Source organism: Ambystoma mexicanum, chromosome 2p, assembly GCF_040938575.1.
Source record: "Ambystoma mexicanum isolate Mex_15411 chromosome 2p, UKY_AmexF1_1, whole genome shotgun sequence".
Taxonomy (NCBI): Eukaryota; Metazoa; Chordata; class Amphibia; order Caudata; family Ambystomatidae; genus Ambystoma; species Ambystoma mexicanum.
The window spans coordinates 542,060,665-543,214,097 of record NC_090923.1 but is presented as its reverse complement, the minus strand read 5'-3'; the positions used below and the strand labels follow the sequence as shown (position 1 = coordinate 543,214,097).

Genomic DNA, 1,153,433 nt, shown 5'->3' with positions numbered 1-1,153,433 from the left:
TATGTGTCATCTAAGATGTCATGCTACGTGGCAAACTGTAAAACCTATTGAAGAGAGGGATTTGTTAGGGGAACATATCTACCTATAGAATACATATGGGTTAGCATTTAATTGGCTGCCCTTTATCTGTAGGGCACGCCTCAAACTACCTCCAAATACGTATACTACTGATTATAGTCAGACAAAATGGCAGCGGATCGGTCTATGCAACATTTTATAGCAGGTTACCCCATAGACCCACTTTTGGTTGGCATTCCAACCCAACCCAAGCAAAACGAAACCCAGGTGCTTGAGTCATGTCAGATTACTCCCCACTTTCCCAATTAGTCCATCGTCTCTCATCAGCATCATAAGCCAAAGTTTCCCGTCTATAGTTGACCTTGTAGCTTGTGCTCTTTTCTGGGACATTTGAGGGAGTGTAAACACATCACTATCTTTAACCGAGGCTTAACGAATAGCCCTTTTTTTTACTTCTGAATCACGTGCGAGTAGACCGCAAATGTGTCTATTTCGACCTCCTATTTACTGCTATTTGATTTAAGTATGCTGGGTGTCATTGCTCTCTAGAGACCTGCTCACCCCATCTTGTAGGAGTCTTATCCATTGTCCAATACTTGGCTCTTGCAAATGCTTTCTTCTTCTTTAATCTAAGAAAAATATGTCTCACGTCCATGGCTTATCCGTCTGCCTCCTTTTGTGTTTTGCAATTATTCCTTGAAATAACATCCTTGATACCAGGCCAACCTAAACTCCTCTTTATTCTGCATAAAGCCAATTCTCCAATGTCCCCAGACTCTGCACCCCTGGTCTGTTTCTGAGGTAGCTGGATTGAATCTTAACACGGGACGACGTCCATTTTCCATTCATGGCTGTCCTTGCTACCTGCTTATAGCAAGCTTCTATATGTCTCGTCTACCTTGCGTTGCTGCATATTTACACTTATTGGTCAGCAAGTTACTTTATTTTCTTTTGCATGCATGATTACTCTTTTAATTAATACATGTTTTGCTTGTCACTTCAGTTAAATCGTTACTCTTAATTATTTTCATATCATTTCAGTATTTCCTCATATATGTTTTTTATGACATCACCCTTGCTTCATCAGATTTCACTCAGCGTTACATGATGTCCAAAGGTGCGTGCTGACATCCTTCCACTCTTTCACTCCGAGGGTACATTCGGCAGGGTTGCCTGAGTGAATATCGTCTTTCCTACACTCGATGCGGTATAGGCATAACACATGCAGTCCCACATATAGCCCTTCTCCTGCTGTTCCAGGATGACAGCAGTGAGGGGGCAGTAGCTAGGGAAAATGTGTCCGCCTGCTCCTCTACACACCTCATATCTTACCTGGTAACGGTCATCTTTGGCAAGTTATTAAGGGTTAACACTGCGGACCAAGGCCAAAATACTGTTGGTGCGGGTTGCACACCCTTGATCTAGTGCAAAGACTAGATAAATGTTCAATTCAAGATAATAAACCACCTATTTATTTATTTCTTTTTTAATTAACTCTAACCTACAATTAATACTCCTAACACTCATATTTCTTTTTAAAACACCATTTGTATTGATGTCACACATTCTCAAGACTACAATAAGCAGCCTCTGCCAGAAAAAGCTACCAATGTCTATGCATTTCAGACACTTTGTCCATCATCAGGGCTAATAGCTCTACATACAATGCAAACAGTAATATGACCAGTCGCCCCGATCATCCAGTACAGGAAACCAAAAATGACTGAATCGTAATAAACATCATATTAACAAATGAACGAAATTTGGCGGTTGGAATACCACACCACGAGATATTGGTGCACATAATCTAAATATCAGCCCCATCACCAATGCATCATTATTGAGACTACAATAATCACATGATATCACATTAATGACAATAATATTGAGGTCCAATTCCGTTTTTTAAAACAAACGTGAACAATGCATTACACATGCAGCAATTCACAGAGACAATCATGAAGTTAATAAGTTGAATTAGGTCACCCATGAAACAAATCAGAGAAGAACATGGGTAATTAACACTACATCTAGTTCACAGTGTTTCGTATTAATGAAGCAACGAACCGCCATCAAGATCACTATCGTACTATCGTACCATGAAAAACCCAATACGTAGAATGGCACCCTCAATCTTGGTACCTGTGCTTACCTGGCATCAAATCTAAGATCAATGTGTGTCAAAATGACACAGTAGTAAGGCGTATACAACTCCGCGTGTCTGTGCTCTGTGTGTAGCAGTTACAACCACGAATCTAGAGGAAAAATACAGACAAGCCCTTTCAAATACCACTACGCCATCTAGCCCAATGATCTAATATTTTGCTAGTGGTGACGCCATCTTTCTTCTCGCTCTCTAATCTTCACATCATACCTATTCAATAGGTGCGTAGCCTCCAATCTCTCTCGGAGTAGCCTGATAGAATGGAAGCCACGTGACCTCCTATCACGTGACTCCGCGGACCGACTAGCATCGCTCAGGCATGTGATGTGAGCGTAGTGTCGCATACACCTACTAACACATAAAGGAATATAACATCTTCATACGGACCAGCCAGTGGAAGGATAACTCAAGGATTGCACGTGTTGCCAATGGTACAAAAGTACAATGCTGATCTGCTATAGATTATTGCACAAGGGGGAATATATAAATTACTAACTACGTGCACATCAGAACGGTGACCTAAGTTGAGAAAAAGATGGATCTGCCTCCACATCCACTTAGGGACAGTCCACGTAATTAATAAGAAAAAAGAATGAAAAAGTAGGAAAAGGAAAGAATACGACGGTCGGGCTATCATAAACAACATATGCTGCTCTACACACCTCATATCTTACCTGGTAATGGTCATCTTTGGCAAGTTAGTAAGGGTTCACTGCTCATTCGGCTACTTGCAATTTTCTCCCACTTCTCCCACTCCAGTCTCCTCTCCCTTCCTACAACCACTGCCTGCCCTACGCCTAGGTCAAGCACTTTCAACCTCATGCACTTGACAGTTTCTAGTACCTACCAATCAGGAGAAGGAAGTGCAGCTCCAGTGCAAACATTGATCGTCCATGGCAGCAGATCTGGGCTTAGAACCCATCAGCTCCTTGGTCTCTTTCATCAAACCACCAGAGAAGAAACCCGCTCTCGGTGCTAGGTACCCAATCAATAAAAACCTGCAGCCTCAGAGAAAGCTGTCTACAGCCAATGGAAAGCTCAGGTATCAGCAACATTCTGACAACAGTGCAAAATGGAACTGCTCTCACTGCCAGAATAATCTCATGAATCAGGCAGGCATTGATGGCCAGCTACTCTGTTCCCTTTCAACATCCCTGCTGCCTTTAACAGACTAGACCATATAAAACTAATCAGCAGGTTGGTGGGTGGCCAGGATCTGCATCCACGGTTGAGGTCAGGTCTGGTTCCACTGCACTTGTTCCCTTTCCTTTCTTCTCTATGTAATCCTGCTTCTCTTCCGGAGTCAATCCTTTGCCATCATCTGGTACAGCTTCGCAGATGACACCCAAGCCAACCTCAGAGTCCACAGCTTTATTGATTCAGAAATCAAGAATGTTTGCCAGACCCTACATGCACTTTACATATTGATGGCCGTTGACCACCAGAAAAGACTGAGGTTATGAACCGGGGCACCCCATTGCCACTCCCACAACGGCTGGTTGGTTGGGAGCTGCCCCGTCTCGCCTACAAGCCAGGAAATAATGAAAAAGATTATTAGGTTATGTCTTCAATTTGAGCATGAGTTTGATATTAATGTAATGTATATAAGTGAATGAGTTCATTAGAATCAGTACTGTTAGCATCAGGAGAAGAATGTGGTCTGTATGCAGCAGTACACATTGATTTGATCGGTTGTTTATGCATAAGAAACAAAACGTATATATTGAATTTATTGAATACAGTATTTTGTATTTGTTTTAATATTATCAATACAAGTTGTGTCAGCTCTAGTTGTTCTAGTATCGTGTAAGGTGGTGACATGTGCATGCTAAGAATGGTGATAGCAGCCCAGGTCCCTGGTGTGTTGTTGGGGAATCGTCCTCTTTCTGACGAAGATTAAGGAATGATGGTGTCAATGAAGGCCCAGATCTTTTGTTTGCCCCTCAGATCATCTCAGTGGTGAAGTCTTGCGTTACCCGTGGAGGGTTCTGAGGCACACTTTCCCCTTTGTGTTTTCACTCGCCAGGCAACCATGGCAAATATCCTCTCTCACCTCGACTACCCCAGAAGCCTTTGCAGAGGCACCCCAGAATCAGTATTCTGAAAGGTACAGCATGTCCAAACGTCAGCAGTCAGACACCTTTCTGCATATCACATCTCAGCGGCCCCAGTTCCCGTCACATCTCCCTGAGGATTTTATATTCCCCACAAACAGAATTAATTCAGCCACCAAACCCCTGAGGAGCCGTCAACACTAGGATGGGGAAACACGTGTCTGGAAAGGGATAGGCAACCCAATTTGGTTATATCTGAAGAAAACAAGCGTTGAATGTTATCAATTCAATGGCTAATGGAGTCACACTTATTTTGGAAGAATAATCTGTTTATCAAGAACTGTACTATTTGAACAGAGTGACACTTATTTTGGAAGATTAATTTGTTCACCAAGTGTATGACTTGTATGCAAAGAATTCAAGGAGAATCATTTTGGAAGAATAATTTGTTTAGCAAAAAATGTATTATTTGAAGAGTTACACCTATTTTGGAAGATTAATTTGTGCACCAAGAAATGTATTTTTTGAATGCAAAGAATTTAAGGAGAATCAAAGATGTATTAATTGAATGCCCATAATTCAATGATGCAACATCAGAACTGTTATTCCAGTAACTAATCCCTAAATAAAGAAGGGCTAAGGAGAAGCATACTTATCACACACATTGATAACTAGTAAGCGCGAGTACCCATATTTTTGTTTTCAATAACATAACATAGCAGTTCATGAGCCCAGGGTCCTATTGCACAAACTGCACACGTAGCCTCTCACCAAGATGTAGCCTCTGCTAAAAATACCAACTTGATATCAAAATGATCTGCTTCTCGAAATCCCATCCATTGACGCACTGATTCCTTTTCGGCCCAAAGCAAAATGTTCAGTACATTTCTTCTGTTTCATTTCCCGAAACTTACAGGACCACCTCACATTTTGAAAACATCTTAAAACGTGGCTATTCCTCGCACCTGGAACTAATGGAAAAATGTGACCTACAATAGTTCCCAGCTCTTAAGGCCAAACCATCTAGCAGGGCTTCCCGGAAGAGGCAAATACTCATCCGTTGTAATGAAAATATAGAATAAAAGGGAAGGATTTGCAATCTCTGCGTGTACAAAGCCTGCAGGCGGGTATTCCTGCTGCTGCTCTCGTGCAGAGAGAGACACGTGCTTGGGACACCACAATGTGGATGCATTCTGTCCATCACTACTACTGCTACTACAACTCTCGGTTTTACGGCACCTCCACCAAAAATCTCAGCAAACTCCAATCGATCCAAAACAATGCGCTGAGAGCAGCACTTGACATCGGAAATCGTGAACACATATCCGCAGCTAGGAAAGCCGCTCACTGGCTTCCGGTCAAGGACAGGATCAATTTCAAGATCGTATCCATCACTCACCAGTGCCTTTCGAACAATGCCCCCCTCCCCCGCACCTTACCTGACAACCAGAATCCCCAGATGCAAAACAACTAGGCCACAAGGCACGGCCTACAAACACTGCCTCGTCACCCCCATATTCAACCGCATAAGAGGGGGTCAGCTTCCCAGCCCATGCCCCCACACTCTGGAACAAGCTCCCTGGCTATCTTCGTCACAAATCCTTCTGCGGCAGTTTCAGAAAGAAGCTAAAAACTCACCTCTTCAACTAAGACTCCTTCCACACGCCCTTGTGTCCACTCCAACTCCCCCTTTCTGATTGTATATAGTGCCCAGATGCCCTCAGGCTTGGTATGCTCTTATAAAATGCCTAATAAATAAATAAAATCACTCACAACACAACTACTGGAAGCTGTTATACACGTCTGGTGTGCTTCCCACTCAGGCACCACTTTCGCATCTTGCCACCAAACCCCTTTACCACTACGCTGCCATGTTTTAAGTACAGGGACACGAACGCAGCACAAAAATTGGAGTCCAGCTATTGCACTCTTCGCCACCTAACATCCAGTCACATTTTCACCCATTCATCTGGGATTCTTCCGGACAAGCTGGCAGCACCACAGGGCCACACTAGTGCAGATATTTGCTATACAAATACCAACTAACATAAACGTCACATATCATGACAATACAGGGCCTATTGATTGGCCCCACAGAGGAGGCAGCGCCTAATCTATTGCCGAAAGAGCTGACGCAACTGGTTAGGCTGTCGCGAACTTCCTAGTCATGGTTGTATTCAAAAAAGGAGATTTACACTTTTTAAAACCTCTTCCATCCCATGTAGTTCGTTAATAAGCCACCAGATGTCAGCATTGGATTGCTACAAGCAGGGGTATATTTTTCAACAATAATTGTGAATGGTTGGAGGGCGAATTAAAACTAAGTAATATTTCTGCATCATCATTTTTTCACATGCTCCTTATATCAGATACAAGAAAATCTAGTTTTGTTTAAAATACTGTTTCCATCAACTTGACTTATCAATGACCTGGGTACACTGCATATGCCGAAACTGTTGACTAGGGATATGGCATACATGTAACTCATAGACGAGGTACAAAGCCTATATGGAACTCATTGACTAGGCACACAGCATGTATGGAACTCATTTCATGGAGGCATTTTCCGACATGACATGGTGCAGTATCCGCAGTGCTTAATTTGTGGGGGGTTTGCCAGGGCTCAGCCCTAGAACTTATTTTTGAGCCCCTAACACTTATTGTCTCAACCACAATGAGCAGGTGCGAGCTGCAGTGTAACCCCAAATATGTCGACACTGTGGGCAGCAGCTATGGGTGGGGGCAGCAGAGATAGGGAACTGCCTGCCTGCAGTGTCACAGGAGTGCTAGAAAATATTTGGGCTGACAAATTAAGCACTGACCGTATGTGATATTCTACATGGACTGGTTTATAAAATGTGTCAGCGATTGCAGGGGACCAGATGCTGGGCATATCGCATATGTAACATCCGAGGTGGATAGGTATCAGCTCTGGGGATATTTCCCACTCAGGGGGTCAGTGTGATATCGCACGACTCAAGCATATTGAAAGGCAACCGTTTTGGCATTCCTAGAGGCACCGGAAAGGCATTTCCAGGCATTGCCATCATACACCCCATTTGCCAGTTGTAATGGCCAAGTATACCTATCATTTTGTGAAGAGTGGCATGATTGATTGCACATGCTGAATTCAGATTTTCAACACATTTGTTTAAGAAAGTCACCATTCTATTAAAGACATGCAGGCGAAGGATTATGCTTCTCTTATCTTCACACGTTGACACAATTGCAAGGACAGCAATGCCAACTAAATAATGCACTAACAACTTCAGCCCTCCCCATACACCTCTCAAACTCTAACAAACACAACCACAAGCCTAAATACAGCAATCCGCACAAACTTCACTACATTGCAACAACAAAACAAACCACACATAGACTTGCACAGCAGCACACGACGACTACTGACCGTAAAACACCCCAAGCCCAGCCAACGGACCCACCAGGCTGAGGCTGCCAACAGCACATCACTGCTCTCTTGCACTTTTCCAGCTTATTCCCACTAACTAACACCCCAACCCCCCCTTTCTCCCTTTTCAGAACTGCCAGAGCGCCAGGGGACCACTCCGGTGGTGATAGTGCGCAGTACAAAATATCCTTTAACATTATAATAACAACCTTATTAGAACAATAAAGTGAAAAACTACATGTTCCGTGCAAAATCAGAGTCTTTAGTAGTTTCTTGTTATTGGTCTTCAAATAAACATGTGATCCTATTCCTCCAATAGTCTCTCAACACCTCTATAAATCAGTCCACCATCTTAATATCCCCCTCTTTCTTTCGCTGATCATCCAATATTTTTGCATCCCAACTGGTAAATGCTAAACTTTATCTAATCTCGTCCTTATTCTCATATTCCTGTCTGCTTGCTATCACCCATGGAACCTGCAATTAAAGGACATTTTAGGTTCCTGGTCGCTTGGGCAATTTAATCGTGTTGCGTGACAAAATGCATCACATAATTGCATCATAATTATGACATTATAGTATACATTTTCAAGATTAGAATGGGTGGGATAATCCTTCGCCTATGTGTCCTTAATAGAATTATGACTTTCTTAAACAAATGTGCTGAAAATCTGAATTCTATGTCAAGACCTGGAGGCTCAGATTATGCTTTTTTAAAACTTACTTACCACCAACAATGTTACCTTTTGGACTGGCTTGAAATAGAAAGTTTTAAATGTGGACTCATTTGTAAATTTGCTGCTTTCAATATATCCTCCAGTCATGCTCCTACACAAAAAGCCTTGGATGCCATAGCTCCTCTTGCTGATTGTGCGCCATAGTGTGAAATGTCAATGCCCACTTGGCTCATCACCCATCTCATCCATCTTGCTAAGGTGGCTGGCGCTACTGCCCCAAAAGTTCTCCACAGCACAATGAGCAACGGGGATACCCCTGCATGCCGGATCTCATTTGTTTTATTTATATACATCTGTATGCACCTTACTGGACATAATTTTGGTTGTTCAGTGAATGATGCATAATCTATATTGTTCAGGTATGTTTTAGTTTGTCTAGTTATATAGAATGTCACTCCTGTGGGTGTAAATGTCTTCTTATCAACCTCTACCTTTCAGTAATCTGCATACCAAGGGTTGCTCCCCTATTGTTCATCCTTCTAAATGCATGTGTCCCGCTGATATCGTGGATCTCGTGGTATTGATGGTCCTGTGTGCTAAATAGTTAGCTACATGTACTACAACTGTTCTAGCTGAATTAACACTCCTCTCCATACACCAGCTATGCCACTTTTACCATACAGACCTGTATGCCTTTCTGGTGCCTGGTGCTCAGGATTCCTCAACGATGTGCTCAGCCTCGTACGATAGTCCTGGCCTAGCCCAGGCTCACCTGATATTGCCCACGCAATGAGGTTGAAGCTGCCTGACTCCACTAGAGGATGGTTGTTCCCTCTTGGGTCCCGAATGTGCGATCAGGTTGTCTTATGGCATTTCGAACAGATCTGGGAACGATTCTTGTCCCCTCCATGCTGGAGACACTAATATTAATGATACTCTTTGTCTCTTCACCTGTGCCAGAGTTCTTTCTATTATTGAGAATGGCGGGAAGGCATATTCTATTTCTGGGCCACATACTTGCAGGAAAGCATCTGTCGCTTCTGCTTCGGGGTCTATTCTCCAGCAGAAAAATTGAGCAATCTCTCTGCTCAGCCCTGATACAAATAGGTCCCTCTGAAACTGTCCCCATCTTGCCCACAGTGTTTGGAATATAGTCTCGTCCAGCTTCCAGTGGCTGGCATCCCCTAGAAACCTGGAGTTCCAATCTGCTACTTCGTTCATACTGCCCGGCAGGTATTCTGCCGTCACTTAAATTCTTCTCTGTAGGCATAAGTGCTAGAACTCTTTAGCTAGATCTGCTAGCCTCTTGGATATCGTTCCTCCTGATATATTTATATATCTCACCACGGACACATTATCCATCTTGCAATATTGTGCTTTCTCCTGTGTCTAGCATCTTACTGTGAACGAGCCTTCTAGAAGCTCCAGGCAGTTCATATGCATATCCAGTTCTCTCTTCGACCATCTCGCTCCGGTTGTCATATTTCCACACCGGGCTCCCCAGCCCCATCTGCTGGCATATGACTCTATTATTAGGTCCGGCGATGAGCCAAATATTGCTCTCCCATTCCATGCCCCCATATGCTGTAGCCACCACTGCATTTTCTCCTTGACCTCTTGGGATAGAGGTACTCTCTGTTTGTAAGATGCCCCCCTCCTGAGATGTTGTATCTTCAATCACTGGAGGTCTCTGTAATGGAGTGGGCCTGGAAAGATTGCTTGTATTGATAACGCTAATAGTCTCACTAGTCTGGCTATTTCCCGAATCGACAACCTTTCCTTTGTTAGAGCACTCTTGATCTCTTTCTTTATGTCGTTTATCTTGTGAACAGGTAGACTTAGGGTACCTCGCTGGATGTTTACCAAGAATCCCAAAAACTCCATTGATTGATCTGGAGTCAGAACTGACTTCTCTCAGTTGACCAGAAACCCCAGACGCTCTAGCAGATCCAGTGTGATGTTCACCTGCTGCTTGATCGTCTCTCTGTCTTGACACATTAAATACACAATCATATGTATCTCTTGTTCTCTTAGATACGTCACTACCGGTTCCATCAATTTTGTGAAACACCATGGGGCTGATGCTAGTCCGAATGTATACATGTGAATTCCCACATCTGTCCCTTCCATCTGAATCTTATATATTTGATCTGTTCTTTAGCTATTGGAACTGCCAGGTAAGCATCCCTGAGATCTATTCTTACCAACCAATCATCCCATTATAATAAGTCCCTCAGGAGGTGAATACCCTCCATCTTGAAGTGTCTGTACATCATGAAGCTGTTCAGTTCCTTTAGATTGATAACTGGTCTCAGCTTGTGTTTTCCCTTGACCAAAACATATTGCTCCCTCAGCTGTCTGACTGCTCTGACACTTATGTTATGGCTTCTTTCTTTATTAAGACTTTTATTTGTGTGTCCAGCAGATCCTTGAACTGTATTCGTGACCCAGATGTCCGAAGATAAAGAGCGCCTGTGTTCTATGCACTGCCCTAGTCTCCCGGTACACTCTCTATTGTACAGGTTTTCTGTATTAATGGTCTCACCTGCGTTATGCTGTTGCTGGTGTTCTGGTTGCCTCCAACCTCTACCCCTCCCTCTTCCCCTGGATGGGAAGAATGGGTTGGGTCTTTGGTCATCCTGCCTCCAGTGATTCCTGTCATTGAAGGACCTTTGATGACTGTACCGACTGGCTGAGTGGCCCCTTCCTCTGCCAGCCCATGCAAAAATTTGCCTCCCAAACACCCTTTTTAGGGATGCTTGTGTCTTGTCGATAGCTGCGCAGGAATTTGCAAACTTCGTGAACTGCTTTATGAAAGAGTCACTCAAGAGCTTCCCTTTGGTTGCCGCAGCTGCCTGTGAAGTTGCTAGTTCACTTAGGTTGGGGTCCATTTTTAATAAAACTGGCTTGCGTATCTCTGTTAGGAGCACACTATTTGCATTCTCTAAACTTGCGTGGAAAGGACTGGAGTGCGTGGAAAGGACTGGAGTGCGTGGAAAGGACTGGGCTGTGTGCGTTTGGGGTGCTTAGAATGGTTTCTGAGTGCGTGGAATGTTTTGGAGTGCGTGGAATGTTTTGGAGTGCGTGACATACATGAATGGTTTGGAATACATGTAACGTTGAAAGAGCATGTAAACCATTTTACCACATCATCATGCTTACTCTTCTCTTTACACCACCATTCAACTAGAACACAGAGATACTATGACACCATTCGGTATAGCTGTTCTCATACCAACATCCGCCTCATTCTCCACATCACTCTAACTTATCACTGCTGGTTTCACTCCCTCCAGCCAGGTGTTCTCCTCAGGCCTAACGCAGCCAGAACCGGTCTGGATAAAACCTGCCAGAACAAACACATACCCCTGATCTCTCAACCACCACACCTACCGCTATGAAGCAGCTATTACACGAAAGCCACACCAGCTGCACACATATCTGGTGCTCACAAGCACCTTTGACTCTCCCTGCTCTCTCTACTGACTTGAACTTCGGTTCCCGAGGGCGTTCAACCTACCAGCGCCTTCAGACCATACCAATGGTACATAAGGCGCTATATAAATGCAAAGTAACATAACATAACATAAAAGACATACTGCTCTCTGTGCCCATACTGACAGAATTGCAGGTGTATGGGTTAGTTGTTCTCTTTGGCCTCTGCTGCCATTTGCAGAATCTTTACCACATCTAACATCTTATCCTGGCATGACTGCCAGGACCTTTCTAGACCTTTATTTATGTATTTAGCATATTTGCTCATAAAGGTCACCATTTTCTCATACATTTCTGACAGGTGTCGTCTTGGGCATTCTACTCTAAGTTTGTTCCTAGCCTCTTTCGACAAAGGTGTCCTCAGTCTTTTCTGCAAATAAGCGGCTATCTTTGCCGGTGGTTCCCACTCCGGTGAATGTGGGTGTAGAGTATCCGGGTCGAAGTCGTCCCCGATCTCATCTTCTATTTCGGCTGTTTTCCTTTTCTTAGAAGTTCCCTCTTCCCCAGATGAAGATATCACTTCTACTTCCTCTGAGGATTGTTCTTGCCAATCACCATCCTCTTCTAATCTCTCAGAGGATGTGTCATGCCATTTATGCACTCCCATCTTAGACTTCACTGCTTTTTTGGTTTTCTTCTGTGGCATGCCCAGGGGGAGTGGGGGGTGGTCTTGGTATGTTTAACCTCAAGGGCTCTTTTTCTTTCCCCTTTCTCTGTCTCATGCCCCTTTGCTCCCCTGAGCTCTTGCATGCACTGAGAGAATTTTGTCCAATCCTCCATAATGGCCATCTGGTGGGGATCCCCCATACTGGCACCCAGAGCCTTCTGTGTAATCTGTCCCATCTCTGTATATTTTCTTTTTTGGCTCACTTGCGCCCTACTTTCTTCGTTGGAGCTGGACATTTTAAATACAGCTATTATTTGCCACAGGTATGAAATAACTAATCAAAACATGTATTCACAGGTTTCTTTTGGCCTGTATTCTTCTCACAAACACACTTACCGTGTGAGCAGTGGTCTTAATTCAGGCTTTTTTGCCTGTCAGATTTTTCTTGGTTCTGCACCCGTCAATCTTGCTGCTTTTTTGCAATGTGAAATGTTTAGTCACCAGGTGGCACTGTCCTGCATCGTCGAGCAGTCTCCTGACAGAAGTTCTCTGTCACAGAATGTATGTGTGTGTATCTCGGAATGTTCGGCTTACTGCAGAATTAAAATATACTTATCTCTCTTTCTGAGAGAAACAGTTTGACATTCAGTGGGAACACCCGAAGTAGACATGGCTAACCGGAGCAAGAATGCAGCGGAAATACGTCTTTCCGACGTGCCTCCTCTCCGGTGCCATCTCTATGCTGCCCCCAAATGCCGGTGTGAACTCCTATCACGGAATATGATACCAGCAAAATGAATAAACATTTCCCTACACTGCTCATATGCTCCGCCTTAACCTTAAGATCGCGTTCGCGTTGAATTCCCCACACTCGCGCTACGTTATATAAACAAACATTTCATTAGTCATATTATTTTCAAAAAATAAAACAAATTGGTACTTAACTGGCTGCCCGAGCAGCAAAGAAAGAGGAGGATATTAAGAAGGTGGACAGATTTATTGAGGTGTTGAGAGACTATTGGAGGAATACGATCACATGTTTATTTGAAGACCAATAACAAGAGAACTACTAAAGACTCTGTTTTACATGGCGCATGTAGTTTTTCACTTTGTTGTTCTAATAAGCTTGTTACTGTAATGCTGCTAGAGTTGAGTGAAGAGAAGCATAATCCGAGCCTCCCGGTCTTGACATAGAATTTAGTTCATGGCGTCCTCTCAAACCTTTTTTAAAGAAATTCTCAGCGGTCCGAGAACCGTTAAAGCTTCTGTAAAATCGGTGAAAAGCCTTGAATAGATGGAACTCTTTTCATGAGAAGTTTGAAGTAGTTGTAGAGATTTGCTAAAAGGGAAAGTCGATGAACTTTGCAGGCTCACGTACACCTGTAAGATAGCTCAGTGTGTTAGCAGACCTGCTGCAGACATCACTGTGGAACCCATAGCTCACAGGCTCTCATACGTTCTCACAGCCTTTTATTCCTCGGAAGGGAATGGGATGAGTACTACTGAGTTTGAAAAGAACTCTTCGTGCTGCAGAAATTCCGGAGGTTGAATTGGCACAGGCTTCAGATTGGTGGATAGTAATGTCACAGCTAGGCTTCAGCCATTTCACAGCAAGAAATTGGGTTATGGCCTGAGGACAAATCATACAGAATGTTTAAAAAGGGTCTCATAGTTACAATTGCATACAGGCAGGGATTTCTATGCAGTGGCACTTACCTCTTTTCTGGCTCCTGTGAGAATAAGGGGCTGCAAAGTAAGCAGAACAGTAATGGGTCAAGGGTCGTGGGCCTTATCTCTGAAAAGGATAGGATGTGAGTTTAGAGGAAGACCTGGAGTCCATTAAGGGGTTGCAGTAAAACTTGCTACACATTTCACTCTCACAAGCGACAACTTATGTTACATGCACAGCATGTTACATCTCAAGAAGGTTCCGCTAAGGGGGTTTGGTCTTTTAAAATAATAGCTGGATGTACAAATACAGGTGTTGGACCTTTGGGGTGCCCAGTTTTACGTTTGTTCTAACACAGTGACTACTCATGCTCTTAGCATGTATTTAGAATTTACAGGCACAGATGAGGTAGATTGCATTTTGCGCCTACATGATCTGTAAACACATCTTTAATGCATGAGCTGGGTGTTTAGCATTTACCAGCACCACAATTGTGGAGAAACACCTCATAACTGGCCCTGCCATCCTGCAATTGATTTGCCTTTTTGATTTATCGCATGCCATACATAGAACTAAATGTATCAAGGTGAATGCACTGTTAATCCTCAGTCTAGGTGTAGAATCCAGTTGAATTACCCAAATAGGCAAGTCTTGGCGGCTTTGTGAAATAAAATAAAGTTATCTATAGATTGGAAATCTAAGGCAAGAGAATTCCACAGCTGTGGTGCAGTCACAGAGCATCTACGATCACCTCTATGTATGAACTGAGATTTGGCGACCAAGAGTAAGGTCTGCTTTTTTGATTGAAGTGATGTAGTAGGGTTGTAGAGTTGGATTTTATTGTGATGCTAGGGGGATCGAGTCCCTGGAGACACTTAAAGGTAAGACAAAACATTGTAAAAGTAATCTGGCATCTGTCTCGTACCCTATGAAGGGATTGGTGAAAGCTGGTGATAGGGCCCGAGAAATCAGATAAATCGCAGCGTTCTGCACTTTTTGCACTCGTTTGATTTGATAATCAGGGATGCCTGTATACAATGAATTACAATAATTGATCTTTGAATTGATTAAATACATTTCCCTACATATAAATTAGTGATGCTCATGAAAACTCAGGGTTCGAAATTATGATTTGATGAGCAGGAGCTAAAACCAGCTCCTGATTGTCAGTAATCACCCAATAGGCAGGCGCTGCCACTGTGAAGCCAGGAGTGAGTACACAGCAAACTGTAAATCCAACTTCTGTATGAGATGCAAACTTCACCCTTTTCCCATTATTAGTGATCCATCATGTTTAAATAAATGTATCCTAATTCATCTTTATTAACATTCTCAAATAATGAAAGTGACATATGCATTCTTATAAGGCAGCAGCTGTCCTGGGGAAGCCAAAAGTAGCTCCTGGTAACTCTTGGTTTTCAAGCTAACCAGGGTCTACCACAGCAAAACAGAAGAGGTGATCACTGTAAGGTTTACAATGAATCTTAAACTCTGGCATTGCTCTAGGCATCCCTCCAGATCATCGTTCTTCGCCTGCCAAGCCATTACACAAGGGGAAAGACCATATGTAAATTGGTCTTGGTCCTACCCCAAAAGGGGCAGTCCAGCCCGAACCAGGCTCTTCCTGGGAGCAAAATAGTTCCCAGGAATTTCGAACCCTGAACTGCAAACAGAATTACAAAATGTTTTTTACTGGACCAAAAATGTGTGAATTATAAAAGATGCAAACCTCTGTGGATAACATGTTATTCATTGTATCTGCTCCTGAAAGTTTGAAAAAGCAAACTGCATTTAATGCCAGTTCCTTCAAGCATACCTGCAGACCTTCACTTTCATTTTCACTGTCCGCAAAAGCAGGGTTATGGAAAAAACCTTATGCTATACCATTAAGAGATATATAGTAACCAACAAAGAATGGAAAGGGAACTCATCGAAAAGACTAATTGTTACCTATGGAGGTTAAATATGCACAAAGGTAATTTAATCAATGAAAAACATTACAAACAGATGGATGTTGATCTAGATATTTAATTCATCATTACCTTACCTTAATCACACATAAGAACCATGATAATCACAATATTATAATGACCAACACACGACACAAATGCAAATAATAAATCTACACATAATATAAATTCTACAAACAGTGGTCAGGGAAAGTGTGGATAAATCATCATATAGATCCTGGCTCCGGAACAGGCTAATACCTTTAGTACCATCTGTAGAATAGCTCCAGTCATCTCTGTGGCAAAGAGACATGTACACATATATGAATCAAATATGTAATACACTTTCCAGAAACAGTCTCAAGGTGATTACAATTGGAGTCAAAATGGACAATTCTCAATATTAGCAATCTACTTTAACATTTCATTTGTTTCACTTCCAAATACTACATAATTCATAAGTTCCTTTCTACAATAACTCATACATTCCTTGCTTCATTAATCCATTAGTTCTATGCCAGACCTGTCCTAACTACACGACAAATACTCTTTAATTGCCAGCATAAGACATTTCCAAATATCTTCACTTTCAATACAATTATGATTCTTAGCAAAACAGCCAAACTCTTCAAGTCTTATTTGTTTTGTGGCTGTGCTTCTAATCTAGAAAATCTGAAATGTTTCCGTGCACTTATTACTGAAATGGCATTCCTGTTCCTCTTCATTTTAATGCAGACAGTGACCTTGCACTAGTAACGTTAGAAAAGAGTTTTCTATGCATTTCATAAAAGTACATCTAAATCATTATGGGGCAAGTGCACAGGGTATCTTTGGTGTTGTCTTTTCTGGTCTTTACATACTCTCTAGACAGGGCCTTATTTAACAAATACTAGCAATTTACGATATATCCCTTTTAAATGCTTTTTGTTTAATGTCCTTTACCATTACTCCGTATTGCTATTTTCTGTCCAAAGATACTCAATATCTACAAGAAATGTCTTACAGTCCTTCATGTACGGTGTGTTAAACCCATCTCTAGACTTATCAGTCATTCATTTTAAGAAGTGTAGGGCGGAATCAAATTCTGAGTAGAGCAATATTTAACTTACCGACAGCAAATTTTCTGACCATTTCAAATCCAATTCAGCTCTCATCCATATGTAAAGGTACTGAAAGATCCACGCCTATCATATGAATGGCCAAGAGTTGCCCCCATTCCATTGAGGATATTGGGGATTGACTTCAATTTATAGGTTTCCAGCAAGGTTGTCAATGTACAATCCCATGCTTCTTATCAAACCCCCTTAGAGAAGCCATAACTTACAGGGTTTCATTTATCTTTTTTGTTTCCCGAGAATGGTCTGATCTACTGGAGCCCACCCAATCACCCAAATAGCAACTCAAAAATGTCTTCATATTTTACACTACCATAATGCCAAGTGAACCGTGACGACTTGCTGCTTTTATCCCATGTCATCATTTTATATTGCAGCATATTTAGTTCTGAACTGTTCATGTTGGCAGACTTCTCTGGAGCATTCCAACTCAGTTAAAGACCAACGCAGGTTACGTTGAAAAGAATGACATATGTATAATACGATTGGTAAGATTGGTTATTTATAACGCGCTTAATACCCAGAGGTTTCTAAGCGCGGATCCGGGGATCGAACCTGTGTTGCTCCGTGTTGTCCTGATTCCAAGGCGAGCCCGTTGCTCCTGAGTTATCCTCCCGAGATAGACATATGCCAACCAATGAACATGATGTGAGCCCAATTTTGGAGGAAAATTAAATGTATGGGGCTACCACGTACCTTTTTCTAAGCCACAAATGAAACCATTACTCATCATCTCTCTACATTTCATCAAGAATATATCACTGATATGTCACCATCCTGTCCTGTAATATCCTGGCTATTAACCAAAATAAGACACTCTCTTTACGATGAACTTCTTTAAAGTTTAAATTTAAATGATTTCTCAACACAGTGTGCTCTAAACCATACTTTTCAGATATTCTTGAAATGATACATATACTTTGGGGCCTTTATCCCTATACACCTGTTTTCATATATATGGAGACAGCAATGAATATATGTGCTTAACTTATATTAGACCACAGAGCGCACAGACCGACTCCACAAAAGGTCAAACTCTCATATGGGGGACATTCTATTGGGACGTCTCTCAAACAGTCCCAAAATAATGAGTTCTAGGAAACTGATTAGTGATCATTTAGAAAAGAGTCTCATTGAACATTATTACAGAGATTGTGCACTTTCTTTTCAAACCATATAGAAAAGTATGATTCCAAAATAGCTTTCTTTAGGATCTCAGAGGCTGTAGAACAACTCTCATTGGACAGCACTACAGAGCCTGTGCTCATTCTGGTCTGGCCACCATTCAACCATAAAGATCGAAAACAGCTTATTTTCAGGTCCTCGCAAGCCTAAAAGACCTTATTATTCAAGTCTCATTCGTCTCAATCAAATCTAGGCTCAAAATACAATGCTAGTTCTCTAGTTGGAAATAGTCTATCTGCATCTCCTCCTCGCCTATTTACTTGAATCTTGCCCAGAATATGTCATAATCTGTATTATTATAAATTAAAAAATGGGTCACTAATTTAGATTGTAAATTGCTAGCCCTACGTCTTGATCTGTGTTAATTAATTCTCACAGAAATCTTTCTTGTAGTTTTTCACACGCAGATTAAATAACACACGCATTTCAAATAACAGATGATATAATAGATTGCCAAATGTAATCTCCAATTAATATTTTCTCATTTGTAGTAAACCTGCAGACAGAGCAAGTACCACATCTATAGTATCCTTGAACTGGAGGCAAGGTTCAAGGTCTCTTTGTCGATAATATGGGATCTTGGTTGCTGTATATGTTTACTAATGATTGACATCCATTTTTGTCTCTCTTGAATACAAAAGGACCATGATCCATAGTCTCAATAAGGTGTCATTTGATATTCATACTTGTCTCATCCCTATTGCCAATTGATTGAAGGTCAATAAAAATATCATCTGCTAATGTTTTTCTTTAGGAGTGAAAAGGGTTTCACGTGGTGTATACCAAACACACTTCCTAGCATGTTTAATTTGTCTAGATGGACACCCTCTCTGTTTAAATGTGTTACTTAATGCATCAGGGTGATATTAAAAACCTTGTTTGAACCCACAGTTTGTCCTAATCCTTAACAATTGCCATTAGGGTACATTTTAATTTGATCACACGTGGATGGTAACTGACATATTGTAATAGATAGTTTTTTAAATCTTTAGGTCTGGTGTACAATGTCGTGTATAAGCTCTCATTATCAAAAACTAATTCTGAAATCCAAAAATGGGATTTATGTCCTGGAGAAGATCAATGTACATTTAAAATGAACATTCTTTATGTTCAGCTAGTTATGAAACATTTTCAAATCAGATTCAAAACCCCTATCCCAACCCCACCACATAATATCAGTATCATCCATATAACATAGCCATATCTGTATTTTCTTATTAAATAGATGATTTCAGTGGAAATGGTGAAATCTTCAAAAATGGCCAAGTCTATGGCCCTGATATGAGAAATAGGTAGTTAATTAAATCTAATATATGATCACCAATGATACAAATTGTCTTGGTGGTTAGGTACAGTGTTGTAGGTACGTAAATAAATACTTTACATTCTTGTGAATAATTTGTTTAGAAATTGTGTTTCTATTAATGTTGTCCTAGGATGTGAGAAGAAGGACCAACTGTAAAATACTCATTACAGCCAATTTGGATATCAATAGCAATCACCCTGATGAGAGTTTATGAAAAGGATTAATACTGAAATGTATGTACTCTTATATGTCAGTGTTTGACATAGAAATGAGTTAGGTTATTGTACAGATGCTTTATGTGTAATAATCTGATGCACAGACCTGACAGATATAATGACTTTTCAAGGCTTTCACTCAACACTGTTTCTAATATTTTCATTATATGTAATCCTTTGTACTTATCTCATATGCTGGTCATAGTATTTGTGTGCACTATTTGGTTGTAGATGATTAAATAAAATATAAAAGTTATTTTGAGTTAAATATCCAGAGCAACATTACTAACCTTCATTTATGCAATTTTATTTTTTAATTGATTTAATTACTTTTGTGTCCATTTAAATACCAGCTGTATAGTTAATGAATTTACATTATATAACAATTACTGTTTTAAATGAGTTCCCTTTTCATTCTTTGTTGTTAACAACAAAATTTAAAAAAGCATTGCATTATTTAACAATGCACATATCAAAATGACATCAAATTACTCATAAAATGCATATCCTTATAGGATACACTTACCATTGCACATTGCATAATTCTTTTCCTCCTGCTTAGGAGCTGTGATCTTGTTAAATTCAGAGCAATGTAAGTTAGAGATGAGAGCTTTTGGGGAGTATCTGTAATTCTGAACATTCACTCTTTTCTCTTTTATTTCTTCCAATGCTTCAGTCAACATACTGCTGGGGTGAACTCACTGGATAGTCATAATGGAACAAGTTGATATTTTTCAAAGGTTTCAAATTAAAACACACACATTACAAGAAATGTATACGTCATGTTTGTATTACAGTAATGGGAAACTACAGTTGTCAGTTCCCGTAGACTTCAAAATGCTTTTTTTCAAATACAGAAGAAACATTAACTTATTTTATTTAAGTATTGTGTTATGGTTAAACAACTAACCTTCCACAAATACAATAAATAAATACAATATATCGCATACTCAATCAGAAAATTGAGAAAAACGGTTTTCAATACATCAAATACAATAATTATGAGATAATTTCCTTCATTAATTATCTTTTCAATTGATACACATAATGACCCTCACCCATGAGTACCCCTCAATTAACTTAACTAGTTATTATTTACATTAGTTGGCGTATTTCCATATTCTAAATACAACATTATAGAATAGCACCAATTTACCTGAAACAACAATTCATCAGATCTGATTTTTCTGCTATCACATAAAAAACGAAAATGTTGCCATCAGAATATCACAAATTAATTAATTAATGTCTTCAGGACAAACTTAACTGCCGTCTTTCAATGTTTAAATCTGCCTCATACCACGACTAAAGGATACCAATAAAGCTAATACTATTAAGTGTCTCTTTTGGAAAATTGTGAACTGCACTGACCACTCTTTATGGAAAATCATATGCAGTGTCATTAATATCAATATTAGTGGATTAGGCGACTGTAGCCTTAGGCCACTGGCACCTAGGCCTGCTTTAGGTGTGAAAAATAATCAATCACACCCACCCTCATCTCTCTTTCACGATATAGAGGCGTATTCAGAAGTATTACCTATGCAGGGGAGAGGAGCAGGTGTTGTGTGGTAGGTGAGGTAGAGAGATGAGGTTGGAGACCCTCAGAGCATGGGAGCATCTTATTTGAGTGGTGATGAGGGGAAGGAGAAAGATGGGAAGGCCAGAGAGTGATGCAGATGTTACACCAAGTTGAGAAGAAGGAGGAATGGAGAGAAGTCAAGAACCCCAATGAAGTGTAGAAGAAATAGGCAAGTGTAGACAATTAAGAAAAGGTGCAGTGGAAGAGAGGCAGAGAGGGTGGGGGCATGATTGGAAAGGGGAGGGTGGATTGTCGGCTGAGAAGAAGCAGGTGTGAGTTCTGAGTTAGGCTAGAATGGGGCCATCTGTAACCAAATGACAGATAGCAAGCCCAATGCAGCAATGCTCCTTGGTCCTGTGAGGTAACAGAAGCTCTGCTGTGATTGGAGAGTCAGTGGATGTACGGATGCTGATGCAGGGAAGCAGACATCGGGAAAAGGGTGAGCTTGGTGAATTCCTGGCTTGAGCAGCAGTTCTGGCCATAGGTCTTTCTGACCCCATCAGGCCCAAACAGGGCTCTGTCCTTTGCTGCTTTTAGCCCTTAGCTGCAGACACCCGGGCTAGATGCCCAATAGAGAATGATAAGGGAGACAGGGTGTCAAATACCCCTGTAGAACCTAATCATGGTGCTTCATATGGCTTCCAATCTTGCAGTCATATCCCTGGGGGCAACGCAGACTGTGGCCAATATTGTTTTTTGCTTTAGGTTGAAATGACCTAAAGAAAATTGTCGTATTGGGGTGTCCCCTGCATCGCCCCGCTCACTATACTTCCTGGTATAGTGAGCGGGGGTTGCGGGGGACACCCCTGCAGCCTTCCGTTTGAAAAAAAAAAGAAAAAGACCCTGCAGCGCCGGATCATCATGATGGAAGTGAAAGGGAACTGGCGCTGCAGGGAACCAGCGTGAAGATGAAGGTAAGTGGGGTTTGTTTATTTTGGGGTGTGGGTTGGGGTGTGCTGAGGGTGTGGGTGGGGGTGTGTTATGGGTGTGTTGTGGGTGTGTTGTGTGTGTGTGGGTGTGACAATGTATGTGTGTTCCCATGAGAAAGGTGCAAACTTTTGGTAGTTTGTACCTTTCTCATGTGAACGATTTGGCCGCGGTACGTTCAGCCACGGGCAAATCACTTGGATTCTTGTTTTTTCTGCAAACAACCCGTCAGACAGTCACATGTCACTCTGGGAGCAAATCACAGTGCTCCAGATGGATTCCACACCTGCAGGCAGAGTCATGGGTGCTGTAGGTCCATGGAGCTTCGTTTTGCAGGCATACCCCTCACATGGTGCACAGGGACCTCTGGCAAAGCACCCCAGGAACAAATGCCAATCTCAAAACATATGTCAGTAGAAATGACACAATATTATGATCTGTTGCACACATTTTAAATCCTGTTCCTGCCCATGAATTGTATATCATTGTTCTTGTACTAGTTAATATATTGTCATAAATCTTGTATCCGATTATAAAATACTTTCAAAATTACTATTATATACCCAATTGCCCAATATGTCAGTATAATAAGACTGGGTAACCCACCAACAAGGGACTCGAGATTTAGTGTGTAAAAGATCCACACATATTCCTGTTCACATTAGAGTGACAGGAGGGTTGAAAGAGCTGCCTTAGTCCCACCCACCTAATGCATCCCTGTATCCCCTACCCCCTTCTTTCCCACTGCACGCATGGCATCCCTCCCCTCCAAAAGCAACCAAAGAATGGTATAACCTTGTTTTCTATTTCTAGTGTAAGGCCCCCATAGGGGAGTGGACAATGCTATAGGGCTCTGTGAGGAATGGCAACAGCCTCCCTCACAGGTCCCTAATTGTTGTGCTTGAGTAAACCTTTACACTTATTTTAAAATATTTTCTGATACGGTTTGAATGTTGATGAACCTTGACCCAAGCAACATTTATGCTGTTTGAGTTCTTCCGAAGCTAGTTCATCCAGGCTTATAGAGTACCACAACCTTGTCATAGTGTTGCCCTAGATATCCCAGAGTGCAGCCAATACTAGTGTGATCAATGTACCAGCCTGCTGGGGTTGTGTTCTGTACTAAATGGTCCTTTTGAATATGCCAACCTGTGCAAACTGGTCAGTTTGCACAGTGCCATATTCCATTCCCCGTAGGATATCAACAATGCTTCAGATCTTAATGTCACCTGCATAGAGGAATATCATCACCACGAGCTCTGTGCAATGTGATTAAAAAGGGCAGTCGAAATTATTGGGGCTTGAGCCATCCTATTGGTCATCCTATAGGATATTCAGAAAAGGAACTGTTTGGTTTGCTGTGAATCACTCCAATTCAGCGCCCTGAGAGGCTGGGACCTGCATCTGTTACATCGGGGATGTTTGAACGAAGTCAAACATTTCACAGCGGAATTGTTCGTAGGTGATTCCGCTACACATCTGTTTGACCTTCGCTGGAAGAACCCCAATCCCTCAGCTTGTAGCAGCGTCACACTAATCCCCCTCCCCTACTTACCGTCTCGCCTGCCGCCGATGCTCCTTCTACAGCCCTGCGGCATCAGTTCCGTCCCTCGAACGCGGGCCGGAGCTGACGCCGCAGGGTCCTTTTGCCCATACCCCTGCAACCGCCAAAGTCCATAATAACGAACATGGGGAGCGAGGGACAAGCCTCGCTCCTCATCTTGGGTTTATTGGGCTTCGAATAAAACGTGCACCCGATATTCGATCAAAACGTCCATACGGACAGTTTTTTTTCGAACAAATTGTGTGTTACCCATCTGTTTAGCTCATTTCTGAGTCTGTTGCAAGGAAGCGCACTAATAAATAGCGTTGAAATAAAAGCAAGAGCAACATCGATCAGATTGCCTTGATCTGATGTCTTGGTACATAGTGCAAAAGCTGAATCCCACGTGTTCGGCGTGGCTGCCTGTTCCTTGCACAATATCATAGCTAAGTGAATGGAACGAGAAATGCAGTAAAGGACTTCATCGCCTGTGGGTAAAAACATTGCCATCATTATGTGTCTGTACAGAAAGCCAGATGAAGTATTTCCTTGTTAACATCCAAAGCTGGGTTGAACATTTCCAAAAGAAATGTACAATGTACCAATGGTTCATGGAAACAGACTCTCTTTCACAATCTAAGTGTGCCTAGCGCAGCATTGCACTAATCAATGACACTTCCACTGCATGCCAATGAGGTGTGGCTCTCCTGGCAAACACAGCATTTCATTACAGCTGATAGTTACCGCCTGCTTAGAGCAGGTTATAACCATTTGCCGTTGGAAATTGGTACTGCAGTAACAATTACCCAGAGTGAGAATCAGCGCAAAGGGAAGCACCATGGTTTTTCGGCAGGTTCTTCAATAGTTTATAATCTCGCAGACGCACTGCTTGGTATGAGCCCAAACCACAGGCATTTGAACTTGGCAACTGCCAACTGGGCAGAGTGACACAACACACTTTTTGCATAATTCGGTCTGTGATCAGTATCTCGTGGAAAGCATAAAAAAGCCATACACTAGGAATCACATGGAGGGAGGTGATGGCAAAGGTGACTCTCGTATGTTTGTGGTGGGCGCTAGCCTGAACCTTCTGGAATCTTCTAATTTCTCTCTGAGGAGACCCCAGAAACACCTCATTGTCATAGTTTAATTTAGTGGATATGAATTCCTAGACTGCACTCCTTCCTGTGACAAGTCGTTGTAAACTTTCTTCTATTTTGATTTTACTTGTCCTCACTGCTGCTTTTGACACTGTGGACGACCCCACTTTACTTTCCTCCCTTTCTTCCTTTGGGTTTGCTGGTTATGTGCTAAAATGTCTTTCTTATCTTGAAAATCGCCCCTTTTCTGTTTGCCTCGACATGTATTTTATACATGTTGGCCCTTACGGGACAGAAAGGGTGCATTTGAAGATACCATGACATGATATCACCCCCTCTCATATATGTAACCTAGCTGAGGTCAAACCAGACAAGACCTGCTAGTGAACAACTGTACACTTCGTTAGCAGCGTCAAAAATGATATTTAGAATGGCAATTTTAGCACTTGAAGCACTCAAAGTGCTTTAGGGGCCTGAGGTCCTGGTATAGCTGCCTCTTAGTGAGTGTGTGCTTTAAATTACTTTTCTAATTATGAATATATGTATTTATTCAGAAGCTTGATGGCTTCTACACACATATGCAAGCATAGCTATTTGGTTGTGCAATAGAATCCTGTCGCGTTACGTTTTGAACTAGCATGAAACACAAGCAAATGGCATTTTATTATTTGCAGAAATAGCAGTTAAGGAAACAGCTGAACAAGCAAGGCTTTGCACTTTCACCTAGCACAGCATGAAGCTGGTCTTACTCAGCAACAGCTCCATGACGTAAATAATCTAGACGACTAGACTGCACAGCGCCAAGCTACGTTTTGCAGGTTCCGTTCTGAGCATCTTGTCCCTGAAGCAATGCACAGAGTGACCAAACTAATTAGGCACCTTGCTTGTGTACAATTACATTTTACATTAGAATCTGGAGCATTGTTATGAAAACATTTTGCTGAGTGGGAGGAGCTAAGTGAAAATGTTTTACTTACATCGTAGACGGCATTGAGCAGCACGGATAACAGCAAGAAAATGAAAGTGTAGGGAAAATTCTTAAGTCTGTGTGCTTCACGGCTTGATGAATCCTGCCGTTCCTCCTACCCATTGATGTGAGACTGCACTCTGTGGTGTTATTTTTTCTAGTTGGATCCTGATGGTACCACTTTGTGAATACATTTAAGCAATCACGACATATTTCAGTGTAGTGAACTGCTATAAAGTGAGACACAGTTATATAGAACGAGGCAAGTAAAACACTTTAAGGCACCGAGCCACCAGCAGCACAAAAATCTGATGAAACATGAAAACAATAAACACATCAAACTCATCGGTTTTTTGAGGTGGGCCGGAGTTAGAAACCAGTGAAAATTCCTTCACAGCGTGCTTCCATTTACTAAACAAAGTGGGGCTTCTGCTTGAATAATCAGGATATATTTTTTCTCCGTCGATTCATGATGAGAGAAACGTAAGTTCAGGAGTGAAAACACTGAACGACAAGCTACTACGTCGATATGGAATTCTATTTGAATGAGTCCCTCGAATATTAAGTATCCAAAATCTTTTTGGAAAACTGGGAATGGATTGAAAGAAATAATGATCTGCCCAGAAGTGGAGCCGAGCACAAAATAGTAATTCCTAAGCCACAATTTTGAAAGAACATGTGGCGACTGTTTGCAAAGTCCTGAAGAAGGCGAATATCAGCACCCAAGGAGGGGTGGCTAGATTATGTATTGTCGAAATAAGGGAAGTCTTTATGAATACGATTGAGAGGAATTCAAATATTATCCTCTATTGACACCTTTAGTTGACTATTATTTGAGTGTCTGGCCCTAGTGAACCTACCTCGTCTAGTAGGGAACTAAAGTTTGTACTCCTTACACTATTAGCAGGCGCTTAATAATACCTTTTCTGTGCCTTTTCAACTGTCTGCGTTATTTTGTACATGGTCATTTTCCACAAATGTATGGTTCTCTATGTTTTTTGAAGGCTAGTTGATTTGATGTCTAGCCCAGGTGTATTTTAAAATGTACACACAAAATTAAATCAACATATGATCTTGAAATGATGCACATTTTATGTCAGAAATTATGTAATACTAAAATGTATATTTGTATTTGATGTTTTTTTTAAAATAGCTACTGTTTAAATAAAGAACACATTTTCTTGCCATACACTGACCACCCACCCTGGTACTCCATAATGGAATGAACCATGTACCTATAAGGCATAAAGTGAAGTAAAATAGTTTAATTCCATGTGGCATCACCTTAGCTTTTGTATCTGACAGTTCTATCCCCAAATGCCCATGCAGAAGGGGATTCCCCACCTTAAAGGGATAGTTCACTCTAAAATGTTATTGGCTAAAAAGATGGCCCATAATCAAAAATATATATAGAAAATATGTTTAAACAAAGTTCTTATGTAAAGTTTGAGCAAATGAAGCTCAAACACAAACATTTCAAGCACTAGGAGGCATCCATTTTGTGAAATGGATGAGCCTCCTGTGCTTGTGTTAAGCTCTGCCCTTGCGGCACTAATGAAGCAAAAGCCAGCCAGCTGTAATAAACAAAAGTTACCAGTAGGTGACTTTTGCTTCATTATTGCCGGAGAGAAGAAAATACAGGCAGGAAGGCTGCTGCCGGTAAGTGCTTTTATTAAAATTTTCTGTAAAAACCACAGCAATTATAAATACGACGTGGTTGTATTTCTGATCGCCGTGGTTTTCTTTCTAAGTTTTGCTTTGAATCTCCCAGGCTCCCCCGGGCCGAGGGAGCGTGGGAGACTCAAAGCTGAAGCCACCGCAATCATAAATACAACATTGTTGTATTTATGATTACAATCATAAATCGTAAATACAACATTGTTGTATTTATGATTGCCGTGGTTTTCTTTTTAAGTTTCACAGGGTCCTCCGAGCCAGGGGAGCCCGTGAAACTTAGAAAGAAAACAACTGCAATTATAAATACAACCGCGTTGTATTTATGAATGCAGCAGCTTTCGGTTTGAGTCTCCCGGGCTCCCCCACCCCAGGGGAGCTCCGGCGACTCAAAGCTGAAGCCACTGCAATCATAAATACAACTTTGTTGTATTTATGATTTCTGTGGTTTTCTAACCACGGCAATCATAAATAAAACAACAAAGTATTTATAATTGCTCTGACTTTCATTTTATGTTTTCTGTGCTTCCCTGGGCTTGAGGAGCACCAACAACGTAAAATGAAAGTGGAGGCAGCCTCCTCTCCATGTTCAGCTCTGCTCTGGCTGCAGTAAGCGAACGCTCCCAGTAGGGGGCTTTTGCTGCTTGATTAGTGCCACAAGGGAAGAGCTTAACATGAACAGAGGAAGTTGCTTGAAATGACAAAATGCAGAGTCACTGCAGTTGTTTGCAGAGGAGGCTGTGTGGCGTGAGGTATCTTCCCTTGCTGTTACTGTTCTTGGAGCAGGAGTGGTCTACAAAGACTCCAGACCTGCACGAAGCGCAGCAGAATTACTGCAGAGTCACTGCAGTTGTTTGCAGTTATTGGTGGTTGTGGCGTGATCTGGAGAGCCACAAGCGGACCCCAGCAAGGCCATTCAACCCTTCATAGGGAAAGAGGCTGGTGAGACCTTTATTCTTTGCTGTCTGGGATGATTACAAGTAAGAACGACTCTCCACTTGCTTCCCTCATCCCCCCGCCACTGCTTTTTATCCCCTTTCCCATTGAAGGGACGTATTTGAGGGCTGTTGGAGTTGACGCCCGGCTGATCATCAGGAGTGCGGGGTGATTAATTATGGGAAAAGAAAATTACTACGTTTTTCCGAACAATGCTCCCTAAGGTTAGTGCAATAGCAGTGTGACATCCACCCAGTCAACCTTTTACAAAGCACCTTTCTGATTGACAGCAACCAATCGCTCCCGAAGCATTGTCTACATCTGAAACAAACTTCTTTAACTCCAAATGACTACAGCCAAATACATTCCGGGATCTCCAATCTCTCTGAAACCCCCAACCTGGAACAAATAGTTTCTCCGGAATTCTCATACTATTCAGACACGGAAGGGGGGAGTCTAAATGTGCCCAAGAGGTCAATCCCAAGTGTCCTTCTGGGGAGGCCCCGATAACCTCAGGCTCCTCTTCAAACTTGATTCCAGCCAAACTTGATGCTCTATTTTAACTTTTTTCCAAGCTTGCTGAGAACAACTCTTTTATCAAACAAATGATGGCCCAGATCTTTGCCTCAGTGCAAGAACAACCTCAAGTTGAGAGAACCATGCCCTCTCTCATTAGTGATACATCTTATGATAAATTACAGGAGAGAAATAACTGCCTAGATAAGGCAGTGACAGCTAGGTCTGGCAAACCAAGTGCTCCTTCAGCTTCAGTGCCAAATAAGAAAGTATCCTCTAATCCTGTGGTCCTGCAGGGCTCCTCCTTGAGAGTAACAGCACTATCTTGAAAAGAAGCACTGGAGGCCATTGATGTTGAGCAGTCAATCCTTGCTGACCCGGGTGCACCCCCGAGGAAAAAAAAGAGACGCAGGATGAAGTCTGGAGGAGGGTCCCCCTTAACCCATGGGCCTCGTTTTCTTCAGCAATACAAAAAGGTGATGGCTGGGTATGCCCAGACGTGGGTCCCGTGCCTGCTGGGCCTAGAGCCCCAAGCTATTCCTCACTGATGAGGCCCAACAAGGCTGAAATGTGTTTGGGGCTGCTTGTGGTCTTGTGCAGCAGGGAGGTGACCTAGCAGTTCAGGCTGGACTGCCCCTTTTAGGGTCGGACCAAGCCTGAATTGCATATGGTCTTTCCCCTTTTGTAATGGCTTGGCAGGTGAAGAACGATGGTCTGGAGGATTGCACAGAGCAATGCCAGAGGTTAAGATTCATTCTATCCCTTCCAGCCATCACCTCTTTGTTTTTACTCGTTTTCTTCAGGAAACTATTTGCAGTAGAAACTCTCCCTGATGGAACCACTCGCCAAGTGACACCTCATGGACAGGTGAATAAAGGCTCCCCACCCACTTCCGACTCTACAGCTGCCCATAGTTGTCCTCTTGATAAAACCAGTGCTCCTGATGCTCTTGTGGCTGTAGATTACCACACTAGAGAGGGGCATCACAGTGGCCACAATATCAGGGCCCCCAGGCAGGAACCCCCTCTGCCCAATTACAACTGGGAGGTGCATGCCGAGGGCAGAGCTAATCCACTCTGGACAGCATGGCAATCTTGTGTGGAGACAGGGAACAGGCCCTCTGTGTGAGGAGGAACACCCTTGGGCACACTCCAAATTGAAGAAGATTTTGGAAATTGAGCCTTCAGCAGCCAGTCCTTTCCTGAACCGAACTTGGTTACTTCAGCTGTTACAGCTCATTCCAGACCTTTATGACCTCACTTCTGAAGACATTGTGAGTCTAGAACTCCCATCTTATCACAGTGCTACCAACTGGGTACTCACAACATTTTCTTCAACATTGGTTGTTGACTGTGTGTGCAAAAAAATGTATTATGTGATGCATGCTTTGACATATTTTCTTCCTTCCAGCTGTGGTGCAGGCCTCTTCAGACTGCGGGTTATAGATCAAACCTTATGGACCTTGTTTTACTGCGCTGGAGGGTAAGGTGACTGCCAGGGGCCCACGTTCCATAAGGGCAGAATGAGTGGCGATTGGTCATGTGTGCTCACTTTGGCCTGATTGCTGGTGAATGACTTAGAACCATTCACCTTACTCTCCTGGAACTCACAGGGCCATCAGTCATTCCTTGCAAATCCCCTGGGAGTGAAAGAATTAATGTACACACACATTTTATGTCTTCAGGAAACATGGCTCACCTCCCCCTTCTCCTTAGATGGCTACACTTTGTTCTTTTGTCTCTGCCCTCCCCCATTATTGGGTCCCCCCACAGGGGGGCTTTGCATTGGGGTCAGATACTTCCCTACTCACTTCCGAGCCATTAGGGAGATAGAGCATTTTTTGGCTCTTACTATACCTGATTTGTTGTCCAGTAAGGGGTGCATCTTGGGGGCCACATGCAAGGGGCCACATAATATGACCCACCTGGGGGTTCGATAAATTACTGACCTCATGAATAATGTACTTGACACCTTGTATGCTTGGCTGGGGCAAGCAAAGGGGGGTATAATTATTACCGGAGACTTCAATCTTGATTGTCTAGCTGAGTCCACATCCTTAGTCATGGCGTGAGGGTGCCCAGTTATGATAAAACGTGCAAGGGAATGGTGTGAACTCATGTCTGTTATTGATTTGACCACCTACAAGTATCTTGGCATGCATCTTAGATAACGGGGGAGCATCCATCGAAGCCTTCACTATTGCATATAGGGTGTCTATCGTACCTAATATTATGTATGCTCTTGAGGTTATTCCACGCAGGCCCTCTTCTTGGTCCCGATACTGGAGACCAAAATTCTTCGGTCCATCCTGAATCTACCCAGTTGCATTCCAGTGGAGGCTGTACGACAGGAGTTTGGCCTCCATTCACTTCTGTCTTCCTGTGAATTCGCTGCTTGTAAGCTGTGGGCAGCGATTAAATGTAATTGGAGTTCTACGCCCTCTTTGTTATTCTCCACAATAGAACACAATGATCTCCGGCATAAAAGCTCATGGGTTAGGGATTTGGAGGCCACGGTGGACATCCATTGTCATGTTAGAAATCTTTCTTGTCATGACAAGAGTGACATCCCTTTATTTTTCGACAACCTTAGCCCTAAATCTGGTATATTTGACTGCATCTCATCCCTCAGCAGATTGGCGGAGACGCGCAAGTGCGCCATTTACACCCAACAGAGTGTAAATGGGTATAAACCCTACTCCCCTACTCCCCTTGCAAATATCTTGTTTCACTCCGATTCCCGGCACTGAAAAGATTCATACTTTACTTACAATTTGAATTACGGCTGGGAGAATGGCTCAGGGGCAACATGCTCGCCTTGGAAACAAGACAATGCGAAGCAGCATAGGTTCGATCCTCGGGTCTGCGCTTAGAAACCTCTGGGTATGAACCACTTTATAAATAAACACTTACAAATTACTCGCTGTTAGGCCTGTTGACCTAAGCAAAATAAGGACACAACACCAGAGGGGATTGGAACGTCTTATTTAATCACTATCCCCATATCACATCATCCCCCACATGGTCTCTCTGCCTCTTAAGGAGACAGAACCTAATAACACTAGCCAATGAAGGGGATTATTAGAGATGGTCGCCTCTCTCAGCTTTGTTTTTCGTATGTTGAAACGGCCCGTCATGTTTTGACTGACTGCAGGGTTTTGAAGGTTCTATATTCAAGGGGGTATACCAAATGTGTTCATTTTGATTCTGCTCAGTTTTGAAGCTTTACTCTGGTGAATCCTATTATTTCTGCCTGAGCCTTTCATGTTTGGCTTAAAATGAATGCAGAGTATAACTTTTTTAAGTAACTTTTTAATGCAATTTTCTAGGAGAACGATTAATTATGTGTAATAGTAGAAATGTTTAAGTATGAAATGTAGTATGAAATGAAAAGCCTTTTAGCTGTATTTCATTGGTTTTAGATCTACTTTCGAGGCATTTTAAATGTTTTGTCTATTGAAACTTTTTTGTTTTGTGTGCGAAAAGACCTAATGTGTCTTAAATGCATACAAAATAAAAAAAATTCAAATACAGGCTGGTATTCCGAGAAGTGAAATTGAACAGGTTTCTTTGACCTTAATTGATCTGTTGAGATTTTATAACTTTTCTTATTGAGAAATGTGGCATTCCCCTATGGGACTAAAACTGAGCAGTTTCTAAAGGTGACTTTTGATGAAGTGGTTTGTGCATATATACATGTGGCTTGATAAAGGTATTACTTGAATCCTGTGGGAGGGTTGATCTGATGTTATCTGATTTGGTGTATATACGTGATTATTTTGTTTACGAAAAGTTAGAATCTGAAAATTACGAATTTGAAATGTTCGTAAAGCAAACATTCACACACGTTGCCACCACCCGCCACCCCCCGCTCCCTCCACCTCCCTACCCCTTAATACTGCCATACTTACCTCCGGCACCCAACTTACCTGTTCTCCTTCACTGCTATGCTCACCCTGCGATGTGAGTTCCGCCTCCCCATTGAGAGGTGTAAATTCCACGCAGTGTCCTTTTCTTTTTTTAACACTTTTTGTCCCTTGCTTGCATTTTAATGGAAGCTGGGACACCCCTGCAACCCAAGTAGTAGCATGTTGTCGATTAAGGGGAGTAGGGGAGACCCCCGCAACCCCTGCTACCCTTGATCGACAATTGGATTTATGTTATTTTTCCAATGCTGAATTCAGCATTTTTGGCTATACGATTTCTTTTATTGACTTGTTTTACCAATACCAATTTGTTGGTGAATTATTGAAGAAAACAATGAGAGATATTTTTTATGATAAATGTATTCTTATGTATACATTGGTAATAATTTTTGATTCAAGGAGTGTAACGATGTTTGAATAATCAGGCCTACTGTTTTCTTCACTATTCCCGATCGAACTGGGTTCAGGCTCAGTGAGATCTTGGGTACAGTGAGCACATTAGATAACACTAAACTCAGAAATATATAAGGGTTGAACATGCAATAATATGTGATGCTTATGCATAAGTGTTGATGAGGGATCACATTCTTTGAGTTCCTAAGAGGTAAATAAATGAACCTACTTTTCCACTCATGTCTCTGCCAAGTGTAGCAGAGCACATCATGGTGTTGTGTTATCAGGCGAGACAAGATAACAGGTTTTGTAGGCAGACATGATAACACTGATCCTGTAGGTCGCTGTTTTGATTCGCTTATCGCTTGATGTGCTTTGCACTCTGAAGTAAACTGCACTGAGCATGGGCATGTGTGGCTGGCTGACATACCCCAGAGCAGACGTTCGGGGGAGGCAAAGGTTCTGTGCCCACTCCCCACCTATCAACTCACCCTGGCGTGGGCCAGTTCCTTGCAGTGCATTGTGGTGCAAATATCTTGGAAACTGTGCATCCTAGGGCCTGGACCTCGAGTTTTGTTCCTCGTGTTGTGACCGGTCCTCCATTTCAGGCAACCGTCTCATGTGTGAAGGTGCTGAAATCCAGGGAAAGGGGTGGGGTGTCCAAATGTCATGTAGCTAGTAATGATCGGAGGGTCCTAACAGGTAACTATGTAACATTCGGTGCAGATTGGTGATACAGTGTGGAGTTGTATAGGGAACAACACTTCACTAAGCCACAACCCACAAACCCACAAAAAATTATGACTTGTGCTGAAATCTGGGGAACGGGGTGGGGTGTCCAAATGTACAGTGGCTCCTAACAGGTAACTATGCAAATTTCAGTACAGATTGGTGACACCGTGTGGAATTGTATAAGGAACAACGCTTTGCTAAGCCACAAACCCACAAACAAATTTTGACTTGTGCTAAACTCTGGAGAATGGGGTTGGGGTGTCCAAATGTCATTTAGCCAGTAATGTCTGCAGGGTCATAACAGGTAACTATGCACAATCTGGTGCAGATTGGCAAAACAGTGTGGAATTGTGTAAGCAACAACTCTTCACCAAGCCACCAACTCACAATCACATTTTGACTTGTGCTGAAATCCAGGGATTGGGTTGAGGTGTCCAAATGTCATGTAGCTAGTAATGTCCAGAGGGTCCTACCAGGTAACTATGCAAACTGTGGTGCAGATTTGTGAAATGGTGTGGAATTGTTTAAGGAACAATGCTTTGCCATAAACCCATAAACACATTTTGGGGGTCATTACGACCCAGGCGCTAATTGCGCCAACTTTACCACCATGGTGTAAACTACGTTTACACCATGGTGGATGGCGGATTTCCCCATTTCCCATTTTCCCTTCCCCATTCCCATTTTTGCCCCATAGGGCATAATGGGAGTGGGGAAGGCGTTAATTACGCCACCGTAAATTACGGTGGCGTAATTAGCATCATGGCAGGTTAGCGCCATGGATTTTAACGGCTGCTAAGAGCAGCCCTTAAAATCAGAATAGGCGTTAAGGGTTAATGACGGCGTTAACCCTTAACGCCTGGGTCGTAATGAGGCCCTTTGACTTTTGCTGAAATCTGGTGAAATGGGTGGGGAGTCCAAACGTCATGAAGCCAGTAATGTCCAGAGGGTCCTAACAAGCAACTATGCAAAATGTGGTGCAGATTGTTGAAACGGTTTGAGATTGTATAAGGAACAACAGTTTGCCACAAACACACAAACAAATTTGGACTTTGCTGAAATTGGAGGAAACGAGTTAGGGGTATCCAAATGTCATGTAGCCAGTAATGTCTGGAGGGTCCTAAAAGGTAACTTTGCAAATGTTGGTGCGGATTGGTGAAACCTTGTGGGATTGTATAAAGAACGCTTTGCCACAAATCCCACCACATATATTTTGGGCATATATATATATATATATATATATATACTCTGCATTGCCCGGGCTTTCATTCCCTCATAGGTACAGGTGACTGTTCAAAATTGACTGCAGATTGGTGAAACAGTGTGGCATTGTATAAGGAACAATGCTTTGCCAAGCCACAAACCCACAAACTCACATCCAGGGAAAGGGATGGGGTGACCAAATGTTATATAGCCAGTAATGTGCAGAGGTTCCTAAAAGGTGACTGTGCACAAGTTGCTGCAGATTGGTGAAATGGTGTGGAATTATATAGGGGACATATGAGAAACCACAAACCCACACCCAGATTTTTACTTTTGCTGAAATTCGGGGGGAAGGAGTGGTGCTTCCAAATGCCATGCAGCCAGTAATGTCCGGAGGGTCCAAACAGGTGACTGTGCAAAATGTGGTGCAGATTGATGAAACTTTGTGGAATTGTATAGGGAACATATGCCGTTGGTAAGATAGCTCAGTGTGTTGAGCGCTCGCTGCTGCGATCTGAGCATGATCTGCAGGTCGCAGGTTTGAATCTCGGCATGGCCAACTCAATCTTTCATCCTTCCGCGGTCGATAAATGAGTACAAGTTTTGGTTGGGTGATATTGTATGTAAATATGTGCTCTGTAAAGCGCTTTGGATTAAGGCGCTATATAAATAACACATCATTATCATTATGCGAAACCACAAACCCACACCCAAATTTACATTTTTGCTGAAATCCAGGGGTAGGATTTCCAAATTCATGTAACCAGTAATGCCTGGAGGGTCCAAACAGGTGACTGTGTAAAATTTGGTGCAGATTGGTGAAACGGTGTGGAATTGTTTAGGGGACATACGCAAAGCCAAAAAACCCCACATTTTTACTTTTTATATATGTAGATAGATTAAGGACATTTGCTCCTTGCTTACTTTTGCTTCCACAAAAACGTTGGATCAAACTTTGGTTCTCATTTGTATTATTGTTGCGAACTTCATGTCGGCCTTCCTAAATTTGTTCTTCTTCCGTCACGCTTGCTTCTTCATTCCACAGTTCAGACTCTTGTCCTTCTTCTTTCCTCCTCTCATATTTCTCCATTTCGGGCTCGCTTGAAGTGCTGACCAGTCCCGCATTTTCTTTGTTTAGTTTGTAAATCTATTCCTGAGCTGGCTTCTTTTATGTGCTGTGGTCTCACTTTATAATCCATCATGTAATCTTCGTTCTGCTTCTTTCTGTTCCCCCTCCAACTTGCACTGCCTCTTGTTTCCGTTCCTTCCAATTACTTGTTCCCACACTCTGGAATTCTTTACCTTGGCATATCCGTTCGTGCTCCAATCTTTTACAGTTTAAGAAATATCGAAACATTCACCTCCTTCCTCTGAATAATGTTTGAACTCCCTCTGTGGTTCATTTGTGTGATTCTCTCTATTTTGTTGTACTGTTTTTGCTGACTTGTGAACTGTTTTGGATAAAAGGACTATGTAAATGCAGTAAATAAATAAAGAAGACGGCCAGAATTCGACAAAAGCTGTGCCGTAAAGAAAAGCATGTGCTGGTAACGCCACCAAAATGGCGTTGCCGATTAATCCGTTTCTTTTTCAGTATGCTAACATTCTGGAAAGATCCATCAGCTAAGGACATGGGCCCAGAAAAAGTGGCAAGGAATCACAAATCCAGCTATCACTGTTCAAATTAAAGAGTACCAACTCTGACCTGCTTGAATTTAATTTCAGGTGATTTAATACCATACGAATTGCCGCCTCTGACACGCACCTTGCAACTGTAAACATAGTGGCACTTACGTCACCACCCATATGGCTGATGATCTGTGTGCTGTCAGTATCCATTTTACATGTATGACTGGAGGATCAAAACATTTTGACCACAAGATACATATACACACATATATTAAAAGATGCCCCGCCCTAACTCTTATCTGTTAAGACCCAGTCTAGATTAAAAAACATTTGAATTCAATTTATTCTAAAGCAAAACCACATTAGAAAAATACAGCTCAGTGTATTATCAACATGGGCATAAACCCCATTTTGCATTTTAAATGTATACCTGTTTGAGTAATAACAATGCACATTGTTTACATTGCACTGTTATGTGGAACTGGGGTGCACCTCCAACTGGAGTTTCCCTGCAGTGTACTCTACCAACTCTTCCTTTTTTTCTGACACATGGCCTCAATCCTGGTTTAAACATGTGTTTCCATGTTACGTTCACAACTTGCTCCTGTTCCTGTTTGTGCACGGGCATGGAGGCGCCCTTGGTTTTGCAGACGTGTACACACCATGTGTGATTGGTCATGAATGCATCTTTGGCTTTGCAGATTAACGTACACACCTTAGTTCTCATTAAGAAAGCACATGGGATCACCCGGACATGCAGGGGCACATACACACGTTTCTCAGATTTGAAATGTGCAGTTGGCGTGACCCACCATGTTGGTTGCTGCCGCCAAACACGTTTTGCAGTGTAGGGCAACTCCCAACTATCAGACTAAGAAAATACAACCCGCTAGGTGCACCCTATTTCGAGAAAGACAAGGGCTTTATTTTGTACACAAAAGAAAAAGGCGACAGGGTATTACAAATCCACTGCCAATGAGCTCTCTGACGTATTTCGTACAAGATTCAGGTTATAAACACACACGTCACTCATGACACACTCGATATAGAGCAGTAATCCCCCACCCTTATTGGCGTCTACCTATATACAGGCTAATATTTACACCCCATACTCCAATTGGTTCTGCTGTTTTATCGCTCCTCTTCACCACACGTGAGTAACATCTTCGTCCATCATGGAATGCTGCAGAGCAACTGGTTAACATCAACTAACACCACCCTACCTTCGATCCTAACCACGTGACTGTTAAAATGTGTAAATAGATGTTTTACACCTTATGTCACCTGTGAACATGCTACACTGAATTTTCAACAAAACTATGTGTTTGTTCACCACAACGGTCATTATGTACTGTTATGTATATACAAAAACTTAAAATACTTTGCAAAAAAAGAAAAAGCATCAGCTAAAACTCATAAAAGCTGATACTTTTATACAAGTTTGAGGTATGTGTTTGTCAGCAGCAAGCATGTTTTTTTTCAATAACGGCTGCCCCAGTTGCATGGGCACCCAAAAGGGTTTAAACACTAGTGTGCACTTGATGAATTGTGTGCACTCCTTTGATTCATAGAGGGTAGGACAACCCCCTTGTTATATTGTCTACAGCCCTCCAGTCCTTCCCGTTTTTGGGCAGCCTCTTTTTGTGTTACTGTATCTCCTGTACTTAATAAGCCTACCTAAATATAAGAACAGTCCTTGAATGAAACTTAACTTATTTTGTATTCTGTTGGCTACTGTGCTTGATTTTGAAATCTGGTAATTGGTTTTAACAAATTGCTTCTTGACGGGTCAAATAATAACTCATTGACCAATACGCAAGAGCCTCTTTTTCTCTAGCAACAGTGAGCAACCCACTACAGAAAGCTTTGGAACCCTAATGAGAACATTGCATCCCCAGCCCCTGACAGCTAAATGAGAACTGTTAGTAGTTAGACTCATGTCCAGTGTAGATAAATTAACAATCAAGATGTCTTAGACATTATTGAGGCCCAAGATGTATATAAAGGTCCATGTCCTGATGGTGCCTCCATAATTCATGTGAAGACAATCTATGAATGAAAGAATGACATCATTACTTCAACCTGAAATCCACAACAAACTACCATGTGACATGACTGCTTAGAACAATACATAGAGGTAATATTTCTACTGAAATTGAATGATGTATTCAGTATCCAAAAAGCATTTAATTTCTGTTTCACATTTCAACACATATAAAATTCAATGGCAAGTCATAAAATCATGTGCCTCGGAAAGATCGAATTTTCAAGGTAGCAATCATCACCAAGGCAGATAAAACCTTAGTTATAGACTGCTTACGAGCGATCCAACTGCTCGATTGAAGTCCCTCATAATAAACAAAGTTGAAAAGGAAAAAGAAAGAAGATGGATTACTAACAAAGAAGCAGAATATCTGGTGAAACAAGACCCGAGTGTACCTCAATTTTACATATTACCAAAGGTACACAAAACCTTGGATAATCCTCCCGGACGACCTATTGTGTCCGGGATCAACTCTTTGCTAGGACCATTGGCAAAATTTGTGACTCGTTGATGGTGAGGCCAATTTGGAGAGATCGGGGGAAGCCGATAAATGAGTCTCAATTATATTTTCACGGCCGTCTGTATTGTTTATAGGATTGATGTAACTGCCAATAGAATTGTGTTTAAGGCCAATACATAGTTTCCGCAAGGAGAATATTGTTGTCAATGTTCTGTGAGGTATATGGAGCAGCAACCTGGTGTGCGGAACATGCACCCTCAGGGCCATTTGAACCTGATGAGAGGGGGAAGACATCAATGAAGGTCGTAATGGGCTGTTGGGTAAGAGTAGAGGGAGCTGCTTTCCCCTTTTTCCCCTCATTCACAGGGGCTTTAGGGCTGGACAATTTCTTAAGTGCCTGAGCTCAGTCACTCCGGAGATCATGTTTGCGAGTGACCAAGCTCTTCATGGCAGAGTCAGGCCGCGACCAGTGCCGTAGGAGGACTTGATTTTACTGACCGATCGTAGACCAGGTAATGAAAAATGAAGGGCTGCTATCATATTCCATATGTAGGACTAATCCACCATAGAGCCAGGCAAAAGGCCAACCAGCTCGCCGTGATCCAAGAGGCTGCCTGCGACGAGGAAGCAGGCTATTGCACTATGCTTTCAGGTTGTGTCTATTTTGCAAATAGCCACAATCAGCCCAAACACTTTATGTGTTTGTAGTGTGAAAGACAGACGAACAGTCAGAATGCCTCAAAGATTGGGCATTTGCTTACCAGCAATTCAGGCCACTCCTCTGCAATCTACCATGGTCGACCCAGGCCCCTGTCGCAATAATAGGCAAATTGGTAGGACTTGGATCCAGGGCAACCAAGCCTCCTCAGCCTCAACTGCCACAACTCCCCTTTGATGCCCTTTGCAGCGATTCGCGCCTGCCACATAGTTTTATGGGAACTTCCCAGGCATCTTCTTCCTTCAGGCTCTAGCCGGTGCAGAGATAGAGGTAGGACTCCCAGTAGTTCGTAGCTTTGGCAGGCTGCCAGGCACGATACTGATAGCAAAAAACGTCAGCGTTTTGAATCTATTCCGCAGCGTTTCCAAAGGGAGCCTTTCCCTGGCACAAATGCCCTTTGATATCCTTTGTCAAATTCTGCTTTTCAAAATCTAGATCTGGTCACTTTCACTCTCTCCTTTTGTGCAACTAGTTCCTTCTCTGAAATCAGAACTGTCTGAATGTTGGCATGAGTCTTCTGAATGCTCTGAATCTTATTTCCTGTTGGGTTAGCCTTTTTTGTAGCATGCTCACCCACCAAAAGCATAAGTACTAATCTACAGCTTACTACTGATATCCTGATGGGCCTGAGATTTTTAAATGTACATATATTAAATGTTCTATACCATGCTATGGGAGATGGTCACATAATGGGGTGGGCATACAATGGAACAAAAAGTACCCTTGATGGGTGACTTGAATACTGTAAGTCTTGGCATTCTGTCTCAAGTGGACGAAGCAAGCATAGGATAAATAGTTCTTAGCGTTTTTAAGGACGCTGCTGCTGTCACCCGACCATTTACTAAATGCATACGCATTCAACTTAATGGAGACCTATTTTTTTTATATTTTGTTCGCTTGCTGGGCTTGAAAGAACTTTGACATAAGTTTGTTTGAAAACAGTGATATAATAAAACTGCAGTGAAGTACTGTCTGGCAGAAAATGTCTTTAGGCAGACAGTACCTGTAAATTGACCCAATCAAAAAAACAGTTCGTTAACAAAAGAAAAATGGTGTATCAGATTGTGTCTGTCTACCATTGGACATGCAAACAGGTCATTGTGAGGGGCATAGGTATATATTTGAATACATGTTAAAGTCATTTGTACAGGCTTTTCACACCTGCAACATTGATTAAAGAAAACCTTTTGGGGCACATGACAGGGGAGAGATTCTTCTAAAACGTGCAGATGTTGAGTTCACCTTAGAATATCGGACTGAGAGATAGTCTCAGTTACACAGTATGCATTGTTTCTGAGGAGGCGACACATGCTGCTTCTGGCCACCCAGTACATTGAAAATTATCCTGGTACATGGGGTGTAGGGAAACCTCAAAGTATCCATAATGGATTGCCGGAATTCTGTAGTACACGGCAGTCAGTCTGGTGTGAAAGAGTGGAGGAGTGAAGTTTAATGAGCTTAAGGTGTGAAGGGTAGTCTAAAAGGGGTAAGGTCAATATTCATCCCAGATTCTCTTGAGCTATGCCAAAAATGTTGCTTCACAGTGGCACTAAAAATATAGGGCTTTACACTGTATCAGTACAGCCTTGGGAACAGGTGCCACAGTGACTTATAGTGTATCTCTTAGCAGACTCTCTGGAACAGGTACTGCAGCTCTTTAGGCCTCAGCCTTCTTACCTTGGTTAACAATGGTGCACCCAACTCTGTGGTTCAGAGTGTGTATATGCATTCACATGAATGGAGGTCTGTGTTTTATCTGTTTGAAAAACATTTAAGATAAAAAAAATATGTTTGCCATATCTCTATGTGACACGAGGGGTAGGGGGGGGCGGGGTATGGGAAATTTTAATTGTGATCAGCTAGGCTACCCCAGTCGATTGAGGGTTCTCCTTGCATGCATCCTATCCATGGGCCTATGTGCTTGGAAACATGTCTACATTACACAGTAAAGGAAGCAGGTGCTTTGACACCCTATTGCAGGCAAAGAAAGAACAGCTGTTCAGGTGTTAAATATACTGTACACTGAAGGCATTCACTGGAATGGAGCCTCATGCTTATATTCTGTTAAAGCGCAGTAAATAAGTGCACCATAAAGTAGTTCTCTGCGAAACACATTTTTTGTTATATAAAAACAGAGCATAAAATAACAAAATATGATCAGTAGTGTCTTTGATGTACTTGTAGAAACAACATTTCTGGAGTGGATCACACCCTGATGTCCAGTGGATTGAGGTGTTCACTCAGTTGATTGAGGTGTTCACTCGCTTGATCGAGCTGTTCACTCAGTTGATTGAGGGGTTCACTCAGTTGATTGAGGTGTGCACAGGAATGAAATCCTGGTTCCCAGTTGATTGAGGGCGCACCAGGAAATCACTTAATCTCTAATCCACTATGCTTATGAGTGAGACAGGCGCCTGAATGCCTATGGGCTTAGAAGATCGATTGGGTCATTCCATATTGACAGAGTGAATCTTCATGTGCTTTGGGCGTAGCATGCAGGTGCAGGCTCTTCAGACATCCCAATGAATGACAAGGCATCACTTATTGGCAGAGTTGATGGAGATCATCTCAGGAGGCTGTATTGGGCAAGCATCAGAGATGTATTGGAGGACAAAACAGAGTCGAGACTTAGAGGTGATATGGCCACATCAATAGATTAAAACAGTGATATGCATAAATGTACATCTCATATTCAGTATTTGTCACTTATGGATGGTGTTTAATACGGTTGATCAAAGACCACTTTTCTGTTACCGTGATACTCTCACTCTGCAAAAGGGATGCTGTAGCCAGTTAATGCTACTTCATACAGGTTTGACTGCATCTGTTCATTAAGAACCAGGTCTGTGGCTCAGTGGACTCATGCATGCACTGCAGGGGCCTGTGTATGACCTCATGGTCACAGGCTGGAATCCTGGCAGGTCCACTCAGCCCTTCATCCTTCTGAGATTGATAAAATGAGTACCGTTAAGTTGGGTAACAATACACATCTGTTATCTGTCAATAGCACAAAGATGCCCCACTGGGGGTGAACATGTGCTCTACAAGTACACCTGTTATGGTATTTTAAGAGTCACGTTAAGGAATGACTTCTCCCTTTGAAGTACAAACAGGCCTCAGAAAAAGTTGTGTCTTAGACATTTGTTTATATACATCAACGATCTGGAAAAAGTGCTGAGCGTGTCCAACCTTATCCCTAATTTTGGGCACGTAATGGGTCACTACTTATCCTTGTGCGAAGGGCACTGTTTTATTGTATGGACATCTACAGACTATTACACGATAATTGGCACCTGTGTTACCTCCTCTATGGATTGCAGGAACTTATGCTTTACTGTTAATTAAACCAAAATACTGACCTAGGATGTATCTGCTTCTTTCAGGGTATCATCTTCCCTTCCACTCCTTTCTCTGGTCCAGAGGTTGATTTGACATACGCGAATTTGGTAGAACAGAAATCATTTACGGGGTTCTACTGTATGGTATCCAAGACATCACCGGGCAAGTAAACTGTTTCCCTCTCCAGATGTCACACTGAGATGTCCTAAGATTCTACTGGAGCTTTCTGGGCATTATATAAACTCGCATTTATAGAAATAGGTTGCATCTACCTTTGGAATTGTTTTTGCTATTGTCTTAATAACTGATGTGATAATAACTGGCTGGATAGTTCCATCAGAGAGCCTGCTGTCTATCTCTGAAGCTGCACACTTGCCATTCTGGGCGGAACTAAGATTTATGGAAAACCTGCAAGAACAGCGTATATCTGCTTAGAGTTTGTAATGGGTTAAAAATGCCGAATCTAAAAGCAATGGAATCAAGTTGTACTTCACTGATGTGGCCCAACATGTCTGTGTTCACTTGTGTTCTCATGTAGAACACGGCCCATGCCTTCCATCTACCGCTTTTTAGTTTGTCTCTGTAAGTGTCAAAAGGACCTGCCCAGATGTGAGTCCCAAAATGTATCTCACTGAGGTGGGCTATCAAGGATAAGGCATGTCTGGGGTTTCGTGTTGTCCCCTGCAGAAGAGCTGTGGCCTCGCAGTGCATGCGTGGGTGGCCCCATTCCTACCAGGATCATGATTTAGCTTCATATGGCTTGTTTCCCACTGTAATGAAGTAGAGACAGTTGCAAAGGGATTGCACCAGAGACTGTCCAAAGGAATTGCACTAGTTATGCCTCATTTAAGGATTTTTTCTCATTACCTTTTTACTTTTACAATAACCAGCTTTATCCTCAGTTCAGACCAGGTCTGACATGAAGATATACACTAGAACACACAGGCCCTTGTTTTACTAGTATATTGGCCTTTTTCCCATTTCAAACCGCACAGAAAATATAACAGCACTGATTGGGGTCCATGACATCAGCTGACCTACACCTGCTGTTGACGTGCTCATATCTGTCCAGACATGCCTTGGCGCGTTCCTCTCTCGAAGAGAGGTAATCTCCAGTCCAGGTGTCTGGTCACTTCCATGCCATACTGACTCATACAAGTTGGCCCATGAAATATTGGTGCTGCTAATTGGCTCTCCTGTGCAGTGCAGCATATCACCTGTTATATCCCAACATGAGAATCTCTTAGCTTTGATTCAATGACAAGGCATGTCCAGTCCTTAAATAAGCAATTTAGGACTGGTCAGTGTGATTTCAGATGCACGCTATAAAAAGGCGCAGCAGACAAATTGAAAGAAACAACACCCATCCTTCAACAGGCTTTCCAACGCACTCCAAAAAGAAAAATGCAAGGTCATTTCTGATGAATGAATAAGTCAATGTACTGCTATTACCATCAAATGAGAAAGCACGACTAGAGAGATGACATCAATACACATAGCACTCTAAGAGTACATTACACATTCTGATTCCAACACAGAATACTCAGAATGTATACGTAACCCCCCCACGCACACACACATCTCCCCCAACACCAAGATTCTATGCAGACCTCAAAGGCCATCTAATTTATTTTTCTCTTACCATTGGATCAACTGTACCTAATGCACACAGCAAGTCCATGGTAGTGGTAGATATTTCCACAGAACGTGGTGGGGAACATTGCCTATGGTATGCTGCTTAAAACACTGTCGATGCTCTCAAACGCATCAACATTTAAAATTATTGAGGACTCCCAACCTTCTTGTTCCCTCTGGTGAAGCATGTAAGAACACTCAGGGCCTCATTACATGGACGGCGGTAAGGGTTTACCAGTACCGGTAAGGGTACCAGTGCCGGTAAACCCTTACCGCCTTACTACGAGGTCCCTTCGTGGGGACCCTACCTTAACGGCTGGTTTTACCAGCCGTTAAGGACAGGACCCGCAAAGGGACCTAGGAGGTAATTACGGTACCACAATTTGCGGTACCGTAATTACTGCCTTCCCCATTCCCATTGAGCCCTATGGGGGCAAAAATGGGAATGGGGAAGGGCCATGGTGAATGGGGAATTACCGCCCGCCCCCACACACTTTGCAATAGGGCGGTAATTCCGCCATTCACCATGGCGGACTCGGTAAAATACCGGCAGCAACCATGGCGCTAATAGCGCCATGGTTACCGCCGTCTGTGTAATGAGGCCCTCAGTCTGCTGTCTTTGCGCTTAACAGCAGTACAAATGCCATGTCACAGTAAGAGAACATGTTGTTTCAGACTGCAAAAATACCCCATCATGTAAGGTCACTCATCATCTTGGCTTTGCCCTAAACACCAGTTGCACATGCCACAGCAAGAATACATATCCTTGCTGGCTGTCCAAATACCCTCATGTAAGAACACTGTTATGTTATGTCAAAGACAGAGGAAGAGTGTTCCAGAGAGTAGGAGCAGCTACCGAGAATGCTCTGCCATCTATCGTCACCTTTCGAAACCGGGGACACAGAGAAGCACTTGATGTGTTAAACAGAGAGCTTTAAACTTAGTCCTGCTCTCAACTGGAGGCCAGGGCATCCTGCGCAAAACGGGAGAAGCATGGGCAAAGTTAGGGCACCTGGCCACCAGCCAGGCAGCTGAATTTTGCAAAATGTGTAGTCTGTTAAGATGTTACTTAGGTTGAGCCAGCAGAGTCACAATACAATAATCAATGATCCCCAAAATGGAGGTAGTGACTACTGGCCCACGAAGAGCATAGAGGATATAAGGTATAACGTTCTTTTGTGCTTTTAGTTTAAAGAAAACTACACTACACATAGCGCTGATTTGAAGATCAAGAGAAAGGGAAACAGTGATTTTATTTCCCAGGTTCTTTACAGAATCAACTGGGGCCGGGTGAGTACCCAGTAAAGGAGGCCAGAACTCAGGGGACCAGAGTAACTGGGCTGTCGGCGGTCCAATTACCAGAAATTCTGTCTTGTCCTCATTCAGTTTCAGTCATTTGTTATGCATCCATTTCCTGATTCCCACCAGACAAACCCTCAACTGAGTGGCAGCTCCCTTCAAGTTCTGATCAATACCCAAAATCAGCTTTGTGTTGTCTGCATAGGAGTAAAACTGGCATCCATTAGAGTGAATAAGAATGGCCAATAGATGGACATAAACATTAAAATGTAAGGGATACATTGCAGACCCTTGAGGGGCCCCACTAGTTAGAAGAGAAGGGGAAGCCCTAAAAGGTGGGAGAGAGAGCATCACCATGACAGCGGCACAGGATGGAGTGGTCAATGGTATCAAAGGCTGCAGACAAGTCCAGCAGGATCAAAAACCCTATGCCACCTTGGTCCAACATCGTGGTGAGGTCTCCTATCTAGCACAGATTCAGTACGCATAGATGGGCCAAAGCCAAATTGAAAAGGATCCATGATGGAAGCATCCTCCAAGAAATTCCTTAGCTGGGAAGCAACTATAGCTTCTGAAACTTTCATAAGAAACACAAGAAGGGAAATAGGATGAGCGTTTATTGGATCTAGCGTGGGGTTCTGCTGGAGGGGAGTTCTTAAAGCATGTTTAAGGGATTAACCCATGAGTGAGAGAATGGTTTAGTGCTATTGTTAAAATTGGGGCAAGAGTTGCGCAACTACTTTTTAGAACTTTCAATGGAATAAGATCAAGAGGTGAACTAGATCTCAGCTGGGCAACTACAGCCAGTACCTGGTGCTATGTGGTTAGACAGAAATTTGAAAAAGAAGCCCCTGTATAAGAAGGAATCAAAGTGGTCAGGCTGGGGAGAACTGCCACATCCAAAGCCAGAGCTGGAATATTATTTCGGAGTTTAGCAATCTTTTGAATAAAAACATCATTAACGGGAGCACAAAGATTCTGAGAGGATGGGACTGAAGCAGACACCAAACTGGGAAAGGAAAGTTCCTGAACCACTAAAAACAGCTCTTTCAACTGATTTAGGGCCCCTGAGAAACGGTTTGAAAAATAAGCTGTTTCAGCCTCCTTAATAGCCTTACGATAGTTAAGGCGACAGGCTTTCAGATGGATTTAATACAATAGGTAAGCTGACCACCACAAATGTTCCGCTTGCTTATACAAAAGCTTAAGAGAGCAGAGGTAAGCAGTACACTCATCATGTTGTCTGTCTTTGCTCTAAGATCTAGTAAAAATACAATGACACTGTAAGAAAACATGGCCTTGTTGTCTGTATAAATGCACCACCTCCACAAGTACAAAGACTCATCATGTTAATTTTTCCCTTAATGTCAGTACAAATGCCATACCACAATAAGAAAACAAATTGCTGCTGGCTGAATAAATGACCCTCCACCCTGTAAGAACACTCATCGTGTTGTCTTTGCCACAAGCTCTAGTAAAAATGACATGCCACAGCAAGAAAACATGGCCTTACTTGCTGCACAAATGCCTACCCTCCGCAAGTAAGAATTTATTGCCAGTAAAACAATGCCATGTCACAATGAGAAAATAGGGCCTTGCTGACTGCATAACTGCTCCTCCACATGTAAACAAACATACCATTTTGGCTTTGCCTTGAACGCCAGTAGCAAAGGCATGCAACAGTATGAAAATGACAAGGCTGCTCACCCCAATACAGTATCCTCCCCCTGCTCAAACCCCTTCTTAATGTAAAAAGAATGTAAAAATACTCATTAAGTTGACCAAAGATGACCAAAGATTCCAGAAAACACTTTGTTCCAATTGGCCAATTACGTTCAGGTAACTTGTTGCAACAATTGACTTTCTTATTGGCCAAAACAATTTAAATAACTCACGATGTGCTGACCCCCCGAGAGGGCCCAATCATAAATTGAGTGTGAACAGTGAAGTCAATGCCCTGTGACAACAAATAGAACCTACTACTACTTTCTCATGAGACCAGACAACATGGCAACCCCAAATTATTCTTTGACCTTGCCTCTGTACACTTTGGCAACACCTCTTGCGATTCCCACTTGAAACATGTTGCTTTCATAGCACGCACCCTTTCCTATCTCACTTGGGAACCAGGTGGTTTTATTACGAATGCAGCCAAGGAATTGTTCCTGGGGACTCATTTCTTGCATTTATCTGCTCTATTCAGTATGTCTGCTGCAGTTCCAATGGTCTTGCCTCTTCGCAATGGGGCAGTATAACCCCAACCTATTTCGATGCCTTGGCAATGCCTGAACAGCAGGCCTTGTTCTCATCAAAATGTGTCCTTCACAGCTGCAATACTAATCTTTCTTATGGAACAATATTGTTGTAATGCCTTTCACTCCAGGCCCCTGTGAACTGCTAGGCCTTGCAACAATAACCAATCTCTGCACAGTGCTTCACCCTTCCTTCCATGACTTTGGCATTCTGAACACTTACTGGTGGAGAAGCAGGAACATAATCTAATTAAATAAACCAAAACACTCCTCAAAAATGCGGCGTAATATACTAACTGACAAAATCTACAAACTCTAACAGGGCCTAACTCAATATGGCAGAACTCTTGCTAAATTGGCAGGTAGCACTTATGCTACTAAAAATCAACATCTACCCTACTTAATGCTTGCATTATGTGGTACTCCACCCACCCTTTTACCGACAAACAACAGCTTTCCTCAATACAAAAACAACATATTCTACGTTCTCCTAAATACAACCAAATCACAACTCAATTTGCTAATGTTGGCTGCAAACCCTGAAAATGCTACGGGCCCAAACTGTAAATATAATAAACAATCTCGTTGCTGATGCTTTTTTTAAATCTCTTTTTTAAACTTTATTTTTGAAGGTTTGCATCAGAGGTACAAGAAAGAACATGAATGAAACATAAATTGCTTAAGATAGAATTTTTTCAATCATAAACATCAGACTTCACCATCCTTTTTAAATTTAGGGCATGGGTATCAAGTACTGTAGGTCTTTCTTTAATGTTAATCAACTGTTGAAAGAGAACCATCTTCATGCATTTTGATAGACAGTAAGGTAACATTACACAGGCCACATGTTACGCTCACCTGGTATCCACAGGGACGCCACCCAGCTGGGTCACTCGCTGGTATGCTTCTCAGCTTTGCCCTGATGTGGTCTATGGGGAAGGTTCTGCCTTGTGGTAGAATTAGGCGTGCTCTTCTTCCTGCCTTCTTTGCAGGGGCGCGTTGTCTTGCATGGGCGAGTGTGGTCCAGTTACTTCACTGACGCCGGCCCGTTTGATATTGTTCAGGTAGGTCTTATTGCTGTTCTTTAGTTTTGTTGCTATCCTACATGCCTTTCTTTGTTTAAAATGTCTCTTTTTTCTCTCTTAGGTATGCAGAGCTTCAGCGCGGCGAACTGGCTTGGTTGAGCCCCGCTTGTAAATGATGGCGCATTAAGAGCGCAATGATGCAGTAAGTAAGCGCTATGCGCAGCGCTGCGAAGTCTTGCCTTTGCTAACTTGTGTTTTCCTTCCTTGCAGGTCGCGGTGTTCTTCAGCGCGAGTGGAATGTCCGGAGTGGTGCCAGCCGAGAGGCGACCAGCCAGGTAAGCCTTTTGAGCAGTTTGTAATTTGTAAATGTCTCTACAGCTTTCTTTAATGTTGCCTCTATCTTCCTCTTTCAGGTCATTCTGTCCGGGAGGCGTGCAGATTCGAGGAAGCTGTTCTCAGTAGCTGCAAGTGTTTAAAGATGAAGACTGCAGGTACGATGTTGCTGCTAATGATGTTCCTTTTGTCTCCTTGTAGGTTCTGCTTCTCCGAGGTTCGAGGGAATAGCTGGACACGGTGAGCGTCACGTTGCAAGCTGTAAAGTAACACGAATCATGTTCTGCAGTCAGGGTGTGGTTTATATAGCCCAGGTAAATTAGTGCCAAGGAAAGTAGCTCCAGGCCTGCCACACCCAAACCACTAGACCGCATAGCTTGGTTCTTAAGAACCAAGCTATGTGGATGCCTCCATGTTGGCTGACAATACAATAAAGTAGTTCCCAAGCACATTGTTGTTCATGGTGTATGAGCCTGGCGCCAGAGGCGCCAAGACTGGCCTCATGAGGGCTTTTTAAGAGGATGTCAGGCTCTCGAGGCCCGAGTCCTGACTCCACCTGGCCAATGGGTTTGCCAGAGGGGGTTTTTGGGCGAGGGTCGTGACACCACGCCACATTGATATGATGAGATGAATGAATATCACAAACAGAAACCTTTTCAGGCGTGGGTAGTATAACACAGTGGCAACATGCTCATTTTGGAATTGAGATAAAACATAGCAACACAGGTTCGAACCCCGCATCCACCTCTTCGGTATTAACTGTGTTATAAAAAAAACAACTATTATAATTATATATAACCATCCAAATTTCGACACGGATACCAACATACTTCCAAATGCAATAAACGTTACAACTGTGTGATGGTCCTGTTCCCTGTTCCTGAGGAAAGTCTTAAATGTTTCCCAGATATTACTGGGTCTAGATCTCAATGATAATAATGAGCAGTACCACATTTCTGAGTCACAGCACCACATCAGATCTAACAACCACTTACTAATAGTGGGCACGGTCGGGCTCGACCAAAGCTCCAATATACACCTCTTAGCCAGCAGCATGCAAATAGATAACCGTTTTCTAGCCTCATTAGTGAAACTTGGCATCCACCCGAGCAAACAGCCAATATTTCACCAGAGACATCTTGTTCAGTCATTCGGCCCATCATACCCATGTTCTCAAAATGCGGAAAACATTGGACACCCCAAATCATATGTAGGAACCCTGCATCGTTTTCTTTACATCTAGGGCATCTAGGGCATCTAGGGCATTTACCATCCACCAATTCATAACATTTCAGCCATCTAGAAGGATTTTGTATTGAATTAATTTGAACCTCGCAATGAGAGAGACCCTTTGTGTATTCCTACACATAAAATTCCAGATTTTATCATCTATATCAAACCCAACATCCGACCCCCACTTCACTCTGCAGGGTAGGAATAGACCTGCGTGCCATTTGGTAGACAATTGAGACCACTCTCTTTGAATTAACCGAATGAACATTGTATTTTGAATATGAAATGTGGGCGGTTCTAACGGATATCCCAGAGACCAGGCTTGAAGTCGGAAACATTGGAATGCTAACCTGAAATTGTGACCCAACTTTACCTCAACTTTTTCCCAGGAGACAAATACCCCATCCGGGTAGAAATCAAGCATATACTTAATACCCACTTGCAACCAAGATCCTCGTATCATGGTATCACAGGTTGGAGTCAGCTCCTGAATCCCCCAGGCACACAATTCCTGTGTTTACCGTGTCTGTGTCATCAGTCGCTTACTCAGTTTGCCCCATGCATTGAGTCTGCATGACACAGGATCAAACTTACACTGGCCATTCACCATCCCAGTCACCAGGGCACCCTGTAGAGAGTAGGGTTGAATCGATCTCCGCTCGAACCAAATATGTTGGAAAGGTTGTGAGCTAGGCATGCAGAAAATTACAAATGAGTTCTGGGCCACCATATAATATAATTCCATGTCAGGAGCATTTAGACCCCCATGGTTATATGGCCTAGTAAAGGTCTCAAATCTACTCCTAGTTGTTTTCGGATACCAGGCTAGTCTCACCAACAGTGATCTAAGATCTTTAAAAAGTTGACCCCATGGCCACATTGGGAGATTTAGAAAAAAACTATAATAATTTAGGAAGTATTACCATCTTCATGATAGAAATTCAACCGACTAAGAAAAGTGGAAGAGCTATACCGTGTTCTATCGTCTGCTTAAGTTACTTGGTATAAGACAAGCAATTTTCTCTCAACAGGGCAGTCCAATTTTTACATATCCTCATTCTTAAGTATAGAACCGATATCTGTTCCCATTGGAAGGATCCTGTACCCCGCAGCTTCCTAGTAGCATCTGTAAATGGGAACAAAATAGACTTGGTCCAGTGCACCCACAGACCCAACGCGTTATCGAAATGTTCTATCTCCTGAGTAGGGGGATGGGTAAATTGCAATCAGGATCATTGATGTACAATACTATATTGTCTGCATAAAGTGAGATTAACTACTGCTCTTCCCCAAGCGCAAGACCATGCTGCTGATGTAACGACCGTAAGCGGACTGCCAGTGGATCTATAACGGCTGCAAAAAGGAGCAGTGACAATGTGCACCCCTGTTGCACGGCTCATTCTAAAGGGAATGAGGCACAGCATTTGCCAAAGAAACCAATTTGTGCGGTTACTTTAGTATATAGCAACTTTGTACATTTCCAAATGTAATGTGGTACCTCGACCCTCTCCAAGATCATGAAGAGATCCTCCCACGACATTGCATTTCAGGTTTGATTCACGCCAGTATCGCAAACATCCACCATATATTGAGGGGCATAAAATGACCTTGAGCAAAGCCGGACTGATCTAAATGCACAATTGAAGACAAATAAGTCATTTTTTAGCCAATATTTAAGAGAACATTTTGGTATCAAGATTTATTAGAGAGATTGGCCTGTTGGAGGCACAGTTCGTGGGATCATTGCCCGGTTTAGGAAAAGTGAAATAATACCTTCCTGCGCTGTGAGAGGCAGACAGCCGGACAGCAGTGCCTCCTTCCACACGTCCAACAGGTGCCCTGCCACGTTGGATCCAAACCAAACTCCTTAGAAAATGCTGCTGTGATACAGTCCGCCTAGCAGTTCGGGCTGGGCTGCTACCTTTGGTGGTGGTGGTCGGTCAAAAGGCCGAAAAAAAAATCTCGAATAACAAAAATCTCGAAAAAAAAGGCCGAAAAAAAAAAATATTGATTTTTTTTTTTTTATATATATGTATTTGTTGGGCCAGGTAAGTAAACAAAAGGGTTAAAATAAAAAAAAAATAGAAAAAAGGGGGGTTGGGGGGGAACCCCCCCATTTCGAAAAAAAAAGTCATAAAAAAAATGCGATATTTTTTTTTTCGGCCTTTTTTTTCGAGATTTTTTTTTTGGAGATTTAGAACTTCGGTATTATGACTATAAACCTTTGGTGGTGGCAGCTGCTGACTGATTTGCACATGGCTGGTCCCCTTTTGAAATGGCGCAGACGGGCTAAAAAACAGTGGTGTGGAAGGTTGCCCAGAGCAATTGCCAGTGGTTTAGATTCATTTGAAACCTTCCACCCATCACATTTGTGGTCAGTTTGTTTCTCCTTGTGAGAGAGGGTATGCTCAGACATGGGTCCCTTGCTCACTGCGCCACAGGGAACCAGGCTGCACCTCACTGAGGAGGTCCAACAAGGCCGAAACATTTCTGGGGTTGCTTGGTTTTCTGTGCAGAGGGGACCTGGCCTAGCAGTTCGGGCTGGGCTGCTACCTTTGGTGGCAGCAGCTGCTGACTGATTTGCACATGGCTGGTCCCCTTTTGAAATGGCGCAGACGGGCTAAAAAACAGTGGTGTGGAAGGTTGCCCAGAGCAATTGCCAGTGGTTTAGATTCATTCGAAACCTTCCACCCATCACTTTTGTGGTCAGTTTGTTTCTCCTTGTGAGAGAGGGTATGCCCAGACATGGGTCCCTTGCTCACTGCGCCACAGGGAACCAGGCTGCACCTCACTGAGGAGGTCCAACAAGGCCCAAACATGTCTGGGGTTGCTTGGTTTTCTGTGCAGAGGGGACCTGGCCTAGCAGTTCGGGCTGGGTTGCTACCTTTGGTGGCGGCAGCTGCTGACTGATTTGCACATGGCTGGTCCCCTTTTGAAATGGCGCAGACAGGCTAAAAAACGGTGGTGTGGAAGGTTGCCCAGAGCAATTGCCAGTGGTTTAGATTCATTCAAAACCTTCCACCCATCACTTTTGTGGTCAGTTTGTTTCTCCTTGTGAGAGAGGGTATGCCCAGACGTGGGTCCCTTGCTCGCTGCGCCACAGGGAACCAGGCTGCACCTCACTGAGGAGGTCCAACAAGGCCGAAACATGTCTGGGGTTGCTTGGTTTTCTGTGCAGAGGGGACCTGGCCTAACAGTTCGGGCTGGGCTGCTACCTTTGGTGGCGGCAGCTGCTGACTGATTTGCACATGGCTGGTCCCCTTTTGAAATGGCGCAGACAGGCTAAAAAACGGTGGTGTGGAAGGTTGCCCAGAGCAATTGCCAGTGGTTCAGATTCATTCGAAACCTTCCACCCATCACTTTTGTGGTCAGTTTGTTTCTCCTTGTGAGAGAGGGTATGCCCAGACGTGGGTCCCTTGCTCGCTGCGCCACAGGGAACCAGGCTGCACCTCACTGAGGAGGTCCAACAAGGCCGAAACATGTCTGGGGTTGCTTGGTTTTCTGTGCAGAGGGGACCTGGCCTAGCAGTTCGGGCTAGGCTGCTACCTTTGGTGGCGGCAGCTGCTGACTGATTTGCACATGGCTGGTCCCCTTTTGAAATGGCGCAGACGGGCTAAAAAACGGTGGTGTGGAAGGTTGCCCAGAGCAATTGCCAGTGGTTTAGATTCATTCGAAACCTTCCACCCATCACTTTTGTGGTCAGTGATACAGTCCGAACCAGGGGCCTTAGAAGAGGGAAGGTCCTTGATGGCCGCCAGGATTTCATCAGTGGTAATAGGAACCTCAAGCGTGTCCTTAGCCGCCCTGTCAAGGGTCGCCAAAGAGACTTTGTGTAAAAATAAGTGTAGTGCATCCGGGTTAGGTGCCTCGTGTCCGACATACAACTTATCATAAAAATGTTTAAACGCGCCCAGAATCAAATACGGTTCTGACTGTAGAGACCTATCCTCCGTTCTAATCACAGCAATGTCCACCAGACGCTTTGACAATGCAGCAAATTAGCCAAATGTCTACCTGTCTTGCCCTCCTCCCCATATTTGAGTTCATCTGAGGGGCAGCGAGGTACTTTACTTCCCTGTCTGCCTCAACCCTAAATCGATCCAACGCCATTTTCATTGCGGCCAGCATCTCATTGTAAGTATTTCAATTCAGCTTCCTGCTCTGCCAGTTGTCTATAAATCCCTTTGAGGACACCATTTTCCAAGGTTATACAGCATCCACGCAGGTAGACCCATAGAAGAAACAGATCTCACATTGGTGGTAAAAAAACAAAAGACCACATCACGCAATGCCTGTGCTTTAAAATGCCAATGAGGTTGGTTAATCACCAGACACTCCAACACAGATTTCCAGAACACCAGGGAGTGATCAGACAGTGTTCTAGGGAAGAGGATTCCTTCCTTTGTAGCATGCACTAAGTCAGGGCCTACTAAATATAATCATTTTGGGACCTCATATCTTGAACCGAGGAATAGAATGAGAAATCCCTCGTCTCCGGCTATAACGTCCTCTGGAGGTCCACTAACCCCAAGTCCTCCATGCCCCCCTTATATTTCCCTAGCAGCCTGAGAGAGTAGTCTCAGGCTCATTGTGAATTGTATATCTAGTCTAAAGAAAGCATTCTGCCACTGTTCACAACTAACCTGCCTTTCTTCCCTATTCTATGCTGATACAGGCCCATTGTGTGCCTACCCAAGCCAATTTCTAATACACCAAGCGTGTATGGAAGTATGCTGCACACTTATATAGTCATATAGAATGCAGGGATATCCACATTCAGGCCATAAATATTAACCAATGTCACCTGTTTTCAAGCTTATACACCAGAGACTATAACAAAACGGCCCTCAGTGTCCTGTTCATGTTGCAGCACTCTCAACCCTAGTGACTTATATATGTGAGTGATAACCCCTCGTGAATACGTTGAAAAAGAAGTATGGAATCTAGCACTTCCCCAAGATCTTGCCACAGTCTCATTTGCCCCACCTAGTAAATGCGTCTCTTGAAGCATTATAATTTTGGCACCATTATACTCAGAATATGTAAAAACCTTGCGCATCCGAGCATGGGTGTTCAGCCCACTCACATTCCAACTGATAAATGTACAAGTATAAAGTAGCTGTCCCCTGATCCCATCAGTGTGAGAAGAATATACCCATTTCACAGCCCTCCTCCTGCTGCCACACAGTCTGATGTTTTAATTAATTTTACACCACCATGCAAACCAGTTTATAAATATAATAGTCGCCCTATCTCCACCTCCTCCACCCCTACCCCCGCTCCAAAACCCCAACTTGCAGTGACATCCCCCAAACTCATTTCAAAACAACCCAATACCAACAAAAGAGATGCCAAGAACACCGGCAAGGGGAGAGACCGCACCCGAACACAATGTAGAACGAAAGCAGGATGAACTCTATTGTTACATTCTAGAATCTACAAACCCACCCTCAGGAATCTCTGCACGGTATGAAGACCCCAGGACTCCACATGTATGTATTAGAACACCCTATCAAGAGCAACAAGAAGGTCATGCAGCCAAAAGCGATAAAATAAACACATATGCATATTATCCCATCTCACCTCTTGAGCAAAGACTCCAGAAAGGAAACAACTGCTGGATCCATAAAAAGGTGAGTCTTATTATTGTGAACCACTCAGAGTCTCGAAGGGTACAACATAGCATACTGGAGGCCTTGTTCCCTCAGTTGTCGTTTCAGAGTAACAAAAGATCTCAGGACAATGTGGACATCTTGGAACAGCGCCCCGAGTGTCTCCTTGTTGCTGCTCCTTAGTTTGTTATATGATGCTCTGCAAAGTGTGCCAAAGCTAACTACAATTAACACAGGTGCCGAAATGCTAAACAAAATGGCAACAATGCTGCCAGTAACCGACCATCTCTTTATGCTAATAGAATGTACGCAGTCTGAACCTCCTTTCACGTTTGGGCATTGGATCTGCATGCCAACAATAGGCACCGAGCGGGGAAGGTTCAAAACCAAATGCCAAATGTTTCCCTCTAGGGCATTAAGACTCTTCCTAATCCCTGGAGGTAAACATTCTAAATCATATAGCAATGCTGCTGTCTCTTTCAGCCAATAAAATGCTATCAATGGGAGTACAGAATAATGACAGTAATTGTATTGTGAGAGGGGGTTTGAGGGAAACTTGTTGGTCCTGGCACTGGATTGGTAGAGGTGATACTCATAAGGCTTGTGCGTGGAGCGCATTAGAATGATGAGTCGTACCACTGATATTGGTTGTGCAGTGGATTTTTATTTCATTAGCATGGACACGCTAGTTTTTCCATAAGCAAAGCCAACATGTGTTTCGACCCAAAAGGTCTTTGCCAAGGCGTGTTTGGTATATGGTTGATGGATCCTGTATAAGGGGGCTGGAGGGCAGCTTGTATGTCAAATTCTGACATAAAAAATAAAAAGCTTTAAGTCTGGAAAAGATTACATGATTTTTTTAAAAATCAACAAAAAAGAGAAAAACTGGCAAAAGCACAGTTATAGAGAGGAAAAGTCGGAAATACGGGAAACCCCTTTGAAAAAAACATACAGTTTCAAAAATACAAAAAGAGAAGACTTTTGGAAGCCTGTCTTAAGTCTAAAATAACAGAAAACATAAGAAGTCGACGTTAGGAAGCCTTGTTCAAAGTTGTCTTAATTATGTTTCGACCGTGTTGACATGATATGATATGATATTTTATTTATATCGCGCTATTACACAGGTGTTTCAGAGCTGAAACTGAAACTGTCTAATCCCCAGTTGGACTCTTCCCAGCTAAAGTTTGAAGGAAAAGCTCGCTGCACACACTTTTGTGTCTCCCACGGATACCTAGATAAGAATAGTGTCCCCAATCATGAAAATGATGCCATGACTCACTTGCAGCTTTCACCACCGTGCAAGTGAATACTGACCACTAGCACCTGTGACACCCTGGGTTCCCCTTCCTGTCAGGTTACCTTAGAAAGATTAAAATGGGTTATAATGCCTGGCAACTACTGGTATGCAGAGTTAGTTTCAAAAAATGCTTTTCCTTTTTCTACTTCTGTTTTTTATTTTCTTGTATGCAAAAAGCAGGTGGCTAAGTGCAAATAATTACAAAAACTTCAACAATCACTTGATTACCATTCCACGCCCCTTGTTCATCACTTGCTTCAAGATATTTTTTGAAAATCTGACCCATTGGGCCTATCACTCTTGATCATTTGTCATGTTCAGCTACACAATTTGTTTTTGTCTACCTGTTTATGTGAGTTGTCCACTTTTGGGTGAATTTCCTTTGTCTAAGCAGCCAATGCCATATTTAGGTAGGATACTTAAAGGTGACAATTTGTTTTACAGGTGACAATTTGGTGGGTGACCAAAACACATGAATCCCTTGGGAGTCGCCTCTTTGCAGAAACACTTCTTTCTTTTGTTTCAAACATCTTTAATCCCATTTTTAATGGTAACCTATGAAAGGATACATACAAAAAAGTTGGGATATGGAAACACATTTAAGGAGATTATTTAATGAATACATCTGACACAGCCATGATATAGTAAAGTGAATTAATAAAGTGACCGACGTTCATTTATCCTACTTCCAGGCTGTGGGGGGTCGGAAGAAGGAGTTGGACAAATTAAAGAACATCTTTAATGAACTTAAGTAAACATGCCTAACTTTCCCTAACTTTCCCTATTGCTAAAGGGGTCACCCTGCCTATCTGGCACAACTAAATAAGCTTGTCTCTCGTCAGGATGTCCCATAGTAATAATGTCCTCGGTCCAAACCTAACTTTACCTGACCCTACCACTAGTTTATCCAACTTAAATCACAGTAAATAAAACGTCTTCCTTCTCTTGACTTTCTCGTAGTTCTTGATAGTCACTGTATTGCAATGTCTCTCTCTTTTACTTGAGTTTAATAAAATCTTCTTTGATAAGTGCTGGATATCTCCTACATGTGCTTTCGTAACTCTTGTAAAACACTCCGGGTGTCGTGTCCTCTTTAAGGGTATGCTGTTTACAACTTGTTTTAAGATAGTCTCTGTGATGCTGGAAATGCCTTATGGAGGGACAGTGCCTCCTAGTCTTTGTCCGACCACTTGTCTGTGTGTGTTATTTCTATGTTTCATGCCACTGAGGTCCAGCCTGCACCTCTGGCAATGCAGCTGTTCATTTTATCTTTTGGTGAACAGCACCCATGGGATACCCTTATAGAACCCATTGGTGGGGGTACACCCTTGTACCCCTTATGTGTGCTTTGGGTACCTGTGTGTTGCCCACAGAGCAGGGTATGGGCTGGTGGTAGCTACATGCTAACTTGGCAGTGGCTCTGAGTGTCCTCCATTTTGGGGCACCCAGGCCCTGCCATAGGCATCAATGGATTCCTGATAGAAGGCAAGATGGACCCTGTGGCCTTTTGGTTTCTATTGCCTTTTACCTTGTTTCACAAAGTCGTAGGAACCACTGTCTCTGTTCCCTTCCTTCTGACTGGCTGTTAGGTGATAATACCATATATGGTTATTGGGCTTAATCTTGTCAGACTGACTGGAGCCTTCCCAGGGGCTGTGTGTTGCTGGTACACCCTAGGGGTAGAATTTGTATGAATGGAGTCTGAAATGAACTCACATTCTGTGTTATGGGTGTCTGGCTTCTGTGTGTGTGACAAAATGAATGTGACAGTCCTGACTGCAACTGACATGAATGCAGTGTAGTGTTCTGAAAGGCTGGGTACTTCCCCCAATCCACATTCTTGATTGGCTGACTGAGCCTGGCTCAGCTAGATTGAATGGGTAACAGGTGTGTATATCTGGGGACCTCTCACTTAAAACTTTGTTCAGAAGCTGAAGCTGAAGTTGAAGCAAGAAGAAGGTGTTCCTTGAAGCCCAGCTGGAGGAGAAGTCTACTGCTGCATTTTCTTTGTGTAATCCAAAAGCTGCTGTGTTCTTCCAAGGACTGATCCAAAGAGGACCTGTGAAGGAGACCTCTCCCCGAGGTATGAGGGACCATCCTGCAACCTCCAAAAAAAGTGCCCTGGAAGCCAGTCCTGTGTGCCTGCCATCAGGAGAAGGGATTTTCATGAGTCCTGAAGAGGAGTGCCCAGACATCTCGAGTTGAAGAAGTCCATTGGTGTCACCCAGAGTCCGAAGGTGCGTTTTGTGACCGCTGAAAGCCATTGCTGTCTACCGTCCAGAAGAGGGGGTACTCTGGCACAGTGCTGCTGGACACCAAGAGTTGCAAAAGTTCCAAACTGCCTAAGAACATTTCAAAGGACGTCCTTGCCATCATCACTGACCACTTTTTCCCACCAAAGAGAGTCCAGAGTCGATGAGTGCAGAGGAAGGTCCTTCGGTGGGTTTCCCGCCACCAGAAGCAAATTAAGACGTTCCGAGGGTAAAGACTTGGTTTAGATCCGAGGTCCACTCCAGTGGTCGAGTCCAAGATGCCAGAAGCCATCCAGAGGTCCGTGCTGTGGCTGCATCACCGAAGAACCAAAAGTCAGAAAACCATGATATTCTGAAACCTGACACCAAGATTCTGGAATGTTGGTGAACAAGGCAGCAGCTTAAACCAACTGCTCCTGCTCCCTCCCAGCCTATGGATAATAATAATACTGGAAATTGAGAAAAATGAATCCTGCGCTGATATCAAAGAAGAAGATTGAGATCCCTGACAACCCCAACTCCAAAAAAGCTAAACAAGGGGAGAAGATGGGTGAGAGTTCAGAGAATGGTGACATGTATGCACTGCTTCTCCAGATTGCCCAGGATGTGAAGGAAATTAAGTTTACCCTCAGTGAATTGTCCTCTCAAGTCGGTCACCTGGAGAATAGAGTCACCAAAGTGGAAGCAGAAAATACAACCTTGGCCACGGAGGTTGCAGGGAGTTATAGGGCCTACAAGGAGTTGAGATATGAAGTTTCTGATTTTAAGAGGAGGAATCTGATGTTGGAGGTTGATCAAAGGAACTTGAACTTCGCTTGCTGGGTGTGAGTGAAGACTCTGCTTTGGACAAAAACCTCGATCACAGAGTCAGAGGAGTACTGGAGGCAACTTTGGGTAACAACATCCTAAAAGAAATGGACATGGATTACTCCTTTAGAGCTGGTAAGCTGGTCCAGGCTGGAAAACCAAGACAGATCATCATGGTGATGTCCGGAGTGAGTGCAAAGGAAAGGATTTTAAAGGCTGCGAGAGAAACAGGAAAACTTCTGCTAAATGGAGATCAATTGGCGATCTATCCAGATTTCCCTAAGGAAATAGTGGAAATGAGGAAGGCGTTCAAAAGTGCAAAAGCTTTGGCACAAGAAAAGGGGATTAAAACTCTGCTGGTGAAACCAGCGACACTGAAGATATTTTTTGGATCAGGTGTCAAAACCACAGAGGATCCAGCTGAAGCTGAAAAGTGGCTGAGCGCTGGGGGCTTAAACTTGGATAATAGTATTGCAGATTGATGTGATGCATGATGTATGAAGCTGTGAAGATGTAAGGTTACTTTTCTTTATTGATTCATTTTTTCCTGAATTTGTTAGATGGGAATTGGTTTGTTTAGGTATCAGAGCGTTATTAATGTTTCAAATATGCTGTAATGGTTTTTCGCTCGAGCGTAGGCTTGATGTGGGCTCGGATAATGGGTGCTTTACTCTACGGCAGTACGCGCTCTATAGATTTTTTATAGGTGATGGTGCTTGTTTTTGTTTGGACGGAGTGCGGGAGGTGTTGTGCTGTCCGGAAATGTCGGCTGTGCGACACCCTTCGGAGTCTTGCCGGCAGTGGTGTGTTGGATTGGTGGATGCGGGTGACCGGCCACTGTTGACGCACATTTGAGGTAAGGCGTAGTGGCGCGTTCTCCTTTGGGGCCGCAGCACGCGTGTTCCGGGCAATGCGCCTTGCTGCATGCTCAGGTGTTTGGGGGGCACAGTGGGTGTAGAGGCTGGGGTGCATGTGTTGTGGCTGAGGGGAGGGGAATGCTCTTTGCACGGCTTTATCCCGGACTGCTGTGGTACGTTGATCGCATTGTAATGTGTTTCCATAGCCAGAATTAGATGAAGGAATGCCACGTTTGCGAGTATGCTGCCCAATGCTAATCCCCTGCATATGTAACAGTTGTTCTTGTCCTGGTTGCACACCCCTGACATGCTGAGTGGGGTATATTTGACATGTACTTGTACTGTAATAACGAAGCCAACTGTATGCCATTACCATCACTGCATAAAGAAGGTGAGAGTTGTCACTATTGGGTACCTGGGGTTCCACTGTAGTCTACACCTTTTACTTTGCATGGGTACGTTTCCTTTCGTGCAGTAACGAAATCAGCTGTGAGAATGTAATAGTGCTGTCATCTAATGTGAACACTGACGAGGCCTATGGTTAAGATATGATTGTGCATCTCTGTCTACCTACCAAATCACAGACAGAATTTTCGATTAGGTTTTTTTTTGCAGTAATGCTTACGTTGGAGAGGGTTTGATTGCATTCTCACAGCGCAATGAGTGATGTGCCAACACGTTATATCTGGAGTGACCAGTTATACAGTACATTTGGATTAACACGGTGGGGGTTGCATTTTTGTGCCATGGAAGTCACATGTGGGAATGTAGTGTCCAGGAAATACCGGAGATTCTGATTTTTATGCTTGGCAAGGTGAGTGGTAAGGCCACCGGGATAGTCGTGGATTGCTGTGTGAATGCCATGGAAAAGTTTAATGCTGTATCTGGCTTCTAATCTCATTTGGTAGGGTGCAGGGACACAGGTATTTTGCAACTCTCTGTACACTTGCTCACACTTTCTAGTGATGATTCACGCTCAATTGCTCAGCATGCCCGCAGTAGTTGGGATTTGTGATGTTTACACTGATGGTGTGACGGTAGGTGGATTAGTGTGATTCGTTGATGGTTATAATAAGAGAATTCAGGTTTTGTCTAGGCATGTGATTGACACATGGTGTGGTGTTTAGCGTTTTTGAGTAGGGGATGTTGCATCTATTCAGGAATGCTTTTATTTGTGCTTTCATTTGCTGGAGAGTTGTGGGAATTCCTTTAGACCAAATTGTATTTTCAACTTCATTTGAATTTGACCAAATGTGGTCTGTGACACCCTTTATGGGCTTTCTATAGGCTGACCTAAGGGAGGGAGGGGGGTAGTCCCTTTCAGCGTGTAGCTGGAAGGGATGTTCTGGATGGTTGGGTGGTTCAAGCCCAGGAGTGTGTTTTTTTTATTTTTTATTTTATTTCTTTACTTGACTATAGGTTTAGGTAGTATTGTGTCTTGTGAATTCATTGCAAGGATTGGGAAACGGGGTGTCTAGCAATGTCTTACACTTATCAGAGGAATTTCAGAGTGGTATCTTGGAATGTGAATGGTGCACATTGTGCTGTCAAGAGGAAGGTGATTTTGAGTAAACTAGGGGAGATGGGGGTGGATGTCGCGATGCTTCAGGAGACTCATTTGTTAGATGCGGATATAGATAAGTGGAAAAAGGAGTGGGTTGGTGATGTTTATGGTTCATCGTTCACTACTGGTTCTAGGGGTGTGTGTATTCTTTTTAGGAAGAATCTCCAGATCACTGGGGTGAAGTGTGTGAAGGATGGGGATGGAAGGATAGTATGTGTCACTGCACATATTCAGGATGCTCAGTATTGTTTCTGCAATATATATGCTCCGAATGGGGGTGATGGTAGTTTTTTTGTAGCTTTAACGCAAATGTTGCAGAATGTAAATGTGATTAATGTGGTTTTGGGAGGGGACTTCAATGTGGTTTTAGAACCTGGACTTGATAAAAGTGTGGGGGGTGTGGACAATGCCAACGCTCTAAAAAGAACAGCATTAAAGAGACTAATTGATGAAAGGAACCTCACAGATGTTTGGAGATTGCAAAACCCTTCTACGAGACAATATACTTTCTCTCTGCAAGGCATAATGCTTATTCGAGAATTGACCTCTTTATGACCTCTGGCCTCTGTACACAATCATTCCAAAGGGGTAACATCGGATCACTACTTGTTTCGGACCATGCTCCAATCTCCATAGACTTGCGATTGACCTTCCCGGTTCCTAGGTCTAACACCTGGCGGATGAATGTCTCCCTCTTGGACGACGATGAAATTGTGGACAAAATTGTTCAAGAAGCGAGATTCTTTATATCTGTGAATTGGACTGGTGAAGTCCGGGTGGAGTTTGTGTGGGAAGCCTTCAAATCATATATGCGAGGATTGTTGATTGGTTTGTCCAGCAAAAAGAAAAAAATGAGAGATGCAGAAGTGAAAAAGCTTATTGTGGACATTCAGGATCTTGAGAGAAATAATATGCAAAACTTTTCAGATGAGACTATTAAAATATTGAAGCAGAAAAGGAGACGATTGGAAGATTTGTATTCTTCGAAGGCTGAGTGGTTGCTTTTTAGAACCAAAAGCAACTACTATGAAAAAGGAGAAAAATATGATCGACTTCTGGCACATCGGTTGAGGGTTATGGACAGTGGCAGATCTGTCAATGCAGTGGAAAGACAGGATGGGTTGGTGACTTTTGATCCTGTGGAGATTAATGCAGCATTTCTGTCGTATTATAAAACCCTGTACTCTTCAGAGATCAACTTATCTGAGCGTAAAATTGGTCAATTCATTGATGACTGCCATCTGAAGAAAGTGAGTTTGGAATCCTTGGAGTGTATGGAAAGAGATTTGAACCTGGAGGATCTCAGGTTGGCTGCTTATGCGCTGAATTCTGGGAAGTGTCCAGGCACGGATGGGCTACCAGCTGAACTTTTCAAAATTTTCCCAGAAGAGGTGTTTGCTTTGATGCTAGAGATGCTGCGCGCCTCTTTGAGGAATGGGTGCCTTCCAAGTTCAACAAGACATGCTTCAATCTCCGTTTTTCTGAAGGAGGGACGATCACCAGTGAAAACTGGCAGCTATAGGCCGATCAGTTTATTGAACACGGACAACAAGATTTTCGCCAAGGCGTTAGCTTTGAGGATTGAGAATGCGCTGATGGATATCATAGATGTAGGCCAATCTGGATTTGTAAAAGGCAGACATGTTTCAGAAAATGTGAGAAGATTGTTGCTGACACTGTATGAAAGCAAAGAACACCATAATGATGTGGTGACGTTGTCCTTGGATGCTGTGAAAGCTTTCGACTGTATTGAATGGACATATCTTTTAAGTACATTGAAAGGCTTTGGTTTTGGAGATACCATGATCGGATGGATAAGACTGCTGTATTCCCGGCCGACTGCTTGTGTTTGGACTAATGGCATGGACTCGGGCATTTTTGAACTTGGGAGAGGGACGAGGCAAGGCTGTCCACTGTCGCCAATTCTGTTTGTGATCGCCATGGAATTGCTGGCTGTGAGGATAAGAGAAGAGGATAGAATTGAGGGCGTACGCTTTGGTGCAGCCTCCCAGAAAGTTTGGTTGTATGCGGATGACATGCTGGTGGTAGTTCAGAATGTGGAGAGCTCCATTCCTGTGCTGATGGAGTTGATCAATGTGTTCAACAAGGTTTCTGGATACAAGATCAATTGGACCAAGTCGGAAGCGCTGCCGGCATCAACCACTTGCACTGTTTTGAAGATGCAGGGTTTTCCCTTTAAGTGGTGTCCGAATAAGATGAGATACCTTGGGATTTGGCTAACGAATGATGTCTCGAAAATAACGGATGTCAATATTACACATGTGATTCAATCTTTGGAGGTGGACCTGAAAAGATGGAATGCACTTAAATTGAGTCTCTGGGGGAGAGTGAATGCCATCAAAATGACATCAACACCGCAAATCAACTATGTGCTCAGTGTGCTTCCCCTGGACGTAAAGAAGGGCCATTGGCGGAAAATTGAGAGTTTAATCCAGTCTTTTCTCTGGGAGAACAAACAGCCACGCCTCAGCTTGTGGAAATTGCAGCTGCCCCAAGACTGTGGAGGTTTGGGGGTTCCTGACTTTGAGAATTATCATTTGGCCTTTGGAGCCAGGCATCTGGTTCCATTTATTGAAGATTCGGAGGATGTTTGGACGCTGGCGGAATCAAGTAGTTCTTCTCCGTTGCCGCCTAGGGCCATACTGTCCACGGTGGATGGATCTGGTTATCGCTCATTTCCGCCGACAAGATTCCTGAGAACTTGTTGGAGGGAACTATGGAAGAAAAGTAAGCGTAAGGTATGTGATAATGATTACATCCCTATCTGGTTGAATCCAGGTATTTTGCTGAATGGGAGGCCGCTATTGTGGTTGAACTGGCTCCTGAGTGGTGTACTATGGTTGAGTGATCTGATGGAAGACGGCAAATGGATCAGCTATAGAAGACTTTCACAAATTAAAGATCTCAGAGACTGTACAGTGGGTGAATACAGAAAATTGAGAGGTTTGCTGCGGAACCAGAGAACTGTTGATGGCGGTGGTTGGCAGTTATGGCTACCTGAATATAAGACATTAGGTGGTATGGCGTCCAAAGTATATAGAAATCTGAGCCAACAGTACACGCCAGCAGAGGGGTTGTTAACTAAGTGGTCTGAGGTCCTTGGCTCTGATATGACTGTGGAGAGGTGGAGGTTTCTTTGTAAAAACGTAACTCTGACATCCATTAATCTTGGAGAACAATGCCGCCAAATCAAAATTCTTAATAGAGTGTTTTGGACTCCCCAGAGACTTTATGCGAGAGGGATGATTGACTCAGAGTCCTGTTGGAGGTGTAAGCATGATGTCGGCTCCTTTGAACATTTGATCTGGGACTGTTATGAACTGAGGACATTTTGGAGGAGTGTCACTGAAAAGATTAATGAGGTTCTATTACTGCAAGAGGATTTTGATTATTACACTATCATCTTGGGTGAGGATGATAAAGTGGAAGATCTCACTTATCCACAGAAATGCTGTTTTTTTAGGGCTACAAATTCTGCGAAAAAAATTGTTTTGAGAAAATGGAAATGTGATGAGAGACCGACCTGTTCAGAATGGGTGGAGGACTTGAGGCAAGTGGCCAGAATTGAGAAGGTTATCCTTCGCAGGAACAAAAAGTTGAAATTGTTTGATGATATGTGGGGTGGGTTTTTGGATGACATGTGATAATAAGTTGGCCTGTTTTGCTTTTTAGATTCTGTGAAGGTTGGGGATGGATATGGGGTGTGGATTCTATGCAATGAGTTCTACGATTACAATGCTGATAAGTTTGTTGCTTGTATGTTTTCTATAAAATTCAATAAACTTAATAATAAAAAAAAGAAACCTGACACCAAAAGTGACCTATGCAACCGTTGCCGCCAGAAGTCATTAAAGGGTCGCAGGGGTCTTACTCTCATCTGCCAAGCCTTTAAAGCCTTTAAGGAGCCCACAGCAAGTTTCATCTTCACAGAACTTCTACAGTTGTAGAAATCATCGACCAAAGGAGAGCACCATGAAGAGTAAAACTGCTGCCCTTCAGAAAGAATTTGGATACATCTTTCTTGTGGACTCAGCATCCCAGTGGCTCCTTCTTCCAAGGGGGGGGTCCATCCTCAAAGGGAATGGTCGAGTGGAACCGAGAAACTCTGCCACTTGGGCTGCCAAGGCACCAAAGTTACTGTGACGAGGAAGAGCATCTTCTAGCCTCAGGAGTCATCCAGGGGTCCCAGATTCATCTTGGATCCTGTTTTTCCTATGGTGTCTCAGGTACCTTGGAGTGGTAGAACCTTTTAAAGAAATCAGAAAGTTATTGAACATTATTGCATGGAGCTGTAAACGACAGGATAAGGTACTCCCTAACCTTTTCTTTACAGGTTGCCTAGGTGGGGGGATCTTCACACCGAATTGTATATCCAGCCTAAAGAAAGCATTCTGACACTGTTCACAACTAACCTGCCTTTCTTCCCTATTAAATGCTGATGTACCTCACCTAAGAATTCAAATGCCTATTTAAACCTGTCTGCAGTTAGTGCATCTATTACTGAATTTAAGTATTGTGTGGTACCTCATAGGGTGTATATATTTGACATTCTTTGAATAAGTATTTCCATGTACAAAATGTTATTATTTAAATGTATATATATTCCTGAATCTTATTTTATATAAAGAAGCTGTGTTATCAACCTACATAGCGTGTGGACATTCCTTTGGGGGCTTTGGGGATTCACTGTATTTAAGAACCGGTCTGCATCACCTCCTGAAAGCTTAAGCCGGGCTGCTTGTCCATTGCTACCAAATTGAAAGCCTTGGCTGGGGTTTTCTGCACCTTTATAGATGGCAGAAGTACAGATACCCCCTCCAGTCTTTACAGTCTCTAACACTCTTGTCTTCACTTATGACTCTTTTACAGTCTCTCAATTCATCCTTGCATACTTTGTATGGGACTTGATCCCCTGTTAGACCTCCCGCCCCCCTCTACTGGGTTCACTTTGTTATGCTTTTTCTGGAGTTATCTGGCTCTCTTGATAATCTTATAGCATATTCCTTAAAAACCCTGCTTAGGCCTTGTGTTATCCATGTCTCTTGGTTCATGAGAGGTTTCCCCTTCTCCGAGGGTACTAGGTTCGAGTCTCTCTTTTTTTCTTGCCACTGGTTATTTGCTACTTGCTTTATGAGCCTTTCACATTGGCAATCAAACAACTTTATTCCTCATATCTTTGTCTTTATGACTGGGATGAGTTGTACTCTTCATATGCTCTTGGCAATCAAACAACTGTATTCCAGTCTCGGCTCTATGACTGGCACGAGTTGTACTTTTTATATTCTGCTGAGAATCAATCAACTTTACTCCACATATCTCGTCTTCATTTTTGGGATGGGTTGTAAACTTCATATGTTCTGGCCCCGGTGGCCTCCTGCTTTTCCTGTATTCCCTGGTACATTCGTCTACATCAGGGAACGTTGCAGGGCTTGGCACATCTGCAATTATTCTTCTCCTTTGTCAGCTTTCCTGTTTTGTGCTTTCCGCAGTATCTCAGTCTCTGCTTCACCTCAGGCTGCAGCTGATGGGTGATAGGCAGCTACTCGCACTCCCAGCTCCATTGGCTTCATTGTTCTGCGGGCGGCTCACCCAACACAAGATGCTTGTGGTCACGCTATCAGCAGCTTCTAGATACTCCTGGTTTCTCGGGCAGCAGTTTCTCCATTGCCGTACTCGCCGGACCTGCCGGTGTCTGACTCTGGCATTCTTTGCCAAATCGAAAATTGCAGGTTCCGTGACTGGACTCTACTCCGTGTCTCCAAGGTGTGATCATGTCAGGGGGCTTCCTCTGCATACCATACGCTCTCCTTCCTCCACTTGTTTCAGTTAAATACACGTTTTGTCTTAAAGAGAAATTCTCTTTTCCTTTTCCTGATGGATTTATTTCAGCATTGCCTGCAGCCAAATATAAAGATGTTACATTCTTATTCCTAGCAGGCAGTCCCATATATACCAATATGTTGGGAAATCTAGGGAGTTCCTCAGGGGAACGGGAGTCCTTGTTCCCTAAGGGGAGTCACTCCCAGTGAGGTCCCACTTTCCAATACCCCTTAGGAGGGTATTGCTGAGCAGGCATACCTCCCGAACCTCAAAGGGGGTAGCTCCCTCTTGGGCAGAAAGGATGAATACCCTTGATTAGTCACAAGGCACATTTTAAATGAAATGTTAAGTAGTACGGATTGCAAAGAACAGGTTGAGAGTATCTCTGCGCCTTTTTTTTAGCATCAGTATCATTTTGGTAATGAATTTCCTAGATGGAGTGGAAAATGTGTTATTTTCGTTTTCCTGCTGTTTGTAAGAGAACCAGCATCTCCACCTGCATCTAATGCTAATATGATGGAGAGGTGGGATCCTTATGGATATATTCCTGATTTTTGCACCTCTAAAAAGGAGGCAGAATCTGTAGGAATGAATTGTCCTGTATGCTGCCTTGCATGCACACAGCAGCCAGTATTATTGCTTGCCTAATGGTTGGGGAAGATAAAAGCATGTGAACCATCTGGATCCCATGCCATGCTCAGCTCTGACCAGCAAACTATCAACATCCCCCAGAGAATTCTGACCTTTGCAGGGCATTACTGCCACCCTTAAAATAAGCTTGTTAGCCAACTATCCTTTTTGCATTTGGTTGGTGCTAATCATTATGGGTAATGTGTGATCAGATAGGCATTAGCCTTCTGCATGTTTAGAGGAATCAGGACGAGCCAGGAAGTCTATCAACAGTATAAGTGAACCTTATCCTTAAATTCCATTCCTGTTCTTTATAGAAGCAGTTGATGATACCTGTGACCGGCATTCTGCTTCCTATGAAGGAGATCCAAAAGCACAAGTATGGTCTGACAGAGGGGGCGGTTGGATTTCACTGAATTGAACCAATCACTAAGAGAAAGTCTGGTCACCTCGCCTGACAGAAATTGAGTGGAGAATTAATGCCTTGCAAGTTGAATGGAACCATTTCTATGGATCTGCAATCTACTCCAGATGTTTTAAATTATTAATCCAATGATCCCTCACCCTTGTCTATCCTGTTTAGGGCTGATTGGAGTTGTAGTTTAAAATATCGGGAGATGTAAAGGTTGCAGACCACTGAATTTAGGCAGTAATGCTTTATGGCTGGCAACAGCAAGCCCCTGAAATTAAGTTACCACCTCAATATGGTGTGCCATTAAAGTGTTATTGCCATTAACATCCATAAATAGCATCTGAAGTACAAATGGCTTTTTTTCACAACAGAAAGGCCTTCTGATAGGTATACAACTGGAGCTGGGCAGCACTGGCATAGCATGTTCCCACAGGACCAGTGGAGTCCCCAAAAGCGACCACAGTAACAATCCATGTACAAAACAAGAAGTTGTTTTCTGCTCAGTACTAGCCTCACACCGCAAATAAAGTATATATACAAATTGGTATATATGACTCATTTTTTGCAGGCGTTGTATTAGAGTAACAATTGTGACACATGGCAACCAAGCCCACTGTGCATTTTGTGCGACAAATAGTTGCATTCTTACATCATTATCACAGAGATATGTATTAAATATACAAATCTATGTGTATTTTTATTTTCCCAAAATGCTCGAGGATTTTGTGCAAACCAGGCAGGAGTGTTCGTGCCAGTTACCACCATACCCTTTACCAAAGGAGATATATTTACAGACTGAGGGAGATTTACCCTCATATTTAATTGTTTATAGTGTGAGAATATGTTATTTATAAACAGCAATACAGTTATTAAGTGAGCCATAGAAATGTATTTACAATATACTGACTGGATGCAAACAAGACCACCCGAGATCATGCTGGGTGGTCAAAAATACCTGTTTGCAGTGTCTTATAGTTTTTATTATTTTGATAAATATAATAATAATAATTGTGTATTTGTTGAGCGTGGACCTATCTCCAGGAAGCCATGGAGCACTTTACAAGTCATAGGAGGAAGTACATAGTGAAGGAAGCAGATCACAAGGGATCAATCAAAGGGAGCCGGGAGTCAGAAGGGTGTGGAGGGATTGCAGGCAATCTGGCAGCAAGGATTTACCAGTAAGAAGGGGAGGAAATAGGGGGGGGCTCGCTCAGACTCAGGTTAGGGGGCAAGTGGAGGGTGGATGGACCTAGGTGGTAGGGAGAATACATTCCTTGAAGTGGAGTGTCTTGTCCTCCGCTGTAACATGTAAAAGCCAGAGGGCATGTCTGGTGTCGATGGGGAGGAGGTTAGAGTGTCTGGGGGCATAGAGAGAGAAGGCCTGTCTTCTGGTTCTTTCCTTCTTGCACTGGCAGAGTTCAAGCCTGCACATGTTCTTGCTTCTTGCTTGTGATTTACTTTGTGAGTGATGTTTGTGTGAGGCGGGGCTTCTTGTGTGGGTGTGTGCAATGCATAAATGTATTTGGCGGTAGAAGACTGTATTATGCAAGTTATTGCTAGTGACCATGCTAGTTTACAGTGTTTGTGCAGCATCACCTAATTGGCTTTATTGAGAACGTTGTACTAGGTTATGGCTGCAGCTTCATCAACATCATTTACAATGATGATACTAGCATGGATTGTGGCTGCAGGTCCAGAAAGGATATTTGCAGTGACCCTAAAAGCCTAGATTGTTTATGCACCTTCATAAAAGTTATTTACAGTGACCATCATGGTATAGATGCAGCTATACAAACCAAAAGTGCTTTACACTAGGCATGCTGGCATTTAATATAGACTAATTTAATGATTTACGCTACCAATGCCAATGGGTGCAACTGCATAAAAATGACTTACAATGGCAATGCTGGCATATTTTGTGAACTCAAGCACCATGAACATGTTGTCAAATGCTCCTATGTACTGTTGGTGGCATGGAATCTACTAGATGTTTGCATGTGTTAACCAAGATACCCAATTGTAAATTGTATGACTTTTCAACAAATTTAATTCCTACAATATGCTGCAAAATTTACCATTTAAACAGATTATTTTAAAAATATTCTCGGTAGAAACACCTAATCTCCCCTACATTATTTAGAGCACCATTGATATCCTTGGTCATTTACGCTAATCTATAGAAGATGTTAATGCCTCTGCACTAAAGATGTTCACCTGCCGCCACAGAACCTGCCCCCGCTACTGCCATGCACATAAATATACTGGCCTCACATAATGGCGGCTGGAACATTTGGTTACCAGGGTCCAGTTGCCACCCCCCTTGTTTCGATGTTCTGTGTAAGATGTAAGCTTTGATTAGTAACCTTACATCTTTTCCCGACAGATTTCTGCAGAGCGCCTCTTTGGCAGCGCGATCATCATAATCATGAGGCATGAGGGGTGATCCAGGCCGGTCCGAGGGTCTGTGGTGCAGAATATGCTTTTTTGAGGCGCTTGGGGCCGGATGGGCCCCCAGTAGGGCTCGCAGAGGGGGCCCCCCTCATTTTGTACTACTCCATTATCGGCCAGGGGCTTTCATCTACTTGCTGTCCCACTGAGCACACACATGTCTAACACAGGCTGACCAGTAGAGCCACCTCACATACTGAGAGCGTTTGAAACTGCCCTTTGACAGTCATTGACTATGACTTCCTTGTTATGCGTTTTCCTGTATTTGTGTTTATGACCTGCCCTTACTATAAAAGCAAACAAGTCATTTTAAGTGGTATGAATGGATACTGCTCACTAGCTCAAAGTGAAGGATATGTGGGCTCCGCTTCATTTCAGCACTGAAGAAGAAAATGAAGGCATAACTCACGTTTATTGGGGTTCCATATAGGTTGTATACATATAAAGGCAGATACACTCCCTGACCTTTTAAAGTGTTGCCTGCTTTTTTTTTAAAATCACTTTCTCCCTATCTCTTTCATTTTTTTTTATCAGACTCCTTTTGCTTCTATTTCTTGGCATGCGCTAGTCTATTTTAAAAAAGGGGGCTTTTTGGAATGGGGTGCGTGCACCTTTCATTTTACCCGTCACCCAGTCCCAGCATTGTAAACTGTTCGCCTCTCACTTTTCTTCCATTGTTTATAATGCAGCCCTACTTCTGACATCAGTTTGTTTTCCCACAGGAAGTTATGCAGCGACTCACATTGTGCCAAGAGATTCTATAGTGATAAGGGCTAAATCGGTAGAGATCCGTTGGATGCATAACATGTTTTTCTACTCTGGAATGCACGATAATTCTGGGAAAATTAGGTTATTGGTTAAATCTAACTAATAAATAGAGTTTGAAACTAATTTAGTGAGCAATGCGGGTTTAATCCTCGAAAACAGACAGGCACTCGTGTGAACTGATTTACGCTGGCCATGTCTGTGGGAAAGTGCATTTTTTCAGCACAATTTGAGGTGTGCATCCTCCAGTGCCTGAGAAAATATGCAGAAAACATTGGTAACACTAATGCTAATATGCGCTTTAGGAAGTAATGAAGTAATGCCTATATTTGCTAAGGATTGGGCCCTTTTTCTGTGCAAATCCCTTCTGCCAAATCAGAGCAGAAAGTGACTGCACACATTTCAAGTGGTGCACTTCCCTCCCCTGTGCAAATTGTAAAGGTTTCTAGAATGTCAGAGCCATGAGAGAATAAGTCCAGCACAAGCAATAGTGTTTTTTTAAGGACTAATAATGTATGGTAGCCAGCTTTAGCCAAAACAAAAACTAGGATAGAATAGTTTGGCCCTCAGGTATATGCAACAGGCTAAAATGGCTGAAAGATGGGTAAATCACACGTAACATACTTTGTGCAAGATTTGTGAAAGTTATAGTCTATATTTGGACCACCTTTGAGTTCATATAACTACTTCAGTAGCATTTCTACTAGCGTAGACTTTTTGAGTGAGATTTGGGGGGTCTTTCAGATGTAGGCAATGGGTGTACATCTCTGATATGATATGTTACTTACAACGTGCCTGTACACAGGTGTTTCTAGGTGCGTCAAGACAAGGAGGGGGAAACGGAGGAAGAATAAAAACAACGATCTTACTAGGCCTTGTGCCATTCTGATTGTGCAAGTGCTAGGAAGTGGAATGGGAGAAGTGCTGAGGGGTTGGGGGAGTGAAGAAGTGCAGGTAACTCAATAAGTGCAGCCAGCGGGTGGCTCATAGGTGTAGAGAGAAGGGACTGTATGGTTGCAGATACAGACCATAAGTGCTGGGGGAGCCCGGAGGCAGTGCGAGGGAAACTGGACATGCAGGAGCTTGGGCCCGAGTTCAGAGGGTAGCCAGGTGACCAGTGCGTGGAGCAGTCGGGACAACCACAGGGGATAGGAAGAGAGAATGCAGAAGCGAAAAGGAAGGTCTTGAGTTGCTTCCGGAACCGGAGGTGGTTCTGTTCAAGTTTGAGAGAGGCAGGGAGGCTGTTCCAGAGGGAGGCCCCCAATTGGAAAAGCATCTGGCCCACAGAGAATTGGAAGTGGATGAGTGGAGAGCTCGAGAAGGGAGATGTTTAGGAAGAGCAAGTTGGTGGTTGTGCGGTCCCAGGCCCCAGAAATCCTTGTGGACGATGCAGAGGGCCTTGAACTTGATCATTGCCGCCACAGGGAGCCAGTGAAGAGATTTCAGAGCTGGAGAGATATGATCCCTGGGATTGAGGCCAAGGACAAGTCTTGCAGTCTTATTCCGGATAAGTTATTGCGGTCTTAGAGTAGAGGCATGCAGATTTAGAAAGAGGCTGTTGCAGTAGTCTAGCCTAGAGAGGACCAGAGCTCTGGCGACAGTGAGCTTCTGGGGGAAAGTGAGGAAAGAAAGAATACCTCTGAGGAGGTGCAGCTAGTAGTATGACTTCTTAGAGACACCAGAGATGTGAAGAGAGAAGGAGAGAATGGAGTCGAAGATGGTCCTCAGATTTTTAGCCTCACAGGTGGGAGATGGAAGAGGGCCAAGAGAGGCCGGCAAGATACTGATAGGAAAGGAGGGAGCAGGTGTGCTGATAAGGAGAATCTCAGTATTACAGGCATTAAGGCAGAGATCATTGGTGGCACACCACTCCTGGATAGCAGACAGACAGTCAGTGATGAGAGAAGGAGAAGAGGTGGCGGAAGGGAGCCTGAAGATGAGCTGAGTGTGGTCTGCATATCACTGAAAGTTGGAGCAGAGAGTGGCAATGCAGTGGGCAAGAAGTGCCAAGTATTGGTTGAACAGGGAGAGGGGTTAAACCCATGGGGAATACCACAGGTAGAGATAGAGATAGAGGAGAGGAAGGACCCAAGGTGGACCTGGGAGGGTTGATCAGAGAGATTAGAGGTCAGCCACACTAGGGCCTGATCAGTGATACCCAGGTTATCACAGAGACAGTTGAGCAGGATGGCATGGCTGACTGTGTCAAAGCAGAAGAGTGATCAAGTAAGATGAGGACACAGGGGGTATTGGAGTCAAGGTTTGAGCGCAGGTCTTCATAGATGTTCAGGAGAGCGGTTTCTGTGCTTCTGGCAGCTGTGAAGCCAGACTGATGGTCATGGAGACAACCAACAAATTCAGTGTGCAGATAAAGCTGGGCGATGGCACAGCACTTGTTAAGCACAGACATTCACTTCATTAGGAGGTATCATGGTGCTGAAACAGCAGGTGCATCGTGACTCACAACAAGAAAATTAAAACAGAAGACACCCTGCCCAGACCTTCAGAGAGTTTTCTACTTAAAGGAGGGAATACAAATGTCTTCAGTTTACGGTTGAAAACTAAGGGCCTGATTCACAGAGCAAGGGATTGCGCTTTATAAAACACTTCTGTGAATCAGGTCTTAAGTGATTTTCAGTCCGCCTACAAATGCACAAGCAATTAATTCCAAAGCTGGGCCCATCCCCTCATTTTACCAATCTAAATGTAGGCACCGCCAGTAGGTTGGCCGAGGCTGAAAGCAGACATCTCCAAGGGACATACCAGCAAAGTTTGCCACTGATGAACCCCAAGGTTTGACAGTTCAGGGCTCGATGCACAGTGCACTTTGCCTTAAACTTTATCCACTACTTCACCGGGAGCCAGTGCCGTGCTCGCAGGGCCCGAGGAGATATGCTTTCTCCGAACAGCCTTCATCAGCACCCTGGCTGCTGCATTACGTATTCTCTGCAATTTACCTACCGCAAACTTGGGCAGGCCTGAATAGAGTGTGTTACAACAATTTTGCCTGCTTGAGATGAAGACATTCATTATCTCGATTTTCTGCATAAAGGCAAAGAAATCCAGAAGACGTTTTAAGGTACGCAAAGGGAGGAAGCAGGAACTAGAGACTTGAGATATCTGGCTCTCTACAAGACGAGTGGAGCCAAACTCCCAGGTTCTTTACTTCGGGGATTGGTACAGGCCAGCTACTGAGAGCTGAGGGCCAAAAATGGTTCATTCATGCTGTAGCCTCCTGGGCTCGCACACCACTGGGCCTGAGGGAGGCCGATGGAGCAGAACATCTTAACATCTCTGTCATCTGGACGCTAAATCTGAGGCTGTTTTATTGCATTTATGTGCTAACCCGCTCCAGACACAATTTCACCCTACTGCCCAGGAGGTCATTTACCTCACCAACTTGAAAAATCAGCTGCGTGTCATCCACATATATGCAGAACGATATGCCTGCAGATCTAATAATTTTTACTGGGGGTCTCATATAAATGTTGAATAGCAGAGGACTGAGTGATGATCCCTGCGGCACACCACAGGACTGGTTCAAAAGGGGGACAAACAACAACCTGAGATCAATCAGATAGAAAGGAAGACAGCCAATGAAGGGCTCTGTCTCTCCCCCATAGCTAGTCAGTCTGGGCAAAAGAATGCTGTGGTTGACTGTGCCGAAGGCTGCCGAAACATCCAAAGGAATTAGGACCCCAGCCCCTCCACGGTCAACCACCCATCTCAGATCGTCCACTGCCTCCAGCACTGACTCCGTACTGCAACCTGGTCTAAATCCTGCCTGAGACGCGCATCAAGCCACCTGTGTGTTTCTACATGAGTCTGCAGTTGCTCATATTCTAAGGTTTCAATTAACTTGCTGATGTACGGGAGTAAGGCGATAGGTCTACAATGAACAGCAGGAAGGGTCAAGAGTGGGTTTCTTCAATAAAGGGATCACTGCTGCCTTCTTCAAAGATGGCGGTACTCAGCCAGAATCAAACAAGCTTTTTATGATCTGACATCGCTCATGAACGATGACCCCTTTCACGGCTTTCAAAATTCTCTATTGACCCTGAGGGGCGGTGTGTCGCTGTTGTGCCATTGTGTTCATCAGATGAGCTTAATTAACCTGGCCGAATGATGTAAAACATTCAACAACCACAGGCAGGTCAGGAATCAGGCCCATATGGTTAGCAAAGAGGGGCCCACTAGCCATCCCCCATAGTTCTTCCTGTATACTGCAAATTTCGTCCAAGAAAAAAATCACTTATTTCCTCACTGAACTATTGAGAAGGGTGGCCTTCTTAATAGCCACAGGGTCAGTTCTCCCAGAACTTTAAGATTTCTTGGGCCATGTTTGGATTTGAAAATATCTGCCCTGAGTAGTACCTCCGCTTAGCCCTCATAATACATTTTTTAAATGTGTGTAGTGAGTGTTTATACTCCCATTTGATTTCTCGTCCAAGTTTTTACTTCGGGCCCTCTCTATTGATCTTACTTTCTGTTTTTCACATCTTAGAGTACCAGTGAACCATTCCTTCTTTTTCCCCTTCTCCCTCGTTTACTTCAGGAATCCACAGGCCAAACTTCTTACTGCCGTAGTGAGCTTGTCATAAAACTTCTCCAACAGAACACCTTAGTCTGCAGCGGCGAATACTGCGTCAAAGCCCTCAAAGAAGGGACTTAAATTGCCTGCATTATGTTGTGCCATTTATTAAACTCATTCACACCCCCTCATCCTTATTCTCTACTGCTACATGTGACTCCAATCTCACCAAAAAAAAACATAGTGATTCTTCCAGACGATGGGCATAGTAGTGGCCACAGCTACTGAGTTAGAATTATCGAAAATACAGTCGTTGTGGCAAGCTTTCTGGGTTGGCCCAACCACCAATTGATTTAGCCCTAGCCTAGAAAGGGAATCCAAAGATGCCTGAGCCTCAGGATTATCAGTGTCCTCTGCCCAGAAATTCAAGTCACCCAGCATAATCAATCGGGAGTAAAAAGGAATCACTTGTGCCCCAGCATCTGCCAGCTCCATCTGGAACTGGTTAGCGGCCTCAGGCAGATGGTAAAGTAATAAGATATCAGTGAAAGCTGAGGCATTGAACAGGCACTTTACATGTAGTAAATCAGAGCCCTTAATATAAATAGCCTTTTTCCGTGATTTTAAAAGTATCTAAAAAAAGAATAGCCCCCACACAGTCCTATTGGGTGATTTTCTGAAATTGCTAAAATTAAATGGGGTGCTATATCATTCAGTGCTTCCATGGAGTGATCCCTAAACCATATTTCTGTGATACAAAGCAAATCTAAATTGAGATCTTCAAACATCTCATGTAAAAAGAAACTGTTTTTAACTGCCGACCGAGCATTGATCAAAATATCCCTGATCATACCTGCATAGACCCTATCTGGGGCCCACAAAGACACTAATGCTCAGAAACAATGTTGATCAGCTATTTTGTGATGATGTGATATTTTGAATCTTTTGATGAATTATTGGTTTACTTGTTGGTAATTGTATTGATTTGCACAAATGTTTAGGAATGAGGGTATCAATGTAAGCATGAAATGGTGGTGCATGTGATCCTTCCGTGCGGACATGCTTAGTCCTATTTCGTTTAGCCATTGTTAAATGTCTTTTTAATTGTGCAGATTGTTAATTTAATGCTGCGTAAATGTGTAGGAGACTTGATAATTAAGCATATGTAATATTTTTATGTTGTGGTTTGAATTACAAATAACTTTTATTTTAATGTCAGTCTGTTGTAGCTATTATTCTATTTATTTTGCTCTAGGACTTTGTAGGTTAATTAATTCCATGCAGGAAGAACATATTACATCATTCTCCATTCCTGACAGAATTAGGAGTATCTTCCCTATTATTATTATTATTTTATTTTGATGATTATTAGGGTTTTTTATTGAGCGTGGTCCTAGCTTCGGGAAGCAACAGAGCTCTTTAGAATCATAAGGGGAAGAACACAATGAGGGAAGCCGAGAAAAAGGGAGCAGGGGGCTAACAGGGGAAGGTGAGGGTGGACAATTGGCAACAATGGATCTACAAGCAACAAGGGAGGAGGCAGTTGTGAGCGGATCGCTAAATCTCAAGTGGGGTGGGGAGTGCAGGGTGTGTGGACCTAGTGTTAGGGAGGAGCCATTCCTTGAAGAGGAAGATGTTGGGCTCTTTACTGTACTGTAGACGCGATGGAGCAAGTCTGATGTTGGTGGGAAGGAGGTTCCAAATTCTTGGATCATAGACAGAGAAGGCCTGTTTTCTGGTTCTTTCCTTCCTGCACTGTCAGAGTTCAAGTCTGCACATTTCCTTACTTATCGAGGATCGCAGACCTCCAGAGATGCTGAGTTGATCAATGAGGTAGCTTGGGGACTTGTGGGTGACAGCCTTTCAGATGATGCAACAGGATTTGATGATGATACAGGCTTGCAGCGGGAGCCAGTGTAATTCGTTGAGGGTTGGGTAATGTGATTGAGTCCTTCAATTGGTCTTGCTGCAGCATGTAGAACACAGCTCAGGGGTGCCAGGGTAGTTGCCGGAAGGCCTTCCAAAACTGCATTGCCACCATATGGAGAGGACCTATGCTTGGACAGAGCATTTGAAGTTGTTTTCTGTTATGAAGGGCTTGATTTTCCACAGGAAAGAATGCTGGTACCAAGTCATTTGTGGCTTCTTGCTATGTGATGTTTGATTGTTAAACCCAATGGACTTGGCACAGGTGGCCAGCTGGGGTGTGAAGCCTTCGAGGTTCATAGCAGAAAGCCAAGTCTGGATGTCAGGGTGTTCAGTTTTGCTGGTCAGCAGTAGGAATTTAGTTCTGGAGGGATTGAGCTTCAGATAAGCACTTGACATCCAGGACTGGATCAATGTGACGCAGTCCTTGAGCCTGTGGATGTCTTTGATGGAGAATATCTTGAGGCAGATATGCTTGTCACCTGTGTATTGGTAGATGTGGATGTGTGGAGTGAGGAGGGTTCCAAGCGGTACCAGCTAAAGTTTGAAGATCACGGTGGATAGGATGGATCCTTTGCGGTACACCACAAGTTATGGGTAGAGTTGGAGAATCCATTTGTACGAACTGTTGGTGATGAGCAAGGTAGGATTTGAACCAGCTGAGGATGATCTTGCTTATCCCCATACAGCATTGTAGATTGTCAGTGATTGTCTGTTGGCCCACTGTGTCAGATGCTGCTGAGAGGTCAAATATAGCTAGGAGGCAAATATGGCCATCATCAAGGATTTTAAGGGCATCATTGATCACCTTGATGGTAGCCATTTCAGTGTTGCATCTTGGTCTGAAGCCAGATTGGTAGGACTGAAGGAGGTTATTGGCTTTGATGGGTTAGAGGCGGTGCGTTGCTACTGCCCTTTCAAGGATTTTACCAAGGAAGGGAAGATTGGGGATGGGTATTTAGTTGCTGAGATCATCAGGGTCCAGTGTTGGTTTATTAAGAAGCAGAATGGTGTGTCCAGCCTTGATGGTCAAAGGAAAGGTTCCTTGAGTTAGGGAGCTCTTGATGATTGCCAGGTAAGGGAGGATTGCTTCAGTCGGAAGTGTTGTTAGTACAGAGGAAGGGAGGACGTCGTCTGCATACGATGTGGCCTTGAGGGATGCTAAGGTGGCAGTGATGCCTTACATAGTTAAGTGTTTGTGTTTGGTGTTAGTATGTAGTGTCCCTATGTCTATAACCTGGTTGTACTGATGTAGCCCTGACTAATCCCCTTATGAATACTCCATCTTGGGTGCATTGCAATTTGATAGTATTGTTGTATACTGACATCACTTCACGTTGGCTTTGTTTGTTCTGGTATGTGTTTGATGTATGAGCTGGGTTGTACTGTGTGTTGCTGGAGAATATTATCAGGGGCTAGGTGTTGCAAGGAACTTGCTATATAAGCAGTAGATGGTTATGCGCACAATGTATCCTTGACTGTTTGAGGTACAACTATGTGGGGGCATTTGACATTGTAACCTGCATGTTAGCTAAAGCAGTTTAATAACTGAATGGGAATGTATCGGTGTGGTGACTTCAGATTTAAGGGAAATGTTTGTTTGGGCCTCAGGTACCATGCCTTTTGAGCCTTCCAGTGGCAGTTGTAGGTGATGGGTCATTGTTGGGTGAATGGGGCTCTCATACATCGACAGCCCCTCACTCTGTTGTGGCTGAAGCTGCAATTTGTAGGTTGGGGTGAATAGGAAGATGTGTGATGAGTGTTATCATTGTGCAGGTGACCTGAGGGCAAGGAATGGCTGTGATAGCATTATGGTTGATGGGAGTAGCGTGATTATGGTGATTTTAGGAATGAGTGTGGGATTGCAACTTCCTAGTGTGTCCCCACTTGCAATGCTAGTTATTCAATTGATGCAGTGGCTGTGCTGTGTAAATACTATGGAAAGGTCTCTTCTGAGAATAGAATGTACTATTTATCTCACATATACTGTAGGGATAGTATCTAAATAAATGTAAGCATCTCATGCACACCCTTGAGGGTCTTCAATAGAAGTTCTGAAAACTGGGTCTAGACACACCAACCATATCAACTTCTCTGATTGTAATCCAATGGCTTTTGGGAGGAGAGTTCGACTAATAACCCTTGATGAATGAAGTCAATGACAGTATTTCACTAGAATGATCATGCCGTATCAAAGTCCCTTTTAAAGCCTGATAACTCCTGTATCAGTCAAATCCGTTACATGCTATGCAGAGGAGAACTGGAGAATATAGACTGGGACAAGCTATTCCACATTCACATCCAAGCAACTGGAATTGTGGACCTAGTGTTAGGGAGGAGCCATTCCTTGAAGAGGAAGATCTTGGGCTCTTTACTGTACTGTAGACGCGATGGGGCAAGTCTGATGTTGGTGGGAAGGAGGTTCCAGATATACAAAATGAAAGGGAGAGAAAAAAGATGGAACAGAAGCAGGTCTGGGGAAGAAGGGCCTATTAATGCAGCCTCCTAAAATGGATTGGAACAGTTTCTCCAGTGATTAGAAGGTGAGCCAATCAATCTGAGGGAGGGGTGATATGATATGATATGATATGGCATTTGTAATGCGCCTATACACAAGTGTTTCAAGGGTGGATTTACTTCCTGATTTCCAGCTTATCCCAGGCCCTGCAGAATCCATTCAGAGGGGAAGTCAGCCCAATAACATACCTAGATATAAGGAGGAAGTTATCTGGGTAACCACCGACTCATGTACTGATGCTGTGTACAAGTTGTGCAATTTTCAACTAAACTTTTCAAAAGTAAGTAAACCTGTTAAATCCCAATGTAGTTAAATGGCATATCCCTTTAGAATCTAAATATATTGCACTTGTTATTTTATCTATGTAGATTCAACGTAGATTCCCTGCCGGAATACCGCCCACGGTAATGGTGCTACCACCACCCTGTCTGGCGCTATTCAACTGAAATGCTCATTTTGTTAAATATGTAGTTTCAATATTTGAGAGATACACTACTCATATCACACCCCTTCTTCAAATACCCCGGGTCATGGTGGACCAGGAACCAGGCTGATTGGTAAAGGTAATATGTATTTATTTATTTAACATTCATGAAAATCATACACTTTTTAATATATGTGGCAGCAATCACCGATGTGGTGACAATAACAAATAGGAATGTGAACAATGCATTTAAATGAACCCTTTAGCAACACAGATACAAAACACCATAGAATAGAGATACTTTTGAATTTTTGGAACTCAAGTTAAGATTTCCCCCTGCAATATTCCTCAACCCACACATAATCAATTCTAAATAGATATAAGGAAGCAGCAGGTAATCAGGAATGAGGAATAAGAAATAAAATTCAAATCCAACTTTCCCTCCCCAAACAAGAGAGAAAAACGGATTTGAAACCCTTGCAATGTTAAAATGACACTTGGAAATGGCTAAATAAAACAATGAATGTGTGCAAAAATCCTTAGATAAATACAATTCTCTACGGGAGCAACACTGGAAAGTTACAAGCAATCATAAACAATAGATTGATCAAAAGCATACAATTCGAAAATGAATGGAAGGTTTAAAACAATTGATAATAAAAATAACATGTGCAAAACTTTGCAAAAATGCTCATTGCTATTAACCAAATTCACTGATTTAGAGTGCAGTTTTTTGGTTGGGGTGTAGCTATAGATCTTAGGTACAATCAGGAAGTGAAAAGAAGTCTCTAGCTATTAAACTGAGGGAGATATGCAACGTAGAATAAGAGGTGTTTTTTGAAAAATCAGGTAGTGAAAACAGAAAAGAAAATCAATTTGGACAAGAATAGTTTTACTCTATAGTAGAGTATTCAGGCTAGAATACCAAAGAGGGACACAGTAAGCTCCAGGGTTGATTCATGAGTTCAACCCTAGTTCCCCAGCGCCTGCCCTGGCGGAACCAGTCCGATCACTCGAAATAGGATTGATAGCTTAGGTTTAAATGACAAGAATTACTAAATAGATAGTGCTTGCACTAGAAATCAATGACAGGGTTGCAATAAGGATTCTGACAAGGTTACACGTTATTAAGGTAAGGATAGGATGGTTTTAGAGATTGGGATAGGACAAGCAAGGCAAGGTTTACTATGTTTCTATGGTTCCTATTGATACTCACAGTCCCCTTTTAGTTTGTTTTTTGGACAGTGAGCGGTTCTGGTCTAACACAGGACAGCTGGACATAATCAGCGGGCATGGATTGGATACCGGGTAGCACTTCTGGTTACTGGATAAGGTAGGGCATCAGGATAGCAGGATAGCAGCGGCATGCAGTGAGTGGCAGCAAGCCAAGCTGGATTTGGATGCTTCCCAACTCCACAGCATTTCCCTTGGTTATGGGGATCATTTTAGGATTGAGGCATAGCTGAAGCAGAATCAGCAATGCTTGGCCTTGTGGTTGGGATCTGGAGTTTAGATGGATAAATCCAAGATGAAGACAGGAACAGACAGGAACAGGACGCCGGCGTAGGAATCAGGAATCAGTGTGTCCTGAGTGCTAGTCAGGGGCCCTTATTTATAATGCCAGATTACATCATTACAGTATCTGACAGGGGCAGGATTCACTACGCACGCCTCTAATAACAGGATTGGGCAAGGGTAGAAATCTCTGCCTTGCTCTCTGCTGGTTGGATTTCTAAGGGGATGATGTCAGGTTTTATGAGGTGAGGTTTACAATGTTTCTAACACTCCCACATTTGTTTTACTTAAAATCTGATTTTGCCAAAAACATGCATTTCTTTACTTGTGATCTCTTGGCAAATTATACCCACATCTTACATATGATGTGCAGCACAGATTAGTCCAAACCTCCAGTCTGTGCGACCTTGTTTCGTATTTCTGACACATTTTGGTAATTTTTCACATTAAAGATTTTGCCTAAAATTCTACAATTTTATAAACAAATGCAAATCGTCCCCGGGGATGTATTTACAAAATCGTATGTTTGCCACATTAATACTTTCTTGGGAATCTGTCACATTTTGTAACTTCTGTTCCCCATGTGACAATGAGTTCTACCAAGTTTTAAAAAATGGCCCACGAAATTAGATTTAACACTGCAAACATTTAAATTTCTTCTAATTCTTGCAACAGAAATAAGAGGCTTTAAAGTTTCTTTATAATATAGTCTCTGGCACCAAAAGGCAGTCCCTTTGTTACTTGATCCTGTTTTTTTTTTCCTTCTTTCAACTGCAAGGAGCTGTCATTTCCTTCCAGGCAAGGGGTTTCCAGTCTTAATTGAAGGTTTTATTGCCCTTTCACACTTGACAGGTGAGTGTCCCAGGACTGCTATTGTCCCAGCCTAGAGCAAAGAAGAATGTCTGATGAGCTTGAGAACTGTCATTGTCCTATCCCATTCAAAGTTTTCAAGCTGGTACTTCGCACCTAAGTGTCCTCGATTTAGGGTGTATCTCCCTTCCTAGGAGGAGTTTCATAGCTAGCAACTGGAATTACAGGTTTCTGAGAGCTTGCAACTCCAGCCTATGTGTTTTAAACTGTTTAATTTCTTACTTTGTCTTGAATTAAACCAACTTTTGACAAAAGATATCCAAGGTGTGCATTGTCATCACTAACATAACTCCTTTGTATTGCTAAGTAGGCAGGCTTTCATTAACAATTGAGTTTTAAACAGGTCATATTTTTCTCTTCAGTCAGCACAGCCCATTTTTCCACATGTGTCAAAAACTGATAACATTTCTTTCTTTAATTCGGTTTGCAGCTCCTCAGATTGTCACTGTCTTGGCAGCTGTAATAATTTTCCTTGCAGCAGGACTCTTATCTAAAGTATAGATACAATTCTCCTTGACCTAGCTGAGAGAGTAAAAAGGCTCTGAATTGCTGCGCCTGGATACATTTTGTGAAGAAATAAACGCGTGCTTCCCGTGCAAGTGAAAATTAAGTTGCTTTTGATTTCTCTGAGAGTTGGTTTTAACTGGGCCTTTTTACATACAATGGTTTCAGAATGACAGATGAAATTGGCATCAAAGCAGCATTTTGAAAGGATGAAAACGGTTTCATTTTGAAGGGGATTTTGGCTTGCAGCAATGGCAGGCTTTCCTTTTCACTTGATTCCATATTTGGTTCAGAACACACTGGCATATTTTTCAGTGTGTCCCCTTGTTCCATTTTGCCCGAAGTGTGTGATGCAAAATGGTGCAGCCATTTTTCTGTTGTTGCTTCCGAAAGCAGTTTTGAGGTCCTTGTGCGCACAGGAGCCAGCACAGCCAAGTTACTGTTTCTTGCGCAGAGGCAATTCAGTAATGTGAGGCAATGCCGTTGAGTGGATCAATATATCCCACACAATCTAAATCTGTTTTTTCCAGTTGAGAATAATTGATCTTTCCGTCTCAAGTCACCGGTTTCACTTTAGCCATAACCGCATTGGGGGAAGCAAGCTTTATTAATCTTCTATATTTATAAAAGGGAAAATGTGTGGGTTTATCGTTTGGCGAAGTGTTGTTTCTTATACAATTCCACACGGTTTCATAAATCTGCACCATATTTTTCATAGTTACTTGTTATGGCCCTCCGGACATTACTGACTACTGACTATTGGCCATCCCGCCCTTTTCCCTGGATTTCAGCACCTTCACACATGAGATGGTTTCCTAAAATGGGCGAAACATCAATGTGGTCGTAGAAGGACTGGTCCTCAACCCCAGAATGCATGGATTTTGGGACATTTGCACCGCAATGAACCGCAATGAACTGCACCACGCAAGGGTGAGGCAACAGGTGGGGAGATGGTACAGTAGGTTCCAGTATGCACACCAATTCTCACCACCCCAACGTCTACTCCGGGTATGTCAGCCAGCCATACACGTCCATTCTCAGTGCAGTTTACTTCAGAGTGCAAAGCACAACAAGCGAGAAGTGAATCAGAACAGCGACCTACAGGATCATTGATTTTAAACAATTGATGAGAGTCTTGTCATGTCTGTCCACAGAACCCGTTTGGAGGAGAGGTACCTTTTGCTAGTAATTAATACATAGAAATTTGCATTGTTTTCCTGCAATGATATAGCCACTGTTTTCACATTTTTCAGAGAGTCACACAAGGCTCTTTTTAAAAATATTTTCTTGAAAAGACTATATATTATTGAACATTTCCCATATTTTAATTGTGTGTGTTCTTGTAGGCCTCCCTTCCTCTCCAATCCTTCATAAGGCTAGGTACTGAACAGTGCTGGTTTCTCCACGGTGTATATTAGGTTTGGTCATGCTGGTGGAACTGAGGGCCTGCTGGCTGAGCAGCCTTCTCTCTATGTGATAAGGGCCTGTACTGTATTTGTTTAGAGAGATACAAACAGAGCCATGGCTAGCCTGGATCCAGCTCAAATCTGGTAGAGTAGAAACCTGGAAAGAAAACAGATTAGATCACTTCCACTGAGCAAAATGTACATGTGTGTTTATGTGTTAAAGTGTGTTTGTGTGTATATCTGTGGTGGTGAGGGGTGGTAAATGATTGTCAGATATCCTACACCACATACCTGTGTTTGTGTGTGTGTGTGTGTTTCTGCTGGAAAAAGGACTCACTACTTAGTATAGTTTGGATATGATGATGTGGCGGGGTATCTGCTATAACATGGGGCAATGCTCTGTTGGAAATATGAAACAGGCACTGCCATGGGTCACAGTTCTGGGGATCATGGAACAGTGTCAATGTGAAAGGTTTGCAGGGAGAAATGTGAAGATGCCATGCTAATTTTCTGAGGTCACTGTGAAACCTATGTCCCAAAAAACCTTCTGTCTAGATATGCAACACTTTGAGTTAATTATAAACAATGGCCCTCATTACGACCCTGGCGGAAAGTGACTGACCGGACCGCCACAGCGTAAATAGCGTTTCCGCCATTGCACGAAGGAGCAAAGTGCGGCCCATTCCGACCCATCGGGCACGAGCACCACGGCATGACGGAAGTGCAAAGTCCGCGATGGCGGAAATGACCCCAAAACGGCCCACACCGCCGCCGTACGGCGCCCTAGGTGCAATACCGCCACCCATCACAGCGGACACCGCAGTGTGCGCCTACCGGAAAGTACTGTGACCGTAAATATACGGAAACGGAAGTAAAAACATGGGCCCGGAACTGGAAACATCCCGCCGTACACCTATAAAACCACAAAAACCACACAACCACTAAAAACACTACCCTGAGACACACCCCAACCCGTCATCCACCCTAGCGAAACCAAGAAAAATGGGAAAAGTAGCGAAGAAAGCGTGCGACCGCAAGCGGCAGGTCCACTTCTCCCGTGAGGAACTCACTGTGCTAACAGAGACCCTCCAGGAGAATGCTGCCGTCGTCTTCTCCACGCAAATGACCAGGACGGCACTTGCGAACAAGAAGGCCATATGGGCTCTGGTGGCACAGCGGGTAAGTGCGGTGGGGACCGCACCCCGCAACCCACAGCAATGCAGAAAGCGATGGGACGACCTGCGGATACGCGTCCGCAGCATACTCTCTGCCAACCGCAACATTGCCACAGCCACCGGGGGAGGTCCTGAATCACCCATCAAGTTGACCCCCTGGGAAGAAATCTGTGCCTCCACCATCGGAATGGAGAGCATAGAGGGAGTCGGAGGGATGGAGAAAGGAGTGCAGACATCCGAAGATTCAGGTAGGTGGGCCAGATAAAACAATGCTAAATCCACAATGTCCAATCATGTGAAGTACCATGTGTCCACATAGTGCAACAGAAACACATGTCCAGGAGAACGTCCACACACATCGGCCTGATAGCGCACTTTAAAACTCACAATAAATACATAAATAATTAAAAACCCCTAAAACACGCACTACACGTGCAGCAGGCACACCCTAACTGCAGGCTGCCAAACAACTGCACCCTCACTCCACACACAAATGAAAGCACCTCCAAGGCCCCGACCCAAATCACCCTCAGGTACCACCCCAATGCATGTGATACAATGCCATTCCAATTCCCACAGACCCATTAATAACCCTCGCCCTCCTTTACTCCACCACAGGGTCCGATCCAAACGACGAGCATCAGGACACCGCTACCAGCACACCTGCAAAGAGGGCCAAGACCAACGGCCAAAGACCCTCCACCTCAGCTGCACGCATCAAGACACGGCAGCAGCACAAATCAGGTGGCAGCACAGAGGAGGGAACATCAACATGCACCCCAGCAGCCAGCATGCCCACAACACCACCACCACAGGTCCCCCCAACGGATGCCACAGAAGGCACTGCCTCTGGTGGCAGCAGCACCATAGGTGACACCCCATTGATGGCAGCATGCTCCGACACAGAAGACGGGGATGTCAAAGTCAGATCCATCCATGACCTGTCCCAATCCCCCTGTCTGTCCCATCCCGTACAACATGAGGATACCACGCAGGGGCACCCACAAGACGACGACTGGCCATCCCCCACAAGCCCTGTGGCAAGGCAACATGAGGTCACCAGCCCCTCTGTGACACCCCCGCAAATGGCCATGGCACAGCAGAGGCAACAGTCCCTCGACCAGTTAATCGTGCAACAGCAGCAACTGGCCACGCTCCTCAAGGACCATGCCGATGAATGTGGGGGCACTAAGGCAGACATAGAAACATCAACTGAGACACTTAGGGCAGAAATGGAGAGGAGTACAGAGACACTAAGGGCCCAAATGGAGAGTAGCACCGAGAGCCTGAGAGTCCAAATGGAGAGTAGCACCGAGAGCCTGAGAGTCCAAATGGAGAGTAGCACCGAGAGCCTGAGAGTCCAAATGGAGAGAAGCACCGAGAGCCTGAGGGGGGAACTGCATGCGACGTCCAAAGACGTATGTGCCGAACTTGCCGCAGTGCGCCGTGTGCTCACTGAGCTCTCGCAAACCCTTAGGGACATGCATGGACGTGAGCAGGCAGAGACATCATCCGTTGCAAGTTCCGTCCAGGGCAGCCCCCAACGTAGATCTGGGAGGAACCTGCGCTCCACAGGCAGGGGTGCCCCTGATACCCGCAGAGGGGGCTTGCAATAGCGACAGCCCACTGACAATGAGCATCTTTGGACACTGGTGTTCGGGGGGGAGGTAGGAGGGTGGAGGGGGTGTGTTGGGCTCACTTGGGTGGCGGGTCGATAGGGTGTTCATCATGATATCACATATGCCATAAACAGTGCACGATCAACCAATGAGATGTGTGGACAATGATCTTTGTGTACTAGGCCATCATAGGCGTACAGTCCATATTGTGCATGTACCAGACACACACAGTGCCACGAGTCCCGTGTCCATGTATCAGCCACCAGCCGTGAGTGCTAGAAGCATGCATCAATGAGATGCTGACGAATGTCACGGCCCTCCGGTGCCTCGCAGACTCCTTGAGGTGCTGCCACATCCCCACCCTCATCATGACCATCATCAGGTGCTTGCAGTTCTGCGTCAGGGGGCATGGGCACATTTCTACGTACGCACATGTTGTGGAGCATGACACATGCCATGACCATCTTTGCAACCTTCTCATGGCGGTACAGGAGTGCCCCGCCAGACCTGCTGAGGCAGCGGAAACGAGTCTTCTGTAGGCCGAATGCCTGTTCAATGACTACACGGGTACGTGAGTGGGCATGGTTGTAGTCCTCCTCATGCTGGTCCCGTGGGTTCCGGACTGGTGTGAGGAGCCATCTCTTCAGTGGATACCCAGCATCACCTGTATGTGGACGAGAAACGTATGATGTGGAATGCCATTGCTACGTACGCACACCCCCCCCCTTCCTGCCAGGTCATTGCCGCATCACATACCCCACATCATCATGCATGAAATGAGACTCACCGAGTAGCCAGGATCTGTTCCCTGCGTGTCGCTCCATGTAGCGTGGTATAGTAGAGTTCCTCAAGACCATAGAATCATGGGTTGATCCAGGGAATCTGGCACAACAATGTGTAATGATCCTGTTGGAGTCACACACCATTTGTACATTCAGGGAATGGAATTGTTTTCGGTTGCGGTACTGGGCCTCCATGGCATGTGGGACGACCAATTCCACATGGGTGCAGTCGATGGCACCAATGCAACCCGGTATGCCGGCAAGTGCATGGAATCCCACTTTTGTGTTCGTAATTTCCTGCTCCGAGCGTGGTAGAGAGATGTAGTCGTCTGCGTGCTGCAGGAGGGCATCGAGCACTTGCAATAGTGTCCGTGAGAACAGTGGCTGAGAAATGCCATGCAACTGTCCGACTGTGTGCTGGTAGGTGCCTGTGGCCAGGAAGTGGAGTACAGACACCACCTTCAGTAGGGGTGGGATGGCGGTTGGGCTATCTATCATGCTGACAAGGTCAGCCTGTGTCATGTCCACAATGGCGGCTATGGTGTCCCGGTCCAAACGGTAGAGGGTGTGGATCTGCTCATCAGTGAGGTTGAACGGATGTGCTCGGAGGCGTGGGATTGCGGGCTGCCTGCGTGGTGGTAGTGGCTGTGCTGGCGGCCCTTGCTGGCCCTGCCCTGCCCTCCTCCTCCTCCTGCGTCTCCTCCGTGCGGCCGGTTGTAGTTGGTGTTCGTCTTCTTCTTGGAGTTGGAGTACTTGCAGTGCTATCAGGTCCCCCAGGGCCAACATCGCGAGTCCTGCCGGTAGCATTTCGGAGTGGGTGTGGTTGTGGGAGGAGACTGGGTGTGCAATTTATGTGTTTTCAGGCTGTATGGCCTCCACCTGTGGTGATTCATTCCACCTGTGCAAACTGCTCTCCCCTTTGGCCGAGCACGTCCCGCACACAACGCTGCAATTCGAGGAATGGCATCTTGCTATTGCAATCATGTATTTGTACCCGATGGCCGTGTAACATTGGTTGATATGTTCATTCTGCTATGGTCCCATTGTTTCACATACTATCTGTGCAGTCGCGAACAGACTTGTGAAGGGTCAGTGGAACGTAGTACTCGAGTAACGGTGGGCCCTCATGCATCACTGTACCGAGTTGCAACGACGGGTGGGGCGTCCCATTTGTGGGTGAAGGCAGTTGCCATTTCCACACACAGCCGCACTAGATGGATTAATTAGTGATTTCAAACGGCCACAGTTGCCTTTTCGACGTGATGTTGCAAATGAGGAATTCGAAGGGCGGCGCTTTCGGTTTTCAGCTAGCGGCGAGGAGATGCCCACAGGTCTGACTGCAAATATAACGTTCTATTGTTCAATGTCCTTGAGACAGGGGCCATGGCGAGGATGCAATGATTGATATGAATGGTTTGGGATGCGCAATAGCGACGTGGGCGATGAGGCCGGACGTTCCCAAATACATGTTACTTCACAACACTGGAATTACGGGCTGGGGCACTGTGGATTTTGCAGGCTGCATAACGCACAGACTCAATGGATATTTCTAATGTTATGTGAGTAAATATTCAGGCGTTTTTATACCGGGATGAGGGAATGATGAATGGATGCATGGGCAGGTGATTTGATACAGAGTTTGCCATGTACAGGGCTTCTTGGAATCTATCCGCCTCCCCTGCGCTATGTGATGCAGGGCTGCCATAGTGGGACCATCGTCTATCTGGCCTTGTTGAGCCCTCCCTGTCTCGACGCGCCCTCAGACACTTGTGTCCATGCACGTTACCAATCCCATCTGATGGATTCTGTTTTGACAGACGCATGCACAGGTACACTCGTTTGTGATGGTGTTTACACCTCGATATAGATGGTTATGAGTCGCAAGTGGTTTTGGGGTGGTGATGATCCTTTGGAGTGGGCTAGCATGCATATGGCTGTGGATTTAGTGTAATCATTGAAGTGAGTTGTTCGAATGTAGTTCTGATGGCCATTCTGTTCTTTTTCTTTTCTTTTGGTTGACAGGTATCTCCTCCCCTTTTGCCACTGCCATCTGTATGCCACTCCTGCAGATGGCTTTTACTCCCGACACCTGCTGCTTCGTGTTAATCAGTGGAGCAGCATTACGATCTTATGGGACGATCGCCAATGGGCCAGATGCCCTTACGCAGTACTAGTGGCTCGGAGCAACATTTCGGCCTTTCAGCTGGACTAGTGCCTCCCCATTGGGACGGCCCTGCGGTTCTGTGCGCTTCCATGTTGCCTTTTCGTACGTGAATGTGGCTCTGTGTACCATGATGGAACAGGGCGTCACACAAGTAGTGGCTGGTCATTTCTTGCGGATGCAGCCCACAATGGTGAAATGTGTTTTGGAGTTCATGGCCTAATGGCTGTATGGGCTTGGTGATTTTGTTGTGCATTAAATTTCTATTCTGATTTGGCCCGTGTAGCGTTCTTCTTTGCAAGTGATGTGGCATATTCCTATTTGGGGAGCGATGTATTGGGAGGAGATCTGCATTGGGTTCCAGCTTCGGAGTTTAGTTGCGTGGTACTGTACTGGGCGCGTTTGCCTACGAAGCCCAGTGAGGTCAGGGATGGGGGCTGCCAATATGACTGTTTGAATGTTGTCATGCTCAGGGGCGGGGGATTGGGTTTTGTGTAACAGATGGCGGTCAGCCAGGTGGACTGGTGGAATGATGTGATTTTCGGAATATTGCTGGTCACAGGTGCCTGTGTTTGCGTGCATTTCGGGGGGGGGGACTGTGGTCATGTCCATTGGAATGGCTTCTGTATTCGTGCCATCTGTGCCCTGCAGCTCCCATTGGCCCCTCTTGTGATTCTTTTGTTCGTTGGCATGCATGGGTGACTTGTACATTTCACTGGTTGCATTGTGACTTCATTGCACCTACGGGGAGTTGTACTTTGTGGGCAGGGAGCGGTGTACAGGCACTCAGTGGGGCCGTTTACGGTTGATTCGCGATGCCGTACTTCTCACCATGGCGGAATGGTACATTCCGCCATGCTTGATGGCGTTAGGTACATGTCCGCTAGGGTCGGAATTCGCGTACCCTTGCGCCATGGTGGTATTTACGGTTTGGCGTTCACTACGGTGTCACTAATGGCTTCGTACTTTGTGGTGACGGGTCATAGTCGCACCGAGCGCTATTCGATGGCGGTATTGCATTTCCGCCATCGTTTTCCGATTTCCGCCAGGGTCGTAATGAGGCCCAATGTGTTTATTGCATATTGGTAGAGCTTTTAAGCACTTATCTCTGCTTTTCCAACTTCCAATTTCACTTCATTTCTTCAATACACTGGATCTTGTGGCCGTATTCAGTCAGAGATTTTAAATACATAACTATGTAAATACAAACCATCCATGTGCCAGCCACAGCAGCCCTTACTGACACTGTAATCTGCTTTGGATAGTTTCTTAATCATTTTTAGGTCTACCCATCCTTTTCTAATGTTTTCCATTCCCCTGGCACCTCAAGCTTGTTTTTCAAAGCATCATAGAGTTGCATCTCATCTCTTATTTCCACATAAATGATTATAAGATTTATTTGTTCTTTGATCAATTCTTAGTTTCTGACATCTTCGTGCAGCAATCACTTTGGGGTATGGATGCTTTGGGTTTTAACATATCATGATTGCCATGGAGTTCCTCTGTTTTCTCTGTTCTCTTTTTCTCTTTGTTTTCCTCATCTTCTGATCATCTTTGGTCTGATCCTGGCTAGGATAGACATTTGGAAAAGAATTTGGCGGGTCAGGGGTTTACAAAGACTGATGTTAATTGACTATCGGACAAAAATGTGTTTGTGATCCAATGGGCTATAGCACCCCTATCATAGCATCCAGCTGGGTCTTAGAGTACATCATCTGATCCAAGTGGGCCGTCTAGACACTACTAAACTGTAGAAGGTTTACTCTTGGTTAAACCCAATGCCTTTTCATCATCCCTAGGATTCTACTAACATCTGCTCATCGCTACTTATGATTACTTTGTCAGGATTCCAGGCAAGGGACCCGTTTCCACAGCACGTGACTCTTTATGTAAGAGGAATACGGTTCCAACGTTTATAACACAGCCACGCTTGCGGGCACTCCATAAGATTGCGCCAGAGCTCTTACCCCGTCAGACAGCCTTAGGCACAGGACACGAACGACGGTGGGTGGACGTACGCTCTTCAGTAAGTGGTGGCGGTTACCATGGAGATTGGGACGTACTTCCTAGTTCGCTTTCACGTCACACGCACAATTCAGGTAACGTGACCTTCATTCGTTCTTAAGCACCTCCCTGCAGTTTGTTCGGTGCTTCTGATTTTGTTTGAAGTGTGTTTTGTTCCTTCTTGCCATATCTTGACTTCCTGGTTTACTGATCCTGAGCCTGTTATTATTGGATTCCTTTTGGTCTGATCCTTGCCTGCTATAGAGTTGCCTGATATTTTGAACTACTCCTTTGGACACAAACTCTGCCTTCCTTTTCAGACTTTTCTGCTAAACCTCGCTCTCTCTCTCCTTCCATCTTCTACTATAAAACTGAACTGCCTCCCACGCTACTGATTTGGAAGGCTACTCGGATTTCTTACTTTCACCCTTGGACATGGCTTGCCCTCAACATTATCATTTCGGATTTCATCACGGACTGCCTTACGGATTACCCCTGCATCTACACGGCTTGCTTTCAACATTATCAACTCAGCCTTCATCACGGACTGCCTTACGGATTACCATTACATCTACACGGATGCACTGCATCAATCACCTGGAACACGGACTGGCAAGCCCGGAAGCCTCACTCTCCTTACTGTCAGTCTCGTATGGACTAGAGACTGCCTGCATACATTGGGAAGGCTGACAAAGGAGCATCCTCGTTCCGTCGGGGTTTCCATTAAGACTTCCACTCCATTAGGCGTCCGTGTGCCGTCGGGTACAGTCAATCCCCTAATCAAGTGCTTCCTGGGTTTACGCACCATGTTCCTCTTTGCCTACCTTGCCATAGAAATTCTCTACCTTCTGGGTTACGGTAAGAAGTGTTTCTGTCATCACCACTTCCATTGCTTATTATTCTCCTTCAATGCGTGTTAGATATATGGTTACTTATATTCCTACTCACATGTTCCTGTAGGTCGTATCTGCCTATAGACACCCACTAATCAGGTTTCTTCACGGCATCTCCTTGTGACATTCCTGTTGTACCATTTCTGGTTGCAGATGGGTGCAGTTGGTTACACCACGAATACATTTGTGATATTGGGAAAGGACTGTTTCTAATCTGCCTTTCCTTTCCGGTTTAGAAGGTCTGCTGATCGTCTGTGGGTCCATTCTCCCGAATAATACATCCCTTGGTATCGGTTTTTATCTCCATACACATGGTTATATTGTTAGGTAGAATTCGTCGGCTACACTACGTGGGCAATTTAAGGCGAATTCTGACATACTTTAGCTTTTTGTGTTGGTGATCTATCAAACATTTTGATGATTGTTCTTTGGGCATTTTGGGCCTTCAAGACTATAAGTCCTCAGGCTGATCCTTGGGTAGATGGTGGAGAGGCCAAGGGGAGTGTGTGGCATTTCCACTGCTATGCAGTGCTGGACCTGTGGGTGGTGCAGGGAGGATCGTCAACCCTACGCCACCATGCCCTGCTTATTGGGCACGGACATGTTACTGTGATATCCAATAAATCCCTGTCCTTTTCTAATAGAACCATAACCTCTAAAACATCAACCATCCTGTCCTGCAACAGGTCACAAGACATGTTTATTTTACAGGTACCAGGATCCACACCACCCAATGGAAGATCTTCCATGGTCAATCTAGCTGATGGCAAGCGATCATTAGATCCCATTGGGATAGTGAAGTCTCCTTCTCCGACTCTGCAAGATGAAATGACCATCTTTAGGAAAAGTAACATTCATAATGAAATAACATCCATGAATAACATTGAGAGGAGAAACCTGCTATCTTTCTAGGCACGTATGGGAAAGGGGTCACAGAGTGGAGCTTTCAGGAATAAAGATCTACTCTTCCAGTTTTTCTTAATGCAATGCAGATGGCAGTGGGCTTAGACAAAGGCTGACAGTGTACCATGGATGCAGTGTGGGTGGAGCAACTGGGACCTTCAGAGCACCACCCACCTGGGTACGTGAATCAATCCCTTGAAACAAGTAAATCACCAGTCACACTGGATACACCTCAACAGATAAGGTAGGGCTAGTCCCCTATGACAACCAACGTGAAGTCAGTGTGTGGAAATGTGAAGTCAGTGGAAGGGGTGTTGTTGGAGAAGGTTGGAGGTGATAGCCACAGGAAAGACATTTGGAGCAGGTAGACGGAAGCAGTGGTAAAGATCAGGGAAAGGGGGAGGTCAGTGAAGAGCAAAGAGAGTGAGAAGATAAAGTAGGTAGTGGAAAATAAAGAGGAGGTGAGGGGTAAACAGCAGAAGCAGAGCAAAATCTTAGGGAATGAAGTGGAAAAGAACAGGGTGGAGGGAATGCAGAAGAAGAATGAAGATTCTAGGTAACAATGAGGTGAGAGGGGAGGAGTATGTTTTAGTAAAATTGGAGAGGCACTTCAAGGCAGAATAAGCCAAAGGTCTGAAGGAAAACGAGGACAGACGAGATTTGAAGAAGGAGCAGGCCTGTTTCCAGCTTGGCAGGGAATAGTTACGGAAGGGTACAAGCATGTGACCTCAAGGAAGTGCAAGATGAGTATAAGAAGGGTACAACAGCGCAAGGGAGAGAAGTAAGAGGTCCCATTAGGCACAAGACCACTCTGGTTCAACGAGGAGGTAGATGAGTGTGGGGTGTTAGATACTAGAGCTCATACCCTAAGACTGAAAGGAGGAAGTGGATTGGGCTGTGACATTTTGCTAGCCACCTTTCTGCTGAAGCTTTTGGGGCCTGTCTCCAGACTGCTCTGCTGAAGACCAACCAAGAAATAGGGGCTTCCCAGGAATCCAGGATGAGAAGCAAAGGATCTGTATCAGCTGAACCAGGAGTCATGAAAACAGTGTTGTGGCACTCTATCCCACTGACTGGGAGTACCTCATAATTACTGCTAGCTTCCCTGAATAGGATCCCAGACTGAGGCTCATAGGATATATTTCCACTTAGGGACTTTGCATCTGCCCCTGAGAATTTTGTTGAATCCTGAGAGACTTTCCACCAAATCCAGGGGCCTTGTTGCTGAGGTCCTGAGGAGAAGCCATCCTGTTCCTGAGTTCCATTGTTAGGGTTCCCCCGCCCCTGTATTAGGTTGATGAACTATTCCGATTTGAGGGGAGGCCTTTGGCATGTGGGTTACACATTTCATCTAAACCCTGGGATAGTCCTTTCATTAGTTGTAAGTGTAGGAAGTAACTAGGACTCAGAAAAGTGGATGGCCGAATTGCCATTTGTTTTAAATGGTGGAAATTCTGAATAAACCTGTACTTGAACGCTTCATTTCATTCAACTCAGCTTCCTGGCACCACTATCCCTCTTGCCTCATGCAGGGATGAGGTGGGGATTTCGGAGTGTTGTGGTTCTCCTGCTCATTGCCTGCTTTCCCCTATCAACTTCACCTCTAAGCTCAGTTTTGAGGGACCTGGGACATACCTGGGAGCTCTAACCATAGTGGGGGATCTCAGGACAGGAGATCCCCCCACACCACCCACATTGGTGTATTCTGAAGTAGCAAAGGTGGAACAGAGCGGTTGAATGAACTCTGATGTGAACCACAGAAGCAATAAAAGACGGATTTCTTAAAAATGTAATAGTACACAACATGATCAGGACCTCTTGGCATTTGACCCCGAGTGAGAGATAATCTTCTGCAGACCAGGTCAAAGGGAAAACGTTTATCAAGAGTACTTAGTAGGAATGCGTACAGGGATTAGCAGTTAACATGTATGCACTCGAGTGCACTGAGGGGAAGAACAATACATAAAATGCAAGAAAAGAAGGCCTCGCCTGATCATGCAACCGCATGCCTTCTAACTCCCGCAGCTCCTCCCCGGGCAATGCAGTATGAGCTTTGTCGCTGAACACTGTCTCCCGTCGGTCTCAGGAAACAACGTATCCATGTCATATCCATTTAACACCATTCACTGCATCAGCTTTCAGTTCCCTTATGTGTTCTCCCATGTGTTCCACAATATGCACTCATGTGCAGCGATACAAGTGACTTCTGCCTCATTTGCTTGCTGCCGCAATGAGCCACAACATAGAGGCCATGACAAATTGACCACATTCTTGGGATGCATGGGCAGGACATATTGCACAGCTCACACCTCTGTGCTTTCACCCGACTGCCTCTCCCACACCTGTGCCTGGAACTCACGTCTGATACAGAAATATGTTTGACTCTTAACGGTATCCTTCTATTGGATAGGAAGAGGTGGAGATTGTGTATTTTGCATCCACTTTTGTTTGTATTTATTTGGAAAACAAGGAGCTCTGTACACATATGGATCCCATGACTGGATGCCTTGCACAATAATAGCGATTGTCCATTTCCAGTGCACAGTCTGTGTACAGGCTGTGTCCCATTATTGTGACCCCTCCCATTCTTGTTACTGGCACCACCGCCGTTTTGTCCATGGGTTGTGGTATGCCGTTCTGCAATTGAGTCAGTTGCTGTGCTGTTTGTATGTGTTGTGGTGATGATGCTGCCATTTGTTGTTGTGGTTGTAGCAGTGTTTGTTGTGTTTGAAGTTGTGTCACTGGCACTGTTTGGCGTTGTATCTGTGGCTGGGGTATGTTTTGCTGTGGCCTTATTTGCAGTTGCCCTGCCTGCTGGGGGTCCTGTGGGTAGTACCCGTCTGCCCCCCTTGGTATATCTGTTGTCCTTGCTCATCCCACCCTTGCTGCAGCCCTCGGTATCTGCATGTGCGCGACATGTGGCCTAACTGCCTACACGTCCAGCACTGGGGTTGTTACCATGCCTACCTGGAAATCCTTCTCCCCCTCCCCTTGGCCTTGTTGCCCCTGCTGTGGGTAGCCCCGGAACACGCCTCCCGGGTGGTTGGCTTGTGGCCCGAAGCCCCGCCATCTGATAAACCCTCCCCTTCTTCTATAATTATTTTGGTACCCACCCATACCCATATATCCCCTCATTGGTTGTGTGTATTGCTGGGCTGGGTTGTACATTGGCAGCTGCTGCTGGAGCTGGGGTTGGGGTTGTGACACTGCTGTTTGAGTTTGTGGGGCCGGGCTGATGATTAGTGCCCATTTTAGGGCATATTTTGATAATTTCTTCTGAACCAATTTAGCTTCATCTGCTTTTCTATCTTCTGCCTTTTGTTTCATTTTCTCTTGCCAGAGTCTACAATGATGCACTATTGCGAGTTGTATTTCTGACCATGCCTTAGCTTTCATCCCCACCAGTTTCTTCAGTTGTCTTTGGACCGGCTCTGGTAGCCCTTGTATTAAGATGTGATAAAAGATAGCTATTGTTTTGTCACGCGGCTTCCGAGTCTCAAGGCGCCAAAGTTCTTGGATCTCTTGAATGTAGCTAACAGGATCTTCATCGTCACACATCTTGGGTGACGGGATTGCTCCTATGTCTGATGTGTCAGGGTATTGTGTCCTTAGTGCCTGCCATACCACATGCCAGCAATTTGCAAATGGGGATCCGTCATGTGTAGTGTTTTGGGTGGTCACCCCAGGGAACCCTGCCCTCCTCCAAATGTCATCTGCTCCATCACCCAATATGGATACTAGCAACATCTTGATGTCACCCACTACCGGTCTATGCTCTGCCGTCAAATTTTCCATTTCGTATATCCATTTCCCTGCTCCCCTGCTTAAAGATGGCAACCTGTATTTGATGTTTTCCTTATCCGTGTGTTTCAAGGGTATGTACTGTGGACTTGTCCCCCTCTCTCTAATAGTGGCATCTGTGAGTATTCTGCCCTTTCTTCAGGTGTGCGTCTATACCGTTGTATCTGGACAGGTCCTCTCTCATCTTCCATGCCTGCCATTATATCTGTGATGTCGATATTGCGTGACCCGTGTGGGGCATCCCGTGTTCCCGGGTGTCCGCCCCGCTGACATGAGTGCCCTCTGTAATGTGTTACTGCTGCACCATCTCTCCTGCACCCTGGGAGGTCCCGGAGCCTGTTAGTGTAGGGTGTGTGCAGGGCTACTTCTACAGGTGTGTCCTTAGTCACATCGCTGATGTGTTCTCCCATGCCCCTTTCATCTCATGTCCTGTACTCCCATGACATTCCCGTGCATGTTTGTGTAATATGAAGTTTGTTGAGCCCTTCTTTTCCTACATCATCACTGTCTTCTTCCTCACTACAAAATCCACCTGAGAATGTCAGCTTGCATTGCAGTGGATAGCGCACCGTTACAGTTTCAAGATCGATGTTTGTGAAATCACCTGTGTTGTCTTCCTTCCTTCCCTCCTCACCGGGGACGTCGGACCCCTTCGTATGCACCTCTACTGATCTCATGCTATTCCCTGTGTACCCCTTTGATGCCTGCCTGTTCTGCTGCTCTTCTCGTTTGGTCTTGCCCCTTCTGTTCCTATCCAGTTCTTCCATTATTTCTTTGCTTACCCTTTGGAGTGCTCTCTCGTCTTCGACCCTCTGATTTCGTGCTCCCCCAGCCCTTGCCAACCTTAACTCCTTTAATCTGCTTTCTTTGTAAATTATGTGTCCTTTCAGAAAGTATTTACCTCCTCCAAAATGCCATTTCTCATTCCGCCTCATCTCTTCCCTCTTCTTCTATTGTATTTGCCCTCATCTCCGTACACACCTTGCTTCTCCCTCCCGCCATGCTCCTCTCTATTACTTCTCTCCATTCCCTTTCCATCATTTCCTCATGTTCCCTCCTTTCCCGCTCCACCTTCTCCCTCTTTTCCAGTTCCAACTGCTCCTGCCTTTCTTGCTCCTTTAGCTCTAGCTGTTTTACTAACACATTCCTTTTTTCTTTCAGTTCCGCTATTCTCGCTTCCAGTTTAGCTTCCTCTTCTTCCTGCAATTGGCCTTCCCTTATGTTATGTGTTGACCTCCCTCTACATCCCTGTCCCAGCTCCAACTCTCCTATTGCCTTAGTGGCCCCTTCGGCCTCCCTTGTAGTGGCCCCTTGTAACTTCAAGAGCACTTGTGCCGCTATCCATTAGTCTTTGACAATACCCGAAAATTCTTTCTTCGCCTGCCTCTGTCCTCGTTTCGTTTTGTGGGATGATGGGGGTGTGTGTCTTCGGGGAGTACGAGGGTGGCTTGTATGTGGGGTTTGAGTAGCCCTCTGCCCCAGTTTATTCTCAAGGCTCCGTAGCCTCCCTCAGTTGTCTAATTGGGCATAACCCCGGCTCCCCCTCCTCAGCCTCCTCCACATCGTCTGAGACAACACTGGGAGATGCAGGGGGTGGAACACAAGAATCCCCCCTCCTTATTTTACCTCCTGTACACTCATCATCCCTGGGTAGTACCCCTGAAACATGCGCCAAAGCTCAAATATTTCCATACGGTTTGCTAACTTCTTCCCTTTGTATGTGTTGTGTAGGTAGGTGAGTAGTGACTGCAGCATGTCCTCGGAGAAACTGCCATTAGGCAGCCGTGGTACCATTATCTTCCCATCCGTACCCTTTGTCCATTCCACACTGTATTTTACTATTCTGTCTTTGTAAATGGGCAGGAATTTACAAATGTGCTGAATTGGGGTCATTAGTGTTCAGTGGCCACCGTATGAGGTCCCTCCTCTGCCCCCATGGTACATCTTCTTTTACTTGTAATTTTACCTGACCTCGAGTTGAGGATTTCGACATTCCGCTGTCAATACAAGGGTAAAAAGAAAACAATTGTTTTATTACACAGTTCAAGTTCCAAGTGTCGATAACTACAGCCTTCTACAGCCTCACACCTTGCGCAGCATACTCTTGTACCGCCCCACCTTCACTAAGGCTGCCGTTGTCTGGCACGCCCCTTCGATGCCTACGGCCCCCTGCGGCCTCACACCTTGCGCGGCATACTCTTGTACCACCCTACCTTCACTAGGGCTGCTGCTGCCCGGCACGTCCCTTCGGTCATGCGCCAGCGCTCTTCGCACACGGCTGCCTGTTCACCTGTCCGGTATTTTCAGTGCTGAGCTGCTAACCTCGTACTCATTGATAACACAGTGTCCTATGCAAAGGCCTACAGGTGACGTCACCAAGCTAAAACTTCACAACAACCAATTTGTGCACATATTACGCAACAATCCCACCATTTCAATCCCACATCGATAACCCACAATTCCCACAGCTGTCTTCCCACCTCCCCCGGAGTGGGGTATATGTCATCAACCAACTCGTCTTGTGATTAAGCTGCACCTGTTGCATTGCCTGACGTGTGATACATTTCTCTCCATGGAAACTTAACCAGTCAATCACCCTCCGCAATCTAAGATAGCTCCAGCTAACTCTTATGGGAATCCGACATCTATTCATCGGACTAGAACATTCGATTCATAGGAAAACCACATCTATTCACTGAGCTACAACGTTCGATTCATGGGAAAACCACGCCCCTACACCTATGTTCACTGTCCAGACCTATCGGCGTAACAATCCTTACTTCACACAGGAACCTGCTGCCCCGCCCTCGAAACATTCATGAACACAAAAAGGACTATCTCTGCTCCGTTCCCTACAACCGTACACGTGCCCGACACTGCCTCGGTACCGAACGTTATGACAATGTACCATTACCCTCCGTCTTATTTACACACACCACCACCCACACAAAAGTTTGTTGCTGGTTGTGTGGACCACACTCACTTTAATTTCACGTCTGCCGGCGCCGTCGGCCGCTGACTCCCCTCTCTCTCGGTTCATCTCGCCCCCTCTGAACTACATCTGGACACTCGCCAACCACGGGCGGGGTGATTTTGAAATTGGCTCCCGATGACTAATCTCTGGTTGTGCTGTCCGGTTCTCTCGTAATTCCCGAGGGTCCTGCAGTCCTCTGAGGTCCGACGGCATAGCACCTGGTCGAGCTGACATCACAAACAATCTTGCTGTGGCCTCCAACTTGTTAGGGTAAATTCTGGGGTCGGCAGAGCCATACATTCGGTCCACGGACCTCCAGCTCTCGGAAGGCCCTAACTCCTTCCCGTGTCCCAAAGAACTTGAGGTCCACACAAGGACCAAAGGGTACTGCTGTTTATTATAGAAAACAAGCTGGGATCATACACTTGGGCAATCCATTCCAGGCACATCTCGCTGATTTTGGGCTTGCAGGCCACTTTTGTGCACCTGTGACGTCACAATCGGCGTCACGCATCAAGTTCCATCCCCGAACCTACCGCCACTCCGGGTTGGCTCCCTGAGTGGTAGGTTCAGTATAGGAACATATAGTGTGTGATATTATTGGTGGTCACTGTGTCAGGTGGTGTAATTGGATCAACCCAAAGAATTGCTACTTGAAAAGTGTTACATTAGAGAACCCAGTGATTGGGTGGGGAGTCCCGCTGCCAGCCCCTAACCCCCAGTGTCCTCATTGGTCAGGCCGCGAGCCCCCAACCCTGGGACTACCATTGTTCTGAGCCCGCAGGACAGCTGCTGAAGGACAATCAATAAGGTGTGACTATGTGACAGTGTGTTACAATGGGATGGTTCTGCTAATGCCATGACAGCGTTCCATTCCCAGCGCATACTATATTTGGATTGTTGCAGTTTGTTGTGAGCTTGGTCCTAGGAATGAGACGGCTGCGTCCTCCCAGCCTCTTGGCCTTGGCATCATGTCATTTAGGCTGGGTCACGTGTGAGGCGACCGTCGGTGAGGCTGAATTACTCTGATTTAATTTGAATTTTGCTTGGAATATTCCCTCCTGCAGCCGGTTTCTCCTTGGCTTGGTAGGTGAGGAATGTCACTTGCAACATCGTAACCTTGGCTGTTGCCATCCTAGCCAGGGCTATTCTGCATGGACAGCATCTTGTGGCTTGGAGTCTCTGTGAGACGATTCTGGCTTCCTGGATTTTCCTAAGGCCTACTTTGGCTGCAACTATGTATTCAACGTAATTGTCCATAGGTTAAGATATGTCATGGTCGGTCAGGTCCCTTAAGTGCTCCTGTCCTTCCATATGGTTAATAGTGTGTAGCATCTGCAAGCATATCCACAAGCTCTTTTGGCATATTGCATTTCTGCAGTGCTATAGCGAGCCTAAGTGACAAAATAATAAACATGCAAACAGTATGTATATGTCACTGTCCTCTAGCTCATAGGACTGTACGCGTGTGTTCTTTGTGTAAATTGGTGTGTGAGTGTCCCGAATGTGTGGATTGCACGAGTGCTTCCTGTCTGATGGAGCTATGTCGTCATGACATCTCTAACGACTTGCAGCATGGGTTGTGGACATGTCAGTTGATTCAGTCCATATAATCGTCTCCAGCTCGATCTTGGTTATCTTTGCTTGCTTTGGATAGAGTTGGCACCACCGCATGGTTGTATGGTCGGGTGGCCGGGTACTGTTCGTGCTGCGTGCCTATGGTGGGAGCGGTGGGGATCGGTGCAACTTCATACGGTCAGTAGTTATTTTGACGGGGGTGCTTCTTCGGGTTGGGGGGCCCATCGGGAGGGAAGGGACATTCACATTTTCCTTCTTCAAGAGTCATCAGTCCTATGGTTCTCAGCTCTTCCTTGATAGCATTGGATCCCTTTATGGTAGTGTTGATCATCTGCAGAAGCTCATATCTGGTGATATGTAACCATTCGGCATTTGCCATCGTCTGGATCCCTGGCATAAAGATTATTGTGAACACTGTTGAAGTCTTACTCAACAACCTGTGTTTTTACGGAATAGAATTGAAGGCTTCTATTGAGTTAGCTGACAAATAGCTCTTTTTTGTTTGATTGAGCTATCCACTGGATCTCTTTTTTCTCAGGTGAGCATCTGCTTTTGGAAACTCACCAATGTTCAGGTCACTCTTTGGAATCACTAATGCTGGAACATGAACAAGCACTATAGAACACAGTCCTCCCAGTCTCTGGGCAGCTTCATGTATGCTCTGGATCCAATCCACAGACCCAGTAGTGATACATTATCACTTCTCTCCCATCCTTCATTTCGGGTACATCGAAGATTCGACTGCACTGCTAATTTTCTCCAACGTTTCTTGTGCCATTATTTCTGAAGCACAGCTCTGCACTAGCCAGAGGCAAAATCTGCAACGGGTCTCCTTTGTCTTCGACCCATGTCAGCAACTCTACAAGCCTCGACCATAGAGGTTTGCATCCTTTTTCCACATGATCTATAACAGGTTTGTGATGTCCTTTTACTGCCACAGCTCTGCATACAACTATGCCTCCTTCCCTGCCATCTGGAGAAAGTACTGTTCCCCAGATCTGCATCTGGCCTCTTTCCTTGTATCTTCGTATTTCTTCATCAGTCTTTCATTGGCAATTGAGCTTCCTGTTTATCTCTCATCAGATTTCTGCTCCCTTCCTTCCAGGCTGTTCGTATCTTATCACTTGATCTCTGGTGTGTGCTCTTTATCTTGTCTTCAAATCTTGAACATAATCAATTTCTTCTGGGGCCACCATTCCATCATCCATTCCAAGGATGCTGTTTGACCCTGGAACTGACCTCTTGTATGGCAGAGTGCAAGGTGAGTCAGGCAATGAGCTGTTCGGACGTCCTTTTCTATATCTATGAATATCTTGGACTTCCCCATAGCATAAGGTAGGAGAGCACATACACATCAATCCTCCTCAGAGGTTCGCTTTCCTATCTCCTTCATGTGTTGATACCACATGTTGCCCAAATGTTCTGTACAGTGTAGATAATTATTTATCTCATAATCATCCTCCCTTGCACTTTTCTTGGGTCTCTTTCTTGCATAATGAGTGTGTACAAAATGATCATGGAGCATGTCAAAAACAGACCTTCCTACAGGGGGAATCATAGGAACACTTGTCAAAGAAATAGGTGACCTTACATGTGTTACTGGTGTAGGGACAATCACATATGGCCTCGGCCTCCTTACAACATCTACGTCTGCATAGGTCACTGAACTGGGGAGAATCAAAGGGACTTCTAAGTTTCTGGAACCAGCAAGGTAAGCAGCATGGAATAGCAGAAACTGAATAATAATAATGATAAATGCTGTGCACACATATATTATGCACCAGTACAGGAGACCCCGCCACTGGCGTCTGACTACACATCGTTGAGTCTGCTCACTTTATGGAACTGCATCATTCTCAATGGACCACATTGTGCCTGTGTATTACTTTTTAAGGAAGGAAAAACCTTTTTAATCAGACAGCCTTTTTAGATGCTCAGGTAGCTGCTGAATTTGCTCAATTATTGCTGTCAACAATTTTCTAATTGCAGGGCCATTCTCAGGATCCTGCACAAACGTACAAATGTAAGTGCTACGCCCAACAAGAGCAGGGTAAGTTCTGAGTATAAAAACGAAGACAGCGAGACAGAGTCTATGGATATCGACATCAGACAGAACCATGTGCCTGCCCAAAGAGAAACTCAGTGAGAAATGAGTTACGGAACTGCTCCCTTTTCCAATCATCAAAGTTAAAATTGAGAATAGTTACTTGTGGCACTCCTGCTAAAATATCTATAAAGAGTGTCCGGGATAAGCCACAGTCCAAATGCACACTTGCATTTATTTAATCAGCAATCCTAACATCCTTCTTCCTCATAATCGATCGAGTCTGCATGTGCTGAACTGCTTCTTCTTGTCTTGCTTCCGAATCGGGTGGGGGTGTACCAGTCTCACCAGCATACGGTTTTATGTCACCCAACGGTATCCAGGCATGCCTTTCTTGAACTTTTACTGCTGCAGGAGTAACATCCTCAACTTTGTATGGTCCACTAAAACGGGGCTCATACCACTTCCTTGTGAAGTTGCGAATTAAAATGGAATCTCCAGCAAATAACTTTGGTACATGTAATTCCTTATGTCCGGTGGCTGAGTGGTCTTCATCTGTGTCCTGAGAGTGACACCCCTTCCACTTGAGTTGATCTGAATGACAGAGATAATAGCAGTCATACATGTCAAAAACGCACGTAGCTCATTTCCTAACATTTCTGCAGTCGTCTGGGCATCACTTCTACTCCTTGAAGGACGAGACAGGGGCGTTCTCATTCGCCTTCCCATCACTAACTCATGGGGTGTGAGGTATTGGTCCAATCCAGGCTGATTCCTTAATGCATATAATGCAATGGGCAGGCAGTACAGTCATCCCTTTTTCAGTGACAATTTGAGTTCTGCAATTCTTTCCTTGAGAAGACCATTGAGTCTCACATAAGCCTGTTCACTTGCAGGTGATAAGCAGAAGAAAACATGTTTTATACTAAGCAATAGGCTGAGCTGTTCAAAAACTTCATGAACAAAATGGGGGCCATTGTCGGATCTCAGCACCTCACATACTCCCCATCTAGGAAAGACTTATCGGACTAAAAAGAGCAGAAGTGACATCAGGGTGTGTACATGGACTAGCTTAAATCCATCTTGAAAAGGGACACAGCACCACTATCATATACCTATATCCACTACATGCTTGTAGCATATCGACATAGTCGATATCTAAATCCTGAAAGGGACCATTCGGTCGAGGAATCACTCCTCTGATTGTTCACAGTGTGTGCTCAGAGGTAAACTTTCGTCATACAATGCAATTTACTACATAAAAGGCAACGTGTTTTAAAAAATTTGGTATGAACCAGTCTTCTACAATAGCTGCTGTGAAGCTTTCCCTAGTTATATGCACAGGGTAGTGTAGCTGTTCTAGCACTACCCTTAATATGACTACATGCATCACCGGTTTGCCAGTGCTGTCCTGTCACCACAATGCTTCAGAGGGGGATAATGAACATCCCCTCCGTGTCCATAGCGCCTTCTCTTCTTTCGGAGCACTGCCTTGAACTTCCATCAACTGTATTCTAGACAAATGATTCAATCTTTCGTTTACAATCATAATTGTGACAATTTCTTCCTTCATGTCTGGAGTATCAAAACTAGAAATATCTGGAGAATATGCAACCCTTTTGGCCTCTTCGTCTGTGGCAAAATTCCTGCATGATATAAAATCTGTTCTCTTAGCATGTGCCACGCATTTACCTATTGCGATGGCTACTGGAAGTTTTAGTGCTTTAATAAGCCTGCCCAATAATGCAGCATGTTGCACTGGAGTGCCATCCGCTCTGAGGTAGACCCTCCTTTTCCAATGTGCTAGCCCTGCGTGCACGGGTGACATCACATAACCGGAGTCACTGTACACTGTCCCTTCCTGCCCTGCGTGTTTCTCGAGCGTGACAATAAGCGCCACCAATTCTGAAAAGTGAGACAGTAGTCTTGCACTTGCTACCACTTCGAATTCCCCATTAGCTCTGAACCTGAATGCCTTTCCCCCATCAGTTTGATCAATTTTCGAAGACCTGTCAATAAAGAGAACGTCCTCCCCTGCTAGAGCATTCTCCTTCACCTTTTGGATCTCGTCATAGAACTCTTCGTAATTTGAGCAATCATGCACTTGCTCATCTGTTGTCGCAGGTTTGGCTACGAACGTGGCAGGGTTCACTATTTTACACCTGACTATTTTAATAGCTGGATTTGATATAACTACCTTATACACAGAAGCCCTCTGAGATGTCAGTGTACTCTTAGGTTTCTCAAAAACAGCAAACAAGGCACGCTCAACAAATAAAGTCATGGAACACCCCATCACAATGCTTGTAGACTTCTCAATGGTGAATGCGGCTCCTGCTAGTGATTGTTTACATGGAAAGTGTCCTCTCATAACTGGATCTAGAATCCCACTATAATATGCCAGAGGTTTGTACCCTAATGTAGTCCTCTTTGTAAGCACTGCTGTCATAACTGTTCCATTTGTGTGCGAAAACAGGAAGAACTCCTCCGAATAATTGGGAATTCCTAAAACTGGAGCTGTACAAATTGCTTTTTTCAACTCCTCGAACCCTTCCTCCATTTCCTCAGTCCATTCTATTTTCTCCTTGTTCACTTGGGCTTTCATTAAAGCCTGCAAAAGGGGTTTCGTGTATGAACTATAATCAAATACCCATGCTCTAACATAGTTACACAATCCCAAAAACTGCTGCATTTGTTTTATCATGTGCGGTTTTGGTGTAACTTTCTTTCCCTCATGCGAGATTAACTGGCCTATGTACAACACCTCTTCCTGGCAATATTGCAATTTCTCCTTGTCTACTTTATATCCCTTGTCTGCAAGGATAGTCAATAACTGAATCGAATCTTGTCTGCACTCATCTTCTGTCGTTCTACAAACTAAAATGTCATCTACGTACTGCAGCACAACACTATTTTCCAATTTAATATTGCCTAGGTCCATCTGCAGGACTCTGTTAAAGATCGATGGAGACTCACAGTACCCCTGGGGCAAACAAGTGCTCTTCAGTTAGGCTGATGAAACGTAAATGACGTGAGGTCTTGAGAGTCCTTATGCAATGGGATTGAGGAAAATGCATTTTTCAAGTCAATCACCGTAAAATATAGTGCCTCTGTAGGCTTACTACATAAAATCATCAAATGATTCGGAACTAGAGGAAACTCTGCCTCTACAATCTGGTTAATTGGTCTCATGTCCTGAATTTATCTCCACGACCCCCCTTTTGATTTCTTCACAGGGTACAAAGGGCGGCCGCGGTATGACTGGTGCTGGTAAGGTACTGGCACCGTTCATACCGGGCTACCACATTACGAGTTTGCTCGCGGGTGGCAGTATGCACGTTTGGTCTGGGCAGACCTGCATACCGGCACCCGCGAGCAGACCAGGATGCTAACAACGGACCCGTCATTAACGGGTCCAATGTTAGCATCCTCCCCATTCCCATTGAGTCCTATGGGGGCTCAAATGAGAATGTGGATGTACCGGGTCCGGCTCCCAAAAATGGGAATTACTGGGCCCGCAAAAGTCGGAATGGCCCGGTAATTCCCTTTTTTCAGGACCCAGACCGGGACACGAGTTTGGAGGTAGCCATGCCGTTAATGACGGCATGGCTACCTCCAAACTCGTAATGAGGCCCAGTGACTCTGACCTCACCAATATACCTTGATCCATCATAGCTCACATAGTCTTAAAAATACCCTCATTTGCCTTTCGAGACATCGGGTACTGCCTTGCTCGAAGTGAAATTGCTCCTGGTTTAAGATTAATCTTAACTTCTCCTACCTCCCTCAATAGGTCTACGTCATCAGGGCCTGTAGTCCTTAAGGAGGGGGGCACTTTCTCCATGTCCTCATCAAAAAATGTGGGGCGTTGTCGCACTATCGCCATTCGCTGTGGTATCTTCCTTCTCTCTATTCTGATCCAGTATGTAATACTCATCTCGAATACTACTTCCTCCTCTGACAAATCAACTTTAAAGATATCTTTGTCTGTGACGTCAGTCAATCTCTACCCTTCCCCAATGGCAATTACCATTCTCCATGGCCTGCCCTCATCATCAAATCCTTCGAGCATGGCCAATTCTCCTTGCACTAACGCTACCTTCAGCTGTAAGGGAATAATCTGTCCCCCCTCTTCTTTCATAGGTATCTGTGGCTTGAACAAAAACTAATCCGGCATCCTCATAATCTTTCCCACTAAGCCGGGTAGCCATGTCAGCAAAATGCGTACCCCATAAAAAAAGACTTCTGGCTCTAATAGCATTCCTTGCAGAGCTATTTTCCCTGTAAACACCCTGAATAATTCACCTGCGTTTAAATAAAGTATCCCTGCATTAGAACACACTATGACTTCATCAGTGAAAGAAATCGTCAAGTTAAGCTTCGCTATTATATCTCGGCCCAGAATATTAACCAGTGTCTGCCTTGAATACAATAGCTTTGAGGATTTGGTGTCACCGAAAGTACTGAACACATCAAGTCACCCTGTGAGCTATCCTATTCTGGATACATGCTTATTCTTGTGCCTGTAAAAGGACTTCCTACCACAACAGTGGCACCCCCTACTCTAGGTGTCAATAACTGTCCCGTGATTGCACTCTGCTGTATCTGCATGGGTGCATGCTGTGACTGCCCTTGCAGTGGGTTCAATGTTGATTGCTATGGTTACAAAGCTTGTTGCATTTGTGGCACTTGTGCTTGATACACTGTCTGATCTTTGGCAAACCCATCCCTATTTTGTGAGCTATATGCTGGAGGATAAGCTGTCCCCCCTCTTGAGAATTGCCCATTCTGTACATACCCTTGGCTTCCACATGTTTGCACAATGTGCCCTGTCATTCCACATGTCGAACATACAGGAGGGAGTCTTCTTATTTGCCCTCCTTGCATATTTTGATTGTCATTCTGTGTATTCTGAAACCCGCCTTGGTAATTTTGAAAGCCACCCTGATTATTCTGTAAACTGCCTCTTCCTCTGAAACCCATTCCTTTGCCTCGCGGCGAGAACCCATTCCCTCCTTGATCTGTTTGGCGTTGATTATTCACCTGTGACATACCCACTGCTTGCTGCGTTCCCAACCCTTCTCCACTTGTCAGTACCACTCCTTCTATTGCGTAGTTTGACAATTTCTTCTGTGCTAACTTAGCCTCCTCAATTTCCGAGCATCCTCCTTCTTCTTATTTTTCTTGCAATGATGCACATTAGTCAATGGTATCTCTGCCCATGGCTTCACTTCCATTCCTACTAGTTTCTTGAGCTGTCTCTGTACTTGTTCTGGCAATCCCTGACACAGAGTGTGGTAGAATATTGGCACTTATCTCCCCCACGGTTCCCTCATTTCCAAGGTCCACCGTTCCTGAATACTTTTAATGTAAGCAAGCAGATTTTCGTCATCTTTCATTTTACGTGCAATAATTGCACCCATATCTGACGTATGTGCAATTACTGTACCCTGAGCACTTTCCACACAGCCGCCCTACAATTATTAAATAGCACTCCGTCATGCGCTGTGTTCTGTGCGCAACACTTGAGTAACCTGCTCTCGTCCAAATGTCATCAGCCCTTTCCCCAAGAATAGCTGCTAGGAGACCCTTAATGTCCCCTTTGGCTAGAGTATTTCCTCCCATCATCTTTTCTGGCTCATAAATCAATGTTCCCACACCCACCATTAAACTGGGGTGCTTACACCTTAAATTATCCTTGTCCATCTGAGGCCAAGGGATATACTTCGGTTTGGCCCCTCCTTTCTCCAATACGGAAACTGCGTGCACCCAAATCCGCAATCGGCTCCCATCATTTGCCTATCCATAGTGAGGACAATGGTTCCTGATTGCCTTCTACCTGGCAATGATCTCAACGTGTTCACATATGGTGGCGATTCCCCCCTCTCACTATGTAATCTTCCTTGAGTCCACTCTCACTCTAACTCTTTCCTACTCCTGTCTTTTCTCTTGCCTTCTTTTGTTTGCTTCATCTTTGCATTCTTTTATCTCGCAATTTCTGTTCTTCTTCCCCTTCTCTCTTCTTTTCTAGCCTGTCTTGTTCTTCAATTAGTCCTCTGTGCTTTTTTCCTTTCTTAATTGCTCCCCCTGATACATATGTTCTCGCCTTTGTCAATCTTTTCCTTTATGTTCATCTTCTTTTAATCGTTTCTCTCTTTCCTTGTCTTTTCTATCTTGTTCATCTTGATCTTCCCCTTTCCTGACTTCCTCAATACTTTTCCCATCGAGTTTGAGCAATATCTGTCCACCCATCCATTTGTTCTGTACGAGCGTAACCTCATCAGCTTTCTCCTTTTCTCCTTTCATCTCTTAATCTCCCGTTCTATATCTAGAGATACATTTGGTTGTTTGCTTTTCTCCTCTTTGTCTTGTAAACCCTTAAAGATCACCTCCTTTGCTTTAGTCCTTTTTGGACTCTTGTCACTGCTATAAGCAGATGGTTCATGTATCAGATTACTATATCCTGTTGCCGCCGTTAGTTCTCTTAATGGGTACAATCCTTCATCTTTTGTACTATTGTTATTTAATTTGGGTGCAGTACGGGGAGCAGGAGGCTCAACACCTTTCTCCCTACACTGTTTAAACACCCAGTCCTCTGGTGGCAGATCTTCTCTTTCCTCCTGGTACATTTTCCAGAGCTCTAAACTAGCTAACCTCTGTTGCAATTTCTTTCCTGTGTACACAGCGTGCAAGTATGTGGTCATGTGTTGCAAAATTGCCTTTGACAGCGATCCCCCTTGCACACATGGCATGAACATTTTATCTGCGGTACCCTTAACCCATTCTGCACTATACTGTTTGAGCTTGGGTGCATGTTTTGGCAGTTGCTTGCAAAGAGACATCAGTGGAGTAACATCCCCCATTATGACAAGTCTCAATTGACTGTCAATACGTACTGTTAATTTACACAAAATAAGTTTCAGAAAAATAACAAATGTTAGCGCGCACCAACAGTCGCCGCTCAAAGGCTCTACTTGTCAGTTTACTCCAATCTACCCATTTCAGTCGGCGCCAACATTGACTAAAAAGAAAGATATTAGCTTTTGATCTCTACTCAACACAGCCTATCTTCATCGCTCTTCGACACTTCAATTTTTTAATACACAAAAATACACAAACTAGTCGACTTCAACATATATCTTGCCCCTAAAATACTCTGATAAGAGTTTGAATCATTCCCTTTCACGGACCTTGTCTGTGTGCTCCGTAAGTACCAACTTTGGGTTTTGAACTGACTGCTTTTGAAACTCCTTGAGCTTCGGATTCTGGGCTGTATATAGACGCTCCTCGTCTTCAGGCTCTTCATCATATATTAACCCACCAACCCCCCATTACCTTATACTTTTACAACAATCCCCATTCTTATATTTTTCCAGTCACCTCAATCTGCTCACCATTTGCTTTTCGGCTCCTGACACTCGGGATCGTCTCCTCCTCCAAGCGGCCACCGTTGCTTTTGGTCCGCTCAGCGGCTGTGGAAACCAGGAGGGATTTCGTGAAAGAGGGACCCATCCCACCTGTATCAGTCTTCTTGCAAGATTTCTATATCGGCTTCTCTCCACAGGAAGCCTTGCAATCCTCCAGCTAAATGGCGGAGGACACCCGATGTTCTGAAATTTTAAAAGCCTACTAATTGATTGGTCTTTGAAACCATCCTCTCTCTGCTACAGAGTGATCCCTTTAAGATGAGGTAACAGTATCTGAGATGGATGGGGATGCAGAACTTACTCATACATCAATAATCAGACCGACTCAGGAATTTGGCAAACATTATCTGTTTTAATAACAAGTCTTTAAAAACAGGAGTACAACAGACATCAATGGACACCGCACATCTCGCTCAACAAGTTCTCGAAAACATTTAATAAAAAACACCAGCTTACACTAAAACCCTACTAGGGGATATGATAAGCTTACCAGGAACATCTACATATACTTTCTATGGGGTATGGGGTGTGATTGGGTCTCTAAAGTCAGGTGGACAACTAAGCCCACCCCATGTGCAAGTCATCTTGCGTGTTAGACTAATTCACTATATACTATTGGCTTCTCAAACTATAGGGCTCCTTAATACGTTGCCCTCTACAATTGGTTGGCACGCTTGTACCATAGCAGCACGCAAGCTGGTACCCCAGGCGCTCGGTGGTGGCCTGGTCATGCCTCCCCACCTAATTATCCCAACATCCATCATCACTCCTGTGGTCTGCATTCAATTAAATGTCTTTGAACTCAGCCTTTCGAAGGCTCACTGTGCATGAGAATAAAAGAGAGTGAGGCATGGCCTTATATTCTGGTCTCGGTGTAGTTCGCCCCAAAGTCTACTTTCATCTGAGCATGTGACTAGAGACCACGTTTTGAGCTCCTTTGTTGCTTTTAATACTATTAAATGAAGAAAACCTGGCACTTCTAGTGTTTTTCCATTACACATAAAAACATGAGCTCATGCTATTGTATCTCTCGAGTAGATATACAGCCTCTCGGTGGCCCTGAGTCTTGACACTGGGCCAGGCAAGCCATCTATAATCTTCCTTCGCCGTCAGCTATTCTATTCAGCCGCGCCACACTTCCAGCACTTTCATTCACAGGGAACATCCAGATTCTATATATTCGTATACATATACATTGGCTCATCACTTGCAATCTATTCACTAAATAGCCAGCCTCATGATTACTTTGTCTACTTGCATTACCGCGTCTGTACAATTATTAAATTGTTTTGCATTTTCTTCAGTGCTTCTCCGCACATGCAATCTTCATTTTGCTCCGGAAATGTTGCTTAATTTGCCACTTCGTCATCAAATTCTATAAGGTCTGTATTCTTTCTTCATTGACATCTCTTCTGTGTGCATCATTTCTGCTTTATGTGACGTCACCAGTCTTCTCTTTCATTCACTTTCACACTTCTTCCGGAGCTTCCTCCAGAAGACCATCTTTTCTCCTCGAATACATATAGCGGTTTCTCAATGGATACCTTGTTTCAAGGACTCTTCGCGGTATAGATACCATTACTGGCCTTGGCATGTCACAATTTTTGGCTGCCACCATATAGGAAGGATGGGGGAAGGACTTACGGTAGGGGTACTTGGCTTCTCCTCTACACAATGGTTCTGACAGAGGGTAAGATTGGAAGGGTGAATAATGTGTTAGTACATTTTGGGAGCTCCCTAGATGACCTGCTGAATCAGTATCAATAGGACATTCGTAACATGATGAGCAATTTATGGCTCACCTCCAGACAAAATAGGATTGTGATCCATGACCGAAAGGCTCATGTCCTGTATATTGTTATAAGCAAGGAAAAAAGGTTATTGCATGTTGCTCTTCATCAGATCTCTAGATCTAGCACACTTTCTATGGAGGCCAAGCATGCTCATATAAGAAGGATTTAAACAATGCTAATTGGAGATACATATTCAGTATTCTTGAAACCCATGACAGTAAAAAATTTTGGAATATGTACCGTACCTATTTAGCGGTAGATGTCACCAAGGACATGAATCTGATCACTACAGCAGGTTGGGGAAAGCACATCAACGACCTATATTTAAAAACCTTGCCAGGTATGAGGTTGTTGAAGATTATAAGTACGCCCTGGGTAATGTTGTTATGGGCTTTGAGCTTGAGGATGTACTATATGCTATTGGGAGGCTAAAAGCATCTAGAGCCCCCGCGCCTGATGGAGTTGTGAACACAGTGATTAAAAGAAATCCAATCTTTTGGGCAAAGCTGCTGAATAAATTGTAAACCCTGGATACTTAATCAAGGTGTCATTCCCGACAGCTGGCGTGAATCCATCATGATCCCAGTTTATCGAAGGGCTTGATACTGGACCCCTGTAACTATCGGCTCCTTGCCATGATTGATGTGAGTTGTAAAATCTTCTCATCATTACTGCTTAGCCAGTTAAATATGTGGGTCAGTATGAATAATTTGTTAGAAATGCAGCAAACTGGTTTTAGGAATGGATATAGCACCATCCACAACATCTGGACGCTACACTATCTCATTGCAGATACTTGTAGCTATCCTGTAGCTATCCTGATACTATGCTATATATATGATACATCAAGAACAATGGCATATTTGACACAGTTTCACGCAATAGATTATGGGAGAAGCTGACACGCTGGTGGGGTAGACACTAATATATTACATTTTATTAAACAGATATAGACACACACTTCTGTGGTAGTTCATCTGGATGAAGAGGGTTTGGTCACTAGTTTCATCAAAACCAATCATGGCTTGAAGTAGGGGTGTGTTTTGGCACCCCTGCCCTTCAATTTTCTATGTGGCTGACATGGAGGTGATTCTGAAGGATTGCCATAATTTTCCCCGCCAAAATCAGCTCAGAGCATACATCTCATGAATCTCTTATGCTGATGATATTATCCTTTTGGATCGTACCACTACAGGAATGCAGCAATCCATGAATGCCATGTATGCTTTCGTGATAAATAACAATCTGAAAATGAACTTAAAGAAGACCAAAATCATGCCTATAGGTGAAGAAGCCCGTAGCAAGAAGAACTTTGCCTGGAAACTTGGTGGTGGAAAATTGGAGGTGGTTGACACTTATACCTATTTGGGCATTCCCATCAAGATTTGTCCATCTGTGACATTCTTTGGGAGTGGACAAAAAGTGAGCAACCTTTGGGGTGAGTATTCCTTTAGTTGGACCTCAGTGCCCTTGAGTATCTTTTTGTGTGAATTGCCTTAAATATGGTCGCATTGAATAGTAACAACAGAGTACTAGGTTCCTCTACTCCGTTAAGTTGAAAAAGCAAAAATTGGCAGTTACTGAAACATTGAGCCCATGCGCCCACGTCTTTCTGAGAGAGAAGAAATCACATGACTCATTTCTCCATTGTTCAGTGCAGTTTTGGGAGTTTTAATATTACAACAGTGCCCTCTGTGATAACACGTGTTTCGACGGGTTCTCCGTCTTTCTCAAAGCAGGGCTTATTGTTTTAACAAGTTCACAAAGTCAAAATATATTTATGTAATTTTCAAACAGTCATTACAAAACCCCAAAAAATCCATTCAAAAGAGATTGGCCATTGAGGGAGGGGAAAGGGGCAGGAGTGTTTAGGAATGTTAGAAAAGACAACATAAAAGAAAGAAAATAATGAAAGAAAATAGAAAAATGAAACCATTAGTTACTTTGGGTATGCATTTAAACATTATAGACATTCATCAGTGACTCTTTTCTTATTTTATTTTATTTACATTTACTTGACCATCTTGATAATGCATGGTTCGTATGGTATTGAGGTTTAGGAGCTTACCCAATGTTACTTGTTCTCGTTTCTACCTCTGTCTTTTGTTTCAAGTCACGGGTTAAATCCCAAGCTAGTTGAAAAAATATATACGTATATGTGATAAATACAAACGTGCCCTGTTCGTGAACAAATCTCATTCTAACTTAAAATTAATCTATCGTATTGTATGATGTGCGCTATAGGCTGCATGTTCCGTTAATTTACTCCTAAAATCATATATATAGGAACATCTAATCCATAAAGACTCCATTCCCTTATTTTCTGTACATAGAAAAAGGTCTGCTTAGTCCTTTAGCGTTTCCCCGTGTTGGTTTACATCTAAATTGGTGTTAAGAAAAAACTGCTACGTTTTTTGTAACGCTTCCACGGTGTCATCCAGTGTTAGTGTTTCCCCTTAAATAATGTCTCGGCAATGCGAGAACGCTGACATATTTCAGAATTTCTTTTTTTGTTAGTATTGTCATCAAAGTAACTAATGGTTTCATTTTTCTATTTTCTTTCAATATTTTCTTTCTTTTATGTTGTCTTATCTACCATTCCTAAACACTCCTACCCTTTTCCCCTCCCTCAATGGCCAATCTCTTTTGAATTGATTTTTTTTGGTTTTGTAATAACTGTTTGAAAATTACATAAATATATTTTGACTTTGTGAACTTGTTAAAACAATAAGCCCTGATTTGAGACAGACGGGGAACCCGTCGAAACACGTGTTATCACAGAGGGCACTGTTGTAATATTAAAACTCCCAAAACTACACTTAACAATGGAGAAATGAGTCATGTGATTTTTTCTCCCTCAGGAAGACGTGGGCGCATGGGCTCAATGTTTCAGTAACTGCCAATTCTTTGGGAGTGTCCTTTCCCTGAAAACATATATGAAATGGCTGTTGATCAAGAACTTTATCGCTAGAAAAGGTGGACACTCCATTGAAGGCCTGTTAGAAAACTGTAAGATTAGTGTTCTACCTGGCATCCTCTGCTAGAATGTAATATGCTCTGGCTTGATATGATTGAGGGGAAATTGCTTCCTTTTAGGCCTTCCTAGAATTATCCTTGTGGAAGCTTTGAGATGTGAACTTGGGCTCATTTCTCTACAATCATTGTGAACAATACAGCACAAGAGGGAATAGACATTCCTTAGAAGGTTTTATCGCTGTTAACTTTCTTAATAATTCTCACAGTTCTATGTTCTTTCATTGTTAGTCATTTTTACGACTGCCTTTTAAACGAGTTCAAAATTACATAAAAGGTAATAGAATTTCTTTTTTTGGGCGGTTCCCCCCAAGGCTCCTCTAATCCACATAATGTTAACTATTCCCAACCCCCCCACACCTAATCTACCCTTTCCCACTCCCCCGAAAAATGTTGATAACCTTTTTCGTGATTTTGTCTGTCGATGAAACAACGTTATACCAATTCTCACAAACAGGCGTATCGGGACCTCAATGTCACATCTCAATGCTAATGGTATTGACCGCCTACTAAGCAATGCTGCTATGAATTTCATTCCAAACTCAAAGCAAAATAGTGTATTGGTATTGCTCCCAAAATATATTTCTGCTTCTACCAAAAAGAGATATATTCAGTATTCTACACAGAGTTTCACACCAGGGCTCCCATGCAGTTATCTGTTAAAACAGTGTGATCATGACCTGATCTCGGGAGGATAGCTCAGGGGCAACGTGCTCGCCTTGGAAGCAAGATGACACAGAGCAATACAGCTTTGATCCCTGGGTCCGCGCTTAGAAACCTCTGGGTATTACGCACGTTATAAATAACCTATCATATCATACCTACGTCACTACTTCTTGTACTTACGGTTGAATATCCTGCCCAACTTCAAATTCACGGGGCTTGGCAGGGTACCAACAGTGAGGAAAGGTTATATCGACTTTGTAATGGTGGAATAGAAACCGCTCATCATATTTTAATTGACTGTTCTTGTCTGGTAGAGAATTAAAGGATATAGTGGATTTGTTAGTAGTCTCTCCAACATAGCTTCTGACTAATTTTGGTCCATGATTTATTCAGCGGACTCACTAGTCATCACAGCTGCATCCTATCATATTTGAAAAGTAGACTTGACCTGCATTCAGAGAGCCATGTTGGTCTGTTAAATACATCTACTATATCCGATCTCATGCAAATGCGTATGTCGCATGCACATTCTTTATGTGATATCAGACTATTGGATTTGAGCTTTTGAATTGGTCCCATTTGTGTTGTTTGTTTATTGTTAATAGTTGTGTAACTATTTAATTTCATTTTCATTGATTTTATAATGATATGTTATGTACATTTGTTATTTTATTTTATTTTCTTCCTAACAGTGTAAAAGGTTCTTTGGAGCCAATGCACTTAATTAAAAAATAGTGCATTGTTTAGGTTCAAAGGTGTTATGGGAGTTGATGACTCCCCTTGGTTTATGTTTGAACAGATTCCGAGTGCTTTGGCCTGACAGATCCACACCCTCTGATTCGAACATACCTCTTTCTTCCTTACAGTATGTCTGTTACGTCAACACATTAAGATCTCTTGCACTGAAATCCTAAAAACTCTCTACATTGGCAGTCCATGGGTTGTTTTCTTCTTGGGTGGCGAGCTTCAGAAAGCTGAGAGCCAGACAACAAAGCTGTTGTAATCTGTAACTTTGTGAAGGGGACTCACTCCCCAACTAGGCCAAAGAAATCACTGGAACCTTCAGAATAGGGGAGCCCTATTCCTAGGACATGTTTAAAATCTACCCGAAACCAGCCCGATCTATAAAACTTCTTTCCACAAGCATTAACTGTCCGATTCCAATTGTCCAAAAAGTAATTCAGGGTAATTCATGGAATTTCGCACAAAAGTGGCGCACACGGCTGGCGCACAGTGTTCCCGTGTGATAGACTGCGCCAGCCGCGTGCGATAAAATCCATTTCATCGCACAGCGTATTCATAGATTTTAGCCTCCAAAACCAGCCGTGGCGCAGAGTGGCGCAGCGACCCTGCAGCAGCGCCAGTTACGCCCGCAAGAATGCCCTCGCGCAATGAAAATCAAACAAAAGTCCCAATTCAGCGCAAAGGGCTGAGCTAACCCTGGACGAGTTTACAGGGCTGCCAAACAGCAAACGCCAAGCGGGGAACGTGTATTTCAGGGGTGCGTGGGAAGTGCCACACGCGATTTCAGCAGGCTACGTGCATTTCGTGGTGTGCGGGAAGTTCCACACGCGATTGGACTGGGTATGTGTATTTCAGGGGTGCGCGGGAAGTTTCACACGTGATTGTGCTGGGTATGTGTATTTCAGGGGTGCGCGGGAAGTTTCACACGCGATTGTGCCGGGTACGTGTATTTCAGGGGTGTGCGGGAAGTTTCACACGCGATTTTGCTGGGTATGTGTATTTCAGGGGTGCGCGGGAAGTGCCACACGCGATTTCAGCAGGGTATGTGCATTGCAGGGTGCGCGGGAAGTTCCACACGCGATTGGGCTGGGTACGTGTATTTCAGGGGTGTGCCGGAAGTTTCACATGCGATTGTGCTGGGTACGTGTATTTCAGGGGTGCGCGGGAAGTTTCACACGCGATTGTGCCGGGTATGTGTATTTCAGGGGTGGGCGGGAAGTTTCACACGCGATTGTGCTGGGTACGTGTATTCCAGGGGTGCGCGGGAAGTGCCACACGCGATTCCAGCAGGGTACGTGTATTTCAGGGGTGCGCAGGAAGTTTCACACGCGATTGTGCCAGGTACTTGTATTTCAGGAGTGCGCGGGAAGTTTCACATGCGATTGTGCTGGGTACGTGTATTTCAGGGGTGCGCGGCAAGTTTCACACGCGATTGTGCCGGGTACATGTATTTCAGGGGTGCGCGGGAAGTTTCACACGCGATTGGGCTGGGTACGTGTATTTCAGGGGTGCGCAGGAAGTGCCACACGCGATTTCAGCAGGGTACGTGCATTTCGGGGTGCGCGGGAAGTTCCATACGTGATTGGGCTGCGTACGTGTATTTCAGGGGTGTGCGGGAAGTTTCACACGCGATTGTGCCGGGTATGTGTATTTCAGGGGTGCGCAGGAAGTTTCACATGCGATTGTGCTGGGTACGTGTATTTCAGGGGTGCGCGGAATGTGCCACACGCGATTTCAGCAGGGTACGTGCATTTTGGGATGCGCGGGAAGTTCCACACGCGATTGGGCTGGGTATGTGTATTTCAGGGGTGCGCGGGAAGTTTCACACGCGATTGTGCCGGGTACGTGCATTTCAGGGGTGCGCGGGAAATTTCACACGCGATTGTGCTGGGTACGTGTATTTCATAGATGCGCGGGAAGTGCCACACGCGATTTCAGCAGGGTACGTGCATTTTGGGGTGCGCGGGATGTTCCACACGCGATTGGGCTGGATACGTGTATTTCAGGGGTGCGCGGGAAGTTTCACACGCGATTGTGCCGGGTACGTGTATTTCAGGGGTGCACGGGAAGTTTCACACGCGATTGTGCTGGGTACGTGTATTTCAGGGGTGCGCGGGAAGTTTCACACACGATTTCAGCAGGGTACGTGCATTTCGGGGTGCATGGGAAGTTCTACACGCGATTGGGCTGGGTACGTGTATTTCAGGGGTGCACGGGAAGTGCCACACGCAATTGGGCTGGGTACGTGTATTTGAGGGGTGCGCGGGAAGTGCCACATGCGATTGTGCCGGGTGCGTGTATTTCAGGGGTTTTCGGGAAGTTTCACACGCGGTTGGGCTGGGTACGTGTATTTCAGGGGTGCACGGGAAGTGCCACACACGATTCCAGCAGGGTACATGTATTTCAGGGGTGCGCGGGAAGTTTCACACACGATTGGGCTGGGTACATGTATGTCAGGGGTGCGCGGGAAGTGCCAAACGCGATTGTGTCGGGTACATGTATTTCAGGGGTGCGCGGGAATTTTCACACACGATTGTGCTGGGTACGTGTATTTCAGGGGTGCGCGGGAAGTGCCACAGGCGATTTCAGCAGGGTACTTGCATTTCGGGGTGCACGGGAAGTTCCACACGCGATTGGGCTGGGTACGTGTATTTCAGGGGTGCGCGGGAAGTTTCACATGCGATTGTGCCGGGTACGTGTATTTCAGGGGTGCGCGGGAAGTTTCACACACGATTGGGCTGGGTACGTGTATTTCAGGGGTGCGCAGGAAGTGCCACACGCGAATGTGCCAGGTATGTGTATTTCAGGGGTTTTTGGGAAGTTTCACACGCGATTGGGCTGGGTACGTGTATTTCAGGGGTGCGCGGGAAGTGCCACACACGATTCCAGCAGGGTACGTGTATTTCAGGGGTGCGCGGGAAGTTTCACACGCGATTGGGCTGGGTACGTGTATTTCAGGGGTGCACGGGAAGTGCCACACGCGATTGTGCCGGGTATGTGTATTTCGGGGTGCGCGGGAAGTTTCACATGCGATTGTGCTGGGTACGTGTATTTCAGGGGTGCGCGGGAAGTGCCACACGTGATTTCAGCAGGGTACGTGCATTTCGGGGTACGCAGGAAGTTCCACACGCGATTCGGCTGGGTACGTGTATTTCAGGGGTGCGCGGGAAGTTTCACACGCGATTGTGCCGGGTACGTGTATTTCAGGGGTGCGCGGGAAGTTTCACACACGATTGTGCTGGGTACGTGTATTTCAGGGGTGCGCGGGAAGTGCCACAAGCGATTCCAGCAGGGTACGTGAATTTCGGGGGGCGCGGGAAGTTTCACACGCGATTGGGCTGGGTACGTGTATTTCAGGGGTGCGCGGGAAGTTTCACACGCGACTGGGCCTGGGAGAGCAGGCTACGTGTATTCCTGTGGTGGGCGGGAAGATTTACACGGTCGCCTACAACGTGCCAAAAAAGACGGTCCAATCCAGAAACACGTACGCCAGCATGAAGTCGGAGTACGTCGACTCGCAGGAAGCAGGCGTACGTCGACACGCGCAGCATAAAAGTGCGCGCAAACAACAAACAAGCTCATACGCCAGGATGAATATACCGTTCCTAGCAGCAGTGGCCGTGTGATATCGCAGGAGGAGGAGGAGGATAGTCAGGGCCAGAATCTTCATACCCAGAACCAGCCTTTTTGGGATGCCTGATGACCAGGTGTATGGGAGGTACAGGTTTCCACCTCACATAATATTCGACCTGGTCAGTGAGTGGGAGGATGACCTCTCATCACCCACCCTCTGCTCCCAAGCACTCACCCCCCTGGAGAAGGTCCTCAATGTACTGCACTTCTTGGCTACCGGATCATTTCAGCGGACAAGTGCCATTGTGGGTGGTGTATCACAGGCCACCCAGTCACGGTGCCTACACCAGGTGTTGGCCATCATCACTGCATGCCCATCAGTCTGCAGGCACATATACCTGCCCAGAACACCTGCAGAAAGGCAGGCTGTCGCCCAGGATTTCTATGGGGTGGCACAATTCCCCAAAGTGCTAGGTGCCATTGATTGCACCTATGTGGCTCTACGTCCCCCCAGGGCATCTGAGCACATCTATAGAAACCGCAAGCACAGGCATTCCATCAATGTCCAGGTAGTATGTGATGCCAAGGGAATCATCACCTCAGTATATGCCAACTATCCAGGGTCCACCCACGACAGCTTCATTTACAGAATGTCAACCCTAAACCGGGAAATGGAAGCTGGGCGGCATGGTGATGCATGGCTGCCTGGTGAGTATAAATGCCACTGCACATGCATGCATGTCAGATACAGAGTAATGTCACTACCCCACTAATGATACCCATCACCACCTCCCCAGGGGACAGTGTCTACCCTCTGAGCACCCACATGATGACGCCAATTCGGAACCCCATCACGCCTCCCAAGGTAAGATACAACACAGCCCATATTGCAACCCGGGGAATAGTGGAGCGCACATTCGGAGTGCTCAAGGCACGCTTTCGCTCCCTTGACCGTTCTGGCGGGCAGCTCTTATACGCTCCCCCAGTAGTGTGCAGGATCATAGTGGCAGCATGTGTCCTGCACAATGTTGCAACACGCCGGGGCCTGGCTGTGGACATGGTGGTGCCCCCACATCCCCAACCACATGCACGCCCACTGCGCATGGGAGGGGAAAGGGCACGGGGTGAGGCAGCCCTTACGCAGCTGGTGGCTAATTACTTCACATAGAAATCACACCCCTGTGGAGTGCACACAGCCCTGGCACATACCATCTGACAATCAATGATGCCTCAATCAGACATTGATGATGAATGAAGGGACAGTCAACTGTCACAACCATAGCAGCCTGATATTGTTCACCGGGAAGTGTTACAATGTGTGCATCCCTACCTACACAAACACCACCAATGCAGTGTCATCAAAAGACACACTTCTATGCAGCAAAAATGAATACCCACTTGCAAAATACAACATGAGAACAGTGCCATGTCACCCAACCCCTCCCCGGCACTGCCACACAACACACCATGGCATGTCATGCAATGTGAGATCAAACAAAGTAATCCCCACAACATGACACAAGTGTCAGAAAGTTCAGTGTCCCTAATGGAAACTGGCCACACATGAAATGCTCACAGTAATGCAGGACCAACAACACACATGAGCAAATATTTAGCAATAATACAAATCAGCTACACAACCTCAAGCCTACCATAAACATGACAGTACGAATTTCAAAAAATGTGTAGTCTCACTACCTGATAATGCACACACTTCGACCACTTCCAACTGTAAAGTGTTGGCGCCACACAAAAGTGTAGGTGCACTGCTTACAACATGGACTCCATCTCCAAAGTAGACGACCTTGTGAAGAAATGAGGAATGGACCTGCAAATCAGGAGGATGAGATGGATGCAGATGCACATATCAAAACACCATGCAGTGTACAATACAACAACATTATGCACTAGGAATGTATACACAGTATTGACTACAGACTGACCACACAGCACATGGCAGTCCAACGTCACTGTGTAAGTCAATGTCACTTGGGCACACCCTTTCCAAGCCCATGGAGACGGGAAGCAGGAGGGGGGTGTGTCTCATAAACCCAAGCATCTAACCCAAATTCAGGACAAGCCTGCATGTGCCCAGCCACAATACAGCGGATGCCCACGGGAGCCACACAAGGCAACACACTGAAAAAAAAATCAAAATTCTAAAATCAAAAATCAAAATCAAAAATCAAAAATGGCCATGTATGGGGCAGGGGGTGGGGGAGGCCACCCAGGAGGTCCGAGGACACCTGCGTGGATTCTGCGAAAAAAAGAAGGTCTGGTTCTGGAGGATAATCGTGCAGAGGTTTTGGGCGACTTCAATTTATGGTTTCACCATAAAGATGATAAAATTGCTCTGGAAATGCAAAAAGCATTAGAGGAATTAGGATTTACACAACGGGTTCAAGAGGCCACACATAGTTTGGGACATATCCTAGACTGGGTTGCAAGCCATGAAACCAATGTTAATAACGTAATACTCTCACCCTGCCCATTGTCGGATCACTTTTTTGTGTATTTTGACATTTTAGTAGACTTTCCTATTAAACATAACTGTCAAAACCCAATCAAAGTACTGCACCGAAACATAAAAAACATCAAGGTGAATAAGGTAGAGTCAATTCTTAAAAGTACAACTGACCTTATATTTGACTCTCCGGAACATCTAGAAAAAAGGATTTCCTCTAACTTAGAAAATGTTGCTCAAATCCTCGCACCTATAAAGATGAAGACGACTAAAACCGGAAATAAACACAATCTATGGTTTACCGCTGAGCTTCAATCGTTGAAATCACTTGCGACCAAATCATATCACTTGTGGAAGAAGGACAGTACTCCCCAGCTTCTCAACAAATACAAAGCCACCATTTCGACATACAAAAAAGCTATTACTAAAGCTAAATCTTGCTTTTTTAATGACCGAATACAAAATGCCCAGCATAATAGTAAAGAGCTTTTTCGCATTCTGAAGGAACAAGAAAGGACTAATCACACTATCCCAGCTAGATCCATTTCAGATGATGTTACTTGGTGCAACGTTATGCAACAAGCTATGCATAAAAAACTAGATAACATCAAGTTAAATATACTAGAGAAAAGTAATAACCTAAAATGCACAGTGACTACTCCTTCTGAATGGTCCTTTCACAGAGCACCAATGATTCCTATTTTTAATTTCTCCCCCATAACAGAAAAGGAATTAGAAATCATTATCACCCAACTCAAGCCTACAAGATGTAAAACTGATATGCACACGACTATGATAATTAAGACGTGTGCTCCATCCCTAATCACTTCTATATGCCAATTTGTCTATACCTCTATATCTACCGGTACGGTACCTCAGGATCTTAAGAAATCCTGGGTCATGCCAATTTTGAAAAAACCTGGACTCTCAGTTGATATGCCAAGCAACTATCGCCCTATCACCAACACAGCATTCCTGCTTAAGATTCTGGACTGGGTGGCATATACACAAATCTACGAGCACCTAAAATCATACCCCATCCTTAATGACCATCAATCTGGATTTCGAGTCGGATATGGCACAGAAACCGCGCTTCTCGAACTCAAGTCCAAATTGATGGCACGTATGGATAATAAGGAGGCCTCCCTGCTTATGCTGCTGGATCTCTCCGCGGCCTTCGACCTGGTGGACCATGATATCATGGCCACCAGGTTGTCTGAAGTGGCTAACTTCTCCCCACTAGCCTGTAAATGGGTCTTGTCTTTTCTTAACAATCGAGTTATCAGAGTCTTCCAAGGCCATGCCGAATCCGAGCCCATTCTCACAACTTGTGGTGTTCCTCAGGGTGCCTGTACTTCTCCCTGCTTTTAAAATATATTCACGGCTCCGCTGCTTGCAATGCTAGACCATGAGAACATTATATTTACCAACTATGCGGATGACACGCAATGTGTCATCCCGCTTCTTGGGTCTTACAGACTGGATGATATTGCCATTAATAAAGTCTTTGCTATAAATGAAACATGGATGGTTCATAATAAGCTAGCACTGAACAAGTCCAAAACTGAACTATTGGTAGTTGGCTCACCGCACACCATTACTAAACTTGGCCCACAGTATGATCATTTCCAACTGGGTGAAGAATCCATCATATCTTTAAAAAAAGTAAAAACCTTAGGAGTGACTTTTGACCAACATCTGTCTATAAAACAGCATGTTAGCATTATTGTCTCCTCATGTGCATACTACATTAAACTTTTAACACATCTAAGGCCTCTTATCTCATAGGACAATGCAGAAACTATTGCGAGAGCAATAGTAGGCTCTAAAATAGACTACTGCTCGAGTCTTCTTATGGGAATTAACAAATCTGAAAGCAACAGGCTGCAAATCTGTCAAAATGGGGCTATTAGAGCCGTTATGAAACTCAAACACTGAGATCGTGTCACACCAGTGAGACGTGAGCTGCACTGGCTGCCTGTGTCCGCTAGAGCTCTATTCCGTACCTTGACTATTGTTCATAAGTGCAGAACTGGGAAGATGCCCGATTACCTACAACAGTTACTACCTTTAAGAACTAGCACAAGAGCTCTTAGGTCAAACAATCTGTTCCTTCTATCTGAACCTAAGTGCCACACCGTCAGAACAACAGAGGCAGCTTTCTTTTCTGCTGGACCCAGAGTGTGGAACGCTCTTCCGCTGGAGATAAGATCTATTGAATCTTTAGAACTCTTTAAAAAAAGACTAAAGACCTATCTGTTCCATTAAACAATTTATCTGCCTTTGATATAACCCCGCTCATCCATATCTCATGATTATGTCTCATGTTTTCTGTTATTTGTGTTTTGTAGTGCCCTCACGCCTTCGGGTTCATGGTTTGCGCTATACAAGTGTATTAAAGTAAAGTAAAGTAAAGTAAAGGAGGTCCCCATGCAACAACTCACAGGATGCCCGGACCTCCTCCCGAGTTGCCTGCATCTCAGCTGAGAGCGTACGTGTGAGACGCCCCAGCTGCTGTTCTGTCCTCGTGTCAGTTGAAGCCTCCAGCTCAACAAGAGTCACCCTGAGGTGACGGAGTTCCACCCTCAGGGCTTCCCTGTGGCCCTGGGACTCTATAGAAATGGCTTCCCACAGAGTCTCCAGTGCCGCCCGTCTGTCCCTGTTGGACGCCAACATGTCTTCCCTGTGTGACTGGCAAATGGAGTCTGTTGCCTGCTGTAGTTGCTCCATCAGCCTTTCTTGGGGACAATGGAAGTGGCCACCCTATCCATGGGCTGAGCCATCATCTCAGCTGATGCTGCCTGTTGGTTTGCCATACTGTATATGGATTGTTCCCATGCGGTATTGCCAGGTGACGTACGGCCACCGCGTCGGCGGGCACCACACTTGTCTGGGGCATGGCGAACTACGCCTTGCTGTGCCGGCACTGCCTGAGGCTGCAGGACTGCATTCCCCCTCTGATCTGCTGGCTCAGGAACAGGATTAGATGTTGCGGAGTGTGACCCTGCATCCGTAACCACCAAAGGCGGACCTACCAACACTGACATCCCCATTGAGGGTTCTACCCCTGGTGCAGGTGGGTCGGACAGAACAGAATCCCTCACAGAAACACTTACCTGCGACCGCACATAGGTCTCATCATCTGAATCGACACCTGAATAGAGCTCGGGGGAGGTGCACCCAGAGTCACCCCTTGAGAGAATGGTCTGCAGCAAGTGTGGGTTCTCACCCACCACCACACCATGTCCCTCACTGGTGCCCGGTCGGCCCTGAGACCCCTCCTGGGTCTGCACCATCTCCACAACCCCAGCAGTATCAAGTGTGTCATCCCCTGCAAAGACATGAAAGAAAAGAAATGGCAACAGGCATTAGCACCACGGCACACAATTAGGGCTGAGAAGCAACAGAACCAGTACTTCATTGACACATGTCCCACATGACTATAACCCTCCCATGCATGCACCGTCACTGCGTATGAAGGGGAGGCAAATGGCACACATTGATGACACCAAGATGGAAGATCAACACATTTGCTGCATGCTGGCTAGTAGTGCCATCACACATTGGCCTGTGATTGGCATGTCCAATACACATACATGACACATGCCATCACACAGATGGCATGTACCATAGCCATGTCACACATGTGACAATAGGCCTGAGAAATGCCTAGTGAAAGTGGTGGAATGCAAACAATCAGCCTGAATGAACACAGAAAAATATGCAACAATGTTGTGGCAAGATGACACTTCAAGGGCAACTGGCGTGATGTTGGGCTAAATGTGTACTGTTGCCAGAAGGGATACTGCAATACCCAAATCCTGGTGCGCAGAATGTATTGGATGAAGCACATGGGTGACCCAAACTGCTCAGGCACACACACCCACACCTGGCACTCAATCAGAAGTCCTCACACACACACCATGCACATGGATGACACACACATGCATGTGCACTCACCGGACAATGCCTCGTAATCTGGCAGGTCTCCCATGCCTTGGATCTGTTCCTCCGTGACGTAGGTCCCAGCAACATACTCATGTGGAGTGAGTTCAATGTCCTCTGCTGGAGACCCACCTCCAGTCACTAGAGTAGCGGCATGACTTGAGGCCAGCTTTTTCTTTGCCCTGCGCTTCAGGTCATTCCAGCGCTTGTAGCAATCATTAGCTGTGCGCCTCACAATTCCAAGGGCACTTATGATGTCCGCGATCGTCTGCCAGTGTGCCTGACATTGAGCAGGTGTCGTCTTGCACCCTTCAGTAATCAACATTTCCCGGTCATGTGCGGACACATACTCCACAAGTGCATCACGTTCAGCCTCACTGAAGCTAGGCTTCCTCGAGGTGCCGGACTGTGTAGCCGTGTCTGGGGCATCAGCCTGTACTGGACGAGCACTCTTCCTCTTCCGCTTGGAAGATGGTGGGGATTGTGAGTGTCCTACGCCGCTCTGGACACTAGGGGCAGGAGCCCCGGTGGACTGTGTACTAGGAGTGTGGGAATGAACACTGAGCATGGGACTTTGTGCAGGCATTAGCTGAAGTATGATGTAGTCAGGGGGAACGTCAGCAGGATGGACTGGGACCGACACTGTCCTGGCTGGGTGAGTGAGAGCTGGGGTGGATGGAGCCGCAGCTGCCCCTGCAGCCTCCACACCCTGCCTACTTGGGGCAGCAGATGACATAGCTGCCCATGATCCACGTGGCCTGGTGACACCAACGTGCACCGCCACACGTGGCCTAGACCTGGGAGTCACCCTGTGCCAGGTCTGGTGCCACAATGGGCTGGTCCAACAAGGGCTGAGCAGGGATGGTGTCAGCCACGTTACCCTCAACCAGGGGGGGCCATGGGTGTCCCTGACTGGTCCTCCACACATGGGGGGCTAGGGGCACCCTGCAAGTCCCGGCCACGTCCCCTACCATATCCACCACGCCTCCCTCTTGAGGCTCGGCCACCTTTGCCACCCTTACCGTGTACTCGCCTCCCAACCATGGCACTGATGTTGTTGTGCGTATGGGAGTTGCAGTCAACTATTGTCCTGGGCAATTGGGGGTCAAGGGGTAGGGTACTAGATGGAATTCCTACCCCAGTGCTCTAGCAAGGCTGTATGTGACCCCTGGGGAAAGATGACGGGTCACGCAATGCACAGGCACCCCAAAAAAGGGAGATAACGTGCACGCAACCCCTCCTAGACCACGTGCGTGGAAAAATAAACCTGAACTACGCTGTGGCACCCAGAAACACAAAAATGAACGTATGCGTGTCACACGCAGCCTAGAATGACCTCTGAAGGGGTACGCGACACACGGGGCAAGCACAGATGTTAAATACGTGCGCGACTCACCGTCTGCCTGGAAAAATAGCATGAAAAAGACACGCGTGTGCGCGCTGGCAACACCCCCGCCAAAAGAAGAATTGTACGCTGTCTGAGGAGACAGGACAACAGAAGAAGTGTACGCTGTTTGAGAAAACAGGCCCAGAAAAAAGACAAAAATAGAAAAAGCTGTCAGAGGTAACAGGGAGTACGAACTTGAAACGCCGTGAAGTAAATCGCATGTGAACCGACAAAAAGTACAGATTTCACCCACTCACTCTCCACGAAAAGCACGTACAAGGAAATGGCATCCTACACGTGCCTTTTAAACATGCCCACACGTCCAGCATCACTTCCGCGTGTACCCGCTAAGGCCCTATCCTCCAATTACAGGAGCTGACACTCTGACGTGCAGTCAATGGATGTGTAACATGCACCTGTGTACAGGGTAACGCCCGCGCACGCACATCACAGACGCACATACGCGATGAGGCCCTTTCCACCAATTACACGCTTTGACACTCGGACGTGCTTATTTTTTCCACACGCCATGGAAAACGCCCGTGCGTGTAACATCATAGATGTGCCTACACGCTGGGGGCCTTTGGGCCAATGAATTTGCGTACGTGTGCTGATGCGCTTACGCGCTAAGGGCCTTTCCTCGAATTACACGCAGACGTGCTGGATTTTCACGTGCCAGATCACTCCGTATCAAGCTGGCCACGCGTAAGCACACGGAAGACCACGCTCCTGCCCAGAAGGCTGAATCACTGCCCCCCAGAGCCCCGAGCACGCTCCCACCTGCCATCTGCTGCTGCCTGACTGCCTGCTGCCCACGTGCCCTGCCATTTGCTGCCTGCACATCAGCCAGGGGTGCTGTTGCTGTGACCACCCCTGCTGGAACCGAAGACTCCTGACTGGGATTTCATCACTCCACAGCCCAGCCCCAGGACCCAGTTGCCCACCCACTCCTGCCTCCGGGGTTGCCATGTCGGGCACTACACCATCTGGCACCACTGGCAACCCCCAGCCAGAGAGTCAGAGGGGCACCAGCTTCACTGCCACCGAAGTTGGTGTCCTGGTGGAGCTAGTCCTGGGGCAGTATGATGCCCTCTTCGGAAGTTTGCGTGCCGACAAGGAAGGACGGACTCAGATCTGGACGGACATCGTGACTGCCATCAACGCGGAGGGGGTGGCAGTCCGACAATTCCATCATGTCAAGAAGCGCTGGGAGGACTTCAGGTCCAGGTCCCTGAACAAGGCCCGGTGCCTCTTGAAGGCAGCAGATGCTAAGGGTCGCCGGGGCCACTTGTCGGAAGATCAGATGAGGGTCCTGGAACGCATATCCCCAGCGCTCCACATCCAGGTCCTTAAGAGGCAGACCTGTCTGGAGTCGAGCAGTAAGTGTACATGCATACTGATTGTAAGCTGTGCGTGTGGTGGTGTGCCAGTAGTTTGCAGGTTGCACATGTGGTTTTATGGGGCCAAGTATGGGGGTGTGTGTACAGGGCCGTGAGGCTAACACATGCGAGAGCTCTCATGTGTGAGACATGGATGGTGCTTGTGTGTGTAGGCTTGCATGCCAAATGCAGATGTGTGTGCACACATGTTTGAATGAATGTGTATGTAAGTAGGCATGGTCGTGATGTCACACATGGATGTTGGTTTCAGCACCGTGTACACGTGCATGTGTGTGTATTTGATAAGGGTGCAACAGTGATGCAACATGGATGCAGTTGACACCAGGATGTGGAAGACTGATTGGCAGATGTGACATGGATGCCGATTGCAACACTGCGACAGTTTGCGGAGGTGTACACATGCATGCAAGTGTGGTGGTGTGTGTGCATGTGTAGTCCACTCCCTGTGTTGCATGTGATGTCTGGCTCACCTTTGCCTGCTCATGCTGTTGTATGTGTATGGATGGTGCTGGCTGTTGCGATATGGCTGTGGTATAGCTCATGTGTGCCAGTTGAAATGACATGTGTGTTGGTGATTGTGATGCCATGTCTGAGGTTTGCCAATGCCACTCATGTACCACTGTCATGTGTGTATGAGTCCATTGTACAGTGCCCTGATGCCTGTGTTTTATTTCTCCCTGTCTGCTGCGTCAACTGATGAAGAGGGCGGAGAAGGTGCTGTGGAGCACAGCGGCAGGGATGGCACCGCCAGCCGGAGACGCAAGGCCCGGCTCCCCTCCCAGGTTGTCATCTCGTCGGGGAGTGAGGAGTCCGGTGCCACGTCCCAGGCCTCAGCTGCCGAGGGGAGGTCCAAGAGGCGGAGGTCGGAGATGGACTCCTCGGCAGCAGAAGGGGCAGCTGGGACCACACAGGGCCCGACGGGGGAAGATGGCACAGAGTCATCCAGGTTGGTGGGGGGTTTGGTGGAGGAGAAGGCCGTGCAAGCAACAGAGATGGGGTCTGGAGGTGGGGATTCCACTGGTGCTAGTGGTTCAGTGCAGGACCAGGGACAGGAGGCAGCACAGGCCGCGGTGGAGGTGCCTGTGTGCAATCCTGTCCCTGATCCTGTCACTGCATCATCTTGCACCAGCAGGAATGCCTACGTCCAGACCCGTTTTCAGGCAGGGGATGAGCTTACAACAACTGGCCTCCCTCTGCCTGCAGACGTGGCTATCCAGGTACGGGTTGAGCCTGTCCTGACTGGTGTGGCATTGCATCAACGGGCCATGCGAGGTGACCTGCAGTCTTTTCGTGAGGAGACTGCACGTCATCTCGAATGGCTCGTTGACCACATTTTGGCGCACATTTATTTCAGGCACAGGGACGCTACCGCCTGCATTCTTGTGGCATACGTGTTTGGGCCTGTGCGCTTCTTTGCCCGTTCGCTGGTTTGCCCTATTCGATTCCATGAATACGTGTTGTAGGCGAGCGTGTGGGCGTTCCGCGCACTTGCCTCCTGTACTTCCCCCGTGACGCCCATATTTTCACGCGTTGTTCCCCATTCCGAGTGTTACGCCCCGTGTTCCGCCTACTTTTGTTATGTGCGCCGCGCTATGTGCGATTTCACTGTGGCCGTGGCGCACGGCGTTAGATGACCTGTGCGCCGGCGGGCGCCGTGCACTTTTTCAGCGCACATCCAATATTTTTCTCGCACACGGACTTCCATGAATCGATGTGCGCTGGTTTCCCTGCGATTTTCGCACTTGCACTGCGATTTTCGATCTTTCACTGCAAATCGCACGTTTTTGCACGCTTGCGCCGAAATTTTCGGCGCACATTAATTCCATGAATCGGCCTGTAAGTGTCATGCTGTCATTAGTCCTCTCTGTTGTCAATCCTCTGTCTCCTAGCAACGGGTTCTCCCTGATTACAGAACCACTGGACAACACATTGCACAAGTGATGTCATTCAACCATGTCGCAGAAGCCTGGTACAAGTTAAACTCTTCCCATCTAGCCTACTCCTCACGCTGATTAGGAAGAGCGAGTACTCAAGGTACATGTAAGAAGGGTCATATAAAGGGAAGGTGTGAATCTAGGACCTCAACACAGGCCCACACGTGTATATCTAAGAGATTACTCTCAAATTGTCTTTAAACTTTGTATTCAAGGAACACTTTAGAACACCAACTTAACTCTCCTGGAGAAAGAATTCCTGGAAAAGACATTTAACTTTTATGCAGATTTTTATAAATCTTTGGACGCTGAGTGAAAGCCCAAGAGTCAACCCACAGCTCCTGCCGGCTACTCAAATTCCATCTGTCATACCATAATTGCAAATAAAAAGGAATTACCGAAGTGGTCAAATTCACTGGCAGGTATTTTTCTTTCCTGCTTTTATTTCAGTCTGTCAAAACCGTTTGCAGATCCTCGATGTTCAAAGGGGCTTTGCATCAATTCCAGTAAGAAGTTGTCAGCTTGAAATGGTATTTGAAAGAAAAAACAGTGGTTGGCAAATATGTCTTGACAACACAGACAGTTGTTTGAACGCAAAATGAGAGCTACAGAAGGGATCAGACACGGAGGAATAGAACAACTAAAACACTCTCAAAATACACCAGGATATGTCTACGAAAATAAATATAGTAAAAATTGAAAGCGTGAAACACATCTAAACAAAGGCAAATTGGCTTGGTACCAATGAACATACATATTTATATATTTCGAATTTTACAAGTTTGACGAGGCATTTTTATTAAAAAAAATGTGCACATTATGGAATCACCTATAGTGACGCTATAATTATAGTTAAGTTTAGTTTGATGTTAAAAGGTTGGTTTCTTGGGCACTTGCTTCCACAAACGGCGCCGTCTCCATTTCATCAAGCTCCAAAATATCAGCGAACCTAAGTGTGATTTTACAAAGTTTGTCCAGATAGGTAAAGGGGGGCAAAGGAAATTGTAGGCAGTGGGGGATGGTGAAATGTTACAGTGCAGGTGCATACATATTTCCCGAGAATTTGTTTGAGCAGCTGAACATAGTGAGATCGTCCAAACTAACTAAGGTTTTTTTTTTGTGGGTGAGGAGTTCTACCCCAGGGAAAATTATTTGAAATAAATGGTTGAAATGGTATAACTTTGCAGCACACTTCTACTTAAAAGTTAGGTTATGAATTGCTCCCGTCTGTGCAGGAGTACCAACCACTTCCCATGTGGCTGCTACCAACTCCACTGGGTGCCTGTTCACGACACCACTACGAGCGAGGGACACCCAAGTGGAGTCTACATATTGCAAAACAGGCTTTCTGCCCATGAAAAGATGGCCGCTGCTGTTCCCAGCTTCCTCCAGCAGCCCCACGGTGCATGATGCCTTGCCCACACCGGGCCATGATTGGCTAGGCTATGACCAATGCACACGAGGCATCCACGGCCGGCAGGCTGTGCCGGCACAGAACAAAGGACCAGAACAAAGGATTCCTCCCGTCTGTGCCTGTACATACGCAGCCGTGCCCGCAGGTCATTGATTCTCCACGGCATTAAAGCTCTGACGCTGGTTCCGCTATCTGAGCTCAACCGATTTGCAGAGTCTGCCCACCTGAACTGTGATGACCACGTTTTATTCCCTAAAGGTATGAGGATAACATCCTCTAAATCCTGACGCCCTATTGTTGTTTCCTTCCTACCACCATTCTGTCACAATGCCATCTGGACCTATTACGTACGCAGTCCTAGCTGCAAGTGGCCAGTCACCCACACCAGCTCCCCTGAGCAGAATACACCTTGCCTTCCCTACAAGTACTGCAAGTCCACAGCTGAATGTGTTAGCCCGCTATCGCCCGTCAAATAACGGTGTGCCTTGCCCCATTGAAATTTACTTGTCCCCTGCATCCTCCTGCAACACAGCATACCACACTTTGCTACTTTTCTACCTATCGCTTGCATTCACACCCCTGTCTAGGCATCCCAAGATGATCTAGGCTGTGCTTAAGATCATCGCCACCAGATCTCCTTCCAGGGCATCACGTTCTCTCCCTCCAGGGCAGGGAAAGATATGGATGTTTATCCTTCCGCACTCACCGGCCTCCCACACCGCTCAAACCCCCTACCCACTCTCCACCTCAACCTTATCCCAATACTAATAATGACCATAAACTCAAGGGAGCCCTTATCGATGCCCCTTCCCTCTGTGCTTATGCCACTAACATCCACAACCTCTTAGATGAACTCCACTTGAAATCTGGCGACATAGTGCAGCTGGTCCCTCCCTCACACTCGCCCTACCTCCTGAGAACTCCATTCTCCATTCTGACAGAATAGACAAAACATGAGTGGGCGTTGCCCTCATTGGAAATCATCCCTCACCCTTAATTTACACAGCATTAATTCATACTAGATAACAGCAAAAAGAAAACAAAAATATGAAAATATTGACTGAAATGCATTCTACGTGGAGTTTGCTCCTTGTGGTTGTTCTGAAAATATAACTAGATTTTACTCCTTATTAGGTCGACGAGTCCACCCCTTTGGCCGACATGTGACTGGCGCCTTTCCTGCCCTGTAGGCCGTTTAATAGTTCCTGCACATTGGGGTCTCCAGATTCCCCAATGGTGGTGTGCTTCTAGAGGCCAGAATGCATTTGCACATGTAGTATTCCTGACATATGGCTGACAGCAACCCATTAGGAAAGTGGCATTCCTGAAGGACAGCTGAATATTACCAGTGGCTGTGTCACCTGAGGGATAGCTCTGCTGTTTTCATCACTATTTCTTTGGTGGAATAGTACAACCAAGCTGAGTGGATTTCTTTATCATCCAGTTTGTTTTGGTAAACATACCTTGATTTACTAACAGAAATAGGTCAAACCCCTATCCATTAAATCAAATGCCAGTGCGCTGGTTCTCATGTAAAGTTGTTTTGATCTGTAGTCACTCCCACAACTCAGGATATTGCAAGGTGGCACTTTCTCTTGCAATGATGAATGTGTTTAAAAAAAACTGCAACCCCTCTGTGACACTACCTGCTCTACCTTCACCCTTCAATGGTGCATTGGCCCAGTGCGCACGCACGCACGTACCACGCTCGCGCGCCGACACACACACTGTGCATGCACACATACACATACTAACGTTATCTTTTAAATTATATGTTCCCGCTCTGGCCCAATTCAGTCAGGTCTGTACACATCACTAGTTGGCTCAAACACCAAGTTTGGGATAACATTGCCACCTTCAACTCTTGGCCTGAGTCTTCTTTCCTGTGTGCACCCCGGCGGCCCTCAGTTATGTGAATGCTCGCCTACTACATTGAAATGGCCAAACATGACCTCAGCCACAGTGCCCAATGGGCCATGCAGGCGTTGGAGTACTCCATGCACAGGGTAAAGGCAACAGAACACCCCAGCTCATGAGTGTTCGCATGGGTGCTCAGTGCAGCTGAGGCAGCAGTTATCTTTCACTGCTTCATCCTGGCTCTCCCTGGTCCCCACACCAGAGGCACAGAGTATTACTCAGAAACAAAAGAAGGACAACAAAATGGTTCCATGGTGCAATGCACATTTTGAATAGCCTTTTACACTGATGACGATAATGTTATCCTTCAGTAGGTTTGCAGAAAATACATTCTTGCCGAGTCATCCAGAATCGACATAGTAAAAACATTAATAGAGGAGAGGGGCCCATTAATGGGAGTATATTAGCTTTTGAACATATAGGAAAACCTCCCTAACCATATTCTAGGGTATTCACCATCTGCTAGGTATTAGCCATGTATTATGCAAAGACTATCGAATATCCAGTTACATCTACTATGAATCCCAAAGCAGCTCTTACTGATGAGGGTGCAGAAACTCTAGTGAAGCTGCGCTGCGTAACAGCAGAGACGGAGGGCAAATACGTCATCAACATGCCAAAAGATACCACACCAGGAACTAAGCAAATTCTGGAACAACAGATAGCACAAGGTACCTGGTTGCCAAGCATCTTTCGCATGAGGTTCAGCTGATATTAGAGACATTGGGCCTCATTACAAGTTTGCCGGTCCGGGGACTACGGTACCGTAAGCTTGCTGGTACCGTAGCTACCGGACCGGCAAACTATGAGTTGTGCTCGCGGGTGCCTTTCTGCCCGCCAGGTCTGACCTGACGGGCAGAGTGGCACCCGCGAATACACCATGTCGGATGCACCGGCAGCATTGTGAATGGTGCCGGTGCATCCGACCTCCCCCTTCCCATTGAGCCCTATGTGGCTCAAATGGGAATGGGGAGCATTTTTTTCCAGCACCCGCGAATGGCCTAATACCGGGTCCGGCAGGCCAGAATGCCCCAGTAATTGCCATTCGCGAGCGCCGGAAATTTACCAAAGTTTTGTGGCAGCCTGCCGGTTTTATAGTTTCACACCTGCGCTCAGTGAACAGTGTATCCGAAATGAATCTGTCAACAGTACATCACAGCTCTCTTGCTCTTTTTCCCACTCAATCCTACTAACCACCCCACTGCCCTCCTTGCATTACAGATCCGCCAGACTGCCAAGAGCCCATGCAGGTTGCAACAGCAAAAGGACCTTTAACATAACATAACATAACATAACATAACATAACATAACATAAATTATGTTAGCGATAATATGCCAGCGAACAAACACTTGCACTCTGTTTAGCAGCCCCAACATCAACCTTGCCACCACCCATTTCTTTTGCCACACAGGGAGACTATGCTGGTAGACACAAGTGAAGTGAACAGAGCCAGGTGTGACAGAATGAGCAGGTGGTTTCGAGGAGCAGCACCATTCACATCGACCACGTGCCCCAACACACACACACATACACACGCACGCGCGCACGCGCTCAGAGACATATGGAACTTGGCATGTGGCCTTTTGAAATTCATTGCAAAACTTGTCAAGTGGTGGACGTAACCTGGCATGTGTGGACAACATTTTCCAAAGGATGGCAATGCTTGGCAAATGAAGTGAGGAGCTACAACAGGGTTGCAACACGTGACAAATGGTGTAAGTACCTGAGCATTTTCTGCCAACATCTGCCAAAGTTAGTGAGTGCTTGGCCAAATATTGATAATATTAGTAATAGTGGTACCATTTAAACATATGATTATGACCCTGGGCATATGATGGCTATACCTGTCTGGGAAACTGTTGAATTAACTGTATGATGGCATATTGAAAGAATAGCATCATGCATCAAACCAACATGCAAGAATTCTTGAACGCTTCCCGTGTTTGGTACAGTCCCAGATGAAAGGAAAGAGGTGTTGGCTAAAGTGGCGTAACATCCAATGTGGGCCCCCCCCCCCCCCGCGAGCCATGATGAGGCGGGCCTCCTCAAGCTCAGCAACAAAAGCACGAGCCGTGCCACACTCTGTGCACATGATGATCACGCAGCTGCAGGGGCACACTGCTCAATGCACTAGGTAACACATGCAAGTATGTGTTTTGATCAAATGTTAAATCTTTCATCTAGTGTTGAAACATGGGGACTGTGCCTGGCTTTGGAGTCCTGCCACTCTATGTACTAGCCAACTCTATGCGAGGCCAATAATATTACTCACAGTTATAATACCATACGCAACTGTTCATGCTGATCCGGACGAACATTCTCTTGTTGGCTTTTCTGTAATGCCAGTAAAAACTCCTGCCACAGGAAGATGTTATTATTATTGCTGCTGCTGCACAAATGCTTGCCCAGCCCCCACACCACCATGTAAGAATACTCTTTATGTTGACTTTGCCCTCAATGCCAGTAAAACATTCAATAATGCAGTTAGGAACAATTTCCTTGTTTGGCTGCACAAATGCCTCCACCCATCATGTAAGAACACTCACCATGTTGACTTTGCCCTTAACACCAGTAAAACCTGCAATGGCACAGTAAGAAAATATTAATAAACATTACTGACTGTACAAGTGCCCCCACCCTCACCATGTGTGAACAGACACATCATAATGGCTCTGCCGATTACGTGAGTAAAAAATACCATTCCGCAAAATGAAAATGCACGGCCTGCCTGCCCTATTGTATTATAAACCTCCCACCCCAAACCCTCCTCTAATTAATAACATTCATCATGTTGGCTTTTCCCAAAAATAGCAGTAAACATGTAAGAAAACTTCCATGCTCAAATGTCCCTTGCCTGGGCCCCAGTTATGTCTGCACACATTCATATCCATTCAACCACCAGCCACTCATCCAGTGGTAGCTGGTGAATTTTTTAATTGGAGGGAAGTAAACATTTCCCACAAATATGCCAGAGCAACAGAGCAAAGGGAGGGAGCCCAAACAGACCAAAGGGAGTTTGGGGGGAATGAGTTCTCGGCCCCACCCACCCGTGCCTACCACACAAGACTTTTTTTGAATAATGGGTTAAAATGGTACATTATACAGCACACTTTCTGTGAAAAATTGGGCAAAAAGCCAGACAGTTTGCAATTGGTTTTGTAGGGTAATGCAAATCCAAAAATACAATAGATGCAACTCACCAACAGTGCACAGGAGCATTTCCCAATGCATTGTCATGATGCCTATATGCACAATACATGCCAATATAAAAAAAAATGTCACACTGGCTGTACCCATACATACCCTTAAAGGCTGCACCAATATATGCCAGTATACCCATATAAGAAAATGTTCATATCTGCTTCGCGCACAATACCAGGAATGATAATATAAGAAAATATGTCCAATCTGGCTCTGCCAACATATGGCATTATCCCAATGCAAGGACATACTCCTTTTGGCTTTGCCATTAAAAATGCCATGCCAAAATAAGAAAACATATTCAAACTGGCTGCAACAATATGCCATTCTAGCAACATAGTAACACTTATTGTGCTCATAGATGTCCAGAAAAAAATGCCAAGTCACAGTAAGTAATAGTTAGACGGGCTGCACCAAAATGCCAGTCTAACCAGGTACAAATAACACTTAACATGCTTGCTTTATTAAATATGCCCATTAAAAAATGTGATGTCACAGTACGAAAGGGTTAGACTGGCTCCACCAAAATGCCAGACTAGCCACATAACATGCTTGCTTTATCATGGATGGTTGCCTATTAAATTTTTTTGCAGTAATGCACCCCTCTCCTCACCGACCACACGCCAAAATCAGCTCCTTGCCACCGGCCCAGCACAAACTCATGCGTACACCCATTCACGCACTACTCACTCACTCAGTCACATGTACACCCAGCCAGCCATACATCACATTCATTCACACATTACATAATACATAACACACCCTTACATACATGCACGCATACCCAGACACATTTATATATCAAACATGCAGCACGAACACACATGCACACACACACAGACAAACACTTACATGTTTTATTTTACCTGCTCCGGACCTGAATCCATCTTTCTCAAGGTAGGCCTCTGTTCTGCTGCGGAAGCCTGCTCTCGCGCTCCGCTCCAGCCACCACCACTTTTACTTTACTCTACTTTAACAAATTTATATAGCGCGGCCATGGACCCTAAGGCGTCAGGGCGCTACAAGACAACATAAAGACACATCTGTAACGCTCACCTGGTTCCCCCGGAGGCGCAGGTCTTGATCTGGCGAGGATACTGTCTTCAGGGTTCGTTTTGCTCCCGGACTGGGCCCCCTTCCCACCGACAGTTTAAGCTGAAGAGTGAGGTGTCTGCAAGGGTAAACCAAGGTATTAGTGTTTGGAAGGTTCGGAAAGTTCCTAGCCCCTCTCGCCCTTTCTTTCCCCGTGTAACTGGGTTGATATTGCGCTTACCTTATATAGGTAAATGCCGGGCTCTCCATCCTGCGTCTTATGCAGGGGCGCTGGATCCAGTTGCTTCACTGGATGCGGGCTCTGCCTCTTGATAGCAGAGGATTTGCTGAGAGCGAAGACGCCGTTAATGCACGAGCGTGCCTTGTAAGTATTAAAGTTCCTTTTGCCTTGTTCTCTTCTCTTTCAAAAGTCTTAAGTCTGTAAAGTCTATGTCTTTCCCTTTTCAGATGCTGTGACGATGAAGATTATCCTTCTAATGGCACGTAAGTAGAAAGACTGCACTAGCGCTGGGGAATGCTCCGTAATGTCTCTTTTGTCTTTGCAGGTGCTGAGGTGCAGCGCGAACAGATTGAAAGCGAGCATAACACAGGTAAGCAGTCTTGTAACTAAGCGTTACTAACCGATGTATCTTGCCTTGCAGGTGCCGGAATGCAGCGCGAGCTGAGTTGGAACGGGCGTAACACAGGTAAGCAGAACTTGTAGTTGAATATTACTGACCGATGTTCTCTCTCTTTGCAGATGTTGGATGCCGGAAGAGAAAGGCAGAAAAAGGCGCCTTGGATGCTGCCGTTGGATTAGGTAAGTAGATTCACTGCCTTTACTTTAGCCTAACCTGTGCCTTTGTTTTGCAGGAGCTGCAGAAGACTGAAGAAGACTGAAGATTGGATTCCAGCAGGTTATTTCGTGTTCACAGGATCTGGAGCTGGAGGTTTCCTGGAGCTGACACGGTGAGCGTCCTGCTGCAGATGCAGAATAACGCGAAGCACGTGAAACCAATCGGGTGTGGTTTAAATAGCCTTCTGTAGTGCTTAGACGTCTCCTTCCATGGCCCCACCCAGGTAAGAAAAGAGTTCCAGATTTCTAAAAGAGTTCCTGTGTTCTGCTTCCAGGGAGTGGCTCCTGCTCCACCCAGACAGGAAAAGTAGTTCCAGGCAGAGAAGGATCAGGAGACCAGTTAGCTGGTAAGTAAGCAGCATGGTCTGCTACAGGTAGGTCCACCAAGCACTCTTATCCAATATGAGCCCGGCGCTTCCTGTGCCGGGACCAGTCACCATCATGAGCCTGGCGCCACTGGCGCCAGGACAAGGTCCAGAGGGTCCCTATAGGGACTGGCTGGTTCCTGGGATCAGAGTCATGGGCCTGCTTCCAAGGTCGTGGGGCAAGTCCTGACCCCTTGGAAGCAGGGATCATGACAGCACCCCCCCTCAAGGCCCCTCCCAAGGTTGACTTCTCCGGAGGTCTTGGTTTGTTAGGAAATGTCCGATGAAATTTCTTGATTAGTCGGGGAGCGTGTACATGTTCTGCAGGTTCCCAAGATCTTTCTTGGGGGCCGTAGCCTTTCCAGTCAATCAGGTAGTGTAGTTTTGATTTGGAGATCTTGGAATCCAGGATATTTTTGATTTCAAACTCACGTTCTCCGTCAACTAGGATAGGTTCAGGAGATTTAGTCAATCGGGTTTCTGGTTGAACAGGTTTTAGTAGTGAAACATGGAAGACTGGGTGCATTTTCATGCGAGGGGGTAAATCCAACTTGACCGCTACTGGATTTATTATGGCAGTAACAGAGTAGGGTCCCAGGTATCTTGGGTTAAAGGTGCGTGGTCCCTTTAGGGGTAAATATTTGGTGGATAACCAGACTTGATCTCCTATTTGGTATTGAGGGGCTTCCTTTCGATGTTGATCTGCTCCTTTCTTGTATTGTTCCTTGGCCCTTTGAAGGTGGATAGTAGCTTCCTTGAAGGCTTGGGTGATGGTTGAATGTAGGTGGTCAACTGCTGGTGTTCCAAGATCCTGAGGTGGATCCAGGTTAGAGGTTCGAGGATGATTACCATACAAAAGAAAAAACGGGGTCTTTCCGGTTCCAGAGTGGACTGAGTTATTGTAAGCGTACTCGGCTATCCAAAGGATGTCCTTCCAAGTTCCTCCTGTCTGTTGCAGCATGCAGCGTAGGTACTGTTCCAAAGTCTGATTGGTCCTTTCGGTCTGACCATCGGTTTGTGGGTGGTGACTGGTGGAAAGCCTCACATCAATTTGAGCTAACCGACAGCAACTCCGCCAGAAGTGGGAGATGAATTGACTTCCTCTGTCTGAGATTAAAACTGAAGGAAAGCCGTGCAACCGAACGATGTTTTCAAGAAATTCTCGAGCCAGGATTGCTGCTGACGGTAACCCCTTTAATGGGATGAAATGTGCCATTTTTGAAAATAAGTCTACGATTACCAGGATTGTATTGTATCCGGAACAGGGAGGTAAGTCGGTGATAAAGTCCATGGAAAGGGTATGCCAGGGATGAGGTGGAATTTCAAGTGGTTGTAAGAGGCCTGCTGGTTTTTCCTTAGGACTCTTGTTCTGGGCGCACACTCCACAGGACATGACAAAGTTTCTGATGTCTTTTCTCCAAGATGGCCACCAAAAGTGACGCTTGACCTTTTCCGAGGTCTTGGCCATACCCGGGTGTCCTTCCATTAAGGAGTCGTGATAACAAGAGATGACTTGAGTTTGTAAGCTGGTACAGGGTAGATAAAGTCGTTCCTTGAAGTATAATAAGTCCTTCTTTACTGTGAAGTCTTCCCCCTGAAGTTGCCATTTTTGTATGTCCGTTGGAGTTACAAGTTGTTTAACCTGGGTTTCAATTTCTTCAATGAATTGCATGCTGATCAAACCCAGGATTCTTTGTTCAGGAATAATAGGTACGAGCTCGGGGTTAACCATGTGTTCCTCTACTCCGATTCGAGAGAGGGCCTCCGCTTTACCATTCTTATTGCCTGGTCGGTAGGTGATTATAAAATCAAATTCGGCAAAAAATAATGCCCAGCGAAGTTGTCTGGAGGATTGAGCTTTGGCTGATTTAAGATACTGTAGATTACGATGGTCAGTAATGACTGTGACTGTGTGTCGGGCTCCTAAGAGATAATGCCGCCAGGCCTTAAAGGCGGACTTAATAGCCAACAGTTCCTTATCGGTAATGGTGTAATTGATTTCTGGGGCTGATAATTTGCGAGACCAAAACGCCACGGGGTGCAACTGGTTGGTTTCTGGATCTCTTTGTGAAAGCACTGCTCCCATAGCAAGGCTGGAGGCATCGGTCTCGACGATGTAAGGTAGTTCCGGGCAGGGATGTTTTAAAATCGGGGCGGAGGTAAATTTAGTCTTTAGCTCCTGAAAGGCTTGTTCTGCCTCGGTAGACCATTCAAAACGTTTGTTTTTTCTGAGGAGAGCTGTAATGGGTTGGACTACCCGAGAAAAGTCTGGAATAAACCTGCGATAGAAGTTGGCGAAGCCCAACATACTTTAAACCCCTTTTACAGATGATGGTGAGGGCCACTTGATTATTGCATCTACTTTCCTCGAGTCCATGTGAACTCCGTTAGGTGACAAAATAAATCCCAGAAATTCGACCTCAGTAACATGAAAGACGCACTTCTCTAATTTTGCAAAAAGTTTGTGTTTGCGGAGCCTCTCCAGTACTGCGGTTACATGTTTTCGGTGTTCTGCCTCAGAGGACGAATAAACCAGAATGTCGTCAATGTATACAACTACACACACATCAATGAGTTCACGGAGCACGTCATTCATAAAGAACTGGAATGCGGCCGGTGCGTTACACAACCCGAAGGGCATCACTTGATACTCGAACAGTCCATACTTGGTACGAAAGGCCGTCTTCCATTCATCGCCCTCCTTTATTCGTACCAAATGGTAGGCTCCTCTGAGGTCTAACTTAGTATATATGCAGGCGTTTTTGACTTGGTCAAGTAGTTCTCGGATCAATGGCAATGGATATCTGTTCTTAATTGTAATCTGGTTCAGGGCACGGTAGTCTATACACGTTCTTAAGTCTCCCTCCTTTTTTGGCACGAAGAACAGAGCTGAGGAGGCCGGGGACTTCGAAGGACGGATTAATCCGTTAGCCAGGTACTGGTCCAAATATTGCCTTAGGTGGAGATTTTCAGGTTCAGTAACGGCATAAATCCGACTGCACGGAGGAGTGGATCCGGGAATCAGGTCTATCTGACAGTCGTATGATCTGTGGGGAGGCAAAGAATTAGCTTGGTCTTTCCGAAAGACATCGTGGAATTCCTGGTATTCAGGAGGCAGTTGCGGACTCTCAGAAACAGTTGCAGCTAGTTTGGTGGAGAGCTGAGGGTAGCAGGTAGAAGCGCATTCTGGAAACCGGATTGTCTTTGCTCGCCAATCAATTTGAGGATTGTGTTTCTCCAACCAAGGAACTCCCAAGATGACTTGAAACTGAGGGGCCTTGATCACATCAAACACGATCTTCTCTTGATGCCCATCTTGGCTTACCAACGTTACTTCCATGGTGGTGTGAGTTACGGGTCCGGAAGCTATTTCCGTCCCATCCACGGTGGTAATGACGTCTTTCACCGTCTTTGGACAAAGAGATAGATTCATCCTGGCGGCCAGCTCACAGTCCAAGTAATTCCCGATTGCGCCACTATCAATGTATGCTTTAATGGCATGCATACGATTAGGTTGTTCAGGACTCACGAGGACCATGGGCATGATGAAATGCGAGGTCAAAGAACTGGTTTTAACGCTCGGCAAGCGGACCTCTACACTTGCCGGGCGAGGTCGTTTCCCGGCTCAGAATTCTCGGTACCTTTATCAGACGCCCCTACTATCTTCTTCTTGGACTTCACTGGACAATCTCGAAGAAAGTGCCCTGGGTTTCCGCAATAGAGGCATAATTGCAGTTGTCTCCTCCTTTCCCTCTCCTTTTGGGTTAACGGACCTTTTACACCCCCTATTTGCATGGGTTCCACGGAATCAGTTCCTTTCGTAGAACTTTGCGGCCTTGAAAAAAGTCGGGTTTCAAATCTGGATCGATCGGCTTTCCGATTCTGTAGTCGATGATCCAATTGCACTACCAGATCGATATATTCGGAACAGTCTTGTGGAGGATTTACCACTTGAGCCAGAACGTCTTTTAATTCCCCACGCAGACCTCTGTAAAACAGTGTGATCCTCTTATCCTCCGGCCATCCGGTTTCCACCACTAGTCTGTTAAATGATGCAATATAAGTCAGAAGATCTTGATTGCCCTGTCGTAGTGAAAGAAGTTCATTGTCCAAGGCCTGTCCCTGATAGTGCCTTGCGAACAGTTTCTCCATACTGGCTTGGAAGTTCTGGAAGTTATGGAGAATGGGGTCATCTTGAGACACTAAAGGAACAGACCAATCTGCGGCACTGCCACTGAGATAAGAGAGCACGAAGGCCACTTTAGCCTGGTCCGTTGGAAAAGCGGCGGGTCTGCACAAAAAGTGCAAGCGACATTGATTGAAGAACACAGCAAACTTTTTTGAATCACCTGAAAAGCGTTCGGGCGGAGCCAAAGGTATATTTCCTGGTAGATTGATTTGTACCGGATTCGAGGAAGCTGGAGGAGCGTGGCCCCCACTTGGGGTTGGTAGAGGAGTTTGTCCAGCTTGGGCTTGCAGCAATTGTCTAGCCAAATCGTCTGTTCACTCTTTGGAGACCACTAACTCCCTCCTTAGGGCATTTGTTTCCTGACATGCAGCGTGTACTTCCGCCCTCAACTCCCCAAGTAATTGGGCCAACTGGTCTGTGTCTGAGGTTTCCATTGCGCCTGGGCGGGAATTTTGTGGTATGGCTTCGCGTTCTGTAACGCTCACCTGGTTCCCCCGGAGGCGCAGGTCTTGATCTGGCGAGGATACTGTCTTCAGTGTTAGGCGCAGGGTTCGTTTTGCTCCCGGACTGGGCCCCCTTCCCACCGACAGTTTAAGCTGAAGAGTGAGGTGTCTGCAAGGGTAAACCAAGGTATTAGTGTTTGGAGGGTTCGGAAAGTTCCTAGCCCCTCTCGCCCTTTCTTTCCCCGTGTAACTGGGTTGATATTGCGCTTACCTTATATAGGTAAATGCCGGGCTCTCCATCCTGCGTCTTATGCAGGGGCGCTGGATCCAGTTGCTTCACTGGATGCGGGCTCTGCCTCTTGATAGCAGAGGATTTGCTGAGAGCGAAGACGCCGTTAATGCACGAGCGTGCCTTGTAAGTATTAAAGTTCCTTTTGCCTTGTTCTCTTCTCTTTCAAAAGTCTTAAGTCTGTAAAGTCTATGTCTTTCCCTTTTCAGATGCTGTGACGATGAAGATTATCCTTCTAATGGCACGTAAGTAGAAAGACTGCACTAGCGCTGGGGAATGCTCCGTAATGTCTCTTTTGTCTTTGCAGGTGCTGAGGTGCAGCGCGAACAGATTGAAAGCGAGCATAACACAAGTAAGCAGTCTTGTAACTAAGCGTTACTAACCAATGTATCTTGCCTTGCAGGTGCCGGAATGCAGCGCGAGCTGAGTTGGAACGGGCGTAACACAGGTAAGCAGAACTTGTAGTTGAATATTACTGACCGATGTTCTCTCTCTTTGCAGATGTTGGATGCCGGAAGAGAAAGGCAGAAAAAGGCGCCTTGGATGCTGCCGTTGGATTAGGTAAGTAGATTCACTGCCTTTACTTTAGCCTAACCTGTGCCTTTGTTTTGCAGGAGCTGCAGAAGACTGAAGAAGACTGAAGATTGGATTCCAGCAGGTTATTTCGTGTTCACAGGATCTGGAACTGGAGGTTTCCTGGAGCTGACACGGTGAGCGTCCTGCTGCAGATGCAGAATAACGCGAAGCACGTGAAACCAATCGGGTGTGGTTTAAATAGCCTTCTGTAGTGCTTAGGCGTCTCCTTCCACGGCCCCACCCAGGTAAGAAAAGAGTTCCAGATTTCTAAAAGAGTTCCTGTGTTCTCCTTCCAGGGAGTGGCTCCTGCTCCACCCAGACAGGAAAAGTAGTTCCAGGCAGAGAAGGATCAGGAGACCAGTTAGCTGGTAAGTAAGCAGCATGGTCTGCTACAGGTAGGTCCACCAAGCACTCTTATCCAATATGAGCCCGGCGCTTCCTGTGCCGGGACCAGTCACCATCATGAGCCTGGCGCCACTGGCGCCAGGACAAGGTCCAGAGGGTCCCTATAGGGACTGGCTGGTTCCTGGGATCAGAGTCATGGGCCTGCTTCCAAGGTCGTGGGGCAAGTCCTGACCCCTTGGAAGCAGGGATCATGACAACATCAAGCATAAAAAACATAAAAGCATAAAATCATGAGCGAGGATCAGTAGAGGCTAAAAATTATAGATCAAGGATTAAAAACAGATTAGTTAAAAAGATGAGTCTTTAGCCTTTTCTTAAAGAGCTCGAGTGACTCAATACTTCTCATCTACAGGGGAAGGGAATTCCAGACAATGGGCCCGATAGAAAAGAAGGCTGAGTTGGCGACCTTTACGGTACAGCATTTAGGGACCACCAACAGATGTTGATTATTTGATCTTAGGGCTCGATTATAAGATCTCATAGAAAGGATCTGTAGGTAGCTGGGCATCTTGCCTTGTTTACATTTTTGAATCATGGTTAGAGTCCTGAACACAATTCTAGACTCCACGGGGAGCCAGTGCAGGGTGCGTCTCGCAGAAGTGATTTGATCTCTACGTTTGAGTTTCATGACTACTCTGACCGCCCAGTTTTGACACACTTGCAGTTTATTACAGTCAGTCTTGTCTATGCCCATTAGTAGACTAGAGCAATAGTCGATGTTTGACCCAATTATCGCTCGCAATGGTCTCTGCATTTTCCTGAGATATAAGGGGTCTTAAGTGAGCTAGTAATTTTATGTAATAGGTACATGAGGAGACTAAGCTGCTAACATGTTGCTTCGTGAACAATCTGTGGTCAAAAGTGACCCCAAGTGTTTTCACTTTTTTTTAAAGGAGTGATAGTATCTTCACCCTGCTGAAAACTCTCATAACTTGATCCAATAACCACAGGGACAAGAAACAGGAAGCAGGGAGCTTACAGGTGCATGCACCATGAGGGCGGAGTGTCGGGCGTCGCAACTAGAACTTTCATTTTTATAGTTCGAGTCCATTGATCTTTGACTTCACAAAGAAATAATTTGACTTCAGAAAGAAATCCTTTTTTTTAAAGAAATAAAAGATTTCTTTCTGTAGCTTTCCTGGCTTTCTCAGGATATGTGTGGTGGGGCCCCCAGACCACAGGGTCTGCGGGGCCCCCGCTAGACCTGTGGGTTGCTAGCTACTTTTAAAAACACTTAATTGGATGCACAAGATGTTGCTAATGTTTGACGTTTTTCCCAGTTACCATGCTTAGCAGAACTGCTGCAGCACTCAATAAACCAACCATTTGCACAAGGCCACAATCTCCTGAATCGAACTAGAGATCTGGGCTTTTCTTGATGAGCTCAGTAAGTTTGTGGTTTTGAGGCCTTCTGTTCATTACATTTTTCAGCCACCTTTGACACTGTCAATTATTCTCATTTAATCTGTCCCCAGAACAGGTAGGCATCCAGGATCTAGACCTAAATATGATCTATGTTTTATTTTCTAATAGGGTTTTATAACGTGCCACATTGCAAACACCTAAGCTGGCAAGGGAGGGTCGAGAAGAAATAGCCAGCTCAGGAAAGCCGATCATGACTGAACCACAGTTTACCTTTATTGATACCCAACATCTAATTCAGTTTAGTGCTCACCTCAAAGGATTCTTGTATTTTTTGATATGGTTGAGTGAAGGTTGAGCAATGGCCTCCTAGTGGGTAGTGTGGAGCATACAATCAATACCTTGAAGCTTACAAGGCCCCGGCAAATGGCAGAGGTTTCAGGAAATTTCTGAATTTTAGGTGGCCTTTCAGTGATCCTCTGTGAAGTTGTTCAACATTTTTTTACCGTTTCGTGGCCAACCACCTTGCTCTTTCCTGTTGTTGCTTGAATTTGCATTTCTGCAGTACAGTCATTTCTACGTTAATCTTAGATGTCTAGCTGGCATGTGTGTGAATAGGGTAGAGAGGTATTTCAGACCTTAGTTAGCCAATAGCCTAAGGGTGATGCATAGGATCTTTAAAGAGAGCCAGTGGAAGGGCCTGAGGGCCTGGTTGATATAATCGCATCTCTTGATGTTGAAGATAGCTCTCGCAGTGCAGTTCCGCATCAAATGTAGCTGACTATTTTTGGAGCACCAATGAGCAGGCCATTACAGTAATCCAAGTGGGAGGGGAACCCATATTCCTAAATTCAGTTGCTTATTCTTTGGTGCATAAATCTAGTTTCAATTCGGAAACCTCCACCTCACATCTTGACTTTCTTTGCAGTAGCCATAAGGAAGCTTTTCCTTGACCAACATTGCCTCACATGCTTTCTCAACTTCAAAACAATTCAGTATATAGTAGATGATTAACGCTTATCTAAACTCTCACAGCATAGTTGTCTGGCAATTCAATGATGTGAACGTGACCATCATCCATTCAGAAAGAGGGGTAAAACCTTTATTTTCCCCAATAGCCTAATATTATCTGTGATCCAAATGCTTGCTGAGTTTAGAACCAAGATGCCCTGCTAAGGGAGAGTGTTTTGGGATCTGTAAATGTGTACACATACATACATTTGATGTGTGTATCTAGCAAATGGATGCAATGCTGTAAAGAAGGCAAGCATCACTTTGGGTACTTTGGGCAGTTGTTCTGTGCATGGGGCTGGCTGCAGACTGTGTGTCATGGTCAGTTATGTTGTTGATCGAGCCCTATGATTACTATGCTCCAAGAATGCAGAGTAACCACAGCGCATGACTGCCGGATATGCCATGTACAAACTCTGAGTTGGGGTTCTGTGTTTAGAGTATGATTGTAGGTCATCCACCTCATGTGGAGTTATGATAGGCCATGACATCAGTTCATTCTATTGATGGCACTGTGGGCAGGGTTACTGTGCTCTGGGAATGGTCCCAGGCCATGCCCTGCTCACTGAACAAGCCGGGAATAGATTTACTTTAATATGTGCTTTATATTGCGCAAAATCACACAATCTGTTTCAAAGTGTAGAATGGGTGTGTATACAAACTCGTGGGGGGGGAGGCTAACTGTTAACAATCACATATTAGTAAACAATACAGACCATGTCTGGTTAACATTAAGAAAAGCATACGAATCAATTAGAGTTGGCTTCTTGGTAGGGTCATTGTCTTGTAAGTTCTCAATTATGTATTTCTGTCCAAATTGAGGGTGAGGCGAGGACAGCAGAGGACTAAGTGCAGGCTGGGCTAAAGCTAGGCTCCCACAAGGTCGAGTTATCACACTTAATATTTGAGGTGACATGGGCCAGAATGAGAGTCACTACAAACCTCTGAACTACTGGATGGGGTCTTTTCTAGAAAAAAAGGAAGGCCTGTTGTATCTGGAGGGCCGCAAGTGCTGGCTTCAAATGTGGAAACCTGGGTTCCCTTCTCATTTCTTTGGGTAGATTGTTCAAGATTTGGGCGGCATTGACAGAAAAGGGCCTGCCACTATAGCAGATTCTTTTGAAGTTTTCTCCACCAGTCCCAATTTGCTCCCTTCGCTTGCATTCCCACCACATGGGTGCATGCTTGGGATCGCACTACTGAATCTTGTCACACGTGGCTGTGGTGATGTCGGAGCAGTGACTGCGCTGTTGTGGGAGAACTAGGACATTCCTGCTTCACTTATTGTCCTGATCAATTTCGGGTTTTTACCAGCCAATATTCTTCTTTACCCAAAAGATTATGCTGGTCATTGTTGATGTGTTCCTGTTCATGATTCTATTTTTGTAGTTCCTAGATCATATCGCCTTGCTCCCTGTTCCTGAATACTTGTAATTTTGAGTTTTGTTTGCTTATTAGTATTTTCTGTTACCTGGTTTCCCTTTCTATCATTCCTATTTTTTGGAACAAGCATTTTTCAGTCCTTTACTGTTTCTGAACAGCACTATTTGTCCATGTTCTACACTTGATTGACCTTACTGCACTCTGCACTGTAACCCTGATCCCATAAAACACCTCTCTTTGAGGGAATTCTTATTCTTGTTCATTTTACCTTTCTGTGGTGGGTTGGGGGTTGTTTTGGAATGTAATTGCATTTTCCCTGCTCCTGTCATTCAGCGTCCTGTTGGAGATTCTTTGCTGGTTTCCTCATGCATTTCTCCTTTGGCTCCCTGATTGTTAGATGCGCTGTGCTGTTTTGTTCTATATCTATGTCAATACCTATGATTTCATCTTGTAAGCACTTTTCCCATTTATCCATTGTCAAGGTCTTATGGATTAGGTTATCCTCCATTGTCTATTGCAGCCTTTTGGGGTCCTTGTTTGATTGGCCTGGTCCATGAGCATTGCTTGTAACCCAGGTGGTGTGTCTTGTAGTCTTGACTGTTGTCTTTAGGTTGCATTATATACCATCAAGGGTGTCACCTCACAGACTCATTGCTATAAGGCTTACAGAGAGTCTGCTATTATCTCCTGGACATTATACTAGCCTTCCATCAGCCGCTAGGAATTACAAATGCCTACTCCTAAGTACTTAGTCTTCGGTCCACTCAATCTCACCTTCAGAGCCTCACCATGTAGTTCATGCTTGTCTTGAGCACCAGAGCATCTTACTTGGTAGAGGTGTGCCTCTCAATTTACTGTACTATGGCATGATTATAAACACACCAGTCAATCTCTTTTTGACAGAGTCCTTCATATCCCTCAGTGCAAAAGATAAATAACTGCTGTCATGGAAATAAGAGACTTGGTTCCAATGCCAGGTGCCTGATGGCAGCCATGGTGGGACTATACTGTTACACTGAGATCCTACCTGAGGGTAATGATCGTCAGTCAGCTTTAAAAGCCTCAGTTTAGTTTAGTCCAGCGTTGGTTATTGTTGCAGTGTTATTTGTTGTGGCCAGTCCATATTTCCTGGTTCTATTTCTAGTTTTTAGATCCCAGTTCCCTGTTCCTTGTTCTTAAAACCTTGGATTTCGATTTTTGTTTGCTCTTTTTGGGAGGATTTCTATCCTAGTTCCCTTTTCCTTTACTTCCCTGAGTGGAGATGGGGGAGGTATTAAGCTTGTAATTTTGTTTTCCCTGCTCCTGAACAAAGACGCACTACTGGACTCTGTTTCTGATTTTCCTCTGCACCGCTCCCTTGGTTCACTATTGATTAGTAGGTCTGGTGTATGTTTTCTTCCTTGATCTATGTCAATGCCTGTAAGAACATTTCTTGTATACCCCTTATCAAGAGTCTTAAGCATTACGTTATCCTCCCTTTACTGTTGTAGTATTTGAGGGTTCCTGTCAGATTGGCAAAGTTTGTGGGCATCGCTGACATCCCAAGTAGTGTGTCTTGTCCTCTTGAGTATCATCTTTAAGTTGTCTTATATAATGCTTTTAAGGGTGTCCTATATGTGGACAGCAATTATGTGTGGGGAGCTTGCTGGTTTTCATTGTAACCATAAGGAGCTTCTGTGTACTTACACCCCTTCTATTTTCATATGTTTGTATTTGTATCACCTTCTCCGTGCACACATTGCGTGTCATATGCATGTATCTTGATTCCAGAGTGCATGTTGGTTGATTTGTATTTCCTCACTACATGATTTTGTGGCTATTTCCATTGCCAAATCATCTGCCTTTTTCTCACCAACAGATATAGGATTCCTGACAGTGTTGTAGGTGATCAGAGCGGATATAAGGTAATTGGATCCCAAGATATTGAGGCCATAGTGAGCCAAGTAGAACATTTAATGTGCTGCAACAAGGCCTGAGGTGATGGAGCCTCGTACTTTGAGGCCCAGCACCAGCCCTGCAGCCCTATTTTGGAGGAGCTCGAGTTGATGGATTTGACATTTATTCAAGCCTAAGTATAGGCTGTTACAATAATTTGGTGATGTAATGCGTGTGCGAAAATGAAAAATGAGCTAAAACATGGCACCAGTGCGTGGCCATTTTGGACATTCACTTCGAAACCGCAATGAAATTCTATGTTTCTGTGAGCTCAGTTAGAAGGCACACATGAATTCTGCAACAATTGCAATATTATATTAAGAAACAGAGGAGCTCACTATGAAGGAAAGTTGTTATATTGTTCGCTCAAGGACGAGCGGAGAAGGGTGTCAGAGATGTGCAGGTCCATTGATAAGGGGTGCTGGGAACGAGCGCGCAGGAGACAAACTGGGTTTTTCCACTACTGTCTGGATTTTTCCACTCTTTGCCTCCCATGTTTGCTGTTTGGCTGGAGACATTTTTGCAACCTATATAGGGTGGGGATTTGTCCCCCATAAGAAGAGAGGTACCCTGATGGTAGACAGAGAATTGGAACCCAGAGTGATGAAGTCTCACTGAGAGGGAGGACGCTCCACTCCAAACCCCGTTAGTATGTGTGATCTCTCTGCCTACCTGCCTTGGGACTGGGTAGTGTTGTAGTGGCTGAGATGAAGTTTTCTCCTGCAACAGCACTAACGGTGATGTACACACTTTTATAACCATCCTTGCTTGTGTGTGTTTATGTATAACCAACTGCATTTATTCCAATAATTATCTGTATGCTTATTGACTGTGAATAAAGGGACTGTAAAGAGCCAATTATATTCCAGTCGTTGGTCTAGGTGTGTATTATTGGATTCCTTAGTCCAAGAACATTTGATCCATGTAATAGGGTGAGTAGTTCTGAAGTCATTACACATGTCAGAAAACCAAAACAGGCGATCACAAGGCATTCAAAAATATGTCCTTCTAGGGCTTTTCCAGGTACAGACGGATGCATGCATTAATTTGATCAAAAATGGTCTCCATCAATTATAAAATTATGAAGTACTGCCCCACCATGACGATAACATCAGCCAACTCCCTTAATCCCCCTCAGGTTTATGAAAAAGAAAACTGATGGGCATCTATTGAATACTGCTGGTGTCTCCTTATGGGAAAACCTGCATATTGCGTTGAGGTTCCTGGATAATGCTTTCCTGTTTAGCAGGTGACTAAAGACGCTTCTGTTCAATCTTGCCTTTGAAAATCACTGAAGAATTTGCACTTAGGCACACATCCAATGTGAAGAAACTGATTCCCTGCACTTCCCATAGGCTCCTGCACCAATCAACCTGACTTATTTTTTCATAATTTCTTTATTTATAGGGCGCCACCCACGAACCAAACCATTTTGCAGCACACCCATTAGGAAAGTGAAAGGGGAGGGGAATGCAGTTGTTCACAGGCTGTCATGATTCCTGCCCCTGATGTCCCCAGCCCTCCAAGATGTCAGGCTGGAACCAGGCCACGATCACCTACATGGCCCTCAAGGGCCTCTCCATCCCTCCAAAGACCCACTTGGAGTCAGACTTGGCGCTTGTGGCACCAGACTCACTCACTCCCATAGGATAACATTGGGGATTGGACTTGTAGTGCTTTGATGGGGACAAGATGGATGCCACCACATATTTCGGGTCCCAGAACTGCATGTGTAGTCTAGTCTTTTGGGTGTGGTTCAGCCCAGAGACACCTGGGATATCCAGAGACTATTTAAGCCACACCCAGGCTGAGAATCATGCTTTGTGTTTTCTGCACCTGCAGCGTGACACTCACCGTGTTCGGATTGGTCTCCAGTAGGCCTGCATCTTTCTTCTGCGCTCAGCTCCTGCAAGAACAAGAACACTGTTAGGAACAGCCTTACCTTGCAGCGCTTCTGCCCATCATTCTTCGCTTCTTCTGTTCTGCAGGCATCTTCGGCGGTGTCATTCCCATCCCGGCACGCAGCTTCCTAAGGAAAAGGGAAAAGAACAGAAAAAAGGCATTAGTAAGCATTCAGCAAATCTTTGCTTATTTTTAAAGACTGTACAAGCTTCAAACGCTTACCTGAATCCTAGCCTCTCTGGGGGAACTCTGTCTCCGGAACTTCTCATCCATCTGCAAGAGGGAAAAGACACTCCAGGTTAGCGTGGAAACATCTAGAGGCGCCGCATACCGCGCTTACTCACCGCATTTCTTCTTCATAACCGGCATCCACGCTGAAAACGTTGCGGCACCTAAAAGACACAGAAAAAGAACTCAGTTCAATACAAATATGAAAGGGTTGCATCGCGTATCGCGCTTTCACTCACCTTCAGTGCTACTCATCTCAACAGCATGTCGCCATCCCCAGACACCGGCCATCATCTAAGGAAGGAAAGGAACGAAGTTCGAGAACTGTTCAAAAGACTCATTATACTTACCTGTCGGACTCTTGCCAGTGAAGTAACTAGGCAGCAACGAGCCTGCATCAATCAACGCGCCCCTGCGCTGAAAGCAGGACGGAGAGCACACTTTCCAAGAAAACAAGGTGAGCTGTGGATCAAAGGGAAGCGTTGGACCCCGGGGAAGAAGGGGTTCAAGCGCACAGAGACAATAGGGAGTTAAACTCTACCAATCCTGTGTTTCAGGTCCAGTCTCCATTCGAGTAGTCTCCAGGGAAGGGTTTGAGGTCGTAAGAGGTCAGAACAGGCTGAGTGACATCCCCGTGATACCAGGTGAGCGTTACAGAGGCTCAATGAACATTTGGATCGATCAAGTGCAGGGGATCAAGTGAATAGCCTCCTGAATCTACCTTCTTCCACTCTGTGACCTCTCCAGTGAATCCAGAATAGGGCAACAAAACATATCCATGGCCTCAAGCCCTGGGACCTCATCTCCCCTGCCCATAAAAGTCTTCACTGGCTGCTGGTTGCTTAACAGATTAAATTCAAATCCCTCTGTATCATCCACAAGGCTGTCTGGGACCAGGGACCACTCTACCTGCAACTCTCTTTTACTAAATATTCTCCCTCTAGACCTCTGCATTCCTCTGGCACCAACTCTTTGTGTGTTAAGTGTTTCGCTAAGCAGAGTGCAGGAGGTCGATGGATTTCCAAAGCTAGCTCCCTTCTATGGAACAGCCTCCCCCTTCCTCTGCACCTTGAGCAGGATTTTCTTAATTTCTGGACGCTCCTCAAGACCTTCCTCTTTACCTTCTCCTTCCCCCCTTCTCTTCTCTGCTAATTTCACAGTTGCTTTGATTGGTGTCCAGGGCCCTTATGCATCCCCAGAGCCCTGCCCTCCCACACCAAATCGCCCCTAGCTATTGTCCATCCTCAGCACTTGCCTCACACACCCTCTGTCCTGGAGGCTAGCACTTACCATACCTTGCAATTCATCTGTTGTTTACCCATGAGCATGGGCACCCTAGCTCCTACCTCCACTGCCCCCTTCCTTCTGCACTTGCACATTCTGAATACTCACAAGGCGTAGTAGGTTCGTCCTTTTTTCCCTCCACTGTATTTAATATTTGCAAGTATTTACTGTGTCTCGTTCCATGTCCCCTCCTTGTTGCCCTGTGGGCACTTTGAAACTGAATTTATTTGCTGTATATGTACCTTACAAGCGAACAGTAAATAAATAAATGAATAAATAAATGGCTAAGAAGTTAGAAAAATACAATTGACAGAAGTGTATGATAAGTGTTTAGTATATAAGAAGAATGTTGACCATTATTGGTGCAATCACAATATAACATGACAGAGGGTGGGAAGAGAAATGAAGTAGGATGTTTGACATAGTGGAGTAAGATCTGTAATAGTCAGGCATGGGCTCATGGTAATGTTTATGTTTATGTAAATGTTTCAGAATGTATATAGGTACCCAAAGGCTTAAGGGCGCTTAACATACAAACATCGAACTAAACAGAGCAGCCGCAGAAGTGGGTCAAATAGCAGGTCATATAGAATACTCCAGGGACAAGCGAGACAGTTTTAAGGATCAGAAAATGGGATTGGGTCCACCATTAAGTCCATAGGATTTCCTGAGGAGGAAAGGCTTCGATCTGTTATGGAAGAGGAGGGGATTCTCTGCTTCTACGGTGCACGCAGGCTGTTCTAGAAGTACAATCCTCCAGATCCTAGATATCAGCCCCAGGTTTTCCTTTTCCTGAAGGATACAGCAACATGTATTCTGAAGTCTGAGGATCTCAAGCATCTAGCAGGGCAGCATTGATACACTGTTTGCTTAAGGTAATATGTGCCTATGTTGCAGTATGCTCCATTGATGATTTTGTGTTATTGCGTGTCTGGCCTACATTGTGCAGCCAGTTTTGACATGCTTTCTTATGGTGGCATTGCATTTTTAATAGCAAAGCATTAAGATAGCTCAGCAGATTGAGCACTCACTGTTGCGGTCTGTGTGTGATATGCAGGTCGCTGGTTTAATTCCTGGCAAGGCCAGCACAGCCTTTCATTCTTCTGAGGTTGATGAATGAGTACCAACTTTGGTTGGTAGGATACTTGCATGTAAATATGTGTTATGTACAACACTTTGGCAAAGGTGCTATATAAATAACAAATCATTATCATGAATTAAAGCATTAATGATTGTGTGCATGAAAGTGACTTGCATCTATTGGATTTTTGGATACTGTATTATCGCAGCAAATGGCAATGAAGGTCATCTACTTTTCTATTAATGACAATACCCGACATGCAGCTATAGTTGGCATAATCTGGAAGTAACTGGCCATACAATGCTGAAGTAGCATATCTATGGCAGTGCCTCGGCCTATTTTCTTTTTGTGGTTTTAGTTTATTAAAAGCTTTATATTTCACAACTCTTAGTTCATTACAAATTACCTCAGACACAATATTCTAAAACAAATATAACAGTCATTAATTAATTCAATACAATACAATACCATATACTATATACCTATCAGGGCTTCCTTTATAACACCCAAGATTTACTCCCTTCCCTACTTTCTTATGGTGGACTAATCAAGAAAAACTATTCCTCCCAACTTTTTGTGTATCACTATTAAAATATCTATCATTGATATAGAGAATCCATGCCAGAGCCTATCACACATGACTTCCCTTTTTAAATCCTCTAATCTCCTTATGAATTTTCCCAACCACATTGTCCTCAGCTCTAGTGTTGCGCTACAGTCAGTCAGACAATGTTTTTAGCGTTTCTGCTTTTCTTACCAAGGGTTCCCTATTATGGGACACCACCTTTGTTGGGAGCCTAGTAAGTTAAGTTGAAAGTGCATATAAATGTAATGATATTTCGGCCCTGGGAATCTCACCACAGAGGACTATAGCTCCTTATATTTCTTCAGGTGTGTGGTTACCTCCCTTTGTAGTTTATACAATTACATTCTCTGTATAGCTTTCACCATTTTACAATTTTCATTTTGTTTTACATCTTCACCGGGCTTTCCATCAATGTAAGTTTGTCTGAATCCATTTCTGCAAGAATCGGGTCACAGCACTCCCCAAAATTGCTCAATGCTTTGTCATAATTATTGTTTAAAGATATAGTCAAATCTTCAAATAGCATATTTGATGGTATAACAATATTGTTTCGGCCTGTGTTGTACTATTGGGCCCAACCCTATCATATCATGACCCCTTTCAAGGCATATGAAGGCAGCACCCTTGTTAAAATGTGGTTGGTAGAGGGTTAAAGAGGTACTGATCCCATCTGGGCCAAAGGACAACTGACATCACTTTCTGTGATGTCACTTCCACTATCCCTGGCATGTTGGTGTAACAACATCCCTGGTAGAGAGGGTGAGGTAGAGTGGGTAAGCAGGGCAAGGTACAGTGGGAAAAGGGAGAGTGACTGTGAGTGAGTGGGGAATGTATGGTGATGGGGAGTGGACTAGTGAGAGAGTAGGTTAGCAAGGAGAGGGAGAATGGGGTGAGGTGGAGTGGTGTGAGGGAGAGTGGGTAAACAGTGAGAGAGACTGGGTGAGCTGGGTGAGGTGAGGTAGAGTAGGTGAGCAGGGTGTGGGTGAAGGAGTGATATAGAGTGGGAGGGAGGTGTGCGTAAGAGTAGGTGAGCAGGCTGAGGGAGAGAGTGGGGATCAGCGTTAGCTATAGTAGAGCACAGTACAGTTATTGAACTTGCAGTCCTCCCCTTTCAGCTCATAGACCATCATGCACAGTGGATTACAACTTTGCTGATACTGAATCTGTGTTGATGCAACAGAACTGCCTTTAGCTGTCAAACTGTTCTCTCATTATCTTGTTATAGCAGCTCAATGCAAGTATTCAGAATAATTGGCAAAATGGCAATGATTAGGCCAATAGACTAAAATGACAGTCTTTGTCCAGTAGTTAAATCTGCATGCTGTCTTACCCAGGCAGTCTCAAGTCTTGTGGGATTAGTATTCCTCCAGGTTTGGCCCCCTCTGGATCCTGTGACGTAGCTGTGTAATTTCAAAAGGGCATTCCAGTTAGAGAAAACAGCTGGTTGGTAAAGAATGTATATGTCCTTTCAGCTTACTATATTCCCCCCTATTAGCCAATTCAGTCCTACCATAGTGGTGTAATTTCATGTAATCAGTTAGCAATGACCATCTGTTTGTTTACATTGCAAATGAAGCCAGCTTTTCATTGTTAGTCGCGTACATATAGACCTGGAATGTTCTGAACAAGGAAGTAGTTTTCAGGATGACAGGATGACGGCGTTATTCATAACAAAATCATTTTTGACTATGGGCATGTCTTCATTAAGCATTCATGCTGGTCTTGTGTTTATTGCAGCAATACAATAGATGGGTACCCCCTACATCACTGGCAAGAGGGGAAACAACTGGTCTTGTATTTATTTACATTAGTATGAAAGTGCATCTTTTGTGTATATAAACATCTTCAAATGCTGCCATGTACAAAATACCTAGCATGATTGCTGTCAATTGTGCGTGTGTTTTTGAATTATGTTGCTTGTTTTGCAGTGTGCAATAAAATCCTTTCAAAATACACTTCTTTTGTTTAATGGTTAGACATTAGTTTATTTTGAATTGTTGTGCGCTCTGTGCTATATTTTTATAATAATGCAACTGAACAACTGAACAACTGAACAAATGGCTATACATTCATGGTGGCAGAGAAGGGGGAGAATTTGCATTGGAAAGAAATGTGTGAAAATGGACAAGTTTGGCCTTTTGCACAGTCCATCTCTATCTTGTACTTTAGGAATAGATAAACACATTTTTAAAGACACTAAGCTTTTGTGGGCTCCAGTAAACCAGTTTAACCCTATCATGCAATCTGAAAGAGTTCAGTAATGGTGTGCATATTATTCACCTGTGCTTGAAAATAAAACAAATGTCCAAGACAATAGATATGAATGCACATTTGTGAAATGCATTTTTTGTGAAAGTGCACACAAATGTTGAAGGCATTTTTGTCAGCCTTGAAGGTAGATGTGAAAAAAAAAGAAACATCTGAAGAAATGCGTTATGCAAAACTAGAGACGTGTGAATTCCATCGTTCCACACTCACATTTTTTTTATTCATTCTATCACTTGCAGCAATCCATATGTGTCAAAAGCAAAGGCATGCAATTGTGGAATGGCCAGCACGCTCAACTGTGAATGAGGTGCAAGTATTTTTAGAGTTTGCATACTTTTGTTCAGGCTTTATCGAAAATATCACAAATTTAGTGGTGTCCATAATAAAAATGTTGGAAAAAGGGAGAACATGTTGGTGGGATCAGGAAGTGAAACAAGAATTTCGAGCCTTAAAAAAGGCCTTCGCCATTGCTCTGGCATTCGCAATCTTCCCAACCATTTGTGGTCCAAACGGATTCCTCCAGTTATGTAACCAGAGCAATACTTTCTCAATGGGAAAAGGTTCCAACACCTTGTATGCAGTGCGTTTCTAGTCCAGAAAGTAAAATTAAGCCCAAAATAAATCATAATAGCTGTTCAGGCCCTATTGCCTTTTAAAGTGGCTTTCAAGGAATTATAACACTACTTACTAAGGGTGCAGTGCACAATTATGGTATTAACAATGCACAAGAATCTACATTTTCTCAAGTCATCTAAAAATTTGAGTCCAGGCAGCTGAATTTTGTGATGTATTTCACAGAATGTGATTTCGTGGTAATCTACCGACCAGTTGCTAAGATCCACAGACGTTTCAAGTGACCAATCCAAGAAAGAAGAACCAAAACCCCTGTACCCCTGGCACGAATCATGGAACACAACAAAGGAATAGGCACACAATTTGTTGACAAATTACCATGGCTATGTCAGCTCAGGAACTAAAGGAATGGAGCAATCTACAGTTACAACATACCCTTACGGATGACCTGTCCTTTCATGGAATGGCAGTACATCTTCTAAAGCAATCTCTCCAACATCAGCCAATGAAATGGTGCAATGATTCAGGCTTCCCTGGATATCCAGGCATACAAAAAATGCTAGAGCTTGTAAAATGTAATTTCTGGTGGGCAAAAGTAAGAGAATGGAATACAGATGTACATAGAGGAATACGAGATGGGACATGTGTCAGAAACAAACCTGATCACCAAAAGCTAGTAGGACTTCTTCAATTACTGTTGACACCATCCGCTCCTTGGAACACAGTGCCTTTAGACTTAATAGAATTCCAACCTACACAATACCTATACAGTTATACACTAGATTACTGTTTACAGTTGACACACAGCCTATTACCGTCCTAGTGAAGGCAACCTAACTGCAGGAAAAATGTCAAATCTCTTCCCACAACATGTAATTTGTTTTCATTAAACCTTGCAGTGTGTAGTGTCTGACTTTGGGACACAGTTTACATCTCGGTTCTAGTGGGCTTTCTGTACCCTTTTATGAGCATTTATCAGACTGTCTATAAGTTATCACCCACAGACCGATGGCCAGACAGAAAGTGTGTACCAAGTGCTGGGGCAGTGCAGAAACGTTCTAAGCAGAATAGGCGTAGGTGGCTGAACTAGCTTATAACAATTCAGTGAATGCATCTATCAAGACCACACCCTTCTTTTGCACCTATTGTTCCCACCTACGCATACTACCCGCCTCAATCCATGTGACACTTACGTTGCTACGACGCAGATAAAACAAACCCTACAACAAGTCCAAGATTATTTATAACAGGTCAAATTGACCTATAATAAAATGTAAGGATAAATGAATGCATCATGTGCTGACTTACAATGTTGGGTATAGGGTATGGTGGTCAACCATTAACATGCACTTAGAAGACCAATGGAATCAAGTGCATTGGCCCTTCTCCATTGTAATCCTATTCCACCTAGTGGCAGGTAGGTTAAGCTTACCTCCGCAGGTGAATGTTTCATCCGTTTCTTTCTCGGCTCCTCTGTATATTACACCCAAACCACCCCAGAAAACCCAGGCCCCATTCCCTATGCTAGTGGAGGTGCATTGTCAGAGGTCGATGAGGGCAGTGAGGCTGTATTAGTCCTTCACCCCTGTGGAGCTCAGATGGGGACTAGGAGCAACCAGATAGGGTCAAAAAGACAGTAAAATCAGCAAGACCCTCCTCTGGGAGTCGCCCATGATCATTGGGATCCAGATGCAGGACTGAGTGGCTGAAGCCGACCGGGAAGCCTCAAGAAAAACACTTCATTGTTAATTGTCCGGTAATGCAGTGCACTGGAATTACAAGGTGGTGTCTATTTTATTCGAAGCTCAATTTTCTTAGGCATGCTTATTGGTCTACGCCTACCGTGATCTCCGTTTCAGTATCAAGCACATGCAGAGTTCCCAGCTAGAAAATAGGGCCTGATTTACAAAACTTTGTCAATGGGAATGCACCATTGCAATACGCATTTGTAAATCAGCCCGTAGTGTTTTGGTTTATGTAACACATACAACTCATTTTAGCTGTCAGTTTTTTGAGGTTATGTACTGTACCAGTACACTATTCCTACACAATATACTCAGCATTCACAGAATACGCTCTCAATATACCGTGCAACAAACAGCAAGCACACATACGATACTGTGCAAAGCACTATTCATGCACAATATGCTACATTCAAATATCATGCATATGCATCATACTCCATACACCATACCGGACACACAACAACCAGAATACGTGGTGTGCACCGAGAATAAACTACACACACACAAAATATGCCCTAGCAGCATACACACATTCTATGAGTGCAATACACTTTACATGCATGGCAGTGTAGCACAGAAACAGGACTTCAAACTCTGTATGTGCACATTATAGAAACAGAGAGAAGGAACATACAATAAATACTGCTCACACGGCATGAACAGTCAACATAGATTGCACGCACAATACACAAGCAGAATGGCAGACACGCTTAATAGAACACGCACACACACTGGGACATGGCGTGGAGGGTGATAACCAGGGTGTCTCCTGAATATGCACACTGCGTGTGCCTGCCACGTACCGAATAAAGCACAAAACAGCATCTAACACCACAAAAACTAAAACAAGTTTAATCAGTGCAAAACCGAATGCGATCAGTGGAACGCTTGGACAAAGCAATGGAACGTTGAGAAACTTCCTACTGGAGGCTGCATTGCCCACATGTTTCCTTTCGAAACCCGGGAGGGGATAGGGGCCGCAGCAGTCAGACCAAATGAAACATGCACTGTTCAGATGAACCCACCTTCCTGCATGTCTCCTTCCAGTGAGGCGAGCTGGCCTTATAGAGAGATCAATGCTTTAAGGAGACTTCCAGGTTCCAGCACTTAAAACCCCTTGCTCAGCAACCGGGACAAATTCAACTCTTCTGACTATTTAAGAGACTCTATAACTGCGGGTGGGCGGGGCACTGCTCAGGTGAGGTTCTGGGATCAGGTGTCCAGCAGGAACCAGCCGTTTAGTGTTGTGCACTGTGTGGGTTCCAGGAATAGCTGTTCTTTACATGCACCTTTTGCAAAATAGGGAGACATTAAAAAAGGCGTGAGGTGCCAACATTCTCTTTCAATCCATGTAGATCAGACACACAAGTCAACTATATGGAAGTCGAATGTTCGCACGATAGAGGAACATTGACATTTTCTTAGAAATATTAATAATATGCTACTTTTGCAAGTTCGGACTCTATGGGCCTCATTAGACGTTATGAGGTAAACCATGGTGCTGTTAGCACCATGGTTGCAGCCGGTACCATACCCGTACTACCATGGTGAAAAAGGGAATTACGAACCCCATTCCAAGGTTGGCGGGGGCGGTAATTCCCCCTTTCTCCGTGGCCCTTCCCCATTCCCATTTTTGCCCCATAGGGCTCAATAGGATTGGGGAAGGAGCTAATTACGGTACCGCAAATTGCGGTACCGTAATTAGCACCAAGGTCCCTTTGCGGGTCCCAACTTTAACGGCTGGTCTACACCAGCCGTTAAGGTCAGCTCCCGCAAAGGGACATCGTAGTAAGGCGGTAAGGGTTTACCAGTACCGGTGCCCTTACCGGTACCGGTAAACCCTTACCGCCTACCGTGTAATGAGGCCCTATATCATTTATTTGCACTGCTACATGAATTATAAACACTATACAATAATAATGAACAAAAAGGGACATGGTGTTCTGGCAAACGACCCCTCTGGCAAAAGAATCGACTTTGCCTATGTTGGTGCCCCAATTCCATTACATTTAAACAGCTGGCAAATACATGGACTTCCCGCCCGCCGTCCCATAGTTTTCCTCGTTGCGAATTTCAGGAACCACCATTTTAACATGGCTGTTGGTTTCTTGAGCAGTCTGGACGATCGGGCTTGTCCTTCTTTTCTGCATTTGTCGCAGTTGCCTCAGTCTCTCCTGAAAAGAGATCCCTCCGCGTTGAAAGTCACACAGACACGTGACATGTGACAGTACTGCTGATGGGGATAAAATACGTTAAACAAGCTACTATTCGATTACTTCTGCGTAGTACAACATAAATGAACACTTAGGGCCTCATTACACGGATGGCGGTAAGGATTTACCGGTACCGGTTAAATACCGGTACCGGTAAATCCTTACTGCCTTACTACGAGGTCCCTTTGCGGGTTGGGGGATTTAACGCCTGCTTTTTGCAGGCGTTAAAATCCAACCCGCAAAGGGACCTCGGAGCTAATTACGGCACCGCAAAATTGCGGTGCCGTAATTAGCGCCTTCCCCATTCCCATAGAGCCCTATGGGGAAGAAATGGGAATGGGGAAGGGCAATGGTGGAAGGGGGATTTACCGCCCCTCCAACCTTGGAATGGGGCGGTAAATCCCCTTTCCACCAAGGCGGTGCCGGTATTTTACCGGCATGAGCCATGGCGCTAATAGCGCCATGGCTCACCACCTACCGTGTAATGAGGCCCTCTGTGTATTGCCGACTGTATGTCACAGCATTTACAGTTGTCATGCCAACCACAAGACTGCTTCTTGGAGAACCTTTCCTCTTGTAGCAATGTTTTGGGGGAGTGTTGTGGTGTATGTCACCAAACAGCGCCAAAACCAAAAAAGTACATGAAGAGTTAAAGGTTGTCCTTATTTCGGCCAACTGCCAAAAGACTTGCCAATGCTCCTTTTTACTTAGTTCCTCTGAACCCCCTGTTAATAACATTTTGAAATGTGGACTCAGTTCGAACTTTGTTTGCTCTAATTCCCTTTGAAGTTATAGACTTGTGTCGTGGCCGAATGTAGCTCAATCTGGGGTATTCAAGTTTTGTTTGAGAAGGCTTATGGTGCCCATGCTAACTACAGAGGACATAATTGCTTGCTTGTAACTGAGTTCTTTTTTAGTTCTCACTTGGTGGGCTTGAACGCTCTCCCAGAGATAATACAGAGGGATCTTAGAGGAATGCTGGTGTAAATTAGTAGATCAGCAAAGCATCAATAGGTTCAGAGTGGTCTATTGCTTTGTAGCTCTGCTTCATTGCAATCAAAAGTATTTATATCAACTGACTTTCAGAATGAAACACCAATTACCTGTACATGCGAGTGCACAGCGACATACGCTACCAGCTCGCCACTGTATTTCTGTTCAGTGATCTCTTCTAAAGAAAATTACTTGCCCATTAGATTTTTGGGAACAGGATTACTTCGAACTGTCCAGCCAAGCAGCTTCCTCCAGTGTTCTTGTACTTACATCTCTTTTTATCACAAATAGCGAGAAAGTGAGTGTGTCACTCATGAACTGTTCAGAAAAACGGATTCCTTCAGTGAACACGCTTTCTATCACTCTCACTGCACATTCTCGGTTACAGCAGCACAGAGCACAGAATCACTGGGGACACAGTATGCGTCCGCCACAACAATCTGAGGAAGACAAGTTAGCTCAAGAGTGGAGAAAGAAAGATAGATAAGCTTTCGTTCTAATTTTTAAACCACTCATCCTTCTTCGTCTATAAACCATGTTTCCCTTTTTTTTTAATAAGAGATAGGCTGCTCATGCAAACCCCTCAACTCACCATTACCCACAGTTCGCCCTCCTTGTCACAGTCCATAAATAATCAAGGTGCTCCGACTTCCAGACAGTCCCTAGATTCCTCTATTTTCAATACTTTTTCGCTTCATCCCTAAGAAGGGCTGTGAAGCCTGCCCCCTCCCCATAATCCACCTTTGTTTTCTGTCTTACAGACAGTTTTCTAGGTCAGTAACGGGGCAGTTGCCAGTTGAGGCCAGCTGGATGTGGTAAGTAGTCCCTCGGGTCGCCTTGTTGTGAGACTCATCCTCACACCTCTTCCTTCCCCAGGTATAGCATGCTTCTTGCCGTTCCAAACTCCCTTATTGCTGCGCTGTTGCAGGGGGTCTAGACCCTCCCCCTGGTTGCTACGCCATTGCAGGTGCACACTTCCTCGGTTGCCGCACCATTGCAGGTAGCCCCTCATTCACCTCTAGGACAAGCTGTTGCAGGGATTGGTGTTGTTCCAAGCTCTCCCCCCAGGAGGCATGTTATGGGAGGAGTCGCGAGGCAGAGGTTGCCGTGGAGATGCTTTTGGCGAAGAGCCACTGGACGGGGCAGCAACCAAGGTAAGCCACTGCTTGGTATTGGTGGTAAACAAGCTCACAGATAATGTTATACTGGGAACAAGGCAGGCTCATGCCCCGCCTCCCTATTATGAACTGGGATGTGTGGGGAGTGGGGAGGAGAACACATATAAGCAAACAGAGACAGAGTACAGGTATGCTGCAGCCTTCCACAGCACCAGCAACCATGCCTAAGCATCACAAACATTGGCACTCCAGATCTCCAACAGTACTTTCCGAGTCACTTCTTGTCCAGTTGGTTAAGAAGTCTGTGAAAGAAACATATCAGGAATATAATTGGGACAACTCCACAGGGTGGGCTGGCATTGGGTTCCATGGGCCCCCCTGTACTAAATGACTCCCCTGATTTCCTGGCAGATGATGGCGACCTTTTGGACCCAGTGGTGGCGGGAGAAGCTGCTTTTGCAGGGAAATATGCAAAAAAAGATTAACCCCAGGTTTATCCTGGAACATATGATAGCTAACCTGCAGTTTCCAATTGCAGCACTAGTGCTTGAAAAAAACGTTCTGTAAGCAAATTAAGAACCCCCCTTCTCGTCCTTTCCTTTTCATGAGGCGATAGAAAATGTTTGCCTAAAGAATGAAACGATACAGAGAGGCCATCTTTCCCTTGCTACCTATTCATACTATAGTTATCTCACATTTCTGCCCTATGTCGTTCTCTCCACTGGTTGTCGGGAGGAGACAGAATCAAGTTTACAATCCTTTGCTTGATCCACAAATGTGTGAATAATTTGGCCCCGTTGTATGTGGGTGAAAAACTGATGCGATATCAACCACCCACAACGTTGCGTTCCGCTGATAAACTCTTGTTGATGTTTCTGTCATCCTGCTGTGTCTCCAGGGGAGACAGACGGTTTGCAATATACGGCCCCAGGCTATGGAAAATCCTTCCCTGGAAGCTCAAAACCAAAGCTACCCTTATTCAGTTCCGCAAGGCAGTGAAAACATTCCTTTTTAAATAATTCATTAATGTTTGATGGCGCCGGAAGATCCATTCATGATTAGTATTTGGAGCATACTTTATCCGTACCATCTGAGCCTAGGAGCGGTTAATTCAGCTCAGTTTAGCACTTTGCAAGTGGCAAAAAAAAATAAAAAAAATAATATATATATATATATATATATATATATATATATATATATATATATATATATATATATATATATATATATACATACATATATTACACGGCCCACAGTAGTGGCCGTGTAGTTATGGTTAAGTTGCTAAACCCATAGGAAGAGCACTTTTTGGGCGGCTTATAACTTCGCTCCCCCTGGACGAATCCACACCCAACTTTGCAAAAAAAGTATATGGCCCACTCTGGATTTCATTGCATTGGTGAGGTTTGTTCCAGGGGGGGCAAAGTTATATGGGGGGGTCCCAAAATTAATTTTTTTCCTGTAGACTGAATGGGGAAAAAACTTTGCTCACGCCTACAGCCCAAACCGCTGGATGGATTTTCACCGAATTTGCGGCAGGAGCAGCGGCTTGGTCCCGTAAGCGTGCTTTTGTAAATTTGGTAAAAACCTGTCCAGTAGTTTTTTTTAAAACGACCAAAAAGTAGGTCATAAAAAATTAGTGATATCTATGTCCTCTCCGCGGACAGGACATCGATTGGCTAATTGGCTTGCGTCATGTCCGTGAACATGCAACGTGTTCGCTGATTGGCTGGAATGAAGCATGAGTTGCGTCGTATTGCTTTGATGCGCCCGCCATCTCGGATCTGCGGACAGCGCAGTCACGAACGGGGAGAAATACAACTTTGGGGAGTGTGTTGGTGTGTAAGAGTGCTTGGGGAGGGTGGGGGAGTAAGGGATGGGTCAAATGCTGTATTTGTTTAGGTGGCAGGCACCCCTGATGTGTTTGTCATGTCCACCGTCACCGCGGCTTTCCGCGGACATAAAAAATGCAGTAGCCCATATAGCACAGTTAAAATGTTTGATTCTATGGGTGATCTATGGGTGTGATATGCTGCAGTGGTTGTGGCCAGGGCCTAGAGTCTTGGGTGCATGGAAGTAAACATTTTGGATTGTGGTCTATGGTTAGATGTTTGCTTTAATGGTTGTGTTATGGAGCAGTATTTGTGATTTGAATTATAATATACTTACTGTTTGATTTTTTATGATTGGATATATTTTTTCATGGCTTGGGTAACAGGAGCAGATATTCTTTTTCAATTTCTGTGATAAAAGAAAAGATCATGTTAGTGTAGGTAGTTTATAAATAGTTATTGCATTGCATAATAGACATTTCTGAATTTTGTTGTCCCTTATATTTAGTAGTGTACAAACGAGTGTACTGTGCAATTTGCTCAGTTTCTGTGTTTGTTAAATCATTGGGTCTGTGGGAAAAAAAATCCATGTTGGATTAAAAAACACCTTTTTTGTTATGGTACAGTACATTTCTTTCTTTGATTTCAGTGTTTATTTGTTCTGTTGGCTTGTTGCAGATTGTTAGATACCTGTTGAGAATTCTAACTGCTTATAGTTTTTTATTTAAATTTTCAAGTTGCTCATCTATCTGTTGGGTTGTTGCAGATTTTTGGGGCAGTTAGATACCTGTTGGCGTATTCTAACTGGTTATAGTTTTTTATTTATATTTTCAAGTTACTCATCTATCTGTTGGGTTGTTGCAGATTTTTGGGGCAGTTAGATACCTGTTGGCATATTCTAACTGTTTATTTCTTGTTATATTTGAGTGGTATTGATTTATCTGTTTGGTTGTTGCAAAATCTTGGGCTAGTTAGATACCTGTTGGCGTATTCTAACTGTTTATTTGTTCTCATAATTTAGTGGTATTGATTTATCTGTTTGGTTGTTGCAGAATCTTGGGACAGTTAGATACCTGTTGGCATATTCTAACTGTTTATAGTTTTCTAATTGAAGTTTTATTAATGTTTATGCACAGATTAGTTATTAAATTTTGGTTTTAAGAATATTAAATACGCATTTATAAGATTTGCTGGTAATCTCTGCTTTAGAGTATGTTGGGTGTCCTGACCCACGTTTGAGCTATCATGCTGCAACATTTGGTGCTGTGGGCTTAGAAAATCCAAGATGGCCAAAAAGCCCACATGTACGCCAGAATAGGAAAACTGTGCAGTACTGGCATGGAAAACATCATGATGGCCAGAACTTCCCAGAAAATGCACAGGGAAATGCATGAAGAATAGGCTGCCACCCATTTTTGCCTATGTTGTGAGCACAGGAGGGCACTGCCTAAAACCACCATTGGGCTACCCACACAGTAGCCTGAAACCATTGGGAATGGCAATGCTGATTGCCAAAAGCAACCCAGAACTGTGGGGAATTAATTTTCTTAAATCCCAAAAATGGTTGCATTACCAGTACTCACCACTATCAGAAAGCCGGCGTTTTAAAACCACCAGACTTTTGTGTAAAACTGAACAAATGAAACAAAACCAGACCAAGGAAAGACTTGCTAAGAGGTGGATACAATGTAAAACTATATTCTGAAATGACTTGAAGGAAGTAATTATTTAATGTGTATGTAAAAATCGTAAGTGATTTAAACTGGGAAAAAAAAATTGACATGTAGCTAAAAACTGGCTTAAAGAGATTCCAATTCTGCCTGACATCTACCCCCACAGGAGTTAAAACCTGCTCAGCCACTCTTCCCCTTGACAAAAGGAGTTGTCACCTCTCTGATTAGATTAGGGGTGGAGCAGCTACAGGGAGTTGAACAAAGGCCTGTCCTGGACTCAGGCAAATGTTATATTGGGGGCGTCGTAAAAGTGGCTTCCTCTTGGCAGAAACGGGGAGGGGCAGCCCCTCTGAGGACAGGCTGAGCTTAAAGAAAGTGGATAGACTGGTTTCTCCACCATGTGACCTGGGAAGACAGACCCCTGTTGGCCAGAATATGATTTTAAGAAAGATGTATAACTCATGGTGCGGACTTGTCAAAATTATCTAAATGATACCATAATTCTTGTGATTTTTCTGTGAACATTTTGAGATGCGTTAGGACCCTGTGGTGTATTCTGGGGGGTTGCTAGCGGAAAATAGGGTCTCACTCCAAATGTCTGCATGTTAAAAATCTGACACTTCATCAATTAATGTCCATACTCCTTGCGCACATGTGTGTAAATTTGGGTAAATGTCCGATATTGCAAAACCAGTTAAAAAGCGCAAAATGTTGCCATTTCTGAATGCAAGCCCCCAGGAAGAGCAGAGTTTGAACAGAGTATACCTCATGTGATCTGTGATGGGTGCATGTAATTTTAAACAACTGTGTATCTGTGCAATATGTATTTGGGTCAAATATAGATTTATGTGCAATTTGACAGGGGAGTGTCCTTTCTGCAGGCCATAAAACAGCATCACTCTGACTCACATTTCCTTCCCCCAATCATGGGAGAGGGGAGAATTGGGCCAATGACCAGTAGAGAGGGGCAGGCTTAGCTAGGCCCAGGCACACACCCATTTTCAAAACACATAAAAAGAGACTGCTGGGACAGGTAGAGACATTCAAATTCAGTTGCTGCGGAGCGTTTTTGCCGGACCACACAATATCCAGAAGATACCAGTTCCAGACTGACTCCAGCTACATACTCCAGAACCTAGAACTTATACTTTAGAACCTAAATCAGAGGCCTAAAACCACAAGCTGAGTTCTCTGCAGCAGGCCTCAAATCATTGCAAGCTACTCACAGCCGGGCGAGCTGCTTGAATCCCTTGCCAAGAACTTTTGCTAGGACCAGTGCAGAGATCAAGGAGCCGTGCAGAGACTGCTGTATCCGGACAAATCAGACCAGAGATCCAGAGTGACCCAGACCGCTGTGAGCAGAACCAGAGAGCTGACCCAGATCACTGTGAAGTGCCGAGACCAGAACCGGAGCCCAGTCCAAAACCTGACCAGATCCGTGGCGAGGCCTATTTCAAAAATAGATTGTGAGTACCTAGCAGAACTGTGCAGACCCAATCTCTTAGTTCAAATAATCTAATCCAAACTATTTTAATCTAACCAGAACTGCCTCCTAGAAGTTGTCACTTGTCATTTTGTAAAGCTGCACCACTGTCATTTGTCAATTCTGCAGCTGCAAAGCTGTCACCTGTCATTTTGAGTTTACTTAAAATCCAAAATACTACCTTTATTTAATCGTCCGTATCTCTGGAACCGTTTGGGCTACGAACTTGGTTTTTCCTCTGAAAGCTTAGAATCTAACCTTTCCAACAAGCCTAGAACCGACTTCCTAATCCTTATACTTGTTCTGCCATCACGATTCCCGCACTCGCGAATTTTACCGCAATTTGCGATTTGGTTAAAAATCCAGCCACGTGTAACCATCAGCAGTCATTTCTTTCCTTGCTAAAAATTCGTTTGCCTCTTAATCACCATCTCTGAATCATTGCTAAAATGAGCCTGAACTTATCCCAAGTAGCTACCACTCCCCCTGAACCTCCTAAAGGGAATTAAAACCATTTTCAGCACATTTCTCACTTCATTGCCATCACCTTTTAAAAGCATTTTGGGCCTGTGTTTCAAACTTCTATCTGTGGTCTAAGCTTGCTGGGGGGAACTGAATTATATTTGATTGCATTCCTGAGAACTGTGTGCTCCTCTTTCCATCTACTTCCATGTCTTACATTGCATAGGGGAGGGGGGTGAATTGCCAGAAAAAAGTGATTATATTATCTTTTGCTAAAATCATCTCAAGTATTTCTGTACTGCATTTATTCCTTATTGCTTTTCCCTTGAAATCATAAAAATAGTTTTGCTACTTTATCCATCCCATACTAACTCCTCATTGATTGTAAAGAAGTGTGCTAGTGCCAGATTACCCATTGTTGATCAACATCATATGTCTAAGTGTACTATCAGATATTAATTTATTATAAAGTGTGATATATATATATATATATTGTTTAAACTCTCAAATAAACCTTTTAAACTTGCAAAACAGAACTACTTCTTGGCTCAGTGGGGTCAGGGGGATTCTAAGAGAGGGGTGTTATATAGGGGTAGTCATCCAGAACTCATGAACTGGACATAAAGATATATCAATAAGGGTTTCCATTCAGTATCCCAGACTAGGCATTGACTTAGCTGTAGTGTTGAATTGAATCTTCTTACAAATTGGGGGCTCGAGCCGGACGTCTGGGTTAGATCTATCACTTGTGCAGCTTAATACAGTGTGCTAACTGAGGGGATACATACATCCGGTCGGATCACCACGCTGTTTTACGCTGTAAAGCACTCTTCAAAGGGACACTCTAAGGAAAAGGTCTGTTTTGCAAAAATAAAATACTAATTTCTGTAAGTCAGGACAGAGATCAATCTCTAGAATGACGACCTTGGTAGACATGAAAATAGTGAGGGAGCACCTCTTACATAAGCTATTTGTGAGAGGTGAGTGGACTCACCAGGACCAAACGGTCTGGTTGCAGGCCATCGCGCAACGGGTCACTGAAACAGGGTCAGACATATGGAGAGATCAGGGTCCATTACATGTGGCCCTGAGTGAACTATATATGGCTCCTAAAGCCAAAGATGAACACAATAAGATTGCCAGGATAGCGGCATACCTGTACCTATATATGGGAGACATGCAGGATAAATGTACTGAAAGCCAAGATCTGGCAAATAGGCGACAGATGGCGTTAGAGAAGGTCCAATCTGACCTGGTCTCTTCTGAGCAGAGGCTGCAGAGGAGCCAGGAGTTAGAAAATGATAGTAGGCAGTATATCATTAAAATAAAAGAGGATATGGACATCCTGCAACAGGAAAAGGCTGATCTGGATACCAGAATTCTGGCTTTGCAGAAGGAGCACCAAGACAGTCTGGACTCCTTACTGCAGAGCCAGAAAAAGCTGGAGCAACAGATCAATTTCAACAGGGCATGCACAGAGCAGGTAGCCACCCTGCAAATCCAACTAGACAGAGAGAAAGAGGAAAGCAATAAATTGATTTTGAAAGACCTGGATACCCAGGCAGAGTTTGATGAAGAACACCAGAAAGCTGGTGCCTTCCAAAGGCAAAGGGACGACCTGGCGGCACAGATGCAGACTCTTAGTCAGGAAAGGGACACCTTAGGCCAGGAAGTCTGCCATTTAAATAGGAAAATGGAAGAAAATCACCTGGCCCTCCAGGGACTGGGTGACCTCCAAAAAGAACACCAGAACTTGTTAGAGCACACCAGGAGGGTGGAGGAGGCTCTGGCAAGAAAGGAGCAGGTCAGTAGGGAAGGGACCCAGGAGGTAACCCTCCTGCAGCAAAGACTGTCCCAGTACTCCAGGACCAATCAGGAGGCACAGAGAGAAAATGAGGCTCTCTGTCAGCACAATGATAGGCTCCAACAACAGGTAGCGATGCAGGAGAGACTGATAGAGTCTAGTAAGGCCTTAACTGAGGAACTGAAAGCGCAGGCTCTTGCATTGCAACAGGGAGCAGGGGCGGATAGAGACCAGGTTCGCTGGGAGAGGGAGACTCCTGAGCATAACCTCAGGAGCCCTAGTACCAGAGGCCTTCATATCTCTCAGTCCCTGGACTCTGCCACCCCCATGTCCACTCGCGCACATGAGCCCAGGGCCACGGCGTTGGCAGATTACTATCCAACTAGAAGTATGGGGCTCATAGGCCAGTACCTCCCAGGAATGGAGGGGCAGGCATCCGGGTATGGGCACCCAAGCACATTGCAATTTAGTCGGGAACCCCAGGAGAGTAGGCCCATTAAGGGCATCCTGAAATCTTCTGCCCAGTTAGGTCAGAGGGGGGGGTACCCATCAAATCCTGGCAGCAAGGAGGAATCTGAAGACTCCTCTGAACAGCGCAGGACACAGGAGACCAGGTCCCCACATTCTGCGAGCCATTCCCAGGCTTGCAGAATCCGGGAAAACCTGGAAGAGCAGACAGGAACCTCTGGGAGCAGTGCCTCTGAGTCAGAGGATGAATGGACCAGGGTTACCCAAACCAAAAAGGCCAATAAGGCAAAAAGGGCCTTGCTTAAGGACCCATTGAAGCAAATAAAGGCAATAAGGAGTGTCATCACGCCTTATCATAAGAACGCCAAGTATTCCGTTTGGGAACACTTGGAGCTCTATGAGCAAATGATGGAGACTTTCCATTTGAAGGACAGCAGTAGCTGCATCCAGTACGTCAAATGGACATTCTCCCCAGAATACTCCAGTTTCTTTGCGGGACTGGAGGACCAAAATCATTTAAGATGGTCCACCTATAAGGCAGCCATCTTGAAACATTTTTCTGTTCACAGAAATCCTCAAGAGGCTCGCAAGGCAGCCTACAATTTGCAATGTGGGGAGGATCAGGCCCCACAAGAGTTTGTGCAAGAATTAAAGCGTGCTTTTGCGCAGACCACCAGAAGGGTGCGCACAGACAGCAAAGAGTTTGTCAATACATTTTTCCATGCTCTCCCTAAATATATAATGACCCAGCTCGTGAGAGATTTTCATGAGAAAAGATCTTTAGACTGGGTCATTGAACAGGCTACCCGGATCTAAGCGGTGCAGAAGCCTATCGAAAATAAAAATAACGTGCCGAAAAACCCCAAAACCAACAGCACCCCTGCTGCTGCCAAGGTGGCTGAGGTAAAGGTTGCCCCCGTTTTAGATTTGGAGATGGGGTGGCCTAAAAACCTGCCTGCACCAAATAATTCACAGCCCAGAAGGCCCTCGGGCCAGTCACAGACAGGGAATCGGGGAGGTAGTCCCACAAATGGGGTCCCCCGCTCCCCTGACTATTTAAGTCCCCGCTATAAGGGAAACCGACCAATCCTGGGTTATGTGTGGACTCCTCCAGCCCAAGGGGGGGGATCCAGCCAAGCACCTGACCCGGGGAACTTCCCTCCTAACTTCCCCCAGGAGGGCAGAAATTCTCCAAATCCTGGGCAGAACTTTTTCCCAGGTATCCACCCAATTTCCAGCCCCAAAATCATCCATCCTTCTTTCCCCAATTCCCTGAGCCCAGACAACCTAATCCGGGAGAGGGGAGGCCAAGGGTGGAGGGGTACCAAAATCTTCCCAACCAGGGGTACTACCAGAGAAGGGATAGCTACCCTTCCCGGGATCAGCCCAGGGGAGAAAATAGAACCCCGTATCAGCCTGAGCGGGTTACACAACTTGAGCGCCAGTTCCAAAATATGGCACGAGATCTGGGTCACATACTGAGGGCTCAACAGAACCCTCAGCTGAGCATGCCACCGCAGAATTCCCCAAACTCGGGACCTGGTGCTCCAGAACAATGACGGGGGCAGCACCCCGATAACCCACCGGTTCCCAGGGAGGAGGCACAAGGGGAAGGGGGGTGTAAAGCCTTGGAGGAAGCTTCCTTCCCAACTTGTAAACAGCCCCTGGAAAACCAGGAAGCGGAAATAAAATCTCCTACCCCTGAAAGTCTGCCACCCAAGAAGCAGAGAGGAGGTAGGAGAAACAAAGTACCCAAACAGACCCACTTTGTGGAGGAGGTTCCAATTTGAGGGAGAGGGATCCTCAGAAGATCCTGGGAAAAGGATCTTCTCCTTCAGAGATGGGGGAACTCCTCCCAAAGAAAAATGGGTCCCAAGGGATTCCAATCCAGACTGGGGAGATATGGAGACTGAGCTACCGCCGCCCATCATCTCATCCCAGAACCCACAACACCAAAATCCCCTGGTTCAAACCCATCCTGGTGACTGCCTCCAAAAAGGGGGGGGCGGCCCAGAACCGGAACCAGGGGAACCCACAATGGCTCTGATCTCCAGTTGCCAACTTTTTCTTTCAGATTCCCCAGGCTCTCCACAGAATTCTGCCCAAATCTCTTCGCTAGCAATGTCCAAAACCAGAAAGTTAGCCCACCAGTTGTCCAAAAATGTACATTATCTGTACCCCCTTGAGGAGAAGGAGGGACGATACTATGCCCCGGTACAAGTACAGGGGCAGGGTACAATTTTGGCACTGGTGGACACTGGATCCCAAGCTACCCTTCTGTCCAAAAGGGCCTTTGAGGAACTAAATGCAGGAAGGGGGGAGAATTACCGAATTCCTCTCACCTCTCTTCCTGGACAACTGCAGAACTTTGACGGGAAGGAAATTCCTGTTGAGGGGACTGCAGACTTGGACATTAAAATTGGGCGACACAAGGTGAAACACCCGGTCATAGTAGTGACTCCAGAGGGCACCCCTTGTTTAATAGGGAATGACCTCCTGAGAAGGTTCTCACCCCTAATAGATTGTGTAAACAAGGTCCTCTGGACCCAGACTAGCCGACCCATAAAATTAAAACAGAGTGTCAACCATGTTAGTTTAAACGGCACCTGCCACATGGTTGAACAAAAATCTGACCAAGTAGAATTTCACTTCCAGAACAACCAAACTCCAGACGTGACAGTAATAGCAGTAGGACAATAGACTGGTGATGGGGGGTCCTCTCTATTTCTGAAAATCAATCTTCCTTCCAGTTTAAGGTGGTATTCCACACTGGAAGGAAACACTCTGAAATTCTTCACCAATCCACAATCAGAAACTCCCACTCCTATAGTCCAGAAAGATGTGAAATCAGCTCAGAGCCTGGCTGATATTCAACAAATTGGAGAGCAGTTGTTCATCCCTGTTCAGTTAAATGATGGGAAGGACTCTGTTCTCGCTTGAGTGTGTGTGAACAACGGTAAGAGCTTCATCAGCGAAGCCATGTTCCGCCAACTCCCAAAAGATCCAGCCATTCCCACATTCAAACTGATAGACAAATGGGAAATGGACCTGGAAGCACCTAATTCCAAACATCTCCTGCCGGTGTATGCTCAAAATCTCCATTGGCAACAAGAGCATAGTCCATAATTGTTGGGTCGTACGAGACATCACTGCCGCCTTTTACTTAGGCAGTGACATTCTCAATCGCTTTGCCATTAGTTTGGACCTAATAAACTTCAAAGCTTAGTCCCGATTAGCGGATGATCCCATGGGCTTTGATGATCCAGAAAAAGCAGTTAGGTCAGCTCAATTGCTACCTTATGCAGTTGAAACTCAGATCAAAGAGGAAGTCACCATCCCAGAAAGGACCCTACAATTCTCCCTGGAAGTGAAAATTAAAAGAGGACAAAAATTGCAAAACCCTGATGCTTATATACATCTAAATGCTTCTCTCGAACAGCAAGGGTTGTGGGTAAACCCAACTCCATTAGTCAACATAGAACATGACACCATTCCAATAGAGGTGGATAACAGCGACTTAAAGAGTATTACTCTAGCCGCAAGCACCATTATTGGAATGGCGGTTGATGACCGCATTTCTCCATTGATTTAGGAAATGAACTGTTAGGACCGATCCCCAAGGACTGTTTTGACAGTGACAGTGATGACAATACAACACCAGACAGGATCTTCACCCGGCATGGGGGGAACTTCCTGGTGTACACTTCCTGCCCTTATGGTAAGGAGGATGTGACTTGTGACTTCAGAAGGGATGAGGTGATTTTCCCGGTTCATGAAGGCTGCCTTTCCCACCTGGGGCCTCCAGTCCAAATCAGCGCTCTGACCAGGGACTTCTCCACCCAGCTGGAGGAGGCCGCTGAGATAGCCAAACCAGAAGTCTTTCCAGGCTTCAGGCAGATGGTGGAAGAGAGAGTCAACCTAGCTGATGCCTGTGTGACTCTGGAACAAAAGCAAAAGTTGAAACAAGTTTTCTTGGATTTCCAAGATATCTTTGCGGTAGACTCATATGACTGTGGTCGCACTGACATCCACACAACAACAATCCCCACGGACCCTGGCATGACACCTGTGTTTGTGAAGCAATATTGCTTGCCTCTCGCATCAATGGAGTCCCTTACTGAAATAATTAAGAACCTTGAGTCCCGGGAATAATCCGTCCAGTCCACAGCACCTTCAATAATCTGGTGCTGGGAATATTGAAGCCAAACGGCCAGTGGAGACTCTGCGCTGGCCTTAGGGAGCTCAACAAACGGGCCCATACTTCCCGATGGCCTCTGCCCTACATTGACCAACGGCTGGCCCAGATCCAGGGTTCACAGGTATTCACTGCAATAGACCTGACCAATGGGTACTGGACCGTGCCTGTCAGTAGGGAGGACCAATACAAACTGGCTTTTACCTTTGGGGGCCAGCAGTACACATGGACCCGGACTCCCTTCGGATACCTCAACTCCGGCAATGAATTCAACATTTTCCTACACAAGGCCATGCCCGATCTGGGTGCAAGGGGTAACCTGGCTTATGTAGATGATGTTCTCATCAAAAGTTCATCTGTGGAGGAACACATAGCGGAGATCCGTTATGTTCTGACACAGTTGAGGGCCGCCGGAGCAAAACTTTCCTTTCAAAAAGCACAGTGGTGTAGAACCCGTGTTAATTTCTTGGGGCATGAGATTACTCCTCAGGGTCTCTGTCCCTAGGAAAAGAAAGTGGAAGCACTTCAAAAACTGAAAGATCCCACAACTCTGCGGGAACTAAGGAGCCTCCTTGGACTGACTAATTACAGCAGAAAGTTCATTGAGGGCTACGCAGAGATCACTAGACCCCTGATTCATCTCCTGAAGGGGGGGGTCAAGTGGGAATGGGGTCCAGAACAATCCGAGGCAGTAAGACAACTCAAAAGAAGTCTCTCACAAGCGCCTTGCCTAGCTTACCCTGTCAGAAACAAGGAGTTCTTCCTGGAGACAGGGTTCTCTAATACGTGCTTGACGGCAGTATTTTACCAAAAGCATGACAAGGTCAATAAAGTAATCTCCTATGCGAGCAAAACTTTATCCTCTGTGGAGGAGAAATTCAACGATTGTGAGAAGGCACTCCTGGCAACGGTGTGGGCATTGAAGAATTACCGCCCGTTCATCCATGGGGAACACATCATAGTGGAGACTCCACACCAGCCTCTGCAATATCTCCAAAGTGACAGAATCCGGCCCGGAAATGTGAGTAATTCCCGAATTACTTCCTGGATTCTGTCAATGCAAGGCTTTCCTGTGGAGGTCAGATATGGCCAAAACAAGAAGAGTCCCCTCGCGCAAGGTCTGGCTGACTTGCATGATTGTGCCAGAGAAAACTGTCTCGAGGACGAAAGTCTAAAAATCAAGGACAACATGGAGGCATACCTTAATTCCCCACACAAAGTCTTTGAAGAGGACAAGTGTGAGGGAATGCCCACTGTCTATGTGGATGGATGCTCTTACCATGTTGACAACAACGGGGAGAAAGAACTGGTGGCCGGCGTAGGGAATGCATGGGTGAATGAGTCCCCAGAACCCTCCGCTGGATACAAAATTGGTCCCCGAAGTAGTCAGGTGGCAGAATTGATGGCTGTGCATCAAGCCATCCTCACTGCTGTCCAACATCAACTCCACGAACTGGTCATAATCACAGATTCTGATTATGTACGGAACGGGTTCGTGGAGCACCTGGTTAATTGGAAAACCAGAGGCATGTTATGTGCTAACAACAAACCCTTGAAACATGGGAAGTTGATCCAAAACATTGATGATCTGGTCACCTCGAATGAGATGACCATCTATTGGAAAAAGATCAAGGGTCATTCCAAAGTAGAGGGACCAGACAAAACTGGAAATGACTTAGCTGATCAGCTGGCCAAAACCGGGGCCATCCAAGGGGATCTAATTGAGATTGAGTCCCTGTTGGGGGAAATCCAGGTCACTGCTATCACTAGGTCCCAGACAAATGCTCACAATGATCTTTCAATTGCACAATGGAGTAAGGAGACCCCTGATGCTGCTTTGATTACCGCTCAGAAGGGGGATCCAATAATTGGTAAATTTTACCAACACATTGAGGACCCTGAGAACTTTCCCCTGACGGATACCGATTACAACGGGAAAGAGGACCTTAGAGTGTTGATGAAATGTCCAAAAATGTTCCGGATCCAAGACGGTTTGTTGGTAAGGAAATCCCAAGCTGGCCATGATCAGTGGGTGGTTCCTACCTCCTTCCGAAGCCTGATGTTAAGTCACGCCCATGATGCGGCTACCGCCGGTCATAGGGGGTTTCATACAATACTTGAGATCTTAAGAGAGGTTGCATACTGGCCACACATGGGCCGGGACCTCAACCAATATTTGAAGGGTTGTGTTGTGTGTGCACAATTTCAGCCAACATCCCTCACACACCGGGCACCTCTGCAAAAGAGGGGAATGACACTCCCATGGTCAGATTTGTAAATTGACTTTGTAGGCCCCGTGATTCTCTCTGCTAGGAGGAATAAGTACATGTTGACTGTGACATGCTTGTTTACCAAGTGGGTGGAATGTCTCCCAGCCCCAAATTGCAAGGCAGAAACTGCAGCTGCCCTGATGATTAACCACATCTTTTCCCATTTTGGTCTACCTCAAAGGATTGAGTCAGACAGAGGTAGCCACTTCACCAGTGAAGTGATGACAAAGATGTGGGAGATACTGGGGGTCAAAAGAAAGCTACATATTGCTTACAGACCAGCTTCTTCTGGAGCAGTAGAACGTTACAACCGGACAATTGTGAGCATTTTAAAAAAGTTCGTGGCAGATTCTGGGCCAAGTTGGGATATCCGATTACCTCTGGTCCTAATGGCCATCAGATCTACCCCTTCATCTGCAACCAAAATGTCACCATTTGAGTTGATGACTGGACGCAAGATGGTGCTTCCCCAGCATTTGCTCTACAGAACCCAAGAGCAAACGTTGAGAAATGCCTCCACAACTCATGAGTATGTGGAGAATTTAAGGAAACACCTTCAACATGCTTTTGCCTATGCTCAGCGGAATCTAGAAAGATCAGCCGAGAGTATGAAGACCCACTATGACCTAAAAACTACCCGAAAGGAATATAAGGTGGGTGATCGGGTCTATCTATACAATTTCCAAAGGAACCAGGCCAAACAGCGAAAATTCTTGCCTACATGAAGGGACCGTTTGAAATTATAGACAAGATCTCCCCTGTGGCCTACAAGATCCGCATCCCCAAAGGCGGTTTGGCAGAGGGGGAAGACAAGTGGGTCCACATAAACCAGTTGAAGTGTTGCCATCCCAGGCACACTTTGCAGCAACTGGAGGAGTCCTCTGTAATCCCAGAGGGTACCACTCCAGAGTAATTCAATTCCAACCCTAAAATATCCTACATAGAGCCTATCAAATTCTGTGTTTCTCAAGTTTATGTGTTCCTGTCGCTTAATTTAAAAAAAATGTGCATGTTCATATCTGTTGAGTTCTAAAATATATATGCCACCCCACTATATCAATGGTGGGGGAGAAATGTCCATGAATAGGTATTGCCGCTTTTCCTTTGTCGTCCTAGGAGAAAGAAAACCTGGAGACTGGCCAAGGAGGACGATCCGGAGACCGGGAGCAGAGACCCAAGGGGCCCGGTGTACCGCCCAATATTCCCATCAGGACCGGCGAGGAGAACCGATCGATCAGTACCGGATGGAGGAAAAGATGCTGAACTGTGCCATTTGCAGAATTGGAAGAAGATTATGCGGACATACCAGTGCGTGGGTCAAAACCTTCTGTGCACCCGACTCCCCATCGACTCAAATTCAAAGTGCAGTCGCGTGGGGGGGCTTTGTTGGGTGTCCTGACCCACGTTTGAGCTATCATGCTGCAACATTTGGTGCTGTGGGCTTAGAAAATCCAAGATGGCCAAAAAGCCCACATGTACGCCAGAATAGGAAAACTGTGCAGGAAAACATCATGATGGCCAGAACTTCCCAGAAAATGCACAGGGAAATGCATGAAGAATAGGCTGCCACCCATTTTTGCCTATGTTGTGAGCACAGGCGGGCACTGCCTAAAACCACCATTGGGCTACCCACACAGTAGCCTAAAACCATTGGGAATGGCAATGCTGATTTCCAAAAGCAACCCAGAACTGTGGGGAATTCATTTTCTTAAATCCCAAAAATGGTTGCATTACCAGTACTCACCACTATCAGAAAGCCGGCGTTTTAAAACCACCAGACTTTTGTGTAAAACTGAACAAATGAAACAAAACCAGACCAAGGAAAGACTTGCTAAGAGGTGGATACAATGTAAAACTATATTCTGAAATGACTTGAAGGAAGTAATTATTTAATGTGTATGTAAAAATCGTAAGTGATTTAAACTGGGAAAAAAACATTGACATGTAGCTAAAAACTGGCTTAAAGAGATTCCAATTCTGCCTGACATCTACCCCCACAGGAGTTAAAACCTGCTCAGCCACTCTTTCCCTTGCCAAAAGGAGTTGTCACCTCTCTGATTAGATTAGGGGTGGAGCAGCTACAGGGAGTTGAACAAAGGCCTGTCCTGGACTCAGGCAAATGTTATATTGGGGGCGTCGTAAAAGTGGCTTCCTCTTGGCAGAAACGGGGAGGGGCAGCCCCTCTGAGGACAGGCTGAGCTTAAAGAAAGTGGATAGACTGGTTTCTCCACCATGTGACCTGGGAAGTCACACCCCTGTTGGCCAGAATATGATTTTAAGAAAGATGTATAACTCATGGTGCGGACTTGTCAAAATTATCTAAATGATACCATAATTCTTGTGATTTTTCTGTGAACATTTCGAGATGCGTTAGGACCCTGTGGTGTATTCTGGGGGGTTGCTAGCGGAAAATAGGGTCTCACTCCAAATGTCTGCATGTTAAAAATCTGACACTTCATCAATTAATGTGCATACTCCTTGCGCACATGTGTGTAAATTTGGGTAAATGTCCGATATTGCAAAACCAGTTAAAAAGCGCAAAATGTTGCCATTTCTGAATGCAAGCCCCCAGGAAGAGCAGAGTTTGAACAGAGTATACCTCATGTGATCTGTGATGGGTGCATGTAATTTTAAACAACTGTGTATCTGTGCAATATGTATTTGGGTCAAATATAGATTTATGTGCAATTTGACAGGGGAGTGTCCTTTCTGCAGGCCATAAAACAGCATCACTCTGACTCACATTTCCTTCCCCCAATCATGGGAGAGGGGAGAATTGGGCCAATGACCAGTAGAGAGGGGCAGGCTTAGCTAGGCCCAGGCACACACCCATTTTCAAAACACATAAAAAGAGACTGCTGGGACAGGTAGAGACATTCAAATTCAGTTGCTGCGGAGCGTTTTGCCGGACCACACAACATCCAGAAGATACCAGTTCCAGACTGACTCCAGCTACATACTCCAGAACCTAGAACTTATACTTTAGAACCTAAATCAGAGGCCTAAAACCACAAGCTGAGTTCTCTGCAGCAGGCCTCAAATCATTGCAAGCTACTCACAGCCAGGTGAGCTGCTTGAATCCCTTGCCAAGAACTTTTTCTAGGACCAGTGCAGAGATCCAGGAGCCGTGCAGAGACTGCTGTATCCGGACAGACCAGAGATCCAGAGTGACCCAGACCGCTGTGAGCAGAACCAGAGAGCTGACCCAGATCACTGTGAAGTGCCGAGACCAGAACTGGAGTCCAGTCCAAAACCTGACCAGATCCGTGGCGAGGCCTATTTCAAAAATATATTGTGAGTACCTAGCAGAACTGTGCAGAACCAATCTCTTAGTTACAATAATCTAATCCAAACTATTTTAATCTAACCAGAACTGCCTCCTAGAAGTTGTCACTTGTCATTTTGTAAAGCTGCACCACTGTCACTTGTCAATTCTGCAGCTGCAAAGCTGTCACCTGTCATTTTGAGTTTACTTAAAATCCGAAAAACTACCTTTATTTAATCGTCCGTATCTCTCGAACTGTTTAACTTTCCTCTGAAAGCTTAGAATCTAAGCTTTCCAACAAGCCTAGAACTGACTTCCTACTCCTTATACTTGTTCCGCAATCACGATTCCCGCACTCGCGAATTTTACCGCGATTTGCGATTTGGTTAAAAATCCATCCACGTGTAACCATCAGCAGTCATTTCTTTCCTTGCTAAAAATTCGTTTGCCTCTTAATCACCATCTCTGAATCATTGCTAAAGTGAGCCTGAACTTATCCCAAGTAGCTACCACTCCCCCTGAACCTCCTAAAGGGAATTAAAACCATTTTCAGCACATTTCTCACTTCATTGCCATCACCTTTTAAAAGCATTTTGGGCCTGTGTTTCAAACTTCTATCTGTGGTCTAAGCTTGCTGGGGTGAAATGAATTATATTTGATTGCATTCCTGAGAACTGTGTGCTCCTCTTTCCATCTACTTCCATGTCTTACATTGCATAGGGGAAGGGGGTGAATTGCCAGAGAAAAGTGATTATATTATCTTTTGCTAAAATCATCTCAAGTATTTCTGTACTGCATTTATTCCTCATTGCTTTTCCCTTGAAATCATAAAAATAGTTTTGCTACTTTATCCATCCCATACTAACTCCTCATTGATTGTAAATAAGTGTGCTAGTGCCAGATTACCCATTGTTGATCAACATCATATGTCTAAGTGTACTATCAGATATTAATTTATTATAAAGTGTGATTTATATATATATATTGTTTAAACTCTCAAATAAACCTTTTAAACTTGCAAAACAGAACTACTTCTTGGCTCAGTGGGGTCAGGGGGATTCTAAGAGAGGGGTGTTATGTAGGGGTAGTCATCCAGAACTCATGAACTGGACATAAAGATATATCAATAAGGGTTTCCATTCAGTATCCCAGACTAGGCATTGACTTAGCTGTAGTGTTGAATTGAATCTTCTTACAAGTAATGATACTATCATTACATTCGAACCATCCACAATTCTTTTTTTATATGCAGTGTAGTGACCTGCATTCGTAGTGGCTCCTGCGTGGTAGATTATTGGGGTAATTCATAGAATTCTGCGCACAAGTGTCGCACGTGGCTGGCGCACAGTGTGCGCGTGTGACTTTCTGCGGCAGCCGTGTGCACTAAAATCCATTTCCGCACACAGCGTATTCATGGATTTTAACATCCAAAACCAGCCGTGGCGCAGAGTGGTGCAGCAACCCTGCAGTAGCGCCAGTTACGCCCACAACCCCTCCCCGTGCGCCATGTACAGCGCACAAATCCCGTACATGGTGCACAGTCTCACAACCACGAAAACGCCTGTAAAACTCCCCGCGCACCCCTCCGAATACACGAACCCGCTGCGCGGGTAGTCTCACTTGTGATTGGCCCTGTGCGAGCGGGGTACGTGAATAACTGGGGTGCGCGGGAAGTTTCACATGCGATTGGCCCTGTGCGTGTGGGCCACGTGGATTACTGGGGTGCGCGGGAATTTTAACACAGGTTTGGGTCTGTGCGAGAGGGGTACGTAGATTACTGGGGTGCGCGGGAAGTTTCACACGCAATTGGCCCTGTGCGTGAGGGCTACGTGGATTTGGGGGGTGCGCGGGAAATATCACACATGGCAGGCCCTGTGCGTGTGGGCTACGTCGATAACTGGGGTGCGCGGGAAGTTTCACACGCGTTTTGCCCTGTGCGTGCGGGCTACGTGGATTACTGGGGTGCCCGTGAAGTTTCACACGCGATTGGCCCTGTGTGAGCGGGGTATGTGGATTAATGGGGTGTGCGGGAAGTTTCATACGCGATTGGCCCTGTGCGTGAGGGGTACATGGATTATTGGGGACCGCGGGAAGTTTCACAATCGGCAGGCTCACAACCACGAAAACGTCTGTAAGACTCCCCTCGCACCCCTCCGAATACATGTACCCCACTGTGCGGGTAGTCTCACACGCGATTGGGCCTGTGCTTGCGGGCTACGTGGATTACTGGAGTGCGTGGGAAGTTTCACACGCGATTGGCCCTGTGCGAGCGGGGTATGTGGATTACTGGGGTGCGCAGGAAGTTTCACACGCGATTGGCGTGGCGTGGATTACTGGGGTGCACGGGAAGTTTCACACGTGATTGGCCCTGTGTGTGCGGGCTACGTGGATTTAGTGGGTGCGTGGAAAGTATCACACGCGGCAGGCCCTGTACATGTGGGCTACGTGGATGACTGGGGTGTGCGGGAAGTTTCACACGTGATTGGCCCTGTGTGAGCGGGGTATGTGGATTAATGGGGTGTGCGGGAAGTTTCATACGCGATTGGCCCTGTGCGTGCGGGGTAAGTGGATTACTGAGGTGCGACCGTGGTACGTGTATAACGCTGTACGGGGGAAGTTCCACACGTGCTTTCGCTGTCAGAGCGGGGTACGTGTATCCAAGGGGGTGCGCGGGGAGTCTCACACGTCAATTGGCAGTGTGGGTTCTCACAGGTGTGCCCTCTACCCCCTCCATGGACCCTGCAGGCAACCCACACCACAGGGGACTACCCAGCACCCCTGGTCATGTCCCGCAGGCAGTCCATCCACCATGGGCATGCCCCCAGCCAGGCCACATGTCACCTTGCACTAGTGATCACCAACTCATGTCCCCCAGCACCCCCACCCCCCAGCAGTGAGGGTCACCTGCAAGCAGGCCCCCACTCTTGTCCCACTCATGTCCCCCAGCACCCCCACCCCCCAGCAGTGAGGATCACCTGCCAGCAGGCCCCCACTCATGTCCCACTCATGTCCCCCTGCACTCCTACCCCCCAGCAATGAGGGTCACCTGCCAGCAGGCCCCCACTCATGTCCCACTTATGTCCCCAGCACCCCCACCCCCCAGCAGTGAGGGTCACCTGCCAGCAGGCCCCACTCATGTCCCCCTGCACGCCCACCCCCCAGCAGTGAGGGTCACCTGCCAGCAGGCCCCCACTCATGTCCCACTCATGTCACCCAGCACCCCCACCCCCCAGCAGTGAGGGGCACCTGCCAGCAGGCCCCCACTCATGTCCCCCTGCACCCCCACCCCCCAGCAGTGAGGGTCACCTGCCAGCAGGCCCCCACTCATGTCCCCCTGCACCCCCACGCTCCCAGCAGTGAGGGTCACCTGCCAGCAGGCCCCCACTCATGTCCCGCAGCACCCCCACCCCCCAGCAGTGAGGGGCACCTGCCAGCAGGCCCCCACTCATGTCCCACTCATGGCCCCCAGCACCCCCACCCCCCAGCAGTGAGGGTCACCTGCCAGTAGGCCCCCACTCATGTCCCACTCATGTCCCCCCACCCACTCACCCACCCAGCAGTGACATGCCCATCTCATGACACAAACCAAAAGTCAACTATGTACATCAACACATGTCTGTCACACACACACACACACACACACAGGTTGCCATTGATTGAGTAAACCCACATGTTGACATGCATGAACCCAATGAGCGAATCCCACACATTGAAGTAAAAGATCAAAATGTAATAACATGAAAACCAATGGAAAGTAATTAAAGCATAAAATAATGGCAAACATGAAATGAAATGCATGTCCAAATAAAAAATAAAAAATTCCTCAAAAAAACCCAAGTAATCCAAAGAAAAATGGCCAAAACTCTCTGTCCACCAAACCAAATCCAAATGAACCGCAAAAAGGTAAATCCATTGATCCATGTTGAAATGAAATCAAAATGTCCAAATAAATCCAACGTCCAACTATGTACAATCCAATTTTCAAGGGTCCATGAGCCCAACGAAACAAATGAAACCTATCTAATAACCTACCTAACAAAAAAACTATATACAAAAGTGTGGGGCATAGTCCAAAAGCCCCAAAATAAAAAAAGGAAACCTAACACTATAAACTATTTACAATGGCGACGAGCAAGTCTGCGGCTCACTCAGTGATGTTTTCGGCCAGGGCATCATCGAACTCCATGTCTATTTGCTGGAGGCGGGCCTCTGTCCTGGCCCCGAGGTCTCGCAGGGAGGCACTCATGGCCTGTTCCAACTCCCTGCGAGTCGCCTCGAGGCACTCTGCCCACCTCAACGCCCGACGCATGGAGAACTCCGCCCTGACCATGGTGAGTCGCGCCTCTTACGCCCGACGCCGCTCCGCACCTATACGCTGGCCCAACCGCAGCCACACGGAAGACACACCCATTCCAGGGTCCTCCTGCCCTCTGGCCGATGCCTGCCCCCTGATGTCGATGGCCCAGAGCCATCATTGCTCCCACCTAGAGCCTGCTCCTGCTGCTGCTGCTGCTGCCCATGTGCCCTGTCCGATGATGCCTGCACATCCTCCATCAGCTGGTCTACACTTGTGGTGTCCACCCCTGCTGTACCGCCGGCTCCTGACTGTGGCAGGGATGGGATCTCCACCAAGCTGGCTGTGTTGGTCAGGCCAGGTCCACAGGCAGCCCTGGTGGAATCTGGGCCGGAAGACGGCAGGGAGAACGACTGGCACATAGACTCCACAGAGGAGGAGAGGTCCGCCAGAGTGCATGTCACCTGCAGGAACCCACCGAACAGGGCCCCTCACAACAGTGCCACGTCGCGACGCTGCTGTTCGTGATGGCATGCGTTCTCCGCCCAGGAAGAACGCACGTCATCACGAATGTCACGTGTGCGCAACGCGACACCAATCAGGACGGAGCCCATACGTTCATGGGACCCCTCGTCTGCAGGTAGTGGAGAGGCAGATGACATGGCACTCTCCCCTACCTGTGGACGGGCCTGGGACGGGCATCCCTCCTGGTGCATGGTGGTGCAGTCACAGGGTCAAGGACAGCGACATGCACAGGCCCCTCCGCGGTGACCTGTGCTGCCTCCTGACCCTGGCCCTGGACTGCACCAGTGGTACTACCCCCACCAGGCCCCATGTGCGGCTCAGTAGAGGGATCCTCCTCCTCTGTGGAGACCACCAACCTGGATGTCTCCACACATGTCTTCCGCCATTGCAAGCCCCTGTGGGGGCTCACCCAGCCCTTCCGCCATAGCCGTATTGGCAGATGCGGCACCAGCCCCCTCGCTCCCGGATGCTGGCAAGTCCCGGGAGGGTGGCTGGGCCTTGTGTCGTCGCCCAGTGGAGGAACCCCCGCCGCTTGGCTCCACAGCACCGTCTCCGCCCTCTTCTTTACTTGACGCTGCGTAGAGGGAGACATAGAACACAAGCATCAGGGTACAGTACAATATTCCCCTAGACAGGAAGCAATAACAGATGAGTGGCAGTGTCAAACGTCACTTCCATCCTGTCCCTCCACAACACATGGGTGAATGCACGCAACACACATGCAGAAACAGGCACGGCGCCTGCAATCAACATCAGCATCCATGTACAAGGGCCTCTATTAACCAAAATGTTGCCTTCGAACTCACATGCATCATGGCTCACACTGATCCCATGCACAAACATCACCGGAGGGTCATGCATCATGGCTTGTAGACCACAGACACAGTGGATAGACACAGTGCATACAACAGTGACCGCACTGCATGAGTGAATGTACACATCATCACGGACATGTGTCATGCATCCATGGCATTTCAAAGTCACACACACACTTCTCAGACACACACACATGTGCACCATACATGTACATGACAGCAGCACCCATCCCTCACACCCCCTCCATGTCCAAGAACAGAGACTGGCATGCTTTCATGTGTGCATTTGGCATAAAGCTCCCCATGTTGCATTGTACCACATGCACCAACCATGTGGTTCACACATTACTGGTCTCACATGCATGACCATGATGTCCCTGCACACACACATCCATACATGGCCTATGTCACACATACAAGCAAATATCAGAATACCAGTAGACTGCAACATGCCCTGTCTCACACACCAATGCTTGGCCACTTACCGCTCAACTCCAGACGGGTCTTCCTCCGAAGGATCTGGGCGTGGAGCGCTGGGCATACGCATTCCGATACCCTCATCTGGATGTCATTCATGCTGACCCGGTCCCCCTTCGCGAGGTGCCGGGCCTTGTAGAGGGTCCTGGACCTGAAGTCCTCCCAGCGCTTCTTGACGTGCTTGATGTTGCGGGTTGCCACCCCCTCCGAGTTGATGGCAACCACAACGTTGTCCAAGATCCTCTCCCATCCTTCCTTGTTGGCGCGTGATGTTCCGAAGAGGGCATCAAAATGCCCCAGGACACCAACTTCCTTCACACTGAAGCTGGTGGCCCTCTGCCTCTCTGGCTGGGGGTCACCAGTGGTCTCAGATGGTGTTTGCCCCGACATGGCGACCCCCGAGGCAGGGGTGGGTGGGCAACTGGGTCCTGGGGCTGGGCTGTGGAGCGATGGTATCCCAGTCGGGAGTCTTCTGTTCCAGGAGGGGTGGACACAGCAACTGGATCCCTTGCTGACGTGCAGGCACCAAATAGCAGGGCACGTGGGCAGCAGGCGGGCAGGCAGGCAGGCAGCAGATGGCAGGTGGCAGCGTGCTCGGGGATCTGGGGGGCAGTAATTCGGCCTTCTGGCCAGGAGCGTGGTCTTCTGTGTGTTGTTGCGTGGCCAGCTTGATACGGAGTGATTTGGCACGTGAAAATCTTGCACGTCTGTGTGTAATTCGAGGAAAGGACCTTAGCACGTAAGCACGTCTGTGACGTTACGCGCGCGGGCGTTTCCCTTCTGACGTGGGCATAGTGGTTCAGGGTGCATGAGAAAACTGCACGTCCGCGTGTGAATGCGTGTAATCCAAGGAAAGGGCCTATGCGTCTTTGACGTGAAGCGCAAGGGCGTTTCCCTCAACAAGTGTGCATGTTCATCGTACACGTGCAAAAACTGCACGTCCGAGTGTCAGCTCATGTAATTGGAGGAAAGGGCCTTAGCGCGTACACGCGTAAGTGACGTTGTACGTGTGGGCTGGTTTAAAAGGTACGTGTAGGACGCCATTTCCTTGTACGTGCTTTTCGTGGAGAGCGAGTGGGTGAATTCTGTACTTCTTGTCGGTTCACACGCGATTACTTCACAGCGTTTCAAGTTCGTACTCCCTGTTACCTCTGACAGCGTTAAATTTTTTTGTTGGGCCTGTTTGCTCAAACAGCGTTCACTTCTTCTTTTGTCCTGTCTCCTCAGACAGCGTACAATTCTTCTTTTGGCGGGGTTGTTGCCAACGTGCACACATGTGCCTTTTTCACATTCTTTTTCCAGGCAGACGGTGAGTCGCGCACGTATTTACCAACTGTGCTTGCCCCGTATGTCGCGTACCCCTTCAGAGGTCATTGTAGGCTGCGTGTATTACATCTACGCTTAATTTTGTGTTTCTGGGTGCCACAGCGTAGTGCAGGTTCATTTTTCCACACACGTGGTCTACGAGGGGTTGCGTGCACATTATTGTTTGTTTTCGGGGTGCCTGTGCATTGCATGACCCGTCATCTTCCCCCAGGGGTCACAGACAGCCTTGCTAGAGCACTAGGGTACGAATTCCATCTAGTACCCTACCCCTTTCACCCCCAATTGCCCAGGACAATCGTTTACTGCTACTCCCATATGCACAAGAACATCAGTGCCATGGTTGGGAGGCGACCAAGCGGTAAGGGAAGCAAAGGTGGCCGACCTCCAAAAGGTGGGCATGGTGGGCACGGTAGGGGACGTGGCCAGGATTTGCAGGGTGCCCCTAGACCCCCATGTTTGGAGGAGCAATCAGGGACACCCATGCCCCCCCCATGGTTGTGGGAAACGTAGCGGACACCATCCCAGCTTAGCCCTTGTTGGACCAGCCCATTGTGGTACCTGAACCAGCACAGTATGACTCCCAGGCTGACTTCCAGGTCAGCAAGTCTAAGCCACATGTGGCGGTGCAAGTTGGTGTCACCAGGCCACGTGGATCTGGGGCAGCTATGTCATCTGCGGCCCTAAGTAGGCAGGGTGGGGAGGCTGCAGGGGCAGCTGCAGCTCGATCCACCCCAGCTCTGGGTCTCCCAGCCGGGACAGTGTCGGTCCTGGTCCATCATATCGACGTTGCCCCTGCCAACATCACCCTGCAGCCAATGCCTGCACCAAGACCTATGGTCATTGTGCATTCGCACACTCTTAGTACCCAGTCCACCGGCGCTTCAGCCCCTACTGACCAGAACGGCGTAAGCCACTCAGGATCCGCACCACCTTTGAAAAAGAGGAAGAAGGGTGCTCTGGCACTGCAGGCTGAGACCCCAGACACGGCTACACACTCCGGCACGTCAAGGAAGCCTAGCTTTAATGACACCGAACTTGATGCACTTGTGGCCTATGTGTCGGCACATAGCCGCAAAATGGTTGACCAGGTTGACCGAAATGGTTGATCAGGTGTGGTCTTGCAGAGTGCAAGACCACACCTGGTCAACGTAAGGCACACTGGCAGACCATCGCGGACATCATTAGTGCCCTTGGATTTGTGAGGCGCACAGCTGATGATTGCTACAAGCGGTGGAATGACCTGAAACGCAGAGTAACGAACAAGCTGGCCTCAAATCATGCTTCTACTCTGGTGACTGGCGGTGGGTCTCCACAAGAGGACAACCAACTCACTAAACATGAGTCTGTTGCTGGAAACTTCGTCACAGAGGAACAGATCCAAGGCGTGGGAGACCTACCAGATTATGACACATTGTCCACTGAGTGCCCATGCATGTGTGTTTAATCCATGTGTATGTTGTGTGGGTGACAGGTTCTGATTGAGTGCCAGGTGAGGGTGTGTGCACCTGAGTGGTATGGGTCACCCATGTGCTTCCTCCAAAACATTCACTGGCCTTGGATTTGGGTATGACAGTATCCCTTCTGCCCACAGTAGCCATTTAGCGCCACATTATTGCAGTTGCCCTTGAACTGTCATCTTGCAACAACATTGTTCAGAATTTTTCAGTGTTCATTCAGTCTGATTGTTTCAATTCTCCCACTTTTGCAACGCATTTTTCAGCCCTATTGTCACATATGTGACATGCTTCTGTCATTGATTACACCCCACATTGACCCACATTTGTGATCTTGTTATGTGAATGATTAGACCATTCAGGCTGATTGAGTATTGGTCTGCTCACATTGATTTTTGGTGCCTGTTTGTATGTGGTACATGATAGTTGTTTCCTGTCAAGTTTAAGTGACCAACCATTGATGTGTACATCTGCCTGCAATCACTGTATTCTTGTACACTGGATGTGTTGCAGTGAGTGGCACATGCATCTTTTGTCACACTATGTAGCATTTTGCATCTCATCATGTCCATCTCACATGGATGGCTGACAGTACTCATTCACTGACATATGGCTGTACTTGTGGAATGTACCATGGCTATGCTACATGCCATCTGTGTTATGGCATGTGTCATGTATGTGTATTGGACAATCCACTCCCAGGCTAATGTGTGATGCCAGTGGTACCCAGCATGCAGCAAATGTCTTGCTTTTCCATCTTGGTGTCATCAGTGTGTGCTTTTTGCCTCCCCTTCCAACTCATTGACAGTGATTATTATTATTATTATTATTATTAGTGCATGCATGCCAGGGTTATAGTCATGTGGGACATGTGTAATTCATGTACTGGATCTCTGCCTTGTCAGGCCTATGTGTGTGCTATGGTTCTCATGCCTGATTCCATTTGTTGTCTTTCATGTTTTTGCAGGTGATGATGCACTTGATGCTGTTGAGGTGGAGGAGATGGTGCAGACCCAGGAGGAATCTCAGGCACGACCGGGCACCAGTGGGGGACGTGGTGTGGTGGTGGGTGAAAAACCTTTGTTACTGCAGACCATACTGTCCAGGGGTGTCTCGGGGTGCACCTCCCCAGACCTCTATTCAGGTGCTGAATCGGATGATGAGATTTATATACCGTCGCAGGTGAGTGTTTCTGGCAGGGATTCTGTTCTGTCCAACCCACCTGCACCAGGGGTAGAACCCTCTATGGGGATGTCAGTGTTGGTTACTCCGGCTTTGACGGTTACAGATGCAGGGTCACACTCCACAACATCTGATCCTGTTCCTGGGCCAGCAGATCAGAGGGGGAATGCAGTCCTGCAGCCTCAGGCAGTGCCAGCACAGCAAGATGCAGATCGCCTTGCCCCAAACAGGTGTGGTGCCCGCCGACGCGGTGGCCGTACGCCACCAGGCAATACTGTATGGGAGAACTCCACGTACGGTATGGCAACCCAACAGGCAGCATCAGTTGAAATGATGGCTCAGGCAATGGAGAGGGTGGCCACTTCCATTATCCCCCCTGAAAGGCAGATGGAGCAACAACAGCAGGCAACAGACTCCATTTGCCAATCACACAGGGAAGACATGTTGGCGTCCAACAGGGACCGACGGGCGGCACTGGAGACTCTGCAGGAAGCCATTTCTATAGAGTCACAGGGCCACAGATTCAGAGTTAGGTATGGATACATGCACAAAGTGTTCATTAGGGATTTGTTCCTGTGCTACATTGTTGCAGAGAATGCATGTATGTTTCCACATTTATAATCTGGAAGATTTGATTTATAGGTATGTTTTTGTTTTCCAGTACTTGTAGTAAGTGCATTATACATTCTTGTGGATCTTCTTGTGAGTTTATAGTGAATTTCACCATTCCAGCTCAGAAGTCCAATTCTTGTCTTATTCCATGAACACTGTATGTGTTGTCAGGATTGTTGCTTGCATTTCTATGAAGGACTAACATTTGCAAACACAATTGGTCTGTATTGTGTAGGTAAATGTTGTCAACAATTGGTGGCAATTGGAATAGAATATTTATTGCTACATTTGCGTAGCAATTTACACCAGTTATATTTGAAAATTTGAATGGACCAGATAGTTCTGTGTCCAAGTCATTTCTTCGGAGTGTGTGTTGCTTCTTTGAAGAAGTACCTCAGTTACTTTGAGTAGTAGATTATTCTTTGGTTATAGTAATTGATGAAGTATTAGCTTCTTTTACTGTCTTTGGAGGATTTGCAGTGAGATCCTGTTGCATTTCTGTTTGAAGTAGTTTTCTTTTACAACGTTTTGCTTTTTTAGATGGGGGGTGAACAGTGAACGTAGTCTATTGTATTCTAAAATGCAAAGAATATCAGCGTTTACTTTATTTGCATCAAAGTTGATTAGAAATAGACCATCAAGTGTGCGTAAGCGTGATAGTGCTACATAGCTCATGCCTTCTTTAAAGACTGTGTTCCCAATATCTATCAATGCTTTATCTAGGGTAAGACCTTGTGATTTGTGAATGGTGACTGAATGGTGACTGTGTATGCTAGAGTTAGAGAATTCCTATCCTTTTTACTTCTGATAGTTTGTCAAAGAGAATATTGACAAACTGAATGTTATTGTCATGTGGGTTTGTTTGAAAGCCAACAACTGTACCAAGTGCTCCATTAACTAGACCTTGCTCCACGTCAAGGTTACGTTTAAGCATTACTCTACAGTTTAAAGATAATTTTAATATTTTCTCCAAACCAGCTGTGTTGGGGATAGAGTTTTCTAAGGTATTTAGTCTTGTTGTGGCTTGTTGACTAATGGGTAGTGTCATACAATGTACGTCAAGTTTGTCTGTGGAGCAAATTTCAATTATTGGTTGCATTTCTTTTTTCAACATTGTTTCATTGAATTTTCAATAGTGTGCAAGAGTTGGCATCAAGGACATACAATTGACATTTTTGTGTGCTCATTTTTCCATGACATCAGTAGCACATGAGTTATGGCCTTACAGTGCATGGATGTGCCGGTTTTTAACATTGATTGTGCTTCTTGAGGTAGTACACCAACTCTAATACTTTTTGGAAAGACCCAGTAAGTCCCCACTCAGAGACCCCGGACCCGGGTTTGGAGGCAGCAATGGTGCTAAAACATTGATTGTGCTTCTTGAGGTAGTACACCAACTCCATAACCTCAGGGAGACTCTTGTTGAACTTGAGGCTTCCACAAATTTGAGGACAGAACAGCAGCTGGAGCGGCTCACACATTTGCTCTCAGCTGAGCTGCAGGCAACTCGGGAGGAGATCTGGGTATCACGGGAGGACATGCGTGCAGAAATGCAGGCAACCCGTCAGGTGCTGCATGGGGAACTCCGTACTATCATCCTGGCAGAACGAGACCTTCCAAACCCGCATGCTTGCTGTCATGGAAGACCATAACAGGGCTTTGCGTGGGTTGCCTCCTATAGCACCACCATCTCCTGATGCAGCAGCAGATGGTGATGTGAGCGACCTCGGACCTCCTGGGTGGCCTCCCCCCACATGGCCATTTTTGATTTTTTTTTTATGGTGTGTTGCCTTGTGTGGCTCCCGTGGGCATCCACTGTGTATTCCGGCTGGGCACATGCAAGCTTGTCCTGTGTTTGGGTTAGATGCTTGGGTTCCTGACACACACACCCCTCCTGCTTCCCATTTCCATGGGCTCGCAAAGGGTGTGACCCAGTGACAGTGACTTACACAGTGACATTGGGGTCCCATGAGCTGTGTGGGCAGTCTGTAGTCATAACTGTGGGGACATCCCTAGTGGTGTTTGTTTTTGTATTGAACACTGCATGGTGTATTGATATGTGCTTGTGCCTCCATATCTTCCTCCTTATTCGCAGGTACCTTCTTCATGTCTTCACAAGACCATCTCCTTTGCAGATGCAGTTCATGTTGTATGCAGTACACTGACACATTTGCCTGACAGCAACACTCTGGAGTTGGAAGGGGTCGATGTGCTGGCTTATTGAGGTTGTATGACTTACATTACTTTGAGTTTGTACTGTCATATTTTGGCAATGTTTCATGCTGTGTTGCTGTATTGTGTTGCTGGTAAGTATTTGGTCATGTGTGCTGTTTGTTATTGATTACTGGGAGCATATTGTCTGTGGCCTGTTTCCATTTGGGACAGTGCACTTTGTGACACTTGTGTCATGTGTTGTGCATTCATTTGTTTGCTTTCACATAGCAGGACATGTCATGGTGTGTTGGGTGGCGGAGATGGGGAGGGGTTGGGTGACATGGCGCTATTTTCATGTTGTATTTTGCAAGGGGGTAGTCATTCATGCAGCATATATGTGTGTCTTTTTGTGACACAGCATTGGTTGTCTTTGGGTAGGTAGGGATGCACACTATCTAGCACTTCCAGGTGTCCAATCTCAGGCTGGTATGGTTGTGACAGTTGACTGTCCCTTATGTCATCATCATTGATTGTCAGCTGGTATGTGCCAGGGCTGTGTGCTCTCCACAGGGGTGTGATTTTAGGTGAAGTAATTAGCCACCAGCTGCGTACTTGCTTCCTCACACGTGCCCTTTCCCCTCCCATGAGCAGCGGCCGTGCTTGTGGTTGGGGATGTGGGGGCACCACCATGTCCACCGGCAGGCCCCGGCGTGTTGCAACATTGTGCAGGACACATGCTGCCACTATGATCCTGCACACTACTGGGGGCGCATATAGCAGCTGCCCACCAGAGCGGTCAAGGGAGCGAAAGCGTGACTTGAGCACTCTGAATGTGCGCTCCACTATGCCCCGGGTTGCAATATGGGCTGTGCTGTATCTTATCTCGGGTGGTGTGGTGGGGTTCCGAATTGGCGTCATCATGTGGGTGCTCAGAGGGTAGGCACTGTCCCCTGGGGAGGTGATGATGGGTAGCATTAGTGGGGTTGTGACATTACTCAGTATCTGACATGCATGCATGTGCAGGGGCATTTATACTCACCAAGCAGCCATGTATCGCCATGCCGCCCTGCTTCAAGGTCCCGGTTTAGGGTTGACATTCTGTAAAGGAAACTGTCATGGGTGGACCCTGGATAGACGGCATATACTGAGGTGATGATTCCCTTGGCATCACATATTACCTGCACGTTGATGGAATGCCAGTGCTTGCGGTTTCTGTAGATGTGCTCAGTGGCCCTGGGAGGACGTAGAGCCACATGGGTGCAGTCAATGGCACCTAGCACTTTGGGGAAGTGTGCCACCCTGTAAAAATCCTGGACGACAGCCTGTCTTTCTGCAGGTGTTCTGGGCAGGTATATGTGTCTGCGGACTGACGGGCGTACAGTCATGATGGACAACACCTGGTGCAGGCAGCGTGACTGCGTGGCCTTGGACACCCCCCCCATTTTGGCACTTGTCTGCTGAAATGAACCAGTGGCCAAGAAGTGCAGTACATTGAGCACCTTTTCCAAGGGGCTCAGTGCTTGGGAGCACAGGGTGGGTGATGTGAGGTCATCCTCCCACTCACTCACCAGGTCGAGTATTATGTGAGGTGGAAACCTGTACCTCCTATACACCTGGTCATCAGGCATCCCAAAAAGGCTGGTTCTGGGTTTACAAATACTGGCCCTGACTATCCTCCTCCTCCTCCTCCTGCGGTATCCCATGACCACTGCTGCAAGGAACGGTATAATCATTTTAGCGTCTGAGCTTGTTTGTTGTTTGCGCTCACTTTTATGCTGCACGGGTCCACGTACGCCTGCTTCCTGCTGGCGTGTTTCCGGATTAGCGCGTCTTTTTTGGCACACGCGTTAGCCCCGTTCCATTCCATGAATACATGTTGTAGGCGCGCGTGTGGGCATTACCCACATTTGCCTCCTGTACTTCCCCCGTGACGCCCATATTTTCATGCGTTGTTCCCCAATCCGCGGGTTACGCCCCGTGTTACGCCTACTTTTGTTGTGTGCGCTGCGCTATGTGCGCTTTCGCTGTGAGTGTAGCGCACGCTGTTTGAAGACGTGTGTGCCAGCATGCGCCACGCAGGATTTTAGCGCACATCCATGGATTTACAAGCGCACGGACTTCCATGAATCGCTGTGCGCGGGTTTCGCTGTGATTTTTGCACTTGCGCTGCAATTCGCACGCTTTTGCACGCATGCACGGAAATTTTCAGCGCACATTAATTCCATGAATAGGCCTGTTTACCTATTGTTGTGAAGGTTTTATTACCAAGTGATACTTGACCATGTGTGAATCCAGTCAGCTTGCAGTTGTTTTTGGTACCATCTACATTGTAACGTAAAAGCATTAGTATTATGTATTTACTATGTGTGAGTATTTGTAAGGTGGAGCGATTATCTGAATTGCAGGTATTACATAATCTGCCATGGTTTACATTTTGTACAAGTTGCTGAAATGGAACAGATTCAGAGTTAGGTATGGATACATGCACAAAGTGTTCATTAGGGATTTGTTCCTGTGCTACATTGTTGCAGAGAATGCATGTATGTTTCCACATTTATAATCTGGAAGATTTGATTTATAGGTATGTTTTTGTTTTCCAGTACTTGTAGTAAGTGCATTATACATTCTTGTGGATCTTCTTGTGAGTTTATAGTGAATTTCACCATTCCAGCTCAGAAGTCCAATTCTTGTCTTATTCCATGAACACTGTATGTGTTGTCAGGATTGTTGCTTGCATTTCTATGAAGGACTAACATTTGCAAACACAATTGGTCTGTATTGTGTAGGTAAATGTTGTCAACAATTGGTGGCAATTGGAATAGAATATTTATTGCTACATTTGCGTAGCAATTTACACCAGTTATATTTGAAAATTTGAATGGACCAGATAGTTCTGTGTCCAAGTCATTTCTTCGGAGTGTGTGTTGCTTCTTTGAAGAAGTACCTCAGTTACTTTGAGTAGTAGATTATTCTTTGGTTATAGTAATTGATGAAGTATTAGCTTCTTTTACTGTCTTTGGAGGATTTGCAGTGAGATCCTGTTGCATTTCTGTTTGAAGTAGTTTTCTTTTACAACGTTTTGCTTTTTTAGATGGGGGGTGTACAGTGAACGTAGTCTATTGTATTCTAAAATGCAAAGAATATCAGCGTTTACTTTATTTGCATCAAAGTTGATTAGAAATAGACCATCAAGTGTGCGTAAGCGTGATAGTGCTACATAGCTCATGCCTTCTTTAAAGACTGTGTTCCCAATATCTATCAATGCTTTATCTAGGGTAAGACCTTGTGATTTGTGAATGGTGACTGAATGGTGACTGTGTATGCTAGAGTTAGAGAATTCCTATCCTTTTTACTTCTGATAGTTTGTCAAAGAGAATATTGACAAACTGAATGTTATTGTCATGTGGGTTTGTTTGAAAGCCAACAACTGTACCAAGTGCTCCATTAACTAGACCTTGCTCCACGTCAAGGTTACGTTTAAGCATTACTCTACAGTTTAAAGATAATTTTAATATTTTCTCCAAACCAGCTGTGTTGGGGATAGAGTTTTCTAAGGTATTTAGTCTTGTTGTGGCTTGTTGACTAATGGGTAGTGTCATACAATGTACGTCAAGTTTGTCTGTGGAGCAAATTTCAATTATTGGTTGCATTTCTTTTTTCAACATTGTTTCATTGAATTTTCAATAGTGTGCAAGAGTTGGCATCAAGGACATACAATTGACATTTTTGTGTGCTTATTTTTCCATGACATCAGTAGCACATGAGTTATGGCCTTACAGTGCATGGATGTGCCGGTTTTTAACATTGATTGTGCTTCTTGAGGTAGTACACCAACTCTAATACTTTTTGGAAAGACCCAGTAAGTCCCCACTCAGAGACCCCGGACCCGGGTTTGGAGGCAGCAATGGTGCTAAAACATTGATTGTGCTTCTTGAGGTAGTACACCAACTCCATAACCTCAGGGAGACTCTTGTTGAACTTGAGGCTTCCACAAATTTGAGGACAGAACAGCAGCTGGAGCGGCTCACACATTTGCTCTCAGCTGAGCTGCAGGCAACTCGGGAGGAGATCTGGGTATCACGGGAGGACATGCGTGCAGAAATGCAGGCAACCCGTCAGGTGCTGCATGGGGAACTCCGTACTATCATCCTGGCAGAACGAGACCTTCCAAACCCGCATGCTTGCTGTCATGGAAGACCATAACAGGGCTTTGCGTGGGTTGCCTCCTATAGCACCACCATCTCCTGATGCAGCAGCAGATGGTGATGTGAGCGACCTCGGACCTCCTGGGTGGCCTCCCCCCACATGGCCATTTTTGATTTTTTTTTTTATGGTGTGTTGCCTTGTGTGGCTCCCGTGGGCATCCACTGTGTATTCCGGCTGGGCACATGCAAGCTTGTCCGTTGTTTGGGTTAGATGCTTGGGTTCCTGACACACACACCCCTCCTGCTTCCCATTTCCATGGGCTCGCAAAGGGTGTGACCCAGTGACAGTGACTTACACAGTGACATTGGGGTCCCATGAGCTGTGTGGGCAGTCTGTAGTCATAACTGTGGGGACATCCCTAGTGGTGTTTGTTTTTGTATTGAACACTGCATGGTGTATTGATATGTGCTTGTGCCTCCATATCTTCCTCCTTATTCGCAGGTACCTTCTTCATGTCTTCACAAGACCATCTCCTTTGCAGATGCAGTTCATGTTGTATGCAGTACACTGACACATTTGCCTGACAGCAACACTCTGGAGTTGGAAGGGGTCGATGTGCTGGCTTATTGAGGTTGTATGACTTACATTACTTTGAGTTTGTACTGTCATATTTTGGCAATGTTTCATGCTGTGTTGCTGTATTGTGTTGCTGGTAAGTATTTGGTCATGTGTGCTGTTTGTTATTGATTACTGGGAGCATATTGTCTGTGGCCTGTTTCCATTTGGGACAGTGCACTTTGTGACACTTGTGTCATGTGTTGTGCATTCATTTGTTTGCTTTCACATAGCAGGACATGTCATGGTGTGTTGGGTGGCGGAGATGGGGAGGGGTTGGGTGACATGGCGCTATTTTCATGTTGTATTTTGCAAGGGGGTAGTCATTCATGCAGCATATATGTGTGTCTTTTTGTGACACAGCATTGGTTGTCTTTGGGTAGGTAGGGATGCACACTATCTAGCACTTCCAGGTGTCCAATCTCAGGCTGGTATGGTTGTGACAGTTGACTGTCCCTTATGTCATCATCATTGATTGTCAGCTGGTATGTGCCAGGGCTGTGTGCTCTCCACAGGGGTGTGATTTTAGGTGAAGTAATTAGCCACCAGCTGCGTACTTGCTTCCTCACACGTGCCCTTTCCCCTCCCATGAGCAGCGGCCGTGCTTGTGGTTGGGGATGTGGGGGCACCACCATGTCCACCGGCAGGCCCCGGCGTGTTGCAACATTGTGCAGGACACATGCTGCCACTATGATCCTGCACACTACTGGGGGCGCATATAGCAGCTGCCCACCAGAGCGGTCAAGGGAGCGAAAGCGTGACTTGAGCACTCTGAATGTGCGCTCCACTATGCCCCGGGTTGCAATATGGGCTGTGCTGTATCTTATCTCGGGTGGTGTGGTGGGGTTCCGAATTGGCGTCATCATGTGGGTGCTCAGAGGGTAGGCACTGTCCCCTGGGGAGGTGATGATGGGTAGCATTAGTGGGGTTGTGACATTACTCAGTATCTGACATGCATGCATGTGCAGGGGCATTTATACTCACCAAGCAGCCATGTATCGCCATGCCGCCCTGCTTCAAGGTCCCGGTTTAGGGTTGACATTCTGTAAAGGAAACTGTCATGGGTGGACCCTGGATAGACGGCATATACTGAGGTGATGATTCCCTTGGCATCACATATTACCTGCACGTTGATGGAATGCCAGTGCTTGCGGTTTCTGTAGATGTGCTCAGTGGCCCTGGGAGGACGTAGAGCCACATGGGTGCAGTCAATGGCACCTAGCACTTTGGGGAAGTGTCCCACCCTGTAAAAATCCTGGACGACAGCCTGTCTTTCTGCAGGTGTTCTGGGCAGGTATATGTGTCTGCGGACTGACGGGCGTACAGTCATGATGGACAACACCTGGTGCAGGCAGCGTGACTGCGTGGCCTTGGACACCCCCCCCATTTTGGCACTTGTCTGCTGAAATGAACCAGTGGCCAAGAAGTGCAGTACATTGAGCACCTTTTCCAAGGGGCTCAGTGCTTGGGAGCACAGGGTGGGTGATGTGAGGTCATCCTCCCACTCACTCACCAGGTCGAGTATTATGTGAGGTGGAAACCTGTACCTCCTATACACCTGGTCATCAGGCATCCCAAAAAGGCTGGTTCTGGGTTTACAAATACTGGCCCTGACTATCCTCCTCCTCCTCCTCCTGCGGTATCCCATGACCACTGCTGCAAGGAACGGTATAATCATTTTAGCGTCTGAGCTTGTTTGTTGTTTGCGCTCACTTTTATGCTGCACGGGTCCACGTACGCCTGCTTCCTGCTGGCGTGTTTCCGGATTAGCGCGTCTTTTTTGGCACACGCGTTAGCCCCGTTCCATTCCATGAATACATGTTGTAGGCGCGCGTGTGGGCATTACGCACATTTGCCTCCTGTACTTCCCCCGTGACGCCCATATTTTCATGCGTTGTTCCCCAATCCGCGGGTTACGCCCCGTGTTACGCCTACTTTTGTTGTGTGCGCTGCGCTATGTGCGCTTTCGCTGTGAGTGTAGCGCACGCTGTTTGAAGACGTGTGTGCCAGCATGCGCCACGCAGGATTTTAGCGCACATCCATGGATTTACAAGCGCACGGACTTCCATGAATCGCTGTGCACGGGTTTCGCTGTGATTTTTGCACTTGCGCTGCAATTCGCACGCTTTTGCACGCATGCACGGAAATTTTCAGCGCACATTAATTCCATGAATAGGCCTGTTTACCTATTGTTGTGAAGGTTTTATTACCAAGTGATACTTGACCATGTGTGAATCCAGTCAGCTTGCAGTTGTTTTTGGTACCATCTACATTGTAACGTAAAAGCATTAGTATTATGTATTTACTATGTGTGAGTATTTGTAAGGTGGAGCGATTATCTGAATTGCAGGTATTACATAATCTGCCATGGTTTACATTTTGTACAAGTTGCTGAAATGGAACAGATTCAGAGTTAGGTATGGATACATGCACAAAGTGTTCATTAGGGATTTGTTCCTGTGCTACATTGTTGCAGAGAATGCATGTATGTTTCCACATTTATAATCTGGAAGATTTGATTTATAGGTATGTTTTTGTTTTCCAGTACTTGTAGTAAGTGCATTATACATTCTTGTGGATCTTCTTGTGAGTTTATAGTGAATTTCACCATTCCAGCTCAGAAGTCCAATTCTTGTCTTATTCCATGAACACTGTATGTGTTGTCAGGATTGTTGCTTGCATTTCTATGAAGGACTAACATTTGCAAACACAATTGGTCTGTATTGTGTAGGTAAATGTTGTCAACAATTGGTGGCAATTGGAATAGAATATTTATTGCTACATTTGCGTAGCAATTTACACCAGTTATATTTGAAAATTTGAATGGACCAGATAGTTCTGTGTCCAAGTCATTTCTTCGGAGTGTGTGTTGCTTCTTTGAAGAAGTACCTCAGTTACTTTGAGTAGTAGATTATTCTTTGGTTATAGTAATTGATGAAGTATTAGCTTCTTTTACTGTCTTTGGAGGATTTGCAGTGAGATCCTGTTGCATTTCTGTTTGAAGTAGTTTTCTTTTACAACGTTTTGCTTTTTTAGATGGGGGGTGTACAGTGAACGTAGTCTATTGTATTCTAAAATGCAAAGAATATCAGCGTTTACTTTATTTGCATCAAAGTTGATTAGAAATAGACCATCAAGTGTGCGTAAGCGTGATAGTGCTACATAGCTCATGCCTTCTTTAAAGACTGTGTTCCCAATATCTATCAATGCTTTATCTAGGGTAAGACCTTGTGATTTGTGAATGGTGACTGAATGGTGACTGTGTATGCTAGAGTTAGAGAATTCCTATCCTTTTTACTTCTGATAGTTTGTCAAAGAGAATATTGACAAACTGAATGTTATTGTCATGTGGGTTTGTTTGAAAGCCAACAACTGTACCAAGTGCTCCATTAACTAGACCTTGCTCCACGTCAAGGTTACGTTTAAGCATTACTCTACAGTTTAAAGATAATTTTAATATTTTCTCCAAACCAGCTGTGTTGGGGATAGAGTTTTCTAAGGTATTTAGTCTTGTTGTGGCTTGTTGACTAATGGGTAGTGTCATACAATGTACGTCAAGTTTGTCTGTGGAGCAAATTTCAATTATTGGTTGCATTTCTTTTTTCAACATTGTTTCATTGAATTTTCAATAGTGTGCAAGAGTTGGCATCAAGGACATACAATTGACATTTTTGTGTGCTCATTTTTCCATGACATCAGTAGCACATGAGTTATGGCCTTACAGTGCATGGATGTGCCGGTTTTTAACATTGATTGTGCTTCTTGAGGTAGTACACCAACTCTAATACTTTTTGGAAAGACCCAGTAAGTCCCCACTCAGAGACCCCGGACCCGGGTTTGGAGGCAGCAATGGTGCTAATACTGAGAATGACCCCCATGGTGTTTTCTACTTCTGTCATAGCTAATTCTGCCTCATTTGCTAATAGTGGCTGTCCCAGTGGTTCTTGGCTTCCTGTTATAGAAGGTTGACTACTGTCGGGAGTGTCCTTATCTAGTTGGGCCTGGAGTTCTTCTTCGTGTTGCTGTTCATTGTGAAACATTGTTTTGTACTGCGTAAAGTTTACATCGGTTATAGTGCTTTCATTTGCTTTGAAAGCATCTTCATAGGAGTCATAGATATCTAGTAACTCTTCTTCTTTTGTCCATGGTTTAAAAAGTTGTAGCAGGGACATGTAATATAGTTCTTTATGTTGAGGAGTTTTTAATGACAATTTGATATGATTAATTGAGCTTCGTTTGGTAAGATTCACTAAGCTGCCTTCACAATTTGTCACTCTGTATCTACCTTTATTTTCATCTGGTTTTATATTATTTTTGTATGTGAAGTTTTGGGCTATGTGGTATAGACACATGGTTTCCAAAGTGGTACTCCTGTTTGGGTAGTATGTGTCCAGTAAATTGTTTTTCAAAATGTCTTGGCTGTTGGGATCATTTTTGGCTATTATTTCTATGTCGTCGTATGATTTGAGAACTCTTTTTCTAGATTTAGCAGGACCAAGACTTAGCTATACTATATTTTCAGATTTTCCATACAAAGCAGTACTGGTTAAACGATCTGCAGCTTCATAGCAGCCACATTCTCTATGAGAGAGCATTTTTATGCCTAAGCTGTACAATTTCTGAGGCAATGGACCTCATTACGAGGTTGGAGGTAGTCATATTAGCGCCATGACTACCTCCAATACCGGTTCCGAGTCCGCCCTGGTTCAATGGGGACTTACCGGTCTATTCCGACCTTTGCGGGACCGGTAAATCCCCATTGAAAAAGGCAATCCCCATGGGAATGGGGAGGGAGCTAATAATGGTACCGCAATTTGCGGTACCGTTATTTGCTCCCTGGTACGTTTGCGGCTCCCGCTAAGGGTCCTCAGAATAGGGCACAAAGGTATTACCGGCACCAATGCCCTTAACGGTGCCCGGTATCCCTTTGTGCCCACCTCGTAATGAGGCCCAGTGTTTTGTCAGATGATAGGTCATCCCAGAGGTCTTGAAGCTCTGTTTTTTCTACTTTGGTTAAGTAGGCTGTAACATATCGTGCAACTGCAGTGGAATTGTCTGGAATGTACTGCACATCTACGTTTTCATTCAATAAGAGGGCAATGATTGCATTGTAAGCATTGATATATTTTGCTTCTTTTATGTAATATGTGTTCTTATGTGATTTAACTTTAACACTATGTCTAACTGAAGACATGAAGTTGTTTACTTGACCTTTTGCTGTAACTGGTCTAGGGAAACCAAAGCAGCATTTGGTATACTATTTCCTTTTGTTTTTGTATTTGCGACAACACTTTTTCCCACATTTGTGTCTTTGAAATTGTAAAAATTGTGCATGAAGATCACTATTTGTTACTTCTGATGGAATTTGACAAGTGACATATTTTTCGATAAACTGTAAAACAGTTGCATCACTGTCTTGACCAAATTTAGGAGTATCTTTAATCCATAAAAGCATGTGGATATGTGGTGCTCCTCTGGCTTGGTATTCTTTTCTCCAAAAGAAGTGTTGCACTTCTCCGAGTCGAGGAACAGTTTTATTACAAATAAAGTGTAGCATAGCAATGAAGTGATGATGGAAATATCTTGAAACAATAACAGAATCTAGAGAGCTAGAGAGCAAAGTTCTCCAGGTGTTAGTATATCTATGTTTGTTTTGTTTTTGTTTGATATGTGTAGGAAATCATGTAAATCTTCCCCTGCATATTCTGCACAACTTAATGTAACAAACCAAGTGGGTGGGCCAAGGTTTCTTATCATACAACGTATATCTCTTTGACATCAGGACCAGTACTGTTTAGTACCACGCATGTTTGCTAACAGATTTGTAATGCTTGATTTTAAAACCTCATCTTTTTCTTGCACTTTTTGTAGTAATTGCGTAGATGACATATTTTGAAAATGGGTACCTGATTTCAATGTGTGTGCAACTCCGTATCATAGAGTTGCTAGTTCACTTTCAAAGAGTAGGTGGAATATGTTTTCTACATTTTGTCTAAATCTGGGATCTTCAGAATACATTCGTAACGAGCGGTATTCTGATGCTGTTATCTGCGTGGGTCTATCATCGTACCTTCCTCCTTTCCCAGTAGGAAAGAGTAAAGAAAAATCACATGCTTCTATACTTTTTTCCCATATGCTGATTGGTGATCCTTTACTTTGTCGCATTTGATATGTTTCTAGTGCATCATCTATGGTGTCTTTACAGTGTCATGGTTGAATTGTATAATGGTCTAAAATATTGGCTACTGCAGCACAATCTAGAAGTTCAAATTGACCAGTTTCTGGTGACTCTTGAATTATTTCAGTTGTTTCCCTCAGGTTTTCTTCAAAATTCATTTCTTTGTAGTATTCTTTGTTGTCTTTTAGATATTGCAAGGCTTGTCTAACTTTATGTAAGTCTACGAGTTGTTGCCAAATTCTTTTGTCTTTTGTAGGTACACCATTTACTAAGACAATTAAAGATTGCTCTATTGGGCGTTGCACTCCTAGAGTGTGTACGTTTTCTTTCAGATATAATGGTAAATAAACTACTTTGCCACAAATGCCTTTCACTAATTCTGAGGGAGGTAATTTTGCCGTTTTTGGTTGAAGGCGTATTATTGCTTGAAATGGATGTACTGTTTGAATTATGATGCTCTCACATAGATTGAGTTGTTTCAAGGATTTTGGTAGTGGGAATAATTCTAAGTTATTTATGATAGCATGTGAAGGAGTTTGTTTGTTGTCAAGGTTTGCAGTGCAGTAACTGCAAAGTATTAAGGGGTCATTCATTTCGTATTTGTTTTCTGCTATAAGGTAGAGAGCTAATTCAAACCATTTGAAATCTTCATTGTCTTTTATTTTGTATGTTATGTCTACAGTTTGTGTGCTACTTTAATAAAAAGTTCTGTGGCAACACACACACACATGGTTTGGTACTTCAGCGGATGTACTTCTACATTTTAGTATTTCTTTTTTGTATGTGTGTAGTAGAAGGTTGCCATTTGTAGAATTCTTCCTAGTCCGTTGTAAAGCTATTGCATTTTGTAAGTGGATCTCACTTCCAAAATATTTTCTTTGGATATGCTCTATTTCTTTGAGTAGGTCTTTGGCTGTACCATGTAGAAGATTGTTATTTAAATTGTCTAATGCTAAAGCTGGACTTTTAGCATAGTACAGTTTATGCACTAGTTTTCTTATAGTTGAATGATGTTTTGATATTATTTTGATATGATGGAAGGTGCTTTTGCAATTAGGTCCTGAAATGCAGGCTAATGAATGTCCTTGTAGTCCTGTGTGTTTGCGCACTGGACAGGTATCCATATTTTGTAGAAGTTTCATTTTGAATTTGTCTTTGCCTTTTATATATTGATTGAAGAACTGGCGTAAAGATTTGAAAGATTTTTTGTCAATGTTACACATTGACATGCGCAGCCATTTGTACACTGGACGTTTTTGTTTAGTCTGATGGAGAGGTGATACTGAGTTTTCTGGAGATAATATGGTATTATTAAGTTTTTCATACCCTCGTCCACTGCTATGTATGGCAATTGTGTTGGTTTGCTTTTGTTTTTATGCTTCTTCATTGAAATATGGTTCTGTGCTCGTGGTGTGACTCCATTCCCCTCCACAGATATTTAAGAAGTTATTTTTGTTCACATTCCGTTTATTGAGAAGTCTTTTTTGTAATTTAGTAGTGAGTTTTGTTAGTGGTTTCATTCTGTTTAACATTAAAATAAATAACTTCCTTTTGAGAAGGATTGCACTGTCTATGAGAGCTTCTAAGATTAATTTTCTAAGGTAGGTTTTAAGGGTTGCGCATGATTTCTCTCCTGTTTTTATAAGATTCTAAAGGACTCTGTGGCAGAAAATTTTTTGTAAAATACTTTTATGGTATGGTTACTTGCCACTACATCAAGATTTATAGGAGCAGTGTTAGGAGTAGTGGTATCTGAATTCTTGTTAATCACTTTCTGTTTCGTTTTACATTTTGAAAGAGGAGGTTTTTGTACTGGAAGCTTGTTTTGTTTCGCTTAATGACTCTATTAGATCTTTTGTTTGAACTTTTTGTACACATTCTGCTAGAGATGGATGCTTATTTTGTACACTTTTATTTTCATTTGCTCTACTTCTGCGTTGCTTTCTACGGACTTGCTTTTTGGTAGGCATTCTTAGGTGTCCGTTGAAAAAAAAGAAGGTATGGGTTGGGCTGTTCTGCAATGTATGTGTGCTGTGTGCATGAGTGTTTGAGTATGATGGTAAGGATGTATGTGGTGGTGTGTGATTGTGCATTGGGCAGCTACAACTAGTTGGGAAGGCTATTCTTGTATTTGTGTGTTACTATACTGGGGTTCAGATGACAGTAGAAAGTAAGCTAGTGGTGAGGAGAAGCACTAATACTAAAATCTAAGGGTATAGAATTAAAACAGTTATTTGTTCTGCAATACTAACATTCTAGGGGCTGAGTTATGTAATTTGTGCGCCAGAAAACGGGGATTTGTGCATCATTCTGCCTACAAATCCTTATTTAACAAATGGGGATTTGTGGGCAAAATGGTGCACAAATCCCCGTTTTTCGGTGCACAAATTCCATGAATCAACCCCACAGTGTGTTTGAGTAACAGTAAGAATATTATGGTAGTATTGTACTTATTTTTATTGTTTGGGATGAGCAGGTTTTTCTGAGTTGTTGTTTGTACTTCAGATGCTGCTGCTTTTCAGGAGAGTGGTCTTCACTGCAATTGTAAAAGAAAGAAGTTAGTCATTTTGTTTGTTTATAGCACTGATGTTAATTTAGACGTTGATTTTTATGTTTTTGTAGTAGTATCGTTCTTTGATAACTGAACATAGCGTGTGCATGCAGTTTCCTTTGACTATGTGCAGCCTTTATATTTTACTTACAATAAGTTAGTTCAACATGCTTTGCAAATGAGTAGAATACTAATTGTGTGAAACTCACTTGGTTTCTTAAGGCTGTGTTATTACATGTTAGGAGATAGAAGACATAATTATATACTTATTTTGCAAAGCTAAATGGCAGAACCTGTATATAAAAGCATAGAATGTATGCATTTGTGAAGGTGTGGGTAATAAAGCAGAAGGATGTGATGTACAGGCAGTGGTGTTATTTCTGCTGGGAGCTTTTCAATGATAGTGTCTATCTGTGTGAGTGTATAGAGATGCATGAACTTATCCTGGCTGTATGTAATTTTATAATACACTACTAAGTGTTTTTCAACAATTATACTGTTATTTCTCCCAGCTTTTAATATTATAATTTTTAGATAGTTGTGTGTTTAAAAAAAGAATTTAGATAGCAGACAGGTTTGGAAGTGACAGTTGATTATAGCAGATGGGAAAAATAACAGTAAGTTCATTTTATAGGTTATACAGGTTAAGTGGCAGTTACTCTATTTATATGCATTTATAAGAGTTGTACATGTACTCTGCATAAATATGCACACCTGTAGTTTGTATTCATGCATGTGGATATGCATGCAGCTGCAAGTAAAAATCTTGGAGACTTGTACAGTAGTTTTTGTAGTAGGTGCTTTCCAATGATATGAGACTTGTACTCAGAGTGATCAACAGTATATTTGAAGTGCTGAACTCTGATGATGGAGTTAGATGTAGAGGTCTTGTGTATGTGTTCTTCTGTGATTTACCTTTAACACTATGTCTAACTGAAGACATGAAGTTGTTTACTTGACCTTTTGCTGTAACTGGTCTAGGGAAACCAAAGCAGCATTTGGTATACTATTTCCTTTTGTTTTTGTATTTGCGACAACACTTTTTCCCACATTTGTGTCTTTGAAATTGTAAAAATTGTGCATGAAGATCACTATTTGTTACTTCTGATGGAATTTCACAAGTGACATATTTTTAGATAAATAGTAAAACAGTTGCATCACTGTCTTGACCAAATTTAGGAGCATCTTTAATCCATAAAAGCATGTGGATATGTGGTGCTCCTCTGGCTTGGTATTCTTTTCTCCAAAAGAAGTCTTGCACTTCTCCCAGTCGAGGAACAGTTTTATTACAAATAAAGTGTAGCATAGCAATGAAGTGATGATGGAAATATCTTGAAACAATAACAGAATCTAGAGAGCTAGAGAGCAAAGTTCTCCAGGTGTTAGTATATCTATGTTTGTTTTGTTTTTGTTTGATATGTGTAGGAAATCATGTAAATCTTCCCCTGCATATTCTGCACAACTTAATGTAACAAACCAAGTGGGTGGGCCAAGGTTTCTTATCATACAACGTACATCTCCGTGACATCGGGACCAGTACTCTTTAGTACCACGCATGTTTGCTAACAGATTTGTAATGCTTGATTGTAAAACCTCATCTTTTTCTTGCACTTTTTGTAGTAATTGCGTAGATGACATATTTTGAAAATGGGTACCTGATTTCAATGTGTGTGCAACTCTGTATCATAGAGTTGCTAGTTCACTTTCAAAGAGTAGGTGGAATATGTTTTCTACATTTTGTCTAAATCTGGGATCTTCAGAATACATTCGTAACGAGCGGTATTCTGATGCTGTTATCTGTGTGGGTCTATCATCGTACCTTCCTCCTTTCCCAGTAGGAAAGAGTAAAGGAAAATCACATGCTTCTATACTTTTTTCCCATATGCTGATTGGTGATCCTTTACTTTGTCGCATTTGATATGTTTCTAGTGCATCATCTATGGTGTCTTTAGAGTGTAATGGTTGAATTGTATAATGGTCTAAAATATTGGCTACTGCAGCACAATCTAGAAGTTCAAATTGACCAGTTTCTGGTGACTCTTGAATTATTTCAGTCGTTTCCCTCAGGTTTTCTTCAAAATTAATTTCTTTGTAGTATTCTTTGTTGTCTTTTAGATATTGAAAGGCTTGTCTAACTTTATGTAAGTCTACGAGTTGTTGCCAAATTCTTTTGTCTTTTGTAGGTACACCATTTACTAAGACAATTAAAGATTGCTCTATTGGGCGTTGCACTCCTAGAGTGTGTACGTTTTCTTTCAGATATAATGGTAAATAAACTTCTTTGCCACAAATGCCTTTCACTAATTCTGAGGGAGGTAATTTTGCTGTTTTTGGTTGAAGGCGTATTATTGCTTGAAATGGATGTACTGTTTGAATTATGATGCTCTAACATAGATTGAGTTGTTTCAAGGATTTTGGTAGTGGGAATAATTCTAAGTTATTTATGATAGCATGTGAAGGAGTTTGTTGTTGCCAAGGTTTGCAGTGCAGTAACTGCAAAGTATTAAGGGGTCATTCATTTCGTATTTGTTTTCTGTTATAAGGTAGAGAGCTAATTTAAACCATTTGAAATCTTCATTGGCCCTCATTACGACCCTGGCGGAAATCGAAAAACGATGGCGGAAATGCAATACCGCCATTGAATACCGCCCGTTGCGATTATGACCCGTCACCGTAAAGTACGATGCCATTAGCGACACCGTAGTGAACGCCAACGCTAACTGCACCAAGTACGCGCACGCGCGCACTGCGAAACCGTAATTACCACCATGGCGCAACGGTACGGGAATTCTGACCCTAGCGGACATGTACCTAACGCCATCAAGCATGGCGGAAAGTACCATTCCGCCATGGTGAGAAGTACGGCATCGCAAACCAACCGTAAAAGGCCTTACTGAGTGCCTGTACACCACTCCCTGGCCACATTGCACAACTCCTCGTAGGTGCAATGAAGTCAAACAATGCAACCAGTGAAATGTACAAGTCACCCATGCATGCCAATGAACAAATGAATGTAGGGGCTCCAAGTGCCTTGTGAGTGGCCATCCATATTAGCCATGGCACCATTGCCGTACTGATGCAGCACAGGCATGTGAAGCTCCAAGTACAGCAACATGAACTGAAAACTGAGACAAACAAAAACAGGCCCCCCATCGCTTGACACCAGTGCAAGGCAACATACAAAGCAGTATCCTGAGTGAGACTGCACCAGCCCTGTACTCCTGCCAGTAAACAAACCAACCAGCAGCATAAGCATGTACCACACAAGTTGGCAGAGTGACTGAGCAGCCAGGCACATCTCAAGAGGGGCCAATGGGAGCAGCAGGGCACAGATGGCACGAATACAGAAGCCATTCCAATGGACATGACCTCAGTCTCCCTCCAAGAAACGCACGCAAACACAGGCACCTGTGACCAGCCATATTATGAAAATCACATCATTCCACCAATCCACCTGGCTGACCGGCATCTGTTACACAAAAGCCAATCCCCCTCCCATGAGCATGACATCATTAAAACAGTCATAATGGCAGCCCCTATCCCTGACCTTACTGGCCTTCGTAGGCAAACGCGCCCAGTACAGTACCACGCAACTATGCTCAGAAGGCCGAACCCAAAGCAGATCTCCTCACAATACATCGCTCCACAAATAGGAATATGCTACATTACTTGCAAAGAATAACGCTACAAGGTCAATATCATAATCAAAATTTAATGCACAACAAAATCACCCGGGCCATACAGCTATTAGGTCATGAACTCCAAATCATATCTCATAATTGTGGGCTGCATCCGCAATAAATGACCAGCTTCTTCTTGTGTGACGCCCTGTTCCTCCATGGTACACAGGGGCTACATCCACGTTCAAAAAGGCAACATGGAAGCGCCTAGAACCGCAGGGCCGTCCCATTAGGTAGGCACTAGTCCAGCTGAAAGCTCGAAATGTTGCTCCTAGCCACTAGTACTGCGTAAGGGCATGTGGGCCATTGGCGATCGTCCCATAAGATCGTAATGGTGCTCCACTGATTAACACGAAGCAGCAGGTGTCGGGAGTAAAAGCCATCTGCAGGAGTGGCATACAGATGGCAGCGGCAAAAGGGGAGGAGATACCTGTCACCCAAATGAAACGAAAAAGAATAGTATGGGCATCTGAACTCCATTTGAATTACTCACTTCAAAGATCACACTAAATCCACAGCCATATGCATGCTAGCCCACTCAAAAGGATTATTCGCACCCAATAATCACTTGCGAATCATAACTATATAAATCGAGGTGAAAACACTATTACAAACGAGTGTTTGTGTGCATGCGTCTGTTAAAACAGAATCCATTAGATGGGATTAGTAACGTGCATAGACACAAGTGTTTGAAGGCGCGTAGACACAGGGAGGGTTCAACAAGGGCAGATAGACGATGGTCCCACTATGGCAGCCCTGCATCACATAGCGCAGAGGAAGTTGATAGATTCCAAAAAGCCATGTACATGGCAGACTCTCTATTAAATCATCTGTCCATGCATCCATACATCATTCCCTCATCCCGGTATAAAAACGCCTGATTATTTACTCACATAACATTAGAAATTTCCCTTGAATCTGTGCTTAATGCATCTGCAAAATCCACTGTGCTCCAGGCCGGAATTCTAGTGTTGTGAAGTAACATGTATTTGGGAACGTCCTGCCTTATCCTCCACTACGCTATTGCGCATCCCATACTATTCATATCAATCATTGCATTCTCGGCATGGCCCCTGTCCCAAGGACATTAAACAATAGAACTTTCTATCTGCAGTCAGACCTGTGGGCGTCTCCTCGCCGCTAGCTGGAAACCGAAAGCGCTGTCCTTCGAATTCCTCATTTGCAACATCACGTCGAAAAGGCATCTGTGACCGCTTGAAATCACAAATCCATCCATTTAGTGCGGCAGTGTGTGAAAATGGCAACTGGCTACACTCACAAATGGGACGCCCCGCCCGTCGGTGAACCGCGGTACAGCGCTGCATGAGGGTCCACCGTTAATCGAGTACTACATTCCACTGACCCTTCACAAGTTTGTTCCCGACTGCAAAGATAGTATGTGAAACAATGGGAGCATAGCAGAATTAACATATGAAGCAATATCTCACTGCCATCGGGATGAAATACATGATTGTAATAGCAAGATGCCATGCGTCGATTTGCAGCGTTGTGTGCGGGACGTGCTCGCCCAAAGGGGATTGCAGCTTGCACAGGTGGAATGAATCACCACAGGTGGAGGCTATACAGCTTGGAAACACATAAATTGCACACCCAACCCCCTCCCACAACCACACCCACTCCAAAATGCTACCGGCAGGACTTGCGATGTTGGCCCTGGGGGACCTGATAGCACTGCAAGTACTCCAACTTCAAGAAGAAGACGAACACCAACTACTACAACAACCGGCCGCACAGAGGAGACGCAGGAGGAGGAGGAGGGCAAGGCAGGGCCAGCAAGGCCCACCAGCACAGCCACTACCACCACGCAGGCAGCCCGCAATCCCACGCCTCCGAGCACATCCGTTCAACCTCACTGATGAGCAGATCCACACCCTCTACCGTTTGGACCGGGACACCATAACCGCCATTGTGGACATGACACACGCTGACCTTGTCAGCATGATAGATAGCCCAACCGCCATCCCACCCCTACTGAAGGTGGTGTCTGTACTCCACTTCCTGGCCACAGGCACCTACCAGCACACAGTCGGACAGTTGCATGGCATTTCACAGCCACTGTTGTCACGGACACTATTGCAAGTGCTCGATGCCCTCCTGAAGCACGCAGACGACTACATCTCTCTACCACGCTCGGAGCAGGAAATTACGAACACAAAAGTGGGATTCCATGCACTTGCCGGCATACCGGGTTGCATTGGTGCCATCGACTGCACCCATGTGGAATTGGTTGTCCCACATGCCATGGAGGCCCAGTACCGCAACCGAAAACAATATCATTCTCTTAATGTACAAATGGTGTGTGACTCAAACAGGATCATTACACATTGTTGTGCCCGATTTCCTGGATCAACCCATGATTCCATGGTCTTACGGAACTCTACAATACCACGCTACATGGAGCGACATGCAGGGAACAGATCCTGGCTACTCGGTGAGTCTCATTTCATGCATGATAATGTGGGGTATGTGATGCGGCAATGACCTGCCAGGAAGGGGAGGGGGTGCTTACGTAGCAATGTCATTCCTCAAACATCCTTTATTGTCCACATACAGGTGATGCCGGGTATCCACTGAAGAGATGGCTCCTTACACCACTCCGGAACCCACAGGACCAGCATGAGGAGGACTACAACCATGCCCACTCACGTACCCGTGTAGTCATAGAACAGGCATTCGGCCTACTGAAGGGTCGTTTCCGCTGCCTCAGCAGGTCTGGCGGGGCACTCCTGTACCGCCATGAGAAGGTTGCTAAGATGGTCATGGCATGTGTCATGCTACACAACATGTGCATACGTAGAAATGTGCCCATGCCCCCTGACGCAGAACTGCAAGCACCAGAATATGGTCATGATGTGGGTGGGGATGTGGCAGAACCTCAAGGAGTCCGCGAGGCACAGGAGGGCCGTGAAATTCGTCAGATTATCATAGATTCATGCTTCTAGCACTCACGCCTGGTGGTTGATACATGGACACGGGAGTTGTGGCACTGTGTGTGTCTGGAACATGCACAATATGGACTGTACGCCTATGATGGCCTCGTACACAAAGATCAATGTCCACACATCTCATTGGATGATTGTGAAATGTTTATAGCATATGTGAAATTGTGTTACACACCCCATCGACCCGCCACCCAAGTAAGCCCAACACACACCCTCCACCCTCCTACCTCCCCCCCGAACACCAGTGTCCAAAGATGCTCATTGTCAGTGGGCAGACGCTATTGCAAGCCCCCTCTCCGGGTATCTGGGGCACCCCTGCCTGTGGAGCGCAGGTTCCTCCCAGATCTATGTTGGGGGCTGCCCTGGACGGAACTTGCAACGGATGATGTCTCTGCCTGCTCACGTCCATGCATGTCCCTAAGGGTTTGTGAGAGCTCAGTGAGCACACGGCGCACAGCGGCAAGTTCAGCACATACGTCTTTGGACGTCGCATACAGTTCCCCCCTCAGGCTCTCGGTGCTTCTCTCCATTTGTACTCTCAGGCTCTCGGTGCTTCTCTCCATTTGTACTCTCAGGCTCTCAGTGCTTCTCTCCATTTCTGCCCTTAGTGTCTCTGTACATGTTTCTATGGCTGCCTTGGTACCCCCACATTCATCAGCATGGTCCTTGAGGAGCGTGGCCAGTTGCTGCTGTTGCACGATCACCTGGTCGAGGGACTGTTGCCTCTGCTGGGCCATGGCCATTTGCGGTGGTGTCACAGAGGGGCTGATCACCTCATGTTGCCTTGACACAGGGCTTGTGGGGGATGGCCAGTCGTCATCTTGTGAGTGCCCCTGCGTGGTATCCTCATGTTGTACGGGATGAAACAAACAGGGGGATTGAGACAGGTCATGGATGGATCGTACATCGACATCACCGTTTTCTGTGTCGGAGCATGCTGCCATTAATGCAGTGTCACCTATGGTGCTGCTGCCACCAGAAGCAGTGCCTTCTGTGGCATCCATTGGGGGGGCCTGTGGTGGTGGTGGTGTTGTGGCCATGCTGGCTGCTGGGGTGCCTGTTGAAGTCCCCTCCTGTGTGCTGCCACTTGATTTGTGCTGCTGCCGTGTCTTGATGCGTGCAGCTGAGGTGGAGGGTCTTTGGCCGTTGGTCTTGGCCCTCTTTGCAGGTGTGCTGGTAGGGGTGTCCTGGAGCTCGTCGTTTGAATCGGACCCTGTGGTGGAGTAAAGGAGGGCGAGCGTTATTAATGGGTCTGTGGAAATTGGAATGGCAATGTATCACATGCATTGGGGTGGTACCTGAGGGTGATTTGGGTCAGGGCCTTGGAGGTGGTTTCATTTTTGTGTGGATTGAGGGTGCAGTTGTATTGCAGCCTGCAGTTAGGGGGTGCCTGCTGCACGTGTAGAGGGTGTTTCTAGGAATTTTAATTATTTATTTATTTAATTTGACTTTTAATGTCCGCTATCAGGCCAATGTAAGTGGACGTTCTCCTGGACATGTGTTTCTGTTGCACTATGTGGACACATGTTACTTCACATGATTGGACATTGTGGTTTTAGCATAGTTTTATTTGGGCCACCTACCTGATTCTTCGGATGTCTGCACTCCTTTCTCCATCCCTCCGACTCCCTCTATGGTCTCCATTCCAATGGTGGAGGCACAGATTTCTTCCCAGGGGGTCAGCTTGATGGGTGATTCCGATCCTCCCCCGGTAGCTGTGGCAATGTTACGGTTGGCGGATAGTATGCTCCGTACGCGTATCCGCAAGTCGTCCCATCGCTTTCTGCATTGCTGTGGGTTGCGGGGTGCGGTCCCCACCGCACTTACCCGCTGTGCCACCAGGGCCCATATGGCCTTCTTGTTCGCAAGTGCCGTCCTGGTCATTTGCGTCGAGAAGACGACGGCAGCATTCTCCTGGAGGGTCTCTGTGAGCACCGTGAGTTCCTCACGTGAGAAGTGGACCTGCCGCTTGCGGTCGCACGCTTTTTTCGCTACTTTTCCCATTGTTTTGGCTTCACTAGGGTGGATGACGGGTTGGGATGTCTCTCAGAGTAGTATTTTTAATGGTTGTGTGAATGTTCTGATTTTATAGGTGTACGGCTTGCTGTTTCCCGTTCCGGGACCATGTTTTTGCTTCCGTTTCCGTATATTTACGGTCACCGTATTTTCCGATTGCCGCTCTTTACGGTGACCGCTATGTCCGGTGGCGGAATTGCACCTAGGTCGCCGTACGACGGCGGTGAGGGGCGTTTTGGGGACATTTCCGCCATCGTGGACTTTGCACTTCCGTCAAGGCGTACTGCTCGTGCCCGATGGGTCAGAATTAGCCGCACTTTACTCTGTCGTGCCATGGCGGGAACGCTATTTACGCTATGACGGTCAGGTCAGTTGCTTTCCGCCAGGGTCGTAATGAGGGCCATTGTCTTTTATTTTGTATGTTATGTCTACAGTTTGTGTGCTAGTCTAATAAAATGTTCTGTGGCAACACACACACACATGGTTTGGTACTTCAGCGGATGTACTTCTACATTTTAGTATTTCTTTTTTGTATGTGTGTAGTAGAAGGTTGCCATTTGTAGAATTCTTCCTAGTCTGTTGTAAAGCTATTGCATTTTGTAAGTGGATCTCACTTCCAAAATATTTTCTTTGGATATGCTCTATTTCTTTGAGTAGGTCTTTGGCTGTACCATGTAGAAGATTGTTATTTAAATTGTCTAATGCTAAAGCTGGACTTTTAGCATAGTACAGTTTATGCACTAGTTTTCTTATAGTTGAATGATGTTTTGATATCGTTTTGATATGATGGAAAGTGCTTTTGCATTTAGTTCCTGAAATGCAGGCTAATGAATGTCGTTGTAGTCCTGTGCGTTTGCGCACTGGACAGGCATCCATATTTTGTAGAAGTTTCATTTTGAATTTGTCTTTGCCTTTTATATATTGATTGAAGAACTGGCGTAAAGATTTGAAAGATTTTTTGTCAATGTTACACATTGACATGCACAGCCATTTGTACACTGGACGTTTTGGTTTAGTCTGATGGAGAGGTGATACTGAGTTTTCTGGAGATAATATGGTATTATTAAGTTTTTCATACCCTCGTCCACTGCTGTGTATGGCAATTGTGTTGGTTTGCTTTTGTTTTTGTGCTTCTTTATTGAAATATGGTTCTGTGCTCGTGGTGTGACTCCATTCCCTTCCACAGATATTTAAGAAGTTATTTTTGTTCACATTCCGTTTATTTAGAAGTCTATTTGTGCATGATTTCTCTCTTGTTTTTATAAGATTCTAAAGGACTCTGTGGCAGAACATTTTTTGTAAAATACTTTTGTGGTATGGTTACTTGCCACTACATCAAGATTTATAGGAGCAGTGTTAGGAGTAGTGGTATCTGAATTCTTGTTAATCACTTTCTGTTTCATTTTACATTTTGAAAGAGGAGGTTTTTGTACTGGAAGCTTGTTTTGTTTCGCTTAATGACTCTATTAGATCTTTTGTTTGAACTTTTTGTACACATTCTGCTAGAGATGGATGCTTATTTTGGACACTTTTATTTTCATTTGCTCTACTTCTGCCTTGCTTTCTACGGACTTGCTTTTTGGTAGGCATTCTTTGGTGTCCGTTGAAAAAAAAGAAGGTATGGGTTGGGCTGTTCTGCAATGTATGTGTGCTGTGTGCATGAGTGTTTGAGTATGATGGTAAGGATGTATGTGGTGGTGTGTGATTGTGCATTGGGCAGCTACAACTAGTTGGGAAGGCTGTTCTTGTATTTGTGTGTTACTATACTGGGGTTCAGATGACAGTAGAAAGTAAGCTAGTGGTGAGGAGAAGCACTAATACTAAAATCTAAGGGTATAGAATTAAAACAGTTATTTGTTCTGCAATACTAACATTCTAGGGGCTGAGTTATGTAATTTGTGCGCCGAAAAACGGGGATTTGTGGATCATTCTGCCTACAAATCCTTGTTTAACAAATGGGGATTTGTGGGCAAAATGGTGCACAAATCCCCGTTTTTCGGTGCACAAATTTCATGAATCAACCCCACAGTGTGTTTGAGTAACAGTAAGAATATTATGGTAGTATTGTACTTACTTTTTTTGTTTGGGATGAGCAGGTTTTTCTGAGTTGTTGTTTGTACTTCAGATGCTGCTGCTTTTCAGGAGAGTGATCTTCACTGCAATTGTAAAAGAAAGAAGTTAGTCATTTTGTGTGTTTATAGCACTGATGTTAATTTAGACGTTGATTTATATGTTTTTGTAGTAGTATCGTTCTTTGATAACTGAACATAGTGTGTGTATGCAGTTTCCTTTGACTATGTGCAGCCTTTATATTTTACTTACAATATGTTAGTTCAACATGCTTTGCAAATGAATAGAATACTAATTGTGTGAAACTCACTTGGTTTCTTAAGGCTGTGTTATTACATGTTAGGAGATAGAAGACATAATGATATACTTATTTTGCAAAGTTAAATGGCAGAACCTGTATACATTTGTGAAGGTGTGGGTAATAAAGCAGAAGGATGTGATGTACAGGCAGTGGTGTTATTTCTGCTGGGAGCTTTTCAGTGATAGTGTCTATCTGTGTGAGTGTATAGAGATGCATGAACATATCCTGGCTGTGTGTAATTTTATAATACACTACTAAGTGTTTTTCAACAATTATACTGTTATTTCTCCCAACTTTTAATATTATAATTTTTAGATAGTTGTGTGTGTAAAAAAAGAATTTAGATAGCAGACAGGTTTGGAAGTGACAGTTGATTATAGCAGATGGGAAAAATAACAGTAAGTTCATTTTATACGTTATACAGGTTAAGTGGCAGTTACTCTATTTATGTGCATTTATAAGAGTTGTACATGTACTCTGCATAAATATGCACACCTGTATTTGTATTCATGCATGTGGATATGCATGCAGCTGCAAGTAAAAATCTTGGAGACGTGTACAGTAGTTTTTGTAGTAGGTGCTTTCCGATGATATGAGACTTGTACTCAGAGTGATCAACAGTATATTTGAAGTGCCGAACTCTGATGATGGAGTTAGATGTAGAGGTCTTGGATGTGATTGGTGGATGGTTGTGTGACTGCTTAGCTGTATCCAATGAGGGAATGACACAGAGAGTGAAGTGGAAAGGGTAGAAGGACTGTCTAAGTGTTACTCGCTCTGCGGACACCGTGGCTTTCTGCGGACAGGGCTTTCTGCGGACAGGGCGTGCCACATCTGGGGTTTACCAGCAAATCCAGCATGGAAACGGGACTGTAGGGATTAGCCAACCAGGTGTTGAGGTTGTAGATTTGTTTTGAAAGAGGTTGTGTGTAGTGAAGATGGCAGAGGTGGAGAATGTCAGGGTGTTGGTGGTGGGAGATATGTGTGTGCATGGTTTACAGCAGTACCGACAATGCAGGCATGTGGCAAACCATTTTGATGTTAAAGGAGTGGAGGTGGTGTGGAGCACTCTGCCTGATTGCAATGTACAGGGAATTGTACAAGTTTGTGAAGATATGGGCAGAATGCACAGTCCTCATGTGGTAGTTTTGCTCTATCGTGCTTTCCATTTGGGCTATGTTAGTGCCCCTACTTTGTTGGCAGATTTAGAACACTTGGTTCAAGCAGTAATGAACATACTTCCAAATCCCAAAGTCATTTTTTCTGGATTAGTACCTAGGGCAACATGGTACAATAGTTCTGTTTTTTTGTCCTCCGCAAAACATTGCTAGGTGTGCAATCAACCGAGGCATATGTGCTTTCATGCTTAGAGCTGTTATGTTCTTCTGTAATAATGAGAATATTGATTCCAGTAATGCTGTTTATTTTAAAGAAGATGGCATTTCTTTATCTTTTATGGGAAATGCCATGCTGTTTTGGAATGTAAGGGTTGCTTTGGAGAAGCTTATGTGAAGATTTTAGGAGTAAAGTAAGAAAAAAAATACAAAATAACAGGTGTCTGTCAAGCATCTGCAAAAAACCCCAAAAAAGGCTCTTTCCAGAGCCAACCTCAAAGGGGAAATGGGGCACACTATTTAAATTTAAATTCACCACGCTCAGATTTTCGATATGTCCGCGGACCTGACGGTAGTCCGCGGACACCGCGTATTACATACAGGGATTTTGGGGTAGAGAGGCATGCAAATGAGAAAGAATAGAGCAAGGGATTGGTCAATAAAGTTTACTGGGTGTGTTGTGTAAGGAGAGAGTTTGTCAGAAAGTCTTTTTCCTGAGAGAAGAACAGATAGCTATGGCTGTGTGTTTCAGAAAACAGATTATCTGGATTTTTGGAGACTCATGGATACATTGGTTGGAGGTGCATGCAGAACGCTGTGGAGTAGCTGCACATCTTGGATTCTCTCATGTGGAAGTGCACTGGCATGGAGTGCGTGGAATGAAGTGGCTGGACTTGTTACCTCTCTGTGCTACTTTGGAGACACAGCATCATCCAGACATAATTATAATTCATTATGGAGGGAACAGTTTAGGACATGTGTCTGGAATTTCTTTGCAATTTGCAATGAAAGAAGGGCTTGTGAAGGTCATGGACATGTTTTCAAATTCCCAAGTAATTTTTTCTTGCATTGCGCAGAGACAAAAGTGACTGCGTTCTTCTTCATTTGGTCCACAAATGCAGAAAGTGAGGTGCAATGTCAATAAGGCTGTTTGTGCCTTTTTAAGAGATGTTGGCATGTCCTCTTTTCACAATGAAAATATTATGTTTCGTAGCACATACATTTTTTGCAGACATGGAGTCCATCTTACTTATGCTGGCAATCAGATTTTTCTGAGAAATGTACAAAATGCATTGCAACCTTTTTTGGAATTACAGCCATCCATTGTGCAGTAGGTGTTGACTATTTGTAGTTGTTCAAACACAAAAACACCACCAAAAGGCTCTTTTCAGAGCCACCACTTCCTCCCACAGAAAAGTGCAATGGTTATGATAGGGCAGCACCCCCTAATTTTAGATGTCCGCGAACTGCCAGCGGACTTAAAAATGCACAGGGCCCTGCACTATTTATTTGTCACTTCTATTTTTAAACTGTGAAAGGCGGCTCTGAAAAGAGCCTTTTTTGGGGGGGTTTTGTCGTTTTATATTTTTTTGTTTTTTTACACACAACACACTAGGAAAGGAGGGGAAAGGAGGGTAAGGAAGGGACACCAACCACGGGAGATAAGAAAGGGCAGGTGGATAGAGGAAGATGTAGGGTGGGCCTTATTTAGGTAGGTAGCAGATATTCTCATGCTCCGTGACACAGTCTCAAAAGCACTCCGAAGACTCTCCCCCCTGCAGAGTACTGCATCGCAGTACATACACAATATTGTGATCCTCGAAAGGTAAGGGTCAACAGCATCATGGATGGCCTGTGAGGCAGCTGGAGGGATGCGCTGTCCCACAGGAGTGTCTCTTGTGGTGACAGGAGCAGAAACGGAGGATGTTGTAGAGGAACTCAACCTACTACGTTTATCACAAGGTACAACCTTGCAAATAGCCCACCGTGGAACGACCTTAGGTGTCGCTTCAAGGATGTCGTACCAGAGCTGTACGAACCACGCCTCCCACGACTCAGCACCATTTTGCACTGGTTGCAGGTGACCTTGTTTGCACATGCTTTTGGCACTCCACCATGAATGGTAAACAACCACCACACCCAAGACTCATGGCGAGTGCTGGTAGTAGGGAGTTCCACTACCTCATCCTCTTCATCCGACTCCTCTACATCCTCATGCCTGTTCCCCTCTGCAGGCCCTTGGGGAGGTGGTGGTGGTGGAGGGGTTTTGGGGTGGTGCTGAGTCAGAAGTAGCACCAGCTGGAGCAGCATCAACCATAGATGCCATCAGGTTTGATGATGGGAAAGCAGCAAAAGCAGCAAGAGCAGCAAAAGCCGAAAAAGACAATGCTCTGTCAGGTAGCCAGAAGCACAATGAGGATGAGCTCTGGGATGTGGCCTTTTATAGGGGTGCTGGTGTGCGCTCCACGAACAGCGGCACTGTCCACGGACAGATCAAAACACCCAAAAAAGTCTCAAAAAGTTCCAAAAAGTATGTAGAATGCCAGGGACATTATCTGGGACATGTGCAATGGTGAATTTTTACTGTAAAATACTTTGGATTGTCCAAAGAAGTACTTTTAAAATGTTTGGGGCCCCGGACAGTGTCCGCAAATCAGGACACACGCTCAGCGTGGGTGCGGTCAAATGATGACGTCACAAACACGTCTGTGAAAGGGACAGGTGTCCGCAGGACACCAAATGCGCAGGAACAGTCGTGTGCATGCGCGCGGGTGTTCTACGGACAGTGTTTGGGTCCTCAAACTAATTAAAAGTGCGACACACGTGAGATGGACAGTTACGGACAGGAGCGATGTTCGTATGAATTATGGGTGTCGTGCGCATGTGTGTAGATGTTCTACAGATAGTATGGAGAGGTATAGTGTCCTTAGGACACCTCCATTTTGCTTAATTGAAAACATTCCGGGCACCAAGTGTGTTCTAAGAACAGTTCCATTTTGCTTGCGGACAGAACCGACAGGTATAGTGTCCTTAGGACACCCCCATTTTGGCTAATTGCAGACATTCAGGACACTGAGTGTGTTCTAAGGACAGTTCCATTTTGCTTTCGGACAGTAAGGACAGGTATAGTGTCCTTAGGACACCTCCATTTTGGTTAATTGTGGACAACCCGGACACCCGCGCTGTCCGCAGACACCCTAACTGCCTTTTAAAAAAATTAAAGACACAAAGGACTGAATTAAAACACACATAATATTTTTTTTTTATTGTATACAGATATAAAATTTACAAAAGAGAGGGGAAAGCAGAAACTGACACAAATACAGGGGAATTAAGGGTTTGGAGAGGATGGATGAGAGGGGATAAAGGGATGGAAGTCTCATAATAATGTTTTTGTTGGTGGTGAGGGTTTGGGGCTAGTTGACTGGGACATGGAGAGGGGGAACAGGTGCATGTGGGACAATGATATTTAATTTTTTCTTTTATTTGGTCCTCCACAAAATGTTTTAAAAGATTGAAATTTCCATAAGCATATCAATTTGTTCCATGCGCTGCAGAGTATTCTGTAATATCTCTTTTGCTATATTATTTTCAATGTTTGTATGGTCTGTTAAAAAAATATATATGTTAAGTACACATAATGTAATGATTATTAAATTGTTTATATAGAGAAGTGTCTACCATTAGTATCACTGTCTTCAGTCATTTCCTCACATGGGAAATTTTCTTCAAGCCATTCCAAAGTACTGGACATTTCTGTGTAAAAAAAATATATTACTTTTAGTGTATCTAATACAGAAAGTTTAGAAATATATAAGAAAAATGAAATTTACTTACTAGGTTCTGGTAGGTTTTGTTGTTACTGTTGTGTAGATCTGCTGTTGCTTCTTGCTGTGCATTTTCTGTGAGGTAATTATGTTGGAGGCATATCTTTTTTGTTTTGGTATATTCCATTTTAGTCCATATGCTATTTAAATGGACGGTTGATCTGTTACATATGTAGGTTCCACTTCTTATTTATTATTACATATAATGTGTTTATGTGCTGCTTTTTCAACTTGTTCAGTGTTTATATGGCATGATAGAACAATGTAAGATACCCCCTGAGTTTTTGGGTAGTGTTGATGATGTCCGCAGACATACGCACAGTCCGCGGACATCAAAATCACTAACTGGGGGTTCAGTATGTTCTATGTGACATGTATATAAAGTAAGGGAATCTTAGTAAACATGTATCAAATTCACACTATGAATATGTATATTCAGTAAAAAAAACTTTGATAAAAAAAACTTTGTTAAAGGGACATTATGGTTAAGTTGCGCTACTAAAAACCTATGAAATTCAGTAAAAAAACTTTGTTAAAGGGACGTTATGGTTCAAAGTAAAACCGAAATCCCCCTGAAATTTGCTAGTTATGGTAGGATAAGCAACCATAACTCGCGCCAAAATGTGCACTGCTAAGACTAACATCTAGGACATCAAAGATGACATCACAAATGTAATTGATGACATCACTGATAACATCACATATGCATGTACTTTTCATGAAAAGTCTGTACAAGGGATTCTTATTATAATGTTGACAAAAAAGTGTCAAGGATCATTGGAATAAATATCATGAGCTGTAGTGCATTAAGCAATGCATTGATATAAATAGCATTCTATTATGAAGTTCTTTACAATATAGTAAGCTACTCATGTATGAACATAAGCATTGTGTGCAGCATACATGATGGAGATGCAATATTCATAATCTTCCCATGTTGAATAGTGAAATGATAAATGCTTTCTTATTAGAGTTTTGTGTATTGTGCAACATGTAATAAGTAGCTAATGAAACCCACTTCCTATATAATTTCATTATTACATACAAAACACAAAGACACAACAACACATACAAATATGAGTATATAAAGGGAAACTGAAGTATGCAAAAAAGCAGAAGTAGAACTAGAAATTGTTCATAATCTACCTGATTATCTTTATGCACAGAAATGATTGCTCTGCTTCAAACCTACTACCTCCCTATGTATACCTATCACATGATGTGACTGCACCCTAAAGAGAGTAATGTGAATACAAATATGAGCCTATCCAGACAAAGTACAGTAATAAAAAAACAGCAGAACAATAAGAAAGTTTTGATAACCTTACTGATTGTCTTCATACACAGAAAGCATTGGTATCTATCAAGTGTGTATTCTCCCTATGTATATGTTTCATATGCTGTGAGTGAACCCAAATTAATTATAAGAACATATTTGAAGTATAAGTCTACAAATATAGTACTTTTTGATTTCTTTGTTCCTAAGTATTACTGGCTAAGATATGTCACTAAAGGAAAAAAGAGGGAGCCAGACATGTGATGTCATCAGTGATGTCATCAATGACATTTGTGATGTCATCTTTAATGTCCTGGGTGTTAGTCTTTGCAATGCACATTGGTGGCACAAGTTATGGTTGCTTAGCTTACCATAACTAGCGAATTTCAGGGGTTTTTCGGTTTTACTTTGAACCATATCGTCTCTTTAACAAAGGTTTTTTTACTGAACACACATATATATATATATATATATATATATATATATATATATATATATATATATATATATATATATATATATATATATCCCTTGATGGAGATAACTGTTCAAACTTTTAAACTGGGTGCAAAGTTGGGTAACTTAATTGGGTTGGGTAGTGTCACCACTGATGAAGCCACTCCAGCAGGCCCAGTAGATAAGAAGTTAGATGGCACCCTTATGCAAACATACTCAGCTATCAATCGCATCATCCGAGCTGGCACATATGCAGGTTATGCAGCCCAGTCCTTACCACTGGGTTTCCAGGCCCTAGCCTCCGCCTATCACGAGGGGGCGGCACAGCCCCTCTGTTGCAGATGATGGAACATCAGGTGCAATATCATTCTGACATTAATGACATCCTGAGAGTGTCTGCTTCAGGAGGCAGCTATTCGATCACAGCACAGAAATATGGCATTGGAAGGCAGAGGCAGCAAGGAAGTCTGCTCTGACTTATTTTATTGGTTGGTTCCTGTTTGGACAACAGATGGGCACCTTTTTCAAGAAGTCATTCAGTGACCAGAAGCACTCTCTGTCCTGTAGAGGGAGGGACAGCTGGAGGGACAGCTCCTTGAGGACCAGATCTTCCATTCAGAGCTCCTCTGTGCCTGCTCCAGTTATTCAGAGGTTCCCTCAGGGGGAGGAACAGGATTTTCTCTGGCAGAGACCGTCCCACAAATCCCTGGGGCTTCGCATGCACCAGCTTCCCCTGAGGCATGACTATGCTGAATCCATCCCAGTAGGGAGTAGGGAAGCCTGGCAGGATGTAGGAAATGCCTGGGCTCGAGAGATTGTCTCAAAGTGATGTGCACTGGAATTCAGGACAAAGCCTCCCCTTTTGAGGGTTAGATGCACCCTGCTACCCAAAGCACAGGAAAGGTGGCTGGCCCTCCTCTGGCGAATCTCAACCTTTTGGGTGAAGAACACTAGTTGCAGCTATGCTGGAAAGATAACAATAGGGGATTTTTCATTGTTCAAGGTACAGATGTCTTCCAGAGAATATTGCCCCATTTTGGACCTCAATGGGTTGAATCAATATATTGAGTACAGTACCCTTCGTAAGATCACTCCTCAACAGGTCGTTGCAGCTGTAGACCTGGATGATGCATATCTCCACGTACCAATCAGAGCGGGTCAACAGCCCTTTCTGCATTTCTGATAGTTCAAAGGATCTTCCAATGTAGGGTGCTTCTCTTTCACCTCTCACCTGCTCCAGGGTGTTCACCAAGAATATTGCCCCATTGTGGCACTCCTCCATGAGGAGGGGATTGTGTTCCATCCTTACTTCGATGAATGGCTAGTTCAGGCCTCCTCGAGGAAACTGCGTATGCAGTACACAATCAGGGTCTGAAGAATGCTCCAGGCACACGGCTTACGGATCAATTTCAAGAATTCATCCCTTCTCTTCATGAGGACCTACAGTTTATTGAGTTTCACATACACACTGATCTTCAGAGGGCATTTCTTCCTATAAATAGAATTGTAAAGATTCAGTATCACTTTGCACATCTTGCCAACCTGCGTTGTATTGCTTCCAAGGCGGGCACATTGCCTCTGAGCTATACTCCCTCCCTCTTGCTGGGAGCGACAACCAGGCAGCACACCACTTAAGGAGATGCTTTCCATCTTTAGTGGACTTTTGTCTGAATCCTGAGGTCTTCCGACAGGTGGTGGATCAGTGGTGTCTTCGTTTGATAAACCTATTTGCCTTGGATGCCAACTCTCTCCTCCCATGTTGTGCGTTTCTACAACCAGGTCTTTCAGTGTGAATGATCCGTGCCCTCTCGACTCACTGGCCAGAGGGCCCATTAGACTCACTGGCCAGAGGGCCCATTAATTGCCTTTCCTCTTTTGTGGAGGGTTCTCTAGAAGATCAGACAGGTGGCGTGAAGCATCATATTGATTACCTTGTGTTAGCAACATATGGACTGGTTCTCCCGCCTCCAGGTCCTAGAATCACAACCTACTCTCCATTTATAGATCATTACTTCTCCTCCGTTGCCTACTGACCACAGGGGATGGGGGAAGCTTTCCCCCTGACAGGTCTCCACAGAGCCGACCACCAGCATATCAGAAAGCTCGCCGGGACCTTTCTCAAAGCTGCTGCCTTATCAGATGCTGGAGAAAGTGTCAGAGCGTCCTTGCCAGCAGTTGCAAGCAGTTTCACACTTCTTTGTTTCTCGAGTTGCCCTGCTAATGGGCAGGCAGCAGTTTAACTCAACGGATGCTGCACCCGCTTTCCATTTTGGGCCTTGTCGAAGACACCTGCTCACCTTTCCAGCCGTCAGGACAGAACGCAAATGACAAAAGACACCTAATAAACAAGCAAGTCCATTAAGGTTAGCAAAAAGCTCATTTTAAAGATTGATTTCTATCCCGGATGCCTGCTAGTTTCTTTTTTATTATCAGTAGGGTATTTATTGAGCGTGGACCTAGCTTCAGGAAGCAACAGAGTGCTTTATAATCACAGGGGGAAGAACGTAGCTTCATAGGCAAACAAGCATTGCAATGCCCACAGTTAAAGCTTTTGCGACATGTGCCAGGCACTGCCATAGTGGTGTTAACTGGCCAGTGATGGTAGGAAGAGCAAAATGGTGCGAATACCTGGGCATCTAATAGCAGTTGCTGGTAAATGCCTAATACTTATACACAAGCCTAAACTGTTGGCTTTGCTAATGCTTTTCTTTAACAGGACCTCAGTGAAGGACATGCATAATGCTTATAAATCGAGTGGCTGAAGGTAGACCTTCTGGTAGACCTGGTTAAAACATTTCTATTACACCAGTAGTGCTATTAAAGGTCCAATTATCTCTCAGAAGACTGCTTTAAAAAAACACTGGCTTCGAGTGCATATTTTGATGGTAAAGCTTGATGAAAGCGATTGCAGAGAGTTCCCATAAGGAGGTGTATTGGGCAGGCAGTGGCAGGAACAGGGTGGGAATGGCCGCAGTTATTAGTATGGCCATGGCCAGTCAATGGGTGGGCAAATAGCCAAACAACAACTACAATCTTTGTTTCCCTCCCCATATGCCATTTCTTCCTATCTGTACTCTAATGTAATGGGTTCCGCTTATAGGTGATGTAAGCGCCATCTAATAGTCCAAACTAAAAAGAGGTTACTTTTAATGTGGATGCATAAAGGTGAGTTGGATGGTTGTGTGAAACAATCTCTATAGACAGGTGGCCTTATTACACAATTTCTATTAGTTTGTGTCTTAAAGTGCTAAAAGTTCATTGCTGTAAAACAGGACATTTTTAGGCTTGTATTAATTTGCTTTCTGGGACTTGTTTTTTCTTATTCAAAATGTGCAAATAATGCAAGGATTATATTATTTTGGCTTAACATAAAGATTTACGTATTGCAAGGTTGCTTTATAATGTTTATAATGTCATTTGTGTATTTTACAAGTAATCACAATGACAGTATGTTATTCTAGTCCTAGCCAAAACTTAAATATTTGTATCAAGTAAAACTTAGAAAGTATGCAGTCAAGCACCCAATTTGCAGAGTGGGTTTAAATGCTTTACCAAAGTTTGTGGACTGGGGCAAATAATTTAACATAGCTCCAAACATTTGAGTCATTAGAAGATGAAGTTCACACTTTACTACTTGTTGAGGGTGAGATCTTGTAACCGAGATCTATGAGCATAGAGAACGGGATAGGGAAAGGCCAGAGAAGTGGAGGTCAGAAAGATGGAGTCCAGAATGAGGTAACAGAGGGAGATCTAACAGCCAAGACTTCAGTCTTGTCCCTATTTAGCATCAACCAATTATAGGGATGTTTAGTGTAGGCACATGTCTTCTGGTGGTGTAGGTTCCATTGTTTAACCTGTGTATTTTGGTGCTGGAGTTGTGTAATGTGATGTGTTGCCCATTAGGTTGGGAGGTAGAATGCTTTTGTGTTGCTTATTGTTACCATGTATTGCCCAACAAACTACCCTATAACTGGGGTCAACCTTTTTCACTTTGGAAACATCAAAGTTGGTTACATGTATTTGTCTATATCCATGCAAAATCATCTTTCTCCAGCAGTGCCTTATTATACCATATTATAAGATGGAAAGCTAAGTGATGCTACATCAGGTGACATTATGCCATGTGTTATGGGTTCTAATCGGGCATCACACACCGGACCAGGACCCTTGCCCTTAGCCTAGGATGCAGCGCTCAATTAGAATAGTTTTTCTTTATTTCCTAGAATTCAGATTGAGCTGGCACCCAACCCGTCTCACACCTCCTTTTACAAATACCCAGGTCACAATGGACCATGAACCAGGCCGGTTGGTGGGAAAACAATATTTATTTATTTTAAATTCAAAGAAAATCCCAAAATTTAATATTGGGAGCAATCACCAATGGGGTGATAATTAAACTGATGAAATACACTTGGTTAACCTTCTAATAGAACATATTCAAAGCACAGATGAATAGGAGCAATTTTACTGTTGGGGTAGATAGCACACAAGTGAAGATTTCCCACTTCAATGCTCCTTCAAACCCCTATTAATCGAATTATGAGTGCGTAGAAAGGAGCAGAAAGGAGTGTGGGATACTAGGCAGCAAACAGAATTTGAATCTGACCTTCCCTCATGAAATGGGAGGCAGAATCGGGTTTGAAAACCTTTGCAAGTGTGTAAATGACACTCGGAATTGGTAAATAATTAATTTAAATGTGCGGTTGAATAAATGAGGTAAATATGAGTTATTACAGTATCAGAGATGTAATAACACTAGCAACTACAAAGCAAGGTACCAACAAAGGGCATACAATTGCAGCCAGAATCACACGCACATAATTTGCATTTGCTAAATTACATGGGTTTAAATGTCAAAAACGGTTTGAAAAACGGGTGAAATAGACAAAATCGGAATGTGGTTTTTAGGCTGGGTGATAGATGCACATCACAGGGATAGTAGGAAAGTGAAAGAGTGACTCTAGCTGAAGAACTGGATGAGATTTTCAAGGTGAAAGAAAATTCAGTTTAAAAAATAAAAGCAGTTAAACGAGAAAATCGGTTTAAAAAGGAAAGGGCAGTTTCGCTTAAACTAGTTTTAGTGGCTAGATTGTTAAAGAAAGACACAGTACGCTCCAAGGTTAATTTGCAAGGTTAACCTTTTCACCCCGCGTTCAGCTCTATGTGGGAATTCATTGAATTATTCTAAATATGACCTAGGACTTATGCAAGACAGAAATGAATGGAAGAATTGCGCTAACACTAGAAAATCAAGGAACAGAATACACAGAGGATTCAGACTATCTTCAACAAGTTATCAGGGTATGGATGGGATTACTTAGAAGGTGGAACAAAGACAAGGTATCAAGTTGGAGTATATTATGTGTTGCTATGGGATGGGGTAATACTCACAATCAGCGCTTACGTTTGGGATTTTGGGACAGCCAACTGAGTCTCTGGACAGCGAGGCAAACTCTGGTCACTGGTCACAGCGGCGGGCGCTCCTAACACAAAACAGCTGGGCAAAGGTCTGGTCACGGCACAGTGGCATGCAGTTAGTGGGGCAAAAAGCTGGTCTAGTCACAGGATACTCTCAAAAAGGGTACCACAACTTTTACCCTTTTTCCCTGAGTTAGTGGGATTTTGTTATGGGGTTTCGTTCTGAAGGGTGGCTATGCCTGGATAGGAGGGCCTGGATCAGCTATCCCTTTCCTGGCAGTTGAGTCTGGAATCTTGCAGGATGAATATAAAATGTCTAACTACACAGGCGCTGGACATTTCAGAAGAGAGTGTCTTTTGTCTCTTTGAGCTCCCCCTTTTTATAAGGTGGATGACTTCACAGGATTATACGGTGGGGCAGGCTTAGGCTGGGCATGCCTCTAACAACTGGATTGGTCAGGGGTGATTGTTACCACCTTGCTGTCAGCCAGTTGGGCTTCAGGGGCATGACATCAGATTTATGATGTGTGCTTTACAATGTATAGGATCATCCCACAGTTACTTTTGCTAAAACCAGTTATGGCACAAACATGCAGCTTTTTACAGTTGTGGCACTTTTGAAATTTACATAGGCAGATTACATATTTCACACAGAGCATGTCCAACTCCCAAGTTTGCAAGACTTTGTTTCCTCCTTCTAATAATTTTTCGTGATTTTCAGTGGGAAATATTTTACCGAAAATTCAATAACTTTATACATGTTTACATATTATCATAAGAATGTTAGTATTGAATTTCAAAGTGGCACCATATACACTTTTTCAGAATATCCAATTTTCTGCCATTCCCATCCCCAATATGCTAGTGAAGGCAACCATGTCTTAATTTAAAGAGACAAAAATTGCTTTTAAACTGTAACACTTTCACATTACTGTGTTGTCCAATAGCAGAAATAACAGTCTTAATGTTTATTAATTAAAATAGTCTTTTGAGCCAGATGGCCAGCATTGTCTCCCAAATAAGGGCATAACTTCCAAGGCTGCTCTGGAGTTGGCTTTGAAGCCCCCCAGTTGAAGTTGAGGGGAGGTGTTATTTGCAATTTCACACCTAAGTGTCCTCGAATTTATTGTAACAGGCTCCAGCCCAGAGGCAAAGTCTGACGAGCCTGTGAGATTCTCCCTCTTGGTCCATTCATAGTTTTCAAGGGGCTGGCCCCTTCGGGGAAGGCACATCCTGTTGCCAGCACACACATGTCATTTGAAGCCAAACAGGAAAACCTGTTTGCTGGTTCCCAAGTACAGCAAATGCATTTATTCATTATTTTTATTTTTTTTCTGGGCCAAAAAGCAAGATTGTTGGAATAAAACATTATATCAGATTTCAAACAAAACCCCCCTTACATTTATAGGCAATGACAGGGCCTTATTCAACATTACACTTTTAAACAGACATTTTGCTTGTTTGCAAAAAGCAACCATTTTTGCACATGGTTAATTCTGCTGGCTTGTCACTTTCAAATGCAGCCTTCTTACATCCATTTTATGAATCTTCCCAAAGCCCCAGTCATGTTTCTAATGCACACGCATCTTTACAAATAAAGATCCCTTGAAACCTAGAGATAGGGTTTCTAGATATGCACCTAGAGATAGGGTTTCTTTTGAAGAGTTTATCTGGGATATTTTGTAGCAAAAAGTCAACTGTTTTTCCGTACGGATGGGAGTAAAGTTGTTTGTGATTTTACTGATTTTTCCTCACACAGCCTTTCATTCAGTGAGAATTGCTTTATTTTGCTGGGACACAACCTGAATATGGCTGGGAATAGCTCGGTCTCAATGGATCAGAACTGTACATTGTTGAACAGATGAAAAAGGGCATCAGGGCGGCATCATTTGAAATATAAAATATTTCCTTTTTCAATGGGAAATTCTGAGCTAGCAGCAAAGCAGCGCTACTTTTCAACTCTCTTCTTTGGTGCGCATCAGGAAACTCATTGGCAGCCTTTCTTTGTATTTTTTCTCTGCACCATTTTGCCACATATGTGCTTGGCAAAGACAGTGCAGCCATTATTTTGGTGACTGCAAAACACAGTTTTAAGGCAAGGTGATAGTGCTCAACAGTGCCAGCGCAGCCATTTTGCTGGTAACTGCTGAAGTGCAGATTGGTGATGGAGGGGAATACTGCTGGATGGGTAATTTGTAACCCACACATGGCACACATTCCAGGCCCACAGTTTCTATTCAGTTGCCCGGAACATCCCATACATTTGTGTGTGTGTGTAGGCCAAAGGCACAGTTTGTGAGCACTGAGTGCAATATGATGCAGAACTGGAGGCAAAATGGGTGTGTATTAAAATAATTGCAGAATTTGATCTGGGCAGTAGCGGCATAAAAGGTGAGCAGTGCATATTGTTCAGCCAGCTATTTATTTGGCAACAGCAGCATGCAAATATGTTTTACAGAGGTGATGCTGGCATGTATTTTAGAGACAGGCCTCATTACTTTCTTTGAACACAAAATGCAAGAAAGGGATGACAGACTTCATGATCTGGTTTGGGCAGAAAGTGGACTTTGTGAAAGTGCCTGAAAGTGGGGCAATGCTGGCATACATTGTACTTGATATTCTATTCCATTTGCCTCTAAACATCTAGTGTGCATATATGTCATCTTATGTCCTGTGCTTATGTTGTCCCCTGTGTTAATGTTTGCACCTGTCTGCGGGCTGTTGGCCGCATTATAAATAAATAAAAAAATAAGAGAGGCCCCCTGTTTTTTCTTTGTGGACAGCCAGCATCAACACCTGTTACAAAAGTGACCTGGCATCTATTGGAATGTTTCATGTGTGCCCTGCAGAGCACTGGGTAAACTCTACATTGGTACCCAATTTTCTGAAAACTTGCTATGAAATTCATGATTTCCACCCATTATTTTAAAATGTCCAAGGGAAAGCCCTGGCCAAACCTTAATGGATTATTTCAGATGCGCTCAGTCAGGTCCATTTATGAAAACTATTAACTCCCCTGTTTCATTTTACAAATTCACCAGCTGCAACTGCTCCAGACTGTAGTGGTATTGTCAGAGTGAAGCATAAAAAAAACATGAAGATAGCTACCTTCTGTGGTCACACATTAGAAGAATCCAATTTCACAAATAAAGAAACACAAACAGGATTTTATGATTAGTTTGCCTCCCCACTCCTGCTGTGCTGGATACTCCCCTGCTTCTCCTCTTTGCACCTGGTCCTGCCTCAGGACTTACCTCCACGCCTCAGAAAGAACATCCACGCCTCAGCACTGCACATCTTGGGAGGCATTGCTTCCACTCTTCAGAGATCCAGACATCTGTCTAACGAGGATTAGCATCCGTAATCCAGACATTCTTCGGCAGATGTCTCCCTCATTAAGCTAAGTTTCACCCACCCGACAAAACAAATACGTCACATGGAATTCAACGGGATGAGCGGCTCCCGAATTTACATCACCATCATCTCCGGTCAGGATTTTAAGATGAGAATCATCTAAAATGGCTTATTTAACCCTTCGTGGAAACTCAAATAATGTCTCATCAGCACAAACTATTGGGTGAGCAGCTGTGCATGGATATTTCTATTCTGTTCCGATCTCTGCTCTCTCATCTTTCACCCTTCCATTGCCCAGTGCATCAATGTTATGCTTGTCTAATTACCTTGGGAGTACTGAGTTCGACTGTGTGTGGAATAAGCAATATAGATAAAAGTCACATGCTTTAAATATGGTATTTTATACTGAGCAGGATCCACTGGGTAGCCTCCTTGCTCGGTCACACCAGAGTCTTGCTGATGTCATGAAACCGGACAGAGGGCAGCTGTGTGGTTTATTCTGGTGATGTGCTTAATGCTAGTAGATTGCACATTGCAGAACACATCACTTACACAATAACACCCAATGCTGCGGCTTCACTGGACGATAATGACCCAGGGCTCAATTTAAAGGCCCACGCGAAGAGATGGCCTTAAGATTGGGCCCCCACACTGTTACTGGCTGGGTAAGCCTGTGGCAGAAGGTGTTAGTGCTACCAGTGAATACAATTACATGAGCACGGAACAGCAGCAAGCATGTGACTCATTTTGTGTGTGGTTGCCGTGGAATGAAACCCAGGGCTCTGAATGGATCCCCTCTTCAATTTCAATGACACAGAAGGCAGTGCCAGTTAAAATGGCAGACGCAGACAGCTTGGCTGTGCTGTGAGTTAAGGAGTTTGGGGGAGGGGACAACGCAAATGGGTGGCCTGGGAAAGGGATTGGAGCCCTCGACAGGCAGATAGTAGTACACTCGGGGAGAAAGGTACCAGCCATCCAGAGGTTACACAGGCTTATACGGTAAGATTCAGCCTGCATGTCTGCACTGCACTCCTGATTGGCAGGTTCCTAATGACCGGGTGCTAATATTCTCTAAAGGAAGCTGTCAGGCCTCTTATCACTGAATCACCATGTAAAGTCTTTCCCAGAGAAACAGGATGGAGGCGGCCTAAAATTATATTTTATGGTTGTTTGCGGCCAAAAAATAGGTGTGATACTCATAAATGGATATTTAGGAAATCCCCAAAAGGAAAATATCAGAAAACAAATGACAGGTCAAAGAGAGGTCCACTCGAAGGACAAACTGCTCTCAAATGATCAGAAAATAGAAATGCAATGGTTTCATAAAAAGCAATTGACCCTTTGTGGAGAGGGAAATACATTGACTGCATCAACCAATGCTGTTGATGCATATCTAACTCTTATCCCGTGGCACTTATGACAACCATGGCATTAATAACTCTGGAAATATGCATGGAAATGTGTATATTTTAGACCTGGGACACTCAGGGGCACACTCCTTATTTCAATAGCATCCCAAAAATACCAATTTCGTCAACATAATTCAAATCTAAGATGGACATCCCAAACACTGACCTTTGTGTCTTGGGCCCGCTGTCCAGATAGTTTTGCCTCGGCTCCCATGATTCCTCACGGTTGACTACAGGCTGATTGGAGATGTGGTGCAAAAGATCTGGAGAGCCAAGGGTTACAGATTCCTGTCATAGGCGACGCCATTGTTGCCCAATTGGTCTTCCTCAAAAAAGGGACACATCAATATGAAGACAAGTTTTATTGTGAACAAAGGTTTCATTTGAAATTCTCTTAATTAAAATCTTGAACATGAAATCCTTTTAATTATACCCACAAAACCTGATTTACTCCATGTAAAACAGTGGTGCGAACCATGGGGCAGTTCCATATCCTACTAATTTCGGATATGAAAGTAGGATATTCCAAATAATGCTTGAACACATTAAACAGTAGTTGCAGCTTGAAAACAAAATTCCTAAAAATTAAGCTTATGTTTCTTACAGCTAAATTGCTATACTACACATGTATTGCATTTTCTCCAAGTTATTGTGCATAATGTTTATCCTAATGTTACTCTTTCTGTGCAAGTTTGCCCTACACCTATTGATCATTGGCACCTGGCCTATCAAGTCATACAGCATCTCTACCAACCAGGGGTCTTGAAAGGTAAGCCTTACCTCATGGCATTGCCTGTCTTTCCAGACCCCATCTACTGCACCTCGATGACACCACATTTTCCCTCATGTGCTCACTTCTACTTTGAACCTCAAATTATCAAGCCCCTTAGCCTCGCCACCCTTTGCTCCCTTCCTCGCCTGAGTCCTGCACCCCAATCCTCCACCACCCAACTCTGCTCCTGTAGTCACCCTTTTCCCCACATCTCCGCCACCAGTCGCGGCTCACGCGTTCCCTTCCCCAATGTCTGCCATGGAACTGGAGGAAGGACTGGAGGGACTTGGCGTAGTTACCTTTTACTTTTTCCCATCGTGACCATTTCCTTCTCTTTGTACTTGAAAGGCTATTAGTACCCTTAACAACATGTCAGGATTCTATTGGGCATGTCCCCCTAGCTGTTGCAGCATTGTGGCTCCGTAATGACACTGAGTCTGCGTTAATCCCCTTGCTTTGATTGGGCCTGTAAATGGGCCCCAGGCCATTATCAAGCTGCAAAGCCCACCCACTGTGCATTCCTAAAGCTTAAGTAAGTTAATTGTTTGAAATGTTATTTTTGGGTAAATCTACCCTGATGTCCATGAAATGATTGAAATAATTGAATTTGAAATGCCAGTGGAAGAAAAAAATGAAAGTTATTTGATCGAAAATTACTCGTTTTTTTCTCCCACAGACATTTCTGGCAACCCGTCCCCCCAGCCCCTTACTTACCTTTCAGCGCTCACCTCGTTGTTTGCCACGACTCCTCCATCCCTCTGTGACGCTGGTTCCCTCCACTTAGGTGCATGTTAAAGAGTGCTTTAGGGTCCTTTAAAAAAAAAAGTTATCCTATCGGTATCAGGGGCAACCCTGATGCATTATAGTGAACAAGGGTGCAGGAGACACCCACGCATCCCTCCTCCCCTTGTTCACTATAATGGCACAGAATGGCAAATTTGTTGAGAATTTTCGGCTGCCGAAATTCGATCAAATCTACCCTTCGATTTTTTTTATTTCGATCATTGATTGTTGCTCGTTTGATCTTCGGCGCGGGAGGATAGCGCAGCGGCAACGTGCTTGCCATGGGAGCAAGATGATTCGAAGCAACAAAGGTTCGATCCCCGGGACCGCGCTTAGAAATCTCTGTGTATTTAAGCACGTTATAAATATGCAACTAAGATAAAAAAAACAATGATGCAACTAAAAAACATACAATTTCTGTAACAGCACCTCGCGGGCTGTGTGAGTGCTTTAAAAATGAAAAAAACCATAATATATACCTATACTCTTCCATGCGTTGTTTGTCCTATATTTGCAGAAAATAAACTACTCCGCACCCGTTATTGAGATAAACCTGCAAATGGTGTCAGAAGATCCTTGCTCGTGATTCAATGGAATCATATCAATACCATTTTTCAGATGTTCCCTGTGATCTAATGCACAAATATGTATGCTGACGTTTTGATGTTCAGTAATGCACTTTGCCGTCCTGAATCAGGACATGTACATATACTGTTTAAACTTTATGTAGCGTTGATTTCCATTTAATGAAAGGAGGGTGTGCCTGTGGCCAGAAATGTAATGATCTGGCTCGGACACTTTTATACAGCACAATGTGTTAGATTTTTGTAAGAAAGGGCATTCAAAATAGTCCTCATTTCATTTTTTCTAATCAGGTTTTAATCAAAAGCGTCAAATTCCAATTTGTATATATCCTAGCAGCAGTCAAAAATTTCCAAAGCGAAGAGCAGGCCGCCCAATGAAGCCTTTTATATAAAACAAATTAGCGCACATTATTTCAATTACAGCAGAAGGGACCCAAGGAGGATCTTCCCCTTGAGTGTTGTAAACATGCCAAGCTCTGCTGGGCTGGCAGGGGGGGGCTGTTGTTGAGGCTAACCTCTTATACTGTAGCTTATGATGTGCATAATGTCGAGGCTTTACTGTAATTTTTTCCTTCATGAGCCAAATATTGAGAAAGCACATTTTCTACTATTTATAAGTTCTGAGGTCTGCCTGTATTAGGAGGCTTTGTGAATACGACGATGAACGACATATGTTTAACGTCCATCATCTTAAAACCAGAAATAGAACTTTACATATGAATACATGTCATGCCACTCACCTCAGTATTATATGGATCGCAAATTTGCATGGAATGTTATGCTACATTATGAGTTTTTGGATAGTGCTCCATTCACCACTGTAGTGACATAACAGCACCAAGGCTGCTCTAGAGTGTGGCACATTGTGGTCCTAGTAGGGATATACAGACTCTGGTAGCAAGGTAGGATCTCAACCAGCTGAAGTTGGTCTTCCTTTCCTGATCCTCATGCAGTGTTGTAGGTGTCAGTCAATGTCTGGTGGTCTACTATGTCGAGCACGGCTGAGAAGTAGAGGATGACCATGGGGCAAGGATGGTCATCGTCAAGGACATTGAAGGCATCTGCTCTCCTTATTAACTATCCTTATAACTATCCTTAAACATGTGTTATATGTGTTTAACCTGCTCCCTATTTACCCTTCCTTTCAGACCACTGAGAAACATGAGAACGCTCTCAACTCCACAGGAGGTAAACAAGTGGGTGCAGCTTAGAGGGATGCTGTGCCGGACGCACAAAAAAGTGTTAAAAATTAAGTAAAACGACATCAGGAGCAGAGGTTCCTAGTGGAAAGGGAGATGAGGCCCCAGCAGACAACCAGATCTGAAAGGCCCCCCTCTGCTGTTAGTGGGAGTGGTCACAGATATAACCTGTGGCATGTATCTACGGGCACCTTATTCAGACCCAGAATGATTGAAAGAGGTGGGTGACCATTTGAAGCAAGATCTATCCTTGGTGGCCAGCTTCAAGAGGGTGCTGGGCTCATCCATAGGGGCGAACATCAGGAAGGTAGTGGCTGATTTGTTGTTGCCTATTCAGCTCAGACTGGACAACATTGAGGCCCACTTGAGGTGCACATTAATCCCTCAGCTCAACAAGACCCTTAGGATGAAAGTTGACTCTTATGGGGAGTAGAAAAAAGACAAGAGGGGCCAATCCTCTGTGACAACTCCCCCCCAGGCTTGAAGCAGCCAGCAGAGGTACCAGAGTCTCGGATGCCTTTAATAGGCCTAGGAAAGCCTATTTGGAGAAAAGGGGATTCTCCCCAAGGCACTCTCCTACCCTGTTCTGGCACATCACAGCAGTGGTCAAGCAAACAGTAACAGCGAGTCTAAAGATAGGACTCCCTGTATGTGTTTCGGGTAAAACCCTTAAGGTACTCACTTACGTGTGGTTTATTGTTTGATAACATGTGAGTAATTAAACATGTAAGAATAGAGCAGCTAGTGCCTGGACTCAGGCACATAATCATGAAAATGAGGGAAAACACATAGAGGCAATGCGGCATGCGTCGTGCCTCTAATGACACCTGTGTAATGAGATGTGCATAGGGTGATACCATTGCTCAGCAGGTAATAGAATTAAAGGTTTGACTTTTAGGGAGAGAGTGCCTAGCTTACTTGGTGGCTGTGTTCTCTCGTTTTCAGGCTTCTCTGAATTCATACCCTAGGAGCATGAAGGATTAGATCCAGAGTTGACACTACCCCCATAAAGTGTAGTTGGAGGTGAGTGTCAACAAGTATAATCAATCAGGATTTATACACATAAGTGTTCTTTGTCGAAAAGATTAAGAGGTTGGAGAGTAATATATTATTTACTGTTTGTTTGGTTTTTAGATTTGTTCCAGAAGACATCTTTCACCTGATGATGTTATTGGGTTAGGCTATATTGAAGATCTATCCAGATCCTGAAGAAGGTCGAGAAATATTAAGGTCGAGAAATATTAGGCTAATTGTAACAAAAGCCACGATGTTACGACTGAAACATATGTAGATTGTGTTTATAAGCTGAGGTGCTATTAAACCTTAATACATACTGGCAGTTGATATAGGTGTAATGAAATGATATACTGATGTGTGTTTTACAAAGGGTCTTGAATACCCGTTTTCCTGTGTAAATTTATCATTTGATGTGTATGAATGAGAACGTGTAGGTATGGTGAAATGAATCTGATGATGTTTAGTGTATATGGATTTACGTGCTCTATGAGCAAACAGTGTTAATTATTAGAACATCTTTTTTCAATACATTTGTTTTTGAGAAAAGTATTGTTTATCTGTTGTTAATAATATTTCTCTAAACCTCACCTACTAAGTTCCATTTTGTATATTTTCATATTACTTACCTGGAGGAACTGTGGTATTACAGGTACCCTTATAATATAACCAACATCACAGCAGGTGACATCCCCCAGATTTGCAGAATAGTTCAGAAGATGGATTTGTAAAGTTTTGGATAAATAAGTGAAAGGACACCTCGGCAGCGACCCCTGAACTGGACGCCAGGATTACAACCTTCTTTGGTAAAACAATGAAGGATCCAAGGAAAGGTATTGACAGGTCATGACGTTCATGTGAAGATAAATTAATGGGCATTGCTGGGCCAATAGCAGAGATCCTAGACTTGGCTGAGAAGGTGGTGGACACAGGAACTCCGGTGGATCCACAGGTCCTTGATGATTGAACACAACAGATCATGAGCTTTCTGGGAAATGGTAACTGCACTACTTTGGCAGAGAGGTGCAAGGGAGTCCTGATCAGGATTGGCTTCAAACTTGTGAAACTATCATCTTAGGAAGCAGGCGCCACATCACAGGAGCTCTTGTTTGGTGATACCTATACAAAGGAGATGGTGAAATATGTTAATACCTAAATGGACCCAGAGAAAGTGCAGTCTTCCATCAAGACTGTGTTGTCCATAACATCTTTTGCAAGAGCTGAAGAGGCAAGGGTTACTCTCCCAGTCATTTCATTCTGGACAGGAGCCTCCAGACAAACTGTTCTGTGACACAGTACTGGCAAGAGCAGAAGGTCGACAACTTCTTTCTTTCCAGAGGCAGAACCAGAGGACGAGGATGTAGGCAACCAGCAAAGGAGTCCCCACAGCCTGCATGGTGTGCCTGTTGTGCAAAGCCAGAACCACTAACTGAGATAGGGGGCAGTAAAGCGAAATTTGTGCGCACTTGGAAAACCTTGTCAGTTGATGCCTTGGTAAGATGATAGACAGTGGTTTCTGTCTACAATTTTTCACCAAGCCAATGCAGTACAATACCCCCAAACTGATAATGAAATGGGGTTTTTGATTGCCCAGGACCCAGAACGCCTTATAGCTAATGCTCAAAATGGTGAACAATCCGAGACACATAAGGCACATGATCAAAGTCCTTCAGTATGTACTTGCGCCTACTGTGGTCCCAGTCTCAGTGTAACCCAGAAAAGTTTCAAATCAACACAAGCATAACCACTAAAAGATTGCACTAAAATAATTTATTCACTAGCCTGTTGGAATACTAGAGGGCATTCTCATCTTCAATGGCCCGCTGCTAAGGATATTAATGAATATGATATTGTGGCCCTCCAGGAGACGTGGCTTGTAAAGCCCGCCCTATGGGATGACCATGATGTCCTATTGATTCCTGCTTTGTTGGCAGCAAGGGGCAGACCGACCTCTGGTTTGCTGGTAGCAGTTAAGACGAGTAGAGGGTTTTCTATTAGTAAGTGGCACTCTCCTAATAACGTTATGCAACTGTTGAAAATTACATATGCCACTCAAACGCTAGCCCTTATTAATCTTTACAGTAATCCAGTGGGGATAGCAGATGACACATTCTATAAGGAATTAGCCTTGATCTTCGAACTTGTCGCTGCTGACTCAGCTATAACCTCAACAATGCTAGTAGGAGATTTAAATCTTGATTGCATAAATGAGAATAAAACCTCTCAAAAGACTGCGAGTGATAGATGGCTCACTTTCATTACAAATTACAACTTACATATAGCTAATGGTACGATCTTTGGTGATATTCCTGCCAAATCTACTTGGGAAAGAGGTGTATCTGAATCCATTATTGACTATGTTTTTATTTCAGAAAACCTCCTTCATAAAGCTATCAAATTTCAAATTATTGCCCAATGTACCAGTGTCCACCATATATTGTCCTTTACCTGGCAAGAAGAGCACGATCAGAGTGGGAAAAAACAACAGTGGATTAGTCAAACCTTACACACAAACTCTGCGTGTACTCGCTATAGATGGTCTAATGCGTCCCTTGATGCCCTAACAGTTGTAACATATAAGTCAAATCCGAACCAAGACTTTTATGTAGATATATTACCAATGTTTGGGGTTCAGTATGTGGGAAAACAGCCATTTTTCCCAGACCATAAGCATCAAAGTGATCAAACTATCCAATTAGCGAAAAGATCACATAGGAAAGCATTAAGAGCTGCACTTAAGTTGCCGATTAATGAAAGAGAGGTCACCTGTAAAAAACTTAAATGTCAATATAGAAATTGGTTAAGAGCAAGAAAGGCAACACTCTATCAGCATGATAGTGAAGCTTTTCTGTGCTCTGCCAATAATAAAAACTCGGCCCAAATATGGTCTTTACTTACTAATGTGTCCAGCTCATCCCAACCCAGCCTCCAACTATGTGGTGTCACAGAAGCGCAATGGTTAGCGCATTATTCACATCTATATGCAGATGCGAAATATGCAAATTACATTTATGATAAATCAACCATAGCGCACTGGAATTTAGAATGCTCATCAGACATATTGGAAGTTCTCATAAAAAAATCATCGTCCTCACAAGCTAGAGGCCCTGATGGTTTGAGCAATCATACGTTTAAACAAAATCCAACCAGATGGGCCAACATTTTGAACAATGTCTTTAAGCAAATCATTTTATCAAAAACCATACCAACGTCCTGGACGTCTTCCCTTATAGTTCCAATTTTTAAAAAAGAAGACAGGGCGGCTCTGGCAAGTTCTCGGCCGATAGCCTTGCTTGACACTCCAGGAAAGTTATTTGCACGTTTGGTTCTGAGAGATTTCACATCATGGACACAAGAGTGTAATCAACGAGATCCGTGCCAAACGGGCTTTGTGGCGGGCTTGGGAATGACAGTGAATTTGATGATTCCCAATGCGTTAAAAAGCCAGGCCCAAGCTACAAAGCAACCAATGTATTTTGGTTTTGTCGACCTCCACTCAGCCTTTGACTCGGTCTCGCGAATAAAACTCATGGAAAAACTAAAATCAGCCAAGTGTCCGGAGACTCTGTGTGACATTATACATGCTTTTCACTTGACCACTTCCATTAAAGTTCGTCTCTCGTTATTGGGTCTTTTGTCGTCGACCATTGCAACTTTTAGGGGGTTGAAGCAGGGATGTATCCTTGCTTCGGCCCTCTTCAACTTTTTTATTCATGATGTACTGCTTGCTTTTGGTTTGGTTGAGGCGGACGCACGCAAAATCAATGTTGCAAAGATAAAAGCACTATGGTATGCTGACCACTTGGTTCTGGTCTCAAAATCCCCAATAGGCCTACAAAAATTATTATCAGCATTGAGTTCATATTTGGATAAAAATGAATTGATAATTAACCTAAATAAGACCCAAATTGTCATCTACGCACCCAGGCCCTCTCGAAGTTCTGTATTTGAATGGAAAATTAATGGAAAGTCCGTGGAAGTGGTACCCACATATATCTACCTGGGCATTCCTTTTGATGGTAACCCTTCATTTAGATCACTCCCAAGGACGTTAGAACACAAAATCACGACGGCAATTTCACAAACCAAAATTATACTGTATACATTTGGGAAATCCACCATCAGACCTGCCGTCATTTACTGGCGACAAAAAGTTTTGCCAACCATACTATATGGTTTGGAAACAATAACTATAGTAGAACATTCTGTCCTAAATAAATTAGAGGCTACATTTTGGAGGGGCGTTCTACATCTGCCCGAGTGTGTACCCGGACCGTGGTTATGGCATGAGTTGGGTTTGACGTCCTTGTGTGCAGTGTATCACTGGAGGTTGTGCGCCTTATTTCGTAAGTGCCTGACTTATGTCAGATCTGATAATGTATTAGCTACGCTCTGAGCCTACATGTTATCATCAGAACATGCCTTTGGTAAAAAGTGGGTGGCATACGTCTATAGAATCTTGGCCAGAACAGACATTAGTTTAGACGCTATGCTTGGCAATCCTGAACGAGCAAAAATCAAACTATTCAGGTGTGATTGGATTGAGACGAAAAGGGAGTGTCTTGGGTATAAAGATTTCCAAGCGTTGATTTTTGAGCACAAAAAGCTCAATGTGCTTCCACCATATCTAAATCAAGCACCTTGTCCTCAATTAAGAATGACCATCATGCGCCTATGATTTAACTTAGTTCAAACATGTGATATTCTCACGAAAGAGAATGTGTGTAGATTCTGTGGAGTACGTGAAGCTAAAGAAACATTAGGACATATCATAACAGAATGTCCAGCACTAAATGAGTTGAGAAACAAATATTTTTGCAAACATATGACATATCTCGGCGCAATACATCCAGAAAGTCGATGGTCAATAATCTGGTCAACGAATTCCATAAGTATTCGAATAGCAACATTCAATTTCATTTCTGCTTTAGACTTGGAGAACGGTGTGTCTTAGCAAAAGGGTTAGGTTAACAAGAAATGTGATGGAGTAATGTATGATCTCATTTTGTAAGAAGTGCTTTGACTCACAAGAGTTATCCTATTGTCTGCTAGATATTTTGTTTTCATTTAGGTTATATATATGAATCGTTTTCATTTTTCTGTTCCATTTTGGTATCTGAAAGTGTTTTTATTCTCCTTTTTATGTTACTTAATCATTCTTCTTTGTTTTTGTTTTATCTGACTATATATCTTATGCAATGTTTAACATATGTACATTTATTTTTAATGTATGTTTAACATCTGTTTCATTCACTTTATTTATTTTGATCGTGTATTTTATATATTGTTTACCAAATGTACATTTTTATACTCTATGAAATAATGTATTGATTTATATTGAAAAAGTTGATTCTTCAGCTATATTCAATAAAAATAAAAATAAAAAAAAAGATAATATTGCGTGTTCTTGGTTGAGAAGCCTTGGATGAGGAGGTGAGCACAGAAAGGAGCAATACGTCCCTTTGTGTGACATCCTCATGGTATCAGGTAATAATGTCCCCATACATAATGTCGCCGGGAAAAGCCATTGGCAACATCATATATGGTGACATTATGTATGGGGACAGGTTGCGGGGATGTCCCCTGCTCCCATTTAAAAGAAAAAAAATACAACAAAACTGGGGTTGCGGGATTGTCACCCGCATGCTCAATCTAATAATGTCTCCACAAAAGACTGTGACTTTTTTGTCAGGGGACATTTTTGCGGGGACATTACTACATGAACCATGGATTCATCAGCAATCTCTTTTTAGTGACGAGCAATTCAAAGGTAAGGCCGGTTATCAATCTCAGAGAGCTCAATGGTTCATTCTTTACCATGATTTGAAGATGGAGGGCATTTGCATGCTCTGGGACATCTTGCTTCCATCTTGCCTGGTTTTTCCGTTTGATTCTGAACGTTGTCTACCTTGCTCTTCCGATCATTCATCCATATAAGTACGAACAGCAGGATGATTTTGGGAGTTTGGAGCCTGTCCTTTCGTCTTTTGTCACCAAGCTGATGAAGCCAGTAGTGGCATTGCTCAGGGAGCAAAGCATCAGGGTGGTCCTTTACCTCGATGTCATGGTTATCAAGTCACAGGACGTAGCTCAACTAGTACATCATGCACAGGTAGCATTCAATCTGCTTCACAGTCGGAGTTGTTTTGTGAACTGGGAGAAGTCAGACATCATGCCTTCGTGCATCTTGCAATTTCTGGCATTCCCAATAAATAAAGTGGAACTCACTTTCAAGCTCACAGTGGGAAAGATTCATACTACAACAAGAGAGATTTGACCTCTTCTCAGAAAGGCCAGGTTCATTCTCAGATAAATGTCCAGCATGCTTGGGATGCTCACATCATCCATTCAAGTTATATGACACTACACGAAGTTACAGAGACTCAGGAACATGCATTTACATCTCAATCTTTCATAAACACAATTAGTAGCTCTATCCAAGGAAGTGAGAGTAGAATTGGTATGGTAGCTGCACCTCATGGAGGCCTGGAATGGGAGAGTAATCTTTGGGTCCTCCCCAGATCCGGTGATAGAATAGGGTGTCAGCTGAGATGGCCTTGGAGCAAAGTGTGAGATGGCGCTGACAGGAGGGAAAGGGTCCCTCGTGCGCTGGAGTTACACATACCTTTCCTAGAGTTGATTGTGGGATCATTTGCAATTTGCTCTTTCACCAAGGGCAGAGTCAGTTGTGTCTTGCCGAAGCTGTACAACATGTCAGCAGTGAGGTACCTCAACCACCTCAAGGTGAGGATATCTAGGTTGATGGTGGAGTTAGCTAAGGACTTTTGGCATCACTGCCTGGACCATCAGATTTCAGTGACTGCAGAGAACTCCCCAGGTCTAGCCATTATGGTGGCAGACTGGAACTCCAGGTATCTAGTACATTAACATGACTGGAAGTTGCAAGAAGAGATATTCTCCTCCTCCAGGAGTCCTGTAGGCTGTTTCACACAGACCTGTTTGCTTCTAGGCTACATGTCCAGCTTCTGATTTTCTTCAGCTGGAAGATAGACCCAGCAGCGGTAGCATAGGATGCCTCCCTCTAGCCCTGGGCTCCATGGGTGAACTACACATTTCCTCCATTCATTCTGCTTGTGCCAGCCCTGGCAAAAGCCCTGAGAGTCTCCTATGGACAACACACAACTGGTTTCCAGTTCTTCTCGAACTTTCTTCTGATTCTCCAATTCTACTGCCCCACGATCCTCTTCTCTTGACGGATCCAAATGGGGGTACGCATCTATTGATCCTGAACGGAAAATTTCAGGTTGCAGGGAAGAGTCCGAGGCCTTTCGAGAAAGGCAGCCAACCTTATCAATACTAGTTGGGCTCCTTCCACACCATGGTGCTATGCAAATCTTTGAGCGGAATGAACATGATGTTGCTTGGAATGAGACATTCTTCCAGTTTCAGCCTCTCTAAAACCTGTGCTCAGTTTCCCGGCAGTGCTCCTGGAGCAGTGAAAGGTGTGTAGGTCAGTAAAAGCATATTGGTCAGTAATCTCTGCAGGGCACACGATGGTGGCAGGTCTCTCAGGGCGGGAGCACCCCCTAGTGTGTCACACTTTGAAAGGTGTTCTCCTAATGGCACTGTCCCGAACACTATGCGGGTCTGTGGGATCAATTTATTATTAAATGCATTTCTCTCTTGGCCCTAAAATTCCAATCTCTCTCATATGGCACTTTCTGGTAACTTGACAACTCTCCTTTGCCTAGATGCAGGGACGAGAGCTTCCAATATTTGAGCTGTAGATCTGGGATATAGGGTATAATCGCTGCAAGGGCAGTATAATATATGTTCAGACATGCCAAATCTAATCTCAGGCTGTTTGCATCCAGCCTTTCAAGAATATTCCAAACGTGGTGCTGTGCTTTGTCTAAATTCCCAGATGACAACTGCTGGTCGCAGTGAGGAAGCCTCATCAGGCCTTTTCTGCTATACCGCTCGTGAAATCATTGGGCTTCATTACAAGGCCGGTGGTAAGCCAGCCTTCTGCTGCCGGCGGATTGCCGCCGGACTTGCAATATTTTCTGGCTCCTGGCTTTGCCGGAAACACTGGAGGATTACGACCCCTGTGTTCCTGGAAATGAGGCACCAGAAAATCGTTAATCCCCATTCCCATTGAGTCCCATTGGACTCAATGGGAATGGGAGTGGGGACCACGGAAGCACCGGCACCATTAATAACAGTGCCGGTGCTTCTGTGAAAGCCTGCGGGGGGCTGCCATCCCGCCCGCCATGTCATACCTTTAAACAAGCTTGATGCTAATTTACAGCCTTGAAAGAAGATTTTCAAGAATAGCTGATAGGAAACTCATGTTTCTATTAAAGACATGAAGCATTATTCCCACCCTAGATCATAAATGCTAAATATTATGAGTAATATGATGATATTAGTTGCACAGTTGCAATTCATAGTAACTGTCGCAGAGTACATTTTGTGTTGTGAATGCGTTGATTACCACTGCCCGGTTAAGCTTTTATGAGAAACATGCATCTTTTGCGCTCTTCTTTTCCCTGCACAATGACCTGATTCTCTTTTCTGTAGTGATGGAGGTTGAAACAGGTTAATAGTGCAGGGGGATAGCATTTTTTCCATGGAAGAATTCATCGAGATTCTAGAGTTTGGTTATTTATTCTTCACCTTGGAGAGTATGAGAAGTCGTTGTGACAGACATCTGCAATAGAGGACTAAAGAAAGACATGGAATGGTCTTAAAGGGCAGGATCCGGCTGATTGGGGGAGCAAGGGCATGTGCTTTAGGGCTATAGGCTACAACTTCCCCATAGACTTTCTGAATGTGTTGTATTTTGTTGTGTCTATGTCGTCCTTTACTATTTTAGCAATTCATGTTTTCGTCATAAAGATCTGTTTGCTTAAATGTGGTGACTTGAGCTTCTGAATTAAAGAAATAGAAGCATAATGCTTGCCTTTGGTCTTCACATAAAATCTCAAGTATTGAAAGTACAAGCATCAAGTGCACACGAGAAAGACTTAGACAATGTAGGCATGCAACCAAGTCCTGGCCTATTCAATGTTTCAAAGGGGCACAACCCCAGAGCAGGACCAACATACAGCAGGGTGCAACCCAGGAGAAAAAAAAACACAGTGGGACACAGCACAGGGGCAACATCACAGTGCAGAGCTGAAATGTAGAGAGCCACAAACTAGGCATGCAGAGACTCAATATTGAAGGATTAGGGAGCAGAAACATAATGGCTACAACCTAGAGGTACAAATCACAAAAGGGCAGAAGGGATATGGTAAAGCGCAACTCTGGAGCAGAAAAACGCAGTCGAGCAAAGGATAGGAGTAAGTGTACACTGGGTAGCTGAAACACACTGGCGCAAAACAAAAGCATAAATTCACAATGGGGAACCAAATAGGACTAAGATCACCATGGGGAACAGAAACACAATGGGTACAGCTTAGGGAAGAGCAGAAAGAGGAAATGCTCTGCGTCCTCTGGCCTTACTCAATTTATATTATAGGTTTCAGCATGGCGATGGATATGGAATAGAAAGGAACACAACAGCTCCACTACCTTTAGGTACCTCCTTCTCTGCAACATCTCCCAAGGCTAGTCCACCCCATCCATCACACACCATTATCATGTCTCCCCCAGGTTCGCAGCCCACATGCAGCCCACTGCTAAATGCATTTTGGGACAGTACTATAAACGACGCGCACAGAATAAGGTTAGAACTGTGGGAAGACGCAGACTGTTTCTACTGAATGATGGAATCATACCTACGATGGATTTAAGAAGAAGCACGCACATGCCTACCTATAATATGGTTATCAGCTGCTATGGGAACTGTTCATGACTGGTATGAGTGAAGGGGATAGGGGGAACAGTCACTCTCCATGTGAAGCCCAAGGACATCTGGGCACACTTTCAGACCTGTTACATTCATCTTGGTAGCAAAAGACAATACATTAGGGGAGTGGAGCATAACAGGTTAAATGGATAAGGCCCTTGCAGCTTAGCAAAATAGGGTTGGGCGGAGGCCTTGGGTGAGGCTTGACAGATTATGGTTCCAAGTGGTGTGGGTGGGCGGCAGTCCTTACACAAAGAGCCAAGTTTTGAGTGTCCTGTGGAAGGGACGGTAGTCAGTTTCTGCTCTTAGTTCAGGCGGGAGGATGTTCCACTGGGTAGCAGCTATTGTGGGGGATCTGGCCCCTCCTGCTCTTATCCTTTTCACCTTTGGAAGGATTAGCCAGTGTGGCCGGGTGGTTCTCACTGGTCTGGACGAGTTGGATCGTTCAATTATCCGGGCTAGGTAGTAGAGGGCTGTGTTTGAGACGGTACAATGTCCTTTCATCGCCTGCCTTTTCATCCCCAGGCTTTTCAAAGTTCACATTCCATCAAATGTGCTCATCAAATTTTTTAGGAGGCGGGTGGGAAAGGGCAGATAAGGGTTTGGGCGGCTGGGCAATGGCAAAAAATAAGTGTGGGAGAAGGGTTTGGGGGCGTACCCCCCCAAAAAAACCAAAAAAAAATGATGAGCACATTCGATGGAATGTGCATGTTAAAAAGCCTGGGGATGAAAAGGCAGGTGATGAAATGACATGGAACCGTTTGAGACACTTGTGAGTGATTGGAAGAGTTTTGAAAGTGATCCTTTCTCAGACAGCAGCCAAGCCTTTTTTCTCATGGCAGAGATGTCTCTGCAGGAGCTGTTGAAGGCTGCTTGCAGGACATTGTTTTGAATAACCTGTAGTTTGGCCAGGTTCTGGTTGGAGGTTCCTGCAAGTAATGCTTTGCAGTGGTCCAGTGTTGCTGCAATGATAGCTCTGGTTATGGTTAAGCAGATGGTCAGAGAGAGGAAATGTCTCGCTGCATTAATAAGCTTAGTTGTGTAGGCCGATGAGGACCAATGGCTTTCATTTGTTTGGTAAGGGAGAGCGTGGCATTTAGATGGACACCTAGCATTTTTACAGATGAGAAGATTGGGATTTGGATACCACCCATGCAGAAGGAGGAGAATTCTGTGCTGAGTTTCTTGAGGATGGTGGGCAAGCCAACTAGTAGGATCTCTGTTTTCTCGTCATTCAGATATAGATGGTTTGAGGCCAGTGGAGTAACTTTGCTGAAAATGTTGGGGGGGACATCATGACAACTGAAAAAAGGGGTGGGGCGGGGTGGAGTGGTGTCAAGATATGGTCTCTTAGATGGATTATAATACCTCCGTTCCTAAGCATCAATCAGAGAGGGAGGAAGGCACTCCCTGACCGATGATTGGGGCCACAGGTGGACTGGAACCGCAGCACCGGAAACACAGGCAGCTAGAAGCAAGGGACACAGGTTAGATAACAGACAAGTATCTTCAATACAGTGGAGTCATGCATGCAGAGGAACCTACCTAGTTGGTAACCCAGGGCAGGGACCAGAGTGAGGAGGAATGAGCCCTGAGGCAGGTGTGACTTGCGCTCCCAGGGTGAGGGAGAAATGCAGCAGATGACAAGGTTCCAGAGTCTGTTTCTTTGATATTGTCCAGCTGTTCCTTGGGAAAACCCAAAAAATAGAACAGTTCACCAATAATCAAAATGGAATTTCCAGGAGCAATTCAATATTCAGAGCCAAAGATCCAAAAAACCACCAGGTCTGTTACAAATCCAAAGGGTAGAGCTAAGGCAGTCCAAAATATAAAGTCCAAGATCCAAAACCACCAAGTCTGTTACAGATCCAAAGGGTTGAGCTGAAGCAGTCCAAAATCCAAAGCCGAGGTCAGATAAACACAGGAAGACTGAAGAAAACAACTCTGAAAACGCCACTCAAAAAGCACAGCTGAGAAGCAGGGACGTGCAGAAAAGCCGAGCCTTTATAGCGGATATCCTGGTTTTGTGTGCTCGCGTGACCGAACGTTGATCACGTGAGCGGAACCGCTGCGGCTCCGCTGAACGTCCCAGAGTCTCCATGGTAACTGCCATGGACGGAAGACAGAGGAGTGTGACAGCGGGGAAGAGCCGCAGGGCCATGGAACCCCCCGCCGGGATACTGCTGGGACAACTCCCCTCGGCCGGAAGAAAGCTGGAGCAGCGGCGCAGCCCTGGAGTCGGCGGGCTATCGGCGGGCTATTGTAAGTGTGCAGGGCCACGGCTCCGGGAGCGCTCCTGCGAGGAGGGCATGAAAAGTGGGCAGACGTTTGCACTGAGGGATAAGACTAAAGTACTACACAACAAGAGTCTATTGCCGACATGCTCGGTTATAACTTTCATAAGACTGATGGGTATCTTTAAAATTAAATTCTAAAGACACGCCAGTCTTCTGAAACTTATAACACCACAGTTGGTCTTTAGAATTCACTGCATTGACAACAGTAAAAAAGCCTGCTCCCCTCTACCCAAAGAGGGCCTTCAAGCAGGCTGAAGGTAGCTGGTGTTTGATTATTGCCACCAGGGCACTGACTCAAACAAGCATATAACCATAATATAAAATGGATGCCTGCAAAACAGCGCATTAGGTTGCTTATTCTGATTTCATTAATTACTTGCAACATCTTTTATTTGATTTTTTTACATATAGCGACATGGCTGCAGTGTCATACAAGGGGCTGTGTGCTATGGCTGCAGTGTGCACAGAGGGTAATGGAGATGGGGCTGCAGTGTGGCGTAGAAAGGGCAATAGTGGTAGTGCTTCAGTGTGTGCAGGCAGTGTGCCACATATAAAAGGTGGTGTGGTGTGGCAGCAGCGCGCACAGAGGTCTTTAGAGTTGGGGCTGACATATTAGCTTTTTCCCCTAGTGCAATGGTCTTCAAACTGTCGGGCCTGCCCCGCTAGGGGTGCCCGAAGGATGCCCTGGGGGGTGCACGAGGCTCTTCAAAAAGTAATTAGGGTGACGGATTATAATATAGCAGCTATGGCATCTGGGGCGGACCCAGCAACAATGTTTGTACTCAGCGGCTGGGGGATTGGGTGTGTGGGGGTGGGGGGCTGGGTGCAGCATAAGGATTTCCGAGGCCCTGTGCAGCAAAAATCATGCAGACGCCATCATTTGCATTTGTATTGGTCAGAAGTAACCACTCAGAAAATAACACTACATGGGAATGGGGAAGGAGCTAATAACGGGCCTCCAAATAGCGGGCCCGTTATTAGCTCCCTGGTCCCGTAGCGGCTCCCGCTAAGGGCGGCTGCTAAAACCAGCCGGCCTTAGTGGGACCCGCTAAGGGACCTCGGAATGCGGCGGTAGGGTTTAACGGCAACGGCATCCTTGCCTGTGCCGTTAACCCCTTACCGCCACACTCGTAATGAGGCCCAAAGACTTTGTGGGCTTTTATGCATAGCTAGTTACTATTATTGCACTTGTAGTAACTTTTTAGTCTAGCAACCATCAGAGTGAATTTGATTTTTATAAAAAAAGATGCACACTCAATTAATTCCTTGGTCTTCAAATGTTGCCAGCTAACACATATTAAGATTAAACATTTGCCCAGGATCACACACTTGAGTTAAGTAGCAAAATCGGGATTTTGGCCCAGTGTGCGATGTACGTATCTTCTCGGCTCCAGTTTACAGATGTTTTTGTTATGCTCTGGGGTTCAAAAGCTTAAATAATCATATATGTTATTGAAATGCCTTGCAAAGCACACACATAATACAACAAAGGAACCTGGCAATATATAAATTGCTATAGAAGCATGTTAAGCAAATAGAATGCTTGTAGTTATAATTTTCTCATCCTGAATGGGAAATTACAGCAGCAGCCTGTAGAGGTATATCAACCAAAGCAAATATCATTGAAGTGTTAAACCTGTATCCGCAGTGATATAAAATACAATTCAATTTGAAGTCGTGTGCATGAGTCATGATTCACACAACATGCAATGTTATACTACCCTCCAATGTATTATGGTAATGTTGGTATGGTAATGTTTATTTATATAGCGCCTATACACAGGCAAGTGTTTCAAAGCGCTCAAACTATTTGTGTGCCCAAAATCACCAACTATGTGCACCTCTTACGGGACAATAGACCTTCCTCTGACACTTGGTTGGTGGCTAGGTCATTGACCTCTAATAGTGCTTACTATAATGCTTTGGTGAGACAAAGCGAGGCATGAGGGAAGGGGTGTGTGCTTCCCTGCAATTTGAACCATCAGAACCTATCCTGCAGCAGAGGAGCCACGTGGAGACTGTTATCTGTCCCGGGCAGGCTGTGGACGGGACGCCGCCAGGACCAGGGCAAAGAGAAGCATGCTGAAATAAAACAGGGAGAATTAAACTCTTCTTACCTGCTGTGCTTTGCAAATCAATCACTGAATCTTTGTTCGGGTGCTCGCAACAACAAGGCTGCAAGCAACTTGCAATGCTTAGGCAGGGTACCGTTGGCAAAAGGTACACACAGCTACAGTCACTGTGGGGGAAAGTGAAACTGTCTGCGCAGTGTGCACGTGCCACGCCCTCACCTAGAACACTCCAGAAGGTGCCACACATGCGCATGCATGCAGGCAGCAGCGTCATCATTCACCCCACACGCCCACTATAACAAATTTCATTGGCTGACAAACAGCCAATGAAATATCGTATACTGTAGTATCCAGAGAGAAAGCTACAAACTGGCCCCGCCCGCCGCGGTGCTGCACACGCAGAAGCAGAAAATAAAACTCAGCCGAGCTGAGTTTTATTTTCTGCTTCTGCTTGTGGGTCAGCCCAGCCGGCGGTCACAATGCGGGCCCCTGTCCTCCTGCCAAAGATGGGGGGGGACAATAAGGCATGATACACAATTTGGGGGAGACAAAACCCCCCATACCCCATATAATTATGTCCATGTTTGAGGCCATCTAAGACTGAATGGTGGCATATATTTTGTTGATGGTGATGGAGTCTTCTTGGAAGGAGCCTGTGTGTGGGAGGAGGATTTGGGTGTCATCGGCATAATTGGTGTAGGAAATGCAGAGTGAGTCAATAGTATGGATAAGAAGTTTGATGCCAGCTATATTGGAAGACAGCATTAACCCAAATTAATATTTCAATGAATAGTGCTATCTTGGCAACCCAACACTGATTACAAAAACAAAACAAATCCGATATTGGACTAGTATTGTGTTTCTTGGCCCACAGAATCATAAAGTTCAGCCACGTAATCAGAAAGTCCAAGAAATATGCAAATTATATCAATTTAAATGTATATGTTGAAGGGATGGGTGAGAGGATGGACCCTGAGGTACTCCGCAGGTGATGGGAAGAGGCAGAAATCTTGAGGAGTTCATCTGGATGAACTAATGGTGGTCAAGTTGGACTTGAACCAGTGGAGGACGTTTTTGTTGAACCCCATAAAGTAGCATATGATTTTAACATAAGTGTTTTGGTATTTTTTTTCTTTCCATTTTTAGGAACAAGGGGTTGCACCCTAAGTTACCCAGAGTAATCCAAATGTGGACCCCTTGCTCACTGTGTTTAGAGAGGCACAGCTTCACCTCACTGATGAGGTCCGACTAGGGTGAAACACGTGCCCGGGATTGATGGTTATACTCTTGTTCAGAGGAGATTCGCCTAGCATTTTGATGCTGGACTGCCTAAGTGGGTGAGACCAGACTGACATTAAAATGGATATTTCTCCTCCGTGAAAAGTGCAGTGAGCTAGAGTGGTTGTAGACCCTACCGAGTGGGTACCTTCCCATAGAACAGGTTATTTGTCTGTGTTTGTTCTCGGTAGAGAGGCTCCAATACCTTTTTTTTTCATCTGATGGTTAACCATATCGAACACAGCTGCAAGGTTGGGGAGAACCAAGAGGTGGTAGCAGCCTCTGCAATGCGCCAGGTTCTGAAGATAGATTAGTAGCTTTGTAGGAAGTTGTGGATATATTGTTGAAGTTGGGAGGCTAATGCTGTCTCCATTATTTTGACACAGGAGATAAGATGGCTGAGTGGAGGATAATGCTAAGGTTGTTGCAGTACAGTGCAGGTTTTTTGAGGAGTGGGAGGATTTGTATGGTATTTAGGTCAGCTAGGAAGATAGCTTGTGTGAGGTAGCTGCTGATGATAGTCAGGAAAAGATGCAGTGCTTCTGAAGAGAGAGTCTTGAGGGTGGAGGCCGGTAGGCTGTTGGAGTATGGGGTTCACTTGAGGGATCCCATTATGGCTGTCAGGTTTTCTCTCGTTTCCCAGATAGGCTTGCTGTTTATACATCCCTTTGTATATATACAAGCACATTAGAGGTTATGCTGTACATATGAAAGAAAATACCACACTTGGTGCTAACTGTATCACAGTGATGAAAAGATCATTAGTGATCTATCAGGTAGAGTAATTATGCCATCACTCCCCCACAACAACAAAAAACTGGCCACCTGCCACCTATGCTCACCTCTTTTATATTTGCCCCCATGTCCTCGGTCCACTCTTGCTCACCTCCCTCGTGTTTTCCCAATGTGTTCCGAACAAAAATAGCACATGGAGTCCTGCTATCGTACCTGCCTTGTGTTTGACCTCCCCCTGCCTTCAAAACAAAAAAGAATACAGGGTCCTGCCACTTACCCCCACCTCCTTCACCTTTACCTTCCCCCCAGTGTGGGAGTTGGGAGACTCAACTGTAAATAACCAAGACCTTCCACTCTGTGAGAGGCCGCATGCCAAGAGCAATGCAGCGTGACACTGTGGGAGGATGCTTTACGAGTCAGGGAAAGGCACTAGGGAGATACAGTGCCATGCTCCCCTCTCGTGACTCCACGACAGCAGAATTACCATGGCATTGTAGTAAGATAGTACGTCTTTTTGTTCGTGATGGCTTCCTGTGGAAACCATAAGCAACATCTACATTGTAAATGTCTTGAAAGCGCAACTGGATCTTACTATTTGGAATGCTGACATGCCAACCCCTAGTTTGTACCTCGGTCAGAGTACAGAAATACCTTATAACTATGCGTTGGGAAATGAGCGTGTGTAAAGACATCTTTTCCTGTGTTGGGCTGCAATTTTAAATAGATAAAGGAAATAGCGTGGCCATTGGAACCCAATGGAGTTCACTAATGCCACAGAAATGTTATCCTCACATCCAAAACCTGAAGCTGTCCAAATCAAGGCATATGCTTCATTGTTACAAACATGCAGTGCGCATTATTCATTCAAGCACAAAGCCCTTCTATCGCAGATTCATCAATCGAATCTACGAATCTGTGGGCATAATGTTTTCCCCAAAATGCTCTCTGATTTTATGCCCTAGCTGGTGCCATTTGGCCCTGTCATCTTTCTCACAGGAGCCTTTTGAAAGAATGAAATAGGAGTGTGCAAGACTAGGAATGATAACCTTCTATCAGAAAATATTTTACATGACTATTTTACATACTGATAGGCCTCATTTTAACTATTGCGGAATGGGTTAACGGGCGCCGGTAATGGTGGCGGCGCCGTTAAACCCATTCCGCAATATTACGAGGTTCCCTCGCGGGACCCGATAATCGGCCCGTTGTTAGCTCCCGCACCCATTCCCATTGAGCCCTATGGGGGCTCAATGGGAATGGGGAAGGTCCGGGCCCGGGTTCCCTGAAGGAGGAATTACCGGGCCCTCCAAACTCGGAATGGCCCCGTAATTCCCCGTTCAGAGAACCCGGACCCGGACCCGATTTTGGAGGCAGCCATGCCCTTATGAAGGGCATGGCTGCCTCCAAAGTCGAAATGAGGCCCATAATGTGCTAAGCTCAGTAAAACAAATGTACCATTCTTATGATCACTAGAATATACTGGAAGTGATCATTAGAAATAAACATTGTAAAGTGGCACAGTGAGTAGAGCGCCCGCTTTGACACCCGTGCAGAGCCTGTTAACGCAGGTTCGAATCCCGGCGGCCAAACTCAGCCTTTCATCCTTCCGAGGTCGATAAATGAGCACCACACACCGTGGGTAATAATAAGCAGCGCTCAGATACCTGAGGGTTTGTAGCGCTATATAAAAGCCTAATTATTATTATAGTCAGTTTCCAATGTTAGCACAGTAAAATAGCAGTTTTTACAAAACAAAAAAAACAGAGCCCCCTTCTCATAAGGTTCTGGCAAACACGATTCTGACAATGCAAATCTTACCCACAAAGGTAGAGTATTTTTACGTCTGTTGATCCCATGTACTGCACTGCCCCCTCCTCCTACCCCCCCCCGCTCTTTTCCCCTTCCCCCCAGCACTAGCGCAATCTCATTGTCACCTGGCCTAGTAAGATCGTTGCCTCTGTCTTCCTGCTGTCCCCCTCTCTTGCCTCGTCGTGCCTCAAAACACTTGTGTATAGGCGCGTTATAAATACCATATCATATCATATCATATCATAGAGTGAGGCAGAGAGAGACGGAGAGAGGGAGAGACCAAGAGAGTTTTCTCGTCGGTGTATGATACTCTGAGTACAGCTAGCATCATAGAATTGCTCATTTACAGTTCTGCAACATGGAAAAGATAAAACGGTTTTCTTGGTGCTTTAGAAGCTTTGATTCCACCTTTAACGTGAAAACTAGGAGGGTACATTTAAGTGGAACACTTAAATACAGCACTCCACATAATGAATTAGTTCATTGCTCTTTCCCTATAGCGACCAGATGAAGTTTTGCAGACCTCGCCAATGGACCTCAAACTGAAAGCATAAACCACTAGCTGGTGAGTGAACTTTTCAGTTCCCAGTTTCAGATTGCCATGTGCAAAAACACTGGTAATCACGGGCCCTATATTGGAGTCATCATTCCCAGCCAGCGTAGCTACGCCTCCAGGGACACGAAACCTCAAGATATGACGGGAGTCCTTCCATTCCACTGCAGGTTGTTTTTGGCAAAGGCAACACCAGCCAGTCCAAGTAGGAGAAACAGGAATTTGGGTTGCCTCGGCAATAACTGAGCCAAGCCAGCCTTGCCAACATTTATGCATGGTCTCTGAAAAAAACATATACTGAGCTTAATTTATGACTGTTCTTGTGAAGGCACAGACAGAAATGTAGTCTAAATCACTGCTCATAAAGACTCCATTGTATGGGAACACATTGACTGTCAGATTGGATCATAGAGAAGCGTGGATTTAACACAATTTGAAAGCATTATTTGAAGGAACTATGAGCAATATACTTTCCATTCTGAAATGTGTTTACTTTTTTCCTATAGTAAAAAAGACGACTTTTAGAGAAAAAAACGAAACTGGGGCGCAATCATCTGTTTTCGTGTTCTCTTTGGCCCTCATTTTTATTAACCGAAACATAGCCTGCTCTGGTGTTTGGATGTACCAGCATAGCAACATATCCCTATTTGCAGGTGGTGGATGCTTGAATTGCATCTCCTCTCCCAGTCTCAAATATTCTTTTGCTGTTCGCCTCGCCCAATCAGCCTAGTCTGTCCAAATATTACTGTAGGGGAGTTCTACACTGGGGTGCCACTATGCTATATCATAGCCCTGAAATGCATACTACAACAGTCTGGAAGGCCAAGTTAACATCTGAGCAAAGTGTTTATGTGGCCTCACTGCTGTTATTAGCCAGTGTAGCCCTTGTCAGATGGCTAGAAAGCTATTAGAATCCTGGGGACAGGCACCATGTGCCGCGGCCGCCCACAGTTACTTATGTTGAGCTGGCACGAGGAACACAAGCAGAGATTCGGGGCTGTAAATTAAGTCACTGGTGTGACAGTGGGAGCAGGCGAAGCACATAAGAGAAGGTGGGGCACTTGCGCAGCACTTCAGGACTAGGGGTGGGCGAAATTTCCACCCACAAGCAAAAAAAGTGTCAAATTTGCGCTGCAATCTGGTTCCGCCCGTTCCGTCAAATTAGCCTTATGGTTTGACCACCGCTGAAAATGTGTGCAATTTTGCGTGGAGCGTGATGTTTTGTTTCCATGTTAGTTTTGTCTAGCGAAACAAGAAACTTTGCATAGGTATTTTTTCGATCCGTTTTAGTGTCGTGTTTTGATTTGTGCTCGGTTCGTGCAGCGACACGAGAAATTCTGCTCCACCCTTTTTTAGATCCGTACTAGTTTTGCGCTGGGACACGAGAAACTTTGCAAGTTATTTTCAATCGGTGCTAGGTTCACACAGCTGCATGAGAAACTTTCCGCTGTTCTGTTCGATTTGTGCTAAGTTCGCACTACAGCACGAGAAACTTTGGGCAGCTCTTATCGATTTGTGCTGAGTTCACTCAGTTGCACGAGAAACTTCACACTGCTTTTTTCGATAGGAAGGGGTGGTGGAACGGCAAATTGGGGTGAAGCGGCTTGAAATCTGACATACTTTGCTTCTGGGGCTGGCGTAACCGAAGCTAACAAGTTTGCCCACCCATAATCAGGAAGGAACTGAGCATGAAGTTTGGTGGTTGCGTCTAGCATGATAGAGACTGAAGCAGGGAGACAGGGAATGCATGTGGTGGAGCAGAAGATGGGGCCGAGTAGGGAGCGGCTGCATGTTGAGTGGAGGTCCAGTGGAGGTTTGTGATTGAACTGTATGAAGCATTAGAACGCCTAGTTAGTTAATCAGGGTACGCCATGCCACTCTGCTTACGGATTTAAGCTTGTGAGTGGTCTGCAAATGGGTAGACACATTTCTTTTCTCTACATCCTGTCTTACTACTATGGGCCTCATTACACGGTAGGCGGTGAAACATGGCGCTATTAGCGCCATGGTTCATGCCGGTAAAATACCGGCACCGCCTTGGTGGAAAGGGGAATTACGGCCCCATTCCAAGGTTGGCGGGGCGGTAATTCCCCCTTCCACCATTGCCCTTCCCCATTCCCATTTTTGCCCCATAGGGCTCTATGGGAATGGGGAAGGCGCTAATTACGGTACCGCAAATTGCGGTACCGTAATTAGCTCCACTGGTCCCTTTGCGGGTTGGTTTTTAACGCCTGCAAAAAGCAGGCGTTAAATTCCCCAACCCGCAAAGGGACCTCGTAGTAAGGCGGTAAGGATTTACCGGTACCAGTAAAATACCGGTACTGGTAAACCCTTACCGCCTACCGTGTAATGAGGCCCTATGTAATCTCCGTCATCTTTTTGCTCCTTTTATTATTAGGGTCTTCCAAATGGTTCACTACAGAATTAGATATCTGCGTGCTACTTTTTAAGTAATAACTACAAATACAGCCACAATATGACATCAGGTGCATTTTACACTCGATTACTGGCCCTGTATTCTGTTAAAATCCTGATAAGTACCCTGGTGCAGTGACACATTTTACTCTACTTATTGCGTTAGAATTGTAGAGGCTAAACCTTTTTGACACATCTAGATAGTGCTTCTTTTAGGGTTTCCCCACAAAAATGCAATCGCTAAATATGGCCGCCAGAGTAAACAAACAAGGATCAGTGCACAGTAATCTACGAGTACGGCCATGCCGTCGCATCAGATCCAGTTCACTATCAGCTGTTGTGCTCCGTAATACTTTACTCTTAAAAAAGAAATACCTCAGGACACTTGTACCTGATAGTCATTTAAGTCATAAGTCATAACACCCTGTGCCACAGGCTTTCGCCCAAGTTTCAGGTCTGAGTGTAGCGAGAGCTTAACGCTGGACCCTGGCACCATTACCCATTGATGAAGCCTGAGGAACACAGTGTTATGGATACTAGCACCCATTGTATAATCCCCAAGGTAGTGACATTTTTTTAAATGTCCTGCGGCAAGTTTCTTAGACATTGAAGGCACGGCTCTTGCAGTAGCCCCTCTTCTATTTCCATGGCACAGGAGTTGTTGCCAGAGATGGAGCGTGTCATGGGGCTGCCGTGGGCCACCTGGGTGTGAGCCATGGGACCAGGTAAGGAGCTTGGTGGGGCAAGGAGGAGAGTGCGGGGCAGTGTTGGTGGTGTGGCACCATGGCATGGGTTGGGTAGGAGGTTCTGGGTGTACGGCACCAAACACAAGAGTGAACGTAGGGTTTTTACAAGTTGTTTCAGCACTCCTAAGAGTGCCATTGGAGAAATCTCTTGTTTCTTCATGCTGGCTCCACTCGCAATAGAATATATGAAAGGCCAGACACGACATTCTATTAGTAAATTATATAGATGGAAGAAATGACAAGAGCAGAGAATGAACCATGTGGACATGTAGCAGAGAATAGAGAATGATGCTATATGCAGAATCTCGCTGTCCAGGGTATGACTGCCCATATCCAGAAGGACTATTCAGTAAATAGTAGGGGTGGGAGAATATTTGTGCAGGTTGTCAGATACAGGAGATGTGACACTGATGACCGGGGAAGACATCTCACCCCTGAAGCTTCTACTAGGCAATTTGCCTAGAATGTTGCAGAGTCAAGGTGTATTCTTAAGACTTCTTTTCAAAAACCGAGTCCACCCCTGTGTTTAGGGAGATACATTATATACTGACCTGGAGCACCACCATGGCATGCTGCTGCAAGTGACCTTGACTGGTGCAGCTAAACATGGAGTGAACACATTTATTCACTGAGACGCTGGTAGCAAGGCTACCTGTAACAAGAAAGGTCCCAGCAGTGACCCAGGATGCCTGTGTTCTGATTGTAGGTCCAAAACCAAGTTATAGTGTCCCTCAGCATCAGAAAGCACCGAGTACCCTAAGGACTTCACACTCGCCGTCAAAGTGGCAAGGAGCAAGAACATTCTCCTACAGGATTATGTAGGACATCCGAAAGCACTGACTCTTTAACATTATGTTCATACCACATTATGTTTATTCTTGCCTATGTCCCTGTGGTGCCTGGCACCTCGAGGGCTTTGTCTATGCACCCTAAGCACTTATCCCAGCGCAAACTGAACTTTTACCAACTTGCAGATCAAGTCCAACTCTTCCATACTGGTGGATGAGATAGGAGGATTCGGCAAAGTGCTTCACCTTTGTCAGAATGTCAGTTGTAAGGACAATATATTTTTGACATGTCTATGGAGGTCCCTTTTACCACAAAACACCGTTAGAAAGCCTGATAATCTTGCCACCTTTGGCCCGCATTTCAAGTTCCCTTAGTTAAAGTTAATTTTGCCTCTACATTGTGTCAATTGGCCTTCATTAGCCCCTATCAACTTTATAGGCATTTAGAACAATGTGATATTTAAATGTTCTTTTCTGCCATGTTAGCCCATGGTCAAGAGTTGCCTGACATACTTGTCAGTCAAACATATAATTCTTGATTTCTATGTGAATAAAACATTTCTTTATGGGCAGTTTAAAGTACCTGCCAATAGTTGGTAAATGTTGTTGGTGAAAACACCCAATATGCCAGAGGTGTGGGGATGGCTAGGAGCTTACCTGTCCGGCTCCTAAGGGCCCAACAGCCCTTTCCCCAAAATAAACAGAGGACACAGCCAAGGGCAAGTTGGAACTGTCCTTTATTACAAAAACTGACAGTGATCATACAAGACAATCACGATTCTCCAGTAATTCTCAATTTCACATGGCGTCATCACCTGGGCCCTCCCCCAAAAACCTACCCCTTGTTTTGGTAGGGTGCTCCGAGAAGTATAACCTATGGTTCCCCTAAAGGTGTCTTAGTTGATTGGCCATCTCATGTCAGGTGGCTAGTCTACCCCTTCCCGTTGAAGCTATCTATTACATTGTTGCAGGGTCACAGACTTACCATTGGCCTTCCCCTTTGCTGGCCACCCCTGGATTTCTGTCTACTAATTGGTTGGTACTGGTCTCCCCAAGCCTGGGACTCGACTCATTTCTCAGCCTTCTGTGCACCTCTCCAAGGTGATGTGAAATGACTATGTGTCCCAAATGTATCTGGTAGTAACACCACCTTTTCTTATGAGAGAGCCTCCATGTTGCAAAAGTTGTTTCACTTCTCGTCTGGATTGCTGAGAATGGCTCCTCGTCCCACCATGGGTGAATACCCATTGTCTAGTTCGGCCACATCACGTGGTTGTGGACCACAAAATCAAGCTCTTTGGGTTGCATTCATGAGGATTTATTCTGTTTTCTTGCAGCTGGCCCATTGTCGTTTGTAGCTTGGAATGCGTGTGTTTATCTCTGACCTTGGCTGTGAGCTCAATCTTCTCGCTTCGTGCAGCCTGAGTCTGCTTCCCTTGTCTGGTGCATTGTAGTTTAAGTAGAGAAGAAGAAGGCCCTATTTAAGGAAACCCTCTGCCCCCTGCACACCTGTATGCTGTTATCAGTCGAAAGTTGTAACATGTAATTAGTAGATTAAACATGGACCAATTATAGTGTTTTCAGTAATCCACAAGTCATTGTGTATCTGTTTTAAATTTATATTTTGGGATTCTTCAAGTAATAAAAAAGGAAAATAATTGAAGACAAAGAGTCCAAACAAATCAAAAATAATAATCATAGGCTCAACGCGTTTCGGCTATAGCAGCCTTCATTAGGAGCAATCCTCTTAAGTATGCCTGTATCCAAAAATTTCAGGAAGAACCTATGAATCAAGTAGAACATAGCGTCATCAGTATTATGAGTTTTAAAGGCCTATTTCAAGTTACGCATACATTGATCACGAGGTCTACCTCGCATGTGTTGGGTGGTCATTCACCTGGATTACAGGACACCATTGATCGTTAGTCCAATGGGACTTGATGGATTTCCAGAGGTGTTAGGGTGATTGACCTTCACTATGTAGTAGTTAGCGAAATTGTATAAAAAGATAGGGGGGAAAAAGTCTTTTTTTGTATAATGGCAGGGTGTCCACCATCTATAGTCATGTGGTTATCTAGAAGAGGGATCACAGTAGCACTACATACCTTTTAAGTGGATCACAAGTGGTGAACAGGGTCTAGAATGGGAAGGAATCCCGGGATTGTGGCACACTGCCCTCCCGTCTAGGGGTTAAATGTACACAAGCACTATGTTAGACTGTAGTCAGTTATGGATACCACCAAACTTATTTCAAATCATTTCTTGCCTTTAGTACAATACATAATGGGGGTAATTCATTTTCGCGCACAGCGTATTCATGGATTCCAGCCACCAAAACCAGCCGTGGCGCACAGTGGCGCAGCGACCCTGCAGCAGTGCCAGTTACGCCCCCAAGAACGCCTCTCGCGCAGGGAAAAGCCATCAATATACCCAATCCAGCGCAAAGGGCTGCGCTAACACTGTACCAGCACGGCAAGCAGGCTACGTGTATCAATGGGGTGCGCGGGAAGTACCTCACGCGATTGGCCCTGTGCGAGCAGGGTACGCGTATTTCAGGGGTGCGCGGGAAGTTCCACATGCGATTTCCGCAGGGTACGCATATCTCAGGGGGGCGCGGGAAGTGCCACACGCGATTTCATCATGGTACATGTATTTCAGGGGTGCGCGGGAATTTCCACACGCGATTGGTCCCGTGCGAGCACGGTACGCGTGTCTCAGGGGTGTGCGGGAAGTGCCACACGCGATTGCAGCAGGGTACGTGTATTTCAGGGGTGCGCGGGAATTTCCACACGCGATTTCATCATGGTACGTGTATTTCGGGGTGCGTGGGAAGTTTCACATGCGACATCAGCAGGGCACGTGTATTTCAGGGGTGCGCGGGAAGTTCCACACGCGAATTCATCAGGGTACGTGTATTTCATGGTGCGGGGGAAGTTTCACACGCGACATCAGCAGGATACGTGTATTCCAGGGGTGCGCGGGAAGTTCCACACGCGATTCCATTAGGGTACGTGTATTTCAGGGGTGCGCGGGAAGTTCCACACGCGATTGAGCCCGTGCGAGCAGGGTATGCGCATTTCAGGGGTGCGCGGGAAGTTCCACACGCGATTCCATCAGGGTACATGTATTACAGGGGTGCGCGGAGAGCACCACACGTGAATTGCACGTGTGGGTTCTCCCAGGTGTTCCCTCTACACCCTCCACGGCCCCTGCAGGTGGCTCACACCACAGGGGCCTACCCTGCACATGTCCTGCAGGCACCCCATCCACCATGGCCATGACCCCCAGCCAACCCACATGTCAACTTGCACTACTGCCCACCAACGCATGTCCCCCTGCACCCACAGCCACCAGGGGCACCCTCCACCAGGACCCCACCCATGTCCCCCACCCCCCCAGCAGTGCAGGGGCAGCCTCCACCAGGCCCCCACCCATGTCTCCCACCACCCCCACCCCCCAGCACTGCGGGGCACCTGCCAGCAGGCCCCACCCATGTCCAACTCATGTCTCCCACCACCCCCACCCCCCAGCACTGTGGGGCACCCTCCACCAGGCCCCCACCCATGTCTCCCACCACCCCCACCCCCCAGCACTGTGGGGCACCTGCCAGCAGGCCCCCACCCATGTCTCCCACCACCCCCACCCCCCAGCAGTGCAGGGGCACCCTCCACCAGGCCCCCACCCATGTCTCCCACCCCCCCACCCCCCAGCACTGTGGGGCACCTGCCAGCAGGCCCCCACCCATGTCCAACTCATGTCTCCCACCACCCCACCCCCCAGCACTGTGGGGCACCCTCCACCAGGCCCCCACCCATGTCTCCCACCACCCCCACCCCCCAGCACTGTGGGGCACCTGCCAGCAGGCCCCCACCCATGTCCAACTCATGTCTCCCACCACCTCCACCCCCCAGCACTGTGGGGCACCCTCCACCAGGCCCCCACCCATGTCTCCCACCGCCCCCACCCCCCCAGCACTGTAGGGCACCTGCCAGCAGGCCCACACCCATGTCCAACTCATGTTCCCCACCACCCCCACCCCCCAGCAGTGCAGGGGCACCCTCCACCAGGCCCCCACCCATGTCTCCCACCACCCCCACCCCCCAGCACTGTGGGGCACCTGCCAGCAGGCCCCCACCCATGTCTCCCACCACCCCCACCCCCCAGCACTGTGGGGCACCTGCCAGCAGGCCCCCACCCATGTCCAACTCATGTTCCACACCACCCCCACCCCCAGCCACCAGGGGCAGCCTCTACCAGGCCCCCACCCATGTCTCCCAGCACCCCCACCCCCCAGCCACCAGGGGCAGCCTCCACCAGGCCCCCACCCATGTCTCCCACCACCCCCACCCCCCAGCAGTGCAGGGGCACCCTCCACCAGGCCCCCACCCATGTCTTCCACCACCCCCACCCCCCAGCACTGTGGGGCACCTGCCAGCAGACCCCCACCCATGACTCCCATCACCCCCACCCCCCAGCAGTACAGGGGCACCCACCACCAGGCCCCCACCCATGTTTCCCAGCGCCCCCACCCCCCAGCCACCAGGGGCAGCCTCCACCAGGCCCCCACCCATGTCTCCCAGCACCCCCACCCCCCAGCCACCAGGGGCAGCCTCCACCAGGCCCCCACCCATGTCTCCCACCACCCCCACCCCCCAGCAGTGCAGGGGCACCCTCCACCAGGCCCCCACCCATGTCTCCCACCACCCCCACCCCCCCAGCAGTGCAGGGGCACCCTCCACCAGGCCCCCACTCATGTCTAACACCACCCCCACCCCCCAGCACTGTGGGGCACCTGCCAGCAGGCCCCCCACCATGTCCAACTCATGTCTCCCACCACCCCCACCCCCAGCCACCAGGGGCAGCCTCCACCAGGCCCCCACCCATGTCTCCCAGCACCCCCACCCCCCAGCACTGTGGGGCACCTGCCAGCAGGCCCCCACCCATGACACCCACCACCCCCACCCCCAGCAGTGCAGGGGCACCCACCACCAGGCCCCCACCCATGTCTCCCAGCACCCCCACCCCCCAGCCACCAGGGGCAGCCTCCACCAGACCCCCACCCATGTCTCCCACCACCCCCACCCCCCAGCACTGTGGGGCACCTGCCAGCAGGCCCCCACCCATGTCTCCCACCACCCCCACCCCCCAGCACTGTGGGGCACCTGCCAGCAGGCCCCCACCCATGTCCAACTCATGTTCCACACCACCCCCACCCCCAGCCACCAGGGGCAGCCTCTACCAGGCCCCCACCCATGTCTCCCAGCACCCCCACCCCCCAGCCACCAGGGGCAGCCTCCACCAGGCCCCCACCCATGTCTCCCACCACCCCCACCCCCCAGCAGTGCAGGGGCACCCTCCACCAGGCCCCCACCCATGTCTTCCACCACCCCCACCCCCCAGCACTGTGGGGCACCTGCCAGCAGACCCCCACCCATGACTCCCATCACCCCCACCCCCCAGCAGTACAGGGGCACCCACCACCAGGCCCCCACCCATGTTTCCCAGCGCCCCCACCCCCCAGCCACCAGGGGCAGCCTCCACCAGGCCCCCACCCATGTCTCCCAGCACCCCCACCCCCCAGCCACCAGGGGCAGCCTCCACCAGGCCCCCACCCATGTCTCCCACCACCCCCACCCCCCAGCAGTGCAGGGGCACCCTCCACCAGGCCCCCACCCATGTCTCCCACCACCCCCACCCCCCCAGCAGTGCAGGGGCACCCTCCACCAGGCCCCCACTCATGTCTAACACCACCCCCACCCCCCAGCACTGTGGGGCACCTGCCAGCAGGCCCCCCACCATGTCCAACTCATGTCTCCCACCACCCCCACCCCCAGCCACCAGGGGCAGCCTCCACCAGGCCCCCACCCATGTCTCCCAGCACCCCCACCCCCCAGCACTGTGGGGCACCTGCCAGCAGGCCCCCACCCATGACACCCACCACCCCCACCCCCAGCAGTGCAGGGGCACCCACCACCAGGCCCCCACCCATGTCTCCCAGCACCCCCACCCCCCAGCCACCAGGGGCAGCCTCCACCAGACCCCCACCCATGTCTCCCACCACCCCCACCCCCCAGCAGTGCAGGGGCACCCTCCACCAGGCCCCCACCCATGTCTCCCACCACCCCCACCCCCCAGCACTGTGGGGCACCTGCCAGCAGGCCCCCACCCATGTCCAACTCATGTTCCCCACCACCCCCCAGCCACCAGGGGCAGCCTCCACCAGGCCCCACCCATGTCTCCCACCACCCCCACCCCCCAGCCACCAGGGGCAGCCTCCACCAGGCCCCCACCCATGTATCCCACCACCCCCACCCCCCAGCAGTGCAGGGGCACCCCCCACCAGGCCCCCACCCATGTCTTCCACCACCCCCACCCCCAGCACTGTGGGGAACCTGCCAGCAGGCCCCCACCCATGACTCCCACCACCCCCACCCCCCAGCAGTGCAGGGGCACCCACCACCAGCCCCCCACCCATATCTCCCACCACCCCCACCCCCCAGCAGTGCAGGGGCACCCTCCACCAGGCCCCCACCCATGTCTCCCACCACCCCCACCCCCCATCCACCAGGGGCAGCCTCCACCAGGCCCCCACCCATGTCTCCCACCACCCCCACCCCCCCAGCAGTGCTGGGGCACCCTCCACCAGGCCCCCACCCATGGCTCCCACCACCCCCACCCCCAGCACTGTGGGGCACCTGCCAGCAGGCCCCCACCCATGTCCAACTCATGTTCCCCACCACCCCCACCCCCCAGCCACCAGGGGCAGCCTCCACCAGGCCCCCACCCATGTCTCCCACCACCCCCACCCCCCAGCCACCAGGGGCAGCCACCACCAGGCCCCCACCCATGTCTCCCACCACCCCCACCCCCCAGCAGTGCAGGGGCACCCTCCACCAGGCCCCCACCCAGGTCTCCCACCACCCCCACGCAGTGCAGGGGCACCCACCACCAGGCCCCCACCCATGTCCCCCAGCACCCCCACCCCCCAGCCACCAGGGGCAGCCTCCACCAGGCTCCCACCCATGTCTCCCACCACCCCCACCCCCCAACAGTGCAGGGGCACCCTCCACCAGGCCCCCACCCATGTCTCCCACCACCCCCACCCCCCAGCCATCAGGGGCAGCCTCCACCAGGCCCCCACCCATGTCTCCCACCACCCCCCAGCCACCAGGGGCAGCCTCCACCAGGCCCCCACCCATGTCTCCCACCACCCCCACCCCCCCAGCAGTGCAGGGGCACCCTCCACCAGGCCCCCACCCATGTCTCCCACCACCCCCATCCCCCAGCAGTGCAGGGGCAGCCTCCACCAGGCCCCCACTCATGTCTACCACCACCCACACCCCCCAGCACTGTGGGGCACCTGCCAGCAGGCCCCCACCCATGCCCAACTCATGTCTCCCACCACCCCCACCCCCCAGCAGTGCAGGGGCACCCTCCACCAGGCCCCCACCCATGTCTCCCAGCACCCCCACCCCCCAGCCACAAGGGGCAGCCTCCACCAGGCCCCCACCCATGTCTCCCACTCCCTCCCACCCCCTAGCAGTGCAGGGGTACCCTCCACCAGGCCCCCACCCATGTCTCCCACCCCCCCACCCCCAGCAGTGCAGGGGCAGCCTCCACCAGGCCCCCACCCATGTCCAACTCATGTCTCCCACCACCCCCACCCCCCAGCACTGTGGAGCACCCTCCACCAGGCCCCCACCCATGTCTCTCACCACCCCCACCCCCCAGCAGTGCAGGGGCAGCCTCCACCAGGCCCCCACCCATTTCTCCCACCACCCCCACCCCCCAGCAGTGCAGGGGCACCCTCCACCAGGCCCCCATCCATGTCTCCCACCACCCCCACCCCCCAGCAGTGCAGGGGCAGCCTCCACCAGGCCCCCACTCATGTCTACCCCCCCCACCCCCAGCAGTGCAGGGGCAGCCTCCACCAGGCCCCCACCCATGTCCAACTCATGTCTCCCACCACCCCCACCCCCCAGCACTGTGGAGCACCCTCCACCAGGCCCCCACCCATGTCTCCCACCACCCCCACCCCCCAGCACTGTGGGGCACCTGCCAGCAGGCCCCACCCATGTCTCCCCCCCTCCCACCCCCCAGCAGTGCAGGGGCAGCCTCCACCAGGCCCCCACCCATGTCCAACTCATGTCTCCCACCACCCCCACCCCCCAGCACTGTGGGTCACCCTCCACCAGGCTCCCACCCATGTCCAACTCATGTCTCCCACCACCCCCACCCCGCAGCACTGTGGGGCACCTGCCAGCAGGCCCCCACCCATGTGCGACTCATGTTCCCCAGCCAACATGTCATCACAATCTAGAACCCTGGTCCCTATGGTCAGCCTCCAAATGCAAAACACCCACCCGAGTATTGCATCCACCCACTCATGATTTGCAATTACATCACAGAACACCAATTGCAAGTTCCGAAACAAACACATTTCCCTCACATACACCCAATGGGTGTCAGTGAATCTCAAAACCCATATCATGAAATGCATTAAACCAATGAGATACCGCACATTGAAGTTCACCAAAAAAATATGTATTAAAGGAAACATAAATAGAATCAAAAATAAAGAAACAGAAATGTGAATGTACAAAAATGAAAAGAAGCATGTCCGTGAAAAAAAGCAAAACCAAAAATAAAATTCCAAAGTAATGGTGTCCAAAGTCACTGTCCACAAAACAAAATCCAATGGGAAATAAAAAAGAAAGCCATTGCTCCATGGTAAAAATGTGAAAAAAAAATACAATCCAACATTGAACTATGTACATGGGAACAAGCCAGGGTCCATTATCCCAACAAAAGAAAGGAAACCTATCTAACTACACTAACTAATAAAATAAACTATATACAAAAATGTGGCCAATGTCCGAAAGGTCCAAATAAAATCAAAACTAAAATGAAACCTAACACTACCTACATAACTATGTATAAGGGCAGCAGGCTAGTTTGACGGCTCACTTGTGGATGTACCGGGCCAGGGCATCATCGAACTCCTGCTCAATGTCCCGGAGGCGGTCCTCCTCCATGGCCCCGAGGGTCCGCAGGGCCGTCGCCGTGTCCACCTCCAAACCCCTGCGGAGTGCACACAGGCCTGGCACATACCAGGTGACAATCGATGATGACAAAGAGACAGTCAACTGTCACAACCCTACCACCCTGAAATAGTTGCCATGGAAGTGCCACATCGTCTGCATCCCTAGCTACTTAAACACAAGCTATCATGTGTGACCAAAAGGCACACATATGACATATGACATGATATGGCCCATACACAAGTATTTCAAGGCGCAATGAGGCAGGGAGGGGGGAACAAGGGAAGACAGGCAAAGGTACTACTAGGCCAGGTGTCATTGAGATCGTGCAAGTGCAGGGGTAGGGGGAAAGGGAAAAGTGCAAGGGGAAGGGTGGGGGGGAGTCCAGTACAGGGGAAGTAGCCCAAAAAAATAATAAGTAGGTCGGCTGGTGGCAATTGCAAAGGTAAGTGCAGACAAGTGCTGGGAAGGGAGGGCTGTAGGGATAGAGAGACAGTACTGCAGTGCAGGGGTTGCCAGGGAGGCAGTGCAAGTGGAGAGTGGCTGGGCCAGGCACCGAGGTCGGTGAGAGTGGCCCAGTTGCAGCTCCTGTGCAGTTCCAGTGAAGAATTCTGCAAGGGAGAGGCAGAGAGTAAGCAGAAGCAAAGAGGAAGGTCTTGAGGTGCTTCCAGAACTGGAGATTGTTCCCCTCAAGTTCAAGTCAGGCAGGAAGTCTGTTCCAGGGGGAGGGCCCTGCCGCGGAGAGAAATCTACCCCCAGCTAGTTGCTCTGAGAAGCGGATGACCCTGACATGCAAGGTGTGCATCACGCACACCTGCAAAACAGGCCATGGCCATCACTGTCATGTCACTCAAACCCTCCCAAACATCAACATGACATGGCAAGCAATACCCATACACCAACACAGTAACGATAAGGTACACATTGCCATATCCTAAATGTACAGTGGCATCAGACAATGATGCCTGACCCGGAATCATATGAAATGACAGACCAACAAAATCTCCCACCCAAAATAAGTCATTTCCAAATGCATTACAACAGTCGTAGACGTAACATAACAATGAATACCTGTCTACATGCACATTATGCATTGCAAAATCAACACTGCAGCTCATGTGTGCAGTGTCTTACTCCTGCAACACACTGCTCAGCGCACAGCACAGTGAACAGCCATTGTGTGTGATGCACACCCTGAGCATCACATCTAAGTGACAGACCACATCAAACATCAAATTAGGCATGTACTGGATCCATAATCGGTCACAGAACATGTGCTGCAGGGACACAGTGGGCACCAGAAGGCAAACAGTGTGCACGTGGATATGCAAGGGTGGGAGTACATGTAGTGCATCAGAGTGCAAGTGTGTGGTTCTGCAAGGACATGCACTCCACATATGCATGTGCACTCAAGTGACCATCAGTGTTCCCTACACATCACATGTGAACATTCACCATGTGTACACCCCAGCATGTCAAACCACAACTATCCCCTCGCACCTGAAAGGAAAACACAACACATGAACAGGCATTGATCAGCAGAACACAACATGTACATAGGATACCACCATTACAATGTCAGAGTTCCCATCACACTGCAGGGCAAGGCAACTATCAACAACAACCCCCCCTCCCTCACAAATGACCATGACCCACTGAACAACTGCACCTGGGTCATGGAGCCTCCAACCCTCAATTCCACCTGGCCACAGGATCACCTTTACCCTTCGTCACCATCTCCCACCTTGTGTGTAAAAAGATGCCTGAACCCTCAGAATCCACACTCATTTCCAAAATCACAAAATCCAAGGCATAAAAACGAACCCGAACACCCTCCAGTAGATGACTTGACGTAGCAGTACCTCACAAAGGCCAAGTACTACCACAATGATGCAACAACCAAGGTAGCACAGTAAAACAATGTCACAACAGGATGTGAACCATGTGTGGTACATAACATAGGATGATGCATCATGAACGGATGTGTATTGTCACAGGTCCCGTGTACAGGCGCGGGTGTGTCACGAAACAACCACCCCCACCGTGTCCTGGGTGCCTGCAAGGTCAAACTCACACAGGCCTCTGAGACCCTGGTGGGGAAGGAGGTTCAGGGATATGCAGTCGGGACAGGTGTTGGCACACTGGATAACTGGAATGAGTGGCAGGAGAGGGGAGGAGGAATGACACATGAAAGTAGGGAATGAACGAAAATGTACTACCTGCATGAACACATACACAATCCAAACAAACTTGGACATCATTGTTATGGCCTTCTGTAGTCCAGGCTTAGGAGTGGTATGAACCAACCACCCCCTCTAGGGTTTTGGCGCCTGCAGGTTCGGGGCTTACACAGGCATCCGCAACCCCAGCGGGGAAAGAGGGTTAGGGAACGTTGCTTGGATAGGTACGGGAAGCAGGAACACCGGGTAGAGGGTACAGGGTTCAAAATTGCATAGGATTCCGGGTGATTAGGGGGAAAAAAACATACCAAATTGAATCACACATACATCCATGCATTAGTGCACCCCCCAAGCAAGCCTATGCAGAGCAGTTTGAAAGAAAAACAACAAGACACTTAGCTCTGGTTTTGAGTGCTGGCCTCCTACCTGCGCACTCTCAGGTCCGGTTACAGGAACACTGCAATGCTGCAAAGAGAGCCACAGTCAACAACCTGTACGTGCCAATTACACAAAAACACACTACCAAACATGCCCCATAGCAACAAACTACTCTACAAACAGACAATCTGGTGTAGATGCTTCGTACCCATATATATCAGTACCCCTGTGACGGGTCATACACAGTCAATGCAGTAAGTCAGCCGCCGGTGGGTGCGTGGCAAATGGAACACCAATGTGTCACAATTCACACAACATCCAATGTTCCCTGGGTAAGCAGACAGACCCATATAGCAAGCCATGACTTCAGTGCAAGTTGCGTACCACCATGACCGAAACAAAGTTGCCAGTGCATTTATCATAAAGTACATGGAAATGAAATGCACTGCACCCGAGTATGTCCCTTGCTGTATGTCCCTGTGAGCTGCCCCTTTCCATGTCTCGGAAGGCTACATGGTTGATACAAGTGCCTCAATGGACCTTGGTGTACCGGAGGGTATGTGCCACTGCCCCTGCATGTGTCCCAGACAACCCTACTATCAACAGCCATCAGTCCACAAACACATCTGAGCTGCATTGTGTGCTTCAACACCAATATTCGTCTAAGCTCACCTTCAGTGCTGTGACTAAGCCTGCATGTGCAACTCGCCTGGTGCAAGCTTTGCTGTGTCGTGGCCCCCCTGTGATGCTCACCTTGCCTGGAGTTCCTTGGAACATGTCAGCAGTTCTAGGATGTGGGTCTGCAATCACTGTGCCTCTGCTTGTGCACACATGTGCATGTGGGCACCAACAAACGGGTCCAGATTTCCGTCGTCCAATGGGCAATGTCTGCTGGCAAAGGTGCTCTGGAGGCTCATCCCCCTGCAGAAAGGGTATGAAACACATGATTAATGCTTCAAAGTCATCTGTGTGTGCCTCATCAGGCATCTCATTACTTGACCATGTCAGAGAGTCACATCACAAATCACACCATCAGTCCGTCTTTCACATCCAAAGTGTGGTACACTATCTACAGCATGAATTGCAACAAGCACGTGTACAGGAAAGATATGAAACATACTACACAATGCATAGCAATCAATGTACACATTATTCATGACACACCCCATCTAGCAAAAGCCGAACAGTGGACAATGACACCAAAATCATCCCCACTAGGGGTGTCAACACAAGTCACACAGCACCAAAAATGCCACAGATGTGACAGTCCAAAGCCCTTGTGTAATATTCTGTAACACCGAACCATCCTTGCGAGCCCATGGATAAGGGAGGCAGGAGTGGCATATGTGAGTCAAGGACCCCAAGCAGCAAACACATACACAAGACAACCATGAAGGGCCCAGCTGGAACAGACAGTGGATGACTTCAAAAGCCACAAAGCACCGCACCGTCACATGAAAGCACAATAGACTAGCAATTTTAAACTAAATCAACTATTAACTAATTGCACTAACAATGGAAAACCTACATTAACTATTTAAACTAACTATCAAACAGAAACTTAACTAACTAAACTAAAAGAAAAATCAAAAATGGCCACATACGACCCGGGGGGGAGGGGAGGCACCCAGGAGGGGGGAGGTACAGGGTACTGCTCAACATCCACATGCAATGATGCTGAGCCAAAAAAAAACCTCCATGGGCTCAACGCCTGCACAGCCCGACCTATGTGGGAGATAGATGGTCGTCCGAGTCTGGTTCATCCTGTAAAGGAGGACGTGGCACAGTAGCCTGGCCACGCCTAGCCGCAGCTTGCCCCTCGTCGGCAGCAAGTCTGCCGGACGGGTGAGCCTGGTTCTGTGTGGCGATGTGACATAGGTCTGCATGCAGAACCTCACGTGATACACGTGCTTCCTCTTGCAAGGTAGCACCTGTAACACGGAGTTCCTCCTGCAAGGCCTGGATGGACAACCGCTGCACCTCCCGGCAAGCCTGTAGCTCAGCCGAGATGGTACGCTCAAGCTGTGCAAACCTCCCCTCTGCCTGCTGCCTCTGGGACATCATAAGGACACCCAGAGTGGATCTGAGGGAAACATACTCCTCCCTCAGGGCATCCATGTGCACCTCTGCGTGAGCAGCAATTGCTTGACGCAGAGACGACATTTCAGCCTGGCGTGCCCTGTCTGAGGCCGCCATGCCCAGCCTGAGCGAGCGGGCCGTGGACCGTGCCGCCTGCTGCTGGAGAAGCACCTGCCTAGCAGGGGGAGCACAGATCGGGCCACACGCTCCATGCTCTCAGCAATGTTCTCCATTGCTGCCCCCTGCCGTTCGGAATTGGCAGTCATGTCTTGCTCCCACTCAGTATACAGCGGTTGCGCGCGGCGACCGCGTTGCCGGGCTTGACCACTGCGGGACCCAAGGGTCCTCGCTGTGTTGGCACCGCCTGCGGCTGCACGACTACATGCCCCCGTCGACGTGATGTCCCAGGCACATCAGTGACTGGTGTGGAGGGTGACCCTGCGTCCTGATTCACCACGGGCGGAGGAAACAAGCTGTCTGATCCCTCAGTGCAGGTGTCGCAGACAGAGGAGTGTCCACATCAGAATCACTCACCCCTGACACATGGACTTGATGCTCATCCAACTCAACATGGACGTCAGAGTCGTCATCAAGGCTGGACTCATAGGCAGCCAGAGACAAGATGGACTGCAGCACTTGGGGGTTTTCGTGGCCTACCACCCCACGACCCCCACTAGTGCCGGGTTGATGTGGTGTTACCAACCCTTTGTCTGGCATGACAACACCACCCTTCGCCTCCATTGCGTCATCACCTGAAAAATAGAGAGAAAAAAGGTCACTACACATGTCAGAAGCACACGACACACACACACACCAACAGCAAAGGCATCCGGCAGACATGTGACACACAACATATGACCTGGCATGCATGCTGGGTCTACTTTGAATAGCTTCTGTGATCAGACCTGTTGAAAGGTGGCAGTTTCCATGGAAGTGGGTCTATGCAGTGCAGAAAATGTGTACGCCACTCACTACCTACATGTACAAGCACTCCATGGTGTGTGCCAGGAAATGTGAAGGCAGTGCAATGTCAAATTCACACATCACGTGCATAGTGCATTCAATGTGTACCATGTCTAGAAGCCAAGCACCCCTCCATCCCAGTACCAAAGCAGGGATGCCTAGCATGGTATCAAAATGCTGACCATACACCTGTGTATTGACAGGCAGTGTTGACTGGCATCAACAGCTTAATGTGATTCAAATTACAACACTGCAAATGATGCTGGGACAGTAGGCAGGACACATGATGAAAACTCTGGAGGCCGCCCACGTGTGAAGAAGACACAACACGAGTTGGACAGAGTCATTGGCCATTGAACAGGCTGAGGCCTGTGGGCCACACAGATTGTCAGAGCCTAAACATGTGTGCAACGCAGGACTGAGCCACAGTTGACATGGGGAGGCCGATGAGATGGCAGGCAATGTATGTAACCAAGGTCTCATATTACAGTGATCATCCAGTCAAGGACACATAGGGGCATGCGTGCAATGCACATGGAGCATGAATGGGCACTCATGTCCCTGCGGAACATCTGACCCATGCACAGTACAAGTGAGATACCCTGCATCGAGTACTAAGGCTGTACCACACGGCATATGTCTGGCAGTTTCTACACTGGAAGTTAGCATCTACACAGGACACATGAACAAGAAACTACACATTGGCAAGATTGAAGCAGACCAGTGCAAAGGTGGAACTGCGGTGCAGAGTGGCGGAGGAGGGGCAAGGGAGGATGCCCACATGGAGTCCCGCATGCAGGCAGAGGAGACATGCATGACGGAAGCATTGCATTACTTACACATCAGAACCATGTACACGCCACATGTAGCAGCAATCATGCACAACACATCCCACAAGTGAAACACAAACGTCCTCAACAAATATGCATCAACACTCACTGGACTGGGCATCAAAGACCAGCATCTCCCACTCCTTTGACCAATTCAGGTGGTATGAACTCCGCAACGAGAGCCTCATGCAGAGTGAGTTCTTCCTCCTCTGGTGCAGGCCCACCGCCATTCACCAGAGTCAAGTTGTAATTAGAGGCACGCTTAGCCTTAGTGCTGCGCTTGATGTCATTCCAACGCTTTTTGCACTCCTGCGCCATGCGCACCTCATGGCCGAATGAACTGACATGTTCCGCAACATGCTCCCAGTGGGTGTCACGTTGGGCAGCTGTAGTCTGACTATTGGCACCCACTAGCATGTCACGGCTCTGGCCCCGCACGTAGTCCACGAGGAAGTCCAGTTCCCGCTTACAGAAAGGCTTCTTCCTCGACGTGCAGGAGGTCGTGGCTGTGTGTGGGGTCCCAGCCTGTGCTGCAGGTGCAACCTTCCTCCTCTTGGACTGTGGCGCAGACCCTGGCTGGCTAATGCCGCCCTGACCAGTATGGCCAGTGGGTTCGGTGGATTGAGCCAAGGGAGTGGCAGGTGGAGGGATGACCAAAGGCCTGACTTGTGTCAGTGGCAGCTGGGTGCCCACTAATGGACCCTGCGCAGCAACATCAACTGTGGCAGGGTCATTGACCGCAACGGTCCTGGTTGGCAGACTCACAACCGGGGTGCTGTTGGGTGCATCTGCCCCAGCACTTGCCAACACCCGGCTGTTCAGGGCAGCAGATGACATGACTGCCCAGGGACACGTGTCTTGGTCTGAGCAGCCCGCGTGCCCCTATGGTTTCCCCCCTGACCTGTTGGAGATCTACCAAGGGCTCTTCAAGTGCCAACGCAGCCTGCGCTGGCAGACCCTGAGCCTGGGTGGTGGTGTCCACAGCTGCACCTGCAGCTACCACTACCCTTGGGCCCGTGGCAGTCGATGGAACGGACTGCCGGGTCGTACGGTTGCCAGTGCCAGATGCAGGAGCTGCATCCCCCGGAACCACAGGGGGTGGTGGCATGGCTGCACCGACACATGGCACAACATTGTGCTCAAGTGGCGCACTCCTGCCTCTTCCCCCTCTGTGGCTGCCCTGGACACCCTGGAGTCCCCCTACTCCCTGGTCACCACGGCCACGTCCCCGACCATGCCCGCCACGAGGAGGACGCCCAGCTGAGGCGCCCTTCACCTTTGGTGGCCTCCCAACCATGGCACAGATGTAGTAGTGCTGGCACAGATGGAGTGGTGCCAATGGGAGGTGTACACCACAATTGACCTGGGCAATTGGGGTGAAGGGGGTGGGAAGCAAGATTTTAACAGCCCCCCTGCACCTGCAAGGCTGTATGTGACCCCGGTGATGTGGTGACGGGTCACTCAATGCTCAGGCACCCCAAAACTGCAGTAAAAACGTGCACGCAACCCTGCAGCCTACGTGCGTGGATTCAACCTCCCGCAGTATGCAGTGGCACCCAGTAACACGAATAACGCGTACGTGTGGGACACGCAGGCTACTAATACATCGAAAATGGGTGCGATACACAGGGGCACCCGCAGTGGGAAAAAGAGCGTGTGCGACTCACCGTCTGACTTGCGCGATGCAGAAAAACACACGTAGCCAATACCCCCGCCAAAAGAAGAGATACGTCCTTGATAGCTGTGAAGTTGTGATGGCGCGTGAAACAACAGGAAGCAGCAACACACGTCGGTCTCCACGAAAGGTACGTACAGCGAACTGCTGGGCCCGCTCACCTTTAACTCGTGCTGAGGGAAACGCACGCGCGCGTCACGTCACTTACGCGCATGGCCCTTTCCTCGTATTACACGCGGACGTGCAGTTTTCCACGCGCGCTTACGCGCATGGGCCCTTTCCTCGTATTGCACGCGGACGTGCAGTTTTTCACACGCGCTTATGCGCATGGGCCCTTTCCTCGTATTACACGCGGACGTGCAGTTTTTCACGCGCGCTGAAATGCCCATGCACGTCTGTACGCGTCACGTCACAGGGGCGCTTGCGCTTGAGGGGCCTTCTGTCCAATGAAAATGCGTATGGCCTTTCCTCGAATTACACGCTGACGTTCAGATTTTTCACGTGCCAAATCACTCCGTATCAAGCTGGCCACGCGTAAGCACACAGAAGACCATGCTCCTGCCCAGAAGGCCGAACTACTGCCCCCTAGAGCCCCGAGCACGCTCCCACCTGCGATCTGCTGCTGCCTGACTGCCTGCTGCCCACGTGCCCTGCCATTTGCTGCCTGCACATCAGCCAGGGGTGCTGTTGCTGTGACCACCCCTGCTGGAACCAAAGACTCCCGACTGGGATTCCATCGTTCCACAGCCCAGCCCCAGGACCCAGTTGCCCACCCACTCCTGCCTCTGGGGTTGTCATGTCGGGGCAAACACCATCTGAGACCACTGACAACCCCCGGCCAGAGAGGCACCAGCTTCAGTGCCACCGAAGTTGGTGTCCTGGTGGAGCAAGTCCTGGGGCAGTATGATGCCCTCTTCGGAAGTTCCCGCGCCGACAAGGAAGGACGGACTCGGATCTGGACTGACATCGTGACTGCCATCAATGCGGAGGGGGTGGCAGTCCGCGACTTCCAACATGTCAAGAAGCGCTGGGAGGACTTCAAGTCCAGGACCCTGAACAAGGCCCGGCGCCTCTTGAAGGCAGCGGATGCCAAGGGGCGCCGGGGCCACTTGTCGGAAGAACAGATGAGGGTCCTGGAACGCATATCCCCAGCGCTCCACGTCTAGGTCCTTGAGAGGCAGACCCGTCTGGAGTCGAGCGGTAAGTGTACATGCATCCTGATTGTGAGCAGTGCGTGTGGTGATTTTTCAGTAGTGTGCAGGTTGCACATCTGTTTGTATGGGGTCGAGTATGGGTGGGGGTGTACAGGGCCGTGGGTCTAACACATGCGAGGGCTGGAATGTGTGAGACATGGATGGTGCTTGTGTGTGTAGGCTTGCATGCCAAATGCAGTTGTGTGGGCACACATCCTTGGATGAATGTGTATGTAAGTAGACATGTCCGTGATGTCACGCATGTATGTTGTTTTCGGCTGCATGTATCAGCACTGTGTACATGTGCATGTCTGTGTATTTGACAAGGGTGCAACAGTGATGCAACATGGATGCATGTGACAGCGGTATGTGGAAGCCTGATTGGCAGATGTGACATGGATGCCCGTCTGAACACTGCAACACTTGGCAGAGGTGTACACATGCATGCAAGTGTGGTGGTGTGTGTACATGTGTGGTGCACTTCCTGTGTTGCATGTGATGTCTGGCTCACCTTTGCCTGCTCATGCTGTTGTTAGGCGGAAACCTGTTCAGTTCCCTCTGGGACCACTGCAAAAGATTTAGGACTACAGGCGTTGGCGGTGAACCCACTTGGTAGCAGTCTGTACCACACAGACTCACTTGGTAGCTGTGGCTGAGCAGTCAGACTTCTCTCAAGAAAAGTTGAGCAGTATGTGGAGTATACAAAATAGGGCAATTCTTCACAGCAAGACAAGCAAACACGCAACGAGGCTTAGTGTAAAGATATTAAGGTATTTATTTATAACAAAATGTCTATGAAAAACACTACGGCAAATCACGGCAAACAAATCAAACACAATTACTCTACGGAGTAGATGATCAATTCCCCTAGCAATATCGATAACTCTAGGTTCTACTGGTACCACTTATTTTCAGACAGAGGTGTATACCTCAACCTAGATGACACTCGAATATTAGTTAGGAAGGGAGAGAAAAAGATAGGCAGGTTACGAAATCAACACAGTTCGCTCCTATCGGATAAAATGCAAGGCAGGAAGGCAAGAATCACAATAGATCGTAAAGTTCAGAGGCCAGGCCCACTCGGAGAGAGGCAAGGCGCGATGTCCCAAAAAGTCTCTAGTGGAGATGCATTCAAGTCTGTATTGCAAATTGTTATCGGTGGATTGAACCAGTTCAGAACAACGAAGGATAAAAGCATGGAGGCGACCCAACGGAACGGAGAGGATTAAGACACCTCACTCGAACCGATCGAAAGAGAAGCCAGGCGGACACGGTACCTTGTTGTGGAGGGCAGTTCCGGCGGGGGCAGTTGTTCCTGGTGGTGGATGCACGTCGGGTCTTTGCCAAGAGTAGAGATGATCTCGTCGTCGAAGAAAATGAAGTCCGGTGCACCACCAGGGAAGAGACCAGCCGCGGAGTGCTCCGTCACAAGGCACCACCTTTTGGTCGCGGTTCAGGGGTAGTGGCTATCCGGTTGCCGAGGTGCTTCTGCACGGGCAATTCGACCACCGCGTCCTGAGGCGAATAAAAAGCAAAGGGGACTGGTTGTTCCCACCAGTCAGGGGAAGAGACTCTCCGGCAGGGAGATCTCCTCTGTCGTCGGGAAGTGGTGAGTCGGTTCCGCAGGGCTCCACCAGAGGTGTCGTCGTGCAGGTCGGTTCAGCGTTACCCTCGTCGGATTCTTAGGTCCTGTGGCGACTTCTGAAGATCCAGTCCCAAAAGCCCTGCTTTTATGCAGAAAACCCCCATTCATTCAGCCTAGCTGTCAATCAACACATGCTAAGTGGTGAGCGGGAACGCTCACCACTTGGGCCAATCACTCCAGAGTGCGACCTGAGTTGGCAAGGCAACTCGGTCCAGAGTGCCTAAACCCCCTCCCACATCCCTGAGGTAACCCAGACAGAATGGCCGCACCTTGGAGGGTCTCTGGACAGAGGCCCGCCAAAAGTGGAACAAAGGGCTCAACCTTTGGTTTAGGAGTCACAGAGACGAACACAGACGCCATTTTACAAACCGAGTTCTGGCAGAAAATACCATCCGATAAACTTATTTACGATAAGTAGATCGGTGGTACGTTAGAGATTAACGAGAAAAAGGAGTAATCTCCAACAATGGGACGAATCCCATAGGGTTATGCTCGGGGTCGAACATAACAAGTAGTTTCCACTGCCACCAGCCAAAACTCGACGAGGGGGGACGGGACAGTGCCCCCCTCGAGTAACAGGTCTAGGAGTAATCGAATTACCCCTACTAGTACGTCCACAATAAGATGGTTTGTACTAGTCCTGTTAGTAAATTTAGGTCTAGTAAAGCCAATGGCGACTTTACATGCCCGGGGAGACAGTAGTCAGTCCCCGGGTATGGAGTCTATGGTGGGCGTCCGCTAGGACGCCCCCGTGTTACTGCACGTAGGGTGCGGTGTAACACACATAGAAAAACATATGGGACCCTATGGAGTAAAAGACCCCATAGCCCATTGAACACATTGACACTTCAAAAGTATTACACACACATACATGTCCAAGAGTGGGAGAAAAGAGTCTCACTCTTGGCAGGATGGAAAAAACAAACTCCAGAAATCCAGCAAAGCTGCTGGGGGACTCACTAGGTTAGGAAATTCAGCCTAAACAGAGAATTCTCCCTAACAGCTGTTGTATGTGTATGGATGGTGCTGGCAGTTGCGATATGGCTGTGGTATGGCTCATGTGTGCGAGTTGAAATGACATGTGTGTTGGGGATTGTGATGACATGTCTGAGGTTTGCCAATGCCACTCATGTACAACTGTCATGTGTGTATGTGTCCATTGTACAGTGCCCTGATGCCTGTGTTTTGTTTCTCCCTGTCTGCAGCGTCAACTGATGAAGAGGGCGGAGAAGGTGCTGTGGAGCACAGCGGCGGGGATCCCACCGCCAGCCGCAGACGCAAGGCCTGGCTCCCCTCCCATGTTGTGATCTCGTCGGGGAGTGAGGAGTCCGGTGCCGCATCCCAGGCCGCAGCTGCCGGGGGGAGGTCCAAGAGGCGGAGGTTGGAGTTGGACTCCTCGGCAGCAGAAGGGGCAGCTGGGACCCCACAGGGCCCAACAGGGGAAGATGGCACGGAGTCATCCAGGTTGGTGGGGGGTTTGGTGGAGGAGGAGGCCGTGCAAGCACCAGAGACGGGGTCTGGAGGTGGGGATCCCACTGGTGCTAGTGGTGCAGTGCAGGACCAGGGACAGGAGGCAGCACAGGCCGCCGCAGAGGTGCCTGTGTGCAATCCTGTCCCTGATCCTGTCCCTGCATCATCTTGCACCAGCAGGGATGCCTACGTCCAGACCCGTTTTCAGGCAGGGGATGAGCTCACGTCAACTGGCCTTCCTCTGCCTGCGGACGTGGCTATCCGGGTCCGGGTTGAGCCTGTCCTGACTGGTGTGGCGTTGCGTCAACGGGCCATGCGAGGTGATCTGCAGTCTTTTCATGAGGAGACTGCACGTCATCTCGAATGGCTCGTTGACCACGTCAGCCTGCTGGGACAGGTCACCCAGGCCGGATTCCTCCGTATGATGGGGCTTGCTACGACCCCCTCCTCAACTGGACCCCCTACGTGCCAGTCGTCCTCCGTGCCATCTTCCCACCCATCAGTCACCTGGGTGCCCTGTGGAGCTGCCTCTGACGGTGCGGCCAGGCTGGTGGAGGAGGCATCCCTGCCACAGTCGGGAGTCGGACGTCCAGCAGGGGTGGCCACATCAACGACTGCACCCCAGCCGGCGGAGGATGTGCAGGCAGCAGGAGGCAGTGCACGGGCAGAGGCACAGCAGCAGCAGCAACGTGGTGGGAGCCATGAAGGCTCGGGGCCTTCAACATCGGAGGAGCAGGCATCGGCCGGAGGGCAGGAGGACCCAAGACAGAGAGTGTCTTCCGTGTGGCAGCGGTTGGGCCACGCCATAGATGCAGAGCGGCAGCGGGCGGAAGAGGCACGGCTCACAATGGTCAGGGCGGAGAACTCCATGCGGAGGGCCTTGGGGCGGGCCAAGTGCCTCGAGGCAATCCGCAGGGGTTTGGAGGTGGACACGGCGACGGCCCTGCGGACCCTCGGGGCCATGGAGGAGGACCGCCTCCGGGACATTGAGCAGGAGTTCGATGATGCCCTGGCCCGGGACATCCACAAGTGAGCCGTCAAACTAGCCCGCTGCCCTTGTACATAGTTATGTAGGTAGTGTTAGGTTTCATTTTAGTTTTGATTTTATTTGGACCTTTCGGACATTGGCCACATTTTTGTATATAGTTTATTTTATTAGTTAGTGTAGTTAGATAGGTTTCCTTTCTTTTGTTGGGATAATGGACCCTGGCTTGTTCCCATGTGCATAGTTCACTGTTGGATTGTATTTTTTTTTTCACATTTTAACCATGGAGCAATGGCTTTCTTTTTTATTTCCCATTGGATTTTGTTTTGTGGACAGTGACTTTGGACACCATTACTTTGGAATTTTATTTTTGGTTTTGCTTTTTTTCACGGACATGCTTCTTTTCATTTTTGTACATTCACATTTCTGTTTCTTTATTTTTGATTCTATTTATGTTTCCTTTAATACATATTTTTTTTAGTGAACTTCAATGTGTGGTATCTCATTGGTTTCAAGCATTTCATGATATGGGTTTTGAGATTCACTGACACCCATTGGGTGTATGTGAGGGAAATGTGTTTGTTTCGGAACTTGCAATTGGTGTTCTGTGATGTAATTGCCAATTATGAGTGGGTGGATGCAATACTCGGGTGGGTGTTTTGCATTTGGAGGCTGACCATAGGGACCAGGGATCTAGATTGTGATGACATGTTGGCTGGGGAACATGAGTTGCACATGGGTGGGGGCCTGCTGGCAGGTGCCCCACAGTGCTGGGGGGTGGGGGTGGTGGGAGACATGGGTGGGGGCCTGGTGGAGGCTGCCCCTGCACTGCTGGGGGGTGGGGGGTGGGATACATGGGTGGGTGCCTGGTGGAGGGTGCCCCTGCACTGCTGGGGGGTGGGGGGTGGGAGACATGGGTGGGGCCTGCTGGCAGGTGCCCCACAGTGCCGGGGGGTGGGGGTGGTGGGGTACATGAGTTGGACATGGGTGGGGGCCTGCTGGCAGGTGCCCCACAGTGCTGGGGGGTGTGGGTGGTGGGGAACATGAGTTGGACATGGGTGGGGGCCTGCTGGCAGGTGCCCCACAGTGCTGGGGGTGGGGGTGGTGGGAGACATGAGTTGGACATGGGTGGGGGCTGCCCCTGGTGGCTGGGGGATGGGGGTGGTGGGAGACATGGGTGGGGGCCTGGCTTAGGCTGCCCCTGGTGGATGGGGGGTGGGGGTGCTGGGAGACATGGGTGGGGGCCTGGTGGAGGCTGCCCCTGCACTGCTGGGGGGTGGGGGGGTAGGAGACATGGGTGGGGGCCTGCTGGCAGGTGCCCCACAGTGCTGGGGGGTGGGGGTGGTGGGGAACATGAGTTGGACATGGGTGGGGGCCTGCTGGCAGGTGCCCCACAGTGCTGGGGGTGGGGGTGGTGGGAGACATGGGTGGGGGCCTGGTGGAGGCTGCCCCTGCACTGCTGGGTGGTGGGGGAGGTGGGAGACATGGGTGGGGTCCTGGTGGAGGGTGCCCTTGGTGGCTGGGGGTGGGGGTGCTGGGAGACATGGGTGGGGGCCTGGTGGAGGCTGCCCCTGGTGGCTGGGGGGTGGGGGTGCTGGGAGGCATGGGTGGGGGCCTGGTGGTGGGTGCCCCTGCACTGCTGGGGGGTGGCGGTGGTGGAGAACATGAGTTGGACATGGGTGTGGGCCTGCTGGCAGGTGCCCCACAGTGCTGGGGGGTGGGGGTGGTGGGAGACATGGGTGGGGGCCTGGTGGAGGCTGCCCCTAGTGGCTGGGGGTGGGGGTAGTGGGACACATGAGTTGCACATGGGTGGGGGCCTGCTGGCAGGTGCCCCACAGTGCTGGGGGGTGGGGGTGGTGGGGAACATGAGTTGGACATGGGTATGGGCCTGCTGGCAGGTGCCCTACAGTGCTGGGGGGTGGGGGTGCTGGGAGACATGGGAGGGCGCCTGGTGGAGGCTGCCCCTGGTGGCTGGGGGTGGGGGGAGACATGAGTTGCACATGGGTGGGGGCCTGCTGGCAGGTGCCCCACAGTGCTGGGGGGTGGGGGTGGTGGGGAACATGAGTTGGACATGCGTGGGGGCCTGCTGGCAGGTGCCCCACAGTGCTGGGGGGTGGGGGTGGTGGGGAACATGAGTTGGACATGGGTGGGGGCCTGCTGGCAGGTGCCCCACAGTGCTGGGGGTGGGGGTGGGGGGGAACATGAGTTGGACATGGGTGGGGGCCTGCTGGCAGGTGCCCCACAGTGCTGGGGGGTGGGGGTGGTGGGAGACATGGGTGGGGCCTGGTGGAGGCTGCCCCTGGTGGCTGGGGGCTGGGGGTGGTGGGAGACATGAGTTGCACATGGGTGAGGGCCTGCTGGCAGGTGCCCTACAGTGCTGGGGGGTGGGGGTAGTGGGAGACATGAGTGGGGGCCTGGTGGAGGGTGCCCCTGCACTGCTGGGGGGTGGGGGTTGTGGGAGACATGGGTGGGGGCCTGGTGGAGGGTGCCCCTGCACTGCTGGGGGGGGTGGGGGACATGGGTGGGGGCCTGGTGGAGGGTGCCCCTGGTGGCTGGGGGTGCAGGGGGACATGCGTTGGTGGGCAGTTGTGCAAGTTGACATGTGGGTTGGCTGGGGGGCATGGCCATGGTGGATGGGGTGCCTGCAGGACATGTGCAGGGTAGGCCCCTGTGGTGTGAGCCACCTGCAGGGGCCGTGGAGGGTGTAGAGGGAACACCTGGGAGGACCCACACGTGCAATTCACGTGTGGTGCTCCCCGCGCACCCCTGTTATACACGTACCCTGATGAGATTGTGTGTGGAACTTCCCGCGCACCCCTGTAATACACGTACCCTGATGGAATTGCATGTGGAACTTCCCGCGCACCCCTGGAATACACGTACCCTGCTGATGTTGCGTGTGATACTTCCCCCGCACACTGAAATACACGTACCCTGATGAGATCGCGTGTGTAACTTCCCGCAAACCCCCGAAATACACGTACCCTGATGTGATCGCGTGTGTAACTTCCCGCGCACCCCCGAAATACACGTACCCCGCTCAAGCACGTGTGTAACTTCCCGCGCCCCCCGAAATACACGTACCCCGCTCAATCGCGTGTGTAACTTCCCGCGCACCCCCGAAATACACGTACCCCGCTCAAGCGCGTGTGTAACTTCCCACGCACCCCCCGAAATACACGTACCCCGCTCAATCGCGTGTGTGATTTCCCGCGCATCCCCGAAATACACGTACCCCGCTCAATCACGTGTGTGACATCCCGCGCACCCCCGAAATACACGTACCCCGCTCAATCGCGTGTGTAACTTCCCGCGCGCCCCCGAAATACACGTACCCCGCTCAATCGCGTGTGTAACTTCCCGCGCACCCCCGATGTACACGTACCCCGCTCAATTGCCTGTGTAACTTCCCGCGCACCCCCGCAATACACGTGCCCCGATCGCACAGGCCCAATTGCTGTATGTTACCACTTTTGTGAAGCGCTGGGACTCTACCGCCTGCCTTCGTGTGGCGGACGTGTTTCAGCTTGTGCGTGTCTTTGGCTGTGCGTGGCTTTGCCCTATTCGTTTCCATGAATACGTGTGGTTCGAGTGCGTGTGGGCGTTCTGTCTGCTTCCCTGCAGTACATCCCCAGTTACGCCCTTATTTTCGCGCGTTGTTCCCCATTCCGCGTGTTACGCCCGTGTCCCGCCCACTTTCTGGTGTATGCGCCGAGGTTGTGCGCTTTCACTGTGCGCGTCGCGCACGCCTTTCGGGATGTTGCAGTGACTTGTGCGCCATGCACGGGTTTGGCGCACATCCCGAGGTAAACACGCGCAGGGACTTCCATGAATCGCACGCATGCGCGTGCGCGTGCGCCTGTTTTTTTGCGCTTGCGCCTGCTTGCGCAAAGATTTTCGGCGCACGTTTGTTCCATGAATCGGCCCCAATGTGTTAGACACTCCATCAAAAATATAATAAAATGCCCAAGTGACTATCCAATGTCATTAAACAGAATTGCCTCTAATCAATTCCCAAGTAGTCATCAAATTGTGTCTAACAAGATTCTCTCAGGGATATGGTGTCACGCTGCAGTCAAAATTACTGAGACCGCAGGGATGGTAATGGCTTTCAAGTGCACATTGAATGATAAGATAAATAGTAGACCACTCGCAGCACGGAGGCAACTCCTAGATTGCATGCGGGTCCAAGGACTATAAGAGGGATACAGAGGGCTATCCCGTATAAGAGAAAAGGACAGATCTTTCAAAATCAAACTTACCTTCCGGTCTGATCACTAATCGCGTGAGGGCAACTTCGCTGGTGTGCGGTAGTACATCTGTGTTTTCGGGTGAATTAAATATACTGTTGATAATTGAATACGCATGGACTTACGAAGAAGCGGTTGTGAACTTTCCTGTTGGATGGAGCTTCAAACATTTTGTTTATGGAGTAGGGTAGACAGGAGGCTAAATACTCACTAGGTTTAGGTTTGAACCTCTATTTGGCCCGGTTGTGAGACCTGTTAGTTACTATATAAGGGTGTCAAAGAGGGACACAGAGACTGGTGTAAGCGCAGGTATATCGGTCTTCTAGAATACAGAGAAAAACCTAGTGTATGACACTGCACGAGAACTCCACCTTCTGCTGTCCCATCCTGTTTACTGTTGGCCTTAGACGATCCTTTGTCAGTTGGAGTGCATTCCCTTCGAGCCTACAGGCATCTCTTCATACTCTACCTTAAGAAAACTGACTAATGAAGACATTGTGGGCTATAAAACCTTACCTGAGTTTCTTGTATATCATTGCTTAGCTTAACTCAACCTGAAATATGTGCAAAGCAGTAAACAGTATTTCCAGTGTAAGCCCGTTCCTCAGTTCCTTATACAACCCCACTTGGTAAAAACCAAGGCAATCTTTATTTGTATGGGGTTTGCTGTTCTTGGTGGTGTTGCTCTGGCGTGTTCTGGTGGTGGTGGCTATATCTAATACACTGACAACCATGCAGAGTGTTTTTAGTGGCCAAACTGCCTGTTATACATGAAGATACAGATTTCCCCTTTTGGGGGCAGTAAAGTGTTGCAATGAGGGCTCTTATGATTGTTCCTTTATTATCTAGACTGGAGCCTCCTCTGGGGATCAGCATGCCCTATGCCCCAAATGCAGGAAGAAAAGACTGCATCCTTTGACCTTCTGTGTGTTCCTCACATTTTGCATACTAAACAATTACTATTTACATCTAATTAATTCATTGTCAACTTTATTTCACTTAACTTTTTTGAAAGAGATGGATATGTGTGGTGGAGGAGACTGGGAAACAACAATGTTTATTTAATGTGATTTTGTATTATAATGTATGATGTGTTTGTTTGTGCACTCAAAGTACTACAAACACACAGAACAACAGAGGGGGCAGAGTAAGGAGGACAATGGCAGGCTGGGTCATGGGCCTAGAGCTGGTTTCAGGAGGGAAGGGGCAGAGGGTGAATTGACCGAAGTTACTGGAACTGAAACAAGTTTTATTCTGAAAGCAAGCATCTACCAGGCCCTTTGTTTTCTTTTTCGGGAGGATTGTGAGGCCTGAGAGGCTAGAATTTAAAGTACAGAATCACATAAAAATCATTAAAAGGTATATAACAATTAAACATCTACCAATATATTGTTCATACATTTTTAGAATTTAACTTTGTAAATGAAATAAAACATGTAAACCATTTACTTTTTTTAGTTGTGTACGTTTATATAAGGCAAAAACAATTTTCTGGAGCAAAAGGCTTGCTTTTGAGGTAATTCCTTTTGCTAATATAAAGTGAATGCACGGCTTAAATGTTTAAATCTCACACACAATTATCATTATCATACACACAATTAACAAATGATACATTATGTATTGAGTCCAAACATTCAAAATTTAGCCAACCATTTACAATTTTCAGTGCCAAATTTGGTAAAATTGTTAAAATGATTTGGACATTGCCATTCATACCACAAGTCTAAATGTCTCAGCATTAACATTGTCTTGATAGCCGGATGTGCTAAAATAATGTATAGTTGTATCTGTCTCTATTTTCAGCCTAGGACCATTAACTCCCAAAGTTCCCAATAAATTAAATTTGAATTAGTAAAGACATGTCTGATGTGTCTATCTGGGAAATGTTTTGTAAAGCTGTATTTGTGCTCACTTTGCCAAATTACTTAATTATTCTTGTGCCATTTGTTTACCCAATAATATCTCCATATTGTTCTTCTGATTCCAGATCCTTGCTTTGGTTGAAGTTATTTTATTATGGCTACCAACGGGATTAGATTGTTAATATAAAAAATCAATCTCTTAAAAGAATATGTCATTGTCCTCTTTAAATCCTCTTTAAATCGATGAATTTACTATCTTTAATCATTACTCCTCTCAAGACCTTTTTCTGATTTCATTGCTTTTAAATAAAATGTACACCTTTTTGTGTCATCAGCATGAAGAGACGGAGCTAATTTGCATACCCACAATGCATTGCTCCTGGGGCTCTGAAATGGAGGTGAATGCCCACTTATAGCTACTAGGTGGCACGTGTGATTTAGCTGAAATGGCTTATAACTGGAACTGTGAAAGTAGATGATCTATTTGAGCCAAGTCACACATGCCACAACACCACCCAGTAGCCATTGCTGGAAAATCACCTCCACTTCAGAGCCAAACTAGTAAGGTATTGTGGGCATGCAAATTAGCACAAATGCAAGCCTTTTGCTTAAGGAAACTGTATTTGATTTACATAGCTGTGCTACTTTATACATAGTGTTTCAACCAAAGACAGATATTAACAAGGCTACCAGACAACTACAGACCTGTTTTCACTCTTATTAGGGATCAGCAGTACAGTATAGTCTTGACAGCCTACTGGTTGGAACATTGGGTTATGTTTACACAACATCCAAAAGGTTATGGTAGGTTTAAACGGGCTTAAAAAAAGAAACCTTTCACCTGAAATGTGAAAGTAGGATAATACATTTGAGCCAAGTCACACATGCCACAATGTCACCTAGCAGCTATCTCTGGAGGTTCCCCTCCAGGTCAGAGCCACATCAGCTGCTATCCTTAAGCTGAAAGACACCAAAGCTTCTGGTCCGGATTGCATTCCAGCATGTGTATTTAAATATGATCCTCAATTCTGGGCTCCCATTTTAAAAAATAAATTTGAGCTAATTTTCGCCTCTAAAAATGTTCCAACTACTTGGTGTTCCTCCATCATAGTTCCCATTTATAAGAAGGGTCCCTACGACGATCCACAGAATTTTAGACCCATTGCTATTATGGATGCTTCTGCTTGGATATTCTCTCACCGTATTCTAAAAGAACTTCAAGAATATCTATTTAGGACCGACACTTTGTCAAAATTCAGACAGGTTTTCGTAAAGATATGGGATGTACATTGAATGCCACCATTCTATCTCTTCTCCAGTGTCAATCCAAAAAAAGCGGAACTGGAGCAGTCTATATGGCTGCGTTAGATCTTAGTTCAGCTTTCGACACTGTTATAAGATGCTTATTATGGAAGATTATGATCCATTTAGGGATCCCAGTACATTTGGTGGCGTTGATAGCGTTATTACATTCTAACACAAACTATATGGTCCGTGTTAATAAAATGGGAACTTTAACAGATCAAATTCCTACTGAAATTGGCCTGAAACAGGGGTGTTCTATGGCCGCGATATTATTCAATATCTATCTCTCTCAGATTGAAATTCTTTGGAAGGATGTTGTATGTTATCCAGCCAAACTTGGACATCTCAAGTAGAACGGTATTAGTTTTGCAGACGATCTATTAATCCTTGACAGAACCCCATTTGGGTTACAGAATAAGCTGGATGCCTTTCATCTTTTTGCAGAGGACCACAACTTAAAAATAAACTGGGCCAAATCTAAAATCCTGATTTTTGCAGATGGTAAGAAAACAATCAAAAAGTATGATTGGGCAATTGGGATGGTAAAATTAGAGGTGGTCAAAGAGTTGCGATATTTGGGTTACACTCTATCAGATCAGAATTCTAAGATATGGTGGTCCAAAACGTTAAGGGAAAAAATTAAACCTTTGATATCACAAATGTGTATATTGTTTAGGAAATACTGTAATTATTCCTTAATACCAATCATTCAGTTTTATTTGTTGAAGATCGAACCTTGCATATTATACATTCTTGATCTTTGTATGGCTGAAATGGATGTCTTTCTCGACATGATCCAAGGGCAATTGTGGAAAAAGGTCTTGGGTCTTGCTAGATCTGTTCCTAATGCAATTATTCTACATGAACTAGGACTGCTACCTCTGTCTGCTAAGTGGAGCTGGAGAAAACTGACAGGGTAATTCATAGAATTTTGCACAAAAGTGGCGCACGCGGCTGGCGCACAGTGTCCCCGTGCGATACACTGCGCCAGCCGCGTGCGATAAAATCCATTTCATCGCACAGCGTATTCATGGATATTAGCCTCCAAAACCAGCCTTGGCGCAGAGTGGCGCAGCGACCCTGCAGCAGCGCCAGTCAATCCCCCAAGAACGCCCTCGCGCAAGGAAAAGCCATCAAAATTCCCAATTCACCGCAAATGGCTGCGCTAACCCTGGACCAGTTCACAGGGCTGCCAAACAGCAAACGCCAAGCGGGGAACGTGTATTTCAGTGGTTCGCAGGAAGTTTCACACACAATTGTCCTGGGTACGTGTACATCAGGGGTGCGCGGGAAGTATCACACGCAAATTCAGCAGGGTACGTGTATTTCCGGGGTGCGCGGGAAGTATCATACGCGATTCCATCAGGGCACGTGTATTTCAGGGGTGCGCGGGGAGTACTACACGTGAATCGGCCATGTGGGTCCTCCCAGCTGTTCACTCTACACCCTCCACGGCCCCTGCAGGCGGCCCAAACCACAGGGGACTACCCTGCACATGTCCCGCAGGCAGCCCATCCACCATGGCCATGCCCCCCAGCCAACCCACATGTCACCTTGCACCACTGATCAACAACGCATGTCTCCCAGCACCCTCACCCCCAGCACTGTGGGGCACCTGCCAGCAGGCCCCCACACATGTCCAACTCATGTCCCCCTGCACCCCCACCCCCCAGCACTGTGGTACACCCTCCACCAGGCCCCCACTCATGTCTCCCAGCACCCCCACCCCCCCACAGTGCAGGGCACCCTCCACCAGGCCCCACTCATGTCCAACTCATGTCCCCCTGCACCCCCACCCCCTGCATCCAGGGCGACCCTCCACCAGGCCCCCACTCATGTCCAACTCATGTCCCCCTGCACCCCCACCCCCCTGCATCCAGGGGCACCCTCCAACAGGCTCCCACTCCTGTCTACCACCCCCCCACCTCCCAGCAGTGCGATTCGCCTGGGTACGTGTATTTCAGGGGTGCGCGTGTAGTCTGACACGTGAATTCATTAGGGTACGTGTATTATGGGTCCGCGTGAACTTCCACACGCGATATCAGCAGGGTATGTGTATTCCAAGGTGCGCGGGAAATTCCACACGCGAATCCAGCAGCCTACGTGTATTCCGGGGGTGCCGGGGAGTCCTACACGTGAATCGGCCGTGTGGGTCCTCCCAGCTGTTCACTCTACACCCTCCACGGCCCCTGCAGGTGGCCCACACCACAGGGGACTACCCTGCACATGTCCCGCAGGCAGCCCATCCACCATGGCCATGCCCCCCAGCCAACCCACATGTCACCTTGCACCACTGCCCACCAACGTATGTCTCCCAGCACCCCCACCCCCCAGCACTGTCGGGCACCCTCCACCAGGCCCCCACTCATGTCCAACTCATGTCCCCCTGAACCCCCACCCCCCTGCATCCAGGGGCACCCTCCACCAGGCCCCACTCATGTCTACCTGCACCCCCACCCCCCTGCATCCAGGGGCACCCTCCACCAGGCCCCACTCATGTCCAACTCATGTCCCCCTGCACCCCCACCCCCCAGCACTGTGGGGCACCCTCCACCAGGCCCCCGCTCATGTCCAACTCATGTCCCCCTGCACCCCCACCCCCCTGCATCCAGGGGCACCCTCCACCAGGCCCCACTCATGTCCAACTCATGTCCCCCTGCACCCCCACCCCCCCAGCACTGTGGGACACCCTCCACCAGGCCCCCACTCATGTCCAACTCATGTCCCCCTGCACCCCCACCAGTCAGGGGCACCTGCCAGCAGGCCCCCACTCATGTCCAACTCATGTCCCCCTGCACCCCCACCCCCCTGCATCCAGGGGCACCCTCCACCAGGCCCCACTCATGTCCAACTCATGTCCCCCTGCGCCCCCACCCCCCAGCATTGTGGGGCACCCTCCACCAGGCCCCACTCATGTCTCCCAGCACCCCCACCCCCCACCAGTCAGGGGCACCTGCCAGCAGGCCCCCACTCATGTCCAACTCATGTCCCCCAGCACCCCCACCCCCCACCAGTCAGGGGCACCTGCCAGCAGGCCCCCACTCATGTCCAACTCATGTCCCCCTGCACCCCCACCCCCCTGCATCCAGGGGCACCCTCCACCAGGCCCCCACTCCTGTCTACCACCCCCCCGCCCCCCAGCAGTGCGATTCGCCTGGGTACGTGTATTTCAGGGGTGCGCGTGTAGACTGACACGCAAATTCATCAGGGTACGTGTATTATGGGTCCGCGTGAACTTCCACACGCGATATCAGCAGGGTACGTGTATTCCAAGGTGCGCGGGAAATTCCACACGCGAATCCAGCAGGCTACGTGTATTCCGGGGGTGCCGGGGAGTCCTACACGTGAATCGGCCGTGTGGGTCCTCCCAGCTGTTCACTCTACACCCTCCACGTCCCCTGCAGGCGGCCCACACCACAGGGGACTACCCTGCACATGTCCCGCAGGCAGCCCATCCACCATGGCCATGCCCCCCAGCCAACCCACATGTCACCTTGCACCACTGCCGACCAACGCATGTCTTCCAGCACCCCCACCCCCCAGCACTGTGGGACACGCTCCACCTGGCCCCCACTCATGTCCCCCTGCACCCCACCCCCTGCATCCAGGGGCACCCTCCACCAGGCCCCACTCATGTCTCCCTGCACCCCCACCCTCCTGCATCCAGGGGCACCCTCCACCAGGCCCCACTCATGTCCAACTCATGTCCCCCTGCCCCCCCATCCCCCAGCACTGTGGGGCTCCCTCCACCAGGCCCCCACTCATGTCCAACTCATGTCCCCCTGCACCCCCACCCCCCAGCATCCAGGGGCACCCTCCACCAGGCCCCACTCATGTCCAACTCATGTCCCCCTGCAGCCCCACCCCCCAGCACTGTGGGGCACCCTCCACCAGGCCCCCACTCATGTCCAACTCATGTCCCCCTGCTCCCCCACCCCCCTGCATCCAGGGGCACCCTCCACCAGGCCCCCACTCATGTCCAACTCATGTCCCCCTGCACCCCCACCAGTCAGGGGCACCTGCCAGCAGGCCCCCACTCATGTCCAACTCATGTCCCCCTGCACCCCCACCCCCCTGCATCCAGGGGCACCCTCCACCAGGCCCCACTCATGTCCAACTCATGTCCCCCTGCGCCCCCACCACCCAGCATTGTGGGGCACCCTCCACCAGGCCCCACTCATGTCTCCCAGCACCCCCACCCCCCACCAGTGAGGGGCACCTGCCAGCAGGCCCCCACTCATGTCCAACTCATGTCCCCCAGCACCCCCACCCCCCACCAGTCAGGGGCACCTGCCAGCAGGCCCCCACTCATGTCCAACTCATGTCCCCCTGCACCCCCACCCCCCTGCATCCAGGGGCACCCTCCACCAGGCCCCCACTCCTGTCTACCACTCCCCCGCCCCCCAGCAGTGCGATTCGCCTGGGTACGTGTATTTCAGGGGTGCGCGTGTAGACTGACACGCAAATTCATCGTGGGGACCGTGTATTATGGGTCCGCGTGAACTTCCACACGCGATATCAGCAGGGTACGTGTATTCCAAGGTGCGCGGGAAATTCCACACGCGAATCCAGCAGGCTACGTGTATTCCGGGGGTGCCGGGGAGTCCTACACGTGAATCGGCCGTGTGGGTCCTCCCAGCTGTTCACTCTACACCCTCCACGTCCCCTGCAGGCGGCCCACACCACAGGGGACTACCCTGCACATGTCCCGCAGGCAGCCCATCCACCATGGCCATGCCCCCCAGCCAACCCACATGTCACCTTGCACCACTGCCGACCAACGCATGTCTTCCAGCACCCCCACCCCCCAGCACTGTGGGACACGCTCCACCTGGCCTCCACTCATGTCCAACTCATGTCCCCCTGCACCCCACCCCCTGCATCCAGGGGCACCCTCCACCAGGCCCCACTCATGTCTCCCTGCACCCCCACCCTCCTGCATCCAGGGGCACCCTCCACCAGGCCCCACTCATGTCCAACTCATGTCCCCCTGCCCCCCATCCCCCAGCACTGTGGGGCTCCCTCCACCAGGACCCCACTCATGTCCAACTCATGTCCCCCTGCACCCCCACCCCCCAGCATCCAGGGGCACCCTCCACCAGGCCCCACTCATGTCCAACTCATGTCCCCCTGCAGCCCCACCCCCCAGCACTGTGGGGCACCCTCCACCAGGCCCCCACTCATGTCCAACTCATGTCCCCCTGCTCCCCCACCCCCCTGCATCCAGGGGCACCCTCCACCAGGCCCCACTCATGTCTCCCAGCACCCCCACCCCCCACCAGTCAGGGGCACCTGCCAGCAGGCCCCACACATGTCCCCCAGCCAACACGTCATCACAATCTAGATCCCTGGCCCTTATGGGCAGCCTCCACATGCCAAACACCCACCCAAGTATTGCACCCACCCACTTAGAAATGCCAATTACATGATACAACCCCAATGGCAAGTATGTAAATGAAGACATGTCCCTCACATACACACAATGGGTGTCAGTGAATGTCAAAACCCATATCATGACATGCATGAAACCAATGAGATGATACTACACATTGAAGTATGATGAAAAAATATGTATTAAAAGCAACATAAATGGAATCAAAAATAAACAAACGAAAATGGGAATTAAAGAAGCAGCATGTCCGTAAAATAATGTAAAACCACAAATCATAATCCAAAGGAAAGGTGTCCAAAGTCACAGTTCACAAAAGTAAATCCAATGGAAAATTAAAACCAAAAACCATGGGTAAAATCAAAATAAAAAAAAAAATATTCCAACAGTCAACTATATACAGATAAACAATCCAGGGTCCATGATCCCAACAGAAGAAATGAAACCTATCTAATAACACTACCTAATAAAAAAACTATATACAAAAATGTGGTCCATTGTCCAAAAGGTCCAAAAATTATAAAAAAGCAAAGGAAACCTAACACTAACTACAGAACTATTTACAAGGGCAGCGGGCCAGTCCGACGGCTCACTTCGGGATGTTCCGGCCCAGGGCATCATCGAACTCCTGCTCAATGTCCCGGAGGCGGTCCTCCTCCATGGCCCCGAGGGTCCGCAGGGCCGATGACATGTTCACCTCCAACTCCCTGCGGATTGCCTCGAGGCACTCGGCCCGCCTCAGGGCCCTCCGCATGGAGTTCTCCGCCCTGACCATCGTGAGCCGTGCCTCTTCCGCCCGCTGCCGCTCCGCATCTATGGTGTGGTGCAACCGCTGCCACACGGAAGACACTTCCCGTCCTGGGTCCTCCTGCCCTCCGGCCGATGCCTGCCCCTCCGATGTCAAAGGCCCCGAGCCATCATGGCTCCCACCTCGTTGCTGCTGCTGCTGTGCCTGTGCCCGTGCCCTGGCTCCTGCTGCCTGCATATTCTCCACCGGCTGGGGTGCAGTCGTTGATGTGGCCACCCCTGCTGGACATCCGACTCCCGACTGTGGCAGGGATGCCTCCTCCACCAGCCTGGCCGCACCGTCAGAGGCAGCTCCACAGGGCACCAGGTGACAAATGGGTGGGAAGATGGCACGGAGGACGACTGGCGCATAGGGTGTTCAGTCGAGGAAGGGGTCGGAGCAAGCTGCAGCAAACGGAGGAATCCAGCCTCGGTGACCTGTCCCAGTAGGCCGACGCGGTCAACGAGCCATTCGAGATGACGTGCAGTCTCCTCATGAAAAGACTGCAGGTCACCTCGCATGGCCCGTTGACGCAACGGCACACCAGTCAGGACAGGCTCAACCCGTACCTGGATAGCCACGTCCGCAGGCAGAGGAAGGCCAGTTGTTGTGAGCTCATCCCCTGCCTGAAAACGGGTTTAGACGTAGGCATCCCTGCTGGTGCAAGATGATGCAGTGCTGCCTCCTGTCCCTGGTTCTGCACTGCACCACTAGCACCAGTGGAATCCCCACCTCCAGACCCCGTCTCTGTCGCTTGCACAGCCTCCTCCTCCACCAAACCCCCCACCAACCTGGATGACTCCGTGCCATCTTCCCCCGTTGGGCCCTGTGGGGTCCCAGCTGCCCCTTCTGCTGCTGAGGAGTCCAACTCCGACCTCCGCCTCTTGGTCCTCCCCCCGGCAGCTGCGGCCTGGGACGCGGCACCGGACTCCTCACTCCCCGACGAGATCACAACCTGGGAGGGGAGCCGGGCCTTGCGTCTCCGGCTGGCGGTGCGATCCCCGCCGCTGTGCTCCACAGCACCTTCTCCGCCCTCTTCATCAGTTGACGCTGCAGACAGGGAGAAATAAAACACAGTCATCAGGGCACTGTACAATGGACACATACACACATGACAGTTGTACATGAGTGGCATTGGCAAACCTCAGACATGGCATCACAATCGCCAACACACATGTCATTTCAACTCGCACACATGAGCCATACCACAGCCATATCGCAACAGCCAGCACCATCCATACACATACAACAGCATGAGCAGCCAAAGGTGAGCCAGACATCACATGCAACACAGGGAGTGCACTACACATGCACACACACCACCACACTTGCATGCATGTGTACACCTCTGCCAACTGTCGCAGTGTTCAGATTGGCATCCATGTCACATCTGCCAATCAGGCTTCCACATCCCGCTGTCACATGCATCCATGTTGCATCACTGTTGCACCCTTGTCAAATACACACACATGCACATGTACACAGTGCTGATACATGCAGCTGAAAACAACATCCATGTGTGACATCACGAACATGCCTACTTACATACACATTCATCCAAACATGTGTGCCCACACAACTGCATTTGGCATGCAAGTCTACACACACAAGCACCATCCATGTCTCACACATGACAGCCCTTGCATGTGTTAGCCTCATGGCTGGGTACACCTCCCCATACTTGGCCCCATAAAAACACATGTGCAACCTGCACACTACTGGCACATCACCACACGCACAGCTTACAATCATGATGCATGTACACTTACCGCTCGACTCCAGACGGGTCTGCCTCTCAAGGACCTGGACGTGGAGCGCTGGGGTTATGCGTTCCAGGACCCTCATCTGATTGTCCGACAAGTGGCCCCGGCACCCCTTAGCATCCGCTGCCTTCAAGAGGCGCCGGGCCTTGTTGAGGGTCCTGGACCTGAAGTCCTCCCAGCGCTTCTTGACATGATGGAATAGTCGGACTGCCACCCCCTCCGCGTTGATGGCAGTCACGATGTCCGTCCAGATCCGAGTCCGTCCTTCCTTGTCGGGGCGCAAACTTCCGAAGAGGGCATCATACTGCCCCAGGGCTTGCTCCACCAGGACACCAACTTCGGTGGCAGTGAAGTTGGTGCCCCTCTGCCTCTCTGGAGTCTGTGGAGTGATGGAATCCCAGTCGGGAGTCTTCGGTTCCAGCAGGGGTGGTCACAGCAACAGCACCCCTGGCTGATGTGCAGGCAGCAAATGGCAGGGCACGTGGGCAGCAGGCAATCAGGCAGCAGCAGATGGCAGGTGGGAGCATGCTCAGGGCTCTGGGGGGCAGTAATTCGGCCTTCTGGGCAGGAGCGTGGTCTTCCGTGTGCTTACGCGTGGCCAGCTTGATACGGAGTGATTTGGCACGTGAAAATCCAGCACGTCTGCGTGTTATCCGAGGAAAGGGCCTTAGCGCGTAAGCGCGTCAGCACACGTTTGCAAATTCATTGGCCCAAAGGCCACCAGCGCGTATGCACATCTGTGACGTGCGTGCGCGGGCGTTTCCCTGCACACGGGTGCATGTTACACGTCCAATGACTGCACCTCAGAGTGTCAGCCTCAGAGTGTCAGCTTGTGTAATTGGAGGATGGGGCCTTAGCGCGTACACGCGGAAGTGACGCTGGATGTGTGGGCATGTTTAAAAGGTACGTGTAGAACGCCATTTCCTTGTACGTGCTTTTCGTGGAGAGTGAGTGGGTGAAATCTGTACTTCTTGTCGGTTCACACGTGATTTACTTCACGGCGTTCCTAGTTCGTACCCCCTGTTACCTCTGGCAGCTTTTTCTCTTCTTGTCTTTTTCATGGGCCTGTTTCCTCAACCAGCGTTCACTTCTCCTGTTGTCCTGTCTCCTCAGACAGCGCACAATTCTTCTTTTGGCGGGGGTGTTGTCAACGCGCACACGCGCATATTTTTCACGCAATTTTTCCTGGCAGACGGTGAGTCACGCATGTATTTGACATCTTTGCTTGCCCCGTGTGTTGCCTACCCCTTCAGAGGTCAGTCTAGGCTGCGTGTGACACGCATACGTTCATTTTTGTGTTTCTTGGTGCCACAGCGTAGTGCAGGCTTATTTTTCCACGCACGTGGTCTAGGAGGGGTTGCGTACACATTATCTTCCTTTTTCGGGGTGCCTGTGCGTTGCGTGACCCGTCATCCTCCCCCAGGGGTCACATACAGCCTTGCTAGAGCACTAGGGTACGAATTCCATCTAGTACCCTACCCCTTTGAGCTCCAATTGCCCAGGACAAAAGTTTACTGCAACTCCCATACGCACAACAACATCAGTGCCATGGTTGGGAGGCGAGCACGCGGTAAGGGTGGCAAAGATGGGCGAGCCACAAGAGGTGGCCGTGGTGGATATGGTAGGGGACGTGGCCGGGACTTGCAGGGTGCCCCTAGCCCCCCATGTGTGGGTGACCAGTCAGGGACACCCATGCTCCCCCCCCCTGGTTCAGGGTAACGTGGCTGACACCATCCCTGCTCAGCCCTTGTTGGACCAGCCCATTGTGGCACCAGACCTGGCACAGGGTGACTCCATGGCTGACTTCCAGGTCAGCAGGTCTAGGCCAAGTGTGGCGGTGCACATTGGTGTCACCAGCCCACGTGGATCGGGGGCAGCTATGTCATCTGCTGCCCCGAGTAGGCAGGGTGGGGAGGCTGCAGGGGCAGCTGTGGCTCCATCCACCCCAGCTCTGAGTCTCCCAGCCAGGACAGTGTCGGTCTTAGTCCATCCTGCTGACGTTCCCCCTGACTACATCACACTTCAGCTAATGCCTGCACCAAGTCCCATGGTGAGTGTTCATTCCCACACTCCTAGTCCACAGTCCACCGGGGCTCCTGCCCCTAGTGTCCAGAGCGGCGTAGGACACTCAGTATCACCACCACCTTCCCAGCGGAAGAGGAAGAGTGCTCATCCAGTACAGGCTGATGCCCCAGACACGGCTACACAGTCCGGCCCACCAAGGAAGCCCAGCTTCAATCAGGCCGAACTTGATGCACTTGTGGAGTATGTGTCCGCACATGACAGCGAAATGGTGATTACTGCAGGATGCAAGACCACACCTGCACAACGTCAGGCACACTGGAAGACCATCGCGGACCTCATAAGTGCCCTTGGATTCGTGAGACGCACAACTAATGATTGCTACAAGCGCTGGAATGACCTGAAGCGCAGGGAAAAGAAAAAGCTGGCCTCAAGTCATGCCGCTACTCTAGTGACTGGAGGTGGGTCTCCAGCAGAGGACATTGAACTCACTCCACATGAGTATGTTGCTGTGACCTACGTCACGGAGGAACAGATCCAAGGCGTGGGAGACCTGCCAGATTACGAGGCATTGTTCGGTGAGTGCACATGCATGTGTGTGTCATCCATGTGCATGGTGTGTGTGTGAGTGCGTCTGATTGAGTGCCAGGTGAGGGGGTGTGTGCCTGAGTGGTTTGGGTCACCCATGTGCTTCATCCAATACATTCTGCGCACCAGGATTTGGGTGTTGCAGCATCCCTTCTGGCAACATTAGACATTCAGCCCAACCTCACGCCAGTTGCCCTTGAAGTGTCATCTTGCCACAACATAGTTGCATATTATTCTGTGTTCATTCAGGCTGATTGTCTGCATTCCACCACTTTCACTAGGCATTTCTCAGTCCTATTGTCACATGTGTGACATGGCTAGGGTACATGTCATCTGTGTGATGGCATGTGTCATGTATGTGTATTGGACATGCCAATCACAGGCCAATGTGTGATGGCACTCCTAGCCAGCATGCAGCAAATTTGTTGGTCTTCCATCTTGGTGTCATCAATGTGTGCCATTTGCCTCCCCTTCATTCGCAGTGACAGTGCATGCATGGGAGGGTTATAGTCATGTGGGACATGTGTCAATGAAGTACTGTTTCTGTTGCTTCTCAGCCCTAATTGTGTGCCATGGTCCTAATGCCTGCTCCCATTTCTTTTCTTTCATGTCTTTGCAGGGGATGACGCACTTGATACTGCTGGGGTTATGGAGATGGTGCAGACCCAGGAGGGGTCTCAGGCCCGACCGGGCACCAGTGAGGGACGTGGTGTGGTGGTGGGTGAGAACCCACACTTGCTGCAGACCATCATCTCAAGGGGTGTCTCTGGGTGCACCTCCCCCGAGCTCTACTGAGGTGTCGATTCGGATGATGAGACCTATGTGCCGTCGCAGGTAAGTGTTTCTGGGAGGGATTCTGTATTGTCCAACCCACCTGCACCAGGGGTAGAACCCTCAATGGGGTTGTCAGTGTTGGTAGGTCCGCCTTTGGTGGTTATGGATGCAGGGTCACACTCCGCTACATCTGATCCTCTTCCTGGGCCAGCAGATCAGAGGGGGAATGCAGTCCTGCAGCCTCAGGCAGTGCCGGCACAGCAAGGCGCAGTTCGCCTTGCCCCAGACAGGTGTGGTGCCCGCCGACACGGTGGCCGTACGCCACCTGGCAATACCGCATGGGAGCAATCCATATACGGTATGGCAAACCAACAGGCAGCATCAATTGAGATGATGGCTCAGACCATGGATAGGGTGGCCACTTCCATTGTCCCCCAAGAAAGGCTGATTGAACAACTACAGCAGGCAACAGACTCCATTTGCCAGTCACACAGGGAGGACATGTTGGCGTCCAACAGGGACAGGCGGGCGGCACTGGAGACTCTGCGGGAAGCCATTTCTATTGAGTCCCAGGGCCACAGGGAAGCCCTGAGGGTGGAACTCCGTCAGCTCAGGGTAACTCTGGTTGAGCTTGAGGCTTCAGCTAACACGAGGACAGAACAGCAGCTGGAGCGGCTCGCACATACGCTCTCAGCTGAGATGCAGGCAACTAGGGAGGAGGTCCGGGCATCCCGTGAGTTGTTGCATGGGGACCTCCGCACGATTATCCTCCAGAACCAGACCTTCCACACATGCATGCTTGCTGCCATGGAGGACCAGACTAGGGATTTGCGTGGGCTGCCTCCCATAGTGCCACCACCTCCTGATGCAGCTACAGAGGGTGAGCACAGTGACAGCAGCAATTCTCCCACAATAGGGTAGCCGTGCAGACCATGAGCCCATGGAGGTGTTTTTTTCTGCAAGATCCACACAGGTGGGTTTTGGTGTGCACCCTGTCCTCGGACCTCCTGGGTGGCCTTCCCCACCCCCTCCTGGCCCATTCATGGCCATTTTTGATTTTTGATTTTTGATTTCTGATTTTTGTTTTTTGATTTTTGATTTTTGATTTTTGATTTTTGATTTTTTGGACAGTGTGTTGCCTTGTGTGGCTCCCGTGGGCATACGCTGTATTGTGGCTGGGCACATGCAGGCTTGTCCTGAATTTGGGTCAGATGCTTGGGTTTGTGTGACACACACCCCTCCTGCTTCCCGTTTCCATGGGCTTGCAAAGGGTGTGCCTAAGTGACATTGACTTACACAGTGACGTTGGACTCCCATTTGATGTGTGCGCAGTCTGTAGTCAATACTGTGTATACATTCCTAGTGCATATTGTTGTTGTATTGTACACTGCATGGTGTATTGAAATGTGCCTCTGCATCCATCTCCTCCTCCTAATTTGCAGGTACATTTCTCATGTCTTCACAAGGCGGTCTACTTTGGAAATGGAGTCCATGTTGTAAGCAGTGCACCTACACTTTTGCGTGGCGCTAACACTGTACAGTTGGAAGTGTTCCAAGTGCTGGCATTATCAGGTAGTGAGGCTACCAATTTTTAAAGTCTGTACTGTCATGTTTATGGTCGGTTGGAGGTTGTGTAGGTGATTAGTATTATTGGTAAACATTTGGTAATGTGTGTTGTTGGTCCTGCATTACTGTGAGCATTTCATGTGTGGCCAGTTTCCATTAGGGACACTGTAGTTGGTGACACTTGTGTCACTTCCAGGTGAAAAATCTCAGGCTGCTATGGTTCTGACAGTTGACTGTCCCTTAATTCATCAGAATTGTCAGATTGAGTCATCATTGATTGTCAGATGGTATGTGCCAGGGCTGTGTGCACTCCACAGGGGTGTGATTTCTATGTGAAGTAATTGGCCACCAGCTGCGTACAGGCTGCCTCACCCCGTGCCCTTTCCCCTCCCATGCGCAGCGGGCGTGCATGTGGTTGGGGTTGTGGGGGCACCACCATGTCCACAGCCAGGCCCCGGCGTGTTGCAACATTGTGCAGGACACATGCTGCCACTGTGATCCTGCACATTACTGGGTGAGCGTATAACAGCTGCCCGCCAGAACGGTCAAGGGAGCGAAAGCGTGACTTGAGCACTCCGAATGTGCGCTCCACTATGCCCCGGGTTGCAATATGGGCGATGTTGTATCTTACCTCTGGAGGCGTGATGGGGTTCCGAATTGGCGTCATCATGTGGGTGCTCAGAGGGTAGGCACTGTCCCCTGGGGAGGTGGTGATGGGGATCATTAGTGGGGTAGTGACATTACTCTGTATCTGTCATGCATGCATGTGCTGTGCCATTTATACTCACCAAGCAGCCATGCATCGCCATGCAGCCCAGCTTCCATGTCCCGGTTTAGGGTTGACATCCTGTAAATAAAGCTGTCGTGGGTGGACCCTGGATAGTTGGCATATACTGAGGTGATGATTCCCCTGGCATCACATACTACCTGGAGGTTGATGGAATGCCAGTGCTTGCGGTTTCTATAGATGTGCTCAGATGCCCTGGGGGGACGTAGAGCCACATGGGTGCAATCAATGGCACCTAGCACTTTGGGGAATTGTGCCACCCTGTAGAAATCCTGGCTGACAGCCTGCCTTTCTGCAGGTGTTCTAGGCAGGTATATGTGCCTGCGGACTGATGGGCGTGCAGTGATGATGGCCAACACCTGGTGTAGGCACCGTGACTGCGTGGCCTGTGACACCCCCCCTACTATGGCACATGTCCGCTGAAATGATCCGGTAGCCAAGAAGTGCAGTACATTGAGGACCTTCTCCAGGGGGCTGAGTGCTTGGGAGCACAGGGTGGGTGATGTGAGGTCATCCTCCCACTCACTGACCAGGTCTAGTATTATGTGTGGTGGAAACCTGTACCTCCCATACACCTGGTCATCAGGCATACCAAATAGGCTGGTTCTGGGTGTGAAGATTCTGGCCCTGACTATCCTCCTCCTCCTCCTGCGGTATCCCACGGCCACTGCTGCTAGGAACGGTATATTCATCCTTGCGTCTGAGCTTGTTTGTTGTTTGCGCACTCTTTTATGCTGCGCGGGACGTGCACCGTGTTTCCGGATTGGACCTTTTTTTTGGGCGCGTTGTAGGCGACCGTGTAAATCTTCCCGCCCACCCCAGGAATACACGTGACACGCTCTCCAGGCCCAGTCGCAAGTAAATATTCCCGCCCACCCCAGGACTACACGTACCCCACTCTCACAGGCCAAGTCGTGTGTGGAAGTTCACGCGACACACGTAATACACGTAGCCTGCTGATATCGTGTGTGGAAGTTCACGCAGACCCATAATATACGTACCCTGATGAAATTGCATGTAAGACTACCCGCGCACCCCTGAAATACACGTACCCAGGCAAATCGCACTGCTGGGGGGTGGGAGGGGTGGGAGACATGAGTGTGGGCCTGTTGGAGGGTGCCCTTGGATGCAGGGGGGTGGGGTGCAGGGGGACATGAGTTGGACATGAGTGGGGCCTGGTGGAGGGTGCCCCTGGATGCTGGGGGGTGGGGGTGCAGGGGGACATGAGTTGGACATGAGTGGGGCCTGGTGGAGGGTGCCCCTGGATGCGGGGTGGTGGGGGTAGAGGGAGACATGAGTGGGGGCCTGGTGGAGGGTGCCCCTGGATGCTGTGGGGTGGGAGTGCAGGGGGACATGAGTTGGACATGAGTGGGGGCCTGGTGGAGGGTGCCCCTGGATGCAGGGGGGTGGGAGTGCAGGGGGACAGGAGTTGGACATGAGTGGGGGCCTGGTGGAGGGTGCCCCTGGATGCAGGGGGGTGGGGGTGCAGGGAGACAGGAGTGGGGGCCTGGTGGAGGGTGCCCCTGGATGCAGGGGGGTGGGGGTGCAGGGAGACAGGAGTGGGGGCCTGGTGGAAGGGTGCCCCTGGATGCAGGGGGGTGGGGGTGCAGGGAGACAGGAGTGGGGGCCTGGTGGAGGGTGCCCCTGGATGCAGGGGGGTGGGAGTGCAGGGGGACAGGAGTTGGACATGAGTGGGGGCCTGGTGGAGGGTGCCCCTGGATGCAGGGGGGTGGGGGTGCAGGGAGACAGGAGTGGGGGCCTGGTGGAGGGTGCCCCTGGATGCAGGGGGGTGGGGGTGCAGGGAGACAGGAGTGGGGGCCTGGTGGAAGGGTGCCCCTGGATGCAGGGGGGTGGGGGTGCAGGGAGACAGGAGTGGGGGCCTGGTGGAGGGTGCCCCTGGATGCTGGGGGGTGGGGATGCAGGGGGACATGAGTTGGACATGAGTGGGGGCCTGGTGGAGGGTGCCCCTGGATGCTGGGGGGTGGGGGTGCAGGGGGACATGAGTTGGACATGAGTGGGGGCCTGGTGGAGGGTGCCCCTGGATTCTGGGGGGTGGGGGTGCAGGGGGACATGAGTTGGACATGAGTGGGGGCCTGGTGGAGGGTGCCCCTGGATGCAGGGGGGTGGGGGTGCAGGGAGACAGGAGTGGGGGCCTGGTGGAGGGTGCCCCTGGATGCAGGGGGGTGGGGGTGCAGGGGGACATGAGTTGGACATGAGTGGGGCCTGGTGGAGGGTGCCCCTGGATGCTGTGGGGTGGGGGTGCAGGGGGACATGAGTTGGACATGAGTGGGGGCCTGGTGGAGGGTGCCCCTGGATGCAGGGGGGTGGGGGTGCAGGGAGACAGGAGTGGGGGCCTGGTGGAGGGTGCCCCTGGATGCTGGGGGTTGGGGGCGCAGGGGGACATGAGGTGGACATGAGTGGGGGCCTGGTGGAGGGTGCCCTTGGATGCAGGGGGGTGGGGGTGCAGGGAGACAGGAGTGGGGACCTGGTGGAGGGTTCCCCTGGATGTAGGGGGGTGGGGGTGCAAGGGGACATGAGTTGGACATGAGTGGGGCCTGGTGGAGGGTGCCCCTGGATGCTGTGGGGTGGGGGTGCAGGGGGACATGAGTTGGACATGAGTGGGGGCCTGGTGGAGGGTGCCCCTGGATGCAGGGGGGTGGGGGTGCAGGGGGACATGAGTTGGACATGAGTGGGGGCCTGGTGGAGGGTGCCCCTGAATGCAGGGGGGGTGGGCGTGCAGGGAGACAGGAGTGGGGGCCTGGTGGAGGGTACCCCTGGATGCAGGGGGGTGGGGGTGCAGGGAGACAGGAGTGGGGGCCTGGTGGAGGGTGCCCCTGGATGCATGGGGGTGGGGGTGCAGGGGGACATGAATTGGACATGAGTGGGGCCTGGTGGAGGGTGCCCCTGGATGCTGGGGGGTGGGGGTGCAGGGGGACATGAGTTGGACATGAGTGGGGGCCTGGTGGAGGGTGCCCCTGGATGCAGGGGGGTGGGGGTGCAGGGAGACAGGAGTGGGGGCCTGGTGGAGGGTGCGCCTGGATGCAGGGGGGTGGGGGTGCAGGGAGACAGGAGTGGGGGCCTGGTGGAGGGTGCCCCTGGATGCAGGGGGGTGGGGTGCAGGGAGACATGAGTTGGACATGAGTGGGGCCTGGTGGAGGGTGCCCCTGGATGCTGGGGGGTGGGGGTGCAGGGGGACATGAGTTGGACATGAGTGGGGCCTGGTGGAGGGTGCCCCTGGATGCGGGGTGGTGGGGGTAGAGGGAGACATGAGTGGGGGCCTGGTGGAGGGTGCCCCTGGATGCTGTGGGGTGGGAGTGCAGGGGGACATGAGTTGGACATGAGTGGGGGCCTGGTGGAGGGTGCCCCTGGATGCAGGGGGGTGGGAGTGCAGGGGGACAGGAGTTGGACATGAGTGGGGGCCTGGTGGAGGGTGCCCCTGGATGCAGGGGGGTGGGGGTGCAGGGAGACAGGAGTGGGGGCCTGGTGGAGGGTGCCCCTGGATGCAGGGGGGTGGGGGTGCAGGGAGACAGGAGTGGGGGCCTGGTGGAAGGGTGCCCCTGGATGCAGGGGGGTGGGGGTGCAGGGAGACAGGAGTGGGGGCCTGGTGGAGGGTGCCCCTGGATGCAGGGGGGTGGGAGTGCAGGGGGACAGGAGTTGGACATGAGTGGGGGCCTGGTGGAGGGTGCCCCTGGATGCAGGGGGGTGGGGGTGCAGGGAGACAGGAGTGGGGGCCTGGTGGAGGGTGCCCCTGGATGCAGGGGGGTGGGGGTGCAGGGAGACAGGAGTGGGGGCCTGGTGGAAGGGTGCCCCTGGATGCAGGGGGGTGGGGGTGCAGGGAGACAGGAGTGGGGGCCTGGTGGAGGGTGCCCCTGGATGCTGGGGGGTGGGGATGCAGGGGGACATGAGTTGGACATGAGTGGGGGCCTGGTGGAGGGTGCCCCTGGATGCTGGGGGGTGGGGGTGCAGGGGGACATGAGTTGGACATGAGTGGGGGCCTGGTGGAGGGTGCCCCTGGATTCTGGGGGGTGGGGGTGCAGGGGGACATGAGTTGGACATGAGTGGGGGCCTGGTGGAGGGTGCCCCTGGATGCAGGGGGGTGGGGGTGCAGGGAGACAGGAGTGGGGGCCTGGTGGAGGGTGCCCCTGGATGCAGGGGGGTGGGGGTGCAGGGGGACATGAGTTGGACATGAGTGGGGCCTGGTGGAGGGTGCCCCTGGATGCTGTGGGGTGGGGGTGCAGGGGGACATGAGTTGGACATGAGTGGGGGCCTGGTGGAGGGTGCCCCTGGATGCAGGGGGGTGGGGGTGCAGGGAGACAGGAGTGGGGGCCTGGTGGAGGGTGCCCCTGGATGCTGGGGGTTGGGGGCGCAGGGGGACATGAGGTGGACATGAGTGGGGGCCTGGTGGAGGGTGCCCTTGGATGCAGGGGGGTGGGGGTGCAGGGAGACAGGAGTGGGGACCTGGTGGAGGGTTCCCCTGGATGTAGGGGGGTGGGGGTGCAAGGGGACATGAGTTGGACATGAGTGGGGCCTGGTGGAGGGTGCCCCTGGATGCTGTGGGGTGGGGGTGCAGGGGGACATGAGTTGGACATGAGTGGGGGCCTGGTGGAGGGTGCCCCTGGATGCAGGGGGGTGGGGGTGCAGGGGGACATGAGTTGGACATGAGTGGGGGCCTGGTGGAGGGTGCCCCTGAATGCAGGGGGGGTGGGCGTGCAGGGAGACAGGAGTGGGGGCCTGGTGGAGGGTACCCCTGGATGCAGGGGGGTGGGGGTGCAGGGAGACAGGAGTGGGGGCCTGGTGGAGGGTGCCCCTGGATGCATGGGGGTGGGGGTGCAGGGGGACATGAATTGGACATGAGTGGGGCCTGGTGGAGGGTGCCCCTGGATGCTGGGGGGTGGGGGTGCAGGGGGACATGAGTTGGACATGAGTGGGGGCCTGGTGGAGGGTGCCCCTGGATGCAGGGGGGTGGGGGTGCAGGGAGACAGGAGTGGGGGCCTGGTGGAGGGTGCGCCTGGATGCAGGGGGGTGGGGGTGCAGGGAGACAGGAGTGGGGGCCTGGTGGAGGGTGCCCCTGGATGCAGGGGGGTGGGGTGCAGGGAGACATGAGTGGGGGTCTGGTGGAGGGTGCCTCTGGATGCAGGGGGGTGGGGGTGCAGGGAGACAGGAGTGGGGGCCTGGTGGAGGGTGCCCCTGGATGCTGGGGGGTGGGGGTGCAGGGAGACATGAGTGGGGGCCTGGTGGAGGGTGCCCCTGGATGCAGGGGGGTGGGGGTGCAGGGAGATAGGTGTGGGGGCCTGGTGGAGGGTGCCCCTGGATGCAGGGGGGTGGGGGTGCAGGGGGACATGAGTTGGTGGGCAGTAGTGCAAGGTGACATGTGGGTTGGCTGGGGGGCATGGCCATGGTGGATGGGCTGCCTGCGGGACATGTGCAGGGGTGCAGGGTAGTCCCCTGTGGTGTGGGCCGCCTGCAGGGGCCGTGGAGGGTGTAGAGGGGACAGCTGGGAGGACCCACACGGCCAATTCACGTGTAGGACTCCCCGGCACCCCCAAAATACACGTAGGCTGCTGGATTCGCATGTGGAATTTCACGCGCACTCGGAGTACACGTACCCTGCTGAAATCGCGTGTGGAACTTCACGCGCACACCAAAATATACGTACCCTGAGAATTTGCGCGTGAAACTTCCCGCGCACCTTGGAATACACGTACCCTGCTGAAATCGCGTGTGAAACTTCCCGCGCACCCCGTAATATACGCCCATGCTATTTTTCATACAGCGGGTGGCCGTGTTTGTCAGTACCCCTTTGCACCTCATTTGTCCTAGAGGGCCACAGTATGGATCATTCATCATAGCTGTATATAGGTGCTTTTTGTTAGCGCACATTTTGGCGCACATTTATTTCAGGCGCAGGGACGCTACCGCCTGCTTTCTTGTGGCGGACTTGTTTGGCCCTGTGCGCGTCTTTGACCGTGCGCTGGTTTGCCCTATTCGATTCCATGAATACGAGTTGTGGGCGAGCGTGTTGGCGTTCCGCGCACTTGCCTCCTGTACTTCCCCCGTGACGCCCATATTTTCACACGTTGTTCCCCATTCCGATCGTTACGCCCCGTGTTCGCCTACTTTTGTTATGTGCGCCGCGCAATGTGCGATTTCGCAGCGGCCGTGGCGCACGCCGTTGGATGACCTGTGCGCCGGCGTGCACCGCGCACTTTTTCAGCGCACATCCAATATTTTTCTCGCGCACGGACTTCCAGGAATCGATGTGGGCTGGTTTCCCTGCGATTTTTGCAGTTGCACTGCGATTTTCGCACTTTTACTGCGAATCGCACGTTTTGGCACCTCTGCGCCGGAATTTTCGGCGCACATTAATTCCATGAATCGGCCTGTGAATAATTACAGAAAGATGTTAAGTCCTCTTAGGAATAAACTTTATATTGATCTCAGTCAAATAATAAAACATGGTTCTCTACTGACATTAACCAATTTCGCTAAGAAAATGGATGGAATTTTAGAAGTTACAAATATTTCCAAAAAAGATCTTATACTGTGTTTATCTGCAAACAAACGGAAATTCCTACTGTTGGTTTGGTGTCAGCAATCTGATCACATTGGTAATTTCAAGATGTATAAAGAATATGCCCCATTTAGAAGAAAAATGGGTGTTTTACCCAGGTGCTTATTTCAATTTCCTAACTTTTTAGAAAGGAATCTATATATGCGGTTCTGTTTGAACCAATTCCATACTTATGAACGCATTCATAGCTGGGTTGATAAAGGCGCCCAGTTTTGTGCTCAAGGTATAGAGTGTAGATTTTGTCACATATATGGTACTACTGAATCACTGAAACATTTGGTGATTTTCTGTAAACATTTTGATGAACTAAGATCTAGACACCTAGGTAGTTATTTGTACTCTGATACCGAATTGTCTAAATTTGCTTTATGGAATAGGTGTATGTGGGGGAATAGCTGTAAATTACTTATTAATCTGACTAATTTTTTTAAGGAAATAATGAAAGATATTTCTACACAAAATGAACTAATTTGAACTGAAGTTTTACCTTGTGTTTTTATCTAAATATGAAAAGAATTGAGAATTAATATCTTTTTTTTTAATGTTATAAATTGTAAAGTTTCATTTTTGAATCAAACACAATAAAAAAAATAAAAAAAAATAAGAGCCACATCAGCAAGTCATTGTGGTTATGCAAATCAGCCCAACGACAAGCCTTTTGCTCCAGAAAATGGTCTTTGTCTTACATAGGAGTGCTACTTTATACATAGCTTTATCAACCCATTACAGATAATTCTCAAGGCTGCCACACAACTAGGCAAAAAACCAATCCTGAATAGAGTTTTATACTCATCAAAATGGAATAGGAATTCCAAAGAAAATTATTTCAATTTAAACAACCAACATAATGTTTACAAATAACATTGGGCAGAAATAGAAGGCTTTAAGTAGACTCTCAGTGCCAAATAAAGTTAACTTGCTGATATCATTTATGTTTGAATATTATAATCTCACACGATGACTCTTTAATGCATCAATATATTTTACTCTCCAAAATAAAAGCTTCTACCCTGCACTCAAATGTGGAGCCAAGTCAGCACTACCAAACAATGCTTGTATCTCCAATTGTATTGTTGGAAAATGTATTCTAAGTATGGATTTGTTTTTGAGTCTGACAATTGATGTTAATTTGTATGGTCATATTGTAGAGGATTGTATTATTTTGTTTAGAATAGTTATTCAATTTTCTTTTATACTTATCAATGTTTGTGTGTATTGTGAATAGCTAATTATCTCAATCCTTGCAAAGGAGGGTGTATCCACTTTTCTAGCCACTTCACTACAGAGGGCCTAAAACCAAATTGATGTATTGTAAGATAAGAAGTCATGTAGCTTCTAAGCCACATACTTTGTGGAACAACATTCAGAAATCCACACTTTGGCCATCAAGCTTGGGATCTCGCTAAAGATGTGCAGAATCTGGGAGTCGTGGTGGATAGTAGTTTTAGACATAATTCACTGTAGTTTAGTCTTGCTTTGTGCAAGTAGGAATCCTGAGTTTAAAAAAATCCTTTTTCTCTTTTCCCCATAAAGTGTCTTTTGTCAATGCCTTCATATCAGCTAGGAAAAACTACTGTAATTATTCAATGAGTTCATAAATTCGCGAGCAAACTTTTGTTTCGATACTCCACCACCTCAAAAACAGCTGCATTGCTGCATTTTCTTAGAGAGGCCAAATTTGTTAAATTCTAGTCATGGAGTATGTCAATATGGTTGATGTTCTGTGACTGCACAGCTTTCTGTCTGAGTGAGTAATCAAATATAGCCCTGTGCATCATCTGTTCCACTGATACTAGCCTATTCCACCTCCCTTGTACATGCTGTCTCGCAGGTGATGGTGATGAAGGACCAGATACACACAGAACAAATTAAGTTCACTGTGGTTTAACTAGAAACTCTAATAGAGCAGCAGCAAAAAAAAAATGGGGATGGCATAAAGGCTCAGTGTATTGTGTCAGGGCAGGTCTGGTGATATGCAACTGATATTGCAGGGGATCCAAAAGTTCAAACAGTGCTGACAAGCGAATGTGCCGCGGTTCCCTTCCTGGGCCAAAAGTTCATGATGAATACATGGATACTTTAAGCAAAGTCTCTGGTTTCGGAGTATCTGGGACCTTTTCCTTCCAAGATTCATGATAAGTCTTCAGCAATACTGGTTTTCACCAAGACCTGTCCCATTTATTTCCCCTCTTTTTGTTTTCCAGTTCTTGCTAGTCACTGATCTCTCATCCTACCCGGTCATTTGCATATTCTGCACCTCAAAGCCCTCTACATCAGTGAGAAGCTCATAATCTTGGATGCAGGGAATGAGACTTATGGGAGCAGGTGTGGTAGGTCCCACAGTGATGGACAGTATGGTGGCCAACGACTCTAGTTCTCCCTCTTATGGTTTTGTATGCCTTGCCTTCTCCTCACCAACTCATACCCCACTCATTTGATTCTCTCAAACAGAAATGGCCTTTCTCATCTTTTAACCATATCCCACATTTCCATTGCTCTATTTCTTCTCCTAATTCATGCACCCGATTCTCCCCCTGGTCTCCATTCGTCCACCTGTGTTCCACCCCTCTACCTTATTTAATAACTCCTGAACCAACTCCTCTTACCTTTCCCCTAGTTCCTTCTCTCTTCATAGCCACCTTCTTCACTGTATTCTCCTTTTCACTCTTTATTCGCTCTTCTACCTTTTTCATCTGTTTGGGCACTTACTTTTCCCAGTGACAACTGTGCAAATACTCACTATCACTCGCAGCTTCTCCCCCAAATCTTTTACAGCTCCTTCCTATTTCTAGCACCTTCATGGGCCCTCCGGGCACCACATGTCGCCCAAATGCCCCTTTTCAGCACCCCACCCGCAATTATCTCTTCATTACTCTTCATTAGCTCACTACTGTCCATCACTACCTCACCACACTGGGTATCACCATTCTTCTCAATTATTTTCTGAAATTCACTACTATTTCTTGCACCAGCTTCCCATCTCTGGGCACCACTGCTCTCTTTAAAGATCTTCTTCCGGGCTCTGGGCACCACCTTCTCTCAAGTCAACTTTGTTATCCTTAGTCACTACTTTATCACTCCACACCAGCATCCCAAATTCTCCTCAGTCCTAGTTGGGTCTCCTGGCTCTCCCCTCAATCTCCCAGGCTCCAGTGTTGCCAATATTTCTCCTGTCCCTGTCCTCCAGCTCCCAGGCTCCAGATTGGCCCATTTTTCAGGACCTCATTTCCAACCACCTCGGCTCTGCTCTCTATCCAGGTCTCCTGATCTCCTCTCCTCTCCTGTCTTCAGTCTCCAATCTGTCGCACTTACTCCAACCTCTTCTGCTTTCTGACTGAACTATTGGCATTTTATATCGCTTTATCCTTGTGTCCCAGACTCTCTCTGGTGAAAGGTGACTCAGGTATGCCCCCCCTTTAGGGGATTGTCTCTCTACCTGCCACATCATGGTTTTGCCTTCCAGCCTCTCTCTAGAAAAACGAAGTACAGAATTATTTCTTTAGGCTCCTGGTGCACAGCAGCAAGAATGAAATGACCATTGGTTGAAGATGAAGGATGTGGTTGATGTGACCACGCTATATACGCTATAAAACACCTATCTTATAATTCAACTTTCCCTTAAAATACAATTTTTCCTCTTCATGGACATAGAGCATCTCCATTTGAATTCATATAGTCTCATAATTTAAAGCAGTATTTAAACACTTTGTATTTAAATAGTAAGTTAGCTCAGTGAGCTAAGCACACACTTCAGAGGCCTGCGTCCACAGTGTCAAATCCCAGCAGTTTCACTCTGAACTTTATCCATCCTTGGTTGTTTGGCAATTTCTTAAATTAAGAGGCTCACACAAGGAAAAGATTTCGAAAGCTGTATTATTCACAATTGCTGTCAGGCATTCCACAACATACATCTCTGTGGATAAGATACATTTCTCGTGTGGAACTGGGATTCAAGTGTCACTGCATTAGCTCTATCACAGTCAATTCCCTCTTAGATAATAATAATAATAATAAATATTAATAAGATAGTGATAGGAACTATGATTATAAGCTTCAGGGTTCAAGGCATTTTTCGGTCTCTTTGCCAATTGAAACTGGGAACTTTGACTTTACGTTCCAGGATTCAAAGCTTCTTGGTTCTGTCTCCTTGATGAATGAAGGTCATTTATGTATTTATTTTTGCATTTGTATAGCGCGTGTAAGCCCTCAGACATCAGGGTGCTGTTGAAAACCTTTGTAAGCCTTGGTTTCATTGTTGCATATAGTCAATATAAAGTATAAACAGTGCATGGATATTGCTGCAAGGGTCTGGAAATGGTGGGCGGCCAAAGACCTTCAAGTTAATTGAAGAGCCAGGTTTTGAGGTCTTTACGGAAAGCCCAGTATGAGCCATCTGATCTGAGATTGAGTGGGAGGGAGTTCCATTGCTTGGCTGCAACTACAGGGAAGCTTGAGCCACCAGCTTTGGCACGTTTGAAGGTGGGTTGGACTAGCCTTTGTGCATAGGGGGTTCTGATGGGCCTGGTTGATTGTCGTTTGGAGAATTTATGAGACAGGTAGGGTGGAGCTGACTTGGAGATGCATGTATGGGTAATGGTTAGGGTCTTGAAGAGAATTATTTTCCGGATAGGGAGCCAGTGTACCTTCCTGCGTGCAGCTGATATGTGTTTGGTTTTGCGGAGGTCGAGGGCAGCTCTTAGGGCATTATAATGTACGACTTGCAGTTGTTTTTATTGTTGGAATAGGTGCTGCAAATAGAGCAATACAATAGTCTAATCTGGTGCCCACCACGGCAGGAGCGATCATCAGGCAGCTATCTGGCGCCAGGAAGGGTCTTGAGACGTTAAGAAGTTTTGTGGTGTATGCAGTTGAATAGGCGATGGCGTTGACTTGTCTGGTGAGTGTAAGAGATGCATCTAGATAGACTCCCAGGGTTTTTACTGTGGGTGAGACTGGGATAGGGATGCCATTGATAATGAAGTTCGAGTCTCATGGTTCAACTTCAACTCCAAATGCCAGCATTTAGAGTTCAAGGACAAGTGCTTCGCCTTTCAGTTTATTTCACAAATGATTTCCGGAACATTGACTTCAAGCTCCAAGTTTTAGCATTTTTCATACCAATCATTTCACCAATGCCATGCTCATATAAACTGTTGTCCCAGCTTCTACAAAGAAGTTGTCTCGAAGTTCAAGTTCTCAATGTTTCTCACATCAGCTGTTTTTTTTTAAAATTGCAACAAGTACTTTGCCTCCAAGCTTTAGAAGTCGGAACGGTATGCAGTGTTTACATCGAACATTTTATTAAGAATGATCCTATATCGAATATTTTATAATGAAAGGTTTTATGAAGAATGCATTTAGGGGTGGGATAAAGGGTTACATCTTGTGGGGAAACAGTTGGGGTGGGTTTTTAGGTGCAGGAAATGGGGGTTTGCCCCCCAAATAAAAAGACATTTGTCATATTTTTCGTTATAAAATATTCAATATAAGTGAATTTTTTCATAAAAGGTTTCGTTATAAAGACATGTAACTGTTGGTACATTTCACAAGAATTGCTGTCCAAACGGGTGCAGGATCTTTGCCAGAAAGCATCAGATGTCATAGCTTCACACACCAGTTGCCTTCTAATATGTGCTAAGAACTTTGCTTCAAAGTTGCAGGATTAAATGTTTCTCATATGAGTTGATTTTTCAAGTTCCAGTAGTCAGCACTCCACATGTTCCCAAACGGTGCTAGTAGCTTTCCGTTCAAGTTTTGGCGTTCAGCGCTACTCTCTCCATTATGCTTCTCTTTACCCTGCTGCAGCCTCTGCACGCCGTGTAGGCCATGATGTCATACACCTAGCTTCATTGAGCACTTTGAGGAGTCGACACTCCACCGTCTATCTTTTCTGCTGTTTGTTTCATCATGAAGAAAGCCCTGCAGTGTTGCAGCACAACTCTGAAACCAAAGTCCTGGTGTGGTCTGTAGCTGTTGTGAGTGGTGGGGAGTCCTTTTGGGTCTCTGGCTGTGTGCCCTGTGTGAGAAGAATGGGGGCTTGTGGTTGGCAGCAGGAACGTCCTTTGGTAAAAATGAGCAGGAATTCTGGAAACCTGACAATGCCTCACGGTGCCCCGCATGCAGTTTATGGTAATAAGTGGAACTTTCAGACTGACCCCTTTGCCTTGTCTGCCAAAATGCCAATGCTTGTTTTGTTGCACATTGGGTCCAATAAGACAGGAGAGAGAAAGGAAAGAGAAAGAGAGAGAAAGAGGGAGAGAGAGAGAGAGAGTGGGAAAGAGAGAGAGAGAGATAGAGAGAGAGAAAAAGAGAGAGAGAGACAGAGAGAGAGAGAGAGAGAGAGAGAGAGAGAGAGAGAGAGATTGGCAGAGAGATTGGCAGTGGCCATGTGAGCAAGTGTCATTGGGCATATCTGCAAGAGGCACAGACAACCTCCACAGACCTATCTGCTTCAGCACTAATCAAGCCATGACTAAGATCTCCTCTTTAGTCCTATTTTACTCTCCCACATCATTGCAGCTAACCAGATTGAAAGCTCTGTGGTCTACGGGATCTTGGCCTCTTCCCTACGGATAACATACTCCCAAGTCTCTCTGTCAAACCCATAGAAAGCAGATTGGCACATTGCAGCTTTCAATCAATACCACAGATTACACATCTGCTACTTTCACTGTCCCACTTTCTTGCAGAGCCACATACAGCATGGCCACACAAAGCAGCTGAATGGTGCTGTACAAGACCACTTACATTGTCTCTGCTCGACACTTCTGCTCCATCCTATTTTTGAACTGCATCCACTCTGAGCATCCAATCAAAACTGAGAACCAACGGGACATACTAACATCACTCACTACTCATATGGGGGTAGGCTCTCTCGCCCACCCCTCCAAATTAGCAATCTCTTTGGGTGCATTTTCCCAGCCTCTGGCATTCCTCCTCCTCCTCTCGCTACCATTATTTCTCAGTGTTGACCCCTTCTCCTGCTGTCTGGGCATTGTGCTGCACTCATCCTTGCAGTTGTCCACAGATTTCAAGGTCAGCCTCAGTCGTTCCTCTGCCTCTCAGACTTCTCACAGCTTCCCTGTGCTGTCTGGCAGTGCAGATCGATCAGGACGTCTCCCTCCGAATATTTTCTGCTCCATGGCTCTGAGGCTGGCACCACCTGGCCATGGACAAGGAAGACATCACTATGCTTTGGTGTTTCTCTCTGTCTTGTGGTGGTAACTTCACCACAGCTGGCAAAAGAAGAATGTTTGAATCAGGAAAGCATGCCACCTATTAGAGTGCTTAAAAGCGGGATGAATACAGCATGCAGGTCTGCATAAAGATGAGAAATTATTACAGCTCAGCACAAGCAACATGCCCCCAGTGGCACCATTTACAGAGGAAAAACAAACACATTTTAAGGTGCTTTCTTTAATGATTTTTCATTTATTACATAAATAAAAAGAACATTTTGTGATTTCATTTATGTCAGCACTGAAAATGTTTGCTTCGCCCAGCACTGAGGTAAATACCAATGAATAATGTCTCCCTGCCCATAATATATTCCCATTCACACAATCAGCTTCAAGGTGACTGAGTTGATATTTTTCAAACACTCTGCGGTGACATAGATTAAAATAAATGGAAGGCATTTTATGTGTTGCTGCAATTGGGTTACTCTTTTATAAGTACGCTGTTATGGCCTAATTCCCCAGAGTTGATATTAGCCAATCAAAGGTATTTCAAAATAAAAAGATGTTTGAAAGCAGAACTGCTCTGTCAGCAAATATTTGACTGTACGTGCTTTATTGCAGGATGTATAAACCGGCAAATATAAAGAATTGTATGCCTTTTGTGTTGTGAAGCAATGCACACCATTGCCCCAAATTAGTTCACGGATATTCGTCTATAGTTTCTGCTTGTCTGCATCACTGAAAACGGCATGCAAAATCATTGTCAATAGTTAGTTCAGGTGTAACTCTTCTTTCCTTATTTTCCTCCTTTTTGGCTCGGAGGTGGCCATGTTAATGCTGTGATTGAGCTTTTTTGCATTTGTGTATGCATACTGCACTTTTCTGGCTTTTGCATTGGTGTAAGGATGCAGCCCTTTGAAGCAGTGGCGCCTTCAAGAATCACATTTAGGGGTGGCACAGAGGGGACCACAGACAAAAGTAGGGGGGGGGCACCTATTAAAGAACAATGTGTATACTTTTCTCAATTTGAGGCAGTCAAAGTAGTCCAAAGTGATCCAGGGGAGGTAAGAATCGTGCATTTATACAGCAAGCACTTCTGTTGGAAACACATTAAAAACTCGAATACTTCTGACGCCGGGACATCAACTGGTAGCAAAGTGCCATGAATCATAGTAGAAACAACACTAGTTTTAATATTGAGCCAGGAGAACATGCAGTGCACAGCATGGGTTTAGGAAGTGCCAGAATATAAAAAAACAGAATTAGTTGAAAGGTGTTGGCACAAAATGTCACGTTACTTCAAAGTGCACAGAGGATATCAGGGCCAGTAATACCTGAAAGTGGGTGCTACACTGCAGTTGGGATAATGGGATTCTAATCCAAGAGGTCTGCTGAATACAGAAAAATTTGTATTATGTATACAGCAAATCCACACAACATTGTTAACTCAGTGCGCTGAGGCCAGGCCCAATATAAAATATGGGGTTTTCTGTTCAGTCGAAAACACAGGCCCATTGGCTTTATTCACTCATTTACCCTTGCCTCAGCTCCCCAACCCAGCTATGTTTTTGTGAAATTGGTTGCAAGTTATGCTTTTAAGCATATAATGTGCAAAAAAGCATCATTTGCCACCAATTTTATTTTATACCCAGGGTTCAAAACTTACACGAGCTGTGCGGTATTTCTGCACTGGTTATAGTGAACAGGAGCCTAGTTAGTTTGAAATCAACAACTACCCACTTAAGGGACATTTAAAGCATATTGGATAATATCTATTAGCAAAAAAAGGTAGTATGCACCTTACACACAAGTTACATTTTCTGCATGCTATGAACTGGCTACTGTTTCCCCGAAGGTAGCTCCTGCCTAATGGCTGATACTTGATACCCAGGAGCTGCTTTTGGCTCCTGGTCAACAAATCGTAATTTCGATCCCTGTATAATATCTAGGCCACCCATTGGGGGAGGGCAAGAGTGAATGATGCAGATGGGTCTACAACCGACATGCATAAGTATGGTATTTCATAATGAACCACGATACACAACCTTTTACTAAAAGCAATAAACACAAGTAGCACATACGCTGCATGCCAAGATGGAAAAAAGTGGACACTGCAAGACTGAGATGATATCTTCATAAGGAAAGTCATTTAGCTGCTATATTTCAACACATTGCAAGTCTCTTCCTAAGGTGGATGAAATGTTCAATAAGTGGTTATTTAGACCAATCGTAATGTTGTGAATACCTATGCATGATCAAATGGCTTCAAAAGTATTTTGTCAAGAGGCACAATTCATTCTACAGGGCTACAAATCATACAGAAAAATGTTACACCTTAGCCAAGGACCTCAATTTTCTCAGCAATTTATTGGTGGCTACAGAATAAAACAAGTCCAATAAGTAGTTGAATTCATTTTTGAGCCAAAGTAGGTCTAGCATCCTGCCTTCACCCCTACCCTAACAGTACAAGCCACATCCCTGGCATCCCCCCACACAACCAGACCCTGGCCTGTAACCACCACCCAAGTGTCAGCTCCATAACCACAACCCAAGCGTGAGCCCCGACCTGGCAAGCTGCCTCCACACCACCAGAGTCCAGGGTCCACACATGGAATCCTGGTCCCCTTTCCCAAGCAGTCTATGAAAATAAAACAAGATAGCACTGTGCAATGTTACACTGGCTTGTCATCAGCAGGGCGCAGGTACAAATCCCTTTAGTTCCCGCTTTGCCCTAGAATGAGACGGCATTTAGCATTTCAAGGGGGCACAAGAGGGGACACAGGATAATATATGGGAAGTCAGTGCCCCCCTGGCTCTACCGTAGCAACAACACTGCTTTGAAGCTCATCAGAACTATAGAGATAGTGAAAAAAATCGTGATAACAGAATTACCTCTGTTTTCAATGCTCCCCCAAATCGCAAGCATGACGATAAATAGAAGGACACACTTCAAGTATATGGCTGCCATTAGTTCCACAAGAAGAATGGAGTAATTATAGCTGGTGTAATTACCTCCTGCGACCATACATGGCAAACATTGGAATTCCGAGGGTATGTTGTCAGTAGCTGGGAAATGGTGTGACATAGGACGTCAATGCCTGTCAAATTTCTATGCACAATTCTAAATTATTGGATTTTTCAATGCTTGCACTCTTTATGCTGCTGTTCAATGTCCAGGGGAGATTTTCTGCTGACCTTCCCGGTGTCCCTGATACTCTACTTAGATGGTCTTTTAGAACACTCCTGTGTGCTTCCCCTCCAGATCTCCTTTGTGACTGATACTCCTCCTCAGACCTTTTTGTGGGGTTGACCCTCATTTCAGATTCCATTCTTTGTTTGAGCCTCCCTTAGAATATCTTTATATGGTTTATCCACACACCCCACATGTTTCCTTTCTGTGACTGTTCTGTCAAGCTACCTTGTGTGAATGATCAGCTACTTTAGACTCTCCTTATGTGTTCATTCCCACTTCCGACCTATTGATGTAACTGAGTGTTGCATTAAGGGCAACCACATGTAGCTTCTCATTCCTTCAGAGCTGATCCTTGACACGTAGCCCCAGTTTATAATTTCCGCATCCCTTGTTGTTTTCATTTTGTTCACTTTTTATCTGTATTATGGACCTCTATGCTGTTCTATGTGGTCAGTTCCATGATGCACTTCAGGAAGTCCAGATCATGAAGGCCAACAGAGTCGGTTTGAAAGTTGGTTCGATGACTAAGTTACTGTTGACTGAATGTGCAGTTCAGGTCAGCAGTTCGATGCAGCGTCTGATAGTTGCAATTCGATGGGTCACAAGGGTTGGTTTTATTGTTTATGTAGATCGACAGTAAAGATGCTAGCTGGTAAAACGGTGGTCCGAAGGTAGCAGATTCAATGAGGAATTTTGAGTTCAAGCCGAGGTAACGATGCACTCAGCTAGAATGGTGTGTTGGCAAACTGATTCAAACATGCAGTTCATTGCTTTAAATGTGGATGAATGCCAAAGGCTGTTCCGGTGGGTCTGATGGTTCAATCTGGTTGAACAGCTTGAATCACGTTTTTCAGAGTTTGAATGGTGGGAATCACTGGAATCCTGTCTGTCGTGCCTCTCAACTGGTGTGAGTCCCTCTCAGGGTTCGCAGGGACAAGTGTGGTCCTTGCTCTCTGCCTCAAAATGTAAGGGAAGCAGGTGTACCCTCCCAGAGGTCCTTCACCACAATGAGGCCCCAGGCAGCAGTGCGACAGCCAGAGATGCAGGTCTTGTTCCGGTAGCAGGTCTCACCCAATGTGCCCAGGGATTGGAAAGGGACAGAGGTCGTCTTGGACACTCAATCTTCACCACACTGATGGAGGGCTTTGGAATGTCAACTTTCCCAACAAAGGCCCAACAAATTCTTCCTTAGGTGTTTGTTCTACAGTGAATCAAAGAAGGCGTGGGAGACACCCACTTTTAAATGTAAAAGTCCACAGGTGTTTGGACTAAAGCAAGCCTGCTGTAGGGGTCCAATCCTTGTCCATGGAACAAGTGGACCTTCCCTTCTGACATTATACTCAAAGTGCTTTGTGTTAAAGAAAGTGGAGGGGATAGGAAGAAAGAGAGGTAAACAGAGGAAACAAGGTGGCAAAATCTTTCTCTAGCTGGTCGGAGCTCCCCATGTCTACACTAAATCCTCCCCCTTCCATGCCATTTTGATATGCAGCACCCTTGTTTGAGGCTAGTCTTTTTGGGATGGGTGTGCCCTTTGATTTCTGTTTCCCAAGCTAGCTCTTGCTGGGATGCTGACTCACTGGAGAGAGGTGTTACCTGGCCTCACAAAGGATCAAAAGGAGAGGTATAGCCATCCAGTCGCCTGCCCTATCACTTGGCAGGGCCATGCTGTCTGACCAGAATACATATAGCCCTTGCACAGCTGAGATGGGCTCACATTGCTGACACTGGCATCATATCAGTTTGATGTAGGTGCAATGATTGGAAGAGATGCCAGCCCCCATACCTTAAACCCAAGCATGGTGTGGAGAAGTAAGGATCGAGGAACTCCAGGTAAGTTTATAGATGCTTTATGGTCCAGGTCCTGTACCGCTTCACCAATGATATGATATAATATGATATGATATGGCATTTGTAACGTGCCTATACACAAGTGTTTCAATACACTAGGATTGTAGGAGACATGATAAACAAGATAGGAAAGAGAAACACTGGGCTAGCCCCACACCCCACTCACACTACTCTCTAACTGCTAAGCCCAACCGTCACCCACGGAACACAACAAGCCTCACGTTCCACTACCATGATGACACCAGCACATTCCAAACCATAACACCTCCACACTCCCAGCTTGAGTTTAAGCTCACAATACAACACTTGCCCCTCCCTCGGGGAACGCCACAACAAAATGATAAAAGCAATGTGACCAGCACACAACCTAAATCAATTGACAACACCAGCACTCGAGTCGCAGAACACAGCGGCCGTCCATGATCGCCACTGCAGCACTGTAACGCTCACCTGATTCCCGCAGAGGCGCCGGTCTTGACTGGGTGAATGCCGTATCTTCAAAGGTGATGTGTAACACACGGTTGGCTCTTTGGGCTGGACCTTTGTGCACTGTATGTCTGACTCCAAGAGTAAGATGTCTGCAGATAGAAAATATGGGATTAATGAACTGGGGTTATTGGGTGCCTCTCTCCTCTTCCCTTTCTCTTCTCCTGTAGAACCCCAAAGGTTAACACCCTCACCTTAGGTAAGTGAACGCCGAGCTCTCCATCTGCCTCGGGGCAGGGTGCCGTAACCAGTTTCTTCACTGGATAAGGGTGCAGGCCTCTTGACCTCAGAGGACTGCTGTCCGTCGTTAACTGCACGAACGGTAAGTTCTGGGCACTTCAAATGTCTTAAAAGTGTTTTGTAATGATATCTCTTGTTTTGCAGGGTTCCGGCGATGGCGGATGGCGGGCTGATGAGAGTTGAGGATCGAACCCGCGTGAGGAATAGAAGCGCCTGGAAGCACGTAAGTAAGCGCTTGTAGCCTGCTTCACGATGCGCACTAACTGTCCCTTTTATCTTGCAGGTACAAGTTCGGAGCTTTAGAGAAGCTGAAGGGTGCTGGAATACCCACTGGATTCGGCGTGGGAAGGAGTAATGGCACGTGAGTAATAAAGTTCCCCAATGTCTTTAAACGCACCTTCTTTTGTCTTTCAGATGCGGGATGCAGTGCCGAAGGCCTCCGGAGCGTGCGAAGAGCTGGTAAGCTTTTGTCTTTCAGATGCCGGAATGCAGTGCGAAGACCTCCGGAGCATGCGAAGAGTAGGTAAGCCTTTGTCTTTCAGATGCCGGAATGCAGCGCGAGGCGTTGGTGACAGCCGATGGACCAGGTAAGAGATGCGCTGCCACTGAAGACCGTAGTGCTAACCTGTTCTTTCTTTGTCTTTACAGGTGCTGCTGAAGACTGGATTCCAGGATGGTAAGCCTTTGATCCCTTAGGCCCAGGATCAGAAGCAGAAGACACGATGAGCGTTCTGCTGCAGAGAATGCAGAATAACGCAAAGCAAGATTCATCCATCGGGTGTGGTTTAAATAGCCTCCTGTAGTGCTTAGGTGTCTCCTTCCACAGCCACGCCTAAGAAAAGAGTTAGCGCTTTCCAGAAGAGTTCCAGTGTTCTGAACCTAGGGAGTGGCTCCTGCCCCACCCAACAGGAAAAGTAGTCCCAAACAGAAGAGGATCAGGGGTTCAACTGGCAGGTAAGTAAGCAGCATGGTCTGCTGCAGGTAAGTCCACCCAAGCATTATGAGCCCGGCGCTTCCAGCGCTGGGACTGGGCATCTTTATGAGCCTGGTGCCACTGGCGCCAGGACAGGGTCCAAAAGGTCCCAATTGGGACTGGCTGGCACTCGGAACCGGGGTTATGGGTCTGCTTCCAAGGGAGTCGGGCAAGTCCTGATCTTTTGGAAGCAGAGATCATGACAGCACCCCCCCTCAAGGCCCCTCCCAAACCGGGCTTCTCCGGGGGTTTGGGCTTGTTAGGAAATGTTCGATGAAATATTTTGATTAGACGAGGCGCATGGACATATTCTGCAGGTTCCCAGGATCTTTCTTGGGGACCGTAGCCTTTCCAGTCAATCAGGTAAAATAGTTTAGATTTGGAGATCTTGGAATCCAGGATGCTTTTGACTTCAAACTCGAGTTCTCCATCAACTAGAATAGGTTTTGGAGATGTAGTTAGTCGGGTTTGAGGTTGCACGGGTTTTAATAGAGAGACGTGGAAGACCGGATGTATCTTCATGTGAGGGGGCAAGTCCAACTTGACCGCTACTGGATTTACTATGGTAGTGATGGAATAGGGACCAAGGTATCTTGGGTTGAATGTGCGTGGTCCTTTTAGAGGTAGATATTTGGTGGATAACCAGACTTGATCTCCTACTTGATATTGGGGGGCTTCCTTCCGATGTTGGTCTGCTCCTTTCTTGTATTGTTCTTTAGCCCTTTGAAGGTGAGAAACGGCTTCCTTAAAGGCTTGGGTGATTGTAGAATGCAGGTGGTCTACTGCTGGTGTTCCAAGATCTTGGAGTGGATCCAACTCCGAGGTTCGAGGGTGACTAACGTATAAAAGAAAAAACGGGGTCTTCCCAGTTCCCGAGTGGACAGAGTTATTGTAGGCATATTCGGCTATCCAAAGGATATCTTTCCAAGTTTTTTCAGTTTGTTGTAGCATGCAGCGCAAATACTGTTCCAGAGTTTGATTGGTCCTCTCGGTTTGTCCGTCGGTTTGAGGGTGGTGGCTGGTCGAAAGTCTCACATCAATTTGAGCCGACCGACAGCAACTTCGCCAAAAATGAGAAATAAATTGACTACCTCGATCCGAAATTAGAACTGAAGGAAAACCGTGCAGTCGGACGATGTTTTCGAGAAATTCTCAGGCCAGAGTTGCTGCTGTTGGTAAGCCTTTGAGTGGAATGAAATGCGGCATCTTGGAGAATAGGTCCACGATTACTAGGATCGTATTGTATCCGGAGCATGGAGGTAGATCGGTGATGAAGTCCATAGAAAGCGTATGCCAAGGCCGAGGCGGGATGTCAATAGGGTGTAAGAGGCTGGCTGGTTTTTCCTTTTGACTCTTGTTTTGGGCGCATACTCCACAGGACATTATAAAGTCTCTGATATCTTTTTTCCAAGACGGCCACCAGAAGTAGCGCTTGATCTTTTCCAAGGTCTTGGTCATACCGGGATGTCCTTCCATTAAAGAATCGTGATAACAAGAGATTACCTTTTTCTGTAAATCTGTGCTGGGCAGGTATAACCGTTCTTGGAAATATAATAGGTTGTCCTTCACCGTAAAGTCCTTTCCCTGCAGATGCCAATTCTGTATGTCTGCTGGAGTTACCAGTAGCCTGGCTTTATCCTTAACTTCCTCTATGGATTGTGTGGCGATTACACCTAGAATTCTTTGTTCGGGAATGATAGGTACAGGTTTAGGATTGATCAAATGTTCTTCCACTCCCATCCGAGAAAGGGCATCAGCTTTACCGTTTTTTGTACCAGGTCGATAGGTAATTATGAAGTCAAACTCGGCAAACAATAGTGCCCAACGGAGTTGCCTAGAGGATTGAGCTTTTGCGGTTTTCAAATATTGCAGGTTTCGGTGATCTGTAATCACAGTAACGGTGTGTCGGGCCCCCAGAAGATAATGCCGCCAAGCCTTAAAGGCGGACTTGATAGCTAGAAGTTCCTCATCAGTAATAGTGTAATTGATTTCAGGAGGCGAGAATTTGCGGGACCAAAATACCACGGGATGCAACTGATTGGTTAGTGGGTCCTTTTGTGATAGAACTGCCCTCATGGCAAGGCTCGAAGCATCAGTTTCAACGATGTAGGGGAGTTCTGGGCGAGGATGTTTTAAGATCGGTGCAGAGATAAATCTAGTCTTCAAATTCTGGAAAGCTTGTTCCGCCTCGGTAGACCATTCAAAACGTTTGTTTTTCTTTAACAAGGCGGTGATGGGCTGGACTATTCGAGAGAATTCGAGGATAAACCTGCGGTAAAAGTTAGCGAAGCCTAACATGCTTTGAACACCTTTTACGGAGGATGGCGATGGCCATTTGAGAATTGCATCAACCTTCTTTGAATCCATACGCACTCCGCTAGGTGATAATATGAATCCCAAGAATTCAACTTCAGTCACGTTGAAAACACATTTTTCCAATTTAGCGAAAAGTTTGTGTTGACGCAATCTCTCGAGGACCATTTTCACGTGTTTCCGATGTTCAGTTTCCGATGAAGAATAAACGAGGATGTTGTCAATGTAAACAACGACACACACATCTATGAGCTCTCTGAGGACATCGTTCATAAAATATTGAAAGGCGGCCGGGGCATTGCAAAGTCCGAAGGGCATGACCTGATATTCAAATAGCCCATACTTGGTGCGGAAGGCCGTCTTCCATTCATCGCCCTCTTTTACTCGTACCAAGTGGTAGGCTCTTCTGAGATCCAGCTTTGTATATATGCATGCTTTTCTGACTTGGTCCAGGAGTTCAGGGATCAAAGGTAACGGATATCTATTCTTAACGGTGATCTGGTTCAGGGCGCGATAATCTATACAAGTTCTAAGGTCCCCTTCTTTTTTTGGAACGAAGAACAAAGCTGAGGAAGCAGGGGACTTGGAAGGACGAATAAAACCATTCGCTAGGTATTGATCCAGGTATTGTCGGAGGTGAAGATTCTCAGGCTCGGTGAGGGCATAAATTCTACTACAAGGAGGAGTAGATCTAGGTATCAGGTCTATCTGGCAGTCATAAGACCTATGAGGAGGTAGAGAGTTAGCCTGATCCTTCCGGAAAACATCTTGGAATTCTAGGTATTCAGGAGGTAACTGAGGAGCCTCCGAGGAAATTGCTGCCAGTGCAACACCAGGTCGAGGGTGACAAGTAGAGACACATTCTGGAAACTGAACCGTTCTTGCTCGCCAATCGATATGAGGATTGTGCTTCTCTAACCAAGGAATTCCTAGAATAATCTGGAACTGGGGGGCCTTGATCACATCGAACACGATCTTCTCATGGTGTCCATCTTGACTTACTAGCGTCACTTCTTGGGTGGTATGCGTTACTGGTCCGGAGGCTATCTCTGTACCATCCACCGTAGTAATGAAGTCCTTTACAGCCTTTGGACAAAGAGTCAGATTCATCCTCAAAACCATTTCATGATCCACATAATTGCCGATGGCACCGCTGTCGACGTAAGCTTCAATCGCATGTAATCGATCCGGATGTTCAGGGCTAATGAGGACCATAGGTATCACGAAATGCGAGGTCACGGAACTGGTTTTAACGCTCGGCAAGAGGACCTCTATTCTTGTCGGGCGAGGTCGTTTCCCTGCTCAGAGTTTGTGACCCTGGTAACTGCAGCTCCTACTGCCTTCTTGGCTGGTTTCACCGGACAGTCTCGAAGAAAGTGCCCCGAGTTTCTGCAATAGAGACATAATTGCAGCTGTTTTCTCCTTTCCCGCTCCTTTTGTGTTAGTGGTCCTTTCAGGCCCCCTATTTGCATGGGTTCCCCGGAGTCTACTCCTTTGGTAGGAGTTGGTGGTTTGGAAAATACTCGAGCATCAAACTTGGAACGATCGGCCTTCCTGTTCTGCAGTCTGTGGTCAATTTGAACGACTAAGTCAATATAGTCCGAACAGTCTTGCGGGGGATTCACTACTTGGGCTAACACATCTTTGAGCTCTCCACGTAGACCTCTATAAAACAGCGTAATCCTTTTGTCCTCAGGCCATCGAGTTTCCACTATCAGTCTGTTGAAAGACGCAATATAAGCCAAAAGGTCTTGATTACCCTGTCGCAATGAAAGGAGCTCATTGTCCAAGGCCTGCCCCTGTGAATGTCTTGCAAACAGTTTTTCCATACTGAGCTGAAAAGCTCGAAAATCATGGAGAACCGGATCATCTTGATTAACTAGAGGGATCGACCAGTCTGCCGCATTGCCACTAAGGTACGAAAGCACGAAAGCTACCTTAGCTTGATCAGTTAGAAAGGCTGCTGGCCGGCATAAGAAGTGCAACCGGCACTGATTAATAAATACTGCAAACCACTTTGGGTCACCAGAAAATCGTTCGGGCGGAGCCAGAGGTACATTCCCAGGTAGGTTGATCTGCACTGGGTTCGTAGAGGATGTTGAAGGAAGATTTGCCCCTGATGCGGGTAACGGAGTTTGTCCGGCTTGTGACTGTAGCAATTGTCTAGCGAGATCGTCTGTACGCTCCTTGGAAATAATCAGTTCCCTTCTTAGAGCATTCGTTTCCTGACGGGCTGCATGCACTTCTGCTCTTAGTTCCCCAAGTAACTGGGCTAGCTGGTCGGTATCCGAGGTTTCCATAGCGCCTGGGTGGGAGTTTTGCGATAGGCTTTGCGTTCGGTAACGCTCACCTGATTCCCGCAGAGGCGCCGGTCTTGACTGGGTGAATGCCGTATCTTCAAAGGTGATGTGTAACACACGGTTGGCTCTTTGGGCTGGACCTCTGTGCACTGTATGTCTGACTCGAAGAGTAAGATGTCTGCAGATAGAAAATATGGGATTAATGAACTGGGGTTATTGGGTGCCTCTCTCCTCTTCCCTTTCTCTTCTCCTGTAGAACCCCAAAGGTTAACACCCTCACCTTAGGTAAGTGAACGCCGAGCTCTCCATCTGCCTCGGGGCAGGGTGCCGTAACCAGTTTCTTCACTGGATAAGGGTGCAGGCCTCTTGACCTCAGAGGACTGCTGTCCGTCGTTAACTGCACGAACGGTAAGTTCTGGGCACTTCAAATGTCTTAAAAGTGTTTTGTAATGATATCTCTTGTTTTGCAGGGTTCCGGCGATGGCGGATGGCGGGCTGATGAGAGTTGAGGATCGAACCCGCGTGAGGAATAGAAGCGCCTGGAAGCACGTAAGTAAGCGCTTGTAGCCTGCTTCACGATGCGCACTAACTGTCCCTTTTATCTTGCAGGTACAAGTTCGGAGCTTTAGAGAAGCTGAAGGGTGCTGGAATACCCACTGGATTCGGCGTGGGAAGGAGTAATGGCACGTGAGTAATAAAGTTGCCCAATGTCTTTAAACGCACCTTCTTTTGTCTTTCAGATGCGGGATGCAGTGCCGAAGGCCTCTGGAGCGTGCGAAGAGCTGGTAAGCTTTTGTCTTTCAGATGCCGGAATGCAGTGCGAAGACCTCCGGAGCATGCGAAGGGTAGGTAAGCCTTTGTCTTTCAGATGCCGGAATGCAGCGCGAGGCGTTGGTGACAGCCGATGGACCAGGTAAGAGATGCGCTGCCACTGAAGACCGTAGTGCTAACCTGTTCTTTCTTTGTCTTTACAGGTGCTGCTGAAGACTGGATTCCAGGATGGTAAGCCTTTGATCCCTTAGGCCCAGGATCAGAAGCAGAAGACACGATGAGCGTTCTGCTGCAGAGAATGCAGAATAACGCAAAGCAAGATTCATCCATCGGGTGTGGTTTAAATAGCCTCCTGTAGTGCTTAGGTGTCTCCTTCCACAGCCACGCCTAAGAAAAGAGTTCCTGCTTTCCAGAAGAGTTCCAGTGTTCTGAACCTAGGGAGTGGCTCCTGCCCCACCCAACAGGAAAAGTAGTCCCAAACAGAAGAGGATCAGGGGTTCAACTGGCAGGTAAGTAAGCAGCATGGTCTGCTGCAGGTAAGTCCACCCAAGCATTATGAGCCCGGCGCTTTCAGCGCTGGGACTGGGCATCTTTATGAGCCTGGTGCCACTGGCGCCAGGACAGGGTCCAAAAGGTCCCAATTGGGACTGGCTGGCACTCGGAACCGGGGTTATGGGTCTGCTTCCAAGGGAGTCGGGCAAGTCCTGATCTTTTGGAAGCAGAGATCATGACAAGCACTCAAAACACAAAGGAAAAACCCTCACAGGCCAAACCGGACCACACAAAAGGTCAGAAGCTACATATTCAACGCTCCTCACACACACCCAAAACCTGGAATAGACTACCAATACCTAGCCTGCCACATGACTCAATAATCAACACACATGCCCCTCGACTGACACCCTCGAGAACCAAAAACAACAAAAACGCACCTCCACCGTCCCGAGCTGCCCCTCGGAACCTAGGACTGCCACTCCTAGACTAAACTATTGTTACGGAAACACTGCAAAACTAATCAACCCGATACCAACAACGCACCAACCTCCTCCTACTCCAGTCTGCCCTGCGGAGTCTCGAGACTGCCACCCCCGAGCACTAACCCAGCTCAAAATGGGCACAACTGTTGCCATGCACCATCAAGGGACCCACTAACACTAAACTAGGACGGGAACTAATCAACCTAGCTCAACACCACCACACTATCCAGCATCTCACCCACAGCGATTGAACTGGAAATCTAGGCATCTTGACACACCTAACACGCACAATTTAGCATGAAAACACTGGGGCACATGTCAAAATAACAACCCCAACGGGAACTCCTACCACCACTAGTAGCGAGCAACATTTCTAAGCGTTGAACACCTAATAATAGAAGACCAAAACAGCAACATTGCTAACGTTGCCCGCCCCATAACAGAGGAACGAAACACCTACTTCTCCACGTGCACCACGCCCATGCACTTGTACACAACACCACACACATAGAGCAACCACTAGCTCTCCACACCCAGAGCAACCACTAGCTCTACTTGACCGCACCTAAGAAAGACCCACACCACAAAACTCACTGGTGGTGAGACCAGACACCCCTTAAACCTCACGCCCCCCTATGCAGCTTACACCCTACACACCAGACTGGTGAACAACTAGCTGCTGCAGGATACATGGACCCACCCGGCCATCCACGCTGTTCGCAACCACCAACGCGCTTAATGCTGAAACCCTGACTGCTAATGAATTAAAAACCGGAACATGAACATCAAACAACATGCTGCACTGTCAGAGCAAAACTCGTGGACCCGCCCGGCCATCCACGGTGTACACAAACCACTGCAAATCGAAACCCCGGCAAACCAATGACTTTTGGCATGCTATGTGGACCCATCCAGCCATCCACGCTACACGCAGCCACCAACACACCACAAGACGAACCCCTGCTGTTAAAACACTATCTTGGAACTGAAACATCAGCCAACATGTACTCTCACCCACACGAACATGAACTCTCACCCACTTACACACCTGCTCATAAATAGCGAGCACACTAGCACACCCTATGCCACCCACACAATCACCAAAACAGGAAAACATAACTGAGTTGAACCGCATATGTCAAAAACTAACACAGCAAAATGTAGATCCAGTCTGAAGGCTTGAAAAAGATCCATTATGTAGAACCCACCACCAGAGGCGTAGCCAGGATTGTCTAACAAGTGGGGCCTGAAGCTAATGCAGTTGGGCCCACCGCAGTGACATTAACATCTGTAAATGCCCACACAGCGCTGCTGAGTGGGCATTTACAGATTTTGGGTGGGCATTGCCCGCTCAGGCCCTACCCTGTCTACACCTCTGCCCACCACCCTCAAGTCCAAACAGGCCCTCAAGTCCCAGTTGAGAAACATTAAGATCCTTGCCCATGAAGACTTGGAAACACCACCCTCAAGTCCAAACAGGCCCTCAAGTTCCAATTGAGAAACCTTCAGTCCCTTGCCCATGAAGACTTGGAAACACCCCCGCCCCCACATGTCCTTGAGGAGGGAAAGACATAGGGGGGTAGGTGCCCCGTCACCCAGTGAGCACATTACAGTATGAAATTAACAAGGAACCTATCCGGGGACAATGGCCACAACAAAATACTTCACAGGAAACTGACAACGGCCTCAAACAGACATCACCCCCTAAACCACCTCAGGAACACGACCTGCACCCCTAACCATGGGCAACACCATCAAGACAAAGACAACAAACATACTGTCGCAAACCACTAACCTGGCTCAAATCCAGCAGGGTCTCAGAAATATCTCAACGCCTCATCCAGGGATTGACGCAAGATGGTGACATTGGTGACTGGGAAGTTCATTGTGGACTCCACTCTCCTCTGCTGACGATGCCTGTCAGGACCAGGACAGCCCACCGCCTCCAAAACACGCTCCAGAAAAGTTGGCACAACACCGGCACCCTTCGCTCCATTGATTGCGACCCGGGATGCACTTCGCCTAATTTCACGACACCGTGGGCGGAATACAACCCAGGAGAACACCAACGGCCATGCCGGTGATTGGCCCATGACAGTTCACAAAACGACAACATCATCACTCAGCCTGAGACGCCGTCCCCGACACATCGACAGGAGCCCCTTCGGAACCAGCTCCAGCATACCTTTTCAACTGGCCACTGAGCACAGGAGTCAAAACAGCACGCCCACATGAAAGGAACTCAGCCGCCCACAACAGCTGGTCCATTGACATACGGCCGGTCATGGTTTCCTGCTTCATGGCCAGCTCTCACCAGGTGCTCAGCCCCCAGCTCCAACAGCTCCACCAGGCTCTGGCACAACATGGGCTGCCTACTCCCATGCTGCACAACGCTCGCAGCATGGCTCCACTTCAGGCCTCGGTCGGGCACCGGACAGGTCGGAGAGCCCCAGGATGGCTCAACCCCAGCCGCATACACCGCTGCACTGGAGAAGGCAACCACGACGTGTGTGGTAGACCTGGCTGGCTACGGAGTCAGCAGCAACTCTGATGAGCCAAACTAAACTCAAGGACGGCTTGGGGTGGACCATTGGTGTTCCATGCGCCGCACCTCCCCCTCCCCCAGCAGCATACATGTCCAAGACAGCAGCCCCCTCAGGATCCCATCCTCATCGCCAGTGTGGAGAACAAAGAGAGGTGTTACCTGACCTCACAAAGGATCAAAAGGAGAGGTGTAGCCATCCAGTCGCCTGCCCTATCACTTGGCAGGGCCAGGCTGTCTGACCAGAATACATATAGCCCTTGCACAGCTGAGATGGACTCACATTGCTGACACTGGCATCATATCAGTTTGATGTGGCTGCAATGATTAGGAGAGATACCAGCCCCCATACCTTAAATCCAAGCATGGTGTAGAGAAGTAAGGATCGAGGAACTGCAGGTAAGTTTATAGATGCTTTATGGTCCAGGTCCTGTACCCCTTCACCAATACACTGGGATCATAGGGGACACGATAAACAAGACAGGAAGGAGGAACACTGGGGTAGCCCCATACCCCACTCACACTATTCTCTAACTGCTAAGCCCAACTGTCACCCACGGAACACAACAAGCCTCACGTTCCACTACCATGATGACACCAGCACATTTCAAACCATAACACCCCCACAATCCCAGCTTGAGCATAAGTTCACATTACAACACATGGCTTATATTTATAGTTTACAACTGCCACCAGGCAATTCATTGCACCTGTGCTGCAATGATTTGGATGTCACTGCAGTTGTCAGCGGGCACCTGTACCCATTGAAACTGGTCTGTGCCCTGTGGAGCAAGTATGCAGATTGGATACTGATTCAACAGGGCACAGGTGTACACTTTGCTTTTGGCTGCAGTTTGTGGAGTGGGTGGGGTCTGGTCAGGAGACTTCCACTCTGATAAAGAATGACCCACATAATTCTATATTCAAAATACATATATAAACACACGGCTTCTTCACCCTTACCAGATTGGAATACGTCAAAGGGAGACACTACCCAATAAAGTTAAAGCAAGTCTCAGGACAAAAGACAGAACCAGGCATCGTTTTTCTCCAAAACCTGCAAAGCATAAGAAGAGTGGGTGAGTACTTGTGGCACGAAGAGAGGAAACTCTGCCTGAAACATTAAGGACATTAGGATCAAAGGAACTGCAAAGAAGCACTTCATTCTCAAGTTAAAGCCCTACCTACACTTACTGAGATGTATCAGTCCACATGGTAAATCTACAACTCTTCCCCTAGAATATAGTTTCCAAAGTGGCTCCTGGGCGTATACGCCCTTACATCATCATGTTTCTCCTGCTCATAACCCGAACCCCTCATGTTTAGCATGCTTGATGGAATCCTTCGCTGATTTAGGATTTGTTTCCTTATGTTACCTTTTCCCTTTCAAAGCTCTTCATTTGTTGCCCTCTCCCCTGCTTACCCTTTATCTTTACCCCAAATCTCACACAGGGCAAAAAAGCTGCTCAGCCTCCCTTCCATTTATATTGCAACCTATGGTATCTAATAGGAAAGAGATAAGTTCCCGATATGTCACAAAAGTAATTTCTAAATAATTTCAATTTAAAATGACAAGCTGTGCTGCAAGTGTACAGTGATCTAAGAAAGCTGTTTTTACATCAGCACAATGGGCATTTTTTTAATGCATTAATGTCTCATACAAGCATGATATAATGAAATGGAAGAGGAATTAACAGATTCATTTTAACTGGATTTAGGAGACCACTTAAGGCAGAATCCTTCTATTTTTAACAGTATTATTTGGAAATAAATGATATTGGTTATTTAAATTGGGGTACTTTTCGTGGGACTGAAGGGGAGAAACCAATTGTACAAAGCACTTGCATACACATACATAATTGGCTTCGTTAAAACCCAGGCAATACATAATAATGAATTACTGTCAAAAACAAATATGTCCTAGGACAATCTATTTTTTAAGTATACATTCACAAAGTTTAATTTATAGGCCCAGCATCCCCTTTATGTTATGTTATGTATAGACTTATTACGTGTTAACAGCCTGCAGGCATCTGGGCGTGGCACAGTATTTAAACAGGTATCCCTCAAAACAAAATACTTTTAAGGGATTTAATGAATTATTTCGGAGTGTCACGACGAGTAGTCTGCCGTGGAGGAAAGCCGAAGTACAGTGTTATTTCAGTGTCTATTTTGGAGTCAGCGACTGACCCTGGTCTGCCATCGTCCGCGTTGTCAGCGGTTCCAGTTGCAGCAGGTCTACACATGGCGGAAGTGGTGTAGTCGCTTACTGAAGGAAGGAAGGAACCAGTGTGGAGCAACGGTATAAACCTGCTCACTGCGCCTACTCTTATAAGGCTACCTTCATAGTTTGCGTTCTAAGAAGCAAAGCCAACCGATTAGCTGATAACATGTCGGCGGCCGACTCGCTTGTTCCGAATGACAATATTCGGGGGCAAGTTTTAGCCATTGCTGCAGATTTACAGACTGTCCCAACGCACATACTACAAAGTGAGTAGGTACAAAAAAGATAGCAGGCGCCCCTCTCTAGATAGAACATGGCATGATAACCTGTTCTGTGGTTTTTGCCCACTTTGAAAGTCCGGAAGCCATTGCTTTTTGCTCACTGTACTTTTCACAAAGGAGCAATATCCATTTGCACATCAGTCTTCGTCCCGCCCACAAGGGCAGTCCAGCACCGAAATGCCAGGCAAACCTCCTTTGAACAAGAGTACCAACAGCAATCCCATTAACGTGTTTCAACCTTGTTGGGCCTCATCAGTGAGCTGGAGCTGTGCCTCTCTGAGTACAGTGAGCAAGGGGTCCAGGTCTGGGTTCCCCCAGGTAACTTAGGGTGACCAACACCAAGTTCCTATCAAAAATACAAAAAAGGTAGCAGGCACGCCTCTCTAGATAGAAGATGGCATGATAACCTGTTCTGTGGTTTTTTCCCCCACTTTGAGAGTCCGCAGCCATCGCTTTTTGCGCACTCTACTTTTCACAAAGAGGAATATCCATTTGCATCTCAGTCTTTGTACCGCCCACAAGGGCAGTCGAGCACCGAAATGCCAGGCAAACCTCCTTTGAATAAGAATACCAACAGCAACCCCATACACGTGTTTCAGCCTTGTTGGGCTTGCAAAGTGAGCGGGGTTTGATCCGTGATACTTCGGGTGCAACTGTTGGAGACCTATCTCCAGGGGGCAGTGTAATGGATCCCTGCTCAAATTCTGCAGTTGTTGCCTCTGGCAGCAGTGGGGTCCCATCGGTGGATGGAAGACTCAGCACTTTGATCGGTGCAGACGGTTTATAGTCAAAAAGTCGAAAAAATAATGTCGAATTGCAAAAATGTCGAAAAAAAATGTCGAATGTAAAAAAGTCGAAAACACATACATATAATAGGAAAAGTCATAATTTCGAAAAAAAAATGTCGAAAAAAATCGAAAACCCAAAACATTTTTTTTTTTTTTACCCAGATAGTAACATTTATTAGGGAGGGGTCCCCCCCAACCCCCCCATCCCAAACCCCTACCCAAACCCCCCCCTCCTCCCCACCCCCCATAGATATACCTTTAATTATTTTAAAAAAATGTTTAATATAATATTAAATAATTAATTAATTATTAAAAAAACCATCCCAAACCCCTATCCCCAACCCCCCCCCATCCTCCCCATCACCCCCACCCCGCATGGAAATACCTTTAATTATTTTTAAAAAAAAGTTTAATAACATATTTATTATTAACACATAAAATCGAAAAAAATCGAAAAAAAGTCGACATTTTTGTTTTTCGACATTTTTATTTTTCGACTAAATATTTTCGACATTTTTGCTTTCGAATATATTGTATTCGAAATTATGACTGGATACCGTGCAGACTATGTACCAGTGAAGTTTGTAGCGTTAGAAATGAATGGCATAGGGGCACACATTATAGATATTGAAGACATTAATTTTGAAGGCCAGATAGACCTGGTCTATGATATTTCAATCCTTGCGCATGTAATTTCGCATAAACTAGGTAAACGGGTGCGTTTACCTTTAGATATGGAATCAAATAACGGGAATCGACTAGATGACATCACATAGGTAGATGACATTACAGAGGTGCTTTTACACCGGCCAGACAAACAACTTGAAATCTCTTCTGTGATTGACATAAGTTCTGTAAGCGAAAGGGTGGATAATATTAAAACTTTGGAGGGCCCAAGGACTATAAATGCCCTCCTATACCCTCGAAATGATTTGCCACGAGTAGAGCAACAGTTGATTGATGAGAATGAATATAGGCACAATCATGCTTGTAATTGGTCACCTGAACTGATTGTAGATACAATAATGGGCCTCATTACGAGGCTGTCAGCCGCGGAATGAACGGTGCCGGTAAGGTACCGGCACCATTCATTCCGGGCTGCCACATTTTGAGTTTGTTCGCAGGTGGCGGAATACACGTCTGTGCCAGACCAGACGTGCATACCGCCACCCGTGAGCAGACCAGGATGCTAACAATGGACCCATCATTAACGGGTCCGTAGTTAGCATCCTCCCCATTCCCATTGAGCCCTATGGGGGCTCAAGTGGGAATGGGGATGTACCAGGTTCCGAGAATGGGAATTACCGGGCCCGCAAAAGTCAGAATGGCCCGATAATTCCCTTGATCGGGACCCGGACAAGAGTTTGGAGGCAGCCATGCCGCTAAGAACGGCATGGATACCTCCAAACTCGTAATGAGGCCCAATGTCTTTCCTTGCACTATCACGTTTACTAAGCTCAATTGACATGGGTTATGACATTCTCAATTTTGAAATGCATGAGGTTGGAGTGGGGCTAAAGTTCTTGTAGAGAAGGAGCCAAGTACGCCACCTCAAGCATCGCACCCATGTTGCCTATGTGCTGGGAAACAGAATGTGAAAGATGTGCAGTGCCAGTGAAGATACCGATAGCAAAGACAGTCCTGGAAGCAAGGTTCCCACTGAGAAAGCCATATCTTCATACACGATAATATGACGGCCATTTGAATGAAATACCAGAAGGGGAGCAAAAAGTGAGCAAAAGAGCAGATTGGTGACATCACACAAAGCAAGTCTGATGCACCCAGAAGAGATTCAGAGACAAGAGAACATAGATATTCTGTAGGCGTCAAGAAAGTATCAAAGAGCAGTAACATTCCGGGATTGAGATGAAGAAGGTTTATATTACAGAAACGATGAAGATATCAAGTCATTTTACACGTGTGCAGATGCAAAGAAAAGTAGACAAAGTTTTTTTAAAGGCTAGCTATGTAGTGAATAGATTGCGGTATGCGCCAACACATATATATATATATATATATATATATATATATATATATATATATATATATATATTACATGGTCACAGTAGTGGCCATGTAGTTATGGTTAAGTTGGTGTTTCCATAGGAAGAGCACTTTTTGGGCGGCTTATAACTTCGCTCTCCCTGGAAGAATCCTCACCAAACTTTGAAAAAAAAGTATTTGGGTCACTCTGAATTATTCTGCAAAGGGTTGGTGAGGATTCGTCCAGGGGGGGCAAAGTTATGGGGGGGTCCCAAAACTTTTTTTGACTGAATGGGAAAAAAATGTTGCTCGCGTCTACAGCCCAAACCGCTGGACGGATTTTCATCAAATTTGGACCAGGAGCAGCGGCTTGGTCCTGAAAGCGTGCTTTTGCAAATTTGGTGAAAATCCGTCCAGTAGTTTTTTTTAAAATGACCAAAAAGTAGGTAAAAAAAAAATTAGTGATATCTGTGTTCAGTCCGCGGACACACTTCCCTGTTCGCTCCGCGGACAGTGTCCTGATTGGCCAATCGGCTTGCGTGATGTCCGCGGACATGTGACGGTTCGTTTATTGGACGGCGTGGAGCGTGAAGCGCGTCAGATTTTCGGTAGCGCCTGCCATCTTGTATTCGCGGATGTCTGCGGACAGCGCAGTGAAACTTTGTTCAAAATTTGTATTTAGTAGAATGTGTTGGTGTGTAGGAGTGTTTGGGGAGGGTGGGAGTGTATGATGAAAGTTGTGTTTTTTTATGTGTTAGACGTTCTTTTTGTGTTCGATTTGTCTGCGGACATCACGGGTGTTCTGAAATGTTCTAAATGAACTGACTGGGGGATGTTCTGAGGACTCAATATGTGTCCGTTTTGTTCGCAAGCAAGCTGAAACTGTTCTAAGAACACTCGCGGTGTCCTGAAATGTTCGCAAATAAACAAAATGGGGGTGTCCTGAGGACGCTGTCCGTATTGTTCGTTGTCAAGTTGAATGTGTTCGAAGAACACTCGCGGTGTCCTGAAATGTTCGCAAAGAAACAAGATGGTGGTGTTCGGAAGACGCTTCTAAGAACACTCGCGGTGTCCTGAAATGTTCGCAAATAAACAAAATGGGGGTGTCCTGAGGACGCTGTCCGTATTGTTCTCTGTCAAGTTGAATGTGTTCTAAGAACACTCGCGGTGTCCTGAAATGTTCGCAAATACACAAAATGGGGGTGTTCTGAAGACGTTGTCGAACACTCGCTGTGTCCTGAAATGTTCGCAAATATGAATGGGGGTTGTGGCTGGCAAGTTGAATGTGTTCTAAGAACACTTGCGGTGTCCTGAAATGTTCGCAAATAAACAAAATGGGGGTGTCCTGAGGACGCTGTCCGTATTGTTCTCTGTCAAGTTGAATGTGTTCTAAGAACACTCGCGCTGTCCTGAAATGTTTGCAAATAAACAAGATGGTGGTGTTCTGAAGACGCTTCTAAGAACACCCGCGGTGTCCTGAAATGTTTGCAAATAAACAAAATGGGGGTGTCCTGAGGACGCTGTCCGTATTGTTCTCTGTCAAGTTGAATGTCTTCTAAGAACACTTGCGGTGACCTGAAATGTTCGCAAATAAACAAAATGGGGGTGTTCTGAAGACGTTTCTAAGAACACTCGCGGTGTCCTGGAATGTTCGTAGCGGGTGTCCTGAAGGCGTAGTCCATATTGTTCACTGGCAAGTTGAATGTGTTCTAAGAACACTTGCGGTGTCCTGAAATGTTCGCAAATAAACAAAATGGGGGTGTCCTGAGGACGCTGTCCGAATTGTTCTTTGTCAAGTTGAATGTGTTCTAAGAACTCTCGCGTTGTTCTGAAATGTTCGTAGGGGGTGTCCTGAAGATGCTGTTCGTATTGTTCGATGGCAAGTTGAATGTGTTCTTAGAACACTTGCGGTGTCCTGAAATGTTCGCAAATAAACGAAATGGGGGTGTTCTGAGGACACTGTCCGTATTGTTCGTTGTCATGTTGAAAGTGTTCTAAGAACTATCGCGTTGTTCTGAAATGTTCATAGGGGGTGTCCTGAAAACGCTGTCCGTATTGTTCGCTGGCAAGTTGAAAGTGTTCTAAGAACACTCATAATGTCCGCGGACATTAAAAGTTTCCAAAGACCATAGTTTAAATGTTTGACTCTATGGATATGATATGCTGCGGTGGTTGTGGCCAGGGCATAGAGTCTTGGGTGCATGGCCATTTGGCCATGCACCCAAGACTCTATGCCCTGGCCACAACCAACGCAGCATATCACATTCATATTTGCATATAACATTGGGTGAAAAACAAATGTATAAGGAACAAAGGTATTAGATACTATGGATGTGATATGCTGCGATGGTTCTCCTTATTATTGTATACTTACTGTTTGGTCTAGTAACCGCAGTACATGTATTTCTTGTTAATTTCTGTGATAAAAGAAAATAGCATGTTAGTATTAGTATTTTGTAATGACTTATTACATTGTATAACCAACATACTTTTTTTTTTTGGACCCTCATATTTAATAGATTACAAATCAGAGTACTGTGCAATTTGCTCAGTTTCTGTATTTGTTGCTAAAATCATTGGATCTGTGGGAGAAAAAAAAATCCATGTTGGATTAAAAAAAAAATCCATGTTGGATTAAAAAAAAAACCTTTTTCTGTTATGCTAAAGTTTATTTGTTTGTTTGTTTTCAGTGTTCACTTGTTGTTTCTGGCTAATGCTTTATACTTTGGCTTGTTGCATTTTTTTGGAGCAGTAACATATTATTTATTTGTTTGGATATTATAACATTTTAGAGCAGCTAGATACCAATTGGCGTATTCTAACTGTCTATTTTTTTATATATTTTAGTGGTATTGATTTATCTATTTGGATATTGTTAAATTTTGGAACAGTTAGATACCAATTGGCGTATTCTAACTGTGTATTTTTTGGTCTAATTTAGTGGTATTCATTTATCTGATTAGTTGTTGTAGAATCTTTGAGCAGTTAGATAGCTTTTGGAGTATTCTAACAGTTTATATTTTTTTAACACAAGTTTACTTAGGGTTTAAATACAGTTTAGTTATCAAATTTTGGTTTTAAGAACATCAAATAAGCGTTTGTAAGATTTGCTGGTAATCTCTGCTTTAGAGTAATGGTACTATCATTACATTCAAACCATCCACATTTCTTTTTTATATATGCAGTGTAGTGCCCTGAGTTGGTTGTGGCTCCTGCGTTGTAGATTATACCTATTGTTGTGAAGGTTTTCTTACCAAGTGATATTTGACCATGTGTGAATCCAGTCAGCTTGCAGTTGTTTTTGGCACCATCTGCATTGTAACGTAGAAGCATTAGTATTATGTATTTACTATGGCCCTCATTACGACCCTGGCGGAAAGGGGAAAACGATGGCGGAAAAGCAATACCGCCATCGAAAAGCGCTCGGTGCGACTATGACCCGTCACCGCAAAGTACGAAGCCATTAGCGACACCGTAGTGAACGCCAACGCTAACTGCACTAAGCACGCGCGCGCGCACCATGCCAAACCGCAAACACCACCATGGTGCAACGGTACGCCAATTCCGACCCTAGCGGACATGTACCTAACGCCATCAGGCATGGCGGAATGGACCATCCCGCCATGGCGAGAAATACGGCATCGTGAACCAACCGTAAATGGCCCACTGAGTGCCTGTACTCCACTCCCTGGCCACATTGCACAACTCCTGGCAGGCGCAATGTACTCACACCATGCAACCAGTGAAATCTACAATTCACCCATGCATGCCAACGTAGAAATGCATGCAGGTGTTCAAAGCGCCCCGTGAGTGGGCATCCATGTACGGCATGTCACCATAGCCGTACTGATGCAGCACAGGCATGTGAAGGTACAAGACATCAAAATGGAAATCAAGAACACATGACACAAAACAACAGTAGTCCCCCATCGCTTGCCACCAGCGCAAGGCAACATCCAAAACAGCATCCTGAGGGGGATTGCACCAGCCCTGTACTCTTGCCAGTAAACAAACCAACCATCAGCAGAAGCATGTACCACACAAGTTGGCAGAGTGACTGAGCAGCCAGGCACATCCCAAGAGGGGCCGATGGGAGCTGCAGGGCACAGATGGCATCAATACAGAAGCTATTCCAATGGACATGACCCCAGTCCCCCTCCAACAAACGCACGCAAACACAGGCACCTGTGACCAGCCACATTCTGAACATCCCATCATACCATCAATCGACCTGGCTGACAGGCACCAGTCGGCCAAAAGCCAATCCCCCGCCCCTGAACAGCACATCATGTAAACAGTCACAATGGCAGCCCCTATCCGTGACCACACTGTGCTACGTAGGCAAAAGCGGCCAGTACTGTACCACACAACTCAACTCAGAAGGCGGAACACAATGCAGATCATCTCGCAATACATACCGCCACAAATCGAAAATCGCCACATCACCTGCAAAGAATAACGCAACACGCCAAATATCGGAATACAATTTAAATGCACATCCAAATGACAAAGGCCTCACAGCAATTTGTAAAATAACACCAAAACATCCATCATCACCGAGGGCTGCATCTGCAATAATTGACCAGCTTCCACTTGTGTGACGCCCTGTACCATCATGGCACACAGGGCCAACATCAACGTTCCAAAAGGCAACATGGAAGCGGCAAGAACCGCAGGTCCGTCCCATGAGGCAGGCACTAGTCCAGCTGAAAGGCCGAAATGTTGCACCTAGCCACCAGAACAGCGTAAGGGCATGTGGCCCATTGGCGATCGTCCCATAAGATCGTAATGGTGCTCCACTGATTCACCCGAAGCTGCAGGTGTCGAGAGTAAAATCCATCTGGAGGAGTGGCGTACAGATGGCATCTGCAATAGGGCAGGAGATACCTGTCACCAAAATGAAACACAAATTAACCGATTGCACTACAGGACACATGATGCATCACTATCTTCATTCAACACACCAAATCCACACCCATATGCATGCTAGCCCACTCCAAAGGAATATACACACCCCTAAATCAGTATCGATACACAACGAAACCAATCGAGGTTAATACACCATTGGCAACGTCGGTTACTGTGCATGCGTCCGTCAAGATAGAACCCATGACATGGGATTAGTAACGTGCCTAGACACAAGTGTATGAAGGCGCGTCGAGACAGGGAGGATCCGACAAGGGCAGATAGACGTAAGTCCCACTATGGCAGCCTTGCATCACATAGCGCAGGGGAAGGGGATTGAATCAAAAAACACATGTACATGGCAGACCCTAAATGGAATCATCTGTCCATGCATCCATTCATCATTCCCTCATCCCGCAATGAAAACGCATGAACATTCACTCACATAATATGTGAAACTTCCATCGCGTCTGTGCGTAATGCAGTCTGCAAAAACCACTGTGCTCCTGGCCGGATCTGTAGTGTCGTGAAGCTAGATGGACTTGGGAACGTCCTGCCTTATCGTCCACTACGCTATTGCGCATCCCATTCAATTCATGTCATTCATTGCTTGCTCGTTATGGGCCCTGTCCCAAGGACATTCAACAATAGAACGTTACATTTCCAGGCAGACCTGTGGGCGTCTCCTCACCGCTACTTCGCAACCAAAAATCCTGGCCTTCGAATTCCTCACTTGCAACATTACGTCGAAAAGGCTTCTGTGAACGCTTGCATTCACAATTACATCAATGTAGTGCGGCTGTGTGTCATAATGCTAACTGGCTGCAATCACAAATGGGACGCCACGCCCGTCGGTGAAGTACGATACTGTGCTGCATGAGGGTCGGCCATCGATCGAGCCCTACATACCACTGACTCTTCACAGGTATGTAAGCGGCTGCAATCATAGCATGTGTAACAATGGGAGCATAGCATGAAAATCAGTCAAAGTACATCACACTGCCATCGGGATTTGATACATGATTCCAATCCCAAGATGCCATGCGGCCAAATGCAGCCTTACGTGCGGGACGTGCTCGGCCAGAAGGGATTGCATCCGCCACAGATTCATTCAATCAGCACAGGTGGAGGCCATACAGGCCGACAGCACATATATAGCAGACCCAAACCCCTCCCACAACCACTCCCACTCCAAAATGCTACCGGCAGGACTAGCGATGTTGGGCCTGGGGCACCAGATAGCACTGCAAGTGCTACAACTACAAGAAGACGACGAACAACAACAGGTACAACAACCGGGCGCACAGGGGAGACGGAGGAGAAGGAGGAGGAGGAGGGCAAGGCAGGGTCAGCAAGGCCCACAAGCACTGCCACTACCAACACGCAGGCGGCCCGCAATCCCACGCCTCCGAGCTGATCCGTTCAACCTCACTGCTGAGCAGATCCACACCCTCTACCGTTTGGACCGGGACACCATAATCGCCATTGTGGACATGACACATGCTGACCTCGTGAGCATGATAGATAGCCCAACCGCCATCCCACCCCTACTGAAGGTGGTGTCTGTACTCCACTTCCTGGCCACAGGCACCTACCAGCACACAGTGGGACAGTTGCATGGCATTTCACAGCCACTGTTCTCACGGACACTCTCCCAAGTGCACGATGCCCTCCTGAAGCACGCCGACGACCACATCACACTACCACGCACGTACCAGGAGATTACCAACGCAAAGGTGGGATTCCATGCACTTGGCGGCATCCCGGGTTGCATTGGTGCCATCGACTGCACCCATGTTGAATTGGTTGTCCCACATGCCATGGAGGTCCAGTACCGCAACCGGAAACAATTTCATTCAATCAATGTGCAAATGGTGTGTGACTCCAACAAGATCTTTACGCATTGTTGTGCCAGATTTGCAGGATCTACCCATGATTCTATGGTCCTGAGGAACACAAGAATACCACGCTACATGGAGCGACACGCAGGGCACAGATCCTGGCTACTCGGTGAGTCTCATTCCATGCATGACATCGTGGCCCATTTGATGCGTCAATGACCTTGCAGGAGGGGGGGGGGGCTACTTAGCACTATCATTCCACTGACACCCTTTATTCGTCCCATACAGGTGATGCCGGGTATCCACTGAAGAGATGGCTCCTTACACCAATCCGGAACCCACAGAACGAGCATGAGGAGGACTACAACCATGCCCACTCACGTAGCCGTGTGGTCATTGAACAGGCATTCGGCCTACTGAAGGCTCGTTTCCGCAGCCTCAGCAGGTCTGGCGGGGCACTCATGTACAGCCATGAGAGGGTTTCTAAGATGGTCATGGCATGTGTCATGCTGCACAACATGTGCATACGTAGGAATGTGCCCATGCCCCCTGACGCTGTACTGCATGCACCTGAAGATGATGATGATGAGGGTGGGGATGTGGAGGCACCCCAAGGAGTCCATGAGGCACAGGATGCACGTGCAATCCGACAGAGCATCATAGATGCATGCTTCTAGCAACCACGCATGGTGCCTATTACACGGAAAGGGGACCTGTGGCACTGTGTGTGTGTAGTACAGGCACATAGTGGACTGTACGCCTATGAAGGCCTCGTACGCAAATATCAATGTCCACACATGTAATTGGATGATAATGAAGTGCTGTATTGTTAATGTGATTTGATTCATACACCCTATGGACCCGCCACCCAGTGAAGCCCAACACACCCCCTCCACCCTACTTCCTCCCCCCCCAACACCAGTGTCCAAATATGCATGCTGCCCGTGGGTAGACGCTATTGCAAGCCCCCTCTACGGGTATCAGGGGCACCCCTGCCCGTGGAGCGCAGGTTCCTGCCAGATCTGCGTTGGGGGCTGCCCTGGACGGAACTTGCCACGGATGACGTCTCTGCCTGCTCGCGTCCATGCATGTCTCTGAGGGTTTGTGAGAGCTCAGAGAGCACACGGCGCACAGCAGCAAGTTCAGCACAAACGTCTTTGGACGTCGCATGCAGTTCCCCCCTCAGGCTCTCGGTGCTTCTCTCCATTTGTGCTCTCAGGCTCTCGGTGCTTCTCTCCATTTCTCCCCTGAGGCTCTCACTACTTTTCTCTATTTGTGCCCTGAGTGTCTCGGTGGATGTTTCCATGCCTGCCCTGGAACCCCCGCATTCATTCGCATGGTCCTTGAGTAGCGTGGACACTTCCTGCTGTTGCTCGATCAGCAGGTCGAGGGACTGTTGCCTCTGCTGGGCCATGGACATTTGCGGTGGTGTGACAGGGGGGCTGCTCAACACATGTTGCCTTGGCACAGGACTTGTGGGGGTTGGCCAGTCGTCGTCTTCTGGGTGCCCCTGCGTGGTTTCGTCATGGTGTAGGGGATGGGACATGCAGGGGGATTGGGAAAGGTCATGGATGGTACCTACGTCGCCAGCACTGTTTTCCGTGTCGGAGCATGCTGGCATGACAGCTGTGTCACCTATGGTGCTGCTACCACCAGAGGCAGTGCCATCAGATACGTTCTTTGGGGGGACCTGTGGTGCTGGGGTTGTGGACTTGCTGGCTGCTGGGGTGCCTGTTGCAGTCCCCTCCAGTGTGCTGGCACTTGATTCCTGCTGCTGCCGTGTCTTGATCCTTGCACCTGAGGTGGAGGCTCTTGGGACGTTGGTCCTGGCCCTCTTTGCAGGCGTGCTGGTAGGGGTGTCCTGCAGCTCGTCGTTGGTATCGGACCCTGTGGTGGAGTAAAGAGGGGCGAGCGTTAGTTATGGGTCTGTCGGATTTGGAATGGCAACGTATCAAATGCATTGGGGTGGTACATGAGGCTGATATGGGACTGGGCCTTGGAGGTGGTCTCATTTTCGTGTGGATTGAGGATGCATTCATTTGGCTGCCTGCAGTTAGGGGGTGCATGCTGCACATGTAGGGGTTGTTTATGGCATCTTGATTAATTTGTTTATTCATTCTGACTTTTAGAGGGCGCTGTCAGGGCAAAGTATGTATTGCACTATGGGGTCACATGGTACTGCACATGTTCGTGGTTTGTGGATTTCGCATTGTTTCTCTTGGCCAACCTACCTGATTCTCCGGATGTCGGCACTCCTTTCTCCATCCCTCCGACTCCCTCTATGCTCTCCATTCCTATGGTGGAGGCGCAGATCTCCTCCCAGGGGGTCAACTTGATGGGCGACTCTGATCCCCCCCCGGTAGCTGTGGCGATGTTCCTGTTCGCAGAAAGTATGCTGCGTACGCGGATCCGCAGGTCGTCCCACCGCTTGCGACATTGCTGTGGCGTGCGGGGTGTTGTCCCCACCGCACTTACGCGCTGTGCCACAAGGGCCCATATGGCCTTCTTGTTGGCAAGGGCCGTCCTGGTCATTTGACTGGAGAAGACGACGGCGGCATTTTCCTGCAGGGTCTCGGTCAGCACGGTCAGTTCCTCTCGGGAGAAGTGGACCTGCCGCTTGCGATCACACGCTTTCTTGGCTACCTTTCCCATATTTATTTTTTTAACTGGGGTTGCTAACGGGTTGGGATGTGTGTCAGGGTCGGATTTTTAATGGTTGTGTTGGGATTCGGATTTTATAGTTGTGCGGCGTGCTGTTTCCCGTTCCGGCCACATGCTTTTACTTCCGTTTCCGTATATTTACGGTGCCCGTAATTTGCGGTGCCCGCTCATTACGGTGCCCGCTCATTACGGTGACCGCTAAGATGGGTGGCGGTATTGCACCTGGTGCAGCGTACGGCGGCGGTAAGGGCCGTTTTGGGGTCATTTCCGCCATCGCAGCCTTTCGGATTCCGCCATGGCGTAATGCTCGTGCCCGATGGGTCGTAATTAGCCGCACTTTGCTCCTTCGTGCAATGGCGGAAACGCTATTTACGCTGTTGCGGTCCGGTCAGTCAATTTCCGCAAGGGTCGTAATGAGGGCCTATGTGTTTGTATTACTAACGTGGAGCGATTATCTGAATTGCAGGTAGAACATAATCTACCATGGTTTGCATTTTGTACAAGTCGCTGAAATGGAATGGATTCACAATTTGGTATTGATATATATATGAAGCGTTCATTGGGGATTTCGTCTTGTGTCACATTGTTGCAGAGAGTGCATGTATGTTTCCACATATATGAAATCTAAAAGATTTCATTTATAGGTATGTTTTTGTTTTCCAGTACTTGTAGTAAGTACATTGGAAATTCTTGTGGATCTTCCTGTGAGTTTATAGTGAATTTCCCCATTCCAGCACAGTAGTCCAATTGTTGTCTTATTCCATAAACACTATACGTGTTGTCAGGATTATTTGCTGCATTTTTGTGAAGTACTAACATTTGCAAACACAATGGGTCTGTACTGTGTAAGTAAATGTTGTCAACAATTGGTGGTAATTGAAATAGAATATTCATTGCTACATTTGCGTAGCAACTTACACCAACTATATTTGAGAATTTAAATGGTCCAGGTAGTTCTGTATCTAACTGCTTTTTTTGGAGTTTGTCTTCCTTCTTTAAAGAAGTACCTGGTTTACTTTCCCTAATTGATTCTTTTTTGCTTGTGGTACTTGATGAAGTATTAGTTTCTTTTACGCTCTTTGAAGGATTTGCAGTGACATCCTGTTGCATTTCTGTTTGATTTATTTTTCTTTTATAACATTTTACTTTTTGTGGAACAGGTGGGCGGTGTATAGTGAGCGAAGTCTATTGTATTCTAAAATGCAAGGAATATCAGCGTTTATTTTACTTGCATCAAAGTTGATTAGAAATAGACCGTCAAGTGTACGTAAGCGTGATAGTGCTACGTAGCTCATGCCTTCTTTAAAGACTGTGTTACCAATATCTATCATTGCTTTGTCTAGGGTAAGACCTTGTGATTTATGAATCGTGACTGCGTATGCAAGAGTTAGAGAAAATTGTTCTCTGCGTACATACATATCTTTGAAGAGAAAGAATCTAGCTGTTGAGCGTCCTATCCTTTTTACTTCTGAAAGTTTGTAAAAGAGTATATTGACAAACTGAATTTTGTTGTTGCGTGGGTATGTTTGAAAGCCAACAACTGTACCCAGTGCTCCAGTAACTAGTCCTTGGTCCACGTCAAGGTTACGTTTAAGCATTACTCTGCAATTTAAGGATAATTTTAATATCTTTTCTAAGCCAGCCTGCTGTGTTTGAGATTGATTTTTCTAAACTATTTAGTCTTGTTTTGGCTTGGTCACACATGGTTAGTGTCATACCATGTACATCTAGTTTGTCTGTGGCGCTAATTTCCATGATTGGTTGCATTTCTTTACTTAGCATGATTTCATTGAATTTGAAACAGCTTGCAAGAGTTGGCATTAAGGCCATACAATTGACATTTTTGTGGGCTAATTGTTCCATAACATCTGTAGCACATGCATTATCACCATAAAGTGCATTAATGTGCCAGGTTTTCAATATTGCTTCTGCTTCTTTAGAAAGTATACCAACTCTGATACTTTTTAAAATGTTGGCATAGGTGAGATCTGCAGATTGCCGCATGTTTTCTGTTAATTCTCTGTATTGGAAATGTTGCCAAAGGTTGACATTTCCAATGCTGCCAACAGTTTTACGGCAGAGTTTGTGTCCTAATGTTTTAAAAATAGGCTTACCTTTTACTGGTATTAATTGAAGCAGATCTCCAAAAACAATAATGTGTTTTCCTGCAAAGAGCTCTTCATAGACTGTTTTGAGTACTTCTTGTAATCTGAGGTGAATCAAAGCTAACATCAGGTTGGAGACCATGCTCACTTCATCTATTAGAAGCATTTTCGTTTGTTTCAATACTCTGCGTAGTTCCATTGCAGCTTCTGCAGAAAGTTTGTAATAGTCTAATTTGTTCTGGTGTTCCACTGGTAATAGTAGTAATCGGTGTAATGTAACACCACCTATGTTGTAGGCAGCTAAACCTGTGGGGGCAGTGACAACAGCTGACAGTTTGTTGTTTGTCAATTGTTGAAGGAACTTACTAATGATTTTATTAGGAATGTTTTGCCAGAACCAGCTTCACCACTGACGTACAGTAGTATAAGTTTATAATTATGGCAGGAACATTCTTTATTTTCATGTTTTACACCATGTGCAATTTGTTTTGTTACTTCCTGAAAAATGCTACGTTGCTCATTGTTTAGTTTTGATTGTAGTATAGTTAAGTCTTCTTTATCTTCATACTGACACATGGTGTTTTCTACTGCTATCATAGCTAATTCTGCCTCATTTATTGTCAGTGGTTCTCCCAGTGGTTCTTGGCTTCCTGTTACAGAAGGTTGACTACTGTCAGGAGTGTCCTTATCTAGTTGGGCTTGGAGTTCTTCTTCGTGTTGCTGTTCATTGTGCAACATTGTTTTGTACTGTGTAAAGTTTACATCAGTTATAGTGCTTTCATTTGCTTTGAAAGCATCCTCATATGAGTCATAGTTATCTAGTATTTGTTCTTCTTTTCTCCATGGTTTTAGGAGTTGTAGCAGGGACATGTAACATACTTCTTTATGTTGAGGAGTCTTTAATGACAATTTGATATGATTAATTAAATTTGGTTCAGTGAGTTTAACTAAGCTGCCTTCACAATTTGTCACTCTATTTTACCTTTTTTTTTATCAGGTTTCATAGTATTTTTGTATGTGTAGTTTTGGGCTGGGTGGTATAGAAACATATTTTCAAAAGGATTACTTCTGTTTGGGTAGTATGTGTCCAATAAATTGTTTTTTAAAATGTCTTGGCTGTTGGGATCACATTTGGCTATTGTTTCTATATCTTCATAAGATTTTAGAACTCTTTTTCTAGAGTTAGCTGGACCAAGACTTAGCCATACTATATTTTCAGATTTTCCATACAATGCAGTAGAAGTTAAACGATCAGCTGCTTCATATGATCCACATTCTCTATGGGTGAGCATTTTTATGCCCAAGCTGTATAATTTCTGAGACACTGTTTTATCTGATGACAGGTCATTCCAAAGGTCTTGTCTTTTCTGCTTTAGTTAAGTATGCTGCGACATATCGTGCAACTGCAGTAGAATTGTCTGTAATGTACTGCACATCTATGTTTGCATTCCATAAGTGGGCAATGATTGCATTGTAATCATTGATATATTTTTCTTCTTCTTTTCTTTTTATGTAATATGTATTTTTAGGTGACTTACCTTTAACACTATGTCTAACTGAAGACATGAGGTTGTTCACTTGACCTGTATTTGTAACTGGTCTAGGGAAACCAAATCGGCATTTGGTGTAGTATTTCCCTTTGTTTTTGTATTTGCGATGACAATATTTTCCACATTTGTGTCTTTGAAATTGTAAAATTTGTGCATGAAGATCACTATTTGTGGCTTCTGATGGAATTTCACAAGTGACATATTTTTCAATAAACTGTAAAACAGTGGCTTCACTGTCTTGAACAAATTTAGGAGCATCTTTAATCCATAAAAGCATGTGGATATGTGGTGCTCCTCTGGCTTGGTACTCTTTTCTCAAAAAGAAGTGTTGCACTTCTCTAAGGGGAGGAACAGTTTTAATTCAAATAAAATGTAGCATAGCAATGAAGCGATGGTGAAAACATCTTGAAACATTAACGGGATCCAAAGAACAAAGTTCTCCAGGTGTTAGTATATCTATGTTTGTTTTGTTTTTATTTGATATGCATAGGAAATCATGTAAATCTTCCCATGCATATTCTGCACAACTTAATGTAACAAACTAAGTGGGTGGGCCAAGGTTTCTGATCATACAACGTACATCTCCATGACGTCGAAACCAGTACTCTTTAGTACCACGCATATTTTCTAGTAGATTTGTAATATTTGATTGTAAAACCTCATCCTTTTGTTGCACTTTTTCTAATATATGTGTAGCTGTCATATTTTGAAAGTGTGATCCTGATTTTAATATGTGTGCAACTCCGTAACATAAAGTTGCAAGTTCACTTTCAAAGAGTAGGTGAAAATGCATTCTACATTTTGTCTAAATCTGGGATCTTCAGAATACATCCGTAATGAGCGGTATTCTGAAGCTGATATTTGAATAGGTCTATCATCATACCTTCCTCCTTTGCCAGTAGGAAAGAGTAGAGGAAAAGCATGTGCTTCTATACTTTTTCCCATATGCTGGTTGGTGATCCTTTTGGTTGACGCATTTGGTACGTTTCCAGTACATCTTTTATGGTGTCATTAGAGTGCAAAGGATGAATTGTATAATGGTCTAAAGTATTTGATATTGTAGCAGGATCTAGTAGCTCAAATTGACCAGCTTCTTCTGTTTCTTGAATTATTTCAGTTGTATCTTTCAAGTTTTCTTCAATATTAATTTCTTTGTAATATTCATTATTCTCTTTAAGATATTGGAAGGCTTGTCTAACTTTATGTAAATCTACCAGCTGTTGCCATATTTTTTTGTCTTTTGTAGGTACTCCATTTACTAAGATTATTAAAGATTGCTGCATTGGACGTTGCACTCCTAGAGTATGCACATTTTCTTTTAGATCTAATGGTAAATAAACTACTTTTCCACGAATGCCTTTTACCAATTCAGAGGGAGGTAATTTTGCTGTTTTTGGTTGAAGGCGTATTATTGCTTGAAATGGGTGTACTGTTTGAATTATGATGCTCTCATATAAATTAAGTTGTTGTAGGGGTTTTGGTACTGGATATAATTCCAAATTATTTGTGATAGCATGTGAAGGAGTTTGGTTGTTGTCAAGTTTTGTAGTGCAGTAACTGCAAAGTATTAAGGGCTCAGTTATTTCGTATTTGTTTTCTGCTATGAGGTAGAGAGCTAATTCAAACCATTTAGAAACTTCATTGTCTTCTATTTTGTATGATAGGTCTACAGTTTTTGTGTTCCTTTTATAAAAAGTTCTACGGTGACATACACATACATGGTTTGGTACTTCAGCCGATGTACTTTTACATTTTAGTATTTCTTTTTTGTATGTGTTTAGCAAAAGGTTGCCATGTGTAGAATTGTTGCTTAATTGGTTTAAAGCTATTTCATTCTGTAAATGGCTTTCACTTCCAAAATATTTTTTCTGGATATAGTCAATTTCTTCAAGTAGGTCTTTTGCTGTACCATGTAGAAGGATGTTATTTAAATTTGCTAGTGCTAAAGCAGGACTTTTAGCATTGTACAGTTTATTGACTAGATTTCTTATAGTTGAATGATGTGTTGATATTCTTTTGATATCATGGAAAGTGGTTTTACAAGTAGGTCCTGTAATGCAGGCCAATGAATGTCCTTGTAGTCCTGTGTACCTGCGCACTGGACAGGTATCCATATTTTGCAGTAATTTAATTTTGATTTTGTCTTTGCTTTTTACATATTTATTGAGGAATTGGCGTAAAGATTTGAAACATTGTTTGGGAATGTTACACATTGACGTGCATGGCCATTTGTACACTAGACGTTCTGATTCATTTGAATGGAGGGGTAATTCTAAATTTTCAGGGCATATTTTTGTAAGGAGTACTTCTTGTTCCATTATGGTATTATTCACTTTTTCATAACCTCGGCCACTGCTATGTATGGCAATTGTATTTGTTTGCTTTTGTTTTTACGCTTCTTCATTAAAATATGGTTCTGTGCTCGTAGTGTGATTCCATTCACCTCCGCAGATACTTAAGAAGTTCTTTCTGTTGACATTTCGCTTATTGAGAAGTCTTTTTTGTAATTTAGTTATTAGTTTTGTTAGTGGTTTCATTTTGTTTAACAGTAAAATAAAGAACTTTCTTCAGAGAAGAATTGCACTGTTCATCAACGCTTCTAAGATTAATATCCTACGATAGGTTTTAAGCATTGAACCTGATTTCTCTCCTGTTTTTATAAGATTTTGAAGGACTTTGTGACAATACATTTTGGCTAAAATACTTTTCTTGGTATGCTTACTTTGCACTATATTAAAATTTAAAGAAGTAGTTTTATCTGTAGTGATAGCTGATTTACTGTTAATTGTTTTTTGTTTTGTTTTACATTTTGATAGAGGAGGCAAAGGTTTTGTACTTGAAACTTCTTGTGTTTCACTAAATGACTGTATTAGCTGTTTTGTTTCAACTTTTTTTTACAAATTCTGCTAGAGATGGATGCTTATGTTGGACACTTTTATTTTCATTTGCTCTACTTCTGCGTTGCTTTCTACGGACTTGACTTTTGGTAAGCATTCTTTAGGGTCTGTTGAAAAAAATAAAGAAGGTATGGGTTGGGGTGTTCTGCAATGTATGTGTGCTGTGTGCCTGAGTGTTTGAGTAAGATGATAAAGATGTATGTAATGGTGTGTGATTGTGCATTGGGAACTACAACTAGTAGGGATAGGTATTCTTGAATTTATGTGTTACTATAAACTGGGGTTCAGATGACAAAAAAAAAGTAAGCTAGTGGTGTGGAAAAGTACAAATAGTAAATCTAATGTATAAAGTTAAAACAGTTGTTTGTTCTACATTATGAAAATTGTAGCGATTCATTTGGGTAATTTGTGTGTCCAAAAATAGGAATTTGTGGGCCATTCTGGCTGTAAATCGCTGTTTAAGACATGGAGATTTTTGGACAAAATGGTACACAATCTCTATTTTTAGGCACAGTAATACTTGTATTAACTTTACAGTATGTTTGAGTAATAATACAAATATTATGGTGATATTCTACTTACTTTTTTTCTTAAATTAACAGGTAACTTCTTAGTTCTTCTTTGTTCTTCGAATTCGGCTGCTTCTTTTCAGGAGACTGGTCTTCACTGAAATTGTAAAAGATTCAAATTAGTAACTTTGTTTGTACATAGCGCTGTTTTTAATTTAGATATTGATTTTTTTAATTGAAATCCTCAGCGCCTTCTTCAAAACCATTAAACTAATTTATTTACATAAGATACATTGCATCAGTTTAGTACATATGATATGTTCTTAATGAACAAATTGTATTGAATGACTAACTGTAGCAAAAAAAATATCTTTACTATGTCTTGTGAAATTTATAATATACCAGTGAATACCACTATTTCTGTAACTAAGCTGTTCTAGGTAATAGCGCCTCAATGTCATGTCTAAAGTAAAGTAAATAAATAAATAAAAACAAAAAAATATGAAGTTGTATAAGTATTTTTTTTAAAGATTTAAACATAGATTGTGCTTGCATGCAATTTTGTTTGAATATATGTAGTCTATATATTTCATTTAAAAAATGTTAGTTTAACATGATTTGAGTGTGTGTGTATAAAGAAAGTAAATAGTATAAAGGTTTATAAGTGATAGTTGATTTTAGGAAATTGAAAAAAATACAGTAAATTCATTTTACAGATTACACAAGCTAAAAGTCTGTTTGAAAATGTATTCATCTACTGTACAGAAAATATGCATACCTGAAGTTTGTGTTCATGCATATGGATATGCATAGAGCTGCAAGTAGTAATCTTGGAGACTTGTACAGTATTTCTGGTAGATGGTGCTTGCCAATGATATGATACTTGTACTCAGAGAGATTCACAGTACATTTGCAGTGCTGATCTATGATGATGCAGTTAGATGTAGAGGTCTTGAATGTGATTGGTGCATGGTCATGTGACTTCTTAGCTACATCCAATGAGAGAATGGCTGAGAGAGTGAAGTGGAAATGGTAGAAGGGCTGTTCATGTTACGATATGTCCGCGGACATGGCGGTAGTTCGCGGACATCGGGAGTTACATCCGGGGATTTTTGGGTTCAGAAGTCATGCAAATGAGAATGAGTACTGAAAGGGATTGGTCAGGAAAGTTTAGTGGGTGTGTTGTGCCAGAAGAGGGTTTCTCATATACTGTTTTTGCTGAGAGAACAACAGATAGCTATGTCTGTGTGTTTTAGGAAAAGATTGTATGGATTTTGGGAGATTGGTTGAAGGTGCATACAGAAAGCTGTGGAGTAGCTGTAGATCTTAGATTCCCACATGTGGAAATACACTGGCATGGAGTACGTGGAATGAAGTGGTTGGACTTGCTACCTCTCTGTGCTACTTTGGAGACAGAGCAACATCCAGACATAATTGTAATTCATTGTGGAGGGAACAGTTTAGGACATGTGACTGGAATTTATTTGCAATTTGCTATGAAAGAAGGACTTCGGAAGGTTATGGACATGTTTCCTAATTCTCAAGTGATATTTTCACGGATTGCGCAGAGACAAATGTGGCTTCGTTCTTCTTCATGTGGTCCACAAATGGAAAAAGCAAGACGCAATGTTAATAAAGCTGTTTGTGCCTTTCTAAAAAGATTTTGGCATGTCTTCTTTCAACAATGAAAATATTCAGTTTCGTAGTACAAACATTTTTCGCAGAGATGGAGTCCATTTTACTTATGGTGGCAATCAGATTTTCCTGAGAAATGTACAAAATGCATTGCGACCTTTTTTGGAATTACAACATCCATTTTGAAACAAACACCTCCCAAAGGCTCTTTTCAGAGCCACCACTTCCTCCCAGAGAATATTGCAATGTTTGTGATAGGGTAGCAACCCAATTTTTTAAATGTTCGCGAACTGTCCGCAGACTTCTAAAAAATACAAATGGCCCTGCTTAATTTATTTTCACTTCTATTTTTTAACTGTGAAAGGCGGCTCTGAAAAGAGCCTTATTTTTTTTTATTTTTGATATTTTGTATTTATTTTGGTTTTTTATACACGACACACTAGGATAGGAGAGAAAAGGAAGGTAAAGGGGGGTAGACCAACCACAGGGATAAGAAAGGGCGAGCTGAGAGAGGAAGATGTAGAGTGGGTTTTATTTGGTTAGTGAGCAGATCTTCTCGTGCTCTGAGACGATAGTCTCAAAAGCACTACGAAGTCGCTCCCCCCTACAGAGTACTGTGTCACAGTACATACATACAAATGTGACCCTCGAAAGGTAAGGGTCATCAGCATTCTGTATGGCCTGTGAGGCAGCTTGAGGAAGACGCTGCCCCACAGAGGTGGTCCTTGTGGTGACAGGATCAGAAACAGAGGATGAAGTAGAGGAAATCAACCTGCTACGTTCTTCGCAAGGTACAACCCTGCGAATAGCCCCAGAGTGAAATGACCTCAGGTGTTGCTTCATAGTAGTGGTTCCAAAGCTGTACTTACCGTGCTTCCTGCAACTGAGTATCATTTTGCACTCATTGCAGGTAACACGGTTCGCACGAGCCTTAGGACTATTCCTAATGGTAAATAACCGCCACACCCAAGACTCACGCCTAGTGCGGGTAGTAGGTATTTCCTCTACCTCATTCTCATCATCCTCTTCTTCCTCCTCTGCATCCTCACTCCTGTTCAACTCTTCAGGCCCCTGGGGAGGTGGTGGTAGTGGAGGGGGTGGGGGTGGTGTTGAAGCAGGTGCAGCACCAGGTGGCAGTAGTTCAGCCATGGATGCCATCTCGATGATGGTGTAATCTGCAGGTGGCAGCAGAAATTGCTGTGTTCTGAAGAATAGCCAGAAACACAATGAGAATAAGCTCTAGGGCGTGGTCTTTTATAGGGGTGCTTGTGCGCGGCCCGCGGACATGTGCGCTGTCCCCGGACAGATCGAACACAAAAAAAAAGTTCGAAAAGTTTCAAAAGGTATGTAGAAACTCAGGATTACTATGGGGGACTTGTGCCATGGTGAGATTTTATTGAAAAATATTATGGATTAATTGAAAATGTACTTTTAAATTGTTCGGGGACACGAATAGTGTCCGCATTCAGAACACGCGATCAGCGTGGGCGCGGTCATATGATCCGTTCGCGAAGGAAGCGCATGTCCGAAGTACCCAAAATGCACAGAGATTGGTTAGCGCATGCGCGTTGATGTTCTACTGACACTGTTTGGGTCCTGAAGTAATTAAAAATGCGTCACACGTGAAACGAACATTTCAGCACACTGCGTGTGTTCTTAGAACAGTTTAAACTTGCTAGCGAACAGTAAGGACAGATATAGTGTTCTTCAGGACACGTCCATTTTTGTTTACGTACGAACATTTTAGGACACCAATTGTGTTCTTAGAACAGTTCAAACTTGATAGCGAACACTACGGACAGATATAGTGTTCTTTAGGACACTTTAATTTCTTTTTTTACAAACATCTCAGGACATTGCGTGTGTTCTTAGAATAGTTTCATCTTGCTAGCGAACACTACGAACAGGTATAGTGTTCTTCAGGACACCTCCATTTTCGCTTACGTACGAACATTTCAGGACACCAATTGTGTTCTTAGAACAGTTCAAACTTGATAGCGAACACTACGGACAGATATAGTGTTCTTTAGGACACTTTAATTTTTTTTTTATGAACATTTCAGGACACAGCGTGTGTTCTTAGAACAGTTTGAACTTGCTAGTGAACAGTACGAACAGGTATAGTGTTCTTCAGGACACTTCCATTTTCGTTTATTTACGAACATTTCAGAACACCTGCACTGTCCGCGGACATCTACATTGTTTTTTTAAAAAAAAACGAAACTATTTACAACACAATATAAAAATGTAACTTTATTTAACATATATTAATAATTTATGACAGAGAAGGTGAGACAGAAACAAAAACAGGAGAATTAGGGGTTTCAACATGATTGTTATTAGGTGAAGAAGGGATGGAAGTCTCATCAAAATGTTTTGGGTTATGGAGAGGGTTTGGGGATAATTGACTGGGATATGGTGAGGAGGGACAAGTACATGTAGGGCAATGGTACGAGGTTTTTGGTTTAAAATGATCTTCCACAAAAGTTTTCAAATTATTAAAATAAGTCAACAATAAATCCATTTTTTCTTCTATACTGTGAAAAGTGTTATCAATAACAGGTTTTTCTGAAGTATTTTCTATTTTGATATGCTCTGTACAAAAATATATATATATATGTGAAATGTATACAAAATAATAATAATTAAATGGTTTACATTATAAAGTGTTTACCATTAGTTTCTTGTGACATTTCTTCATGTGGGAAATGTTCCTCTAGCCATTCCAGAGTACTAGACATTTCTGTGAGAAAAAAAAAAGATAATATATGTTTTTATCTAATACAGAAAGTTTATAAATATATGAATAAAATTAAGTACACTTACTATTTCAGGTAAGATATGTCCTATGTACTCAGTGGGTCTGTTCTTGTTCTCAGTTCTGTCGTGTTTGTGAGGTAATTATGTTGGAAGCCAATTTATCTTCTTGTGGTATATTCCATTTTAGAAAATAGTGCATTTAAATGAATGGTTAGTGTGTTGTATATATGGGTTACATTTCTTATGTATTAGTACATATAATGTGTTTGTGTGCTCCTTTTTGAATTTGTTAAATGTTCCTATGTTATGATATAACAATCAAACATACCCCCCCAGAGTTTTTAGGTAGTGGTACTGTTCTTCGAACATGTCCGTGAACATTAAATGAGTTCGCGGACATCAAGTACAGTAGAAGAGATTCAGTCAGTTCCATATGACATGTATATAAAGTCAAAGTCATTATTGTTAAGTCGCACTACTAGAAACCTATGAAATTCAGTGAAAAAAACTTTGTTAAAGGGACGTTATGGTTAAGTTGCACTACTAAAAACCTAAGAAATTCAGTGAAAAAACTTTGTTAAAGGGACGTTATGGTTAAGTTGCGCTGCTAAAAACCTATGAAATTCAGTGAAAAAACTTTGTTAAAGGGACGTTATGGTTAAGTTGCGCTGCTAAAAACCTTTCAAATTCAGTGAAAAAACTTTGTTAAAGGGACGTTATGGTGAAAAAACTTTGTTAAAGGAACATTATGGTTCCAAGTAAAACCGAAAAACCCTTGAAATTCGCCAGTTATGGTAAGCTAAGCAACCATAACTCGCGCCACTACCGTGCACTGCTAAGCCTAACACCCAGGACATCAAAGATGACATCACAAATGTCATTGATGACATCACTGATGACATCACATGTGCATTTACCTTTCATGAAAAGTATGTACAAGGGATAGTGTAATGTTAATAAAAAAAGTGTCAAAGATTATTGGAATAAATGTCAAGTGCTAATCAGTGTATTAAGCAATGCATTGATATAAATAGCATTCTATTATGAAGTTCCATCCAGTATACTAAGGTACTCATGTAGAAACATAAGCATTGTGTGCAGCATACACGATGGAGGTGCAATATTCATAAGCTTGCCATGTTCAATAGTGAAATTATAACTGTTTTCATATTACAGTTTTGCGTACAGTGAAACTTGTGATAAGTAGGTAATAAAACCCACTTACTACATAATTGCATTATTATAGACAAATCACAAAGAGACAACACCACATACAAATATGAATATATACAAGGGAATTGAAGTAAGAAAAAAAAACAGCAATAGTAGCAAAAAATGTTCATAACCTAACTGATTACCTTAATGCAGAGAAATGATTGCTCTGTTTCAAAGCTGTTACTTACCCTATCTATATATATCACATGATGTGTCTGGACGGACCCAAGGAAAATAGTGTGAGTACAACATTTAAAAATATGAGTATATACAGGGAAAGTACAGTAATAAAAAACATCAAAACTAACAGAAAGTGCTGATAAATCTACTGATAATTTTAATGCACAAAAAGGATTGCTGTCTTTCAAGGTTGTGTCTTCCCCTATGTATATGTTTCATATGATATGACTGGACCATAAGGGAATTATTGTAAGAACATACTTGAAGGATAAGTCTACGAATATAGTACATTTACAATTTTTAGTTCCTGACTGTTTCTGAAGAAAATCATGTGGCCTAGATATGTCAGGAAAGGAAAAAAGGGGGAGTCAGACATGTGATGTCATCAGTGATGTCATCAATGACATTTGTGATGTCATCTTTGATGTCCTGGGTGTTAGGCTTAGCAGTGCACGGTGGTGGCGTGAGTTATGGTTGCTTAGCTTACCATAACTGGCGAATTTCAAGGATTTTTCGGTTTTACTTGGAACCATAACGTCCCTTTAACAAAGTTTTTTCACTGAATTTGAAAGGTTTTTAGCAGCGCAACTTAACCATAACGTCCCATTAACAAAGTTTTTTCACTGAATTTGAAAGGTTTTTAGCAGCGCAACTTAACCATAACGTCCCTTTAACAACGTTTTTTCACTGAATTTCATAGGTTTTTAGCAGCGCCACTTAACCATAACGTCCCTTTAACAAAGTTTTTTCACTGAATATATATATATAAGTGAGTGAACTATGGACAATTCTACTACACATTTTAGAGAGCTGGGCCACAAAAGGAAGGCTTTTCTAGTATGTCGCAGCTGAAAAGCAGTAGATTCACAGAAATGAATCAAAAAAGGGAGAGGCTGGACCGGCCCCAAGAAGCCAAGGCCAGTCTGGGCCAGAATGATCAGACGGTAGCTACAAACGTGTAAATGAACAAACCCCTGTTCAAATGACGGGCACAAAAACAAAGACGTCAGAGGTTCATTAAATAATTGTATTGTAAATGGACTAAAGCTCAAAATCATGGTCTTCAGTGACGTGGACAGCTGTAAAATGGACAATCGTGACGTGCTACGCCTACACAAGGAGATAGAGTATGCTATACGCCCTTTTATTCTCAGGCATGAAGAACAAACTCAAGACCAATCTTCAAAGGGCTAATTGACTGGCAGACAGCAGTGTGATGACCAACCCACCAGCACCTGGAGGCCAGCCTGCGTGCTGCTGGCATATGTGGAAAAGTACTGACGGATATAAGGGTGCCAACCAATTATAGAGGGCCACGTGGTAAAGAGCCAATGGGATGTCTTGTATTTGATGAAATTCGTATTGACATGTTTGAGGGGAGGGCTTAGTTGCCCCACCTGATACTAGAGACCCTATCACTCTCTTAGACAAGTATAGAACTTATACCTGGAAGTTCCCTTAGAACCAATCACTTTCTCCAATAGGTTTTTTAGTTTATCACGTAGGCTGACGTTAGTAACCACATGGGATGATGTCAGCAATGACAAGTTTTTCCATATAAAATGCTTTTTTTAAGATTGTGAGAGAGCCAAAATATCAAATGAATTGTCAATGTTCGTTGTAACTCCCTGTTTTAGACAATTTCAAATAAAACGGCTTTGATGTGCCAACTTCCTGAGTTAGTTTGTTTATTGATGTTTGAGTATCTTCTGCATCCCCACCTATCTCAAAGTATAGCTACCTCGTCTTAAAGGGCTGGGTCAAGAACCCCGGTTCATACTTATATGCTAAAATGATATTTTTTAAGAAGGGCTTATTATTGCTGTCAGTCAGGATCTTAAGGGAAAGTTTAGAGCAATGTAGAATGGACCTCGGATCCCATACCTGAGGATTTGGACTTTGTTGTGCCTATGCATGGGCCTGGATCAAGGTCTGTTAGTAGGAAGAGGGAGACTGGGGATGTGGAAGAGGAGTTGTTACCAACCGTGTCAAAATTGGAAGATGCAAAACATAAAATTGTGCCGGAATTTATAAATAGAAGCATGGTTGAACTGGGCTGTTCCAAGAAAAACCTTGATAAAGGCAAAAACCTAAAGAAATCTAAACATTGTAAGGCTTATTCCAAACAACATAATAGAAGTTCCCATACGTTTTTACAAAATGTAAAATTAAACATAGTGAATGTCAATGAAAATTTGGAGGACAAGGTCAGAGGAGAGGCTGAAAGGCCCAAAAGCCCACCTAGCTCATTCTGTAAATCGTTAAAAGTGAAGGGAAAGCTTAAACATACTGTTCCGGCTTTGGGGAGAAGTGCAAGTACTCATTTTCTAAAGTCAGTGCAAGGGGATGATCCGTCGTTTAACCTGAGTGCTATTTCTATATACCCTGACTCAGGGGATTCACTTTTATGCAAAAATCAAGATTAAATATTATTGAAGCAGAATGTTATAGTGTAGGTGTGGGCAAGACCAAGTAATGTAGGCTGAGTGCCCCCCTGTAAATGGGGAAATCAACATATAAGTTACATCTATGTGCCTCCCGCATTTAGCCCAAAAAATGAGTGAAAGTACCTAGGCAATTGTTACCGATCTTGAGGAGAAACGAAATTCCTAGTGTGTGACTGATTACATTGCGAGATCTGTCGCAGGTAGAATTTGTGAATAACATTTGTGTGGACATGGTGAAAATACACTTCCACTCTAAAGTAGTCATGAATGTGATTGCTGCTGGGGTATGAAGTATTTGAACATATGTTTCTGGACGGCTCAATAGCTGCTGATCCTCATTCCAGGCTTATCTCTGAGAAGGTTGACCAGAGTCTCTCCAAACCAATAACAGTAAGCGTGGGTTAGGACATGAATGGTCGACCGAGGGTAATAGTTGGGGTTCAAAGGCACAAATAAGATATGTTAGGTATAATTGGCTTACCATAATAATGTATACATTGCATGGCGAGTCGAGGGGTGAAGGTTTGTATGAAGGAGGCCCGCAGTATACCATTCTGCCATGGAACAATACGGGTTTCAATCATTTAATGAGTCAGCAGGCACCATTTGAGAATGATTAAGTCCTTTGTCTCCAGGAGACTTGGATGCTTGATCCCCCTATTATTGAAGGTTTTATTGTATGCTATATTAAGGAAAATAGGGGGACAAGGGTAGACTGTTTGGTGGCTTCATGACTGCTATTAGAGGTAGCTCAGGACTCCCAGTTCACCAGATTGATGCTGGAAGAAATTATATTCTGCGTGTGAGGTTGGAGTGGAGGGATTTTAATTTAGATGTGGTGCAACAATGTTTATTATTTCATGTTTATTTTAATCCAGCGAATGCTGTACTTAATGCGTTTTGGACAAATATTTTGGACCTGCTGCTTGCTGAAAGCCCAGAAGAAGGGGCAAGTACTGTAATTGCTGGTGTTTTTAACGCAGAATGTCTCAACTCACATTGGTATACTTCTTGGACTGGGATGTCAGTTTCTGTTCATCACAAGTGAGAGGCATCCACATAAGACACGATTTTGATGCCTGGGATCTTGCCACACTCAATGGCAGCACACAAGGAGATCATCTCTGTGGTTGCACTTGGCAAAATGACTGTGGCAGGACCACTCTGGATTATATTTTCATCTCTCCAGACTTGGCGGAAAGGGGAGGTGACATGGTTGTTCGATCAACAGATTTAAGACTTAAGTGATCATAGTAAGCTTCAGTATAGTAACCCCTTGGACGTAATTGTTATGAAACCTCTGGCTAATCTGGATGTGAACGTTAGGCCCAGAGATTTGGCACTGTTGTGGCATCCAAGATTTGTATCTCGTTTCAACAGACTTGTTCAAGCTAATTTTTAGGCAGGTGATCAAAATATCTGTGACTCTTCTGACTTTGTTCTAAGAATGCAAGGTTTGTTGGGCGGTTTACTGAGACATAAAGGCTTAAACAAAGGGGCAGTTTGGTGCTCCCACGCCCACTCGTTCGATAAGTGTATGCAGGAACGGAAGAGAGAATTGCAGAGATCATAAAGCTGCTACGTAAGATTGGGCCACATCTAGAAAAGGTGATATCTAAATTGAAGGTAAATTACAGAAACTGGTGAAGGGATCATAGATCTTTGATGGCCACACACGACGACTAAAGGATGTTGGAATTTATATTACGTAAAGATGTGAAGTCCTTTTGGTAAATGAATACGTATTCTAACAGCGATCTTTACTTTCAAGTCCAGCCCCTGAGTGAAGAATTATGGACAGATTTCTTTAGTTAAATGTATGTAAAGATGCAGATGGAGGTGGTAGAAGTACCTAATGTTCTAAATTGGTAGGAGCTAATACGATTGGATATAGACCACATTTCTGTCCTGATTGTGCGCACTGAGGCCCCTGGGCGTGATGCGCATAATAAAAACTGAATAATAAGAAGAATAAAAAGAAAAAGAAGAAGAAAAAAAGAACTAACGCGCCAGCCCTGATGGGCTTTATAACTTGAGTTTGAAATCTGATGTGAGTCAGTAGTCTGGAGCATAGTTGGTCTTATTTGATAACATTTTAACCACTCAAGTCATTCCGAGTTTATGGAAAGCAGCAATGTTGGTGTTGATTTTTAAGGGGCGAGATTGATTCTCGCCATCAGATTATAGGCCAATTTACCTCTGTAATCATCAAATAAGATTTTTGTTAAGATTATATTATTTGAACAACAACGTTGGGCAAGTGACTATGGCTGCCTTGATGTTCACCAGTCTGGTTTTAAGAAAGGGGTGGACCCTTCCCTAAATAATGTTATGTTAACCCTGTTAGATAAGCATTTAAGGAATCGAGGAATATCAACTTACTTACCCTTCCTTGATATATCAAAAGCCTTCGGTTGTGTAAATCGGGCCAAACTCTGAAAGAAAATGTTGAATTATGGTTGTCTTCCTGCCCTGGTTAATATCTTGATTGCTTTATATCAAGATACAAGAATTAATATTAGATTGACCAGGCAGGGAGACTATAGAAGGTGGGTCGACACAAGCTGCGGATTATGACAGAGATGTGTCCTAGCACCTTTTTTATTCAGTGTGTACATTTCTGATATGGGTATGAGCTTGGAAAAGGTCTGGGCTAATCCTCCAAGTATTGGTCAAACCAAGATTCAATATTTATACTATGCAGACGGCATGATCATTTGTGACCTGACACCAATAGGGTTGCAAAGATCACTACAATGTCTAAATACATATTATATTTTTTGGACATGGACTTACATATGAATATTGCTAAATCAAAAATCCTAATGTTAAATGAAAAAAATCAAAAAGGAAAAGATTCATATGGAAAATTGGAGGCCAGGACATTGAAGTAATTAAATGTTTTAAATATTTAGGGAGTGATATATATTCAAGAAGGGGAAAACAACTATGGTATAACAGTTTTAGAGCATCCATTTTAGTGGCGGCCAGACAATTGCACCAATTTGATTCTAAATGTTGTTATTTTACTATTCTACCTGCTCTTAGGTAGATGTTATTATCAAATGTTGGTGCTGCGTTGAATTTATGCGGCAGAAACATTAGATAAAGAAGTAGAATGGTCCAAATCGGAAGCTTTGCTTTGGCAAACAGTTCATTCATTGCCAACGTCATTCCCCATGGCTGGAATAAGACATGAGATGGGGATGGTCTCTCTCCAATCTCACGTGGACTGGAATGTTTTACAAATCTATAGATGTATTATTTCTCCTCCCGGGCTTCTTTATTTATTAATTTAAGGGAAGAATTGCTAAATAAAACAAGTAGAATTTTGTTGTTCTGGAAAGAAGATTGTGGTGAGCTTTTAAGAAATATGAATTCCACAGTTAATTAACTATGTACTGCCCAAAGAAAAACAAAACAAAAGTTCTTCAGGAATGTCTGGACTTGAAATTTCAATAGGGACAATTTATTAAGTTATAGTTGTTTTAATGATCATTTTAGCTTGTCGCTAAAGTGTTTTAATGTAATTGCACCGTTTCTTATGAAACATCCCTGCCGTAATTTCAGGACCTCTGTTTTAAGATTTAAGTTAAATCGGTATTTAACAGGGGAGGGGACAGGTGCCAGAGTGAATATTGTAAAGGATATGAGTGTCAGTACTGTAAAGTGGAAGTGGAAACACTAACATTTATGCACTATATTCTCTGGTTTGGTGGTATATTGCACAGAAAGGTTTAGCAGATTTGTATGTATTTCTCATTATATTTCGCCAGCCTGGTTTTGGATTTGTATATTGAATGCCAAGGAGAGCTCACTTTCAATTGCTGTGTTGTATTTTCTTAAAGTAATTTTGTGATTTCTTTTTTATATTGAATGTACTGTTTTTCACTTTTTTTGTGAATGTATGGTTGTATGTTTTAAATGTATGAAACATTTAATTTTAAACTGTTTCACACAATAAATAAAAAAAACATTAATTAATTATTTGGATATTTACCTACATGCTCTCGGATTATTGTACTAACATCAACCAGATCCCAGCTTCACGGCAACTACTCCTAAAGTCCCTCTCAGGCAATCTGGTTCTGTCTTGGAAATGGCCTTTACATTCAGCCTCATCTGGAAAAGGTCATCTTAAGGAGATGTCTTTTATCAGCTACATCCAGGTGGATGCACAATCTGTTGTTCTCTTGTTCAACAGGCTCCCTTACGTTTTGACTCACCTAAAGCTGACAGCTCTTCTAAATGTTTAACTTTAAATAACCAGCCAAATTCAACCATGCAGCATCATTTGATGTGGTAATTGTGGATTGGACAACACCTGTGATAGGTTCCCCTTATTTACTGGCACCCTTTAGGATCCTTCTCATTGCTTCAATTTGCCCATTAAATTCTCTTTGCCAATGTGGGATGTGTTAGGTCTGAGGAATTTTCCCTTAGGAATATAAAATCCAAATTGTACTTGGTACGCTCACATGGTACCCACGGGGATGCCACCCAGCCAGTTGGTCGTTGGTGCCCTTCTCAATGATTCCCTGGTGTGGTTCTCGGTGTCAATGGGATCCCGCCTGGAAATGAAGACTATATTAAGACTGGGCGACCAAGGTAAGTTTTCCCCCACCCCCCTTGTGTTTCCAGCCCCTCCAGGTTTTCTTCTCACCTGTTTGTCGGAATTGGTGGGCTCTCTGTCCTGCTGTCTGGGCAGGGGCGCGTTGTCTTTTGTGGGCGTGGGCGGTCCATTACTTCACTGACTGTGGCCCTTGTAGTGTCTTTCAGGTAGGTCTTATTGCGATTTATGACATTATTATTCTTGCATGCCTTTTCTCTGTTCTAAAATGTCTCTTTTTATCTCCCTTAGGTGCGCGGAGTGTCCGCTTGGAGACCTGGGTAGGCTTGTTCTCTCTGGTAGATGATGGCGCAGCAATGTCTTGTCCTCACTGACCTGTGCTTTTCTCTTTTTCGTAGGTCGCGGTGAGTTCCCAGCGCAGATGGAGTTCCGGAGCTATGCCGGCCGAAAAGCAACCAACCAGGTAAGTCTTTAAGCGCTTTGTGGTTGTAATGTCTCTACTACCTTCTTTAATGATGTCTTTCTCCTTTTCTCAGGTCCTTCGATCCGGGCGGCGAACACTTCCAACAGAGCTGCCCAGGAGCTGCGAGCAGTGAAGGATGATGATTGCAGGTAAGATTCTGCTGCTAACGATGTTCTTTGTTTTTCTACAGGTCCGGAATTTGCCAAGTTTGTGAGAAAGCTGGACACAGTGAGCGTCACGTTGCTAGAAGCAAAGTAATGTGAAGCGTGTTGTCTTTTTCGGGTGTGGTTTAAATAGCCACTGCAAAGTAGTCCAGGTAAAGTAGTCCCTAGGCCACCACACCCAAAACACTATACTGCATATCTTGGTTCTAGGAATCAAGCTATGTGGATGCCTCCATATTGGCTGAAACCCTAAATAAAGTAGTTCCTCAAGCAGATGTCTTTCCTTATTTATGAGCCTGGCGCCAAAGGCGCCAGGACTGGCCCCAAGAGGGCCTGAGAAGTGGATGCCAGGCCTTATTAGTGATCTGAGCTCTGATTCCACCTGGCCAATGGGCTTGCCAGTGGGGATCAGGGCTGAGGGTCGTGACAGCACTCCCCCCAAGGCCCCTCCAATGGTGTGTCTCCTGCCTGGTCCAGGTTTGGTTGGGAAGTTCTGATGAAACTTCTTGATTCTTGATCAGACGTGGTGCATGGATGTTCTCACTGGGTTCCCAGGATCTATCTTGAGGCCCAAATCCCTTCCAGTCAACGAGATTATACAACTTGGCTCTAGACTACTTAGAGTCCAGGATGCCCTTGACTTTGAATTCTGGTTCTCCATCAATTAGTATAGGTTGAGGTGGTGTCTTGATTCGTGTATCGGGTTGCATTGGTTTTAAGAGGGACACATGGAATACCAGATGGATTTGTAGATTAGGTGGTAAGTCCAATTTAACGGCTGCTGGGTTGATAATTGTCTTGATGGTATAGGGTCCCAAATATTGAGGATGGAAGGTCCGGTCCCTTTGATGGGTACGTATTTGGCGGCTAACCAAACCTGGTCTCCTAATTGATAGTCTGGGGCCTTTTTCTGATGCTGGTCGGCGAAGTGCTTTTGTTTTTCTTTAGCATGAATAAGATGTTCCTTTGCCTTTCTGAACGCCTGAGTGATGGTTCTGTGAAGAGTCTTTACTGCAGGAATTTCCAAGCTGGCAGGAAGGTCAAGTTCTGATGTACGTGGATGTCTGCCATACAAGGTGTAAAAAGGTGTTTTTCCCGTGCTAGAATGTACGGAATTGTTATATGCGTACTCGGGTATCCACAGTAAGTCCTTCCAATCTCTCAATTCGTGGTGCAGCATGCACCGTAAATACTGCTCGAGGGTCTGGTTGGTCCTCTCGGTTTGGCCGTCCATCTGGGGGTGGTGACTGGTGGATAGCCGGATGTCAATATGTGCCATTGCGCAACATTTTCTCCAAAAATTGGATACAAATTGGCTGCCTCGATCGGAGACCAGAACTGATGGAAAGCCATGTAGCTTGACAATGTTTTCCAGAAATACTTCTGCTAGGGTGGATGTGTCCGGGAGGCCCTTGAGAGGAATAAAATGTGCCATCTTTGAGAACAAATCCACGACTACAAGAATGGTGTTAAAGCCTTGACTCGGTGGCAGATCAGTGATAAAGTCGAGGGAAAGAGTGTGCCATGGAGCGGGAGGGATTCCAGTGGTTGTAGGAGACCCGATGGTTTCTGTTTCTTTGATTTATTTTGTGCACAGACGCCGCAGGACTGAACATACTGGACAATGTCCTTATGCCAGGTAGGCCACCAAAAGTTCTTTTTCACCTTGGCTAAGGTTTTAGCGATTCCAAGGTGTCCTTCGATTAGAGAGTCATGATAACCTGAAATGATATGCTGTTGTAACTCCTTTTTGGGTACATATAGCCGGTCCCTAAAAAAAGGTAACTGATCCTTGATGCAATATTGTTCTCCTTGAGTTTGCCATGCAAGGAAAGCATCCGGGTTCATTGACTGTTGAATTTTGTTTCGTAATTCACCTTGTTTTTTGATTGATTGATATTTTATTTCTATCGCGCTCTTACACAAGTGTTTCAGAGCGCGACAAGGCAAGGGAGGGGAACAGGGGAGAACAAAACAGCGACCTTACAAGGCTCAGTGACATTGAGAAAGCGCAAGTGCATGGGAGAGGGGGGAGGGGAAAAGTGCATGGAAGGAGGGGAGAGGTGGAAAGTGCGAAGCAGAGGAGAAACAGATAAATAACAATAAATAAATAATAAAGGCAACAAACAGTGGTAATGCAGCCAGCAATTTGCAAGTGCTAGGTTTAAGGCAGCAGACAGGGTAGGTCTGATAAGTGCAGGAAGAAAAAGAGGGGCTTTATGGGTACAGATACAGACCCCAGTACAAGGGGTGGCCCGGAGGCAGTGTGGGAGGGTGACAGGATGAGCAGGTACCTGGCCCAAAAGACAGAGGGTGGCCAGGTGCACGGTGCCAAGAGAGAACAGATCAGCAGGGGAGAGGGGGAGAGAAGGCAGAAGAAAAGAGGAAGGTCTTGAGGTGCTTCTGGAACCGGAGATGGTTCTCCTCAAGTTTTAGAGTGGCAGGGAGGCTGTTCCAGAGGGAGGCCCCAGCCGAAGACAGAGATCTACCCCCAGCTCGTTTCTTAGAAAAACGACTGAATCTGAGTGAGTTGGAGGTAGAGGAGTGAAGAGCTCGAGAGGGGAGGTATTTGTGCAAGGATAGCTGGAGGTATTTTGGACCCAGGCCCCAGAAAGCCTTGTGGACAATGCAGAGGGTTTTGAATTTAATCCTTGCATCCACTCGGAGCCAGTGAAGAGACTTCAGAGCTGGAGAGATACGATCCCAGGGCTTGAGGCCAAGGACAAGTCTTGCAGTCCTGTTCTGGATTAGTTGCAGAGGGCAGAGAGTAGAGGCAGGTAGATTTAGAAAGAGGCTGTTACAATAGTCTAAGCTAGAGAGAACCAGAGCTTGAAATACCATTAGCTTCTGGGGGAAGGAGAGGAAAGGCAGAGTACCTCTGAGGAGTTGCAGTCGGAAATTTGACTTTTTAGAGACCTCAGTGATGTGGGCGGAGAAGGAAAGGGTGGAGTCAAAGATGACCCCGAGGTCTGTGATAAAGTTGTTGTGATACCCAAGAGTTTGTCTTCAGGTATGATGGGTCTGGAGTTGTATACACCATTTCATCGATGCCCATTCGAGATAAGGCGTCAGCTTTCCCATTCTTGACCCCTGGTCGAAAGGTGATCACGTAGTCAAATCCGGCGAAGAAGAGGGCCCACCGTAACTGGCGTGAAGACTGGGCTTTGGCTGTTTTGAGATATTGCAGGTTCCCGTGGTCTGTGATCACTGTAATGGTGTGTCTAGCTCCCAGAAGATAGTGTCGCCACGCCTTGAAAGCGGACTTGATGGCTAGGAGTTCTTTGTCCATGATAGCGTAATTAATTTCCATGGGTGAGAACTTTTTTGACCAGAAGGCCACAGGATGTAGCTGCCCAGTTTCTGGGTCCCTCTGTGAAAGGACCGCTCCCATTGCCATACTGGAAGCATCAGTTTCTACAACATAAGGGAGGTCTGGACGAGGGTGCTGCAGAGTTGGAGCAGAGGTGAACCTTTGTTTCAGTTCCTGAAAGGCTCTTTCTGCTTCCTCAGTCCAAGCAAACTTTTTATTGCTTTTTCGTAGCAGTACTGTGATCGGGTGCACAACCTTAGAGAAGTCTGGGATGAATCAGCAGTAAAAGTTCACAAAGCCTAGCATGCTCTGTATCCCCTTCAGAGTTGTTGGTGATGGCCATTTTAGAATAGCGTCAACCTTATGTACGTCCATTCTGATGCCTTTTGGCGAAAGGATGAAACCAAGGAATTCTACTTCGGTGACGTGAAAAAACATTTCTCCAGCTTTGCATACAAACGATGTTGGCGGAGCTTGTTGAGGACTGAACGAACATGCCTGATATGATCTTATTCTGAGGCTGAGATGTCATCAATGTACACTAAGGTGCAAACGTCAATCAGTTCTCTCAAGACATCATTCATGAAATATTGAAACGCTGCGGGAGCGTTGCATAAGCCAAAAGGCATGACTTGATATTCAAACAAGCCATATTTGGTACGGAAAGCGGTTTTCCACTCATCTCTGCTTCTGACCCGGACCAGGTGGTATGCTCCCCGAAGGTCTAATTTGGTATAGATCTGGGCATATTTGACTTGTTCTAGCATTTCCGGGAAAAGAGGCAAGAGGTAGCGGTTCTTCAAGGTTGTCTGGTTTATTGCGCAGTAATGAATACAGGCCCTCCTCAAGTGCCCTTCCTTTTTCGGAACGAAGAACAAAGGACTGGCTGCTGGGGACTTAGGTGGGCCAGATTAATCCATTTGTAAGGTACTGGTCCAAATAGGATTTCAGGTGAAGATTTTCTGGTTCAGTGAGAGCGTAGATCCTGCCGCAAGGGATTTGTGCCCCAGGAATAAAGTCAATTTGACAATCATAAGGCCTATGCGGCGGCAATTTGTTAGTCTGGTCTTTTTGGAATACGTCCTGAAAGTCACGATATTCATCTGGCAAAGTATTAGTTACCCACAGGGTAGAGGCTCTAGTATTGGAAGCCTTGGAGACACAGGAATCGGGTTCCGGGTCAGGAGAGTAGCAAGCCAGGGAGCAGTTGCTGGAGGAGGTTAATTTCCGTGCCCGCCAGTCTATCAAAGGGTTGTGAGCAACCAACCATGGCATCCCTAGTATCAACCGGAACTGAGGTGCCTTAATAAGGTCGAACGAAATACACTCCCGATGTCCATCCTGGCACAGCAAGGTTACTGCAGCTGTGCACTGGGTTACTGGTCCGGAGGCGATTTCTGTCCTATCCATGGTAGTCACCTTGTCCCTGGTGGACTTAGAACACAAAGGGAGCCCCATCTCTGCTGCCAACTCTTGATCTATATAGTTCCCAACAGCTCCGCTGTCGATGTACGCTTCTACGTCATGCATCTTTGACGATTGTTGGTGGTTTATTAAGATCACAGGTATCACAAAGTGTGAGGTCAGTGGCTCTTTCTCATCACTCGACAAACTGACCTCCACGGTTGCCGAGCTTGGTAGTTTTCCGATTCCTTAACTTCATCCTTTTCTGTGGCCCCGGCTGTCCTCCTTGGGGGTTTTATTGGACGGGCAGTCTCTCAGAAAGTGTCCTGGTTTTCCACAATACAAACAGAGTTGCTGTTGTCTTCTTTTATCCCGCTCTTGTTTTGTTAATGGGGGTCGTATCCCTCCGATCTGCATGGGTTCTACGGCGTTGTCTGGCACCAGGGGTGCATTGTCTCTAGGCCAAACATAAACTACCCGAGAGTCTGCTTTGGACTGGTCTGCTTTTCGGTCCTGCAACCGATGGTCTAGCTGCACGACCAGATTTATGAATTTGGTACTGTCTCTGGGGGGATCAACTACCTGGGCCAAGACGCCCTTTAATTTGCATCATAAGCCGTGATGGAATAACGTGGTTCTTTTGTTTTCTGGCCACCTAGCTTCGGCAACCAGTCTGTTGAAGGTAGCAATGTACGTTAACAAGTCCTGATTCCCCTGGAGGGACAAGAGTTCATTGTCTACTGCATTTTCCTGGGTATGGCGAGCAAAATGTTTTTCCATTTTTCTCTGGAACCCCCCAAAGTCATGTAATAGAGGATCGTCATGGGTTACCAATGGCACCGACCAATCTGCTGCACTACCACTCAGGTATGATAAGACAAAAGCTACCAAGCTTGGTCGTTTGGAAATGCTCCAGGCCTACAAAGAAAATGAAGGCGGCACTGATTGATGAAATTCTGATCTTACCTTATTCAATGGGACAAGCCATTCCAACAAATAATATTGTGCAGTATATTTTATTTTACCCTCTAAATGCATACAAATGCTACTTTATAAAAGTGAAAAATCATTGATAGATTTGAAAAATTCACAGAACAATCAAACACTTGAAACTGCCTTTACTTCTCCCTTTAAGCACCATGGTTCTTCTGTGGTTTCCTTCGAGTGCTGTGTACCTGGTCACACACCCAACATAAGGCACTTAGCCTGATGCTAGACCCAGTCACCACCTTCACAGACCATAGCATTCATCCATGACCCTGGCATCCTTAATAGGCATGCTGGTACCTCAGCATATTGCTGGCCCAACAGACCATGTTATGACCTGAAATCGAAGTGATGGCTGCAGGCCATACTGTGCTGACAGCAGGGTGTCTGCTAGGTTCGCAGAATTTGACCTTTCCAGGGTTATGCAGCAACCTATAGAGCTTTGATATTGCCCTTGCACAGAGTCATCTGTACTCTAGAATAAACTCTGCAAATAACAATATCTGTCATTTGGATACATGTTCTGGTTACAAATCCAAATAGATTGGCTGTTTTTAACTAGCCACTCTGGTTGCCACATTCTAACCACTCTGGTTGCCACATTCTGAGATGTTTGACCCGCAAACAGTTGCATGTGTGCTAACTCCAACTGGTCTATTAGGACCATGAAGAATGTAAAATGGACCCATAGACAGGTTTCATCTGGCAAGATATTTCTAACCTATTCCAGCCACTTATTTCATAGAAAACAAATTGCTGGATAGCTTTGCACACAACTAGCAATAGCAACCTTTCATGATTATGCCAGCTTCTCAGAAATGTTTGGTTAAAATCCATTTAACAGTTTAGGATGTGGGCTACAGAACATTTTACCTCACAAGAAATTACTGGGAAACACAAGTGTTGGTCTCCACCATAACTTTGAGCCCCCTTGCTGGAAGTTCATGACACTTTTCAAAGAAAATTAACATAAAGTCTATATGCTTTGAATATGGTGACAATGCAGTGAGAAATATGCTGAAAATGCTTTTAATTCCCTTCAGGAGGTTCAGGGTGAGCGGTATCTAGTTAATATGAGTTCAGGCTCACTCTAGCAATGATTCAGGGATGGTTCTTAAGAGGCAAACGAAATTTAGCAGTTCAGGCAAAAGTAAAGAAATCGGGCCAAATCGCAAATCGCGGCATAATTCGCGAGTGCGAGAAACATGATCGCGGAGTAGGAAGTCGGTGCTAGGCTTGTTGGAAAGGTAAGATTTTAAGCTTTCAGAGGAAAGTTAAACCAAGTTCCTAGCCCAACGGTTACGGAGTTATGAACGATTTTGTGAAGGTTGTTTTTTGGACTTGAAATTTTAAAAGTTCAAAGCGACAGGTTACAGCTTGCAGCTAGAAAATGACAGGTGACAGCTTTGCAAATGACAGGTGACAGTTAGGAGGCAGTTCTGGTTAGATTAAAATAGATTGAATTATATTACTTTAACTAAGAGATTGGTTCTGCACAGTTCTGCTAGGTACTCACAATATATTTTGAAATAGGCCTCCCCACGGATCTGGTCAGGTTTTGGACTGGACTCTGGTTCTGGTCTCGGCACTTCACAGTGATCTGGGTCAGCTCTCTGGTTCTGCTAACAGCGGTCTGGGTCACTCTGGATCTCTGGCCTCTGGTACTGGATAGTGCTCTGCTTTCTCTGGGTACAGCACTGTTTCTGGATCTTTCTGGCACAGGGTTTCAGGCCAGAATCAACACCTGGGTCCGGCTGTGAATAGTCTGCAAATGATTTTTGGGCCTGCTGACAAATACTTTTGCTTGCAGTGGGCCTTCTTGATTGAAAGTTCTGTAGTCTCTGTTTAGCTTGGAAGTCTAAGTGTAGGATCTCTGGATGTGAAGTCGTCGGTCAGCATGCTCCGCAGCAAATGGAATTGAATGTCCTCTCTAGCTTCCAGTGGCTCTTTTTATGTCTTTTGAAAGTGGGCGTGTGTGCAGCATCACTAGCCAGCCCCTCTTTCAACTGCCCATTGGTCAAGCTTTCCACACTGCTTTGATTGGGGGAAGGAAATGTGTGTCATGGTGATGCTGTAGGTTTTATGGGTCAGAGGATCCTCCCCTGGTCAGTTTGCCCACAAATCTATATTTGACCTAAAGACATATTTCATAGATACACAGTGGTTTGAAATTACATGCACCCATCACGTATCACATGAGGTATACTCTGTTCAAACTCTGATGTTTCTAAGAGCTTGCATTCAGAAATGGCAACATTTTGCGTTTTTTAACTGGTTTTGCAATATTGGTTTTTCATTAAAAATTATACACATATACACGGCCTGTCCATACATACTCCAGTAAATTCCCATGTCTCTTGCTTAAACACAGAGTCTGTAGTATACATAAATAGCAGGGTTTTGCCCCAGAACATCACACAAATTGGAGTTTAGGCTTGAATCGAAGGTACATTTTTTAAATGAAGGCTCTCAAAGTTATACATTCCTGTCATTTGATTACAAAGAGTTATCAGTGTTTCTGTAAAATATATATTTTGCTTTCAATTCAGTTCTCAGAGTGTTGGAGTCCGCCTACAAGACTTGGGTGGGTCAGTGACCATGCCTCTGCTGGCAGGCAGGCCTTTGTTGACAGGAAACAGTCAAAATCAACATATTCTATTCAAGTGCAAGAGCCTATTGTGTGGTCTCCAGGAGGCTCCCAGCCAGTCTGCCTTCTATCAATCAAGAGGTCATGTCAGATTCTAACTCCTGGTGTGAATCTCTGGAGGTGAGAGGTTTCCCAGCCTTTGGCCTGTTAATTAAATCAGATTGTCTTCTGGGAACAGCAGGTGGCTAAGATTATAATTAACTCCCAGCCTTTGATGTAAAGGCCTCTCCTGCAACTCCTGACATGCAGTTTCCCTGTCAGAGTTTAGACCGCTAGCGCCGCCCTCAGTCAAAAGCGGGTACTGCATGCAATTCTTTTGGATCAGTCTTGAATTCAAGCATTTCAAACAAGAGATATTACATGGAAGTATATTGTCCAGGTTCAACAAATGGCATTGGTGTAGTTCTGCAGTAAAATAATTTTTTGCCCATAAATTAGCATGTTTGACCTGAAGAAAACAAATTCCCACCAGTTATGGGTTGCTTTTGGCAATCAGCATTGCCCCTTTTACAATGGTTTTAGGCTCTGTGCCCTTCTGTGCTCACAACCTAGGCAAAAATGGGTGGCAGCCTATTCTTCATGCATTTCCCTGTGCATTTTCTGGGAAGTTCTGGCCATCATGATGTTTTCCATGCCAGTACTGCACAGTTTTTGTGGTAGGGCTCGGATGCATGGGTAAAAACATCCCACAAGCCCCCCTCTTGCGATGGCCATTCTGTTTCACTGATGGAACTCGCAAGATCTGGGATGTTCTCCTCATCTTCTTCCGGTAGATGGCACAGTTCAGCATCTTTTCCTCCATCCGGTACTGATCGATCGGTTCTCCTCGCCGGTCCTGATGGGAATATTGGGCGGTACCCCGGGCCCCTTGCGTCTCTGCTCCCGGTCTCCGGATCGTCCTCCTTGGCCAGTCTCCAGGTTTTCTTTCTCCTAGGACGACAAAGGAAGAGCGGCAATACCTATTCATGGACATTTCTCCCCCACCATTGATATAGTGGGGTGGCATATATATTTTAGAACTCAACAGATATGAACATGCACATTTTTTTAAATTTAGCGACAGGAACACATAAACTTGAGAAACACAGAATTTGATAGGTTATATGTAGGATATTTTAGGGTTGGAATTGAATTACTCTGGAGCGGTACCCTCTGGGATTGCAGAGGACTCCTCCAGTTGTTGCAGAGTGTGCCTGGGATGGCAACACTTCAACTGGTTGATGTGGACCCACTTGTCTTCCCCCTCTGCCAAACCGCCTTTGGGGATGCGGATCTTGTAGGCCACAGGGGAGATCTTGTCTATAATCTCAAAGGGTCCTTTCCATGTAGGCAAAATTTTTCGCTGTTTGGCCTGGTTCCTTTGGAAATTGTATAAATAGACCCGGTCCCCCACCTGATATTCCTTCCTGGAAGTTTTCAGGTCATAGTGGGTTTTCATGCTATCAGCTGATCTTTCTAGATTCCGCTGAGCATAAGCAAAAGCATGTTGACGGTGTTTCCTTAAATTCTCCACATACTCATGAGTTGTGGAGGCATTTATTAACATTTGCTCTTGGGTTCTGTAGAGCAAATGCTGAGGAAGCACCATCTTGTGTCCAGTCATCAACTCAAATGGTGACATTTTGGTTGCAGATGAAGGGGTAGATCTGATGGCCATTAGGACCAGAGGTAATCGGATATCCCAACTTGGCCCAGAATCTGCCACAAACTTCTTTAATATGCTCACAATGGTTCGGTTATATCTCTCTACTGCCCCAGAAGAAGCTGGCCGGTAAGCAATATGTAACTTTCTCTTGACCCCCAGTATCTCCCACATCTTTGTCATCACTTCACTGGTGAAGTGGCTACCTCTGTCTGACTCAATCCTTTGAGGTAGACCAAAACGGGAAAAGATGTGGTTAATCATCAGGGCAGCTGGCGTTTCTGCCTTGCAGTTTGGGGCTGGGAGACATTCAACCCACTTGGTAAACAAGCATGTCACAGTCAACATGTACTTATTCCCCCTAGCGGAGCGAATCACGGGGCCTACTGTTATGACTTTAAACAAAACTTCACTGTATCTCATTCAGAGCGACCCCGTGTGAGGATTACATAGAAACAAAAAGGTCTCTCACCTGGGAAATGGAACAAGGATTGATGAGGATTAGAAGACAACGAATATCCAGGTGGAGATTGAAGTCTATTTCGATCTTCCGATGACAATTAGAATTCCCCCCGAGAAACTCCCAGTGAACCGGCACAAAGGCCAGGGCAGAGGAAGGTTCCCAGGGAAACCCTCTTGGGGAATAAAACCCTGTGGAGCTGCTAGGGAACGTAGACTCCTTGAGAAGTCCCGTGGATGTAGGTTACGCTATCCCGGGAGTTTTGGAGATGACTGGTCGTGTCTTTAGAAGATCGGGGCCAGAGCAGTAGTGCCAGGCCGGCTGATGAAAGATAGAGAGACAGAGTGATTAGTCTTAAAGCTGCCTAGAAATCAGATAGATAACCCCTGAAGCAGGAATCTTACCAAAGGATCAGTTGGTAACACGGCCTTGCAACGAGAATAGTAGAAGACCAGGGATGGACTAAGAGACTGGGCATGCTAGACAAAGCAGAGCAAGGCACAAGAATGGTAAACAAACAAATGAAATGTAAACTAGGAGCCACCTATAATCAAGGAGAAGACCTGAAGGCAATCTTACCGAGAATGACCAGAAACCCTCTCAATATTTAGGGGTAACAGATGTCCAGAAGGAATGAAGTCAAAGGGTGGTGGATCTGTGTTGTAAATAAAGACTAAACTAAGAATCCACAGGTAATGAGACCAAAACCCCTCTCAATGCTCCAAACTAAACAAGTGCCTACCACAAGGGAACCAAGCCGGTAGGATACGGTGGCAGGAAACACATTATTCAAAGGCGAGTAGCTTAGAAAAGCTCAAAGAACCCACGAGACTGAAAGGCACCGAGACGTCCTAAACAATAAACACACATCAACAACAAGGTTCTGTAAGGATCAAAGGAGCACAGTCATAATTATTAGAAATTAACAAAGGCAAGTCTGAAGAGAGGGAGTAAGAGATTCCCTAACACGAACTCACGTAGCGTTCGCCAGCTCCTTGGAGAGTAGCAACGCGTCCTTGTCTGGGATGTGCAGGTTGATAAGCCGTCGGCGTTCCATCCCGGAAACATCGCAAAGCATGATGGGGCGCAACGACTAGACTGCTACACATACTGTAGTGGTCCGCGAGGCCCGCCATGTTGGAATCAGGCATGTCAGTGCAACCCGCCATGTTGGCGTCAGGCATCGCACTGTGGGTAAAGCGAATAGCCGTGACAGTATGCCCCCCCTTAGGGTTGGCACCTCCCGGCTTGCCTGGATGTCTCGTATGAAATCTTTTAATCAGCCAAGGAGCGTGGATGGCAGATACTGGTTCCCAGGTACGATCAGCAGGCGAGTACCCCTTCCAATCTATTAAGTACTGAAGACGACCCCAGTGATATCGGGAGTCGCAAATTTCTTTGACTTCGAATTCAGGCCCTGAATTGGAAATTATGGGCGCAGGACAGTCTGTAACCGTGGGATGGAATGTACTGCGATTATCGGGCTTCAATTGTGACACATGAAAAACTGGGTGTATTCTTGACCAGGAATTAGGTAAACAGAGTTTGAAGGCCGCGGATCCTATGGCGGCGATTACTCGGAAGCGACCAAAATATCGAGGAGAGAGTTTAGACGGAACAAGATGTCTAGGTAGAAACCTTGAAGAAAGCCATACCCAATCTCCAGGTTTGATGACGGGTGCTGGTGTGCGATGACGATCAGCGAAGTGTTTTCTCCTGTCCTGGGAATGTCGTAGAGCGATAACCGCGGAGCGGTGTCCTTGACGGATTTGTTCCGTCAGTTTATTTAGGTCTGGGAATTTAGTGTCGATTTGTAAATCTGACCATGGGAGTGTCATTCCCCTCTTTTGGAGAGGCGCCCGGTGTGTTGAGGGATGTTGGCCGAAATTGTGCACACACAAGACAACCCTTCAAATATTGGTTGAGGTCCTGGCCCATGTGTGGCCAGTAGGCAACCTCTCTTAAGATCTCAAGTGGTGTATGAAACCCCCTATGACCGGCGGTAGCCGCATCATGGGCGTGACTTAACATCAGGCTTCGGAAGGAGGTAGGAACCACCCACTGATCATGGCCAGCTTTGGATTTCCTTACCAACAAACCGTCTTGGATCCGGAACATTTGTGGACATTTCATCAACACTCTTAGGTCCTCTTTCCCAATGTACTCGGTATCCGTCAGGGGAAAGTTCTCAGGGTCCTCAAGGTGTTGGTAAAACTTACCAATAATTGGATCCCCCTTCTGAGCTGTAATCAAATCAGCATCAGGGGTCTCCTTGCTCCATTGGGCATTTGAAAGATCATTGTGAGCATTTATCTGGGACCTAGTGATAGCAGTGACCTGGATTTCCCCCAACAGGGACCCTATTTCAATTAGATCCCCTGGATGGCCCCGGTTTTGGCCAGCTGATCAGCTAAGTCATTTCCAGTTTTGTCTGGTCCCTCTACTTTGGAATGACCCTTGATCTTTTTCCAGTAGATGGTCATCCCATTCGATGTGACCAGATCATCAATGTTTTGGATCAACTTCCCATGTTTCAAGGGTTTGTTGTTAGCACATAACATGCCTCTGGTATTCCGATTAACCAGGTGCTCCACGAACCCGTTCCGTACATAATCCGAATCTGTGATTATGACCAGTTCGTGGAGTTGATGCTGGACAGCAGTGAGGATGGCCTGATGCACAGCCATCAATTCTGCCACCTGACTACTTTGGGGACCAATTTTGTATCCAGCAGAGGGTTCTGGAAACTCCTTCACCCATGCATTCCCTACGCCAGCCACCAGTTCTTTCTCCCCGTCGTTGTCAACATGGTAAGAGCATCCATCCACATAGACAGTGGGCATTCCCTCACACTTGTCTTCTTCAAAGACTTTGTGTGGGGAATTAAGGTATGCCTCAGTGTTGTCCTTGATTTTTAGACTTTCTTTCCCGAGACAGTTTTCTCTGGCACAATCATGCAAGCCAGCCAGACCTTGCGCGAGGGGACTCTTCTTGTTTTGGCCATATCTGACCTCCAGAGGAAAGCCTTGCATTGACAGAATCCAGGAAGTAATTCGGGAATTACTCACATTTCCGGCCCGGATTCTGTCACTTTGGAGATATTGCAGAGGCTGGTGTGGAGTCTCCACTATGATGTGTTCCCCCTGGATAAACGGGCGGTAATTCTTCAATGCCCACACCGTTGCCAGGAGTGCCTTCTCACAATCGTTGAATTTTTCCTCCACAGAGGATAAAGTTTTGCTCGCATAGGAGATTACTTTATTGACCTTGTCATGCTTTTGGTATAATACTGCTGTCAAGCACGTATTAGAGAACCCCGTCTCCAGGAAGAACTCCTTGTTCCTGACAGGGTAAGCTAGGCAAGGCACTTGTGAGAGGCTTCTTTTGAGTTGTTTTACCGCCTCGGCTTGTTCTGGACCCCATTCCCACTTGACCCCCCCTTCAGGAGATGAATCAGGGGTCTGGTGATCTCTGCGTAGCCCTCAATGAACTTTCTGCTGTAATTAGTCAGTCCAAGGAGGCTCCTTAGTTCCCGCAGAGTTGTGGGGTCTTTCAGTTTTTGGAGTGCTTCCACTTTCTTTTCCTGAGGACAGAGACCCTGAGGAGTAATCTCTCAAGAAATTAACACGGGTTCTACACCACTGTGCTGTCTGAAAGGAAAGTTTTGCTCCGGCGGCCCTCAACTGGGTCAGAACATAACGGATCTCCGCTATGTGTTCCTCCACAGATGAACTTTTGATGAGGACATCATCTACATAAGCCAGGTTACCTCTTGCACCCACGTCGGGCATGGCCTTGTGTAGGAAAATGTTGAATTAATTGCCGGAGTTGAGGTATCCGAAGGGAGTCCAGGTCCATGTGTACTGCTGGCCCCCAAAGGTAAAAGCCAGCTTGTATTGGTCCTCCCTACTGACAGGCACAGTCCAGTATCCATTGGTCAGGTCTATTGCAGTGAATACCTGTGACCCCTGGATCTGGGCCAGCCCTTGGTCAATGTAGGGCAGAGGCCATCGGGAAGTATGGACCCGTTTGTTGAGCTCCCTGAGGTCGGCACAGAGTCTCCACTGGCCGTTTGGCTTCAATATTCCCAGCACCGGATTATTGAAGGTGCTGTGTATTGGACAAATTATTCCCCGGGACTCAAGGTTCTTAATTATTTCAGTAAGGGACTCCATGGATGCAAGAGGCAAACGATATTGCTTCACAAACACTGGAGTCATGCCAGGGTCCGTGGGGATTGTTGTTGTGTGGATGTCGGTGCGACCACAGTCATATGAGTCTACCGCAAAGAGATCTTGGAAATCCAAGAAAACTTGTTTCAACTTTTGCTTTTGTTCCAGAGTCACACAGGCATCAGCTAGGTTGACTCTCTCTTCCACCATCTGCCTGAAGCCTGGAAAGACTTCTGGTTTGGCTATGTCACCGGCCTCCTCCAGCTGGGTGGAGAAGTCCCTGGTCAGAGTGCTGATTTGGACTGGAGGCTTCAGGTGGGAAAGGCAGCCCTCATGGACCTGGAAAATCACCTCATCCCTTCTGGAGTCACAAGTCACATCTTCCTTACCATAAGGGCAAGAAGTGTACACCAGGAAGTTCCCCCCATGCCGGGTAAAAATCCTGTCTGGTGTTGTATTGTCATCACTGTCACTGTCAAAGCAGTCCTTGGGGATTGGTCCTAACAGTTCATTTCCTAAATCAATGGAAAAATGTCGGTCATCAACCGCCATTCCAATAATGGTGCCTGCGGCTAGAGTAATACTCTTTAAGTTGCTGTTATCCACCTCTATTGGAATGGTGTCATGTTCTATGTTGACTAATGGAGTTGTGTTTACCCCCAACCCTTGCTGTTGGAGAGAAGCATTTAGATGTATATAAGCATCAGGGTTTTGCAAATATTGTCCTCTTTTAACTTTCACTTCCAGGGAGAATTGTCGGGTCCTTTCTGGGATGGTGACTTCCTCTTTGATCTGAATTTCAACTGCATAAGGTAGCAATTGAGCTGACCTAAATGCTTTTTCTAGATCATCAAAGCCCATGGGATTATCCGCTAATCGGGACCAAGCTTTGAAGTTTATTAGGTCCAAACTAATGGCAAAGCGATTGAGAATGTCACTGCCTAAGTAAAAAGCGGCAGTGACGTCTCGCACGACCCAACAATTGTGGACTATGCTCTTGTTGCCAGTGGAGATTTTGAGCATACACCTGCTTGGCAGGAGATGTTTGGAATTGGGTGCTTCCAGGTCCATTTCCCATTTGTCTATCAGTTTGAATGTGGGAATGGCTGGATCTTTTGGGAGTTGGCGGAACATGGCTTCGCTGATGAAGCTCTTACCGTTGTTCACACACACTTGAGCGAGAACAGAGTCCTTCCCATCATTTAACTGAACAGGGATGAACAACTGCTCTCCAATTTGCTGAATATCAGCCAGGCTCTGAGCTGATTTCACATCTTTCTGGACTATAGGAGTGGGAGTTTCTGATTGTGGATTAGTAAAGAATTTCAAAGTGTTTCCTTCCATCGTGGAGTACCACTTTAAACTGGAAGGAAGGTTGATTTTCAGAAATAGAGAGGACCCCCCATCACCAGTCTGTTGTCCTACTGCTATTACTGTCACGTCTGGAGTTTGGTTGTTCTGGAAGTGAAATTCTACTTGGTCAGATTTTTGTTCAACCATGTGGCAGGTGCCGTTTAAACTAACATGGTTGACACTCTGTTTAATTTTATTGGTCGGCTAGTCTGGGTCCAGAGGACCTCTTTACACAATCTATTAGGGGTGACAACCTTCTCAGGAGGTCATTCCCTAGTAAACAAGGGGTGCCCTCTAGAGTCACTACTATGACCGGGTGTTTCACCTTGTGTCGCCCAATTTTAATGTCCAAATCTGCAGTCCCCTCGACAGGAATTTCCTTCCCGTCAAAGTTCTGCAGTTATCCAGGAAGAGAGGTGAGAGGAATTCGGTAATTCTCCCCCCTTCCTGCATTTAGTTCCTCAAAGGCCCTTTTGGACAGAAGGGTAGCTTGGGATCCAGTGTCCACCAGTGCCAAAATTGTACCCTGCCCCTGTACTTGTACCGGGGCATAGTATCTTCCCTCCTTCTCCTCAAGGGGGCACAGATAATGCACATTTTTGGACAACTGGTGGGCGAACCTTCTGGTTTTGGACATTGCTAGCGAAGAGATTTGGGCAGAATTCTGTGGAGAGCCTTGGGAATCTGAAAGAAAAAGTTGGCAACTGGAGATCAGAGCCATTGTGGGTTCCCCTGGTTCCGGTTCTGGGCCGCCTCCCCCTTCTTGGAGGCAGTCACCAGGATGGGTTTGAACCAGGGGATTTTGGTATTGTAGGTTCTGGGATGAGATGATGGGCGGCGGTAGCTCAGTCTCCATATCTCCCCAGTCTGGATTGGAATCCCTTGGGACACATTTTTCCTTGGGGGGAATTCCCCCATCTCTGAAGGAGAAGGTCCTTTTCCCAGGATCCTCTGAGGATCCCTCTCCCTCAAATTGGAAGGCCTGTACCTCCTCCACAAAGTGGGGCTGTTTGGGTCCTTTGTTTCTCCTACCCCCCCTCTGCTCCTTGGGAGGCAGGCTTTCAGGGGTAGGAGATTTTGTTTCCGGTTCCTGGTTTTCCAGGGGCTGTTTACAAGTTGGGAAGGAAGCTTCCTCCAAGGCTTTACACCCCCCTTCCCCTTGTGCCTCCTCCCTGGGAACCGGTGTGTTATCGGGGTGCTGCCCCCGTCATTGTTCTGGAGCACCAGGTCCAGAGTTTGGGGCATTCTGCGGTGGCATGCTCATCTGAGGGTTCTGTTGAGCCTATATTTTGGACCTGGCGCTCTCACTGGGAAACCCGCTCAGGCTGATACGGGGCTCTATTTTCTCCCCTGGGCTGATCCCGGTAAGGGTAGCTATCCCTTCTCTGGTAGTACCCCTGGTTGGGAAGATTTTGGTACCCTCCACCCTTGGCCTCCCCTCTCCCGGATTAGGTTGTCTGGGCTCAGGGAATTGGGGAAAGAAGGGTGGAGGATTTTGGGGCTGGAAATTGGGCGGATACCTGGGGCAAACGTTCTGCCCAGGATTTGGAGAATTTCTGCCCTCCTGTGGGAAGTTGGGAGGGAAGTTCCCTGGGTTAGGTGCTTGGCCGGATCCCCCCCTTGGGCTGGAGGAGTCCACACATAACCCAGGATTGGTCGGTTTTCCTTATAGCGGGGACATACATAGTCAGGGGAGCGGGGGACCCCATTTGTGGGACTACCTCCTCGACTCCCTGTCTGTGACTGGCCCGAGGGCCTTCTGGGCTGTGAATTATTAGGTGCAGGTAGGTTTTTAGGCCCCCCATTTCCAAATCCAAAACGGGGGTGACCTTTACCTCTGGCAGCAGCAGGGGTGCTGTTGGTTTTGGGATTTTTCTGGGTATTGCTTTTATTTTCTATGGGCTTCTGCACCTCATAGATCCGGGTAGCCTGTTCAATGACTCAGTGTAAAGATCTTTTCTCATGAAAATCTCTCACGAGCTGGGTCATTATATATTTGGGCAAGGCATGGAAAAATGTATTGACAAATTCTCTGCTGTCTGTGCGCACCCTTCTGGTGGTCTGCGCAAAGGCACGTTTCAGTTCTTGCACAAATTCTTGTGGGGCCTGATCCTCCCCACATTGCAAATTGTAGGCTGCCTTGCGAGCTTCTTGAGGATTTCTGTGAACAGAAAAATGTTTCAAGATGGCCGCCTTATAGATGGACCATCTTAAATGATTTTGGTCCTCCAGCCCCGCAAAGAAACTAGAGTATTCTGGTGAGAAGGTCCACTTTACATATTGAATACAGGTTTGGCTGTCCTTCAAATGGAAAGTCTCTATCATTTGCTCGTAAAGCTCCAACAGAATACTTGGCGTTCTTGTGATAAGGCGTGATGACACTCCTTATTGCCTTTATTTGCTTCAATGGGTCCTTAAGCAAGGCCCTTTTTGCCTTATTGGCCTTTTTTGGTTCGGGTAACCCTGGTCCATTCATCCTCTGACTCAGTGGCACTGCTCCCAGAGGTTCCTGTCTGATCTTCCAGGTTTTCCCGGATTCTGCGAGCCTGAGATTGGCTGGCAGAATGTGGGGACCTGGTCTCCTGTGTCCTGCGCCGTTCAGAGGAGTCTTCAGATTCCTCCTTGCTGCCAGGATTTGATGGGTACCCCCCCCACTGACCTAACTGGGCAGACGTTTTCAGGATGCCCTTAATGGGCCTATTCTCCTGGGGTTCCCCACTAAATTGCACTGTGCTTGGGTGCCCATACCCCGATGCCCGCCCATCCATTCCTGGGAGGTACTGGCCTATGAGCCCCATGCTTGTGGCTGGATAGTAATCTGCCATCCCTGTGGCCCGGTGCTCATGTGCGCCAGGGGACATGGCGGTGGCAGAGTCCAGGGACTGAGAGAGATAAAGGCCTCTGGTACTAGGGCTCCTGAGGTTAAGCTCAGGAGTTTCCCTTTCCCAGCGAACCTGGTCTCTATCCGCCCCTGCTCCCTGTTGCAATGCAAGAGCCTGCGCCTTCAGTTCCTCAGTTAAGGCCTTACTAGACTCTATCAGTCTCTCCTGCATTGCTACCTGTTGTTGGAGCCTATCATTGTGCTGGCAGAGAGCCTCATTCTCTCTCTGCGTTTCCTGATTGGTCCTGGAGCACTGGGCCAGTCTTTGCTGCAGGAGGGTTACCTCCTGAGTCCCATCCCTACTGGCCTGCTCCTGTCTTGCCAGAGCCTCCTCCACCCTCCTGGTGTGCTCTAGAAAGTCATGGTGTTCTTTTTGGAGGTCACCCAGTCCCTGGTGGGCCAGGTGATTTTCTTCCATTTTTCTTTTTAAGTGGCAGACTTCCTGGCCTAAGGTGTCCCTTTCCTGACTAAGAGTCTGCATCTGTACCGTCAGGTCGTCCCTTTGCCTTTGGAAGGCACCAGCTTTCTGGCGCTCCTGATCAAACTCTGCCTGGGTATCCAGGTCTTTCAGGATCAGTTTATTGCTCTCCTCATTCTCTCTTCTAGTTGGATTTGCAGGGTGGCTACCTGCTCTGTGCATGCCCTGTTGAAATTGATCTGTTGCTCCAGCTTTTTCTGGCTCTGCAGTAGGGAGTCCAAACTGTCTTGGCGTTCCTTCTGCAAGGCCAGAATTCTGGTATCCTGGTCAGCCTTTTCCTGTTGCAGTATATCCATGTCCTCTTTTATTTTAATGATATACTGCCTACTATCATTTTCTGACTCCTGGCTCCTCTGCAGCCTCTGCTCAGAAGAGTCCAGATCAGATTGGGCCTTCTGTAATGCCAGCAGTTGCCTACTCGCCAGATCTTGGCTTTCAGCACATTTGTCCTGCATGGCTCCCATATGTAAATATAAATATGCCGCTACCCTGGCAATCTTGTTGTGCTCATCCTTGGCCTTAGGGGACATATATAGTTCACTCAGGGCCACATGTAGGGGACCATGGTCTCTCCATATATCTGACCCTGTTTCAGTGATCTGGGGTGCGATTGCCTGCAACCAGACTGTCTGGTCCTGATGAGTCCACTCACCTCTCACAAATAGCTTATGTAAGAAGTGCTCTCTGGCTATTTTCATATCTTCCAAGGTCGTCATTCTGGAATTTGAGTTCCTTCCTGACTTACAGAAGTTTGTATTTTATTTTTGCAAAACAGACCTTTTCCTTAGAGCGTTGCTTTGAGGAGTGCTTTACAGCGTAACACAGCATGGTGATCCGACCGGATATGTGTATCTGGTCAGCTGGCACACTGTATTAATCTGCACAAGTGATAGATCTAACCCAAACGTCCGGCTCGAGCCGCCACTTTGTAAGAGGATTCAATCCAGCACTACAGCTAAGTCAATGCCTACACTGGGATACTGAATGGAAACCCTTATTGATATATCTTTATGTCCAGTTCATGAGTTCTGGATGACTACCCCTATATAACACCCCTCTCTTGGAATCCCCCTGACTCCACTGAGCCAAGAAGTAGTTCTGTTTTGCAAGTTAAAAGGTTTATTTGAGAATTTAAACAATATATATATATCACACTTTATAATAAATTAATAATTGAATATCACACTTAATCTGAGCAGTAATCAATAATGGATAGTCTGGCACTAGCACACTTCTTTATAATCAATGATGAGTGGTTATAGGATGGATAAGATAGCAACAATACTTTTATGGTTTCAAATGGATGCAAGGTGGAATTGAAAATGCAGTACAGAAAAAAACTTGATAGGGTTTCAGCAAAAGACAATGTAATCACTTTCTTGGACAATTCATCCCCCCTTTTATGCAATGTAAGGAGATGAAGATGAAGATGACACAGTTCTTAGGAATGCAATCAAATCGAATTCAGTTCAATTCCCCCCCAGCAGCTTATACAACAGATAGGAGTTTTGAAACACATGCTTTGAATATGGTGACAATGCAGTTAGAAATATGCTGAAAATGCTTTTAATTCCCTTCAGGAGGTTCGGGGTGAGTGGTATCTAGTTAATATGAGTTCAGGCTCACTCTAGCAATGATTCAGGGATGGTTCTTAAGAGGCAAACGAAATTTAGCAGTTCAGGCAAAAGCAGCTATCTTTTTACGAGTAAAGAAATCGGGCCAAATCTCAAATCGCGGCAAAATTCGTGATTGCGGAGAAAGTATAAGGAGTTGGGAGTCGTGTTGGAAAGGTAAGATTCTAAGCTTTCAGAGGAAAGTTAAACCAAGTTCCTAGCCCAAACGGCTACGGAGTTATGAACAATTTTGTGAAGGTTGTTTTTTGGACTTGAAATTTTAAAAGTTCAAAGCAACAGGTTACAGCTTGCAGCTAGAAAATGACAGGTGACAGCTTTGAAAATGACTGGTGACAGTTAGGAGGCAGTTCTGGTTAGATTAAAATAGATTGAATTATATTACTTTAACTAAGAGATTGGTTCTGCACAGTTCTGCTAGGTACTCACAATATATTTTGAAATAGGCCTCCCCACGGATCTGGTCAGGTTTTGGACTGGACTCCGCTTCTGGTCTCGGCACTTCACAGCGATCTGGGTCAGCTCTCTGGTTCTGCTAACAGCGGTCTGGGTCACTCTGGATCTCTGGCCTCTGGTTCTGGATACTGCTCTGCTTTCTCTGGGTACAGCACTGCTTCTGGATCTTTCTGGCACAGGGTTTCAGGCCAGAATCAACACCTGGGTCCGGCTGTGAATAGTCTGCAAATGATTTTTGGGCCTGCTGACAAATACTTTTGCTTGCAGTGGGCCTTCTTGGTTGAAAGTTCTGTAGTCTCTGTTTAGCTTGGAAGTCTAAGTGTAGGATCTCTGGATGTGAAGTCGTCGGTCAGCATGCTCCGCAGCAAATGGAATTGAATATCCTCTCTAGCTTCCAGTGGCTCTTTTTATGTCTTTTGAAAGTGGATGTGTGTGCAGCATCACTAGCCAGCCCCTCTTTCAACTGCCCATTGGTCAAGCTTTCCGCACTGCTTTGATTGGGGGAAGGAAATGTGTGTCATAGTAGGTTTTATGGGTCAGAGGATCCTCCCCTGGTCAGTTCGACCACAAATCTATATTTGACCTAAAGACATATTTCATAGATACACAGTGGTTTGAAATTACATGCACCCATCACGTATCACATGAGGTATACTCTGTTCAAACTCTGATGTTTCTAAGAGCTTGCATTCAGAAATGGCAACATTTTGCGTTTTTTAACTGGTTTTGCAATATTGGTTTTTCATTAAAAATTATACACATATACACGGCCTGTCCATACATACTCCAGTAAATTCCCATGTCTCTAGCTTAAACAAAGAGTCTGTAGTATACATAAATAGCAGGGTTTTGCCCCAGAACATCACACAAATTGGAGTTTGGGCTTGAATCGAAGGTACATTTTTTAAATGAAGGCTCTCAAAGTTATACATTCCTGTCATTTGATTACAAAGAGTTATCAGTGTTTCTGTAAAATATATATTTTGCTTTCAATTCAGTTCTCAGAGTGTTGGAGTCCACCTCCAAGACTTGGGTGGGTCAGTGACCATGCCTCTGCTGGCAGGCAGGCCTTTGTTGACAGGAAACAGTCAAAATCAACATATTCTATTCAAGTGCAAGAGCCTATTGTGTGGTCTCCAGGAGGCTCCCAGCCAGTCTGCCTTCTATCAATCAAGAGGTCATGTGAGATTCTAACTCCTGGTGTGAATCTCCGGAGGTGAGAGGTTTCCCAGCCTTTGGCCTGTTAATTAAATCAGATTGTCTTCTGGGAACAGCAGGTGGTTAAGATTTTAATTAACTCCCAGCCTTTGATGTAAAGGCCTCTCCTGCAACTCCTGACATGCAGTTTCCCTGTCAGAGTTTAGACCGCTAGCGCCGCCCTCAGTCAAAAGCGGGTACTGCATGCAATTTTTTTGGATCAGTCTTGAATTCAAGCATTTCAAACAAGAGATATTACATGGAAGTATATTGTCCAGGTTCAACAAATGGCATTGGTGTAGTTCTGCAGTAAAATAATTTTGTGCCCATAAATTAGCATGTTTGACCTGAAGAAAACGAATTCCCACCAGTTATGGGTTGCTTTTGGCAATCAGCATTGCCCCTTTTACAATGGTTTTAGGCTCTGTGCCCTTCTGTGCTCACAACCTAGGCAAAAATGGGTGGCAGCCTATTCTTCATGCATTTCCCTGTGCATTTTCTGGGAAGTTCTGGCCATCATGATGTTTTCCATGAAAGTACTGCACAGTTTTTGTGGTAGGGCTCGGATGCATGGGTAAAAACATCCCACAGTTCTTGACAAAACATAATGGCTTCATGTAATTTAACTTGGAATTAACATTGCTTCTTTTTTCTGAACTCAACTGAACATTTCAAATCTCGATTGCAAAATGTTTCAACTCAGACCAGCAAAAACAAAATATCTTTGAATGTCTTTAGAGGTTAAAGAGTATTCCTTGTTAAAGCCGCTGAAATTCAGATTCAGGGGATTCAAGTTTTACTTCTCAAGGTTTGCCTGTGACTAGTCATACGTATTAGTAACACCTCTGTGATCAAAGAATAATTCACTAATAAATGGTTTAGTGCACATAGCACTGGCCCACAAATGTTAAGTACCTCAAAAACATTTTTTTTTTAAATGTAATGCAACAGGGTCTTGTATAACACATCTTCTTCAATTTCAAGAGAGAGCCTTGGAGACAGAGCAGCAGGAGAAGCAAGGTGCAAATCAAAACATGTTGATGAGTGTAGATTCAGGAATACCCACTGTCTGTGTGTCATTGAGTTTCTAGGTGTGTTGGATACACTGGTTTTTATGTTGCTGTATGACTCTAAGCTTTATGCTCTATATTGCGTGCTAACAGTATTCAACTTTAAAGCATAAGCTTTTGTGGGGATGCAACATGGTGTATTGATGCAAAAAAGCAGAGCGATGAATGTTTTGTGGGACAGTATATGAGCTGCAAAACTGTTGCTAGGTGTGTTTTAATTAGGAAGTGTTTGGAGCGTAAAGTGGAACAAAGGTACAGGAGATTATAATGACACATTGTTTGGTTAGTGGATGAGGAGGTTGGTTGGCCATGTCTGATGTTGTAGGTTCCACGAGATGAGGTAAGTTAAGACAGCCCCAGATATTTCCACATGTCCTTACATTTACCATCAATTGTTTCGTCTGTTTCCATAGGTGCAGCTGTGCATTCAGGGTCCAGTTGAATAGGCCATAGTGAGTAATCGTGGATGTTCATCCCCTTCTGGATGTGCATGGGGCTAGTTGGGGCATCTGGTTATTGACGATTGAACTGGTGCTATGATGTCCAAGTTGGGATGTTTATTTTGGGTCTATTTGGTGTGTCTTGTTGGCCCACCTGTTAATAAACAGCACCAGGTCTTTCATGCTTATTTATTTTTCTTTATGGATATCTGAGCTCCCTGGTTTCACTGAGACATGTGTAGGATATTTAGTTTGTGTACTGTAAGGGTGCTGAAGTATGGGTCTGACACAGTGGTGGCATTGTTGTGGGCAAAGACCGTTATTGAGGAATAAAAGCAAAGAAAAGAAAACCTGTTGCCCTATTTCTATGAGGGGTTGCCCTGACTCAAGAAAAATACTAAAGATTTTGTCTGGATGTCCAATAAAGTAAAAGGTCCACCGTCATGTCTCCAAACATATTTCCGTCCCTTGCACTCAAACTAAAGTAATGAAAACTGAGTATCTTCTTGGTCCAGAAGGGTTAATCCCTCCTTCTGGATGGTAGCTTAATGTTCACTTCCCGATGAGGAAACAACAAGAGTTCTTCTCCTTGTCTTAAATCACAGTTCTCAGGAAGTTCTCCAAGATGAATAATCCATCAAATACGTAGAAAAGAAAGTCTCTTCAGTCCTCTTTACAGTTAGTACTGTTAGGGGGGTGCCTCCACCCTCCTAACGTTCGGAGGATTCTCAAAAGAGGCACAAAAAGGATTGTGGGGGAATGTGTTCCTTCTCCTTGCCTTTCTCAGGCTCTCTGATCCACTAAAACGCAGTTCACAAATATCATGGGGAATGTGTCCATACCCCTGTCCTTTCTCATGTTCAACGATGTAACAACAAGTCTGGTTCACTATCCTGCCAGACTTGATGGAGATCAGTTGTTCTTAATGGTCTTTCTCTTTTAACAATGGGTCCTCAACCCTTCTGACTTCTTTTACTTCCTTCTCTGATGGTGATATTATCACAGTGGTGGGGAGAATTAAATCTGCTTCACCTGATGATGTCATCCCCCTGAGAATTGTAAAATTGATTCCGCCTTTGATTATCTCGAATGTTACGACTGCTATTAATCACTCCTGTTCTACAGGGAACATCCCTCCTGAGCGTAAATGTTCTAGTGATCCCTTTGCTCAGGAAACCTTCTCTTGATCCTCTGGTTCCTGACAACATTCAACTAATTTCGCTTCTCCCGTTTTTTATGAAGCTGTTGGAATCTCTGGTTGCTCCTCTGCTTGGATGGTTTTGTGAAGATACGTCTCTGCTGGATGCTTTTCAGTCGGGTTTTAGACCTGGTCGAGGTACTGAGACTGTTTTGGGCTTTGTGCTGGATGATCTGATGCTGATTTTGGATCAGGGTGGAGTGGTGGCACTGTTCCTGTTGGATCTTTCTGTCGCTTTTGATACTGTTGACCACTCCATCCTGATCAGTCGTCTGTCCGCTTCTGGGGTCTCTTGTCCTGTCCTTTCATGGTTTCATTCTTTTCTTTCTGATAATTCACAGCTGCTATCTCTGCAGCTATTTTTGTCTGCTGTTTCAGCTCTGATATTTGGAGTCCCTCAGGGGTCTGCTCTTTCACCCACCCTGTTCAACATTTACATCCAGCCTCTGGTTGCTCTTATCCACTCCCACCGCTTCAGATGCTACTCATATGTTGATGATACTCAGATTTTAGCTCGACTGTCCAGGCCACTCAGCTCTTGGTTGTTGGTTCTGCTTCTGTTCTCCTTGGACTCTGTCTTTGTGGCCTTCCTCCTTTGGTTCTTTTCCTGCAGCTGTCCCTGTTGTTAAGAATCTCTGTATTAAAATCTCTTCCTCTCTTTCTATGTCCTCTGAGATCAGCTCAGTCTTTCAGGCTGGCCACTTCCAGATGAAAATCCTTAGAAAGGTCTTGCAGTATATCCCTGATCATCTTCGCACCCCGGTGGTTGCAGCTTTAGTCCTTAGTTGGATTGACTATTGCATTAACCTGACTATTTGCTACGACGTCTCCAAATGCTACAGAATTCGGCTGCCCGGCTTGTCACTGGTTCTTCTTTCTGGGATCACATCTCTCCAGTTCTGAGCGCTTTACATTGGTTGCCAGTGGTCAAACGTGTGCAATGTAAACCTCTGTTTCTTGTACGCAGGGCTTTTCATACAATATGACCGCAGTATCTGCAGCTTAAGTTCCAGCTTTATGTTCCTTGCCTACTGCTGCATTCCAAGGACCGCTTTCGCTTTGCTCGAATTGGAAGCTGTTCATTCTTGGCGAGGGCTGGCAAGTTGTGGAATGCCTTGCCTATTGCGCTTCTCTCTACGGCTGCCCACCTGCAATTCAGAAGGGCTTTAACATTTTTGCTCTTCTGATTTCCCTGCTTGATTATGGTATTCTGCTCACTCTGTTAGTGCCACGTTGCCTTTTTGTGTCAGTTGTGCTGTACTTCGTTGCCAAAAATGGATAACATAGCATAACATAATAAAGTTCACATACCAATGTGTGGGTCCAAGACCTCTTTTTTGCGTGCTTCCCAGGACTTCCCCGACTTGATATGGGCCCAGACCCTTTGTTGTGTGCTTCTCTGGACTTCCCCAAGTTGATATGGGTCCCTCAGCCTAGTTTACGGCTTTTGCACAGCCTCACAACTTCGTATGAGTCCCAGACCCTTGCCTGTGGTTCTCTTCTTCCCATTGGGGCTTTCACAGGACTTCCAAAGGCCCTTGCACCTTCCCGGTAACCTGTGTACCTGGTTTCTCATTATCTGCATGTTGCCGACTTCCCTTGGTGCCTGCAGACCATGCCAGGGCCTCTCCTTCTCTCCGGTTCAGATTCCATCCTGCGACAGCTTTGCTGTGGAAGCACTTCGAGGTTCAGTGTGGTCTTGGTTTTCCAAACTGTCCAGAATGCAGAGACACCAGGGACTTGGCGCTTGTTGTTCGCAAAGCATTCTCTTGCTTCTGGCCCTGCTCTACACCAGCCTCCTCCCATTTCGGCCCCCAACCGCTTCTCACCTGACACACTGTCATGCCTTCTCCAGGGCGAGTTAGACAAATTGTATAGTCCTTCTTCCTTGTTTAATATTCACATAGTGTTTGTGTTGACTGGAATGCATATCTTGGTTCTGTGGTAGGCTCTTTCCTCCTCTGTAGTTCTTCTTCATCGTAGTATTTCCATGTACTCTATCTGGGTAGTCCTCAGTCTCCCTCATCTCAGTATGTTCTATGTGGATGGGGTCTTCTACTCTACACAAAAATATTGGAGTGTGGGGGACTACCGAGGATTGAGTAGGGTAGGAGGATAAAGGAGACAGAAGTTTCCCTCCCCATGAGATCCTCCCACTGAGTACCACCCCCAGGGGAATTATCGGGTAGCAGCCTCAACTCCCTGGCATCATGGGAAAGGGATCCCCCTTATGGGAGCAGTGACAATACCCTGGGATTCGTCACAGTACCCATAATAAAGATAAAGAGCTTGTGAGAAACTAGTGGGATATTTGCAACAATACGACATTTATGACACCAAAATACTTCGTGAATTCTAATAAAATGCTGTAGGTTTGAAGTAGTATTTATGTAAGATCTTAGAATATTCTGATAAGATCATTATAAGAAAATCAATGAGAAAGAGTTGTATGGGTAGGCGTAGACCGTTTTTTCTGAGTGATGAAAGGTGTTTGACCTAAGCACATGCATTTGTGTGTAGAATGACTAGCATGAAAGAGTTTTTGTTGCCAATTTATTTAGTATCAGATATTTTCCTTTACAGGTGTATCAGGTATTAGGTTTCCAACCTCTAAAGGTGGGGTTGCTGGGCTTGTATTTGTAATCCAGTGCAAATGGTGATGTTCATTCATTCAGTGTCACCAAGTCTCTTAGCTCAAGTAGGGCATGTCACCCCATGCTGTCATTTTTGGTTTCACCTGGGGTGGCAAACATGGTATATTCCTTATTAAGATTTGAATAAGAGCCATATTTTCATGAGTATTCGAAATGCCAAGAAGTCCTCCTTCATTACTTGCTAATAGGTCTGAGCATGGTGTTCCAGACGTTAGTGTCGATCACTGCAAAGGCAGCCCCGACTTCCGTTTTCCTGCTGTAACATTAACCCATCACTACAGCAGCTCGTTTTAGATTGCTTAAGTAGTAGTCTCTCCGCAGTAATATGTGCCCTCTGCAGGTGTTTCGTGATGTAATCCTGGTAGCGGATGCATAGGCTGTTATTGTAGTCCAAACTGGAAAGATCCAGAGTGAGGACCACAAGGCTTCTGAACAGGAAAGATAGGTAAGGCATAATATGTTAGATAGATTTTAGGAGGCAAATGCAGTTTGTGGCCAATGCTTGGATTTAATGTTCCAGAGAGAGTGAGTTGTTCAGAACCATCTAAAGGTTGTTTCCATTCTTATTAACAGAGCGCAGTGCTCAATTTCATCTGCCCAAAGGACAGTGGATAGGTGGAGGGACTTGGTTGGGTAGATCACTATTTTTGTTTACATCCATTTTAGTTTTTTGACTGTTCATGGTCATCCAGAAGTCAATCAGGGTTATTGGTTAGCTTGGACCATTTGCCGCTTTGCTTATTTGAGTTTATACACAACTTTATTGTCATCTGCATAGTTGTAGCAGGTTTTTCACTGTGTGGTGATTAAGTAAAATATGGTAGCTATATCGTTTTTTAAGAGAGGGGTAGACTGGAGCCCTGTAGGGAGGCACATGTGAAGTTCCACAGGGTTGATTTGAAAGAAGGCAGGTGGGTTGTTTCAGTTCTGTTTGAGCCAAATGATGTACATCATATTAACACTGTATGCTCCATCCCTGCTTCGCCTATATCATAGATCAGAAATTGTAGCCGATTGTGTCTAAGGTGGCTGAGATGTTCGGAAGGAGGATGATGATAAAGAATGCTGAGTCTTCACTGTTTCTAATATTGTTCCATACTGCTGAAAGTGTAGGTTCTGTTCCTCTCATTGGCCCGCACACTAGATGTGTTGTAAGATGTTCTTAGATTCCACATGGACAAGTATTCTTCTTGGTAGTGATGTTTCTGAAGTAGCAAGCCAATTAAGAAAGGTTGAGATGTGTTGGTAGTTCCCAGGGCATTGGGGATTGCTGTATTCTTATTTGATGTATGATGTCTTTGGGGCACTTTCAGCTCAATAATCTGTTGCATAGAGTCCTGAAGAGGTGGACACATTCCTGTTGTTGCAGGATGGTTGTGTAGATGTGTGGTAAGCCTGGGTCCATGCTGATGCTGTTGGATTGATTGTGTTTTGCGTAATACCAAGGAGTCTTTCTCGTTGAGTGTCATGATGCAGAAAGCCTCTGAACCTTCGCATTTGCTTCTGGGTCACTGGTGTTTGACATTGAGATTTTCAGCTCATCATCCCCTTGCTGCACTGCAATATCCAGACTGCAGGGACTAGTAAGCATGATTTGAAGTGTTGCTCATGCTCACGTGTTTCTCCATGTCTATGTGCCTCCGCCAAATGAAGAAGTAAAAGGATGTAGCGGAAGAGCAAATACATTCCTCACTAGAGTTGCACCTGAGAGAAGTGTTCCCGTCTGGTGACCAGTTTTCTGACTTTGACCTTTTTTCACGCAACCTGTCTCTTTCATCCTGTTATGACTTGATGTGCGTTTTTCAAAGGTTCAAATGCAACTGCTATGTCTGTTCTATTTTTTCTGCAATTGGATTACCTTCTGCACTGTGTTTTCTGGATTTGCAACTTGCCCAGGAATCTGTTGTTTGGCCCCAGTTCTTTCCCCACTGCCTTTTCAGCAGGGAGCAAGCATTCTGGTCCCCAGGTCAGTTGGGCATGTTACCATTATACATGCCATTGATCTTACTTCTCTAGTGTTGACACTTTGCCTATTGTTCCTTCCTCGTTGGAGCCATGTTTCTCCATTATTATCGGAGGATTCCTTGCGGTCCTAAGTGGAAATATACTTTTCACTGGACCAAATAAAAAATATTGATTGACAATGACCGCTCTGTGACCGCACACAGCAGTCATTTTAAATCGAGCTGTCAGCCCATGCCTCACACGAGTGCCTGCAGGGTCTGGCAGGCTGTCAGTTGAGTGTTGTCTGTGTGTGTCTGTGTAAGTGTTTGTTTTTGTGAGTGTATTTGTGCGGATTTGGTGTGTGTTGTGCTGGGAAGGGGAAGTGAGTGGGGAAAGAAGGGATTTGGGGATGCACCCCCATTTAACATAAAAACCGGCGGGAGAGGGCGGGGAAAGGGTCATCTTGGGGGGGCTCTGGGGTAGGGGAAGGATGTCATATTGCACCATTTAAAAGCCAACATAAAAACGGCCCAAACAAATAATTCTTTTTTCTGTTCGGTCTTTTAAATATCACATAGAAACGTCCTTGCTTCTTTAGTTAGGGATTCCCTGTTTCGGTCCAATTCGTTTTCATGCGTGTCTTGGGGAGATCCTTGCACTTTTCTGTTCTTTACAACCTCATGCCATCGGAGCAGTCTTCTCTGGTCTATGGACTCAGGTAGAACCTCTGCTGGGATTTTCTGCTTATATATGATGATTTAACTTCCTCTCTCTAAGGTGACCTGGGTGTAGTGAGATGGGTTTGTAATATTGCATACAGTGTTAGTGCACGTCATAACCAGTGTTATTTGTTTTCTTCCAGGGACTTGGGGGATATCCTACCTTTTAACTGATTTGTTGCACCTGGTGTGGTATCCACTCATTGACATGGTACATTGGAGGAAGAGCTTACCAACCTCCTGGGCCCAATCATTGGTAATGCCCTAGCAGTGACTGGTCAATAACCTGTTAAACTATGGTGTGTGTGGAGTGGTTCTAATGGAAAGACTCAAGAATTTTCATGGTCTACGTAGTCTGCTTTTGAAGTATTTGTGATGCTTTGTCATGGGTTGATGCAACATTACTGGTTTGTTTGTGCTGGTAAATGGGCACCCGAGTTCCTTGACCACTTTGAAAATGTCTCTTCTTAGGTATTGTGCTACCTCAATTCATTGGGTATATTGAGCGTTTTTAGCTTTCCATTTTTCCCTCCACTAGATCCAGAGTTGCCAATAGGGGGTGAGCTTGTTCAAATTTTATTCCTTCCTTGTGTTTTCTTTTTTAAAGGTTTTTTTGGCTATTGGATTATCATCACACTGCCCATTTGTTCCTGAGATTACTGGAAGCATTTTTTACATAGCTAGATTGTACAATGTGTTTGTTATCCATTCCTGAAGCAAGTGTATTCTTTCATCTAGGTTTTTGGGGTACCATAGCACTCTCTCCACTTTGGAGTGACCAGCACTCTAAGCAGGTATTTGTGGCTGCTATTTTTACACAATGCTTTGTCTATCAGTGTATGTATGGTTTCCTGTTATATGAAGGGAGAGTGATGCTTGGGGTGAGGATCTTAAATGATGTACCGGGATAGTCTTTCTGCTGAGATGGAGGAGTGGAGCTATTGTCATGAGGTTTTCATTGCAGAATATCTTATCCAATTCATGTTAGGATGTGGGGGTTGGTCCTCGACCAGTAGATTGAGGTTTAAGGCTTCTAAGATTACCCTTTGGCCAAGTTGGCCAAGGTGTTGGGTTTCCTTTCCATCCATGAATTGAGGTTGTGCACAAGGGCTCAATAATCTCTGTTGATGGAGAGGTTAGTCACTGCACCAGAGAACTAGTCAGCAAATGTAAGATCCTTCCCTGCCTCCTTCAAATCTGCACCTGTCTTACCTCTATTGAAGAAACCCCCTGCTGATGCAAAAGTCCTTGCAAACTATCGCTCACTTTCTCTCCTTCCCCGTGCTTGAGCTGGTGGTCTTTGACCGGATCACTAAGTACCTTGAGGGTAATGGCCTTGGAGATCCACTTCAATCTGGCTTTCACAGAAAACACTCCACTGAAACTGTACTCATGCATTTCTCCAATGTTCTCTCTAGTGCTCCCCATTCCAAACTCTCTTCTGTATGTCCTTTTGGACATTCCTGCTGCTTTTGACACTGTCAACCACTCCTCTCTCCTTCTCACTCTCCAGGACCTTGGGTTTCACAAATCTACTCTTGCCTGGATCACCTCCTACTTGGAAGGTCAATCCTTAAAAAATCTATTGTATCTCGCAAACCTCTAACCCCATCTGTCTGCCTGTCATCGTCCCCCAAGGATCAGTCCTTAGACCTATGCTTATCATCCTCTATATCTTTGCCTTAGACAGACTTATCTCAGCTTTTGACTTTCACTGTCACCTTTCTGCTGATGACCCTCAAATATCTTTCTCCTTTCGATCCTTTGCATCTCCCACCTTGGAAAAGATTACGATCTGTCTCACTGCAATTTTTCACTAGATGGCTCTCTGCAGCCTCAACCTGAACTCTTCAAAAACAGAATCCTCTTTCTACTATCCCTATGGAATAAAGATGGGTAGGGAATGCCATCCCTATCCTCAAATCTCCTATCTCCTTCCTGGCTGACCTTCTCACTCTCTCACCCAAGGCTTCCAATCTTGGGGTCAACCTACAACTGCAACAATTCATCACTACCACTGCCTATGATGCTCATAGTAACCTCCTCAAGATTCAGACAAAAATCATCATTTTCTTATTGATGACTCTGCAAATGCTCTAATCCCCACTCTTTTGCTCTGCAAGCTGGACTACTACGCAAGCCTACTCCCTTTTCTTCCTCTCTACTCCTTCCTACCTCTAGACAAAGTCCTCAAATTTGCTACCCACACTCTCTACAACCTACTCCGAACCTATCCCACTTCTTCTTACCTCGTCATGCTGGTTGGCTCTCCATACACAACCACTCTCCTTCTCCTAATCTTTGAAGCTGTGAATGGTATTTCTGCTCAGTACTTGTCTGATTGTATCTCAGTTTACTCAACAACTTGATCACTTCAATTCTCTTCTGCACTCAACCTCACCATCACATACCCTCCCTGTGCCTCCTCTTGCTCCTGCTCTTTCTCCTTACTTACCCCACTCAACTGGAACCCACTGACCATAGCAATCAAAGCCAGCCCAACAGTGGATCTCTTCAAAGCTCTGATTAAACTTCACTTACCTGCTAAAGAGGGGCTCCTCCTGCCCACTCCCCATCTTCTCCATCTGACCCAACCACTGTCTCCAGTGATGCTTAACAATGTAATCTTGTATATTTAATGAGTACTCCTCTTTAGTTTGAAGCACTTGACCCCATAGGTTAATGTTACCTTTGTAAGTCACCTGTTTTCTTGTATACATTATGTTTCTGTTTGTTTTGTCTCTGGCCTGGCATATCTCCAATTTTTTGTATACCTGTTACTTCTCATTTCCGCCAACAGATGCTATGGTCTCGATGGAGGAGGATTTCTTCATTGTATGTGCATTCTTCAGTGTGTCCTTCCAACATGGCGGCCGAAGTGCCGTGCACCACTCTACTTCCTCCTGTGGCCGTCGCTCCAACGGGATCTCTGTGCAGTAAACAGACTGTACAAGAGCAATGGAAGCGGCAGTAGTGGCGTGTTGTTACCTTTCAGCAGAAACCCTCCAGAGTTCGAAACCTTTGCAAATACTTTAGCCTCTTCTGTTCCTAATATGTTCCCTTCTGTCCTTCTCATACTCTGACCTGCTTTACCATTCCCAGAGCTAACCCATTCAACTCTGCATATTGCAAAGACCAGCAAGTTCCCACTTTCCCAGCCTGTTATGCCGGCGGGTTAATGATAACGCCTCTTCTGAGTTACTCTTATTGTGGCTGCATGTTTAATAACATGACAGTTTAACGATAATATCCTGTCTCCCATTACAGCACTCCGGTGTTTAAATCTGTGATCCTGTGACTATGCCTATATACAGAGAACGATTCCAATCGCAGACTGGACTTTAGAGGAATGTACATCACTGTGCTCTACACTTCAGAGTGTTTCAACACTTTCTACTATACAGGGAATGGCAGGGATTCCAGAGTGAGTCTTACTGGCATCACGGACGACTGCATCTGAAGGACCTGTCCATTGTAAGTACGATTGCTCTGCATATTTATATTGGAGGCTATTATTGTAACAATATCATCATAAACTGATTAACCACTTGTTCTCATCTTTATGTCATTGTATAGGTACCCAAAATTGACATCTCTGTTTTTTAAATAAATACCTAGCCACATAATCACACTGATCATGTCTGGTTTACCCTCGATGCGCAGTCAAAAATACCAGCGACAGTAAGAAAATATATCCAGACTGCAGCAAGGTAGGCCATTTAGCCTTTTAATAACACTCATCATCTTTGCTTTACCATTGATGTCAGTAAAAAAGTTCATGCCAGAGAAAAAAAACAAATATCCAGATTGGCTGTATCAATGTATGCAAGTATGGCAACTTAAGAACATTCATCATGTTGACTTTACTCTTCATGCCAGTAACAAAATGCCATGGCGCAGGATGGACATATACCCAGATGGTCTGCACCAATGTAGGCCAGTCCAGCCACATAATAACACTGACTGTGTTTCTGTTATCCTTGATGCCATAGTAAGGAAATAGATCTAGACTAACTGCACCAATGTGGGCCTGTTGAGCCTTGTAATAATGCTCATAATGTTTGCTTTACGCTTGAGGCCAGTAAAGAATGTTATGCCATAGTAAGAAAAAATGTCCAGACTGTCTGCCGCTCCACAAATGTACCCCCAAATCAGAATCCACCTCCCCGCGCGCGCGCGAACACACACACACACACACACACACACACAGCATTCCTACTCACATTACATACACTCTCTTGTTCTCACACACACCCTTAAAAATACACTCATTCTTTTAAGTGTGCAATCAAATTACATTTACTCATTCATTTATATGTGCACTTAAAGAATCAAACCCTTGCATGCACATGTACAGAGCCTTGCACGCATGCTTCATTTAATTTCCTTACCTGCATCTCTGGTCCAGACTCCACTCCCATGATGGCCCTCTGGTTCTGGCTCAGCATGAACATGAACCAGGAAGAGGGAGATTTTCTTGGTTCCTGCACAAATGCAATGAAGTCAAAGTAGCTCCTGCCAGGAAAACAGGAAGGTGCCAATAGTTTAAGGTGCTGGAACCTTCCTGTTTTCCCACTCTTTTCTCCTACTTAAGCAGCCCTCCAGCCTCTTTCCTTTACAGTTGGTGAGCAGGTGCACGCGGATCTAGGTCACCTGGATTAAGCCACGCCCACTTCCATCTCATCTACATACCACCCACACCCAACACCGCCTTCATCTGAGACTTCATTGACCTGGTCACCAGCATGTTCCTCACGCATGCCAACAACATCTTCCTAGGCGACTTCAACCTCCCAGGTAACAAGGCCACCAAACCAATGAAGGAAGCTCTCCTCAGCCTTCTTGACACCCTCAGCCTCACACAGCACACAAAAAACCCAACACACAAGAAAGGTAACATCCTTGACCTAATCATCACTGCTCTTCTCTCCACTATAGCTCTCATCTACCGCTTGACTGGTCTGACCCCCTAGCCGTGCCTTTCAACATACTGCACACCACCCCAGTCAAGCACTCCCAGCAGAAACCCAGCAAACAAACCTTCAGGTCCTTCAAGAACTTCCAAGTGGAAGCCCTCACAGAAGACCTCACCAAGCTACACCTTACATGGACGGAACACCCCCAACCAAACTGAGACTCTCTACTGGAAGCACTCAATGCCACCCTCTCAGCCTCTGTCGACCAACACGCACCTCTGAAACAATGCACCTGCAAACCAAAACTGTCAGCACCCTAGTACATGCAAGAATTCAACCTCAGCAAAAAAGTCATCAGGAAATAAGAAAAAACCTGGCCGTGCTCTCGGACTGCATCCACCTGGCACTCCTCAAGGAAATCCGAGCAACACGCGGACAATTTATCAGCACAGCCAATTATCAGAAAACCATAGCAGAAGCCCACAACACAGCATTGAAAAATCCACTGCCCATCAACACCTTCTTCATCGACAAAATCAGCAAGATTTGCCAGCACATTGACTCCAGCTCTGCATTCATAGACCAAACTCACGTCCCTCCTTGCAAAATCTACACATCCTGGACAACATTCAAACACTCTCAACAGAGAACCTGGTAGAAACCCTTGCTGCCCTCAAAGCCACATCGTATACAGATTACATCCTCCCAGCATCCATCCTCAAGACCCTCCCCACAGAAGGTCTCCTTCCCTACCCGGAGATCAACAGCTCCTTAACTCAAGGCACTTTGCCATTGACCTTAAAAACAGGAAAAATCCTCCCTCTACTAATTAAACCCACTCTGGATACTGACAACCTAGGTAACTATTGCCCAATCACCCATCTTCCCTTCCTGGGGAATATCAATGAGAAAATGGTAGCCGCACAACTGCAGCAACACATCCACACCAACAATCTCCTCCAAACCTACCAATCCAGATTCAGGTGGTCGACAACGCCCTCTACATCCTTGATGACAGCCACCCCTGCCTCCTGGTTTTACTCGACCTCTCTGCCGCTTTCGACACAGTAGACCAGACACTTATGGACACCCTACATTGGTGCATGGGGATCAGTGACCTTGTCCTACACTGGTTCAAGTTCTAACTCACTAACCGCAAGTAGTTTGCTCAGATGGACTCCTCTAGATCGCCAATGCAACCCATCACCTTGGATTCCCACAGGGTTCCATCCTCTCCCCAGTGATCTTCAATCTATATACCACTGAGATCCCTCCTAGCCACACACAACATCCACATCCACCAATACACCGATGACACACAGCTATACCTCAAGATCGACTCCATCAATGACATCCATAAGTTCAAAACCTGCCTCTCACTGTCATGGATGCCCAGTGAAATTTGAAACTCAACCCCTTCAAGACCATAATTCTACTCCTCACCAACAACACCAAACACCCAGACATAAAGACCTGGCTATCAACCATGAACTCTGAGGGCTTCACACCTGAGATCACCTCCTGCGCCAAGTCCTTCGGGTTCCACATCGACAAACACCTCTCCTTCAAGACACAAAACTCTAAGAACGCTCAGACAGCTTGGTATCAGCTCTCCCTCCTGTGAAATGTCAAGCCCTTCCTCCCTCTGGACAGCCTTAGATCCACTGTTCAAACACTGGTACTATCCCACCTCGATGGGGGCAATGCACTCCTTGGAAGGCCTTCCCGTTATCCTCCCTTATGCCCCTGAGAAGTGTCCTACACGCGGCTGCACACCTCATTAGGAGCCTATGCAGATACAACCAAATCACCCCGGCCTTCATCGACATTCACTGGCTCCCATTGCATGCACAAATCCCCTTCATGTCTTGCTGCATCATCTATAAGGCAGTCGCCCTCAAGTCACCCAGCTACCTCGCAGAGAAACTCTGCAACTCTGGCGGACAGCACACCACCAGATGCCAGGACATGTGCAGACTTGAAATCCGCTGTTGCAAAAAGGAAAGGACCAGAAAACAAGCCTCCTCTTCCTACTCCCCAAGACTATGGAACCTCCTCAAGTCAGTATTAGACTCGCTCCCTTGCTCCTACAATTCAGAAAATAACTCAAGAGGCACCTCTTCAAGGAGTCTCTCCTCCTCAACACCTACGCCATCACTTCGCCCCTTGCGCCACCTTGCTCGCTAGGTGGCACCCGCCACTGTCTTCTCCCCACCACCCTCCAGTACCCCTCCTCTGTTTCCTACCCTCTCTGAATATCTGTTCTGTTGTTACCTCAGAAAAGCGCTCCGTTATATATCTGTATTGGTGTATACCTCTGTAAAGTGCTCCATTGCTTCTCGAAGCTAGGTCCGTGCTCAATAAATACCATTGTAGAGGAGCAGGTGAACACATTATCCCTAACTCCCGCTACCTCAGCCTCACCGCCATCATACTGGAACAGTAGGAGAATAGCCTTAAATGGAACTCCATGTGTTATGCCTATTCTGCATCAAGTGTTTGAGAGACAATATGCACCCAGAAAACCGTATGGAATGTACCCTGGCACTGAGAGAGAGGAAGGATATAGTGTGGAAGGATGTCAGCACGCACCATTGGACATCATGTAGTGCTGAGTGAAATCTCACGAGAGCAGCGTGCTGTCATGAAGAAGATATACGAGGACATACTGAAACGATATGAAAATACTTAGGAGTGACGATGTAACTGAAATAACTAGATAAACATATGCGAAATGATAAAGTAATCATGTGTGCAAATGAAGATAAAGTAACTTGCTGACCAAAAGATGTAAATACACAGCAGCACAAGATAGATGAGACATATAGAAGCTTGCTATAAAGGAAAATGTTATGTGGCAAGGACGGCCATGATAGGAAAATGGACGATGGCTCGTATAAATATTCAATCCAGCTACCTCAGAAACAGACCAGGGGTGCAGAGTCAGGAGACGTTGGAGAATTATCTTTGTGTCCATAAGGAAGTGGAGTCTGTGTTGGACTGGGATCAAGGATGCTATTTGGGGAATAGCTGCTAAGTACAAAGGGAGGCAGATGGATAAGTCATGGACGTGAGACATATTTCTCATAGATTGAAGAAGAAGAAAACATGTGCAAGAGACAGGTATTGGACAATTAACAATGAACAAGGTTCCTACAAGATGGAGTTAGTAAGTCTCTAGAGGCCAAGAAGAGCAATGACACGCAGTAAATAAGAGGTCGAAATTGACAAATTTGCAGTCTCTTCACATGTGATTCAGAAGTCCAAAACAAGGGCTATTCATTAAACTGTGGCTGAAGATAGTGATATGATTACACTCCCTTGAATGCCCCAGAACAGAGAGCAGGCTACAAGGTAACCACAAATAGGAATCTTTGGCTCATGGCCGGACTGAGGAGAGATGATAGACTAATTGGGAAAGTGGGGAGTAATCTGACGTGCCTCAAGCAACTGGGTTTCATTTTGCTTGCGTGATGCTAGCCGAGCCGAAAGTCCAAGGTCGGGTGGGAATGCCAACCAATCAGTGGGACTATGGGGCAACCTGCTATACAATGCATAGTTCAATCCACTGGCATTTTGTCTGCTATAATCAGTATTATACGTATTTCAATGTAGTTTGAGGCGTGTTTTAGAGATAAGAGACAGCCAATGAAGTACTAACCCATATGTATTCTATAGGTAGATATTTTCCTCTAGCCAATCCTTCCTGTCAATAGTTTTTCCAATTTTCCACGTAGGATGACATCATAGATGGCGCATAAAACCCTTGTATATTCAAGTTTGTGTGTCAATGTGCAAGCATCAGTGCGATGCCTGCCAGTTTGCCCTGCTTTATTAAATTGAGAATAAGGTAGTACTTTGCCATATTCTTTGAGTCTTTCTGGTTATTTGGTCTGAGATCTTTATTGGTAATCCCATCTAGCAAAAGAGACGCTTCAAGGTGCTAGAGCACACCATAACAATGTTAATAATGTTAATAATAATAATAATAATAATAATAATAATAATAATAATAATAATAATAATAATAATGTTGCAAGGAGGGTGAGATGTAAATACAGTATTTCACCCCTCTCTTGGAAATGTAGTGACATCTCAGGCAGCCATTCAAAACCCAGGCCCATTTTGCTTCCCCCGCCAACAGAAGTACATCCACATGCCAAGCACTCCTAAAGATAACTAAAGGAAACACATACCTATCATATGATACTGCAGTAAGTCAACGTCCTTCTGATGGGCCTGTAGCATAGAGTGAAACACGTGTGAGCATGATGTACTAGTAACATCCTCCCACTGTTGATGGGGTGAATATCAAGGCTTGGGGTGAAACTGCTTCTGCATATTTTTCATGGATTCAAGTGAATATTCTTTTTCAGATGTCCCTGCACGCATATTATTTTTGACCCACTAGCCCCATAAATATCCTTTGGGGAGTGTACTGCCGCCCTTTGCGCCCCTAGCTCTTCTATTCACCATGGTATCCAGTGATTCCCTCGAATACAAAGCATTGAATGCAAAAGCATCGAATGCACAAGCATCAAATGCAAAAGCCTCAAAAAATGCATTTTTTGTAGGTAAAGTTTTTTTTTATTAAAATGGTTTTTAAGGGGTAAAAAAACAGGGGTTACGGGGGACCCCCATTAAAAGAAATGAAGAAAAAAAATGACATTTTTGGATGCATTTATTTTCGAGGCTTTTGCATTCGGTGCTTTGGATGTCGAGGCTATCACTAGGAACCATTCACCATTCATAGCATATGCCCTGCAGCTGCCATCCACACATAGAACTTCACTCTGCACCGTTAAAGGGCACTGCAGAGGAGTGAACATGTGCACCTCTGTAGATAGTACACCAACATCTAAAACAAAGTTGACATGTAACAGTGTAATATCACGTATGTTACTTTTCAGTCAGAAGAATGCAACGGTTTTAAAGTGGTCTTTCCGTGAGTCAACCAAGGGACATATTCCTTTTGGGTGTGCAATATGTGAAGGTCCACTATTACTAGATTTGGTGCAGCGCGAGGGATATTAAATCATGCGCAAGGCTTTTATGAACAGCATGCATTGGATTTCATATCTTCTAGGGACTGGCAATTGTGGAATGTAAGGCATAGCACGACTCAATGAGCAGCCCTGATCACATGCCTTGACAGCTCGCTCTTCAGTTACATCTCATGATAAACCAGTCTGACAATATACAAGAAATCTTCTACGAATCACCTGGACCAAAGTTAGTATGATCCAAGTTTTATTTCCCCAACCATAATTGGAAGACAATAACTACCACAATTTAAATAAATGTGAGCTTACAACATCTGACCTAGGGTTCACTACTGTACGGTGAACCCTTAAAGATACCCAACGAAAGAAACTTGACACCTGCTTATATTCCTTACTTGACACAGACATATAGGTTGTTACGCATTTGACTTTCTACAAATAACAAGCTGTTTGTCCATGTCAAACATGCAGACATGTTGGAAATACATTAGACAGCTTAAAATGGTGGTTACCGTTGCTGTCTGGAAAGAATTCGGACACCTTGACAGTGTGCTTTCTGTTTTTGTTTTTAGATGTGGAAGTGCGAGTCCCATTTCTATTCACCTGAACTCTATTCTGAAGACTTTTTCAAGACAACATTGTCAGTGCAGTGAGTCATTGCCTACGCTTTATCAAGTATTTACCAGGCCAACAAGGGACACTGCAGGGAGCGCTTGGCAGTAGAGTCCATCTCATGAAGGCTACAGTGGTGAATCCCTGCATGAGCCGGTGGGCCTGTCCAGTGATTTACAGCAAGCTGCCAGCCTTGAGGGATGTGAGAGATGGGACAATAGGCGAAATTGCTTTTTAGTTTTGCCACTTGGTCTGAAGTGCAACAGACCTCTGAATGATCTGTGTGACTGCAGCAATGTACACAGAAGAGAGAGTTGGAAGGTTTGTGGGACCAAAGTGTACATTCTAAACTGTGATGGGGCAGAAGTCTCACCTTATCCCCTATTGGTTGCGCCTATGCGGCAGATGGTTCACTGTTCCCTGAGTCTGGGTCTCGGGGTAGGGTCTGGGTATTCCTGAATGTCTGATCACATTTTACATATTTTGTCTGAAAAGGATGTTGCCTCCTCCATATGTGGACTCCTCCCAATTCACAGAAACTCCTTGAACAAGCTTCCGGCAAGAACAAGGATGTCCCTGGGCGTCTGATAAGCCATTTTCCAAAAGTGTTTTGTTCTTCTTAGAAATGCATTCAGCGAGAGTGTTTAAAAATACACGATTTGTAGCATTTTCTTAAATAACACAAGGCATCATTTTGTGTGTTTGTCCAATTTATTGAAACGTAAACCAGGCATTTGTACATGATCATAGGCAGCCAAGCTGTTTTTAACCTCACCACTTACAACAAATATTTAAAGAATGTTGCCACACAAAATGTTTGCTGTCTGGATCAAGCCTGGGGAGGACCAACTCCCAATAGGACTCACTGTAGGATTAATTGTGCATGTTTCACTTTCACTGTTTCAAGATAAAACTGATAAAGCATCCCTTTATTAGATACATAACAGGACATCATGAAGGGCTGGATTCAATTCAGGCCGAGGTTCCTTGTTCCACTTGCACCAGCTTTTCTCAACACAAATTCCAGAAACACAGTCAACTCGTTGCACATTTTTTTCTCCAAATTGTTCCACGGTTACATTTTATTTAAAGTTCAACTGTAACATGTGTGCTCTTGTCATTGTGATTTTGGAAAGGCAATAAAAGATCATTAACTTTTTCGGACTGGATCTGAAAGAAATTGGTAATAATGTATAGGGGTGATGTTATAGGGCCCAAAGAAGGGCTCTGAAACCCCACAGGAGAGTCAGCTCTCGCCCTAAACACACTCTTCCCTTCTATATTGTACCCGTTTGGCTCTTCGGTGTAAATAATGGCAGTCACTTCATATATAATCTGTATCCGTCCTAAATGTGCATAGTTCATTTTGTTAGTTTGTGATGTCACCAAATAATTTTGCAGTAGTGCTTTGCACTCCTCCACTTAACCTGTACCTCTCTCACCTTCCACCCTTTGCTAAACATCCAACACAGAATTTCTCTCATCTCTGTTATTGTCCTTTTGCTTCTGCATAAAGTGCCCCCCCCTACTTGTTAAAAGAAAATACAAATACTAAAATGCAGCAGAGTTAGCAATGGGCCCATGTTATAAGGATCACAGGTTACCGAGTCCCGGCTTCTTAGATAAAAAAGCAGTATGCAAGTTTGGCGTGTAGGGACCTGCATGGGATGAAAAGGGTGAACTACAAGCCCCAGCATGCAAAGTGCTTTTGAATTAAAAGGCAAGGTTTGGATAAAGGTTCCCTCTGACACGGGACTTGTTTGCAGTTCTTTTACACATTACTTGATCTGTGATGGGAATTTTATGATCCTTAAATGTACTCAGGGAAGTGTGTACTCAACTTGAGATTTGGGCTTTTATGTGTAGTCGTTATTTTAGGATAGATAACAGAGGAAACACCTTATTTTATACCACAGAACTTATTATCACAGAAATTGACAAAGGAACGTCACAGGTGGAATGCTGATCAACGAGAACTCAGATAAGCCCTGATTATTAACCCCTTAATAATTTATAGCAAACGTTGGTTGGAATGGGTTGGTCTGGAATGGTCACATTCCCAAATACATGGTCCCAAGTGGTTTTAAAAAATATACAGAGCATCCCATGTACAGGTTTGTGATATTGGGCCTGATTTACAAAACGTTTTTCAATGGGATTTCTCCATTGTAAAACGCTTTTGTAAGTCACGGCCATTATGTTTTGGTTGTGATAAGACATGGGCCTCATTTCCGTAGTTTGGAGGTGCCATGACTAACTCCAATACCGGTACCGAGTCCGCTCTGGTTCAATGGCGATTTACCGGTCTATTCCGACCTTTGCGGGACCGGTAAGTCCCCATTGAAAAAGCCATTCCCCATTTCCATTTGAGCCCCCAGAGGGCTCAATGGGAAGGGGGAAGGCGCTAATAACGGTACCGCAAATTGCGGTACCGTTATTAGCTTTAAAGTCCCTTAACGGGTCCCATGCATAACGCCTGGTAAAAGGCATTAAGGAAGGGACCCGCTAAAGGAACTCGGAATAGGGCGCAAAGGGATTACCGGCACTGGTGTCCTTACCGGTGCCCGATATCCCTTTGCGCCCAACTCATAATGAGGCCCATTGGATGTTAACAGCTTATGCCAGTGTTAGGTCTGCGCTGTAAGACCCAGCCAATAGTTGCAGTGCAAGACGATGCTCTCCTGTTAAATGTCCTTTGTTGACTATCCACAAAGTACACATGAAAGAAGCTGAAGCGGTCTACGTGCCCGATTCACAGAGCGCTTTCCTACTGGGTTGCGTCATTTGAAAACATTTCTGTGAATAAGGCCTTAAGGGTCTTATATTGTGGCCGATTTATCCTGCCTACATGGCAGCCAATAGCATCCCAAGAACCCTTTATCCTGGCCACACGGCAGCCAAAAGCATCCCAAGAACCCTTTACCCTGCCTACACGGCAGCCAATAGCATCCCAAGAACCATGGGTGCATACATTGGAGTGCTAATTATTCTTTTAAGTTGACCCCTTAGTGCGCATGTTCTTGAATGTTCTTTCTAGTGCAGGGAACTGCCACCTTGGGCTCTCCAAATGTTAGGACTCCTGTGAAACCCCTCCATTGTCTAGGCTGGTTAGCACTGATAGAGGTTGACGTCAAACTAGGAGAGCCAAAGGTTGGAGATCTCTGTTCTAGGAGAGCGTCTCCATAGTCTATAATGACGCCAGTACTGTTCCTGCTGGTCTTAACACAGCCAGATCTGAGAAAGGACCACTTGGAATAGATGCATATGCAAACTCATGCAGTCGCACTGGGACCTCACCTACAGGGCTAGTGGACGGCCATGCAACCTCTTAGCTCCTAGAACTATCAACTATCAGCCCTGTGTGTTTTTTGGGTCTCATTTTGAGTATGCAGGCGCAGAACTTGTCTAACCAGTTTCCTCTGACCATAGTATGTCTTGATTATTCAATGTCCAAAAGATTTGTTAAAACTCTCAAGAGATCCAGTACTTAAAATGCACCAGAGCATATTTTGGAAGCATATTTTTCTCTTGCAAAGATTTCAAGATTATGTTTAAATATTGATCACTGAAAGAAACCACATGTTATGTGCAGTGTGAGCTAATGATGTCACACCTACTCTAAAGGATGCCCCTGTGTATCACTGCGCTCACCGTATGAAAGCTGCCATATACTGTCTATTTAGGCTATATAATTTTTTCAATGAATTGACTTAAATGTGCTTGCATGTAACAAATAATATCTCGCATGGTGTTATATTTCTATAAATTGTAAACACATGTTTGCAAATTATAAGCATGCATTTCGCTTGCAAATATTTTTTTGCTTGAAATTGTGGTGGTATTTCGTTTTTTTTTGCACATAAGACAAACATTGCCATCTATAAGACCTTATTTATAAGTGCACCATAACATGGCCAATAATTTACATTAATTGAATGAAACTATGAAGGCATCCCTCGCGTGGCAACGTGTCCTAATTCGAATACAAAACACTGTTAATGTTTTCAAGATACATTTTTTGAAAACATTTTCAATCATGGTAGTTTGTCAAGAAAACGGAAAGACATTTCATGATGAAAGAGTCCCAGTGTGGCCATTCCCATCCCATGTGTGCCATTTCACAGCTGCTAAGATGCTTAACAGTCTGGCTCCAGGGACCTCGGTTTAGCAACACTGCGCGGAACCGCAAACTTTGTGGGAAAGAAATCAGTGGCTCGAGTCTCTCACTCTCTCTGACTACAAAACAACAAAGCTAGGCTGTTTGGCTCTGTGAGTGCATACCAGTTTTTATAAAGTCAACTGGATACCAACGTTGAAGGCTAGATTAATTTCTGTAGCAGCAGTGCGTTTACAATACTTAAGACCCAAATTCCACAATAGCACAATCACATATGGTCAAGATTTCAAAAAGAGGCCCGTATAAAAACAAGAAACCTTAATTTACATACAAATATTGTCCTAAGCATAGATAGAAAAATAATACGAATGCAAGAAATATTAAATACCATGTCAAATGCAATAAACCTTTGTAAAATATTTAGAAAGTATAGCACCATTGAATTCAGCCGTAGGCGGCTCACAGAGTTTGATCGGTGATAAACACATACATTTTAGCTAGAAAAGTGGTGTACGTTCCTTGACGCCACAGTTTCATTTCCACGTCCAACAAGAAGTCTTTGGGCTCCTTGATCTGCCGCTGGATGAAGACGATGCCAGTGTACTGGTTCAACTTTCTAGTGCTGAAGTAGTTCTCCTCGTTGCCTTTGGTGATGGTCAGGATGATGTTGTCCCCCGCGTAGGCCGGAGAGGGTCCGATACGGAAGATATGCGATGGCACCACAATGTTGCTTGGGAAGGTCAGTTGGTAGTAAGTGATCCGCACAGGAGTGTTTTGGCAGTCCACGTAGTTCAAGCAGTTGACGCGTTCACATCTCCTAGGACAAATGAAAACATATAAGATATGGCGGAGCTAAAGAGTCAGGATGTCGACAGCTCTGCAGCCCACCTGTCACTAATCCACTAAACTAATTGATACAGTTTACCTGAAAAGGAAAATCAATTTGTGTCCTACGTTTAAGCATAACCATGCTGTCACCTCGCTCCTCTGTCACAGACTGAAATAGCAGCAAACTATGTACATTCAGCAGTATAAAAATACGTTAAAATCCCATGGGGCAGCTCAGAGAAGAGGAACATGTGTCAGTAACCTACGGACGGACACCAAAAACAGGTAACGTACACCTTCTTGAAATGAAGACCTTCTAAAGGCTTTTTGGAATTCTGTAAGTGGCGTGTTTGCCTTGTGGCACTTAATAAGGATATCGGATTCCCGGCTTACGTCTCGGTGCTACGTGATGCCCCTAATATAGAGCTTGGACCACTGTGCCCTCAATATTGGAAGCAGGTATTCGAAAGCATAACTCTGAAAGTAGTGATATAGCTTAAGGTGAGCGATAAAGCTTTGAAGACATATTGCTGTAATTTTGATATATTCTTATTGAAGATTGATGAATTTTATTTTGTGTAGGTACTGGGGTTGTATTTGAAATGTTAATGTTATTGTCAATCATTTTTCTATGAAAAAAAAGTTGTAAAAGTTCTGTGAACTAAAAGACAACTAAATAAATAAATAAATAAATAAATAAATAAATAAATGCCCCGAAAGTCCTCAGAGCCGTCGGGATTCATGGCCACACAGGAACATCGTTCCATGAAGGGATGGACCCTGATTCGATCTCGGAATTCTAAAGTTCAACTGTGGGTGCCACTGTGACTTAAGTCACAGCAGCGACTGCCACAGTCAGTCTTCATAATAAAGCATAGTGAGTGCGCTAAGAGACTCTGGAATTGCTGCTGTTACTCCATCCTAAGCAAGGTCGTAAATTACGAGTAGACATGACAAGTGCAAGGAGCAACATGCAACATATATGTAACTTACACGTTTTGTTAATTACGTGTGTAATTGATAGCCATGCTCAAATTGCATTTACATCTCAATCTGTGTGTGCATTGTACAAAGTTCATAACACGGGATACAAAAATAGGATTTTTACGTATTAACTTTTCATTTCCTATAAATAAATCTCCTGATCACGACAACACATGCTTTCAACAGCAGACAAAATCACACCACCAAACAGTACACGTTCAAGCTCTTAACACACCACTAAGGTCTAACTCATTAAAATATATGGGTGTGTGCAAATACGTTCGAGAAATCCATTGCAAAATGTTGGTGAATACCCATGTACATTACAACTGTGCAGGCATTCGACAATAACAATGCTTCCCCAGCACCTCACTGACACTCCCCTGAGTACTCCCACTCATGGAGATCTGATAGCTATGTATATGTAATGTATGCCTTATGCTCGCAATACATACCTGTTAGTAAAACGTACACACATGTTAATCACCTTTAGTGAATCTTTCATAATTTGCTGGTGCAAGGCTTAATTCACACCTGTAACTGTAACAATCCTAATGACTCAGCAGGTATGCCCTTCAGATTTTCACACATTTGAAGTATTTTTAGATTCAGAATTGTGTGGTAACAACTACTTTCCACATTACGATGCTACAGTTTAACCTTGCTTTGTCTCGGAAGGATAGATCAGGGGCAACGTGCTCCCCTTGGACGCAAGATGACATGAAGCAACACAGGTTCGATCCCCGCTTAGAAACCTCTGGCTATTAAGCGCTTTATAAATGACCAACCATATCATATTTCCTATGACTCCACCACTGAGTCCCAGCACCTTGGAGAGATGGATGGAAAGGCAAGAGCTGATACCTGTGATATCATCTAATCATTCATTTGTCAAGGCCCTGCATTGGGCCTCATTACACGGACGGCGGTAAGGGTTAACGGTCACCGTTAATGGCAACGGTGACCGTTAACCCTTACCGCCGTACTACGAGGTACCTTTGCGGGTTGGAGGAATTAACGCCTGCTTCTTGCAGGCGTTAAGTACCAACCCGCTAAGGGACCTCGGAGCTAATTACGGCACCGCAAAATTGCGGTGCCGTAATTAGCGCCTTCCCCATTCCCATAGAGCCCTATGGGGCAGAAATGGGAATGGGGAAGGGCAATGGCGGAAAGGGGATTTACCGCCCCTCCAACCTTGGAATGGGGCGGTAAATCCACTTTCCGCCAAGGCGGTGCCGGTAATTTACCGGCATGGTCCAGGGTGCTAATAGCACCCTGGATTACCGCCTTCCGTGTAATGAGGCCCATTGTATCTTGTCCTTGACAGTAGCATTTGGACATAACGCACTTTTTCTGACTGATAGGGCCGTTTTATCCACGCACCTTGACATTGCTGTGGGCCCAGACATCCCTGGTACACGGCTGCTACATTATTATGTATCTTCCTGTCATTCGAACCTTGTATGGTCCACACTCACGCATGCACACTGTTGACAGTTACAAATGTGTTCTGGTGTGCATCATATACAGAGAGGTGGAGGAGCAGAGGTTAGAACCCTTGCTGGGGAAGCGAGCAGCCCTGGGAACTGTGGACTCCACATTCTCTGATAAAAAGTGCATATGATTTCTTTTCCTCACAACATTATGAATCATAACATAGGGTGCCATTTGTAGCACATAACTTCACAGATGTTTTTCTTAAAAATGAGATCACTCATTCCGCAGATGTGACCAGTGGTCGAAGTGTACGAAAAGAAGTAGTGGAACTATGTTCCCTACTGAAAAGAGACAGTGGATGTTCCACCATTGGATGCGCTGCCAGCTCACACAAGTTATACATCTGCAATGTTAAAAATCCTCATGGTCAGTCCATATGCAATATGTGTTTCAATTGAGACGGAGATAGATTTATGCGTTGTTTAATTCTATGTTTTTCAAATGACAGAGTTGCGTGCCAACATGTGTTTCGACCTCCACAGGTCTTTTTCATGGCAAAACTCCAATATGAAGTCTCACTGATGAGTATCCGCTTAAAATGACGAGCAAAGATATGAATGAACGTGAAGTTGACGTCTTGTATTCCAAAAGGGAGAACCTGCACAATTGAATTACTAGAAATGTCCTGTTGAGTGATTCGTGTTCCGAAATCCAGCCAGCCTTTAATGGCAGTACGTCAATATACTGCCGTCTGCCGCCGTCCGGTTCTAATCAATCAAGTCCCTGACACACCTCAGCTCTACTGTTTTATGTTCCCTACTGGCCTGCACCGCTCCCCGCAAACCCCATTACTGCACCCCATCCCACGCAAAATACAAACCCCAAAACACATGCGCCTGCTGTTTAAGAGCACGTCCAGTGCAGTGCCCTGACAGTGCAAGCTTCAACTTCTGCCGACAGTTTTATTTTAAAACGAAATCGTTCCGGAACGGTTTCTTTTAAAAATAAAAGTATAGGAACAGTAAAACTTATTTAAAAGAAGTAGAGGAGCACCGCTCCCGACCACTCTCGCCCACATCGACCTCTGGATGTGAACCTCCTCGCAGGGATGCTTGCTTTTTTTAAACGTCAGTGTTCGTTCCTCCACTCTATGTATGCTGTGGTTATAACCCCATACCAATACTAGCTTACGCATAACACAGTGCATCACTATGCACCAGGACTCACTGACAGTAACTGCCAAACTCTTGGCTGCATCCTTGATGCTCGATGTGAGGGAGACCCTGCAGCATATTGTTGGCAGCCTTGCTGCGTGTTTGGTGCTGCAGGTCATCTTGTGCATTTTGCGGAATATCTTTTGTTCTGCAATATTTTCCATTTCATTTAATCTCTTCTACCCTACAGCACACCATTGATTGAGAGTGCTTGTTTGTGACTGTGTTGGGTGATGCACATTTTTTTGTGTTTTGTGGAATATTTCTTATACCACTTTAGTCTTTGCATCTACTTCGCACGCACAGACATATCAATACTATGTTTGGCCTTAAAAAAGTATTTGTATTGGATGCTGTGTTTGTTTTTGGGTGATTTTTGGAGTAGCTTTCATTTCACAGAATATTTTTAATTTCATTTTGTGATTCTGACCCGGCCTAAGTGTGCATGAGTGTGCATGTGCGTGTGTGTTATCTGTGTGTGTTTGTGCATTCGGGCTGTGGACATGTGCATAATAGAGTTGTGGGTGTCTATGCATTCTGCAGCATATTGTTTTCTTCTGCGCATTATCCTTTCATTGTGTCCCTTATTTAACTCTATCCGTCTGTCCTTACTCTGCATAACTGAATAGGGTTGGGTGTGTCTGTTGTGGGCTATGCGTGTGTGCACTACACAGAATGACTGAGTCCAGTACTTTGCTAAGACAAAGTGGAGACAAAAGCTCTGGTCGATCGTGCTACTCCTAGCCTGGAACCCCGCCTGTAGATGATTGAGGATACTGTGTGAATCAACCCAGCTCTGTTTGTGTGTTAGGATTGCCTTGGCAAAAATCTTTCCTGCCCCATATAAAATCAAGGTAGATGTCATTTCAATCCAACCCAAAATATATTTCTAAGATGTGTGCGCAGTGTGATACAGATAGCACTTCTGTGCAGCCTGCACACAACTCTCACTAAATTGTACCCAACACGTTTTCACAGTTATACTTAACATTGAGCTATGATTCGAACATGTTGAATATGTCCGTACCATAGTCCAATGAAGTTGTGCTTGATAATGTGTAATCTGTGAAGGCCGCAGATATAAACTGAATTCCAGAATGAGACCAAGTTTAATTGTGTCATTTCTACTCCCATAGCAAATGATGTGAATGTAAATCCATTGCAACCCTTTGCTCTTGACTTTACATAATAGAGAAAAATAAACCACGTGTCATTGGGAGCCAATTTGTGAAATAAAAGTCAAGGGGCAATCATCATAGTATCAGAATATACTAAAAATATGCACCTGGGTTGGGGGCTGAGCAGAAATCTGAGCAATCTTAATCAAGATCACTGCAACCATAGCCCAAATCCTCCAAAATTCAGAAGATACTCAGTGTAAACATACTTTGAAATTGCACACACATACTAGCAACATACAACATCATATTTACAAGGGTAGTGTGATGGATGCACCAGTTCTTTGATTCCAGCACTTGTTGGTGTTACTGGTAAAAGCAAAGTTATTTTAATAATTTGTTATGTAACTTATATGCAATTTAGAATATTTTTGAAGTTAAGAGAGTTTTGATACAGTGACTGACAAGCAGCAGAATTTCAACTAGAATGCCTACTGCTATTCATAATTAAACATATAGAGGTTTGATCATGTAAATGGGTGCATGTGTGTGAGAAATTGCAAGATTTATGCAGGCATGTTATTTTATTTTCATGTTTGTAGACAAGATGCCTCTGATTATCTAATATTGTGGGGATTTCCCTCCCTGCCCCCCATATAACTTGGGGACCAACTTTGCATTGATTTTACTTCAATAAAACAAAATATTGATTCCTACATTAGACTGTTTCTTGCCGCAAGAGTTGGTGGTGGGATTGTATGTAAGTGAGTATTAACATCAGGGGTGCCCTTTAGTTGAAACAAACCAATATATAGCAATTAATATCTACAACAAAAATCCATCATCTTTCCTTCTCTGGTGTTCTCCCCTTTATGCCCTTCTGCACTTCCTACACCTACTTTCTGTTCTCTTTCTCCAATTCTCATGCTTTCCTTCATCTCCTCTTCCCTCACCCTCTCTACTCATCTCCCTTCCCCTTATGTTCTGCTCCTTTGCACTTCATTCACCTCCTCTCTGCACTTTTCCTCTTCACTGCGCTGCCATACACTGTCCTCCACGTCATGTGTCCAACTCCTCACTCCCCCACATCTCTCTGTTGCCCACTCCACTTTATACCATAATGTGATTACCCACAGGACTCCTGATTTATTGAACAACTTCACATGTGTTATCCAAGTGCTGTGTTGGCTCACTCACCGTGGAACTGCGAGTTTTCTAGATACTGTTGTTTGGCTGGCGGGCACACGTGCCGATCCACGGCACACTCACACTGACCATCTGGATTGCCATGGGCGTGCTTGATCAATGAGTACAGCTGAATGTTTCTTTGAAATGAGCCCTCATAAGAGATTTCTAAGCACCGCAGATACCATATTCCAGAATATTGACAGCAAGTTCCTTCTGCATTGCATTTGTGGCCTTTTTCACAGTGAGTTCCTTTTGGCCAGAGTCGGGAGCTTCTTGGATAAAGTGAACATTAAATCTTCCATGGCATTGTTGGGAAGGAGATGGTCCTATCACACCCACCTTCGGCTCTTCCGTGGTAAATAGATCACGTGTAGGCCAAGGGGGGGAGGGACACCCACGGCATGTTGTCTTATGATATAACATAGAGATTTATGCAAATAATGCAGCCCACAGCCCCAGCAATGGACACCATTTTGTATTAGAGCAGACACCATCTTTGTACTAGGCCCAAAAATCATCCCTCTGTAAACTCAGCTCTCGCTTCCCCAGCACCTCGCACAGAGAGCCCCACATATCGCCACCCCCTGCCAGTTCTGCATGAGCCTTGTTCTCACGGAAGTCCGGCCATTTATTTTTGCAATTGTTTAGTATCACATCCACAGAATGTGCTCTCTGCTGAGGGTGAGACCAGAGCAGGCCCCAGCACAAGTGTCCATCCATCTCCACTAAACTGCCCCTGCCCTCTCAACCGTTACCCCGCCAGGCCAGGGTCCACCATGCCTCGACCCCTTACTCTCTTTCATGGTGATACCCATCTGACCCCCTCGCATTGACCATTCCAGAACACCCACCATAGACCTAATCCCTTGCAGCAATATATTCATCCCAATCCCAACACGCCTGGCCGTATCATGAAGCATCAGGGAACATATATAGTAGATAAAATCCCCAGGGGGAGACACCTGGGAGCAGGACCCTGGCATCAAAGAAGCCCTGAATGTAGAGTGCGGAATGCCAATATATTAGCCCACCTTTTCTAAATACCCCCTTGAAGCAAGGATTTTATGTTTGCCAATGATTCTGTAATTATTATCAGTTCCTGTTGTTTAGCCTAGACAGTTAGGCTTGTGTTACAATTGCCCTGACCTTCACTGAGGAGATGAGCCCAGCTGACCCACGTGCCACCAGATCGACTGGGAAGCAGCAGCCAATTGCAGCCTGACATTCCCTATAGAGCAGGCTGTGCAATATGGGCCCACCAATCAGCACCATGATTTTGTATCGTACAGAATGATATCACTTATGACGTGATTGTAACTTATAATGTGCTGCCCGTGTAATTCTCAGCAGAGCGCTCTTGGGTAGCAGAATTCTTTGCTTGCATACTTTATTTTAGATGAAGTTTATTATCCTTGCAACTTCTCTCTTAGTCTCATTCCCTGGCGGGGTGTGTTATCTTTACTTTTACATATTGTGAGGACACATATTTTTTGTGCCCACCTTCACTTGGTGACCCCTTAGCGTGATTTCCTCGAGTACCCCCGTACCTGTGGCGAGATCCAGGGCTTCTCTGGCAAGTCTGCCCCCACTTAGGCTGACCAGTCCCCAAAAAACACATACGCAGAAGAAAAAGGTTGTTTTGGGCTCTGGCTCTGCGAATGCCCCACTACTCGCCTGAGCTGGGTGCCACCCCAGGGAGAGGGCCAGACGTGGATAAACCGTGAACTGAAGCTCTTGGAAGAACACAGGCATGTGAGTACAAATTGCAAGGCCAAACAAACAATGGGAATAGAGCAGTGTGAGTGAAGAGAACATGCAAGGGTTGATGTGAATGAATTGTGTGGTTATTTGAAGTAAGGCACTTTTTCCATTTTATGGCCATTCGTTTTTTAGTAGAGAAATAAGGATAAAATACAGAGGAGGTACGGGAATTTAGCTCTGAAAGGGGGTGGAAGGCGGTGCCCCGGTGCACTGTCCCGACCAGTGCAGAGAATAAATATGGAGCTAAAAATAGGGGCCCCACATAGAAGGCGGTGGGGTATGTTTTTTGTTCTTTGTTTTTTGGTCCGTTTTTGTTGGTTTCTAAAATGTTTCATGTTCATTGTATGTAATTGTGTATTGTATATTGACAGAAGAGATAGATAATATAACGTGTCTTTGATTGATCTGAGAAGGGGGCCAAGGTAAAAGAACTGGGGAAGCAAGGACCCTACAGGTGTTGGGGAAACAATACACCACAGGCAAAAAGGCTCGTGGCCATGGGGATGGATACCCCACTGTCCCATATGTATAAGCATTTCCCCCTGCAGAGTGAGCCATAATCAGTGGGTAACTGAAATGAAGGGGGAGGGATTATCACATGCTTGGCCTGAGGATGGGTCTTTTGACGAGGGAACGTTAGAACACCTGACACATACTTGAGAGCAAAATATAAAGGGAAGCAACTTCAAAACAGAAGGGAAGTGTTAGACTTGTGGAGAATGTTTGAAGAAACTCCTGCCACAATTAAGAAAGAGAAAGGGCTAGAAACACTGACACGGGTGGGGGGAAACAGGAGAGATAGGGAGACACGGGAGCAGTAGCCCAAGAAAATGTATCCATTACTCACAAGACCAGCAGAGGGGTATACAAATCTGACATACGTATCCGGGGGAAGTACCCCAAATACACCAAGCACAGCCCCACCTCCACCCTATGACCCATCGACCACCACCCCTACCCACACTGGAGTAAGTACCCAAGTCTTGAGTTGGCATTAACATCCACCTGTACAGAATTGACTCGATTACGAGCTGTGTGTGAAGCAAGACAAGGGTCAGGGGAAGGGTTCCAGCCTCCCAGCCTCCCAGAGGGCCCCCTCCCATTTCAGAAGATTAATGGAAGTCTGGAGATTTCCTTTTCAGGATTGATAGTGCACCCACACGGGCAGTAGGAGTAGAACCGGAAGGAGAAACTGATCATTTGGGGTATGACACTGTGTCCTCAGTGAGGGACGAAGAGTATTGTGATTAATCGGAAGAAGGTGCAGTGGGAGGGATACAGCAGGTGCAATGGGTCACCCCTAGAGCGGGAGAGACATGGAGATGAAGCTCCGAATCAGATGGGGAGGATGTCTCTGGCAAAAAAGAAAGGGACTGGGGTCGAGGGGGGAAGTGAAATCATAATTGCAAATGCCCCTCATCCGTAAAGAAGCAGGACAACCCCACTATGTACCCTGGGCACAAATGGATAAAAACAACCTCCTGAACTCCCTACCCCCACTCACAGCGGGTGTGGGAAAATTGATCTATGCTTTTGAAAAGAATACTGCAGGTGTGCCCCTTGCTATTGGAGATATTAAGAGCCTTTTGGTGTCTGCAGTAGGAGACCAAGCAGACTCAGTGTGGATGAAAGTAGGTTTCCCGGGTGTGACCATAAGTAATAACACACATGATGGGGCATCATTTAACAATGTCCGACACCCCTGACTTACATTCTATAATGCAGTGTACTATGGGGGATGAGGAAGATTCTGCGCAGTTCATTCTCCGGGTCCAAGTGATGTGGCGCGCAGAGATAGACACTGTGTGGGACCAGTCTACCTCCCTATTTTATTTCATCATTAAGCGAGGGCTCCCAAAGGAAGTACAGAAGGCCCTTGACAAGATTTCAGGGATAGAAGCCAAAGGCTGGCCTGAGATTCAGAGCATTATAGTACACCACTGTAGGAGGATCTAAGAAAGGGAAAAAGAAACAATTCAGAGGAGATTAGCCGAAGAAACGAAACTAGTACAGACAAAGCTAGTGAAGGTCACAGCAGTAACAGCAGCGCTACGCTCAATGAAGCTGGGAGAAGAGGGGGGTGTATCGGTGGGTATGCAGGCTTGAATAGCTGCAGTATGGACAGGAGCAGTGAGGAGGAGAACAACAATACACGGGACCCCAGTGGCACAGAAGACCTGCAAGAGTACGAGGTGGGTTTCAGGGACAGATGGGATGGGGCTATGGGGGACAAGGGCCCAGAGGAAGGAACCCAGGGCAATGCTTGTCATGCGGGAGGCGGGATCACTTTTCACGGGAGTGCTGCAGCAGGCCTAGAGGGAACTATCAGTAAAACCAAACTTATTCCAATCAGCCCGAGTGTGGAGACCCCCCTCCTGGGAGCCCCTACAGACTGCCGCACGGAGCGTATGAGCAGAATCCACAGTATGAACAGCAACCCCCTCCACCACCTGGTTACAATATACTCCGGCACCCCCAGCACACTATCCAATCACAGTAAAACTGCCCCAACCAGATGGCCCAACGGCACTACAATCCCTTTGCCACCACTGCAAACGGGGCACCAGCACTCTATCAAGGGGCATGTGTGCTCAGTGAAAATATTTTCTCTTGCCCGGAGACAGACACTCACTCCGACTAGGACAGCCCACAGAGAGCACTTGCATATCCAGTCCTATCCACTACTCTGCATCCAGAATTTCCTTTATCTGGCAAAAGTCTAAAAAATGCAAGGGTTCTCTGGGGCTGTAGTTACGGTTCCTTATACAGAAGATTTGAATGTCAAGATAGGGGTAAAAACAGTACGGGCACCCCTACTTTACTATGAAAGTTCCTGTGTAAATTTACTCGGACGAGATTTACTCAGCAAATTAAACATGACAATGGCCCTCATTACGACCCAGGCGGTAAGGGGTTTACGCCGGCGTAAACTTCGCCGACCCTTACCGCCTGAGTACGAGTTCCCGTAGCGCCATGGTGATTTTAACGCCTGCTTTTTGCAGGCGTTAAAATCCATGGCGCTAAGGGACCTTGTTGTTAATTACGCCACCGTAATTTACGGTGGCGTAATTAACGCCTTCCCCACTCCCATTATGCCCTATGGGGCAAAAATGGGAATGGGGAAGGGTAAATGGGGATTGGGGACTTACCGCCCCGCCAAGGTCGGAATGGGGCGGTAAGTCCGCCAACCACCATGGCGGAGTTGGCAACTTAGCGCCATGGACCATGGTGCTAACAGCACCATGGTTCTCCGCCAAGGTCGTAATGAGGGCCAATATCATTTACTGATTGAGGGATTGTCTTCCCTACTCCCGGCTGTGTGCCCTCAGAACAATGTTATTGATACATTCTGTAACGCTCACCTGATTCCCGCAGAGGCGCCGGTCTTGACTGGGTGAATGCCGTATCTTCAACAGTGATGTGTAACACACGGTTGGCTCTTTGGGCTGGACCTCTGTGCGCTGTATGTCTGACTGGAAGAGTAAGATGTCTGCAGATAGAAAATATGGGATTAATGAACTGGGGTTATTGGGTGCCTCTCTCCTCTTCTCCTGTAGAACCCCAAAGGTTAACGCCCTCACCTTAGGTAAGTGAAGGCCGAACTCTCCATCTGCCTCGGGGCAGGGTGCCGTAACCAGTTTCTTCACTGGATAAGGGTGCAGGCCTCTTGACCTCAGAGGACTGCTGTCTGTCGTTAACTGCACGAACGGTAAGTTCTGGGCACTTCAAATGTCTTAAAAGTCTTTTGTAATGATATCCCTTGTTTTGCAGGGTTCCGGCGATGGCGGATGGCGGGCTGATGAGAGTTGAGGATCGAACCCGCGTGAGGAATAGAAGCGCCTGGAAGCACGTAAGTAAGCGCTTGTAGCCTGCTTCACGATGCGCACTAACTGTCCCTTTTATCTTGCAGGTACAAGTTCGGAGCTTTAGAGAAGCTGAAGGGTGCTGGAATACCCACTGGATTCGGCGTGGGAAGGAGTAATGGCATGTGAGTAATAAAGTTGCCCAATGTCTTTAAACGCACCTTCTTTTGTCTTTCAGATGCGGGATGCAGCGCCGAAGGCCTCCGGAGCGTGCGAAGAGCTGGTAAGCTTTTGTCTTTCAGATGCCGGAATGCAGTGCGAAGACCTCCGGAGCCTGCGAAGAGTAGGTAAGCCTTTGTCTTTCAGATGCCGGAATGCAGCGCAAGGCGTTGGTGACAGCCGATGGACCAGGTAAGAGATGCGCTGCCACTGAAGACTGTAGTGCTAACCTGTTCTTTCTTTGTCTTTACAGGTGCTGCTGAAGACTGGATTCCAGGATGGTAAGCCTTTGTTCCCTTAGGCCCAGGATCAGAAGCAGAAGACACGATGAGCGTTCTGCTGCAGAGAATGCAGAGTAACGCAAAGCAAGATTCATCCATCGGGTGTGGTTTAAATAGCCTCCTGTAGTGCTTAGGTGTCTCCTTCCACAGCCATGCCTAGGTAAGAAAAGAGTTCCTGCTTTCCAGAAGAGTTCCAGTGTTCTGAACCTAGGGAGTCGCTCCTGCCCCACCCAACAGGAAAAGTAGTCCCAAACAGAAGAGGATCAGGGGTTCAACTGGCAGGTAAGTAAGCAGCATGGTCTGCTGCAGGTAAGTCCACCCAAGCATTATGAGCCCGGCGCTTCCAGCGCTGGGACTGGGCATCTTTATGAGCCTGGTGCCACTGGCGCCAGGACAGGGTCCAAAAGGTCACAATTGGGACTGGCTGGCACTCGGGTCCGGGGTTATGGGTCTGCTTCCAAGGGAGTCGGGCAAGTCCTGATCTTTTGGAAGCAGAGATCATGACAGCACCCCCCCTCAAGGCCCCTCCCAAACCGGGCTTCTCCGGGGGTTTGGGCTTGTTAGGAAATGTTCGATGAAATCTTTTGATTAGACGAGGCGCGTGGACATATTCTGCAGGTTCCCAGGATCTTTCTTGGGGACCGTAGCCTTTCCAGTCAATCAGGTAAAATAGTTTAGATTTGGAGATCTTGGAATCCAGGATGTTTTTGACTTCAAACTCGAGTTCTCGTTCAACTAGAATAGGTTTTGGAGATGTAGTTAGTCGGGTTTGAGGTTGCACAGGTTTTAATATAGAGACGTGAAAGACCGGATGTATCTTCATGTGAGGGGGCAAGTCCAACTTGACCGCTACTGGATTTACTATGGTAGTGATGGAATAGGGACCAAGGTATCTTGGGTTGAATGTGTGTGGTCCTTTTAGAGGTAGATATTTGGTGGATAACCAGACTTGATCTCCTACTTGATATTGGGGGGCTTCCTTCCGATGTTGGTCTGCTCCTTTCTTGTATTGTGCTTTAGCCCTTTGAAGGTGAGAAACGGCTTCCTTAAAGGCTTGGGTGATTGTAGAATGCAGGTGGTCTACTGCTGGTGTTCCAAGATCTTGGAGTGGATCTAACTCCGAGGTTCGAGGGTGACTACCGTATAAAAGAAAAAACGGGGTCTTCCCAGTTCCCGAGTGGATAGAGTTATTGTAGGCATATTCGGCTATCCAAAGGATATCTTTCCAAGTTTTTTCAGTTTGTTGTAGCATGCAGCGCAAATACTGTTCCAGAGTTTGATTGGTCCTCTCGGTTTGTCCGTCAGTTTGAGGGTGGTGGCTGGTCGAAAGTCTCACATCAATTTGAGCCGACCGACAGCAACTTCGCCAAAAATGATAAATAAATTGGCTACCTCGATCCGAAATTAGAACTGAAGGAAAACCGTGCAGTCGGACGATGTTTTCGAGAAATTCTCGGGCCAGAGTTGCTGCTGTTGGTAAGCCTTTGAGTGGAATGAAATGCGCCATCTTGGAGAATAGGTCCACGATTACTAGGATCGTATTGTATCCGGAGCATGGAGGTAGATCGGTGATGAAGTCCATAGAAAGCGTATGCCAAGGGCGAGGCGGGATGTCAATAGGGCGTAAGAGGCCGGCTGGTTTTTCCTTTTGACTCTTGTTTTCGGCGCATACTCCACAGCACATTATAAAGTCTCTGATATCTTTTTTCCAAGACGGCCACCAGAAGTAGCGCTTGATCTTTTCCGAGGTCTTGGTCATACCGGGATGTCCTTCCATTAAAGAATCGTGATAACAAGAGATTACCTTTTTCTGTAAATCTGTGCTGGGCAGGTATAACCGTTCTTGGAAATATAATAGGTTGTCCTTCACCGTAAAGTCCTTTCCCTGCAGATGCCAATTCTGTATGTCTGCTGGAGTTACCAGTAGCCTGGCTTTATCCTTAACTTCCTCTATGGATTGTGTGGCGATTAGATCTAGAATTCTTTGTTCGGGAACGATAGGTACAGGTTTAGGATTGATCAAATGTTCTTCCACTCCCATCCGAGAAAGGGCATCAGCTTTACCGTTTTTTGTACCAGGTCGATAGGTAATTATGAAGTCAAACTCGGCAAAGAATAGTGCCCAACGGAGTTGCCTAGAGGATTGAGCTTTTGCGGTTTTCAAATATTGCAGGTTTCGGTGATCTGTAATCACAGTAACGGTGTGTCGGGCCCCCAGAAGATAATGCCGCCAAGCCTTAAAGGCGGACTTGATAGCTAGAAGTTCCTTATCAGTAATAGTGTAATTGATTTCAGGAGGCGAGAATTTGCGGGACCAAAATGCCACGGGATGCAACTGATTGGTTACTGGGTCCTTTTGTGATAGAACTGCCCCCATGTCAAGGCTCGAAGCATCAGTTTCAACGATGCATGGGAGTTCTGGGCGAGGATGTTTTAAGATCGGTGCAGAGATAAATCTAGTCTTCAAATTCTGGAAAGCTTGTTCCGCCTCGGTAGACCATTCAAAACGTTTGTTTTTCTTTAACAAGGCGGTGATGGGCTGGACTATTCGAGAGAATTCGGGGATAAACCTGCGGTAAAAGTTAGCGAAGCCTAACATGCTTTGAACACCTTTTACGGAGGATGGCGATGGCCATTTGAGAATTGCATCGACCTTCTTTGAATCCATACGCACTCCGCTAGGTGATAATATGAATCCCAAGAATTCAACTTCAGTCACGTTGAAAACACATTTTTCCAACTTAGCGAAAAGTTTGGGTTGACGCAATCTCTCGAGGACCATTTTCACGCGTTTCCGATGTTCAGTTTCCGATGAAGAATAAACGAGGATGTCGTCAATGTAAACAACAACACACACATCTATGAGCTCTCTGAGGACATCGTTCATAAAATATTGAAAGGCGGCCGGGGCATTGCAAAGTCCGAAGGACATGACCTCATATTCAAATAGCCCATACTTGGTGCGGAAGGCCGTCTTCCATTCATCGCCCTCTTTTACTCGTACCAAGTGGTAGGCTCCTCTAAGATCCAACTTTGTATATATGCATGCTTTTCTGACTTGGTCCAGGAGTTCAGGGATCAAAGGTAACGGATATCTATTCTTAACGGTGATCTGGTTCAGGGCGCGATAATCTATACAAGTTCTAAGGTCCCCTTCTTTTTTTGGAGCGAAGAACAAAGCTGAGGAAGCAGGGGACTTGGAAGGACGAATAAACCCATTCGCTAGGTATTGATCCAGGTATTGTCGGAGGTGAAGATTCTCAGGCTCGGTGAGGGCATAAATTCTACTACAAGGAGGAGTAGATCCAGGTATCAGGTCTATCTGGCAGTCATAAGACCTATGAGGAGGTAGAGAGTTAGCCTGATCCTTCCGGAAAACATCTTGGAATTCTAGGTATTCAGGAGGTAACTGGGGAGCCTCCGAGGAAATTGCTGCCAGTGCAACACCAGGTCGAGGGTGACAAGTAGAGACACATTCTGGAAACTGAACCGTTCTTGCTCGCCAATCGATCTGAGGATTGTGCTTCTCTAACCAAGGAATTCCTAGAATAATCTGGAACTGAGGGGCCTTGATCACATCGAACACGATCTTCTCATGGTGTCCATCTTGACTTACTAGCGTCACTTCTTGGGTGGTATGCGTTACTGGTCCTGAGGCTATCTCCGTACCATCCACCGTAGTAATGACGTCCTTTACAGCCGTTGGACAAAGAGTCAGATTCATCCTCAAAACCATTTCATGATCCACATAATTGCCGATGGCACTGCTGTTGACATAAGCTTCAATCGCATGTAATCGATCCGGATGTTCAGGGCTAATGAGGACCATAGGTATCACGAAATGCGAGGTCACGGAACTGGTTTTAACGCTCGGTAAGAGGACCTCTATTCTTGTTGGGCGAGGTCGTTTCCCTGCTCAGAGTTTGTGACCCTGGTAACTGCAGCTCCTACTGCCTTATTGGCTGGTTTCACCGGACAGTCTCGAAGAAAGTGCCCCGAGTTTCCGCAATAGAGGCATAATTGCAGCTGTTTTCTCCTTTCCCGCTCCTTTTGTGTTAGTGGTCCTTTCAGGCCCCCTATTTGCATGGGTTCCCCGGAGTCTACTCCTTTGGTAGGAGTTGGTGGTTTGGAAAATACTCGAGCATCAAACTTGGAACGATCGGCCTTCCTGTTCTGCAGTCTGTGGTCAATTTGAACGACTAAGTCAATATAGTCCGAACAGTCTTGCGGGGGATTCACTACTTGGGCTAACACATCTTTGAGCTCTCCACGTAGACCTCTATAAAACAGCGTAATCCTTTTGTCCTCAGGCCATCGAGTTTCCACTATCAGTCTGTTGAAAGACGCAATATAAGCCAAAAGGTCTTGATTACCCTGTCGCAATGAAAGGAGCTCATTGTCAAAGGCCTGCCCCTGTGAATGTCTTGCAAACAGTTTTTCCATACTGAGCTGAAAAGCTTGAAAATCATGGAGAACCGGATCATCTTGATTAACTAGAGGGATCGACCAGTCTGCCGCATTGCCACTAAGGTACGAAAGCACGAAAGCTACCTTAGCTTGATCAGTTGGAAAGGCTGCTGGCCGGCATAAGAAGTGCAACCGGCACTGATTGATAAATACTGCAAACCTCTTTGGGTCACCAGAAAATCGTTCGGGCGGAGCCAGAGGTACATTCCCAGGTAGGTTGATCTGCACTGGGTTCGTAAAGGATGTTGAAGGAAGATTTGCCCCTGATGCGGGTAACGGAGTTTGTCCGGCTTGTGACTGTAGCAATTGTCTAGCGAGATCGTCTGTTCGCTCCTTGGAAATAATCAGTTCCCTTCTTAGAGCATTCGTTTCCTGACGGGCTGCATGCACTTCTGCTCTTAGTTCCCCAAGTAACTGGGCTAGCTGGCCGGTATCCATAGCGCCTGGGTGGGAGTTTTGCGGTAGGCTTTGCGTTCTGTAACGCTCACCTGATTCCCGCAGAGGCGCCGGTCTTGACTGGGTGAATGCCGTATCTTCAAAGGTGATGTGTAACACACGGTTGGCTCTTTGGGCTGGACCTCTGTGCGCTGTATGTCTGACTCGAAGAGTAAGATGTCTGCAGATAGAAAATATGGGATTAATGAACTGGGGTTATTGGGTGCCTCTCTGCTCTTCCCTTTCTCTTCTCCTGTAGAACCCCAAAGGTTAACGCCCTCACCTTAGGTAAGTGAACGCCGAACTCTCCATCTGCCTCGGGGCAGGGTGCCGTAACCAGTTTCTTCACTGGATAAGGGTGCAGGCCTCTTGACCTCAGAGGACTGCTGTCCGTCGTTAACTGCACGAACGTTAAGTTCTGGGCACTTCAAATGTCTTAAAAGTCTTTTGTAATGATATCCCTTGTTTTGCAGGGTTCCGGCGATGGCGGATGGCGGGCTGATGAGAGTTGAGGATCGAACCCGCGTGAGGAATAGAAGCGCCTGGAAGCACGTAAGTAAGCGCTTGTAGCCTGCTTCACGATGCGCACTAACTCTCCCTTTTATCTTGCAGGTACAAGTTCGGAGCTTTAGAGAAGCTGAAGGGTGCTGGAATACCCACTGGATTCGGCGTGGGAAGGAGTAATGGCACGTTAGTAATAAAGTTCCCCAATGTCTTTAAACGCACCTTCTTTTGTCTTTCAGATGCGGGATGCAGCGCCGAAGGCCTCCGGAGCGTGCGAAGAGCTGGTAAGCTTTTGTCTTTCAGATGCCGGAATGCAGCGCGAGGCGTTGGTGACAGCCGATGGTCCAGGTAAGAGATGCGCTGCCACTGAAGACCGTAGTGCTAACCTGTTCTTTCTTTGTCTTTACAGGTGCTGCTGAAGACTGGATTCCAGGATGGTAAGCCTTTGTTCCCTTAGGCCCAGGATCAGAAGCAGAAGACACGATGAGCGTTCTGCTGCAGAGAATGCAGAGTAACGCAAAGCAAGATTCATCCATCGGGTGTGGTTTAAATAGCCTCCTGTAGTGCTTAGGTGTCTCCTTCCACAGCCACGCCTAGGTAAGAAAAGAGTTCCTGCTTTCCAGAAGAGTTCCAGTGTTCTGAACCTAGGGAGTGGCTCCTGCCCCACCCAACAGGAAAAGTAATCCCAAACAGAAGAGGATCAGGGGTTCAACTGGCAGGTAAGTAAGCAGCATGGTCTGCTGCAGGTAAGTCCACCCAAGCATTATGAGCCCGGCGCTTCCAGCGCTGGGACTGGGCATCTTTATGAGCCTGGTGCCACTGGCGCCAGGACAGGGTCCAAAAGGTCACAATTGGGACTGGCTGGCACTCGGAACCGGGGTTATGGGTCTGCTTCCAAGGGAGTCGGGCAAGTCCTGATCTTTTGGAAGCAGAGATCATGACAATACAATGGCCAATGAAATGAAGGTGAGGGAGGGTACCAATAAATCCTGACATGTCACGTTTGTGTACGAGATCAAGGTCTTGGCTAGAGCAGTACCTGAGCTCACCAGAAAGGAATGGAGAGTGCCCTCTGATTTTGTGCTCCACCCTGTAGCTGCCCCCGAAATGGTTGCTGGTACTATATTGTCTTTAGATCTAGAAGGAGTGCAAGTGTGTGCAAAGAGAATAGTGGCAATAGGGATGGACATACATGGATGTGAATGGCACACAGTGTTGTGCATTGACCCAAACATACCATTACATGAGCTAAGTGATGAAGAACTGTTCACTGACGACAATAATGACAGGGAAATTATGTTGGAAATAAGTATCCCATGTGAAGTGATGGTACAGTACAGGAAGGTACCCAGCCCCCTCATGGCTGTCGTCAGTGTACCACCTTCTTTCTATGACACAGATATGCAATGGGTGCTCCCTCATTTGTGGACCAGGAATCCGCATGATGCAGACCTATTGAGAGAAGTGATCCCTGTAAAAATAACTTTAAAACAAGGAGCAATACTGCCCAGAGTTAAACAGTACCCCTGTCCAGAGTGGCAGAGGAAGGAATTCAAGGAACATTGTGTGCCCTCCTAGAGCAAGGGATAATTGTCCCCTCAATCTCCCCATGCAATACGGCCGTGTACTCTATCAAGAAAGCAACAGGGGGGTCGTGGTATATGATACAGGACCTCCGCCCACTTAATGATAGTGTCCAGAAGGAGTTTCCTCTTGTTCCAAATCCTGCATCTATTTTGTGCAGCATTCCAAAACAGGCCTCTCATTTCACTGTGGTCATTTTGAAGAATGCATTCTTCTCAGTACCACAGTATCACACAGCATTCACACTGGGCGGAAGTAGGTATGAACACTGCCGACTGCCCCAAGGGTACTGTGAAACCCCCAGCATATTCAACAGAATATTGCATGAAGATCTCGGCAATATCCAAGTCCTGAGCACCATTATTCAGTACTTAGGTAACCATCAAGGACCACGTCGATACCCTTGCTCCGGCCCTTGCCGATTTCTGCAACCGCTCCTTTGCCTCAGGATCCTTCCCCTCCTCTCTGAAGCACTCCCTTGTGTATCCTCTTCTCAAGAAACCAACAGCTGATCCTTCTTTTCCGGCTAACTATCGGCCAATTTCCATTACTCCTTTTTTGTGCAAACTCCTGGAAAAGCTGGCCATCTCTTCGCTTAACCATCATCACAATTCTGTTGACTGTCTCCGCGACCACCAGTCTGGCTTCAGAGCTGCCAGAAGCATGGAAACTGCTCTCCTGAACATCCGTGAAGATCTGCTCTCCAACCTTGACTCTAACATTCCCGATGTCCCCATCCTACTCGATCTCTCTTCTGCCTTCGACACGGTCAACCATACCATCCTGCTCAACCGTCTCCGTGATAACCTGAGTATCACCGATCAGAGTCTGGCCTGGCTGACCTCTTTCCTCTGTGATCGACCCTCCCAGGTCCAACTTGGGTCCTTCCAATCATTTATCTCCCTCTCTACCTGTGGTGTTCCCCAGGGATCTAGCCTCTCGCCCTGGCTTTTAAACCAATACCTGGCAACTCTTTCCCACTGCATTGCCATTTTCTGCTCCAATTTCCAATGCTATGCTGATGACACTCAACTCATTTTCAGGCTGTCCTCGGCCACCTCCTCTCCTTCTATCATCTCTGATTGCCTAACAGACATCAAGATTAGTGTGCTGCCAACATTCTTTGTCTGAATGCCAGCAAGATGGAGATCCTTCTTATTGGCACACCTTCACCCTCCTTTCGCCTCACTCTCTGGCCGGCCTCCCTTGGCCCTCCTCCTACCCCAACCTCTGAGGCTAAGAACCTCAGGGTCATCTTTGACTTCACACTTTCCTTCTCCGACTACATCTCTGATGTCTCTAAAAAGTCAAACTTCCTACTGCACCTCCTCAGAGGTACTCTGGCTTTCCTCTCCTTCCCTCAGAAGCTCACTGTCTCCTAAACTCTGGTTCTCTCTAGGCTGGACTATTGTAACAGCCTCTTTCTAAATCTACCCGCCTCTACGCTCTGCCCTCTGCAACTAATCCAGAACAGGACTGCAAGACTTGTCCTTGGCCTCAATCCCTGGGATTGTATCCTCCAGCTCCCAGTGGTTACAAGGATTACATTCAGAACCCTCTGCATTGTCCACAAGGCTTTCTGAGGCCTATGTCCAAATACCTCCCTTCTCGAGCTCTTCACTCCTCTACCTCTAACTCCCTTAGGGTCAGTCGTTTTTCAAAGAAACAGGCTGGGGGTAGATCTCTGTCTTCGGCTGGGGCCTCCCTTTAGAACAGCCTCCCTCTAGAACAGCCTCCCTGCCACTCTGAAACTTGAGAAGAACCATTGCCGGGTCCGGAAGCACCTCAAGAACTTCCTCCTTGCTTCTGCCTTCGGCCCCCCTCTCCCCTGCTGATCTGTTCTCTCTCGGCACTGTGCACCTGGCCTATCATCTGTCTTCTGGGCCCAGGTACCTGCTCACCCTCCCGCACTGCCGCGGGTCTGTATCTGTACCCATTCAGTCACCCCCTTTTTCTTCTTGCACTTATCAGACATACTCTGTCTGCTGCCTTAAATCCAGCTCTTGCCACTTGCTGGCTGCACTACCATGGTTTGTTGTCTTTTTTATTTATTATTTTATTATTATTTATCTGTTTTCTATTTTGCTCCGCACTTTCCCCCTCTCCTTCTCCCATGCACTTGCGTGTTCTCAATGTCACTGGGCCTAGTAAAATCATTGTTTTGTTCTCCCCTGTTCCCCTCCCTTGCTTGGTACGAGCGCAATATAAATAAAATATCAATATCAATATCAATATCCTAGTATGCAGTGAGAGATAAGAGAGTTGTCGAAGGGATTTAATTGTCCTCCTCTAGTTACTTGCCCAAAAAGGGTACAAGGTGGACAGGAAAAAACTGCAGTATTGTCTGACTGAGGTCCTGTACTTGGGCCAATTGATTTCAAAAGATGGCAAGAGAATAATACCCGACAGGGCGGCAACAGTACGCGCCTCAGCCAGACCACACACTGTAAAGGATATTTATTTTGCATTTTTAAAGCGCTCACACAGTCCGCGGGTGTCGAGACGCTGTTACAGGAATTGTTTGTTTTTTGTTTTTTGTCTGAGTTGCGCATTTATAATGCGATTAAACACACAGAGGTTTCTAAGCGTGGACCCGGGGATCGAACATGTGTTGCTTCATGTCGTCTTGCTTCCAAGGCGAGCACGTTGCCGCTGAGCTATCCTCCCGGGACAAGATATGCAGCAGTTTCTCTGCATTTGCAATTACTGTAGTGCATGGATACTAGATTATGCCGGCCTACACAAGGCCCCTCTTGCAGGCTCTAAAAGAAGCACAGAAAGAGAAGACACATATAATGTGGACACCTGAAATGCAGGCAGCATTCAACAGTCTGAAAGAATTCATTATCCCAGCCCCAGTTCTAGCCACACCTGATTACGAGCGGCAATTTTATTTGTTATTTGTTCTTACACTCAAATGGGACCATAATGACAGCTGTGTTAACACAAATAACATCTCTGTGACACAAGCCTCTGGCGTATTAGAGTGGCACACTTGATTCAGTGATGCAGGGTCACTTCGCTAGCGACCAGGCCCTCGTAGCTGCCTCCTTTGCTATCGAGAAAAGCTTGACAATTGTCATGGGGTGCTCCGTCACCCTGTACGTCGAACACTCCCTGTTCGCCATCCTCGAAAGAGCAATATCCCCTCTCACCACAGAAAGAGCGTCGGCCTATGTGATCATACTCACCCAAATATCCATGTGGTACATTGTAAATCAATAAATCCGGCCACATTCCTCACAGAGCAATTCACTGTGCAGGACATTCAAGAGCATGGTTGTGCTACTTATGAGGGGAAGGGAGATGATATTCTAAAGCAAGAGAAAATGCACTACAGGAAGGGAAAGTGTTCTTCGTAGATGGATCAGCATCCATTTGCCCAGGAACAGGTGAAAAGCATGTGGGTGTAGCAGTAGTGAGACTGGAAGATGGGGAATATGAGGTACTAGTTAAGAAACACTTGGCCATGCACTATTGTGCCTAAGCAGCAGAGCCAGTGACTTTGATTGAGGCACTCCATACAGCAAAAGGATGTGCATTAACAATGTATTCTGATTCAGCATACGTAACCACTACAGTACATGCTGGTCTATCCAGATGGAGAAGTAGGGGGTTCGGAAGAGCTGATGGGTCCCCAGTCCAACATGCAGTTTTACTGAAAAAATTGATTGAAGCCCTCGCAGAACCCTATATAGTGGCCCTAGTAAAATGCCGGGCTCATACACATAATGATGACAAAATATCTTTGGGAAATGCACCTGCAGACACAGCAGCCAAAGAGGCAGTGTATCTCCCCGTGCACATGAGTACTGAATGCATATTATTGAGCAAACAAGAAGATCAAAAAGCAGACAGTTACAACACACTACCCCTTGTACAGATAATCGAGTTACAGAAGAGAGCCCCACCAGAAGAGCAGGAGTTATGGGCCAAAAGAGGATGCACACAGTCGCCCACTGACGTACTGTGGAGACAGGACACAATAGGGTAAGTTGTTATGCCCATAGAACTATTGTATGTGGTGTTCGAGCAATTGCCCTTCCCGGCACATACTTCAAAGCAGCACATTGCAGCCTATCTCCAGGAAGATTGGTTTATTCCAAATCTCCAAGTGTACCTCAACAAGAGGGTGATTAAGTTCAGACACATGTAAAGTATTCAATTCAGGAATGACTCTCAGGACACTGGGAGAAGCATTGCCCCACCCTGTAGGCCCCTTCCGTGAGCTGCACATTGATTATGCAGACATGGGAGAGAGATGTAACAGAGCCAGATACCTGATTGTAGTGGTTTGTCCCTTCTCGAGATGGGTGGAAGCAGGACCTTGTGCCCACTCAGACGCAAAGTGTGCTGCTAAGTTCCTAGTAAGAGAGGTGTTCCCTCATTGGGGCATATTTGATGTTATATGATCTGACAATGGAACACACCTTGTAAACGACTTTTACAAAGAGGTGACATTGTTGCTAGGGATAAAACACAATGGGGGTCATTCCGAGTAGGGCGGTAAGGGTTAACGGTCACCGGTAACGAGACCGGTGCCGTTAAACCCTTACCGCCCTATTCCGAGTTCCCTTTGCGGGTTGGTACTTAACGCCTGCTTTTTGCAGGCATTAAAAAACCAACCCGCAAAGGGACCTAGGAGCTAATTACGGCACCGTAATTTACGGTGCCGTAATTAGCGCCTTCCCCATTCCCATTAAGCCCTATGGGGCAAAAATGGGGAAGGGCTCATGGTGAATGGGGAATTACCGACCCCGCCAACCTTGGAATGGGGCGGTAATTACGCCATTCACCATGGCGGAGTCGGAAAAATACCAGCGTCAACCAAGGCGCTAATAGCGCCTTAGTTTACGCCAGGGTCGGAATGAGGCCCAATATGTGCTTGATTTATCACCCACAAACAAACAGAATTGTTGTGAAAAGCAATGGCCTCCTTAGAAGTAGGTTGTCTAAACTATGTCACTCTCTAAAAAAGAATTGGGTTTACTGCCTGCCGTTGGCCCCTTTCCAGCTTGGCAATCTGCCCAGCAAAGACCACTACCTGTCCCCCCACAAGATAGTAACTGGCAGACGCATGCAAACACCCTTGTCGCCAGTAAGATGAGTATCTGATGCACACAGAACAGCAACTGTACTAGGAGAGGAATTTAAAGAATACTTGACACAGCTCACACGTGCAGTAAGATGCATCGCCAAACAAATTGCCCCTCCCTTCACAAGAGACAGTGAGACAGACACAACAACTGCAGCATCTGACAGCCCAGCTCATCCACTAATGCCCGGGGAGCTAGTGTATGTGCAGAGTTTTGTGCGGAAATGGAACTCACTGAGACTCCATTACGAGGTTATCTATTGTACCCCCCTGGCTGTACTGTTAAAAGGATTAAGGTACTGGATCCACCTCTCGGATGTCAGAAAGGCACACAACAATGTAGCCCCAGAGACACTGAATAACAGCGAGAGAAAAGCTGCAGTACCTTAAAAGGGTTACTGGATATATGAAGCAAAAGACCACTATGTAAATATAAAGAGTAACATGAAGTGCTAAAATTTGATATGTATTGAATATAATGAGTGCTATCTTTCCCTCTCTATGTCTCTATCTCTATATTTCACTCTCTTTCTCACTTTTCTTGTATCTCACACTATTCTTTCACCCTCATGTCTAGTCCCGTCTAAAACATTATTAATGCCCACCCAGTTTTATCCTTTTGCATAGGTGCAACGATGTTGGAGCTCATGCCACTGAATGGTAATAATGTTAAGATAGATAGTAGTAGGAATAGGATAAGCACTACTAGAGCATATAGTTATGATTGTGGTGTTAATTTTGTTGCATTTGTTTTTTCAATAGTGATGGTTGTTTTAGGACTATATTGGGGAGCACCTTTTATCTGGGGGGCCCATATAAAAGAATGGGGTAGGGGGTAAAACTAACATGGGATAGCAAAACACGTTTTAACCTCAATATTCTGCATACAAATATAACAATAGTGGCCCAAGAGCCCAGAGTATTTGTAAATAATGAAACTGGAAATGTATCCAACATAGAAAATGTCACATTGCCGCCCCTACCATGTTTACAGTTCTGCAAGCAACCTCACAACCTAACATAATGTCTACCTTCAGGTTTAATGAAATGTATACTATGTTCCCCACAACCTTCCCTCATATAATATCAAGTTCCTCCCCCACTATGGCATGCTGGGAGTCAAATACAGACACTGATGTAAACATAAATGCTGGTATTTTTTCAATATACCGTTTGCAACCCATAAATGTACTGAGATTGTTATGCACCACAAATAGACTGTGTCGAAGGTCAATAGGGAAACAACAATCTCTCTTGCACAACAGTAGAAGCAAAAGGCAGACAAGCATGATGCTTATCATGGATTGGGGTTAGACAAAGTAGAGGACCTTCGTCATCCTGGGAAGTCGACCAAGTGGTACTTGGATATGAGTGCCTCAGGGAGACGAACAACAAATGGTAGTTGCTATGTGTGTTCCTTGATAACGCATGCATCTGGGACGCCCAAGGTTTTAGTGCCCCAATTGACCCCTTTAGTAGAAGTACAATGTCTCATTCATCTCACACTATGTAGGATAAATAGCTCTGTCCAGGCACACACAGTAAGAATGAAGCTTCTTCCGCCAGATGAGAAAATCTACAAAAAGGGATCACAAGGTGCAAAATGCTTCAAAGAACCGTTCCTGGCTATAGAGGGAAAAACATTCGCAGAAAACAAATGGCGAGACTCAACATTTATGTGCAAAGCTGAAGGACTGTGTGGCCTGTAAGATGAAAGACTGGAATGGATGGAAAACACATGTGCCCAAATATGGACTGAGCATGTCGCAAAACTCACATTGGTCACCGCTCTTGAAAAACCGATCAAGTTCCAGCACAAAGAGAATTACGAACTTTGTTTCTATGGGGAAGGGAAAGTGTCTATGGGTTCTAATTCACAACAAAACCCTCATCATTACTGAACTTCGAAAAGGCACTGCTGAACTAATTTACTACTACTGGGTGTGCGTCAAACAGGAATACCTGCACCTTCAACCATCCTGGAGGGGCTACTATGCTTTGGCAATGCTGCATTCTGCACTGCTGGTAATACTGGAAGAGCAGGTTAAGTGGAGACTGGGGCCAACAGGACAGCAACTTGCATCACCACCAACCGACGCATCACCCCCCATCTTTCGCATACTGTCTGAAAAAGGGCAACAAGATCAGGTGTCCCGAAGGAAGCGAGCATCAAACTACCTGTCTCAAGAATCATCTGACCTCCTTGCACAGATCCCCGATGAATACAAACTTTTCAACTCAGCAGAGGCATTTTTTGCATCACGTGTGCCCAGTGTCCAGACAAGAGCAAACGCAAAGTGCCTGCAAATAATAAGATGGGAGCTGATCCAGCTGGCGAACGACACGTAGGAGGGCTTCTACATCATCAAAGTGGAACTCAGTGCACTTCGACTCATGACGATGCAGAATCATTATGTGTTGGACCTGCTCACTGCAATGGAAGGTGGTGTTTGCAAGAAAATCAGAAGTTCATGTTGCACAGTCGTACCTTCTTCAGATGCTGACAACGGGACATTATCACACGTGATCGCAGCAGTGCATGAACTTGATGTAAAAAAAGAGAAAAGAAGGAGGAGTACAAGAACATGACTGGTTCAGTATGGCATTCAGCTGGGTTCCCTTGTGTCTTGGCACAATAATGAAAATGGTGATCCCTATCATCGTATTCTTCCTGCTGATCTTCTGTGTGTGCCAGTTAGGGGTCAATTGCTGTGAAAAAGCTGTTGTGCGATGATGATGGTGACTATTGGCAACAGAAATATTAATAATAATATATCTTATGATACTAGGGAAGAACAGGTGCAAACTGGTGAAAATGATGAGCCCAAATACTTCATGGTGGCAATATGCCACACAGGGCATTAGGTAGACAATTTCTATCATACTACCATCACACAGCCCTAAGAACCTGAGAACTAGAGGGTAGTGTGGGTTGACCTGGATGGGGGATGTAGTTACACGACCTGTACCCCTGAAGAATATGCACGACATGGGGAAAGTTTAAGGAGTGTGTGTAGAGCATGGATACCCATCAAAGGCACCCCCGTATGGGACGAAGCAGTAGAAAGGGTTGATGAAAGTAGACATACTGGGGAGGGTATTTGTTACTTTAGCAGTAACGAAAGGGGGGAATGTTGGGAAGGAGATGGTCCCATCCCAACCCCCTTTGGCTCGTCTTTGGTAAATAGATCACAGGTAGGCCAAGGGTGGAGGGACACACGCACCTGAGCATCCACCCCCATGGCATGCTGTCTTATGATAAAACAGAGATTTATACAAATAATGCAGCCCACAGCCCCAACAACGGACACCATTTTGTATTAGAGCAGACACCATCTTTTTACTAGGCCCAAAAATCATCCCTCTGTAAACTCAGCTTTCCCTTCCCCAGCACCTCGCACAGAGAGGCCCAGACATTGCCACCCCCTGCCACTCCGCGCAATCCTTGTTCTCACGGAAGTCCAGCCATTTATTGTTGCAATTGTTTAGTATCACTTCCACAGAATGTGCTCTGTGCCGAGCGTGAGACCAGAGCAGGCCCTAGCACACGTGCCCATCCATCTCCACTAAACTGCCTATGCCCTCTCAACCCCCGCCCTGCCAGCTTTCATGGTGATACCCATATGACCCCCTTGCATTGACCATTCCAGAACAACCACCATAGACCTAATCCCTTGCAGCAGTATATTCGTTCCAATCCCAACACATGTCTGTACGTATCATGAGGCAGCAGAGAACACAAATAGTAGATCAAACCCCCAGGGGGGAGACACCTGGGAGCAGGACCCCGGTATCAATGAAGCCCTGAATGTAGAGGTCGGAATGCCAATATATTAGCTCACCTTTTCTAAATACCCCCTTGAAGCAAGGATTTTATGTTTGCCATTATTCTCATATTATCAGTTAATGTTGTTTAGCTTAGACAGTTAGGCTTGTGTTATATTTGCCCTGACCTTCACTGAGGAGATGAGCCCAGCTGACCCACGTGCCACCAGATCGACTGGAAAGCAGCAGCCAATTGCAGCCTGGCATCCCCTATAGGGCAGGCTCTGCCAATCAGCACTATGATTTTGTACCATCCAGAATGATGTCACTTATGACGTGATTGTAATTTATAATGTGCTGCCCATGTAATTCTCAGAAGAGCGTGCTCGGTAGCAGAGTTCTTTGCTTGAATACCTTATTTTACATAAAGTTTGTTATCCTTGCAACTTATCTCTTAGTCTCATTGCCTGACGGGGTGCGTTATCTTTACTTTTACATATTGTGAGGACACGTGTTTGGGTGCCCACCTTCAGCATACATATTGGGCTTCCATATGACACTGGTGGTGTCAAAGGGGTTTTTCCCTGCTGGGGAGGGACCTGCAATCTACTCTCATGACTCCTGGTGTACTAAAGGGGATTAACACAGGTTTTTGTGAATACTTCCTGCAGATGACTAGGGATTGTCTCCCCTCTTTGAAACTTACCCGCTTTAGAACTCATCTTCGAACTCTTGAGAACGGTATCTTTTGCAGAACCCCTCTCAGGATTCATCACCTTCTCAGGACAGCCAATCCTGGGGGCCAAGGGATGTCAAGAATTTTGGAGGGATATATGCACCTAAGCATGTCGATGGACTGGGGAACCTGGGGCATTAATCCTGTAGTTCCCCCAGGACCTGCATCATGGAGCGGGTGGAGGCACTTGGCCCCTAAGGTCACACCAGTCCCATTTTGTAGTCTGCAACATTGGACTTCATCAAAGATCCCCGTTTTCAATGAGACCCTGCAACAGACTTTCTCGCATATGGACTCTTTAGTGCTTTCAACTATAAACTCCTTCTGCAATTCCCAGTTGTGCAGCCCCTCCCTGACACCCAGGTTAGCTCATCTAAGGCTTCATTTTGCTTGCAGAGTGTTCTTGTGTCTGGCCCTGGATATTTTGTTCTTTCTCCCGAGCTTGGTTCATCCAGTTCAGAGACTGTGGCAGATCAATGCCTGAAATTACTTCCTCTGGCAACCCCACCATTATGCTGTCCTCTACTGGTACCTGATCATCTTCTAGCCAGACCGGCACCAGTGCGTTGGGATACAATATGTGAACTTCTCGCAAGCATATTATGGGGACCCGTGTGTTGGTCTGGGGAGGGCAATGTGAACCAGATTGTTGTTCTTTGGCTATTCGAGTCCAGCATAGGTATAATAAATGGTCCATCAGCTTCGATGGACATGCAATTGTCCAGCTGACCAGTAACCTGGGCAAACATCTCTAGTTGTTCTACCTCTGTGTCTTTATGATCTGCCCACCATTTCTCTGAGTCTACTGGGGACATGGCAGATAGCAGAAGCTGGTGTGCATAGGCCCGTCGGATATTATCTTTCTAGACATTTTCCTTACACTCACATGTAGCAAAAGAAACCTGAGGGGCTTAGTATCAGTTAAGATTGCCACATAGAATATGTTATTTCCTATCAAATGCCCTCTTTTTTTCAGTAATTTAGACCTTGGTCCTTTCACATAAAGATGGTAGTAGTGCCATGTTAGTAGGAGTAACCAAATCATACTTGAGATTGTTTAAAATTGCCTTTCACTCACCTGCCAGTGGCTTACAGGCACTAAAAATGGATACAACTGTGGCTGTATCCTGGCAGTAATTCCGCCAGGATACCAGCAAATGGTTAATACCATTTCTGCCACTCGGTCCGGCAGAATTACCGCTGGATCACAAGTGCTGGGTTGATGGAGTGAATCCCCATTCATGGGGCCCCATAGGACTCCATGGCGGGTTTGCTGGTATTAAATGTGCTGGTAATACCAGTGTTTTCTTCCTGTAGGATGTCGGAATTACCTCCAGCTTTTAGCTGGAAGCAATTCCTCCACCCCACCGGCAAACTTGTAGTTGACCAGTAACGTGCCGTATAATACCAGAATATTAATACCACACCGGCCAATTTATAATGAGGCCCAGTGTCTCCTATTTGGAAGCCTTTGCAATGGCTTCTTTCAGAGGCTTGAATTCTATTTATATGAGGTGTAAAGCTCCTCATTTAGATCATGCTTCATACTTAGGTTTAACATATTCTTGGTAACAATAGACACACCTGTAGTACAATTCATTTTCATCTAGAGATATGATATCATTGGTTATTTATAACACACTTAATACCCAGAGGTTTCGAAGCGTGTTCTGGGGATCGAACCTGTGTTGCTCCGTGTCGTCTTGCTTTCAAGGCTAGCACGTTGCCGCTGAGCTATCCCCCGAGACAGCTCAGACTCAGACTCAAAGACAGGTTTGTCCTAAACTGCTCTTTGTCACTGGAATAGTCTTCCTGGTGCTTTACGATTAGCTCCCTCTCTGTTGACCTTTTGGGGAGATTTAAAAAGTTTCCCATTCCTAAAAGCTGCTGATGTCGTATTACTTTGACTGGGAATGCTGTATTTTGATGTAGAGGGGCCTGGATAGGGAATATTATTGGATTGTCATGTTTTTATGCTTTCGGCGTCTAGCTATTGCAGCCCTGGAATCCCGATGCACAAAAGGTCACACACAAAAGCAAAGCATGCTTTGGGCCGGGCTTCCGGGGACGCAGTGTCTAGAGCGCGGGAAAGATGCGGCCAGAGGCAGCAGCCTTGAACAGGTGAGTAAGTGCAGGAGACAGCGGTGGCGAGGGGGAGGCAGAGAGTACTGTGCAGCAGTGGGGGATTTATGAGGGATCCCCGAAAGGGACTGGGAAAGGGCCGGTTGCAAAAGGTCAAACCTGGGGAATGCAGCTTTTTCTTCTGGAATCCAGTTTCAGCCTTTTGTAACCCACCTTTAGACATATATCCGTTTTTATTTGAGTCGGTGGATTGTAACATCTCTATATTTTCAGGTTATTATGTTTATATTAAATATACATATTGTTAAGCACGCCAGAAATAATTTTTGGGATTAAGTACATGCTACTTAAATGTCTTAAATAAAATATAAAATAAGTAAAATACCTTTGCTGGGAGACTTGACACTAATTCAATGCAGAAGGAAATTGCTGATAATACTCTAGAAAACAACACAGGTGGCAATCAACAGAAACCTGTCAATTTTGGGACAGCGACCCCTGGGCATCAGAAGAGCTGGGGACTCTGTTAAGGGGGACTAACTTCAAAGGAGTCATTCAGCTGTGATCATTGATCAGCGGTGCCCATGCGAACCTGTGCTGCCAGTGTTCGTAGCAACTCACGAAAGGAAGTAAATACATTGCTTACCCATCATAAATAAGGAGGAGCTTAGATACCGCCCTACAGAAAGGCTGTTGTGTAGAAATTAATGCTGACTACTGGACAGCGCAGGAGCCCACCTACCAAACAGCAACAGCAGGGGCCCTCATAATTCCCTGTTCACCGAGCCAATCGCAGTGCTCGTTCCACATGTATGATCAATCAGGAGTCACAGGGTTAATCATGCTATGGTATAAAGAGATGGGTGAAACAGAGAGGAGTGTGGTGGTCAGGAAGACAAGATGAAGAACCGTGCATGGCACAGCTAGTGAGGGCAAAAAGCACAGTGAGGAAGTAGAGGACGTGCAGATTAGTAGAACGGAGGAAGACAGGCGGTGAAGGAGGTGCAGGGAGCAGAACAGAGTAGAGGAGGAGAACATTTAGAGAAGGACAGAGGAGGAGAGGGAAAGGAGGTAGTAGTTAAGTGTTAAATGTGTGGTAGGCAACAGTAGGCCACATCACATCTAGACCCACCCATGCGTAAAAAGCATGATACAAATTGTACGCATGTATTTCCCGCCACAACATATTTTCAGTCGTTTGTATGGTGGGGAGGGGCACGTATCATAATTTAGGATTCTGCCTCCCCTTTTCTCTCTGCCATACAAACAGCCCAGCATTTTCTCCTGCATGACATTTTCGTTCTGACGCAAATGCTATTGGATTCAGGTGGAATCCGCCTGCTTTTTACACCAGTAAAATACAGGTAAATCCCATAGAAATCTGTAAATGTAGCCTGCCATGCATAGATGGCAAGCAGCGTTTATTCAGTTTGCACGGCAGAGTACAAAAGGAGGCGTAAAGGTGTTTACACTTTCCACTTTACATCTCCCTTTTGCACTCCCACGTGATAGTTATGAAAATTATGTGGAGGGGACCTGTGCATCAAAGTGCAAATGTAACAGGTCCCCTCAACACAATTTACAGGGTTTTCAAAATGAGCCCCATTTACTCTTGCTATATATCTCTGCTCTTTTCTCAGTACAGTCTGTGATCATTTCTAAACCCATTCAGCTTCATTTAACCCCTTCACCAATTGCATGCTGAGGACTACCAGTGTGAGCACTTATATGCTGTGGGGTTCTGTGCATTCGGTTTTAAAGGTCCACAGGCAGAGTGGGAAAGAGTAAGAGCAAGACAACCTCACTTTTACTCTTCCCTTTTCCACTCCATCTCATGGAAAAGTAACCACTGCCTGCAAATACGCTTTGCCAGCAGCATTTACATATGGATTCCTATGGAATCCATCTGGTTTTAACCTTGTGCGAAACCAAGGCAGATTCCCTTGGAATCCATCTGTTTTACACTAGCATGAAAACCTTGTGCAGGCATAAAACAAAGTGCTCACAATAAACAGAGGAGGTGAGCATGGCCGAAATCTTACCTTTGCTCCGTGCCGCTCTGCCTTTTGACAGCAGGAAAATAGGGCACAGCAAGAAATGGAGGAGTACGTTTATTACACCTTGCATTTACGTTTTAATTTCCTGGTCTTTAAAATGATTGTCTCTCACTATTTCTCTGCTCTTTTCTCAGCAGTTTGTGATCATGTGTAGAACCCTATGTCTCCATATATGCCTCACATTCCTTTAATGTCAGACCCTACATCTTCCTTGCGGTTCTATACCTCACATCATATAGTCCTTTCTGCTTTTGACATTAGAACATATATTTATTTTTTTAATGTAATCCATTTTGTTACTTGAACAGGGTCATTGTGCACCCAGGGCCGAGAATGTCCAAAGAGCTTTGAGAAAAAAGATCAAGCCCTTTCAGTGCATCAATGGGATCAGGAGTGGTCAAAGTGGACCACGAGAGGCAGTTGGGCTGTGAGAGGCAGCTGGGTGGGGAGAAACAGCTGAAAGGTGTGGAGACTAGGCAGGGGTCTTTGGTAGAGGATAGAACATTACTGCCATTGAATCGAATGTTGGATCCGTAGAAACCAAGCTATATTTCGATTGGTGTTCTGACTTGATCTCTGTTCTATACATTGAATAATCGAAAACCATAAACGTACGAGTGCTTTTACGGTCTATAGAGATATGGGGTCCAATTTGCCAAAAAAGCGCTATGTCCGTTTGATTAATGGAATTAAATGCATGCAGAAACCTGCAGAGGAAAGAATAAAGAGTAGCACCCAGAACACCCCAAACACGCCCCCATTACAAACAAAACATAGCAGTGTCGAACAGCCTTTGCAACACACCTATGGAAAAAAGTTATCAAGGATTACTTACCAGCAATCACCATCACTCCCCCTCCACTCAGCGACAGACAAGTCCTCATCCCAGCACCCCCACTTAAGCTAGCATCCATGTACCCCCACTAAATTGCGCCCCCGGCCCTTTAATTTAAGACCACTCTCACATACCCCCCTAAATTGCAGCCTGACCCCCTAACTCAAGGTAGCCTACTAAACGTATGGCCACTAAACTGCACCCCAGCCTCCTAACTTAAGGCAGCACCCACATACCCCCACTAAACTGTACCCCAGACCCCTAACTTAAGGCAGTACTCACAAGCTCACTCTTGTCTCTGTACCCCAACTGATCGGTGCCCAACCCCTCTAACCTAAGGCAGCACCCACAAGTTCTCCCTCATCCCAGTACGCCTATTGAACTGTGCCCCAACCCCCTAAACTAAGGCAGCATCCACAAGTCCTCCCTCGTCCCAGTACCCCCCCTGTCTGTGCCCGAACCTAAGGAAGCACCCACAAGTCTGCCCTCTTCCCACCACCCCCACTGATCTGTGCCCCCAAACCCCTAACCTAAGCAGCACCCACAAGTCCGCCCTCATCCCATCACCCCCACTGATCTGTGCCCCAACCCCCTAATCTAAGGCAGCACCCACAAGTCCGCCCTCGTTCCGGGTCCAATGTGGAGCACTAACCTACCTCAACTTTTCTGGCCTGTATCCACCATGAAGTACACCTGTCAGACATCCTCCTCCAACATGAACACCTGGGAGCAGCACTGTTGAATCCAGGACCTTCACCTCTTCCATGTCTCCCTGTTGGATCACATTCAGCTGCTCATCAACAGACAACCATACTGTTACTGCAGCTACACTTTGGTCCCTCGATGACCATGTGACATAGTGCACGTTATGTACATAAAGGCCACCAAAATGGAAATTAATATGGACTGAAAGAAAATGAACTTACCTTATTATAGTGTTTTATGATGTTTTTCTTTGTAATTGTTTTTATAAATGAAAGGTTTGTATTTAAATTAATACATAAAAATAAAAAAGTAGCCCAGTGATCCAGAGTGATGCCACATCCATTATCAACATCCCCAATGCCAATGAGCCATTCCTGTGAATGAAGTGTGAGTACATCCACATAGACAAGTAAGTGCCAAAGGGACACCAACACATCATTGGACAAGAAAAGAACACACTATACAATAAACTGAACACTGAGTAGTGAATGGGTAGAGGCGAAAGAGCTGTCACTATATACCACACGCATCCTTGTGGAACATCCGGCAATACACATGAGTACCCATTCCCAATGAGAGACCCCAAACACCATCATGAAACATCTCACTCATCACCAAATGCATCCGAACATTGACACCATTAGACACACAATCAAAAACTCAACAACACTGATACACCGACAACAAACATGCAGTGCCCCTGCACAAGTAATGGCATCAGACAACCAGCCTTTGACACTTCCAGCTGCCTGATGATCCCTCCCTTACATGTGAAACACATGCCCACATGTCCAAGTCAATCAAAGTGATGCCACCATGGCAACCACAAACAACTCACAACATTAGTAAACACCAGTGAAAATATTAATAAAATAAGTGCTATGTCAACCACAGCATACATCTATCACACACCTATGCACACCATGTACACAATTGGCTAAATTCCTGTAAAGCAAAGCACAGAAGTAGGCAAGTAACAGATGCACATGACAAAGGTGTGAAACATGTGATTCCAAAACATGTCACCTCCCCACATCTACAAAAGACCACATATGTCCATTGAACATGGTTACAACATACTAAACATCACACACACACTTGAAACATATGTACATGTGCCCCAGCAAACAGCAGAGTTACAATATGACCCACAGAGTGTTCCCCAAACCCACATGACAGCCATGGGACATACTCACTCGGAGAACATGGGCAAACAAAGGGTGCACATGGACAAAGAGACAGCAAGCACTCCGGTTCAATCATGAAATTGAATCATGAAATTAATCATTAAAATCGATTAATTAATTAAATTAAAATAACTATGTACAAAAAAGGGGAAGGTAATAATTGTTCTTGAAAAAATAAATAATAAAAAAGGAAACCTACAACTAAGTACATGACTATGTACATGACTCAGCAGGATAGTTCACTGTAATCACTGACAATGCCTCAGCCAAGGCAGATTCCTCATCCACCTCTACTGCTTGCAGGAAGGCCTCTGTTGTTTCTTGCAGGGCTTCCCTCATCTGAGATTCTATCTTCTCTGCTGCCATGCAAGTCTCCCACAGGATAGCAGCCCGCACCAACTTCTCTTCCACATTGGTCCTGGATATTGTTGGATCACATGCCTGCTGCCTCTCCTCCCCCTGCTGCCTCATAAGGTGCATCTGGACTGACACCAGAGCCTGTAGATGTTGTTGTGCCTCCTCATTGACAACATGTCCTGCCGCCTGCCAATGTGCCCGTGGTGCAGGTCCTCCCTCCGACTGGATGACATTCTGCATTGGGGAGTACAGCACCTGCACTGCCCTCAAGTGCCTGGAGTGCCTCCGCAGCCAATTCCCCTGTGGGGTCCTGGGTCGGCTCAGTGACCACCTCATCTTCCATTGAATGGACTTCCACCTGCACCAGGGACACAGGCACATCCAGACTGGGCAATGGTGGGACAGATGCACTTGCGCGATCTGAATGACACCTGGCCTAGTAGGATCGTTTGTCTGTTTTCCCCTTGTTTCCCTCCCTCCCTGCCTCGTCGCGCCTTGAAACACTTGTGTATAGGCGCGTTACAAATACCATATCATATCATATCATATCAGGAGGCCATGGTGTCAGCCGGCATGGATGCCTCCGTGGAGGATGATTGGGGCACACATGACAATGAGGCCTTTGCAGTTGCCTCTTCAGAGAGACCACAGGAAAGATGTGCTCCTGCCAGTTGTGACAAGAGGTGGCCCATTTGCATATGATGCTCTAAAAGCAGCTCAGGAGAGGCCACACCGCATCACGCATAGAAGCCTGCCACCTCTAGACACCCTTCAGCAGGGGCAGAACCTCACCCTGAATGGCATCATTGGCTGGAAATGCGGCCTCTGGTGGGTGGAGGCATTGGTGAAGGTGGGTAGTGCTGTGGCAGATGGCCCTGGGACAGGAGGTTGTGCTAACCCCTCCATGGTGTACTGCACAACCTCCTGCCTCCTCCTCCTTTTCCTCCTCCATCAACCCAGAAACCTCCAATGAGGTCTCCATGGTTTGGGGCCCCTGCGTGGCAACGTCACCACCACCCTATCCCACTGCTATGGAAGTGTCCACCGCAATGTTTGGAATTCTGGGACTCCCCCTCAGCAGCGTTGCCAGATGTATGGGATGCTCCCCCAGCCACACCACCCTCAAAAGAGGTGGAATCAAGTGGGCATGGCTGGGATCAATGCCTGGGTCTGAAGGCCTTGTCCGTGTGTTGCAGCTGCACAGCACAGTTTGTACCCTCTTTTCCAACCACAGCAACTATGGAAAAGGAAACAAAGAACATTGGCATCACTCATCAGTGACAACGCATGAGTAGCCTTCTCAAAAGTAACAGTAGCATGCAGTCAGCATGAGTCAACAAGCAACTTCCTCACACACACAGGCCCATGCCCTGAAATCAGAACGAAATACAGTCTCACAAGTGTAAGCAAAATTCCAAGTCACAATGACGAGACATGCGCGTGTGAAGCTAGCACATTGAAGTGTGACCAAATACACATGGCAACAACTAATTTCAAATCACAATTCCAACGATGCAGTGCCCCAAATGTATCCTGCAGGCAAAGCCATGGAAGGGGCACCTGGCCACATGCGTCCATAGAACCATAGGCACATCTCCATTTTACCACATCTAGCAACATGCACCCCTGACAGTCCAACATGTAAGCATACAACACATACATGCAACTGGTGCTGATGAACAACCAGCAACACAGTCACTCCCAACACCAACAAATGCCATGAGGACATACATGTATGGCCCCTCATTCAGTGGGCGACAGATCAAAATGTTATCCCAAATAGTCAAATGCACTAAATGGACATTACCACGCATCAATACACATGTGGCAGTCTGCGCTGCTGAGTGGGGATGATGCAATCATCATACACAATTGTACAACCCTTAGAAGAGGTGTGCATGAATGCACCTCATATGCCTGCCCCATCTCAATCTGGCAACTGTTCCTGTTTGAGGCCTTGCTGTCAGCATCTCACATTGCATGCACACGAGAATACTTTGTCACCAAGATTGGACAAAGCACATCCCTACACCTGTCCAATTCACAGATGTGTGCCATCACATATGCTAAGCGTCGGTATGAGGTTGCCTGTCAGTTGAGAATAGTGCAACACACATGCCGTGAAAAGAACAGACTTGATCAAATCATGCATATGCAGGACACATGCATTCAGTTGGAAAGTTCACCCTGTGAGTACTCACCAACAGCTTGGATCCGTGCCTGCAGGTCAAGGACCTGGGTATGGATGTCTGGGTTTAATCTCTCTAGGACCTGGAGGTGAAGAGGTGACCCCCAATGGCAGCCTGCACGGTGCACCTCCACAGCAGCACCTGCCTTGAGGGTCGCCTTCGCCTACGCCTGGCTCTGGATCCTGAGGTCACCCTGCGCTTCTAGGCGCGGTCCACAGTATGGGCGGCCTCCCCCGCCGTGTTGATGGCAGCTGTGATGTCCTTTTGACACACACATTCCCCAAGCTGCTTCTGCGGATTGAAGAGAGCACGGTGATGGGCCAGAACCTGCTGACCCAGGATGCCAACCTCTGCATCAGTGAAGTTTACAGACATCGGACAAAGCCTGGGGGTGCTGGTCGATCTTCCGGGCATGGCTCCCTTTGGGGCTGGTGGGGTAACGCGGGGCCCTGAGGACGTGTGCTGTGGAGCTGTGGTGGTGCGTCTGAGGTGTGTAAGTCCAAGGCAGTGCTAGGGGTCAGCTGCCAGTAACACCCTACCAGGCATCAGGAGATGTTGAGGTTTGGAGGAAATGTAGGGCAGGTGAAGGCAAGATATGGCACGAGGCAGGAGTTACATGGAGGAACAGGTGTTTCCCATACATGCATGAGGCAGCAGTGTGAATATCAGAGGAAGAGGCATATGCGAATAATTTATGCCTCGCACACAGTGTGCGTGCATGTTCAATGCTGCATATGACATGCGCTCTCTTGCATGCATGGAGCCGTTGTCATTTAGGGGGTGACTCACACATTTCCTGTCGTGCACTAAGCCGGAGATTGTTAGGGGGGGCAACTTGCATTTCCTGGTGTTTGTGGAGACAGAGATTGTTAAGGAGTACAAAACGCACTTTGCGCCCAGATTTATGGGTAGCTTGCCCTAACCGCACCATGAGTGGGAGGGCACCATGGAGAAGGAGAGGACGAGGACAGAGAAGAGAGCAGAAGAAGGGTCACATACTAAATGTGGTGGTGAGCCTACAGGTGCCCCTGTAACATCAAAGTCTGTCAGGGGCAAGAGGGGCCAGCCTGCAGAGCAATAAGAGGCAACACCCCAAGAAGAGGCACAGATCTAGGAGAAGGGGCCACCACGGTAGAAGTGCTTTTCAGATGTGTAGCTACCAATCCTCACCGATTATGTCGAACACCTTGTCGACCTGTACTCTTGTGCTGGCAGTACCCTTCCTATGACCCAGCAGTAGAGGATGTGGCAGGAGTTCACAGACCACATCAATGCCTGTGGTGTGGAGAGGCACACTGGGGAAGAGGTCTACAAGAGGATGGGGGACCTTATGAAATGAACCAAAGTGAAGCTCTGCAGCAATGTGGCCTCTGCCCAGACTACTGGAGGCGTATCACCAAAAGTGGATGAGCTGACTCCATTTGAACAATGCGCCAGTCAACTCATAAGCAGTGAGCAGGTGGCAGGCATGGAAACCTGTGGCACCACATCAGTAAGTGCCATGTGTGCATGTTGCATACGATCTATCCATGATATGCTGTCAGATGTTGTGGTACAGTTGTGGTACAGTTGGAATCTTGCCCACTCACTCTAGTTCTGACCACTGGGGTCCACAACACTGTATAGTTCAAATAGCCTACCTTTCAAATGCCTTACTGTTCTATTACTAACGTTGCCTACTAGTACCTCATAGCGTATGCCAGCCTCACTACGAGACTATCAAACCAGTTGTACTTTGCATGACTGAAGGCTTTTGATTGTATCTCTAACAAAGGAGCCTCTTTGCCCAGGGATACATATTACCACTAATCCTTACCTGGTATACAATCCTAGACATCTTGAACCTTAGCGCCCTTAGCCGGCCATAGTGGCCTACTACCTGTACTATGTATGCCCTTACCTATCTGTTGCTAAACCTGTTGTGCGCCATACTGGCTGCTCGCCAACAGGCCTCAGTTGCAGAATCTATACAAACAGACTATCAGTATCCTACTATGTTCAATCACACCCTACTAATACCGGGGATCAAACCCATAACTTTCTTGCCACCGCTCAAGTATGATCGTCAGCCTACATCCATCAAACCTACCAAATTCCTACCTAAGCTGAAACTTGATACCAAGCTTTCCAATACAGAATATACCAGTTGTCTAGACCCTGACCGCTTGCTAACCCCTATCCCTATCCAATGGATCAACCGTTTTGCCACTAAATCTGTACCTAACAAACCTGCCCTACTAGCGTTAGAAATAACAGACTTGGCTCTAGACTAACCAGACCTTATGAGCTATTGACCCGTACCCAGATAAAGTAAGTCTTCCCACTTCTGGGAATGACCATTGTCCCAAAACCAATGCCACAAATAAAAATAGAGTGTCATGCAACAATCACAGGTCCAAAACTAGTGATACTATTACTAAGAGATTGAGTCAAAGTAAATCTAGTGACATTCTGACCAATACAAATACACCAACTATCAAAGGTGCACTAATTAACACCATATCAATGGTTGCTCATGCTATAGACGTAGCTGACCTAATCACGGTTGAAAACCTTGAATTCATAGCAATAACCGAGTCATGGCTACATGCAGAAGCAGACCCTTCTCTCTTACTTGCAGTACCTGACAACTACACCATCATAAGAGCTGACTGAGCAGATTCTAGAGGTGGAGGTATTGCCTTAATTCCTAAATCTAACTTAAATCTGAGAGCTGCCCTCTCGCCGGCTGTCACGTCCTGTGAACTACTTACTGTCAAAATATCCATCTCTAATTCCCGTACCTTAACCGCTCACTTAATCTATAGACCACGAGGGCCCAGTGGCGCCTTCGAGGAAGATATCATTACAATTCTATCTGCTAATACTAAATATACCTCTCAAATACTACTGCTAGGGGATCTTAACTTAGGTTTCAACAACCCCAATGACCAACAAGCATTAGTAGTGTCCAACGCCCTTAACAAATTTGACTTTACCCAAAGAGTTACTAGCCCACAAATGATAAAGGCAGAACTTTAGATTGGGTATCGGATCTTAACTGCAAAACCTTAATCACTTCTATTGCACCTCAATCCTGGACAGATCACTACCTTCTATCTTTCACTCTCTCAGCCAACATTCCTTCCAATAAGGTAATGTAATAGTGCTGTCTCTCCTCACTAAGAACAAACAGAATATCACTGTGGACAAGATCTTACCACATGTAATCCCTGTCCGTAACTCTTTATCAAATACCGCTGATCCAGACACCCCAGTATACCCCAGTATATACAATACCTTCAAGGTGCTAGGGAGATAGCTGCCCATCCCAGATAGTTAAAGATGCCGCCAGAGACCTAGCGCCCTTTATCTCAAAATTAATCAATGCCTCATTCTCATCCGGCACTGTCCCCAGTAACCTAAAAGAGTCATGGGTCTTACCGCTCCTAAAAAAACTATCCCAGGACCCCATGCTCCCTACAAATTATAGGCCGATCCCAACTGTCCTGTTCTTACAAAAGATATTAGACAAAGTAGCCTACATCCAGATCCAATACCTAGAGATAAATCACCTCCTAGGGATTAGACAATCCGGCTTTAGGCCACAACACGGCACTGAAACAGTGTTGACTGTTTTAAAGACCTAAATTGATGAACTTAAAGACAATGGGAAAACTGCCCTGTTATTACTATTAGATCTGTCTTCCGCATTTGATCTGGTGGACCACAAAGTGTTATGTAATCACCTTGCTTCAGCAGCCCATTTCTCCCAGGATGCGATAGCTTGGATCCAATCATTTCTGAACAATAGGAGCATGAGAGTTTCCTCTCCCTTGGTTGCAGCAGACCCCATCCCACTAACATGCGGAGTGCCTCGAGGTTCCTGTGTTTCACCAAAAATGTATAACATTTTCACTAAGCCATTGTTTGATGACCTTGACTATCTGGGTGTCACCTACACTAATTATGCACATGACACCCAGATCCTCATACCTCTCACCGGAGACTACGAGACGGATGTGGCCCTAGTGAACAAAATGTATCTAATCATCCAGCCATGGATGTCCTCCCATTGCCTCTGCCTGAATGATGATAAAACTGAGCTCCTGATACTAGGAGCTTCAGCTAACCTCAACAAACTGAGCAACAAATACGCTTTGTTCAACATTGACGGAAATAACATTAAAGCAGTAAAGGAGATAAAAAACACCAGGCTTCTACCTAGATTCAGCGCTTAATCTAAGTAAACAAGTCAACACCATGGCCTCTGAAACAGCATATATCTACAAACTGATACGGGCCTGCAAACCCTTTCTCTCCAAAGAAAGCTGTATCATCTTAGCCAGAGCCCTCATCCTTTCAAAGTTGGATTATTGCAATGCCCTATGCTTAGGTGCGAGCAAGTACATTTTTTGATAAACTCCAAATCCTTCAAAATAATGCACTTAGAAAAGCACTAAACATACCTAGGAGAGAACACATCTCGGAAACGAGGAGACAGAATACATTTTTTCCATCAAGGACAAAATTCAGCTTAAAACAGTCTCCTCAACCCACTAATGCCTTAATCAGGCTGCCCTACCTTACCTAACTGAGAAAATTGCCAAAAGTCATAATCACGCCCTATCAGGACGACTGACTCCTTCTGCCTGGTAGTTCCCAGACACAAAGTAAAAAAAGCAGTGGTGAGCAGCTTCCCTGTTATGGCCGCTCACCTTTGGAACGGCCTCCCACCTTCTCTGAGATTGGACCATTAAGTCCCTAACTTAAGGCGAAATACCATAAATTGGCTTTCGGCGAAGGACCAACGATTGGCCGAGGATAGGCTCTGATTCATTGTCATTTGTTTTATACTACGTCCATTTGCGACTGTCTAAATGTGTTATTCTGTTTTATACCATATTCTCGTCTGTAGCCTTTGTATATATGATTTTCTACTACACAAATGTATCCTCTGTATATTTTGTCTTTTACTATGCCAATTTAAATCTGTAACTTCTGCAATGCACCCAGATACCTTCGGGTTTGGCGCGCTATATAAATCAATAAAATAAAACAAACAAACAAACAAGTTAGCTGGGGTCCTCCTCACCCATCTATGGGTACTAGAGTAATACAACCATGGTCACTTGTAATCCACATATGCATGTTCAGCCAGGTAGTCATGGCTCTAAATATTGTTGTCTGACTTTGTGCAGGTGATGACGCAGTCGATGAGGAGGAGGTTGGTGATGGGGCACAACCATCCACTAGTGCAGGCTGGGGTGTGGCGCCCAGTGAGAATCCCCTCCTTGTGCAGGGCACCATCAGTAGGCCAGCCAACTCTTCCAATGATGCTGCTGAATCTGTTGTGGAGGACATACTGAGAGACATGGTGGAGGGTCCATCACTGAGTAGTTCATATGCCATGGGGCTCCTTGAGCACCTTGAGGCTTCTGAGTCTGAGGGGGAGTACCAGGAGACCCTGTAGTGGGAATCCAGCATCAAGGCTGGTTTCAGTGCCTGCAAGATTGCCTTCACCCATCATGGAACCAGCAGCAGAGGCTGGTGTCAATTGGAGGGTTGCAGACCGCCAGCCAATGACAGTGCACTCACTGCGTCAGGCTTGGGCTTCAGCATGAAATGTTTGCAGAGGGACATCCTCCACCAAGAGATGGCGTCCTTGAGACAATCTCTCAACATGCAATTGGAGACGTCAAGGGTCAGCATGCATAATGATTGTTTGGCCACTCACCAGGACCTTGTAGCGATTGGGACCCTCATGCCTGCATCTCTTTCAGGCGTGGCCGTAGCAAATGAGTACCAGGCTTTGGCACTGCATGGTCAGAATGCATCATCCGCGGATCCAACACAGGATGGTGCTCCCAGTTGAACCACGCAGGTATTGACATTGGCCATGTCCACAACCCCCCATCCTCTTGCCACCACCACCACTTCGTCATGCCCCCCTGGTGTCCATGAACCTGTGGAGAGGGCGTGTATTTTTATTTGTTTTTTAAAATTATTTTACCCCACTCCAAGGGGGGACAGTTGTTATTTTTTTGTTTAGATTGTTACCCCTATCCGAGGTGGACAGTATTTTTTTTTACCCTCTGTCCAAGGTGGACTATATTTTGATTTTGGCAGGGTGGACAATGTTATTATTACTTTCCCCTCGTGTCTGGGCCATTGCCCTCTCGAGGGCATTTCAAGCTGGTGGACTGGACATGCGTCCATTCTCAGTTGAGTCAACTGATGTATTGATGTGGACTGCTACAGCCTCCCACATACAGGTGCATATTCCATTGCACATTGATGTGTATATGTGCAGTATGTCTGACTGACTCCTTCAGACGGTCCAAACACATGTCCTATGTTGTTTCAGGTGTCATGCCTTATCCAGTGGCCACACTCCCCGAAAGGATCCCAAACACCCTATTTTCCCCCAAGTCTCCATTCCGTCTGCTGTACACTGGCCCTCCTAGCACCATGCAGAGGTCCAGTGTTAGGTTGAGGTGGCGAGGGATTCACAGCAAGACAGCTGTATCAACATGTAAGGTTGTGCACTGTCATTCTTGTTCATGGCTGGTGACATATAAACACCAATAGTAGCATGATGTGGCACACGTTGGGTTTGCATGAATGAGGTGATATGGTGATGGCTGGGTCATGGTGACTGCCACTGAAGATGTGAATTGCCCTACATAATTGTGTCTGGGCATGTCACCATAATTGGCTATGCATGTGCTTTGGGTTACTGGTCCACTACTTGCTGCTTGGAGTCTGTCTCCTCCGGGATGTTCTAGTGCACATTTTTTGTTGATGGCTGATGCAGTAACTTAGTTCTGTTGTGGCAGTACATCTACACTCCTGTCCTGTCAGCCTTGCATTCCATCTCCTGACATTTGTCATGCCATTTAGCCAATCCATGAATATGGGTGCTCTGGCCTATAAGGGACTCAGCAATATTCCTGGTAGGCCTCTGTACCCTGGGACTATTTTGTGTGGTTTCCCAAATGTTATCATGCTGAAAGGGTTGGCCTGATTGATGGAGTGTGATATGGGACCACTTTGAGTGTTGATTTAAGTGCCTCGTTTGGTTCCCAGTCCTCCATTGCCCATGATGCATGGCATGCAACACAGGAGACTCTCACATTGGATGCTCTGTGTGACAAGTATGCATGTGTATGATGTGTTGAGAATGCAGTGTCTTGCTGGTGAGGTGTGGGAGTCCAAAATGGCATCCTCATGTGTCATGTGTGATGTTGCTGCTATGTTCCCACTGATGTGATTAAGAACTGTTGAGTATGAAGGGTGCGTGACCTTTCATGTTGTATAGTGTTTATTTATTCTCCGTTTGTCTAGTTGTTTTCTGTAATTTATGGAGGGCATCTCCATCATTGGTCAAGGGGCATGTTGAGGGTATGTGAGACATGCATGTGGAGGGGTGGGTGGGCAGGTGTTGATTTTCCACATTACAGGGGCACGTACATGGCAGTGGTGAGTGGAAGATGGCAGACAGGCGAGCCCTTTCTTGCACTTGGTGCATGCCACTAACGGGAGTACATGGTGCGGTGACATTGTGCCTGTGGATGGCTCCACTCTGTTATGATATTTGACATGTGTTGAGTGGAGGTGAGTGGGTCCAGCAGCAATGGTGTGGAGAGAGACATGATCAAGATGGCAGGCAGGCAAGCCCTTTCTTGCACTTGGTGCATGCCAGTCAGGGGTGCATATGGTGTGGTGACATTGTTCCAGGGGATGGCTTCTCTCTGTTATATTTTACATGTGTTGAGAGGAGGTGAGCAGGTCCAGCAGCAATGGTGTGGAGAGAGACATGATCAAGATGGCAGGCAGGCAAGCCCTTTCTTGCACTTGGTGCATGCCACTCAGGGGTGCATATGGTGTGGTGACATTGTGCTGGGAAATGGCTTCACTCTGTTTAGGATTGTGTGCCTGTGACATGGATAGTTTTATTTCCACTTGCTATAACTGTGTTGGTGGTTTGTGCACATGATTTGATGGATGTTGATGGGGTGGAATTGTAGTTTTTCTATTAGGGGGCACACACAGTTGCTGGCATTGAAGATGTAGCTGGCATGCATGCTTCCTGGAGTTGATGGGCATGATGTGTTTCTTGCCATCACAGATCACATGCACATCGATGGAATGCCAATGTTTCCTGTTGCGATATATGTGCTCTGTCTCTCAAGGGGGGGGGGGGCTGCAGTGCTACATGTGGGCAGTCGCTGGCTCCCAGGACCCGGGGAAAGTGTGCAAATGCATAGAAATCCTGGCACACTCTCTACCTCCCCTACCGTGTGCATGGCATGTTTATGTGCCTAAGCACATGTGCCAGGAAGCAGTGCATTACCTTGTGGAGGCACCTGGAGTGTGTGAGCTGCGATATGCCCCCGGCAATTGATGTGGTGTTCTGGAATTATCCAGTAGCCAGGAAGTGTAAGTCTGATAGTACTTCTTTCACCAGGGGTGTCACAGCCTGTCAGCACATGGTGGGTGATAACAGGTCAGTCTCCCACTGACTGACCAGATCTAGGATGAGATGGAGAGGGAATCGGTATCTTGCATTCACCTCCTCATCTGGCATCCCAAGTAATGTGTTTCATAGATGCAAGATACTGGCTCTTCTCCTCATCCTACTTCTTCCATGTAGTAGGATCAGTGCTGGCAATGTAGGGTCTGGCATTGTGGAAGTCCTGAATGGGGTTGCATATGTGAGCTTTCTTTGTGCTTTGTGACGGGTGGGGGTAAGATTGCGAGATGTGCGTTCTACTTTGGACTCCAGACAATTGCACCATAGCTTCTGTGAATAGGGTTTCTTTAGCGCTTGATAGGGCGTGTTTGTTGTTTGCATGGTGCCTCCCTACCCACAGACATATTTTTCCTAATTTTCCACCTTATTTGGGGATTTTGCATGTCCCGCCCCATATTTAGTTATTTGCGCTGGCCTATCAAAAGCGGTGTGCTCTGTGTCGCACAACGTGCTCCAGCACAGAGCACACTAGGATGGACCAGCGCAAAGTCCCATCCGTGAATCCGAAATTGGTTTTGGTGCAGCGCAAAGTCTACTTTAACGGCACAAAGTCATTTTGCGCCTTGCAAAATATTTTGTACATTAGGCTCATGGTGTTTTAGACTTTGACATAGAAGTATTAGCAAAGTATTTACTAAGCAGTTGCGCCATGCAACATTTACCTTTCACCCACTTGTCAGCAAACTATGTCTACTTAAACAGTTCCCTGTTGTGGGAAAGTGACTGTTTCCCAGATCAGCAGTCGCATGCAAATTAATGTGTCTCGAGATATTAGACCGCCCTAGGCCAGGATTGTGAACTATAATTAGCGCCTGCTTGTTATTTCTACTTTAGCCATAAACCTTTTGGGAATGAAGTAAGTGTTTGAGTGCCATTAAGACATTTCCAGGCAGCCTATAGAAACAACTCTTATCAAAGGAGTATTGTATAAAGTGCATGGCCTTGGCCTGGGAATCTGTGATGTGTTACAGTGCTGCATACTGTGACAGCATTTGTTTAACAGCCATCACCATGACGAAAACGTCGAACCATTGAGTAAACAGATGTAATCTGCAGTAGACCACCGAAACAATGTGTTATAGTATGTGCCATTGGTATCAGGTAATATTATCCCCATATATATGGTCGCCGTAAATAATATCACCGGGAAAAGTTTGCGGCGATATTATATGGGTGACCATATATATGGGGACAGGGGCAAAAATAAAAATGTACAAAAAAAAAATTACAAAAAAAAAAATTACAAAAAAAAGTTTGGGGGTTGCGGGGGTGTCCCCCACATGTTCCATGCAATAATGTCGCCACAAAAAACGGCCATTTTTCGGCGATATTTTTGCATGGCAAGATTTTTTGTGGCGACATTATTACATGGAACTGTTCCATTCACAACCGAATTGCTCACACCATGAATTAAAAGTGCTGAAAGCATACAAGAGAATAGGCACATATGAACGAAGATTATTCTGGTATATTGTCACTGAGGGAACATTTCCTAAAGTTTTTCCATATGCACTTTTTGCATCGGATCTATGTCGAAAGGCCGCACCTGCGGGTGCCAGCACAAAAGGCCGCATTCTAGAGGTGTGGCTGTATGTAACCGGCCCTCTCCTCATCCCTTTCGGGTGTCCCCTCCCAGAATCCTCAGTGGTACGTGACCCGTTCTGTCCCACTACTAGGCACACCCCTGCTCCCTCCCCCACTTGCCTGCTGCGGGCTGCCTACTGCCTTCACCGTTTGTGCTCTGGATACTGTGGCCCCAGAAGCCCAACGCACAGCACGCCGCGCTTGTGTGCGCAACATTTTGTGCTTCGGGCTTCCGGGCTGCCAAGGCACCTAGGGCCTCATTACACGGAAGGCGGTAAGGGTTAATGGTCACCGGTAAGGGTACCGGTGACCGTTATCCCTTACCACCTTACTACGAGGTCCCTTTGTGGGACCCGACCTTAACGGCTGGTGTAGACCAGCCGTTAAAGTTGGGACCCGCAAAGGGACCTTGGGTGCTAATTACGGTACCGCAATTTGCGGTACCGTAATTAGCTCCTTCCCCATTCCCATTATGCCCTATGGGGCAAAAATGGGAATGGCGAAGGGCCATGGAGAAAGGGGGAATTACCGCCCCCCCCAACCTTGGAATGGGGTGGTAATTCCCCTTTCCTCCATGGTGGTACCGGTATGGTACAGGCAGCAACCATGATGCTAATAGCACCATGGTTTACCGCCTACCGTGTAATAAGGCCCCTAGACAGCAAACGCTTCCACCACATGCAAAAATACGTATTCCTTGTCCCTCCCTAGATGCGGAGAGACCGTTGAGAAAATGATCACGTGGGAATTTACAAACTGCTTCGCACTCTGCATCTGCGTTCAGAAAGACACGTGTGCACACATATACCAGTTAAGGAGCCTTACACAATGATGTCATCTTGCTTCACAGCCACTCAATAGCGCGAGGCGGTCACCTGGTCTAGTGCCAAATAGAGTCTAGTGTTACAAAGCAAATGAAAGGTTTTGTACACTGAAGGGTCACTGATGCTGACATGCACATGTCAGTGTGCCATTCACGTGTGAGTAACTATGAGAACGACACATGTTAGCATCTGTGTGGAATGTGCGTGTGTTGTTCGGCTCACTACAGTGCATGTTGTTTGGTGACATGCATGAAGTATGGCTGAATCTTGATGGCCACCTCTTTGGAAATGCCGCGACGCATAAAGGAGTGCTTGCACCAACATAACATAACAGATGTATTTGTAGAGAACACCTTCACCCTAACAGGGGAATATTGGCCCTGTAGAGAGATGAGAGATCTTTATTGTTTCTCAAATCTATGCTACTGATTGTAGGGCGAAGGGCTGAGTGGGATATACTGGGATCCTAACCTCGACCACGAGGTGAAGAACAGATCCAGGTAGTGGAGGCATTTGTGCTTGAGCCACAGGCCTGGCTTGATATCATGTGATTCTCTTTACCAATGACACTCAATGGCATGAAGCCACGGCTGCTGTATACCCAATCATTCATCTCATGCATAAGTGGCAGGCAAGATTCCCTGCACTATGCCCAGGTGTTTGTATGTGCTGGCTACCTCCAAACTATTTCTCTATGATGCCCATATGATATTATATGATAGTATAACACGCTTAATACCCAGAGGTTTCTAAGCGCGGACCGGGGATCGAGCTTGCCTTCTCCTGGGATTGCCTCACTGGGTAGAGGTTAGGGGTGCTTCTGAAGATCACTTTTACCACTACGATCACTTTCACTTTGGTTGGTGTAGGTGGACAGCAAACAATCTCATATAAAATGGCAGACCCTTTATGAGACCCAGAGCCCGTTGTGCCAAAAAAAACAGCATGGCGCTCCAGGCTGTTCAACATCCACATTGTTGGCAAAATGGCAGAGTTCCAACCACCATCAAAAAGAATTTTCTCCACTTTGCATCCAATCAGCAGTCCATGCCCCCAACAATGAAGCACCCCAACGAGCCCTTCTACACCTGGCTCGCTTACTCCTGGAATTGCCTTGCTGGGAAGGGAAGGGCCTGGGGGGCTTCTGAAGATCCCTTTCATCCGCCACACCTCTATGGGCAGGCTGCAGTCATCATCATCCAATGGCGGCTCCTTCTATGCGAGACTCAGAGCCCTTCATGCATGGAGGACCTGCACACACAGAGCTCCAGGGGGCTCACTCTCCTTCCGTGGCAGCACAATGGCTGAGGTGCAGCGCTCTGGGCCGGCCTCAAGATGCTCTTAGATCTGTGAAAGGCCGAGGTGAAGGGTAATGCCTCTTAGCCTCTGTACCGAGCACACCCTACACTCAACATAACCACCCTTGCTGCTGTTAAGATGGTGCACATGCACACCCTTACTGCTCCTGTACATCCTCAACAACCTTCCTCCTTGGCTCTCCTTCCCTTTTTCCCTTCCTTGTTAGACTTCCAACCACCAGTCTCCACCCTCATTATCTCTTCTGTTGGTCGCTACCGGCCTAATTCATATACTTTATTGATACTAAAGACTTTTCTTATCTGTCGTTTTTGGTTTTTCCCAGCCTATTTAGTATGCTGTCTGTGGTCCCAAAGAGACACATAAGGTGTTGCTGTCAGCCTAATTGATTGGAAAGCAAGACAAGAACCATCTCCCTGTGCTCCGTCGGGCCCACTACCTGTGCCGTTTCAACTCCCTGCTATATTCTTACTCCCAACGCCTCATCATGCCCCTTCCTTTCCTAGTTCTCCCCATCACTACACTCTCTCTGCCTTTCTCATGCTCTTGGGGTTTCTGCCTACCCCATCCTACTGCACTGCTCTGTCCCACAGCTCTCCCTGTTCCACCCACTATCTCTTTCCTCATCCCCATCCTCCATTTTCCCTCTAAATGGCATCCTAGCCCCCACCTGGTCTACCGAGTCCAGCTACCCTAACAAATATACTTGCTGACTGCCTCTCCTACTACCCCTATCTTGGGCTTCTGGAATGACCAATCCCTCTGCAACAAAACATCTTTCTGCATTGACCACTTCGATGGCCATCACTCTAAACACTGGGTGATGGCTATCATTGAAACCTGGATCTTCCCCATTACGTTACTTCTCTGGCTACTCTCCACACATATTTCACCACCTTATAAATATCTCCCGTTAACTGAACTAAAAAGGCTGCTGGGTTTGTCTAAGGATCCACAGGCACACACCACCTGTCCCACTACCCCCTCTGACTTTAGTCCCTATTCCTTCGAACATATCTCTGTTAAGCTTATGTATGTATTTTTATTGGTTATTTATAACACGCTAAATATGCAGAGGTTTCTATGTGCAGACCCAGGGATCGAACCTGTGTTGCTCCGCATCATCTTGCTTCCACCGGCCATCTGCTTCCAAGGTGAGCGTGTTGTCCCTGACCTATCCTGCATGTTCCCTAGTGACTGTTCCCAGTGTATGTATCTTTATACTACCTCTCCATCAACTGGTATACTCTCATCCAGACAAGGTTCATATATTGTGAAGACACCCTACCCAGGGAAAGCCTCCATCATCTGTAATGTATTCTAGAGATGTTTACATCCACATTGTAATGCCCTTTTGATTATATAGAAACTGATGTCTCCTACTAAGGACTTAGCCTAGACCGCATGCCCCTTCTCCCAAAGAGGGCGCTCATGTCAGTGTTGGCTACAGCGTCTAGAGGTGTGGTGTTTACTAGCTGCAGGTGGCAGTAGATTCCCTACCACATGTCCTTTATTCATTTAGCAGTGGTTATGACATCAGAATTAGAGGCTGGTAGGAGGAGGTGGGGTCAGAATATGTCAAAAAAGCACCATCCACCACTGAATGTGGGTGTGGGCCTGCCTACTCTCTGCTTGAGAGAGTTGTAGGTTAGGAATACCTCCTAAATGGAACCCTCGGCCACTAGGCGAAAATATGTTAAAGGAAACATATTACAGTAATAGAGAGATATGCTTGGGCGCGTCTCGCAGTAGTTTAGTGACAGAGATACACAAACTTACATGTCTGCTACTTTCCTGTAATTCTCAGGGCATGCAAACGCCAGGCATCGGTAGCTGCCCTGGATGTTATAGCAGGACTCTGCTGACGAACAGTTGTGGGATCCAGTGGAACATTCATCTACATCTGAAGACAAAGATAAAAGTCACAGACACACTTGGTTACAGTAAAGAAAAGTCATGAGGAAGATAATGTTAACATGAGTTGACTGCCTTTTACAAACACTAATTCCTGAATGCTGACGTATCAATGTAATAATGTTACAGAAGGACTAAATACATGAAACAGTTCAATGAAATACATACTGGTGATTAATCAGAGAACCTGCCAACATCAGCTCCATCTTTGACTTGAAGGCTATAAAAAGGTACTCGATGAGAATATTTGTACCACGAAGGTGGAGGCCCCAGAAGGCGATATAGAGGCATGAACGACGTGGAACAATAGAGATGGGTGAATAGAATGAAAGGTGGAGGCAACCAGTTGCAGACATTATTAAAGTAGGATCAGGATTGCCCCAGAGGTTAGACCATTCGAATGTATTTACACTTCTCATCAACCAAAATGTAATATTTGGCCCAGCTCAAGAAGTATTTTAACGTGTTTAGGGTAAACTCCACAGAGACGTGTATGGCTCTACCCTCAGGAACCATTTTTCCTGCCCAGGAACCTGTCTATCTCGAGGTAAAAGTTACTCTTATGAATTTACTCATCTAGTTTCTGCTCCCAGCGAGGCACTGAAAGCACTCTCAACATGGAGGTTAGCTACCAACTTCTACTTGCACCGGATCAAAACCTCTCCTGTGCCCAGTTCTTGCTGGATTTATCTGTCACATCTGATAATGTCTATCATCTTATCCTACTCATAATATGTAGGGATAGCCTTGGTGAAGGTGGCACATCTCTGTCCTGGTCAATTTCCGTTCTTACAGACGCACCCATCTACTCAAAGTAGGTTATTTGCTTTCATTGATAAACAGGCTCAGCTGAGAATTTCCCCAGGAGCTGTCACTCTCAGCCATCCTTTTCAACATTTGCATGGCCCAACTGACACAGTTTTTAAATAGCTATGCCATTGGTTTTCAGATGTAAGCTGCTGATGCAAAGATGTGGGATAAGTGAGTGCCCCCAAAGTAGCCAGCTTATTTTTAATTGCCACGCTCATGTGCATGGTTTGATAGTGACGTACAGTCACTGATGATGATGATAGGCCATATTGACTCTGTCTCTTGGCAAGCAGTTCTAGGAGCTTACCCTACCCACTGATTCTCATGCCTGAAGTATAGGTTTCCTTTTTGTTTTGACAGTGAATTGTCTTGTATCCTACATTTGAATGATAGTGCACAATCTGGTGATTACCATTTGATACTGTTTATGGGATCCTTCAGTACTCATGATTCTTCAAAGAATTGCTCTGGTACTGCCAAGTGTAATGTCGAGGCCTGACACTTTCAATGGCGATTATGGTAGAACCATAGGCAAAATACTATTAAAATTGCAAAAGCGTCAGAACCAGTGTGCCAGACTGATTCATAGTCCGAATTGAATAATTTTAAAATCCCCTCTCCTGACCAAAAATCCCCTCTGTTGTCAGGCTCCTCACTACCACTGATTCACACCCTACCAGCCGTTTGGATGCCTATGGTCATTTTTACGTAACTTGCTAAACGTACTCTCTATGGAGGTAGAGATCTTCCCGATGAACACTTGTGCCTCTTTCACTCACTGCTTCTACATAGTGCACCTGTGCCTGGAACCCAAACCATATGACTTGCAATGAAGCCCGGAAGATCCATCTTGAAGCAACTGGTTCCTAAGCCTTTCTTCTCCACTCTCCTCTTCTGCCAGTCTGATCTTGCCCCATACACTTTGAAAGGGAAAAGACAACCAATCCAGACTAAAACTGATACGGGATTACTAACGAAAATAAAGCAATGGAACCTTGAGGAATTTTGCTTGATAGCTGCTAATGTGTCTATTTTACCAATCAGAGGCTATATTGTCATTAAAGAGGACACATCATAAAATAACATTTTTTGTAACTGGTGAAGCACCACTGTCCACTTGGGCGCCCCTGGCTAAGGGTAAACGATTTACTGTGCAAGAGCTTGCTACCAATCAGAAGGGTACACTAATGATGCCCCCTTCACTTTCAAATGTAATCGTTGAACCATTTCAGAATTAAGCATTAATGCCCAGGACCAAACCGCAAACCAGGAGTCATGTGCCCAAAAGCCCGAATGATCAGCCCTGACTGAATAGAAGGGCCAATCAGGAGGGTTCCGGGATTATAACTCCTGGTGTGCATACTACCGAAGCATTCCCTTTCATAGCACAAATAGGCAGGCCTGGGTGATGAGTTTCTGATTCCCAATGTTCTCCTTAATACAAAGCATTTGGCTTAGGAAGGAGACAAATGTGGGTCAAAATATTTAAAAAAAAACATTCCAAGATGTCCATTGAACAAATGATAGTTCGTGGCAATAGGGCAATAGCCCTCTTATCATTTACATGATTCACAGTAGTAGCCGGAAGCCGAGACATGGCTGAGGTGGCTCAAGTAGCAATGGGGGAGCTGATATGATGGGACAGTTAGGATCTGTCAGGACCCTCTCTGGACAGTGGAAGTGCTGCAGGACTGGATGCTCTTCAGATCACCTATATCTTTCTGGGCAAGCGCTTAGCTCACTGAATTATCCTACCGGTTTATAGGCGACATTCATTTACAGCCTAAAGATGGAACCCATTCAGAATGTCACCTTCACATTTGACACCATATGCTGAGCTATTAATTGAGGATAGCTAGGTGATTCAATAGGGCTTCCTTTCTTGCGCACTTTAGCCAAAGAAGTAGAGACTCTCTCAACTTTCTGCCTTGTTCAACATCAATACCAAACACAACCAAGGCTCATTAATGGACCATAAGGAAGAACAGAGTTTGAAGGACCACACACCCTTCTTGTGGGTGACTGTTTCAATGTCACAGGATATGAAAGTACTTGCATTGCAGAAAGGGATCCTCCGTGCAATAATCAGTCATGAGTGTGAGTGGATCACATTCCTTATGCAAAATGCCATTTTGGGTGCAACACAAAGCTACGAACACATTCATCAGAAATCTGGCAGCTTTGGTAAGTCATTGGTGAGGCCCTGGAGGTCATGGTTCTTTTCCCCCTTTCAGTCAGGGTTCCACTAGTGCCACAGCCCTGAGAGTGTCCTGGTATCTGTCATGGACGACATGGCCAGACTGGTTGACGACGGAGGAGTGGGAGCCCTGATACTGTTAGATCTTTGAGCAGCTTTTGATACTGTGGACCACTTGAGCCAGCTGTCCCACCTGGCCATGGCTGGTCTCTCTGAGCCCGTACTGGCGTGGTTCAATTCTTTTCTGAATGATAGGGGCCAATCACTTTCTTTGCCTCCTTTTTCTTCACACTCTTGCTCACTGTGCTGTGGAGTTCCACAGGGCTCTGCCTTGTCCCCTATGCTTTTTAACATTTACATTCAGCCTCTTGTTTGTCTCATCCTAGGCTTCAGCCTCTGGTGCTATTCATATGCAGACGAAATCCAGATCCTGGTTCGTCTAGATCTCAACATACTGAGGCATTGTTGTGCCTGTGTCGGTGTCTGATGGCTGTGGAGCAGTGGATCAACTGCAATGAACAGAAGCTAAATGGCGACAAGGCAGAGGTTAGGGTGGTGGTGGGTTCTCCTTCCAACTCGATACTTTAGACTCCCTCCTTTTGGCCCTCTGCACAGGGTGCCTGTCCTGTACCGGTGATGGTGGTAAAAATAAAAAAATCTAGTGGCGTTTTTTTCCTCTTCCCTCTCCATTGCCTCCCAGGTCAGCAAAGTATGGAAAGCTGGTAATTTCCACTTGAGGGCACTACAAGAGGTCTAAACATTCTTGCCACACCACCTACGACCTCTGGTAGTGGCCTCACTGGTTCTAAGCCGGATAGATTATTGTAACACCTTATTCTTGGCCCAACCCATTGGTCTGGTCCACCGGCTACAACTGCTACAAAATCTTGCTAGTCGAGGGGGTACTAATTCCCTCTATGGTGCTCACATCACCCCTGTCTTATGGTCCTTGTACTGGCTCCCAGTGGCCAGGCGAATTGAATTCAAATCTCTTTGTCTGGTTCACAGGGCTTACTATGGTCAGGGAGCTAACTACCTCCAGGACACATTTGTTCCATATCTCCCTGTTGGGAGCTCCACTCTGTCTCGGCCTGTCTAGTTCCAAAATTCCAGGTTAGGGGGCGGGCTTTCTCAGTGGTTACCATTAGATTATGGAATGCTCTACCTCTGGCCCTTAGGCGCATCCAAAACCATCTGGAATTTAGACACACTTGAAAACCTTTATATTCTAGGTCTGGGTGCCTGGTAGTCTGTCCGTGTGTTTTCCTAGCACCAAGATGTCCTTGGGTGGAAGTGCGCTCTACAAATTCAGCTAATAATAATAATAATAATACTAATGGAAACTGTGAGAGGTAAATGAGCAACACATGACAAGCAGGAATACAAACAAAAATGGTGAGTATTTTTATCATCTTTTTCATTGTAAGGGTTTAAAAAAGATTGGGAGGAGTCCTCAGTAATAGAACATTGTTTGTATACTTGGGGAAAGCTCAGGGAAAACGTTCTCGCCTTGGAAGCAGGACAACATGGAGCACCACAGGTTCAATCCACAGGTGCGCGCTTAGAAACCTCTGGGTATTAAGCGCCTTATAAATAACTGATCAGATCATACATCTCCAAATGCGTGAAGCTAATTGAGCGCAAAGTTTGAGCCACAGCATTGCTTTTTGACAAAACCCTATGGGCCAGATTCACAGAAGCGTTTTTATAATTGAACAATCCCATTGATAAACGCTTTGCCAATAACCCTATTTGTTTAGAGAGGTTCCGAAAATTTGATGTAAATGAATTTCATGAATACACTCTGAAGTGGTGCTTGAATACACAAAGCTCTGAAAAACCCTAATTTTCAATGCATCTGCTGGTGCCACAGTATGCCACTCCACGGACAAGCCTAGGCACTGGTGATCTGGTGCAGTATGAAAGCAGATTAACATAACATAAAATAAATACTGCAGTCCTCACAGTTTATAAGAGGCTCCTGAGTTTACAATTCCCTAATTGGTCCCAGCTGCCACCTTCCACAGCAGTGTATTTCTCTTTCACCAAAAATGTACAAAAGAACTGATTTAAATGTGTCTTACCTCTGCAGCTTCTTCCGTTTGCTGCCATTGTGTAGCCCTGTTCGGGACATGCGCACTGATAACTCCCTGGTACGTTCATACATCTGAAAGTACACAGAGTGCCGCTACTCTGTACACACTCATCAATATCTGAAAAACAAAATGAAAACTTTACCTTCCCACAACACGGAGCACATGACTGCTTAATGTCAAATTAAATACCATTATAAAAGTTATAACACAGAAGCTCAATTGCTCATTGTGGGACTGCACGTCGGCAGCTATATGCCGGCATGCAGAAGGGCTGCAAAAAGCATTACTTTAATTTATTTGTAAGTGACGCAGCCAGAATGGCCTGCAGGCGCCAAGACCAAAGGTCTAAAGGCACAGATGGCAAAGACAAACAACACTGCTCTACTCTCCCTAAATTGTCAGAACGAGGTAAAATATGTCCTATTCAAATAGGCGAGTTTTAAGCTTTCAGTTCAAGTGATGTACAGCTTCTAAGGGCAAAGGGCAATGCATTACAGTTTTTGGGTGCAGCTGCCCAGAATGCGCAGCTCTTGACAAAGACTGAGTTGGTGGTGGGAATGTCCAATAACTTGAGGTGATTCGACCTCAGGTTCCTGGTCATATTTTTTTCCCTCTTCAACGTGTCCCCACATAAGAAGGGAATTGTCCCGCTAAACATTTAAACGTGATTCGAAGGTATTCCGTCTTGTAGAGCGCGTTATGGCGGGAAACGCACAAAGACGACAGTGGGAAAGAAGTGCCGGTGCAGCCGGAGCTAGAGCATATACCCAGCAGCAGATACATGTGGTGGGGGGGGCTTGGGGGTCGATTAGAGAGGCTCGGGTGTAGGTGCATACCATGCATGGGACGAGAGAGGAGTGTGGGGAAAGATCCAGTACCAGTGGCATAGAGAGCCGTTGGCAGGTGGGAAGGAGGGGGTGGTGGGAGGGTGGGTCGGAAAAGAAACAAGGTCCTTTGGTTCATGAATGAACAAGGTTCAATTTAGAATGTTGGATGGAGGTTGCTGTAAGAGAGGACACTTTATTCTGCTCGCATGCTAACCCCGATCCATATAACTATACACAACACATGTACAGTGTGCCCATTTTTCCATGCAGAAAATGTCAAGGAGAAGGGCAGAGGTCGAAGAAGGATGCAAGCTGGGAGTAGAGGGCTGGTGCAAGCTCTCTACTCCCATCTACTCTCTTCCTTTGCTCCACAAACCATTGTGGAGCAAAGGAAACAACAGGAGCACACTTAGGGTTGGCAAATTGGAGAACAGTTGCCATTTCACTTGTCTGGTTGGAGAAGGAGTGAGGCTAAAAGCAGTAGTAGTGGTGAGTTAAGGAGATGGGATATGCAAGAAGGGGAAGGGGATTGGAGGAGGGAATACAGGATATAACAGATTTGATGATTGTTAAGTGTCATGTTAGCATGAATGAAGAGGAGTCTCTGCTGTGAGGGCAGGGGAAGTCTAAGGTGCTTGGTATACAAATACAAGGCAGAAAGGAAACAAAGATATAAAAGAAAAAGAGAGCGTGAAAATGCTTGGGTGAGCACAGGTCATGGAAGAGAGACAGAACATGTGATGCACAGTGCACTGTTAAGTGCAGTTGCAGCAGAGGTACCTGATACTGCGCTCTCCAGTGCTCGCCAGTGAAGGAGGGTCTGAAATGTCATCTGTCAGTTTGTGTTTGTGGCCATACTAGTAGTCAGTAGTAAGGACTACCTGGAGGCCTTCCTTCATGTTTGCAGCCATGTCGTGGTGAGGAGGAGGAAGGGGTAGGCACTATAAAACAATATCCATGGCATTGCGCGAAGTGCCCACAAGTGCACTGTTAAGTGCAGTTGAGGCAGAGGTACCTGGCACTGTTCACTCCAGTGCTCTCCAGTGAAGGGGACCGTGGAATATCACCTGTCAGCTCGTCTTTGCCTCCACACACACTGTCAGGCCCAAAGGGGAAACATCCACACCCCCTCCCCAACCATGGAAGGCACAGGTTCCTGAACTATAAATAAAAGGTCACCACAAGGCAGCCAATGTGGAGAAAAAGATTAGGGAGAGGTTGGGGATGGATAGAGGGAATTAGGAACACCCGAAAGAGGTTTAGGGTGATCGGATGGGATGTGGGAGTGAGGGTAAACAAGCTCAGCACAGTACCCTTAATGTTGCACCACAGTGTCACTCTTTATTGTGACTCTGTACTCTCTGTGCATACCACCTTGATTCATAAATGCAGTGCTCAGCTCACTGATCCCTAATCCTATGCCCAGAACAAACTAACACATGAGCTAGTGACATACAATGGTCATGTTCCATCACCTTAGCAAGCAGGTACACGCATCATGGACAAAACAAGCAAACACATAACATGCTGTAGCCATTGACAAAACAAGTCAAGCACATGAAATGCAAGAATCATTGATAAAACAAACGCAAAGCAAGCACGGGTAAGGGCAGGTCATTGACCAAAATAACATATGTTCTCATAGCCAGAGCTGGTGAGTTCTCATAACAAGTAAAACGTTGAGACGTCACTTCACATAGCCTTATGTATTCCAACACACCACTGAACAAGTGTGCTTGATAACGTGATAACGTGCTCTCACCACCCCTACAATCATGATACCAACATACGGTAGGAAGGACTACCTGGAGTTGTTCCTTCATTTTGGTAGCCCTGTTATGGTGAGAAAGAGGATGGGGAGCAACCATAAAACCATATCCGTGCAGCAAAGTGCCCGCAAAGTGCACTGTTAAGTGCAATTGTGTCATTAGGCGCAGGTGCCCAGGAGTAAAGACCATGAGGTAAGTGCTTTTTTACATCATGACCTCATATGCACTAAAAACCAAAGCCACACTACAAATGGGAGGGGCCCTGTGTGAAGGTCAATTGCTTGAGGGAGATACACGTGCACCTGCCCCTCCTGCTGTTTGATTGGGTCGCAGTAAATCTCTTACCACTCTACAGAAGGAGAAGTGCCTTCCAAAAATAACTAGCTTATTTTCTCAAGCTATCATGAGCCTCCAGTGTACTTGTAATTCGAATCATCCATGCACATGGAGGATGAGCTGGGTTTGGATTGCTTTGCCACAGAAGACTCAGGACTGTCGGATGAAACTGACATGGCCCCTGCTTCCCTATCTAATATACAGCAGGATCTAGCCACCTCTGAGGTGGATCAATCTCAGATAAGAGAGGTAGGAAAGCAATAGATTTAGCCCTCCAATCGCTAAGGGGGTATCCAATTCAGATCCGGATAGGGTTCAGACAGCTCGCTTAGAAATCATTGGATAAATCCCCTCCACTCAAGAGCTGGAAGAAAGTTTGGATTACTCTAGCAATGACGAAGGAACTAACCAAAGAAATACGAACTATCATATTCCTCTGGAAATACCAGGCAGGTCCTCAATTTCAGCTTTGAACTTTGTGCTGAACTTGCTAGTGCTAGAACATTAATTTCAACATGAGAGCGGCAAAGGACCAATTCAAATCAGTGAATTCCAGAATATGCTTTCTGGAAGGGTTCATCAAGGCCCAGAATTATTTGAGGGGCGATAAAGCTTCTCTTCGAGCCGTAGGTGTTTGTGCTCCGCATGTGGAAAGCCAGCTTAATTTGGTCAATTGTATTTTCCGACTGATGAAAATACAATTGACCAAATTAATACCCAGGAAGTGTAATCATGCCTACTGATAAGCCTTGCTCGGTCCACTTCCATGCACAATGGTAATCTTGTGGGTCTGGAGCAACAGAATGTAGATACTGATAATGTTGCAAAAGGAAATACAGCATCCATTAAGCAGGCCCTCAAAATATACCCTAATCCCATCGAAGTCGGAAAAAAGAAATAAAATCCGAAGAATATTAAGAATGTGCCCTCTAAGATAAATAGAGGATCTTAAAAATGACTGAGAAATCTCAAATGATGTCTGATTGGAATCACCCATACTTAACAATGGGATCAATAAGAAGAAAAGAGGTAAAAATGTAAAACCACAGAAGGAACAATCTAGTAAATCGTTGATGGGGAATATTCTACCATTCCTTCAGAGGGCAGCTCTACAGGAACCTAGGCAAGAGCTGGAAAATCTCTGAACTCTTTGATTCCTCACCAGCGAGTGCCTTGTGAAAGCTCTGATACTTTTAAACTGCTGAACGAAGGTTTAAATATGGCATCTATATTGTCCAAACCAATTACCATCTAGAGAGTTTTTGAGAGAAGCATATCCCAGCTGGCTCCCCCAGTACATTCCCAGTTGAGGACGTGGTCGATGGTGACTAACCGTACAAATGTGTCATGTCTCTAAGCATAATAATAATACTAGTTATGAGGGAGTTTATGGAATTTTGGGTCTTGAACTTCTTCCAGAGGACTATCAAAAAACTGTGGTTAATCAGGGAAATGCTTTGACCCTTCTTCATCATATTCCAATGTTGCAAATGTATATTCCAAGGATTTGGCACAGGTGGAAATTAGGGATTTGGGATGTATGAACTTTGTATCATTGCATAGCCACTCTAAATTTGTATATGACCTTTTATTCAATGAGAGGGAGCGTTACTTTCTATGGACTATGATCTTCATTGTGCCACTACTTATATTATATCTGTTGGTATCAGAGAGAGGGAGATTAAAGAGACTACTGGGATGATAATAAGAGGGGGCTCTGGACATAGAAATGTGATCCCGCTGAAGGGGATAGGTGATAGTGGTCAATGTTGTGATATGGATTGGTCATGGGTTCGAACCATTTTAGGGTCTGACAAAACCACGAGAGGGATCAGATTTAATGCATAGGATTCCAGCATACACATATCCTCCTGGAGCACATAAGGATACAAACATATGTTTAGGGTAGGACAGGAGGAATCTCATTTAATGAAATCCCACATTATTAACTTATAGGGGGTCTGGTTGAAGGAAGCTCCGTTATTCAATGTGTATTCAAATTGTATACAACCGTCCGGTCAAGGGAAGAGGGGAAGGCTCTACGGGGGGCTTATCACAGCCATTAAAAACAAGGTTGGGGCAGGCTGGTGTTTATGGGGTTCCCTACATCCAGGTATTCTTGTTGTGGCCCTTTTATAAAACTCTGATTCATTCTTTAACGGGGGGACCTCCTCATAATTAATGGATACTGGAATGCTCTTGCCCTTCACAAGCCTGATCTGGCTATTCATATAGCGGCTCCATTGGAAGCCCGGTTCAGTAGTGAAGAGGGATGGGGAAGCCTGCCCCCTCCTCCCCCTCCTATGAAATTCATGACACAGAAGAAGACCAGGAAACACCACAATCACCCATTCTATTTCGGGCCAATTCCCAGTGGGACAATGATTGACAAGTATGTCGAGAGATACACCCTCAGCCAGCCATACGCCCTCATCCAGCCCTACAGACCATGTGCGGTACAAATTTACCACAGCGTGGACGAGGAGCCCCAGTCCATAACCAAAGACACCTCAATTGACAGTCTCCATTTAAAGCACCAATAAGCCATGGTGCTGACGTTGTTAGAGACACCACGACATAGCTGCGTTAGATATGAAGCACACGTGCAAGCCGCACTTCGGGACACAACTACGCACTCGAAAACACAAAGAACACAAGAGTACAGTTCTATAGTTGAGAGGATAGCCACATGACATAGTGTCATTGCTTTTATTATTTTTGCCACTAGCCAAATGCAGCAACGCAGAAAACCGCAAGAAGCAAGAGATCCTGAGTAAAGCTTGCAGATGCTTACATGCGAATAACCCTATGGAATTGCAGGGGCACCTATGGGACCTGACAGAACCACATGAGACTAACTTATGGAGAATGTAGTTTAGCATGGATATTGTAGAAACCACATTATAATGGTTTAGGAAAATTGCAGCGGGCCACAGGCCTCTCAGCAAGAGCCGAGCTGAGCTGAATTCAAGCTGGACAGAGAGCAAGACGTGTGAGACAAGACCCGCAGCCAAGGCCACAAGATACGGATGACATTGCATTCCCTAGACGACAAAGGCACCAGTTGCAGTAAATACGAATAATTCCTCAAAATTCAGAGCTGCACTGAACACTTGACCCAGCCAAAGCAGACAATGGACAGCGGCCAGCGCTGGGAAAGAGAGTCAATCTCAGGATACCAGACAGTAGACTACAAAAAATATGCTACAATAAGAAGCAAGTGTTAAACCGGGCCAAAGAGCACTCTCATAGACTAAGGTGGTAAACACAAGTTACAATGCAGACACATATTTATTCTTATTACCTTGAAGAGGTACACCGAGAGCTTTGCAGATCCCAGGCCTGGGGACATCAGCTCTAGCCAACCACAGTTCAGTATCCTAGCGGTAGGTAGCAACGGACAAGAACCAATGGTAGACCCCCCACACTGCAACATTGTTATAGATAGTGACTTGGGGATGGACCAGGCCAGCCACCTGACATGCGAGGGCCAGTAGAATAACTTGTATCGTGCCCATTATAGGAAGTAGACTACTCAACACCCAATAAGAAGGGCCGATAGGTTTTCTGGAGAAGGGCCCAAGGTGTGACATGGCGCTGACGCCACACTTGGGTAAAACCGGCCTGCGAGCCGAGAGCGAATGAGACGTGCGTGGATTTCCCCTGTTCCTGTGCTAATCCCTGTTGGCTCTGTCTGTAACAAACCGCAGTTTGAACTTGCAATTGACTGAGTCCTCCATGTATGCTGGGGAGGGTGTTGGGCCTTCCAAGAGTCCAAGGACTTTCAGTGTCCCTGTGGTATACCTGGGAGTTCTTCCCAACAGTAGGGACAACCCTGTGGAGGTGATTATTATGAAGTGAATGTCACACCCTCCTGAACCCCCACTCCTACAGGAGCAATGGTGAGGCCAAACCCCAAAATGGCAATGGACGTAGATGGGTGGATCTGAGGATCTGATGAATGTGTGGGATTTGCACTGTTTGAACTTGGAATTTGCAGACACAAATACTTTTAATTATACTTGGAAAAGAGCCAATACCACGACTATGATCAACTTTATGTTTGCCTCTCAGTCATTATTACACAACTGTCAGAGATTTAATATATTTACAGCTGACCATAGTGACCATCTACTCGTAAGTGGATCATTTGGGCTAAGTTTAATTGTAAGGATAGATTCTTGTTTTAAGGTGTGCTGGTAAATAATGCATGTAATCGCATTTGTCGGAGACCTATATTAGTGGAGAGGTTTAAAAATCAGCTGGCTGGTCTGTAAGGATCCCTTGAGGAGGAGGAGCAATTGGAATTATTCTGCGTTCTGTTATTTTCCACCTTCTTTTTTGATACAGTGTCCAAATGTGCGGGTACTCAGCACACTAAAGGTTTTACCGGCAGTAATTTGCATCAGCACAATTTTGATAATAGGTACAGGAAAAGAAAGAAGAGCTAAGACATCAATTGTGTGACCTTAAGAAAAATAGTTATGACCCTGGGAGTTGAACTAGAGGCAAAGCTCGGCTTAAAGGGCATAAACTAAAGATGATACAGTCTGATGGAGAAACCATGTTAAAACCCCTAGCAACAAATACTACTAATGCTTTTTAGGCATAAACAAACGAAGATAGGTCTTATCAGGAACACAAACAAATTAATCCCATTCCTGAGTGCTCCTGGGAAAAGTATCTTCATGATTTATATGCCTCCTGATTAGACAGAGAAGAAGAGAATTAGAGCATTTTAAATTGTTTTCAATGGGACCAAAAGGTGGTCATTGATGATATTCCATATTTGATGATCAGGGTGAACACCTCTAGAGTGCCGGGGGCGGACGAGTTCTGAAACTACGTCCTTAAAGGGGACATAGATCTTTGGGCCTCTATACTATGCACCTTGTCTCAGAACATTATTCATTACAAGTCCATACCGAAATCCTGGAGGATGTAACAGCTGATCTCATTATTCAATAAGGGAGATAGGCTTAAACCTAAAAACTATTGTCCTATCACCCTTCTGGATGTGGGACGTAAAATCTTTTCCTCCATATTATTGGAGGAACTTAATAGATTGGCAGAACACACCAATGGATGGGATGAAAATCAATAATAAATGATTATGCTGAGACTTCTTATCTACTCAAATGTTTAATTTTGTACATTCAGAAAAACATTCCAAATCGTGCACAGCTTAGAAAGCAAAGATGTTATTCTGTTTATAATTATGCCAATAACATAGCAATGTATTTGGAAAGTTTTCTGTGCTAAAATTGGGTGCAGACTGGTGCATGGTGTGCATATGGATCCCTGACCTGAGTGAAATGATGTTAAAAATATTTAGTAAGGAAATTGTGGGAAAGTTAAATGACATTTGTTTCCTTGCTATCCATCAATCCTACTAGAGAATGATATGACATAGAAGAGATTACATGGAAGGGCAAGAACAGCTTTGATAAAGAACGTATTCAGAATTCCTCCAAAGAGTAAAATTTGATCGGCAAATGCCAGAAGAAATTCTAACAAGAATCTAACACACAAGAGCCAACGTCCTGAAACCAGAAACCATCACTTTAGGTTTAAAGATATTGTGTAGCTTAACAAAGATTGCTTGTAAATAGAAAGAACCAGGAAACATGCTCAATCTATGCCCCAGGACAGTGGAAGCTTAGACCTATCAACAACAATGCCTTCCTGCAGATCACCCCCTGAACCCACAGAGCCCAGGTTGAAGCCCTAGGACCACCCATTACAACCCGCTCATTATTCAACCCTAAACCCCTCCTCAGCACTGTTACATGTTCCCTGCTAAGTGTAAATATTAACTTGTCCTTGTTACCCTAAATGATATGCCGGTATCAAATGCTATGTTGCGAGAACTGTCCCCCCTGTAACCATCTAATGTATGCCTGTGCCTACGACCAATTTACAATGCTTCATTGCTTCCTTAGCTAAGTTCGCTCTCAGTCGAAAAAATAAATGAATACATCATACAATAGATTTGAAAGATGACTCTTTGACCGTTCCAAATGGTTGTCATAACCAGGATCTTATGAAAATCAGGTGTGTGTGGGGGTTGGGGAGTAGTGGAGGTTTTACTCCCTTAAATTTGCTCTCATCTCTCTCCATTGAACCAAGCTACTTTGACTAGTCATCTCCTGGGCAGACATTGAGGTCATTAAGCTGATTTCCTCAGCCATCTCCTATGAATGGTTCAAGACATCTCTTTGGCATATGGAGTTGGCATCAGATTTTGCACAACTTTCTGATTTTTTGTAAACGGACAGAAGTTATTTCTGACCCTGAGCGCTAATTCCCTGTCGGCTGATCAAGGTTTCTTTGTGGATATGGGTTCCTGTGCCCTGAAATTGATGATGCCCAAAGAGTTGAAGAATGGAAAGGAAATCCGCAAGTTTCTGTTTTTCAGATTACATATCTTAATATATTCATGAGACTTTCTTGTAACGTGCCTGCCCTTTTCTGTCCAAGCACTGTTTCCAAGCCGGCTTCATTACCAACCGTTAGGCATTTCAAGCGTTAACCGTACTGAAGGGATATGCTTATTTCTGTAAAGACAAAGGAGAGACACCCTAGCAGCTGGCACATGTGGAATTTTGCAATGGAATGGCCCTGTAACTGAAATCTGAATATTGGTATTCATTTGGATGGTTGTCTTCAGGGATCAAGTTTTCACTGTGGCCACATGATGACTGGAGATCACTGGTGACCTACAAGGTTAATCTCTACATCAATTGCCTGCAGCTTTTAAAATTCATTTGAAGATTTGCAGCACTGCACAACCTTTGATTGAACAACAGAAGGTTGTATAGAGGCACCTTTCTCTTCATTCCAGAGATATTGTTCACATTTGTGATGGCCGTCTTTGCCACAAGATTTAAACAAAGACATTCAACCCATGTTCAAATGGAAACCAGACCAAAGGCCCTGATGGGTAGGCAACTTCAACAAGGAATGGCAGGCCTTCATCATTAGGCTGTTCCCCTTTTATCCTGATCTATGGCCTTCTTTAATGAGTGAGATTCAGCACAGTGATCCTTAGCCTAATTGCTTCAGCATGGAGATGTCTGGTCTGGCAGAGGTGGTTACCATCTCTTCTGGTCCTTTGGCCATCTTATCTGGATATCCTCCTCAGCCTTTTGTCTACAGCCTTTTGTGCCACTTTGCTACCAGACCAACACCGAATCAACCTTGCTCTATTACTCATAGAAACCTTAGAATAAACACTAGATTAAAATGCTGCTCATACTCGAAGCCTTCTAACAGCTCACCTTCACCTTGCAACAATATCACAAGCAACTATGCTCAAACCACACCACGCTCCTACCACCCAAGCATCACATTCAGAAACTTCAGATTAGGAGCTCGACTGTGCACTAAAACTCCTCAGCCTCACCTCTACAAGAGAAATAAACACCTGTGTAGGCACAACAACCCTGCCAATCAGGCCAATGAATCAGACACTAATCTGGCCTCTATCACGCTGCATGACATACCCCTACCACCACAGAAAACATTAGCAAAAGACACCTTCATCAAAGCAGCCTTGGTGAATGCTAGGTCCCTTCCCGCCCATGCACTGGACATCGCTGATTTTATAACTACTGAAAAGCATCTCCTTGTGATTACGGAAACTTGGCTAAATGCAGCCTCTGGCCCTTCCTTGGCTTTAGCCATACCCAACGACTATGCTATCATCAGATGTGACAGAAACACTAACCAGGTGAAGGGAGGCGGTCTCACCTTTATCTTCAAAAACACCATCGACATTAGAGTCATTCAGGATCTCCAAATCCCCTCTGCTGAATCTTTGTCCATCAAACTACCATTATCACCCAATCATATAGCAACAGTGCACCTTATCTACCGACCACCAGGACCTCCACATTCACTGAGGACATTTTGTATCCCTTATATCTACTAATACCAAACCTAACTCAGAAAGTATCCTAACTTGGGGACTTTAATCTTGGTCTTAACGTACATGCTTTATAATGTCTTTACGAAGCCCTTATTCGATATCCTTGACTATCTGGATGTCACGTATACCAATTATGCAGACGACACCCAGATACTCATTCCCATCTCTGGAGACTATGCAACTGACAGCAAAACCCTCAATGAAATCTACTCTGTGATACAAGCATGGATGGCGCAACATGGTCTTTGTCTAAACGACGAAAAAACAGAGCTGCTTATCCTGGGTACACACGCTAAACTGAAAAAACTAAACAATGCCTTCAAATCATTTACTATAGATGGCAACTCCATTACTGTCTCAAACAATACTAAAACTCTGGGCATTTACCTTGATGCCACCCTATCCTTCTCTAAGCAAACTAATGCGGTAGTAACATCATCCGCATATACCTGTAAACTAATCACCGCCTGCAGGCCATTCATTTACATATCTTATTGCATCACACTCGCTAGAACTCTAGTTATGTCCAAAATTGATTATTGTAATGCCTTATACTTAGGTACCAGCCACAAAAACATTAACAAGTTACAAGTTATCCAGAATAATGCCATCAGGGCAGCCCTCAACATCCCTAGGAAATCGCATATTTCTGAGACTAGACGCAACCTGCGTTGTCTTCCGGTTGAGCACAGAATATCTCTCAAAACTCTTGCCCTAACACACAAAGCCAGGGCCAACCTCGCTCCAGCCTACCTTACCAACCAACTTACCTAACATACGTCCTCAAGACCACTGAGAGCGGCTCAAGCAAACACAATGTCCATACCGAGATTCAAACTCCATAACTCGGGAGGTGCTAGCTTCCCTGTACGGGCATCAGAGCTATGGAACACACTCCCTCCTTCCCTCAGATCAGAACCTTGCTTCCGCTTATTCAAGTGCAACACTAAGCGCTGGCTTCAGGATTTGGATATAATGACAGTTGAAGCTCCGTGATCTGAGGCTTGTCACTTGACCGATTGTATTTATTGCAAATTTTACACTGTAGTATTTAACTGTATCCTCCTTATCTCTGTATATATCTGCAACAACTATGTACCTGTAACACATATGCATCTTCCTTCTACTGTATGTAACTGTAACATAAAGCTCTGTAAACCTGTACGCAAAATGATGTACCCGGATGCCCTTGGGCCTGGTTGCACTTTATAATACTGATCCCCCCCTATACCTACAGGGAATCCAGTTGCTAGCAGTGCAGACATTTTTAGTAAATTTTGGACCTTACCATGTCTTTTTTGCAGTGCCATCGGTGGTGCCTGGGAAGGTGAAGAGTCAACGGAATGACTGGCACTGCTTGTATGGAACAGAAAATGCACTCCTTTTTTGACCTTGTTAAGATTGTGAATTTACTCTATGGACTTTATTTAGAGGGGAAAACCATGTTGGGCTGTTAATGTTTAAAACTCAACTAGCTTCGAACGACACAGAAAACTGATCAACTCACATGCAGACCCAGATCCTGTAGTCTATAGGTTACTGAGAAGCAGTTGACTAAAAAGGCCTCCAGGCTTTTGGTATAACTCCCCTTGGTATGCCAATGGAGTTCTGAACGGACATTGTCTTGCCTGGATATAATATATTCTTATTTTCAAGCTTATAAAACTACTGTGCTTGTTCCCCTACGAATGGGGTATGGACATAAGGGTTTTCAAAATTTTAACTACACCCTTCGGATGGCAGGGTGTGTATTTTTTCATCTCTTCAGGCATGAAAGCTCTCTCTTTCTCCTATATCCTACCTCACATTTGATAACTGCCCAAATCTATGGGCCTCATTATGACTTTGGAGGTAGCCATGGTGCTATGCGCCATGGCTGCCTCCAAAATCGTGTCCGGGTCCGATCTGGTGGAGTGGGCACTTACCGGGATATTCCGCCCTATGCGGACCCGGTAAGTCCCCATTCCAAATGCCATTCCCCATTCCCATTTGAGCCCCCATAGGGCTCAATGGGAATGGGGAAGGTGCTAATTAAGGGCCTGCTAATGGCAGGCCTGTAATTAGAGCCCTGGTCCCCTAACGGGACCCGTGGTCCGACCACACGTCCCTTGCGGTTCCCGCTAAGGGACCTTGGAATTGGGCGGTAAGGGATTGCCGGCACCGGTCTCCTTACCGGTGCCCGGTATCCCTTACCACCCACCTCGGAATGAGGCCCTATGCCTCTATCAATATAGGCACAGAACATATGGACACAAAACGTCCACTTTTTTTAGTGGCAGAATACTCCCAGCTATTTACTTTTTCCATTCTTCCAATTCCTCGTTACTACTGTCCTGGCTCATTGGATACTGAATTTTTGAGGGAATCTGGTAGCCTCATTCTTTTTGGGCCCACTCAATTACTTTCAATGGTTTTCTTCCAGACAGTAGTCTGCATGATATCAATAAGTAGGCTGATTGGTCAAGCAATTAAGGATTTAACAGAATGTACTACACACGTGTTTTTCCGCTTTGGTCATGGCTAATCTTTGAACACACATAATATTGGACTTCTGCAACATTCAGATTCTCCTCTGCTTCTTGGGTGGAGAATCATAATGTTGTTAAGGACACAGAGGATAGGAATGTTCCACCAGGCCATACCCTATCCTTGTACAATATTTCTGTTTATCTTTTCTTTGTCCACTGCCTTGTGATTTGCTGTGTTGTGTCACTCCTTGTCCCCATTGGCTCTCGTTGTCATGATGAACATATTTTTGAGAAGGCAATTCTGCTCAGGTAAATCATTATCCTTTTGGGTGCCCCAAAGTGACAGGCACCCAAAAGGATAACTTTAAAAAGGGGGTCCGTCTTATCATTTAGATTGTCCTGCATACACTGGGCACACAATGCAGAGTAGCGAATGGTAAACACTTTGACCCGTTACCCTTGCAAGAATAGCCGTCTTCTGCAAGTTGGTATCCTTGTCTGCAGTAACACTGATAGGAGCCATAGACATTAACACATTCCTGACTGCATGGGCTGCTCTCGCATTCATTCACATCTGAAATGAGAGATGGAACATCTTGTGAGACCGCAGCAAAAAATGCAATCTTGCTTCAGCAAAATACATATTTTAAACATGTTTAGATACTATTAGGCAGCATTAGATGGGATACATGTACTGGGAAGACAAACATGCATAAATGTTCTAAAGGTTTAGCCACGCTTTGACCAGAAGTGACCACATACTTAAACAGCTAGTGTTACATATGTCAACACACTCTCCTTCTTTGAAATATTTTTCCAGCACATTGGAGAGAGGTGCCCTTTTTGTCTTAATAAAGAAACAGGAAGAAAATAACACTTTTTGATTCCCATAAACGATCTTGCCAAGGAACCCTCTTTCCTTTAATTACTCTTGTTGTACACTTCTGAAACATTTAAAGACGTTTTACAGAACCATGTTGCAACCATTAAAGTCACCCGGCCATGCTCCTATACCACGCAGAGCCAAATCGTTCACCTCTGATGTTTTGTTTCAAATCAAAATAAATGCAAGTATTTTCCTTGGAAGGTTCATCTACAACTATAATGGGATTATTCATCAATTTCTCCAGAGCCTCAAATCAAGGTTCCTGACTGCTTTCCCATATCCCATACTGTACTTGAGGTACACATTTGAACACATCACTCTTTTTTTCTTCACTGGAAGGCTTATTTAATAGACACATGCAGACACATTTTATATCCAAAATCTCCCTGGGATGGGGCTGGTACAGTCATGCAATGTGCCATCATTGTTTTGGCATTAGGTTTCTGTCCGTCTTTTAATGTATTCCCTTGTGGGTGAACATTCAGTGCATGCACTGTCTGCAATGTGTGCATGCTGTTGCATGTGCATGTAGGTATTTGTCATTACTAGAGCGTTGGTGGAATACAGGTACGATCACTCAGCTGGGTATCCAGCAGCAGCAGTACGTATGGGTTCAATCCTCCCCAGCAACAAACTCCTTATATTTAATATTATATGTTTTTCCTCCACCCATTATTAATAAGGATTCTTTGTGTAATATAAAGAGATGTTCGGATAGCGTCAGAGTAAAGCGCTTAATGTACATTAGAGTACCCAGCGGGTACATCAATCCTGAAAGTTATTAGCATACCAGACTTGCATAATCATAGCTTTTTTTTCCAGCTGTTCACTTTCACCCAACACCCAATATCAATGTTAAGGTTTGGTCACTTTCATTTTCTTTATTGATATGCCATTGGGACGATGGTTGCGCCGAATATTTATTTGTATTCTGGAGCTTGTAGTCCTTGGATTATAAAAGGCACATCAAGAATGCTACTTGTTGATGGATCACCATCTCCAGAATAGAATGATTTAGGCTGTATGTTGATGTCAAGTTGTGTCTACTGGCTCCAGTGCATCCCACCACTTGGTCTCCAATGCCGACTGACAGTAGCATGTTCACAGCAAGCATCTGGGGTACTGTGCACATGTGTTTTTGCTTCAAAAATAGACATGAATATCTTTCCTGCAAGGTGTGTACCCATGCATTTGAGGTGTACCTGATAACACGCATAGCTTGCTGCCGTTTCCCTGAGTTTTACTGAACATGGTACTTGCTGAGCTCGGATCTGGTGACAGCAGCACGTTTTAAATTGTGGCAGAACTCTTTCTACACTGTCTGCACTGTGCTAGACTAACTGCTGAATTTAATCAATGGACAGGATTTGGGATGTGGAGTGCCTACCTCGAATTGGAAAAGACCCGAAAAGCAGACTATGCCCCCAAAGGGGAAGACCGTTTCAATGCCCCAAGGGAGAAAAGGTAGGTTATTATGCTGTGTATGCTGTCTCTGTCTCTTTCCTTCATGTCTGCTGAACACTCACTCCAGTACTTAGAGTTACAAACTGGGAAACCAATAAAGACCAGTACATATTCTCTGAACCACATCATTTCCTCGGAAGGGTTTCTTATGGTGATATGATATGATATGAGGTTGCATTTATAACGCGCCTGTACACAAGTGTTTCTAGGCGTTTGTGTTCTTTGCCTGGGGACATTTTCAAAACAAGGCAACAACACAGAGCTATTTTAAAACAAATCAAATCATTTAACTTTCTCTTCTGCAGAAATTTGACGGATTGCTAATGAGTCCTAAAGTAGGAGCTACATAGGCGTTCCATTTATCCTGAAAGCTGTTCCTCTGCCACTGTTGTTCCTAGTCAGGACAAAGTCCTTTATTTTCCCAAAATGTGCTTCTTATGGTCTTTGACTAGTTTAAGAGAAAAAATAAGGAGACAATAGGATCCCATATATGCATCCACTCTGCTTTGAAGGGAAAGAGGAGTGAGGCAGAATATTTGTATGACATTGAGGTGACTGTACATGCAGTAAAACAGGGACACATCTCTGTCCTGGCTTCCTCCCCTAGGTATCAGGTCCAGTGGACAGAAAAGATGCTGGAGTGCATGTTCCATAGGAGCGAAATGTTAGTGCAGGGCATAAAAGCCTTGACTAAGGCTTCAATGCCTTCCATCAACTTCACGCCACATTTTCAATCATTTGTATGGCGGAGAGGAAGGGCGGAATGCAACTTGCGTTTCCTCCACCTTCCTTCCTCTCTGCTATACAAATGCTCCAGCATTTGAACTGGCACGGATTGTCATGCCAGCGCCAATTCTGGAGATCCCTATGGGGCCCAGCAGCTTTATGGAATTAATTTTACAGGCTGCCTGCCAATGCTCGCATGGCAGGCAGCGTGCACAATTACTATTAAAAGCTGCCAGACAATGCTTGCATGTGGGCAGCATTTAGTTGTAGCTGTGAATGCTGCTTGCTATGCGTACATAGCAAGCAGCATTAACCAGTACAATGAAATGCTGTCTATCATGCTCTCATGTCAGGCAGTGTTCATTTGCAATTGTGAATGCTGCTTACCAAGCACACATCGAATGCAGCGTTCACAATTAAAATGAAACACTACCTGGCATGCATGCATGCTAGGCAGCGTTTACTCATTTGTATGCCTCAGTGCAAATGTGTAGGGCAAAGGGCAGTGTACATGCTGGTACGTTCCTTTTGCCCTGCACATGTGCACCCCACTGTGCAAATGACAAGCATTTGCCAGCAGGGACCTGGCTATGCCTGAGTGCAAATGTACCAGGGCCCCAGCGTCAAATTACGAATAGGAGCAACATGAGCTCCATACTGTCAATTTAAAATCAGAACAGGGCCAACAATAACTACATGTTTCTGTTACTGCCCTGTACATTATATGAACTTGCTACATGCTTGTTTTCTTTGGCATTAACTTCTTAGCTCTTAAATAGCTCCCCCATCATTGCTCTCCTCTTCACCATACAGCAATCGCCATCTTCCCCATTGGAAATGTTATGACTGGTCAGTTTGATTAGCTAGCAACCAACTACAATGTCTAACACTCAAGTAATTTTCAACCTGGGCACTGCTTCTGCTGTTTGCGGAAACCTTGATTTGATTTGCTCGTCCCAATATTTTATGCAAAATGTTCTCTCCGTTTTAATTTTGTATGTCCTTCGAGAATTCGCCACAATAACAGTAATGGCAAAGCTTCTCAGATGAGCATCTGTTTTGATATGATAATGAATTTAGCATCAAAATGTAGTAGCTAAAAGGCCAATGTAAAAATTTATGAACTGGAGTTTTAGATAGTAGTTGGCTTAATTACACCTGAGCCAGTTAGAGATCCTTGTTAAAAAAGAAAAAGGTACTTTAAAAAGAAGACTCCCAATAATGTTTGTACTGTGGTCGCAAAAGGTAGCCTACTCGTAAGAATGTGGAAGCCTCAGATGGGCAACATCTTTCTCAACATGTATATGAAGCCTCAATGCTTCAATGTATAGTCCCTTTCTTTTAGATCTGAAGAATGAGTGTCTAGTGTAATGACTCCATTAGGTGGCCCTCGCTCTTTCTTCTCAGAAAGACAACTATGCTCCTGGACAGGACCATATCCCTTTGGATTTTGTTTAAATGTGATTGGGGCGTGCTGCCCTTACTCTTCAATGCGGCTTTGAGGTTCCCCATGATCCATAGAGAATTGGAACATGCTTAAATTGTTTCTGATCTGATCTTCTAATATGTGAATATAAAGAGGGGGGCTCTTCATGCTGTCTCAATTGAGCATCATACAGCATCAAACTTGTCGCGCTTTGAAACACTTGTGTATAGGCGCATTATAAATGCCATATCATATCATATCATATCATATCATATATCATATCATATCATGTCGTTATGAGCTTCTTCTTTTTTGGAAACTTTACTCACTTTTGGTTTTCAAACCTTTATGCTTAAATTATTTTTTAAACTTTCCTTTTTCAAACATGTCTTTAGGGTAGAATCCTTGGAGGAAAACAACACAAGTTACCTCTTGATACAGAAAAATAGATCTTGAAATCTCTTTTAAATTTACTTAAGAGTAACCCGAGTAAATGTACACTAGATTAACCACAACGACTCTATTAAAATGGATGTGGGGTTCAGAGCATTTTAAAGCAAGCTGCATTTAAACAATTAGCCTTCTGGCTCTGCTTATGCCCAAACCTGAAGACAGGAATCATTCAGGCCCACCTACAAGAAACCCTTTACTTTGATGGGGCCTAAGTGCCAGTTAGCTTAAATAAATCAACAACCTATTGTTTTCCCTAGATCTGGGCTTTTGTGGCAATCGTCTGAGGTAGTTCCCCATTTTTTTCTCCCTGTGATCTTAGTATTCACTATTACACTTGGGTAACAAGCTCCAGATGCTCCAGGGGGAAAGCTTCCCGTATGGGGGCCAGGTACCAGGAAATAAAACTCTTTGGAAGGCAAGAACTATGTTTAGATTTGATCTCATTTATCAGTAAACATTCTTTTTATGCACAATGCTCCCAGTTGAGTCAATTTCGGATTCATGGACGTAAACTCCTCTGGATGACTGTAAATGCTTTCATGACAAATCACCCAGAGAAGCAAAGTCACATTTCTTACTTGATTGCCCTCTGTTTCATGAATTGAGAAAGGTCTTATTTACACCTTTTTTAAGTAAGGCAAATGTTTGTCTTCACTGTTGCACTTGCAATGCGTGTATGCACTCATGCACAAGATTTACTTCATGGAAGGCTTTTTAATACATTTGGATGGCCTCGAGGATGGGAAATGTGTTTGGGAAATTAAGTATTATATCTATTGTGTTCCATTGGTATCTCGTTCACGCTTCCATGGCAGGCCCCAAGAGATTCGGCACACTGCTGAACTATGAAGACTCTACACAGCTGCTGGCTACAGTATTTGGACGGCTCTATTGTGATGGCACAGCACACTAACTGCATAAACCAGCTGATTGTCTACAGACATATCTGGTTACATCCGCCTACACAGGCACCCTGATGTCCCCACAGCAGAAATGAAGCATTATTCGTTTTGGAGGCAGGTCACCGAGCTGCTAGTTTTCAGCCTGTAAATAAAGGAATAGTTTAGGAGAACATTCATTGCAAAACCGGCGGATGCCCACTAGACTGCTCAACTACAGGCAGGTTATAGGTACTAAAGGCCCAAATCAATACAATATCGCAAGCCATAAGTCAAACATCTATAACCACCTAACACTCCAACAATCCCAAAGCAGAGTTTGAAAGTGCAGTTCTTTACATTTCTTGTAACCATTTATTGAGCAGATTGTCCAACAGTGAACAGGGTTGGACTGGGGCAAAACATTGACTCGGGCATCAATGAAAAAGTGGCCCACCGTTGCAAACTGCGGTTTGTTCCCTTCGAAACCATTTGAGGATCTAGTAAGAGGTAGTTTTGGAGTTAAATGTGTTGCAAATTGTGCATTTTAAAGAATATACGTTCAGTAACACTGGTCAAAACGAGTAGCTGCCTAGTAGGGACACTGATCAACCTGACTCAATGTGGCCTGAAAACTGACCCACTGTGAGCAAAAGATGCTGCCCACACTAGCATGTTAGGCTTGCGTTTTGGACATTGTCATGTTGCCCGATAGGCACGTGGAGCTGGCTATTGATGTAATGTCTGGAATATGCACACATAAATGTGTGCTTGTTGTGAACATACGTAAGGTGACAAATAATAAAGTGTAGAATGAGGGAGGGTGAGGAAGACGAGCTTCTTCTGCATCATTTCTTGTGTTGCGCAGACAATTCTCTTCCTTTAGTCACGTGGTGGATCATTGGATTACTTCATTACCAAATAATGGCCCTCATTTCGAGTATGGTGGCTATTTGCGCCATGACTGCCTCCCATACCGGTACCGACTCCGGTTTGGTTCAATGGGGACTTACCGGTCTATTCCGACCTTGGAGGGACCGGTAAGTCCCCATTTACCAAACCATTCCCCATTCCCATTTGAGCCCCCATAGGGCTCAATGGGAATGGGGAGGGCGCAAATAACGGGCTGGCGTATGCTATGCCCGTTATTTGCACCTAGGTCCCTTAACGGGTCCCGTCCTTAACACCTGGTCAGACCAGGCGTTAAGGAAGGGACCCGCTAAGGGACCTCGTAGTAGGGCGGTAAGGGATTACCGGCACCAGTCTCCTTACCGGTGCCGGTATTCCTTACCACCCTACTCGGAATGAGGGCCAATGTTTTCTATTGGCAAAGGTAGTTATCGAGAGTACGTGTATTGGAAATGTCCATGCCTGCTGGAAACTGGATACATATCTTCATCTGATTTTAAGTGGGCCACTGTACAGCTCTTATTTGTCTGTTTAGTTTAAGTCTGCACAGGACTGGATTTGAACCATGCATCTAATTGTGTGAGGCCATCAAGCCTGCTGCCACCTTAGCCACTCCTCTCTTCCACCAAATTGGATAGTCTTAAACATTCAATTCAAAAGAATTAAATAATGAACACAATACCGTCGCAATGCTTCCCATCGTAGGCTAACTTGAATCCAGAGGAACATGAGCAGTGGTAGGACCCAGGGGTATTCTCACAGTTGTGTTGACAGAGCTGTCCTGGATAATTCCAACATTCATTTATATCTGTCGGCAAAACAAGCAAAATACATTCACGGTGAGCACAACAGATCGGGAAAAATAGATAGTTGGATATTTCAATGATGGCATTGACTGATGTGTACAGTGCGAAACAGCAGTGCCAACGATTTCATATGTGCTGGCCTTTTACTCTAATTGGCATACAGTGCTGATAAAACCTAACAGCAGATACTTGGCTCCACCAAGCAATGCTATATAGACGATACGCGCAATGGCCAGGAAGATTAATTTTACCCCGCAGAGAAGCGATGTACAATATGTGAATGGAATAGATGGACCAAATTAATGAACCACAACAGAGCAGAATGTGTTGAATACACTTAATTATAACAGAAGACTGTTGCAGGTGTTGAAACTATGGTCATGAAGAATATATGCAATTTAGAAGCGCATACTTCTTTTTCACCTACGAAGAAAAAGAAGCAGCTAACAACATGGCTACCATTGCTTTATCTTGCCTTCAGGCTAACAAGGCATATTAACAAACGTTAAAGCTCCCTGTTATCGTCAACGTACCAATGCATGTCCTGCCAAATGCATCTGCCTGATAACCCCTCTTGCAGTCACAGTGGTATGTTCCTGGTAGATTGTGACAAACCTGCCCCTCTCCGCAGCGGTGTACACCAGTCTGACATTCATCGACATCTACGGAATACAAATTACAGGAAAGTAAGTGTCACTCAGTTATTGGTTTGGGAGACACCCCTTGACCCAAAGCATAGTACAGACTATTACAAAATACATTCCCACAATGAAATTCATCTATGATGCCTTTCTAGTTGACGGCCAACCACACATAAGCTAGCACACACATACCACACTCTATAGTCCTTTATTATCATTCTATAGCCATTACTTGCAGGGATTTGGGTTCAGGTTCTCCAAATTCTTACTTTGTGAGAGTGTTCTCATGCTCGAGTTCACAGCTCCCCCACTATAATCATTTGCATTTATATAGCACTACAAACCCTCAGGTACCTGAGTGTTGCTCATTTATCGAACTCGGAAGGATGAAAGGCTGAGTTTGGCCCTGCTGGTATTCGAACCTGTGTCAACAGGCTCTGCACAGATGTCAAAGCACTCTACTCGCTGTGCTATCTGACCGGCTATGTGGTACCATTGAGGGTTATGTCTAAAGAAGGCACTTAACTGTCCTGGGCAGATATAGTATATATTGAAAGAGAAAATACTGGCCTGTATAACTTAGCTACATTTAGCTGAAGAAAAACTGATGAATCAGTGTCTATACATGTCTATTCCGTTTTTTTGTTTGTTGTTTTGTTCTCTTAAAATGTTTTCAGGTTGGTTCAGTGATGATGTAATGCTGTTTTTAGAATTATGCTGCCCATCTCTACTGGACCGACCATATGGGGATTTGTTCTGTATACATATTTAAAATAGTTAAATGATGAAACTGCAGTGAGGGAAGCTGGACCACCATTACAAACTGAAGATGTGGCACATTTCATTTGATTTGAGTCATTTATAAACAAGCACACAACAAACTGAATCAAATCCTGGCGCAGATGAAGAGAAAACTAAATATAGGACTCAGTCACATGACAGTGGTATCATTGAGATCACAGGGAAAGTAACCATTTATTTGAAAAGGTAGGTCTTTAGACCTGCTTGAAAATCCAGAAGGGAAATGGCCTTCCTTAGATTCAGAGGAAGGCTGTTCCACAATCCAGGCCCGGCACCTGAAAATCTACAATCTCCCCTTGAAACACATTTAGTCCTTGGAATGGTAAGCAGATATTTATTTTCCGACCTTAGGATCCGGGCAGGATGATACAAGTTCTATTTGTCTCCAAGATAGCTTGGCGCCAAACCATTAACACATTTAAACACCAAACAACCAATCTTGAATTTTATATGTCCTCCACTGCTAACCAGTGAAGGTAGCGGCAGAGGCCTGAGATTGGGGTATTTTTAGGTGCACCAAACACTAATCTAGCTCCTGCATTTTGTGCCTTTTGTAGACCGTGGATCTGTTTGGCCGGGATTCCAGCGAGGAGTCCATTGCAATAGTCTAGTTTCGAATTGACTAAGGCTCCCACAACCACAGCATGGTCAGTCTTGGGTACATAGTGGAGTGCTTGCCGCAGCAGCCGAATATTATAGAAGAATGATTGCACTTTAGCTGAAACTTGCCCATCACAGCCCAGTTCACTATGCCATATGCATCCCAGGTTTTTCACCCTGGAGGCATATTTGAGTAAAGACCCCAGAAACGGAGGTGAAGGCGGGCTACTATTCCCCTCCAAATGATGTTTTTCTCCGAAAAGGATGACCTCTGTTTTCTTGGGATTGAGCTGTAACCAGTTTTGTGCCATCCAAATCCCTATTTCTTCCAAGCATCTGCCTACTTTGACAAGGGCATTATCCACACCATGAAGTCTGATATACACTGCCTATCATCAGTGTATGAGTGGAACCTGAGGCGGTGTCTCTCCAGTATGTCCATCAATGGACGAAGATAGATGTTAAATAAAAGGGAGAGAGTGCAGAGCCCTGTGGTACACCACAGCATTGAGAGAGGATTTCAGATATGAAACCTCCCACCTGTACACATTGTTTACGCCCTGTCAGAAATGAGGCAAACCAATCCAGGGCACATGTGTCCACATTCCCTATATTTTGTACGCGGTCTAACCAGATGCCATGGTCCGCCGCATAAAATGCAGCGGATAGGTCGAGCATTGCAAGCAGGGAAAGTTTGCCTGCATCCCCTGCCTGTAACCACTCGTCCCATACCGCCACCAATGCAGTTTCCGCCCCAAATGTGGGGCGAAAACCAGATTTTAGAGGAAGAAGAAGACCATTGGAACTGGCTTGTGGCCACCTCAGCACATACAGCAGTGTAGGGGAACAGTTCCAGCAGAAACATACAGGGGCTGACTAAAGCTACGAACACACGGACAGAGGACAGGCCTAAAGCTGTAACCCCATGGAACGGTAGCATGCGTGGCAGTGCAGTGGCGCAGTTATGGCTGGATCCTACAGAAGCTGACTGAGACTAGGATCGTGTGGTTTGATGATATACCCAAAGATGGAACCCTAATGAAAACTGATGTTGTGGCGCATTAGCGCATGCAGCAGTATAATTAAGACAGTCACAGCATGATATAACCGAAGCTTTCTGTTTCCAAGGCCGCAGGTACACAAGAAAGACCCCATTGGAAACTGAACTGTGCAGTGCATGTGGCTACATCGCAAGGCTGTTACATCAGGGTCTTTCAGAAGCTGACTGAAGCAATGGATGCAGTAGTGGAGGACAGTCTACAGCTATAACCCCACTGAAAACAGAAGCCGTGGCACATCAGCACACACAGCAGTTTAGAGGAGCAGTTACAGCAGTTGGGGGCCGTGGGAAATCGAGGCAAGGAGAGCTTATGCATGAATACTTACTCCTGCTACGTGCCCTACAAATGAGCAGAATAACAACAACACAGTGCCCGGAAATTCGGCATCACATTTTTTGGTAAGTGACGTGTGCCACGCTTAGCGAATACCCTCATTTTTTTTAACTAAAACTTTATCTTATTTTCAGAAAAGGCAACAAACAAAATCAATTAAACAAATGCAGATAAAATCAAAGACAAAAACAACAGGTGCATGGTGATTCTCAAGAATACAGGATGAAAGCCATAGCAGTGAGCAACCCGATCCAATCAATGCCTCTGTCAGAACAAATACAATATGCAGGGCATCGAGAAACATGTACACAGTGCTCACAGCTTAGTCCCCAGTCCGCACCCTCCCAGCAGAAATGGATCACCTGAAGGCTAAATTAGCAAAAAGTATTCAAGCAACTGTGGCCTAATTGAGCGGAAATGATACGTGTCACAGAACTTATGGTGAAGATCCATGCATTAATGTGACTGGGCAGGCGACCCAGGGAGGTGGCACATATTTTCTCAGCAGAGGCTAGCTCCCATATCTGGTTCCACCAAATATTGCCTTGCGGGTCCTGCTTTGATTTCCAGCATCTTTTGACTGTGAACTGGACTGCCAACAATAGGTGGCTAATCAGTGATACCACAGAACCTTCCAAGGGGTAGACAGACTCTACCGTCTCTCCCAAAAGAATCACCAAGGGGCCATCGGCAATGGCACCATAGGCAGCTGCAATGCAGTAATATCCTTTATAAGAGCCAGACCTTCCTTCCAGAATGTATGGGAACTCCCATAGGTCGCAGTTTAGAGCAAACACTCTTGTTAAGATGGGACAGGTACATGTACCACCCAAACAAGATTTCATACACATTCTGTTTATTCGTCACATGCTGGGATGCCATGGTTGCCATATCCTTCCCCAAGACTCATCAGAGACCGGCCGCTCTAAATCTCTTCATCATTGTGACATTGTGGCAACGCCGGATCAGACCAATCCAGCAATGTTTGCAATCTAGTCAACTTTTTCTGTAAACTAACCTTCCACTCAGGGAGCTCCAGTAAAGTGGGAAAATGTGTCCCCACCCTGGGAGTCACAGCATTAGTTGCCCAGTGTCTAAGTTGATAATATCTAAACCGTTCGAACTCCCAGACCCCAAACACAACCTTACATTCCTTTTAACATCAGCAGAATGTCCCCACAATATAATTGCCCCAAGTGTGCACAGCTGTCCCTATGCCACACACAAAGGCCCCATCAGACAATCCAGTGGAGAAGCCAGGGTTACCAAAAACTGGCGATAATGGACCCATACCACCCAGAACCCACCATAACCTGATAGCCTTATCCTAGTAAGAGAGTGATGCCAGCCAGGAGGAGAGTAGAATTCCAGTGCCATCTCTAATGGCAAGTCGAAGGTGTGGCAGATCCTGCAATGCTTGCGTAGTGACCAATTGCTCAATGTCCGCCCGACGGGCCCCATCCGCACCACTGCGCCACTCTAGTAAGTGTGATAAGTTAGCTTCCAGAACATAGCAATAAAGGACAGGAAGACCAAAGCCCCCATTATATTTGTCAGCATGAAGAGCCTGTGTGGCCACCTGCATTTTATGATCCAACCACACAAATGTCATCATCTTTTGGTGAAGGGACTGGATGGTGCTGTTTGGAGATAATGATTGAGAGGGCAGCAATATCTTCAACAAAATGTCATGTGCATATAAAGCTGCCTTACGTTCAGTTTGTTTGACAGGAATGTGATGAAGTGGATTCTGATCCGCAGCAGTACAAGGATGAGTAGGGGTAAAATGGCCCATTCAGCCTTTGCACTTCTACAAACCAAAACACAACACAATCATAAAGGTAAAAAAGGGACAGTTAAGAGCGAAACCTCCTTCGCCTTTTGTGGTAACGTGGGCCGAGGAAAGGCAATGCTCTTAAGAGGGGTGTTAAGGTAATCAAGTGGTGACCCAAAAAATACAGTATCACAGTCCATAAATAAAGGGAATGTCCGATTAAGGTCTGTAAAAATATATACACTTTAATCAAGCACACAATCGGTCCATGGAACAAATAGGAATTACTGTACAAAAACCCACCCCAATGGAAGAACAGCGAAGATGCAACAGACTGGAGGAAGTAGCACTCTGAGCATAGTTCCAGGGGGGTAGGTAAGTCACTGGCCACAAAAAAGGATATCTTGGCTGGAAATGGGAGGGATCATGACATAACCGGTTTCTTGGGTCCAAGAGGACTGAGGGGGCTGTTCAGAGTCAACATTACCTGGATTCAATTCTTGGTGGGCTGACATAGTCAGACCCGGTGTCCAATGTAGATGTGAGCAGATCAAGCTCAGTTCAGGCACGTTGGATTGTGTGGCCCCAAGCAGTAAGCAGGCGTCAAGTAGGGGAAACACGTTCATTCAGAGCTGTAGAAGGGCAGCTCTCAAGGCTGCCGGTCAGGGCGGTCCCAGGATCGCTTCAAAGTTGGCCAGGCCGAGTTGGACTTTAGCCACCAGGAGGGGGGTCAATCAGTGATGCTCCAGCGGTTCAAGTGGTGATCTTGAGTGTGCCGATGTGCGATCGATGAGGTGGCATTTCAAGAGCTAGCTGGGGCGAGCCGTTGTTGTAACCCATGGTTAGAGTCAGTGTGTGACTCTCCAGTGATTTGGTTAGGGTCCCGTCATTGAGAAATTACTTTGGTCCTAGCATGTGAAGAATTTAGCTAGGACACAATGCAGTGTCAAGCTGTTTCAAAGTGCAAGCAAGTTCAAAGTGGTGGAGGGTGCCAGTGCTGGTGACTTCCCTCTTGTTCCAGGTGCGGTGAACACAGAGCTACCTGTTCAGTGTGGTAGAATAGGGATCTTTGGCTGGGCTGGTTCTCCAGTTGCTGTGAGGCCCACTCAGAGGGCCTTGAGGATAGGATGGATCCGTTGAGGGTCTGCTCTCCCAGCTCAGGAGATTCCGTTGCAGAGTGGTAGGTCCTGATCCACAGCAGAGGTCACTCCTGATGTGCCCTAGGAGTGGGAAGGGATGATTCCTTCTTATCCTCAGAATGAAGGCATTGGAAAGTGCAACTTTCCCAAAGGAAGTACAGTAAGATCATCAGAGGTAGTCTGCAGCCTTAAGGGATCCGCGAGGGTCTGAGTAAATCTGAAGAAGGGTTGCGAGACCCCTTGTTTTAAAGGCAAAAGTCCTCAGGTGACTTAACTAAAGCAGCCTGCTCTAGTGGTGCTATCCCTGCTCTTCAACATAGTGGACCATGCCCATCAGAAGTCACACCCAAAGTGCTTTGCTCCAAAGGAAGTGGAGGGGACAGGAAAGAGATAGAGGGAACGCCAGAATCCAGATAATGCCTATCATAATCCTACCCCATGCCCTTCTCACTGAAAACAAAGACCTGGAAGATGCAGCTCCCTGATGTGAGGCTACTCGTTTTGAAACAGGGCTGCTCCTTTGATGCCCGGGCTCAGGACAGCTGCCTGCTGGGCATCTGTTTCCTGCAGAGGGTGTTATCTGCCCTCACAAAGAGATCAAAGAGGAGACCCGGCCCTCCAGGTTCCAGTCCTCCCATTTGATGGGCTACACAGGATGGCAGAGCTGACTTCACAGGAGCTGACACATGTGCAATATCGATTGGAATGTGGCGGCCATATGCAGTACCATACACTATGCCTAAACTCACGTATTTTTGAATTTATCCTGCCACCATCATGGGTTACTTATGATCATTGTCATTTGGGTGCAGGGGTGCATATCTCAAATCCCACCCCTGCACAGCAGAGACTTTTCTGTCACTGCAGCTGTCACATGGGCATCTGTGACCTCTGGAATTGCTCAGTGCAATGGATAGAGCTGGTACTGCGACTCAGTATACTGATGCAGCAGTCCACAGATACCTATTATGCTTTTTTGCAATGGAGCTGGTGAAAGGGGAATCTGATCAGCAGATTACCCTTTCTGAGATGGAACTACCCGCATCATTTGGATATGGGTTGTTTGACCTAAAACACTTGACCTACTGCCGATTTGACTGAATTTGTTTGGTCGAATTTTTTTTCACCTTCTGTGGAAGAAGACCCCCTACCTCCACCCCTCCTCCTCCCCCACCTCAACCTGTTCCCTTACCCCACCGCACAACAATTTTTTACAACTATTTTCTAATTACAATATACCATTTGACCTACCGAATTCGACCAAAAAGATGCGGTCAAATCGGAGTAGGTCAAGTTGGCATTAGGTCAACTATGCCAATACCCATCATTTTATTATTCAATAAAAATCAAAAAAGCCAGGGCTTTGAACCCTTGCCAGATGGCAGATCCTCACAAGGGTTACCCCGGATTCCCAGATTGCTTCAGATATTATTAGCAAGGGGTTCCATGATGAGAGCAAAAATGAGGAGGAACAGAGTGCACCCCTGCCGTCTACTTCACGGAATGTAGCAGGAATAATGCCCATTAAGGCATATCCTTGTTTTGGGGAATTTTCAGCACTCCAAGACTCAGGCAATACACTTGTGGCAAAACCCAAACATCCAGAGCTTTACAGAGATAAAGCCCCAATCCACTCTGTCAAAGGCGTTATTGGTGTCAAGCACCATCAGAGTCATTGGCACTCCATGCCTATGCCCAACTTCTACAACATTTATTGCTCACCTTATCCATCTGTCCTGAGGGATCAAGGAAGGAATAGCCACCATCAACTGAGAGAACAACACCTTAGATCTTTGCATCTGCGTTGATGAGGAAAATTCTATGATAGGAGTCACACAAAATGGCATCCTTAGCAGACTTTAAGATCAAAATAAGACTGTTCGGAGAGCGAGCAACTGGGCCTTAAATGCTTTATAAAACTCCAGAATAAATCCATCCGGGCACTGGGTATTTTGATTAAGGAGTGAATTACTTGCTGTTTCAGTTCCCTCCGTCGTCATAGGGAGCTCCAATTGCTCCCGGAGTGCATGGAAGAGTCTGGGGCAGACCGCAGAGGCAAGATAAGAGTAAAAAATCATGGAAGCTATCAGGCAATCATGAAATGTCGAGAATGTCTCACGCGTCTCCACCTCTGAGAACTGTAGGGTCCTGGATATCCATGTCACATGGTTCCTGGATATCAACATCCTCAATTTATATGCCAACAGTTTATTGGCCTTATTACTGTACATATAACAGTACTGTTTCAAACGTAGTAAATATGTGGCGGTACCAGTCACCATCAGCGCTTCCAAGTTTAGCCAGCCTCAGCTTCCTGCAAACCCTTTGGGATACTATCTTGGCATTCACACTTTCTCGCTCGTTCACCCGAGCTTCCAGACGTGGCATCCCAAAGCACCTCAGCAGGGTCCCCTCTATGCAACTCAGCTGAAACCATAGAAGGATCTGAGAAAAACCTCAGATCCCCTGTGCACATGCAAGCAATGGGTATATTCCTTATAAGTCCCAAGAAGTAGCCTCTAAACATCAACAACTCCCAGCTCCTGCAGCGCACTCAACTCAAAAAAGCAAGGTAATTTCTATAATCTGCGTGAGAGGGCTTGAGCGTTGTATCCACCTCCGGTTCCGGTTCAGGGACCAAAGTAAAATCTCCCCAATGTCAAGATCACCCTCCCCAAATGCCAAAAGGGTTGAAAGGAGCACCACCAAAAAAATCATGTTGATTGTCTTTCGGGAAATACAGAGAGGCCGACCTGACAGGATGGCTCAACACGGTTCTCTTTAGCAGACGGTACCACTCCCCTGCATCATTTAGGATACCCTGTAAAGGGAAAGGTTCTCACCGTCAAAATTGCAGTTTCCCTTTTCTTGGAGATGGCAGAGCCAAAATATTGCATGGGATAAGCCCTACACTGCAGTCTGTGCTCATCTTGTGATACCGAATTAGTCTCCTGAATCATAGCAATGCCAATGTCAGACCCATGGAGCCTCCTCAATATTGACCTCCTCCTAACCAGGGAATTTAAACCCTGCACAGAAAGGGATACTAGTTAATAAGTCTCTACCCCCATCTTTCAGGTCTAGAAGGCAGCTTTATACAGTATACAGAACGAGAGGTCCCCCCAGCTCGCATGGTACCACCAGCACCCAAATAGAAGGGCTCCTGTCAAAAACATACACCCTGCACAATTTGAAAATCATATAACAATTCCCACAAAACTGGTTAATCCCCCACTCAGCCCCAGTCCCAATTCCCAACCAACCAAACCAGCCATCACCTCCCGCCAACTCTGGCTATGGGGGTAGGACTGGCTTGACCTCCAACTGACCCACACTTTTTCATAAACAAGGGCATCCACCCCATGCCCTGACCCAACAATAAGCAATAGAGAACCAGCCAAACCTGACCCCCCGACCCAGCAAAATGGAAGAAAAAAAGATTGCAGCTCTCCAGCTTGTCACTGATCAGTGCCCATACCAGCCCTCGAGTCCACACAATAAGGAATGAGGCAAGAACCATCACACCTGGGATGCAGATGCCACACCTGTCCCATTCAACTTCATAGAACCCCCAATATCTTATGACCTTAGTCCAGGCTCCCTCAAGGACAGGTGATCTTCAGACGGATCCCTGGCTGATCCAGCAGGTGAAGAGGGTGAGGAGGGCCTTAAAGCAGGGTTCACGAGCAGCACAGCTTCATCTTATCTTAGCCAATGTCGATGGCGCAAGGTCCTGCAACAAATGTAATTTCACATAGTAATAGTGGACTCTGGTCGGCATACTTGTTGCAGAGCTGGGGGTGTGGAATACATTCTATGGGTCCTATCCAGTGCTATATCCTTGTTTTATTGCTATTGTAACAAGGATTTCAACAAATCCACAACATAGGCTTTCAGGTCGTAGTCCTGAATCTGCGAAGGAATGCCTCAAAGGTGAATATTATTTCTGTGAGTTCTCCTGTCTCAGAAGCAGTTTAACTTGTTGTGGCGCCAACTTCTTCACCCTGGCAGTCAGCTGAGACACCTCATACAAAGATGTGCAGGTAGTATTCTGAAGATCATCAATCCGTGCCACCGCCAAACACACTTGTTTGTTGACAGAGTCCACTTTTTATGTGAGTTCTCCCACCAGGCCCTGTACATCCTTCTTAAGCTCATAAAATATTTGCAGCAGATCAAACTTAGTGGTAAGCGCTGAGACATTTCTCTCTGCCTCTGGGCCCCAATAGACTAGGGCTTCCACCAAGAGTTCTGCTTTTTTGGACTTATTCTGGTTCTGCATCAGGGCCAACATGTCTCCACATTTGCCACCTTTCGGTGTTTTTGTAGCCATCGTACCACTCTCTAAAATGATGCAGTTCGATAGGGTCTGGTGGGCCAAGCATCACTGAAAATACAATCCAGAGGCCAATACACTACACCCATATTAATGGACACCATAGAGCTCACATGTACATCACATCAATAGAGGCAGGAGAATGCCAGTTAATTCTATCACCACCAAAGGGCACCTACATCCGCCTAGTGTATAAGTTAGGCCTAGCTTGGAAATACGACTTGGACGTAATCACTGGAGTAATAGACCCAGACTACAGAGGTGATGTACAAATATTAATTCAGAACAATGGGAAACAAACATACCATGTAAAATCTGGGGAGACAATCACCCAGGGAACCTTAGAAGGGGCCCTTGCTACCAAATCTTTAGAGGTTCAGGCGCAAGAGTGCATGGAAAGAGGTACTAAGGGTTCTGAAGAGACTGATGAAGAACCCCCTAGAGAGAATGCCCGCGAAACCACTCGTACTCCCAGAGCACGCTCATTGGCCCCTGCACCCTGCCAGCCCCTCCCCTCCTGCTACAAATGGAGGGGGAGACGACCGGCAGGCGAAGCCGCTAGGGGAAGGCCATAGGAAAAGGCCTGGATCCCTCTCTGCAGCTCCGCTGCGAGGGACACTGCTGGAGCAGTCTTCTGCAACGACCCAAACCACAAATCCGCCCGCCGCCGCTCCAGTTGCCATGGCAATCGGACACAACAACCCAGCGAGCGGGAGAATGCCCGCGAAACCACTCGTACTCCCAGAGCACGCTCATTGGCCCCTGCATCCTGCCAGCCCCTCCCCTACTGCTACAAATGGAGGGGGAGACGACCGGCAGGCGAAGCCACTAGGGGAAGGCCATAGGAAAAGGCCTGGATCCCTCTCTGCAGCTCCGCTGCGAGGGACACTGCTGGAGCAATCTTCTGCAATGACCCAATCCACAAATCCGCCCGCCGCCGCTCCAGTTGTCATGGCAATCCGACACAACAACCCAGCGAGCGGGAGAATGCCCGCGAAACCACTCGTACTCCCAGAGCACGCTCATTGGCCCCTGCACCCTGCCAGCCCCTCCCCTTCTGCTACAAATGGAGGGGGAGACGACCGGCAGGCGAAGCCGCTAGGGGAAGGCCATAGGAAAAGGCCTGGATCCCTCTCTGCAGCTCTGCTGCGAGGGACACTGCTGGAGCAATCTTCTGCAACGACCCAATCCACAAATCCGCCCGCCGCCGCTCCAGTTGTCATGGCAATCCGACACAACAACCCAGCGAGCGGGAGAATGCCCGCGAAACCACTCATACTCCCAGAGCACGCTCATTGGCCCCTGCACCCTGCCAGCCCCTCCCCTTCTGCTACAAATGGAGGGGGAGACGACCGGCAGGCGAAGCCGCTAGGGGAAGGCCATAGGAAAAGGCCTGGATCCCTCTCTGCAGCTCTCCGCTGCTCAGAGCCGCCAGCCGCACAAATCCATGCCTCTGCACCCAATATTGGCTGCATCTCGGCTATCACGGTCTTCCATCCGGACTTCATAAGCAGAAATGGAAACCTCTCGCTGCGCACTGGCTCTCGAAACCCCACCACCCACCAGCCCAGTCTCGCACTAAGGATTGCGCGCCTGCGTTCCAGATACGCGGCACAAAGCCGCTTACTCCACCATGCAAGCACTCTCCTCAGCTACCTCACCGCGAAGCCCCGCACATCAGCCTGCTCAGACACACTGCCCCCTGCGGTCTTAGGAGCTCAGGACTTGGAGGTGCGCACCGCTGCACTATCTGCAGCACGACATATAAGTCCATTGTGCACATTCTTAAATGATTCTTCTGCTCAATCCACTTTGTTACGCAATGGTGCCCCCACAGCCACTATATGCAACACTGTTGCCCCCACTGCCCTGCTGGTCAATGGTGCCCCCACTGCTATCTCATGCAATGTTGATGCCCCCACTGCTACTACATGCAATGTTGATGCCCCCACTGCTATTTCATGCATTATTGATGCCCCCACTGCTGTTTCAGTCAATGTTGATGCCCCCACTGTTATTTCATGCAATACTGATGCCCCCACTGCTACTACATGCAATGTTGATGCCCCCACTGCTATTTCATGCAATGTTGATGCCCCCACTGTCATTTCATGCAATACTGATGCCCCCACTGCTACTACATGCAATGTTGATGCCCCCACTGCTATTTCATGCAATGTTGATGCCCCCACTGTTATTTCATGCAATACTGAGGCCCCCACTGCTACTACATGCAATGTTGATGCCCCCACTGCTATTTCATGCAATGTTGATGCCCCCATTGCTGTTTCAGTCAATGTTGATGCCCCCACTGTTATTTCATGCAATACTGATGCCCCCACTGCTACTACATGCAATGTTGATGCCCCCATTGCTGTCTCAGTCAATGTTGATGCTCCCACTGTTATTTCATGCAATACTGATGCCCCCACTGCCCCGGAGGCCAAAGATTCCCCCACTGCCCTTAATGCCATTGGCAGGCAGGCCTATGCCCCCCTTACTACCAAAACTGTAGCCACCACAACCCCCAACCACAAACCTACCCCAACCTCTTCCTGTAATCCTCCATCCAAACTCCTGACTTGCGCCTTGGTTAACGCCCGCTCAATTCCAGCTCACACACTTGATGTACATGATCTCATCAGCAAGGATAACCTTGACATTCTTTTTGTCTGCGAGACCTGGCTACAAGAAACCTCTGGGCCCGCACTCTCGCTCACCAACCCATCTGATTACACCATATTCAGGCAGGATCGGATAGGCCAAAGGGGGGGAGGGGTAGCCATCATAGCCAAGGACACCCTTGACATCAGAAGAATCCAGGGGGAACTAGGACACAACGCCGAATACCTCCTCATCAAACTCAAAACGTCCCCCAACTCCACCATTGCCTTTCACATCGTGTATCACCCACCAGGCCCTCCGACAGAATTCCAAGAAACCCTCATCCATTCTCTGTCTCACAACCTGAAAAAAACCACCAAAGTAGTAGTACTGGGTGACTTCAACCTTGGGCTCAACGACCCCCAAGATGCCAACGCCTCTGCCCTTCAAAAAGGACTAACTACCTTAGGGTTTGTCCAAGCCATCACTGAGCCCACACATACTAAAGGTCGGACCCTTGACTGGGTTGCGCAACATAACTGCCCCATTCTCCAGCCCTCTATATTCCCTATCCCTTGGTCAGACCACTCCTGCATTAACTTTCACATCGACATCTCTACTGAACCATCGAAACCCACCATCCTGCTCCCAGTGACACTATCCAGGAGCTCCAAGAAACTAACTAAAGATACCCTCCTCCCACATCTACAGGTTCTAGCCATGCAACCACCTTTCCCTAATGATCCTGTAATACTAGCCAACACCTTCAACCATCTCATAAACACTGCAGTAGATACTATTGCTCCATTGACAGCCAAAAAAGCCAAGAAAACCAAGCATTCCAATGCCTGGTTCACCCAAGCGCTCATGGATCTTAGATCCACAAAAAGGGCCTCAATTGTCAAATGTAAAAGAAACCCCACTGAGTCAAACAAAACCGCCTTCAAGGCCATTTCCAAAGAATACAAAATTGCTATTACACAGGCCAAAGCTGAATCCTACAACACCAGAATTAATAATGCAGAGTCCGGGACTAAAGAAATCTTTGCTATTTTCAGGGAACTTGAATCTCCCTCTACCCCACCACTCAGCATTGCCAAAGACGAGGCCTGGTGTAACCAAATTCAAAAAGCTATGCTCGACAAACTTGACTCCCTTCACACCAAAATCCTAGCCCACCAAAATGCCATCTCCTCATTACTAGCAGCCCAAACGGCTCACCCTACTCTGGACAGACTTAACCAGGCACCCAAATTTGATTTTGCCCCCATGAGCGAATCGGAAGTCACTGCCCTCATTAAGTCTGTTAAGCCCTCTAACTGTAAGGGACACGCCTGCCCAGCCCACATTATTAAAGATTGTGCGCCAGTCATCGCCCCCTTTGTGACGGCCTTCATTAACTCCTCCTTCCAATCTTCCACTGTACCCAGCTCCCTCAAAGAAGCCTGGGTCCGACCTCTACTAAAAAAAACATCTCTCGACCCACTGATACCTGGCAACTACAGACCCATTACTACGGTCCCCTTCCTCTTAAAGATTTTGGACAAAGCAGCTTATCTGCAAGTTCAGAAATTCATTGAGGATAACCACCTTCTTGGCCTGCACCAATCTGGATTTCGCCCTCGTCATGGCACTGAAACTGCCTTACTTGACCTAGAAAATCAAATAGACGATATCAGAGACTCAGGCAAACCAGCGCTCCTTCTGCTCCTAGACCTCTCTGCGGCCTTCGACCTGGTGGAGCACAAAACCCTTTGCCATCACCTCGCAACCACTGCAAACTTCTCCACAAAGGCTTGTGCATTGATCAACTAGTTCCAGCAGGAGAGAGTCATGAAGGTTTTCTCAGAATCCTCCAACGCCACACCCAGTCTAATCAAATGTGGAGTCCCCCAGGGCTCCTGCATTGCCCCCACTCTGTATAACCTCTACACCAGACCCCTGTTCCGTCTTCTGGACTCACTGGGCATCTCATACACCAATTATGCGGATGACACCCAGGTGCTCATACCCCTATCGGGAGACTATCGCACTGACACAGATACCCTCAACATCATCTACTCCACCATTCAATCCTGGATGGCGGAGAACTGGCTCTGTCTAAACAGTGAAAAAACCAAACTCCTGCTGATCGGGTCCCCTGCTACACTGAGCAAACTCGACAAAGAGTATCTGGCCTTCAATATAGACAACACCCCCATTGCAGTATCACAAACCATTAAGACTCTAGGACCTAGCATGACCATGGATAGGCAGGTCAATGCTATAGCCTCCTCAGCAGCGTACCATTCCAAACTGATCAATGCTATCAGGCCTTTCCTCACTCAACAGAACTGCATTACCATAGCCAGAGCTATTATTGGCTCCAGGCTTGACTATTGCAATGCCCTCTTCGTCGGTACCTCCCAAAGAAACCTGGCCAAACTCCAGATTGCCCAGAACAATGCCTTAAGGGCCGCAACAGGCATTTCACGTAGAGAACACATCTCCTTGGTCAGGAGAGAGGCACACTGGTTACCCATCAAAGAAAGGGTTATCTTCAAAACCCTTGCCCTAACTCATAAATGTCTTCATGGACTCGCTCCTCCCTATCTTGAGCAAAGGATTCACAAACAAACAGCATCCAAACCCTCCAGAGCCGCCTATGCCAATCGCATCCTGACTCCCCACACGCGTAGAGTGCGTGCTGGGGGCTCAAGTTTCCCAACTATGGCAGCCTTTCTCTGGAATAACCTTCCAAATAAGATCAGATCAATTGAATCCCATGCTGCCTTCCGCAAGGCACTAAAAACTAGGCTCTTTGTTTAGAGGGCTTCCCTTTGTATGATCCCAGTCATATGCTCCTGCATTGAATGATACACTGTATAATACTGTTATGTAACTGTACCACCTAAAGCCAACGCTATTTACTTTTTGGGCCGCTTTTTGTAACCCTCAAGCAAGCCTTCCTAAGTATCCTTGAACAGCACCTCTATGCCCGTGGGCTGCAGCACGCTCTACAAATGCAAAATAAATAAATAAATAAATAAATATTGACAGATCAAGGACGTACCTTTAAGTCAAATTTTTTGCAGAGGTAAAACAGATTTTACAGATCGAAACACCATGCAAGTCTATTTACCACCCTCAGACTGATGGTTTAGTAGACCACTTTAATAAAATATTCAAGAACATTCTAAAAAAACTAGTGGAAGCCGATGAATGCACCTGGGACACAATGATCCCTTGGGCCATTTTTGCCATTAGAAAATTCCCCCAGGCCTCCCTTGGGTTTTCCCCTTTTGAGATTCTTTACGGATGTGACCCCTAAGATGCTTTGGACATGCTGTAGGAAACCTGGGAAGAAAGGGAAGAGGTAGTGTTATCCATGTCTCAAACAGCCCAAAGGCCCAACGAATACATGGCTATCATGCTGGACCTAGTCCAAAAACATCTTGGGCAGTCCCAAGAAAGCCAAAAATCCAACTACAACAAAAAAGCAGTCACACAGTCCTTTTCCATTGGACAAAAAGTCTTAGTCTTCTTACCCACCTCAGAGCACAAAATGCTTTCATGATGGTACGGACCTTATAAAATCTTGAAGAGGACAGATTCCTATAATTATACGGTCAAAGCCTGACAGAAGGCAAAAAAACAAATACATCATATAAACATTTTAAAGGAGTGATAGGAAGACCCGGTGGAGTCCTCAAATGTCTTAATGTTCACCTTATTAGCTGAGGAGAAATCTGAACATAGTTTAGTCCCCTCTGACCTACCTGAGCAACAACAGCATGACATCCAATATGTAATAGATACATTTCCGGATGTCTTCAATATGAAGCAGGGTGAGTGAAAGCAGCGATTAAACTTTACATTTGTAAAACCCCAGGAAAGGTGATTAACCTGAGCCCTATCGAATTCCAGAGGCAAGGAAGGAAGTGGTCCTCCAGGAGGTGGAGAAAATGCTAGCTACAGATATAACTGAACCATCACAGAGCCCATGATCATCGCCAATAGTCATTGTGGCCGAACCTGAACAGTCGTGAATGTCGTATCCCAGTTTGACCACTATACAACTATCAAATGCCTCGATTGACAACCTCATCGACAGACTGTGAAGGGCTCTCTATATATGTATGATTCATCTAATGAAGGGATATTGGCAGGTGCCACTGAACCCCTCTGATAAAGAGAAGATGGGTTTATTCAGCCCCAAAGGACTGTTTCAGTTCAAATTCCTTCCCTTTGGACTTCATTGGGCCACAGCAACCTTTCAGTGTCCAATGGACCAGATACTGCAACCCTTTTCCCACTTCTGTTGCCTGTATCTAGATGACATTGTGATGCACTGCAAAACCTGGGAGGAGCACCTGTTTCACTTATATGAAATCACCCACGCTCTGAGTCAAGCTGGCCATACCACTAATCCCAAAAGTGTCACCTAGCACAGTCGGCGACCAACTATCTAGGCTTTTTTGTGGGAAATGGATTAGTCCAACCCCAATTGGAAAAAGTCAGGGCTCTGCAGGAAACACCTCCACCAAAAACCAAGAGAGACCCAAGGGCCTTTTAGGGACTTACCGGGTATTACCAGAGGTCCATTTCTAATTATTCAGCCATAACATTTTGCCTCACTAACAAATTGAAAAATGCTGAGCCACAAAACCTTTGCTGGCAAAAGGAAGATAAAGCCAGCTTTAATACACCGAAACAGTTCTTGTGCAGTGGGCCCATCCTAAAGGATCCCAATTTTAATAAACGATTCATCCTGCAGACGGATGCTTCTAAGGCTGGCATAGGAGTCGTTTTGTCCCAAGAATATGACGGGATAGATCATCCGTTTCTATGCAACAGATGGAAGCTCTACCCTGGGGAGAAACATTATGCAACCTTTGAGCTTGAGGCCCTGCCAATGAAATGGGTGGTGAGGTACTTGAAATACTATCCAATGGGCAGAACATTGAAGTAAGCCACCAACCACTCATCTAGCTCAGTTTAAGGATAGATACAAGCCCACGAATAATGCGTTGGTTCCTTGATGTCTAGCCTTTCTGTTTTAGTGTAGAACACAGAAAGGTCAAAGAACAGGGAATGTCGATTTCCTTTACCAATTTCCCTTGTAGGGAGATGGGGAAGCCAACAGCATCAGGGAAGGGTGTGTCCCATCTCCCCAGGAGGGAGCCCTTTCCCAAGATGCTGGGAGGTGCAGCCGCTACCCAATAGTCTCCCTACAGGTGGTTTAATGTGGGAGGACATCATGGGGAGGGACTCCCCTTCTGGGGATAACAATGATCAACTAGGGTACAGCCCATTGGCCAACATCACACCCCAACGTTCCCTAACTCCCATGCCAAACAACTTCCTTGAGAGTAGACCTATGTATTTCAGTAGTGTAGGAGAAACAGCCCCAACAGAAAGTAGCAGAATGCAGAAGAGCACAGAAGACACAAAGATGAATGGTTGTGCTAATACTGGTACGAGATGGCCCCAAGGATGCATGAAGATCAATCCACCAAGAACAACAGGACATGCAACATTGTATAACAAGAGAAGAAGGACTGAAGACTTGGCCTAGCTGAGAGAGGCAGCAGGTGTGGAAACGATCCAGTGCAGGAGTTTCAAATCCTGTCGGCTGACCGGGGGTGCAGAGGAGTGGAGGAGGATGCCAGTGAGTCGCTGGCAGAATTTTCTGTGGGTCCAGCTGGAATTGACCCAAACACTAAGCAGGAAGAGAGAGCCAAGCAGACCAGTAGAGTGCAGAGCCACCGTGGAAGCAGAGGAGAGAAGCCACAAGAGACAGAGAGAAGCGTCCCAGTCACAGGATGCCCCAGTGGCAATCTGAAGTCTGAAACCCAGAGGGGCATGGGGTGGGAGAGAGGCAGGCTCAAAGGGCTCTCCACCGGCCCACTAGTTACAATCAAAATATTGGAAAGGGTGGACCGCGCATCTGGGGATAACTTCCTCATTTCAGTGGCAGAAATAAGCCCACTAACCACCAGAGTAGGGTCTTGGACCCCAACACACATATCGAGCATTGAAGGAGACAACCTCATTTCAGTGGCAGAAATAAGCCCACTGACCACTAGAAAATGGTCTGGGACCCCAACACGGGCACATCAAGCATCTGAGGAGAACTTCCTCATTGCAGTGGCAACAGTAAGCCCACTGACCCCCAGAGAAGGATCTGGGACCCTAACACAAGTGAATTGAGCATCCGAGGAGAAATTCCTCTCATCAAAGTAGCTGCAACCAGACCACTGACCACCAGAGACAGGTCTGGAACCCTAACCCAAGTGAACTGAGCATCAGAAGGGAACTTCCTCATCACAGTGGCAGCAACAAGCCAACTGACCACCAGGGTGTGAGATTACAACATAAGTGTACTAAGCATCTGAGGAAAGCATCGTCATCACATTTGCAGGGAAAAGTCCATTGAGTCCTTGAGAAGGATTTGGGACTTTACTAATACCACGAGAAGGGAGTCATTATCCTGGTCCTGAAAGTTGAAGAAACTGAAAACCTTTTTGATCAAGAGACACCAGGAGAATGGAGTCATCCCCCCTGGTTTTGGTGCAAACTATATTGGAGTGTGGGAACCAATACCAGGAGAAGGGGATCATTCTCCTGGTTCCAAAACTTGACTGATGCAAAGGTTTGCTGGCACCCCAAGCCAGGGGAAGGGAGTTATTCCCAGTGGCATCACTTTGCCAAAGATCATTTCTGAGAATACCAACCAAATACCAGTCGAAGGGAGTCATTCTCCTGGAGAAGGAACTTTCTGTGGACTTATTATTTAGTTGTAGTGTAAGGGATAGCCGTAGTCTATGGCACAGGATGGTGGAGTTTGATTTTGATGAACATTCTAACAGATGCTTTAGTGTTAGTTTGAGGCAGGGAAACCCCTCTTAGAAGATAGTGATAGTGAGGGTTTCTTTTCTTGAAAATAAATGTTTTTGCCAACTAAAATTCCACCCTTGTGTCAGCATCCTTCATTAAACACCCTTACAGTCCATAGAATATGGACGAAAGGTTGCTTATAGAGAAATCTTTCCTAACAGTAGGCTTGGGCAGGACAAGTCTTATTATTTAAAAAATGGAAAAATAACTGCCTGCTTCCACCTATGCTGAGAATATTCCTTTATCACCATCACGTTTGATGCTTTAGTTAGTAAGTACTGCTGGATAAACTTGATGGGGGACTCACCTCAATTAATGTGTCTCACTACTTACCACAAACTGGGTGTATTTGCGGGATGCAGGTAGTTACTTATTTCCTTGAGAGGCAGCACCCGACAAATGACACTGACTTGGTCACACACCAGGAACATTTTGGAAAATTAACCCAAAGCCAGAAGTGCTGAAAGCCTTAGTAAAGTAAAACTATCTGAAGTCATTTGAAGTGGTGCTTCGCCATAATGGAATAATGCACTGAAAGCCAAAGAAAATTGGCACCAGTTTCTATATAGTCAGGAAAGCTTTATTAATGTTGAAAACCTCACCTGCCTATGTATTCATATGTAATTTTCCAAATCAACTTTGTCATTCAGGTGATTCAAAAGGAGGGTAGCACAGTGGCGTTGGCAACAAAACAGATCTCAACAAAATTCCCCTACCATTGACATATCCATGGACCGGCATTGTTGTAATTTGGCAACGTTGTACCATGATACAATGTCATCTCTCGGACACATTCTTTGGAGCAACCACAATATGATACTTTTTGTGATTCATTGTGAGTGCACAGAAATTGGACCCCAATTTTGAAAAGAAATTGGAAATCCCACAAAACCGTTCAACTCAACACCATATTGCAATCCACAAAACTGCCCAACTCGCTCCTGGATACACTTCCACCAGAAAAAAGAATTGAGACACTACAAAAATGGATCAACGGCTGTCTTCACAACCTCTGAGAAGAAAATAGTCACAAAATTTCTTTTCTATACTTATTAAAAAAGAAAAAAAGGAAACGAGCACATAGAGGAAAACAAAGAAAAGATTTTAGCTGACAGGGCAATACCATGTAATAAAGGCAGTTATGGTTCTATAAGGCAGACATCCTAAGAGTAAAGGAACTACACTATGCTGAATAAATCACAAAAGCAAGCAATGGACAGGAAGAGATGTTCAACTTCATCAATGAGATCAGAAACCCAACATCTTGCAATAACATCCCATACATCGCAAAAACTTGTGATAACCTTACAAACCACTTTAAAATCAAAGTCATAAACATCCAGCAAGTCATTAACGCTATGCCCACAGACATGAGCAACAAAGAGCTAGGAGATTAGCAATGGGGCAACCCATTTGTCTTGGAAGCAAGACAAAGCGGAGCAACACATGTCTGAATCCTGGTCCGGCACTTCAAGATTGGTCTCCGGTATTAAGCGCACTAAACAAGATTAATTAACTAATTCATATCTCCAATGACAAAACCCAGAAATAACCACAATACTGAACTACTTCACAATGATCTCAAAAGAAGACTTCAGTTAACGAGTAAAGGCAATAAAGCCTGCTCACCAGCAGAGCCTTGCCCACCAGAAATCTATGAGAAAATCCTCAGCAAAGAGGCACCAACAGAATGCTTCCACAACCTCATTAACCATTCGCTGGAAACATGTACTGTACCTAGGAGTTTCTAAGGTGCCTACATCAAACTACTTCTCAAAAATCACTCATGAAGCACAGACAACCCCTCCAACAATTGGCCTATATAACACATCGCTTATCTGGCTAAACTGCTAGAAACCTACGTATGAGTGATGAAGCACCAGGACGGTGCAAAACACCTCAATTGAGTGGCTTTCCTTTATTTATCTGATATATGTACAATAAAATGTTTTGATATTACATTATGACGTCCTGTGCTTTGTTAAATGTGGATTCTATGGAGTGCAGTGCAGGGACGCCAGTGTCCATTCTTTCCTCTCTTTTCTTATTGAGAAACCTAGGTCTATAGACACATCATCACACACGGGGAAATCATCCACCTACTGGTCCAGCCACAAGTCAGCTCAGGCCTACAAGAGGAACTGAATAAGCACTACACTCTATCTGGGAGGACCTAAAAATGAACTGAAACTCCAATATCACTTCTTCCTTGATGCTATTATACCTTTCAGAAGCTTTTAACACAGTCAACCATGCAACCCTCATCAAAAGGATACAAGAAGCAGAGTTAAGCAAAATTGCACTACAGTGGATGAAATCCTTTTTGACTGAAATAATGTAAACCACGTGGCTACCGCCTTTAAACTCAACATCACACATCCTCACTTGGGTATTCCACAATACTAATTCCTCTCACCACTACTTTTCAACATTTACATGCCCCAACTCATGACACTCATCAAGGGACACAGACTCAGATGCAACAACTATGCAGATAATACTCAAATCATCTTCAAAATCGACACCTGTGAGAACATAGACCAAACTCTTGACAACTGCCCCTCACAAATCAATCCCTAGATGAGCAACAACAACCTCACAGTCAACACGGACAAAACTTACATCATGATCACGCCCAACAACATCTGACTACACCCAGATATATCATTGCCTACTGAAATTGGAACTAGACTGGAAGCATCCAAAGTAGTCAAAATTCATGGAATTTTGAATGACAATGACCTAACACTGTGACGTCAAGTCGATGCCGTAGCAAATAAATTCTTCTTCCACCTCCATTCTATCAAGCAGTTATTACCCTTTCTCAACGTCTCACACAGAACACTTACCATCATCTCATCCGTCATATCAAGAATAGACTGCGCCAACAGTATTTGCAGTTGGAATGCCTAACTATCTCACGAAACAACTGAAATGGATCCAGAACACAGCAGCAAGACTACTCACTCCAAAGACTCAGCAAGACTCAGCAGGAGAGAACACATCACACCAGCACTAGGATCCCCACACTGACTAGCAGGCAAAAAAAAGGATCTATTAAAAATATGTGCATTGTTCACAGGGGAATTAACATCCAAGGAGCAGAATTCCTGCAAAAAATAAATCTCCATCCACAGACCAGAAAGAACCCTGAGGTATATTAAACACATAAGTCTTAAACCACAAAAATGTCTAAAATGAAATATGGTGGATTACCCTTTTCGAACATCTCAACCAAACTCTGGCACAACCTCATGAAGGGAATACATATAATAGAGGAGCACATGATCTTCAGGGAAGCACTAAAAAAATGATTGCAAACCTAACTGAATGAACCAAGGCCACAAGTCAAAGAAAATTACGCTGCTCTAATGCAGAGAGGTACAGCACAAAGTACCGGTTCACAGTTCATGGTCATGTGATCCAAGGAGATTGGCCTACCATGAAAGAGAGACCTAACATTATTAAGCATTGCATAGTGGGTTTCAGTTTACGCAACAATGAACCTGTGTGACAATGATTCAACCCTATGACACAGCGATCGCCCCATTTCACATTAACCCTACTAAAACACTGCATACTCCTGCAAACACACCAAACACTAACTAACTATGCCCCCCACCACACAGCAACCACAACAGCCCACACCCACAGTGACACCAAACAGTAAAACTCCACACCTCCTCCAATAACACACAAAACTGCAACACCGTCAATGCACAGGCACACAAGACATCTCATACAGACTCAAATGCTCACATGCCCAATGAGCCATAGCACCTAGAAGCAAACCCACAGATAGTGACAGGTTTTTCCGAAAACTGAAACTACCAACACAACACCAAAAGTACTTGTGTTCTCTCCCTCTCCTCCCACTAATAAACCCACCCCTTCCTCTTATAACAAACCCACCCGTCTCCCTTTCCTTTTCTGACGCAGGTGACTGTAGCCCTGACCCACGACCCCAGACCCTGCGCCATCAGCGACCCCATTGCTTCCTTAATTTTAACCCAGGCCCGCGCCACCCCGCGACCCCATTGCTGCCTTAATGTAAAAAAAAGTGCCCCAGCCCCCGCGCCATCCCATGACCCCATTGCTACATTAATGTAAAAAAAGTGACTGCCCCAGCCCCGGCGCCATCCCACGACCCCATTGCTGCCGTAATGTAAAAAAAGTGACTGCCCCAGCCCCGGCGCCTTCCCGCGACCCCATTGCTGCCTTAATGTAAAAAAAGTGACTGCCCCAGCCCCGGCGCCATCCCACGACCCCATTGCTGCATTAATGTAAAAAAAGTGACTGGCCCAGCCCCCCGCGCCATCCCGCGACACCATTGTTGCATTAATGTAAAAAAAAGTGACTGCCCCAGCCCCCGCGCCATCCCGCGACCCCATTACTGCATTAATGTAAAAGAAAAGTGACTGCCCCAGCCCCCGTGCCATCCCACGACCCCATTGCTGCATTAATGTAAAAAAAGTGACTGGCCCAGCTCCCCGCGCCATCCCGCGACACCATTGCTGCATTAATGTAAAAAAAAGTGACTGCCCCAGCCCCTGTGCCATCCCAGGATCCCATTGCTGCATTAATGTAAACAAAAGGTGACTGCCCCAGCCCCCGCACCATCCCGCGAGCCCATTGATGCATTAATGAAAAAAACTGACTGCCCAAGCCCCTGCGCCATCCCGCGACCCCATTGCTGCATTAATGTAAAAAAAAGTGACTGCCCCAGGCCCCGCACCATCCTGCGACCCCATTGCTGCCTTAATGTAATAAAAGAGACTGCCCCAGCCCCCGTGCCGTCGCGCGACCCCATTGCTGCATTAATGTAAAAAAAACTGACTGCCCCAGGCCCGCGCCTTCCCACAACACCATTTCTGCCTTAATGTAAAAAAAAGTGACTGCCTCAGCCCCCGCACCATCCCACGACCCCATTGCTGCATTAATGTAAAAAAAAAGGTGACTGCAAACGGAATTGTGAACGTTGGCATATGCCTCTCCCAGAAAGAATTATAACTGGTAGCATATCCTTCACGTAGATGCATTGTGAATGATAGCCTGTCCCACTCTCAGTTGGAATTGCGATAGATAGCATGTACCACATTAGGCACAATTGTGATAAATAGCATGTGTCCTAATAGCATCACTGTGTTAAAGTTGAATCTAGAAAGTGTGCCTAATAGCGTCAATGTGTTAAAGTTGAACTTAGAGAAAGTTGCCTAATAGCGTCACTGTGTTAAAGCTGAACTTAGAAACGTGCCCTAATAGCATCTCTGTGCTAATGTTGAATCTAGACAGTATCCCAACATCATTGAGTGTGCCCAATAGCGTCACTGTGTTAAAGTTGAACTTTGAAGTATGCCCTCACTGTAGTAGAAATGAACTTAGTAGGTATTCCCAACATTCACTGAGTGTACCTGGTCGCATACACTTTACTGATTACCACAATATCCCACTACTACGCTTACTCTCTCATATACACCATCATTCAACTAGAACACAGCAGTACTATGACACATGCGGTAAAGCTGTTCTCATACTAACATTACCCATCAAGTTACCCATCATCCTTATAAAGCAGATAGCTAGCACACACTGGCTAGCTTAGGCGTCTCCTCAGGCCTAACACAGCCAGAACTCAGTCTGAATGTCCACCCTCCTGACTGAACACATTCAATTGATCTCCTCAGCACCACACCTACCGTTAAGAAGCAGCTTACAACCACACCAGCTGCACACATACCTGGTGCGCACGCGCACTTTACGACTCTCTATCGCTCAACTGACTCGAACTGCGGTTCCCGAGGGAGATCAACCTACCAGCGCCTTGAGATCATACCAATGGTACATAAGGCGCTATACAAATGCAAAATAACATAACATAACATAACATAACATAACATCCCAGTATCGTTCAGGTGCTTGGATTAATGTGAACATCTTTATGGGGTGCATTCATTTATACCAAGGAATGTCACTCACCAATGCATCTGGATCCATCCTCGCTGGAATGGTAGCCTCGGTTGCACATCAGAGGGTTCCTCTGACAGGTGTAGGAACCAACTGTGTTTATACAGCTGAATCCAACTTTACAGGGTTCCGGAAGAGACGTGCATTCATTAACATCTGTAAAAGGGAATAGCGCAGATCACTCAGTCAGCTAGTCAGCACACAGGCCTCAAGTAACACCATGTCAGTCCTTTTCACATGAGCTGCACTATAGTTAAGGTCAGTGCCTAGTTCCAAAGGAAATCCCAAAATTGAATTGCTAATAACGTTTGACTCGGTGGACGGATTTGGTGAAATTTCCCAAACAAAATGTTTGTCATGGGCACCCGACACTGGACATTTTGAGAATGATTTGTTAATGATGTGATATGATATGTCATTTATAACGCGCCTATACACAAGTGTTTCAAGGCGCGACGAGGCAAGGGAGGGGAAACAGGGGGGAAGACAGACAGCGATCCTACTAGGCCAGGTGACCTTGAGATTGCGCAAGTGAGGGGAGGGGGCAAGGGGAAAAGTGCAGGGGGAAGGGGAGGGGCACTGCAGTACATAGGATAACAGTAAATACATAAAGACCATAAATAAAAGTGCGGGCAGCTGGTGGCAAGTGCAAGGGTAAGTGCATACATCAGGTGTCAGGTGCTAGTGGGGGCTGTAGGGATACAGAGACAGTCCCTGAGTGCAAGAGTTGCCAGGGGGCAGTGCTTGTGTGCAACTGGCGGGGGTCCTGGGCCCGAGATCAGAGGGTAGCCAGGTAAACTAGTGCAGTTTCAGATTTTGCCAGGAGATCAGCAGGGGAGAGCAGGAGAGAAAGCGGAAACAAAGAGGAAGGTCTTGGGCTTCCGGAACCAGAGATGGTTCTCTTCAAGTTTCAGAGAGGTAGGTAGGCTGTTTCAGAGGGAGGCCCCAGCAGAAGAAAGAGATCTACCGTAAACTCGCTGCTTGGAGAAGCGACTAACTCTGAGGGAGTTGGAGGTGGATGAGCGAAGAGCTCGAGAAGGAAGATATTTAGGAAGAGAGAGTTGAAGGTCAATGAGGTCCCAGGCCCGAGAAGGCCTTGTGGACAATGCAGAGGGTTTTGAACTTAATCCTCACTGTCACTGGGAGCCAGTGCAGAGATTTCAGTTACTAAAAAAGCAAAACAAATGCTGTTTTTGGCCTATTCCATTTTCCCATTGAGAAAAAATAAAACAATTTCTGCAACGAAGCACAAAAACTGTTGGATGGATTTGGTCCCTATAAGAAACAACTCGGACACAAAGCATCTGTTTTCGGGACTTGCATGGGGTAAATCCGTCAAGTAGTTTTTTCAATAATTAACAGGGAAAAGAGTGCCCATTTCTCACAAAATGATAGCAGTATCTCCCATAGTGCATTGCAGCAGAGAGGCCGAGGGACTTTCCAGAAATGAAAAAGCAGCCTTTTCCCAAAATTCTATTGCTTGTAATTTTTGATTTGCTGGATTTGGATGACATTTTCAAAACCAAAGGTTTGTCAATGCCCCCCACCCCAAAATTGACATTTTGGGAAGAAAATGTCAAAAAAAATTTTTTGTTGAGACAGCAGTTTTCTGCCCATTCATTTTTTCATCGAGAAAAGATGCACTTTGTGAACAGCTGTAGCGCGAAAACCGCAGGGGAGATTTGGACCAAATAAGAAACAACTTGGGCACAAAGTGTTGACGTAATTTACCTGACTGGTTTGGCGTAAACCTATTCAGTAGTTTTTAAAATATTTGACAGAGAAATGGGTACCCCCTGCTCCTTAAAACCTTTACATCTACCTTAGTGCTTTTCAGCAGAGAGGCTGAGCAAGGCTAATACCTTTTGACTTGCTGGATGGATTTGGATGACATTTTCCAAACAAAAAGGATGTCAAAGCCCCCCCCCCCTGCCAAATTGAACATTTTCGGAACAATTTAAAAAAAAATGAAAAAGGTATTAAGAAAACAGAGTTTTCAGCCTACTCCCATCTGTTTTCTCATAGAGAAAAAGTGCAGTGTTTTAACAGCCGTAGCGTGAAAACTACTTGACAGATTTGGAACAAATAAGAAAACAGTGTGGGCACAAAGTGTTGATTTCGTTTCTTTGACTGGTGTGGGGTAAATTCATTCAGGAGTTATTAAAACTACAGAGAGCTGCCTAACTATTGCCGAGCAGCCTTTGGCTGCAGACTTGACTATCGTACTGCCCTCTTTGTCGGTACTTCATCTAAAAACGTAGACAAGCTTCGAATCATACACAACAATGCTCTTAGAGCTGCCCTCAATATTCCCAAGAGGGATCACATGACTGCAGCCAGGCGAGCCGTACACTGGCTGCCCATTCGCGAGTATATCCTCTTCAAAACAATGTCCATTACCCACAAGTGCTTCTCTTGTTATGCCCCTCCACCTCTCCCTGAAAATCTCCAGAACACAGTTGTCCAAGCCAACTAGAACCCTGTATGCTCACCGCCTCCTCCAACATCAAAGTCAGATGAGCCAAAGCCAGTGGCTTCAGTTTCCTCTATATTGCAGCCAAACAATGGAACTCACTGCCTCCCACACTAAGAGCCGAACCTTCATAATGGGTATTACGAAAAGCCCTAAAACCTAAGTTGTTTACCTAGAATGCCGCCTGCCTGCTCATCACCCGGTATACTGTCTATCTCCCTTCTGTTTGTTTGCAAGTAACTGGTCTGTAACATCACCTCAATGCTTCTGGGTTGTATATGCACTTCATAAATGGAATAAAGAAAGAAGGAAAGAAAATATTCAACAAAGAACGGGACGCCCCCTACACCTTAAAACCTTTATATTGGACTTGGTGCTTTGCAGAAGAGAGGCAGACAGATGCTAATAATGTTTGAATTGCTGGATGGATTTGGATGACAATTTCTAAACACAAAGTTAGTCAGTCCCAGACCCCCAAATACTGGAAATGTTGCGTTCAATTTGTCAATAAATGAAAAACATTATTTTTTTAAAAACACAGTTTTCCCCATAGAGAAAAAGTGCAGTTGTTGAACAACCGTAGCACGAAAACCGCCATGCAGATTAAGACCAAATAAGAAACAATTTGGGCACAAAGCATTGACTTAATTACCTTTACTGGTTTGGGGTAAATCCATCCAGTAGTTTTTAAAATGTTCCACAGAGACATGGGCGTGCGCCCTGTTCCTTAAAACGTTTTTTATATATCATCCTTGGTGCATTGCAGCAGAGAGACTGAGAAGCTTTTCAGAAATGAAAGGACACCATTTTTGTTTGCTTGATGCAAGTGATTCCCATGATATTACTGGGAGAAGCCGCAAATGGAAGGGCTCAGAACACTATTTGGAGGAGGAAAAGGGATGCCATCAAACTTTGGAATTAACTCCATCATGACCTTGCAGAGTCTAATAGCGTTCTCGACATCAGAAAGTGACTCAAAACTCTTCTGTTTATGGTGTCACTCCCAGTGGAACACTGATTGCTTTGAACGACAGCGCTTAGATGGCCTGGCCATGAGCGAAATATGAATACCAACAGCAGTAGCAATAGCAATAGCAATCATATCAGGATAGAGGTCAGGAGTGAGAAAGAAGACATCATGTGAAGTTGGGGATTTGGAAGCGATTCATGGAGCTAGTTACAGGTAGACATGTTTTGGTTTATCAGGGGAAGATAACGTGAATCTCACGAGATTACAGCAGCAACGCTGCAAGACGTGCTCAGAAAAAATGTGCATCACATGAAGCAATGAGTGATAGGTGGGTGAAGGTCAGGGGGGGGGAAAGCAATTGAATGGAGTGAGGGGACCTGGAAAGAAGAAGGGGGAAAAATGTTGAGTGTCTGTGAGAATATGGAAGACTTTTTAATTCTGAGCAATGTTTCCCATTATCACAGGAATCGGCAAACAGCCACTCTACTGCTGGAATTTCTGTTATTTGTTTATGATTACTGTGAAATTATTGCGGGAATAAGGAGTTAGAAAAATGCAGTGCCTACATCTACTGGGAGGGGGCAATGGGTGTTTGGTAACAAAATAATGGTTTGTGAGCATACTCAGACATAAGACATGCGCCAATTGGTTTGAGTTAAATTGAGATTTTTAATCTGGTCATAATAATAGCCCCTGTTGATGACACGTGTTTCAGCTTTAAAGCGCCTTTCTCAAATCAGGGCTCATACTTGCTTCGAATTGCAGTCTTGAATAGAGTCCATTTAGAATTGTGTCTGTTAGAAGGGTTAGATCCCTATGTTATCGCTGTTCCTGGTCTCACACGTCAGCTAGAATCTCAATTTGACTCAAACCAATTGGCGCATGTCTTATGTCTGAGTATGCTCACAATTTGTTACTTCATGTTGGAATAGTAGGCTTTTTTCACCACACCACTCGATAGCAACTAGTGACCTTTTCTAAGTATGAAAAACACTCTTTTGATTTGAAGCTATTTAGGACCAGTGTCGCCAATCAGACCAGCTCATCCAAAGCCTTCAGTGTATTATTAACAAAATAATGGTGGCCCTGGCTAGTGGGCCCAAAGAAACCAATTGGTGCAACATGTACAGTGGCCACGGGCAAAGGCCATTGATAGTGTGCCCCAAGGAAACCTATAGGTGCATGGCTATCGTGCCCCAAGAAACCTATTTGTGCAACATGTACAGTGGCCATGGCTAAAGGCCATGGATAGTGTGCCCCAAAGAAACATATTGGTGTAACATGTTCAGTGGGCATGGCCAAAGGCCATGAATAGTGTGCCCCAAGGAAACCTATTGGTGCATGGCTAGTGTGCCCCAAGAAACCTATTTGTGCAACATGTACAGTGGCCATGGCTAAAGGCCATGGATAGTGTGCCCCAAAGAAACATATTGGTGTAACATGTTCAGTGGGCATGGCCAAAGGCCATGCATAGTGTGCCCCAAGGAAACCTATTGGTGCATGGCTAGTGTGCCCCAAGAAACCTATTTGTGCAACATGTACAGTGGCCATGGCTAAAAGCCATGGATAGTGTGCCCCAAGGAAACATATTGGTGTAACATGTTCAGTGGGCATGGCCAAAGGCCATGCAAAGTGTGCCCCATGGAAACCTATTGGTGCATGGCTAGTGTGCCCCAAGAAACCTATTTGTGCAATGTGTACAGTGGCCATGGCTAAAGGCCAAGGATAGTGTGCCCCAAGGAAACCGATTGGTGTAACATGTTCAGTGGGCATGGCCAAAGGCCACGACTAGTTCCCTAAGAAACGGTAGTATAACAAAACCCTTGAGATTCAGTGAAAACCTTTAGTTAGGAGTGAGTTAAGGTGATCAGAGTCAATGTGAAAAATATATAGCATCAAAATCTTTGAAATTCAGTGAAAAAAACATTGGTTGAGAGAGAGTTAAGTTGATCAGATTTAAAGCAACAAAACGCCTCAAATTCAGCAATCGCATTTTGAACAATTCCACCGTAAATATGCAGCCGCAGTTAAGCAGTGTATGACCACAATGATGACATCACTGATACCATCATCCCAAGACAGGCAGTTCTCATGATGGCATGAGGTGCAGGTTGCTTTAAGTAAGTACTGGAGACTGTGGTACAGCTTCCTATATATAGAAAAATGAATAAAGCATTGAAAAAAGGGTGTTTTTCAGCATTTTCATTGTTTTTCCCATAGGCGAAAATGCCTATCCCTTGAACATGCCGACAGCCAAAACCGCTGGACAGATTTGCTTCACATTTAAAAGATGTTTTACCACCATTTCTGGAGAAAGGGTTGCCCTGACACCAGCATGTCTTATATACCTCCCTTGGTGCATTGTGACAAATGAATCTACAATGTTTTCTTCAACGTGAGCCCTATGCATATGTGTGACCTGTGATCCCGTGTGAACCAAATGCATATGAAATTATGCCTTTTTTACAAAACGGCGTGCCAGCCTCTTATGCCATCGGAACCTGGAGACGTCCACTTACCAACACAATTCCCAGCAGGATCTTGTATGAAGCCATCGCGGCATCGCGGCTTCGATTCACAGTAAAAGGAGCCCTTTGTGTTCCTACATATGGAGTTCACTTTACAGTCATGAGTTCCACGATCACATTCATCAATATCTAGAGGGATGGGAGAAGGAAATATTAGTTTATGTGTTCAGAACACTGCTCGTTCTTCTTTCCACTCTAGTAAAATAACGAGCATGGGTGTAGGGCTGAAAGCAGGAACGAGGAGCAAGTGTATTATTGACTGAGCGTAGTATAAGATGGAGTGCAGCCATGTAGTGGCTTCCCTGCACAGCAGTGCTTACGAAGACCTCAGAAACATCATGTTAAGGTATGTTATGGTATCTTATGTTACATTGTAGGGCATGTATTGAGCTCACCACTGTCATTTCTATGGCTTTGTGATACTAATGACCATCTTGTGTGATCAGTGATTTACCGAACTGTGGTAAACACGTCATGGTGTAGGTAGGTAAATCACGTAATATGTGTGGTGCAGACAGCAGTGCAGGGTACCTATAAACGGTATCAGGTAATAATATCCCCATATATATGGTCGCCATAAATAATATCGCCGGGAAAATGTTGTGGCGATATTATTTGGGTGAACATATATATGGGGACAGGGGCAAAAAAAAAAATGTAAAAGAAAAAAAATGTTTGGGGGTTGCAGGGGTGTCCCCCGCATGTTCCATGCAATAATGTCGCCACAAAAAACGGCAATTTTTCGGCGATATTTTTGCATGGCGAGATTTTTGTGGCGCCATTATTACATGGAACCCTATAAAACCATAGCCACCTCCTAACTCCTGTCTGGCTTAGAACAATGTATAAGCATCTGTCTAATTCCTACTTGATGTAGTCAGGTAAGGCGAATGGGTACCTATGGGTCCCTCCTCATCTACTACATGTCTAAATGTCATGATGTAGGTTAGTGGAGTACATTAAGTGGGATGTCCTTATAGTGGCGGTAGCTGTATGTCTCCCCATATACTATCTCTCAGGGTTATGCTGATATATGAATGGCTGCTGATGCAATGGCCTGTTGCAGGCATGTTATGGTCTAACATTGTTGGATAGGTCTGGTATGGTCGGTAAATGTCGGTTTCTTCATGATGATGCTTAGAAAGCATATACTGTGCCTCATTAAGGGGGTAATCTCCTTCTCCCCCCTCTCTCTGCCTACCATGGGACCCCTTCTCCTCCTTCCCCTCGCTCTCTCTGCCTACCATGTGATCCATTCTCCTCCTTCCCCTCGCTCTCTCTGCCTACCATATGACGCCTTCTCTGTCCTCTCCCTCTCTCTGCCTACCATATGACGCCTTCTCTGTCCTCTCCCTCTCTCTGCCTACCATGTGATCCATTCTCCTCCTTCCCCTCGCTCTCTCTGCCTACCATGGGACCCCTTCTCCTCCTTCCCCTCGCTCTCTCTGCCTACCATGGGACGCCTTCTCCTCCATCCCCTCCCTTTTTGTGGCTACCATGTAACCCTTTCTCCCGTTCCACTCCTCTCTCTGCCTACTATGGGACCCTTTCTCCCCCTTCCCCTCCCTCTCACTGCCTACCATGGGACCCCTTCTCCCACTTCCCCTCTCTCTCTCTGCCTAACATATGACCCCTACTCCTCCTTCCCCTCCCTCTCTCTGCGTACCATGTGACGCTTTCTCCTTTTCCCCTCCCTCGCTCTGCCTACCATGTGACGCCTTCTCTCCCTTCACCTGCCTCTCTCTGCCTTCCATGTGACGTTTTCTCCCCTTCTCATCCCACTCTCTGCCTACCATGTGACGCCTTCTCTCCCTTCACCTCCCTCTCCCTGCCTACCACCTGACGCCTTCTCTCCCTTCACCTCCCTCTCTCTGCCTTCCATGGGACGCTTTCTCCCCCTTCTCATCCCACTCTCTGCCTACCATGTGACGCCTTCTCTCCCTTCACCTCCCTCTCCCTGCCTACCACGTGACGCCTTCTCTCCCTTCACCTCCCTCTCCCTGCCTACCACCTGACGCCTTCTCTCCCTTCACCTCCCTCTCTCTGCCTTCCATGGGACGCTTTCTCCCCTTCTCATCCCACTCTCTGCCTACCATGTGACGCCTTCTCTCCCTTCACCTCCCTCTCCCTGCCTACCACGTGACGCCGTCTCTCCCTTCACCTGCCTCTCTCTACCTACCATGTGACACTTTCTCCTCCTTGTATCATCTTGCACCTGGAAGCGAACCAGTTGCATATGGAGCATTCAAATTACTATTAAAATTTCCAAAAACCTAAAATAAAAAGTCAGTATCCCACCTCTCACTCAAATACAATTCACAATAGCATTACATATTTTGCAAAGACATCTAAATAATCAAATCAAACGTTCTCCTGCTTGACATCCAGGCTGTGGAACTCCCCATTAGAAAGGATGTGTACTGCCCTTGATCTAATGCCCTATGGCAAGATATTGAACTCTCTAATTACCAAAGCGAGGACCAGTCAATAAATGCAGAATTGCTTCATTTTGCCCCCCCCAGACCCGACGCACCCCATTGTTGTATTTATCTCTGGTTGTTTTTTGAGTGTTCTGTTTCCTTTGGTTAGGTCAGTTGGCCTATTCATCAACCCATCAATCCATGTCAGTGCACTGACTCTCTCAATCTTCTTCTGAGGGTGAGAACATTAAGCAGAAGTACCAGTGAGTTGGGTTACGGAAGCCATAAGTGCGAATTAAATTGCAGCCTATATGCAAGCAAGTTCACTATTTCCAAAGTCCAGGGTTTGCATGATTAGAATTGTGGGAGCCTTTAAATAAATAACTATGTCTGCTTTCTATTTGCAGAGTGCCACTACCAGTGGGACCTGAATGAACCACACATTCCAAGGAGAGCTATATATTACACGGGGTATGAGCAGGGTGCCAGTTGGTCGATGGGGGTATTCCAGATCTTGGAGCTGCTCTGCTGATCATTGAGATTTTGAGGCGAGTTACAGACCTTTACAAGCTCCACCACTCTTCTTTAAAAGCACTTGATCCGTCCCATCGAGACTATTAAACAGACTGCAAGTATGAATCCCAGACAGAATGACAATATTACACGAGCTGGAAAACAGTGTCTCTGAATCGTACGTTGCCCTCGGTTGCCAAAGGCTCAGCGGGATGCCCCGAAGCGCTGCCGCACAGGCATATTTTCGATCTGATGGCATTTCTTCCATTTCCTTTTCGAGGTGTTGGCTGTCCAAGCAGTCTGAAAGCCTCCAAGTTATTTTTTAATGATATACTCTGAATCAAAGTATTAGAATTTATGAACTTTTGTCAAAACATGGCGGCACAAGTCCCACCTGGGTATGATTTTTCTCTGTAGTCCCCTTTCCCTGTCAACAGTCATTAAGTCACAGTGTACTTCCTTCCTTCTTAAAAAGGTCATGACGTCGGACATGAAGATATTCTTCCTAGAGATCACACGTGCTGTTGTTAGAAACTGAGTTTATAATAAACACGAAGCCATGTTGCTGTATTGTTTGCTCTAGAGAAACAATGCGTTTCCATGACAACATTTGCTTGTTTTGCTGGAGTGGGCGTTTCCTGGTCAATCCCGGACATTGTAATCCGCAGTAGTGAAGATTTCCCGTCTGCACATTCGACCCCATGATTCTTAACACCTTAAAGTGGGACATGTTTTCTGTCACCAGGAACATTACAGTGCGCATTACTCCGCCACATAGAGAATATGTTTTCTTTGATGTCGGTGGTTAGGGAATTAAAAGTGTGCAGGAATTTATTTACAGTATTAAGGAAAGGCACAGGGATAGAATTCCTAGTTTGGGGAAAAGAGAAAAGATGGCCTTGCATTGCTGGCACAGCGTACAAGTCTTACCGGAGATAAAAGGTACTCAACTATTTTCCCTTAGATTATCGGACACATAGGAACAACATGTGGCCTAGTCAAAGATGAACGGGTCCTAAAAACAGAGGGTCAAACATTACACATGATAATTACACAGATGTCCACTTCAGTGAAATCGCTACCTCCCAGCTATTCTGGACCGACCGTTCTTCAATATTACCATAACCACATAACCATCTTTAAGAACGAACTGCAAAAGAGCAATGTTAGGGAGAATTCTGTTTAGGCTGAATTTCCTAACCAAGTGAGTCCCCCAGCAGCTTTGCTGGATTTTTGGGGTTTATTTTTTTCTCCTGCCAAGAGTGAGACTCTTTTACCCTCACTCTTGGGCATGATTTGAGTGTGTTTCTTTGAATTTAGATGTGTTTAATGGGCTATGGGGTCTTTTACTCCATAGGGCTTCATGTGTTTTTGTGATGTGTGTTACACAGCACCCTCTGTGCAGTAACACAGGGGTGTCATAGTGACCCCACAGTATAGACCCCATACCCTGGGACTGACTACTGTCTCCCAGGGCATGTAAAGTCACCATTGACTTTACTAGTCTTAAATTCTGAACAGAACCAGTACAAACCATCATATTGTGGACGTACTGGCTGGGGCAATTCAATTGCCCCGGGGTCTGTTAGTCGAGGGGCACGTCTCCGTCCCCCCTGATCGTGTTTTGGCTGGTGGCAGTGGATACTATTTTTTATATTCAACCGCGAATATTTTCCTATGGGATTTCCCATTGTTTTAGGCTACTATCTTTATTTAATTATTTACGGTAGCCTCGAACATACTGCCGGTTTATTTAATTAAAATTAATTCTCCGGTTGGTATTTTTTGCTAAAACTTGATTCTAAAATGGCGTTTGTGTTCTTTTCTGTGACTCCAACCGAAGTCGAGCCCTTTGTTCCACTTTTTGGCAGGCTTCTCCACAGAAGCCCTCCAAAGTGGTGCCACTCTGTCTGGGGTACTTAGGAGGGGTGGAGGGAAATTTAGGCACCCTGGACTGAGTTGCCAAGGCAACTCAAGTCGCACTCCATCCTGATTGGCCCAAGTGGTGAGCCGGCCGGCTCACCACTTAGCATGTTTGAGTGACAGCTAGGCTGAGTGAATGGGGGTTTGCTGCATAAAAGCAGGGCTTTGGGGACTGGAACTTCAGAAGTCACCACAGGACCTTAGAATCCGACGAGGGAGACGCTGAGCCGACCTGCCACGACACCACCACTGGTGGGACCCTGCTGGACTGCCTCACCACTTTTCCCAACGACAGAGGAGATCTCCCGCCGGAGAGTCTTCTTCCTTTGACTGGTGGGGATAACCAGTTTCACCGTATTTTTGCTTTCTCAACGTACCTCGTGGCCACCTTGCCTGTGCCAAGCACCCCGGCAACCGGGATACCACGTTTTACCATGACCGTGAAACACAGGTACCACCTTTAACCGGAAAACTCTGCGGCTGGTTTCTGCCCTGGTAGTGCAACGACCTTCATCTTTCCTCCAAGTCGAGATCTTCTCTTCCCCTGGATGACGACGCAACTTGCACCCACTACCAGGAACAACTGCCACCGCTGGAGGATCCTTCCCACTTAAGGTACCGTGTCCCGCCTGGCTTCCCTTGCTACTGACTGTACGGGGTAGATTTAGCCCCGGCTTTTGAACCTGGGTTAGCCTGGGACACCCTGGCTAAACTTTCCTAAGCCTCTCTAAACTCTTTTTGAACCCTCTGCAAGACTTTCTAAGCCTAGTGTAACTGTGTGATCTTGGGCGCATTTGTGCTCTGCTCTCTCTAAGAGTGGGCCCAGCCTTTGGACTTTGGCTCACCAGTGACTTTTGCTCTTCTGCCTTGCTAATAGTGTTCCTGAATCTAAGAGTGGTGTACCTTTCCATATTCTGTCTTTTTCCCTCCCTTTCTCACAAACTTATTGGAGTGCCATCTAGTTAAGCGCTCACCTCTGTATGAAAATAAGTGGTGTTTTACAGTGACTTATCTGATAAGGAAAAAGGGGTGTATATATTACAATAGGAACTGTGTTTAGAATATTTTACAATAAGAGTGCTGGAGTGTTTCAAACTGTGTGTTTTTAAATAAATAATTATATACTTTGATACCAAAGCTCTGGTCAGTGTTTGCTTGTATTGTTGTATCTGAGTGCCTATTGTGTATACTTTGCATACTGCCTAACTCTTCTTGAGGGAAGTCTGACTGCTCAGCCACAGCTACCAGGTAAATCTGGGTGGTACAGACTGCTACCAAGTGGGTTTACTGCCAACACCTGTAGTCTTAAATCTTTTGTAGCGTTCCCTAAGGGAACTGCACAGGTTTCTGCCTAACAAGCAACAACCAACAGCCAATCCTTAAACATTGACCTCAAATAACTAATTTACCAACTGCTGTGCTACTCCCAACAGACTGAACAGGTCACCAAACCTCTAGGTTCCTAAACTGCACTTACTCTGACAGTATATAGACCTATGGCACAATAGAACAGTGGGGCTAAACTGAAAGAACACAATCCAAAACATCAATGGCGCCAAAAGGAGCTGGCAGAGGTCAAGAGAGCAGTAAGCAAAAAGCAGCATAGATAGGAAACATTTAAATTAGACTTTAACAAAACTCACCCTTTGAAACACCAAACAAAACACTTGAACTCGTCAAAATATGCAATGAAATGGCAAGACGGCCTGCTAAAGAACACCCCCAAACTCACCCAAAAGCTGGAAATGAGCTACCAGACTTGTTCAATAACCCCCCAGAAAATGCAATATTGACATTAAACACAATCCGCAGGATCCCATGCTCAGCGAGTCTTTCCATCCCTCTGCCTACCATGTGACTCCTTTTCCTCCTTCCCCTCCCTCTCTCTGCCTACCACATGACTCCTTGTCCTCCTTCCCCTCTCTCGCTGCCTACTACGTGACTCCTTTTCCTCCTTCCCCTCCCTCTGTCTGCCTACCATGTGACTCCTTTTCCTCCTTTCCCTCGCTCTCTCTGCCTACCATGTGACTCATTTTCCTTCTTCCCATCCTTCTCTCTGCCAACCATGTGACTGCTTTTCCTCCTTCCGCTGCCTCTCGCTGCCTACCACGTGACTCCTTTTCCTCCTTCCTCTCCGTCTCTCTGCCAACCATGTGATCCATTCTCCTCCTTCCCCTCCCTCTCTCTGCCTACCATGTGATCCATTCTCCTCCTTCCCCTCCCGCTCTCTGCCTACCATGTGACTGCTTTTCCTCATGCCCCTCTCTCGCTCTACCTTCCAAGTGACCCCTTCCGTGAGCATCAAAAAAGAACAGATATAGCCTTACAGCTAGGCCCACACCCCGTCCACTACCCACCCAACCTGAGACTGGGTAATCTGCTTCCCTGTTTACTCTTCTGGTTGCTTGTACATCCATTGGTGCCAAATGTACTGCTCTCCCCGGATGTTATCGCCCTCCGCTACCCTCCTCCCCTCCCTTGTATCTCTTCTCCCCTCACTGTATCCCTTCCCTATGATTTGCAATGCACTCCGTAGCTTCCTTAAGTTAGGTCTGCGCTCAATACATACTCCAATAATAATGATTATCGTAATGAGATTAACGTGGCTTCAAATCCTCCAATCTTGTATGGGTTTTATGCAAAGACTACGTTAGTACTTGCTAAAATAAAAAGTCACTTTACCCCACACTTAAGAAACTTGATGCTGGCGTATGTTTCCCGCCAAGCTATCAAGTTGCAAAGCTACCCATTTAAACTACAAGATTAGAAACGCTAATGGTCTGCCAAATACTGAAAATAATTGCTCAGATACCAAGATCGGTCGAGAATCAGGGATTAGACCAACAAGTTGCTGTGGAATCCATACTTTAAAATGTAAAGCAATAGTTTCCAAAAGCCACAGACAACATTCTTACTCCATTGTCTCCATGATTTCACATCAATGGGAGTGACAGGCCAATGGTTTGAATCCTTCCTACTGGACCAGTCGGATCAAGTAAATATTGGCCACTTTGTCTCTGCCCCAATTTCCTCATCTCATGTTCTCCATCACTGTCTCAAGCAGGTGAAATCTTTTTAGACCACGTGGACATTCAATCTTTGCTGAGGGAGTGAACACATCTTAGTCAATCCCTGGACTGCAAGGGATGTGTGACATCTAGTCGAGGGTGACTATCCAGAAGCCAAGCAAATCTTTGCCAATTAAACCTGGTTGCGCGAGCTTCTGCGTCAGAGCGCCCTCCCTGTGGAATTCTCTCCTGCCCAACATCAGAAATGAGTGCTCCTATCAAACATTTAGGAAACTGGTGAAAACTTGGTTGTTCAACAAATACGATCAATGCAACTTCTACCTTTTCTGTATGACTTCTGGTTATCTCTCTCTGCCTTCTGAACAAACGCTGTGATACCCCAGGGTTTGGGCGTTACATAAATGCAATATACAAACACGTTAAAGTAAATAAATCAGGTTGAAGATGTAGAGCCTATGTACAGCATCAGCTCGTGAGCTGGGTAAAGGTTTCTGAGCTGTGCAATACACATATAGGAAAATCTACACACACTGTAAGAAATGCTATAATGACATGTACGTGTGCCATTGGACAGCATCATATATGGCATTACAAGAGACTAAGGGTATTGTTGACCTGATTAGGGTTCTGCATGTCCGACTCGCTTCCTATGATGGTTTTGTGTGACATAGAAATTATAGTAGGTATTATGTCTGTTTGATCATGAACTAAGGAACGGGAGGAACCCCATGAGTTATATAACGTATCAGTCATCTATTGATTATGATACTCTACTGAGATCGGCATACTATAGTAAATGTTTGTTTTAATGAATGTATTGAACCCTTGATTTTTTACAACATTCCCATATGGACCACTGAATTATATTCAGGTTCATGGAAGGTGTGACATTGATTACATTGTAGTATGGTCAGTGCATTCTTTGATTGTGTATTCGTAAGTCGGGTCACAGTAGCCCCCATGTCTAGGGTTCCCAGACCATGTGACCTGCCAATAACCTGTATGTTTTTAAACTCACTTGCTGTGCCATAAATCACCCTTGATGAACCCCATTCCTGCCCAATCACACAAGCTAGTGCTGTGCTACTCTAGCAAGTCGAAATGTGCTACTTTGAAACATGTTTTACTTTATTTTTCATTTTAAAACTAAACCCCCGAAGTGCATCCTGCTTATTTTAACGTTTTCAAATTTTAACTAAACAACTTAATTGCACATATATTTGTGCCATCAACAGTGATCAGACAGCAGGTAGCCACTGGGTGCTATTTATCTGCTCTGACTGGGCACGTGAAGAAGAGGCGGGCCCTGGGGGATACTGAAACGTTTGCCCCTATAGGTGAGGCGAAGGAATTACCATTTTCTGTAACCTACCATCTGATAAAATTCTAAAACAATTGCTAGTTACTACATCAAAAAGTAAGGGTATTATCTTGCTCACTGAGCTAAACCTCATAAGTTCCATTGGGCAGCTAATGTGACTTGTCTTTTGCTAGGGTCATTTATCTCTGCGCTTAGAATTACAATTTTGAAAAGAAGTAAGAGATCTGATAGTCCCCTTAACACCATGGATGTTTCATCCATTTGGGCTGGTGGTCAACTACTTAGAAGATTCAGAATGCATTTGACGTTTAAGTGTTGAGTAATATAATAAACAGGAGGGCCGAGAATCCTTCCAAGCGCATACTTATAACCAGGGCACGTATTGCTTGTGTCTTAGCCGTGTTGGCAGCATGGTCTGGTGACACTGTCAATCAATCGTGCCTTTTGTGTGATGCACCCAAGGAGCATCTGTCCCACTTTTTATTCTTCTTTCCAGCCCATGCCGGACTCAGAGGGTCCTCACTCAAACCATTGCTGAGGGAGAAGGGGTTTGTTCAGTATCAACCGGCTCTGACTTATGTGTTGTGGGCGGAGTCACCCAGTGTTGGGTGGGTATTTCTGTCCTTTGTGAGGAAGGCACTGCTTACCAGGAAACATTTAATGACATTTGTATGAGTATGATTGAAATATGTTTCGCTGTATGTATGGACTCTATTCTGTATGCAAATGTTTTTATATCTGACTTTTGGAACAGTTTTTATGGAACCTATGGTGTATTTCCGAAATAAACATATAATGATGACTATAATAAACAATTGTTATCTTTTCATGGGAAAAAAATAATTGTGACAAATCACCAACTACATTTGGACATGTTCTTACCTACACAGATGTCGTCCTTGTTCTCATAGCCTGACTCACAGACAATCTCCTTCAGGCATGTGAAAGATCCCGCCGTGTTGATGCAGCGCTCGCCCCGCTGGCATGTGTGCCTTTCGGCCACACACTCATTGATATCTGCAAGGAGAGAACAGGTGAGACTTTGGTCCATCTTCAAATGCTAAGCCCCATTGGTATTTTCAATAAAGTGAAATTACTTCTTCTAAGACAAATGTACGTAAAAACTACGTAACTATCCTTAAAATCTTCGATTCTAAGAAGGAAAACCTTTCCTTAGGATTTTTCTAACCCATTCAGTTCTATAGAAAAGTCACTTATTTTTACTATGATTGGATGGATGGAATATGATCTAGTAGCGTTTATGCTGAAAGCAAATGAAAGAAATGTTAATGTATGGGCAGTTGGGTAGCTTATTACATATCTGCATTCCAGTCACAATATCCTCAGCAGAAATCTCAAAATTTATGAAAATAAAAAAAAAGAAATCTCAAAATTCGCTAATCCTGACACAAAATGATGGCCGGTAATGTGTAATGTTCCAATATAAAAACAAAGTCAGATTTGGCTTCAACAGATGATAACAAAAGTTCCCTTAGAATTATGGGAGGAGATTAGGAGGGAGATCAGCAGTTATGACATGTGTGGTACACTTGCATTCTCATATCCAACAAATGTCCCGTGCCTTTTGTTTGTCTTCTCTGTCCCTGTTTCTGTGCCCTGAAACTTGCGAGTTACCGGCGCAATAGACATAAATAAATAAATACATAAATATAGTTATTAGGAATACCATTTTAAATTCCTGTTACGTTTTGAGCAAGTGAATGCATTAGATGCCACCTGGACCTGGGCAGCGCGAGAATAATCCTTTTTAGTTTGGGCTACGCTTGCGATACCTATAAAGCGGAACTATTGCATTAGAGTAGAGATAGGGAGGAATGGCATATGAGGAGGGATACAGCCTATAGGTGTTGTTTGATTATATGTCCACCCATTGACTGCCCATGGCCATGCTAATCCCTATGGCCATTGCTAACCCAGTTCTTGCCCCTTCCCTCTTAAAACACCTCCTCATGAGAACTCTTACAGCTTGCATTAATCAAGCCCTGCCATCAAACGTTGCTCCTAAAGTGCCTGCCATGGCTTTTTCAAAGCAGCCTTAATTGGAGTTGTAACCCCAATACTGGTGTAATAAAAATTGGCTACCAGGCCTGCCTTTAGCCATTTGATTTATAATCACTCTGCATGTCCTTCACTGGAGTCCTGTTAAAACAAGCATTGGCAAAGCCAACAGTTTTGGCTTGGGGAATAGTATTAGGCAATGGCAAGGTACTGCCATTTCATTCCCAGGCCCTCACACCATTTTGCACCTGCTACCACCAATGACCAGTTAATACCACTATGGCTTTGCCTGGAAAGTGCTTTCGCATGCCTACACAAAAGCCCAAAATGTTGGCATTGCCGATGCTTGTTTTGTATTCAAGCATGAACTCAGACATCAGGCCACATGACTGTCTTCGTGTTGGAAGGAGACACTACCACAGGGACGTGAGATATCTCTGCCAATCAATAAACGAGCTCCTTCTGTTCAAGTAATGAGCTTGGCCTTCAAGCTGCTTTCCCTAAGGAAGCCTTCCTTGAAGCGACACTGCAGCCAACAAGATGTATAATTTCCACAGACACATAAATAACATTTCTTACTCCGCCTTCTCGCTACCCTTTGATGCTCATGTATTTCTTGCAAACATGTGCCTTTTTTGCTTGCTTAAAACCTGTCTTGCACTATCATCAGAACAAAGCAACTGTTTATAGTTTGGGCCTTTCAATTTCTGCTAGTCCATGGCGATCGAACATGATGCGGGAAAGCACACTAGTGCAGAATCCATCATTTGCAATACAATTTGATGAGCTCAAAAAGGAATGATCTGTCTGTTGCCAACGGTTCAGAAGACGCTTAATAAACTTGATGAATCGTGCTGCTTAAAAACATGATGTCAGAAAAGCAGCCAAGCTTCAATGGCAAGCTTCCCAAGGGGTGCACTTAACATGTGCTGCCAGATGTTAACGAGCCTTTCCCAATTAAGGCCCGCAAATCAAGCCTACTAAATGCTGGGGTTTACAGCTGAATTTCTGCTAAAAAAGAATATATTCGATTATAAATATTAACATGTTGTCTTAGCTTGAGGCAGTCCTAGATTTTTGAAATGACAGTGAACATGCCATCCTTAGTAGACTGTAACACCCTCAACAGATGCAGAATGTTGCCTCTGTTAGTTTGTAGAGCTAATCCATTTTCTCCTCTCGCACACCACACCTTTGCAACTTAGCGGAAGGCACAGGCTCACCCAACACACCCTGCACTCACATATAGCCCAACCACTATTGCACAACGCCCCTGCCATAAGAATTCAGCTACCTCTCAGGACTAGTTTCCCACATAACTCTCTACCTCCTTAAACACAATCCTCCCCTATAGTTCATAGTGTACCACCACTGCGCCCAGCCCATACACACTCCATTTAGACATGGGTGACTGCAGGGTCTTGGCCACCCTCACACAACTTTAATGGCTGAAAAGCACACATGAAAATTAGCACCTCCCAACCCTCCCAAATTTTGGACTCAGGTCCCGCACAGGGCGTTCAAAGAACTGTGCTTTGGGACCATAATTATGGTGAAAGGTGCTATGCAAAGGTACTATGAATGAATATGAAACCAATTCTAGAGTGAGGCTGTGAGGCACTGTATTCATATCAGAGTTGTTGACATCATGGTAAGGAACTGGCTTGAGCCAGCATAGATGGAGAGTACTGCCAATACATTGGTTAGGAAGAGTATTTCAAGGCAATTACTCTTTGCTATCTATGGACTATATTTTGCACAGAAGGGACCGCAAACGCATAGGCTTATGTGCACTGCACCCCCCCCCCGCTTTCGATTTTGCTTTAGTGCAAATAAAGACTCGGAAATCAGGGTTGACTCATGTTTTCCTGCATTGGTTGCACTTTGTAGTGCAAATGTAAACGCCTCCTGCCATGCCTGTTTATTTATTTTATTTATTATTTACTGTTGATCTTATGTATTGCACTTCCACCTGCCCCTCCCCCTCGCACTTTCCCCTTCCCCCAAGCACTTGTGCGATCCTAATGTCACTTGGCCTAGTAAGATCGTTGTCTTTGTCTTCCCTCTGTCCCCGCCTCCCTTGCCCCATTGCGCCTCGAAACACTTGTGTGTAGGCGCGTTATAAATGCCATATCATATCATGCACATCCATGGTGAGAGGAAGTTCCAAAGGTTCCTATGGAATCTATCGCATGACAATCAGATGTTAGCAGAAATGCATTCGTTTATAACACGATGCAGAAACATTTTGTGCATGATTTCTACTCCTGGTTTACTGCTCGGACTACTTCGGATATGGGGCCTAAATGTTGTTTGCAACAGATGGAAAGTCCATTTTGTTGCACCATGATGGCAGCTAAATAGACTAGTGTACTTGCCAGGGAAAATTTATTTTATATTTAAACATTTAAAATGCGCTGCATGTCTGAAGTGAGAGGAATGAGGGAGTGGAACGCTAGACAATATGCATACCACACAGAGTGAGACTCATGTTTTGTGCACATTTCAAAGTAGTCATCGTGAAATAACGACCAGCCAGGTCTTATGGATCCCTTCTCACACTGGTCCGTCCTTAAGTTAAGTAGCAATACTGTTCTCTTATTTCATACATACATCCAAAGTGGAATTAAAACATTTCCCTTAATATTACCACTAATGGCGTAGCATGATTAGTAACAGGTGTTAATATAACTCAGTTGTCTTCCTCTTATCGACTTTAAAAGAGTAAGCATCCTCATAAGTTCAATTCATGAATTCAACCAGGAAACCTGGTTAATCTTTACACTGTCCTGCAATTATGACCAGGTGTTAAACTGGCCATATGTCTCAGCTTTTCACCTTGCTGCCCCTTTCACCGCCCACAGGATATGTCCCTGGGATCATCCAATGGGAAGGGGCGCAGAGCAAAAGTTAATCAATTAGGAAAAACCATTATTAGTGTTTTGTTATGACCAGAGTGAACTTTTGTTTTGTGCATGTGTGTGTATTGTTTCTTTAAGTGTATGTGCTCACTATAGGATCTTCGCTTTTTTAGCACATCTAAAGATCTGTTTGCTTCCTATACTGTTACTTTGTGGAGCTGATGCTTGCAATGCTTCTGCCATTCCCAGATGCTTTTTGGACATTAACTATCCTCCAAGCATTTAGAATATGCTTCAGCATGTCTGTGAATGTGGCATGCAATACTACCTGATATTGTCATTTCACTGGCACTGGCAGGCAGCAGTAACTGCCTGGCTGTCTAATATTATTTCTTCCACTGTGAATTGACTGCTCTCTTTTGGGAGGCGCAAGTGCATCCTCTCTTCAAGTGCCCCAACATGTTCTCTTATTGAAAATAAAATTATTGTATTCATGATTTGTTGATGTTTGGGATCTTAAAGGGCTGTCTCCTGCTTGTACGGTTTAAACTGAGCCACCAGTCACCAAAATGGCTAAAAGCTTTTTTAAGTGCAATTAAAACTGTCCTTCATTTGAATTCGCCACTTTTCACTAGTTTTATATTGCTATATATGGCTTTCTCATTCCCAGTTTCTGCCATTTCTTGCATTTAGCTGCTTCTCTTGCTTTGCAGTAATCATGTCCTGAGAATCGTTCAACTCATAAATATATAATCACTCAATAGTTACTCAGCATCGTAGGTAATTTTATTTTATGTCATTGGCCAAATCTCTTAAGGCAGCTGTTCCCACACCACTTCGATCCTGACTTCAAAGGACACACTTGAGAAACTGCTCTCATGATTGTCTCCAACTTCATTCCCTCTGTTAAGCACTCCAACTTATCCTCTATCCTAATTCTTCCTGACCTGTCTGCTGCCTTTGACACTGTCAATCACTCTGAGCTCCTTCATACTTGCTCTTTTCTTGGGATTGCCTATCGGGCCCTTGTCTGGATAGAATTCTACCTGGCACCTCTCCAACTCTCAACAACACCTCTCAACTCACTCCTCTAACAGCTGGTATTCCATAAGGCTCTGTTTTGGGTCCCCTCCTCTTTACACTCTACACCTTTTGGGGCTCTAATCTCCTCGATTTGTTTCTTGTACTAACTCTTCGCAGATGACGCCCAAATCTTCTTCTCGTTTCCTAAACTCTCCTCTTATCTCTCTAGCAACATTTCCAACCGTCTCGCTACCATTAAATATTGGATGGTTTTGCACTCTCTGATGTTTAACTCTACCAACACAGAGGTGCTTGTCCTGCCAAATGCTCCCATCTCTTCCCCGGCATATCTAGTTCCATCCTGACATTCTTCCCTACTCTTCTACAGCTAGAAACCTCATCACCATCTATGACCCTTGTCCCACCTTCTCTACTTTCATCTCAAAAACTGCAACAGTGCCTCTTTACTTTAATAAATGTATATAGCATGGCCACTGACTGGGAGGGTGCTAAACATCAAGAACAGAATACAGACACTCAGGAACCGTACAATGACAAAATATGAGCGGAGTTAACAACTAGAGAGGTGTTTAATTAAACACAAGGGTTTTTAATCCCTTTCTGAAGACCATGGTGGAGGTCATTTTTCTCAGGTTGTGGGGCAAACCATTCCAGGATGCTGGTGCTACAGCATAAAAGGCTCCAGTTTTCATCTGTGATAGCCTGCAGGAGGGAACTTTTAGTAGTGAGCAATTGTTAGATCTTAGATTGTAATTATTGGTTTCTAATACCAATTCAGTGTTAAGGTATGTTGGCTTGGCATTTTTCAGACAATAATGTGTAATCACCATAAGACGGAACTGTATTCTCTCCCGAATTGGTAACCAACCTAAATTCCTTCACATCCGAGATATGATCCCTTCTGCTACGATCAACAATAACTCTCACTGCATTATTCTGCATTACTTGGAGTCTGTTGATCTCACAGTTGGGTAAACCAGTGAGTAGGCTGCTACATTAATCTAATCTCGATCCTTTGAGGTCATGAGCCAAGTTTTATTGACTTCTTCTAGACAGAAAGGGACGTGCGTGGGGCAAGAGTTTGCTGTAATAGGCTGCAGAGGGGACTAGACTGTTAACCTGTGCCTTCATATTCAAGTTATAGTCCAGATACACCCCCAGTGTTTTAACGTTCTTTTTAACAACAATGGTACACCCATCAATATGAACTTGAGAATACCCATTTTCCATTTTGCGAGTTTTGGTTTCAGTTCCCATGAGCATCAACTCTGTTTTACTTGCATTGAGTGATAGGCCATTAGCAGCCATTCAGTCACTGTTAAGGCCATATATCCTATTTATATTAAGTTGATCTTCAGAAAAAATACCAGTGAGGGGTGTGATGCACTGAGTATCATCTGCATAGTTTGCAAATTCAATGCCATTGATATCCAGAAAGTCCAAGAATGGAACTGTGAAAATGTTGTTAAATAAGGGGGAAAGGCAAGCGCCCAGAGACACCCCCTGAATTAGTTCCCAGAGAGTTGAATCGGCCAAAGGACTACTCACTCTCCAGTGATATCCCCCCAAAAAGGATGTGACCCACTGTGCTGGTGAGATGGAAAAGCCAGCTATCTCCTCCAACCTGATGATTATCAATGAGTGGTCCACCAGGTCGAAGGCGGCAGGTAGGTTCAAGAGCATAAGCATGCTTGTTTTTCCTTGATCTATATGACAAAGAAGTCTGGATTTTAAATCCAGCAATGCTGTCTCCATCCCATGTCTCTCTCTAAAACCAGATTGTCTCTGATTTAAGATACAGTGGGATCTCATATGAGCCAGCATTTGTGTGTATGCCACCCTATCCAAGATTTTTAACAAAAAAGGGAAATTTGAGATAGAGCAGTAGTTAAATAAACCTCACGCTGTTAAGCCGGGCTTCTTCAAAAGTGGAGTGATCCATGAATTCTTGATACAAACTGGCACGCAACAGTCTCTGAATGACACATTGACAAACTGGCAAAGAGTGGTGATCAAGGCAGCAGAGCATTCCTAAAAGGCTAATGAAGGGCATACACCCCCCTTACAATTTGATGGCTTGTGTTTTTCTATAATCAAAGGAAATTCAGCTTCGGCAATAGATTTTATGAAAACAACTCTTCTGGTTTCCATTTCTTATATCGAGGGCTGACTATATCGGGGTCTTTTTGTGTAGAACTCTTATTTGCTATATGGATGGCATTTTTAATTTGATTAAGTTTGGCATCCATGGCCTCTTGGACTAGGTTGCACCAGTTGGTATCTCTAATAATCGTATCTGCCTCAATATTTTTAGTTGTTTCCAGCTCTTTAAAGACTTAAAAAAATTCCTTAGGTTTAGACTGTGCTTTATTAATGCGGTCATCTAAACAGGCTTGTTTTGCCAAAGTAACAGCAGACTCCTAAATATTAGGAAAATCAGGCACCTCCATCCACCAAGCATATCCTAATTAGTCTTGTCTTCTCTAAACTGGACTACTGTGCCAGCATCCTCTTTGGTCTCCCCAATTATGCTTTCTGTCCTCGCAACAAGATCATTAACTTAGCTATCAGAACTCTCTTTGAACTCACGCACGCCACACCTACTTCCTCATACTTTACCAGGCTGCATGGCTGACGATGCAAAACAGGGCCAGATTAAAATGTCTTTGCCTGGTTCACAAATATATCCATTGTAAGGCACCACCTTACCTATCCTCCTCTACACAACTCTCCAAGCCTTCTGGTAATCTCAGCTCTGCCTCCTTTACTACTCCTGTGGTACCTCGCCCATCCTGTGCTTCCTCTCGGTTCTGCTCTTTCTCTTTTCTTGCGCCACTTGCATGGAATTCTCTTCCTCCGGACATCCATGAACACAGTCTACACTGATTTGTTCAAAACCAAACTAAAAGCCTACCTCTTTGCCTTTGAGTTCTTTGATTTACCCTCTTATCCTACCTCTCATCTGACTTCTGGCTAACATGATTCCATTGCCTCTAACCTGCCTCTTTTCCTCCCTTTCTCCGCCGCCACTCTAGCACTTCATCCATCATGGTCACATCCCTAACACAGATGGCCATATCACCTACCTGCACTCAAAAATGTCGATCATTGATTGTCCTTACCCTTTGTAAATCCACCCATGTATTGCCCATCGGCGGTTATTGATCTATTTACTCTCCTCCACCCCTTGATCAGTGTGTTGTTCAAACACACCTCATTGTAAGAAGTTCACTGCTTCCCGTCAAATCTGATTACTTATCTAGTGTATGTTATCTAGTGTATGTTCTTTTGTGATCAAAAGAGCATTGTTTTTTGCTGTATACAAAGAGATAAATAAATCAACTTTGATCCTGTCATTTATCTACCATCTTCTGAGCTTCTCTGCACAGGGAAAGTAATTGAAAGAAGATTTAACCCTATTGCAAGATGTTGTGTAATCCAAAAATGTAGCTTACTTTGAGACTGGTAAATTCAATTTAATCATATCTAATTTCTTTATATAATGAACACAAGAATGTTTGGAACAATTGTGTTGTCAATCACCTGACACTTCTGAACTTTTCGGCAACATTTGACACTACTGATCAGGCCACCATAATGCATCATCCGCTCTGTATTGGCATCAAAGGATGAACATTGGGTTGGGGGTAGGCCTTTTGCAGACCTCTGCTGTCCATTCATGGAGAACACCTAGATCTCCCCCTTGCAATCCAGTGTTTACCATATGCTGTTAGTAATCTGCTTCATTCGTCTGGTTTTGCTTGTTATACAGGCTCCCTGATGATATTGCTTACTTGCCTACTACAAAAAGTATCAAAACACAATTTTCCAAAGATGAGTTGACCTACTTTGGTACTTGCTGCATCCTGAAACGCTACAGGTTTTGGCATTTTTTTTTTAGCAATGGACCATCAGCAAGAAGAGTCGCAAGAAACATTCAATCAATGTTCAACTCTCTCATGCACAACTACTTTGTTGCTATAGTCATGCTTGCATTTTTCAACTGATTTTTCACGGAGATCAGTTGTACCTATTTTGTATTCCCTCCCAGAATTTTGAAAATACTGTGGTCTCATCCAGACTCAACTACTGTGGATGTCTGTAGCATGGCCTCCCCAACTACATGTCACTGTGACTCTAATGTGCAGAGGATGCAGCAGCTCCACTGCTACCGAAGACCAGTACATGACAAATTGCCATCTCATCCTTAAAAGCACTCTATTGGCTGCCTGTGCCTGGAAGAGTTGGATTTCTGTGTACAGTTCACAGTGCATTTCACCATATCGGCTCTCCTACTCATATTTGAAACATTAAGTAACACCTGCACAGAGAACCAATCATTTCACTCAGTTTCTCTTTAAGTAAAGGCACGCGTTGGTGAAAGTGCTAGACTGTCAGCCTCCATTGAAGTGACGTCAGATGCATGGGTAGCCTGCCATGACGGTGCATACTTAATACACAGATCCTGCACCAAAACCTTCTTTTCTGCTTTGCAAACTGTGTTTTTATTTCAGTGGGGAGTTACTACCCATCTCTTTTTTGTTTGACACGTTTAGGTGGTCTCCCTTCTTTGTTCTGACCTTTGTGGAAGGACACACATGGACCAGAAGCATGTCCAGTTCATCTTTCTGTGCGTTTTATATATTATTGCCAAATTAAGGTGATTTGGTATAGCCATTTCCACCTGCTGCAGTGTCTGCTGTAATAAAAAGGAGCAAGTGGGCTTCCAACCACTTGATATTTCAGAAATGCAGCATCCAAACACACAGCCCGAATGTAACTAATTCACTTGCCTCATTTTAGTTCTATTGTATAGCAAAGTAAAGACTAGTATCCTGTTATGAATTTTAAAGGGATAATTGTAGATCCAGGTGATCAAAAATAACGTTGTCAGAACAGTAAAAGGGCTGAAGAAGCGCAAACATGTTTCTAATGATAAGAGAGATCTCCACTGGCTACCTATGACAAGTAGAGTGACCTCCCGCCTTTTGTGGTTACACACAAATGTGTAAATGGATTAAGTCCAGCCTATCTCTCCAATCGCCTTTCTTGGGTGCCAACAAGGAGGGCACTAAGATTGAACAATACAGGGCTACTCAGCATGCCATGGTCCAAATTGGTAGGGGTCAACCAGGGGTCATTTGGATATGGAGCCCCTAAGAGCTGGAATGTGCTGCCTCTCGATTTGAGGTTGTGACAATTTTTCTCTACTTTTAAGAATGATTTGAAAACCAAGCTTTTTGGATGAACCCTAGTCTAACTACAGCGTCCCAGCCAGGCTTGGCCTGTGGGCTGTCCGCCCTTTCCTAGGCATAGTCCCTGTTTTTATATGTTATGATTATATGTTCTATGTTCTTTAAGCGCTATTATGCCTCTGGGCCAGTGACGTGCGCTTTATAAACATAAGGGAATAATAAAATAAATTGCATTATATGAATGTTGTAATGTTACAACCATATGACTATGGATCACATGGCTGCCAGCAGACAACAAAAAAGTGCTGTTTTTGCAAATGGTTGTCATAATTTAGCCACATCGCTCCTCTTATTTTTGCTGCCACCTGTAAGGGTGTGTGCATATGTGATAAATGATGAGTTTCCTTGCTGCATGTATATGCCAACATCGCCTCTGGGGTGGATATAAAATAATGCAAGACAACACTGATATTCTGATGATTTTTGGCCCCTTTAAATTCGGGATTACAAGACTGTGTTATTAAGTCTGGTCAGGCAACTGGTGTTAAGTTTAGCGTGTTTTGTACAATAATAACATGTGAATATTGACACTGTTTTATATAAGCCTTCATTGCAGATTCTTTCCGCTTTTAAGCACTGTAATAATAGGTTTCATTATTACCCTACTCATTAAGGGTTGAGTCTGTTCATATGTGACTGCAGATACTTGCCTCAATGAGCTGGTTTACCTGATACTCTACTAAGAAATGGCACTTAGGGAGGTGTGAACTGCACCACGGATATGGAGTTTTGTGGTGATTGTTAAGGCCACAAGCAAAACGCCATTTTAAATAATGTATAATTCATATGTCCAGAAGAATTACATATCAGGACATTACGTGTATTTCTGAATCCCTAATATTCCCATGTAGACAATGTTAACCCAAATCCAAACATATTTTGAGCCAACGTCATGTTCTCGAATCTCCCTGCGGTACCAACAACAGGCTATGGGCCTGATTCACAAAACCTTGTTCAATGGGTGCATCCCATTGAAAAACACGTTGCGCATCAGGCCCTACTTGTAGTAACAGGTCTGGGTCAGGCCCAGGGAGATCTAGTGGAGCAAAATGGATAGAGTGCTCTGTCCTTGTAGAAGCTACCCTGGCCGCATCAGGAAACGTTAGGGTCTCTTAAAGACTTCCGTCGCAACACAGGTCCACTGAATGAAACCAGGCCGATTCATACATCGCTATCGCCATGTTGCCTTAGGGTGGAAGTTGCGCTATATACATTTTCATAACATAACATAACATAACATAAAGCAGTGCATTGGTTTCTGGGGCTCCTTCATGGGTGATCGTCCGCACTCATTGCACTTCTGAGCTACATTGACGTGGAATCTATTTTTCAAACACTTAGATGCATAGCTCTGAAGTCATCTCTGCCCTGGTGGTGATCACTCCAACTTGTCTTGTACCCTCAAGCGTGCACTCTTCCATTCTGTAAATGATACAACTTTAGTGGCGATACATCAAGTCAAGAAGTTGGCTGAACTGTGTAATGTTAATATAATGCAGCAAATGGAGCACATATGCTTTATGCAGACTGCGTGGCATAGCGATGCTGTAGCACAAATGCCTGGCTGGCGCTCTTGCACAAATGGGTTGAATGCATAGCGTGAAGATGTGGGGTGCCGCCGTGCATGGCGTAAAGGGTTCATCTTACCCACACAATGTCTATGCCTGTTGAGAATAAAGCCCTCAGCACACATCACTCTGCTCCTGACACAGGAGAATGATCCCAAGGTGTTCACGCATGACTCTTGTCTGGAACAGCTGTGAGTGCCTGAGAGGCACTCGTCAAGGTCTAGGTTTGTAGGACACAACCAACGAGGGGAAAATAGAATTATATTAGAGCCATTGTACACAGAATCTCATCTTTCTTTGAGTTCTTAAAGCAGGTGGTAGATTTTCAACTAGAAGAGCCTGAGGTTCTATTCTCAATTGGCTAGCAATCATGCAGATTGTTTACAAACTCACAAATAAACCAACAACAGGCAGTCTGGAACCCAGTACAGGCTTTGCACGCATGGACTCTTGAATGACCTCTAAAAGACTTAAACTCAGCCCAGCCATAAGAGACCCTATGATCTGCAGTACAAAATCATCTGATCAGATATATTGGCCCCTTGCCCACTGCCCACCTAAATTGTCAGAAACGTGGAAATCAATGGTACTATCAACTATGCCAAATGTGTTCAAATTGGACTCCTCGGATATCTACTCAAAAGACTACAAAGAGTCCAAAACATGTCAACCAGATTACTCCTAAGGCTAAAAAGATTCAAGAACATCACTCCAGCACACTTGTAGCCAATTAACATGTTAATCATCTTTAAAACTCAGGGATCGCTCACTACTCCTATCATGACAACGGGGCTGGAATCCATTACAGGGAAGCTTTCACACTAGTAGACAAGAGTTTGGGCACTAGCGGCTGAATCAACTCGCACAGCAGTGGGAGATTCATTTTGTGATATACGTTGTGTTCATGTTTTGATTTGCAGCAAGGTCACGGGGAGGTAGAGGCGTTACCCACACCTTGTGTATGGACTTAATAGTAATGGGCCCCAGATTTCTTGCACTGAAACAATATAGTTAGTGATTAAATAGTCATGCTTTTCAGAATTTTGTCACATAATTGTTTTAATTAGTGGTTGGAATAGGGCAGCCGACACATGTTTCAACCCATCCGGTTCTTTTTCAAGGCTACAGTGTTTAAGATCTGCCCAAGATGTTGGGTTGGTTGGAGTATTAATTTGATGATTCCCCTTTGGGACTGAAGGGGATGGCATGCCTGTGCACATCCAGTGTCTGTTGCACTAGGTTTAATGGAGCATGGCTGGGCATGTAGCTGCTGTGCCTTTCGGATCAGCCCTGCCGAAAAGCCGCCCAATATTTCACGTTTTCACACTACATAGTATCAAAACATTGCAATCCAGCAATAATACATTAATAAGGGTACCAAACCTCAAACAAAAAAGACATAAATGTTCCTCCTTCTCACTCCTAGCAACCAAACTCTGGAACACTCACTGCCCAAACACATCCATGCAAAAGTTCCAGAAAGCATCCAAAAAGCAGACTTTTCAACTAAATTAAACAGCACAAAAACCCAACCCAACTATACGCCTGATTGCCTCATGGAAGACACCCTTTAAACTATAGGAAATACCAGGATCCCATAGACAACCTGCCTTCAAACCTATCTGAAAATTGACTCACTTAGATCAGACTCCAAACAACTGAAACACAATCAAAGGGTTACCACTGCAAACTCTTAACAAACAACCTTATTCACTTTAATAGCAGACGCATTCTACCTCAATCCTGGAGGGTGCCCAATATTATTTTCCCTTCCCCCACTATTTGTACTCCTCTGTATTCCTCCTACCCATGCTCTACCTGTATAACCGACTCCCCTCTAGAATCTCCCACCACCATCCACTAAACACATTCCGCACAAACAGCTGCCACAGTCCTAGCCAAAACCACATGAACATTATGACTAAGCTCTCCTCTTTAGTCTTATTACACCTCGCATTAGCATGTAACCTTACCCAAAGCACTTTAGTTTCTCAGTTCTTGGGCTCTCCCTTCCAGTTAAAATATCACCAAGAACCTTTGTCAAACCCATATAATCATACTGGCACATAGGACCTGGTTAATTCTGACCTGCACACTCAACATCACAGGTTTCACATCTGTCTCTCCTGCCATCCCACTAACAACCCCCTTCCTCTTTTCCTAGAGAGCCATGTGCAGCACGATCAACAAATATGGCACAGGAGCTCTATACAATTCCACTTTATTTACTAATCATGCCTTCCTTGTAACGTGCGTGTCTGTGTTTGTGTGTGTGCACACGCGCGTGTGCGCGCGTTTCGTGAACGTACACATAGTAGGGGACATGGGGAGAAAACAAGCTAACAAAATCTAACACCACATAATTTAAGATCGCATGATGGAACTGCCATGTTTTTCTAAAGCTTGAAGTAGGGTGTGGCTTCTGTTTCCAAAACAGGCAAACTGAGCTCTGCAAGATGACTTTTGCTCAATTATTGGTAGTCGTGGTTTAGGACAGGGATCTGCAACCTGTGGCTCTCCAGATGTTTTGGACTTCAACTGCCATGATCCCCTCAACACTGACTATGCAGGCTATAGCTGAACGAGGTGTAGACCAAACATCTAGCGAGACAAAGGCTGCAGACTCCTGGTTTAGGCTAATGGTCCGAAACCCCAATCACAAGGTTTCCTTCATTCAAATGTTTAGATGGGCACCTAATAAGTGGTGCTCACCACATTAAAACTTTCAAGGTTAGAGTGTGGATTCATTCGGATTTACAGACATAAAGAGAATCTGTCTCTGACACTGGAAATGTAAGGCATGGGTGCCATACCCTCATGTTAAATTATTTCTCACTTCTAGAGCACACCATTGCCATATGTGTCATCTTAGTGTTGCAATGTTTAAGTCTACTGATTTGAGGGTGAGCTATTATTGCTTAAACATGCGGGTCTTAAGTTGACCTCTATAAATAAAGGACTCCTCGTTTCATGCAGATGTCTATCGGGGAGTGTTCCAGAGACGCAGGACAAACTCACGAGGAGAGACCACCCAAGCGGGATCTCCTGAAAGTATTCACTTCCATCTTTATTAAGAACACTGAGCTTAGGTTATGTCAAGGTGTACCACACATCAGCTAAGTGGAGGAAATTAACCTCCCTAGGACACTGTGTGTAAATGCCACCTGAAACATAATTCATTTGTGCACCACAAGCCACTGTGATACTTGTTAGAAATGTTGTGCTCTTGCTTCCTTGTTATTTTTAACTTAGGTTGCAGGCAGCTGCATTTTGTAACAACTGCAATCGATGTGTGCTATATTTAGCAGGTCCTTAATGGATCCTGTTTTCATTATCTAGTGCCACAGGTATTAGGGAGCTACCCAATTGCAACTGTACAAGTCGAGTAGGTGGAATGAAGGGAGAAGGTGAAGAATCCTTCTCATAACCCTAATGCAGAGGAAGCCGGCTTTGTCACTTGAGTGAACTATGTATTTATGGAGAGCATTGAGTCCTGCATAGGGTTTGTGGATAGTCACCCAGGGTAGTGACTCAGGATAATGGAAGATTCAACATCACACTGTTTGCCAAAACCAATATCTCTCTTGTCTTTTGGTTTATTTTCAGCTACAATGTAATGGTGCTGGACCGGTCTAAGGATTTTGAGGCAGCAGATACTGCATGTTGCCCATCAATGTAATGGTGCTGAACCAGTCTAAGGAGTTTAAGGCAGCAGATACTGCATGTTGCCCATCACTGTCATGGTGCTGGACCGCTCTGAGGATTGTAAGGCAGCAGATACTGCATGTTGCCCATCAATTTAATGGTGCTAGACCGATCTGAGGATTTTAAGGCAGCAGATATTGCATGTTACCCATCAATGTAATGGTGCTAGACCGGTCTGAGGATTTTAAGGCAGCAGATACTGCATGTTTCCCACAAGGCCATAGTACACAGATGTTTAGGTGCTGATGAGTTGAGTCAGTGGTCTTAAATAAAGATTAAATAGGAGAGGTGACAACTCACAGTATGTACAACTAACTGCCAGGGTCCCTTCTTTTTCTCCCTAGTGGTTTAGCAAGATAATCTTGTATCCTGGGGAAATGATGTCTTGTATTAAAGGGCCAGAGTTCCAAGTTACGCAGGCTTCACATAGAAACAATAAGTCAAAAGAATGATGAGAAAAAAGTGGCAAAGATCTCAGAAGGTTTTTCAGCAGATAGGGCATATATCATGAGCTGCAGTTAGTCTGGAGCAGAGTTTTTTTAAAAAAATATTTGCCAGAATTCCCATTTGGCTTTGGACCAGAGGATGGGGTCAGCAAAATATCCACCTCATTGCATCCACTTCATTAAATAAGGGCTGTTTTATTCAGGAGCTTGGTCCGAGGAAGAATGTTAAGTAGGCACAAAAGCTTTTGAAGAATCTGGAGATGAATCCTGCAGTGGAGTGAAGGCAAGGATTCGGACTCAGCTGCACAAATGACTAGGCTTACTAGTGGTGATCAACTAAGAGTCCCGAACTAAGCTGGACCTACTGGTCTGCACTGATGCTTCACAGTTCCATGAATTCTTCTACTATGGCCTCAGTCTGACATCAGAATGAGTGAGGATACAGTTCATCTTCAGGGTTTCTGGGCAGGCAGTACCACTTCAGGTAAACAATCTAGAATGAAAACTTTGTGAAGATTACATAGGGGTGAATATTACATCTCTATGATATACCGCGCACTATCACCACCGGAGTGGTCTCCTGGCACTCTGGCGGCTCTGAAATCTAAGAGGGTGGGGTGTGTTAGTGAGGTATAGGGGGACACAGGTAGAGTAAGAAAAAAAGATTGTGATGTGCTTTTGGCAACTTCAGTTTGGTTAGCACTGTTCACTGAGCCTGGGAGTAGGTCATGGATCGGTAGGCTCCCCCATGTGCTGATTGTACGAGACTATTTTGTTGTTGCAGTAGAGTGAAGTAGGTGCGGATTGCTGCGCAAGGATGTGGTTGAGTTTGTTTAGCGTTTGAGACATGTGTGCCGAGAGGATATTTGAGGTTTAGCAATTGGGTTTTCCTCTTTTTACCTTGTTGCTTTTTGAGTGTTCGACACTCACCGAGTCTCTTGCAGAGTTCTGCACCAGTGGTCTTGTCTCTTAGAAACTGGTGGTCTGATGGTGGGAAAGATTTAAATGGCCCCCCTTCCCCTTTCGCTGGGAACTGTATGGCATTAGGAATGTTTGTAGGTCACTAGGGGTTGGCAGCCGCCGTCTCCCTGGATTCCCTCTGGTTAGTTGGTGCTCTTTGTCTAACTGGGTCCGTTTGGTAATGCTCGCTCATCTGCAGCTAATGTGCCTATTGTTGGGTGGAGTCTAGAGTTAGGGTGGTTTGGCAGAGGGTATGCCCTGGGTTCTTTTTCTACTGGGCTTCTTCCTTCCCTGTGTGTTCATTATGGCTCGTTTTTTTCCAGAGTTGTCTTAGTATTTGTACTCGTTCCTATCCAATTGTAAACTGAAGAGCCGGGCTTTAAGTGATTTTCTGAATCTTAAGTGGTCCTTTGTATTGCGTATTTCTTTCGGAAGGGTATTCAATGTTTTGGCTGCCAGGTGGGAGAATGGTGATCCTCCAAGTTTTTTTCTTGTCTATGGTTTTGGATCCAGGCAGATGTTATCGCTTGATCTGAGATTTCTTGTTGGTAGGTAGATAGATATTTTCTTTTGTAGGAATTCTGCCCCTTCGCCATCAATTGCACTGAATAATTGTTCCAAATATTTGAATTCTCTTGTGATGAATCTACCTCATAGTCTCTTAGATTTTCAAGTTGCCTATTAGGAATGATATTTCTCACATTTTCCTGAGCCAGAAACTGTCCCTCTCATGTGCTTTAAAAAGCCAACACTGATGCAAGTGAGAGCGTTTTGCCAATTTTGGATTTCACAAGACCAATGAATTACATCATGTAGAATTATCCACAATTGTATTACCATATATACAAGATATACTTATTGCAGCTCTATGGTTATTACATCTTCTAAGATTAACTAATATTTTCCTGGAGGTAACATTCTGTTCTTAGCATAGACATGGATAAGAACAAGTAACAGAGTACTTGGCAAAGACCCAATCATTCAGGAGGCATACTTTCATCATATTGAGTTGAGAATAATCAAAGGTTTATCTTGCACAATCTTGCCCTGAATGTATTCATCATAATGTATTCATTTGGGGTACTTGTTAAAGGTCCCCATTATAGGGTTAATGCAGCAGATAGTTAGGTTTAGTAAACCTATAATTAACTAAGTAGGCAACAAGAGGTTTTACCATTTCTCTTTCTTAGATTGAAATCTGTTGACAGTTCAAGCCCAAAATCTATAAGTGAGAACTAATCCTAAACAATCCTAACCTTAAACAAAGTGAAAGCACTAATGTTCCTTATTAAAGCAAGCCCCCTGCAACAGCGTGACAAACAGGCTATCTATAGGAGGGAGGAAATCACCCCAACGCACTCTACTGTAAGAAGCAAGACTGCTGCGGTGTGAGAATAAATATATTCAAAGCATGGCCACCAAACAGATGTGCTCTTCACAGCCAATCCAGTCCGGTCACTCACCTAAAAATGATGGGATACATAGTGTAATCCCTGACCTTGGGAAGCTAGGGTATCTGAAGAAGCACATCATGATTCACACCGGTGTCATGCTCTAAAGCTCACAGCCTACGAGGAAAAAGTCAATAACATAGGTTAATCAAGGAGGAAAAGTTGATAATATTGTAGAGCAGCATCTTAGGGCTTTGGCAACTTAATGGAATAATGTGACAAGGCCAGCAATTGTACCTTGTCACAAGAGGGTAGGAACCCCTCTCAACCTAGGCTGCGAGGCCTACCAAGGTGGAAGCAATGGTCAATCCCACCCCAGAAGGGGATGGTTGCATTTGAGAGGGCCCCAATTCCTGATGCCACCCCAAGTACCTGTTTTTATCTGGATAGTACTAGCTTTCATCACCCCATCCCTCTTGACAACCATGCTAACCAGTTTCTCTCTTTTACTCGTAGACCACTTAACAAGGTAGCCAAGGTTTGGAAAGACCGCTTACAAGACAGCAATCCACCAGCACCTCATATCAGATGCCTCCAGTCATCTAACAAAAGGAACCAGCAGAGAGAGAGAAAGCAGGCGGAAAAGAAATGGAGAGACTGCACAGCCACCAGGGATGCCACACAGTGCTCCCCAGCACTGGCACATGCAGGGTACTAAGGGTTGCATCGGACCAAGCTAAGCAATGCAAGACGGCCTTGCCGTGGAGCACCTTTGCCAAAAATATTGTTTACCTACCCTGGAGTTCACTGCACACGGCCACTTAAGATGAATTGGGACATTGTACAGTGCAGGCTGCCACTGTTTCAGTACAGAAGCCTCACACAGAAGAAAGCAGCTACGCTTAGCTCCCTATTTGTTTTTATTTTACTTATTTTTTATTATTTTTCATCATTGGAACATCAACATGTATATGCAAAACAATGGCGATAGTGATACATACCTTTCAAGCTTGACCAAGCCCCTCTTCAACACCCCTCTGGAGTCCAACTGTCCACAGCACCTGTTATTCCGTTACCCATCATTGCCCCCCAATCCTGTCCAAATATTGTCTCACCAAACGTGGCTTAAAAGTCAGGGCAGGGATTCATGGTCGAATTCGAGTAGGGGTGACCACACTGCCTGAAATTGAAGCAACTTTCCCTCCTTTGCCGCTGAAACTCTCTCAGTCACCAAAATGTCCAAAACCTTAACCCACCAGTGCCCTATGTCCGGGCCCTCTGCCGTTTTCCAGCACCAGGCTATAGGGATACGTGCTGCCAGTAACAGGTGAGTCATTCATTTTGCACAAACTCCCGACTGATGGGAAAGATAGAACCAGATTGATCACGGCCAGCAGTCAAATGGGAGGAGGGGGAGGATAAAAAAGGTGTCAAGAACCAGGAAGGTGGGGGTTGTTAGGGTGAGGTCAGAGGGGGCCGAGGTGGTAGACCCAAACGCCAGTACCTGGAAGGGCAGTGGACTGGATTGTGGAGGAAACTTAGAGAAAAGGTGAGATATTGGTTGGTGAGAGCAAGTGATTGTGTTGTGAGTGTGCATGCAAGGTGGATGAGAGTGTTAGAGGGAGTGCAGCAGGTGAGTGGACGTGCTTGCGAGAGTGAATGGAGGATGACTGAGTAGAAAGTGGGGTGAAGTAGTGGTGTAGAGAGGGGAGAGTAGTAGTGGAGTTGAGAGGGAAGAGTAGTAGTAGAGTGGAGAGGAGCTAGTGGGAGGAGAGACAGTTGTAACATGATAGTCGAAAATGCACTGAAAAGGAGTTTCTGGCTGTATCTCTATGCAGCCTATGAACTTTATTTAGTCCGTGATGGACAGGATATTTGGAAAGATGTTAACATTGTAATGGGTTGAGGATGATCAACCTTGAGAAAGCAGAGTCTTGCATGGAGTACAACATCTGTATCAAAAGAATACACCAGAAATAAATGAATATGTTATGCAGAGGAACATGTTATGAACCTAATCTGACATGGGCTTCAGTATACGGCAGATGGGGAACCTTTTGTCTTGAAATGAAAAGATTTTGTTTTCTGTTTTAACCATTAGATTTTTTAGCATTTCCACTACAAATGTTTTATTTAGGTACATGAATTGTGTAGAGACTTACAAGATGACGACCAAGTAAACAATACATTTTAGGATGTACCGGTAATACGAAGCTAGTGGGGAAAGGAAAAGGGAACTAATGAGCACATATGAGACCATTACAGTCTATAAATATATCAGGCTAAGGCTCTTACAGTGCAGATATCCGTGCGTCTGAGTGTGGTTGGATGAATGGCTGTCAGGGACCGTCACATATGCACTCAGCTCGAGAAAGAGGGAACATTTCAACATTGGGGCACTTGAAAGAGGAGAGAGAATAGATTTCGCAAGTGGTGCACAGATGTTTCTGGTTAATGATGCAATGTTGGTTATGGGAGCAGAAGGAACAAACATTGGAAATATGTTGGTCCACGAGGGTGGCCAATCGCGGACTGGTTTGGAAATAAGGGTGGGGAATTTGCACAGGGCACCGTTGTATGCTGAGAGGCAGCCTTTTGCATGAAGCAGAGGCCGATTGACCATCTGGGCCAGTTCACCATTCGGTGGTGGTGTAATTGAGAAATGTAACCTTTGGCTCTACAGATGTTTTCAACTGCAAATCTCACAAGTCCTAGCAAGCAGCGTCAATGGTAAGGGATCATTGGAGTCATTGTCTCGGGAGGATAGCTCAGCGGCAACGTGCTCGCCTTGGAGACATGACGACACAGAGGAACACAGGTTCGATCCCCGGGTCCGCGCTTAGAAATCTCTGGGTATTAAGCGCGTTATAAATAACATATCATAGTTCAAAACATATGGAGCATGACACATTGCAGACCCCTGGAAAGGATAAGAAGATATATCATGGGGAACAGATAAGAATGGTTTAAGGACTATGGGTCGGGTTGGGCTTTTGCTGACCCTCAATGTGATGGTAGGATTGATCTTCCACAGTTTGAGTAATTGGAATCTGACAGCTGTGGCTATAGAGGTGATGGAGATGGACAGGTGCATGTGAATTTAAGAGATCCGCTCCACCTCTTAGTGCAATGTGATGCTACGCACTCCCTTTAGACATAGTCTGTCTTGGGAGTGACCTAGTAAAAAACCTTTAGATAAACTTACCTTCACAGGAAACCCCATCGATCATTAGCGTATATCCAGGAGAGCAGGAGCACACAACAGTTTCCCCAACTGTGCTACATACATCTTTACAGGGTCCATTATCTACAGTCGGAAAAAAAGACAGTGTTTTGAATGAAAGAAATAAAAGATAATGAGAAAATATGTATTCCTTTAAACAAGCAATATCACCCTTAATCCCTCAAAATGGGGCATGTGTGAACTACCAATCAGAGTACAAGATTAATTTTTAGTCCCTTTGAGCATGGCTGAAAATGATAGGGAAGACAGAGACTTGTTCCAGAATGTGGCAATGGTCACATTGCACAATTGACTGAGGCCATGGAGGAAAGTCGCAATTTGAATGTTGATCATTGTGTTTACCTCAGCACATGTTTCTGCTATGGCAGAGGGTGAATGGGGCCAGAGGGGTCTGAGAATGTTACCTTGCTGAACTGGCATCCAGACAAGGTACCCAAACCTTGTCTGGGTGCCCTTTGGATACTGGTTGTTGTTTGGAGAAAAAGTGACTAGGAACTTGCAGTCAACTTTGTCAAAGAGCAAGTAAACCTGCTTTGCCTAGGTAAAGCAATGGAAGAAAGCGTATTGATTGTCATCACAATTTCACAAAATACAAAACATAAGCATTGCACATAAATAAAAGTCGAGAAGTCGGGAGGTGCTAGAGGCATACCCATATCAGCAAACCACATACTTTTTTTAGGTTTGTTAGGATGAGGTTAGCTCGGCGCCAGAGCTAATGAAGATGGATGTTAGAGTGAGGACATGATGAAAGCCAACTTCCCCGTCATTCACAATGACTGGATCCTGTAAAAGGGCAGTTTCAGCAGCAGACGTTTTGTAGTAGCGAGGGAGCTATTTAAGATACTGAGAGATTAATGTTCCCTTAAAAGCCTTTTTTTGCATCCAGGCTGCTTGATACATTGATGTGTTTTCTTTTGTGCTGCATTACATTGTTCTTGTGTTGTTATTGTTGTTATGTTTGCCTCTGTTCGTGTTGTTAAGCTACATTGAACTGATTTCCCAATCCATAATCACCATCATTGACCAAGCAAGTTCTGAAGTCCATTTTCTATTTCCATAACCGTGACCTGGAGTAGAGTGCACGTTTTTGTGGGATACCTGTGGACATGCACCCCCTCCAAAACCCAGTGCCCGTCCTCCGTATGCCCCAGCACTGTGGTAAGGACTGCAAATATTGCAAGCAGTCATCATACAAAGTTGACTGGATGAGGTGATTGGTGTCAGGCAGGTGACAACCACACATATCTCCAGCATTGTTTAGCAACCATGTTATGAGCCCCGGTCCAGGCTTCACATGTGTTCCTCTCTGCTGCCAGCCTTCCTGAAGACACTGGCTCCCCAGAACACTTGGAGAGAAGATTCAAGACAACAAGATCTCTACCAGTGCCTGGAGAGTTTCTTTTTAAGTATGTATGTGTGTTTTGTTTTAAATGCTTTGAAGTGTGTGTGCACGTGCAAGAGATTTTCAATGTGCGTGGGTGTGACTGTGTTTGAGTAAGTGAGTGAATGTTTGTGTGTGTAAGTGGGATGTGTGTATGTGTGTGGGCACGTGTGTGTGGTTGCTTGTTGGAGGAGGAGGGAAGCTGTGCTGGCAGCATTGAATCAATTAATATGTCTGGCATATAGAGTGTGTACCAACCAACAGTCATCAGTATTTATTTACAGTGGTGATACTGGCCTATATTTGGGCACAATCAGCATAAACACGCCTTTATTGGGTCATGCTGGCATATATTGTGGGCACCATCATAAAGTGTTATCCAAGCAATATTGGTATATATTTGACCACACACAACATGAAAAAAGGTTTTACAGGGCCATACTTGCATACATTGTGTTCACACACCTCATGAACCTGAGTTTACAGTGTCTGTACTAGCATATATCGTGGGGACTATCACACAAATGTTTTACAGTGGCACTGCTGCCATGTATTGTGGGTGCAGAATCATGAACATGCTGTAAACTGTTCCTGCATACTGTTAGTGACCTAGCACCTATTGGTAAGTTTTGTTTGTGACTCTAATAAAAGTGAAAAGGTGGGCCCCACTAATTAGTATAAAGGCATTCACACGTATAGAATGAACCTCCTTAGCACTGAGTGAAATGGTCACAAATGACAATCTAAAGGACACCTTCAAATAACCACGTGCTCACACATAGCTCAAATGAGCAAACTCATACATAAAAACCCATGTTGATTTTGTCACTCTCTATAATTATCCGGCAAAAGATTGTTTCTTCTAAAAAGCACACAGTTTGACTCTGTAGTTGTCTACAGCATACAGGCTGTGCCCTGAAGACGGATTGCATCCGAAATGCATTGGCTAACCTAGTCACTGTGTGCATACTGCCTAACAGAGATATGAACAAGAAAACTGGGTGCACCTCCTCCAGATGTTACAGGCAGCATGAAAGCACTTAACCGCGTGTTAAAGGGCTTTCATGCTTGCTGATGACTCTTTACTCAGAAACAATTGGAGAGCCGGTCCCTCCAGCCCTCCTCCTTTTTCTGAGTACAGAGACACTCAGCAGGCAGCCCTTTCACTCAAGGATCCACGTGATTAAAGCGATCCCTTCAACCATGTAACTCCTTCAATGAAAGGGCTGCCTGCTGTGTGTGAGAGCTGGGGCGCACTTGTGTCACGCTTAAGGTCCGCCCAGCCCCTCCTTTTGTTTAAACGGAGGGGCTGTGTGCACCAAAGGTAATCGTGCCAGTGCGCCCCAGCCCCTTTTGTTTTAACCAGCTACACCAAGCCCCCTTTAGGCGAGGAGGGAGTTCTCGTTAGGGGCAGGGCCTAAGCACCCCTCTTAAGCCACTGGTCACAGCCCTTGCCTCAACCAGGCCTCCTGCGGTGTGGATTTTCCCCATATAAGGGCCATGTGGGATTGTAGAGAACATTAGTCATTCCGTCCAATGGACACCATGTAACACAGGCACCTCATTGTGGGGCAGGCACCCAGACATGCTTTCTACTTAAAGCATAGACACAACACTGCTCAAATATCCAACCTCTTTGCAGTGTCACAATGGCATGTGAAATGTACTTGGGGGAACTTTGCACGCTGCATTCAAAGATATGTAGGCCATGTGACTAACCATTGTGTGTTTAGAGGAAACCATCCATGCTGGTGGGAAATATAGACCTATTGCATCGTTGGGAGGCGAGATATCTGCGTTCTACAGCACTTCAGGTCTGTGCTGGCATCAATTCTCAATATTCAGATCTCAGAAAAAGAGGGTATTACCGTTTCATTGCCCAATAGATAGATGTTTCAGGGTAATGCGAGTATATCAAACTATATGGACTCGCCCATGTTTTTACATATGCTAGCCACAGAAACAGACTGCACACGAAATAAGAGGTTTCTGAAATAACACAGTGGTAAACCGTTCATGCAGAGACGTGTTGATGAAAAGGATCTCCCAAGGATCTCCCAGGAAACAGATCCGTACCTTTACACTTATCTTCTTGTAACTGGGGAGCGGCGACAATGCTGGGCAGCTCAACGGAATTTTCCTGCAGGAGCTCGGGAGCAGTGGTCGGAGCTAGTAACAATGCGTTCCCTTCTGAATCCTCATTGTCTGCAAAGAAAGACATGCAAAGCTTTCAGACATAAAACGCTTTCACCATGCTTGGCCATAGATATATATTGATTGAAGACTTAAATAAATATTTAAGTAAAGGTGTTTCCATTATCAAGCACAGCAATAGTATGTTCTTATATGTGGATAACATGGATCCATTGATATTGATAATTGCGATTGGCATATGGGCACCTATACATTTGAACATATGAAATTCAACCTTTCCAATGTTTGCCTTGACACGATTATCAAGTATTAACACAAGTGTCGGCAGAGAAAACATGGGCGTAATGAGATATGATCACTAAATCCATTTGTTCCAAAAATGAACACCTGCTTATTGCCCCATGTATGTGAACTATGAGGTCAAATCAAGTTCTATCGAAGGTTCTTTAAGAAGATATAAGAATTTGAATGTATATATAGCACCTTTTCAATGTTTAAAATTCTCATTGTTAGGAAAAAAAAAAACTAGCCCAGACATGCCAGTGAACAAAAATAAGTGTCCCAGATATGTGATGTCCTCAGTGATGTCATCAATGACATGTGTGATGTCATCTTTCATGTACTGTGTGTTAGTCTCAGCAGTGCACGGTGGTGGTACGAGTTATGGTTGCTTAGCGTACCATAACTGGAGAATTTCGGACGTTCTTCGGTTTTACTTGTAACCATAATGTCCCTATAACAAAGTTTTTTCATTGAATTACATAGGTTTTTACCAGTGCACCGTTAATTTCCTACAGCTTACTAATATCATAGTTACCCTAATATAGCAACATTTTTGTCCAATTTACTAAGTTTCATCTTAAAACGCTGCCATTCCCCACCTTCTTGCATCATTTTTAACACTTCTGTAAACTTTTTGCAACTTTTTCTTTGTTCGCGGATGTCCGCGGACATCTGATGTCATCAGAGACTTTTGGTACAGTGTCACTTGACCACGCACTCACACGCTACTTAATGACGTGTCTGCGATCGTGTCCGCACTTCACGATCGGGTCCGTGCTTCACCAACATCTCAAAAATGGCATCATCTATTATCATCCCTCCTCCCCAAGAGCCACCACCACCACCATCACCAGCTGGAGGACCTACACAACAAAAAAGCGCAGAACTTCCAAAGACTATGAAGAGGACCAAGAAGATGAGGTAGAGGAAGTGCTTACCTCTAGCACCCAGAGAGAACCATGGTTGTGTCAGTTGGATCTATGTGATCCGACCGCAGCTGATTTTACCGCGGCCGGAAAGTTTGCATGAGAAATGTGCGAACCACCAAAAGTTTGCACATTTCCCATGCGCACATGTTGAAACCCCTACATATCCTCACCCCCACCCACACCCACAACACACCCCCCACCCACACCCTCAACACACCCCCACCCACGCCCCAACATACACAAACCCTACTTACCTTTTTTCTTCACGCTGAGTCCCTGCGTGCGCCAGTTCCCTTTCACTTCCGTGATTGGAAACTGGCACCTCAGGGTCCTTTTTTTCTTTTTTTTTTTACGGGGGCAGCAGGGGTTTCCCCCGCAACCCACGCTCACTATACTATAAAGTATAGTGAGCGGGGTGTTGAGGGGGACACCTCTGCAGACCCCGTTTAAAAAAATAAATAAATACATTTCGGGTGTGCTGCGGGGGTGCCCCACGCAAGACCCTGCTCCCTATACTCTAGAGTATAGTGAGCTTGTGGGGTGTTGCAGGAGTGACCCCCGCAGCCCCCATTTTTTTTTCTTTTTCCTGAGCTGCGGGGGTGTCCCCCGCAACACCCCGCTCACTATACTCTAAAGTATAGTGAGCGGGTTGTTGCGGGGGACACCCCCGCAGCCCAAGTTTAAAAAAGACATTTTAGGTGTGCTGCGGGGGTGTCCCACGTAAGACCCTGCCCCCTATACTGTAGAGAACCCCACAGCCTTTTTTTGTTTGTTAATACTTACCTACAATGCTGCCACCAAAGGTTCAAACTTTTGGTGTTCGAACCTTTGGTGGTAGCATTTTTATGACTTTTTGTACATGCAACTGTTTGGATACGGTCAAATCGTACAATACCATGGCAGTTCTTTACCACTGTTGGGAATGTACCAAAGGCTAAAGCTACCAAAGTAAAATGGACTCAGTGCAACGCTGTACTCAGTCGTGGACTACCTGGACAGTACTCCTATAGGATCACCTCCATGCGCCGCCACACCAAATCCAACCACCACAATGATCTCAGAAAAGTTGTTCCTTTCTTAGCCAGTAGTAGGCTGTCTTCCTCCACCTCATCTTTCTCAACCAATACTGTAACCACACAGCCTACTTCTATGGGACACAAAATCCCACCAGTTACTGTGCAAGTGATAAAGGAGGCTGTTGATCCATATCTTTCAAAGACAACAGTACTCTGTATATACTGCAACACACCACTCTACAAGGAGAGCAATTTGAAGTGCTTTTGAAGCTGTAATCAAGGAGCATGAGAAACACTGCCCCCTACCTTAGATGTAACACACAAGCAACATCTTTTCCTGTCCACCTGCCCCTCCATGTTAGTAGTTGGTGCCTCTTTCTCATTTCCGTCCCCACCCTACTTTCTGACCTTGACTGTAACAAAAAAAGAAAAAAATAGAACAAAAAAAGCAATCCTATAGACTCCATCTACTTTATATTTCTCAATAAAGTAGATAAACTCAATAAGATTCTCCAACATTTCCATTAGCATTTTGTGTTATGCTAATGGCAATAATGTGGCGTTCATCCCCCGTTCCAAGGGCTGGAAAAGAGATACCAGCTAGGCAGCCCAAGTTATCGGCCCAAGTGAATCGAGGGAGGGTAACAAGGGCTCAGTGCCTTTATTCCCTGTTCCAGCCCCTGCAATGGGGGATGAAGGCCATTAGCACCCGGGATGCCAAAATGGTAATACGGAGTGCTAAAAAAAAGATGTTTCCTTCCTACAGTGGGACACGCACAGCGTCCCGCTAATGGAAGGAAAATCCTTTTCCAAGATGGCCGCCATGGAAAGGGAAGGCTTGGCCCCGTATGGAGCCCCGCCTTCCCTTTCCATGGTGGCCTGCAGGTGGCGAAGAGAAGGAGCGAATGCGGCAGCGGCACCCACCGCTGCCAAAATGAGGTAAGTAGGGGGGTGAAAACAATAATAAAAAATGGGCCGGAGGGTGAAGGGGAAGATGGCAGCGGGGAGAGCCAGTCATCAGGCGGCTTGGAACGTGGGCTTGTACCAGCAGTTCAGGCCGGTGTTCCTAGCGGACTTATTGGCTGGCTCCTCCGCCCAGGGTGCTAGTGGACAATTATATACTAGAGAAAAATATAAAAGGACAGAAACTATTTTCTGTCCGAAATACTTTTATCTAGCATACAATAGGGACCATAATCGATTAACCTTTATAAGTATCCACGGTCTCCACAGTCCCCTTTCTAGCCTGCGCTACTGATAATAACAGACATAAGTATGTGTTGCAAAATATATGTTTTTTAAAGGAGGTTTATAGTTCTTTCATATATATGAAAAGAGGAATTATTAATAACCTATATACAGTGATGTAAAACCATGAAATATTTTGACTTATAAAAACCTATTTCATTGACAAAAAACCTTTGTTAAAGGGATGTTACGGAAATGTGCTAAGCCATCAAAACCTGCACTTTAATGATTTTTCTCACAGTTTATTTTATGCGCTATGATCAAGGGGAACACTTACTTGAAATGTCGGAACCTTTTTGTTGGGTTGGCAGACCACCACTATTTGTATGTTGATTTCTGCTCAAATGTCTTTACTTGAAAAGGCGACTGCCTTGATTATGTGGTGATTATGGGCTGTGTAACTAGAACCCCAATTGGTGGAGCAAGGCTATGATTTGCTGTTTGTGGTCGTAACATTGCATGGCACCGTTCCCTGTTATGAGGGAATCTTCAAAGTAGGGGTATACATGTATGCTCTGCCCATGCAAATGGGCAGCCACTGCAGCTAGTACCTTTGTAAAATGCATGGTGCAGATGTTATCCCAAAAGGAAGAACCTTCAACTAATAATGGATATCCTGAACGTTGACCCTTAGATTTTTGTAGTGTTTGTGGTACATGGAAATATGAAAATATACATCTACCACATGTAGTTCACAAAGTGGACTAGACGCCAGTAGGATCTTCTGTAAAACAGTACCTAGCTTCCCTGCTGTCCTTGGTATAAAACTCGTCCTCAGTCTCTTCCTCACATCCTCAGTTCCAAGAAGCCACGTTTTGTAGTATACATGTGCACCACGAATGCCATAAAATCAAAGTGAAAACAGAAACTCACTAGCAGCAAGTAAGCTCAACCACAGGTGCCAGGAGGTGGACATGACGTTACCTCCACAACCAATTAGCCCATCATCTCTCATCACCCATGCCTTCTGCCATGAAGATTGTCTTTGAACTTGACCCTGCAAAGTATCCTCGTCTCTGAGAATATAAGGCAGTGTGAGCATGCTTCTGGAAACTCTATTTCCATCCTTGGCTCATGTGACGGGAGACCAATATCTGGTCCATTTAACAGCATTTAATTGTCTTAAATGAATAAAACCTGGCATGCCTGGTGTACTTTCTTTGCACCTTAACAAGGGATGATTCAGCATGTCACGGTTACTGCCTTCATGAATAGATAACCAGTCTTGGCTGCTTCACCCCTGACACCAGGCCAGACAGCCCCCTTCCAGATTCATAAAGGATCTTTGCTAATTCTTTGCTGCAACACCGCTCTCGGCTCTTCTCCATGGGTTTGAGCTTATTCACACCAATGTCCAGTTTCTATATAATGGCGGCTCTGCATGGGCATTCTATTCACTACTATAGCCAGCTTCTAAGATTGCTTGATCTACTTGTGTTGCAGCATCTGTACATTTATTAAATGGGTTGCATTTTCTGCAGTGCTCTTCACACGTGCAATCTTTTCTTTGCATATGAAAGTTACTTGATTCTTTACTTTGTCATCAGTTTCTATACGGTCCATTCATTCTCTTCTTCAGCCAGTATTCTCAATGCATGACGGTCGTCTCTTGTGACATCACCGACTTTTTCTTCTCTTATTTTCATATTCCTTCGAGAAGCTCCTCCCTCAGATTATCATCTCTTTGGGGATACATTTGATAGGGTTTTCTTAGGGGATACCTTTTCTCGAATATTCGCTGTGGAATAGTCACAATGGCTGGCGTTAAGCATGGCACAATCTCAGGCTTCCAGCATACGGCAGGGCTGGGCCTTCCTGTACAGGCAATTAGCTGCTCCTATACACTCCCCCCTTCTGGTCGAGTCATCGACCACATTTTCACTGGTCTCCACATTTTGATACACACTCTTGAAAAAGTGGTTCTTCAGAGTCCAGATTTTCATCACCCCCTTCAGGGTGCCAGCTGATTTTACATGTTCATCAAGGCTCCAGGTCATGTAGCTGCACTGTTCATTCGGATTGCAATAGACCCATCATCATACATACCTCTTGTTATTCTTTGGATACAGGAACTTCGTCTCCTCAGGTGCTACAATGCTGGCTTCTATATATTTCCTGACATCTTCATCTGTCAACTCCTTCGGTCACAACCCTGACTTGACATCGATCATGATTTTCATTCCTGCTGCCTTCTTAGCTGTCTTCTTACACTGCGTAACTATTATCCTAATCACACAGAATCCAAACATCACCATCACTAATACTGCTCCAAGAAACTTGAACCAATGAGAATATAGACGCAAACCAACTATCATCTGTGACGTCTTGAATGTGCAACATGATGGCTCGGATTTGGCGCAAACTCCTCCTTCCATCGCAGTGATTATGTCAAGGACACACCTGTTCTGCATGGTCATCAATTGTATGGACCTTAATTCTTCCTTGATAGCACCAAATCCCTTTATGGTGGTGTTGATGGTCTGCAGAAGCTCCCATCTGGTAGTCTGCAACCATTTAGCATTGGCCATCGTCTGGATCCCAGGCAAGAAGATAATTGTGAAGATTGATGCAGTCTTGCTGAACAGCCTGTGCTCATACAGAATGGACTCATATGCTTCTATTGACTTTGCTGAAAAGTAATTCTCTCTCTTGGTTCGATTAAGAAACTTAAGTGATCTCATCCATCTCGAGTGGGCTCCTACTTTCGGAAATTCACCAATGTTCAGGTCACTCTGAGGAATCACTAATGCTGAAACATGAATGAGCACTAAGGAACACGTCCCTCCCCAATCCTCGGGCAGCTACATGCAGGCCGTAGGCCCACAATCCCAATATTGATCTATCAGGACGGCTGTCCCTGCTCCCACTCTGGAAATGTCAACTGTAGTTTGGCAGTTCTTGTCATCCCCCACATGCTTTCTTCCTTCTCTTCGAAAGCACAGTGTTGCATTCGCAAATGGAACCACCATCATTGAACCTAATTAATCTTCTACCTATGTCAGCAGCTTGGCATTCTTGGCCCACAACTTCAAACATCCATCGTTCACTCTTTGTACCTCTGGTAAATATTCTGACTTCAGTAGATGAGCTGTACAGGACATCACTCCATCTTCCCAACCCTTTTTGGACTTCACTCCTTCATAGACTAAGACTTGAGTTCATTCCCAACATCCAGGCCACCCAACCATTTCTGTCTTATCTGAGCAGTTCAGTCTCTTCATCTCTGCAATGACCACCTCTTCCTGTTCGTCTGCGGGATACACAGGCATATTGCTCTTCCTTCCAGGTTCCCGTTTCATCTGTGTAGTCCTAGTATGGAAACAACCATTTTCATCTCCATCGCAAAGTGGCCCATCTTCCTTGAAATGTTCCCCTGGTCATGCATTCTGCAAGATGAACGAGGCACCTGGCATCGTGCTCTGGGATTTCTTTTGAAATGATAGTTCGCACTGTATTCATGACATAGGGTATGAGAGCACAGACATAGCAACTCTCCTTAGACATTCTTCCTCCCACATTTCTCATGTGCTGATACCACATATTATTACCCAAATGTGCTGCATTGTCTAGATATGTGTTTATCCCTTCACTATATTCCTCTGCATTTCTCCTATATCTCCTCACCAAATCAGTGCTTGAATAATACTCATAAAGAAAATCAAAAAGGGTTCTTATAGTGAGGAGCCTCAACCTCAGTGGAAGTAAACAAATCAAAGGTAGTTCCCGTAATGGGGGAACCATAGTGGCTTCTATCGCAATAGGAGCATCAACACGATAGAGACTGTGAACGATGAAGACTAGAAAGACAAAAAAGGTAATTGTACAGGCATATATTCTGCACCAACACATTGACCTCCATCTTTTGTGGCATTCTAGCTGTGTTTGTTAATTCCCAAAAATCAACATTTCTCATTTTCACTATGATCATTTAAGGAAACAAAATATGGTATTCCTGCAATTGCAATATGTCTTTTATTACTGCTAAGAGTAGCCTTCTGATCAAAGGCCCATTTTTAGGATCCTGTAAAAAAGTTCAAATATCAACGTCTCTTCTGACAAGAGCAGGATAATTGTCAGGAAAGATTTCTTAATTGTGGGTAATTTTCCTTCCATGTGGCAATCCCTAAACTTTTTGCTGTTGTTTTTCACCATGATCTAGACTTTGCCAGAGAAGTGCAGCCTTCTGCCGCACTCCTCTGGGCTTTCACTCCATTCTTACGGGGAAACTGACATGCCCTTAAGACAGTCAGTACCGGGAAGCGCTGTTTTCCGTAGTTTCTTTATCATGTTGCCGCTTTCGTGCAACATGACACAAGAGGGCACTGTAAGCTAAGTTACTGCTCTCTTGGGTCTCTAGCCTTCTACAGGCTCTAGATACTCTTTTTGGATTGTAAATGATCGGTGCAAGTGAATCACGGACGGGAATGGTGGCAGCGATCGTTTCTTGTGTTTTTGAGCTCCTTTTGGCATTTTAAGCGCGTTTCTCGCGCTTAGCCCAAAATGGTGGCCTGGCTCCCAAAATGGCCAGACCACAAGGCTCCTTTGTCCTGTCCGCTGACCGTCTTGCCCCCTTCACCTTCCCAGGTCGAGCCGACCCGGGGCCTTCCTTATTTGGGCATGTACTTTCCCGTGAAACACAGATGCTTTCGCGGGCTTCTACAGGCCTTGTGTGTGCCTCTAGGATGTGGGCTGGGATGTCTGGTCCCAATACACATCCTGGGTGCCAGAGAGTCTAGGGTGGTGTGAATGCCTGGGACCACCGTGGTCCGTGATAGGTCCATGTATGGTGTGAGTGTTTGATGAGCGGATCTCCCAGTGGGTCCCCTCCGTTTTGGCGCAAAGGGAACCGTGGATAAGAGGGGGCTGGAAACGTCACTACCATGTCGATCTGCTGAGTTCTCACGAACAAAGGAATACAGGAGCCAAGTATTCTGCAACCACGAGGCTGAACCGAGGAATCGCTGGTGACCCGCTGAAGGACTGCTCCTCTGCACTATTGTTGCTTTGTGAAACCCTTTCTACCTCTGATCGAACCAGAAGGCCTGTACTGGTACTTCGACTCTTGGAATAGCGGGGACAGCTATTCTCGGCATCTTCACCATCTCCTGCACGTAAGCCTTCGGAAGTGTCTCTAGGCCATCCAGCAGACTGACCAGCCTACCCAGGAGTCTTGCTCTGTAATTGCCGTCAGGTTGTGTTGTATTTCGAGTCCTTGTCACTCTCACACAATTCGTACACTTGGCATTCCCAGGTCTGAAGTGAGTAGTGTACATTTGGCTGAGATACACACGGCCGCTCCGTTGCCCTGCTGTGGTAACAAACTGTGCGGGTTCACTTCGTTTGGGACATCTTTAACTCAACTCTGCTGCTGCAGAATCTACATGATGACGAGACGTCCCCTGCTCCCCTGAACCTGCCAGCACTCAAACTGACACGGTGAAGCCTGGGTCTGCTTGCATTGGGGACCGGTGAGTAGCATAGCTAGGAACTGGTCACCCTCCTGCAGGAGCCCATAGCTTTTCCCCGCTGTGTCAAACAGCACGCCTTTCCGTACTCGCGCTCTGCTTCTGCCCACAGTGGAGGCTGCGCTTGAGTCGCGGAACTCTGTTCTTCTTCATTTGTGCACCAAACTAAACTGCCTAATTCCCTCGAAGAGACTCCCCTTTTTGCCCGTTGGCACCAGCGTGTGCAGGTACTTTTGAGCACAAGGCTCCACTCTTCGTAGGGCTTGGACTTCTTTTTAGTTAGGTGCCTCTGAAGGCGGACTGGGTCTAATCATTATTTTGCACTGCCTGTTTTCCTCCCCTTCTAGGTGGACTACACATTTCATGCATCTAACGCTTTAGACTCGTTTGTATTTGTATATATATTGTATTGGTTTGGTATGTGTTGGTTTACTAGAGTTTTATTGTTATTTCTCGCTACGGTCATTGTTGCAAAGGCCTTGGAATAAATGTGTATATATTTTTAATATAACACCTGTTTGAAGTAGTTTGTAAGTGTCCTTGCTTTGTGTGCTCATTGCGGGCTTTCATTCACCCTCACCCCTCTTGAGACCTAGTCTTGACTGCCGCGATCGCTACCCTGAATGATCTGGCTTGTCCAGAGGTTACCCTGTTCCAAGTAATTAGGTTGGCCTTCTGAACTTCTGCGCCACCAGGACAGAGTTCGGAAATCCGTCTTAACAATAATCTTGAAGGATAAATACAAAACAGCAAACACAAGCCTCTGCACATCCCGTCAGTGAGTACCATAGATTTAACCAAACAGATATTCAGTGAGAAATGAATCTGGATATTGCTCTTGTTTCCAATCTTCAAACTCAAAATCACATTCAGGCAAATTTGTGATACGTCAACATTTTCTAAAGTCCAATCTTCAAACGATTCCTATGACTCTGAGCAAGGGTTTGGACTCCCACTAAAATATCTATAAGGAGTGTCCGATCGAGTCATAGTCCAAATGCAAATTCTGCATTAATAACTGTTTGCTTTACTGTCCTCTTCCTCGTCATCGATGGAGTCTGCACATGCTGAAAGTCTTCTTTGTGTCTTGCTTCCAGATTGGCAGAGGCTGGAGGGGTCGTCTCGCTTTTGTACGCTTTTATATCTCCTAAATGAAGACAAGCTAGACTGCCTTGGACATTTACTGCTGAGGGGGTTGTATCTTCAACACAAAAGGGGCCTTTAAATCTTGACTCATGCCACCTTATAGTAAAATTCTTAACTAGAACAAGATCTCCAACATATAACTTGGGTGCCGATAATAGTTCTGGTGTTCCGTTTGCTGAATGGACTTCATCTGGGTTCTGAGACTGACCCCCCTGGCGCTTGACTTGATCTGAAATGAGAGAGATGCATGTTAAATAATCGTGCAGCTGGTCACTTAATGTTCTGGCTACACTCTGGGCATCACTTTTACTTCTAGACTGAGGTGTGAGAGGTGTTCTCATTTGCCTCCCTTTCCCCAGCTCATGGGGGGTGAGGTGATGGTCTGAACCAGGCTGATTTGGAAGGGCATATAATGCTAAGGGTAGGCAGTATAGACATCCATTCTTCAACGTTAATTTAATTTTGGCAATCCGTTCCTTGAGGAGGCCGTTGAGTCTTTCGCATATTCCATTCACTTGCGTGTGATAAGCAGAAGAAAACTTTTGCTTAATATTCAATAGAAGCCCTATCTGTTTGAATGTTTTATGCAAGTGGCATATGGGTGTGTACATGGACCTGCCTTGATCCATCAAGAGAAGGGACACACCGCCACTAATATATACCTATATCCATTACATATTTGCAGCATATAAACATAGTCAATATGCAAATGCTGAAAGGGACCATTTGGTCGAGGTATTACTCCTATAATTGTTCTTAGTGTATGCCCAGCAGTAAACCTTTGACACACAATGCAGTTCACTTAAAGAGTGCAACATGGTCCAACAAATTTGGAATGAACCAGTCTTCTGCAATAGTTGCAGCAAGACTTTCCCTAGTTACATGCGTGGGTAAATGCAGCTGCTTCTGTAGAGGATAAAGAACACCCCCTTCATTTCCATATTTCCTGCTCTTCCTGTGATGCACTTACTTGAATCTCCACTAACTGAGTTATCAATAATTTATTAAACCCTTCTTGTATTGGTACAGCTATGATTACCTTCTCCCTCGCACTTATAGAAATTTGAAATATCTGGAGAATATGCAACCCATTTGGCTTCTACATCTGTGGCTTCATTCCCACAAGAGATAACATCTGTTCACTTAGTATGCACTGTGCATTTAATGACCGCTATGGCTACTGGGAGTTGTAGTGTTTTGATAAGCCTGTCCAAAAAGGATGTGTGCTGCACTGTAGTGCTGTCTGCTTGTAGGTAGCCCCTCCTTTTCCAATGCGATGGCCCTGGTACAGTTCACGTCACATACGCAGAGTCACTGTACACCGTCACTTCCTGCCCTTCATGGTTTTCGAATCCAACAATAAGCGCCACTAATTCTGCTGCGTGTGCTGAAAAATGAGACGGTAGCCTTGCACTTGCTACAACTTCAAACTCCCCATTCAATCTGTGCCTTACTACAGCTGTGCCAGAATGCCTTTCCCCACTAGTCTGATCAATTTTCGAAGAACCATCAATAGAGAGAATCTCCCCTCCTGACAAAGCAGTCTCCTTTACAATGGGGTATGTTGTCATAAAATTCAACATAGTTAGCACAGTCATGCACATGATCGCCTTCTGCTACTGGCTCAGCTACAAACGTGTCACGATTCACTATCTTACATCTGACAATTTTAATGGTTGGGTTCAAACTCATTACTTCATAAGCAGAAGCTCTCTGGGATGTCAATGTACCCTTGGGTTTCTATAAAACGGTAAACAGAGCATGCTCCACAAAGAGAGTCATAGAGCAGACCATCACAATACTCATAGACTTCTCAATCACGAATGTGGCAGCTGTCAATGACTGTTCACACAGAAGGTGTCCTCTCATAACTGGGACTAAAATCCCACTATAATACGCTAGGACGTTGTACCCCAATGTAGTCCTCTGTTTAAGCACTGCTGTCATGACTGTCCTATTTGTGTGTGAAAATAAGTAAAACTCTGCATAATTGGGAATTCCTAAAACTGGGGCTGTACAGATTGCTTTTTTCAACTTATCAAACCTTTCCTCCATTTGCTCAGTCCGTTGTATTGTCACTTTGTTCACTTGTGCTTTCTACAAAGCCTGCAAAAGATGTCTTGTGTACAAACTGTAATAAAACACCCAGGCTCTAACATAATTGCATAGCCCCAAGAACTGCTGCATTTGTTTCACTGTGTTTGTCTTTGCGGTTTTCATAATCGCCTCAGCCCTTTCAGGTGTCACCTTCTTTGCTTCATGTGGAAATAACTGCCCTATGTATAGCACCTCTTCTTCACAATACTGCAATTTCTCATTGTCTACCTTGTATCCCTTTTCTGCTAAAATAGTCATCAACTGAATCAAATCGTGTCTGCACTCATCTTCTGTTGTGCTACAGATTAAAAAGTCATCTACCCATTTTATCACTGCACTCTTCAAATCAAGATTACCTAAGTCCATCTGTAAGACTATGCTAAACATTGTGTGCTGTGTTTTGTGCTGTCACACTTGCATACCCTGCTCTCCTCCACATGTTATCAGCTCTCTCCCCAAGGATAGCTGCTGACAGACCCTTTGGCCAACGTGTTTCCTCCAGTCATTTTCTCTAACTCATATATCCATTTCCCAGTACCCGACGTCAAACTCGGGAGCTTACATCTTAAATTATCCTTGTCCATTTGTGGCCATGGAATATACTGTTGTTTTGCTCCCCTTTTTCCTATAAGAGAAACTGTGTGAACTCCAACCCGCAATTGGCTACCATTGTCAGCCTATCTATGACAGGGACAATCGTTCCTGACCGTTTCCTTGTGGGTAGTGATCTTAATCTGCTCAAATATGGCAGTGATTCTCTGATCTCAGTATTTGATCATCCTCAGGGATGCTCCGGATATGCTTTGGGATCTGGCGTCCTAACCTTAGGTTTCTCTAGCTCGGCCTATCTTACTTCCTTGTCTTTCTGCAAGCTTCCCTTAGGCACATGCACTTCCTCCCTCTTCCCCAAGGAAGGACCACTCTCCACATCTGACATGTCTAGTCGCCAACTAGTGTGACTATCATCCCCTTCAACCTTGTCTAAGTTCAACCTGCTAAAGGACAAGGCTCTATGCTCAAGGCTGAATGGGTGTTCTTCTTCGCTTCGTGATTGATGGAGATGCTAGGGATGGTTCCCCCTTCCCTCGACTTCCATATTTACTACCTTCCTTTATTGTGTGGCCTTATTGATCCTGTCTACGATGCTTTCTGCAGCAAGGTCTCCTTCGTCCAATGATATTCTAGATGCCCCTGATATTGCTTCCTTTATTGGAAGGAATTCCTCTATTCTGTCCCATCGTATTGCTGGGCTCGGCCCTACTTGTTCCTTGTGAGTAAGACTACTATCAAGATCCTGCTGTCTCCTTCTTCGTTCTATTTCTTCCTCTAGTTATCTTTGCTTTCTCACCTCTCTTCTAATTCTCTCCTCCTCTTGTCTTTGTTCTTCTCTTCTTGCTCCTTCCCTTCTTTCCTCTCCTTCCCTTAGTCTCTGTCTCCTTTTATCCCTTAATTTCTGTGCTTCCTACTCCTCTCTCATTTATTTCTATCTTCTGTTGCTCTCTGCCTGTTGTCATACTTTCTCTACTCTTATGCCCACTCCTCTTTTTTCTCTTGCTCCTCCTGATACATTTGCTCTTGTCACTCCCTGCTTTTTCGTTTATGCTCATCGTCCTTTAGCCTCTTTTCCCTTTCCCTGTCTTTTCTAACCTATTTGTTCTGATCTTCTCTTTGTCTAACCTCCTCAATTCTTTTCCCATCTAGCTTGAGTAATATCTGTCTGCCCATCCCTTTGTTCTGCACAAGCGTTACCTCGTCAGCTTTATCCTTCTCTCCTTTCCATTTCTTATTCTTCCTTTCCATGTCTGTCAATACATTCGATTGCTCACTTTTCTCTTCTTTGTCTTGTATGATCTTAAAGATCTCTTCTTTTCTCTTACTCTCCTCTGAGCTATCGTCACTGCTATAAGCGGGCGGTGCATATAACGGATTATTATACCCTGTTTCCGCTTTCCCTTCCTTTAAAGGATACAACCCTACGTCTTCCGCACTAGTGCCTTTCACTTCTGGCGAGGCAAGGGGAGCTGACGGCTCAACTTCTTCCTCCTTACACTGGCTAAGCATCCACTCCTCAGGAGGCGGATCTTACCTTTCTCCCTGGTACATCTTACAGAGCTCTAAAATAGCCAGCCTTTTCTCCAATTTCTTCCCCGTATACGGAGCGTGCAAGTATGTGGTCATGTGTTGCAGTACTGCTTTTCACAATGATCCCCCTTGTGGCCACCACATGAAAAATGTATCGCCCGTGCCTTTCACCCATTCCGCACTATACTCTTTGAGCTTGGGTATGTGTTTTGGCAGTGTCCATTATGACAAGTCTCAATTGACTGTCAAAACTTACCAGACTTTATAAAGTACTCTTACCACTTTTTCAATACTTTTTTAAAACAACAAATATGAGCGCGCTCCAACAATTTCCGCTCAAGGCTCTACTTTCCTTATTCGCTATGTCTACCTGTGGATTGGTGCCAACCACTTCCCTAGGTAGTTACTACAGCTTCTTGACTTCGTCTAAATTCCTTCACAATTTTGTATCGCTCTTCGACACCATTTTTCAATACACAATATACAAACAGACTAGTCGACTTTCCACATTAATAAAAACACCCCATGATCACCTTTTTTCCTCTCAGCTCTCTTTTTAAATACCCCGTCATGGGGTTTAAATCGTCTCCTTATGCGGCCCTGTTCGCACATAGCCTATTTTACTCCCACTAGAGGGTGAGACAATTTCCTCTGAACTTCCTTGAGTTAGGACTCTAGGTGCTACTATCTCTCTCTTCACACAATATTTCCCGTTACTTCAAATTAGCACAACCCGTGCCTTTAATTTGCCATTCCCCTTAGTCTACTCACCATTCGTTCAGTAATTGACTCGAGGCTTCGGTATCGTCTCCTCTTCCAACTGACCACTTGGCCTTCCGTCCGCGGAGCGCCCATATAAACCGGGCAGGGATTTCGTCAAAGGGGGACCTGCCCACTGTCTCGGTTCTACTTGCAAGTTTATTTCTATTCAGCCGCTCCCCACAGGAAACCCAGCGATCTTCCAGCTTAATGGTGGTGGATGACCAATCGTCCGAAACACTGGAGATAATCAATCTATGGGTCTGGAACCATCCTCTGCTACCACGTTAACTTATGGTCCTTTTATCAGGTAGTGTGTCATGCAGTGGATGGGAGGCAGAGTAACTCTTACACTAAATAATCAAACCAACTCAGGAAGATGGCAAAGTATTCTCTGTTTTAATATCAGTTGTCTTACATTTTGCAGCATCTGTACATTTATTAAACGGGTTGCATTTTCTGCAGTGGTCTTCACATATGCAGTCTTTTCTTCGCAAATCAAAGTTACTTGATTGTTTGCTTTGTCATCAGTTTCTATATGATACAAACATTCTCTTCTTCAGCCAGTATTTTCAGTGGGTCACGGTCGTCTCTTGTGACATCACCACCTTTTCCTTCTCTTATGTTCATATTCATTCGGGAAGCTCACCCTCAGATTCTCAACTCTTCCGGGATACATTTGACAGGGTTTTCTTAGTGGATACCTTTTCTCGAATATTCGCTGTGGAATAGTTGCCACTGCTGGCGTTAAGCATGGCATAATCTCACGCTTCCAGCATACGGCACGGTGGGGCACGGGACTTCCTGTAGAGGAAATTAGCTGCTCCTCTACACTGTGCACTCTTGAGGCCTTATTACAGAAATGTTGTACTGGTGCAAGTGCAATATTACATGGTAATCACACTAGCCAAAAATGAATTGCCCTAGTACACGAAATGTATTCTTTCAATGCATGTTTGCACCAGGGCAATGTTCGACATGCATTAAAAGAATACATTCTTTTTCAAAGGGGTAGTGTTTGCCCTAGTGCTAATGCTGTGCAAAGGTAGACTTGCAACGGTGCAACACTTTTGTAATACAGTGTTTGGAGGCACAGTGCCTTTGAGCGCTTCGATGACACAGGGCCGATTGTGCGCTTTATAAATTAAAAAATAAATAAATAAATACATAAATGCGCAAATTAGCTTTACAAAGCAGCGCCATAAAATCTACACTCTAACATCAGATTTTAGCAGGTTCCATACGACCTCATCTGGAAAGTTAGTGCCGTTATGGTTTATGAAGGTTTGCTTTTCATCTCGCCACTACTGTTTCTAGGATATTAAAACCAATTGCTTTGACTGATATCAGAGACCCACTGCAGTATTCACTGCAGTATTCAAGGAGGTGTCTCTAATAAGAAGGAGGCCCAGAAGGAAACCGAGACGCATCATTCTGACGAGAAGAAATGCCTGCATGTTCGGAAAACAACTCTGGAGATCCGTCTCAGGGAAAGTAATCTCACTTGAAAACACAGTGAAAACTTTTTAGAAATTAAGACTCTGCTGGTGCTTTGCAACCACAACAGGGATGACCTATTTTCCATACATCATCACAGCGTGCTTCAGCAATGGAAAAGTACAGGCAACTGCAGGCTGGTATTGATGAATTATATTTGAAACCAAAGCATCCCCAACGAAATGAGAGTACAGTGTTTGTAGGAGGTTTCATTTATTTTAAGGCCAGTGCAATCTCATAACGGAAAGTTGGAATCGCTAGGACCTGAAAGCTGCCATGGGTGATATATATGCTCCACATTACAGATAACTGCACTGAAATATCGTTTAATTCTGAATCGTACCGCGTTCAGGTTGGGTATAGCATTATTTTCAGAATTAAACGCATCCATTTGAAAACAAAACACTTAAAAAGGAAAAATGAATTTGAAGGGAAAACATTTTGTATTCTAAACATGTGTGCAAAAGTGCAAAAAAATACACAATAGCACAAAAGGGTCCTCACACCTTTTTGCAACTTAAGGACGAATTGTGGTGTATCCAAATGGCATCACATGCCGGTCCAAAGGGAATGTATTTTTGGCTAGTTAGGGTATTTAGAGTGAAGCTATGATTGACAAAATGCCTCAATTCTGATGGTATTAGGTAATAAAATCGCCATATATATGGTCGCCGTAAATAATATCGCCGGGAGAATATCGTGGCGATATTATGTGGGTGACCATATATATGGGCACAGGGGCAAAAAAAAAAATGTTTAAAAAAAAATGAAAAAACAAAATTTTGGGGGTTGCGGGGGTGTCCATGCAATAATGTCGCCACAAAAAACAGCCATTTTTCGGCGAGATTTTTGCATGGCGAGATTTTTGTGGCGACATTATTACATGGAACCATTCTGATGCCTGTGTGATGTGCAAGCATTTACTCACAGCATTTAGTTATTTGTTTTAATTGTATTTATTTGTTATAGACAAACAATTTTGTACATTACAAATCAACATTACTTGATCAACATACTAATTTTCATCCGATAGCAAATATGGCACAGCTTTCCCTTCACCTTGGGTGACCATGGTGACCTTTACCCCCATGTAGTGACAATATTTCAGCTTAGAAAACCTCAAGTTAGTAGAATAAGACATGACACTCAATTACATTCAATATGCTTCAACGAGGTCTGGCTGAAGTTGTGTTAGGGCTAATGGGTGCTCATTTCAAGATTATGTTTTGGGGGCCATGTGAGGAATCGCCATCTGGCAAGTGTGTAGAAGCCCTGACTTTTTTGATATTTATCCGTTAATACAATTATTTGGTTAATTTAGTCTCAGAAAGGGTGGTCTGCTAACCAGAGCCTCTTTCATTGAGCTCCATGCCAAAAGCATAGTGACACATGCGCCCTTCTGCCTCACACTCCTGATCTGCAGCATCTGCTCTCCGATGGCACAGAGCAGGTTCAAAGGTCACAGGGGCCCCTTTTAACAGCTGCTGTGACAGCCACGCCACACCAGGGCATTGCATAACTAAGGGCTTTTGTTGGTATGGACCTGAGAAGGGGGTTGCTTCAGTATAATCAGAGGGACCTCCGCACAGTTGGAGAAGGATTCTACCATCTTGTTTCCCACTGTAGCTCTCTGTCGTGCCTGTCTCCTCCACTTCCTTTAGCACAGAGGACTTTGGGTATGGTGAAAGAAGCCAAGTAACACTTGTCACAAGGATACGGATTGGACATTTTAAAGCAGGCTTTCTTTTTGCAAATCCTGGGCTGACTTTGGCGTATAAAAGAGGTGGCCTCCCACCACTTGTTTGATTCATTCCTGGACTACAAGAAGCATTCATTCTGGACGTCTTTTGGAAGAGTTGACCTTTCCCCAGCCCTCCACCAGTGAGGTGAAGATTGAGTTTTCCAAGGCAGAGGCAAGCTCTGCTTGCTGACCACTCCCAGGGTGTATTGGGAGTTAACTGCTGCTAGAGAAAGACCTACCTCTCAACAAACCTTGTATTGCGGCACTGTGTATATCATATGACAAATGTCAACTAGAACTACTGTTACTGTACAGCAAACGAGAGACGGCATATTGGGCTTATACAGCAGTATACACTGTGCAGGCAATCTGCACTGCACAATGAAACCCCACACTACTTCATGACTAGATAATCATAAATGCGCATGCAATCTGCACTTCATAACAGACCACCCACTCCACAGCACCAGGCTCATTGGGGTTGCTTTTGTGCTGAATCGTGCCTACCCTCACTGCATCGCCCTCACTGTCCTCCCTTCTCCCACACATTGTTAGGCCTACAACAGACACAAGTGAGGACCTTAGGTTTTGTAGAGCTAACAATAATTTTTCACAAACCTTACTTTGGATTATTTTTCTTTAGCATATGAAGTGGTATCCGGTATTTAGATACCTGTTCTTGTTTCTATATTTCACCTGCATACAGTTCACGGCCTTTGTTTTGAAGCATCTTGTCCTGACTTAGTAAACCCCTGATAGTGTTTTTTTTGTTTCCCACTTTTCTGAGGAGGGCAAATTAACTCTGCTACTTCAATGACTTGTTTTACATTGCATCACAGCTTGAGCTCATGCAAACATATGCGGCCTGATAGCATAATATGTACAGATGCACATTTGGGCACATGTGCAACGTCACTCCCTCCAGGGAAGATTCTACTACACAACATGTTTCTGTTAGGAATGTGAGTGCTTCAGGATATTTTCAGTTGCAAAATGAACTCTTGCATTTATTTTTTTGAGCATGCTACCAGTTAGCGCAGGATGGCGCTGAATGTGTTCAGTGTACACTGCTTTTTTTTCCTGCTTTTTGGGGGTCAATGTAATAGGTGACATTGAATTGTGTGACTTCCCATTGTGAGAGCCCATAATATACAGATGTTGTATGCAGAATGCCACATTTATTTATTACAAAACTGCCTTCCTCCCCTCACCCTCTACACTTGACCGACTGCTGATTGCGGAGGCCTACAATACAGTTTTCAGCTCATGAGAGGCAGCCATGCGACGCCAGCACCACGCGCAGTCTTTACGTCCGCACTTGCCGGCATCCGCCCCCTTTGTCCTTTCAGTCAGCCAGGAGTCTCTCAACACATGACGACTCTTCCAGACACAGCACAACCACCCCCTCCCCTGACGAGCCTCCCCTAGGTGGATTGTGCCCTGTTTCAGGAGGTATATTTACATTTTCTGTGCATTTTTGTCTGTGCATTGTGATCAACTGGCTGGGGAACAATAGGCCTTCAGGGGAATTGGAGAAATGGCAGGATCGATAGACATTACTAAACAGAGTTTGAAGGAGCTACTTGCAGGCAGTGGTGGAAGCGACCGGGGACGGTCGGAAGCGGTGTTCCACTTTGATTTTTTACTGTTAACAGCTCCACTACTTTTTGCAAACATTTTCCACATTACGGATCTGTTCTTTATGAAGTTAAAGCACACTTACCACCGAATATCAGTGACAGCTAAACTGAAATCAATTTCATCTCAATTGGCTGTCAACCAGCATGGCTGCAACCCTTGAAAAGTGTGTTGCACGATGCTCCTTTCTTTCCTACTCTGTCCGCCGCCAGAGTCACAGTTGCACCATTTTGGTACACTTCTAACACTGCTTGCAGATCGTGAGGTTGTTCCCTTCAACTTTCATCAGTCCTTTGCACTAAATAAAGACATTATTCTTCTGATTGTGTGTTACCCTGGTCATTATATTGGGTAGTGTAGCACCTACTATTGCTGGCACGGTGGACCCATTATCTACTTCAGAAGGATAGATTCTGTTATTTACAGGGTAATTGTAATTGGTTATTTATAACGCGCTTAATAGCCAGAGGTTTCCTAGCGCGGGCGGACCCAGGGATCAAACCTGTGTTGCTCTGCATCGTTTTGCTTCCAAGGCGAGCATGATGCCCCTGAGCTATCATCCTAGACCAAGTGAGCAGAACAGATTTCTGTAGCATGTTGTTGATCCAACTGAGCTGTTCATGAAAGAGTAAGATGAAGCATGTTATTCTACTGTTATTCTACTGAAATATAAACCAATACAACCTCCTTCTCTAGAACTCAGTGGGATAACAGCTGCGGCCATCTTTGGGATTACAGGTTTATTAAGCCAGCGCAAAGAAGATGTGGTTGCATGCAGCCCGAAGACACCACGCCCCCTCCTGCCCTTGAAAACATTACGGTATACATTTAAGAAACAGGCAACATGCCAACAGTTGCAGAATTAGGGCATGGGTTAGTTCTGCCTGCTGGCAGACAGGTGTTTGTGCCTTTAAAGGGAACAGGGCTAATGTGTCTCCTATTTGTAGGTAGACGAGACAAAAGATTTGGTAAATGCCACCCGTGGGCCTTTAATTTCAGAGGATACGCATATTGGCAACATATACAGTAAATGGGTTTACAGAATGGCTGGCGGAGGCACGATGCTGCTGTTGGGAAAGACTCCAATATAGATAATGAGAAAAAAGTGACCTTTACCCCCATGTAGTAAACACCAGAAGAATAATTAGTAGGGCTTCACACATATCCAATCAGAGGTTCAGGGATGAACAGCACGTTGTGCTTGCACGATTGTATAATATTAGCAATCCATGAGCAAGTGTTGACACCTGTATTCTAGTTTGTTTGTTTTTGTTTGTTTATTTATTTGGTAATGCGCACCGTACCCTTAGGTAGCTGGGCGCAATAGGACAAGTACACTTAAAGCTTAGTTACAACGAGTACAATGGTTAGCCAAAAGGCAATTTGTCTTTAAAATGCACCTGTAGATGGCTTTGAACCGAGGAGGAAGCACAGCATGATGCAGTTATCAGGCTTGGTGTGGGAGCTGGCTGAAACACTACATGGCTCTCCTAATAATCTGCTGCACTTTACATGTGCGACCTACAGTAATCTAGGTTTCACAAATTCCCCAACCCATCTTGCATAATGACCCACTGAAAAAGCGAGGATTCATCCCTTTCAAGTGACACACAGACACACCGGGCTAGTGGTTATCAACCAGCGCCCCCACCAGAGGCATTGCTAGGGGGCGCTGAAGCTATAGCCCCAGGTCGTTTGGTTGTAGCCCCGGATAGAAGCTCAGGGGTTACAACCAGATGGCTAGCTAGCCTCCAGTCCCGATAGTCCCAAAATTAGCATATAGCCACAGATCTTTTCCAGACCTAGCAACACCCCAGGCCCTCACCCCGAAATACCAAATACACACATTTCAGTATTTGCTTCCGAATGGGCACTTGAATCCTTTATCAACGCTTGTGCAATCTGACCCATGAAACTGGTTAATAAGAATGGAATTATGGTGGCTTCCATTGACATTTTAAATTGAGTTGGTCATTTCATCAAGGGCTAACCTACTCAACCCATGAGGACAAGATTCAAGTTGATGCCACTATGCCAAGATTTGCTGAACTGCCCTTTGCCCAGTGCAAGCGATCCTGACACTAGCTTGCGGCAGGAGAATCAGCACCAACGTTATGCTTTTTCATCGGTATAAAGTTCCAAATGTTTTTCTCAAACTTTTAGTTTTTCACTATACCCATAGTACATTTCTTTAGCTGTGCAAAGTGTATTTTTTCAGTGCAAGGTCAGTGCAAAGTCCCCAATGCCTCAGTCCTGGAGCTCTTAGGCACTTCCCAGTTATTGCATGATCTTAGCATTTTGACACCTTTGAATACCATGAATAACGACTTGTCCTGCTCCATTTGGGTGATGGCATTCCAGTCCTGTTTTTTTCTTTCTGTTCTGCAACTTGCAGTCCTGGATTCTCTGTGGGGAAACCATGGCTGGGAAACCAACTCTCGATTGAAATGGTGCAAGTTGACGTGTCTGTAACAGTCGTGCTGTGGCCTATGTCCGACATGACAGTGAATTCTGTGCCTTCAGAAGCCATTCTTTGGTGCACAGAGCAGCACACAATCAATGTATGGTCATGACATCAAGGGTAACTGCTTCAGCCACTGTAAATTTGTTTTAGAAAACACATGTTTGCATGATAGGCCTTATAGGACACTGTCTAATCGGAAAAATAACATTACAAATCCCAGTATGCAATAGTAATGTTACACTTTTATATAGTGAGTCATGCCTGATTCCCTTCTTCTATCCCCCACTCTTCTACTCACACCGTCTGACCCCACCCACTCTACCCTCACACCAATATTCTACCTCACCAATCTACCCTGCCCACTCGTTTCCTTCCCCAATAACTACTCTACTTCGCCTCTACCCTCAGCTATGTAACCACTACCACAACCAGACTCCACCGCTCCCTACTATGCTACCACATCCCTCTACTTCTACCACTCTACTCCTAGCTCAACCCACTCTACCCCCTATTCTTCCCCCTATTCTTCCCCACCCACCACTCCTCCCCACCTGACTACATCACAACACTACTCTACTCCACTTCTCTAACCAAAAACACTATTCTACTCCAGTACTCACTCCACTGCCTTACCTATCTCACTACACTACTCTACACAACCCAACCCCCTTCTACTCTATCTCCTATAACCCCACTAACACTAATCCACAGAAATACTCTAACATATCCACTCAAACCCACTCTACCCCCCCCCGCCTCTGCTACATCTCATTCCGGTCTAACAATATGCCAATCACACTGTGTACTTTACCTACACTTTACACCTATTTATCTTAACACACTCTATCCCACTACACTCTACCACTACCTCTTCTGCCACCCTCTGCACCCCCACACCATACCTTATTTCCTTTTACTATCGCCTGCCCTTCTCTTCTACCATCCAACTCCACGACCACCCAACCCGCTCTTCCACCAACCACCCCACTCTAACTCTACCCCCACTCTAGTCACACCACACTACTCAAATCCGCCCCACTGCTCTAACACTACCCCACCACTGCACTGTACTGTAACCCAGGCCAGTACTCTACCTCAACTCTCCCCACTAGGTATGAAAACTCAGAAAGTTCCATGCGTGCTTCAGAGGTCGCCACGCAACCTTCAGTCACAGGTTCCGATCTCCCCAGGACCACCTGAGGCCTTCATCTTTTGAAATATTCAGTACCACAGAATTGGGTGATAACAATAGCTACTTCTACATCGCTTTGTTGTGGTACAAAACCTAGTGAGCCCTCTATTAAAACTGACTGCACGATCATGTGTTCAGTCCTACAATTGAGCACTGGGTCAGGTTTTTAGTCTTAGGACTCCGCATGCGATGCAGCATTCACGCGCATTCTGCCGAACGCTGCCAAACCTCGTACATTGCTTGAAAAAAATAATATTCTATGCAGAAGAATGGTTTCATTTTTGTCGATGTCAGCAATATAATCAAACATCGCGAGTTTAATTGTCTTTTTTCACCTTAAACAATTTGCATCAGTAGAATCTGGCAGGCACTAAGCGCTGCTATAGGCATGACATTAGATGGCAGAGATTCTGTCTTCCATTAAACAATTAAGAAATTGCTCAGGAAAGGCGCCTGTGCGCTATGAAATCCGCCATTGGGTTGCGTGCGAGACGACGCGTCGGGCCATCAGAGACTGGCAGGCATCAAAACAATTTCAACACAATGGGCTTTCTTGACATGGGGATTCTGTAACTTCCAATTTAAGTATTTGGATCGGAGTCAAGCATTTCACATCAAATGTGAAAGTTGCAGAAACAATACCGAGTCTTTAGAAAGGATAACCATTATCAATTTGAATCGAAAAGCTATTTTCGAGATCCCAGAGGCTCAAAAGAATGCGTGTGAATCCATTAACTCTAAAATAGTGTTATAAAAAAGATTAGTCTGATGGAATGAAATGCCTATTAGAGCACCTTTTGCTGGGTTTGTGAAGGTCGTAAGCCAGCTGCACATTCTTATAAAGTCAAGGCTTAGACAAAATTGCATATTGGTGAATGGTAATTTGAAGAAGATATTTTAAATGTGCCCGTGAGCCATTGGGATCAATATTCCTTTCATATCTTGGAATGCATGGGGGTGGGTGGGAAGCTCTGCACTCAACTATGGCATGCGGCAAATGAGTCCTTTGAGTTTGAATCCTGAATCCTCGATTTATCCCTTCATCCTTCAGAGGTCAATATTACGAGTACCATTAATTTGGTTAATAAAACAGTTACAATTACAGCACCTCTATCTGTCATGGAGCACGATGCAAACATCTTTTATTAGGGTGTGGGGGTTTCAGGGGCCACCCAGCCAATCAGCGAGCTCAGAATGCCGGTTTTACCTCATGGCAAATTCTGCCTTCCGATCCTCCTGAGTGGTATGCCACCTTTTTCCAAGCCGCGCACCAGGTAAGTGATCTAATGGGAAAAAGCTTTGCTCACGCCTACAGCCCAAACCGCTGGACGAATTTAGACCAAATTTGCGGCAGGAGTGGCAGCTTGGTCCCGAAAGCGTGCTTTTATTAATTTGGTGTAAATCCGTCCAGTAGTTTTCTAAAAAATGACAAAAATGTAAGTGAAAAAAATTAGTGATATCTGTGTCCGCTTCGCAGACACACTTCCCTGTTCATTCCGCGGACAGGACAGGGATTGGGCAAGCGGCTTGTGTGATGTCCGCGGACATCTGACGTGCTTTCCAATTGGCTGCGGTGAAGCGTGCAGTGCGTCTATTTTCAGAGACGCCCGCCATCTTTGTTTATCGCATGAGAGGCTTTGTCAACAGGAGCGTGATCTGCTGCCTGCACAGTGTAGATGTGGGCTGCGTCGGCTCTGCATCGGCCACGAGTGTAATGTTTCTTTAAAGGTGCAGGCCCTCGTGTCTCTCTATTGTTCCCCCTACCACTGCTCATGCCCCGTACCTCTCTCTTGTTCCCCCCCACCCCTCCTCTCATTGCCCGTGTCTCCCTCCTTCCCCCCACCAGCTGCTCATGCCCCTTGTCTCCCCTGTTTCCCCCCACCCCCCCCTCATGCCCTGTGTCTCTGTCCTGTTCCCCCACCCCCGCTCATGACCGTGTCTCTCTCTTGTTCCCCCCACCCCCCACTCATGCCCCTTGTCTCCCCTGTTCCCCTCCACCCCCGCTCATGCCCCGTGTCTCCCCGGTTCCCCCCCGCCCCTCGATCATGGCCCGTGTCTCCCTCCCATTCCCCCCAACCCCCACTCATGCCCTGTGTCTCCCCTGTTCCCCCCACCCCCAGCTCATGGCCCGTGTCTCCCCCTTTCCCCCCCACCGCCCGCTCATGCCCTGTGTCTCCCCTGTTGCCCTCCACCCCGCGCTCATGCCCCGTGTCTCCCTCCTTTCCCCCCACCCCCCGCTCATGCCCCATGTCTCCCTCCTTTTCCCCCCGCCCCCTGCTCATGCCCCGTGTCTCCCCTGTTCCTCCCAACCCCGCTCATGCCCCGTGTCTCCCCTGTTACCCCCCACCCTCGCTCATGCCCTGTGTCTCCCTCCCGTTCCCCCACCCCCCGCTCATGCCCCGTGTCTCCACTGTTCCCCCCAACCCCCGCTCATGCCCCATGTCTCCCTCCTTTTCCCCCCCACCCGCCGCTCATGCTCCGGGTCTCCCCTGTTCCCCCCCAACCCCGCTCATGGCCCGTGTCTCCCCTGTTCCCCCCACACCCCGCTCATGCCCTGTGTCTACCTCCGTTCCCCCCACCCCCCGCTCATGCCCCGTGCCTCCCTCCTTTTCCCACCCCCCCCGATCATGCCCATGTGTCTCCCCTGTTCCCCCCACCCCCTGCTCATGCCCCGTGTCTCCCTCATTTTCCCCCACCCCCCTCATGCCCCGTGTCTCCCCTGTTCCCTCCATACCCCCTGCTCATGCCCCGTGTCTCCCCCCTGTTCCCCCACCCCCCGCTCATGACCCGTGTCTACCTCTGTTCCCCCCCACTCCCCGCTCATGCCCCGTGCCTCCCTCCTTTTCCCCCCACCCCCTATCATGCCCACGTGTCTCCCCTGTTCCCCCCCACCCCCCACTCATGCCCTGTGTCTCCCTCTTTTTCCCCCCACACCGCTCATGCCCCGTGTCTCCCCTGTTCCCCAATACCCCCCGCTCATGCCCCGTGTCTCCCCTGTTCCCCACACCCCCCGGCTCATGCCCCGTGCCTTCCTTCTTTTCCACCCCACCCCCTGCTCATGCCTGTGTCTACCTCTGTTCCCCCCCACCCCCCGCTCATGCTCCGTGCCTCCCTCCTTTTCCCCCCACCCCCCAATCATGCCCACGTGTCTCCCCTGTTCCCCCCCACCCCCCGCTCATACCCCGTGTCTCCCTCTTTTTCCCCCCACCCCCCGCACATGCCCCATGTTTCCCCTGTTCCTCCCCAGCCCCCACTCATGCCCTGTGTCTCCCCTGTTCCCCCACACCTCCTGCTCATGCCCCGTGTCTCTTCCCTGTTACCCCCCACCCCCTGCTCATGCCCTCGTGTCTCCCCTGTTCCCCCACCCCCCGCTCATGCCCCGTGTCTCCCTCCTTCCCCCCCACCACCCCGCTCATGCCCCGTTTCTCTCTCTTGTTCCCCCCACACCCCGCTCATGCCCCGTGTCTCCCTCCTTTCCCCACCACCGCCCTCTCATGCCCTGTGTCGCCCTCCTTTCCCCCCCCACCCCCCTGCTCATGCCCTGTGTCTCCCCTGTTCCCCCCCACCCCCGCTCATGCCCTGTGTCTCCCTCCTTTCCCCCCCACCCCCCGCTCATGCCCCGTGTCTCCCCTGTTCCCCCCTCCCCCGCTCATGCCCCATGTCTCCCTCCTTTTCCCCCGACCCCCCGCTCATGCCCCTTGTCTACCCTGTTTCCTCCACTGCCTGCTCATGCCCACGTGTCTCCCCTGTTCCCCCCTCCCCCTGCTCATGCCCACATGTCGCCCCTGTTCCCCCTCACCCCCCACTCATGCCCCGTGTCTCCCCTGTACTCCCCACCCCCAGCTCATGGCCCGTGTCTCCCTCCTTCCCCCCCACCGCCAGCTCATGCCCTGTGTCTCCCCTGTTGCCCTCCACCCCGCGCTCATGCCCCGTGTCTCCCTCCTTTTCCCCCCCACCCCCGCTCATGCCCCGTGTCTCCCTCCTTTTCCCCCCACCCCCTGCTCATGCCCCGTGCCTCCCTTGTTCCTCCCAACCCCGCTCATGCCCCGTGTCTCCCCTGTTACCCCCCACCCCGCTCATGCCCTGTGTCTCCCTCCCGTTCCCCCACCCCCCACTCATGCCCCGTGTCTCCACTGTTCCCCCCACCCCCCGCTCATGCCCCGCGTCTCCCTCCTTTTCCCCCCCCACCCCCTGCTCATGCCCCGGGTCTCCCCTGTTCCCCCCCAACCCCGCTCATGGCCCATGTCTCCCCTGTTCCCCCCACCCCCCGCTCATGCCCTGTGTCTACCTATGTTCACCCCACCCCCCGCTTATGCCCCGTGCCTCCCTCCTTTTCCCTCCCACCCCCCGATCATGCCCACGTGTCTCCCCTGTTCCCCCCACCCCCCGCTCATGCCCCATGTCTCCCTCATTTCCCCCCCACTGTTGGGTGTCCTGACCCACGTTTGAGCTATCATGCTGCAACATTTGGTGCTGTGGGCTTAGAAAATCCAAGATGGCCAAAAAGCCCACATGTACGCCAGAATAGGAAAACTGTGCAGTACTGGCATGGAAAACATCATGATGGCCAGAACTTCCCAGAAAATGCACAGGGAAATGCATGAAGAATAGGCTGCCACCCATTTTTGCCTAGGTTGTGAGCACAGGAGGGCACTGCCTAAAACCACCATTGGGCTACCCACACAGTAGCCTGAAACCGTTGGGAATGGCAATGCTGATTGCCAAAAGCAACCTAGAACTGTGGGGAATTCATTTTCTTAAATCCCAAAAATGGTTGCATTACCAGTACTCACCACTATCAGAAAGCCGGCGTTTTTAAAACCACCAGACTTTTGTGTAAAACTGAACAAATGAAACAAAACCAGACCAAGGAAAGACTTGCTAAGAGGTGGATACAATGTAAAACTATACTCTGAAATGACTTAAAGGAAGTAATTATTTAATGTGTATGTAAAAATCGTAATAGACTTAAACTGGGGGACAAAAAGTGACATTTAGCTGAAACCTGGCTTAATGAAACTGAATTCTGCCTGACATCTGCCCCCACAGGAGTTAAAACCTGCTCAGCCACTCTTCCCCTTGACACCTCTCTGATTAGATTAGGGGTGGAGCAGCTACAGGGAGTTGAACAAAGGCCTGTCCTGGGCCCAGGCAGATGGTTTATTGGGGGCGTCGTAAAAGTGGCTTCCTCTTGGCAGAAACGGGGAGGGGCAGCCCCCTCTGAGGACAGGCTGAGCTTAAAGAAAGTGGATAGACTGGTTTCTCCACCATGTGACCTGGGAAGACACACCCCTGTTGGCCAGAATATGATTTTAAGAAAGATGTATAACTCATGGGGCGGACTTGTCAAAATTAGCTAAATGATACCATAATTCTTGTGATTTTTCTGCCCACATTTTAAGAGGTTTTAGGACCCGGTGGTATGATCTGGGGGGTTGCTAGCGGAAAATAGGGTTTCACTCCAAATGTCTGCATGTTAAAAATCTGACATTTCATCAATTAATGTCCACACTCCTTGCGCACATGTGTGTACATTTGGGTAAATGTCCGATATTGCAAAACCAGTTAAAAAGTGCAAAATGTTGCCATTTCTGAATGCAAGCCCCCAGGAAGAGCAGAGTTTGAACAGAGTATACCTCATGTGATATGTGATGGGTGCATGTAATTTTAAACAACTGTGTATCTGTGCAATATGTATTTGAATCAAATATAGATTTGTGGGCAAACTGACCAGGGGAGGATCCTCTGACCCATAAAACCTACGGCATCAATCTGACTCACATTTCCTTCCCCCAATCATGGGAGAGGGGAGAATTGGGCCAATGACAAGTAGAGAGGGGCAGGCTTTGCTAGGCCCAGGCACACACCCATTTTCAAAACACATAAAAAGAGACTGCTGGGACAGGTAGAGACATTCAATTCCATTTGCTGCGGAGCATGCTGACAGACGACTTCACATCCAGAGATCCTACACTTAGACTTCCAAGCTAAACAGAGACTACAGAACTTTGAACCAAGAAGGCCCACTGCAAGCAAAAGTATTTGTCAGCAGGCCCAAAATCATTTGCAGACTATTCACAGCCGGGCTGAGCTGTTGATTCTGGCCTGAAACCCTGCGCCAGAAAGATCCAGAAGCAGTGCTGTACCCAGAGAAAACAGAGCAGTATCCAGAACCAGAGGCCAGAGATCCAGAGTGACCCAGACCGCTGTTAGCAGAACCAGAGAGCTGACCCAGATCACTGTGAAGTGCCGAGACCAGAACTGGAGTCCAGTCCAAAACCTTACCAGATCCGTGGCGAGGCCTATTTCAAAAATATATTGTGAGTACCTAGCAGAACTGTGCAGAACCAATCTCTTAGTTAAAATAATCTAATCCAAACTATTTTAATCTAACCAGAACTGCCTCCTAGAAGTTGTCACTTGTCATTTTGTAAAGCTGCACCACTGTCACTTGTCAATTCTGAAGCTGCAAGCTGTCACCTGTCATTTTGAGTTTACTTTAAATCCGAAAAACTACCTTTATTTAATCGTCCGTATCTCTGGAACCGTTTGGGCTAGGAACTTGGTTTAACTTTCCTCTGAAAGCTTAGAATCTAACCTTTCCACCAAGCCGACTTCCTACTCCTTATACTTTTTCCGCAATCACGATTCACGCACTTGCGAATTTTACCGCGATTTGCGATTTGGTTAAAAATCCAGCCACGTGTAACCATCAGCAGTCATTTCTTTCCTTGCTAAAAATTTGTTTGCCTCTTAATCACCATCTCTGAATCATTGCTAAAGTGAGCCTGCACTCATCCCTAGTATCTCTCACTCACCCTGAACCTCCTAAAGGGAATTAAAAGCATTTTCAGCATATTTCTCACTTCATTGCCGCCACATTCAAAGCACTTGGGCCTGTGCTTTAAACTCATACCGGTTTTCTCTAAGCTTGCTGGGGGGGAACTGAATTTCGTATTGTATTTGATTGCATTCCTGAGAACTGTGTGCTCCTCTTTCCATCTACTTCCATTTCTTACATTGCATAGGGGAGGGGGGTGAATTGCCACCAGGGGAAAAGTGAACATATGATATCTTGTGAAACCATATTAGTTAGTTCTGTACTGCATTTTCATTCAACATTGCATCCATTTGAAATCATAAAAGTATTTTTGCTACTTGATCCATCCTATACTAACTCCTCATTGATTGTAAAGAAGTGTGCTAGTGCCAGATTACCCATCGTTGATCAACATCATATGTCTAAGTGTACTATCTGATATTAATTTATTATAAAGTGTGATATATATATATTGTTTAAATTCTCAAATAAACCTTTTAAACTTGCAAAACAGAACTACTTCTTGGCTCAGTGGGGTCAGGGGGATTCCAAGAGAGGGGTGTTATATAGGGGTAGTCATCCAGAACTCATGAACTGGACATAAAGATATATCAATAAGGGTTTCCATTCAGTATCCCAGACTAGGCATTGACTTAGCTGTAGTGTTGAATTGAATCCTCTTACAAATTGGGGGCTCGAGCCGGACGTCTGGGTTAGATCTATCACTTGTGCAGCTTAATACAGTGTGCTTACTGACGGGATACATACATCCCGTCGGATCACCACGCTGTTTTACGCTGTAAAGCACTCTTCAAAGGGACACTCTAAGGAAAAGGTCTGTTTTGCAAAAATAAAATACTAATTTCTGTAAGTCAGGACAGAGATCAATCTCTAGAATGACGACCTTGGTAGACATGAAAATAGCAAGGGAGCACCTCTTACATAAGCTATTTGTGAGAGGTGAGTGGACTCACCAGGACCAAACAGTCTGGTTGCAGGCCATCGCGCAACAGGTCACTGAAACAGGGTCAGACACATGGAGAGATCAGTGTCCATTACATGTGGCCCTGAGTGAACTATATATGGCTCCTAAAGCCAAAGATGAACACAATAAGATTGCCAGGATAGCGGCATACCTGTACCTATATATGGGAGACATGCAGGATAAATATACTGAAACCCAAGATCTGGCAAATAGGCGACAGATGGCGTTAGAGAAGGCCCAATCTGACCTGGTCTCTTCTGAGCAGAGGCTGCAGAGGAGCCAGGAGTTAGAAAATGATAGTAGGCAGTATATCATTAAAATAAAAGAGGATATGGACATCCTGCAACAGGAAAAGGCTGACCAGGATACCAGATGTCTGGCCTTGCAAAAGGAGTACCAAGAAGGTTTGGACTCCATACTACAGAGCCAGAAAAAGCTGGAGCAACAATTAGATTTCAATATGTATTGCTGATCAGGTAGTCACCCAGCAAAGCCACCTAGATAGGGAAAAGGCAGAAAGCAATAAATTGATTCTGAAAGACCTGGATACCCAGGCAGAATTTGATCAGGAGCGCCAGAGAGCCGGTGCCTTCCAAAGGCAAAGGGATGACCTGGCGGCACAGATGCAGACTCTTAGTCAGGAAAGGGACACCTTAGGCCAGGAAGTCTGCCATTTAAAAAGGAAAATGGAAGAAAATCACCTGGCCCTCCAGGGACTGGGTGACCTCCAAAAAGAACACCAGAACTTGTTAGAGCACACCAGGAGGGTGGAGGAGGCTCTGGCAAGAAAGGAGCAGGCCAGTAGGGAAGGGACTCAGGAGGTAACCCTCCTGCAGCAAAGACTGGCACAGTACTCCAGGACCAATCAGGAGGCACAGATTGAAAATGAGGCTCTCTGTCAGCACAATGATAGGCTCCAACAACAGGTAGCGATGCAGGAGAGACTGATAGAGTCTAGTAAGGCCTTAACTGAGGAACTGAAAGCGCAGGCCCTTGCATTGCAACAGGGAGCAGGGGCGGATAGAGACCAGGTTTGCTGGGAGAGGGAGACTGCTGAGCATAACCTCAGGAGCCCTAGTACCAGAGGCCTTCATATCTCTCAGTCCCTGGACTCTGCCACCCCCATGTCCCCTCGCGCACATGAGCACCGGGCCACAGGGATGGCAGATTACTATCCAACCAGAAGTATGGGGCTCATAGGCCAGTACCTCCCAGGAATGGAGGGGCGGGCATCCGGGTATGGGCACCCAAGCACAGTGCAATTTAGTGGGGAACCCCAGGAGAGTAGGCCCATTAAGGGCATCCTGAAAACTTCTGCCCAGTTAGGTCAGTGGGAGGGTACCCATCAAATCCTGGCAGCAAGGAGGAATCTGAAGACTCCTCTGAACGGCTCAGGACACAGGAGACCAGGTCCCCACATTCTGCCAGCCATTCCCAGGCTCACAGAATCCGGGAAAACCTGGAAGATCAGACAGGAACCTCTGGGAGCAGTGCCTCTGAGTCAGAGGATGAATGGACCAGGGTTACCCGAACCAAAAAGGCCAATAAGGCAAAAAGGGCCTTGCTCAAGGACCCATTGAAGCAAATAAAGGCAATAAGGAGTGTCATCACGCCTTATCATAAGAACGCCAAGTATTCCGTTTGGGAACACTTGGAGCTCTATGAGCAAATGATGGAGACTTTCCATTTGAAGGACAGCAGTAGTTGCATCCAGTACGTCAAATGGACATTCTCCCCAGAATACTCCAGTTTCTTTGCAGGGCTGGAGGACCAAAATCATTTAAGATGGTCCACCTATAAGGCGGCCATCTTGAAACATTTTTCTGTTCACAGAAATCCTCAAGAGGCTCGCAAGGCAGCCTACAATTTGCAATGTGGGGAGGATCAGGCCCCACAAGAGTTTGTGCAAGAATTAAAGCGTGCTTTTGCGCAGACCACCAGAAGGGTGCGCATAGACAGCAAAGAGTTTGTCAATACATTTTTCCATGCTCTCCCTAAATATATAATGACCCAGCTCGTGAGAGATTTTCATGAGAAAAGATCTTTAGACTGGGTCATTGAACAGGCTACCCGGATCTATGAGGTGCAGAAGCCTATCGAAAATAAAAATAACGCGCCGAAAAACCCCAAAACCAACAGCACCCCTGCTGCTGCCAAGGTGGCAGAGGTAAAGGTTGCCCCCGTTTTAGATTTGGAGATGGGGGGGCCTAAAAACCTGCCTGCACCAAATAATTCACAGCCCAGAAGGCCCTCGGGCCAGTCACAGACAGGGAGTCGAGGAGCTAGTCCCACAAATGGGGTCCCCCGCTCCCCTGACTATGTAAGTCCCCGCTACAAGGGAAACCGACCAATCCTGGGTTATGTGTGGACTCCTCCAGCCCAAGGGGGGGGGGATCCAGCCAAGCACCAGACCCGGGGAACTTCCCTCCTAACTTCCCCCAGGAGGGCAGAAATTCTGCAAATCCTGGGCAGAACTTTTTCCCCAGGTATCCACCCAATTTCCAGCCCCAAAATCATCCATCCTTCTTTCCCCAAATCCCTGAGCCCAGACAACCTAATCCGGGAGAGGGGAGGCCAAGGGTGGAGGGGTACCAAAATCTTCCCAACCAGGGGTACTACCAGAGAAGGGATAGCTACCCTTCCCGGGATCAGCCCAGGGGAGAAAATAGAGCCCCGTATCAGCCTGAGCGGGTTTCACAACTTGAGCGCCAGGTCCAAAATATGGCACGAGATCTGGGTCACATACTGAGGGCTCAACAGAACCCTCAGATGAGCATGCCACCGCAGAATGCCCCAAACTCGGGACCTGGTGCTCCAGAACAATGACGGGGGCAGCACCCCGATAACCCACCGGTTCCCAGGGAGGAGGCACAAGGGGAAGGGGGGTGTAAAGCCTTGGAGGAAGCTTCCTTCCCAACTTGTAAACAGCCCCTGGAAAACCAGGAACCGGAAATAAAATCTCCTACCCCTGAAAGTCTGCCACCCAAGGAGCAGAGAGGAGGTAGGAGAAACAAAGGACCCAAACAGACCCACTTTGTGGAGGAGGTTCAGGTCTTCCAATTTGAGGGAGAGGGATCCTGAGAAGATCCTGGGAAAAGGATCTTCTCCTTCAGAGATGGGGGAACTCCTCCCAAAGAAAAATGGGTCCCAGGCGATTCCAATCCAGACTGGGGAGATATGGAGACTGAGCTACCGCCGCCCATCATCTCATCCCAGAACCCACAACACCGAAATCCCCTGGTTCAAACCCATCCTGGTGACTGCCTCCAAAAAGGGGGGGCGGCCCAGAACCGGAACCAGGGGAACCCACAATGGCTCTGATCTCCAGTTGCCAACTTTTTCTTTCAGATTCCCAAGACTCTCCACAGAATTCTGCCCAAATCTCTTCTCTAGCAATGTCCAAAACCAGAAAGTTAGCCCACCAGTTGTCCAAAAATGTGCATTATCTGTGCCCCCTTGAGGAGAAGGAGGGAAGATACTATGCCCCGGTACAAGTACAGGGGCAGGGTACAATTTTGGCACTGGTGGACACTGGATCCCAAGCCACCCTTCTGTCCAAAAGGGCCTTTGAGGAACTAAATGCAGGAAGGGGGAGAATTACCGTATTCCTCTCACCTCTCTTCCTGGACAACTGCAGAACTTTGACGGGAAGGAAATTCCTGTTGAGGGGACTGCAGATTTGGACATCAAAATTGGGCGACACAAGGTGAAACACCCGGTCATATTAGTGACTCCAGAGGGCACCCCTTGTTTACTAGGGAATGACCTCCTGAGAAGGTTGTCACCCCTAATAGATTGTGTAAACAAGGTCCTCTGGACCGAGAGTAGCCGACCAATACAATTAAAACAGAGTGTCAACCATGTTAGTTTAAACGGCACCTGCCACATGGTTGAACAAAAATCTGACCAAGTAGAATTTCACTTCCAGAACAACCAAATTCCAGACGTGACAGTAATAGCAGTAGGACAACAGACTGGTGATGGGGGGTCCTCTCTATTTCTGAAAATCAACCTTCCTTCCAGTTTAAGGTGGTATTCCACACTGGAAGGAAACACCCTGAAATTCTTTACTAATCCACAATCAGAAACTCCCACTCCTATAGTCCAGAAAGATGTGAAATCAGCTCAGAGCCTGGCTGATATTCAGCAAATTGGAGAGCAGTTGTTCATCCCTGCTCAGTTAAATGATGGGAAGGACTCTGTTCTCGCTCGAGTGTGCGTGAACAATGGTAAGAGCTTCATCAGCGAAGCCATGTTCCGCCAACTCCCAAAAGATCCAGCCATTCCCACATTCAAACTGATAGACAAATGGGAAATGGACCTGGAAGCACCTAATTCCAAACATCTCCTGCCAAGCAGGTGTATGCTCAAAATCTACATTGGCAACAAGAGCATAGTCCATAATTGTTGGGTCGTGCGAGACGTCACTGCCGCCTTTTACTTAGGCAGTGACATTCTCAATCGCTTTGCCATTAGTTTGGACCTAATAAACTTCAAAGCTTGGTCCCGATTAGCGGATAATCCCATGGGCTTTGATGATCCAGAAAAAGCATTTAGGTCAGCTCAATTGCTACCTTATGCAGTTGAAATTCAGATTAAAGAGGAAGTCACCATCCCAGAAAGGACCTGACAATTCTCCCTGGAAGTGAAAGTTAAAAGAGGACAACATTTGAAAAACCCTGATGCTTACATACATCTAAACGCTTCTCTCCAACAGCAAGGGTTGGGGGTAAACCCAACTCCATTAGTCAACATAGAACATGACACCATTCCAATAGAGGTGGATAACAGTGACTTAAAGAGTATTACTCTAGCCGTAGGCACCATTATTGGAATGGCGATTGATGACCGACATTTCTCCATTGATTTAGGAAATGAACAGTTAGGACCAATCCCCAAGGACTGTTTTGACAGTGACAGTGAGGACAATACAACACCAGACAGGATTTTCACCCGGCATGGGTGGAACTTCCTGGTGTACACTTCCTGCCCCTATGGTAAGGAAGATGTGACTTGTGACTTCAGGAGGGATGAGGTGATTTTCCAGGTCCATGAGGGTTGCCTTTCCCACCTGAGGCCTCCAGTCCAAATCAGCACTCTGACCAGGGTCTTCTCCACCCAGCTGGAGGAGGCCGCTGAGATAACCAAACCAGAAGTCTTTCCAGGCTTCAGGCAGATGGTGGAAGAGAGCGTCAACCTAGCTGATGCCTGTGTGACTCTGGAACAAAAGCAAAAGTTGAAACAAGTTTTCTTGGTTTTCCAAGATCTCTTTGCGGTAGACTCATATGACTGTGGCCACACCGACATCCACACAACAACAATCCCCACGGACCCTGGAATGACTCCAGTGTTTGTGAAGCAATATCGCTTGCCTCTCGCATCCATGGAGTCCCTTACTGAAATAATTAAGAACCTAGAGTCCCGGGGAATAATTCGTCCAATACACAGCACCTTCAATAACCTGGTGCTGGGAATATTGAAGCCAAACGGCCAGTGGAGACTCTGCGCCGACCTCAGGGAGCTCAACAAACGGGTCCATACTTCCCGATGGCCTCTGCCCTACATTGACCAAGGGCTGGCCCAGATCCAGGGGTCACAGGTATTCACTGCAATAGACCTGACCAATGGATACTGGACTGTGCCTGTCAGTAGGGAGGACCAATACAAGCTGGCTTTTACCTTTGGGGGCCAGCAGTACACATGGACCCGGACTCCCTTCAGATACCTCAACTCCGGCAATGAATTCAACATTTTCCTACACAAGGCCATGCCCGACCTGGGTGCAAGGGGTAACCTGGTTTATGTAGATGATGTCCTCATCAAAAGTTCATCTGTGGAGGAACACATAGCGGAGATCCGTTATGTTCTGACCCAGTTGAGAGCCGCCGGAGCAAAACTTTCCTTTCAGAAAGCACAGTGGTGTAGAACCCGTGTTAATTTCTTGGGGCATGAGATTACTCCTCAGGGCCTCTGTCCCCAGGAAAAGAAAGTGGAAGCACTTCAGAAACTGAAAGACCCCACAACTCTGCGGGAACTAAGGAGCCTCCTTGGACTGACTAATTACAGCAGAAAGTTCATTGAGGGCTACGCAGAGATCACCAGACCCCTGATTCATCTCCTGAAGGGGGGGTCAAGTGGGAATGGGGTCCAGAACAAGCCGAGGCGGTGAGACAACTCAAAAGAAGCCTCTCACAAGCGCCTTGCCTAGCTTACCCTGTCAGAAACAAGGAGTTCTTCCTGGAGACGGGATTCTCTAATACGTGCTTGACGGCAGTATTATACCAAAAGCATGACAAGGTCAATAAAGTAATCTCCTATGCGAGCAAAACTTTATCCACTGTGGAGGAAAAATTCAACGATTGTGAGAAGGCACTCCTGGCAACAGTGTGGGCATTGAAGAATTACCGCCCGTTTATCCATGGGGAATACATCATAGTGGAGACTCCACACCAGTCTCTGCAATATCTCCAAAGTGACAGAATCCGGGCCGGAAATGTGAGTAATTCCCGAATTACTTCCTGGATTCTGTCAATGCAAGGCTTTCCTGTGGAGGTCAGATATGGCCAAAACAAGAAGAGTCCCCTCACGCAAGGTCTGGCTGACTTGCATGATTGTGCCAGAGAAAACTGTCTCGAGGACGAAATTCTAAAAATCAAGGACAACACGGAGGCATACCTTAATTCCCCACACAAAGTCTTTGAAGAAGACAAGTGTGAGGGAATGCCCACTGTCTATGTAGATGGATGCTCTTACCATGTTGACAACGAAGGGGAGAAAGAACTGGTGGCTGGTGTAGGGAATGCATGGGTGAAGGAGTTCCCAGAACCCTCTGCTGGATACAAAATTGGTCCCCGAAGTAGTCAGGTGGCAGAATTGATGGCTGTGCATCAGGCCATCCTCACTGCTGTCCAGCATCAACTCCACGAACCTGTCATAATCACAGATTCGGATTATGTACGGAACGGGTTCGTGGAGCACCTGGTTAATTGGAAAACCAGAGGCATGTTATGTGCTAATAACAAACCCTTGAAACATGGGAAGTTAATCCAAAACATTGATGATCTGGTCACATCGAATGGGATGACCATCTACTGGAAAAAGATCAAGGGTCATTCCAAAGTAGAGGGACCAGACAAAACTGGAAATGACTTAGCTGATCAGCTGGCCAAAACCGGGGCCATCCAAGGGGATCTAATCGAAATAGAGTCCCTGTTGTGGGAAATCCAGGTCACTGCTATCACTAGGTCCCAGACAAATGCTCACAATGATCTTTCAACTGCCCAATGGAGCAAGGAGACCCCTGATGCTGATTTCATTACAGCTCAGAAGGGGGATCCAATTATTGGTAAGTTTTACCAACACCTTGAGGACCCTGAGAACTTTCCCCTGACGGATACCGATTACATTGGGAAAGAGGACCTAAGAGTGTTGATGAAATGTCCAAAAATGTTCCGAATCCAAGACGGTTTGCTGGTAAGGAAATCCAAAGCTGGCCACGATCAGTGGGTGGTTCCTACCTCATTCCGAAGCCTGATGTTAAGTCACGCCCATGATGCGGCCACCACGGGTCATAGGGGGTTTCACACAACACTGGAAATCTTAAGAGAGGTTGCATACTGGCCACACATGGGGCAGGACCTCGACCAATACTTGAAGGGGTGTCTTGTGTGTGCACAATTTCAGCCATCATCCCTCACACACCGTGCGCCTCTCCAAAAGAGGGGGATGACACTGCCATGGTCAGATTTGCAAATCGACTTTGTAGGCCCTGTGATTCGCTCGTCTAGAGGAAACAAGTACATGTTGACCGTTACATGCTTGTTTACCAAGTGGGTGGAATGTCTCCCAGCCCCAAACTGCAAGGCAGAAACAGCAGCTGCACTGATGATTAACCACATCTTTTCCCGTTTTGGTCTACCTCAAAGGATTGAGTCAGACAGAGGTAGCCACTTCACCAGTGAAGTGATGAAAAAGATGTGGGAGATACTGGGTGTCAAAAGAAAGCTACATATTGCTTACAGGCCAGCTTCTTCTGGAGCAGTGGAACGTTACAACCGGACACTTGTGAGCATCTTAAAAAAGTTTGTGGCAGATTCTGGGCCAAGTTGGGATATCCGATTACCTCTGGTCCTAATGACCATCAGATCTACCCCTTCATCTGCAACCAAAATGTCACCATTTGAGTCGATGACTGGACACAAGATGGTGCTTCCCCAGCATTTGCTCTACAGAACCCAAGAGCAAACGTTGATAAATGCCTCCACAACTCATGAGTATGTGGAGAATTTAAGGAAACACCTTCAGCATGCTTTTGCCTATGCTCAGCGGAATCTAGAAAGATCAGCCGAGAGTATGAAGACCCACTATGACCTGAAAACTTCCAGGAAGGAATATCAGGTGGGGGACCGGGTCTATTTATACAACTTCCAAAGAAACCAGGCAAGACAGCGCAAATTTTTGCCTACATTGAAGGGACCCTTTGAGATTATAGGCAAGATCTCCCCTGTGGCCTACAAGATCCGCATCCCCAAAGGCGGTTTGGCAGAGGGGGAAGACAAGTGGGTCCAATTAAACCAGTTGAAGTGTTGCCATCCCAGGCACACTTTGCAGCAACTGGAGGAGTCCTCTGCAATCCCAGAGGGTACCTCTCCAGAGTAATTCAATTCCAACCCTAAAATATCCTACATATAGCCTATCAAATTCTGTGTTTCTCAAGTTTATGTGTTCCTGTCGCTTAATTTAAAAAAATGTGCATGTTCATATCTGTTGAGTTCTAAAATATATATGCCACCCCACTATATCAATGGTGGGGGAGAAATGTCCATGAATAGGTATTGCCGCTTTTCCTTTGTCGTCCTAGGAGAAAGAAAACCTGGAGACTGGCCAGGGAGGACGATCCGGAGACCGGGAGCAGAGACCCAAGGGGCCCGGGGTACCGCCCAATATTCCCATCAGGACCGGCGAGGAGAACCGATCGATCAGTACCGGATGGAGGAAAAGATGCTGAACTGTGTCATTTGCAGAATTGGAAGAAGATTATGCGGACATACCAGTGCGTGGGTCATAACCTTCTGTGCACCCGACTCTCCATCGACTCAAAGTCAAAGTGCAGTCGCGAGGGGGGGCTTTGTTGGGTGTCCTGACCCACGTTTGAGCTATCATGCTGCAACATTTGGTGCTGTGGGCTTAGAAAATCCAAGATGGCCAAAAAGCCCACATGTACGCCAGAATAGGAAAACTGTGCAGTACTGGCATGGAAAACATCATGACGGCCAGAACTTCCCAGAAAATGCACAGGGAAATGCATGAAGAATAGGCTGCCACCCATTTTTGCCTAGGTTGATAGCACAGGAGGGCACTGCCTAAAACCACCATTGGGCTACCCACACAGTAGCCTGAAACCATTGGGAATGGCAATGCTGATTGCCAAAAGCAACCTAGAACTGAAATTCTAAAAAATGATAAATCCCAAAAATGGTTGCATTACCAGTACTCACCACTATCAGAAAGCAGGCGTTTTAAAACCACCAGACTTTTGTGTAAAACTGAACAAATGAAACAAAACCAGACCAAGGAAAGACTTGCTAAGAGGTGGATACAATGTAAAACTATACTCTGAAAGGACTTGAAGGAAGTAATTATTTAATGTGTATGTAAAAATCGTAATAGACTTAAACTGGGGGACAAAAAGTGACATTTAGCTGAAACCTGGCTTAATGAAACTGAATTCTGCCTGACATCTACCCCCACAGGAGTTAAAACCTGCTCAGCCACTCTTCCCCTTGCCAAAAGGAGTTGTCACCTCTCTGATTAGATTAGGGGTGGAGCAGCTACAGGGAGTTGAACAAAGGCCTGTCCTGTGCCCAGCCAGATGGTTTATTGGGGGTGTCGTAAAAGTGGCTTCCTCTTGGCAGAAACGGGGAGGGGCAGCCCCCTCTGAGGACAGGCTGGGCTTAAAGAAAGTGGATAGACTGGTTTCTCCACCATGTGACCTGGGAAGACACACCCCTGTTGGCCAGAATATGATTTTAAGAAAGATGTATAACTCATGGTGCGGACTTGTCAAAATTAGCTAAATGATGCCATAATTCTTGTGATTTTTCTGCCCACATTTTAAGAGGTTTTAGGACCCGGTGGTATGATCTGGGGGGTTGCTAGCGGAAAATAGGGTTTCACTCCAAATGTCTGCATTTAAAAATCTGACACTTCATCAATTAATGTCCACACTCCTTGCGCACATGTGTGTAAATTTGGGTAAATGTCCGATATTGCAAAACCAGTTAAAAAGTGCAAAATGTTGCCATTTCTGAATGCAAGCCCCCAGGAAGAGCAGAGTTTGAACAGAGTATACCTCATGTGATATGTGATGGGTACATGTAATTTTAAACAACTGTGTATCTGTGCAATATGTATTTGAATCAAATATAGATTTGTGGGCAAACTGACCAGGGGAGGATCCTCTGACCCATAAAACCTACAGCATCACTCTGACTCACATTTCCTTCCCCCAATCATGGGAGAGGGGAGAATTGGGCCAATGACAAGTTGAGAGGGGCAGGCTTTGCTAGGCCCAGACACACACCCATTTTCAAAACACATAAAAAGAGACTGCTGGGACAGTTAGAGACATTCAATTCCATTTGCTGCGGAGCATGCTGACCGACGACTTCACATCCAGAGATCCTACACTTAGACTTCCAAGCTAAACAGAGACTACAGAACTTTGAACCAAGAAGGCCCACTGCAAGCAAAAGTATTTGTCAGCAGGCCCAAAATCATTTGCAGACTATTCACAGCCAGGCTGAGCTGTTGATTCTGGCCTGAAACCCTGCGCCAGAAAGATCCAGAAGCAGTGCTGTACCCAGAGAAAGCAGAGCAGTATCCAGAACCAGAGGCCAGAGATCCAGAGTGACCCAGACCGCTGTTAGCATAACCAGAGAGCTGACCCAGATCACTGTGAAGTGCCGAGACCAGAACCGGAGTCCAGTCCAAAACCTGACCAGATCCGTGGCGAGGCCTATTTCAAAAATATATTGTGAGTACCTAGCAGAACTGTGCAGAACCAATCTCTTAGTTAAAATAATCTAATACAAACTGTTTTAATCGAACCAGAACTGCCTCCTAGAAGTTGTCACTTGTCATTTTGTAAAGCTGCACCACTGTCACTTGTCAATTCTGAAGCTGCAAGCTGTCACCTGTCATTTTGAGTTTACTTTAAATCCGAAAAATTACCTTTATTTAATCGTCCGTATCTCTGGAACCGTTTGGGCTAGGAACTTGGTTTAACTTTCCTCTGAAAGCTTAGAATCTTACCTTTCCACCAAGCCGACTTCCTACTCCTAATACTTTTTCATCACGATTCACGCACTTGCGAATTTTACCGCGATTTGCGATTTGGTTAAAAATCCAGCCACGTGTAACCATCAGCAGTCATTTCTTTCCTTGCTAAACATTTGTTTGCCTCTTAATCACCACCTCTGAATCATTGCTAAAGTGAGCCTGCACTCATCCCTAGTATCTCTCACTCACCCTGAACCTCCTAAAGGGAATTAAAAGCATTTTCAGCATATTTCTCACTTCATTGCCACCACATTCAAAGCACTTGGGCCTGTGTTTTAAACTCATACCGGTTTTCTCTAAGCTTGCTGGGGGGGAACTGAATTTCGTATTGTATTTGATTGCATTCCTGAGAACTGTGTGCTTCTCTTTCCATCTACTTCCATGTCTTACATTGCATAGGGGAGGGGGGTGAATTGCCACCTGGGGAAAAGTGAACATATGATATCTTTTGAAACCATATTAGTTAGTTCTGTACTGCATTTTCATTCAACATTGCATCCATTTGAAATCATAAAAGTATTTTTGCTACTTGATCCATCCTATACTAACTCCTCATTGATTGTAAAGAAGTGTGCTAGTGCCAGATCACCCATTGTTGATCAACATCATATGTCTAAGTGTACTATCAGATATTAATTTATTATAAAGTGTGATATACATATATTGTTTAAATTCTCAAATAAACCTTTTAAACTTGCAAAACAGAACTACTTCTTGGCTCAGTGGGGTCAGGGGGATTCCAAGAGAGGGTTGTTATATAGGGGTAGTCATCCAGAACTCTTGAACTGGACATAAAGATATATCAATAAGGGTTTCCATTCAGTACGCCAGACTAGGCATTGACTTAGCTGCAGTGTTGAATTGAATCCTCTTACACCACCCCCCCCTCATGCCCCGTGTCTCCCCTGTTCCCCCCACCCCCCGCTCATGCCCTGTGTCTCCCCCCTGTTCCCCCCACCCCCCGCTCATGCCCCGTGTCTACCTCTGTTCCCACCCACTCCCCGCTCATGCCCCGTGCCTCCCTCCTTTTCCCCCCCACCCCGATCATGCCCACGTGTCTTCCCTGTTCCCCCCCACCCCCCGCTCATGCCCTGTGTCTCCCTCTTTTTCCCCCCAACCCCGCTCATGCCCCGTGTCTCCCCTGTTCCCCAATACCCCCCGCTCATGCCCCGTGTCTCCCCTGTTCCCCACCCCCCCGTTCATGCCCCGTGTCTCCCTTCTTTTCCACCCCACCCCCTGCTCATGCCCGTGTCTACCTCCGTTCACCCCCAACCCCCGCTCATGCTCCGTGCCTCCCTCCTTTTCTCCCCACCCCCGCTCATGCCCCGTGTCTCCCCTATTCCCCCATCCCCCGCTCATGCCCACGTGTCTCCCCTGTTCCTCCCACCCCCGCTCATGCCCCTTGTCTCCCTCCTGTTCCCCCCCACCCCCCGCTCATGCCCCGTGTCTCCCTGTGTTCCCCCAACCCCTCACTCATGCCCTGTGTCTCCCCTGTCCCCTGTTCCCCCCCACCCCCGCTCATGCCCCGTGTCTCCCCTGTTCCCCCCACCCCCTGCTCATTCCCCGTGTCTCCCTCCTTTTCCCCCCCACCCCCCGCTCATGCCCTTTGTCTCCCCTGTTCCCCCATCCCCCCGCTCATGCCCAGTGTCTCCCTACTGTTCCCCCACCCACCGCTCATGCCCTGTGTGTCCCTCTTTTCCCCCCCACCCCCCGCTCATGCCCACGTGTCTCCCCTGTTCCCCCCCACCCCCCTCTCATGCCCCGTGTGTCCCTACTGTTTCCACCCCACCCCCGCTCATGGGCCGTGTCTCCCTCCTTTTCCCCCCCACCCCCGCTCATGGCCCGTGTCTCCCCTGTTCCCCCCACCCCCGCTCATGCCCCGTGTCTCCCTCCTTTTCCCCCCCACCTCCCGCTGATGCCCTGTTGTGTTCTCTTTATACACCCCGCCTTGCCTTTCCATGGTGGCCATCCCGGTAAAAGATTTTCCTTCCAAAATATTTTTTTTGCCATCCGGGGTTCCCACTTTGAGGACCTAGAATGCTAGTGGTCTTCATCTATTGAAAAGGACGTTATGGTTACGTTGCACTAATAAAAAACTATGAAATTCAGTTAAAAAAAATGTGTTACAGGGATGTTATGGTTAAGTTGCACTAATACAAACCTATGATGTTCAATGAAAAAACTTTGTTAAAGGGACGTTATGGTTAAGTTGCACTAATAAAAACCTATGAAATTCAATGAAAAAACTTTGTTAAAGGGACATTAAGGTAAAATTGCACTAATAAAAACCTATGAAATTCAATGAAAAAACTTTGTTAAAGGGACGTTATGGTTAAGTTGCGCTACTAAAAACCTATGAAATTCAGTGAAAAAAGTTGTTAAAGGGACGTTATGGTTCCAAGTAAAACCGAAAAACCCTTGAAATTCGCCAGTTATGGTAAGCTAAGCAACCATAACTCGCGCCACCACCGTGCACTGCTAAGACTAACACCCACGACATCAAAGATGACATCACAAATGTCATTGATGACCGGAACCAGTTACTGCAAGGGTGCAGTTCAGGGAAGCTAAGGAGGCAAGTACGGAGAGAGCCTGGTCTGACCCTACAGCAAATCCATGACACAGGGAGAGCTTACAAACTGGCGGAGGCCAGGGGGGCGAAGATGGATGTGGCCACACACCCTGGCAAGGGTGAAGAAGCATTCGCTATTGGGCGCTCTGCCCCAGGGAGGGCGCGATGGACACCAAGGCGGGGGGGTGGTCCTCCTGTGCCTGGCAACGCACAGTCGTGCCCCTATTGTGGTTATGACCTGCCACATGTGGGGGAGTGCCCAGCAAAGACGCGTGTCTGTGGCCGGTGTGGCATGCTAGGACATTACGCGAGGGTGTGCAGGGCATCCACCCCAGTAGCGGCATCGAGGGGACCAGCGAGAATTGGAGGGAGCAACACCCGGAGAGTGAGGGGTGTGTCGTCAGTCTAGCAAGGCCTGCAGGACCTGAACATTGCGGAGGAGGAAGAAGAGGAAGAGGAAGAGGAGATCTTCTTCATCTCAAGCATCGCCACTGGTCCCAGAGGAAGCCGACATCCGACATGCACAGTAAACATCAAGGAGGTTCCCACCCCTGTTCTCATAGATACGGGGGCGTCAGTTTGTGTGCTAGCGACTGAACATTATGAAGCTCTCCCAGACCCTCCCGTGTTGGCGGAGTCCAAGGTGCTGATATATGCTTTTGGGGGAAACACGCCGCTCCCAATCCAGGGAGTGCTTGTGGAGCCAGTGTCCCATGGGCAGAGCAAGATTAAGGCGAGGTTCTTCGTGACAAGTGTGAGCCCACACTCTCTCCTAAGCTGTGCCGCCTCCGAAGCCCTAAATATAGTGCACTTCACGCTCGCCGTTTATCATACTGACCTAGAGTGCCTACTGCAGCGTTTCAAAACCATCTTCCAAGGGATCGGGAAGCTCAAAGGGGATCCCATCAGGCTTCACATTGACGGGTCGGTGAGGCCAACAGCACTCAAACATCGCCGGATCCCGTTGCACCTGAGGGAACAGGTGGAGAAGGAGCTACAGACACTCCTTGACCTAGACATTATTGAGAGAGTGGAAGGCCCGACTCCTTGGGTTTCTCCGACTGTGGTCGCCCCAAAGCCCAAACATCAAGGAGCAGTCCGAATCTGCGTGGACATGAGGTTGCCGAACATGGCAATCAAAAGGGAGCGGCATCTCACGCCCACCCTGGATGACATTGTCAGTGAGCTACAGGGGGCTAGAGTCTTTTCGAAACTGGATCTGCGGTCGGGGTACCATCAATTGGAGCTTCACCCCAAGTTGAGATACATTACCACCTTTACGACTCACGAGGGGCTGTACCAGTTCAAGAGGCTCAGCTTTGGGGTCTCGTCGGCAGTGGAAGTTTTCCAGAACGCCATCCGGGGAGCTCAGTCGGGGCTGAAAGGGGTGATCAACATGTCAGACAACATCCTGGTGCTCGCAAGGTCGGAAGTTGAGCACCTGAAGCGCCTGGAGAGCACTCTAGAGAGACTTCGAAGCCTGGGACTAACCCTGCACCGGCAGAACTGTGAATTTTGAAAGACCGGATAGAATTTTTTGGGTTCGTGTTCCACGCCGGGGGCATCTCACCTGACCCAGAGAAGGTACGGGACATTCAAGAGGCAGCCACACCGGAGTCACCCGTGGAAATTAGGAGCTTCCTGGGCATGGTCAATTACTGTGGATGATTTATTCGCGACTTGGCCTCACTATCGGAACCCTTGCGGGCTCTGACCAGGACTGATGTGGCCTGGACCTGGACTGAGAAAGAGCAAAGAGCGTTCGCCGACATCAAGAATGCCCTGTCGGGGCAAGAGACAATGGTGTATTTCCATCCAGACCAGGAGTCGGAGATCGTGGTAGACGCCAGCCCGGTGGGACTGGGGGCTGTCCTCATGCAGGCAGACCCGCAAGGGACCATGCGACCCATTGCCTATGCCAGCAAGGCGCTCACCGAGACTGAGAGGCGATATTCGCAAATTAAGTGCGAGGCCCTGGCCATTTTATGGGGCTGTAAGCATTTTCGGATCTACATTCTAGGCAAGCCTGTAGTTGTCATGACAGACCACAAGCCCATAATTCCGATCATGTCCGGGGCATCGTCCAAGCCCCCTCCGCGCATCGAGAGATGGATGCTCTCGCTCATGGAATACAGAGTCAAGTTGCTGTATCGTCCCTGTACGCACAATCTAGTGGACTATCTGTCCCGCCACCCGGGGGGGCGCCCCCGAGACTCTGCGGAGGTGGCAGATTGCATGGAGGCGGTGCACCTGGTGGTGGAGACGGCGCTGCCTGTAGCCCTGGCACACCAATAGATTGCGGACGAGTAAAATGCAGACGAGATATTCCTGATAATCAAGGAAGCCGTGGCCAGTGGAGAGTGGCGTGAAGTGCTCTTGAACAATGCCAGGAGGGACTGGGGGGCACGGAAGGATCTGCAGGCTCTCTGGAGGGTGCGCCACGAGCTGTCGGTGGTGCATGACGGTCTTTTGTTGAGGGGGCACCAGATCATTGTCCCACGAGCACTGGTGGACAAGGTATTGCAGCTCGCCCACAAAGGGCACCAAGGAACTGCGAAGACGAAGGCACGCCTCAGGTTGAAGGTGTGGTTCCCGGACCTAAAGAGCAGGGTGGACGAATTTGTGAGAGTGTGCATACCTTGCCAGGCGGCGAGTCCAGTGGAGAGAGGGCCGCCCATCCAGGCCATGGAAAGAAGTGAACTCCCGTGGGGGACGGTGCATGCGGACTTCGGGTCCACAGGCCGAGGAATGTACTTCTTGGCAGTGGTGGACCAGTGGTCACGCTATCCCGAGGTGGAGCTGGTGGAATCCACGGCCAGTGACCACACCATTCTGGCCCTGGAGAAGATGTTTGCCACCCATGGGTTCCCCGTCGAGATCTGCTCGGATAACACAGCGCCGTTCTAGGGGCAGCAGTTTGCGCAGTACTGTGAGGAAAGAGGGATCAAACATCGAAAGATCACACCACTCTGGCCGAGGGCAAATGGTGAGGTGGAACGCTTCATGCGGACGCTGAATAAAGTGTTTCGAATATCGCTGAATGGAGGAGAGGAACTCCGACGCAACCTGTTTGACTTTCTGCACGAATACCGCACGACCCCGCATCAGTCTTCTGGGGTTGCGCCAGCGGAAGCCCTCTTCAAACGGGCTCCTAGGGGTCTACTGCCCAAAGTCGAAGGCCGCTGCCCGGGGGTGATTGATAACACCTGGGTGCGAGCGGAAAGGGCCGCCCAGAACGAGCAGGAGAGCGTCAGGCGGAACCTGCCGGATAAGGCGATTGCTGTGTGGGACACTGTGCTGGTTCGGAACCGGAGGCCGGAAGGGAAGCTATCATTACCCTACGAAGTGCAGCCATTGGGGGTGACCCACGTCAAGGGGTCCATGGTCACAGCAGCCAATGCCCGAGGCATGGTCACGAGGAATGCGTCGTTCTTTAAGCGGATTGAGGCGACACCCAACCCCGAAGTGAGCGAACCCCCGGGACCAGGGGCCGAGACAGGATCTCCACCAAGAAACGATGGACCACCAGAGGCTCCCGAGACACCAGAGATGGCCTCAGAGGAGGCACAAAGGTACCCGAGCCAGGCGGGGCGCAAGCCGCCGCAGAGATTCCAAGACTTTATTATGGACTCTGCCTCGTAACAGGTGGAAGACTGTTATGTTTGTTTGTTTGTTTGTTTTATTATTTATAATGCGCAGTTATAACCAGGGGTATCAGGGCGCAGCCTTTACAAGAATATGTGAAGCTTAGTTACAAAATATAAAATGTACATGTTGGCAGAGGGAGAATATACAAAGCAGAAGAGGGAAACAGGCAAAATATACAGTATATACAAAGTAAAAAGTGGGCACACAAGGTTACACAGTGTGCGGATCGCATGAGAGGATAGCCTTGGCACTTAGCTATCTTGGTGGTCCTTCAGTTTCAGCCATGAAATTACCTTAGAACGGAAATTCAGGTAAGGCATGCCTACTCTAATGTTGGGAGACAATGAGTTCCATAGTTTGGCTACTTTTACTGGGAAGCTGTTACCTCCTATGGTGGCAAGTTTGAAGTTATGGACAGAGAGGCAGTCTTTGTACGCAGTTCTGAGGGGTCTTGAGGAGGCTTGTCTATGGAATCTGTTAATCAATTAGATCGGGGCGGCATTGTTAAGGGATTTGTAGGTAAGTGAAGCCGTTTTTAGGAGAATTATATCTCTAGTGGAGAGCCAGTTGCTCTGTCGGTTGAGTCCTGAGATGTGCTCTCTTCTGGGGATGCCTAGGGCTGCTCTCAGGGCGTTATTCTGGAGAGTTTGTAACTTACTCGTGGTAGCCTTGGAGGTTCCCAGGTAAAGGGCGTTACAGTAGTCAAGGCGGGATAGTATAAGGGCTCTAGTGAGTGTGAGGCAGCTAGTGTCTGACAGAAATGGTTTGGCTGAGCGGATTAATTTGCACGTAAATGCAGATGAGGATGCCAAGGATCTCAGTTGTCTTTTGAAAGAAAAGGTTAGAATCCAAGTAGAATCCCAATGTTTTGACCTCCTGTCCAACTTTGATGTTGTTCCCATCTATCATGAATGAGTTGTAGGCCGGGCTGAGTTTCTTTAAGCTGTGCGTAGTTCCCAGGATGATACGCTCCGTTTTCTCATCATTCAGGCATAGTCCATGAGTGGCCATCCATGCCTGGATGATGATGTACACCCTATTTAGCAAGGCCAAATCCTTTCCATAATATCCAGAAAGCGGAAGGAGGATCTCAGTATCATCTGCATAATTAGTGTAGGTGATACCGAGATGATCCAAATCATCGAAAAGGGGCTTGGTAAATATGTTGTACAGTGTGGGGGAGACGCAGGAGCCCTGTGGGACACCACAGGTGATGGGTATGGGGTCTGCTGCAGCTGTGGGAGAGAAAACCCTCATAGTTCTTCCGTTAAGGAATGAGGTGATCCATGTAATGGCCTCGGGAGAGAAGTGTGCTGCTGTGTGGAGATGTGAGCATAGGACAGAATGGTCGACCAAATTGAAAGCTGCCGATAGATCAAGGAGGAGGAGCAAGGCAACTTGTCCTTTGTCCCTGAGTGTATCAATCTGAGCTTTCAGGCCGATGAGTGCAGTCTCATTCCTATGTTGAGGGCGGAACCCTGATTGCCTGGATCCTAAAAGGTGGTGTTCTTCCAGGTGCTTCTGTATTTTTACGTAGGCGACCTTGTCTAGGATTTTTAGTAGGAAGGGAACAGTCGTTATGAGTCGGTAATTGGTAGGTATGGCTGGGTCAAGAGTAGGTTTTTTTAGTAAAGGAAGTACCCAGGATTTTTTTAGATTAGTGGGGATGGAGCCAGTAGTGAAGGAGGCATTGATCAGTTTGGTGATGAATGGTGAAAGGTCACGGGCGGCATCTTTGATGAGCTGTGCTGGGCATAGGTCTCCCTGGCAGTTGGAGGGTTTCAAGGACAAGATGATTTTTTTTATGTCGAGAGTATTGACTTTAGAAAACTTGAAACGGGTAGGGTCTGTGGTCGTGCACTTATCTGGACTTTTGGAAGGCTGCTTTTTTGCTAGAGATTTTGGTTTGAAGGGTCTTGATCTTATTGGCCAGGGCATTCTGAATTTCTGAGCACCAATTTTTATCTTTGGTGCAGGCATCAGGGGTTAGTATGGGGGTTTCAACTTCTTTGAGAATGGAAAAGAGTTCTTTCATGTTGGATTTGGCTGAAGATATGCGAGAGTCAAAGGAAGTTTGTTTGGCCATGTATATTTCTTTTTTGTAGAGTGCGGTTATTTTGGATAGATTGAGTTTGTTAGCACCTGAGGGAAGTTTTTCCAGGTAGCCTCACAATTTCTCTTTTGTTGCCTTACATTTTTGAGGAATGGTGTGTACCATTTGTTAAGGTGTGATTTCGGTTTGCTCAGTGTGAGTTTGAGTGGGGCGATGAGGTCCAGTGCTGTGGCCATAGCCTTATTATATTCCTCAACTAGGATCTCTGGGTCCAGGTTGTCTGAGAGTGTATCAAGTTTGGGAAGCAGGTTCGGGATGAGTCTTTCTAAGGTGATGTTTTTCTTATTTCTGGTGAGAGTAGGGGGGGCCGTTGTGATGGGCGGAGGTGTAGGTCTGTCGGTGGTTAACCAAACGAAACTAGGTGATGGTCAGTCCAGATTAGAGGTGAGATGTTAGTGATATTTGCTACACAATTGTGATCGGCCACCCAATCAAGTATTCTACCTTTCGAATGAGTGGGGGCCATGCTTCTTTGCGCGAAGCCTAGTTCAGCAAGGGTGGTGACTATAGAATTAGATATTGGGTCTGCTGGGTCGTTATAACCTAGGTTAAAGTCCCCCAAAGTGAGGACCTGAGATGAGGTTTTGAGATTGCTAGTTAGAATGGTGTTAAGGTCTTCATCGAAGGTGCCGATGGGTCCTGGCGGGCGGTAAATCAGATGGATGGTAAGGGTTTGGGTATTAGTGAGTGGGACTTTGACAGATAAGATTTTGCAGGATTGGACATTAGTGGGAGTTACGTATGCGGCCCCCCTCCTCAGGAATTGGGGCGATCTTGCCTCAGGATAGTGTACTTGTCTGGGACTGCTAGCATGATCATAGGGCCTGCTGCAGGGTGTAACCAGGTCTCAGTAATAGTGAGGAAGTCAAGGTCGTCTTTGAGGATCAAATCTGCAATTTCTATAGCATGTGCTACTAACGATCTAGCATTGATCAGGGCTCCCTTGATTTTAGGGCTAACTGTCTTTATGGTGGTAGATGTGTTTTCAATAGTGCCTGTGTGACGTTTATCTTGAGTTAGTCCAAGAGTGCTCTGGCTAGGGTGGTTGTGCAAGGGACTAGAGGTGAGGTTATGGTGTGGATTAGAGGTTTTAATGATGGGGCTAAGTTGAGGCAACTGCTTGTGGACTTTTGTAGGGTAGGCTGTGAACGGGCGAGCGGCTCGTAGATTTTAGCTAGTCTAGCTCTGAGTCCTAGGTTCCTATCTATGGTAGTACGAGGGAGACTGGGAAGTAGCTGAAGGTTGGCTAAGTCTGTGTGGGGTGGAATCTGGTCGGTGAGCATATTAGGAAGAGGCATGTTGGACAATTGTGGTGCCATCTTAAAATGGATTGCGAGGTTCAGGAGGATGAGGACAGAGGCGCGTAAGCTTGTAGTAGATAGACACATTCTAAATAGTGTTGAAGGTATGTGCTATAGGTCTTGACTGAATTGGCGCTAGTTAAACCAGTGTATGCTTGGCCTCTGAGCCTGGGAGGGAGGCTACATAATGAGGTAGGAGCACTAGGTTGCTATCTAAGTTTGAGACATGACAGCAAGGCTAAATGTTTCTCGGTTTGAGCGAGGCAACAGGTCTAAATATATCAGAGTTTGAGATAAAGCAAGATGGCTGAATACATCTAGATTCAAGACTAAACAGTAAGGCTAAATATATCTAGATTTGAATTCAAACAGTAAGGCTAAATATATCTAGATTTGAATTTACACAGTAGGGCTGAATATATCTAGATTTGAATTTAAACAGTAGGGCTAAATATATCTAGATTTCAATTTAAACAGTAGGGCTGAGTATATCTAGATTTGAATTTAAACAGTAGGGCTAAATATATCTAGGTTTGAATTTAAACAGTAGGGCTAAATATATCTAGATTCGAGAACAGGCAACATGGCTAGATACATCTAAATTCAAGATCAAGCAGCAGTGCTAAATACATTTAAATTTGAGCGTGTCAGAAGGCTGAATGTACAGTACGACAATAGGTGTAAATGTGGCCGGATATCAAGAGAGCATAGCGCATCTCTAATTCGGAAATAGTGGTCAGGATAAGATACGAATTAACAGGCAAGTCTGATCTAACGCATGTGCGACACGTGAGGTAGAATCGGTAGATAGTGTACAGTGATTCAAACGAAAGTAGGCAATGTCTTAGTGATCGTTGACAATAATGGTCGCCAGGAGTTTAAGAGTAACCTTCGTGCACAGAGTTACCTTGTAGGTTGTAGAGCGTGGCACTGGTATATTCGCAGGTTGGAAAGTAGAGACGCCTGTGGCAGGCAAGGGTGGCTCCTAATATGCTCCTTGTTGCGCCATGGAGCGAACAGGGGGTAAACAGGGGCCTTTGTGTGGGCCTTCGTCGGTGGCCGGCGTTTCCGCCTGCCGGCAGATGTGGAGCGGTAAAACAGCTTCAGTTGCTTAGCAACGAAGTCACGCGGCCAGAGCCTCGCTCTGGTGCCACGCTGTGCCCGCCATCATGAAATCAGGCGGAAGAGACTGCAGGAGGTCAGGCGATGCCTGCAATGCGGTGCGCTACTTCAATTCAAATGTTATAATCGAAATGTGAAGGTATGCTTAAGGCGCATAACTTTAGGATTTGCTGATAAATGCCTCACCCTTGTGGTATCCTGGGTGTCGAGGCAATCTGGAGCGCGGCTGGGCTCTCGGGAGGCTGGGCTCCTGCCCTCCTCCGTGGTGTGCTGCAGCTGAACTGGTATAAGTTTGAACTGTTATTGTTGAGTGCACCTGTTGTAACTGTTTCTTGTTTGGGGAAAAGGACGGATGTTGCGTAGTGTATATGCATTGCTACGCATGCGCGAGCGGCAAAGAGGCTTGCGCATGCGCTGTTATAATAAAGACGGTCCGCCGGCAGTTCGAGCCGGGGACCCGAGCAGAACACACGCGTCCTGTGTGGTCCCTAGCGTGTGCATGCGTGCCTGCGTGTAAGTGCTGGTGGGGGCTCTGGGCAGCCCCCACCATATAACAAGGGGTCTTTGGTAGCCCTGTGTGCAAACCGCCCCAAACCAGCCCCCCCCCCACCACCCCCAGTTCAAACTTTGTCTGGCTCCGATCCCGGTGCTCCCGACGCAGGGTCATCTTCCTGGCACGCAGTTGGCCTCCCTGGTGCATGGTGGCGTTGGCTCCTTGCTGGTGCAGCCAGAGCGGGTGTGTCACAGGAGAGCGGTGTGGCTCTCCCAGTTGTCGGTCCCTCCATCCAACAGATTCCACTGTCGGCCTCCCTGATGAGAGGAGATCCTGGGGGGGCACAGCGGGTGTTCCCAGCGCCATTGGAGGATGGATTGGCCAAGGTTCGGTGTGGCTCCCGTCTCGTGGCTGCATACGAGGCAGGAAGGGCGGAGCAGTGCCGGCCGCAGCCTAAGTGTGCTTTCGCTCATGAAGTGAAGAGCGCCCACCACCGCAGCGTGTCTCAGGGATGTTCCCTGCTGCTGCAGTGAGGCTAACATCCCTGGACTGGAGGACATTGAAGAGGTGGCGTGCGGCAGCCGCCGCATGACAGATGAAGGTGGAAAATAAATACAGAAATGAACCCTGATGAGCAGCCGCCACCACAGTGCATCATGGGGCAGTGTTATATGCTGCTGAAGCATGGATAATGTCTCTAGACGGGGGGGGAGAGTGAGAAGGTAGAGGAAAAAAAGTGATCTGGTAGGTAATAAGGGGACTCGCAGGTAAAACACGATAGGGTTGCTGCAGTGTAAGGTGAAAACCACTGTCTGGAACAGGCCCTGTAAACCCAGATCCACAACAAAGTCTGGGACAGGCCAACAAGCCCAATGATCCACTAACCAGGGTAAAGTGCGGGTAGGCGCATGGGGGGGGGAGGACCCAGCGGAGTTAAGCGTTTCAGGAAACATATGCCATAGAATCAGGAGCAGCAGGAGTACACCATGCATCAGAACCCCAGGTTCAGTGGCAATGGCAGAGGCACCGATGCCCGACGGTCCATACTCACCCTGCTGGCGCCTCTTAATTTCCATACATCCAGCCCGAGCCCAATCAGCGCAGCACAGCCCAGGGGCACTTTGTTCCAAAGCCACCCGGTGCCTGAGTTTAAGGCGAAGGGGAACCGGGCAACCCTGGTCCCACATTGGGCGCACTGGCTGGAAAGGCTGGACATGTTCTTTGAAACAGCTAAAGTGACACCAAAAAGAACACTCTCCTGCTGTTTTATGCTGGGAGTGATATTCACAAGTTGTACAGGGTGCTGCCCCCAGATGATGGGTCATACAGAGATGAGGAAGGGCACTGCCTAACTACTTCGCACCAATGGTTAACATTGATTGCGAAAGGTTTCAGCTCCGGCAGGCTGCTCAGGGGTCCGATGAGTTGATTGAAGCATTCCACACAAGGCTGCACCAGTTAGCAGTGACGTGCATGTTTGTCGATTAAAAGGGGGAATTTGCGAGGCCAAGTGATTCAAAAGTGCTGGTCCAGCAAGCTGCGCAACCAGATCCTGAAAGAACCAGAAGTTCCCTCATGAGCTTGTGGAGGCGCGATCGACCCATATGGAGGTGGCCATGAAGGAGATGCAAGTGGAGGAGGTGCATGAGCTCTGACCCCAGAACAAAACACCACTCTAGAGGAAGGGGCAGAGGGTGGCACCACACCATGCAGTGGCAAAGAAGAGGCACCCCAGAGAATGTGCCAGTTCTGTGGCGGAATTATGCCGCATGCAGTCCTGTGCCCAGCGGTAGGGCAGTAGTGTGGCAGGTGCCACAAGGCCAGGCACTATGCTAATATCTGTTAGGCCCCCTGGATGTCGATTTCTGCGGTAAGTGCACCTGAGCACTCGAGAAATAGGTGGGCTGAAGTAGCTGCCTGTGTGGGAGCCATCGTGCAAGATTCCGACTGGTTCAGAGAAGACAGGTGAGAGGAGTGCAAGAACGATGCTGACGTGGCAGCCCTTTCGCGATACGAAGACAATGATGCGTTCTGTTTGATGGAGCGGGTGCCAGAGTCACCGGTGGTGGATGCCAGAGCGTCGTCTCTAAAGAGGCGAAGGAAGAACGTGCAGAAAGACATCGCGCAACAGCGCAAGAGTGCAAGTGGACAGGGCCAGCGGCATGAGTGGACTCCCTTGTGTTGTGCATTGGTGACTTATCAAATGTTGTTGTTTGTTGTTCTTAGCCTTGGCATGGGCTGTTGTGACTTACGCACTTCACCACCAAGTTGTGTGCAGTCACGTGTTAAGGTTTTGGTGACCACAGCACATCAGCTACTGGGAAGGCTGTGATCATGTGTGAAGTGCAATAAAAGTGGTGAACGGTTTCCCGCTCGCCAGTTACTACACTCACGAAACTGACTCTGGCTGGTTATTGTACAACTGTGATGGAGCCCTTAACACACTGCTGACATCTGTCAGTTACTGTAATAAGGATGAATGAGAATGAATGGGTAGGCTGGGAATGTGACTGAGTAAAAGGGATTTTCAGGCCAATATCTGGTGTTTAGTCATACATGAATCTATGGCCTTAGTTCCTGTGGGCATGCTTGTTGAATTTTAAGAACGTTGAATTATTCCACAATATTAAGAATTTGCATTTTTTAGCTATTAACATTGCATTTTTGCTATTTTTGTGTTTAATATCCCAAGTGTGCAGCAGTTGGACTCCATTACCTGACTGTAGCACTGCTTCCGTCAATCTGGTGATGAAGTAAGCAGACTTTTATTAGGAGGTATAATTAGCCAAATTGTTTATTTAAAAGTCCCATATTGCACAGGCTTAAGTGGCATAGAGCTCATTGGGGACACACAAATAGATGGAACAAATTGGCTTGGTCCTCCAGAGGCAACTATACCTTTGTAGGGAAAAAGTGAGGAGGTTGACATAAGGAATGCAGAAGTGACCCCCCCCACCTCTTTGTACTTCCGATTCAACTCTGCTGACTTTTTCCTAAGGTCCAGCACTCCCACTCCGACCTCTCAGAGAAGGAAATAGCAGCCAACTAGTACAATTACAGTTCTTCAGAGTTCTTTCCGGCAAAGCATCCCTACTCATTCACTACAGTCCAAGCCATCAGCAGTGCAGATCTGCAAAACCCATGCTGCACGTCACCTTATTCGAGTAGCTTTTATTGGATTTAGTACAGAACAGCACATACCCTAAACAAGCTATTCTTTGAACGTGTTCAGACCATTATTTCTCACCTGACTTGCATCTGATCCCATCTTCCTCCATGGTGTATCCCGGGAAACATCCACACTTGTAACTTCCGACTGTATTGATGCACAGATGCTGACAAAGCTGCGCCGGGTAGAGGAGGCATTCATCTATGTTATCCCCAGGCAAAATGTCAGTGCTGTCCTCCTGGTTATCAACAGAAAAGGCTTCGTTGTGCTCCAGTGGACCTGAAACTATGAAGACACCAGGATCAGTTTGTCACATCAGAAGAAAACGCAGCAAAGTTAGTGTAGGACAATATGTATGATGAGATGCACTCTCTGTCAAGACATTGATTTTTCCAAATGGATTGGAATTCATATTAGTACCCGGCGGGGTGGGTGGTAGCCCCCCAGCCAAATTAGATACAAGTGGACATTCCCATTTGGTCTACTATTCACTTGGCAGGGATCGCAAAGACGAATAACCACCAGAGAAGAAGGTCTGACACTGTTAAACGTACAGGATCAAGACGAAGACTCCCCGCAAGCAAGCAGCACAGCCCCCATCGCGAGAAAGAGCCGGGGAGAATGGAAAATGATAAATAGGAGGGGGAGGCGTCCAAGCAAAATGAAATAAAGACCAGCGGCCTGCAGGGAAAGCAGGAGTCAGACTAAGCAGTACACAAGGAGACTTGACAGCGCCAACAGAAACTCGAGAGTACAAGTAACAGGTGTCGGGAGGGGGGGGTAAAGACCCGGCGGTCACTGAAGTCATGTGGAAGGGTTTAGGAGCCCCTTCGAAGTTATCCCTTAGAGTGTTTGAGGGTGTGTAGCACACGGCGGCACGCCTGAGCGATATTAGAGAATCATGCCATCCTCAGGTCAGTTGGGGGAGGGACGGGGGATATGCGCCAGTTGGGGAATGCGAGACACTTGGGGAGGGGAAGGGAAGGTGGGGTTGGGGGATGACCGAGCATAACTCTGAAACTACTAAAGGGAGGAAGGAACCTAAGGGAAGCCATCTAGTCTATAAGAAGCGATGGGGATAAAGATCTTGACACAAAATGTTAGGGGCCTAAACTACCCAGTCCAGCGTAAAAAAGCTGAACACTCCATCAGGCGGGGGCATTCGATATCGTAATGCTGCAGGAGACTCATATTAGAGATAAAGATAAGCAGAAGCTACGCTTAAAGGGATTCAACCAAATGCATCAGGCAAATATGCAAGATAAAAAAGCAGGAGTGCTTATAGCGATCAAAGACTCCTTACATGCGCAGATAAAGTCCACCTGGAGAGACAAACTGGGGAGATCCCTAATTGTGACACTAACAATAGAGGGTAGGCCCCTAACACTGGCCACTGTATACGCTCCCAACTCAGGGCAGGACAGCTTCCTGAGAGATATCCTGGACAAAATAGAACAGCACGCCACAGGAGACATTATATTGGGGGGGGACTTCAATTTGGTGTGGGATCCATCCTTAGATAGATCCGGACCCAGACAACAAGACCAAGGCTTCCCGTCCAAAAATCTAAAGCAGAAATTCACACACATAGGGCTAGCAGACGCCTGCGCAATGGCAATCCTCAACAGAAAAGCTACACGTACTACTCGCACGTACATAACATGGCCTCGAGAATAGATTATATATGGGTCTCAGTGGGGCTCCTGGGTAAAATAAAATAGATAGCGATTGAACCAATCACTCTTTCGGACTATGCTCCCCTTTGGGTAGATATAAATTGGACAAACCACTACCACCGTCTACGGAACTGTCGCCTCCCGGAGGATATTCTTAGGGATCCGGTAATGAGCCAGGTGCTAAAAGAACACATTTTAGAATTCTTAGCTAACAACAACCTCCCCGGTACTAACAGGGACACACTGTGGGATGCCCTAAAGGCGGTTACAAGGGGACATATAATAGCACTCAAAGCACAGAAAGAGAAAACGCACCGCCAATGGGAAAAGGAATTAGAGGGTAAAATAGAGGCGATACAAGAGGAATTGATTCAGACGTCCACCAGAAAACTTATGCGAACGTTAAGACATGTCCAGGGGCAGTTGGAAACACTCAGAACGAAAAAAGCAGAAAAGGCACTATTATATACAAAACATTGGTATTATGTGAAGGCAAAAAAAGCCGACAAACTGCTAGCTAGACAGCTGAGAGGTAGACAGCAGACCCAGACAATAAGAGCCCTAAAAGATGAATCAGGCCAACTTAAAACTCAGACCGCAGAGACAGGTCAGATACTTGGAAGATTTTACCAAAAATTGTACTCCACAGACCACCCGAAAAAGGAACTCCAAGAAGCCTTTCTGCCGGGGTCCAGCTCCCAATACTGACAGAACAAGATAAACAAGCCTTAGAAATGGACATCACCGTAGAAGAAGTATATGCAGCAATTCAGTCCCTTCCGAAAAATAAAGCCCCGGGCCCAGACGGGTATACCGCCATATTTTATAAAACATATAGAGACATCCTCGCCCCGATACTTACATCCCTGTATAACACATTTGGGGAAAAGGGAACATAACCCAAACAATGAATGAGGCAAAAGTGTTAGTGTTTCACAAGAGGGGGAAAGATGAACAACTCCTCACCGCTTACCGCCCTATAGCCTTAATTAATCTGGACGCAAAACTGTACACTAAAATATTAGCAACAAGACTGGCCCCAATGCTTCCAAGGTTAATCCACCAAGACCAATCAGGTTTTATTCCAAATCGCCAGACTCACAACAACATTCGAAGGGTCATACACTTGGTCGAAAAGATAGGCATTAAACAAACCTCAGCTGCATTAGTAGCCTTAGACGCAGAGAAAGCGTTTGACAGAGTAGAATGGTCGTACCTATTCCAGGTACTGCAGAAAATGGGAATGGGCAAGGGCTACATAGATATGGTTAAGGCCAATTACAACTCCCCGTCCATAAGGATAGCGGTAAACGGTGGGTTATCAGATAAGGTTTACCTAGAAAGAGGGACGAAGCAAGGTTGCCCGCTCTCCTCCCTTCTATACGCTATATACTTGGAACCACTCTTGGCAAAAATCAGGGAACTAACGGAGGTCACAGGTATAGAGATGGCGGGGCAGGATCATAAAGTGGTGGCATATGCTGATGACATGCTAGTGGCCTTAGGAGACCCAGAGAAATCCCTCCCACATTATTTAAAGGAAATCATAGAAAGATTTGGAGAGATATCGGGGTTAAAAATAAATAGGCAGAAATCGGAGATGCGGGTCCTGGCAGGGAATAAAGAAAAAATCAGAGCAAAGGCAACAGACTACCAATTGAAAATAGTGACCACTGGCATCAGATACTTGGGAATCACTCTCACCTAGCAAATAGATGAACTATACACCCACAACTACCCTCAAATTCTAGAGAGGTTCAGAAATGATCTGCTAAAATGGAATCCGTTAGTGATCTCATGGTGGGGTAGAATTAATGCAGTGAAAATTACAATACTCCCCAAACTAATGTACTTGTTTCAGGCCCTCCCGATAAGACCCCCTCAGGCTTTCTTCAAGGCACTTAGGAAGGTGGTCTCAAAATACATCTGGCAGAACAAAACCCCTAGAATCTCAAATGCGGTCCTGACAGCACATAGAAGGGAGGGAGAATGCGCTATGCCACACTTCAAGAAATACTATGAAGCGGCCCAGCTTTGGGTATTGAGGGAATGGATCCCGGAACAGGGGGAGAAAATTTAGGAGAGGCAGGAAAGAGCGGTGGCAACAAGATCTACCAGACATCTGTTATGGATCAATAAACGATTCCGACATGATAACACAAACATTAGCGAGATATTGAAGACAACTCTGGGGGTGTGGGACTCTGCTACGAAAAATGAAACCCTGACTAAAGATCCCGCCCCGTTCATGCCTTTGTTTGGTAATCCAGAATTCCCCCCGGGAATGGAAAAAGGAACTTTCCGCAAATGGGAAGAAGCTGGGTGCAAGATGGTGGGAGATATGCAACAAGACCAACAGATAAGGTCATTCGAGAACTGCAAAGCACTATTGAACTTAACAACAAAAGACCGAAATAAATACGAGCAGCTACACCACTGGTTCAGCACCCCACGCATGAAAGAAGCTATGTTTAGGGAGTTGACCCCCTTTGAGACTTATATAATGACACACACTGGTGCCCGCAAATTTGTCTCCAACACATACACATTTATAAATGCCCAAAAGGAACCAACCACATGGCAACACATGGGGAAGTGGGAGAAAACCCTGGGCTACGCACTCCCCAAGGAACGGTGGGAATATATATGTCGCCTGTTGTCAAAATTGACAAGAGCCATTCAAACAAGAGAAATGTGGGTGAAGATCATGGTGCAATGGCACTATACTCCAGAGAGACTGAACTCGATGTATGCTAACTCCCCAAATAAATGCTGGAGGGAATGTGGAGGAAAGGGGGACTGGCGACATATTTGGTGGGACTGCCCAAAGATTGGGCCATACTGGGGAAAGGTCAAAACTCAAATGCATGGAATGTTCCCGGGGACAGAACACCTGGGAGAGGAAATATGGCTAGGGGGCTTTTGGGATTCCAGGGATAAAACGCTAAGCATCGCTCAGAAGAGAAACTTTATGGGCCTCTTGATAGGAGCTTGGTTAGAAATTGCACACAACTGGAAACAGAAATCCCCTCCACAGGTAGTAGATTGGACGCAAAGGGTCTGGACACATCTGACGATGGAACTATTAACCTACAACATCCAAGGGGATCATGGGAAATTCAGAAACGATTGGGGAGTAGTAATGGACTTTCTGCAAACGGATTATAAAGAACAATGGTGTTCGCATACAATAAGGATATTAGACTTATTTACGTGAAAGTGGAAAAGAACTTCCTAGAGAAGACATGAACGGTTAGAGACTTGCTCGGTCTGGGGGCGGGGGGAGTTATTAACATGTTGTAGTTGAAGTTTTTTTTATTTTTATGTAATGATCTTGATTCACCGCACTGAAACTTAATAAAAATATGTTTAAAAAAAAAGAAAGATATGAGCTGAGTTCATGCGACTCACCACTTTAAACAAATACCCACAAAGTTCAATTTAGGAAGGTTAATCTGTTTCATCTAACAGGAAACACATTGGAACAAAGTGGACCTAGTTGGTGTGGTGTTCATTTGGGTAGGTTATTGACCTTGGAATCTGGAGACATTGACCCTAATCTCGAGTTCAGCACTTGACCGAAAAATATGTAATGGTGCTCAAATCCCTTTATGGCACTATGCCTCAAGGTGTACAGATGAAGTTAATGTGTAAGCAAGATGTGTGCAATGGAGTACAACCCCAATTAGATAATCCCTACCACACTTTCTATCCCATTCTGGTGTGATAGTCTATTTTTAAGTAGACCTCACATATCACAATGTCCAATGTAAAATATCTCGTGTTTGAGATTATCGTTCCTACGTTAAATGGTAACCAATAGTGTCTCCTTATGGCCTCCAATTAAAACAAATATACAAACCTTTATACTGGTCTGCCACTATGTGTGGGTTGGGAAGAGTGGCTGATGCGCATTCATGCAATTCATTTTGACCTTCATATATATCAATTATCAATGTGTGTGTACAGGTGTAAAAAGCAATGCAATATAGATTTGAATCACTATCCAGAATGTTCGAATTGCTTGGGCAGTCCTTTGATCTATCTGCAGGATTCACCAGGGAAGAAGGAGCTCATTATTCTTCCAACAATGCATCGATAGTATGTATCAAATAGGACACCTATATAGGCATCAACCTAAACTATCTTCTAATCTCCAAAATAAGGCAAACTAAAACTCATTGCTCAGATGTGGCTGACCTATTGGTGGTGGATGACTCAGACCCACATTTGAGACCTATTGTCCGTCTCCTGGGTCCTGGCAGAATGTAATTTATGTGGCATAAGAGAGATTGAGTGTTTGACATTCGCTTTCTTTCTTTTCTCTTAAGTTTTCATTTTATTTGATATTCAAGCAATGCAAAAATCACAATGAATGAGCACTGGATGGTTTGATGCAACATATGGCAAAACAATCGAATATTATATTCAGCACAAACCCTGTACAGAGAAAATGAACAAAGATGGTGAGTAAAGAAAATGATATACAAAATCCACATATGACATTGTTGACTAGTTAGGAGAACGGAATAATGGTAAGCGTGGTGTTAATTTGGGGCTTTATGTACCCGGTGTCTTGCTCGTTTCTTCAGTATATAGTCAAAGAGTGAAGAAATCCCACAGGTAGTAAAGTTAGAATGAGGGAAAGACCATATAGTTCATGTCAGGGTGACTTTGCAGTTTGAAATAGTGTTGTGGAACCTGAAGATCGCTTACGTGAGAGATTTTCAAGTGTGATTGAGGTAGTGCAGTGGATGGTGGCTCACCAAAGGAAGACACACAAACAAAAGGACAGGACTGAGCTTGTGTAGAGAAGGCGGAAGGAGGTAGGTATGGGAGGCAGCCCTCTGATACCCGTTCACCATAGTTCTGCTCTTCAATTCTAGAGTATGAGTTCTTGGACTCAAGAAAAAAACAACCAAAATTGAGCAAGATTTCCTGAAAACCGAAAAAGTATAAAAATGGGAGGAGTGGAAACGGGTTAAAATTGAAATTAGTAGTTGAAAGCGTTGGTGGAGTGAAAGTACATGTTGGGCATGGGAGGAGTGCCCAATAAAACAAATCAGCAAGTGCATGCTAGTAAACAAACATGGCTGTGTGTGCCCCTAAACTGATCTTGAAGGGGTATGCATTCCTATCTAGGACAGCGTCCCAAAAAAAAACCTAGGAAAGGAGCAACTGATTGAGAAATGACCACTGTGCTAGCCTCCAGGAATATGTGGCATTGATAGGAGCATTTCTATTGGCTCTGCTTTTGCCTTATGTGTGCATAAAGGGCCAACCCTGATCTCTGTTTTATGCTCGGTTTTTAGATTTTTGTATTTTTGTAAGAAGTCATCTTGTTGCAAGTGTGCTTTAAAATTGGTTGCGCTTTTATTGTATTTCATATGTTTGTATTAGATGTGATTAATACATTGTATTGATGTATTTATTTCTATCCAATCAACGCAATCTAATGATGTTGATGAGGACTAGCCTCTACGGTGCTCAGCTTTAGATTTATTGTGAAAGTGGCACATGGCACAGTTATGGGACAATTTAAAACTGACAGGATGGGACACTGGTCGATGGCATGGGATAATAGTATGAAGCAATGTGAAGCATGCAGGGCTGGTTTACTGGAGACAATGCCAAATGGGTATGAGGCCATTTTCCAGGGGAAATGCAGCAGCAATGTACTGAAGGCAATGTGGAAGTTCCATGATTGATATTCTGTAGAAATGTAAAAGTAGCGTGCCGCAGAGTGAAGGGGACATGACACTGTCATCTTCTTGCAATGCTCTGTATAGCCCGCAACGCCAATATATTTATTTTTCCGAAAACTCAAATAAATAATTATCTGCACAAGAAACTGGCGCAGTATAATGTCTGAGTTTTTGGTAAACTAATATTCACAGGTGGTTCAGTTGGCTTATTTACCACCTTTTTCAGTAGGACGCGACAGCAAATTAAGTGGACATTCAACCTATAAATAAGTACGAGAAACTACTTTGAGAGGTTTATGGATCTAGTGTCGCCACAACCGAGCAGCCCCTCAAAAGCCAACGTATTGTGAAAGAATTGCCAATATATTTAACACTGTTGAAACTGAGTTGACATTTTTCTGAGGCATATTGATTTTCTAGGGGGAGTGTAGCCACTACCATGGCAGTGTTCTTCAGTGGGTTAACATTATGTTTGGGGGGTGGGGCGTTGGACAAAGTGAAACTGGCCTGACAAACGCCTGTAGGTAATAGTGTTATGGCTCAGTTAAATCTGGCATGGCCCTTTTCTGGGCTAGTCTGAAAGTGGCATGGTCATTTTCTGGAGGCAATGTGACAACGGAATTGTAATTTCCTTTGGAAATAAGCATGAAATGCTTAAAGTGGGAAACAATTAATTGCATTCACCCTAATGAGCCGCCTGCGCCGTTTGCAAGAAACCCATCACACACAATGTCATCATCCCTAACCAATAATTGATTATCTCAAGTGTAAATGGGTGTATATATGGAACGTACAGTTAATACATCCGTCTCACAAAAAATGTATGGAACTGTCAGCGTATGTTTTCTCCTCTCAATGCTCCAAGCTCCTTCAGTTCTTTCAACTGGTTTTTTGTATCATTCATAATTGTATTTAGTTTATTTATTTACAAGGTTTTCATAATGCATGAACACTGCCTAAGGACAGTAGCACAAAATAATTGAAGTAACATCCATCTTCTGGACCGGAAAACTACAGATTTGCTGGTGGGGGTTCACTGATTTACCTCCAGCCCAGAGCTCGAGGTAAATCAGGCTACTGCCGGCAAAAAAACAGCTGGTATTTCCAGCAAAAACAGACAGTATTTCCGGCACCTGTCCCCTCCATGGAATGGGGATTGACTGCCCTTTCCGCCACCTTTCATATCCCAGTAATTCCGGGAAATCAGACGGCATAAACGGTAGGTCAGTGTGCTGGAATATCGGCGGGATACCAGCAAACGTGTAATGAGGGACATATTTTAGCTGATGGGTCAAGAATTCCAACACTACACATTGACATCTCATGTTTCTGCAGGGTTATGCATGGCATGCTTTACAACACATGGTAAGAATTGATTGACTCAATATTTTACTTATTTGTGCATTTTAGTTTGGGTATTTGCGGAGCACGGACATAGTTATGGAAAGCAATAGAGTGCTCTCTAAGTTAAAAGCATATTTTAGAGGGGGGAACAGACATTTAGACATAGGGCCTCATCACGAGTCTGGCGGTAACCCTTAAATGTGGTGGTAGAGCTATTACCGCCGCATTTAAGGGTCTGCCAGATCATGGCCTTGGCGGATTTCCCCCCAGCTATAAGCTCGGGGGAAATCCGCAGCAAATTTGACGATTTTGGGTTTCATTACCGCAGGCGGGAAATCTGCCTGCGCTAATAGTGCAAATTTTCCCCATTGGGCCCAATGGGGAATGGGCACTAACCGTTCCGCCAAACCCGTGATCTGGCGCTAATAGCGCCGGGTGGTTTGGCGGTAGGGCTAATAGCGCCGGCGCTAATAGCGCCGGCGTTACCGCCCAACTCGTGATGAGGCCCATAATATATATTGCTGGCATATTATTTAGGCTACTAGGTCTTTCTTAACATTTCCACTTTCTGATGAACATGTAACAGTGCTCACAGGAGAGGTGGAGAGGGTACGGCGGTTGGGCTGTGGTTCATCAGGAGTGATCCTGAGATTGGTTAGTTTGATCATCTTCTTCTCACCCTGCAAAAGACATCCTCATATTTGGGGATGTTTGTTACAGGGTGTGAAGAAAGCACACCTTGAAAAGGAGAGTCTTGATTTCTTTTCAGAATTGCATGTGAGTGAGTGGGCATAAGTATGAGGTTGAATGGTGCAAGGTTCTGCAGTCTGTGGATGTAGATAGAACATTTCCTGTTTCCGGTCTCTTTCTTTGCATTTCTGCTGCTTTAAGCTTGTCCAGGCCCTCACTTCTGGTGACGTGTTGGCTTTTAGATATGGTGATTTTGTTTGCCAGGCAGAAGGGAGGGGCAAGGTGACAGCTTTGTTTATCATCCAGCTGGCTTTGAAGATTGTGGCTGCTTTTAGGGGTAGCCACAGAAAATTAGTGAGTTAGGGAGTATGTTTCGGTTTGTTGTCTGTAATCACCTCATGTACCTTTCTTGAGCTTTAAATACTGTGTCCTATGTGTATCATGAGACACTCAGACAAGTTCTAAACACAACCAGTTCACTTTACCACAGGACCGACTGTAAATGCCGAAGGTATCCTGCCCCCTGGCTGTCTTTGGTATAGCTCTATATTGCTTAAAGCCTGGGTTTTCACATAAGAACACAATGCACGAAGTAACTAACCAACTACCTAACTACCAGACCAACTTACTACTTAACCCAGGGTTGTCCAATTCCAGGCCATGAGGGCGGGATCCATGCTGGGTTTTCAGGATACCCCTGATTAATATCCATGAGATAAATTTGCATACGATTCTAAATGTATGCACATTCTTCCTCTTGAATATTAATGAGGGATATGCTGAAAACCCATCAGGTTTCTGGCCCTCGAGGCCCAGAGTTGGACAACCCTGAATTAACTTAACAAATGACCTAAAATGCCAACTGCTTAGCTACTGAACTACATAACAATCAACTGCTTTCCAAATTATATATACAACCAATTCTACTCCATACGTATCTCCAACCACGCAGAGCACGGCTTGCTGGGCACTGCAAAGAGGGCAAATGCGTTGCATTTAAAATACACGACACAGCTTTTCTGCATCATGCATTTGCTAGTAATCCTTGTTCATTAGTTGTAAATGATGTCGTACATACCGTATGCTGTTGAGTGGGATATCTGTTAATGAATATGGAGGTTTTAATTTCTCTCACTGCATCTTTAAAAACGCATCTATATTCCACTACTAATGGAGACGAATACTTTACTATTCGTCAACTCTCATAGTATAATCTGAGCAAATGTACTTCGAGCATTCAACCGGAAGTAATTATACTTGCTAATGCCAAAATGACTATTACTTGGAGAGCGAGTCAATAAATCGTGGGCTGCTTGCGTGTAAACTACAATTAATGATGTGGATTTACTGCGTCCATTTCTCAAGCGCTCGAGACAAGGTTATTATAGGGGAATCCATCACTTAGTTCTAGAACACAATCAATGCTAAATCGCGCTGCATTTGCTCACAATAGTAAAAGGAGAGGCATGGCTTCTTGAAGTCCAGCTAATAATGTTTGCGATAAAGCTAATATGGTTTTATTAGCCAGCCACTTGCAGAATTGTGGGACGGGACAATTGTATCCATCGAAACAGAATATCTATGGCCTGAAGGAAACTCCCTTCTTGCACCCGAGGAGCAATCCTCTGCAGCGTCTCTATCTTGAATGTAGGTTTGACGCCAATTGCTACCACTCCTCTCTGGAAGATTTTTGTGACTCTCCGATTCATACCATACTAGAGGACCGGAAGAAGAAGGGTGATCATAGTTGGCGCTCCTTTTTTGACACTTTTGACCTGAAATGATTAAACATGAAGGAGCAGGGGCCCACTGTGCTGGCAAAAACTTGGACTGATGGCAAGGTTGGCACTTGTATTGAGTATGCATTTGTTGAGGCTTCCAAGTATTGGTGCTATAGCCCACTACATAATTGGTTTTACCACCATTAGCTGATCACGCTCTTAAAAGGTGGTCACAGTCTCTGCCCAAACCCCAGTGGAGCAAACGTACCTGCATTTCTAAGGAGGTAACCTCTCAGGGCACTCCGATCCTTTGGACCTATTCGAATGTTAAGAAATTCACACTATCGATCTGTGCCAGTCAGCATGATCCTGTTGACCTACTGACAACTAACAAATGGGATATTGGACATATAATGGATGGGTTTGCAACCAGGTTAAGATTATCTCAATCTCGAGTTTGCCATCCTAAATCTAATTTGGGGGTGTTTGACCTGGCCATAAATTTAAGGAAAAAGGTTTATCGCAAGGCCATTGCGGCCCTAAAGAGTTGCTGTTTGATGTCAAGGGTGGACAGGGAGTCCCAAATGGATTCCCTCTTCACTCGTTATAAGAACTGGATGAAACAGTACAAATGTACGGTGAATAATGCCAATTGGAAACTTTTGTTCTCCCTCTTGAAGGGAAACAACAGCAAACAATTCTGTCCTGATACAGGAGATTCCTGGTCAGGACAGCATCCTTGGAATCTAACCCCATCCCCGACTCGGCCTAGTTTGATCACATCATCGAGCTCTATTTTGACCAGAATACAGCCCCTTTAATTTAGCTAACACCCAAGATTTTAGTATCGCTATGCAGGGCTTTGAAATTTAAGATATACTAGAGGTTATTTTTAAACTTAAGGCCTCTAGGGCTCCAGACCCTGATATGGTAGCTAATGTTGTGATAAAAGCCCACCCTCATTGTTGGGCTGCCCTGTTAAAGCAATGGCTTGACAGGATATTTTTGCTGGGAACTATACCTACGAGCTGGAGGGAGCCCATCCGGGTGCCGGTATTTAAAAAGGGATACAATATGGATCCCTCCAACTATCGCCTTCTAGTGATGCTAAATTCCAGTGCAGATATATTTTCCTTACTGCTGTTAAGAAAACTAAATAAGTGGGTAGAGGAGAAAGAGTTACTAAAAAAGTATCCAACAGGCTTTAGGTGTGGATACAGTACTGTGTAATCGAAGAAAGACTTCAACGGTCGAACTACAAATTATATCTGTGTTTTATCGATTACTCCAAGGCCTCTTGTTTCATTTTATGGAGTAAACTTGAAAATTGGGGCTTGACTCCCGATTGCTCCACCTTATAAAGTTACTTCACACAGAGACGACAATCGCAGTGCAGATACGTCAAGACGGAGCTATCACTCGACCCCTTAAAAGCAACAAGGCCATAAGCAGGTGTGTATTGGCACCCCTGCTGTTAAACATCTATGTTTCAGACACGGAGGAAGCACTTTGCTCTTGTCTTAACATCCCACCCAGGCTTGGAAGGGAGCCTCTACGGTGGTTGGCATTCGCCGACGACACAGTGCTCCTTGACCTTACCCCTATAGGGCTACAACACTCCATGAACGCCCTAAATGATTTTGTTGCTGTAAATAACTTGAAGATAAATCCTGCAAAATATAAACTTTTGATCATTGGGGATAGGCCAAGAAACAAACCTCCCTTTACTTGGAAATTGGCCAATGAATCGAATCTTTGGACATTGTAAACAGCTACGCATATCTTGGTTACCCAATACAACCTTGCCCAGCGATCCGCTGCTATGGCGACTTCATCGAGTCTTGAGAAAATGGATGGTGATTAAAACATTGATTGCCAGGAATGGTGGATTTAACATAGAAGGCCTCCTTAATAGGAAGAGTATTATTCTGGGCCCATTTTATGGGCAGGAGGCTCTGTCAACAACACACGCTGCCTGGCTGGAAAAAATAGAGGGAAAGCTGTTGCAATCGATATTGGGTGTTCTCAAGGTTGAGGCCTTAAGACTCAAGCTTGGTTTGCCCTCCATTAGATCCTTATGGTTACTCCAGCGTACCAAGCTCTATTCGAAGCTTTGTACCGACACAGACACTTTGTTGGGATTGGTAGCATTGCATATCACAGATGAGGTACTGAATCGATGTGTGCAAGAATTGCAAACCCCAGGGATATCTCACTTAAATAATAATAATAATAATTTAGCATTTATACAGCACTTCGAACCCTCATGTATCTGAGGGCTGCTTATTATTACCCACAGTGTGTGGTGCTCATTTATCGACCTCGGAAGAATGAAAGGATGAGTTTGGCCCTGCCGAGATTCGAACCTGCATCGGGTTCTGAGATGTTAAATCGAGCACTCTACTCGCTGTGCTACCAGATTGACTGAGAATGAGATTGGTTTATCTTTAGAAGACACTCTCACTTGACCAAACGTGTATGCAGCATTAAAAAACAAAACAAGCGACTGGGATTGTTGTGTAAATGTGAACAAGCTCCAAAGTAAGAAAAGATTTGCAGAATATTGTACCCAGGGTTTTGCAATTCATAGCCCCTGGCGTAATCATGCTCCTCTAAGTTGTAGAGATGTATTATGGGTTCCATGTAATAATGTCGCCACATAAATATCGCCATACAAAAATATCGCCGAAAAATAGTCGTTTTTTGTGGCAACATTATTGCATGGAACATGCGGGGGACACCCCCGCAAGCCCCCAATTTTATTTATTTTTTTTAATTCTTTTTTTTTTGCCCCTGTCACCATATATTTGGTCACCCAAATAATATTGCCACAACATTTTCCCGGCGATATTATTTACGGCGACCATATACAATATTATTACCTGATACCGTATTATGTGCCTTTACTTCAACATTCTCCCTACTAACGAGTATGTAGGGGCTTGCACTGGTGCGGCACCTAACGAGAGATGTGCCATTTATGCCATCTCACAACTCAAATCTCACAAGTGAAACTGGTCGTCATGGTTTGACATTGTGCCCAGTGTTAAGGGTTTACTATCAGAAGGGCTGCTCTCATTTTTTAACCAATGAGGAGAGCATCCTTACCGACCAGTTTTGGAGCACGATTATTGGGGGGGACCAGTCTTTGGTCATCAAGGCCGCAGCTCTTCCTGTGTGGAATGAAGCATTGACACTTTGCGAAGCTGTACCTTAGGAGCTCTGGGAACTGGTGCTGATTATAAGTCGTGGTAATGGGACTATGGAGTGCCAACAGAATATCACGTAAAAATGCAGAGTTGCGATGATTTTCTTTTTAATTATCCAAAAAATGAACTTTTGCAGAAATGTATTTGAACAAATAACTTTGTTGATTATTGTGGATGGTTTTGAATGTTTATAATTTGTTCTACAATATGTACGCTTCGGATATTTGAACTTGTGTTTCTTGGATGATTAATGTGGGTGTTTGTATGGTGCAAAAGGTTTAGCCAAATGCCCTTTAATAAAAAAATAAAAGAATGTAGGTTTGGCCACATATCTGTGGAGGCCCCTGAAATCATCACTAACCAGAAACTCTTCAGTAAGCCAACCCCCTGAGACTGTACCAGGGCAAAGGAGGCACTGTGGGCTCAAGCAAGTGGAGGAGCCAGAAAGTATATGTTGTATGCCATCTAGCAACTCTGCAACCTAGGGATCGAATGACCATGTGGGCCATTTTGTTTAACAAATAATTCAGTTGCACACACCCCTCAACCCCGTCTGCCCTCTTCCGACCAGCCGTATTTCTGCACCTTCTACAGGGGACTTAACCGTGAGGATTTATGATCCGCCTTCTTCCTCATTGTCCACCCTCGCCCTGCCAGGATGCAAACACAGGCTGCCCAAGTCTGAGGAACACTGAGAGCAGGAGGATGCCTTGGCCTTACAACAACGCTTCTTCAAGTGCATCTTCACCTTAAAGACCTTATGATATAATATGATATGGTATTTTATTTATATCGCGCTCGTACGACAAGGCAAGGGAGGGGAACAGGGCAGAAACAAAAACAGCGATCTTACTAGGCCCAGTGACATTGAGAACGCGCAAGTGCATGGAACTTAGCCTCCAATAAGTTCCACCGAAATGTATTCAAAGGGCAGTTTTTAAAGCAATCACCTTCTGTGAGCCTTTCATGTGCCTATCCCAAATATGCGGGTGACGCCTGCCTGAATCCCCCGCTTGCATGGCCACTGCAGCAGTTTGAACCCCACCAAAGTCTACATCCACCAGAATTTTCTCTTGAAGCACACATTCTACAAAGTGCGTGCACAGTGAACCTCCTCCAAGACTGCCTTGCCCTGTTTCGGAAACCCTCCCAAGACTCCGAGCAGCACTGGAAGCAAACGTGTTTGTTCTAGGAGGCAAATGTGCCCCGCATAGGATTTGATAACCATCGACAAGCAACCCAGCAAGGTGGGCAAAATGGGATCAATCTCTACCACAGTCAGCAAAGAAGCTTCGGCCCTGTTCATCGAAAGATAAAGCTTGGACATAAACCAAGGCAGATAGATTTGCTCAGAGTCCCTTGTTTTGGACAAAATGTGGGGGTTGGGTGACCAAGGAACCAGATTCCTCATCAGCACCCAGGTACACATGCATGCTTAAATGATTGCTTCCTCCCAGCCCACCTCATGACAAAGTCCACAGACTCCCAGCCGTAGCAACACAGAAAAGCAGCAGGACACCAGATCCGTGCACCGAGAAGTCTAGTCACAAAATGGCAATTCTATAGAGCCTTAGAAATGGTAATGGCGCCACACACCTGGAGCTACTCCTCAATTCCTGCAGCACCTGCAAGCAATCAGGGAAGTAGCCCAGTGGGCACTCACCAAGACGGGGAATCACCCTTTGCAATATCACCAGAAAGGGACACTAGGCTCCCCCTTCAAATGATGGGTACAGCATGGCACTGCAGTGGTGTTCACCCTGGGACTAGTGGCACCCCCTCCCTGCCCGCTCAGCCCAAATCACATTATCATCCAAATCACATCAAGCAGGAAATCAGGCAACAGAGTGTGAAAAGCACCCAGCCCGGCAACCACCACAACACATGAGTTGAGGCCGCAGACCTTACCTGCACCCGAGCGGGAAACTCCCCAGCTCAGGCGAGACATCTGACCTTCATACTGCACAGCTCATAACAGAGAGAAGGGCCACTCCCCATGATGAAACATCTGGACTGAGCCCACCCACTTGGCCCTTAATCCACACAGCCACAACTCATCAGAACTCAAAAGGTCAAGAGGGAACAATACACTCAGTTACCTCTGTCCAGTGTGGGGCAATTACCCACCCTGAACCCGATGACATATGCACATACCACGCAGCACCTGCAACTGCGAAAGAGCGGCCTGGTGTCTTCCACACCTCAAACGAGCTCTCTCGCTCAATAGGGAGCCCAAGAGTGTACATGCACAATGCTTTCCCCTCCCCTCACCCATGCACAGGGGAGAGTACACACAAAAGGCGCCAATTCTTCCTCCTAAAGCCCGGTAGCGAAAGGATGTGATGCCTGCCCTGGCAGCATGACCAGCATGACCGGAAGCTAGTATATCGCCTGAAGGTAGAGGCAAAAAGTTCAATTTGAGGAAGAAAAGGGGCATGGAGGCAATGACAGAATAGATGCAACCAGCGCTAGAGTGAACTACTGTGCCAATGCCATAGTGGGGAGTAGTGGAGTGGTGTGTGTGATGTCATAGATGTTGAAACAACAGCAAGTGTTTATCTAGTGGTCTCTGCGATTGCTGTCCCACTTCATGCTGGAATCCCCGTACCTATCCATACTTTGTAGTAAGGGGTGAACATTAGAGTGCATTCTTGACCATGCCCCAGAGTAGTAAGCGGTATGTGGCAGGTTTCTCCTGCACCAATAGCTAATTGTCTCTTGGCCCTGAGGGCTGGGGTTTAAGTGAGTGGCCTGCTATGTAGATAAGACAACATGCATTTGTTGGCATCTTTCCATAACGCGCCACCTCGTTTTACGAGTTCAGTACTTCTCTCACCTCAGCAGAACCATTTTGAATGATACCCCTTCCTCTATGATTCGGTCCAGCTAAATTGATCTGCCACAGAATGTTTGGACTGCTGTGGCTTGCTGGCACACTACTCTTTCATGGAGGCTATTCTGCATCTCCTACTTCTCTTCATTTGGTGTACACACTGCTCTCCTACCCAGCTGGCCTTTCTTGGCCCAAAGCCTTCCCACTATTCATCTAGCACTATTTTGGAGGAGTGGTCAATTCCAGCCCTTTTCCTTTGAGCCCATCCACTGCCTGGTAAACGATCACAAGGTGCCGTGATCCCTATTTGACCTTCTGAACTATGCACCTCGTCCCCAACTGAAAATGGTTGCTCGCTCAGTCCTTCTCTGTCAATCGTGTTAACGCCTTCAAGATCCTTTGTTCCTCTACCACTCACAAGATCTAGAATACTGTTTCTGATGCCATTTTGTGTTGTTTGGATGTAGTGGCCTTGTAATTCTGCTTTTTGTTTGCTTGTGTTCATGTAATTCTGCCTTGTTTCGGTTATTCGAGGCTCTTCAACAATGTGTTCGGCCGATATTGGCTTCACAAACCCACTGTCTTTGCTAGTGGTCCTGTAAACTTGACTTTGGTCACTAGTAGCTTTTCCTGGAAGGCTGTCTACCTTTCAGCTGTTAGTGCCCCTTTAATGCTGCATAGCTCTCAACTCAAACACTTTTGGAGGGTGTCACCCGCCTTGTAAAGGGCTGACTCACCCGCCAAGCCTCCTGCACGCCCATTCATTCCAATGGGCGTCTCACCCGCCAAAAACAAAATCGGGTGATTTCACCCGCCTTTGCAACACAAATGGTTGAGAGCTATGATGCTGTATGTGCTTGCTAGTGGCCATACAATGCTGTCTCTACTTGTTTTCTGTTGCTAGTATTCCCTCCTATTAACTACTGCCATCACACACCACTACTGTAGCATTCATACACATCTGGCTTGACTGTTACTTGCTTCCCTCTCCCTATCATTCTCTCAAAGCCTCCAACTCCCTTTTGACAAATACCCTCCACCCTCCATGCCACCTCCCTTACCACCACCCCACATCTCAACCCCCGTCTTTCCATAACCCACAAGATACTACTAAGTTGGCAAACCTGCTGTACATTCATATATCCAGCTTGGCTTCATTCATTCTGCCTTGCTCCTATAATTCTTGTCTGAATGCTTCATAGTAGACACCGTACTACCTAGCCTTAAGAATAATTTTGTTCACTCTAACTGCAAACACGACCAGCATATGTCCCTCCTACCTCACTATTCCAAACTTCTGGAGCATGTGGTCTTCAACAACAACACAGGTTACCTTGCTCTGTGACCATTCCTAATATTGGTTCCATAGTCATTACTCTCAAACTTACTGTCCTCTGCTCAGCTCTCCAAACTCTTCTCTTTTCATTGCTTCCTGGATGCCTTCACTGATTTTGACACTTTAAACCACCATTGTCCCCTGAAAAGCCTCTCTAATGTAGGATTCCATGACATTCTCTCCTACCACATTGGTTGTTCCTTCTCCATATCCTGGAACAATTAATCCTTTAATCCTAACGTGCCCTCACTGCTCCTCATGCTCTACTCCTCCACCTTATGAAAACTCACTGCTTCCTTGCTGAGCTTTCTTCTTCTCTTCCATCAGCCCTGAACTATCCCTAGGGATTTCCAACTGCATCACTACAATCCAATCCAATTCCAACTGGACAGTGCTTTGTTGTCTTCTGGTTAACTCCTCTAAGAACAAAGTCATCTATTGCCCCCCCCCAACACTGCTGCACAAATTATTTTTCCTCTAACCTCACACCCTATCGCAGTGGAAAGCAACCTTGGGTCCTCTTAGGAAGGAATCAAAAGCTCCAACACCTTATCACCTTCACAGCCACTGCTGCTGGGATCAATCTGTCGCATCCGCAACCACTATTCCGCTAAATCTCGGATCTCCACCCTAGTGCTCATTTTCCTTGTTACAGTTGAACCCTCCTCCTCAAACCCCCTCTCCTTCTCCTTTGCTACCCATGACAAATTCCTCACCATCACAATCTGCCAATCTGCACCCTCTGAAATCTCCCAGCTCCTCCACCACATCTACCCACTGCCTCCATGCCAATTGGCTCACATGCACTATGAGTAGGAGTCCATCTACACATTCCTACTGGTTATATTTCAATTGATGTATGGCCTTGGCGCCAAACCTAATTGTCTCCATCTTTTTGTACTCACCTCCTGCCATCCACAATCTCTCTACCCCTTTCCTGGCCTGACTTGCGCATTTTCTCGTTTCTGCTCTTTCTCCCACCTCGCCCCCTTGAACTGGAATGACTTTCGCATGAGACATCAAAACTACACCAACCTTCACTCATTCAAATCAGCCTTAAAGCTCCATCTACAATATCTCGAGGGAGCACCTGCTATCTCAAATAACAGTAAGGGACCTCATTAAGACAGTTCATAGACTAACAGCTCTCTGTGATGACATTCACTTCCCATCAAAATATCTTATATGTCTCTTTTTCTTTTCTTTTGTCTCTGGTTTATGTTTTGCTAACCCTAGATCATTAACTTGTCATGTACCCAATGTTCGCGGCTCAAAAATCTCATTTAAGACAGGTTGCTTGCAGGACTGCCCAGTATGATGGAATACAAATACAATGTTTATTGTAATATGCAATTTTTTTTAAATTAAGAGGACGGTTGTTTGGGAGAATTCTCTGTTAAGGCTAATTTCCCAAACCGAGTGAGTCCCCCAGCAGCTTTGCTGGATTTTTGGGGTTTAATTTTTTTCTCCTGCTAAGAGTGAGACTCTTAGACATGATTTGAGAATGTCCTTTGACTTTGTAATGTGTTTTATGGGCTATGGGGTCTTTTACTCCATAGGGCTTCACGTGTTTTTGGTATGTGTGTTACACAGCACCCTCAGTGCAGTAACACAGGGGTGTCATAGTGACCCCCAAACATAGACTCCATACCCTGGGACTGACTACTGTCCCCCAGGGCATGTAAAGTCACCATTGGATTTACTAGTCTGAAATTGTGAACAGAACCAGTACAAACCATCATATTTTGGAAGTACTGGTGGGGGTAATTCGATTGCCCCTGGGTCTGTTTTCCAAGGGGGCACTGCCTAGTCCCCCCTTGTCGAGTTTCTCGGTGTTGGCAGTGGATACCACGCAAAATATTCCACCAGTCCCGTAAATCCTTGACCCTCTATCCTGGGGTGACCTTGGACCTGTTAACATTACCTTTCTAACTTGATCCAACCTCTTTTGATTTTTCTGCAAAGACTTTGAGTGCATTTCCACTGTGTGATCTTGGGCACATTCTGCCTTGCTCTCTCCAAGAGTGGGCCTGGCCTATGAACGTTTTGCTCTACAGTAGACCCTGCCTTTCTTGACTTGCTGTGGTTTCTTAAAAGTGTTGGTACTGTGTGTTTTTCCTATTTCTGCCTTTTCTCCCCCTTTTTAAACAAATTATTGGAGTGCCATCTACGGTTACGCGCTCACCTCTGTTTTGCTAAATAAGTGGTGTCTTAACCTAGACTTGTCGAATAATTAACTAGGGAGGTGTATATACTTATAGTGACTGTGTTTGAACTTGCTTGACATATTAGTGGCAATGTATTTTTACAAGTGTGTTATTAAATAAATAATTATATACTTTTATACCAAAGCTCTGGTCAGTGTTTGCTTGTGGTACTGTATTTTTCAGCCCTATTGTGTATACTCTATATACTGCCTAACTCTTCTTGAGAGAAGTCTGACTGCTCAGCCATAGCTACCAGGTAAATCTGGGTGGTGCAGACTGCTACCAATTGGGTTTACTGATAACTCCTGTAGACTTAAACTTTTAGCAGTGGTCCCTAAGGGAACTGCACAGGTTTCTGCCTAACAACGGGTTAGCTGATGGAGCACTAAATGTCATTTAGCTGGTGTACACAATACCAAAACTAATGGGAACTAGGGCACAACAGTCATCACTAGGAAACTGAACACCCTTTTCTGTTCCTTTTTACGCTTGAGATGAGAAGAGCTGAAAATGGGCTGGAACCCTGACCTATATCTTATGACAACCTGAACACCCTAGTTAACTGTAAAAAAAAGGTACATTTGCACCCCTTAATTCAGAAGTGCAACGGTTGTGCAATCATTATGTGACCCCCTCAATGCGGCTTGAAGACTGCCATTCCTCCCCCATCTGCCAAAACCAATCCTTTTTACCCATCGGCGTGTCATTTTCAATTGGCGGAAATGGCAGGAGGCATTAACACTTTGCACTCTAAAGTGCAAAAATGGGTGTTAACATGGAACTGCCAGATTGAACACATATGTATGCACTTCGGAGTGCAAAGAACCAAAACTGCACAGAGCGGGATCAAGTGCACGTAAGTGCACACGTTGGTGGTCGCCACCATGCACTTTAGACTTAATCAAAAAGTATATTTAATTTGCAGTAGCAGGTGGATTTTGCGGTAACAAACTCCACATGTAGTGTTGGTGCTTTCCTTTATGCTATGAGCAACTAACTGCTCCAGTTCATAAGGCACAATGCAGAGTGCCTTACAATGTATTATCCATGTGCTAGATCGATTGCGCAGGTTGCCTTTAAAAAAGTCAATAGTACAACTTACATTAATTCGTACTTAAATTGTCATGACAGTGTTGAAAATGTTTTGTAAAAGCTGTTACTAACGTTTGCATTAGTACTTAAATAATACCCGGTAAACATTCACATTCAATTTCCAACAAAAGATGTATTCATGTTTAGCAACCAACACATTTTTTGATGTAAAATGTACTATTGATTTTTTAAAAGGTAACTTGTGCAACCACTCTGGCACATAGGTACATCATGGGGCCTGATTTACAAAGCGTTTTTCAATGGGATTGCACCATTGTAAAACGCTTTTGTGAATCAAACCTGTAATATTCTCTTAATCAAAAATGAGCCACTCTTTGGTAAAAGACAAAAATCACGTGAAGCTTAAAATCATCTATCGTCAAATTTGTGCTTTTTCACCAGCTGTGTTCTTCCCAGGATTCAAACATTGGAACCCATTTCCTCCGGAAGTTGAAGGCTTTACCTTTTTCCGGTTTGCTTGTTGGCTCGGGCTCAGGCTGCCTTTTAAGTCCCGGGGCTATCAGCTGATCTTCTCCCTCGCAGCAGGACAGCATCACTTGGTTGCAGGGATAGCCCAGGTTTGGGTTGGACTCACAGGTCTGCCCCTCGCTTTTGACCTTCAGCCCAAGAGTACAACAATCACAGCATTGCTGCAGAAAGAAAAGGAGAGGATAGACAGGTTGATTGGCGGCACGCCCTACACATTTCAGCCTTTCACAGCAACACATGTATGAACGCAGGCACATTGCTTCATTGGAAGTTGACAAGGTGTTGGTCATGCCAACCAAAAATGTAAACAAAAGAACGGTGTTGCAGGGTAAGAGTGCAGTGGGTAATAAGCCAGGTTTGACTAAAGTTAGTGAGGAGAGATCCTACAGGGGTGGGGAAGGAGGGAATTAGGAAAGGTAAACAATAACCTGCATTTAAATGTGATAATCATGGCAGGTGCCTCTTTTGGTGACTGCCACCTTGTCAGTGACCTATAACTTTAACTCCTTTCATAGCTGAAAGGATATGATAAATTATCATGAACGAAAAAACTAGTTTTGGGTTTTATGTTGTTATGCTAGAATGTTTTGTGCAATGCGCCGAATCACCACCATAGCGGTTTCAAAGTGCCAATCCTTGTCTGTACTGCGGCCCTGCCCAGGAAATCCAGAAATTGGTCTCCAGGAAAGAAAGTGCATGGAAAAGGATAAGGGAAGAGTTGGGAAAAGCAGGAAAAGAGGTTTCAGACGGAGGCAGGGGATTGCAGCCGGGGTGGAATGTTTGGATGTGTGTTAGTCTGGAATACATGCACTCCATTCAAAAGGGAGACTAAGTCCTGATGGTATTGGTGGCACTAACATACAGATTTTGGTTGCAGTGTAAAGTACGATAAGGATGGTGTTGCGCTGGGTGGGCGAGGGGCTGAACAGCATTCTGGGTAATCCTGGAACGTATGTAGGCTTAATTACCTGTGGATGTCTGTTAATGGTAACACAGGTAAATTACAGAATAATAATCCTAGGACTGCACACCATAGCCACAGGTGGCCCAGTCCAAGAATAGGACATGTAAAAGGGTGAATGACATTGATCCTGCAGGGCAGGGAAATGGAATAGACATTTATATTTATAGCCCGGCACCTAGATGTTGGTAGAGGATGAATGGCTGTTCCTTGTTGATGGAAAGATTAATGATGTTTGCATATGAGCACATCTTATGTCTGCAAGGTGTTACCATCACATCCAAGGTAGCCAGACCATTTGTTCATTGTTGGCATGATATGCACAGACAATCCCACCTTAAGATAGGCTCCTGGCGAAACTGCCCAATGCATACCTCCGGTGAGCCTGTGGAGCCGCAGGGCCTAATTCACAGAAGCGTTTATAATGGCAAACCCTCATTAGAAAACGCTCTGTGAATTAGGCCCTCAGAAGCCTTGCCATTAACTTTACTTTTCCTCAAACATTGTTGAATTATGTAGCTCCTCCATGGAGATGCTGCGGATCTTAAAAGAACATTTCTCACCCAAAACACTCTCTGCAAAGATCATTAAATGTTTAGAATTGCAGGCGTCCCGTTACACATGGAAAACATTGTTTCACTTCTCGATGAACAGACACTTTATGAAAGCTTTGGATGGGGCAGTCTGCGCCACTGTTGTCTGTTCTGAATTCCCTAGAATTGTGCTCATTTTCTGGTGGGAGCCAATTAGATGGTGTTGACTAGCAAACCCCCCAGCTTTCTTATAGTTCCTGCTCGGATAAACTGGCCAGCTACTGAAGCTTGCTCTCGCTCCCGAAGAAGACTTATGTCATTTCTTGAGCTGATCATTACACCTGGGATCATGGAACTGCACAGATGAAACACACTGTGATCCGATCACTACTAATGCAATCGCATCTGAATCTCAAGCAACAGGCTCATTATCGACCCATCTCTACCATTTTTATAAGCTTCTAGAAAAGATAAATGGTATTTACATCCAACAGTACCTGGAGCTTTCTATGCAACCAGCAGACATGGAGTCCGCATGGCTTAGCATGCCAGTGCTCTTTGGTGAGTTGTACAGATCAGCCGTGTCACAGCTTAGATATCATAAGATCCATTGGCTACACTTGACACTGTTGCCCCTCAGCTTTAGTTTAACTCTGTAATAGAGGCATTAGAGGCAGCCCACGACAATCATACAGGCCATACTTTGGCAGCTGTTCCCAATCAGTCGTGCTACTACCTTAGGGACCCACGCCTAGAGCTTTGAACCGAGGAGTCCTTTAGTTTCGCCCATGATGCCTGTTAATGAGGGTTCTTGTACGGGAGGCAGGCGCATGTTGAAGGCCAAAAAAATAAAGGTGAAGTAGCCAATGGAAGCTCAAGCCAAATGTCCGGCCCTAGTTTGGCTGTACAGCTTTTTTGGATGGAGAGCCAACTAAGAGCTAAGGCAAGCAGTCAGAATCATGTCACTCTAGCTCTCTGAATGTTGTAAAACGAAATAAAATATAAATAGAAATGATTTAATCAAAACACAAATTCAGTGTCATTGTCTAATGACTGTTTTTAAAACAGGCATGCTAGGAATGATATTACATGTGTGCTTACCCTTAGAAGTCACAAGCATTTCATAGTATAGTGAATAATTGCATCTTAACTTTGCAGGACTTTTGAAGTTGTATGTTTTAAAGAGTGATGTGAAATACATGTTGTGCTGCATCTATTGCATGTTACAGTAGTAGTAACAATAGCATCTTATTTTATTATACTTTTGTGATTAAGAACATGTGCGGTTGTCTAATTTACATACAATTTCTTTCAGTGGCTTGGATTGTGCTTTGGCCCGTAAGGTCACACCCCTGGCTTGGTTCTGGCTTGTCATATGATGTTTTTGGCTCCCCCAGCTCTACTTATAAATGCAGCATGATTAGTTCCCCAGTACACATGGCTATCGGGGTAGCCGCCTTGTCACTCAGAAGTTCAGTTTTGGCGTTCCATACTTGTATCACTTATCATCAAAGATAAAAACCACAGAGTAGGACGGAACGCAGGCAAGCAAAGAGGCTGTGAAGAGGAAGAGCCTTTAATGAAGATCATTGCCCGGCATTGCGTTGTTTTGCTGACAGGTTTTTTTGAAGTAATTTTCAACTAAGAATGACTTTGAAAAAACTCATCAAATTAAATAGGGGGCGGTAAGGGATTAAAAGGGATGTGGATGGGGTTGGTGTAGGGATAATGATATAGGGAAGGAGGCGTGGGGGACACCCTCCAAACATAAAAAAATGATGAGTTTTTTCAAAGTAATTTCTTCGAAAAAAATGACTTTTAAAAAACAGCTGTGGGACATGGACCCACCGCCCAGTTTATGTTTATTTAAGAATCAATTGTAATGTTCATAGCACCATTCAATTGCTTTTAGATGCCAACACATCATGGAAGAGGATACATGTCTAGAGTGGGAGTTACATGGTTAAAGAGGATAAGAGGTTGTTCAGCACTTACAGGTTGTCATATAAGAGGCATAGATAGTTTCAGAGGTGGTTTGTGAGTGTTGCTCGGAAATGCATGAGCCTGGTGAATTCTAAAGGTTTGGCTAAAAGGTCATGCCAAAGGTGAGAGGTGGGGAGGAGAAAGCTGCTTCCCCTCGGCTTTTGGACTTCATTTTAGAAACTGTCAGGAAGCTTCGAATGGGTCAGGTGGATTTGAAAAATGCTTCCTTGCAGTTAGGAGGCACTTGTCTGTTCATGCATGTTCATGTGAGACAAAGAACCCTAAATGATTCTGGGCCAGTGGGTCTGTCTGAGATCAGGGGACACTGGCTGTCACCTCTGAGGCAGAGGATAAGACCTGCTTCTGTTTTCAGTACCTTTTGTAATTCCACAAGTTGACATTATTGCAGGAGAGTCTACATGGCATTGCATAGCCGAACTGAGACATTTCTAAGGTGCCTGCCATTACCAAGTGCCTTTCTGTTAGGGGTGATAACCAGGGCATGGTTTAGTCATTTAAGACAACGGTGAGATATTTTGACCACGAAATTTAAATAGGAAATTATTCTAAATGCTGGATCCCACCAAGACCCCTACGTTATAGACTTCTGTCTTGGTGTTGATGGTCTGTGCAAAGATGCCGGTTGCAGGAGAAAGGGTCCATATTTATTTTTAGAAAGTATTTGGGTCCTCAGTCAATGCTCACTGCACAGGACCTACTGGGTATAAGTGTATCCTGTCCCATCTTTGAGTCTATGGCATTGATGTCATTGGCTTTGGTGGCAAACTGGTCTTGCTGATAAGGGACACAGAGGATTCCTTGTGTGTTATTAAGAATTGAGATGTGGGCCACCCTTTGAAGTTGTTGGGAGAGGATGTTGTGGTGAACAGTGGCCTAATCCCGTTTAATGATGCCACATAGTGTGCTAAGAATCCTAATTCTGAGCACTTTTGCCCCTCTCTATTCCTATTCAATCAGTCCCCCCTATGTTCCTCCCTTTTCATTTAGAGTGCACCCTGTTACTCCCCCTTTACATTCCTAAGCTTCATCTTTTTCAACATCCTCTTCATTCTTCTACTGCCAATGTCCCCCGCTCCATTCTTGCATATCTGTTTCACCTCTTCACTTGTACACTTATTCCCCCTTTTATACGATCCTTAGGATCCTGTCATGTTCTGAGCTTTCTCCTCCCAGCCCCCCTTTTTCCCTAGTCCTCAGCTGTATCCTTTGCTTTAGCCATCTTCATTTTTGGGCTTCTCTTTCTTTTACTCCCTCTATATTTTTGAGTTCCAGCTCACTCCCTTCCCGGTCTTGAGCTCACTCATCTGCCTCCTTCACTCACCAGTCCTGATTACCACCATTCTGTTTCCCCCTTTTCTTTCTGAGCCCCCCCATTTGCATCTCCCTGTCTATTCCTGTGCTCCATCCATGCAGTTCTGCTCCTCTATCCATTCTCTACCTCTCTGTCTCCAACTTTATCCAGAATCCCCTCCTGCCTCTTGATTTGCTCACTCTATAACAAAAGCAAGGTATCAAACCTGCCCATCCATCTCAGCCGGGCAACGAAATTGGGATACTATGTTTTACTCTGGACACATTTTTATTGTTACCAATATGACTGGACACCATGGTGCACTCCAGGATCATGAACAGTGTTCTCAAGTGTATTATTCTGTATTCGATAGGTATGGAAAATTGTGTTGTAAAACTCAACATTTTGGCATTTTTTTCAAACTGTTTTTGAGTGGATGGCCTTTCTGCTGGTTTCCATTAAGGCCTTGGGTTTTGATCCTGCAAATGTGTGCAATATGGAGCTGGTTTGACAAAATGTTCCAGGTCTGCTTTTTGTTCTCTGTCCAGCCCTGATCTGCACAGGCAGATGGGTGGCTCCCAAGTAGTCTGTAGGTGAGAATAGTCACTGCAATGTCACCTCAATGGCAGCAGCAAAAGAAGCCAAAGAAGGTGATTGCGATCACTAGTAAGAGTACAGTCTTGATTTATTTTGGTTGCTATCTTCTTAAAAAACCTATAGGCGGGTGAAATAAAACAGTGAATCAGTGCACCAGCAACAACTGTTGAAAAAGGTAGCTGCAGACTGCGCCCCCCATGCTCAGAAGCAAATGAGTCTGGTGCTCTCCCCATATAGGTCCAGAGGTTCTTTCAAGAGCGGGCAGTCCAGACAGTAGGATTCCAGACAGTACCCAATGCTGGCATGCTGAGGTTAGGCAGCCCCATGTGGGAGGGCAGATAATGAATAGATGAAGGCCAGTCCCAGCTCAACCCGCACACGCACCTTATCATCTCCACTTCCCTGCAGAGCATTGATTTATTTTCAGTGGTTTTGAGTAGGGGATGGTTGGGCATTCCACATTTCTCAGAATCATAAGGGCCACCACTCATACCAAGACAGCACTATTCATAAGGAGTTAACACCGACTCAACACCTTAACCTAGGCAATTGCCTGATCCTATAGCTCAAAATGTAATGTGTCCCTTTGAAAATAAATGCAGGATTGAGGCAAATTGCCTCAAGTATCAGCTACTTGTTTCATGAGGGCAATTACCTTAGACTTTTCAGGATTGATGGTAGAGTAGTTTTTCAGTATTGCCGCTTACAAATGTTCATAGAAATGAGTATCCATTCCATTCTGACATTTATTCACCATGATCTACACATGATGATGGGGGGATCTCTCATTTCGAACTTCTACTTATGTTTGAAAATCGAGCATCATCAAGTTGATTTCTGAAGTTATTAGGACTCCTTTCCTTGCAGTCTCCATACTATACTTTCACACGTTTCATGCCTACCTTTATTTTGTCATTCTGCTGTTGCAAATGCTAATTTTATTTAATAGCTACTTTTTTCCAGCATTTTGATTTTAAATGTATTACAGAATCATAGCTTAAACCTTCTTAGTTCCCTCTGTTGGGATGCACGTCCAGATCCGAGCCCCTCCCAAACGATTTACATTGCGAAAAATATATGAAGGCACAGGAAATACACATGTTTTGCCTTGTAAGGCCTCCTCCTCTCTTCCCTCAACTCACCGACTCTAAGATCGCCTGCCACCTTACATTACACACACAAATCTCTCCCATCAACACTTACTGAGCCATGAGTGAGCGTTCCTGTTCAGCCCTGCCACTTTCACCCACACCAGTGGCTAACCAGATTCTAAGTGCTGTAGACTATTAGCACTTGGACACTTGTGTGTAGATAACATACTCCCAAGAGTCTCCGCCAAACTCGTAGAAAGCAGTTTGTGACACAGGAGCCAAGCTCTTGCGACTTGCACACATCAACACCAAAGGTTTTGCATTTGCCTCTTCCATTGTTCCACTAATAACTTCCTACTTCTTACAGATCATCATGCAGCGAGGCAGAACAACACTCCACAAGACCACTTACATTACATTGCTACATTACTGTGATAGTCGTATGTGCAGCAAATTACATTTTGTCAAATATTTTGTGAAACATCTGATCAGGCAGAATCAGAAACTCGTGCAGTGCTTATAGAGCATGGGTAAAAACAACGTGACTGCACTATTCAACCAACTCTTCAAACACCCCTCTCTATTCCCACAGTACTCCAGCAGAGACATATTGATGGTTCTATGACTAGCCTCTAGAGTAGAGAAGCTAGTGTGATGTAACCATATGGCTGCAATATGTTTGACATGCCTCATGAGCCAGGATATGTATCTATTTCATGCTACTGTTATTGCTTGTTTGTTAAAATTCCAGCATAATTAATGACATGATTGTAAAATGATTCCAGATTGTCTAATTCATGAAGCATGCCATTCAGGTCTGGCAGTGGTTGATGCAAACATGCCCAGCATGATGTCAGTAACCTGGCATAACATGGGCAATCATCCCCACAGTCGAAATGTACTCGATTATACAAAGAACCGCAATTGTCTCCACACTCATAGTTTAACATATTGAAGGAAGGGGTAGGAAGTAGAAGGGAAAAGAACCGCTGTGCACGTGCCCTCGGACACCAGCATTACAATTTGAGATTAGCACTGTTCTCAAACTTCTGTCCATTATTCATTGTTAATCTAGTGGAGAGGATTTGATGTGCTTCACAAATGGGAAAGGATGTTCAGTGTTCATGTCCTCTGCCAGAATTATCACTCTTAACAAATGTGAGACCAGCAGTTTGCCTACAGTTGATTTTAGTTTGCATTGTTATTGGAAATTAATCCACTTTCACGTCTTTAAATTAAAAGTTTGTACGTTCAATTGATATATCATTCAACTGTCTTGCAATAAAGCCTAAATTGTTGAGTTCAGAGTGAGGTTGGTCCAGTATTTTATTAGGCATATTTCAGACCCCAAGACTGCCTTCCACATTCATAACATATGGGAGCAGAGATGTTGTTGTTAAGCCTTGTTGTTCCCTGTTAGGCATAAATCCCTAAAGGCATATTTGGTTTAATAAATTGAACCACACATTCTGATGTCACTTGAATTGATCAGAATGTTTTGGAGGTGATTGTGGTTTGTATTCAACTGAACATCAAGGGTACCCTTTGGCAAATATCATTGCCCCAATCAAGGCTTTGGTGCTAAAAGAGGTGCCAGTTAGCTGTGCATCTTAATGTGGAAGGTTTCAGCTCCATTCTAACTTGTGCAGATAAACTGAAATTCGGATTATTTTCCTGAAACCCACCTCTGAGCAGAAACTCACTATGACACGGGTGAGTGAAATGCTTCTGTGCCCGCAAACACCAGTCCAATCCATGCAATTCAGTGGAGGGATGGGGGCTATCATTGCTAGTCTTTGCAAAGCGCATATGGTCACGGTGTTGATCCCCATGGAATGCCCACATGTATGTGAATAAGGATTCATAACCAGAGTGATTATTCACTGATGAATATGCAGAGTCATTTAGTCCTGTACTCATATTAATAGAGTGCCCATGACGTTGAGGTGTGTTGGGCGTTCCACAGAAAGGACATATTGAATTAAAAATGACAAAAAATAATATTCAGTAAGTAAAAAATAAAAAAAACAGTAGAACAAACAGCAAAAATACCATTTTAAACTAAAAATACAGAAAGGTATCAAGCTCAAGATAAGTAATTCTTCATGGACTTCTTGAAGGCAGAATGTTTGGCAGAAAATGGATGTCAGTATGCAGAGAGATCAAGAGCACAGGGTCAGTTTCCTAGAAAAGATTTAATTAGAAGAGGACTTTCCAAAGAGAGTTCTCGCTAGTCTGAGTAGATCTCGACTATGCAACGAAAGGGGGACCACCAGGAGTTTTTAAATGATCATCCAGCTAGTTTGGTTGGCCTTCAGTAAGCGCCTTGTACTCCGGGCAGCTGATCCTAAAATAGTTCTCTGGGGGAAGGAGAGCCAGTACAAATGAGCAGCAATAGGGGTGAGATTATTATAATTGAGTGAACCCAGCACTAGCTGAGCAGCAGCATGGAAGACCCCGCAAGGAGGAGCTACCAAAGAAGGCAGAAGCCCACGAGGATCAGCATTTGCCCATGCAGCAGAGAGAGGTCAAAGGCGTGGATGACAGAACCAAAGGCGGACATAGAGATACATGTTAAACCCCCCTCTCCCTCTCGCACGCTCTCAGTCACAAATACATTGTAGAGCTGTGCAACAAAACCAGGATCTGAGTCTTGGCAGATGCGGGAAGGGGGCAGTCTGGGAGTTATTGGTGGCAAGAATGTTTGGTTCAGAGACACGGCAGCTTGAAATTAGAAGACCTCAGGAACCCATTTGGCCTTCCTTAACATGTTGATTGTCTGGCGAGAGATGCGCCCAACCTCACTCTAAAATGTCTTATTTTATTATTAATTTAAAAATGAATAAATCACAGAAAACTCGTTTCCAAAGGCAGTGGGGTGACAATTAAAACAAAACATAATATGATGGTGCACATGTAGCAAAATAATAAATTAGATACAGTCATATTCTTAAAAAATTGTATCTTAGAAACAATCATACAGATGAATTTCAACAACATTGAAACCTTGCGAGACAGAAGTAAGGTAAATAAAGAATAATCCGTTTCAATGAATGAGCTTCAAGAGCTTTTCTAAACTGTAAAGGCAAAGGACAAATTAGAGGGCGAGAAGTCCAGGCATGGCTAGCAGAAGATGAAAAAGCTTGAGCCAAATAACAGCATGTTGTAAAGTGGTATTTTCCCAGCACAAGATGTCAGCACTTGTGGTCTTCCTCAGACCACAAAGATAGGGAATGTATCTGCCAGGTAAGCAGGCTGACCCATCAGCAATGCCTGTAGTAAAGAGGGAGCCAATAAAGGGAAATGTAAGTAGGAGTAATGTGTTAAAACTTGTACACGTGGGTAATTAAACAGGCGGCTGAATGTAATACTGCCTTCAGAGGGGCCAAGGTAGAAGGCCAATAAATGAAAGATTGCTGCCGTCAAGGCGAGACATTTCCAAACTCTGAACAGGTGTGTGGAAATCCGGAGAAGAAAAACAAGTGTAACTCGGTGAAGCAGATACAACTGGAAAAAAACAGGACTGAGTGAAGAAACATGAGATTTGAAATTTAGACTAGAATCAAGAGTAGAATCCAGAGATTTAACAAAGGATGCCAAGACTGGGATAGTAGCTGAAGAAGGATGTAATGCCAGCCATGATGTAGAAGAATAAGAAACTAGAAGAAACTCTGACAGATTTAGTTTCAAGGTGAGCACACGCATCCTACCCCATAGGCACTGAGACAGTTCCTAAGGTCATTGATATTACCCATTTATGACAATTTAATATTTAATACAGTGTCATCAGTGGACTGATGTACTTTTACGTCACTTCGAACCTTCAAATCTCTCATTGGTTTCACGTAAATGATGAATTACATATATGCGGACATATATTTACGTCTATTTGTGTCCAAAATGTCCTTTTTTGTCCAAGATACCAGGAGCGTCATTAACCGAATTGAAGGCATGAGGTTTGATTCCACACAACAGCTCCTCATCTGTATGTATATTGAATCACTGTGTACAAGTATTCCTCAACAAGCCACCATGAACGGGATTAGTGAAGTGTTGTTAAGTCGCGAGGATGAGCATCCAGTTCCTAATTCTTTTATCATGTGGTGCGTGTAAATGGCATTAACCAAGAATTTTTTTCAAATTTCAGGACCACTTCTATCTGAAGGTTGAAGGGACCACCATGGGTGGCTCCTAATTTGGCCAATTTATATGTAGATGTTTTGAAAAGAATACCATCTATGAGGATACAAATCTGTATCATGAGAACATAAGTGAATGGTTATGTTACATCAAAGTCATTCTTATTATCTGGTCAGGTTCTCAGATTGATGCTTTAGAGTTTATCACCTGGCTTAACAATCAAAACAGATATTTGAAATTTAGCCACAATATTAGTTCTGTGGAAGTGAATGTTTTGGATATCACAATTTACTCTGCAAATGAAGTGTTATGCATCAGACCTTTCCATAAACAGACTGATAAGAATGCCCTACTACCATTTCAGAGCCATCACGCCAAGCACATCAAGAACAATCTGCCATATGGCCAATTTCTTCATCTTCGAAGAAATAGCAGTACAATAGACTCCTTTAATAAGGAGGCCTTGCATCTTAGTGAAAAATCACAAGATAGAGGATATCCTAAGAAATTACTGTGACAATCTGACAAACGTGCGGCTAATACCATCCCCAAGGTTTTAGTGGATGAAAATACACAAAGTAACTCCTCTCCCAATAAAGTTGTATTTGTGAACAACTTTACTAACATGTCATACAACACCAAATTTGTGATCACCAAAAATTGGCGTTAACGTTTCAACAGGTCTTCACAAACGCTGTTGATTGCATATGAGAAGAGCACCAACATTAGAAATCTAATCATCCACAATGATATCCAATACATTATTAATAAACCCAAAACTATAACCAAACTGTGGGGCTTTCCCCGGGCCATTGGACACAGGAGATGTGGGTCATGCTCTGTATGCGAATTAACTTATGATACATTGAATGCTGATTTGGGCATGGTGAAATTATGGCAACAGAAGGATTTCACCAATTGTAATTCCAACAATGTTGTATATATGATCAAATGCCCGTGTGATATGATGTACTTTGGGAAGACCAATCTTAAATGGAACAAACGCATGATTGAGCACCGGAGCTGTTTACGCAATATGATTGAGACAGCAGCGATGGTCAAACATTTCATGGCAAAGGAACATTCCAATACACAACTGAAATGGGTGATTTTAATGAAGATTCGTGGCCCTTGTCAACATTCCATCAATCATAAATTGTTACAAATGGAACAGAAATTAATTTGGTTGACATAGAGCCATATAAGGGGATTGAATGATTTTATTGACTGGAATGCTGCTCAGTAAAGGGGTTTATATTGTGTGTCCCTTATTCAGCACTCACTGTCAAGTGGTATGTTGTTATTCCACTACTTCGCATCTCATCTGGATTGATGTACTCTTACAGGACCCATTTTGAATGTTGTTTAACTTTCAAACATTTGTTTATAGTTTGTGTTTCCTTTGAATGTGTGCTAATGCTGATACATTGTTTTACATTTTGACTGTTGTTGTACTGCAGTTCCATGATAATTGTATGGAATGCATTATCCTGCCTTAATTCATGCGCGTTCACGATGTATACATTCAGAGGCTCATTTAAATGGGTGATTGGTAACATTTTCTGCCCTTTGAAATATGGCGGAGAATTTGGTTCTTGGAGAACGATTTTCGATCCACTTGTCAAACGCAGGGTTTGGGTCGTTGATTTCCATTACTAACCGGGGCACCCACGTGACTGTCCTGAAAATTGATTCACATTTATCACACATACGTAATGTTTATATGTATGTTCATGTGACTGCTCCGTTCACATATCAGCGTTCCCTGGTCCAGCTTTGGCATTCTTCTCGCCGATCGGCGCAGCACTAATCCTTCCATCACCGTAATACTGGTGAGTGTGGTGGTTGATTTATCCAATTGTCTGAATGACTTTTGTTGGACGAAGTCCTTTTGAGCTGTAATTTGACTCTGGTCCTGTAATACAATTGTTTTAGGTGATTCATTCCCCGTACATGGATTGGCACTGTGTTTACTATGTGATCTCCTGAATATTGGTGAGCGTTTTGACTATTTACCCATTTCACAAATGCTTTCCGCATTGTTCCATTTTGGGCTGCAAATTGATGCTTTGCCTGGTATACTATTGATTTGGGTGATTCATTCCCAGCATGAGGCTGGTGTATAGGGCGGTTTTCATTCAGCCTTGAATGAGGGTACATTTTCGAGTGCTTTTTGTTAATAATGCAGCATTCATGGGGAGTAGTATCCTTTACATGGCGATGCAAGGTTGGATATAACATACACCCTCACGGTGCATGCTGATCACAGGTGTACACATTGCATGTAGACTGGGCTTAGAGAGATGGACGACCAAGCAAGTATTTGGCATTTGTGGTGTTTTCTAGGGTACTTGATGTGAAAATAATTGGGTGCTACTGAGCAATTTTATTAGACAGTCTTGACAAGGTGAACTGTTTGTCTTTGATGTGTTGCAGATATTGGTTGCACAATTTCTTTAGACATTCAGGGTCAATTGAAATAGACACATTCATGATGTCATTCATGATTTATCGTAAATGAAGTGCTTCCTGTCAGACAATTCTAACAGGTAGGCATTGAGTACAACAAGGTTAATTGTGGCATTTAGAGTGCTTTATTGGATTTTGACACACTTGCCAGGGCTCACATGTTAATGATTGAGTCTGTTTATGTTTTGAACTGAGAGAATTATTTGGGTGTCCACACAATAGGTGACGATGGTTTCATCTTTTCTGAATAGGATTTACAACACAAAGTGCCTCATTACGACCCAGGCGGTAAGTTACCGCCTGGGTCGTACCTTTACCGCCATGGCGTAAACTATGTTTACGCCATGGTGGTTGGCGGATTTACCGCCCCATTCCAAGGTGAGTGGGGCGGTAAATCCCCATTTCCCATTTACCCTTCCCCATTCCCATTTTTGCCCCATAGGGCATAATGGGAGTGGGGAAGGAGATAATTACGCCACCGTAAATTACGGTGCCGTAATTATCTCCAAGGTCCCTTAGCGCCATGGATTTTAACGCCTGCAAAAAGCAGGTCGGCGCCGCCGTAAACCCCTTAACGCCTGGGTTGGAATGAGGCCCAAGTGTCCACCATACAGATATGAATTGCTTTTAGTGTAACCCTGAAGAACGTTGTGCAAGTCAGCATTATTGACAGAAACATGTTGGGTTTGATGTATAAACTTTGTATACATTAGCATTAGGGCTGAACATGCAACTCAGCATATCCTCTTTTTTGTTGTATATGAATTAACCCTTTGGACACTTCTTGTGGCCATTGAATGTATGTGTTGTCTCATTTGTGTATTGTGGTTGAATTGTTTTTTTGTAAGGAGTCTTTTTGTAATCTCTATATATATGGATAAATACTATAAGTCCACCCCTGGCAGGTCGAACATTATAAACAGCCTTTGTTTGTCATAATATTGGTATGGAGCCATCTAGAAGGCTGTTTTAAGTCTTCTTGATTTGGCGCAATGTCCTGCTAGTTTTTCTTTGAATTACATGGGTGACGGAATAGAACCCTGAGGAACCATGCAATGCAGGGTTAAGAGGTCTGATCTGGAGGAGACAACCGGCACAAACTGAGTATGCTGAGACAGAATGCAGGGTTAAGAGGTCTGATCTGGAGGAGACAACCGGCACAAACTGAGTATGCTGAGACAGAAAGAGGAGAATCACTCCAATACAGAACAACCCAAAACCATGCCGCCAGATAAGATGTTAATCAGAACTCCATGGTTCACTGTGTCAAAGGCAGCTGATAGATCAAAAGCATTCAGGGGACAGATACCCAAGGAATTCAGCATGCACAGGACCTGTCATCCACTACCTGCGTGTATGTGTCTCAATCATATGCCAAGGTCAAATCCAGATTGATAGTCCGCCCATGAGAGAGTTAATGGATAAGTGCTGGGAAAGATGCAATGTCGCACATCCCTCAAGGAATGTTCCCATCCCAGGGAGAATGGTGATGGGTCAATAGTTTGCAAAATATTTAGCAGGGGCAGCACTTGACCACTTTTCCAGGAATCAGGAAACATGTGTTGAGTTATTGATTTAGTAATCAACAGAAGCCAAGGGGGCAAAGCAAGTCTGGAATACATTTAAACAAATAAATAGGAGGAGGATTTTCAACATAGGAAGTCATTGTCATGCCTGACAATAAAGTCATATGAAGTCAGATTCAGATGGCAGGTAAAGAAGTCCCAAGTGGAGACAGAGCAAGGAATAACAGAAGATGGTGGATCAAACCTGTTATGGTGCTCAGCTGGGCAGGTGTCAAAGCAGATGCAGTAAGAGAAATGGGATTTAAACAGGTACCTATTTCACCTTCGTTAGCATGTTGGGCTGCATGCTGAGAGACACCTCAAACCTCACTTTAACATGCACAGATGCTGCGTTCAGTGGCCTATTGGGACTTTTACCAATCGGGTGCAATGCTGATTGAGAGCAATGCACAGGCTTAGTGGGGCTTACATCAGGCAGTCAGGGCCAGGGCCATAATGCTGGCTTGATTCTCTCAGGGGTTCCCCCTGCTGTTTCCCACTAGCCTCAAGCTCCTTTCACAGAGTGCACACAGCGGCAGGTCATAATCGAATTCCCAGTCTCCTTACAAGCCACCGCTTACCAGGTGCTGAGGCAGCAACAGAACAAGAGTTTCAGGGTGACCTACAACACTGCAGGGGGTTCTTCACGAGGAAATTCAGAGCAGGTAGGGACAGAAGGTGGAGAGGACAATCATCAAATATGTGCAATATCACCCATTTTAAGAATTGATTGAAACATTAACAGTAGTATGATAACCATTTTAAATTACTGCAATACAGCACAAAGACATCCAATATTGCAACTAACAATGATGCCTGCTTTTCATCTAGTAGTATATACCTGCTTGCTACCAATTCTTATCATTGTAATATTAGGTGTTATAAGTAACCAATTAATAGTACTCGATTTATCAACAGAGGAAGGATAAGGGATTGAGTCAGGGAGGCTCACCAAAAAAGTCCTATGTGGGCACTTAACTCTCTGGGTTATCTCATGAAGAATCTCCTTAGCTCCTACCAGTAGATCTATAAATCGTACAAAAAGGGTAGAGATGCTCTGTGACACCTCCCTGTGTCTGAGCACAGTCTGTGGACATGGATATAAAGGCTCTGACGAAATTAAACTCCATGGATCGCAGCCTCAAATGGCGGGCCTCCAGTGAATGGCCTCCAGTGAATGGTAGATAATAATCTTGGCAGAAGCTTTGTAATACTCTGTCAGCACCACATGACTAGTAAGGTGAAAGAACCAGCTGTAGAGGCAGCAGAGCACTGATATCAACCAGTGGCTTGTGCCTTGAATAAAACCCACTTCGCTGGTTTACTGTCAAACCAGCTGCAAAACCTCAAGGGAACTGATTAGATTCTTGGAGATGATCCGCTGTTTTGGACAAAGAGTAAACCTCTTCCCACTACCAATCAGCTAGTTAATGATAATGATAACGAAGTGTTATTTATATAGCGCCTTAATCCAAATTGCTTCCCAGATTCCGTTTTCAGTTATGTTCCTGTGTCAGGTGTAGGTGGGTGGAGAACATTAGAAAGCTTTTAGGTTAAGGGTGTGTATATTGCCACATGTGTGCTAGTTTCTGGCAGGCGGTGGTGTACTCTACCTAGTGTGCAATGATCACTGAGCAGGATTATGCAGAATGCTTAATTAAAACTAATGAAACTGGTGGCTTTGGGAAAGTGCATCTGTGTGGCACAGATTTTATAACTCACAAAGGTGTGAACAAATCGGGCATTTCACTGATGCTGCCTGTACAGGAGGTTTGAAACCCTGCATCTTCATTGCAGTTTATGCAACCTGCACAGTTGGTGGTGCACGCTCTCATATTGGGACGTATTGCCATTTGGCAAGGGTGTAGGAGCCCTGGCTTTTTTGATTTTTATTAAATTCATAACATTATGGTGTAATTCCATCTCCAAAAGGGAAATATGCTGACCTGATTGCTCTTTCATACGCTCCATGCCAAATGTACCTGTGTTCTGCTCCATCAGCATCTTGATTTGCAGTGCCTGCCCTACCAGTGGCACAGAGCAGGGTCAGAGGTCGCAGGTGCCCTTTTGACAGTCAACTCTCTGCATCACAGGGGCAGCATTTAAGATATGCACCTCTGTTCCACAAAACCCTTTAATTTTGGGTCTACCTCCTACTGGCAGAATAATAGTTAAATATATGTCATACCTGGGTTAGGATATGGTGGATGGTATTCTCAAGATTATTGCAGCCACATTAAATTTATATCACAAATATGTCAGCTCCTGTGAGCCAGTTTAGCTGTGGAAGGTGATGTGTATTCTGGCCAAACAGTCTGAACAGGAACTTGAATACCATACCTCTTCATTGATCTCTTTGTGAGGGCAGGTAACACCTTCCAACAGAGACAGCCATCCCACCAGGCAGGTGCCCTGGGCCCAGGCATCAACCGAGCACATCCATTCAAAGGGAGTAGCCTCACATATTAAAGGAAGGGGCATGGTTAGAGTAGTCAGGAGAGCTCTGTACCCTGAAAGAAGACCTCCACCATTTTGTTTCTGTCTGCCTCTCTTGCTCTGTTCTGTACTCTCCACTTCCTCGAGAGCAAAGCACTTTGGGTGTGATGTCAAAAGGGCAAAGCCAACTTCTTTGAAGAACAGGGATTGGACCAGGTATGCTAGCTTTAGTCCAATCACCTGTGGACTTGTACCTTTAAAATAAGTGGTCTCCCACCACTTCTTTGATTCACTATGAGAAAACCTGAGAAAGATTCACCGATCTCCTTTTGGAGACTTGTACTTTACAAAGCACTCAACCACTGAGGTGAAGAAGAAGGCCAAGGCAGATGAGAGCTCTGGCCCCTACTCACTTCCAGGCCACATTGAGGGTGACATTTGCTGTGGACCAGGACCTGCCATTCTGAACCAGAATCTCCCAGGGCTGGGAGAGCAAGGCCTGCAAGGACTCTCACTGTCCTTGAGCCCCTGACTTGGGTCTCACAGCACCTGGAGGACGGGATCTGGTAAGGTTCCCATTTCTCTGCCTCGAAACTGATCAGACAGCCATGCAAGTGAATTTGATGCCATCGGTGCAAAGGAATCCAGCTGGTGCTACTCTCTGTTATGTCTCTGAATCTTCAAACAATTGCTTGCACACAGAACCCACTTGGCTGAACCTGTAAACTGTTAGGCTCAAATCAACCACTCGCTTCCTGGACCCAACTTGAACCACTGGAGAGTCCCTTGGAGTGTTACTGGTTTGAGTTGGCAAGACCTGACTCATCCCTTGAACTGCTGGTTTTCTGAACCACACATCGGATCAACCGGATTACCATTTCCACAACCGCTGTCCATCAACTTGAACCGCTGGAGCATCACTCATCGACCAGTCCCAGCGGTTACAACTCAACTTGACACGGCCCAACCTCGAAGACATCTTGTGAGCACTACAACCTGCATCACCAAAGGCCACCTCTGTGACACACAGACCTACCGTATTTGAACCTGGTCAGTGCCCACTTGCTTCTTGGGCTCACACGATGCACCGTGCCCGAATTGAACTTGATGTGTTCGCACCACTGCTTGAAGCTGAGGATCGATGCTGTTGAACCACCTGAGAACCAAAACAAGAAACTATTGACCAATACCCACCCTCTTGGTCCATTTGGGCTGTAGAGACTGGTTGGATCACATTTTCACCCAAAGACATATCCATTTTGTGGTTGCTACATTCTTCAATCTGCTGCATCTTCTCTGTCTTTCCACAGGGTTGGGTTTTGTACACTGTTTTCTAGATAGTTCTATTGCAGGTGGTGTGTTTGATTAAATTAAATATATTCTTATAGAACCTTTATTGGACATTCCCTTTATTTTGGACTGTATTACCGTGTTGTTTGGGTCACTACTGGAACACATTCCCACTCCTCTTCACTCAGCTCACGTTACCCCAAAAGGCGAGGGAGGTATATCTCTTAACTGTGCCTGTTTGACCTTTATGATTGCATTGGCTCTTGGTTTGTAGAAGTGTGAGGGCTGGGTGGGCTTTTTCGCCCCTACTTATTGTCCTTGTACTCCTGCAGAGCAGAATCCAAATCGTCGCACATATCTATGATTCTCTCATGTCACTCGAGGAAGGGTGGTGCTCTTAGAAGGTGGGTCCTACCTAAATAATGACATGTACATTCATGGAGTCAGTGGCCCTATGTTCAATAAGGGGACATTGTGGGTCCCCAGATACACTTGTAATGTGACATTCGAACACAAGTCGTGTGCTTGTGGGGTTTAATAATTATTTGGGACAGTAAAAACTATAAAATAGAAGCAATTTAATGTAGCAGGAAAAGAAACATAATGACGGCAGACAGAGTGGAGATTTGTGGTTTATCGGCTGAGGGAGTCCGATGGACATGCGCATGCTGGCAAGGTTTCCTTATTGTTTCACTCATTTGCCAGAGCATGTGTGAATCAGTAAGTGGCAAGAGGAGAAATACAGAAATGCCATGCAAAAAGTAATCAAAGGCACAATGTGGTCAGCTCCCAAAGGGACCGGGTCATAATACAGAAATGCACAGGAAAGGCAGTACAAAGGGGGACATTTTAAAAGGTGACTCTGGGAGGAAGGAAGGATTCTTCCCAGGGGATGTGGACCTGATGAGAGTGCAGCTTTTTGGAAGGTTGCTCGGTGAGGACAGTCCACAGGCATGCAAGTTAGTGAAGGCCCATTTCCCCTGGTCCTGGGCCCTCAACATTTCGCAGCTGTCTGTAAGAAGGCCATTCTGTTGCATTGAATGTTATAATGTTTCATCTCATGCTCAGAAATAGGAAGACGCAGAACTCGAGTCAATTCAGTAGCACAGAACATTGGCTTTCTTTTCCAGGAACCCACACAGCTTTGCAAGTTGATTTTAACTGCATGCCCTGTTTTTCTATTCACATTGTATTTTGTATTATGTGCTGTGACATGTTTTTGTTAATTCCTGTGATCTTATCTTCACTTGTTCTTAGAGTAAGAACATTGTGTGTGGCTTTGTTGTTGCCCATGGAGATAGATGCGTTTGTTGTTTCATTTTTCATTTGCAGATGAATTCTGCTGAACAGGATTCGGTATGATATTAAAGAGTGTACTGGGGCCCTAGGTTTGGAACTGACCTTGCTGAGCTCTGTTTATGATTGTGCCGTTTCTTTTGGTTTGTTGCAAGATGACGGGATAGGTTGTTGAGGTGAAGCCCACAACTCGTTTGTTGGCTGCATAAAGGGGGTATTCCTGGATACCTTGCAGCTGTTTTTGATGAAGAAAATGTGATTTTCCACGCAGTTTTGGCATTTTGTGCTAGGTGCAAGATTTTTTATTTATCTTTTTGTTTTTCTAGTGTGGACTCTTGGTCCCAATTAAGGTCAGCCGATACGTGTTTTGACCCGTGGGTTATTTCAAGGCTGATACATGTTTATAATTACACACATATAATCAAAGTTGTTTATTTAGGTGACATCTGTGACATGATATATATGTGGTGGTGCAAAAGTGCATGGTGTGGTGACATTAGCAGTTGGTTCAGTCGAAATTGTGTGATGTGCATTGGTAATAGCATGACAAGTTGTGTGATACATATGGTTATGTACAGATAAAACATTGTGTTGATACATGGTTGGAAGAGAAGGGGGAGAGAAGTGGAAGATTGGCAATGGTTAGTGGTTAGGAAACAGATGGTTCAGGCATGTTAATGCGAGGGATGGGCAGTCCTCTTACCTATGGTGTGTGGCTTCTAGCTCCCTGTGGGGTCCTGGATGGCTTGGTGCGGTTTGTCCTGTAGTTTACAGCTTGGCTCTTGTTGGGCCCTGTAATGTAAGGGTGCAATGGTTTTAGCCTTATGGGAGTCCTCCTGGATGGAAATGGGGGCGGGGTGTAGGGGTTATGGTGCTCACCTCCTGCTGCATGGTGTGATCCCTCTTGGGTGGTCCCGGGGGTGTGAGCTGGCTGTGACAGTTGTTGCGGTGTGCAAGAGTTGGTTTAGCATAGGGCGTTGGCCACAGTGACCCGGCTCTTATGCTGAGTATCTAGGTCGCGAAGTGCCTAATTTTGCAGGCTCTCATGCCTGTCGCAGCGCACGGCAGCATCGAGATAATGATGCGAGTTGCTGGGTCATGTCGCTGCTGACCACTGTGCTGTGTTTACCCGTTCATCGTGGTTCCAATGGATATTTGTGCCCAGGGCTATGGATGATTGTGGAGTGGTTTGCCTGTCGTTGTGGTTTATCCCATTTCCAGATTCCAGGTTTACTTGCTTATTAATAATTCAAGATTTTGTCATTTATATTGCGCCTACATCATTTCACATAGAGCATTTCTATATACAAATATTATTGCCTGGCCGAAATTGGTACTCAGAAGGATGAAAGGATGAAACGATAAGTCACCCCTGTCAGGATTCGCACCTGGGGCCTGCAGAGCACTTTTGGGTCCAGCAGCCAGCACTGATTATTGGAACAACCTAATTAAAGGGTTCAAGAGTGATTGTGAGAGGTCACTCTCAATCATGTATTCAGAGTAATGCAGTCACAGTTCATGCTGTGCATGATTTGATGATGATCATGACTGAGTGACTGATTTTGTTTCTCGGTTGAACGCGTTTTTTGTTTGTATAGCACGTTTTCTGGAATACCTTTTAGTACCTTCTTTTGGTTATGAGATATATTCTGGAAGCCATTCTATTTGGGATGATTTTATGTCCCTGGAATACCACACAAAAGAGAAATGGTGAATCAAGAGAAGCCCTGCAGGAAAGAGCTTAAGGTACTACTAATGAAATCATAACTTCCCCATGCTCGGCCAAGAAAATATGATTTAACGTGAAAATAATTTGGCTAGTTCATCTGATCAATTCAAGAAAGGAGCCACACAATTTTCCGCACGAAAGCAGGATGGTGGAATCAGGGATATATACGAAATGATAAAAACTGAAGGTTATGCCACTGGTGGCGCGAGAGTTGTAATATTCTAGGGCCCCAATTCAGAAGAAAACCCATCTGTCTCAACTCTATAGGAGGAAGGACTTGAAGCAGACTCCTGTTTTAAGATGTGGCAATCCAAATATTGAAAAAGGGAAGTAGTTGGGGTCATTGATAGATTCAAAAGCATGTCAATGGATTCTGAGGGTATAATTATTTGAGTCAGTGATTTTCTAACATTCACATTTCGGTCATTGCCTTGAGACTATCATCAGTCAATACATTGAACTTGTGCATAACTAGATACGTTCAGATACAAATCACAAACCATTAGACATCAAAATACAAATATGATAGATGTCAAGACCGGGCAAACATTTCAGAGTGGGCCATGATGCTCAAAGCACGGGTATTATGCTCTCAAGAGAGGGCTCCCAACTGCACACTTGGCTTCCCTAAAAGCAGTCCTCCATGCTGCAGCACGTCTTATTATGGGAGCACGGAAATGTGACCAAATTACACTCATGCTACACAAACTACATTGGCTCCACTCTAAGCCAGGATACTGTTTAAGACTACATGTACCTTCTTCAAAGCAGTCACAAGTAGCACTCCACCGTACCTTACGGCTTAGCTCCACATATCTGGTGGAACACGTTCCTTGCGCAGCAAATTGACCAACCGGCTTCAATCACAACTTGTCCTCAAAGAGAGAACATTCTCAATCCTTCTCTTTTCATGCACACCCACCCTTTGGATCTCGATCCCGGTGTCTCTCAAAAAATGGCTCTTTCAAACAACACCTGACCAAGGACTAATTCTAATGGACGCACATACCGACTCACAAACCTCACAGTACTGCGCTACGGTTAAAAGATGCCATCCCAAATGCTGGCTACCCACACCCTATATAGAACTCCGCTGCTCTCAAGCTAGGGCCACACGTTAAACAATAAAGTAAAAATGAAATAAATAAAAAATGTGAGGGGAAATTCTTTGAGAGACAGATAATATAACTTGGGTGGTGTTCTGGTGCCCTGTGGGTCGGCGGAAAGCAGTGGTCCCTCCAGCCTTCCCAAACCTTAGGAAATACAGGACAATATTCGAAAGCCGCCCACTGAGATGGAAAATGGATTGCTAATCAGTCTTGTAGTAGCTATTGGTCATTTTGAAGGTCCATGCATGTAGCTTTCTAGGTTTGTTTGCTTGTTCCGTGTTTAGCCACTTAAGCTCCCGTCGCGAAGATATCATTCTTTCCGTTTTGTTCAGTCCTGGTCCATTTTCTTTCACTAGGTGCACGAAGACACTTATAATGTATTCATTTTTTTTTTTCATTTCTGCTACCAAGGAGCGAACTACTTTCACTGCTGGAACAATTGCAACCAAAGGGACTCAGTATATCAGTTAGGTGGTATTGGTAAAAACATGCTGTAATTTAAATATTTGCCCTATGAATTACTTTCCAATCACCCCATGCCATAAATCGTCCACGTGACAGCAATGCATCCATATGTGGTATCTTGAAAGCAAATCGTTTTTAAAAATAATCACGTGTTTACTGTTATCATCACACTCATAATGAGGGCTAGAGCCGTTTCAGAGAGAAACAATTTGGCCTGTTTTAGTGAGGAGAAGAATAAGCTTTATTTGACGTTCTTTTTAATGCATTTTCAACAAAGAAAAGAAACCTGCGGCAACATTAATACTCCACTACCTTCCAGTCTGGAGAAGGACTTGGAGAAGGACTTCAGGCCCAATTAGCACACCGAACTATATATTCCAACTTGATCCCACCATCACCTCCCATTCGCCCCTGCCAACCTCTGTGACGAATATGCCTTTTGAAGAAAGATCAGTGTGGATGATGTTAAGCAACAATGCGCATGCGTGTATCTTGCACAACATGCCACACTCACCAGCTTGTTCCTTCGATAAATACAACAGCATGTGCTACAAATAATAAAGACTTGAAAGGCTGGAAAGTGGAAAACATGTCTGAAATGTTGCAATACTTAAAATAAATGCCAAACCACAATCCTGGTGGGTACGAATAGGAAAAACGTCAAACATTAAAAACGTTGTTTGTTTATTCAACAGCATTCAGACCAATGCATGCACCACATGCAGGAACGCATTGGGGTCGTTTTCATTTAAAATCACTTTATACAGAGGTGACCACTTACATTGACTGCCTGATTCATGGAATTATTTGTGCCGAAAAAGGGGATTTGTGCGCCATTCTGCCCGCAAATCCCTGTTTGACAAATGGGGATTTGCGGGCCGAATGGCGCACAAATGCCCATTTTCGGCGCAAATAATTCCATGAATCAGGCAGTATAACTTCAGTGCACAAAGCCCCCCAAACAGTTTTAATCACTGCCAACATACAGGAGCTCATTTTGCGTCATGGCGCGACGTGAATGAAAGGCGTAAATGTCTCGCGTAAGGCTCTTACGTCTTTCCTACGTAATGCCACATTTTCATTCATTTGTATGGCAGAGAGGAGGGGTGGAGCAATCCATTGCCAACGATGCCTGCCATGCCTACATGTCAGGCGGCGCTTACTTCGTTTGCCGGGTGTAGTGCAAAAGTGCATGGCCAAAGACAATGCTGTGTGTTTGCCTCATATTCCATTCTGATGATTCTGTGCCACGGCAACCTCCACTGGGAGTAGGATCGCCAATGCAGATACGGAGAGGTCACAGAGCTGGCCTACCTATCATCTAATCCAGATTGCCGGGAAGGAAGGAAAGCTCAGTGAGTTAAAATGCAGGCTTTGGGCGCCCCCCTGTACTTCTTACGTGCGGATCCCAGCAGTGCTGCCTCAGTCTTACATGCTTCCAAGGTTCATATATTGAGTACCATTACATTGGGTAATAATAAGGCCTACTGTTGCAGCTTGTAGAGTTAGAATGGCCTGGCGTGAAGCGCCATATAAAAGCGAGATATTACAGGATTATTATTTTAACATTATCAGACGGCAAACACCTTGCCAGGATGAGACAACGGAAATTCTCTGGTCAAAAAATACAAATCAGCAATAAAGCAGGGACCCAAATATGTTGGATCCTAGGTAACCAAAACACTACTTAAGCCGAGGCAAAGCAATGTGATGCTGTAGCAACAATCACTACAGCAGAGCGGACTGTAGGGGGACGCTCAAACCGCTCTCTTTGATCTCTAGGGAGGAGCACATCAGGAAACTGATTGGTGTTGTCACCGCCATGGGCCTTTGCTCTCTTCCGGTAGGAAGAAGATCCCTGCCAGGCGTGCACACCCTTACCTGAGGGACTCTGACTGAAGAAAAGCACGTGACTCTTAGTAGATATATGGAAAGTGAACATACAAACATACATAAATGGAGACAAATACGGTGCAATCAGATAGAAGATTACTGCAAAAGCACAAAGGTGGGGCAAAGAAAATAACAGGATTTTTGGGGGGGACGTGGGGTTCGGAAAGTGTTGAGACACATGTAATAGAAGGAAATTTGCTACAACTAAATTAAAGTGGAACGGATATTGCAAACCACTTAATAGACCCAATACTGTATAAAAAGCAGAGATCACAAAACTACTCTGTGACTTGCCATTGCCTTTAAATATAGAGTTGAACGCACAATATCCATGTGTAATAGCAACCACTACATAATACACTATACTACAGGTTACTCACAAGAACAATGCAACAACTTCAATCTAAAAGAATGTATTCATCATCATCAAAAAAAAGGCAATGGTTTTGGGAAATAGTGTGAGTGGGCTTCCCCTCTGAAGAGGGTTGTCTTCATAGAAGAATCCTTCTGCTGGAATACACGGTCTCCTTTTAGGCCAGTCTAGGGAGAAATGTAACTCTATGCCCAAGCTCATGCAGTAGCAGCTCAGAGAGGCTGAGGTGCCAACCAGCTGCTCCTCCATGATGCAGAACCAATGCAAATCTACTTGAAGAGCTGATTGCCAATATGCATGTGTAAGTATGTGTAAGTTAGGGGAGGAATTGGAAGAAGTTGCCTTTCTATAGCATCAAAAAAAGAATCCAAAAACACAGAGGCCAAAAAACGGATTTTTTTGGCCGAATTTTTGCAGGAATTTATACATTTAAAAAAAGAAAAAGTTGGGGATTGTGTAAGAGTATAAAAAAGGATGGGGACTCTGGGGAGGGGGCCTCCCCCCGCAATTAAAAAAAGAAAAAAAAATACTTGTTTTTATTCGACCAAAGAAAATTCGTTGTTTTGGGCCTCAGTGTTTTTTATCGTTATTCTGACATAGATCCGCCGATAAGACCTTTGGTTTTTCCTGCTGTTTTATATATTGATATTTTCCCACTCTTGCAGCGCATTACATTCTATTTTTAAATGGTTACTGTCATAGGAACTTGCATTTTACTTGTTAATGGCTTCCACTGCTAGCGTGCTTAAGTGGCTTCCAATCCATAAACATCAGATGATTCATGACGCGGAGGGCAACGCTCAGTAGATGATTCAATGTGAATACAAACAGCACTGCTGCTGGCGCCATCTTGGAATGGGAGGACATGCCTGGCAATGGTACCATTTACTTGCCTATCAGCAGAAAGATGTATCGATTCACTGCACATTTTACTTCTGTGAAAACCTTGAGCTGTGCCATGTAATCTAAATACATTATAATAAATTAATCTGCATTCTTGTAGATAAGGACATGTTTGCTTGCAGATTAGTGCTTTTGCAGGACATTACAGTTGTCACCATGACGTTTTGCAAAGCTGCTGGCATGTGAAAGTCTGTACGTGCATCGCTTTTGGTGAAAGTGCTTATTGATAGTTCCTTTTGGTGTGTGGTACTGAATAGACTACAGAAGTAGAACACAGTCATGTCTAATTTTAGCAAGAAAGCAGCATTGTGTAACCCAAACATCAGGGCTTTATGGGTATTCATTTAAGAACTAACTTATTAATGGAGCATGCCTGGCAGGTGCTGGTCAAAGAAATTAAAACACAAGTAAGACTGCAGGCCAAATAGGTTGGCACTCTGGCAGAAGCACTTGGCATTTTCTTCAGTAGCAAAACTGCTCTAACAAGCATTGTCAAAGCCTATTGCTATGGCTTCGCAAACATAGGGCATATGCCACTTTAGATTTGGTTATTATGTGGTGCTATAGTGCCACCTATATGCCAAAACTGTTGCATTGGAGTGCAGCTAGAAGGGAGATAAAATACGAGCAGAGGCACCCAACCTCTGGGTATTGTTTGGGCATTTACTCACCCATCGATTGCCCATGGCAATGCTAATGGCTATGACATTTCCTTTCCCACCTAGTACCTGCCCCTCACCGTCCAAAACACATCCTCCTGGGATCTCATTGTGCTTTCTTTATAGAGTACTAACAGCAAGGGCCTTATTACAAGTTTGGCACTAATTTTTAGTAAATCCATCGAAATACCACCAAAATCAATTACTGTTACCGCCATCAGTCCAGTGGGCTTACTATAGGGTTATGATTGGTGGAAGGGCGGTGTAAATGCCCATTTCTGGAGTCCATAGATATAGGTGTTATTTACCGTTAGCGGTAAATCTGTCATAGTGATGTCATTTATTTTTGTCCTTAATGTGTAGGATTTACCTCCAGCACGATGAGGAGGTACATCCTCCACTTCAAGGTCAAACTCGGAATTCGGCATTGAGGTAAAAACTACGGTTATTCTAAAACTGCCCAAAAATAGTGGTAACAAAATTATCACCACGTTTTGACTGCATTGACAAACTCCCAATGATTGAACTTTAAGCGCCTAGCAGTGTTATTTCAAAACAGCCTTGTGAGACTTAATGGCTTAATTGGAGCTATGAATGCGCTACTGGTGTAATACAAATGTCTTAATGGTGCATGCCTTCTGCCACTTGCTATAATAAGCAGTATGTGCATTCATACAATTATGTCATGTTAAAAACAAGCACTGCCAAATCCTAAGAGTTTTGACTTGTGCTATGTGTTGGATGGGCATTTGCCATTCACTGCTATCATATGCACATGTGATCAAACCATTTTAACGCTGTTTCCATCTTATAGCCAGGCAGTGCCATTATGGCAGCACCTGGCACATGCCCATTCAATGCCTACACAGTAGCCAAAGACATTGGCTAACCAACGGATGTTTGTTCTGTGGGATCTTTCCAAAACGTGGTAGCATTGTTACAGGAGGATAGCTCAGTGGCAACGTGCTCGCCTTAGAAGCAAGACGACACGGACCACCACAGGTTCGATCCCCGCGTCCGTGCTCAGAAGCCTCTGGGCATTTAAGTGTGTTATAAATATGCAACAAAAATTCGTTAACCACGCCTCGATGCCCCCAGGCTCTGTGAGTGCTTTAAAAATGCAAATAAATATCCTATTACATAAACAAAACTAGCTATTGGCGTGACCAATGTTTGTTTTACATTGCATGTATGGTGGCCTAAAGGCCTTTTGCAAACTTGTTTAAACTGTGCTCTGGCCCCAAGCTTTAGAATAAGAGCCTGTCAGGGACCATGTATTCTGGCTTCACTCGTTGCAGAGGTCGTTTGAACCTTAATTGTATAGTTCTTTTGGTTGTTGCCTTTTGTATCATCCGGCTTCCGTAGGCGTATAGTGTCGCGCTCTGATGCAGGTTGGTGCCGAGGTCGCGCATTATAAAAATGGTAAGGAAATAAGTTAAACTATGGTATGTGACAACACTTTTGCGCCAGTCCGCTGTCGTTCTACGTGACCCTTTTTGTTAGGTTTTTCCTTAAGCTTAACTTTCTGAAGAAACAATTTAACACTGGTTCAAGGATGAGAGCTTCTTTGATACAAACATTTGGCGCACTTCAGTTGCACCGCGAACATTATTTACAACGAAAAACAGGAGCCAAGTGTTTGGCTTTATTTATGAGTGGTGTCCTGCAACAGAAACATGTCATTTTTCACTCAGATGTGTTTTGTTTGGCTGTCACAGCCACTGCCACGTGCCAGTCGATCACAGCAAACGATATAACACATATTGCCGTCCAATCTGACATGCTTACACAGGCGAAATCCTAATGAGGACCATGAACGGCTCCCATTGTTTAATACTGGGCCCGATTGTGATCGGGACTTTGTGCTGAGTTTGCGAGGTCAGAGGGTCAAAGTCGCGCCCTGTTTGTGCTCATGCACGTGGCAAACATTATACGAGTAGCGAGCTGAAAAAAAGAGCTGAACACTGCAGGTTTAAAGAAAGACGTATTTAGTTATTGCAATAAATAGTACATGGAAAAACACATAACATCCTTTACACTTATATAATTTCTTGCTGTATTTTTTCTTTTTTGGTTCAGAGGACCTGCCTTCAGGACAGGTGTGCCAACAGTGTTGATTGCAAATTTAGCAGAGGGTCTGAGCTGACCACCGGTTATAACCATAACCTTTTCTTAGTTGACAATGTCCTATTTTTTTGTTCACTTCAATTTCATTTTCGTGCACCCAACTACTATCTGTTTCATTTCAACATTTTACAAAAAGATAGAATCCCCCACTTCTGGCAGTTAATCCCCTCCACAGTACAGAGCACATACCCCCACGCATACACTCCTGCACCCCACATGCTAATTTCAGATAATTTGACCACAGCAGACCCATGGACGTCATTTCACCAAAACGCCAGGGGTAGCGGAAGTGCCATCACACGACCCTTGACCACTGATGACATCACAGGAAGTGATGTAATTTGACCCCACCCCAAAGTAACATCACGGGAAGCGATGGAACACAGCCTTTCACCCCTTGACAAAACAAGAAGTGGCATCACATAGCATTGTTTCTAAGTACACTTCGAAAAATATGGTTACAATATCACTGTGAAGTGATATACATATATACATGAATAGATCACCATATGTATCATTAATATCAGCGCGTATAAGCCCATATTACCAAATTACTGTGAATGCAAGCAGGCGTTCAAGGCCAAATGTTAATGATGTGTTATTATGTAGCACTTACGCTTAAGCACTTCATATAGAACAAATATACATACAATATCACCCAACCTGTGTTGGTACTCATTTATCAACCCCAGCAGGATGAAAGGCTGAGTTGACCTTGCCGGGAGTCGAACCTGCAACCTGCAGATCACACACATTGCAGCAGCGAGTGCTCAACCCACTGAGCTTTCTTACCAGTTATAGCTATCAGAAAAACAGCCACTCCAGAAACAAAGTGCCACATGCTGCTGGCCACAGCCCAGGAAAATCAGTTTAATTTAAAAATTTAAATAAAAAAGGTACATTTCTTTTTTTTTTTAGGGGAAGCAAGGAAGACCACAGGGGTACAAAGGGAGAATTTAGGGGTCGCAGGTGCGACCCCTTGCGACACCTAAATGACGTCCCTGAGCAGACCCCAACTGAGACGCATGTGCATCACCAATGCCCACAATTCAATATATATATTGCCATTACTCAAAGAGTTCAGTGGGCTAGTATTTCCAGTGTCTGTAACGTCCTCTAAAGCAGACATTGACAGTCCTCAGAATTTCCCTGATTTGCAATAGCCCAGTTCCCTACTGCTCAGTTCAACAATGCACCAATGCAGCCTAACTACCCTTCAGTTTATACATTTCCCACAAGTTTAGTCCGATGGACTCATGACAAACATACACCTACTATATATAATTCAGAGACTTCACCATCACTGCCAGCCCCTGTTCACCACTAGTTGAACACCTCTACCATCACCATAATGCCCCACGCGCACCACTTCTTCTCTGGAACACATCTATCTTCTCTGCCCCAGACCAAATGTCAGGAATTGCCATCTAGCAAGGTTGTAGAAGCCCTGTTTTTTGGTTTGTGTTAGTTAATAACATATGTGGCAACTTCTATTTCAGGGTACATTATGCTTTTGGCCTGGAGCCTATGAAAGGGAAACATTATCACAGATGTTCCTTTAGTAAGCTCCAGGCCAAAAGCATAATGTACACCTGAGACCAGCTGCATCGGTATTCTGATCTTCAGAGCCTGCTCTCCAGAGAAGGTTCAGGGGTCACAGGCGCTGTGGCAAAGAGTAGGCTCAGGGGCCACAGATGCCCTCTTGAAAGCTGCAGTGACAGCCAAGGCTCTTCGGTGCATGGACTGCATTTAAGATATGCACCCATGTTCCAACAACACTATGAGGAGGCTGCCCAGGTGGCACAATAAACCGTCAATCAAAATCATACCTAAGTTCATGGTATCATGGGCAGCATCTCTCACAATTATCCAAGCCACAACAATTTGATATCACACATTTGCAAGACCTGTGAATCCAGTTCAGCTGTGGAAGCATTATGTTTATTTTCCCCAGACAGGATGTCACTGCTACTGCTAGCAGGACTGTAGCCTTGGAGGATTGCCTGTCTTTGTTCATTTGTGAGGGCAGGTAACGCCCTCCCAAGAGAAACAGCCACTCCACATGAAGCTGTCCTGGGAATAGGAATCAAAAGGCGCACCCATCCTCAAAAGGAGTGGCTTCACACCACAGTGTTACATATCAAAAGGCCTTTGATTCTATTGAGAAGAGAAGGGAATGGGGTTAGTGTAGACATTTGCATTTAAATGAAGGATCTCTCACCACTTCTTTGAATCATCTCTGGACTTCAAATGATCAAGAAGATTTCGTTTGACCCTGTTGGGAGAGCAGTCCTTTAAATAGTCCTCCAGTTGTGAGGTGAAGGCATGTGTTCCAGGGCGCTATGTCCCCTAACCATCCCCATGGACCTTTCGGGGTGAACTAATGCTGAAGCTAGACGTGCATCTCCACCAGCCACACTTCTGGCCATGACCTCACAGTGCTGCAGGATCCCTGAAGGCATGTACCAGCCTCCCTGTTTGTGAGCCTGGCAAAAGGACTCACATTGTCCCTCATACCTTGGAGTCGGACTCACAGCTCCTGAGAGCCAAGACAGCCAGTATTCCTGCTACTTTGCTGTCAAATCATTGCCAGCCCTAAGTCGGGCGTGGTCGACCCAGATCGAACCAACTGGACCATCTGGAGTTGCCTTTGACAATCATTGATCTTTGAACCACTGCCCGCCCATTTGAAACCTATTCACTGCCACGCTGCGCCATCCAAAAGTGTGTTCATGCCTCAGCTTGAACAAAGAAGTACCACTGCATCTGCATTGCTCGAACTGCTGTGTGAACCTCCAGCTTCTTCACCGCCAAACGAGTCACCAATCACACTGACCCTGGTGTTCTTTTCAAACAGTGTCCTTCGAGCCCGTGCATGAAACCGGCTCACCTTCGCATCTCATCATCAGCCCATCCGCCATGAAACCTCCACCGCCGAACTAAACCTGATGACCTCCACGAACCACATTGCTTGAGTAACGTTTCGAACTGCAGCCTTCTTCAGTTCGACCCAGCTTCGACATCTGCTTGCTTCTGGATCACCACGACTGCCGCCTATAGAACTGCCTCGAACTGCCAAACATCACTGAGAAACCTGGTTTGCCTTTGTCGAACCTCCAAGGCATTGCAAAGTGTATTATTGCCTGATATCTGCCCCCTGGTCCATTTTGGGACCTAGAGTTTGGCTAGGTCACATTAATCCCTATCCCTTTTTGCAACTGAAGTGCATTTCCTTTTTGAACATTGTGGTTTTCTATTGCCGTTCCTCCCATTGTCCCATTACCTGAGTACTGTATCTTGCTATCTTGCATATTCTTTATTTGTTTTTAATTAAAGTATATATATATTTATGCAAGATTGATTTGACATTCCTTTATTTTGGACTGTTATACTTCGCTGTTTGGGTTGCTACTGAACCACTTTCAGACCACTCTCAAGAGTATAGTCTTCCCTTGGCCCACGTGGCCACAAAAGGTGAAGGAGGAGTATCTCTTAACTGTTTTAACTTTATGACAGCGTTGGCTCTTGGTTTGTATAAGTGTGACGGCTGAGTAGGTGCTTTAGCTTCGAATCATCCTTAAACTCCTGAGGGGCAGAAGTCAACTTGTCATACCTCTAATCTAGTTCTCATTTTCCCTCGGTCACACCTCTACTGGCCAACAATGCACTGGGTCCAAACAATAGCCTTTTCTCGAATATACAGTTCTTCCAGCACAAATCTCCACTCCCTTACGCAACCAATATCTTCCTAGCCCACATTTCCTCTCCATTGAATCCGCACTCACTTAAATGAAGCTGTCTATGGTCCATATGGTCCATATTTTCTTCAGCTACAGCTTTGTTGGCCTAACTCCCCCAAGCTAAATATCTACTTCCCTCTGCTCTGCAACATCTCTCATCTGAATCACCTCTTATCGTTCATGGACTACATCTCATCTTTGACATGCGCTCCCACCCTGTTGGCTGAATTACCATGAATTAACCGAATTAGAAATGTTTGAGGGAGAAATAAATGAAAGTCATTTGAATGAACCCCTCCACCCCCTTACTTATCTTTTGGCGGCACACTTCACTGTGTGCTGCCGTCTCCTGCATCCCTCTGAAATTCCGGTTCCCTTCACTTATGTGCATGGGAACTGGCACCACAGGATCCTCTTTTAAAAACAAACAAAATGTTATTTAATCGGGTGCGGGGGACACCCCCACAACCCCTGATGGTATTATAGTGAATAAGTGTGCAGGGGACACCACCGCAGCCCTCGCTCCTCCTGTTCACCATAATGACACCGAATGGGGGATTTATTTGACATTTTCGGCTGTACGTAATTTTCAGACAGCTGATTTTGGAACAAATCTCCCATGTGTTTTTGTTTTTTCAATTTTTTTATACGTATTCCCTGTTGGCTCATACCTGCTCATCCTAAACCTTTTTTTTGGCTTATATCTCCCATGAACTCCACCTCCCTTGACCCACATATCATCTGACTTGCCACAAATCTGCACAGGATCATCTCCCACTTTCCTCACACACATTTCCTATCTCCTGGTAATACCTCTCCCCTGCAGAGCACCTCCTATCATTTCTGTTGCCATGACACCATTCTTCTCTTGATCATACCTCCACTTCTGATCTCCATTATTATTATTATCATGGTATTTATTGAGCATGGACCTAGCTTCGAGAAGCAACAGAGCGCTTTACACAGGTGTACAACATTACAGCTGCATAACAGAGTGCTTTTCAGTGGTAACAGCAGAACGGATAGGCAGCGGGGGTAGGATATAGAGTGAGACAGAGGAGGGGTGCAGGTGTACAGGGTGTCAGGGAGGAGAGAGGAGGATGGCGTCTAGCGAGTCAGGTGGCGGATGGGGTGATGTGATGTCCTAGTTGTTGAGGACGAGACTCCTTGAAGAGGTGGGTCATGAGTTCTTTTTTGAATTGTAGGAGAATGGGAGTGAGTCTGATGCTGACAAGGAGGAGGTTACATAGTATTGCGGCGTGGCAGAGAGAGCTTGTTTTCTGGCCTTTTCCTTTTTGCAGCAGCGGGTTTCAAGTCTGCACGTGTCCTGACTTCTGGTGGTGCCTTGCCTACACTTACTCAGCCATGGTTCACCTTAGCCAGGCTGGGCAGGTTTTACTACAAGGCAATTTTCAGAAGGCATCCAATGGACCACCAGCAGAGTGGCACCAGATGATGACAACTTGGACCAACAAACATCAGGGAAAATGTTGCAGAAACTTTCCAGTGGTGCAAATGCAATCGGCACTAGGTTAACAATTTTCCAAGTGCAAAACACCTATTATTTAAATGCAAAGGGCCTGAACTATGGACATTAACATGGTGCAAAAATGCATTAAAAGAGTAGGTATTTGCAAGTAGGCAATTTTTGCCTTAATGCTAATTGCACTTGCACCAGTGGAAAGTTTCTGTAGAACTACCCCAAATCTAGCCAAATTGCAATGGGGGCAACCATTGTGGTTTTCCTGTTGTGGCAGATAGCCTTCACCCCTTCCCATGGACCACATCACCCCGGACCCATATCTTAAACAGGTCACATCTCATCCCACTGGCTCTCGTCTTCCCAGGGGACCGACTCACGACTTCTACTCTCGTTCACGCTTTGCTGCTGGCCCACTTCTCTTCATACCTGAACCACTTTTCCACTGATTCACTTCTCTTTTCACCCCTTGGTCCATGCCTTCTCCAGTTCACATATTCACTTACACGTATCTCTTTTTCTTGACACATATTTTCTCTCTCCTGATCAATGTTGAAAACTATCCTGGCCCACATCCCCACTCCTCTGGCCTGTCTCGCCTCACTACAATCTACCCACTTTTCAGTTACCACGCCTATAGATTGTCTTGCTCACTTCTCCTTTTCCTCTACCCATAGCTCCCCTTCCTTGCCCATCATCTCCCATGAGCTGCACCTTACAGGTCCACCTGCCCTCTCTCCAAGAAAACTTCTCCTTCACCTTGAATGACCCCACCCCCGGGTATACCTTGCAACTTCCAATGATCATGGCCATTATCTCTTCTCCCATGGATCTTATTATCTCTCCCAGGTTCCATGTCTACCCTGGCAGATATGTCCCCTGGTGTACCCGCCATTTTCACTGTTCCACATTTCTCATGGTTTTGGCTCCTCTATTCTGACCAATATTTCCTCATGAAGCTGCACATCCCCTCTAGCCAACATTCCCTCTTCCCTGATCGGCGCTGCTCTCTGGTCCACATCCCCCATGCCTCTAATCCACATCACCTGACCCTGTCCGTTGGCCCTCATATCCTCTGCTCTCTGCTCCACATCCCCCATGCCTCTAATCCACATCACCCTGACCCTGTCCGTTGGCCCACAGATCCTCTGCTTTAGGCCACATCCCCCATGCCTCTAATGCACAACACCCTGACCCTGTATGTTGGCCCACAGATCCTCTGCTCTCTGGTCCACATCCCCCATGCCTCTAATCCACATCACCCGACGCTGTCCATTGGCCCAGAGATCCTCTGCTCTCTGGTCCACATCCCCCATACCTCTAATCCACATCACCCGACCCTGTCCGTTGGCCCTCAGATCCTCTGCTCTCTGGTCCACATCCCACATGCCTCTAATCCACATCACCCCAAACCTGTCCGTTGGCCCACAGATCATCTGCCCTCTGGTCCACATCCCCCATGCCTCTATTCCACATCACCCCAAACCTGTCCGTTGGCCCTCATATCCTCTGCTCTCTGGTCCACATCCCTATGCCTCTAATCCTCATCACCCTGACCCTGTCTTTTATTCCACAGATCCTCTGCTCTCTGGTCCACATCCCCCATGCCTCTATTCCACATCACCCGACCCTGTCTGTTGGCCCTCAGATCCTCTGCTCTCTGGTCCACATCCCCCATGCCTCTAATCCTCATCACCCTGACCCTGTCTTTTATTCCACAGATCCTCTGCTCTCTGGTCCACACCCCCCATACCTCTAATCCACATCAGCCCACCCTGTCAGTTGGCCCTCAGATCCTCTGCTTTAGGCCACATCGCCCTTGAATATATTTCCCGTAGACCACATCTCCCGAGGAAAACGTAAAACATGGACATAGCGTCCGCAGGTCTCTTTGCATCAAGACCATGTTTCTCAAATTTCATGCATTTAAAAATGATGCTTTATATTATTTGTAGTGACACTTTAGTATAAATCAACTGAACATATATATGGCTTTTTGTTAATCTAAGAACTGTTATGAACATCCACTCATTGGTATGAGTCTTCTCCAATGTTCACTCATCTTAAAAAGAAAATATTTTTTTAAGCAAAATTAAAAATAAGATTGAAAATCATTTGAATTAATCTATAATCATTACAAAATCACAGGTGGCCTTTCTACACATTTTGAGATTACAGTTCCCATCAGGAGAAAATGCTACACAAAATTATTGGTATTCTGTAACGTCACATAACCTTCAAAATCTCTTCTAAGTATGTGAAATGTTGACCCACCAAAGGATGCAGGCAATTCCTTCATGGGAAGTTCTCTGGGGGTGGGGCGGGGGATATATAGAGATTCAAATTAAAGGAAGAGAGGCTCATAGCCATGAATTAGTGAACATCTGCTATTGATTTTCTTTTTAACCTTACTCCTGGTGCAGGTAGTACTGCTGCTGCCCCACTGTCTCTGCAGCCTGGCTCAGGTATGCATGATGCTGCTCATTGTGGGCCCGATTCATGGAATTATTTTTGTCGAAAAAAGGGTACTTGCGTGCCAAACTGCGTGCAAATCCGCATTAAGCGATTCATGGAATTGAATGTGCGGTACATCTCCTGGACTTGCATGGAGTTAGCGTAGGCTCGGCACATCTCTGCAAGCCGTTGAATGCTTTGCCCAAGACCCCACTCAGAGAATTGGCGTGCCTTATGGAGAGGGCAGGGATGGGGGCAGAACACCAGAAATGGGGAAGACCTTGCGAAAAAGTGGGCATTCCGAGGGACGGCCTGCAGGCATTCCCTTGCACACCCACAATTGCGCGGCACGAGATGTATTCATGGATTTAATCATGCAACGTCTCGGCCAGGAAATGTGCACACAAGTCCTTCATACTATCTGCCACCCGAAGGTAGTCATAAATACACTTAAGCATAAGAATGGCAGCGCGGAGGTGGGTTTGCATGTCGGATTTTGTGGTGCGTGTATGCAGCCAGGGTTCGGATCCCACGTAAGGGTGCATGTATGTAGATTAGCAGGGTGCAGGGACAGTTTACGGGGGTTCACACACAGATTTTTGGTGATTTCAACCGAGTTACAGTTTTTCATACGCATGTTGTTGGGGTGCCAGATACAGTTACGGGGGACCTTGCGCAGGGTCCCCGAAATGCAGGCTTGCTTGCGGGGTGGACCCCACACACTGTTTGCAGTGTCTGTTTATACAGGCTTGGGGGAGCATGCAAAGCTAGCTGTCCTGGCTGTTTTTGCTTTGAGTGTGGGCGTTCCGGGCATGACCTGCGAATACGGTTACTCTGCAAAGTAAATTTCATAAATATGCGGGGCGCCCATTTTATTTTCTGCGTGCATGCTCACGCAGTGTCCTTCTGGGCATGCGGCCCCTGCAGGATCTCTGCCCACATTTCCATGAATCAGGCCCTGTGTATGCACGCTGGGTGCATTTAGTCTTGATGCTGTTGCACCGATGAGCTCACACGGCTTCATCGATACATACTGCTTAATAGCTGTGATTGGTTGCGTAGTCAAGCATTTGGAAAACTTCGGTTTTCAGATCACTAGGCCTTAAGCAAAAGATGGATGAATCTCTCTTCACCCAGCCCTTTGCTCGTGCCAAAGTGATCTCGGCAATTTCTGAACAGGGCGTCCCTCCTTATATTTGGAAAGCAGTTTAAAGTCCCAGCAGAGAGGGTACTCTTTTAGTGGGAAACAATGCCCACATCTCAACCGGATTGCTAATAGGACCTTCCCCACACTTTCTAGCAAGGTTGCTCTTTTTATTTAAAAGGACAGTACCAGAGCATCTTGTGGGGGCTACGTTCTTTAAAATGTGAGATCTATTACTCAACCCAAGCTACATCAGAATTGTGCTAACCGAAACACGATTCTAAACTGTGATCTTCAGGGCGCAAACACCTGCGAAAAAGGCTGATAAGCCTTCATTCCCTATTGGCTAACCTGATAGATGGAATTTTGCTATCGAGCAATGAAAACCACTACTTTTTGTTTTTCATTTTGTTTAATCTGTTAGAGTCGGCTATAGCAAAAACGATATTCGGGTAAAATGGGCACATTGCTTGATCACCACTGGACTGGCATGATTGTCGACTGATTTTTCTTGAAGCGATGATGGTGTACATGAAACCATTAGATGGAATATGTAGTATTCAATTCTTGATTAATGCTGCCTGCACGTACACATAAACTCACGGGTTGGCTATTGAAGAATATTAAATACATTTAATAACCTCTACGGAGAAAATGTGTATTGATCAATAGGTTTTATAGATATTATACAAGGTGCTTTTTTCTTTGTCTTCTTCTCTCTTCTTTCACCTTTTTTTCTTGATGTAATGTACTCAATCGAAATTTGATGTTTTGAAAAATGAAATAAAGTATGTTTACAAAGAGCAAAATAATAATAAACTCAAAGGTAGAAAGTGAATATTGGCTGATAGCCCCGCATCAGTAACATATTTACAGTTTTTACTACTGGTTATAGATTTTGTAAACCTCAGCCATTTTTATTTTCTATTCTAAACTTCCTTGCCTCGGAGAACTAATTGGCTGATTGGCTAGTCCAAAAATGTGATGGGCCAACAATATGCATATTTATCTTTGCATTTTCAAATTCTCTGCTATTTTACTCACATTCCTAAGCCGTTTTAGGTGCTGCTAGCAGAATCTTTAGCTATCTGCCAGGACTCTTGCAGATACCTATGAGTGGGGCCCAGTGTCAATCAGATGCTTTGTGGTGTAAAACATACTTGAGTCTTCAGTTCTTGTATTTCGATGTTGTATTTCTGTATTGGCCATATTGTGCGCGTTATTTCCACCAGTGTCCCCTACTTACTATCTTCCCATGCTTCCCTTTCCCACGGACTTGCAACATTGCTGCTGCTTGACATTTTATTCTAAGTAGTGCCAACAAAAAGGTAATTATCAGCTCTTTGAAAGATTGGCAAGTACTAAAAACAAAGAGCTTCATATTGTTGGCTGCATTTTGTTTTCACTACATTTCCCCAGAGAGGCACATTTGTGAACATAAAAGCTATAGGACTACAGCAAGCTTCTGCTAGCAGCAATGTTATCCTATGGGAGTGAGTGAGTCTGGTGCCACAAGTGCCAAGTCTGACTCCAAGTGGGTCTTTGGAGGGATGGAGAGGCCCTTGAGGGCCATGTAGGTGATCGTGGCCTGGCTCCAGCCCGACATCTTGGAGGGCTGTGGACATGAGGGGCAGGAATCATGAGAGGTTTTGAATATGATCCGCTCATGGATCGGAAGTCAGTGCGCCTTCCTTCTGGCAGTGGTGATGTGCTCTGTTCTCGGTATGTTGAGAGCAGCCCCGAGAGTGTTGTTTTGCAAGACTTGTAACTTGCTGATGTTGCAGGGGTGAGGATCCTGCAAACAAAACATTGCAGTAGCCCAGTCTGGATCTGATAAGTGCCCTGGCAATGGTCAAGTAGTTGTCGGGGGAAAGAAAAAAGTTCTACAGGCATTAATTACCTGAGTGGTGTAGGCCGCCAATTAAAGGATTGCATTGACTTGCCTGGATAGCGAAAGGGTTGAATCTAGGTAAACGCCTAGTGTCTTGCCATTCATAGAGACAGGGATGGAATGGCCATCAATGACAAAGGATTTGAATGCAGCATCCAGTTTGTTTAGAGAGGTTTGAGATCCAATCAGAAGGATCTCTCTCTTCTTGTCATTGAGATATAACATGTGGGTGGCCATCAAGGTTTGAATAGTTTGGTAGACTGTGTCCAGTGTACTCCTTTGTGTCTGTAGCACAATTGCCTGATATTGGGAGAAGAAACTGAGTGAGTGTAGTCAGCATAGTTAGTGTAAGATATGCTATGTGCATCTACGAGATTGAAGAGTGGATTGGTAAAGATATTGTACAATGTAGGTGACACGCAGGAGCCTTGAGGGACCCCCCGGGTTACAGGGGCGGGAGTGCTGCATCAATGATTGAGAAAACTCTCATCGTTCTGTTCGATAGGAAAGAGGTGATCCATACTGTAGCATCAGGTGGTAAGTGTGATGTGGAATGTAGGTGTTGGCAAAGGATTTGGTGGTCCGCTAGGTCAAAGGCTGACGATAGATCCAGAAGAAGGAGGAGGAGGGCAGCCCTACGTGCATCAAATATAGATTCTGCAAACCAGTCAAGTGTGCAACCTTTGGCATATGTGGAGCAGAACGAAAGAATGGGGGGATCCGGGGTGGCAGGCATCTGTACCAGCCTTAGCGTCCTAGTACAATGAACAGTTTTGTGCCTTGTAATTGTGTGTGTCATTTGATGCATGCCCATTCAACAAATTAAGTTGAATAGAGTATACTTAAATTAAGTTTATGCACACATCCTTTTCCTTCTTTTTAGCCTTTCTTTAATTTTTCCTATCTCTCTTTCCTTCTAGAAATGTAATGTGTCCACCAAGGAGTATGTGCATCTTACGGTTGCTCTTATTTATGAATGTATTTATTGGTGATTTATATTTATGTCAGACTCCTCCAGCTTCCAACCATATGACCGGGTATCGAACAGTCGCGCTGCAATGCATTGCTCCCCAGTTGAGTGCGTTTCCGCTGAACTGGTCAGTTTTACCTTTACAAATGGACCATTAGACACAGTGCAGAAACATATAATGTCCTTATATCCAACTAAGAAGTGCCTCTACCCATAGAAGTACAATTCACCCCTGAATCCCTTCAGCACAAGGGCCGCAATTATTCAGAAACACCCTGCTTGGTTTAAAGCCTTGAGTGGTGGGAATCTCAGGCTCACCTCATCACATTTTCTATCACCCAATCATTTTGGATTTGTATTTTCTATCTTTATGGGGCTCAAGGTACGGTGCTTCTTTTTGAGAAAAAAAAGCATGTGCAATGGTAGTGCACAGAAGGGCGCATTCTCATGAAAGGATCCTTCGGGTTGTTACAGTTAATCACAACCTCCATCATTAGCCCTCATTTCCATTTTTACCTCTATAATCATTCATGTGTGTTGAACTGTCTCACCCCCCACCCCAACCTTTGCACGCTCCCCTACTGTACTGCCCTTTTCTGTTAGATCGCAGACCAAGGTCTGGATAACCCTGGTGGAGGCCTTACACGACAGACTTCGACGGTTATGTGATGTGTTAAATCTTTTCTACTGTGCCACCTGTAAGCGGTCAGTAGTCTGTGGCGGAAGAAGAATGGAAAGCATGGCCAAAATGGAGGTGGGAGAGAAGTGGCAATATGAAAGGGACAATGAGAGCTCCAAAACTAGTAAGATATACTTGGGAGGAGGGACAGGGAATGTGCGGTGCACATGTACGGTTAGGCAGTGGATCAAACGAAATGCTGACCTGAAAGTTGGTAAGCATGCTCCAGTGATGTCAGTTCCCTGACCTCTGACCTTGTATGCAAGCACTAGACTAAGTGGAACATAGCTGTGTGATGTCCCCAGAATGATGTGCTTTGGAAGCCGTTGAAGTGTGAAGGCCAGAATTGTCAGGTAGGGTTTTTCAGGTGACACCTGTAAAACCCAGGTTTATAATCTTAGAATACCAAGCCAACTGTCAGAAGTGACAGACACAAGGAGGGACTGTTTAAAAAGGGAAATGAAGCCAAACAAAATGGGAGAGAAGGAATAGGGAAGAAGGCGTGTAAACCATTTATAGGAGCCACACGTGCATGGCCTCTTCATGGGGTGGATTCACAGATTCGACTTGTGGGGGAGGTACAAGATAGGTATTGGAGTTCTGGAATGCCCCTTGACAAATATGAGAATTATGAGAAATGATCATCACCCCTCAATCTATGAAAACGCGAAAAAAATGCTAAATGACATTTACAGGACTCAGATTGGCACTTCTCACCACCCATATGCAAGTGTGCAAGTGACAGTTGACGTCTGGCAAGCAAGCAACAGTGCACTGTGTGCATGTGGAGAAATGACAGGGGGGGGTAACACCTCATGCATAGCTAGTAGCCTGCAACCAGACCTCTGTACTCCCAAATCCCTCTATAAAGTATGTGACAATATGCCTCAATGCCACCATTCTGGGCAGAACTATGACCTCACTGGTCCCAGACCACATGGCACATCTGGAAGTAAAGAGGGTGCACATGCAACAGATATAGGGAGGGGTGCTGTACTGTGACAGGTATGGCACATTATGAAAAAAGCTCTTAATGTAACATAATGTGTGATATTTACATGGATATTTGGTGGCAGCATACCAGGAGGATCAGGCAGTGGTAATGATGCTATAATATTGCAGGGGTACAGCTCTCAGGTCAAGGAGAATTTCTCCTGGGAGCTGATTAAAGCCATGGCCAGGTGCACAGCTTTGGATGTCTGTGGGTAGGATGTTCCAGCGGAAGGGCACAAGGAGTGAGAGGGCACAACCGTGGGAGCCAGCGCAGAGTAGACACCGGACAGATAGGTTGAGTAGTGTGTGAAAGAAAAAGGTGCAGGAGGGAGAGTAGTGGCAGATGGAATTCACTATACAAGGGGCTAGTCAATGGTTGGACGTGACAATAAGGAGAAGGAAATAGAGGTTTGCTCCACAGCACATGGGCAGCCATCTAGCATGGAGGCAGTGGGGGTGTGCGGGGGTGAATCAGGGGAGCTTATGAAAGGTGTGAGTAACAAAGTTGGGTACTTTGATATGAGGAACAAAGGTTTGCAATGGTAGTTCAAGGAGCAGGCTGAGAACACGGGTGACGACTAAGGTTTTGGTGAAGTCACAGGTAATGCACCTATGGCTCTTCGGATGTTTGAGTGGTTCGACTTAGCTCCCGTGGCAGTGGAGTGGATACATTACTTGAGTTTGCGGTCACTGTCCATGAGAAGCCCAAGGCTGTGAGTCTTGTGGAAGCCATACGAGCAGGGGGGAAATAATTGGGATGAAAAGAGGGGCGGGATGGTTGCGGAAGGGAGACAGCTTGTTTTATCTTTGAGGGAATTGAGCATGAGACAACGAAGTGCTATGTAATGCTAGATGGTAGTGAAATAATGAGAGACAAAGGAAGACAGTGCAGGGCCAAGGGAGAGAAAGGAAAAAAAAAGTTGTGTGTTCATTGACAAATACATGATGGGAGAAAGCTGAATAGGGAGCTCATTTTGCATATATCCACTATAGCGGCCTGTGTGATACACCTGCAACACAAACCTAAGCCTGTCATTCCCTGGGCCATACTGCTGCCAACAACTTTCTTGCGACGAACATCCGCATAGCAGAATTTATTTTTCTTATTCATCGTGTAAAGTTGCAGTGCTTTGGCAGCCATATCCAGGAAACTAATTGAGGTTGGCTTTCATGCTGCTACAAAACAGAAACACATGTTTCAAAACCACTCCTTCCTTGGACATCCTGGCGCAGGCCTTCTAGCCTAAATGCTCTTGATTTGTATGCAGTAGATTTGTTGGGTTGTGGTTTCTGTATTATTGTTGGATGGTTGACATGTTTCAAACAAACATGCCACCAAGTTGACCTAGGTGGATATTTCTTTAATTAAGTCCATCCATCATGGTGCTAGCCAAGCAAGACATGCCCGAGGAGGAACTGAGCTAGATGTGTTTTGTTTGGTTCTGAGAACAAGTGCATTTTATAGGTTTTGAAGTATGGTTGCTGCCCCCGTAGGCTGCCATCTAATCCTTCCCGCCCTAGAATGAACTCTGCTTTCTGCCACTCTCTTACATGCCCACTTCTGATGTAACCACTGCCTGCAGCAATCTCCCTGCCGCAGTTCATAGCTGGGCTTATTTGAATCTGGTTGCTAAGAACGTATGATGGTGCACATCTTGTCTCCATCATATACCGACCTCTCGGCCAGGTATATTGCGCTACAAAATTCCATCAATGAATCCCTCTTCTTCCTCCTCAGATTCACTCTCTCATTCTTCCTTCAGTTTGTTTGGAGGCAGTGGGGGTAGGCGGGGGTGAATCAGGGGAGCTTATAAAAGGTGTGAGTAGCAAAGTTGGGTACTTTGATATGAGGAACAAAGGTTTGCAATGGTAGTTCAAGGAGCAGGCTGAGAACACGGGTGACGACTAAGGTTTTGGTAAAGTCACAGGTAATGCACCTATGGCTCTTCGGATGTTTGAGTGGTTCGACTTAGCTCCCGTGGCAGTGGAGTGGATACATTACTTGAGTTTGCGGTCACTGTCCATGAGAAGCCCAAGGCTGTGAGTCCATTCCATTCTTCCTGACGGGATCAGTTTTGTCATTTCCCCAAATTTATATGCGCAGGACCCTATCTCACTGTGTAACCTAAGCTTTAAGTATTCTTGTACTCGTTGCGCCCAGTTCCCTACGGGTTCGGTGCGCCCTACAAATTAATAAACAAACAAACAAACAACTAACATTGCAAGCCTCTTGAACTTAAAGGTATCTCAAAAGGTGACATCACATAACCTTTAACTTCCATGAAGGACCTGTATATTTCTGCAGCACTACTGACCCGAAACTACCCAGAACGGAAATGGTTAAATCCCAAGCAACGCAAAGCTTCAGTCACTTGGAATGTCCCTTTGTCCCTAATCACATTTCTTCTCTATGTCATGACCCTCTGACCATTTAAGTCTGTATCTCCACATGTGCTGGGGCTGCTCTGCATTCCTAAGTGTATCTCCTTATCCCCATGCGTCACCACAGAGGGTGCAGTACCCCACAAGTGGACACGTATATCCTTTCACAGTGAAATCAGTGGAATCTACAACCAAGAGCCAGGAAGCGTCAACTCCCCAGACCCTCTCCACCCACTCTTCGCATCCATCAAGTAACTCCTCACTACTAAAATCGTGCACCTTACACTTCCCGCACCCCTTCACATGGCTGACCGGGTTTTAGTGTACTTAGCCTCAAACCCGATCCATATTCTGTCAACAACCATTCAATCAATTCTGCACTCCACAGCCCCGGGGGCTTTCATTACGACTAACCTGCCCCGCTCCATACCAACCGCAAATGTAGATTTTCATATCGGCACAGAGGTAATGGCTACTGCCGATCTGCATCCATCACCACCACATGTTTCCGCATCTGCCTTATGGAAACCTGGCTAACACACCCTGCCCTCCTTTCTTACAGAGGTGTCCGCAACGAGACCAACATTATAGGGAGAAGGGCACTATATAAAACCGTTTTATATGATTACTTTACATGTATTTCCACGCCAATCAAGTCGTACACAGATCCCAAACCTTCTTGCCATGAGCCTCCTTCATTGATTTTAATGTCCTTCTTAAACGTGATCTAATATCCTAAAATGACCATCTATGTTGCTCTGTTTACCTTATCCTATGCTCTTTTTTGGCCTCTTTATGTTTGTACCTATTCAAACTGCATTTACTTCCTCTCTCAAGCACCCCCTCTCCCATTTTCCAGTCTCCGCTCTGAATAATATATTGAATCACTCTATTAGAAACCCATTTTAAAGGAGGATTTGCTTCACGTAGAACAATGAACAGCATTGGAGCATCAGCATTTCTGAGTAAACTGTGTTATTTCAGTGCAGCGATTCCAGCAGATTGCCTATGCCTATCACATGTTTCTGATGTCTGTCATGAGATGTGTTTCGATAAAGACATTTACACATCGTAAAAACAGCATCTGCTCTTATATTTTCACGAAATCTCCAGGATGGAAAGATCCCAGACATCTGGATTATTATATCTTTCAACCATGGAACTATGAGAACTATATCATCATGCATGCCTCTCAAACAGGTCACACCCTACACCTTCAGAACATTTCTCCCTGAATGTATTGATCACACTGGTTGTCTTTTCACAGTATTTAATTATTTAGCTCACTGGTAACGCTCACTTTGAAGCAGCCTGGAAGTGGTGTTAGGCACTATTCAAGAAATCGACTTTTATACATAAATATCCATACATAATGATGTCCTTTTCCTAATACACAATGTGACATACTGAAAACAATGAAATAATATTCCTGTGGCCACTTAAAATGGTCTATTTGATACTCTGCAGCAATTAGCAGTCTTGTTTAACAGTTCTGCTCTGTGATCTTACCTTGCTGACACATGTCATTCTAGTATTAGAGGCTGTAATCAAATGATAAGCCCATGACAATGGCGGTTTCATTCTTTCTGCAGGGATCAACTCGCGCCACTGCAGACCTTCTAGACAGGCCACCCCTTGCTTGACATCTGAGACTCCTGCTTGACATGCTTGACCCAAATAGATGAAGATCTCAGAACATTGTCCTGTCCGTTCTCATAGAGCACTCTAATTCCAAATTACATTTTTTACAAAGGGTTAGTTACACCTGCAGGTTACTATGAAATTGAAAAAATCTCTATTTGTGCCCCCCCACTGCAAGAAGATCTTTGTTAGCTCCATTTTGATGAAGACAAGGCAGGTGGCAGTGGTACTGCGGGCGTGGCTATGCAGCTTATGCTGCTTTCCCTTACTTCCCGTTCCGATGCCTGCTGGAGAAGTGGCGGTACCGATGGTAGCCATGGCAGACACAGTGACCACTAAGAGGTGGAGGAGGGGTAGCATAGTCTAGGTTTCCATGTCTTGCACCACCTGCCAGCCTTTGCCCATAGTCCCCTATCTACATGCATGTCCTCTTTGCTGGGCACCCTCACTCACTGGTAGGGGTAGGAGGAGGCACCATGGATCAGCAGGCGCAGTCAAGAACAGGAATTCTGGCCTTTGCCGCCTCAGCCCGCTGCCCTGCAGAAATCACAAGGATGAGTAGAAGTGGGAGGAGCGGGGTAAGGCAGTCAAAGGATGGAAGTCAGGAAGCAGGCACTGTGGCAGTGTGGCACCCAGCCTCTACCCCAGCCGCTGTTGCTTGAGTCTAGGTGGTATTAAGGAGAGGGGTCCACTTGCTTTTGTGCCTTCCTCTTTCTCAAGCCCTTTCTCCACTAGTGCTTCAACACTGAGTGGAGTGAGCTTGATGGTGGAGGCTCCCTGGCCTCTGGCATCGATGTGCTGCACCCACAACCCATAATACCACAATGAAATGTACCACTGGAAACCCTGTCCATATGCTGATTTTCCACGCCACATATTCCCACCTGATATTTACTCCTACTGCAAAATAGGCTCTGTGAGGTTGATGCAGCCCCACAAAAGCAGTCGTCTAAAGCTATGCTCTGGACCTTTATATGACCTCTTGGGTGGAGAGCAACTAGAGGAGGAATCGGATGCCAGATGGTGTGCAGGTGCCTGAATGAGTTGTATCCAGAATCAGAGACACTGAAGGTGCTGATGCACACATGAAGAAGGATAAGGGCTGGAGTTTGGGTTCAGTGAAGCTATTCTGTCCAATAGAGGCAGAGCCCTGACGACACAAGGTGGAGTTCGTGTACGAGGCATACTAGTACATGAAGTGCAGTGGTAAAAGTGGGTGGGAGCGGTGCTCTTCTACTTTTTTATTTTATGTTTTACTGTTCTTATACTTTTATTTGAAAAGTAAACTACTCTGGAATGTTTTCGTTTTAAAATAAAAGTGTAGGAAGAAGTTGAAACTTGCACTCCAGTGCACTGCACTGGACATTCCCTTAAACAGCAGGTGTGTTTGGGGGTTCGGATTGCGCATGGGAGGGGGTGTGGCAATGGGGTTTGTGGGGAGTGGGGGCAGGTTAGAAGGGAGCATAGTTCCACTACTTCTTTTCGTACACTTCGACCACTGATGAATTGTACTTTGATTTTTCTTCAGGTTTTGTACCCTAGTTTCATTGTCTTTAGCAGGAACAGACATTAGTTGCTATCATTTGCCAGCGAGATTGGTGTCCCATGTGTGGGGCCCAGGCAGGAATGGATCAGCAAGACTTCCAGGGAGCATGGTTCTTAAAGGCTTGAGTGTAGGCTGGCTCGGCCTTGTCAAAGGAAAAGAGCTGCACTTCTTGTTCTCTCTCAGGAAGCAGGAAGACCATTACAGTTGGCAGCTATGCAGAGCTTTAAAATAAATGAGAGTCTGGCAGGTTGCAGGTTTATTTAGGACCACTTCACAAACCAGCTTGGGAACACATTTCCAAGTGTTGCAACGTTAAAAAGCAATCCATACTTTTTGGTTTTGGCACATTATAGTGGCAAAGCCACCAACAGATTGCCAACACCATTGCTACAGAGAATAGAGAGAGAGAGAGAGTAAGGGGGAGTCATCAATCTGACTTTGTGGTTGGCATTACAACTGCAAATGCAGTGTTATCATTGTCCAATACACTACATGTTATTTTGTGTTCCATTACGCCTATCTAATCCAATAATGGCTTCTTTAACTATTTTTCTCCCAATCAGGAGTTTTGTACTATGTTATGCAACTGTGTCCCTTTCAAAGCTGGGATGGCGTAGTGATTTTTCTTTTCACAGCCTGAAGAAGATGGGCTACATTTGGGCTACTTTTCTGACCCCTTTGGCCTACATGTAGGTTTCCCTTTGAAGAAACTTTTACCATACAGTCAATTCTTTTTTGAAGTTGTGCAGTACCACTCACAACATACAGATGTCCTCATAAGAAATCTCAGATCTCTTATGAGGACCTCTGTATGTTGTCAATGGTACTGCACTTCTCCAATCTCAATGTGATTTCTTACAAGGACATCTGTATGTTGTCAGTGGTACTGCACCTCTCCAATAAAATAGGTTGTGAGGACAACTGTATGGTGTTATTCATTGGATAGATGTAGTACCACTGAAAACATACAGTTGTCCTTGTAAGAAATCACATTGTGATTAAAACTAATATATATGACAACTACGACCAAAGATTGCAATTATGCATACAAGCAACAGATGGCACTCATCACTTGTGGAGTCGCTCCTCACCCTTGTGATGTCCTCTCTCTCCCCCTTGCACTGTCCCTCCTTCCCCTTGCACTGTCTATTCACCCCCTTGCACTGTCCCTCCTGCTCCTTGCACTATTCCTCCACCCCTCTTGTGCTGTTACTCCTCCCCATTGTACTGGCCCTCCTCCCTCTTGTGCTTTCCGTCCTCCCCCCTAAGCTATCCCTCCTCAATCCCTTACACTGTCCCTCCTCCCTCTCTTGTGCTTTCCCTCCTCCCTCCTTTGTGCTGTTTCTCCTTCCCTCTTGCGCTGTTGCTCTTACCTCCCTTGTGCTGTTGCTCCTTCCTCCCTTGCACTGTTGCACCCATTTCTTGCGCTGTCGCTCCTCCCTCTCTTGTGCTGTTGCTCCTCCCCTTGCACTGTCACTGCTCCCCGCTTGCACTGGCACTCCTCCCCCTTGCCATGTCTCTCCTCAACCCGTTGCATGTCCCTACCCCTTATGCTGTCCCTCCTCCCCCTTGCATTGTCACTCATTGCCCTTGTGCTGTCACTCATCCCCCCTTATGCTGCTGCTCCTTCTGTTGCTCCTTCCTCCTTGCGCTGCCACTCCTTGCTCCCTTGTGTTGGGGCTCCTTCCTCCCTTTCATTGTTACTCCCCCCTCCCTTGCACTGTTATGTCTCCCTCTCCTATGTTGTTGCTCCTTGCCCCTCTGCACTTTCACTCCTCTCCCTTGTGCTGCCTCCTTGCACTGTCCCTCCGCCCTCCCTTCCACTGGCCCTTCCCCCTCCCTTGTGCTGTTGCTCCTGCCCCCTTGTAATGTCCCTCTTCCCTCCTTGTGCTATCAACCCTCCCCTTTGCATTGTCACTCCCTCCCCCTTCCACTGTTGGTCCTTCCCCCTTGCACTGTCACTCCTTCCCCCTTGTGATTTTACTCCTTCCTCCCTTGCGCTGTTGCTCCTTGCACCCTTGTGTTATCGCTCCTCCCCCTCTAGGATTGTTGCTCCCCCTTGTGCTGTCATTTCTCCCCCTTCAGCTGTCACTCCTCCCCCTTACGATGTCCTCTCTCCCCCCTTGCAATGTCCATACTCCCCCTTTGTGCTGTCCCTCTTCCCCTTGCGCTGTCATTCCTTCCCCCTTGCACAGTCCCTCCTTCCCCTTTTCATTTTCACTCCTTGCGCTGTTGTTCCTTCCCCCTTGTAATGTCACTCCTTACCCCCTTGCGATGTTGCTCCTTCTCCCTTGCACTGTCACTCCTCCCTATAGCGCTGTTACTTCAACCCCTTGCCTTGTCTCCGCCCCCATTGTTGCTGTCACTCCTTCCTTCAAATGTTGTACAATGCTCCTGTTTACTGTTGCTGGCCTACCTTTCATCTATTGGATTTTTTGTATTCTTCCACGTGTTGCCATGTATTTTCTATTCCCCCCCCCCCACTGTGCTTTCTTCACACCCCCGGCCCCTCCCCCCGACGTTGCCCTTCATTCCCTCCTATGCTGTCATTTCTTCCTCTCTGTGCTCTCTTATTCCTTCCCTCCATGTGAAATATAAAAAGCAATACAGAACTAAAAATGCCAAAACTATAGGCTTTGTCAATGCTTGTTTAAGCTGCAACTGGGATTGTGAGGTAATCAGTCTGTTGCCACCAGTTCATTAACTGGGAATCTTCCTGGCTTTCTCTCGAGTGTGGTTTAATGTTGGATCCTAGATACCAGTCACACAAACATCTACTTCTAGCAACTGTAGCATTCACTCCCTAGGGGAGGCATCTGCAACACATTCACTCTCTCAGAGATAATGGGCCTCATTATAAGGTTGGCGGTCCGATAACTACGGTACCGGTAAGCTTGCCGGTACCGTTGTTACCGGACTGGAAAACTGCGAGTTGTCCTTGTGGGTGCCTTTTCGCCCGTCAGGTCTGATCAGGTGGGCGGACAGGCACCCGTGAGCAGACCAGGTGGGATGCATCGGCACCATTCACGAATGTTGCCGGTGCATCCGACCTCCCCATTCCCATTGAGTCCATTAGGACTCAATGGGAATGGGGACTAATATTTTCTGGCGTTTGGGAATGGGCAATTACCGGGTCCGTCGGGGCTGTAATGTCCCGGTAATTGCCCATTCCCGGGCGCCGGAAAAGAAATTACTCCGGCTACTGTCATAATGAGGTCCAATGTCTGGCTGGTGGACTCTGTATTGGAATTTATATGGAGCTCCTAGAAAAGACACCCCTACAGCTTCCTGTGCCGCACTCGTTATATTCAAAGGCTGCCACCAGTCAGTGCTGCCTACAAAGTCAGCCATGCATGAAGACTTGCACAGGGAAGCAGGGTACTTTATCTTGAGGGACTTCGGCTCTGTGAAAGATCACCATCAGTATTCAAGTCTCGAACGAGTCCTCAGTTGACAGCATCCGTGAAAATGTGAGTAACTGACAGTGTTTTGGTGTCACTGCCACTCGGAGAAGAGCTAATGGAAGCTGACATCAGTTTACATGTCGTCTGATTGTGAAGGTGTAGCTGGCATTCATGACGTGTGCTCATTATATGTGAAACGGAAACTAAACAAAATAAAAGTGGGCCATTCCGTGCATGTAAAGTAATAGAGTGCCCATCTTCCTGCGAGTGTGCATGTGCCCCACCGGGTAATTGTGACAGGTTGTTATGGAGTGTTGATCAACTATATTGCATATATTTCGTTGTGTGGTGTCTGCTCGATGGTATAGGCACATATCACCCCTATGGAATTAATGGTTTTGCCCTATAAAACAAGCCCAGGCTGTGTCACCACTGCGTTGGTTGTTAGTAGAGTAGAAAGTGCAAAGGTGTCACTTTTAGTCTGGCTCCGGGTGCAGAAAAGGTGTGTCCACTCTGACAACCTTCCCTGCGGAAGAGAACATTTCTACTATAATCATCGGGTATGCCAGCAAGTCATTTGTGTTCGTTTTTTTCAGAGGTAGTATTCCATGTTTTAAATAGTGAGTGATGCCTGGAAGTTTTGGGGGACATCTGCTACGAAATGCCAGAGGCTAGATGGACAGTCAAACTTAAAAATAAAAAGTACATATTTAAATAATAAATGAGAAAATGGATAAAGGCTTAAGCCAGAAGGAATAAAAACTGTAGTGAATGAGAGGTTAGAGACGGAGCTGGAATTATGCGGGTGGATGAGGTGGGCACCTCAAGAAGAAGCCCGTCGCCAAGAAGCCGACCTTGCAGGGAGAGGCCAAAATGGACAAGACTTTGGCTGTCTCCATCCAGCCATGTACCATTAGTTGGGTAGAAACGTTCTGTGAATGCCTCATTCACAGGATCTGCGCTGGAGGGTGTCCATGGCCACAGGAGGAAGACGTGTTCTGTCTCTTGTCTTGAGACCTTGGGAGGGGAGAACCCTGTCTCTCTCTGATGGGGGCTGCGTTAAGGATATTGGCTCTGAGGTTGTGGGAGCGGGAGAACGCCTGAAGACATCCATGAGTACATTTCAAGTGCCAATATTTGTTATCCTCACTAGTCGAGATGTATGGAGAGCCATGTATCAATCATACTCAACAAAGTCAAAGGTCAAAACACCCTCTCTACCCAACCCCGTCCCATATGTCAAACAATTGCAATTTGGGCCAGGTCATGTCAAATGTAATCCTAGTAAGAGACACTAAAGGCCTGATTGATGGAAGTGTTTTATAATGGCACAATCCCATAGAAAAACGTTCTGTGAATCAGGCCCTAAAAGTTCCATAGTGCACTGTGCAATGCTCACCAAAAGCCTGCCTGCTTGTCTGCCTGCCTGTAACGCCCTGTTCCCCCAAACCTCACCCACCAACGTGTCACCCAAGATGTGGAAAATGTATTGCTGACAATGCAAACACCCTGCAGACACATGCACAGGGAGTGGATGCTGAACATTCACCAGCTGCGAGATACCATTTAGCTAACCTTGGGCCTCATTAGGACCCAGGCGGTAAGGGGTTTACGGCGGCGTAAACAGCGCCGACCCTTACCGCCTGATTCCGAGGTCCCTTAGCGCCATGGAGGATTTAACACCTGCTTTTAGCAGGTGTTAAAATCCATGGCGCTAGGGGACCTTGTTGTTAATTACGCCACCGTAATTTACGGTGGCGTAATTAACGCCTTCCCCACTCCCATTATGCCCTATGGGGCTAAAATGGGAATGGGGAAGGGTAAATGGGGATTGGGGACTTACCGCCCCGCCAACCTCGGAATGGGGCGGTAAGTCCACCAACCACCATGGCGTAAACGTAGTTTACGCCATGGTGGTAAAGGTACGACCCAGGCGGTAACTTACCGCCTGGGTCTTAATGAGGCCCCTTGTAAATCATACGGTCCGGAGTATGTACCATCCCTCGTGTTCACCTCCAGCTATCCACCCCGACCTGCAGCTAGGCCGCCACCACCACGCCTTTTTAAATACACATTGCACCAACAATAGGCTGCAATATTTGTTTGAACGTGATCCCCCCACAAAATGTCTGGGCAGAAATGGGCTGTGCTAGACAGACATGTAGCATTACATGTCCACTCTCCCAGCTGCACAGTCCAGTGACACGAGGGGACCACCGGCACCAGGGAGAAGCAGGCACTGGCATCATGAGTCCACCAGCAACATTTACCATCCACTGTGCTACTAGTTGCACTGCTGCTGCTACCCCCACTGCTGTCATCATTACTACCACAATATGCTCGGTCACCACAGTCTCCTCCACTGTCACTTCTATTGCCATCATATCAATCTGCACTACTTCTACTCTTCATTCTGCCCGGAATCCGGAAGCCACAGCCATGTGAAGTGGCCAGTAATCTTTCTGCAGCTGGCTACTGTCTGGGAAGAAACCTGCCAAGGGGCATGGGTGTAATTTTAGGGGGTCAGGGGTGTTTGTACCCCCCCAACTTTCATGGCACACCATTTTGTCCCCATTCATTTGGCTGGGGCACATTTTCTTCAGATGTCATGTCCCCCCCCCAACATTTTCAGCAACGTTACTCCACTGTCAAGGGGGGCCACACACTTCCACCTCATAGTTGAACTTCCTCCATTGCCATCCCCACTCGCAGGCTCAGACGCGTTCCTGAGCCACAACCACTGTAGGAACACATTGTGTATAGGCACATTATAAATAACCAATAAATAAATAAAAATAAGGCTGAGCCATTAAATACAGATGCTCCACACCACCCAGAGGGGCAGGTCAATAGACATTACTCCCATCCTCATCAGCACAATGGCACTCATTTACAACACTGATGATGATGATGATAAGAGTTATATCGGAGGTACTGCTAATGCAGCCTCCCCTCTCATGGCACAACACAACCACGTACAGGGGCTGACCTCTACATTCCTGAGCCTACTACCAACTACATGGAATGCTGGGCTGGAGAGATTTGCTTCCTAGAGCAGAGGTAGGCAACCCAAAAGACCTTTGCATCTGGGGCAGTGGAGGACCTCTGTGGCATCTGGAAAGAAGTGGGGCCAACTGAGAAATAGCATGGACATGCTGTATCCAAGGAGTGCACAGTGCAGCAGGAGGTGATGGCTGGGCCAGATCTTTTCACTAAATTTTCTACATGGTATCGGGCACTGGCCATTGCCAGTAGGGGAAATGCTACAAGCACAGAAGAGGAAATGTGGTGTCTCATACACTAAACATGATATCCACATCTTATACAAGTCATAAAGGGGCAAGGAACATGTGATAAGGCCCTTCACTGAGACGTTCTTGTAAAAGGCCAATGACAAGTGCAGTAATTCCAGTAAGGAGGCAGTAGGTGGCGAATCAAGGTTGAACTGCATGGCATCAGACGTAGGCAATGTGTCTGGCAATATGAGATCAGCATTGGAAAGTACACATCAGATTGGTCAATGCACCTCAAATCAGAAGTAAAACCCGAGGGCTGGGCAATGAACTTCAGAGCTGGCAGAAAGCACCAGATAGTGAGGAAGCAAACATCATGTGCCACATGAGAGAGTGGAATATGACAATGAGCACAGGACTTCCTTCACTCTGGTGTATGAAGAGACAGGATGGCCCCAGATGCAGCAGGGTCTGAAAAGGTCAACCTCTTCTGTGTCCAGCACTGCCAACTCTGCCACCATCACCAGCCTCCATCAGAGGTCAGTGCAGGCTGAGGCTCCCCAACTCCCCATTCCATCTAGCCATGGTAAACAGACCCAAAGGCAGCAGTACCCTATGACTTCTTGGGAAAGGTGGTGCTAGAGGGCCTGGGGAAGTCAGTGGGTGTTTTTGATGTAAGGGGATAGTGTTAGTAATTATGAGGTGTGTGGCTATGGGGTAGGTGGGAGGTGTGTGCTTGGGAATGGGAAAGTGAGCATTCAATTTAGTTGTAGTAATAAATAGGAAAAAGGTCAAATGGGGGTGCATTTTGCATAAGGTAAGGTTGCTTACAGAAAACAATTGTCATCCTGAATAGTGTGCTTAAAAAGGCCACTCATTTCTGCATCAGACTGCCCAAGTTCACCCACTCCCTACTCTTCACGTTTTGATCCTGTGGCTCCAGGCCAGGCATTGTCCCCTGGCACCCGATTGTTACAGTGTGCACCATGCCACTCGGATTAACAATCTTGCAAATATATGCCCGGTGGAAATGTTCCTCCTGCTGCCATCTAGGCTCTTCGATGGTGGCAAGGACCCATGGAAGAAGTGGGGGTCCAGTGATTTCCGTAGGGTTAAATGGCATTTGGCATAGGACCACAGAGATGGGATGCACTTTAGGGCCAGTAGACCGGCACTGTTGCACCGTTGCTGTCATCGTGCTGTGGAGATGCAAAGGGCTGGAGGTGGAGCTCAAGTTAATGGATGACTCCATGTTACAGGCGACGATTCCTAGGCTTTACTGTTCCCATCAAGGGCATAATGAGTGTTACTATCTTGGTTCACTTTCTTCGGATACAATGATCTAAAGTACAACTGAAGTAGCAGCAGCATCCAGGCGCAGTATAACGTGTCCCCCGTGATAAGCCACTTTGCACAGATTATAGATCCAGAATGCGGCACCAGAATTGTCACATAACTCCAATCCTCCGGAACCGGCATTGACTTCCAGTGAAGGCTCCTATTCTGTTCAAGTGATGTGTGTACATCATCTGCTATTTACACATTTATTTATTTAGGCTATTTATAAACCACACATATTCTCCCAAGTACGTACCTCGGAGCTGGGCTGCACACATGAACATTGAATAACCAGAGAATAAAAGTCAGCTTCTTAAAAGGAAACCTTAATTAAATGGTGGTCAGTCAAAATGTCGAAAAAAAATGTAGAATGACAATAATGTCGAAAAATAAATGTAGAAAACAAAAATTTCGAATTCCCTTTTTTTTTTTAATTATATATTTATTTTGGGATCCGGGAATAAAAAAAAAAATAGGTAAAACAAAAAGAAAAAGAAAAAAAAGGGTGCTTGGGGGGAACCCCCCCATTTCGAATAAAAAAACGTCCTAAAATAAAATTCAACATTTTTTTTCTACATTTATTTTTCAACATTTTGACTTTCTACATTTTGTCTTTCTACATTATCACTATAAACCAAATTAAATATTGAATTCAGGGAAAGGGTAGGTGAAACCCAAAGTTGAGGATTCGAAAAGATAAATGGACCTACTCCCTCTGTGTGAAAATGTGAAGCCACATACTTTCAGACGGAGAAAACCAACCGAATGAAAATGTAATGACCGATTGATAGTGAGTAAGATGGGAAGACACATAGGACGTCATCATGAGTTGGGCGGTATCCCGGCTGTAATAACACCCAACTGTAATAGCGTTAGCGCTAGCAGCCTGTCCAGTGTTATTACCGACGGATCACAGGATGGGCGTTAACAGTAAATTCCCATTTCCCATTGGGTCTGCATTATCAGTGCAAATAGTGTGCTCTAATAGAGCCGGCGGTAATCACACCGGAAACAGGGCGTTAAATGGTATTTTCCCCTCCAGCAAATAACTGGAGGTAAAACAGCCCATTTAACAACCAACTCGTGATCGGGCCAGCCCTAAAACATGGCGGTAATACCCTTACTTGTCGCATTTAAGGGCTACCACCTAACTCGTGATGAGGCTCATAGTCAGGATCTAAGCCCTACACGCACTGACCATATCCTCTGCTTAACAGGGAGCCACTGAAGGTGGTGCAAGAGCAGGGAAATATGTGACCAAGTGTGAGTAGAAGCTATACATCTAGGTGCGGTGTCTTCCAAAGTGTCGCGGCCTCCCTCTGATGTCTGTTTATAACTCGTTCCCTTTCTTGACATGTGAGTACATCTCCAACCGAGATTCAAAGCATTCTTCAGACTGGATATCAGTGTCGGTTATGTGTGAAATGTTTGTGGTTCATAGCAAATGATACTACACAACGATGGGTTGAAAAGATGACGCTTTCCTGTGAAGTAATTGGTAGTAAGAAGTGCCCTCTGCGTGTCAAAGTAGAAATATGTGTCCATAGTCAACTCAAGAGTAGGATAGATGAACACTGACTGGCTCCCAGTCAACCCTAACACGAGAGGTGGAGGTACTGCAGCTGGAAACTACAAAGAACATTTAAGAGGGAAATCTGTACTGGGAAGGGGCTAGAGGAAAAACATAGCCGTGTGCCAGTGCAAGAGCTCAGGGCCGCACCTACAAGGCAACCTGCCTCTTGTTAGGACCCGACAGGTAGCGCCTGCAAACATTGAAACTAGGCTTGCTTTTCCTCCAGAAAAATGACACAATGCACAATGCATTCAAGTCAAGAAGAATACGAGTTGAAGCGTCTTGCCTTATAATAGGATCCAGTGCAGGAGTCGTTATCATCAGTCACACAGAAATCCCCTTCTTTGGCAGCGATCATGCCAGCCACACAGCTGTTTTCTTTTAAATAGGAGACACAGCAATGGTTCTGAGCAATTCTGCAATGCAAATAGTAGATCCAGCCATTAGACTGCAAGCAAAACTAAACGCTCCCGTAACACAGTTGTAGAAATGACAGATATAAGTATGGTTAGAATACACAAATCTGCAGGCACAAGGCAAGAAAAAAGTCCTTTATGTACAATACAGTTATTTCCTTTGTAATTATGACAGTCTGGGTAATAAGTGGAAAATAGTGCTTCAAAACAAAACTTAAAAAAAACATAAAATATGAATTATAGTCAAAGTGCATTTGCTCTTTTCAGGTACTAGAAAGAACCCGTGTTTAGATTTCTCCATGACGCTTGCACACCACTCTTCCAGTCCTGGTTTTTCATTTCACAGGGAATTTAATCTCATTTGTACAATTGTAGATAGCTATAATTAGAAACATCACAGTGCAGTTTTTTAATTAACATGATGCCGAGACTAGAAACATCATTTACACTCACATGTAGTCACCTGGCCACCAAATTGCATTGTACATATATGGTAGCAGTAAACACCACCTGAAGACAGTTTTCTTTTGCATTGGGAAACATATTTGTGCACGTCTTTGCAATTTAGCATTGTCTTTTGCGGCAAGCGTTAGTATATGTGCCTTGCCCCACAAGGTGCTTTTCAGCAGCGTGCCTGCATGGATTTCCCACTGGAGTTCTGGGGGGCATTTCTCTCCATGCTTTGTGGCACAGGTCCCCATGATCATCCAGTCATCATTCTATGGCTGCCTACCTACTACCATTCAGTGAAGATATGCTGCTGAAAATACATTTTTGGGAACATTCCTCGTGCATTTGTTATTCCAAAAGGTAATTCCTTCAACTGTTAATGTCAATCACCCACTTCGAATTTCAAACTTATTTTTAGTTTTGAGGTAATAGAACATGGAAACATGCATCTTTCATGTCTATTGTGGTCATGAAGTCTCCTGGCTTCAGTAATGTGATGACCTCCTTTAGTGTTGTCATTCATACAATCCTGGCTCTGATTTAAAGTTTAAGATCAATCTTAATGTTCTGTCCATCTTTGGAATAAGGAAGTACACTGGATAGATAACGTGACTGTATTTCTTTCTGGGTAACTCCTCTATGGCATTATTTTTCCATAATGCATTCACCTATACTATTACCAGAGGCCCATGTTGCTTTCCTGCTCTCTCAGGGCTGGAATTCTATGCAATAGCCTTGTTTGATTGTTTCTTTTGTAGTTGTAATTGGTTATTAATAACGCGGACCCGGGGATCGAACCTGTGTTGCTGCGTGGCGTCTTGCTTCCAAGACGAGCGCGGTGCCCCTGCACTATCCTCCCGAGATGTCCTCACTGACATGTCAAGGTTTGTCCCAACCAGTTAGGGGGTGATGTGAATGTAGCCCATCTTGTACTGGTGGAGCATGGGAGAGCACCTTTGTGCCACAGTCACTGCTTTGAGGTGGAGCCACCACCTCCGCCTCTACCTACCAATGCTTCTCTCTCTGATTGAACTGTGCTTATGTTGTGAGTTCTGTTGGTGCACGGTGGCACACCTGTGGGAGGGGCTGAAATGACTGCTAATAAGTAGACAGTGTTTGTGTGATTTGGTGTTTACTTATTGTCCTTATTCTCCCCTTTGGCTTTTTCAAGGGCTTTGTTACCCTTGTGCGATAGATGATGCCTGTCAAAGGACAGGTGTATGATATTCCTCTGCATCTCAGGTCTTAATCCCGCTACTCTGAGCCATAAGTATACTTTTATGACCACTGGTGACACTGCCTGTCCACCTGGTGTTTCCAATGCAGCCAGGATGCTCTTGGTTGACGTGTTTGACATTATTTGTCACACTGGTATGAGTACCGCTTGGGCTTTAGCGTCCTCTTGCAAAGGCTTAATGAAAGGATGCTGCTCATGGCATATGGACCTGCTATCATTTGCTAAAAGCATCTATTTATTCATGTGCTTTCCTTATGCCATATGCTGCCACTAAGGCCATCTGTCTGCCCATAGCATGGCTGTACCTTCCTTCTTTGTTGGTTGGAGCTTCCAAAGTGGAGGCAGGGTTGCCACTTTAATGTCTGAGCATTGTAACAATCATTCAATCTGCCCTAGGGTCTGTCCCTGTTAACAGTGGCTCTTGTTGGTTTAGTATACATTTCTTCTCCGCTGATGGATGCTGAGACTTGCATAGTATGTTCTAACTGTTTCCTAACCATGATTGGTAATGCTTTGGAAACAGATTTCTGTTCAGTCAGCATTTATATTAGAAAGTCCATATCGTCCTCATTTTCCTAGTTTCTAACATTATTTTAGCTGCTCTTTTCATATTTTTCTATTTATTGTATATGGTTTACAAAAAAAACCTTTACAAATACATTAAGTAAAAAAACATGAGGAAAAACAAGAAAAAAAAGATAAACATTACAAAAAGATTTAATTACACATATGCTAAAAAAAAGATACATAAAGACCCAATAATCCCTTTTTAAGAATGAGAAACATATTACAAATCGATTTAAGAACAAATAATTCAGTGCAAGATAAAATACGACATAGTTTTGCCGATTGAAAAAGCAGCTTCCCTTTACATAACATCAGATCTTAGAGGAAATAACAGTAGGGTTACAACATACAGATTATCATACAGATTAATCAAAGGGAAGGAGCATACAGATTTAAAGATTTGATAAAACCAGCCACAGCAAGTCCATCTTTAATATTAGAGATGGCAAGACACAGAGACCAGATGAGATTTTCTGCTCCCAAAATACCCAAGGTATTGAATCGTCCTAAATAAAGATCCATAGGACCTTTCAAAGATATGCAGTCTAAAAAGAAATGACGAGTAGATTCAATTACCCCAGGAGTATGACAAAAACAGCATGAAAGATCTAAGTCACTGTTCTCCTTCCTTCTATGAAGAACTTCCCTAGAAGGGAGGAGATTCCATCTGAGCTTGAGAAGAAGTGAGCGAAAGTGGCGGGTAGGGAATTGAGTCAATATAAAAGACAAGCAACCTCTCTTCTTATGGTAAAATTTTAGGTCGTCAATAGAAGGGTAAACACGCAATTATTGAAGCGTGTGACTCCAATCAAAGCTGGAAAGGGATTCCTTAACTTTATTAGGGTTTGTTAGCAGGGTATCCCTATCCGTGGAAAGATCTGATAGCGTCTTGTCACAGAGGTCACAAAAACTAGAAAGATATAGGTTACTAGTATACAAGGTTCTAGCCCGTCTCCCCCTGTACCAAAAAGGTCAGTGTAATGCTCTACCCATTGGTCCTCTGGAATGGCATTCAGCTGGTCAGCCACCATCACATCGTTATGGCTAGAGAAGATAGCCCAAAATGCCCTAAGATCTCTCTTAACAAGTACACTAAGCATAAATTCCGCGTCGTTTTGTAGCAAACTAGATTTTCTTCATTTGCAATAATTTTTATATTTTTGGCGGATAGTTTTAATTTTGTTTTTTTTTACTATCCCAGACAACATTGAGTACTTGAACCTCTCTAATAAGTTTCCGAGTATATGCCTTTTCATTAGCCAACTCCTGATCAATCCTATGAGAATGGGATTTTTTAGGTAAACCCTTCCTAAGTGTGCCAGAGATACTGCTATGGAGAGCATTGAGGAAGCTGTCAAAGTGTAAGGTGTTAAATACTGCCAATTTCCACGAGAAAGAAGTATGATTAAACAAGGAAATCAGTTTACAGTTGAGGAGATTAATATTGGCAGGTGACCAACGTATCCCTGTCCCTTGCCCCACTGTTTTAAGATGGCGAGGACCCCCAGCGGGCAGTAACTTCATGGGAAAGGGAGAAGGAAAAATAACCAACAAAGACCCATGGTCACTCCATGGGTTAAAAGAAACCTCAACCTCAGGGGAGAGAGAAGACAAGGAATGGTCTACATAGATGTAGTCTATAGTAGACGTTGAGAGACCTCTATGCCAAGTAGGGCGAGATGGGAGAGTAGCATCAAAGAAACCGTTAAGGCAGGTTAGCCCAACCGAGTCCAGAGCGAGATTCCAGAGTTTACCTCGTACAAATTTCTGGCCTCGCCGATTATCGTCCTCCGAAGCCAGGGCCAGATCGTCATATTTGGCCTCGGATGAAATGGAGCAGTCAGAGTTAAGATCACCAGCCAAGATCAGCTTCCCCCTAGGATATGAAGATCTCCATGTAAGTACCATGTCCGTAAGACTTTCCAAAAATGGCTTGAGTGCAGCAATGCCCTTATGCCAATATACATTGATCAAGAGAATATTAACCCGACGATCAAGGGAAGTGACTTCCAAAGCCAAAATACCAAAAGGCGTATCCGCAATGACCTTACTCCCGAAGCCAAAAGAAGCTCTAATTCGATAAGAATGACCCCAGAGGCCCTCCCTCCCGAACTGGATTTAGCGTTTTGAGAATGGATAACAAATCCATCAACAACGGGAGGGAAGAGCAACCAGGTTTCCTGTAAAAAGAAACAGTGTGAAGCACTAATCATAAGTACTGTGTCAGTGTTTGTGAAGAGATGAGTACTTCCCCTGGAATTCCAGGAGAGAAAAATAAATTTATTCGGGGCCGGAACATGAGTGGATGTAGCAGGGCACTTAGGAGAGAGATCATTTCCACAAACCTGAGGTAACCTGAGCCCAGCTTCTTGCATTTCCATTGAATCTGGGCGTAAATTGCCTCCACTGGTACTGTGGAGCTCTTTCCGGATAGTACACCATTGTAAGGTTTCCACTATACTCTTCACACCCTCCATATTTACCAGGCCGATGATTAGTTTGTAACAAATTTACTTCAAAACTAAGCTGCAATAGACCATCCCTTTGGGCCATGATTAGTTCTAGAACCAGTCTTGATTTCAAAACAATATTGCTCATATTTACGCGTCCTTTAGTGGCAAAGAAAATCTTTTCCATATTGTAGCAGGAAATGAGTGAGAGATAGGGAAGTTGATGGAAGATTTTTAATATATTCCCACGATTGAGACAGATAGGCATATCCTGACCCCAAAGGCTAGTAGGCTGCAAGATATCCAAGGAATCTTTAGCCTTCACTGAATGAGGTAAAGAGTCAGATGTACTTTTAGTAAACTGACTTAGAGAATCAGTTTCCAGATCAGTGCCCCTAACACCCCTTAATATAGTACTATTTTGGGATTCATATGGTCCCAAAGGAAATCTTTCAAACAAATGAGGAGAATTCTTATTTTGAGAGAGTGCAGGGCTGGTGGAAGAGCTTGGATGACCATTGAATAAGCCTCCAATTGGAGGCTTAGAGTTATTTGATTTAAGAGAGTCAGGAACATAGAGACCCTCCACTGGTCTAAATTCCATAACACGCACCCCCATTGTAGACTCTGTATTGGTCAAATGACCATCAGATTGACAGGATGGAAGGCTATCTATAGAGGGAGAAGAGGTAATAGGGGCCCCATCCTGAGCCAAGCCTATAATTGGAATAAGAGCCCCCCCAGTAGATACATTTGTACTAAGGAGCTCCTGAAATAGTTGTTTTACCATGTTGAGGCTGACCAGAGTCGCCGATAACGGAGTGATAGTAGGCTCAGGATGGGTAGGAACTAATGTAGATGAGGGATTGCACAGAGTAGTTAGGGGAGCTGCGTCCGGTACGGGTACCATCGGTTTACATACAATTTGGGCATCCAATATAGCTGGAGCGATGTTATTTATAGGCTCCAGTTGAGTTGAAACTATTTTTGGAAGGGAGGCAACAGGAGTTTCCTCGGCCTGCCCACTATTGCCCACCTCCACCACAGGAATATTATCCTTTAGCATAGAACTAACTACCGAGGGATCAGGCTGACTAGGTATAGCTAGAATAGAAGGTACTGAGGTTAGTCCAGCAGAAGCAACACCTATATTTGAAGTAGTGGTCACAGGTACTGCTAATTCCACCAGATTCTCAATCCCTTAGGAGGGGTAAGAATTGTGGCACACACTGGGGCACTTGCCAGAAAAAGATTTTCTAAAGAATTGATTAGTATAAGAATTTATTTTTTTCATATTCTTCTGATTTCTTTTTTTCTTTATTTGTTGGTTATGATTTTTTTTAACTATATGAGCAAAGCCCTTTGACTGTACCAAAACCTTAGTAAGGTCAATAGTGTCAAGTTACTTTTCCAAAATAAGATCAGGTTTAGAATCAGAAGACGGGGCAGTATTGTTTCCCTTAAGTGGTTCAGCCATTTCTAGTGTAGTAGGTCCTGAAGGTAAACCCTTCGGAATTGGGCTTAAAGAATTCAGAATCAGCTCCTCTAGGGCTTTCTCCACTAGGGGTTTGGTAGTTGCTTTTGTGGGGGTGGTAGCGAGATCTACATCAGGGATATGGCCCACTTGTATGGGCTCAACCTTCATAGGTGGAATCAGAGAAAATTCCCCTGTCCACACAGTGAGGGTCAGTAATCCCTGGGGCCCTGTTAATAGGGTCCCCTGGGAAGCTAGCCGTTTGGACACTTAGGGCTTTCTTGACCGGAGGGACTTCCGTAGTAGGTTGCGTTGGGAAAACAGAATCTGAAGACTGTTTTATTATTGAGGGATGATCTTCCTTGATAATTTTAACCAATTCTTCAAATCTATCCAGACCTTCCCAGCCTATTATAGATTTCAGAGACCGTATATTGTCATAGAGACTTGCAAAAGAACTAAGAACCATATTCAGTGCAGATAGAGTAGGTTGAGTTAATTTTATTCTGTCATCTGCCTCTTTAAGGGTATGACGCATAATAGACTGGCTAGCATGGTCCTTTTGTGGATCTGAAAGTAAACCCCTTTCTCTGAGACAATTTTGCTTCTCTGTATACTCATCAATAAAATTAGTGAGTTTAGAAGGAGAACCCACATAAGAGGCATCACAGGTTGGCTGAGTTAGATTGTTTATGTTAATGGTATTAGGATCCAAATGACTCTCTGCTATTGCCTTATCTGCACATTCTATGATACTTATATCATCAATATCATTATCACCGGGATCTTCAGTCTCCAACTTCTTTGCTACATCTGCCAAATGCGTATGGTCCAAGGTAGCCACTGTTAAAACTGAGTGCGGAGGTTTGATAAGGGTACTAGTGGCTGTACTTTTTCCAAAGAAATTAGAATTTTCTTTCCTTTGGATAGGTTTACCCTGAGAACGCGTGTAAGATTTTATTTTAGGGGTGTATACCAAAGGTTTTGTGAGTGGAGTTTTAAACAATATGGGTTTCACTGTGGGAGTGTTGGTAGTACCAGCAGGGGTAGCAGAGAGAGTAACATGAATAGAGGAAATATGGTTAACCCCCTTACCAGAGGAGAATGCCTCCGTTGATAAATTAATAGCGGAAGTACCATAGTTCCTGTTAACCTCTGGTAGAGGCAGTTGTTGCACAGTAGACTCTTTAGATAGAACAGAGGAATCAGTAACATTCACAGCAGAGTCATCCAACAATGAGGGGGATAAAGGCAGCCTAGGATGTAGTGGGACGGGGGTTGGGTGCACAGAGTTCACCATACTAGCATTCAGGTGATCAGTGTCGCCCTTGCCCTAAGTAGACTGCCCCCTTCCTCCAAGTTGGAAGCTATAGTGGCTGCTAAACGTTCTTCCTGTGCATCTATGGAGATGTCTTGTTTTCCAGTAAAGATGCAACTGTTATTGGCTGGGGTACGTGGGATAAAACCCATCATATTAAGTAAATCAGTCCTATCTTGCGAATGAATTTGGGCATGCGCCATACATTTTTGGAAAGCTGTATCCTCTAAACTGTCTACTATTGTGTGTTGTGGCTTGCCCAAAGCGATAGAAATGGGTTTTACTGATGGAATACAGTCTATCGAGGTAGGAGAAAGAGCCAACACTACAGGAAGAGTAGTATCAAGAGAAGCCTCCACAGCAGCCTGACGGCTAAGTCCCTTATGTGTCATTCAAACCAGTGGAGAACACGAATGGACAAAAGGCAGGAAACCGTAGGGTTTAACAGCGAAGGAGCTCTATTGACGTTAAAGCAGAGGAGCTCCTAGAGTTAAAATGCAAGACCAATGAAGTAACAGACAATTTTAAAATTGCACTGAATACAAGAATTAGCTTAAATACATAAAGTACTACAATGAATACACTTTAAAACACAATGATAAAATACAAATAAATATGGATCTCTTTCAAGAATAGGGATAGAAATCGAGGGTTAATATAACAGCAAGTATGTCAGTTAATTGTTCCGATAAAAGGGTCAAAGATTAAGTAATAGAACCATTAGGGAGAGTAGACCTTGAGGAGCTCCTGGTATTAGGGTAAGAAACGCCCGACAGCTTGAGGAGCGGCCAGAGTCCGACTCTCCCCCCTTACCCTGAATACTATGTAGTATAAGGCTGCTGGAGGAGCGTAGGACCTTGGTCTGGGGTACTCACAGAGCCGTAGCACAGTCACAGGTCACAGCCAAACAGCAAAACAGCAGCTCCAGCCCTTACTGCCTCCAGGGCTTAACGCCACAAGGGTGATTATGCCTGGGATAAATGCCAGAGAAAAAGGTCACGTGATGAGTCATGGGAACACAACAGTGCCCGCCTCCTCCAGGAAGTGTTACGAGATGCAGCAAGAGCCCGCACGGCTCGCAGTGCTGCTGAAGTATGTGGCAGGCAAGACAGACGTTCCTCTGTCCAGGTGGTCCTTCACAGTTTAACAAAATACCTGCTGCTCTTTTCATAACATCATCATACTAAGTATGTTCCTCATTTGGGAATAATCACATGTCCATTTAAGAGTTCTCCCAGACACTCATATCTTCACTTTGGAGATTTTGTTATTCTTAATTTCATTTCTTTATTTGTATAGCGCCTTTAACCATGGGCATGGTGTCAATGCGCTGTAGGTTGAAAGCCCTCAGAGGGATCAAAGTCCGAAGTATGGGAAAGGTAAGAGGTGCTTGAAATGGGTTTCAGGAAGGTGCCACCAGGTACATGAACCACCCCAAACAGGATTTCATTCCATGATCCAGGAGACATTAGTAAGGTCTTGGAAGCCAAGCCAAGCCTTCATAACCTTTAATGGTCATTATGCACACATGCATACTAGCATCTCTTACCTTTCCCATACTTCAGACTTGGTTGGCCTAATTTTAATCAAATCAGCTATGTATGGGGCAATTCCGTGAACACGGGTAAAAATACCCAGATAGCTATGTTCCTCTATTCAATTTTTGTTAGCCACACTCCTCCCACTTGTGCTTCATCACTGTTTCGTTCTTTTCAATTATTGGCCTAAAAAATATGGAATGATTTGCCTTTTAACCTTCACTCTTGTACCACCATAAATTGGTTTAAGAAATACCTGAAATAACATCTTCTACAATTAGCCTTTCCTAATGTACATCTTCCATTAATTATATTTGCTTCATGATTTCAAGCCTTTTCTGTAACCACCTTTATTGTACTGTTGTTCCTATTATGGTAAGAACTTTGGATAAAAGTACTATATAAATAAAATAAATAAATATGTTTGATGCCAACTTGACCGTCCTCTGTCCGAATTGAATACCTCATACACTCTTTCACAATTGTGCATTACTGACCATAGACTTGCCTTTGTTCACATAGCCAGGTAACTTAATCTTGATAATATCTCCTTTGTATTTTACCAGTCTTTAGTGTTATATTTCATGTGATATCTTGTCTTACTTTCCTTATTCCTCTTTTGCACTCTTATACCTCTACTTCTCATGTATTCTCTCTATTATCTCTTTTGAGCCACGATGGGCAGAATTCATCATAGGATTTCCTTCCACGTTATTCAATAAATGCTAATACGTCTGTGGTACAATGTGGAACATTATGATCAGCTACTATAATTTGCTGCAATTCTGTTCTGCAGTCACTGCCCTGTGTCACTGACATTTGAATGTGATCTTTCACCATCCTATTCATGGCCTCTACTACTCCATTTGTTTGTCAATAGCAAAGTGAAGTATGCATGTGCTTCCCGCCATTGTGTCTCAGAAACACTATCATATTGGGCCTCATTACGACCCAGGCGGTAAGTTACCGCCTGGGCCGTGACTTTACCACCATGAAAAAGCAGGTGTTAAAACCTCCATGGCGCTAAGGGACCTCGTACTCAAGCGGTAAGGGTCGGCGCTGTTTACGCCGCCGTAAAACCCTTACCGCCTGAGTTGTAATGAGGCCCATTGTCTGAAGATAACTGCAAACCATTGTGGCACACAGACAGAATACCACACCTCAGTTCTTTCCTCTTCTTGTGTGACATTGGGATCCGGATGTTTGTGCAGTAAAAATTTTTTCAAGCATGTACTTCTTTAGGTAGATATCCTGACTTGGAAGTTGTCTATAATGGAAACAGAGATGGATTGAATACTGATGAACCGTGTCATGGCATCAGAGAGTGCGTCTGCCGGGTACCCAATAGAAGTGCTAATAAATCAAAGGCATCACCTGGCGAGAGGCTGTGGTCCAAGTGGTGTTCTCTGTACACACTCCACAGTGAACAGAGAGCTCTGTTCAGCTGAATATGTCTGAGCATGGCCTTACTCGTGGGAGTGAGAAATATGTACATGCCCAACAAAGTATAACAACATGTAATCAAAAAAGTTCAAAGTGGTTTAAGAAGCCTTTGTGGACACACCTTAGAAAGCCAAGGAAAATGCATCTACGTTTGTGGGATGTGCGGCATAAAAAGAGGTTTGTGAGGTAAAAATAATCCAGAGTAAAAAGAAAAAAAGTTTAAAGGGTTTGTTCATAAACTGTCAGCATTTCCTGCCTGACATGGGGAGTTTTGGCCTGGAAACGCTAAGATATTGTAGACCATCAATATTAGTGTTATAAAGTGCTTGTCTGTGAATGTATGTGCTGAGAGAATGTTGGAATGTTGATGTGGAATGTTGCCCTGTGAGTGTGTGTTAAGGTTCTCTAGAGTGTCCTTGATGCTGGGTCTGCCTGGGTGATGGGATCCGGTGGTTCCCTACTTAACAGCCTGTGCAATCTTGTAATAAAGTGTATGTGAACAAGCTACAGAAGACTACAGAAGGTACTTTATTTCAATTAGGTGTAAGTGGGCCATTTGGGATAAGCAGGTATAATGATATTGGGCCTCATTATGAGTGTGGCGGTCCGGTAACAACGGTGCCGGTAAGCTACCGGCACCGTTGTTACCGGACCGCCATACTCCGAGTTCTGCGAGCGGGTGCCTTTCCACCCACCAGGTCTGACCTGGCGGGCGGAATGGCACCCGCTTGCAGACCTTGACGGTAGCCCACCCCAGGCACCCCACCCTGGTGGGGTGCACCAGCACCCCATTCCCATTGAGTCCAATGGAACTTGAATGGGAATGGGGAGTAATTTTTTCCGGTGCCTGGCAATGGGGAATTACCGGGACCGCCGGGGCTGTAATGCCCCGGTAAATCCCCTATTGCCAGGCGCCGGAATTTTGTTTTCTTTTTTTCAATAGTAGTTAGTAAATCCTGAGTTCTTTGTGAATCCAATTTGTGATCACAAGTAGCAACCAACAGCTGGTGTAAATTAAGACACGACTACCCTACTCTAAATACAAATGTGATCCTGTGTGAATCAGAACCATGCAATTCAAAGCCAGATGCAATGGCCTCATATTCAAGAAATGTACCTGCAACTAACAAGAATTAAGGAAAGCTCAGTGTGACCAATGATCTATTGCCAAGATGCTTAGACCCACATGCCCATTGCTGAGGATTGAGAATGCAAGTCCTACAATTATTGGATGGTAAAGAAAAGTAAAATGAATGCTTCTTTAATCACGCCAACAATACATGTGACTGTTCAACGTTAAAAGCAGAAGTAAATCACAGGTGAGAAATGCAGAAAGTTTGACAGGTTGAGAAACATTCTGCAACGCTAACATGAGGAACTAAGCATGGATGTGTTATTTCCGTGCTTGGAGAAGTTATAGCTGTGGTTAATGTGCTACTTTGAATAGCTATGTGGCTTAGTATTCTGCTGACATCCATGATTTGTTCATGTCTAACAACTGGTGTGGTGCTGTTTGTGAGAGAAACCCTGCATCATTTCCACACCTTCCTCTCCCCTTAATACCTTTGGACACTGACACCTAAAGACATTTTATTTTGTGTTGCTTATTTCCTCACACAACTCAGACAATTGGGCCTAATTACGACTTTACCGGTGAAGTGGAAAATAGTCTGTGCACTTCACACTCAACAGTGAACATACAGTTGTGCTCAAAGTAAACCATTACAATGTTGAAGCAACGTCATAGAGTGGAGTATAGGCACAAAGAAATGGTATACTTCCATTGGAGAAGTAGCAATGGATGAAAAGATATTTGCTTAAAACGTTGTTACGTCGAAGTGAATTATTCGTGGTGATTCACTTCGATGCAATTACTTCATCTCGAGGTTATTTAAATATGTATGTTTGGAATAAGGGATGTAAGGGGGATGTGAATGGTAAGGGCTGGGTGGGAGGTGGGCTAAGGGACTTGGGGGACCCATAAAATGAAAAAAAAGTGAAAAAGAAGTAATTGCTTGGGCGTGAACTACCACAAAGTAATTCACTTCGATGTAACAAGGAAGAATCAATATTTGCCATATATTTAAAAGGAAGGACATGTAGAAAAGCGCAAATTGGGTGCTACATGAGTGCCTGGTAAGTTGTTGAAGGCAATGTGGATGTTTTAGATTGACCATTCAAGAGCTAGTCATGAAGAATTATTTTTAGTGTAGTTAAACATAGGTGTCAAATACTCGTAGTTGTCATAACCTTGACTTCAAACCAGTATTTACAAAGATCCTAGGGGTAACTTACTTCTACTAGACAATCCACATAATTTTCGACCGAAAACTGTTCGGCTGCATGGGGATTTGGCCCCTCGTATAACTTTGATCTCCCATTTCGGGTGATGAATTTTTCTTAAGGATTGCTGCGATTTTCACCCAACCAAGTAGGGATATTATTTCTCTAACAATCTCACTTTTCTGGCACTAGGAACGCTTAACTATTAATTTGCAGAATGACTCGCTTATTTGCAACTCCATATGCTCTGGATTTCGCCAACACACTAATGAGGAGACATCAATCTCTCGGTACATTTGTGTCCTTTCAGAAATTTCACGTGCTGGAATCAAGAGCCAGGCCTTCAAAACAACTGATGGGTCAAAACACGTGTCGGCTGTTTGCGATTTGAATTACAACTTTACAAACTTGAGAATTTGTGACTTCTAATGATATGTTCATTGAAATATAAATCATCCTTTTTGCCATAATTACGGTTTTGAGCGCGAATCACCTATCCACACCTATAATCTTTTTTTTCACATAATTTACAACTGACAAAAAAGGCCAGGGCACTTCCAACACTGGTGGTGACATTTAGTAACTTCATCCAAGTAACTTAGTCCATGTCAGACAGGAATACAAATCAAGTTGTACAAACAATTTTTAGAAACTTTTCTCCCTTAGTTGACAATATTTTTCCACCACATATCCATTCTTACTGCATGCCTCTCCGATGTTTGCATACACGTTCCTTCTTCTTCACACCTCACATCCAACACTTATGTAAGAGCGTTCACAACGATTTCGAGAACATCTTTAAGGTTTTGTAGATACATCTAAGTGGTGTGAGAGTGTGTATCGTGTCCCTGTTCTAACACTCACATGGCACACATGGCATACCTACAACTCTCTAACAAGGGTGCACCGAACTTTACTGGTCTTGGAGTGAGCCAATATAAAAGTCTAAAATATTTTGGGGAATTTCGTGTAAGACTTTTTTTTACATTCATTAATGTACTCATTAATAAGCATTTTAAGGAGTATGTTAAATAACTCCTGGAAAACGACTTGTGAAACGATGCCACACTAATTACGTCAACCGAGATAAAGCTGCTTGGCCACACAGGTGCAGTCTTAGACCGGTTCAAGCAGGCATATCTAATCTGATGTGGCGAAAGGAAAGATTGGTCTCAATAGGTGGTGGAAAAGACATATTTGGGGATTTTGAAGGGGTCAATCAGGTCGATAGGAGTAAAATAGAGCACAATGATAAAAGTGTCAGCGGCAAGGGGTCTATCAAGAGAAGACCATAAACACATGCGGAGTATAAAGATAAGGTTTTGCCACTTCAATCAACGATGAGGTGGTAATGGGATCAATAAACACATGGGAGTGAGCGAAGATGCAAAAGTGGCATGTTCAGGTCACGAGCCTGTGAATGGGGCCAAGGAAGTACCTACTGCACCCTAAACATTTGCAAAACTGTGTCTGCTTATTTATTAGGCAACCACAAGACCTATGCATGTTTCAATTATATGATATGATAGGTTATTTATAACGCGCTTAATACCCAGAGGTTTCTAAGCATGGACCCGGGGATCAGAACCTGAGTTGCTCTGTGTCGTCTTGCTTCCAAGGCAAGCACATTGCCGCTGAGCTATCCTCCCGGGACCCGGGAATGCTGCTTAGGAATGAGCTCAGGCTATCCAGTTATCTTTTAGATATCTAGAAATAACATAAAAGCTGTCTCAGTATTTCCTTTAAGTCTATGCATTTAATTTCTGGTGTACTATGACATGGGTTCATATGAATAAGATCTGGCAATATCAAATGTAATGATGTTAGAAGTTTTATGTGGCGTTAACACCTGATCCGGTGGGCCGATCGGATGTTAAGGCCATTAGCACCCTGGGTTACCAAAGCGGCAGCCCAGGGTGCTAAAAAAAAAAGGCTTTTCCTTGCTACAACAGGAAGCAGGCAGCGTCCCGCTGCACGAAGGAAACTCCTTTACAAACATGGCCGCCATGGAAAGGGAAGGTGGGACTCCATATGCCCCTCCTCCCTTTCCATGGAGGCCGCTCTGTGCAGAGAGGAAGGTGCGGTTGCGGCAGCACTCGCTGCTGCAGCCGCAATCAGCTAAATTGGGGGTGGGGGGAATTAAATATCTTAAAAAAGAGGATGTGGGGGAAGGTGGCAGCAAGGGGAGCTGGCCTGGAACGCGGGCTTACACCAGCAGTTAAAGACCGCGTTCCTAGCCACCTGATTGGCTGGCTCCCCCAGCCCGGTGGATAACATTGCCAACATTACGTGGATTGTGAGCTTCCCTGCATTCTGCCACTATTAATCTTATAATAATAGCTGCAGACACGCCATTGCAATAAAGGTGGACCAGAGCCAAACTTAATGTCACAGGAGAAAGTAAGTTAGTGCTAGACACTCAGAGTCCTTCACACCATTTATGGCAAACTTACAGTTCTAACAACTATTCAGTGGAACACTGTTACTCTAACATTCACCCCCATTCCTTAAGGCTTGAAACACTGTGGTTCTCTTCCATAGTGTACCGAAGAATTAGCAACCTATTACCTCAACTTCTACATCTTCCAAGACAAAAGATCTGTCATCACTTCACCTACCACCCTTCTAAAGTCTTTATTTCCACCGTTGTCCTCAGTCAACTTGTTCTAAGACTGCTTATGACGCTAACATGGGCACTCTTCTCTACTCTTTTAACCCCTCGACAAATTAGACATTTTTCAGTTTGCACCCAATGTTCCAATCCCATGTCGCCCTGCCTCCTTGACTCAGGATGGTTTTCCATGCAACACTGGTTCCTCTTCAGATTCCTCCTCCTCTTATTTATAATCAGTTGTGGCTGCCAGCCCCGCACATGGCCATCTCTGCCCCCTTTGACTTCCCTGATGACACCATACCATCTCAAACAATTATTAGTTTTCCTTCCCCCCAAAATTGTTTCCTTCTACTGCGCCTTCACCCTTCATGCTCTATACCACCAGAACTCCATACTATGTATATGACCAGCATAGCCACTGTACATACCTTTAAGACTGCTCCCACAAACTACCTCCTAAACATTGGTGGAACACCGGGTCTACAATGGCATCATCCCTCCCCAGGTGAACCCCAAATCACTGCTGTTGGCTCATGAATGTAATCATTGTTTATAATACACGTCAGTCTGTAATATCCGGGTCATTCTGTAATATATGCATTCCCATTTGCGTCTTTCCACTTTACCATCTGAATCCTATCCTGTTCACTTATCGTTATGTGCTATTGTAAAGTAATGTATCATGTCAAGGGATTGCTCAGCTCGCTATTGTTTTGCTTATCTACAATGCATCTAACCAAGGCGCAAGTATAAATGCAATGAACTCGATATTTGGAGAAGAACCATAGAAATGTCTTTTTCAGAAAATAATCAGATTTAAAAATGTTCAGTTGTATAGAGTGAGCTGTAGAAGCTGTTTTTACCATGCGTAAGGTGGATCCCCGGTCACCGGTAGCTGGGTACCTCCACCACGCATTTGAGTCACGGGAACGGATCATCCTTATCCGAGGTTTGCAGGCCACAGACAGCCCGACTACTGTTCGCCCCTGATTTACTGTATTTTTACAAAACAGATTCATAAGCAAATTCCCAAGTACAGTGGGTGCTGTAATTGAACGGAATGCATAATTCAGACTTGGAAAGCCAGGTATCAACATTAGAATGACCTCTTTTGGATGAAATGTTAACATGACACCCTTACTTTCTCACGCCTTTTAAAATCACTGAAGCTGTTGAGTGGCATTTTAAGCAATAATTATTTTCTGTGGCAATGACAAGGACACATATTCAAATAGCTACTGAAAATGTGACTTTGCCTGTCAAAAATGGTGTCTAGTGTGCAATAGTCGTTTAGTCTTAATTTGTAGGAATGGGTGAAGTACAGTCATTGGTATCAACATTATTTATTTTTAAAGAGCGAGACAGTGACAAAATAGTCTTGGAAAAAATCTGTGGGAAGATCTGCAATATTGTTTAGATGCTTTTCCAGATTTTGGGATGACTTAAGTAAGAGCACATATATCCCATCTTATGCTGAATTTAAATAACTATTTATCACCCATACAGTCTTATGATATGATATGATATTTATAACGCGCTTAATACCCAGAGGTTTCTAAACGCGGACCCGGGGATCAAACCTGTGTTGTTCCATGTCATCTTGCTTCCAAGGCGAGCAAGTTGCCCCTGAGCTATCCTCCCGAGACCTTGTACTTAAAGTAACTTTCCTTCCCGACAAACAAGTTCACCAAAGTGGGGCATGCAATGTTATTATGCACAATCCTTCTTCTGGCTTCCATGCACTAGACCACAACATCCTTTTACGCCAAGTGAAGGTTAATCTTCTCCCTCCCCCGGCAGTTCTCCCCTTCCCAATTCCCCGCACTTGCGCAATCTGAATGACACAAGGCCTAGTAAGATCGTTGTTTTGTCCTCCCTTTGTTTCCCCCTCCTTGTCTTGTAGCTCCCAGAAACACTTGTGTACAGGCACGTTATAAATGCCATATATCATATCAATGGGTATTGTTGGCATCCCTCTCAAATGGCTACTTCCTTTCTCTCATATCATAACCCAAGTGAAACTGCCATTCTCCTACATTGCCAGAAACCATGCTTATTTTATATGTGTTAAAGAAAAGGCTTTATTGTGAATCTTACAATAACCCAGTGGAAGTAACTGCTTAATTCTGATTGGGCAGTGCCTGGCCTGGGAAAGTTGACATCTCAGCTTGACACTCCCTTGAAAACAGGAGGCCTTAATGGCTCCCGCATATTGACAACAAAGAGAGCATCAGACATTCGTCTCTGGCTGAGCCGAGAACTGCCCAACTGATCTCTACAGGGGACACCTCCCTGATCAAAGGACTGGACAGCTGTTGCCTTGAAGGGGAAAACTGCTGTGACATTTTAAATCCTTATTTGTGATTAAAGTTGAAACTCTTTAACTGAGCAACCTAAGGAGGGATAAATCTGAAAATTGGTAGACATTAACCTAATTTCAGGCTTTGAGTTGAAGACATTGATGAAACCTGTACCATTTAAGGAACCAAAGTTATGAAAAAATTCTCATTGTAGCAGAACGATTAGTGTTGCAAACCTAAGATTGTATGTACATGATCCACTGATAAGCGCCCAGAGATGTACCGAATTAGAAATGATTAATCCAAACTGTTATGGTTAAAATTGATAAAAATCCGTAGAATGACAATGACAGCTCTCACAAAGAGGGGGCTTGAATGTGAATATAGACAATCAAATATTAAATGTATGTGTCCGCTTTTATTAGGGTACATAATCTGTACATTTCTGCAAAAGTTATGTTTTTGTCAAAATCAATGTGGCAGTTCCTAAATCCCATCGTAAAGACGAAAGCTCTGTTCTGATTGCCAACCAAAACAAAGCATGTGTCTGCAGCCACTCACAGCCGGGGGGTGGTGTTTTGAAATTCTGCCCACACCATAAACTGGGGGATGTCATTTGACAGTATAAATATAGGAACTTCACTACACATAGACACTGCTTCCAGAACCCACCCAGATTTCCGCGCAGCACCTTGTTCCAGAACTCTTCATCTTGTAGCTGACTCCAGACTTCTTTGAAGATCCAGATTTCTTTGCAGAATGCAGACCTTTGATTGCTGTACTCTTGCTAGCTAGACCCAACTTCAAACCTCCCAAACTTGTGGGGATTTAATTCTGATTCAGCTTGGCTTGCTACAATTAAGGCTTGTCTGTTGAAACTTGCATCCTGCAATCTGCCATGTCCATTGACCAGAAGGGCCCATCCAATTCCAGTCTGAGGTACAGTCCTAAATTGACCAGAACGTCACCGCTGATCCAATCCCTCCAGAAGTGCCCTGCTGCCGGTAGCCTGACCGGATCCAATGACCAGAAACGTGACGGTCCAATTTAAAGTTTGCCACAAATTTGCAGTTTTCAAAGGTTTCCCACGAGTCAAAGGTTTTCCACGAGTCTTTCCCACAAGTCTTTTCCCATCTAAAGGTTTCTTCAATCCCATCCTGATCTAAAGTGTGTACTGTTGTTTATATTATAGCTCATGTGTGTTAGGACCTGTTTAGTGTTGCTTTCCTCAGAATTGCTATCCATTTTTGCACCCTTTTGCATTATTTTACAAAGCAATTTTCACCTGTCAGTTTAAAAGTGTCATTTTTCAAAAACGTTTTTCTCTCTTTGTCACACAGCGCGGAGGCTGGCGTGTGTGGATCCGGTGGTGCTTTGGTGGCCATTAGACTCCCCCCATCACGCTTTCATGCATCTTGCAGGGACGGTCTAGTCTTTCCGCGGCAGGTCGCCGTCGGAAGCCTTTTCTGCAACACCAACCCGGAAGCCTACGCGTTGCAACCTACTCGCGTTAGGCTTTCGGGTTGGTAAGCTACAGGTTTTCCTCCGTGCACTCTTGTGCTTCTACCCCCCTTGATTATGCATCCTACGTGTTCATTTTTCCATCCTTCTCGACTCCTCCCAAGGTTTTACCTTCCTTTTTCTTTTTTCCCCGTTCTTCCTAAAGCATCTTTCGTCAGTTTTCCCTTGTTTCCCCCTTCTCCCCTGCTCTCCTTTTCTGTTCCTTTATCCCTTTTGCCTTGTCCTCGCTCAGTAATCAGTGACTTTTTGGTCTTATCCTAGTGCTTTCCGGCTTTCTCTGGCATTCCTGGCCCATCCATCGCCAGCTTCATCAAGCATCTACAGGTCCGTGGAAGCACCGCAAGCCTCAGTCTGGACAGGTTTTTTTGTGCCTAACGCCTTTTTCCCCTGGAATAGTTTGTTCCCGAAGAGGGCCCCCGGACCACTCACCCAACGGTCAGGGTGGCTTCCTTCCGGGGCAACACTACCTGCACACTAAAGAAAAGGTGCTGTGGAAGAAAAGGTTTGGCAGACAGTTGAATCAAGAAACCGCAGGTGAGGAGGAGGGGTACTGGAGTGACCAAGAATCAGGATCCACAGAAGCAGACATTGACAGTTTGCAATGCCAAACGGAACCTATGGCTACTCCCGAGCAATTTAAGGAGCTGGTAACAGCAGTCCAAGGAATGAATGTGGAGTTACAGAATGTTAAGGCAGAAAATGCTGCCTTGAGGCAGTTGATTTTGAATAGCGCACCCCGAGATTCTGACCTACCTCCCATGGTGTTATACTCAGTCAAGTTTGATGGTACCCCAAAATGCCTGAAGGATTCTTGGAAGCCTGTTCCATTTACTCTGCCTTCCATCGCCAAACCTACTCCAATGATTATACCAAGGTAGGGTTTATGATTTCCAACATGACTGGAAATGCCCTGGCCTGGGCTACCCCACTGGGAACTAACAACAATCCCGTGCTCTGAGACCAAGGGGCCTTTCTGACATTGCTCAGACAGATGTTCGAACAGCCTGAAATTACTCATGTAGCCGCGGAAGAGCTCCTCGACGTTCAGCAAGGGACCAGCAATTTACTTTCTTATATCTCCACCTTCAAACGCCTTGCTACGGAGGCGGAGTGGCCAGAACAAGCCCAGTAGACTATTTTCCATTGTGGCTTGAAGGAAGAGATCAAAGATGAGCTGGCGCGTATAGCTCGCCCAACAACCCTTTCAGATCTAATGTCTATCGTGCTACAGATAGAGTACCGACTGAGTGAACGACGAGCTGAAAGATGGAAACATAGAATCCTGGTCACTCATACTCCAGGAACTTCTTCCTTGCCTCCTCTACCATCCTCAGGCAACAAGGATGACCCAATGCAGATTTGGTCCGCACGGGCACCCCTGACTCCCGAAGAAAGAAAGTGATGTAGAGACACAGGACTCTGAATGTACTGAGGATCCAGTAATCATCTTCTCCATTGCTGTCCTTATGTACCACCCAGGCAGGAAGGAAACGATCAACCTCTGACCTAATGGGGACGAGTATCCGAGGTTTAACCCCCAGTCCCTATGTGACATTGAAAGTGGCACATCAAGTCGGACTCATGGCCCTCATAGACTGTGGAGCTGCAGAGGTGTTTATGGATACCATTTGGGCCCACAAGCAAGGACTCCCACTCCTGCAGCGTAAAGATGCTCAAAAGGTGGAAGGAGTCAACGACTCTCCTCTTTCTTCCGGGCCTATTACCCACACTACTGAGTCCCTAACTATGAGAGTCTACAGCATTCTGAACAGCTAAAGTTTGCTCTCATCCGGGCCACCCATTTCCCAGTAATCCTTTGCATTCCCTGGTTGAGGAAACATAACCCAATCATCGATTGGACCCGAAACACCATGGCTTTCAAATCAGCATATTGCAGGCAGAGTTGTCTGCCACCTCAGCAAAGGGAGACTGTACGAATCATCACACCAGAAAAGAAGGACATTTGTGACGTATGCTGTATTCGCTCCGAACTATCAGACTTTCAAGAGGTTTTCAGCGAGAACCCCATATTGGACCTGCCTCCACACCAGCAGGATTGTGCCACAGAGTTAGTGCCGGATGCATTGGCACCATTTGGGCGCATGCTTTCCTTGTCCCTTATCGAGAAAAAAGGCCTTAAGAACCTATCTGGACTCACATCTGGCCAACGGTCTCATACAGCCATCAAGATCCCCAGCTGGGGCGTCATTATTCTTCATACCCAAACGAGAGTCTTCTGAATTAAGACCATGTATAGACTATCAGGGCTTGAATAAGGTCACCATTCGAGATCGCCACGCGATGCCCCTCATTTCTGACATCCTGGAGGCAGTCAAGGGTGCTTCTGTTTTCTCAAAACTAGATCTGCAGAGTGCCTAACATCTCCTCCACATCCGTGAAGGGGATGAATGGAAGACGGTGTTCAGAACTCCCTTTAGTCTATATGAGTACAAGGTCATGCCTTTCAGTTTAGTCAACGCACCAGCTATATTCCAGCGTTTCATGGACCACTTGTTTTCAGTTGTACTGTTCATGAATACCATTGTTTATCTCGACAACATCCTGGTGTTTTCCTACACTCAACTGGAACACACCCAACATCTCAGGACCAGTGTTCCCTCTAAGCTCTGCGCATGTGCGCTTGCCCAGCTTCTTTCTGGGTGCCGCTCAGAAGATTTTTAGCAGCGCACACAGACAATTCTCACCTATTTAAAAAAAAAAAATGTAATAAGGCACAAGTCGCAGAAATTACTTGAAATTTTCTTTCTCTTAAAATAAGCAACTAGTCTTGATATTCTGCCCATTTGCATTACACTACTATGCAAGAGTGACTGTAAACACTCAAAATCCCTAACAGCAGAATACACACATAAGAGGTTAAAAACTAATATGAAAAACTGGCTCCATGAACGGAAGAATCTAACCAAGATATTCCTGCACACATTACCCTGATAATGTTCCCTTCCCACCCATGACTCCTAAGCTTGATTCCACCACACTTTTACCTTATGATTCTAACTTCTGCCCCAGAACACATTAAGATGGTACCGGACCACTTTGACCCTTCCTCTCTTGGCTCTGCGAAAGATTAGCAGATGTGTACCTACATCCACTTGTTTTATGTTTGTTGTAATATGAATAATATGAATAACATTCACATGCCAGAATTTCTGTTACTCATTGTGCCTTACAAAAAGCATCACCCACAAAGTATTATGCGTCTGCAAATATCCCAGTGAGTGTTTACTGCTACAATCCCTCTCTTTTTACAGTGCTCTATCAACTAGTATTGGAGGCTAGTGCAGGGGCCGGGGAAAGGTATGGGTGGAAGAGCAAAGGTCATTCATTACTCCTTGCGGGTGATGAACAAAGCAGCACATTTCAAAAACCAAATTGGACGTTTCGGCAGTACACTGAAGGAAATGTGTTGCTCGTTTGCTAAAGGATAGGAAATTCTAGTACCCGTCTAGGCAAAAGCGCCTTCTTTTTCTTTCTATGATCAGCTGCTGAGGGCTTTTCAATATAACCATGTGCTCTGTGTGTATCGCCTCTAGCATCCCCTGCATCTTATTTAACTGATAACAAAGAATTACAGAAGAGGGATCCATAGTTATAGAAGGCACTCAATCAGTTGTATCTCTGATGAATTGATGCTATTAACTTAAAAGGCATATATGTGTGACTTTCTTCAGAAGGGTTCCATAAACCTCAGTAAGGCACTTATTTAATTTTATCTAGGCTGTGGTGCGGAAGGGTGGGCAAAACTATAAACTTTATTATGTGCCATGTCATTTAACTTTCTATGTCGGGGGCATAAACGGGGCTCTAATCAGATTTTGCTCCCTACTTGGGATCAACCGATTTTTCAGGGAGTAAAAAAGTAATTAGCTCTGCCAATACGTATACTTTCTGCTTATTAAAAGATGTTCTTCCCCTTAAAATTCCTGTTGAGATCAGGCGTTAATATTATTAGAGTTCCTTCCTATGCCACTGCTCTACTGGTCATTCATTCGAAAAAATATAAGTGGAGCTTTGTGGGTTGAAGCAACAACATTTTCATGGTTTCTCGTTTTTGTTGGGCACATTTTCATTTTTTAGGGAGTAAAAATGAATGGTGTATATGTCTTAGCTGTAAGGCCGATTTTATCACCACCCACAGGGCATGTAATGTGGATAGTAAGCAGAAATATCATATTCTGAGGTGCAGTTATTCTGATGGAATAATCCTTCTTACACACATTATTAGAAGCATATTCTCCAGGCCCTTGAATTACTTAAAGTGGCACTTGAACTCATATCAGTATGTTTTGACACATTGCTTTTAATTGCCATTAATTCATTGGCAAATGTATTCTGTCAGAATTTCCTGACAGCCACATCAGTTTAAGACGAGAGATATTTGTGTTTTGTAGTACATATTAGTGATTTTCCAGTGGCATAAAACATTTGCAAGGTATTGGTTGATGAGTTTTCTGTATAATCCCATATGACATGTTTTATTTTAGCCTATGTGTTTGGAAAAGGTCTTGTAAGATTTAGTCATTAGTCAGTTGTGCACATGGTAAATAATGTGCGCACAACAGCAAACCAGTTCCGCACATAAAGAAAAATATTTAGAGGGAACATTGCTCAGGACCGTACTCCATCGACTACAATCTCAACATCTTCTGGTAAAACCGGAGAAATGCCACTTCAATACCACTTCCATCCATTATCTGGGTTATATTCTTTCACAAGAGGGCATAACCATGGACCCAAGGAAGGTGTCTGCCATCTTAGAGTGGCCGACTCCCACCTCGTTAAAGGAGGTTCAGAGATTCTTGGGTCTGGGTAACTTCTATAGAAAGTTTATTGGGCACTTCTCCCAGATAGTGTTGCCCATAACAGCTCTGCTCAAGACAGAGGCAAAATCCTTTAACTGGACAGACCAGGCCAACCACGCTTTTCTTTGTCTGAAGGAGAAGTTCTGCAGCGCTCCGGTCTTAAGCCAGCCGGATCAAACCCAGCCCTTTATAGTTGAATCCGATGCCTCTGCTGGAGCATTGGGGACGGTTCTTCTTCAAGAAAAGAATGGGAAATAACATCCAGTGGCTTACCTCTCCAAAACCTTCACAGCAATCCAAAGGAATTACTCAGTGATAGAGAAGGAATTGTTAGCTCTGAAAGCTGTCTGTGAAGAATGGAGACACCTGTTACAGGGGAGCACCCATCAGTTCGTATTACGCACCGACCAAAAGAACCTAAAGATTCTTAGAAGTATGGAGTGTGTCAATTCGAGGCAAGCCCGCTAGGTTCACTTCTTTAGCCAGTATGACTTTTCCATTACCTACATCCCTGGTACACAAAACAGCCTGGCAGATGCTTTATCTAGGCGTGACACCCCAGAAGCACGTCCAGTCCCTTTAGCGGAATACCTATTTCCTAGGAACAGAATAGTGGGCCTGGTCTTCGTTCCTACAAGAGGTCAGGACTGTCACCACGCCTGATCTTGAAACAAAGGTGCCTCGGAACAGATGATTTCAGGTCCGCTGGGCTGATGGATTGCTATTGATTGGACAGAGGCTGTATGTGCCCGCTTGGTCATTACAGCTGAAGATTCTAGGATGGGGTCATGACCATGCCACTGCTGGCCATAGGGAGGAAAGGGGTACTTTAGAGCTCATCTCTCGCTCTTTCTTTTGGCCTTCCCTCCTTCAAGATGTCAAGAAAAATTGTAGAACGTGCCAGGACTGTGCTAAGAAAAGAAACCCTCTAACAAACCATATAGCTTACTAGAACAACCTGAGGTGCCTTTCCGACCTTGGTCTCAGATATCGACAAATTATATTGTCGATTTACCCTTGTCTGAAGGTTCCACTTGCCTGATGGTCACGGTGGACTCATTCTTCAAGCTTGCCCATTTTTCCCCACTGCCAGGTGTGCCTTCCACTTCAGAAAGGGCAGAAGTTTTCCTGAAAGATATCTTTCGGTTGCATGGATTGCCAGACAAGATCATTTCCGACCGCAGTAGTCAATACACATCCCGTTTCTGGGCAGTGCTATGTCAACGGTTAGGTATAGAGCAGGCCTTATCCTCAGGGTTTCATCTCCAGACCAACAGCCAGACAGAGTGACTTAATGCCACTCTTGAACAATACCCCAGGTTTTATATCAGTCGTTTTCAAGACAACTGGGTCGCTCTTCTGCCTACCGCGGAATACACATATAACAACACGGTACATTCCGCTAGGGGCCTCAGCCCGTTCTTTTGCACTTACAGGATGCATCCACGCGGAATACTTCTGGTGTTCAGAACCCCCAGCAACTTGCCCACCATTGAGTCCACTCTGGCTGAGATAGCCACCGCTCATAAGACTGCTCAACAGAGTTTACACGTGGCTAGAAAAAGGTACAAGGTACAGTCCGGTCGATCTCGTTTACCCTGCCTAGATTGGAAGGTGGGTGATCGGGTCTGGCTATCCACTAAGTACTTACCTCGATGGACCCACCAGAGCAAGCTAACCCCCGTTTCCCCGTTTTCCACTCCTTTTTCCCTTTTGCCTTGTCCTCGCTCAGTAATCAGTGCCTTTTTGGTCTTACCCTGGTGCTTTCCAGCTTTCTCTGGCATTCCTGGCCCATCCATCGCCAGCTTCATCAAGCATCTACAGCTCTGTGGAAGCACTGCAAGCCTCAGTCTGGATAGTTTTTTTTATGCCTAACGGCTTTTCCCCTGGAATAGTTTGTTCCGGAAGAGGGACCCCCCGGACCACTCACCCAACAGTCATGGTGGCTTCCTTCCGATGTCGACCCTACCTGCACACTAACTGTGGAAGAAAAGGTTTGGCGGACAGTTGAATCAAGAAACCACAGGTGAGGAGGAGGGGGAGTGGAGTGACCAAGAATCAGGATCCACAGTAGCAGACCTTGACTCTCTTGTTTGGGGAGGGACGATTGCATTTAAACTATAGACATTGGGCCTCATTCCGAGTATGGAGGTAGTCATGGCGCTATTTGCGGCATGACTACCTCCCATACCGGTACCGACTCCGAAGTGGTTCAATGGGGGCTTACCGGTGTAGTCCGACCTTTGTGGGACCGGTAAGTCCCCATTGAAAAACCCATTCCCCATTCCCATTTGAGCCCCCATAGGGCTCAAATGGGAATGGGGAAGTAGCTAATAACGGTACCGCAAATTGCGGTATCATTATTAGCTCCGAAGTACCTTAACGGGTCCCGTCCACAACGCCTGGTCAGACCAGGCGTTAAAGGAGGGACCTGCTAAGGGACCACGGAATAGGGCGCAAAGGGATTACCGGCACCGGTGTCTTTACCGGTGCCGGTAATCCTTCTGCGCCCAACTCGGAATGAGGCCCATTTTCTTTCATTCCTGAATACCTGCTGATTACTTACATCTGTGTAGGATTGCTCATTTGTACTTCAGTACTTTGCAGGGGGAACTATTAACCTAAACACTATCTGTTCACAATCCAAAACTGTTCTTTTTCCTGTGTTTACTATTATGCATCATTATAAGTGAATTCAATTGCTTTGCTTATTTTCTGAATTGTATTGTCACCAGTAGGTGATTGCTGTCCCAAATATATATATAAAACTTATGTGTGATTTGAATATTAAATAAATAAATACATATTTACCTTTACAAACTAGCCTGATTCCTGGTTCAGCGTGACCTGGGGGGTATTTTGAGACAGGTGTGATATGAGTGGTATATCATTCAGAATATTGAATTTATAGACACAAATGAATAAGGGTTTCATTGGGCATTACATGCTAGGTGAGACCTGGGTGTGTGCCTGATTGAAATCCTTAATAGCTTGGAGGCTCGTACCGCGATTCTGAATTTGAAATCCCACCCGTGACAGTCTAGCACAGCATACTAGCCTGCAGGGTACAGACACCTTGCTGGGTTGGGGTACTGTGCTAAACTGTACAAGCACCTCTCAAAACAAAAACTCCAAAAATTGGGCCTGTGTGCAAAAGTAAATTAACCCTGAAATAAGTCAGAAGGAAATTGATATTCTTGAAATGGTGATCCCAGTAGAGATTCATATTGCTAGGGAACACTTCCTGTACAAACTGTTTGTCGGGGGTGAGTGGCCCGAACAGGATGAACAGGTATGGCTACAGGAAATAAAAGAACAAGTCACTGCCATAGACCTAGATACATGGTAGGACAAGGGTCCATTACACCAAGAGCTTAGCGAACTGTACATGGCCCCAAAAATATAAGAGGAGAAGTATAAAATTGCCAAAATAGCGGCCTACCTGTACCTCCACATAAGAATAATACAGGAAAAGCATGCAGACAACATAGATCTGGCAATGAAGCAATGAGCACTGTAGAAAATCCAGACTAAGCTGGACTCTGCAGAACAAAGGCTCCAGAAGAACCAAGAATCAGAAACAGAGGCTAGGCAGTATATTACCAAACTAAAAGAAGATCTGGCCCTTCTTCAGCAAGAGAAGGCAGAGCATGATACCAAATTACAGACACTGCAAGATGAGTATCAGGAAATGGTTGACTCTTTAAAACAGAGTCAACAGAAACTGGCACATCAATTAAATTATAATAGAGTCTGCGCAGAACTGATAGTCACATTACAGAACCACATAGAATCCTTGAAAGCGGAAAATAATAAATTAATTATTAAAGACCTCTACTCTCAAGAGGAATTTGATGAGGAACGCCAGAAATCTAGTTCATTTAAAAAACAGAGGGACGACCTGGCTGAGCAGAGGGGCACACTAAGTCAGGAGAGGGACGCCTTAGGCCAGGAAGTCAACCAATTAAAAACTAGGTTAGAGGAAAGAAAGCTGGCCATTCAGGAGTTTAGTGAAGTTAAAACTGAATATGAGAAGCTACTAGAGCACACCAGGCTGGTGGAGGATGCTCTGGAAAAGAACACTCAGAGCAATAATGACAAAACTCAGGAGGTGAGTATCCTGCAGCAAAAATTGGCCCAGTATTTCCAATCCAGGCAGGAAGCACAGAGAGACAATGAGTCTCTCTGTGAAAAGAATGATAGGCTCCAAAAACAGATAGCCATGCAAGAGAAAATCTTTGAGACCAGTAAGGCCTTAATATAGGAGAAAAAGAGTCAGATTTTGGCATATCACCAGGGAATAGGGGCTGAGAGAGAAGCGGTAGAAAGGGACAGAGAAACCCCTGAACATAACATCAGGGACTCGAACCCCTTCAGTACCATGGACTCTGCCGCCTTCATGTCCACTGGCTCATATGAACCAAGGGCCACGGGGATGGCAGACTTCAGCAGAATTGGAAACATGGGACTGACAGATCAGCGCCTCCCAGAAATGGATGGGCGGGCATCGCTGTACAGATTCCCAAATGTTAGGGCTAGCCTCTCTGATCAGTAAGACTCCAGTGAGGGGAGAATCAGGGAATTGGATCCTCAAAAATACCGCCTACCAAAGGATCAGTCTGTAAAATTTGGTGGGGAACTCCATGAAACTAGGCCCTCAAAGAGTATCTTAAAGACCTCTTCCCAGCTAGGGTAGTCGTGGGGAGGGGGGTACTCAACCAATCCTGGGAGCAAGGGAGGGACAGAAGACTCTTCTGAGCACCACAGGTCTCAAGAAACTAGGCCCCCACATTCTGCAAGCCATTCCCAAACTTGCAGAATCAGGGAGACCCTAGAGGATCAGATAGCCACCTCCTGTAGCAGTGCCTCGGAGTCAGAGGATAAGTGGACACGGGTGACTAAGACTAAAAAGGCCAACAAAATTAAGAGGCCCCTATTGAAAGATCCCCTGAAACAGATCAAGGCCATTAGGAGCGTCATAACTCCCTATCATAAAAATGCCAAGTATTCCGTCTGGGAGCACCGTGAGTTATACGAGCAAATGATGGATACTTTCCATTTGAAAGATAGCCAGAGTTGCATTCAATGGGGCTGATTCATGGAATTTGTGCACTGAAAAACAGGGATTTGTGCGCCATTCTGTCTGCAAATCCCCATTTGCTAAACAGGGATTTGCGGGCATAATGGTGCACAAATCCCCATTTTTCGGTGAATAAATTCCATGAATCAGCCCCAATATGTCAAAATGACATTTTCCCCTGAATACTGCAGCTTCCTTGCAGGGCTGGAGGATCAAAATCACTCAAGACGGTCCACCTATAAGGCGGCCATCTTAAAACATTTTTCTGTACAGAGGAACCCCCAAGAGGCCCGCAAGGCGGCCTACAACAACCTAAAATGTGGGGAAGAGCAGGCCTCACAAGAATTTGTGCAAGAATGAAAACGTGCCTTTGCGCAGACCACCAGGAGGGTGCACACAGACAGTAGGGAGTTCATTAATACCTTCTTTCATGCACTCCCTAAAAACATCATGACCCAATTGGTGAGGGACTTTCACGAGAAGAGATCACTAGAGTGGATCATTGAACAGGCAACTTGAATTTATGAAGTGCAGAAACCGGTAGAGAATAAAAATACAAATAAAACCCCCAAACCAGCCAACACCCCTGCTGCTGCTAAGGTGGCGGAGGTGAAGGTTGTCCCCATTTTAGATCTGGAGATAGGGGGTCCTAAAAATATTCTTGTGCAAAATCCTTCTAACCAAAGACCCAGAAGGCCCTTGGGCAAATCCCAAACAGGTAGCCACGGAGGTAATCCCACAAATGGGACCCCTAACTCCCCTGATTATATCGGCTTCCGTTACAAGGGCAACAGACCCATCCTGGTCTATGTGTTGACTCCCCCAGCCCAAGGAGGGGGGATCCAACCAGGTAGCTGCCAACCCAGGAAACTTCCCTCCTAACTTTCCCCAGGAGGGCAGTAATCCCCCAAATGCCGGGTTGAGCCAAACATCAACCCCCAAAACAACCCTTCTTTCTTTCCCCACTTTTCTGAGCCCAGACAGCCCAATCCGGGAGAGGGGAGGACAAGGGTGGAGGGTTACCAGAACTATCCCAACTAAGGGTATTATGGGAGAAGGGACAGTTACCCTTCCTGTGATCACCTAGGATGGAACAGAGACCCCCATACCAGCCAGAGCAGGTGTCCCAACTGGAGCGCCAGGTCCAGAACTTGTCACAGGATCTGGGTCGCATGTTGAGGGCTCAGCAGAACCCTCAGATGAACATGGCAGCCCAGAACTCCTCAAACCAAGGGTCTGGTACTCCAGAGCAATGACGGGGAGAGAACCCTGATAACCCACCGGTTCCAAGGGAGGAGGCACAGGGAAGGGGGGTGTAAAGCCTTAGAGGAAGCTTCCTTCCCCACTTGTGAAAAGCCCTTAGAAACCCAGGAACCGGAACCAGAATCTCCTGCCCCCGAAAGTCTGCAACCTAAGGAATAGAGAGCGGGTAGGTGAAATAAAGGACCTAAAAAGACCCAGTTTGTGGTGGAGGTTAGAATCTTCCAATTTGAAGGAGAGGGGTCTTCAGAGGACTCTGGGAAAAGGATATTCTCCTTCAGTGATGGGTGAACTCCTCCCAAAGAAAAATGGGTCCCGAGAGATCCTAATCAAGACTGGGTAAATGTGAGGACTGAGTTAAAACTGCCCATCTTTGAACCCCAGAATTATTGCTTGGAAAATCATCTTGCCCAAACCAATTCTGGTGACTGCCTCCAAAAAAGGGGGGGCAACCCACAATCAGAACCAGGGGAACCCAAAACTCCCCCAATATCCAACTGTCCTATCTTTTTTTCAGATCCCCAAGCTCCCCCACCAAATCATGTTCAAACCTATTCTGGGGACTGTCTCCAAAAAGGGGGGGGGGTAGCCCCGAATCAGAAAAGGAGTAGCCTTTGACTCCTCAAATCACTGAATGTGAAACTGTTGGTTCAGATTCCCAAACCACCCAACTTCATTCTGGGGACTGCCTCCTAGAAGGGGGGGGCAACCCAAAACCAGCACAAGAGGAACCCCAAAGCTCACCAACCACTTCTATTGACTACCTCTAGAAAGGGGAGGGGCAGCCCAGAACCAGAACAGAGGGAGCCCGAAACTCCCTAAATAGCGTTGTGTCAAAATTCTTTGCCAGATTCTCCAACTCCAACACTGTCTCTTGACCCAACTAGCCTGGTGTCAGAGTCAGAACTAAGTCAATTGACCATCCAGCTTACCAAGAACAGCCATTACCTTTGCCCATTGGAGGAGAAGGAGGGTAGATTCTACGCCGCCATAAAAGTGCAAGGGCAATGTGCAATTCCAGGACTGGTGGACACTGGATCCCAAGCAACTTTGCTGTCAAAGAGGATCTTTGAGCAGCTAAATTCAGGAAGGGGGAAAGATACCAAATTACTCTCACCCCTCTTCCTGGACAGCTCCAGAATTTTGACGGGAAGGAAATTCCTGTTGAAGGGTCTGCAGAGCTGGAAATTAAAATTGGTCGACACAAAATGAAGCACCCGGTCCTAGTTGTGGTGCCAGAGAGAACCCCCTGTCTATTAGGGAATGACATCCTGTGTAGGCTGTCTCCCCTAATAGATTGTGTGAATAAGGTACTCTGGACCCAGACTCACAGGCCAATTAAATTAAAACAAAGTGTCAACCATGTTAGTCTAAATGGCACATGCCACATGGTTGAACAAAAACCGGACCAAATTAAGTTCTACCTTCAAAACAATTACATACCCAACGTCACCATCATAGCTGTGGGACAACAAACTGGTGAGGGGAACTCCTCTCCATTTCTGCAAATCAGCCTCCCTTCCAGTCTCAAGTGGAATTCCACCATGGAAGGAGATACATTGAAATTGTATACTAATGTACAATCAGAAAATCCCAAGTCCATAGCCAGAATTGATATTAAACCAGCACAAAACTTAGCTAGCATTCTGAAGAGGGGTGAACAGCTCTTCCTCTCGATTCATTTAAATGACGGGAAGGAGTCTGTACTCGCCCGATTTGACTTGAATGGCGAAGAGGCTTCATCAGCAAAGTATTATTAAAAAACTCCCAAAAGACCAGACCCTACCCGCCATAGAGTCAGTGCAGCAATGGGTATGGGGCCTGGAAATGCCCCGCTCCAAACATCATCTTCTTAGCAGTTGCATGATCAAAATTACCAGGGATGACAAAAGCGTAGTACATACTTGTTGGGTTGTGCGAGGTGTTCCTTCCACCTTTTATATGAGCAGTCACCTCCTCAACCAACTCGAGATTAATTTGGACCCAGTTATTGCCAAGCCTGGTCCCAACTGGAGAGTAAATCTCAGGGTCCTGGCAGACCTAAAGAAAGCCTTCCGGTCAGCACTAGTGCTACGATAGGAAATGAAATTTCAGAAATGGAGGAGAGGTCACCATCCCAGGCCTCACCTACACAATCCACCTTCCCAGAGTTAACTTGCTGGCTGAAAGACAAGTGGATCCCCCTCCACCAGCTAAAGAGTTGCCATCCCAGGCCTACTTTGAGGCAAATAGAAGAGCCTACTGGGAACCCAGAGGGGGAAAATCCGGAGATCTAAAAATAATGATTAAATGTCCATTGAGTGCGTACGAGGAAAGAGTGTTAAGACCATTATTAAATATAGGCAAGGAATATTGTAAATTGTATTCAGTGCATGCATCTGCCCCACTACACCCCTTGGAGAATAGTAGTGGGGAAATGTCCATAACCGTGCTATGTTCTGTTTTCTAGTACTGGAACTGAAAACCACCTAATCACCAACGAGGACTCCTCAGGGACCGGAAAGAAAAAAAAAACAAGAGCCCGGAGTGTCGTTCCACACTTCCAACCAGAACCAGCAAGGAGAGCGTGTCGCATCCATCGCTGACGGGAGAAGCAACCGGATTTCTTCACATGGACCGAAGGAAAAATAATCCCACGTGCCCCACTCCCCCATGACTGGACATCACGCTGGAGTCAGGGGGGGGATGTGTGGAATATTTTTACCCATGCCAATGCACCCCACTGCACCCCATTGCCAATGGGGAAAGAAAACTGCAAAAAATGGAGGCAATAACACACATGCGCGCCAATTCTGCAAAACTGCGCTGGGTTCACAAACCACAAAAAAGCTGGACACACACAGTCAAAGTTGGTGTAAAAACAGGAATCACTGCTGTCACCTGTCACCTGTCACCTGAAGCAAGGCCACAGAAGGGCTAAAATCCGAAAATGCCCTTACAAATTCTTTAACTGAGCAACATAAGGAGGGATACATCTGAAAATTGTCAGACATTAACCTAATTTCAGACTTTTGAGTTGAAGACATTGATGAAACCTGTTCCATTTAAGGAACCAAAGTTATGAAAAACATCTCATTGTAGCAGAACAATTAATGTTGCAAACCTAAGATTGTATGTACATGATCCACTGATAAGCACCCAGAGATGTACCGAATTACAAATGATTAATCCAAACTGTTATGGTTAAAATTGATAAAAATCCATAGAATGACAAGGACAGCTCTCACAAAGAGGGGGATTGAATGTAGAAAATCAAATAAGAAATATATGTGTCCGCTTTTATAAGGGTACATCATCTTAGAAATGTACATTTGTGCAAAAGTTTTGTTTTGTCAAAATCAATGTGGGCGTTCCTAAATCCCATCATAAAGATGACAGCTCTGTTCTGACTGCCAACCAAAACAAAGCATGTGTCTGCAGCTACTCACAGCCATGGGGGTGTGTTTTGAAATTCTGCCCATATCATAAACTGGGGGATGTCATTTGACAGTATAAGTATAGGAACTTTACTCCACGTAGACACTGCTTCCAGAACCCACCCAGATTTCCACGCATCACCTTTTTCCAGAACTCTTCATCTTGTAGCTGACTCCAGACTTCTTTGAAGATCCAGATTTCTTTACAGAATCCAGACTTTATCATTGCTGAACTCCAGAAGGGCCCATCCAAATTCAGTCTGAGGTGCAGTCCTAAATTGACCAAAACCGCACCGCTGATCCGATCCCTCCAGAAGTGCCCTGCTGCCGGTAGACCTGACCCGATACAATGACCAGAACCGTTACGGTCCAATTTAATTACAAGGGACTGTAAGTATAAATAGGAAGAACAGTGACCCATATTATATCTGCATTGTATCATCCCAATCTTAACCCGTCCCATCTTTAAATTCAGAACCCTAGTATTGTTAGAATCCTTCTTGTGCTGATTTTTCTCATCTTTGTTACAAAACCATAACTCCTTAGTGATTTTGAGTAACTAAAGTAAATCCCAGAAAGAAATTGAGTATCCACCACGTGAATGGTTGCGCTGACCACGTAACTGTGAAGATTCATGTGTGTCCGCCTCTTTTTCATAGTCATTAATATAGTATAATAAAACCTATCTGTCATTTTTAAAACCAAATTCCTGTTCCATTTTCGCGCCTATTATGTAAAAACGCATCTCACTAAAACCTCTATAACTTCTTCAATTTTAAAGATAGAAACGATATTTCAACTCTCACTGATACCTAAGACCCTTAGCTACATCCACAACTAAAAACGGGAACAGTGTATTTGACCCGTTTTTATCGAATATCTCATAGTAAAAGTTTGCCATGAATTTGCAGTTTTCAAAAGTTTCCCACGTGTCTTTTCCCATCCAAAGGTTTCTTCAATCCCATCCTGATCTAAAGTGTGTACTGTTGTTTTTATTATAGCTCATGTATGTTAGAACCTCTTTAGTGTTGCTTTCCTCAGAATTTTTATCCATTTAAGCATTTTTGCACCTTTTGCATTATTTTACAAAGCAATTTTCACCTGTCAGTTTAAAAATATAGTTTTTCAAAAACGGTTTCTCTCTTGTTTGGGGGAGGGAAGATTGCATTTAAACTTTAGACATTGTATTTCATTCCTGAATACCTGCTGATTACGTACATCTGTGTAGGATTGCTCATTTGTACTTCAGTACTTTGCAGGGGGAACTATTAACCTAAACGCTATCTGTTCACAAACCAAAACTGTTATTTTTCCTGTGTTTTCTATTCTGCATCATTGTAAGGGAATTCAATTGCTATGCTTATTTTCTGAATTGTATTGTCACCGGTAGGTGATTGCTGTCTCATATGTTTGTATATATTACATGGACGCGGCAGCGTCCATGTAGTTATGGTTAAGTTGGTGTTTCCATAGGAAGAGCATTTTTTGGGTGGCTTATAACTTCGCTCCCTCTGGACGAATCCTCACCAAACTTTGCAGAAAAAGTATATGGCCCACTCTGAGTTTGGAGAGGTTTGGTCTATAAGAATCCCTCCTACAGAGTTTTCATGAAAAGTAAATGCACATGTGATGTCATCAGTGATGTCATCAATGACATTTGTGATGTCATCTTTGATGTCCTGGGTGTTAGTGTTAGCCGTGCATGGTGGCGCGAGTTATGGTTGCTTATCTTACCATAACTGCCGAATTTCAGGGGTTTTTCGGTTTTACTTTGAACCATAACGTCCCTTTAACAAAGTTTTTTTACTGAATTTGATAGGTTTTTAGAAGCGCAACTTAACCATAACGTCCCTTTTAACAAAGTGTTTTCACTGAATATATATATATATATATATATATATTCACTGAATATATATATGTATGTGTGTGATTTGAATATTTAATAAATAATTACCTTTACAAACTAGCCTGATTCCTGGTTCAGCGTGACCTGGGGGGTATTTTGAGACGGGTGTGATATGAGTGGTATATCATTCAGAATATTGAACTTATAGACACAAATAAATAGGGGTTTCATTGCGCATTACATGTAGGTGAGACCTGGGTGTATGCCTGATTGAAATCCTTAACAATTTTTAGTTTGTAGCCCCAGATAGAAGCTCAGGGGCTATAACCAAAAGGCTGGCTAGCCGAAGTCCCGAAAGTCTTGGCATTAGCAAAACCCTTGATCTTTTCCAGACCCAGCAACACCCTTGTGCGGTTTCAGCTAAAGCATTAAACTCACATTTATTTAAATCCACACTGCGTGAAAGGCAGATTTGGAGCAGAAAATTGAATTGATTGGTTTGGAAAAAGTGTTTTTAATGACAACCACTTGACTATGGAATCGTTGTTTAAAGAGTACAGTTGCAAAATCAAAGGGAGTTTCCAAATATCCATTGAATTGGCTCAAGCTGATTCCCATCTGGAAGCTTCTGAAAGCTGCAAACACAAGTTACCATTTTTCAAGCCTTTTTCTTTTTTCTAATATAGTTTTTTCCTGGCTCAGAATGTTTAACCGGTTTGCAGTCTTCTCTTCAGCCTCTCTCGCAAAGATCGTTTCTTTTTAACTGGTGACAGTTCAGCCTTCCTTGAAGCATTCATGCAGTTTTAAAGGATTCACACAATTTAGAGGATGAACCTGTTGGATACGGAAGGTGATGTTCCAGATGGAGAGACTTACTGTTATGAGTAATGTAATTGTTCTGTGACAAATTGCTCCCCACAATAAGGACTTTGGTTTCACAGGAATTTCAATTCTATTTACACTTCTGGATTAAATCTCAAGATGTTGGGTGGTGTTTGGAATGGTGGCATCTAAGCATTCATTCAAACTGGTTATAAATATTACTTTTCCCCTCAAGATGCCCAATAGACTTCAGAATGTCATTAAGACCCTATACCCATCACCTGTGGTGTTCCTCAGGGCTCTTGTGTCTCCCCCACATTATATAACATATTTACCAAGCCCCTTTTCGATGATTTGGATCATCTTGGTATCACCTACACTAACTATGCAGATGATACTCAGATCCTCCTTCCGCTTTCAGGAGATTTTTGGAAAGGATTTGGCCTTGTTAAATAGGGTGTACATCATCATCCAGGCATGGATGGCTACTCATGGACTATGCCTGAATGATGATAAAACAGAACTCATCATCTTAGGCACCACAATCAGTATAAAGAAACTTGGCCCGGCTTATAAATCCTTCATGATTGACGGGAACAACATCAAAGTCGGACTGGAGGTCAAAACATTGGGATTCTATCTAGACTCCAATTTTTCCCTCAAAAGACAAGTGAGCTCCCTTGCATCCTCCACGGCTTACACGTGCAAATTAATCCGTGCAGCCAAACCTTTCCTGTCCGACACTAGTTGTCTGACACTCGCCAGAGCCCTCATACTGTCTCGCCTTGACTATTGTAACGCCCTCTACCTAGGATCCACCAAGGCCATCACCAATAAACTGCAAACCCTTCAGAACAACGCTCTCAGAGCAGCTCTGGGCATCTCCAGAAGAGAACACATTACAGGATTCAGCCAACAGAACAATTGGCTCCCCACCAGAGATAAAATTCTCTTAAAAACGGCATCCCTCACCCACAAGTCTCTCAACAACGCAGCCCCAACCTACCTGATCAACAGGTTCCACAAACTATCCTCCTCAAGACCCATCAGAACCGCATACAAAGATTGCTTATCTGTCCCCCACTACAAACGGGCCACTATAGGAGGCAACAGCTTCCCGGTAAAAGCTGCCAAGTTCTGGAACTCCCTGCCTCCAAACCTCAGAGCAGACTTGCCTTATCAGAACTTCCGTTCCAAGTTAATCTCCTGGCTGAAACTGGAGACCCACTAAAACCAGGTAGTGTCCAGCGCTACACGCACACATCGTAACCACGTGTGCCTCTTGCTTATCTGTATATTACATTACGGCCTGCTGGCCTACTGTTGATTTGTATATATTGTATATAACATTTGTGCACCTATATTTGTATTATGTATTTTCCTCGTGTAGTGTAACCAAGCTTTGAAAATTCTTGTAAAGTCTGCGCCCTGATACCCCCGGGTACGCTCGCGCATTATAAATAATAAAACAAACAAACATTAATGTAGTTCAATTTAACCATTTGTTTTAAACGCTCTATTTTCAGCCCACATTTCTCTTCCGACCAGTGAGAAATAGCATCCATTGAATGGGGTTGGTTTACTGGATACGTTCCACAGATAATACTGGACCAATGGATGAGAAAGTGCATCAGCTCACAAAGAGTGACAAGATGTGGAATCAGGATTGGATACATTTAGCTCTAATTGATTGCTGTTTTGTTTCCAGGGATATGCTCTGGACTTTGTAATCTAAAAAAAAACACATCTCTCCAAAGGTTCTTTCTATACAAGGAACTGTTGCTAAGCTATAGTTCCCTGTGGATGGGTGCCTGTTCAATGCTCATGTTGTGGCGCGAGAGGGATTTGGCCACCAGACCATGGGTTGAAACTTGATTTTTTCCTGCCATTATTGTTTTTTTGTTTGCTTAATTCAATGCTATGAGACAGAGATTTCAATTTTGCAAAACAAGTGGAGAACATCAGCGCCAGTTGTACTTACACTACACACCTTCTCTGGCAAATTCAACCCTACCTTTCAGAGGGAAATAGAGCACTGATAGTGACAGCCACTATTAACTCAACAATAGATTACTGTAATAGCCTACTGGTCGGATCCACCATGGCTAATATAAAAAAAACTGCAGACATTACAAAATGGAGCTGTACATGCAGTGTGTGTCTTGGGACGCCGAGAACTTGTTTCTCATGCAGGGAGGAAGCTGCATTGGCTCCCTGTTTGTGAAAGGGTCCACTTTAAGGTATCTTGTTTAGTCTCTAAGTGCCTTGCTGATACTGCTCCATGATATCTTCAGTCATGGATTATGAAGCAGCCGTTCAGATGTACTTTATGTTCCAGGGACAAGGATCTTCTCGTTCAACCCTGTTTTGAACTGAGAACCTATGGGGACCATAGCTTTGACGCATGGGGGCCTAGAAATTTCATCAGGCAATTGCCATAATTGGTCCAATTTAGGAAGGCACTTAAAACGCTCCTACTCGACGCAGGTGGCAACTAAGTCACTGCCACATTGAAAACTATCTGACTATAGTTATACTATGCCCAGCTGTACCCTTTTTTCTTTCCTGTCTGTTTTATGTCTGTACTGTTCCATGTGCAGGCTCTGAGGCCCGCAGGTTATTTGGCGCTATACAAAAATACACTAGAATAGAATAGAATTATTTGCTGACCCTTTCACTTCAAATACGATTTTGGAATGATGTTTGTGTTTTGGGTTTAAGGTTGAAACCTTGTATTTGTATTATTCATATTTGAATATTTGTGTTCTTCAGTGCTATGCCAGTATTTTAGAGACTTTTGGATTCCTATGAAAATGTGGACATTTGTGTTCTTCAATACTTTGCGATTTCTGTTAACTCTTGTGGATTGTGTCGGGTTTGAGACTGGAGCTTTGAAGATCAGTTGTTGCATTGGTGACTTGTTTTGCTGTGATCATTTCGGTATTTGGAATCTTTGATACTGTGGGATCTACTCGCTGGTTCTGCTTTTATGTGCTCAGGTTTTCCCAGTTGTGTGGTACCCGTAACTACATTCCTGCTACTATTTGTATTGTGCTTATGGTACCGTATAATAGTAGGGTTTTGTTTGCTACAGACTGGAAACACATAATTATGATGAAATCAATAACCTTAAATGACAATTCTGCAACACATCCCCCCAGATTTGGTAGAATGTTTATTTGTCAAAATATTGTATGCATAAAGTAAGCTGCATATATTTGTATTATTGAACCTCTGCATTAGTCTTGTATACTGTTATGTAATATTAATAATAGAGGAAACCCAATCGGACAACAACATTTTTTAGAACAGGACCAACAGGAATGGGATCCAGACCAACGAGTAATGACCCGCAGCATGAAGACATTGTGGTAAATTTATCCGATTATGAACTGACCCCAGAAGAAACACAGGCCCTCAATAAAGGCCTACGATTTGTCACAACCAACATACACAATAGATTTAAATTCTGAGAAGAGTTCGCTGACTTTATGAGAAAGATCCATTTAAAGCAATTTTTCGATGATAAGATCGATAACAGTGAACAAGAAAGTGGCTTGCATAGGAAATCTGATTTCTGCCCTCCAACACAAACCCAAACAGTAGAAGCCAGGGTTTTTGAAAACAGGGTGATACAAGAAGTTGCTGCGATGGAAGAGAAAACTAAAACAGAAAAAACATTTCATAATCTAAATCGGACAGAAAAAGCCACTCTCAATATATTGCTATACAATGACTCAATAATCATTCGAAAAGCAGACAAAGGTGGGGCCACTGTGGTATTGAACAGGAAAGACTATATAGGTGAGTGTATGAATCAACTAGATGATACAAACAACTATCAACAATTGGAAGGTAATCCAACACAAAAACTGGAAAGATTAATCCATCAAAAAGTTACAAAAGCGGAAGAAAGAAGATGGATTACGAAAAAAGAAGCAGCTTTTCTAATAGTAGATAAACCAAGTATTCCACAATTTTACATACTCCCTAAAATACATAAGTCCCTCATTAGACCACCAGGAAGACCCGTAGTGTCTGGCTGTGACTCTATTTTAAAGCCATTATACAAATTCGCTGACCATTTCATGCAACCAATGGTCAAGGAAATGGCTTCTTTTGTAAAAGACACCTCGCATATTATAAAAGAAATTGAAGGTAGATCATTTGACAACACTACTGAGATTTTGATCAGTTTGGACGTAATAGCCCTTTACACGAATATACGACAGAGAGCATCCCTTGAAGTGGTGAAAGAAAGATTACTTATGGAAACAATGAATACCAACACTCCAGTATCTTTCATAATGTGGTGTGCTGAAATGGCACTGATGGAAATTTCTACAAACAAATACAGGGGACAGCCATGGGTGCCAACCTGGCCCCGAGCATCGCAAATCTGTACATGGAGGCCTTTGAAAAACACTGCATCTATATTGATTCCAATCCATATATGTGTTTATCATTTGGAGAGGAGAAGAAAATACTGCTGGTATGTTTTTTGATTGGATTAATCAACAAAACCAATATCTAAAATTCACGGAAAATCTAAGTAAGGTGGAGATTAATTACCGTGACGTTACCATTAAAGTGGACCCAGAGAATGGAGAATTGTATGTAAAACCTTACAAAAAACCCACGGACCGCAATGCCCTATTACACTACACAAGCTTTCACCCTACCCATTCACGTGATAATTTACCGTTTGGCCAGTTTCTACGGCTAAAATAGAACAGCAATAAGAATGCAGACTACAAAGAAGGAGCCCAGAGACTGAGAAGTGATCTATATAAAAGAGGTTACCCTACCAGGCTAACAAAAAGGGCCATGAAGAGAGCTGACAATAATAACAGAGAGGCAATTCTTGAACAAAATCCTAGAGAAAAGAACAAAGATAATATAGTGTTTGTAAACACTTATAGCAACATCTTAAATAGAATTCAGAAAATTATCCATCGTAATTGGAAAATTCTGGAAATAGGGAAAGTACCGCTACAGAGACCGTTGATGGCATTTCGAAGAAGTAGGTCGATAAAAGATCAGATCATGCGAAATGACATCACTAAACAGATTAAACCACAGCTGACCTTAACAGAAACATGGGGGATGCGGGCACCAAAGGGACACTATCCATGTGGATCCTGTGTCTGTTGCCAACAAACCAATAAAACAACGGAAATTGATTTAGGTCTATAAGGGCCATGGAAACAAAAGGTTCTAACGAATTGTAACTCTAGTTTTGTAGTGTATGTGATCTGGTGCCCCTGTAAAAAGATTCATATAGGGAAGACAGAAAGAAAATTTAAAACCCGGATCACGGAACATAAGAGCTGCATAAAAAATAGGGTGCGTTCTGCCCCCCTGGTGGAACACTTTATAGAGATGGTACATAAAGTGGAAGATTTGAGATGGTCAATTGTATATGAAGTGAGACAAACAAATGATTCAAACCTTGATTGAAGAAAACTAGCTGGGAAAGAGAAAGAACTAATTTTCCTAACTAAAAGCACAGAATTGGGATTTAATGAAAAAACAGAATGATAATTTACTTGCTTTCTAAATGGAAAAAGCAGCGAAGTGGCCCTTTGTGAAAAGGATCGAATGGGGACATCAGCGTAGAGCAAACAACAGATCCCTATGAAATTTTTATTCTTAATTAATTGTTAAATTAATGGGATCAGTAGGAGTACGAAGATAACGCTAAGGTAAGAACAGCTCTGATAATATAAGCAATTAGAATTGTCTCCACATGACCAAGAAGTCCGAAAGAGTAAAACTCTATGCCCCTTGTGTTTCTCCACTATAGTACAAGAGAAGCAGAGCGCCTCGTGGAAAGAAATGACTAGATGACACAATCCGGCCCAACTAGCAGACAGAAAAACTGCAGGAGCTGTAAATAACCAGTTAAATCAGAAACCGAAAGAACAAGAACATTAGGTCAGTATGAGAAATATAAGACGACTTATTACAGGATGCAAGTAAATGACAAAATAAATTGGGCAAACAAACTTTATGGTAAACTAGTATTGTGTCTCAAACAGGGGAAGAGCATGGTTGTCCCTGTTGCTTCCATCTGGCAGTCAACTCCCAAGTCAACATAAAAGAGTAACCAACAAAAGTTGCATAAAAATAGAGGGGCCATAACAAGACAAGAAAATGAAGAAGTGATTAAGATTAAGGTAACCTATGAATATTATTCCCAGACTACTAATAATGCATACTGAGAATACATTGAGAACAATTGAATGAAGTAATACAAAGCGTGCCATTAATGAATGCTCTGTAGAATGACCTGTACTGAGTAAGATGGAGAGATGATGTAGTTAATAGATGTGAAGAAGGAGCTACTATATTAAGCTACTCCTTGGTGCTGCAAGTTATTGTAGCAGGTTGTACATAATAATAATGTCAGCCGGGTTAAAATCTGAACACTACAATTCGAATATCCCATACTTGCTTCCCAGTTTTCCGTTCGATGGTTGGACTTTACGGAGGGACAAATTGGCCCTCATTGACAGTTGATCCCTAGAAAAAACCTAAAAGAAGAGAAACATAATTGTACATTGCAATGGACTGTGGTATATTTTTTACCCCTGAAGAATTTCCTTGTTAGTTTTATGAAAGTGTGAAAGGAATGTGAAACATGTCGGGTATGGTATGAATGCAGTATGAACGTAAGCATGGGTGATATAAATACAGAGTGAAAAGTTTTTATGGGCTGGGATGTACTTCTCTATGAGAGAGGAGAGCAAACAACAGATCCCTATGAAATTGTTATTCTTAATTAATTGTTAAATTAAGAAATACTACATGTTATTGAATGTGCATAGTAAAATTGAAAAATATTGAGAAAATGTTTGTTTATTAATTGTGTGATAAATTGCTAGAACTGTAAAACAGAAAAAGATAAAAAAAAGTTTTTTTATTAACAATATGGAGAAAAAATAAAAAATTACCATTTTGATACAATTTGGTGTGGTATATGATAATATAATGAGTATAAATCATGCATAAAAAGAAAAAAACATAATAGGACTTGGGGAAGCAAGTGACCCTGTAAACATAGTGTATCGTTAAACAACAGTCTTTGGTTGAGGGCTGTTTATAAGTGGTCATTATAAATAGTACCTCTGGTCTCTCTAAATTGATTGTGAGTATACTGTTATGCGCCATTGTGGTAGATCACATTTGTTCAATGCTACTAGCCAAAAGAAATGTTGTGCATTTCGAAGTGTGTACGAATTGCACTAAACAGAAGACCAACCAACGCCAAAGGAGAAACTGACAAATAAGGGCTTCTTTCGAAATTGTTTCTCAATGTTGCAGACTTAAATGGAGGGTAAAAGGCACTAAAAATGAAATGTGATCATTGCTTAGATGAGTGTGACTAAAGAATGTGCTCTAGAGAACACTACCGAGAAAGGACAGAGCAACAATGCCCTCACAGGGAGAAGGGAGGAGTCAGCGGGGAGCACAGGCATTCAGACATATTTATGTTGACATACCTGCAAACAGGACTATCGGCTTCACTCATAGGAATGTCAACGCATTCACCATTGTCGACCGCCCATTGCTGTCCAGCTGCGCAGCAAGTCTCAATTACATATTTTGTAGGACCTAAAAGAAAACAAATTCCAAACATGAGGATGTAATCATACATTTCTACGCAAGCAGAGCAAGACATCACAGGTTGTCCTTCAACTCTGAGAATGTTCGGGCACATGCATGTAATATTCTACTAATATACATCTGTCCCCTCTTCATGCAGTACTTGCTTCAACCCAACTTATCCAGGCCTCTACCACACTCCTAAGTCACCGTTTCCTATGTACTTGCCATGACATTAGACCATGCCAATGTGTTGTTATGTTAGCCATGTTCCCAATCTGCCCTGCTCTGGTTACATTGTACACCCATACGTGCCTGGGCATAGGAGACTCCACCTAGTATTTCTTGAGAGAATGTTGACAGCTGAGACTGTGCTAGCGCATCTGAGGTTATACTTCAGAAAGTGTGGCTGTACCTGGGCACATGAATGTATTCTTGAGAAATCGTGGTTTCACCCGGCTAGATGAGGTTGTAGCCATCACATGGTGGCTGCTTCTGGATAATGAGGACATTGAAGAGGCCTATCTGTCTGTAACTCAGTACATACCGGGCAGGTCAAGCTGTACCTGGCACTGGACGGCATCAGCAGGACCTGGCTGCAGCTCAGCTGTTCATTTCCTAGGGTGCTATGTGATGTATCTTCTACTATGCAAACTATCTAACTTCTTTTGAAACTCAATTATATATTCCTCTGCTTGCTGTGCACAGTGCTATGTTTCCCACATCACTCACTCTCACTCTGTCAATACTTTAAAAATATCCTTAATACGTTAAACAAAATATCAATAGTTCTCTGCCAGTCATGCAGTATTAAGATGCTTTTGCGGGCCACCATCTTCTATAGAAAGCCTGTCTCAACAATGCGGGCTGTACTAAGTCCTTATTGCCTGCCTTTCATTCATTATATATTCTTATATGATTAGGAAGTATACAATGAATGTAGGAAATCTATACCTTAGGTAGTTGGTTTTTTAATTGGGAACAAGATGAACAAATAACCTACCATTTCCCAGTATCATGAAAGTCTCAAGATACCTTAGCACGGATCATGATAAATTAATTACACATGTATATTTTCCAGAACTACCTACTGCATAGTCCTTTTATTAAAAACAGCATGACATTCAGTAACTATGGAGGACTCACAGGTTCCACAGTACTGGCTGAAATACAGAGGGACTACACATTCCATAATTACTTCACACATACCCTGATATCAGATATCACACACACTCAGGAACACATACAGATAGATGGGGATAATGGGAATCCGCACGCTACACACCTCCCTTCTTTATCAACAAACAAAATAAACAAGCTGACACACACGCCCTCTCTCTCTCTCTCTCTCTCTCTCTCTCTCTCTCCCTCTCTCTCTCTCTCTCTCTCTCTCTCTCACACACACACACACACACTTACTTTGCTACAACCAGGGGCACTCCTGCAGGAAGGTAACCCTCACCTGGCTGGTCATGGGAACCAACCGGAAGCCACACACATCCACACCACAACCAAAAACATGCATTCACGTGCAACCTCTCATGGCTGGACTTGCAGAAATCCAACAAGTAAAAACACTAAGGAAGTAACATGCAGCAGAAGAGAGAACACTGACCAAAGCAGGCATCCAAAGATAAACACAAGCGCAACGACGGCCCATGAGCACCACACATACGCCTGATCGCATGTTACCATTAGTCATCCAGTATCATCCTCAAATCGAATCCAGAGGTTGCAGTCAGTACACACAAGAGCGAACATGAAACACTAGCTCCAGAGCCAACCATGTAACCAGCGGCGCCTCATTGTACCTGCACTATAATCACTGGCGCTTCCATTGCATTTGCAGCCTCAGCCAGCTTCCCATGCCAGGACCAACTAAAACCGAACTAACAGCACTACTACTGGAAGGGGCAGTGCCACACAACCCAAACAAACAAAAAGTTGCCCACTTCACACAAAAATTGAATGCGATGTGTATTGAAGATGCTCACTGTACCTGCATCACACCTACCGGGACTTGCGGTACCTGTTCAACCTCACAGGGCAAGCCATGGAGGGCTAAACCATGACTGGACACAGCTGTAACTAGTAGGAGGGGGGTTTCCACATACACCTGGAAACTCTGAGCCTCCAACCTAGTGTGCACCCTCCCTCTTCGGGACAACAATTTACCTCACACAAATCCCACACACTTGGACACTGAAAGCTGCCAACACAGTGTAGCAACAATGTGTAACACTCCCTATTGCTGTACTATAACGTCCCTCTAACATACTCCCCTCACGCAGTGACACATTAATACACATCAACTGGAGACACTGTGTAACATTCCCTGTCGCTGGTCTGTTAGATGTATATCCTAACCTGACACTTATCTGAATGGCTCACTTTGGCATCGCTGGCATCTATCATACATACTAAGGGCCTGCTTCACAAACATGTTTTCCATGGGTCTTTCCTGTTTTAAAACATTTTTGTTTATCAGGCGCAAAGACTCACAAGTCACTGCTACCTACACAACTCAAGCATCATACTGAGTGGCTAACATTTTCTACTGACTAATCACAGATGAAGAACCAGCATTTTGATGAAACAATGGGGTTCCTAAAAGTTGTATACTCTATGTAAGGAGACATAAGGGGTCATTATGACCCTGGCGGAAGCCGTGCCAGTAAATACCGGCACGGCTGCCGCTGGAGTCATGAATGTTCCGGCACCCTGCAATGGGGACTAACCGGGGCATTAGAGCCCGGGCGGCCCCGGTAATTTGCCATTGCCGGGTGCCGGATAATATTAATCCCCATTTCAATTTGAGTCCCATTGGACTCAATGGGAATGGGGAGGCCAGATGCACCGGCACAATTACTGAATGGTGCCGGTGCATCCGGCGAGGTCTGCATGCGGGTAACGTTCCGCCCGCCAGGTCACACAGGAAATCCCAGGAGTACAGGTACACAGTTGGTAAGTCCTTTTATTAAATACAGCAGGTAATTCATTACATATGTGCATGTATGACCACCAGTGTCCACCGCCCATATAGTTGATGTCCAATGGTCTCTAAAATACTGCTGAGACTAGCACAGATGAAACTCTATTCCTTTGTGAATTAGGGATGAATTTGCAAGTGTTAGACAGCCACTGCCTTGGCACCCCACTTCTCTCTGTGTCCGCCAGTGTAGACATTTTCGCAGGCAGAATGCCTTAAATGTGAGTATATAGGAGAAGAGAAAACATGTTTAGCTCTGCAATCTGGGGACAAGGACTGCCACTAGTTATTTATGGAACCCTATCACAGTGCTGTCCAGCAATAGAATGCTGTGCACTAGTATGACATCACAGATGTGCCTAGCCAAAATCATTTCCAACAGCAGAAAAGGGCTTCAACGACTACTGCACATAACACGAAAGAAGGGTCGCTGCCCGGATCACACCCAAAAGTCTCAGCTTCCTTATCATTGTCTGAAACCAGTTAAACGATGTAAAATATGTGCACCTCAGTACCAACAGCTTGCGCCATTTAGTGCCACACTGTCACGGGCTGTAGCAAGACAGAGCACGCAGACAGAGCAACAAACCCATACAAAGCAACATAATTATAAATGTGCCGGTTGAAGGGGTTCAAAGCGACCTCATAGGAAACTCTGGCTTTGCTCTTGATGTCATTGTTGCTAGTAAAAACATCTAGATACATCATATCTTTGTGGTGGGCACCTACCGAACCACAATTCTGTGGTAATGGAAGCAACAGCCTTTTTACTCTCAAATAGGTTTACAAATGCAGAAAATTACATAGGGAACACCCCTCGATCATCCTAAGCCTGACAGCGCTTACTCCAAGAACACACATTCAGGTTCTCAGACCAAACATCTACACCAACAATCTAGGCTCACGCATCCACATCACATGACAAGCATTAAATGCATCAGCATTCATACAGAATAGACAAACACAGTACAGCACCTCTCCATTGGTACACATTCAAACACCCAAAGGCGAAAGCAGAACTGAGAAGGATGGCTGTCTGGCAAAGGCGTAGAAGCCCTAGCTTGTTTGATTTTTAATACATATGAAATGATGTAGGTAACTCACTCTCAGAGAGGGTAGTCTGCTGACCAGACTCCACCTCTCCACAAACTCCATGCCAAAAGCATAGTGTACACCTGTGCCTGCCTTGATCAGTAGCCTGATCTGCAGCCCCTGCACTTCTGTGGCACAGAACAGGTTCAGGTCACAGATGCCCTCGTAAAAGCTGCAGTGACAGCGAGTCACTGCAGCACAGGGGCTGCATTTAAGATATGAACTTCTGATCAAACAATACATAACTATGAGAGTTACTACCCTGGTGGCAGTTGTAAATTTTAAGAATAAGCCATACTTAATTTAGGGTATGGTGGTTAGCATTTCTCATACTTATCACAGCCACATCCATTTGATATAATATGTGTCAGCACTGTGAAATCAGCTCAGCTGTTGAAGGATTATGTGTATTCTGGTCGGAGAGCCTGACCCTACTAAGTGACAGGTCAGGGGGCTGGATGGCTATGCCTTTTCTTTTCATCCTTTCTGAGGGATGGTAACACCCTCTCTGGTGAGACAACATCTCAGCAGGGTCTGGCCGGGGAAACAGGAATGAAAAGGCGCACCCATCCCAAAAGGACTAGCCTCACAACAGGGTGCTCCATACCAACAAAGCTACTGACTAGGGAAGGGGACAGAGTATGTGTAGATTGGAGAGCTGAAACCAGCAGGCGGAAGATTCTGCCATCCTATTGTGTCTCTGTATCTCTCTTCTTTTCAGTCTGCTCCACTACATTAAGTACTTTGGATGCAATGCTGGAATGCAAAGTCCACTTGTTCCCAGGACAGTGATTAGACCACTAAAGCAGGCTAGCTTTGGTCCAATCACTCCTTCTCAGATTCACTTTGGAACCAACACCTAAAGAACAATCCATTGAATCTCTGTTGGGAGAGTTGGCTTTCCAAAGTCCTCCACAAGTGAGGTGGAGACTGATCGTCCAAGGCAGTGGTAAGCTCTGTTCCCTACCCATTCCCAGGGCACATTGGGGGTGACCTGCTGCTGGAACAAGACCTGAATCTCTTACAGCCACACTGCTGCACAGGACCTCATCATGGTGAAAAAACTCCTGAATGTGTCGGCCAGCCCCTCTTCTTAACTGTGGACTGGCAGAGAGAAGGACAGCAGTTCATTTCAAACAGCAACACCATAACAATGCTGGATCATTTGATACAATTGAGACACCATGAAACTGTGTGGATTCTGCAGCTTGTAACAAGGAACTTTTGTAAATATGAAACTACAATGCAGAAGATAATGCAAAGGCACACAGTAAGAAAACTGGTGGATGGAGTAAAACGGTTTGTAAATAAGCTGCAGGAAGGACTATAGAAGCAAAATATATTGGATGGCATACAAGACATGGAAGCAGGCACCAAGTAATTTAAATAAACATGTGTTTTAAAATCACCAGTTTCTGTTCATAAGAATTGGCATAAAGAAGACATAACACCTAAACAGTGACCTTCCCCCTAGTATCTGGAAATGTATTTGAAGCTGCGGCAGTGCCTGTGGAGGAATTTATTGGGGGGAGGTGCTGACAGCTGTGTAAACAGAAGGGCAGACCTTAATGGGTTGAACTTTGGAAAATAGTTGGAATTAAAAAGTCAACTCAATTCATGGTATCCATCCCTGAGCTAATGACAACTGGCATGTTACAGAGACTCCCAGATGATACTAAGGTGTGGAGTTATACACTCTGCTCAAGGAAGATAAGGACAGATGGCCGTTAACTCTGGAAGAAAGAAATGTTAAGTGCTTCTATGGCAGGCTTGGGTCAACAAAGGCCATAGGCCAGGCTCACATGCAGATATTGGGAACAAAAATGTGCCAGCTAATTGAAGGGAAAAATATTCATGAGGATTTTATGGAGAATCATATGTTTGCCATTATGACAAGAACCATCATTCTTACAATAATAGTTCAAATGTCATTAAAAAGCTCATGAGAAGACCTATCTGTTGAGACAACTTTGAACTTGGGACCTAAAGTTATGAGCTGAAACATGATGATAGCTTCTCATAAAATGTCAGGAAGCAGAGATTCAGGGACATGAGAGGTGATTGATTTATAAATCTTTATAGAGGGGAGCTGACGCAAATGAAAGGCATTAGATCCTCAAAGACCTTGTAGGATTCAGCAAAGAGGGCTCCTTCGACTTTGGGCCTACCAGTTCACACTTTATTTATTTATTTATTGGGTATTTATAAGGGTATTTATAATGTGCCTATACAGCAAATGGTGTTTCATGGTGCAACAAGACAAGGGGGGGGCAGGGATGAGGAAAAACAAAAAAAAAGTCCTACTAGATATTGTGACATTCAATAAGTGCAGGGCAGTGGGGGGGGGAAGTGCTGGTCAGAGTGGAATGCGCTAATGCTAATGAGGGAAAGGTAGTGCAGGTCGGAGTGGTGAGTGTGCATTTGCTGGGGGAAAAAAGGGGAGAGAGGGTCCAGGCTAGGTGCATGCTAAGGGGAGGCCAGGTGGACAAGTGCCACTTCAGACCATCAAAAATAGATACCATTGCATTTTGGTGGGGGCAGTTAAATCTGGCATCATTGATACTTGGCTGGAAGTGCAGCCACAGTAGCATGCTTTAATGACCAGGCTGGTGTGCTAGGAATGGTGGCACACAAATTACTGGGGCCCTGGACTCAAGCGCAGAGAGTGTGGCATGTCCTTCTCTGCAGGACCTAAACAAGGAGATGGATAACCTCGTCTTGGTGCTGGATTGAGCAGCCCAGTTCTCAGAGAAAGACCATCCATAGTCTGTGGCAAGCAACATGAAGAGAGTCCCAGTGCATGTGTGCAGACGGGCAAGAATGTTGGGATTGTGAGGAACATGAAATAACTAGAAGAACACTGATTAAAGCACAACAAATCCCCAATTCATCTTTAGTGTTTTGCCACCAAATGGCCTGAAATCATTGAAAAGAGTAAAAACCAAGATCACTACCGGAAAAGACTTTGAAAAGGAAAAAAAAGCAGAACCATTCTATACAAGCTCAACCTGACAAACAGTGAATGAAATTACTCACCACACGATCAATCATACAAAGAATCAAAGGTGGCAACCACAGCTCTTAACATCTTGGGTTCAGTAGCATGAGAGAGGACTCCGGGAGAAAAACCCAGAGTTTGGTAAACCAATAAACAGAAAAAGTTCAGTGGGACTCACAGACTCAGTCGTTTTGCAGACTTCTCACCCTCAAAGATGCCAATAAGGAAGGAGTGGACTGGCGAGTGCATGAGTATCTACCTGAAATGTAACCAAACAGCTTGTTGTGATCATGCAGTCCCTGTGTCTGATTCAGGCCTAATTGTTTTAAAAAGAAAAAGATGACAGATCCTCCTGGGAGCCTGTTAGGTGCCAATGATGATAAGTGATTAATGGTTTTATGTGCCCTGATTGTTGAATAAGTAAAATACATGTAGCTAGTATTGACTGTCCTGTCCTCTGACTCATGCTTTGGCGTGCTGTAAGCCAGTCATACATAGCTGATTATCAGAGCTGTGTCTGTGGCTCGTGCACAATCTGATGTTATTGTAGGCAACCCAAACACACATGCATGAGTTCATGATATTTACAAAGACTAGCCTGGAAAATACTTTCTGGTCCCTAGCGAGGGGGCCATGTCACCTACCCTTTATTTCAAATACAATATTTAGACATTACCATGTCGGCCTGTCGTAAAGGATACATCAAAGTGCCCAATTACTTCCACACATGCATAAGAGCAAGAGTGCCCTTTGTGGCTGTCCTGTTTCCAACCATTCCGTATGGGCGACATCATTCAATCTTGAAGTCATGACATGGCAACTTGCTTTATCTCATGCCAATGGGAAGGAATTTGAAAGGAGAAAGCTGAAGGCTGCAGTTTGTGATGACTTCTTAAGTATCTATTGAAATGTTAATAATGTGCTAGTTTAGGGGGAGAATGAGATGGGGAGATATTTAAATTGCAAAGATGCCTTGCAGCTGTAGTCAGCACAAAAGGTAGGCTTTGATGATAATGATAGGTATTACTGATCAAAGGGAATGTGTCAATTGTGCTTTTTTTCTCCATGATATGATGTATTCACACAAATAGGCCAGGCGAATGCATGCAGCAGGCACAGACAGTGCAAACAGAAGAAAAGCGAGGGTTTCATCTGAAGGGGCTTCAAATGCTTTTGTGACGCACATTATGAGAATGTTTTTCGATTTTCCCCGCTTTTCTCCCATACCTTTCACTGCATGAATGAATACAATTCTAAACTGATTTCAAAGGAGGATGCATTGAACACAAATAAAAAGAAACATGGTTTGCCAGCAGGCCAGCCCTGCATATGCATTAGCTTCCGCGCAAGGGATTGTACGCGAAGAGCGGCAATTAGCCTTTATCAGCCGGATTGTAGTCGAATATGGAAGTTTATTCACCAAAATCCAACGCATCATTTCCAAGAAGGATTTGCCACCTGAGCTCCTGGCTTTATCAATTTACATACGTGTGAGGATGTGTGATTATCGACATTTTCCAGGCCCGGCTGAAGATGTGTGGGGGGCCCATTTCAACCTAATGGTTGGGTGCCCCCCCCCCTTGTTAGAAAAGAAAGCAGCCTGAGGCACCCATGAGGTGCATGCATTATAATGAGACAAGGAAATACAGCCTGGGTTTAATGGTCGCTAAGTACCATGAGACGGCCAGCCAGCAGGGAGCTGAAACATGAATGCCCACTTAAAAGCTATAAATCCTTTTTTGGCAACAAGTGCCTGATATGGAGGTACCGGTGTTAAAAGGCAATGAGGTGATAACACTTCTGTATACCCGGAGGGAAGTGACAGCTGGAAGGGCTCCAGAAAATGCAGCTTTTAAGGTAAGCGCAGCAAAGCATACATTTAAAGCCCCTGAACGCAAGTAATGTAGAAAGGAACATATTGCTGGGATATAAGACTGCTGACTGGCAACATAGGGGCTGTTGCAGGGCGGCCCCTGATGCTCGAGGCCCCTGATGCTCGATGCCCCTTTCAACTGAAAAGATTGAAAGGCCCTGGCACAGTCCCTGTAAACGCATGTGAATTACTCACTTGTGTTACTGGAAGTCATGCTGGTGCCCTGTGAAATCATCTTGTGAACAGCGTCCCTCTCAACAAACTCTTTACGACTTTAATGGTGACCCAAACATTACTGTACTAGGGGACAGCGATGAAAGACAAACAATAAGTAAAGGCAGCAGGTGGTATGGGTCGGTAACCCCTCCCTAAAATGCTAAAAGAGAAACTAATTGACTTAAAAAAATTGCAATTACTGGAGATTTTTATTAGAAACAAAATATATAGCCATCTGCATTGATTCCATATTCGTTGCATGAGTGTAATGAGCCAGTTGGAGTAGCTTGGATCCTATGCCAATAAGACAGTCCAAGGCTGATTGAGGTGAACTTAGAGGTACTGATTACCGCATAGTCCAAACAAAATTGTTGCAATGGTGCCAATTCATTGTGAAGCCCCGTAAGGGTTCCCTCCACAGTGGCACAGCAGGGTTCACTGAGGTATTAAGAAAGGCGGGTGCCGATAGTGTTGGTATCAGATGAAATGTTAGTGAGCCGGGGAATCACCTCCTTTTCGTTTGATTATAATCTTTTATTAAGGTTTTCTTGGGGTTATGCAGAAGAAATGTCATAAAATGGCATATACAATCCTTGTCGTAAATGATGGTAGTTACCGAGAAACAACAAGGCTAGTAAGCTTTGGCTTAAAGCGCTATATAAATTCAATAAAATACAAAAATAAAATACAAATAACACATACTTTGTTGTAAATCTGTACCAAAATAGGAAAGCAAAGAAGGTTTTCTAAGTTTATATTTAAGCAACACATCTGTGGGGGTAGGGCCTTTACCTGGCCATGTAATGCCAAGGCCAGTTAGCCCGGGCATTACCTGCTCATGTAAATTCCCCCACCTGGAGGGGTTTATTGCTGTTAGCATTCTGCATGTTTACTGGGACGTTAAAATAGTTGTTTTATGTAAGTTAAGAAACTCATGGTTGCCATTTCTCAGCTTTATAAAAACTACAAACAAGGATGGCTGCCAGGGATTAGGGAGAAGGGAATTACATGTAGTACATTTTCCCTTTCCATTGCCCTCATTGCTATGACAAAGATGCTCTCGTAACACTGGGTGTTCCCTGCACCGGTGAGGGAGAAGGAAGCCCAAGATAAGAGGAGGCGGGGTGGGTGAGGGATATTGAAACTGGAGCGAGGTGTGAGGGGAGTATGAGCATTGGGCAGGGGAAGCACTTAACTAATTGCCAGCAGGGATGATGGTAGCCACCTACTTCGAGGGAGGCTCAGAGCGGGGCTTAACCATGAGGTATAGACCCCATGCTGAGGGTCTTGATTGGCTGGGAGATGGCCACAGACCCCTCCTTCCCCAGAGGGTGCTAATTATAATTACAGTGAATTTATACTCATGCTTAAAATTAATGCATGCTCCACAGCAGGGTCGGCCCCAACATGAAAATGTTGTTGTGCTTGCTGTTCTAGTTTTTGAATATAAGCACAAAGATCCTAATTCAAAGACAATGATACAACATTGATTTGCAGTCAATATCTTTTATAAGTGTGAAATGTAAGCTGTGTAGGTCTTTTATGTTATAGTTTGTTTTAAGCATGTTATAGGAACCACCAGTGAGAGCCCTTCCCAGTTCAGGTGTTAGAATTGCAGCAAATGTTCTGGCACTCCAGAGTTTGCTTTTGAGTTCATATGACAAGTGTGCACTTGTTTGTTGTTTTAAGAGCATCATTTCTCTCATGAGAGACCAGCACCTTTTCCAAATAGCCTCGCACAGCCTAGGTGGCCATTTCGACAGGCTTCAGAGGTACCAGTTTTGTAGTCCTGAAAAATCTTGATCTTTTTTTATCTTTCAATTTTTATTAAATGCAGCATCTCAAAATGTAGACCCACTTATTTGGAGCTACTAATCTCCACTGTAATCTCCCTGCTTAACTGTCTAAACTGCATTTCTACCTGCTAGAAGAAAAATTCTTGGTAGTATCAGTAGAACGTACTAAGTGAAAGTGGCCAGGAGACAAAGCAAGGCAGTTTTTTAAATTTAGGTTGGCAGCCAACCCAGCCTCTCTGCAAGGCAGGCAATGGAGATGTCAAGAGTAAAAGGTATAGGAACATTCATATATATTCATTTAATTCCCTGAAGGTTGTCACTGGGAGTGGTTGAAATGTCCATCTTCTTACCCTCCGTCTTTCCACTTGGAGGAAGACAATCTTGCTCAGGCTCTTCCAATTGGGTATATTGAGGCACATCTGAGGCAAAGTTTATAGATATTATTGTGTAACTTCTCAACAAAGAAGGTACATTCTTTTTATTATTTATAATGTTTTGCAAACCTTCCAAAATGTCCCAAACTCCCCAATAAATGTTTGCTGCAATGTTGACACATAAATTGTATACATTTCTTTCAGATAGATTTCTTTCTGTACTTGTACATATCAGACCCACTGCATCTAGGACAGTGTCAACCTTTTTTTTATTGTGATACTTTATTATACAATTTTTGTATACATAATCAAAGGAAAGCATACATACAAGAATATGTATATGCAACCCTCATTTAAGATCACACAAAAATTCCAATACTAGAGATTTGAAAGACTTCATCCGGCCATTACTCCTTCAGAGATGTTGAGTTATTCCCTCATGTTTGACCCACCAGTCCCTGCAGTACATCTCTTTGTTCTCTAACTGGATCATAGGTTTGCGCTACAGTGGAACCCTTTGCCGCTTTTGTGTATCCCAGTTGCTGTTCTTTGGTGCAGTTCTCAAGGTTTCTCTTTGCATTCACAAATTGAATGACTGCTTAGTCAAGTTGAGATAGTTGCTTTGAAGTAGAACCATTCTCACATTGCCCTCTTTGTATATTCATTTTTTCAAGTAGTCCCTGCTTTAGGCCTGTATTCAAACCCTTTCCAATATCTGGAACCATTGTCCTTGCATGATGGATTTGTAATGGGCATCTATACACAGAAGGCCTGACACTCCTAATAACAGGCATTTACAATGTGGGCAATGACAACCTTGAATGTTTCCTATTCCACACACAGGCCCTCATTACGACCCTGGCGTTGGACCATGATGCTAATGGCACCATGGTCCATGCCGGTAACTTACCGACTCCGCCATGGCGGAATGGGGAATTACCGCCCCATTCCGAGGTTGGCGGGGCGGGAATTCCCCATGCCGCCATGGCCCTTCCCCATTCCCATTTTTGCCCCCTAGGGCTCAATGGGAATGGGGAAGGCGCTAAGTACGGTGCCGCAAATTGCAGCACCGTACTTAGCACCAAGGTCCCTTTGCGGGTTGGTTTTTAACGCCTGCAAAAAGCAGGCGTTAAAGTCTCCAACCCGCAAAGGGACCTCGTAATCAGGCGTTAAGGGTTTAACGGCGCTGCCACCTTTTACGGCACCGTTAACCCCTTAACGCTTGGGTTGTAATGAGGGCCACAGTCTGTGTTACTTATATCTATTTCCAGGAACGTCACTCTCTGGCCAGAGTAGACTTGTGAGAACATAATGGATCTTTGATAGTGCCATCATTTTCATTACAATAATGTTGCTCGGAACAACAGTGCCAATTTCAGTGCTGACCATCTTTCTATGTAATTACTTATTAAGTGTAATACAAGGTCTAGGTTTAAGGTTATTGTTTTCCAGATATCTTCTCTAGTACTTAATGCTGTCCCTAGGCTCATCTAAGCTGAAGTAATCTATTTTCCAATCATCCATGCACTGCTGCAGGGACATCACAGGTGATCTTCAACATTGTATTTTATATCCTGATACCGGCAGTATTTAATTTATGTATAAGGTCCTGGAAGTACGTGAGCCATGAACCGAGCTCAGCCGCAGCCATGTTTTAGAGATGACTCAGCAAATCACACCCATTATTAGTATGGTAGCACAGAAAATACCTGATTGGTTGGCATGCATGCACGAGCCCGAACGGAAGTGCAGGTATTATGTCAGGGCTCAGGTACACCCAGTAACTGGCTCAGCATCATCACTGAAGATGGATTTCATGCAGGAGAACTGACATGGGCCCTAGTCACTGAGTCAGGCACCGTTGCGTTGTGTGTAAATATCTGCTAGAAACATTGTTCTGTATCATGCGAGTAAACCAAGCAGAACTGCACATGTCCCGAATGGTGCTGCAAGTCATTTCTTCCAAAGTTGGAGGATGTACTGTTAGGAAGTCCATTGCTAATGTAACCAAATAACTGTATTATACTGACTTTTCTATATAAGGCCCATTGTGAAAACCCCTATCAAAACCCAGAGGATTCTGTGCTTTGTGGCAACAGTTTTGGGATGAAGATACTATGCGAGGTTCCAGACCCATTACTGCGAAGCTGTATGGAAATAAACCTTGTCCCAACCTGTGATACCTGGTTTCCTATTTGGATTATTCAATGAAAGGTTTAGGATTATTCCTTTGGTGCTGTTGGACTTCAAATTCACCATCCCCTGCTGAGACAGTAACAAAAGTAGCTGGGTTTTACCTTCCAATCACTGTGCACATTAGGATAGGTAAAATGCCTTATTGAAACTGCTTAATGGTTTCAGAGGAGAGCTGATATAGTAACTACAAAGTTAAAACTATTTAAAAAATAACACAATGTAGATAATAAAATATTTAAAGGATAGGGATAATATGATAGTTTAGTGCACAGGGGAGAGCCAGTAGGGAAAGGAAGCAGAGGGTGGCAGCCAGAAACCATAGACACAATTACATCCAGGTTTTAAAATATTAGCCCAAGAGAAAAAAATAATTATTGTCTGGGTGAAAAAACATGCAGGCAACCGAAACTACAACTCACTTGAGGGGTAAATAGACCAAACAAAGGATGGGGTGGAACCAATCTAGGAAGCCAGGAAGACTGGTGTGGAGCACAGTAGTTTATCTATACGATTTATCGATCTGAGACATGTGCATACTTAAAAAAAGACCTCTATGACAGTGGATAGATAACAATTCTAGTAGATTTGACGCTTGACATAATGAAACCCTGTGACTGGTGCCAATTCTAGTGACTTAGAAGCTAAAGGCTTTCGGCTCTTTGATAAAGATGCAAGCATGGGAAGCGTTCCTAAATTGGTTAGCTGAGGGATTAAAAAGAATTGGAGAACCAAGTTAAGAAACCTAGAAGAATCACATGTTAGATCACGGAATAAACTATAAAACAACACCATCGCAGAAGCACAGGCAGAGTGATGCAATTGTTTCTAAGTTTTCTGGCCACCACCCTCTGCTTCCTGATACCGCACAACTCGTAATGAGGCCCCATGTACACAACCATGGGGGGGAGATGGGAATCTATTGGCTAGTGAAAGGTGACCAATCTCTAGAAAGGAGGGCAATATGAGGCAAGAAGAGGAAAGTGTAGGTTTACTGGGTGAGGTCAGTGGTGAAGATGGAGGATGACCAAGAGACTAGCACCAGGAAGTAAGGCATTGCAGATTGTCTAGGAGATGGTTGGAGAAGGTGAGGTATTGGTGTAGGAGTAACAGTGGGTCTTCATTTTTGGTGTGCGTGATTGTGTGACATGTGAATAGGGGAAGTTTATGTAAGGAGTGACGGTGAAGTGGCTGGTACTGGGTGAAAGCAGAATGGAGAGTAGTGTAGTACTATTAGATGGAATGTAGTAGTGGTAGGAGGAGTGTAGTAGTGGGAGGAGAAGTGTAGTAGGGGGAGGAGGAGTTTAGTAATGGGAGGAGTGTAGTAGTGGAAGAAAGGGAGTAGGAGTGTAAAGGAGGTTAATAGCAGAGAGGACGTGAAGTGAAGTGGAGTGGGAGGATTGGTTTCATCAAAAGCTGGAGGTGAGGAATAGGAGGAGTGAATCATCGGAGGGGCAAAAAACTGGTGGAAGAACAAATTTGAGGGAGTCACAGTAAGAATAGAGGGGAAGAGGTGAGAGGGCGTGACCAATCTTGCCTGAATATACAAACAAGTGCAAAGCACTATACAACTCCCATTAGAACACTAATGTATTGCAAGTGTAGGGATAATTACGAATTCCTTGAAGGATTGTAGATAGCCTACTTATAGGATAACCATCGAGAGCACGGCGGTCCATAGACAGTAAGGGTTAACATTCTGTAGAACTAACACAGTGTTATGGACGCCTGGGATATGGAGGGTGGTTAATGGGCAGATGAGAGTGAGAGACGGTCAGTTCTGGCACCGTCAAAAATAAATAAAAAACCTTGAACTGTCCTCAAGGCTCAAAGTGTTTTCTGTGCCATCTGCAACAATAGGCAGGCTTGGTTGAGGTTTGGTTAACACCGTGTGCATTCATCAAGGTGATCGCCATGTTCTTGAATAGTGCGCGGACTATGAGAAATCGGCACTCTTTGTCCCTTAGCACTTGTAAGGACTTGTTCTGTAGGTGCTTGTGGAACGACATTGATAACGCTCTAGATTTGGTCAAGGCCATGATTTGGCATTCTTCCCCTAATAGTCCTTGATTTTTAGTACGGAATTTACAGACACATCCAGTTAACAATGTCTTTTAGCTGCAAGGCCAACTGTTATAAACTGACAAGCCACGTTGATAACATTCTCTAAAAAACGGACATATTTTTAAGCATAATAACATCTTATTTGGACGTTTCCTACAATTAGACTTTTAATAAAATGTCATTGAAATTATTATGGAGAATTAAAAGGTTTGATAATTTTTAAAGAATGTATTTTGAAGTTAATGTTAAAACTCTGGTATATAGAAAAACATTGCATTTAGCTTGGGAAAGTACAACTTGTGGGAAGTTTCTCTGGAAAATGCTATTTTCTTCGGCATTACAAAAATTGTCAACATTGATAAGTTTGTAGTATGCATGCCCCTAATGTCATTTTTATAATAACATCCGAAATATTAAAGTGCATTTGACCAGGTGCAAAATCAAGGCGGATTCCATAGGAATCCATTTAATTCCTGCATGAAATTTGCAGGCATGAAATGAAACACACTGATATAGAGTAGGAACTGATCTTATCTTTGTTACGTGCCCCCTTGTCACTGCAGGAAAATCGGGGGAGGGGTGTGGGGGGATAAATCAAGGTGTCGAAGCATTATGCCTGGCTTTCAAGACCTGATCTACAGCCCCATTTAAAATGAGCCTGAATGAGGGGCCTAGGACGTCTGCGAAACTGGGGGCATTCAGCAACAAACCGGATTTTAAAGAAAGTACCTTTAGATTTGTTCAAATTCGAGTGAAGATCAGTGAAAGGTAGAAAACAAATTATACAAATATCTAATGCAATAATAAATACATTTTTAATATAATTGAAGACTTTGCCATTAGGAGTAAGTATTTCAAAGTATTTTGTAACAAAAACGTTTGACCAAAATGTTACTGGATTGTTTCTGTCATGCCTGATCAACATCGAGGTCACTAATTACTCAATGTATACTCTGTGGTAAAGGGAAGGGTAGTTTCTGCTTTGGCTACCATTGACTTTCGTTCTTGATCTAAGGTTCTATGAGTACAGGGGCCCAGCTGATCTCTTTTTTTAATGCGTTCACTGCTGGGAATTGAATGATTTGCTATGGGAATAAGGATGTAGACATGTAACCTCAGAGCAGAGAAAGGATTAACTAGCACTACAATAACATGAGCAATGCTCCTATTTAAATTGATTCTTGCCTGCACAAGTGCTAACATCGACGTATAATTGAACTTTTGTTTCATAATATAGCAGTGAGTGACTAAAATCAACTAACAGAGGCAAATACAAATGTGAAATCATGAGTGAAAAAATTGACATGAAGACTGAAACCAAGCGAAACAAAGGAGGTGATGGCTGGAAGGTTTCCGAACCTCTGGCATTGCTCTCGGGAACCCTCCAGACCATCGTTCTTCACCTGCCAAGCCATTACAACAGGGGAAAGACCATATGCAAATCAGGCTTTGTCCCACCCCGAAAGAGGCAGTCCAGCCCGAACTGCTCGGTCACATCCCTTCTGTACGAGACCACAAGCATCCCCAGACATGTTCTGGGTTTAGTTGGGCCACCTCAGTGAGGAATAGTTTGCGTCTCTTGGCCCAGCAGGCATGGGACCCACATCTGGGCATACCTGTCCCACTCAGGGTGACAATAGCAAAATAAAAGAGGTGATGGCTGGAAGGTTTTGAACTAATCTGAACCTCTGGCATTGCGCTGGGCAACCCTCGAGATCATCGTTCTTCACCTGCCAAGCCATTACAACAGGGGAAAGACCATATGCAAATCAGGCTTTGTCCCACCCTGAAAGAGGCAGTCCAGCCTGAACTGCTTGGTCACATTCCTTCTGTACGAGACCACAAGCATCCCCAGACATGTTCTGGGTTTAGTTGGGCCTCCTCAGTGAGGAGTAGCTTGTGTCTCTTGGCCCAGCAGGCATGGGACCCACATATGGGCATACCTGTCCCACTCAGGGTGACAATAGCAAAACAAAAGAGGTGATGGCTGGAAGGTTTTGAATTAATCTGAACCTCTGGCATTGCGCTGGGCAGCCCTCCAGATCATCGTTCTTCACCTGCCAAGCCATTACAAAAGGAGAAAGACCATATGCAAGACATGCTTGGTCCCCAAGGGAACATTGGAGTCAGTGAGACATTGACTACTTTTACAACGATAGGCTTTAAAGGGCTTCTCACACCAAATGCTATTTTTACATTCTCATCTCTTTTTATGATTTGAGAATAGGAACATAATGGAGAAAAAAGAACAATAGTAATGCTCAACCAAAACATGAGCGTTTCTGTTTTGGGGAAGGAAATGCTTGCAGGGATCGGATTATTCCCCTACCTGTATTGTACATCTCAGCCTGGATGAACTCTATCTGGCTTCAACTTAACTATTGGAAGCTGGAGTAGGTTCTGCTAACACTGGCATTATTTCTGTGAACACCCCATCCCTCCCTGATTTTTGGAAAACGTTCAAGTTGTTATCTCAGATTTAGGGGGTAATTCATAGAATTCAGCGCACAAGTGGCGCACGCGGCTGGCGCACAGTGTGCGCGTGCGAATCCCTGCACCAGCCGCGTGCGCCAAAACCCATTTCCGCGCACAGCGTATTCATGGATTCCAGCCACCAAAACCAGCCGTGGCGCATAGTGGCGCAGCGACCTTGCAGCAGCGCCAGTTACGCCCCCAAGAACGCCTTCCGCGCAGGGAAAAGCCATCAAAATCCCCAATCCAGCGCAAAGGGCTGCGCTAACCCTGTACCAGCACGGCAAGCGGGCTACGTGTATTTCAGGGGTTCACGTGAAGTTTCTCACGCGATCGGGCCTGGGGGAGCGTGCTACGTGTATTACAGGGGTTCGCGTGAACTTTTTCACGCGATAGGGCCTGGGGGAGCGGGCTACGTGTATTTCAGGGGTTCGCGTGAACTTATTCACGCGATCGGGCATGGGGGAGCGGGCAACGTGTATTTCAGGGGTTCGCGTGAAGTTCCACACGCGAATAGCCTGGGCGCGTGTATTTCAGGGGTGCGCGGGAAGTTCCACACGCGAATAGCCTGGGCGCGTGTATTTCAGGGGTGCGCGGGAAGTTCCGATTTCAGCAGGGTACGTGTATTTCAGGGGTGCGCGATAAATTCTACACGCGATTGGCCTGGGTACGTGGATTTCAGGGGTGCGCGAGAAATTCTACATGCGATTGGCCTGGGTACGTGTATTACAGGGGTGCGCGAGAAATCCTACACGCGATTGGGCCTGTGCGAGTGGGGCAGTGTATTACGTGGGTGTGCGGGAAGTTGAAGAGGTGAATTGCCAGTGTGGGTCCTCCCAGGTCTCCCCTCTACCCCCTCCACGACCTCTGCAGGCAGCCCACACCACAGGGGACTACCCTGCACCCCTGGTCATGTCCCGCAGGCAGCCCATCCACCATGGGCATGCCCCCCAGCCAAGCCACATGTCCCCTTGCACCCCCACCCCCCAGCACCGTGGGGCACCTGCCAGCAGGCCCCCAACCATGTCCCACTCATGTCCCCTTGCACCCCCACCCCCCCAGCACTGTGGGGCACCTGCCAGCAGGCCCCCAACCATGTCCCACTCATGTCCCCTTGCACCCCCACCCCCCCAGCACTGTGGGGCACCTGCCAGCAGGCCCACAACCATGTCCCCTTGCACCCCCACCCCCCAGCAGGCCCCCACTCATGTCCCCTTGCACCCCCACCCCCCAGCACTGTGGGGCACCTGCCAGCAGGCCCCCAACCATGTCCCACTCATGTCCCCTTGCACCCCCACCCCCCAGCACTGTGGGGCACCTGCCAGCAGGCCCCCAACCATGTCCCCTTGCACCCCCACCCCCCAGCAGGCCCCCACTCATGTCCCCCTGCACCCCCACCCCCCAGCACTGTGGGGCACCTGCCAGCAGGCCCCCAACCATGTCCCACTCATGTCCCCTTGCACCCCCACCCCCCAGCAGGCCCCCACTCATGTCCCCTTGCACCCCCACCCCCCAGCAGGCCCCCACTCATGTCCCCCTGCACCCCCACCCCCCAGGACTGTGGGGCACCTGCCAGCAGGCCCCCAACCATGTCCCCTTGCACCCCCACCCCCCAGCAGGCCCCCACTCATGTCCCCCTGCACCCCCACCCCCCAGCACTGTGGGGCACCTGCCAGCAGGCCCCCAACCATGTCCCACTCATGTCCCCTTGCACCCCACCCCCCAGCAGGCCCCCAACCATGTCCCCTTGCACCCCCACCCCCCAGCAGGCCCCCACTCATGTCCCCCTGCACCCCCACCCCCCAGCACTGTGGGGCACCTGCCAGCAGGCCCCCAACCATGTCCCACTCATGTCACCTTGCACCCCCACCCCCCAGCAGGCCCCCACTCATGTCCCCTTGCACCCCCACCCCCCTGCAGGCCCCCACTCATGTCCCCCTGCCCCCAGGTCCTGACGAAACGCAATCATGGCAGTAATGGGCAGCATACCCAGCACAAACACCCAGCCAAGGATTGCATCCACCCACATAGTAGATGCAATTACATGATACAACCCCAATGGCAAGTATGTAAATGAACACATGTCCGTCACACACACATACACAATGGGTGCAAGTGAATGTCAAAACCCATATCATGACATGCATGAAACCAATGAGAAAATACCACAAATGTAAGTAATAAATATATGTATTAAAGATGAAAATGAAGTAAAGAAATAAAACACACAACAATGGGGATGACAAAACAAATGGTCCATGTCCGAGAACTAATAGAATAAATCAAAAAACAAAGGAATCCAAAAACTAATGTAGTCCAAAGGAAAATAATGGGGGGAAAAAATAAGGAAAAACCATTGCCTCATGGTGAACACAAATATAAATCCAACAAATGTTTTCCAAACATCAAACTATGTACAAGAATATCTCAGGGTCCATGAGCCCAACACCATAAATGAAACCTACTACTACTAACTAATAAAAAAATACATATACAGAAAAGTGGCCATTGTCCGAGCGGTCCAAAAAAAACTTAAAAAATAAAGGAAACCTAACACTAACTAACTAAAGAACTATATACAATGGCAGCGGGCAAGTCCTGCGGCTCACTCTGTGATGTTGCTGGCCAGGGCATCATCGAACTCCATGTCGATGTCCCGGAGGCGGGACTCTGTCCTGGCCCCGAGGTCTCGCAGGGACAACCCCGTGTCCACCTCAAACTCCCTGCGAGCTACCTCGAGGCACTCAGCCCGCCTCAACGCCCGACGCATGGAGAACTCCGCCCTGACCATGGTGAGCCGCTCCTCTTCCGCCCGCTGCCGCTCCGCACCTATCCGCTGGACCAACTGCTCCCACACGGAAGACACTGCCATCCCAGGGTTCTCCTGCCCTCCGGCCGATGCCTGCCCCTCTGATCTTGATGGCCCCGAGCCATGATGCCTCCCACGTCGAGCCTGCTGCTGCCTCCGACGCCACTGCCTCTGCCAGCACGACGGCATCCAGGCTGATGGAATCCACCGATGCCGTCGTGCACGTGCCCTGCCAGATGATGCCGGCACATCCTCCATCTGCAGGGGGACAGTTGCTGGTGTGTCCACCCCTGCTGGACCTTCGACTCCCGACTGTGGCAGGGATGGGATCCCCACCGAGCTGGCTGCATTGGTCAGGGCAGGTCCACAGGGGGGCCTGGTGGCATCTGGGCCGGAAGACGGCAAGGAGAACGACTGGCGTATGGTCTCCAGAGAGGAGGAGAGGGCCGCCAGATTGGCCGACACATGCAGGAAACCCCCGAACATGGCCGATCCCAATTGGGCCACGTTGGCACGGTGCTCTTCGTGATGACGTGCGTGCTCCTCCTGGAAAGCACGCACGGCATCACGAATCACAGCCGTGCGCATCGCGACCCCAATCAGGACCTTCTCCACACGACCAGCGGTCCCCTCGTCCGCAGGTGGAGGGGAGTCAGATGACATGGACATCCCCTCTACCTGCGGACAGGCCTGGGACGGGGCATCCCTGCTGGTGCAAGGTGGTGCACCCACAGGTTCAGGGACAGCGACATGCACAGGCCCCTCCACGGTGACCTGTGCTGCCTCCTGCCCCTGCCCCTGGACTGCACCACTTGCACCAGCAGGGATGCCCCCACCAGGCCCCATGTGCGCCTCAGTGGCGGCCTCCTCCTCCTCTGTGGAAACCACCAACCTGGATGGCTCCTCGCCGTCTACCGCCGTAGCAGGCCCCTGTGGGGGCTCACCCACCCCTTCCGCTGCAGCCGTGGGGGCATCCCCGCCGCCTTGCTCCACAGCGCCGTCTCCGCCCTCTCCTTCACTAGCCGCTGCGTAGAGGGAGACATAGAACACAAGCATCAGGGTACTGTACAATGGTCCCCTAGACAGGAAGCAATAGCAGATGAGTGCCACTGTCAAAGTACACTTCCATCATGTCACACCACAACACATGTGTCAGTCCAGGCAAAACACACACAGTGACAGTCATGATGCGTGCCATGGACATTTCAATGCATGTCCAATGGACTCTCGAATCATACAATGTAATGGGACTCACATGCATCATGGGTCATGCCTATCACATGCACACACTTCACCTCAGTCACATCCATCTGGCCCCGTACACCCCAATCACAGTGCATACAAGGATGACTAGGCTGCATCAGTGAATCTGTACATTGTCACAGACATGTGTCATGCATCCATGGCACTCACAAGTCATAGACACGCAGGTCAGGCACACAGACATGGATACCACATATGTATCTGGCATCAGCACCCATCCCTCGCCCCCACCCATGTCCAGGAACAGAGACTGCCATGCTCTCATGTGTGCAATCTGCACAGGGCTCCCCATGTCGCATTCAAACACATGCAACAACCGTGCGGTTCACACATTACAGGTCGCACATGCATTCCCATGATGTCCCTGCACACATACATGCGTACATGGCCTATGTCACACATGCAGGCAAGTATCAGACAACCAGCACACTGCTACATGCCCTGTCTCACACAGCAATGCTTGGCCACTTACCGCTCAACTCCAGACGGGTCTCCCTCTCAAGGACCTGGGCGTGGAGCGCTGGATGTGCGCGTTCCAGGACCCTCAACTGGATGGAACTCATGCGGCCCCGGCCCCCCTCCACGAGGCGCCGGGCCTTCCTGAGGGTCCTGGACCTCAAGTCTTCCCAGCGCTTCTTGACCTTCTGGATGGTGCGGGTTGCCACCCCCTCCGCATTGATGGCAACCACACAGTCGGCCCAGATCCTGTCCCGTCCCTCCTTGTTGGCGTGGGACGATCCGAAGAGGGCATCATACTGCCCCAGGACTTGCTCCACCAGGACACCAACTTCGGTGGCAGTGAAGCTGGTGCCCCTCTGCCCCTCTGGCTGGGGGTTGCCACTGGTGCCAGATGTTGATGTGCCCGACACGGCAACCCCAGGGGCAGGAGTGGGTGGGCAACTGGGTCCTGGGGCTGGGCTGTGGAGCGATGTTATCCGAGTCGGGAGTCTTCTGTTCCAGCAGGGGTTGACACAGCAACTGGACCCCTGCAGATGGCTGATGTGCAGGCACCAAATGGCAGGGCACGGTGGCAGCAGGCAGGCAGGCAGGCAGGCAGCAGCAGATGGCACGTGGGAGGCTGCTCGGGGCACTGGGGGGGCAGTGATTCGGCCTTCTGGGCAGGAGCGTGGTCTTCCGTGTGTTTTCGCGTGGCCAGCTTGATATGGAGTGATTTGGCACGTGAAAATCCTGCACGTCAGCGTGAAAATCGAGGAAAGGCCCTTAGCGCGAAAGCGCGTCAGCACGCGTACGCGATTTCATTGGACCCTAGGCCCTTGCAGCGTAAGCGCATCTGTGACGTTTTGCGCACGGGCGTTGCCCTGGCAGGGCTTGGTGATCCCGCGTGCATTTATGTTCTGTACGTGCTTTTCGTGCGGTGCGTGTGTTTTCCATCCGTTGGGGTTCACACGCTATTACTTCACAGCGGGTGTTGGCTACGCATTCTACTACACGCAAGGCAGACGGTGAGTGGTACCCCGCTCCCCCAGGCCCGATCGCATGAGAAAATTCCCACGCACCCCTGAAATACACGCGCCCAGGCTATTCGCGTGTAAAACTTCCCGCGCACCCCTGAAATACACGTACCCTGCTGAAATCGCGTGTAAAACTTCCCGCGAACCCCTGAAATACACGTAGCACGCTCCCCCAGGCCCGATCGCGTGAGAAAGTTCACGCGAACCCCTGAAATACACGTAGCACGCTCCCCCAGGCCCGATCGCGTGAGAAAGTTCACGCGAACCCCTGAAATACACGTAGCACGCTCCCCCAGGCCCGATCGCGTGTGTGACTTCCCGCGAACCCCCGGAATACACGTATCCCGCTCAATCGCGTGTGTAACTTCCCGCGCAACCCCGAAATACACGTGCCCCGCTCGCACAATTGCTGTATGTTGCCACTTTTGTAATGCGCAGGGACGCTACCGCCTGCCTTCGTGTGGCGGACGTGTATCAGCTTGTGCGTGTCTTTCGCTGTGCGTGGTTTTGCCCTATTCGATTCCATGAATACGTGTGGTTCGGGTGCGTGTGGGCGTTCCGTCTGCTTCCCTGCAGTACATCCCCAGTTACGCCCTTGTTTTCGCGAGTTGTTCCCCATTCCGCGCGTTACGCCCCGTGTTCCGCCCACTTTCTGGTGTATGCGCCGAGGTTGTGCGCTTTCACTGTGCGCATCGCGCACGTCTTTTGGGATGTTGCAGTGACGTGTGCGCCATGCACGGGTTTGGCGCACATCCCGTGGTAAACACGCGCAGGGACTTCCATGTATCGCACGCCTGTTTTTTTCCGCTTGCGCTTGCTTGCGCCTGCTTGCGCCTGCTTGCGCGAAGATTTTCGGCGCACGTTTGTTCCATGAATCGGCCCCTAAATGTTTATATGTTACAGCCTTTCACACAGGATTTTATTTTAACATTAGGTGGCTACATTGGACTTACCCCTTAATGCCACTGAAGTACAACTGCAGTAATAGTAGTAGCCTTAGTGACAAGCCACTTGGACTACTGTAATGCACTCCTGTTTAATACTTCAGGATCACCGACTATTCATCCCTCGGGCTATGTAATACCAGAGGTGATACAAGATTTTCAGATTTAGGATTCAGGCTTTTAAATACATTGCCTAATTCTATTCATGACAGCACACATTTTTCTAGTGGCAAGCCCCTGTTGACGCAGCTGCTGCTTAGGTAGGTGTTAAGTATGGGTTCCAGCAGAGTTAAGAGCAGCAAGTATAGGCGACTGATTTTACAAGGCCATACATAACCAACTGAGAGAAATTAATGAAAGACAATACAGAGGACCTCCTCCTTTTATGTGTTCCACCCACGTGGAAGTCAGCTTGGCCCATCAACAACCCCTCGAAACATGTGTTGCCCCTGACTCACTCCCGCCTACCCCATCCCACATCAGAGTCACAGTTCCAATACTTTTTTGTCACACTTCTATCACTGCTTACCCCAGCACACATCTACCTGCATTCCTCAGGCTCATCACTTAAAGCAGTGCACACCCATGCGTGCATGCAGATTCAGTGCACATATCTGTAAGTACGGCAACATGCGGTTGAATGCATTTACTATTGAATCATGACTGTGCAAAGTAGCCAGCAGTGGGGCTCATCTAGCCAGCGATGTAGGCTTTGTACAATTGTCCTTGATTGATTTATCGATTGATTGAGAACATTTGTATAGCTCACTGCCCATAACAGAGCTCTGGGGGCTAGGCCTCAGCCTGCTAGAAGAAGAGGAATGTTCTGACGGGCCCCAAAAGAGCATTGACTCTCCGCATTTTGAATAGGGGCTGGCAGACCATTGCAGGTTTTGGCTGCGTCTCCCAGTCGGGCAAAGTTTAAAACGATGAAGGCAAAAAAGCAGACATGCAGAGCTCCTTGATGGTTGAGAAGGCACATAACAGGTCAGGCGATGGAACACGGGTAGTAGAAACAGACCATGGAGACTTTTCAGGTTAGTTTAAATTGGATTCAGTCATGTACCTTACACAAAAGAAGGATGAAGCACTTTATATTATCAACACATAAATAGACTGTCTTCATGTTTCCTGCGCACGTGGCAGCGGAGAAACCTTTTTCGGGGGGGAATTTGCCCCCTATTTATCAAGATGATGATGATTAGATAACTCTTCATTTTACTTGCAGCGCCAAGTATGTCCTAAGTTTTCTTGGTGAATGGCAGGATCCTTAAATATTGCGATTGTGCAGAGGAAGTGGGTTTAAACGAACCCTGTGGAAGGTTTGGAGCATACATGATTGAGTGCCAGCATGTCACCACTGTTTAAGAAGTATCTCTTACAGTGGAGAAAGTTGAATTCTTTGTTGCGTGCAGCCTATTTTGTACGCTTGGCCTCCTTCCAGAAGAACCGTAGCAGCAGGGGTGGACTGGGAAGCAAAAGAGGCATGGAAATAATTTTCAAAGGGGCCCCATATTATACATCTTCAGCAAGTCCAACCCTTTTCCTATGGGAACATTTGGAAATACCACACAAAAGAGGCCCTACTGGGAAATCTCCAAAGTTCCATATATGTCAGTCCACCAGACATTCCCACCAAAACTAAAGCAGGGCTTCTACCAGAGCAAGGGGGTACTCAGAGAGGGATTTGAAGAAGAGGTGGACAGAGTCACTGTGTACGTTGAGGACATGATTGGTCATCAGAACAGGTAGAAATGGTATGAAATATCCTAAATGTCAAACCTAGGTTTGTTTGAACAGTAGGATAATTCTGTCCATACAGGGACAGCAATACTCTGAAAATTGAATGTGCGGGTCCACAACAAACATACCTATCTTCCGAGGAAACCGTGGTTCTAATATCAGTATTTAACATGTGCAATTCTACAAAAGTGTCACAAAATGGCCTATCCCTTGTTTTGTAATTTCTGGGTTATTTTGATATTTACCAAAAATGAATTAAGTTTTTTTTGCGCTGTTGTTGGTTCCTGCAATTGTGTTGCCAACTGCAAATTTTTGCAGGTTGGAAATGGGTTTAGCATCCTTAGTTGTTCTCAGACTGGCAATTGTCTGTGTTTCGTAACCAAGAAATTGATTTTTATGTCAGTTTCCAACATTTTGCTGGTGCTACAAATGTAGCAAAATGTGCTCCAATCAGATTGAAGCTTTGTAAGAACTCAAGAAGTGCATTAATGGCTGCATTTGCAGCAGTAGATTTCTGGGGGAAACATGTTCTCGGGATGCGATTTGCAGAAAATCATGTTTTCCAGAATTCAACATTATCTTGCAACCCGAAATGGCCTTTCAGTAATAAATGCAGCTCTTCCAGGACCATGTGATGAATGCCTGTAACTGATGTACATCGCTGTGTTGCCTCCCAAACCTACTCTAGCTTTGCTCTCAATAAATCTTCAGCAATAAAATAAATAAAACAGAGGATGCTATTGCTATTGAAATTGAAGCAGTCAAATATTATTGTAAAATAACCAATTTGGTGGTGTTTTGGCAGCATTTATGATAGATCACCCCCATTCGCAGAACTCGCTACAAAATCAAAATGTGTCAGTTGCACGCTAGGCAATCTGGAAAAAACTGAAACTACTTAACTCTGGAAGTGGGCGGAGCCTACAATGATTTCTTATGGCAACTCAGGACGAACATACTTGCCCTTTCCAGTTAAAGTGTTAACCCCTGAACATAAAGATGTTGGGCTGCATGGATGCATTTAAATGCCCCCAAACTAAGGGGCTGTTCAGGACTCAGGGATAGATTAAAAGGCTGCATAGAAATGGATCAGCAGGAGAGTGTGGCACTATGAGTGATCCCAAATCGGCGCCATTTTTGCTGGCTGCTTCCCTGATGTAGCCACTGGCTGAATTGCATTCATGTGCAGTGTAGTAACTTTGCTGAAACTGCTGGGGGTGGGGGGGCATGACATCTAACGGAAAGAGTCCCTGCCAAATTAGAGGGACAAAATGGTGTGCCACGAAAGTTGGGGGGGACAAACAGCGTTATCCCCCACCCCCCTAAAGTTTTGCCCATGTTAATATGACCTGCCTGTGCAATAGGGAAGATCTCGTCTTGGAATTCACAAAACCCACTTTACTGTTAAATTCCATCTTCTCAGTTTAACTTTACATTGACATCTGTAAAGAACGACCTCTTTCACTTTCATTCCTTCTGGCAATCTGCAGAAGCTGTGACTTCATAATAGGTGACAGAGAGAGGCAAAAATTTGGCAGGATTTTGGAGAATAATTTATGTGTAGTAAATGTACCCTCAACATATTTACATTTGACTGTTCTACATTGTCCCACAGGGAGACATAAGCCTCACATTTATACATAATGAATCACATACCAAAAGCCCTGGGCCAAGGAACAGGAACTGTACATGAGGTTGTATAAGAAAGAGGTCCATTCCATTACTGGCTGCTTTCAATAAGTACTGTACCTGAGAGCTACATTTGGACATATCACTCCCTATCACCTGAAATAGCCACCTCATCAACATGTCTTCCCACTCTATTGACCCAAAATTATCGGTGATACAGCTGTGCAATACTCAGTCTATGAATTCACCAGTAGGTATCTCCCTGTCATCCAACTGGGGTAGAAGCCCCTGCCTGCCGTATCCGCAACACACATAGCAAATCGTTCTCAGGAACATAAGCATTCAGGCTTGTGTCATAGGCAGAGGAGTGGTGCACCCAAGATTAGTAAACTAGCCTGGGGGAAGTGAGCAACCAAAGGCGTGGATGCTCTTTTTAAAACTAGTTAAATGACTTAATGCAGACTGAGCCGGTTAACTGAATATACAAAAAGGGATGGGTGTCAAGCATCAGTGATGTGGAATTTGGTTCTTAGAGGCAACACTGTGGGTGGCCCCATGTTGGGTTTTACTGTTAATGACAATCTGGATACTTTGCCCGTTCATTGTCAACAGCAGGGCTAGTCATTGGGCCGGCTCTCACCGGATCCAAGATCTGCCCCACGTTTTGGAGCTGGATCTCGGGATCCGGCCAGTCAGCTGCCCCAAACCCCTGCCCAAAACCCCTGCTCTGCGCTGGGGAGAAGAAAAAAAAAGTTGCACGCGAACAAACTGTAACTTCCTCTGGTGACCCCATGCAAGAGGTCACAACAGGAAGTTACAGAGTTACAGCCTTGAGCCATGACCTGATTTATTTATTTATTTATGCAATGTTTGACGGATACTTGTATCCGACAAACATTGCATAAATAAATAAATATACATGTTTCCAACAAACATTGCAAAAATAAATATCCCTACTAACATCACACGCGATGCAGCCACCCAACTGCTTTCAGAGGGGAGCTGCAGGAGCTGTCCTAGGTGGGGTTCAAGTAAAGGAAAACGTTGCTTATGCCGTACAGAAATCATTGTGTTTGAATAGTACCCAAGAGGAAGTTTTTTTTTTATAAAATGGAATGCAAATTGTGCATTTTAAAGAATATTTACTCAGCAACACTGGTAAAAACTATTTTCTGCATAGTGAAGTAACTCAGCACCAGTGCCAGTGGTTTAAAGTGGAACTGATAGTTTGGAAAAGAAGCAGCATTAAAGAAATAGTGCTGTTTTAAACTATTATTTTGGACATTTCCTTTGATCGGAGGTCAACTGTGAGCTCCGCCCCCTTAATCCCGCCTCCTCGGCAACGCCTCCCCAAACCCTAAACTCCATCCCCACCCCGGCCCTTGCGGGATCCCCCACACATTTTTTTCCATTTCCACCGCTGGTCAACAGTACCCCTTTCTGTGGTGTATCTATTTATATATACATGTATGTATAGGGTTTATAAAGCCTGATCCACCTGAGAAGCAACAAACCTGTATATAGGAATTACACTGATGGGATAGCAAAGGAGCTGGGATGGGCAGGAAGAGCAGCAGCGGTGGTGGGGTTTGGGCGGCTCATTTCCAGGATAGAGCTTTGCATCACTGTTGCCTCTCTTTTTAAAAATCTTTTTGTAGTGCTAACCAACTTACCAGTCTTGCTTGCATGAAGCCATGCCTTCATCAATACACGTGTACTAGGTAATAGGTGCTTTAAACTGGGTGTGCATTTTCAAGTAAGTACTGTTGCGCGCAAGGAGTCCATGTTCGTTTATGAAAGTGATCAGTGGTAACAGTATTTCCCAGTGGTCAGTTGAGTCTGTTTACACACATTTATTTGCCAACTTCTTCAGTAGTTGACTTTATAGTATGGTTGATTCAACTAAAGGAATTTGCTTGGATATGAGCACTCAACCTAAATGTGTACCTCACAACTACACAGCTGCCTCCTTCTCCACATGTCGCTGTCCTACTTTGTGAACCAAGATGGACAACTGTTGATCAGCAACCTGACAAGGCGTAGTACAAGCCAGGAAGATCTCTTTGCATGTGCCGGTGAGGAGGGGGATAGCATTGACCTTAACGTGTCACCTTGTCAATGAACCTTTTGTTTATTTCCTTGGCCATTTAGCAGAGTATCAACTTAGATGCTTATGATATGATTTTATGTCAGCCATTCTTTTGAACATAGTATAGGAAAGGACTGGAGGCAAGCCCTAGTGATGTGAAGTTGGGTTCTGGGAGGGAGAATTGAGTGTTTCCCCATGTTGAGATTTACTATTTATTATACGTGGGATATTACTACATGGGATATTACTAGACAGTAGCTACTTGAACACTAGTGTGCATTTTTTTAGGAGGAGACCGTTAGTAGAGGGGAATAAATTGAGTCCATAAAGAACATTCACTAGAGTTAATTTAGAGATGACCCCTGTTTGATCCCTCTGACATGACCAGTGCTGGTCTTACACTCATACTTTAGAAGGGCAGTATCATAAATCTGAACTCGTAGTTCAGTCACCTTTGGTCAACTGATGCTCTTTTACCAATGATTCTTTTGGGGAAGTGATAATCAGAAAACAGTATTTCAATGAGGTCAGTTTACTACACATGCACACATTTTTTTGGAGGGGCACGGAGGAGTTATTCACTGCTAATCCCACCACACTAGTACTACAGAATTAGGGGATGCCATTTATCTTCAAAATGCATTATGGGCCTCAGCGTCCTGGCTCACATTACGTGGTAGCACTTACGCCAGAGGACTTCTCTTAATTTTTAAGTTAAAACTGTGGGGGAGATGTTCATCATCATTGCTGCCTCTGTAAAATCACTTCTCGAAAGCCAGAAAGGTCAATTTGTATTTCAGGTCTGATTCAAGGAGGCAACATTAGTTTTTGGATTGATCAGCCCATTCATTATTTTCCAAATTATTTTTAATCAAGTTTTTTTATAGGAAGAATACATACTACGAAACACTTTATTGTGTAATTCTCGTATGCACCTTTCGTCCTGGGCAATTTAATAGTGCTGCTTGAATGAAACTTTGCCATTGTTAACTATCAGGCAATTGACAGTAGGGACTTAAAACGTCATGCATATATGGGTTGGGCACTGTTGGCTGAGGAGATCCAGGTGAGTCTGTAAAATGCCATTATTAGACATAATTTAAACGTGTCCCCAGTACAGTCCTTTTTGCACCAGCAATGATAGTTTGAGAGTCATAATCTAAAAGGACTTCATCGTTAGTCTACATTTGAATATTTCTTTAGTTTGGCAATCATTGGTCAATCAATGATTTCTTTTTTTTACCTCTTGCTAGATTGGGGAAATGATCATCCCAAAATACTAATTTTTTAATGTTCATTTGAGACCATGAACAGATTTCTGGTCATCTGATTAAGTAGCAGTGTTGACTTCTTGGCTGACCCATAATTTGTAAAGGCTCAAACCAGTTGTGCTGGTAGCACGTCAAATCTCTTTATCTATTTTAACACCACTAAGGGAAGCCATTCCAGAACGAGGACCCAAACTTTGCTTGACTCTGCACGGTAGGTTTTAAACACCTATCTAGAACATTGAGTTTTTTAAAAATTATTTCTGTGTTGATGAAATGCTGTGGTTGTGTTATCTGGTTTTGTTCGCCAATTGTCCATAAACTGGCATGAGACTAACCTCTGCTCATCTCTTTGTGTTAACACTAAAGTATGTCTGGGCATTCATTTATCTGCCAAATGTATTATGGGATTCATAGTCCTAAATATATTGCATTAAAGAAATGTAAAAATTCAGTTGGAGATACACCATCCATCGGACACAGTGCCCAAGTTTGGTACCCCAAGATTGGCTCAACAAACACTCTGTGCTTTATGGATATGTTCCTATCAATAAGCGTGTTCTAATTGTAGGCTTTTGCAGAGTAATAGTAAAATAACTAAAAGGTTCATAAGATAGTATTGTAAGATACATTTTGATTAATATATTAAATCTGCGTTAGATGGCCATCGTCAATCTAATGCCCCCTCACATACAGTCACACCCCACAATTCTATAAACAGGTGGTTTACTCACAACTCACATGTATTTAAAAAATAATTTTAAGTTTATATTAAGACAATGGTAGTATTCAGCTTTATGCAGCAGAAGTCACCACAATGTTATGCAATCACACAAAAAATGGACCTGCCTGCATTAATCTCACTATTCCCCACACACAAGCACTCATAAACAATTCTCTCTATATATCTGTCAGGGTCTGAATAACACTAGATATTCTAGTTGCACCTCTACTACTTGCCGGTCAATATATAAAAATCACTGACTTCACTTTGAATCATCTCTACAATTACACTGGAAATACATGTTGAAATGAATCCAACAACACCCCAATAATGGGAACCATATATAGAATCAGAGAACTGTTGCAGGGCTCTCATTTGCTACTTCTTTTATAAATGTGGTGCTGTGGGCTACTACGTCGGTGTGCAGTTTACACTATACTTGCTTAGGTTGCTGCAGGTTTTTGGCCTAGGGAAGCAATGTTTCCAATTCAGAATTTACACAGTTTCAGTTCCCTACCCAACCAGGAAGAATGATGTCGGCTGTATTGAACAAATACAAGCCGGGTGTGCATGGAACCATGTTCTAATGTTGACCATATATGTGATAGCACTTGAGATACATTTTAAATATCAATTATTTATCTGGCACTGTCAGTGCTGTCCCTATTTTATACCTATGCAAAATATAATCTCCCTCAACCTTGAATACAATAAAATCAGGATATATCCCACCCAGTTAAACCACAATATCCTATTCTCGTTCCATGAATGTTATTTTGACAACCAGACTCGTGCAGGGATGTCATGTGTTCTATACAGAATCAACTGTCACTAAGCTTTTATCATAGTGGGAAGTATTGTTGCATTTCACACAAAATATTAGGATTCTTCTATATAGAAAAGGTGCCCCCTAGTGACGAGCAGCACCCAAATTCTCTTGGACCAAATGTCTCAGGTCAGTAATTCTAAGGTACCTATCTAATTATATTTGCAGAGTTGTCATGCTCATCTTAAATGAATCGTTAATTGCATGGAGCCAGCATAAACCCTCATGTGTTCCCAAGGAGGTCTCAGTCAGCAAGCCACTATTGCTGCTTTCCATAAAGTAAGGACATCCTCAGGTTAAGTTGGTTTCACTCCCTTATGAAAAACACCTAATTTGTCAAATGGTATCCATGTTCAGCTTTCATCTAATGGGGACATGTGTTCATCTTCTTTGAAGTTATTTCCAGTGTCAGCATAACCTACTCTGTGCTCAAAATGTTTTTAAAGTCTCCAGAATTCTCAGGCAATGTCTTAATTATGTTGCACTACATGATTAGGCTGACCCTTTCTTTGGCTTACACGAACAGTCATACACTCCTATTGAATACACACCCCCTATTTTCATTGGATGATTTACATTTTCAAATTTGTGGTCAGAAAAGTTGGTGGGGCAACACCACGCCTCAAACGTTTGACAACAAATTTGTATTTGTCGTGTTATTTCATACAGCAATATGTTAAATCAATGAAACTAAGATCACTGAGTCCATGCTAAAAAATAAGTCCACTCAGGGATGTGGTACAACATGATGGCATATTCATTCATGGAGTTAGATATTTTCATCATTTTTAGTAATGTTCATACATATGGAAAATTGATGTTTGTCATGAAATTAAAGGGGGATTTCTGATCTTTGCAATACACTTGGACACACATGTATACCTCTTACAATCACTGAGGTATATTAATTTGAATTTTTTCATGTAAAATCAGTGGTGAAATAAAGATGTTATGCTATGTGGGGATTTTATAAAGCACAGTAATCACCCAAGGATATCTCTGCACTATTGACTATTAATTCATCAAAGGCTGTACAAGACTGACAAAATATAGAGAATTATTGATTAAACAAATATGTTTTCATTTCCTTCTGAAATGGTAGTGGTTTGATTTGATTAGATTGATTTGTTAATTTAGTGTGCATATTTCCTCATTGCAGGGGAATGCCGGACAGAAACACTGTATCTGGGAGCAGATGATACCCAATGTGATGAGACAAAATAGTAGAGATTATTGAAAAAGGTAGGTTTTAAGTTTTTTATGAAAGGAGGAGTAGGAGTCAGTTTTGCAAAGATCGACGGAGAGCGGATTACAGATATAGGGACCCATAACCAAGAAACCCCTATCAGTACACAAAGTGGCAAGAGGGTGCAGCCAGGATGTGTTGATCGGAATATTGTAGAGGTCATGCAGGATGGTAGGGCACACACTTAGTTGAAAGGTAGGTGGGGGAAAGGCCAGTGAGGCACTTAACAGCTAAACAGAGGATCTATAAAAGAATCCTCAGTTGTACTGGCAGCTGTACAAATCCTCAGTTGTACTGGTTTTTAAACAGCCCGTTGTTGACTTGCTTTGATACAATTCACAAACCAATTCTAAGAGTGCCACTCATTCCTAGAGCAGAAAACAGGCATTGATGGGTGAAACAAATACAGTGCTCTATAGTGTGAAGAGCTAGATGCATACTTTGGCATACGAAAGAGAAGTCTTGTAGCTATATTTTCAGCTTTTTGCAGTAGAGTAATTTAATTTGCTGGAATCCCCAAAACACTCACTCGACCATTCTCTGTGATAAGAGGGAGTCAGAGGCGATAATGCGTAGACTTCACTGTTTCGCTGACATGCTGATAGCAGTCCAGATTTAACTTCCAAACACAGCCAAGATTTTTTACCTGACTTGCATAGGATGTTGGACAGTCAAATAAAGTGGGGCAGGAGGGTAGCTTCGATGAATTAGCCAATAGATGTTTTGGGCCAAAAAAGAATGACAACCATTTTGAAGGGTTCAACTGCAGCATATTGGACATCATCCAGACTTTTATTTTCAATGCGCAGTCAAGCTGGTTTCCAGAATTCCAGAGTCTGATTACCAAATCATTATATCCTGGAATTATCAGTCTTTTGCTAGCTGATAATCTTAAGGAGCAGGCCGTAGTATAAGTTCTAATTTTTACCAACAGAGGAGTAGCCACGGGGTGTTGAAGACATTTAAACATGAGATGCATACTTTTGAACATTGTTTGATTCTTCACTAGCAACCAGTTAAGAGAACGAAGCACCATAGTGATGAGCTCATATTTCCTATACCTTGTTAAATGCTTAGCTGCTGTGTGTTTAACTTCGTGAAGCCTAGAAATGTTGTAATTGGGCATGCCCAAGTAAATTGCATTGTTAAAATCCAAACGTGAGGAAACAAGAGAGTTAATGACCAACACCTGGTGTGAAAAGGAGAGGTATTGAAGGAATTTCATTATTTTACTCAGAAGGAAATAACACAACTTGTTTACTTGTGAGTTCAATGTAAGGCAATTATCTTAGTTAGGGTTTTTAAGTGTGTATTTATGTATTATTATCTGCATGAATGCGTTGATACAGTTTTATGATGTTTTTGAAATAAATATCAAGAAAAGTGCCAACATTTTTCACCTGGGACTTCGGACTTGGACATTGGCTGAAGGATTCTGGCCAACAGGAGACAGTCATTTTAACAAGTTTGAGTCCATCCAGTCCTTTACAATCAGTAGGCAATTCCTTATCTTGACTGACAAGGAATCATCGTTTTCTTTGAGATCCACCGGAGCTGGGTATCATTCGCATAATTAAAAAAAAAGTGATCTTAGCTTGGTGGAGGACATCCATGTGGGGTCAAATGAATAGGTTAAACATGAGCAGTTATAGTGCTGCACCCCGAGGGCCAACAGAGGGCAAGGAGCAGGTAGCAGAAAATAAAGATCTCAACTTTTTCTGCTGTGTGTGGTTCTGCATGAAACATTTGGTACACTTAAACACAACGCTGTGGATCCCCTCCATTATCAGTCTGTCAAGCAGTAGGTGGTGGTCAACCATATTGAATGATGCAGACAGGTCTAATAAAATTAAGGCACCAGATTAATTATTGTCTACCTTTCATTTTAGATAATCTAGGACTAATATGTATCTATTTCGGTGCTACGCATTTGCCTGAAGCCCAACCAAGCACTGTGAAGAAGGTTCGCTCCTTCAATGGCATTTTGTAAATGAGAGACCATAACATTCTCTAATTATTTAAAAAGAAATGGAAGTTGAGAAATAGGCCTATAATTGGAAAGTTGCGAGGTGTCAAATGTGGGATTTTTCTTCAGGGGTTTAATGATTGAGGATTTCCAAGATGAGGGGACAGTGCGTGTGGAGTGAGGAATTAAAAATGTATTGAATATGCAGATTTCTCCTGTGTGATGTTAGTTGGTATAAAGTTGAGTGGGGAGTCAGAACTTGTAGCTGTGGATAGCAAATGCTTAACTTCAAGGTGGCCCATGTCTTGGGAAGGTCTCGATAATAATGGATCAGGGGTCATCAGTTATGGGTTTATCACAAGATCTATTTTTATCTTTCCTAGAAAAAAAATCCTGCTAACTGCTTGGCAAGACTTTGTGTTGGGGTGATGAAGGTCGAATTTGACTCCTGACAAAGATAATTTATCACTGCAAAGATCTGTTTAGTGGTATTAGGAGCTATGTCAATTATGTGAATATAAAAAGCTTTTTTGAATTTGTTATCTCTTTTTTTATAGACTAATTCCGCTTGTTTAAGGGTATACAAGACAGCCCTGTATTTGGAGGCATGCCATTTTCTCTCTAGGGTTCTGACTTCATGATGTTGAAAGTTGAGGTCTATTCTAAACCATTTTTGTTTCCATGCAAGCAGACAGTCTGGTTTAGGTAGGTTGATCGTGTCACAGATCAGAGATCAGAGTATCACAATTGCTGAGCAAACTGCATCTGGCTGGGTAGATTATCATGGAGAGTATAAAAGTGTCCCATTTAATGGACACATTTGCTTTTGAAGCTGTTCATTAACTCAGGCATTTGTTCAGTTTAGATAATAATCTCTATGCCCACTGCAAGAGGCCCATTTCTGAGTGCATTTTATATTTTTATCAGATACATTCCAGCACGTCATTCAAAGGTGGGAGGGATTTTACTCCAAATTGAATCTGAGTTTGCATGCAGCAGAACACGTTTAAACTGAATTGAATGCATTGTTATCTAAATCAATAGAACTATTGCTTATTTATTTTCTTCATTTATAATTGTATCATTTTTACATTTAACATTATTTCACATGATTTAAATGAAATACATTGCAGGAAGCAATCCACTTATCCGTGCTCCATTTTGGAGCAAATAACAGGTTTTTAAAAAGAAATCACAGGTGAAGACATGGGCTGGTGTGAACATTAAACTGGATAGTTCAGTGTTGCAAACAAGCTTGATTTTAAACATGTAACAGTATTTTCCAGGTAACATAGCATAGGTACTGGTTCTCTGGCTGCCTTGAGCTTTCACATATGCACTTGCACAAATATTCACAGTTTGTGGCGAACCCTACATATATGTCTGTGCTGGGAATCAGGTGTGCAGGTGATTATCTGCATTCTGAAGGTGTACCCTTATCGTGGTAGTGAGTAAAAGGAGAAATTTAGAAGAAAAATGTTAAATTTTTCAGTTGGCTCTGTCACTTAATCTTGAAACAGTCTTCATGTCTTGTGTGAGTGCCATTTATTAATAAAGGTGACATTTATTCACCCACCTTGTTGATGTAGTATTCCTTCAAAAAGTAGAATCATATGTGTCCCACTTGAAGAAGCAGTGAATCTTTTCAGCACCTCTTGTTTTAAATCCAGTCAGACTTTTTTGCCCTTAATTCTCCCCACAGTGACATATTATTTTTTTAATTGACTGCTAAAGCCAATTTTAAGAAATAACAGTATAAGCAATCATTAAAAAGGCATTGAAGGAGAGGTTTGAACCCAGCACTATAGGTGCTCACTTTGTAAGATGAATGTTCAAACCACTACAGTACATTACAAATGCTGAGTGTATGAACCATAAACAAGCACATGTAAGATTGATTGAGCTTGGGTCCTTCTTGGGATTGGCAGTGAGTGCCAATTGTGCAAAACAGTACTCAATGCGACATGTTGAGAATATCTAAAACATTGTGCATGGGCAGTGAAGTTTGCCACACTCTAGAAAGAGTGGAAAGGTGCAGTTAATTTTCCTGTAGACCAATTGGTGATGGGGAAAAAATGAAATGTGCATTTCAGGCTGCTCGCTGACATACAGTGTCACTAATCATGGCAAAGCATGCATTCCATGTTGGCTGTTGTTACAGATGTTGAAGACTAGGACTGCAAATTGTGCACAAACTAGGTAGAAGAGGGCAAGGAGGTGGGAACATAGAATGGGCAGAGCAGAGGCTGATTATGGATGGGTACAAATTAATGTGATGTAGCTGGGACTTTTATTGCATGACTTCTGCCATGTTGTTAACCTCTAACCTCTTAAAATATTTGCAAGCATGTGCACTCAGGATGTTAAGACTTTAGATGAAAAATATTGGCAACATTCAAGAATCGTTTATGATTTCCTGCTCAATTTTTAGCAGAGTATTTCATTTTACAGCATAGGTATTCTTGTCAATTTGTGCTACCTTGACTTTCTCTTTCTCTTTTTAGATCTAGGTCCTGAAGAAGAGTATCTATGTACTTGTCTCTGTGCAAGGGAGTTTGCTTGTTTAATAAACTATCTTGTATACATATTTTACTTACTTAGGGGATGCACATTGGGAGCCTTATAGTTAAGGTGGCATAGCTTCCAACACATGACACATTTCAGGCTTTTGTTGCATCAAATCAGCACCTTAATGTCACTGCAACACGTTTTTTTTCACAGATTTTCAAGGGTTTCATGCATCAGACTGTGTCACCTTAACAGTGCTTCAAGGTATTTTCAATGAATTGAAAGGGTTTTGATGAACTGAACAAATTCACCTTAACTGACCCTTACCTAAGTTGTTTTCCCTGAATATAAAAATGCATATGGAACATTTTACAAGTTTTCATCTTAAAAAAACACTTCATTTACAGATATGACAGTGTTAATAAAAATAATCATTATTCTTAAAATCATTATTCTATTGATTGACATATAAAAATCAGGAGGTAACAAAAAATATCATAAGACCTAAATATGCCAATATATTACATCATTGAACCTCATTTCATTTGAATTAGCCCTGCAAGCATTACAAACAATGCATCTCTTTTACTGTGAAATTTATCAAGTCTTCATCTTACACACATTTACAGTTCTTCATTTCAAATGCACAAATGAAACACAATCAAAATTCAAAATTCATCACAGAATACAACGCATATCCTTAACACATTATTTAACATATTTGAAATAAACAACATTTCTAAAGATTGTCAGCATGTCTAATTTCAATAGCTCATGCCGAATCCAGTTGCATATGTTAAAAAGGGTTCAACACCCACAAACATACGATTCCACAGATCATTCTACTCTCTAACGTTATTTATCAAACAGAAGAAGTTCCCCAAATGTTTTGTTCTCATTGGGCAGTCCACCAGTATGTGTCGAAGGGTTTCTGGTTTTCCGTCAGGCATACACCGCTGACAAATATAACCACCCTCCTCTTTTTCCTTTTTTCGTGCTTGGATAACTTCCCCCGTGGTAGGAGGTTTAGTTTGAGTTTTAAGTCGTGTGTACTTGTGATGGAGCATGGAAATTGGTTAAGGTCATTTAGCAGATTACCGGTAGGTTTATCAATTATTGAGAAGGTGGAATGCAATTTATATTCTCTTGTGCGTGAAATGGTGTTAATCGAATCTATTTCCCTGAGCCTCTTCTTTACATTTAGTGGTTTGCCTATTAACAGGCCGATTCATGGAATAATTAGCGCGGCGCAAGTGGGCAAAAACGTGCGAATCGCAGTGGAATAGCGAAAATCGCAGTGCAAGTGCGTAAATCGCACGAAAAGCAGCGCACGTCGATTCATGGAAGTCCGTGCGCGAGAAAACCAGCGGATGTGCGAGAAAAAAGTGCGCCGCGCACGTTGGCGCACAGGCCATCTAACAGCGTGCGCCAGGTCACAGCGAAAATCGCACAGGCCACAGCGAAATTCGCACATAGCGCGGCGCATGCAACAAAAGTAGGCGGAACACGGGCGTAATACTCGGAATGGGGAACAACTTGCAAAAACGTGGGCGTCACGGGGGAAGTACAGGGCACAAGTGCGCGGAACGCCCACACGCTCGCCTACAACACCTATTCATGGAATAGAATAGGGCAAAAAAGCGCACGCTCAAACCAGCGCACAGGCACAAACACTACCACCACAAGAAAGCAGGCGGTAGCGTCTCTGCGGCTGTAAGAAATGTGCGCCAAAAGGTGCGCCAACAAATAACAATATACTGCCATGATGAATGTCCTATACTGTGGCCCTCCAGGACAAATGACGTGCAAAGGGGTACCCACAAACACGGACACCCGCTGACAAAAAATATGTGTGTGTGTATACCGGGGTGCGCGGGAAGTCTCACACGCGATTTCAGCAGGGTACATGTATTACAGGGGTTCGCGTGAAGTTTTTCACGCGATCGGGCCTGGGGGAGCGGGCTACGTGTATTTCAGGGGTTCGCGTGAAGTTCCTCACGCGATCGGGCCTGGGGGAGCGGGCTACGTGTATTACAGGGGTTCGTGTGAAGTTTTTCACGCGATCGGGCCTGGGGGAGCGGGCTACGTGTATTACAGGGGTTCGCGTGAAGTTTTTCACGCAATCGGGCCTGGGGGAGCGGGCTACGTGTATTTCAGGGGTTCGCGTGAAGTTTTTCACGCGATCGGGCCTGGGGGAGCGGGCTACATGTATTACAGGGGTTCGCGTGAAGTTTTTCACGCGATCGGGCCTGGGGGAGCGGGCTATGTGTATTACAGGGGTTCGCGTGAAGTTTTTCACGCGATCGGGTCTGGGGGAGCGGGCTACGTGTATTTCAGGGGTTCGCGTGAAGTTTTTCACGCGATTAGCCAGGGTACGTGTATTTCAGGGGTTCGCGTGAAGTTTTTCATGCGATTAGCCAGGGTACGTGTATTTCAGGGGTTCGCGTGAAGTCTTTTCACGCGATTAGCCAGGGTACGTGTATTTCAGGGGTTTGCGTGAAGTTTTTCACGCGATTAGCCAGGGTACGTGTATTTCAGGGGTTCGCGTGAAGTTTTTCACGCGATCGGGCCTGGGGGAGCGGGCTACGTGTATTTCAGGGGTTCGCGTGAAGTTTTTCACGCGATCGGGCCTGGGGGAGCGGGCTATGTGTATTTCAGGGGTTCGCGTGAAGTTTTTCAAGCGATTAGCCAGGGTACGTGTATTTCAGGGGTTCGCGTGAAGTTTTTCACGCGATCGGGCCTGGGGGAGCGCGCTACGTGTATTTCAGGGGTTCGCGTGAAGTTTTTCACGCGATTAGCCAGGGTATGTGTATTTCAGGGGTTCGCGTGAAGTTTTTCACGCGATTAGCCAGGGTACGTGTATTTCAGGGGTGCGCGGGAAGTTCCACACGCGAATAGCCTGGGCGCGTGTATTTCAGGGGTGCGCGGGAAGTTCCACACGCGAATAGCCTGGGCGCGTGTATTTCAGGGGTGCGTGGGAAGTTCCACACGCGAATAGCCTGGGCGCGTGTATTTCAGTGGTTCGCGTGAAGTTATACACGCAATCGGGCCTGGGGGAGCAGGGTACCACTCACCGTCTGCCTTGCGTGTAGAAGAACGCGTAGCCAACACCCGCTGTGAAGTAATAGCGTGTGAACCCCAATGGATGGAAAACACACGCACCGCAGGAAAAGCACGTACAGAACATAAAGGCACGCGGGATCACCAAGCCCTGCCAGGGCAACGCCCGTGCGCAAAACGTCACGGACGCGCTTAGGCTGTAAGGGCCTTTGGTCCAATGAAATCGCGTGCGGGCAACGCCCGTGCGCAAAAGGTCACAGACGCGCTTACGCTGTAAGGGCCTTTGGTCCAATGAAATCGCGTACGCGTGCTGACGCGCTTACGCGCTAAGGGCCTTTCCTCGATTTTCACGCTGACGTACAGGATTTTCACGTGCCAAATCACTCCGTATCAAGCTGGCCACGCGAAAACACACGGAAGACCACGCTCCTGCCCAGAAGGCCGAATTACTGCCCCCCAGTGCCCCGAGCAGCCTCCCACGTGCCATCTGCTGCTGCCTGCCTGCCTGCCTGCCTGCTGCCACCGTGCCCTGCCATTTGGTGCCTGCACATCAGCCATCTGCAGGTGTCCAGGTGCTGTGTCCACCCCTGCTGGAACAGAAGACTCCCGACTCGGATAACATCGCTCCACAGCCCAGCCCCAGGACCCAGTTGCCCACGCACTCCTGCCACTGGTGTTGCCATGTCGGGCACATCAACATCTGGCACCAGTGGCAACCCCCAGCCAGAGGGGCAGAGGGGCACCAGCTTCACTGCCACCGAAGTTGGTGTCCTGGTGGAGCAAGTCCTGGGGCAGTATGATGCCCTCTTCGGATCATCCCGCGCCAACAAGGAAGGACGGAACAGGATCTGGGCCGACTGTGTGGTTGCCATCAACGCGGAGGGGGTGGCAGCCCGCACCATCCAGAAGGTCAAGAAGAGCTGGGAAGACTTGAGGTCCAGGACCCTTATGAAGGCCCGGCGCCTCGTGGAGGGGGGCCGGGGCCGCATGAGTTCCATCCAGTTGAGGGTCCTGGAACGCGCACACCCAGCTCTCCACGCCCAGGTCCTTGAGAGGGAGACCCGTCTGGAGTTGAGCGGTAAGTGGCCAAGCATTGCTGTGTGAGACAGGGCATGTTGCAGTGTGCTGGTTGTCTGATACTTGCCTGCATGTGTGACATAGGCCATGTACGCATGTATGTGTGCAGGGACATCATGGGAATGCATGTGCGACCTGTAATGTGTGAACCGCACGGTTGTTGCATGTGTTTGAATGCAACATGGGGAGCCCTGTGCAGATTGCACACATGAGAGCATGGCAGTCTCTGTTCCTGGACATGGATGGGGGCGAGGGATGGGTGCTGATGCCAGATACATATGTGGTATCCATGTCTGTGTGCCTGACCTGCGTGTCTGTGACTTGTGAGTGCCATGGATGCATGACACATGTCTGTGACAATGTACAGATTCACTGATGCAGCCTAGTCATCCTTGTATGCACTGTGATTGGGGTGTACGGTGCCAGATGGATGTGACTGAGGTGAAGTGTGTGCATGTGATAGGCATGACCCATGATGCATGTGAGTCCCATTACATTGTATGATTCGAGAGTCCATTGGACATGCATTGAAATGTCCATGGCACGCACCATGACTGTCACTGTGTGTGTTTTGCCTGGACTGACACATGTGTTGTGGTGTGACATGATGGAAGTGTACTTTGACAGTGGCACTCATCTGCTATTGCTTCCTATCTAGGGGACCATTGTACAGTACCCTGATGCTTTTGTTCTATGTCTCCCTCTACGCAGCGGCTAGTGAAGGAGAGGGCGGTGACGGCGCTGTGGAGCAAGGCGGCGGGGATGCCCCCACGGCTGCAGCGGAAGCGGTGGGTGAGCCCCCACAGGGGCCTGCTACGGCGGTAGACGGCGAGGAGCCATCCAGGTTGGTGGTTTCCACAGAGGAGGAGGAGGCCGCAACTGAGGCGCACATGGGGCCTGGTGGGGGCATCCCTGCTGGTGCAAGTGGTGCAGTCCAGGGGCAGAGGCAGGAGGCAGCACAGGTCACCGTGGAGGGGCCTGTGCATGTCGCTGTCCCTGAACCTGTGGGTGCACCACCTTGCACCAGCAGGGATGCCCCGTCCCAGGCCCGTCCGCAGGTAGAGGGGATGTCCATGTCATCTGACTCCCCTCCACCTGCGGACGAGGGGACCCCTGGCCGTGTGGAGAAGGTCCTGATTGGGGTCGCGATGCACACGGCTGTGATTCGTGATGCCGTGCGTGCTTCCCAGGAGGAGCACGCACGTCATCACGAAGAGCACCGTGCCGACGTGGCCCAATTGGGATCGTCCATGTTCGGGGGTTTCCTGCATGTGTCGGCCAATCTGGCGGCCCTCTCCTCCTCTGTGGAGACTTTACGCCAGTCGTTCTCCTTGCCGTCTTCCAGCCCAGATGCCACCAGGGCCCCCTGTGGACCTGCCCTGACCAATGCAGCCAGCTCGGTGGGTATCCCATCCCTGCCACAGTCGGGAGTCAGAGGTCCAGCAGTTGTGGACAACACAGCAACTGGACCCCAGCAGATGGAGGATGTGACGGCATCATCGGGCAGGGCACGTGCACGACCGCGTCGGTGGTTTCCATCATCCTGGATGCCGTCGTGCTGGCAGAGGCAGTGGCGTCGGAGGCAGCAGCAGGCTCGACGTGGGAGGCATCATGGCTCGGGGCCATCAAGATCAGAGGGGCAGGCATCGGCCGGAGGGCTGGAGAACCCTGGGATGGTAGTGTCTTCCGTGTGGGAGCAGTTGGTCCAGCGGATAGGTGCGGAGCGGCAGCGGGCGGAAGAGGAGCGGCTCACCATGGTCAGGGCGGAGTGCTCCATGCGTCGGGCGTTGAGGCGGGCTGAGTGCCTCGAGGAAGCTCGCAGGGAGTTTGAGGTGAACATGGGGTTATCCCTGCGAGACCTCGGGGCCAGGACAGAGTCCCGCCTCCAGGACATCGACATGGAGTTCGATGATGCCCTGGCCGGCAACATCACAGAGTGAGCCACAGGACTTGCCCGCTGCCATTGTATATAGTTATATAGTTAGTGGTAGGTTTCCTTTAAATTTTATTTTTTTTTATTTGGTTGCGATTGGACAATGCGCCACTTTTTTGTATATAGTTCAGTTTTTAGTTAGTTGACATAGTTAGGTTTCATTTGGTTGGGCTCATGGACCCGGGATTGTCTTGTAAATAGTTATTCTATGGATTTTTTGATTTCTTGGATTTTTTTCATGGACATTCATCTTCTTTTTTTTGTTTTGCTTTGTGGTTTTTCTAATTTCATTTCCATTCAAGTTGATTTTCAATACATTTTTATTTTCATCCTTCAATGTGTCCTATCATCTCATTGCTTTCATGCATGTCATGTTGGGTGTTTTAACATTCACTTGCAGCCATTGTGTGTGACAGACATGTGTTCATTTGCATTATTTACATTGGGTGTGTAACATGTAATTGCCTTTGATATGTGGGTGGATGTGATAGTTGGTTGGGCCTTTTGGCAGGGGAGGATGGCCATTACGGACATGATTGGGGATTGTTGGGACCCAGGTGCAGGGGGGCATGGATGGGACATGGGCGAGGGCGTGCTGGCAGGTGCCCCACAGTGCTGGGGGGTGGAGGTGGTGGGGGACATGAGTTGGACATGGGTGGGGCCTGCTGGCAGGTGCCCCACAGTGCTGGGGGGTGGGGGTGGTGGGGGACATGAGTTGGACATGGGTGGGGGCCTGCTGGCAGGTGCCCCACAGTGCTGGGGGGTGGGAGTGGTGGGAGACATGAGTGGGGGCCTGGTGGAGGGTGCCCCTGGATGGTGGGGGGTGGGGGTGGTGGGAGACATGAGTGGGGGCCTGGTGGAGAGTGCCCCTGGATGCTGGGGGGTAGGGGTGGTGGGAGACATGAGTGGGGGCCTGGTGGAGGGTGCCCCTGCACTGCTGGGGGGTGGGGGTGGTGGGAGACATGGGTGGGGGCCTGGTGGAGGGTGCCCCTGGATGGTGGGGGGTGGGGGTGGTGGGAGACATGAGTGGGGGCCTGGTGGAGCGTGCCCCTGGATGGTGGGGGGTGGGGGTGGTGTGAGACATGGGTGGGTCCTGGTGGAGGGTGCCCCTGCACTGCTGGGGGGTGGGGGTGGTGGGAGACATGAGTGGGGGCCTGGTGGAGGGTGCCCCTGCACTGCTGGGGGGTGGGGGTGGTGGGAGACATGGGTGGGGGCCTGGTGGAGGGTGCCCCTGGATGGTGGGGGTGGTGGGAGACATGAGTGGGGGCCTGGTGGAGGGTGCCCCTGGATGGTGGGGGTGGGGGTGGTGGGAGACATGAGTGGGGGCCTGGTGGAGGCTGCCCCTGGTAGCTGCAGGGTGGGGGTGGTGGGAGACATGGGTGGGGGCCTGGTGGAGGGTGCCCCTGCACTGCTGGGGGGTGGGGGTGGTGGGAGACATGAGTGGGGGCCTGGTGGAGAGTGCCCCTGGATGCTGGGGGGTGGGGGTGGTGGGAGACATGAGTGGGGGCCTGGTGGAGGGTGCCCCTGCACTGCTGGGGGGTGGGGGTGGTGGGAGACATGGGTGGGGGCCTGGTGGAGGCTGCCCCTGCACTGCTTGGGGGTGGGGGTGCAGGGGGACATGAACAGGTGTGCAGTGTAGTCCCCTGTTTTGTGGGCTGCCTGCAGGGGCCGTCGAGGGTGTACAGGGAACACCTGTGAGGACCCACCCAGCCTAATCGCGTGTGGAACTTCCCGCGCACCCCTGAAATACACGTACCCTGCTGAAATCGCGTGTAAAACTTCCCGTGCACCCCTGAAATACACGCGCCCAGGCTATTCGCGTGTGGAACTTCCCCCGCACCCCTGAAATACACGTACCCTGCTGAAATCGCGTGTAAAACTTCCCGCACACCCCTGAAATACACGCGCCCAGGCTATTCGCGTGTGGAACTTCCCGCGCACCCCTGAAATACACGTACCCTGGCTAATCGCGTGTATAACTTCACGCGTACCCCTGATATGCACGTTACCCGCTTTGCGTTCCTTGTTTGGCAGCCCTGTAAACTGGTCCAGGGTTAGCGCAGCCCTTTGCGATGATTTAGCGATTTTGATGGCTTTTCCTTGCGCGAGGGCGTTCTTGGGGGCGTTACTGGTGCTGCTGCAGGGTCGCTGCGATACTCTGCGCCACGGCTGGTTTGGGAGCCTAAAATCCATGAATACGCTGTGCGCGGAAATCGGTTTTAGCGCACGTGCCTGGCGCAGACAATCGCACGCGGACACTCTGCGCCAGCCGCTTGCGACACTTTTCTGCGAAATTCTATGAATTACCCTGTAAGTCTCAGTGATGTTTGTCTATTCCATTCTGAAGGATATCCGCCACACTTAGAATCTTGTTCAGGAATAGAGATGTTCCCGTCGTCAGATAGTTCAATACATTTTCATATAGGGAGTTTCTCATAGGAGCCAGGATATTCCTCGCCAGCGTTAGGACCTGACAATTAATCCAGTATTCCAACACCAAGAGGCCCTGTTCAAATCGTAATGAAGCCACTGTGAGAGAAGAGGGCAGTCTCAACACATTTTTCCAGAGTCTACCCTCTAATCTCTCCCATGGAAAACTATACATTACCCAATCTATTTCTATCCCGTACATTATCTTTGGTATCACTTGCCCAACATAAAAGCGAATTAGGGGTCTAACTGTGAATTTACACATTTTCCTTTCTAACATTTTCATTTGAGCGGCCTGCTGATCTATTTTCTTTTCAATACACTCAATGATAGGTGATCTACTTGAGAGCCTATTTAAATTGAATCTCAAGTAGGTCACCGCCTCATTGCTCACGATAGGTGTTCCCTCCATCGCCCATTTATTCCAGATGTGTTTCCTTCTAGTGTTTCCACACATAATGACATGGCTTTTTTCCTAATTAATGATTAAATCATTGCCCTTTGCATATTCAGTCAGTTCTGTCAGTAATGTCTGTAGTCCTATGGGTGAGCCATCCATAAGGGATATATCATCAGCATAGGACAGCCAACTAATCAGGATCCCACCCACTTTCAGTCTAATCAGAGCTGCTTTTCCCAATGCATCATCGAGGTCCGCCATATATAGGTTGTATACGCATGGTGTGAATACGCATCCTTGGCGCAGTCCATTCAACATTGGGAAACTACTAGTCAGTTATCCCCGGCATCCATTCGCACCCTCACTGATGTCCCTTGGTGCATATACTCTAAGATAGCCAGTAGTGGTGCTAGGATGCCCTATTTTCTTTAAGCTTTATCCACAGCAGGTCCCTATTCACCAAATCAAAAGCCTTGGAGAAATCTATTAGAGTCAAATACATTTGTTCTGGCAGTGCCTTCACCCCGATTCCCATTCCATTTTTTATAACAGAGAGTATCATACCATTGAGGGTTGTTGACTGCCCCTTTCTAAACCCACATTGGTTCCTCAGTAGAATGTTATTTTCTTTGATCCAAGTTTCCAACCTTTGAAGTATTAGTGCTGCAAAGATTGTACTATCACAGTCCAGTAATGCTATTGGCCATAGTTGTTAGCATCAAAGCAGTTGTGCTTTTTAAAGATTGGTACAACTATGGATTCTTATCAGGAACTCAGTGTGGCTCCTGCTCTTAAAATGTCCCTGAACAAGTGTGTCAGGATGAAGGACCAAAGATCCACGTAGGACTTAAGTATGATGTTTGTGAGTCTGTTCGGTCCTGATGCATTAGAATTTGAAGATTTTATAATCAAGTTCCAAACTTCCAGTTGATCGAACTCGACATTCCATGGGCAATTTGTATTTACCCTTTGCAATCTTTCTCTAAGTCATCACACATACCAGCCCAATGAGTTCACCATTCAGATTCCCCTACTGAGTTGCTATGCAGTATAGTTTGATCTATAGTATTTGAATTGATGATTGCCCAAATGTTCTGTGTGTTCCTTTGTAGGAGTACTGACAGCACTTGTTCACTATCCTGCTGGATCATTAGTTGTTATTTGGTTCCATATCCAATTTTTATAAGTTCTTTCTAAGGCACTTTTCTTTTCCTCATATATTTTGATGTCTAATAATTGCTTCCGCAGTGCTGCTAATTGTGACTTGTGTTCTTTCTCCCTATTGCATATTTCTTCATTAAATGCATGAACATGCATTATATGGATCTTTGCGCTGTTTTTTCCTTTTTCACCTCCCAATATGAAGTAATTGAAGAATTCATACATACATATTTCTAGCATACGATCGTCCCGCCCACTTTTGGCCCATGCCTCCAATTTCTTTGTTAAATTTGCACCATTTTGGCTAAATTTTGTAAGTCTTCAGCCGCCACCGGAAACTACCAGTCCCTGCAGCATTTCCCTCAAGTAACGTGATTTGCCATGTAGACTAGTGGCTTCTAGTATGTTATGTTCGCTTAATTGAGTATTAATAATCTCAAACCTACTGCACTGCCAAAAGCTTAGCCTGGACAACATTAAATAGTCAATATGGGATGTTTGCTTCCCTCTTTTCCATGTGCCCCTTTTTGATAGATCTGCCCTCACATTTCCATTTACAACTAACAGGTCCCATTCATTCAGCAAGTCGGTCCATTTCATACCATTTTGACTACCATACCCTTTTTCCACTCCCTCCTCTCCTATATCTTTTTTATTGAAATCACTTCCCATTATTACATGCCATTCCCCACTGATCCTCCAGTCCAACATACAGTCTTCTATGTATTTTATAAATGTATTTATTCCTACCTGCCGCTCATTCCAGTAGACAATAATTAGGATCTTCATATGGTTACCTTTACCCATTGTATAGTTTACTGTCAGAGCCAGGAATCCGGGAACAGACTTTGAGATAATCTTTAGGGATTTAAATTTGGAACTTCTGAAGCCACACAAGAGGCCTTTTGAAGGTCTTCCCATGCTAGTCTTAGTTGCTAATTGCTTCCTGATTTGGTATCCATCTCGCCAGATAAAATGTGTTAACCATGTCTCTTGCAGAATGATTATATCCCCCTTCGAGAACATACCATTCTGCTTTCATGATTCAGAAAACTGTTACATCTCCTTGTGTTCCAGACAACTATCCTTAATGGTTTATCTGTCGGAGTTCTTCGTCTTCATGAAATTCCTTCATCAGATCATTTTTCAGGGATTCTAATGCTTCCGCCCAACTGCCCACTAAGTCTTGTCCAGACAGACTTCGTAGTTTTTATGTTTCAGGAGTCTGATATGTGATAACTCCTCTACTTCTTTAACCCTCTAGCTCTTACCCTCCTGGTAGGTTAGATCGTACTTTTTTTCTTTCTTTCTTAAGTATTCTTTATATTCTTTTATTTTGTGATAAACCATACAGCACAGCTCTAATAGGGCTTCCCTTTCTTCCAATATTATTTACCTTACAAAGTCTGATTTTAGATGCATCTCTACAAGATCTGTCTTTTTTTCAGGTGGGAACTTAGATCGAGGCATGCTTGAAACATTTCAGGACATTATTCCGATTCATTATTATGTCTACATTATTATTGGCTCTGAGTTCCATGTATAGTCTGAATAGTTCCATTTCAGATTTTGTCCCATCCTTGTCTGAGTTATTGGTTTTCCTAGTATTCTCTAAGATTTGTTCATCTAGCACCTTGGCTGGTGGATCTTTTAGTGAAAACTGTTCCATCAACCTCTCCCGATATCTCCCCATTGAATCCTTATCTCATATTTGGGCAGTTGGTTCATTGGTATGTTTTTCTGTTGTTTGTTTGAAGTCAGTGCTGATTCCTCACTGATGTTAGGCCTATGTTCATTACTTCTTGGGTTTATCAGAGCTTTCACCACCTGAGTAGACATGCTATTCCCTTTTTCAGTTATTTTAAATAAGGCCTCCCATCGTCCGATCTCCTCTTTCTTTTTTTCAATGGCTGTAGTAAGTGCCCCCTGTCAGGGTGTCGCCTTAGCTATCTCTTCTGGGGACCCCACCTTATCACAAATACTTGTCGGATGAGATCAGCCTTTACATCCCTCATTTGTAATCTTTATACAATCATTTTTGTCCAGTGTCCTGCCCTCTTTTCTAGGTGTCGTTTGACATGCCATATGGCCAAGGTTTTTATCTTACTTCTTGGCTGCTGTTTAGACTTTTTTTCTGTCAGATCTATCGTTAGATGTTTCCCTACATGCCTTTGCTTTTTACTATGAGCTATCATTGGCCAGCTAGTGTTTTGTTCCCCTAATTCTACCTGTGATGAGTCTAGACTAGTAGTCGTATCATCTACCATGACATTTTTTGTGGTATTTTCTCGAGTCTAGGCGTAAATGATTTTACCTCCCATTCTTTGATTTTTTGCGTGGCTTTTTTACATCCCTTTTTCACCCCCTAAGCCTTCAATTTCGATTTGATTTTCCACCTGTAGTTCCTCATTTATATTAATAGGTAAATTATCAGCCATGTCTTTCTGATTCACATTTGCCTTCATTATGTCAATATTGATAATTTTTGCTGGGGTTATGCCGTCTGTGTCCGTCTGTTTGTTATTAATTTTTTTAAGCTCTTTTGTGGTTTGTTTCAGCATTAAATTTGATAAAATGTCGATTTTCTACATTTAATTTGCAACATATGTGCTTTGACTTTATCTTTTATGTTTTCATAGAGCTCAACTGAGGCACTGAGTACTGTGTTAATAGCTGAGATCAATGGTGATGTTAGCTTCATGTGTTCATCTGCCTCTCTCAGAGTAAGATGCAATGCTCTGAGACTCCTCCTTTCTGAGTCATATTCTGTCTCGCTATGGGATATGACCTCTAATAATTGGAAGGGGGAGTCTGTCATCAAATCTGAGTCTTCCTGAAATGACAGCACTGCTGGTTGATCATGGGAATGACTCTGTGCATTGCCTCTACTTTATCAGCAGTCTGCCCTGATCTCCTTCTTCTTTGCCTTTATTACCCCTTGAGTCCTCAATGCATATACTAACACCCTCCAGTATACGTATATCAGTGATGTTTGCAGGGAATTCCCATGCGTCTGGATTTAGTAGCTTGAAACCGCTGAGATCAGTGCTAGTCCCAATTTGTTTGTAGTATTCCGCAGTCTTGGAGCCCTTCCACACAGTTGTGTTGGGTGAGGCATGTGTCTTGTGTCTGGCAGCTACGCTAGTGCTCTGCCCTTGTTCAGACAGACTATGGAGCTGCATAGTTTTACTGCTTGTAGGACACTCACCGTGTGTATCTGTACGTTCTGTCATTGATTGTTCTGTCATTCTAAGATTACAGCAGATTCAATCCAACAGGTCATCTTCCATAATCTTAGAGCACAGTTTTGGATGGCATTTGGCTTTGTATTCAAAAGCGTGCAATTGCTTTTTGGCTTCGTTACTCAATGTGTGGCCTCTTATTATCTTGTGAGCCTCTGGGGTTCTCTGTGTAGACTCTGAGGCAGATTGCGTTTGTTTCCGTGTGATTGGGGGCATGATTTTACTTTTTGAGTTTCATGTATAGTGCATTTCACTGTTTTTGCGTCTCAGATAGTGTGATGCTAATTAACTACTGGTTAATACTCTCCACACCCCACCTCCGGGATCCTGACTTATGAATATTTCACCAACTGCAATCACGTGCTTAGTTGTTTCAAAAGAGCAGTTATGCAATGGTTTTACTACACAACCAACCCATAGTCGGCTTAATGTCAACTCTTGGGTTCTGACTCAATTCACCAGGTGCAAGCTCAAAGGCATTAAGCTGCAATCACTTGCTCTGTGATACACGAAAATAACAGATCATACAGTGTTTTTACCATACAGCCAACCTATGGACTCCCAAATAGGTCTGCAAAGGTTCCAGGCTAGCAGCCACTTGTTTGGCAATTCACAAATTCAGTCCAACTGCATCAATTGCATCAACTATATGTCACTTGCAAGTTCAAAGGCTCCAGGCCCTCAGTCACTTGCTTGACAGTTTCACAAAGCTTTACTCTTGTTTTATTACTCCAATATGCAAGTTCAAAAGGCCTTGGCCCACAGTCACCTGCTTGGCAATTCACAAATTCAGTCCAACTGCATCAATTGCATCAACTATCACTTGCACGTGCAAAGGCTCCAGGCCCACAGTCACTTGCTTGACAGTTTCTCAAAGTGTTAGTCTTGCTTTACTACTCCAATATGCAATTTCAAAGGCCCTTCACCCGCAGTCACTTGCTTGGAGTTTCACAAATTCAGTTTCACCGCATCAATTTGATCAACTGTATTAATTGTGTCACTATGTCATTGCAAGTTCAAAGGCTCCAGGCCCACAGTCGTTTGCTTGATAGTCACTCAACACGTTGCTCTTGTTTTACTCTCCAATATGCGAGTTCAACGTTCCTAGGCTCGCAGTCACTTGCTTGGCTGTCCCGGCGTAAAGTAATATCCTTGAGCTGAATTTGATAATGCCTGTGTGCCACAAGTTGATCGTTTATGCCTGTTCAAATAATACCTGCCTTCCAAGAGCTCACCAAAAGTCAGTACACCGGTTCCCTGTAACCGTAGGCTCCCCCCCTCCGTTTTTATATAGAACCAGCTTTCTACGGACGTAAACAGTTGTCTAAAGTTAATGTGGTTAAATGTTGAAGATTTATATTGGAGTTTGACATGCGGTCAGGAGTTCATGTGAATTGATGTTGCTCCACTCTCAGGAGCCCCGAGAGGAGATAGAGTGAAAAAGAGACAAATTAACGGGCGGTTAGTTGTAAGGAGACGGCTTAGCACGACGGAGAATGACTGTGTGTGCTAGATGTAAATAAAAACTTTTCCAATTATACTTGCATAGTTTTCATTGTGCCGCTCCTGGGTAGTAGTTCATCAGTACCTTCCGGACACCTGACATCCCACACCGCCAACACCAGCAACACTCTATTCACTTTGATCGCTCCACTCAAGGGACAGCTTAAGAATGTTAGTCTCCTCCTCCTCACCAATGGGAAGGGAACAGCAGACTCTGGGGCCAGAATTAAGGGCGAAATTGTGGCAGAGTCTTGTGTCAGCACTAGCAACACTCTACTCACCTCTGCTCCAGGGACAGCTTAAGAATGTTACTCTAAATTTCCTCACCTATGGAAATGAACAGCAGACTCTGGGTCCTGAACCAATTAATCCTAACGTCTGGCATTGCTCTGGGCAACCCTGCAGACCATCGTTCTTTTCCTGCTAAGCAATTACAGAAGGAGAAAGGCCATATGCAAATCAGGTTTGGTCCCAACCCTAAAGGGGCAGTCCAGCCCGAACTGCTTGGTCACATCCCTTCGACACGAGACCACAAAATGTTTTGGTTCCATGTCTTAAAATCGCAGCAAAAATGCTGTGGTTTTTTGCACCACAATCTTGTAAATGATGCAGGGGACATCCCCGCAACCCCTGGACACATTATACCATTTAAGGGCAGCGGGGGACACCCCCGCTACCCCTGCTTCCCTTAAATGGTATAATGGGGTACACCTTTACCGGGTCAAACCACAGCATTTTTGCCGCAATTTGTTTCATCAGCAACATTTTTGCCGTGATTTTATTGCCTGATACCAATGTTTGAGCCTTGTTGGGCATCATCAGTAAGGAGTAGCTTGGGTCTCTAGGCCCAGCAGGCACGGGGCCCATGTCTGGGCCCCGTGCCATTTTTTTGTGTACAGACTTCAAAATGCATAATTATTGCATAGAACCAACTATGATTCCTCTCTGCTCTACCTTCTATTACAAATCTTCCCACGTGCATACACGTTTTTCAATTCACAAGTATAAAGTCAATAAGAAAGTTTTGCACATCAGTCCCAAATGTAATTCTCGCAGGAATATCATCCACTATCCTTCTGTTGCATGCTCACAGGCCCATCTTTAGTAAGCTTTTCTCTGCCTTTTTGGCAAGTGATGGGCCTTTTTTGACTTTTGTGTGCTAGCCTCTAGAAGAGACCAAAAATTATCCCCACCCTATCTGAGACTCAGTGATCTGCTCCTTGCTGCTTCGTCCCCTGGTTGCTTGAAGATTTATTGCTAACAATTGCCCACACTTCCCTGTTGTTAGTTTCCCACTCCCTTTTTCTCTGATTCACTCAGTGTGTTCTTCCCTCTATGATTATAAGCTCTACATTGCTTCCACAAGCTAGGTCCATGCACAATGAACACCATAAAAATATTTATAATGATTATCTTCCTTCGAGAACAAGCCTTACAAATTTGACATGGGTTCAAATAGGAGGTTAAAATCCCCTACTATTATGACATGCATTAACCTATTTCCCGCATGTGCCTCAGTTTACTCACTGATTTGCTCTTCAATAATCTTCATAGTGGCCATTCCATTACTTGTTTGTGGCCTGCATACACATTTTCTAAAAACATGTACAAATTACCCATGAGGTTTTTCTTTGACGCTTAAAGATCCGGGAACATTAATTCAATTATATCAATTTTAGCATTCAATGTTGCTTTTAAATTGCTAAACCTCCCATTGCCTACCCTGGGATATTGGTTTTGCGCAGGTATACAATGATACCAGTAATCATCTAAGTGAGAATCATTTACCCTCCAAGTTTCATGCAAGCAGATAATATCCATTGTTTCAATCTACAACCTTCAGTCACTATCAGATATCTTCACACTCCAGCTATATTCCAAGTTATAATCCTTAGTTGTTAATTTAGCATGTTCTGAGTACTTGGCAAATCCATAAGCCTCTGTGTGGTGGGACAGAGTCTGTCAATCCGTGTTCTCCTCATGTAGGCTTATGGCATGGCTGGTAGTTCTTGATTCTCGTCAATTTGTCAGTGATACTTCTGGTGCATGAGAGCTTTGTTAGTGGCTCTAGTATATGATGATTTTCAAGTAGGAATTTTGTAAACTCTATTGATAGAAAACCTTCAACCAGGCTATATTTTGATACAATCAGTACCACCATTAGGAGAGCACATGTAGCAAATTTTTTATATCATCTCATCAGTTGAGCAGCATACTTTTACGTGTCTCAACCAGTGCATTGTTTTATTCCATATGGATTCCTTATTTTCAAAAGTATTTTCACTTAATTTGGGTATGTTGGTCATATATACTATGTTTCCCTGAAAATGCTTTCTGTTAACTTTTAATACATACATTGATGTTAGAGTTACCCTCAATTACGCTTTTTATGTAAAGGTGGTCGATCATGGGAATTATTCCCTTTCAAGCTTTGTGCTCCCCTATTCGAGATTAAGGGTTTTGTGGTTTGGGGAGGTAGATTATTGGGAAAGTGTCTATCAACTAGATTCCTGACCTATGGAATTAGGTCAATTAGCGAGTGCAATCTCTTTTGCTATTCTAAATGCTTTCTCATTCACCTCTCTCTCTCTTCCTCAATAGGGGACAGTGACAGGCTTGCAATATAATGATCGTCCTTAAAGACAGGATTATTGCCAGGCACTTTGTCTGGGAATGTATATGTTCTGCCTCCTATTTCACCAAATAGTTTATTAACTTCGAATTTTGCCATATGATCCTTTTTGCAAAGGCAATTTCTTCTTTCACTACTCCCCAATAGTCTTCCAAGAGGGTGATTTTCTGTCTCTATAGTACTTATAGTATTGACCTGTGTTGAGACCTGCTTTTTACCACCAGCTAAGTCTTGTAACGATAACCCAATTGCTCAAATCTGCTGATTAGCTTCCTTGATCCGAGCAGTTAACGCATTTGATTTCTTGGGTGGCGGGGCTGGATAGAGGCTCCCTTCTAACCATTCTATTTCAAGGTCCCAATTTATTTTGCCTGGATCTATTATAAAACAGCAGAAAGAAGAACTTTAAACACTTTTAGAGTTATTCAATTATCTAAAAGATTACCTCTAATCATTAATTTAAAATTGTTGACAGCATATCAAAATTATAATCTAAAACCATTCATATAATTTCCAATTTAGAACACATACCATGGGCCTTATTCCGAGGTTGGTGGTAGTCATGGCGCTATTTGCGCCATGACTGCCACCAATAATGGGTCCGGCACCGGTCTAGTTCAATGGGGACTTACCGTTGTAGTCCGACCATTGCGGGACCGGTAAATCCCCATTGAAAATGCCATTCCCCATAGGGCTCAAATGGGAATGGGGAGGGCGCAAATAACGGGCTCGCATATGTCAAGCTGTTATTTGCGCCCTGGTCTCTTAACGGGTCCCGTCCATAATGCCAGGTCAGACCAGGAGTTAAAGGAGGGACCCGCTAAGGGACCTTGTAGTAGGGCGGTAAGGGATTACCGGCACCGGTTTCCTTACCGGTGCCCGGTATCCCTTAACGCCCAGCTTGGAATGAGGGCCCATGTCTAATTTTCCGTAGGAGGGGCAAGATCGATTAGCTCGAGGGGCTGCCTTAGTCCGTCTTGCCCGCCCCATTTGCCGGCACTACCACACTTTTAAAATTCTCTCCTCTCAGTGTTCAGTGGACTGGGTTCCTTGATTTTATACCATTGGATATTGCCAAAGAACTGCACCAAGTCCTGCAAAAAATATCTGTCTCATACTGTAATTTCCTTTGACGATCTTTATATGTCAAAGTATTTATGTTGCAGTTGCCGTGGTTCCACACAATAGTTCCGCCAGATGCAGGAAGACAGGGATAGCAGTGCTGGGCTGAGTTAGGAGAACTTGAGTCTATGTTTACGGATTCAGGCCATAGTAGCAGTGTGTAATAGAAGTCTTTATAGGGTACATTCACTATGATGGAGAAAAGCATCACGCAAGGCTGCCTTTTAAACATATTAGTTCGTGTATATATGACATCATCACATTTTTCTGAGGCGCTTGAACGGACAAGCATATGGTAAACCTATCACTGTGTTCAACCAACAACAGATTTTGTTCCAAGTGTAAAAATAAGAAAATCACTTGCAGATGTTCCTGATTGATCTAAAGGTTGCCTTGATACAGGTGTTGGGGAAATCTTCATTCCGAATGATTAATCAGTTATCTGAAACATTTTATTGAAGTCAATGTGCATCTGTTTTTAGCGTGAAAGGTATCATTTTAAATGCGTGTTTTTCGATTATGTGATTTTTTTATTTTACGTTTTATACAGCACTGACCACACCCATCCTGTACTGAGAACCCAGGCAATATTGCACTTATTCCATGAAGACAAGACTTTTTAAACATCACAGAGGCAAGATAGTATCACTCTAGATTTTGGGGGGTGTACTTTTAATGGATTGATTTAATTATTTGGGAAATAAATTATCTTTTTAAACCAGCTTCTGCTTATGTCTCAGAGTGTGGGTTGAGGTGGTTGAAATGTTCACAGTACTACATATTTCATCGGTCATTCTTTTCTGATTGGTTGATAATTTGCACGACATGTTGTTGACTGGTTGGATAACCAGATAGCAGTCCCCACATGCATGCCTCCATCGCATGATGTAATGTTATGGGCAAAATGATATCCACATGAATCCGGAAAGTACGCTGTTTAGTGTATAATAATACAATTAGTTTTTAATCTACAGCGCTGAAACCCCTCTTTTCACCAGCTTTCATTTTCAGCAACTTCGGCCCTCGCTCACAGATGAGCCCTGGCACTTCCTGGCACTTCTGAAGGGGCAGTTTGGAAGACACATGGTTGAAGGTTACATGGGCTTCCATGCACTGTTCATGTTTTAGCCTTGTAGTAAGCGTGCCCGTGTTGGATTTGACTATACCATACACGTTACTACTTCTGTACCAGGTTCTAGAAAGCCTGCTGGGAAAATGCCTATAATAGTCTGCCAATTGACCACTGGGTCTTAGAAACCAAAAGGACTACATTGAATGTAGCCAAATACATCTTGTTCTAAAAACTGCTACGGTTTGAATACATTACGTTAAAAAGTATAGACACGCGTCACATCTGATGTTCCTTCCCTGCTGCTTACTAGCAGTGTTGAGCAAATTTAAAAGGATTGGCACGCATGGCTAAACATTGATGCCAGGGGAATGTACCCTCATGCAGTGCAACATGCGAGGAGGCATTGCTGTGGAAGTGCTTAATGTTTGTTCCTTTTTCCCGCCCTCACTTTCCTCCTGCAGTATTTAGCAGCATATTCTTTCCCTTCTTCACTTGCATTGGTTCATTGAGGGTTGTAAGGGTCAAATCCTAAATAAAAATGGAGGGACTCATTGACATACACATTGAATGTGGTGTCACCAGAAATTAGCATATCAAACTTCACCTCTGAAAAGAATGTGGGCACTGACCGTCCACCCGTGTGTACCCTCGACTTGAGCCCTATGCTCATCCTCATTCCTTGACTGCTTGCCTGTGTCTGGTGATGTCATGGTGAGTGTGTGATGTCATATTGGTGTGTTTCCCTACCCAGGGCTCTACAAGTATCAATTAGAGCTGGGCTTTCTACGTGGTGGCTGTCTGGCTGCCAGGGGGTCCATCTACAGAAATGTGTACTTTATTATATGCAACTAGCAATTATTATTATTATGTTATTATCATAATTGGTTATTTATAACACACTTAATACCCAGAGGTTTCAAAGCACCGACCAGGGGATCAAACCTGTGTTGCTCTGCATCGTCTTGCTTCCAAGGCGAGCATGTTGCCCCTGAGCTATCCTCCCTAGACAAATGAATAAAGAAGTACCTCATATGAAAGCGCACATGGCAGCTCCATTCTGTTCCTTATCTAGTAGGACATTTCAACAGGCAACACTCTGGAGCAAACCTCCCCATCAACACCAGGCTCGCCCCCTCGTTTCTACAGTTCCAGAAGGAGATTAAGACCCTCCTCTTCAAGGAATGGCTCCTCCCTAACACCTAGGTCCATATACCACCCACTCGCCACCCTACCTGAGACTGGGTGATCTGCTCCCCACTGTTTCTTCCCCTGATTGCTTGTAGATCGCCTCCCCTTTTAGCTCTCGGGTCCCTTGTATCCTTGCTTCCCTCACCATGTTCTCCCCCATGATTATAAAGTGCTCCTTTGCTTCCCGAAGCCAGGTCTGCGCTCAATGCGCACCCTAATAATCTTTAAAAAAAAGGCACCTGGAAAACGCCTATTATAAAGAATGGGTAAACGTGGAGGAGTGCTTGCATTTACTTTAGTGTCTGACTGGCTGGTACAGTCCTATCCTTCTCCCAGATGTGCTCGTCATTGGGCTGGCCCTGCAATGGGCTGCATTCCATGTATGCATGTGACAGAGAAATGTTAGTAACCCATTTGGAGTTTTCATACCCATATTTCTTTTGACTTGGAAAACATTTTCTAGGTTTGAAGCAGAAACTTGAAATGCTTGCCACATGTTCAGAAATCAAATAGATCAGTATGTGGTTTAATGAATGAAGGCTGTGCATGTAGTGTGTTGATTAAAGACACATGTGTAGAGGATGTCTCGTTAGCAATGCATAAAACAATCAGAACAACTGTTTTATTATAATGAGAGGCTTGTCCTTCGTGGTCTTTTATGGGAATATTGTTCGGCTTGTTATTGCCTTCAGAAGGGAAAAGGATATCCACTACACGTGAGGGCCAAGCAAAACATAGTAATCATGTGGCATATGTATGCAGCATGAGGAGGAATGTGTTTCATAATGCTAAATAACACTTAATAAATATAGTGTCTTAGGTTACAGTCAGGCATTTCAAGTCACTGAAAAAAGATGTTCTGTCCTTAAGCGTCTAAAAGCTAGAGCACACTCACTGATAGAGTATGCGGTACAATGTTCTTTCATCGGCAATCGTTATTTCAATGTTTGTTTACGAGTATTTTTTAATGAAAAAACTCATTGAAATGTATAGGGGGTTGGGAAAGTGTATATAAGGGGTGGGGTGTCAGGAATAGTTAAAACACAATAGGGGGTGGGGGTTTGGGGGTGAAACCCCACCAAAAATAAAAATAAATACATTTCGAGGAGTTTTTTCGTTAAAAAATACTTTGAAAAAACCCCATCGAAATAACGACCGTCTACTAAATGACATAGAGCCGAATATTTCACTTCGATACAAGACATCCATTTTGTCTGGATGATCAACATAGCCCAATCTCAATGGGTAGCAGTTTACACATTGCTAAGCCATTTTAGAGCTCTCTCCCTGGACTAAATCCCCATATGAGGCAGAAAGGTGGTCTGTCTCCATAGAATGGCGATTTCCTTGAGTGCTGCTGACACCAGTGAGGGAGCTGTGAGCTAGATCCAACGTCACAGCCAGCATCAAGACTAATTTTGCACAGGGGCCAACAGCTTTCACTATCAAACGTTGTATGAGGCCATGTTGTCCACAATCTTCTGGCCTCTTTGTCTTAGGGATGGCAATAATCAAGGCCTGAAATACACACAAAGTATCTGAGGAATTGCCGGAGGTAGAATGATCCTTCTCTTTCTATATGGAGCTGGTATCACACTATATGCAAACACCCCACTTTGCGTGATCCCTGACAAATTTAGTAGAATATATGAGAACTCTAAAAGAGAAATTGGCACATATTGTGATTAAAACCCAGCTCAGAGCAGGCCCTGTCTACAAATTGATTCAAGTGCCTCGGCCCGCATGCTTGCAGAATATGCAATTAGTTCTGCAGATGTAACCCAGATGAGACATCCTCAATCCAGGTCAGGCTAGAAACATGGACGATACAGATGGTATCCAGGTGGTCATAGACATACCATAACAGATATCTCCCACTTCCAACAGAACGAACAACATGGTATATCACTCAACCTTACATGGGATACTAAGATCCCAAATATAATCCCAAAAGCTCTAACACAGTCCTTCAACATGGTGCGACATTGGGCCATAACTGGCAACCATACTACTGGGAGCTAAAACTACAGGTAATGTTCACAGGGGGGCTTCGCCCAGTTCATCTCCCTATGCACACCCTGTGAGTGATGCACTACTTTCAGACTCTTCCGTTGCAGTGCTAGCAGTAATACATGCCAGAAAGCCACGCAGCCCTATTATGGTAATGGAAAATGACATTGCTAGATAGAGCAACAACATACTTGTCTGGAAAAAGAGATCTCTCCCTGCATTTCTATCCACAGTACACTTTAAGCAATGAAAGGTCGAGAATGCAATACACATGGAGAACCATATGGAACAAACATGTGTGTAACGTACCAACTCAAATCCCTTTGGCCAAACCTTTCTGGAAAGAAACATGCAGAAAACGTCAAAATAGGTGTGGCATTAAGGACTAACATGGTCACCAAAAATAACCTCAGGCATAGGGTTGCATAGAGTTGCTAATCAGCATAAGTAAAAATGATGATGGCACTAGTTATCTAGAAACAATTGGGGAAGAGAAGATTTGCATCAGAAATTAACAAATACATGCGCACAAGGGCCAGAAGACTAGCTAGACTATCTAACTCTTTGCTTTAAATTACTGTGAATGATTGTTTGTTTTGCTTATTTTCTTGAGGGATAACCATTTGTGTATGCATTTCGTTTGGTTCTTTGGTGTAGGTTGCGTAGCTCGGTTCTGTACTCTTGCGTCCGTTCTGTACTCTCTTTTGCCGGTTTCATGTCCAGACCTTATTCCATCCTGCTTGACTATGTTATCTCAACCCATATGAATCATAGAACAGTTACTACAACGCTTATCATTCCGCCACAAAATGAAGGGGTGTAGCACCACTCCTTAGCCAATCAGGTGGCATCATTAACTTACCATACACTTCTCTAGAACTGTTTTCTCTTAACCCTCTCAGTTCTCACCGTGCCCATGGTGAGTTTTCCTATTCAGCAGCAAGCCAAACAACATGATACCCAATGATTAAAGCCAGAAATGTAGGAATCACAAACAAACAATGAAAAAATAACCACTTGTTGCAAAAGTGATGACATAATGTTGCAACTTAACTGGCTAGCTCAGGGAACAGCAATTTCTAAAATTTATAACTATTGCCATTTATAGACAAATGTATTATTCAACATTATATTCCCATTTTATGAAAGAAACCAGTGGCCATATTATATAAATGGGTGGGGCCCAAATAAAAAGAGTGTGTGCTTATGGTGGCAAGTACGCCCCTCCTCCCAGACTCTGCCAGCTCAGCATATCAAGTTAGTATCCGCTTGCCAGCCAAAACTACGTGTTTTTTGTGGGGGCTGGAGCATAACCGAGATTTTCTACATAATGTTATGTTCCAGAAAACCCCTTCAATCCTATCAAGTGGGCCACCGCTTGACCACCAGGCCCCCCATGCCCACGGCAGTAAAACATGTTGCCCTTTACAGGCATTGCCATCTACAACTAATATGTACAACCCACTGAGGTGGGCAGTACATATAACAAATATGGGGCCTTACTGTTGTGACAATTTGGCTGTCTAAAACTGTGCAAAAACAAATCGCATATTTTAGGTATCAACAGTGACCATTTTGTTACATAAAAACAATAACAGGCTCGGTATCCGTCACCTTATTAACCAGAACGCTTTTGTAACCGACACTTTGATTGCTGGTAATAGTAACAGCTCCTGTTAATAAAATGCCAGGTTTAGGAGCTGGCTAACATAGCAAATAAGCGAGAAAGCTTGCTTATCTGACCTGTTCCCTTTTTTGTCGGGCGCGGACAACCGACATTCGGTCAACCAGAGCAGCATTTTTGATTACCTGGCACCATCTGGGTCCCAATGGTGCCAGATAATAATGCTTTTACTATATTTTACAAATGTTTTTGAAGGGTTCAATCGAAACGCCTAAACATTAAATGTGGGATCACAACAATATATGCCATCTTTGCCACTGTAAAAACACACGTCCACAGCAGATCACACGTTCTGTCAGCTCCGTACCTACATGCCAGTAAAAACATATTTTCTTTCTGGCAGATGCCAAAGAAAATGAATGATACATGTCCCTAGAATATACACCAGCATTGCCCTACTAGCTGTGCCCAAAAATGATCATGCAAACGCTGCTTTGGTCGAGGCTGGTTCTGCCTAAAAAAAGTTATGGTGATGCCAACATTGCCCTGTAAAACACTTTTTAATAGTGAAAGTGCCCAACAATATTCAGCACTGCCCAGTAAAAGACGTTTTCATGCTAAAAAGTGAACAGGAATCTCCAGAATTGCCCTATAAAATATGAATACATGTTGATAGTGCCCAATAAAATGGTTCAGCATTGCTCTAATAATGCACACTGTAATGCTGTCAGTGCTCTACATTGACATATGCCAGCAGTGTCACAGTAAACATGTTTTTGTAACTTGCTGCAGAGGTTCTGACACAATATCTCTCACTGCATTGTTAATTTGCCCCACATCCCTCTCAGTGACAAAGGTGCGTCCCATTCCCTCTAGCTGCTCTGTCATCTAATACCTACTGCACTTCCCCAAAAAAACACACACACACACACACCACACACACACACTCACACACACACACGCATTTTCACAGCACCATGCATACAAGGTTGGAAGCAGTAATGTGTACTTCACTCACTTGGTTCCGCCTCCACTTGGTTCACAGGAGGACATGAAGAGAGAGCACAAACAGACTCCCTCATGCCTCCCTATGATCTGGGATTTCTTGTGCAACCTATTACTTGCAGAAATGTAGAGCCTAAAGGAGGCCCTCTTGTGTTCTGGCATCCCTCATGAGGGCATAACACAGCCATCCATAAACTCAACGGCACTCAATGTCTAGTTTTTAGATAGGGAATGCCTTACATGACAAAAAGCAGTGACGGCCCATCCATTATTGAGAGGACTGTGCCCTGTCACACATTAAGGATGGTCTCCCACTGTCAACAGGTTCACAGATACAGTGGTAATAACAGGGACAGGAACCTAAAAGCAGTATTATCGCAGATGTTCTACTTGAATCAGGTGTGTAGGAAAAGTGTGACGTCATCAGTACCACTTGAACCACATGAACAGAAATCGTGGGACAGAAGCAGCGTTGCCTGAAACAGGTAAGTGTACAGCAACTGTATGGAATCAGAAATACAATCTGCAGAAGACATTGTGAACCAGTGTAAGTACTAAGTGTCCTAGACGTCCATAAACGTTGTGTCATGATCAACAATCACACTGCACAATGAGTACAACAATATATAACACAAGCAATACCACCTGTGCCAGGTGGGAAATGCTGTCATGTGACTACATGAACCAAGTCTCCAGAAACAGACATTTAGCTATTAGTGGTATGAACTGCAATAGGTGTGCAGAAACCTTGTTCTCTAAAATAAAATGCTGCTCAAATTGAAGCGTATTTCTGTACCTTGAAATGTGTGATCATCTTCATGTGTTTAATGCTATGCTAGTACCACAAAGGGAATGGCACAGCTTTGTCAACATACAAAAAGGTTCATAGCGCACATACAAAAGCTTTTCACAATGAAAAGCCATACATTTACATGTTGCCAATGCATCGTGATGTATAGTGACAGATTTTATAGGAGTAATTGGAGTATTCAACAAAATAAATGCATACTCCGCTTCTGAAGCAACTTGACAACGATTCTACTGTAAACCAGATAAAAGCTTAAAAACTGCACTTAGTAGCATGCTAACTGTGTGCGCTGTAGAACTCTTCCCGCACATATGATTGCATTTAATAATCGTTTTATGTGCAAAGCGCAGGGCACAGACGTACATTTAAGCACTTTACATAAAAAAGAATACAACATCCCCGAATCCCATATGGAAAAACGGCTTTTGATATCAAAATGTGTGCAACCTAGATGCGAATCAGGTCGCTTGTTAAGTGTAAGATAACACAGGAAAAAGACGGGTAATCAAGCCAGTTTATACTCCCTCCAAATGGATGGAAACCAGTCACAGTTCTTAGCATTGACCTGATTCAAGGTGCACACCAACAACCCTGCAAAGCCGTGGAATATTGTCTTAACTTTCAAAAATATAGATAATTGAAAAAGGGAGTTCTTCGTGGTTTCGGGGACTCATTCTGGTATATCATGTATTTGAGCCAGGGCGGATTTATGAAAGCAAATAAGAGCAGTTTCCAGAATCTTCCTAGAGAGTAAGAGGGTTTGAGCGACAGCACACCAGTAATTAGCTGGCCTGAAGCAATTTCCCAAAACTGCCATCACTTGGTTGGCTCGCTGTCATTTCATCCAGTCTCTGCATACTGTATCGCGTTACTCATCTGTAAGTATGGCCTGGTGTTGTAAAACCTCAAGTGCAAAGCAAATACGCATGTAAGTATCCATTGCACGCGTTTACTTCATTCTGGCCACACAGAACTATTAGCAGATGCTAAACAAATTGCCTTAAACTGGAGTAGAAATTACTACGTCATTTGGATTGTTTGACTTCTGACTGTGATCAATAGAAAAGGCAAAGCTTGAAGTCTCCATAATTGGTCACAAAGGCTTCATCTGGGGTTTCTACAGGCATATCTAGATATGGCGCACTAGGTCCAGACTTGGCGACTTCATCCCCGGAGATACAAAGACGAAATTCACTCTAAGAGGGACGGAGGTTGGGAGGTCCAAATGCATGTAGGACTGCATTATCAACCGTATTATGGAAACCCCTCGCTGTGTGTATCCCAGAGAAGGGGAACAATAGAGATGTATTCGTTTGCCATCCCTCTCACCCCACTATTGAAGCCTACCTTGAGGCTCTCTGTTGTAGTCTAGCTACCCGATTGGGTGAAGTTTTATCTAAATCCTTTTAGAGCTAGCACTGCTACAGCCTTCAAATTGCAATTAAACTCCAGATAAATAAGAGAGAGATACAGAAGTATAACTCATAAATAATGTAAAACTGAGTTAAAGCTCACTTGGAGAAGGTCACAGAGTGAATTCAAAAGAAAATGTGCTAAAGATGCCCCACGAACATTTAAAGACCAATAGCACATTCCTCAAAGTAACATATATTACCACTGGGTTTCACCTTCCAAAAAAGGCACCCAAAACTTCAAAAAATAAATTAATTTAGCTTTTTCATGATCAGTTTAAATTTTGAATCTTCAGCCCAGACACTTATGGCTTGAGACCCTGTGTCCACACACTAATGGGTGGTTCGGTGTGGTCGCCGATGGCCCCTTTTGCAAGCATGGGTTCCTTCATATTTCAGAGAATATCTTGTCCAATGACACTTTCAGTTCCAATATACAGATGCTCTTGGAAGAATGGGCCTTGCAGCATTATAGATATCACTCTGATTTCTGTCACTTCCTCGGCAATGAGCTTCTTGCTCTCCTGGATATCTTCTGGAGCTTTACCCTCTGGCTATCACTACCCTATGGTCTTTCACCTGACCTGGGTTTTTCGCTTGCTGTTATCTATGAATGTCTACTGTCACCATTAATTATGTGTGGCTCTTAAATTCCTGTTCTTTGGGCCTATTGTGTAAAGACTACTCTGAATTCAAATGTTCACATATATTCTAGAATCGTATCACCCTGCTGGAGTAAGATCCTGTTAAGACCCCTAAAATTCAATTTACTCCAGGATTGTATTTCTAGTCTTCATTACCACAGTGTCTCCCTACTCATCCAGCCCAACAGCGGAGGTCAAGAAAATATCAATGGTTCCTAACCTTAAAACAAATACAGTTACTGCCAGCTGTGGGATTTCCCTTCACCAAACATTTGCTTAACATGTAAACAATCTCAGACATGCACCATTTGTAGGTCAAATATTTGGAACTATTCCACCTCTGTACGTGCCTTGCATATCATGTGCCTAAAATGTCACACTCACAAGGTGCAAGACTTCAGAGAATTGCACCTTTGTTGGTTTTGTCACTCTCATTGCTCAATACACGCTCACTATTCAAACATGACGTTGTAATCGCAGATTATGTTACCGACCACAATCCCGATATTTTTGGGATCACTGAAACTTGGCTCAACTCTAATCTACCCACCCAAGCCACGCTCTCTACATCTGATGCTTACACTCTCTATAGAGCAGACCGCACACAGGGCAGGGGAGGAGGGGTTGCGCTATTATGTAAATCTAGCCTTGACTGTCATGCCTCATACTTCACCTGATGGGTGTGAATCCTTGTGGATAAAAATAAGAACTACTCCCCACACCTCTTTCAATGTGTTAACACTTTATGGGCGCCTCAAGCACATGCCTTCTTTTGAAGAATAACTTCTTGACTTGGTCACACAGATCTCCAAATCTAAAAGTCCTCTCATCATAATTGGAGATTTCAACTTTTGGGCAAATGATTTGCTCGATAAGTCCGGTTCTACTCTGCTTGACTCTCTCACATCCACTGGACTTAAACAATGGTTGATATTCCAACTAAAACAGTGGTCCCATTTATTTGGTCTGACCATGCTTTCATTCAAGTGAAAATTACGCTACCCAATCCCCCACCCAAACTCAGTACTCGTCCCCGTATTCGCCAACTCACTAGGAACCTAAAGAATATAACAGCTGCTAATTTCTCCACACTGTTGTCCTCCTACTTGCAGACACTTGATAATTTCTCCGACTCCTCTGCTTTAGTAAAACATCTGACTTCTTCTATTAAGCAAGTTATCAATGAATTGGCCCCTATGAAAATGAAAATGACTTAACCTGAAGCCAACAAAAACAGTTGGTTCTCGGAAGACATTATTACCGCCAGGCAATCTAAAAGGATATTAGAAAGAATTTGGCGTAAGAACCCCAATGCTGCTATCCTCTCAGTTCATAACAAATCTGTATTGGAATTCAAAGCACTTATTACCTCTGCTAAAGCTACCCACTATAATAAGAGAATTATCAATGCCCAGTCCAATGTTGGAGAGCTGTTCAAAATCTTAGCAGAATTCCAAGATCGTCCAGCTTCTTCCAATGACACTAATAAAAGCTCAGAGTGGTGTCAAGAAGTCCACAATGGCTTCTTGTCCAAAATCAGGGCCCACAAGGAAAACATTAAAAACACCCACAATCATGGAGATTCGGTGTCATCTGAATACACCTCCTTTACGCCCACCAGTAACACTAACAACATTCCCTTGTTCTCCTTATCTCACTATTCAGAGGAACAAGTGCTTATGGTTGTACAAGATCTTAAAACCACCTCATGTCCAGGTGATGACTGCGCAACTAATCTTTTCAAAGACTCTCTAGATCTTCTTGTCCCCTGGCTCACCAAGCTGATCAGTCTATCTTTTGATGAGGTGTCAAGGCTTTTGACCCATGTTAAATTATTAGACGGGGTAGATGTGGGGATGAGCTGTCGCCGCCCATCATTCTATCCCAGAACAAAACTAAATCAATAGACTGGGTGGATGTGGGGATGAGCTGTCGCCGCCCATCATTCCATCCCAGAACCAGGAAAACCGCGCGGTTGTGTGCACACCAAAATGGTTGTCTAACCTGCCACCCACCAATGCCAGCATGATGGACCGGAAGCGCCAGGGGTGAAAGGTGGTGTCAAAGGAAAAATAACAGTGTTGTTAGACCAAAAGCGCCTTAAAATCACCTTTGTTTTCCTGAATGCAAGCTCAAAGTGCCGATTTCAAACATTGCAGGATATTCAAAAATCTTACTGAACACCAGCAGACATCAGGCAGAATGAAGTGTTGTGTGCATACAAAATCTGGGAAGATGAAGAGCCCAAAACAATGTTTATAACAAAACTGGCTGAGCTGTGGATGTCAGCAGCTTAATTGAAATTGGATTTAAAACCACTAAAATCGAAATGTTTAAATTAAATGAGTGACCTACTTTTGAGTGTCACATAGTTTGCAACTGTTAAATGTCATGGTTTTGAACTTAGAATCAGCATTCTAGCTGCATGTGTAAACATTGTAAGTTTGATGTAAACTGGGATTAAACAGGACATTTAGCTGAAGCTTGGCTTAAAGAAATTGAATTCTGCCTGACAACTACCCCCGACAGGAGTTGAACTGGCTCAACAACTCTTCCCAGGCCTGGCTGCATCCTGCTGCCCCCACCAAAAGGAGATCACACCTCTCTGATTGAATCAAGGGAGGGGTACCTGCAGACTGCAGGAAGTTGAACAAAGCCCTGTCCTGGACTCAGGCAAATGTTATATTGGGGGGGTCGTAAAATGGCTTCCTCTGGGGAGAAACTGGGAGGGGCAGCGCCTGTGAGAGCAAACTGAGCTTGGGGGGAGTGGATAAACCAGTTTTTCCACCATGTGATGTGGTAAGCCACACCCCTTTTTGACCAGGGCATAATTTTAAAAAGATAGATAACTCATAGTGTGGACTGGTCAAAATTATATAAATAATATCATTATTCTTGGGATTTTTCCGTGCACATTTTAAAAGGCGTTAGGACTCTGTACCATGTTCTGAGGCAGAACCCCGCTATTTATTGATATTGCAGACACTGTGTTTAAGCTAGACAAATGAAAAGTTACTGGAATGTGTGTAGAAGGGGGCTGTACAGTTGTGTCAAATCTGGAAAGGTTTGGAGGTCGTTATCTGGATGAAAGGGGGCAGGGTTCTGTCAAGAGTGGACACGACATTGTGCAGAGACGGGGATCGGATGGTTTGGTACTACAGAAAATATGTTAACTGGACCTATAATATTAGAAAAATGGTACATAGATAAATGTGCGTTTGGATCAAATATAGATTTGTGTGCAATTTGACAGGGGAAGGATCCTCGGACCATAAAACCTACAGCATCACTCTGACTCACATTTCCTTCCCCCAATCAAGGGAGAGAGAGGAGGAATTGGCCAATGATAAGTGAGAGGGGCAGGTTTAGTTATGACCAACGCACACACCCACTTTCTAAAGACATAAAAAGGACCACTGAAAGACAGGCAGGACATTCACTTTCCACTTTCTTGCGGGACGCTTTGCCAGGAGACTCCAGACTTCAAATCCATCAACCTCCAGAGACCAGAGATCCAGAGAGACCAGAGATCCAGAGAGACCAGAGATCCAGAGAGACCAGAACTGTGCAGTGCTGTGAGCAGAACCAGAGACGAGACCGCTGTGAAGAACCGCTAGCAGAAGTCCAGCCAATCCTGACCCGATCGGTCACAAAGCCATTCCTGTCCAAAAGATAGTGTGAGTACTCTAGGACTGTGCCAGACTAATCTCTTAGTTTAAAATAATCTAATTAAAACTATTTTAACCTATTTAGAACTACCTCATAGGAATCGTGTGTGTCATTCTGTCCTTTTTAAAGCTGAAAACTGTCACCGAAAGACTACGTTCACAAAATCGTCCGTATCTCCGGAACCGTTTGTACTAGGAGCGAAATTTAACTTCTATCTTAAAGCTAAGATTCTAGGCTTTCCAACGAACCTGCTACTCCTTATAGGGCCTCCGTAATTGCGCTCGACGCACGCGATTAAATTTGCAGCGATTTGACATTTTGCACAATTTCAGCCACGTGTAAAAATCAGCAGCTCCTTGCTTTCCTTTGCTAAAATTCGTTTTGACCTGCTATTTACTCATAGAGCATTGCTAAAGTGAGCCTGAACTAATATAAACTAGATATAACCCACCCTGAACCTCTAGAGGGAATTAAAAGCATTTTTAGCACATTTCTCACTTCATTGTCATCACATTCAAAGCATTTTGGGCCTGTGATTCAAACTTCTACCTGTTTTCCTCTAAGCTTGCTGAGGGGGAACTGAATTTCGTATTTTATTTGATTGCATTCCTGAGAACTGTGTGCTCCTCTTTCCATCTCCTTATATTGCATAAAGGGGGGGAGTGAATTGTCAAGGAAAAGTGATTACATTGTCTTTTGTTGAAGCCATATCAAGTTATTTTCTGTACTGCATTTCATTCATCATTGCGTTTCCTTGGACCATATAAAGCATTCTTTCCCACCTTATTCTTCTGTTCATATTCATAAGTAACCAAGAACTGTGCTACTGTAGGATTACCTCTTGCTGATTACTGCTCAGATTCACAAGTGTACTATCCATTATAAATTTATTTATAGAAGTGTGATATATATATATATTGTTTAATTTTTCAAATAAACCTTTTAAATTTGCAAAACAAGCCTACTTCTTGGCTCAGTGGGGTCAAGGGGGATTCTAAGAGAGGGGTGTTATACAAGGGTTCATCATCCAGATTATAACTTGCCATAAAAATACATAAATAAGGGCTTCCCTTGGGCATCCCAGACAAGGCACTGACTTAGTGGGATTGCTTGATCGGAGTCACTTACAGAGGGTACAGTTCCATCTGCTTTGAAATCTGCATCGATTACCCCGCTACTGAAGAAAGACAACTTAGACCCATCTAACACAGATAACTATCGGCCTATCACTAATGTACCTTTTATCTTGAAGGTTCTTGATAAACTTGCCTACATCCAACTTCAAGCCCATGTTGAAGAACACAACATTTTAGGTACATGTTAATCAGGCTATTGCGCTCGGCATTGACACAAAGACTGCCATACTTGACCTTAAGTCCACCCTGGCTAGCATGGCAGACAAAAATCATCCTGCTCTGCTGATGCTCTTGGACCTGTCCGCAGCCTTCGATGTTGTGGATCACACTCTTCTCATGACTAGGCTCAGAGAGGTCGTCAATTGTTCCACCCGAAATACAAAATGGATTGCATCTTTTTTGGGACCACGGACAGTGAGGGTTTGTGTTGGGAACAACCATTCTATTCCTATTCCACAAACGTGCGGTGTCCCCCGGAGTTCTTGCTTGTCACTGCTTCTTTTCAACATTTCTATTCAACCGCTGCTTGACCTATTGAACAGCCTGGGTGTCCAATATACAAACTATGCTGATGACACCCAGGTTGTTATTCAGCTCAACGGACAATACAAGCAGGATTTAGCAACTCTTAATAACCTCTACAGTGCCATCTAGAACTGGATGGCCTGTAATTAACTAGCTCTAAATAACAAAAAGACGGAGCTTATGATTGTTGCCACCAAGAACACTCAGAGCAAGCTTACATCAGACTACTCTGACTTCTTGATCACAGATCATATTATAACAGTTTCTAAAAAGGTGAAAACACTGGGTGTTATCCTGGACGATGAACTGTCAATGAAGCCCCATGTATCCTACATTCGGTCGGTATGTGGATTCATTAACAAACGCATACAATATATTAGACCCTTTATAACTAACAAAAATTGCGCCTTGCTGTCGACAGCACTAATAAATTCCAGGCTGGACTATTGTAATAGTCTGTTGACCGGTACCACTGCTATCAACATCCAAGCCCTTCAAGTCACACAGAGCAATGCTCTGCGCACCATCTTTAAGCTGTCGGTCGCACACATATTTCCACTTTCAGAAAAACCTTGCATTGGCTCCCTGTGAGGCAGAGAATATCACACAGGGCCCTCACTCTTGCCCACAAATGCTTGTCCCTTTCAGGTCCAGTATTTATCAGATTGTATCAAGAGCAAGATAAACACCAGAAATCTCTGATCAGCCTCAGCTCCAGTACTTGTCCAGCCAAGATTTAAATTGGCTTGTTTTGGTGGTACAAGTTTTGACATCCAATCCCCTATTCTTTGGAATTCTCTTCATGCTGCTCTATGCCAAATAAAGGACTACCTGCCCTTCAAAAAGGCTATCAAGACTCACCTCTTCAACCTCAGTTCTGATTAATGAGCTTCTGTCTTCTCATCTCTTTCCTGGCTTGACTCTTGTGTTTTTGTGTGTCTTGTTCCTGTTCTGTGTGCGCCCTGAGGCCTGCGGGCTTGTGGGGTGGTATAGAAATGAAAATAAATAAAATAAATTTGATATTCCACTCTTATTCCAAATAAAACAAAAGGAACCTGACCGTTTATGGCACCAAATACCACTTCTCAGCAATATCATATTGCCTGGACACACTTAAGGAACCATTGAGCAAGGGTGGTTAAAACCTATCTCCACCAAAAAAAAGAGGTTAATCTCCTTGGCACCTTTCAGATGCTGTTATAATCTTTCTTCATCACTCCTCCCCTTCTTTATATGACATGTAACCAACCATACCCATCCAAATGTGTGGGTATGCTCCCATACGGATGCCATGACCAAGCAAGCCTTATTACAGCAGAGGCAATCTAAATGCTGTCTGCATTTTCTTTGTGAGATTGCTTTTCTTGTGATTGGTACAGCTATCAGCTCCGAACTTGTTTACACCAGCCCCTTTTATTCCGGATTGCATGTCTGAATGGAAGCTAACAGCTTACATGAAATTCAGAACAAGGTGGCAAGACCTACAATAAAGTGACTCTGTCATAGGAGAACTCCACTGGTTGCACATATGTGTCAAAGGTCTGTCACACTTCTTGACTTATAAATGGCTGATTATCTCACCCCATTATACACATTGAATTAAAAACTTGTGTACGAGCAGGATAGATATAAAATATCAATATCAAAATGGAAAATGTTCTGTGACAGATTTCCATATGGTAGGGGGACTCTCCCATTTTTTTAAAATTGTAGGAGCTCTGGTAAATGGATTGTACCATGAAAGTCGGGTCTGCTAAACAGGCTCACTTTCCTACAGCGTTCTGTTTTTTGTAAATTGGTGTTGGTGAGGCTCTACCCAGATGGGCCTGTCGCCAATGGTTGCCAATTGAAGCTACCAACAGCCACATATAAGACACCACAGTTATACCTTAATAAGTATGTTTGTATTTACATACGTTTACATTCTAGGTCCCTGTTAGTGTAACATATTGATCTAACAACCCTATTTATACAATTGCTCCACACAATTCTGGGCAATACAATAGACAGTGAGATTCTCAAAATGTTTAATTGATTTAAAAGAATAAAGTACCTTCAACTAAGGTGGTCTCAAGTGTTACCCTAGTAATAACTACAATGTTATAATACCCAAAAGAAATAGCCAAACAAATTCCCCCGCCTATATGAATCTCACTATAGGTAGTCATTCAGGCATTCACTCTCAGTTCTCTCTCCATATATGTATTGTACTCTAAAAAAGCATCCTAGGCATTTTAAAAATTGTTACTGCTTCTATATAGACAACAGAATGCTTCTTTGATATCATGTCAACATAAGAAAATATTATGCATTTTCATATGCATTTCATATTTCATGTACTTGTTTTTTTCCAGTATCAAGACAATTATGGTATAGGAGAAATTACTTAAAACACATAATATTTGAAACACATATTCCTTTAACTTATCACCCCTGTATATGTGTGGGGCCCTGAATATACATAGGTGCAGTCTTCTCAGCATATGGTTGTATAGATTTTCTGAATATGTGTATTCGACTTTCACTAAACATCAGTGTGTTATTTTCAGTCTATACCTGTGTGTGTGTGTGTGTGTGTGTGTGTGTGGCTTTGAATACAGATGTGTATACAACTTTAGGTACACATGTGTGTGTGTGTGCATTGCTATCAGTCTATTTACATATGCAGTTGTCTTTCTATGTCTGCATTCACATGTTTTAGTGTGCCTGTATGTAGTTTCTAGCCTGCTTGTGTTTTTGGGCTAGAGATATATTATGCACCAGTAACATGTACAATGGTCAGCCCCCTGCTCCTCCATATTACATATGAGTCTGTTTGTGCATTGAAAGATAAGGGACTCTGGGGGATTAACACTTTGCACAGCTCCTCTTGTGGTGGTCAGGAAAGGTCCCCATGATGAACAGTGATTCATGTTACGCGCCATATTTGTGACAAGGTGTGCAGGGAAAATTGACACGATTTGGGAATTTTATATGTATTCAATGTAGTTAAATGTTAATGGATATTTTACTTTAGTGTTACTTTTTGTTTAAATTGATACATATTATATTTGCACGTGTATAGAAAGATATAATGCTAAAAACGCCAAATTAAATATGAACGCGGTTAAACAAAGTGTTCTACCAAATGCCCAGAAAATGAGTGACGGGGAGTTTTGTAATGCGGATGCGAGGTAGGGGGGCCTGTCCTCAGGAACCCACTTTGTGCTGTGAATTTCAGGTGGCTGGGAAAATCTAGTTCTGCAGGATTAAGGGCTGGGGAGGAACAATGATTAACCAAGCAGATGGTCAGCTGTTGAACAGGATACACTGTTTATGGCATTGTAGTTTTGCAGGCGGCAGATGTTATCTCTTTTAGTGCATTGAAGTTTTGCAGAGGGACCCGGCCATTTGTTTTCACCAGCAATAAATATGCGGTGAAGTAACACGTGAGGTTAAAGGATGTGCTGTGCATGTTGAAATGGCAATCATTTAAATTAGGATGTTCTGGGATGCCAGTAAAAGTTGAGGTGGATGAGATGATTATCGTCAGTTCAAAGGGAACTTGTTTTTCTGCTTTTCCCAATGCTGATGAAGTATCCATGCACACCATGTGCAATTATGATTACGGTTAAAGGGCTCAGGCCAGTTGTTACTTGTAAAGAATTATGTTTGTACACAAACGTTTAACTGTGTGATGATGTCAAGACCTACCACGGATGAATGCAAAGAAGGGGTGTGCTATGAATATGATCTGAAGATGGTAGTGAAGATTACAAGTGACCAATGAGATTGGAAGAATTGGAGAATGATGGGAATTCTTTGTATAGGTTTTGTCCAATCACATGGGGGTGGATTGTAATAAAATATATGGGAGTGTTTTAACTGTTGCAAACATTTTTATTTTTCAAGAACTTTATTTTTGGTTTTCCCAACAAGTGAACAGGCAATAATGAACATTTACAAGTTGCGCTGTGAGATCCCCACCATCCCCCCGCCCCTTAGTACATTCAAAAGGATATAGTGTAAGCAACATCCGTGTGATTTATATCATGTGTCAACCTATGTGTTTTGGAGAGACTTAGCTTAATTTGACTCTGCAGCATCATCTATCTCCTCCCCGGATGATTGTACAATAACCTTGCTTTACATACAAACATGCACTCGCTTCTTAAGTGGTGGCCTGCTTGGGTTAAGGTGATTAAAGCCCCAATCCGCACATTCCCTATAATAATTTCTGTTTCATGAACATCTACTTTATGACTTGGCCATCCACAGCTTTTTAATTCATGCTATCACTCAGACAAATGTGTCCAAGGCTACACTATGATCCAAAAGAATATACTCCATCTTAATCCACTACTTATATTTATATGCTTACATTTCCAAAAGCAGCCTGAATTTAAGTGCACCAAAGTTACATTCAATTTTAAATATTGTTTCTCAATACAAAATGCATTGGGGTTTAAGGAAATAGCATCTCACTTTATATTCAATGTAAATGGGAAAATACAGAGCATTATAATAAACACCATCTCTCTGGAGCTGGTACACCCAGCAAGGTCCTTGGTCTTCTCATTTGTCTATGTAAGGGCTTCTCCCTCCAGGTTTCCTAGGGTCAGTCCTTCAAAATGGTGTCAGATCTGCTCTCCCATCTCCAGTTGGTTCCAAAATCATCAATGTTCATTTCCCCATATTCCATAATAATCCTCTCTCTATCAGCAAGCACATATATATTGTTTTAACTCCTCCCAATCCTTTTAGAGGTGTATTTTTGCCAGTCCCATGATCCAGAAAAGGTGAGGGCGAAACCACCCATAATGAGAACGTGGCAATTTAGTTTTTGGGACCTTATTTTGGATCTGAACATATGAGATTAATAAAAATTAACATACTTTATTCTGTAGATTGGTGTGAACAATTAGACGTGTGTATGATCACGCTGTGATATTATTTTGAGGACTTAGGTGTTTTTGCCATTTCTCGCTTAATCCTTATGTGGCATGATATGTAAATTTTACACGATTCTGTAGATAACACTTCTAGCTACAAAAATGCAATTTATTTAATGTTGATTCGATCTTGCATCGCAGAATTGTGATTATTTTAATGGTTACATATTTGGGTATCTTACACAAAACAAAAAAGGTGATGGCTGGAAGGTTTGGAATTAATCCTAACCTCTGCCATTGTTTGGGCCAACCCTCCAGACCATTGTTCTTCACCTGCCAAGCCATTACGAAAGGAGAAAGACCATATGCAAACCAGGCTTCCGGCCACCTCACTGAGAAGACCAAACAAGGCCAAAACATGTCTGGGGTTTCTTTTGTTTCCATGCAGAGGGGACCTGGCCTAGCAGTTCAGGCAGGGCTGCTCCCACTGGTGGTAGTACCTGAATGATTTGCATATGGCTGGACCCCTTTTGCAATGCCACAGACGGGCTAAAAAACAGTGTTGTGGAAGGTTGCCAAGAGCAATGCCAGTGGTTCAGATTAATTCAAAACCTTCCACCCATCACTTTTTTGGTTACATGTTTGGGTGTTACATGGTTTCAGTTTGTCTCACTCTGTGAGAGAGGGTATGCCCGGACATGGGTCCCTTGCTCGCTGCACCATAGGGAACCGAGATGAATCTCATCAAGGCAGCCCAACAAGGCTGCAATATGTCTGAGTTTGCTTGTGTTTCCGTGCAGAGAGGACCTGGACTAGCGGTTTGGGCAGGGCTGCTCCCATTGTTGGCAGTATCTGACTGATTTGCATATGGCTGGAGCCCTTTTGCAATGGCGCAGACAGGCTAAAAAACAGCTGTGTGGAAGGTTGCCGAGAGCAATGCCAGTGGTCCAGATTAATTCAAAACATTCCACCCATCACTTTTTTGGTTACATGTTTGGGTGTTACATGCATCCATTAGCTTTCTATTCAATTTTGAAAGTGAAGAAATGTTGGCTTCAGTCCCAAGAGGGCACTATTGACTCATCTTCTGCATACTTTCTTTCAGGATAGGTAATGAATTTCAATATATGGCTTTACTTGGTGGCAGGGAGATCTGTTAATGTCTTCCTTGTGACTTGTAATGGTTTTTTTGATGAGCCTATTTGAAATTAAATATGTGACAGATTTCTTTGAAGCTCACGGTCTCAGATCGATTAAGCCAGCCATGTGGCAGTAGTTTACTAGGTTGGCTCTTTGCTACGAATTTCTGCACACAGGATCAGTGCTTCTGTGTGGGTCCATGACATTTTGAGCTGGGTTAGGCCTGTGAAGGTGATTCTTCGAAGGGTTTTAAGTTCCACTTTGGACAGTTTCAAACTCAGGCAGATTACTTTGAATTTCAAATACATTGTTTTCTGTACACATTCTGTGGCCTGCTGAATTCTTTTGGGGAAGAATCGGCATTCCAAGGTTATGGGCCTTTGCTTTCCCACCTGTGACGTAGTTCTTGTTCAAATAAACTCTGTTCTTTATCAACAGCATCATTGAGGCAATAATTGAAGAAGCGTGACATCAATTCACCAAAATGCAGGGGTAGCGGCACTGACATCATGCACTAGATGACCCTTTGCCAAAATTACTTCACATGAAATTACATCACATGACATTTAACCCCAATAACATCATCTGAACTAACTGATGGGAGTTAAAATAAAAATAAAAATATATAAGCTTATATTTCATAAAATACCAAACCGTTGCTAAAGCAGACATACAACTTTTTAGATAACAACCACATTTAAACTATGGTGCTGCCTTGATATGTAATGATTTTATTTTATTTATTGGACAGTTGTATGGCGCCTATACACATGTGTTTTCTGGTGCCACAAGACAAGGGGGGGCATGGAATAACAGCTGAAAAGAAACAAAAAAACGGTTATATTGGCCCTGTGAAAATCCTACCCTACAAGTGCTTGGGAAGGTGGTAAGTGCAGGGTGTGAGGGGTACGGGAGAAGTGCAGGAGAGGAGAGGCCCCAGGGAAGGGGGCAGAGATGTTCTGGGAAGGCCAAGGTGGCATGTCCCAGGGGTAAAAATGGGAGTTGTAGGATGAGTGTGGTGGCCAGGGTGGACCAAGTTGGGCTAGTCAAGGAAAGGGAGCCTAAAGGCAAGTGGTGGAAAAGGATGCAGGGAGGACTTGTGGGGCTGGTCTGGCCCCTTTATGAACTCTGAAGGGACAAGTCCTCAGTCATAGTGGCAGAGGGAGAGTTAGCAAGGGACGGGATGAGGGAAGGAAGGTATTGAGAAGTTTCCTGAACTTTATAACATCCAGCTCAAGTCAGAGGGGTGAAGAGAGACCGCTCCAGAGGGAGGAGCCAGCCGAGGAAAGGGATCTACCTCCCACTCTCTGCTTAGAAAAGTGTTTGGCCTGCAGAGAGTTGGAGCCAGTGGACCGGGAGGTATTTAGGGAGGGCAAGCTGGATGTAAAGAGGGCCCAGACCGCAGATGGCATTTGTGGATGATGCAGAGTGTCTTGAATTTGATCATTGCAGTCACTGGGAGCCAGTGGAGAAATCTTAGGGCTGAAGAGATGCTGTTCCTGGGCTCGAGGCCAATAACAAGTGTTGCAGCCCTATTCTGGATTAGTTGGAGGGGGCGAAGGGAGGAAAGAGGCAGATTGAGGAGGCTCTTGCAGTAGTCAAGCCTAGAGAGAACCAGGGCACTGGAGACATTGAGCTTCTGGGGGAAAGGGAGGAAAGGTAGAATGCCCCTGAGGAGGTGGAGCTGAAAGTTGGACTTCTTGGCAAGGCCCGTGATGTGTGGAAAGAGAGAGATGAGTCAAAGATGATCCCAATGTTCTTTGCCTCATAGGTGGGTGAGGGGATGGGACCCAAGGAGTCAAGCCAGAGAGTGGTGGGAAACAAGGAGCAGGCATCTCAATGAGTAGGCTCTGTGTTTTACTGGCATTAGGGCAGAGATCATTGTCAGATCACCATGCCTGCATAGCAGTCAACCAGCCAGTTATGAGGGAGGAGGAGAAGATAGAGGTTGGCAGCTTGAAGGAGAGCTATGTGTCATCTCCATGACACTTGGAATGAGGTGAGAAAGTAGAGATAAGGTAGGCCAGAGTGGCAAGGTAGATATTGGAAAGCCATGGTGATAAATTGGAGCCCTGAGGGATGCCGCAGGTAGAGGGTGTGGTGGAGAAGAGACAAGGACCCAATTGCACTTGTGAGGGTCTGTTAGAAAGGAAGAAGGACAGCCACGCCAGTGCAATGTCTGTGATGCCTACTGTATCACAGAGGCGGTTATGAGGATGGAGTGGTTGACTATATCAAAGGCAGAATGGAGATCGAGGAGGATCAGGACAGAGGGAGAGTTGAAATCCAGGCTGTTGATCACGATAGTTAGCCAGGCAAGAAGGGTCAGCAGACAGCTTTTTTAGGAGAGGGTGCACAAGAGAGTTCTTGAGGTGTTGGGGGAAGGAGCGAGTTGCAAATGAGTGGTTGCAGAGGTCAGCCAAGGCAAAGTTGTCCTTGATGGTTCTGGAGGAGCAGGGGAGCACCTCTTTAGAGGAGACTTTCATAGAGCGGAAGACTCTAGAGATCTGATCTGGTGCAATGGAAGAGAAAGAGGGGAGAATGGGGGAGAAGGGGAAAAGGGAGGCGAGAGAGGGTGTAAGGAGGTGGAGGGGGGAGCCGATGCCAAAGAGGACAGGATGTCCAAAGTTTTGAAAGAGAAGTGGGCGGCCAGTGGAAGCAGAGGGCCTGGGAGGGGGCAGGGGATGAGGAGACTGCCGTAGGATTGGCAAGTTCCTTGCAGAGTTTAACAAGTTCAACCGTGTTGTTGGTGGCTCCAGAGATACAGGCTTGGATATGAGCCTTTTTCTTGGAGGATATGGAGAGACGGTATTGTCGTTGGAGAAGGCGGCATGCCAGTTTGTCAGAGGATGAGCTAAATGCCAGCCACTTCCACTCTGCAGCTTTGCACTTGTGTTTCAAAGCAGCCAGGTCAGAGTTATACCAAGAATTGCATTTGGAAGCAGGCTTCATGCAGTTCCTCATGACAGGGGCAAGGATGTCCACGGTGTTGGAGATATAGGGGTGGAGGTTAGCAAGAACAAAGTCTGAGGGAGAGTCTAATGAGGGGGTGGAGGAGGGATGAACGAAAAGGCAAATGCAGCAACTGAATCACGCTTCATCAGTTGAATGACGGTGAAGGATACTGGCAGTGCAGGTGGAGGCGTGAGGGGACATAGAACGTCAAGATGATAAGAGAGGAGCGAGTGGTCAGGCCAGGAGAGCGGGGTGATGAGAGGGTTAGAAAGAGAGATGTCTGTTGAGATGAGAGCATGAAGGGTATGTCCGGCCGAGTGGGTTGGGCCACAAAGAAAAGGGAGAGAGTGTCACAAACATTGTGGAAGAGAACAGTGGCACTATCGAGAGAGTTGAGATAGATGTTTGGTCGGCCCATTCTAAGAGGAAGAGGGAGGATGGTCCAGGGGGTCTGTAGATGGTAGCAAGAGTAAGTAGGTAAGATAGAAAACCTGCAGACTAGGCTTTCAAAGGATGAATAGGTTTGAGTGGGGATGATGGAGGCAGGAACCCACTTGAAAAATATCAGAGTCACTCCACCGTCCGTGAGGGCCTGGGATTGGACAAGATCTTGTAGCCCTCAGGGAGAAGAGTGTCAAAAGCAGTGACAGAGCTGATCTTGAACCACGGCTTGGTGAGAGCAAGGACGTCAAGGTCTTCAAGGAGGTGACAGATGTCAGAGGAATGTTTAATGGCAGAGCGAGAATTGAGGGTGGCTAAGTGAAGGTGATTGCCCTATTTACAAGATATGAGAGGGGGGCACACAGGTGGGGACCACTACTGGGGGCAGGGGAGTAGAGGGGGGTAGTTGAAAAGAGAAGGAAGGTGCCTGTCAAGAAGGCAGAGGTTGGGTTGAGAGCCCTGATCATGATAGTAACATGTTGATAGACATTAATGGTGCATTTGGAAGATGTAAAGTGCACCAAGAACTTTTCCCATCTGGTGCTGCCAGTAATGGGAGAGGAGGAGAAAGGGGAGAGGACAGAGACCATATGGGGGGCCCATAGGTAAGAAGGAATGTCAAAGAGAATTGCAGTGATAGCCTGTCTAGAGGAGATATTGATGTAGGTGTTTGCGATGGGAAGACCAGGGTTGGAACTCAGGAATGCCTTTTTTAGTTTCTACCTTCCAGTCTTAGTGAGGGAGGGATGGTATGAGATGGAGAAGCAGTTAGAAAAGATAGGGGAGACGGAAAGAGCCATAGGGGAGGGAGCCAGAGGATAACAGGGGAGAAGGTAGGCACCATGCAACAGTAGAATCACACCATGAGGCCAGGCCTACAGACATCAATTGAGCATTTTGGAAATGCCCAGATCTACAGAACCATTAACAAATTGGTAGTACACCAAAATTTGATTTTAGCCAAAAGCAGTAAAAGGCAGTACAATAAGGTGGTGATGCCCACCTAAATTCGATTTTAGCCAAAAGTAGTAAAAGGAAGTACAGAAAGGTGGTGGATGCACACTTAAATTCGAATGTAGCCAAAAGCAGTAAAAGGCAGTACAAAAAGGTAGTGGGTGCACACCTAAATACGCTTTTAGCCAAAAGCAGTGAAAGGCATTACAAAAAGGTGATGGAGGCACACCTAATTTCGATATCAGCCAAAAGCACATGATTTAGATCCCCAGCTAGCTGCGGTTAATTCAACAAAGTACTAGGATGTCCATGTTTTAGAGGCAAAGCTAGAACGACAATGTGATGTTATGAAGGCAGAAAGTAGAGGTACAATCGCAGTGTGGCATTATGCAGAGCACCCAGGCTTACAGATCAGTATTATAAACAGAACTAAGCATGGACATTGGACCAAATGACAGTGAAGTGGGACTTAGATAGTTGCGGGAAAAGTCAGTGTTGCGTAATTAGAAGATTGCTTGCATCCAAGGATAAATTAACAGAGGTCAGGGAGAGTAGCTTGGGTGCTGATCTGAACATGAAGCACACGGAATGAGATACGTGTGTGACCAAACAAGTAAAGTTGCATAGACAGAGGTAGGGGGGCTTACCCGTGGATGTGGAACAGACACTGTGAAGAGATGGTAGTCCGTGCTGCACACTGATGGCAACAGGAGGGGCCTCGCAGTCTTCCCAGACCTGGACAGAGCCGGACAGGGAGGGTAATGGCCCTTAGAAGGCGGCCCTAGAAGGAGGCCCTTTGAGGGACCCGGCGATCGCCTGCCGGCTCCGGATGTAAAGAAGAGGAAGTACACATGGTGGTCACGCTCCAGCCAACCAAAAGTAGGCCTCATTCAATTAGACTATGCAGGCAAACAGCTGATCTGGATGCTGCGCTGGGTGGCCATCTTCAAAGGTCCCTCGCTGGCTCTAGGCAGTGCCTGCACCGCACTTCAAAGGTGTTGTGCAGATGCAAGGGCAGCCACGGAGGATGAAATTAATTGATGGGAGTCATGTTATAACGGGGTAAACCCAGAAGAACCAACATAGGTCAGGGGCATAGACATGAAATGCCACTACAGCCTCATATGGCATTTACTGCCATTTTATACCAATTACAGCTGCACATGCCTGTCTAGTAATCATGTGACAAGTTAAATTCTACCATCCCAGGTGCTGCCATAATATTGCATGCAAAATGTATAGCCTTGTAGTCTACGCACAGTGAAAAGCTGAATTCAGTGGTACTTGCGTGTCATTGAAAAATATATTGTATATCTATAGAACAAACACCAATTTCTGATAGCACATATTTGGGATGACCCGGAGCCACATATCTGACATCTATTTTGACTGCAAGATGTAGTGGATTTTCCTTAAACAGGAATTTGATTGACAAATTGTGGGATTTTAAGACTGGGAATATTCTGTGGTTGGATTAATTGGGAATATATTGGGATGGTCATACTGGTAGTGCATTCTTATGTTGTACAAATCGGAGTACACTGAGATTGGGATATAGAGTTATAGGTTTATGTATCCAGTTGCTACTATCTTACACTAAGGGCATCCTCAAGTGTCCACTCATGGCACCCAATCTCAGTTCAGGCCTCATACACCTAGCATGGTCACCATGCGTAAGGGAGAGCCTCACATGCCTAATTTCTGCCAATATGTGAAGTGCAGCCTCAAATGCCCCAGCAATGTCATTTAATGCCTTTTTATGCATTGTATAAGGAACCATGTTTGCAGCCTCACGTGTAATTGATTCCATCATGTGCCAAGCCCAGCCTCAAATGATCCAAAAACCCGACATAGTTCCTTTGATGCATGGTATATTTACCATGGGTGATGTGCAGCCTCCAATGCCTCAAGAAATGACAGTAACCCAGTCTCATTCAGCTTCAGACATGCCAGTATAAAATAAGATTCACACATTTTTCAAGTAAGCAAGAACTGCTTTTTAAAGAAACACTAATGTAAGATTAAAACATTATTCAGAGCCTATGTTTGGATTTATTGTTGCAAATACTTAGTAATTTATAATAATCCATTACTTATATAGCACTTTCACAAAAGGACTTTACATAAAACACGCTTGTATAGAAGTGTTACCCACCAACCAAAATTAATATTAATTTGTCAACCCCGGAAGGAAGAAAGTTTGAATAGACCTTGCTAGGATTCAAACCTGTAACCTGCGCAACACTCATAGACTCCAGCAGTGAGCACTTCAAGGGATGGTCTAGTAAAATTTTTTTTTAAAAAAATAGATAGGCCACATAAAAAAAAAATACTAGCATTCTCCATTTTAAAACTTCCTATGTAAAATTTTGAGCTATTCAAGCTCAAAATTCGCAAAAGCAAGCACAGGGGCGCAGCCATTTTGTGAAATGAAGACCCTCCTGTGCTGGCTTTTGCTTTTGCGGCACTAATGAAGGAAAAGCCAGCCAGCTGTAGTAAACAAAGGCTACCGCTGGGTGGCTTTCCCTTCATTAGTGCTGTAGGCGGAGGACAGGGACCGGAAACCAGAGCAGGAAAGCTGCAGCTGAATCTCGGTAAGTGCTATTTATTTATTTTACAAAAAATAAGCACTAGCTGCGGTTTTTTTTCTAAGTTTTCCGGGCTGGAGGAGCCCGGAAAACTTAGAAATAAAACCGCAGCTTTAAAAACGTTGTATTTATGTTTGCGGTCGCTTTTGAAGCGACCGCAAACATAAATACAATGTTATTGTGTTGGAAAACGCTGTGGTTTTTCTTTCCATATTTCTCAGGCTCCTCCGCTCGGAGGAGCCTGAGAAACTTGGAAAGAAAAACCGCAGCGTTTTCCAACACAACCGCGTTGTTTCTGCCTGAATCTGCTTTTCCATTTGGGGCTCTCGGGCTTGGAGCCCGAGAGCCCCAAATGGGAAAGCAGATTTAGGCAGACAATGCAGCATTTAGCATTTCCCATTTGGGTCTCTCGGGCTCCCCACGGGGAGCCCGAGAGCCCCAAAAGGGAAATCAGCTGCAGGTAGAAACACTACGCGGCATGTAAACATAACCGCGTGTGTTTCTGCCTGCTGTGGCTTTCACTTTGGGTCTCCGGTGCTCCCCGTGGGGAGCCCGAGAGCCCCAAATGGTAAAGCAGATTCAGGCAGAAACAACGCGGTTGTGTTGGAAAACGCTGCGGTTTTTCTTTCCAAGTTTCTCAGGCTCCTCCGAGCCGGAGGAGCCTGAGAAACTTGGAAAGAAAAACCGCAGCGTTTTCCAACACAATAACGTTGTATTTATGTTTGCGGTCGCTTCAAAAGCGACCGCACACATAAATACAACGTTTTTAAAGCTGCGGTTTTATTTCTAAGTTTTCCGGGCTCCTCCAGCCCGGAAAACCTAGAAAAAAAAACGCAGCTAGTGCTTATTTTTTGTAAAATAAATAAATAGCACTTACCGAGATTCAGCTGCAGCTTTCCTGCTCTGGTCTCCAGTCCCCGTCCTCCGCCTACAGCACTAATGAAGGGAAAGCTACCCAGCGGTAGCCTTTGTTTACTACAGCTGGCTGGCTTTTCCTTCATTAGTGCCACAAAAGCAAAAGCCAGCACAGGAGGGCCTCCATTTCACAAAATGGCTGCGCCCCTCTGCTTGTGCTTGCTTTTGCGAATTTTGAGCTTGAATAGCTCAAACTTTTACATAGGAAGTTTTAAAACGGAGAATGCTAGTTTTTTTTTTATGTGGCCTATCTATTTTTTAAATAAACATTTTTACTAGACCATCCCTTTAACCTACTTGGCTATCTTACCGGTTAATTCTCCTTAAATATACATACCATTGTCGCTGGGGGTTACATTTCTTATTAACATAACATTATTTTAGTGTTTAGAAGTAGAAGGAATATGTCATGTCCCTAAACCTAACAATCGTAGTGTTATATTTTGTTTTAAAAAGGATTGGGGGACTGGAGGAGTTGGTGGGTAGATAGCATCATAAGTGCTTTTTTTAACTGCACAATTGAATAAACAACACACTGTGTCACAATTGGATAGCTCAGCATGCTAAAGTTTCAACTCTCACATGTGCCAGCCTGCACTTTCGAAGTTCATATATTAGAAGGGTTGAATCAGCCCTTCATCCATCTGAGGTTAATACATTGAGTACTAGTAATTTCATAGTAATAACACCTATATTTTTTACAGTGCTCAGCATGACTTTGATACCATGTCCCGTGGTTAGAGGCTGGAGTCCAGCATGAAGTGTGATATTACAAAAAACTATAACATTAATTTTGTTTATTTATTTATTTATTATTACATTTGTAAGGCGCGCCTAACCCTTGGACATCGAGCGCAAAAATCTTAAGAAGATGGTTACAGAGACAACAATTTAAGAGATCGGTTACAGGTTTGATTTAAGGAAGTGGTTACATGAAATGCAGATCATAAATAGGCATGCTTAAAGAATATGGCTACAGGGTAGACCTAGTAGCCCTTAGGTGGCTAGGTAAACAGACTTAAGGAAAGGGTTGCAGAAACAGAATGCTTGAGAGATTAGTTGTGGATTTTGGCAGGCTTAAGAATATGGTTACAGGATAGCGTGGCAGAAGTGGATTTGGGCTTAGTGTTGCCACATTGTGTCACTTTAAGCGCATGGTTGCATGTCTTGTGGAGACTTACATGGGGTGTAGGTCCTGGTGCAGGTAGGTGGGTATCGGTCATAATGGGTTGCTTAAAGGATGGAGGGTGTAATTTGATGTCTTGAGTAAAGAACCAGGTTTTTAGTTTTTTGCGAAAGGAGAGTAGGGCTGGGTCCAGTTTTATCTCCAGTGGCAGGGTGTTCCAGTATTTGGCTGCCATTACGGGGAAACTTGAGCCACCTGCTCTTTGTCTTTTGTATCTGGGCACGGTTATTTGCCCAAGGTAGGCAGTGCGGGTGGGTTTGGAGGATTGGTTCCTAGTTATCATGCTGGATAGGTAGCGTGGGGCAGTATTGGAGAGACATTTGTGTGTCAGCGTATTTTAAATTTAATCTGGTCCTTCACTGGTAGCCAGTGAATGTTTCTTCTGGTGGAGGAGATATGTTCTGATTTGGGAATGTTTAATGCTGCTCTTATTGCATTATTCTGCACTGTTTGGAGTTTCTGGAAGTTTTTGGATGAGGAGCCTGCAAAGATGGTGTTGCAGTAGTCAACTCTGGAAAGGATAAGTGCTCTTGCCAGGGTGATTCGGTTTTATACTGTGAGGTAGGGTCTACAGGCCGTGATAGGTTTGGCTGTGCAGGCAGATGCTGATGTGATAGCATTGACTTGCCGTGTGACAGTGAGTGAGGAATCGAGATAGACTCCTAGGGTCTTAACCTCTTTGGCGGTGGGGATAATGTTTCCATCTATGTTAAAGGATTGGTACAGTGGTGAGATATTTTTGAGTTTCGCTTGGCTGCCCAGAATGAGGATTTTTGTTTTTTTTAAGTACAGGAGGCAGACATGAAGCACTTTACATAAACATATGATATAATGCCCATTTATTTTAATTGGATATGGAAAAATGAAGGACACCGTAACATCAAAACGTGGAGTATGTGTGCACAAAAGTATGGGCCTCAGAAGCATAAAATAATTAAGGTAACTATAAATAACAAACTCTGGGTGTGGGGCATCCTGTCTTCTTATTCTATGTTTATAAATTCTAATAGTTTCCAGTTTCACCTTTGTTTCTATAGCACATAAGAGAAAGCCAAAAGGGCAATTTCCAGAAATAAAGCAAATTCTAAGAACCCACTTTATTTTCATTTCTACTCTGCCTCTGAATTCTTGTCCGGGGGTCACTGAGGCAGTGCCAGGGGTCGCAGCTGCAAACCCTGGGGACCGCCAAATGACTTCCATGTGTGCTATCACTGTGGTGTATAGAGTCCCCATGTAATGATAGTCCTCAGCATTTCTCTAGAACTGATGCGCAATCCAATCAGCGATATACTTTTGTGAATAGCACCTCTTGCTCTTTCAGAGAGATCTGTTATCAGTTTATTTTAGGCCATCATCTTTCGCTCCAAAGTTCTTACACGTTCTGCTGGCCATTAGTAATTGGCATCCCAGCAGCTGATAGGCACAACTGTACCTAACATGAAAGTAAACAGAGTCGAAAATGGGCACATTTAGATACTGAAGAATGGTTTCTCATGTAGGTTTCCTTTTAAAAGTGCAATTATCCAGTATTATAGAGTAGTGAAACTATGGAATACCAGTACAAACTGTTTACAAAAGTGAAATTCAATTTTAGTATCAATGGGGTTACTAATTCAAAAGTGCCACAACCGATTTCTTCACTAAAAAGTATAATCTTGATTTTGGTTTCCATTTAGGCTACAAAAAGGCATCTATATGTAGATATTGGAAGGACCGTTCATGACTGTTCCAGAAAGATGTCTGTCAAATAACTTCTAGCTAACAAATTTTAAAAACTCTTTTATTTTAGTGTTGTCCCTGTACCACTTTCTCTAATCAGACAACTAGCGCTGAGATGCCTCTGACGAACACGCTCTATAGAAATGTAATAACATAACATAACATAGTACCAGAGATTTTCAGTTTAATGCATTGGCCATTTACGAAATAGAAATGTAATCCTTTTGAAAGCAAACAAGCAGTTTTCATATAACTGACCTTCCCATGGGTTTCGTGACAGATTTAATTGGTGAACAATAAATATGAAGCCACACCTGGTTTTTGTTGTGGTGGCCCATGGAAAGGTAGTTATAATGGACTAAATCTATTCACATGGTATTTTGCCAGGCTGGTCTATAGTGACTCACTCTGCTATCCGAGCATGTGTATAAGCCTGCCTGTGTTGGGATGCTCACACAATAGGATATGCAACTAGGTCCTAGAGCTTTCCTTTGTTCATACCTGGGAAAGCTTGTCACCTCCCAAGAGAAAAGGATATACCCCAGAGGAATAAGAGTGGTGCAGGAGATCAAAGGAAAATATCTACCAGCAAGATGGAAACCGCATCAGGTTGGAATTACTGTAATCGTCTTTGATTTGGGACAGCCAGGGAGGGGAAGAGTAGTACAGCCCAGAGAAGGGTTCCACCATGTTGTATTTTCTTAGACCACTCACATTTCCTGTTTCCACACCCATCTCCCTGCAGACAAAGCACTTTGGGGCAGATATCACCAGGCAGACACTGATCGTAGCAGCCACGATTGAACTATTACACTAGTCTTGCAGTGGGCCAATCCACTGTGACAGGTTGACTGTATAAGGAGGTGATATCCCCCCTTTAATTGAATTATCTTCGAAACAGCAGACGAAGAAGCTGGTTTTCACTGGAGCCTTATTGTGGTATTAGTGTGCCCAAAGCCCTTACCATTGATGTTAAGATAAAGGCTTCCATGGAAGGAACATGTCCTTCCCCTCACCCATCCCAGAGGAACATGTGTTTGCTTTCTCCCACTGCTCGTGCTCTACTCTTTAAAAGGTTGACCTTGCACTTCCACTGCTCAGCCTAGACTGACCCAGTCCTTTCACTGCTCATGGTGCTCCAGTTAATTAGCTAAGCATGCTCTTATATTGTTCATGACATACATCTTTATGGGCTGTCCTTGTGCTTCTACTGCTCATACTGTAGCCTCCTATTTATGAGCTGACTTTATGCTTTCACTGCTTGTGCTGAGTTGACATTGTGCTTCCACAGCTTGTGAACTACCCTTTCATGGAATAACTTTGTGCTTAAAATGCTAATGTTGTAACCTATATACAAGTTGACTATGTGCTTACACTGCTTATGGGCTGCCAGGTTAGGAGTTGGCTGTGTGCTTCCACTGCTTATGGCCTGCCAGGTTAGGAGTTGACTGTGTGCTTCGAATGCTTATGGTCTGCCAGGTTATGAGTTGACTTTGTGATTCCACTGCTTATGGCCTTCCAGGTAAGGAGTTGACTTTGTGCTTCCACTGCTTATGGTCTGCCAGGTTTGGAGTTGACTGTGTGTTTCCACTGCTTATGGTCTGCCAGGTTTGGAGTTGACTGTGTGCTTCCACTGCTTATGGTCTGTCAGGTTAGGAGTTGTCTTTGTGATTCCACTGCTTATGCCCTTCCAGGTTAGGAGGTGACTTTGTGATTCCATCACTTATGGTCTGCTAGGTTATGAGTTGAATTTGTGATTCCATTGCTCGAGCATTACTTTGCTCTTCAAATTCTGATGATTTAATTTATTTGTGGGTTATCCTTGTGCTTCTACGGCTCATGCTGTATCTATACTGAGTTGGCATTATGTTTCCCTTGGCCATGCTGCGGCATGGCTACCCCCATTCCGGGTACCTGGTCCGGGTTCCTGGAATGGGGAAATAACGGGCCATTCTGACCTTGGAGGGCCCTGTATTTCCCCATTCCAGGAACCCAGACCCCGTACATCCCCATTCCCATTCGAGCCCCCATAGGGCTCAATGGGAATGGGACGGATGCAAACAACAGTCCCTTTAATGATGAGCCCGTTGTTTGCATCCTGGTCTGCTTGCGGGACCCGGTAAGGATGCCTGGTTTTACCAGGCGTCCTTACCGATTCCCGCGAGCTAACCTTGTAATGAGGTAGTAGGGGTGTAACGGGGCCGGCAGCTCTACTGGCCCTGTTAAACTCCTACCGCCAGGGTCGTAATGAAGCCTGTAGTGGGCAATAGTATTATTATTTATCAAAGTAGATGCACGCTGCAATGCTGTCAATCTAGTTTAATAAACCACCTGTCACAGTTGTGATAGTCAATTGTATATAAATATTTTAGAGACAGTATGGGGCCTGATTCACAGAAGCCTTTTATAATGGTGCAATCCCTTAGGGAAATGCTCTGTGAATCAGGTCCTTGATGTGCTTGCTAACTGTTAGGTATTTATTTTTAAAAAGTGTAAAAGTATACATTTGACCTTTTTATGAATTTTTACAACCACTGTTCTGTTTTCATTCTTAAATAATAGGCCGAAGCCATCCTTGTACGAAACATTTAGACCTACTGAATTTTTGTTACAATTACCAGAGGCTGAAACATAATTTCAAACATTCACTAGAATGAATCACTTAATTTGGCTTTAAAATCGAAAATACCACGGGGAGACAGATCTGTGAGGTAGCCTCTTGGAATGGCAGGATTATCAGGCAGCAGTGCCCAGGAGGAATGGCAAAATCGCAAGATTTCCCTCGGCCCATTAGTCATCCCAAGACACGCTGATAGCAGATTCCACTTAACAGCGCGTTGCCCTGCCTTTATTTGGAAAAGAAGAACCCACGCAGTGAAGCATCTGCACAAGGGGGCCTGGGTGCTTTACAAGCCTTTTAGTATTAGGTAATGCTTCCCCTTGTCTTGCTGAAGTAAATTAGGTCGACCCTGCATATTTGTTTTGCTGGAGCATCACAGTGCAGACCTTTGCCAATGGGAAAAGAATAGGCCATTTCAGCTGTTACATTTAGCGGAACACCGCTTTATGGTCGGAACGTATCTTGATTTTAGCTTATTTTAGCAGCCTTTGGGCTCTCAGCATTGTACTACACTTTACTAGCTTTGCAGCATTAGTTACTTTTAGACTGGATATTTTAGAACTTCGCTGTACTTTTTTATTAAATTGTTTTTAGGAACATTTAATTAGAATTGTGATTTGCTTTAGACCCTGTTATAGCATCCTATATATTGTATTTTGCTTGTCTAACCCTGCTAAAGCGTATTTACAAGAGCATCTCGTGCTTACATTATAAAGTAGCCCAGTAGACTACATTTCCCAGAGGGCTGGGCAGCTCTCGCGTGTTTAAATTTGCAGATCAGGCGTGAGACCCCAAGCGGTCTGTGGCGGTCCGTGAAGGACCGGAAGACAGTAAGCGTCTGAAGTCTCGGACCCTTCATTCCATGGGTATCACCGAAGTTCTGCCTGCCATTGCTTCAGCCAGATCTATTTTTGATTCCCGCAAATCAGCATTGGAACTTCGAAATACGGCAAATCTCATCTTAAATAGCAAGAGTAGTTATTTCCAGGAGCAGGGTACTGTCATATCGCCACGTGACAATATACAGGAAATAGCAGATGTCATTGAGGAGGTTGCGGTCTTTTCGGATACTAATATCTTCAAGGAGGGCGCACTTGATCCGAAAAACAAAACAAATCAACCCATTATTGGGCCAGGTGGCCATACGCCTGCCCTGCGAGCTACCTACCGCTCAGGAGGGTGGTAACTTAATAAACTGTTACACTCATAAGGAAAACATAGTCTATGATACACAGACGAGTGCAGTAAGAATCTCTGTCCTCTCTTACTTAATACTATGTCCATGGTGAAGCACGTGGTTGATATAGCGCAATACATATCTGAGCGAGATCTAGAGATCTGTGCTCTGACTGAGACATGGATGCATGAGGCAGCTGGCCCATCTCTGGCACTTGCTACCCACAAAGATTATGCTATTTTATGTGCCGATAGGGAGAATCAGGGTGGGGGAGGGGTGGCAATTATATTTAAAAATCCATGGACATATGGAAGGCTGATATACAAGGCCTTAATGGGTGTGAGACCCTTTGTTTCAAAATTAGAACAGATGCCTCCAACACAGTGAATCTTATGCTGATATATCGTCCCCCTAACACTATGCCAGACTTTGTATCACAACTGAATAGCCTGGTTCTGTCCCAACTCAAGGGTACCGCCAAATGGCTCATAGCGGGTGATTTAAATCTCTGGAAGGACGACCCAAAGATCCAGCGGCCAGTGAACTTGTCAGATTTATGAATGCTTTGGGCTTCTTACAAGATATGGATAAGCCCACGCATTCTAAGGGTCACATACTGGATTGAGTCTTCTCACTTAATTTAAAGATTAATATATTTGACATTTCTTTATTTCCCTGGTTGGATCATGCCTTTATAGAATTTGGGATAGACATCCCGAGCCAGCGCAAAAGGACTTTATCAAAGGAAAACTGGATTGCATCCAGAAACTTGAAGAGGATTAACCTGGAAACTGTGAGGGACTGGATACCCCCCATATACCGGGTGGACATGTCGCCTCTTAGGAATGTGGAGGACATGACTGATTCCCTTTTGGATACCCTCTCTAAAGCCATTGATGCAATAGCCCCTCTAAAAAACAGGAAGGTTGTTAATCACCCAAAAAACATTTGGTGTTCAGATGAATTCAGTAAGAGTAGCAAAAAGAAACAAAATGTTATCAGTGGAAAAAGTCGAAGGAGGAAGAGGATAGGATAGCCTACCAAGGGGCTGCAAATCGATTTAAACGGGCTATTATAAAAGCAAAAAAAAGAGTCTTATGAAGCATGTATTGAACATGTCCAATACGACTCTAAAGAAATATTTGCTATCTATAGGGAATTGGAGAACCCTGATATCAAATATCAAGAAACAATTTCTAAAGATCAGGAATGGTATACACATATTCAAGAGGCTATGGTAACCAAGACAAAACAAAATAAAAAACGTCATCGAACAAACCCTAAACAAATGGCTAATTTACCCCCCCTAAGGTCCTACAGAGTGAAAACCCTAATGTAGTGCAGTCTATACCTAACTTTAACTTTAGGAGTATTACTGAAGATGAACTTCGCACTATACTAGCCAAACTTAAGCCATCCACCTGTAACGCGGACCAGTTCCCAGCTACTGCTATCAAGGCCTGCTCTGTGAATGCGTCTTTTAAAGATGGAACTGTGTCCACTAGATTGAAGGGTTCCTGGATTAACACCCTGTTAAAAAAAACCTGATACGGACCCAAAAATAGCTACCAACTATTGGCCGATTTCCAACTTGCCCTTCATTCTGAAGATAATTGATAGAGTGGCCTACGAACAACCCTTGTGCCAAATAAAAGATCATCCCATTCTGAAAGAAAGTCAGTCTGGTTTTAGGCCAGGTTTCAGTACCGAATCTGCATTGCTGGAACTAAAGTCTAACATGAACGACTAACATCAATGAGGGTACCACAATGGTGCCGATGTCCCTGGATTGATCAGTGGCATTCGATTTAGTGGATCAACCCCTCCTCTTAAACAGACTACAGAAAGTAGTACATTTTTGTGACCAAGCAAGGGATTGGATGCAATCCTTCCTAGGGATGAGGACTATGCGAGTTTATAGCAAGCAAGTGGATGCAGACCCGGTTCCCTTAGCTATGGTGTTCCTCAAGGGGCTTCTCTATCTCCGGTTTTATACAATCTCTTTGCAGCGCCCTTCTTTCGTATGCTAGAGGAGAAAAAATCTGCTTCTCAAACTATGCAGATGACTCACAATGTCTCATCCCTCTAACAGGCATCTATGAGAAAGACGTTCTTGCAGTATCAGAGGTATATAATCTTATAGACAAGCGGATGGACAGGAGTGGGCTGGCATTGAATCATGGTAAGACCAAGCTTATGATCGTTGGTTCTAGGCCCAGACTCTTCAGACGGTTTATGAATCCTTCCGCATTGCGAATCATGATGTTCCTGTGAAAGAAAAAATAAAAATACTAGAGGTGTTACTTGATCAGACTTTGAGCATGACTGCTCAGGTCAATAGCCTGGTCTCATCATAGGCCTATTACATGAGGCTTCTTACGCACATTCACCCTTTCTTATCTCAAAAGGGCTGTGAAACGATTGCCCGAGCCATTATCTCTTCAGAAATTGACTATTGTGGGTCTCTCCTTGTAGGGGTGGGAACAAAAGAACTTGCCAAACTTCAAGTGGTTCAAAATAGCACTATCAGATCGATCATGGGGATGCAAAAGTATGCACATGGGTCAGTGGAGCGAAGAAAATTGCATTGGCTACTGATTGCTGAGAGGATAGATTTTAGGTTGCTTACTATCACCTACAGATCCCTCAAAGGATCCTTCCCTGCCTATATTGCTGGCAAATTTCAAAAGTAAACCTTCGCTCAAACAATGCAACAATTTGGCAAAACCCAAAAACCTCGCTCAAAATGGTAAGAAGCAGGGCTTTTTGGGCAGCTGCCCCTGTTAAATGGAATGCCCTTCCTATAGACTTAAGAAACTGCCTGACTTAGGAAGGTTTAAAAAACAATTTAAAACGTTGTCTGTTCAGATGAAGTGGAGTAGCTAGACTCCGGCCATTTTCCATGACTTCTCCTACTGTCTGCTTTTGGCGCCTTTTCGGGTCATTTTCATAGCGCCTTACAAATAATTTAAAATAAAAGTAAAAAACCAGCACATGCCACAACGCCACCCAGTAGCCATGCCTGGTAGCCCCATTCCAGGTCAGAGCCTCTGAGTAATGCAACTTGGAAGTGGTGTAACACAAAATGTGGGGGTGCCCCTGTGAGCCATGCTGAGTGCCCACCTCCAAGGCTATGCAACAAAAACACAGACCGCGTCACCCTCCGTGCTGGCCTGGACCAGCACGCATGTGCAATGCACACAATGATCATGCTGCTGCAGGGGCACAATGAACACTTCACTAGGTGAAGGATACAAGTATGTGTTTTGATCAAACTTTACATCTTTACCTAGTGTAGAAACAAGGTGGATGTACCTGGCCCCTGAGTCCTGACAAACAAATGTACTAGCCAACTCTTTGCATGGCCAGTAATATTACGCACAGTAACAATGCCATAAGAAAACATATTCATGCTGGCTCTATCAGTATATGCCAGTATCCCTACATGTGAACATTCTCTTCTTGGCTTTGCCCTTAATGCCAGTAAATTTCTCCTGCCACAGGCAGAAAATATGTTTGCACAAAAGATTGTCCAACCCTTGCACCACAATGTAAGAACACTCATCATGTTGACTTTGCCTTTCACACCAGTAAAACATGCAATGCCACAGTAAGATAATATTGACTTGCGGTCGGCACAAGTGCCCCATCCTCCCCATTTAAGAACACACATCAGAATGGCCCTGCCTCTTAGGTGAGTACAAAATGCTATGCCACAGAACCAAAATGGGCAATCTGCCTGCCTCATTGTGCGATGAATCCCCTACCCCAGCCCTCCTCCAAGTAATAACATTCATCATGTTGGTTTTGCCCAAGAATAGCAGTAAAACCTGTAATATAATAATGACAATGTGATATGCCAGAGCGACCAGGCATAGTGAGGGATCCTGAACCAACCATAGGAAACTGGAGGGGTGTGGGGGGGTCTGCTCTCCACCTATTCCTGCCTTTCCCTGAGAAACCTTTTTTGAATAATGGGTTAAAAAAATTCAATAGGTGTAACTCACCATCCTCGCACAGGAGCATTTCCCAGCGGTTTTTCATGATGCCTTTACCCACAGTATATGCCAGTATGAGAACATGTTCACACTGGCTGTGCCCATACACGTCCATAATGGCTGCACCAATGTATGCAGTATTCCCTTATAAGAACATGCTCATGGTTGCTTTGTGCCTAATGCCAGGAATGATTGATACTGCAAGAAAACATGTGCAGACTGGTTCTGCCAATATATGTCAGTTTCTCTATGTAAGGACATAATCCTTGTGGTTTTGCATTAAAAATACCATGTCACAATACGAAACGTGTCCAAATGGACTACACCCAAATGCCAGTCTAGCCAGGTAATAATAACACTTATCATGCTTGCTTTACTATGAATGCCCATTAAAAAATGTAACTCCACAGTATGAAATGGCTAAGCTGGCTCCACCAAAATGCCAGTCTAGCCACTTAATATGTTTGCTTTATCATGGATTGATGCCCATTAAAAAAAAAGTTGTAGTGGTGCACACCGGCACTCTCCCCCAACCCACCAAAATCCACTCCCCTGCGCCAGTCCAGCACAAACACATGCAGGCATCCATTCCCTCACCATACACTCACTCATTCACATACGTACCCAGCCATCCATACATCATACACTCATTGATTGTTCATTCTGTACATATTACAGATAATAATAACACAACCCTGCATGCACACACACATGCATACATACCAAAATGCATACATCAAACACTTGCACAAAACATTTTCTTACCTGGTGCTGACCTGAATTCATCTTCCCCAGGGAAGGCCTCCACCACCAACTGGTTACTGTCATGCATAGTGGAGACTGGGCGGCTCAACTGGAATTTTTCTTTTTGAAGTCGGAGCGCATTCACTCCGACTTCACAAAGTAATGAAGTTACTTCTTTCTCAAGACAAGCGCATGCACTCATACATCACAAAGAAATTAGAAGATTTCTTTCGAAAGTAGTAGCGCTTTCACTGCAAATTTACAAAGAAATGAAATAATTTCTTCATGAAGTCGGAGCGTTTCCACTGCGACTTCACAATGCGCTCCGACTTCAGAAAGAAATGATTTTACTTCAGAAAGAAATCATTTCTTTTGGAAAGAAATCATGTATTTCCGAAGCTTGTCAGTGCCCCCAGGACATGCTGTGGCGTGCCCGTCCGCACCGTAGGGGCTGGGGTGCCCCCACTAGGCCAGTGCATTTTAGGTATGCAAGCTAGCTGAAAATCATGCATTTTTGTTCCAGAAAATGTTTTTGTTTTATAGGGTAGCACTATTAGATATATAGCTTTATCAAGCCAAGACAGACCGCTCTCAAGAATTCAGACAACCAAATACATGTTCACCCTCATCAGTGTGGTGCCATGTAACAGCTTTGAGCTTGGAGCATTGGGGTATGTTTAGCAAACACGCTAAATGTTATGGTCGGTTTTAAACCCACCATAGCGCAGATGGTGTGTGGGGACTTGATAATCTCGTATATGTATTTTTTAAATACATTTGCTTTATTCGTATTCCAATAAATGCTTTCCTTTTACTATATTCTCTATACGTTAAAACTGTAGTTTTCAAAAAAAAAAAAAAATAATAAATGCTTTCCTATTGAAATGAGGTATACATACACTAATCCTAAAGTCATGTATCACATTTCTCAAAATAAAATAAGAATGCTCATGGAAATACGAGAGTCTTTGATGTTGACTCCTCATGGACACAGACATAGAATCAGCTATCAATGAGACACTGTGTTGGAGGCCCATATTGAAGCTTTCATGGCATACTTTCTCCCCACTTACGTTCCAGCTGCAGGTCACGGTGTGTGCTTACAGAGGTCATAGGGCTGGTGTTAAAATCACATCTGTCACCCAAGTAAATTAGCTTTTTCTGCTGGGGTCTAGCTCCGACACGCTCGATCAATGCAGGACACCTGGGGGCCACCGCTTGTGTTTATAAGTGTGAAAGCCATTTGCCGATGTGTCCAGGGAGATCCGAAATGCATGACTAATTGCGAATGAAGCTGACACATTCCGTTAGATGTGTTTACATTAGTCACGCTTCCAGCTGGGACTCAAGCCACTCTCACTCTTGTTAACTATCACTGCAGTATTAAAAAAAAAAAACGTGTCAATAGCTACAAATTAGAAATGGATGTCTTACTGTGACATTACAATGGAAACCTTGAGGTAGGAGTCAGGCTACAGTCATTCCAAATTCCCCCGCATCTGCGATAAGAAGAGATGGTGACAGCAATAACGATACCCGATATTAGGTTCAACCAACCAAAAACCTGGTAATTGCCCCCCTCCTTGCCCTCCTTATGATCCTTACACCTAACATAACAAATACATTGCTTCCTACCGCCCCTCCCAGGCTGCGCGCCCTCGCCCAGTGCTTCCCACTAGCTATGAAGGAGATGTTAGATCCAGCTTCCCTGCCAATGCGTAGGCGGGAAGCAGGAGATGAGGGCCTCAGGTTACAAGGCCCGCTGCGCAGCTCCAGCGGGAGCAGTGAAGACACGGACACACGTGTGTTGCTGTCCAGCCCCGGAACTGCACCGACGTAAGGCGGGTATAACATTCCTCCTTTATTTTAACTAAACATTAACAAACATTATTATTTCTTTTAACAACTGTTTCAGACACTGAGTTCGGTAGTCTCTCAGGCTGGTCTTCTACCACTCATAGTCTCTGAGTCTGGCTGGGGGCCAGGGCGCAGTTCTTAGTTCATAACGTCCACCCCTGGGTGCTATCCCCTGACTCCCCTCGGGTTGCTCACCTTCATAGTTTGGCTCACCCAGCTCTGGTCCACTCGACAGTTCTTCCCCTCTGTCGTCCATGGTCATTTCGCTTCCTGGCGATTATGCTCCTCTCCCATTGGTTGGTCCTCTTCTTCTTCAGGTTGCGGCTCACCATCCGTCCATAGATCTTTTGGGACTGTCTTGAACCAAGACGCATTTCTTGTGACTTGTCTTTGTCCCCTCCTGGCTGTTACTATGGTCCCGTACCTTTGGGTTATGGTCCATGGGATGGAGTCGTATTGTGTGTCTAGTTTAGACTTGGATGGGTTTCTCATCATTACCACCTGGTCGCCTACTCGGTGATGGGACCTCTTGGCGTTCCTCTTGTTGCTCATGTGCTCATTAGCCACGGTTCTTCTTAGTTCGGTGCGTGCCCTGTCGTACATGTCTGTGCTTCTGCTCGGGTGATGTGGGATGGATGAGTTGATGATGGTTCCGAACATTATGTCCGCCGGTGGTATCCCTGTTGTGCTGTGGGGTGTTACTCTGTAATTCCTCAGGAATCTGTAGAGGTCCACTCTCCAAGGGCTTGAGATTACGCGCGACAGGCGCAAGACTTTGTTTATTGTTTGCATGAATCGTTCCATGTCACCGTTGGCCTGCGACCACCTGGGCATTATGTGATGGTACTGAATGTTGAGTTTGGTGATGTACTTTCTGAACTCCTCTCCTTGGAATGGTGGGTCATTGTCACTCCAAATCTGCCTTGGGAGGCTGTGAATGGCGAACATTTTCTCCATCACAGGTATGACCACCTCCGCCGCTGTGGAGGTTACGATTTAAACCTCCGGGTACCTGGTGTGATCGTCGTTCACCACCAATGAGTACATTCCCTCCTGTATTTTGCAGAATTCTATGCTGATGGCGTCCCATCTAGAGGACCATCACTCCGCTGATAGTATGGGCTCGGGATTGGGCGGCGCCCCCGTTATCTGGCATGGGAGACATGTGTTGATGAGTTGCTCCACTTTTCCATCAATCCGTGGGAACCAGACACGGTGCCTAATCCGGGCCTTTGTTCTTACTATTCCTTGGTGACCCTCATGCGCCAACGCCACAACTCTGTCCTGCATGCTTGCGGGGATGATATTTCGGGTCCCTCTTAGGATGAGCCCTTCCTCTGTAATAGATAGGTCTTGTCTCACTGTGAAGATGCCAGCGAGGAATTCTTTTGCTTCAGCAGTTCAATTATGGACATTCCGTAGGAAAGACTTCCATTCTCCCCGAGATGATCGTGTCTTTCACTAAGTCACAGCATGGGTCGGCTTGTGTGGCCTCTATAATGTCTTCAATGGCAATGGCTCTTGGTTTCATTGTGTGGATCACCTGGCAAATGTGTTCCTCTGTTTCTTCCGCTATGTGTATTTCCCGCGGTGTGGCTGCTCTTTGGTGTCTAGACAGGAAATCAGCTAGGTTTCCACTGCCTGGCTGATATGCTAACTCAAAGTCATATTGTAAGTGTAGTAGCCACTTTCCGATCCTGGCTGGGGGATATGAGGATGAGCCAGTGAAGATGGGGAGTAGTGGTTTGTGGTCTGTGTAGGCCTTGAACTTTCGGCAGTACAGATATAGATGAAAATGGCGGCAGCCCCACAACACTGCAATCCCTTCTTTTTCAATATGGGAGTACCGTTGCTCCGTCGATGTCAGGGCACGGGAGGTATATGCGATCGGCATTGACTCTCCTGTATTGGCCACTTGTATGAGGATGGCTCCTAGGCGCACTGGGCTGGCATCGACATACAGTTCGGTCGACAATGTGGGATCGTAATATGCCATGGTGGTGTCTCCCGAGAGTGATGCCTTGATTTGTTCGAACACTTCTTGGCAGGTGGGGCCCCATATCCATTTTGTGCTGGCCTTTGTGAGTTCTCTTAGGAGTTCTGATAGTATGACCAGGTTGGGGATGAACCTTCCGCAGTAGGTTGCCATACCTAGGAAACTTTTTACCTCCATTTGTGTGGTGGGGGGTGAGGCAGCCTGGATGTCCGCTACTTTTTGGGGGTCTGCTGAGATGCCTGCACTGTTGAAAGTATACCCAAAGAAGGAGATCTCTTCCTTTAGGAACTCGCACTTGTCCTTGTGGATTGTTAGGCCTGCACTCTATAGCTTGCTGAGTAGCATGTGGAGCCGTCGTATGTGTTCTTCCTTGTTCTCTGCGTGTATGAGAATGTCATCACTGACATTTAGTAGCCCAGGGATGCCGCGAATCACCTCCTGGATCGTTTGCTGAAATACTTTGGCCGCAGATGAGATCCCGAAGCTGAGCCACTTGTATCAGCTTCGGGAAAATGTTGTGATGTACCTGGAATCACGGTGGAGTTTCAGTTGGTGATATCCGGCATTGAGGTCGACCTTTGAGAATATTTTGGATCCTGTGAGGTCTGCTACTATCTCGTCGAGGGTCGTGGTGATGTGACGCTCCCGTTTATATCGCAGCATTGGGGAGGCGCATATCAAGGCATATTCTCACTTTCCCGGGTTGTTTGGGCTTCCTGGTGATGACCATGGGCGACACCCACGGTGTTGGTCCGGTCACTTCCTCAATGATGCCCGCTTTCTCAAGTGCCCGGAGCTCTTTCTCCACCTGGTTTCGTTGTGGAACATCATTCTTTGGTGTCATACTGCTCGTGGTTGGATGGACTCATCAATGTGCAGCTTGATGGACTTCCCTTTGAGACATCCAACCCCCTTGAGGAGGTTCGGGTACTTCCGGAGAATGCTGTAGATGTCTTGTGATTCGGTCACCTCGCATATGAAGCTTATGAGTCCGAGGTCCTCTGCCGCGTCCCCACTCAGTAGACACTCAATTCCTGCGTTCAAGACGTAAATTTTGGACTGCAGTGACTTGTCACCCTTGCTGAGTGTGGTCCGAAATCTGCCTACTGTATATACTATAGAGTTTTGTACGCATACGCAAACAATAGTGTGTCTGTTGTTTTCAGAACTGGTTGTGGCCATAGTTTTCTGCATGTGGTTAGTGGCATGATGTTAACGGATGCCAAAGTGTCTATGGTCATTTGCGTGTCTTGTCCTTGGATTGCTACATGGCATTTCTGCCTTCTCAGTTTCCTTTTGGGTGTTGTATCTCTGTAATTTAGTGCTGAGATCAGGTACACTTTCTTTCCTTTTTTCCATTTGTCGTTTGAAGCTTCTTGTTGGGTGTGTGTCACATCGTCTCCTTACTCCTCGGTCGATGAATTGGCGGTCTTGACTCGGTGAGCACTGGCTTGTTTTTCTTTCTTTCCAGAGGCTTTGTCCTGTGGTGTTTGGGGTTGTAGCAGCAGTCCCGACGATCTGCATACCTTTGCACAGTGCTCTTTTCTGCCGCATGCACCGCATGTTGTACCTTGGGTGGGCAGTTGCATCTTCCGTGGCGAGGTCCTCCGCACCACCCACATTCTGTGGTTCCTGGGATCCTTTGTTGCCATCTGGCTTGTGCGCTGTTTCCGCTGGCCTCATCCCTCGTGTGTTGCTGGTTCGTGATTTGGGCTACGGTCATCCTTGTAAGTGCCGGCTGGAGCTTCTGTAAGGTCGTGCCCATGTGTGCTGCTCTGGCGTGTGCCAATTCCCTCTGGCGGCCAAGTTCCAAGGTTCTGGTCAGGGATATGCCTTTTTCACTTAGCACCATCCTGCTTAGCTTCTCTGAGTGCATTCCATTGATGAGCTGGCGTTGGATCTCCTTTTCAATGTCGGTGAATGGTGGTGCAGAAAATTAATGTTTAATCGTCTGGATTAAGCTGGGGCATGAAGTGGGCCGTCAGGGCGTCCTCCGTTTGTTGGTAGACGTCAAGGCCATCTGTGATCGCCAGCGAGTTGAATATTTGTAGGACTTCATCCCCGACGTTCAGTAGGAGGTGCGAACTCATTTTCCTTGACATGGTAATGTCTTTGCAATCCATGGCCATCTCGAATTTTTGTAACCACAGTTGCCACCGTGGGCCAATCAATTATGAGTCGGTGTATGGATCGAAAGGGCTGAGTGAGATGGTGTTCCCTCCTTGCGGGTGTGCTTGCGGCGTGGATGGTGATAGGTTGGAGGGTATTTTGGAGGGTGTGCCGGGCCTGGGAGTGGATGTGCCTGTCGCCATATTGTGTAGATGTGGCGTCTGTTGGTGTACACTTGTGTCAATGCCCCCTCACCTTGTCGTGCTGTAGCGACTCCACTTGGCTTCCTCGTCATGTGTCCAATTGTTGGGCACCAGGCTTCTATTTTCCCTCTTTTTTTTTTCTGGCTGATAGGCCCCAAAATGTCTGCCCCCTTGGCGCCGGGCCTTCCAGCGCTTAATTTTGTGGCAGTTGTGGGAAGAACTGTTATGGTCCACTGTGTTTTCTGGGTCGTTTTGGATGATTTGAGAAAGAGAAATGTTTATTTATTTGTATTTTTTTCAGGTGGTGGTTGGGCCCCCCACCGTGGTTCCAAAAATGTCACCCTTGCCGAGGGCTTTGTATGCTGTGCGGCGGCGTCGCGTGTGCCGTTCTGATCACTTCCCTCGTCGCCAGTGTTAGATCCGGCTTCCCTGCTGATGTGTCGGCGGGAAGCAGAAGATGAGGGCCTCAGGTTACAAGGCCCCGCTGTGCAGCGCCAGCGGGAGCAGTGAAGACATGGACACACGTGTGCTGCTGTACTGCCCCCGAACTGCCCACGCAGAGCCGGGGTGGGGCTTTTATTCATGACGCCTTACGTCACCACGTAGCGGGACGTAAGGCAGATATAACAGGAGACACTGCCATAACCACCCTCCTTTCTTCTTTACTTTGATATTTCTGCTTCCCTTGGGTCAGTGAGACCCACGAGAGGCAAGGGGAGGTGGCGACCACAGCCCACTGTGGGCAGAGTCAGCCTCATCCGATGACAGGAGAGAAAGGCATTGTGCACGGCTGTGATGTCACTGCGGTGGCATCCGCTATTCAGAGCTGTGATAGCCCAGCAGAGAACAGCTCCTTTCTATTCTTACTGTTGCTTGCAGGAGGCCCATATACATACAGCATTGCTGTGGACCCAACCCAGTAACTGTGGTTGATTCCAAAAGATAAACTCAAATATGCACAGCAGAATTACAAATGTGACCATTCCCCATTCCCAAAAGGAATTTGCACATGTTATTGGGGGCCAGCTGTGCGCTGCATATGTATGCTACCTAATTAATGCATAAAAGGACATTGCAGTCGCAGAGCTGCAGTCTCGAGGATAGGTCTTGAAGGCAGGGTCTGATTGGGACATACACTTGCCTTGGACACCAATGAAAAAGTGACCCACATTTGCAAATGGCAATTCATTCCTCTTGTGACACTGTTTGAATAGTACCCAAGGGGAAGTTTTTTGATAAAATATGGTTCAAATTGTGAATTTGAAAGAATATGTATTCAGCAACACTGGTCAAAACTACTAGCTGCATGGTGAAGTAACTCATCAAACTGGCCCACATTGGCCAACAAGTGGGCCACTTTGACCAAACATACTGGCCCACACTAGCATGTTGCGTTTTGATTTGGGAATTGCCCTACTGCTCCATAGGCCAGTCTAAGCCTGCGTTAAGGGCCCATTCTCTGATTCCAACCCCTTTGGATGCCATTGTATTCCTGCTAATAAAGCAGTCCAGTTTTGCTCTTGGGCAGTATACGGATGTCGTAATTTGGTAGCTTGGATGAACCATTGCTCCACGAAGTTTCAAGGCGACACCTTTGGGCTGCAGCTCTCTGGTCCCCTAGAGGATGAACCCTAAAAGGGTGAAGCTGCTGTGAAAGGCGGTTGATCCCTATCTTCTGTGTGGTTTCACTAGTGCTAACAGGTAGGTGTGAGAATTCAGGATGAACTGCAATTGGGTAGGAACACCCACTGAACCGTCTCATGTTATGGCTCATAAATGCACCTCTTACGAGGTGCACCCACAGATTGCCTCAATTGGTATACTTACACACAGTATGAACAAAAACGATTTGCTCTAGTGAATGTCAGGCTTGTGTCAGAGCAATCATTTGTTATTGGACTCTCCATGACATTCCCCCTGCCCAAAAGCTCTTTTTTCACTGTCAGCTTGGTTATCTTTTCTGCTCCTCATTTCTCCGTGAAGAACCCCTTGCAATGTTGCAGCATCACATTGTAAGTGAAGTTCTGGTGCTGCCTGAAGGCCTGATGAATGGTGGTCAATGGGGACAGGGGATATATATTTTGACCCGTGTCTGTGTGCACTATACGAGAGGAATTTGAGGCTTGCAGGAGACCGAAAGGGTAGAGAGGCCTTTGGAGGAAGGATCATGGATTCTGGCCCCTGCCATGACCACCTGCCTAACACATGAAAAACGCTGTCTTTGATTCAGTCAGCATTGCTCTGACAGGCCTGAGTCCTAACAGACCACTGAGAACAGCACCTCAGCATGTTAGAGTGAGGTGTGAGGCATCTCTCAGCCTGTCATCCAACATGCCAAGGAAGGTGAAATGGGTGCCTTCCGGCCTCAGATTTCAAGCACCCCTTTCCCTGAACCAAACGTTCTTGCGTCCCCTAACACTTAGCGTGAAGTTTATGGTCATGAGTGGAGTTTCTACACTGCGCCTTTTATGGTGTATCTACCCGAGAGATAGAGAGAGAGTGTGAGAGAGAAAGAGAAAGAAAGACAGAGAGAGAAAGGGAGAATGACAGAGATATATATTAATGTTGGTAATCTGAGAAATTGAAATGGGCCCTGTCTCTAAAAGACCAGTGGGAGGAGAGCAGGGATACCGTTAGTTTTGCTTGTAGTAAAGTTGACCACTGACTAATCAAGTTCCCTCTAAAATATCCCACTACCTTACAACAAACACACAATTCGCCAACTGATGGCCAACCACAAGCCCAGACATAAGCACATCAACACTAATTGATGTGACTAAGTTTGCGTCTTTATCCCTATCCCTATCACATTCTTCTCTGACAAACCCACAGAAAGTAGACTGGCACACAGGTTTCGTATCTGCTTCAATCACCATGCGACTAATGATCCCCCTTTTCTTATAGAGCCACATGCAGAAGTGGCAGAAGGGCGATATACTAGACCACTTACATTTCATTACATTCTGGTAGGAGGTATCAACAGCTTAACTGCTGGACAACGATATATCCCTTTTTAAATAGGATGAACATACGGGTCAATGCTCCTGTATGTAATCAGTCAGTTTCAGAATCCTAATTCAGCTCAAAATCTGTTGTCCTTCACATCTTCTTTGCAGATATGGCCTTGGATCTGTGACTGGTCTTATGTTTGAACACTCTTTTGCTTTCTTTGTTGGGATGGCCAAGAAATATCACTCAGTACGGCATTACCTGTGGATGATGATGGTAAACTTTGAGGATGAATTAGCTTTTGCCTGTGGTTTGGCTATTTAGGGCCATTAGGTTCCTGCGTGATGCCTCATGGATTCTTTGACATGACATAAATGTAAGTGCTGATTGTAATTTACATGACATTGCCTTGCGCGAGAAGTGTGCTGTTGACCAACACAAATACCATTAAGGCAACAGAACATAGGCCTTTCTCTGCAGAATAACTTTCAGTATGAAATCAGATTGCCACTATACAGGGGAGGAATAGTTTCATAAGCTATAGCATGACTGTTTTCTAAATACCTGAGTCCGGTAAGATAGCATGGTGAGGTAATACACCTTCTGTAGAGATCAGTGTGACATCTAAAGGTCCTATTGAATAGATTCTGATGTTCATCATTCTGAGATCAATATAATCGAGTAGTGGGCAGCTGGATAATAATCACAAAACTTACTTGTGCCAAGAAACTATTCAGTTTGAGTGTGTGCCATATGCATATGGTTGATTTTATGAACATTTGCAGGGACCTACACTACATTAACTTTTTTTAATGTCATATGCACAGGGATGTTTAGTGTGGATTTAATTTCACTGAGGGCTCGAGATTTGTATTGTAAGCATATTCTGACACTGTGGCTGATAACTACTGTGTGAGCATGTATGTGATATTAGCACCCTCAGCTGATGCGGAAACCACTCCGGTTGCTCCAAACCCGTGCTGAATCTATTGATGTAAGCCCTGGGTCAGAGCAACCCAAGTGCTCTGCACACCCGCCCTCCCAAAGCGCTTCCGTTTTCCCTTCTCCCCTGCCTCCCTCCCCCAAATCCCCTCCAGAATCTAACACAGTTTACCTCAGTGGCTCCTCCGCCTGGGCCGCGCGGCTTCCTGATTCAGTGCCATGGAAATGGACGAGGGGCTCCGAGTGGTGCCCTGCTTTCCATTTCCATGACAACCCTGCCTGACTCTCCCAGACCGCTGCTGCGAACAATGCAGTACAGCCACTTTTTTCTTCAATGCTATTTGCACCTGGAGGTTTTTGCCAAGACATTAAGCTAAAGGCAGAAGGCACAAATTAGGAAGCCAGAAAATGCATATATAATGAAGAAATTATATAAATCCTTTTAGTGCAATCCTGCGCACATGGAACATTTCCCATGATATGTGCGGTAAGATGCTCACTCTGTCCAAATGCTGCCCTTATTTGTTTTATATTATTGACTCTTTTGAATGCCTGCACCGATCTTGGGCTGGCGGTGGCATCCATTATCCTGCAGGTTGGCAATTCGAAGGATGCCACAGTAGGTTGCCCTACTGTTGAGCACAGGGAGTTACTTCTACTTATGCAGACTGAATGTCCTCTCTCCTTTAGTTAACCCTTTACTCCCCAGAAGTAATGCTATACATGATAAAGTCAGGGCAAAGTCTCTCCGCTGCTGTGTGAGACTGCTAACATCACAAAGTGCCTATAAGGCTCTAAGCTCATCTGGGCTGTGATTAGCTGGCGTGAGGGTGTCCACCTGCTCTCCTGGTATGCAGCTCCCTTGGCTCCGCAGACTGTGGCCACGCCCCCTTGGCCTTCCCATCAGCCCCTGACTTTAAATCAGCTTGCCTGGGCGAAGTCTACGGCAAAGTCAGGGCAAAGTCTCTCTGCTGCTGTCTGCAGCTGTCCGCGAATGGTTGCCATGATTATTACTATCTTTTCTCCTCTTTTCCGTCTTGTTTCTTTTGTATTCGTGGTTTAAGGTGACGATTAAGTCCTCTCCATCTGTTGGGATGTTCTGACTCCCCGGCTTCTTCAATTGCTGCACGGCCAGCCCACCCAGTGGCTGGTTTCAGATTGTTTTCCATCATAATGCTGGCTATACTTTTACTCCTTCAATCTGATTTTACTTCCTTCTTGACTAACACTGTTTTTCCTATTTTTTCCTTCTGTATTTTTCATTCCCCTGGTCCCTGTTCATCTTCACAAAATCGAAATAATCTTATTTATCCTTCTTGTTCTTCTTAATCCACCTCCATTAATCTAGCTCTTTGTAATGCTCGCTCGTTGTGTAATAAATCTCATTCTGTTCTGGATATTTTGCTTCTTTTAAATCTTCATTTTATGTGTATTACTGAAACATGGGTTTCATCTTCCAATACTAACTCCTTCTCCTTGCTCCATACTTTCTAATCTTTTGAATATTCCTTAACTACCTTTTCAAAACCTTATTCTCTCACCTTTCTACTTGTTTAGCACCTTCCTGGTCCTGCTGTTCCTTTTTATGAGGATATTGAAACCTTACTCTCTACCGTTTTACCGTCTTCTACTCCAGTTAAACTCTTAGGTGACTTTAATCTTCATCTTTCATCTATCCACTTCTCACTTTCATTTCTTTATATTGTTGATTCCTATCATATTTCTGCTCTTCCTACTCCCCCTTCTCTTGTCTATGGTTCTAGTCTGGATCTTATTTTTGTTTCTTCGTTATCAGTCTCTTCTGTATCTGCTTTACCTGCCTTTTCCGCCGATCATCATCTCCTATTCTTATCTATTTTTCCTCCACTTTCTCCATCTCATCTGGCTGGCTCTGAGGCAACTACCAATTTGTGTTGGGATCTTCATACTTTTAACGCTCCCTTGTTTGTTTTATCTTGTATTTCTGCTCTCCTGTCTCATTCTGCATTTTGTGCTCTGCTTGCGTAAGATGCAGTGTCTTCTCTCTCTTCTTCTAATTCTTCCTCTCTTGATATTCTCTATCCTGCCCCCTCTTCTTCTCCTTCTCATAAATCTCCTGAGCCTTGGTTTTCCCCTCATTTCTGCTCAATGCTCGCAAGTTCTTCGTCGTCTTAAGCGTTGTTGGTGCAAATCCCTAACTGAGTCTGACTCTCCGTCTTTTTCGTCCTATCATTATTTTTATGATGAGTTTCTTCTCTCAGATAAACGTGCCTGTTATTCCGATCTTATGCATTCTCAGTCTGCTCACCAAAGACGATTGTTTTAATCTCTTTTTCATTTACTTACACCTCCCACCCCTGATCATTCACTTCACTCCACTCTGACTGCCTCTGATTTTGTGACTTATTTTTCTTCTAAAGTTGCTTCTCTTCATCCTCTATTGATCTGCCTTCTTCCTCAACCCTCTTATCTCATTATTCAGTTATCTCCTCCTTTTCTCTTATTACTAATTCAGAAACTTCTTCTCTTCTAGCTCATTCTCGTCGTACTGATTCTCCTTCTGATCCTATTCCTCTTCTTCTTTAATACCTAAAGTTTATCCTTCTCTTGTCTCCTATCTCTCTTCTCACTTTGACTTTTCCCTCTTCTTTTAAGCATGCCTCCATTCTTCCTATTGTGAAGAAATTTTCACTTGAACCTTCTCTTTCCTCAAATTTCCATCATATTTCTCTTCTTCCTTACCTGTCTAAACTACTTGAATGATTAGTCTATTCGCAGGTTTCTGCTTTCATTACAGATAATTCTATTCTATCTTGTGTTCAGTCTAGCTTTCATCCTTGCCATTCAAATGAAATTTCTCTTTTAACTGTGTGTGACTCCTTGCTTGCTATGCTAAACATTCTTCTTTTCTTATTCTATTGGATCTGTCTGCTGCATTCAACATTGCTGATCATACTCTACTCTTATTTTGTCTTTCTTCACTTTTTTTGCCGATTCTATCCTTGCTTGGTCTCACTCTTATTTCTCTAATCACACTTACTCTGTTTCCTGGGTTGTTTCTTCTTCTGATACTGTACCTCTTCTTCATGGTGTTCCCCTTTATGCTTTGGATTTTTTTGCTTTCTCTCTACACTTCCCCTCTTGCTGCGGTTATCTTGTCCTTTGGGATGTCATATCACGTTTATGCTGATGATACACAACTTTTTCTTTCCTTTTCTTCCTTTTCATCTGCTATTCACAATAAATTAACTTCCTGTTTGGTCGCAATCAAGTCTTGGATGTCGAACCACTTTCTCCTCTTAAACTTGACCAAAACAGAAGTTCTGTTCTTAACTGCCAATACTATTCCCCCTGCCCCCGCCTTTTGTCTTTTTCCCTCCTTCCTTGTTACCTCTCTCAAATACTAGAAAAAACTTCGGTCTTTATCTTGACACTGATCAATCCTGTTCTCATATTTCTATTATTTCTCATTCTTTCATTTTCATCTTTTTAATATTTGGAAAGCTTGTCCTTTTCTGACCTTTGGTGTTACTAAACCTCTTATTTCTTCTTGCCATTTTTATTGTTACACTATTCTCTTAGGTCTTCCTAGTTCTCGTTTGGCTCCACTTAAGTTTGTTTTCAGTGCTTCTATTTGTCTCTTGTATTTGTTATCCCCTTGTGATTCTATCTCTCAATCTCTTGCCTTGTTTGGTTCGCTTTCCTTCTACTCTCAAATTTTACTTTCTTTGCATTGTGTTTAAATCCCTCTATGCTCTTGCTACTAGTTATGTGTCATCCTAGGTGTCTTTTTATTCTTCAGCTCATTCTCTTCATTCTAAATCTCAATTTCTATTATCTGTCCCTCGTCCTCCATATGCCCAATCACAATTTTGTTCCTTTCCCTTCTTGCCCCTTTGCAATGGTATTATCTTCCTTGCTCTCTTCGTTCTATTACCACCTCTTAGTCTTTATTCAAGATTTCCTTGAAAATTCACTTTTATCCTATACAGAAGTGAAACCCAGGCTTTTTCTCTTCAATATAGACAAAAATATGTATTTACAGCATAAAAGGGGCAGGGTGAAAAGTTGGGAATCTGGTGTTTCCCTCCCACCACCATCTAATATATTAAAAAGACCAGCATTGTTTTTGTTTCTCATTAAAATGTATATACTCGTGGTGTGAACCACCACATTACATTACATTGTCCATTTCGATCGTCACACTGGAGGGAATGAGTAGTACAATGTTTTTTAAAAAAAACCTTATTGTTACAATTGACGGAGGTGGTATTTCTGTAATACCGCTGGGGATATTCCAGAAATACCACTTCCACCAGTGGTTAACTCTGAATAGGGTGTATCTGCATAAATACCACACCGGTGGAGGTGTTATTTACCCCCAGTCACCTTTCTGTTAAAATGTCCACACAACTCGTAATGAGACCTGTTGGGGTGGTCAGGAAAGGTCCCAACAATTAAGAGGGGTTCATGTTGCGTGCGCTATATTTGTGACTGGGGTACAGCAAAGTTGGCGTGATGTTGCAAAAATTTCATATGTATCCAATGTAGTTAAATGTGAATGGGATATGTTACTTTAAGTGTTTATTATTATTTTGTATTCAAATTGAAGCATATTAGATTTGCATGTGCGTAGAAAGACAAAATGCTAAAACTGCCAAATGAAATATAAAACACAATATATAAATAATATAAACGCATCCGAAGAAGGGTACTGGTCACGGAAGGCCCACTGTAAAGGAGAGACAACATTTATTAAACATGCATGCATACTGAGTTACATACACAGGGAACGTATACATTTATATGTAGTGAGCTATTGTGAATTCATTTAGAATTTGCAGTTAGCAGGTCACGTGGTGATTTTCAAGTGGTTGGGGAAAACTAGTTCTGCCGAGTATCGGAGGCCAGAGGTAAATGACTAACTACGACCTTCACAGATGGTCAGCTCACCTAATCAACCAGCCAGGGTCTTTATGGACTGGTAGTATCGCAAAAGCAGATGTAATCTTTTTTAAGTGCATGGGAGCTTGCAGAAAGGGTACCGCCATTTGTTTTGACCAGCAATAAACATGAGGTGTAGTAATGCTTGAGGCCAAAATGACTGATACTCAGGGGGTTTGATTGTATTTTCAGGATGTGCCGTGCATGCTGAAATGGTAGTTATTTAGATTAGAGTGTTCCGGGATGCCAGTAAAGTCATGGTGGATGAGATAGTTATCGCAACTTCAAAGGGAAGCTGTTTATTCTGTTTTCTTAATGGCATTTGCAGTATTCATGCGAACCATGTACAATTGTGTTTAGGGGTAAGAGGTTTCAAGCCAGTTGTGACCTATAATTAATTATGTTTGTATATGAATGTGTAACCATGTGCTGATGTCATGACCTTCCATGGACGAATCCCAAAGAGGGGGGTGTTATGAATATGATCTGAAGATGGTAGTTAAGATATTGATGACCAATGAGAATAGAAGAATTGAAGAAAGATGGGATTTCTTTGTATAGGGTTTGTCTAATCACATATGGGGGTGGATTGTAATAAAATATATGGGAGTGTTTTCACTGTTGCAAGAATGTGCATAATATGTTAACTTATGTGGTTCGGTGAGACATGAGTTGGTTTGACTCGACAGGGTCATCTAGCTCCTCCCTGTACATTAAACTTGCTTTACGTACAAACATGCACTTGTTCCTTAAGTGTGGGGCCTCCTTGGTTGGGGTGATTAAAGGCCCATCCATACAGACCCCTAATCAATAGTGCTGTACAGAGTCCTCTTACATAACCCCTGTGTGATATCCAATGCTGCCTTCTACATCTCCAAGACAAAAAATCTGAACATCTCATGAGTTTTACATTCTGGCAACCAACACATATCGGACGCTCTTATTGCTTAGGCTCTCTATTTTTCCTGTTTAATATGATTTGTATATTTGTCCTGTAAGTCTTATATGGTCAGGTAGCTTCTTTATCACTCCAATCCCACTTTCAGTGCTCAATTCGCTTTATTGGAGTTCCTCAATAAAAATAATGTGTAAACACAATTAGAGCATGATATTATGAAATGATGAATGACAAAGTGCCCAATGACCTGTTTGCCATCGTAAGGCTCCTCTGATTACACGTCAGGTTTTCAATCATCATTGGAAGGGCCCTTAGCTATGCCTCGTTCCATTTGATTTGCTCCTGTATGTAATCTAGAAGGAGCATAGACAAGCAAGCAGGCCTTCATGCACACCTTATCACTGCACCAGGAGTGGATCCCAAACAAATCAGAATGTACAATGCCAGCCCACTCAATGTGCCACTAGGGCCTTAATTCTCGAATGCATTTAAATCAGCACAGCATTCTTTCGCAGAGATGTGGTACAATGCGTTTCCACTGTGCTATCAAATGTGCACATATTCTCATTGTGGTGTTTTGCTCAAATTGTGCACGAGCAGTGGACGCCCCGTATATCGGAAATTACTGCTCAAGCAGAGCAATGTACACGTGTGGGGTTAATGCTTCTGCTTCACTGCACCTGTGGAGAATGAAGGGGCGGAGTTGGTACACTTTAAGCAGAAAAGGAGTTTTTTAACTATTTCTTTTTAATGGGGGGGGAGCTACAGTCTTCAAAGTATATCAGAGCACTTTTCTATGTAAATCAATGTTTTCTGCAGCTTGTATAATGCCTGTTAAACCACAGGACCAAAGGCAGCGTTGGCAGTCTCACATGCCAAGAACAGCCTCCAGTACCTACAAAGTTCCACCCCTTGCCCTAAGAGTGCCAAAGAAAACAGTCACAGAGCCAAACTATTACAAAACGCAAGCACTGCTTGATGGAGGAGCAGTGTAAGGAGCAGCACCAGATATGAAGCAGCCCTTGAAGTAAGAGAAATACAGCTCACCCAATGACACTGCACCTCCGACAGAATCCCCTCGCTAACTCTGCAAAAGCAGGGAGAGCTCAACCGTGACCAAGAGAGTGATTCATCAGAGCGAAAAGTGCAAGGAAAGGCTGAAAAGGACTGGCACGAAACTACACACGAAACCCTTTCCCTGCTTAATATCCCCCCCGCTACCCTCCCGAGGTTTTAGGAAAAGCTTGCCACCAGCTAGGACGCTGTTCTATGTCCTCGGTGTAGGCACTGCATCAGATTAAACAAATGACCCGGTTAGGACATTGATCAAATATTCCAGCTACCTTGCTCGGACTTTTCAGTAAACAGGTGCAACATTCGAATACCTGGCATGCAAAATGAACACTGTCTGAAATTCTGTATAGGAAAAAAATCCATGTCACCCTGAATGATGATAATACGTGGAAACACTGTGGTAAACAGCACTGCCACGCTGCCGTGTGTGATTCGACTCATGATTTGTTTAGGGTATAGGCAAACATTTTACACAAAATCCAAACGCTGCGTTTCATGGCACATATTAAGTGTAACATTGTGTGCATAAAAGTGAATAACTTTAAGTGGTACATCATAGCCAGTCCAAGGGTCCCTTTCTGTCATGTCTCGGTGGACACATACGTATTTTTCTCCACGAATAAGCCCATTTCACAAATCACTTCTAGGCGAAGTCGCTCCATGCTTACTGTATTTAATTTTTTTTAAAAACTCGTTTTGGATGCTTATATGTTTTGCACAGAAAAAAGATAATAGAGTCGCTGATTTGCTGGCTAAGCAGTGTTTTCAACTCAGTTACTGCACACATGCTAAACTAATTATAGAGTACGATGTCAGCAGTACATGTTCTTTGCTTGATGAGCTTGGATTGAAACCTGGCTGCCCTAATACCTGGACCTGCCACTGCAAAGAATTGCAAATAGCCGGTAAATGCCAGAATTTCTTTGGCCACTTGCTCCACCGAGCTTCATGGAATTTCACATGAAAATAATGGCGCACACATCAATCACACATCCCATGACATGGAAACTGTGCCTTAGCTTATTAGGAGTCCAAGCTGCTGACAAAGACCTGTGGGAAAGCAAAGCGCACGTAATTGGGCTGGCCCTGCTCCCTACCACAATAGCATAGCGAGACTGGATCTGATGCATTAGGCAACTCTCACAAATCAGCCACTCTCAAGGAATGCCTATGAATAGTGAAACACCACCGTGAAAGTTGTGGAACACTATACGCTTATGCCCATCTACACACCGCCTGCCAAAGTGTTTCCCCCCACAAGCAAGGCACAATGATTCCAAATGGTAAACCAACTTTGTCCGGCAAACACGGATATCTCCCAAGGACGATCTAGAATCACAGATGTGAATTCACTAGAACTCATCAGTGCAAAGAAGTCAAGGTTAATGCTAAGCAGTGCTGTTCCCCTGTCTGAAAGTGCAGATATGCACTTCTGACAGGTCAGAGTCTGATATCTCAAGGAATGATACGTTGGATGCATCTTGACTATATGTGGTGACTAGTTGGTGTATGAGGGTGGGTGGGAGAATTGCTCTAAATGGTACTTCACACCTGATGATGTGCTTAGATTGCCTTTGTTCTACTTTTGTCGAAAACATTTCCCCGATTGGCTACTTTCATGGAATGGGGGCCAGTAGGGGAAGAACGCATGCACTTACTGATGTAAGGTGACCCCAATTGTAAGGGTGTCCATATTTGTAAGGGTGTCTCTAATTACACTGACACCACAATAAATGCACCCTTCTAGGGAAAGGGGGCCAAGAGTCTATCTTGTAAGGATAACAAATTTAATTTTACAGAAATGAGGATGGGAGCAAAGAACTCTGCTCCCTGAATGGTCTTCTTCTGTCCCTCACCAGTTCCTTTCTCCTGCCACAGTGATGTCAGGCAGGGGTTTATATACTCCTGGCTTGCTGCAGTTGTGTCACTGGATCTGGCCTATGCTCCATCCCAAACCGTCCTGCTTCCATACAAGGGATGCTCCAAAGTCTGCCTTTCTTCATTGTCAGCGATTTCTGTCAGGACATGCTACTTTACATATTGCTACCTTACATAGAAACACACTGCAGCCCTGTAGACTTTTACAAACCTTGAGGCCCAGCCCCAGGAAAAATCTAAACATTTTTATAACTAATTTTCATTCATTCTATCCATATTCCACTCATTCTACTCATGGATTTATCTGGTCCTATAATCTCCTTCAAACCTTATTGTCATAATTCTGCATTGTGTGCATTGAGCATATAAAATCCCATTTTAACATGCATGGGCTCTTGACAGAAAGCAGGCAGCTGGTCAGTGAATGTGTGCTGCTATTGCTAGCACGAACACTGCGGAAGCCTATAATACTATTTCTAGCACAGGCTGCATTCTTTCCGGGAGAGAGCTTGCCTCTCCCCTGCTAAGCTTGTTGAAATGCATAGGATTTGAGATTTACAAATCTATTCAGCTAATAGGTATTTGTGCTTGATAGTTAAACAATAACTACCTTTTTTCAGTGACTGCCCATGTCTGTGTATATGATTATAGGTGCAAAAAAAAGCCTTCCCAGTGTCCCTCCTCGCCCCATTATAGCGCCTAAAAAAAGTCACAAGAAGTCTTGCTTAATTCTAAAGTGCTTGAGGGTGTGGGAAGATCCGAGTTCCTTCCCAACACAGAAAATACTGGAAGTGTCAGCTGACGGATAGAGGCAGACGGTGAGGTAAGGAGGGGGTTGCAGGGTAGGGGTAGGAGTATGTGTGTGGGTGTATCTTTTTATGTATGTATGTGGGGTGCGTGTGTGTGTGTATGAATGTCTTTTAAGTGGTGAACAGGGGTGCAGGGGACTGGGGTGGTGGGGCTGTCCCCCGCAGAATGCAAACCATAGTGTCAGGGTGTAGGGAATCGGAGAGAAAGGGGATTACAGGAGTGCCCCTTACATTGGGAGATGGCAGAGAAGGGGGTGCTCGGAGGAAAAGGCGTAGACACGGTAGGGCTTAATCGAGCAAGGCCCACCCACAATCTGTAAATGCCCACTCAGCAGCACTGTGTGGGCATTTACAGATGTTAATGTCACTGCAGTGGGCCCACTTACGATCAAGCCCCACTTGTTAGACAATCCTGTCTATGCCTCTGGTTGGAGGAAATGAGGTTTTTCCACAGTGCTGAAACCGGGATCCGAATAGTGGACTTCCGTGATTCGGCCCTCAATGTAACACCATAGAGCTGTTAGATTGTGCTGAGAAACGCTGTGACGTGCAGGCCTCTGACTCTGGTACACGGTTTCACACGTAACCCTCGGCAGACAGGTAATATCCATCTGACAGGGCGCAGGTGTGCGTCTTGTAGTTTCTTAGATGTACTTATTTCTGCTGGTGGAGCAAGGAATTATGCCAAAGAGGTGCTCCTTATAGGACAGTGTGTAGGCATGATGTTCCTTAGAGATGCCTTTACAGTAAACACACTTATCAGATGTTTAATATACATCTTGTGCTTTCAATCGCACTATGTTTTCAAACTTACTGCCATTGCCATCTGTTGGCAAAAGTGTGTGCTTACAACCATTCCCTGAGACAACCTTAGTGTTTTGTATACAGAAATGGATGGATCAAATATATATTGATAGACCGATAATGTTTGTTAAATGGAATTCATATAATATTCAAATACATACTGTCTTAGAGTCGCCACACAAATAGGAAAACAAGAACATGCATTCCTCTGTAACTTGTCATCTCGTTCATGAAAGTTCACCAGATTTGGCATGCAGCTGGTCTTGCCACATCTGAACATGCATTCAAAATATGAAGTGCCATTAAAATGTTCATGTGCAAACATATGCTGAAAAAAATGATGTTTTTTGCATTGGGTTTCCTGCAGACCCCCAAAAAACATGCTTTCTGGACAAATATTGAGATATTGCTTCAAAGTTTAATATTTTCTGGCAGTATTAACTTTTTAAAATAAAAAAAAAAAATATATATATAAATAAGAGTAAGAGCATGGTAGGTACTAACGTGTTTGTGCATATGGGGCATTCGCATAAAAAGCCACACCGTGACCATGAACAACACGTTTGGAATAACGTATGCATAATACAGTTTAACAGAATAGCCATACACATTAGGCACTGACGCCACGCAGAGAATAGACGCATAATGGAGACATATAATTGGCCAGAATTGGTCAGGACAGCAGCACGACTCATCGCGGGACCTATTGCAGGGTTACGAAAATTCAACCACAAGAACGCCATATTCAAGGATCACTTTATTTGGCAGAGAAACTCACCATTGTCAGAGTTCAGCACACCACCAGAAGTCACAATATTGCTAGGCTGGCAATAGAAAATTGCAAGCGGGGAAAACAGTAAACGTGATTTGTCCAGCTCTGCACCCTGTCTCTGGAAGAAGTTACCAATGCAATTCAGACATGCCACTCTGTCCTACGCTTCAGGAAGGCCCCAGAGTCCCTACTCCTCAAAGAACATCATGCCACTCAACAATCTCTCTCCCTCCTCAATTTCACCTCTTCTGCTAGCCCCACCCATACCAAATCCTCTTTTACCCCTGAACCCTTCTTGTAACACCTGGCTGTGTCCACAATGCACAGTGCTCTGCTGCTTCCCATCTACGTTTGCCTTTCTAAATACCATACATAATGCAAGACAGAAAATGTACGGAAACTTGCATGTGCAGAGTGCAATTCATCACAATAGCAACACACAACAGGCACAAAAACATACAAAGGATCATATGCAAGATGTTATGTTCTGTTAATATGCTCTATACTGTGCCAAATCTCAGTAGTAGTAGCAGAGTGGCTAGGTGTGTCCGTGTAGCAGCTTGCTGTGCCCCCACCAGGGATATCCAGACCATACTCTTCTGGAAGAAAGAAAATTAGTAAAAGGAAGATAAGATGATGAGAAAGCGGGACATAGATGCTAAAAACACAAGGACGGAGGGATGCAGCAGGGCAAGCTTGTTGTGATAGCATGAGGGCATGTCAGTCCTGTAAGGTGAAGCATGGTTCTTCAAAATGGAGGATGTGTATATGTCCTAAAGTATTGTGATTACTGTGTTGTGTTTCCAAAGCAGATGTGGAGGATTGTAAGTGAAAACACAATGTAATGTTGATCCATGAGGGGCTTGAGGGTGAGTTTGGGTCATCCTAGAAGTTTCATGGCTTATTTACCATGTGTGTGTCTATACTTTGTAGCACAGGCCAAACTCCAGAACGTTCATTATGTCACTGTCACACCTGAGTCAAGCATAGACTGTGTGTAATTGTGAATGCTGTTGGTAACAAAACGTAAGGGAATGGAGAGGTCAATTAAAAAAGGCCTGGCACCATTATGCCAAAAGGTTTATTATTAATAGTTTGTTTCATTTCATGTTGTGCTAGACTTTATTTTAGTTCAAAGCATAGTCATCCTTAGCCTTCTATGGTGCTACAATACAGCCTGATATCCCTATGCCGCCTGGATCACCTCCTTCCTCGAAGGTAGGGCCATGAAAGTCTTCTCGGACATCGCTAACGCCACACCGACGACAATCCACTGCGGGGTCCCTCAAGGTTCCTGCACTGCACCCACACTCTATAACTTGTTCACCAAGCCCCTCTTTGACAAACTTGACTCATACGGCATCACCTACACGAACTACGCGGACGACACACAAGTACTACTACCCCTCTCAGGCTCATACAACGAAGACGCAAAGGCACTCCACACTATCTACTCCATCATCAAGGCATGGATGGCAATTAATGGCCTCTGCCTTAATGGTGACAAGACCGAAATCCTGATACTAGGTCAACAGAACACCTTAGACAAACTGGACAAACTGTACACCAACTTCTCAATTGACAACTCCATCATCCCCGTGTCCACAGCCGTCAAGACACTGGGAGTATACCTTGACTCTTCGCTATCTATGACTAGACAAGTCAGCGCTATCACTTCCGCATCCGCACACACCACCAAACTTATAAACGCCATCAAGCCCTACCTCTCTAAACCTAACTGCCTCTCCATAGCAAGGGCAACCATTGGAGCCAAATTGGACTACTGCAATGCTCTCCTAGCAGGCACATCAGCCAAAAACATAAATAGACTACAAATCACACAGAACAACGCTCTCCGGGCCGCTCTCAGTATCCCAAGAAGAGAGCATATCACCCAGGCCAGGCTCTCAGCCCAATGGCTCCCAGTCAAAGAACGGATCACCCTCAAAATCCTCACCCTCACTCACAAATGCCTCTCCTTCTCCGCCCCGCCCTATCTTTCAGATGCCATCCTCAAACCTTCCTCCACACGTCCCACTAGAACGCAATACGCTAACCTACTCTGCACCCCACGCATCAAAAAAGCCAAAGCTGGAGGTCTAGGTTTTCCCTACATTGCAGCACAGACATGGAACGCTCTCCCCTCAGACATCCGAACGGAAAACTCACTTCCCATCTTTCGCAGGAAACTGAAAACCTCGTTCCTGCTAAATAACTAGCAAACTCTCAGGAAGCCATGTAATTATACTGCCTTGCTATTGTATATATTTCCCCTGTAATTTATGTACTGCTTGTAACTACGGTTTCCTCTGCAACTAAGATGTCTGTAACAAGCGCCACGATGCCTCTGGGCTGATGTGCGCTCAACAAATTTGAATAAATAAATAAATAATAAATATGCAAAATGTGGCCATCAGACTATGTGAAAGGCAGAGATGGCTGCACGCCCAACACGGCAGGTAGGGAGAGAAGGGCCAGATGCCTGTTCTTCTGTGTACAGTGACAGGCTGCCACCCTCCTTTCATATTATGTTACTATGTTTTGACCATTAGGGTATGACAAGCTCTGCACTGCCCTGTATGCCACTGTAAGGCCACCTCCCAGGGCTGAGGAGCAGGGATTGGAACTTTCAGGTGACAAGCCAACCTGAAAACCAGTCTGCCCAAAGATCAGGCCTGAGGGGCTCCTCAGACAGAAAGACAGACAGCCAAAATGGAGAGAGAGGGTTGCAGGGCTGCAGTTACTTTGCCCTGTCATTTGATGGTGAAAGGCAATTGACCAAAATGAGCCCATGAAGCAAAATGCACAGATACATAACATGCATAATAAAATGCATATCAATATCCACTGAGAACAGGAATGAACAACACCAGAAGATCTTACACATAGCAGCAGAAGGCAGATAACCACAAAGGCACCAGTCAACACCAATGATCAGTAAACACAGACAGTACGCATAGGAAAAATGCAATCCATCAAAATAGCCACAAACAACATTTATGAGTAATATGCATGGACAACACCCACGTTTGAATTGCAACTTGACACACTGCCCACAGAAAGACAGAAACAACATGCATGGATCATATTTGAAAAGACTGGATAAACATTACAATAGATCACAACAACATGGACAATCAATATGTACAGATAGCGTTCATGCACAACACAAAATGCTGCACAATAGCTATATGCAACAAGCAGAAACAACAGGCAATTAAGCATAATGGCAGAATACAATTGACCATAGAGGGCCAAGATGACATGCACGATGGATGTGCACACACCTGACACAACCACGTAGCATACAATTAAGTACAAAGCCTACATCTGAAGACCATGCAGGGCCTGTGTGTCATAAGAATACAAGAAATATGGAGATGGGATGGGCCAGTAATAGGCAAAAACTTCAGACAACTAATGTCAGCGTGTCGCAAGAAGTCAGAATATGTCTGGCCAAGTGTACAAGCCCACACAGTCAAGATATATATTGTTTTGTACATTCTGGAACTCGCTTCGAAACTATGCATACACAATGTAGACACTCCTTTTTGAAGTCATACTAAATCATGTAAAATTGTAAACATTTGTGAAATAATCAGTCAAACCCCACCTTACTCCAGAAAGGCAGTCTGACCCCCCCCCCCCACCCTCCTTTGTAATGTAAATAGCGGTGTATGGGTATGGAACAGGTTCCAGGTTCACGGACACACCACGGTGTGCAGTGCTCAACTTGTGTCTATAAGCCCTGACAGCCCCTTCCTATTTCTGGGAGCATAGCCTCTAAAATGTATTAATTACTGCACACCTTGTTTGTCTATAGTTCATTCTTTAGCACTTTCACATAATGTCCTAAGGAGCTCTGGGTGAGATCAGGGGACAGAGATTCAGCAATGAGAAATTACAGGTCCTCATCACGAGTTGGGCGCAAAGGGATTACCGGCACCGGTAAGGACACCTGTGCTGGTAATCCCTTTGCGCCCTATTCCGAGTTCCCTTAGCGGGTCCCTTCCTTAACGCCTGGTTTTACCAGGCGTTATGGATGGGACCCGTTAAGGGAATTCAGAGCCAATAACGGTACCGCCATTTGCAGTACCGTTATTAGCGCCTTCCCCCTTCCCATTGAGCCCTATGGGCGCTCACATGGGACTGGGGAATGGCTTTTTCAATGGGGACTTACCGGTCCTGCAAAGGTCGGAATAGACCGGTAAGTCCCCATTGAACCAGGTCGGACTCGGTACCGGTATGGGAGGTAGTCATGGCACAAATAGTGCCATGATTCCCTCCATACTCGGAATGAGGCCCACAGTGCTGCTAGACTGTCCACTCCATCCCCTGCACCTGTCCTTTCTTTATGCTCTGCATGCCCCATCTTCACCTTCCTGCGGCATCCCTTTTTAGGCAAAGGGATGGAGCACCTAGTTGGGTGGGGCACTTCGAGGAGTCCGCAATCTTTATCTCTCTTGCTTCTCAACTCATAGATCTTGCTGTGAAGAGCACCCTGCAGGATTTCAGCCTCATCCCGAAACTGTTATGGGGCTGCCTCAACACCATGGGGGGTGGAAGGGTGCAAGATACAGATGCATAAATGTGTGCTTTCATATCAGTGCACTGTGCAAGAGAAGTTTTAGCCTCGTGGGAGACAGAGGGTAGACCTCTGAGAAAATGGCAAGGGATTCTGGCCCCTGACACAAAATGCTGTTAATTTCCCGGCAGGCGCTACGCATATTACTTCTTCTATGGAGCATTGGGCCAGCCAGGCTTTGGAACACACTCCCTGAAGTACTTGGGTAGATATTCCATGCCTTCAAATGAAGATTAAGGCCTTCCTTTTTCGATGTGTCAGCATTTGAATCCCTGGGGGGTTCACGTAGGAGGCTCAAGGTATACAAAGCACAGTGATACCCCATACTGGCTTGCACTAAATAAGCACAGAATGCAAAATGGAGAAAAACAATGATGGAAGTCCCAGCAGGCCCACTGTGCAGAGCACCCCAGAGAGGTTTGATCTGCTCTCAGCCTGCCAACCAACATATTGAGGCAGATGAAATGGGTGCCTAGGGTTTGCATATCTCAAGCCGCTCTTTCTCTGAACCCAGCGTAGCTGCCTCCTATAACACTTAGTACTCTACTCACAGTATTAGGTCTTCATATGAAACCCTCGCCTCATCTGAAAACGCTGGGCTTCCCGTTGCACATGGGGTACAATGTACCTATTTGAGAGAGAAAGAGACACAGAGAGAGAAAGAGTACGTGTGTGAGGGAAGGAGAGAGACAGAGAGGGGAAGAAAGAGAGAGACATAGAGAAAGAGTGTCTGAGCGAAAGAGAGAGAAAAGAGGGAGCGAGACAGACAGAGACAGGGAGAGACAGCCAGAGGGTGCATGTACAACTGGGTTTGGAAGTGTCAAACTGAGAAATTGAAATGCGAGGTTTCTTTCTTGGCCAGTCATAGGAGTTCAGGGAAGTACTGGGTTATTTGACCTTGTTTTGCCTTTTTCATGTCTTGTTGGGGCAGTCCCAATTACACCTTGGAAAGCGTTCCAGTAGGCTAGTGCCTGGTATAAGAATGCTTGTCTCCTGTTTTTTTCTTTGTGTGCCAGTTTTGTCTTAAGCCTTGCAATAGTCTAACCCCTGCAGGTATGTGTGACACCCGAGCAGGTGAGCTTTGTGATGAGGTAGACTGGCACCTGGGGGTACCCAGTGATTTTATCTAATAAAAAATAGTGAATGACATTTTACTGAAAAGAAAACACCAAAAATAAAAATGAATAAACAGAAAGATATGTGGGGGTGGGGTAAGGTTTAAATCTGGTACTGAGGGTGTTGGGGTGGGGTACTAAACACAGGAAACAGGCGGCGTGGCACGAAAAAAAGAAACCTGTATTTCTTTCGATATTTTGGGTTCGTTAAGATTTCATGCTCTATTTTTGAGTTCAATAAAATCACTTAGATCCGCAGCTGGGTGGTAGTTGCCTTGTATGAAATACAGGCTATCTTAATGTTGATCCTGGCTCCGACTGGTAACCAGTAACGTTATCTTAGGTTGTGGGAAATGGGGTCAATGTTGAACGGTTGGCAGCAAGGATAGCACTCCATTCATTTAAGTGTTTGATTACTAGGGCTTGGACCCTGGTTCTGAAGTACTCTGGAGTGAGGAAGGGTTTTATCTTCCAGAGCAATACTAGTTGCAAATAGGCATTCAGGGTGTTTTTTGATTATGTGTTGCTGTAAGGAGAGTATTATGCCAATACCCACGTGATTTCGCAGTTGGGGCGAGCTGAGTAGTGAATCCATCAAGGTGCCCTTAAATGGGCTCCTGTTTAGCTGAATGGCATAGCATGATTGAGTTACAGTTAGGTGCTTTTAATCCATGCTTGAATGCAAGCAAGGCACTCCCTGAGGCTTCAGATGTCTTGAGTGTAGCTCACTTTGAGATTAGTGAGATGTTTAGGTAGGCATGAAGTGACCCTGACAGTTCCATATAGAGATTGAAGATTTAAAGATCACTGGGGAGTACATGGTGACTTGTGGGTCTTCAGAGGTGACCAGATGACAGTCCCACCAAACCTAAGGTTGTCCATCTGGAGTACATATTGTGTATCCAAGAGGTAGGATGTGAACCAGTTGAAAGCTGAGCCTCTGAAGCCCATGATGTTAGTGACATGGCAGATTAATGTGGCATGGTCGATCATGCTGGACATGGCAGAGAGGTGGATGAGTATCAAGAGGCAGGCATCTACTTTGCCCATTATCTTAAGGGCATTTCTTTGACTATGACAGCAATCGTCTCTGTGCTGAATCCTTGCCTGAATCCTGACTGGTAATCATGGAGTAAAGCTTGTTGGTGGATCAATCATGTACTAGGTTGGCCACTGCCTGCTCAATTACCTGCTGATTAAACATAGGCTATTGATCTAGAAGTAGTTGGCAAGACATCTAGGTCCAGGCTGTTTTTTTTAGAGGGATAATATTAATCTTGCTTTTAGGTTACTTAGAAATATCCTTTGATTGAGCAAGGCATTCACCCTTTGGATGAGAAGAGTTTAAAGAAGTGCCTTGCATCTATTTAGTGAGGTCGGCAAGTACAGCGTTGTACTTGCACAATCTTTTAGTGACACTAGAATGTTGGTGAGGTCCTTAGGCTTGAGAGATCTAAAGCTGGGCAACAGTCTTGTATCATGTGGTGGGGATTACTGCAGTTTTATATGCATAAATGTGTTGTCTGATTTTGTCCAGCTTAGCAATGAAGAGGTAATTAATGGTATTTCATTTTTCTGTGGACCCTTTGATCACTGGTTCAGGTAGCAGGTTGGAGCTGTGTTAGACTGTCGCGAAGAGGGCTTTGCTCCTGTTTGCTGCAATCTTTTTAGAGTAATTAGGCTTCAGTGAGGTTTGCATGTTTTATGCCAGCATTTTCCGTTTGTTCATATAATATTTTTCTTGCCAGTCAGCTCTTCAGTATACCATAGTAACGCACACAATACACATAGAGTACCAACTAATCCCAGGCAATTAAACTCCCACCCCAATAGACATTAAACATCACAACACTACATCGCTACAATCAACTACAGGCCCAGCCAACGTATCCTAGCACTATGGGCGTGGGCAATACGTATCCCATTTGCTGGTCAAATCACATCGATGTACCTTTTGAAATTCCACTTAGGTCACACCCATCAGGTACATCCGCTTCTCCTTTAAAAATATCAGCTTGACTCTAGAAATGAGTCACTTCTATGTTTTTGTGTTTTTATCAATCTCCAATTACTCTTGGTCCGGTGAAATTGATTACTACTTGTAGAAAGACCAGTGAATGTTTCACTAAAAAATTCTCCATGTATTGTTCCTCTGTTCATATTGTATAATGATAATAGTGGTCAAGCTTTGAGCCCAGTGCCTGATTTATTCAACCTGTGCATCTATAACATATCAAATTGCACTGCCAACAAGGCTTCCTTTTAAACAAAATCAATTTAGCCCAGTCTATAAATATATTGTATTACTGCAATCATGCCCACTCAAAGCCAATACAACCCATTTGTTTAGTTATTTTCTGTCAGAATAAGTCAACTTTGTGAGGATATAAGTTATTCCCCAAGGTAATTCATCCTCAAACAGAAGCATCTCTTACACAAATATTAAAATACTTGCTTGCAAGACCCTGGCAACCGTTTGTTGATTAAAAACCAAGAACATGAAAATGTAACTGTTTCCAGAAGTGATTCCTTGACCAAACATTAAGGCACCACTGCAATAATTGACAACAGTCTGATTCAGCACCATTACCACCATGGATCCAACAACAATTAGTATTCCTACAATCCCATGTTATTTGTTAGAGCCTGCTCTCTGAAAGAGAAGGGGGTTCAGTATCTCCCTTTTAGATTCCATGTCCCCCATGTTTACCTAAATTCCCAAATTCCCTAAAACCTCTCTCTAATGTTTCCCTTTCTAATTCTGGAATCCTGGCGAAATGAGATGACAACATTATTTTGCCCTGTAGAGCTGCATTGAGGGAATGCCAAAGCCGACATTGGTAAACTCCCTTTTGCCTTTATCATTGAGTTAGCCTTAGGCAATTTGTTCAATTTTGTTCTTATTCAATGGACCATGGAAGTTATAGGTGGCTAACATCGCCACATTCTATTGCGTTAAGGTGTTTTCCTAACCTAGGGAACATGTCTGAATATAATTATGGTCCCTAATTCATCCTTCTCTAAGAGGGACATGCGTTGCTGACTAATTCTCTGCAGGTCAATCTTAGAACAGCTTCCGGGGATGTGGGAGTCATAGAGAAACTCTGTTACTTCCCCAAGATTCTGGCTCCACACATCCTGCAAGCTTTAATCGTTAATCCAGTGCAACTACTGCTCTGTCAAATCCCCTTACAGCCTGGAGTGTAACTATCTACTATTGGATTCATTGATAGATTAAAATTACCTCCTATAAACATCTCACCACTGGAAAACTCAGTTCTCTTGGCAAGAACAGTGTGGCTAAAGTCTGACCAACACTGGGAACATACAATGATACTACTGTAATGTCCAGTGACTCCATCCTCACTCTAATTATTACATACCTGCTCTTAAGAACAATTCTATGGTGTGTCTGTTTTAATTGTAACTTCCTATGTATTTATGTGGCAATCTCTGCTTTTTGGACAGTATTTAAGGCATGAAACTGCTGGCGAAAATGGCATACAAGAGTTTTAATTTTCCTTTAGAACTGCAACATCACAATACAAATTCCTATGGCACTACACTAGCTTGACCCTGTTATAAGGAGGAGTAATTATTTTGCCATTGAATATAGGCAAATTAACCTTGATCCATGAACAGAGACCGATCACCTTGTCTCAGCGCTTTGTTCATCAGGACTCATAGGTCTCGATTTGCATTGACAACATCACTCTTTCACTTCCGTAATATTCCTGCAGGATGCAGACAACCATACCAGCTCTCCGCTGCTGAGCAGGTTGGTTGGCTGTGGCTGAGACCATTGATGTTCACAGCTGTCAGAGAGAACAGCAGTGTTATGCAATCGTTTTGTAGTTGCATCATGCTATGCTCCCATTCTCGGCTTTTTAAATGGATGTTGCAGGCAGTACAAAATGTACAATGGAAGTCATGAGACAGTGTGTTGGTGTATACATGTGGATCTCATCTATCAGGAACTAAGAGCTCTGATTGGAAATGGCCCAATGGGCAATGCAGAGCACATGGCCTTTCACTCGTCTGTGATAGTGGTAAACTGAACTATAGGAAACTTTGGATATTGCCTCGTCAGTCCGTGGACCTCTTTAGTTTGGGAACGCAGATATTTTTCTGTTCTTACCTGGCAAAGAAAAATCAGACTCTTGACTGATTTAGGTGAGGTTAGTTTGATAAAAATGTAATAGCAGCAGCTGCAAGGTTGACACAGGAAGGAACAGTAATCGATACTTCGGACAGTCCTGATCCTGTGTACCACCCCTGCCCCAGTACATCATCTTTTTTTTGTACTTTGCAACAGCTGAGCCTGGCACAAGAACGTATGCCTTGATTTATGAGGTGTTCAAACCTTCCAATTAGCACAATGAAATGCTATCTTTATGTGAAAGTGGTCAATCGCTGGACTCTCCCAGAATACTCCCTACATCTCCAAAAATATATCAGTATAGCTAGGTGCTCACATCACAATTAAACATGGAAACTCTTATCAGTAATCTACTTGAAGTCAGGTCAGCTTGCACCAAGCTGGACATTAGCTGTGCGTTCATAGTAACAAACAAAAGCTGGCACTGTAGTTTTAGCAAGTGTGCGGATAAATCTCACTTCAGTGTGGGAAATGGAACTCCATTTTGTCAGCAAACACTCATGTGTTACAAAATGTAGCCCTTTCTACCTATACTAGGCTGGTACAAGGATTATGAGGCCTACCTTTCTTAAATCAGTACAGTTGTTTCTTTTTCTTCTTTTAATCAGATTTCACTTGCACATACATTGCAATGTAGCATACTTTTGGCTCTTCATTTCATCCAGCTGATTGATTGATTATTTCTTATGCCCTTATACACAAGTGTTTCAAAGTGCAACCAAGCATGGGAGGGGAGGACTTAGGGGAGACAAGACAAATTATCTTACTATGCATGGTCCATTCAGATTATGCAGATGAACAGGAAAGGTGTGGGGGGGAAATAGGGACAAGCGCGTCCAGTCCTGTCAAAACATGGGTTAAGTGCAGAGAGATAGCATTCTCGTGGGTCATAACTGAAGTGCAGTAGTACTGCAGCAAATGCAAGGCCCGGGGCTAGTGCAGAAGACTGGCTAGGAAGGTTTGGGACCTGTGAGGTTCTGAAGGTACACCAGGCAGCCAGTCAGCGAAAATGAGCAGAGGTAGAGGAGATAGGGCGAAAGAGCAGAAAGAGGAGGTTAGCAGGGGAGGGGGAGAGAGAAGGAGGAGGCGAAGAGGAAAGTCTTGAGGAGTTTCCCAAATTTAAGGAGATCCGGCTCAAGATGGAGAGAGGCAAGGAGACTGTTCCAGAGGGAGGCACCTGCACAGGATAAATGTCTCCTCCCAAGACTCCGCTTGGAGAAGTGGCTCACCCACAGAGAGTTGGAGAAAGATGAGCAGAGGACTCAGGAAGGAGAGTATTTAGGAAGAGAGCGATGCAGATAGAGTGGGCTCAGGCCCCAGAATGCCTTGTGGACAATGCAAAGTGTCTTGAACTTAATCCTTGCAGCCACAGGGAGCCAGTGAAGCGATTTCAGTGCCGGAGAGATGTGGTCCCTGGGCTTAAGGCCAAGGATAAGTCTCATGGTTCTGTTCTGGATGAGTTGAAGAGGACGGAGGGTAGAAGAGGGCAGGTTATGGTATGATATGGCATTTATAACGCGCCTATACACAAGTGTTTCAAGGCGCGAAAGGTTGAGAAAGAGGCTGTTGCAGTATTCCAGTGCAGTAGTCCAGCCTGGAGAGGACCAGGACTCTGGAGACAGTGAGGCTCTAGGGAAAGGTGAGAAAAGGTAGACTACCTCTGAGAAGGTGCAGCTGTCCTTTATGTGAGATAACAAGGAGAGAGTGGAGTCGAAGACGACCCCCAGGTTTTTTGCCTCGTTGGTAGGTTAATGCGCAGGGCCAAGGGAGGCCGTCCAGAGAGAAAGAGGGAAGGAGGGAGCAGGGGTCCCAATGAGGACAATCTCTGTCTTACTGGCATTGAGGCAGAGGTCGTCTGCAGCCCACCAAAAGTAAATTGCGGACAGTCAGGTATGAGTGAGGAAGAGGAAGAGACTGAGGGTAGCCTGAAAGAGAGCTGCGTGTCATCTGCGTAACACTGAAAGTTGGAGGTGAAGGTGGCTATCATACACGCCAGGGGGGGTCATGTAGCCATTGATAAACCAGGGGATAGGTTACATCCCTGGGGGGCCCCACAAGTAGAGAGAGCGATAGGGGATAGACCTGGGATGGACGGTCAGAGAGAAAGGAGGTTAGCCACACCAGGGTCTGTGCAGTGATGCCCAGGGTATCACAGAGACGTGTGATCAGGGTGTTGTGGTTCACTGTATCAAAGGCAGAGGAGAAGTGCATTTTTCTTCCACAGTTCTCTCTCAGAGACACCACACCACATTACTTCCACACCTCCTCACTGTTAACAATTGTATCATGGCAGTATATTTGTGTTTAACTACTTTTAAATCTCTATGTAGGGCTAAATGTTCTTCAAAATACATTATTTTGACCCATCTTTCTAGATGTACTTGGTCTGAGAATCCCTCAAACCCAATTTTGTGGGATTCAGTTCACTTGACATATTCGCTCGCACAGTGTTAAAGGGGGCCATTTTGAAAAAACACTTCAAGGGCCACTTTTGGTCCATAGTTCATGCCTGGTCTGTGAATAGGTAACCAGCGGAACGGAAATCGCAGGACCAGGCACTCAGGCTCCTGATAGGCAACAAGCAGCAGCACTTTAGGGGAAGCTTTCTGCAACTGCTGAAGTCACCGAAGTGAGACCTTAGGAAGGCTCAAATAAATACTGTAGTATTAATACACCTATAAAAGTAGCATGGAGAGGATAGCTTCAACTCTGTGGGGACATGCCAGAAAGGGGGACATTCTTCTGAGAGTTTTTTTGACCACAGCTAAGATCTGTGGAATTAATTAATTAGTGAATAGCTTCCTAGTAATTGGAGAGGGCACTGTTTTGAAATCCATCATTGTAATATTTTAAATATGTACTATATATGCCGTGAATGCATACTGTTGCTGTATTGTGGAACAACATGCAGAAACAACAGAAATCCACTACATAGTTCCTCAGTCTGCAATTTCTCTGGGTGCAGAGCAATCCATCTTACCTCACTGTTCAGCGAGACAAAGCTAGTTATTAAAAAATGCATTGTTTGTTTTTTTGTCGCAATTATAGTCTCCTGCTATAATCCAAGCCTGTTCTCCCAGGCTTTATGTTGACATAACACTGGCAAAGCAAAACATGAAATCTCAGGAAAGCGCATACATATTATTAGAGCAATTCATCTCGCGTTTCCCTTCCTCACACAAAATGCTGGGACCTGTCACACGAGTAGAGAAGAAACCGGCTTATTGGGACTAGGTGGGCGCATTATAAGAGTACACTCACTGGGGATAATGGACATGCATGGCAAGAACGAGTTCCGAAAATACCCCTGTGGCAAGTCTAGGCTGGGGGACAGTAAGGATGACTTCCCTGTACAAATACAATATGCCAAGTCTACATTCTCAATGGATCATTACTGGCAATGGTTGTGAAAATATAATATAGATTTCTGAAAATGATGAATGTACCTGCAAGATATCTAGAATCTTAGCCTTTACTCTCCACTCCTGTACTTTTTACTGCACTTTGTATGTTTATTTTGTCTATCACAATCTGCCTGTAACAATGTAAGAAATGGGCCCAGATGCCCCAGGGCTAGGCGTGCTATATAAATAAATAAATAAATAAATAAATAAATAAATAAATAAATAAATAAATGTGCAGCTACTCCAGTAGAACACAGTGCAATATACCTCGTCCGTCAAGGTTCTGCCAGCAGAGGGGGGATATATTGGGGTCCATTTGGTGTCTTGATACCATCTGAATGAGTATCTCTATCACTAATTCCTTGGTGGGGGAAGCCCGACTCACCCAGATTAGCTGCTATTCGTTATTAGTCAGTGCCCATCCCTATTACACTTGCCAGCTCTCAGTACATCACCATATCGACACATCTGCTTGTACTCCCCACAGAAATGTAAGCAACCCATTAGCCAGCCATTATTTGTTTCAGTCGCGAATACTATCTGCCTAAAAGGGGTTGCAGATCTGGTGGATCCAGAGATCTTGAACCTGCACATTAAGCCATCTAATTAAAAAAGTGCTCGGTGTGTCCATCCCGATGATTGTCCTGGTGCACCCCATCATTATGCCCATACTGCAGGTGGAACACAGCAGCAACACTTTTGCAACAAAAAAAAAGTACGTGCGTGCACAGTCCAGTTAAGATGGCACAGCAGCGCCTAATCAAAAGTGCGATTGGAACATTTGCAGCTAATAGCAGGGATAGAAATGTGCCATGTCCCTAATAAGCACTTAGGCAGTCCAGCTCGTATCTATATGGTGCTAGTTATTGTCCAACCCAAATCTATGTTATACATTCAAATGTGGTTCATTCAAGTATGTACCTCCCAAAAGAAAATTGCTCACATGGTACATATGCGTTCACATTCAATGTCACACGCGAAAATCAACAAAACGTCTTGCCTAGTGCAAGTGAACACAAATCATGAGTCTGCAAGCACATATCTATACAATGAATTCCAAATATAACCATGAACCTTAAAGTGCATTCAAGTGTGCATCCATGATTTAAAGTGCACTGACCCATGGCTAAAGTGCTGACATAATGCAACCTCTAGCAATAGTACATCACCTTTAAATATATAAAGTGCTTGCATAGTACCATTTGTCCATTGCCTTGTGTAACCATATAAGCAGACCACTATATCCCTATGCTTATCCAAGTTCATATAGCAATATTGTTCAAAATGGTATATATGGACTTGATAAATTAATTGAGACCTAGAAGGAACCATAGTATCTCCGGATACCAACATAGAAATGGAAGAGAAAAGAACAATAATGAAACTCACTTAATAAAATATAACAACACTTCAGTAACAAACGGGGAAACTCTGACTTCAATATGCAATATATTTACACAACATGTTGTAAATATACTATGAAGCAAAACCAAAATGTGATGGCTGGAAAGTTTTCATAACCACTGGCACGGCTCTGGGCAACACTCCAGACCATTGTTTTTCAGCCTTCCACGCCATTGCAGAAAGGGAAAGGCCATATGCAAATCAGGCTTGGTATCCCCCAAAAGGGGCATCCAGCCTGAACTGCTAGGTCACATCCCTTCTGCACGAGACCACAAGCATGCCCAGGCATGTTTTGGCCTCATTGTGCGGCATCAGTGAGGAGTAGCTTGGGTCGCTAGGCCCAACATGCTCAGGACTCTTGTCTGGGCATACTTGTCCAACTCAGGGTGACTTAAAGCAAAACCAAAACGTGATAGCTGGAAGATTTTGAATCAATCCAACCCACTGGTGCAGCTCTAGACAACCCTTCAGACCATAGTTTGTCCGCCTGCCAATGTCAAAACATGTCTGGGGTTGCTTGCGTTTCTGTGTACAGGGGACCGGGCTTAGCAGATCGGGCAGGGCTGCTCCCATTGGTGGTTGACTGATTTGCATATGGCTGGACCCTTTTTGCAATGTTGCAGAGTGGCTAAAAGACAGTGGTGTGTGTGGAAGGTTGCCCAGATCAGTGCTAGTGGTTCAGATTTATTCACAACCTTTCATCCACCAATTTTTGGTCATTGTTTGTAGCCCTGTGTGAGAGACGCCATGCCCAGACTTCGGTCCCTTACTCACTGCACCATGGGGAAGCAAGCAGCACCTCACTGATGAGGGCCAACAAGCATGTCTGGGATTGCTTGGGTTTCTGTGCAGAGAGTACCTGGCCTACCAGTTTGGGCTGGGCTGATACGATTGGTGGTAGTACATGAATGATTTGCATATGGCTGGACCCCTTTGTAAAAACACATATGGGCTAAACAATAGTGGTGTGTAAGGTTGCCCCTTGAATGCTTCACAACCTGACTCAAGCCACACCTTCTGTCTTTTTAAGGGACTTCCTATACCATCCCAACTGGCCCAAGTTCACCCTGGCAAGAATACCCAAATCCTATTGTACATATGTGTCTATGTATAATTAGTATATATCACAGCATCATCAATCTACCCCGGTACTGCCTCCTGCATTGCTGCATATGTAGGTCATTTCTAGTTGAAATGACACCCCATTCTTTGAAAAATACAAAATAAATACAAATACAAATAAGATGTGCAGGGGGGCTAATATCGACCCTCCTGCGCATTGCACAGATGGACCAGTGGAACACTGACTAGCAATTCATCGAAAGTCTGAATGAATCATAACCACTGCCATTGCTTTGGGAAAACCTCCAACAATTGTTTTTCTGCCGGGAGCCTTACAGAAGGGCAAACATGTATAGACATGAGGTTGGGCTCATGAGAATGGATGCATGAGAATAAATGAATCATTGCATTAGTTCTCAGACATTGGTACACGTTGGGTGTCACATGAACCATGCAAGCGAAGAGATGTGGTAACTCCTCTCTTCCATAAGGAGGGACATAATAAAAATACTACTTCATGGCTGTTTTCATGCTTTATTCTAACTCAATTCCTTTATATTTGGGCAAGTCTTTCATAATCATATTATGTTTATATTATTTTGATGGTATGTTGGTTTTAAGTAGATGTTAGGTGCATGCCAGGATTATCGAAGGTACCACAGAACAATTGACTGATTAGACTTGTTTATCAGTCACCTGTGGCCTGCCTTTGATGCTCTGTTGGGCCAATATGGATCCATGGCTCTGTGCACAGCCTCCCGAAGAGTTTAGATGGTGGAATTCCTGGATAAACAGATCCAGCCTCATTTTTAAGGAGTGGGAGTATGCTGCTAATAACATGGGCTAAATCGAGTCAGCACTAAACCCGCGAATACAGCCTGGGTGCTTTCCTATTCGGCACAGTTTCTCTTTGACTTAAAACAATAAATGTTCTATGATTTACCAGCCACCCAATCCTGCTCAGGATAATCAACCTTGCTGGTTTATTTATTCTTTAGTTTCTTTATTTAAGAAGTTTCCACAGTGGAAAAGACTGCTTCATACCCCAGTCTCTTATTACTTTGCAACGGAAATCATGGTGCACTCTGAATCGAGTTATGCTTTGAACTGGGCCACATTGTACATTCGCTTTGCCAGCTTTGACTTTTTTTCAAACACCATCACGTTCTGGCACCAGTACTGCCATCCGCTTCACAGACCCATCATTCTGCCTCACGCACCCACTGAACAGACTTGCTTCACCCATTTCCCTTTCGGTACTGTCAACGCCCAAATCCATTACCATATAATCCAATAAGCAACAAAGTTGGGGAGAGGGACAGAATTTATTTCCAAACATCCATTCATAACTCGACAGGGAAACTGGCATTATATGATATGTTATGTTATTTATAACACACTTAATAGCCAGAGGTTTCTAAGTGCGGACCCGGGGATCGAACCTGGGTTGTCCCATGTCATCTTGCTTCCAAGGCGAGCACGTTGCCCCTGAGGTATCCTCCCGAGACATAGTACCCCATCCCAAAAATGTTTCCTCCAGGCACATTTTATACAATGGCCCTCATACAGAAAGAGTAAGATACATTTAGTCAGTTACATTAACAATGAACTTCAGAAAGGAGCTTCCTTTGGCCTTGGAGGGCATGGATGTACAGCACCATGCAAGCCTGTACAATTCCGTTCAGTCTACTAACACGATATTAACCAACTCCTCTAGAGGATCTTTCCATTACCCGTAATGCAAACTGATCTGGCATCTAATACTCATGTGATCACGTTTCCAGTTGTCAGGCAGCAAAGTAAGACTTCGTGTGATAAGGGGCGCCTCGCTGGGCATACCTCCAGCTCGATTTCAAATCTCTCACAGTGCCACCTCCCTAAAACATGGTTGTGATGGCAATGTCAATGCCCAGGAATGGCTGCAGTTCTGCGCTGTCAGTGGCTAATGTACGTCCACTGGTAATAAAGATATGACAACCTGGATTCCTCTAAGACAGTTCTCCTCCTCCTCATGCCAGCAATATTGCTTGCATTTCAGAGAGATTCTTTGGCACTTCTCTGATATCTTTTTATATTATAAAAACTGTGACGTTGAAGAGTGGCAAACTGGGTAACAGTAATTCTTCTGTATCACGGGCTTAATTGTACTCCCACTCACCACCTCACGTGGCCTGTGCCATCGATCAGTGGGTCTAAAATACAAGAACCCCTGCGTGTGGGATGAAGAATAAGAATATACAGGTCAAGAGGAACAGCTAAAAAGTGCATTTAAAAGGTTAGTGTCTTGCATGTTTCCTGGTAAGGACCGCACTCTCAATATTTAAAAGACAGTGACAACAATGGTTGCCCTGCAGATGAAGAACAGTGACTTGCACCCACGGGGACCGTTGGTAGGGGTTCACTGAGAGATACAGTGACACAATGGGATGATGGCACCGTCGATTGGTCTGGCAGGCCGACCCCCGACCCCTCTTAAGGAGCATGCACACTGCTCTCTCTTCCACTGAGGCCACCAGCAATGGCAGCATGCAAACCTCCCTCTGAATTAGAGATTCGGCTGTCATCAGTTTTGAAGAAAGCCTGAAGAGATGACGTTCCCAAGGCCTGGGAAGATGGCTATTTCGGCAGGCGTCTGGGCAGCGGTGCTGGCTTGTGGATCCCCCAAAAGGCCCAGAGGAGGAAGGGCATCGGTGGAGATGTGAATGTAAAAAAGAAGAAAGGGAACCTGGGGCAGGCTCTGGGGGAATGGGTAGCAGATGGACAATGCAGAGAGGCACCAGACGAGGTCACTGGTCCCCAAAGAAAAACCGGGCTGTTTACAGGGGATGAGGCTGTGGAGATGGTGCCAACAAGGGGTGGAGACAAAGGAACACAGCACGAGGAGTGGTGGATAAGAGACCTTTGAAAGAATCTAGAAAAGTACATGGATAGGGAGACTGGGTAGGGGAAAGAACACATTTGCATCTGTGCCTAAGGGGGAGTTGGTGGTAAAAGGAGTGGTGCAGCTGGTCTGAAAGACACAGAGAATACCTTGGGCAGGACTGGTGGAGGAGCTATGGGTGGCTTGCGTGGAGAGCATTGGCCACCTACTGAAGATTCAAGGCGAGGTGAAGACGGGCCTAGAAGACCTTGGTAAAGAAAAGGGGTCTGGGTGGCTATGAAAGAGGCACAGTAGTGGTTGCTGATTGACAACTGGTAGAAAAATGGTCTAACATCGGGTGGGTTGACTTCCTAGCGGGTCATCCAACCCAAGATCCATCTCCCTCTAATGTCGGGTGGGTTTGGGTTGACCCCTTAAAATGTGGAAACTAAGAGCATGGGGGAATGATGCTTGAGATGTAATAAAGGAGTCATGTGAGGATGAATGGGAAGTGTGTAGTTTCACTGCAACAAAGATGCAAATGAACACCAGCCAAGTGGGCGGAGTAAAGGGTCAGCAAGTGAATGGGAGAAGGCCCGGGCTGGGTCAGATTGGTCCCTGGAGTGAGGGGGTATTTGGTGGCATGACCAGTGGAAAGAAAGCTTGGGAGAGCATACCCTGTGTGAGTGGGCCAGGTGGGGGGGTCGGGAGGTGCAGTATGCCTCATTGTCCCTCCAGTGAGGGATACCAACACGTAGCGGCCTCACTAGCTTGAGGAGCTTGTGGACCTAGGACGGCAGGCAAGAGGACTGTGGCATTGCAATTGGGGTGTGTGTGGATGAAGGGGACTGTGGCTATGAATGCCTTTGTTTCAGAAATGTGTGTTGTAGAGGTGTAAGAAGAAAGATAAAAGGACGTGAAATAAGCAAAAAGACTTGTGGAAGGCATGTGATTCTTCTGTGAGAAGGGGTGACTACTGGAAAGGGGGAAAGGGAGAGAAGCAAGATAGAGGTACGGACAATGTGGGGTTGATGTGGGGACAGAGTGGGAAAGCTACTCAGAAGAACACAAAGCTAGAGGAGGGTGTCCTGTCTCTGGTGGACAGTGTTGGCAACGGGAAGGTGTTGATTGAGAAACCGGCAAAGGATGTGGTAGGGTTGGGCGTGGATGCAGGTGGGCCAGATGTGCATGCACAGGGAAGGGTAGGAAGCGGGATGAGAAGTCGCAATGAGAAGTTGACAAATTGACCTGTGTGGGGTTGGCAAAACCACTGGGGTTCCTTTGACAAAGGTTACTAAGGAGAGAATTTGGACAGGAGAGTGAGTGGGCATTTTTAAATTCTTGCACAGGGAGGTGAGATAGAAGGAAACCTCAAAGGAAGAGGAGATAGAACTGGCAAGGCGGCCTAGGGTATGCCAGCCTTTGTGATTTACAGCAGTATTTAATTCATCAAATTGTTCTAATACGTATATGTAATAAGGCAGTAACAGGTGAATGTAAGGGCCTTCATGTGGCTGAGATGCGATGAGGGATTTAGGTCCAGTTAGGGGATGACGAGTCAGTGGAATAGGGTGATATAGACTGCGAACTAAGACTACAGTGGATGGCACTGATGTGACGCGTGGCAGGCTTACATTCGGCAAGTGGCCCACAGATTCCCCATGCAGCGTTTCAAGGATGGGCCTCTCAGAGTGGGGTAGGTGGACAAGGGCGCTTCGAGGGTGGGGGTGTCCAAGAGCACACAGGTACCCCTGAAAAGGAAAAAGAAAGAAAAGGAGTTTGAAAACGCAAGTGCAAGGCAGGAAGGAACGAGCAGAGAAAGAGGTGGATACAAAGTACTTTGGAAGGTCGTTATTTGGCAGATAGAGGGGAAAGCCATGATCCCAGCATGGATTTGCAAGAGGGAAGTTGAAGCAAAAGAAGAAGTGAATACGACAAGAAATGGATGTAGTAAGAGACCGGCCTTGAAATAAAGGGGACAACAGCTTCCACTCCCCGGGACCATTAGAAGGGAAGCATTGGTTGGGGGGAGGCTCACCCCTTAAGGAGACTGCAAGAGCGCTCGGCCTCCCTTTCTCTGAGGCCTTCACCTGCCATCCCCCATGTATACGTTTCTGGGGATGACATGAAGATGAGTAAAACCAGTGTGCAGCATGAGGGTGTAGGTATTCTGAGTCAGGGTGGGTTTTTTCGGGGCAATGCTTATGCTTATGTTTTAACTTAAGTGCTAAGGACGAGTCTGCTCGTCCTATTTGCATAGACTCTTATAGAGCTCAGCATTTAAGGGGCTAAAATACTATCATGTTACTGTTGTGATGTTTTTGGAAAGGCAGGTTGAAGAAAAAATCGACGGAGAACTGTTGGTGAAGAAATCGTTAAAGGACAGTTTACAATTATGAGTTTGGGGTAAAAAGGGGAAGAAGAAGGGTGCTTGGTCTTTGGGGAGGGGGGGCGCCTGACACGTATCAGACTGTAAAGAACCAGCAGCAAAGGAGTTGAATACACAGTACTGTGGGAGAGAGCTATTGGGACAAAGGGGAGGGGAGGGGAAAGAAGGATGTATTTTGAAGTGGGCAATTCAAGACTTCGAAGAAGCAAATGTGGCAAGGAGGATATAGTGCAATGGGCCTGCCTCGAAATAAAGTGGCCGTAATTAAAGTAAGTATAAGTGGCACCGACTATTATTGAGGCCACACCTGCCAGAGGGCAGGACTCGTAGCAATGGAGAATGATGGTAAACTAAGAAAGAGCTCGAAGATGCTCACCTGGAAGCACCTACAAAGGGGGATGCAGCCTGTGATTCGATAAATCCTTTTCACAAAGTAGCCCCCAGAAAACCGAGGATGGGCGAGGCAGTGCAATGCTCGGAAAGCGTCCCACAGCCGTTCGCCAGCACTTTCTCCTCAGCGAGGTTATGGATTGGAGACATGGTTACACATTGGAATGCGGGCTGGTGATAATCGCTGGCGCTGGTGCTTATGTCTGACTGCCTCTGCACTAATTCCCTTTCCAGGACGAGTGGTCCGTGTACGATGCCACGGTAAAGCCCCCAATCCAAATCTGCCACTGACCTCCGTTAATCCCTTTTTTGAACTGTAAACTGGCTCGATGACGTCAGTGCAGGGTTCAAGCCTGGGCAGCGTCTCGCGTCTGCCCGCGTCTGCCATGCCTTCTGTGATTTGTGCTGCCATCCATCGTGCTAATTCCAGAGCCTGCGCGCTTTGATCTCAGATCAAAAAGCGCAACCCAACGACTCGTCAGATCAAGCGTTACCTAGCCTTGAAACTATGTCAGCGGTCGTCAGTTCACAGTGTGGTAATGACAAGCCCCTCACGCCATGATTCTAACTGACACGCCAAGCCTTGTACGGTTTGTAGCTTGGAGACGAGCACCTCAAAGGACGGCATTTTCTGCAAGTAGCACAATGGACGCAACTGCTTGTATCACTTTTCGCAAGAACGCCCACCAATAGCGCTTTCGAACAACAATCCCAAACTCTAAAATAAAATTAAACTTCATGGAACTAATAGGGGTATAATTAATGGTGGTGTGTTGCAGAACACAGATATTAGTGATTGTGCCAGAGTGCAAGCGGCTTGTTTGGTTAAATACATTCAACCATATATATCTCTACCTGTGGGATTTATATACTGCAAAGCTAGCTGGGAGGCAGCTGAGAAATGCACACAGCAGAGGCAACAGCGGGGGTTAGAAGTTAGAGGCCAAGGGAAGTAGAGAAGCTGAAATTAATAGGGCCAGAAGGGAGGATGAGCTTCAGTGGGGGGGGGGGGTGGGTGATTCGGGGGTAAGGGTGTTGTGATGTGCGGCGCCTATACACAAGTGTTTCAAGTAGCGGCACAAACAACACAGAATCACAGTCCAAAATAAAGGGAATATTCAATCAAGGTACCATAAAAATATATATACATATATATATACACTTTATTCAAACACAACATCTGCACATAGAAAATGAGAAAATACTATACAAAACCCCACCCGGAAGGAAGAACAGAGAGGATGCAAGGGACTGGAGAAAGTAGCACTCTGAGCATAGTTCCAGGGTAGTAGGTAAAGTATTGACCACAAAAAGGATAGCTGGGATGAAAGCAGGAGCAATCGTAACTTAACCGTTCTCTAGGGTCCAAGTGGACCGAGGGGGCAGTTCAGAGTTAACAGTACCTGGATTCAGTTCTTGTGGGCTGATGCAGGCAGACTTGGGGTCGAAGGTAGATGCAAGATGAACAGGCTCAGTTCGTGGAGGGCCCAGCAGCAAGCAGGCATTGAGTAGGGGTGAATGTACGTGCACTGTGCGGTAGAAGGACAGCTCTCAAAGATGCAGGTGGGAGCAGTCCCAGGAACGCATTGCAGTTGCCCAGGCCGAGTCAGTCTTTAGCTGCTGGGGGGGGTCGATAAGTGACAATCCAGCTATTCGAGTCGGTGGGTGAAAGTCATCAAAATGGTGATCTAGGGTGCATTGATGTGCGATCAATAAGCTGGAAATTCAAGCTGGGTCGAGCTGTGGATAAAACCCCTGTTAGAGTCGGCGTGTGACTCTCCAGTGATTCGGTTCATGTCTTGGCCTTGAGCAGTTGCTTCAGACCTGCCAAGTGCCAAGCTTTAGCTAGGACATGATGTATTGTCGAGCTGGTCAAAGGTGCAAGCAATTCGATGTGGTGGAGGAGTGCAGCGACCAGCGCGGGCAACTTCCCTCGTGTTTCAGATGCAATGAACATGGAGCACCTGGTTCAGTGCAGTGGAACAGGGAGCTCTAGCTAGTCCTCCAGGTGCTTCGATGCCCACTCAGGGGGATTTCAGGATACAAGGGTTCTGTTCAGGGTCTGCTCTCCCAGCTCAGGAGATTTCGGTGCAGAGTGGTAGGTCCTGATCCACAGCAGAGGTTACTCCCAATGTAGGTAGGGGACAGATCTGTCTTCTGTCATGGATGATTCCTTCTTCACCTCAGGCTGAGGGCTCTGGAAAGCACACCTTTCCCAAAGGATGTCCAGTGAGATCTTTAAAACGAATCTGCAGCCTTAAAGGATCTGAGAGGAACTGAGCAAATCTGATGAAGGGGTGCAGATCCCTCTTTTTAAGGGCAAAAGTCCTCAGTTGATTGGACTAAAGCTAGCCTGCCTTAGTGGTCCAATCCCAAGTCTGCAACAGAGTGGATTTTTCCCTGCTGATGTCACACCCAAAGTGCTTTGCTGCACAGCAAGTGGAGGGAACAGGAAACAGAGAGAGGAATAGTGAGAATCAAGATGGTGGACGTCTTCTTCCATTGACCAGAGCCTTCCTGCCTACATTAATCCCGTGCCCTTCCCTTCTCACTGTGCACAAATGCCTTTAGAGATGCAAAACCTCAGTTTGAGTCTACTCCGTTGGAATGGGTCTGCTTCCTTTATGCCCGGGCTCAGGACAGCTGCCTGCTGTCTGGCTGTCTCGTGTGGAGGGTGTTACCTACCCTCACAAAGAAATCAAAGAGGAGCCTCAGCCCTCCAGGTTCGTGTCTGCCATTTGGCGGGCTGCAACCGGCTGACCAGAATACACATCACCTTCTACAGCAAAGCCGACTCACAGGTGCTGACACATGTGTGTTCTCAATTGGAATATTGCGTTCGTGATCATTAGTAGTACCATGCACTATGCCTAAACTTAGAAATAGATTTTATTTAGAGTTTCCCCTTCCACCATACACCTCATACTGCAAATATGTCTGATGTAATGCAAATATGTACAATTCAGCTACAGAGTGAAATGTTTTTTACAGTCCTGAATTCATTTTCCACATCCTATACTTCATATCCTGGTTTCTGGAATCCTGTTTCATACAGCGCCTGCACACCACTCAGAATTTACCCAGTTTATGATTACCTGAAAACAAACTCAAGAGCAAAAACTCCCTTAATCCAAAAATGTCATAATGGTTAGCAGCTAAAAAGGGATGTCTAACATACAAATATAGCAGTTGGGTAAAAATGAGACAGTAATGTAATTGACCGGGTGCATTACCTCCACTTTGCCTCCCAAAACTGGAGGAATTCCTGTAGGCACAATTATCACCCATGGTATTTCCTACAGAACCCCAGTGGGGACAAACACTGTCTTACTGGCACTCATAATCTGTCATATTCACCTTCAGACTGAGTGTGGTAACAGTAATTTAGTTTGGCGGTAAATCCTCTGGAATTAAAGATTTTAATGATGTCCATTGATAGGTAATAGGAGAAGGTATAGGTGGAAAGGAGAGGGTTAAGATGAGGCTTGTGGCCCCCATAAGGGGAAGGAGGAGGGGCAATTTGATAATAAATGGACAAAAACGAACAAAAAGCATGGAAACAATAGAGATTCCTCTTTTGTACGGACAACATTTCACTTCGCTCATGCCTATAACTATGGGCCCCGGGGCATTGCCTGACTCAGTAATGCCCCTGTGGCTTAGGGCTTATTGCTTAATTATGACATGACCTGAGATACAGGAATTCTTCCCAGACAATTTACCGTCTGATTAGGTCTCCTTAAGCTCTGTACTTAAATTACCTTTTGAAACTGTGAAATGGACTGGTAGGAGGACTGAGGAGGCTTTGTGCAGTTATGTTTATGGAGTAATCAACTGGTAGATTTTTATTTGGGATCTGCAATAATGCACCTTAAAGCAAAAGATAAGGGTTTACGAGACTCCACTCTATACTTTCTGCTTGGCTGTTTCACCCATGCCAAGGTAATCTCAAATTGGTTGTTCTTTTCCAAAAGGGGTAACTTGTAATGATTTAGGGGAGTAAAAATAAAATGTTTTAATTACAAATGTTGTTATTAAAAATACCTTTGTATATATTTATCCTTGTTAAACACAATGCTATAAAACTATTTGTATTTGTGATGGCGAGTTAAGTAGCATCATTGCATATTCCATCATATACTGGTTGCCCCACAGTATTACAAGTTGTTTTTCTTCAGAAATGAAAGTAAACGTCAACTCTTCAACTGAAAAAACCCTTTAAAATGCCACCTTCCTTGCTTCTGTGCAGTGTACCTTGGAGATCTCACGCCTTCTTTATACTTCATACTGTGAAACAGGAATGTAATAATACAATTTACTGGTATGGTTCACAAAAAAGTGTTCAACCAGGGTTATGTTTTTAAGATTGCATACAGGGTTGATACCATAGTGACTTAAAGAAGAAATCAGGATTACAAGAATATGTGACCGATTGTGTAGTTTTTGTATTTCTATGTTTATTGTTAATGTATGCTAGTTTGTTATGTGTAGATGTTTTATTGGTAGTGTAGACACTTTCTTGGTCTGTCTAGATTTATTTTCCGACAATTCTCTTTTTAATGCAGTTTGTATTCAAGCATTTATTATGATAACAGAAAAAATGTTGTATGAAATGACTCATATTAGAATGCTTATAAAATTATAGATTGGTTTAATAAAACTGATTTTTTTAAAGAAAACATGTATTTAATGTGAATAATAGTTGCATATGTAACACACCTGGGACCCTTTTTGTCCAGTCGGCGGGTCAGCGTTTCTGGAGAGCACGAAGACAACTGTAACCTTGTGTTTCCACATATTGAAGAAACTTTAAACTAAAAAAGAAACATCCTTCCAGAGGGCAACTTAAAAGTTAACCTCCCCTCAGATCAATTGCAACAAAAGATAAATGTAAAACAGTGGTCACACAATACCTCCTGATGACCCACCAGAAGGATAGTGGAGAAACGCGTATTGAGGGTATGGAAATAATTCCTTTCTTTTCAGTTTGATGACATACCCAAGTGAATGCAAACTTGTTTCATCACCTTGAAGGCTGACAGCTGGTGCAACGTCTATATGCCCCAGCTTTGTTTTACTATATTGACAATTAGTGTTGGGCAGACACAATACAGGACATGATTGCTGACAGCCACAAGCTCAGAAAATCATCAACTCAGAGATTCACCAACCGGTTGACCTTTGCCTGCAGCTTTAACCTCACCCCTTTTTGCCTGTGTAATGCCTTGTTCCCAAACAAGGGTCCATTGAGAAAGAATATTTGGGTTTACCTCTTTGCAAGTGCTTTATGTTGTTAGTACAGCTGTGGCTGGAAAGGCTGCTTGATTGGCTTTCCCCACTTGCAATATATAAGGATGTGGTGCGTACTGTGTGTTTAGTAACAGTTCCATGAGCAAGGCTGAATCAGTAACTCTTAGTTTCACAGAGGCTCAAATACAGTTTGTGATTGGTGGCTCTTCGATTTTCCATAACCTACCTGACACTGGTGAGTTAGACACTGGCATCACTGGGGATAGATTAACGCAATTTAAGAAAAAAGGTGTTCATACAGAATTGCATGGACATCTACATATAGAGTATTCAAAGGCAAACATAATTCTGCTTGGTCTCCTGATACAAACAGATGAACAATACAACATTGTTTTTCCACAAATAGCCACAATATGCAGCAGAGATATTATGTTTCATACAATAAACACAGCTGCAGGATTAGCTTCCAAAATCAAACAGGAAGTAGAAGTCTATGAGCAGGCCTTTGACAGTAACACTCTTATTTCAGATGCAAAAAATAAATTGGAATTGATCAATAAGGAGGTTGATGAAGTTAAAAAATGCTATCGGCAGAAAAAGTTCAGACTAAAAAAAGACATTTAATTTTTCAAAGGAAAGAGCATGCCCATATCTTTTGGCTGATTACGGACCACTTTCAGTGTTTTATGGTCAATCACAAAAACCACAACACGTGAGAAAGAAAAAGTGGTTCACTTTCTCTAACACAAGTAGCTCCTCTAACAAGGATCAGAGAATGTGAACAATCAAGATCAACTTGAAACATGTAATAGGCCTTTTTTAGGTAGGGGCCAAGCATGTGGTCCCAGACCACCTCAACAACGGAATTATTTGAACAAGGGGACACAGGGAATGTTCAGCACCCAGCAGAGAAACTACCAGCGATAGAAATACCCATCTTCAATGTATCATCACAAGTGCTTACGGCAGCCCAAATCCTTTCTGTGTAGTCTTTCTGTGCATTCTTTATTGGGTCTCTCTTGTGCGGTATCCTGCCCTGTCTGTAGATATAATTCCCAAAAGATGTTTCTGTATTGGGGTTGGGTATTCCCACACCCAGCCCTTCCTGCTCTAAAATTCTTCATATACAAGAAGCAAAAGAGCCCTTTTACCCCATTTGAGTGGCTGATCTTGCGGCCATTTTATACTTGCTTCCAAAAACGTAAACTGTTCAAATGAGCATGTATGGTTCATTGTTTCTAATATTTTAATGTTAGGTTGAGTATTGTGAACCATGATGTGAGCACCAAGCCATGCATCAGTTATGAATTTAGAGATTCACACACACAATCCTTTTATCACAGTATTGTTTATCAAATGTAGTGATCTCTGATCTGAACCCGGTGGCAAATATATTAACTCTTTTCTACAACCATTGGTACTAGTTACCAGAACGTTTTTGTAAGACACCATGTCAGTGATCACTTCTTTGGAATGGCTTGATTATTGTTCGACCAGTGAACTTTTGGTAACTTTTAATATCACAGTCCAATAAGTAAACGTTCCCCAATTAGATGCTCTAGAGTTTCTTGATGGCAAATTGATTTAGCGTCCATGCCCTCATATGGTTCCGACCAAATTCATCACAGAACGTTTATGAGTGATTTTATATTATTTTGTCTTTTGTGAAGAGATCTTCTGACAAAAGATAGGTACTACCATGGAGGCAACATTTGCACCCAGATTGGCCAATATATTTATGGCAGATTTTGAGGACAGGAATATTCGGTATTGGAAACAATATATTGACAATATTTTTTTAATTTGGACATGAAATGTGGAAAAAATACATGAGTTTTTAGAATGGCTCAACAAATGCAATGTAAAATTGCAATCTACCTGTCAGTTTGATGCTGTTGTCAAGCCATTTATGTATTTGGCGATTAGGCATAAACACAGGAAACGCTAGACTTCATTATATCGGAAAGAATCAGACTGCAGCTCAGTGCTCTTATATAACAGTCAACATCCCAAAGCTTTGAGGGATAACCTACCTTAGAGTCGATGTTTGCACATAAGGCGGTATTGTAACTACAAAGAGCGCTATGAGGTGCACGCTAATGCTCTCATTGAGAGAATAGAAGATAGTGGTTACCCTCGTAAACGTTTGAAGTGCTCAGCCAAAAGAGCATGTGTTATGGACAGAGAATCCTTATTGAAACCATGGCAAAATAATAGAGCTGAAAACAGACTAGTGTGTGTAACCATCTTGTGGAAACACGCAGCACGAATCAATAAATTGGTGAAAAAAACATTCAGAGTCTGGTTAAGTGCATTGGTTGCCTGACAAATATGCCTGACAAAATATCCCCTGTTTGCTCTGAAACATGGCAAAAATATCAGAGACAGCATAGTGCACTCTAGGTTTGTGGAACAGAACACAACCTCCAACGAAAATACCCACCAGGTCTTGTGCAGCCACCTGGATTCGGCAGCGCACTTCACCCCTGAAGCTATTGCTTGGATACAATCCTTCCTTAGTGATCGTACCATGAGAGTATTCTCTCCTATTGCTTCAGCTGACCCTATCCCTATCACGTGTGGTGTCCCCCAGGGTTCTTGTGTCTCACCTACCTTATATAACATTTTCACTAAGCCCCTTTTCGATGATCTGGATCATCTAGGTATCACCTACACTAACTATGCAGATGATACACAGATCCTCCTACCAATTACCGGTGATTATGAAAAGGATTTGGCCTTGGTAAAGAAGGTTTACCTCATCATCCAGGCATGGATGGCCTCCCATGGACTATGTCTGAATGATGACAAGACAGAGATCAACATCCTGGGTACACAACTATCACTAAAGAAACTAAGCCCTAATTATTCTGCCTTTAGCATCGATAACAACATTATTAAAACTGCCAAGGATGTAAAAACACTAGGATTTTACCTGGATTCTGCCCTATTGTTTAACAAACAGGTAAACACGCTGTCCTCGGCCACAGCCTATACCTGTAAATTAATCAGAGCTGGTAGAACCTTCCTTTCCAATGCTATCTGCATCACCCTTGCTAGAGCTCTTATATTATCAAGACTCGACTACTGTAATGCCATGTACATTGGGGCGAGTAAACAAACCACTAAGAAAATCCAACTCCTGCAAAACAACGCCCTTAGAGCTGCGCTAGGAATTGCGAGGAGAGACCATATCTCGGACACTAGAAGAGCTCACAACTGGCTCTCTAGGATTGACAAAATAAAACTTAAAGTTGCCTCCCTGACTCATAAATGTGTAAACAAAGCAGCCCCTCGCTATCTTATGGACAGAATCATCACTAAACCTAAGACAAGACTAACTAGACATTCAAATACTAACTGTCTCCTGATCCCCAGATTCAAACTAGCCAGAGTGGGAGGCAACAGCTTCCAGGTCAAGGCCACCCAATTATGGAACTCACTCCCCACCTCACTCAGACTAGAACCATCCTACACAAAATTTCGCCACACCCTTATAAAAATGCTCAAAGTCTCTGATGACTAAGTGGTCCTTGGCGCTTACCCTCGTCACCTAGATCCTATCCTCTTTTACTTCAGACTCCAACTGGTATGCCGTCTATAAAGACTGGACATAATCTTTTCTTATACATATTGTATATATATTCTCTGCGCTATTTTTATGTAAAATGTAAATAATTGTAAAAATGTTATCCTTACTATGCTTGTTGACTATACTGTAATTTCTATCTATGTACAACTAAGCTGTGAGTAATCATATGCGATGCGCCCGACTACCTGTGAGTTTGGTGCGCAATACAAGTAATAAACTAAACTAAACTAAACCCCTATGAACCACTGGAATATGCAGCAAACTCCCATTGTGGGGCATTTTTCATGCAGCAACTGCAGTGTATGAGAGTTTACAATCAAGAGCAAAGCACAATGTGTCATACTGGAATTTGAATAACCATACCAATTGCAAAAACAAATAAACATCCAACTAATACACGGAAAGTTGTGAGATTATAGTAATACAAATTACCACAAGAGAGCCCACCTCACAGTATGGGATTGCTAGGGTAATCTGTTTTTGAAAAAGGACCCTCAGAAGCTGAAATATACCACCTGGAGTCAGTGGCGTAACACAAATTGTTGGGCCTACCCTGTGAACCCTGCTGAGGGTCCCCACCTCAAACCCCTCGAAGAAGTGCAGTCAGCACCTGATTTCCAAGCTGGTCTGGATCAACCCGCATCTGCATGATCATCATGTTGATGCAGGGGCACACGTCCTTGGGTAAAAGAAGTAGGTGTGGTTTTAATCAAACCTTACATCATTCAGTCAGTGAAGAAACAAAGGTGGCTGTGCCTGCCATCCAAAGGTACCACCTGCCACTGTGCGCAGCTAGTAATATTAATATGTGCATACCAGTGGGGGAGGCAGATTTTCTTTCTGGTTGGAGCGGGCAGCTCTTGAAAGGGTACTACCATTGTAAATTTCAAGGTCAGGGGCTGCAGCTGGATATTTTTAGTGGGCGGCATTAACAACATCACCCACAAATTGGTGTGAGCAACTGAAGGTATCAATATTTGTCTGCTGATTATTTGTACAATTATCTACATCTGTCTATTGGGTTTTATGTTGGTCACTGTTCCCATGTATGTGTGTCATCTGAATACTGCATGATGGATTTGCTAATCATACCCAACATAGGGTTAGCTTTCAGTCTTATTGTTATTTTGACACAAGGTGGGCTGAGTAGAAGGGTAGCTATAGATATTCATGGTTAAGGGCAAGAGTGACAGGGTGTGCTTGAGGGAGCAAGATAGTGATCTGCAAACAAGCTGGCACTGCTGACTTGAACTTGATAAATGTCTGCTTTGTGAAAGCAGCGAGAGGAGAGAACACCTGGAACCACAACTTGAATTGATGTAGATAGGGTGCCAAGGAGTGCAGCTTGAATGTATGTTTCATAATGGGCGTTGAAATTGAATGGTGGCAGAGACCGTCAAGTAAATGAAGAAATGGTCATAAATGGAATATTGATAGCTGGGCACTAGCATCGAGGGGCAACAAGGGAGTGTAAAATGTGGTCAAGTGAGTTACAAAGATCGTGCATGGGCTGGTAGTGAAGGGCAACAGAAAGTGGGCAGACAGGGTAGAGTCGAGTTAAAGTCAGTGGCCTTTGCTGTATTTGGGACATTCAAGTCTCCGAAAAGCACTGCAGGACCATCAGAGGGCATGGAGTTGAGTAGTAATTCCAGGTTAAAAAAGAAACACTGAGTTTCCAATGTGGCTGGTAGATGAGAAGGATTGTGAGGGGTGCGGGTGCCAGATGTTGAACAGCAATGAATTTAAAGGAAGAGGGAATAAAGGCAAAGAAGGAAGAATGGCAATGCAGCCACCTCTCCTAGGAAAGGAGACGGGAGTGGGAGTAAGCCACAGAGTTGGAGTGAAAGACTACAAGCATGACAGAGCCACAGGACCTGATGAGATAGAAGTTATTAGCAGGGTATTGGACTTTCCACATTCCTACAGTTTGATCAATGAGGGGGGGGGGGCTTGAGGATGGGGGGAGATTTTTTCTGTTATGAAACAGGTAGGGTAGATTGGGTTGAAATAGTTGCGGTGAGAGCAATGACATTGTTGTTTGCCATATTTTCAGGGATTGCCTCATTTGCCCCAGGGCTTTCACAATATAGCCAAGGGACCACTGTTATACCCTGTCAAATAATGATAAAAGATTTATTCGGATACAATATAATCCATCAAAGAATAACAACATAAAAACAATATAACATTTCATCAATTAAAACATCAGTACAATTACGAGGTTTTTAAAAAGCACATGTCAAAATACATATTTCATCATAACCCCCTCTTCTGCCATGCCCAAACCATTTCTAATATTTTAGAAGCTTTAAAAACACACTAGCAGCTTTAGAACCCATAAATCCATTAAAGGTAATTAGTGGTGCTAAAAACTTCATTAATATTTTTGAGAAACAGACAACGCTCCGATATTTTAATATCCTACTTTGCAGCCAAACTATCTAAGGTTAAACGATAAAACCATAATTTCGGATACAGAGCTTGCCGTCTAGGTCAAGTTATCCACTCCAAATATTATTTGCAGACCCATGTAATTTAGAGAAACAAATTCTCTATTGACATAGAGGCCAGAGTTGGGCTGGGAAGCAGTTGACAAAGGCACCTCTCCTCAAATAATGTCTTAATATTTACGTAGAATCTATTTAAGTTCATACATCTTTCTTCCAAAGGTACAGCAAATCTAGGACATTCAGTAGTAGTTTAATGAACGGAAGCCATTGAAAACTATGCCATTCTCTTTAGGTACAAAGCTCCTATTCAACACCTTTATGAAATACTAATTCCTCTCTCGTATTAATTTGCAATAAAAAAGGTAGCACTCTAAAAACAAGACTACATATGAGATCGGTAAGAGCCCAACTTTACGATAAAGTGAAATAGACAGGTCACCACTTGTTAAAAACATCAAACTTAAATAAAATATGTTTTCTCCCTGCTGGATGGATTGCAACATTACTGCATAAACGTCAGCTGGAAAATCCTGTGACTTATAGCCCTCCAAGGTTTCCAATGTTGCTCTCCCCCCAAATTATCTAGAAAGCACTTGGGTTGCTATGGCTCTATGGTGTGATCAAATTGGTTATCCCAGGGGTCATTAAAGGCTAACCACATCACAGTTAATCAAAAATATGAACAACTGAGATGGCTTTTCCTTTAAACCTGAAGGGAATTATTTTTTTATAGTTTTGGTGACACTCCGTTACAACCGTTTTCTTCAGGTTGACTCCCATTTCCCTGGTGTCACAGAAAGATTCTAAACATTGCAGCTATCTATGGACTCCTACGGATTCCGACGGGGGGCTGAGATATCAGCACGATATTGTTGGTATATAGAAGGATACAGACTTTCCTATTACTGCACCTAGGTGTGTCACAATCACAGTTTTTAATAATTTACGATAAAGAATAAATATATAACGCAAATTACAAAGGTGATCAAACACAAAAATGCTTCAGTTCCATAGACCTCTATCAACTTTGTTAAAAGCTATTTTAAAATCAATAAAGACCAAGTATAAAAAGCATATTATTTTGGGTACAATATTTCTCCATTAGAACACAGAGAAGAAAAAACTGTTCAACTGCACTGCTCTTTTCTCTAAAGCCCCCCTGTTAAGCAGATAAACCACCACTTTCTCTGGGCCAGACCTCCAATTGTGTCAGCAGAATTTTACAATTAATGTTAGCCATTGCTATCTATTAAAGAAATAGGGCAATAATTCCCAGGAAGGTTTCTATAGCCTTAAAATAGGTATTATTTCAGCTGATAGCTAACTCCTAGGGATAATACCCTCAGTATTAATGACATTACAAAAAGAATCAGAAATAGAATCCATATTATTGTTTTGTTCAAAACCATCTCAACAGGAATTTTATCAGGGCTGGGTGCGTTAACTGGTTTTTACCAATCTAACTTCTAATTCAATAAAAACCTGATTGTGGGAATTCCAAGATGGCCTGTGAGCAGGGAAGACGTGCGTGAGCGGTGCTCCATCTCCCGGCTCGGGGCCGGCTCAATAAAGACAGACAATTGAAGCAGCCGCGGTCCCCGGAATAATAAGGAACACCGGTGGCCGAAATCACTGACGAAGGGGAGCATTCGAGAAGAAGTGGCGAGCACCTACCCCCGAACCGCCACCTCACGGACGAAGCTGCAACGCCTCCCGCATCCGGAGCAGGACGAAGAGTCAAGTAAAAGCCGACAAGGGGTGATGCTTACAGACCCGCGGTCACGGGGCTGAGCACCCCCTACATCCAGAGGGGGTGAGCGCTCACCCCGTCCGCGGAGACAGCAGGAGGAGAGAAGGATTGTGCGGCCTGGGCGAGACGCTGGATTGGGCGCATCCGAACGCCGTAAGCCACAGGATTGGCCGCATCCGAATGCTGTAAGTCCCGCCGGAGTGCAGGTAGAGGAGCTCCTGGATTGAAGTTACAGTCAGTGACACGGGCGGGGGCTGGGAGCGGTGTGGACCCTCCCCCCACCCCAAAATCAAAAGCGCGAACCCGTGCAAAGTGTGACGGCACAATGAAACTGGGAGGGGGCCCCCCAGCTGACCCCAGCGCCCCAGGAGGGAGAGGGCACTCGGCTGTAATCGCTCCCCAGCCAAATCAGGACTACGGAGGCTCGACAGCAGGGAGCAGCACACCAAGGGAGACACTCCCAGCCAAGGGGTGAGGAGGAGTGGGGTGGGGACCCTCCGGAGAGACACGGACGGGGAGCAAGGCAGGCAGGTCACCAAGCCCGCTCTCTCACAAAATTGGGTCAGCAACTCGGACCCTGACGGGCCCCCTCAAATAAAAGAAAACAGCAACACACCCACAATACCACAGAGACTTAGAGGGAGGAGTGAGACACCCCCTAACCCCCGTACCACCTCAGGAGCAGCATAGAGAATTCCGGCGCCCTGAAGCCAGGAACAGCCCAACAGCTAAAATAGAGGAGCCCAAGGAACTCATAGGACATAGCTCCAGCACAATACGCCCACAGCACTCCCAGCACAACACGCAAGGGGCGACCAAACACACACGTGTAGCCAAGACAGCACACATGTCAAAGTCGAGGACCTGACAATCACAGGCTACCACGGCAAAAGGGAAACAAGACCAACACCTGGCCACACTCTGGGGGGCAGACACAGTAGGCCTGTCGAAAGTGTCAGCCCAAAACGACAAAGCAAAATCCCCAAGTGTCGAAAAGGAAAGATCCGATATGGCCACAAAAGAAGATATGAGAGACTGGTTTAAAGAATTCCAGGAACAATTTATGGCCTCAACTCACACACAATTCGAAACTATGAGGGACAAACTGAAACAAACAGTGCAAGAACTGAGAGTAGGCATGTGCAAACTAGAAGAAAGAAACGATATATTAGAAAGAACACTGCAGAACCTGGACGACGAAACCCAACAATATGCGGAGACGCAAGAGCACCTAGCCAGACTCTCACACAATTTGGAGATACAATGCGAAGATTTGGAAAACAGGTCACGGAGATCAAATATAAGAATTAAGAACATGGTAGAGTCCATAGAAGAGAAAAACGTAAAATTTGCCGTACAACAAGTGTTCAAAGACATAATAGACGATGAAGAAGAATCGGCGATCCTAATTGACAGAGTCCACAGAGTGGGCCAGCGACGAGAAGGAGAATCCGGATATCGCCCCAGAGATGTGTTAGTGGCAATGACCTCATACACACAAAAGGAGCAAATCCTATGAAAGTCCAGAACACTTGATCAAATAAGAATGAACGGAACCAACATACAACTATATCAGGATCTGGCCCAATCAACCCTCCAAAAACATAGAGAAATGGCCCAAGTCACAAAAGAACTTACCACGAGGTAAATACGATACAAATGGACCTTGCCATTCAGCCTCCTGTCCTCATGGGAGGGTGTCCAACAACGTATAACCACGTGCGAGGAAGGCCTACGAATAATGAATATACAAGAAGATCCGGAAAATAGGGTGTGTCCCAGAGACTCCAAGAAAGGGCAAAGAGCCCCGAGAGGCTGGCTAACCATCCCACCCAAAGGGGAACAGAATACCAAGAACCGGGATCACAAGAACCCACCAACCCCATCGCAACATGGAGAAACCAGTTAAAACCACCGCCATATCCACAGGAAGGAAGCAGATTACCCGGGACCGCCGGCAATCGATTAGATCGGCCAGAACCGGGAAGAATTGACCCACCACGAATATCCTAAGTGGGGTTTAGGACCCCCCACGTTCAAGTTACCTGAGTAAAGAGGGCATGGCGTGCGAGGCGGAACGCCTGAGCGATCATAGGGCCCAGAGCCCTCCTCAAGGTTGTTTCGGGGGGAGGGGGGGAGTTGAGGGATCTTTAAAGGGAAAAGTTGGGAAAGCGGGGAGGGGATTCACACCGGAAGACAGGTGACGAAAACCAAAAGACCTCGGCGAGACATATAAGCCAAGACAACCAATGGGGAAATGGGACTAAAAATTATTGCATTCAATATACGTGGGCTGAACTTCCCAGTTAAAAGGAAAAAGGTAGAACATTACCTACACAAAGAGAAGTTCGACATCCTGACACTTCAGGAAACGCAAAAATATCAAGAAACAAGACAAGGGGAAAATCCGAATCAAAGGATACACACAGATCATTCATGGAAATGACTCAGAGAAGAAAAGAGGTGTACTGATAGCTTTCGCCAATTCGCTGAACATTCAAATTCAGGAAACGCTAGTAGACAAACAAGGAAGATACATGTTTGCTAATATACGAACAGAAGGTTTCCCACTAACAATAGCAACGATATATGCACCCAATGTGGGCCAAGGGTTCATAAGAGACTGCATAGACAAACTGGAATCCTTCGCGAAGGCAGAAATCATCCTTACAGGAGACTTCAACATCGCATGGGACCCATCCATAGACCGCTCAAATCCAAAACATGTGGGGCAGGGCACACCCTCAATAGCCCTCCAGAAGGCAATGACAAAACTAGCTTTGGAAGACACATGGAGAAAACTTAGAGGCCCGACGCCAGGATACACTCATTTTTCACATGTACACGGAACGAGAGCCAAGTTAGACTACATATGGACGTCCACAAGCCTACTGGGGAAGATCAGTGAAATGGAGGTGAGCAACATCTCTCTTTCGGACCATGCCCCCCTGTGGATAAGCCTCCCCACCATTCGCAAACACACACGCCTATGAAGATGAACATTATCAGGGAAAATCCTACACGACTCGGTCGTGAGAGAGACTATCAGGGAACGAACAGAAGAATACTTCAAAGAGATCAACACACAGGACATGTCTAAGTCAACCCTGTGGGAGGCCTTCAAGGCGGTAATACGCAGCCAGATCATCTCGATCACAACACAAAGAACCAAACTGAATAACAAATGGGAGGCAGAACTAGAAGCAAAGAGCACGGAACTAAGAACAGAAATGGCACACAACAACTCATCGAAAGTTAAAAGAGCATACAGGCATATCCAGGGCCAACTGGAGGCCCTATGAACTAAGCGAGCAGAAAGGCATCTCCTATACCTGAAGCAATGGTACTACGTGAAATCGAATAAGGCAGACAATCTACTCACCAGACAACTACGGGGCAAACTACAAGCCCAATCGATAATAGCCCTTATAGACGATCATGGCCAAAAACGCATGCTGACAACCGAGATTGGGAGGATTTTCCAACAATACTACCAAAAGCTGTATGCCACGGAGAACCCAAGAAAAGAAGACCAGATTACTTACCTCAAAAACGTGACACTACAATCGGTGACCCAAGAGGAGAAAATAAGACGAGACGAACCCATTACTGAAGAGGAGGTGGAGGCGGCGTTTCGGGACCTACCAAAAAATAAAGCACCAGGGCCGGACGGATTTACAGCACAATTCTATAAAACATACATAAAGGAACTGTCCCTGTACTTAACAGGACTGTTCAATACCTTCAAAGACCGTGCGGACATCACCCCCTCCATGAATGAAGCAAAGATCCTAGTCTTCCATAAGCAAAGAAAAGATCCGGAATCCCCAACCTCGTATCACCCCATTGCACTAATAAATTTAGATGCAAAACTCTACACTAAAATCTTGGCCAAAAGACTGTCGGAGGTGCTCCCCAGGCCGATCCACCAAGACCAGTCGGGATTCATCCCTAATAGAATGACCCACAATAACATCAGAAGAATTACTCACCTGATTGAAAAGACTGGACACACAAGATCAGCGGCCATACTCCTAGCGCTCGACGCAGAAAAAGCGTTCGACCGGGTGGAATGGTCATTGCTATTTCGCATTCTAGAGAAAATGGGAATGGGGGAAGAATATATAAAGATGATTCGCGCAAACTACAATACTCCGTCAGCTCGGGTTGCGGTGAACGGGGAAATCTCAGACTCGTTCAAAATACGAAGAGGCACCAAACAGGGATGCCCACTTTCCCCACTTCTGTACGCAAAATTCCTGGAACCGCTCCTACAGAAAATCAGAGAAGCCCCCGAAATTCAAGGAATCGATATGGGAGGGACATCACACAAAGTGATGGCATACACTGATGACATGTTGCTGTCGCTATCGAACCCGAAGGATTCCCTCCCCGCATTAATGAGAGCAATAGAGACCTACGGCTCCATTTCAGGTTTAAAAATCAATAGACATAAATCCGAAATCCTAATCCTGGCAGGCAACCGCAAAGACATTCGCAACCAAGCAGCGGATCTACAGTTGAAGATAGAAAGGGATCAAATACCTGGGCATAATCCTCACGAACAAAATCACAAACCTCTATGCAGAGAATCTTCCGAACCTACTAGAAAAAACCAAAGGAGATCTGGCAAAATGGAATCCACTTACGACCTCATGGTGGGGCAGAATGACAGTAATAAAGATGGTGGTTTTACCAAGACTTTTGCACACCTTCCAGGCACTCCCAATCTGGATTCCTCCCTCTTTTTTCAAAGCAGTTACGAAAGCAACATCAGAATACATATGGCAGAAAAAAACACTGAGACTATCCAGACCCTCCAGCTTATAGCGATTTTGCGATCCCGCAAAATGCTGCAAAAACTGACGTTTTGCGCAAAATGCCGCAAAAGCGGCCGTTTTGCGCAAAAACAGCATCTTTGAAAAAAAAGAACAATTTTTAACTTTTTTTTAAAAGTAATCTGCAAAAATTACTGTTCTAAAAAAAAATACTCAGGGTGCCAGGTTCTCAACTTTTTTTTACACAAGAAATGAAATGCGCTAACACATCTCATCTCTAGCGTCCCAAAAAAGTGCAGCCCAATCCACAAGGGACTTATGAATGGGCACATTTTATATGCGCGCCCGGTCAGATGGCCCATTCAGATGGCCTTTTTCACCTCCTTGATCAAAGAAATTGTAGGCAACCCTACGAGCACGGGATGTGGGGCTGCCACTACATGACAGGGTCTTTCCTGACCCTGTCATGCATTTCTTTTAAGGTATGAACCGCTGCTGTGTCGCTTGCATTTCTGTTCCTCAAACAGGATAAAAATGCAGTTTTTGGGTTGCATTTTACAGAAGCAGGCACGTGGAGGGCCTGTACCTGTGAAAGGCGCTGGGAGCTTGCAGAACACTGTCGGGAGAGCGATTCTATTCAAAGTACTGCCCATTTTGATGACAAAAATCTATCGAATGTAACAATTTGACCTATTTCGTTCAGTGCTATTCGATTGATTTTTATAAATACTGAACATGTGTTGCGGGGGTGTCACCCGCTCCCCATGTTCAGTATTTTTGGTCTAGGGTGGTTGCAGAAGTGTTTTCCCCTTTTTCCTCAAAATTGGAGCCGGTGACAGAAAAAAGAGAAAATAACGAAAAAGGGACCCTGCGGAGTCGGATCCGACCCGCGTTAGAGGGACGGATCTGGCACCGCAGGGTTGCAGGGGAAGCGGCAGCGACCAAGCAGTTAAGTAGGGGAGGGGGTGGTGTGGTGGTGAAAGGTAAATTTTGGGTTGTTTGGCTGAAGTGCAAATCAATTCGCAGCGAAATTTACTACGGTCAATTCCGCCGCAAATAATTACACTTCGGTCAAACAACCCAGAACACCATTCAAGGCAGCTGGCCAGCGCACAATTTGCGCTACAGCTCAATCCTGTGGAAATGCGCCGGTCACCTTTGAGAATAAGGTGACCTGCTCATTTCTAAAAATGCGTTGTCTAAAAATAGCATATCCTCCGTTCTTTTTTTAAATGCCCCATTATTTCAGGAACTGGGTCAAAATCTACATTTTAAAAAAATAAAAAAAGGTTACACTTTGAGAGAGAGGGAGAGTGATGGGTGAGATGTGAAGTGATAGGCAAGAAAGCAGAGGGAGAGCAGTGGGTCAGAGGAGGAAGTGCAGCACAAGAGAGCAGAGGAAGCAGTGATGCGGTGGGCCAGAAATCTGAGAGCGAGCAGAGGTACAGAAAGTGTGGTCAGTGAGCCAGAAAGCAGAGAGGAAGCAGTTGGCCAGAAAGAGGCAGTGAGCTGCAGATTGGGAAAAGGATGAGGGAAGAGTGTGCTAGAATGGGAGAAAGGATGCAAGATGCAGAAGCAGCACAAAAGAATGAAGGACTGTATATTGCGGGAGGAATTGTAGAGTTTAAGGTGTGAGCTGGGAGTATGATTTGGAGTGTGGCAGTGGCTGGGCAGTGAAAATTGTGACTTGACAGTGTGACAGTGAGAGGTTAAGGAATGCAAGTTGTGATGGAGAGTTGGTGAGATGTGTGTTGGTGAGAGAGGTGTGTGGGTGTTTGGGGGATTGGAGAACATAGAGGGGGAATATTTTCAGCATTACAATCGATAATGGTCAATTTAGTTAATACTATTAAATAGGCATGAACATTAAACCAGAAATGTAGCCAAATCAAACACTGTTCTGCCAAGCCAGAGACATCTGGGACTCTTCCTATTAAATGAATACAAAAGATACATAATGATACCCTGGCTCTCTTGCAGCCTTGCACTCTGCTTATTTCCAGTAATGTGGCAATCTTACACCCTCCAGTTAATACAAAATGTCCCGCAAAAATGGCGCAATAAAGCTTTGTGCAGCAAAATTTGCCATTTCATGCCGCAAAATTTGCCATTTCATGCTGCAAAATTCTGGAAGGTCTGACTATCGAATCAGACGTTAACAGCACCTAGAGAATAGGGGGTATGGCGCTCACCACACTTTAAAAGATACTATGAAGCGGCCCAGCTATGGGTTCTCAAAGAATGGATTCCTGATAACTCCCAAAAGATATGGGAAGCACAAGACAGAGCAGTAGCCAGGAATCGACACCGTAAACTTCTATGGACCAAACCAGAGTATAAACACCAGAACGTCTGCATTAGCAAAGTGATGAGTACCCCACTAGACATATGGAATAAATCAACCAAAAAAGAAATTCTAACAATCGATCTGACCCCTTTATGCCCATACTAGACAACCCGGAATTCCAACCTGGCTTAGAGAAGGGAGCATATCAGAAGTGGGAGGATGGGGAGTGCACGAAAGTCAGAGACGTGTTTGTCGGACAACAAATCAGATCATTCACTGAATGCAGAGAACTTCTGAACCTATCGCAAAAAGACAAATTCAAATACGACCAACTCTGCCATGGGCTTTCCACACCACGGATAAAACAAGCGGTGAGCAGAGACCCGACCCCATTTGAGAATTACATACTGACGCACACCGGATCCAAAAAATTTGTATCGGCCACTTACAGATCCCTCAACACACCTACAGAAGATGTCAAGTGGCAATACATGAAACGTTGGAACACAACGCTGGAGAAAGAGATAACAAAGCAACAATGGGATTATTTATGGTGCATTATCCCAAAATGGTCTAAAGCCATCCAAGTAAAGGAAGCATGGATAAAAGTCATGATTCAATGGCACTATACTCCAGAAAGACTACATAAAATGTATCATACCACCCTCCATAAATGCTGGAGGGGGTGCAACGTGGCAGGGAACTGGAGACACATCTGGTGGGACTGCCCCAAACTAACACAATTCTGGGCAGACGTAAAAGCGCACATGCAAGCCATATTTAATGGTGCTGAGAATCTGTAGGAAGAGGTGTGGATGTGTGGACTGTGGAATCCAAAAGACAGGACCCTGACGATCTCCCAAAAAAAGAACTTCATGGGACTGCTGACAGCGGCCTGGCTAGAAATAGCGCAAAAGTGGAAACAACAATCCCCTTCGACCAATCTGGACTGGATCAGAAGAATCTGGTCCCATATCACCATGGATAGAATTGCGTACAACATCCAGGGAGAATCCCCAAAATTCTACACAAACTGGGGAACAGCACTAGAACATTTGCAGAGCGATTATATGCTACAATGGTGCCCCCGTAAACTTTGCATATTGGACCTATTTACCTGAACTAAAATTCCGAGGACCTGAATCCAGAACAGAGCCAATCGTCCCAAACCAGTGGGAGGGAGGGGAGGGAGAGGAGGGGTAGTTCTTAGGACTGTATTTCAGTCCAGTTGTATGAATGTTTACCTTGTATTTAGATGTAAATCACAATAAAAATAATTTGAAAAAAAAAAACCTGATCGCAAAAGGATATCACATCATTATTCACTAATTGGTCTTCTACTGCGAGTCTTCAGGGAGGGATTGTGATACTATATAAACCCTTAAAATAATTACACCATGCTTCATATTGGATTGATGTTAATAATGCACCCATACCCTTATTATCATGTTCATTTTAAACAATATTGTAACACTTGTGCACAGGCACGTTTTAAAGGCTATATCATATCATATTCTCAAAAACCTTTTGGTCTTTGAGATGTGCTGCATCCGTATGAGACCCCCATCATTTTTCAAGAACGTGCTTCTTTTTATCTCTCTTTCTATTCTTTCCTTTGTCTAGAAACCTCATTGAAGTTGGGATTTTTACCAACATAAAGGCTGGCTTTCAAATTTGATTGAGCTCTTTTGCATTCCTCATCATTCCAACTATTGGTGTGATTTGATGCTTGGAAATTCAGAATACGACAGGAAACACATGGTATAATAGGCTACAAAATGCTGCCATAAATCACATTGATATTATTATTATTACATGATGTTAATATATTTATATTGATATTAATATTAGTACATGATGGTTGTGGTAGCCAGTTAGAATAAATAAGTGGTAATTAGGTCAAATAAATGTTGGCCCATTGTATCCTGTGTCTGGAACCACCCATGGAAATTCCGACATTCATGTTATTAGAAGAATTCCAATTGTTAGAGGGAGGTTCTGTGAGTACCACAGGGTCATGGTCACTCTATAACCTGTTATCCACATTTAGGTCAATAAGCATTTTACAACATTCCAGACCGATTAAAATAGAGTCAATGTGGGAGGTAAAGTGCCCTCTTCTATGTGTAGGTAAAGCGTGCCTGTCTCCAGGCAGTTAGTTGTTCATTACCTGCTCTCAAACCCAGCTCCGTGATTAGTGTAGCTAATTCAATAGCATCCTTGTGATGATATTTAATTCTCTCCCTGTTAAAGCAGGACATTTCCAGATAGTGCCTTCCCATTGTATATACTTTCCAATTTCAACAAAGGTTCAAACCGGATATTAAGGTCACCGGCTACAGAAATGCATGTATCAGGGTGGGATGTCAATAATGTATTGCATAAAAATGGTTTCATATCCTCCATAGATCTAAGGTCAATCCGACCTTAAGCCTACCTTAAATAAATGTTGCATAGAATAAACTGCAAGACCTTGTCTAGACAAAACCTCAGAAAAAGAACATCAGGATTGTTACTAGAACACACAGAAGGCTCATATTTTAAAGTAATACAACATCATATTATGAAACCCCCACTAAGACTACCAAGCAACTTGTTCCTCAGGGATCAAAAGAGCCTCAGTTGGTCATGTCTCCTGGAAGCATATAATGTCAAAAGATTTGATATAGTATCTCCAGTCAAGATCTTCCAGTTAAGAAAGCAAGCCAGCTATATTGTAAGAGCTTATATTTAATCCCTTTTTACCTGTTTTGCAGGGTTGCATTCTCCTATTACTTGAATGACGGGTGGCTATAGTGTCTTTGAGGCTAATGGCAATAATTAACAAGGGTTGGTGTTGGACATGATAGCCTCATTCTTTGAGGAGATGGGTATTGAGCCATAAAAAGGGACTACTACAACCCATACTCTTTTGATTAGCACAATTTGGAAACCCTCTGGTGGATAAAATCAAAAGTCTACTGCAAGAAGACACTCCACCATATCAGAGTCAGTCAATGTAACCTTTATTATGTCATGTAAGGTATTCATCGGACCCGGAAACCTGCAAACAGATTTTATATCATCTCTGATCATTCTGGAACAACTCTTAAAATTCCGGATCCAATGTGTTCCCACCAACTTCCTGGCAATTGTTTTTGTCAACATCACCACCCATTCTTTTTACAACATGTTTGCCACTAGGATGGTCGGAATAGCCATTGACTATATTTCTAACAGCCTTGTTTGGTTCAAGTTCAGGGCTAACACTGCAGACGTAGTTTTACGTGCCCTCTCCCGAATAATTGCATTCAGGGTTCCAGAGGTGGAAGCCGCCTGTCTTACTGATTGATTAGTCATGTCTATTATTTCCTTTATTCCTTATATTGGATTCAGACGGTTTAAACTTGTGGTGATTGTCCTCAATAGTAAAAACATCCTTATTTGGTGGCAATTATTTTTTGTCAGTTAAATTACAATTTACACTCAAAAACTCACCAACATCCCTTAAAGCATCAATTTGCTTTTTTTTAAAGCATCAACGTCACTAGTGAGTTTCAAAATTAGAAGCTTTAAACTCATACATAAAACCCACAAAAATGTCAAAGTAGTTGGTCTCCAATGTCTGTATTGAAAAATGTGAACTCAAATGTGCATGGCAGGAGACCAACTTAACTTTTTCAGGATCCGAATCATCACACTGCCAGAGTGGGTTAAATCTATTCGGGAGCACTATCCCCTCATCTATGCAGAATTGGGCTTATCCATCATTGTCAGTCTAGTCATTCTCAGTCTTGGCATTGAATTCCAGTGGGCAACTCACTTCACGAGCAGACAGATCCGGCTTTGATTTGCATAAGTAATGTATCTCGACTGGTAAAGAGAACAGGCGCCCATCTTCTTGATTATTGGGGGGAACACATTTCTAAAGCATTCAAAATGTCCAATCCCCAAGTTTATTGTCTTTCAATTTTGGGTTAAAATCCAGATTGGGGCAGCCATTTGGTAACAAATATGAATGAAAATCCATGAGGTTTTTCTGATTTAGTATTTCCTTTGTTGAGAATGTAAAAGAGAATTTGGTGTTAGCAGCTTCAATGGATTTAAAGTCCACTAATAAAGTCTTGATTTCTGAAATTAAATAATTAATCTCTATGATTAAGGACAATATTGGCTCTCTTTCCCCTGCCCTTGCTGATTTCTGCAACCACTCTTTTGCTTCTCAATCTTTCCCCTCCTCCCTCAAGGACTCCCTGAAAAAACCTTCTGTAGACCTGTCTTGTCTGGCTAACTACCACCCCATCTCTATCATCCCCTTGCTTGGAAAACTCTTGGAGAAACTGGTCTTCCCCCAACTGACTCTGCATACTGAGCTTTTTGGTTGCCTACACAACGATCAATCTGGATTCCAAGCATTCAGAGGCACGAAAAACTGCTCTTCTGAACAACCCTGAAGAACTGCTTGCATCTCTGGATTCAAACTCTCTAGCTGTTCTCATTCTACTTGATCTCTCCTCTGCATTTGACATGGTAAACCACTCCATCCTCATAAAACAGCTCCACAGTACCCTTGGTATCAGAGAGGGCACTGGACTGGCTGACCTCCTTCCTCAATGACGGTCCATTCAAGGTTATTCAGGGCTCTTTTGTGCCGTCTTCCATCTCTATCTGTACGTGCAGTGTCCCCCAGGGCTCCAACATTTCTCCCTGGCTCTTTAACATCTATCTTGCTCCGCATGCACACCTAATTTTCACCTTCTCTCCTAACTTCCAGTGTTATGCAGATGAGACACAACTCCTCTTCAAACGTCCTTCTGATGATCCTCTCCTTACATCCTCCATCATTCCTGACTGCCTAACTGCCATCCTGTCCTGGTGTGCCTCCAATGATCTCTGCCTCAATGCCAGCAAGAATGAGATCCTTCCCATTGGGACTCCTGCTCCTGCTTTCTTCCCCTCAATCCGGCCACCCTCTATGAGCTCTTCCCCTTCTCCTTCATCTGAAGCCAGGAACCTTGGAGTCATCTTCGACTCCTCTCTTTCCTTCCTCCCCACATTCAGGGCCTTGCCAAGAAGGCCCACTTTCAACTCCACCTCCTCAAAGGAATCTATCCTACCCTCACCTTTCCCCAGAAGTTCAATGTCTCTAGAGTTCTGGTTCTCTCTATGCTAGATTACTGCAATAGCCTCTTCCTTAATCTTCCCGCTTCTTCTCTACAACACCTCCAGCTAATCCAGAATAGGACTACGAGAATGATCCTTGGCCTCAAGTCGAGGGATCACATCTCGCCAGCACTAAAATCTCTCCACTGGCTCATGGTTGCTGCAAGGATCACATTCAAATCCATCTGCATCATCCATAAGGCTGTCTGGGGCTCGGGCCACGCTATCTACAACTGACTCTCCCTCCAGATCTCTACGTTCCTCAGGCAGCAACTCTCTGTGTGCCAAGTGCTTCGCTAAACATTGAGCTGATGGGCGATCTCTTTCCTCCACTGGCTCCCTCCTAAGGAACAGCCTCCGCCTTCCTCTTCTTCTTGAGCCGGATCTCCTCAAATTCTGTAAGCTCCTCAAGACCATCCTTTTCACCTCCTCCTGGCCTTCTTTCCTCCTGTGCTAAATCCCACAGTTGCTGAGATTTGTGATCAGGGTCCTTATGTGTCCACCTGGGCCCTGACCTCACACACCCAATCGCCTTCAGCCTTGCCCGCTCCTTGCACTTGCCTTGGCACCCACTGGCCTGTGCTATCACAGGTCTGCACTCTGCACTTAATTTTTTATTGGCAGTTGACCACTCTCACCAAGTCACTTAACAGCTGCTTACTCTCTAGCACTTCTCCCGGTGGTACTCCTAGCACTTACCCCCACCAGCCTCGCTCCTCTCTTCTCTCTCTCTGCACTTGCACGCTCTGAATGCTCACAAGTCCTAGTAGGACCGCCCCTATCTTTCATTGTTATGTTGCCCTGTGGGCGCTTTGAAACACAATTTACTTGTTGTATAAGCACCTTACAAATGCACAATAAATACACAAATAAATATGATTGCGTCACCGGCAATGGCATGTTTTTTAGAGACTTGCAAAACATCTTGGCTTGCGGAAGCCTTTCTTTTCCCCACTTTTAAAAACAGATTAGAAAAGATAATATATAAGAAAAAAGCGCACAACAGACAGTGTAAAGATTACTGACTGTTCTGGAGCTAAAGACGCAATAAAGAAACAGCCCCACCTCCAATGCCAAACAGCGTGACTTAAACACATACTTTGGCACGGCCACTGGCACACCAAAAGTACCCATTTAGTCCTGGTATACAGCTGTGAAGGGATGCGTGGCCAGAACATCCGGTGGCTGCAGCCGGCTCCTGTTATATGGCAGAGACTAGCTTACATGTCCCAATGACTGCCATCAAATGCTTGCACATTGCCATCGTACACCCAGGTAAATCTTCAAGTGTACGGAACAGCCTCATATGCCCCAGTAGGTGGCAACATATATCCCATGGACAATAATGCTATTATAGACAGTTTACCTACTGCCAACCCACCCGCGCCCCAATGGCCTGATTTACAAAATGTTTTTGAATTGGGTTTTCCCATAGGAAAACCCTTGTGCAAATCAGGCTCTAAATGTTTTGCTTTCACCATCTCTCCGCTGAACCAAACTCACGTCCCTCCGTTCCGGTCCCACCATCCCATGGGCCATATTCTGCCTCTGTGGGCCTACATTTTACCCCACATCCTTCATCGGCTTCATATCGGGAAGGAAGCGGGACGCGTAACGATGCATTCTGCCTACCTGGGGGAATAAGTCAGTAGGCAGTGTCAGCTAGCACCTCATCCATTTCACTCCCAATGCAAAAGTACACTCTGCATGTGAGATGGAAACCCAAAGATAAAACATGATCACTCCTGCCCTTGGGCATAAGTGCCCGCAGGATGACATACCCTTATGCCACTCAAGTATATATGATAGGAGTGGAAATGTTTTCCCAGCACCATCTCAGTGCATTGGAAGGCAGTGACAGGAATAGAAACAGCCACATGTTTCCTCTTTGAACTCCAGTTGGAACTACTTAAGATACAATAAGCATCATGTTGTTACACCATACTCTACGCACATTATTTCTTTGAACAAGAGTTTCCATTCATCAAGTTCAGAGAAGTCTTTTATTCTTCAGTGCCTGGGATAACATTTCCACAACCCTCTGAATATTCGATAGATGCTAAGTGGGCTCTGATGATCGCATTTCTGTTGTGTCGTATTGAGCTTCTTTGAGAAATGCCATTCCCCAGTCACCATCGCCACCCTGGGTTCAGGTGATAGCCAATCGGGATGCTCAGAACATGGGCCAAATTTGCAGGTACAAACCCGCAGTTCCGAGAGGCCTGAGTGCTGAAACCCATTTCTCTTGTCACCACTTCCCCAGCATGCCCCCAAAGCCCCCGCATCGCCATTAGTACCTGTGATGTGCAGACACATGTGCTAAAGGCTAGATTAACTTAAGAAATGAAAATAAAACATACTTATCTTCCTGCGGCGCCGTGCTCCTGTCATGGTAGAGTCTGTTTTCCTTGATGATTACAATCACTATCAACAATGAAAACGGACTCCATCTCTCTAAGTCTCTCATTGCAGGTACAAAGTCAATTGGTCTTGTCTTTTATCTTAATGTATTTTCTCCTTAAGCTTCGCTGGGGCTCTTAATTTAAGTTCGGCCCACTCCTTGATGGCAAATACACGCTACCTCTTCCTGAGAATTTAAGTACTGAGCAGCAGTACGTGGGTGAATGTGTGTGTTTAATTCTCTTAAGCATACCCTTCCTCCTGTTTGCTTCAATGTGTTGACATTCTTAGGTAGGGTCCATATCAGATTTACGCACAATAACAATCATTCGCAGAAGAGCACACATCCCATCACTCGGAGCAAGCATGATAGTGCCTCCAGAAAGGAATTCCAATACTGTGAGCAGGTCTACTTCCTGCCAGGAGGAACCTCATTATAGTGCGTTTTTCCGAAGGATGCCGTAAGAAGTCTGAGCAAGTGTAGGAGCTGAAGAAGGAAGGAACAAACTATGTGGCCTGAATTCTCTGACGACCTATCTTGTATCCATGCGCCAGATAATACCATACCATCACATTTTTTCCATCTAAAAAAATTGCATTGAATGTATGTTTTTGGGGGGTAAAAGGTTAACTTTTGCTCAGGAGGATTTTAAAGGGTAAAAAAAGAGGAATTTGGGGGGGTGTCTCCCCCCCAAAAAAAATGCATTTTATGCACATGTTTTAGATGGAAAGAATTTGATGCAAATGCATTTAGATGCAAGGAATTCGATGCAATGACCATAAACCCACTGAGTGAAGCCACACCTGTTTGCCAGTCCAGTGAGTAGTCTGGTAAAGTAAAGCGAATCCCTTCGTGGGGGTTATGCCATGATATTCCAATGACCATTATGCAAATACATGTGGCAGTGTATTCCTTGAATGGTTAAAGGTAAGTCTTTAAACGGCAAATGACCAATCGTGATGAAGAAGCTTTTATTGCACTAATGAAAACTATGTTGCATCAAGTATGATGTCTTCATTTGGAGATTAACAGTGCACAAAAAAATGAACACGTTGCGTATTTCTCTAAATATAGCAAATGTATAATATTAGATGATCTAGCCTAAAATTAGGGATAACATTAAACATACATTTATCAGGGATCTGGCAACCAACCAGAAAAATGTCTGCCTAATTCAAGTGTTCGCCGCTATGATTATCCCGCATCCTCCCCAGTATTCGTATAAGTGCGCCCTGTAAGAGACACAGAAGGCAATGCCGATCTAGGAAATAGTGGCAGCACCTGGAAGGCAGGACAGGCGATGACAAAATGGATGTTGGATGCACCTCTCTCAATGCGGTGCATTGGAGCTCGACGAAGCAGCTGAATGCCATGTCCAGTGATGCCCTACATTAAAGAGCCCAGTGCTTAATTTGTTGGGGTGTTCGTCAGGACTCAGCCCATTCACTTATTTCTGAGCCCAGGCTCTTATTGTCTCAGACTCACTTTAATTATGAAGTGGTGATAGTCAGTGCATCCATCAGCCACAATGAGCTGAGCAGGTGCGAGCTGTAGTCTAACCCCAAATATGTCGGCACTGTGTGCAGCAGCTATGGGTGGTGGCAGCGGAGGTGGGGAACTGCCGCCCTCAGTGCCACAGGAGTGCAAGAACATATTTTGGCCTTGACACTTATCGTTTTGGGAAATTAAGCACTAAAAGAGACGCTCTCAACTACGCAGGCAGCACTGGTGACTCGCGAGACCTATGAAGGAGCGTGCCAGTGGTTGGTGGTGGCTGTAAGGAGCAGAGAGAAAGCACCAACTCCAGAGTGCGGGGCAGGAAGCAATGAGTGGTTGCCAGCAGACACAGCTGCGACATACATGTTGGTCTTTCAGACATTAAAACAATGAATGTGCCTTGATTAGGCACATAATCTAAATTTTCCATACAGAGTGAACATTCATATAAATACCGCATCTCTCTTCTCATTTCTCTAGTGACATTTTATGAAAGTGTGATGTCTGGAAGTAAGACCTGTCATTGGACACTTTACAAAGAATTCGTTTTACAAGCAAATAAACGCCCCCTTCTTTTTAGATGAAAAATTTCCTTAGAAGAAAAGCTAAGGGAGTTTAAGGGTGTGTCCCCCAAGAGTTAGCACATCTACAGAGTGAATTAAACGTACACTCAGGAATGTAGTACTCTTCCTGTAAATACTGCCTGGAATAAGCCTCGTCTGCAAAGCTGTTTTACGAAATTGGGGTGTGATTCTTTGCACTAGTGGAGCAATGTCCGTTTGTGGAAAAGCATCATCAGGGATTGATGGTTATAGTTTCCATGATTATGAAGACCTGTTCAGGTTAAGGTTTATTGCTCGGCTCAGGCATCCCTCAGCCCCAGTGCTGAAAGTGGGGAAATGTTCTCTCGCGGGACGTGGCAGCATGAAGCCTCATCAGCCTGTCTCTGGAATCTTATCATGAACGGATCATACTACTTTAAGACTAGTTCAATTCTTCAGGTTGCATTTCTACATAGACCTATGTAGTGCCCAATGTAAGTAGCCCCTGATTCCTGGCCCAAGCCGGTGCCCATGCATTCCCTGCCACGGGCCAGGGACAGTCCTCATGGCAACCACCACCCCACTCCCCAGGCCAGCTGGATGGGGAGAGGCATCGCACCGCACCAGTAAAATAAAATTGCTTTTAACAGGAGATGGGCTATGCCCTGAGTTCTTACCTTACTTGGGTGGAACACAGACACCAAGGTGGATGGTATAGGGTTCATAATAGGAACCCCTCCTTATTTATAAAAACGCATGAATCTAATGAATTTAAACATTCCTATCAAATATCCCCTGGAATGAGTTTCCTCTAAAAGGGGACCTGCCCCATCAATTCACCCCTGCTTGCAGGGTTCACAGGGAGTCACCTTTAACCCAAATTACAATCACCCTACTTAAAATTCTATACCCTAAACATTATCTTAATTATAAAAATACCTTTAAGTATAAACATACATATACAAATGGCAAACAAGACATCGAACGCATATTTCACATCATGTCACAATGAGCAGCAGTCATCCCCTTACAGTACATTCATGGCTCTGTCCTTAATGTGGCCGACTGGGAGGCCTGTCCCTTGATGGTTTTGGGGCCTGGTCCCATTACTAATTCTACTGGTTGAGCCCGTCCACCACGTGAGGCCATCCAAACTCACTGCACATGGCCGGCACTTGGGTGGGCCCTGCCTGAGTGAATGCCTGCCTGCCGCACTGCTGCAACCCACAGCGCATCCATGTTTTCATGGTGGCCCTAAATGCCCGAGGGGTCACCACACTCACTTTCCCATTATCAGGGTTGCCCTGGGGGGCTGCCCACGAGCACCGCCATGCCCACTGTGTTATTTTGTCTTCAAGTGGTGTTCATGTGGGAAAGCTGCCATGGTCAATGCCACACCCACGGTTCCGCCTTCATCATTTTGCAAGCTCCCCATGCATGGCCCTGGAGGTGGGCCGACACAGGGGCACGGTCGGGTTGCCTGATTTGGACTGTCTCCCCTACGCAGTCCGGTCTGGGAAGTGCTTCTGTTCTTCAGCCCGGGCAGCACTGTGTCACTGCCCAGGCCCTTTAATGTGCATGGGCCTGTCTGCTCAAGCCCCTGGGAGGGCTGACAACCAGCATGGCCCCTGGGAGGGCTGACAACAGCCACAACCCAGTGGGTGCCCTGGCTGCTCGGCAGGCAGCCATAGCTCAAGGTTACTAAGCAGATTCAGCCGGCCACATAAAGGTTCCTTCAGATCCTGGGCGACTGCTCGAAGCTGCTGCCTCCACAACAAGGGGGCATTACCACTTAAATATTTTGCTAATCATCTGGCTTTTAGGAAAGCATTGACGACCACTTTGCTCTAGCTCTGTGCCCCTATTGTTCTTCCCTAGCTTGCAGCTTCCTTACCAGCGCCATGATGCCTTTGGGCGACCGTGCGCTTTATAAGTGTATATAACATAACATAACATGGAGTTGATTTTATTTCTTCCCTCCACTCTTCTTATCCTTTTCTCAAATCTCTTTCTAATCGCTGCCTTTCACTTCAATGTTTTTTTTTTATTTCCTTCTACAACGCTCCTGTGCCCATTCCATTGTTGGCAGGGGAGTTCTGCCCCTTCTTTTAACATTCCATCCAGCCACATGGTTGGCTGGATGTGTTAGTCCATAACACTAACGCACACAAACAAACACACTACATTTAGGGCCCGATTCATGGAAAAGTGCGCATAGATCCCGTAAAGATCGCACAGCGGGATCGACTTTGCGATTCTCTGCATGATCGACTTTGTGAGTCCCTGCATGCAGAAGTTTCAGTGCGTGCTTTGCGTATCCATGGATTGTTTCCCGCAGAGCAACCCTATGCGCAAGGCACGGCCAGAACGCTCCTGACACCCCCCCGCAACGCAGAACTAACCGCCAATCGCTACCGTGCGCTCTCCTCGGCCGCAAACTCATGCTCCCTGGTACTCCTGGGGTCCACTGCAACCAAGCCAGCAGCCTGGCAACATTGTGTGGCGTCCCCCGTAACTGTTAACAGCACCCGGACAACATGCGTACCATTTCCCATAACTCAAGTAATTGTTTGTCCCTTAAATCTGCGTGCAAACTCCTGCAAACTGTGCCTGCAACCCATTGCACTGCTCATTTGCACCCCTAAATCCGATCGGAACCCTGACTGTGTGGACACACCCCTAAAAACAACATTTGATCTGACCTTTGCACAGTGATTCCTATGCACAAGTGCCTGTACGCCTGTCATCGTGTGGTGGTTAGATCGAGAGCTTTGCGTGGTCAATTCCCCAGCGTGAGATTGCAGGGTCACATCCATGAATATGCTTGTTTGTGCGCAGTTGAGGGCGTGAGATTTGATCGCACAGGCCGCCCCTTGACATGCACACAATTACCCTTGTTCTTCCTCATTTTGCGTCCTCCGCCTCCTACTCTGAGCTCAAGCCCACGCTCTGCGAGAAGTCTCACGCAATGTGATGACTGCACGCAGAGATGTGCCAGACCTGTGCAAAGTCCCTGCAGTGTCCGGAAAAGTCCTGCAAAATCAATTCCAAGAATTGACAAAGGGGGTTTTGCAGGCAGATTGATGTGCAGATTACCTATTTTCCACGCAAATAATTCCATGAATCGGGCCCCAAATACATTATGTCATTTAACGCCCTTGTGTCTGTGTCTTTATTTCGTAGTTTATCTTAGAGGGCAAGCATGTAGCCTTTTCTACCCGGGCCCTATTTGGGTTACGGGCTACATAAGCCAATAGACATGTGTTGACATATCTTGTAATGAAACGTATTTTAATAAATATAGCATGTTAATCTATCGGCAGATATTTTCATGTAAGTTCCTGTCACTGACACTTGAAGCACTGCATTCACTTTTAAAGATGCATCCTGACAATAGCTGTACACATCAGATGGCGGGGCTAGGTCCAACGTTTTCCAGATCACAAACTAATGAACAGTAATGAATCTGTAATCGTTTGCTGTGGACTTTCCATGGCTATTGTTCGAGTGGGTCCTCATTTGCTTTTCTTAATTTTCTGACAGGGTCTTATGCTCTTGCACGTATTTATTCTCTTAGTTATGTGTGTTGGTAGAGAAGACAGCCAAAGCTACTCAGATATTCTAACCTCAGGGCCCAACTCTGGAAACAGGGCTAACTTCTTACAAGTGCCCTCAAACATCTGCTGCCCATGCTTTTCCAAACGTTTACTGCGCAGTGCTTTGTCAGCTGAGCAGGCGCTAATGACACACAACACCATTGTGTCAACTTCACTCTGTATTGTCTGCCAGTGTTTATATTTCCATTGGGTACAAATATCATGCTTTCCAAATGTGAAACCTAGGATTGAATTCATGTGTGCACGGTAAAGGACTTTCTTCCAGTGAACATGTTTTGAGCTTTCCACAGTTATTAACTTTTCTTATGTCCATGTACCTCATTTCTAAACAGTGCAGTTTAGTTTATTATTTATAGAGCGCACCGAACCTGAGGTATCTGGGAGCTTTTTGCGAGAACAAGGAAATAGTGGTTACAAAGACTGCTGTAGAGGTGCAGCAAAGGGCGAGCTGGGATAAGGTAAGTGAGCTGAGGGGAAGGGCGGGTGATAGGTGGCATGAGTAGGGGCTGGAGAGGGACGCTGAGTGGGCGTGCAGAGGGTAGCCCCCTGAAAGCGGAGGAAGGAGTGGGGTGATGCATCCTTGCAGGAGACGCCCTTCTACAAGTGGCCTTCAGCAACATCACTTTTTGGAATATGAGATACACCCCGAACTGGTTGTTTATGTAGACGGTTTGAAGTGAGTGCTCACTCCAAACCTGGGGAGCCTGCACATCAGAACTTCAAATCCCGTGTCAGGGATCACTTAGCTGTTCATCATGATTATACATTGAGCAACACTAAATTGGGTAATAATAACACCTGATATAATAGTGCTTAGAAGTTGGAACAATCGGGAATGAAGTGCCATATGCGATCACACATTATTGATGTAGTTGCCGCAGGGTTCACAAACATTCCATTCATTAATAATAATGCACTGTCTCCCTACAAGGCCAGGAAAACATTAGACATGTAACCAAACCCCTCATTGGCATGCATCCAAATAAACACTAATGCATACCCACCACCCACAGCTCTGATGGAGGTCAGGGCCTTTAACAAGGGTGGGTAGATATCACCCAGTATGGCCCACCGAACTCAGCATGAAGGCTATTGGTTCGCTAAGCCCAATGTTCAGGTTGCTACAAGCTTTTCTGTGGGACGTAATGAGCTGTATTTCCACATGAAAAACCTTGATAAAGATGGCCGCTATAGAAATGGCTGTTGCGGCTCTTACTGGAGCTCCTCATCCATTATAATGGGGGAGCTCTTGGAATGGTGGGGTTGGTGAAGCAGCTGATGCAGGTGTGAATCGCAGAGGTAAATGAGAATGGGGCTGGATTCAATGGGCTGGGAGTGGCGTGATTATGGTTTGGGGTGCATGAGGTTTGATGGGAGTGAGGGGGCAGGACAATAAATGGAGTACCAGGAGAGGAGGCACTGGCCAGGAGGCTAGATCACAGGCTTTGACTGGTGAACAAAGCCTGAATTCCTAGCATCCTCATTGGATGGTTTACACATCCTGTGTGCTATTCGAGCTTTTTAGGCTCTGCTGAGGGCCGTATTCGGTGTTATGGGACTGAAGACCAAGTTAAAGGCCTGAGCGCAGGAAGGGGATTTAATGAGGTTGACACGACGCATGGTATGGACTAAGGACAAAGGCTACAAAGCTATTATTATCCACTTGCTCGTTCATGGGAAAAACAAGTCAAACTTGCTTTAATGCTTGATGTAAGTAATGCCTTTAGATGCCTATACAGCAGGCAGGGTAGCTTTCCCTCCTTCCTGGGGGTAATAGCCACACTACTTCTGGTATTAACACTGGATTGAGGCACTTGTTGATATTATTTAAATCCACCTGAGCAGCCTTTGGGAAATAGCTGCAGACAGGTATATGATATTTTAAAGTCCACCTAGGCGCTTGCAGAGAACTAACTGTTGGTATGCTCTATGATGTGTATTTGAAAGGCGCAGGGAACCCCGCTCTCTAGATTAGGGTATTAGCATCAAAACTAGTCTCAGAAAGAAAATCCAGAGGATACAATTTGAAAATGCATATTAAGTGTTTTATTATACCTAATACATTTATTACTATGTGAGTTTAATCACAATTTAATCTGCACTCAAGCAATTATTTATTTAACATAGCAGGAGAAATTTAAAAAAACATCATAGTTTCATAAAAACCCTACTGTTGAATCATTCATGCATTCATCCACATCCGTACAACATACATCAATCCACTCATACAAAACATCAATAGGTACAAGATAAAAACATATAACAAATATCACAGTTCATCAACAATTCAATTATTGTACAAAATGTTTTTTGTGCAAAACAAAGGGCATGGCCACAATAGATTTTGTAGGTGGTCAGCAATTAGGATAGGCTAGAAATAGAAGATCTTCACAAGTGGCCTTATCCAGAATTTCTCTACCGGTTTCGACGTATTAACGTTGTTTGTGTTACGTCTTCATCAGGAAAATTACAATTAGTTTTTTTGGCACAACCAACAAGAATCAATCTGTTTTATTTATTTGTATGGAACTGAAGGTACTGTCATAGAAGTTGGACAACTTTTATGACAGTACCATACAAATAAATGCAATGGATTGATTCTTGTTGATTGTGCAAAGAAAACTAATTGTAATCTCCTGATGAAGACGTAACACAAACAACGTTAATACGTCGAAACCGTTAGAGAAATTCTGGATAAGGCCACTTGTGAAGATCTTCTATATCTAGCCTATCCTAATTGCTGACCACCTACAAAATCTATTGTGGCCATGCCCTTTGTTTTGCACAATAAACTTTGTGTACAATAATTGAATTGTTGATGAACTGTGATATTTGTTATATGTTTTTATCTTGTACTTATTAATGCTTTTGTATGAGTGGGTTGATGTATGTTGTACGGATGTGGATGAATGCATGAATGATTCAACAGTAGGATTTTTATGAAACTATGATGTTTTTTAAAATTTCTCCTGCTATGTTAAATAAATAATTGCTTGAGTGCAGATTAAATTGTGATTAAACTCACATAGTAATAAATGTATCAGGTATAATAAAACACTTAATACGCCATTTTCAAATTGTATCCTCTGGATTTTCTTTCTGAGACTAGGTATGCTCTGTGATGCCAGTCCACTTGGAACGTGACATTCTGACCAATCTGTGGGCTATATTGGTTTGTATATCCCACAGATTGTCCATTGGGAATGCTTGATCAACATTTTAAGGGTCATAACTAAGCTTTATAGATCAGGTCCAAGTTCTGTCCCGGGCGTTATGGGCCCTGAAGTGGGATACACTGATGACTACTCTCTCTGCAGTACAGGGCTGAGTAATGGTTCAGCACTGCACTACTACTAAACCGTCAGTGATCCCAATCATAGAAGGGAAACAGGCACAACCCAACAGGTATACCTTCTTCACCTCTTGTGGTATTGTGGGATGAGAGCAAGCTATACTCTTCAGGAAGGAGGTAAGCACGCAAAGAAGCACCCAAAGCATCAACAGTAGTGTGATACCAAAATAAATAAAGTGTCTAATCACTGGTCTATAATAATAGGAGTCTTTAATCAAACTAAAAATACAATAACCCTCCCTTGTAAAGCAAGACATAGAATATGCACACTTTTCTCACCTGGGCCTGAAGACAGGCGTAGACAGGTAATAGTAGAAAGCATGTTCAAGTTCAAAATTAATCTCTTTAAAAGGTAAACAGTGGGGACTTAGTTAACTGCCATGGGTCCTCCCTCCCCCAGTGCCAAGGCCTTTTTTGGTGATTTTGGTATTTCGCCATTCAATCTTTCCAACGTTTTTCTGTTTCATTAATTGTCTTTAGAGCCCATAAAACCGGTCAGGGTTAGAACTACAATGAGGACTTCTATCTTCTTCTTGGGTGTCTGAACAGTGTCAAACTGGGCTTCTTGGCACTACTCAAATGGTCAAAACGTATCGAGTGGAGTCGTCTCAATGGATTGAGTCACCATTGAGATGGTTGAGTCAGTATGACGCTGTCCAGTAAAGCAGTGCTGTTCTGTAGCGGTGATCAGCTCAAATCAGCTGAAGACTAGGCAGTCAATGGTCAAGTTGCCAACCTCAAGCAGCCGAACCAGTTCGATAGGGTCATGGTGTGGCATGGTAAGGTGATGCAGGTCTGCAGCAGTGATGGGTTTGAAGACCGATGGGGAGCAGGCCCCTACCTGCAGTTTTGAGTCAGTGGCTCGATGGGATAAGGTGGTTTGAAAAAGTACTTATTGTCAAAGGCAGCTCCAAGTTCCCTGCAGTGGCAATATAATGACTTGACAGGGGTTGAAAGGTCACTAATCTGAAGCAGAAAACAGTGCCCAGAGCTCTAATCTTGGCTTCTTCATTCCAGGGTCTGCAGGGGCAAGGTGGGTTCTTCTTCTGCACTTTCCAGCCAGGAATGCTTCCTAGAGAGAACTTACAGGGGCTGCCACCACCAGTGAACAGGATCCAGGTGAGCAATTTTCAGACAGCATGCAGGTCAAATGATCCTCTGGGATGGGGATGGAGAGTTTGTCCTCCCTCCTTGGAGTTTTCATCTTCAGCTCTATGGCAAAGGAATTTGGGCTGACTGTACCCCAATACAGTGGGAACTCTCTATTGGCTGTAATTTTCTTCCACAGCTACACTAACCCCTGTCTGCCTTACATCAGAGAGACTTCAGCAAGTACCGTCTTGGCAGTGTCTCTCAGTTGTCCTGGTAGGGCTTGCCTTTAAAGCACTGGGGTATATCCTGTCATCCTGAGAAGGTGACAAACCTTCCCAGAGAGAACAAAGTGGAGCTACTAGGGTTGAACTCAAATGTTTTTTTCTGGGTTAAACTCAGCACCAGACTAGGGTACACACACTCGAACTGTTGAATGAATCACTAGAAACCAGTTGACAATAACATTACATCAAAAGAGCTTTTTGCCAGTATAAATGTGCATTCCTATAGACCACCATGTAGTACCTGGCATGGTTTATGTTTATTTAATAAACTGCTGCCATGACATGGATGTTCCCTAATGTAATTTGGATCAGGGTTGCACACAGTTAAGGGCAGCCTCGGGCTGTTGGACTTTTGGGTTCTATGAGGCTGTTTGAAGAAATTCACATGTTACTCTGAAACTGCCATGTTGCCAAACTACAGAGCAGGGTCTCAGTAGACACTTCCAGCAGAGTTACATGTTTGCACTATATTTTTTAACATGGAACATTGTGAAAGTTAACTTGTTAAGCAAAGCTCATTTTCTGAGGCAGAATTACCAGCATCATTTTCTAATACAAAAAACAAAAGAAATCAGAATTGTCCGCCCATGCAGGTGGCAATATGTCACATGAAGACCATGTTAAAGGCCTGAGTGAACAATGTTTTTGGGGCATATTGCGCATTAAGGCCCGAGATTAGAGTCTATAAAGTTATTATTACCTTTCTTGATAATATATAGTCTATACAAGTATATAGCAGTTGCTAGTACATACAACTACCTGGGTAAGTGCAGAACATTTTCTGCAGGCAAGCTTGGCACTGCTAGTAGCTTTGGAAAGTAGCATTCTCAACACTCTTCAAGCTCTCAAGTACAGTCTTCCGTGTAGACTGTTTCATATAGCCCAGATTGTGTCCAATGTGAACAATCTCTAAACATTCCAAGGGTTATTATTAAACATTATAGCCCAGGTCTGGGGTCTGTATTGGGTATTAGGGCCCCTGAAGACCACACTAAGGAATTTAAAGAGCATAAATGGTGGATGCAACTGATGCCTTTAGATGTCTACATAACAGGAGGGTTAGTGCTCTCTACTCCCTGAGAGCAACGGCCACTCCTCTTTCGGTTTACATTAACTTTACTATGTACAGGCCTGTTGATTGTTCATTAATTAGCCTGGGCAGTTTTGGGGAAGTGGCTGTGTGTTTGCTCCACAGTATCGGTACGCTTGGAATGTGGTATTTTGAGCAATCTCTTGATTATTCTCATTTATACTGCCCACACTTTCTACCTGTCCTGGAACTCTTCCAGAGTGTCTTTGGGCACACATACCCACCCCTGGATACCTTTCCTATACCCATAAAGTATTCAAGGAGTTCTTGGTCTACAGCTGGTTTTGTAATTTATTTTTGAAAGTCCCACCTACACTTCTCTCCTTTAAAAGTGAATTGTTGCAGCACTTTAACTCATTCTAGTAACTGTGTGACTACTTCTGCGAGTTAATTGTGTTTTATGTAATTCTAAAATGTGTCCTGATTTTTTATGTTTTGTGCTCTGTGTAGTAATCGTTCCCCTAACCCTAGCCTGATATTATCAATAATACGTGCATTTGTATTATTTTAATAGTATGCCCTAGGGGCATGAATTCACATGGTTTGTCAGTTTTGGCCTTTGGGGCGTTGAAGTCTATATCACTTGTAGGTTGCAAATGTCTGGTTACCTTCTCTACCCGCCCCTTGCCCCTTATGTGTTACGCCCTAATACCTCATCTAGACCCTACCATACATAATAAGGGGGGTGGGGGTGGATCTGTCTTTATGACACTGTTTAATTGTGCAGGCCCTTAGGAATTATTTTGCTAGGTTGTGTGCTTCCCTTGTTCTCCCCCTTTTTTAAATTTATGTTGGGTGCCCATCTGTGATAGTGGCCCCACATATAGGCATTGGGATGAGGATAATCCTGTTAGATATTTACTGTTTTGTGATATACTAGGTATTTCTTAATATTGTGTATAATGTGCTAAGAACTTCTTGGACCTCATAGAGATCTATATATATGACATCATAAATGTCTATAGTTTTCATATTATTGTTGTGTAGTTTTAGAGATAAGTGTGTGGACTAATTGCACTTTTGTGACAGCCTACCACCCCTACCTGAGAGTTCAGCCTTATCACTCTCTCTGTCTATGTTACTTACCTTAAGAGCTGTTCATCTTCCCTTTCTTGTCAGGTGTGTTAACCCCCATTAAGTTCAGTGGTTGTTGAACCCTCAACAGAGGTTTGTACTAAAACTGCCTTAACATCTATAAAACCAGCTATATCATATGAAGTGTGTACTGTGTGTTAGTGTTGCAGGAACACATATGGAATTGTGCTGACAATCCTCAGTTAGGGTGTTCCACACTGCCTTTGTCACCTCTATAAGAGGTGTCATCTCCGTAATGTTACTTCCTGGGATACAGCTGTATTGAGTTCCAATGCAGCTTAGCAAAGAAGGTTGCACTTATCGATTTGGAAGGAGACACAGCTGTCAAAAGTGAGAGCTGTGCCCAAGGGATTTGAATGATAAGGTCTATTCCCCTGGTGGTTAATAGGAGCCTTTCCCTAGATACCTTTCACTGGACCAAAAGGTTCTGCACAAACGTGTGTACCCTTTTAACATATTAAACATGTATATTGGGTACTTGTATAACCTTCCATTGAGGGGCACACATCGACCTTCAGATTGTTGATTGAGGATTTGCTAGGGTTCAAAAGGGTATACAATCATAACCAACTACCACATAATGCTCTTTCAAACATCCGTTCAATGTAATAATAATAATAATGTTAATATTAATGTAAAGAATATTAATATTAATAGTAATAATACACTGTCGTCCATTTTCCCCTGACACTAGATGGAATGACTTCATCTGACACTCAAAGTCCTATTACCCCCAGCAGCAAGAGGGTGTGTATCCGTTCAAACCTCTGATGAGGTTCTCATGGAAACCTAGCAAGCGACAATCAAAACCATGAGAAACTTTAAGGGAAAAGCAGTGGTTCCCTGGTAAGTCACGCAATGTAAAAATGGCCGCCTGTTTTCATTGGAACACCTTGGATTCCCATTGTGGTGGACACGTAGCGCATAGCTGTGGGTTGGTGAGCCCATTACTTGTTGCGAGTTTCCACTTCTGGTATTTTCCTCACAATTGAGAATACATGTTCTAATAACAGACTTATTGGCATACGTTGTATATTTCAAGCACAGTGACACATTTTTGGCTGTTTGGGTTGACATTTTAGAAAGTGTTTCATTCTCTAATGTTCGGTCTGTTATAGTGTGGAATGAACAATCTCATGCCCAGAGCCCTGGGCCCCACGCTCTCCCTTAGGCGTTTCACAAAGATTATGGCCCCAAACAAAGGGTGACAACAGAGTTTTCTCTGAGAAATACATTCTCATAGCTTCTGATTGCGTCTTGCTTCTGGGTACGCTCCCTAATGGAGCACTTCAAGGGCAGGTTTGTTTAGGACATCATGAGAGATGACTTTTTAATTTTTCCCGTTTTGACCTGGAATGGGAAGGTTTTTCTCTATTTCCTCTACTGGCTATGAAGTTGTGCATGGCGCGCCTAGTCACTTAAAGGTACTGGAGCCTGTTTTTTCCTGTAGACAATCAGAAAGATTGGATTGCGAACACTAGCCACCATTTGAGCATAGTGTTGGCTCTTTTTAAACGATGGGAAAGTGTGGAATCCGGGCTCTAACCACCATTAGCACCCAGGGAGGCGCCCGTAGCCAATGGAAATGCTTGGAACGCGGGCTGTCTTCACAAAGGAACGCCTGGGTTCTGAGTGCGTGCATTAGTGTCAGGCACTTCCCTTCCTGGCTCCCTGCTTCCCCTTCCCATTAGCACCCGTGTATATCCCTACACGGGTGCTAATGTTTTTGTTGTTGTATTTTATGGAATGAAAATAAAACTTTTATCTCTAGGCCAGCCAGGCAGTCCTCTCTTTAATGTTGATGAGATCAGTCATCAACATTGAAAACAGACTTCCTGGTTGTAGGCACTGTGCAGCGGCGAGCGGAGAGATAAAGGTACGGTTTTCTTTTTACAAAATAAAAACTGGATAGCTTTGGGTTGGTGAGTGCATTACTGCTGCATTACTGTGGCTGCGATCGGCCCTTTAACTTGGGTGGAGGGCTGTCACCTACTGGGTGTGCCCGTCGGGGCATATCATCTCAGTAGAAGCCTTCATTCCAAAATCCCCTTTATGAGGTGTACACATTAGGCATGGCCTACCTCTGTCAACATAAGCCCAGTGTTAGGCTTTCCATTTTCCCTCTGCACAAGCTCAAACAGTGTTAGAGCAGCCCTTATGATCTGCCTCTATTGTGTGTCAGGTGACCATCACCTTCCTCGATATATGATATGATAGGTTATTTATAACACACTTAATACCCTGAGGTTTCTAAGCGTGGACCTGGGGATCGAACCTGTGTTGCTCTGCGTTGTCTTGCTTCTAAGGCGAGCACGTTGCCGCTGAGCTATCCAACCAAGACAAGGCCTTTGACTTTGGTTTGGGACCACTAATTTCCGCAGTGGTCAGCTATCTCACAATGGATCCTCAGTGCTCAAACTCTTCAGTAAAATCCCTTATTGAATATTTTGCTTTTGTTATTCTCCTGCCCATCAGCAAGCTTTGAATAAAAGTTTGAACTACCCAGAAAGGCATGGATTTCTGACTTCCCTTTGATGTGCGTACCCAGTTGAAATTCATGAACAAGTTCCCTCACAGGAAGGACCTGGTGAGGCTTCATTTTTTTTCCACCTGTACCAGCTCTAATTGAATTAGATATTTTACCATCAGGCTCTATTGTGTCCAAAGTGACGTTCCCCCTTGTTAGAGGCTTTTGTTTTGGGCTCCGGCCACTAACATGTATATGTAATGCCCGCCCCCACCACCCCGGTGTGTGCTCTAACACTTCCAGGGTACCCCAGACACCACCTTAACATTTATCAAGCAGCTTCTTCAGACGTCAGATTACACTGTATAATCGGCCATTCATTAGGGTATACCTTAAAGACTACATGGTTGGTCTTACTCATCGCTCAACCTAAAAAGGATACAATTCTGAGACAACTCTGATAGGGGGTTTAAACCTGGGTTTGAGCAGATTACTTTCCCCTGGGACCATGCCAGGGACGCATTTCCAATCAAGACTTCTAGACCCAGGCCTAGGGCTGCATATTTTCATGGAGCGGCATATTTCAGTGTACATTCCCAAAAAGAAATATGAGAAGGCATTTCTTGGAATGTCTTTGCAGGTACTACAGAGAAAGGAGTGAGCAAGGTCAGCCGAGCTGGTGTAAAAGGTGACACATGGCAAGGCACTGACCTGTGCTCCAGCCTGCAGCATTTTTGGAACTGTGTGCCCACTACACACAGGTACCTCCAGACCTGTCAGTACATATTTCGTTGTCAGAGAAGAGTTCACGTACACACGTTATATGCAGCACTGGTGTATTCTGCTTCAATGACAGGATGTGGGCAGTGGTCCTCCCGTTCTGTTGCTCCCCCTCTTCTTCATTCTTGCAGGGGGGCTGTGCTGTATAAAGTCAATACAGTGAGTTTAACATACTTTGCTGGCCGGGACCGTGAACTTACTTTTCTAGCGTCATTTCATCTTTGATGTAATTATGTGTGCAAAACAAAGGCCTGATAATATTTCATGAAGGGAAGACTGAATGCAGGTGACTGAACAGTTACAGCACTAGATGGGGAAGGGAATTCAAGGGGTTCTCAGATTGAACCATGGGGGGCTAAACTTGTCTGTTCCAAGTCCTTTTACATCACTGTTGGCGCGTGCTTTTAGTTGTTACATGATTTAAAACGTGTTATTTTGAGCACACACATTGTCGCAACGTTTGTGGTTGTGTTATCTATCTATGGAAAGCAGGTTTGGACTGGGGCATAAAATTGTCACGGGCACCAATGAAAAAGTGGCCCACAGTTGTGTATGACTATTCATTCCTTTTGTGACAGACTGAGTAGTACCCAAGGAGAGGTTTTTGATTCTAAATTCTCATTCTAAAGATTTATTCAATAACACTGGTCAAATCTACTAGCCATCTGGTGAAGTAACGTATGAAACTGGCCCACATGGGCCAAAAGAAAGTGCCCCACTTTGACCCAAAAAACTGGCCCACACTAGCATTTTGCGTTTTTGGTTCAGACATTGCCCTATTGTTCTATAGATCAGTCTGAGCCTGATAGAAAGTTACCTAAACTGATCACCTTCAGAAAGTAAAAGATGCAAAGGCCTCCATTATATTTGTGCTGGACAGATTATGATTAGCCAATTGTACAAGTGCAGCAAAAAGAGGCATTGCTAGGGGTGAATGGGGGGGCTATAGCCCCGGGTCTTTTGGTTGTAGCACTGCATAGAAGCTAAGGGACTACAACCAAAAGGCTAGCTACCCCTGAGTCCCTACAATCCCGACATTAGCTTATCTTTTCCAGACCTAGCAACATCCCTGGCAGCAAAGAAAAAGAATGTACCCTTCAGACCATATCCTTCCTTTACAAGATTGTGCAATATTCTAGAGACCCTGAAGTGCACAGATACATAACAGAGGCAGGCAATTGATCCTTTTAATATTTAAGATTAGAACCGGTACAATGACCTACAACATTGTGCATGCACTGTTGGAATACATCCACCAATGCCAATTTGCCAAATTAGTACAGATTGAAATTTTTCGCAGATTCAAGCCATGAATTATTTCTTTTAAATTTTGCTCTAACATGAAACTCTTTTTCTTTTTTAACATGTCCTTCAACACCCTAAACATGTAACTCCTCCAACGGGTTTCCTGCGGGAGAGGAGATTGAGCAATGCTAACAAATAAAAGTAATGACCGGGAATTCTAGCGACATCTATCAGCTGCTCCAGCCTGCTGGTGATGATATCGGTGAGCAGCAACTACTAGCACAATGTCTCCCTGGCTGGCGGTGTTGCCTGCTTTACGTTTTATCACCTCCTTGTTTTTTGCTCCCTAAAGCTCAATCCCTCTTGCAGCTTTCGAAGGCCACTGCGGAAGTGAGGAAATGGCAGTTTCAGACTATGGACCCTCCTCCACACAGAGGGGGTCATTCCGAGCTAGGAAGTAAGTACCGGTAAATTCCGCCATGGCGGAAAGTACGACACCGCCCTGGCGTCAGACCGCTATTTGCGTCCCATTCCGACCTCGCAGACACGTGCTTTCCGCCATGCCGGAAAAATTCAGAGCGGCATGCCGCTAAACGACCCACAAAACCCCCTACCGGCATGCCGCAACACGTAAATAACAACACCGCCTTGGAAGCAGCAGCGTCTGTAAATAAAGGTGACCGTAATTTACAGATCCCATAAATTACGGTCACCGCAAAAAAACGGAACCGGAAATTTGATCATCGCACAGGAACGGGAAGGAGCGCGGCGGCCATCTTTAAAAACACAATTCTTTGCAATCCTCATCCGCCAGCACCCTTAGGAGCAAACTGAAGTGGGGAAAAGGATCACACCACAAGGAAGAATGCCAAAAGCCCCAAAGAAGACTGCGGACCGGCTCGGCAAGCAGAAATTCAGCCCTGAAGAACTGCAGGCCATGGTGGACTACCTGGCAGAGCATGCTGACGTTGTGTTCAGCCCTGACATGCGCAGAGAATCCATCATCCGGAAAAAAAACATCTGGGCTCAAATCGGCCAGAGGGTGAGCGCTTTAGGCACCACCCCCGCACCTTCAGGGACTGTCGCAAGCGGGGGGGATGACCTGCGGGTGTGGGTGCGGGGCCTCCTCTCCGCAAACCGGAGTCAGGCTATGCAGACCAGAGGAGGCCCACATTCCCCTGTCAGACTTGAGCCTTGAGAGGAGACATGTGCTGCATTGATTGGTACCGAATCCATTGAGGGCGTCGGCGACATGGAGTGTGGGGCAACGTCGTCTGCCGAAGGAGGTGTGTGTCCAAAGTCTACACTGCCAATGGCCATTGCATGATTAAAACTCCCCCAAGGGCCATCAAAGGCACCTTCTCATGTTGCCTTCCCCCCATCCAACTCTACCCCCCTCATCCAACTAATGCAGAGCCAACTGGCATGCAATCAAGGGCCAAGTGCAAGTACATAACCCACATCAACCATAGTGCATTAACTTGCACATCACATCATGCACACCGTGCAGTCGGTTTGGCTGTGTGCCAGCCACACTGCACATAACCAGGCCATGATGAGACACTCCGAAACCTGCGTACATGTCATACTCATGCACATTTACCACTTCTGTTGCTACACCCAAAAGAACACAAAGCCCAATTGACAGAAATGTGAATGCAGCCATGTATGCAATTAGGACATCATACAATCACTCATGTTGGGCCTCTCTTCTACCCCCACAGGCACTGATCATGACAGGGTGAGCCACAGTCCAGCTGCCCAACCACCTCCATGGGCAGTGGCAGGGTCTGGCGCATTCCTGCACTGAAGAGAACACCTATCCCAGCTCCGGAAAGGCCAGTGGAGGCCGCACCACCCCAATCCCTCCCAGCATCGGCGCCTGCCACAGTGCCCACCCCAACCTCGGCACAGTCCAGCATTTCAAGGGAGGTAGCAGCTACAGGCCCCGTGGAGAATGTGGACAGCTCTCCATCCATCTGTGGGGCGTCCGAGGATGAGTTCTATCTGACAGTCCACACCCCGGAGCCCTGCAATGTCCCGCTGGCCTCATGCAGTGACTCTGGAGATCCACAAACACCTGCCCGTAGTCCTCCTACCAACACGCAGGGGCACGAAGATCGTGGGCCAAGTCCACCAGTACAGTCCTCGCCAGAGCACGCAGGGCCAAGTCAATTGAGCGATGGATTACCATCATTTGGCACACGTCGTGCAAATCAGCTCGCTGATCAAATCAATGAGTTCATTGAGGACACCCGCCAGGCCAAGGTGGAATGGCACAATGAACTCAGGGAAATGCGCCAGTCACTCACTGACAGCACCAACAGGTTGTGTGAGACAGTCACTGACAGCACAAACCGTTTGTGTCACGTCCTAGGACGCATAGCCAATGCCCTTGAGGCTGCCCAATCAAATCCGCAGCATCAGCAGGAGGAAACGCCCTCATCCAGTGGCGCCACTCCAGCAAGCTCACCAAGACGCACTCTGCGTTCCATGCGGCGCAGGGACATGCCTCCCCCGGGCCCCGGGAGCAAGAATCTATAGTCAATGCTGCCACATGTGGCCTTCACGTACTACATGGGACTACTGTTGTTGAGTTGGGGGGGAGGGGGTGGTGGGTAGGGTTTGTTGTGGAGTTGGGGGGAGGGGGTGGGGGTGAGGGTTTGTTGTGGAGTTGGGGGGAGGGGGGTGGGGTGTGAGGGTTTGTTGTGGAGTTGGGGGGAGGGGGGTGGCTGGAGGGAATGTTCACACTCATCCTTTATTTTCAATACACTATTGGTGTTGCAAAGTTTAACCGTTGTGGACATTCCTCATTGAGCATGTGTATTATGACGTCTGACAGTGCATGGTCTACAAGTATACACACACCCAGTGCCCTGTGTGCCCATGTAATGCCACCCTCTGCTGACTTGTGTTCTGGTTATTATGTCCAATCATTGTTTGGCACACGACATGTCCCTCAAGTGCACCGCATCCATGATGCCATCTTGCCACTTCCTCCTCCTCCTTCACTCCATCTTCATGTGCTGCTAGCAGTCCCATGTCAGGGGACAGAGACGCAATCCAAGGGATGCACTATGTGTTCAGCTTTACACATGACATGGGGATCTTGGACACCACATAGCAGTAGAAGGGTCCCCCACCAGTCCAGGTTCGCCAACTCATATGTGCCTTACGCTAGCCAGGTGACTGATTCATCTCCACACATGCACGGGTATGGCCAGTGTTTAAGTGCTCCCTGGGCCTGTTCTGTGGGTTACTGACAGGGGTCATGTACCATGGTGTCAAGGGACAGCCACCAACACCTGCATGTCTAGCCAATTGAGGTAAGTGTTTGAACTGTCACGGTGGAGAACTAAACTTGGCTGACATGGCAGCGTGTAACTGATGGCCATACGCACATGTCGATGGATGCATTTCGCCCATTCATGGCCACATTATGTGTCCAGTTCAATTAAATGCTGTAGGAGGGTGCGTCTACAAGATGGTCCATGAACAATGGCACGGACATCTCGTGGTACATGCTTCGTTGATGCATGTAGCAGTCCTGATGTTATATCCATGTAGTGCTGTGTACTGTGTGAATATGTAGTTGGGTGTGTTGGATGTAGTCAGTGGCTCGTAATCTTCATAATGCTCTGATCCATACTATGGTGAATTCCAACACTCCTATGGGTGTGCCAAATCGGTGACGTGGTGTGGTATCCCTGCTGCCCTCAGTTCAATCCATTCCCAGGGATGAGTCTCTGGTGTAGTGCCATGCTGGGGGCAGCCACATTGTGCATATGCAGTGTGTCTTCCTATATGCCCGTACAGTTGTGGTGGCCGCCAATGAGTGGTGCATGTGTTGTGGGAATTGGCCTTGTCAGATGTTGGAAATGTTGTGTTTTGTGTGTGCCTCACTCCATCGATGTGGGAATCTGTACTGATGTGCCATTGCACTGGTTCTGTGGCAGGGTGGTTGGTGGGGTGAACATTGTGCACTGGCTTCATCATTTCGACCCAGTTTGTTCATGCAGGCACCCACCTCATGGCACCAATGCACTGCATGACACAGTCAGACGACTCACCAGGTAGCCAGGCACGTCATCCTGCATGTCGCCCCATGCAGCACGGTAGCGTGGTGATCAGCTGGCCCATTGAGTCATGAGTTGTTCCTTGATGTCGGGCCCACCCATGTGTGATGTTCTTGGTAGCGTTGCATTCCATCTGCACGTAGGGGGAGTGGTATTGCTTGCAGTTGCTATCCGCCACCTGCATGCCATGCTGGTCCACCTACGACACGTGGGTGCTGTCAGGGGCACCCATGTCATTTGGCATGCCTGCCAATGCATGGGGGCCAACATTAGTGTTGTATATCTCCTGGGTAGTCCATGTTAGGGATTTGTAGGCCCTTGTGTGCTTGGGGAGGTGAACCAGCACTTGTTTATGTGTCCTTGTAATGGACGGTTGTGACATGCCATGCATGGGCCCCACTGTGTGCTGGTAGGTGCCTGTGGCATGGGTGTGGGGCACATGCAACACCTTCAGTTGTGCCAGGATGGCAGTGTGTATTTGTATGCTGCTCGCTTATCTCGTTATTTCTCGGCCCAATTATGGTGGTGATGGTGTCACAGTCAAGCTGGTAGGGGGTGTGTATCTGCTCAGGGGTTTCCTTGAGGGACAGGACATGCTGCGTGGGAACGGGGGCTGCTGGGGGGATGACGGAGGCTGCACTGGTGCTGCATGCTGGGCCTGTCTCCCCCTCTTTCTCACCCTGTGTCTCCTCAATGGGGGGGGGGGCTGGTGTTGTAGGTGTAGTTATTGTGGTTGTGCCCTTGCTGGCACTATTGGTATCATCTTGGTGTGGGAGGGGGTGTGGTGTGTGGGCGTGTTCCTTTTCTGCTGTGGCAGACTCCATTGCCTCAACCTGTGCTGATTGTGTGCACCTGTGGCTCTGGGAACCACTGCTCAGGGTTCTTTACTCCTTCTCTGAGATGCCTGTATGTACTCAATGCCGGTAAGGTACTTTACGGGCTTAAGAAGGCTGTTATTTACGTGTGCTCCTTGCTTGTGATCAGCTCCGGTTTACGCCATGCCGCTAATTTCGGCATGGTTGGGTGCGTGCGACCCAAGACTGATAATTACGGCATCGTAGTTTACGGTGCCGTAATTAGCGGTCTGAGAGGTCAGAATAGCCTGTAGCGGTAAACGATGCCGGTAATTCATTACCGGCATGATTTTTATCTTACCTCCTAGCTCAGAATGACCCCCAGAATATCTGAAATATATGTACAATATAAAGTGTCACCAACGTTGATAGGGATTTATTGGGTGTTTGATTTAAGGAATTCATGTGTGTTGTTATTCTTGGTTTTCCAATTCATAAATGAGTTATTGATCTGTGGTAAAAAGAGATATGAAATTGGGAACCAGGAAAACCATATCATAATATCAGCTTCCCGCCATAGTTAAAATTGTCTGATCCTGGTAAAATTGCTTTGTAGAATTTGAATGCTAGGTTTTGGCCTCTGCTGCAGGGGCTATCGTCACTACAATTTACTATCTAATATAGTGGTAACAACAACTTTAAAAAATGTATGGAGTTGCATAAGGTAAAAACAGAGTGAATTGTGTGTGATTGTGTAGGTGAAAGGAACTATTAAAGATGTGTTATGTTCAGTAACAATAGTTAAAGCCCTGCTGTGGCGTTACTGCCACATGGTCTCACTCATCTGCTCTTCAACCAACCAGAGTGCCTGCAAATCTACAGTGTCTTTTGTGTCTTTGTGCAAAAACATTGACTTTCATGCAACATAATTTCCTGCCAAAATCTGTGTGAAAACATAATTTACAGAGAGCTGGTGCATTAGCAAATAAAAAGACACAACTTGTGGTCAGAAACCTTAAAACGTAAAGGGGTTGAAAAAGTTGTGGAGTCTGAATAATGGGCAGAATCTGAAAAAGGGGAGTGTTTAAGTGTGTATGTTGGTGGGGGGCATGCACCTCGTTGGGCATAGGGCAGCAGAAAGCCTAAATACACCAATGACCAGACCATCTGGTAATTACCGTTACCAGATGTGGTAATCTCACTGATCATAGCAGTACCACTGGTAAGGCAGTAATTATCACAGGTTTTCTGAAATACTGCTTGTGCTATTTCAGAAAATCCACATGTTTTGAGATACATAATTAGGTAGCGGATAATTTACATACAGTATTAAATATGAATGAATCATTTATAACACTGCATGGACCGGGATTCGAACCTGTATTGCTCTGCATTGTCTTGCTTCTAGGACGAACGCTGCCCGTGAGCCATCCTTCACTGTTACCACCGCACTCATGATGACCCCCTAAGAGTTTACAATGAGAGGTGCAAGCACTGCGATCACTTTGTAGAGTGTAGTTGAATGGAGAGTCGGAAGCCAAGGGACGTCTATGCTGTTGCCAGGTTCTCAACTCGTTCGAGGATCTGGGCCCCCATTAATACTGTGCCCTTGCCAACCCGCAAGACAGCAGAGGAAATAATAGTTACGAATATACCCTTTCAAAAATAATGTTTCAATGACAAGTGAATAATGTTTCATTTGAAAGAAATAGCCACTTCTACTGGAGCAAAGCTAAAGTGCCCTAGACTGTCTGTTAATTTGCCACACATCTTCCGACGCACGCGCACGCACGCACGCTCTCTCTCTCTCTCTCTCTCTCTCCCTCTCTCTCTCTCTCTCTCTCTCTCTCTCTCTCTCTCTCTCTTTTGGCCACATATCCACAAAGAATATAGAATATGTTCTTAAGATTATTTGTGGAGAAAAATGATGACGTGTTTCGCTAGTGAGGGGGTTTAATCACCAAGGGCCTAATTCACAAAACAATTTCCCCTCTTCCATGTGCAAAGTGTGCAGATAAGGCAAAAGGAGAAAATATGTTATATGTGTGTTAAGTCGGAATTAAAATATATGCACAGGCTATTTCGCAAAATGCACCATTTGGGGTACACTGGGGGTGGCACTTGGAAGTGCCATTTGAGGGTGAAACCCGTATTCTTAAATTGATGGGCTCTGGAAGGCTCTCTCGCAGCAGTGGTTTACCCTATGGCTGGTCTGTCCTGTCGTCACAGGTGCAGGAGAAAGTGCAGCCTAGCCAAGGTTCTTCTCAGAACCTGCCTGTATTGCTGTGCCCTAAATAGAAACGCTCATGCTTCACCTTATAAGTATGCATCGTACAAGCGTTTTAATTTCTTTTTTTAATGTCCACTCCTGAAATAATAAATGCCTATCCATGAGCTAAGGTACTGTTTTTAATATACAATGTTCTAGAATACACAAGCCGCAGTAGCTGCGGAAACCTGCCAATCATCCCAGTCAGCCATGTTTGCCGCTGTATTAAACACCAGGCATACACCTTGCCCTTGAATAGTACTGATTATACTAGAGCGGAAGATGCAACCATGTATTAAATGATCTGACCTCCATTTTCTGGGAACAGCCAAAAGCTTTGGTTGTGTACATTTTCAGTAAGGATCAGACACTTTCTAACGTCAATCACGTCTAGCACATGCTGGTCAAAGACAGTGAGAGTTGGAATATGACTTTGTCGGTTTAAGGCCTTGCCTGCGTCAAGGAAGTTGAAGGCTCAGGTTCCTGTTAACACATGTTAACAAATGGCTCTGCCCACATAACTGTTTATTTGAAAGAAATGGAAATATCATGATGAGGGGGGCACAGGGGCGTAGGAGACCCATAAAATCTGGGGGGGACAGGGGACACCTTGGGGACTTGGGCGGAGAGAGGCAGGAATTGCCTGCTGGCAGATACTCCTTTACATCCCCCCCCCCGTCACTGACATATGCAGTAGATTGTACAGGAGCTTACCCAAATGTATGGAAATACTTTGGTCTTAATAATATTCCCCCCACGGGCCTTGTTTTTCTCTGCCATCTCAGTTGGTGTGATGATCCGTTTCACTTCTTGTGTTTCTCCAGGTCTGCCAGCGATGGACCTTTAGAGAGATCTTTTATAATACTCTGACCTGCGCTTCAAGTGCAGATGCTTTATGGAGTTTCGCCAACCCTTCCTATCCTATTCCACTTGAACCCTCAATGATGGAACATGAGTGTGCCCCTTTACAGCAGTGTATGAGCTGCATTCATACCTCGGCACCAGGGTATTCACTGGATTAACATGGATAGCGGAACAAGTGCTGTTGTGAATCTCAAGGCTCTGCTTTATCTTTTTTCTGGGTCACCCAGATGGCTTATGGTGGCCTCTATTAAAACCTGTCTAAAAGTCATTATTTAGCTTGTGGTGGATACCAGAAATTCAGTTGCATCCCTATTTTAAAACAAGCTTTGGCAACGCCAACCATTTGGGTTTTAATGTAGGCATGGAAAAGGCACTTGCCCTGCACTGCCATAGTGGTATTAGGTACCCTCTGATGGTAGCAGCTGCAAAATGGTGCAAGTACCTGGACATTTAATGGCAGTGCCTGGCAAATGCCCAATACGTATACACAAGCAATCACTTGCCATTGCTGGTTTTTAGCAGGACTTCAGTGAAGGAAATGCAAAGTGCTAATAGAGTGGCTGAAGGCATCCCTGGATAAGACATTTGTATTACACCAGTAGTATGTTCCCAGCTCCAATTAAGTTATTAACTACACAGGGCTTTGTAGTATGATACGATATGGCATTTATAACACTATACACAAGTGTTTCAAGGTGCGATGAGGCAAGGGAGGGGGAACAGAGGGAAGACAGACAACAATCCTACTAAGTCAGGTGTCATTCAGATCGCGCAAGTGCATTTGAAGGGGAAGAGGGAAAGTGCGGAGGGGGTGAGGGGAAGGGGACAGTGCAGTATATGGGATAATAAGATAAATAAACAAAGTAAAAGTAAGGCCAGCAGGTGGCAAATGCAAGTGTAAGTGCAGACAACAGGTGTCAAGTGCTGGTAGTGGGAATGTAGGGATACAGAAAACAGTCTCCAAGTGCGGGGGTTGCCAGGAAGGCAGTGCAGGAGTGCGACTGGCAGGGGAGGGGGCCTGGGTCCGAGATCAGGGGGTGGCCAGGTAACCTGTGCAGTTTCAGTATCAGCCAGGAAGTCAGCAGGGGAGAGGAGGAGAAAAAGCAGAAGCAAAGAGAAAGGTTTTGAGGTGCTTCCGGAACCGGAGATGATTCTCCTCAAGTTTTCAGGGATGCAGGGAGGCTGTTCCAGAGGGAGGCCCCAGCTGAAGAAAGAGATCTACCACCAACTTGTTGCTTGGAGGAGCGTCTGATCCTGAGGAAGTTGGAGGCGGCTGGGTGAAGAGCTTGAGAAGGAAGATATTTAGGGAGAGAGAGTTGAAGGTATTGAGGCCCCAGGCCCCAGAAGGCCTTATGGACAATGCAGAGGGTTTTGAACTTAATCCTCACAGCCACTGGGAGCCAATGCAGAGATTTCAGTCCTGGAGAGATACGATCCCTGGGCTTAAGGCCAAGGACAAGTCTCGCAGTCCTGTTCTGGATGAGTTGCAGAGGGCGGCGAGTAGCAGGCAGATTTAGAAAGAGGCTGTTGCAACAGTCCAGCCTTGAGAGAACCAGAGCTCTGGAGACAGTGATCTTCTGGGGGAAGGAGAGAAATGGAAGAATGCCTCTGAGGAGGTGCAGCTGGTAGTGAGACTTCTTAGAGACGTCAGAGATGTGAGGAGAGAAGGAGAGTGTGGAGTCGCAGAACACGCCGACGTTTTTGGCCTCACAGTTGGGACCAGGAACAGGGCCAAGAGAGGCCGGCCAGAGAGTGACAGGAAAGGAGGGAGTGGGTGTGCCGATGAGGCGAATCTTGGTCTTACTGGCATTAAGGCAGAGATCATTGGCGGAACACCACTCCTGTATGGTGGGCAGACAGTCAGAGATGAAAGAGGGAGAAGAGGTGGCTGAGGGTAGCCTGAAAGTGAGCTGAGTGTCATCCGCATAGCACTGGAAGTTGTGGCAGAGCACGGCAATGTGGTGGGCAAGAAGTGCCAGGTATTGGTTGAACAGCCAGGGAGAGAGGTTAGACCCCTGGGGAACACCACATGTAGAGATATAGATAGAGATAGAGGAGAGGAAGGACCCAAGTTGAACCTGGCAGGGTCGATCAGAGAGGAAAGAAATCAGCCATGCCAGGGCCTGACTGGTGATTCCCAGGTTATCACGGAGATGGTATGGTTGACTGTCTCAAAGGCAGAAGAGAGATCAAGTAAAATGAGGACACAGGAGGTGTTGGAATCAAGGTTGGAGAGCAGGTCTTCTCGGATGTTCAGGAGAGCAGTTTCCGTGCTTCTGTCAGCTCTGAAGCCAGACTGATGATCATGGAGACAACCAACACATTCAGTGTGAAGATTGAGCTGGGAAATGGCCAGCTTTTCCAAGAGTTTGCCCAGGAAAGGAGTGATGGAGATTGGGCGATAGTTAACCGGGCAAGACGGGTCGGCAGAGGGTTTCTTAAGGAGAGGGTGCACAAGGGAGTGCTTCAGAGTTGAAGGGAAGACTCCAGTGGTGAAGGAGTGGTTGCAGAAGTCGGCCAGGGAAGGAGCCAGGGAGTCAATGTGGTCCTTGATGGCTTTGGAGGAACAGGGATGAACCTGTTTTGATGAGACTTTCATAGATCAGATTTGTCTAGAAACCTCTTCTGGGGAGAACAAGGGAAAGGCAGAGAAGGAGGGGGAGAGGTGGCTGAATAAGGGTTAGAGGAAGAGCAAGGTGTAGAGGGAGGAAGGGGAGAGGAGGAGAGAGGGGACAGTTTTAGAGATGAAATGAGAACCCAGTGCCGTGCTGCCCTAAGTCAATGGCTTTATCTAAACCCGAAGCACATCCTATGACATTTCTGGCCTGCACCACTCTCCTTGTGTTATGGACTTTCCTGAACTCCTCTCTCCCCTGCACACACTGGTCACCCCGTGCTGCAAACCATCCCCATCTTTCATCTGCACTCCGTTCTTGTTCCCATCTCTCCCCTCCCTTGATTCTCTATTTTTCTGTCCTCTGCACCCTTTCAACCCTTTTTCACTTTGCGTTCCCCCACTCTACTGCACCGCAGTCCCTCACTTCCCATTCCCCCGTGGCCAGAACCCCACAACTCTCATCTGTACACTTACTCAGCACATTCTCCTCAGTCTTCACAGCACCCTCGATATCCTTGGGCCCTTTTCTACAACTACAACTATTAGTCATGCTCCATTGTCGTACCTCATTTTGGGATCTTCTCCAGGTTACTGTCGAGGCAAGGCCCAGCCAGTGCTGTGCACACATGCTTGTATTTATTATTTACACTATAATGCTGCTTGCCGCTTGCCGGATGCTGCCCCCCCATACACTGCACTGGTCTGAGACCACATGTTTGCCTCACCTGCACTGTACAAACAATGGAGACCTTCCCAGAATAGTGCTACGGTGTATGTGCTCCAGGTATGTCACCACAAACCAGTTTGCCTGCGGCGACCTACAAAGAGTTCCACCAGCGGGTAAAAATCAGTAAATATTGAATCCCACTGAGCTGGGGGCTTTTTTCTGAAGTTGCGTAGGTTTGCGATGCACTCGTGAGCACGTTGCGCAACACATGGGTCTTGGGTGTTGATTTATCATTTATGTTCTGTAATGGGGCTATGCGAAACGTGAACAGTGCATGCACCACATCATGGACGTATGTATTTTGCTCATCGTTTAAAAGTGCAAATTGCATGCTCAGAACAGCCCAATTTAGCACTTTTGTGCTGTTGGGTCACCTGCATGCAATTTGAAACCTTCACGAGGCATGGGGCGAAGCCTGTCTTTTCCTGTTATCATGAAATAAAACGAGGGTCCGACCCTCGGTTTTTCAATTCATGATGAAACATTAGGATGGCAGGATTCCCTGATCAGTTTGCAACTCGCTGCACATGTTTAGAAACTGTATAAATATGACGTTGGCATATTCCCCCTAATAAATCCTCCCTAGGCGGGCCTGCACTGCTCCTGGGAGAGGGGAGCCATTTGACTTACCTTAAGTACGGAAGCTGAGGTCTCAGGAGGTCGAGTGGCAGTCAGAGTCTCACTCTGTCTCCCTCGATATTAACACACGCTGTCAGTCAGTCACTCTCAGCAGGAGCATGCGTCGCTGCCTGGTTTCTCCTTCGTTCTGGAAGCTGGGCAGCAGGGCACTGCGCAGGGGCACATGCAATTCCCCGGCCTGGGCACGTTCCAAATGCTCAGGCGCAGGGCACGCATGAGGAAGCAGCAGAAGTTCTTGTTTTTGCCCGCTGCTGCAGACAGTCTGAAGTTAACTTGTACTTTTGCACGCATGACCAGGGATGTCATTTCACCAAAATGCCAGCGGTAGCGGAAGTGATGTCACACAACCCTTGACCACTGATGACATCACAGGAGGTGATGTAATCTGTCCCCACCATGAAGTGGTATCACAGGAAGCGATGGAACTCAACCTTTCACCCCTTGATAAAACAGGAAGTGGCATCACATAGCATTGTTCCTAAGTACACTACAAAAATATGTTTACGATATCACTATAATGTGATGTCCATTTCATACAAGAATGGATCGCCATATATATCATTAGGATCAGTGTGTATAGACCCATATTACCAAATTACTGTGCATGCAAGCAGACGTCCATGGCCAAATGATAATGATGTGTGATTATATAGCACTTACGCTTAAGCGCTTTATATCGAAAAAATATACACCCACTATCACCCAACCTGTGTTGGTACTCATTTATCGACCTCAGAAGGATGAAAGGCTGAGCTGAGGTGTTTAAGAACAGACTAAATCAGTGACTCACCCCCTAAAGTGTGCCTGAAATGAACCTTTAATGAGTCTACCAATTATTGTATAGAATTCCAGAAAGACACATTATTTGGTTTTCCTATTCTTTCTTATTTAGGGTCAGTGCTGAAAGTGTTAGACTTGTGGCACCCCTGTTCTTTTTTTCTTCTTTTTTTTAGATGCCTGAACAAAAATGCCAGTGACTCCTGAAGTAAAGAGCCACATGGTGCTGGCCACAGCCCAGGAGCTTGCATTACAATAACAAAAACGGACACTTTTAAAAAAAAAAAAATTAGGGGCAACAGGGGAGACCACAGGGGTAGCAAGGGAGACCTCAGAGGTCGCAGATGTGACCTCTGGCGACTCCTAAATGACATCCCTGCGCATGACATCTGCAGATGTATTTTACATGCTGAAGTGACACAAATTCTGGGGGGGATAAATGACATTATATTTAAAATTGTGGGGGAGATTTGTCTCCCCTGTGCCCCCCATGTCGTACGGCCATGGGGGGCATTTAGATCTTTGGTTAGACATCGACCAATGACAATTGGAAGGCATAAGCACAAACTCAAAATGCTTCTGATCACCTGAAAGGCAATTGGCTAACTCCTGCTGACGGACACGTGTTGTATGTGTTGGATGTGCCAGCTTGGCTTGTATCACTGCAGAGAACTTGCCTTTAGGGAAACGTGCCCACAGTTCCCATCTGGCATCAAATGAATGCTAAATGAAGGTATCTGGTGCGAGAAGTTTGATTTGAAGGCATTCCAGCTCAGGCTTTGAGACCCGATCAGTCCATTACTTTGATGAATCATGTGTGCAATGCTTAGCTTACTGTGTGCTTTCATTACAGAGGAGTTTATTTTGCTTTCACTTGTGGAACTCTTGGCTTGTTGGATGAATAATTAGGTGCAAAAAGGGTATTTTTTTCAATCTGCAAGAAGCACAAGGCAGATGGTTTTTAAAGTGAATTAGACGCCAGTGTTTGGTGAAAGAAAAATCTGCTCACAGCCTTACATCCCAAGCACAGTCAAGCACAGATAAGACGAGGGCTGCACAATCCATCACCAATTGTTCCTTGTCTTATGCTCCACTTCTGTTATTGACCTGCTGTATAATGTAAACTGTTATGAAGTGTGATTTCTGCTTGTTCCCATGAGCAAATATATTGTTGCTTTTTTGATTTTTTTCCTACTATGTTCACATCTGCAAGATGTCTGTAACTATGCTGTGACACCCCCGGTTTGGGCGTATTATAAATGCAATAAATAAATAAATAAACAAATCCCCTTATTTATATATGTTGACATATGCACTACTCAATACGTAGCATTCCAAAAGTATTATCTGTTGGCACACCCACGTCATGGAATCTTGCATGAGGCATATATGTGATTGCAGCTTCATGCCAGGCTGTGGGAGAGGGGCTAATGGCCACTCTGTAAAAGCACAGAGCAGCCACAAGAAGGAGCCCTGGCAAAGTACTTTATGGGAATTGAGAAGGGATCCATATTTGAGATGGGATCTACATATAAGAAATGGATCATGCAATGGAGTGAGTAACAGATGGATAAGAGGGAGCGTGAAAGACGCCTTCTAGAGTTAGGCTAGTCTACTGTAAAGATGACGATAGAGTAATGTGCGACCAGGATCATTTCAACCAACACAGCTTTTGCCTCCCAAGTGCTTGGATGCAGTGCTGTGGAAGGAAGGTACTAGGTGAGACCTGGGAGGAAATCCTAGTACTTGCACACCCAGGTCCTAAAACCTATGGCAGGAAATGAAAGCAGAGACTCCTTAACGGTGAATTTTGAAAACATAGTTGCTAACATTATCCATTCAAATGGGAAGGTGCTTATCCAGTCCTTTTTTTCTTTGCATTCTGGGACTAGTAGAGTTTTATAATCAGAGAAGCAGATGTATAAATCACAGGATGCAAAGAATAAACAGGAATGGATAAGTGCCTACAGATTGGAATGGATCATGTTGGCAACTATGAGAAAATGTAGTCAAGAACTAAAGGGGAGCAAATCTGGACATATTATATTTGCTCACTCTGGTGAAATTCTAGCATTATGTAAGGCATGTTACGTCAGGGGGAGGGCTGTTTTGGCTGGAACCATCCACTATCTAATCCCTCTCCCCATATCCTCCAGCAGATGCCAAGCAGGCAGAGCCCATTAAGATGGATTTGGGACCCATGGGTAAATAGTCCCCACCCGCTACTCTGCCCACATGCATCTCTGGTGCAGCATTACCAAGCTTGATGTTCAGAGGAGGAAATCCTTGAAATGTAAGGCTAGCTCCGCTACACTTGTCTTTAAGAGAAAAAAGAATGCAAAGAGTACCATGGCGTTATACTGGTACCCATACTCTACCATCAATGGAATAATATTAGGATGTGTTACGCTAGCCTTACACACATGTCATGTTATTGGGCATTTGTATAGCGCCTTTTACCGTTGGTATGATTCCAAAGCGCTGTGGGTTGAACCCCCTCGGGGACCGCAGTCCAGGTCAGTGAAGAGAGTAATGTAGTAAAAAATGCTTGGGTTGACTCGGTATGTGTGTAGCTAGTGTGGCGTAAGTGGTGTGCTCTATGCAAGTGAGGTGCATACTAGTGCTAGGTGTGGTTCAGTTGTGTGAGATCAGTAGAATGTGAGCAGCAAGATCAATGGAATTGGGTATCTGCATTCTGGCAGTGCTGGAGTGTGTGGTTGAGACTAGGTGTGCAGCTAGGCCAATTTTCTAAGGGTATAGCTGTATTCTAAAGACTGTTGTGGTGCATAAGTATGTGTGCAGCTAGGCCGAATTAATCAAGGTGTGTATCTGCATTATATTGTTTGTTAGTGCAGAGGAAAGAGTTAGCATAATGGTGTGTTTGAATGTCTGTATGCTTTCGAGGTGGACCTTGTTCCTGTTGAGCGTCCCGTGCCTTTCGAGGGGGTGGTATCTCATTTGGGTTTGGGCTGTTGGGCTAAGATTCTCCCTGTGTCTTGTTGGGTCAAATTGCTCTGGCAAAGACTGACGGGTGGTAACAGGCAGATCTACCCCAAACTCATGTTGTTACTATCTAGGTGCTAGAGACGTCCTTGGTCGGTAGTTTTACTAGATGGATTCCCTGATAGATAGTTCTACTAAAGCATTCCCAAATAGTTGGGATTAGCAAAGAATAAGTGCTAGAACGGTCCTTGGTATATAGTTCTGCTCAGGGATTTCCAAATGTGTAGGATTAGCGAGCAAGGACATTTCCTGGACTGATAGCATAGTTCATATTTGAAGGGCAATGATCAAGTTCATAAGAACTGTTAGGGCTTGGGTTGGTAGTTCTGCTAGATAGATTCCCGGTAGGCATGTTTTGCTAAGTAGATTCACTGAAAGGTGCGGTTAGCAAAATAAGTGCTAGACTGCCCCCCCGGTCTCTAGTTCTGCTCTTGGATTTCCAGATGAGTAGGATTAGCAGGCTTGTGCATTCTTGGACTGATTGCATAGTGCATAATTGCAATGCATTGATCAAGCTCAGAGTGCTATTAGTGCTTGGGTTATGAGTCTAGCACAACTGGTCCTGATTATTGGAGATAGATATCTCTAGGCCTCAGAGTGTACGGTAATCCTGCGGATGAAGGTCATGAATCAATTCCATCAAGTACATGGGTGCTACTATTATTCGGGTTTCAACTCTGGGGCAAAGGCTCCAGGTAATCGAGGTAGATGTCATCTGCCCTGAAAGTCTATGAAAGGGTCCTGTATTGAGCAGGATACCATGCCATTTGTTGGTCGTGGTGGAAAATTGGTAAATTGAATGTTCATGACATTCCCTTATGTGTTTTTAGGCAAAGAGCCAGGTTTTGAGTGCCTTCAGAAAGCCATGTAGTCTTTGCTGTGTCTAATGCAGGGAGGCAGTGAGTTCCACAAAGTTGGCATCAGGGTTGGGTAGGTTGACCTTTCAACGGGCCACTAGGAGGAGGGCAGTCCTTGACCTTAGAGTGCGGGTTGGGTGGTAAGGCGTAATCTTTTCTTGTAGGAATGTGGGGCCCACTTTGTGCACCGCTTGGTGGGTAATACATAGGAATTTGAAGGTCGCCCTCTGTCCAATTTGGACACAGAGAAGGTTGCGGAGAGAAGGAGACATGTCGTCCCTTCGCCCCAATGCGAGAAGCAGTCTGATGCCGAGTTTTGCACTCTTTTCAGTTTGTTTAGCTGGTAGATGGGTGCACCCAAGTTCGCATAATCAAGCATGGACTGACAATGGACATAATTGCAGCCAGTCTGTTGGGGTAGATGAGGTAAGGAAAGATAAGGAAAGATAAGCTTCAGGAGTCTAAGGTGGAAATGACAGGATTTGGATGCATTGTCGATGTGCTGAGGCAGAGTTAAGTCTGAGTACACTGTGCAGCCAAGGTTTTTGACAGTAGTGGTGGTTGGGGGGTATGGGGGGGCAAGTGAGGGTGGCAAGGGAGTCTTTGTGGAAATAGATCAGTTTTGCCACATACCATAATCTCTGTTTTACCTGGGTTCAGAAGGAGATGGTTGGTCGTCATCCAGCGGTCAATGTCTGTGAGGCATGCTGCTAGGTCAGGACGAGGGTAGGTGGTCAATTTAGGAATTCCCAAGATGATGTGTGTGTCATACGCATAGTTATAGTAGGTGAGGTTGTATGAGTGGATGATCCTGGGCAGGGGGGGTCAGGTAATGGTTGAAGAGAAGGGGAGAGACACAGGCGCCTTGGGGTACTCCAGTGTTTACTGGGTGTGTGGAGGAGAGAAAAAGGGGGAGATGGGTGATTTGCTTTCTATTAGTGAGGAATGACGTGATCCAGGTGAATGCTGAATCTTGTATTGCTAAGGAGTGTAGTGGTCAGTCAGCATTAACCACCACCCAACAAGAGGGCACCAGACGCTGCAAGGCAGTGTTACAGGTAGGGCTAGTAACTTTAGAGAAGCATAGCCTTTAAGAGCCCAAGGGAAGAAGATAGCAAGAGCTATAAAACAGTTAAGGGCTAGAAAACAAACACTGCCTAAAGTCAGATCCAGAGGAGTCTATAATTGCTGAGGAGAGAAAGATCCGACTGGTGGGTTATGAAAACATAGCCTAACAGACATGAGTAATGGAGGACGAAAATACTTGCTGGAAGGAGTCTAGGGTATCTGCACCAATGGGAGCCAGGACACTGGCCTGCTGTAGAGGAATATTAGAGCCTGATGCACCCCCTAAAGTAGTGATTGCAATACTTTTATACTGGGCCCCAACCCTTCAGTACAAATGTTGAATGTAAGAACTGCATATATTCTCAATTAAAAACAGTCATCCTCACACCTTTAACAGAGCATGCTCTGCCCCCCACCACACAGTTTGACCACCACTGCCTTAAAGCAAGGGGGAGAATTGCTTAGACAGGATAAGGCAAGAAGCAAGCTAGGCACTGTGTCCCAGGCCGTGAGATTAGGGAAACAGGAGGGAGACCCAGATTGCCTTAGACCCGTGAACCACTTTGTTATCCAATCCCAAGCCCTTCAGTATTAGTGTCAGCAATCCTTCAGAGTGACAACCCTAGTCCTTATGGGTGGTAAGCACATACATCCCCTCATCCCTCAACTCATCACTACTAACATCTTTCATCCTTACACCTCCCATACTCCTTCAAATGACTACCAGGGGTCTAATGTACTTAAGAGATTCAGACCATATCCATCTTCTATCAAAAACCATTCAGTCAATGTTTGCACTGCACAATCATCTCAGCAGAACCCTTCCCCCAGCTCTCTACCACTGGGTCAGAGGAGGTGTCATTGTGTGCTTAGACAGCATGGAGTCGTACCGCCCAACCGCCTTTCAGGTCATTTTAAAATGGTGGCTACAGTAGCAAAAACAATGACAATACAGATAACACAATGGGCCTCATTACGACCCAGGCGGTAAGTTACCGCCTGGGCCGTGACTTTACCACCATGGCGTAAACTATGTTTACGCCATGGTGGTTGGCGGACTTACCGCCCCATTCCGACCTTGGCGGGGCGGTAAGTCCCCAATCCCCATTTACCCTTCCCCATTCCCATTTTTGCCCCATAGGGCATAATGGGAGTGGGGAAGGCGTTAATTACGCCACCGTAAATTACGGTGGCGTAATTAACTCCATGGTCCCTTAGCGCCATGGATTTTAACACCTGCTAAAAGCAGGTGTTAAAAGCTCCATGGCGCTAAGGGACCTCGTACTCAGGCGGTAAGGGTCGGCGCTGTTTACGCTGCCGTAAACCCCTTACCGCCTGGGTCGTAATGAGGCCCAATGAGTATTAAAACGCTGTTCAGATCGGGTAACCAGACTGTGCTCCCATAATTATGTCTGTATTAATAGCTTCTATTCTGAATCGCTATCACTGTTATTAATCGATATGTAACACTGTATAAGAAATGTTTATAAGCTGTTTGCAACCTCGCCGTAATACCTTCGGGTCTGGGCGAGTAACAAATGTAATAAATAAAAAAATAATTGAGCACATTTCATACACATTCTAAGGCAAAATTGGATTTAAGTTTCAAACTTAAGTCTCACTGAAAGGTTGTTCCGTAAAAGAAATTAGAAATACAAATATGTTCCTGGCTGCTCTGTATTTCCTTCCAATGTTCATTTTCTGTAAGTGCTTCTGGAAAAATAGTTGATGTTATGGCAGAGGGTATTTTACCGCCTCAGAGATGTTTATTAAAATGCGGGCAAAGTACTTCATATCCTTAAAATAAAAGCACAATCGCGAGTAACTTGTCTGCTAAGTTCCACAATGTGTGCAGAAATGTCGATGAATGCCTTTGTGTTTTTCACCTATCACCTATACGTGTAATCTTTCTATACCACCCTAGGCATGGAAGTGACTGATCTTGACATGGTCTGTACTTTAAGATGGAATCAGGTTGGTAAGCATTTAACACCCCCCAACACCTCCCCCTCAAGCAAGCCTCCCCCGCTACTCCCCGCACCCGACTCACTTGTGTAAAGGCCTTGTTCCTATATTGCATGTGAACCATGCGCGGGAAACGGGAAAAGGGCATTCCATAGTCGTCAATGTGTGTGCACTGCACTAGTTCACTTCAGTATTTAAGGTTGCCCCTAGCTCTTCCGCATTTAGTATACAAGACTATGCACTCAGCAATGCCTTATTTGCTTTACTTGTGGGTTTACAAGTCTCACGCAAGTTTAACAGAATCATATGTTTTATTACAGTCCTACGTGTGTCTTTCAGTCTTACATGTTGGTATAAGGTTCCTTTTCCCCGACCCCTAGCAGTGTGTGGATCGCGTGCTAGTCCTCGAGGGCGTGGATTTTATTTTCCTGAGTCCAAGGTCGCGTGGTTGACAGATCCGGCGTTGCTCTGCTGCCCAGCTCGGTGTGTGCCTCCCTTTAATCTCCAGGCTGGTATTGCTGATCTCTTACTCGACGAACACTTGTCTTGACGCCCATCAGATAATCTCTTGGGGTGTAGTTCTTTTGTCTCGGTCTCTTACATTTCCTTTTCCGATTGCGTCTTTGCTTCCACATGGACACTGTAGGCCTGATTTACAAAGCATTTTTCAATTCTGAAAGTCCCATTGAAAACATTTTTGTAAATCAGGTCCTATATCTTTGTTTGATTTCTTTGTTTAGTCAATTTTGGAGAAGACTGTTCTTGGGTTTTCCAATTGTCTCTGGGTGCATAGTTTTAGGTTTGTGAAGATCGTACACTGCTTACGGAGGGGGAGGAGTGGAGGGGAGGTTTACGGGGGGGGGGTTGTCTACAATTACATTTTTTCTGTGCTTGAAAATGAAAGGATTATTTGAACCATTTTATAAGTTGAATCCTGATTCTGCATATCAACCACACAATAATGCCAGCCTACTCCAGCTTGGCAAACTTTGTTAGTGGCCTTGATGTAAACCGTTAGTGCTTTTTAGCAGAAGGAGTTGCATGTTTTCGGAACGGCTAGTGGCCTAACTTGTATAGCCTTTCTTGGTAGTCAATACTTGACTGCCATGGAGGACAATTGGTTTCATTACATAGTCCAATTATTGAGTCCAGAGTTTCATGTTTTGAAGCTTAGACAGTAAAGTGCAGTATGTGTGCCAATCCTTTTCTTGGAGGCCTTTCCTGGCTTGTTATAAGGTGTGGCAAATGCTTTTCCCAGCTAAGCCTATTTAGATGCATGCTCTCGTTAGGCCTCGTCTATGGTAAGCGGGCGTTGACTGTTTATAGACACCACAGGATGAAGTAGTAGTTGAGTAAGTAAAGGGTCTGCCTCAAAGCTTGGTTTGTCCCGTAAACATTGACGAAACCATCTACATGGAATAGGTTATTGTTCGTTATATTTTCTGGTAGTTATCGAAGGTCTGGCGATTTTTCGATGTTAGTTGCCAGTTTGTTTGGATACATGTTTAATAGTGATAGAGAGGCAACATCCCAGATTTATCACGAACTCCTGCATGAAATATCAACCTTCCTGGTTATTTTCACACCACATCTTTCCTATGAGGATATCCCCGTGATTATATTGTGTCCATTTCTCCAATACCATTCTCATGGAGGATTCGTCATGGAAGACTGTATATTTACCATCCTCCACCCAATCAACACATTTATTTATTAAGGTGCTTAGGGAGTAAATAAATGCGCCTTTCCTTTGGTTGGTAATAAATCCAATGTGTCTCCTGTGTAGCTTGATCTCACTTTTCCACAGCTGGTTTTCCCTCTTTTGTATTCGTATAATCTTGTATTTACTCTAGCCTGTGTTTGATGGGAACACTTTTCCAATCCTGCAGAACATTCTTCTTTCTTTTTTCTTCCATGTCAGTGCTCTGAATATTTGTAGGTCCTTTTGGTATTTCACCCTTAAAGTTGGCTAATCTGGCATACTGTTTTTTGGATAAATAGTTTACACATTTCAATGTTGAAGGCTTTGCAATTTAAGATGAACCACAAAATGCGTAGTCGGTTGTGTCATTCCACAATTATAAAACATATATATTATTGCGATATCTATGGAGGAATTCTGTATCCCACCTCGGTTGTGGATGTATTCTCTGAATATAAAAGTGATCAATGGTCTTTATATTTTCATGTTTAAAAACCATTTCTTTATTAATTATTAAACCACATGATAATATAAAAGGATACATTTCAGATCATCGGCAAACCCCATATGATAGGTTGATAGTGAAAAAACGTACCATTCTCCAAAAATTGGTAACTTCCCTCACCTAACCCCTGTGTTAGCATTGCCCTAGCAACTTCCCAGCCTTCATGAATCTTATACCCCCACTTCAAAGACCTAAATATAACAGCTGCATGTTCAAAATCAAGCATAAGGCAATGACTAACGTCATCAATATTTGCCACCACTTCCCCATCAATAATATTTACCCCTTGAGTTCAGAGTGGGTGAAAGTCCGAGTAGAAACAACCTATTGACCAATGCATGACATTCCACTTTCGACACTGTAGCATCCTCGCTTCTTTTTTCACATACAAGCTTTTCTTGTTCAATGACACACCAGCCACCCATCTATTTCATTAATTGTTGAAAAGTAGGCACTCTAGGTGAAAGCCATCTTATGGCTATGAAGCATTTAGCTAAAATGCAACCAAAGTGTATTAACTTGGTCACAGCTCTATATTTATTCATTGAAGGTGACAGCCCAGTAAGTACAGTGCCAGAGAGAGAATGTACAGCTTGTTGGAAGTATGCTCCAGTGAACCCAGGTTTGAGGCACAAAACTCATTCACCTTGGAGAGGACCATAGCAAGTGAGAAAAGGAGGCCTCATAATCCCTACATTCCAGTCAAACAACTGGCTAGGATCTATCTATTCTGTACTTTACATTTTTTATGATATAAATGTAGTAAACACATTATGTTTAATTTGTGTGAATTTAGCATTCCTAGCAAATTCCATTGCCTGTATAGATACTTACTTCCACATCTGTAAACTCCCCTCCAATGTATTTCTGACTAGCTGAGACACTGCACAGTTCCCCCACCTAATTTAATTATCAGAGCAAGAAGATTATAAGATTTAGTTTTCTTGGGAAACCCTTCCCAATTATCCCTATTTGCCTTTGTAACATTTGCATATCACAAGAAGTGTCCAGGGTGAATTCTGTACTGTCCTCTCACATCAGTAAAGGTAAGGTATTCCTCCTAGCATAGAGGTCGCCCAGGATGGTACATCAGTACTTATGCACAGTGCTGGATCATTTGGTACCACTATCCTGCAAAGTGCTGTTAAAATCAGCAGTATTTGCTTCTTATTCATAGTCCCCTTAAAGGCCCTGGCCAATGCACTCCTCATAATCTCAGCCAAGTAAGACAGTGTGTAGAAGGGGGTTTCATACCACGCCTTGAGTTGGGCATAAAGATAATAAACATCATAGTCGGTCACACCTATACCCCAATCCCCATAACTTCTGTGACCATCCTCATAGCTGCCCACAATATATTTCAACACTGGCACTGTAAATCACTTTCAAGATACTGCAGCCACAATATATGATAGCATCCCCACTGTAAATCACTTTGAAGTCTTGTCCATAATATATACAGTACTGACACTGTAAATCACCTTCATGGTGTTGCACCCACTATTCATGCTCATCACAATTAATCACTTTGATGATGTCATGCTGACAAAAAACAAGATTGTGATTGTAAATCACTCTCATGACTTCACTCACACACAATTGCTAGCATTGCCAATATAAATCAGTTTAATGATGCTAGTTTGCTCCCCGTAACCTTTCAAAAACATGGATGTGTCATTAAAATTTGTCAAACACACACATGCACACACTTATTCCAGTCAATCACACTCACACAAATGTATACAAACATGCATACACTGATTCACTCACTGAAACACGTGCACGCATATTCAAACTCTTTCACATGCCAGGACAAGAAGAGGGGCCCAAAAGGGGCATCCACACCAACACCATCCACTAATGTTTTTGACTCACTTCTAGTCCTTGAGTGCAACAAGTCATTGTATAAGTTGGCTGTATAGTTTCATGATCATGTTCTTCATAATTAAACATAGCTGTAAGGCTATAATTAGAAGTTGTGGAATTATTATTTTGTTTAATAATTTGTGAATTTCCAACTTCGAAGCTGTTCCTCTGGGTTTACTCTTTGGAATGGCTCTTTATTCAAAGGAAGGTAAATGGCATTCTTCTCTCTTTCTCGCTTCTATCTTTTGCTCCCGTTTTCACTTGTGGATTTGCTCATATGTCAGGGGCCCAGTGCGATTACTGGAGTGTCTGTCCTCTTTCCATTTCCATATTAATTTCATTCTATGTATGTCTCTGCTTTCAGAGTACAGGTATGATACCAATTGTTCTATTCTGGTTAGCAGCACTACTTGTAGATCCTTTTAAATTCTAAGACTTCTGATAACTTCAGATGGCTGAAAGGATTCTTGCATGTCTATTTACAGTCCTTTTTCATTGCTTTCTCTAGTTCTTCCATTTTATGTTTTTTTTCTGATTTGAAGGTTGCCAATAGCTGTCTGCATTGGAAGTTGGCCAATGTAAATAGCAATCTTGACAGTGACCATTTCCATCACCCCAGGACCTTCAAGAATACCACCATGCTTGCCTAACTATGAGTAGAGGGCAAGTCCATAGTGCTTCTCACACTATCTTAAGTCAGACTAGTTGCAGACACCAATGGTAGAGCCTGTTTCTTGACAGGATTCACACTCTGGCAGAGACTACCCATATGTTGTCAATCCATGGACTCGATGCAGCTACTGGGGTCTTCCTTTCTAGTCGTTCTTGGACCCCCATTGATCCCTTTGAAAAAAGGCATCACCAAACTTCTGCAGCATTACTTTTTTGGGCTCTCATCTCAAGCACCCAATCTTGTCTGGCCCAGGCACTGTTTGAAACCCTTTCTGAATCAGATGCCACCTCCATCCTAGCAATGGAGCACCAACATACCTCTGAGAGCATTAGTCTTTGGTGCCATCTGCCCTATGCAAGTTCCTCTGCTCAGGCCTATGGTCGCCCATACTCATATTATCCCAGTGATAGGGGAACATAGTTGTGTTGGTTGGACTCTACTTTTTCCCCTTCTGGCACTAGATGCGCAAAGCCTCATAGCAGAGCCCTATAATGTGACTATGAACATTAGTGCAGTATTGAGAAACTTATGATTGTAATTTGAGTTGTTCATGAAGTACATATCAGGGAAACACCATCAAGCATTCTCAATATAAGACATGTATTTGATGACACTTTTATTTGGTTTTGTGTGTAAGTGTCTGCACTTGGAACATGACAAACTGGGTGACATCCTTGTAGCCAAACACTTGAGCAAGTTTGCCGGCCTCAAAATTACCCAAGCGGGGTAGTGGGCACCCTCTGAAAAAAGTCTGCCCATCCACATGTATCCTCTGCTTGTGCCCTGAAAAGCAACACATGACCACAGTGAGGGAAAACAATGTCTCCAGGATTGCAAACTCATACCACCTCCTGGGCATATATAAATGACTCTCTTGCCCTCTCATCATTTCCTCTCACCTCATGTTTGGCTTTGAACAGTACTCGGTTTTATAAAAATGACTTAAAAAGTACATAAACCATAGTAAGGTATTTATAAAAATATAAAAATCCTTATAGAAATTTGTTAGGCAAAAAGTGTACAATTGTGGCATTATTCTCCCCCATTTTGAATGGGAGACTACAATATCAGAATGCAATTCAGCAGAAGGCAAAATGGCCTTTGAGGTTTGAAAATGTACTTTAAAGACTTAGGGCCTCATTACACGGATGGCGGTAAGTGATTACCGGCACCGGTAAGGGCACCAGTGCCAGTAATCCCTTACCGCCCTACTACGAGGTCCCTTTGTGGGTCCTTACCTTAACGGCTGGTTTTACCAGGGACCTTGGAGGCAATTACGATACCGCAATTTGCAGTACCGTAATTGCCGCCTTCCCCATTCCCATTGAGCCCTGTGGGGGCTCAAATGAGAACGGGGAAGGGCCAATGGTGAATGGGGAATTACTGCCCGCCAACCTTGGAATGGGGCGGTAATTCCGCCATTCACCATGGCGGGATCCGTAAATTACCGGCGGCAACCATGGCGTTAATAGCGCCATGGTTACCGCCTTCCGCATAATGAGGCCCTTAAATTCATAACAAAAGGTAATGTGTGGAAGGATTACTTGTTTGTGTTTCAATGTTTGACAAATACAGGCTTTATAAATGGCTTGATGAAAATATTACATTCTACTCAAAAATAAATACTTTTGGTGTGTTAAATATGAACATCTGAAAATAATGTACTTAGTTTAAAACTGCTTTGTATGCTATATTTTAGGAGGCCTGGAGGAGGCTGTAGGCAGATAACTGGTGGTTTGTGTGTGCTTTTAGAATAAAAATTACCCTTTGCATTTCTTAACACAGAAACGTTAAGAGCATCTTGTCTAAAACAATGGTCTATTAAATGGCCCATCACTTCACTTATAAATCGCTCACAATTCAAAATCTCTGCTTGATGAAAGAAAAGTAATAAGCCGTAATCATGGGTCCTGAATCTTTTGATGGACTGCTGGGAAGGGGGTATATTTATCTTAATAGCATCACAGGGGCATCGGAGGAGACACCATGACACCATAACCTCACTGGGACAAACAGAAAAGCGGGAACCGTCCAAGAAAGCAGCACCCCCACCCCCTTGATACTGAGGCCATGTGCCATCGCACAGACTGCCTATGCTCGGGAGTCGGCTGGCTCTGTGTAGGTCCATGTGAGGCTGTCTTGACTTCAAGTCAGGGTTAAATAAACGCACTATGCTTGAAGAGCCCTGACCACATCCACCGGCGGGTTGAACTGTTTACTCAGGAAGTTGGTAAATTAGCACGATCCCTTCAAAAAGCCCCCCACACCGAGACCTATCTCAGTCCCTTTCAATCCCCCACCATCACAGAATACACAGAGGAGCCCATGACACACGACGTCCATATTACCTATCACAGTTTATCAAGACTCGGCTCTTCATTTGACTTGCGGCCACGGGTGCAGTACCAAGAAGCTGCCTGCCAGGGGAAGGTGGGGCTTTACAAACCTGCATAATACAACCTTCTATAACAGAATTGTCATATACTTAGTACTGCAGTGCCATGCTGATTAATGACTTTGTATTTGCAGATTATTAGTGGAAATACTGCTTGGGGCGGTGATATTGTACCTACCTACATAATCCTCCTCACGCTACCGAAACCCACAAGGAATCTCATAAAACATATGAAATGCGTGTCGTTCAGATTGCCTGGGCATCGTAGACAACCCATGATATCGAATACCCATAACCCATCCCATTGTCTCGAAGTCTCAGAACATTCACAATCCCAGCACTGTGACCTTTTCCAATCTTGAAGGCATTTTGTGGTACTTTGAACAGAATATATTTCAATTGGAATTTCCTAATACTCAGAGTATCATATACCCTCAAATCCTCTTGCCGTGATACACAAGGCTCCAGCAAGTGTGCAGGAGGGCGGCCCACCACAGACAGCAAGGTCACCAGAAGACCGTCCACTTGTCCAGAAGTCGGAGAGGAAAGAACATTCACACCAGCGAGCCATAGTCATGAGCTCAGTGGGCATGTGCGGTGCTAATGCGCAGGTGCCGCTTGAGGCCCTGAGCAAAGCACAGCATGCCACATCCATGACCACATCAGAGTCTCGAGGACGACCTGAACCTTACGGTGCCTGCTCAGCGGACCCTGCTGTTCTGTCTGCTAATGCAGACAGTACAGCTGAGAGTGGCTCCCGCCTCACGAGAGAGAGAGAATACATTATAATAAATATTATACAAAAAATCATGCATTTGCGGCTTTAACACTTTCACATTATAGGCAAGTGCCCAACCTTGCATAGTGGTAGCACAGTCCCTGAGCATTCTGGGTCTGGCACTGTGACTCTGGCAAACGCTCCTCATCCCCCGTTGAATTTGTGTCTAGTCCAGCATGTCACATTTTCCAAATGTAAGGCCACTGAGAACTCTCCATCAGCTAACACAGGGGGCAAGTGTTTTTCTGTCCTTGCCACCAAACGTTGGAATGCCCTGCCTGCAGACATAACAACTGAGCCTGCGTACTGGAAAAAACTTCTGAAAAAAACTAAATAACTTGCCAAGTCTCAGAAGAAGTACAATAATCCTAGTACCAGATTATTGACATATGAGCGAAATCAATGCCCTATAACTGTTTGATGTTCTGAACAATAATTGTTTCTCACCAAATGTATTTACTGCCCTGTTCTTGTAAGTTTCTTATTTATTGTAATGCAATTTGTATGCGCTCTGTATGTAACCTGCTTAATTTGTATTGGAAACTACTTGCACTTCAATTGTAACCTGCAAACTTGCGGCTCGATACCGTCGAGTTAAGAGCGCCATATAAATAAATAAACTAAACTAAACACCATCATGTGGATTCCGAGATCCGCCACGGAAATGCACACATCAGCCATTTGCCACACCGTCTTCCGGATTTGTAAGAGCTAATGTTAATGAGATGATGGGCCTCATTACGACTTTTGCGGAATGGGTTAACGGGCTCCGCTAATGGAGGCGGACCTTTTAAACCCATTCCGCAAAATTAAGAGGTCTGCTCGCGGGAATCGGCCCGTTGTTAGCTACGGCTCCCATTCATATTGAGCCCTATGGGGGCTCAAATGGGAATGGAGAAGGTCCGGGCCTGGGTTCCCAGTAGGAGGAATTACCAGGCCCTCCGAAGTCGGAATGGCCTGGTAATTCCCCATTCAGGGAGCCCGGTCCCGATTTTGGAGGCAGCCATGGCGCTAATATCGCCATGGCTACCTCCAAAGTCGTAATGAGGCCCAATGTCTGTTAAATGAGCAGCAATGACTGCTTTCATGGTGAGGAACCCTGCAAAGGAGCATTTTATTCCTCCACCCACTCTATCTAGGAATGCACTGCCCTCTCCATCTCTCAGTTGGATAGGGGATTTTTCCGAGGTGGGCAATATAAGTTCAGGGTATTTTCCTGCTCCTGCACTTTTGTCTTCCATTAAATCCTTCTGATGCAGTGCACCAACAGGTTCACATTGACCTCTTGGTGCTAGGCAGCTAGTTGTGCAATAACATTCCTACTTTCACTCCTGAGAGGCCGCTTAGGAATTGCTTCTCTGAATAGTTGCATAGCATTGCTTTCTTGGGACTATGAAACCAGTGGCCTTCTTCATGACATTCATTTCATCCCCTACATCATGCACTGGCCGGTAGGATTTCACGACACAAAAAAAGATGTATATCACCGGTCCACTTATTACACGCTGCAATAAACAGCTGGCCAAGTACATTTTAACATAAGTTCTCTGCCAAAACGAATTTCCTCCTAAACTCGCATTACCATACCACGTAATACAATTGCAATGAGGCTCCTTGTTATGTGAGCACCAATTATTCTTGCTATAAGATGAACTTTTTTGATTTTGCCATGAAGGGAGATCAAAGAATACCCCCTGGCGGTATGCCAGCTACCGCTAAAATAATATAAGGTTTGAAAAAAAAGTAATATTGTAGCGGAGTAGTCCCCTATGCGATGTTTAAAGGCAAGCTAAAAGGGCCTATAAAGAAATTTGAATTGTGTTCTGGGGATAGCCACCACAGGTGACATCATAAAATGGTTACAATGTCACAATCAACAATGCCTCTCTGCATTAACAGGGCCACCGGAAGAGAAGGTACCATAGCTGAGATCCGAACCCCGAAGTGCTGGTGCTTGATAGTAGTGCCGCTGAGATCTGAGTGGGACGGCGCTAGTGCCAGACGACAGGGTCATCATACATTGGTAGTGGATCTAAAATACTCGAACCAATTGTACAGATTGGAGCGTGCCCCGGTATGGGGAACAAAGACTACTGCGCACACGCACATAATGAAGAGCAAAGGACAGACAGTTACCACCTGGCAAAGAGCTTCTGACCAAGCAGGGGGTAGAGAATGCAAACAAAATCTACCAGTAATTGCCTGCATCCTCTCAGCTACCGGTGCGCCACCCACGGATGACCGCCATTTTTTTCATTTGTGGCTTTTGGCCCATATATGGCCCTTTCTCACTACCCCAGTCCCACAAACCTCTCCCAGACTCCTACAAACCCCTCCCTTTGCCCCACATAATGCCCAACTTGCATCACTTTCTCCATCTCACCGCTGCTCTCCCACCCATTCAGATATGGCTGGTAACAGCCATAAACAGTGGCGTAGCACAAATTGTGCGCCCCCTGCGAGCCATGCAGAGGTCCCCCCGAAGCTTGGCAGCAAATCACGTGTCGCTCCACACTCTGGGCCGGCCTAGACTACCATGCTTGCACAATACACACGATGATCATGCTGCTGATAAGCCCCTAAATTGCTCTGAAAGTTTGCTATGGGATTTTGGAGTGTCAAGCCACACTTGATGATTAATTAGGCTGTAGAACTAACACAGTAGCGAAATAAGCACTAGTTGTGTGGTTTACCAGTGCGAGGAGTCAAGCAGGAGACTCCCTTTGGATAGAGGGAAGCAAGAAGAAGGAGGCTAGGCATTGTCCATTTCTGTGAGACGAAATCAGTGGAAGGCTTTATCACTGACAGAAAGGACTCAACAACACTGGCTGCATTCGGGCATATTGGCAAAGCTTCAATAGAACAACCGTATAGATTTTATTGTTCATGCCAAATTTGTGTATGGTTATAATGCTGAACCATTTCTGGCCATATATTGCTGTTAGTCTGGCTGGATTTTGTTCAGTTTTACTATCTAAAATGTATGTTTAGCAAGGACACCTTATGGGGAAATTAAAGGCATGAAGAGTTTATTTTTCAAACAACACCAGTATTTACTACCATCTCTGGAAACATTCTTCAGGTGTTTAATATGCACCTTTCTCAACCAGGTCTTTACCGACTGGTGTGGTAACCAAGGTACATATTGGTGAATGTCTAGCGTGCTACAGTGTGCTGTAGCTGCTGGAGTCTCATGGATAGCTTGGGAGAGATGCCCAGCAATGCTAGTGTGATTTAAGTGCTGCTGTCATTATGTATTGCGAGTCCACACAAGACTGTCCGTCCAGCAGAGGGGGCTACTGTTAATTCCAGGAATATATTCATGGGTTTGTGAAGCATTGTTGTGTTCTCAATTAGTGTACACTAACTAGACGTCAGCTGTAGAGGAGCTGCTTCTGAACACAAATCATTCCCCTTGGGGGCCTCAACCCTAGTCTGGGATTAGTAAATAAGGAAGAGACATTAAATATCTGATGTCATCCCGCTTTTAATACCTAAATCACACATATCTGACTGGTAAGCCAAAATGAAAGTCTCATATATTTCTAACTATATCAATCTTTATAATCGTTGTGCTAGATTTAACGTCTGTGTTATTTTGCTGCAGTTGTGTTAAATTGTAGATGGCAATCTTGCACAGAGTGGTAGTAAGCACTGCCGCGTGACTTATTTCACCTGCTCTGCGGGAAACTTGCTATCTAGGTCTGGTTGAATCTTTCTTTGCTCACTACTAGAGAGCTAATGAAAATACACAATAGGTGGTGCCCTGGTTTCAATCATCTGCACAGCCATTCTTAATCAGTGCATCCTGCCCAAAGCTCTGTCACTGCAGTGTCCATTTTGTGAGATGAAATGGAACTGTATGTGCTAGTGAGCAACTTGCTGAATGTTGATATAAAAGGCTTACGTTTTGTTTTCATGCTGCCTGTACACTGATATCTTTTAACTTTTGTGCTGCTAGTGGAACTGTCTTCATTGGTGATAGTTTCAGTGTTCCATTGCCTGCTGCAAGTAATGCAAGGCTACACACTGACAAATGTGTTTTGTGACCACATAAAATGCAACAGTGCTGCCATCTATCACTGGCTAAAACAGCTGATGAAGTTAAAGAGGGGGTGTAGGGAAATCTATACAAACGCAAAGGAGACATTGAAAATTTGACATGGAAAAATAAATACCGTCTGTACAAAGCATTTTAAAGAAACAAATGAGAGGAAATGTTGTGATGCCTACCGACCATCTATAACAACAGTAAATGAAAAGACCCAAAATAAATATTTCAGTTACATGACACTATACAGCAATCTGTAATAAATAGAGAATGGTTAATAAGGGGTGAAAAAACACAGCAATATATAGGAAAGTGAAAATTGAATTAAAGCGTACATTATTTCAGAAGTGAGAATTTGCCTTATCCAATGAAACCTAGAGGGGCTTGAAGTGCACATTTATATCGGCACAAGCCTGATTGCAGAAATTGTATAATGCCCCTGTTTAAAGAACAAAAGATCATGTGGGAAAGAAAGTGACATTTGTACATGAAACCAGTGAAGGGAGGGTCCCTGGAATGGCCCTTGTGTCCCCTACATGCATGACAGCCTGAACAATGACACACGAGAGATCCTAGTCGCTGTTTGGCCAGCCCCCAGGTGGGCGAGTACACCCCACTATGTGAGCAGATATTCTCTTAGACAACCGTTCAAACCCTATCCAGCTGATGTCTTTGTGGATACAGTTGCCCCATCACTGGATCAGGTGAATTAATGATAAATGTCCAGCCATGCTGACGTCATTCTTGACAATACGATATAGCAGCGTTAGTCACAAAGCAAACTTGCATACCTGCACGAAGTTACGCAGACACACATGTGCACACACGAAGAACATGCATACACAGTTCTATAGTTAGAGGACAGATACTTATATATTCTGTCAGAAGCCTTTGCTTTCCACTAGCCAAATGCAGAAATTCAAGAAAGCAAGAGTCACACAGAGCAAGCTTGCAACCGCTTATTGCAACTAAAAATATGGAGCAACAGGGTTGTATAAGGGACCTGGAAGATTCAAGTACTACTAACTTCTAAAGAGAATAATACAATATATATATATATATATATATATATATATATATATATATATATATATATATATGTAAAAGGAAATCATAGAATGACTGTAGTGAATTTACATGAAGCCACAGGCCTCAGAATAAGGGACGAATAGATGCAGACTCTGCTGCATGATGCCCAGTGCCGGTGCTCGCAGCCAAGGACAGAGGCGGGTGGAACATTCCTGACTCCAGGGGCAAGGAGCCACCTGCAAAATAACAGAATAAATCCTCACTCCTCACCCTGGTGACTCAGCCGAGCCGAACTATAGCGATTTACCTGTGGTAGGAAGAGAAGCAGTTCCCAGCGAAGACAGACAGAATTGTTACATGTGTTTTCCAACAAACATGGCAACCTGCAGGCAGTCTCCCAGGCTAGGTGGCTATACCAGTGCCAACAATGTAAACACACAAAAGGTACACTGAGAGCTGTGAACAGAACAGGGTCCCAGGCCTGAGGAGACCAGCTGCAGCCAATCAGGGAGCCCAAATCCAGGGGTGGTGTGTAATGGCCAAGGGGCAATGGTAGTCCTGCGACCCTGCAACAATGTAATAGATAGTTCTTGGGGAAGTCTCAGGCAAGGTCACCTGACATGGAAGGACCATATAGGGCACATCCATAGGTGATACTACCCGAGCTACCCAATAGAATGGGCCAGAGATTGTGATGTCATAACGCCATAAAAGCTTGTGACACAGGCTCAGGAGCTGTGATTGCTGGAGAATTTAGTTTTTCCTGTATAATCCCTGTTTGTTTGGAGAACAAAGGACAGTTCTAACTTGCCCTTGGCTGAGTCCTCCATCATTGCTGGAGGAGGGTTCGTTGGGCCCGGGGGAGTCTGCTAAGCAGTGACTTTGTAGCGTGAACCCTGGTCCTCTGCCATAACTTTACACCAGCAACATTGTTCTGGAAAGCAAGGATTGGTAATAAAACAAATGATGCTCATTAACAGCTTCCATTTGTCACTGTGTCCATCAAAGAAATCCCTAAAAATACAGAACTATATCTTGAAACCTGGGCTCCCAGAGGACTAGCCCAAATTATCTGCATATTTCATCAAACATGCTTTCCATTAAGGATACATTCATGCTTACAGAGACATGGAGTCTGGCATCTCTGAAGCCACCTGATATAATCATTTAAGAGGACATGGACTGTGTCAACATTTGGACCCAGAGCACTCTAATTTCAAACAAAACCTTGCGACAATAGTGCCATGACAACCAGGCTTCCCAGTGGTCATAAATGGCCCAGCTCTGAGCATCAAAGGACTTTCGCCCTGTGGCTATGGAGCAGAGGTGGAGCAGAGGTGGTCTGCTATGCGAGGCGAGACGTGCAGTATTTTTTCCATTTCTATTTCCTGGAGGGGTGGCTACCCTGTCCCTCCACCCAGCTGTACTTTAAAATCATCCAACACAGTGGAACGCGGAGCAGAGGTGGTCTGCTGTGCGAGGCGAGGTGTGCAGTATTTTTACCCTTTCTGTTTCCTGGAGGAGCGGCTACCCTGTCCCTGCACCCAGCTGTGCTTTGAAATCATCAAACACTGCAGAACGCAGAGTGCAGGTGGAGCACAGTGCGAGGTGTGCAGTATTTTGTTCCCTTTCTGTTTCTTGGAGGAGCAGCTACCCTGTCCCTGAACTCAGCTGTCCTTTAAAATCATGAAACACTGCGGAACCCAGAGCTGAGGTGGAGCAGAGGTGGTCTGCTGTGGGCCCATGAGGGACTGGGTAAGTCCAGCTTTATTTTTATTTTCACTTTCGCCTCCTGCCACCCGCTTTACCTCATTTGTACAGAACGGTTATATCTACTGACTTTAATAGTAAAACTAGTGCGTGCGAACACTAACACCAGCAACCATCTCGCTGCTAATCACGCAGTTCTAACCTGTGGAGGTAGCCTTTTGGAGCACGTGGGTTGTGCCTTATTTGGTTGTTTCCATACATTTTTTACTTTATTGCAAGTCTCTATTAGGAAGGTGCAACTGTCTACATAATCATGTCTAAACCGACACTACGAAGTGCACAGACTCATTTGAACAGCAAAATAAAAGACCAAGGCCACACTAGGACTTGAAGGAAAAACAACACTACCACCGAGAGAAAGGCTTATATGGAGTTCAACCCCAGGTCTTCCTCATTTGAAAAGGAAGCAGACATGCCCGATACAGAAGGAGAGGAACCAGGCTGTGGAGGAAGCTGACCAATCTTGCACTTGCTACTAGCGGGGAAAATTGAACCAGTCCATGTGAGGAAAAACTGAAAAAATAAAGGCCTCTGTAAGAATAATGTTAAGGGGAAATATTATACTGCTTGGAGGTATACTTATGTGTGAAAGTGCTGAAGGGGTATATCAATTGACTGTACATCCTGGAACATTAGTAAATATTTCAAAAGTGTAAGTGCTCATGGTAACTTTGGATTTGATCAAACAAACACAAATGCTGTATATATTGGGAGATCAGTGACTCCTTTTATGTGTAAAGGCCAAGTTCAGACTGGGAGCTAAATATTGTCTCACTTTTTACATACCTATGACAATAATGTCATTGAAGTCTGTCCATGTTTATTTCTCTGAGCAGAGAGCTCTGTTACTAGCTCTGAACCACTCAAGGAAAAAAGGGAAAGGGTTTTTAACTGCCACGCTTTTTTCCCATTTTAAAGGGCCCTATGAAAAATGTACAATTGGGCCTTTTTTGCACATTAATGCAATATAAATACCATTGAAGGGAATCTATCAAACATACACGTTAAATAGAAATGTTTCTTTTTGTGAGCGATATGCACACTGGAATGTCAAGTAGCCTGTCTTTAAATGGAGTTTTCTAAATTACTGTTTGAAACACTGGCCTATCCATTGTGAAAAAGGAGATATTTATTTTATGAAAAGTTTAGAGATTTAGGCTGGGATTTTCTGATAACATTTAGTTTTCCATAAAAAGGAAAGCTTTGCCTTGAATACTGTGCAAGAGTAAAATAAATGTACATATGGTGTGTGCTTTCACAAAAGTATATATATCCAATTTAAATTCAGCACAGACCATTGAATTGGCCAGTGTATTGACAAGTCATCATTGTAGTAACCATTGATATTGCGATTTCATAGAGAATGATAAAGATGTATATTTTTGAAATTGGTTTTTATTAGTTCTATTTTTAATAAATAGACCTTCTGTGCAACCCTGAGTGTTTGTTTTCCAGAAAGGGGAGGGTGGCTGTACGGAATCGATATTGTAAAACTGTTGTGTCAGAAGTACATACAAATAACTTTGCTAAATAATAAAAAATTGGCCGTGTCTGATTTGGGGTGGGTAGAAATCTCCCCCGAACTAGATGACGCCCAATTAAATCATCCTGCAGGGGATTTGTGATGAAATAAAGTGGCATGCAACTCCCTTACAAAAATAGCAAAATGTTTTCTGAGGGCATAGGATCAGTCATTTTGTAGAAGCAAAAACTACTGTGTAAATTGGTGCTATAATAACAGAATGCTGCCTGCAAGAGCCCCTTTAGTCTACCATGCCTGGTGCATTGATATTTTTCCATCTTTGTGCTACATTTATATGTATTTTTATTATTTTGTAAAAGTGCTGAATGTTGCTTTAAGGGGATTAAATAGTAGTAACATGGTGCCTGGTGCATTCCTTTTTGTTAACTTTGGTGCTGCTATCGGATTGGTCTACATTGAAAAGATATGTGTTGAATTATGCTTTTAAGTGCATATTTTGCTTCCATTGTAAGCTGGTAAGATAGCTCAGCGAGTTGAGCGCCTGCCTGCTGCAATCTGAGCATGATCTGCAGGTTGCAGGTCCGAATCCCGGCAAGGCCAACTCAGCCTTTCATCCTTCTGAGGTCGATAAATGAGTACCAATTTCAGTTGGGGGATTTTGTATGTAAATATGTGCTCTGTAAAGCGCTTTGGATTAATGCGCTATATAAATATACACATTATCATTTCTCCTTGTCACACGTGTCACATGTGACTTAATAGGTAGTGATGTTCCTTCTGTCCAAGTAATGCATGGATAGACACTGATAAATATATCTTCTGACCACAAAAACACCACAGAAACGATGACACATTGCTTTTCTTCCATCCCAAGCTACAACAGCAATTAAAAAAGGAGATGTGGAACGCAAAGAGTGAGTATGCAACATTCTGGAAAATGATCAAAACAACTTTGGAGTGCACAGGATCAACCATTTTGTAGATATCTGGGCCACTGTAAAAGTTGTGGCTAGAATTGCTGAATGTTGCCGTTAAGAGACCATTTAGTCTTCAATAACGAGTGCATTGATATTTTTCCCATTTATGTGTCATATATTTATATTTATTATTTTGTAACTGTCCACATTGGGGAGATATTTGTTGAAAGATGTTTTTAAATGCATGTTTATTCTATGCTACTTCTACAGTACAGCCCCACATGTGATTAATAGGAGGCACTGTGTAGTCTTGCACAAATAATGCATGGCTAAACACTGACCAATGTTGTTACAATGGCTTCCGATTGCATGGGATCAGCCATTTTGTAGAAGCTAGGGCTACTGTGTAACTTGAGGACTCAAGTGTGGAATATTGCATGTTTGTTCCGTCCTATGTGCAGCATTTATTTGTAGTATCATTCGTTTGTAAAGAGAGGTGGCTGCTCCATGAGGCACGGCCAAACACATACCTTTATTTACAGTGCGCCACCGCAGGCTTTAAAGTACAGCCTTGTGCAGTTGGGTTGCAGTACTGTCGGCCATTAATCATTAGCACTATGAACACACAGACTAAGAAATGTCCACTTCAGTGGATTACTACACATGGTTAATGAGTGGTGCTGTACAGTCTTGTACAAATAATCTGCCCGCAGACAAACTTTTTCTTTTGTCAAGGTGGAAAATGGAGCTCAGGAGGATAGCTCATGGGCACCGTGCTCGCCTTGGAAGCAAGATGACGCAGAGCAACATAGGTTCGATCCCCGGGTCCGCGCTTAGAAACCTCTGGGTATTAACTGCATTATAAATAACCAATTGCAATCTGCACTTCTTTGAATTTCACAGGCATTTGAATCAGCCAAATCCGTACACTACTGTATGCCTCTAAAATGCACCTTTGTGCACCAACCTTGCATGTGTGGGAGTGCACTAATGCAAACTGTTGATAGGTAGCGCTGAGCCGTCTAGCAGAGGTATTGGGACTGAAGTCAAACTAAACATGTGCCCCTGCTACTTTTGACACGCTGAAACATTAGGTTGTATTTGTATTTGTGTTTTATTGATTTATATAGCCCTTTAATCCAAAGTGCTGTACATGAGAACTAGAAGAAATACAACAACCATAAAATGGTAATTGAATCACAACTCGAAAACAGTATAAGGAACAATTTACATTATTGCTGATGTGAGGACGGAGCGGAGAGGGACAAGGGATAGGGGAGAGACAATAAACAGCTAGTAATAAATGAAACATAAATTGAAACAGTGAAAGGAACAATTAACATTATTGGTAAGGAGGGAGGGGAGAAGGACAAGGGAATAAGAGGGAGTGGGAGGTAAAACAATATAAGATGATGAATGAGTCACAACTCGATGGACGAGGAACAGTTTACATTATTGCTGGGGAGAGGAGGGAGTGTAGAGTGACAAAGGAAAGGGAGGGAAGAGGAGGGAGTGTAGAGTGACAAAGGAAAGGGAGGGAAAAGGAGGGATGAGAGCAGATGTCAGCGGAGTTAGAGGGAAGTAGGATGGTGGGAGGAAGAGGAAAGGGAAGAATAAGATTAGGTAAGAGCAGGAGGTAGTATAAGAGGGAAGTGAATCTGTGCTTCTTTATTTGTCACATGTTTTTTCACCAGCCTGGTCGCAGATGTATTAATTCATCACTTGTAGAATGTATGTCCTTTTTGTGTGGCTGTATGAGAACAGATATGAAACGTACACGTGTTCATATGTGTGTATTTGCTAATGCACACACCATTCTCCTGCTGTTATTGTTCACAATGCTCAATTGTTCCTGTAAATACAGTGTTAATTACAGATACATATTTAAATCAAGGAAAACACAAGTTGCCTCTTTGAACACATGTTCCCCCACATATTTATCTCAGGGAATAAGTCATGATAGCTGCAAAGCAAGAACATAGGAGACACACGTCTTTTGGGGAGATAAATGGAAGTTAGAGCATTTGCTGCTTACACATCACATCCCATCTTACCACCCAACAAACTGCAGTATTTTTGCATTCCTTTAGGGCCATGTGTGTATTGCTATAGTCATTGGGGGGAAAACAAAGTCTGACCATATTACAGACATAATTACTCTGCGGACTGATGCTTATACGCATATGGGTCAACCTGTAATGACTATTTTAAACACATGTTGTCAGTTGGTATGTTGTTTACTAATGAATAGACAGTCACCACTCTTTCAATAATTTCACACTAGCTATATTAGCACCATCCCACACCCATGTAGACAATGAGCAGCCTATGGCCACTACACAGAGATTCTTACCTGCTCCTTTTGAATACAGAAACTTAACAGGAAATTGTGGGCAGGTCGAATTGCAAACTCCAATAATCCCTCCTGTGGCCTTCTAACTGATCATTGTATATTCACCAATTTCATCTCTTGTGGTTTTGAAGTGTCCGTGGGACAACAGTTGATTAAGGGAGATCCGATGGGCTCTCTTGTCCTGCATACTCAGCTCAGGGAAGTACGGAGTGTAAGGGCCTCATTACACGGTATGCGGTAACCATGGCGCTGTTAGCCCCATGGTTGCCGCCGGTATTTTACTGTGTCCGCCTTGGTGGATGGCGGAATTACCGCCCTACTCCAAGGTGAGCGGGGTCGGTAATTCCCCATTCACCAAGGCACTTCCCCATTCCCATTTATGCCCCCATAGGACTCAATGGGAATGGGGAAGGCGCTAATTACGGTACCGCAAATTGCGGTACCGTAATTAGCACCAAGGTCCCTTTGCGGGCCCGTTCCTTAACGGCTGGTAAAACCAACCGTTAAGGTCGGGTCCCGCAAAGGGACCTCGTAGTAAGGCGGTAAGGGTTTACCGGTACCGGTGCCCTTACCGGTACCGGTAAACCCTTACCACCTACCGTGTAATGAGGCTCTAAGTCTTCTTGTAGCACCTCCAATGAGAAAAGTGGGGAGAGAGGTACCCAGTCCTCTCGGGTTCCTAAGCCCCTACTTCAATGTCCTTTCAGAATGTCAGGAAGGAAAAATGTGAACTTCAGCTATAGGGCCACTTGGTATAGATCCTTTTTATGTTGTATTCAAATGAAATTCTTGCTAGTGCTATAGCATACTTGCTGATATATTTGCAAGCGTCCTTTAGTTGAAGCTTTTTCGTGAAGTCATGGTTGTGCAGTATAGCTCTGCCTATTTTTAAAAACACGTCTTTCTGATTAGCCAGACCGACTAGCTTTGCCAGTGCTTGTTATTTGAATGTGTGCTTAATGCTTATTCATATTGATCACACATTGAAAAGGAAAGAAAAGCATTCATAACAGAATAAAGGGCCAATTATGCCACTACTGTGCGCAATCTTGCCCGCGTGCTTCAGGTCCAGTGGATACAAATCTAATATAATAAATGCAATTTAGCAACACATTCTTAAATTGCAGTGTATTTTATGTCGTTCAATCCAAGCTACTTAGTTGCTTAACCAGTGGTGGCTTAAAAATCTCATAATGGCAGCAGCAAAACACAAGAAAATGAATGTATTCTTCAAAATCAATGACAAACTTTAAAATAAAGAAAAAAATGTTGTTTTCTTTACAACAGTTCCCAGGTCAAAAACAAAGCACATTTGAATCAGTTTTGATTGTTTCAAGACTTTGGAAACAAACTAAATCTGCATCAGTTTTATTGCAATGATTTTCTTGTGAAATTGAATGGGATATGTTGTTGCAATGCTTCTTTTTTTTAAAAGATGGACAAAATCGTCAAAAACACTGGACAAAATCAAACCATCAAATGCATTCGTTTTGCTAGGCACAGTGTGTAAATGGACCTTACGCTTATGTTTACAAATGCATCCTATGTCTGCGGGGTATCCAGTAAAAATGTAGCCAACAAATATGTAGTCAGTGAAAAAGTTGTGGTGAAAATACCTCTGAGGTGAATAAATGCAGCTGAAAAGTAGCCAAAAATGTAGTGCTGCTGGTATAATTGTTAGGGTTAAGGGGGGTTTATTGGGCTTATGATTGACTGGTTTAGGGTTAGGATAGGGGTTAGGCCAGTGGTCTTCAAACTTTTTTGGCCTGGGTCCCCCATGAGCAAAATATGGGCAGGCCGGGCCCCCCCAAAAATGCCAAATGGACAGTATGTATTGCACGCCGTCACCGTCACTACATCCTACTCCTAGGATAGTCCCTGGGCTCCCATTGCAGTCGCTGGGCTCCCTCATCCCACTCCTACCCAGTCCCTGGGCTCTCACCACCCCATCACACACCCTGGGCTCTCCCCACCCTGCTCACAGCACTATCTCATGGTTCCCGCCCCACTACTCCCACCACAGTCTCTGGGCTCCCCCCATCCCGTTCCCAACACAGTCCGAGGTCCCATCCCGTTCCCAACACAGTCCGAGGTCCAGTGGCGACTGGTGAATTTTTTAAGTGGAGGGGCATAACAATTTCCCCAAAAAATGTCATAGCGACCGAGCACAGTGATGGAGCCCAAACCAATCAAGGGGAGATCGGGAGGTTTTTCCCCCAAGAATTCTTTTTTAAATAATGGCTTAAAATGTTGCATTGTAGAGCATACTTGGGTAAAAATGGGTAAATAGCCAAACAGTTTGCAATTGGTCCTGGGGGGGCAGGGAGGCAGGCATGACATTTTTCACTGGAAATCTATGATAGATGTCCAGTAAAAAGATACCATCCCCGTCTCGTGGGCCCCACTGGGTCTAACACAATCAACATGATTATGTGTGTATGCAAGGCGCTAAGGTGCCAAGGGGGAAAGCATGGTATTTTTGACTGGACATCTATAATAGAAATCCGGTAAAAAAAATACCATCACTGTCCCCTGGGCTCCACAGCGCCTCAGAAGGGGAGCTGATTTTGGCAGGTGGGTAGGGGGATTGTTCAACAACGGCATTTAGGCATTTTTAAAATGCCTTTGTTGTACAACCCTCCTTCCCCCCTCTATCCACCTCTTGCCAAAATCAGCTCAATGTACCAAATCGAACTAACACACAAACACACATTCATACAGCAATCACTCTATCATTCACATGAGCATCCATCACCATACACTCACTCATAACACAAGCATACACGCATCCATACACATGTTTAAATAAAAAAGAAAATTAACATAAACGTACCCTCTGCATTGGCCTGCGTGAGGGTGCTGAAACGCCCTGCTCCAGGCTGCTCTGTCCATATGTGCGAGGAGGCCCCTCCTCACACACACAGACATGCAGTGCCCCAGCCAGCATTTCCAATGAGCTATGCAATGCTGGCGAAGCAAAATGCCCCAGCACTTGCATGGCTCAGTGAGCATGTGCGTCTGGGGAACTAAACTGAACTGTCAAAGGGAAATAGTGTTCCCCTTTGACAGTTCAGCCAGCACAGGAGCACTCCCTCGGCTGGAAAAAGCAGCTGAGGGAGTGCTCATTGTTTCACTGGGCTGGCTCCTTAGCTCCTCCATAATGGGTGAGGGTGCCACTAGTTGGGCGCCCCCTCGCCATTATGGATGAGCTGCCAGGCTCGGACTGGCCTATAGGGCAATGCCTGTACCAAAAATGATAAATGCTAGTGTGGGACAGTCAAAATGGGCCACGTTTTTGACCAATGTGGGCCAGTTTGATGAGTTACTTCACTATGCAGTTAGTAATTTTGACTATTTTTGCGGAATACATATCCTTTAAATATCACAATTTACCTACATTTTAACACAAAGCACCCCCTTGGGTACTCTTCAAACAGTCTGACTAAAGGAATGAATATCCATTTACAACTGCGGGCCTCTTTTTCATTGGTGTCTGAGACAGTTTCATGCTTCAGCCCGACCATGTGAGCCGCCCCTACCTATTTCTTCCAATCTTTAAAAAAAAAAAAAATGCTGGGCTGTCATGGCCCCCCAGGCATGCAGCCGCAGCCCCTCTGGGGGCGCGGCCCACAGTTTGAATACTGCTGGGTTAGGGTAAGAATAGGGGTTGTGGTAATAATAGTGGTTGAGGTTTGGTTAGTGGTTAGGGTAGATGAAGTGTCAGGATAAGTGTTAGGGCATGGGTTTGAGTACGTGTTAAAGAAAGGGATACAGAGTTTGGAGAGGGCTGGTGATGTGGGCGTCGGGTAGCGGTGTGGATAAACCTAGTGGATAGCGCAAAGTAAGCATTAGGGTGTTAGGGAAGGTTAATATTAGAGCAAGGGTTTGAGTTAGGGCAATCCCTATGTCATTTTTTTGGCGAGCTGGTGATGGGATTGGTGAACGAGTCACTGTTCATTTCCTATTTATTTTGCATTCAGTAGTTTGCAAATAAAGTACATTCACGCGTCGAAGGGTTATTGTTCGGTGAGAGATCAGGGTAGGATAAGGGTTGTAATTAGAGTTAAGGGAAGGTTTTGGAATGGACTTAGGGTGATTGTGGAGGCTTCGTTAGAGGTTTGGGTCATATTTAGGGTTGCAGCCTTATAATTTTCTGAATTTAAAAATAGCGTTTATGGAGACCTTTTCACTGGCAACATTTTCACACTTTGCATTGCTTGTAGTGAATAACTACATTTATTAAAACGACTTTCTGCTGACTACATTTTCACATTACTACATTTTCCTGGGGACATTTGGACATAGAACCGTCAGCAGCGCAGCTGCTTTAGCTGCTGTTTCACGAGCACCCCATTTAGTGAATGGTTCTGAGTCGTTATAGCACAGAGTGGCTGGCGTGGCGAGGCGGCTTCACGTGGCACGCACCTCATAACCCACAATGCAAGTGTTCGTGGCCTCGTTATCGCTGGCGTGAATCAGGGCGGCTCTGAAGACATAACACCCAGGCATTGTAAGGCGAAGTGGGAATGAAATCTGCCCGGGCGATGAAAAGCCAGATCGCTTTCTCGCCGAGGAATGTCGGCTAATTTGGGCCCGCTTCTTATCATACCTCAACAGTGTCGCGAAACAATGTCAAGTATTTACTGTGGCCAGTTCCTCCGCGAGCTTTTCCCACCGCCAGGAAGAGGGTCCATTTCCTCACCGGAGAGAGCAGAAAGTGGTGTATTGTGGGAGCGACTTGAAAAGGCCAATTAGTTTACTGTTATTCTCAAAGTAATTAACTATGGAGCGAAAAACAAAACGCACATTCCTTTTAACTGCACGCAGCGCAGCCCGTGCTCCGGAGGGTCACGCGACAAAGACGATAACGTGAAGGTAGCAACACGCAAGAAGGAAGGCACAGAACGTGCAATAAAGTCGCACCACTATAAAGGACTGTTTTATTTTATGACGACATTAAATCGTCCAACAATGCATAGCAAGCGCTTGCTGGCCGTTTCTAGGGTGCCCTGTACAAAGGTTTCCCCAACCCGCCCATGAGTGGGCAGAGGGGGAGGGGCGCAGTTTGACACGGTCCCTAAGCTGCTAGAAATGGGCCATGCAGGTGGCAGAAAGAAGGAAGGATTTTGGGGTTGGCTGTTAAAAGGGATGTTTGCTTGAAAATTCGGGGTCACAGGGTTTCAGGTGGAAGCACAAGAACGTCTCAACTTCTGAAATGGACCCTCATAAAATTATGACTTCAGAGTCAAGGGGACCAACGAAGTGCACACAAGAAAGAAAAGCCACGCTCAGCTCTTCTCAGGGCACGACTCCTGCAATGGACGAAAACAGAGACTCTGAAATCTAATAAACATGGCGATGGCGGTGACGTCATTTACAAAGAGAGTGGGAGATGCCTGCGCAGGTGAAGGTGATGGGTCGGTGATCGGTAGACATTATGGTGCGGGGAGCTGTCAAATACTGGCTGTGGAGCTGAACCAGACTGGGTCGGGATAAAAGTCTGTACTATTCTGGGTGATGACAAACTATTTCATGCCGTATAATGCGAGACCGCACTATTTTTGTTCACACAGGTGGTTGAGGCGAGAGGAGTAAACTCCTGAATTTGGAGGTCTGCACAGTCCTGGTTGTACAAGTCCCCGTCCAACCTAACCTAAAATAACTGAGGCAACACTGACGTTTTTCCCCAGTGTTATACCACTTAAGACCAGCCTTATCCCAGCCTTATCCCAGGCTATCATCCTTTTTCCAAACAGGTGGCCTACCCCATGTCTGCACTGCTCTACCACACATGCTTATTTGCACCAGTCAGGACCTTTTATGCAGATGCAACAGACTGATAACGCTCACCCCTCTGCGTTTGTGAGAAGGCTTGCAGGTGGAAATTGCAGCGTCATGATATATCCTCACAGACCAAAGGAGAGGTCATTATCCTAGGCAATAATGAGCCATCCAGGGACCTTACAATATATAAGCAGACAGAGGTAGTAGCTCGCATATGTGAATCTAGCAATAAACACCTGTTATGCGGGCTTCACGGCAAAGGGCCCAAGTCTTGTGCCCTTATTATCAGCCCCTCTTAGAATCCACAGGAAGGCAACGACAGGACCGTGCAGCGTCCGGACACTCACAGATCCTGCGCGTCAATGCACAGACCTGCTTTCACAAGACTCGGCACAGAGCACTGCCTAGTCTTCTGAAAACAGTCTGCTCACTGAAGCGTTGGTGGCTCACTTGTGTGATAACTCTGTTGACCACTGTCCTATCCCCAAGGCCATGGGATCACTACCAGCCAGATTTGTTTTGAAGCAGTGTTACCGCATGCAAGAGAAACCTGTACTTTTCAGAAGACGCCACACAGGAGACTGAATACAGATAGGTATGGGCTCAGAACTTTTTGCACGGTTCAACGTGATTTTGCAATGCTGAAAAATGTAGTGCAAAGTTGTTTCTGCCATCCAAAATTAACTTTGCACTGACTTTGCACTGCAAAAATACATTTTGCACAGTTCCATGAACCAGGGGTTGTGTCAGCAGTGCAAAGTCACTTTTCAGCAGTGCAAAGTCACTTTGAACAATGCAAATAAATACATGAATCGGGCCCATAGTGTTGTACATGTCCAAATTTATATATGTCCTGTTGGGAAGGGGGCAACCCCGTCCATCACCCCATAAGCGCTTTAGAGTAAGGCGAGCAGCATTCAAAACACTATGATGGGCCAGGGGGCATGGGGACAGTGGTATGCCCCACCCCAATATCATCAGCCGACATAGTACAGCCCAAGGTGTGAAGAAGAGTGCCATTTTGTATAGATGTTAGTGTATTCTGTGTAGATGTTACTAACCATAGTTTGGAGACCAGGCCTGCGTGGTGAATGCAGCATTTCATTCATTGGGCCCTAATTGCGAGACAAGGAACATTTCTAGCTATGCCTGAGCTCGCACGAGGACAACCCACACCCCCAACTGCCATAAAGCTCCTTCATTGTTCGAACTTCGAACAGTGGTGCAAAGATGTTTTCCTATCCGCAAGGAATGTGCCCTAGAAGGTCACGATCATAGACCAGCGCCTGGTGTGCATGTTATCTCATATTGGCCAAAGCATGACCTGGCCCATCCCCAGGCGACCACGAGTTATAGCCCATATAACAGACTAAACGTCAAGATCACTGAAGTCCATGGCACCAGGTTCCCTTTGACCACCAACCCCCAAATAACAAGTCCTGAAATGTTCAGAGAGGATGGACATTGCCTGCCTTTGAGCTACAATTATGTGATTTGTACTGCGAGGCGCTGGGAGGGATACATTATAGTTTGAAACGAGGGTGGAGACTTTGGAGCCGGATAGCGCGGAAGAGAGTGAGTGAATTGTGTGTGTGAAGGTTAGAGTGCCCCATAACCACCTTTGTGCCAGTTTTACAGCCTGCCAGGTACACAATATAATGATAAAGTAGCATTGTATTAGGAGTGTGGTTAATTTGTTCTTTGACCTTCGTCGGTGAGAAGAAGATGATCTCCGAAGCACCACATGATGGAAGACGGATGGACTGGGCTGGAACCAATGACCTGGTATCCCTTATGGGGCAGGCACATCCTGTATAGGGGCACACCAACCAGCCGTGCAGGTTTTTGCTGTATGTATTGCATCACTATTGCGTCACTATGATGATGTGTCTCTTCCTAAACCTCTGCTTGTACCCTTTTTTGGCAGAATGTTCTTAGGAGCAGAGTTTTTTGCTGTTGCTCTCATCTTTGTGTGAGAATAAAACTTGTTATCCTTACAAGATCGCCTTTCTTCCCTAGCGGGTTGTATTCCCTCTGGTGTGAGCTTTCAGGGACTCGCCTTCAGTCCAGCAATTTACAGACATCTCTTTGTTAGGGTGAGTTTTGTGATTAAACAACACAGCAGGGTCTAAGTTCCATTATTCACATAAAAGTGTTTCTTACTGAATCACTAGAAGAAATGTTTAACATTTTTAATTGTAGATATTCATATGTTGCCATAATGCTCTTTGCTCAATTGTTCTATGAAGGGATAATGTCTTGCATCTGGGTCGGGGCCGTGCCCCTGGCACCCACCCCCCTCCCCCACAGCCCCGCCCCTCCAAGGAGGAGATAGTTCCCCCAGTAATGTTTTTCCATTTCCAGCACTGCTGGTGGATTGGTTCGGGTTTGGCTGTGCCACCGGATCTCCTCGGATAGACTGCAGAATTGTGGCTGTTTGGCTGTCGCTGGAATCATCATGATGCTCTGGTGCATTGGGGTATCCTTTTCCCCCATTTTTCTCCCGTACCTGCCAAGAACAGAATGAGGAGAGTTGCGTGCACCAGAATCACACATGTAGGAAGATTTAGCCATATTTTATTTTACACAGAGAGGGAGGCCGTGAAAGGTTAGGTAAACCACGCAGAATCTTATTTTGTGGGGAAAACCACACACAAAAACAATTGTGGGCATATGTGTGCAATAATTCAGCACATATTTTCATCCAAACGAAACTCACAAAAATCTCCAAGAGACTGGAGGCTGTATTTGCAAACAATTGATGGCTGTTTTATATTTTGTGCAGACAAATATGTATATTATTATGGTACCATTGCCTGAATGTGTCTTTTCTGGATGGACATCTCCATTGTATAGCACTTCAATTCGTACACATCCATTTGGAGAAATAAAACGGGTGAAATAAACGGAGATACCATATGTTTCCGGATAGGATGAGAAACATTTTCACCAGAGATATTCCACATAAAAAGTCCTCTGCACATAGAAATGAATTCCAGTAATGGTCTGGAGGGTTGCCCAGAAGTTAAGATTCATTCGAAACCTTCCAACCATCACCTCTTTTGTTTTGCTGTAGTCATCCTGAGTGGGACGGGTATGCCCAGACGTTGGTCCTGTGCCTGCTGGGTCTAGAGACCCAAGCTACTCCTAAAAAAAACAATGGCCTGGAGGGTTGTCCAGAGGAATGCCAAAGGTTTAGATTCATTCTAAACCTTCCAACATCGCCTCTTTTGTTTTCCTGTAGTCATCCTGAGTGGGATGGGTATGCCCAGACATGGGTCCTGTGCTTGCTGGGCCTAGAGACCCAAGCTACTACTCAAAAAGAACGATAGGCTCGAGGGTTGCCCAGAACAATGACAGAGGTTTAGATTCATTCTAAACCTTCCAACCATGACCTCTTTTGTTGTCCTGTAGTCATCCTGAGTGGGATGGGTATGCCCAGACATGGGTCCTGTGCTTGCTGGGCCTAGAGACCCAAGCTACTCCTCAAAAAGAACGATGGGCTTGAGGGTTTCCCAGAGCAATGCCAGAGGTTTAGATTCATTCTAAACCTTCCAACATCGCCTCTTTTGTTTTCCTGTAGTCATCCTGAGTGGGATGGGTGTGCCCAGACATGGGTCCTGTGCTTGCTGGGCCTAGAGACCCAAGCTACTCCTCAAAAAGAACGAATGGCTTGAGGGTTTCCCAGAGCAATGCCAGAGGTTTAGATTCATTCGAAACCTTCCAACATCACCTCTTTTGTTTTGCTGTAGTCATCCTGAGTGGGACGGGTATGCCCAGACGTTGGTCCAGTGCCTGCTGGGTCTAGAGACCCAAGCTACTTCTCAAAAAAATAATGGCCTGGAGGGTAGCCCAGAGCAATGCCAGAGGTTTAGATTCATTCTAAACCTTCCAAACATCACCTCTTTTGTTTTGCTCCAGTGGAACCAGAAATCACAGTTCACTACATAACAGGCATAACACCAGACACAGACATTGGAGCATACAGAAGGTCAGTCTAGGATATGTCATATCATTCACTGCCGTGTCATTATATTCCAAGATTTTCATATTACTGTTCAGACTCTGGCACATACCATCGCCCCGCTAGGGCAGGTTTACGCTTGACATGCCTAGGATATTCCGAACACCCGGAGCAGAAGTTCCTTTTGCGAGATAAACACGATACAAAAGCCTGGTAACATTATTTTGGTAAGTACCACAACATTAAGCTCGCTCCAGCAGCCCTTTATTAGCCAACAGAGTACTTATGAATACAAGCCCTTTCCCCTGAAATGACAGAGAACTACAGTGTCCAGGTGCCCGGAACAGCAGTCACGTGAACATGGGTAGGAGGGGATTTGCCCGCTTTGGTATGCAGTGCTTCTATTAGAATGCATTGTCTTTTTTATATATATAAATAACTATTTTATTCAGTTTCTAGCAATACAGATTCATACATATAAATAGCAAACAATCTAATAACCGTCTTTAACAAACATTTATAAACACTGAACATTTTCAAGTGACCCCTCCCCCTCATCTCCAATGTCCCCTGCATCAGCACAAAATCAGGAAAAAAATAAACATTCTCAATCAATCATTTCAATAAATCAATGAATTAAACTATTTTTTATAGTCCAGACTACATTCTCACTAACCTTTACAAAAGCACACGTTGAGCAGATATACAAACACACTTTAATGGTGAGAAGGTGGAACCCTGGTGGAAATCCCAGGAACCAATGGTTTCTACAGGATCCAATTGCAAAACATATTTGAATATTGAACTGTATTGGTCCAGCGGGCATACAAATAAAAACTGAAACCAATACGTATAATGATACCCAATAACCAGTACCAAGATGAACATAGAACAACGTCAAATTAGTCACCATAGCAGGTCAGTGGATGTCCACAGACGCATATGACAGAAACTGGATCCAGTAGATGCCATTTGTAACTGGTCAACTGAATTTCAACACAAGGATTACTTTGTTGTCACACTTTTTTTGGAGGGCGGAATCACTACCAAGCAGTCAGAGTTCCGGACACGCTCAAACAGCTCTAGAAATTCACGGTATTGTTTCCCTGGTGGCTGATACTTACATTGAGTCAAATGATACAATCCCGAGTAGAAAAAAAAACAAATTATAACTGATGCTACCCAAATTCTGTTGGGGGTGGAGCAAGATATGGGCAGGAACACATTCAGTTTGGGCATCGCAGGAAGGCTAAAGGAGAATAGATGGGGAAGGCTTAAAGGTGCGGTAAAAATGGCGGACATTCTGTTACTGCTGAAAAGAACAGCACAGTGGATATACATACTGACCTGGTTTTCTGTACCGCTAAACTTGTAATAAGCCCTCTATGTCTTTCTCCACCAAATATAAGAATTGTATTTTTTATATTTGATTTGATTTGTATTGCACTTCATACCAAAGCACTTAACATTATGAAAAAGACACTCATAGGTGAGAAGCTAGTTACAGGATAAGTCCATTGGATAGCAATTGGAAGATAGAGATTGGAGCGCATAGGGGAGTTGGTTCCAATACGTAGGTGTAAGCAAAGAGAAAGACCGGTAAAAAGATTAGGCATGTAGGGCGAGGAATAAACAGAAGGAATTGAGACTGAAAAGGAACAGAGCAGGTAGGAAAGTGAAAAGAAATCTAGGAAGAAAGAAGAGGAGGGGCCATGTCATTGATACCTTTAAACATTATATACATAGGCTGTCGAAAAGCAAACACAAGACTTAAGCCACCAAAGTGAAAGCAAGGCTGGGAGAATAGACTCAGAAGGATATAAAAGAAAAAGAAGACGAATTATAGATAGAACGAAGAGGGGAGCTAATAGGCAGGAGGACCAAGAAGAATAATCAGGCAATAGAATATTTAAGCAAAATGAGAGAGGAAATAAGAATTTAAGTACCATGAAGGGAAAGAAAAGAACGCACCTTTTGAATGTTAAGCAGGTGATAGTGACAGGGACGGGCAACAGTGGAGATATGGTAGGAAAAGGAGAGTATAGAGACAAAGACAGGATTGTGAGTGGAGAAAGTAATAGAAGGGGATGACACAGAAAGGAAACAGAAGGAGGAGGTAAAGAAGAAGGAATAGTGCTAGAAAGAAAAAAAGAAACCTATTTTTTAGAAATATTGAGATTCAAATAGTTTTCAGACATCCAGGATTGAATCGTGTGCAAGCAAGCATGAAAGGGTGGGGTGCAGAACTGCCATGAAAGAAGCGAAGGAAAGAAAAATTGGAGAATCTTTTACATAGAAATGGAGAACTTGTGAGGAAGAGATAATAGAAGCAAGAGGAATGGTGTATAGAGAAAAGTGCAGGGGGCCGAGCGCTGAAACCTGTGGCACATCATATTGAAGAAGAAGAACAGAGGAAGATTGACTTGTCTGGGAAACTGAGTAGGTACTTTAACAACGATAAGAGTGGATCCCGTCAAGTAAGACAGAAAGGGTGCAGAGAAGAATAGAATGGTCAACAGTGATGAATGCTGCAGACAGATCAAGGAGAACAAGAAGATTAGATTGCTTAGAATAGCTGGCAGAGAGAACAGAATTAGAAGCAAAGAGAAGTGCTGTTTTAGTGGAATGGAAAGAACAAACCCCAGATTGATAGAGTGTCAGAAGAGAGAAATGACTTAAGTGAGCAGAGACTTGAGTACTTGAGTATAGACTATGGGCCTCATTACACGGAAGGCGGTGAGCCATGGCGCTATTAGCGCCATGGCTCATGCCGGTAAAATACCGGCACCGCCTTGGCGGAAAGGGGATTTACCGCCCCATTCCAAGGTTGGAGGGGCGGTAAATCCCCTTTCCGCCATTGCCCTTCCCCATTCCCATTTCTGCCCCATAGGGCTCTATGGGAATGGGGAAGGCGCTAATTACGCAACCGCAATTTTGCGGTGCCGTAATTAGCTCCGAGGTCCCTTAGCGGGTTGGATTTTAACGCCTGCAAGAAGCAGGCGTTAAATCCTCCAACCCGCAAAGGGACCTCGTAGTACGGCGGTAAGGGTTAACGGTCACCGTTGCCATTAACGGTGACCGTTAACCCTTACCGCCGTCCGTGTAATGAGGCCCTATATGTTAGAGAAGCTTAGAGTTAGAGGCAGAAGTAAAATAGGCCGACAGTTTGAAAGCAAGGAATTATCGAGCAAAGGAGTTCTTTATACTTGGAAAAATAGACGCATACTTGTACACACATGGGACAGTTGAAATAAGTAAATACGAATTACAGAAGGTGGTAAGATAGGGAAGGAGAAAAGGATAGACTACAGAATTAGAAAAGAAGGCAAAGGATCAGAAGGTGTAGCTGTAGGTTGGGCTTTAGACAAGTAAGAACAAATATATGTATCAGAGAGAGGAGGAAACGTGGACATCGAATGAAAAGAGAAAGAAGGGATAGAGGTAGAAGCTCTGGAAGAGATTGTAGGATTTCTGTTTATATTGGGGCATTCTATGTTACACAGTCAGATTGCTTCAACATAAGTAGCTTGACTGGTTACTTGAATTCAACACTCTTATTTTTCCTAATATTCGGTCACTCAATTGCGACCCATCATGATGCACTTTGCATTCAACATCATACATACAAAGGCACATTGCTTATGAGAGACACGCGTATCCAATTATCTTCCTCTTATTACCTTTGCTCCGCTCACCTTAAGCTAATGTCGATGTCAGTGTACCACCAGAAATGTAAGGCTGGTTGAGCTATTTTTGTGCTCTGACTCCCAATCATTTAATTTCACCTGTCAGTGTGAAATTCCCTGAGATTTTTTGGTTTTTATAACAAAATTAAACAGGCAATTCCGTTTCTGAAAGTGAGATCTGCTAATCAGACCCAGCGTTCATGATGCTCAATGTAAAAAAGCTTAATGCACAACTGTACCTTCCTGTGACAGTGTCTGTCATCTCCAGCAGGCATCCTGCAGTGGCAGCAAGACAGTGTCAAACCTGGCCACCATAGCCAGAGCCATTGTGTTATCAAGGCTCGACTATGGAAATGCTCTTCTGATAGTGGCATCTGTCAAGGATTTAGCTAGATGCCAAGTGATTCAGAATGATGCAGTCAGGCTAGTCAGAAATTTGAAGAAGAGAGATCATGTTACGAGTGAAAGAGTTTCCCTCCATTGGCTCAGAGTTGAGGAACGAATAAAGTTTAAATCCCTCTCTTTGGTGCATAAGTGCCTTTACGGCAAAGCCCCAGGTTACCTTAAGAACAGTTTAGTGCCATACACCCCCCTGAGACGGTTACGATCCGTAGGTAAGAGTCTCCTGTCTGTTCCCAATTTCAAATTGAAATCTGGTCTGGGTAGTTGTTTTCTAGTTCTGGCTCCACAACTTTGGAACAATCTTCCCGAAGCATTAAGAACAGAAAACAACCACCGAAACGTCTTAAGACACACCTTTTCAGATAAGGAATTCAGGTTTCCAGGCACATAGGGCTACCAATCTGGTTTAGGAAGCGGTCAGGTCTTATGCCTGGCCATTTCTGTTGTAATGTCCAAGCGCCCTGATGCCTGTGGGCTACCGGCACTTTATAACTATGAATACATACATACATACATTCTTGAACACAGCTTCACAAACTCAAATGTCCAACAAGCAGAGGTGCTTGCACCTCTGGTTCAAAATTTCATAACTGTGTCGGATTGGAAGGGTTGACTAATAAATCAGATTGGGGAAAAAAGTCACACTGTTCAAAGTACATGACCTTATGAAAAAGGTAGGTGGGGGCTTAAACGTCTCTATGGCCCCAAACGTGGACTAGGGTGGCAGAGCCACTACACAGTACCTTTTGTTCTTGTCTTTGGGGCACAATTACATTGAGGCAAGCTTTCAGATTCAATTCAGGGTGCCTTTCGAGCTGGGCAGCTGTCAAGTGAGGGAGATGCAGTGCTGGAAACAATGAAACATTTAATGTGGGGTAAGAGGTGCTGGAAGACTCAGCAGCCTCAGATTTGGAAAGGCAGATATTGGCCTTCAGTGGCCAGCGGGCTTGCATGTCTCAAAATGGGCTCAGCGTACTCCAGCAGGGTTGGCTTAGGGGTTCAAAGAAGCACTGGGAGATCTTCCGCTTCCAAGTAAACTCTTCCATTGCCAATGGGCAAGGGCTGAGGCCATCAAACACCCTGACAAGCTGGTCTGTATCCTTGATGACCTGCTCTTCATGCACCTACCATTGTCTAACAGCAGTGCAACTAGCTTCCACCAGACCGACTAAGGCATACACTTATTAGAAGTTAGATGCAAGATGCAGAAAATGTACAAGCCACTTCTTCCTGCAGGAACTTTGCGTCATAGAAGCTTTCAGGGATGCACATATTACGTTTACACCTGCCCTGTGCTGCTACAGGGTGGGGGCTAAGGGCACCTGCAGTGTGTCTCAGGAAAGGCACATGTGTACTCTATACTTTTGGCATGGAATATTTATGAAAAGGGGGTCTGATTAGCAGGCCTCTCAGCAACAGAAGTAGCCCCATCGTTTTGTGTGAATAAACATCAAGAAAGCTCAGTCTATCCTCTTCAAACTAGATGGCTATTTTATCACAGTTTCTCCATCTTGGAGTTTGCTGTGGTTCCCAAACTACCTGTCCCCACTCCCCGCTACCTGCAGACAAAAGACACTTGTTACAGAAGCATGGAATGTACCCTTAGAAACAGACTTGCTCTGGACCAAACTACTGTAGCATTTTGCCTATATAAGTGGGGGAGACCCTCCACTCAGTTTAGTCATCTGTGGAACACCTTTGAAGAAGGATTCACATGAAATTCTTTTTGGGTTACAGACTACTCCAATGCGCTCGAACATAGGGATGAAGATAAGCGCTATTGGAGAAGAAAGCTGTTCTCCCTTATCGTCCCAAAAGCCTATTTGGGTTGACCAGCTGTCTGTACAAGGCTCACTGAAACTGAAACAATGGTTCCCAGGACCTGCACACTGGAGGTGATAAGACTCTGCAAATGACCTCTAAAAACCTTCCTGTTGGCGAAGGGCAGAATAAATGACCAATCTTGGCTTGAGACTCTGGAATGGGATTCCTAGTGACTGCAATGCCCGGACAGCAGCACAAAGCCTGTTTACCACTAAAAGATTCTTTCTGAGCCGGCTTGAATGTGCACAACCAATTTCATGCTGCTATAGGATCTGCGATTTGCCTTTGGATCTCCAAGTGCTTTGAACCATTCACCTGCTCTTCGAGCCATCCAGAAGCTGATTCGACCAATTGAAACAGATTTCCCCTGACTTGACCCGAACTTTGATCCGTAGAAGCAACCGACTCACTACATCTCGTTCGCCGACTTGATCTAACAGAAGCATCATCTCATCTAATCTTGAATGCCAACTTGACTCAGTAGAAACCATCAACTCAACCTTCTCGTATGCTAACTTGACCCAGAAGAAGCATCATCTAGCCCATGACTCGTACTGTTGGAAGACATCAACTCAACCCCTCACACATGCTGGGTAGGCCAGTAGAGTGTTTATTAGTTGTTTATTAAAAGATCATATTTTTATAGAACCTTTGTTTGAACATTCTTTCATTTTGTTATCACCATGTTATCGCTGTTTGGATTGTTTCTGTACCAGCTTCAGCAGATTATTGCCCACCCTATGGGTAGGCTATACTCTTCTGAAGGAGGGATACCTGTTGGCTGTCCGTATTTCATCTTTATGATGAGGATCAATGCTGGTTTAGTATTACTGTGGTCTGAGTTAGCACTTTAACTACTACTCATCCCTGTACTCCTGCAGACCAGAAGCCATTTTGTCACATATTAATACATCAGTTAAAAAAAGTTCTAGTAGAACAAGAATAAAGCAGGTGAACATTTCTTTTTAATAACACCTTATCCAACATGTTTGTCAATTTGATGTCAGGGCAGGATTCATATACCACGCTTTGAGGTTCTTTAGTTATGGCTTAATTAATGTGTTCATTTTATAGTGGAGGTCAATAGCATCTGTATCCTCGGAACCGATAGGATTAACCTTGCTGACGTTTTAAATTCGCAAATCCTATGAAAGGTTTGAATTTCATTTATCAGACCTCATTCAGCAATTAAAAAGCCATACATTTAATCACCCATTTACATCACATATACACATTACATGGTAAGACAGGGTAAAAGAATGGCATAGAAATAGGGAGAGTATACTCGCAGCCCTATAATGAATACAGACTACACATTAAAACATGCACGTCCCTTTTTAGACAGCACATATGTTACGTTCGGTATTTACACATATTTTCCGCCTAGGTGCAGCTCACAGTGTTATAATTAATGGTGCTTTTACAAAGTGATAGAGCGGGTACTCTCCTTCCTGAGCAAGGGTCTCAAGTACTGGACTCTTCAAGATTTTAACATATCACATATAAACAAAAAGTACACAGAGGTTTCCCCACCTAGACCACCTAGAGGGCACACACCCACCCCACTAGGGGCCCAGGATTTTGTGAATGTAGCAATCTGCAGAGTCCCTAGTCTAAACCTAACATACAGAGCTCTTGCATATGGTGGCTAATATTATCGGGGTCACCCTCTGAGTCCAAACCTATTTTACATGCAAGATAATCTGGGCAAAGTGCCAGTATTTGGGCTGCTTCATCCATCTTCATCCTGGCCCAGACGGTATACACGCATTTCACCGCTGTATTTTTCATCGCGTGTTTTTTCATCGCCGTTTTTATTTCGAAAAAATACTCATTGTTTTCTTTTTTTGGGGGGGTTAAAAAATTAAATATATGGTTGTGGGTGTAAGGGAATAAACATTTTTTTTAAAAAAGGGGGTTTGGGGGGTAACCCCTCAACAAAAAAAAATTAAAAAAAGATGAGTTTTTCAAGAAAAAAAACGGCGATGAAAAAACCTGCGATGAAAAATACTGCGGCGAAATAACGTAGAACCGCCCAGACAAGGGCGTTTTTCTTAAGTCTAGTGGAGGCCACCGTATCAGTGCTGTGTGGCTCTTGCCACAGCCCTGTTTCTATCAAGTTGTATAATACTTTTGTCACATGAGCTGCCCATGGAATGCTTTTGACCCCGATCCACCCCTGCTGAACTCAGTAATAGAGGTAAATAGTATCTTTATATCCTATCCACAAATACATGCCAGTCTTCAAACAGATCGGGAAACCAATAGGATTAACCTTGCTAACATTTTGAATTCAGCAAATCCTATGAAAGGTTTGAATTTCAATTGTGTGCCTATCCTAGCTACACACGTGGTTTTGCTTGGGCCTTCTAATTTCAAATGGAAAGCATTGGGAGTCTCTTTGTGCTGGAGTTCTTATTCCTTCACAACCTCTCCTTTCTCTTGGTTTCTCAATAGTCTGGGGGCATTCGTGAGTAAAGCATCCCCTGCTCTTCTGGGATACAATAGTAATAGGATTTAGTGGGACGGGGGTTGAGGGTGTTATTCTGCCAATAATGCAGAGTTGGGAATGCCGCTGCAATGCCCCCATTCTCTCTGGCTTCAAGACTCTAGAGAGGCTTGGGTAGTTAAAACATCTGAACATGTTAGCAGGGTATGGGTTGTTTTGGTTAGATGATAAGTTTTGTGTGCACTTCTCAGCAGTCAAATGAGGTATTAAACAATTAACGTATGGTAATGCTTTGACCAATTGCAGTGATGCAGTTTTAGACTGGTAAATTAAATGTTAATAAAATGCCCAGAGTGTGACTCTTGTTAGGGGTTGCCCCCTGCACATGTTGTACATATGAGGTCTTTGATCACTGTGCATCTTCAGTGCCTTTGCCAGGGGTTGTGTGATGCCCTAGACAAATAGAGAATGATTCAACACACCCTGGCACGGATGCCACCTTAAGGTGATTTTGTTTCCCCCTGCAAGTGTCATCCTACACGTATGCCTACTTTTGGCTCACCCTAGTGCCACCACTGTTCATCTAGAAAGTCTGGATGAGATTTGAATGTTTTAAAAGTTAGTTCCTGCTGCCACTCTCAAGACCCGCTTGAGTGGCCTCCTTCAATATGTATTAACTTTGGAATCCAATAAGCGCCTGCATAAAGGTAATAAGGAAAATCTCAAATCTTTGATTTTCCCCCCATAAATTTCGAAAAATTAAGCATGTGAATTCCATGAATCTCAGTGAAAAACAAAATAATATTTGATAATCAGGGAAGAAGTTGAGGAAGACCAATGTGAAGAAGCAATGAAGTAAAGCTACATTTATGTTAGGAAGACAATGGCTTCCTTTCCAAGAAAACGTCTGTGTCACTTTCAGTGTAAAATCAAGGAATCGAAACGACTACAATACCATTTCTTGCGCAATTGAAGCATCTTTACCTTCATTGCATGTTTTCCCCACATCTACTTGAGTAGAAGCAAATTCACATTTCTCTTCTGCATGAAGAGATGGAGCACGCACCACTGCAAAAGGCGGTCGGTTGGTACGGTATGTACGAAGGGACGAGAGCGCTTTGGCGGGTAGAAAGGATGGGCCCACATGTGGCTCGCCCATGGAGGGCAAAGTCATGGATGCCACCCAGTAAAGACCAGGCAACATGGCTGACGACGGGTAGACTGGCAAATCACTATGGACCCATAGTGGTGGTCGTTGTGCTGGTTCTAAGGAGCCCCGAGAGGGTGTGTATGCTCCGAGACATCACAAGGGTGACGGTCTCACCATGAGAGAGTTCACTGTCAGCCCACCACCACCTTATAGTGGACAGTGAAAATTGGTGTATATACCACATTCCACACATCGCTTCCGCTGGTGCGTCCGAGGCGCGTCAGCACAGGGGCATTTCCACTGCATATGAGGGACACTAGCCAGAGGGAGAAACGATACAATATGGCCGTGGGCATTATGTTACCGCCGACCTGTAGAAAGCCTTTACATGAGCTCTAAGGAGCTTTTCACATGTGTCTTACCTGGACAATGACCAGTATATGCAGAGTACAGGTCTTCTGTTCCTACACTTCAACAGCTTGGTGATGGGGATCTCATGTACTGTGCTTTACATTATTATTTCTTCCCAGCATGTTTGGTGTCTAACAGCATTTTTTTTATTCACATAGGGTTGCATTGCCCCCCACTCCCTCGCCTCCGCCCCCATTATTGCTCAGTGCTATCAACTAGTGGAGAAACCGATCCCGAAAACTACACAGAAAATATAAGAGTATCTTTTTAAATCAGCTGGCACGGGTTGTTGTATGGCAGCATACCAGCTCTATGTTCTCATATAATGATTTTAGCAAGAAACAATGTGGCCCACCGAGCTGAGAATGTTTGGGTTCCCAGGTTGTCAGGAAAGGGTGAGGCTGCCATGAGCAATTTATGATGGAGCGTGGAGAGTATTTTGGAAAAGGGCCACCGCCAGTTAATCATGGCAAAATCTGGAGGCTTTTCACTTCATTTATCAGAGGGAAAAGCCAAGCCGTCCATGGTGTTACCTTGGAGGCTCGAGAATGCATTCACACCCTAAATCACAGAACGCGCTTCCTGCACGAAGAGGAGGTTAAAACAACTCGGCACCCAGGGCAGCGTTATTAAGGTGGAGCGATAGGAACACCTGGCACTGCATTTAATGAATCTAGCCCTACATGGACGCTTGATTCCTATGGAAGCTGAGTTACCATGATGCCCCCGGGCTGCTGCGCGCTCTACAAATATGAATAAATAAAAATAAATACCCAGTCTGCACTCATTATTCAAATGAATGCAGTAGACAGCAGACTCCCAAACATCCCAGAGTTAAAAAAGAAGAAATTGGTCACTCCGTAGAGAGAAAGTCAAGTTCCTGTGCATCGCCCAGTAGGCAACTCGGACACAAGCCCCAAATACTTACAGAAGCTGCCCCACCAACCCCCCATTATACCCTAGTATGTCATTGCCATAATCGAAATCACAGCAACACCCCCTCCTTTTGACATAACATAACAATTAAACAAGGTGGAACGACAAGCAGGGCACAGGTGCCAAGGTTTAGTGTTGGCTGGAGAATATTGTCATTGGAGGGGTGTAAACATGTCCCATTAATTTGTGCCATTGTAGCGAGTAATCCCAAAACAAGTTGGGTTTAGTTTTGGAGGGCAAAACAAAAGGGAAGCCCTCCCTCCCTAAGAAATGTTTTAGAATAAAGGCTTAAAATCTTGTCTCTTATAGTGACCTTTTTTTAAAAATCAGATACGATCTGTACAATTTACAATTGGTTTTGTAGGGTAAGATATGAAAACAATTGATAGATCCCAGGCTACCAACAGTACACAGGAGCATCTTCCAACAGTTGTCCACAATGCCTTTGCACACTAAATATCCCATTGTTCTGCCAGTGTAGAAGACAGTTTCTTGTTTGTTGTGCCCACAATATATGCCAGTGTTCTTTCTGCCAGAATGACACGTCCATGCTAACTGTGCTAATACATGCCAGTTATCTCACAAATATCTCACAAAAGAACACACTCCTGTTGCCTTTGACCATTATTCCAGTAATACCACTTTAAAAACACAAGTTCATGCTGACTGTGCCAATATATTCCAGTATTCACACATAAGAACATTCACATGGGCTCCGCCCATAATGTCAGTAGTATTGCCATACCACTGTATAAAAACATGTCGATGCAGGATGTGCCCCTATAGGCCAGTATCCCCATATAAGATCACTCAGTGTGTCTATGCCCATAATGTCAGTTATATTGCCATTATACTGTAAGAAAATATGACCATGAAAGCTGTGGCACTACCTCCATGTAAGAATTCAAAAGGGTGGGCACTGCTAAATGCTTTGAATCTCTTTCTTAAATTGAATTAGTGTTGATTTGATATTTGGGGCACACCTAAAACAAAAAGGAATCAGAACTGAATCTGGTTTGCTCTCCAAACGGAGTTGCTCCAAATCTGTTGCAATGTAGTTGTGTTGATTACAAAATCATAAGTCCGTACTCAATTAGTAAAATCATGAAGATTTTTATCTTCTATTTTATTACTGAGGCTTAGACGTCATGCAATCATTCAGCGCCTGTTAGTGTATTATGCCAATGCATTTCGGACATTGTCCGTCATCAGGGCTCTTGGCACTCTCACCATCACTTTACACTATTATATATAAATAAATCAACCAAAATAAGCCAAAATAATAATAAAGCAAAATGATAATAATCAAAAGATATAATAAAGATAGCAACCATTTGTCATATGTATACATATTCATATCCAAAAATCATTTAAAGTTGCAATTCGTGATTATATTCACCAGTTGTTTGTAATACATGTTCAATTCGGTGCAACAACATGATCAAATAGGTCAAAATTCAAATCCATATAATCAAATATATCAAAATTAAAACACATACCATTTTTGCAGGTTTCAATTCCCCGGTTGTGTGTCACCATAGATAAACAAAAAAAATATAATAATAAATGCACGAGTGTCTAAACCGGGCATTTTGTCCAATTAGAGCTACTGTACAATACCTGTTGTGTACCTGTTAAGTGGCGGCAATGCAAGCCTCCCTTCTCTTGTGCTACTCTGTAATGCCTCAGTATCATGTATTCAACGTTAACCTGCAAAGAATCATCATGTTTATCTTTATGTGGCCCCGTATCTATTCACCCATTTGTTGTCACGTATTAATCCCTGCTTACCTGTGTCAACTATAATCTTCTCGTAACGTCCCGTGTTACGAAAACCCGTGTCCTCGCTAGACGCTGGTTTTCACTGTTTGGATACTGTTACTAAGCGACTTTCACTTTCCCGTTCTTGCCGCGCACCAGCGTTACTGTTAACATTGGTATGTTAAAGTGACAACGTGGTTGCTCTTGCATATGCAGCTAATGTGAACCCAATGCTCCTAATCCATGTGTAATTTTGTTACTAGATAATATATAAACTACATCATTGTATAGATGTCACTTTTGCAAAAACCAACTGATTGCGTTTGTAATTACATTTCATGTGTATCAATTGCTGTCAAGAGATTGTAATTATCCAAAACATTTTACAAGAATTAGGAAACATCAGAAAATAAGTGGCAAAGTATTCCACCAGAGTTCATGATTGTAACAACCTGCAGTAGTTCAAGTGTCCAGAAACTGGAATGAACGAGACAGGAAACAGGTTCCTGCCTTGGGTCCCGCTCAAAAACAAGTTCTGAATGGGAATGTCCCCCCATTATGGGCACTGCACATATAGTTCAACATCATCTCACCCTAATGCAGTGTTCAGATCACCGTTACCCTAAACATGATCCATGCCATGAAAGTGTAGATTGTACAAAAAAACATCAACTTAACCAAATTAAATACTCAAAGTTCCTGTAGTGTTATCCATTAGCTGTTCCTCGTTAGTTGTGTGTTACAAAAAAAATGTGTAGTTTATTTCTTCATTGATTCCGCCAGGCTTCAATGAATTCAGTCTGTCTATCCAATAGGACTCTCTTTGATTGCGTCTTTTAGTGATATCTTCATGTCTGTCTCTTGGTTTGACTACTTAGTCAAACCAAGAGACAGACATGAAGATACATGTTGGTTAACATACCAATGTTGACAGTAACGCCGGTGCGCGGCAAGAACGGGAAAGTGAAAATAACATTCCGTCGCGCACGCGCGGGTCGCTTAGTAACAGTATCCAAACAGTGAAAACCAGCGTCTAGCGAGGCCACAGGTTTTCGCGACACGGGATGTTACGAGAAGATTATAGTTGACACAGGTAAGCAGGGATTAATACGTGACAACAAATGGGTGAATAGATACGGGAGACACATAAATATAAACATGATGATTCTTTACAGGTTAACTTTGAATACAAGATACTGAGGCATTACGGAATAGCACAAGAGAAGGGAGGCTTGCATTGCCGCCACTTTACAGGTACACAACATGTATTGAACAGTAGCTCTAATTGGACAAAATGCCCAGTTTAGACACTCATGTGTATTTATTATTACATTTTTTTGTTTATCTATGATGACACACACCCGGGGAATTGAAACCTGCAAAAATGGTATGTGTTTTAATTTTGATATATTTTATTATATGGGTTTAAATTTTGACCTATTTGATCATGTTGTTGCACCGAATTGAACATTTTAACGCATGTATTACAAACAACTGGTGAGTATAATTACGAATTGCAACTTAAAATGATTTTTGGATATGAATATGTATACATATGACAAATGGTTGCTTAATTTATTATAACTTTTGATTATTATCATTTTGCTTTATTATTATTTTGGCTTATTTTGGTTGATTTAATTATATATAATAGTGTAAAGTGATGGTGAGAGTGCCAAGAGCCCTGATGACGGACAATGTCCGAAATGCATTGGCATAATACACTAACAGGCGCTGAATGATTGCATGACGTCTAAGCCTCAGTAATAAAAGAGAAGATAAAAATCTTCATGATTTTACTAATTGAGTACGGATTTATGATTTTGTAATCAACACAACTACATTGCAACAGATTTGGAGCAACTCCGTTTGGAGAGCAGGGGGTAGCACACCTAGGACCAGATTCAGTTCTGATTCCTTTTTGTTTATTACTACCTCCATGTAAGAACATTGACGTTGTCTTCGCCCATGAAGTTATACATATTACCATGTTATTGTATAAAGGCATGTCCTTGCAGGCTGTGCCACTGTATGCCAGTACTCCCACGTAAGAACACTCACATTGTCTCTATGCATAAAGCCAGTAATATTGCAATGCCACTGTATGAAAACATGCCTATTCACGCTACTCCACTATGTGCCAGTAATCCCATGTATGAACATTCATGTTGTATTTGCTTATAATGCCAGTAATATTGCCATGAAACTGTACAAAAACACGCCCCGTTGGGCAGTGTCGCTGTCTTGCAGTGTACCACATAAGAACACTCATTTTGTCTTAGCCCATAATACCAGTAATGGTGCCATGCAGCTGTATGAAAGCATTCTCATGCAGTCTTTGCCACTATAGGCCAGCACTCCCACGTAAGAACACTCACAATGTATTTGCCCATAATGGCAGTAATATTGGCTCACCATGCCACATTGAGATAATCTGTACATGCTGGAATGTAACACCCAACAATCTTCCCCTACCTCTACAGAGTCCCCGCCTTAGCTCCTATCTACACAATGCCCTTTCCCTTAGCCCCCCACTTTGTTCACTCGGCATATTACACACACACACACCCTGCACAGACTCAATCTCATTCGAGCATTCATAAACACGCACGCTCGCTCACACGTAAAAAATACACACATGATCACACTTGCAAATACGCACAAACTTGCTAACACGTAAGCATGCGCATGCACTCACATAGCACATTCAGACACCATTCCAAACCCCTCACATAAGCAGTGCCCCACCTCTCTCTCACACACACACACATTTGCAACTTGTTACTTACCTTCAGCGACAGTGACATCTTCACAGGACTTCATCCAGGCTAGGGATTAGCTAGCAGCGCAGGTCAGGGGTCAGGACCCTTAATTCACTGCACCCTCTTCCTGCTCTGAATGGGGGCTGGGGTGGGGTCAACATGCTCACCTCACCCACCACGTGAAACAGGCAGGAGAGGCGGTAGAAGAGCCATTTGTTTCTCTGCATGGGCCGGAGTTCTAGAGTTCATTTAGGGAAACAACTGCAGTGATATCAGACAAGATCTCCTTAATGTTTTTTAAATAATTGTCCATGAGACAGTGCAGGGTGCTGAGTGCCTCCTTCCTAGCACCTGTACAGGTCTTTGAAAGAGATTAGGAAAACCACCAATCTTTGCATTCTTAATGAATCGAACTATTTTTAGATTGTTTACAAATGAAAGCACTACATTGGCCTTATGTGTTTTGCATTATGTAAGACACATTTTAATTTTTTTTAATGTTTTATTAGGTTATTTTTTTGGACTCTGAGGGTACCGGAAATTACAGGTTCGATTCCCTAAGGCCCCCCATGAGTGAGCTGTACCTGTAGTAACTGATACACCCGTCCACACGCTCTAAACAAAAGCTACCTGTGTCGCTTGCAAGAGATCCCTCCAAACCTACCGATTCAAGATGGTATTCAATCAGCCCCTTACAGATTGGGAGCACCTTCCTAAAGAAGGGCAGGGCCACTCTCAGCTTCAGTCCTGAAATTTTGCAATGGATACACTAGAACTACAACTATCAGAATGCAAAGTCATATGCGCTGACTCACTTGTGATCTCTGTCATCATCCTGGATACGAGTGCATGTCATTATAAATGTCTTTAAACATTAGAATGCAGTGCAGAGCTTGTTTATTTAAGAAGCACTTTGCATGCACAAATCAGATGGAACAGCTGCAGCAGTTGGCACCCAGATAGTCAGAAGGGATGATATTCAAGTCATTTGGACGCCATGAGCACCCGCGCTAGAAGGCAGATTTGATGCATATGTGGCATTTTTCTGCACGACAGGCCATTTGTCTGCGAGAATATCAGCGTGGAAAAAACAATTTGAATAATGCGCAACTGAATGTGTTTCTGTAACCCTGCGGTGAGCAGTGATTTCAGGAGCAAATGAGCGCAGAGATGTGAAACGCTGTTGGCAAGGTGTTGTGGAAACCGATAGAGAATACTTTTTCATATACATTTGATGTTTTTAAAAATTCAAAAACGCATACCTCTTAAATACTATGGAAAGAACCAAGAAGAGGAGGTCACATGGATAAGTACTATTATTATTTAGGTACTTGTATCGTGGAATGGATGTGGGGAAAAAGGAAAAGGTTCAGTCAGGTAATCAATTGTAACTTCATATTTTAATATTCATCAAAAACATTATAAAAACACATAATACATTTGTATAATATCAACCTTAAAAATCAACGTGCTGGTGTCAAAAATTAACCATAAAAATTAATTGAAGATCCCATTCAGTTTCATAGCCGTCCACTGCCTTTCGCTTTAAATTTGGAAACACTTCATATTTTGAGATGTTAATTGTTTGCATCTGCTCTCTTGTTGGGCTGCGTTTTGGAAATAATTATTTCTCACACCACATACAGATTAATCTAGATTGGAGATCTACAATCAAGTTTGGAACAACTCAATGTTTTCTATCTCTGGAATCTACTGGGTTTCTTATGAACTATGTCAATATTTAAAAAAAATGGTTAATTTTTTGACACCAGAACGTTCCAATGTGATTTGTACTCTAGAGTGCGCCCTGATGAAGGCGACCACCAGTTCATTTGAGTGAACTAGTTAGAATTTTGTCGCCGAAACTGTAATGTTGACGATACCATACTATTTTGTATTTACAATTGCCATATAGCACTTTGGCACTTAGCACTTTTATTGCCTGCAGTACTTTTTGCAATAGCAGTTTCATCACTTAATGAAATTTAGTGATACAAATGTGCTGCACTAATTTTTAACCAAATGATTTTTAAGGTTGATATTATACAAATGTATTATGTGTTTTTATAATGTTTTTGATGAATATTAAAATATGAAGTTACAATTGATTACCTGACTGAACCTTTTCCTTTTTCTCCACATCCATTCCACGATATGATTACCTAAATTATAATAGTACCTATCCATGTAACCTCCTCTTCTTGGTTCTTTATGTACTTTGCTCCCCAGGTCCATGGTATAGGGGGACACCCATTTCCTTTTTTCCTCTTACATACTATGGGCCTGATTTACAAAAGCGTTTTACAAGGGCTCAATCTCATTGGAACACGCTTTGTAAATCAGGCCGTATATCTCACAGAAACCGGAAACATGAAACGTGCCCTCGGAAGTAGTCCTTACCTTCCTGCAGCTGGGACTCGAGTTGAATTGAATTGGGATCCTCGGTTTCTTCAGCTGGTTCGTATTGGTACAATGTTTGTGATTGCCTCACGGCTGCCTCGCTGTGGTCTTTGAGCGCAGTGGGAGGGACGGTTGTAGGGCCAAATCGAATGCTAGGCCGGGTATCGTCTCCGTGCACTTTTTCTGGGGACTCTTGCTCGCTCGGTCCCTCTGTTGAGGCAGCAGGGCCAGACTCTTCCAGGTCATTTTCTGCTTGTCCTGGGGTTGGAACGGCCACATCTCCCTTATCTGTAGAGTTCTCTTTCTGCTCTTGGATTTTGTGGTCCTGTGGCAGCATTTCTGCCTGTGGCGGCTCTGTGATAAATCCAAGGTTCTCTTCCTCGCTTTCGTGCACAGGGGATTGTGTGGGTGGTTCACTTTCATCCTGTGTGTCAGGAGTCTCTGTTATACTTGCATCATCTTCATTCTCTTCGGAGTCGCTGCTAAGGTCAGACAGAGTAGAGGGCTTATGCAGATAGGAGACAGTAGATAAGTCAGTTGTTTCGGTCGATTCAGATAATTTGGAAGACAATATGCTTTTCTCAGAATGGGCGTACCCCTCGTCTTGCTCTGTGCTATTTTCAGTATCTAGACTCGTTATATAACTCCTGTGTGTCTTAGGGCTTTCCAGTTGCGCGGCCTCGCTTTCAGGCGCATCCTGATCATCACTGTAAATATCATCATAATGACTTTCTGGATCAATGTCCTCATTCTCCACTTTGGATGGGGTAATGAATGTGGCTGCGTCACACTCGGGCAAGGGGTAACACATAAGTTCACCCCCAGAATTTGGGCAATGACACACTTTGCATGGGGGCATTTGGAATGTATGGCCAGCCACATACTTGTCATCTTCTTGGATACATCCAATGCTTCCGCACTGTGGGCATCCGTCTGCTGGCTGTAAGACATCAATGCAATTTGCAGGCAGCTCCGGGCAGGGGATAAATTGGCAACTGATTCTACCACCTCCTTTTGGGCATGAGCACTCAGTGCTGCCAAAGTCAACAAAATAGGACTCGCCTTCTGGTACCTTGCCATGCCTAAATCCTACATTTACACAATCATAGTACTGGTAGCCCTCACAAGTACATCCCCGCTGCAGGCAGGAGGCACAGCAGGCATCTGATTCAAGGACCTCCTCAATGCAGTGTTGCAGCGGTTCACATTCCACTCCTGTGCAGTCCTTTTGAGCGTTTGACAGTCCAGACAAGAACAATACCAAGAGGGCAGGGCCCAGGCATCCTAGGTGTGTTAACCTGTACATATCAACCAGTTTCATCAATCAGTAAAGCACAAATATGGACCCTTTCTTTTTTAAGCAAAACAGTGTAGATTGGTCCGGGGTCTTCAATTATCCAGTGAATTAAGTTCTTCTTTCAGATCCTATATTGATGGACAAAAAGAACATTGTTAAAGTACAAATGCAAAGGATGAATCACAATGTTTTTAAAAATGAAGACAGTTCATTATGTTTAGTTGCAAACTAACACCTATTATGCATTTGAGTTTCATCGTAAATCAAGAAGCTATACAAATTTTGTTTCGAATACATTTTCGGTGACTCCAAATGTAGTAATATAAAAACAAGTGGGAACACTTTCTAACTCAGTTCTTAAAATCATGCACAGTAGAAAGAGTGTGGATGGATGGAATTCTGCTCGATATTATTTTCATGATCAACATCTGACTTCTGAAAAGAACAGAAGTTGACTTGTTAATCATTTTGCATAATTTTGAATTATTCTCCCAAACATAAATCTAAGCCAGAACTGATAAAAATGCATATTTATGGGCATACCCGAGGAGATTTATCTTCTGTGAAAAGATGGTGAGCTAAAGACTCTGGTTGAGACTGTAACCCGGGATGTAGGAAGGTAGAGAGACACTCCCATGAGCCCCCTTGTTTGCGCATCCCAGAGGGCCAGCATAGGTGTACTGTCAAGTGCACATTTCTGCATGGCAACAGTTCTCTTGGAGTTCAGAGTAGCTCCAGGTTGTCTGTGTTATGCTAACTACTCTCTTCAATTAAGCTACATTGAGGATACAAATGTCCTATGTCTCCCCGTTATTTTGAACCCTGCATATATTCAGGCGGACAAAACATCGTGCCACATAGAAGTATTCTTTTCATGCTATTTCTTAAATGATAATGTAAAGTTCCAACCCAGAATTATCTACTGTGTAGCTCAGTCAGTTTTGTGAATTAACTAATTCTGGTTCATGCACTACCCAATCATAGTGTGAGCAAATGATTGCATCAGTACAACACACCACAACACACCACATTGACTCTAGGTTCTGGTACAGACATGTTACCTCCTTGATATAATCAAATGGCATGCATCATGCCTGATAACTCTGACATAGCTAGCAAAATGCATGACTATGATTGAGTATGCTCCTTGTATTCCATTCTTTCCAGAGTAGTTAGTTTCCTAGAATGATTTTACACATACTTTCGATTAAAAAGGAAACTTATTGTAGCCTACTTCCAATAAGCTCCAGACTTAGTAGTATAGCGTATCCTGAAAGCAGCTGAAAGCGTTGGGAGCTGAACAGAATTATATTGAATGGTAACCTTGTTTGACGCAAGGCCCATCTATTTTACACTGCCTACACTGACTTCCAATTAAATCAGAGACTAGCGAACCAAACCCTAGTGGACATTTTCAAAGCCATCCATTCACTGGATATTCTCCTAATTACAAGCGACATATTTTTGGCATTTTTAGTTGTTCATTGCATTGGTCTCGTAAAGGATGGGGCCAAGTCAAAGAACATGAACGCTGAGGTTCCTTTTATCATGTGACTCCTATTACAGGAAATGTTGGTCTCTGCTGATTGATTAAATATTTTAAACATTTTAACTTAGCAGCTGAGGCACGCAGCCTGCAACATACACAACCTAATATGAGGGCACATTAAATGCCCTTGATCTCTATACAATCCTGCAAGGCATCTCTTATAAGACACTTTTAAGTCCCAAAAATGTAAATGATGTCCAACAGAACATTGTAAAAGCTAACCCCTCTATTTATTGCACGACCGGAAAGTAGATCTTGGCCATACCGAAACATACATGATATCTGGGACCATGTGTAGAAAGCCATGTACTGTTTGATAACTATTGCTTATAGCAATAGGGGGTCATTGTGCTCCACCAAGATACAGCACCAGTTTACCTGCCTTGCCCATGCACACAGGGCATCGACATTCATGTAAACATGCTAGTTATAACTGATGTAATGATGATCTGATAGTGTGAAGGCCATAAGCACATTTGTGACAGTGAAACATTTGAGCAGCAATTATGCCTTTCCATTTACCTCTAAAACCTGAAACAGATATTCTATCTGGTCCTTGACTGCAAGTTTCACACTTAATACCAGTTGTAAGATATACAAATAACATGCACAAATCCATACGTGTGGGCACCGGGGGATTGGTGGGGCATAACAAAGCTAAATGTACATACTTCTGCTCTTATTCTACGGGGTTATCCTTATATGACTTCTCTGGTAAACCCTTCACTTTCTTCTGGCATTTTTCTTTCTTCCTTTCAACATGCCAATGTTCTCCGCATTTTTAAAAAAAACAGTTCTTGGTCCCTCTCTCACTGCTAACAAAGACTCTAGTTCCCTTCTTCCTCCTGACTCTAGAAGCCTGGAACATGCTGTCTATTCCCAGCTTTCTGCATATCTAGAGTCTAATTCCCTACTTCCTCTTCTACAATTGGGGGTCCATGCTGCTCAATCTGCTGCACTTACTGATGAGCAATTGTCTCTACTAGTTCTGCTTGAATGATCTGTTGCTTTCGGCACAGTGCATCTTTCGGTTCTTTGCACTTCTCTCTCTTGTCTTGGTATATCTGGTGCAGCACTTTATTGGTTCTCCTCTTATCTCTTGTATCAAACTTACTCTGCTTCTTGGGCAGAAACACTTATGTCCCAAACTTTACACGCTGGGGTTCTTCAAGATGCAGTCCTTAGCCACTCACTTTCTCACTCCTCAGGAACACTCTCACTTTTGTCTCACTTTTGTCTTTTGGTTTCCACTGCCATTTCTATGCTGATGTTTCTTTGATCTTATTCCATTCTTATCCTATTCTTGCTCTCTCTCTAAATTCCTCTCTCTCTCTCTGACTTTTTTTCCACCAGTCACGCCCTGGACTCTTTCTCACTCTCTACATCTTACACCTTTAATAACTGAGATTCTCTTTTTTCATTCCCTCCCTCTCTCCTTGTTAATAGCCTCTTCTATTTCTTCCAATTATTATCTTGTTATTTCTTTATCTGCTCACAATTTAGGTGGTGTTTTAGACCAACCTCTTGGTTTATTTCATCATATTTCTATTCTTGCTTTTTCCTGACGCCTTCAGCTGCACATTTTTCATAATATCTACCCTTTTCTTACCTTCTCTGCATCTGAAACTCGTATCTTTACTTTTCTATTTTCACGTCTCGATTATTGTTCTTCCTTTCCTGTTAGCTTACCTGCCATTTCTTGTTAGCTTACCTGCTTATGCCCTGCTTCAGCTTATGCTTGCCCATGTAGGGCAAAACGTCACACATCTTGCAGCTGAAAAAAACCCCATCATTAGTACCCCAGTCTAACGGGCCGGGGTACTAACGGCAATAAGCCCCTCCACTGCAGGCCATTACAGCATATGGAAAAGCCCCCAAGGGCCTTCATTAAAGCCCTCGCTATGCTTGGACCTGTAACTATGGGTCCCTGGGGCATTACCGTATGCGGTAATGGCCTGCAGTCGAGGGGCTTATTGCCTAATCAACTTACAGTATGCACACAAACCCCCCAAAAACGGCCACCTGAGGCATAGCTGTTAATGCATCATGCTAACCCGAGCGACGACTATGCTCTTATCTTTAGCTCTGTCACACTCTCCCACATCATCGGCTAAACAGGCCCAAAGCACTGTAGTCTATCAGATCATGGGCTCTTCCCTATGGAACACATACTCCCTTGTTTCTCTGCCAAATCCATAGAAAGCAGATTGACGGCCAGGAACTGGGTACATCTGACCTAACACCTTCAAAACCTCAGGTTTCGTATCTGCCTTTCCCACTGCCCCACTAATGGACCGCACACCCCTTTTTCTTATTGAGACAAGCACAGCGAGGCCACCAATATTGGCAAACAGGCTCTATGCAAGACCGCTTACATTACATTACATGCAAGCCAGTGTGATTGTCGATCATTCTGTGCAAAAGCTTCCTACCAAATTTTACTCCACTCTATGAAAGTAACACAACAGTGCAATTGAACACAAGCACAGTTAATGTAAGCTAATTCCTAAAGAGATTGCAGATTCATCACAAAAGGGCCTCATGGTTCACAAACATCCCACAACTCTTGATTTCGTCACTGAAAATAAGTCTTGTCTACTGGAATGTACACCCTAAGACTCTATGGAAAATTCTCCCCTTTCTTCCACATGATAATCATAAAGCCACTGTACACTTACTCATCAACCTATGACTAGACCATGCAAACTCCACTAATTTTGCCATATGAAGAGATTGCACCTTGTGCAAACTGCAGTAGGCCACCTCTTTGCCGGCATCTAAAACCACTCTTACATTACGTCTTTCCTAAGAGAACCCTTTTGCAACACAACATCACTTTCAAACTACTCAGATTTCCTAAAAGTTTCCCCATCCGATCGCCCTGGCAGAGGAGACAGATGATTCTCAATGGCACCTCGTTCTCTGCAGAGCACTCTATCTTCACAGATCCCCCATGCATATTCCCTGCTTAAATTTATGGAAATTATAAAGATATGGCTCTTTATTCGAGCTGTAACTGTCTACACCTGTCTCTCTCTTCCTGGGAACTCTTGAAGCTCTACCTCTTTCTCAAACTAGACTCACCTTCCTTCTTCCCCCCCACGCCATCTTGTTCAGCATCTAGAAACAATGTATTTTGTGTTTTGCAATCTAAAAGGAGCCGCATTCACCACATCGCCCACGGAGGAGCTGGAGCTCCCCCCACTGCTGCAGCAGTGGCGTGCCTGGAGGCACACACGGAATACGAGGTAGGGCCCCTGCCTCTCCTCTCCCTGCATCACCCTGGTGCATCACTCTCACCCGAAAATCGCCTCTTGCCCCACGGATCATTGCCATATTTATTTTTGCTGTGTTGCACCTGCTCGAGGTGCCTGCACAGTCCTGACCTGGCCCCTACAGCACCGGAGTACAGCCAGCACCATCTCCGCCCACGAGGCCATTAGCCATTCCAAAATGGCCGACCGAAACTGCATCCAGCGAGTCCCGTGTGTGTAAACACACCAGGACCAGCTCATACAGCTGATTGCCCCACCTTCTGTATTTGTTGGCCAATAGAGAGCCTGGCAGGCTCTAAGCCGGCCCACTCCCAAAGGCACACTACTCAAGGCAGTGTACCCTGTCGTGAGCCTGTCTGGAGCTGCTCGAGCCCAGAGCCATGAACCCTGCCTCCTGAGCGACCGCCTCCGCACCACCACCTCGCCTGGATCGCACAGCCCACCCTATCACCCATACCGAGCCCAAGAACTTCTACAGCTGCACTGATGCCCTGAACACGGCCGCAGTCAAACTTAAGAGCACAAGCACATGATGCCTCAAACCACCTGATTTTTATCGTTATTTGTCACCGGCCCATATTATACCTTGCCTCAGTCAACATTACGTTACGCTGGCTTCTAAACTCCAACCGTCCTGAGCCCTGCGTGGCCACCCCTCTGATCCTATACAAAAACTAACTTTCGTTTGCACACTTGAACTTCAATGGCCTCCTGCATGCCCCGTGACATAACCCATACAATGATTGCTTTACATTCGATATTACTACCAAAAATATAGTTGCCTGTCATAGTTTTATTTGGTGTGACATTTTTGGTATTGCCCACCCGACAACCCAGGTCCTGATGCGCTTCACGCTCAATTTTTACAAGGTACTGTCTGCCTACTTATGTTGTTATGTTTTATCCTTACTGTTAAACTGACTGGAGCCCTATCCACGACCCGAGCCTATCTTTAGTTACCCCCGGCTACTTGAGTAGTCATGCCTACCCCTTGCTTTACACAGGACCACCCCATCTAGCCCATTGCAGTATTATTTGTGACAATTGCATTTGACTTAAACTGCGCCACACCTAGGACAATTGTATTTTAGCCTGCTGGTACTCTACTGCTGTCGTGCACTGAAGGACTACGTGGTTGCACCTAGGTGTGCCGCCCCCACTCTCTGCATTTTTAGTCATTGCTGGGATTGTTGCACTGAGGTGCCGCCCTTGTGTTCTGTACTTTTAATTACTGATGGGATTGTTGCACTGAGGTGCCGCCCTTGTGTTCTGCATTTTTAATTATTGTTGGGATTGTTGCACTGAGGTGCCGCCCTTGTGTTCTGCATTTTTAATTACTGCTGGGATTGTTGCACTGAGGTGCCGCCCTTGTGTTCTGCATTTTTAATTATTGTTGGGATTGTGGCACTGAGGTGCCGCCCTTGTGTTCTGCATTTTTAATTACTGCTGGGATTGTGGCACTGAGGTGCCGCCCTTGTGTTCTGCAATTTTAATTACTGCTGGGATTGTTGCACTGAGGTGCCGCCCTTGTGTTCTGCATTCTTAACTACTGCTGGGATTGTTGCACTGAGGTGCCGCCCTTGTGCTCTGCATTCTTAATTACTGCTGGGATTGTCCCACCTAGGTGCCATCACCACCTGCCTCCCAACATGCGCATTACCAAAACCTACCTTATATACATACTTTGTTCCCTACTCTGGACCATTCTCACTATTATCACAACAATGGCCAACACTAACACCACACCTTGTAACCTTCAAGAGAGAAATATACGACTTAGAGCGAGACTACCACATCTGTATGACCTAAAAAACAAAAGAACTAGACCCCTTGGTCCTACACTTACTATAACTGCCTCTGACTCCAACCCTTCTGCCCTAGATGCAGAAAGACGCCCTAAAAACACATTGACCTCTCCCACAACCAGAAAAGACCCGATCTTCCTAATCTCAGACCCACTCAAAAAATAATCACGACTCCTACCTTATCAGGAGCCCTCAGCAATGCTAGGTCCCTTATAGCACACAACACAGAAATTGCTGACATACTAGCCATGGACAACCTAGATCTCCTAGCTATCACCGAGACCTGGCTTTATGATGCTGCTGGCCCTGCACTCATGATTGCAATACCAGACAACTACAATATACTTAGAGTTGACCGGCCTAACTCTAGGGGAGGTGGCCTGGCCATTATTGCCAAAACAAATTTGGCAGTAAGGCTCACCCCACACCCAGATGTCACATCTTGTGAACTTCTTTCTGCTAAAATACCCATCTCTAACAACAGTACACTAACTGTCCTTCTGGTGTACAGACCTCCAGGCCCTCTAGGTAATTTTGAGGAAGATCTATCTAGCCTCCTCACCACGAACATCAAAGACTCCACTCAGCTCCTGCTACTAGGTGACTTTAACCTAGGTTTCAATGATGACACGGACAGACAGGCCCATTCCATTCAATCTATCTTAGTCGATCATGGCCTTACCCAAAAAGTCTTAGCCCCTACACATATAAAAGGGCGGACACTAGATTGGATAGCTAACTGAAACTGTGCCACCACCATCTCCAACATCTTACCCCAATCATGGACTGACCACCACCTTATCTACTTCTCTACTATCATAGAGCCTCCTAAACTAGACAAGCTTGAAACAGCTCCACCTATGCCTACTAGAAGTAAAAAAGAAATCACAGCTGAAAAACTACTTCCACTCCTCCTACCAGCCCTCACTGCCTGCGCTATCAATTCTGATCCTAATATATTAGTTGAGACATTCAACAACACTATTTCCAAAGCCTTGGATACTATTTCCCCTATCAAACTGCGCAAAAGTAAACGAGAATCTCACTTTAACTCATGGTTCACCCCACACCTCAAAGAATTAGGGATCCAAAAACGTAAACTCCAAGCTATTTGAAGACACACACCTTCAGTTGAGAATAAAACCTTACACTAGGTTTCTACCTCGACTCCACCTTATCGCTCAAAAAACAAATCAACTCCCTGGCTTCCTCCACAGCCTACACTTGCAAACTAATCAGGGCCTGCAGACCTTACTTGTCTAAAACCAATTGTATCACTCTAGCCAATGCCCTAGTAATGTCCAAATTGGATTACTGTAACGCCCTATATGTGGGCGCCAACAAAACTGTCACAAACAAACTACAAATATTGCAGAACAACGCTCTTAGAGCAGCCCTGGACATACCCCGTAGAGCTCACATATCTAACATTAGGAAAGACAATCATTGGTTAAAAATCAGTGATAGAGTTCTCCTTAAAACACTATCCCTCACACATAAAGAACTGAACAACACTGCGCCCCCATACATCTCAGCCAGACTGACCAGAAAATCCTCTATTCGCCACACCAGGGCCTCTAATCACTCCCTACTTGAAATTCCCAGATTTAGACTAACTAAAGCAGGTGGAGTAAGCTTCCCTGTTAGAGCTGCCTGTGCCTGGAACGCACTCCCCATGGAACTGAGAACTAATCTTCCCTACTCTAGATTCAGATGTAAGGTGAAAAGCTGGCTTTGGACTAACAACAATTAACCTGCTGAAATCAATCCTATCACGGCGCCCCTTGACTCTGTTCTGACACCAGATTATTTGAATATCTGTTTGATCTAAGTATCTGACACCTGACCAATGAGAGAGATTCACATGCTGTATCTCATGTATACTTGTATATTTGTACTGTATATATGTTAATGTATCCTCTGTATGTATGTAACCTAAGCCTAAGTATACTTGCAACTGCTGCGCCCGGCTACCCCTGGGTTTGTAGCGCATTATCAAATAATAAACTAAACTAAACTAAAAATCCTAAACAAATAAATAAATAAAACCCTGATCCGTGCACTCTCCTTCTTTTCCTCGCTCCTTATCTTAAAGGTTTGTCTTTGACCGTATAGGGGTGAGCATGTTTCTTCTGTGACAATGCTTACTTGTTTCTACTGGAAGATCTTCAGTCACTGCTGGTTAAATTGATGCAAAAAGGGAGGAATTTTCAAATTGAAACAAAAAACGTATTGCAGTGCTTGACCAATTGTTCTGCTCTCTCCACTCATGAGGAGCAGACAATGGCGATCCACTTCACAAGAGGACATGGGCAGCACCTGCCACCGGCTCTTTGTCATTTAAGATCAGACAGAGGCCATGCTTGATCCCTGGCAGTCTAAATTCCGCACTATACAGTACCTTAGTCGTGAAATACCCCTGGATTGAAGTATATACCAGAAATTAACCGGAAAGAGGAAGGCAAGGGCAATTCCCTACTGCTTTTGGAATTGCAACGTGTTTCACGTGAACCTTCAGCTTGACAGGGAAACATAAAAGTGGATTGTTCGGTGGTTCGTGCCTTATCACTGCTTCTCCATTTAGGAAAGACAGATAAGTAGGGCCTTCCATTCTGGCATTTCTGTGCAAAGTATTGTAAGGATACCAAGGGGAGTGGTTATTAATTACAGCGTGAGTGCGAAATCTATGAAAATCCACGCTAATCTTGCTACCACATGACTGCCACATAACAAATCCATTATTTCGGATGTTTACTACATTTATATACGGTTAGACTGTAAGCCCCTTCATTTTAAATATCTCTGTTTCATATGTATACCTCTGGCCTCTGATCCATCAATTTGGACAGTTGAATGGTGCTTCCATATGCATAGTTGGAATGCCTGAATATGATGCTATACATTATGGGTAAGAACGTGGCTTAAGTCAACTAAGATTCACAACAAGCATATTTGCTTTGACAAATTAGCAACTTGTCTAGGCCCTCATCCACACATTAGGCATACACTTATAGACTGCATATACATGCACATACCACACATGCATCCACACACTAAAAATGCATCCACATATTGCACACAAATCCATGCACCACACCCTCACGATTAACCCCCCAACGCACACAATGCAAATACCCCTGTACAGCCTCTACCGATTATGCTTTTTGTCTTCCTAAGGTCCATAAATAGAGTGTGTTAATATTGGATAATAGCAAAACCTGTCATTGGAGCACTTTGAAGTGGGCAACATCTTGTATGAGGTGCTATAGAAGCATATAAAAGTGTATTGTTACTATTATATGTAAATATGTACAAAAGGAAAAGATGCAAATCAAAACTCTACATTTAAAAATAAATGTATGGACTGCATCCCACACAGTATATTAAAGAAACCCAGGCTAGGAAATGTTGTGATGTCAGCAGACTAGCTACAACAAAAGTATGTGTTCAAATATTTTTATCTCTTCAATTACATGGAAGAATACAGCAATCTGTCTTAAATAGAGAACAGTCAATCTGGGATGAAAAACAATCAAATTGAGGCCGACATTATTTCTGCTTCATCGCAGGACTGAAAATCAGCATTACTAAAACTTACAGAGACTTGAAATGTAAATATTTGAAAGGAGCTTAATTGCAAAAATGTTATAATGTTGCCCTGTTTACAAAAAAAAAACAATTAGAATATTGAAATGTGGATAGGAAAATGATTGTAAATGCTACATTTGTGAATGAAACAGTACCTTGGGCTAGAAAGCAACAATACATTTTCCCTGGCGACCGTAACAGTACTAGGGGATGTTTTCCCAAGCAAATGAAACCCAGACGTTGAAGCTGGGCTATAAACTTTATGACACTGTCTAGGGTGACAAAAGGTAGAGGCCTTGCAGGAAGACACATGCTACACATTAACAAACTCTATTTGCCACTGGACATAACGACCAATTCTCTAATAATACAAGGAATATATTCTGAGAAGCAGGCTCATGGTGACTTGTCCCAAGTAATCAAAACATTCATCAAACAGCTCTTCTAGTGGGGGATACCATTTATGCTTCTAGAGAATCGATGCTTGGCATCAATGAAAGCCAAATGGTGGAATCACGCTTAGCAAACTTTAAAGAACTCTCTGACAAGGAGTCCCGTGACAACTACACTCTCAGGGGTCATACATGGCCCATCTAGAAGTTTCAAATAGACCAACATTATATGACCGGTTGTCAGGTCCGGAACTGGAAATACCATTAATATTTTGTGAACCCGTCACATGGGAAGAAAAAAATTGCAGGTTTAAAAAATAACATATGGGATCACATTTTCATGAATATCTCTTGATAGGAATGTTCTGATAGCTTCCATTTTTTTTAATTGTTTAGGGTGAAAACCTCTATCAGCCGAATGTAAAATTATTGCTCTGCCTTTTTGTTTAATTATGCAAATTAGACAAATGCACATACATTTGCGCAGAAACGTCACAGATCAGTGGTTCCTATACCCCAGCATCTGTGCTGGCCAGGCCGTTATTCTGAGTTGGGAATAGGTCTGTTGAGTGAAAGATTCAAAGAATGAGAAGCAAATATTTGTCACATACACATCATATGTCGTGCATCATTTAATTCACCGGAGTGGGAGCAATATGGCAAACTAATTAGTAACTTGATTACATGTCAGAAACTGCATGTTTTAGTAAATCACAATTGTTTAATGTAAAAATCTCCAAGATGAAATCACATCAAATGGGAGGGAAACTAGGTTTAGAAGTTACTCCAATTAGACTGCCCTCTTCATTAATATGCCCATTGAGTAAAAGGGGAAGTGCAGTTTAGCGGAGAATGTTGTGGCACTAACTTGAGGTCTGAGCTGGCTGACAAGTACAATGTTCCTTTTTTGATGTCTCTGTGAAGCAGATTGTGAGCTGCATACAGGACTACAGGATGTCTCTTTACCATTTATCACTGCCACTTATGTTTTTCTCCAGGAAGAGGAAGCAGAGAAGACCTTAAAAAAGCACTGCCTTAGCAGAGCGTAGAGAAGTGCTTGCTAACTACAGTTAAGCAGTTTGGGAGTGTGGTGAATGGATTTACATTTTAAATATGCAGGCATTACATAAAAATTACCAGCTGCATAGCACAAAAGGTACTATTAAGACACAGGCCGGTGACAACAGCTGAAACCTCAAGAGGTGTATACATAGTAAACTACAATCTAACACTACATCATCAAGTGTGGTTAGCACAATGGAAAATAGTGGGGTAATAAGTAAGCAATGCAGCGAGCAAAGTAAAATCACTGCATTTTTAAAATCCCCCCTCTTGTGATCATTACCACCCGCAATAACAGTCCCAGACTCAGTGTAAGAAATAGCACCTGTTGCGTGAACCCCCCGAATGATGAATATGTGGAGAATGGGTCGCAGGCGTTCGTCTAAGGTTAATAGTTCATTGGATAACTCTGTGGACAACAACTCATTGTTGAATATATGCTTAAGCTTACAGAGTGACTCAATAGAGATACATACTCGAGTAGAGGTACCTATAAGAAGAGACGTTTCTGAAATTATCATTGGCATAGTATGTGTAAATGGTACCAATTCATCAAACTCTCCCGACATAGTCCAGATCTTGGAAAGTGTCTTTGCTTCATCTCCAGCATATGACACATCCTTCTCATCTGATACATCTACCGAAGTTGAGTTACCGAACACAGAGGTTTTAACTATATAAAAGCTCTATTTGTATTAGCAATAATTTACACAAAGAACAGCACATTTTGAAAGTGGGCATGATTAAACTTGTAACTGTGGTGCTAGCAGGCCACTCGGATGATAATGAACTAAATAATAATCAGCCGGAATTAAGGATTTCTAACATTGAATGTAATCATGTTGATGTGGTGGCAATTTTAGATACCCAATCTGAAGCACAACATCAGGATATGGAGATAATTGATGAGTCCCCAGCTAGTCCAACTGGCTGTATAGATACATATAACAATCTATCCCCTATATCTATTGCCAATACACCAAATTAATTTGAATCTAGAACTCAAGGTCAAGAGAGGAGATTGAGAAAAAGATGGAGGAGAGTAAAGTGTAAGAAGGGGTCCTCAAAAATGACACCTCAATCTAACCTCCTGACTAATAATACCCATAGACGATCGCAGTCACTGGCAATGGTAACTGAAGTAGATACCTTGACATGTGTTGAAGTGTCAAATCAATTTGTATTGCTACCTATAGACCCCCCGGCTATACCGCAAATAATAATGTGGCACAAACTAAATCAAGTACTCTAGACACTTTGTTAGTCCAAAGAGGGACTACTCGATTATCAAATATAACAGAGAATAATCAATTTACGGGTAGTCTAAGGATGAACAGGGAGGAGGTTAAAGAGATATTAAGCAATAAGCCTAATTATTCATGTGACAATGAGGGCATTTTGAGTGACTCCAAGAAACAAAGCTGCACACAAATTGTTATCACTGAATTGTTTGCAATGGACTCTAATACCTTCCTGAATCGGAAGAGAATATTACAACTTTTTTGATTGAATGCCCCAATTACAAATTATCGCATCGAAGAATATCTCATCGGTTGAATTGCCAAGCTGTTCTCAGGAAACCAACTGGGCATTAGTTGGCTTTATTTCACCAGCCATCTCAGAACTTGTATTGTTTAATAGGCAAGATCTGTTGTGAAGGGGTTTTGATTGCCAACAAATCCAGAAAACCGAATTATCCAAGGATGTTACAAAAAATGTGGAGTCCACCTATTGTGACACAATTCCTACTCGCAATTATTTAAAGTTGATTATAACACATTAGCAGAGGTATTGGAGGGATACACAAATGTTTACAGTAAAAATGTAATGAATGGTGGGAAAGTTACATCAGAACATGCTTCCCCGAAAGATAAACCGTATTCATTGCTGTTACTCTCTTGGAACACAAGAGGGTTTACATATTTTACTTTGAAACCACAGGGACTAATATTATTATTGGAATCAGAAATATTTGTCCTGCAGGAAATCTGGCTTACTCGTAAATATTGCCTGGATGGGTATCAGGTCATACAAAGATCAGCCAGAATAAATCCTATGGGAAGACCACCTTGTGCTCTATTAATCAGAGCGAAACAGTTATTTAAAATTATCAAATTCTTACCTAAATATCCTTAGACATTTGTAGTGGCTGGGATACTTACGATTAAAGAGAATAGAATGCACCAGAATATACTGAACATAAATGTATACAACCCTCCCGCGAATATTGATACAAATAATATCATAGCATATGTGGAATATAAGCTTAATGAGTGGTCATTACTTGATGCCTAAGGGAATTTGATTATAGTGGGAGATATGATCTTCCAACGATACCCATCCAGGCCGTACAGCTCATGTAGGGAGAGTTGTTTTAAGTTGCTCAGAAATAGTTTTAATGTATCAGTGTTGGATATGAACTCTGATTATGAAGTAGAAAGTGACACTTTGAATGTTTTTTTTTAATGACTTCTATGGTTATGTTACAATTGTATGAACCTAGTTTGCCGGGTGAGCCAGAACCATATACCTGGTCACATGGGTGTTATCATTCCTGGATGGATTGTGTACTTATAAACCAGGATCTTTTCAGACTCATAGAATGATTTGAACTTATTAAGAATACCCCTAGCAATCACGTTGCAATTAAAACCTTACTCCGAGTACCACACTGTAAGATTAATGAATATATTTTGGGAACATATACTATTAACAGTGCGGCAAATCGGATTATGTGGACAGAAAAGAATGTGGAAACATTTAATATTGTGATAGCCAGGATATTTCTTGAAGGATCTAGGGATAATGTATTTAACTTGGACAAACACTTTGTTGAGATGGAACGAATATTGGAAACCCTTTATAGATGTATGAGGAGTATTAGTCTTCATGGGCCGGGACATGTGGGGATTTATGATGCTGCGATTGCTTATAGAAAGATACAATTTTTTGCAGATTTGAGGGTTATCAAGAAATTAGGGGGCATTGAAGCTGTAAATCATAATGTGATAACTAAATTGTAAATTGTATGAATAGCATACATTATGACCAAGTTTGGTCGCTTGTTTATTCTGGAACTAATCTCAAATTGAATTATGCATGTTTTTACATCTGGCAAGTTATACTAAAAAATCATTTAGTTGGTATAGAGTAGTCACTGTTTATCCCATTTATTGTTATTGACGTTCAATTTTACAAAAACGTATTTGATTGATTTATAAGATTTTATTAGAAGATATTTTATATATATGAATTTTATATTTATGAATATTTTATATATGTTAATTATTAAGAAAATAATATAGAGAATGCAAAGTGATTCCTCGAATGAAATTGTGTTGACAATTTGTTTTAATGATGTGATTATTTCTTTTTGTGTTTTTTAACTGGGTTAATGGTATTTTACCAATAAAACCTAATAACAAAAGGAAAAAAAAAATGTGGATGGCTTAGCATGATGTCACTTTTGGAACACTGTCCAATCACATAGCCCGACCAATCAATATAGAAAAATAAAACTCGCCCTGAAAGGAAGTGGTTTCCAATCTATAAAAGTCCATACCCATAGATTGACTTGTGGACTCACAGACTCACTGACTGGAAAGGACTGACTGGCAGACTGACTGGAAGAAGGAGCTAGAAAGAATTTCTGATAACAACAAGACCGAGAATAGAATAGCCTGTTTCCCTTGGACTCGTTTTGGACGACTGCCATTCCACTTAAAGAGAGGCTCACATGGAATTTAGCCCCAGGAATTCCTCAGTGGAAAAGGGAAACAGAAAGACCCAATACAGAAGAAGAGAAACCAGGCTGTGGAGGGAAGCTGCCCTATCTTTCTGACTGGTGCCCAGAGGGGGAGAATTGAAGCAGTCCTTAAGAGGGTAAAAAAGAAATTCCCATGTAAGTATAATGCCAAGGACAAAGCTTATTCTGAGTGGCGATCACTGTCTCCTTTTCTGTTTAATGGCCAAGTACAGAATGGGAGCCATCTAATGTCTTCCTTTATACATGCTTAGAAAAATATTGTAATTGTGGTAATTCCATTGTTATTTCACTGAGCAGGGCCCTGTTAATAGCCTTGCCACGTTAAGGAAATTGGAAGAGGGTTTTTAACTGCCACTCATTTTTCCCACTTTTAAATTGCCCATTGAAAAATTACTACTGTACACTTTTTACACAGTAATACAATATAAAATCTTTTGAGGAGAATCATGCAAACATACACATTAAATAGGCATTTATATTTTTGCAAGTGATTACCATGCAAGAATGTGAAGTAGCTTATTGTTAAAATGAGATTTTAGAATGCTCATTGAAATACTTACATATCTATTAAAAAAGGGGAAGTATTCATTATCAATAAATGAAAAGTAGAAAGATTTAGATGGGCAGGGATCATCTAATTTAATTTGGTTTTCTATAAAATAAAGGTTTTGTCCTGAATCCTCATTTAGTTTCCAATATGTGGTGATTGTGTGCTTACAGTAATCTAGATGCACATATGGTGATGTGTGTGCTTTAAAACGTTTACATTCAAGTTAAATGAAACTTTGGCAATTCAGTTAACCAGCATTGAGCCTTTTTCATTGTAGTAACCATTAACATTGGGATTTCATTGAAAATGCTGAAAATGTATAATTTGCTTACATTTGCTTATGTTTTTAATAAATAGACTTGGTGTGCAACCCTGAGTTGATTTTGTCCCTAAAGGGGAGGAAGACTGTAGGAAGTCAATACTGTTAACCTGGTGTGTCCCAGGTTTATAAAAAAAAACGTTGTTTATTAAATAAAAATGTGCGTGCCTGATTTGGTGTGGGGGGAAATTCCCCTGTGTGAGATGCTGCCCGATTGAAACATTCTGCACTATTAATTAACTGTTTTGCACATACCTTAATTTAAACCAACTAGAGTTTTAGATTGAAATATAACTTGATTAGCCTTCCTGATACACTTTGAGTTGATATCTATTATGCCACGTTATTTTGAGGACATTTGTTATAGTTGCTAAAATGACCTTGATTTAAAAGCAGGGTCCTAATTCTACCTTCATTACTGCACCAGGTAATTGTGTGCTGCTGGCTTAATACGTTTATCGAATTGTTTCATCATTTGGAAATGAGTTTAATGTAATGGAAATATGAATACATTATTAATGGATCCTGTTTAATTAGATGTAGCTACTCCCCCACTTCATCACCTTCTGATTTTTGCAAATGGTTTTATTGGAGTCCATTCACTCACTGTACAGTATGTGCACTACCGATTATGAACTTCAATCAGGCACTTCATTCAGTCATTTTATAATATATTGACCGGCATTGGACTGTGAACCAAAAGGGGGCCTGGAAACTATTTTGACAGTGGCCCCTATAACACCATGCAAACAAACACAGCAAGCGCCCCAGCCCCTATAAACAAGGCTTGCGCATGGTTCAAAATCTGGAAGGAACATACCGAAAACCTTACAGCAATTCTTCACGCCAAAGGATTAAGGAGCATGAGGAGAGAGGAACAGCAGGTGGTGCAGTTGGCTGGGACAGAGAAGGACAATAAGATCCGAAACGCAGACAGCAACAATGTAAGTTTGATAAGGTAGCTCTTCAGACAGTGGCTGCGTCAAAGTGCTAATGAGATGCCGAAGTACATTTATGATTGTAAGACTATGCAGAAAGAGTATTCAGTCGCTGCTTGCTAATTGGAGTGAAAGGCAGAGTCTGTCTGCTAATGCTGGTCCTAACCTTCAAGGTGACCCCGGAGAGTCCCTATCTATGGTAGACTCTGCTGTAGGTTGAAATAGATGACAACAGAAAATGATAATGATGGGTTTAAGCAACCATGACATAATTGTGAAATAGTCAATCTCTGAGAAGAAAGTCAGTGATGACTGACAGTTGAGCAGTGTGAGAGGACAATGAGTATGTATGTAATCTGCTAGATGTGTGAATGTTAAGCAGCAGTTCCATCAAAACGACACTTCTCCATTGGCACTGACTCAGAAGTCTTCCTGCTGTAAACTTCAGCCACTGCATTAGCAGAGTGACATGTTTCAGATCCTGTGTCTATTATTAGGAATGGCTGTATATTTTGTAGTGGTATCTTATGGGATTCCGTCCCATAAGTGTGTGCTGGACCATAATTGGTCTCATCTACATTGTGGCCATTTAGCAAAAGTACAACCATTCTCACTGTATTAAGCAAGTACCCAAATCGTGCTTCTTAGTATGGGTATAGGTGCCCATAACCAGGGATCTGATGGATTAGGCCAAGCCTGGGTTTTTACCAAGTCAAATCCAGACCAAAGTTCCTCACTCACCATTCTACACATGCTTAGAAAAATCCCCTCTATCATCAGAGAGGCCTGCAGCAAATCGCAGTAGAATAGAGTTCTCACTTCTGCATGTCTAAGCTCATGCATGTAGCGTTTGTTCTCTGTAACAAAAGGAAATACACAGGTATCTAATTGTTTTTTTAGTGTATCTTTGTATGTTTATTCAGATCTTCCATGATATTGCGGCATGAAATTGAAAATCGTGCGGCACAACATTGTATTTATTATGGCATTTTTGTTGCACATTTTTTATTGCCTGCAGGTTGTAAGATTGGCAGTTTGCAAGAAAGAGAAATTGTGTGAGGCTACAAGTGAGCCAGTTTAGCATTATTTGCACCATTTGTACCAATGTAATTGGAAGAGTCCTAGATGTCCCAGGCGTGATAGAATAGTGTTTGTTTTACTCTACTTGTTTTGGTTTAATATGCATGCCTATTTGATATTCTTTGCTTTATTTATCAGCTATAATTGTAAACATATTCTCCTTCTATGGTCTCCATACACCCACAAACCCCAATCACCAACACCCCTCACACTCACCAATTCCCCCTCACAACTTACACCCCCAAATTACTCACTTTGCCAGTCATGCACATATTCATGTGTACTGTCACACTGCCAAGTCACGCTCAAACTCCTGAGTACCTGCCACACTCGAAACCATGCTCTCAACTCGCGCCTTACTCCTCAATTCCTCATGCAGTCTACATTAATACATTCTTTATTGCTCCTTCTGCATCTTGCATCCTTTCTCCCCTTCTATCATACTCTTCCCCATCTTTTCTCCCAATCGCAGCTCACTGCCTCTTTCTGGCCAACTGCTCCCTCTCTGCTTTCTGGCCCACTGCTCCCTCTATGCTATCTTACCCATCACTACCCATCTAGCCCATCACACCCACCCTTTCTCTCCTTTCCCCATCATATTCTGACTTTTTAAAAACAATGTTTATTTTTAATGTATGCTTTGCGCCAGATCCTTAAACAATTGAGCATCTAAAAATTGGGCGTAGGATGTGTTGTTTTTTGGAAATCAGCAGGTCACCTTATTCTCAAAGGTGACCTGTGCATTTTCAGGGAGCTGGACTGTAGTGCAAAAGATGCGCTGGCCAGCTGCCTTGTATACATTAGTGTCAGGAGCACACTACCAACACTAATATTCCACAGTTGCACATTTCACTGTAACAGGTTCCTATAGGGAGAAATCGTGATAAGCAATAGGGTCTGTTTATTTGCTTTTGCACCTTACTACTATCACACACAGTCCATCTAGAACAGGGACTGTCGGCAGCTACTTGAAAGTTCCTTAATGCATGGACGATCACTGTTACACTAATATGGTTTGTCCTATAGAGCAGAGATAGAGCTAATGCTACACTGTACTGCACTGTTTCTGCAAGCAGGAACCAACAGTCTCCCTCTCCCAAGGGATAACTGCTGTCTGCATGCACTGGTCTTACCTGTACCATTACGCTCAGAACATGCACCCAAGAGCTCCCCTCTTTAGGGGCAGCCAGTCTATCAAGACTCAGCTCGCACACCAGTGCACCAAACCGGCCATCTACCCACAATTGAGGAACTACATCCTCCCACACCTACCTGCCCAGCCAAGTGGGCCCAGACCCTGATTTGTACACTAATCAATGGGCACCCCCTTGGAGCACACGCTATTGATTTCCACAACCTCATACTCGAGCAACACTTTGATATTCTAGCCATTACAGAAACATGGCTTCATGGTGCCTCTGGCCCACTGCTCACTTTAGCCATCCCTACTAACCTCACCATTTACCGGGCCAACCGACTCCACGCTATAGGAGGCGAAGTTGCCCTCATAGCCAAAACCTCTCTAGATATCAGATCCTCCCCTGTTCCCACTATTTCAGGATATGAAATGCTGCTTCTCAAGCTTTCTACCAACCCTCAAACCATGTACAACATACTCCTGATCTACAGACAACCAAATAGTTCCAGCCACCCTGACTTAGACATCCGTCTTTTCATCACTCCTTTCATGAAACCGAGGACCAAATTCATCCTCTTAGGGGACTTCAAGGATGCATCAGACCCCAGAGCTGGAGCACTAGTATCAGCATTAGCAGACATGAACCTTACCAAACTGATAGAAGCTCCCACCCATTCAAAATGACGCATTGGATCCTAACGGCCCACTGAACTGTTGAGATCTCTTCCATAAATACAGTACAGTGGTCCAACCACTATGTCATCCATTTCAATCTATCCCTCACAAAGTCCCCCACAGCCCATGCACATGTGCAGAAGCAAATACAATTGAAAAACAACTGCAATTTGACACAAGAGGCACTGGAACCCACACTATTGGCCTTGCTTAGCACATTCCCCCCAGTCTCTGAACAGGATCCCCCAGGACCTGGCGGAGCATTACCAAGCTTGTTTGATCCACACACTAGGCCTACATTCCCCACTCAAAACAAAAATGCCCAAACCACACAAACCCAAAAACACATGGTTTTCAGAGGAACAAGTCTTGCTACGAAGGGGGAAAAGGGCTCTTGAGCACTTAGGCAAACGGCACCCTTCCTCTAATAACTGCTCAGCTCTAGCCACTGCCGCCCTTGTCTACAAGAAATCAGTAGTCATCCTAAAAGCTAACACATACAATACTAGAATCTCAAATGCTGCCTCTAACACCGAAGAACTTTTCTCCATCCTGAGAGAGAACTTGAAACACCCATCCGCAGTACTACCTTTACTCGCTCAGAGAAACCTTGGTGTAATATATGTATTCCTTAGGGAATTGCTCTTGAATGTATACTTGCAAAAAATAAACTAGCTGCGCAGAAAAAAACGAAAAGCATCCAATACCAATATTTGCATTATGCCACACGATTATGTTCGATGCTAGTATTGCAATTATTATTTCATAGGAATATAGATAATATAAAGCAAAATATCTTGCTCTGACACCTCACAGAAATACCCATCCAGGCACTTGAATTGCTAGCCTCCTAAGGAACCCCACTCTCACAGGGCATCTGAAATAGAGATCTCCCACAGCAAATCAGAGTTCTTTACAGGATAGCTTGCCGGGCTGCAAACATAGAGAGATCCTAACATCGCCGTTTGACCACCTTTGTGGAATGTATATCATGCAAGCACCCACGCTTGTACACTGGTAGGGTGCATCAGTGCCACTCATCTTGCATTTCCAAAAGGAAAACCAAAATCTTCGGAAGGTATGCAGTTCTATTTTTATACATCAAAATTTAATGTTCTCTGTGCACCAATGCAATTTTTCTTAAATGCACAGGACACACCAAAAGAGGCCCCTGTTGAAGACACTCACCAGGAAATGGCCATACTTCCATGTAGGCCTGTCCACCACTCATATTGAAAACCCATTGGAAAATAAAATGCTGTAGTTGTCCTAATATTGCTTTTAATGTTTATTTAACTCTCAAATTAGGCCACACATGCACCTCCAGCATGCATTTAAATGCACCTCCATCATGCATTTAAATGCACATTTGAAAACTATATTTTTATTTGTTGTAGAAATAACAAAGGGAAGTCATTTAAATAAATGGCCGGATGCATGCAACACGTATAGACGCAGACTGTTTTCTGATAGTTTTCAAAACCTTACAGGCAGGCCCATTGCTAGTTTTCAAACACATAAACATAAAAGTAGCCCTAATGTTCAAGAGAAGAATGAGACTGGGAGCACATTTTTTATAGTTTCAATATGGCTGCTTTTTGGTGCTTTTTGCCTCTTGTCTATCTACCAGCTGTATAACGACCATTATATGCTGCTTTACCATATGAGGCTGGGTCCTGATGGGTTCCCGATGAGTGTAAAGCACCAAACAGTCAATCTCACTTCTATTGGAAGTTCAGATGGCACCACCTTTCTGGGTTTCCTTCCCCTGCCATGTACCAAGTAGTTTGGACCTACTGTAAACCAAACCATTTTCTTGGAGCTGAGATAATGCTAGTTTCTGTTGTGTTCACAATTCAGAGTGTGCTCTTTGTTTATTTATTTACTTATTGGGTGTTTGTGTTTGTGAGGCTCCAACCATGGTCAGAGACAGGGGAGGATTGGCAACATTTCGCCTGGTGTTGCAAGTTTACTTCTCTGGCCCATAGTGCAATGGCCCAAGCCCGCAGTGCAGGGGTCCCAACTTCCAGAACAAGCATTCTCAATCCCATCCTCTCCCTCTCCCACACAATTTCAAGTAAATATAGTAGAGACTGAAGAGATCCTGCCACCCTTCCCCCCTCAAGTTCATGACAAGACTGAAGGCCAGAAAATGCCACGATCATACATTCTGTTTCGAACAAATACCAAGTGCACAAATAATCGATAAATATGTTGAGAGGTATCCCCTCAGCCAGTCATACAAACCAGGTGCGGTACAAATCTATCCATGTGTGAATGAGGAGCTGCAGCCCATGGTCTGAGATGCCTATATGGACAGCCTTGACTAAGCACCAAAAAGCCATGTTGCTGACATCGTCAGAGACACCACGACATAGCAGCGTTAGACATGAAGCACACGTGCCATCCGCACTTCGTGACACTAACACACAGTTGAATACATGAAGAACATGAGCATACAATTCTATAGTTAGGGGACAGATACATATAAATACTGCAAGAGATCCTGAGCAAAGTTTGCAGTTGCTTAAACATGAATAACCCTACTGAACTGCAGGAGCACCTATGGGACCTGACATGGCCAAGTGTGACTAACCTGTGGAGAATATAGTATAGCGTGCACAGTATACAAACGGCAACGCATTATAAGGTTTAGGAGAATTATGGCAGGTATCAGACCACTGAGCAAGGGATGAATATTTGATTTATATTTTGAAGTACTGGTCCATGGGGCAACAGCACAGACAGCCTGGGGGCACTTTCGCTTTTCACTCTTTACCAGTCTGCTCCATGGTGAGAGCCCTCCGCAGTTCTCTAAAGTGCCATTTCATAACAAACCATGGCACCACGAGCTGTGGAATAGCTTGGAAACTGGACACCTCGATGTCCTCAGAAGCTATACATTGCACAAAATGTTACAGGCACTTTAAATGGATGGTTTCACAGGCCAGGCAGCCAAGGTTGAATAGAGACCTTACCTCAAGGGATAGTCAATGCGGGGGAGAAATGAATTGGGACAAGGTGATCATACTAATAGGCTCTGGACACTTTTTGGAGGGCAAAGCTGGACTTGTTAATCCACACCAAGAAAGAGCACTAAGGACTGTAAAACAGTTGCATTATACATGGCAGTCTGGAACAGCCATATAAAGAAGGCATACATCATTTTCTTGTTACAGTCTAACTGTGAAATCATTACTTGCCTCTAATAAGACAATTACATCACCATTTGCTTGCACTAACTTATTGCAGTTGTATTGTAACGTCACAATGCCGACTGCCAGCGAGCAGAATTCTAGCTGACTTTGCTGCAATGATTTATATACATGACCAGCTTTTCAGATTCCTTTCTTCCAAAACAGCTTTCACATTAGTGTGTTTTCCCAAACAAATATTGCATTCATTACATATACACACCAAACACTCAAAGATCTCTTACATCAGTGTAAATTCAAGATTAAGGGGATAATGGCGTGGACATGTATTATAAGGAATAACATACTCTTATGTAAGTAAAAAAATAATGGCATAGCCAATAGTTTTGGCGTTGTTTTATTGCATTTGACATTTATATGTAAGAATCCACCAAATACTTGGGCTCCACTTAGCCAGTAATTCCAAAGACGCCTGCAAATTAGTGCTTGTAGAAAAATACCATTAGTAATAGACATAGCAGAAAGACGTCCCTTCGCTGCAGTGTAGACACAACATTTTGCTATGTGTATTGCCAATGTTACTTGTTAGCAAACACTATCTTTGGAGGCGTTCATGGCATGTTTATTCTAAGGGTGCACTAGGGTGTTGCGGAAATAGGCTTCTAAGTACCTGAAAGACAAAATCAGCCTAAAAACTTCACTTAGACCCATTAGATCAGCCAACTCCTTCTGCATCACCACCCCTCGATTTAATCTGAAAAGAGCCGGAGGAACCAACTTCCCGGTACAAGTGGCCCCAGCCTGGAATGCGCTCCCACCTAACTTTTGTGCCTTCCAATCTTTCCATAGCTTTAGGAACAATACCAAAACATGGCTCATCACGAATGACACCAATGCCTCCACAGCGCGAGTATTGTAAATCAGCCACCTCTTCGCGCAACAATCCTGCACTTTTTTCTCTGCTACCAACTTTGTATTGCTGCAATCACATGTCGCTACTGTGCATGCTCTGTACTTACTGCCTTGCCTTCTGTTATGATGTATGTATGTTTCAACTTGCCTCATGACGATGTATTAATGTATCTATCATTTCCTAAGTTGTCTTGTAATGCACCCAGATACCTGAGAGTGTGGTGCACTTTATAAATAATAAACAAACAAAAAAGGGGTGAGCTAAGGTGGGGGGTAGTAGGCAACGACGAGCATGGTAGGCATGGATGAGCTAGGATTCGTGGAGGTAGGCAGAGGTGAATTAGGAAGGGTGGTAGGGTGGGTGGGTTGATGGGGATAGGCAGTGGTGAAGTAAGGTGGGCTTTAGGGTCATGGGCATGGCTGATGCAAGGAAGGTCTGGTTAGAGTGGTGTGGGCTGGGTTAGAGTGGTGTGAGGGTATGTGTGGCCAGAGTGGAGTAAGGTGGTGATGCGGATGGAGAGGTGTAAGGTATTGAGGAGTGAGGTAGGGTAAGAGTAGAGAGGGGTGAGGAAGGGTAGATGGGGTTAGAGTGGGGTGGGTCAGTGATGGACAGGTGTGGGGATAGCGTAGGATTTGGCCGCACAGTGGGAGATGTAGGGTTTAGTGTAGAGCAGTGATGGTGTGGAGTAGTGGTGATGTGGAATGGTGGTGTGTGGTGGTGTGGTCATGTGGAGGTGGGGTGTGGTGGTGTAGAGTGATGATATGGAGTAATGGGGGTATGGAGTGCTGGAGTAGTGGCAAGGGATGGTGGTGCGGGGGTGCTATGGATTGTTGTGCAGTTTGGTGGGGGGTTATAGTGATAGTGTGATGGTGTGTAGTGAAGGGTGGTGGTAGTATGGAGGTATGATTGTGGTGTAGCTGTGGCTTGGGGGTTCTGGGAGATGTGATAGAGTGGATGTATGTGAAGGTGGGTGGTGGTGTGGAGTGGGGTGAGCTGAAATATCTGATAGAGAGACAACCTAAAATAAAGAAGAGGGGCATGTGCCTCTGTCGGCACTGGTCCATGCTGCAGCATGCCTACAGTGACCAGGGTGGGGTTTGAGGTTTAATCAAGACTGGGGGGATGGACCAAAAAAACAAGCACTCCCCTCTTTCTGCCACACACTAGGGACTAACTACTTCTCTTTCAAGTTATCTGTCAGAGAGGGTTGTCAAGCAGTGCCTTAAATGGGCTGCAACATAAAGGGGGGTTCCAACTAAGGGACATGACTTGAATGTTGGCCGTAAATAGCAATGGCCAGGTCCTAAAGGGGGTGCAACATAAACTAAAGAGTACACCAAGAAACCTTTGTGCCACCCAGTAACCATCACTGGAAGTTCACCTCCAGATCAGAGCCACATGAGGCATTGCGAGTATGAAAATTAGCACAAATGCAAGCCTTTGCACCAGAAAGTTGTCTCTTCCTAAAGGGCAATGCTATTGTATATATATAAGGCAAGTTCAAAAGTGTGTAATTAAATCACCATCCTTCTGTAAATAAATCACATACGAGAAAGGGGAGCACCACTGAGGTTAAGTAACAATTTACATAAAATCAAAGAGTGTTTTGGGAACATAAGAATGACCTCAGAACGCTACATTTGAAATATGTCTCTGATAGTATTTTGATTACATATTTTAGATTTTAAATAATATTTTATACTTTATATTTAAATATGTCTGTCATTCAAGCATGAAACCTTTCCGTTCATGTACAGCACGCTAGGCTCTCTGCTTATTTCATTTGTCACAAAAATCATCTTAAGAGTAAAATGTCTGCAAACTACATACCAAATATACTCATTTGGACAGCACTAGTTACTGGATGTGAGTCAGGAGCTTTATTTATTTTATTTGATTACATTTGTTACTCGCTCAGACCCTTGGGTATCATGGCGAGGTCACAGTCAGCTTGAAAATGCATACATTGCATTGAATCATATTGGCCAATAATAATTGGCAAGACAAGGTACATAAGAGAGTACAGAGGACATATATTCATGACACAAACCTATATACATGGGGAAATATATTGACATCAAGTTGTGATGGCTATGTTATTACTATTGATTAAATAGCCAAGTTTTCAACAGTTTTTTTAATCCATTTAGAGTTGTCTCATTTATGATGGGGAGCGGCAGGGAGTTCCAGTGTTTGAGGGCTAAGTACTGCAAATTAGCTCCTCCTGCTCTGATCTTTTCAAAGTGGGGTATTGCAAGTAATGAGTGGTTATTAGATCTTAGGGATCTGGTATTAACCTTTTTTGTTATTACGTGGTTTAGGTAGATGGGAGCATATTCATGTAAGCATTTGAAAGTGGTGCACAATGTTTTGAATACGATTCTATCTTTGATAGGGAGCCAATGGTGCTCTCTTCTGGTTTTAGATATGTGATCAGATTTTCTTATTTCGAGGGCAGCCCTGAGGGCTTTATTTTGTATGAACTGCAATCTGTTAATGTTGGTGGCCGTAGTGCCTGTCATGATGCCTACCTCCAAGGAGCCAGGTCCGACCCAGCAACCCCAGAGGCAGGCATCATTTCCCCCAGGGGAGTGCCAGCGGGCCCAAGCTGGGGCCCTTTGGACTCAGTCCTGGCGCCTTAGGCGCCAGGCTCATGTTGGACCTCTGTCCTGGCGCCTTAGGCGCCAGGCTCATAAAGCTAGACATGTGTTGAAGTGTTTTAATGTGCACTTACCTGATGCAGACCATGCTGCCACATCCAGGCCCTCTTGAGGCCTGAATAGGAACTACTTTACCTGTGGGACTCCTTTCCACCCGGGTGTGGTCGGGGAAGGATACATACCTGATCGGAGGAAGGATACACACTTGGAACTTCTTCGAAAGCTATTTAAACCACACCCGATCAGCAACTCACGCTTCGCGTTGTTCTGCTCCTCGCAGCTGGACGCTCACCGTGTCAGCTCCTGCATCTGGACTTCAGCCACGCCTGTCAGCATCCTGGGTCACCTGCAAAGGGAGACAAGAGACCTACCAGCTAATCTGCACCACGGAGACATCACCGACGATCCTGAAAGGGAAGACATCATTTTTAAAAGCATTTCATTACGATCGCTGCAGCGCTGCATTTCACTCACCTTTCCTGGGTTCCTCCATCTTCAGCAGCGATCATCCGGATACACAGCCACTTCCCAGAGCCTAGAGAAAAAGACAAGAATAAGAGGTGAGAGAAGGAAGGGAATAGGAAAGCTCAGTTTCCTTCTAAGACTTACCTGTTGGGTCATTCCCATTTCATTTCGGGTCTTGCTGCTTCCAAGCAGGACCCCTGCCCCTATGGGGAAAAAAGACAAAGATATTAGATGAGCGAATGCAAAAACATTACCTGAGCGCTCATCTAGGACTTACCAGATCTTTACTGGAACTGCACGTTTCACTTCGGTCTTAGATATGTGATCAGATTTTCTTATTTCGAGGGCAGCCCTGAGGGCTTTATTTTGTATGAACTGCAATCTGTTAATGTTGGTGGCCGTAGTGCCTGTCATGATGCCTACCTCCAAGGAGCCAGGTCCGACCCAGCAACCCCAGAGGCAGGCATCATTTCCCCCAGGGGAGTGCCAGCGGGCCCAAGCTGGGGCCCTTTGGACTCAGTCCTGGCGCCCTAGGCGCCAGGCTCATGTTGGACCTCTGTCCTGGCGCCAGTATAATCAAACTTACCTGAACTCCCATACAACCTCAATCCAGTGAAGTAACTGGGTTCAACGCGCCCCTGCGTCAGAAGCAGGATGGAGAGCTCATCCTTTCAGACCCTAAGGTGAGACTTCACGGGGAATCTTGGAAGGGTATCGTGGAGGGTTGGAAGAGAGTGGGAGGCTTGAGCATAACTCAGTCAGTAGGTAATACTCCCTTTTCACGCACAGGGGAATATTCCTGCGAGCCGGAGAAGCCAGAGTAGAGGGCCCTTCCTGTCCATCTTCAGAGTCCTGCGCTTCACCATTGAAGAAGCATCAGCACTCGAAGCCAGACCTGCGCCTCCGTGGGAATCAGGTGAGCGTTACAGTGCCTAGAAATAGTATGTTGCAGTAGTCTAGTCTTGATAAAATCAAGGCCCTGACTAGTATGATGCAATTGGAGGAGGTTCGGAATTGGCTGCTGAGTGAGATAAGCTTAGAAGTGTAGGATGTGGAGGAAGAGAGTGCGTTAATGTGCTTGGTCAGGGAGAGGTTTGAGTCTACTCCTAGTGTTTTGACATGTTTGAGTACAGGGATAATGGTGCCGTCTATGTTGATAGTGGCATAGTCTGGTTGTAGGGAGTTTATTTTGGCTTGTGAGCCCACAATGAGAATCTCTGTCTTTTCATCATTAAGACATATGCTGTTTAGAGCCATCCAGTTTTGGATTATGGAATAGATTTTATTTAAGGTGGATGTGTCTTGTGTATAGTTCCCTGTGAGTGTGATGAGGATCTGGGTGTCATCTGCAAAGTTGGTGCCATATTACATGCTCTTGCTTACCTGTTGCCATGAGAGAAGGAGGAGAAGAGGGAGCACTTTGGCAGTGACACCAGCTGAAGAAGACGATTCAACGCACCCCTGGCTGTTTCATGCCATGACGATTGATAGTTGCTATGTCAACCATAAAGTCTGCTACCTAATACCCCTTTCTCTCTCTTTTACCTGTAGCATTGTTTTGGCATGTAGTTGGTGCTAACACTACCAAATGCGTTAAAACCAAATAGGATCTTTCTGTGACCTTATGAAGGAACTCAACCTTTGGCTTTGTTTCTCGATTTGCTCATGGAACCTCTGGGTGACTTGAAATATACTTACAACATATGACACAGGAAGGACACATTAAAGCATGGGGATAAAGCTGTATTGTGCTGATTTGCACAAACATTTCATATTTGCTGGAAACTCCTCTTTCAGTGCAAAATGATGTGAGATTATAACATACCCACAAAGCAAGATTAAGAGAACAGTCCACGGAGGGTGTTACACTTCTTCACTGAGGAGGGAACTTTAGGCAATGGATGGACCAGGTGTCAGCCACCGATGTGGCAAACATCTTTGAGGGGTGGTAATTAAAAAGATAACTCAGTCTCATCTGCATATTGGTAGGCTCTCACATCCATGGAACTCATGAGGTCGCAATTTTAAAACAAGGTAGATCTTATAAATATTTGAGGTTTTATGTAGCACAAAAGAGGCACACAGAAAACAAACAAAAAATGACAAGTTTAAGAATACTTAGAACTGGAAGACATGTTTTAAACACATTGAAATCTATAGAATTCTTTGACTTCTTAGCTGTGGTTTTTGTAAGTTTATTGGCTTTTGCTGGGCTGAAAAGTCCTTAGAAGATATTTAATGAAGCACTGGGGAAACCACCAATACTCCCTGTTAATTGGTGTTTGTATCATTTCAAGCTCCTACCAATGCTAACGGTCCTATGTCCTTTAACATGCACATTTTAGTAATTTTTAAAACATCTCTCTTTTGACAGGTCTGACTTGGATACCCCCACATTTCGCGTATATTTCCTGGAATTTCTCTCTACCAATGTCAATTATTGCAAAATTAAAGTGCAATAAGAGATCGGAGAGACTTTTTTGATCAGCCTCATTAAGAGTTGGCTGGTATCTCGACAGTAATACCACTGAGATACCACCAAACGGCATTACCATTACCACCACTTGATCCGGTGGTATCAACACCGGATTAAAAGTGGCAGAAGGCTTTGTTACGGATAACGTTACTCTTGGCTCTGGTTGCTGCCTATGACCGGAAACCGCATGATGGTCTCATTGCACCATTAGACATTTTTGATGTTTTTTTTTGTGGAAATATTGAAAATACAATCTGGTCACCATGAGCGTCACATATGGAACACTAGTGAAGTTTGTCATTCTCTGACCATGCTCAATTAAGGCAGGCAGTCTGGTTTTTGGAAGAATTGTCACTATATTAGATGTCTCCGCCTTAGGAATATCTGTAATATATTTCATTGTAATGCACGTCATTCGACACAATTCTTGAACAGCGAATATAACAACTTCATTAAGAGGATTTCCTCAAAAGTATCCCCTGAAGAATGTTCTAAGTTATTAGGAACAGAAACATGTTGGGGTTCATAAGCTATGAGAAGTAGACCATGCACAGCTTTTGAATGAATTGTGCTCTATACATTTTATCCACATCACTGGGTGTGGTGAACATTTTTTAATATGTTTTTGATAGATGATATTTGCTTGTCTTATTGTTTTAGTGGTGCTACAATATTTGTGTGGAGTTTATAAATGAAAATAAAGTCTCCAAAAAATATTTGATAAGAAACGTGTTATAAGAATTTCAATTCAGATATGAAATAAAATGTTTAATACTGGTCAAGTGGTTCCGATTGAGACAATTCCTGTTCTAGTTGTCTCTGTTTTTAGTGAGGTGGGCCTTTTGGAAAAAAAGGTGGTGTTAGTCCCCATTAATTGGAGTCCATAGGACTTGCAACGATATTACCGGTTGGCAGTTTTTGGGCAGTAAGGCAGAGGAATTACCTGCAGGCCTCTGCTGAGGTGTTTCCTTTGCCTTACCTCCAAACCTGTAGTTCAGCGGTGCGGTAATGCGGCAGTAAACCAGTGGTAACTATGTTACCACTTCCTTAGCAGTGTTTTTTTTACCACACTGCCAAACTCGTAATGCGGCCCATTGTAGCAACATCTGGTCAAATCCTTGAAGCAGTTATCCTGAGTAGAGGAAAAGCTCAGCATTCACTACTGAACAAACTCTGTGAATTTCCACTAAACCTTTACAAACCTCAAAAGAACATGTAGGGTGGCTGCAGCATATTTAGGACTGAAGGTCATTGATCTCGTTCTAACACTGCAAGACATTCGCTGGCGAAAGTGGAAAACCATGCCAGTGTCAACAGAGCAACACTCTGCAAGGACAGGGGATTGTCATTTCCTTCCACACTCTCCATGCCAGCCTGATCTGTGGGCATTAGCTCTACTCATTGCAAATGCCCATGCCAGCTGCAGCCCCGCCCAAGGAAGGGAGGTTAGCTGCAAACGCTTAGGGAATGGAAATCGCAATAGAGTCCATGTTGTACTTGCTGCGCATCTGACAAAGTGCAATTGATTTTCCCTGCGTGGTTTCCCCTTCCTCCTGGTAAAAACCCAAGGCATGGAAAACACACTGCTATTAAAATGCCTTTAAACAATGCATTCCGTGTTATTCCTCCAGGAGCGCCGAAGGCTCATTCATAACAACCCTTGACAGCAATGTGGTGTTAGAATAACGATCCATCACACTCCAAGTCACTGGAACAAATGTGCTGTGCTTCGGCAATGTATTAAGCATCTGGCTTCTTGTAGTTATTAGCAGCAATGTTTTAAAAGGATTACCACGGTGGCACAGCAACCCCAGCAGCATGAAAACATTGCATTCTGAAGAAGTACATTCAAAGTGTTGTGTGGAAGATCATTTTGAATGTTCTAGTTTACGGCACTTTGCATCCAGCTTCCAGATGGCTGCAGAGAATGTTATTCATCCTAATCCATTTCTGTTTTTTCAGCCAACCTCACTTTGCATACTAGGCTTTTCCCATTGTAAGGATGGGTTTGCAAACCCAGAATCCAAAATGCTGTTGCCTAATAGCAGGAACTGTGTAAATAAGATCCTGGTGTGATGGGCGCAGCTGGCATCGCAGTGCGTGGGTTTCACTGGTCATAAGCTTTATTTGTTTTAATTAAGCAACACTGAGAAGGTGGTGATGGTGAACCATGCCAACCCAAGTTATGTGAGATGTTGCTCAAACTAAAAACGTGCCTTTCTCCAGGGAAAGCCCCTTCAATTTCAGTCCCTTCCTTAAGTATGATGTCAGGTGGGTCTCGATGTGGCTGTGGATGTGGTGTACATTTTCACGAAGTATGTCTGCTATTGTACTGCTTGTTGTAGCCGAAATGTGTTTCACTCAATATGCACAACAGCAAGCTCTCTATGCAATCTACTCATAAAAGTATCACACTCCTGGATCCTGTGCTGCTAGCTTCAGAGGCATTCCATTTACACTAAGGTCTGTTGTGGAGAGACCGAAGCCAAAGCGCCCTTGCATGCACACAGCTCACATCCAAGCAACTGCAGAAACAGCTTATGGGCAATGTCCTGTTAGTGAGTGGGACAGGCTTTCCTGGAGAGGGGATTGGAGCCCGGAAGTGGCCGGCAGAGAGGGTTACGTGGAAACACGTGTGTGTGTGTGTGTGTGTGTGCGTGCGTGCGTGCGTGCGTGCGTGCGTGCGCGCGCGCGCACTTACATCATTTGAATGGTATGTGTATTTACAGGACTGTGGGGGTGTGCTGGTGTCCGTCGAGTGCGTTGAAGGTCTTTCAGGGTAGTGGGTAGGTGGGGGGGGAGTGTCAGCAAATCATCCTGATGGTAATCCAGGTGCATTTTGGACTAGGGCAGCTCATCTATTTGCACTCATTACAGAGAAATATCAATGCAGTCAAAAAGAGTCACCGGATTCCACTGTCTTCAAGAGGAGTTGCAGTGGACCTCAAAGCTGTGACATGGAAGTGAAAGAAGCATAAAATAGTTTCCAACGGAGAGGCAATAAGAATGAAAAACTGTAAAAAAAAAATCCACGGAAGGTTTTTACCGCCCATATAGATAAGAGTAAAAGCTATAAGAACAATGTATATTACAGAAAGTATGAAAAGGTATAAAATGATTCTCCAGCACATGTTCATACTCAAACCTGATGATGATCTGTGAGAATGGGTCAAGGAAAAAGGCGGATTCAATATTAAAAGGCAATTACTGTTAATAAAAAGAATTGGGTCCCTGGCTTTAAACCTGAAATAAGAAATAAGTACTGACAGATCAGAAACCTGGATTCCTTCAAACGTGGAACATGCCGTGCAGGCGAATGTGTGAAAAATAACACACCATCATCCAGGTGCTGCTATGAAATCAAAACTCTGGTTAACTAACTCTCGAGCACTTATGTTAAGTAAAGCCTACAGAAGAAAGGATATGAAAGCAATGCCAGATTGGAAGCAGGATTACATGCACAAAAAATCGAATCACAAACACATCTGCTCCATACAATCTTAAATCAGTTACTGCCAGATTGCCAAACATTGTCATTAAAAACAAGCAAACTATGACTTCAAAAACCTTTGATTCTTGGGGACTGAACATGTTCCCAGAAAAAAAAAGGGTGCTCACAGGGTAGCGATTCCCAGCAGCTAAGACATTGATCGAGGAATACTACGAGTTCATCGGGACAGGATTGTCTACAACCCTAACACAGTGGCCCTCATTACGACCCTGGCGGAGAGGGTTTTACGCCGGCGTAGTGCATGGCGTACCTCTCCGCCTGACTACGAGTTCCCGTAGCGCCATGGTGATTTTTACGCCTGCTTTTTGCAGGCGGAGAAATCCATGGCGCTACGGGACTTGTTGTTAATTACGCCACCGTAATTTACGGTGGCGTAATTAACGCCTTCCCCACTCCCATTATACCCTATGGGGCAAAAATGGGAATGGGGAAGGGTAAATGGGGATTGGGGACTTACCGCTCCACCAAGGTCGGCATGGGGCGGTAAGTCCGCCAACCACCATGGCGGAGTTGGCAGCTTAGCGCCATGGACCATGGTGCAAATTGCACCATGGTCCTCCGCCAGGGTCGTAATGAGGGCCAGTGTCATCTTTCCTCATTCTCCTTGATCTCTGTGCGACCTTTGAAATCCTTCCCTTCGTCAGACTCTCTCACATCTCGGCTTTTAGAGCATTGTCCAGGCTTGGTGGGACCTCCTACCAGGCTATTTGCTCGTTTTATGGTTCCTAAACACTGGGACGCACTATGCCACACCCTCCCAAAAGAGGGATATGTCCATGATCCTCTCCTCGGCATACTTCCTCCTTTGGCTTCTCAGATACACTATTTGCGGGTGAAGCACACATATCCTGTTCCTTCTGGTGCTTCATTCCTGACTCTTTATCGGCTATAGGTCACTGAATGCTGCTGCATTGCTTGATGGCGAACTCCTGTGAAAGGTAAGTGATCCTTCTGGCAGCCTCCAGTGCTACACCTCTTGAGTCCTCCTCTATATCCTTTGACCTGAAATCCATACCCCGTCCCACAAAGTTTGTAATCATAGAGCTTCTCTTTCAAAGTGACCTGGCACCTTAGCACTTTATCACCTAGGCTGAACTGGCTTCCAGGATTACCCTGAGCATCCATTCTGATCTCACTGGTTATTGCAAGAAAACACGTATCAACACCATAGAACTCAATCTTCTGGATTGCTGCTCCAGTCCCCACCAGTTGGCTATCCATGCAAATTCACTCTCAATTAAAATTCCGTCAACTTGTTTTTAAACCCAACCAGGGGCATACACACGTGCCACACTAAATCTATCTCTCACAATTTACCCCTGCACTCTACCATCTGCCACTTTGGACCCAAGCTCCCTCACTGTTGGCATCCTCCAGGGCTGCATCCTTAGCTCCATATTCTACACCCTCTACACCTCCCCCTGGGTCACCTGATCTCTTCCTAAGGGTTTTCCTACCACCACTTGGTGGACAGGATGCAAATCATCTCCTTTCCTATCTTTCCTGACCTCTCTATCCACATATCTCTTTACAATCCATCACTGAACGGCACTTCATCATTTTATGCTGAACTCCTCCAAGACTGATGTAATCTATCTTTCTTCCACCACTGACTTTCCTGTGCTTCCTTCACTCATCATATTTTTGGCTGCCTGTCCTTCACCCTCTCCAAAAACACATCCTCAGGGTCCTTTTTGATGATGACCTTCACCAACACCACTTCATTACTTCTAACTCAACAGTAGCCTGGTTGAACCTGGCCAACATCACAAAAAGCTGTCCCTCCTTACTTATAAATGTACCGAACCGTCATAAAGACCCTGAAACTGAGTCACCTGGACTACTGTGCCAGTCTTCTATCTAGCAACTCCCTCTATTTAATATCCCCACTTCACAAATGGCCCCATTACAAACGCACCTGCTTTTCCCCCACGTCCAAACCCTGTCTCCATGCCTGATGGCTTTCCATGAAAAACGGGTCCCTTTTTAAACTTCTACTGCTTGCTTTCAAATCTCTGCATGGACGTGCACTCCCCTTCTTAGCTAACACTATCTACTTCTACTCTCTTCCCAATATCCTCCATCATAATGCACTGCCCAATCTCTTTCTTCCCCAAGCACCCCGCACTATGATGCTAACCCTGTGTTGTCCTGATTTCAGAAGTAGTTAAGTAATGCAGGATTTCGCTTGCAGGTCCTGTCTGCCAGACTAGCTATACTCCTTTGCCTTTACTCGTTCAGGCATGGCATGGATGTCCATGTACAAAGGATCTGCAAACACTTTTCCCCATCCCTTCATCTTTAGATGTTCCTTCATGCCAGTTTTCTCCCTGATGCGGCCCAGGTGGGTCATTGCCCAGGACGGTTGCATGTCTTTTTATCTGAGACTCATTCTGCTAGGTGTGCAATGGCTAAATAGATTTTTGGCAGAGGCAAAGCTAAAGAACATTGTCAGGTTCACCAGTTTGTCTTGGGAATCCATTTTCAAAAGCACATGTTGTAAACCTGTTGTTCATGAATATCCAGCAATTTGGGCCCAGTTTTGAACTTGCATAATTGGAAGACTTGGTGCCCGTGCCATGAACCACCAATGTTCCTAGTTTCAGGACTGATCTTTATTAATGGCAACCATTTTCCGACACTTTTATTAGCTTAGCGTTAGTGCCCATCCTGAAATTTGCTTCTGAGGCTTCTTTCTTACCAAAGCTTGGTGGGCCTAGTGGATAACTACTACTCTATTTGGTTCCGGTTGTTTCTTCCGGATGTCCTTTCATTGGCTGCATGACATGGCATTCCGCAAATAAAGCAAATAAAGCAAATAAAGGCACAAACAATATTTTCTGGCCTTATCAGAATATGTTATGGTACTGAGGGGACTGTGATTGGTGGGTGTGTACGTCAGTGATTTCTGTGCCCTTTCCAGTGCAAATCTAGGAAAACTATTATTTAAGTCAAAATTACTGAACTAGCCCTGCAGTACCTATTATGGAGCAGCGTTTTAACAGTTAATAATTAAGCAATAAGCCCCGAGCAGGTGGGGAATTCCCACTTCAAGTAATGCCCTCCATGTGAGGGTCTTATTGCTGTTAGTACCCCAGTCCGTAAGGCCGGGGTACTAAAAGCATTTTTTTCTGTTCGGAAATGCTCTGGAAAAGTCTGTTTTCCCTTTCCAATAGCGGCCATTGAAAACAATAAAATTATTAAACAAACAAAATGGCCGGCATGGAAAGGGAGAATGGGCTACGTATAGTCCCTTCTCCCTTTCCATTGAGGCCATTAAAAAAAAGGAAATAAATATAAATAAAAAAATGGCTGCCATGGAAAGGAAGAAGGGACTACTTGTAGTCCCTTCTTCCTTTCCATGGCAACGTGTCGTGGATCGGGAGTGGACGTGCTGGAGACAGAAGTGTTTCCAGTGCGTCTGCTCCTGAAAAGTAGCAAAAGAAACAGTTAAGGGGGTTGGAGGGGCAGAGCCCTTACCTCATTTCCCGGTGGTGGAAGATGGCAGCATCCAGCCATGAGGCAACCCGAAGCAGGGGGGATTACCATCTGGTAATTCCCCCATTCTGAGCCTCCTCATTGGTTGAGAGGCTGCCACCCCCCCTCCCGCCAGGTACTAATTAGAGTTACAATAAATTTCAACCAGAATCATGTTCTCTGCCATACACTTCCCAAACATGTCCTATTACTTCTTTAAAGAAGTATATTGCCTTCCCTGTCTTACAATTTCATTAGCTATTAAAGCATCCCTTGATCCACATTTTCTCTTGTTGATTTGTTGACTCTCCGTCAACAACACACACAATATAATATCTAACTTTATATGATAACAAAATCTGCAAATAAAACATTTTGCATATTAAATAAGAACATGGCTAAAATATTAAATAGCTATTAAATAAATGAAAGTCCTTCAAGTTCCTCATTAACTGCTACTTGAACAATTGAAGCATAAGGTCACACCTCTTATGAACCTGCCACTGAAGAATCATTGCTCATTTACAGCAAAAATGCCTTGATATCCGTGATATCTAAGTGTCAGTGCTTAGAGGCTCTTTTTCGGTTGTTAGAGGATATTTATTCAGTGTTGTACCTTTTAAAGGTATTCATTCATTATCCCTCACTCCCTCGCTCTCTCAATTGTATCTGTGTAACTGTCGGTAACATAGCCAATCAAGTTACTCACTTTTTTAAGGATATCTCTGTGACCTACACTCATAAATCTCAAGCCCAACAAGGCTCACTCTTCACGCTTCGTGGTTGATGCATTGAATACCATTAAATTGGGTTCATAATAAAACTGATAACTATATCACTAACAATCAGGAGGTATCTGCCATGAAGTGCTGAATAAAAGCATGAAGACATGTTTAGTATGAGGATGATAATCCTTGCAATATTTCCAGGAATCCCTGTTGTTGTTAAATTTAGGTGATCTATGGGTGAACCCGAGACAGAATTGCTAAGGGTTGTAAACAACGAGTAATTGATGCTCACTACAAATGGGCTTCAGGCAGAAAAATCGATAAGTGCTTGAGTCTCTCGGAAAGACAGATTTACATTATCAACAAGCAGGGATATATCATGGAGAAATATCTGATGTGCAATTAAAGCATTTCAGAGGACTCCAAATTTGCAATTAAGACTGGGAACCCTAATGATTGTTTAATTCAAAGCACTTTGGGTTAAACCTACAAGTAACAGCTGCCCTTTCTGCCATGGAGCAGTAAAGACTTTACAACATTCCCCCTTTCTATGCGCAATGTATGAGCTCTTATGATTGAGACATTTGAAATGTTGTGTTCCTTATCATGGTAGGCCTCATCACGAGTTGGGCTGTATTCCCGGCTGTAATACCGCTGACTGTAATAGCCCTAGCACCGATCGGTCCGGTGGTATTACCACTGGATCACGGGTTGGGCCTTAACGGTAAATCCCCATTCTGATTGTGTCCATTGGATCAAATAGGGAATTTTCGGTGCTAATACTGCGGGCTAATACAGTCGGCTGTAATACAGCCGAAAACAGGGATTTTCACCTCCAGAAAAAAGCAGGAGGTAAAACAGAGCATTTAGCACCCAACTCGCGATAGGGCCAGCCCTTAAATGTGGCGGTATTACCGTTACCACCGCATTTAAGTGCCTCAGCCCAACTTGTCATGAAGCCCATGCGGCAGAAGATGTAGGTGCAAATTCACAACCTGTCGATGTGATGTTTGCGGTATCTAGTTATATTGGGTCTGCTTGGGCTAACAGAAAAAGACATCTTAATAAAATAGGATTTATTTTTTAACTGTTTTTAATTCAGACTATTTCAAAGTTACACAATGTATTTATTTTTTAATATATATGCATTGAATAAATACTGCTGATGAGTTTGATTAATTAGATCAGATGCGTTTACTTGGCAATTGTAAATTTGACATTGCTGCTGGGGGGATAGTTCACCTTTTTAATGTATCGAAGAAGTTGGGGAGTTTCTCGTATCTAAAAGGTTTAAATACCTTTGTGAGCCAATGTCAATGTTAAGTTTAATCCAGTAAAACTAGCCTTTGTGTGTTTTAGGGACACATGAAACCATCAATGTGTATGAGTGAAGTGCCAGAGCAGGGTGCATCTTAACATGATAGTGATGATAGATGGTGTTTTGCACCCATGAAATGCCCCGTGCCTTCAATGCGGGGCTGATATGCAGCAGGCAACCACATCACTGCCACTATTGGACAAGGTATGAGTCTCGATTGCCTAGGCGTGGGAGATTGAGATGGGTGTTGCAGTGGCCCAAGGCACAGGCTTAAAAGAGGGTGGGTCTGGGAAGGAGTGCCTTGACAATTTAGACAAGATCAGTGGTAGAAGTGTACCAAAAGCAGTAGTGGAACTGTGACCCCAGTGGGGGAGAGAGTAGGCAGGAAGGGAGCAATGGGCAACACAATTTTCAAGGGTTGCAGTCATGCGGGTTGACAGCCAATTGAGTTGAAACAGATTTCAGTTTAGCTGTAACTGCTATTGGGTGGTAAAATGGAGAAGTGTGCTTTCACTTCACAAAGAACAGTTACAGAATGGGGACAATGGTTGCAAAAAGTAGTGGCACTGTTAACAGTTAAACATGAAAGTAGGGTAACTCTGCTCCTGACTGTTCCTGCCTACTTCGACCACCGGTTAGGATTGGAGGAGTTTATGGTAGGGGAGTGAGCACGCCATGCACTGTGCATTTCATGCTTTTCTTAGCCTAGCAAGTACAGACAGCTGGCAGGTCTCCACCCCTGGGTACCAGTGACGTACTCACCTGGGTTCATGCATGCATGTAAGGTTCCAAGGAAGCGCGCAACAGATACTGGGCCTCATTCCGGGTTTGGAGCTAACCATGGAGTAATTAGCTCCATGGTTGCCTCCGAAACCGTCCCAAATCCGGCATGGTGAATGAGTAATTACCGGTCTATTCCAGGGTTGGAGGGACCGGTAATTCCCCATTCACCTTTTGCCCTTCCCCATTCCCATTCTGCCCCATAGGGCACAATGGGAATGGGGAAGGAGGTAATCACGGCACCGTAAATTACGGTACCGTAATTACCTCCAAAGTACCTTTGTGGGTCCCGTACTTAACTCCTGCTAAAAGCAGGAGGTAAGGAAGGACCCGCAAAGGGACCTTGGAATACGGAGGTAAGGGATTACCGGCATCGGCACCCTTACCGGTGCCGGTAATTCCTTACCTCCAACCTCGGAATGACCCCCACTGTCTCTGCCCACTGTGTTTATAAACAGCTTTACTCGGCTGCAACCCTGCATACTTGAGGTGGCCACCATGAAAATCTCCTTTTTTCCCGTTTGGGGATTTTTGGGCATTGCCCTTCACTCTATCGAGTCTATGCATAGCAGAAATTTGACTTCCTGATTTAGTGATATCTTGAGTTGATGTAATGCTTGCGAGGGCACGCACGCTTTTGCCAAAACTGTGTCTCGATTGTTAAATGACCCACATCTCAAACTTCAACTGTTAGCTTATGCTGCGGCCTAGTTGATTTTGTTTTCACTGCAAGGACAAGCATTGGCAAAGCCAGTAGGTCGCACGTTTTGAAAGTGTATGCACAGTGAGTGTTTTGGAAGGGTATACACAAAATAGCTGGATGGCCAGAGGTGAAGGTGGATGAGGGACAGAGCTTAGAGCAAAAGTAACAGAAGAAGAAAGTAGCACATGGGATTGTGAAAACATTGGAAGGTGCCCAAAGTGGTAAATGTGTACAAGGGTGTCCGGTGCAGAGGGTGTAAAGGTGCACTGGGGTAAGAATGCCAGGCGAAATGAGCTTCACAGAATGCTCAGCTGTCTGTTGTATGTTATGCTATCTTAATATTCAGAAGTAGGGCATGCCAGCACAATTAAAAGAAAGTCACTGTCAGGCTCCATGACCATCTAAGTGTCCCTGTGAGACCAGACGTTACACCCTACACTTGGGATGGGAGGACCAGGGTATTTTTGCTTTTCCCACACGTGCTTCAGCAAACCTTTCCTTGGTGATTCTTTGTTTATCAAAGGCCTCATTTGGAGGCTGAATACTCTTAGTGCCCCTGAGAAACCCTAAGCCTTGTAGAGTCAAGGTTGCCCATGTTTCCGTTTGTGAATCGCCTCACACTGTATGGCTGTATGGACACCACTGGTATTTGATTCTAGTGAGGTTTAGCCTTCTGTACTATGGGGTATCCCTACCAGGTACCCATGCACACATCCAGTACAGAGGCCAATGGCCAGGCATTGTTCCTATGCGATAGTAAGAGAGATACAGAGGTTGCCACGTATAGTCATAGAGACAGAAAGCAACTACAGTTGGCAAAGGCAGACATGAAATGTGTGTAAACATTTCTTTTTGTGACTGAGTACCATTTGCGTTTCACTTTCTTCGTCTATTTTCAATGTGCAGTCTTCATGTTTATCCAGCTTCTCCAGAAGGAGGAGTTGGGTGGGTAGGGTAATTCCCAATGTGTTCCTTTTAGCCAATTACAATTTGACACTCATTGAATTATGGTGCGTTTCACCAAATAACGTCACGCAATCAAGTTATAATATATTTGACAGATAAACAGGTTTGAACATGTCTCACTGATCTAGTCATTGCTTTGCTGAAAGTCAGTGTGAATGGGAATACTCTTTGAGGCAATCTGAATGGTCCATAAGGCCATCTACGGAAATAAATCAAACTTTCTCTCACAGCACTTCATTTTGCATCCACCAGGGAGACATCTTAGGTCCAAGACTCAGTCTAGACGTAGTATTCCAAAGTTTAAAAGAGTTTAAAAGATCCAGAACTAGTGAGAACTGGTGAGAGGTCCTTTTGATATCCGGCTGCCAAGTACTGAATTCCCTGCCACTGCCCCTGAAAAAAGAATTGTATCAATTGAGATTTCATAAAAAGAATGTAAAACTTTGTTATTCACTAACAGCTAAGCTGATGAGACCAGGTTACGTCATTCTGTGGGTGCCTTTATTTTTCTGATGCTCGGCGGGTGAATATGTGCATTCTACAAAACCACCGAATATAAACATATACAGTAACATTAGATTCATATATTTACACCAAGACAACACCTAAAGGAATCATTTTCAACCCCCACCTAAAGAAAAAGGACTGTTTAAAGAAACAGTACATGAAACTAAATAAATGTTAAGTTGGCCATATAAGATTCAACAAAAATGATCAAAGTCAATGGGCCTCATTCCGACCCTGGCGTTAACCAAGGCGCTATTAGCGCCTTGGTTGACGCCGGTATTTTTCCGACTCCGCCATGGTGAATGGTGTAATTACCGCCCCATTCCAAGGTTGGCGGGGGCGGTAATTCCCCATTCAACATGGGCCCTTCCCCATTTTCGTCACTATAGGGCTCAATGGGAATGGGGAAGGCGCTAATTACGGCACCGTAAATTAGGGTGCCGTAATTAGCTCCTAGGTCCCTTTGCGGGTTGTTTTTTTAACGCCTGCAAAAAGCAGGCGTTAAGTACCAACCCGCAAAGAGAACTCGGAATAGGGCGGTAAGGGTTTAACGGCACCGGTCTTGTTACCGGTGCCCGTTAACCCTTACCGCCCTACTCGGAATGACCCCCAATGTCAGAATTAAATGTGGAGACAAATCCTCAAGGGCCAGTTTTCGCCCAACTCTTCTTCAACCTACACACATCCTTCCTCAGCAAACTCATGTCCACCTTTGGCCTCAACTATCACTTTTTTGTTGGTCATACTCAGATCTTCTCCTGTCCTTCCTTTACCTTTCCAATCTCTGAATGCCTAACCAAATGCTTTATAAAAGTGTTAGAGCCCCCCTACCAAGAATGGACATGTTTGAAATGTCCTGTTCCATGAGATGTCACCACTCAGGATTGTCTACAAGCAGGCTTTAGATTACCGTATCGTTCCAGGGGTGAAATATCTAGTTGCATATCAGCCTGGTCCCACCCACAGGGACAGTTCAGCATGGAAATGCAAGAGTAATTCTCCTCTGATCAAGAGTACTGTTGGGTGTCCTGACCCACGTTTGAGCTATCATGCTGAAACATTTGGTGCTGTGGGCTTAGAAAATCCAAGATGGCCAAAAAGCCCACAAGTGCGCCAGAATCCAGGAGAACCACGCAGTTTGTGCGCACACCCAAAATGGTTACCTAACTTGCCACCCACCAGTGTAAAGAAAGATCTTTGTTAACAAAATCCACTGTTACTGATGTCAAAAAGTTGCTGAAATCGTGACTCATTGGACCACTTTAAAGATTCAACCCTTTTGTGGTGTTCCACATAACCATTTTACTGTAAGGAGCCCCATCAAAACAATGTTAAGCAAGGATTTACTACCATGTAAGAACCATTCCTGTTTGGAATGCATTAATCCAAGAAAAATCCCAAAAATGGTTGCATTACCAGTACTCACCACTATCAGAAAGCCGGCGTTTTAAAACAACACCAGATTTTTTTTTTTTGTGTAAAACTGAATAAATGAACCCAAAGCAGGCCAAAGAAAGACTTACTGAGAGGTGGATACAATGTAAAGTTTTATTCTGAAATGACTTGAAGGTTTATAACAAGACTGGCTGAGCTCTGCAGGTCTGCAGCGGCTTAAACTGAAACTGGATTTAAAATTACCAAAAATCGAAATGTGTAAATAAACTGAGGGACAGACTTGTGACTGCCACATAGTGTGTCACTGTTAAAATGTCATAGTTTTGAACTTAGAATCAGCATTCTACCTGCATATGTAAAAATTGTCTTGACTTAAACTGGGGAACAAAAAGTGACATTTTATCTGAAACCTGGCTTAATGAAACTGAATTCTGCCCACCAGCTACCCCCGACAGGAGTTGAGACTTGCACAACAGCTGTGTTCCCAGGCCTAGCTGCCTTTTGCTGCTCCCACCAAAAGGGATCTGACACTTCTCTGATTGAATTACCTGGGCTCTGCAGGAAATTGAACAAAGCCCTGTCCTGACTCAGGCAAATGTTTTATTGGTGGGAGTCGTAAATGTGGCTTCCTCCTGGAAGGAAAGGGGAGGAGCACTGCATGTGAGAGCAAGCTGGCTTGGCAGAAACTGGGAGGGGGAGAAACTGGAGACAGAGGCTGAGCTTGAAGAAAGTGGAAAGACTGGTTTCTGTACCATGTGACCTGAAAAGACACACCCCTGTAGCCAGAATATGGTTTTAGAAAAAGATGAATAACTCATAGTACGGACTTGTCATAATTATTTAAATGATACCATAATTCTTGTGATTTTTCTGCCCACATTTTAAGAGGTGTTTAGAACCGGTGGCATGTTCTGGGGGCAAGCTAGCAGTTAAGAGGGTATTACTTAAAATGTATGCATGTTAAAAATCTGACACTTCATCAATTAATGTCCATACTCCTTGCACACATTTGGGTAAATGCGGGGAAAAATCCAATATTGGTAACCCACCTAAAAGTGAAATATGTTGCCATTTTTGAACCCAAGCTCCTAGGAAGAGCAGATTTGGGACAGAGACTACCTCATGTGATAGGTAGTATGTACATGCAATGACAAACCACTATGTATTTGAGAAGTCTGTATTTGAATCAAATATAGATTTGTGGGCAAACTGACCAGGGGAGGATCCTCTGACTCATAAAACCTACAGCATCACTCTGACTCACAGTTCCTTCCCCAATTATGTGAGAGGGGAGAATTGGGCCAATGGGCAGTTGAGAGAGGGGCTGGCTAGTGATGCTGCACACACACCCACTTTCAAAACACATAAAAGCAGACAGTCAGGACAGATAGGGACATTCTATTCCATCTGCTGCGGGACGCTCTGCCGGGAAAATCCATACTTTACCTCCATCAACCTCCAGAGAGCCAACATAGAGACTTCAATCTATCCACCTTCAGAGACCAAGACTTTACTTCAGAATTTGTAGCAGAGAGGTCAACTACAAGCTAAATCCCTCTTTAGCAGGCCTCAAATCATTGCCATTATCACAGCCAGGCGAGCTGTTTGAATTCTTTGCAAGAACTCTTGCCATTTGCCAGAGAGCAGTGTTGTATCCAGAGAGAGACCAGCTGAACTGGAGACCGCTGTATCTGGACCCACAGACCTGATCAGAACCAGCGACCCAGACCAGACCAGCAGAGTAGAGCTGACCCCGACGCTGTGCGCAGAGACCGTCCGTGGTGAGTGAAGAAAACCTGACCAGATCCATGGCGAGGCCCATTCTATTTCTAAATATATTGTGAGTACCTAGCAGAACTGTTCAGAACCAATCTCTTAGTTAAAATAATCTAATCCAAGCTATTTTAATCTAAGTAGAACTGCCTCCTAACTGTCACCTGTCATTTGCAAAGCTGTCACCTGTCATTTTTAGCTGCAAGCTGTAACCTGTCGTTTTAAACTTTAAAAATTTCAAATCCGAAAAACTACCTTTATTTAATCGTCCGTATCTCTGGAACCGACTTCCTACTCCTTATACTTTCTCCGTAATCACGATTCTCGTACTCGCGAATTTTGTCGCGATTTGCGATTTGGCCCGATTTCTTTACTTGTAAAAAGACAGCTTCTGTTGCCTGAACTACTAAAATTCGTTTGCCTCTTAAGAACCATCCCTGAATCATTGCTAGAGTGAGCCTGGACTAATATTAACTAGATACCACTCACACTGAACCTCTAGAGGGAATTAAAAGCACTTTAGTAAATTTTTCACTTCATTGCCAGCACATATAAAAGCATCTTGGGCCTGTGTTTCAAACTTCTGTAGTCTAAGCTTGCTGGGGTGAACGGGATTACATTTGATTGCATTTCTGAGAACTGTGTGCTTTCCTTCCATTTCCTTGCATTGCATAAAGGGGGGGAGTGGATTGCCAGAGAAAATTGATTACATTGTTTTGTTGAAATCATATTGAGTATTTTCGGTATTGCATTTCATTCAACTTTGCATCCATCTGAACTTATATAAAGCATTCTCTACCACCTTATTCTTCTGTTCCTTTTCACAAGTGTGCTAGTGCCAGACTATCCATTATTGATTACTGCTCAGATTAAGTGTGATATTCAATGATTAATTTATTATCAAGTGTGATATATATATAAATATTTTAAATTATAAAATAAACCGTTAAACTTGCAAAACAGAACTACTTCGTGGCTCAGTGGGGTCAGGGGGATTCCAAGAGAGGGGTGTTATATAGGGGTAGTCATCCAGAACGCATGAACTGGACGTAAAGATATATCAATAAGGGTTTCCATTCAGTATCCCAGACTAGGCATTGACTTAGCTGTAGTGTTGAATTGAATCCTCTTACAAATTGGGGGCTCGTAGCCGGGGATTCTGGATTAGATCTATCACTTGTGCAGATTAATACAGTGTGCCAGCTGACCAGATACACATATCCGGTCGGATCACCACGCTGTGTTACGCTGTAAAGCACTCCTCAAAGGAACGCTCTAAGGAAAAGGTCTGTTTTGCAAAAATAAAATACAAACTTCTGTAAGTCAGGAAGGAACACAAATTCCAGAATGACGACCTTGGTAGATATGAAAATAGCTAGAGAGCACTTCTTACATAAGTTATTTGTGAGAGGTGAGTGGACTCATCAGGACCAGGCGGTCTGGTTGCAAGTGATCGCACCCCAGATCACGGAAACAGGGTCAGATACATGGAGAGACCAGGGTCCCTTACATGTGGCCCTGAGTGAACTATATATGTCCTCTAAGGCCAAGGATGAGCACAACAAGATTGCCAGGGTAGCGGCATATTTATATTTACGTATGGGAGCCATGCAGGACAAATGTGCTGAAGGCCAAGATCTGGCGAGTAGGCAACTGCTGGCATTACAGAAGGCCCAATCTGATCTGGACTCTTCTGAGCAGAGGCTGCAGAGGAGCCAGGAGTCAGAAAATGATAGTAGGCAGTATATCATTAAAATAAAAGAGGACATGGATATACTGCAACAGGAAAAGGCTGACCAGGATACTAGATTTCTGGCCCTGCAGAAGGAGCACCAAGACAGTTTGGACTCCTTACTGCAGAGCCAGAAAAAGCTGGAGCAACAATTAGACTTTAACAGGGCATGCACGGAGCAGATAGCCACCCTGCAAAGTCATCTAGATAGAGTGAAGGCAGAAAGCAACAAGCTGATTTTGAAAGACCTGGATACCCAGGCAGAGTTTGATGAAGAACGCCAGAAAGCTGGTGCCTTTCAAAGGCAGAGGGACGACCTGGCGGCACAAATGCAGGCTCTTAGTCAGGAAAGAGACGCCTTAGGCCAGGAAGGCCTTAGGCCATTTAAAAAGAAAAACAGAAGAAAATCACTTGGCCCTCCAGGGGCTGGGTGACCTCCAAAAAGAACACCAGAACTTGTTAGAACACACCAGGACGGTGGAGGATGCTCTGGCAAGAAAGGAGCAGGCCAATAGGGACACAGCTCAGGAGGTAACCCTCCTGCAGCAAAAACTGGCCCAGTGCTCCAGGACCAATCAGGAGGCACAGAGAGAGAATGAGGCTCTCTGCCAGCACAATGATAGACTCCAACAACAGGTAGCGATGCAGGAGAGACTGATAGAGTCTAGTAAGGCCTTAACTGAGGAACTGAAGGCGCAGGCTCTTGCAATGCAACAGGGAGCAGGGGCGGATAGAGATGAGGTTCGCTGGGAAAGAGAAACTCCTGAGCATAACCCCAGGAGCCCTAGTGCCAGAGGCCTTTATCTCTCTCAGTCCCTGGACTCGGCCACCCCCATGTCCCCTGGCGCACATGAGCACAGGGCCACAGGGATGGCAGTTACTATCCAGCCAGAAGCATGGGGCTCATAGGCCAGTACCACCCAGAAATGGAGGGGCAGGCATCCGGGTATGGGCACCCAAGCACAGTGCAATTTAATGGGGAACCCCAGGAGAGTAGGCCCATTAAGGGCATCCTGAAAACCTCTGCCCAGTTAGGTCAGTGGGGGTGGTACCCATCAAATCCTGGCAGCAAGGAGGGATCTGAAGACTCCTCTGAGCGGTACAGGACACAGGAGACCAGGTCCCCACATTCTGCCAGCCATTCCCAGGCTCGCAGAATCCGGGAAAACCTGGAAGAACAGACGTGAACCTCTGGGAGCAGTGCCTCTGAGTCAGAAGATGAATGGACCAGGGTTACCCGGACCAAAAGGGCCAATAAGACAAAAAGGGCCTTGCTTAAGGACCCCTTAAAGCAGATTAAGGCAATCAGGAGCGTCATCACGCCTTATCATAAGAACGCCAAGTATTCTGTTTGGGAGCACTTAGAGTTGTTTGAGCAAATGATGGAGACTTTCCATTTGAAGGACAGCCAAAGCTGTATTCAATAGGTAAAGTGGACCTTCTCCCCGGAATACTCCAGTTTCTTTGCGGGGCTGGAGGACCAAAATCATTTAAGATGGTCCACCTATAAGGCGGCCATCTTGAAACATTTTTGTACTCATAGAAATCCTCAAGAGGCTCGCAAGGCAGCCTACAATTTACAATGTGGGGAGGATCAGGCCCCACAAGAATTTGTGCAGGAGTTAAAGCGTGCTTTTGCACAGACCACAAGAAGGGTGCGCACGGATCGCAGAGAATTTATTAATACGTTTTTCCATGCCTTGCCCAAATATATAATGACCCAGCTCGTGAGGGATTTTCACGAGAAAAGATCTTTAGACTGGGTCATTGAACAGGCGACCCGGATCTATGAGGTGCAGAAGCCAATAGAAAATAAAAATAATGCGCCCAAAAACCCCAAAGCCAACAACACCCCTGCTGCTGCCAAGGTGGCAGAGGTAGAGGTAGATTTGGAGATGGGGGGGCCTAAAAACCTACTTGCACCTAATAAAGCTAGGCCCAGAAGGTGCTCGGGCCAGTCACAGACAGGGAGCCAGGGAGGTAGCCCCACAAATGGGGTCCCTCGCTCTCCTGATTATGTAAGCCCCCATTACAAGGGAAACAGACCCATCCTGGGTTATGTGTGGACTCCTCCAGCCCAAGGGGGGGATCCAGCCAAGCACCTAACCCAGAGAACTTCCCTCCCAACTTCTCACAGGAGGGCAGAAACTCACCAAACCCTGGGCAGAACTTCTTCCCCAGGTATCCACCCAACTTCCAGCCCCAAAATCCTCCACCCTTCTTTCCCCAATTCCCTGAGCCCAGACAACCGAATCCGGGAGAGGGGAGGCCAAGGGTGGAGGGGTATCCAAATCTTCCCAACCAGGGGTACTACCAAAGAAGGGATAGCTACCCTTCCCAGGATCAGCCCAGGGGAGAATACAGGGCCCCGTATCAGCCTGAGCGGGTTTCCCAGTTAGAGCGCCAGGTTCAAAACATGGCGCGGGATCTGGGTCACATACTGAGGGCTCAGCAGAACCCTCAGATCGGCATGCCGGCGCAGAACGCACCCAACTCTGGACCTGGTGCTCCAGAACAATGACGGGGGCAGCACCCCGATAACTCACCGGTTCCCAGGGAGGAGGCACAAGGGGAAGTGGGGTGTAAAGCCTTGGAGGAAGCTTCCTTCCCAACTTGTAAACAGCCCCTGGAAACCCAGGAACCGGAAACAAAATCTCTTGCCCCTGAAAGTCTGCCTCCTAAGGAGCAGAGGGGGGGTAGGAGAAACAAAAGACCCAAACAGACTCAGTTTGAGGAGGAGGTACAGATCTTCCAATTTGAGGGAGAGGGATCCTCAGAGGATCCTGGGAAAAGGATCTTCTCCTTCAGAGATGGGGGAACTCCTCCCAAAGAAAAATGGGTCCCAAAGGATTCCAATCCAGACTGGGGAGATATGGAGACTGAGCTACCGCCGCCCACCATCTCATCCCAGAACCAACAGCAAGAAAATCCCCTGGTTCAAACCCATCCTGATGACTGCCTCCAAAAAGGGGGGGAGGGGCGGCCCAGAACCGGAGCCAGGGGAACCCACAATGGCTCTGATCTCCAGTTGCCAACTTTTTCTTTCAGATTCCCAAGGCTCTCCACAGAATTCTGCCCAAATCTCTTCGCTAGCGATGTCCAAAACCAGAAAGTTAGCCCACCAGTTGTCCAAAAATGTGCATTATCTGTGCCCCCTTGAGGAGAAGGAGGGAAGATACTATGCCTCGGTACAAGTACAGGGGAAGGGTACAATTTTGGCACTGGTGGACACTGGATCTCAAGCTACCCTTATGTCCAGAAGGGCCTTTGACGAACTGAATGCAGGAAGGGGAGAGAATTACCAAATTCCTCTCACCTCTCTTCCTGGACAACTGCAGAACTTTGACGGGAAGGAAATTCCCGTTGAGGGGACTGCAGACTTGGACATTAAAATTGGGCGACACAAGTTGAAACACCCGGTCATAGTTGTGACTCCAGAGGGCACCCCTTGTTTACTAGGGAATGACCTCCTGAGAAGGTTGTCACCCCTAATAGATTGTGTAAACAAGGTCCTCTGGACCCAGACTAGCCGACCCATAAAATTAAAACAGAGTGTCAACCATGTTAGTTTAAGCGGCACCTGCCACATGGTTGAACAAAAATCTGACCAAGTAGAATTTCACTTCCAGAATAGCCAAATTCCAGACGTGACAGTAATAGCAGTAGGACAACAGGCTGGTGATGGAGGGTCCTCTCTATTTCTGAAAATCAACCTTCCTTCCAGTCTAAAGTGGTACTCCACGCTGGAAGGAAACACTCTGAAATTCTATACTAATCCACAATCAGAAACTCCCACTCCTATAGTCCAGAAAGATGTGAAATCAGCTCAGAGCCTGGCTGATATTCAGCAAATTGGAGAGCAGTTGTTCATCCCTGTCCAATTAAATGATGGGAAGGACTCTGTTCTCGCTCGAGTGTGTGTGAACAACGGTAAGAGCTTCATCAGCGAAGCCATGTTCCGCCAACTCCCAAAAGATCCAGCCATTCCCACATTCAAACTGATAGACAAATGGGAAATGGACCTGGAAGCACCTAATTCCAAACAGCTCCTGCCAAGCAGGTGTATGCTCAAAATCTCCATTGGCAACAAGAGCATAGTCCATAATTGTTGGGTCGTGTGAGACGTCACTGCCGCCTTTTACTTAGGCAGTGACATTCTCAATCGCTTTGCCATTAGTTTGGACCTAATAAACTTCAAAGCTTGGTCCCGATTAGCGGATAATCCCATGGGCTTTGATGATCCAGAAAAAGCATTTAGGTTCGCTCAATTGCTACCTTATGCAGTTGAAATTCAGATCAAAGAGGAAGTCACCATCCCAGAAAGGACCCGACAATTCTCCCTGGAAGTGAAAGTTAAAAGAGGACAATATCTGCAAAACCCTGATGCTTACATACATCTAAACGCTTCTCTCCAACAGCAAGGGTTGGGGGTAAACCCAACTCCATTAGTCAACATAGAACATGACACCATTCCAATAGAGGTGGATAACAGCGACTTAAAGAGTATTACTCTAGCCGCAGGCACCATTATTGGAATGGCGGTTGATGACCGACATTTTTCCATTGATTTAGGTAATGAACTGCTAGGACCAATCCCCAAGGACTGTTTCGACAGTGACAGTGAGGACAATACAACACCAGACAGGATTTTTACCCGGCATGGGGGGAACTTCCTGGTGTACACTTCATGCCCTTATGGTAAGGAAGATGTGACTTGTGACTTCAGGAGGGATGAGGTGATTTTCCAGGTCCATGAGGGCTGCCTTTCCCACCTGAAGCCTCCAGTCCAAATCAGCACTCTGACCAGGGACTTCTCCACCCAGCTGGAGGAGGCCGCTGAGATAGCCAAACCAGAAGTCTTTCCAGGCTTCAGGCAGATGGTGGATGAGAGAGTCAACCTAGCTGATGCCTGTGTGACTCTGGAACAAAAGCAAAAGTTGAAACAAGTTTTCTTGGATTTCCAAGATCTCTTTGCGGTAGACTCATATGACTGTGGTCGCACTGACATCCACACAACAACAATCCCCACGGACCCTGGCATGACTCCGGTGTTTGTGAAGCAATATCGCTTGCCTCTCGCATCAATGGAGTCCCTTACTGAAATAATTAAGAACCATGAGTCCCGGGGAATAATCCGTCCAGTCCACAGCACCTTCAATAATCCGGTGCTGGGAATATTGAAGCCAAACGGCCAGTGGAGACTCTGCGCCGACCTCAGGGAGCTCAACAAACGGGTCCATACTTCCCGATGGCCACTGCCCTACATTGACCAAGGGCTGGCCTAGATCCAGGGGTCACAGGTATTCACTGCAATAGACCTGACCAATGGATAGTGGACTGTGCCTGTCAGTAGGGAGGACCAATACAAGCTGGCTTTTACCTTTGGGGGCCAGCAGTACACATGGACCCGGACTCCCTTCGGATACCTCAACTCCGGCAATGAATTCAACATTTTCCTACACAAGGCCATGCCCGACCTGGGTGCAAGGGGAAACCTGGCTTATGTAGATGATGTCCTCATTAAAAGTTCATCTGTGGAGGAGCACATAGCGGAGATCTGTTATGTTCTGACCCAGTTGAGGGCCGCCGGAGCAAAACTTTCCTTTCAGAAAGCACAGTGGTGTAGAACCCGTGTTAATTTCTTGGGGCATGAGATTACTCCTCAGGGTCTCTGTCCCCAGGAAAATAAAGTGGAAGCACTTCAGAAACTGAAAGACCCCACAACTCTGCGGGAACTAAGGAGCCTCCTTGGACTGACTAATTACAGCAGAAAGTTCATTGAGGGCTACGCAGAGATCACCAAACCCCTGATTCATCTCCTAAAGGGAGGGGTCAAGTGGGAATGGGGTCCAGAACAAGCCGAGGCAGTAAGGCAGCTCAAAAGAAGCCTCTCACAAGCGCCTTGCCTAGCTTACCCTGTTAGAAACAAGGAGTTCTTCCTGGAGACGGGGTTCTCTAATACGTGCTTGACGGCAGTATTATACCAAAAGCATGACAAGGTCAATAAAGTAATCTCCTATGCGAGCAAAACATTATCCTCTGTGGAGGAAAAATTCAACGATTGTGAGAAGGCACTCCTGGCGACGGGGTGGGCATTGAAGAATTACCGCCCGTTTATCCATGGGGAACACATCATAGTGGAGACTCCACACCAGCCTCTGCAATATCTCCAAAGTGACAGAATCCGAGCCAGGAATGTGAGTAATACCCGAATTACTTCCTGGATTCTGTCAATGCAAGGCTTTCCTGCGGAGGTCTGATATGGCCAAAACAAGAAGAGTCCCCTCGCGCAAGGTCTGGCTGACTTGCATGATTGTGCCAGAGAAAACTGTCTCGAGGACGAAAGTCTAAAAATCAAGGACAACATGGAGGCATACCTTAATTCCCCACACAAAGTCTTTGAAGAGGACAAGTGTGAGGGAATGTCCACTGTCTATGTGGATGGATGCTCTTACCATGTTGACAACAACGGGGAGAAAGAACTGGTGGCCGGCGTAGGGAATGCATGGGTGAATGAGTCCCCAGAACCCTCCGCTGGATACAAAATTGGTCCCCGAAGTAGTCAGGTGGCATAATTGATGGCTGTGCATCAGGCCATCCTCACTGCTGTCCAGCATCAACTCCACGAACTGGTCATAATCACAGATTCGGATTATGTACGGAACGGGTTCGTGGAGCACCTGGTTAATTGGAAAACCAGAGGCATGTTATGTGCTAATAACAAACCCTTGAAACACGGGAAGTTGATCCAAAACATTGATGATCTGGTCACCTCGAATGAGATGACCATCTATTGGAAAAAGATCAAGGGTCATTCCAAAGTAGAGGGACCAGACAAAACTGGAAATGACTTAGCTGATCAGCTGGCCAAAACCGGGGCCATCCAAGGGTATCCAATTGAGATTGAGTCCCTGTTGGGGGAAATCCAGGTCACTGCTATCACTAGGTCCCAGACAAATGCTCACAACGACCTTTCAACTGCCCAATGGAGTAAGGAGACCCCTGATGCTGATTTGATTACCGCTCAGAAGGGGGATCCAATAATTGGTAAATTTTACCAGCACCTTGAGGACCCTGAGAACTTTCCCCTGACGGATACCAATTACACTGGGAAAGAGGACCTAAGAGTGTTGATGAAATGTCCAAAAATGTTCCGGATCCAAGATGGTTTGTTGGTAAGGAAATCCAAAGCTGGCCACGATCAGTGGGTGGTTCCTACCTCATTCCGAAGCCTGATGTTAAGTCACGCCCATGATGCGGCCACCGCCGGTCATAGGGGGTTTCACACAACATTGGAAATCTTAAGAGAGGTTGCATACTGGCCACACATGGGCCAGGACCTCAACCAATACTTGAAGGGTTGTCTTGTGTGTGCACAATTTCAGCCAACATCCCTCACACACCGTGCGCCTCTCCAAAAGAGGGGGATGACACTGCCATGGTCAGATTTACAAATCGGCTTTGTAGGCCCCGTGATTCGCTCTGCTAGGGGGAATAAGTACATGTTGACTGTGACATGCTTGTTTACCAAGTGGGTGGAATGTCTCCCAGCCCCAAATTGCAAGGCAGAAACTGCAGCTGCCCTGATGATTAACCACATCTTTTCCCGTTTCGGTCTACCTCAAAGGATTGAGTCAGACAGGGGTAGCCACTTCACCAGTGAAGTAATGACAAAGATGTGGGAGATACTGGGGGTCAAAAGGAAGTTGCATATTGCTTACCGGCCAGCTTCTTCTGGGGCAGTAGAGAGATATAACCAAACCATTGTGAGCATATTAAAGAAGTTTGTGGCAGATTCTGGGCCAAGTTGGGATATCCGATTACCTCTGGTCCTTATGGCCATCAGATCTACCCCTTCATCTGCAACCAAAATGTCACCATTTGAGTTGATGACTGGGCGCAAGATGGTGCTTCCTCAGCATTTGCTCTATATGACCCAAGAGCAGACATTGATAAATGCCTCCACAACTCATGAGTATGTGGAGAATTTAAGGAAACACCTTCAACATGCTTTTGCCTATGCTCAGCGGAATCTAGAAAGATCAGCTGAGAGTATGAAGACCCACTATGACCTGAAAACTTCCAGGAAGGAATATCAGGTGGGGGACTGGGTCTATCTATACAATTTGCAAAGAAACCAGGCCAAACAGTGACAATTTTTGCCTACATGGAAGGGTCCCTTTGAGATTATAGACAAAATCTCCCCTGTGGCCTACAAGATCCGCATCCCCAAAGGCGGTTTGGCAGAGGGGGAAGACAAGTGGGTCCACATTAACCAGTTGAAGTGTTGCCATCCCAGGCACACTCTGCAACAACTGGAGGAATCCTCTGGAATCCTAGAGGGTACTGTCTCAGATTAATTCAGTTCTAACTTAAAAGATCCTACATATAGCCTATCAAATTCTGTGTTTCTCAAGTTTATGTGTTCCTGTCACTTAATTTAAAAAAATGTGCATGTGCATATCTGTTGAGTTCTAAAATTCATATGCCACCCCACTATATCAATGGTGGGGGAAAAATGTCTATGAATAGGTATTGCCGCTCTTCCTTTGTCGTCCTAGGAGAAAGAAAACCTTGAGACTGGCCAGGGAGGACAATCCGGAGACTGGGAGCAGAGACGCAAGGGGCCCAGGGTACCGTCCAATATTCCCATCAGGACCGGCGAGGAGAACCGATCGATCAGTACCGGATGGAGGAAAAGATGCTGAACTGTGCCATTTGCAGAATTGGAAGAAGATTATGCGGACAGACCAGTGCGTGGGTCAAAACCCTTGTGACCCGACTCCCCATTGACTCAAATTCAAAGGGCAGTCACGTGGGGGGATCTGTTGGGTGTCCTGACCCACGTTTGAGCTATCATGCTGCAACATTTGGTGCTGTGGGCTTTGAAAATCCAAGATGGCCAAAAAGCCCACAAGTGCGCCAGAATCCAGGAGAACCACACAGTTTGTGCGCACACCCAAAATGGTTACCTAACTTGCCACCCACCAGTGTAAAGAAAGATCTTTGTTAACAAAATCCACTGTTACTGATGTCAAAAAGTTGCTGAAATCGTGACTCATTGGACCACTTTAAAGATTCAACCCTTTTGTGGTGTTCCACATAACCATTTTACTGTAAGGAGCCCCATCAAAACAATGTTAAGCAAGGATTTACTACCATGTAAGAACCATTCCTGTTTGGAATGCATTAATCCAAGAAAAATCCCAAAAATGGTTGCATTACCAGTACTCACCACTATCAGAAAGCCGGCGTTTTAAAACAACACCAGATTTTTTTTTTTGTGTAAAACTGAATAAATGAACCCAAAGCAGGCCAAAGAAAGCCTTACTGAGAGGTGGATACAATGTAAAGTTATATTCTGAAGTGACTTGAAGGTTTATAACAAGACTGGCTGAGCTCTGCAGGTCTGCAGCGGCTTAAACTGAAACTGGATTTAAAATTACCAAAAATCGAAATGTGTAAATAAACTGAGGGACAGACTTGTGACTGCCACATAGTTTGTCACTGTTAAAATGTCATAGTTTTGAACTTAGAATCAGCATTCTAGCTGCATATGTAAAAATTGTCTTGACTTAAACTGGGGAACAAAAAGTGACATTTTATCTGAAACCTGGCTTAATGAAACTGAATTCTGCCCACCAGCTACCCCCGACAGGAGTTGAGACTTGCACAACAGCTGTGTTCCCATGCCTAGCTGCCTTTTGCTGCTCCCACCAAAAGGGATCTGACACTTCTCTGATTGAATTACCTGGGCTCTGCAGGGAATTGAACAAAGCCCTGTCCTGACTCAGGCAAATGTTTTATTGGTGGGAGTCGTAAATGTGGCTTCCTCCTGGAAGGAAAGGGGAGGAGCACTGCATGTGAGAGCAAGCTGGCTTGGCAGAAACTGGGAGGGGGAGAAACTGGAGACAGAGGCTGAGCTTGAAGAAAGTGGAAAGACTGGTTTCTGTACCATGTGACCTGAAAAGACACACCCCTGTAGCCAGAATATGGTTTTAGAAAAAGATGAATAACTCATAGTACGGACTTGTCATAATTATTTAAATGATACCATAATTCTTGTGTTTTTTCTGCCCACATTTTAAGAGGTTTTTAGAACCGGTGGCATGATCTGGGGGCAAGCTAGCAGTTAAGAGGGTATTACTTAAAATGTATGCATGTTAAAAATCTGACACACATCAATTAATGTCCATACTCCTTGCACACATTTGGGTAAATGCGGGGAAAAATCCAATATTGGTAACCCACCTAAAAGTGAAATATGTTACCATTTTTGAACCCAAGCTCCTAGGAAGAGCAGATTTGGGACAGAGACTACCTCATGTGATAGGTAGTATGTACATGCAATGACAAACCACTATGTATTTGAGAAGTCTGTATTTGAATCAAATATAGATTTGTGGGCAAACTGACCAGGGGAGGATCCTCTGACCCATAAAACCTACAGCATCACTCTGACTCACAGTTCCTTCCCCAATCATGTGAGAGGGGAGAATTGGGCCAATGGGCAGTTGAGAGAGGGGCTGGCTAGTGATGCTGCACACACACCCACTTTCAAAACACATAAAAGCAGACAGTCAGGACAGATAGGGACATTCTATTCCATCTGCTGCGGGACGCTCAGCCGGGAAAATCCATACTTTACCTCCATCGACCTCCAGAGAGCCAACATAGAGACTTCAATCTATCCACCTTCAGAGACCAAGACTTTACTTCAGAATTTGTAGCAGAGAGGTCAACTACAAGCTAAATCCCTCTTTAGCAGGCCTCAAATCATTGCCATTATCACAGCCAGGCGAGCTGTTTGAATTCTTTGCAAGAACTCTTGCCATTTGCCAGAGAGCAGTGTTGTATCCAGAGAGAGACCAGCTGAACTGGAGAGCGCTGTATCTGGACCCACAGACCTGATCAGAACCAGAGACCCAGACCAGACCAGCAGAGTAGAGCTGACCCCGACGCTGTGCGCAGAGACCGTCCGTGGCGAGTGAAGAAAACCTGACCAGATCCGTGGCGAGGCCCATTCTATTTCTAAATATATTGTGAGTACCTAGCAGAACTGTTCAGAACCAATCTCTTAGTTAAAATAATCTAATCCAAGCTATTTTAATCTAAGTAGAACTGCCTCCTAACTGTCACCTGTCATTTGCAAAGCTGTCACCTGTCATTTTTAGCTGCAAGCTGTAACCTGTCGTTTTAAACTTTAAAAATTTCAAATCCGAAAAACTACCTTTATTTAATCGTCCGTATCTCTGGATCCGACTTCCTACTCCTTATACTTTCTCCGTAATCACGATTCTCGTACTCGCGAATTTTGTCGCGATTTGCGATTTGGCCCGATTTCTTTACTTGTAAAAAGACAGCTTCTGTTGCCTGAACTACTAAAATTCGTTTGCCTCTTAAGAACCATCCCTGAATCATTGCTAGAGTGAGCCTGGACTAATATTAACTAGATACCACTCACACTGAACCTCTAGAGGGAATTAAAAGCACTTTAGTAAATTTTTCACTTCATTGCCAGCACATATAAAAGCATCTTGGGCCTGTGTTTCAAACTTCTGTAGTCTAAGCTTGCTGGGGTGAACGGGATTACATTTGATTTCATTTCTGAGAACTGTGTGCTTTTCTTCCATTTCCTTGCATTGCATAAAGGGGGGAGTGGATTGCCAGAGAAAAGTGAGTACATTGTTTTGTTGAAATCATATTGAGTATTTTCGGTATTGCATTTCATTCAACATTGCATCCATCTGAACTTATATAAAGCATTCTCTACCACCTTATTCTTCTGTTCCTATTCACAAGTGTGCTAGTGCCAGACTATCCATTATTGATTACTGCTCAGATTAAGTGTGATATTCAATGATTAATTTATTATCAAGTGTGATATATATATATATTGTTTAAATTATCAAATAAACTGTTTAAACTTGCAAAACAGAACTACTTCGTGGCTCAGTGGGGTCAGGGGGATTCCAAGAGAGGGGTGTTATATAGGGCTAGTCATCCAGAACGCATGAACTGGACGTAAAGATATATCAATAAGGGTTTCCATTCAGTATCCCAGACTAGGCATTGACTTAGCTGTAGTGTTGAATTGAATCCTCTTACAGTACCCCAGAAAGGTGTGTTCTCCTTGTTAGGCTTCCCCTCTCATCATAAACTGCCTAACACCATCTGGCCCTGGATGGCCCTATGCTGCCTCAAACTGATACACATAATAGTGTATGACAATTGTTTCACATATGATTATTAAATAAGGTGTACAGACTACAGTATGGGAACAGCCATAGCTTATCTATAGCAACACATATGCTCTGTTCTTCCTCTACAACAATCAATGGCCATTTAAAATCCATTTTTGGTCGTGCTCCATAGATGATGTCATTTGACTTCGGCTTGGCAGTCAAGATGCATTGTTGGATTACGCAGAATAGCTTAGAATGGTGCACCCTACGGCCACTGGACGTAGGGAGGCCATCTGTTCTTTTTTGCAACCGTGTTCCTTTACAGCCATCACTTTTCAGTTTTGCCCAGTGGGAAACTGACAGATGAAGAAGTACAGTTGGAAAGAGTGTTGAGGTAGTATTACAGTATACTAAACTGTTTGTTGTGCACATGCAGGTGTGTTGAACCGCAGGAGACTGACAACTTAATGTCAAAGACGGTAACAATCAATTCTGAGTCCAGATATTTGTGTACCCACACATATACACAAACCACTTTTGATGCCTGGGATTTTATTATTGATCATCTCAGCCAACAATTCGTTCGTAAATGTCCTGGCTTCTTAAACATGGATGTAATACGTGGGGACGACCATGGTGGAATGATCATGGGGTCTGGATTCGGACACGGGACCATGAATTGCATCCAGCAAGCGACCTTCGGTCATTGGGATCCTCACTGCTGCCTGGGCATCAGAGTCTGAATGTCAAAATAGCGTGTAAGACCCGTCAAGGCATTCATGGGCAGCAAGCTCAACTTTGCTTCCTGGGTTTTTGGCATTGCACACAGGTGTGTTGGTTGTCATCTACAGTCTCATTTAAGAATTGGGTATGGAAAGTGATTCAGGAAGTTAGGTTATTCCAATATGTTTGCCATGTAAAAACCTTTTCATGTCTTTAAGTACCAATTGATACAATTGTCCTCATCGTCAATGGGCTTTGTATGACACCCTTTTCCTGTGAAATTACTATATGAATGACTATAGTCTTATAAACAAGGGAGGGGTAATTTGGGACATAAATTGTGGAAGGGTCATTAATCCAAGTGATAATACCCCTCCCGACATCTATAAGGCTATTAGCACATAGCGGTAAAAGCAATACATGTTTTGGGATTTTGGTGTTGAATTAAAAAACGTTACTTTAATAGTGAGTAAAGTATATAAACAATCTGAGTTGGTAAATTAAATGTTGTTTTATATTGCCGTATTTAAATAACAAGACTGTCTTCTTAAGTGAAGCATTTTAATTGGTTAAAATGGGAAGTGTTGTATGATCGTTAAATAATTGGCATAAATGTATGTGTGTAACCTGTGTGCAAATATAAATAAAGTTGTTAACGTGCACATGCATTAAATGTCATGCAAAAGTAAACGGTTTAGTTACAAGAGAGTGAAAGCCTTTTCCTGTGTTTTAAGCTTTCTATTCGGGGAGTTAAACTGGATGTTGCAGCAGAATGGTCCACCCAGAGAGCTAGTGTCTAGATGAAAGGAATTTGCCCAGAAAACTACATAGTGGCTTCCCTGTCTGCTTTTGCCGTCAGGATGCTCAGAATTAAGTCAATATCTGTACTTATTGACTGCATTCTAAACATTCTTGGCGGAGAGGAAGTCAATAACGATCTACTTGTGCTAATATGTTATATAAATGTGCCAGAAGCTTGTGACCGAGTGGCAGCATGCCAAAAGCTCTTGGGGCCTTCATAGTGGCTACCCGCCTACTCAATGCTCGGTTACTTCTCTGTTTATGATCCTGAGAACTTTAAAGCTCTTGCGGCCTTCATAGTGGCTTCCCGCCCACTCAGTGCTCGGTTACTTCTCTGTTTATGATCCTGAGAACTTTAAAGCTCTTGCGGCCTTCATAGTGGCTACCCGCCCACTCAGTGCTCGGTTACTTCTCTGTTTATGATCCTGAGAACTTTAAAGCTCTTGCGGCCTTCATAGTGGCTTCCCGCCCACTCAGTGCTCGGTTACTTCTCTGTTTATGATCCTGAGAACTTTAAAGCTCTTGGGGCCTTCATAGTGGCTACCCGCCTACTCAATGCTCGGTTACTTCTCTGTTTATGATCCTGAGAACTTTATCTGCTCTTGCGGCCTTCATAGTGGCTACCCGCCTACTCAATGCTCGGTTACTTCTCTGTTTATGATCCTGAGAACTTTATCTGCTCTGTATTTTTCCACAAAATGGATCTCACCCCTTTGCGACTTCTGCCTTCTGCTGAGTTTGCCACAGAGTCGTCCTAGTGTCTAGGGACAGGGAATGCTCATATATTCAGAGCAAGGTGATGGTGACGCTGGAGGGTTTCTTCCACAGCAAATTGCAACTCCAACACAACTTAATTTGATCAGTTGCATGTTTTGTAATTGACCATGCAAAGCAACATTGTTGAGGTTCAGTCGTATTTTTTTCTAAGCTTTTACCCTTTGCCCTTCTTGAGTCCTCGGGATTGTCTAACAAGGGGGTCCCGAAGCTAATGTAGATGGGCCCACCTAGTGACATTAACATCTATAAAAGCCCACACAGTGCTGCTGAGTGGGCATTTACATATTTTGGTTGGTCCTTACCCACTCAAGCACTACCCTGTGTATGCCTCTGTGTACATTCTGTGAATGCCAATCTTGAAGTTTGAAGGAATGCCCCAAAACCTGTTTGGTTCTGTTTACTTTGAAGACTCATCAGTTTACCTCTCATGGCATAAGGCAGGGCTCACTAGTGGACATCTAAATGGCAGCTCTTGGTCTTTGACAGTAACATTTGCTGGCAGCAACTGACCCTGCCCTTGACAATTATCTGGTCTGTGCTGCTCTTTTCATCAGATGTTTGTGAAACGAGCCAGTGAGTCCTTGGCTGAAGAACACTCTGTGATTTGCAGCAGGGTTTCACCAAAGTCAATTAATTTATCACACAATACTAGCAGCTAGCGGCAGAAACTAAGTGGGTAGTCTTTATTCAGGGAACTTAAAAAGGAGACTAAACAGGAAGGTTCTGTCATTTCATCGCCGGTAATTTCAACTCTTGGCATTTAAACATGTAAATTATAACGAAAAATGTTCATCCAATATGTTTTTGTTTTTGTGGGGGTCCCCATCCAAATGAGCCCTCCCCCACCTATTTTTTCCTATTCCCTACCTCCCCAAACTCTGATAAGCCCTTTCCCACCCCAACCCCTAAAAAATGTGATGAACTTTTTCATTATAATGTGAAAGTTTAAATTCCAGGCTTTGAAATTACCGGCTGTTAAGATGGATTTCCGAACTCCGACCTGGAGGGGCAGAGGTTCGGAAGGCCAGCCTAGTTTCTTGGAACAGGGTAACCTCTGGACAAGCCAGACCAATCAGGGTAGTGATGGCGGCGGTCAAGACTAAGTCTCAAGAGGGGTGAGGATGACTGAAAGACCTCAATGAGCACACAAAGCAAGGACACTTACAAATTACTCTAGACAGGTGTTATATTAAAAATATAGACACATTTATTACAAGGCCTTTGTAACATCGACCATAGCAAAGAATCACAATAATACTAAAGTAAACCAACACATCACAATCAATACAATCTATATACAAGACCGAGGGGTCTAAGGAGTTAGGAGCATGAAATGTGTAGACCACCTAAATGGGGAGGAAAACAGGCAGTGCAAGTAATCATTAGACCCAGTTCGACATCAGAAATACACCTAACTAGGAGGCAGTCCAAGCCCTACGAAGAGAAGAGCCTTATGCTCAATAGTACATGCACGCGCTTGTGCCAATGGACAAAATAGGGTCTCTTCAAGGGTCTCTGACAGTTCAGGAAGGTGAATGAGGCGATGAAGAACAAGTCCCCACTTCTCAAGCAAGACATCCACTTGCGGGCAGACGCAGGGTGAGAGTGTGGGATGGATCTGCTATTTCGCAACAGCGGTAGAAAAGAAATGGGTTCCTGCGCTAGGGGCCACCGGTTGGGGTATGGACTACTCACCGGTCCCCGACGCAGGCAGACCCAGACTGCCATTTCAGTTCATGTTGCTGGCAGGTTCGGATGTGACAATCAGGACGTCTCGACACTGTGTAGATTTCACGGTAGTAGGATTTAGGGTCGAGTGGGTCACAAACGCAGCGAATGTGCACAGGTCATTACCACAGCAGGGCAACACCGCAATCACGTTTACTCTGGTCCGGGCACACTCGTCTCACTTCAGACCTAGGAATGCCAAGTGTACGAAATTCGGTGTGAGGGTGCCGTGGATACAGAGCTAGCAGTAGGCCAAGTTCCGAAGGCTTCCCCAAAACGGCGACGGTGACAGAGCAAACGTCCCGTGTAAGCTGGTCAGCCCACTGGTTGGCCCAGGGACACTTCCGAAGAGGCTTACTTGCAGGGTTTGATGAAGGTGCCGAGAATAGTTGGTCTCACTATTCCAATGGGTCAAAGCACCTTCGCAGACCTTCTAGGACGATCAGATGCCGAGGGGTCTCGCAGGACGACAGCGGGCTTAGGGTGCCAAACCTTCCAGCGGGTTACCAGCAGTTCCTCGACTCGGCTTCTTGTTGCAGGATACTTGGCTCCTTATCCCTTGTTCGGTGTGAACTCAGGATATTGACCTTGTAGTGGTGTTTTTGGCCTCCTCCTATCCAAAGTTCCCTTCGCACCAAAACGGACAGGACCCAATAGGAGAACTGCTCACACTCACTCCAAACGCGGACCAATCACAGACCACGGTGGTCCCAGGCATTCAGGACACTTCAGACTCTCTGGCACCCAGGATGTGTATTGGGAACAGACATCCCAGCCCACATCCTGGAGGCACACACACAAGGCATGCAGAAGCCCGCGAAAGCTTTGGGTTTCGCGGGAAAGTGCATGACCAAATAAGGACTGGCCCGGGTCGGCTCGACCTGGGGACGGTGAAGGGGCAAGATGGCCAAAGGACAGGGCAAATAACCATGTGGCATGGCCATTTTGGAGCCAGGCCACCTATTTGTGCCAAACGCGGTAAGCGCAGATAACATGGCAAAAAAAGGGTTCAAAACATAAGATAAACAATAGCTGCCACCAGTTCTGTCCCTGATACACCTGCACAGTTCGTAACAAGTCCAGCGAGAGTTTCTAGGGCCTTTGGAATGACTAGATACCCAAGAGTGCGGTAAAGTAAGTTACATTGCACTCTTGTTACATGTTGCACAAAAGCTGCAACATGAGGAAAGGACTAAGGGAAACAAAGTCTCCCAGTACTGACTGTTTTAAGGGCATGTCAGTTTCCCCATAAAAAGTGAGCGAAAGCCCATGAAATCTTTCCTAACACCGGCGATGAAAGGACGTTGTACGAATTTTGCAAGACTACAAATATGAGCTGTAGGAGGGAAGAGGATGAGGGCCAAGTGCTTCTATTCAGAGGGCTTATGGTAGAAAAAGTGTCTCATTTCCGGCTGCTAGTTTCTTCCATTTCTGAAGAGCTGATGTAGATTCTTGCAACATGGCGTCCTCTGACCAAATAATCTGGAAGGTCAAGGAGAAAGCTAGGATTATGTCTATTTTATGGAAAAGTCTCCTATGATTAAGGATTCTGTTATCAGTCACCCACCTGTGAAGAGGCAGAGGCTGGATGGATCGGTGTATCGACTTAATTTGACCAATCAGAACTAATATTATGCCATTGCTGCTGGGACATACATGATTTGAGCAGCCATTTGGGAACCTAAGCAGTGTCATCGCCAATAAGGATGCAGGAATTCAGGCACTATTTTCCGGCAGATGACTGCAATTTCTGGGTCCCGTCTGGGTCCCCTCTGGCTCAGCGCACCTAATGTTCTAGACTCCACGCTTCTGTACACTCCACAGTCCCCTCCCGTTGCTTTTTGCTCGGTTCCTCGCCTCTGCTCACCTCATTTTGGGGACCCGCTCACTGTGCTAGATCCACCTCTATCACCGCGCTCCGGCCTGCGGGGAACGGTAATGCTAAATTAAATGTCTTGCTATAATGTTTTGGTCAAGTTCAAAGGTATTTTGCTGTGTGGAATCCAGTAGCCTATGAAGACTTGGGCTAAATAACAAATGAGTCATTTCCAAGGACCTTTTGGTTTTTGCCAATGACGTGGATGGGAGCATTGTGACCCCTGGGACAGCATGATCAAATGTGGCTCTTATACTGTGCTTGAGGCCGGATTCCAGACTCTTAGCGCGGGTCCAGGTATCGAGCCGTGCAGCTCAGTGATGTCTTGTGTCCAAGATGGGCACATTGCCCCTGAGATATCCTCCCGGCCACACAATCCCAGGGGGAGATTGGATTGGGAACCAAAGGCAGATATCACCTTTTTTATTGCATTTCACCATTTGTCATTGATTGTTATGCTCCTAGGCTGCAGAAACGTCACTTTTATTAACCAGAGTGGCCTGTCAGCAACTTTGAGTTCCTTTTTTTATGAGGCAAACTGTTGGGCGAGATTTAGTATTAAACCGCAGAATTGGAACAGAAAGGTCACAAAATATCATCCAAGTACGACTATTGAAACCAGTTTTCCACTTAAGCTAAATACCTACTCTCAACAGGTCTTAAACATTTTAACCAACGTTGACTGGAGTGTGAGGAGGGTGCAATACACGGATAGGGCCCCTACATAGGTGGGCAAGGTGCACAGCTGGCAAAAGGTGTATAAGAGGAAAAGGTGAAACAATTTACAAAGGAGGGAAGGGGCACAAGAGAAAGGAGCATGGAGTGAATAATGACAGTAAAAGGATCACAGCCATAGTAGTAGTCTAGCATGCCTACCATTTGGACACTGAACAGTTAATTATTGTCTGGGAATTAGACAGTGCATTAATTGTCCCTGTGCTCGCTCATGCAATCAGCAAAGAATGCTGCTACATTGAAAAATGAATTAGCAGCCCAGCTGATAATTAACTATCAAGGAAGGGCCAGATTGCAGAAGCTTTGCACTGGGGCAAGTGAAATTCTGCAGAGTATTAGCACAAGGGCAAAGTTTGCCGATGGACAAAAACCTCTTCTTTGAATGCAATTATGCACCAGGCCAAAGTTTAGCCTAGTACTAACATGGAATGTTATTAGCACTAGAGCAAACTTTGCCCTAGTGCAGAAATCCATTGAAAGTACATATTTATTGCTCTACGGAATTGTTTTGAGCTAGCGCTAATACCATGCAAAATTGCACTTGCCATGCTGCAAAGTTGTACTAATGTGGCCCCACTGGTTTTGGCCCAACTTTGCCGTAGAGCTAATACTGTGCGATATTGCACTTGCACGGGTGCAACGCTTCTGTAATCTGTCCCCAAGTTCCCTTGCTGTTCCCATGAAAGACAGAAGAGTTTTCCACTTATTTGGAAGTTTCCTGAGGAGGACAGCCACCGTTGGCTACCTACCTTCATCTACCTTACATCTTGTGTAGCACAGACACACCCATGTTGAGAAAAACACATTGGGCTTCATTACAAGTTTGGCGGTCCGGGAACTACGGTACTGGTAAACTTACGAGTTCTGCTCGAGTGTGCCATTACGGCCGCCAGGTCTGTCCTGGTGGCCGTACCGGCACCCGTGAGCAGAGCATGTCGGAATCACCAGCACCATTCTCAATGGTGCCGGTGCATCCAACCTCCCCATTCCCATTGAGCCCCGTGGGGCTCAATGGGAATGGGGAGTAATGTATTCTGACGCCCGCGAATTGGCAATTTTTGGGACCGGCTGGTCCGTAATGACCAATTAATCGCCCATTCCGGGTGCCGGAAAAAATTGCACGTTTGGCGGCAGACTGACGGTTTTACCGGCAAGGCTACCGCCAGACTTGTAATGAGGCCCATTGAGTGGCTGCTGCATTGCTGTCCGTCCACGCACTTGCCTGGCTGGCACATCTCAACAGCACAAGATTATTTTTTTTAATGAGAAAAGAAGCAGAGAAATCATCATGGATCCACCAATCAGAAACCTTAAAGGAATATGCCAATCAGAATCGGAGAGCAAAGCCAAGATCCAATAAGACAATAAGCAACCCTCTGTGCTTCAAAGAGCCCAAGACTGACATCATTTGATATAGATATGCAATTGGTATGTGTGAGCGAAAGAAGTGTCTCGAACAAGACCCATATGCATGGGATATTTGCTTTTTTGCTTCACTTCTGGCATAGACATTGCAGAGCTGTCATGGCCTTACCGATATGCAGGGGGACAGAACCAGCAGGTTGCAGGCCCTACTTCTGCATTCAACACATTTGACCAGTCACAGCGAGTCTAATTCATGAAATTTGTCTCCAGGAACGCACTAAAAATCAGACTTTGTAAAGAAGCATTCAGGCTCTAAGAACCCACGATGATATTCTCCGAGCTCACCAAAGAGAGACTTGGTATCAAACCAAAATATTCTGCCAGCAAGATACTGAATCCGGCTGAAGACAGCTAGCAACAACCCACTCTCCATGAAGGCCCTGGACCTGAACTCCAACAGCAGCTGGAGTGTGCAGAGCAGTGAAGCACATGGCACTGACGCTACTGACAAGCAGCCCTATGGGCAATGATGGAAACTGTGCTACTCCTCCACAGGACAAGTGCAGCTAAAGTGGCCACAAGGCCACATACTAGAACTCTATAGAGCCATTAAATAGACACATAGATACATATATAGAAAGTTAATTACATGCTCGTAATTAGCAGGGGCAGTGTTCTTCCCTGGTAAGTAAAGGTATTAATGTGCTTAGGAATTCGTTAACGATTGAACTGATTATCATACTTATTGGTAAGTGAACATCCTTTTGGTTTTTTTCCCCCATTCATTTCGTTTTGTTTAAAATTGCTATTATTCCAGGTTACTGTAAATTTGGTCTATTCAGTTATGCTTCCCACTATCAGATTTTCCACCACTCTCTCTGATGTGATATGATATGACATTTATAATGCGCCTATACACAAGTGTTTCAAGGCGCGACGAGGCAAGGGAGGGGGAACAGAGGGAAGACAGAGACAACGATCTTACCAGGCCAGGTGACATTGAGATCGCGCACGTGCAATGGAGCGGTAGAAGGGGAGAAGTCTGGTGGGAAAAGGGGCAGGGGAAGTGCAGTGCATAGAAAACAGATGTGAAACAAATGCTGCCACTGGCCAACGTGGAAGCCAAATGCCAGGGCACCGTACGTGCCTTTTTCCAAGACACTCTGGTTGTCCTGGCTGAGCGAGGTGGGCTGTCACCCCACCCTCTTATAGCCCCAGTGTACCTACCATTATCTGCAGCAAGTAACCTCACTTTGATGTGAAACCTCATCCGGATTCCTCTGTCAGCCTGCTGATTTAATCCACAAGCCCTGTACCCTGAACCCACACTAAGATATCATGACCCTCACTAGATATTTCTTCCAAGGCATGACCTGTCTGCCAACACATTCCTGCATTGTATGTAGGTGATCCATCGCCAGCCCATCAGAAAGGTAGCTCAGTGTCCCGCCTTTCCCAATGCGAGGCCTCAGTGTGGGATTCTCTGAAGGCAAGGAGAATCTGAGTGATGGTAAAACAAGCAACAGTAAGGTTGGCAAGCTGGCATCACTTACACAGCACAAGCAGAGGCCCCTCCCCTGGACAGTGCTGTCTAGTGGTACGAGCAGAGCATATGGCCCCGGGGTAAGTAGGGGATAAGTGAGGAGAAAGGAGCAATTTCTCTTTCTTTGTTTTCAGGTTCCATAACAGAAATCATCCCGACTGTATGGTGGTGGCCTTACTCCACTGCACACCTGAGATGGTAGCATGGATCGATTGCTCAAGGGGTTAAAGTTTTTCATTTCTCCAGCACATGAATTTTAGCCCCTCTCCTGGACAGGTACTCCCCCCCCCCCTTCTCCCCACACTCCTCTACTCCTCTACCAAGTAGGCTGAGCCATGCCCACCTAGACTCGATTTGTGATTCTAGGATGGACAGATACTGGCCTCCCTCTTACTATTAGCTGTGTGAAGGTGGGTTGGATTTCAACTGATCCACTTGCTCCACAGCCTCATGGATAGCCTTTAACCCTAGATCCAACTCTGCTGTTTCAGATTTGCCAATCAAAGTGAAGAACACCATGACTGCAGATTCTCTCGTGCTTATTTTGGCAAGTATAGAAACACGATGGATAGTTGTCAAGTTTGATGATTTCATGATATGATTGTAAACTTAGTAATTATCATTAATTAAGCACCGCAGTCTGGTTAAGGAGCAGGGCACAATCCTAATGTTCCCTTATAATACCAGGCCCCGAATTTTAAAAATCCTCCTTTCCTGTTAGCATTTGTCTTTGCCTCTTTGTTTGCCATTAATTGACTGTTGTTTTTATTTGCTGCTTTACCCACCCCTCCTGTTTCACCACTGTGGACTGTTTGTAATTGTCTTGCTAATTAACTATTCTATATCGAAAAATGTACAAGCACCTCCTACTCTATTAATATGTGGAGGCTGGTGAATTGCTTAATTGGAGGGGCATAAACATGTTCCACAAATATGCCAGTGTGACCGAGCCTAGTGAGCATGCCTGAACCAACCAAGGGCTGTGTGGAGTGGCGGGGGATCCCATTGAGAATTGTTTTTTTTTAAATTAAATATTAGGTTGACATGGTGCATTAAACAGCACACTTTCTGTGCTGGGTAAAAAGCCATAAAGTTTGCAATATGTGTTGCAGGGCAAATCCAATTAAACAATGCAATAGATCCAAGTAACCAACAGTGCACAGGAGCATTTCTATGATGCTTTCACTCACAATACATGATATGAAATGATAGTTTATTTATATAGCGCCTATACACAATGTTTTCAAAGCGCTTCAAGGCAAAGGAGGGAACCAGGCAAAATACAATGACATTCTTACAGCCCATGAACAACAAGAATGTGAAATTGACTATCGTGCTGGCCTGGTGACATTTCAGATAGTGCAAGAGCTTTGACACAGATAGGAAGGGAGAGGGTGAGAGGGAAACGGGAACAGACAGGCAACTACCGTACTAGGCCTGGTGACATTTCTGGTAGAGCCGGAGATTTGAAAGAGGTGAGGGAGAAGGGGAGGAGAAAGGATGGAGAGGAACAAAACAAGTGACTATCGTACTAGGCCAGAATAAAACATTTTCACACTGGCTGTACCCATACATTTCCAGGCTGGCTGCACCAATATATGCAGAGAATTCCTATAAAAGAACATACTTTTATTCTCCTATAAATAATAATCATCACATAAGAAAACATGTCCACACTTTACTTATGTATTTATTTAATATACGTGCAGCCACACAGCTTTGTATATACAACATGAGACAGCAACATACATATATAGATACAATAATAAACAAGCATCATACAGTTAAAACACCTTACATTTCATCAATCAATTACATCCAACTTTACATGTACACTCCATTAGATAAAATGTTTAAAATTTCTATGCACTTCCAGTAAAATGTAACCATAAAAAATAATAAATTCATATCTTCACCCTTCATAAAATTAATCCAAATCATGGATACATTGTTACAATCGTAATGGTTGTTATAAGATTTCAGTAACTCATCCTAATGGCAGTTAAACTCTCACACTCCACCAACAGTTGTGTTGAAGAGTTTCCGCTTTGGATTCCCCACATAAGCGGCACATTCTATCTAGACGTATTATGCCTAACTTTGCTCCTTTAATCGCCAATACATCATATATGTTATATTTTAATAATACATACTGGTGGAATATTTGGGGACATGGATATGGCACAATATATAGCGGAATTGTGTTACGTTCCTATAGCAAAGAAAACTACCACTATTACTTTGCGTTCACAACTGAACCAAATGTTGTCCTTCGCTAAAATATTTTATTTAAGTCTCAGCCATCTTTTAAACCCATAACCATGCCTTAGCACACAATTATATTCATAACCTGCCGACCTTTTATTGTGAAGAGAAAAGATGTTGCCCAAGGTGCCCAGCTTGTTACATTGATCAATCCTTTCAAATGCTTGGATATAGTTAACAACGATAGTTGCGTTATCTACCAGCCTAAGTTTTTCACAGCACAAAATAGTTTGATAAGTAAAATCTGCTACTATAGCATTTAGGTCAAATTCTAATAACAAGAATTATTCTGTAACATTGTGTGGCATCCTGAACAGTTTGCGCAAAATCATTGCTTCAAACTTTGTCAGCTCCGGCAAATAATTGTGACCCCAGATCTCAATGCTGTATTGTAACAGTGGCAATATTTTTACCCTATATTGGAGCAAAATTGCTTTCACTGAATAGCCCACATTTTTACTTATAAAAACATTTATGGCATTTACTGCTTTCATGCACTTTGCTTTTGTTTCGCCCCAGTGCTTTTGTCAGTTACATGTTTTGTCAACATGAACACCAAGGTATTTGTATACCTTCACTTGTTCAAGAGAAGAACCCTCAAAGGTCCTGCATGTCTGTTTTGGAATTGACTGTTTACCAGAGAAAACCATAATTTTACTTTTTTCTATGTTTACAGTCAACCCGTTTGATCTCGCATAGTCACCCAAGGCATTAAGCATGATTTTCAAACCCTTAGGGGTGTAGTCTTAAAGCAGCAAGTCGTCCGCATAAGCAAGCCAACGTAAGTGTCAGACCCCACTTTAACCGTACAAGTGTGTATGTTCATGAACTGCTTATTCAAATCGGCTAAATACAAATTGAAGAGCTTTACCGGTACAATACACCCCTGTTTCACGCCACGATGGGCAGGTATCGATCTTGATAATATCCCTTTACCATAATGTCCACACTGGCTCTGCTACTTAATGCCAGTAACTCTACAAAAGAAAACACTCCTGTTCAAGGGTCAAGTCCTAAAAAGGAAAGTGGGGGGACTCTGATCTCTTCACACTAAAAAGCAAGTGCAGGGTGGCTGAGAGGAAAGGGCGTGCTTCATGTTCATCCTCTGACAAACTGACCTGTCGCCTGCTACAAAGACAATACCGGCTCTCCGTTCTCACCAAGAAGTGAGCGTATATCCAAGCCCGCATCTCTGCAGCATCTAACAACTCTGAACTCTTTAAAATCTGCAAGGAACTGGCCAATCCTGTGGCAGTCTCTACCTCTCGTGTATCTTCCCAGGCCCTCTGTACGGCACTGGATTCTCACTTCATTTAAAAAACTCAGGACATCCTGTCCTCACTCTCCTCCTATCGCCTCCCTCCTTCCATCCCTTGCTCTTCCTCTGGCCCTTCTACAGCCAACCCCCTCCCTCCTTCTCTGTCTTTCCCCTTTTCTTTGCTGACAAGGTTTCTACACAAGTCTGATCTATGAAAGTCTCATCGAAACAGGTTCACCCCTGTTCCTCCAAAACTATCAAGGACCATATTGACTCCCTGGCCCCTGCCCTGACTGATTTATGCAATCACTCCTTCACCACTTATTCTCCCCATCCCCCTCGAAGCACTCCCTTGTACACCCACTCCTTAAGAAACCCTCTGCTGACCCCTCCTGCCCGGCTAACTATCGTCCAATCTCCATCACTCCCTTCCTGGGCAAGCTCCTGGAGAAATTGGCCATCTCCCAGCTTAATCTCCACACAGAATCTGTTGGTTGTCTTCACGACCATCAGTCTGGCTTCAGAGCTGCCAGAAGCATGGAACCTGCTCTCCTGAACATCCGTGAAGACCTGCTCTCCAACCTTGACTCCAACAGCCCGTGTGTCCTCATCTTGCTTGATCTCTCTTCTGCCTTCGATACAGTCAACCATGCCATCCTGCTCAACCGTCTCCGTGATAACCTGGGTATCACTGGCCAGGCTCTGGGGTGGCTGACCTCTTTCCTCTCCGACCGAGCCTCCCAGGTCCAACTTGTGTCCTTCCTCTCTGATATCTTTTTCTCTACCTGTCGTGTCCCCCAGGGATATAACCTCTCTCCCAGGCTGTCCAACCAATACCTGGCACTCCTAGCCCACCACATTACCGCTCTCTGCCCCAACTTTCAGTGCTATGCGGATGACACCCAACTCATTTTCAGGCTACCCTCGGCCTCCTCCTCTCCTTCCCTCATCTCTGACGGTCTGTCTGCTATCCAGGAGTGGTGTGCCACCAATGACCACTGCCTTAATGCCAGTGAGACTGAGATTCTACTCATTGGCACACCCACTCCCTCCTTCCCTGCAGCACTCTGGCCGGCCTCCCTTGCCCCTGTTCCTGCTCTCACCTGCAAGGCTAAAAACCTTGGGGTCACTTTCGACTCCACACTCTCCTTCTCTCCTCACATCTACGATGTCTCTAAGAAGTCACACTACCAGCTACACCTCCTCAGAAGTATTCTTCCCTTCCTCTCCTTCCCCCAGAAGCTCACCGTCTCCAGAGCCCTGGTTCTCTCTAGACTGGACTATTGTAACAGCCTCTATCTAAATCTGCCTGCCTCTACTCTCCCCCCTCTGCAACTTATCCAGAACAGGACTGCGAGACTTGTCCTTGGCTTAAAGCCCAGGGATCGTATCTCTCCAGGACTGAAATCTCTGCACTTGCTCCCAGTGGCTGCAAGGATTAAGTTCAAAACCCTCTGCATTGTCCACAAGGCTTTCTGGGGCCTGGGGCCACAATACCTTCCACACTCTCTTCCCAAATAACTTCCTACACAAGCTCTTTGCTCATTCGCCTCCAACTCCCTCAGGGTCAGTCGTTTCTCCAAGAAATGAGTTGGTGGTCGATCTTTCTCTTCGGCAGGGGCATCCAACTGGAACAGCCTTCCTGCCTCCCTGAAACCTGAGGAGAACCAGCTCCGGTTCCGGTAGCACCTCAAAACCTACCTCTTTGCTTCTGCTTTCTCTCCCTTTCTCCCCTACTGAATTCCTGTCTGTAATCGCACTGGCTACCTGGCTACCCTTCTGATCTCGGGCCCTGGCCCTGCCAATTGCACACCTGCACTGCCTCCCTGGCAACCCCCGCCCCTGAGGACTATTGTTCTGTGTCCCTACAGTCCACCTACTAGCACTTATGTCTGCTCTTACCTGCACTTGCCACCATCTTGGCCGTACTATTATCTTATTTATTCTACTTTCCCATGTGCTGCACTTTGCCCTCCTCCCTTTCCCCCGCACTTATCCCTTTCCCCCTTCCCATGCACTTGCACAATCTAAATGACACCTGGCCTAGTAAGATCATTGTCTGTCCTCCCTCTGTTTCCCCCTCCCTTGCCTCGTCGCGCCTCGAAACACTTGTGTACAGGCGCGGTACAAATGCCATATCATATCATATCAACCATCGCAATGGGATGTGACGTCACCAGAAATTAGCATATGAAAGTGAAATATGCACATTTTATTAAATAGGCTTTACATAACCACCCAAATTACAGAGGACGAATGGCATTTTCATAAAATCCACACACACACAAAACCGAGAGAGAATATTTTCTTCTAATAGTGTTTTTGAAAACGTTAGGTGTACATGTTATAAACTCCAAGAACCAACACAAATGTTTGCCCTGGAACTTGCTGTACCAAAATGAGACATTTCACCTTTAGTTGTTTGTTATTTTTCATTACGTTATATAGTGCAGCGGTGAAGTGTCCAGCCTCCAAACCTGACGCCTGTGGTTCAATCCCTGAGGTTGGCTTTAATTCATAAATTCAAAGAGGATATTCAATGTTTTACATTTTAGCTGTGGGGAAGTGAGTCCACCCTTTGAAAAAAGTGGGTGGACTCTGTCCACCCGCGTGTACCCTCCACTTGCGCCCTGCTCATGTTGGCTGTTCCTTTAAACATTCTATCACATTATAAGAAAATATGTTCAAGCTGGCCGAACAATGTAGTACAGTCTAGACACATACTAACACTTATCATGGTTGCTTTATCCTTGATTCCCAGTAAAAAATGATGTGCCACAGAAAGAAATTGCTAGACTGATTGCCCCAACTGCCAGTCAAGACACGTAATAATACTTAACATGCTTGCTTTATCATAAATATATAGTAAAAAATGTCATGCCACAATTAGAAATGGCTAGACTGGCTGCCCAAAATGGCAGTCTAGCGACGTAATAACATATCATCAACCTTTTTTTTTAATTAATATTTGTATTTTGCTTTAGAAGATTTTTTACTAGGACGTCTTACTCCCTTCTTCCTTCCGAGACCTGGCCAACCAGACTTTGTTGATCAAAGTGGACATAATTTGGCTTGAACTGGCTGCTACTCCCAGTGTATGCTAGAGAACTTCTATATGGACATTCGAAATCCAGTGATCACAACATATTCTTTGGGAGTGAATGTTAGACTTTATCACAGCTGACACACTTCTCGAACTTTGAATGACAATCAAATGCATAATTGGGGCTCGTCTGCTTGATTTTGCTACACAGGGACTTGGTATGACACTCAGTTCTCTATGTTTTACCGATATCTAGTTTTAATAGTATATCATTAACTAGCTGCAACCCTCATCGTTTCTGCATTGCGGTTGTCTTTTTTTCGTAAATTTATCCCGAATGCATTGTACAGATTACCAAAAATTCTTTCCAGGTATCAGTGTAAAGGGCTTTGATCCAGCAAGATGCAGGTTGCTCCCTCGAACATTTTAATAATAAATAAATAAGTCTGGAGTTTTACTTTAAATGGCGCTCAGGCGGATCTGTAAACGATAAAGGTGGGATGGGTTACTAAGGTGAAGACGGGAGTAGGATAGTGAGAGGAGTGGTGTTCTGTTGGCAGCTTCAACTCAGTATACACCGGGCGCTGAGCTTGGTGCGGGTATCGGATCGGAGTCAGTCCGCGTGTGCTGTTGTTCCGGCTTATGTGTTGTTGCGGTGTTGTGAAGTGCGTGCGGCTTGTTGTGCGAGAGATGGTTGTGTGAGTTTTTTGAGTGCCCTCTGTAAAGATTGCATTGTTATAAAAATGTATTTTTTCAATGGAAAATCATTTATTTACATGCAGTAGGCATTGGGTGATGTATGGGGCATGCTGGTGGATGTTGCGTGTTTACCATTTGAAAGAACCGAGGTTTACACCAGGCAGCCCTCTGGAGGACATTCGAAAGGAGACATTTTCTAGCAGTAAAGGCGCACCCCTTCACGCTACCACCACCTACTAAAAGCCAAGTTACCCACTGAAGTGCCACTTTAAGTGAAATTCAAGACACAGTTGCGCACTTCAAATGTATAATGCGGTTTTAATGTTCAGCTCGAAACATCGAGATCAACAATCTATCACTTCCTGTTAAATGCGAGCGCCTTCTCCCCGCTTGACGCTTGCATCTGTCATCCTGTTAATGAGATGGCAACAACACATACATTTCATCAATCAAACGCGGGCACCCAGCACATTCTCGGCAAAAGATTACAAAACTAATTTCGCTTGTTGTGTGCAAACCCGAATAAATGCAAGCTTTTCAGTTTGTGAAACTGTCCATTAATCAGCCGCAGCACTGCCTAGTAGCACAATTTCAAGTCGCTTGATTTTCGGAGCGGATGGTTCCCACGCAGTAAATCTCCCACCACTGCTCCTTTTCCCACAGCACTGCAAGAAACAGCTGCTGAAATATCAATGTCTAAATGGGTTTGAAAAGGTAAGTATTGTTCACTGCATGTTTTCTGTGTGAATATGGGGTGTCATGTAGGGATGTAAAACCTGTATGACGAAGGATACGTGAAAAAGTATGTGCCAGTCAAATGAAATGTATACATCCCATAGCAAAGCTTTCTAAATAACTAAACCACTGAAGGGATTTCTGCTTTTCGTTTACTCAGTCCAAACTTTTATTTTGCTTTAGAGGCGAATCTCACCACATTAATGGAATGTCTTTCCGGAGAACACAGAATTTGATGAATATGTTGAATTAACGATGTACATAATGCTGACTAAATATCACAGAAAGAGGAACGCTGCTGTAGGCTCAGAAGTTAACCTTTTTGTTTAATTGAATTTTGAATAACTTGCATAGCACTTATGATAAAGCCCTGGACAGAGAACAATAAAATGGTACACACTTAAGATAGATTACAATCTTCTCAGGTAGCTTGAAAAGCTTGGGAAGGGTGAAAAGAAAGGAGATGGGACTTAAGAAGAGAGTGGAAAGGACAGAATTTAGGAACAGATGAAATGAAAGGAGGAGGAGAATCCCAGTGCACAGGGGCAAGAATGGAGGAGCAGTAGAAATGGGACTGAGTATGGGGTTGGGGGTGGGAGCAAAGAAAGGTCAAGCAAAGATGTAGAGAGGACTTAATAGTTATAGAGTGTGAGCAAACAGTGATGAGAGAAGAGAGTATAGGAGAGGCCATGAACAGACTTAAAGACTGTGCAGAGTAACTTAAATTGATTAGCAGAAAAGAGAGCTGGGGGATGGGGGGAAGTGGATGGTAAAGCAAGTGGAAAGAGAAGACAAAACGCAGAGGGACATATTTTTGGGGGTAGAGGACATAAATGGTGAGACCGTAAAGAAGAGAAAACAGTAGTGCGAGAGAGGACCAGGAGTAAGAAGAATATGTTTTATGGAGGTAACAGTAAGTAAAAAGTAGATTTTGTGAAATTTGCCAACATTTTTCTTGGGACACAGCTAAATCCTATGCGTTGCAGCACTAACGATTTAGTGGGGGAGTGTACGTCTATGTATTTCAAGTGCAGCTGTCTACAGTTGAGGGTTGTGCAATATTTTCCATTCAAATTACATGCACAATAAATGACATGCACATTTGGTAGATATGTAAAAACATTGCACGCAGACACCCCCACCGCCTCCCCGCAGTATGGAAAAAATCAAGATAACAAGTCAGAGTTTCACAAGTGGTAGTCATTGTAGACTGAAGGAAGGGAATCATCATTGGGCTCAGAAAGCAATGTGGTGCACTAGAAAAGTGTGTCAGAAGGTCCCGATGATGCGCCAGAGGCATATAGAATTGTTTGTTGTATTCAAATACAATGTGTTGTGTTATTCTCTACTTACTTGTTTCATCTATTTCGATACATTTATTACATGACCAAATCACCTAGGGTAGATCTAGGGTCACAGATAGCCTAGAGGGTAGTTTAAGGACAAAGAAGCCACATACAACAATTAAGTAACATTCATAAGAGAATACATTTAAATGATCTTACTTGTAGATCTGCTGGTCTGTGTCACTCTCTTTGTATTATCTAATTGTTTGCATACATACGCTTCAGTGTGATAATAAGGTTGGAAGGTCATTTGTTTGCATCATATATTGGTGTGTAGTACTTGAAAACATCTGCATTTGAACACAATGTGTGCTCTACTTTGGCTCAAGGCACTTTATCTGAGGCATGTAGTCTTGGACTACATCACATTTATTGTACATGTAAGATTTACTATATGCAAAGGATTTGGATAACATCTAGTTAATAAAATAATGTGTTGATGTGCTTAGTCTTGAAATGATTTGCCCTTTTTCCCACATGTGTTCATTTGATTGAGCCTAGAGAATTGTATTTTGCTCAAACTGAAGCACTTTAAAAGTGTGTGTTCAGATCGAGCACATGATTCGATCTGCGTGGCCTAGTACCTACAATAGTAAAATAAGGAATCCGATTATTGGATGTTGAGATAATTATATAATGTATGTTAAACAGGTCATATGTTACAATAAGGGACAATAACTAACAAGAAATGTATTGGAAAATACGGTATGACAAGACTACAACTGTGCACATGTACACTATATAGATATTTTACTGAAGTTCTTTATTGATAAATTGTACTATGAAATAGAATTATAGATGGATCACACATGCAATGATAATTGCATTTTCATAGGGTTATATTAGGTGCAGAAATGTCAAGACATGTATACAATAGTGTCCCTACGAGTTTAAAGAACACGATGTATTATTAGAAAGCATCTTGAACTCAATGTCTAGCAAGGCTAAGGTGGCACTTACTGAGGGAAAACAATTTCTCTATGGAAAAACACTCGAAGTGAAACAGGATTTGGTTCACTTTGGGGTTGGGGGGAATTCTTCCTGGTTGGATATGGACTACAGAGCAGAAAATACATAATTGACTACTGAATTAAGCAGAGGGGTGTGCTCTGTTGGTCAGAGGGACAGCCTTAAAGAGTTATAAGGAGAAAAGGGAGGCTTATTCTGTGAAGCAATGTGCCCTGGACATAGCAGTATTCCTAAATGATTATAAAAAATTCCAGAAATTAGTCGCAACTGGATGGGAACAGGTTGTGGGTGATTGTGTATATTTTGCAACAGGACAGTGAAATTAAATTCTCCCAGGAAGAGATTGACATCTATCAAATAATTTTAAAATGGTTAGTCCACACGGCCATATGGTTTAGGAAAAGAGGTATTTATCTGGTTTCCGGTATTCGCACATTTGTGTAAATCAGTTATTGATACAGGACAGACTGCAGAATAAAGGAAGAGCAATTAATGTACCAGTAATTAAGAAAGGTTCCAATGCTGACCTCTGTTGCATTAAGCCAATCTCTTTGCTGGATAGCTCCAGTAAAATATTTACAAAGTGTCCGTTAGCCAGATTGGAGGAATGGGCCAATTGCAATAACATCTGGAATCCCAGCAAAGCTGGTTTTAGAAGAGGATACAACACAGTTGATCAATGTTTTATTTTGAATACGATCATAGAAAAATATTGTAAATTAAGGGAAGGGAGAGTATTTGCTGGTTTTTTGGTCCTAGAAAAAGCATTTGATTCAATTGTTAGAAACAATCTATGGTGTAAGTTGCATTTGATCGGCCTCAAGATCTACTAAAGCTTGTCCGAATGTGGTATGAAGACACCATGGTATCAGTTCACTATTCAAGAGTAAGAAGTTGCATGCCACCCTACTTTCTTTTATCGTATTTCTTTCTGATTTTTTACCTTTATGTGTCTAATTGGAAAGCTAACCCCCCCACTTCTGAACAATATTCTATATAGTCCAATTGTGTACGATGGTGATACAGCATTGCTGGATTAAACACCAGCAGGGCTGTAACCAGGGCTTCTTTATGCCAACAAATATCTGGAAACTCGTAGTCTGAATTTAAAATCATAATAATTGTCTTCTGGAAGCAGGTGAAATCATATAAGTGGTGCCTCAATGAAACTAGAATTCAGGTGGTCAATTTTTATAGCTACATCGGTCTTCTTTTCTCAGTCTTCTTTTCTCTAATAATTCTTCATGGACTTTACACATGAAGAAGTTAGTGGAAAGGGCCCCCCTTTGACTTAAAGGATTATTAAGATTATATTATTAGTATAGGGCCTATACATTAGATAAATACCTTGATGTGTACAAAATGAAGCTATCCTCATTGCTTTTATATGGAAGTGAGATCTGAGGATATGCTAACTGTGCACCTCTTAAGATGGTTCAGAATACATTCTTGCGCCACATAACAGGACTTCCTCCTGGTACCCCGTCCTGTGCTTTAAGACTCGAACTGGCAATCCAGAGTGTTGAGTCCATGGTACATTCAAAATGTTGGTTTTTCCTTTTTAAATTACATTTGGGTTTTGCTCTAAATGGCAATGTGTGGGAGGGAGGTTCATCAACATGGTTGGCCTCCCTATGAAAGCGTGCATTTATCTGGTTTAACAAAGGCACTAGGTTATGGTCTGTTTGGGGTGATGAGGACTGGGATTTGACCTCCTCAACTCATCTAAAAAAAAGTTATTAACGGCTAGAACGGTCTTGAGGGTAAGAGAGAAAGAACAACTGTATCAGGTGGGTGTAAAGGGCCAAGAAGTGTGTGTGTGATATGGGGAAGGAGGACGATTTCGTGCACTTCCTGTTAATGTGTCCCTGTTATGCTGACCTGCGTAAACAGTGGCTAAGGCTAATTTTTTTGCAGAATGGAAACATGACATGTAAAGTTGCACTGTTTTATGTAATTGTGAAGATCAGGTGTCAGTGTACAATAATATGACCATGTTAACGCCACTCTTTTACTATTAGATACAATATATTTATATGTTCCATGACCTCTAATGCTCTTTAGGCAATTTGGTATTTTAAGATTTTAGGTATTGTGATGTGATTATTTGATTGAGAATATTTATTGTATTAGATTGTTATGAATGATATGGGTAGGAGGGAATGATTTACAGGTAGAAGGTTTTACGTTATAAACTTTTTCAACACAGCATTAAAATTCCCCTCCTTCAGTTTTAGTGAGATCATTATTCTGAAGCAGCAGATCGTTTATTTTAGACTTATTCATGAGATGAACAAGTGTTTTAAAGTTGGCGTATACATATTTTAAAATGAGGGCCACAGCGTAGGAAAAGCCATACAAATGTAACAATGGATTCACAGTAACCACACATCTCTGACACAGAATTTAAACCAGGCCAACACCTGGCCGCCGCGTCCCAGCCTTACTCCAGAGGTTGTAGACAGACATCCACGGTGACTAACATCTATGGCACGGGTCAGCAACCTTTGGCAAGCCAGATGTTTTGGTATAAAACTCTCATCACCCCTAGTCAGCATAACAATGCTGAGGGATATGTCCAAAGCACCAGGAGAACCACAGGCTGCAGACCCCTGATCTATGGTTTCCCATAATGGAAGGGGCCACATCTATCCCCCTGGCAGCTGCATTCACTCCTGCAGCTGGAGATAGACTGGTGTTGGTGATAAGAAGCACTAGAGATGTCTGTGCCTATCAGTTACTAAAAGTGGCTTGTTCCATTGCACACATTTGTATGATTTTATGCCCATAACAATTTAGCATGTTTTACCAGCAGCAGTAGTCAACTCTATGCTTCGATGGTCACAAACAAGCCCCGCATTTACATATTATACGGCACTGATCACCCCCTATAGTTAAGATAATATCAATGTGCATTGACCTTTCCCAAAATTGATGCTGGTGCAGTGACAATACATTTGTATTATGCTGAAGCTGTGCTGGTCAGCGATCAGAAATGCTGAGATAGCTTTTTATTCAAATAGGATGCTCTTGGCAACAAATAACTCAGAAAAACTATCAATCACTTCATTCATGCAGCAAGAGCATCCTCATTATCAGCAGCTATACCAGCTTACATACACATCACAAACTATGCGAACAGTGCAGGTTTGATGAGGTTTAATGAAAACGCAAAAAACAAAACAGTGTCTTGCAGAGGGAATTCATTCATTAAGCTAAAACATTGAAACTATAAAATGTGACATTTCTTTACCCACACTGTGGCATTCCTTTACTCTCACTACCATGGTCCAGCTAGCTTCTCCCTCATTTAAGTATGCATGACAACACATTGCCTAATATGGGCGGGCACCCACATAAACAACTTCCACTCATGAAGTTAAATCAGAACAAGACTTAACCCAGTGGGAAGGCAAAAGCTGCCCCCTCGCCCCTGCCCTTTTCAGTGCCTACCTGGCGGACTTTAAAGATCATGGGAAGAGTCTTCGTTCATTTCCGCCAACAATAGGAGGTGTAAAAATAACGAGACTTCTGTATGCATACGACCTGATCCTGGTAGATGAGACCGCTATTGGCTTGCAACGTCAACTTGCCAGCCTGACGAAGTACATCAAAAGCAACAGCTTAGAAATAAATCAGGAAAAAAATAAAATCATGTCCATCGAAAAATCCAGAAAGAAATCCGAGAACCTACAATGAAATCTGGAAGGTTCACATATAGAACAAGTGAACATTTCAAATAGCTTGGCGTCACACTAAGCAACAGCACAGTTGTCGCTCCGATGCAAGCCGTTCTCTATCAAAAGGTAAAAAAAACTGGCAATGCAAATGAGGGCAATAGATAAAAGATTGGGCCGGATTTCTATTATTCCAGCAGTAAACTTTTACAAGGCTAAAGTAATCCCCTCTCTAACATATGGTGTGGAAGCCTTGCCACTGATACCTGCCAAAATTTGGCCAAAATTGGAAGTGTATTTCTGGCGGCGAGTTCTGGTCCTTCTGCCATCGACTCCACTAGTGCTGATTCGAAGCGAATTGAGCCTGCGCTCATTACAATCTGTGACTGAACGCAACAACTTGATGCTTTATAGAAAGACCCTCCTACCAGGTATACCAGAAATTTTTAATATTATCAATGCAGATGTCGTAAGCGGAAATAACAGACTACTGGTGAAGTGGTAAAAAAAAAGTTGACGACACCTGCACAGATTGGTTGCTCAGAGGAGGACCTTTTATCGATCCCAACCAAGGTCGGAAACAAGTTGACAGAGCATGACTGGATTATTACTAATGACATGGCACAGGCATACAAGTTGACAAGTGACTTGCCAATAAATAAAAGAAAACTAAAACAATTGCAGGGTACATTCAGAGATTTCCAAGCAGGCCCCACAGAAGCACCTTCTTAAGCGCACGTCTCAATGTAATTCCAACAAATGAATTTATGGCAACTAGAGGTAAATCAGCCTCAAACATATGTCGATACTGTGAGAAACCAGAACAAGTATAAACACTAAGGCATGCCTTACTATCATGTAGAGGTTTTAGCAAAAAAATAACTATCTATCTGGGCCACCTTTTCTCAGACCTGCAAGTATATGATGAAGAGGCCTAGTGGAATTGTCTAACTTCACTAACAATAGCAGTGGCAAGTTGTTTCCAGAAAAGGTCCTTATGATAAGAGTAAAGGAAAATATTTCTGAAGGTAACAGACAGAATTTGACGAGTGACATAAGGATGACCGTAGCGGAACAGACAAAGCAATTTAATGAACTTTTTTCGCTAGGTCACAATTACTGTTTTCTTTTATCCTTGCAAGTGGAGGATGTAAAGGCAGATCTTATCTGCTAGTTTTATCTTGTAAAAATTGTAAATCAATTTAATCAAGTAAATAAACAATAAAAAATGCTGCAGTCTTCTTAATGTGAATCTTTATTTGTAATTCATAAAAAGCAGATAAAAAATGAATATTTTGCCCACTCCTTCAGGTTAGCCATGATATATATATATATATATATATATATATATATATATATATATATGTTATATATATATACATAATATAGAGCGGTGGTCGTTGCCCTCGAAACATACATTACAACTTCTAACAAGGCAGTAAGACATGTACCGCCCGTCCCAGGCCCTGAAGCTTAGCCCCTCGACCTATGGCCCAGGTCAACAGGACACTGGTAACCATGTCCTGACGTATTACCTCCAGACCCCTTATAAGGTACATTCCTCCTGTGTTGCATTAACCTGTAGTATAACCTATTGGAAGATTTACTAAAGAAGATAATACTGAAACGAGTGAATGACTGCGGTGTGCATGGCCTAGGGCAAATAAGTCAGGAAAGGACATTCATCTCTGACATTGGCCACGATGGCACGACAACACCAGCCGGATGAACTCCGCCACCCTGCCAGGCCCAGCCCAACCCACGAGGCTGACCAGTGACGTCTTCCAGCCAAAGCCAACCACATCACAGCAGCACCTATAGTTAGTCGTCGCCACCCAATCCCCTTGAACTTGTGCCCCCTATAGTATGTAGGTTCTTATGACGTTTTTTGTAAATATATACGCCTGTCTTTGCTATTGTCAAACAGAGCGCTCTCGGAGTTTTGCAGAGTTCTTTGCATGCCCTATTCTGATTGATAAACTCCCATTTACGCTCACCCGCACTCTGTCTTGGCCTTATTCCCATCTTGGGAGAGTCCTTCATTGTCTCTCATTGCGGGGAGGATCGTGCTGTGTGGGGACGCTTGCCTTCAGTGGTGACCCCGATATAATATATCTAGCCACGGCTCTAGCTTCTGGCAATAAGATGTAGGTATTCGTAGGCGCATCTAAGGCGAGCAATGACTGGGATGATTCTACCCTTGAATACCAGCTCACCTGAAATATTTTAATCACGGCTACAAGTATGGAACTGCGTGGTTACCAAGTGCGATCACAGGCAGGGTAATCTTTACAATCCACAAGATATTGAACCACCCCATGTTGAACTTGCGAATCACAGATCTCCTGAACCTCGAATTACAGTGTTCCTTGTCTCAGGATTGGAACGGGCCGAGAATGCGAATGACCATAGGAATCAGAGACAAAGGGCTTCAGTAGGGAAACATGAAACACAGGGTGTATCCACCAAGTGTGGGTAATTGCAAATGAAAGGCTACCCAGGGAATCTGTTGAATGATCTCAAATTGCCCAAAGAATTGGGCAGGCAATTTGGTGGGCAAATTGCGCGCAGGCAGGTTCCTGGAGGATAACCACACCAAATCCCCCACTTGAAATAGAGGTTTAGCAGAGGGTTTCTTATCCTCTTGGATTTTCATATGAAGCTGTGCCTCTGCCAGTGCCTCAGCAACATGCTTGTGTTGCTTCTGGATTTCAGCAACCATATGATTGGCAAATGGAACCACACTGAGTGGTGCAGGAAGGAATGTCAGTATCTTTGGATGCTGGCTGATCGAGCAAAATAAAGGACTTAGTCCAAGTGAGGTATGGATGGCATTATTGTACTCCAATTCAGCAGCATCCAATTGTTCAGAACAGTGGTTTTGCAAAACATTGGCATAGCACTATAGGTATTGTTCTAGCATCTGATTGGTCTGTTCAGTCTGTCCATTGGTTTGGGGGTGATACCCAGAGCTCAGGGCACTTTGAACCCCCAAATGCTTGCATAGCTGACTCCAAAAGGCTGAAGTGAATTGAGATCCACGGAACAATATCTTCTGTGGCAGTGCCTGGAGCCGATAGATCTCATACAAAAAATTGCATGCCATCTGCAAAGAGGTAGGTACCTTAGGAAATGGAATGAAATGTGCCATCTTTGTGGAACAATGTATAACAACCATAATACATGTATTTCCTTTGGATGGTGGTAAATCGGTAATGAAGTTGGTGTCTATAGTATGCCATGCATACAGAGGTGTTTCAATAGGTTGTAAAAGTCCTATGGGTTGTCTTTTGAACGTCTTTGTCTGGGCACATACGGGACATGTTCCCACATATGTCCTAACTTCGGCTGACATTTCAGGCCACAAGTACTGACGGGATACCAACTCTATTCCCTGGTGACTACCAACGTTTCAATCATGGAGACTGTGCAGAATGGCCTCCCATAGGGATGCGGAAGGAACTTACACCCAATAATAAGAGAACAATAGTCCTTCACGTTCTTGAATGCTAGGATTAAGCAATAGTTCCTGCCTAGCCTGATCATCAGAAATATCTTGTAAAAAGGTACGCAGGATGGGTTGTATTGCCAGCAGGAAATGCTTGGAAGAGATAATAGGAGTGTTGGTTCCTTTGGTAGTAGCATCTGAGCCCAAGGAATGGGATAAAGCATCGGCTTTCAGATTGTGTGTACTAGGAATGTAAGTGATGCTAAAGTCATAATGAGAGAAGAAGAAGGCCCAACAGGCCTGTCGGGCTGTTCGACACTGAATGGATCATAGCTACTGGAGGTTCTTATGGTCAGTACGCACCTCCACTGGGAATCTCCCTCCTAAGAGGTGGTGCCTCCGTTCCTCAAACGCCACCTTTATAGCCAATAGCTCCTTCTCAATGACGGCATAATTCTGTTCACTTACAGACAGCTTGCGGGACAGATATGCGATGGGATGTTCCTGCTTGGTATTAGGATTGTATAGCAATAACACGGCTCTGATGGCAAAATCAGAGGCATCAGCCCCAATGATAAAAGGCATCTCCTTGTTGGGGTGCTGGAGTACCGGAGCTGACATGAGAGCTTCCTTTAGCTGGTTAAATGCGGTCATAGCATTGTCATCCAAAAGGAAAGGAGTTTTACTGCTGGTAGGACGAGACAGAACCACCGTTGTCTGAGAGACATGGGGAATAAAGCGCTGGTAAAGGTTGGCTTGGCTTGGGCCGATAACTTGGGCTGATGGGCTGTTATCGCCCGTTCCAGTCCCTGGAACGTGAGATGAATGCCACATTATTTCCATTAGCATAACACAAAATGCTAATGGAAATGTGGAAAATCCTATTGAGTCTATGTACTTTATTGAGAAATGTAAAGTAGATGGAGTCTATGAGATTTCTTTTTTAGTTCAATTTTTTAACTGTGAAAGGTCGTTCCTAAATGAACCTTTTTTTGGTTGTTTTTTGATTTATTTCATTTTTTTCAGGCGAGGTGAGAATGGAACGTGAGGAGGGAAATGAGGAAGGGGCACCAAGGACTAATATGGAGAGGCATGTGGACAGGGGAAGATGTTGCACAGGTGTTCCATCTAAGGTAGGGGACAGTGTTACTCATGCTCCTTGATTACCGCTTCAAAAGCACTATAAAAACTTCTTTCCCTGCAGAAACATGTGTTGCAGTACATACAGAGGACTGTTGTCCTCAAAAGATATGAATCAACAACCTCTTTTATTGCTTGCAAGGTAGCTGGTGGGATTTTGTGTCCCACAGAAGTAGGCTGTGTGGTTACAGTATTGGTTGAGGAAGATGAGGTGGAGGAAGACAGCCTACTATTTGCTATGAAATGAACAGCCTTTCTGAGAGCAATGCGGTGGTTGGATTGGGTGTGGCAGTGCGTGGAGGTGGTCCCGTAGGAGAACTGTCCAGGTAGTCAACGACTGAGTAGTGCATTTCACTTTGGTAGCTTATTCGTTGGTACATTTCCAACAGTGGTAAAGAACTGCATTACCCATGATTCTCGCTTGGTGCTAGAGGTAGGCACTTCATCTACCTCATCTTCTTGGTCCTCTTCATTGTCTTTGGAAGTACTGTGCTTTTTTTATTGTGTAGGTCCTCCAGCTGGTGGTGGTGACTCTTGGGAGGAGGGATGGCAGTAGCTGATCCAATTTTTAGGATAAATAGCAGTTTTGCTAATATTTTTCCAAGTATGTGCTCTTTACTAGATTGTTGATGGATAATGAGCAAGAATAGGCGTAGGAGCTTTGCGAGGGGAAAATGTTGAGCTTGAAAGTTACGAGATCAGTAGGAAGTGCAGTTCTGAACTGTGTGTGAAGCAAGGGCCTGATTGCAAAGTGCGGATGCGTTCGCGAACACGTCATCATGCCTTGTGCATGTGCCATGTCACGTGACACTGTCCCAAAAGTCTGCAATGACATCAGATGTTTGCGAATGTTGATGGACGAAAAAACAGTGGAAAAAGTTGCAAAAAGTGTATAGAAGTATTACAAATGATGCTAGAAGGCGGGAAATGGCAGAGTTTTAAGGTGAAACTTTGTAAATTGGACAACAATGTTGCAATATTGGGTAAGTACGATATTAGTAAATTGTAGGAAATTAGCATGCACTTGTAAAAACACATGATATTCACTGAAAAAACTTTGTTAAAGGGACATTATGGTCTAGTTGCACTAAAAAATCCTATGAAATTTAATTTAAAAACTTTGTTAAAGGGATGTTATGGTTTAGTTGCACAAAAAAACAATGAAATGTAATGAAAAAACGTTGTTAAAGGGATGTTATGTTTACAAGTAAAACCGAAAACCCCCAGAAATGTGCCAGTTATGGTAAACTAAGCAACCATAACTTGCGCCACCACCGTGCACTTCTAAGACAAACACTCAAGACATCAAAGATGATATCAGAGTGCAGATAGCACCATTCATGATTGTTTGCCACATAGGTCAAGATGTCGTTCCTGAAAATATGTGAGTCACGTTGTACACCATGCCCACAAAACGAGATATGATTTGCTCCTGTCATTAATTCTTGTCTGTCATCAGAGACTAATATGCCTCACACAATTATAGATTGCAGGCCTTTCTATATTCAAAATACTTCCACAAAGTTTGATTTATATGCTCAGTTCTCCTTTAGCTTGTATTCAGTGTTTCCTCAAAATACTGCAAATTTCTGTATAGGATTTAACTAATTCTTGGGACATGCATATACGTGCACAGCATTTTTTGTACTCACTTTTGGTTTGTCTTTTAACGGCCCAGGACACGTAGGGAGATCAACAGCTCAAAGCAACTCTCCCAGGTAAGCTCTTCCTTTCTGTCTGCCCCTGCTCCAACATCCTTCACAGGCAATCTGATTCTGTCTTGGGAAAGGTGTCTTCATTCAGCTCCCTCTGAAATAAGCCTTCGTAAAGAGAATGTCCATCTGCTACAGCCAGGAGAAACCCCAACCAGGTTTTCTCCTAATGGGCAAGTTCTCTTCCTCTACTGCTTTCTCAAAATCTCTCCCACTTCCTATTTCTTTTACTTTAAATACTCAACAAACTGTACCCATGCAAAATCATGTGATCCAGTAATTTCAAATTGGATGGGAACATGTGATAGATTCACTTGATATACTCACCCCCACACCCACAAGAATCCTCCTCTTTGCATTGTTTGGCCCAGTTTATTTTGACATCTCATATGAGTATATGTTTAACTGTGGGTTAGCCAACCCCTATGGAGTCATGATCAAATCAGACTGAAATCTGTCTTTCCCTTTTATGTTCTTATAGAAACCTGTGTGTCTGCTGAAGCCTACATAAGCAGAATTGCAATAACATTTTGAGTTCAGAAACATCCTTCATGTGTCTGTTGCTGCAGGCACAATGAGTTATTAGAATATATGAAATTATCAATAATGTATACATTTTAACATATCTTGTCTATACGCATGTCATCAGTGCCACATTACTTAATTTAATTCTACTCTTGGTTTTTTAATCAAACAAAGGGTTCAGAATTTGAAGTCAATAATGTACTTCATTTTTTGTCACATAAAATGCATGCACTTTTGTAAATCTGTACATCACATGCTTTGAACAGCTTGAATTTCTAGGGGCCTTGCTATCAAGTGAAAATATTTGCTCAACAGATATCCTGGAAACAAAGGCTTCCATTTAAAATGGTGCTTTATATGATGCGCACACATAATGGATGAGGCCCTATTGTTCTGTTTAGGTCCAGGGTAAAGGTTGTATGTGTTCATCGGTTCATCTGAAGTGGCTATTACTACATGGCCATGGCTCCTGATGTCTGACCTTGCTTTCCTCATAACATATGTAGACCCACTGATTTGAGCTCATTCTGATATCTGGCTCACAATTTGCTCTATTTTCTTGGCATTGTAAAAAATACCTTTTGTTTTGAGTAAACACATCTGTGCCAAACCATCATCGTTAATGTCTTATTAACTGATTAATGGTGACATCTGTTTCACAGAAAATTAACCTCTGCATTCCTTGCCTTGAGAGCTGAGCCTTGGAAAAACACATGTCCGCTTTAATTAGAGTCCAACTAACTCTCCTGTTTAAATGTTGGATGTAAAATGGAAAACAAAATGTTTTATATAATTATTATTGCTAATGACAATTTAATAGATGTCGGCATGATCATCTCCTTACAGAATATTAAAATATAATTTCAATAAGCCTACATGCCCTTCACATGCATGGGATGGGGGAAAACAGATGCCTGACCTGGCAATTCACTTGACAGACCTACTGCAGACCTTTCTTTTCCCTATATCTCTCCTGGACGGTTTGCCTTTCTCTTTGAGTCCCTTTGTCTCGCTGTGTTGAATCATCTATGGATCATATATGGATTTACATGTTTCCTGCATTTCTACAGTATGGTTATTTTCCTCTCATTGGCCAGTGAAGTCAGAGAAAAGGTTTGCTTTGTCACAAGGACACATTCGTTTTTGGAGAGCAGTAGTGACATATATGTTGGCATGTTCTATGCTTCTCTTATGAGGGTCGTAGTAGAGTACTTGACAGAGCCGAGTTCATCACACTTGCACTTGTTTCAGTAGGACATTATGGGATTGGGAGGAAACAGGTCACAATCAGAGCTGATTAGCTGCATATTTCTTCTCACACCTCATTGCACAGCATCCCACTGGAGCAGCAAAAGCACCTAATAAAAGAGGTGGCATGCCACCAGTGCCTTAAAGTCATGTACACAACCATTAGTGTGATTTGTATTACCCCTAGTCACTGAAGGATATTCAAACATGTCACATCACTGTATATAACATCATTTCTTGAAACACTTTTGCAGCTTGTCCATCTGTTACCAATGAAAATGATACACATTATAGAAATCTACTCTGGACTCTTTGTGATAGTTGCAATAGCTTTCTTATTGCATCAATTGAGGAAGATTGACCATTCCTTTCTTCTTTGATCTTTCTGGTAATATCTAGATTTTGTTGGGCTGTCCTTATCTTTTAGCAAAGGCTATACGTTTGACTATACCAGGTAAATCGGGCCTTCCTTATGAACTTCTAAATGAAACAGACATTACAACATTGGCATCTTGCATCAGGACTCTGAAATATACGCAGGCGTGGCCGTGTCTTGAAAGCCTTGTGCCTGTATTATGGACAATTCTGATCTTTGAGCAAACCAAACCAGATGGCATTGTTGCCATCATGATTAGATTTAACCATTGCTGAAACTACAGTTCCTATGTCGCCCACTGCAATAAACATTAATATTGTTATCCGAAAAAGTAGATTTGTGTTCATTATGTATGAGGTCAATTTTAAGTTAAGTGCAAATTCCCTGGAAACAATCGAATCAGTTTACAATTATGTCCCCACTGCCTTTTTCTAGGGAGGTTTAATAATATTGAGTTTCAGGGTGTAAATACGCTACAGATATCTTTGATGTCTCAGGTTCCAGTGCCTCTTTACACATGATAAGTAGTAATGTTCCCGATGCTATGCGCGTGCATTTTGGCTGGCATTACAATGCATTGCTATGGAGCACGCCTGTAAATGATGTTCCTGGTGAATTTTGCACAATCAGCAATATTAGCACAATATATCTGTGGACTAGTGATAAGGATGAATCCGGAATCTCGCTCCTGTTCGTTCCAAAAAAAGTGACAAACTTTCCACGAGGCCAAGATAACAGGTATGTACAGCCCCTACAGTGCTTTTGGAAGAGTGCCCAGTTTTGGTTCTGATAGACATGGCCACATTGTATGGAGTAACCATGTGGCCTAATGGGTTTTGCGATTGTGAGTCTTCAGCAAAGGACTCACCTTAAGTACCAATGTATTTTCTTAGTAGGTATTTCAATTTAGTATCAATCAATTTGGCATTAGATCAAAATAAAACATAAAAATGACAGAAAACACCTAACATGGTGGCTTGGCAATTGCTGCATGTTGAATGAAGAAGTTGATTATTACCACTGATAACATCATGGAACATGTTATAGAACTTTGCACCAGTGCAAGTGCAAATTTGCACGGTATTAGCACGAGGGCAAAGCTTGCCCTGCTGCAAAAAACACTGGTGCTGCATTAGAAAACCTTTCCACATGGTAAATGCAATTCTGCATCGTATTTGCATTAGGAAAAAAGTCCTTAGTGCAAAAAATATATACTTTCAATGCATTTTTTCATAAGTGCAAATTTTGCTGTAGTGATAATACGATTCTGTATTAGTACTAGGGCAAACTTTGCCCTGGCGCAAAAATACATTGAAAGAAGAGTTTTTTTGCACTAGGGCAGACTTTCCCCCAGTGATAATACCATGCAAAACTGCACTTGTAATGGTGCAAAAGTTTTCTGATCTGTCCGAAATGTTTAGTGCACTGGGGCAAACTTTGCCCTAGTGCTAACATTGTGCAATCTTTCAATTGCACCTGTGCAAACATTCTGTAATCTGAATCCTGGCGCTAGAACTATTAAATCACATGTAAAATGTTTTAACCTCAGGAGGCTGGTAAAGTTTGTTGAGTGTTCATGTGATGTTACTCTATACCTAAATAGTTATCACTACCTACCTAATGGTAGGCAGTGTGCAGAGAAAAGTGCAAAGAGAAAGAAGAAAGACTAAACAAGGTGACTACCGCTTGTAAAATAAGGTGTTATAAAAGCTTCTTGGAATGCCTGTGTTGGTGATCAGTTGCATTACACATTAGAGTTGTTGGATACTCATTGGATGAGAGCGCCAACATGGAAGGCCCGACCACTGACAGTGGTCCGTTTAAACCTGGGTATTTTTCACTTAGTTAAAGAAGGAGGAGCACAGCACTAAGCTTCTGCATTATTAATGCAGTGTCTTCCAAAGATAAGATACAGTAGCCCTGTTATTTACGAGGATGTACAGGCCCACGCAGAAAGACCTAAAGGCACGCTGCACGGGACTGGCAGGCTGCTTAATAATGCAAGCACTAGTGTAACGTGCTCCAGCCTTGCATATACCAGTGGCCCTCTGAACCTTTCATTTCATCCTTAATGCAGAACATGTTTATTAATAACATTGAGTGAATTACAGTAGCCCACCCTAGACAGCAGATGCTTCATCTGTGGGGGTCTCTTTGGCGCCCATAGGCCCATTTATAAAGAAGCACTAATTGAGCCGATGAGAACGTTGGTAACATCTTCTCAGAGCAGCTAAATGAAGGGAGGCTTTGCTGCCAAACCCTCCAACTCACATCTGCCTGTTCTGTGCAATGTCCCACATGGCCACAGCATTCTGAGAGAACATGAATGGCAGCGTTACAACATCGGTTGCTAACGTGGCTGTGACGCCTGTTACTCAGCCTGGGCAGCGCATTAAGATTATAGTGCATTTGGTGACAGGCCTTCCTCCCATGGCAGTGTCCCACAACCAGTGTTGCATGTTACTGTGCAGTGCTGCAGTCTACCTTACTCAATATGTGTTTACCACATTTAATTGAAATGATATTTAGGGGTTATGTCAATCAAATGTAGGTACACATCTCAGAGATGTTTGTGCATTTAGAAATGGAGACATAGCAGAATATTCCCAGTGTAATGTACATTGATGCGGTTTACAAAGAGCACATTATGTGAAGACATTGATCTCAAATGTTCAATTAATGACAGTTGATCTGATTAGTCACATGGGAAGCAGACATGTTTAGTTAACAGTCGACATGCATTTCTCAAAGAGCGTGTGCTTTGTATGGGCTTAAATTTTAATAGAGCAGTCTGTACCTCGAGGGGTTTTGTGTTTTGCGGCGTGTCTGTGTTTCAGTTGGCAGCCATGACAACAGTACCTTTCTAGACACCCTGTTCTTTAAGTGTAACTTTCATTTGAAAACCTCACTCTATCGAACACTTTGACAAATAATAATCTCAGTTAATGGAAAAACATACCTCTCTCCATTCCTAGTGTTATGGGAGCATGATGGCATGAATATCAATGACGTAATAATTAGAGTAATGAATGAACGGTGTGTTTGTGTGAGCGTGTATGTGTGTGTGCATACGTGTGATCATTTGTCTTCTAATTCTTGAAGGAGCACAACTAAATGTTTCTAATAATTTCCCAATCCCTATGAAACAAAGACTATGGTACTCATTATGAGTACGGGGGTATGTTAAAATAACAGTGTTAAATTGGCTGTGACAGAATTGCCATCTTTTTACCACCACTTTCCCGCAACACTGTACTACGAGTTTTAACCTTCAAGTGAAGGAATTAGCTATAGTAAGATGATGTAGATAAAAACCCCAGTTTAAACCCAATGTCAAACCGGATATTAAATTATGCCTCTTATTACAAACGATTTGTATGTATATTGGCCTACGCCAAGTGGCTTAAAAATTGTACGCGAATAACTCTCTGCGGCAAGGTCTTGACCTTAGAAATTGATGTAAGCCGCCATCTTGAATCAAACCTCCATTTTAGGTTAGAAACCGCCATTTTGGGGTTTTATACAAAGTCACCCTGTTATCTAAAATGGCGGTCTCGTGTGTCCTTGTTCTTGCCTTAACCTCTCCAACCTCTGTAGGGGAGTTAATGTCCAACCTGCCCTCAGGCTACATGTTAGGGTCATGTAGACCTTGTCCTTTGTTGGCCTCGGGAGCAGGGGATTACTTGAATTAGCAATGTTAAACTACAAGTATACAAGAACAGTAATGCTATCCGAATATAATATGCGAAACATTGTTTGGTCTGTATTAAAGCAATATATAAAGAGTGTAAATGTTAAATTGAAGAATAATGGAGTGTGTTGGTAAATGTATTGAAAAGTAAACCGCATGTGCGAGATATGTAAATTAGGAAAGTGAACCTGGCGCGACACTAGCCCAGTGCATGATTAACCTGTAAGTGGGCTGGACTTCATTTTACAAATTGTATAAATACGTCGATGTCCAGCTAGGAAATTCCCTCACTGCTCATATTGAACCCTGCTGGTGGTCTCTATGATGTATTGACAGCCAAATAGCTATTTGTGTACTTTGTTGAATACTGTTCAGTTTTGTAATAAAGATTCTGGGAATCTTTATAAGCCCGTGTCGGTGTATTTTCTGATTCCACAGATGGCGCCCGAATAGGGACCCTCAAGATTGACTTCGTCTCGTTGAAGGTTGGCTCGGCTATCGGACCGGGATCGGACGGTGTCAACAGAACCGGCCACTCTAAGACGAGAAGTGAATTCCTCGACGAAACTGCACAATCCGATCCCTGGACGGTGAGCTATAGCCCGAGACGACGTCTTGACGAGGGTCCATATATTTGAGGTGGGTAAATTTGCCGAAAATCACCAGACACGTGGGTCCTTTGCATTGTCCTTAGTAACCCGATCGGGCCTCCCAGTGCTTTGGTCAGGTGAATCGTGTCCCGATTCTTAATTTAACCCTGACAAATTTGAATTTGGAGCATTGTACTCGCGAGCACAATTATTTAACCAGGTAACACCAGAACTTTGATATGCTTGGGAAATTGTCTGCCTGCTTTAGGGCATTTTTCCGCAGTGACAGACAATCTTTGGAAGATAGCCGTCCCGCACCACAGGAGGGGTCGCCGGCATGTACTATATACTGTAAGAAAGGCTTTGGTAGTATAGCATTTAATGACATTTGGCACAGACAAACCAGACATAATTCTAATATTCGGTGGCCAACCAATGGTAGTTTCGAAATCCCTCGTATAGAATATTTAGAGTCTGTATTAGTAAAGAAGAAGGCTAGGCCTGCAGCATTTGACATGTTGCACAGTTGGAAAATAGAAGCTTTGCAGCAACAAAAGAGTACAGAGAAACATATGCGTCGACATATGACGAGTGTCGAAAAGGCACGGTTATATGATCAAAATAAGCAATTGGAGTCAGTTAGGAACACGGACAGGGCATTTCAATTAGGCATTCAGAAAATCTACCCTTCAAAAGATTTTCATACGTCAGACGAATTGATTAATATACTTTTGCATGAATGAAGGCCAAATGCTTCTGCACCACCTCCATATGTCCCTCCTCCTTGCGCTTTGCCCCTTCCTGTTGTAGTTCCCCCTCCCATAGTTCCTCCGGTCCTCCCTGTTGTTCTTCCTGTTGTTCTTCCAGCCGTCGCCCCTTTGTCTGCCCCCTTGCCTTCACCTGTTGTTATTCAGAATGTGCCTACTCTTCCTCTTCCAAGTGATCCTGCATCGCTTGTAGTAGACCAGGGAGCAAGACCAAGGGTTGTGAGTCGTAATACTGTGTCGCCAGACAAGAGGAGCGAATTGACTGCTTGGGCTAAACATTGTATGGAGAAGGGTGAACAAGCTGATGTTTTTTCCACACTCGAAAATGTAAAAGATATTCCTGAGAAAAATGTTTTTATCGAAGGATTAGGGACTCATTTAAGTATAATGTGTAATAGACTAAATTATGTAGATTTCCCACAAGGGTTACGGGATTTGAACGCCTTAGCGTTGTCCAGAGATACTGCGGAGTAGGTATATGAGCATGTTGAGAGGATTTTGAGTATAGGAAGGAGTTGGAAGAGTTACAGAACGAGGAAGTAGATGGTGATAGTTTAGGTATTATGTACTTACAGAAACGGTTTTCTCCTCGTCGAGAATTAAAAGGTGAGTAAGCACGAATTTGTACAAAGGACGTGATAAGATGGATTTTGGATATGTCGATAACTCCAGATGAAGTATGTGACACATACAGTCAATATACGTTAGAAATGCAAAAGAAAGTGATACAGGTGATGGTAGAGCACCTGCAGAAAGAGTGTGTAAGAAAAAATATTTGTTGTCCCGCAGAATTGTTGAGTGTTTATAAGAGAGCTTTTTCGATTGATACTTCTTCGACTGCCTTAGCGCTTGACTTGGCTCTGTTGCTTAGTAAGCGTTCGGAGCTGCCTACTTCTCAGTTGCCTATGAGAGAGGTCCCTCCGACATTTGTCCCAAAAGTTGAGATTGTGGCTGATGCTGCACGGGGTATAGTAGCCGGAGAAATTCCTGCACATTACGTTTCACAGTTTGTTCACGTCCCATTTTCAAGACAGGAAGTGAACACCATAAAGCAATCTATTCCTGATATACGAAAAAATCCGACCGGATTCTATAAAGAAATAGAGTCGGTCTTACAGTCGTCGGTATTCACTCTAAGTGATATTGATCTATTATTAATTCCCGTACTTCTGCCAGTTGATTTGTGGAAGCAGATTAGGACTATAGATGACATACCTGGGTTGGGAGATACATGGGATAACATGACTAGGCTGGACAGAGAAAGACCAGCTGGCGAACAACCACCTCAAGTGATATTAACATTGCCTGATAGAATTATTGTAAAATTGAAAACTATGGTTCCAGAAAAAAGAATCATATGGGACAAGCTTACGGCCTGTGTCCAAGGAAAGTCTGAGGGTGCTACCGATTTTTTCAATCGGTTCGAGCAGGTATTCTCGGATTTCAGTGGACAAGACTTGGGCACAGAGTCAGGGAAAAGGTTGTTTGTCAACAAATTTGTACGTGGATTGTTGCCTGACATCCAGTTACAGATTATGTCCTCTGAAAGCACTTGGCAGGCGAAGTCCCAATCAGAAGTATTGCATATGGCTCAGTATTATGAAAATCGTGTAAACACTGAAAAAGAGAAACTTGAGAAAAAAAGGGTGAATTGAAAACTAAAGTTTTATTGCAGCAGATTGTTAGAAACCCTAGAGGGGGTAATCAATTTAGAGGTCAGTACATTCCACAGGGAAATGCGCCCTTGGCTCCGGTAACTATTAACCAGTGTGCCTATTGCCGGCAGGAAGGCCACTGGCGCCCACAATGTCCGACCTTACAGCAAAGGTCATTTGGGAAAATGGGTAGACGATCCAGAGGTCGCCCAGGTGCAGGGGGCCCTGGCAGAGGTCAGTTTGCACCAGAATCACAGCAACCTCCTTCACAAGATAAGCAAGTTTCGAATGTGGATAATAGAAACATTTTTGATCACCCTTCTGCCGCGTACCTCTCCGAAGAACTTCCTTTTGATAATATTTTGTTCCGCTAGGATTGCCCAAAGCAGGATTTGGAACCTACGCCTATTCCCGTTCATCAGAAAGGCCCCTACGTTGAGATGGCGGTGGGAAATAGTAAGCATCTATTTTTAGTGGATACGGGAGCACAGAAATGTTCCATTGACCATTCACGGGTTCCAAATATTCCCCTGTCAGGGCAATCCAACGTTTCCGTAGGGTTTTCAGGCACACCTTTGCCGGTACCGATAACACTGGGTCCCTTCACGGAACAGTGTCCCTTTTTACTTACCACAAACTGTGGGGAGAACTTGCTGGGGCTAAATTTGTTGAAGGCATTACACGCAGTAATTCATTGTTCTCCGGGTGGAATTCGGCTAACAATTTCACCTCAGCAATCGCTCGCCTCTCAGTTTTTGACTCGACCTTTACCGCCAGAATTTAGTAATGTTCCAGAATGCTTATGGGCAATTGATGATAATGATGTGGGCATTCTCCAAATTTAACCTGTTAAAATTATTTTGAAACATGGAGTAAAATTGCCTCTCATCCCGCAATATAAGATCTCAGTTGAAGGCGAACAGGCTTTGAAATGTATAGTTTCTGATTTTGTACATCGTTGAGTAATTGAGGAGTATGTAACAGCCCCATTTTGCCAGTATACAAAAAAGATGATAATGCGATTCCCTTTCTTTTTATAATTGATTTACGCTCTATTAACAAAATTGTGGCTCCTCAATTTCCTATTGTACCTGATGTTACAACGATATTAACCATGATTCCGGGTTCTGCCACTCACTTTAGCGTTGTTGATCTTAAAAACGTGTTTTTCAGTATTCCTATACACAAGGATAGTAGGTATTTTTTTGCGTTTACCCTAGGTGGACGCTCATTTACATTCACTCGTGCACCACAAGGGTACACTGAGAGTCCAAGTATTTATAGTAGGGCATTGAAAGAGCAGCTTGATACCCTCGAGTTGCCTACTACTTGCACGTTACTACAGTACGTAGATGACCTCCTCTTGGCCGCTGATTCTGAGCGTGCCTGTAAAGAAGGCACCGTGTTGTTGCTTTGTCATCTAGCAAAACATGGCCACAAAGCTTCACTTAAGAAATTCCAATATTGTTGCCAGGAGGTCGCCTATTTAGGCTATCTCCTGTCAAAGGAGGGAGGATGGTTGACACCTGAACGGATAAAGACCATTTCTGGAATGCCTGTCCCAAATACGCAAAAGGAAGTTAGAGCCTTGATAGGTATGGCTTCTTATTGTAGATTGTGGATCCTGAATTTTTCGTTAACGATTAAACCAATGTTGGCTTTGACAAAGAAGGGCATTTCTTTGCCATTGCCATGGACCTTGGAACACCAGACAGCATTCGATTTGTTCAAATCCGCGCTGTGTTCGGCGCCGGTTTTAGGAACTCTGAATTATGATAAGGCCTTTGTATTGTTTGTGCATGAACGTGATGGATGTGCTTTGGCTGTGTTAACGCAGGAACATGGAGGGAAGAAAAGGCCGTTCGGCTACTATTCCTCCGCCCTTGATCCTGTAGCATGCGCTTTGCCAAGATGTTTGCGCGCTGTTGCTGCTGCTGCTGCGTCTGTAAAACAGAGTGAGGGAATGGTCCTGCGTCATGCGTTAACCCTAATGGTACCTCACTCTGTAGATATTTTATTGAATAGAACTCAAACGCAACACCTCACTTCTGCACGATTGACAAGATATGAACTGATCTTGTTTTCTCCCCACATTCAAATTAAGAGGTGTTGCGTATTAAATCCGGCTGAACTTTTACCTGTCTCACAAAATATTGTTGATAATGACGATATGTCACACGATTGCCTTTATATGACAGAACAAGAGACTAAAGGCAGAATCGATTTGAAAGACACGCCTTTGAATAGCCCTCAAGGAGAGCTATTTTGTGATGGCTCTTGTTTTAAACTTCCAGACGGTACATCCACGACTGCTTATGCTGTCACTACTTTAAGCACGGTTGTGGAAACTAAAAGAATTATGCATAACTCTGCGCAGGCCGCAGAAATTATAGCGTTAACTCGAGCTTGTGAGCTTTCTGAAGGGCGTACAGTAAATATATGTACTGACAGTCAGTATGCCTTTGGGGTGGCCCACAATTTTGGTAGACTTTGGAAAGAACGAGGGTTCTTGACCTCGCACTGAACGAAAATCCAGCACGGCACTTTAATAGTGCGATTGTTTTCAGCACTTGCACTCCCTGTTCAGTTAGCTATCATAAAATGTTCAGCACATCAAAAAGTTACAGATGATGTAGGAAAAGGGAATGCCTTCGCCGATCAGATAGCTAAACAGACTGCCACTGATTTCAGTTCAGAAATGTACGCTGTAAAAGAAGTTGTAAATGTTTGCACTTTGGGAGAAAGTATCGATGTTGTAAAAGATATTCAAACAGATGCTACCATAGAGGAAACTAAGAAATGGATCGAGGGTGCAGGAAGATTGGATGATGATGGGTGTTGGGTAGACAATGTTGAAGGGAAATGGTTACTCCCTGACACCTACATTACAATGATGGTTATTATGGCTCATGGTCAGACACATGTGTGTGCGAGGAAACTAACAAAAATGCTACACAGTGTATGGGCCAATGATAAGATTTTCAAAATTGTGGAGCGTTTTGTCCAGAACTGCATGGTTTGCTTGCAGCACAATGTAGGGAAAGGTACCTCGACTCCTACAGGAGGTTTCGCTCCACCTTCTGTCCCGTTTGAGGTTATTCACTTTGATTTTATTGAAATGGAACGGTGTAACAATCTTAAATATGTATTGGTTGTTATTTGCGCCTTTAGTAAGTGGGTTGAGGCCTTCCCGGCTAAAGATGCAACGGCCATAACCACGGCAAAAAACTCTGTTGAAAGAGTTTTTTCCTAGGTTCGGGCTGCCGAGAGTCATCTGGTCTGATAATGGGCCACACTTTATTGCCACTGTAATCCTGCAAATTTGCAAAGGACTACAGATTGACAAGCGGTTCCATTCAGCTAGACATGCCCAGAGTGCCGGATTAGTGGAAAGGCACAATGGCATTATAAAGAACAAACTCGCTAAGACGTGTGCTGGCACCAATCTAAAATGGCCCGACGCCTTACCGATCGTGTTACTATCGATGAGAACGACCCCTCAAACTAAGACTGGGCTCTCTCCCTTTGAGGTGGTAATGGGGAGACCTGCTAATATTTGGGGTGTGCCAAAAAGTCGCTCATTACGGGATATAGAAAATGTACTTCTTTCAGACTACTGTAACCAGTTGACTAAAAATCTGTTTTCAATTTATCACCAGGTGCGAGAGGCATTGCCTGTACACTACGAGGGCCCCGGTCACAGTCTACGACCAGGGGACTGGATCCTCACGAAGGTTTTTGAGAGGTCATCTTGCCTTTCACCTCAGTGGATGGGTCCCTACCAAGTCCTGCTAGTCACCCAGACTGCTGTACGGGTAGCGGGTCGTAAACACTGGATCCATGCGACGCACACCAAACGGATCCCACAGCCCGTGCCATGCGATACAGAAGACACAGAATCTCTTCCCACTGCTGTAACTAGCGTGCCTGAAACAGCAACAACCAACAAGGGAGAATCGGAGACCGCTTCAGAATCCGCAAGGCCGGACAAAGCAGCCATCTTGTCTCCGCACTCCCCAACAGTGGAACTTCCGGATCAATCCTTTCTTGATCCCATTTCCGTCCGTTCACCACTTCCAGGAGGAAGTGACGACACTTTGTTCTCACCAGAAACTGCAAAATATAATTTGCGCCCAAGGAAATAAATGTACAGCATGGTCTGACAGTGCGACTGAAAAAAATCATTTGAGGGCTTGTCTTTGTGGCCCGATTGTACGTAAAGATTCTGTTGGCTAAGGGTTGTGGGAAAGACATTAAGAAGACGCGCGACTGGAGTCGCCAGCAAACGAACAATTGGTGTTTTTCGATTGAAGACTATGATGCCTGCACCCGCTACCGCTCGTACTGAACTTTTAGATAAAAATGTGACTAGCAGAGACAATGATCAAGTATGTAAGGGGACCCCCAAAGTGTATTGTTGCCTTCTCGTACTAATTACTGGATTTGTAATGACTTTTGGGTTTGGGTTATAGTATCTGGAAGAAGCATATCCGTTAGAGGACTTTTTACCTATTGAAAATGTATCTGTGATTCCCACTCCTTCTGTGCAATCGCATACTTTGTCGCCTAGAGATTCTTTGCATAGATGGAATTATCAGAATAATACCCTTTTATTAATAATGAATGCCACTCATGCAATTTTTAATAAGACCAATTGCTGGATCTGTACACATTTACCGCAACATGGGGATAAATGGCTAGGTTGGTATATTTACCCTTTGCCTCTGACAACTGCCTGTTACGCTTCTCTTAGAGCACTATTCTTTGGTTGATGGAATGACAGCTTTTCAGGGAACTTTGATGGTACAAATTTAAATAGTTTTGAAAAGAATGTTTTGATGCCCCTGGGATGCTCGCTTTTTGTAAATAGAAGCAAGCCAAACGTTGCTTCTGTTAGGCCCTCTGATAGATTGTCTCGTCCTTTTCAGTCTTTAATCTCTTTCAAAATGGCTCCTATAGGCAATAAGGATGCCACGCCTCCATCTTATTCTGTTAATCACAGCCCCGATTCAGTATCCTTCTGCATACAGAGGAATGGAACACGGTCAATGGGTAATTTTTGAAAGTGCGCCAATTTTGCGAATTTGATTATTGAAAAAAAGACCTCTGTACGTAGGCGAACCTGTCTATTTTGTTCGCGGTAATGTGGCATTTCCGTGGTTGGCCAGGGATTCGCAAGGAACCTGTTATTTAGGGATTCTATTACCTGGGGTATTTATTGCCAGTACTACAGAAATTTCAAAGACTCATCCACGACGAGGTGTAAAAGGGAATACTCCAGCGCAAACTTTAGGAGATATTATGAAATCTTTTGTGCCATTTTTTGGGCAAATTACGAATTCAGAAGATATTAGGGGACTAGCGAGAGTATTGGAGAGAACCATCAATCGGACTACTGACATACTCTATAACATGACGTTAGAGCAGAGAGCGATAAGATTAGTGGCTCTTCAGAACCGGATGGCATTAGATGTCATCCTGGCAGAGCATGGAGGAGTATGCAAATTAGTGGGGTCCGCTTGCTGCGTTTACGTTCCAGACTCCTGTCCGACGATCTTTATGGCGATCCAAAATCTACATGTTCTTAGTTCAGAAGTACATGTTCCTGAGGGAAATTGGGAACTTGGTACATGGTTTTGGGACCTCCTACGGTCATGGGGATGGAAGTTGTTCTCGGCCCTACTGATTATATTGGGAAGTTTTCTGTTTCTTTGTTGTTGTATACAGTGTCTCCCTGGTATATGCTCAGTATTAGGGGGATGTTGCGCGCAAGCAACAAGTGTATTAAGGAATAAAATATACGCCCCAAAGGAGCTCTCAAAGAGTATGTGTTGAAGGAAACTCTGGTATCAGACCTAATGGCAATAGATATGTCCGACAATGATTCGGGGTGTCTGGACGATGACGCATGGAGTTACTTACAATCAAATCAGAAATAGTATTAGCACTTGGCATAGGCCAAAAGGAGGGTTTGTCAAACCGGATATTAAATTATGCCTCTTGTTACAAACGATTTGTATGTATATTGGCCTACGCCAAGTTGCTTAAAAATTGTACGCGAATAACTCTCTGCGGCAAGGTCTTGACCTTAGAAATTGATGTAAGCCGCCATCTTGAATCAAGCCCCCATTTTAGGTTAGAAACCGCCATTTTGGGGTTTTATACAAAGTCACCCTGTTATCTAAAATGGCTGTCTCGTGTGTCCTTGTTCTTGCCTTAACCTCTCCAACCTCTGTAGGGAAGTTAATGTTCAACCTGCCCTCAGGCTACATGTTAGGGTCATGTAGACCTTGTCCTTTGTTGGCCTTGGGAGCAGGGGATTACTTGAATTAGCAATGTTAAACTACAAGTATACAAGAACAGTAATGCTATCCGAATATAATATGCGAAACATTGTTTGGTCTGTATTAAAGCAATATATAAAGAGTGTAAATGTTAAATTGAAGAATAATGGAGTGTGTTAGTAAATGTATTGAAAAGTAAACCGCATGCACGAGATATGTAAATTAGGAAAGTGAACCTGGCGCGACCCTAGCCCAGTGCATGATTAACCTGTAAGGGGGGTTGGACATCGTTTTACAAATTGTATAAATACGTCGATGTCCAGCTAGGCAATTCCCTCACTGCTCATATTGAACCCTGCTGGTGGTCTCTGTGATGTATTGACGGCCAAATAGCTATTTGTGTACTTTGCTGAATACTGTTCAGTTTTGTAATAAAGATTCTGGGAATCATTATAAGCCTGTGTCGGTGTATTTTCCTTTGCTCGGTGTAACAGCCGTAATATTGTATTTTTTTCTGATTCCACACCAAAATCGTGAGGTTTATGGTGGCAGAATGAATGCATGCCATCATTGGGCCAAATTAGAGAAACTCTGCATCGGTGCAAGTGCAATTAGCATTAGGGCAACAATTGCTGTAGTGCAAAATACAAAGGGCCCGATTCACGGAAAAGAACGTCACTGCGCGAGCCTGTGCTGAATAAATTATTTGTGCTCCGCGTATTCATGGAATTGTTTGCACAAAGTAACCATGTACGCATGTCGCGGCCGGAACGACCCTGCACGCCCCCACGCAAAGCGAAAACAGCCAGAACAGCCACCTTTGCATGCTCCCCCAGGCGCAAATAGATGCACCCTTCAAACAGGACTTGGGGTGCCCCGCAAGCAGGCGTGCATCTCGGGGACTCTGCGCAGGGTCCCCTGTAACTGTTATGGGCACCCCTACAGCATATGTATGATACTTAACTCAGGTAAAGCTCAGAAAATCTGTATGCAAACCCCCATAAACCATTCCTGTATCCCGCTACAGTGTGTACGCGCACCCCTAAGTCAGATCAGACCCATGGCTGAGTGCACGCACCCGTGAATCCGACACCCGATCTTACCTCTGCGTGGTGATTCCTATGCGCAAGTGTCTGTACGCTTGCCTTTGGGTGGCAGATTATAAGAGAGCTTTGCATGGCTATTTCCCTGCTGAGAGGTTGCACACTCGGATCCATGTATATATATCGTTCCACCTAATAGTGGGCGTGCGATCGACTGCCTGCGGCCCATCCCTCATAACGTCCACATTTTCCCTTGTTCTTCCTCATTTTCCATGTTTGGTCCCTAACCTGCCGTCTGCACAGCCACGCCAGTCTCTGTGTGGTGTCCTGCGCAAGGCACTTGGCCTCTCACAGTGACCTGCTAAGCATGCGTGAAGCCCATGTAAAGTATGAAAAAGTGGCATGCATTCGATTCCATGAATCGACAAACAGGGTTTAGCATGCAGTTTGACACGCAAACTCCGGATTTTCTGTGCAGATCATTCAATTTATCGGCTCCATATTCTGTCAATGCATTTGAGCAACAGAATGCACTATTACTGGGTCTAGGGCAAACAGTGACCTGGTGCACAAATGCATTGAAAGTGTATGTTTTTTGTACTAGAGCAATTTTGTTTTTGCCATTGTGCTAAATGCACTTGCCTCGATGTAGAGTTACCGTAATACCGCCCATAGTCCCTGACTATGTATTCTATTTGCAGTGCATCTCAACTGTGTGCGTGCATGGTAGGATTCAACCCATTATAGTTGTACATAAATCAGGTTGCTAAATGGCTGCCAACCTAGTGACGGTGCCAAAGTCTGCAAGTCATAGATATAGTTTTATTGATCTAGTGCAACCATTATTCAAATCAAGAACATTACCATATCAACCACAAGCAGGAATTATCTTTTCCTTTTGGGCGTTGAATGCCTTAAAAAAGATGCCACATCGAGTGCCCCTGTTGCCTCAAAAACAAGTCAATAATTGCCTGTGGGAACAAATGTGTGCATTGGCTGATATATGAAATTGGATATCGTGTGCACACATCACCTTCCCAATCAAGTGCAAGGAATTGGCATAGGGCTGCAATTATCCATTCCTCTGGAGGTCCATTTTAAACAATTGTATACACTCTAATGCATGTTTAACACATAATGTTTATTTCCTTCACATTTTGCTTCTTTATAACTGTCTCTTTCAGGCAGAATTCTGGAAGCTATGCGTTTTCCTGCAACATAACTTTCCTGAAATGCCACGTGCATTGCATGTGACATATATATGCAGCATTTATTTTATTGTCAGAGGAGGTTCCGGTCGGCCAGTCGCCCAAAATAAGTGATCACTGTTTTGGCTGCTATCCTCTCAGCATGAACCTTGCCAATATGATGCACTTTTTTGGCAACACATATCCACATAAGCTTTTGGGAAATGCAATCAAATAGGTAAATACCCTTCAAATTCATAAATGTCTAAGGCATACGTTTTCACCATTACAAATCACCATACGTAGTTTCGGGAGGTTTGAAACAAGGATGAGAACATGAAATAGATTATCAATTTTTAAACTAATATAATGGTATTTGGGGTGAGTCGTAGCTGGATGAAGAATAGTAGAATGGTTATGCTCAGTTTTGAAGTTTCTTTGCTTTAGTGGGGCTGTCGAATGCCGTGCCTCGTAGGCCGGAATCTGAGGGGTTTTCATAATATCCCTCATTAATATTCATGAGAAATATTTGCATACATTTAGAATCGTTGTATGCAAATTTATCTTATGAATATTAATGAGGGAAATCCAGAAGAACCGTCAGGAATCCGGTGCTCAAGGCCTGGAGTTGGACAAACCAGTTTATAGTAAGGATGAAATGGTGTTCTAATGCCTTAATGTGCCCCCACTTCCATTATATTTAATTATGCAAACAAGCATTTTGGTGCATTTGAGTTATCGACACAGCATATCTCTTTATTTGTCAATCTTTCAAGTGTAAAAGCACATTAATTTAGCACACATGTTTCGGCTTTGTACGATTTTTCTATGTTCTAAGCAATTTAAAATGAAAGAAAAGAGTAGTATAAATTAGATATTTGATAAAAAATGCACACCGAGTGAAAAGTAATTTATTTACATGTGAAAAAACTTGAATTAAGGGGCAGTTAAGGTGAATATGTTCAGTGCATCAAAACCCTTAAAATTCAGTGAAAAAACTTTAGTTTAGGCAACGTTAAGTTGAAATTATTTGATACAACGAAATCCTTGAAATTCAGTGAAAAAACTTTCGTTGACGTGATGTTAAGGTGCTGATTTAAAGCAACAAAACCCCAGAAATTCACCAGGTACTGTAGCTGCTCCACCTTAACTATGATGTCCATTATTTTGACCCAAAGCACACTGATGACATCAGAAATGACATCACTGGTGATATCACATATGACATCACTTATGGTATCATGAGTGACATCACTGATACAGTAGATCATGCATGCAAGAAAGAGAGAGGCAACATTTAAAAATCATGTTTCTGCATATAATATGATGTCACTGTGGCCTCCCATGAAACTACCCTTCACGGACAACCTGTTGACCCAGGATCAGGGGCCAACGCTGCACCCATGCCCACAGAAGCTGAACTTGGCAGCTTAGCTCCTGAGGTCATAGAATTTGGTCACCTAAACCTAGACCAGAGGTGCATGGAAATACTCAAGAAGGCATGCACGCCTAACACAAGGCACTGCTATTTTAACAAATGAAAATGCTTTGTTTTATGGTGCAGAACACAGGCTCTTAATTCAACAGTTTGTTCACCGTCGCCCAACATAGTCGGCTACCAACTCTACCTACTTGACTCAGGATTGGCCTTTAACTCAATCAAAGTACACCTAGCTGCCCTCTCTGCTTACACCATATCCCAGAGTAAGATTTTGTGGTGTAAGGTGCTCGTAGTTAAAGCTTTCATGGAGGGTGTCAAAGAACTGTACCCTCCAATCTCCAACCCTACTCCCTAGGACCTAAATGTCGTACTCAAAAGACTCATGGGGGCCCCCTTCGAGCCTATGCACAAAGCCATCCTTAAACCTCTTACATACAAGACAACCTTCCTAATAGCTGTTACATCCATCAGAAGGGTTAGTGAACTACAAGCTCTATCATGACAAAACCCCTTTGTAGTAATACACAAAGACAAGTGGTGCTATGCATACATCCTCACTTCTCACCCAAATTCATATCATGTACTTTTGTTAGGGCTCCAGACCAGTGTTGTGCACTAGCGTGCATTCAATCTCTCTTCCTTGTTAACACTCCCTGCTCCTGCCTCCCTCCCACCAGCCTCCCTTCCCTGGGATTGGGCCTTCTGCCTGTGTTAGCAGCAAGTGAGGTGCTTGGACCTGCAACCTGCACAGAGCCTCATTTAGCCTCAGTCTCACAGGTAAAGCTGAATCAGGGTCTCTGACCCCTTGAAAGTAATTTTAACTGTACTTTTGTTTGGCTTCCAGACCAGCGTTGAGCACTAGTGTGCACTCAATCTATATTCCTTATTAACCCTCCCTGCACCGCCTCTCACTCGCCCCCTTCCCTGTGATTGGGCCTTCTGCCAGTGCTAGCATCAAGTGAGGTCCTTAGACCTGCGACCTGCACTGAGCCTCATTTAGCTTCTGGCTCACAGGTAAAGCTGCATCTGAGTCTCTGACCCCTTGAAAGTATGTTTAAGTGTACTTATGTGAGGCTTCCAGGCCAGTGTTGTGCATTAGTGTGCACTCCATCTCTCTTTCTTGTTAAACTTCCCGGCTCCCGCCTCCTGTCCGCTCCCCTTCCCTGTGATTAGGGCCTTAGCTCATTATCACACAACCCACCAGGGATCCAGGGCAGCCCACTGCATGGGCAGCCCCTGTAGCAAAGGACAGCTCCAAAAGAAGCAGTTCTAGGCCGTGTTGGCCGGTGTTAGCCTGAGGATCCGGCATCCATCAACCAGCAGCAATACATAAGGTAAGCAAAGTCTAGACAGGGAGACCAGCAATCAATGTACCCCATTTGACTGTCCAACTCAGTTTTATCCTATGCTTTCTCTAATAGCATTTGGTCTGATTGTGTAAGTTAGTCATATCTCGCATTTAATCTAATTGTGTAAATTAGTCATATCTCGCATTTCTCCTGATTGAGTAAGTTAGTCATATCTCACATTTAACCTGATTGTGTAAGTTAGTCATATCTCGTATTTAGCCGTTTGTGTCAGTCAGTTTGATTGTGTAAATCAGCCATATCTCACATTCACACAGATTATGTCAGCCAGACATATCCCACATTTAGACAGAAGTCTTTGGTAAGACATAATTCCAAAAGTGTTACCCCATTGACTGTTGTACCCCTCCTTAGGCTTTTCTCCCTCTACCGAAGTATTTCAACTCCAGGGGTGACTGCATTGACTGTTGTGCCCCCTCTTCAATCCCTTCTTCATCTAGACAGGTGTCCCATGTATAGATGTTACTGCATTGACTGTGCTACCCCCTTTTTGGACTACTCTCCCTCTGACCAGGTGTCCCAAGCCTATGTATGACTGCATTGACTGTTGTGGCCCTTTTTCAGGTCCTGCTCCCTCTATCCAGGGATCCCAACTCTCGGTGTGACTTCATTGACTGTTGTGCCCCCTGCTTAATTCCCACTCCCTCTTGACAGGTGTCCCAAGTCTAGATGTTACAGCATTGATTGTTGGACCACACAGAATCGCTGGGAGTTAAGTGTCAGAAGCCCAGTGTCCCTGGCAGCTAAGGTACAGGTGCCCTTTCAGCAATCGTTGTGTCTCTAACCAGACATTCCCACCCATTGCTGGTTCATACATCGGTGCCAGAAAGAAAGACTACTAAAACTGTGAGGGTTTACTATCCCTGGTTTGACATCTGCAACCAAAGGACCCCCCCCCCAAAATAAAAAAACATAGGAGCCAGAATGGAAAGAGTAATAAAGAAACCAAACCATGAAGGTCTTTCAAACAAGGTCTCAACTATCCACAACAACACCAACTACAAGCAACAACTAAGCACAAACAGCAAAGGACTAACCCCCAAGGACCAGGAAACATACCAATCCAAAGAGGATGTCCACTCAAAGGAATACATCCCACAACCCAAACATCATGCCTCGCCACAAGAAAGACAAACAGAAATAATAAGAAAACCCAAACTGATCTGGAAAGTGCCGAACAGCATGATCCCACAACTCAGAAAAACTGGACAAATAACAGCCCATACAGCCTGAGGAGGGACACAAAGAACAGACTACTACTGCATGGTAAGCAACAATGGCCCAGCAACAACAAACAGGGTCATCTTATGTACTTTTGGGGCCCTGGACACGGACATCTTTGGGGCCAGCCTCCACCAACCCAAAGAAATGAAGTGATTGAAAATTAGCATGTTTACTCCCTTTAAGCCCCCTTGCCCTCTTCATTCTTGCTCTAATCAGAATGATAAACAAGTAGCATTTGAAGGCCAACATTAGCAGTCTACGAAGAGATTACTTCTGTTCTAGTATAAATACGGGAGACTTTTTATCAATAGCATCCAGGAAGGTATGCAGCCCGTAGTATTAATGCAGGACCGCATGTAACTGGTATGTGCAACCTAGAATGGACACAGAACTCTCATTAGCTGCCTCACAGAATGGAAACGTGCTCAACGATGGATAGAGGAGACCAGTTGTAAGGAAGGAGAAATCTACACATACCATAGCATGAATAGTGGATGCAGATTAGAAGCTACCAGGAAGGTGTCTGTATCCAGACACTGAGTTTAGAAGTGGGACATTGTTTTCAAATACTATTGTCATTTGAGATCAAAGCCCCATGTGCCTGTAGTGTGCAATGTATCAATGCTCACTATTATGGTATAAGATACACTGTAGCCAGTGAAACCATGAGTGATGCTTTTTTGAAGATCTTCTCCTGAAAGGGAAATCACTCTGAAGGGCTCACAGTTTTGAAAGGTTTAGGGACTGGGAATTTTGAGAGGTTAGGCAATAGAAGAATAAATGAGAAGCCCAGGATCACACATTGGTTAAGGGGTGAAACTGTGATGTGCACCAACTCTGTCATTCCTGCCTTAGAACACTTTCTTTTCCAGTTCTTACCATGAACTAAAATAATCTCATTTTATAAAACTAACTTGGAAAGTACAAAAATCACATTACCAAACATGACCATTTTTTTTAAACGAAATATTATAGAAGGGTATTGCGCAAAATGGGAATGATTCTAGCTTCATTCTCTCCATCATCAAGGGAAGTTTATAAGTACCAGCATACCAATTGATGTGATTTAATAATCTGGGGTTGTCTGTTGTATTTTAAAGCATGAAATACCTCCAAAACACTGATTTTTGAAATTGTGATTTATGATTTATAAATGTGCAGAAAAATCTTTGACTTTTACAAAAAAGCAAACCGTTTTTTGTGTCAAACGAGCAGACCTCAAAATATGCTTGCCCGAGGCCTGAAACATATGGTATGATGGCCAGCGGTCGAAGTGGGCAGGAGCAGTTGCGAGCTGATCCTCTACATTTTTTAATTAAGATTTACTGTTCCTATACTTTTATTTTAAAACGAAACCATTCCGGAATGGAAGTGTAGGAAGAAGTTGAAGCTTGCACTGCAGTGCACTAAACGTTCCTTTTAACAGCAGGCGCATTTGTTTGGGGGGATTGTATTGCGCGTGGGTTGGAGCTTGTCAATGGGGTTTGTGGGTTGCAGGCCAGCAGGGAACATAGTTCCACTATTTCTTTTCTTACACTTCGACCACTGGTAATGGGCTAAACGATGCCACCATCATGCGAGAAGGCAAACATCGCAGAAGACAGCAAAGTAATGTAAGAAATGTTACATGATTTGACTAGGATCACCGTATCGTCTGCTGGCAAAGCCAGGATACAAGCATGAACGATTTGGTTACACAGGTCCTCATTAGGACCCTGGCGCTAAGTGTTTAACGGCGCCGTAAAGGTCTGTGGCGCTGTTAAACACTTAGAGCCATACTACAAGGTCCCTTTGCGGGACCCGACCTTAACGGCTGGTCTACACCAGCCGTTAAAGTAGGTACCCGCAAAGGGACCTTGGTGCTAAGTACGGTACCGCAATTTGCGGAACCGTACTTAGCGCCTTCCCCATTCCCATAGAGCCCTATGGGGCGAAAATGGGAATGGGGAAGGGCCATGGTTCAATGGGGAATTACCGCCCCGCCAACTTTGGAACGGGGTGGTTATTCCCCATTGAACCATGGTGCACCCGTTACAACACCGGCACCAACCATGGTGTTAATAGCGCCATCGTTTAGCGCCGGTGTTGTAATGAGGGCCACAGTCTTGAATTTGGATACTTATTTACCACTTGGTCTATAGGTTTATACTCACCATTGGAGGTGTTTACCTAGGTTTTACAACATCCCATCAGACCAAACCAATTTCTAGACCTTCATCATACAGATGACATGTTAGTTTTTATAGCAACTCTTATCTGGTGCAGATACATTGCTGATAATGGCACATGTTGTCTTGCAAAACCAAGTACATATGTAGGCAGGTTTATAAACTTCAAACATAGGAAAGGCTCAGCCAACCTTGCTGGAATGTGTTATTCTAATCTTGCATATGAACACTTTTCTCTGCAATGAGTGCTCAACACACTGAGCTAACTTCTGAACCATTGTGGCATTCAATTTTTCAATATGCATTTCACCTTTGGCTACTGTACATGATCAGCATAATTCCCTCAGGAAGAAAAGAATGCTAGAGGATCTGTGCCACAAGGAACACACATATTATGTATACCACAGTGAACACAGAAAGCATTACATAATGAATTGATTAATGTACTTGTCAAAACAGAGAGACAATAGGTTATGAGCCTTAGCAGCATGCCATAAAATTTCCTGACATGTGCTATTTAAGTCTGGTGAACAATGGAATCTTACTTCTTTAGATCAGGCAGCCTTGTGGGGGCCTCTTCCAAGGTGGGGGCCCTGGGCAAGTGCCCCTTTTGCCCACCCATAAGAATTTCTCTGATAATGAACCAACAGCCAACAAGTGGTACAAATACAAATACAGACCCCACCAGGACCCCAAACGCAACATGACAACTAATCAACCACCCCGGTCTACACCATGGACAATACCCCAACCGGAATCAGGGACAAGCTCGAATACATCACACTCCCTACATCACCAAAGACTGGAACAACGGACGGGAACCTACACAATTTACCACCTGGAATAAACCGAAACCTACCAACCCCGTCATAAACCTTATCAGTCTACTCGGCGAAGGTACTTGTAGAGGAGGAGCCAAATGCCCCTATCAAGAGCTCTGCCCCCATGTTGCCTATATGTTGGGATTCGGAATTGCGACACATGCAATACCAGTGAGGATGCCTGTACAGCAAAGAATTATTGAAACAAGGTATCCACTGAGAAAACCCTATATGCATTCACGAAAAGCAGTGTTCTTCTGGATGGAGTCCCTGAAGAAGTGTGAAAATGAACAAGAAAGAAGACTAGTGACATCATGCGAAGTAGAACTGACGCACCCTGAAAAGAGACACAAGAGGAAAGAACATTCTATAAAATCTGAAGAGGAGGTGTTGAAGATAAGCAAAATTTCAGGATCGAAATGAAGATGCTCATGCAAAGAAACGCTGAAGAAAAGGCAAAGTCATTTTACACGTGTACAGATGCAGTAACTTAAGTAGATACAGTGATCTTGAGGCTGGCTACATAGTGAATAGATTGCAGCGATGTGCCAATGTATATATATAGGAGTGCATAGAATCTGGATGTTCCACGATGCACTTTAGCAAGGCTTGAAACCCTGTGTATGGAAAGGTTTTCAGTCTGGCGCAGTTGGAAAATAGCTAATTGCGAAGGATAAATTCAAGAAAGGCTTGGCTGGCCCAGCACCAAGAGTTGAGGCCACCGTGAGCCTGGTTGTCCATCATTTAGTTACATGAATTTGAGAAAGAAACAAACTTCTGTTTGAGGTGAAATGGAAAAGCACTGAAGGTGCCAAGAGTTCATCATTTAATAGTATTATATGCAGCAAATAGTTCAAAAACATGGTCTACAGTCTCATGGTCTTTTGGTCAAGCTACACCGAAACCAGAAGATAGACCATGCCACACTCCCTTTTATGCTCAGGCACAGAGAGCTTTTGCAAGGCCAAGTTCAAAGCCTTAATTTAAAGGCAGACCGCAAGAGTGATGATAGATGTTGGGCTAATTGAGTGGGGAGCCATGACCAGGCCGACCCTCCCAGCACCTGCGGTAGTAGCCTGCGTGCTGATACCATGTGGAATATTCCATAAGGGTACAAGTGTGCCAACCATTTTTAGAGGGCCACGTATCAGAGGGCCCTATAGTTTGTGTAGCCAATGAATCATAGGGCCTCATTAAACGGTAGGCGGTAAGGGTTTACCGGTACCAGTATTTTACCGGTACCGGTAAACCCTTACTGCCTTACTACGAGGTCCCTTTGCGGGTTGGTGAATTTAACGCCTGCTTTTTGCTGGCGTTAAAAACCAACCCGCAAAGGGACCAGGGAGCTAATTACGGTACCGCAATTTGCGGCACCGTAATTAGCACCTTCCCCATTCCCATAGAGCCCTATGGGGCAAAAATGGGAATGGGGAAGGGCAATGGGGGAAAGGGGAATTACCGCCCCGCCAACCTTGGAATAGGGCGGTAATTCCCCTTTCCACCAAGGCGGTGCCGGTATTTTACCGGCATGGACCAAGGTGCTAATAGCACCTTGGTCCACCGCCATCCGTGTAATGAGGCCCATTATGTATTTTATGACGATGAAGGAGGGGTTAGTTGTCCACCTGATGTTAGAGACCCAATCACTACCCCCTGTTAGTATGGAATGTATACTTAGATGTTCCCTGTAAGCATATCACATCCCCAAGTAGTTTTTTTTAGTTTGCCACGTAGTGTAACGTCAGTGATGATGAATATTGACTATAAAAGTTATAAAAGTTATGTTTTTTATGAAAAGTATCGAGAGCTTGCATGAACGTCGGATGATGTCCATTGTAACCTTCTTGTTTTAGATAATTGCAAATAAACCGGAACAGAGTTTTGTCAACTTCCTGAGTTGGTTTGATTATTGATGTATAAGTCATTTCTGCATCTCCATCCATCTCTAAGTATTGTATTTGTATTTGTTTTTGTATTTATTGTGCTTATATAGTGCTTTAATCCAAAGCGCTGTACATTATAACAACAAGGTACATAAAAACATGTTTAACAGTAGAAGCAATTTACAAAACCTGAATCAAACCAATAGAACAGTATGTAGAGCAATTAATCTGTGAGGGTAAGAGGGAAGGAGGGGGTGAGGATGGGAAAGGAGGAGGGAGGGTGAAGAAGCAAAGAGGTTATGGGAAAAAGGGGGGAACCCTTTTTTTTTGCTACCTCGTCTTAAAGGACTAAGGTCTATGGGTTCAGAATGATCACCAGAGAACCACACTGCCCAACAGGTTCAACCAGGATAAATCCACGAGCAATGGAAACCCAACCAACAACACTCTGGGCAGAACAAACAATGTAAACAACAACCTGAAAGGAAAATCATACAAACTACACTGCAGCCTTCTCAAAGTTAGATCCATAGCAAAACACTCAATAGAAATCCATGACCTTCTAAGCGAAGGAGGCACAGACATGCTCTTTCTCAGAGAAACCTGGTTATCAGACAACTATAAAGTCATCGCGAATGAAGTAATACCAGGCAATTATAAATGAATGCATGCCAACAGAGAAAACCGAAGAGGAGGCGGATTCGTAGTCATACACAAAGAACACATGCGAGCATCTCAACTCATCACAACCAACACATAAGACTATGAATTCCTCCTCATCAAGATGGAACTCAACAACCAAACCAGCATAGTATTTCTCTACAAAACACCTTCTTACAACCCAAACTTTGTAACGAAACTAGTGGCCATGGCCGCCATTCTATCAACCCACCACGAAAACCTACTAATAGTGGGAGACTTCAACATACTGTTTGAAAAAGAAATTGAGTCCACTGCAAACTCACTCTGTGAACCCCTGGAAGCTATGCATTTCAATCAATAGTAAATGGATACACGCACGACGCTGGACACACCTTGGATGCAACTTTCTGCAGAGAAGGACTATGCGCATCCACGCCACCTACACCAATGGTATGGAGCGACCACTACTTAATACCATTCTGCATCAAATCCCAAACCTGCCTACCGGCCAGAAAGCAGATGCTCTGTGCCAGCAAGAAAAGTAACTGGAAGAACCTAGACCTAGAGGTCCTTACAAACCTTCTAGACTCAACTGTCCCAAGAGAAACAGAACCCACTGAAACAACCATATACACAGCAGAGGACACACTCAACAATTTGATCACCAAGGCCCTTGACCAACTGGCACCAGCTAAAACATTCAAAGCAGCACCAAAGAAACTGGCAGCAAAATGGTTCACAGAAGAACATAAAGAAATAAAAAAACAACAACCGCAAAATGGAAAAGAAATGGAGAGAACAATACACCCGACGAGACAAAATAAAATACCAAAGACAACTCAAACTATACAAATCAACAGTCCTCAAGGCAAAAATGTACTGCTACGCCACAAGAATAGAATCCGCAAACAATTCACAGAAAGAACTCTTTGTGATGCCCGCACTGCCTCTATTTAATCCAACGTTCCCGCGCACCCGCGCCGCGCACCAGCAAAGTACCGGCAAGTACTGTTTGCTGTTCGAGGGTCGCGGGTTGCATCGAGTTGGTTGCAGGGTGCCCGTAGCTTCTTGTGTAGTGACCCTCGACTTGCTTGTCTATTGCGGGCTGATTCTTGCTGTTGTCCTGATTAAGGTACGATAGTTGTTCCTTGCTATCATCTCTACTAGGCAATTTGTTCCAGTCCAGGGGGGCTGTGTCCATAGGCTGGGTGCCTAGTGGATTTATTGTGTAACTTTCCACCTTTAGTTGTCCTCACCCACAGGAGACTGCGGGCTTTATGCCTTTGATCCTAAGGGCTTGGTGTGGATAATTAGGTTACTTGAAGTGTTTAGTCTATATTACAAGTGGTATGAGACGGTAGAAATCTTTATGTCTCTGATACCCATTTGTGGTAAATGATTTTTCGTTAAACTTACAGCAGGCTCTATGGTATGTCCACTTGCTAAATTGCTGTTTATTTCTTTCACCTGTTAGGCGGTTTGTAAATGCCTAGCAATCTCTTTAAATGAGCTGTGTCAATATACTTTACTTTGTACCCTTGATACTCATACCCCTATTTTAGTCACAGCTGACTTACAGTGTGGTTGAGAGGGAAGGGGAGGTGGTTCAGTTTCCCCCTTATTGTTGTGGCAGGCTGTAGCCTTACCTTTGATCGCTTGGCTCTTGACTTGCCTAAATACAAAGGGCCTGTGCTACCACTTGTACCAGACTAGTGTACTGCTGTTGAGCATGAGCCCAACTTTAAGAAGTGGCTGTAAAACAGGTCCTCCAGCTAAAGCTAATAAGCCAACTGCTGGGAACAATATTCACAACAGTACCCTCCCTCTGCTACATGCGAATAAAAAGTCTCTTCTATCTATGTCTACTCCGTTGGAGGAGAGGGTTGCTGGGCAGGTTCATGATGGGTGTGCAGAGAGTTTCATAACGGTAGCACCACCTGCTGTTAAGGTTGTTCCCTCACTTGGCCTTCCTCCTGCCTTACCATTGCCAACCTTTTCCGTTTAGGAAGCCAATGAAAATGACGGGGAGGTGGGTGGTGCTGCTGCTCACGTACATGACATAAATTGCTCGCATTTACACGACCACAAAAGCTTTCCTCACATCTCAGATACTTCTATGCTGGCACCCACTATTATGAGCGAACTAGGAAAACGAGTGCGGCTCTCACTGGGCCCCTCTTCCCCAGCGTCGTGCTCATTTCCCTTTCGGGAACAAGTCCATTTCCATCTTCCTGTAGGAAAAAGCAGTAAGTAAAAAACGCTGTAATGTCGCAACTGCCCCTGCAGTTATTTCGACAAGGGGTTTAGAGGGGGGTTCAGCCCCCGGATATGACAACTTTCAGGTTGATGAGGGACTGCCATCCCGGGATTTTCTTCCACTTGGAGTAGACGTCTTTTCCCTAGGTAATGATGAAGTCGATCTGTCGGCCCCAAAGGGGGAAGTAAGATCTGCGTCCACCCCGGAAGATTCTTCTTCCACCATGCATCCAAATGAGCCTTTCAATTTCCCGGTATTTTCGTAGATTCTTAACCTGTTGGACAAGGGGCATGAGTTAACCCATTGCTCAATAAGGGAAATGCAGGGCTCTCTTGCGCTAATGAAAGACAAGATGGCTAGATTGGAAGGTTTTATTCTAGCAGAGGAACAATCTAAACCCTTCTATCTAGCCCAATTTGAAAAAATGTTGGCGAGTGCTGGTTTCACCTCTCAACATCCCCAGTCCAGCAGTTCTACTTGTTCACAAGGCTCCCAAACTGAATCTGGGATCCTGCCCTTATCACTGCCACAAAGATCCTACTCGCAAGTAGTGCAAGGAGACAAGAGGGTTGGATTGGACCTTGGCGACACTGAGGCCATCGATCTGTTGGAAGTAGCCAAACTCCAGCATGACCGTCTCTTACAGGTGGAACAACTCCTATACAAGCTGGCTGTGACCCAGCATTTTTTGGATCCGTCAGTCTGCCAAGGCGAGGGACCTGAGGTTACTGAGGAGATTGTCATTCCACCGGACAGCCCCTCTCTTTTGATAGATATTATCGATGCTCAGTCCACCCTTGCCGTCGTGGCTCCTGGCTTGCCCCCGGAAGTTGACGAGGGTCCTGTTGTGCATGAAGGAAGGCATTTTGTCTCTCGTAAGGCAAGGAAGTCCTTCCGAAGAGCTCAAAAATGATTAAATCAGACAAAGGCCATGCAGAAGAAAATGGCAATCAAAGTATCCTCTGTCCCTTGTTCGCAGGTGCCAACAGATCCCAGGGCATTCATAAATTCCGCAAATGTTACCAATCAAGATGACCTGGGACTGGACCTGTGTGATCTCAATGAGGAAAGCAAAAAACATCTACTGATTGCAGCCCTGAAAAGTGGCAACGTCCAGCTTGCATCCCGTTCTACTCCTAGGATTCCAACGGTAAAGACGCAATCTCAGCTCCACTGTTTTTTTCCTATTATCGATTCCAAAAAGGTGCTTATCCGGTTGCCCATTGAATCAAAAGGGGCACCCATTTTGAGTCCAGCATGTGTCTCTTCACCCTCGGCTCTGTTAGCGGGAGGTCAGGTAGTTGAGTCTCTCACACCGCAACTGTCTCGGTGGAAACTGAAGAACAGGAGGAGCCTACCCCTCAACCAGAGGCTGTCCAGGTTCCTCTTTTTTTGGAGTGGCCTTTCCTTATTGAGGAAGTGCCATGCCGTCAACCGGTTCCTGTAACGATCTCTACTGACTCATTGTCCTTTTCGCAAACTCCTAAGGACATGAAACAAATCCTTGGTTGGACTAGTAATCCGGACATCAACGGCCCAGTTCGTATAAACAGGTCATTTTTGATGAATTCATTTTTCCAGATTCCTGCACTAAGAAATCTTTCAACAAAGGACCTTGACTGGGTAAAACTAGCGGCCAATAATAACCACAGAGTGTTGTGCAGAGTCCAATCGCAGATTATATCTAAAATGCTTTTGGACTTCGCAGATGATTTCAACTCCATTGGTCTAGTGCCTTGTTTATTTCCGGATATGGATAGTGCCTGGGCCTTTCTCGACTGGGTACCTGCCCCCCAAAAAGAAGGCTCCTTAGGCCCAACCCAATTCCCTTTTGAGTCGCATGCTAACCAATTGTCCCTGCAATTGGCTTCGCTTACGCAAGCACTCAGTGGCCTATCTTGGGCGGAGCCCTTGATAAAAGTGGCGGTAGCCATGAAAGCACCTACCCATGACTCATAATTGGATAGCATCACCGTCGCCTCTTGGAATTGCTGTGGCACAAGCAACCTCGGGGCATGGCATAGACGGGTCGGGCTTGATCAAAAACCAGATCTCTTATTTTTACAGGAAACGATGGCTTTAGGCGAGCTTGTGCTAGACGGATATACCTGTTTTTCTGTTCCGGCACGTCGCGTGCTAGCAGGCCGTCCTTCTGGCAGTATCGCCATCCTAATCAACAATGGTTTGAAGGTGGTGTCATCGTTATTAGACTATTCTGATTCATGCATATTGGTGGAGCTGTCGCTTGAGAATCGCAATGTTCTGTCTCTGCTCATGCTGTCGATATATTGGAATCCGCAGGCTGAGACTTTGCATTCAGTCTTAGAGGAACTGGATCGCATTTTAGGCCATGCCTTTGTCTCCTGTCCTAATCATGAAATTGTGATTGGAGGTGATTTGAATTCGTATTTAGAACTTTATAACTCTGCGCGGCCCTCTTGTCACTCTTCCCCATATGTCCAACAAGCTTTTTATAGAGGAAAACAATGGACAAGTTTTTTTGAAGCATGGGGTATTTATCCAATCCAACTTGCGCCACACTCTATTAGAACCTCTTGGAAGCGTGGTACAGCTTCATCCCTCATTGACTACTTATTGGCATCAAGGGTGTGTACTGGTCTGCTCGACCCAATCTCCGTTTTGGATTTGGGATTGAGCGACCATCACATGCTGTTCTCACATTTACATCTAAGGATTGATGCATATGAAGCCTCGGCCCCTGCTTGCATGGTGGCAAGTGACAGGCATACCATCTCTGTCAAATGGCACCCTTCTGTCTCTAGGAAATTGGTTTTCTTGGTGAACAGGGACCTCCTAGTGTGTCACGAGGATTACCTCTCGGTGGGAAGCGTGGAAAAAATCAATGAAATAAATTTGACAATGATTCATAGGCACCTGCTTAGCCTAGTGAATGATCCTCAGGCTAAGGACTATCTTCAGGATGTGCACCCCAATTTGGCCTTGTTTGCAAGTTTAAAAAAGCAAAAAAATAGCGACCTTCATAAATTAAGAACTATGTCTCATAATTTGCCAAATTATGCTAGAGAAAAAAACCATATTGGAGCTCGTTTTAAGCAGCAATTAAAGACTCTCCGCCAGGCTGCGTACAATTTAGCCAACCAACACATGATTGAGTTGCTATGCAAAAAAAAAAAACAGGGATTTATGGTCTATCCTAAGAAATCCAACAGGTAAGGTAGATCTACGATTGGTTGCAACCATTTCTGGTACTGAATGGGAGCAGTTTTTTCATCAAAAATATGCGCTGCCGGAAATCTATTCCAAATCTGAATCAATTGCCATGCAGTTGTCCCGTCCACGTGTTTGCCCGTGGGATGTCAAAGACATCATATGGGCAATTTCCCAACTGAAATTTTCTAAAGCGGCGGGTCCAGATGGGCTTCCCTCGTGTGTCTTTAAAGACGATCCAAATTTTTGGGCTAGGTACCTGCTTCCACGCTTCCAGTTGATTTATCACACTGGTAGAGTTCCAAAATCATGGCTGATGGCAATAGTAATTCCGATCCATAAAAAGGGTGCCTTAAGTAATCCATTAAACTTTAGGCCAATTGCCTTAATAGATACAGCTGCAAAAATGTTTGCACGGTTGGTCTTGTGTGATTTGGAAGCCCACTTACGTGCCTCCAATATCCTCTCAAAAGCACAGGTCGGCTTTCGGCAGGCAATGGGCACGCAGTTAAATGCTTCGAATTTTGCCCATCTTCTTCGGACTGTGCACTCTAAGTCAAATGGTACGATCTACATGGCATCATTGGATCTATCTGCCGCCTTTGACAACGTCCTACGAACTCGCCTTTGGCAGAAGATGTTGTCATATGCTATCCCGTCTGCGCTGGTAGCAATAATTGCTGCCTTGCACCAAAACACCTCATATAGGGTGTGTATCAATTCTGACAGGCTCTTAACTGATAACATCCCTACATGCATTGGTGTGAAACAAGGTTGTAATCTGGCCGCCGTATTATTTAATCTCTACCTTGCCGACATTGACAACATTTGGAGGGATTCTAACTCTTTTCCGGTAGCTTTGGGCAAGTTACGTATTCACTGGTTGGCATTTGCGGATGACATCATCCTAATCGATAGGGTTCCATTTGGCCTCCAAAATAAACTAAACATCTTCCATGACTATTACATGTTAAACAATATGACTATTAATCCAGCTAAATCTCATATTATTGTCTTTACAGCTAAAGAAAAAAACGCCTAGGTTCAATTTTGTCCTTAATACACAACCTATCATGAGAAAAAAAGAGATAACCTATTTGAGTTACCATCTATCAAATGGGATGTCTCTCGGCGGATGGTGCACAGTGTTGAATTCCAAGCTTAATCCATTGTCTGCCCAAATTAGAATTATTTTCCGAATGCACTGCAGATATTCGCTCATGCCCCTTTTACAATACTACACCATGAAAGTAGAGCCCATATTACTCTATGCTGTGGGCGTGTGTCTGTTGAAGCTTTGGCCTTTATTAAATCTTCTGCAAGGCAAACTTTGGAAAAAAATCTTAGGTCTCCCAGGTTACTTACCCAACGCCATCATCATACACGAACTGGGTCTATATCCCCTAGCAGACAAATATCTCTGGCGGATGGTTAATGCGTTTAGTAAAATGATTTCACCCCCACCAAATTCTCTGTATGAGGACTTTAAGTCAATGCTCTTACAAGAGTGTCCCTTCTCGATTTCTGAATTTAAAGAACGAGTACATGCCATTCTAACATCTTTGAATATGTCTCAGCAAGATCTAATTGATTCTCCGAGCAAAGTCAAAACTCGATTCTTTAAAAATGCTTGGGCACGCAATTCAGACCTGATCGGTGGTTACTCTTCATTTAGCTCCTATGCTACATTTAGGCAGGCAGTTTCACCTCGGCTGCCTTATCTATTATGTTTTCCCGACAAAGTTGCAAGAAGGACGTATATGCGATTCCGCTTGGATCTCATCCACATGGGCTCCCGTATTAGGAACTGGTCTGATTATAGGGACCTGGGGCAGTGGGATTGTTGTAGATTCTGTTTAAAGCTTAGTGAAATAGAACCTTAGAACATCTGTTTATGCATTGTACATTTTTTGATCAACAAAGGTGATGCTGCTTGGGCGCATTTTTGACTTCCTACTCCCCTTTTGAATGCCATCTTGTTTGGCTTCGTTGTATGCAGGGCAACTCTAATTCCATCATGCTAGCTACTGTTAGATTTGTTTTGTTAATTGAGGAGCACCTGCTGCCACTAAATAACGCCATCTTTAGTGGGTTGACTTTGGCTCGTTCACCCCTTACCTATTAGTTATCGCTTAGCAACTGGAACACTTTTGGTCTGATTGTTTGAACCTTTTGTTTTTTCTGTTGTTTTTCCTTTTTTTTCTCTAACACGAAGGGTCTATTTGATTCTTCTCTGTATATATGCACACAGTCATCTTGTATGAGCAATGATTGTCAGGTGGTGTTTTGTTTTGTGTGTTACATGGGTTATTAACATGTTTCTAAAATGCTTTATGAGGTGCTAAATGTCTTAAGATGTGTTTTCTGTTCTTTTCTAACAATTTTTTGATTATGTATTTTATTGTCCTAAGTAAAATTTGTAAAGGTGTAAATTAATTTTTGCTACCAAAAACAAATTAATACATTTTAAATTTTAAATATAAAAATAAAAAAATACAGCTGATAGTCACTGGAGGACTTGAGACACACAATAAATCATTATCGAATGATTAGGTCGGAATTGTGAGAAGAGCCATGTTTTGAGGCATTTTCAGAAGGTTCAGAAGGAAGATTCAGCTCTAAGAGATAGTGGGAGGGCATTCTATTGTTTAGCTGCCCCTACCGGGAAGCTATGACCCCTGTTCTTTGCAGTTTGAATCTTGGGATGGTGGGTAGGTGTAGGTGGGCGGCCCTGGTGGGTCTGTTAGGTTTAGGTCCAGAGAATGTCGTGGACAGATATGCTTGGTGCAGTATTGGATAGACATGCGTGTGAGGGTTTTGAACAGAACGCGCTCGTGGATTGGCATTTCTTCTAGCAGATGATGTATGGATGACCTGTAACTTTTTGATGTTACTGGTCATAGATCCTGCGAAAAGGGCGTTGCAGTAGTCTAGCCTGGAGATTATAAGGGCTCTTGTAATTGTGATGCCGTTGTCCGGGGTGAGGAAAAGTCTGCAGGCGTTGATGAGTTTCATCATGTAAACCGTGGATGAGGCAATTGCGTTTACCTGTCTAGTGCACAAAAGTGTGGAGTCCAGGGAGACCCCCAAGGTTTTAATTACGTTGGAGATTGGGATGGGAATACCTTCGATAGTGAACTTGTAATTATCATCGAGTTTGTTTAAGAGTGTTTGTGATCCAATGAGGAAAAGTTCAGTCTTATCGTCATTTAGGCATAGTGAGTGTAGAGCCATCCATGCCTGTATGGTTTGATAGACTTTCCCCAGTGAGTTGGAGTCCATGTCGTAGGAGCCTGTGATGGTAGGAGGATTTGCGTATCATCTGCGTAGTTAGTGTAGGAGATGCCCTGGGTGTCAAGCAGGTTGAAGTTATTGTAGAGCATGTGGGTGACACAGGAGCCTTGGGGAACTATGCAAGTGACTGATACTGGAGTGGCTGAGGCAGAGAGTGAGAAGACTCTCATAGTTTGGTTAGATAAAAGTGGCGAGATCCATTCTGTTGCTTTTTGGGAGAAAAGGGCTGCTGAAGAGAGGTGCTGGCAGAGAATACAGTGGTACATCAGATCAAATGCAGCTGAGGGGTCGAGCAGGAGGAGGAGAGTGAGTCTGCCATTGTCTTTGAACTCGTCCATTTGGATTTTTAAGTCTAAGAGTGCAGATTACGTTCAGTGCCCTGGACGGAATCTGGACTGGCTCAGTCCAAGCAGATTATTAGCTTCAAGATACTTTTGGATCTGTAGGTATGCAGCTCTGTCCAGTATTTTGAGAAGAAAAGGGACTGTTGTTATGGGGCAGTAGTTGGTTGGGTTGGTGTGGTCTAGGGATGGTTCTTTGAGCAGAGGAAGTACCCAAGCATCTTTTAAATTGGCCGGTATGCTAGCAGTAGAGAAGGACGGCAACCGCCAGCAGACCTGTAATATGCAGGTCCGGAAACAATGGACCGGCAGGCTCAGAATGAGCCCGAGGGCCTCATTATGGGTCTGGCGGTAACCGTGCCAGTGATACCGGCAGGTTGCCGCCGGACCCGTAAGGATTTACCGGCGCCTGACTTCCCGGTAACACCGGGGGAGTACAAAGCCGCCAGACCAGAAAGTCAGGCACCGGTAAATTGTGTGTCCCCATTCCCATAGAGTCCCATAGGACTATATGGGAGTGGGGACCACAGAAGCACTGGCACTGTTAATAACGGTGCCGGTGCTTCCGTGAAAACTCTGCGGGCAGTTGCCGTTTTGCTTGGCAGGTCAGACCTGCCGGGCGGGATGGCACCCGCCTGCAGACCTGTAATATGCCGGTCCGGAAGCAAGGTGTTTCCTGACCGGCAGGCTCAGAATGAGCCATCTACTCTTTTCTTGCCTTCTTTTCAAAACATCTGCAACTGTTGTCAGAGTGGGAGCAGAGGGACTGAAGTCACCCTCCTACCCTGAGGTTCCATGAGGTACACGCCCGCGTCACAGGCCTGCCTCAATCATGCTCAGGATGGGCCACCTCTCTGGATAAAGAGATGGCATTTCAACGCCCACTCAATCCCTAGCCTTTCTTCATAGAACGAAACAATGTATAGCCGTGGATCCCAATCCTTTATATGTACTTAAAACTGGATGGACAGCGCCGATAAAATCTATGAAACAGCAACCAGACAGTCTAACTCATAAACGCTTACCAGAGCCATTCTGGGCTGGACTGTAAGGAATATTTGAGTAATTATAAATTCAAATAAAAACCTAATAGCTTCTTTTCCGAATTCTGAATGCGAGAATCGTGCTGCTTGTACACTCATTTATGGAGACTAGAAGGGTACCGAAAAAAGTAGTGGAACTGTGGTCTTGGCAGGGGAGAGGGTAGGCGGAAGCCTAGTGCAACATGTGACAAGGTGTTGCAGCCGGGGCATTGCAATAGTCTAAGTGACTAGTAACTAGGCTCCAATTACAACTTTACACTTGCACAGGGACATGAATGGACAAATACTCTATAGAATGGTGAATGTGATTGTAAAAAGTAGAGGAATGGTAAACAGAAAAAAAGAAAACTACTGGAACACCGCTCCCGACCGTTCCTGCTCACTTCCATCACTGCTTGAACATACATTTATAACAACAAATCTAGTAACTTTGAGCTGTCATAGGCTCGTGTGCAAACTTATAGCCTTGAAAAAGGACCCAGAGGGCCGAAACACGTGTTGGCTGGCAGTATTATTGTTTGACAACATTTTTAAGTTGCGCTACACACAATTTGGACATTAAATGCCTCACTTTATATTGGCAACAATGTTTTGCAGGATTTGTTATAGCTCGAAAGACTCACGTGATTGTGCTATAGACACATAAGTACTTATTGTTTGGGAAACTTGCATTTTCTGAAGGAAGTCGCAAGCTCAATACATCAGTAACTAGCAAATGCTTACTTGGCTGGCGCTCTTTCAAACAGGGAAGACGTGATGCCACTGGCAGGCGTTCCTGACCGGCTGCTAAACGAATCAGGCGGTTGATTTCCTTGAAATGTTCTGACTATATACGATTAAGCCATGGTAAATGGCGAAATACCAAGCACTGGCTGGGAAGAAATAATTAAGAACATGTAGTCCTGGTTCCCGCCTGTCTCTCTTTCGTTCCAGAGCCTCACTGCAGTTCTGCAACATTTACATTGACATTGAGATATCGGGGCTGAGCTGAATGGAGGCGCCTAGAAGTTAGGGCAGTAACAGTCTGGGGGAGAGATGAGTCGCCAACTCTAGTATATATACTGAAATGTCACGATGACAATACATTTGCTATAGAAGCAATATTATTCCACAGCTTTGCAAAATGGTATTCATTTTGTGTACCTTTTTCTCTCCATCACCCAACAACCATAACGTCAACAGGCAGCTCATGCACCCAGTGGCATTAATTGCGGTAATACACACATGCAGGCGCAAGATGCGGGTCACCCGTCGCTTCTTCTGCTGCGCTCATTTGTAGTTGGCAAGCGCCCCCCTTAGCCCCCCTTTTTCATCCCCATGGAAAAAACAGACAAATGCAGTGACAACTGGAAAATGAAGACAGGTAACACAATGTAATACCAGGGACCAGATTACAGAAATGTTGCAACTGTGCAAGTGCAAAATTGCACTGTATTAGAACTAGGGCAAAGTTGACCTTAGTGCAAAAAACATTTGGCGTATTAGAACACATTTGCACCGTGACAAGTGCAATTTTTCATGGTATAAACTTGCCCTACTGCAAAAAACAAGCAATTTCAATGCATGTTTACATTAGTCGTACCATGAGAAATTGCACTTTTCACAGTGTAAATGTTTTCTAAAAACGCCCCAATTTGTTTTGTAAAGTTTGCCCTAGTGCTAATATGGTGCAATTTTGCACTTCAACGGCTGCTAAATTCTAGTAATCTGGCCCCAGAACGCAACGTGAGGGAATGAACTATATACAATGCATGATTTACAATTTTTTTTGTTAATGGGTTGCCCCATTGTAAAATGCTTTTGCCAATCAGGCCAATAGTCACAAAAACACCAAACTCCACTAAAGTTAACAAAACAAATAGAGACCCGAACATTTTCGGGAAAGCCTGGTGCACTTTGTATTGAAGTTAGGCAAAGTCATAGACCTCCACAAGACGTATGTTTCCTATAAAATCTCAACTATAACTAAAGAGTCGCAATGTGCGTGTTTTAAGTTTTACGTAACCCACGAAAAGGTAGTCCCACAAGCGTGCCATTGAATGAAGCCATGGCAGGCTGTGTTTCCCATTTCCTAATAAAACCCGCTTGCACGCTAAGAGAGAGTTTAACAAGATGGCGTTATCGCCCCCTCCCGGCGATGCGCGGCATTGTCCTTTCACTGGAAGGCGCGCAGAGAGGAGGACCAGACTGAATGCTAGCGCTGGCTTCTCCCGCACAGAGCCGCGCTGTGAGCACTCGCGCGCGTCTGGAACGCGTTCGCTGCCTCCACGGCTCGCGCACTCGAGGGCCGCCTTCCGGATCTCTGCACACCAACAAGTGGAGCAAAATCCGAAAATAGAGCCGTTGTTTATTTTTAAGGACTCAGACAAGTTACTAAAAAGTAGTTTGCCCATCTTTAAAAAAAAAGTCAATGGCCATTTGTGTCGGCCGTATCAATGTTCACTGATCATAAAGTGTTTAAGGCTAAAAATAAATGCAGGTTTTAAAAATATAAAATTCAGCGCTGTGAAGGTGTTTATTAAGTTTAAAAACTGCCACCTCTCAAGGTCAGCGTTTCAAACGAGCAACCTGACAGCACCCTCCTTAGTTCAAATTAAAGACTTTTGAACATTAAGTATAATTTCATATCATTTTGACGCCAGAGCTAAAACCAGCGCCTCTAGCAAACGCTAATACTGAAAGGAAGAGAACGGTTCTGTTTAAATGTAACACCATATTTTTTACCAGGTTAGGGTTTAATCATTTTCCTTATAGGTTACAGAACCCCAGATAGCACAAAAAGCATCCCACTTCTTAAACGCATGTCCCGCAAAGTATTATTAGCAGGGCTGCTGTAAAGTTCCAGGTACCCTCACGTTTTATGCCCCACAGTGAGTTCACCCTCGCTATAAGCGTTCTCGGGCTAACCTGTGCAGCAGGCGGCGTGCGCTCCTGTCCGGCTCGCTCTCCTCTCCAGCCCTGCTGCTCCCACGTCTCTGCTCCCAAGTGTTGGGTCGCCTGACAAACTCCCCTTTCCTGTCCTGTTCTAGGAGCTGCCCAGATCGCGTGCTGTAACCTGAGTCGGCGACTTACCATGTGCTCCAGATATGGTTCACTTTTCCCTGCCAGGGATGCGAAGAGGGAATAATGGGGAAGGTCAAAGCGCTGCTGCCAGTGCCCAGTCAGATCGATTGATTGATTGATATTTTATTTCTATCGTGCTCGTACACAAGTGTTTCATCGAGGTATAATCATAAGAAGGGGTACTGCGGTTGGCAGCCCCTAGTTCCGTTGGCAGTCTCAAACTCGAGGAGTTCTTTGGTTCTGCACTTTGGGTGTAAAGTAAAAAAAATAAAAAAATCACAGCGCGTGTGCGCTATGGAGTTCCATGAATGGTCATTATTAATGCAATTGTTGCACACGCAGAGTGTCAGAATTGCACACATATACACACCAATTAACAATGTATCTTTTGTTATATGCCTGCATACAAGAGAATGCATTCCCGTCTGAAAGCTGTATTATCCGGCTGCTGATGCCATGATAGAGGACTATGGAATTCAAAATCAACTCCTGCAACATTACAGCAGGGGGAGATGACATTTTCACTGCAGCTTTTCCCCATTTTGGGCTGCTGAGGGGAACACTGGTATTTTGTTGTCATGTTGTATATAGTTTCCTTATGCGTCTCCGCTCATCTGCGCCCCCTGTAATGCTGGTCCATGGGGACAGGGCAGGAGGTGGAAAACGGATGGCGGGGGTTGGGAGTTGGAGAGGAGGAATTTCCATCTGGCAAGGGTGCAGACATTCTAGCTCTTTTGATTTTTTATCAAATAATAAAATAATGCAGGTAATTGCATCTCAGGAAGGGTAGTCTACTAACGAGAGCCTCCTTTCCTTAAGCTCCACGCCAAAAGCATGGTGGACACATGCACCCTGCTGCATCACTGTCCTGATGTGCAGCACCTGCTCTCCAGTGGCACAGAGCAGGATCAGAGGTCACAAAGTACCTGTATGACAGCTGCAGATGACAGCAAAGTCACTGCAGAGCTTGCATTCAAATCTGCACCTCTCACCCAATACCATCAAAGGTATGATAAATTATCGCAAGTAGCATGTTAATATAAAAATGTGTCAGATCTAGGTTTTGGTACAGTGACTGGTAGTTCACAACCTTATTAAAACCACATCTGATTTGTAGCATATACAAGCCAGCCAGATAAAACAATGGGAGGGAAGACTGTGCCTCTCTTTGATCCTTTATAAGGTCAGTTAACACCTCTCTCCAGCAGGGCAGCACCCAACATGAGCCCTCTGGGAAACAAGGTCCAGAGCAGGGCTTTAAGTGGGCCAGGGCTAGCCAGGGGCGAGTCCTGGCAGTCTCCAAAAAGGGCTCCCGGGCCGGGGCCCTTCTGGGGACCACCCCGACTAATCCCAGCCACACCGACACCTCACTCAGGGAGCCTGTGTAGCCGAAGTGCTGCAGTTACACAGGCTGCCTGCAGGTGTCAGCACTTCGGAAGTACTGACACCTGCAAGCAGCCTGTGTAACCGTGCAGCGCCTCAGCTACACAAGCTGCTTGATGTCTCTGTACTCAGAAATAGGAGGTCGGCTGGACTGCCCAGCTCTCCTTTTGTTTCCGAGTAAATAGTCATCAAGCGGCATGTAGCCAGGAGGCTCCATGCTGCTTGATAACTTAACTCGAATACAAAAGGAGAGCTGGGCAGACCAGCCCTCCTCCTGTTTCTGAGTACAGAGACATCAGCAGCAGGGTGACCTTTTATTCAAGGAGCCGGTGGTTAATGCGTTGCCTATGTAAGAGGATTCAATTCAACACTACAGCTAAGTCAACGCCTAGTCTAGAATACTGAATGAAAACCCTTATTGATATATCTTTATGTCCAGTTCATGCGTTCTGGATGACTACCCCTATATAACACCCCTCTCTTGGAATCCCCCTGACCCCACTGAGCCAAGAAGTAGTTCTGTTTTGCAAGTTTAAAAGGTTTATTTGATAATTTGAACAGTCGATATATATATCACACTTTATAATAAATTAATAATTGAATATCACACTTAATCTGATATGATAAAGATTAACAACGGAGAATCTGGCACTAGCACACTTGTGAAAAGGAACAGAAGAAGAAGGTGGTAGAGAATGCTTTATATAAGTTCAGATGGATGTAATGTTGAATGAAAATGCAATACAGAAAATACTCAATATGATTTCAACAAAACAATGTAATCACTTTTCTCTGGCAATCCCCTCCCCCCTTTTATGCAATGCAAGGAAATGGAAGGAAAGCACACAGTTCTCAGAAATGCAATCAAATGTAATTCAGTTCACCCCAGCAAGCTTAGACTACAGAAGTTTGAAACACAGGCCCAAAATGCTTTTATATGTGCTGGCAATGAAGTGAAAAATATGCTAAAATGCTTTTAATTCCCTCTAGAGGTTCAGGGTGAGTGAAATATACTTGGGATGAGTTCAGGCTCACTTTAGCAAGGATCTAGGATGGTTCTTAAGAGGCAAACGAATTTTTAGCAAGGAAAGCAAGGAAGCTGCTGTTTTCACACGTGGAGAAATTTGCAAATCGCGGCAAATTCGCGAGTGCAAATCGCGGCAAAAGTATCGGGAGTAGGAATGTGGTTCTAGGTTCGTTGACCTCCACAAGACGTATGTTTCCTATAAAATCTCAACTATAACTAAAGAGTCGCAATGTGCGTGTTTTAAGTTTTACGTAACCCACAAAAAGGTAGTCCCACAAGCGTGCCATTGAATGAAGCCATGGCAGGCTGTGTTTCCCATTTCCTAATAAAACCCGCTTGCACGCTAAGAGAGAGTTTAACAAGATGGCGTTATCGCCCCCTCCCGGCGATGCGCGGCATTGTCCTTTCACTGGAAGGCGCGCAGAGAGGAGGACCAGACTGAATGCTAGCGCTGGCTTCTCCCGCACAGAGCCGCGCTGTGAGCACTTGCGCGCGTCTGGAACGCGTTCGCTGCCTCCACGGCTCGCGCACTCGAGGGCCGCCTTCCGGATCTCTGCACACCAACAAGTGGAGCAAAATCCGAAAATAGAGCCGTTGTTTATTTTTAAGGACTCAGACAAGTTACTAAAAAGTAGTTTGCCCATCTTTTAAAAAAAAAGTCAATGGCCATTTGTGTCGGCCGTATCAATGTTCACTGATCATAAAGTGTTTAAGGCTAAAAATAAATGCAGGTTTTAAAAATATAAAATTCAGCGCTGTGAAGGTGTTTATTAAGTTTAAAAACTGCCACCTCTCAAGGTCAGCGTTTCAAACGAGCAACCTGACAGCACCCTCCTTAGTTCAAATTAAAGACTTTTGAACATTAAGTATAATTTCATATCATTTTGACGCCAGAGCGATATGGTAAAGGTCGTTTTTCAGATTTTAAATTTTAAAAATTCAAAGTGACAAGTACAGCTTGCAACTAGAAAATGACAGGTGACTGCTTTGCAAATGACAGGTGACAGTTAGGAGGCAGTTCTACTTAGATTAAAATAGATTGAATTATATTATTTTAACTAAGAGATTGGTTCTGCGCAGTTCTGCTAGGTACTCACAATATATTTAAAAATAGAATGGGCCTCGCCACGGATCTGGTCAGGTTTTCTTCACTCGCCACGGACGGTCTCTGCGCACAGCGTCTGGGTCAGCTCTCTAGTTCTGCGAACAGCGGTCTGGGTCAGCTCTGCAATGCCTCTGGGTACAGCACTGCTTCTGGATCTTTCTGCACAGCTTTCTCTGGACCCAGCGCTGATCTGCACGGCTCCTGGATGCTGCTCTCGCTGTTAGGTTTGCTGGATGCTGAGGCCCACTGAGAAGAGTTCTCAGTTTGTGGGTTTAGGCCCTTGCTTTGAATTCTGAATCAAGTTCTTTGGAGTTTTAAAGTCTAAGTGTGGAATCTAGTATCTTCTGGATGTTGTGTGGTCCGGCAGAGCGCGTTGCAGCAAATGGAATTGACTCTCTCTATCTGTCCTGACTGTCTGCTTTTATGTGTTTTGAAAATGGGTGGAGAGGCTAGCTTCCTAGGCCCTACCCCTCTCCACTTGTCATTGGCCACTTCATCCTCTTCCCCTTGATTGGGGGAATGAAATGAAGTGTCATCATGATGAGGTCTGTTTATGGTACAGAGAACCCACCCCTGTCAAATTACATACAATCTATATTTTGACCCAAAAGACATATTTGCACAGGTACACATTTGTTTAAAATTACATGCACCCATCACATATCACAGGAGGTATACCCTGTCCAAATCTGCTCTTCCTGGGAGCTTGCATTCAGAAATGGCAACATTTGCACTTTTTAACTGGTTTCGTAATATCAGACATTACCCCAAATTTATACACATGTGCGCAAGGAGTATGGACATTACTTGATGAAGTGTCAGATTTTTAACATGCATACATTTTAAGTAATACCCTCTTAACTGCTAGCTTGTCCCCAGATCATGCCACCGATTCTAAAAACCTCTTAAAATGTGGGCAGAAAAATCACAAGAATTATGGTATCATTTAAATAATTTTCACAAGTCCGCTCTATGAATGATCCATCTTTTTAGAGTTATGTTCTGGCCCCAAAGGGGTGTGGTTTCCCCCCAGCACAAGGTTCAATTTCTGGTTTTTCCAGTTCTGCCAAGCCAGCTTGCTCTCACAGGCAGTGCTCCTCCCCTTTCCTTCCAGGAGGAAGCCACTTTTACGGCCCCCATAATAAAACATTTGCCTGAGTCAGGACAGGGCTTTGTTCAATTTCCTGCAGAGCCCAGGTAATTCAATCAGAGAAGTGTCATATCCCTTTTGGTGGGAGCAGCAAAAGGCAGCTAGGCCTGGGAACACAGCTGTTGTGCAAGTCTCATCTCCTGTCGGGGGTAGCTGGTGGGCAGAATTCAGTTCCTTAAGCCAGGCCCCAGCTAATGTCACTTTTAGTTACCCAGTTTTCTGCATTCAAATAAAACTAACCATTTTTACATATGCAGCTAGAATGCTGATTCTAAGTTTCAAACTATGACATTTAAACAATTGCAACCTATGTGACACTCAAAAGTAGGTCACTCATTTCTTTTAAACATTTAGATTTTTAGTGTCTTTCAGTCCAAATTTACTTAAACTGCTGAAATCCACGGCTCAGCCAGTCTTGTTATAAACCTTCAAGTCACTTCAGAATATAACTTTACATTGTATCCACCTCTCAGTAAGTCTTTCTTTGGCCTGCTTTGGGTTCATTTAATCAGTTTTACACAAATGTCTGGTGTTGTTTTAAAACGCCGGCTTTCTGATAGTGGTGAGTATTGGTAATGCACCCATTTTTGGGATTTAAGAAAATGAATTCCCCACAATTCTAGGTTGCTTTTGGCAATCAGCATTGCCATTCCCAATGGTTTCAGACTACTGTGTGGGTAGTCCAATGGTGGTTTTAGGCAGTGCCCTTCTGTGCCCATAACATCGGCAAAAATGAGTGGCAGCCTATTCTTCATGCACTTCCCTGTGCATTTTCTGGGAAGCTCTGGCCATCATGATGTTTTCCATGTCAGTACTGCACAGTTTTGAGGTAGGGCTCGGATGCATGGATAAAAACATCCCACAAGCCCCCCCCTTGCGATGGCCATTCTGTTTCACTGATGGGACTCGCAAGACCTGGGATGTTTCCTCATCTTCTTCCAATAGATGGCACAGTTCAGCATCTTTTTCTCCATCCGGTACTGATCGATCGGTTCTCCTCGCCGGTCCTGATGGGAATATTGGGCGGTACCCAGGGCCCCTCGCGTCTCTGCTCCCGGTCTCCGGATCATCCTTCTTGGCCAGTCTACAGGTTTTCTTTCTCCTAGGACGACAAAGAAGAGCGGCAATACCTATTCATAGACATTTTTCCCCCACCATTGATATAGTGGGGTGGCATATAAATTTATAGTCAAAACATATGAACATGCACATTTCTTATTGCATTCAAAAACGAAAACACCCACATTGAGAAACTCAAAATTTTATAGGCGATATGTAGGATATTTTAAGTTAGAACTGAATTAATCTGAGACAGTACCCTCTAGGATTCCAGAGGATTCCTCCAGTTGTTGCAGAGTGTGCCTGGGATGGCAGCACTTCAACTGGTTAATGTGGACCCACTTGTCTTCCCCCTCTGCCAAACCGCCTTTGGGGATGCGGATCTTGTAGGCCACAGGGGAGATTTTGTCTATAATCTCAAAGGGTCCCTTCCATGTAGGCAAAAATTTTCGCTGTTTGGCCTGGTTCCTTTGGAAATTGTATAGATAGACCCGGTCCCCCACCTGATATTCCTTCCTGGAAGTCTTAAGGTCATAGTGGGTCTTCATGCTATCAGCTGATCTTTCTAGATTCCGCTGAGCATAAGAAAAAGCATGTTGAAGGTGTTTCCTTAAATTCTCCACATACTCAGGAGTTGTGGAGGCATTTATTAGTGTCTGCTCTTTTTGGGTCCTGTAGAGCAAATGCTGCGGAAGCACCATCTTGCGCCCAGTCATCAACTCAAATGGTGACATTTTGGTTGCAGATGAAGGGGTAGATCTGATGGCCATTAGGACCAGAGGTAATCGGATATCCCAACTTGGCCCAGAATCTGCCACAAACTTCTTTAATATGCTCACAATGGTTCAGTTATATCTCTCTACTGCCCCAGAAGAAGCTGGCCGGTAAGCAATATGTAACTTCCTTTTGACCCCCAGTATCTCCCACATCTTTGTCATTACTTCACTGGTGAAGTGGCTACCCCTGTCTGACTCAATCCTTTGAGGTAGACCAAAACGGGAAAAGATGTGGTTAATCATCAGGGCAGCTGCTGTTTCTGCCTTGCAATTTGGGGCTGGGAGACATTCCACCCACTTGGTAAACAAGCATGTCACAGTCAACATGTACTTATTCCCCCTAGCAGAGCGAATCACGGGGCCTACAAAGTCGATTTGTAAATCTGACCATGGCAGTTTCATCCCCCTCTTTTGGAGAGGCGCGCGGTGTGTGAGGGATGTTGGCTGAAATTGTGCACACACAAGACAACCCTTCAAATATTGGTTGAGGTCCTGGCCCATGTGTGGCCAGTAGGCAACCTCTCTTAAGATTTCCAATGTTGTGTGAAACCCCCTATGACCGGCGGTGGCCGCATCATGGGCGTGACTTAACATCAGGCTTCGGAATGAGGTAGGAACCACCCACTGATCGTGGCCAGCTTTGGATTTCCTTACCAGCAAACCGTCTTGGATTCGGAACATTTTTGGACATTTCATCAACACTCTTAGGTCCTCTTTCCCAATGTAATCGGTATCCGTCAGGGGAAAGTTCCCAGGGTCCTCAAGGTGCTGGTAAAATTTACCAATTATTGGATCCCCCTTCTGAGCGGTAATCAAATCAGCATCAGGGGTCTCCTTACTCCATTGTGCAATTGAAAGGTCGTTGTGAGCATTTGTCTGGGACCTAGTGATAGCAGTGATCTGGATTTCCCCCAACAGGGACTCAATCTCAATTAGATCCCCTTGGATGGCCCCGGTTTTGGCCAGCTGATCAGCTAAGTCATTTCCAGTTTTGTCTGGTCCCTCTACTTTGGAATGACCCTTGATCTTTTTCCAATAGATGGTCATCTCATTCGAGGTGACCAGATCATCAATGTTTTGGATCAACTTCCCATGTTTCAAGGGTTTGTTGTTAGCACATAACATGCCTCTGGTTTTCCAATTAACCAGGTGCTCCACGAACCCGTTCCGTACATAATCCGAATCTGTGATTATGACCAGTTCGTGGAGTTGATGCTGGACAGCAGTGAGGATGGCCTGATGCACAGCCATCAATTCTGCCACCTGACTACTTCGGGGACCAATTTTGTATCCAGCGGAGGGTTCTGGGAACTCATTCACCCATGCATTCCCTACGCCGGCCACCAGTTCTTTCTCCCCGTTGTTGTCAACATGGTAAGAGCATCCATCCACATAGACAGTGGGCATTCCCTCACACTTGTCCTCTTCAAAGACTTTGTGTGGGGAATTAAGGTATGCCTCCGTGTTGTCCTTTATTTTTAGACTTTCGTCCTCGAGACAGTTTTCTCTGGCACAATCATGCAAGTCAGCCAGACCTTGCGCGAGGGGACTCTTCTTGTTTTGGCCATATCTGACCTCCACAGGAAAGCCTTGCATTGACAGAATCCAGGAAGTAATTCGGGAATTACTCACATTTCCGGCCAGGATTCTGTCACTTTGGAGATATTTCAGAGGCTGGTGGGGAGTTTCCACTATGATGTGCTCCCCCTGGATAAACGGGCGGTAATTCTTCAATGCCCACACCGTCGCCAGGAGTGCCTTCTCACAATCGTTGAATTTCTCCTCCACAGAGGATAAAGTTTTGCTCGCATATGAGATTACTTTATTGACCTTGTCATGCTTTTGGTATAATACTGCCGTCAAGCACGTATTAGAGAACCCCGTCTCCAGGAAGAACTCCTTGTTTCTGACAGGGTAAGCTAGGCAAGGCGCTTGTGAGAGGCTTCTTTTGAGTTGTTTTACTGCCTCGGCTTGTTCTGGACCCCATTCCCACTTGACCCCCCCCTTCAGGAGATGAATCAGGGGTGTGGTGATCTCTGCGTAGCCCTCAATGAACTTTCTGCTGTAATTAGTCAGTCCAAGGAGGCTCCTTAGTTCCCGCAGAGTTGTGGGGTCTTTCAGTTTCTGAAGTGCTTCCACTTTCTTTTCCTGGGGACAGAGACCCTGAGGAGTAATCTCATGCCCCAAGAAATTAACACGGGTTCTACACCACTGTGCTTTCTGAAAGGAAAGTTTTGCTCCGGCGGCCCTCAACTGTGTCAGAACATAACGGATCTCCGCTATGTGTTCCTCCACAGATGAACTTTTGATGAGGACATCATCTACATAAGCCAGGTTACCCCTTGCACCCAGGTCGGGCATGGCCTTATGTAGGAAAATGTTGAATTCATTGCCGGAGTTGAGGTATCCGAAGGGAGTCCGGGTCCATGAGTACTGCTGGCCCCCAAAGGTAAACGCCAGTTTGTATTGGTCCTCCCTACTGACAGGCACAGTCCAGTATCCATTGGTCAGGTCTATTGCAGTGAATACCTGTGACCCCTGGATCTGGGCCAGCCCTTGGTCAATGTAGGGCAGAGGCCATCGGGAAGTATGGACCTGTTTGTTGAGCTCCCTGAGGTCGGCGCAGAGTCTCCACTGGCCGTTTGGCTTCAATATTCCCAGCACCGGGTTATTGAAGGTGCTGTGGACTGGACGGATTATTCCCCTGGACTCAAGGTTCTTAATTATTTCAGTAAGGGACTCCATTGATGCGAGAGGCAAGCGATATTGCTTCACAAACACAGGAGTCATGCCAGGGTCCGTGGGGATTGTTGTTGTGTGGATGTCAGTGCGACCACAGTCATATGAGTCTACCGCAAAGAGATCTTGGAAATCCAAGAAAACTTGTTTCAACTTTTGCTTTTGTTCCAGAGTCACACAGGCATCAGCTAGGTTGACTCTCTCTTCCACCATCTGCCTGAAGCCTGGAAAGACTTCTGGTTTGGCTATTTCAGCGGCCTCCTCCAGCTGGGTGGAGAAGTCCCTGGTCAGAGTGCTGATTTGGACTGGAGGCTTCAGGTGGGAAAGGCAGCCCTCATGGACCTGGAAAATCACCTCATCCCTCCTGAAGTCACAAGTCACATCTTCCTTACCATAAGGGCAGGAAGTGTACACCAGGAAGTTCCCCCCATGCCGGGTAAAAATCCTGTCTGGTGTTGTATTGTCCTCACTGTCACTGTCAAAACAGTCCTTGGGGATTGGTCCTAACAGTTCATTTACTAAGTCGATGGAAAAATGTCGGTCATCAACCGCCATTCCAATAATGGTGCCTGCGGCTAGAGTAATACTCTTTAAGTCGCTGTTATCCACCTCTATTAGAATGGTGTCATGTTCTATGTTGACTAATGGAGTTGGGTTTACCCCCAACCCTTGCTGTTGGAGAGAAGCGTTTAGATATATGTAAGCATCAGGGTTTTGCAAATATTGTCCTCTTTTAGCTTTCACTTCCAGGGAGAATTATCGGGTCCTTTCTGGGATGGTGACTTCCTCTTTGATCTGAATTTCAACTGCATAAGGTAGCAATTGAGCTGACCTAAATGCTTTTTCTGGATCATCAAAGCCCATGGGATTATCCGCTAATCGGGACCAAGCTTTGAAGTTTATTAGGTCCAAACTAATGGCAAAGCGATTGAGAATGTCACTGCCTAAGTAAAAGGCGGCAGGGACGTCTCGCACGACCCAACAATTGTGGACTATGCTCTTGTTGCCAATGGAGATTTTGAGCATACACCTGCTTGGCAGGAGATGTTTGGAATCAGGTGCTTCCAGGTCCATTTCCCATTTGTCTATCAGTTTGAAGGTGGGAATGGCTGGATCTTTTGGGAGTTGGCGGAACATGACTTCGCTGATGAAGCTCTTACCGTTGTTCACACACACTCGAGCGAGAACAGAGTCCTTCCCATCATTTAACTGAACAGGGATGAACAACTGCTCTCCAATTTGCTGAATCTCAGCCAGGCTCTGAGCTGATTTCACATCTTTCTGGACTATAGGAGTGGGAGTTTCAGATTGTGGATTGGTATAGAATTTCAGAGTGTTTCCTTCCAGCGTGGAATACCACTTTAGACTGGAAGGAAGGTTGATTTTCAGAAATAGAGAGGACCCCCCATCACCAGTCTGTTGTCCTACTGCTATTACTGTCACGTCTGGAATCTGGTTGTTCTGGAAGTGAAATTCTACTTGGTCAGATTTTTGTTCAACCATGTGGCAGGTGCCGTTTAAACTAACATGGTTGACACTCTGTTTTAATTTTATTGGTCGGCTAGTCTGGGTCCAGAGGACCTTGTTTACGCAATCTATTAGGGGTGACAACCTTCTCAGGAGGTCATTCCCTAGTAAACAAGGGGTGCCCTCTGGGGTCACAACTATGACCGGGTGTTTCAACTTATGTCGCCCAATTTTAATGTCCAAATCTGCCGTCCCCTCGACGGGAATTTCCTTCCCGTCAAAGTTCTGCAGTTGTCCAGGAAGAGAGGTGAGAGGAATTTGGTAATTCTCTCCCCTTCCTGCATTTAGTTCGTCAAAGGCCCTTCTGGACAGAAGGGTAGCTTGAGATCCAGTGTCCACCAGTGCCAAAATTGTACCCTGCCCCTGTACTTGTACCGGGGCATAGTATCTTCCCTCCTTCTCCTCAAGGGGGCACAGATAATGTACATTTTTGGACAACTGGTGGGCTAATTTTCTGGTTTTGGACATGGCGAGAGAAGAGATTTGGGCAGCATTCTGTGGAGAGCCTTGGGAATCTGAAAGAAAAATTTGGCAACTGGAGATCAGAGCCATTGTGGGTTCCCCTGGCTCCGGTTCTGGGCCGCCCCCCCTTTTATGGAGGCAGTCACCAGGATGGGTTTGAACCAGGGGATTTTCTTGCTGTTGGTTCTGGGATGAGATGGTGGGCGGCGGTAGCTCAGTCTCCACATCTCCCCAGTCTGGATTTGCATCCCTAGGGACCCATTTTTCTTTGGGAGGAGTTCCCCCCTCTCTGAAGGAGAAGATCCTTTTCCCAGGACCCTCTGAGGATCCCTCCCCCTCAAATTGGAAGATCTGTACCTCCTCCTCAAACTGAGTCTGTTTGGGTCTTTTGTTTCTCCTACCCCCCCTCTGCTCCTTAGGAGGCAGACTTTCAGGGGCAAGAGATTTTGTTTCCGGTTCCTGGGTTTCCAGGGGCTGTTTACAAGTGAGGAAGGAAGCTTCCTCCAAGGCTTTACACCCCCCTTCCCTTTGTGCCTCCTCCCTGGGAACCGGTGAGTTATCGGGGTGCTGCCCCCGTCATTGTTCTGGGGCACCAGGACCAGAGTTGGGTGCGTTCTGCGCCGGCATGCCGATCTGAGGGTTCTGCTGAGCCCTCAGTATGTGACCCAGATCCCGCGCCATGTTTTGAACCTGGCGCTCTAACTGGGAAACCCGCTCAGGCTGATACGGGGCCCTGTTTTCTCCCCTGGGCTGATCCCGGGAAGGGTAGCTGTCCCTCCTCTGGTAATACCCCGAGTTGGGAAGATTTGGGTACCCCTCCACCCTTGGCCTCCCCTCTCCCGGATTCAGTGGTCTGGGCTCAGGGAATTGGGGAAAGAAGGGTGGATGATTTTGGGGTTGGAAATTGGGTGGATACCTGGGGAAAAAGTTCTGCCCAGGATTTGGAGAATTTCTGCCCTCCTGTGGGAAGTTGGGAGGGAAGTTCCCTGGGTTAGGTGCTTGGCTGGATCCCCCCCCTTGGGCTGGAGGAGTCCACACATAACCCAGGATGGGTCGATTTCCCTTGTAACGGGGACTTACATAATCAGGAGAGCGAGGGACCCCATTTGTGGGGCTGCCTCCCTGGCTCCCTGTCTGTGACTGGCCCGAGGACCTTCTGGGCCTAGCATTATTAGGTGCAGGTAGGTTTTTAGGCCCCCCCATCTCCAACTCTAAAACGGGGGTGACCTTTACCTCTGCCACCTTGGCAGCAGCAGGGGTGCTGTTGGCTTTGGGGTTTTTCTGGGCATTACTTTTGCTATCTATCGGTTTCTGCACCTCATAGATCCGGGTAGCCTGTTCAATGACCCAGTCTAAAGATCTTTTTTCGTGAAAATCCCTCACGAGCTGGGTCATGATATATTTGGGCAAGGCATGGAAAAACGTATTAATAAATTCTCTGCTATCCGTGCGCACCCTTCTTGTGGTCTGTGCAAAAGCACGCTTTAACTCCTGCACAAATTCTTGTGGGGCCTGATCCTCCCCACATTGCAAATTGTAGGCTGCCTTGCGAGCCTCTTGAGGATTTCTGTGAACAGAAAAATGTTTCAAGATGGCCGCCTTATAGGTGGACCATCTTAAATGATTTTGGTCCTCCAGCCCCGCAAAGAAACTGGAGTATTCCGGGGAGAAGGTCCACTTTACATATTGAATACAGCTTTGGCTGTCCTTCAAATGGAAAGTCTCCATCATTTGTTCAAACAACTCTAAGTGCTCCCAAACAGAATACTTAGCGTTCTTATGGTAAGGCGTGATGACGCTCCTGATCGCCTTAATCTGCTTTAAGGGGTCCTTAAGCAAGGCCCTTTTTGCCTTATTGGCCTTTTTGGTTCGGGTAACCCTTGTCCATTCGTCCTCGGACTCAGAGGCACTGCTCCCAGAGGTTCCCGTCTGTTCTTCCAGGTTTTCCCGGATTCTGCGAGCCTGGGAATGGCTGGCAGACTGTGGGGACCTGGTCTCCTGTGTCCTGCGCAGTTCAGAGGAGTCTTCAGATTCCTCCTTGCTGCCAGGATTTGATGGGTACCCCCTCCACTGACCTAACTGGGCAGAGGTTTTCAGGATGCCCTTAATGGGCCTACTCTCCTGGGGTTCCCCATTGAACTGTACTGTACTTGGGTGCCCATACCCGGATGCCCACCCCTCCATTCCTGAGTGGTACTGGCCTATGAGCCCCATACTCTTAGCTGGATAGTAATCTGCCATCCCTGTGGCCCTGTGCTCATGTGCGCCAGGGGACATGGGGGTGGTAGAGTCCAGGGACTGGGGGAGATGAAGGCCCCTGGTGTTAGGGCTTCTGCGGTTATGGTCAGGAATCTCTCTTTCCCAGCGGACCTCATCTCTATCCGCCCCTGCTCCCTGTTGCAATGCAAGAGCCTGCATTTGTGCTTTCAGTTCCTCTGTTAAGGCCTTACTCGACTCTATCAGTTTCTCCTGCATCGCTACCTGTTGCTGGAGCCTCTCATTGTGCTGGCAGAGAGCCTCATTTTCCCTCCGTGCTTCCTGGTTGGTCCTGGAGAACTGGGCCAGTCTTTGCTGCAGGAGGGTTACCTCCTGAGCTGTGTCCCTATTGGCCTGCTCCTTTCTTGCTAGAGCATCCTCCACCCTTCTGGTGTGCTCTACCAAGTTCTGGTTTTCTTTTTGGAGGTCACCCAGCCCCTGGAGGGCCAGGTGATTTTCTTCAATTTCCTTTTTTAAGTGGCAGACTTCCTGGCCCAAAGTGTCTCTTTCCTGACTGAGAGCCTGCATCTGTGCTGCCAGGTCGTCCCTCTGCTGTTGGAAGGCACCAGCTTTCCGGCGCTCCTGATCAAACTCTGCCTGGGTATCCAGGTCTTTCAGAATCAGTTTATTGCTGTCTGCCTTCTCCCTATCTAGGTGGCTTTTCAGGGTGACTACCTGCTCAGCACATGCCCTATTGAAGTCTAGCTGTTGCTCCAGCTTTTTCTGGCTCTGCCGTAGGGAGTCCAAACCTTCTTGGTACTCCTTCTGCAAGGCCAGAAATCTGGCATCCTGGTCCGCCTTTTCCTGTTGCAGCACATCCATATCCTCCTTTATTTTAGTGATGTACCGTCTGCTGTCATTTTCTGACTCCTGGCTCCTCTGCAGCCTCTGCTCAGAAGAGACCAGGTCAGATTGGACCTTCTCTAACCCTATCTGTTGCCTATTTGCCAGATTTTGGCTTTCAGCACATCTATCCTGCATGTCTCCCATATATAGGTACAGGTATGCTGCTATCCTGGCAATCTTATTGTGTTCCTCTTTGGCTTTAGGAGCCATATATAGTTCACTCAGGGCCACATGTAAGGGACCCTGATCTCTATATATATCTGACCCTGTTTCAGTTTCCTGTTGTGTGATTGCCTGCAACCACGCATCCTGGCCCTGTTCGGTCCATTCACCTCTCACAAATAGCTTATGCAAGAGGTGCTCTCTGGCTATTTTCATATCTACCAAGGTCGTCATTCTAGAGATTGGTCTCTGTCCTGACTTACAGAAGTTAGTATTTTATTTTTGCAGAACAGAACTTTTCTTGGAGTGTCCCTTTTGAGGAATGCTTCACAGCGTAAGGCAGCGTGGTGATCCGACTGGATGTGTGTATCTGGTCAGCTGGCACGCTGTATTAATCTGCACAAATGGTAAATCTAACCCAAACGTCCGGCACGAGCCCCCAATTTGTAAGAGGATTCAATTCAACACTACAGCTAAGTCAACGCCTAGTCTAGAATACTGAATGAAAACCCTTATTGATATACCTTTATGTCCAGTTCATGCGTTCTGGATGACTACCCCTATATAACACCCCTCTCTTGGAATCCTCCTGACCCCACTGAGCCAAGAAGTAGTTCTGTTTTGCAAGTTAAAAGGTTTATTTGATAATTTAAACAATAGATATATATATCAGACTTTATAATAATTTAATGTTTGAATATCACACTTAATCTGATATGATAAAGATTAACAACGGAGAATCTGGCACCAACACGCTTCTCTATAATCAATAAGGAGTTGACTTGAAATGGATAAGGTAGCACACAGGTGAATAGGAACAAAATAAGAAGGTGGTACAGAATGCTTTATGTAAGCTCAGGTGGATGCAATATTCAATGAATGCAGTACAGAAAATACTCAATATGATTTCAACCAAACAATGTAATCACTTTTCTCTGGCTATTCACTCCCTCCTCTTTATGCAATGCAAGGAAATGGGAAGAAAGCACACAGTTCTCAGAAATGCAATCAATGTAATTCAGTTCAATCCCCCCCAAGCACGCTTAAAGAAAACAGATAGGAGTTTTGAAAACACAGGCAAAATGCTTTGATATGTGCTGGCAATGGAGTGAAAATATGTTAAAATGCTTTTAATTCCCTCTAGAAGTTCAGGGTGAGTGGTATCTAGTTAATATTAGTCCAGGCTCACACTAGCAATGATTCAGGGATAATTAGCAGGTTAAACGAATTTCTGGCAAGTGGAAGGCAAGCAGCAGCAGCTTTTTACACGTGAAGAAATTTGCAAATCACGGCAAAATTCGCGAATGCGTGTTCCGCGATTGCGGTAAAACTATAAGGGGTAGGAATGTGGTTCTTGGTGCGATTAAAAGCTAAGATTCTCAGCTTTCAGATGAAAGTTACTGCAAGTCTCTAGCACAAACGGTCGCGGAGATATGAGCGATTAAATAAAGGTCGTTTTTCAGATTTTAAATTTTAAAAGCTCAAAATGACAAGTGACAGCTTTTGCAGCTAGAATGACAGGTGACAGATTTGGAGTTATCAGGCAGTTCTACTTAGGTTAAATAGATTGAATTAGATGAATTTAAACTAAGAGCTTTGGTTTGGTACAGTTTTACTATGTACTCACACTATATTCTTGAATTAAATGGGCCTCGTCACGGATCTGGTCAGGTTTTAGACGGGACTCTGGTATCTGCACTTCACAGTGACCTGGGTCTGCTCTCTCTCTGGATTCTGAAGATTGAGGGATTTAAAGTCTGGATCTTTCTGCACAGCTTTCTCTGGAGATTGATGGAGGTAAAGTATGGATTTTCCCGGCAGAGCGTCCCGCAGCAAATGGATTTGAAGGTCCCTATCTGTCCTGTCTGTCTGCTTTTATGTGTTTAGAATGTGGGTGTGTTCTAGCATCACTGACCCTACCTCTCTCTCAGCTTCTAATTGGTCAAACTTCCATTTCTCACTTGATTGGGGGAGCTAAGTTGTGTCAGAGTGATGTCATTTTACAGCCTGCAGAGAGGACACTCCCCAGTCAAATTGCACACATTCTATATATGATAACAAAAGACATATTTGCACAGGTACACAGTTGTTTGAAATTACATATACATGGTGTGGCTGAATTTAGCCATGTCTCTGTCCAAATCTGCTGTTTCTAAGAGCTTGCATTGAGAAATGGCACATATTTCACTTTTTAACGGATTTTGCAATTTCTGACATTGACCCAAATTTACACACATGTGCGCAAGGAGTATGGTCATTAATTGATGAAGTTTCAGATTTTTCACATGCATACATTTAGAGTAATATCCACTTTTCCGCTAAAACCCCCCTGAACATACCACTGGTTCTAAAAACCTCTTAAACTGTGGGCAGAAAAATCACAAGAATTATGGTATCATTTATAAAATTTTCACATGTCCGCTCTATGAATGATCCATCTTTTTAAAGTTATGTTCTGGCTCCAAAGGGGTGTGGTTTACCCTCAGCACAAGGTTGAATTTCTGGTTTTTCCAGTTCTGCCAAGCCAGCTTGCTCTCACAGGCAGTGCTCCTCCCCTTTCCTTCAGGAGGAAGCCACTTTTTACGACCATTTACGACTCCTGCCATAAACCATCTGCCTGGGTGAAGGGGGTTACATTGTTCAGAGCTCCTGTATTCTGTAGGGGGCTCCCCTTAATTCAATTATCAGAGAGATGGTATATCCTTAGTGTGGCCAGCAAAAGGCAGATAGGCCTGGGAACACAGTTGTGACTCAAGTTTCACTCCTGATGGGGGTAGCTGTCAAGCAAAATCAAGTTCCTTAAGCCAGACTTTCAGCTAACTGTCATGTTTTTTGTTGCTTTTTAAATTAACTTGCAATTTTACACATGCAGCTAGAATGCTGATTCTAAGTGCAAAACTATGACATTTCAACAGTTACAAAGGCATGTGACACCAAACATAGGTCACTCATTTAATCTAAACATTTTCGATTTTAGTGTCTTTAAATCCAGTGCAACTTAAACTGCTGACTCCATAGCAGTTTTGTTATAAGCATTGTTTTGGGCTCTTTATTTCCCAGATTTTGTAGGCACACAACACTCCATTCTACCAAATGTCTGCTGGTGTCCAGTGAGTTTTTAGATGTGTTGCAATGTTTAAAATAGACATTTTGAGCCTGCCTTCAGAGAAACACAGGGTGGTTTTAAAGCGCTTTGAAGCTAACCGGCGCTACTGTTTTTCCTTTGGCAACCCATTTCCCTCATGGCAACCCGGCCTATCATTCTCGCACTGGTGGGTGGCAAGTGAGGCAACCATTTTGGTGTGCGCACAAACTGCGCAGCTTTCCTGGATTTCGGCGCACATGTGGGTTTTCCGCCATCTTGAATTTTCTAAGCCCACAGCACCAAATGTTGTAGCATGATAGCTTAAACGTGGGTCAGGACACCCAACAACAACATACATTAAACACATTGTTCACACTGAGCAAGAAATGTTTCCACAGGCTAAATCATGCTGTTGCCGCTTTGCTTAATGTGGATGTTGTACTGACACAGATCTTTAATTACTGAATTGCCGCTGGCCCTTCTATCCTTACCCATCTCTAAAATCTAATGCTTCTAAGTAAATATTGTTAGAAAATGTTTCTTAGAATGAATGAATCATTGGCTATTTATTTTCCTGTCATGGGTTGCAAACAGACAGGAACAGTGCACACAAACATTTCATTCCTGCACACAGAGTAAAATAATTACAGGCAACAATAGTAGGGCTCCTAACTATTTGCAGTGATTGATTATTGCCAATCCAGATTCCATGCATGATTTAGATTTAACAGTAAATATTGGTAAATTGGCCACCATGTGTTTTACTTCAAATAGAATTGACAGTGCCTTTCTCGGTTTTTTAAATTTAGATTTTTACTTTTCAATTTGCACTCTAGAATTAAGAGAACAGGCAATAATGCCCGGTTTATGTCCTTTTAAATAACCCTTTAAAGAACTTGGTGCTTATAAGAAGCCTAAAGAACAGTTTCTGGGGAAACCGTCAGACGATTATATTTGCTGTGTATGTCGGGTTTTGGTTGATTGCAAGGAAATTGGTTAGTGCATGCAGTAGTTACCTTTAAACAGTATCTTGTGTAATCAGGTGGCAGTACAGTGAGTAATGCCTGTTTGTATTTATCACTCTCCCACGGAATTTGGTCCTGAAGAAGGTGGTATACCTTTTCCCGCCGAAACGCAGCATTATGTGTCGACGGTGGATAATGTCGCAATTAACCTGCGATTTGTATCATGTTTATCGTATTAGCTTGTAATTTCGAATGTAGATTTATTTGTATGTTACTTTTGATCTTGTGTCTTTTCCCACCTTGGTAAGCAATGTGACCGTGTTTAAGAATGTAAATGAAAATAAGAGAAATAACACTGGTGTCTGTATGAAAAATAAAAAAAATAACAAAACATAACAAAATAATAATTTCATGATTGAATCAATGTATGACTAGTGCAGCTAAATGACTTGTGCTATACCATCTGATACAAACAAATAACCTGAATAGCCCTGTTCTAATAGTTTAAATGTTATTGAATTTTCTGGTTCTGACATAAAAGTCAGAATGAAATGGTATTTTTCTAAAATAATGTTCTGATCGTAGCAGGACGCAGTTAAAATCAGGCATAACACTATGATATAACTAGAAATTTAGTACGATATATTTTAAAATTCATTTCACTGTTTTATAGATGGAAAAGGAATTCACTAGAATCATAATACAAATGAGGGTATGTCTGTTAGTAAGGTCAATTCAGTAACTTGTACATGTTGGTACAACTTAGCATTCTTACTGTACTTTGGTTTTATTATTGGTCCAACTGTTTAGTTGAAAGGCTATTTTTTTACATTTTGAGATTTGAATGATATGCAGTATATACATTTTATTGTCTTTTATGGGAATATTTACTGAAATAAGTATTGAAGAAGAAGACAACTCAATTACGTTACATAATGTTTCATAAGTTCTGAACGCTCAAAGTGGTTGGAGAACTTAAAATGATGTTCAATTTTTATAAAGCAAACCTTTGCATATCCTTTATTTAAGAACAATGTATTGTTGGGTTTTATTTTAATAAGATCAGACTCCCAGTCCAGCCGCTTCTATGATATGAAATAGAAGCTTGTTACGGTCCTTACACTGTCTAAGGTTCCTGCGAGAAAATCATATTCTGCATTCCAACTTTTAACCTTTGCTGTCAGATGCATATAGAGATCACATATACCGCAGGATCCAGTGAAAGCCTTATGAATTCATATATCAATATTATTCCACAGTGGTAATTATCTTCTGCAGTTAATTAGGTTTTATTTTAATATGGCAGTTTAATCCCACTGGGAAAAGGCTGTATTTGAAAAGAGACAACATGGCTAGCTGAGGATGGTAGGTTTGCCTGGACCACTCTGTGTCGCATGCTTCCCCCTATCTTGGTACCCTATTGGACTTTTTCTCCCTATGAATGACAGGCCTGATCATTGCTGGACCTTGGATCAGCTGGGCTATGGAAGAACTGGTCCATGGAATCCTCTCTCCATCCTGGGTGAAGGATCTGCTTCGAATTCCATATGTTGGCCCTCATTACAACGCCGGCGCTAAACCATGGCGCTATTAGCACCATGGTTGGTGTCGGTATTGTAACGGGTCTGCCATGGTTCAATGGGGAATTACCACCGCATTTCAAGGTTGCCAGGGCGGTAATTCCCCATTGAACCATGGCCCTTCCCCATTCCCATTTTCGCCCCATAGGGCTCTATGGGAATGGGGAAGGCGCTAAGTACGGTACCGCAAATTGCGGTACCGTACTTAGCACCTTTGCGGGTCCCTACTTTAACGGCTGGTGTAGACCAGCCGTTAAGGTCGGGTCCCACAAAGGGACCTCGTAGTAAGGCGCTAAGTGGTTAACGGCGCCGTAAAAGGCTGCAGCGCCGTTAAACACTTAGCACCAGGGTCGTAATGAGGCCGTTCTGTTTAAATATGGCTTGTGAATCTTGATTTCTGTATTTCTTGCCAATATATTGTCTTCCTCATTTTCATTGTGCCTTTATTTCCTCTTTTTCTTCCTTCTTTCTCTTGGCTGTGGACTGGCAAAACATGAACACCCTTACCAAACAAGGGGCCTGATTCATGGAACGTTTTCCTATGGGATTGCGCCATTATAAAACACTTCCATGAATCATGCCCAAGGAGTTCTTTGACCTGGAATAATTCAATTGATCAAATATATCTTAACACCAATATTCGTGTTAGTCTAAATGCCACTTTGATAAATTGCTTTGTGAAATATTCTCCACCGCAAAGTAAGTACTGGGTATGAGCATGGGAAACCAAACAATAGGCATACCAATATTCATAGTTTGGACAGCTATATACTTTGGAGAATCATAACTCCTCTCCCCCTGAAAATACCCCTTTTAAAATGGAATGACTTAAACGTTTGTCAGATTCACAAAAGCCAAGAAATTAAATCCTTGCTCCTTTGTCTGTAGGTGCAAATCCTTTCCAATGTGTATCAAAGTTACCATTTCTCATGGCTTCTACTGTGCATTCCATAATAGGACAGTTCATTATCACAGTATGATTTATTGTGGCCTTTTAACAGATCTGTGAAATTACTGGGTGTAACTGTTGTAAAATGCAAACTTTGAACTGCTTTAAAATGTAACATTTTACATTTCTGCACTGTGAATATCGTTTCCCCAGTTATGTCATTGGAAAGCTCTTTCAAGGACAGTAGCCTAATTCCTCTTGTGCGAACATGGGTTTCATAAACTGCCAGTTTATTCTCTGCATAACAGTGTTAATAAATATATTCAATAGTAGCTTAAATGAAACATACATTTATGAAATATGAATGTCACACGTGTTGCTACTTATGAACAACTTTATATGTTCAATGCCATTGTATTTCATTTTTGGCAAAAATCCTTAAAGCAGGTCTGTTCACCTGAGCATCTATGGCGATAATAACATTCTCGTTATAGTAACTTTATCTTACAATTATGCCTGTACTCCAAATTATGCGCCCGGATGCCCTTGCGCCAGGTGCGCTTTGTTATGTTATGTTAGCGATACTTGTATAGCGCACCGTCACCAACGGAATTGGTCCCCAGGCGCTCTGGCGGATCTGTAAACAGGAAGGGTGAGGGTAGGGTTAGTCGGGAGGAGGGGAGAAGGAGAGTGGGAGAAGTGGTGTGCTGTTGGCAGCTTCAGCTCGGTATACACCGATTGCTGGGCTTTGGTGCTAGTATCGGATTGGATGAAGGTCTCGAGTGCTGTGGGTGAAGTTCATGTGTTGTTGATGCAGTGTGGTAAAGTGTGTGCGGATTGCTGGAAGAGAGATGGTTGTGTTGTTTTGTGTGGGTTTAAGTATGCAGAAGATTGAAGGTTGGGTAAGTGGGGTCTGTATCCTGGTTCAGGTACTTATGATTCCGTTAGAGTTGTATACCTGTGGGTTCGGATGTTGCTGGTTCCTCGTGGGCCGACTCGATTTGGTGGTGTTGCGCTGATCCAACTGTATCCTATTGAGTATAATTTGGATTGGTGGGTGAGTCTGAACTTAATCTTCAGGTGTGGGACTAGTAGGGTGA

The 1,153,433-nt window shown here is 45.1% G+C and overlaps 1 protein-coding gene across 3 annotated transcripts; it reads right to left on the bottom strand.

The window, feature by feature from the left end:
* Nucleotides 1-418,673: 418,673 nt before the first annotated feature.
* FBLN2 (fibulin 2) lies at nucleotides 418,674-1,131,313 on the bottom strand. 3 transcript variants are annotated; one of them, XM_069643982.1, is made up of 18 exons: nucleotides 1,131,167-1,131,313; nucleotides 1,001,206-1,002,630; nucleotides 749,588-749,699; nucleotides 705,511-705,640; nucleotides 647,800-647,986; nucleotides 625,602-625,808; nucleotides 568,327-568,455; nucleotides 564,828-564,929; nucleotides 555,200-555,340; nucleotides 543,256-543,390; nucleotides 533,159-533,296; nucleotides 527,209-527,352; nucleotides 501,598-501,726; nucleotides 500,941-501,066; nucleotides 493,974-494,090; nucleotides 480,175-480,303; nucleotides 474,949-475,072; nucleotides 418,674-422,915 (listed from the first exon to the last, which is right to left on the bottom strand). In XM_069643982.1, the coding sequence occupies exons 2-18, from the start codon at nucleotides 1,002,524-1,002,526 to the stop codon at nucleotides 422,558-422,560; spliced, it is 3,729 nt and encodes a 1,242-aa protein (XP_069500083.1). In that variant the 5' UTR covers nucleotides 1,002,527-1,002,630; nucleotides 1,131,167-1,131,313; the 3' UTR covers nucleotides 418,674-422,557. The 3 variants fall into 3 exon arrangements, with proteins under 3 accessions (XP_069500083.1, XP_069500084.1, XP_069500085.1); XM_069643983.1 differs by having other exon boundaries at nucleotides 418,674-422,912; XM_069643984.1 differs by lacking the exon at nucleotides 555,200-555,340.
* Between the last annotated feature and the right edge of the window lie 22,120 nt (nucleotides 1,131,314-1,153,433).

Bases quoted from the DNA above. Each gene is read 5' to 3' on its own strand.
- FBLN2 (XM_069643982.1), bottom strand. From the start codon at position 1,002,526: ATGAAACTGGTTGATATGTACAGGTTAACACACCTAGGATGCCTGGGC. The intron at 705,641-749,587 runs GTATGTCAACAT...TTTGCATTGCAG, and splicing joins GCCGATAGTCCTGTTTGCAG to AATTGCTCAGAACCATTGCT. The intron at 625,809-647,799 runs GTAAAGCCTTCA...GTGTCTTCATAG, and splicing joins AACAAGCAAACCGGAAAAAG to TTTCAGGTCCACTGGAGCAC.